The following is a 1,153,433-nucleotide window of genomic DNA, read 5'->3' on the forward strand; positions in this document are numbered from 1 at the left end:
GAGGTAATGCTCTGATTACTTACCGGTAATCTTCATTACTCCTAGTCCTACTCTTCCTCGTCACAGTACTGACGACCCTCCTCACCCTCCCTGCGGGGAAGGTCCCATGCTCCGGCTTGGTAATATGAAACTGAGTGACATGGATGTGGGGGAGGAGTTATAGGGATTTAAAGAAATAGAAGAAGGTCCTGTGTCGGAGGCGGGTGCCTCATGAAGTAAGTACTGTGACGAGGAAGAGTAGGACTAGGAGTAATGAAGATTACCGGTAAGTAATCAGAGCATTACTGTCAGTTGTGACCTCCCAGTACAGCGAGAGAGGTGGAATTCCCCTCGGACGCTGTGGGAGCCAGGAGGGTCTGTGACGCAGTAGCTGGCGGGTGGGCTTTACTAGTGAGAATGGCTCTCTGTGCAGGAATTGTACCACATGGACGTTTTGGTTAGCCTAGGCATAAATGTGAGGCTGCATGGTCACTAAGCTATCATGCTGCTCCTTGTTCCTCCCTTCACCTTCACCCCGAGCGGGCTCACATGCAATGTAGACTGGCAAGGAAGAGAGGTTTGGTTATCTCCTTTCTGAGGATAGGGTTGAGAGGGTGCTATGATAGTGATCGCTTTACACCACCCTCAGTCACGTTGGGGCTTCTTTGCGGTCCCTCGTACATGTTTCCATATAATCTACAAGTGTTACTGCAGGGGGTGGAGTGTTATATTTTATTTATTTATTTATTTATGTATTTTATTGGGCATTTATAAGGTGCTTATACAGTTAGAGTAGTGTTTCAAAGCGCCACAAGGCAAAAGGGAAAGGAACAAAGCATGGCAACGAAAGAACAGAGAGAGAGAGAGAGAGAGAGAGAGAGAGAGAGAGAGAGAGAGAGAGGGGAAGGGGGCGGGGGGAAGTGCAGGCGGGGGCCCCAAAGGGGGCAACATGCCAGAGTGCCCATTGCAGTGGCAACAGATAAGTGCGAGGCAGTGACCATCTGGTAGGGGAGGTCAGCCGCTTATCAATAATTGCAGCTCTAAGGAACACCACAGGCCAGTAAGGGCCTGAAAGAAAGTGGAAAGTGCTATGAAACATGGGAGAACTGCCCATAGTGGCAAGCAAGCAAACACGCAGGCCTTTGCTCAACCAAGAGAACCGAAATAGGTTATGTCATCCTCTTGCCATCCAATCCAATGGGACGTGCCACTGATTCCTGCTCAAGAGATTCTGGCAGCTATCAAAGAACCTCGAGATATGACTGAACATAAGATCAGTAGAGCAGCGACTAACGTTCTGAGGTCAGGTGAAACAAGTAATGAGGAAAAGAGAAGATGCGTCAGAGGGCAACGGCACAAGGAATCCAAGGAGAATGTTGGAAGCCACAGGGTTTTGGGTGAGGTAACGGAGACATGAAGGGCTGAGAAAACGACCAAAGCCAAGCATCCCGAAATGGGAACCAGCAAAGAAATGTACAGAGGTAACAAGGTAGGCAGTCAAGGAAAAGACACTAGGTAATGATTTTGAGATATATAAGTGGATCGCTCCAAGAAGGCCCCAAGCCTTTTTATGCAATTATTTGTAATTTTGTAATTCTATGTAATTTTAACAAAAATGTGTAAAGTTTTTTTAAACTAAACAAATGAAATTAATTAATTAATCTTAACCCCTCTAGCATTGTTTTGGGCAACCCTCTAGGCCACTGTTTTGTAGCCTGCCAAGCCATTACAAAAGGAAGAAATCTGGCTAGATCCCACCCCAAAAGGGGCAGTTTAGCCTGAGCTGCTATCACATCCCTTCTGCACGAGACCACATGAAACCCCAACATGTTTGTTTTCGCTTTACTGGACATCGTTGTTAAGGTGTAGTTTGGGTAGCTAGGCAGAGCAGAACATGCAGATCTAACCTCTCTCCCTGGCCGTTCAACCAATACCTGGCACTCCTTGCCCACCGCATTGCTGCTCTCTGCCCCAATTTTCAGTGCTATGCGGATGATACCCAGCTCATTTTCAGGTTACCATCGGCCTCCTCCTCTCCTTCCCTCATCTCTGACTGTCTGTCTGCCATCCAGGAGTGGTGTGCCGCCAACGACCTCTGCCTTAATGCCAGTAAGACTGAGATTCTACTCATCGGCACACCCACTCCCTTCTTCCCTGCAGCTCTCTGGCCGGCCTCTCTTGGCCCTCTTCCTACTCCCACCTGCAAGGCTAATAACCTTGGGGTCATCTTCGACTCCACACTCTCCTTCTCCCCTCACACCTCTGACGTCTCTAAGAAGTCACACTACCAGCTGCACCTCCTTAGAGGTAGTCTTCCTTTCCTCTCCTTCCCCCAGAAGCTCACTGTCTCCATAGCCCTGGTCCTCTCTAGGCTGGACTATTGTAACAGCCTCTATCTAAATCTGCCTGCCTCTACTCTCCGCCCTCTGCAACTTATCCAGAAAAGGACTGTGAGACTTGTCCTTGGCCTCAAGCCCAGGGATTGTATCTCTCCAGGACTGAAATCTCTTCCCTGGCTCCCAGTGGCTGCGAGGATTAAGTTCAATACCCTCTTCATTGTACACAAGGCCTTCTGGGGTCGCAATACCTTCAACTCTCTCTTCCTAAATATCTTCCTTCTCAAGCTCTTCGCTGATCTGCCTCCAACTCCCTCACGGTCGTTCGCTTCTCCAAGCAACGAGTTGGTGGCAGATCACTCTCTTCGGCAGGGGCCTCTCTCTGGAGCAGCCTTCCTTACTCTCTGAAACTTGAGGAGAACCATCTCCGGTTCCGGAAGCACCTCAAAACCTTTCTCTTTGCTCCTGCTTTCTCCCCCCCTCTCCCCTGCTGAATTCCTGACTGAAACTGCACTGGTTACCTGGCCACCCTTTCTGATCTCTGGCCCAGGCCCTATCTATTGCCCACCTGCACTGCCTCCCTGGCAACCCCTGCACCTGGGAACCGCTGTTCTGTATCCCTACAGTCCCCCTACCAGCACTTATGTCTGCACTTCCTTGCACTTGCCACCAGCTGGCCGTTTTATTCATCTTATTTATTCCACTTTCCCATGACCTGCACTTTCCCTTCTCCCTTCCCCCCGCACTTTTCCTTTTCCCCCCTTCCCATGCACTTGCGCAATCTGACTGACATCTGACCTAGTAGGATTGTTGTCTGTCTCCCCTTTGCCCCCCCTTGCCTCGTCACGCCTTGAAACACTTGTGTATAGGCGTGTTAAAAATTGCATACCATATCATGTTCCAGAGGATAGGATCCAGTCATAATCTTCCAGCCACCAACTTTCAGTTTTGTATTTGTCACCCCTCGTAGATTGATCCAGGAGGAGGTGACACGCTGAGTAGTGACAAAGGCTGGAAGACGGACAGACAGGGGTAGAAAAAGGATCAATGGATCTGAGGAGGTAAAAAGGGGAAAAAGAGGAATGAGGAGAGGACAGTAGGAGCAGTGCCAAAAGGAGTGTGAGGACAGCTATGGAGAGAGGCACATGTGGGCTAACAATGGCAGCCCCGGGAAGGGATCTCATAGGATAAGTCTTTTGTAGAAAAAGTACAGGAGGAGAAGCCAGAGACAGAGAGAGGCATGGGATGCACAATATTTCCAGTTTTTGCTGCACTAAGCTAGCAGTGGACGTCTTTACTGCACCACATTTGTAGGGCAAGTCAGCGTAGTGGGGCAGGTAGGGGGCGTGACACCAGGAAGAAAAGCAGAGAGTGGGGGAGAGTGGGACAAAAGAGGATGATACAGGTGGGAGTAAGCAGAAGATGGGGTGGGGGGCATCAAAGAGGTAGCGAGGGAGAGAGGCATGGAGTTGAAGGGGTGAGACACATTTGAAGCAGAGACGTTTTTATGGGAGGGCAAAAGGGGTACTTGCCCAGGGCCCCCACCTTGGAGGGGGGCCTGATCTAAAGAAGTAAGATTCCATTGTTCACCAGACTTAAATAGCACATGCCAGGATATCTTAGGGCATGCTGCTGAGGTTCTAAACCCATTGCCTGTCTGTTTTGACAAGTACATTTTAACTTGATCAATTAATCATTTAATGCCTTCTGTGTTCACTGTGGTATACATACTATGTGTGTTCCTAAGGGCACAACTCTGTAGCATTCTTTCCTTCCTGTGGGAATTATGTTGATCATGTGCAATAGCTAAAGTTGAAATGCTTATTGATAAATTGAATACCACAATCGTTTAGAAGTTAGCTCAGTGTGTTACGCACTCACTGCAGAGATATGTGTTCATATGCAAGATTAGAATAGCACATTCCATCAAAGCTGGCTGAGCCTTTTCTATGTTTGAAGTTTATAAACCTGCCTGCATATGTACATGGTTTTATAGCACAACAGGTGTATTATCAGCAATGTACCTGCACCAGATAGGGGTTGCTATAAAAAACTAACATATCATCTGTATGGTGAAGGTCTAGACATTGGTTTGTTCAGATGGGGTGTTGTAAAACCTAGGCAATCACCTCCAATGATGAGCATAAAGTGTTAGTCAAAGAGGTGAATAAGTATCCAAATTCAAGACTCTGGAACAAAAGCGTTCATATTTGTATCCTGGCTTTGGCAGCAGATGATACAGTGATCCTGGTCAAATAATCTAATACCTCTTACATTACAGTGCTGTCTTCTGTGATGTTTGCCTTTGTGCATGCAGTGGTATTGTTTAGCCCATTACTGGATCTTTCAAGAAGAGAGCGGACAAGGTATTGCAGGCCTAGGGCAAGAATATTTTAAGGTCTGCTCGTTTGATACAAAAAACGCTTTGCTTTTTTGTAAAAGTCAAAGGTTTTTATGCACGTTTATAAATGACAATGTCAGAAGCCATTGTTTTGGAAGTATTTAAAGCTTTAAAATACGAAAGAAAAACCCAGATTAAATGTGTTAAATAACATTGGGCCTCATTACACGGAAGGCGGTAAGGGTTAACGGTCACCGGTAATGCTACCGGTGACCGTTAACCCTTACCGCCTTACTACGAGTTCCCTTTGCGGGACCTTGGTGCTAATTACGGTACCGCAATTTGCGGTACTGTAATTAGCGCCTTCCCCATTCCCATTATGCCCTATGGGGGCAAAAATGGGAATGGGGAAGGGCCTTGGTGAATGGGGAATTACCGCCCCCGCTCACCTTGGAGTAGGGCGGTAATTCCGCCATCCACCAAGGCGGACACGGTAAAATACCGGCGGCAACCATGGCGCTAATAGCGCCATGGTTACCTCCTACCGTGTAATGAGGCCCATTGATTGGTATGCTGGTATTTATATACTTCCCTTGATGATGGAGAGAATTAATCTAGCATTATTCCCAGTTTGTGTAACACCCTTCTATAATATATATATTTTTTTAAATGGTCATGTTTGGTAATGTGATTTGTGTACGTTCCAAGTCAGTTTTATAAAATGAGAGTGTTTTAGTTCATTATAAGAACTGGAAAAGAAAGTGTTCAAATGCAGAAATGGCAGAGTTGGCACACATCCACCCTTTAACCAATGTGGGATCCTGGGCATCTCATTTAATCTTGTATTGCCTGACCTCTCAAAATTACCAGTCCCTAATCCTCTCAAAATTGTCAGCCCTTCAGAGTGATTTCCTTTTCAGAGTATGATCTTCATTAAAGCCTCATTTGTGGTTTCAGTGGCTATGGTTTTGCTTCCACTAGAATAGTGAGCATTGATATATTGCACACCACAGGCATGTGTTCCTTTATCCCTAATGGCAACCCTAGTTGAAAACCATATCCCACTTCTAATCTCAGTCTATCTGGATACAGACACATTCCTGGTAGCTTCTATTCTGCATCAACTACATATGCTATGGTAGGTGTAGCTTTCTCTTTCCTTCCAATTGGTCTCCTTCCATTAGCCATGTTTTAGCACTTCCGAATTCTGAGAGGCAGCTAATGTGAGTTCTCTATTCTGGGTTACATGTACCTTTTACATACAGTCCTGCATTAATACTACAGGCTGCATACCTTCCTGGATGCTATTGATAAAAAAAGTATCCTGTATGTATATTAGAACAGAAGTAACCTCTTCTTAGATTGCTATTGTTGACCTTCAAATGCTACTTGTTTATCCTTCTGATAAGAGCAAGAATGAAGAAGGTAAGGGGACTTAAAGGGAGTAAACATGCTTATTTTGAATGTTGCAAGGCAGCATATCAACCTATTGGTTGTGATCGCGGCGAGGGGGCTGGGGGTGCGTCCATATATTCTTGATCACTGAGGGAGCCCCAAAGATGTCCGTGCCCAGGGCCCCAAAAGTGGTTAAGAGGGCACTGTTTTGAAGCAAGAAAAAGGTGCAAGAGAAGAGCCTCACTGAAGTAAAAGGAAGTGCAGAAACCTGGCACAAGAAAGACCTGTTGAGAAAGCAACGGTGCAGGAGGGACATGGAACCATTGGACAAATAACAAGCTACATTACTGAAGAGGATCTAGACAGAGGAAGTGGGATGAAGCGTAAATTAGGAATTAGAGAGAAGAGAAAAGGTATTCAAAATTAACAAGTAAGTAGTTCTCAAGCACATACACAGTCCGGTGGTCAGACAAAGCTGATGGCAAGCTCAGCGAAGGGCAATGAGGCATTTCCCATAGCAAACCCTCCCTCTGCAAGCCACACGGGTGAGTCTGTCATCATTCAGTGAGATGAAGTGAAGTGAGGCCAGGATCACGTGGCTTCTGTGGGGCTTATCCACACAGTTGCTGTCTGAAGGAGGCGTGCAGGAGCCAGGAAAAGCCAAGCCTCAGTGCGTGGGCACCGCAGCAGCATTGATGAAGATAGACAGAAAATAGAAAGGTTTCTGTGGAACGAGTGGGGATAAAAAAGGATTAACCCATGAGAAGCATGCCGCACTTTATGTTATTGTACCCAGCTTACACTTCATATCTCTCTCCAATTTTTAGAGTTTTTAATATTAGAAATCTGAAGGCGGCTCTGTCGACATGTTTAAGCTCGACAATCAACTAATCCTGTGGGGTACATCGCATTATATTAAGAAACCTTCATTCCTCAGAAAGAAAAGGATTTAACTGGAACCATTTTATTTAACATTTTTAAATATCAATTATTTAAATTATGCATCGTATTTTTATGTCCGATAAATTGGAATGTAACAGTTACTGTAATTAAATGTATAGTGATTATTTTGTTTGTGTGATTGTGCGATCTTTTAAATATCAAAATAAATAAATCTTTGACGTGATGAACCCATTCTTTCAAACAGGTTCTCATCCTATTGAATGTATGTCTGTAGAGTGCCACACTTTTCTTTCTCTTACCCTTGCTTGTCTCTCCGATCTTCAATCCACAAGTGTGTTATTCAACCCATGTCATTTTGGCTCCTCGACCTTTCGGCTTGTCCCAGTCCTTAAAAATCTCCTTGCAAGCCCCTCTCTATCACTCCTTTCTGATGACACTTTACAGTATAGTCCTGCTTGCTCTGGACTCAGCTTCACATGCCTGTTTTGCTTCTGGCTACTATGCCTGTGTCTAGTCCTGTTTTTATTTGTATTACAAACACACTTTCTTCTAGATGGCGCCAGTCACTGGCGATTTTCAATACATAGTAGCTGCTGAGATTTTTGTACAATGTTGTCACTGTGTTCAGCTGACTGTTGAAAGGCATATATACATAAATTACATTGCAAAAAAATGCAATCCAGCTGTCTATGCCATTTGAGTGGAGCATTAAAGAATCAGACACAGCCATCGGTTTACCACCGGTTTAATGACAAAGTCTGGTAAAAATATACATCATCTATGGTAAGAAATAATTTAGCAATATCTGCGAGAAACACAGAATGTCGTCTGCATCCAGAATGGAGATTAGAAAAAGTATTGAGAGGGGTTGGCCTAGGAAAGACAGAGTAAGGGAATGAGAGTGCAAGTAAGTAGTATAGAGAGAAGGGAAACAACAGGAGAAAAGAGGACAGAGACGGCGGGAGAGAGAGGATACAGGGTAGACGCAGAGGCAGACTATGCACCATATAAGTCATTTACATTTCAAACAGGCCACACAATTACTAAAGGATCAGTACGGCCGGGGGAAATGTCATTAAAATCCCAATCTTGCAGGCCAGGGTGAAGGAGTCAATTACATGTTAGATTTGCAGGTTGAAGAGTTGTAGGAAATGTCAGCCATAGGCCATTTTTACATGACTGAATAGATGAAATGTGCAGGCTGTAACTTCCAGAAGTGCATTAGGGCTTGAAAAGTTGTGAAAGTGTGTTTGATTCGACTCAACTCTGTCAGACTTTCATTAGCACAGGTCCTTTGGGATCTCAGAGTTCTCCATAGTTTGTATCTGTAATAGAAATCCAATATAGAGAAGTGATAGAGACAGCAGATTAAGGCGCAGGCAATGGTGAGAGAAAGCGTTGTGTGGGAGCAAGAGAGTAGAAATCAAACAGAAGAAAGTGGGAACCTAGAGTAGGAAGGAGAGAATAATGGAAGAACAGAGGGTCATATTTTTCTCAGTGATGTTAGAACTCCTTTCTCACCAGTGGGCCTCACCCTTTTCCCTCTCGCCTGCTTCCAAGTCCCATAGGCCGCCCGAAAAACTCACATCTGTCAGCTGCTGACAGACCAGGCCATCATCCTTCTGCAGAGTGTAGGTGAGACGCTCATGGCTGGGCACCAGCCAGGGACCTGGCTCCACTGAGGGCCGCAGTCGAGGGCCCAGAAGGCTGCTGGAACCGCCAAATCGGCCATTCCCTGTTGCTCTGTCCCAATGAGGCGAAAGGGACTTGGACTCTCTGGGGGGCTGACGTTGTGGGTCCTTGTTGTCTTCCAATGATACTGCAGTTGTAAGCTTCTCTCCCTTCACCCCTGATCTGCGACCCCGTGGCCGTCCCTCTCGTGCCGCAACTTGCTCTCCTCTGCCCCCTTTGTGGTTACTTAGCTTTGCCACTATACTCACTCCTGGGTCTGCAATGCTCTGTGGATCCTCGCTAAGCATTCTTGCAGTGCCACGTGGCTCTCTTTTGGTGTTGGTTGTGCTTTCCTTGGTTGAGTTCATATCATGGGCCATTGCATGGCCACTAGGTACTCCTGCCACCTCAGGAGGTGGTTGTTCACACTGTGGCTCCGGCACTGAGTTATATTCCTTCTGCGACAGTCGGCTTTTTCTCTCTGTTAGCAATTCAGAGTTGGGGCTTCTTGAACCATGAGTATCTGGTGGAACAAGGGGAGAACATTAAGAAGAGAACAAAAAGTGACAGGCAGCGTCACTGAAAACAGACATTTACCCTTCACAAGAGCCTAAGACTACATCTCCATAAACTGCCTTCCAGATCAATTCCAACCTTAGCACCCACTCCAATATGAACAGCCATTTAAACTTCAACAACCACTCCAGCAGCAGAACTCCCCAACACCAATGTTGTAAGGGGCATAGCTTGTGTGACAAGGTCAATAAACTGAGCATGACAAGAGAGGATAGGGATCCCTCTCTGCCTGGGGTGGGAGGCCTACAGGGGTGGACGCCAGAGCTAGTCCTACCCCAGAGGAGGCACGTGGTAGTTATAAGGGCACCAATGTCTGTTCTCGCCCTGCATGTATCTAAATAATACCACTGTGGATCAGCCCATACCTCTTAAACAAAATGCTGGCTTTTGTCTTTCTTTTCCTTTCAGGCAATAACAAAATACAGCAGAGGACCGGGCAGATAGCCAGCAAGATAAAAGGCCACCAGAGACTCCAGGCATACTACTCTAAATGTCATATATCTCCAACCAGCGGGAAGAGAGGGAGAGACACTAAGTGGAGCAGCAGAGAGCCTGCAGAAAGAACGCTGCGTGCCACCAGCGGACTCCAGAACCTGCAACGAAGCTCACCAACATGGACTACTACAAACATGCCGTGGAGCAGCTTCCTTACAAAACCAGGGACATTCCAATACTTACTGTGGGTTTAATTGTAGCCCAGCCCACTAATATGACATGGAACACTTTCCAATCCAGGCCGACATTATCCAGACACGGCGGATTTCGGCAAAATTATTTAACACCAACTGGCTGGGGAAGACGAGCGAGTTTGGCCAGGGGAAGAAGACCAATGGCAGAAGGAAGGGGAGGATAAGGAAGGGACAGGAAACAGTAAAGTGTGGCTTGCTTGAGTGAGGTCAGAGGAGGAGGTGGCAGACCAAGAGACCAGAAAAAGGAAGGGCAGTGGACTGGAGTGTGGAAGCGATTTATAGAGAAGGTGAAATTTTAGTTGGTGGGAGCAAGTGGTACTGTGTTGTGAGGGAGCGTGTAAGGTGGGTGAGTGAGAGCGTTAGGGAAAGAGAAGGGGTGAGTTGAAGGTGACAGAGAGTGAAAGGAGGGTGACTGATTAGATGGTTGAGTGGAGCAGTCGTGGAGTAGAGCGTAGTAGTGAAGTGGAGTTAGGAGAGTAGAAGTGGAGTGGAAAAGGGGGCACAGAGTAGTGAAGTAGAGAAGGGAAAAGAATAGTGGAGGGGAGAGTAACAGGTGAGACTGTAGTAACACCGGAGAGTGGAGCTAGACTGTAAAAAGAGAACAAGAGAGACTCTGGAGGAAGAACCAGTAGAGAAGGTGGGTAGAGTAGGAAGGAGAAAAGTTGCAGAAGAAGGGTAGAACAGTGGTAAGAAATAGGGAGAGGAACATCAAGGTGTGAAAGAAAGGAGACAGATGGGACATGAGTGATTGGAAGACACAAACCCCCACAACCCCTTAGAACAAACAGTGGATGATGTAGGTCCAACCTAGGAAGTTCCAGAGAGCGACTGGATAGATAATGTGATTGCCTTTATGCCCTGCCCGATAGCAAGGAAGAATTTAGATAGAAGGGGCTGAACAGGAATACTGTGTGGTGATTGGCTCATTTGCAAGCCATACCACACAGTATTCCCGTCCACGCCGTGCGTGCCGGCTACTCTGTTCCCGGCGAGGGGCGTGGCAGCTCCTCAGCCAATGAAGAGGCTCGAAACGGGGCAATCCCCGCTCCGAGCCTCCCCATGGCTGGAGGCTTCCTTCGTCCCCCGCCGGGACTCAGGTAAGATTTTTTTTTTCTCCAATCCTTTCCTCCCTCCTCCCTCCCGACCCCACTTACCTTCTATCCCGCGGTCTCCGGCGGGGGACGATGGAAACCTCCAGCCGTGTGGAGACTCGGAGCGGGGCCATCCCCGCTCCAAGCCTCCACACGGCTGGAGGCTTCCATCGTCCCCCGCCGGAGCCCGCGGTATGTTTTTTTTGGGGTTTTTTCTTCCTCGCCATCCCCTCCCTTCCGCCCTCCCGACCCCACTTACCTTCTTTTTTCTTCTGGTTTTGGAAGCAAACCGATGGCCGCCATGGAAAGGAAAAACTGACTATGTTTTCCCTTTCCATGGCGGCGGCCATTTTTTTAGCATTTTTTTTTCCCTGTTCCGAAACGTGTTTCGGAACAGAAAAAAATGCCATTAGCACCCCGATCCAACGGGCCGGGGTACTAATGGCAATAAAACCCTCGGCGGCGGGTCAATAACGCTGCAGGTAATGCACGGGGGCTTCGTTAACTACCTGGGGCGGTATTGGCCCGCCGCCTCGGGTCTTATTGCCACAGTATTGACTTGCTTTTTATTAGTTTGTTATTCCAAAGCGCTTGTTTCCACTTGTTCCACTTCACTTATTACTTTACTGTAGTTGAGGCTCCTGGACTTAGCCAGCGCGCGTATTCGGAGCACTCCGGGGCCACTAGCTAACAGTGAACTCACCGGGTCTGGCCTCCGCATCCATTCGCCTTGATGCTTCGGTCCTCTGCTTCTCCTTCCCCACACGGTCCGGGAATCTCTTCTCCATGGTCCTCTTCTGCTCATGTCTACCGTCTGCAGGGCTCTCCTGGCTCCAACAACACGTCGGACCTCGGCAGGCCAACGGTATTGCAAAACAAGGGGGAACGTTTCCAAAAGGTGCACTTTCCGCTGCGCGACCTCTAGAGCTGCGTTCCTCAGAGGGAGAGTCATCTCTCCCGACGCTTCCCACTGCGCCAGCCTTGCAATTACAGTCTGGAGCAATTTGGACCCTCTTAGGACTGGCATCGACCTCACATGCCACTTTGGTCCCGGCGTCTCTGCTCCCACCCGACCTGTGCTGCTGCTGCGACGTGGAGGTATGACAACTACTCCACCTTGTAATGTTACTCCTTCCCATGGCCTGCACCTGAGGTGGCTTTTTATGCCTCCCCGTCCTCCTCAGGTCTGGGTCATTATTCCTGATTGACTACAACCTGCAGTCTTGTGCCTCTGCAGTCCTTTTCTTCATCCGAGTACTTTGGGATTAATGGGAGTTGTAGTCCATAATATTAAATTCAGTTTTCTTCATGAAAGTTTTATTATCACGTTCACTTTTCATCTTATACCTATTCCCCAAAGTGTTATGAGGATTCCAAATATTATTTGACTTTACAGAAGAGTATGATTTTTCTGTGGCAATAAGGCCCTCGGCGGCGGGCCAATAATGCCGCAGGTAATGCACGGGGGCTTCGTTAACTACCTGGGGCGGTATTGGCCCGCCGCCTCGGGTCTTATTGCCACAGTATTGACTTGCTTTCTATTAGTTTGTTATTCCAAACCGTTAGTTTCCACTTGTTCCACTTCACTTATTACTTTACTGTAGTTGAGGCTCCTGGACTTAGCCAGCGCGTGTATTCGGAGCACTCCGGGGCCACTAGCTAACAGTGAACTCACCGGGTCAGGCGTCCGCATCCATTCGCCTTGCTGCTTCGGTCCTCTGCTTCACCTTCCCCACACAGTCCAGGAATCTCTTCTCCATGGTCCTCTTCTGCTCATGTCTACCGTCTGCAGGGCTCTCCTGGCTCCAACAACACGTCGGACCTCGGCAGGCCAACGGTATTGCAAAACAAGGGGGAACGTTTCCAAAAGGTGCACTTTCCGCTGCGCGACCTCTAGAGCTGCGTTCCTCAGAGGGAGAGTCATCTCTCCCGACGCTTCCCACTGCGCCAGCCTTGCAATTACAGTCTGGAGCAATTTGGACCCTCTTAGGACTGGCATCAACCTCACATGCCACTTTGGTCTGGCGTCTCTGCTCCCACCCGACCTGTGCTGCTGCTGCGACATGGAGGTATGAAAACTACTCCACCTTGTACTGTTACTCCTTCCCCGGGCCTGCACCTGAGGTGGCTTTTTATGCCTCCCCGTCCTCCTCAGGTCTGGGTCATTATTCCTGATTGGCTACAACCTGCAGCCTTGTGCCTCTGCAGTCCTTTTCTTCATCCGAATACTTTGGGATTAATGGGAGTTGTAGTCCATAATATTAAATTCAGTTTTCTTCATGAAAGTTTTATTATCACCTTCACTTTTCATCTTATACCTATTCCCCAAAGTGTTATGAGGATTCCAAATATTATTTGACTTTACAGAAGAGTATGATTTTTCAGGAATTAGATTGGTAACGTTTAAAGACTTTCTTCCTTATTTCTCTGGGACACATAGGGACTTTTATGCTTATAAATGTCAGTGATTTTAAGAGGGTTTTTCCTGACTTTCAGAATATAACTACATATTCCAGCATTACAGACATTCCCTTCCTTGAGGAAGACAAATACTGCAGCCCATCCTGCGAAGTCCTCTTATTTCCCAGGGGCCCTTCTATGCCCAGGTGATCCTCCCGGCTAACATTGCCCCCAGGGAGGAGACTTTAAGTAGAGATTTTGTGAGGACTCACCACAGGACCAACTGCAGAAAGGGCTGATCACAAGGATACAACCTAGATAGACGAGCGGGTTTGAGAAGGGAAACATGGAATACAGGATGTATTCTATAGTGGGAAGTCAAGACCAATTCTATTGCAACATGATTGATAACATGAGAAATAGAAAAAGGCCAAATATTCCTGGGTATCTTGATGTGCTCCATGGATAACCATACTGAATCATGGGGTTTGTACAAGGGAGCAGCTTGTCTCTTTTTGTCTGCATGTCGGGGAGCGTATTCCTGAGCGATCAGCACATGGTTTTTAATGGTCTGTAATCATGTCATGATAAGATGTACATGTTCTTTGACTGATGGAACCTTATGGTAAAAAGAAGTCAACATTGGAATTGACATGGCATGATATCCATATGAAGCATGAAAAGGCGTGTCTCCTATAGAGGTGTGATAGGAGTCGTTATAGGCATAATCAGCTAATGGTAAGAGAGTTGTCCAGTTTTCCTCGTTTTCCATAACATAACATCAACGGTATTAAGTTTTGGTTGGCTTGTTCTCTTTGTCCATCCATTTGGGGATGGTAGGCTGAGGGGTATTTATGATGAATGCCTAAATGTTTACAGGTTTCTTTCCAAAATGCAGTGACGAATTGCATTCCTCGATCCGTAATCAAGGTCGAGGGAGTCCATGAAACCTGAAAATGTGATGAATATAGCAACAAGAAAAAACAGAAGCTGATGGAACCATTTTCATAGCAATAAAATGTGCCATCTTGGTGAATGTGTCCACTGCAGTTAAAATAATTGTGCTACAATTATGTGGAAGGAGATCTGTGATGAAGTCCGGCGAACAAGATTTCCAGAGACTAGTAGGAATGGGAAGAGCTCGTAAAAGGCTGATGGGATGTTGTTGAAGGGGTTTAGCACAAGCACAGACTCCACATCCATTGATGTAATCAGTAGTGTCTTCTCTCATGGTTTTCCACCATGCAAATCATCATATTTATTCGAGGGTCTTCCTTATTCCAAAAGGCCCGCTATGGGTAAATCATGACACCATGATAAGAGAGTTCTCTGACTCTCTCGCGTGGGTAACCATTTTTTGTTGTTTTGCAAGAATAAACCTTGGTTTTCTTGATTTCATGGATCTTCCTTAAGGAAAGTAGAAATGTCTTGATGGGTATATATTTCTTCACAGGTTTTTTCATATGATAATAGTGAAGTTTGGAGAACAACGAGGATCTTTTCTGCATTACTAAAGGGTCCTCCCGGGTGGCGCTGTTGCGCAACCAAATGGAGTAGGCTGCTTTTCGCCTTGCTATGCCCCGGCAGGCCGTTGGCAGGGCCATATCAAGCCTCCAGACTGCAAACTACCATGGCTTGGAGCGAGGAGAAGTGCAAGAAGAGCAGGGGCGTGTGCGTCCCCCAGGAAGTGCGCGGCAGCCAAAGTGCCGGGGAAAAATCCCAGCCGGATAACAAGCGGCTGCAGCGGGTGAAATGGCAGCCGAGATCAGTGGCTGAAGAGGAAGAGAGCCGCACCGGCAGTCACCGTGGAGGAGGAGGGTCGAGCCCGGTCCCCAGGGCCTAATCGCCCCCTCCCTCACACTGAGCAATAATGGAGTGGGCCTGAGTGGCGGGCTGCCCGAGTGCAAAATAGGACCGAGAGCTTAGTGGGTCCTCCGCCAGCAGATGACAGAGGAGACTTCCTGGGAATTGCAAGGAGCGATACAGAGGTTAGACACGCAATAAAGCTCGGTGGCCCCGACCTACCAGCGCACTTGCACAGCAGCGGGGAAGAAGGGGAGCCACACGCAATAGCATTGCCGGAAAGTGCTGGATGGGCCTTCCCCTCAACACAGACCAGCGGGCCCAATAGAGGCGGAGTGCCGAGCGACATCGGGTGCAAGCCAGAGAAGTGGGGAAGAGGCAGTCAGAGGAGCCCACCCCCCCCACCGCCAGACGGGCAAACGGAGTGGTCCAGTGAGAGCCGGTGTCTCGGCTAATGAACATAAACAAACTTTGCCTAACTACATGCCACAAAAATTGGGATGCAATCAGTTAAACGAACAGAGAATGTGGCCACAATCACGGCAAAGCTTCTGTATTTAACTATACTGCAAAACTTTAATGAACCGTCTGTTCCAGATTCCAGCCTCCTACTGGAAGACACAAAAAACTTGTTACACTCCCAACGAGCGAAAGGCCCTAAACATGAAATAGCAACAAATACTAGACACGCACTGCCAGCATCAGGCCCACCTAGTGGTGGAAGAAGGAGGGCCCCCTGGAATATAGATGGCAAGGACATACCAGAGGGAATTTTTTTTTTATTTTTTTTTTTTTATTTGTGTATGGTTTTATTAAACCTTTACAAAAAGCACTAACACATAGAATAAATACACAATTACATATTTAGGATATTGCAAAAGCTTTGAAATTATTTAACAGCGGAGGAATCAGAGAATCATCATAAAATTGTAAGAACAAACGAAATAGCAGCAGATTAACCTATATCTTTAACCTATATCTTGAGACAGCATGGTAACAACAGGCATATCTATTCAAGATGGAGGTTACGAATAAAACTGGATAAGGCCAGACCCTCCCTACTTGTTCCAATACACAGACAGCGTTGCCATACTAGGTCAATCGGGAGACCTAGAAATTGTAATTTCAAGGCATTCAAACAAGAGTCTCTCAGGACGTTGAGATGAGTACAAAACAGAATGAGGTGTTTAGCCGTTTCAGGGACTAAGTAGCAGAATCTACAAAGACTGTTAGCCGCTGTAATCTGTTTCCACCTCAGTTTAGTATCCAGAGTAGGTAGAATATTCCACCGCAATCTGAGTAGTGTTTGTCTGTGTTCCCGATTTGGGAAGATCTTAAGAATTGAAGAAAGAGTTCCTCTTTTTTTATGTTCATGAGCCAAGTGTGACATGGAAGTATATGCATGAAAAGCATCCACAGTCCGGCACCAATCAAAGTCCCACAACTTCATTTTAGTTTTAGTGGGATTACTGATTAGTTGCTCTAGATCAGAACTGATATTGGCCAAAATATCTTCGCAGAGCATAGCAAATTTAGATAGGAATCCAGATCGGTGAATGTTATTGCCAACCAATTCATATAGCGTGTTGGCAGTAGGGGCCTTAAGTTTAGCATAAAGCAGAAGCTTCCTCCAATCAACTCGTGCTGTTAAAGAGATATAGCCTAGCTCGAAGCGAATCGCAGCCAAGGGTACTGCATTGGGGATGAGTAAGACCCGTCTCCATATGTCCCCTTCAATAGCATCCAATTTGGCAATGGTTAACCGAGTGCCAAACTCTAGGCCATAAATCAATTTCGGTGCGATTTTCCCCTCGAAAAAGAGTAAAGCAGGTCTAATGGAAAATCGGCCATATTTACGGTCAATTTTAAGGACCTGACTGGCCAGTACATTAGCTTTATTCAGGAGAAGAAGGTTCTGCCCTTTTGAACCTCTACTTGCTCCCAGATAATAGCCCAGGTAAGTAAGGCAAGTGGAGCAGGTTACTGTTGCGCCTCCTAACTTCCAGAGGTTTGTTTTCTTCCTGACAACCCCTTTAGATAAGGCAAGGATTTTGGTTTTCGCAGGATTAATATTCAAGCCATTAAGTTGAGCATAGTTGGCGAATACATCCAGCAAACGCTGTAACCCCACCTTAGTTAGATCAAATAAAACAAAATCGTCAGCGTAAGCCAACCAAATAAGCTTCAAAGTGCCAATACTCGGCGCTAATAGCCCCTCTTTCACAAGGTGTTCTGTTACATCTGAAACATATTGATTAAACACCCAAGGGGCTAGCACACAACCCTGTCTAACCCCACGATGAGTACGGACAGCACCTGACATGTCCCCCTTTTTATTTAACCGGATTCGAACAGTAGAATTGTTATATACCCCCTCCAATAGGCTGATTAAGCCCCTTGGCAGACCCCAGGCATAAAGTTTTTGCCATAGCCTGTTTCGGTCAACACAATCAAAGGCTGCCGAGAGATCCACTGAGGCCATAAAAATAGGTCCCCTAGTTGAGCTCCAGGCAGTCTCCTGAATACACTTAACTACCAGTCCATTGATGTTAGTGGAGTGGTTTTTACGGAAGCCCGTTTGAAAGGGGCTCAGGGGATGGCTAGTTTTTTCCCAATCCCTTAAGTGTGAAAGAAGAAAAGCAGAGAAGATTTTACAATCCGCATCTATCAAAGCGATAGGCCGATAGTTTTTGGGATCGGACCTACTACCGCATTTGAAGATCGGGATAACATATGCAGTGGACCAAGAAATAGGACATGTCCCAGTTTGCAAGATATCCCGAAACTCAATACATAAGAGATTGGCCTAAAGATTCGGGTCTGCTTTAAAGGTATTGTTCGTTAACCCATTCGGGCCAGGAGCTCTTGATCTCTTACACCTGCGAATTAACTCCAGGATCGTATCAATCTCTAACGGTGGATCCCATTTAGGATGAGGGACTAATGGATCATAGTCAGTAAAACTGGCCATTGCCGCTAGGGGGCTAGGTGAAAATCTATTTGAGTAAAACTCTAGCCAACCTTGTTCCGCTATCGGATTAAGTTCAGCAATGGCCTGGTTACCATCTTGTCCATTAACGATCTGCCAGAAGGCTCCCACATTTGCCTTCATGATAACCTGTAACATTAATTCCGAGTCCTGTTGTAATAACTGATGTTTAATTGTTTTACAGTAGTTCTTGTGGGCTTGTTTAACCTTCTTAATAAGGAATAGGCGAGTGGACTGGTCGCTTATTGCAGTTTGTAATTTCCTAATATTTTTATTCTTAATAGTTTTTGCTGCTGCCACCTCAGAGTTATATTGATGTGAATGCCTAGTAATTGGAGTTCGGCTTACAGAGCTAGTGCCAATATCATCTACTGCCACTTGTATCAGGGTAGTAACCATTGCAGAATTAAATGTTGCCAATTTCCAGTCAAGAGTAGTCTTGTTAAGCATGTCCCACAGTTTACCATTCAGAGTTTCAATATTTTTAGGGGACCACCGAATAGCAGATCCTGATAAATTTGGAGAGACCCCGATCGGATGGCACAGCCGCCCCTTTGTCAGGCAGATGTTAAAAATTGCTGTTAATATACCATGGTCACTCCAGGAGTTCAGGAAGATTTCAAACTTCGAACATCTTGTAAGAAGATAATCGTCCACAAAGATGTAATCGAGCATGGAGGTGGAAGACCCCCGCCGCCAGGTATAACTAATAGGGTTTGACGAGGGTTGTGAGAGGTCACGCAGAGGTTGTAAACCTAGATTGCCCAATTCAGTGTACCAAGTTTGACTAGCCAGTTTTTTCCTTTTGTCACATCGGTCAAAGGGATACAGCTCACATAATGCCCATGGTGAATAGTCGAATAAACAATCACAGTTCAAATCCCCAGCTAGTAGTACATGTCCTGAGTCATTAGCCAGCACCCACTCCAAAATAATCTGCGAGATTAGAGACACAAACAGCTTAACTTCACCTACCCCTGTGTGCCAATAGATGTTAATAATTAGTAATTTTAGATGGCCAATACTCGAATTAAGAACTACCCCCAGTGCCCCATAGGGAAGACCCAAAAGAGCCTTGCCGGATAGCCCAGAGCAGTTATCTACTGCCACCAGTAAACCACCCGACGGTCTACCCCTCAGATTATATTGGGCCGGCTGATCGAAAATTTGAAAACCATCTAAACAAGGGGCTGAGGTCATCCAAGTCTCTTGAATACATAAAACATTTGCATCTCTCAACAGATGTAGGCACTCCAAATTCGAGAATAGGTGTTGATTGCTTCTGGAGTTCCAAGACTTTATACAAAGGTTCGACTGAGAATCTAAGGTCAGATTTGGGGGGATAAGCCTAAGGCACAAGTTTTTGCCACAGGGTGGAGATGATGGCGGCCCAGTCAACATCTTTGTTTTGTTGATTCAATGAGGTTATTGGTATGGGCAGGGTATCCTGGCCACCTGCATGGGCCCCTATTGGTTTAACTGCTGATTGTGAAAAAGAGGGCCCACTGGTCGACATTTCCCATGCTGAGGCCGCTTCAACTCTGAATCCCAATTCCTTCAGAGAGTCTTTTTGGGTAAGAATCAGTTCTTTAACAAGTGGTGACGCAAGGAGAATCATGCTCATATCCAAAGAGTTACAATCCAGAAAGGCCACTCTATCAATATCCTTAGAGGAAATGAGAGCGAGGGCTGGGATTTCAGAAAAAATAGATAATACATTACAACGATTCAAACAAACAGGCTCTTCCAATTTCAGCAGACTTTGAATCTTTATCCAGTGTAAAGGATTGGGTTTCTTATTATTCGTACATTCTTGGCGTGTTAAAGTGTCCGCTGATAGATTTTGCGAACCCTTCATGGTTATATCAAGGTGTTTGACAGCAGCAGGGGGCAAAGGTCTGGCCTGTGGTTTATATAGGCGATCCACCAGGTTGCGAATCCCAACAGAGATTGTGGGGTGGGTAGAGGCAGGCAGATTGTTAATATCCTAAAAGAATCCCCTCTCCAATCCCAGATCCAAAGGAAGAGCAGGGATCAGGGGCTGATTAGGTATTATATTCGTAGGAGGTTGCAACTGAATGGGACCCCAATTTGCCGGGATTTGATGAGACCTTAAGACCGACGAGCTCTGTGAGTAATTTAGATCGGTAGCTTGAGTCACAACCCGAGACAGAGGAGTTACTTCAAAGGTTGTAAATTTTCCAATACCACACCCCTGATGTAATTTAGTATGATTTACACCATGTGGCATCGCAGGAACCATGGGAAGTTCTTCTCGGATCTTGGAATTGCCAATACCACTAGCTTGAGTCTCGCCAGGAGTCAACAGAGCTGCTTCATAGGTTTTAAATTTACTAGTATCAACTCCAGGTTGTAGTTTGCTGGGGTTTGCAGATTGTGCAGCCATCGGAACCATTAGAGTTTGCTCACTGGACCTAAATTTGCCTGTACCACATCCATGTTGAAGTGGCACCAAAGGGCACAGTTTTAAAATAGGAGAGGCGTATAGGGTTTCACTTATAGGCTGTTTTGAGGGGGCCAAACAGAATTTTGGAGGGTTTCCTGACCACATGTCAGAAACATGAGTAACTGGAGGGTTACAACTATCGGTTTGAGCCATGGAATCAACCAATTTGGTCATTGGAGGCTTAAAGACATTCGTTGATTTACCCTTAGAGAGAGAGGCAGTATTCAAGGAAGTGAAGACCTTTGCAGTGGATTTGGTGAAGAGTAAGTTGGTTTGGTTTGTAGCCAATTTCCGCTTGATATGGCACGTTTTGCGTGGGGCCGTCGTTTTCTTGGGAACTGGGTGCTTAGTAGCACTATCTTGTGTACATTTAAAAACCTGAGTTGGAATCAAGCTTGTTATAGGACTGGGCTCTATCGACTGAGTAGTCGACTGAGTAGGTTTTGTAGTATTCGATAGGTCCTCAACAGTATTGCAGGGCTTAGTTTGTTCAGAAGGAATTTCTTTATTAATGGCATTTACTATAGTAAATGGGGACCAAATAAAGTTAGATTGACCCGGATTGGGAATCGAATTAGGCAAGCTTTGAATAGGGTCGGCCAATATGCCTGTAGAGATGGCAAGAGTACCAAGACCAGCAGAAATTGCTGGTAGATCCTGATCATGAGCAACAGCAATATTAGAAGATTCCACTGGCAAGTTGTTATCCGATATCTCTATAATTTTGGGTATTGACAATGGCTGTTTGACTAGGGGTGGTTAGAGAACTTTCGCCCTGTGGTACTTGCACCGGCCGCCTCTGGGATATCTCGGTGCCGATCCAATCCACTTTGTTATTAAGATCCACTAAGATATCTGTACCAATACAGTCAATTTTCAGATTAAGTTCTGTCATTGCAGTTTTGACAGATTTAAGCTTGGACCAAACATTGTCATATAGCTCAACAAAGGAGCTCAGAACAACGTTTAGGGCTGAGACTGTCGGATGCGTCAATCGAATCCGTTCATCCACGTCTTTTAATGTATGGTGTAATTGTGGAGAATTTACTTGGTTCCGATTGATGGACACAGGGTCTAAGTCCGGATCATAGTCCGCTATGTTGTTTTCAATATCTTCAATAATGTTAGTTAGGGCGGTGGGTGTGTTATCAGCCACTGGCTCTTGAGAAGAGGATCTAGAGATATCCGGAATTCCAGTAGTATTCATCGCTTTATCCGCACACTCAATTATGCTAAGATCAGTGATATTATTATTTCCACCGAAAAAAGCTTGGTTAGACATTGCCGAGTGATCTAGCATAGCGTTGCCTCTAAAAACTTTGGGAAGTTTTATTTCTGTACTGGTTGAGGTTGCTTTTAAGATGTATTTGTCCATGTATGTCTGCCCAAGTACTTGTTGGTATAGTTTAGATTTTCTAGGAGTTTTATGTACTACAATGTCGCCTGCTGCAGAAACACTGGTAGTAACATCTGTAGTCTCAGAGTTATGGATCATAGCTTTATGAGTGGCTAGTGGAAGACTAGATTCCAGGGTGTTTAAAGTAATAGGCTTTATCGAAGTGAGGCTACAAGACATGGCATTATTTGAAGGAAGGGTAGATTCCACCGAAGATGGAACAATACAGAGAGACTTAGAAGTGATTGAGGACACAGTATTAGATAATCTACACTTGGCCATGATGCAGGTAGGGTCAACATGTAAAGCCGGGTCAACTGAAATAGCATCTGATAAAAATAGAGGGCCTTTTTGGCTGCGCAAACCAGATCTCATCATAAGATTAAATAAAATCAGTATTTAAGCACTGAAATAGCGTTGTAGAAACAAATCTTTGCCGCCAACTTCCCCAAAAAATAAAATGTTGTGTTTATCCTTAATCTGGTTAACCTGAGTATGAGTGTGGCCGGATGAAAAATATAGCAGTCAGTATGAGTGTTATTAGTCTGCAGCTCCGCTGTCACTAAGAGCACAAATTTCTATTATTGAAAAATTAAAAATAGTCAAAGACAGTAGCTTTGTAAGTGATATTATGTCGATACCACGAGAGCGGCCAGACAGATTGGTGAGTCTGGAAGTAAAGAAGGCTTACTAATTGAGAATCGCCGTCCACGCCGAACAGCCAAACAGCACCAGCCCTTCTGCCACCAGGGCTTACGCCGCGAGGGTGGCTTCGCGGCAATTTTAAAGTTATTCTGCAAGTCACGTGAGCAGGTCACGTGTTCCTCAGCGGCACCGCCTCCCTGTAGACAGCAAGAGCCCTGTGCTCGCAATGCTGTTAGGAGGGGGGGCTGGCTGGCTGTTGTGGGAGCAGTAGAGGTAAGTAGAACAGCGTCCTGCAGCTCCGACGCACAGTGAAATCAATGCCTTCAATCAACGCCGCTCGGGCGGCTTCGCGGCAATTTTAAAGTTATTCTGCAAGTCACGTGAGCAGGTCACGTGTTCCTCAGCGGCACCGCCTCCCTGTAGACAGCAAGAGCCCTGTGCTCGCAATGCTGTTAGGAGGGGGGGCTGGCTGGCTGTTGTGGGAGCAGTAGAGGTAAGTAGAACAGCGTCCTGCAGCTCCGACGCACAGTGAAATCAATGCCTTCAATCAACGCCGCTCGGGCGGCTTCGCGGCAATTTTAAAGTTATTCTGCAAGTCACGTGAGCAGGTCACGTGTTCCTCAGCGGCACCGCCTCCCTGTAGACAGCAAGAGCCCTGTGCTCGCAATGCTGTTAGGAGGGGGGGCTGGCTGGCTGTTGTGGGAGCAGTAGAGGTAAGTAGAACAGCGTCCTGCAGCTCCGACGCACAGTGAAATCAATGCCTTCAATCAACGCCGCTCGGGCGGCTTCGCGGCAATTTTAAAGTTATTCTGCAAGTCACGTGAGCAGGTCACGTGTTCCTCAGCGGCACCGCCTCCCTGTAGACAGCAAGAGCCCTGTGCTCGCAATGCTGTTAGGAGGGGGGGCTGGCTGGCTGTTGTGGGAGCAGTAGAGGTAAGTAGAACAGCGTCCTGCAGCTCCGACGCACAGTGAAATCAATGCCTTCAATCAACCAGAGGGAATACCTGACCAGCACACACACAGCGTAACCAGGAGCCCATCGGGGGAATTGGACAGGAGGTTCTCTCTACAAGTGGCAGTGACAAGCACTCAGGAAGCTGTGCAAAGAAGGTAGGCCATTGTGGGGGCAGAGGAGAAAGAGAGCAGACACAGATGTGGAGTGGGGGCCAAAACAACGGACGCGTGAGAGCCACACGGCCAGAAAAATACTGGCAGAGAGCCAACGCCAACCGACATGGCCAAAGAAAAGGCCAGGAAGTCTAACTTGCAGACCAAAATGGACACCTACACAGTTGTCCCCATGGGGGCAGTGACCGAAGGGGGGAAAAGCAATGTGTCCGCACAGGAGGAAGGTCAATTGTTCCCCTCACCTCAGGACATCCTCCAGGCGAATCGGGAGTCAAAAGTGGCACTGGAGCTGAAGATGGGCAGTATCAGGGAAGAGGTCACTCTCCTTAGGCAAGAGACGCAATGTGCCTGGGCCAAAAGGATATAGCAGAGCTCAAGAATTGAACAGCGGGCCTGGAATCGAGGGTGGAGGAGGCAGAGGGGCGGACCCACCAAAACAATATTCGTATTGTGGGCCCTCAATGGAACTATACCTGGAGGACTGGCTGAATGGCTGGATGGAGCTGCAAGGGTTGTCGTACTTCTTCTAGGTGGAGAGGGCCCACCGGATCCCTAGCAGAGGGGTTCCGTCTGGAGCGCAACCCAGACAAGTTATTGCCAGGCTGCTTAATTACAGTGACCGAGACACCATTCTCCAGGCAGCTCGAATGATCGGCTCCGTCAAGGTAATCGGAGCTAAGGTGTTGGTGTTCTCTGACTTTACAAGAGCCGTCCAGAAGGCGAGACATTCATGTGATGCAGTAAAGAGGAGGCTGTGTCTTGCGGACTATAAATATGCCATGCTCTTGCCAGCCACTCTGAGAATAGTGGGTCCGAAGAGGATGCAGTTCTTCACTGACCCGACAGAGTCGTGAGACAGGTTGGACAGAGAAGGTCGACCTGCCGGAGGTCCAATGCACAGAGGGGAAGACATCCCCACAGAATAAAAATGCCCCAACTGGTTCAACTGACACAGAAATTCATAGAATTGAAGCAATAGTGGGCTGGGGAAATTTGCTCTGGCAGTGGAAACTGCAAGCATAGGTCCCTGCTGGGCAGGAGCAGGGCCTCAGGCCTGGCACAGCCCTCTCGGTTCATAGTGATAGTTTCGACAGTAAAAGTTTCAACATACATAAGTTCCGACACAAAAGCATTGGGGGAAAAAAGTTTCCAATGCTTTTTTTTTTTAATGGGGAGGTTCCCCCCAACCCCTTGTTTTCTTTTTAAAACAAACTTTTTTTCTTTACACAAAACTAAAATAAAACTTTTTTATTCGAAACTTTGTATTCAGAACTTTTTTATGTCGAAACTATTTTTTCGAAAGTATGACTGGACACCCCCTTGATGTGCACCGAGCGGGACTTCTGCACGTGATGTTCGTTTAAGAGTTTTGTTTCGGGGGGCCGACTGATGGTTCATGTTGGGGGGGAAGCTTAGTGTGGGGGAGGGAAAGAAGCAAAGGGATCAGTTTCGGGGGTTTGTTGGGGAGTGTAGGTACAGCCAGAGGCAGGCAAATGTGAGGGCCGTGACCGGAGGGGGGGGCTCTCAGGGGTCACCATTCAGAATAGCCAGCGTATGGGGGACTTAACAGGGGGATTGAGGGGGACAGAGGCTTCCCAGCTGATTGGCATGTCATGGAACGTCAACAGGCTATAAGACAAAGTCAAAAGGGGGCTAGTCTCCAACTTCCTTACTGCTCATAGAGCAGACATAGTGTTCATGCAAAAAACATATCTACTGGGGTCGAACTGTGCTTTTCTGGGCAGGTCAAAATTGGTAGTGGTGGAACACTTAGGGTTCACACGAAGGTTCAAAGGGGTAGCTATGCTGCTGAGGAAGTCCCTCCCTATGGTTGTAGAGAAGGTTGTGTGGGATGAGGGTGGAAGGTACCTGGTGGTCACGGGGTCATTGCGCAGGGAGTCAGTGTGCTTAGTCTCGACATATGCCCCCCCTTACCAGCCGGCACATATACGTGCGTACAAACCCTGCTGGCAGTCCATGCCGGGGACCTTACGATACTGGGGCCATTACAATCAGGTGATTTCAATCGAGTGGGGCAGGTCATCATACACGGGGGGGCTGGGTAGACACCATATGAGGCTTCACACATTCACAGAAACACTGGGGCTACGGGAGGCCTGGCCAGAGCTGCATCCGGCAACAATGAGGGGTGTTCTTTTTATTCAAATGAACACAACTCTTTCTCGAGAATCGATTACCTCTTAGTACCATCCACTAATTTAAGCAGGGTCCTCAAGGCCACCTTTCTGCCAAGGAGCATTTCAGACCATTCCCCTGTGGTGATCACGGTGGAGGGAAGGGGAAACCGACACGAGGGGCGTTGGAGACTAAATGCATACCAGTTAAACCCCAAAACAGCAGAACGGATTGCTCGGGCATCCAAGGAATATTATACACACAACGAGGGATTTGTGGATAGTCCCTTGGTACTCTTGGAGGCCTATAAGGTGGTGATGCAGGGGGACATCTCTTTGGTGGTCGGGCCCCATAAGTGGGAACGGGATGGGAAAGCGGAGGAAGAGACGGTGGTCTACTTAGAGGCCATTAATTTGCCTTCGGTGGGGGACACAGAGAGGGCAGCCCTGGAGGCAGAACCGACTGAGGAGGAGATACAGCTTGCAACTGGGCAGCTGCAAACAGGCAAGACCCAATGACCAAATGGCTTTCCAGTGGAATTTTGGAAAGCAGCAAGTCAAAAAATCAGGGGGCCATGTTAGGAATGTTCTGACCGGGAGGCTGGACAGCTGCCAGAGGACCTGCGCCAGGCCACTATAGTGGTAATTCATAAGATAGGGAAACCCCCAGAGAGCTGCGGGGCCTACAGGCCCATATCCCTACTTAATGGAGAATCTAAAATGTTGTCTAAAGTGCTAGCCAATAGACACCTGGGAGTTTTGAGTAAACTGAATCATAGCAACCAATGCGGCTTCCGACTGGGAAGGGCAATGAGGATGAACCTCCGCAGAGTGCAGAACGCTTTGGGAATGGTGCATACGCTGGAGGGGCTGCACGACCTGATGGCTTTAGATTCAGAAAAAAGCATTTGACTCTGTCCGGTGGAGGTTTCCTGTGGGCAGTACTACATAAAATGGGCTTCGGCCCGAACTTTCAGAGCTGGGTGAAATTATTGTACACCGGGCCCATGGCTAGAGTTAGGGTGAACATTGTAATATCCTGAGATTTCCCGCTACAAAGGGGAACTAGGCAGGGGTGCCCACTCCCCCCCTACTGTTCCTTATGGCAGTGAAGCCCCTTATGGCCAAGATCTGGTGAGACCCCGGGATTAGAGGATTCCGATGGTCGGCAGAGAGGGAGGACTGGATTTTCCTCTACGCTGATGACATTCTTGTCTATTTGGGGAAGTCCAGGGTATCAAGCCCAGTGGTAATGGTGCTAATACAGGAATGCAGGGACTTCAGCAGCCTACGGATGAATTGGGATGAATCAAAATTGCTGCCAGAGAGGGGGGGCGGGGCCACAGGACTGTCCACTGACAGCGGCTTAGGGGATATCAAGAATACCTGGGGATCCATATGGCCTGTATGAATGCTCCTTCCTCTGGAACAATCTGAACCCGGTACTGGCTAGAGCCAAGACAGACGTCCTTCATTGGAACACCCTCACGGTGTCAATGCCGGCGTGCACTAATTTTGTCAAGATGCTGACTCTCCCAAGGATGCTATACGTCCTCCAGAATATGCCTGTGAAGATCCCAGCCAAAACGTTCTGAATTATTGAGGGTATTCAGAGAGGCGGTATGGGGCAATAAGATGCCAAGAGTGCTACTGTCCAGTCTGGTATGGGAGGGGTGTGGGGGATAGGGCTACCGGACGTCAGGATATACTACTGGGCTTCACAGCTAGTCGCCATGAACAAATAGGTATACGACGACCAGATGGCTTCACATATCCAGGTGGAGAAACATACCATGGGCGACTGACCACTGGCACTTCTGATCTATGGGCACTCATGGAGGGCTGTAATGCCGCCGTCTGGCATCCGCATGACAGAGGCATGGACTGCAGCTCTAGGGGCAATGGGATGGGGGCTGGGGGGTGACATGGGAAGCATATATCTGGGGGGACAAAGACCTCCACGAAGTGAGGAAATTATACTTGCTACCCAGGTGGGCCGCAGCAGGTGAACAACAAGTGAAACATATCATTGAAAACAAACATTTGGTCCACTTCTGCCGCTTGCAGGTTTCCCACGGGCTAGGCGTTAACGAGCAATTCACCTACACGCGGCTACACCATGCCTTGAGTCATGAGAATAGGGAGGCGTGGGACCTCCCCAAGCGATCTCTGCTGGAGGCTAACCTTTTTGGTGGTAAACTGTCGGGGAAAGTGGTTACCACACTTTATCAGCTGATCAACAACTTTGCTGCCATTCCCATTAACAAGCTGAAGGAACACTGGGAGAGGGACTTGGGAGCGATTGATGAGGGGGACTGGGTGGGGGTGTTGGGTTCGGCAAGGGAAGCCAGGGTATCTAGCAAATTAAGGCTGCTTCAGATAAATTCATGCACAGGGTATACTTCACATGGGCCAGGCTCCACAGGATGGGGATGGTGACAGATCCCAATTGTCTTGGGTGCGAGGAGGATGAGGGCACCTTTCTTCATGCTACATGGACTTGCCCTAGACTACAGTGGTTTTGGGGGATGGTACAGGAATCGGTGGGGGAGGCAATGGGGAAAACAATACCAAACCGTCCATGGTTTTGTATGCTGCACATATGGGGGGGGCAGATTTTACTAGCAACAAGCTATACCTGATAAGCCCTGCATTCATGGGTGCCAAGCTAGACATTGCTGCAAGCTATGGAAGCTAGACAGCCCTGAGGTTTTCCACCTGGCTGGAGGGAATGGATCACTGTTTTTAGCTGGAGCAACGGGTGTACAGAGACAGAGGTTGCCCCCGCAAACACGAGAAAATCTGGGGGAAATGGCTGGAGAGGAACGGATGGATGAGGGGGGGATGGTGGCCCTTCACAAGGCAGGTGGGGGGACAGGGAATGCTCTGGATGTTGTTCTGTACCTATCTTGTTGCATAATATAATAAAAAATGTTTATAGAAAAATTAATAAAGTTTACCCCTCTATTTCGTCCTCTTCTGTTTGATAGGCTCTGGACATTGCACCAGCTTTGGGGCCTCATTCTGAGATGGGCGGTATCCCGCTAATTGTGCTGGGATAGCGCCCAATGCTATTAGTGTTACCACAACTCGGTCCGGCAAAATTTGCACCGGATCCCGAGTTGCGGGGGGGAGGTAAATCCCCATTCTAATGATATGATTTATAACGCGCTTAATAACCAGCGGTTTCTAAGCGCAGACCCGGGCATCGAACCTGTGTGGCTCCGTGTCGTCTTGTTTCCAAGGCGAGCATATTGCTGCTGAGCTATCCTCCCGTTACTAGCTAATAGCGCTTAAAATCTGTGGAAAGGGGAGATTTTTACCTCCAGCAAAAAGCTGGAGGTAAAACTCCCACTGTCCGCCCCACTCGAAGTTGGGTGGAGCAGTAAATGCAGCAGTGATAGCATTACTGCTGCATTTTACCGCTCCGCTAAATTTATGATGAGGACCTTAATGTTTTGATGACCTGGTTTGAAAGTCAATATGAAGTCAAACGTAGAAAAGAAATTAATCCAGTGATTTTGTCTCTAATTCATGGATCATGCTGTTTTCAGGAATCCCAAATTGCAATGGTCAGTAAATACAGTGATGGTATGTTTGGCACCTTCTAACAGATGTCTCCAGTTGATAAATGACTCCCTAATTGCCAACAGTTCTTACCCAAAAACACTGTTCTTTTCGGCTCGGGAGAATGTACGCGAGCAATAAGAGATAGGGTGTGTTTCCTTAGTACTAAGATCAGTTTGTGTGAGCACTGCCCCTAAAGCAAAATTAGAGGCATCGGTTTCCAATATGGGTGGTCATTCTCGATCAGGAAGTTTGAGTATCAGGCCGAGGTGAATTATTTTTTCATTACTTAGAATGCAGTGTTAGTCTCAGTGTTCCATTCGGAGGCCTTCCCTTTCTTGAGCAATCTAGTGAGGGGCACTAGAATATCAGAGTAGTTAGGTATAAACCTCTGATAAAAATTAGAAAAGCCCAGAAAACATTGTAACACTTTAACAGTATGAGGAATGGGCCATTCAAGAACAGGGGAGATCTTTTTGGGATCCATTTCTATGCCATTGGAAGATATAATATATCCCAAATACGCAATCCGATGTTGATGGAAGAAACACTTGAAAGTCTTGGTGTAAAGGTGATGGTATCTTAACCGTCTTAACACTTCCTTGACATGGTGGACATGAAGATCATACGAGGTAGAGAAGATTAAAATGCCATCTAAGTACACGATGACCGACAAGTAGTCCTCGAAAGACCTCATTGAGGAAGTACTGAAAAACTGCAGGAGCGTTACACAATACAAATGGCACAAGATATTCAAAATACCCAAACTTGGTCCGGAAGGCTGTCTTCCACTCGTCTCCATCTGCCACTTGTATGAAAATGTAGGCTCCTTTTAACTCCAATTTGGTATAGATATGGCTATTGTGAAGGCATCACGAAGCAGGCACAGACAACAGGTTCAAGTTTGGTCCACAATGTTTTATAACTCAAAATGCAGGATGGAGTAATGCCTAACTTGTCCTATGCTAAGGTGGGATTTCCCTGCTTAAAGAAAACTAAGGATAGTCTGTGTCAGGAAGTCAAAAGCAAATGTCTGTCTGTGTCCAAAACCTATTCTTGCCCTCACCTCTAACTGTATACAATGTGTAGGGATGTCAGCATCAACATAAATAGTGTTCAAAATAAAGTTCAGAGCTTCTTCCAGCTCTTGGCTTGTAATCAGCTTTCCCTTTGCCATGTTCAAAATAGTTCATAAGGCACAGGGGTTCCCTTCCCCAAGATTTCACAATTGCCAGCTTTTCAAAACAACACAATTCCTTGGGACACTTCCCAGCTCTTCTGTGTCATGCATAGACCACTGCGCGATGCTTCACGCATTTTTAGTCCAGCAAATGCAGTAAGAAAACATTCGACTCGGAGCGCGGCTCGCCACAGTGAATGGAGGTTGCCATGGAAACTATGTGATACGTTGCTAAGGAAGCGCAATGTTCGTTTGGGATCACGGCATTGAACAGGTGACCTGGACTATTTAAACCACGCCTCCACATTTGTTCAGTGCTTCTGATCGAGCATTCTTTAGCGTTCGGTTTTTGGCCTTTTTCTTGTTCTATTTAAGTACACAATCTTGACCCGGCTTTGGACTCGACTACTCTTTTGGATCATCCTTGCCTGCTTTGTAAACTTTTGTCTTCTTGGTAACGAACTCTTGCTTTTGTCCCTCGATTACGTCTGGCTTTTTTTCCTCCTGTTCCTGTTCTTGCCCGCTTGGATTTACGACCCGGTTTGTACTTGGCAACTCTCTGGTTTTCCTTCTGTTGTTTGCACTCGGTAAAGACATTATCTCACCTCTGCGTTTTAGAGACTAACTTAACCGTGGAACAGCTTCTGCTACACCGTGGGACAGCCGCCGCTGCACCGTGGGACAGCCGCCGCTGCACTGTGGGACAGCCTCCGCTGCACCGTGGGACAGCCTCTGCTGCACCGTGGGAGAGCCGCTGCAGCACCGTGGAACAGCCTCTGCTGTGCCTAGGAAGAAGGTCTCACCTGGTAAACTTTCTCCATTGTTATAAGGACGTACCATCGTTTTTGCCTTACAGAGAAAGGTCTGGGTAAGCAAGATTTGTTCTTGTTGCTTATTGTCACATTTGATCCCAGGGTTATAGGCTCATAGTGTTTTTTCCTTTTTTCAGAACATCTATTGGGTTTCCTTTAATCCGTTGTGAAGTCTCTAAACATTAGTCAGGTTAGTTGGAGTAACTCTAGAGAAATTAATTTCTGTATTCATTATCAGTTGTTCTAATCACATCATTCTTGTTTATTTTCTACAGCCACGAGGTCTCGATGGGAATCCAATCTTCCAGTCAATAGATTGCTTTGTATGTTTATTTGTGCATTCAAAGTGATATATTAGCAGGAAGAATTCTTCTTCTACACTACAGGGCCAAGTCCAAGGGGAAGAATTCTGACATAATCAGAAGCCTTATTAAATGGATCCCAACGATACCCTGGCTAATCTTCTTCAATTAGTGGCAGATCTAAGAACCGACATGGCTAATGCGCATGCCACTACTCAACAACAGATCTTAGAACTACAAACCGCCATACAACCTTTACCCCAAGTAGCACCAGTGATGCCTAATGCCCCAGCCATTGAACCTGCACAGGCGGAAGCCGGCGGGGTGTATATTACATCCCAGTTCCCTCTGGCCCCGCCAGAAAGAATTCATGGAGATCCAAGACAATTTAGGACCTTTTTGAATCAGTGTCGCCTCCATTATTTATGTCGACCCGGTTCATTTCCTGATTCTGCCACTAAAGCTGCGTTTTTGTTGTCGCACCTTGGTGGTACTGCCGCAGCGTGGGCTAATCCTCTTTTGGAGGCAGGCAGTCCTTTATTGTTTGATTGCGATGCATTGATGGAGGCCATGGGTAAAGTGTTTGACACCCGATACAAGACTCAGGTTGTGGAACTAGAATTGTTGAATCTACAACAAGGTGATTTGACGCTTCTGGCCTATTTAGCCAAATTTAATCAATTGGCTGCTGAGACGGGGTGGCCTGATGATAAAAAGGCATCACTCTTCTACAAGGGATTATCCGATTATTTGAAAGACATACTGGCTATGGTACCAGTGGTTCCAGTAACCTTTCCGGAACTACTTGAGCTAGTTCTGCAGATTGATGCTCGTAAAGCTGCTAGAAAAGGGGAGAAGAGGGGTATTGCTTCAGATCTTCAACCTGTTCCTACCCCAGTTACTACTGCGCCTGAACCAATGCAAATAGGAGCAGCTACACGAGGTCCTCTTACTCAAGAAGAGAGAGAACATAGAAAGAAAAACAACTTGTGTTTTTATTGTGGGTCTTCAGAACACCTACTAAAAGCATGTACCAAGAAACCTACCAAGAAACAGGGAAACTTGAGAGCTCGGCAATGAGAGGAGTCCGATTGCCGAGCATTCATGTTTCTAAGGACTCTACAATCAATCAACCAGTAGCCGCTCCGGTGATATTCCGGTTGCCTCAAGGGCAGATCGTTCATGCCACCGCCATTCTGGATTCTGGTGCTACCGGAAACTATATCGATACTTCTTATGCGGAAAGCTTGGGGTTATCCGTTCTTAAGAAAGAGAACCCTGTAATGGTCAATGCTGTTGATGGTTCTCCCTTGATATCGGGTATGGTGGTTCAGCAAACCGAAGATCTGATTATGGAAACTATTCACGGACATTCCGAAAACATATATTTTGATCTAATCACTGCTCCGCAGTTCAGGCTTATTTTAGGAATACCATGGCTTCGACTGCATAATCCATCCATTGACTGGCACGCAGGCACTATTGAGTTCTTGTCAGAATACTGTGAGACCAAGTGTCTTGATAGGAAGACTCTTATAAATAATCCTTGCCTTCCATTGATGGATACAGCCACTACTATTGGAGCTGTGGTGTCAGGGGAATTACCCATGGAATATTCTGGCTTTCAGGATGTATTCGATGAAGGGGGTGGTACTGTTTTACCCCCTCACAGACCATATGATTGCCCCATTGATTTGGTTCCTGGGGCTAAGATCCCATCAGGAAGGATCTACTCCCTAACCCACAAGGAAGATGTCATTCTTAAAGAATATATTGATCAGGCTCTTAAATCAGGTTTCATTTGTCCTTCACGTTCACCTGCAGCCTCCCCATTATTTTTTGTACCCAAGAAGGAGGGAGACTTCCGCCCATGTATAGACTATAGGGCCCTTAACGCCATCACGGTGCGCAATCAGTATCCCATACCACTTATTTCTCTACTGTTGGATCAGTTGGGATCATCCATAATCTTTACAAAATTGGATCTCCGTGGGGCTTACAATTTAGTAAGAATCCGTAGCGGAGACTAATGGAAAACAGCCTTCAAAACCAAGTACGGCTTATTTGAATATAGAGTCATGCCATTTGGGCTCTCTAATGCACCCGCTACTTTTCAATACTTCATTAACGATGTCTTCCATGACATGATGGACCAATTTGTAGTGGTTTACCTGGATGATATCTTAATCTATTCTGCATCCTATGATCTCCACGTGGTTCATGTTACTCGTGTCCTTCTGAGGCTATGTGATAACTGTTTGTATGCGAAATTAGAGAAATGTATCTTTCATGTTACAGAAGTCGAGTTCTTGGGGTATGAGATATCCGGTAAAGGTGTACAAATGAGTACCTCTAAGGTCAAGGTAGTTTTGGACTGGTCAGTACCCGCGACGTTGAAGGCATTACAGTCATTTTTAGGCTTCGCTAATTTTTACAGGAGATTCATCAAAGATTTCTCATCCTTGGTTGCTCCGCTGACCGCGTTGACTAGCAGCAAAGTAGCATTCCTTTGGGATAAAGTTTGTGATCAAGCTTTTCAAAGTCTTAAATCGGCGTTTACCAGCGCACCGGTACTACAACACCCAAATCCTAAATTACCATTTGTGGTAGAAGCTGATGCATCTAACATCGCTCTTGGTGCCATTCTGTCTCAAGTATGTCCGGAAACTGGAGGATTGCATCCAGTGGCCTTCCATTCAAGAAAACTTACCCCTTATGAAAGAAATTATACAATCACAGAAAGGGAGTTGCTAGCAGTACGTGACTCGTTTTTGACTTGGCGACATCATTTACTGGGGTCAGCCTTTCCAATTCAGGTATTCACTGATCATAAAAATCTGGTAGCCTTACAATCCGTAAAGTGCTCCACGGCCTGACATGCTAGGTGGCATGAATTCTTTTCCATGTTTGATTTCACCATTACATATCGACCCGGTTCCTTGCACACTAAAGCGGATGCACTCTCACGTATACATGGGGATTCATCTCCCCCTAGATCAGACGGTCCGCTTCTCTTACCACGTCAGGTGATTTGTGGGTGTACTCTCGAGTCTTCTCTCTGTAATGAGTTACGTGAATGGGTAAAGACCCACCCCACAGACATTACGGAACTTAACCTCAACATAGTAGAGGGTTTACCCCATATCAACGGTTTATTGTTCCTTCCGGATGAGGATAGCAGGAAGAAAGCTATCCAATGGTGTCATGATGCCAAGTTGGCTGCTCACCCGGGTAACAAGAAGACCGTTGATCTTCTACAACGTTGGTGCTGGTGGCCCTCTATGTTAAAGGATGTAGCCGTTCATATTGCTCATTGCTATGTATGCGCCCAGTGCAAGACCTCAAATTCCAAACCTGTTGGACTTCTACAGGCCATGCCGATTCCAGATTATCCTTGGTACATGATTTCAATGGATTTTGTGGTAGAATTGCCTCCGGTCTGTGGTTATGACACCATATGGGTGGTCATCGACTATTTCACCAAGATGGCTCTTTTTGTACCTTGTCGAGGTGTTCCTTCTGCCCCACAGTTGGCAGATCTGTTTCTCAGGAAAGTCTTTCGTCGTTTTGGGCTACCGTCTGTTATCATCACGGATAGAGGTTCCCAATTCACTTCTCATTTCTGGAAGTCGCTCACTGCCTCTTTTGGCATCAATGATAGATATTCCACTGCTTACCATCCTCAAACAGACGGACAGACGGAACGTCTCAACTCCACCATGGAACAATATCTCTGTTGCCTTACGCACCAGTATCAAGACAACTGGTTGTCACTACTCCCTATGGCGGAATTCGCGTATAACAACTCTTTGCATACATCTACGCATTCCTCCCCGTTTTTTGCTATGTTCGGCAGACACCCTAGATCGTTGCCTGCTTCTCCTGTCCTACCCGCACGCCATCCGGCGGCATCGTCCTGCATTCAACACATGTGTTTAGTGCATCGACGGGTGAAATAACATCTGGAGACGGCGCAGATTAACACTAAGAGGTTCGCAGATGCCCATCGTTCTCCGGCTCCCGCTTACTTAGTAGGCGAGAAGGTCTGGTTATCCACCAAGAATCTGCGGATACCTGGAGGGAGGAAATTTCTTCCACGTTTTATAGGACCATATGTTGTTACGGCGGTGATTAATCCTGTGGTAGTGCGTTTATCTTTACCTGCAAAGTGGAAAGTGCATCCCGTGTTTCATGTTTCCCTTGTCAAACCTTTTATACCGGATACTGCCCTTCCTTCTCGTCCTCCTCCAATCATGGTGCAAGGGGAAGAGGAGTACGAGGTTCGTAGGGTTTTGGACACCAAGGTTTCCAAAGGGGTCAGGATGTATTATGTGGATTGGGAGGGTTATGGTCCAGAAGAGAGGACCTGGGAGCCTGTCCAGAACATACATGCTCCCCGTTTGATCTCCGATTTTTGGGCCTCAAGGAGACGGGGTCATTCATTAGGGAAGGGTATTGTCATGCATAGACCACTGCGCGATGGTTCACGCATTTTTAGTCCAGCAAATGCAGTAAGAAAACATTCGACTCGGAGCACGGCTCGCCACAGTGAATGGAGGTTGCCATGGAAACTACGTGATACGTTGCTAAGGAAGCGCAACGTTCGTTTGGGATCACGGCATTGAACAGGTGACCTGGACTATTTAAACCACGCCTCCACATTTGTTCAGTGCTTCTGATCGAGCATTCTTTGGCGTTCGGTTTTTGGCCTTTTTCTTGTTCTAATTAAGTACACGTTCTTGACCCGGCTTTGGACTCGACTACTCTTTTGGATCATCCTTGCCTGCTTTGTAAACTTTTGTCTTCTTGGTAACGAACTCTTGCTTTTGTCCCTCGATTACGTCTGGCCTTTTTTTCCTCCTGTTCCTGTTCTTGCCCGCTTGGATTTACGACCCGGTTTGTACTTGGCAACTCTCTGGTTTTCCTTCTGTTGTTTGCACTCGGTAAAGACATTATCTCACCTCCGCGTTTTAGAGACTAACTTAACCGTGGAACAGCTTCTGCTACACCGTGGGACAGCCGCCGCTGCACCGTGGGACAGCCGCCGCTGCACCGTGGGACAGCCTCCGCTGCACCGTGGGACAGCCTCCGCTGCACCGTGGGACAGCCTCCGCTGCACCGTGGAACAGCTTCCGCTGTGCCTAGGAAGAAGGTCTCACCTGGTAAACTTTCTCCATTGTTATAAGGACGTACCATCGTTTTTGCCTTACAGAGAAAGGTCTGGGTAAGCAAGATTTGTTCTTGTTGCTTATTGTCACATTTGATCCCAGGGTTATAGGCTCATAGTGTTTTTTCCTTTTTTCAGAACATCTATTGGGTTTCCTTTAATCCGTTATGAAGTCTCTAAACATTAGTCAGGTTAGTTGGAGTAACTTTAGAGAAATTAATTTCTGTATTCATTGTCAGTTGTTCTAATCACATCATTCTTGTTTATTTTCTACAGCCACGAGGTCTCGATGGGAATCCAATCTTCCAGTCAATAGATTGCTTTGTATGTTTATTTGTGCATTCAAAGTGATATATTAGCAGGAAGAATTCTTCTTCTACACTACAGGGCCAAGTCCAAGGGGAAGAATTCTGACATTCTGATATTGTTACTTTTCAATAGTTCACATAGGTAGTTCAGTTTCCTGACTTCAAAATCACATAAATGTATATTGCAGTTCAAACACAAACTTCTTTGGGTTACTTTCAGTGGCTTTTCCATACAGGGATGCACTCAGTTTAGGTGCAGTTGTCGGACCACACTGTCCACCCATCACAGGTTACGCAACAGATGTACCTTACTTGCTGCTTTCCATCAACTCTAGGCCACTGCTTCAACTTGACAGTGATGCTTGATTTATTCAACTCTGTCACACCCTCCTGACACTGTTAAGTGAATTGGTTGGCCAACATGCACTGGTTACTCTTTCTTGTAGTTTCCAAAGCATGTTTTCGCATAACACACAGTTGGCTGCTGCCAATGCTTGTTTTCTTCTATAATATAGATCCTGGAATTCTCTTGGCTTTTGCTAGTGCTTGATTTCTCATATAATACAGTTCTTTGTATCAGGCAGAATCACAAACTTTCTTCCACTCCGATCAATTTTCATAAAAGTGCTCAAACTTGCTTTCACTCTGATCGGTATTCAAAAGTACTTATATTGGCTTTCGCTCAAATCAGTATTCATAAACATACGAGCTTCTGTTCACATCAATGTTCATTGCTCACTTTGCCCATTCACCTGCCAGCCTGGTGTTCCCCCTTCTTGGTACACTCACTGGTCAGAGCTTATGGCTTTCCCGCGAGGCCCTCTGCTGCCACGAGTTCTCTCTTTCCCGTGCCGTACCTCGCTTAGTCTCCCAGCGGCTCTCTGTGGCTTCGCTTACCCAGCCATGCTCCTCCTGCAGCTTGGGATTCACACCACCGCTTCGCTCAGTCACACTGGTCTCCCTCTCGCAGTCTGCTACCAGCCTCCAGCGCCCTTCAGCTACGCTTCCCGCTGCATCAACTCTGCATCTTCCAAAGGGTCTTAAGTGCTCCGCTTGCCACATCGCTGTTCCGGAGCGGTCTTCTTGTAACCAGCAGTCCGTAGCCCTGCTTCCACAGCTGACACCATTTCCACAATGATTCCGGCTTTTAAAGTTCCAGCTACCATGATTGGTCCAAAAAGGACTAGACCGCTCACTGATGAAACGGTAGTCCTGCCTTACTCTTGCTGTCCTCCTCCTTGTCTCAGTACACAACTGAGGTCTGTATGTGTGTGTATTGATAAAATGAGGATGTGTTTCTCCAGTAAGTCTCTTCCTCATCCCAGTGCCGAAATGGTGTTTCTTGGGGAAGGTTTTAAAGGAAGAACAGGAAAAGGACTGATGATAGCCTATAAAGGCTTGAAGGATTGAGGGTTCATTATGAAAAGGGAATGGGGGATACCATGTCTCACCTAAGGACGTCCTCTCTGTCTCCTCCATCCAGGTGATCCTCCCTCGCATATCCAGCCCCAGGGTCAGGATCCAAGAGCGATGGCTTTTCCCATGCCACCCGAGAGGAGGATACAGGGGGTAAAAGAAGTGAGGACACCCTCAGGTTCCTCGCACTATCCTTTACTTGATCCAACAGGACTTGGATAAGAGTGAGGGGGTAGCGTTTTTCTTTTTACAGTAATTGCATTTAGTTGACAATAGTCCACACAGGATCTGAGCTTGTCTTCCTCTTTCTTAGGTATGAAGAATATAGGTGCACCGGCAGGGAAGCGAGAATGCTGGATAACACATTTCTGGAGGTTGTCGTCAATGTATTCTTTGAGGATTTTATTCTCCCGTTCCAATGATGCAAACATTCTTCCATTAGCTATTTCAGTACTAGGTACTAAATATATACAACAATCCTAATCACGATGAGGTGGAAGGGTATCCGACACATCAAGATACTCAATGTATTCTCTAGGGATTTGCTATAAGGTAACCAAGGCTTGTTAGGGAGTCATGGAGGGCACGATACAACTTCTCCAGTTGTAGAGACATGAACTATGACACTGAGAGCCTTGAAACATGAGTTTTTGATTCCTCCAATCTACGGCGGCATCCCCAGCATGATCTGAAAATAAGGAGCAGCTATGGTATCGAAGACAAGACATTCATGATAATAGGTAGCATATATCATGGTCATGGTTTTGGTATGTAAGGAGATGGGACTGGAAATAAGAGGGGGGCCATCCACTGATAGGATAGGCCCTTTCTGCTCTTTTGATACCAATGGAAATCCTTGTTTATGAGCAAAAGCCAGATCGCCGAAATGACCAGTAGTATCACTATCAATGAGTGCCAATACCCCTAAATCGATACTAAGATCTTCTAATATGATGAAATGTGTCAATTGGGTGGGCATATTCAGACATAGCACTCGGGGGAGGGGGAGAGAAGAGGGGGAGAATCTGTAAGAAAAGGGCTCGTCCAAGGACTGCTACTGGGGACGAGCACGAAAGTATATCAGTAGAGGTTTTCTTTTCGGGCACTCCCAGACATAATGTCTCGAGTCTCCACAATAAAAACAGAGATTCAGGCGTCTGCGTCTTTCTCTTTCATCTGAGGAGACAGGGCCTCTGGTACTCCCCAACTGCATGGGTTCTGGTTGGGGAGGGGAAACCAAGGAGACGTTCTCCCAAATTCCATCCTTATCCGTTCTCCCTTTCTCTCAATCGCTCTTTGATCAATATGGGTCACTAAGGAAAGCACGTGAGAAAGGTTGTTCCGAGCTCTACCACTTGACTGAGTGCATCCTGGAGGTCTTTCTTACGACCTTTACAGAAGATGGTGATTTGAGCACCTTCGGGCCATCCTGCCTGTGTGACAAGACTCTTGAAATGGGAGATAAGCTCTCTATTCCCTTGCCTAACATCCAACAACTCATTCTTAATAGCTTGTAAGTGTAAGGTAGGCCCTAATCACAGGGGTATCCCCAATTACACTCAAACCAAAGTAAATGCACCCCTCTAGGGAAGCAAGGCCAAGAGCCTTATCTTGCAAGGATAACAAGTTTAATCTTTACAGAAATGAGGATGGGGCAAAGAACTCTGCTCCCTGAACGGCCTTCTGTCCCTCTGCCGTTTCAAGCTCCCCCAGACTGGTGCAAGGCAGGAGCTTATATACTCTTAGCTTGGTCACTGGATATGGGCATCGCTCCATCCAAACTTGTCCTCCTTCCATAAAAGGAATGCTCCAGTCTTCCTTCCTTGATGGCCGGCGATGTCTGTTTTAGGTCATGCTACTTTACATATTGCTAGCCTATGCAAGAATATATGGTAGCTTCATTTTTCAACATTTTGCTACCTATGAACATTTGTATATACACACATTTTCCCGTCATGCTCTCCATACTTCACTCATTATGCTCATATTTTTATCTGGTCCAGTAATTCCCCTTAAAACCTTGTTTTCCATAATTCTGCATTGTGTCTATTGGAGCCTTAGCCTGCATGGGCTTTTTGACAGACAGCAAACAGCTGCTAGGTTACGTTCTGCACTGCTAGAGCTAGCCTCAGTAACGCAACACTGCATGAACTCTGCGATCAATTTTTAGCACAGGCCACATTCCTTCTGGGAAGGGAGGGGGGGAGTATTTTTGACTCCTACCGTGCTAAGAACTGCATAGGATTTGACATTTGCAAATTCATTCAGATAATAGTTATTTGCACCTTATATTTAAATAATAACTGCCTTCTTTTAGTCCCTGCCCACGTCTGTGTATGTGTGATTATGTTTGCATGAAAAAAGGCTTTCTCAACCCCTCCTCCCCACTGGTCTCTTGTAGTGCCTAGAAACAGTCAAACGGCCTAGAAACAGTCAAACAAAGTCTTGCCTGATTCTAAAGAGCTTGGGGGTGAAGGAAGGTGCTAGCTCCTTCCCAACATACTGTATATTGATGATGAAACATATTTCGGAAGGCACCTAAGAAACAATCATAATCGTTCAAGACGGGACTGTTCCCATCTACGTAGGTAGTTGCCCAGGCTAGGGCAGTTTTCTCTAAGTTCAACAGAATGAATGACAACCTACACTTGATCTGAAGAATACAATTGTAGTCTATTGAAATAATGTCTACAACAAAGCTTTAGGAAGGACCTAAAGTCCCTAGGATAACCTCCGTATTTAAGAGGCATTGGATGCGAGGGACTATTTGGTGCGGCTCCTGAAGGAGGTAAGGTGGCAGGAGTATAAACCGGTTTAGGGTGAGAAGAGGAAGAATTTTCTCCTGCAGTACCCCAAGGAGTACTGGAAGGAAGGGGCATTTTAGTTAGCTGTTCCACTGAGTTCTGTATAACAGTCATGGACTGAAAAGAGAACCGCGTTCTCTTGATCGGAAGTGGCCACCTCCACCTGCAGTTTCAACAATGCGTCCGTGACTTGAAAGGAAATAGTGGGTTCTCACAATCTGTCAGACCTTGAGTGGAGAACTCAGAATTCCTTGGAAGTCAAGTTGCAGTGCTAACCCTGCTCCTCTAGGAGAATAGATCCTACAGACTGAAAATAGGCTGTTTATCCCGAGCAGGAGTACTACTTGTCACATGATTCTGGGACAGGAAACGTAGGATTTCAGGAGCTACAGTGGAGACAGGAGGGACAAGGTTAATATACTTCTACAAGAATGGAAATACCATAAATCACCTTTAGTTGCATTAAGGTTCTTACCCATAACATGGAAGCTCCTAGCATCTGAGAACACCCGAGAATGATCTAGGCCCTTAATAATTACCTAAAAACTAAATACCTGAGTGAAGAGCTGCATTCACGGGTTCCTTGTCACAACAGGCTGCGACCGTTGTGAGAACAGGAAATGCAATGAATAAGACATGCATTACTTACCGTAATAGCATTTCTGATGATTGTATCTGCTTAGATTCACATGCTGTGCATATGGTCCGACATCCAGTGGTAACCGCGGAGTATTGCATCTTGTCTTTCGGGAACCGAAAGGGGACATCGGCATAGGCGTGTCTGTAACACTATCCCTATCGTGACGTGTGTAGTACCCAAAATCCCTCACGTGCCGAGGTCCCTCCGATTGTAGTTTTTCTGCCATGAGGGAGGCCAAGGCTATAGTGAGTGAGTACATAAAGAGAGAAAGTAGTAAGATGTCTATGTTCCTTCCACCCCGAGCGGGGCGGTAGGGAGGGCGCATGTGAATCTAAGCAGATACAATCATCAGAAATGCTATTACGGTAAGTAATGCATGTCTTCTGATGCTTGTTAATCTGCTTAAAATCACATGATGTGCATAGACTAGCGACCAGTACCCGGAGGTGGGTTGTGAGAAGGAGCCGTAGAGAAAAGATGTCTTAGTGCTGCTTGTCCCACCTGAGAATCAGACCTAGAATGAGAGTCTAGGCAATAGTGTTTTGTAAAGGTGTGTACAGAACTCCAGGTTGCCGCTTTGCAAATGGACTCAAGAGGAACATTTGCAATGAAGGTTATGGATGCCCCAGTGCCTCGAGTAGAATGTGCTCTAGGCTTGAAGGGCAGTTCTCTTTTCGCAAGAGTGTAACATAGTGTGATGCATTTGATAATCCACCTTGAGATAGCTGATTTAGAGACAGGATCCCCTTCTCTACCAGCTGCCACTGAAATGAAGAATTGTTTAGTCTTCCTTAGTGGTTTAGTTTTTTCCACTTAAAACATGACTGCCCTGTGCACGTCTAGTGTGTAAAGGCTTCTTTCGGCCATGTTAGTAGGGTTCTGGAAGAAAGTGGGTAGTTCGATTGACTGGTTCACATGGAACTTCGAAATTAATTTAGGCGCAAACCTGGGATGTGTGCGCAGAACTACCTTATCTTATAAGTCAGGTCTTTCAGACTTGCTTTATGCATAGGCTCGAAGGGAGCTCCCATGAGCCTGGTTAAAACCACATTCAGATCTCATCTAGGGGCTGGGTGAGAGATGGGAGGATAAATCCTCTTAACTCCTTCCATAAAGGCTTTGATCACCGGTATCTTCCACCACAATACCTTTTGTTGTGATGTGGTGTAGGCTGACAGAGCAGCCAGATGAACCTTTAGGGAATTAGAGACTAACCCAGAGTCCAACAGGTGGGTTAGATACAACACAATGTGTGAGGGTGAGCAATCAATGGGATTGACACCCTTGGAATTGCACCAGATTACAAAACGTTTCCACTTGCTAGCATAGCAATAACGTGTGTTAGGTCTTCTTGCTTCCCTGAGTATGTCCATGCACCTCTGAGGGAGTTGCAGGTGTCCAAACTCTATGATTTCAGGAGCCAGGCTGCTAAGTTCAGGGTTTGTGGGCATGGGTGTAGGGTCTCCCCCCTGTCCTGAGACAACCTGTTGTATGGGCAGGGCAGCTTGACTGGTGGGGAGAGGGACATTTCCATCAGGTGAGCGAACCAGGGTTGGCGGGCCCACCTGGGGGCCACCAGTATCATGGTAACTGGTTCCTGGTGCATCTTGTGCACTATCTTGTTGAGAAGGCGAGTCGGGGGAAAAGCGTAAACAAATGTCCCCACCCAAGTTATCCAGAGACCGTTCCCCTTGGATCGGTTCTGGGGGTACCTGGAGGCGTAGTCTTGGCATTGGGCGTTCTCCTGAGTAGCGAACAGGTCGATCTCTGGGAACCCCTATTCTGTGAAGACGTTGAATGTCTTTGTGCAGTCGCCATTCGTATTCTTCTGGCAGAGGAAAATCTCTGCTGAGTACATCTGCTGGAAGATTGAGTTCCCCTGGAACATGTTGGGACAACAAAAACATCTTGTGTTTGAGAGCCCATATCCAAATGGTTTGAGATAGCTTGGATAGCCCTGGAGAGTGAGTGCCCCCCTGTTTGTTCAGGTAATACATTGCTGTAGTGCTGTCGGTTAGGATCAGCACCGTCTTCCCTTGGAGTTGCAACTGAAAGGCTTTCAGTGCTTTGAACACCGCTAATAGCTCCAGTAAGTTTATATGATTGGACGCTACTTGAGGGGACCACACTCCATGCGCTGTCTGCTGAAGCAGGTGATCCCCCCACCCCGTGAGAGATGCGTCTGTCGTGAGAGTGGCTTCCACTGCAGGGGTGGTGAAGTTCTTCCCCTTCAGGAGGTTTTCCCTCGACCACCACTGCAGAGAGAGAACGAGGGCTGGCGAGACAACTACCAGATCTTCCCATTGTCCGCTGGCCTGACACCATTGGCTGTTGAGCCACTCTTGCATGGGACGCATGCGCAGCTGCCGTGAGGAACCAAGTATATACACAACGCCATCATCCCAAGCAACCGCATGGCTTTGCGTACCGTCACGTCCCGACTGGCTACATATTGAGGAATCTGAGGAAGCATGTTCTGAACCCTCTCGCTGAAGGGGAAGACAAGACCGTCTTCCGTTCGAATTAGCGCTCCCAGAAATTGTTTTACTTGGCTGGGGACTAGGCTGGATTTCTTTTCATTGATTGAAAAACCCAGGCTGAAGAGGAGATCTACTGTTTTTTGGGTGTTCGAAAAACAAGCGTCGAACGAGTCCCCCGTAATGAGCCAGTCGTCGAGGTAAGGGTAAACTGGGACTGATAGTCTGCGCAGGTGTGCTGCCGCCAATGCCAGGACTTTGGTAAACACCCTTGGCGCCGAGGTGATGCCGACGGGGAGTACTTTGAACTGGTAGTGTTTGTCCTGGATCATGAACCTTAGGTATTTTCTGTGCGCTGGCAACATTGAAATATGAAAGTATGCATCTTTCATATCCAATGTTGCCATGAAGTCCCCCCGTTTCAGCAATGGGATCACCTCCTGTAGTGTTACCATGCAAAACTTCTGGGGTTTTATAAACTCTGGGCGCAGATCCAGAACAGGACGCATGCTGAGATCCTTTTTGGGTACAAGGAAGTACACTGAATAAATACCCTTGTTTACCTGAAGAATAGGGACGGCTTCTATGGCGTCCTTTCCCAGCAGTGCTTCCACCTCTTGAATCAGGATGTTTAGATGGTCCGGTGAAAGGCATCGTGAGCACGGCGGTCTGAACTGTGGAGGTCAGGAGAATTCCACGCAATAACCATGGGTGACCGTCTTTAAGACCCACTGGTCGGAAGTTATCCACTCCCATGCCTTGAGGAAAGATGTTTATCGCCCCCTGACCGGGGAGATGTGGGAGGGGACCTGGACTTGGTGGTCATTTCTGACCTGAGGCTGTGGCTCCTCTGGGATTGGGGCCTCTGCCTCTACCTTTGCCGCGTTTCTGACCCCTTGAGGGATAGTAAGAGGGGCTTCCAGATGTTTGGTTTGTGTTGAAGCTACCCGTGCCGTAGTTGTTTTGACAAGCACAAGCTTGCCCTCCAATGGACCGCCGAGAGTTATTACCCCTATGGGAGGAGGGTTTTTGTGTAATTTGTTGCAGAGACTTTAAGGTCTCATGCTGTTTCTTGGCTGTCTCCAACGCTTCATCCACTGCTTTCCCAAAGAGGTTAGACTCCTCAATGGGCTTATTAATGAGGGAGGCCTGAGTTTCAGGTCTGAATCCCGAAGTACGGCGCCATGCGTGTCTTTTTAGAAAAGTCCCTGGTGCAAGGGATCTGCACGATGTTTCTGCCCTGTCCTGGGTGTTTTTCACCACATTCTGGTTAACCAGTTTTCCTTCTGCAGCAATCCTGGCGGGTTCAGGAACCTCCTGAAGGCCTTCTTGGAGTAAGTTCCATTGGGCATCAGCGTAGCTTGCTAATAGCTTAGTGTTGTTAGCAACCCGAATGGTATAAGCAGCTGCTGACGTGACATGTTTTCCTAGGGCATACATTTTTTTGGACTGCTTGTCCGGAGGTGACTCTCCCGTGGCAACAGGTACCCCTGCCCTCTTACGAGTGGTGGTCACTGCCAGTGAGTCTGGGATGGCGTGCCCCGTGATATAGAGAGGGTTGGAGGGAGATGGCCGAAATAACTTTTCGACTCTCGGTTTCACGGCCCTTGTCTGGGCAAGTGTGACTAGAGATGGAGCAATTTGCCTCTTAACCGAGTTCAGGAGGGGAATAGATTGACTTGCTGGAGGTTTTTCCTTAATAATGTTCTCCATGAAATCCTGCTCAGGCAAAGCCTCTTGAGTGGCAATTTTGAAGAATTCTGCTGCTTTTTTCAACATGGAGTTGAAAGCCATTTGGTCACCCAGAGGGGAGGCCTGGCGAGCCGTGGTGGACGGAGGAGAATCGATGCACAAAACATCCAAGTCCTGATCTTGATGTGACCAAGGATCCTGACCTTCCTGCTGGGTTTCCTCCCAGTTGTCCGCCGCATCCTGTTGATCTTCTTCACAATTTTCGAGAAAAGAGGATTCCTCTTCTTCAGTATAGATGTCCTTATATGTGTCCATCTGGACCATGTCTTCCTGTTGGAAAACCTGAGGCTGAACATCTTGTATTTGAAGGTTAGGGTCTACCCGAGCCTTTTTTGGCGGAGGCTGATCAGAAGCACTGATAATATGCTCCAGCCGATCCATACATCCCTCATATTTTTCCGTAGTCCATTTAGAGGACCCAAATGGACCTAGGTGAGGAGAAACAGCATTCTCCGCCCTATGGCTTCGAGAGGAACTTCTCAGGGAATCTGAGAGAGGCCCTTGACTATCGACGTAAGTGTCATCGGAATCGCAGCCCAAATCTGTCGAAAACCTTTCCGCGGCTTGGCCCATAACTTTTGGCAGAACCGGAATAAGGCCCACCGCCACTGTGATCCTACCGATGCTTTTTTGGATAGTAACCGAATCGTCGTGAGACAAAGCCTCCGATGATGAGTCGGTAGCAGAGACACTGTCCACGGCACCAGAAGGCCCAGCGGTCGGTTTTCCGGGTAGAGGCCTAGTCGTAGTCTTTGGGCCTATAGAGGCCTTGGAAATCGTCAAAGTTTCGGGCTCCAAAACTTTGGCGCATGTAGATTGGGGAGTAGCGCCCTTATTAGGTTTCGTTTGCCCAGTCGTCATATGCTGCTGCGGATGCGGAGAAGGCTTTGGATCTTAACGATCCAAGGGAACCGTCGAAGTTTTCGGCGGACCCGTTGGCGCTTTCGCCTTTTCGACGAGGACGTCGAAGATGGCGTAGGGGTTGTGTGCTTAGTGCGATGTGTATGAACGCCCTTGTCGCCGGGTGTAGTCCCTGTAGCAAGACCAGAGTCGAGCCTGGAAGGGTCGGGGACGGGCATGGTGGACCTAGAAGTGTCCACCTCAAGGTCTATAACATCCGCATTGGACGTTTGGTCATCCGAAGTACCCCTGTCACTTTTGGCTGGTATTGCGGTAGGGGAGGGAAGCTCCATGCGTGACATGCCGTACGCGGCCCACCGCTTTACACAGCGATCCTTAAGGGTTTTAGGCTTAAGGAGTTTGCACGCCGAACACCGCTTTTCGTCGTGTTCTAGGGGGAGACAGGCGTTACACGTCCTGTGCTCGTCCTTCCAAGGATATCTGACCCTACACTTAGGGCAGAATCTAAAGGGAGTCCTTTCCATAGCAAAAGGGAAGGATGACCAGACCGAAAGGGAAAGAAGTGGAAAGGAGGAAAGACATAATAACAATATGGCCACCCCCAACCCACTCCCCCTACTGTATAGGTCGGCCAGAGGGCCCGACCACGTGGAAATCCGGTCGCCGGATCTTAGGAGCCGAAACCCACAGTCACAGACGATTTCCCCCGTAGTGTTCGTCGAAGATGTTCTTATTGGGCAAAGTGACTTAATGGGGAATAAACCGACAATTCAGTAAGATAAACAATGTCTCTAGTAAGAGCTCCGCTAAAGGGCGACCAGTTATCTGGGCGGAAAAAAACAATCTGAGGGACCTCGGCGCGTGAGGGATTTTGGGTACTACACACGTCACGATAGGGATAGTGTTACAGGCACGCCTATGCTGACGTCCCCTTTCGGTCCCCGAAAGACAAGATGCAATACTCTGCGGTTACCATTGGATGTCGGACCATATGCACAGCATGTGATTCTAAGCAGATTAACAAGCATCAGAAAGGAGCTTTATCGTTTGCGTTTCGTTTGTAATCCGGATTAGTGGAAAGGACTCAAAACATGGAACAGAGCACATGATCTATTCATGTACGTCACGTACGTGAGTACAAGGATCCCTGGCTCTCTCTGTAGCCGGTACTGTGCCAGGAAGGTACCTGTGGTCCTGTCCTGTCTGTACAATCTTGCTGCGTAATCAGGTGAAAGCGGGGAGTGGGATCAGGGGTGATCCCGCAACTAAGCTGAGGAACAAGAAACTTAATTGGAGTTTCTGTGTGAGGGCAGGCCTTCCCAAGATTAGTGATGTCTGGGTAGATGTTACGTAGTTCTAGTTGGAATTCTGTTTTAAGTACAAGCTGGAAAAATGTGAAATCAAAGGGTAATGAGCCACTGGTAGTGTTTCATATGCTCTTCACAGTTCTCTAAGCTCAGCTGCATGAGGTTCCATCATTATTTACACTTAGCTCCACCCACTCTCTCTCTGCATCCACTCTATAGAAAAGTGTGGGGAGCTGTGATTCTACCACCATTATTCAATGTGTGTACAAAAGGGATTAATTACAGAATATATTGGAGCTTGGTAATACATTCACAGTGCAAGCTGGCTTCCAATGATGTATGCAAGAGTTGTTTGGGCCCTCATGTCTATATGTTCTGAGAATGTGAGCATGTGGTTGACTTTTAGGACATCGCCCATATGGAATTGGCTGTGGGCCAGGCATTGCCTCATGATCTGTTGCTATTGTTGCTATGGATCTCCATGTGAGTCCCGAACCTGACCCGGGGAAGTATGACTTGGGCTTATCGGGATCAAATTATGAAAAAAAATGAAATCCTTATAGCATGAACTCCCATTTGAAAAGATCTTTTGGCTGTCATCTCCTTGGTGTATGCCAGAGAAAAGATTTCCCACCGGTAAAGGCACTTAGCTGATACAAATAAAACAAGTCAGGCCTTATACAATGAATCATACATGCGACCTCCCATTTCTTTCGCTTCTTTCTTTCTTCTTCCATCTTCATCCCCTTTTGTTTTTAGACTTACCTGCTTGTGTCTTTGTTAGAATGATTCTTAAGGGGTGTTTTCTGTTCACATTTCTGCTCCTTTTCTTTATTGTCTTGACACAGGTGTCAGTTATGCCTCAGACCCCAGTCCTTGTGAACACAGTCTGTAGAGGTTCTTCATGCCCTTATACCTGCCTGGCCGCCTTTGACTTATTCATAATTCTGTATGGGTCAATTATATTTACCTGCCTGATCCATCACATGTACTTGTATTTGGGGATCGGGAGAGGGGCTACTATATTCTGTACTTGTTTCCTTTTTTACTGTATGCCTGCTAAGCATCCATTCCAAATGTTTTTTTTTTAATGGTTACAGTTTGGACACTTAAATCCTTCAAGCTGCCTGGAATTTGGGGGAGAAAGCTGGAGGAGTAAAACGAACACTGATCAGTGCTTGACAAACAAGGGCTGAAAGCAAGTCACTTGGAGAGGTTACTTCCCCGGTCTGGTGGGTGGTCCCTTGACACCCCTGCTCATGAATGGCTAACTGCCCAAGGCCATGCTTACACGTGATCAAGGCTTATACCACCTTAAACAAAATATATTCAATCCACAGAAAACCAATGAGTGATGTCCAGAAAACAGTTTCTGTAGACTGCCACAGTCTCATAGCCATGCTTGCTCCTCAATCGTCCCTGGAACTTAAATTTATCTTTAAAAATAAGATCCAGTTTGAGATTGACTTTGCTTCCTACTTTTGAGACATGACGTCTATCTTTGAAAACAATGTCCCTGTCCAAAAATAAAGTCTTGTGTATCATCTTTTCTGAAGTTTAGCGGAATTTCTTTTCCAAGCTTGTGTGCTTCCCTTCTAAACATTTCAGCCGCCCCCTTGTAGGCACAGGTGATGTTCTCCACTTGGAATATATTCACATTGAAGCCAAATGCTAATCTTCCCATGAGACACAGTGTTGTCTCCTGACCTCTCCTGTTCTGGTGTGCTCTCGCTTCCTGGGCCTGTCAGCTGTCCTCTCTTGAGCCTGGGAGATGTTGCCTGTGGACAATGTGCAAAACCTACCCATAGAACAGGTTATTTAGCCGTGTCCATTCTCGGTAGAGGGGCTCCCAGACCTTTGTTGAAATGTTTAGGGACTTGGGGTTTCAACCTATGTTACCCAGGGTATTCCAGACCTGGATACTTGCTTCACCTCACTGATGAGGCACGACTAGGCCGAACCACGTGTCTGGGGTTGCTATTGGTACACTTGTTCAGAGGAGAATTGCCTAGCATGTCAGTGCTGGACTGCCCAGGTGGGTGGGACCAGACTGATATGCAAATGGTTATTTCTCCTCTGTGAAAGGTACAGTGGGCTAAAACGTGGTTGTAGACCGCCCCGAGTGGTAACCTACCCATAGAACAGGTTATTTGCCCGGGTTCGTTTTCAGTAAAGGGACTCCCAGACATTTGGACGAACTCCTGAGAATGTGAGCTGATCCCCCCTAAATCTGTGGGACACCCCCTTCTAAGCCTGTGAGTTGTCCTTTTCTGACCATGTCCACATTCTCTTTCTAAGCATGCAAGCTGTTTTCTTCTGATCCTGTGAGCTGCCCGGTTCTTGGCTTGTGGCTTGCCCCCTTTAAGCCTGTGAGCTGTCCTTTTCTGAGCCTTTGAGATCTTCCCTTCTGAAGCTGTAATCTTACCCCCATTGAGCTTGTGAGCTACCCTTTTCTGAGACCGTGAACTGCTGATTTTAAATTGGCTGAAGCACCACTGCACCCCGCCACTAAGTTTAACCATCCACATTTTCTTTCTGTCATAGTGAAAAGACCACACAATCATGTTTTGCTGTTTTGCTTCACCAATAGCCTCCAGAGTCCTTTGTGATCACGCCACTGAATATGTTATTGGGCTGTATTGTTTTACCAGCCCTACTGTAAATGTTTCCTTTCCTATTTGTGAGAGGCTTAAACTGCTAAAAGCAACTGCATACTTTCCTGGACTCTAGGAAAGCTAACATATTCTCATACACTTTCACAGACCTGCGGTTCACATTTGATGCCTATCACATTCTACCAAACACACTTTGGAGTCAGAACCTAGGGTGCAGCAGTCGAGCGGCATGAAACAATCTGTATCAAATGCTGTGGATACAAGAGTACTACTTCATTTTCATTAATGAAGTGGTTCATAGTATTCTGCTAAACCTTCATGAGAAGATCCTTCTTCATCCCTTTCTACTGATCTCTTGGTGTTCTGACACAGCACATGTGTAGCACAGTGCATTTGGAAATCATCAGTAAATAAATGCATCTTAATAGGGACAGAACCCTGAGACTCAGCTCACTAGCTCCTGCAATACTAGGGGAAGCAGGGCACTGTATTGTCATGGGAAAATGCCCCTAGAGTTGTCCGCACAAGCTCTGGACCAGTCAGGAAAGCAGGGTCTGGCATCTACATAACAAGCACAAACCTGAGAATCAGCGCACCAGAGCCTGCACCGCTATGGTAACCAGGACCAAGAAAAGTCACAGGGACCTCATTCAGGGCCTTTCTTCACCAATTCTTAACAGCACACACCCATACTCACCTCAACAGTCCTTGCAGCACAAGGTGAAGTAGAACTCAGAGAAGCATTACAGGTCACATGCCCCAACACTCGCCCCCACCCTGCACCACTAAGATGAGGAGGACCCAGGTAACATACCCATATAACTCAACTTCCACCCTCTGCATTAACAGTGCAAGAACCATAGGAAATTGTTGAGGATATGGTTTAGGATAAGTGTTTGGGGGAGGAGGGGAAAATCCTTCACTTCTAAAGCACAAACCATTTACAATCCGTGCGTCCAATGAGGTAGAAGCAGGGGTCACCGCGTCTGGAATTAGCAACACAGAGAGAAACGTTGAAGAGATCCATCCCTGCAGGAAGGAGGAAAAGGGATGGGGGGGGGTGGAGACATACATGGACGAAACAGTGACAGAGATGGGAGAGTGTACAAGTAACATAAGAGAAATGATGAGTGAAAGGGACAGGAAAAGCAAAGATGAAAAATGGCAGGCGAAAAAGAACAAAGGTGAAAGAGAATAAGAGACATGTTAGCAAAGGAGTGCCCAACAAAAAGTTTCAAGATCATACACTGGTATTTTATGTGGCATAATCTGCAATGTATCTTGCTCGGCCGGGTGTCAAAGGTCTAGATTATTTTTAAAGCACCAATCCATTTGAGTTCTTGTGTTCACTTTTGTTTCTGTCAACTCACATACTAACATACCTAGATTAGTGAGAACTCATTGAGAAGTGTTAGCAGAGTTATGCACAGTGATGACATCGCCAGCCTATGGCCATTCTTCTCCTGCAGCTCATTATTAGAGTCTGAATCAAATTTGTTCTTAGATAAAACAGCCTCCTATGGATCCACAACTCTTTTTTAGATAAAGCACATGTCTGTCAGTCTCTGTTTGATAATTGGCTCTGTGCAGTCTTTGTGGCACGACATAGTTTAATGTAATCTACTGTAGTAAGCATGATCTCAACAAGGACAGCTTGGCAACTCCACACCCAATATACTCACCAAGAACTCTTGTGTATCAGGTACAAGTGGTCGCGGATTAATCTATCACGAATAGCACCTCAGGGGTATCCCCCAGGGGTAAGAAATAGTTACTTACCTATAACTGTAGTGATCCACAGTTGGTATCTATCATACCGATTTACATGCTTGAATATTGACTGTTTCAGGCTATGAATCCTTGAGACATAATAAAGTTATAAGGAAAATAAAGATCCTGGAGGATATTAGGACACGTATAATGAATTGAATCAAAACTAGTGTACATTCTTTTTTTATTATATTGACATTTGGATCTTTCCATACTTGTCTTAATATTCGCCTAAAGTTATATCCACATGAGTATTATTTATCATATACAGGTTGGTAATCTTGAACCAGGTTTAATCCGATAGATTCATTTAAGTTATCTAGTAATATGTGGAGCACTGCAAAGCGTGTTACCGATCTAACAAGAAAATTCTGTTCATTGAAGAAATTAATAAAACTATAAGGAGACATTTAAGGAACATTAAGATTTAGTATCACACAATTGAATACTACCTGATGCCCTGAAGAAGCACACATTTTAGGCACATTAGTAAAGTCACCAGTATTGTGAAATATTTGTAGGCTTTTTTTCCTGTGTTTTTTAACACAATTTTTGTATGGTGTTGCTACCGTAGGATGCAACTTATTCTCCGGAAAGGTTGAAGTTTGATGTGAAAATTGCTTGAAAAATTAAGGTATTGCCACATTACGAGTTTACTTCATATTAAATCATATTTTTTATTCTATTAATTGAAGATAAACTAATAGTCCACAGGATCTTTAATGGCCTTGTCTTTACTTTGAACATCTACAGTTGGAGATCTTCCTTGAGTTGATTGTGTGGTGCCACTACTACAGTATTCAAATAAGTACCTATTAGAGTTACTCTCAATTATTGAAACTAGGTGTGGTGACCATCAGCTGCTACATGGATTCTTGGTGTACAACAAAATAAGGTTATAATAGCATACAAAAGACTTTCCATGTATATCCCATCTACCACATTTTGGCCCATTTTCCCCACAACCAATGAGGGTAAGCGGCTTACGCTCCATCCCTGGAAGCTATTTTCAGACTCATAGGATTTGTATAGTATTGTAAACTAATTAAATACCCAAGCCTAGATGGGGATGTGGGTTGGCCGCAAGTCAATCTATGACATATACCAACACTAGAGAACAACAGTTATAGATAACTGTAAGGGTGCAGAAGGAGGAGACGGCCATACAGGTGGAATGGTTGTTGGTAAAGACTTTCATTCTTGGTGAAAAGAAAGAGAAAAGCCTATCTGGCCCTATTTCTATGAGGGGTTTCTCTGCCTGAACTAAAGACTAAAAGGGATCAGTCAGAATGTCCGTTTAACTTAAGTGTCCACTGTCCTGTGTCAAAATACCTAATTCTGCCCTTCACACTTATAACTAAAGTAGACAAGGCTAAACTGCTTGTTGCCCAGGAGAATGGATCCCTTCTCCCAGTTTTGTCATCACAGTTCTGTTTGGGAATTTCAATAGTTCTCACCAGGGGGAATGACTCCCTTCCCCTGATTGAAAGTGTCCACAAACAAACACAAAACAAATCCAACAACCCTTCTCCTGTTGGGTCATTGATGTATAAGGGGGAATGCTTCCCTTCCCCTGCTTGAAAAGTTGTTTTAACACATTGTAGTCAAATGCCAGGGGGAATGCTGGAAGCTTGTTCTGACTTCCGCCACTTGATATCCTAATGTTTCTCATTATAACGTTGCAGTCACACTAGAACAGGGGGAATGACTCCCATCCCCTGGTCACTCCAGTGACTCCTTTGTTTAATGCCATATAGAGTTCCAACTGTGATTGGGTCCCAGACCCAAGTTCTTCTTCTCTGAGTCAGCAGGCCTGGTTCACTAACCTGCCAAGTACTGCCATGAGGAAGATGGTTTGTATTATTCTCTTGGTTAGGGTTACTGACCCTGATTTCTCTTATTCTTCTTGGATGTGGGTCCCTGACCCTTCTCTTGTGGTCAGTGGAATTCCCCCATCCACTGACACAAAGAAGAGGAGATTTCAGGTAGGTCTGCCGCACATGAGAGCCAATCTGGGTGACCCAACTATTAGGCCAAGGGAGAGTCTTTAATGCCTGCTTCCCTTCTAGCCCCAAATCCCCACTGGGTCTCCCGTACCTCCCTTCACCTTCACAGGGATGTTGTTACGTCACTGGGGCTTCCAGGGACAAGGATTTGCCTCTCTGCTGCTTCGGGTTTCTCTCTGCATCTGCGAGGACCGTGCGGCTTCCCTCTGCAACACTCGGCTTCTCAATGGTTCTCTCTGCATCTGCGACGGCAGCACAATCTCCCTCTCTGCAGCTCGGCTTTGTTGGGTTTCTCTCCGTGAGTCTCACATCAGTGCGGTACTTCCTTGCGTGGTTCATTTTCCTTCTGGCCTACGGCATCGGCTCCTGTCGCCCCCGAGAAGAAAGGCTGCAGTAGCTCTGAAGCGTCCTACATGTGTCGCCTTCTCTGGTGCCCCAAGCATCTTTGAAACTACAGCGCCTGAGAGTTTCCACAGCTGCTGCCTGTATGCGCTGGATTTGGCAGGTATTTTTTTCCCGCTTTAACTTTTATACAATGTAGCCGGTTCCCAATCGGCTTGTTGTATAAGTCCTTCATCTCTTTTGTTGTTTGATCTTGATACGGGCGCAGGGCCACCTCAAACCAGTACTTGTGTGGCAAGTGATCTTCATGTTTCCTACACTCTTCCTCTTCATAGTACTTTCAGGTTCTCTATAGTTCTCCACCTGATAACAATACACAGGTTTACTCTCTAAGAACATTTTATTAGAGGAAAGATAGGTTAGAGTGTGTGGGGGTGTGTTGATGTTACAAGGGCTGTACCCTTGATGGTCGTACTCATCCCTAGAGGGGGAGTCCCTCCCAATGAGATCCTCCTGCATTATACCACTTCCAGGGGGACTATTGGGTAGCAGCCTCACCTCCCTGGCCTCGTGTGAAAGGGCTTCGCCTCAGGGAGAAGAGAAAACAACTACTGATCGTCACAGTAAGCAACTCATTGTTCCCTATCATTGAACCTTTCATAGAGTCAGATCCTTAAACAGAATGTCAAGCAGAACATCATAAAATTAGAGAGGTGGGATAGGCTAGTCTCACCTTACAGAAAAATATGGTACACAGAGGGCTCTAATCTGCCATCAAAATCTAAACAGTAGTGTTTGGCGAATGCTTGAAGGGTTTTCAATGCTGTTTCCCTGCAGATGTTGTGTAGTGTCACATCAGTGTGGCTGCCTTTGCTCTTAGTGTGCACCATTACCGGATGTTGACTGGTCTTCCTCCCACAGAGTGGCACTAGTTGATACAACTAATGGTCAAGCATAAGAACTGTTGCTTTGAAAGAGACCATCTTTGCTTGACGCTCTGAAGTCCTTGATCCCACCAATGCAAAACTGCAGAACCTGTTTCATCCAAGCAATGAAAGGTTCGCTCTGCAGGGATGCAACAGTGGCATAGGTAAGTGGGCAGAGATTGTTTAATTGAAGTAAAGCAAGATACAACTTTAGGACAGAAAACAAGTGTGAAATATTAACACCATTGTGACTATCATGAAAAATGTATTTAGAGTCTGTTGGATTGCATTGCTCCCACTTTTCTAGCTGATGTAATGGAGCAAAAGAAAGTCCCCTTTCCCAGAAAAGAACTATGTTAATGGGATTGAAAGGAGATTTCATTTGAGCAGTCAATACTGGGTTCAGCTCAGTGGAATGCCTTTGTTTGAGTTAAGATGTGTAGGAATGCATCAACAACTTAACTAACTGATTAACAGTGGGGTGAAAGAAGAATGATGGGGCATCAACACAAGTTGACTAATATGTGATTGCTGGAAAATGCACAATAAGTGTACTTGCCTTTTGGCCAAGTGAAGCAGATAGGACAGCAGCTGATGAAGTTGCAAGGTTGTTGGTTGAAGGTTATGTAAAAAACACACAGACACAAGTCTCCACTTTTTGGCTTATGTCTTCTTAGTAGATGGATCTCTTGCAGATGTGAGGATCCCTATGCACTCCTCATGGCGGTCTAGATGGTGTAGTGTTGATATTCAAGAACCATGGAGTCAGGGATCCAGGATTGTGGTTAGAATCCAGCCAACTTTCCTCATGAGTATCTTGGGATGAACGCTTAAGTATTGGGTGCCTCTGTAGACAGGGCTAGCTAGTCGGGAAACCAGTCTTACTGTTCCCAGGTGGGGCCAAAAGGATAATCCTCCAAGGAAACGTCTACAGCTTCAACATCCATGATATCAAGGATATTGCAGGGAAGGTGTACAAAGAAACTCCCAACAGTGGGGGAAGCATGGCATAGCAACAGAACACATGACCAATGATATATATTTAAATAGTCTTCATTCTTGCCAGGACAGGCAATGGAATAAACTGTATTTCCTAGAGGATTCTCTACAACTGCTTGAGGTGTTCTGATCTCGAAACATGCTCAGGTCTCTTTGTTTCCTGTGTATGCCAACTGTCTGGGGCTAGTCTTGGGATGGTCAGAGATCTTGTGCCACTCCACTCTCTTCGGCCAGTCAGAGCGCCTAGGCCTGTCAACTCTCTTGAGCCTCTCAGCTCATCTAAGACAATCAGAACTGTTGGGCCACTATGTCATGGTGACTGCATTAAGAGCTCTATTGTCCACACAGAGGCCCTCATTACGACCCTGGCGGAAATCGGAAAACGATGGCGGAAATGCAATACCGCCATCGAATAGCGCTCGGTGCGACTATGACCCGTCACCGCAAAGTACGAAGCCATTAGCGACACCGTAGTGAACGCCAACGCTAACTGCACCAAGCACGCGCGCGCGCGCCATGCGAAACCGCAAACACCACCATGGCGCAAGGGTACGCCAATTCCGACCCTAGCGGACATGTACCTAACGCCATCAGGCATGGCGTAATGTACCATTCCGCCATGGTGAGAAGTACGGCATCGCGAATCAACCGTAAACGGCCCCACTGAGTGCCTGTACACCGCTCCCTGCCCACAAAGTACAACTCCCCGTAGGTGCAATGAAGTCACAATGCAACCATTGAAATGTACAAGTCACCCATGCATGGCAACGAAGAAAAGAAACACAAGAGGGGCCAATGGGAGCTGCAGGGCACAGATGGCACGAATACAGAAGCCATCCCAATGGACATGACCACAGTCCCCCACCAAGAAATGCACGCAAACACAGGCACCTGTGACCAGCAATATTCCGAGATTCACATCATTCCACCAGTCCACCTGGCTGACCGGCATCTGTTACACAAAACCCAATCCCCCGCCCCTGAGCATGACAACATTCAAACTGTCATATTGGCAGCCCCCATCCCTGACCTCACGGGCCTAGTAGGCAAACGCGCCCAGTACAGTACCACGCAACTAAACTCCGAAGCTGGAACCCAATGCAGATCTCCTCACAATACATCGCCCCCCAAATAGGCATATGCCACATCACTTGCAAAGAAAAACGCTACACGGGCCAAATCAGAATAGAAATTTAATGCACATCAAAGTCACCAAGCCCATACAGCCATCAGGCCATGAACTCCAAAACACTAATCACCATTGTGGGCTGCATCCGCAAGAAATGACCAGCCACTACTTGTGTGTCGCCCTGTTCCCCCATGGTACACAGAGCCACATTCACGTACGAAAAGGCAACATGGAAGCGCACAGAACCGCAGGGCCGTCCCAATGGGGAGGCACTAGTCCAGCTGAAAGGCCGAAATGTTGCTCCGAGCCACCAGTACTGCGTAAGGGCATGTGGGCCATTGGCGATCGTCCCATAAGATCGTAATGCTGCTCCACTGATTAACACGAAGCAGCAGGTGTCGGGAGTAAAACCCATCTGCAGGAGTGGCATACAGATGGCAGTGGCAAAAGGGGAGGAGATACCTGTCAACCAAAAGAAAAGAAAAAGAACAGAATGGCCATCAGAACTACATTCCAACAACTCACTTCAATGATCACACGAAGTCCACAGCCATATGCATGCTAGCCCACTCCAAAGGATCATCACCACCCCAAAACCACTTGCGACTCATAACCATCTATATCGAGGTGCAAACACCATCACAAACGAGTGTACCTGTGCATGCGTCTGTCAAAACAGAATCCATCAGATGGGAATGTTAACGTGCATGGACACAAGTGTCTGAGGGCGCGTCGAGACAGGGAGGGCTCAACAAGGCCAGATAGACGATGGTCCCACTATGGCAGCCCTGCATCACATAGCGCAGGGGAGGCGGATAGATCCCAAGAAGCCCTGTACATGGCAAACTCTGTATCGAATCACCTGCCCATGCATCCATTCATCATTCCCTCATCCCGGGATCAAAACGCCTGAATAATTACTCACATAACATTAGAAACATCCATTGAGTCTGTGCGTTATGCAGCCTGCAAAATCCACAGTGCCCCAGCCCGTAATTCCAGTGTTGTGAAGTAACATGTATTTGGGAACGGCCGGCCTCATCGCCCACGTAGCTATTGCGCATCCCAAACTATTCATATCAATCATTGCTTCCTCGCCATGGGCCCTGTCTCAAGGACATTGAACAATAGAACGTTATATTTGCAGTCAGACCTGTGGGCATCTCCTCGCCGCTAGCTGGAAACCGAAAGCGCCGCCCTTCGAATTCCTCATTTGCAACATCACGTCGAAAAGGCATCTGTGGCCGTTTGAAATCACTAATTATTCCATCGAGTGCGGCTGTGTGTGAAAATGGCAACTGCCTTCACCCACAAATGGGACGCCCCGCCCGTCGTTGCAACTCGGTACAGTGATGCATGAGGGCCCACCGTTACTCGAGTACTACGTTCCACTGACCCTTCACAAGTCTGTTCGCGACTGCACAGATAGTATGTGAAACAATGGGACCACAGCAGAATGAACATATCAACCAATCTTACACGGCCATCGGGTACAAATACATGATTGCAATAGCAAGATGCCATTCCCCGAATTGCAGCGTTGTGCGCGGGACGTGCTCGGCCAAAGGGGAGAGCAGTTTGCACAGGTGGAATTAATCACCACAGGTGGAGGCCATACAGCCTGAAAACACATAAATTGCACAGCCAGTCTCCTCCCACAACCACACCGAAATGCTACCGGCAGGACTCGCGATGTTGGCCCTGGGGGACCTGATAGCACTGCAAGTGCTCCAACTCCAAGAAGAAGACGAACACCAACTACAACCAGCCGCACGGAGGAGACGCAGGAGGAGGAGGAGGGCAAGGCAGGGCCAGCAAGGCCCACCAGCACAGCCACTACCACCACGCAGGCAGCCCGCAATCCCACGCCTCCGAGCACATCCGTTCAACCTCACTGATGAGCAGATCCACACCCTCTACCGTCTGGACCGGGACACCATAGCCGCCATTGTGGACATGACACAGGCTGACCTTGTCAGCATGATAGATAGCCCAACCGCCATCCCACCCCTACTGAAGGTGGTGTCTGTACTCCACTTCCTGGCCACAGGCACCTACCAGCACACAGTCGGACAGTTGCATGGCATTTCTCAGCCACTGTTCTCACGGACACTATTTCAAGTGCTCGATGCCCTCCTGCAGCACGCAGACGACTACATCTCTCTACCACGCTCGGAGCAGGAAATTACCAACACAAAAGTGGGATTCCATGCACTTGCCGGCATACCGGGATGCATTGGTGCCATCGACTGCACCCATGTGGAATTGGTCGTCCCACATGCCATGGAGGCCCAGTACCGCAACCGAAAACAATTTCATTCCCTGAATGTACAAATGGTGTGTGACTCCAACAGGATCATTACACATTGTTGTGCCCGATTCCCTGGATCAACCCATGATTCTATGGTCTTGAGGAACTCCACAATACCACGCTACATGGAGCGACACGCAGGGAACAGATCCTGGCTACTCGGTGAGTCTCATTACATGCACGATTATGTGGGGTATGTGATTTGGCAATGACCTGGCAGGAAGGGGGGGGGGTGTGCGTACGTATCAATGGCATTCCACATCATACGTTTCTCGTCCACATACAGGTGATGCTGGATATCCACTGAAGAGATGGCTCCTCACACCAGTCCGGAACCCACGGGACCAGCATGAGGAGGACTACAACCATGCCCACTCACGTACCCGTGTAGTCATTGAACAGGCATTCGGCCTACTGAAGACTCGTTTCCGCTGCCTCAGCAGGTCTGGCGGGGCACTCCTGTACCGCCATGAGAAGGTTGCAAAGATGGTCATGGCATGTGTCATGCTCCACAACATGTGCGTACGTAGAAATGTGCCCATGCCCCCTGACGCAGAACTGCAAGCACCTGATGATGGTCATGATGGGGGTGGGGATGTGGCTGCACCTCATGGAGTCTGCGAGGCACCGGAGGCCCATGACATTCGTCAGCATCTCATTGATGCATGCTTCTAGTACTCACGCCTGGTGGCTGATACATGGACACGGGACTCGTGGCACTGCGTGTGTCTGGGACATGCACAATATGGACTGTACGCCTATGATGGCCTAGTACACAAAGATCAATGTCCACACATCTCATTGGTTGATCGTGCACTTTTTATGGCATATGTGATGTCATGTTGAACACCCTATCGACCCGCCACCCAAGTGAGCCCAACACACCCCCTCCACCCTCCTACCTCCCCCCCGAACACCAGTGTCCAAAGATGCTCATTGTCAGTGGGCTGTCGCTATTGCAAGCCCCCTCTGCGGGTATCAGGGGCACCCCTGCCTGTGGAGCGCAGGTTCCTTCCAGATCTACGTTGGGGGCTGCCCTGGACGGAACTTGCAACGGATGATGTGTCTGCCTGCTCACGTCCATGCATGTCCCTAAGGGTTTGCGAGAGCTCAGTGAGCACACGGCGCACTGCGGCAAGTTCGGCACATACGTCTTTGGACGTCGCATGCAGTTCCCCCCTCAGGCTCTCGGTGCTTCTCTCCATTTGGACTCTCAGGCTCTCGGTGCTACTCTCCATTTGGACTCTCAGGCTCTCGGTGAAACTCTCCATTTGGACTCTCAGGCTCTCGGTGCTACTCTCCATTTGTGCCCTTAGCGTCTCTGTACCTCTCTCCATTTCTGCCCTAAGTGTCTCAGTTGATGTTTCTATGTCTGCCTTAGTGGCCCCACATTCATCGGCATGGTCCTTGAGGAGTGTGGCCAGTTGCTGCTGTTGTACGATTAACTGGTCGAGGGACTGTTGCCTCTGCTGGGCCATGGCCATTTGCGGGGGTGTCACAGAGGGGCTGTTGTCCTCATGTTGCCTTGCCACAGGGCTTGTTGGGGATGGCCAGTCGTCGTCTTGTGGGTGCCCCTGCGTGGTATCCTCATGTTGTACGGGATGGGACAGACAGGGGGATTGGGACAGGTCATGGATGGATCTGACTTCGACATCCCCGTTTTCTGTGTCCGAGCATGCTGCCATCAATGGGGTGTCACCTATGGTGCTGCTGCCACCAGAGGCAGTGCCTTCTGTGGCATCCATTGGGGGGACCTGTGGTGGTGGTGTTGTGGGCATGCTGGCTGCTGGGGTGCCTGTTGATGTTCCCTCCTCTGTGCTGCCACCTGATTTGTGCTGCTGCCGTGTCTTGATGCGTGCAGCTGAGGTGGAGGGTCTCTGGCCGTTGGTCTTGGCCCTCTTTGCAGGTGTGCTGGTAGGGGTGTCCTGTAGCTCGTCGTTTGGATCGGACCCTGTGGTGGATTAAAGGAGGGCGAGGGTTATTGATGGGTCTGTGGGAATTGGAATGGCATTGTATCACATGCTTTGGGGTGGTACCTGAGGGTGATTTGGGTCGGGGCCTTGGAGGTGCTTTAATTTGTGTGTGGAGTGAGGGTGCAGTTGTTTGGCAGCCTGCAGTTAGGGTGTGCCTGCTGCACGTGTAGTGCGTGTATTAGGGGTTTTTAATTATTTATGTATTTATTGTGGGTTTTAACGTGCGCTATCAGGCCGATGTGTGTGGACGTTCTCCTGGACATGTGTTTCTGTTGCACTATGTGGACGCATGGTACTTCACATGGATGGACTGTGTGGATTTGGCATTGTTTTATCTGGCCCACCTACCTGTATCTTCGGATGTCTGCACTCCTTTCTCCATCCCTCCGACTCCCTCTATGCTCTCCATTCCGATGGTGGAGGCACAGATTTCTTCCCAGGGGGTCAACTTGATGGGTGATTCAGGACCTCCCCCGGTGGCTGTGGCAATGTTGCGGTTGGCAGAGAGTATGCTGCGGACGCGTATCCGCAGGTCGTCCCATCGCTTGCGGCATTGCTGTGGGGTGCGGGGTGCGGTCCCCACCGCACTTACCCGCTGTGCCACCAGAGCCCATATGGTCTTCTTGTTTGCAAGTGCCGTTCTGGTCATTTGCGTGGAGAAGACGACGGCAGCATTCTCCTGGAGGGTCTCTGTTAGCACGGTGAGTTCCTCACGGGAGAAGTGGACCTGCCGCTTGCGGTCGCACGCTTTCTTCGCTACTTTCCCCATTTTTCTTGGTTTCGCTAGGGTGGGTGACGGGTTGGGGTGTGTTTCAGGGTAGTGATTTTAGTGGTTGTGTGGTTTTAGTGGTTTTATAGGTGTACGGCGGGATGTTTCCCGTTCCGGGCCCATGTTTTTACTTCCGTTTCCGTATATTTCCGGTCACCGTACTTTCCGGTAGGCGCACACTGCGGTGACCGCTAAGAGGGGTGGCGGTATAGCACCTAGGGCGCCGTACGGCGGCGGTGTGGGCCGTTTTGGGGTCATTTCCGCCATCGCGGACTTTGCACTTCCGCCGTGGCGTGGTGCTCGTGCCCGATGGGTCGGAATGGGCCGCACTTTGCTCCTTCGTGCAATGGCGGAAACGCTATTTACGCTGTGGCGCTCCGGTCAGTCACTTTCCGCCAGGGTCGTAATGAGGGCCAGAATCTCAATTCCTTGGATCCTGCATTTGGCACTAGAACACCAAGACTAGCCCATGGACTGGATGGCTCTATTACCCCAAGATCAAGCATCTTCTTGACCTCTTCCTTTATGTGAGTTCTTATATGGTCTGACATCCTGTAGCCCCTGCTTTTGACAGGTAGACGGTCATCAGTGAGAATCTCATGCTGGCCCCAAGGGGTCAAGCCTGGTGATAGTGAAAACAGAGGGGCAAACTGATTTAACAGAATTTTGCACTCCTCCGGTTGTTCCAGTGTCAGATCAGAAGAGGAGAGATTAACTCCTTCTATCTTCCCATCGTAAGGTTGTCCCCTTAGGAGGTCAGGTAGAGGCTCACTCTCCTCCTCCTTCCGAGCAGAGGCTAGAAGCAAAGCTCCCAGTTCTGGTCTAGAGACATAGGCCTTTAGGCGGTTGGTGTGAAAGGCCCTCAGGGCCTCCTTAGGATTGCCCAAGTCCACCAAATAATTGACCTCTCCAAGTTTTCCCACAACCTTCCAGGGTCTAATCAATTTGTCCTGTAATGCCCTCTGCCTTGTAGGTACCATAACTAGAACTAGCTGGTCTTGAGTAAACTCAACCATGTTTGCCTTCTGGTCATGCCAATGTTTAACCAGAGCCTGCCCTTTTTTCAAGTTATCAGAAGCTTCTGTCAACATGTGTGTCATTGTCCTTTCGGAGACCTAACACATAGTCAGTGACTGTCACTGGCTTGTGGGAAGGAGCACTCTCCAACCCCTCCTTGATTAGGGCCAATGGACCTCTAACTGGATGACCATAGAGGAGCTCAAAGGGGCTAAAATCAACCCCTTCTTGAGGGACTTCTCTATGAGCAAGAGAAGGCAGGGCAGTAGAAGGTCCCACTTTCTTCTAAGGGTTTCTTCTAAAGCACCAATCATGCTCTTCATAGTTATATTAAACCTCTCCACCAACCCATTGGTTTGGGGATGGTAGGCATTTGAGAACGTGTAGGTCACTCCACAGTTTTTCCACATGGCTTGCATGTAGTGGGACATAAAATTGGTCCCCCTGTCTGAGATAACCTCCTTAGAAAAACCTACCCTGGTACAAATACCAAGGAGGGCCTTAGCCACTGCCTGTGCAGTAACAGTCCTCATAGGTATGGTTTCAGGATACCTGGTAGCATGGTCTACCACAACCAATATAAATCGGTTGCCTGAAGATGTGAGAGGGTCTAAGCGACCAACAATGTCGATTCCTACCCTCTCAAAAGGGACTCCAACCAATGGGAGGGGCACCAAAGGTGCCACGTTCTTGGCTCCAATCTTGCCAGACGTCTGACAAGTGTGACGGCTTCTACAGAACTTATCTAAATAAGACCCCATCTTGGGCCATTAGAAATACAGAGAAATCCTTTCCTTGGTCTTCTTAAAACTTAAGTGACCGACTTAAGGAATCTCATGTTCTAACTGTAGAAACTGGGGTCTCACCTCCTGAAGTACTACAAGTGTTCTGTAAGTCCCTGGAGTAGACTCAATAGGTTCACTGTAGAGGAGGCCATCCTCCCAGAAATACTTGTGCTTCCCTGGCTCTTGCCCTTCCAGCAGGAAAGCTGCCTGTTGGCGAAGACCTTCAAGAGTAGGACACTGTCTTTGACCTCTGCCTAAGTCTGCCCTACAGGAGCCACCTTCTGCAAGACTCAAGTCCAGATTCCAATGTACACCCTACCAACCTTGTAACTCTCACCAGACAACGAAAGCAACCCTACCACTAACTCCCACCTCACCCTCTGGCATCAAAAATACCCCCAAATACATGATGATCAAGGGTGCTCTCATCAATGCCAGGTTCCTCCCGGCTCACGCACTTGACATTGCATATCTTATCACCATTCAAGACCTTGACTTCTTGGCCGTCACAGAGACTTGGCTACATGCAGCGTCTGGTCCACTTCTCTCCCTCGCCATCCCTAGTGGATACTCCATTATCAGACGCAACCGCAACACTGACCTGTCTAAAGGCGGCGACGTCACCGTTATTCACAAAGACAGTATCAACATTAGAATTATCCCTAATGTACAGATCCCTTCTGCCGAGTTACTGTCTGTCAAACTCGCCATCTCTCCAAACAACTCTGCCACTTTGCACCACATTTACAGGCTTCCATGTCCACTCACCTCCTTCACCGATGACATCACCTCCATTCTAGCTGAGAAAACTAAGTTGAACTCCCAAATTATTCTACTAGGCGACCTCACCTTGGCCTCCTAGACCCCAATTACCTCAACGCACTGGACATCGCTAGCGCTCTCTCCAATTTAGGCTTTTCACATCGCATATGTGAACCCACCCACAACAAGGGGAGAACACTCGACTGGGTAGCCGACCTTAACTGCAACATTAACATAGAATTGAACCTTCCGTGCGCTTGGTCGACCACCACATTATCATCTTTAACATCCCAGCTAATGACCCCTACACAAAACAGAACATTGCACCCGCCATAACTACAAGAAACAAAAAGGACATTACACACGACAAATTACTCCCTATCATTCTGCCCATCCTTAACAAAATTGCACTGTCATATGCTGACCCCACTACCCTAGTTGACACTTACAACTGCACTATGCTCAAAGCCATAAACACTATCACACCCATTAAATCCAGGAAACCCAAACAGCGTGCGCACCTTAACTCGTGGTTCACCCCACAATTAAGAGTATTACATAAAGAAAAACAAATCGCTGAAGCCCGCTGGAAAAGTTTCCCTTGTGACTCCAACAAAGATAGCCTCATGGTTGCTACCTTTAACTACAAGAAGGCTATCTTCCAAGCAAAAAAGGACACCTACAAAATGTGCATAATACAAGCTGAAGCTAAAACTAGGGAGCTCTTCAAAATTCTGAAGGAGTTGGAAGCACCTTCCTCCCCCCAAGAAACTTGCAGAAAAGACAGCACCTGGTGTGCCAACATCCAAAAAGCACTTTTCGAAAAGATAGCTACTCTCCAACAGAAAATGAACAATAAACAAAACTGCCTCCAGAATGACCCACAGCCCAATCCTGTAACTATGCCCATCATACACACACACACGCACCTTTCAACTTCTCACCACTCTCCATCCAGGAAGTTGAAAGTATCATTAGTAAACTCAATGCTTCTAACTGTCAGGGTGATACCTGCCCAGACACTATTATCAAGGAGGCTGCACACGAACTAGCCCCCTTTATCACTGCCCTCATCAATTCCTCCTTCAACTCTGGTACCGTTCTTGGCAACCTCAAGGACGCTTGGGTCATCCCTCTCCTGCAAAACCCAACCCTGGATCCAAGCATACCCACAAACTACAGGCCTATCACCACCGTCCCTTTTCTGCTCAAAGTTTTAGACCGTGCCGCCTATTTGCAGATACAGGGCTATCTGAAATCAAATAAACTCCTTGGCCTTACACAATCTGGTTTCCGACCTAGGCACGGAACAGAGATTGCACGTGCTGACCTAAAAACACAAATTGAGATCACAAAGATAATGGCAGACTAGCCCTGTTATTACTACTCGACTTATCAGCAGCATTTGACCTGGTTAACCACCAAATCCTCTACCGCCACCTCAAAACTGCTGCCCACTTCTCGGACAAACCTACTACTTGGATCAGATCGTTCTTGGACAATAGGTCCATGAGGGTCTTCTCCCTGTCCGCCTTGGCCGAACCATCACCTGTCCTATGTGGGGTCCCCCAAGGGTCTTGTGTTTCCCCTACACACTATAATGTGTTTACAAAGCCACTTTTTGATATACTCGATTATCTGGGTGTCACCTACACCAACTATGCTGATGACACCCATATAGTCATTACTATTACGGGACACCATACTGCGGACACTAAGGCTCTTAACGAGGTCTATCAAATCATACAGGCATGGATGGCCCAACACAAGGTCTGTCTCAATGACGACAAGACAGAGCTCCTCATCCTTGGTTCCCAAAACTGTCTCAACAAACTGGATCCGGCTTTCAAAGCATTCAATATTGATGGCAATATCATTCAGGTCTCCAATGATACCAAAACCTTAGGAATCTACCTTGAATCCACACTCTCGCTCAACAGACAAATCAATGCTGTAATTTCAGCCTCTGCATACACGTGCAAACTCATCACAGCCTGCCGCCCCTTCCTTACTACACCCAACTTCACCACACTTGCCAGAACGCTGGTTATGTCCAAACTCGACTACTGCAATGCATTGTAGCTAAGGACTAGTCAACGTAACTTAAACAAACTCCAGGTCATGAAAAATAATGCCATCAGGGCAGCCCTCAACTTCCCCAGATCTTCACACATCTCAGACACTAGGCGAAGTATACACTGGCTATCAGTCACCCAAAGAATATCCCTCAAAACGCTTGCCCTCACACACAAATGTGTGACCAATAAGGACCCCATTTACTTGGCAAACCGTTTCTCCCACCACTCTTCTATCCGCCCGCAGAGAACCACCCAAGCACTGTCTTAACGTACCTAGATATAAACTGCAGAAAGCAGGCGGGGCGAGCTTCCCAGTTCTTGCCTCTAAATTATGGAACTCACTGCCTAACTCTATTAGAACCGAACCGTCATTCCACTCCTTTAAGCACAAAGCCAAGATGTGGCTGATCACCCACGATGCATAAATCTGATGGCACACTGAACGTTAAATTATTCCTGCATAACCGCTATTCTCAGGTTTTTCACTCTATGTATATACATGCCTTATCTACTTCAATTGACTTCTAATATATGCTTTAACCGACTCCTATTATATCAACGCCTTATATCCGTGATGTATGTATGCTACATGACACTCACTTTTGATGGCCATTATATGTATATTTTTGTGATTCACCCTACATGCCTTCTTTGTAAATTTACTATGTTGTATACCATGTGAATGTAATCTAAGATATGCACCCAGATGCCTTTGGGCCAGGCGCGCTATACATATAAAATAAATACAAATACAAATGCAAGTAAAGTCTGCAGCTCAGGATGGTCTTTAGGATCCAGATCTCCAACATGGGGGAGGTCTTCTTCCAGGTCTGTGTCATCAGTAGCTGATTCACCATCTTCTGGTTGAACCTCACACTCAGCCTCAGCTGGTGGAGGAGTCACAGGTTTGACTGTGGACTGTCCTCTCGGGGATGTCCTGGTTTTGTGCACAGGAGTGCTACATTTCTTGTTTCCTGAGACCTTGGGTTTCCCCTTTGTCTCTTTCTTCCTGGAAGTAGAAGTTGGTTTTTCCTGTGGGCTGGGTGTTATAGGTTCTTCTGTAACAACCCACTGAGAGTCATCTAAAGTGAGCTCGCTGGCCTTCCTAGTCTGCTCCTGCTTCCTTTTACTGGGAGGCCTAGGGGTGCTTGATACAACTCCAAGAGTTTTTAAGTCATACCCCAGTAGCACTCTCCCAGGCACCTCACTTTGTACACTGACTGGTATTCTTACAGTCATATTGTTGCACTGGAGGAGAGCTGGTAGTATTGGAACCATCTGCATAGGGCCTCCAGCAAGCTTAGTGGGGCCTTTGGGTGCCTTAGCAACATCCTCAGGTTTGAACAAGGTTTCATCCACCACTGTGATGCTGGCCCCAGTGTCTCTAATGGCAGGTCTCCTGACCATTCACAAGTACGCTGTAATATTCTTTTGTGTTATCTGGAATAGAGTTATACATATCTAAATGCTGCTGTTCCCACAGACCCAGAGACACTAAAGAAACACTGGCTGAGACTCCAATGGGATCTTCAGCCAATAGATGAAAGTTTCCACTTGCCATATGAACTTCTCCCTTTAGGGATGAAGGCTAAGGAGGCACTGTGGACCCCTGAAGGTTTACCCTTACATCTGGGATCACCTTTCACCTGGTCAGTAGACTCACAAGCATAACATTCATCAAATATTTTCTGGAATGGGGGTTTCTGCTGACCTCCATCTGGTCTGGCACCAGAGGTTTCATTAGACGGACCTGGTTTCCCAAATGGCTTACCCTTCTTATGTTTGTGGCCCTCTTTTAGATGGGAGGTTTTAGAATTCTCTTTGTCACCTTTCTTGTGCTGCTTCCCCTCATCCTTTTTGTGAGTGGCCCCAGAATCCTTGTGACGGGCCCTGTTGGCAACCCACAAATCAGCAGTTTTTGCTATCTTCTTGGGATCAATCTCTTTTGAGTCTGCCTAGTGCTGTCTCAGCTCAGGAGAGCAGGCATCAAAAATAGACTCCAACAAAAACAGATTTCTCATTCCTTCAAAGGAGTTCACTCTGTAACCCTTAACCCAACCATCTAAGTTTTTAAAACATTCATATGCCCAGGTAGCCCAAGGGGTACCATCAGTCTTTTTGAGGGTCCTAAACCTCTTAAGGTACTGGGAAGGAGGTTTCCCAAATCTAACTATCAAAGCTAGCTTCACATTTTCATTCTCCAATCTTTCAAGTCCCCCCACCTCCATTACAGAATCAGTTGCAACCTGGGGGAGCCTAGACAAAAGCCAAGGAATCAACTGATTCCCTGTGAAACCCTGAATCCCATAGTTATATTCAAAAGCAACCAACCAATCCAAAATATCAAGTTTCACATCATACATACTCACTGCTTCTTTTGGCTTGTAAGGTCTCTTTGGACTGGAAGACCTAGAAGACTCTGGAATATTTGAAACATTTTCAAGAGACAATGGGCCTCATTACAAGTACTCCGGTCCGGAATTAACACTGCCGGTAAAACCATACCGGCACCGTTTGCATGTCCGCGCAATCATGACCCGCGGCCCCGGTAATAGCACCACCCTAAACCGCCACCGCGGAAATAGGGTTCCCCTTAATTCCGCCTGCACGGAAACCCCTCCGTTACCGGCAACACGAAACACCGTGAGCATCACAACTAGCGCGGACACGGAAATACCGGGGAAAAAATGGCGGAAATACCGTGATCACGGTGGCGGAACCGCCGCCACCGCGAACATGGCGTTATACACTGCCGGCTGAACTGAATCAGGGCACAGGTGCACCAAATCAGCCCAGCTGGACCTAGCAGGCCACTGGGAGCCTACAAAAGGGCCACACCCAGCCCAACACAACACAGAACCATGCAGGCAGCAGGGCTAGTAGCACTGGGACTGGGCCTACTCAACCAACAGGCAGTACTGCACATGGTGGCAGCAATGGCGCAGAGGAGGAGGCGTAGGCGGAGGAGGCGCAGGCGGCAACCAGCCAACCCTGCAGCTATGGCAAACCCCATTGCCCAGCCAGCCCGACCCCGCCGCCAGCCACCAATACCACGCATCAGGGCCTCACCCTGGAACCTCACCCCAGGACAGATCCACACCCTATACCGGCTGGACCGTGCAACAATCATGCACATCACCGCCATGATTGAGGACAACATCAGCAGCCTAATTGACACCCCCACCGCCATCCCCCCCCTCTTGAAGGTTGTCTCAGTTCTGCATTTCCTTGGCACTGGCACCTATCAACACACGGTTGGTGAGCTGCACGGCATATCACAACCGTGTTTCTCAAAAGTCCTGGTACAGGTACTGGATGCCATGTTGCGCCATGTGTCGGAACACATAGCCCTACCCCGCACCCTCCCCGGGGTCATTGCCACCAAGTTGGCCTTCCATGCCATAGCAGGCATGCCAAATTGCATAGGCGCAGTTGACTGCACCCACGTCGAGCTGACAGTACCACATGCAATTGAGGCGGTGTTTCGCAATAGGAAACAGTATCACTCTTTGAATGTCCAGATGGTTTGTGATGCCATGCAACTGATTACACACTGCTGCGCACGTTTCCCAGGCTCATCACATGACTCAATGGTACTGCGGAATTCCACGTTGCCACGGTACATGGAACGCTATGCCGGACAAAGCACGTGGCTATTGGGTGAGTACAGCTGACGATGCTACAACCCTGTCGGAGTGGTGTGTGTGTGTCCAGGCAATGAGCATTGTGAGTGTGCCGCTGTGACCGCACATGCATCACCCCCCTTCCATCTTCCAAATACACAGCGGATGCCAAACATCATGAAGGAAGACATGACAGGGCACCACAATGTGCCCGTGCACACGCTGCCACAGCCAATCCCGTCACTGTCCCATGAACCCTGTGCCACTGCAGACACCCACCCTCAATTGAAACACTGCCCCAAAAAGCACGAGAGGCGTGTAAATGATACGACGAGTATTTACTACTTCCGTACAGTGGAGTCACTCTGCCATGTGTGGACAGCACTGCACCATGACATGCACACAATCAAATGTCACCCGCAGGGCACAGCAAACATGCAAGTTAATGTGTAGGCCCATATGCAGTCAGCGACATTCCTCGTGATGGCCAAAACATACCTCCAGACACTGCATGGTTCATATGCATGAATGAATGATGATACAAGAATGCACAGCAGCAGATGAGGACATGATGCCACAAACACTGACATGTTCCCCCATCTACATCCCATGTAGGTGATGCGGGATATGCACTCACGCCATGGTTGATGACACCTGTACGGAGACCAAGGAACAGGCATGAAGAGGCATACAATAGGGCACATATCCGCACACGTGGAATGATTGAGAGGACATTTGGACTGCTGAAGGCCCGTTTCCGCTGTCTGAGCAGATCTGGCGGATCACTGCTGTACAGCCCAGTGAAGACGGGCAAAATCACGCTGGTATGTGCCATGCTGCACAATATATGCCTGCGCAGGAACATCCCAATGCCACCAGACGCAGATGAGGAAGATGGGGATGGGGATGGGGATGGAGATGGGGATGGGGATGGGGATGGGGATGGAGATGGGGATGGTGATGGGGATGGAGATGGAGATGGGGATGGGATGGCACCGCCTCCCCCTGGGGGTGCACATGATGGCCAGAGAGCACGGGATGCCCTGATTCGCATTTACTTTTGAGTCACAGCACATTCACAGTAATGCACAAACATGGTGACGACAATGAATTAATAGTTGCACTGCAAAATAAATGATCAATGTCCACACATGTATGTCTTGATTTGAAATGGTGATGTATTGATGTAATAACAACAGGGAAGAAGGTGCATTGGTTAGGGAAGCTGTACACCCGGGGCCACCCACCACCCAAACGTGCCCACCCCCACCCAGAGCCCATTGTCCAAACCCCCAAAACTACCTACCCCACCACCCAAACGTGACCACCCCTCTCACACCCTTGTAGTCCACATGTGTCCTGCACTGCCCCACACACATGCCATCACTTCCGTGTGCGCTTCTGTGCAACCTTGCCCAAGGGACCCGTTAGCCTACTCGAGCGCCTCCTTGGACTGGCAGTAGTGGAGCTGGATGGGGTGGTAGTGTTTGATTGGCCAGAATCAGGGATTGAGGGCATCCGTGCCAGATTTGCCTGTTGGCCAACCAACATGGCCTCCACAAGCCTGGAGGTGTGGTCATTGCCCTCCCGCACATGGCGTGCAAGGGTCACTATGGTGCTCGCAAAGCGTCCAATGGACCTCGACAGGCGACGCACTGAGGCGCTGTAGCTCTCCCTCTGCAGCCTGGATTCCTCTAGCTGCCTCTCCACCAGCTGGGTGAGGGTAGCCTGCTGGTCCTCCATCCGCTGCATGCGGGCATTCAGTTCGGCCATGGATGGGGTGGGCGACCTCATGGGACTCCCCAGTGAAGTGGGGCTGAACCCCAGCTCATGGAAGGAGCCCAGGTCTTCCAATGTGGGCATCTCCCCCTTTGGCCCCGTTTCCGAGTGCTCTTGCGGGGCACTGTTATCACTGCAGGCCGCCCCCTCTGCAGTGCTGCTGCCTTCGGTGTTTTGTTGGGTGGCCATGATAGGTTCCTGTGGCACCTGTCTGGACTCAGCCAGTGTGGAGATGGTGGGGATGTTGGTGGTGGTGGTGGTGTGCTGCACATCTGTAGTGGCTGGTAATGTGGCCAGAGGTGCAGAACTGCCGGCAGCATCCTCCTGTGTGGTGGCGGTGGCTAGTGTACTTGCCGATGCTGATTGGCTGGCCTGTTGTGCAGTATCACTGTCACTTGAAACGGCTGTGGGGACACAAAGGGCATGCAATTAGTGTTGTTGTGGTGGCAGATGGGTGCATCACATGCGTCATTAAGATTGTACATTGAATAGTGTTAGTCACATGCATCTGATTGCTGGTGTCTGCATTCAGTGATATTGGTTGCCATACGGATCATAATGGGTCCTTTGGCCCACACATGCACTGCCTGGGGGGGGGGATTGTTAATGGGTCCTTTGGCCCACACATGCACTGCCTGGGGGGGGGGATTGTTAATGGGTCCTTTGGCCCACACATGCACTGCCTGGGGGGGGGGGTTGTTAATGGGTCCTTTGGCCCACACATGCACTGCCTGGGGGGGGGGGGGGTTGTTAATGGGTCCTTTGGCCCAGTACTCACAACTGCATATTTACATGTGGCATTCATGTTTGGGCACTTACCGGCATCTGCAGGTGGGCTCACTCCTGCCTCAGCCTGCCCAATCCCATGGATTCCCTCTAGGTGGAGGACGCTGCTGCAACGCTCCTCCCATGCTTGCAGCCTCAGTGGGGAAGGGGGTCCTCCGCCTGTCCCACTGCTGCGTTGGCGGTGCGTGGAAATGAGGTTGCGTACCCTCAGCCTCAGGTCGTCCCAACGCTTGTGGCAGTCCTTCACGCTCCTCACTGCCACGCCCACAGCGGTGCACTTGCGTGCAGCTTCGGCCCACACCTCCTTCCTCCGCTGCTGTGTGGCACGCCGTTGGTCGGCGCTGAACAGCATCTCAGCATTGTCCACAATGTGCTCCACCAAGACGGTTAGCTCCGCCTCGCTGAAGCGCTGTTTGCGCTGCCTCTGAGCAGGAATCCTGGCAGACATGCTGGTGGTCCCTTTTGGCTTCTCAGAGTCAGGATTGTGCTTGTGCTGGCTCTGGATGGCAATGGATTGTGCTTTTATATGATGGCCGCCTCTCTGTTTCCTGTTTTGGCGATCATGGTATTTCCGGTTCCGTGTCCGTGGCGGCGGAGGCGGAAACGGGTTTTGCGCCACTTGTGGCTTCGTTATTTCCATTTCCGTGGGGTATTCCGTGACGGCGGTAACAACGTTTCCGAGTCCGTGTGGTGCGCGCGACCGACAGCGTGTAATCGTGCGGTTTTTCCGCACCCTTGCGGACACGGAAACGTTTTTACCGCCATCACGGATTTTGCACGGTCCCGGACTGGCAGGTTGTAATGAGGCCCAATTTCTTAATTTCAAGAGCATATTTCATTTCCATTTCCCTTAGTTTGATGTCCTGATGTTTGGTTTCAGCTTGAATTTGTAACCTTTTGAATTCTAACTCAAGTCTCATTTTCTCAAGAGACACACATTCTGGACTCAGTGATGGACCTTGTGGGGTCCCAGTGGCTAAAGGTTGAGGCAAAATAGCCTGTTGAGGCAAAGAGGGGCTCTCTTCCTGTGACTCCTCTCCCTCTTCTGACTCTTTTAAGACATCACAGTTAGACTCTGCATTATCATTCCCAATATCATTTTCCACATTTGCTGGGTTAGTAGGTATGACAGGCCTACTACCCAGACTTTGATGATTCAACAATCTTGCAATTAGTTCATTTTTCTTTCCTTTAACAGGGAGACGCCTGACTTTACACATGTCTTTCAGTTGTCCTACTGTTAAAATGAGCTTAGCCTTGTGAAGGTTTTTAGTTGAACAAATGCAAAGTAAATTCTTAGTGTAACAACTCTACAATAGATCGTCACCGCCTGCCACCAGTGTTAGGCAAGATTGTATGCAGTACCCTTTGGGTGCACTACAACAACCCCAACCTCCTGGCAATATAAACCCAACCTTTGGTATAAGTCTGTACTATACAGGTTGGTAGCGTGTTGAGCAGCCAGGCTTATCTCAAGAGGGGTCAATGTGAGCTGTAGGGGAGTTGCACAGCGATCCACACGGACAAGTATTCAAATAAACTCTTACAAGGTTTCTAGATTAAACAATTATTAATTTATTTATCAGTCAGTTAGGATAAGCCTTCTTCAGAAGGGGCAATATAACAGTAACACTCAAATACACTTCAAAAATACACACTCTTAAGATTTCTAAATCAGCAAGTACCCATTTGGGATGGTCCACAGATCCACAGGCACTACCTACACCCTCAGGTGACTTCAATAGTTAGGGTGCTGGGGACATTAATGTATCACTGTTGCATTTAGAATCAGATTTAGGAATATGTCAAAGGAAGAAGGTTATTAGAACAAAACAAGAGATCACACAAATATTCTGAAGCAAGTAAGTACTTTTGGTAACCCCCAATGCAAAATTAGTTAACCCCTTCCTGGAAGGAAGACACAAGACCTAAGCAGAGGAGAGAAGAGTCATTCAGGGAGCCAGGCCAGCCAATGTTAAGTCAAGGTGAACTGAACAACTTCTTGCATGTAAGTAAAAGTCTTTCTCAATGTTTTAGAAGTCTTTGTAGAATAGAAGAAATTCAAAGTAGGTCCACAAGCCGATTAAGCTTGAGGTAAAGGTAAAGAAGCTGTTAGCAACTCTAAAGAGGCAACCGAGACAAGTCTTCAACGAGGACAAACAAGGTGGCACAACAAGAGGTAAATTCTCTCAGACTTTACAGTACCTTTAGGTTGAAGAAAATTGCAGCAGATGACTTCTGTTCCTGTGCAGCTCTGCAGATCCTGGGGGTCCTGGGCCTCAGTCGTGGGGACAAGAGGGAGGACTTCTGGGGACTCCTGCACTATGATGGAACTGTCACCGCTTGTAACCGGCAATCTTCAAACGAGTGGCACTTTGGTGTTTCAGCTCCTCGCGTCTACCGCAAATAGCAACACTGCGGTTCCTGGCTGTCGAGATGGGCTTTTCTTGCATCTGGGGTCCTGCACTCTGTTGAGGGGGCTCAGGCTCGGTCAGTCCTGCTTCCTGGGAGTCTGGAGAATTTTCCTGGAGCTCTTAGCTAGCTTAAAAGCAACACACACAATCTGGTGTTCCTCTCCCTGGCTATTCGGTTCCAGCAGCGACTGCAGCAGAATTTCAACCAGCTCCGAGAGGATGTCCAGGTGGCTTACTTTGGAGTTGATTGGTCCCACCAACTCAAAGGGAGAAGTCGTCCTTGCAGGGGCTTCTCTGTCGATACAAATTTGGAGTTTCAGCACAGCAGCAGGGCTTCACCGGGCAAACCAACGGTCCAGGAGTTGGAGCAGGCGTCCTCTTCAAGTTCTTCTTCGGATTCCTTCGTCCAGTGGTCGACTCTGCCGTCCAAGCCAAAAAGCCTCACCTTTTATGCAGGTTTCTCCCATTTATTCCAGCCTAGCTGTCAGTCACCCAGCCGGCTAATCACCTAAGAGTGCATTCCTGTCTCCTAGGATACTAAGCACAGGGAGTTTCGACACCCCCCTTGCTTCCTGCCCCCGCCAGAAACCCTGAAGCCAGAGGCGGGCTTCACTCGTGAATCCTGCCAAAGGCAAAATGAACAAAGGGACCAAACCTGGTTTAGCGCGCAATGTAAATCTCAAGTAGGACCTTTCCACAAAGAAATGGCAAAAAAAGAAGACCCGGCCATTTTGATAAAAAATGACACCTTTGGGTGCTTTACTGCAGCTGTGAACGCAGCCCGCGGTAAATGCCCACGACGGTAGTTAAAAGTAAACCACTGCCACCAGCCATTCATCGAGGAAAAGGTAACATAAAATTGTTACATGAAAAGCTAGACAAAGGGGATACTAAGTAACCCCTCCAGCAGCCTATTGTAAGATAGTGTGTGCTGGGTGTAGAAAGTTACAAATGTAAGTAAAGTAATTTTCACTTTACTGCTCTTGGAAACAGTAGTTTAGTCCAGGGAAGGTATTTAAACCTCTGGGAAATCTGAAAGACTTCCCTGTGTCACTGCACTGAAGGTGCTGTGTGACACAATGTAAAAAATGATGCTTAAGGAGTTTGTCAGACTCCACAACCAAAAGAAACACAGTGTTCAAAATAACATTAAAATACATGAGGGAGTGGGAAAAAAGGTCCCACTATCTCAGGATAAAAATCCAAGTCCTTAAATACAGCAAAGTTGCTGAGGGTCTCTAAGGTAGAGAGGAATTAGCACATTTCTGAGAATTCTCGCTAACAGGGCCAAACTTGCACCTGTGGAAGGACTTCCTGGTGGAGAACTGATGTTGATATCTCGGCATCAATTGCATGGATGATTGGAAGTGATTATAGCAACATAATTTCTGGTGGAACCTGAACCAGAACACCACGCTCCTCGGAAGGAGCGTCGAGGTCTGCATTTCGTTAGTGTGTTTATCACACTGGCTGTGTTGCTATGTGCTTTCATGAACTTGTGGGCATCGTCCAATATGTTCCCAAAGAAGTCTTTGCTTCATAGAGAATGCCCAGAATGTGGGCCTGAACATTCAGGCTGAAATTAGTTGCCTTCATCCAGTCCCATCATCAGAGTACTGCACCATGGGCCAGCAGCAAAAAATCCAAAATATGCAAGTCAAGGGTTCCATTGATGTGCATGCTTGAAGAAGGTCTTATTTTCTTCACAATGTTTGAAACCTTATTTTGCGTATTTTCATGGACATTTTTTATCAGTTGAGCAATCTTATTCAGCATCTCGCGTTCATAATGATTACTGATTGCCAGAGGAATTCCAGCCCTGATAGTGAGAGTGGCAGACGCCTGCCATTTTTAAGACATCTCCAGCTTTTAGCACTATTTATCTGGAGATGCTGTCAAATGACAGACTGGATTTACAGAATGTTTCCTAACAGCAACCATGATAAGCAGTCAGGCTTAGGTTGCCCCTAAGGCATATTGGAGGGTTGTCCCAGGCCTAATATTTTTTGTCTGCCCTGGCTGCATATGAAGACACCGAAGCGGAGCCTTCAGGACAGGTGTGCTAGTTTCCCAAATTCTACCCAAGATAGGAATAGTTGTGGGCTTCTGTTTTTCCTTCCTCTTAGACAGGAAAGACTTCTCTTCGGCGACAACATTCGTGTTGAACAGGTAAGAGGCTTTAGATAAGGACAGTAGATCATGAGGCGAGCATGCCTGGGATGTGTTTTCTGAACTTCCCATATAGACTTGTAGGGGTCTGATGCCCATCCCTGATGGCAGTTGAGGCAGGAATCCTCTGACCCATTAGCCCATTGAAAATGCATCAATTCCTACAAAGGGATATTGACAGAGGCGGAAGAATTGAGGAACTTCTGGTCCCAAAAGACCCTTACAGTGTGCAGCCTTCCAGTAAAGCAGTGAACAGAAAACTGCAAACCCACAGTGTCCCAACCCGTTTAATGAGATGCAGTTCAGGCTTCACTGCAAAGAAACAGCAGAGAGGCTGAGCTTGAACGTGTCCTACCAGCAGCGAAAAAGACACAGAGGACCCAATCCACTGAGCAGACACAGTTCAAGCCACACTGCAAAGCTACATCAGGTAATCCAAGCGAGTCCCACGTGCAGAGACAACCAGACCTGGAAGCATACCCACAAAGCGGATTAGCAGCTCCGGTGGAACGCTAGGTTGGGCAAGGAAGCAAGGAGACAGAATTGTGCAAGGACATGTTCTATGCTCTGGTAAGAGCCAAGATGCCGGCAATGGCCACACTGTTGTTTAAACCTTCACTGACCATTACTAAGTAGCCAATTCGACTCCCAGATTCAAACTTTGGACAGCGGTAACCAATGGTGGAAGGAAAATGAGACCCAGTCCTAAAGGGACAGAGAATGGCCAGTCGTAGCCGAGATCCAGAGGGTGACAGAAGTATCTGGCTGGGTTCCCTTGATACAGGGGGAAAATGGCAGAAAGTTAAGACATGGAAAGACTACCCTGATTGGTGGAGCCCTGCTATGCTATGGGAGGAGCTGCTTCCTGCCAGTAGAGACAGACAATGCAGAGGATGAGGCATTACAAGCCTAGCTGCTAACCTTCTGGGAATTTGGGGTTAAACAGCATAAAGTCTTCTCCTTCCACCCAAAGGTTTGAGAGGGCAGGATAAAAGAATATTGGATGGCTGACAAGGACCCACTGAAGGGGAGAAATACCTATCTGCATTACAAACAACCCAGGAGGTCCAGAGAGGCCCCAAACTTGAGAGAAAAAGATGCCTGTGGTTGGAAACAAACCCTAAGAAGACAAGCAGATCCTGATAACAGGGGCACGTGGAGGACCCAAAAGTAACCTAAGCAGAGGAGGAGATGTTACAAATACAGGTGCTAACCTTCTGGGAAACGGGGGTAAAACAGCACAGACCTCAAACTGCAACCTGAAGCTTTGAGACTTGCCTGTTGCAGGAGTGCAAAAGAAAAGAATATTGAATGCCTGATAAGAACCCACAGAAGGTGAGCAGAAATACCTGTCTGTGTAACTAATAATAATGGAGGTCCAGAGGAGACCCAGTGTTAGGAAAGATTTTGCTTTTCGCTGCTTTCCCTTCAGATGTCATCAGGGACTATCTTCTTTTTTCTATTGTTTTGAATCTTTCCTGACTTTTGGAGGTAAGTGAAGCCTTTTTGCTCTACTTGCCTTGCAAAGTTCATCTGTTTTGGAGGCACTGGGCGGTCCCTCTGGCTATCAGTGCAGGAGAACTTGTTTATCCATTGTAAAGATCTTTTACCTGCCCACAACACGTTCTATGAAGTGTGATAGAGACACTGTGTCCCTTGTGGTGAACCAGAAGAAGGAGTCGGACTAAGATGTGCCATAGTTTAAGGATGTTTATTGAAATAAAAAGAAAATGGCTATCTAGCCATATTTGTCAGTTGCGTGCCTTACCTGTGGACTTGGCTTTGCTTTTTCGGGGAAGAGATTTGGCCTGTCTGTGAGAAACATGGGGTATTCTCCCAAGTAGATCCAGGTATCCTTTATTCAGGTGGCCAGGGAAGAATTGGCCCTCTCTTATCCCAACCCTAAAGGCAGACAAGCGGAGAATGATCACCTGGGTAGGGGAGACCGCGGTTGTGCTTGCGGAAATAACCCAGGGGAGACACGGTATTATACTGGGGAAGAAGGTGAGGAGGGTGAAGTCCATAAAGCTTTTGTAGACTGCTCCAGATCTACCCCCCTTTCTCCCAATGAATCTCCCTTATCCAAAGCCAACAAACCATCCACCTATGGTAAACCCTTTAAGAACCCAAATCACAGTGCCATGGAAAACTACATCTCCCAGGATCCCTGTATTTCTGTTACATACCTGAATACTCCTGATAATTCTTTTCCACGTCCATCTAATTATTATTTTCCGAACTCACAATCTGCTTTGATAAAACACCATCCGCCCATTCATTTCACAAACCCTACCAAACTTAGCCTTCCGAAATCACCTACCCCCCAGGACGAAGGCTATAATTCCATATAACACCTCTTTCCCATCCTACCATGCAGAATACTTAGAAACTCTATCTCTCCCCTTTTCCGGCACAAACACTTTCTGCCGACACAAAAGACAACAGACTAACATTAAAGCTGTTTACCTGACATGTCACAACCCAAGGGTCAGGCAAAGTCAGGCAATTAACCAGAACTGCACCCACCTGACAGCCCTTTCCTTTCCCCACAGGGATAATAGGTGGAGCACAAGCGCACAAGACAAGCAAAGCAGACTGCACAACAAGAAAGCTATGCAAGCACAGAAGTCCAAGAGGAGGAGAAAGGCGGCGAATATCAAAGGGAAGACAAGGAGAGAAGTGACCTTGCCCTTTCTGACCCAGACCGGCAAAACCTCCACCGAAGGAAACAAACAATAGCCGAAGTGTGTTGCAGCAGATGTCAATGGTACACGGAGAGTACCTACGCTGATAAGCAGGACAGCGGGAGACGCCAGCTACCGTGGTACCGGCCTTGACTCCAGATAGAGGTGAAAAGCCGAGTGGTTCATCACAGCCGGTGAGTCAAAGGGGAACCGATAAAGAAACCGAACTGTGTTGTATGAAAATCGCAAAGTGGCACATTGAGGAAAGTTCAAAGAACGGTAAATTGTTTAGGGAAGACCTGCTGCAGAGGAGGTCTGGCACCATGTGGGTGCTGACTCGAGAGACTCTGGTTGATCCCGTGTTTGAAAGAAACTACTGATACCAGAAGGCCCTTTGGGTGCGAAGTTAGCTCAAAGTGGTCAGACAGGGGTCTTGCAAAATCCCTGTACAGTCGAAAGTCTTTGACCGACAATTGAGAATGCAAGGGTAGTGAATCCTGCATCAGAATAAAGTAAAAGGAATTGTGAAATGGCAAGAGTGAACCTGGCGGAGGGTTGCCAACAAAGAGGGGCAAAGTCCCAAGAAACAGTGTGTTGACAAAAGTGAACCCGGCAGAGGGATGTCTGCGGAGAGCTGTTTAAACAGACATTAAGATTTGTGAATGCCAAGGAGAAAATATCTTTGCAAAAGTCATAGTGAACCCGACGGAGGGAGGTTGAGATTCGTGAGGGGTCTGCGCCCGGAAGAGGGGGACCCTGAGGTGAAGTCATCACCCAACGTACATGTGGAACATAATTTTGAAAACAAAAGAGGAACCCCTGCGAATGAGAGCCAGAGTGATCCTGTTAGGGAGAATTCTCAAAAATGTGTTAATTCCCTCCACCTTAGAGACCCCCAGCAACTATTGCTTGATTTTGAGGACTTGATTTTTTTACCTGGAGAGAGTGTGACCCTTTTTTCCCACTCTCTCATGTATTTTAATGTGATTTTATACACTGTGTTTTTGGTTGTGGAGTCTAACCAACTCCATAGGCATCGGGCCTTATTACACGGAATGCGGTAAGGGTTTACCGGTACCGGTAAGGGCACCGGTACTGGTAAACCCTTACCGCCTTACTACGAGGTCCCTTTGCGGGACCTGACCTCAACGGCTGGTTTCACCAGCCGTTAAGGAACGGGCCCGCAAAGGGACCTTGGTGCTAATTATGGTACCGCAATTTGCGGTACCGTAATTAGCTCCTTCCCCATTCCCATTGAGCCCTATGGGGGCAAAAATGGGAATGGGGAAGTGCCTTGGTGAATGGGGAATTACCGCCCCCACTCACCTTGGAGTAGGGCGGTAATTCCGCCATTCACCAAGGCGGACACGGTAAAATACCAGCGGCAACCAGGGCGCTAATAGCGCCATGGTTACCGCATACCGTGTAATGAGGCCCATCATCTTTTACAATTGTGTCACAAAGCACCTTCAGTGCAGTGCCACAGAGAAGTCTTCCAGATTTCCCAAGGTTTAAATACCTTCTCTGGGATCAACTACTGTTTCCTAGGGCAGTAAAATGAAATTGGCTTTACTTAACATTGTACTTGCTAGACCCAGCACACCCTATCTTACAATAGAGTGCTGGAGCGGTTACTTAGTATCACCTGTGTCTAAATGCTCATGTAAAAATGTTTAGGTTACCCTTTCCTCAATTGACTGGCTGGTGGCAGTGGTTTCATTTTGAACTATTCAGGTTTACATTTACGGCGAGCGTTTGCGGACCCGGTAACGTTAACCGCGGGAGCCATCTTTTTCAAAATGGCGTCCAGCCATCTTTGCAAAAATACTGCCTGGTCTTCCGCCAGGTCTTTGTGGAAAGGTCCTTCTAGAGAGTTTCTCTGCGTGCCAAACCAGGTTTGGTCTCTGTTCATTTCGCCTTTGGCAGGCGCCCAAGTGTCTGGGTAGGCAGGAAGTGAGGGAGGTCCCCGAAACTCAAATGCACTCTGTGGTGATTGGCTGGCTGACTGTCAGGCAAGGACAGCCACCCTGCTGGGTGAGTGACAGCTATGCTGGAATGAATGGGAGAGAACTGAATAGAAGGCAAGTCTTTTGGCTTGGAAGGCAGAGTCGACCACTGGACGAAGGAACCGAAGAAGAGCTTGAAGAGGATGCCTGCTGCAACTCCTGGACCATTGGTTTGCCCGGTGAAGCCCTGCTGCAGTGACTACTTGCCAAGTTTGCATCGACAGAGAAGCCCTGCAAGGACGACTTCTCCCTTTGATTTGGTGGGACCAATCACCTCCCAAGTAAGCCACCTGGACACCCATCTCGGAGCTAGTTGAATTTCCTCAGAGTTGCTGCAGGAAACCGTAGAGCCAGGGAGAGAACACCAGATTGTGTGCGTTGCTTGTAAGATGGCCTAAAGCTTTTGGAAGATCCTCCGGACTCCCACGAAGCAGGACTGACCAAGCCTGACACCCCTCAGTCGAGTGCAGGAACCTCAGATGTTAGGAAAGTCCACCTTGACAGCCAGGAACCACACTTATTGCTATTTGCTGTACCGCAAGGAGCTGAAACGCAAAATAGCCACTGAAAGTAAAGTTTGCCGGTTGCCCGTTTTGACAGTAGTGGTGCAGTGCAGGAGTCCCCTGACGTCCTCCCTCTTGTCCCCACGACTGAGGCCCAGGAACAGTGAGATCTGCAGAGCTGCACAGGAACAGAAGTCTTCAGCTGCATCTTTTCTGCTTTACCAAGGTACTGTAAAACAAGTCTAAGAGAACTTACCTCTTACTGTGGAAGTGCTTGTAACCTCTACAACTCACAAGTCTAATCAGCTTGTGGCCCTACATTTGATTCTTCTTTTTATCAAAGACTCAAAGAACTTGTGCAAAGACTTTTCCATTTGCTTACCTGAAGTGCTGCATCCTATAGAAAGACTTTTGCCCATTGACTTTGGCTTATCCTATTTGAATTGAATGACTCTTCTAAGTGCTATCTGAAAGTATTTGCGCTGCTTATGAATATTTGTAATTTCTTGTGTTCTAATAGCCTTTGCCTTTTACCAACTATTTAAAAGTGTTCTGAATGCCAACAGTAAGATATTAATGTCCCCAGCACCCTTGTTACTGAAGTCACCTGTGGTTGTAGGTTGTGTCTGTGGGCCATCCCAAAAGGGTCTTGTCTGATTCAGAAACTCAGAGTGTACAGTATGGAAGCATATTTGTATGTTACTATTCTCGGGAGGATAGCTCAGTGGCAACGTGCTCGCCTTGGAAACAAGACGACACAGAGCAACATAGGTTCGATCCCCGGGTCCGTGCTTAGAAACCTCTGGGTATTAAGCGTGTTATAAATAACTAATCATATCATATCATATTTCTCCCTTATGAAGAAGGCTTTATAACTGACTGATGAATAAATTATGAATTGTTTATGCAAGAAACCTTGAGTGTAAGAGTTTATTTGAATACCTGTAACTATGAATCTTTGTGTAACTCCACTACTGCTCACATTTCCCCTCTTGAGATAAGCCTGGCTGCTCAACACGCTACCAAAACTGTGTAGTACAAGCTTATACCAAAGGTCGGGTTGCCTATACCTGTAGTCATAGTTGCTTGTAGTGTTCCCAGAGGGTACTCCATTCAAACTTTGCCTAACAGATCCCGACCGAGGGAGGCCAATATTCGAGAAGGATCTGAGCCCAGCAGAGGGGGATCCAGGGGGTGGAAAACCAACACCCCATCGACACATGTAGGAAACAATAAGAAAATAAGCCAGATTGAACGTGACGGGAGGGAGGCTGATATTTGAGAGGGGTCTGTGCCCAGAAGAAGGGGACCCAGGGACGAAGAATCATCACTTCATTTGCAATCCGAAAGGAACTTTTTTATTTTTTATTTTTGGATGATATCAGGCCCTCAGAAGCAAGAAAGTCAACCACTTAAGTTCCTGATAGCGATAGGAACTATTTGTTTAATCTAAGCCTGGAAGAGGGGGATCCAAGTCTGAGAAGCTATCACCCAACATGCTTTTGGAAAGGAAGATCTGAGTCTTGTGGAGAGAAAGACCAGGGGAAGTGGATTGTCCCCCTTGGCACTCAGTAGACCAGAGGATAAAGAAAGACATGGGGAAGACGATTGTTCCCCCTGCCACGTGTGTAAATACTATTCCAAATCACCTTTCACATGCTTTAAAGCGTGGGGAAGGGACACCACACACCATTGACCACCATTCTGACATTTGTTGATAGAAAAGAGAATTGGTCATCAAGACTCCTGGTAGCTAAGAACGGAACTGTCACTTCGTGCTGGGAAAGCGCAAGAGTGTTGTGTACTCAAAGGTCCTACCTTGTCCCGTGTTCAAAACGTGGGGAAGGGAGACCCTGCCTACTGCATCCTGACATATTATTCGTGAACACTTCTTTCTTTCTTTCTTATGAATCCTATCCCACAATCTTTTTTGTAATTAGCGTAAGGATTGGTAATAGGTTTTGATTTTTAGTATAGGCCCTTTTATTTGACAAGACACCACTAGGACTGCCTTATTATTATTTGATGGTCGTGGCTTGCTCCCATCTTAGATTTAGGTTTAGATTAAGCTTGTTTCCAACCTATCTATACAGTTTAATTAACACCCTTTAACTGTGATCACTTGTGTCTATCTATTCCTGATACCATGCCTTCCTTACATGACTCTTTGGGCAGCCACCTCGACCCGTAATGGGACAGGCCAGGGGGAGAGAAAGGCTGGTCCTAGAGCAAAGTCTAAAGTCGAGGAAAAAACCCAAACAGGGAAATAACCTCTGTTTGGATGGATAACTGCATGATGATCTCAGGAGATTTCTCAGGGGATGGCACAATTTTGTAGACCAATGTTGGTTGCCAAAGGAAGGCGCAGTTCCATCAGTAGAATAGGCAATGTCATCTCAAAGCACTGAGGCAGTGCTAAGCACAAAAAAAAGATCCAGCGGAACGCTGAGCGAGCAAGGAAGCTCACAAAACAGCATAACTTGAAAGAGAGAGCAGAAGGAAAGTTCCATGGCTAGCGTGGAACAGAACCCCAGGAAACAATAATCGCAGGCCAGAAGGGACGAATTGAGACAAGGAGGCAAGGTAGAACGAGGCAAGGAGGAATCAGGAAAAAAGGATAGAAACTAGCATCCACGCAACAGAAAGGAGGGCCTTAGGGCATCACAAACGAAAATTCTCTTTAGAGCCTACTGTACACCAGCTAAGTTATTTCGGAGGCAACTCTTGGCAAACGATCTCTGCTGGAAATGCAAAGGTGCAAGTGGCTCCCTCAGTCATTTGTTGTGGTTTTGCCCGAAAACAAAAACATTTTGGGAATATGTATGTGAAAGATTAGGAACAGTTTTGAACTATACAATCCCTCTATCTGTCTCCCTTCTGATTTTAGGTGACATATCTCAGGTGGACGATTCTACCTTTGGAAAGAAAACCTGGTTGCTCCGAGCATGTATGATCGCCAAGAGGATGCTACTGAGAATGTGCAAGTCAATCAGCTACTTTAACATTGATGAGTGGGTGGAAGAACTACTCACTGTTTCCACTTATGAGAAGGCCATTTACAAAGACTCAGGAGATGTTGAGAAATTTTGGGACATTTTGGGAAATTTCCTTGAGGTGTATGGGTAATGTATACCTAATTAGTTGGTCTACTAGGTCTCTGGACTGTGAACTATAATACCAACATGGCTCACTCTTTGTCTTATTATCTGATGCTTTGTTAGACATTAGCAATGCTTGAGTGTTTAATTATGTTTAGGTTCTTTTATTCTTTGTTCTATTTTCTTTCTTCTTCTTTCTTCTCCTTTATTTCTTATCCTTTTCAAATGACCTTGGTACTGGTTTGATTTGATATGTTATTGTGTGTGTTAACATGTTTTAGATGCTTGTAGGATTCTTGTTATTATCATCTATTCAATTGTTGTGGTATTTTGTTTATTTGAAAATTAGCGGAGTGTTTGACGAGTGTTTGGCAGCAAAGGAGAAAGGAGAAGCTCTGCTAAAGTCTGTTCTCTGTTTCTACACTTTTGGATCCCTTAAGAACCACCCACAGACGCGGAGCGTAGCGGAGTGTTTGACGAGTGTTTGGCAGCAAAGGAGAAAGGAGAAGCTCTGCTAAAGTCTGTTCTCTGTTTCTACACTTTTGGATCCCTTAAGAACCACCCACAGACGCGGAGCGTAGCGGAGTGTTTGACGAGTGTTTGGCAGCAAAGGAGAAAGGAGAAGCTCTGCTAAAGTCTGTTCTCTGTTTCTACACTTTTGGATCCCTTAAGAACCACCCACAGACGCGGAGCGTAGCGGAGTGTTTGACGAGTGTTTGGCAGCAAAGGAGAAAGGAGAAGCTCTGCTAAAGTCTGTTCTCTGTTTCTACACTTTTGGATCCCTTAAGAACCACCCACAGACGCGGAGCGTAGCGGAGTGTTTGACGAGTGTTTGGCAGCAAAGGAGAAAGGAGAAGCTCTGCTAAAGTCTGTTCTCTGTTTCTACACTTTTGGATCCCTTAAGAACCACCCACAGACGCGGAGCGTAGCGGAGTGTTTGACGAGTGTTTGGCAGCAAAGGAGAAAGGAGAAGCTCTGCTAAAGTCTGTTCTCTGTTTCTACACTTTTGGATCCCTTAAGAACCACCCACAGACGCGGAGCGTAGCGGAGTGTTTGACGAGTGTTTGGCAGCAAAGGAGAAAGGAGAAGCTCTGCTAAAGTCTGTTCTCTGTTTCTACACTTTTGGATCCCTTAAGAACCACCCACAGACGCGGAGCGTAGCGGAGTGTTTGACGAGTGTTTGGCAGCAAAGGAGAAAGGAGAAGCTCTGCTAAAGTCTGTTCTCTGTTTCTACACTTTTGGATCCCTTAAGAACCACCCACAGACGCGGAGCGTAGCGGAGTGTTTGACGAGTGTTCGCCGATGTGCGAGCAAATGGACCGTGAGACATCAGGAGACATGCACTCAAGAACACGGAGTAAGGTACGTGCACTAGATGAAAATCAGTCTAATAATGCACCCTTAACCTCCCCCTACGCTCCATCTAACTTAAAGACTAGTACAAAAGGCTTTGGAAAACAATGTAAAAAATGAACACCAAACCAAAGCCTCATTAAAGTACACAACACAACTACAACTACAAATGGAAGCACCCCCCAAATCCCGCCTACCCCGCCAAACAACAGGTCCTTACCTTATCTGGACCCACGTGCAGCTCCTGGGGGGTCGCCGGCTAGCTGCATCGCGGCATGTGAATGTCACCGCGGCTCCAGCGTCCTTTGCGGCGGAGTGTGCGAGGAGCCCTCGGCCGATGCGAGGTGCGGCCAACGGGTGGGGCAGGCTGAGGAGATCGTGACCGGGAGCTCGGGAGCGCCGTCTGTAGTGCACGTCTTGGAGGCGAGCGCTGATATGGGCGCAACTATCCTGACTCCCCGTAGGGGAGAGGAGGTGTGTTGCAGCCCGCCTTCCAGGCCCCCACGCCCCGCAGTGGTGTCACGGCTGGCGGGGACGGAGGCTGACATGGACACGAACCTACCGCTGCCCTGCAGGGGAGGAGAGGCGGGCCATGGCCCTTGCACCGATCCCCAGCGCCCCGCAGCGGCATCGCGGTTGACGGAGATGGATGCGGACATGGGCGCGGCCTGGCCGGCGCCCTGCGGGAGAGGAGAAGCCGGGTTCGGCCCTAACACCGATCCCCAGTGCCTCGCAGCGGTATCGCTCGCAGCGAACGCGGACGGCGCGAGAGAGGCGGCAGCTGATCCCCGCTGCTACAGAGAGACGCGCGGCTTGATGCCGTGCGGGGGTGGAGTCGCTCGAAAGCCTGAACCGGCCTCGAGCATTGTGGACGTAGAGAGAGAAATTAACTCTCTCACGTCCGGGGAAAAAAAAAGCCTAAATGAAAGGCCTCTGCCTATAGAAAAGCATGGGCAACCTGGTCCAACTAAAACACACAACTCAACCACGCAAATGTCCCCAGACCCATTATTAAATATCCCAAATGGAAACAAGGTGCCAAAATTTTCTTATGAAAATACATACCCCAAAGTTGTGGAAAAAAGCATTAACACAAAAAAGACTGTCACAAATACAGAAGGTGATCAAGACAAAAGATCAGAAGCTCACGGCATACAAACCTTAAAGAAGCAGACAAAAAAAAGGTGCTATTCTACATCAGAAATTGGCACTCTTAGATGGCACTTTAATGGAAAAATTGTACCTTCAGAAAAAAGCAAAGCTATAAACTGTGAAGAAATTGTAACTTCCAGTGCAAGAATTGCGCAGAAAGAAAACAACACATCACTCAAAGGAAATGTGACTACCGAAATAACAGATGACGATCTACTAAATAATATAGTAGAGACCACAGACATACAGATGCCTAATCCAACCACAGAAATGCTGAAGGATATGGAAAACCAGAAAAAATCTACTGCAAATCAAAGCAAAGAGAATGAGGTAACTGACTCCTGGTCCCCAAAGCGCCCCCGAATCCATTCACCAGAGAAAAGCTCTCTGTCAAATACGCCAGAGGCCCCTACTTACCCAGTTAATAAAGAACCATCGACCAGTGACACTACCACTAAAACAATGTATGAACTAAAAAATCACAGACTAAGGCCTACCAGAGAAAGAGAATTAAAAAAAAATTGCGACCTACAAAAAAAAACATTACAAGACAAACTTAAAAACTCTTTACCACACACAAAAACAGGCCAAACTGAAAATATGACGTCAGAGGATACTTCTTCATCCTCTTCAGAGTCCAGTCCAAATGAAAGTAATAGGAAGAAAAGAACAAATTTACAAAGGCACTCAAATAGTATCACACATGGATTTGCAAATGAAGTGAGGTGGCTAAAAGAGACACAAGAAGCAATAATAGCATCTGTATCAATAACACTGGCCCCCTTCTTAAAACTCTACGAAGCCCTAAATGAAAACCTTCGAGATCAGTCAACAATAATTGCCCTAATGAACAGCAAAATGATCTACGTGGAATCAGTCATGGAGCAAATTAAAGAAAAGCGAAGCAGAGAGAAAGAAATGGACGGAGTGGTCCTAAAAACTTTGATTGACCTATTAAAAGAAGCTAAAACTGATAAACATCACTTCCTAGAAGGAATACGCGAAATTGTCACAACTTTATCCTCTGGATCAAAAAAGACTGAATCAAGACAGAGCCTCATGCGGCCTCCCACACGAGAAGAACAGAGAGAGACCCAAAGTCCTCTCCATGTGACGGGACCCAAATCAACACACTCAGGAGACTCATCCATTGTGTCTCCAAACATAAGAACAACCCCTATTCCATTACAAATGGAAAATGAAATTAGTCAAAAACCTACACCTGAGATTGCTGATAAACCGATTGAAAATGAGGAGAAAACAAAATCAAGCGCCTTTCCAATTTTCGACCAAAATGTAAACAAAAAATTAGAAGCAGTAAATACAAATAACATACAAAAGAATAACCAAAAAAGTCTAAATAAAACAAAAAACGTGACCAGTAAAGAAAAGAAGAAGCACTGCGGATCTAGGAGCTTTTTACGAAATGTAAAAGACACAGAAGAAAAAGAGCCGCCTAGTATTGCTTCTTGTAGCAAACCCATAGAGTCACCAATTCAGCCAATCCCCGAAAAGACCACAACAGTCTCCGTGTCATCAGAAGAAGACTGTTCACAAGAGGAAAGCATACAAGAACTTTTAGACTGCTCGATATACGACGACGACATTGTCCAAACAGACCAAATACAGGAACGAACGATTATGGACTTTAACACATATGAAGCTAAAGAAGTATGCCTTGATTCCAAGACTGTCGATGAAGATTTTCTAACACTGAGTGATAAACTAAAAAAATGCACGGCAAAATACTCAGAATCAAAAGAACTGAAGGGCCACTGTCCCCAAAGAGAACTGCAATTTACCGTCCCGAAAAATGACCACCAAAACGTTACAAGAAGGGAGCCTTGGCCCCAAAATGGAAAACATGGAAACTTTAAGAATATCGGCGCGAACACCAAATGGAATAAGGAAAAACCAAAACCACCGAGAAATACGGTCGTAACAATAGCAAAAACAGGAAAAAATGCCGATGGACTGATTTTAAATCGATCAGCAATCATGAGACTTCTTCAATACATTCCTCAATTAAAAATAATAAAATCAGAAGAACTACTGTCGGTAAGCTTTCCGGACGAAGCGCGCGTCGACTTGGTGGAAATCGTGACGAACTCAGCAATACTTGCCTCAATTATGTTGGAGGCCCATGAAAATTTCAGAGCATTAGGATTTACGATCTCTGAACTAGCTGACACCCAAATTACACACGAAGAGCCCAGAATGAGTGAAAAAAAAAAGAAAATCGTACATTTTGAGAGATCATTCTCAGGAGATGAAAGTCCACACTTCACCAACTCAAGAACTGAAAACAAAAAGACAAATCAAAGAGAGAATTATCAACACGATCAGAACAATATGAGTGAAAATAAAAACAAATTAAGATCAACCACAGATCCTCCATACAGTACAGAGATGGAAAACGGAAATAAAGAACAAACACAAATGCGAGAAAAAGAGCATTTAAACAAAATAAAAATAACAATAAGAAGAAATGGAAATACAAGTGGCTTAATAAATTCACAACAAATGACAAAGGAAGACCCGAAATATTGGAATTGGTTAGCAGGATCTCTCGCTACCAGAACAGAACTGTAGCCACTCAAACAAACTCACACCAAACGATGGAGATTAGGAAGCTGGAACACCAGAGGCTTCCGACATCTTTTCAATGATTTCAATCCTCTTTTAAATGAGCTAGACATTATATGCATACAGGAATCTTGGCTAAAAACAGCTCCATTCAAAGAAGGATATACTGTGTTATGCAACCCTGCTAAAGGAAGCTTGATCGGAAGACCATCTGCAGGCCTCCTAACCGTGATTAAAAATGGATCAGGAATACAGGTGATTGAATCAAAAAATGTCAACTCATACATTCAAGCAATAACCATAGAATTCCTACTAGACACCCCAAAAGCCAACCAAAAAGTGCTAATATTAAATGTCTACTGGAATCCTAAAAAAAATGAAGATGAATGCTTCATAGACCAAGTAATGGAATGCATAGACGAAAAAATAGAAGCATACGTAGAGCTAAACATCATCATCTGCGGCGACCTGAATGCAAACTGTTTCGAAGAAAATAAAGTTACTCAAACATCCACATACAAAAACGACTATAAACGTAAACGTGGTAAAATATGGAATGAAGAAATGGAAACAAGAAGACTACATAGACTTAATGGCAATATGAAGGGCGATATTCCCCCTGCAAACACTTGGTCAAATGGCAACGTAAGTAACACACTTGACTACATATTTGTATGTGAACGATTACTAGCAAAGGCACAAAGCTTCAGGATATCACCGTCAAACCATAGTGACCACGACCCAATCATTGCTGAATTTTTACACTCGAAGACTCGAATAAATCGAATGTGGGACACAAAAATAGAGCTAGAACATGGCCTAAATCGACTAAGGCTGAAAAAAAGAGACTTCGATGTTGTGCTAAAAAACTTAGAAAAATGGCAATCTAAAGAACAATTGTCCGTAGAATATGAAACATCACTACAGATCTTCAAACAAAGCAATGAAAAAAACATAAGACCAAGAATCAGAAAGCTACATATATATGATCCAGAAGTAGCGTCACAAAAGAAACTTCTAAGAAAAGATATATGTGCTTTAAAAAACGAAAAGAGCAAAAACCTAAAAGAACTTATCCAAAGAAGGAAACAAAAATACAAAAACTGGCAAAAAGCCCATAAATCAAAACTGCTTCAACAAGATGCTGAAGCCATGCAAAGAGCAATATCAAGGAAAAATAGCAGATCTCTATGGGACCTGCTAAATGAGAAACAATCAATGGCAGCCCTCATGAATCCAATACCAGAAAATGTTTGGGCAGAACATTTTACAAAATTATTCAACGAGACACAAACCATGGAGAAGAATAATATTAAAGAAGAAATATCATGCCCATGGGAAATTAAATTTGATAAGGAAGAGATAAAATCCCTAATCAAGAGAGCAAGCTCGTCAAGAGCCCCAGGCCCAGACGGCTTATCAAATGCAGTACTAAAAGAAGATCCAGAAAAATGGGCAACTTTCTGTGAAAGACTCTTTAAGAGAATTGTGAAGCAAGGACAAATACCAAGATCTTGGAAACTGGCTATCATCGTCCCTATATTCAAAAAAGGCAATAGAATGGATCCCAAAAACTATCGTCCAATCGCTTTATTAGACTGTGTTGGGAAAATTTTTGCCACAATTCTGCTTATACAACTAAAGACATGGATAAAGGACTCGAATACCTATGACAAAAGACAATCAGGTTTTGTCGAAAATGTGGGGTGCAATTTAAATCTTCTGATCTTAGGCCTGATGAAAAGAAGAGCTTTCACAAATAAACAAAAACTGTACATAGCCAGTATAGATCTTAAACAAGCATTCGACAGTGTGAACAGAAGTCGACTTTGGGAAAAAATGGCTTCTAAAGGGTGCCCTCCGGATCTCCTAAATGCAATAAAAGAACTGTATGCTGAAACTTCAATAAGAATTAAATTGGATCAAGTCGGAAATCTATCGGAGGCCATAAAAACAACAAAAGGCCTTAAACAAGGATGCCCGTTAGCAGCCACCCTATTCTGTTTCTATATTGAAGACCTGCAACAATGCTTTGGAAATATCAGGTCTTTTCCACCAAGATTAAACTGCAAATCAGTCAATCACCTGCTATATGCAGACGACCTGATAATCTTAGATCATACACAAATTGGTCTACAACGCGCATTAAATCAGGTTGAAAAATACATAGAAAATAATGACCTAGAAATAAATGCAGATAAAACCGAGATATTAATAGTCAGTGACAAAAGATGGAAAAAGACCAAAAATGAAGAATGGAAAGTGAATGAAACTTGGATAAAACCTTGTGAAGAAATGAGATACTTAGGGCTACAAATAAGCGGGATCAAGAATGAAGAACCCTGGAAAAAGATGTTAAAGACAAAAACTAAACAGCTAACAGCCCAAGCAATCATCATCAATAAAAGATATGGAAAATTCTCTCTATGTCCAGTGATTACATTCTACAAGCTAAAAGTAATCCCTACACTTATATACGGAGCAGAAACTGGCACAAATATCCCAGAGAAATTCTGGTCTACTTTAGAAGGTCTTTTTTGGAAAACCGTCCTTTCAATACCAAAAGCGATTCCAATCTCGGTAATCCGCCATGAACTAGGCTTAACATCAATATACATACATATACGTTATAATCAATTGATGTTGTACAGAAAAACAATGACCAACCTGACACCTCCTCAATTTGAAATACTGGGAAATTCCAATAACTATGAGGAAAAAGTAATAGAAGATTGGAAAAATGGAAATAAACAAACCCTGACAGAATTTGGCATTAAAATCGAAACTCTAACGGAGAAACCAATAGCTGTAAAAAGAACGCTGTGGGCAGAGGATTGGTCGAACACTGAAACGAAACGAGCTTCGGCGAAAACACACACACTTCTGAAATCCAACTGTGGTGTGATGTCTATTATACCAGATTATTTGAAAAAATTTCCTAGTTCAAAACAAAGAGATCTGTTATTACGTTTCAGATTAAACATCTTACGAAACAAAACGACAAAAGCAAGATACTCAAAAGAGAAAATATGTACAAAATGTAGACTGTGTAAAAGAGGCGAAGAATCTCTAACTCATCTAGTACTATTCTGTCCAGAATTAGGAGACTTGCGAACCCTTTTTTTTAGCAAGTAATATCACTGACTTATGTGATCTAGATGCGGAGAAATGGTGGAGTTTAATATACACCTGCCAATCCCCAAAAATAAACTTCGCAACAGTCAAATTCTTTGAAAACACCCTAAAAAGACTTGATCACATTGACGAGGGAAATACATCACAAACAATGAACTCGAGTGAATGAAAGGCTATGCTGAACCAATGTTAGATATTTACCCGTCACCTAAAACTATTGATCTAACAATTTTATCTTATTTAATACTGTTAGCAACAGAAAATTACCTTAAGTACTCCATTTGATTATAAAAGGAGGTTTTTAATCAATTTAATTTTTTGATTTTCAGTCATTGTGTTAATTTGTAGCTAACATTTTATCATCATTTATCAGCATTTATTCTGCAAATTGTTTCTTCGTAAATTCAATGTGATTGCATTATGACAGATCTCTTAATGAAATTTAATGAAATCTAATGTTTTACTGATGTGAAAGGTTTGAAATAAACCATAGACACTTAAATAAAATTAAAAAAAAAAACTTTGAATTGCCAAAAAAAAAAAAGAGAAAGGAGGTTGCGATGCGTCTCTTACCGAGGCCACTTCTGTTTCATAGTGTTTCTGTTTCCGGAAGGAGGTAGGCTGTTAGCATGCAACGTGCGAGTCAGTGGCCATTTTGGTATGGGCAAAACGACTGGGCACGGACGCCATGCTGAAATAGCCATCCGATGCCTCCACTTTAACCATAATGAATGTCAGGGCAATATTCTGACAATGCTAATACGAGGGAAGTTCCCTGCCTAACCAACTAAAAGTAAGGGTGCGCATTAAAGTCCAAGAGAAACAGCCCTTAGTCCAAATCCTATAAACTAACTGGCCCTCCCACTTAGAACAAAATAACAAAAAAGGGAGGCTGGAGCAATGGCCTCTGTCTTTGGCTTCTGCCTGGCCCAATCATTTGGATTCCTTTTCCAAGGGGTTTTAAATGTTTGTAAATGTTTTGCAACACAGTTCACACCCTCTCTGTAGGTTCTGTATGCCAAATCTTAATTCCATATGGTTCCCTCTTTCCAGGAAGGAAAGGTTTTCTTAATACAGTTCCACCATTTCCGGCTTCTTACTTGACAATGTTCTTGTTTTGTAATTAAGGACATAATTCCCTCTGACCACGCAGAGATGGTTTTATTAATACAATTCGACCATTTCCAACATGGTACCTGACAATGTTCTAGGTTTGTACTTCAGGTTCTCTCTCTCTCTCCAGTTCTTTTTGTTATGTTTTGTGTTTTCTGGGCTCCCCAAAGTCCTCTGGCCCTCTGGCAGGCTCACTTTATCAGGACACCAAAAAATATGTATACTACTTGGGATAAAAATTAGATACAGATTCTGAGTGTGATCTGTAGTAGCTACGGGTAGGTTACTAATTTCGTAATCCCATCATGTCAGATCCAATCACCTGCACTTTTTTACACCCATATACTTTACATGAATTGATGCATTTGGTTTCCATATTATATTAGGAAAATGTTTATGAGAGTGACTGATGAAAATTGAGAATAGTAAATAATCAGGCAGTACTGATGATGTGAATACCAGAACACATCCAATTGTCAAAGGGGGGTCTACTGGTTCCTGCGTGTGTTATCCCTGTTGGTACAACGTTTCAATGGTATTATACAGTGCGAACCGCCTTCTTCAGGGCTCGGGTTGGACGACCCTGTGGAGAACATGTATATGTGCGTTAGATAAAAAAGTGCAGGTGGTAGTGGGATATAGTTACTAAATATATATATGTGTGTGGGCCACTGTAACCTGATGGGTCACTTACCCTGAGGTTAACAATCCATGTCTTGACCCCAGTGGGGAGAGAGACTCTGCAAATCTTCAGCCGGCACAGGTATGCCTAATAGTAGACACCAGCCCGTGTGGGAGGAGTCTGGTTCGTTCCTGTCGTGTCTTGCTGTCGTCAAGTACACTGGATGAATGGTGGTCCTGCTTGGTGCGCTCCTGTAGAGGGAATGTGGGGGGATACCTAAAGAAAGAAGGAGTAGAAAGATGCATGCATCAGTGTTGGGACACTGTTAGCGTATGGGGCCGAAATGATGAATGGAAGTGCATGTCGCTGTAGGGTCCATGCAGCCAAATACGTATACCCTGTTACGGATCTGAGCATATGGGGCCAGGGAATAAATGTGAGTCCTATTTTGTAGGCCCTACCTTTCGTGTATCGGGTAAGGTTTGGTGAGCGGGTGATTCTGTCTCCGCTGGTGGTTGTCTCTCCGAAGCTCTATGTTTTGTGTATGGACGGTTGTCAGGGCAACCATCACTTTATATGCAACCTGGATTCTTAGTGGCTTTCCGCGTGGGAGCGACGCATACGTTGTGTGCTTCGTTGCCATTGTGCCCAAATGCTTGGTCTGACACAGAGTGATGAAGAACGTCCGTCACATGTGCGTAAAGCATATTTAGGAAATAGTAGTGATGTTAACATTGCTGTGGTGGTAACGGAGATCCGCCGATCTCTATCCTCATATAGCTGAATCATGAAGTGGCCATGAATGAGCAAAGCTGATTGTGTGGGGCATGTGGGTAGTACCAACTAGACATGTCACGCACACCTGTTTGTGGGAAAGTCAAAGATGGCTGATTTTGATTGGGCCTGTGATGGAGCCCAGCTAGACGTGTCCGGCAAGGCTCTGGGTGCGGAAGTCAAGGATTGCTGTCCTAATATGGGTCAATTGGTGTAAACAGACCACCGGCGCTGGATGGGTGCCGATTGTTCTCTGCTCCCAATTAGTATGTAGTTGGGAGGAATTGTTCATTCAAACCATGGTTATAGGTGTCCAACCGATGTATCCAACGTGATTCTTTCTCCAATAGGCTTCTCTGTACATTGGGTCCTCCTCTTACTTTCTCCAGGATCCACCAAAAGACGTCATTAGCAGAATGGTGGGCTTTAATATAGTGATCTACAAGAGGGCCTCGGTGGGGCGTCTGCCCGATTGGGTTTTCTTTGTGGCTTTCCAGCCTCGACTATTACTTTTCGGCCCTCTCAATGGCGTTACCTCTTCGAGAGCATTTGCTTCCCTTACGCTGCTCGGCTCTGCAGCTAATGCACTCGTGCGGAGCTCAGGGATCGGGCCTCTCTGCTGCAGTCTTGTATCTGCATCAGTTAACGGACCCCTGGCCCACCACGGCTTCCGTGTGGTTACACCACCAGACGTGACAGTCACATTACCATCTGTCTCCTTCTTGATCAGGCTTCTTTGCTGGTCAGGATGCCACCCTTCTGCCGCCTTGCGAGCGTCTCGTCAACCCTCCACGCTACCGTTGGCTTCACGGTCTAGCATAGCTCCACCCCTCAAGGATGTCTTCCTGTCAGAGGCTCGCCTCTGCTTAGGAGTCTCTCTCCTTGCTTCCAGGTTTGTTGTGGGTTTTTGTACATCATCAGAAACAGAAGGGGTGTGTCACTCTTCTTTAACTGTGGAGATCAAGCGGGGTCCAGCATTACCTGTAGCCAAAGAGATTGAAGAAATGTCATTATTTGGTGAATCCAAAACTGGGTTAACAACAGTCTTTCCAATTCCCATGCAGGCACATAATGTGTTCTGGACAGGGAGTTCCTTGAAGGAATGGGAGTCCTTGTCCTCAAGAGAGGAGTTACTCTCAGTGAGATCCTGCTTGCCCAACCCCTAGGGAGGGTTTGGCTGAGTGGGATCCCCTCCGTAGCCTCAAAGGGGGTGGCTCACCCTAGAGGAGAAGGGAAAAATTCCCTGGATTGGTCACACCCTGTAACTTTGTTTAGCAACTTTGTGGTTAGTTGCATGATGTGTCCAAGATGGGCTAGTGGTAGCAGATACTTTTTTATTGTTTTATTCTTTGTATTCTCATGCACTTTCGCATTTTGTCGCATAATGCTAAATGGAGTACTATATACTCTAAAATGGCCGTGCCACTAGATTTTCAAATGTCCTTTGGCCATCTTGTCTTTTGTCCTTCCTTCCCTGAAGTTGCCGGATTATCTATATATTGTAACACTTTCCCAGGAAAAAATCTCCAGGTTTCACAGGCAAAGTGGCGATCTGTGTGTGTGCCTGCATGTTGGAGGTTGGGTCTGTCTGGACCCAGTCCACATCCCTGCCAGGTGTGTCTGTTGCTAGGCAAATGCAGGGCCAGAGGCTCTCCAGAATGGGATAGCCCCTGCCAGTTTGAATTGTGCAGATACTTGCCATTTGTGTGCTGCGTTCAACTCCCAGATCCTGGATAAAAGGAGGACTCCTGCAGCCGTTCTTCAGATCCTTGCTTCCAAAACTGCTACAAAGTAGAGCAGCCAGCTCATGGCCCAAAACACGTCATTGGAAGATCGCCAACAGCCCTTTCTTCACTTGCCTGGTGAAGCCCTGTCTCTCTGCCGATCTCCTGACGACCTTCATTGGTGCTTTGACCCTGGACTGATGGGAACAACCAGACCCGACTTATGCGCCAATATTTAGCCACTGTAGGCACTCAGAACAGTCCCAGAACTATCCTGTCGGCTAGCCAGACGTTGTCCTGGGCAACTTCGCGGCAATGTTCACTGCCCCCCGTTGAGCCTTTGGACTATACAGATCCTCAGCTTACAGAACAAGAAGCATTTCCCTAAAGTTGTAAGTCTCCACCATGAAAGGTGTCTTACCGAACCAACTTCTTTGTTCTCGTCACGAGGGACATTTTCCAGCATTTTGTTCAAGTGGCCATCGCTGCTCCCTGCCTGCGTTGCATCATGGGAGTTCCCTGCGCTCGTAGTGTGCAGAGTGCTCGCAGTCTGCAGAGCGTGGAGCAGAAGCCCGGGGCACAGATCAGGGAGCCGGAGGGTGAAGTCTGCAGCAGGTAAATGGGGGAGTGGGTGGGAGCGGGCGGAGGGTATCGTGTAGCGGCAGAGGTTCATGGGGACTGTTGAGACGGACTGGGAAAGGGCCACGTACAAAAGGTTGCATCATGTGGAATGCAGCCTTTTGTGCTGCAATTGCGGGTGCAACCTTTTGTGCGCGGCCTATAGACATAGAACAGTTCCCTGAGGTTGTCGCTGGAGTGGTGGTCCTGAAGTTGTTGTGTCCTGAGTGTCCAGTATCCAGTCTATTAGAACACAGGACCATGAACTAGCCAGACCCAAGAATCCAACGCCAGAAGAGATCTCTGCACCCACAACCCCTGGTATTCTTCCAACAGAACCAAGGCACGAATCTAGAAGGCCCAGCTATTTCAGAAACTTTTACGGTGGTCCCTGAGTGAGTCGGAGTACAGGGGGTGAGCAAACGTACCTGTTTTGGCCGCCACGTCATCATAGGGTTCTATGGGCGTAAAGTCTGAGCCCCATGTCTGCCTTGCCTAGCTCTAAACAGTGGTGTTCTGGCCTGGTATACCACCCTGGGTCTCCCATAAAGTGATTGGAATGGGAGAGTGTATTTTAAAGACTTTTGTCTTGTTTTACTGAATTTTGAAACAATAACTACATGCTGGCTGAAGCCAACACTTACGCATCTTCCTAAAAGAGACTCCTAGGCTCCTGAAAATACTTTTATGAGGACCTGTGCCTCTAAGGGCACTGGGCCACTTCTTTTCTTCTTAAGGTTATGACTTTAATTCTGAGGTTTTGTATGGTGCTTGCTGACTTCTTTCTTCTCAACCTGTTAGTTCTCAAAGTCTTCATTACTTATCTGGTTCTTTTTCTTTATTCACATGCTTTACTACACTTACAGTGCATTGAAAATTATTTCTAACTGTGTTTAAAAGTGCAGTGTTAGTTCTCTTAGCAGAGCACATCAAGTGTGTATATATTAGTAGTGAATGTTTTAGTGTAATACTTACCTGTGATTTTAAGTGATAAGTTGTCTAAGGCCTAAATAAATAACTGTATTTTTTATACATTCTGCCTAACTTGCATTATTACGAGTGCTCTGTGTGTGTGCTTAGCTGAACCCTTCACCACTCTCCTGCCCTCCTAGGTCTAAGCCTTGCTGTTCAGTCACACTATAGAGATAGAGTTTGGCTAGACATAAGTGTGTGTCCTTGTTCATCAGAGTAGGGTGGAATCTTAGAATCTGTCCACATGGCTAATTCTGAAAATCCATGTTAACATTAAGGCTTGCAAGGAAGAAGTGAACTACCAGTCAGTGGTTGAGAACAAAACCTAAGAATCCAAGCCCAGCGGTCCTGATCCCAGGGACACGTAAAGAACCCAACAGTCTCCTATAAGAGTTGTCTAACCGAAGCCAAGGAGGTAGTTCCAAAGAAGCAAGAAGACGAGAACATTCGAAAGAAGTGCCAAGAGGGTGTCCACAGGAGGAGACACCAGCTGAAAGCAGGGGGGGTGAGAAGGAACCCAGACTGTGAGTAACCCAAGGAAAGAACCTTATCTTAATTTAGGGATGCACTTGTGAAGATTAGGACATTTGTGTCTTTTTTTATTTATTTATTTATTTTCAAGATTTTCAATAAACAAAATATACATTACCAAAAGTTCAAACAGAGTATCAAACATAACACTCAGTGTTTCATAGGTACAGAAGCAAAAACAAAGTCCAAATCATGGATAAAAATTGAAACATTTCTGATAATACAAGACACATTTTGTATCAATCGCAATATAAGATACCTAATCCAAAATATTACAATTAATTAAAAAAATAAATAAATAAATACGAATAAAACCTCTGAACTTTGTGTTTGCAGATTAGCGCAAGCTGCTAGGCTGAGGACTTATTAAGAATAGCATTTTGACACTTTTCTTGTTTTCTTGGCCACCCTTTGGAAGCTTTCAGTTTTAGAATAGGGTGTCTCAAAGGAATTAAGGACTTGTAAAGAATAGAGAAGTAGATCATAAGGAAAAGAGAGGAAGGTCTGCAATTGCCACCAGGGAATGACCATCGTACGTTGTCCAGGCTCTAGCAATTTTGGTTATAGAATATTAGTTGCAATTTTCCCCTAGGGACTGAAAGGGGACGGTCCACTTTTTCCTGTGTTATGCAATAAAGAACTTTAAGCGTATGTAGTGGTCTCTCTTGTATCGCGACTTGGCCTACCACAGGCCCTACTGACCTCAGCTTGCCTTAGGGGCCACTGTGAGAAACCTGAGGGCTTTCTCACTTATGGACCCCGGGGATTCTTTGTTCAGGTGGCCAGGCCACGGCCATCGCCTTTGGAACCAGACCCTGGGGGTGGACCAGTGCAGGAGATCACAGTTTAGAGGGGGAGCATCTATGACTGGCTCCCATCGCCCATGTGAAGGCTGGGAATGCATTTTACGGTCCTTAAAAAGCCTGCCACTATCAGATGAAAACAATACAAATAGTATTTCTATCCCTGTTATGGAGAGAAAATGCAAGTGTAAGAGCTGCCGTTTACACCGCAGCTGTCACACCTCAAGAAAAGTGCAAGAGAGGGTCAGAAGTGATCCTGTAATGATTTGTACATCCCCATGCGCCTGTTTCCTGGCCCCATCAGGTTGTAAGCAACAAACCCAAAGCAACAAAGCAACAGAACTGGCGGGGACCAGCACAGGCACTGACCGCACTCCGTAGTCCAATCAGAGACAAAGGGGTAAAGCACAGCAATATACGACTAGAAGCATAAACATAATGGCTGTCACAGCCACGTTTAAGGAAATTGAGAAGTGACCTTAGTGTCCTTAATATTATAAAATACAGGAGGGGCAGAAATACCAGAGACCCATCGCAGACAGCAGACAATGAGTACAGCCACATCAAATTAAAAGGTTACCCACCTTTAGATTCTGCCCAGGGCATTAAACACTCCACATTAAAGAGAGCATTTAAATCAAAAAACAAGACAACATCACATACCTGGAGAAGGGGAACGACTTGCTAAAATCCAAAAGAGAGACACGACTATGTGAAGATGACGCACAACGATAAAAACGAGGAACAAGCATAGGTGCAGACCACAGTGTCAGAAATATCAGACAGATCAACAGATAAACTCACTGGGGTATGTGGTGAACCGAAAGGCATCACCCCATTAATTCTGGGACAAACCTGATACCACTGTGTAAGAAAGAACACCACCAGAAAATGTCCCTTATTATAAAACATGATGGAAAACTTCAAGTCGGCCCTTCCAGTAAAAATACAACATCCATAAGTGCTGTAAGTACTGCGACGAGGAGGCCCTGTGGAGAGGTGCTTAGAAAGGATCAACCACTTCGTTGTTGGCCCATTACAGGTGACGCTCTTGCCATAAAAAAATGAGTAGAGTACGAAGAAGGAGGAAGTGGTCAAAGTAGTAGTGGTAGTGGTGGCAGCAGTGGTTAGCAGAAGTGTAGAGATCCTGGAAGTGGGAGACCGAGGAACAGACTGAAGGAGCAAAAATGTGTGAACAGACAGAAGTGAAGTGGAAGAGCGGCAGAAATAGACCAGAGAGGGAAAAACCACTCAACGTAAAGTGGATGAGTGTTTCACTAAGGAAAGAAGAAGTGGAACAGAGGAGAGGTCTCAGATGTCAGACAAATGGTGAAAGCTTCCACCAGTGTGACAGTGGTGTGTGGAAAACAATAAGGAATAGGGCAGCATCGCAAAGACGGATGAAGACACACCGTGGAAGCCCAAGAGCCAGTAGAAACCAGGGCTTCCTTCAGTGGGGTCAGTGCTGTCTTTGCACACAGAACAGGAGAACTAACACCCATGTCGACCCGGCGGAATACAGGCACAGCCTGCAGAATACCACTGGTGCTTACAGAGTGGAGATGGGTGCCGTGACAGGCGAAGAACATTGGCACGCTGGGTTTATTTTACAGTGGGTCCCTGGCTGCAAGGTGATACGACAAGTCCCGAGGACACAGGCTTCCTTTGCAGGTGCCAGCAGCGTCAGGATACCACTCGCCACTTTTAGAGAGCAGAACCTGTCAGCCACCCCCCTTCTTCTACTACGCTGACGGGTAGAGCAAGTCACAATCCTGAAGACACCCATACAAGGTGTTATAAGCGGAGGCATTGTGGGAAGCCGTGAAAGTAGGCATAGAAGAACGGAGCAAGTGGCAGAAGCTCCAAGACACCAAGCTGACACAAAAAAGTGGCAAACAGCAAACAGTTTGCTGCCAACCTGAAGTGAAGCCCAAAATCCTTGTTGGGATATCACCAGTACCTCGTAGGGGTGAATAAAAACAACAGAGGTGGTAAGAAATACTTATTAATTGTTTTGAAACATTGCTCAGCATCATTATAACTATTCTGCTTAAACACCATTAAGTTGGGGAAACTAATTTGGACATAACATTGTCGATATCTTGGTAAGAGAGTATTTTACCTCTGCCTGACACTGGGGAAATTGCAGACTGACATTTGCCCACACATAACACAGTAATAAAGGAAAAACAGGGAAGTGGATTTTCCCCCTGGCATTATAAAGCCACCTTATAGGGAAGAAGATCTCTTCCCAAATAGTGGGCGGTTAACAAAATGAGAGACTCATACTGGGCATACAAAACAGGAAAGACAAGGGAAGGGGATTTTGCCCCTGGCATTATAAAGGTCCAACAATAACACCAGGGATTAGGATTGTCCCCTTGGCATTATTTGGAATACTAGTGATGGGATAAAGAACACTAGTAGGTTGTGGAGAAACAGCCTAAAGTACATATTATTTTCCCTAGCAGTAATTTTGTGGTACTTGAGTGTGAGGGTCAGAATAGGTTTGCAGATTCCGCTTGCGGTTCTCAGCCTCTGGATTGGTCAGCTCTCTCCCACGTGTGCTAATATATAATGCAATTATAAATGTAGAGCAAAGCAAGCTCTGGAGGCTAACTACAGTGTCTGGTATTGCAGTAGATCTGTAGATGTACAGACTGGATGGAACTATTGATCACCACTTCTCATAAACATCTAGTTCTAGCAGAGTGGATGGCATAGCCGGCAGAGACCCGGAAAACCTAGGTGGAATATTGTAGTTTTGCGTCCATTTCACTTTAAGGGTTGCTGGTATAAAGCAGCAGGGTGATAAGATAGAAAGTCAACGAGTTTATGATCAGCTCATGTGTTGAGCACTAGTTGCACAGATGAATGCAACCAGCATGTCTCAGAACTAGGTTTTCCGCCAAAAGCATTTGGCCCTATAAGTATGTACATTTTCAAAAGTGTTCAACCGTTAATATGATGCACCTTCCCCAACAAAATGAAAACTATTTCACACTATGAGATTTATATACACTAACCTAATTTTTACTGGAAGACATGGAGAAAATGCAGTTGCACAGTGGAAATACTGGAATCTATGTGATCACTGCTAAATAATTACTGCAAATGCCCGAATGTCGATTTCTGCGGGGTCTTTGCACTTTTTTCTCAGTTAAAAACAGGGAGATCCCTGCAGCCACCCCCCATGCCTGATGAATACCCTTACCCCACTTACCGTCTATATGTGCGAAAAAAGGTGCAACAAAAATGGGTCCCACACACATTTTCGGCCTGGCAGTAATGGGATTGGACATTTTCATCCTATACCAAAATACTGCAAGTATGCATTATGTAACATACATTTTTAGGAAGGGAATTGCAGATTATCTTTTAAAAACAATAAAGTGAACATATACTGCCTTTGCCAGACAGGATATAGTATGATAGAAATATCAACCCGATTACTTCGCATTTGCAGTTATTTGAAAAAGAGAACGTTTGCCTAGCAATCTCACAAACGCATTGAGCAATTTTCAGAGTGGAGGAGATTATTACTGCTGCACTCTCTCTCGATTTAACCTCTGTGAACTTGCAGTGAATTTATCAAAGATGGTGGAGGGAACCCCAAGACCAAGAAAGAAGTGCCAGGCCAGCTGTGCTTTTCTTGAAGAAGAACATTTAAATAGCTAGCTGTGCTATACGATTGTCAATTTAATTAGCAAACCTACAGAATTGCATAGCAAATTGCAATGCAACACTGCTTATTTTATGCCTTGTTGTACCTAATTTCTAACTGCAACAACTGATTTTGGCCCTATGTCATGATATTAGGAGTGCAGGACATAGAGGCATTTGACCCACTCAGGAACTCACTCTCTAATATTTTTGGTGGCCTACTGTGAATACCGACATCCGTCAGTTTATTTCAACCTGTCACGTATGCGCCCAGAATAAATGACCTACCACTACCATTGTCAGTAAACTTTAACAACCTAATCTCCCTTCTAGATGCTGGGAAGTAATAGCTACTGACTTTGTAACTGATTTACCTGCATCACAGGGAATTACCACTATAATGGTGACCATTGATGCCTTCACCAAGCAAGCACACTTCACCCCTCTACCAAAATTGCCTGTGTTTTCCTAAAAGATATATGTAATTTGCATCGTCTACTGGCTGTTATCATTTCTGACAGAGGACCGCAATACACCTCTCGTTTTGGTTTGCTCCAGCCTCGGAATTCAATGTGCCCTCTCTTCAGGTTATCACTCCCAGACCAATGGTCTTACAGAGAGGATAAACCAAACCATGTAACATTATCTATGCTGTTTTTCTACATCTGCACAAGAAGACTGGGTATCACTGCTGCCACCAGCTGAATTTGTATACAATAACACCTTGCACTCCTTCTTGTACAACTCTCCTTTCTTCTGTGCCTATGGTTTTCACCCAACTACCTTTGCGGTACCAGTGCTTGCTGCCACCCACATACCGTCTGTTAACCAGCGTATCGCTTCCATACAAGAAGGACACAAACTAGCCCTCCGACAACTACAAAAATCATGTGAACAAGTGAAAAGCTATGGCGATTAGCATTATTCCCAATAACCTCCCTATTCTATTGCAGATTCGGTTTGGCTTTCAACCAAGTATCTACCAGAAGACTGATCTTTCTGCACTTTATATGGGTCCATTCCGTATCATCAAGGTCATACACTCTGTCGCCTGCAAACTGGCCCTACCTTCCTCTTGGAAAAGAATACACCTGGTTTTTCATTCTGCTTTTCTTAAACCTGCCTTATTATGCGGACCATGGCGATCTAAAGCTACTCCTAAACCAGTATTGATTGATGATGTTCCAGAATATGTAGTCCATAAAATCTGTGATTTACACTACTTCCGAGGTACACTCCAATACCTGATAGACTGGGCTGTATATGATATCACAGAACACTCGTGGGAACCTGCATCCAATGTGATATACTGCTCCATTGCGTTTCGCAGGAATCCGCCTCATAGGTCTAGTCTTCCACCCAAGATGGCACCCTCCCCTGAGACGCGCCACAGCATTTATCGGAGGATGAGACGGAGAGCGGACACGTCTCAACTTAGGTGAAGTACCAAGGCTGTGTATTTTCCTTTTTCCTGCTATATCCTCTTGCTGAGACTCCTTGCTGCCCTTCTTGTTTTTTTCTCCATTTCTCTGCTTCCTGTTCCCTGTGTATCATTTTACTTCCTTTTCCCATTTTGTTCCTCCCAAATTGTTGTTTTTCAATTTTTGTCTTCATTTCCCAGATTGCTTCCATCTGTCTTTCGGCCTTCTGGAACAGTTATCACCACTCTTGGAGTCCATTTGTCATCAAGGGTTTTTCTGGCGCTGCCTCTTCCCTCTTGGTTCCAACATTAGGTTTCTTGCTTCTGATATTCCGGTTCAATCCCGAAAAACAGGATAAGTACCATCATGCTGGTTCCCCAATCTTCTACCGCCATCGTGCAGAACAAGTTAGGCGGTAAGTGGGTCGTTTGTTTGTCTTTAACTAGGGAACCTCACACTTTGGAAGATGACAGGGAGAAGATTAATGGAGCAAACTAAACAACAATTGTACCATGTCTCAACAAATTCTGTGGCACGCAGCGAAAGCCATCATTAGAGGTATAATGACTGAAAAAGGTGCAAGAATTAAAAAGGGCGAGAGGGAAAAGATGGTGGGGTTAAAGGCACTTATTAATAATTTGGAGAGAGAATGCACAAATATCCCCTTACCTCAGAACATTTCCCTCCTTTCCAGAGTAAAATGAGCTAAATGAAATGTATATAGCAAAAGACCAGTTCCTACATAGGAAAATGGGAGCGGTTTTATGACCAAGAGAACAATGCAGAGAAAATGCTAGCCCGTCTGATAAGGTCACAACAGCAATCCATGCTGTAAAAACTGGAGCAGGCCATATCATGACAGATGCAGGCACATGTTGCGAAGCATTCAGTGCCTAATATCAAACTCTACATACAGCAGACCAAGTAGGGAATGATACCCATTATGACACCTTTCTCAAAGCATTCTCGACTCTTAAGATATAGACACAGACAGCTAACGACATGACAGGCCTGATATCACAGAAGGGCAAGTTCAAGTAGCAATTTCCTTGCTAAATAATGGGAAAGCCCAGGGCCCACACCGGTTCGCAAAAGATTTTTTAAGAGTTTTTGTGAGGTAATAACCTCACTTTTAACCAGACTTTATAATACTTTCCTATATCAGACCATTATTCCTCAATCTAAAACACAAGCTAAGATTAAACTGATCCCATAAAGACCTGCTAGAATGTGGCACCTATTGCCCAATATCCCTCTTAAACAAGGATCTAAAGATTCTGACTAAGATACTAGCTGATAGGGTACATAAGAGCATTAAGTAAATTGTACAGATGGACCAAGTGGGTTTTATTACCAACAGATCCTCCATGGATCACCCATAATAGACATGCCAATTAAATTGAAAGGCACACTGACCTTAGTATCTGTTGACGCAGAAAAAAACTTTTGACGGAGTTTAATGGTCTTTTCTGGCCAGGGCACTAACAGAATTTGGTTATGCTGAGACATTCATTAAATGGATGCAAATATTATATGTTGCCCGACAGCTACAGTCCTGACAGGGTTAGTGACCTCATGGACCTTTACTTTGACAAGAGGCACATTACAGGCGGGCCCATTGTCCCTGCTATATTTTGTATAGCTGTAGAACCTCTGGCCTGTCAAATCAGAGAGGACAAGAGGATACAAGGGACCAACATGGGGGACATAGAAAGCATATTTTTCTTGTATCCTGACAACATCTTGCTTAGATTAATTGAATCTAAAAAAGAACTGCCAAACGTTCTAGAAATAACTACATAATATGGACTTGTCACGGGTTATAAAATAAACTGGGATAAGACTGAGCGCCTTAAAGTAGGAAAGCAGAATAACCAAATCAGCATGACGGAAATCCCTCTGATCTGGACAGCCACAACCCTTAGCTACCTAGGTATAAAAACAGACCAATCCCTTCACCAATTGCCCAAAATTAATCTAACTTACCTTTGGGAAGACATAGAGCGCGACCTTAAAAGCAAGTATACTCCCCCTGTCTTTAGCACATAAAGTTTCCCCTGTTTAAAATGGTTTCATGCTGTATTTACTTAGAATAATTCAGATTAACCTCCTGGCTAAATACTTTAGAAAGATAAATAAACCCTGCACAGCATTAATTCGGCAAGGCAAGAAAGCTAAAATTAAACTAACTACACTATACAAAGGAACGATGAGGGCCGACTAGGTGTCCCAAACGCCACAAAATACTACTGGGTGACAAGATTTGCACTACTAGCTAGATTTCAAAGTATGGGAAATGAAAGACCTAAATGGGCCACCTATGAAGACTTCTTTTACAAATCCTTCAATACGATAGACCATCTTTATCAAGGCTACACCTGATAGCGAACTACAATACAGTCTGACACCACTAGAGGCAAATCTGATTAGCCATACATAAGCAAGATTGAACTCTGTTCCAGAGCTCTGATATGGTGAAATATATTCCTTCAAATAGACAACAGGAAATTCCACTGGCAGTGCCGGGAGGCTAATGGAATAAACTATACACCACTGCTGTACAGGAGTAGCGTTTGGCTCATTCCTAACGTGTGCTGAACAATTCCAACTACCTAGAACAGAGTTCTAAAGATACCTCCAAATCAGACACTATTTCCATCGCTGGTTAACCTCCCTACTCAGGAATGGTCTGCAAAAATTCATATACTCAGACTACCTTAAGAATCATACATTCACCAAGAAAACTATTTCTATATCATACATTACTTCAAAGTAAACAGGGAAACAGTCTTCAATGCCTGAACATTCATGGGAAAAAAGACCTCGGATGGGAACTTTCGTATGTACTCTGGGCGAAAGCAAATGAAAGAGATGCATCAGAGATGCCAACACACATCAAATGTCTTACAAAATCGGATACGGACACCATGGCAGTGTTGGAAGTTGCAGATGTACAATTGGAACTGTCAAACCAGCGGTAAAATGAAAACTCTGAGCTCTGGCCAACGTAAGAAGGATTATCCTAGGACACCGGAAGGGGAAACTACCTGACCAATACACCAAATGGATAAACCGAATGGCAGAAGTAGCACCTTTCAAATTTTATTTCGTAGAGGCTCAGTGGAAGAGGCGAGGGGAATTTGTCTATGGGACACATTTATATCAATTTTGTAAAAGGCAAAGTGTTAAAAAATGAAGTCTCTAAGGAAGGCACCAAAAAAGAAGGAGCAGAATACATGGTGTTTTATTCTGTAAACGAATGTATTGTTCGTCCAATAATCATATATTAGACTATGTTACTGTAAGTGGTTTTGTTTAACTGAGTCCTTCAAGTAATGACTGCGAATTCCTCTTACATCAAGGGTATGAAAAGAGATTTTTGCTGGAAATGTTGGGTTTGGAAAAAAGATGGAACCAAAAAAGTCTGGCTATTTTGCAAATTTAAAATGACTTTCAGAAACATACAGAGTGGGCAAACGTATTAATGTGAAAAACTGTGTATATAGTTCATGAGAACATAAAGCCTGGATTTTACTGACTTCCCAGCTCATATGATTGTCAATAGTGAGGCCATTTATCAGTATATGTGCAGTAGACCGTTTTGTGCATAGACCTGAAAGACAAGCCAATCACCTTGACAGGACAATGTTTAACCCCTAAAAGAAGATAAATCCCCCTTCACAATGGGAAATAATTTCTATATTACTTCAAATAAATCCTTAATCAGCAGTGGTGAAAAAAGAAAACTGAGAAGGTGATTTCCTGTAAGCAGTAGTACCTGCTCCATAGAATATTCTAGAAGAAAACAAAGGGCCTAATTTCATCAGATAAATGAGGTAGGGTAGTACCTTATCTTCCAGGAATGAAACAGGATGATGGCACCATATGTGTTTACTTATTTACTAATACGTTCTAGTGGATGGTCTGCTGGACTCTTAGGATACACAGGCAGTCCTCAGGTAGACATAAGTGCTGTGGCAAAGTGTTACAGAAAACAGTGAGGTCAGAAACCTCTTGCAAGGAATACAGACTTAACACAGGGAAAAACCTCTTCACTGTCTAGTACAGGAGCTGTGCAGCACCTTGAGTAAGAGAGTGGGCTAGTAGAGAAATCAGAGGTAGCGTCTTGGTTCGTAAAGTGGGAGCACTCAGAAGGTAAGAGGTGGAGAGGCTCGACAGGTGAGAACTGTTAGGCTGACTGCAGAAACAAAATCATAGGCTGATATAGAGAACACAGAGTAAGAGTGATGCTCAGACATCAGCCAGCTTGTGAAAGAGACGTACCCACAACTACCCCCGGAGAAGTAGAGGACATACACCACAGTCCAGTCTGCCCCTGAAGAAGGCAAAAGTACAGAAGGGGGTCTCTGGAAATGTTTGCACACAGAAGGGACAAGTTACTTACCTGTAACTGTTGTTCTCCAGCATGGGTCTGGCATGGATTCACATGCTCATGAATATTCCCCGTCGTCAGGCTGGGAATCCTCGGTATAGAAAAAACCAGTATCAGTTTCGTTTCTGATCTGTCTTTCGTAGTAAGAACCAATCACTGGTCTCTGCGTCATACTGACCACATCAATGACTGCCCTCTACCTAAGCACCGCCTCTGGCAGCCATCTTCAGATTTGGAAGCACGTGAAGTGGCAGTATGACCAAGTGAAGAGCCACAGAGGGGTAGGCGGGAGGGTTCGCATGTGAATCCATGCCAGACCCATGCTGGAGAACAACAGTTACAGGTAAGTAACTTGTTCCTTCTCCAGCATGGGGTCTGGCATGGATTCACATTCTCATGAATAAAGAATACATAGCAGTACACACATGCACAACCACGGGAGGTGGCAAAGGCTCAACATTAAGCAGTACATCAAACTCAACATTAAGCATCTTACCTCCTCACCAGGCTCACCTCAGGCGAACAGGTTGCGCAGCACTGCTTGGCCGACCCTGGACTCCTCCCTGGAATCCCGATCAACGCAGTAGAATTTCGTGAAGGTGTGCGTCGACCTCCACGTAGCAGCCCTGCATATGTCCAGCAGGGGCACACCAGAAAAGAACGCTGTGGTAGCTGCGATCGCTCTGGTGGAATGGGCTCTCGGACGGCCAGGCAGCGGTCGGTTTGCCAACCGATGACAGTACATGATACAGCCGGAGAGCCATCTGGAAATGGAAGCCTTCGAGAGAGCCTTCCCCTGATTGACAGGTCCAAAGTTCACAAAGAGTTGTGACGTCTTCCGAAAACACTTCGTGCGGTCCACGTAGAACTTCAGCGCTCTAGCCACATCCAGCGAGTGCAAAGTCCTCTCAGCCGGCGACGAAGGCGACGGGAAGAACACAGGCAACACCAAGGGTTCGTTGAGATGGAAGTCCGACGGTACCTTGGGCATGAAGGAGGGGTGCGTCCTGAGCACTACCCTCGTGTCGTGAAAAGTCAAGTACGGGGCCTTGCAGGAAAGGGCCTGGATCTCTCCCACCCGTCGTGCGGAGGTGATGGCCACAAGAAACGCTGTTTTCCACGACAGAAACTTCAACGGGGCCGAGTGCAGAGGCTCGAACGGAGGTCCCATGAGCTTGGTCAGCACCACGTTGAGCTCCCACGCCGGGGCCGGAGCCTTCACCGGCGGGAACGATCTGAACAGTCCCTTCATGAACTCTTTCACCAGACGATGAGACCACAAGGACGTCCGGCCCGTGGTTCTGGTGTATCGGGAGATCGCAGCAAGATGAATCTTGATGGACGCGTGTGCCAGTCCAGCTTTGGCCAGCGTCAGCAGGTACGGCAGTACCTGGGGAGCCGTAATCCGTAGAGGGTTAATCTTCTGTGCGTGGCACCAGACAGAGAACCTCTTCCATTTGTGTCCGTAGCATTTAAGAGTCGAGGACGCCCTGGCCTTTGCAAGAACCTCTCTGCAGTCGGCCGGTATGTCGTATCCTCCAAACTCTAGCGCTGCAGGAGCCAGGCCTGCAAGTTCAGCGATTTCGGGTCGTGGTGGAGGATGGCGCCTCCTTCCCTGGAGAGTAGATCCGCGTCCACCGGCAGCTTGATTGGCGGGGACGCTGACAAGTCCAGAAGGTCCGGGAACCATATCTGCCTCGGCCACGCAGGTGCGACGAGGATCATCCTGCACCGTGGCCTCTTGAGCTGGTTGACGAGCCGGATTAGCAGTGGCAAAGGAGGGAACGCGTAGAGGAACAGGCCCTCCCAGGGGAACGAGAAAGCATCGCCCATGCTCCTCGCCTGGGGAAACCTGCTGGCGAACCTCCGGCACTTGGAGTTCGTCGCCGTCGCGAACAGGTCGATCTGGGGTGTGCCCCACCGTCGGAAGAGGCGATCCACTAGATCCTGCCGTAGTTCCCACTCGTGGCACGAGCGCAGCTCCCTGCTGAGTGAGTCGGCGATGGTGTTTTTTATCCCTGCCAGATGAAACGGCACCAGAAACATCCTTTGGGCGACTGCCCAATGCCACAGGTCCTGCACCTCCTTGGACAGCGCTGGGGACCTGGTTCCGCCCTGTTTCCTGATGTAAAACATGGTGGTGGTGTTGTCGGTGAAGATCCTCACCACCTTGCCCTTGAGGGACGGAAGGAAGGACCTGAGGGCCCAGAACACTGCACGGAGCTCCAGGACGTTGATATGGAGGGACTTCTCCGTCGGGAGCCAAAGGCCTCTCGCGTGCAGATTTTCGGTGTGCGCTCCCCACCCTTCCAGGGAGGCATCCGTGGTCACTGTCTCCTGGTGGTCTGGGGTCTGGAAGTCCATGCCCGCCGTCAGATGCGCGCGGTTGCCCCACCACCGGACCGCTCGGCGGAAACTCTCGTCGAGTGTGATCCTCTCCTCGAAGCCGCCCGTCGTTTGGATCCAGCGCGCGTCCAGGAACTCCTGCAACGGGCGCATCCGGAGCCTGCACATGGGAATGAGGTAGATGCAAGAAGACATCATTCCGAGGAGGGACTTGATGGACCTCACCTTGGCCGCGTCGGAAACCAATATCCGCTGTACCTTGCCCAGGATGGACCTGGTCCTTTCCTCCGACGAGGAGGCCAGAAGGGACACTGTGTCGAGCTTCGCTCCCAGAAACAGTGCGTTTTGCGCGGGTACCAGGTGGGACTTGGCGTAGTTCACGGAGAATCCCAGATCCGTGAGAAGTTGGACGGTCCTTGCCGTGTGCTCCACGGCGAGCTCCCTCGTCTTGGCTCGGATGAGCCAGTCGTCCAGGTAGGGGTAGACGTGGATCCCCTCGCGGCGCAGCTGCGCCGCCACCGGTGCAAGGCACTTGGTGAATACCCTGGGTGCCGACCGTAGTCCGAAGGGGAGGGCTTTGAACTGGTAGTGACGCCCTTGGACCACAAACCTGAGGAATTTTCGGTGCCCCTTTAGGATGGGAATATGGAAGTAGGCATCCTCCAAATCCAACGACGACAGGAAGTCTCCTTCCTCCAGCTGACCCAGGACGTGCTGGAGGGTGACCATCCGGAACTTCTGCGCCTTGATGAACTTGTTCAGACGTCGCAGGTCTAGGATGGGGCGCCATCCTCCCGTCTTCTTCTTCACGAGGAAGTATCTCGAGTAAACTCCGAAGCCCCGAAGCCTCTTTGGGACGAGTTCGATGGCGCCCTTCCTGAGCATCGCCTTTACCTCCAGGAGAAGCTGAGGGACGTGAAGCTCTTTCCTGGCCACGGGGGGGACGCGCGGGCACCTTCTTTGAAACTCGAGCGCGTGGCCCCGGGCTAAGGCGTCCAGCACCCAACGGTCGGTGGAGATGGACTCCCACACGCTGACGAAGCTCGCCAGCCGGCCTCCCACCGGGGTGCTTCGGTGGGGGCCCGACCCCACGGCCGGTTCAATCCTGTTTCGACGAGGCTTTGCCGCCTTGACCTCCTTGGCGACGACGGCGGGGTCCGCCAGATTTGCCTCGTCCTCTGTAGGCCTCCTGAGACGACGAGCGGGCCGCTTGACGGTAGGTGGAGAAACCGCCGCCGGAACCTTTGGAGGCGCCCTTGCCTCCGCTGCTCCGAAAGGGCGTCCGTCGTTGCTGCAGAACCCCAAGGGCCCGGGCCGTCTCAGTGTCCGCTTTAATGGCCTGAAGGGAATCGTCCACTGTTTTCCCAAACAGGTTGTTCCCATCGAACGGCATGTCCAGGACTCTGGTCTGTACGTCTTGACGGAAGTCCGTAGCCTTGAGCCATCCACGCCACCTAAGGCACACGCCGTTGCCCAACTGGCGAAACCCAGTGTCGGCGATGTCCGTCGCAATAGTGATGGCGTGGTCCGACGCCACCTCACCTTCCTGTAGGATCTCCAGGGCATCCGCCCTCTTGTCGTCCGGTAGGAAGTCCAGCAGGGGGGCCAGTTTGTACCATAGCTCCCTGTCGTAGCGGGCCACGATAGCCAAGGCGTTGGCCGCTTTAATCGTCGTCGCTGCAGACGAGATGACCCTGCGTCCCATAGCGTCCAATTTCTTTCCCTCGCCGTCCGGTGGGGAAGTCGATGTGGAGGCCGCACCCCCCCCCCGCTTTCTTCCTGGCCGCCGCGGAGACGACGGAGTCCGGGGTAGGCTGCGCCCGGAGGCACAGCGGGGCCGCGTCCGGGACCCGGTACTTCTTCTCGTACCGGTCTCTTCTAGCTGGCGTCGTGGAAGGGTTCTTGAGGAGGGCGAGGCCCTCATCCCAAATGTCGTCCAATAGAGGCACCGCGAGGACCGTCTTCCTCTTGGCCTCGCGCCGTTGATAAAGAAATCCTTCCTTTTTCTTCTCCTCAGGGCAGAGTTGGAAAAGCTCGGATGCCCTGGCGATCATGGATTGGAACGATCCAATCTCGTCGGGCGGGGAAGCCCTGGTGGGAGGTGACGACGGTAGATCCTCGTCGTATACCTCGTCGTCCGTACCCGTCGCTGCCGTGTCAGTCCCCGTATCATCCCCCCGGGTGGACGGGGAGGAGGGCTGGACGGGGCGCGACGGCTGAAAAGGAGGTGGAGGGTGAATCCTTCTTTTCTTGGGCGGGGGAACACCAGAAGGTCCCGGTTCAGGATCCCCCGACGGGAGAGGTTCCTCCGTCGGCAACGGTAGTCTCGTCCTTATCTCTGAGCATAAGGACTGTATAGCCAACAAAATGGCCGCCGAGTTGTCTTGCGGCGCTGGCAGAGGGGAATCCGACGGGCGATAAGGGGCCCCGTCGGCACCCTCGACGATGTCGTCGTCACCTGCGTCGGGATCCATCCCGACGGGCCGGTCTTCTTCCACGCCAAGGCCGTGGCTTAAGACCTCGATCAGCTCTTCCTCCGAGGTTGAGGCCGAATCTACGACGACGCCCTGCCCCCCCTTTATCTTCCCCGCCGGGGATTTCACGGGGGTCCTATCAATGGGCACAAATGAGGACTCCCTCCGAGGTGGCAGGGAGACTCTTAGCCCCGAGGTCGCCACCACTGGTGTAGCCTCCACAGGCTGAGCCAGGGCCGCCGCGACAGTATCGATAGAGGGCTTGGCCGGATGGATTAAGGCCTTCACCACCTTAGGTGCGCTCACCGCCTTATCCTTGAGGGGGGGGGGGGACACTGCCTCGCTCCCCCTCCGATGGGGCCTTCGAGCTCGACCGGGGCCTCTCCAGGAGCTTCGCCGGGTGCTCGCCCTTCCTCTTACCCGACCCAGAGCGTTGGCTCATGGCTGAAGGTGCCGGGGAGGGTGCGCCCTGCCTGGCGCCCGTAGAGCCCGACCGTTCGGCGCTCCCGGGGCCAGCGGACTCGCGGTGCTTGGCCTTGTGTTGGACCCCCGTCGCCGGGGCGTCCTCAAAGGTCTTAGAAGACCGCTCGGATTTCTTCCTCTTCTTCTCGCCTGACGGGCTCTTCCCTTCCAGCCAGTTGGCGAGACGTTGATGGCGGTCCTTCATGGTCCGCTCCGACATATTGCCGCAAAACGCACAGTCCTTCTCCACGTGCGTCTTGTCCTCATGTAAGCAGTAGAGACAAAAGGAGTGTTCGTCCTCCTTAAAGACGTTCTGCAGCTGGCATCCAGGGCAGATCCTGAACAGCTTTCCGGGCGTCGAGCTTCCCTTCTCCTGGGCCATGTCCGGGCCTGAGAAGCTTCTGGAGTCCTCCAAAACGTAGCTCGACGAAATCTTCACCCTTGAGGGGCGCAGACGAATCCGACATGGGTCCTCGTTGATCGGATGGAGAGTCGGTGGAGCTTGAGGCTCTTTTGACCGAAAAAACGAAGTTTTTGAGAAAAAACGTGAAAAAATAGCACTAACGCTCGAGAGCAATAGCACGAGGATCCCAACACATGAACGTGCGGTAAAAATCTGAAGATGGCTGCCAGAGGCGGTGCTTAGGTAGAGGGCAGTCATTGGCTGTGGTCAGTATGACGCAGAGACCAGTGATTGGTTCTTACTACGAAAGACAGATCAGAAACGAAACTGATACTGGTTTTTTCTTTACCGAGGATTCCCAGCCTGACGACGTGGAATATTCATAAGCATGTGAATCCATGCCAGACCCCATGCTGGAGAACTACTGAAGACAACCAGACAGGACCCCAGAGAACAGATCAGTCTAGACAGGCATTGCTCGACAGTGTATGAGTGGATAAGACTCACAGTAATAGCGTGTTACCCGACAGCCAATTTGGAAATTAACTGCATCAGTTCGGAAAACGCAGATTGCCAGGGAAAAGTCCTCACTTCCATCCTGCTCCATATGCAGTGGCCATGCCTTGGAGCAGGCGTGGTACCTGCCTCTGACACATCCACAGCCACCATACCTGCATCCTCAGTCCCCGCAAGCCCTGTGCGGCCGACCCGGAGGAGTGCACGGCACTCGGAGATGCCACCCCCAGACAACAAAAAGTCCAGGAAGTAGAGTGCCCCGACAATGGGAGTGGGGCACATGGTTGTGGGTAAAGGGGACCATTTCATGGAGTACATTTGGGGACTTTTGGGGTTTGTTGGGTGGGTTTGGGAGTGCACTGGGGTTTTTTGGGGTTTGTTAGGTGGGTTTGTGAGTTCACTGGGGTTTTGTGGGGTTTGTTGGGTAGGTTTGGGAGTTCACTGCGGGTTTGGGGGGAGTGGTTACATTTTTCTCTGTTAGAACAAATACACCCGTTGTGTGCAAAAAAATTCAATGGCTGGACATTGTTCATTTTGTGTATATCCATTTGTGTGACGGTGTTCAGTGGCCAACTTCCAACAATCCCAGTGTACATGTCCACATGGACCCAGTGTGTTAGTGACACATGTCCATCATAGTCCCTGTGGGTCAGAAGTATTCGTGAATCAGTGCTTGGCGTACTGCATGGCCATCCCGTGCATCACGTACTGGCAGGGGGGCTACTTCACCTCCGTCTCCATCCTCATCATCCTCACCCGGTGCTTGCATGTCAATGTCAGGTGGCGGTGGTGCATTTCTCCGGACGCACATGTTGTGCAGCATGACACAGGCCATGGTGATCTTTGCCACCTTCTCAGGACGATATAGGAGTGCCCCACCAGCCTGCTTAGGCAGCAGAAATGCGCCTTCAACAGGCCAAAGGTCTGCTCAATCACAACACGGGTACGGGTGTGCACACGATTGTTCTCCTCTTCATGGCTGTTTCGCGGGTTCCGCACAGGGGTAAGTAGCCACGGCCTCAAGGGATATCCTCCATCACCTGCAACCAGATACACATAGGTGTATGTCACTCTGAGCTGCCACCTTCAGGATGCACAATCATGCCCGCAGCTATTTGGTGTGGACATGCACATGTCCCTGTACGTATGCAAGATTGTTATGTTGATGCATACTATACTGTTATGAGGCGTGGTAGTCTGGATGGCGTTCAATAGATGATGCAGGGTGTATTAATGCATGCTGAAGCGGATGTACTGTGGTTGTACGACAATGTTTAGCCTCCCGTTCATGCTGTGTATTCTACACTGTGCATGGTCACACTAGCCACATTGGCACAGTTGCAATCCTGTTCAGTCATGCATTGCTTTGTCATACCCATGGTGGCCTGGTCGTGCCCCTTACTTGTTGTCATCGATATGCATATATGGTAAAATGTGTGCCAGTGATGTGTCATGTTCTGTTTGGGAGGTTCAGGTCAGGGGTTTTTAGCTCTGCATGCATTCGACAATCACCAACATATCCCACCCAGGTGGAGTATGCACCCCGCCTTTCCCACCCAGGTGGAGTATGAATTCCCCCCCTTTCCCACCCAGGTGGAGTATGCATCCCCCCCCTTTTCAACCCAGGTGGAGTATGCATCCCTCCTTTCCCACCCAGGTTGAGTATGCATCCCTACACATCAGTGCCCCAAAGCACTGCCATGGGCCAGTTGGGCAACTCACCAAGCAGCCAGGCACGTGGTCCAGCATGTCGCTCCATGTGACGGGGTAGCGTGGAGTTGTGCAGCACCATGGCATAATGTGTTGATCCGGGGAATCGGGCGCAGCAATGTGTGATGATCTTGCTGGAGTCACATACCATCTGCACATTGATGGAGTGGTATTGCTTGCAATGGCGGTACACCGCTTCTATGGCATGGGGGACTACCAATTCTACATGGGTGCAGTCGAGGGCACCAACACAATTGGGCATGCCTGCCAGTGCATGGCAGCCTACTTTGGTGTCGGCTATCTCCTGGGCAGTCCGTGGTAGGGATATGTGGGTGCTAGCGTGCTACAGGAGGGCATCCAGCACTTGGTTCAACATGCGAGAAAAAAGTGGTTGTGAAATGCCATGCAGCTGCCCCACTGTGTGTTGATAGGTGCCTGTGGCCAGGAAGTGGAGCACAGACAGCACCTTTAGTAGCGGGGGGATGGCAGTGCGTATTTCTATGAGGCTGGCAATGTCGTTGCCTATCATGTCCACTATGGTGGTGATGGTGTCCCGGTCCAACCGGTACAAGGTGTGCATTTGCTCAGGGGTTAGGTTGAATGGCCTGGGTCTGATGCGAGGGATTGGTGGCTGCCTACAAGGCACTGCTGGCTGCGCTGGTGGTAATTGCTGGGCCTGTCTCACCCTCCTTCTCCTCCTGCGTCTCCTCTGTGCTGCCTGTTGTTGCTGCTGTTGTTGTTGTTGTAGTTGGTGTTGTTGCTGTAGTTGTAGCAGTATTGGCATGTCCTCCAGCGCCATGATTGCAACAGCTAGTGGTAGCATTTTGGTGTTGGAAGGGGTGTGGTGTGTGAGTGTGCTCGTTTTATACTGGCCCAGCCTCCATTGACTCCACCTGTGGTGATTGTGGGCACCTGTGGCAGTTGGCTTGATTGCTGATTGCTGTTTGCGGGTGGTCCGCGATGCCTGTATGGCCGGCATTGTGCAACCCGTGATTACCGGCTTCTGGATGCCGGTATTTGCATGTCCGCGTGGGTTGTGATGTCCTACTATTACCGGCATGCCGGTATTTGCTCCCAGAAGTGGCGCGTGTACGCGCCCATGCCGCTATTAGAGGCACTGTTATTTATGGTGCCGCTAAAAGCGGGTTGTCGGGTCAGAATACACCGGAGTGGTAAGCGATGCCGGTAATCTTTTACCGGCATCGTTTTTCCATTACCGCCAAACTCGTAATGAGGCCCCCTATGTCTAAAAGGCTATTTACTTGCCTGGTTGTGCGTCCCCATGTCTTCGTGACACACCACTAAGACATATGCTGATATTGGACCCAACACCGTTTGGAAAAGGATCGCTAAAACCAAGGAAGTCTTAGATATCGGATCACAGTTAATGTACATGGTCTGAATGCAAATCCAAGTTCCTGAAAGGGAAAAAAAGGCACTCATAATAACTTAATCCCAAATGCAGCCCGTATAACTGAGCCTCCGGGTTGGTAGCATATTGGAGTTAATGAGGGGTGTTCGACAGGCCAAGAAAAAATACTGGTGACAGAATCATCTTCTCTGGTTAGGCCGTCTCTGCAGGGTTAGAGACACTGATCAGCCAACATATGGGTAAATATGAATTCTGTGTCATTGCAGAGTTGATGCTACTGACTGCATCTCTTTCAAAAAGATCTGGAGGAGTTACTGAGGTGAACGGGAAGAATAGGAACTGATAGCATTGTCATGTTATTCCAAACCTCAAGAAACGCTGTACGTTTGAAGCTGGTGAAGAACACTGATTTCTCTTTCTTTTTGGTTGCTAAGAAAAGAGCCAATGTGTGGCTTCTCTGGTTCTCATATCTATTCATTTGCTAAACTCTGCTTGGAGATTCAATGAACAATCATTAAGAGAGCCTGTTAATACCCAGTGGTATTGATTTGTGAGTTATGGAGGAAGGGCTAGTGAGTGGTCTAGTTGGGAAAAGGGCCACTAGCAAGGTCAAAATAGTGTCTGCCAGTGGGATGATAAATCCACGAATGGTGGTGGAGGCAGTGATGGTGTGGGGCCATTTGCAGGAGGAGAGGGAGACATGACCGCCATAATAATATTATTAAAAAGGATTTCATTATAGGTGTAATCATAACCTGATGCAATTTCTTGAACATGGTTTCTTCCTCATAAAACTGTGGAGACCTCATCCTTGCTGAGAGAGCTGACCCCATGGCAAGGTCTTCTTTATTGTTGAACGATGTAGCCAGTAAAGAGTCTGGTACTCTGTACATGGCGAAGTAGGGGTCAAAACCCAGACTCTACTATAGGTGAAGGTGACCTTTCTGCCCTAGGCCGGAACAGTCAGACAATGCTTCCCTTCCCGGCAGGATTTTGATGCACACCTCCTTCATGTTTGGTCCAAAGTCCAGGACCAATGAGTCATGCTGTCTATTGTCCCTATCTTGATGGAGTGGTTGACTACAAATGATATTGAAAAGGCGTGGGGCACACCACAGAAAGCTCAGCCGGAGCTAAAGTTTTCTTGCTTAGACATGATTTTGAGGTCCCTGCTCCTCCTGACCTCTGCCATACTCCCACAGATCCAGACAATGTAAGGAGTCAAATTGGGATGCACCACTTGAACAATAAGAGAGCATTAATGTGTTCTGCTTTGGTTCAGAAAATATTAGATGAATCAATTACAGACTCCCAGATACATTCCGGCCCATCCAATTGTGGTGGCCCACCCAGCATTCTGACAGCAAGGCCAGATGTATTCAGCTGAGTTGATAACTTTGGTCTATTCCAGCTGCTAGGCTTGAGTGGACCCTCTGTGTGACTGACAATCTTGGGCTGATGCCGCCCCTCCACAGCTAAAGCAGGTAACACATGCACCAGAGGGTCACGTGAAGGACTTGAGAGCTCCACTCAGTTTGGCAATTCAATGGAAAAAAGTCGCCTGGCTGGGATGCCTCTGAAAATAAAGTGGGAAAAGGCTTACTCACTTTTTTACTTTCAAACACCACGCCTGTAAAGTCCTTTAGGGGAGGGCATCGGAAGGTACCCTCCCACCTGGAATGGAGTTCCAAAATGGATAGTGCATCTTAGAAAAACAAGATGGGCTACAGATGGTCGGACCCAATGCACTCCAAGCGCGACCCAGGCGGGTCAGAATCTAAGAAAGCCTCGCTGTAATATAGTCTGAAATCCCTTGCTGCAGTGCAATGCATGCACTGAAAGCTTCTACAGAATGGATGCCCGGACATGAAAACAAAGAAAGGAAAATGACATCACAAAAGGCACAGGGTGTTCAGGTATCCGTTTTTAGTAGGGTGATATGCCGCAGTAGGAGCAGGGACTCTTTGGGCACATAATGGGGTCAGTTTGGATGCGTGCGGCGAACAACAAACGTGTGATAAACCATGTGTAAAGGGTTTCGCCAGTTATTTTGATGTATTTGTAAAGCAGAGCAGCAGCACAGATCGAAATGCAGGCCCTGCAACCCCCATTCACTACATCTGAAAAAGAAAGGAGCATGTGGTGTTTGCATGGATTCATGGAAATCCATTTAAATGTCGCCCACCATGCAAATACATGTGGGAGTCATTTACCAGTGTATTCATTACGAGTTGTAAAAAATGCACAGAAAAGCATCTACTCGTATGTGGTCTTCTATGTGCCATATAGGAGGTTGAGCGAAATTAAGCCCTAAAGTGTTACAGCTCATGAATAAGCAAGTATTCGCTAGGATTATAGTCTTGCAACTAATGAGAACTAATCATTGGATGGACACAGGTTGTTAGAGCTCAATGGGAGTAAATACTGGTTGGACACAGCGTTTTTCAGCTCTGGAGAAACAGGCATTGCTTGTATGGAGGATATTACTGTGTTGGTGGACAATTTACTATTTAGACAGAATATTACGACTCTGAGTGAGCAAGTCTTGAATGTACAGAGGGTGCTTCACCTGTGAGGGTGAAAGCGTTGCTTGGGGCAAAGGTTTATGGATCTTTGGTGCAGGTATTAGTCAGAAGCAGGCTACTGGTATTAATGTGATGCATGGTTCCACAAATAAGTATACAAATAGCAGAGAGTGTACTGGTTGGGCGCAGCCTTTTACAGATCAAACAGAGCAGCAGGTACTAGTTGGATGCTGAGTGTCACATGTGCAGAGAAATAGCTCATTAATTACTCACTCTAAGAACTCACCATAGTCAGGCACATAGCCGTTCCCTCTCCTCAAAATCAGATGAATCTTGTTGCCACCGGTGCGGATCTGCTCCACGGCATCTGCATGGCTCATGCCTGCGGTGCAAGTCCCATTAATCTCCATTAGTTGGTCGCTCACCTATGACAAAAGGGGTTAGAGAGGCGTGTAAAATATAGATTTCTCGGATATCTGCTGTCATCCTTTTTAGTTTGGGCTAAAAGCCCAGACTATTGCATTAGAGTACAGATGGTGAGAAGAGGCATATGAGGAGGGACACAAAGCTTGTAGGTATTGTTTGCTTATTTGCCCAACCATTGACTGCTCATGGCCATTTTAATCCCTATGGCCATTCCCGCCCAGTTTCTGCTGCTCCCCACCCAAAACACCTTCTCATGGGCAGCTCGCCTTAATCAAGCCTTACCATCAAACGTTTCACTTGAAGTGCCTGCCAGTGTTTTTTCAAAGCAGTCTTCTGAGAGTTAATGACTGGTGTAATAAACATGTCTTCAGCTGCTCGATTTATTAGCACTCTGCGTGTCCTTCACTGAAGTCCTGTTAAAAACAAGCACTGGCAAACCAACAGTTTTGGCGTGTGTATATATTGGGCATTTGTCAGGCACTGCTATTAGGTGCCATGGTAATCACACCATTTCGCACCTGCTACCATCAATGGCTAGTTAATCCCACTACGGCAGTGCCTTTCCCATGCCTACACACATACCCAAACTGTTGGCATTGCCAATGCTTGTTTCTTCTTCCAGGTACCCTAAAAATTGTTTATTCGCCGGTAATCTTAATCACTCCAGGTTTTCTCTTCTTGAATACAATCCTCACAGATTAAAGGGGGTTCAGCTTCCTGAGACAGGGACCCAGCTGCCATATCTGTTAGTCTTGAGTAAAATTAAACCTAACTCTGCGACTCTGTGTCATAGTGGAAACATTATGCCTTTCCGAAATGCTCCTAAATGAATGTCACATATGAAGCTATTCACTCTAGTAATGGACATTAACACTGAACAATGGATGTCCAGTGAATAAAGGAGCACATCTTCTGAACAGGACGGACTATAGACCAGCTGTTTCTTCTAGGCTGAATGACAATACCATGCTGGAAACAAAGGAAGGACCCAATTTCAAAAGATACTCATTGGCGAAAACAATCTGCAAAACAATATGTTTACAAGACAGGGGTCCTAAATCTCGCACGCAACAAGCCAACTACACCACCACAAGAAGCATACTTCCACCAAAGTCTTTAAATTACTATCCATGCCTCACAAAGGTTTAAGCAGTGAGCACTGCAAAACCCAAATAACCAGGGACTGGTGCTATGAAAACACCATGTATCTGTGTGAAGGTTTGGAAATTAAAATACAATAGAGATGATGTAAAGTATAACGTTCCATTTCGGCTACCCGCCCCCCCCCCCTCCCGGTTCCCTGAAAGACCTAATTAAAGCCCATTGCAAGAGTAGTTACAGACAACACCAAACTGAACACCTGTTGGAGAAAGGGTCAAATGTGGGCTATATCACCATCCCACATGGGAATCCCCTTGGGAGAATACGACCAGTGATGGGTGTGACAAATCCAAGGAATTTGTTCCTTCTCCCAAAGGGGAGCCACCCCATTAAGGACTAGGGAGGTGTTCCCACAATACAATATCCTCCCTAGTGGGCAGGGCAAGCAGGACACCATTGGGGGTGGTCCACCCCTGGACAAGGACTGCAGAAGCAGATATTCCCGTTCACCTCCCTTCAGTGCTAAGTCCCAGGCATTTGTTGGGTATATGGAAATTGGGCAGGATAGCCCCTTTAAGGTGGATGGCTGGGCCTCTGACTTACCTCGATGACAGCCTTATGGTGAAACCCAGAGACAATGGCATGTCTCCCTCCACTTCAAGGAGGGTATAAAATACATCAGGAGACCAAGAGAAAGAGAGCCCAGCCGAGGAGTGAGAGACTTCGGCTTGCACTGCCGCACAAAAGAGAAGTCCTGCCCCTTCAGCAAGAGCTGAATGGGAGAGATACGCAGTTGGCATGGTGGGCAGGAAGCCGGAGCAGCCTGCAGAGCGCTATCTACTCTATGGTGGCATAGATCCCACCAAGTCTTGCACCGTTGAGAGAGGAAACTGCTTTCCGAGACGGAAGAAGTACCAGCGGCTCCTCTCAGACAGGAGGAAAGAACCGAGGCAAAATAGCCGACCATGAAGTCCAGAGTTAGGACCGGGAAGTGGGTGCGCGCATGACCAGGAGACATCGCCTCCACAACTGAATCCCACCCATGGAGTGAAGGTACGCAGCGTTGTACGGAAAGCGGGTAAAGGGGGTGGTGAAGCAGGTCTATTCGGGGCTGACATTCAGAAGGGGTAAGCAAAACCGACAGGGAAACCGCAACCAAAGCAAAGCCATGCAGGCCAATAGCCCACACAGGGCTGAAAACCAGAAGTCCCCAGGAGGAGGTAAGAGAAGCCATAAGAGCGACCATAACCAAAGCAAGGCCCGTAGCCCACTTGGGGCTAATAATCGGAAGAACCCAGAAAGGGTTGAAATAAACTATGACCACAGACAGAACCTAAGTCAGGCTAGACAAGCCCCTGGCCTACCCGGGCCAATAGCAGGAATATCCGTACAGGAACAAGGAGAAAGTGGTGTTTGCTAAAGACCAACAGGCACAGATCAGGGGACCTCATTAGGTTCAATACATCCCTGAGAAGGGCATAAACCAAGAACTGTTCAGACTAACATATAAAGCCGTTTTGTGTTCATTAAATAGTAAGAGACATTTCTTTTGTGTGTTATTTGTTCACTGGAGCCACCAGGCGAGAGCTGGAAGAGACCTTTTGTTGGAAATAACTTTTTGTTTGTTCATATGGGATCCATCAAATCAGGTACCAGAAGAGACTTCTGAGAAAACCACCCACCACCTAGTGAACCCAGCAGGAGAACCACCCTATTTTAAGTCATAACTATTGTCTTTCTTTCTTTCATGGTAGGACACATATTAGGGTATCGTAGGTTTTGATGGAGGACAAGGTTTATTTGTTCAACATCCTGACAAGCACCCGTTTGTTGTTTTTTTTAGCATAGGGAACACATCAAAGTGGTAGGACTTAGAGGGGGTTTGCTTTAATTCCAAATAAAGAGTTGTGTTAAACATGCCCTCTTGTCCGTCTCCTATATCTGACTTACCACAAGGGGCAAAGGGTCATGTAGATCCTATCTAGAGTGATAGACAATCAACACCAGCTCTTAAGACATTGGAGACTTCCTCTCAACAACCAAAAGCACAGGCAGAGGGATCAAGAGAGTCAAGCTGATAGGAGACATGCTCTGACAGTAGAAGGATTCAGTGGGAGAATGCACTGTGGTGAGTTCCCCAAACTCCCCATCTCACTATGTGGCGAAAGCGAGCCACTAGGGACTTCGTTGGTCCAGCTAATACCCAATGTGCCTCCCAAAAGGTGGACGAGAAGGGATCCCCAGTATTTCTATGCTCCACAAGATGTGGTAGTTCCTACCCACAAGAAGAACTGTAAGCTGCTGAAGATAGAATACCCAGAAATCAGACCATATGGCGGGGACTTGGAAAAGCACCAGAAATGGAACCAGTAACTTCTAACCAATAGAGGAATCATTAGGGCATGTTCACAGAATTCAATAGGTAGGCTACATCCTATGGCTTATCATCAGCAACCTCCAGGAAAGAAAAGTAAACTTTGAACGCTGGTAGAAGGGTGGCAGAATATCAGCTGCCTAACAAGGACCCTGAATGTGGGGGAGATTGAGAAATACTCTTTGAAGATTGTGTGACTACTGTGATGAATCCAGCGATATCATCACTCCCTATCTGGGGAAACTCTCTTCCCATCTGGCCAGGAAAGAGCAGCCACTACCTGATCCCGACCCTCGTGGTGGCTGCCTGATAGGAGTATCATATGGGGGCGAGAGGACCCTCATGAAAGGGAGAGAGACTGGTTGCAAGAAACATGGCACACACCTTATAAAAACCACCAAGTTCACAGACTGTTGTGGCTTATTGTGATATTAAACCCGTCCAAGCATCTTACACTGGCATCAGCGTTCCTGCTGACAAATTATACCAAAGTACTGAGATGAGAAAGAAGACTGGAGTGATGAAGATTACTAGAACCAAGAAGCCTACACTGCTTTCTAGTTGTTAGTGGGAGCTACATAGTAGTGGGCCGTTAAAATACCCATCAGCTGTGCAAATAGAGAGAGTCACATAGAGACACTGCAGAAAGAACATTGCTGCATGTGTAGTTGGTTGGACGCTGGAAAGCAAGCAGAGTTCTGCCCAACACTGTCAGGCTGCTGGAAACGTTGCCCAGATAAAGTCGAGAAGCCAAAGGTCTGTCGTTGTGAGGTTAACAGCAGTGCGAGGCTGTCAGGAGATGCAGAAGACCAGGCAAGAAGCGGAGAAAGGGCGGAATGCTGTACCAAGCTGCCGGCAAGCCACAGCAACCGCAAGACGATGCCAAGAACGTCAGAGCAGCCAATAAAACGGTGTGCCCCAACAGGAAAAGCGGGACACCAGGGCGCTTCAGGTGGGGAAAGTTAAGGCATCTGCAAAAGCGGTGGAAATCTCTGTGACAAAGAGTAAAAGTAACAAATGAGAAGGTGGAGGGTCGCTGGCCCAATTGATGAGAAGGGCATGGACAAGGCTGTTTCCAAGTAAAGTGTGCAAGTCTGAAACCTATCTACGTTGTGAAAGGTCCTGGTAACGGAATAAACCAGGCACTGTCCGAGTTTGGCAACCGCACCCAAATATATGTGTAGAACATTGTGATGGCAAGTCTGGTGACCTGCACCTGAAAGGAAAAATAACTTGTTGTGAAGTCCTGGCAGGAAAGTATACCAGGCAAGTCTGAATGTAAAGCAAATATTGTGGGGTCCTGGCAGGAGAGTAAACCAGGCCTAAACTGAATGTGAAGTAAATATCGCAAAGTCCTGGATGGAGTAAACCAGGCCAAAAACTGAATGTGCAAATATCATGGATTCCTAGCAGGAGAGCAAGCCAGGCCAAAGTCGATGCAAGTCTGGAGACCCGCATTTTAAGAGCATGAAATCTAGGGGAAGGGACCCATACCCTAAGTGGAATAGTTGTAAAAGAACTGTGAACTGTAAAGAAATGTGAAGTAAGTCAAGGGTTGAGGAAAAACCCTTGAGTGTGTGATGCTAGGGGAAAGTGATCCCATCCACTCCATTGGAAAGTTGTCTTTTGCCAAGGAAAAGAACTGTGGTAGAGAGCCGAAGAGAAGCTGAAAACTCGAGGGAAGGGAAGACCTTCCCCCATCGTTCTGAGGGCTGTGAAACATTGGGGAACATTAATCATTTGTTCAGTTGTGCACCTTTTGGAACTTTATGTTGGAACATTAAAGAATATTACAGATGGTCAGTTGAAAGACTTTTTCTCTTTGCACCTTTTCTTAGGTTTAGCTTGTAAGGGTCAGGATAGGATTTTGGACATAGGCCAGAGACTTTTTATATTTTTGGACATTCGGACACTGACATCCTTTAGTTTCGTTGAGGTAGGGAAACCCCTCAGTGTTAGGGTGAGATAGGCCTTTCAGCAACCCTTCTTTTACTTTAATACTAGTTTACAACAACCATTACGATGTCCTTGTGTCTGAGTCTTACTCCTGATTAATTACAGTACGGTGAAATTCAAGGCCTAGGAGAAAACTGTTCTGAAGTCTGTAGATAAGGGACCTGATGTAAAGCCTGAGCCCAAGGACCCAGAGGGAACAGTTGTAAAGCTTGAAAGTCAATGGGCCTCATTACGAGGAAGGCGGTAGAGGGATAACGGCGCCGGTAGAGCTGCCGACCCCGTTATCCCTCTTCTGCCTCATTACGAGGTCTGCTCGCGGGTCCCGCAAAGGACGTCTGGTAAAACCAGGCGCCCTTAGCGGGACCCGCTAGCAGACCAGGATGCTAACAACGTGCCTGTCATTAACAGGCCAGTTGTTAGCATCCTCCCCATTCCCATTGAGCCCTAACAGGGCTCAAATGGGAATGGGGATGTACCGGGTCCGGGTTCCAGGAAAGGGAATTACCGGGCCCTCCAAGGTCAGAATGGCCCGGTAATTCCTCCTTCCTGGAACCCGGACCCCTGTATGGGGGTAGCAATGCCTCTCAAAACGGCATGGCTACCTCCATACTCGTAATGAGGCCCAATGTCCGATAGGGACCAGTTGTAAAGCTTGAAAGCCAAGGTCCTAGAGTGACCTTTGATAAAGTCTGAAACTATGGTCCAGGGAGACCATGTCATGAAGACCTGAGATACATTTAAGAGTAGGAATGCTGAGTACATCTCTTAAGTGGTCAGTACTGAGATAGATATGTTTGTGCACCACCCAGAAGGGAGTAAGCTGAACAATAAAGGCTGCTACGCTTGTAACTGTATCACGTTGTTTTGCTGAAGTAAATTACAATGTGGTTGTATATAGGTGGGAGTGGTAGTGGTGAGGAACGCAAGGTACTTTTGATGAAGTAAATGACCACGTAATAATTTACTTCGGCAAAGGAACATTGAACCGCTTGTGACACTCCTTGAAGCAGCCAGTGAGAGTCGGACTTCACAGAAGTAATGGAATTTTGAGGCAAATACAGAGTGCTCGACTGAGAAGTCCAGACTATAAGTAGCTTATGAGGGAGTCTTGCCATAGACTGTTTGTTTTTTGTTCTGTTGGCTTAGACTAGGACTGCACTCTTAATAATAGGTTTTGAGAACTCTTGTGTGGGACACTATTGGAACCTTGGTGTTATTAGCAGAATGTAACCTGAATGCTAAAGGACATGTAAAGTGTAAGTTGAACTTTTCAGTTGGTCAATCCCTTTTGGACATTATTTGTAGACTGGGTCCTGTGAGAGGCATGGTCTTTACGATTAGGAGTTTTTACTTTATGATTTAGAATGCCAGACTTGTGTGGAACACCGGCCTGAAGCGCGCTCGATTTGATTAATTCTTGACACTGTTTTCACTAGGTAACCACTTTATCATTTGCAGTGAACCCTTAATAGACCCAGAAGGTGTTTAATCAACCCGTTTCTTTTGAGAAACTTAATAAGGACCATCCTTTCAATACACCTAAGTTGTGAAGCATGTCTTTGCTTCCCCTGCCACACCAATCAGGTGCATCTGCCAGAACCCAAAAAACACAAATCCAGCTCAAGTACACCAAGAATGCAACAGCTCTATGATCAGTGGTCCTTCCATGCAAATGCTCACAAGTGGCTTGGGGTCAGAGGAAAGGGCAAATAGACAAACATCTATATTGCAGAGTGTATGATTGATGAATGTTTGGGCAGAACTAGAATATGTAGTCACAACCTCCAACCTTTGGCTCTCCAGAAGTCTTGGACTACATCTCCCATGATCCCCACCCATTTACTATGCTGGTTAGGGCTCGGCAAGAGTACATACGGAAGACATTGAGGCTGGGACGTGCCCTCATTGTGCAGGGCTAAAGGGATGTAACAGATCCACGGTGCTCCACGATGGACATGGGTAAGCAAGCTTCCAATCAGAAAACTTCCCTGTCTGTGGACATTAAAACAGTCATCCAAGGGCAGTAGCTACAGAGGGAGAAATCTCTTCAAATCCCTCTGCAAGTCCATAAGCAGCCCCTCACATTGGAATTCCCGGATGTCCCAACCACAAGACAGGACCTGCACACTCTTTGTGAACTAAAAGCAGACATTAAACTCAGTACAAATAATCTCTCGAACTCTAGTTCTGAGATAATCCATCAAATACAAAAGGTGAAACACAAAGTGAACAAGGTGGAGGATGTGATGTGGGACCAAACTCACAAGCACTCTATACTGAAAGCACCTTAAATGGTTCAAAAGTTGAAAAGGTGGGAGGTGAAACAGAAGTAAATAAATGTTTGCCGGGTATGATAGAAAGTTTAGGATAGACAAGTGGTAGCAGGGGAGGAAGACAGGGTAATGTGTGGGGAAATAGGAATGTATTGGGGCCAATGATTCCGTATTGTGGCCCTTGATGCTCAAAGGGTTCAATACTATTAATTGAGATTATCCAAATTTGGTTTTGAAATAATTTCGATTAGGCCCAAATCTTATAAAAATTAATCTTGGCAAATTATCACTCTCCCAAAACTAAAATTATGCTGAATGGAAGAACATCCCCCCCAATTCGGAATCACAAGAGGCACGAATCAGGGATAGGCCCCATTCCTGTTGATATTTGCATTAGTGGTTGAATACTTAGCAATGGTGATCCAGGGTAATGCAAGGATCTCTGGGGTTCAATATGGGTAGTCCCATCACAAAATAGCTCTATACACCGATGATGTAGCTCTGGTCATAAGTGAGATTAGAGAGTTGCTGTCTGTGGCATTGAATGAGTTACAGGCATTTCTCTGGCTTTAAAGTGAATAAAGATGAATCAATGGGTCCCACGATTAAGCTATCGGTAGTTGATCTAGGCTAGTTAGAGAGTATATTCCCCCTTTTGGTGGATGAAAAGTTGTACCTGGCAATTCACCTCACAGCGTTGATTCCTTATATTCAGCCAGGCAACATCCCCGAGTTATGGCAGGTGAGCAAAGAGGATCTGAATCGCTGGAACCTCCAGGATATCTCCTGTATAGGACAAATAGCTTTTGTTGCCTAGACTCCTATGCATCTTTGGGACTCTCCATATGACAATTCCAAATCAGATGTTTCAAACTCTCCAGGGCAAAGTGTTCAAGTTTATCTGGAGTATAAAAATCCTGAATACAACACATAGAGATGCTGAGAAATCCCAGCCTGCTGGATTGGGGGTACCCAACCTGAGGAAGTACGTTGTAGCTGCACAATTAGAGAGCCTCTTTGACTGGAGCTTGGCGACTGGAATGAAGCTCTGGCATGATTTGGAACAAGCCGTGACCCCCCTAACTCTTGGAACTTAGTTGTTCCTTAGTAGGAAAGCCTGTGCCATCCCAAATTATCTGTTAACCTCCTCACAGAATAACCTCTGTGCCTCGGATACATGTTTTTGCTCCTAGGGATATCGCCAAGCATTGGCCTTCTCTCCCCAATCATGCAGAATCCCACATTTATGCCAGAATAGTCAAAGCAATGTTTGCAGCTTAGGAAGAGAAGGGCCCCTTGTTACTCAATCAATTATATTGCGATCATATGCCCTTATCATTTGAGGACTGTAAGAAGAAGTTTGGGGTTCTGGAATTGGAGCAGTTAGATGTTTGTAACTCAGACTCTGGGTCTCACAGAGGGAAATAAGTAAAGCTGGAGCTCGTTCCCCGGTGGTCTTGGAGCTTACCTTGAGGGAGGGTCATGACAGGAAAAGAATGACCAAAACCTACCAATTCTTGCAGAGAGATTCACCTACTGATTCCCTCTTATACATCAGATATGGGAGGAGGAGTTTGGGGTCCCCATTCTTGAAAAGGACTGTCTCTGGGTATGGGAAAAGGCCAAGTAAAACAATCCTCAAACAGCACCTAAGTTAAAGAAATTCCCTGGTCAGACTAAATAAGAGCGGTATGACATCCTTTTGCCGACAGTAGTTTTTCGATGGATTTTTTACAGAAAAAAATGTAATAAAAAACCGAATCGAAATATATATGGAGGTAGGTAAGGGGTTCAAAGGGATGGGGAGACGATGGGGTGGGGTTAATAACATAGGGAAATGGGGGGGGGTGGGAGGGATCCCCCACAATAAAAAACACATTTCGATGAGTTTTTTCGATGGATTATTTCAGTAAAAAATCAATTGAAAAAACTACTGTCGGTAAAATGACATAGAACCATAGGAGCAGTCCAGATTACCCCCACTGTGCTGGAGAGGCTGCAGAGCTTCAGGGGACTTAGGGGGACTTGTGGCGGAGGTGCCCAGTGATCCCTACTTTCTGAAGAGAGGTGCTCTCACACATCAAAGCCATTCCACATTCAGCCCTAGAGATAAGGTGTGTATCGGCCACTTTTACTTCCTAAAAATAGGCAAATACTCCCAAAAAAGAAAAATCAGGAGTAAAAATACTCCCCCAAAAAATAGGAATAATACATGTAGAATCTTGTGCCCCTGCTTTCACGCTCACAGCTACATGGTTATGTTTGGACAAGTCATGCATGTAGTATTGCAGGAAGAAACTACTATTATAACTACCTGATCGGAAGAAGTGAACCTGTTTTTTTTAATTTGCATGAAGCACTAGGTGCAAAGAAATAATTATTACAAAAACATTTCAGTTAAAAACAGTTAAAACATATATTTACTTGCTTATAAAAGAATCATTTTACTCCCAAAAATAAGGAGTAAAATAGTCCCACTTCCAAAGCTTATCTGGAGCACTGTCCACACTGGTCAATTACACTGGATCTTCTGGCGGTAGAGTTGGGCAATGGGAACTCGAAAAGCGGATACCCGATGTCGGGGACAAAAGCCTCACTTCGATAGCGCAGCAATGGAGGGAACCGACAGGTCCTAACAAAGCCAAATGGTGGGTGAACATTTGGGTGAAAGTTTGGGAGGTTAAGTTAGCAACAAATAAGTACACCCGATGTTTAGATGTGTGAGCTCCAGTCATAGATGACCGATTTGTACTGGAGTTTCAACAAGGGATTCAGAGGTCAGTTTACTGTCCATCTGACTGAAAGGGTGACAGGATACAACGGCCCAACCGGATCTAATCAGCAGACTACATTAGGCCGTAACAGGAGCTTGCTGAGCACACGTCTATGTAGTGTGCCGGCTCAACAGCACCCACCCGCCTCCTCCAAATTAACAAAAGGTTTTAACCTTCTAACACTAAACACTTAGAATTCAAATCAGGATGCCAAGAGGAACACTCCTTTCGCCTGACTCAATTACAACAAAGTCTTCCAAAGTTTTAGTTTGTCTGTTACTCTAGGACCCGATTTACCAACCAGCAGAAGGTTTCCCTTCTCCTGGTACAAATAGTTCCTTGGTATGATCAACAAACACTTTCCATCAGACGTTGTAACTCCTGCCACAGTTCCCCTAATGGGTGTTGTACTTTCCTCCTTTGCAGCCTCGGTAATGGTGCAAAGATCCTCTCTTTGATTCTCTGATGATTTACCAATGATTCCCAACTTTGAACAGTATCTCTCTTGATGAGATTGGTATGAGGGAGTTTACTTGTGACACACACTGCACAGTTCTTTTCTTCAGTAGTTTCTTCACTGCTACTGTGCCGAGAGAGACCACTCCTGACGTCAAGATTAGAGTTCTTTCCTCCAGTGGCTTTTTCTCCACCATTGAGCCAAAGGAGATCACTTTCAATGTACAGATTACAGTCTCTTTCACTAGTAGAATTATCTCTGCCACGGTGCAAGGGAGATTACTCCTGATGCACATATCAAAGTCTCTTTCACAAGAAGCCTTATCTCTGTCATTGGCCGAGGAAGATTACTCCCAATATACAGATTACAGTCTCTTTCACTATTAGCCATATCTCTGCCACTGCACTCTCCCAATGCGCAGATTGCTGTTTCTTTCTCTAGTCGCCTTTTGCTCTGCAACCCCCGGTATTCCCACTGGGTCTCCCGTGCCGCCCTTTACCTTCTTCTGGGCTGCATGCAGCATGTCACTGGTTCTTCCTGGGACTGGGTTCCATGTTGGCGGGTGCTCTGCTTTTTCAGTTCTGTTTCTGTTCTGCGATGGCTCCGCGCTTCTTGTCTCTGCATGGGGTCGGCGTACTTGTTGGACTGAATGGTCCACCTCGTTGAGGTCACGCCACTGTTTCTCCTTTCTGGTCTTACAGTCGGGTTTGCTCCTGCTAGACCCCCACAAGACTCTCTTCGCTTGGTGCCGATGTCCTGCATTCTGCAGTCTGTCCTCAGAGTTTCTAACTGCTGCCTTTGATCTGCTCTACTCCTGCTGCTGTTCACAGCTGGACTTGACACTTTGTTAAGTCCATTGTCTCTTTTCATACAATGTTGCCAGTTCCTCTCCAGCGGAATATCAGAGTCCGTCATCACTTTCAAGGGATTGATCTTCATGCCTCCTCTGTGCCTCCTCGTCTCAGTATCTGAGGAGTCTACTGTGTTACAATATAACATGTTGGCATTATGAAGTGTTTTATAAAACTGTTGTGGGTAGCTTGGGGTTTCAGATGGATGGGGGTCAAGGAAGGGAAGCACAGTAAATGTCTCCATCCCCAAAAGGGGAATCTTCCCCCAGAAGGTCCTCCAACATGTTACCACCCATGGGGGATTATTGGTTAGCTGGTGCGCCATCCTGGCCTTACCGGTAAGGTCTCCCTCCCGTGGAAGAATTACGTCATCCAATGATTCGCCACAGTATACAAACACAGAAGATACGAGGAAAAATTGGAACAAGCCCTGCATAGTCCTTTGGGGAATCGGAGTGGAGAAGGGCATGTATGAGCACTAAGGAAGTGTTGCACCACATGAAATGTAATCTGATTCAGTAGAAATGTCTGTAACAAGCATATATTCACCCAGCCCTGGAGCAGAAAATGAATTCACAAGCTAACGCTAAATGACCTAAATGTGCATATCTACGAGCGACCTTCAGTCATATGTGGTAGCAGTGCTGGGGATACTGGAGAGGTTCACAGTATGGGAATTGAACTTGACAATCAAAATATGCCTACTGGGGCTAATACCCATTAAGAAGAATACCAAGTTGCACAAGAAATGTATATTGTTTGGCCTTACATTCGCAAACATCTGATTGTAATGAACTGGAAGCAAGCTGGCTCGCTATCAATAAAATGCTGGTCCAATGATATGATTAAATGGGCAACAGCAGAAAGGGACATAAAAGTATGGAAATCTGAATTTAATGGACAAGATGAAGTCTAGTCTGTTGGAATTCCTAAAGAAAGGCAGTACTAGAACCCCAAGATTTGATGCCCTCTTGAGCCTGCACCGTGCGTAAACATTGGGGAATTATTGAAACTGGTACTGAAGTAATGAAGTATAGATGGGGCTAACATGAGGTCTTGAAGGGTAATATTGAATGAATTGTAAAAGTGCCAAGATTTGTGATGATGTATGCTGGAGTGCTGTGACCTTGTTTTACTTGATAGATGTCATCTGTATATTTTTCTTTTACGGTTTTAATTTTTGGCTTTTTAAAAAAGAGGACTGGGTGATATGCAGGCGGCGATCAGCAATGGTCACTTGAGGAAAATAGCAGAAGGAGACCCTAGTGGTGGAAGCAAAGAAACTGGTCTTGCCACGTCCCTCTTCGTGGTGGGGAGCTGCAACTTCAGGAAAATGCTTCTTTATTAGCTAAGGATCTGTGTAATACCAAGGTTTCACTCAGAATGGCAGCCGTTGCAGCGAAATAACTCATGAGGGTCTCTGGCCTGCTCACAGGAGGACTAATAGCTAATAGCGCCATGGCTACCTCCAAACTCGGAATGAGGCCATTTGATTTGTGAAACGACTTTCCACATTGGCACTGGAGATGGGGAAGGCCAAAATATGCAACCCATAAACTGATCAATCCAAATAAGCATTGAACTGGGTGCACACAGTCTCAGAGTCATTAAAATGGTGAACAATGAATTCATAGTTTTTAAAGTCTGGACCAAATTCTTTTTTTGCAGAAGGGATCAAGTACTTGCATGCCATACCACAAAGAGGCTTCACTCAATTCAAATGATATGGTGGCGGATTGGATGTTTCTACACAGCATTGCTTGCTATTTGTCATGCATGGTATAAAGAATATACAAAACTTCTCCTCAACAGTCCTTTGTTTGCCTAGTGGCAGACATTCCAGTAGTGCACATGTAACATCAATAGGTGAGGAAGGGTAGTCATGAGCACCATACAAAAGTGTTCTTTGCAATATGCCAGTATTATCAACAACATAAAAATGTAATGGTTTTTGTTAAGTCATTACCTTTAAATTTGATTCGGTTAGCCTAATGCAACCATCACTCAAAGACGTTCATCAATCACAGACTGATTTTGACCTGTTTTGACACTGGTATATGTAAAAAGATGGCAGGATTTGAGAACTCACAAATTATTTTGGGCAATGCACAGTGGGATTAAATTATTTTCCAAGGATCACAGACATCAAACTCCCAACATGCAATGTGCAGGTGGCTGAGCAGCTAGGACCGGATAATACTGCTGATGGCATCATCAGGACAGTCGGAAACTCTGGTTCCCAGAAATGTAAACAATTGCAACCTTTCTGAGATCATATACCCATGGCTCATAGCATGGGGAGGCGTTGAATGCAATTTCAGTGTGGGTCAGAGCACCCTCACTAGGGAACTCCCACACTCTAGCTTCAGGGAATTCAAGCTAACACTCAAACTAATGTCACATGGTAAAGGCAGTGTATTTTTAAATGTGCCTTTGCCAAAGGACAGACGTCGCTCAAGGATGTTCAACAATCACAGACCTGCTTCTTACTGGTGCAAGATGTGTTTTGAAATAATGTGGATCAATATACGTGCCATCCCCATGAAATAAACAATATTCATGAGTATTATTAAGTCCTCGAAAACCCACACCCCTTCCCAGAAATCCCACACTACACCCACCCCATAAGTATTGCAATTTGACGCCCCGGGTATGACATGATGTAGGGCTACATAAGCATCTCTCCCCACCCCTGCATCACCATTACTCACTTCGATAATGTTTGGACTCCTAACGCCACATCCTTACATTGCCATCTGCTCCCAGAAACGTCTATCTGGCCCCCATCCCAACATTTCCTAACCACCTCACCACCACCAGCCCATCACAAGGTAGGGTCATTTACATCACCCACCCAAACACCCCAGACATAGGCATCTGCCCTTACTCTGTGCCATGTCGATGCGCTCCCAGGAACCTAACCCCTGCATTTACAGCACCAACCCCTCTGTCCCCCAAGCCGTTCCGGCATGGCTGAAGATGGTTGGGGCACCCTACTTAGAATGAAAAAAACAGCCTGAAGCACCCGTAGGGTGCATACATTTCAATGACGCCAAAGAAAAGTTTAATAGCTGCCGATTATCACGAGACGGCCAGCCAGCAGCGAGCTTAAACACTAAATGCCCACTGAAGAGCTCTAAACCCTGATGTGGAGGAACCAGTGTTAGAAGGCAGTGAGGTGATTACACTTCTGTATATCCTGTGGGAAGAGAAAAACCCTTTACAAGAATGCTGCATACCTAAATCAGTAGTAGGCGCTTAACCCAATGAGCTATCTTTATTGTCTGTGGCATTACTGATAAGCCATCCTTTTAGCAGCGCTGGGGGGATGGAGAAAAAATGTCTTCGACCATGTGGACACCAGATAACACAGTCCTTTGGGTAGGGTGCATTAGCACATGGGGTGACAAAACTGCTCTTAATGGGGTGGTGAACTATGAATTCCTAAAGAGTGGGTGCATTGAGTAAATGGGGTGCATGTGAGGAGTACACTTAAATTTTAGTTCTAACATGGATGCTTCCAGTAACAGAAATGGGAGTGACCCCTTGAAAATGATTGGATCCCGAATGATAGGGTGTCTGGCTGCTTGTCTTTCACATGAGCTGAGCATTCCAGATTTCCAATCTTTCTTGTGACCCCAGAAAGCAGTCTAATAACAACCCCATTTCTTCATTGCCATTGCAGCCTTCTATTTCCTACCCTTGGCTAAATGTGCATATTCTATTCGTGAGGTAGTTTCGTCATGAGCTCCCAATTTCCCCAGATATGAGAATTGACGAGATTTGCACAGCATCACTCAATTGGGTTAAGCATAGAAGCTGGGATCACACCCAGTCTTCCACTTTTGACAATAAAGCATTGGACAATTGAGCTACATCTGCTTCAACCAACCCCTGGTTCATTTGGGAGAAAATTCAGATTTCCTGGGGCACCCGCTCAGTAGGGAAGATTTTGGGGCTTCTGGAAAAGCAGCGATATTTCCAGTGCCATAGCCGGTTTCATGCGGTCAGTCCGGTAAGTGCAGTAATGAAAGTATGGTGAGTTGGTAAGTGGACGCGCACGATTTTCTGGAAAAATGGATCAGCATTCACTCTCGTCTTTGCATGCAATTTACTAAACTGCCTGCAGTGCACACTAATTACCCCCCCACACTGCACCTCCGCACCCATCAGAATGTAGGCACAAAACCATTAAGTCACTAATGAGCCATCATTAGCAATTTCATTCTCTACATTCTGATTGGATGGGTGGTCTTGGCTGCAGGGGGGAGTTAACTGTTTTGTTCTTGTGCAATGAAGAGGAGCAGCACAAGCCAGCGGCCGCAGCAGTAAAGTGAATAGCTGACATGGCAACGCTGGCTGGGAAGCAGACCTTCACTAGAACAGTGTTTTTTTCCAGATTTCCCCGAGGAAGAGAAGAGCAATCTTGGGGGACTTTTTCCAGCTTTTTTCAGATTTTAACGAAAACCAGAAACCCTAAATATAATACGCAATAATTCAATTTAGACAGGAATGCATAAAAATACAAATATTTATTCTAGGGCTTCTAGACACACTGAAAAATGAAACAGGCAGGTGATACTATCGCACAATACTCCATAATGAACATATATACGATCACCATAGGTTCATAAATACATTCAATATGTTATTCAACACGGGAGGTAAGTAAACTATTGCAGGATATGATAGAACCAATACACAAGTGATTTCCCTAACTTAAGCAATCCAATCACTAGAAAGAATTAGGCCTTGTGGCCACAAGTCACAGGAGCCACAATGCTTCTTATCAGAAGGAGTCATTGCAGTTAAGTTATAATGTACTTGTATTGGTGAGGGAATGAAATACTCGTCAACAATTTTACTAAGGTAAGTAAACAGCCTTTTATATTTCAGGAGGTACTACACAGTTTCGACAACGAAAAGGCAGTAGAATGGAAGGTTACAAGACAAATGGACTTGTTCCCAATGTTATCCTATGGAAGACAGGGCGTGGGGGTAGTGGGGGGGCAGGTGCACTACATTTACTTACCCCCATATGATTTTCCCAGGTGACTTGGTGGGTCTGCTGGGGGTCGCTGGAGGTTCAGTTTTTTGCCATTGGCTCCTGTAATAGGTGGCCAGGAGATGCGGGTGCAAAGATTCTTCCAGTCAGGTACAGCAGCAAGATGTAACCCCTGGCGATGAAGGTATGCAAAATTCACAGATGCAGACCTCATCGGACACTTCACAGCACAGGGAAAGAAGAGTCCCAGCGATGGTCTCCCCACACAGGCGATGACAGGTGTCCGTCCATTCCAGTCACATAAGCTCCCCGAGGACAGGATCCCCTGATGCTGGGACACTGCCATTCGGAGGGGAGGCAAGTTGTACCACAAGCTGGTGATTAGCAAAGTTCCGGGTGCAACCGCAGAACAGCGATGGTTCTGGTGATATAGCCCATGATAAAGCTGGTCAGTCCACTGTGTAGTCCAGGGACACTTCTGAAGGCTCAGGACAGCTGGATCCTCAAGAAGGTGTCGGGACTAGTTGATCCCACTAGTCCCAAGGGCAAAAGCACCACTCAGGGTCTTCGGGCATCAGGTGCCAGACACACACACACACACACTTTCTCTCTCTCTCTCTCCCCCCCACCCCAGCCCACAAAAGCAGCAGCTTTCCCAGGCAAGTGCATGACCTTATAAGGGATTTCCAGATCTGGCAAGGCAGGAAGAAGGCCAAACTTTAGTATGGCCAAAGAACAAGCAAAAACGCGAATGTGCACACTAAAAGTAATGCAAAAATTGTAAAAATTAATCTGCTGCCACCAGCTTGTCTTCATGAACATATAAAAGTAACCAACAATCGCAAGTGTAAAAAGCTATGGTGATACACAAGTATCCCCATTGCACTGCATTGGAAGATGCTGTGTACAATGTTAACAAGTCACAAAATAACAAAAGGCAAAAACAGTTTCCCAGTACTGATAGTCGGAAGGACTGATCAGTTTCCCCATAACAATTGAGCTAAAGGGAAGGGAAGTGAAGCTGAAAGCTTTACTTTCTTTCAAAAGGTGAGAACAGGTTAAAAACGGAGCAAAAAGAAAGGGGTCCATAGAAAATAAGGAGGGAAAGTTGCAAAAGAGAAATCTTTCCTAACAGCTGTCCCTGACTGGACAGCCCTTATCTGTTTGAATGGGGCAAGTCCTTGCCATTGGTGGGCTGGAACAAAACCCACCCCAAATTTGGGAAATGGGAGGCGTCTGTTATATTCTGTATTTTTCTTTCTATCATGCTATTAAGCTGCGCGAGGGGTCCTTCTACAAACCTGTTTCAGTGAACTTGTTCACATGAATAAATCCAACTAGAACAGTCTTACCATGTCTGGTGGTGTTTCATCCATGTAATACTGGGGACGTGAGACTTATTCTGGGGTCTATGGAGGAGCGGATCTGCTGAGGGTGCCGCACAGTGGGATGATTTGGATCCCCATTTCTTCCTGATCAGTAGGGCTGCTGTGCTGTGACAGCATTTATCCTTAATCAGGAGCACCCTATTACACCCAGCAGGTATCGAAGTGGTGTGCGTGCAGATGCTTGGTAAGGCTGAAAGGGTGGGAGATTGTGCCTGTCAGGAAACCGTGTAAGGGATAAGTCGGCTGCCAGACAGTGAGGGGTCAGCCAGCAGCAAGAAAAACCATGACTACAAGCTCACATGAGGCTGCTGTTAGGATGGCCATCTTGGAGTCAGGTAATCGGCCTGAAAGGGAGGCCAATTATCACCAGGAATAGTGGGAGTACCGCCACAATACGGACTGAGACGCACTGTTTGGAAAGTTGTGCGAGGGAAGCAACTTGGAGGCCAACATCATATTGGAGTTAGGCGCAACATTGAATGAAAGGCGATCAATTGTTTTTTTTTCAGTAATACTGACTTTGTGAGTCATCTGCCAGATAGCAATGCATTAATAGTAAAACACAAAAAACAAAAAAAGAGAAACAGCATCATTTTGTTCAAGGCCAATGAAATTGTGTCTTAAAGTGCAGTGGGGTGGGAGATCATGAGCAATCTAACCCCAAAATTCCTTTACCACTCGGAGAACCTCTAATTAAGTGAGAATTATGGAAGGAGAACTTCCACTATTATGTGTTGGTTATCCATGGCCCAAGTTATAGACTAGACTGCAAGAGGGTCCTTCTTATGGACCTTCTGGGGTTTGAGAGGCACAAGGTTTTAAAGAGTCTGCCAGAAATAGGAGGAATGAGTGGCGCAGCTCAAGAGGGTGCTGCCTCAGGAGAGTCCCTAAACCTGTATGACAGCATCTTGCAGAAACTAGATTTACACTATGAGAAAAGGTCCAGCCCAATATTGGCAAGGTACTATTTTGGCATTCGTGAAAAAAGTCAGGAAAGGATTTCATAAAAGGGTTAAGAGAACTGACGAATCGTTGCACCTTTGGTGGTGATTCCTATAGTGTGCATGTCAGAGACCCATTCATGCAATGTGTGAGTGATGTGAGAAACCTAAAGGTGTCCCACCCGCTAGTCCCCGGGGATCTGTCATCCAGGTGGCCAGATCATGGCCATCACTATTGGAACTAGTTCTTGGGGGTTGACCAGTGTGGGAGGATCACCTGGATGAGAGGTTTTCCGGAGCGGAAGTGGGGTACTGAAGGGTGTGACACGGCATCCCCTTCCCTGTAACACCTTTTCCCCATCATACCAGGTAGGATACCTCGACGCTCAACTCCACCCCCCTACTTTCCCGACATGAGCACTTTCTCACGGACAGTTCATCGTGAGTGGCAATCGACTAACACCCGAGCCATATACCTGGAATATCCCAACACCAGGGTCAGGCAGAGTCAGACAATTACTGATAATTACACACACCTGACTTCCATCATACTTCCCCACACGGATAAAAGGCGGAGCATGGCTAAATGCATGAAGAAGCAGCAATTCCAAGATGGCAGTTTAAACCGAGGAGAAAGGCGACAAGGCCACAGAGGGCTGCAAGGAGGGAACTACCCTTGACCTTTTCGGGGAAGAACCGCGGCTATCAAGAGGCCGCAAGGAAAAGAATCATAAGACCGGGAATTGCAGCTGAAATGTGTGTGAAAGGTGTACGTGGGCCTCCCGCATTGATAGCCGAGGCGGGGAGAAGCGTTTGCTGCCGTGGTACTGTCCTTGGCTCCGACAACAAAGCGACGCCAGTGAATTCAGCCCAGCCGGTGAGTCAAAGAGAATGATAGCCGGCCGGACTGTGTTACGTGTAAGGTTGCAAGCAGCAACATTGTATGAGGAACGATGACTCGTATGTGATTGAACTTTGTGAAGATGAAATAGGTACCAGATACAGAGTGGTCCAGCGCCTCATGGGTGCTAACTCAAAGGTCTCTGTTTGATATCCAACTGAGCGTGTGCGAATTATTGAACTGTGAAATTGAAGTGGTCCTTCAGCGGGTCAAGCTAAATCCCGTGGACATTCGAAAGTCTTCGATAGCCTATGAATTGAAATTGGTCTGAGCCCGGCTGAGGGATACTAATAATAATAATCTCTTTTTCTCCATCCTCCTCCTTGAATCCCCTACCCCCTTCTATTTCCCCCTTCTTCTCTCTTTCCCTGACTCTCTCCCTCCCCTCCTCTACCCCCCTTTTCCTCCCTCCCTTTCCCCCTCTTGCCCTCCTCTTCCTTCACTCCACCCCCAACCTGTCCCTTCTCCCTTCCCCCTCCTTTCAGTTAATTGCTCTTTCCATTGTTTTGTTGTTTGATTGATTCATATTGTTATGCTTCAACAGTTTATCGTTCATGTTTTATGTATCATGTTGTTCTTGTCGTAAATCTCCACCCGTCTCACCTGTGATCAGGATCTCCCTTGTTCGGCCGCAGGACTCTTCCTGTGGATGGTTCGGGTCTTGAATAGGCTTGCCCGAGCCTCGTCAGGTTGCAGGAGGCGTTCAGAGTTCCGGGAAGTTCGTGGTTCCAGGGTATCCAGGATTTAGCGATGAACGAGTAAGTAGGGGGGGAAATCCAGGAACAGGATAAAAGGCAAGGAAGGAAGTAAGAGGATCAAAGGGGCCAATGTAGAAGGTAAGCACACGTCGGGTCACTACCGAAGATAGCATTGAGACGCGCGGACCCGCAGGGGCGTGACCAATTTATAGTACATGCCACGACGTGAAAAGCTAGTGCGTAGCACGGAGCTTGGTACGGCCATGTTGGGAGGAACAAGGAGTACAAGCCCTTCGTGACAATGACCATGAGGTCCAGAAGGGGCAATTTCGCCGGGTCATGACAGCATGCCCCCTCCGAAGACTGGTTCCTCCAGGCTTGCCTGGGTGAATAAGATGGAATCTTCTGAGCAAACGAGGGGTCTTTAAATTAGAAACTGGTTCCCATGTTCTCTCGCTAGGGGGGTAGCCTTTCCACTCGACCAGATATTGTAGTCGACCCCTCCTATACCTGGAATCACATATCCTGGACACCTCATATTCCAACTGGTCGTCCACAACAACAGGTGTGGGTTTGAAGGGTTTTCGAGTAGAACTAACGTGGGGTTTCAACAGGGAAGTATGGAAGACTGGATGTATTTTCTTCCAGGAATCCGGGAGCTTAAGTCGGAAGGAGACAGGATTGATGATCTCCTTTATAGAAAATGGACCATAATAGAGAGGAGCTAATTTGTTTGGTCGTAGATGTCGAGGTAACATTTTCGAGGCTAACCAGACTTGATCGCCAACTGAATTACAAGGTGATGATCTTCTCTTAGAGTCCGCATATCTTTTGGTTCGAGTCTGGGCCTGTTCTAACTGATCCTTTGCCTCTCTTTGTAAGTCGAACAGCGTCTGAATCCAAGAGTCAAGGATAGGTACCGGAGTAGATTCTGGAAGAACTGATGGTAAAACAGACGGGTGATAACCTTGACTGCAATAGAAAGGGCTGATCTTGAGAGCTGAATGATCTGAGTTATTGTAGGAAAATATGGCTAAATGTATAAGGAGAGACCAATCGTCTTGAACCTTGGTGGCAAAACAACGAAGATATTGTTCCAGGGTTTGATTTACTCGTTCCGTTGCCCCATTGGTTTGTGGATGATAGCCTGAAGAAAGGGCACGTTGGATTCCTAGAACACGACAGAGATGTTTCCAGAATTGTGAAATATACTGAGGTCCCCGATCCGAAATAATCTTGGAAGGAAGGCCATGAAGACGAAAAATATGTTGCAGGAAAATTCCAGCAAGTTCTGAGGAAGATGGTAGTTTATACAATGGAGTAAAATGAGCTAGATGATTGAACAAGTCAATGGTTACCATGATGGTTGTATATCCTCGGGAAGGTGGTAATTCAACAATGAAGTCAGTGGCAATAACTTCCGAGGGTCTGGTTGGCAACGTAGGTTGTAGAAGCAGACCCGCCGGCCTCTGATTATCGTATTTGTTCTGACTACAAATAGCACAGGTCTTGATGTATTGAACTACACTGGACTTCATCCCTGGCCACCAGAACTGTCTTTGTATAAGATGGAAGGTGTTGGTTACTCCTCGATGGCCGGAGTGAAGAGTATCATGGCATAGATTCATTACCTTCTGTTGAAGTTCTTTTGTCGGAATGACCACTGAATTGTTCTTGAATAAATATCCTTCCTTGATTGTCAGACGCCAGGGATTTTTCTTCGATATGTCCTTCCAGAGTTCAGATAATTGAGTCTGTGCTCTGATTTCTTCCAGGAGATTGATCGCTTGAGCTACAAAGATTGTGGGTGGAAACATTTTAGGATAGATCTTATCCTCCAAGGGAACGTAGTCGGGACGCCGAGAAAGGGCATCGGCAATCAAGTTTTGTGATCCAGGAACATGTGAAATTTGGAATTGATATTGAGCAAAGAAGTAGGCCCATCAAGCTTGTCTACTGTTCCTGCACTCTATGGATTGTAGGACCTGAAGATTTCGGTGATCAGTACGGACTTGAACTGGATATTTAGCACCCAGCAGTAAATGTCTCCATTCAGTGAAGGCATAACGAATAGCCAATAACTCCTTCTCCAGAACTGAGTAGTGGGTCTCGCTGGTGGTCAGGGTCTGTGAGAGATAAGCAATGGGATGTTCCAATTTATCATCAGATTCTTCTTTTAAAACTGCTCCTATGGCGTAATTGGAGGCATCAGTTTCCACTAGAAAAGGACGATTTATGTCAGGTTGGGCCAGGATGGGGGCCTGAGTGAATTCTTCTTTCAAGCGTTGGAATGCCTTGTCTTGTGGTATAGACCAGTTAAATGGAACGTCTTTCTTCAGGAGATTAACAATGGGTTGAACAATCTCGGAAAAGGTGGGAATAAATTTCCGGTAGAAGTTGGCAAGCCCCAGGAAGGATTGTATTTGCTTAACAGATGTTGGGGCGGGCCAAGCCAGTATGGCCTTCACCTTTGAAGGGTCCATACTAATTCCTTCTGAACTGAGGACAAATCCCAGATAGTGAACTGATGTAACATGAAACAAACATTTTTCTGGTTTGGCTAAGAGTTGATTTTCACAGAGACTTTGAAGTACTGCTTTTACATGTTCTTCATGTTTCAAGGAGTCCTTGGAGAAGATCAATATGTCATCCAAGTAGACGATAACATTGAGAAATAACATGTCAGAGAACACCCTATCCATAAAACGCTGGAAGACTGCGGGAGCATTGGTCAGACCAAAGGGCATGACTAGATATTCAAAGTGACCAAAGGGTGTTCTAAAGGCTGTTTTCCATTCGTCTCCTTCCCGGATACGGATCAAATGATATGCACCTCGGAGATCCAGTTTCGTGAATATCACTGCACCTCTCACAGCTTCAAGGATATCCGAGATCAAGGGTAGTCGGTATCTGTCTTTCAGGGTGAATTGATTTAGGCCCCGATAGTCCAGGCAAGGTCTGAGCTCTTTGGTATCCTTTTTTGGAACGAAGAACAATGAAGCACCAGCTGGTGATTTTGAAGGTCTTATGGTGCCGTTCTCAAGATTAGTGTCTAGGTATTCCCGGAGGGCTCTCTTTTCGGGTTCTGAAAGGATAAACATCCTGCCAAAGGGAATAACTGCTGAGGGTTCAGTATCTATGGCACAGTCTTCGGTTCTATGTGGAGGTAAGGCTTGAACAATGGCAATAGAGAATACATCAGCATACCCTTGATAGATCTCTGGAACTTGTACAATATTGGAAAACATGAGTGGTGTCTCTGGACACCGTGGTAGACTTATGGGAGCTGTGACTGAGGTATCCAGGTTTAAACAATGGTTCATACAGAACTCCGAGCCCAGGAATAAGGATCCGGCCGTCCAGTTGATATATGGATTGTGCTTTTGTAACCAGGGCATGCCCAGAACCAAGGGGTAATGGGCTGATTTTATAATGTCAAACACAATCCTTTCTTAATGATGATTTATGGAAAGATGGATCTCCCTTGTTTGCAGAAGAGGTCTTCCGTCAATTGCTTCCACTGGCTGTGAAAAACTTCTTGCTTCATAAGGAATGTTATGACTTCTGACCCAATCTTGATCAATGAAGACTCCCATTGCTCCGCAATCCACCAAGGCCAGTATGGGGTAGACCTTGTCCTTGAATGGCGATAAAAAGTCCTGTAATATCACCAGTTTGTTTTGTCCAGGAGAGTTCAAGGATGGAATTGATGTGGAGCAAACATCGCTCTCCCGAAACCTTGCTCCATTTAGGATCGGGAGCTGGCGTTTCCCGAACGTCGGGGAGGAGCCAGAGGACACTCCTTAACTAAATGTTTATCTGAGGCACAATACATGCATAAGCCTGTGTGTATCCTTCTTAACCTTTCCTGCGGGGAAATTGGTCCACGAAAGGCTCCAAGTTGCATGGGTTCAGAATCAGTGCTCGGATTCTTGGCAGATTCGGTCCTTGTAGTATTCTCTGGGGAGTTTCTTTGAATTGAGACTTTATTCTTTTTCTTTTCGGCCTTTCTTTCTTGGATTCTGAAGTCTATTTGCATAGACAAGTCCAGGAGGGCCTGGAATGAACTAGGACGTGCCACTCTGGCTAATTCGTCCTTAATCTCTTCATTTAGACCTCTGCGAAACAAGGTAAAACTGGCTTCCAGGGGCCAGTCCGCCTCTTTGGCTAGCTGTTTGAATCTTGTAACATAGGTTAACATATCTTGGGATCCTTGTTGGAAGTCAAGTAACTTCTCTTGAGCACCGTGGACCAGCTCTGGACGTTCGAACATGGTCTTGAGTTCCGCGATGAACCCTTCATAATCATCCAGGAGAGCATCCCCTGAATTGAGTAAAGGAGTGGCCCATGTAAGGGCATTACCGGAAAGGTGCGATATTATGAAGCCCACCTTAGCCCTAGGAGTTGAGAAATAGTAGGGCTTGAAGGTAAAATGTACCAAACAAGAATCCAGGAATCCACGTAAGGTCTTTGTTGAACCGTCGTATTTATCAACCACTCCTCCCAATAATACGCTGTCCTTGTTCGCGGAATCATGTGACAAGACAAGCTGTCTTAGCGCCGCATTCTCGGCTTTTGAATTCTGCATCTCTGTTGAGAGTTCTTGCATTCCGCGCATCAGGTCCTGAATAGCATTCTCCATGGTAGAATCCGTATTGATCTTTTGGCGTCTCAAACTGTCATAAATCTCCCCCCGTCTCACCTGTGATCGGGATCTCCCTTGTTCGGCCGCAGGACTCTTCCTGTGGATGGTTCGGGTCTTGAATAGGCTCGCCCGAGCCTCGTCTGGTTGCAGGATGCGTTCAGAGTTCCGGGAAGTTCGTGGTTCCAGGGTATCCAGGATTTAGCGATGAACGAGTAAGTAGGGGGGGAAATCCAGGAACAGGATAAAAGGCAAGGAAGGAAGTAAGAGAATCAAAGGAGCCAATGTAGAAGGTAAGCACACGTCGGGTCACTACCGAAGATAGCGTTGAGACGCGCAGACCCGCAGGGGCGTGACCAATTTATAGTACGTGCCACGACGTGAAAAGCTAGTGCGTAGCACGGAGCTTGGTACGGCCATGTTGGGAGGAACAAGGAGTACAAGCCCTTCGTGACAATGACCATGAGGTCCAGAAGGGGCAATTTCGCCGGGTCATGACAGTTCTTTGTACAGCGCTTTGGCGTAAGGCGCTTTATAAATCAATCAAATACAAATACAAAATTGTATAAAAGGCGATCTGAGCGGGTCCGGGGTGAACCGTGAGTCACCCGAGAAGATATAGCTGTGGCAAATGTGAACCCACCAGAGGGATGCCTGTGAAATAAAATTGGTCTGAGCCCGGCTGAGGGAGACTAATTGTATAAAAAAGGACCTGAGCCCGGTGGGGGGATGCAGGGTGAAGAGTGAATCGCCCGACTTGAATATTTGGAAAGGAACTTTGTTTTTTTGTTTTTGGTACATCAGGCCCTCTGAATCAAGAGACTTTGAACGTAAGAGACTTGGGCAAAGAAGGCCCTGATGTTGGTAAGAGGAACTGTGTCCATGTGCCAAAAAAGCCCAAGAGTGTGCTATGCTCGAATGAACCACCTTATCCCGTGCTAAAAACGTAGGGAGGCCAATGGCCTGAACATCCTGACTTATCATTTTGTGAACAATTCTTTCTTTTTCATGAACATTACCCCACACTATTTGTAATTTAGCAGTAAGTATTGGCAATAGGTTTTTTAGTATAGGCCCTTTTTATTTGACGAGACTCCACTAGGACTGTATTATTATTATTTGATGGTCGTAGCTTGCTCCTATCTTAGATTTAGGTTTAGTTGTTTTCACACCCTTGATATAGTTCAATAAACACCCTTGAACTTTAGTCACTTGTGTCTGTCTTACTTTGATTTCATGCCTTCCTCACAGTGAGCACAAAATAAAGGAAGCGATATGGAGCAAGGGTGATCTGACCTTAGATGACGTTCTTGATATTGCCAAGAAAGTTGAGCACATGATGAAGCGTTTGAGGGCGTTCGAGACAAAGAGTACATGAGAGGAGAAAAAAGAATGCACTACTGTAAAGACACAGACAAAGACAGAGAAGAAGCGTCCTCTCCACAACAAAGGGAGGAAAGATTAAGACTGGGCATGGGAAGGGAGTGGGGCTGGCAAAGGGGCAGTGGGAGTGGAATATAAGATGTGTTTCAGGTATGGAAGCACCTTCCATTTTGCCAATTAGTAGAAGTGCCTGGGGTTGAGAAGTGTGGAAAAAAGGGACACTATACCAGATGCTGTGGTCATTTGTCCTCCAAGGGGTTAGGGAAATTGCTTTGTGTGATGCGGAGTACTATGGGTGCAACAAAATAGAGAACACAGGAGGTGTGAGCTTCTCCGTGGGAAAGGTTGGACAGAGTGGAGGTAAAGGTGGCAAGACTCATACTGAGGTTTTTGTAAATGGCTAAGGTGTAATGATGCTTATAGATTTGGGTATCGGATTATACTATAGTGGATAGGGAGACATGGGAAAATTGACTTGGCAGGAAGGGAAGGAAACTTGATAGGCCCATGGTGAGGGCAAATGCCTATAGAGGAGTGCAAATTGAGAATATTGGGTGGGTTAGAGCCAAGCTTCGATACAAAGGGAAATATGTTGAGGCTGACTTATTTGTGTCAGAATGTGAAGGGTTTTTGCTATGCTGGTGTGAGCAGTGTGATATGAGGGATCATATTGGATTCCAGGGGTGCCAGGAATAATAATAATAATAATAATAATAATTAGGCTTTTATATAGCGCTACAAACCCTCAGGTATCTGAGCGCTGCTTATTATTACCCACGGTGTGTGGTGCTCATTTATCGACCTCGGAAGGATGAAAGGCTGAGTTTGGCCCCGCCGGGATTCGAACCTGCGTTAACAGGCTCTGCACGGGTGTCAAAGCGGGCGCTCTACTCGCTGTGCCACTTGACCGGCTAATGGTGATGAGAGTCAACCAGGATTTGAAGTGTGTGGTGGAGGAAGAGGACCAGAGTGTTTTTGATGATAGTTTGGGGTGTTTGAAAGGTTACCAGCATAAGATAAGGTTGAGGAAGGAGCGGTGCCTGTGATTGGGAAGCTCAGGCATGTTCCTGTCTGTCTCTGGGAGGTGGTGAAAAAGGAGCTGGAAATACTGGAGGGATTTGGGGTGATAGAGAAACTAGAGACATCGGAGTGGGATGCCCCAATTGCTGTAGCGAGGGAGGCTAGTGTAAGACTTTGCATGGACCTTCGAGGACTCAACCCGGCATGTGGTTGCAAATAGGTTTTTGTTGCCCGATATTGGTGAGATAGTATGTTTATTGGGAGGCGCCCATTTGTTCAGTATGTTGGATTTGGCCTATGCATACCACCAGATAAATCTGCATCCATCAACCAGGGAGCTGTCGACTTTCATAACTTCACGAGGGGACAGTCTGGTTGCGCAGGATGCCATTTGGTTTGTTATCAGTGGGAGAGGATGATGCATGCCCTTTTTAGGAAAGAGGTAAGGGTATTCTGCTTTCAGGGTGACATTCTGGTAACGGGGACCACTGAGGAGGAACATGATGTCAGGCTAGGGAAGGTCCTAAACATTATCAGAGAGGCAGGTTGGACTTTGAGAAAAGACAAATGTAAAGTCAAACTGAGGTCTGTAGATTATCTTGGACATTCCCTGAGTGGGAATGATGGTGTGGAGCCCAAGGCAGAGTTGGTGGTAGCAATTTAGGCGGCATGCAGACCTTGTGATAGGCAAGGTGTCATATCATTCTGGGGTTAGTAGAATACACACCAAATGTGTTCCTCATTTTGAAGATAGGTGCAAGGAGATACAGAGCTTGTGCAAGCAAAGTGAGGCCTTTGAGTGGACAGAGGGATGTCAACGAGAGTTCGATGATATTAAACAGGTGATTAACAGGACTCCTGCTTTTTTGAGATTTTTGACACAAGCTGTCACACCTGGGTAATGACTAATCCTAGTGACATGAGGTAGAGGTGGTGCTGTTACATACAGAGTGGTAACATTTGCTTCTAGCGCATTGCGAGAGGTGGAGAGGAGATACTCTGCCATAGACAAGGAGTGCCCTAAGTGTGATCTTGGCTGTTAAGAAATGCTGCTTGTTCTTGTGGAGGGAGAGGACATTTCAAAGTCCTGACAGATCACAAGCCCCTAGTGGAAGTATTCATGACCAAAGAACTGGATGGAGTGTAGCGGTGGATCATTAAATGGGTGGCGTCTATGCAAGGGCATGATTTTGAGGTGGAACATGTCCCAGTGAGAGGCCATGTGGTTTCTGACTTTCTATAGGGGGCAGGGAGTACTGCCAAGATTAGAAAGGAAAAGGAGTGTAATGTTCAAGAAGAGAAGGAGGTGTTCTTGGTGTGTGAAAGGACCTTCACCAGGGATGAGTGGAGGAGGGCATTTGAGTGGGAGTCCATCCTGAGCGAGGGGGTTCACAGGGTGAGGGAAGGATGGAGGGAGGATTGTGGGGACAGTGAAGTTATGAGGATGTTTCATGGGGGCGTGGCTTGGAGCCGATGGAGGGCAGAAGCTGATCCGCCGGGCTCCGGCCGAGACGCCGCTTCCTGATCCTTTTTCTCCGGTACAAGAGTGGTTGCAGCCAGCGGAAAAGCACGCATCGGTGGGGGAAGTGCTCCCCATTAGGAATTACCCGAGTGTTGGAATTTTCGGAGCCCCCGTGAGGAAGAGCGGGCTCCGGATCCCACCCTCCCCTCCGCCGCGCATTGATCCAAGATGGCGCCTGGCACAGCTTCACGCAGCCTCTGAACCAGCGTCCCCTGACGGAGCGCTTTGGGGATCGGCAACAAGGCCGGGGGGGGCGACCCCTGTCTGACACTGGTTCGGAATCGACACAGGCCCCCAGGCCCCTGACTCCGCTACCCCTGGGCTGGCCCAATTTATGCAACGCGGACTACAACTAGAACCACGCGGATGGCATCACATAAAGAGAAACTCGCCACCTCTGAGAAGCAGCACCCCGCCCTACGGCCATCACCCGAACGACATGATTCCAGCCGAAGCACTCGGGGGCCCTGAAACTCAAGGTGCGTGAGCCTACATAATACCCTTTGGTGGGCCCCTGACCACCACCGCACCCTTGGGCCGCCTGCATTTGGCTCCCCGACTCGGCGATCTACGTCCAGCGGCTTCAAGATGGCCACCAAGAACAAGAGCAGGGCTGCCACCATGGACTCCTTTGTCTCGACCAAGGCGAAGACCTCCACCCAGTCCAGACCTAGCCTCTCCGAAAACACTCATCCGAACGAAGGGGAGGTCAACGACAATCGCTCTCAGATATTGGATGCCATTGCCTCACTGAGAACCCACATTGACTCCAAGATTGATGAGTTCAAAATCGACATACAACTCATCCGCCAGGATGCCCGCAACTTGACGGAGAGGGTAACGACCGTCGAGAATTCCACGACGGAGCTGTCCGGGGCCACCACAACCCTGAAGTCCGAAGTCTCCGATCTAAAGAGGAGGGTCGCCTTCCTGGAGGAAAGGGCGGAGGAGGCCGAAGGACGGGCCAGACGGGGGAACATCAGGATCCTGGGTATCCCGGAGGGAACAGAGGGCCTAAACACCACATCCTATGTCGAAACCCTTCTGCTACAAGAGATCGGGGCCGGAAAACTAACCCAAGGCTTTGCGGTTGAAAGGGCACATAGATCCCTCCAGAGACATCCTCCCCCCGGCTCGCATCCACGGCCAATAATAGCCAAAATATTGAATTTTCAAGATAGAGAAACCATCCTACGGCACTCCAGGGAAGCAGGTCCCATCGAAAGGGGGGACACAAAAATTACTATTTACCCCGACTACACCCAGAAAGTGCAGAGGGAAAGGAACTCATTCGTCCCGATCAAGGCGAAGCTTCGCCAACTGGACATTAAATACAGGCTGCTGTACCCCGCGCGCCTGAGAGTTGTTTATAACGGGCGAGCGATATTTCTCGAAAACCCGGAGGCGGCCAATATGTGGCTAGAAGATAATAACCTAGCCGATGGCAAGGATCCTCCCCGGAATGATGACTAAGTCCCGAGTCTCCTCGCACCACCAGTAACCGGACCCCAGCAGGTAATCCAAACAACAATTTAACTTATGGAAGCGGCCCTCGTACGGCCCTGCCGCCTCGCACCAACCCTACCCCCAGCAGAAAATCCAATTGGGCCAGTTCACCGCCCGACCCAGCTCACGCCCGATTCCCGGATGGGTTCAGACGGCTCGAGAGCGCCTGAGCACCGCGACAGTGTTGTAGTCGCTGGGCGCACCAGTTTGTGTTATGTTATTAGTTTAGTTGGTTTTGCAGTCTACGAATCATCAATGTTGGTAAAGTACAAGATGGTGGCAAGTTACGACACAAGACTTCATGAACCAGGGGCCCCCCGCCCGCAGAACGCCACCTGTGGTTCGTTGTGCCACCGGGCCAGCGGGCCAGAACTCCAAGTCGAATTCAGAACACCGATCCGATGGCGTCGCAACTCGTTGTGATGACATGGAATGTGAGGGGAATGGCTTCATACCTCAGAAGGAACCGCATACAGTCCTACCTCAGGAGGAAGAAGGTCTCGATTGCACTATTACAAGAGACCCACCTTACAGAGGACTCCATGTCTAAGTTAACAGATCGATGGGATGGGACCACGAGGGGGTCTCCTTACTCCAAATATGCGAGAGGCGTACTGATATGGGTGAACCCGAATGTGCCTTTCCAGCTAGAAGGCTGGGATTCCGACAAGGAAGGGAGATATACATCAGTGTGGGGCACCATAGAACAAACCCCAGTGTGCTTCATTAACACATACTTTCCGCAGCATGGAATCCCGTCATACTTAAGCACGTTGAGTGCTAGACTGGCACAACACCGAGGCAGGACCTTCGTGTGGGGGGGAGACTTCAACTGCGTCATGGACTTAAGCAAAGACAGATCGCGCCCTCCTCCTCAGCCAAGCAATCCCGCATCCACCTCCTTGACGGAAACACTCGACCAGCTCAACCTGGTAGACATCTGGAGAGTGCAACATCCAGAGGCCAGAATTTACTCACACTACTCAGCTCAACATGGCGTCCACACAAGGATCGACTACTTGTTTGTTGATAAGGAGCAATCTCCACTGGCCACATCCACTGAATATTTGGGGAGATCGATCTCCGACCACTCCCCGCTCGCCATGCACTGGCAGCTGCGTGGACCCAAACCTCCAATTCCCATGTGGAGGATGCCTACAGCAGCGTTGGACGATCCAGAGTTCAGAGACGACCTTGCTGAGAAGCTAGAGGAATATGTCGAAATCAATAAGGGATCGGTGGCTACCTGGTCCACACTGTGGGAGGCCATGAAGGTGGTTACCAGGGGAGAAATCATTTCAAGAGCGGGCGGAACCCGCAGACAACTACAGTCCTCTCTTGAGGTCCAGGAATTAGAGATCGCAAGACTAGAGTCCGCCCCTGACATTTCCCCAGAGTCCGAGAAGATCCTTAAAACAGCCCGTATAAAATGTCAGGAATCATGGGTCAGACTGGAGAAATTTGACTTCGCAACACATACCGCCAGATCCCACAGCGAGTCTGACAAACCCGGCAGATTGCTTGCCTGGCTCTGCAAGCGGGAACACCCTAAACACCTGCCAACGGAGATAAAGGACGAAAAAGGAGTAACACACAAGACGCAGATGGAGATCAACAAGACTTTTGCTAAGTTCTACTCCAAATTGTATGCCCACGAGCCCCAGGTGCCCGCCGCAGAATTAATTGAAACATTGGAGGAGATAGGCCTCCCTCAAATCTCCAGCGAGCAGAGGGAGGAACTGGACTCGGAAATCACTTCCGAAGATGTGACAGCGGCCATCAGATCGCTCGCTAATGGCAAAGCCCCCGGCAGTGATGGTCTCCCGCCCGAATTCTACAAGACCTACGAACCCATTATCACCCCCATCCTGCATGAAGTTTATCAAGAAGCCTACACGAATGGCATCCTGCCCAACACCATGAAAGAGACCATAATTATTCCAATGCTCAAGCCGCACAAGTCACCCACCGATTGTGATTCTTATCGACCTTTGGCCATGTTGAATTACGACAGCAAGATCCTCACTTCTATACTAGCCAACAGACTCGCCAGAGTGGTAGGATCCATAATTCACGAAGATCAAAATGGATTCGTCCCAGGACGCAACACCACGGCCAACCTCAGGAGACTACAACACATCATGGCCGAAACCCACGACCGAGAGGAGGACCTGGCGATACTGTCACTTGATGCCATCAAGGCCTTCGACTCTATCTATTGGGAGTGGCTTGTGGAGGTTTTGAGGGGCTTCGGCTTTGGTGCGGGCTTCATCAGATGGACCCAGGTACTTTATAATTCGCCAATGGCAAGGGTTAAAACAGGCAGAATTGTCTCGGGATCCTGGGCAATACAAAGGGGCACGAGACAGGGGTGCCCACTCTCGCCCATGCTGTATATATTGGGCCTAGAACCAATAGCCATATACTTTCGCCAACAGTTTTTTGATGCGGGCATTAAGGTGGGCAACGTTTACAACATAATTTCATTATACGCGGATGATGTACTTCTCTACTTGAGGAACCCTGAGCTCAACGCACCCACAACGCTAGAAGTTCTCGACAATTATGCAAAGTACTCAGGGATAAGATTCAGCAGACACAAATCAACTGCATTCCCCCTAGCTAACCTGAGGGGCATTGCAGTCGACGACCTCCCGCCTATCGGAATACAGTGGCAACCCGACAAGTTCCGGTACCTGGGAATCAATGTGGGTCACACCCCGCTACTCACACACGAATATAACACTATAGCAGCAGTCACCGGCCTTCGGCGTTCAATCAAATTTTGGTCCAAACTACCACTGTCAATGGTGGGTAGAGCGGCGATTGCCAAAATGATAATCCTTCCTCGATTCCTGTACTTCTTTGCCAATATTTGCCACTACGTTCGCCCGCCTTTCTTCAAGACACTAGAGGCCATCATCAAGGACTTCTTGTGGGGTCCGAGCAGACACAAGCTCACACTGGCCACGCTGTCTCTCCCACATAAGGAAGGCGGAATAAAACTCCCAGACCTTCACCTTTACTACTTGGCGGCCCAGCTCAGTCACATTACGAAGTGGCTGTCTGATGACACATCGGCCGAACTGGAACTACTCGGGCAATCTTCCACAAACTTAATCCCCAAAGAAACTCTATGGTTCCCCCCTCGGCTACCTCCCGAAACTCCGCTGATTGTCAAGCTGGGCAGGCAGATATGGGCCAGGGCCTGTCACATAAGGCAAGTGAAACATCCGTACTCACCGGATAACCCCATAATGGCGGATGTGTGCAAGTCGGAGGCGGAACTTCCCACTATCAGGAGATGGGAGGAAGCAGGCATATATACATGGGGAGACATGTTCACTGATGGGGAATTCAGGGACTTCGAGTCGTTACAGAACATTGAAGGACTATCCAAGGGCCAGTTCCTCTGGTACCACAGGATCAAACAGATCGCTAAGAAGCAGTGGAACAGCTGGCCGGAAGAGCCCACCCCAGACCCACTGATACAGGAAATGCACGACCTCTCAGATGGATGGAGACCAGTTTCCAGACTTTACAACAGACTCATAGACAAGCCTAACCCCAAAGGTCAGGCACTGAAGGCGAAATGGGAGGCAGATCTTGAATCACCACTTACTGACAAGGAATGGGAGAGAGCACTGATCCACCCCAAGAAAGTGTCCCGGAATTCCAGATTCGGACAAATACAGCTGAATGTCCTTTACCGGACATATATGACTCCCCACAGGATTGCCTCATTCAACCCGAAAATACCCCCGACGTGCCCATGGTGCGGAAATGACAAGGCAGACATGATCCACATGTTCTGGACCTGCATCAAAGTGAAATCACTCTGGTTCAAAGCTAAACAATCCTGTGCAGAAGCTGGCATGGTAAGATACGACTGGACGCCCGGAGAGTGCCTACTAGGTATATATCCTAGACCGGGCAAATTTAAACATTTGGTGAAACTAATGGACATCTCATGCATTTTGGTCAAGAGAACAATAGCGATGGCCTGGAAGACTCCAGCGGGCCCCAGCCATGCTCGGTGGCTGAGCGAACTGGCGAGATGGACGACTGCTGAAACCAGGGCCTGGCAGGACGGGACCACAACCAGCGGAGAAGCCACAAGTGGAACCCTGGACTCCTGGAAAGCCCTCCTGAGTGACATGCGCTTCAAGGCAGACTATAAGCCTCCCTGAGGGACTGTAGCGTCCTACAACACCCGATTTTTCATACTGATACAGAGATGGAATTACCCGAATCTGTTCCCCTCGCTTCCTGTAACATCGGAACTATAATTTTTACTTGCCACCAAACAACTTATAATTAACGCTACATGTAGACTGCTGTTGTTTTGGTTGTTCTCACGTTACTTTTCGTTTCTTTATTACCACACTTGTAAGTTTGTAATGTTTCTCACTTTTTTGAAAAAAACAATAAAATACTTTACAAAAAAAAAATGAGGATGTTTCATTAGGTCTTCGATGCGCTGAGTTTGGAGGGTCAGTTTCTGTGCAAGGGCTGAAAGAATTGTTCCTCCTGCGGGGTTGCGGAAGACGTTGTTTGAGTTGGCGCATGAGGGGCATTTGGGAATGACAAAATGCAAGGGTAGGCTGAGGGGAGATTACTGGTGGCCCAGATTTGATTTTCAAGTGGAGGATATGGTGAGGAGTTGAGTTGAGTGTGCAGAGGCTGACAAAGTGTACAAGTGAAAATGGATGAAATGAAAAGGAAGCCTGACTCCCGCAGGAACATCAGGAGGGGAGACTTTGTGGTGGGGGATGAGGTGCGAGTGAGAAAGAGCAGGAAGTTGGTTAAAGGGAGCTCTCATTTCTGGGGGTTCTCTTAGGGCTTTGGAGTTGCCGTCCATGCAATGGGAATTTATTGCAATAAATGCCTTGGGGCCTATGTCTGTTTCGATGGGGAGGACAAAGTATATTTTGGTGCTGTTGGATCTTTACTCTAAGTGGGCAGAATTATGAGTTGTTGGGAGGCAGATGCTCGCATAGTGGTAGATTTTCCGGATGAGGTGTTTCAGAGAGAGGGATTTCCTACTAAGTTGCTCATGGCCAATGGTGTTCAGTTTACCTTGAATTTGTTGGAGAACATTCTGGGTGGGCTGGGTGTTTCCCATCATAAAATGTCTTTGTGCCACCCAGACACCAATGGAACATTTTAATCGGACCATTATGCGGGTGGTTCAGTTGGCAAAGAGGAGTGCTGAGGATTGGGAGAAGGATGTGATGACAACATGTGCTTATCGTTTGGCCATCCATGTCACATCTGATTTGATCCCGTATGAAGTCCTAAGGAGGAAAAGGCTCTACACAACTGTTCTCATCTGAGTGGGGAGGGCACGTTATGTTGCTTGGGACGAGGAGGCGCTCAGGGTGAAGATACAAGTGAAAATGGATGAAATGAAAAGGATTTAACTTGACCCCAGAAGATTGTGAGGGAGTTTGAGGACACTGTTATGACTGGGCATGGTAAGGTGTGGAACATAGGAAAGCTGGGAAAGTCGGGTGAACTTTTGTATATATTCAGGGGGGGGGATATGTGTGTGGGTTTTCTGGAATATGATGAGGGTTCTGGGGAGGCGAGAGGACGGTTTTCTGAAGGGTCCTTCTACAAACCTGTTTCCATGAACTTCACATGAATAAATCCAACTGGAACAGTCTTATTGTGTCTGGTGGTATTTCATTGTAATGGCGTCCTTGTGCTGTTCCACAGTTTGACAACTGGAACAAAGACCCCAAAGAAGAGTCTGCGCTGAAGACCCACAAGACTGCAGTGGAGGACAACCAGCATTGCCAAAGTAAAGTAAACCTTTGGACTGCAAGGGAAGCCTGCCATCAGAAGGCATTGCAAGTGCCCCAGGGCCATCCAGTAGGCTGTCTAGCCTCTGCCAAAGCCACTCTAAGGCACCAGTCACTGTCCTGATCTGGCGCTCGGGACTCTGCAGGTCTAGACTACCTTTCCTGCTGCTATCCAGAACGAAGAGGGGCTTTCCTGCAAATGAGTCTTCCTCAACACCACAAATCTCGACTGCCTCCCATTGGTTAAGGTGAACTCTGCTATTGCCCTTCTCTGCCATATCCTCAGGGTCTCCTCTCGCCGTGGAGCCAGCAGCGGCTGTTGCCATGAAGTACCTGGGCCAACCTGCTAGAAAAAAAAATGGAACCGTCTTACCAGAGTGCAGAGCCATGGTCTTGCCCAAATCCATCCCGACGCAACTTCATCCACTGCAACCTTGCCCCATGGACCTCCATCAATGGGACCAACAGCAGAAATATGCAGCACCAGTGATTCCGAGTACCTTAAGGGTGGGCTTGCTTACCTATTTTCGATTCCCCTGCTGCCTTAGAGATTGTATTGGTTTAAAGTCCATTGCCCAACTCTCCCTGGCCTGGTCTTGATTGGTGGCATTCTGGACAACGACCTCCCCTTGGGCTAGCCCCTGTTGGGATGGGAGTGGGTAAGTGGTCCAAAAAAAGTTTACTAACCATCAAAACCCCAAAGGTGCTTTATTCTGCAATTGTATCCAAACTATTCTCTGCCAAAGATTGCCTGCTCCCTACTCAGGAACTTACCTGGAATGTTGACTCTATTGAGGCACTAGGTCTACTTACCCGATAAGGAAGGATGCTGAAGATATACAATTATAAGTCAGGGTATATGGTTACTAATTCAAATGCATTATTTTCTCACTTTACTACTTACAGTTTTTCTTGTTTCCCTGATCTGAACTGCTTTCACAGTTTTTAATTTTAAAATGTGGGTGATCTCACTTCAAGATCATCAGCTGTGTACATATACATATATATACGTGTGTTTTAGTGATAAATGCTTCACTTGTACATTACCTGCTCAGAGTAAAATGATAATAAATTATTTGGTATTCCTCTGTGTTGGCTTTTTTATTTCATTGCTTTGTGTGTGGTTACCTGCCTATACGATTACACCACCCCTATATCTCCTGCAGTATGCCTTACTGCTCAATCTGTGTTCCTTTAACAGAGTTTTTCCAGACCTAAGTCTCCATTACCCTGTTCACTAATTCCGGTGGCCTCTCAGAACCCTCACACACAGCTCATCCTGAAAATCCATCTTAATAGCGAGTAATAGAAATGATAAGAGAATTTGAAAGGAATGTAGGGTTCAAAATCAGATGAAATCAACTTCACAATACCAAGTCAAGGGAGGAAATCGGGCTAAAATGGAGGTTTCCCCATTGCTCGTGGCACATCATAACTTCACATACCTAGAGATGCAGGTAGAGATGACATTACAATATACAGGCCCAGCAATTTATTCCCAGCAACCAAACATTTTGCAGCGGACGTCACCCACTGGGAAAGGCTTCCTCTAATGCTGATCGGTATTGGGGATCTTTATAAAACAGTGCCCTTCCCTAGAGTTCTCTATGTGGTACAAAATGCTGCTGTAGTGCTGGGTAGAGAAGATTTCAGAAAATAATTCAAAGACTAATCTGAAAGAGTTAGAGGCAGAGGGCGGCTATTGCATCATTATATAACTCGGTTTGGGAAGGGGGTTTGGGGTTGCCAAATTTACAGATGTACTATTGGGCTTCGAAACCAGGGGATATCAATGACTTGAAATTCAATCACACTCTGAACTACGTGGTCCAAATGAAGCTGGAAAGTCTGGGAGAGAAAGGGTTGTAGAGACTGTTATATGGGTCTAGAGGCATCCTAGACATCCTAATGGTATGCAGGAGAACTGGGGTGGTGTAGTCCCTAACAAATGCAATATTGGGATGGAAGGGTATTTTAGTCAACCCAATTTCAGGGATGAGGGAAATGCGCTGAAAGACATAAACTGGTTACAAGGTTTCCGCAGCTGGGAGTAGAAAGGCATTCTAACATTAGGAGATGGGAATAGGATAGTGAAGGCCTTTTAAAAGCTGAAAGGGGAGTTTGTGCTGCAGAGGAGACTTCTTTAAATACTTACAGATCTTTCATGCTTTGACCATTCAATTGTTCAACAATCTCAATCTCTTGCAAAGGATCCAGCGGTCTGACGTTTGACCCAAAGGAAATTAATGAAGAATTTCATTAATTTTATAAGAAGCTCTAAGAGTCGGAGCGAGGAGTGATGGTTGGTGTACATGACTTCTTGAAGGATCTAAATTGACCATTGCTGAATGACCAGGAAACGGCCAGCTTGGACAAAGAGTTTTCATGCGAGGAGCTGAAGAAATCAGTATACAGCCTGAATGCAGGGAGATGCCCTGGACCTGATGATCTTCCAATGGAATTGTATAGGATTATGCAAGACTTTGTGTTTAAATTGACGGGAGATATGTATAAAGCTTCGTTCATTCTGAAGAAAGACAAGGTCCCCTAGTCACCTGGGAGTTTTAGGCCTGTTAGCCTAATTAACACGGATGATAAAGTATTGGCTTAAACATTGGCTAGACTACTGGAAGATATCTTGCAGAGACTGGTGCACCTGAACCAATCAGGGTTCATGAAGAGCAGACATGCTGCTATGAATATGCAGAAATTTCTTCAGACAATTACAGAGGCGAACAAACTGGATCAAGGTGCAGTGGTCCTCTCCCTAGACGCTGAGAAGGCATTCAACTGGATTGAGTGGGGCTACCTTTTTGTGGTCATGAAAAGGTTGACTTTTTGAGACAACTGCTTATGTTGGCTCAAGTTGTTGCATACAGACCCTACAGCAGCCGTATCGACTAATGGCCTCTGTTTGGTTGTTATCAGATTGGAGAAGGGAACTCATCAGGGTTGCCCACTATCGACCTGGAGCTACTTGCTGCGCCCATCAGGAGAGATATGAGAGAATTGTTGGTGTCAACTATGGAGGTTTCTGTCACAAATTGTGTCTGTATGCTGATGACATGCTGCTGGTCCTTACAGATATGGACAGTTCTTTACCATCTTTGATCAGCCAAATGTAAAGTTGCTGAAACTTGTCACGATATAAGGTAAATTTGTCCCAGTCCAAGGCTATGCCGGTATCGAAGTTTTGCATGAAGGCAGATTTGATAACATTGGTTTCTATCGGTGTCCGCACAATATAAAATACTTGGGCATGTGGCTGACTCGCGATTTGGGCACGATTATGATGGAAAACATGAAGATGGTGCTATCGAACTTAAGTTTGGATCTGGAGAGATGGAAGCAGCTCAACTTGTCGCTGTGAGGGAAGATTAACGTCTTGAAGATGGACAGCACACCAAGGTTAACTATGTCCTTACTATGATCCCTTTATTTCCTGCCAGAAGTGCATGGAAAATATATACAGGCTCTTAAAGGGCTTTATATGGGACAATAAACCACCTGACATTAAGCTTTGGAAGTTACAATTAGCAGCACAGAAGGGAGGCTTATGTGTACCTGACTTACTTTTCAGCATACCACTTGGCATTTGGTGGCAGACATATTGTACCTTTTTACGTGGTGGACCTGATGAGTGGGCATGTGAGGAGGGCAGCAAGACTGGCCCACTGATGCTGAGGGCAATTTTGTCGACAAAAAAGCACCCAGGTTTGTGTTTCCTCGCCATTGACAGAATATTGAGGGGGACTTGGAACAGCTCTAATTTCCATTAGCAAGTGACCCCTACTGCCAGTTAGATTCCTCCATCTGGTTTAAACCTGTTAAGGATGGGAATAGGAGGCGGTTCTGACCAGAGTGCTATTTAGGGGGGGGGGAGGTGGATTGGGGATCTGTTGTCTAATGGGAATTGGCTTACATTTAATCAACTGAAGCAAGGAAAGAATATACCTAACTGTAACAGAGAGAACCCCTAAGATTAACCTCAGTGTCCCATTGCTTCCAATGGGGAGGAAGGGCAGGCGCATGTGACTCAAAGCAGATACAAGCCACATAAAGATGACTACAGGGTAAATAATATTTGTCTTCGGGGGCTTGTCAGTCTCCTTAGAGTCACATGCTTTGCATAAATTGGCAAGCAGTACTCGAAGGAAGCTGTGGGAGTGCTGACGGGACCGTAGCAATTAGATGTTTATGAACTGCTTATTCCAATTGAAAATTAGCTCTGGCCTGGGTGTCTACACAATTATGTTGAGTGAAAGTGTGCACAGGTCGTCTAACGGTACATTAGCAAAGAGAACTAGCATTGCATCTGTGCTGCAAGTGGAATGAGCTCTAGGAGTGAATGGAAGTGTCTTATGTGCTAACATGTAGCAAAATTGGATGCAATTAACAATCCACCTAAAGATGGTTGTTTTGGTGACTATATATGCAGCAAAAGAGCCAAAGAATTGACTTGTTTTATGAATGTCCTTGGTTTTGATAATGTAGAACATGACTGCTCTTCTTACATCTTGTGTGTGAAGTGCTTGCTTGGCCCTTCTTTGCAGCTTAGGAAAAAAAGCTGGTGGGCATGGAATTTTGAAATGTACTTTGGTGAAAATCGTGGATATGTTCTTGGGACCATCTTATGTTTATAAATTGTGACAAATGTTTTTGTAACTTATAAAGGGTGCAGTTCACTGATTCTTCTGATAGGCATTACAGCTATTAAGAAAGCAACGTTACAAGTGAGGTGTTTCAGAGATGATGTATGCATTGGTTTAAAGGCAACCTCATGAGCCCTTGCAACTCTATGTTAAGATCCCAGCCAGCTTGAGGGTGAGAGTTTGGTGGGTATATGCACATCACCCCCTCCATAAAAGCATTGACAACAGGCACTTTCCACCATGAGACTTTATGTTGGGAATAAAGTATGATGCTAATACAGCAAGGTAAAAATAAAAAGGGAATTATAAACTTATCCTAAGTCCAGCAGATATGTGACTATATGTGCTGGAGTACAATCAATAGGATTAATCAATGATTTTGAATACCAGATGACAAACCGCTTTGATTTATTGTAGTGGCAGTGTTTGATGTTAGGCTTGCATGCCTCTTTCAAGATATCCATACATCTTTGGTGCAATTATAAATGGCCAAACTCTATGACTTCAGGAGCCATGCTGCAGAGATCAACTTGTATGGGTCCAGATAGAATTTTTGACCCTGCTGTTGAGTCAGTAAGTAAGAATTGGTGTGAGTTTCACCGGTGGTTGAATCGCCATCTTCAAGAGGTCGGGTACCACATCTGCCTTGTACACATTGGTGCCAAAAGAATGAATGTTAATTGTTTGTGAATCAGTTTGTGCATTATCTTTTAGAATAGGTAAGTCTATTTGTGCACTATCTTGTGGAGTAGGTGAGTCGGGGCAGGGGGATGTAAACCAGTATTCCGAACCAATTCATCCATAGTGCGTTCCCTAGTGACCCCTTCTGTGGGTACCTTCATGCAAAGATTGGGCATTTTGCATTCAGGGCTGTTCCGGACAGATCCATTGATGGAATGCTTAATACTGCAAAGATCTATTTTGAGTGAGCTAGGCAATTGCAGTCCTCTGGCAAATGTTGTGCTTGAAGTAAGACATTCCTTGTGGTGTACCAGAGCCAAATTGCTTGCTGCATTAGTGGCAGGGGTCTTGAGTGCATGCCCCTGATTGTTTGTGTAACACATATGGCTTCATTACACGGTAGGCGGTAAACCATGGTGCTATTAGCACCATGGTTGCCGCCGGTAACATACCGGTACCACCATGGAGGAAAGGGGAATTACCACCAAATTCCAAGGTTGGCAGGGCGGTAATTCCTCCTTCCTCCATGGCCCTTCCCCATTCCCATTTTTGCCCCATAGGGCATAATGGGAATGGGGAAGGAGCTAATTACGGTACCGCAAATTGCGGTACCGTAATTAGCACCAAGGTCCCTTTGCGGGTCCCAACTTTAACGGCTGGTCTACACCAGCCGTTAAGGTCGGGTCTCGCAAAGGGACCTCGTAATAAGGTGGTAAGGGTTTACCGGTACCAGTGCCCTTACTGGTACCGGTAAACCCTTACCACCTACCGTGTAATGAGGCCCATAGTCTGTATTGGCGAGGACACGCTTGTCCTGAATGTGGCTTTGGAATTAGTGAAGTGCCTTTTAAAAAGCTGGATCATCAAACACAACTACGTGTTGCTTTTCATGATGTTGTGACCACAGACCCTCGGTGGTGTGTGTATGACAATGCGCTCCCCATCCGTCCTGGGAGGCATCTCTAGGGATGATTATTGGTATTGGCAGGATTTTGCAAGGTCATCTCTTTAGCATGTGTGCTTCTGATTACTATTGTAGACACTTACCACCTTTTGCAACACCATGGCCCTCATTACGAGTTCGGCGGTAACCATGCCGCTATTGGCGGCATGGCTGCCGCCGAAATCGCGTCGGTTCCTGGTCCTCCGAATGAGGACTTACTGGGCCATTCCGAGTTCGGAAGGCCTGGTAATTCCTCCCTCCAAGGACCCGGACACGGTCCTTCCCCATTCCCATTCAGCCCCCATAGGGCTGAATGGGAATGGGAGAGGGAGCAAGCAACGGGCCATTACGAGATGGCCCGTTGTTTGCTCCCTATTCCCCTCGCGGGACCCGGTAAGCACGCCTGGTTTTCCCAGGCGTGCTTACCGTGTCCCGCGAGGGGAACTCGTAATGCGGCGGTACGTAGTGAACGGTGCCGGCACCTTTTACGGCGCTGTTCACTCCATACCGCCAGGGTCGTAATGAGGCCCCATCTCTAGATCATTCCATCCACCAGACACTTGAGACCATAGCTCCGCAAGCCACTATTGAAGTGTGTGCATGTTTATTCGTTCTAGCGGTACGATGTAAATACACAAGGCCATCATGTCTAGCAGCATCCTGACCTTCCAGACCATTATCTTAACTCTGGCTCGATAACAGGGTTAATGAGCCCTGCACTCTTTCTGGATAGGGGTAGACAACTGCGTGGTTTGTATCCAGAATTGCCCATAGGAATTTCTTGGTTTGAAAAGGCACAGGACTTGTTTTGTCCTTGTTAATTGAAAAGCCCACTTGGTGGAGTAAGTCCAGAGTCCCTTAAGCACCGCGCAAGCAAAGTGCTTCTCTTTCCCTTGTTATGAGCCACTTGTCTAGATAAAAGTATACCAGAATATTTTGGGGGCGAAGATGCACCACCACGCCATGCAATTCTAAAGGGGAGTACCTTGAATTGAAAATTGCATAAGCCCACTTTGAACTTTAGACTTTGAATTTCCTGGGACCTATGAACATGGAAGTATGAAAACACGCATCTTTCATGTCCAAGTTTGCAATGAAATATCTATTCTTTAGAAGAGGGGACTTGGACCTTGTTGCCATTTAGAGGCAGAAGACGCCCCCCTGGCGTTGTCCTCTTCCACTAAGATGTAGGTGTAGTGATGATCCGAATGTGTAAGTTTGTGTTTGGGCTAAGTCAACAAACTACTGCTTGAAGACATATTTGTTTGGACTGTGGAATGAGAGAACTGTGTGAAATGAAAAGGCCTCCTACTAGCTGCAGGTCCTCTTTGCTGGCAGCCTCTGACAGAAATTTGACTGAGGCACTTAAGGGTGTTGTGCGCTTTCTTAGCTCTCTCACGTGCCTTATCCACTTCCTTTCCAAAAACGATGGAATTCTTAAAGGGTTTGTTTACGAGGGTAGCCTGAGTCTCCAGCTTAAATCAAGTCCCTCTAAGCAAGGCCTGGTATTTAACAACTGCTGGCCCTGCTATTTGGTGACCTGTTGTTCAGCCATGTCGAGAGCATTTTTGATTACAGCATTGACTGTTTTTTATCCTCTCTTTTAAGAAAAGCTGACTGAAGCCCTGGGTTTCCATGTCGTCCCTTTAAGATCTATTGAAACAGGCCATAAGAGCTATTCCGTAAAGTAAAGTTGCTGAAGTTACAGCTTTACGCCCAAACCTGTAAGACTTTCTACTCTTCTTGTCGGGAGGGTATTCAGTCACTGACAGAGGAGCATTACCCTCTTTCTAGAGTAGTGACCACTAGAGGGTCAAGTGCACACTGGATCTGAGGGTGAAGGGCGATACTTATTTTCTATACAGGGATTCACCGGTTTAGTATTGACTGGCTTTAATAGAGAGGGTGCAATACTTTTGTTGACTGATTGCAGTAGTGGGATACGACTGGAAATGTGTTTTTTTCTCTTCTAGAATATCTTATATGAAGTTGATGTCCTCATCCAACTCCTGTGTCTTTATGCCAAATTTTTCGGCAGCCATTTTAATGAAGGAGGTAAATTGATAATGAGCCTTGGTTGATGACGAAGTAACCGGATGATCCACCTGATCCCTAGAGAGCAGGATACAATCATCTGGATCAAAATTGACCTCCCATATTGGCTCTGATTATCTCCCAAATGTGCCATATATTGAAAATGGTCCTGGATGTCCGAGTAGATGGCAGGAAGGTGTTCTATGGTTTGCACTTTGACATGCTGTCTTTTAGGTTGTTGAGCTTGCTCTGCCTCTACATGGCTTTTTTGGGCATTCTGTTCATGGTCCTCCATGGTACAATTCATGGTACTTCAGAAATCTGTCATCAACCACTCCTAACGGGCCGTAGCACTGTCTCGAATGATTTTGTGATCTGATGAGAAGCTTTGTTTTTGGCTCGACATGAAGTCTCCACCTCAGTCCGGTGTGGCATGATGACCTTCGCTCGATGTAGGGCATTGACCTCAGTCTGACCTAGGGTGTCGAACTTGATAGAAAAAGTAAACTCCTCATCACCTTCAACCCAGTCGTTCTCCGACTCGGAAAAGTCCACTGACCCCTTACGCTGCAGCCTTCGTGTCTTCTCCCATACTTGTTGTGAAGACAAGTCTCCTGAGCTGGTGGTCGTCTGGAGGACTTGGTTGCCTGGGGTAGAGTACGACCCTGCCGGTCGATTCCTCATCTTTGAGAGCCTATACTTTAATGCTGGCCTCGCCCTGTGCCGATTTAGCCTCATGGCATAATTAGCCCAGCGTTTTTGCTGATTTTCTGCTATGGTTTTAGGCTTACATTTTTGGCATGCCTGGCAGAGGTCCTCAGCATGATCCCGTAAAAGACAACTGTGGCACACTGAGCGTGTCCTTCCAGTGAAATTCAGAGTTATACTCTGGGCAGAATTTAAAAGGGATGTTCTTTATTTAGTGGTCGGAACAGAGTGAATCCAACAGTAAAAAACGGAAAGGGAACTGAGGCATTCTCTAGGCTGGCGTTGAGCATCCAAATGCTGGGAAAATCAGCCGTTGCACCCTAATGTTTTGCTAGGTTTTTTCTGCTTCTTAAAGTCATGGCCAACTGTTTGCAGAAAACCAGCAATCTGAGGACGTCGATGCACAAAGGATCATGGGTTCCTGTACAGGAATGCCCCTGACAACATCCGGTTTTTGATTTCGAAAACAAGATATAATACTCTGACACAACCAGCAGCTGGCAACCTATGTAAAGCTTGTGACGCTAAGCAGATTCACAAGCCTCAGAAAAAAAGAATTGTCAACCTGATGGTGGTTTATTTTTCAACTCGTGTGGACCTGCCTGGCTATTAGACATTTTTGGAATAAGGCTTTCAAAAAACCTTTGTGAATGGTGGGATGGATGGTAGCCCCGGATCCCAAACTAGTTTTACTACCTATATGAAGGGACAATGAAGCCCAAAAACACATCATGCTTGTTTTCAGCACAGGCATCACTGTAGCTAAGGTGATATTGTGTTGCTTTGACACACTGTTACAACCGGAATCTGTTGAATATAGATTAGATATGGATAAAGTCAGACTCTAAACAATTCATGTATCATAACAGAGGATGTGATGACAACTTTGAAAAATTAATGGGAATTGGGAAAACATTGCACTAGGGGCTCGGAATGACGCATGGAGAATGTATAGTTGATGTATTTTAATTGGTTAATTTTTAGGACTGCAACACATTTTGTTCTGTGTTTAGTTTAACTTTATGCTGTGTCGTCAATCTACTAAAATTGTTTGTTAAAGAAAAAGCCAACTTGACCATCAAAGAATCCAAATGTGAACTTGGTGAAGGCTAAGTTGTTTACCTTGGGAATGAGGTTGGACGGGGTAGGATTCAACTCTTCACAGCAAAGTAGGCCTTTTGCAAGAATAGGAGACCACTACACAGATTTACGTGAGAGCCTTTTTTGACCTGACTGAGTATTAGAGAAACTTCATTGCTTACTATATAACCATAACATCCCCTTTCCTGCGATTACTTCTCCCACGCACCCTAAAAATTGTCTTGGACTGAAGAATGTGAAAAGGCCTTACAAGTACTTAAAGATCCCCTTTGTCAATTCCCTGATCTCAGGACATCTAATTTTCTCAATGTGTAGACAAATGCATCTGGAACAAGTATTAGTGCAGATTTATCCCACCTGGTTTAGAAGGGCAGCCACGGCCCTGTATGTTTCATAAGTAAGCAGCTAAACATAGGTAAATGAGATGGGACGCTGTGGAAAAACAGTGCTTTGCTATAGTTTGACTGTTAAAGAGGTTTTATCTTTAAAATCCAAACCAAACACATGGCCCTTAATTGGCTGATGAACACGAAGGGTGAGTAGCTCTCATTTCTAAGGTAGTCCACAAGCCTTCATGGCTGTGACTTCACCATACAAAAAAGACCAGTTTCCAAACATTGAAAAGCTGATGGTCAGTCCATATAGGGTGGATTAGGTTCCCAGCCTTACTCTTGGGGAGGGGGTGAGTGTTAGGAAATCTGTTTGTTTGAAAACATTCCCATTAACGACAAAGCTCCCACATCATATCTGCAGATGGTTTGTGGCATCCTCATCTAATTCTGGTGTGTGAGATCTTGGTTAGCCTCACACCCTGGTCATCAAATGTTTGGGTCACTAGTCAGACCTTATGAATGTCAGTGTACTGAGTCTTCTGTTACCCATTAAAAGCATTTTTATACAGCAGTACTACCACCCCCTGTGGAGAATACTGCAGGAAAACATGGTTTCCCCTTTATTTTCTTAGAAGTGCATTTTTTTTTGTCTTCCCAGTGCAACACTGGCAGGCTTGTAGCGGTGGTACCTATTTAAACATTTTTGAGTCCATATACCTTTACTGCGAGGTAGTCATTTTACCACAATGGTGATTGAAAATGGATATATGTTGTGTTGGAAGACCTGCCTTTGTTGTCATGGTTACTTGTCAATTGCTGAGAGACCTGGCTAACCAGAAATGGACAGCCATTGACTGTATAAATGGTGCACATCCTGCTGCCGTTGGGCGGGGATCATCTCCAGCCCAGTATTTCACATATTAGGAGGGAATCTGGTGTCATTCAACGGTCGACTACTGAAACCAAGATTCCAAAGAAGAGGCTGAAGAGTGATGCCAGAGAACTTCTGCTGGTACTTGAATTGGCAAAGTCATCTTTAATACAGGAGAGGCATTACTCTTCATCGACAGGGAAGACCTGTACCTTGGACTTCGCTCCCATGGACTAGTGGGAATGTATAGTTGAAAGACCTGCCCTTTCCCTCTGGCGATCTAAAGAGTCGCTAGGCCTTATATTGGCTGATATATTCTAGAGTGAGGGCTCCTCCATTACACAGACTCTGTATAGTCCTGAGGGGGACATTTTGCTGGCATCCTCAATGTGGGATAGTTACCTTCTCAACTTCCTGCTGCTACTCTTTGTCAAGGAGAGGGGTCTGCTTGGAGCCTGTGCCCATTTGTTCTGCTTCATTGTGCTTGCTGAACCTGTATAGGGTCTTTGCGACTGCATCTATCATCTGTTATATGCACATGATCCTGTATCATCGTGGGGGCGAAGCAGAGGTCCTTCATCATTGGAATACCGAAAACGAACCAGTGATCAGAACCGCTGCTTAGCCAGAACCAACCCCAAAATCGAGAGTGACCACTGCTCCTGCGATTGAAGGACCTATCTGCAAGCACCAACAATTAGAACAGTTGTCCCCAAACAGCCCTGACCGGTTATTAAGATGGATTTTCAGAATAAACCATGGGGGTGGATTCTGAGATATCAACCTATTACCGTAAACAGGAAAGACTCCGATGCCTAGCCAAACACGAAGGTAAGTAAAGTTCTTCCAGGTTTCTCTAACAAGCCCACCACGCTATTGAATGCACAGAGGGGGATCCATGACCAGACCACCACTGATTTTAGTCAGGTAAGGGACAGACAGGGTTCGAACTGAACCCCCATACAATCCTATGGTGGGGGTTGGAAATAGCTATGCAAACTTACCCCCAACTGGGATTTATTCAGCAACCACTTCCAGGGTTCCTGAATCTGCTGGGCCCACTTACTTCTAGGCTAGGAAGTCAAGGGGCTGTGGGTGCAATGCTTAATTTCGCCTTTGGTATTGGGGCTGGCTAGTCCGCGGTTCCATGCTCTGGTGAAAAGGTTCTGAAGCCTGGACAGCTGCACCCCTTGGCTCAACAGAAAGAAGACCTTGCATTGAGCTGGGGGCCTCAGGGTACCTCCAGGACACGAAGAAGGTGGGTTGTAGTGGGAGTCACCACGATCAAGCAGCAACAGGTGATCTTCGTGGCTAGAACAAAGGAGCAGAACCTAGACGGCTTCTCTTCGGTTGGGAATGCTGAAACTGTCGGGCAGGGGTCTTGTTACACAAGCTGAGGATCGAAGAAGTTCCCCATTTGTACTTGATATGGTGACAGCTGCAGTGAGGTAGCCCAGGAAGGAGCTGTTCAGTCCACTGGTTGGTCCAGAGACACTTCTGAAGGCTCAGCAGGCACGGATCCTCAAGCAGGGGTCAGCACAGGTTGTTCCCACCAATACAGGGGTTGAAGCACTCACAAGGGCCTTCTTGAGTTTAGAAGAGAGGAGCAGGGCTACACTGGGACTTGGCTGTGGGTAATGTTGATCGACTGCAATAGTCATCCTCAGGTCTTCAGTGGGCTGCACTTCTTCATAGGGGTCTCTGCTCTAATGATGATCTGTCGACTGGCTGCCGTAGGCTTCCTGTTATTCAGGATTTGGACTGGAGCCGCCTCCAAGCTCACTAATGGTAAGGATCTGCACCATTCAGGCTGACAGGGGCTGTCCAATCATAGAGAGTCTCTGGCCAACACATCAGCTCAGCAACAGACAACAGACACACTCTGGCTCAGATGTGGACAGGGTCTAGACAGCCCTAGCTCACACAGCCAGCCACAAAGATCACCACTTTGCATGGGTAAGCAGGAGCTTTTCCATGGAAAGTGTTTTCCATATTTGGAAATTCTGGCCAAAGGACAGGCAAAAATTGTATGGATGCCTTTTTAGAGCATATGGTACACTTTATGGCATTATGCCTTAAAATGCAACGTGCACTAGTAAAAAGTTAAAATCATGGTATAATAATTGTTGCCATCAGCCCATCCTGGACATATTGTTATTGTAACCAAATAGTTACAAAAGAGAACGTTTTACAGATACAAAGTATCCAAACCACACTTCCCTTGATTTTTTGCATTTCAAAAGCTAAAAAGAATGTTACTAAGGGAGAACAGTACTGATAGTTTTATGGACTGATCAGTTTCCCCCTAAAAATTAGCACAAAGCAAGGGTAGTAAAGCTGAAAGCTTTATTGACCCCGAAAAAGCCAAGCGAGGAAGCAGACAATAGCAATAAGATAGGGTGTCCCACAGATGTCTATGGGAGAAATGCAGCAAACAAATTACATTTCTCCTAAAAATGGGGCTTGTTGGTTTCTTGGTTTGGACGTTGAGGGGCTGGAGTACATACCCGTTTTGGAGTCCCTGTTGTTGTCCTTGAATGTACATTTCACTGTTGCAGACTGCTGGGCCAGACCTTTGGTGGTGGAACCTGAATCTGAGTAGCCTGCCTTGGGTCCACCTGGATGACTGGGATAGGTAGCTGCCCTTTACTACCAGGGACACCTCACTTACTTATATACCTACTGTATTGACTCTGAGACTACTAATGCAACCAGCTGTACTATTACAAAGTGGGGAAGGAGCGCTATATAAATATACAATACAATACAATACAATACAAAGTATCTTTATAATCATCTAATTGGGGTTTCTTTTCAAGAACATTATGAAACCTTTTCTGTTTGGACAGTCACTGCACTGACAAAGCTTAGTATAAGTGATGGTGTACCATATAGCCTCATAAGGCCTCTCTCCACTTTGGGTTTTTGTTAAAGTGTATTGTCCAACCTGATACTTGAACTGGGTGAATTTTAAAGTGGGGTGTATGTCCCAACTGGGATACCAACATGTTTTTTGTATGTGTGTGTATATTACTTTCCTTACTGTATACTGTAACTGTATATTAACTGTAACTGTATATTACACAAACCCAGCGATCTTCTAAGCCTCAACCTAACTGCTCATCTGCGTTATCATGATAGAGTAAAGTTTAGACATGTATGTCAAACGTTTGCAGGCCCACTAAGGTTGGCTTCGCAGAACCCTCTACAAGTAGTGTTTCTGCAAAACTGCCTATTGTCTTCTAAAATGAGGTTTGCTACCCCTAGAGCCTATTGGCCGCTCCGAAGTTCCGTCATTCATTCCGTGCCCATAGTCATTTTCTTATTCTACTTTGTTGTCTTCTGGTACTCTACTCTATTCCAGCCAATTCAAGGTATGTTCTGGGCATGTAAGTTTCAAGAAGGCCCCCTGGATCTTTTCAAGGATAGGTTTATCAATGTAGTTTTCTGGCTTCCTCAGAGGTGTCTCAGTTGGAACTTCCAAGCTGTCAGACCGAACCTTTGCTCATATTGCAGTTCCTTGTCTTCACAAGTAGATGCTCCCAGCAAAGGCTGCTACAAAGCCATCATGAGATGTGACCTCTGGATCTGTTAGGAATCAGGCAGTCATGTCTGCTCTGAAATTCAGCGAGACCATGCTCCCACCATGTCCTCGGTTAGATGTTGACCTGGATTTTGGTTATTCTTTGGGTTCCTCAGGCTCTTGTCAGCCCTCTGTCTGATGTTGACCGTGTAGACTGATGACCTGGTCATGGTAAAGCCGATGTTTCACACAGGGTGGCTGATGTTAAAATACCCTCCAGACCCTAAAGTGGGGGCTGTGTTTGCTGTGCCTGTACATGCGCTTGACCAGTTTCCTCCATACTTCTCTGCTATGGGGAATTGGGACTATTGCCATCTGACTTCTTCTATTCACTGGGTTTCCGAGCTTCTTCTGTGAACCACAGATTTTCATGAGAAAAGCAGCCAATCAGCTCCCTTTGACTGATGTGGTGTGGCCATTATGAAAAATTCAGGAGCAGAGCTACCAGGTTCTCTGGATGATTTGTAGGAAAAATGACAATGGTCCCCTTGATTTAAGGGTCTAACGTTAATGATGATGGTGGTGAAGGATTCTGCAACAACCATGTGCAAGGCACATTTGGTCACATGTGCATTCCTGAACAGCTGCTGGAATACAAAGTTCCATTAGAGAAAGGTGGATTTCTAATCATCTGCACCTCTAGTTCAAAATTGTTATCATTATGTACGCTAGTGGCCTGGTGGTAGGTTAATCTCTATATAAACCTTGTCTGGTTGTGCCATGGTGGCTACTGAGATTACACAAGTATAAAGCCACAAACATTTGGATGACATTATCAGTTTATGAGGTAAAACATTCATGACAGGGCTGGCTGTTTGTTAGCTGCCTGACCTGGGTGTACCCACAACACAATGTGGGACCCTGCCCAGAACACTTTCCCTTTGATCAGTGGGAACTTTTGATTCCCCTGAAGGTTGACCCCTTCCTCCAAGAAACAGAATCCCTCCCCAGAAGGTCCCCTGGAATCCAGTGCTTCATAGACTATCCTGACATGACAATGGCCCTCTCACACCACAGTGCTGATTACTGGAGTCCTTTTGAAGTAGGCAGACCAAGGACGGGGGTGGAGTTCGAGTAGCCCAGAATAGAGGTTTAGTCCAGGGAGGGGTTTCACCATCTTCAATTCTAGTAGTGGTCTCTGGACTTCCTGCCCCCTTATTTCCTGCAGAAAAAACACCCGGCGCATGACATCAAAAGGAAAGAAAACTTGTTACAGCAGCCTGGATTGGACCCTGTATGAGAGGCTTGCTTTGGGCAGGATCGCATTGGGCAGGCTTGCTTTGGACCAATCCACTGGAGCATTTTACCTTCACAAGGAGAGATAGGGGTGGCCCTTGCCTTAGTTGAGTCATTTCAAGACAAGAAGGATTCACTAGCAACTCTGTTGGGGATACAGGCTATTCTAAAACACACGTCCATAGACGTGAAGGCAGAAGGCTCCAAAGAAGAGGAACGCTCTTCTCCATACCCATATCAAGGGCACATTTCGGGCAAAACTGCAGAGGACCAAGGCCTCGCTTCTGCCTGTGTATTGAAATCAGAATCCTACTCGCTGGAGGTGAAGGGCCCCTGCAGGTGCCAGACAACCTTCCTGGAGTGGAAGCACAGAATAAAGGATTTGCATTGCCCCTGGTGGCCCTGGATTGGGCCGCCTGACCACTCAGAAGCCCAGAAGCAGCTCACAGCCCTGTTTACCACCTCAAGACCATGCAGAGTTACCTTGACAGCATTCAACTGTGTTTCAGATGCTGCAGGACCTACGGTTCTGGTTTTGGCACTCTATAAAAACTTCAAATCACGTATCTGCTTCTTCGAGCGGTCTCAATTTGACTCAACCCAGTGAAGCACATCATTGCTGTGTCTCGACCACCGGCTCGTTGCAATGGAAGCACCCAACTTGCTACAGCCTGACAACCGACTCCATCTAACAGATGCATCCTCTAGGCCTGACACAAAAGCCAATTAGAACGATGGTAGTCATCGACTGGCCCATCTCGAATAGCATTTCGACCCAGCGTAAGCTTTGTCTCGACCAGACTCAACCACTGGCTGAACCTGTTGGGCGATATCAACTTGACAAGTCTCGATCCGCAGAGACCTGTTTTAAGCTGCCTAAAGCGCCAAGCAGCTTGGCTCGATCCTTTTGAGTCACCAAGACCAGCAAGAAAGATATTTCCAGTGGCCCTGTCCTTCTGGTACACCTTAAATGGCCCTAGTGACTGATAATACTGCACTCTTTGCCTTTTTAAGACACTTTCAAGTACTTTCTGACAGGTGCTGCTCACTGCTCAAATCAATTGTCTTCACCCAGGGAGCCCCTTTGCCCCTTTAAGTCTGTATTTTCTGTATTTCCTTTACAGGGGTGGGCCTTTTAACTAATTTTGTGCATTGTTGGTCTTAATAAGGTTTATATTTTTATTGACCTTGTTTGGACCTTCCTTTATGTTTGGTAGCACTGTACATTTCCTTCTAATTCAGCTCTTGCTCCTACTGAAGAGTACAGCCTGCCGTCAGCCCATGTTATCAAAAGGGATCAAGGAGATATGCCTGTCGATCTGCACCTGTTTCATCTTTACGATTGGGATAACTGCTAGCTTAGAGGTAGCATGGGGATAAGTAGGCGCTTTAGCCACTGCTCATCGCTGTACTCCTGCAGAACAGTAGTCATGTTGCCATACATTCTTCTTGCTACTGTTCTCTGACACCTCCTCCTTCCAGATGTTTCTCCACTACTCCTTTTCTCAGTAACTCTACTAGAAAAGGATTATCCCTTACTTACCTTTCCTTCTCTCTTCAGGTCCACCTATCTTGATCCAATAACTCTTCCCAGCTCTGTGGTACTTCTCTTCCCAGCTTCCTGTGTCTTTGTCTTGCCAGCCCCCTGCGTTTTTCTCCTACCAATCCCTTGGCCAATTCTACGCCAAGCTCTCTGGGCCGCTCTCCTCCCACCCCTCTGGCCTTTCTTCTCCCAGCCCTCTGGATCTTTCTCCTTCCAGCCCCCTGGACCTTTCTCCTTCCACTTGCAGCCCTCTAGGCCTTTCTCCTCCCACCCTTCTGGGTCTTTATCATCCCAGCCCACTAAACTGTTCTGCTCCCAGTGCTCTAGGTCTTTTGCCTTCCAGCCAACTTCCTTTTCCAGCCCTCTGGGCCCCCCACTTCAATGTGTTGTGACACTTAGGATTGGCTCGCCCTACCCCTTCAGTGGTCCCTTCTATGCCTGCTGCACCATGGGCGAGATGTCTGCGTGGAGCCTAGTCAGTCTTAGTTGGGTGAGCATGTAGGTGACTGATGGATTACTTGAGTTCTATCTTCTCGTTAAGGTCCTGCTCTTGCCCCTTGTCATGACTGTGCCATTGGCGCACCAATTGGCACCCATCGTGGGCTGTTTGGACTCATTCATCTCCATAGTATACCCTGGGCAATACCTATTCATATTTTTGTCTTTACTTTTCGTTTGCAAGACTTTGGAACTTTATTATTTCATTTCACAAACTACATGTCCCATAATGCACCTTGTGGCAGTTCCCATTCCCTGGCTACTCCTATGCAGCAGTCTTAGAACTACAAACCCCAGAAGCCTTAGAGATCAGTGCAGTTTTCACTTCCCCAGGACCAGAGAGGAAGGAGGCCAATTACTTTCAGTGTGCTGCACCAGGTGCTGCTAATTAGCCTGCTTCAGCACAGGGCAGGTCAGTATTCAAGCAGCTGCCTGCAGGAGCACAGGTCTCTTGCACTTGATCCTTGGATTTCTGCTGTGTCCTTTTGTTTCCAGAACCTGCTCATGTTCCAGAGCCCTGTGTTCCCTGCCTTGCAGCCCTGCTACTCTACCTTCACACCCTTGCCTTTTGCCCTGCACTTCTGTGCTTCCTATACTGCAGCTCAGCTTCCCTGCTTGCAGTCCTATGTTCCCTGTCTACAGCCGTTTGCTCTGTAACGCTAATTATTCTAGTTTCCTAACTGCAGTTTCCTTGTTATCAGTCTTCAGTCCTGCCCTTGTTATCCAAATTCAGAGCTACAGTTCCCTTGTAATTCCTTTGTTCAGAGTTTGGGTGGTGGGTTTTCCGGCAGGTAATCTCTGCCCCTTTCCTTTGTCCTGTTTCAGTATTGTACCTTGTGTCATTGTTAACGGTGTGCTGGTTTCTCTTTCAGGAGGCAGTCATTGTTCAGTTCCTGCTGGACCCGTATATGCGTCAGTCTTGTGAGTACTATTAGCTTGTTTGTGCCTTAGGGTCCAGACACAGACACCCACTGCTGTCGCTCCTTTCCATGAGCATTCAGAGTGGGGCCCTGTAATAGTAACCTGCTCAGAAGGCTGGAGTTTCCCTGGTTCTGTGGGAACCTCTTCCCCCATTCTGCATACACCCCAAGAGGGGAACTAAGGTGTTTGTTTTACTTGTACTCCCTGCCTGTTACACTCACCTGGTATCCACAGGGACGCCACCCAGCTGGGTTACTCGCTGGTATGCTTCTCAGCTTTGCCCTGATGTGGTCTGAGGGGAAGGTTCTGCCTTGTGGTAGAATTAGGCGTGCTCTCTGTCCTTCCTTCTTTGCACGGGCACGTTATCTTTCATGGGCGAGTGCGGTCCAGTTACTTCACTGACGCCGGCCCATTTGATATTGTTCAGGTAGGTCTTATTGCTGTTCTTTAGTTTTGTTGCTATCCTGCATGCCTTTCTTTGTTTAAAATGTCTCTTTTTTCTCCCTTAGGTATGCGGAGCTTCAGCGCGGCGAACTGGCTTGGTTGAGCCCTGCTGGTAAATGATGGCGCATTAAGAGCGCTATGATACGGTAAGTAAGCGCTATGCGCAGCGCTGCGAAGTCTTGCCTTTGCTAACCTGTGTTTTCCTTCCTTGTAGGTCGCGGTGTTCTTCATTCGCGAGTGGAATGTCCAGACTGGTGCCAGCCGAGAGGCGCCAACCAGGTAAGCCTTTTGAGCAGTTCGTAATTTGTAAATGTTTCTACTGCTTTCTTTAATGTTGCCTCTATCTTCCTCTTTCAGGTCGTTCTGTCCGGGAGGCGTGCAGATTCGAGGAAGCTGTTCTCAGTAGCTGCGAGTGTTTAAAGATGAAGACTGCAGGTAAGATGCTGCTGCTAATGATGTTCCTTTTGTCTTCTTGCAGGTTCTGCTTCTCTGAGGTTCGAGGGACTAGCTGGACACGGTGAGCGTCACGTTGCAAGCTGCAAAGTAACGCTCGGGTGTGGGTTAAATAGCCCCAACAAAATAGTCCAGGTAAAGTAGTCCCTAGGCTACCACACCCAAAACACTAGACCGCATAGCTTGGTTCTTAGGAACCAAGCTATGTGGATGCCTCCATGTTGGCTGACAATACAATAAAGTAGTTTCCAAGCACATTGCTTTTCATGGTGTATGAGCCTGGCTCCACAGGCGCCAGGATTGGCCCCATGAGGGCTTTTGAAGAGCATGCCAGGCTCTAGAGGCCCGAGTCCTGACTCCACCTGGCCAATGGGTTTGCCAGAGGGGGTTTTGGGCAAGGGTCGTGACAGCACTCCCCCCTAAGGCCCCTCCCATGGTGTTCCTTCTATCTGGCCCAGGTTTGGTTGGGAAGTTCCGATGGAATTTCCTGATTAGACGTGGTGCGCGGATATTCTCACTGGGTTCCCAGGATCTATCATGTGGCCCAAATTCTTTCCAATCGACGAGATAATATAGCTTGGTCCTAGAGTATTTAGAGTCCAAGATATCTTTGACTTCAAATTCTGGTTCTCCGTCAACGCGCGCATTTGGAGGAAGTGCTTTGAGAAGTGCTGTCGGCTGTGGAGGAGCTCGAATGCCCGTTTTTCTGTGGATGCTGAACTACAACATTTGACTTGAACGACAAGCCTAAGCTCCGCCCCCTTCTCCCATAATCCTCTTAAACAACGAGCCGCGCGCATTTGGCGCGCGCGCATTTGGAGGAAGTGCTTTGAGAAGTGCTGTCGGCTGTGGAGGAGCTCGAATGCCCGTTTTTCTGTGGATGCTGAACTACAACATTTGACTTGAACGACAAGCCTAAGCTCCGCCCCTTCTCCCATAATCCTCTTAAACAACGAGCCGCGCGCATTTGGCGCGCACGCATTTGGAGGAAGTGCTTTGAGAAGTGCTGTCGGCTGTGGAGGAGCTCGAATGCCCGTTTTTCTGTGGATGCTGAACTACAACATTTGACTTGAACGACAAGCCTAAGCTCCGCCCCCTTCTCCCATAATCCTCTTAAACAACGAGCCGCGCGCATTTGGCACGCGCGCATTTGGAGGAAGTGCTTTGAGAAGTACTGTCGGCTGTGGAGGAGCTCGAATGCCCGTTTTTCTGTGGATGCTGAACTACAACATTTGACTTGGTAAAGATACAGAGAAAAAAAAGAGACTCTTATAGCATTTATCAAGGACAAAATTTGCAGTATTATTTATATAATATACCTTCTTATTCTACTTATTTTTAGAACGACAAGCCTAAGCTCCGCCCCCTTCTCCCATAATCCTCTTAAACAACGAGCCGCGCGCATTTGGAGCGCGCGCATTTGGAGGAAGTGCTTTGAGAAGTGCTGTCGGCTGTCTGCTGGCTGAGGGTCTGAGGGCTCTAGGCAAACGTAATATTCTTTTTTCATCAGATAATTCTGTGTTGAAATGTATATCTGTTAAAAAGTTTGTCTACTGTGGTAAACATGAGCATCACTCACTAACAACAGTGATCTAGAGTGATAGCGTATTTAAATAATCACCAATCACATAGTATTGTCTGTTTTGAATTCTGTTTTGAATTCAAAAGCGAGTAAGGACTGAAATCGATCTTCTGTTAATAACATTTGTAATAACTAAGTGGTTGCCCCAAGCTATTGTACCCAAAATGGTGATGACCCTGCGCACCGGGATGCTGCCAAAAGAAGTCATCGCTGTGTGTGCGCGTGAAGCCATTTCCACGCCCAAAACGTCTTCAAGGTCAATTAATCTTGTATGGGTCAGCAAATCAGCCTCGGGTATAAGAGCTTGTTCGGCTATGGCTGATATCAGAACATTTTGTGCTCTAGGGGAGAAAAGTGGAAAAACAATTGAAATGGTTCAAACCGCAGGGCTGGTCGAGTTTACAACTGAGCGGGATCTAACACATAGAGATACGCAGGGGAGTAGCGTGGATACTCAATCGTCCCTACCAGACTCATTAATTGCGGCAGGATTACTGAATGTGATTGAATTCCAAGAACAGGGGAGGGTGGAACCAAAAATTAAGGCTTCAGAAAGCCTGCCAAGTATACAAATTAATCCAGGCTTAAGTGATAATGGAAAAGAACAGGATGCCTCTGTTGGTAACACTGATAGCGAGAATGTAGAGGAGGTGAGAATGGAAGACACTTTGAATAGAAATAAAGTCAGCTCACCCGAGACAAACCAGACTACTGACTCGAAGCAGAACTTGGATGACAGTATAGATAGACAAGATCTATATCAGTCACCTATGATGTTCTCCCCAACGAATAATGCCTCATCGGTTTTGTCCTGTTCCTTTGCTCAACTGACCCCGCGGCGGAATCACTCTGCCCCAAATGAAAAAATACAAGCAATGCCGGGAAGCTTTGTAATAGGACTTGAAACCTCTCTTCAAACTATGAATGCAGCCCTATTCTTACTTACACGTCTTTATGACACGCTGGATACTAAAATTAATGATCAACGCTCATTATTAATCAAATTACTTCAAACAAATTCAATTAATGAGTCCTACTGTGTATGCTGCGAAAAACAAAATAATAGACATAATAGCCGAATTAAAAATCTAGAACCAAGAACTGAAGAAACAAAATCACAGGCTGATGATATATTGCTAATTGATTGCACGCAAGATCAACTGACTGCATTGCAATTGGGGGCAAAAACAAAAAAAAACAAAAGGGAGGAAGCTCAATAGAACTTGCACAGGAAAATACTATTATTAAATCCCCTAATGCTGAAGGTCAGGAAAGCTCTCCTTTAAGTTGCATTCAAGAAAAAAAAGAAGAGTGCATATCTGGGCAATCTTGTTCTAAAAAAAAAAAGACAAAACAAAGGACCTGGAAATCTATGATAAGCAACCTCTGATACAGAATAAAAGGAGTGTTCCCCAAACTTTTACAGGGGTAGAAGAAAATGTTAATGCCCCGATTTATAACATCTTTGACACAAGAAATAAAGAACCAAATACGAATGCTAAAACTACCACAAAAAAATAAAAAAATGCTCCAACTGTTGCCAACTCCAAAATCACAGGAACAAAATAGTTCATCCACACTCTAACACTGCCCAAAACAGCTGCAGCTGTAGCTCGCACGGCTATCGCAAATAAATATCGGAAAGTGATATCCCAAAAAGCGAGCCAAGGGCGACTGATGCAAATTACGCCCTCAGAATATGAACCCTTGAACAAATTAATTCAATTAGCTGATCAGCAAAAGGAAGTTGAAATTGACAATAGTGTAAAAGAGCAACCCTGTGGGGTGAGTAGCAGTGAAGCAGTTGATGCAACAATTAGACTACCAAATCAAATAAAGGGTGGCCCTAACAGTACGGAGATCCAGCCAATAAGGGAGGAAGTCGAACATGCCAAGAGGGAGGAATGCTATGACTCTACAAAACAGAATCAGGATAAATTTATGCACATGTCAGAATGGAAATCGGAAATAGAGCAATCCTTAAAAAAAATGATTGCTCAAGTAAATATGAAAGAGAATTCAATGGGAAATGACATGAGTGGGGGAGGACATACACCGGTGAGCAAAACCATAAGACAATCTAATAATCCACCACAGCCCAAAGCAAACTACACAACTAAAGCTGGGTACCGAATTCCATTGAGAGATGCTAATACAAACTGCCTAATGATGCAGTGTCGACCTCAGCCCTGTCAAAGTTTTGACCTGAATAGGCAATCTGTAATGAACATATTTGCTGAGGTACATGCTCTTGAAGAAATAAGTTCGAGTGACATAGACCAGATAGAATTCCCTCACAGAAATGACCTGTCTATGATAAAGATATGGATGAAATCTAACTTTGTTAAAAATGCAGTATGGGAGGCGAGAGATGATCTCTATGAATTGGGCTTTATCCTGATAAATCCAGCCCTGTGGAATCAACAACAACCACCTATTTCCAGAAACCAGTGTGTGCCCAAACTAAATGTATATCAGAAAGGTCAAAGCTATAACTCACAGATAAATGTTCCAAGTTTGAATGGTCAAATGCTGGAGGAGAGAGAGTTGAGAATGAATAACAACTAACTAGTCCAAAATCCAAAAACTTTAGCGTTAGCCTCCTGGAATACAAGAGGCTTTAAGCATCTTACTAAGTCTAAAGATAGCTTACTGTCGAAATATGACATTCTGGCTTTCCAGGAAATATGGCTGTCCATCGCTCCAGTGTGGGATAATCATGTTATAATATTGACTCCTGCTATTGTGCCAGTCAGAGGTAGACCCATGGCAGGTTTAATGGTGGCCATAAAATTATCCCCTAACATGCAAATTGAGCCTTGGTTCTCTCCCAACAGCTTTCTGCAATTGGTAAGGATAACATTTAAGTCATCTGACATTGGGTTGTTAAACGTCTATTGGAATCACTCTGCAATATCTGATTGTGATTTCTTTGATGCCATGGACGAAACATTAAATCTAACAATACGAGATCCGACCTGCAATCATGTAATTATAACTGGCGATTTGAATTTAACATGCTTAACCCAAGTGGGGAAACCTCTGACGCCGATAGCTAAAAGATGGAATACTTATATGTTGGAACGTCAGTTCTTAATGTTAAATGGAGCAAAAAAAGGTGACATGCCATCTAACAGCACTTGGCATAGAGGTTTACAAACTGCTACAACTGACTACACTTTCGTAAACAGAGATCTGTTCAACCATATAAATGAATTCCGAATCATACCTCAGAAAATAAGTGACCATGATATTCAATCCATAAAATGGTCCTGGCTTGTAGATGACAAATCATATGACTCATCTCTAGCTTGTAATTTAACGACCAATTCGGCACAAAATAGATTTTATTGGACTCCTGTCTCCCTACAACTTTTATGCGAAACACTAAACCGTTCCCAGCATGATGATACACATTACGGTTCTAACACTTGTTCTTCCTATGTTGAAGAAATGCAGATCTTTAGGACCAAGAGAATTGATCACAATAGCAGAAAGTTTAGAACTCTGCATACATTTGACCATGAAGTAGCTACTAATAAAACTCGGTATAGAGCTGATAGAAGGAAAATCATAAAGGAAAACTCTCTTGACTGCATACGCCAATTGAATACATTAAAATGTAAACATAAGAATTGGTTAATAGCAAGGAAAGCCCTAATGTATCAACGAGACACAGAGGTCATGCTAAATCATCTCCAAGAGAAGAATTCAGCTAAAATATGGTAGCTTCTAAAACAGACCCAAACGAAAATTCAAATGGTAAACCAAATGAATCCAATTTCACAAGAAGTATGGTCTGCCTACTATAAAACCTTGTATGCTGACACCATGACTACCAGACATCAAGTTACTTCTAAATCAAGTAAAATAGAGGATCTAGTCTTTGACATTGATGACATCTTACTGTTCATCTCAAAATTGTCTACATCTCGCTCTCCGGGCACTGATGGACTGTCCAACTTTATGATAAAAAAAAATCCTACTGCATGGGCACAAATTCTAGTTACCATTTTTAGCCAAATTGTGCTAACTCAGTCCATCCCTGATTCCTGGAGGAAATCCATCACTATACCAATCCATAAGAAGGGGGACAATCAAAATCCTAAGAATTATCGACCTATATCTCTTTTGGATATACCGGGCAAAATTTTTGCCCGATTATTATTAAGAGATATTAACAAATGGCTAAATGGTGCTGGAATTAGAGACCCAAATCAAACTGGCTTCATGCCAGGGATGGGGACAGCTATCAACCTTCATATTTTGGAGGTCCTAAAGAAACAGGAACATCAGAAAGGGCAGGCTGTCTACATGGCCTTTATTGACTTCCAGGCTGCTTTCGATTCAGTATGTAGAAAATTGTTAATCAAGAAGCTACAGGAAGCGAAGTGCCCGAATTATATCACATTCTGGATTAATGAATTACATTTTAAAACTACAGTACAAATCAGATTGGCCCTAGACGGTACCTTGTCAGACCCAATTGAAACATTCCGGGGGCTAAAGCAAGGATGCATATTGGCAAGCACCCTGTTTAATTTCTTCATGTCGGCAGTGCAACAAGATTTTCTGAAAATCATATCGGATGCTCCCCGTTTGGGAGGTCATGCAGTCCCCTGGTTATTCTATGCTGATGATTTAGTGCTATTAGCTAAGACACCAGGGGGCTTGCAAGCACTCTTTTGTAGCTTAAGCAATTATGTCGATGCAAACTTACTAACAATCAACCAAGATAAGTGTAAAATTATGATACTTGAGCCAAAGAAAAACAAAATCTCTAAAATTAGAGAATGGCAAATCCAGAATGTTAATATAGGAATCATCTCTGAATACAAGTACTTGGGAGTGACAATTAGCAATAACCAACAAGATAAACCATATTACTGTGAAATTGAAACCAAGGTTAACACTGGTATAGCCCAGTCAAAAATAATACAAGCCAAATTTGGCAAATTCTCGCTACTCCCAAGTATTACTTTCTATAAGCAAACAGTTACACCCATAATAACTTATGGAGCAGAAACTAGAGAGATCATTTTAGAGAGTGTCTGGCTAAGATTTGAGGGTCGCTATTGGAAAAGAATTTGTGGCCTCCCAATGTCTACATCCATGTGCCTAAAATGACACGAATTGGGTTTAGTCTCACTATATGCAATTTATACATGGAAAGTATTGACGTTATATCGAAAATATCTAAGGGTTGTCAGAGAAAATGGAATAATGTATACAATGGGAAGATACATGTTGGAATCATTGAACCCTAAAATCCTGAAATGGCGAAAATGGGTGAAAGCATTGATGGAAATGTCCGGTATTGATGATGATTTACTCACTAACAATCCCAAGAGGGCAAAAATGAAACATGAGTTGTATGACTGGATAAAAATTTGAGAGGCATGCACAAAATTACGAGTGTTTAAACAACAAGCTTTTGCAATCAAAAAACTTCATGTAATTGAAAACTATCTAACAAAGTTTCCTGATTCCAAATCTAGGTATACATACATGAGAATAAGATTGAATATTTGTCAAACGAATGAAGTGCGATTCATGAGCAATAACACATCTAATGCCAACTGTAGATTTTGTCTTGTACCGACAGCTATAGAGACACTAAAACATCTAATCTCTGAATGTCCTGCTCTATTACAACAAAGATGCAAAATGTTTAATCATCTGTTTGAGAGTAATCTCAGGTTAAGCGAGGACACTTTCTGGAATATTCTGTTTAACAGTCAATCTGCTAAAATGAACATCGCAAGTGTTGTGTTTATTGAATCATTAGCCCTGTTGAATCAAACTGATACTATTAATTTTAATACTAAAGTGACATACTTTTGATTTTAAAGTGACATAATTAGTTAAGTAATTGACCCTAAAATTAGTGGTTTTATGCAGTGAAATGAAATGAACTAATTCAGCCTTTACATTTTTGCCAAACTGCACTTCTTCTTCTTAATGTAATAACATGTATTTTTTAATTCATTTTTTGTGTATAACATATATTTTTGAATTCTGTAATGTATTTTTGTAATGTACATCATTTTGAAAGGCTGCATTTTACAGCTAAATCAAAATAATTTTTTTTTAAAAAGTATGGGCTTAAGTGGTGTCCCAATCCGTGTGCCGGGTTGCACTGGTTTCAGGAGGGACACATGGAATACCGGGTGGATGTGTAGATTAGGTGGTAAATCCAGTTTCACGGCTGCTGGGTTGATAATTGCCTTAATGGTATAGGGTCCTAAGAATCTGGGATGAAAGGTCCGGGTTCCCTTGATGGGTACAAATTTAGCGGCTAACCAAACTTTGTCTCCTACTTTTTTTTTTTTTAAATGTATTTTATTTTATAACGACCACACAGTGCAACAGAACATAAATAGAACACATCAAGCCACAACAAAGGCCAAACAACCGATATGAAAAAGAAAAGAGAGAAAAAACAGAACAGAATTAACTTAACAATCCCCTTCCCTCCCCCCTATGAGCCTGTAGGGTGTCCACCATCATTGTCCGTTCCGTGTGGTGGGGTTCCGTCGCTCTCAGATCCAGCCGAGGTCGACCCCGTACTAAACAGTTCAGCCAATAGCACCTTCCATGCCGCGAGGGAGCTCACCTCTTCCTCCCCTCCCGCCCTGCTGGCCTCCCACCATGCTGTCGTCTCGGCGGCAGCCCATTTCTGGAGGTCACGCCACCATACCTCCACCCGTGGCCTCTGGCAATTCTTCCATCCCATGGCTATTCTGCGTTTGGCAAGTGTATAAGCCAAATCTTTAAGCTTCTCCACGTGCCGAAGCTTGCGCGCCCTGGGGTACCCTCCAAGCAAACAGGCCCAGGCCGAATCTATCTTAAGTACAATGCCCCTCCCTGCCAGCTTCTGCGCCACTTCACTCCAGTAGGTTGCAATCACAGGGCAGGCCCAGAACATGTGAATCATATCAGCGTTCTCTGTGTTACACTTGGGACACGCCTGGCGCCCAGCGTCTCGAAATATGGAAATTCTCAGGGGGGTCATGTATGCCCTATGCGTGATATATAGTTGTATCTGTTTAAACCTGGCATTCCTCGATACTTTTTTGTGGTACCCCAGGGCGCGCTCCCACTGCCCATCCGCCATCGGGGCCCCCATCTCTGTTTCCCATTCCAACCTCAGGTACCCCAAATCCTTCCCAACCTTTGCCATCAGCATCTCGTACAGCCTGGAGACCTCATGCCCGCCCTCGGATGCGTCATACATAATCTCCAGCGTCGCATCCGGCTCGTCAGCCAATACGGTCTCGGGCCAAGTGCTCCGGACCTCCCTGACCACTCTGTGGAACGTCATGTATTGCCCCGCATGCAGCCCCGCCCCCGCCTCCAGATCTGCGAACTCCGCCAAGGCCCCATCCTGCCAAATGTCCCCCAAAGTGACCAGCCCCACTGACTCCCAGTATGTTCGCAGGATGGCCCTAAGCTGTCCGTCTTCCCCTGCCAAGGCCACCAGCGGCAGCTGCGGCATGCACGGCAGGGGATCCCCCATCATCCGGCAGGCTCTTCGCCACATGTTCCTGCCTAACGCTAGCATCTTAGGACGCCCCCTCATCCATGTGCTGGATACCCAAATAATCTCTCGCAGGTAGAAGGGGGAGCAGTCCTTTCCCAACAGTCTATGTTCCGGGGTTTCGTCGTCCGAAAGCCACTTGGCCACGTACTGCAGCTGCGCTGCCACGTAGTAGGCCTCAAAGTTCGGCAGCCTCACGCCGCCTTTCTCATAAGCCTTCTGCAATTTCCACAATGCGACCCTGTTACGCGTGCCCTGCCATAAGAAATCTCTACATACCCCATGTAGTCTAGCAAAAAACCCCTTGGGTATCATGTATGGAATGTTATTGAAATAATGCAGCAGCCTAGGTAGCACGACCATCTTAAGCATAGCACCCCGGCCCATCATCGCTAAGGGTAGTTTCTCCCAAAACCTCATGCACTTCTCGATCCTCCCCACTGCCAATTCAGTATTGTGCCTGTGTTCCTCCCCGGTCGTGTGATATACGTCTATGCCAAGGTACCGAAAGGTGCTTGTCGCCCATGGGATTCGCAATACTGGCAACCTCTCAGCCGGTATCCCCACATAGCCGCCCAGCGGGAACAGGGTGGATTTCCGAGGGTTGACCGCTATACCAGAAAGCCAAGCAAACCTCTCCATCACCTCCAAGACATATTGCAAGTTCTCTTCAGGGTATTGGAGGTACAACAGCATATCGTCGGCATACAGGGATATCAGATGGCTCTCCCCCCCCACCTCTATGCCCACCGGGTCATACTGTTGCCGGAGGTAAATTGCCAAGGGCTCAAGGGCCAGGATGTACAACATTGGGGACCAAGGACATCCCTGCCTGGTGCCTCTACCTAACTGCCACCTATCCGACACTACTGCCCCCGTACGAACTCTGGCTAGAGGCGCGCTATATAATAATTCGGCCCACCTCCTGTACCCTGGCCCCATTCCGAAGTGATCCAGTGCCGCCAACAGCCACGGCCAACGAACAGAGTCGAACGCCTTGACCGCATCCAGCGCCACTATCGCCATTTCGCCGTCTTTGCTACATCCCCATTCGACCACTCTGTGTAGGCGTCTATGGTTGTGGGTAATGTTCCTGTCCGGGACATAGCCCGTCTGGTCAGGGTGAATCAGCTTGCCTATCACTCTCCTCATTCTAGCCGCCAAGACAGCTGTTAGGATCTTGCTGTCCTGGTTCAGCATTGACAAGGGTCGATAGGAGCCGCAACCGTGTCCCGGTGTATTGTGCTTGGGGAGTGGCACTATGACCGCTTCCCTGAGTGATTCTGGTAGCTGTCCCAGCTCAAACGCCTCATTAAACATGTCCAGCATGGGTGGGAGTACCTCCTCCCCATACGCCTTATAAAACTCGCTGGGGAACTCGTCCGCCCCCGGGGCCTTGCAAGTGGGCAGCTGTCGCACTATTTCTCTGAGCTCTTCCAGAGTGATCGGAGCATCCATCTCCTCTCGCTCTTCATCGCTGATTCTGGGCAGGCCTATATCCCCGAGTACTTCATCTATCTCCTCTCGGCTCCCCCCTTCCCGATCTTCATACAATGTTTGGTAGTATTCTGCGAATGCCCCATTTACCCCTTCTTGCGTATCGATCTCCGCACCCCCTTCAGTGATGACCGATCGGATCGGAGCCCTAGGGGTTTCGCTCTTATATAGCCAAGCGAGGAGCCTGCCTGTCTTGTCCCCACCCGCATGCAACCTCTCAATGTACTTCGTATAATTCAGGTTACAAAGTCTGTCCCAATGCCCAGAGCACCGCTGCTGCAGCTCAGTAACTACTTCCACATCGGTCCCACCCTTCTCCAATTCTTTTTCCAGCTCGATCTCGGCCTCTCGCAGGTCGGTCAGGATTCCGCCCATTAATCCCTTGGACTTCGCGATAGCAACTCCCCTCATCACCACCTTAAAAGCCTCCCACAAAGTACCAGCCGATTTGACACTCCCTGTGTTCGACTCAAAGTACGCGACTATCTCCTCCCTCATGTCCTCCTTGAATACCGGATCCCGTAGCGCTTCCGCCCGAAGGCGCCATGTTGGAATCCGTGCACATGGGGGGCGCAGCCGCCAATGCATGATTAGGGGCGAGTGGTCCGAGAGGACCCTCGCCCTGTAGTCAATCTGTTCACACTCCGTAAGAATGTCTGGAGTGGCAAAAAAGTAGTCGAGCCTCGTGTGCAGTTGGTGCGGAGCCGAATAGTGCGAATACTGCCTCCCACCCGGGTGTCTCGCTCTCCACACGTCTACCAGGCCTAGATCCGCTAGCAGCGACTGCAACACCTTGGCCGCTGGGCTGGGCCTAACCATTTTGTCATCCGACCTGTCCTCCCTGGGGTTAAGCACACAATTAAAGTCTCCACCCCAGATTACTGTGCTCCCCATCCCTTCACCGAGTCTCGCGCACAGTGTCTTGAAGTAAGTCGCTGTGTCCTGGTTGGGCGCATAAGTGTTTATGATACAGACAACTCTACCTTCCACAATCCCCCGAACCATGGCCAGCCGCCCGTCCGACTCCACAACCTCCCCCAAGAGCTTGAACGGGACATGTGGTGCAACCCAAACCAGCACACCCCTGGCATACGCAGAGAATGTGGATCCAACCACTCTCCCCCTCCATTTTCTCCGCACCATTTCAAGTTTATCCCGTGTCAAATGCGTCTCCTGTAACAAGGCCACGTCTATCCTCTGCCTCTTCAAATACAACATGACCTTATTACGCTTCAGGTAGCTATTCAACCCTCTAACATTCCATGTCAATACCTTAAGGTCTCCCATGATTTATCCGTAGCTCCCACTTCCCCCTCTGGTCTGATCGCCTCCCCCCAGTCCCGACTACATCCCTTCTCAGTTTCTTCCCCAGGCTCACATAACAACTAACACCCCCCACCCCCCTAACCCAACCAACCGCCCAGCTCCATCCCTGGATCTCAGGCATCCCCGTGTTCGGTTCTCTACGGAAGCCCCCGTAGAGAACCCGACAGGGTGTCACACCCCACACAGTGACTAACCTAACCACACACTGGGGTACGAATAAAACGGCCCTCGGATGCCCCCTACACATTTATATCCGCGCTCGCGGACCATGTTCGAAACAGTTAAAAAGTGCATCCCCATCACAAAGTGGCAAAGACTATATTCCAGTCCAAATGTTCAAAGTCCGCCAGGCCCACTGTTTCACTTAACTCTCCCTGCTCCGTCCGCCATCTGCTCATCAGGCTCCTGAGGGCAGTTCTGCGCATCGAGCCATTCCATGGCCTCCTCAGGGGTGTCGAAAAACAGCGTCTTAGCCTTGAAGAAGACCTTAAGTTTGGCTGGGTAGAGTAACATATACTTGAAACCGGCCGTCCGCAGGCGCCTTTTGACCGCCCCAAAGTTCATCCGACTGCGCTGCACTTGTAGAGTGTAGTCGGGGTAAGCAGAGATGGTTGCCTCCCCTCGCCGTATGGTGCCCCCTTTACGAAAATGTTCCAGAATCTTCTCCCGGTCTTTGTAGTTGAGGATCTTGGCGATCACGGGCCTGGGCGGATTACCCGGCGGTGGCCTTCTGATCAGGGCCCTGTGTGCCCTCTCCACTGCAAATCCCTGCGTTAGGGCACCTCCGGTGATCTCCTGCAGCAGCAAAGTCTCAATAAAATCTGTGGGATTCTGGCCCTCAGCTCCCTCCGGTAGGCCCACAATCCGGATGTTGTTTCTGCGGGCCCGACCTTCTGCCTCTTCAGCCCTGCTTTCCAGGTTGCCTACCCTCTGCACCAGGGCATGGATCTCTCGTTTGTGCGCGGTGCATTCCGCCACAGTCGGGCCCATCTCCTTCTCCAGGGTCTCTGTGCGCTCGGCCAGGGTTCGCACATCTTGCCTCAGGAGGTTCACGTCCTCCTGTACCGCCCCGACCTGAAGTTCCATCGCAGTTTTCAGTTCGGCCACCGCAAGTTGGAGTTTGGTCTCCCATGTCGCCTTCAGATCTGCGATCGCTGCCAGGACCTCCTGGTTCGTTCCTCCTGCGGCCATCTCCTTGGGCTGGGCCTTCTCTTTGCTCCTGGTCCCCTCGGTGCCAGGCGATGTCTTGGCAAATTCGTCGAGCGTGGGCTGTTTATTCTTCGCCCTCAGGAGCTTGCTCGTCATATCTTCGATCAGGAGCGTCCCTTCGATCTCGCTTAGGCCCCAGGCCTGGGGGCACTATGTCCCCCCGTCGCCACACAGTTTCGGCTACCTCCAGTCAAGCTTGCTTTCGCTGGATCGCGCTGAACGTGAACTGAGGGAATCGCCTCCAGAATCCGGTCCCCGATCCTTTGTCCCAACATCAAGCGACGGCAGCCATTTTGTCTGCCGGCGAAGCTCCGGCCCAAAAACTTCACGCGGCTCCTGAGTACACAAGCGCTGCACAATCCCGTATGAGAATGCATCCACATGTGCAGCCGAGCTTCGCATTTACAGTCATCACCGTCTATGCCACATCGTAGCGGCCGTTGCGCGGATTCAGCCGGATAATGTTCGGATCAGCGGGAGCTCCCGTTCAGGCACGTCCTTTCACATGGCGTCCAAGCCACGCCCCCCCACTTTGTCTCCTACTTGATAATCAGGGGCCTTTTTCCGGTGTTGATCGGCAAATCTCTTTTGTTTTTCTTTGGCATGAATAAGGTGTTCCTTTGCCCTTTTGAAAGCCTGAGTAATGGTTGTGTGTAGAGTATTTACCGCTGGCATTTCCAAGCTGGCTGGAAGGTCTAGTTCAGAGGTACGTGGATGTCTGCCATAAAGGTTATAGAAGGGCGTTTGTCCCGTGCTTGAATGCAAAGAATTGTTATATTCATATTCGGCTATCCATAGTAGGTCTTTCCAATTCCTTTGTTCGTGGTGCAGCATGCACCGTAAATATTGCTCGAGTGTCTGATTGGTTCTCTCGGTTTGGCCGTCCGTTTGGGGATGGTGACTGGTAGATAGCCGAACGTCGATCTGCGCCATTGCACACCACACCCAAAACACTAGACCGCATAACTTGGTTCTTAGGAACCAAGCTATGTGGATGCCTCCATGTTGGCTGACAATACAATAAAGTAGTTCCCAAGCACATTGTTTTTCATGGTGTATGAGCCTGGCGCCATAGGCGCCAGGACTGGCCCCATGAGGGCTTTTGAAGAGGATGCCAGGCTCTAGAGGCCCGAGTCCTGACTCCACCTCGCCAATGGGTTTGCCAGAGGGGGTTTTGGGCAAGGGTCGTGACAGCATTCCCCTCCCCCCTATGGCCCCTCCCATGGTGTTCCTACTATCTGGCCCAGGTTTGGTTGGGAAGTTCTGATGGAATTTCCTGATTAGACGTGGTGCGCAGATATTCTCACTGGGTTCCCAGGATCTATCTTGTGGTCCAAATTCTTTCCAATCGACGAGATAATATAGCTTGGTCCTAGAGTATTTAGAATCCAAGATATCTTTGACTTCTAATTCTGGTTCTCCGTCAACAAGTATGAGCTTAGGTGGTGTCCCAATCCGTGTGCCGGGTTGCACTGGTTTCAGGAGGGACACATGGAATACCGGGTGGATGTGTAGATTAGGTGGTAAATCCAGTTTCACAGCTGCTGGGTTGATAATTGCCTTAATGGTATAGGGTCCTAAGAATCTGGGATGAAAGGTCTGGGTTCCCTTGATGGGTACGAATTTAGCGGCTAACCAAACTTTGTCTCCTACTTGATAATCAGGGGCCTTTTTCCGGTGTTGATCGGCGAATCTCTTTTGTTTTTCTTTGGCATGAATAAGGTGTTCCTTTGCCCTTTTGAAAGCCTGAGTAATGGTTGTGTGTAGAGTATTTACCGCTGGCATTTCCAAGCTGGCTGGAAGGTCTAGTTCAGAGGTACGTGGATGTCTGCCATAAAGGGCATAGAAGGGCGTTTATCCCATGCTTGAATGCAAAGAATTGTTATATGCATATTCGGCTATCCATAGTAGGTATTTCCAATTCCTTTGATTGTGGACTGTAAATATTGCTCGAGTGTCTGATTGGTTCTCTCGGTTTGGCCGTCCGTTTGGGGATGGTGACTGGTAGATAGCCGAATGTCGATCTGTGCCATTGCACAACATTTTTTCCAGAAGTTTGAAACAAACTGGCTGCCTCGATCAGAGACCAGAACCGAAGGGAAGCCATGTAGCTTAACCACGCCCTCCAGGAACACTTTTGCTAAAGTGGCTGCGTCTGGGAGGCCTTTGAGAGGAATAAAATGGGCCATCTTCGAGAATAAGTCCAACACTACAAGGATGGTGTTGAACCCTTGGCTTGGAGGTAGATCAGTGATGAAGTCAAGGGAAAGAGTGTGCCATGGAACTGGAGGAATGTCCAATGGTTGTAGGAGACCAGATGATTTTTGTTTCTGTGATTTATTTTGTGCGCAGACACCGCAGGTCTGAATATACTGAATGATGTCCTTACGCCAGGTAGGCCACCAAAAGTTCTCTTTCACCTTAGCTAGGGTTTTGGCGATCCCAGGATGCCCTTCGATCAATGAATCGTGATAGTTTGAAATAATATGCTGTTGTAATTCCTTCTTGGGTACATATAGGCGATCCCTAAAAAAGGGTAGATGGTCCTTATGGTATATTGTTCTCCTTGAGTTTGCCATGTGAGGTAGACATCAGGATTCATTGTCCGTTGGATTTCTTTTCGTAGTTCTGCTTGTGTTAAGGCTGCCGTGATACCCAAGAGTTTGTCTTCAGGTATAATAGGTACTGGGTCTGGAGTTGTATATACTATTTCATCTATGCCCATGCGAGATAAGGCATCCGCCTTTCCGTTTCTGACTTCTGGTCGAAATCTGATTACATAATCATATTCGGCGAAGAAAAGGGCCCACCGTAATTGGCGCGAGGACTGGGCCTTGGCTGTTTTGAGATATTGCAGGTTTCGGTGGTCTGTGATGACTCTAATGGTGTGTCTGGCCCCCAGAAGGTAGTGCCTCCAGGCTTTAAAGGCAGATTTGATAGCCAGGAGTTCCTTGTCCATGATGGCATAATGAATCTCTGGAGGTGAGAACCTTTTCGACCAGAAGGCCACAGGATGTGGCTGGCCGGTTTCCGGGTCTCTCTGTGAAAGGACAGCCCCCATTGCGAGACTGGATGCATCAGTTTCAAGGACATAAAGGAGGTCTGGGCGAGGATGTCGCAGGATTGGAGCGGAGGTAAACCTTTGTTTAAGTTCCTGAAAGGCTTCTTCTGCTTCTTCGGTCCAAGCAAACTTTTTATTGTTTTTTTCGTAATAGTTGTGATTGGGTGCACAACCTGAGAGAAGTCTGGGATGAACCGGCGGTAGAAGTTTGCAAAGCCCAGCATGCTTTGTACCCCTTTCAGAGACGTTGGTGAAGGCCATTTCAGAATGGCATCTACCTTGTCCACGTCCATTCTGATGCCTCCTGGAGTAAGGATAAAACCAAGAAATTCTACTTCGGTGACCTGAAAAAAGCATTTTCAAGCTTTGCAAACAAGCGATGTTGACAGAGCTTGGTGAGGACTGAACGAACGTGTCTGACATAATCTTGTTCCGAGGCTGAATATACTAAGATGTCGTCTATGTACACTAAGACGCACACATCAATTAACTCCCTTAAGACGTCATTCATGAAATACTGGAATGCCGCAGGAGCGTTGCATAACCCGAAGGGCATGACTTGATATTCAAACAAGCCATACTTAGTACAGAAGGCGGTTTTCCATTCATCTCCTTTTCTGACTCGGACCAGGTGGTACGCTCCTCGAAGGTCCAATTTGGTATAAATCTGGGAATCTTTAACTTGGTCTAGCATCTCAGGGATAAGTGGCAAGGGGTAGCGGTTCTTCACAGTGATCTGGTTCAATGCGCGGTAGTCAATAAAGGTTCTCAAGTCTCCTTCCTTTTTCGGTATGAAGAACAAAGGACTGGCTGCGGGGAACTTTGAAGGACGGATAAATCCGTTTGCAAGGTACTTGTCTAAATAGGATTTCAAATGAAGGTTTTCTGGTTCTGTGAGAGCGTAGATCCTGCCGCAAGGGATTTGTGCACCAGGAACAAGGTCGATCTGACAGTCATGGGGCCTGTGCGGCGGCAATGTATTGGCTTGGTCCTTTTGGAAAACATCCTAGAAATCATGGTATTCACTTGGCAAGGTATTAGTTGCTCCCAGGGTTGATACTGTCGCTCCGGGAGTCATGGGGGTACAGACGTCGCGTTTCTCCTCTTGGTAATAGCAGGCAGGGGAGCAGTCACCGGGGAAGGTTAATTTTCGTGCCCGCCAGTCTATCAAAGGGTTGTGAGCAACCAACCATGGCATCCCTAGTATTAGCCTGAACTGAGGTGCCTTGATGAGATCGAATGAAATAGACTCCCGATGTCCGTCCTGGCACAGCAAGGTTACCCTGGCTGTGCACTGGGTTACTGGTCCGGAAGCGATTTCTGTCCCATCCACGGTGGTTACCTTGTCCATAGTTGGCTTAGAACACAAAGGAAGCCCCATCTCTGCTGCCAGTTCTTGATCAATATAATTTCCAACTGCTCCGCTATCGATGTATGCTTCAATGGCATGCATTCTTGACGACTGTTGGTGGTTAATTAAGATCACTGGTATTGCAAAGTGCGAGGTCAGCAACTCTTTCTTCTCACTCGACAAACTGACCTCTACGTTTGTCGAGCTTGGTAGTTTTCCGATTCCTTAGCTTCATCCTTCTCTGTGGCCCCGACTGTTCTTCTTGGGGGTTTTACTGGACAGTCCTTCAGGAAATGTCCTGGTTTCCCACAATACATACAAAGCTGTTGTTGTCTTCTTTTGTCCCGCTCTTGTTTTGTTAATGGAGGCCGTATCGTTCCAATCTGCATGGATTCTACAACATTTTCAGGTACACGGGGTGTGTTTTCCCTTGGTCGAACATACACGGTCCGAGGCTCTGTCTTAGACCGGTCTGCCTTTCGGTCCTGCAACCGGTGGTCTAGCTGCACGACCAGATTTATGAATTCTGCACAGTCTCTGGGTGGATCAACCACCTGGGCTAAGACATCCTTTAATTCGCCTCGTAAGCCTCGATGGAATAACGTGGTTCTTTTGTTTATTGGCCACCTAGCTTCGGCAACCAGTCTGTTGAAGGTGGCAATGTACGTTAACAAGTCCTGATTCCCCTGTCGGAGGGACAAGAGTTCATTGTCTACTGCTTGTTCCTGGGTATGGCGAGCAAAAAGTTTTTCCATTTCTCTCTGGAACCCCCAAAGTCATGTAAAAGAGGATCATCATGGGTTACCAACGGCACCGACCAATCTGCTGCACTACCACTCAGGTATGATAAGACAAAAGCTATCCGAGCTTGGTTGTTTGGAAATGATGTAGGCCTACAAATAAAATGAAGACGGCACTTATTGATGAATGCCGCATACTTCCGTGGGTCGCCTGAGAACCTTTCTGGTGGTGCCAGGGGCACTGTTCCAGGTAACGTGATCTGTACCGGAGTGGGTGGTATGGTGGGGTTTTGCATCGTTGGATTGCTTCCAGGTAGAGGCGTCTCTCCTGCCAGTGATTCCAAGTATTGCCTGCTAATCTCTTCGGTGCGTTCTTTGGTCACTATTAGGTCTCTCCGGAGGGCATTAGCCTCTTGTCGGGCAGAATGAACCTCAGCGCGAAGCTCTCCTACTAATTGGTCCACTTCTGATGTCTCCATGGTGCCGAGGTGGATTTGTTATGGTAGGCTTCGCGTTCTGTTACGCACAGCTGGTATCCACAGGGACACCACCCAGGGTTACTCGCTGGTCTGCTTCTCAGCTTTGCCCTTATGTGGTCTGTGGGGAAGGTTCTGCCTTGTGGTAGAATTAGGCGTGCTCTCCGTCCTGCCTTCTTTGCAGGGGCGCGTTGTCTTTCATGGGCGAGTGCGGTCCAGTTACTTCACTGACGCCGGCCCGTTTGATATTGTTCAGGTAGGTCTTATTGCTGTTCTTTAGTTTTGTCGCTATCCTGCATGCCTTTCTTTGTTTAAAATGTCTCTTTTTTCTCCCTTAGGTATGCGGAGCTTCAGCGCGGCGAACTGGCTTGGTTGAGCCCCGCTGGTAAATGATGGCACATTAAGAGCGCTATGATGCGGTAAGTAAGCGCTATGCGCAGCGCTGTGAAGTCTTGCCTTTGGTAACCTGTGTTTTCCTTCCTTGTAGGTTGCGGTGTTCTTCAGCACGAGTGGAATGTCCGGAGTGGAGCCAGCCGAGAGGCGACCAGCCAGGTAAGGCTTTTGAGCAGTTCGTAATTTGTAAATGTCTCTACTGCTTTCTTTATTGTTGCCTCTATCTTCCTCTTTCAGGTCGTTCTGTCTGGGAGGCGTGCAAATTCAAAGAAGCTGTTCTCAGTAGATGCAAGTGTTTAAAGATGAAGACTGCAGGTAAGATGCTGCTGCTAATGATGTTCCTTTTGTCTCCTTGCAGGTTCTGCTTCTCTGAGGTTCGAGGGAATAGCTGGACACGGTGAGCGTCACGTTGCAAGCTGCAAAGTAACGCGAAGTGTGTTGTCTTGCTCGGGTGTGGTTTAAATAGCCCCAACAAAATAGTCCAGGTAAAGTAGTCCCTAGGCTACCACACCCAAAACACTAGACCGCATAGCTTGGTTCTTAGGAACCAAGCTATGTGGATGCCTCCATGTTGGCTGACAATACAATAAAGTAGTTCCCAAGCACATTGTTTTTCATGGTGTATGAGCCTGGCGCCATAGGCGCCAGGACTGGCCCCATGAGGGCTTTTGAAGAGGATGCCAGGCTCTGGAGGCCTGAGTCCTGACTCCACCTGGCCAATGGGTTTGCCAGAGGGGGTTTTGGGCGAGGGTCGTGACACTGCCCCTTTCTGTTCACTGCCTCTGTTGCCTATCATTTCTTGTCTGGAGGACTCCTTGTACTCCTGCATCTTGTGTACTTTTCTCCCTTTGGCTGTGTGGACAGGTCTCTACCTGCAAACCCTTGTGATAGAATGCAATAGCCACATTATTCTGCTTTCCCAGTAAGGGTAGGCACACCTACGCCTAAGGTATCTTTATACCTGAAAAAGAAACCCATGCGTAAGACTGCAGGTTCACGCACCTTTGCCAAGAGAACTGCTAGTCTTAGAGAGACATATATTCAATAGAATGACCTTTTGCAGGTTGCATATTATACACAGTGGCTCAGTGATCCAACAATGTTAGATTACAATGACATATGCAATTACGACCCTGAGTTACTATCCACAGAGGAATTGCAAGATGAAAACCACTTTTGACAAACATTACTAGCACAGCCCATGGAAACTGCCCATAATATATTTAGTGATGCCAATGAACACATCAATTCAGTCCCTCGTGCCAATAATGTACTTACCTCTTAGAGCCTGCATTCCACTGTGCCTCTCTCAGAGCACACTACTCTCCATTTGAATCTACTTGATGCTCCTTTTCCAGGTACTTCTCATACCTCTGAAGGCATGCCACAGGAATACATTAATGGGATCCCTGTTGCCAAAGTTATTTGCTCATGATCAGCTTGGCTAGCTGCACAGCCTCCCCAGACTGCTAATAATATTCATTTAACAGGACAAGGCATTCAGTGTCCTGGGGTTAGTGCATATGGTCCTGTGTACAAAAGACTAATACAGACCATAGGATTTCTTAATGCTTCCACAATTACTACTAACCACCCACGATAACACAAACGTCAGTCTTCACATTTCAACACCTTGCTCTTCTGCTATACCATAGTTTGACATTGTAGGTCTGGAAAATGTCACAGGAACATATCAGTTACAGAAACAGCTCTTGTGCCTTAAAAGACAACTGAAGAACTCTATGATGAGTTTGTCTACTTGCATTATAAGAATCTAGCAAGGGGCCACAATTTACCAGACCATTTGACACTATGCCAAACACCCCACATTCTATCTTTAAATATCGACATGATAAGGCCTGGAATAGTAACACAGAAAAAGATACAGAACTATACCGAGCAGATGGGAAACCTGAACTTAGCATATGCATATCAGCTAAAGCTTAACACAGCTCATTCACTTACCAGCCAAAGTAACTCTGACTGTTGTACGGCTAGTGAAGAATTCACTCCTCCTGTTGGCCAAATAGTTCAAACTGCCATTACACCACAAAAGATCCTGCTGAGTCAAAGGATTGTCCAGTTACTGCCCTTGATAGCGGTCCTTTAATCACACTTACAGCCTCTACTGAAGTGATGAAGTCCGATAAGTACTCTGCTTCTATGGACATTCCTGCACCAGACCATGAGTCAGACATTGAGACCCATCCTGAACTTAACCCAATACCTTTATGGAGTCCAGTTTTGCCATCAGTCAATACCCCAGATGCACCAGTCAACCTGAGCACACAAGACATTGAAGGCCAGCCACCAGAAAGTCTGCCCTTGCCTGAGACTACCCTAACCAACAGGGAAGACCACTTGAACAAAGTTGTCCAAGATCTACTGTTAAGCACGGTCATTAGTGTCATGCTTCTTGAAACCTTTCCTCACATTTGCAAATACTGTGTAACCCTTCAAGGGAATCCTGATCTACATCCCTCAAATTACCCTAAAGTGGAGACAGTTTCTATTCTATGTACTGAGGCAACCAAGTGCCTAGTGGATACTGTTGCTTTCAAGAACCCTTCCAGGTAGCTGAATGCCAGTGAAGATTCATTTGTGAACAAAGAGGTACCCCTGTTTACACTTTGCAATGAAATTCCTGTTTTAGCCTGATTTGCCGTATTGCCTTGATCCTTGGATTTCTGTTGTATCCTTTTGTTTGCAGAACCTGCTTCTGTTCCAGAGTCCTGTGCTCCCTGCCTTGCAGCCCTGCTACTCTGCCTTCACACCCCTGCCTTTTGCCCTTCCTATACTGCAGCCCAGCTCCCCTGCCTGCAGTCCAATGTTCCCTGTGTACAGCCCATTGCTCTCTAACACTAATTATTCTTGTTCCCTACCTGCAGTTTCCTTGTTATCAGTCTTCAGCCCTGCCCTTGTTATTCCACTTCAGAGCTACAGTTTCCCTGTTATCAGTCTTCAGCCCTGCCAGAGACGCCATTTCACCAAAATGCTAGGGGTAGCGGCAGTGACATCACACAACCCTTGACCTCTGATGACATCAAAATAAGTGATATCATTTGACCTCACCCTGAAGTGACATCACGGGAAGCGATGGAACACAACCTTTCACCCCTCAACAAAACAGGAATTAGCATCACATTGCATTGTTTCTAAGTACACTACGAACAATATGGTTACGATATCACTGTAAAGCGATATACATTTCATGCAAGAATGGATCACCATATGTATCATTAATAGTGCATATAGGCCCATATAACCAAATCATTGTGAATGCAAGCAGACGTCCAAGGCAAACGATAATGATGTGCTATTATATAGCACTTATGCTTAAGCGCTTCACATATAACAAATATACATACAATATCACCCAACGTGTGCTGGTACTCATTTATCAACCTCATCAAGATGAAAGACTGAGTTGACCTTGCTGGGAGTCAAACCTGCAACCTGCAGATTACACACACATTGCAGCAGCCAGCACTCAACCCACTAAGCTATCTTACCAGCTATAGCTATCAGAAAACCAGCCACTCCAGAAGCAAAGAGCCACATGCTGCTAACTCCAGCCCATGAGCCTGAATCTAATTTTTTGTTAAGTAATTTTTTTTTTAGGGGTACCTAGGGAGACCTCAGGGGTCGCAGTTGCGACTCCTGGCGACCCCTAAATGACGTCCATGAGTCCTGCCTTTGTTATCCCACTTCAGAGCCATAGTTCCCTTGTTATCAGTATTCCGTCCTGCCCGTGTTATCCCACTTCAGAGCAACAGTTTCCTTGTTTTCTCTCTGCAGTCCTACTCTTGTTATTCTAGTCCAGAGCTACTGTTCCTTGTTACCAGTCTGCAGTTTCTGGTCTCCTTACCCCTGCAGTTAGATTCTAGTTTTCCTGCTTTTCTTCTTTCTTCCGGTTCTCTGTCCTGAACCTTGCTCTCTTCGACTTCCTGTTCCCACTGGATATTTCTGTTACAGTTCTTTTCTTCACTTGTGCCTTGTCTAAGTCCTTTGTTCAGAGTTTGGCTGCTGGGTTTTCTAGTAGGCAATCTTTGCCCCTTTCCTTTGTTGTGTTTCAGTATTATACCTTGTGTCATTGTTAACAGTGTGCTGGATCCTGTTTCAGGAGGCAGTCAGTGTTCAGTGTTTGTGCCTTAGGGTCCAGAAAGACACCCACTGCTGTTGCTCCTTTCCGTGAGCATTCAGAGTGGGGCCCTGTAATAGTAACCCGCTCAGAAGGCTGGAGTTTCCCTAGTTCTGTGGGAAACTCTTCCCCCAATCTGTGTACACCCCAAGAGGATACCTACGTGTTTGTTTTACTTGTACTCTCTGCCCCTTTCTGTTCACTGCCTCTGTTGTCTATCATTTCTTGTCTGCAGGACTCCTTGTACTCCTGATTCTTGTGTACTTTTCTCCCTTTGGCTTTGTGGACACGTCTCTACCTGCAAGCCCGTGTGACACCCCTCTGGGTTTATACTGGGTTTCTTTACCAGTGCCTAGTGGCCTGGGTGAGCAAAAGCAGCCAGCTTGGCTTCCTTAACTCCTTAAAAGTTGCAAGTGCATCCACAGTGAAAAGGTGTCAAGAACCTGCCTACCGTGTGTGGCATGGTGTGGGTAGCCAGGGGATCCTGCCCATGCTGTCCACTGGCCCAGCATCACTTGGCTTCTGGTGGGGCACAGTGCCTTTGGCGACCCCACCATCCACCAGATAGGTCAGGCAGGGGACTTTGCCACTGTGTGTAAAATGGAGCTTCACCGCTGAATGCTCTAAAGGCAGCAGCCATTATGAGAGGATGTTGCTGCGGCCAGCATTCCAGAGGCTCCCCTTCCCCCGTCCACAAGGAAAAACATAAATGGGATCTATATGAGTGGGACCTCAATTTCCTTTAGGCCCTGCAAGGCCCCCTATCTCGTCACCCCCTGTGCCGCATTGAGAGGGGGTGTTTTGAGAGTCCCTGTGAGTTTACTCATTTTCTCTCTTGGCAGAATTCAATTAAAGAAAACACTGTGGGTGACTTTTAATCTGCTTACCACTTGTGTTTGAGGTAGAATTCATGGGACTTCAGCCATATCAAGAGTCCTGCTTCCTTCCACATCAGAAAAACAGAGATTTTGATTCAAAGAGACATAGCAAACGCTATCCAAAGAGACAGGCTGTCATGACTAGCGGCAGGTAGATGACTGTAGAGACATATTTTTGCATATATGGTCAGATAGCTACGCACAGAGACAGACTGAGGCATAGAGATGAGATGCAGAGGCAGTGGGATGCACAGAGAGTCAGACTGTTGCATGCATACACTGATAGATTAGGCAGCCTTTTACCTGCATCTTGCCACTCCTCTCGGCAGGGCCTCCTTCCATTATACCCAGGACATAGATGCTCATATTGTACTCACTGCCTCCTCGTAGGCTGAAGCCAAAGCCAGTCGGGCCCCTCTGCAGTTCAACAAGGTACTGGCCACATACCTCGGCTGGCTTAGCCTGTAAATAAAAGCACCAAGTTAAAGCAAACAGAAACATTGATCCAAATACACTGCCGACCACAACTTTCTGTATATTGAACTCTGATTCCAACAGTAACCAGAGCAGTGGGTAAGAACAGCACCTTTAGGAACACAAACAAGCTTCACAATAGCATCCAACCATAACTGTAAATTGGACATATGGGCCAGAACTCCTGTACTTGAAATCCATTATTAAAGAAGTGTCATGGTACCTGTGATTGCTTTTCTTTTGGGTTTGGTAATTACGCCACATTTAATACGGAAACAGACACATTATATCTCTTTTGAGTCTTGCAGGCAGAGCTCTGCATGTCAAAGATCTACCATTATACCTGTGGTTGTGCATCTTTGGGTCCCAAAGATTGCATGGCATGTGGCCCTGGGATTGCAGTGGTGGATGGCATTCTCTTTTCATCCACTTCTATCTCAGCAGCGTCAGAGAGACTCTCTATTCCTGAGGGGGAATCAGAGACCAGAAAAATCAATGAAATCAATCAATTAAATGTATCACTGGCCCCAGACATACATAGGACGAACTCCATGAGATCACAGACCACGGAAAGACAAACACCACAAACAGATCACCATGGAGAGACAGACAGCAAACTCCACAACAGTTATCAGTGATCATGGGCAGACAAAGAGCTTTTTAGGTTAAAAAGAAGATTCTCTAGCCAGAGAGCATGACTGAGAGCACAGAAACAAACAACCCAATTAGTGGACACTATCACTCACCACATAGAGACAAATTACAAAATCTACAAGAAGCATCAAAAAGCATCACTGGAAACCAAGATACAAAAACAAAAATCAGTGAGCAGCATCACACGCTACAATCAGTAAATCTAGAAAGAAGCAGCGCAAAACACAGAAGAGGCTGACACAATGGCAGACTGTTTTATTCCCACTGCTAAGCCATATAGAAGACTCTGGAAAGGGTGAGACTGAGGCTATCCAAGATCTAAAAAACCTCAAAGGATTTCCCCAGAAAATATCCACAGCTGAAGCATTTTGTGTGGCATCAGGAGGACAACTTACGGAGAGAAAAATCAACATTCAAGGACAAGAGGACAGGGAGAGGCTACTTGTGAAGGCTAGAATACACCAAGTGATATGCATTGACTTCACGCTTGTACGGGTGAACAATCTCACATCATAGGATTTTGTGACTCCAGGGCAACCGACTGTGTCCAGATGTGTACGTTTAAAAGTCACAGCACAAGTTACCTTGGAATGGGTTGATACTAGAAAAAGCACTACATATTGGGATCTTCCAACATCCTCTGAAATATTATGCTTGACAGCTTAATATCTTCAGTAGCCTGTAGCCACGCTCAAGAAGAATACCAGAAATTCCATACTGTGGGCCTCCCTCTCAGGTTCATTGAGTTATCTTGAAGCCAGTTAAAAGCCTAGTTCTAAGAAAGCATGGATTCTCTCACAAGTAGCATCACTACACTATAAGCCATGAAAGAGATGGGACTGATGGAACAGTCAGCTCTGAAGTGTTGCATGATAGAAATGTATGTTATGTTACAAAGTGTTCATACTGCTCCTACATAATAGTCTCAGGGTGCCTAGGTTAGTCTGAAAAGAGGTGTACTTTGCTCCCGCAAGTGATTTCCAGACCTTCGCCTACAAAAATTAGAAAAGGGAAGCTGTAGCAGTAAAAGGAAAAAGGGAACCAAATAAAAGGATGATCAGGGTAAGAAATTAATAAGGTGAAGAAGCATGAGGTAGTGATTGTAGAAGCTCTCACAGGTGGAGTGTGCTGGTAGGCCTCCAGCCTAGGATGGAAGGCCCATCAGGGTGTGTGTCAGAGCCAATCGTACCCCAGAGGTGGTGTGAGTTGGGAGGCCCAGTCGCTCAACCCTCCTAAATGTGCCTTGCAAATGGTGGTACCACTGCCTCTTTTCTGGGGCTATAGTTCTTTTGTATTACTTATAGGACTGCACAATCCAGAATGCAGCACAGTTACAGAAAAACCCAAAAAGCAGTCAGATAAAGGCACAGAATCGGACACAGACGCCAGAACTCTGGTGCACACCAGCCTCCAGCGAAACTGCCTTGGGTATAACTTATAACTCCAAAAGTAGAATGGGACGCCAGACTGCATGAAAAGATGTGCACAAGACGGGAGTGGGGTCAAAGGGGATACTGAAGTGAAGCGGTGTGATCAGCCATCCTCAGGGGAAAAGAATAGGGTCAGATGCGGCATGGACCCAATGGGTAGGTGGGGGTGGTAAAGAACCAGGAAGTCACAAGTATAAAAAGCCTGCGAAAACGAGACAGAGTGAAATGTTTTGGGGTGAGTTCAGGAGGTCTGGTGGTGGACTGAGAAACCAGATGGACGGTGGGGTAGAGTATTGAGAGGTCTGTTGCGTTTTTTTAAATCTCAGTGCAGGTAAGATATGGAAAGTGAGAGAGAGTGGTACAAGTGTGAAAGTGTGAAACTGTGGCTGTGAGAGTATAAGATAGAGTGTGAGTGAGAAAAGAAAGGGTGTGAGAGATAGAACAGAGTGAGAGTAGAGGTGAGATAATGGGCCTCATTACACGGATGGCGGAGAACCATGGCGCTATTAGCGCCATGGTTCATGCCGGTAAAATACCGGCACCGCCTTGGCGGAAAGGGGAATTACCGCCCCTTTCCAAGGTTGGCGGGGCGGTAATTCCCCATGCACCATTGGCCCTTCCCCATTCCCATTTTTGCCCCATAGGGCTCAATGGGAATGGGGAAGGCGCTAATTACGGTACCGCAAATTGCGGTACCGTAATTAGCTCCCTGGGTCCATTTGCGGGTTAGTTTTTAACGCCTGCAAAAAGCAGGCGTTAAATCCCCCAACCCGCAAAGGGACCTCGTAGTAAGCCAGTAAGGATTTACCAGTACCAGTATTTTACCGGTACCGGTAAATCCTTACGGCCATCCGTGTAATGAGGCCCATAGAGTTTGGACAGCAGGACTGAGAGAGTGAAAGTGAAATGAAAGGAACAGGGGATAGATGCAAAGGGGGAGGATGCAGAAAAGCGGGAGAGAGGGAGAAGCAGGAATGCGAGCACGCTGGAGGGACAGAGGAGAGGGGTAAGGGTAAAGACATGAAGTAGTAGGAGAGGCAAAGGGAGCGAGAGACGGAGGATTGGAGAAAGAGAAGGCTAAGGGGAAAGAAAGAATGCATAGGAGAGAGAGCTGGTGGGGGAGAGAGAGGGTGCAGTAAAGAGAGAGATAGGCAGAGAATGAGAGAGTGGTAGAGATATGAGAAGAAGGGAGGAGAGTAGAAGGGGAACAGGAAGAGAGAGATACAAGATCAGGGATGGGAGTTAGAGAAGGGTTGAGAGAAGGTGAGAGTGTGAAGGGGTAGGCACTATCTCAAACACAGATTGATCACACTGTGGAGCACCAAGAGAGTAGGAATCCTTAGAAAGCCCTGGGGGTAGTGGGGAGTATAAGGCTACAGTCTTTAAGACCTCACCACCAGAGTAGGTTAAATTAGACAATAGGGCTTACCAATCTCAAATTGAATCCCAGGAAATAGGGAAGCCTGGGTTACAGTGGTGGGATCCTGCAGGAGGTTAAATGAGTCAGAGACACTCCTTAATTGAAGCTCTAATAAACTTTAAAATAAATACCCATTAACTGTTTCCCCAGAGTTTGTGGGATTCGTCAAGTCATCCATGACACACCCCTTTCAAAGTTCTTTCCTGACCTGTGATTGCTTAGTTTGGTTAACAGGTAGCAGTAGGGTGAACCTACATAACTTTGAGGAAACAGCTCTGTTTAGTGGACAACCTGCTCTATGTCCAGCGCTGGACCGGATCAACAACACATTGGGAGCATGAGAGGGGAAGATGTTAGAAAAATTACAGGATGGAAATGGTGGGAGACCAAATTCCACATGCCAAACTTAATTGGCTACGATCGGAAAAAAAGCTGATCCATGGGAGAGGTTTAGGTATTTTCGACTGAATCAATGGGAAGGGAATGTTTGTGTGAGGCAGAATTTCAAAGTGGGCTGGTAACAGGGGCGGGAAATGAATGTGCTCCAAAAGGCACTCTCAGGCCAGAGAAATGCTGATCGGGGCAGCTGACGCATTTGCAAAACGTTAGAAAACACAGGCAGGATAGCATTAAAACCTATAAAAACACTAATGCATTTGCTCCAAAATTGACTTGCACACTATGTACCTTGCCAGCAGCAGGAGAAATGGGCATTTAGCTAGATGGGCTTGGAAAACCTTCAAAAACCTTTTAAAAACCAAGGCAGAATTACATTAAAACAAATCAGCACAATGAGAGAGAGTTGAGACTCTGAAAGCTGCTAGCTTATCCAGTAGCTGACTAAGTTCTGAAGGGGAACATCAGGAGATATTCTTGTGGGCTAGCATATTACCGTAAGTGGAACCTATAAAAGGTAACCTGAAGCATTGCAGTGGAATTAAGAGAGAACCTTCAATTTTCAGACCAGAACTACTTGAAACAGCGAGCTATATTCCATTCACAAGACATCTAGTAAAAACCAAAACTTAAAACAATAACATGAGTCCATACATAGCACTTAGTAACACAGCTTTTGCCGTTTTGTGGCACTGTAAATAACCATTGTTAAAATGACCCTAGTCAAAGATACTTGTTCTTTTCAACCTCAGGAAGAAGTAAAAGTTGCTTTGTGCCAGCCTGTGACCTAAATGCTATACACAGATCTCAAAGGCGAGTATTGTATTCACTGTGCTATCTTATCAGTTTATGAACATCAAGAATGTATAGACCAGACAGACCAGAAAAACAGCAATTTCCCTAGATACGCAACAAAATGCTGATCATAGAAAATGTGAATCAACCCAAGAAAACTCCCGGCATAAATGTCCCGTCCAAGAAAGTTGCCCTGTTATTTGACTGTAGCCTGTAATCAGAGGAGGGTTGATCAGGGTGGCTAAATAGCACGTGTTAGCCCTTTTAAAAGATGGCGCCAGATGTTCTGAGGTAGTGGCACAGCACCTCCTCCCGCTAGGGATTTCCTTCATATTATGATTCTGAAAGTCTCCCATAACTTTGTTAATGATGGTAGGAATGTGGAGTGACACGACACGCTACCAGTATTTATTACCTGGAATCAACCATGTTATGTGAGAGTTTTAATGAAAAGTTAAACCACTTTTGTAAGCCTGTGTAAAAATGGGAGACTAATACTCTCTCTGTAGTTAATAGTGCACATCTGAAATTGGTATGGTCTTGTTGCACTCTTTGGAATCTTGAATGTGTACTTCTGCATCAATCCAGGTTTTCATGTAGACTTTAGATGACTAGGTGTACATTGTTATGCTATAGTAGCGTATTATATTTCTACCATTGCATGCAAGGGAAAGGTGCAGTGTTGGGTGAGCTGTCATGTCAGAGCCATGGGGAGGAACACAGAGATCCTGGCTCTTCTCTTCTTTTGCCATCCCTTACCCCAACTGCTCTTATACCCTACTTCTGCCATTTGTTTCTGCAGGCAGCACTCATTTCCTCTGGCTCACTATCACTCTGCTCAGTCTAATAAGCATTGTAAGTAGTTGTTTGGCACTCTGTATTTTCAGTACTGTAGTGAGTGCTGGTAGTCCGCGGATTGCTAATAGTCTTTTTTCAAGTACTGTTGTGTGCCACTCTGTGTTTCTTTTTGGTCTTCTGTCTGAATAAATTCTGATTGAACAGAGGGAGGCCGCATAATATGACTGATCAGTTCAGGTTATGTTATGCCAAAGAATTTCACACTGTCAAGTTTATGCGATAAGAAGATCGAAACGTCTGGGGTGAGACTGGCCGTATAAAATGCTATACAGTATGTAGGAATTTGGTAAGTATAGCGTGGCGCAATGGATTCAACAGGATTAAACTAGCACTGTAGCACTTCCTATGCTTCAGCACCACCATGTATGGTTAGCATTGGGTTACAGGTCTTTATATCGAAAATGTTATAGTGAAACACACATATATCGAGTATTTTATAACAAAAACCTGTATACAGAATGCATTTGGGGGTGGGGGGATAAAAAGGGTTACATTTTATAAACACTGCATACCTTGACATTGTGGCTTTGCAGCCAGAGTAGAGGGTTCTGTGGGAATGTGTGTGCAGTTGAGATGCTACACATCATCATTTGCATGGAGTTTGGAAAACTTCTTTGTCAGTACATTTTGACTAATGCAGTGTGAGTGAGTTATTAGCAGAGCGAGTACAGTGTGAGTTGTTATTATGAGTGCAGTGCAAGTGTTGCAGTGTGAACAGTTCAGTATATGTGCTGGAGTGTCCATGAAATGTGAACAGTGGAATGTGGGCAATTAGCATTGGTGCAGTTTCAGCAGTCCATGTGGGCAAAGCAAACCGCGCAGTGTGAACAGTGAACTATTAGCATAGTGTTGTGATGAGTCTACACCTACAAGCCATCTAAATAATACACTGCAAGGATAAAACAGACTCCTGGAGTCTTGCCTCTATGAGCATGATGGATAGGCCAGGACTTGGAGAAAGGCCCAAAAAGACTGTCACGTGTAAGGAGTTGGTTGTGGTAACTGTGGGTAGAACAGCAGTACCATGAGATGTGGAAGGCATCAGCCACAAGGGAAGAGGAGCCCAGACATAAGAGAAGCGAGAAGCAGCAAACCACATTCTCATTGTAAACAGGCAATCTTCTGGAACCCGGAATCAGTGTGAAGCAAAGCTTGGAGAAGTTACCAAACACCAGGGCTGAGAGGTCATAGGCGACAAGGGTCGAAATAAGGTTCAGAGTGGCTAATGGTATGCTGAGGAAAGCAGAGGGCAGAGGCACCGCTGACAGTCCAGACGGAAGTCTGGCAAGCAATAGTGGGGAGAGTGAAGGATGAGCCCTTTCTTTTGAGACAGAAGGTCTCTCCTCAAAGGAAGCTGTAGGAAGAGTAGTGGATTGGAGCACCAGGATGTGCATGTCTAATTCAGAGTGATGAGACTCACTAAAGAGTTTGGATTGTGCCTGAACCTATGAAGAACATTTATTAATGGCATCAGATGGAAGGTAGAGACAAGCTTGCCTGACCAATACATGGAAAAATGCATCCTCCAAAGAATTACAACCTTTTCCTATATGGGACGCATGAGATGGACACGTTTTGTTGTGGCTTGCAGCAAATTTGTCTGTCTGAAAGATGCCCCATCAAAAAAATTCCCTTAACTTCATCAAGGTGGAGTTCCCAATTGTGAGGGGAGTGGAACATTCAACTGAGTCTATCTGCCTCTGTGTTGATGACACCCAGAACAAGAATTTATTCAGCAACCATGGCGCTATTAGCGCCATGGTTGCCGCCGGTATTTTACCGTGTCCGCCTTAGTGGATGGCGGAATTACCGCCCTACTCCAAGGTGAGCGGGGGCGGTAATTCCCCATTCATCAAGGCACTTCCCCATTCCCATTTTTGCCGCCGTAGGGCTCAATAGGAATGGGGAAGGAGCTAATTACGGTACCGCAAATTGCACCACTGTAATTGGCACAAAGGTCCCTTTGCGGGCCCGTTCCTTAACGGCTGCTAAAACCAGCCGTTGAGGTCGGGTCTGGCAAAGGGACCTCATAGTAAGGCGGTAAGAGATTTACCGGTACCGGTGCCCTTACCGGTACCGGTAAACCCTTACCGCGTTCCGTGTAATGAGGCCCATTGTTTGCAACTGCCCAAAACCAGAGATGGACAGCCATAAGGCAGAGAGCACAAAAGTGGATAACTCCTTGCTTGTTTTCATTCAAAAATTGCAGTGGTGTTGTCCATTTGAATTTGATCCACTTTGCCCATCAGAACGGGAAAAAAACCTTCATGGACAAAAGGATGGCTTTCAGTTCTAAGACCTTGTTGTGCTTTCGACGGGCCACGTAGGGGAATATCTTAGACTTACCTGTCCCCGGCCCCACTCACACAATAAGCTATTGGACTCAGAGAGGCAAAAATAAGACCCATAACAACCAGTAGCTGAGGTAAAAAAAGATAAAAGGCTTGTTATATTTACTTGACATAGGTGGATATATATATATTATATATATATGTATATATATATATAATATATATATATACATATATATATATATTAAACAGATGATATAGCCTAGCCAACAAATTGCGCTCTGCCTCATTACTGAGCTGGTGCTACCGGGTTAAGCAGGCTACGCTCAATATATGTCTTCGCAATTCAGTGCCTTGGAAACGCTGCGTAAAGATCATAATATTGTCATTCGACCATCGGATAAAGGTGGCAGTATAGTAATCATGGACAGCATTAGTTATAACAAAGAAGCCAGCAGACAATTGAGGAATACATCATGTTATGAAAAAGTCGACAAATCAATCCTTACAATCACTAATCAGGAATTCCACACTCTGTTACATAACTGGAGTGAGCAGAATCTAATAAATGAGGACGAATATTTCTATTTGAAGAATGTCCATCCTACTACTCCCCTCATTTATTTTAATTCTAAAATCCACAAGAGCCTCATTGACCCTCCCGGACGTCCTATTGTATCCTCGATAGGCAGTCTATTGGAGAACACTTTGAGATTTTTAGATCATTTTCTCCAACCTTTTGTATTGAGCTTGAACTCATATATTCGAGATACCTCCGACTTGCTTACTAAGCTTAATGATGTTAACTGGGATTCTAATTTTCTTTTGGTCTCTCTAGATGTAGTCTCACTTTACACTTTGATACATCATCAGTATGGGTTAAATGCATGCAAGTACTTTTTAGCAAGTAGATCTGTGAGTTACCGTCAACACAACCTCATGCTATTAGATATGTTGACATTCTGCTTGGAACATAATTACTTCCTGTATGATAATGCTATCTATAGGCAAACACAAGGCATGGCCATGGGGTCATACATGGCACCTACCTATGCAAATTTGTATATGGGATGGTGGGAAATGACAGTGGGAGTGAAGAAATTGGAAGACTTCACCAAACACATAGTGATGTGGTATCGTTTTATTGACGATTTGTTCCTAATATGGGATGGTACTGAACATGAATTAGAGAAATACATCTCCATTTTGAACTCCAACCCATATAATCTGGAATTGACCAGTACTGTCAGAAAAAATGAATTGGTCTTTTTAGATGTGTTGTTTAAAATAGAAGAAAACAAGATAAAATCTACACTCTATAGAAAGGAAACCAGTTCCAATCATCCCACATCACTCAAGAAATCCATACCATATGGAGAATTCTTGAGAGCCAAACGTGTATGTAGACAGGAGAAAGACTTTCAGGAAGAAGCCAAAAATATCGGCAGAAGGTTCATAAGCAGAGGATAATCTAAAAGCACGGTGACAGAATGCTTTGAAAAAGCAGACCAACTTCCTAGAAGCAGTCTTTTTAAGCCCAAAATTAAACCTAAAGATGAGACGATCAGGTTCATAACAGGCTACAATCAACAAGCCCAACAGATGAAAGCCATAATGCAGAAACATTGGAACATTTTGACCACCGATAGAGACTTGTGTAAAGTCCTTGAGACAAGAACTAGTGTTACCTTCCGCAGAGCCCCTACAATAAATAATATCTTGGCGCCAAGTATGGTAATGACTAAGAATGAATCGCCAAGCTGGCTCCTAAGAGAGAACAATATGGGTTTCAAAAAATGTTGTAAATGCAAAATGTGTAATTTTGTATCCAAAAAAACATTCACCGGTGTTGATGGCACACAATGGAAACACAAACACAGAATAACATGCCAGACTAGGTTTGTTGTGTATGCCATTACCTGCAGATGTGGTCTGAATTATATAGGATCAACAATAGGCCCACTTAAATTGCGCATTTTGCAACATTACAGGGCTATAAAAAATGGAGATCAAACTTATCCACTGGCAAAACACTTTGCTGAACAACACAGCGAAAATTTAAAAGAAATGAGTTTCCAGGGACTAGCCCATATACCACAACATAAAAGACTTGGCAATAGAGAATTTAAGTTACATCAAATAGAAGCCAAGCTCATATGCAAATATGACACTTTGAAACCCAATGGTCTTAACATAGACTCAGAGATGTATGTGTTCCTATATGAATGATAAATCAAACACTGAGATCCAGGTGGGACTTTATGTCAACCTATATACCTTAGTTTGTTTATTCATCCTCACATTCTGCATATATGAGTATTATTGGTTCATAGACTGTTGCTTAAAGTTGTGTTGGCTGTGTGCATCATATGATTTAACATACTCAAAAAAATCATGGATACTTGGATGCTATACAGCCACATTTATGCACTGATTAGGGACTTAGTTTCAAGTTTTTGTCTCATGTTGCACTTTTATGCACTAGTCACTTTACTCTGTTTAGTGATATTTCACTAATCGTTAATATGTCATTGAGAATCATGCTGTCTGTACTACATATGCTCGCTCCGTGTAGTGAAAATTACTATTGTTTCTATATGGCCATACACTGGTACTGCCATCTTGAATACGGTGCTACCTTATCCTTAGTAACTAGGGTACATTATGTGTCTCTGGTAGATGATTATTTCTTCTTTTCAGGGCATACTCAGTTTACCTCCTCTTTTGGCCTTTAGACTTATCCTGTCACTTTAGCTTATGCATTGCATTTTTTCTATCGTGTTAAACAAAACAGGAGCATGGTTTAGCAGCAATTATGAGTTTTTAACCATATGTGACATACCTTTATACATATATTTATATACACGTTAATACTGGTTAAGGTTATCCAGTTGTTTTATACATTAATAACTTGTATGAAGTTTCTTCTAGATATGTTTTAGCATTTGCAGAAAAATGTATACTTGTTTCTTATGCGCCCCATTAGATCTCAGGCTGGGAGGTAACTGTGTCCTAGTTTTTGACGTATTGCACTCACTACATTCAATGTAGGCTTTCACTTGAAAGCTCATTTTACAATACGAGAGCGGGCGCTGTGGTTTCAGGGCAGCAGCTGCAGACATTTGTTTTTAGGGCACTTCACGCCACTAGCGGATAGATATCAGCACCGTAAAGATACTTTTTCTCTATCACGGCGCAGTCATATATTAAACAGACGCACTGGCGCTTTAACTCGTTGTTATTTCTTTTAACATTTTGTGAAGCAAGAGGAGGTGTTGGGCTGTCTAGTTTTATTGTTCAGCGGGCATACACTTAGCATATTAATGGGGAATTAGGTGATTCGCAATGGTGGGTTACTATGTATTTACATACTGAACAATGGCGAATTTGTTGTCATTAGAACCATAGAGTTCTAACCAATTAACTATTTACGTTTTTCTCACGTTACGTGCGCTGCACAATTGGGCAGACCCAATCACCTCCCTTGCAAGGGTATAAAAACACGAGTAAACTAACACTTGGATTTACAACAAGCCTGAGGAAGCTCGCGAGACGAGCGGAACGCGTGGCGTTTTCCACCCGCTGTGGGTGAGTGCTGCTAGACACCTGGTCTGCCCAGGCATTGCTATGTATGCTTTTTATGTTATTTTCACTCTTTTTGGATAAATAAATGACATTTTAGAACACACTTTGAAGTCTTGTGTGCTTGGGCATTTTTTTGGTAGGTGTTTGTGGTGGAACTCTCTTTCTCTTCAGCACCTTCACCTTTTGTTTGACATATATATATATGGGATACATTACTCACCGTAATCGTATTTCTGATGCTTGTATCTGCTTAGATTCACATGCTGTGCATAGGCCGACATCTAGTGGAAGCTGCAGAGTATTACAGTTTGTTTTTCGAAACTTGAAAATGGGCGTCGACACAGGCGTGCCAGTAATACTATCCCTAGTGTGACGTCCACTGTACCCAAGATCCCTCACGCGTCTAGGATCCTCAGATTGTATTTTTTCTGACATGAGGAAGCATGAGGAGTAGCGTGAGTACAGATAATCCAAGCAGATAGACAGAAAGGTAAGACTACAAGCAATCATGCGCCTTCTCTCGGAGGGGAGGAAGGGTGGGTCGCATGTGAATCTAAGCAGATACAAGCATCAGAAATACGATTACGGTGAGTAATGTATCCCTTCTGAGGCTTGTGGAATCTGCTTAGATCACATGCTGTGCATAGATTAGCGAGCAGTACCAGAAGAAGGAGGTGGGATGTGAGAAGGGTCATGAGCAAACAGGTGTCTTAGAACCGCTTGTCCACTTGTGTATCTGTCTTGGAATGAGTGTCAATGCAGTAATGCTGAGTAAAAGTGTGAATAGAGCTCCAAGTAGCTGCTTTGCAAATGGTGTCGAGGGGAACATTTGCAATGAAAGCCAGAGTGGCCCCAATGCCTCTAGTAGAATGGGCCCTTGGCGTAAAAGGCAGAGTTTTTTCAGAAAGAGAGTAACACAGCTGTATACAGTTGATAATCCACTTCGAGATCGCGCCTTTAGAGACGCGATCCCCCTCTCTGCCTGTAGCTACGGAGACAAACAGTTGATCTGTTTTCCTTAGCGGTCTGGTTTTATTTACATAGTAGAGGACCGCCCTACGCACATCAAGGGTGTGTAGTTTCACCTCAGCTGAGCTTTGCGGGTTCTGGAAGAAAGCCGGAAGCTCGATGGACTGGTTTACATGGAACTTAGATATAAATTTAGGTGAGAACCTAGGGTGTGTGCGTAAAACCAGTTTGTCTTTGTGGATAGTAAAGAAAGGATCCTGCACTGACAGAGCCTGAATTTCACTGACCCTTCTTATAGAGGTAATGGCTACTAAGAAGGCCGTTTTATAAGTCAGGTGTTTGAGACTACTTTTATGCATGGGTTCGAAAGGGGGGCCCATGAGCTTAGCTAGCACCACATTGAGGTCCCATCCTGGCGGTGGGTTCGAAATAGGAGGGTGAAGTCTCTTTACTCCTTCCATGAAGGCTTTAACTACTGGTACTTTCCACCACGATACTTTGTTATGGGATGTGGTGTAAGCCGAGAGGGCTGCCAGGTGTACCTTCAGAGAGTTAAAAACCAAACCTGCGTCCAGCAGGTGGAGCATGTATGTTACAACGTTGGAAGGAGTGCAATCAACTGGGTTGATTTGTTTATTCTGGCACCAAATAACAAATCTCTTCCACTTGTCAAAGTAACAGTGCCTTGTGTTTGGTTTCCTGGATTCTTTTAGGATGTCCATACACCTCTGTGGTAAATTGAGATGCCCAAACTCTATGACCTCAGGAGCCATGCTGCCAGGTTCATTGAGTTGGGTTCCTGGTGCACTGTTTGACCTTGTTGCTGGGACAGTAGGTTGTACCAGGCTGGGAGTTTGATGGGCTCGCACACCGCCATCCTGCGTAGGTGTGGAAACCATGGTTGTCTCGCCCACATGGGAGCAACTAGGATGAGCGTCATCGATTCCTTGTTCATCTTGTACACCACCTTCCTGATGAGAGGAGTTGGTGGAAAAGCGTACGCAAACATCCCTGACCACTTCATCCACAGGGCGTTCCCTTGGGAGTCTGGCTGGGGGAACCTGGATGCAAATCCTGGGCATTGTTTGTTTTCGCTTGTGGCGAATAGGTCTATAGTGGGGAAACCCCACTGAGAAAAGAGATCTTCTACGATATCTCTGTGAAGGACCCATTCGTGTTCTTCTGGGAGGGAGTCTCTGCTTAGGGCATCCGCTAGGGAATTGAGCTCCCCTGGAACATGTTGTGATGACAGGAAGATGTTCCGTCTGAGTGCCCATATCCAGATTTTCTGGGCAAGCTTGGACAGATTTGGCGAACGAGTCCCTCCTTGTTTGTTGAGATAGAACATGGCTGTCGTGCTGTCCGTCCGGATCTGCACCGACAAGTTTAGCAGATGGGGCTCGAACGCCCGAAGCGCTCGGAATACTGCCAGAAGCTCTAGCAGGTTGATGTGGTTCTTGGCTACTGAGTGAGACCAGAGACCCTGAGCTGTGTGGTGGAGATGGTGAGCTCCCCACCCAGTCAGGCATGCATCTGTAGTCACCACTGCCTGTACTTCGGGATCGTAAAAGGGTTTTCCCCTTGCGAGATTCTCTCTTGTCCACCAGTGTAAGCTCTGTACGAGTGTTGGCGAAACGACCACTAGATCGTCCCACTGACCACTTGCCTGAGACCACTGTTTCACCAACCATTCCTGCATGGGACGCATGCGCAGACGCGCGTGGGGGACCAGGTAAATGCATGACGCCATCATGCCCAGTAACCGCATTGCTTTGCGTACCGTTATTTGTTGACCTGACTGATAATGTGGAATTTGCAGTAGTATATTCCGAATTCTCTCTTCCGAAGGGAAGGTCAACCCTTTCTGAGTATCTAGGATTGCTCCTAGGAACTGTTTTGAGGTGCTTGGCACCAGACTTGACTTCTTCTCGTTGATAGAGAAGCCTAATTCGTGGAGGAGGTCGATAGTCCTCTGAATGTTTGACCTGCAAATTCCTGGGGTTTCCCCCGTTATGAGCCAGTCGTCCAGATAAGGGTACACTGGGATTGCCTCCCTGCGTAGGTGTGCAGCTGCCACCGCCAGTACCTTGGTGAATACCCTTGGTGCTGAAGCTATCCCGAAGGGCAGTAACTTGAATTGGTAGTGGCGACTGTCCACCTTGAAGCGCAAGTATTTTCTGTGCGCTGGGAGCATGGAAATATGAAAATAAGCATCTTTCATATCCAAGGTTGCCATGTAATCCCCCTTTTTTAGGAGGGGGATTACCTCTTGTAGCGTGGTCATACGGAATTTTTGGGGCTTGACATACTTGTTGGCAGGCCGTAAGTCCAATACTGGGCGCATTGTCAAATCTTTCTTTGGCACAAGGAAGTAAGTTGAATAGATACCCTTGTTTACCTGGTGTCCTGGGACGAGTTCTATCGCGTCCTTTTCTAGCAGAATGGCGATCTCCTCGAGAAGGATCTTCTGATGTTCTAAGGAGTGTATTCTTTGTCGTGGAGGGTGGTTCTGGGGACGCTGCAGTAATTCTATACAATATCCTGTGGACACTGTTGACAGCACCCATCTGTCTGAGGTGATCCCTTCCCAAGCCTGGGTGAAGTTGGAAATGCGTCCCCCTACTGGGGTTGCGTGAGAAGGGACCCTGAACTGAGCGTCACTGCTTTGGTGGAGGCGTGCCACCTCCCTTGTTGGGGCTGCCTCTGCCTCTTCCACGACCTCTCTTGTTACCCCTGCCGTAAATTTGGGTAGACTGCTGGTTGTTGTTCCATTGTGTACCCTGTCCTTGGGCATAGTTGCCTCTTTGTGAATTTTGGCCGCGTGGGCGACGAAAATTACTGTTCCCCCTCTGGTTAGGGGGTTTGTTGGTAAGCTGGCCAAGGGATTTGAGAGTCTCGTATTCGTCCTTGGCATTCTTAAGTGCGTCTTCGACCGCTTTCCCAAACAATAGATCGGGTTCCACCGTCTTGTCTATTAATGAAGCCTGGGTTTCTGTTTTGAACCCCGACTGCCGTAACCACGCATGTCTCTTGATAACAGTACCTTCCGCTATCAATCTTCCTGCGTTGTCCGCGGCGTCGAAAGTTGCTTTTAATATGCAACCAGACACGGCTCTCCCTTCTGCCGAGATCCGAGCCAACTGGCCCTTTAACGGTTCAGGAGCAGAGGCTATGAGCGCCGCGACCTCTTCCCATTGATGGCAGTTGTAACTTGCCAACAGGGTGGTGGAGTTTGCAATCCTTGCTTGGTAGGCGGACGTTGAGGCTACCTTCCTGCCAAACCCATACAGTTTTTTGCTCTCCTTGTCGGGAGGAGCTTCTGACGACGATAAGGGTGTCCCAGCCCTCTTCCGAGTGTTGGTAACCACTAGGGAGTCTGGTTTAAGATGTCCTCTTATATAAAGAGGGTCAGACTGGGCTGCACGAAAAAGTTTTTCGACTCTGGGGTTGACGGCTCTGGTGAGGTTAGGATTCACCAGGGATGGATCTATTCTACGTTGGATGGATTTAAGGATAGGGATGGTCTGAGCGACCGGCCTCCTCTCTCCCACCAACTCTTCTGCGAAGTCCCTTTCCTCCTGTACACCGTGGGTGTCGATGTGAAAATGTTCTGCTGCGCGAGCGAGAACTTCATTAAGGAGGGGCTGGTTATCAACTGGCGAGTCGGTAACTGGGGCTTCGCTCTCTACCGGGGAATCTACTCTGTAAATTTCCTGCTCATCTTCTACCTCCTCCAGGTCCTCATCACCCGCATAGTATTCAGTCCCGGTTTGTTCCTCCATAATGTTAAACTCCTGGTCCCCTTCAGGGAAAGGCTGTCCTTGGTATCTGGGGTGTGGAGTAGAGTATGGAGTAGAGTAAGGCTGCACCTCGAAGGGTTCAGGTCTTTCGAACCGGGCCTTTTTACTTAGGGGGATAGGATCAGAGGAGCCTGAGGGTGTGGCCCCTTGAGGGTCATACGAAAGGAAATGTTCTGGGTTTTTGTCATAAAAATCAGCTAAGGAAGACATCCTTGACATGACCCTGTCTATGTCTTCACTGGACCATTCTTTGGAACAGGGTATGACTTTAGTAGGCAACTTAGAGGACTTATCAAGGGTACCCTTGCTGGATGTTGATGTCCCAGTAGATTTGTGTTTGTCTGTCTGCTTAGGGTGGAAGGATGGTCTTACAGGAGTGGAAGGCTGTGCTTTCCGCTGTTTCCCCCCCTCCCCGTGCGTGGAAAAATGTTTTCCCTGCCCCTTGGAGGCCCCAGAGACTTTCGACGCCTGGCGTCGAGGGTCGGGAGAGGTATCTGTGTGTTTCGAGCGTGGGGCCTCGCTGGTGTTAACTGCGGCCTCGGTCTGCTGGAGCGCGGCCTGGGGGTGGAAGTCGTCTTCGTCTTCCGACGATCGAACTTCCGTTAATCTAGGGAGCGAGGAACTCTTGGCAAGAGTGGATGATTGCCTTGCGTCATGAGGCGATCTCGATCGAGAGCGCCCAGAGGACACCGAGTCGGACCGTTCTATCTGTGCCTCTTTCCGAGAAGTCGACGTCGTCGAGGTTCGGTTGGACTTAGTGTGCTTAGTGTGTGTAGGGTGTGTAGCGCTTGCGTCGCCGGGGGTCTTCCCCATAGCCGCCCTGCCGGACAACCTTCCGAGGTCGGGGACCTGCGCTCGGCAGTCTTTCGACGCCGTAATGCCCTCGCCGTCCGAAAGTACGGCGTCGCTGCCATCGCTGAAGGCGCCCTCCGCTGCCATGGCCGCCTGCCTGGCGTGGTGGGCCCAACGCTTTGTCGAACGGTCCTTAAGTGTCTTAGGCTTAAACCTACTACACGCTCTGCAGTTCGCTTCGGGGTGGTCCCTCGGCAAGCAGAGATTGCACGTGGCGTGCCTGTCGACCCAAGGGTATTTGCGGTTGCACTTGGGGCAGAATTGGAAAGGGGTACCCTCCATACGCACCTTGAGGCAGCGGGCTGGTAAGTGTTGGAAATATATAAGGTGTACCTATATACCAAGAGTGAAGAGTATGTACCACCCCCCACTCTCCCTACTTGCAGGGCCGAGGCCAGCGGCCTACTAGGCCCGGGCCGAGGCCAGCGGCCTTCCGAGGCCCAGATCCGTCGTGCAGCAGCCAACGGTCGATGTCTTCTCCAGCCGTCGTCGAGTGTCGAGGGTCGACGTTGGGGTGGGGAAGGATGTCAATAAATAATTTTAAACTTCAATAATTAGCAAAAGTAAGGCTAAGGCCAGGGGACTCCGCAAGATGCTTCCGACCAGTATGGCGGAAAAAAACAATCTGAGGATCCTAGACGCGTGAGGGATCTTGGGTACAGTGGACGTCACACTAGGGATAGTATTACTGGCACGCCTGTGTCGACGCCCATTTTCGAGTTTCGAAAAACAAACTGTAATACTCCGCAGCTTCCACTAGATGTCGGCCTATGCACAGCATGTGATCTAAGCAGATTCCACAAGCCTCAGAAATATATATATATACACAAAACACCAAATAAACGTATAGTTAGTTATGCAAGAACATGAAAAGAAAACATCACCGTTAATGCGGTGTCATGATGCCTACCTCCAAGGAGCCAGGTCCGACCCAGCAACCCCAGAGGCAGGCATCATTTCCCCCAGGGAAGTGCCAGCGGGCCCAAGCTGGGGCCCTTTGGACACAGTCCTGGTGCCTTAGGCGCCAGGCTCATGTTGGACCCCTGTCCTGGCGCCTTAGGCGCCAGGCTCATAAAGCTAGACATGTGTTCAAGTGTTTTAAGGTGCACTTACCTGATGCAGACCATGCTGCTACATCCAGGCCCTCTTGAGGCCTGAATGGAACTACTTTACCTGTGGACCTACTTTCCCCTGGGTGTGGTCGGGGAAGGATACATACCTGGAACTTCTTCCAAAGCTATTTAAACCACGCCCGATCAGCAACTCACGCTTCGCGTTGTTCTGCTCCTCGCAGCTGGACGCTCACCGTGTCAGCTCCTGCATCTGGACTTCAGCCACGCCTGTCAGCATCCTGGGTCACCTGCTAAGAGAATTGGAGAGAAAGAAGACCTTACCTGCTAAAGCTGCATCACAGAGACTTCACACCGACGATCCTGAAAGGGAAGACATCATTTTAAAAGCATTTCGCTTTGATCGCTGCAGCGCTGCATTTCACTCACCTTTCCTGGGCACCTCCATCTTCAGCAGCGATCATCCGGATCCGCAGCCGCTTCCCAGAGCCTAGAGAGAAAAAGACAAGAACACAAGGTGAGAGAAGGAAGGGAATAGGAAAAGCTCAGTTTCCTTCTAAGACTTACCTGTTGGGTCATTCCCATTTCATTTCGGGTCCTGCCGCTTCCTGGCATTCCGGACCCCGGCCCCTATGGGGAAAAAAGACAAAGGGCCTCATTACAACTCAGGCGGTAAGGGGTTTACGGCGCCGTAAACAGCGCCGACCCTTACCGCCTGAGTACGAGGTCCCTTAGCGCCATGGCGAATTTAACACCTGCTTTTAGCAGGTGTTAAAATCCATGGCGCTAAGGGACCATGGAGTTAATTACGCCACCGTAATTTACGGTGGCGTAATTAACGCCTTCCCCACTCCCATTATGCCCTATGGGGCAAAAATGGGAATGGGGAAGGGTAAATGGGGATTGGGGACTTACCGCCCCGCCAAGGTCCGAATGGGGCGGTAAGTCCGCCAACCACCATGGCGTAAACGTAGTTTACGCCATGGTGGTAAAGTCACGGCCCAGGCGGTAACTTACCGCCTGGGTCGTGATGAGGCCCAAAGACATTGAATGAGCGAATGCAAAGACATTGGCCCTCATTCCGAGTTAGGACTACACCATGGAGTAAATAGCTCCATGGTTGGCAACCATGGAGCTATTTACTCCATGGAATACCGGCATGGTGAATGGAGTAATTTCCGGTCCATTCCAAGGTTGGATGGACCGGTAATTCCCCATTCACCATAGCCCTTCCCCATCCCCATTTCTGCCCCCATAGGGCTCAATGGGAATGGGGAAGGAGGTAATTACGGTGCCGTAATTTACTCCAAGGTCACTTTGCGGGTCCCGTAATTTACTCCTGCTAAAAGCAGGAGGTAAAGAGGGACCCGCAAAGGGAACTCGGAATACGGAGGTAAGGGATTACCGCCATCGGTACCCTTACAGGCGCCGGTAATCCCTTACCTCCAACCTCGGAATGACCCCCATTACCCGAACGCTCATCCAGGAACTGCACGTTTCACTTCGGGTCGGCGCCATATCTCCAGCATTCCGAACCCCGGCCCCTAAGGGGAAAAAAGACATAAGCGATTAGCGCTTGCTGCAATAAGACAATGAACATTATTATAAGGCTTGAACTTTTGAACTTGCTACAGAACTCTTACAGCGCCTTACCTGAATAGTCAAGCTTATTTGAACTCCCATCAAACCTCAATCCAGTGAAGTAACTGGGTTTCAACGCGCCCCTGCATCAGAAGCAGGATGGAGAACTCATCCTTCCAGACCCTAAGGTGAGACTTCACGGGGAATCGAGGAAGGGTATCGTGGAGGGCTGGAAGGGAGTGGGAGGCCTGAGCATTATTCCGTCAGTAGGTAATACTCCCTTTTCACGCACAGGGGAATATTCCTGCGAGCCAGTGAGTCCATCTTCAGAGTCCTGCGCTTCACCATAGAAGAAGCATCAGCACTGGAAGCCAGACCTGCGCCTCCGTGGGAATCAGGTGAGCGTGACAGAATGCAAAGCCTACCCATAATTTCCCACCCGGGCGCTATGGAGACTTCCGAGACAGATCAGCTGGCCCAGCTTTTGGAGGAATTACGGGCAGAAGTGCACTTAGCCCGCCAGGAGACTAACGCTCTCAAAAGAGAACTGATCCTATCTAAGGAAAGAACAGATGACCTGGCCAAAAGGTTATTGCAGGCCCAGGCAGGGCACACTCCTTTACCTAATTCCGGAGATACTTCCACATCAATGGGTTTGAATAACCCGGTACAAATCAATCTACCTGGACACATGCCTTTGGCCCCGCCTGAACGTTTTGCGGGGGATCCCAAGAAATATGCCGTCTTTATGAACCAATGTCGTTTACACTTTCTATGCAGACCCGGGGCCTTCCCTAACGACCAGACCAAGGTAGCCTTTATACTATCTTACCTCAGTGGCAGTGCTGCCGATTGGTCTATTCCATTGGTAAATCAGGATGATCCCATTCGCCAGAATTTTCAGGGTTTCCAGGCCAGCATGGAAAGATTGTTTGCTCGACACTCTCAAGGACAGGCCCTTGATAACGAACTGCTATCCTTACGACAAGGTAATCAGGATCTTCTGTCCTACGTTGCCACCTTTAATAGACTGGTTGTGGAAACTGGATGGCCAGAAAACAAAAGGATCACTTTGTTTCATCGAGGCCTGCGCGGAGAGCTTAAGGATGTTCTAGCTCAGATAGTAGATCCACCCCAGGTCTGCGCAGAATACATAGACCTGGTGGTTCAACTTGATCACAGACTTCAAAATAGAAAAGCAGATCGGTTCAAGTACGAAACCCGAGTACCGATCAAAACCCACGCTAACTCCAAGAGTACCGACGTATCCGAACCTATGCAAATCGGCGGTGTTAAAGGACCATTAACACAGAAGGAACGAGAGAGAAGGGGGCAAATGCAACTTTGCCTGTATTGCGGGACTTCCGGTCACTTTCTTCGAAATTGTCCGGTTAAACCACCGAAGAAGGTGGTTGGAGCCACTGATAACGATTTATTGACACCTGATTCGGGAAACGACCTAGCCCGACAAGCGTAGGGGTCCGCTTGCAGAGCTTGAAAACAAACTCTTTGACCTCGCATTTTGTCATGCCAATGGTGCTAGTGGACCCAAAACAGCCTCAGCTGTTGCATGCTATAAAAGCATACATCGACAGTGGAGCTATTGGAAATTACATAGACCGTGAATTGGCTTCCAGGATTAAGCTCCCTCTCCGCCCGAAAGTAACCCAAGATGTCATTACTACAGTAGATGGAACCGAAATTGCCTCAGGGCCTGTAACGCATTCCACTGTTGAAATGACACTGGTGGGTCAGGATGGACATCGGGAAGCAATCGTGTTTGATGTGATCAAGGCCCCACAATTTCAAGTAATTCTTGGAACTCCTTTTTTTAGAAACACATAATCCCAGAATCGACTGGCGAGCAAAGAAGATAAGTTTTCCTGATTGTGAACCAACTTGTTACCCAAGAAATCCAGTTATGGGTCTAGCCTCAGCAACTTCCACCCCTGTACAGCTACCGTCTGAATACCAAGAATTCCAAGACGTTTTTCAGAAGGAACAGGCTAACACGTTACCTCCCCATCGGTCTTACGATTGCCAAATCGATCTGGTACCCAATGCTCAACTACCTTGTAGTAGGATTTATGCTCTTACGGAACCTGAGAACCTACATTTGCATCAGTATTTAGATCAGTACCTAGCCAATGGTTTTATTCGCCCGTCCAAGTCTCTTGTCTCCTCAGCTCTGTTCTTCGTGCCGAAAAAAGAGGGCGGCCTTAGAACATGTATAGACTATCGCGCCCTAAATCAAATAACGATTAAGAATCGTTATCCTCTGCCCCTGATCCCTGAGCTTATCGACCAGGTGAAAGACGCTTGTGTGTACACCAAGTTAGATCTCCGAGGAGCTTATCACCTGGTGCGTATAAAAGAAGGCGACATGTGGAAGACTGCATTCCGCACCAAATTTGGGCTCTTCGAATATCAGGTGATGCCCTTCGGTTTGTGCAATGCACCTGCCGCCTTTCAGTACTTTATGAATGATGTTCTTCGGGAACTTATCGACGTCTGTGTCATTGTTTATATTGACGACATCCTGGTGTACTCCTCTTCCGAATCCGATCACAGAAAACATGTTAGGGCAGTTCTTGAGAAATTGCGCCAGCACAGACTATTTGCAAAGCTCGAAAAATGCGTTTTTCATACCACAGAAGTGGAGTTTCTCGGATTTATCCTGACACCTCAAGGAGTCCGAATGGACTCGCGAAAGGTGGACGCCATCCTCAAATGGCCATCTCCTAGCTCGGTGAAGGGAGTTCAGAGCATGCTCGGCTTCGCCAATTTCTATCGAAGATTCATCCCGGAATTTTCCCGAACAGTCCAACCCATCACAGCTCTCCTAAAGAAAAACAAACGCTTTGAATGGACTCTTGAGGCCGAACAAGCCTTTCAGGACCTGAAAACCAAATTCACCTCTGCACCTATATTGAAGCACCCGCACCCAGATCTCCCTTACATTGTGGAAACCGACGCATCCAGTTCGGCCATGGGAGCTGTCCTGTCGCAAAGAGACCCAGAAACTAACCAACTACACCCTGTGGCCTTTTGGTCCAGGAAATTTTCTCTTCATGAAATCAACTACGCAATTACCGACAAAGAGTTACTGGCTATTAAATCTGCTTTCCAGGCTTGGCGTCACTACCTTCTCGGGGCAAGACACACCATCACCGTAATTACGGACCACAGAAATTTACAGTATTTAAAGACGGCCAAGGCTCAATCTTCACGACAACTCCGATGGGCTCTATTCTTTGCGGAATTTGATTTTGTAATTACCTATCGCCCTGGCTGCAAGAATGGTAAAGCGGACGCCTTATCCCGGATTGGCATGGAAGAACCCAATTCGAGTTTAGAACCTGTGCCAATCATACCAGAACAAAGAATCTTAGGCCTAACTTCATTGCAAACTATTGAGGACATCCAAACGCAAGTAAAACAACTTCTAGACTCTTCAGCCTTACTGGAATGGAGTCAAAAGGGTCCTCATTACACCGTTAAGGATGACTTACCCTACTTCCAGGAGCGGTTGTTTCTGCCTAGTAAAGAATTGCAAGAACTTGTTATTGCCCATCATCATGAATCATTAATGGAAGGACACCCTGGTATCGCTAAAACGGAGGAAAAAATCAAACGCCACTTCTGGTGGCCTTCTTGGAGAAAAGACATAAAGTCTTTTGTTTTGTCTTGCGGAATTTGCGCCCAAAACAAGGGTCAAAAGAAAAGGCCAGCCGGCCTACTTCAACCCTTGGATATTCCACCGGCACCATGGCACACCTTGTCAATGGACTTTATAACTGACCTGCCTCCTTGTGCTGGTTACAACACTATCCTTGTAATTGTGGATCTATTCTCCAAAATGGCCCACTTTATCCCTTTAAAAGGTTTGCCTTCAGCTTCCATGGAAGGAATTTCTGGAGAATATAGTTCGCATACATGGTTTCCCTTCCATATTAGTCTCGGATCGTGGAAGTCAATTTATCTCCCATTTTTGAAAGAAGTGTTGCCAACTAGCACAAATAGATGTGCGGCTATCCACCAGCCACCACCCCCAGACCGACGGACAAACCGAGAGAACCAATCAGACTCTCGAGCAATATCTTCTGTGCATGTTACACCAATCCGAGTTAAATTGGAAAGACATCCTTTGGATCGCAGAATATGCATACAACAATTCAGTGCATTCTGGAACCGGACAAACTCCTTTTTATACTTTGTATGGTCACCATCCTCGGACCTCTGATCTAGATCCACCTCTGACCCTGGAAATGCCCGCAGTAAATCATCTGCATTCCACAATAACCCAAGCCTTCAAAGAAGCTGCAACTCATTTACAGCAAGCCAAGAAAAAGTATAAAGAAAACGCTGATTTGCACCGAAGTAAAACTCCTCCTTACCAAGTAGGAGATCAGGTATGGCTAGCAACGAAACATTTACCCCTCAAGGGCCAGCGAACTTTCAATCCCAGATTCATAGGAACTTATCCCATCAAGGCTATAATCAATCCCGTGGCCTTTAAACTGGATTTACCGTCTAACATGCGTATTCATCCAGTTTTTCATGCATCACTTTTGAAGCCAGTACAACCAGGGACCCGACTGTCCAAGCCTCCAGACCCAGTTCAAATTGAAGGGGAATTAGAATTCGAAGTTAAAGACATTTTAGACTCCAAGGTGTTAAAGTCCAAACTCTTCTATCTTGTTGACTGGAAGGGATATGGACCTCAGGAGAGATCGTGGGAGCCTAGTAACCATGTTCACGTACCTCGATTAATACAAAGATTCCACCGGAGATTTCCGAACAAGCCAAAACCCCCAGAGGGAACAACCTTAGGAGGGGCCTTGAGGGGGGTACTGTCATGATGCCTACCTCCAAGGAGCCAGGTCCGACCCAGCAACCCCAGAGGCAGGCATCATTTCCCCCAGGGAAGTGCCAGCGGGCCCAAGCTGGGGCCCTTTGGACACAGTCCTGGGGCCTTATGCGCCAGGCTCATGTTGGACCCCTGTCCTGGCGCCTTAGGCGCCAGGCTCATAAAGCTAGACATGTGTTCAAGTGTTTTAAGGTGCCTGGTAAGTACCTGATGCAGACCATGCTGCTACATCCAGGCCCTCTTGAGGCCTGAATGGAACTACTTTACCTGTGGACCTACTTTCCCCTGGGTGTGGTCGGGGAAGGATACATACCTGATCAGTGGAAGGATACATACCTGGAACTTCTTCCAAAGCTATTTAAACCACGCCCGATCAGCAACTCACGCTTCGCGTTGTTCTGCTCCTCGCAGCTGGACGCTCACCGTGTCAGCTCCTGCATCTGGACTTCAGCCACGCCTGTCAGCATCCTGGGTCACCTGCTAAGAGAGAATTGGAGAGAAAGAAGACCTTACCTGCTAAAGCTGCATCACGGAGACTTCACACCGACGATCCTGAAAGGGAAGACATCATTTTAAAAGCATTTCGCTTCGATCGCTGCAGCGCTGCATTTCACTCACCTTTCCTGGGCACCTCCATCTTCAGCAGCGATCATCCGGATCCGCAGCCACTTCCCAGAGCCTAGAGAGAAAAAGACAAGAATACAAGGTGAGAGAAGGAAGGGAATAGGAAAAGCTCAGTTTCCTTCTAAGACTTACCTGTTGGGTCATTCCCATTTCATTTTGGGTCCTGCCGCTTCCTGGCATTCCGGACCCCGGCCCCTATGGGGAAAAAAGACAAAGACATTGAATGAGCGAATGCAAAGACATTACCCGAACGCTCATCCAGAACTTACCTGTCATTTACTGGAACTGCAAGTTTCACTTCGAGTCGGCGCCATATCTCCGGCATTCCGAACCCCGGCCCCTAAGGGGAAAAAAGACATAAGCGATTAGCGCTTGCTGCAATAAGACAATGAACATTATTATAAGGCTTGAACTTTTGAACTTGCTACAGAACTCTTACAGCGCCTTACCTGAATAGTCAAGCTTATTTGAACTCCCATCAAACCTCAATCCAGTGAAGTAACTGGGTTTCAACGCGCCCCTGCATCAGAAGCAGGATGGAGAACTCATCCTTCCAGACCCTAAGGTGAGACTTCACGGGGAATCGAGGAAGGATATCGTGGAGGGCTGGAAGGGAGTGGGAGGCCTGAGCATTATTCCGTCAGTAGGTAATACTCCCTTTTCACGCACAGGGGAATATTCCTGCGAGCCAGTGAGTCCATCTTCAGAGTCCTGCGCTTCACCATAGAAGAAGCATCAGCACTCGAAGCCAGACCTGCGCCTCCGTGGGAATCAGGTGAGCGTGACATGCGGCCGCAGAAGACACCTTCATCTTGGACACTACGACACTGCTTAGTCCCAGAGCAGGTAGGCAAACAGATCACGCGCAATAATTGGGTCGAGCGGAGCGTCCTCCCAACCAGTGAGACTACATCACCCGGGGATACAAGTTCTGTCTGACCTTTTGGTGTACAAGCCTTTTCTCTTTTATGGGGGCATATCCCCGCCTCTTTCAGTTATGACTGCCCTCGGCCGAAGAGCAGATCATAAGTGGAAGGGGCAAAGAGTGGAATAAACCAGCCAGAAGGTATGCTATGTTATGTTATTTTGCATTTATATAGCGCCTTATATACCATTGGTATGGTCTGAAGGCGCTGGTAGGTTGAACGCCCTTGGGAACCGAAGTTCAGATCAGTAGAGAGAGCAGAGAGAGTCAAAGGTGCGTGTGAGCACCGGGTATGTGTGCAGCTGGTGCGGTATTCGTGTAATAGCTGCTTCTTAGCGGAAGGTGTGGTGGTTGAGTGATCAGGAGTATGTGTTAGTTCTGGCAGGATTTATCCAGACCGAATGTGGCTGCGTTAGGCCTGAGGAAAACGCCTGGCTGGGGGGTGTGTAACCAGCAGTGTTTACTTAGAATGATGGGTAGTATGCGGCGGATGTTGGTATGAGAACAATTATACCGAATGGTGTCATAGTATCTCTGTGTTCTAGCTGAGTGGTGGTGTAAAGGGGAGAGTAAGCGTGGTGGTGTGATATGATGGGTTATATGCTCTATCAAACCGTCCCTGCATTTCAAACCATACTATATACGTCACACAATTCTATGCGCTCCAGTCCGTTCCAAGTGGAAAAACCCAGCTTCGCTCTCCTCGATTTCATTCCAAGGACCCCTTATCACTGCACCTGCAGAGCGATCCAACTCCCTTTTCAGTTTGTCCTTCAGCGGACAATACCATAACTATTCTCCACAGTAAGTACATTCGGCAACAATATTTATGTGACCTTGCTTTGCCTTTGCTGCCAAGATGCATGTCTACTCATTGTTTTCACCGCCAGCAGAGCAGGAGCTCTCGACCTCCTGACACCAGACCGTACCAAACTGCACATAAATTAGCCCTGCAAGCGGTTTTGGGAGCGTTGTTGTGCACCACAGGTTTTAGGTGCCACGGATGCCCATAAATTAATTGTCGGAGTGAATTGCAAGGAACCAGAGAGTGCTGCTTATATGTGTCTCTCTCCTATGCTTTTATATGTGATCCAGTGGTGCTAACACAAACTTCATATAAGAGCAGGAAGTCAATTCCCTATTTTGGGCATGTGAAGCACTGCCTTGGTGTTGGTGCTACATCAGTGCTGGGACTGGGTGCTGGGTGAAGGGCGGACTCTGACTGCCCCTCGAGCAGTTGAGCGTGCCTCGTCCTGACCCTTCATTCTCTGCTGAGTCTGTGATTTGCTCTGATCTTCTCCCGCTGGAATTCCTGGGATTTGGCCACATTTGGACCATATCGAATAATGCTTACTGACTGCTCGTGCCTTTATTCAAGATCCCTGATTTATTGTTTTATTATATACAAGCTCTTCAGCTCTTTTAAGTATTAGTCAGTATTAGTTGGATTTAAATGGTTCCTGTGTAGCTTGCTCTGGGCTCCTCATCTGACTAATACAGTGCTGATTACTTTGGCTGCAGTTAAGAGCGCTTAGCCCCTGGACTGTCCACACAAACCTTTGAATAAACATTGACCAACTGAGGGAGTGGGTACAAAAGTGGGTGATCACCGGGTTGGCTCAGGTTTGATTACAACTAGCAGGCCACCTGTTTTATGGTGCTATTCGGGGCAGGTGTGGCTCATTTATGATTTTTAGAAATTTACCATGTGGTAATTCTCCCTTAAATGTCTCAAACGTATTATATTATATTTATTGTATCTATTTATGCTCAGATAGATATGTTTGATTAGCAGAATAGTTACTTTGTTACCTTTTCCATGTGATATTGTGGATTCAGGTGTAGTATGCTTGCATTGTATGCTGTACACTCGGTCCCATGGTATTAATATTGATTTTCCTTTTACAAAATGACAAAACCAAAAGCTGTGAACCTCCCCCCCCTCAATAATGTAGCGGGCAAAAAAGCAGCCACCTTTTCCAATTGTATAGATGAAGCTAACGCTATGATTAGTGAAATAGCTAACTGGCTCCATGATATTGTATCCCAAAGGACACAGGCTACAACTAATGTAGCCAAAGGCAGGAAAGGAGGGGTAAGGCTGGGGGCGCACCGAGCCCAAAATGTATTGTAATTTATAGTGATGAACTGTCCCGTATTGCGCCAGGGGCAGATTCAGCTGTCAGGCTGCCCTCATTGGAAAATCATGTGCCTGAAAAAGTTACGAATGAGGAAATGCGGAAAATGGCACATGAGAACTTCTGAAGTTCTAAAGTACCGCTTCCAGGATTGGTCGCGGTGGGGAACATTTTGGCAATTTATGAAGTCCCAAATCCACCTGTGCAGCAACGAGGTGAAACCTCTGATATTTCTGTGGAATTAAACAATCCCCAGCCAGGTATAGCAGCTGATGGGGGAAGGGTTGCAACGATTCTGGTGTTATTTCTTTTCCTCCAGAGATTGTAACCCGAAACAGGTTCTCACCACTATGCGGACTGGACCCTAAGATTGTGCAGGGTTCCACCCAATTAACTCTGATAGAGATGGAAGTGGGAGCCGGGATCATATGAATCTGAGAGAAATTGGTAATTTTGAACAGAGTGGCATAACTCATTGTGAGCTATGTAAGCACCTTCCAACCTTATGACTTAACTTAGGAATCGACAATGAACTTTTGCGCCCGGAAATTGAGGCTATCAAAGGGACCCTTGCAGGTCTAGCGAACTTGCTAGTGATCTGAAACAATCTGGGATTTTAGGCAATGTTGTCCCGGTGAGGACGCTGGCGTGTGATGGATCCAATAAAGGGGAACCCTCTAGATAAGGTGAGAGCACTAAGGCTATGGAGGTCATACATGCATATGTGGCAAAGAACCAGCCAAGGAGGCCCCAGGGGAGGCATTGGTTTTGTACAGTGACGGAATCTGAATGCCACCTTGGGACATTTCCCTCCAATAGGTCTACCTGGCAAATGTACCAAAACTGGAGAATCCCAGGTATTAATCTGGGGCCAGCCTGATTAATAAAGTCATATATTGGCTAAGTGCAAAACGGTGCTGTTACTCCATTATAAGAGAAGACATAATTGCCTGTACTAGATTGCTAGAACCCCAAAAACAGTGATGTTATTAAAGTCCAGTTAGCAGATGAACACCTTGTAGAAGGCCTACTGTTGATGCAGCAATGTGCCTGCTCTTCATTCCAGTCTTAGTGAGCTTATTGTAAACCCTAAAATTTTGAGTGCCCATGATATAAGCACTCAACCTGTCCTTCTCCCATTGAGTCTCTGCTCCTGCCCCAATCGGACCAACACAGAAAAGGGTTGTCTGCCTGAGAGACTGAATTATGGTTCTGCATCCCAGTCAAGGAGCAAACTTTGAATAGCGGGGTGGTACTTGCCGATATGGCAGACACGGATTTCATAGGAGTGGCTAGTGCGAACCCCCTGCCAGAAGCTGGGATGCATGTTATGTCCTGGAACGTAACAGGGGTCAACAAATACTTAAGTGAAAGTAATTGGTCGGACTTTGTTCGAACCTCTGAGGTGATTAATCTCCAGGAAGTGTGGGCTCTAGTAGCTCCTCATTTACAGGGTTACAACACCTTTTTGATCCTGGCTATACAAGGGAAGGGGGGCCACCCGAGTAGGGTAATTCTGTCTTTGGTGAACACAGCCATTTTTGTATCTGTAAATGCTAATTCGAAAGGCTCTAATGATGTTCTGAAACTTCAAATAAAGCGTACAGATAGAACAGGTTGGGCTTCACCTCCTCCTACAGGAGAGGATTAATGCTGGGAGGTCCAACTCCTGTGGCCCCATTAAGATTCTGGTGGTGAGGGATGTTATGTAAGACTGGAACAGGAGATGAGCTTTAAGGGTATTAATTAAGTAAAATCCGGTGTAGGCAGCAGACACTCCTGCAGGTACAAGGTGTAGCTGACAACTGACAAAGTTTGAACCAAACACAGAACACAAACAGAGAACAGAACTAGAATGTATGAACATCACAATGTACATAGAGAGGCTCAGATGAGCGCCAGCATATGAACATAACATACCTCCCTCCTTACATGCTGAAGGAAACTCAATAGAACATTACTCAAGATAAAAGTCATTAAAATGATTGGGTATTTTCCTTACCCTTTTGTTGAGTGCACCCTCATTGAAGTCCTTGTTTTCAATACTTTCCCCAACAAATTTGCACAATCCTTCTTACTGTTCACCCTTGGGTTTACCATCAACATTATTCCCATTCAACTCTTCATCATCAGATACGGGTGTACTCTTGACCAATTTGGATTTAGACCAACATTCCCCCCTTCAAGTATAACCACACTGCCACGTATGGCTGCAACCTTTTTTGGACCTACAAACTTGCTTCCCACACACTTCAACCCATACCTTGGATTCTTTATCAACACACAGTCTCCCACCACAAACTCAACATCTTTAACCTTGGAGGTGACATTAAATCTTTTTTATATTCATCTTGGTTGTCATGGATTAAGCTCATTATGTCCTGCCTACTTCCACACAACCTGCAACACCCAACCATCCTGGGCACAATCTAGTGGCTGGTTGCCGGCCCTTAAGAGACACAAATGGTGATAGTTTTGTGGTGGAATGGGGTGTCGTATGATAGCTCCAGACCATTTCCTTTAAGAGCTCAAACCACTCTAACTCCGAACACAGTGCCAATTGTATGCCAACTTTAATAAACCTATTTGCTCGTTCAACTAACCCATTTGCCCTAGGATGGTACAAGGCCGTCTGTGAATGTTTAATGCCATGGTGCCTCAAGTACTCCCTCATTCTATCAGAGCAGAACTGCACTCCATTGTCTGTGATGATCTCTGTGGGAAAGCCTTCCCTAAAGAAAACTTCCTCGAAAAACGAAATCAACTCATTGGTGGTGGCCTCCCTCAAAGCTTTCCATTCGAGCCATTGAGAATGGTAGTCAACTAACAAAACAATGAACTTGAACCCATTCCCCAAACCTTGAATAGTATCAATAATATCAACTGCAAGTTTAGGTTCTTCCATGGTTCATTAGGGACTTGGACAGGGCTAAGGGGAACTTCCCTGACAATCTTGCTTTTGTCAGCCTTTTCACATTCTTTGCATCCCTGAATACTTCTTTCTTCTTCACTGTCCATACCTGGCCACCAATATCACTGTCTCAAACGTCTTTTGATACCACTCATGCCCAAGTGCCCTTGATGGGCCAAAGTGACCAAATGGGGTCTAATAATCAAGGGAGGAACTATCTTAGAACCTCTTCTCAATTTTACCCCGTCTTCCGACAAACTTAACTCCAACTTAACTTCAAAGTAACGGTCAAAATGTCTATCTAGAGCTTCTCTATTGGGCCAGCCACTCCTTGTCCATTCCTTTACTCTTGACAGTGTTGTGTCCATTGCATCAGCCTCAAACCACTCTTCTCTCTGCACCGCACAAGCAGACACATCGGATATAGACATGTCTTCTTCATTGACTATTCCTATAACGTCTCCAGCGTTCTCTAACGGCAGTCTTGATAAGCAGTCGGCGACCACAATGTCCCTGCCAGGAACATAATTTATCTTGAAATTATACCCTTGTAATCCTATCATCCATCTTGAAATCCTTGGGGAACCTTTGGACCAATCATTACCGCTCAACAGTTGTACCAACGGTTTGTGATCCGATTTAATTTGAAATTCCTGACCCCACAGAAAGAGTTTGAAGTGCAGAATAGCCCAGTACATAGCTAAAGCCTCTCTTTCAATAACTGAGTAGTTTTTCTCAGCTCCTCTTAATGGTCTGGAAGCAAACGCTATAATGTGAGCTTCCTTCCCTAAGTCTAACTGGCTTAGTGAAGCCCCAAGACCTGATAAACTGGCATCCACCCTAAGTATTGTTTTCCACCCACAAATAAAACCACCTAGAGAAGGAACTCTTGCTATATCTTCCTTTATGGCCCCAAACGCCTTTTGACAATCTTCAGACCACCTATAACTTACTCCTTTTTTCATAAGATTTCTCAGAGGCGTGGAAATGGTGGCGAATTTATCCACAAATTTGTGGTAAAATTCCACCATGCCCATGGAAGATCTGAGTTGGTCTTTATCGGACAGAATAGGCACTCCACAAATGCTCTCTACCAAATTGGCTTTTGATGACACCCCTTTACCAGACACTTTGTGTTCTAAGTATTCCACCTCCCTGTGAGCAATTTTACATTTTTTTCTCTGTACGGTTAGTCCAGACTCTTTCAACCTTTGCAACAGACTTCTGAACACTTCATCATGCGCACATTCAAAGTCAGCATAAATTAATATATCATCCTGAAAAACGGTGACATTTTTGAGACCCTTGAGGACCTCTTCCATAATCCTCTGGAACACCGAAGCAGCTGATGCTAACCCAAACAGCATACGTAGAAACATGTTGGCAGTTGTTAGACAAAGGCACTTGATGGTAGGGTGCGGAGAGGTCAATCACGGAGAACCAGCTGGGTTGTCCTAAAGTAGCTAAAGTCTCCGATATCACAGGCAGAGGATGTCTCTCGATGAAAATGTTCTTGTTGAGATCTCTGGGATCTACACAAAGTCTTAAGCTACCGTTGCTTTTGGAGACAAGGACCACAGGGGAGAGCCACTCAGTGCCCTCTATGCGCTCAATGACTCCTTTTTGAGTCAGGTCATCAAGTTCTTCTCGTAATTGTTGCCTTAACTTAAGGGGCACCGGTCTCACTTTGTGCACTACAGGTTGCACACTCTTCTTCAACTTGATGTTATGTTCAAAATTATTTAGTTTACCCAACTTGGAGGTAAAAACTTCAGGAAACTCCTTGGACCATTTGTCTTCGAGTTCTGCAATGGTGACTGGGTCTTCGGCACTAAACTGTATGCGGACCCCCAATTTTCTTTGCTCATCCCAGCCTAATAGAGATGCTCCCTTTTTAGCCACTAGAATATTTGCAGAGCACTCCCTTTCTCTATACGTCACACTTCCATAAAATTCACCAATTAGCATGATGGTAGACTCCCCATAACCACAAGGTTGGACTTTGGCGGGAACCAATATGCCAGGATCCTTGCATAGTACATTCCTGAAGGTGTCTTCAGAAATTATTGTCCATGGAGAGGCTGAGTCCACTTTCATTTTAATGTGACTTCCATCGATCAGAAAATGATCAATCAGCCGTTTATTGTCTCCTGAGACCACATAGATGTGGAATATGTGTTTGGCGTTCCGTTCCTGAATCAGTGGCCCTTCCAATGTCCTGGTAGCAGTATGGTTGTTTATTTGATTGTCTGCATCCTTCTGTTCTATAACATTTATTGAGGACTTTTTGCACATATTAGCAAAATGACCCTTACGCTTGCATCTAAAGCAGTCTGCAAATCTTGCTGGACATGTGGGATAATTTGACATGTGTTTGGGGTTTCCACACCTGGAACACTTTTGAATTCCACCATTCTCTTCTGAGGGTCATTCTTTTCTTGGATGTCACCGCACACACGCTAGGTGCAGCACTTTGTGTGGCTTGCTTGTCAATTTTCAATGCCCTCATGTATTGGGAGGTCTGCTCCACCCTGCGGGTGATTTCTATGGCTTCTTCCAGCGATACATCCTTAGAAAGCAGCTTTTCTTGTACTCCGGTACTATTTGTACACCGAAGCAGTTGGTATCTGATGAGTGAATCAGTTAAGTCTCCGAAGTCACACGTGTGGCTTAAAGTCCTCAAAGACGCCACATAGGATTCTACAGACTCAGCATTATCTTGTGCACGTTGAAAAAACATATGTCTCTCAAACGTTGTGTTTTTTTTTCGGTTCAAAATGTTCTTCAATTTTCATTACGGCAATGAGATATTCATCTGCATCGCCAGCCCCTTCGTTGGTTTTAGGTACAAGGCCATCAAACACAATGCGCCCCTTGGGACCAAGATTGTGAATGAGTAAGGCCTTCCTCCTGGCAGAACTGTATCTGTCACCTCCAATGGCCACCAAATAGTTCTCAAACATTCGGATCCATCTGTCCCACCTCACTGGGGGACAGCCTGGCTCATTGAGGAAAGGTTCTGGTGGCGGAATTGCTGCAGCCATGTTAGAAACCGGAAACAGCTGCAGTTGAAACACCACAGAAAAATAAGGTTCTAATTTGTCCCACTCTCTTATTTCCCTTGTATGTGTGGTTTCAGCTAGACTTCAGCAAGTGTCAGTGAAAGCAAAAAAAAAAATTGAATCAAGACCTGTAATTCTATCTATTTGACGGTGACATCACAAAAGAAAAACTCCATTTATGCTGCAATGCCAGTTCCAGGGTGCACAATGGAACACAAGAACTCCTTAGAACGTCTGTGCAGCCACATTAATCTATCTGCTTGACTGTGACATCACAAAGAACTCCATAAATGGTGCAGCGCCCTTTTAGAGTGCAGAATGGAACACAAGAACTCCTTTAATGTGACATCACAAAGGACTCCATTAATGCTGCGGCGCCCTTTCAGAGAGCACAATGGAACACAAGGACTCCTTTAAGAATGTCTGTGCAGCCATATTCATGACATAACAATTCAAAATGTTCGACGTGAGCTCGCTTTGTCTTTCTAGTGACTGGCGTTTCGTAATGTAATTCCTGTTGCTTAGCGACAGTCACCTGGGAGGGTATTACAACAAATGGCCCGAGTAGTGCGGCTGACTCCGCCCACCCGCCGTGTGATGACGTGGAGGGAGTGAGGGCCCTTCCTTCAACGACGGCGCGCAAGCTGCGGTTCAATTGTAAACAAAAGCGCGTGGGCTGGAACGTCCCAAATTTCAACACAGGTATATCCCAAAATATAATGCCGCCCTCCTCGCGCTACCCACAGGTTCTGACCTGCAAGCTGGACTTCAGTGTCTGCTGCCTGGCCGTATCCAGCGTTGCTTGAGGTCGAGGCGGGGTCGCTCAGGAGGGGCAGCTTCAGCAGGGCAGAGAAGGAGCCATCAGGGGCCAGCCTCGACAGCACAGAGCGGTTGCTGCGTTGGGACCCCGGCTCACACCAAAGTGATGGGCGGGTAGGAGAGAAAAGGTATATAGGTAAGAGCCACGCCGTGGGGTGCCGAGGATCCTCGTCGCCAGTGTTATGTAAGACTGGAACAGGAGATGAGCTTTAAGGGTATTTATTAAGTAAAATCCGGATTAGGCAGCAGACACTCCTGCAGGTACAAGGTGTAGCTGAAAACTGACAAAGTTTGAACCAAACACAGAACACAAACAGAGAACAGAAGTAGAATGTATGAACATCACAATGTACATAGAGAGGCTGAGATGAGCGCAAGCATATGAACATAACAAGGGACTTTAACAAACAATATGAGCGAGGTCATGAAAGAGGAAGACGTGATATGGGTGTTGGTGCACTAAATGCTAGTAAACCAAAGGGATGTTACAAGAATGCTGAAGAGGTGGTCATTTTAATCTGAACAGCCAATATGAGGCCCTGCAATGGCCGAATTCTGGGGGATTCTACTCCAGAGATGACATTTGATAATGGCACCTGAAGGAGTAGGATTGATTGTATTCTGGTCAGCCTGGAAGCCTGGTCACATATCAGGGGATGTGCAATTATACAGGGACCTGACAGTGACCACCCCCTCCCCTAGTAGTGGCTTGGTTAGATAAAAGTCAGGTCCTACCAAGGGCTTACAGTAGCATTTTACCACTGCTGGAGGGATTCTTTTCCTCCAACCTAGAGAATGCCCTCAAAATACTATCCATCCATGAGAAGCTGACTAAGATCCTTGGGGACCTCTTTACTAAACCCCACAAAGCAGTCTACCGAAAAGTACAGGGTAGGATGCCCTGGTTCCACGGTGACTGCAGACGAGCTAAGAGGGTGCTAATAAATCAGGCCAAGCTTGTTGGTGTGGAAGGTCCTCTGGAAAAACTATTGTGACATGCTGAAGTACGAGAAAGCGGCTTGGGCAAGGGAACTCTTCCCTCCTGCTAGCTATTGACACTGGTGACTCTCAGGAATGCTGGTCTCTGATGGGCATTGGGTGCCCGCTGGACTCTAATAACCCTCAGAACTGTATTACAGAGTCATCTTGGGTGAACCATTTCTCCAGTTTATGCTCCAAAACTAAGGTCTTTGAAAGTGCTGCCCGTGAAAGTGTTAATTCTGAACAGTGTGCCCCAATGCGCAGCTTCGCTCTGTTGGTTTTGACCTTGGAGGAGGTTAGCCATGCATTTGGGAGTCAGAAGGTGGGCACGGCCCTGGGCCCAGATAAGGTACAGGTGGATTTTTACACAACAGAGCTGGAAATCCGGATCCCATTTCTAAGAAACGTCAGGCATAGGCCCTCATTACGGTCCGCGGAAACCGTGCTGGTAAAACTGGCAGGTAGCCGCCAGACCCGTAATGATTTACAGCTGCCTGAATTGCCGGAAACATTGGGGTATTACAACCCTGGCATTCTGGGAAGTCTGGCGTTGGTAAATTGTTAATCTCCATTCCCATTTGAATCCTATAGGACTCAAAGGGAATGGGGATCACAGAAGCATCGGCACCGTTTTTAAAGGTGGCGGTGCTTCCGTGACGGTCTGCGGACGGGTGGCATTCCGCGTGCCAGGTCTGACCCTGGCGGGCGGAACGGCATCCACCTGCAGACTCGTAGTTTCCGGACTGGCAAACTTGTAATGAGGGCCATAGTATGGTACCTGTTTGATGGACCAACACAGAGATTGTGCCTAGGAACTCTCAAAGCAATTATCGTCTCATCTACCTTTTGGGTGTGGGTGAGAAGATATACGCTGGAGCAGTCCTGGAACACTTGGAAATGGGGATAGCTGAAAATGAGATCATAAATCACCTTCAGGCGGGGTTTAGTAGCGGAATCGGTACAATTGGTCAGAACCTACGCCCGATATGCAACAAATATGCTATCCTGATACAAATTTGCATATATGCGGTGTTCAAAGATTTGCTTACAGCCTTTGACATTGTACCAAGGGCAAGGTTATGGGACACTCTTTGTGACCTTAACTTACCTTTTTCGCTCTTGAAAGCCATACAAATTCTGTACTCAGAGAACACTGCTCCACTGAGAAGGGGCATGGATGGTAGCATCACCAAGCCAATAAGGATAGGGATAGAAATAGGGATGGGAGTCCGCCAAGGGTGCGTTCTGGCACCCAGATTGCTCTGCATCTTTATTAACAGAGTAATTAAGAAACTACTGAAGTTACAGGCAGATGCCCCAACTTTAGCAAAAGAAAATATTCCAGTGCTTATGTTTGCAGATGATAGAGTTCTTCTTTCCTTCACTCCAGCTCGGCTAAACACATAATTACATGCCTTTGTGGACTTCTGTGCCTCGAATGGCTTGTCAGTCAATGTCGCAAAGACATAGTCCATGATTTTCAATGGCTGCAGAAAGAAGGAAAAGAGGGCGATAGACTTGGAGCTGGATGAGGGCCCAATAGAACAGGTTGAACACTATGATTATCTGGGTGTGAGATTCATGGCAAATTCTTGCTGGGATGCTCATTTCGTTAAGGCAGGAGTCACTAGGTCGAGTATTCTGTTTGTTTCGACATATTCTAGTAGGATCTTGTACACTTGGTTCTCCAGGATATTTGCTGGGTAGAGCAGGTTGGATATCTGTCTGTAGTTTCTTGGGTCTTCTGCGCTTTAAGATTCCTTTTTTATCAATGGTTTGGTGTATGCTGATTTGAAGGCGGGCGGTACTATTCCTCTTTTGAGTGATTCATTAGATTCCGGAAGAGTGTCGCCAGGGTTCTGTGGTTGGGGATTCCTTTGAAGATCTCAGGGGTGGTGATCCTGCAAGGTTGGTGTCCTTGACCAGTGGAGGGGTGGGGGGCAAAGGTTTGTTCTGTGATTGGTTCTAGGCAGCTGAGTTTTGCTGTAGTTTGCGCTTCGCCCGGTGTCTGTGGTCTGGCAGTTGTGGTTGTTTTTGACCGGGCTGTGTTGATGGACTCCTGGATTGCATGTATTTTTGATCTCAGGTGGTTGGTAATGTCACAAAGTGCCATTTTTCTGCCAGTTTTTTTGGTGTTGCTTTGAATGTTCTTGCTGGTGCCAGCTGGTCTAGGGCCTTGATGATCCAACTGTTGCGTGTGTTTTCTGCTGAGTCTACGGTTGTTCTGGTGGGTTCTGTTCTGCTTGGGAGGGTCAAGTCTAGAAGGTTTGTTAGGGCCTCTAGGTCTAGGTTCTTCCAGTTTCCTTTCTTGCTGGTATGGAGGAAATCCTTTCCGGCCGGTAGGCAGGTTTGGGAAGTGATGTAGAATGGTATCAAGTAGTGGTTGCTCCATACCATTGGTGTAGGGGGTGCAGATGCGCATAGTCTTGCTCTGCAAGAAATTTCGTCGAGGGTGTGTCTGGCATTGACGGTGGATCCATTTACTATTTGCTTGAAATGCAAAGTTTCCAGGACTGCGCAGAGTGACTTTGCTGTGGATTCGTTTTCTTTTTCGAACCAGATGTTGAAATCTCCACGTATGACTATGTTGTTGTGGTAGGTTGCTAATATGGCGGTCGCGTCTGCGAATTCTGTTGCACAGTTGAGGTTGTAAGATGGTGGTATGTAGATCAGGAGGAATACTATGTTGGTTTGCCTCTTGAGTTCGGTCTTGAGGGAGTGATTCACAGTCTTCTACGTCGGTTGTGATGAGTTGAGATGCTCGGGTGTTTTGTTAATGTATGATTGCGATTCCGCCTCCTCTTCGGTTTTCCCTGTTGACATGTTTTAATTGAAAGTTGTCCTGTATGGCTTCTTTCGCGATGGCTTTGTAGTTGTCCGATAACCAGGTTTCTGTAAGAAAGAGCACATTTGTGCCTCCGTCGCTGAGAAGGTCCTGGATATCATTGAGTGTTTTGCCATGGATCTAACGTTGCGAAGGCTGTAGTGCAGTTTGTTTGATTTTCCTTTTGAGTTGTTTTTTGTAATTGCTGGTTCGGTTCGGTTCGTTGTGTTGTTGGTTGGGTTTCCTTTGCTTGTGGTTCTTTCCTGGTTGGGCCTATTAGGAGGTGGAGTTCTTTGGTGGTCGGTCTCTTCGCTGAGTAGACTGATTAGGTTGATGGCAGGGTTGGTTGGTTTTGGTTCATTCCGGCTGGTGATTTGTGTTGGTACCTGTCCTTTGTTCAAGTCTTTGGTGATGTAGGCCGTGTAGAGGGTAATGGATTCCAGCTTGTCCCTGCCTCTGGTTGGGGTTTTGTCCACAGAGTTGGGGTGGTTTATCAAATGTCGTTTGGCGTCCTGGTGGGGGGCTGTATTAGTAATGCTTATTGACTATCGGTTTGCTGTTTCTGATCTGTCTTTGCTTACCAAGCAGTAATATCTGGAGAGGTAGCGAGCGATTTAGTCTATCTTTGCTCTGTTCTATGTATGTGTCATTGGGCCATCTGGACTCTTCATCACCAGTTTTCCGGAGTTGTGGGATCTTGCTGGTCGACACCTTCCTGGTGGTTAGGGTTTTCTTATTATTTCTGTTGTCTATTCTGGCTTCTTTGTCTTTTTTGTGGTGAGACATGGTGTTTGCGTTGTGGGTTGTATTCCTTTGAGTGGGCGTCCTCTTTGGATTGGTGTGTTTCCTGCTCCTTGAGGTTCAGTCTTTGCTGTTTGTGGTTAGTTGTTGGTTATAGTTGGTGAGGTTGTGGTTGTTGAACCAGGTGTTGTAACCCTTTGAAGTTTTGGTCGTTTACTACTATTTCCTTTCTGGCATCCAATGTGTTTTTAGGTGTTTATCTTTGGGGTCCTTTCATTGTGGTTGTTGAACCAGGAGTTGTAAACCCTCACTGTTCAGTCATTTACTGTTATTTATTTTCTTTGTGGCTCCAATGTGGTTTTTGGCGTTTATCTCGGGGGTCCTTTGGTTGTGGTTGTTGAACCTTGGCTAGTAAACCTTTGCGGTTTGGTCGTTTACTGGTGTTTCCTTTCTGGCTCTGATGTGGGTTTTTTGGGATGTTTACCTTGGGGGTCCTTTGGTTGATGTTGTAGGAGGACGAGCTGTGCGGCTAGCTAACCGTTGAAGTGATAAAGACCTGGTGGTTCGTGTGCAGTGGAGGAGAGGACGACGTCTGGGGGTTAGACAGCTGAGCGGCTGGGCAGTCCATGAGATGCGGACACAGCCGAGGGGGTTGGAACGACCTAGGTGTGGAGCGCTGTGCTAGGTGGGAAAGCTGGGATATGCAGGACCCACAGTTGGTGGAAGTGTCTGTGTTGGAGACACAGCGATTACTCAAAGGGCACCTTTACCGTAGCTACCATGGATTGTGGCGAGGCAAGCCTAGAATTGCAGTCACAACTGTAAAGCGTTGATACCTAGCTTTGGGATACTTAGCAGGTAGAAGAATGTCCCAGATTGAGGACGTAAGAGAGAATGTGGTAACACCTAGATTTGGGGTGTCTGGTAAGTGCAAGAAAGGCCTAGATAAAGGACACAACAGTAAAGCGGTAACACCTAGATTTGGGACACCTGGCAAGTGGGAGAAAGGCCTAGATAAAGGACACAACAGTAAAGCAGTAACACCTAGATTTAAGATACCTGCCAAGTGGGAGAAAGGCCTAGATAGGGGACACAACCATAAAGAGCCAATACCCAGATTTTGGATATCTGGCAAGTGGGAGAAAGGCCTAGATAGAGGACACAACAATAAAGTGATAACGCCCAGATTTGGGATACCTGGCAAGTGGAAGAGAGGCCTATATTGAGGACACTACAGTAAAAGTGGTTACACCTAGATTTGGGATACGTGGCAAGTGGGAGAGAAGCTCAGATTGAGGGCACAACAGCGAATACAGTAATACCCAGGGTTGGGATACCTGGCACGAGGGACACCTGGCCGGTTGGAGGAAGGCCAAGAATAAGGACAAAATGGTAATGTCAGATATGGCTAACTATCACAACTGGCCTAAATGCCAGCTATGGCTAACTAACACAGTTGGCCTAAATGCCAGATATGGCTAAATGACTCAACTGGACTAAATGCCAGATATGGCTCACTAACACAATTGTCCTAAATGCCTGATAAGGCTAACATACAACCGTGGGCTACGTGAACCATACTACAGGCTTCTGGGTAATAAGATAGGTAGGATAGTTTAATGGGGAGCAGTAATGGCTGTTCCCCCTACCCGGGTCTTGCTTACCTTGTCAGTCGCTGCTAGTTGACAGCTGCCCTGCAGGCTCTGCTGGCGAACACTGGCAAACACGATCTGGAGCTGCTTCTGCAGGAGCTGCCCTTAGCCGAACAGGGTTGCACGGGCAGGGGGCTTCCCTAGAGCAATGTGTAAAATGGTGCAAGGGGCCAATCAGTGTCAGGGGTGGGTCTGAAGGCGGGGGAATGGTATAATGAACAGAAATGTATGGTTTGTATCTCATGTGGAAGTTGAATTTGTGGCACACTGTACTACCGCCTGGTCCGCTGGTGGTCACTTTTGCTGAAAGGGTGATGCCTGATCGGATACCTGGCCTTTAGATATTAAACTTATCGAAGCTACTAAATGCATATGTCATCTTTAAATCCAATCACTTTGTCATTGCCACTGGCATATTGTTCTTTAAAATGTACCATTTGATATTTGGGCCTCATGCCAGACAACACCTGGGGAGGAAGAGAGGGGCTGGAGCATCCAAGTTTGGCCCGCCCAGTTTCTGAAGTGGCCCCTCCCATCACCAGTTAGCAACCGCCCTCCACGAAATGTAGGTTTTGTGGCGCCCCTGATGAGGAGTCCGTATTATACAGATCCCCACTTCAAGTGCTTAGGACAGCAAGTAACTAAAAGTTCCTGCAAAGCACCATGTCCATCTTCCGAGTTACAGAGAAAATGGCTTGGAGGCGGAAGGGCGCAGAGGCAGTGCACGTGCACGACGGTCGTGCGTGGAAACCGGCATATTCGGCACTGAGCCCAATTATGTATTAACATTCATTTTTTGTTGTTTAGTTTAGATATTAAATTGTTAATGCAGCACTTGCATTATGGTAAGAAAGCACAGTGGCCCTCATTACGACCCTGGCGGATTTCGCGGTGCTAAATGCACCGCGAAGCACGGCGGAAAGCCGTCGATAGCGCCATGGGGGTTGGCGGATTTACCACCCCATGCCGACCTTGGCGGAGCGGTAAATCCCCAATCCCCATTTTACCCTTCCCCATTCCCATTCTTGCCCCATAGGGTATAATGGGAGTGGGGAAGGAGTTAATTACGCCGCCGTAAAGTACGGCGGCGTAATTAACAATGAGGTCCCTTAGCGCCATGGTTTTCTCCGCCCGGTAAAACCAGGCGGAGAAAACCTCCATGGCGCTAAGGGAACTCGTAGTACGGCGGACGGGTCCGCCGCGATTAGCGCTGGCGGAAACCCACTCCGCCAGGGTCCTAATGAGGGCCAGTGTATATAATACTCGATGAATAATGCGCGCACACATTTGCTCGGTAAGATAATATAGATAGGGATCACATGTTTGATGATTTTTGTATAAAATAAAGATTTTGTCATACCGCACACTAGAAGAGACTTGTTTTGCGCACCGCTCCTGCTGCGCCCTACCTTCTACAGGCCCGTCAGTTTATGCATGATGCACACTTTGTTCTTCCGAGCCAGAGGAGCCTGAGAAACTTGGAAAGAAAAACTGCAGCATTTTCAAACACAACGTTGTATTTATGTTTGCGGTCGCTTCAAAAGCGACCGCAAACATAAATACAACGTTTTTAAAGCTGCGGTTTTATTTCTAAATTTTCCGGGCTCCTCCAGCCCGGAAAACTTAACTTAGGAAAAAAAACGCAGCTAGTGCTTATTTTTTTTTTTAAATAAATAGCACTTACCGAGATTCAGCTGCAGCTTTCCTGCTCTGGTCTCCGGTCCCCGTCCTCCGCGTACAGCACCAATGAAGGAAAAGCCACCCAGCGGTAGCTTTTGTTTACTACAGCTGGCTGGCTTTTCCTTCATTAGTGCCGCAAAAGCAAAAGCCAGCACAGGCGGGCATCCATTTCACAAAATGGATGCGCCCAGGTGCTTGCTTTTGCGAATTGTGAGCTTGAATAGCTCAAAATTTTACATAGGAAGTTTTTTAAAAAAAGTGCTAGTATTATTTTTTTAATGTTGCCTATCTATTTTTAAAATAAACATTTTTACTGGACTATCCCTTTAAAGCAACACTTAGGGCCTCATTACGAGAACGGCAGTAGCCATGGAGCTATTAGCTCCATGGCTGCCACCGTTCTGGGTTCCATTACCGGGTTCCTGCAATGGGGACTTACCAGGTTACTCCGAGATAGGAGGACCAGGTAATTCCTCCATGCAGGAACCCTTCCCCATTCCGATTTGAGCCCTCATAGAGCTCAATGGGAATGGGAAGGGAGGTAATAACGGGCAGATTACATCTTGCCCGTTATTGCCTCCCTCTTCCCCTCGCGGGACCCAGAAAGCATGCCTGGTTTTACCAGGCGGCGATCCGGGTCCCGTGATGGGAAGCTTATAATCGGCGCTCCCGGAATGAAAGGGGCCGGTGCTGTACAGGCCCCCTTCATTCGGGAGCGCCAGGGTCGTAATGAGGCCCTTAGTGTTTCTCCTCCGGCTTCCTGCATGCCCCACATGACTCTAGAGGAAAGTTACAATACAAGCAAGGCCTCACATCTTTCACTCGTACTTGCCTGCTTCACTCTTGGGTAGAATTCGCAGTCGTATCTTGGTACCCGCTTGTCTGAAGAGCTGGGTGATCTCACGCGGGGACATCTGGGTTATGGACCGACCGTCCACGCCCTCCACACGGTCGCCCACCTTCAACTGGCCATCCCGGCCAGCTGGGCTGTCCTGGTGCACCTCGCTCACCTTGTGCGGCACTAGCGACCGCGCTGCAGACAGAGAAAAAGAAGGGAGCGCGTTAAGGGAGGTAGGCTCGGAGGTAAGGGGAGAGGGATATGCAAGTGAGGACAGATAACAGATGTACCCTACACAGACAACTGTCAGGCTGCTGCCTCTAAAAATGTGGGCATGTCTGCAGCACACTCAAATACCATGCTTTACCTACAAGTGACTGTCTCTTCCCCAGCACTGCCTGACGATACACACATGACTGACTGTATCTCAGCATTGTTGGACTTTCAGAAGCATAAGCCTGCTGAAGAAAACACCCCTAAACACATGACCGCACATTCGCTTCTTCACTTGGACTCACATACCAGCATATTTACTTTCACCTGCAATCACATACCTAAAGTTGCACAACTGCATGCAGGGATCGAAATTAGGGTTTGTTCACCAGGAACCAAAAGCAACTCCAGGGTATTAGTCATCAGCAATTAGGCAGGAGCTAACTGTGGGAACCCAGGAGCAAGAACGCTTTAAATTCTATATCGAGACAGGACACTTCATATTATGCAAAACAATCTTTACTACTTGACACCACAGCAGCAAAGAGAAAAATCTTTACACAAAATAAGTTTGTTTGAACTTCAAAAATGAAAAATGAAAAAAAACCTGTATTTTAAACAAAGTGCAGGGAAACATCCGAAACCGAGATGGAAAATAGGTCATGCCCTGCCATCAACCAATGGGCAAGGACCCTCCCCCACATAAGTCCTTTCATCGAATGCAACATCCTCTTTCTTTGCGGCTGACGCCACAAGCTAAGTCACTCCCTTCATTTGTTTACTTTGTTGCTAGTCAATGTAGCTACAGTTATTTTGTAACATTGTCTCTGCTTTAAGCAAACTGTTTTCCCCAGTACTTGGGTCTCTGCTCCTGTGGTCTCACACCTCGGGTCCTACACTGGTGCTAAAGGGCGTGTACCTTACCACCCTAGGTGCCGCCTTTCCCCTCAGGCCTGAAAATAAGTATTTAAATATCCTGTTTGTCCCTCCTTGTGTGCGACCACTGCGTTAGCTCAACTCCGGTTCTAACGGTTGCACACGTGCGAGCATCTGCCTCCGGGCGTTTCACTTCTTTCCCTGTCCCAGGCCCGACACGCGCGGCCATACAAGACAGCATGTGTGTGGCCTGGCAGCTCTCTCCCTCTTTGTCAGGAAGCTCTCCAGACTTCGGCGGCCCCACCCGCATTACGCCTGCCGCGTAACGCCTGCTCGGCTGACAGGCTTTGCCTGTCTGTGACTGTGAGACATTTTCCCTCGCTCGCTGCTACATTAAACACACACTACAGGGGTAAGCAACTGTTGGCACAACGCCTGCTCGGCGTGTTCTATGTTTAAACACCATTGCTGTGCCTCAGTGTTTTACAGCTATTATGCTGTATTTATGTGCCTGTCTCTTGTCAGAACAGTGTTTCATTCAGGGTCATCACTCCTGTGTCCTCTTCATTTTTCTTTTCCCCTTCCCTCCCATGTCTTGTGTTTTCTGTCATTATGGTGGCTAGTAAAGGGGCGGCAGGCCCTTCTTAAGCTGATGCCAGTACCCAGGTTAGGCCTTCTAATAAAAGTGAGAGGTTGGGGGAAGATGGTGCTAGCAGAGGGTCGGGGGAGGTATCCCTTCCTGCCCCGCCTTCATTGGCTCAGGTAATTCAGGCTACTATAGACTCTGCCATTCATGACTTGAATTCTACTCTGGCCTCAGCTTTTGATGGACTAATACATACAATCTCTGATTTTCACCCTCATTCTGAGGCGGGACCTTCGGTTCCAGTGCATGTCCCTGAAAAGTGTTCTGCAAAGCCCAAGCATTTGAAAGGACAACTCGGTGCAGTGTCTAGTTCTCCAGGTCATGGTCATCCCCCTAGTAGGGGTATTAAGAGTAAGTTGGTCCAGGGGGGGGTCCCCCTAAGTCACAGTCGGATCCGCCTGGCCGAGTCACTCAGAGCCACCTATTAGCATCCCTTCTGTTCCCATGTCTTCAGAAGATAGTTGATAGGATTCAGATTCCCCTCCCAAAAGACGTAAGAAGAAAGGGGGTCCCATAGGTTTATCCCAGGGGGCTCCGGGCCCATTGTTAGATGACAGTGGGGTTCCTTTCTTCGATCCTTCCCTCATTCAGCATCCCAGATCAGCGGAGTGGCACCCATCTGATGCTGTCTCTGCCTTTTGGAATCATTGGGTTAGACGCCCTTTGTCCAAGGAGGATAGGAACAAGCTCTTTTCTGAGTCTCCCAGGCCGCCAGTCATCCCAGACAAGGTAGCCCTTACCCCAGATATCGATCATTCCTATCTCAAAAATGGAAAGACCCCAAGGAGATGGTTGATACGGCCAGGAGGAGCTGACCAGATAAGCTATTGGATATCTTAGGCCCCTTGAAGCAGATTTTTGAGTTGGCGGAGGAGGCCACGCTATCGAATTCCCCAGTAGATGTTCAGGCCCTCCGGGACTGGGTGCAGAGGGCGGTCTGCCTGCTCGGGAATACCAACAACAGCATTTCGAAGGAGCGACGCAAGTCTCTCCTCATGCGCCTCAAGTCCAAATTAGCGTATATGGCAGAGGGGGACGCAGGCCCCAAAGCCCAAGGGACTCTGTTCAGTGAACGATTCATTAAAGACCTGTCTGCTTATGTGCATACCTTCACAGCCTTGGATAAGACACAAGTTAACATCAAAAAGGTTTTTGCCCCTAAGATTTTGACTGGCTGGCTGGAAGAAGTAGAGCCCACTACTCTGGCTGCTTCCTTAGGCCTCTACCCATCCTAGGCAATATGCATCCTTGAGTGCACACAATTCCTCCTCAACTCGGGGAGCCCAGACTGAGTTCTACCCCCAAAGGGGGTTCCACTGGAGAGGACATACCAGCTGGGGTGCTGGTAGAGCAAGGACAGCTCCAGGTAATGCCACTTGTATTAAATGTTTCTTCCCGCAAATGTTTAGGGGGCAGGTTGGCCAGGTATTTTCCTCAGTGGGAGACACTCACTTCAGATCCATGGGTGTTGCAAACTGTAAAAGGTTTTCAAATAGACTTTTATTTCCCTCCTTGCCAGCTTACATCCCCTCTTCCCCTAGTGTTCGACAAGGCCAATCAAAAATGAGTAGATGCAGAGGTTCGAGATCTCATTTTCGAGGGTGTGGTGTTTCCAGCCTCCTTGAAAGCCTCCCAATTTATAAGCACAGTTTTCCTAGTCCCAAAGCCTGAGGAAGGGTTTCGCCCAGTCATACATTTGCGAGCCCAAATCATTTGTGATTGATCAACATTTCAAAATGGAGGGAATTCACCTCCTCAGGGACACCCTTCTCCCTGCGGATTGGATGGTCAAAATAGACCTCAAGGATGCGTACTTGTTAGTTCAAGTCTACCTCCCCCCCACCAGGAGTTCCTGCAGTTCCAATGGGGGGTCTTGCACTTGGTAGTTTGCCTCCCTCCCGTTTGGCCTCTCATCAGCCCCATGGTGCTTCACCAAACTAATGAAGCCAGTGATGGCTCATCTCAGGTTAAAAGGAATACGAATAATCATTTACCTTGACGACATGCTCCTTCTAGCACAGAGTTTTCAGATTCTTTAGTTTAACCTGAATTTAACGGTCTCTCTTTTACAAGCATTAGGCTTTGTTATAAATGCAAAGACGTCAATTTTCCACCCTACGCAAAGTATCCAATTTCTGGGCTTCAGTATAGATTCCAAGAAATGCATCCTTCTCCTTCCAGACAGCAGACTCTCCAACATACGGAAGGAGATCTGCCTCCTCCACAGGAAAAGGAATGTCTCCCTCAGGCAGCTAGCCAGGGTAGTGGGGATTCTGTCAGTCTGCATTCAAGCTATCTTTCCAGCACCTCTTCATTACAGGGCCTTGCAACGCCTCAAGGGCAAGCATCTGCACAAAAGTCTATCACACTCGCAGCTAGTGTTTTTTTCTCCCAAGGCCAGGTTAGAACTCCTTTGGTGGCTCTGGGCCCTCTCTGGATGTCATTCTGGAGTCGGATGCCAGGAGGGCAGGCTGGGGTGCCAGGATAGGGCAGGTGTCCATGGGAGGAAAGTGGGTAGGTCAAGCGAAATCTCTGCATATCAACTGTCTGAAGCTGTTAGCAGGCTCCTTTGCAGTCAAGAGTCTTCTCAAAGATCAGGGGAATTGCTGTGTCCTCCTTCGGATGGACAATGTATCAGCAGTTTGTTACATAAACCATCTGGGGGGAACTCACTCCAGAGCCCTAGCGGATTAAGCAAAGAAATTCTAGCATTTTTGCCTGGACAGGAACATTCTATTGAAGGCAGAGTATCTCCTGGGGGCCAGCAATGTGGTGGCGGATTGGAATTCCAGGCATCTTCAGGACAGGAGCGATTGGATGTTGGACAAAGTTTTGTTTGCAGGATCCTCTCTCGCTGGGGTCCGATTTATGTAGACCTCTTTGCCTCGAGGCTCAACTGCCAGGGGCCCCGTTTTTACATTTGGAGGCCAGATTCCAATGCAGTAGCAAGCAACGCTTTCATACCGGGTTGGTCGATTCCCCTGTCCTATGTCTTTCCCCGTTTGCTATGATAGCGAGGGTTCTATTACAAGTGCACAGGCAAGCTGCAACAATGGTAATAGTGACTCCCTTTTGGTCCTCTCAGGTGTGGTTTCCAGCACTCTTAGAGGTCGCTGTCGAGGCTCATCGGCTTCTCCAACTTTACCCTCTGGTGATAACGGATCCAGCAGGTCTCCCTCACGAGCTAGTCCTTCGGGGGCATCTCTCCCTTATGGCGTGGAAGATTTCAGTTCTTCCTGCTGCTTCCAAGGACTTTCACAAGACTCTCTCTGTATCAATAAGGACTCTTGAGCAGCCTCCACCAAATCGGGTTACTCCTCAGCATGGAGCCGGTGGATGGGCTGGTGCGTGGCTCGGCACCTCAATCACGTTTCTGCCCCTCCAGTAGAGCTAGTTCATTTTTTGGTTGAGTTGTTCAAAGAGGGTAAGGACTATAGAACTATTAACAGCTTCAGGTCTGCCATTTCTGCTGGACATCTGTTGGTAAAGGGGGAGCCGGTGGGTAGGCACTTCCTTGTGCGTTAGGCTCTTAAGTCTATTTGCATCAAAGTCCCTCCTAGGGCCAGGTATTCGATCTTGTGGGATGTCAATTTAGCATTGAATTTATTTCGTTCTTGTCCTCATTATAACAAGTTATCATTGCAGCAACTTCTCCAAGCTAGCCATGTTATTGTGTCTTGTCTCCATCAAGCGGGTGTCTGATATCAGGGCATTGGATGTAGATAATAAAATGTTTTCCCATCAAGGGGTGACCTTCTTTATCTCTAAAAGAACAAAGTGTATGATTTCTTCGGTATCGTACCCTGCTTTTCCAGAGGTTCACAAGCTGTGTGTAGTGCAATGTTTAAAATATTTTGAACAAAAGACGACGGGGCGTAGGGCCCCGGGGACCTCTCAGCTGCTCATTTCTTACTATAGACCAGCCAGCGGTATTCAAGCGGTGGGGGGCACCCCACAGCGGGCCGCAGCCGCATCCCTAGGGGGCCGTGAGAGCCCAGAATGAAATGAAGAAAAATGTTTTTCTTTTTTGTTGTTTTTTTTAGATTGGAAGAAGGGGGCAGGGGCGGCTCACATGGTCGGGCTGAACCATGAAACTGTCTCAGGCACCAATGAAAAAGTGGCCCGCAGTTGTAAATGGATATTCATTCCTTTAGTCACAGACTGTTTGAATAGTACCCAAGGGGGTGCTTTGTGTTAAAATGTAAGTAAATTGTGATATTTAAAGAATATTTATTCAGCAACAATGGTCAAATTACTAACTGCATAGTGAAGTAACTCATCAAACTGGCCCACATTGGCCAAAAAGGTGGCCCATTTTGACTGGCCCACACTAGCATTTTGCATTTTTGGTACAGGAATTGCCCTATTGCCCTATAGGCCAGTCCGAGTCTGGCAGCTCATCCATAAGGCGAGGGGGTGCCCACCCAGTGGCCCCTCGCCCATTATGGAGGAGCTAAGCAGCCAGCCCAGTGAAACAATGAGCACTCCCTCAGCTGCTTATTCCAGCTTAGTGAGTGCTTCTGGGCTAGCTGAACTGTCAAAAGGAAACACTATATCCCTTTGACAGTTCAGTTTAGATACCCAGCAGCACATGCTCACTGAGCCATGCAAGTGCTGGGGTGTTTTGCTTCGCCAGCATTGCATAGCTCATTGGAAATGCTGGCTGGGGCACTGCATGTCTGCATGTGCGAGGGGGAGCTCCAGCACCTCCTCGCACATACGGACAGAGCAGCCTGGAGCAGGGCGTTTCAGAAGGTATGTTTATGTTAATTTATTTTTATTTAAACATGTGTATGGATGCGTGTATGCTTGTGTTATGGGTGAGTGTATGGTGATGGATGCTCGTGTGAATGATAGTGATTGCTGTATGAATGTGCGTGTGTGTGTTAGTTTGTTTTGGTCCGTTGAGCTGATTTTGGCAAGTGGTGGATAGAGGGAGGAAGGAGGGTTGTACAACCAAGGCATTTTGGAAATGCCTAAATGCCTTTGTTGCACAATCCCCCTACCCACCTGCCAAAGTCAGCTCTCCTTCTGAGGCGCTGTGGAGCCCAGGGGACAGGGATGGTATTTTTTTACTGGATTTCCATCATAGATGTCCAGTCGAAAATACCATCCTTTCCCCCTTGGCACCCTATCGCCTTGCATACACACATAATCATGTTGACTGTGTTAGGCCCAGTGGGGCATAGGGGACAGGGATGGTATCTTTTTACTGGACATCTATAACAAATGTCCAGTAAAAAATGTCATGCCTGCCCCATGAGCCCTCCAGCACCAATTGTAAACTGTTTGGATATTTACCCTCTTTTTTTTTAAAGTATGCTCTACAATGCAACATTTTAACCCATTATTTTTTTTTAAATTCATGGGAGAAAAGCCAGGAACCCCCCTTGATTGGTTCGGGCTCCCTCACTGCGCTCAGTCGCTATTGGCAAATCCAACATGGTGGCGTTTCTGAAAATATGACGAACCTCACATTTTTCACTATCCAATCAACAGGCGCGTCCGATGTCTGCAGACATCACGTCATCCTCTGGGCCAATCGGAGGCCCGTCCGAGGACCAAACAGGGAAGTGAGTCCGCAGACCGAACCCAGATATCACTAATTAGTTTTAACCTACTTTTTGGTCATTTCTTTAAAAAACTACTGGACGGATTTACACCAAATTTACAAAAGCACGCTTTTGGGAACAAGCCGCCGCTCCTGCCGCAAATTTGGTGAAAATCCATCCAGCAGTTTTGGCTGTAGGCGAGAGCATACATTTTTTTCCATTGCGTCTATGGGAAAAACCACACCTTTTGGGACCCCACTCCCTATAACTTTACCCCCTTGACAAAACCTCACCAAACATTGCAGGATCGATCTGACTGGCCATATCCTTTTTTGCAAAGTTTTGTGAGGATTGGTCCGGGGGGGCAAAGTTATAAGCCTCCCAAAAAGTGCTCTTCGTATGGGTTGAGCAAGTTAACCATAACTCCAGGGCAGCTACCGCAGGCCCTGTAATATATATATATATATATATACTCACAGAAAAAACGTTGTTAAATGGACATTATGGTTAAGTTCTACTAATAAAAACTCATGAAATTCAGTGAAAAAAACTTTTGTTAAAGGGATGTTATAGTTACAAAGTAAAAATCGCCATACAACTATAACTAGGACCACCGCCATGCACTGCTAAGACTAACACCCAGGCATCAATGATGATGTCACAAATGCATGGGTGTAATTTTAGGGGGGCACTGGAGCGTTTGTCCCCCCCAACTTTCATGGCACACCATTTTGTCCCCATTCATTTGGCTGGAACACCTTTTCTTCAGATGTCATGCCCCCCCCCAACATTTTCAGCAAAATGACTACACTGCACAAATGATATAATTGATGACCTCACTGATGACATTACACATGATATTACTAATGTGTAACAATGCAGCAGCAAGACTCCTCCTCAGACTTGGCAAGAAATAACACATCACAAAAGCACTAAGATCCCTGCACTGGCTACCAGTCAAGAAAAGAATCCAGTTCAAAACATTCTGCATTGCCCACAGAGCAATTCACAGCCAAGGAGCAGAATTCCTACAGAAGGAAATCTGCATATATAGACCAAAAGGAAACCTGAGATCCAACAATGACATAGGTCTAAAACCCAAACAATACTCAAAAATGATATACGGGGGATCAGCCTTTTCATAACTCTCAGCAAAACTCTGCAACTCGCTTCCCAAGGGAAAACGCACAACAGAGGAACACCTGACCTTCAGAAAAGCAATATAAACATGGCTCTCTGATCTGCCCTCCTAAAAAGTGAAACCATGCTCTAACAGAAGCACACAACCTCAGTGCAAACGGTACGCTACGAAGTGTAGGGTCCTGCAAGGGTTTTCAAGCAAAAGAAAGACCTAACATCACTAACCCCCACACAATGGACCTTGCCCTGAACCACTGAACACCAGGAATGTTGCAAGGATCTCCCCTTCTTAACATTAATCCTTCAGAACTCTCCTCATTGCCGCAGACACACCACTCAGTGAGCAAATGACACCCACACACAACTCCCACAAGACACACAATAACAACAGACAGCAACATCCACACCTCCTCCAAAAGCTCACACAACAGCAATAAGCTCAACCCAGTGCCATTCAGACTCAAATGCCCTAACATTCATCAACCTGTGCCGCCTAGAAGCAAACCCACACACAGTGTCCGGCTTTACCAAACTGAAACTACCAACAGAACAGCGAAGCACCCTAGCACTCTCCCTCTCCTCCCACTAACACCTCTTCCTCGTTATCTTTTCAGAGCCTGAGTGCGTGGAGACCATGAAAATGGCAGTAAAAATAACATAAAAATAACAAGATGTTAAAATAACCATGGGTACACAGTTCACAGGTTTCAGACAATGCATGTTAATTACAAGGTACACAAAGCATGCAACCGAGCCAGTGATCACAACCTCATCAGCATGTTACAAATATTTTGTATCAAGATAGCAAATACCACCAGTATCATTGTGCGTGAATATGCCAGCGGTTACATAGTCCATGCCACATGCCTCTCGGCTTAAGTGACTGAAGAGTGTGCACCTGGCAGTGCCCCCAGCCCCACCTCCCTATCACTTACTTTGGGTTCCCAGATCAACGTATCCATCAAGGAGAGAAAGAGGTAACAAGGTGGACCACTTGCCAACACCTGGGGTGGGGAGATGGAGAGGGGGAGAACTGTGTGTCTAGGACACCTCTGTCCTCTCTTAGCCCAGCACAAAAGAAGCTGCCAAAATGTCATAAACTGTGCTATACATATCTGAAAGGGCAAGCAAAATTATTGTAATTTGCCCTTGAATTATAATGGTAGCACCAGTAGACAACAAAAATAATGGTCTCCTTTCTAGCACCATGCACCGATATTTGTCTTCATGCAACTTACCTCTCTGCCTGTCCAACCTCTGTTGTCATTTTTCTCAAAAATTACCATTGACAAGAAAGTCTCTCTTTCCCATGAATATTTACCCTCTGAAAAGGACGGCCATTTTATATATTACATGATAAACATTCAATCAATTTAGTTTTCTGTGACTGTAAGAAAATTAATGTTGAAGCGATACAGGTCACGTTAAATCCAAGAACTGCTTGAAAGTATTACAGTTGTGAATCTTTTAACCGGCTATATATTTATCTGTGGTTCACAACAGTAGCCAAACATGGTAAAAGAGAGACAGGCCTTTGAGAGGAGTGCTACAGGGCCAATTCCAGACAACCCCGCGTCCAGTGCAAACACTTCAAGTACAAAACCTCACACTGCAACCAGACCTCCACTTTACAGCATTAGAAAATCATTGCAATAAAAATCAAAGCTCGTTTTATTAAAGGGTGAGCGAATAACATTACCCATAGCATACACATCTTAGAAGCTGCAACCTCCAGTTTGTGGCAATACATAAAACACTAATTTTATTATTATTGTTGTTAGCTTGTAAAGTACTTAAAAACGTAAACGTAGACAAAGCGATGTAGACATTATTGTCAAAAGTTTCAATTTGTATTGTTTTATGGATGTGGCCATGTCTAAAGCACACTCTCCTAGAACCTGCTGCTGCAAAAGTGTTTGTTGTCGCTCTATAATTTATGTTACTTCATTTTGCTCTGAATTGACTGTATACCCAGGGCCAATAGACTGACTGACTCTCTGCAGCCATTAATGAGCATAAATGTGTTTTCTCAGATGTCATTTACTGGATCTTCTCTCAAAGATCAGCAACAGCATCTTTGCCCAAGTTCCTTATTGTGACCCACACATTTGGAAACAACTAAAATGTCTTTGTATGGTAAATATCTTACAAAAAAGAAAACACTTTCACTATCCACAACTCATTACTGGTGGCTGTCGATAACTATAGTCTAGCAAACAATTAGAGTTTTCTATAGAATAGTGCATACTGCAAGATCAATCACTTCTAAGCACTCTCTGTTTTGGAGGCTAAAGCACAGTAATATTACATTATTTGCCCAGGATCAGTGTGCAATGAAGGCATGCAACCACTTATCTTCCCAGATTTCGTTTGTACAAACGAGTTACTAGGTGCCTAAACAAATCCCCTCTGGGTTTAAAACTGTACTATGGAGACTAAAGTCACACAGTGAAAAGAATGCATAATAAGGTCAACTGCTTGTAGTCGTTATTTTACAAAGAATGTTCTTGCTATGCAACCCTGCTGTTTCCAATTAAACAATATGTGCACTTCTTATGGGACATTCAACTAACAATGACTGTCTATTACCCCCTCACAGTTATGCCTACAGTTATCTGGTTATGTACTGCTAATGACACCTCGTTTAAAAAGCTCGGGCGACAACAAAAACATCTTAACGCATTTAACAGACTCTTCTTATTCTGGTTCTTATTTTGTACTTTAAATCCAAAGCTAAAAAAGCAGACAAACACAAACAGTCCTCGTAAATTAGTCTCGCTACTATGGCCGGGCACAGCTCTCCCTAAATCCTTAAAATAAACGTAAACCCAGGGCAGCTGCCCACTGCGCAAACACAAGAAGCAGCCCTGAATGTCCATTTGGCGACACCTATGTTCACAACAGAAAACTGCAAGAACTCATTAGCCGACTGTTCAGACACGTCTGTTCATCCTGGACTTCGGTGGTTTAGAGTCACTGTTGGATGCAGTGGAGCAACTTTGCTAAAAATGTTGGGGGGGGGGGCATGACATCTGAAGAAAAGGTGCCCCAGCCAAATGAATGGGGACAAAATGGTGTGCCATGAAAGTTGGGGGGGGGGGGGACAAACACCCCTGTCCCCCCCTAAAATTACGCCCATCATGCAGCCAACATAGATTTCTTATAAGATTATTGTACAGTGAAAACTTCTGGGTTGTTTGCAAGACTTCCTTACACCTGTAGCGCACCATGGCTGATCATGTTCCATGTTATTGCCAGAGGCACTTATAGCAATGAGGTATTGGGTGTGAGCCTCATGTAGCATGGGTCAGTGAGTGCTAGTGCGATACATAGAGATGGCGTAGAGGTGACAATATTCAAAGGTTACCCAGCGGCAGTCTGGAAAGGCAAATGTGGCTGTAGACTATTAGCTTTGCCACGAAATGCTCTACTATTTCCCAGGTTTTTTTTTGGTTTTTGTTTGCCATCACTTACAATATTTGTGAAGTTTTCAAAATGCTCACAAATCCTATTCCCTAAGGTTCACATGTCAGCTTTCGTCCTTTACAGGGTGATAAAACGAGTGCCATTATGGAGGGCAATAGCACAGGTTACGGATGCCCTGAAGGTTGATTAGTTCAAAAGTACGTCACATATTTTTTTTTTATCAGAACATTTTAGTGCTTCTATAAAGCACTTCAAAGAATGTTGTAAACAGCAGCCCTGCAGCCTCAAAACATTGAGGACTGTGTAATTTGAAGAAGAATAAAACACCTAGTTGAAGCTGGTTGATTCCAACCCCAATAAGGTGGCTCTGCAGGTTGACATGCAGGCTGCAGACACCTGTGGCCTGCTGGTTACAGGCTCCACTCCTAGAGAATAGCTAAGGTCACTAATGCGCTTGCTGCAGAGATGCTGTGAAAGCCATTTACCGCCACCCCCATGCCTATCCCAGAAGCTTCATCCAGCGCTGCTCGCAAGTTAACTCACCCGCAATAACACAGTGACGTACCTACACTCAACCACTTGCACTGTCACTTGCACCGAAACTCACACTTTACTCGAACACTTACTGGCACACATGCACTCGCGGCGGTGTGGTAGGCTAGCTTGTATATGCGCTCAGAGGACGCCGTTTTGTGGCGCGCCTGAGCTTTCACTTCACGCAACTTGAAAGCCACGCACACTCGCCAACTTGCACGGCCAGTCGCGCACCCTCGCAGTTCACTCGCTCTCGCGTGCTCAATCACGCAACCACTCCAGGCGGCGCCCTGGCCTGACATTGAAATCCCCAGATGGAGAGGCTGGTTACGGTTAAAGTCCTTGACGCTCCTCAGCGCTGACTGCATTCGCTCGAACATCGCGCGGGAGCGGGGCGGGCGGCTGCTGATCCGGCGAGTGGCGCACACCAAATGTCCCTGGAGGGGGCACCTTGCCTGCTGCCCCTTCTCTCAGCCCCGGCCAGCGCTTCTCGGTCAGTGTCGTCTGCGAATACCCCTGAGCCCCCACCCTCCTCCAGCCCTCGCCTCGCCCGGCCGCGCTCCCTGGAATGCTATGGCTGTGGGGGCCGAAACTGGGCAGCGGGCGAGGGAGGGATTAACTCTGGCACTGCCACTCGCGCGAGCGAGGGAGGGAGAGCTACGCGAAAAGTAGAGCGTGTCCCCGGCGGAAGGAATGATGGGTCCCAGCTCCCCCAGGCCCAATGGTCGCAACCCTGTCGCAGCGCGGCAGTCCTCCCCGCCCCCTCCCAGGAAGAGCGACCCCCTCACCTCGCCAGGTAGAAGGCGCCCTCCCCCAACCCCCAATGCCTGCACAGAGCCGTGACGGCGGGAGTTAATTCTGAAATCCTGAGACAGTTGCGCTCTCCTCCCTTGGAGACACACGAGCGTCCCCCATTGCCCGGTTCCCACAAATAAATTCCATAAACTCGTGCCGAACCGAGAAAGTAAATCAAACTACCGCTTAAAAATAAAATAAAAACCTAAACAACGAAGACAAAAGTGCATCACGTGGATCATGGAGTAAGTAAACAAGGAAGCAATTAAACAAATTACGATGGAGACAAAGAAACAAGTCCATCAAAATCACCGGCAAGAAAGGGAAAGACGCTGTGAGGGAAGGAGATGTAGAGGCAGGAGGGCGTGTGGGTGAGAGATAGTTGGTGCCAGGCAGAGGAAGTGATAGAGAACATGTAGAAGAGTGGACCCTGCAAAGAAGTGATGGTGGTCGGAGACAGAGGTGGAACCAGCGTCAACTTCTTTGGAGGTTGCGGGGGAGGGAGTGGTGGCTGGATAACAGTTTTGAAAGCTAGCAGTCAGTGGGGCCAATAAACCCATTGCGCTGTCTTTCTCTGGGCCTTTCAACTTTTTCAGTTGAAATGGGCCCGCAATCAGCTGCCCCATGTTGGCAGTCTTATAACACAGGAACATACTGCAGCTATTAACCACCTTGCTGCATTCTTTTGACTTCATTATTAATGTAAGCACTCCATGGGGGCCTCAGCGGTGCCTCAGCCTATTTTTCGGAACTGGAAGGCAAGGTGAGACCCCCAAATATGATAAAGAAATGGGCCCCCACCAGCACTGACACATCTTCAGCCATTCCTGCACCCACATCCCCCCAATTCCTCAGAGCCCAGCTAAGAGGTTGAATAGCTAGTTCACCTTCCTTTTGCCCATTAGTTGTCAATATTAACGACTGATTCTGTAGTATAACATCCTTCCGATACTACATCACCAAGAATAAAAGATGGGGAATGTAGAAAACGACTAAGAAACATAATCCTTTCCAGTGGCGGAGCTAGGGAGGCAGAAGGGTCAGTTTCCCCCGGCTCCACCCCTGGTGCCCGTTGCGTCCCCCTCACAGGCAGGGCCGGCGGGCAATTGTTGGTCCGACATAAATACAATTCCATAAAAAAAATAAAACTCTACACACACATGCTGTGGCGCGACACTGCTGCAACCCTTGCCTTCCCTGGGCCCAGGGATGATTTGTTTGTTTATATTTACAGTTACATTTGGTGCTGAAAATCGCACTTTGTGTAAAACTTGCAGACTTCCCTGGGCCCACTCCAGACTATCTGGAGCCTGCCACCTGTGTTGCCCTGACAACATCAAGACAGCAACAAGCAGGGCCCAGGGCTGGGCAAGGCATGTGGCAGGCAGGCCAGGGGGCACATTTCAGAGAGCCACCACACGGCACTCATCAATGGCCGGCTGCAGGCCCCAGGTAAAGGTCCGGGTGGGGGGGGCGTCTAAGCTGGTGTGGCATGCAAAGGGGGTGGGGGGCCTCATGTGAGGGCAGGCGGCCTGGGTGCCCTCAACTTGCCCCTGCTAACTAGTTAGTTTCAGCCGGCCATAGGCTAGCAGGCCACCGCCAATTGCAGACTCCCCGGGCGTCAGGTGGTGTACAAACATGACAAAAGGTGGGTCAGTGTCACATGTCCCAGGATCAAAAGTGATGGACATAAGGACAAAGGGTGAGGCCAGGCCTCCCCACTGGACAGGTTGGGGACCTCGCTTCTGGGTTTTTCGTCTGTGTGTGCATTTGCCCTCAGGCAAGTTGTGCAGTATACAAATACGGGCCAGAAAGAACCCTAGCGCCGACACCCTCAGTGGGGTGGCACAGTGGCCGCCCATGCTGCTCCCAATAACCCCCCCACCCCCCAGCTCTCATTCCACATTCCGACTCTCACTCCTTCCCAACTACCCTCCTCCCAAAGCAACCCAACCCCCCATCCACCCAAAGGATAGGCAGAGACCAGTAGGATGAGTGGGAGAAAAATTGCCACAGCAAACTTTATTACACATAAAGTCAGGAGTTAGCTTACAGGTGTTCCGTTCACGCTCAGGATTTTCTACTCTGAGAGCAAGCAACTTTCCCCCCCTCGGGTCCTTGGGGGACCCGACGCGGGCGCCCAGTCCCTGCCTCAGCAGTCCCTCTCTACCCTTTGGCCATTTCTTTATTTTGCAATTTTTTTTTTTCATTTCTTTCCCCAACGCTATTTAAGTGCAATTTTTATTTCGTGCTTTAATTTCTTTCCCATTCTTCATTTCCGCTTAGGCTCCTTCTAAAGGATGCGTTCCGGTCTTCTTTTCCCCTTCTTGCTCCCTTTCCCCTGTATTCTCTCTTCCCGTTTCCCCGGGTTGGCTTATTGATCATAGTTAACTTTCTCTCCCCAAACAGGTCTTCCTCCAGCCCATCCTGCCAGGGAGCCCCTCTCCCCCTTTCAGCCAAGACCCCGATCAGCCCGAGCTCTCCCCGCCGCCTTAGTTGTCCCATCCCCTCCGGCCCCCATCGCGCCCTCCTGTTCTAGAGAGCCCCATCCATCAAGCGCATACCTATCCCCCAGAGCCCCAGCATCCTTCTTATCCCCTCCTCTTCCCCCGCCTTTCGCTTCGGGGGGTCCACCCCAACTAACCCCCCTGCTCCTCCTGGCCCCTAGCACCCGCACTCCAAGGCCCTCCCCCCAGGTTTCTTTTTGATCTCCTTAAGCTGCCAATCCCAAAGGGTGCCAATCCCAAAGGGCCCCCTTCTCTTGAGCCCCCCCTATCTCCCAGGGGCCCCCCCTTCCCCTCAGTTACCAACGTACTTGCCGGAGCCCCGTTTACAGTGCAAACTTTCAATTCACCCCCCCCTTGCTGACTTCATTGATGCTTTGCAATTTTCAGTTTCCAACGATGCACTTCCCATTTCCCCCACCCACTTTTGGAGTTGGAAAGGTCTTCCAAGCCCCCTAACCCTCCCCATTAACGTGGGCCTCCCCTGAGTCTAATACTCCTGGGCGCCGTTCTTAATAAACTGATGGCTGTGCAGTTCCCCTTGTGGGCTCCGCCAGTACTTTCTAATGGGAACACCAGGTAACATCCGCTGGGCTTGTCTGCCAAAGACCAGTCGCTGCGACCGGTGTCACCGCCATGACTCACAGCGGGCCACCGGCCGTAGTGAGTTCCCCCTCATGCACCTGGTCGCCTTAGCTCAGGAATCCCCGGTTAAACTAACCATGCGCCTTTCACCCCTTTCACTCCGTCCGCAACAGGCACGCAGGCCCTCCGGCTGACAACCGGTGGCGTGATGACTTGTGTCGCAGCCTTCCCCGCTGGTGCTCCTCCTGTTTGCAGCTTACATGTGCAGGAGGGCCAACTGGCCTGGCAGCGGCGTGCCGAAAGAGGTCTTCCCTTGACCGTTCCGTTCCATAAATGGAGGCCCCACCTCCCAGATTTAGGTGGGGGGGGGGCGTTTCGGGCCCCTAAAGGCTTCCTTTATTCGCAAAAAACCCAAATCGACACTCACCCCTGCCCCCCCCAACGCTGTTCAGTTGCAGCCCATCCCCTGCAGAGCATCCTTTAGGTTGTACACCATCGCCCTTACCCCCACTTCGGATAAGTGAACTTTTCCTCCCCGAAGCAACCCGCAGTTTTCAAACTAATCCAGGCATGCTTGACCCACCCAAAGCCCCTGCTGATTAGGGATTTCCCCAGTTTGGCGAACCACGCCCACTACGATAAGTAATGCACTTTTGTGAAATCTCTTATTTATTTTTTGACCATTATTATTGTCTACATTCCCATCTAGTAATGATTGCTGATAGAACTGAGTTCCGGCTGAGCCCTTGTGCCCCTTAAAAGGGAATTGTCCTGTAGGCCCCATACCTTCGATTGTTCATGCCTTGACCTACCTTTCGTCTGCCCCTTCTATTGTCAGTCCGGTTTGACCCCCCTTCTCCTAGCCACTAAACCCCCACCTGCTTGTGCTCCCATCTCAAGCCGTGGTCACACTCCAGGCTTTTCCTAAACCTTAGGTCGTTCCTCAGCCAAAACGTGCCCCCCCACTTTGTGTTCCTCCACCACGCATTCTCTGTAGTGTTGAAGGGCTGGCCCCTGGTCGTGGTCCTTCTCCGTTATTATGTGCTCCATGACTCTGAATGCCGCCAACCATACCTGCAGGTTTTCATCAGGCCTCACCCTTTTTCCGGCTTGCACTCTGCTCCCACATGACTGCAGGGTGTCCTGCCCTCGGAACACGTCCCTTGACCGTTCTGTTCCCTTACCGGAGGCCCCCCCCAGCCACGGTTAGGGAGGGAGCGTTTCGGACCCTTTAAAGGCCTTCCATCGTTGACAAAGCCCAATCAGAGCCGACTCGTGCCCCCTCCCCGAATGGCCTCCGCCGGCAGCTCATCTGCAGCCCATGCCTTCTAGGGCATCTTTTAAGTTGTACACCATCACCCTTACCCCCACTTCCGATAAGTGGACCTTGTCTTCCCTTAACGCACGTGAAACGCAAACTTCCAAACCGTAATACCACCATTACCCTGCACGTGGCAAAACCTAGGCACACCACGGCTAAAGAACCCTTCGAGTATGAGGAATGTTAACGTACCAACAAACCGGGTTGTTTTTCAGAGACCCGGGGGCGGTTGCTTTGCCGAAGGCTGCCATAGTGCGTGGAAGTTGCCCCTGCCACATATGCATTTGATATGCTGGCAAAGTAGTGAAAACCCCAAATAGAAACACATTCACCATCCCACGGTTTCATCCATTTAGTGAACAAACATGATACGAGAGAATGCAGCTTTCTGGAAGTTGGAGTGAAAATACCCATGTATTGCGCATGTCCAACAGCCTCGTAGGAAACACCCCTTAGGTACACTAAGGTACAAATAAACATGCCTGCAGTTCAGCCGAGGAGCTAGAATCATACAAGACGTAAATAGGTTTAGCAATTGCCTCCTACATGCGGTGTGAGCATACCCCGACACCTGCCCCCTCTGCACTGCTGCCGTGTCCCAAGCTGTGAAGACCAGAGTACAGCCGGCTGCCCAGCCCCCTCGTGGATAACCCCCTAATCACGTTTATGCTAATGAGCACAGAAGCCCGCCACCAGAACAGCTGTTCGTCACGGCCTCCGGCCTCACGCATACATTACCAGCCCCCAGTGCGGCTGAAGTGGCGCGGGGACTCTGTCTGAAAGCGTGGGCTTTAATCCCAAAGAGATAAGAGGGGGGTGTAGGCGCCCCCCCCCCACACCACTCTAAGACATGGCAGAACAGAACTCAAGTCACCCATGCAAAGCCCACTAGTTAGTAGGGTAAATGCTGTTTTGGAGAAAACAGCCACTCGCTGAATTGTGTAGCGGTTTTTGCCAGCGATGTCAAAGACCCCAGCAAAATTCACTCACAACTTGCACCCGGAAGCACATGTCGCATCAATAGATACGTTTTGGAATGATTACTCCAGAAACAAAAGGAGCAAACACAGCCAATGATAACATCACGTACAGGGCCTCTGATTAACAGTTTCTTCTCAATTCACGATCCCCCCCAATATCCCCCCCCCTTGCTCACTCGAGTCCCCCACTGCCCCGCCGTCTCGTTTTCCACCCTCCCACCATTCGCCTGCAGCCGCGAGAAGTTCCCCTGAACAATCCCCAATGCACAACGCCCATCCCGCATTGCCCTGTGTTCCTGCACCCCGCACCGCGACCCTGCGGACGCCCCACGCCCCCCACTGAAGGCCTTACCGCACTTGGCCCCGCAATACTGAACAATCACAGGAACGTTTTGCCCTCTTGTGGGGATTGTGACCGTGTTGAAGTTGCTATACTATTGGGAATATGCAAGCTTGAGAGGTGCCTACATAGGGAAATCTCACTTGCTATTGGGTTTTTCATTGAGATGTGCTAATGCCAGAAGAAGGAAGAGGGGGAAGCAGTTTTACTGCATGGTGTCGGCAGGAGACCAGCGTGTCGTGAAGCTGCTGCAGAGCGTGGTCGGCCGTTCCGTTCCTCGCCCGCTCCCGACACTGCCGCAACTGCCGTGCCGCGACCGTGGTCCAGATAACCACCGACACTGCCACAGTCACCGCGGCGGCCAGCAGCCGAAGCGCGGCGCACATGCCCAACAGTCGCAGGGCAGACTTGGTGAAGGCCCTACCACACTTGGCCCCCCAGCCCCCAACCAAAACACTTAAAACATAAACTACCCCCCATAAATGTTCCCAGGTTCTCGCCGATGCCCTTAATGTGGCCCCCAAGCCGACCCCGCATTTCCGACGAGCCCCAGTGCCACCCACCACGTGGACCCGGCAACCCTCACTAAGAGTTTGTGACCCCCTCTACTGCGCTCGGCCCTCACTCACCTTTTTCTTTTCTTTCTTACCGACTGGAACCGAAACCTGCTGACGCTGGAAAACCCGGAACACCGACCTCGAACTCTCCACTGGAACCACGGCCACGACTGCAGCCAACACAGGACAGCAACACTCAGCTTCTTCAGGTCCCAACACGTGGAGGGGGACAGGAAACCGGAGAGCAACGTAGGAGGGAAGCCGGCAGAGAGAGACCCTGCGTCTTCCGACCGGGTGCATTTAAGCCCCAAATGAGCGTGCGGGTGATGACGTCACCCGCCCCTCCCCTCCCTCACCAGGGTGGAGTGATGCCTGGCGCACACCCCCCCCTCACCCCACCCCCCGACTCCTCGCGCCACCGTGCCTTGTGAGGCAGTCGTCACTAAGGGGGGCCCCCGCCGAGGGGCCCTCCTTCGTAGGGCGCGGGAGCCCGTCGTTTCATCTATTTTTCCCAATCCACACCACAGAGAGGGAGCTGAGCTTGGATTCGGAAGGAAAGGTGAAACGCTTTTAAAAGTCACTCCACACTGCGCAGCCCAGCAGCAGCGGCGTAGCCTCAGCCAGAGTCACCACACACCACCCATGGCCCCCTTTGCAACTTTCCGACACGGAGGTGCTGCCTGCCTGCTGCTGCCAACCAGCAGAATTTGAAATTCAGCGTGCGGAATCGAGGGAGCAGAAAGCGAGTCTGTCCTTTCGAGACCGGTAGCCTGACAGGTTAGAAGAGAGAGGAGCAGCTGCCTGCAGCACGCCGCCACAGAGCCTGGAACAAATATAAGTTACGCAGCGTGTGCTGCTATGTGGGCCGCCGGCGCCCAGGTCCACAGTCGCAAATCACTATTCATTCCTTTTGCGACACTGTTAGTAGCCAGCCTAGTAACCATGGGGGATTTATGATAAAGTGTGATGCAAATTGTGTATTTTAAAGAATATTTATTAAGCAACACTAGTCAAAACTACTAGCCGCCCGCAGTCCGCAGAGTGAATTAACTCATCAAACTGGGTCAAACTGTCTGGGTCGGGTCGACCCTGTCAGTCTGCCCATAAAACTGTCTTGGGCACAGTGATGAAAAGAGGATGGCCCAGGCCCACAATCTGCTGCAAATCGCTATTTAAAAAAAATAAAATAAAATTCTTGATTTAGCTGACATACATCAACTTTACAATATTTAACACATGATTCACATATAAAAACAAAAAGAACACGTAAAACAAGATTTTAAACGTTTTTCTAAAATACAACTCATCACAAAAGTGAAGTGACATAAATCATTTACACATTTTCTTTGTTACATGAAAATAAAACTTTACGATAATTTAGCAAATCTACAAAAGGACTGGCTTTGTTCCTTCATATTTCTAAAAGAACACACATCAACAGATAATTCATTATACCACATTGCCGAGCATCATGATCATATGTATGTAAGCAGACTTCTAACATATTACATACCAAAACTCACTTAGCTGTCTTAATGAGTAAGGGTACATTTCCATGATCAATTATTGATATTAGTTTCCTCCTTTTTCAAGGCAGGCAGAAATCTAATTGTCCCAAGTCTAAGTGAGGTTATGTTTCCGCAGAATATTAATTGCCATAACACCTCTGGGGATAAATCCCTACCCTCTACAGGAGTTTTCAGGTATTGAATGCGGTTTACAGTCACATTTTTACAATAGACCAACAAATGTTGCAATGTTTCCGGCTGATCCGTAACTTGGCAAAAACGACAAATATTTTCTTGTTGGATAATTTTTCGTTTGGCTTGTGTGTCTTTTGTTAGCCATATATTAAATCTCAAGCGCATAAAATGTGACCAATGAGGCGAAGAGGGAGATCTTTGTAAATATGGTTCAAATCGTCATTCACATTCCTTTAGTGAAAGACTTTTTGAGTAATAGTGGGCCAGGGAAGAGGTTTTTGATACAATGTGATGCAAATTGTGCACTTTAAAGAATATTTATTCAGTGATACTGTCCAAAACTACTAGTCGCATGGTGAAATAACTTATTAAATTGGCCCACAAATAAGTGCCTGTGCCCCACTTTGACCCAAAAAACTGGCCCACGCAGACAGTGCTTATTTGCTTTATTTTTGTTCTAGTGTAGCTATATATGAATATTTATTTTGTCATTAAAGCATGCTGTCAGTTGAGCTTGCAGGAGCACATTAGTGTCTCACTATCTCACCACCTCGTTCCCAGGCCTTTATGCAATTAAAATCTCAGCTCCATCCAGATTGCAAAAACTAGGAGCACTGTGAGTTATTCAGATACTGTGTGGTAGCATAAGTGTTAAAAAAAACCTTTTCCATATAGTTTAACAGGACAAGCATCAACAAAATTGCTGTGAGCTAAAAAGTAGCTCCTGCTTTCAATCAGCGTAGAAGAACCTGGTTAGCCTGGCGTCAACACCTACCTACCAGCACCAGTCATTACGTTTGATTCATCAATAAAACCTGAACCAGTGGCATACAAACATGCCTGCATGACATCAACTTTCAATTGAGAATGAGTAAAGTAAAGTATGGCACAAGACATTTGAAGCATAATAGGTCTATATAAGGGACAACAAAAATTGAAGTGTGTATACATTATATTTGGGTTTTGTTTGTAGCTCCTTATTCATAGAGGTTGTGACAGTGCTACTGTACTGAGTATCCGCAAGTTCAAAGGGATAGCTAATCTGTGTTGCTTTCCTTCCCTTTCTGCAGAAGTAGGGCATAGAGCAACATCATGAATCCTGAGTCATCCTGAGTATGCCGACGATACTCAAGTCCTCATTCCTTTGTCCGCCAACTATGAGGATGACTCCAAAACCCTGAATTCCATCTACGCCACTATCCACACATGGATGGCCGAAACTTGTCTCTGCTTGAATAGGGATAAAACGGAACTTCTATTGTTATCCCCCACTGATTCGCGTATCAAACATGATGACCATTATTTATCCTTCACCATCGACAACACTAACATCCTCGTCCCCCAATCAGTCAAAACACTGGGAGTCTACTTAGATGCCAACCTAACTGTCTAGACAAGTCAGCACAATCTCTGCCTCGGCAGCCTGCTACCCCAAACTCCTCAATGCCATCAGACCATTCCTCGCCACTTCAAATTGCCTGTCAATTGCTAGAGCCCTAATTGGCTCAAGGCTGGACTATTGCAATATCCTCTTCACGGGAACCTCAACCAAACACTTGGACAAACTCCAAACTATTCAAAATAATGCCCTTCGTGCTGCTTTAGGGATCCCCAAAACAGAACACATCTCAGCAGCCAGACAGCAAGCGCATTGGCTGCCTGTCCGCCAGCGCATCCTTTTCAAAACGCTTGCCCTCACGCACAAATGCATCCACCACAAAACACCCCCTACCTATCTCACAGAGTCATCATTCCTCACACCGCCAGACCTACAAGAACACCATATGCCAACCTATTGCGTGTTCCCCGAGTTAAACGGGCCAGAGGTGGTGGCGCAAGCTTTCCCTTCATTGCCTCCAGGCACTGGAACTCCCTGCCACGTCCCCTCAGAACTGAACCTTCTCATCTCGCATTTCGCAAAGCAATCAAAACCAGACTGTTCGCTTAAAATGGCTGCTATATGTATGTCAAACTAATGTTTACACTTGACACTGAACCATGTTGGTCATGCGCCAAACAACTGTATCCTATGTACAATGACGCATGATATGCAGCTCAACATGTAATCCTTGCTGCACTATCACTAGTGTAACCAATCCTTCAGATCTAAACTTAGGTATGGGCAAATGTAACCTAGTATCCTACCTAAGTAATTCAACAAAGCCATGTTATTTCTGAGCTAATGTAACCCAGCCGCCTTTCTGTGTATTGTAACTAAGCCATTATCTTGTAACAGCGCCTCGATGCCCCCAGGCCGTGTGCGCGCTTTATAAATGCAAATAAATAAAATAAAATAAAACCAAAAATGTCTGGAGCCACACGACGAAAATAGGTCAGCAAAAAGAAACTTGCTGAAAAAGCTAAATCCTCTCAAGATATTTTGTCTGCTTTTAAGATCCATCCCAAAGGTTCCCCTGACAAGCAGGAGCAAAGGTAAGTTATTGCCCATTCAAGTAATGCCAACTTCTGTAAGCACTGCATGATGTTATTTTAATTACAACAGATTCTTTCAATCCTTGCTTTCAGGAATCATCAGCAAAACCCCTTCATTCTGTCCCTCATTGTTCTGGTGATGAACAACTGTCTATTGCTTCTCCTTCTACCACAATACATTCTACAGATCACCCATGCACTGACATTCCGAGGCGTCCACAATGCTTTACTGAATTTACAGTGGGTCTGACTCCTGATTTACTGAATAGACACTGTTAACCAGCCTGATCACTCAACAGACACGGTTAACCAGCCTGAAGTTAAGCTTGGTCGCACAACTGCTGATTACACTGAAACTGTTGAAGATATCAATGTTGGCACACAAGTAGTACAAGAAGGCATGTATATGAAGGAGATAGGGTAATGCAGCGAGAATGTAAAAATGCTGGTCACACTTGACATGCAGCAAGATTGCCCAACAGATCCATACCTCTTTCACAGCAGAGCAATGTCTACACCTTTAGTTGGAGCACTTCTTGCAGCTAGTCCATGTCAGCCTGGATTAAAAGATGCCTATAAACGATTTCCATATGACTCCAATCTTTGAAGATTTTGCCCAGAATGGGACACAATAAAGGTTGCAGGTGGATTCTCTGTAGTAAGGCAGTGGTTAGTGTTTTCTCCTTGAAGTAACTGTCTTTTTTGCTTTGCATTTTGGCTATTTGCCGATTTAAATAAAAGAGCACTTTTCAAAGGTTTGGTCTGATCCTAGCTGTGATTTTTCCAATTATAAAAAGAATAGAAAGAAATGTAATGTACGACGATTCCAAGATACACTGTGAAGCTGAAAAACAGCTACAAATAACCAAATTTAGAATTAGCCAAGATAGAACTAGAGCTAATAAAAGCTGAAAGGGAGCAGATAGAGAAAAACCGTGGTATTCTAAGGCGACTGCTTGATGCTATATTGTATCTCGCCAAGCAAGGGATGCGTCTCCGTGGACATAGAGAACATGCCGGATTGGGAAGTACGTCCAATGAAGGACATTTTTGGGAGTTACTCAAGATGATGTCCAACTATGACAATGTTTTAGTACAGCAGGGTAAGCAGAATGAAACCTACAACATTCTATAGTGTCATTGTTGAGTCTACAATAGATGTCAGCAGAGTTGATCAATTTTCTTTATCTTTTAGATATGGTCATGCAGCTGAACATTTTGTAACATTTGCTGAACTCCCTGGAGCAGGATCAGCAGACTTTTATAAACTATTGGATTTGATCCCTAGAACTTGATGCTTCCTTAATCCGTGGGAAGGGGTATGATGGTGCAAGCACTATGTCCAGATGTATTGCTGGACTGCAAACACTTGTGAAACAAGTCTTGTCCAGAGCCATATATGTTCCCGGTTGTGAGCACAATTTTAACATTTTACTGATAGATGCCTCACACTCATGTATAAAAGGAAAGTTATATTTTTGGTACACTTGAGGCACTGTACACTTTCCTTACTGGCAGTCTGCCTCGCTTGAAAGTTCTGCAGTAAAAGCAACATCAACATGACCTACAGGAAACGGCCCTGACATTAAAAAAGCTACCTGACACTAGATGAGCTAGTCGTGAAAGGGCAGTAGATTCTGTGAAACAAAACATTGCTCCAATTAGCACAGCATTGAACCGAATATCCACCGGATGCATCCCAAATGCACATGGAAAAGCACTTTGGGATGTACAGGGGCTCTCGAACAGAATTGAAACCTTAGAGTTTAAATTCTTAATATGTTTTGCCACAAAAGTACTGCACACTGTGCATACACTGTCAAACATATTTGCAAAGGACTTTGTAACTGCAGATCACATGGTTGTGACATGCTGTAAAGAACCAGAGAAGCTTTGGTCAGATGATATATTTGATCGGTTTGAAACAGATGCTAGAAACAAGGCTGAACAGTGTGGGACATCCACACACTTTCAAGAAAAAAGGAAGAGGGCAAAGAAACGCTTTCATGATGAAACAGCTGTTGATAATCCCTTAGAGAGTGGGAGGCAGGCATTCACAGTAGAAACCTTCTATGTTCTTGTTGATACCTTTGTTGCTCAGATGACAGTGAGGTTTCAAGATTTTAGAAATACTGTGCATAAATTCTCAGCACTGGATCCTAAACATGTTACTAGGTCAGGTAATTCTGACGCATTAAAAGAGTTAGCTACATTTTATGCAGGTGATGTCTCTGTGCCCAACGCTGTGGAAGAGTATTCTTCTTTTTGTGCACTATATGGGGAAATATTCTTTGACAACAGGCAGTTAGTAATAAACGATGTGCTGCCTTTCTTGATAGCTAATTATGCAGGGCACTTACCCAAACCTTTCTAACGTGTACCAAATATTTCTCACTTTGCCTGTAAGTACTGCTGCACAGAACACATTGTTAGCAAGCTGAAGGTGATCAAAAGTTACTTACGGTCAACATTGGGTGAAGAGAGACTTTCAAATTTAGCCTTCCTAAGTGTTCAAAGAGACCGGACTGACTCTGTGGACTTTGATAAAGCAAATCAGACATTTGCTTCAATGAAACCACTCAGAAAGGCTTTGTAGCGCAGCTGCTCCATAGGTTTTTCGCTGCAGCAGAGGGCTTCTTGGTCCTAATCTGTCACTGCAAAACATCTTCCAGCAAATTAGCCTTCCGTAGTCTACCGCCACATGAGACACATTCTCAGTCTCACCTTGCATTTGAAGGAACAGTTTCATCCTCATTACATGTATTGTATACGTTTTTGTGTATTTATTGAGTCATTGTTATGCAACAAGCATTTGATATTAGGGATATTTATTTTCAGCTCAACATTTTGGCTACATGTTGCTGTTTCGGTACTAAGAAATGTTTACAAAAGATATTGCACTGATGCACTCAGGGAATAATGATAGTTACATTGAAAGGTGTATACAATTGTACTTAAGCTGTTTGCTAATGTACAGCTTTGTTTCAGGAGGATCCATATGTGTGTTACTGGGGCAAAAGGTTGTATTTGGACCCTCCCAATCTGGTATTACATTGGTATTTATATTATGGTGGTATTTTATTTTAAACTCAAATGTCTGGACAAATGGCTTGTTTGTGCCAGGCAGACAAACCTTGTGTGTAATGTGTCGGCGAATCTAGGAAAATTATTAAAACAGTTTTCCATTGCAGTCTGTGGTTTTGTATTGTTTGGCCTGGTTACCACCAGAACGGTATGGTATATTGCTTGCTTGTGAATGTTTATTGAATTGTTCTTTTTTGCCTCGCTGATGGATCCGATCCAGATCTCTAGATTTCATTGTCGCATTGAAATCAACTTTTAATTGGACGTTCCCTCCATTACAAATGTGTGGTGTAAAACTAATAATAGATGTGGCTTGTAGTTTTTACAGAAAAAATATATATCGGGTAAAAACCCTGCCAGTTTTCCCTTGAATATTAAGCGTCAACAATTTCTAGTTATATCTGCAAAATTAAGCAAATGGTAGTGACCCCCGGCACGACCCCTCTCTGACCTGACCGGCATGCAGCGCAGGGCAAGGGGGCAGCGGGGAACCCCCCTAAATGCCACTTCGCCCCCCTTGGCACCAAAACCTGGTTCTGCCACTGATCCTTTCCTCATTAAGACATGCACATACTGTTGGGTCGCCTATGCATGGCACCCAAGGCTGGGTCCTCTGACCTTGTTCCTACACAGCTCCCCCTTTTCAAGAAGGCGCAGACACACAGCGGAGTCAACACGCCTTTAATCCTGTAATGGAGGGTGACATGTCATTAAACTACAGACCTATCACTAATACCCCTTTTTTGCTTAAGTTCTTGGACCGGGTAGCGTATGTCCAAATCTCAACTCATCTCAATAAATACCCCATTCTCATTAAATACCAATCAGGGTTTAGACAGGGATTTGGGACTGAAACTGCATTGTTGGAGCTAAAGTCCAGACTTTTAGATTGTATGGATAAAGGCAAACCGTCTCTTCTTATGTTTCTGGATTTGTCTGCGGCCCTCGGCCTGGTTGATCACTCCATCTTGGTCACCAGGTCGAAGGATGGGCCAATTTCTCGAGTGATGCGGCTTTATGGATTTCGTCATTCCTTAGCAACCGGGAATGTCGAGACTTTTGTGAAGGCGCAGAAGCTCCTCCCATGATTCTGGAATTTTGTGTCCCTCCAGGGGCCTGCATTTCTCCATGTCTATATAAAATCTTCAATGTCCCTTTTTTTGCTCTTCTAGAACAGAATGGGGTGGTGTTTACGAACTACACCGATGATACCCAGTGTGTCATCCCACTTACTGTTATTCACGATAGAGATAAACTTCTTCTCAATAAAGTGTACTCTCTTATTCAGAGCTGGATGGTGCAGAACTGTCTTGCTCTATAGAGACAAGACAGAGCTCATGATTGTCGGTACCCCCAACATGATAAAGAAATTGGGTCCAGCGTATGAGACTTGTCGTATAGAAGAATCTAGGATCACCACTCAAAAGAAGGTCAAGACGCTTGGTGTTTTCCTTGACCAATGCCTGAACATGAAAGCTCATGTTGGTAGCTTGGTCTCGTCCTCAGATTATTACATCAAGCTGTTTGCTCATCTTCGACTTTTTATCTCACAAGCTAATGCCGAGACCATTGCCCGGCGTATAGTGATTTCCAAAATTGACTATTGCTGCAGTGTGTTGTATGGCATCACTAAACACTACTGCAATCGGCTAAAGGTAATACGAAACAGTGCGGTTCATGTGGTCACTGGAATCGCCTGGAGAGATCATGTCTCGGAGGCCAGGCGTAGCTTGCACTGGCTCCCAATAGAACCTGCCTGCCCAGGTGAGTGCTTGTGGTCTCACTGACCCTCGTGGTCCTTCTTGAATCTGGTGGCTTATTTACTATCTGAGCCCCCAGAACCTGTGTGCAGCATTGCTGCTTTTTCCCTTCTGTACTCTCAGAGTTCAGAAATCTACTGAAATCTTCAGGAAGAAATTAAAAACCTTGTTGTTTGCCTGACCAGCTCTTGCTCTTGTACTGCTTTCCTGGTTAGTCGTGTACTTATGATTTAGATATGTTTGCTGGTTTTTCTATGTAGTGTGCGCACATAAGCCTACGGGTACATGGTTTGCGCGGTATAAATGATCTAAAGTAAAGTAAAAGATTTGCATCAGATACTGTTCAGTGGCAAGCACTCCCATTAACACTAAAGGGCAGGGCAGCGCTCTTCAAAATGCTCATGCTCCCTCGGTTTCTATATGTGCTACAGAACGATCCCCACATCAGTTTTTGCCAAGATAGAAGACACCCTGCTAATCTGCTGTGGAAAGGGGGTCAGCCACGCATTGCACTTAGAATGCTGCACTGTTCGGTATCGTAGGGAGGCCTGGGGCTTCTGTGCCTGCGAAGATACTACTGGGCAGCACAACTTGGTGTGGTCAACGATTGGATACATGGGGATCCGCATCTTCCACACATTGCAATTGAAAGGGGGTGGATGGGAGAGGCGATGCCAAAAGAAGTACTCTATAGGAATGGGCCCAAGGGGAGGGACGTCCCAGATGATATGTCACACTCGGCAGGCATGGGCCACCTCACATCAATATATAGGCTGAGGGAATAAACCTACGCTAGATCAACCTTTGTGGAAAAACACACACCTGCCTGAAATACTCAAGTTAGGTCACTTCAAGAACTGGGAAAGACATGGGATAAGCATTTTGGCAGTCCTGGTATGGGAAGGACAGTTGACTCTGTTCGAGTCCCTGCAGGTAATACATGGACTCCCCAGATTTTAACATTACCGGTATAGACAGTTGGCACACGCCATTAGGTCCCAATTTCCGACCCTGGCAGAGGGTCCCAAGTGTCCACACATACAAGCCAATATCTTTCCAGACTGCATTGCTTCTAAGGTCACATCCACCTTATACCAGGTACTGACGGCATTCGGGGCCCAGCAGCTATCCCGATTTAAGGATAGATGGGTAGTGGACATCGGTCCAATGGAGCCGGAAGAATGGGTGGAGGCACTTATGTTCCCAGTGGATGTAGGAATAAATGCCAGGCTCTGCCTTATCCAATACAAGGTACTACACTGTGTATACCACTCCAGAACGGCCAAAGCTCGCTGGAGAGTGATAAATCAGGACAATTGCCTGCAGTGTTGGCTGGCGGGGGCACTTTTTTCACAGATGGTGGGAATGTGGGCAAATAAAAGCATTTTGGGATTAGCGTCTTAACAGGTTGTCTAGTATCCTGGGTTCTCAGGTCACGAGTGATCCCAAACTGCCACTATTAGGTATATGGGGCGATATAGGGTTTACTAAGTACGAAAAATGTTTTATATCAACCTGACAAAGCAACACTATGGGGTTCACCGACCTATCCACGACTAAGCCGGTGGTCTGCTTAAGTAGAGAGATGCATGCCAGGGGTTGCCCCCGAAAGTTCCAAAATATAAGGGGCGGGTGGGAGGGGCAGGGCATCACGTTGGTTTAATCTTGTTGAGCTTTGGTGCCGCCATCTGTGCACCCTCCTCTGGCTGTTGTGCCTGCTTTGTCGAAGCCAGAGCAATTATGCCCTTACGTACTGCCACGGGTCTGTGGGTTGAGAGCCATGGTGTACTACACGTATTTAGTGGGCGAGAAGCCGATGGTCAGCGTGTAAGGGTGGAGACGCGTGGGGTATTTTGGCAGGTCCTCCCTCCACTCGGACTTGATATGGGGCTGAACTATGATGTACCGAACTATAGCTCTAACTGCTGTGACAGGGATGTTGTGGCCTGTATTCTGTTGTAATAAAATCAAGCAATGGCATCTGTTTGCCGGTTATGTTGTTGTCTTTAAAAACAAAAAAATCTGTGTACTCCGCTCTTATAGAGCGGAGTACACAGATCCACAATGTTGATGCATCATAAAAGCTATAGCAAACAATGTGTCACCTTTCCTTGCACAGCTATCACCCACATCCAGAAAATTCACACCAAAGAATCTTGAACTGGAAAACTAGAAGTTAGCCTCAACACTAAAGAACAAAATGCGACAGAATAAATGCCATCAAACGATTCGATCTAAAAATGGCATAACAGAAATGTAACAACTCAGTGCTGGAAAACAATCCAGAGTTTCTCAACACCAAGCTTGAAGAAGCAGTAACAAACTTCCTGTTTTACAGGAACATTTTCTTGGCATCCTTTATGCTTTCCCCTCCAATTCTCAGTTCTTGAACCCACACTATATCTTCCTCTTTCAGCCCTATTCTCTCTCTCCCACACATTCTCTCTTTTTCTCTCTCATCATTGTCCCCACTCCACCTTTCGCGTACCCAGCTGTATGTTTCCACTGCCGATTTTTCCCGCCTGTCCCACTTTTGTCTACTTGCACTTCCCCCTCCACTCTCCATTACTTTTTTTATAAGGCAAGGAATCCTATTAGGACTGGATTGCAGGCAGCGATTGCCAAAGTAAACATACTCGGCAAATAATCTAACACACTGGTTCCGGTAGTGCATGCAGTAACTCTTAAACGACTGCTTGCAACATCAATTGCAAAAAGAACACAAGCAGAAGGAAGAACACCAAATAGCCCAACTTTTGCCAATTGACCAGGAATGTCGCGCTCAAGATTTATGGCATCAATGGGCAGTGCATCAATGACACCTGTTGAAAGATTTGTGAGTTACCAGGAACAATTCAGGTACTAAAAGTGGTGCAGGGTGGTTTCGTGGCACGTGTGGCCGGGAAAAAGGTAGCTGTAGTAGTGACTGAGGGGCCTTGATCAGTTGCTTGCTTACACATATAATTGCCTATTCAGTGTTTTTGAATCTTCGTATTGTCCCTATCACAAACACCACTTGTCAGATGTTCTCAGGCTCTCTCACATAACGCAGCCACTCACTAAAGTTCTCTAGCTCTCTCAAAGGGTAAGGATACTCCATAAGGTTCTCGGGCCCTTCCATAGGACCTTGCATGTTCCACCCACTAAGATTCACAAGCTCTCCCACGGAGTGTTGCCTCCCACTAATGTTTTCAATCTCTCCCATAGAGAGTTGCCACCCACTAACGTTCTCAATTTCTACCACAGAGTGTTGCCTCATACTAAGGTTTTCAAGGTCTCCTAGAGACTGCGGCCCCTCTTATGTATAGGGAGTCACACTGTGAGGCCAGTCCCTCCCCCATGACTGCGCCATCCCACCCACACAGCGGCCTACAGGGAAGGATGCTACAGCTGCATGTGGGCTGCCACTGAGTAGTCCAGCTCTATGCGAACAGGCACCATGCAATGCATGCCACATCACACAGTCAGGGAGTACCACCCAAAGGTCAGTGCTGCCAGTGGCACATCTCCCATAAAGGCTTGTTGGAGCAGCAATGGCAACAGACGGATGCTGCTGGCTGCATATGTTGGGCAGGATGGAAGGGTGCCAGGATGTTGGAATGGTGTGACTGATATCATCATGCTACACCCTGGCACTGGACACACCACTGGATAGGGTGGTGGTAGCCGAGTTGCTAGTGGGCTCTACAGAGACAGGGCACTCAGTTACCAGGTAAATTTCTTTAAGCAAACATGGATTCCCATGGCTGCTGTCACCAGGGTGGGCTCTTGCCTTTACCTCTTTGCCCCTGTGTCACCTTTTTAATGCAGCCCCCCCCATCCTGCAGAAGAACTCATATATCACTCTCCTCATGGTCATGCTTCCCCGGTAGCATGGCAAAATAATCTCACACTCAGGGTTATGTGAGCTGTGCATGGGGGGTAGACCTCATTGCTCCCTGGGATTCCTCCTGTGCCCGCCTAAGTCCCTCTGCAATGGCAGGCGCAGGACAAGGCACCTCCTCCACCACCTTCTCATACCCTTCTTACTTCCTCTTCCTCCCCTCAGGTAGGTCCACCACCAACTCCTGGGGCTCTTCCTGAAGACCTCATTATCCTCCTTGGTACTCTCACCCTGCTGTATGGAGGCCACTTCCTCCCCAATGCCCCCCACTGTGACAGGGGTAGTCCCATACACCCCCTGTGGGTTGTTTGCTGCAGCTGCCCCCTCCTCCCACATAAGGGACACATAGTGATGGCTAACCCTATTGGTGTTCTCCTGCTCCACCTTTTTGCTCTTCTGCTCCTTCATCAGCCCTGCCTGCATGGGAACATCAACAAGAGCCTTTGCCTTCCCTGCCTCTCTGCGAGCCTACAGAAATGGCCCTACCTCCCTTGTGTATGTGTTTGCGGCCTCCTCCGACGGCTCTGACCTTGCCGCTTCTCCCACTCTGTCTCCTGTGGCAACCCCCAATACCTTGGCAGCCTTCCCCACCAACTCAGAGAACCAGCAATACTACATGGCCCTGGCCCATGAACATCAACGACAAACAGCACGAGGTTCTCATCTCCTCACCCATCATGGGCGAATACCCATCTTGCGGGAAGAAATGCACCTCGGCCTCGTCCTCTTCTCCTGCCTTCTTCCACTCCCAGAGTCGTCGGCAAGCTTTGAGACAACTGGCCAACAAACTGGAGAAGCACAAAGCTCTCTGATAACCCCAAACTGTTGCCACACCCTTGCAATGAACGCGGTTGAATACGTCAACTCACTAGCTCCCAATAGACAACCAAAACTACACAATCAGCATCACAGGAAGTGGTGAGACAAGACAACAACAACACGGAGGGGTAAACTGGAAAACGATAAACACATTTTTATGTTTTTCAGGGGATAGGATGAGGTATAGGAACTTTCCTTTGGCTTTTTAGAGTTTTCTGAAGGGAAATACAATGGGAAAATGGGCAAGTGGAAATGGCAAAGGTTTTTTCACTTCTTTTTATGTGGGGGAAATGTACAACACAGTGAATAAATGCTAAGACAAAGGGGCACTACAATGAACAACATATAACTGCAGAGACACATCAACTATGCACAAACAAACACCCCGCAACTCCTCACAGCACAGGAACAAAGTGCAGGACAAAGAGGCTAGGTGGGTTGGAACGGAACGTTGAGGAGACTGTGCAGAAGAAAATTACATGTGAGGTATTGGCTGTAGTAACTGAGCATAGGATTGTGTGAATGATTGTTGGAAGGTGTGAGTGAGGCTTACAGTAAGGGTAGGAGGGCAAGTGGGAGAGTGCGAGAAGTGTGTATGGGAGAAAGAGGGGTGAATGTAAGTGGGGAGAGAAGAGACAAGGAGAATAGATTAGAGGAGTGTAAAGGGTAGAGGAGAGTGGAGGGTAGAGGAAAGAGTAGAAGTGAGTGGAGGGGAGAGGGGAACGGAGAGTATACGTGAGAGGAAAACAGAGGCTGAGAAGGTCAGAGGGACAGGATAAGGGAATTATAGATAGAGGAGAGGGAAGGGTATGGGGGAATGGAGTAGCCAAGAAAGAGAAAGAGTGAGCAAACGAACATCAGCGACATGAATGCAAGGATGTGGAAGTGCTGAGTGCAATTAACTGGGAAACTGAAAAGTCGCCATGTCGTATTGAGAACCACCGGAGGCACTGAATCTTACCAACATACGAGGCCTCCTGCACAAACTCCCACATGCAAAAGAACACTCACAGACGCCAGTTCCTCCTGGTTCTGAACCTATCCTCTCACCCTATCCTCACTAAGCTCCCCAGCCCATCTCTTACAGAGCCACGTAAGTGCCTGGAGACTGCCCCTGGGTGGCAGCGGTGCACAGAATAAATCAACATAAGATAATATAACCAGAAATTAGGGTGAACTGTTTGGAGAGGTTTTCTCCTAGAAAATCACACAGGGCGTGAAACACAAAAGGCTGAGACCACCAGGCCATAGTTCCAGTCAGTTATAGACAGTAGGTGTTACCAATATCTAGTTGCCAACCAGGGGAATAGGGAAGCCTGGGCTAAGGAGGTGAGAAGCTCAACACAGATAAGATGCGGTTGGCCATTAGCGTGCCACATTTTATTCACATATCTTAATAGTTCTGCATCATTTGAGTTCTGCCAAATAAAAACCCTTCAACCATCTACAAGAGTCTGCGTTTTCCTAAGGCCATCTCTGATGTACGGCAGAAGAGGAAATATGCTTATGCTTGAATTCTGGCAGGGCTGAATTTCTTTCCCCTCCACACAGTCAATACAATTATTACGATTCAGTTGGATCATTTTAAAATGTTGTACGGTTACCGGATATCACTGGGAACACCCTACTGTAATGGTTACAGGTCTTAATATCGAATGAAAAGATAACGAAACAAAAATAACGGCAAAAAATAACGATGTTTTTTCTTTTTCGGGGGATCCCGCCAAACCTCTGTTTCCCCTGCCTAAAAACCCACCCCAACCGCTTCCCTACAAGATTTAACCCTTTCCCCCACCCCCACATACATTTTCGTTATTTTGTACGGTATTTATTTTTTGTTATAATTTCCATTTGTTATTTCTTTTTCATTATAAAGACTGAATACCACTCGAATCCTGGACTATGCTATTACTTTAGGTTTACTTATGTTGGTTTTATTCAATTGAAGCGACTCAAGATAGAAAGTCCCAGAATGCAATTAGTAGGGAACTACAAGCCTGCCCCTGTGTCCCAGATTGCGCAATGTATTGAATTTACTCTATTTAATTATGACACATCTTCCTAGAAAGTGTGAATGAGTGATTTCTGTAATGACATAGGGGCATCCGGTCTCAAAGCCCAAACACACGAGTCAGAAATCTAATCTTTAAGAGAACAAACTGAATCACAAGGTGCTATCAAGTCATGCTGTCTCTGTAGTCTTGCTCGTTGCAGTAATGATGGGACAGGCTCTAGTTCTGATATATAATCAGATATTTATTAATATCTTTAAGTAACTTATATATATATACATAAATGAAGGGGATATGGAAGGAGTCTCTGAAGGGAGCTGCTTCAGTCTCTCCAACTGTCTTCTCTCTGTGTCCGCATTCCACCTCCACATTCTCCTTCCAGAATCACTGTGGATTCCATGTCATTGTAGCATAAGATGTGCCATGCTACACATCCCCTTTCTTTCTAAACAAATCTTCACTCTCCATAGTACATCAAGCGATTCGGCTTCTGGTATCTTCTGCCAAACCTTGACATTGGCCGCTGTGTTACCTTCCGTGTAGTGTGCATGGAGTTCATTGGTAAGGAAAGTTTCTGATTCTCTCTAACGTCACCAACATCATTTTTGTCACTACTCTTGTCTGCACTTTCACGCTCATCCTCACCAATCACTCTCATAACTCTTCCATTGTTCCATACCCTTCCATCAACTGTTCTTATGGCATGTTTAAACACTTCAATAACTTGAATGGGATCAGACCACTTACTGCCTCTCACTCTCAAAGCTTCGGGAAGCTTCACTCTCACTAAACACCCTACTTTAAATGTTTCATTACACCTGAATCTCTTCTTGTCATACTCTGCTTTGTTCCTGAATTGCCTTTGCTTGATCTTATCTATGGCATTACTAGTTTCAACTCCCATATTAATCACTTCACCCATCCATCCAGGACATAGCTTCGTGATTGCTTTTCGACCCCTGCTTAATTCAAAAGGTGATATACCTGTGGAACTGTGCTGGGTAAACCTGTGTGCCATGATGACATTCTTAACTGCTTCTTTCCAGCCTATACAGTTGGCCCATGCCCACCTAATTGGCATCCTTAATAATCCTGTTGTACCTTTCAACCACCCCATTGGTTTGTGGGTGATAAATCGCACTGCTCACATGTTTAATCGATCTCTCTCCTAAATAGTCTTTAATTTCTTTCGAAACAAATTGAGGGCCATTATCAGATAATATAACTCCAGGATATCCTTCCCTACTACATACCTCTTCCATGAAATTGATAATGTTTTTAGTGGTGACACTCGGCATCATTTTTACTTCTGCCCATCTTGTTAAAATATCAATCATAACCACACAAAATGTCTGGCTGCCTTTACTCCATATAGGACCCATAATGTCAATTCCAACTTTCAACCATGGTCTGCTCGGCACATCAGTCATAACCATCGGGTACTCGTTACTCACACAACCCTTATCAGATCTATTACAAAGGATACAGTTTCTTGTGACTCTCTCGATCTCTGCATCACATCCCGGCCACCAGTATGTGTTTCTTATTCTGGATTTAGTCTTGGAAATCCCTTGGTGGCCTTCATGACCTAGATCAATTATTTTCTTCCTTAGATCTTCAGGTGGAATTAGACTATGCCCTCTAAGTAAGTATCCATCCTGTACACTCAATTAATCTCTGACACTCCACAGTCCTTGCACATCTGCCTCCTTGATCTTATTGAGTGGGACTTGTCTTTTGTTTATATTTTCCATCACAAATTGTAGCTTGGCATCTTTACTCATTCCTTCAAGCCATTCCTCTTTATCAATAGCTGTGTCCTGTACCACACATATCATTTCCTGTTGATCCTCTTCACCATCACGTTTGCTATTTTCCTGGGTATTCGCAAGCCTAGATAAACAGTCTGCAGCATAATTCCTCACTCCTGGAATATACTTGACCACCACATTGAACTCCTGCATTCTATGTACCCATCTCCGTATTCTTGCCGACACTTTGTCTAGACCCTTGTGCATGAATAGTTCCACCAGTGGCTTCTGATCAGTATTTACTTCAAATTGCGTTCCCCAGAAAAAACTGCTGAACTTGTCCACAGCCCACATGATGGCTAGAGCCTCCTTTTCAATAGTCGCATATGACTTTTCTGCTCCTTTTAATAGCCTTGAGGCAAACGCAATTATCTTCTCCTCTCCATTATGCAGCTGCGCTAACACCGCACCTAGACCCACATTACTGGCATCTGTCGTGATTACTGTTCGCTGACCCCTCATAAAGTTCTTCAGTGCCGGTGCATTAGTGAGGGCACTCTTAATGTACTTGAAGTCTCTGTCACAGTCCTCATTCCACTCATATTTGACATTCATCCTGGTGAGATCCCTCAATGCAGCCGTATGATCAGCAAACTTCCTAACATACTTAGAGTAATACTCAGCTTTTCCCAGGAAGGTTCTTAGTTCTTCTTTGTTGCCGGGCTGAGCCATAACATTAATTGCAGACAACAAATCCGGCTTGGGTGTAATTCCCTGCTCCGATATTACATGACCTAAATATTCAATTTGCTCTCTGTAAATCTTTGATTTCTCTCTACTCAATGTCATGCCCATCTTGTGCAGTTTCCTTAATGCTCCATCCAAAATCCTATCATGCTCTAATTGTTCTCCGGCAAATATAAGAATATCATCTTGAAAAAATATAATCCCCTTATCACCATCAAAAATGTGATGCATGGTCTTCTGAAACACAGATGCTGCTGATAGAAGACCAAACGGCATTCTCTTATATTGGTATAAACCATCCGGGGTTATGAACGCTGTCAAATGTCTTGAGTCTTTGTGCAAACAAATTTGGTGGTACGCTGAAGTGAGGTCTAGTGTTGAAAACACTTTCGCAGGTCCCATCGTAGATAACAATTCCTGAATATTGGGAAGCGGATGTCTCTCCGGGATGATGCACTTGTTCAGTTCTCTGAGATCAATGCATACTCTTACCTTACCCGAGCTCTTCCTCACCACAACCAATGGTGATACCCACTCAGAAGCATCAATTTTTTCAATTATACCCTGTTCCTCCAATTTTTTCAATTCACTTTTGACCTCATCTCTCATTGCTAACGGCACATTTCTCAGCTTCTGTGCAACTGGAACACTATCCTTTTTGAGCTGTATTTTATGCGTAATCCCTTTTGCACAACCTATTTCATCTCTGAATATCATCCTCTTCACTGCCTCAGTAGACATTCACTGAATTCAATCATATAGACAGACTCTTCAGCACTAGCATCCAATTTAACTTTCAGCCTTGCCTGATGCGTCCAACTGAGTAGAGGCGTTTCTCCTTTCCTTGATACATAAACTTTCACTTTGGCAACCCTATCTTTGAAAGCTAACTCCGCCTCAAACCATCCAAGAATATCTATCCTAACTCCTCCATAAGCATTTGGTTTAATATCAGACTCATTCAGCCATTTCGGGCCAATTCTCCTCCAGATTCTTTCAGGTAATAGCGTGTATTTCGCTCCTGAATCGGTCATCATTCTAACTGGCTTATCATTTATCTTGATGATGGCCTTCGGAGTCTCCAGTTCCATTCCATCTACTGTGCTACTGACGGCAAATACACATTCTTCCTCTTCATTTTCTTCCGCACCACCAATCCAGTTCATGTTTGCCTTATCGATTCTACAACATTTGGCAAAATGGCCTTTGCCATTACAGTTCTTGCAAATGATGTGGATGGCTGGACATTCAGGACTGTTAACCCAGTGCATGGGACTGTCACACCTGAAGCATGTCCTGATCCTTCCTCTACCTCTCTGACTTATCTGAGGGCGTCTATTATTCGCAAAACGTCCTCTGTTGTAGCCTCCATACCCACGTGCACATCCTCTACTTTTCATATCACTGTTACTTCTCATATCATGTTTGTACATGCATTGCGTTCTAGCATCATCTTTCTTTCTCTCCAAAGCATTTTGACTATTGGAATCATCAGCTTTTGCCATTTGAATTACATTGATAGAGCTTTCCGACTTTACTGTGGTACTTTTCACTCTTTCCTCTAGTGTCTTGATGCAATCCTCCATATGCTCCACTTCTTTGGCTATGCGTAGTACTGTGTCCAGATCAGGGTCGTCTTCTCCCCATAGTCTTTCCCTGATCTTGGTACTATTGCATTCCAACATAAATTGATCCCTAAGTCTCTCATCAAGCTGTGGTCCAAATTTGCAATTCTTTGCTAGTTTCCTTAGGACCATTATGAACTGCTCCACACTCTCTCCACTTTCTTGCGCCCTCTTGCCGAACTTATATCTTTCCAAAATTGTACTTAGTTTCTTTTCATAGTGTTTATTCAATTTTGCAATGCACTTTTCATATTCATTCATATCCCCTTCGTCCTCACCAGGTAAATTTGGCAGATCCTCAAATTTTTCCTGGCCTGCTGGCCCCAAACAGTGAAGCAACAACGATTTCTTTCTCTCCACACTGTAGTTTGTTCCACATACCACTGAGGCATAGTGCTCAAACGACTTCAACCATTTTTCCATGGTAGATTAGGCTCACCAGCCTCCAATAAAAACATAGCTGGTGGTGGAACAGTGTGCATTGTCATGTTGTCAGCTAGGGCCTGGTCACCAACTCCTCTATCACCAATAACTTGGTTACCACTTAATGATAATTCCTGTATGCTTCCTTCATTGACACAATGCTTAATTTATTCAGTGCCACTGTTCTATGACTTAAATTGTAGACAGTACAGTGTTGGTATTGCGACGAGTAGGAGCAGGAGTAAGTCGACTACTCCTCACACGCTCTTTTTTTTATTTTTTATGTATATTCTTTTATCCCAATAGATTCCCTTTCATGTAACAGCTTAATACAAACACTCGCTCAAATGTTGCGGCAGCAATTGGCTCATTAATCTCATCCTTCAGTGTACAATCTCAGTGTAACACCTTAGTAGCGACCGTTCTCCTATCCAAGATGGCCGCTCATGCGTGATGTGCGTCACAACGTATTGGGTCCTTTCCTCTAAAGTGCCAGCTCGGACTATTTACTTTCAACACGCAGCGCGAGGGGTTGGCGCGCGCTGGAACCAGACACAGCAATGCTCGCGAACGGCAATCCACGCACCCTTTGCTTTCAATATACAGCGTGGGGGGCAGGCGCGTGTTGCAGCCGACACGGCAATGCAGAGCGAGAGGAAATAGCGTGTTTTAACTGCAATTGTGAGTTTGTTTCACTAATACGATATGCGCGCTGCAAATGAAGTTGCTCAACTCTTCCACATAAATATAGAGTAGAGTTTCGACTCACCTGTAGCTGTAGCCTCAGTTCACTCGTTCGCTTTCACAGGTGATTGGACGTCTTATTTCCTCGTCGCCAATTGTAGTATTGCTCATTGCAGTAATGATGGGACAGGCTCTAGTTCTGATATATAATCAGATATTTATTAATATCTTTAAGTAACTTATATATATATATATATATACATAAATGAAGGGGATATGGAAGGAGTCTCTGAAGGGAGCTGCTTCAGTCTCTCCAACTGTCTTCTCTCTGTGTCCGCATTCCACCTCCACATTCTCCTTCCAGAATCACTGTGGATTCCATGTCATTGTAGCATAAGATGTGCCATGCTACAGTCTCCAAACTGTGAGCCGTACTCTTCTGCCATTATGTTCCTCCAGAAGCATATCACTGCCACTCTTGGTAGCCTGTTTGGCTTTTCTAATTATGTTTGCTTACTACAATGTTAGTTTCCAGTTCTATTATTGATACGTAAATCTTAGCATTTTAACTGTGTTTTTGACACTTAAATCTGAGCATTTTAACTGTGTTTTTGAAACTTAAATCTGGGCATTTTGACTGTGTTTTTGACACTTAAATCTGAGCATTTTAACCCTACCCTTTAACCCTACCCTTTCCCACTGTCCCATCTGCTGTATTGGTCTTTTTGTTACTTGACTTCCTGCTAGGCTGCCTGGTGAGTTCCTCATTCGTTGTGCAGTCACTTCATCTGCTCCCTAACCCCCCTTGCAATTATGGTACTCTCTATCTCTCTTATACACTCTAACTGCTACTCTATCACCTTTCCTGCCCCCTCTCTGGAAGCCCAGAAGGAAAACATTTAAGAAAGCACTCCTGGCCTCCAATCCAGGATTGGCCATTGCTGACACCATGTCAATGCTTCCTCCAGGCAGACTATTACCGACATCCTCTTTACTGTCCCCTCTCCTTAGCTATGGACTCGACATATGTTCTCTATCTGCTTCCCTTTTTCCTCCTCACCCATTAATGGTAGAACCAGATGGGATGTTCTCTTGGAACACTTCCTATCTTCGAGGTGCATCATTAACGTCTACCAAAATAACACTATCATGGCCCAGGGCTCTCAGCCCCACCTTATCCTTCTTGACAGGCGTCATTCGGCTCTCATTAACTTCCTCCCCTCTCCTGCCATTCCTCCAGCTGCCACCCCTATGGCCTCATACGGCAGAAGAGGAAATATGCTTATGCTTGAATTCTGGCAGGGCTGAATTTCTTTCCCCTCCACACAGTCAATACAATTATTACGATTCAGTTGGATAATTTTAAAATGTTGTACGGTTACCGGATATCACTGGGAACACCCTAGAAGACCTTGTGATTGGTTGGCATTCTCTCCCAACGGTGGACTTTTGGCTTGTTAGCAGCATGTAAGCAAAACAAAACTCAGATGCAGAGAGCAACGTCAGACTACTACCCACTTGCCCAATTAGTCCATCATCTCTCATCAATCAGGCCCCAAGCCAAGACTTCTTCTTTATAGTTGACCTTGCAACCTGTTCTCTGTTCTGGGACTTTCAGGAGAGTATAGGTACATCATTATTTTCATCTAGAGCTTAATGAATAGCCCTTGTTTTTGACTTCTCAGTCACATTTGAGGAGACCACGACTGATTTAATTAAGCTGGGTGCCATTACTCCTCTTGGCCTCTGGAAACGTGCTCACTCCATCTTGCATAGGCTTTTCGCATCTTTAATTGTCCAATACTTGGCACCTGCAGATTTTTTCTTCTTCACTTAATCTAAGAGAAATATGTTTTACGTACATGGCATAATCTCTTGACTCCTTCTGTGCCTTGCAATTATTCCTTGATGTGGCATCCTTGATCCCAGGCCAATAGACCCATCTTTATTCCTCACATGAAGCTGTTTTCCAGCACCTCCTGACTCTGCAGTCCTGGTCTGTCTCTGAGGTAGCTTGATTGGTTTCAACACGAGTCCGAAGTTCATCTTTCTATCATGGCTTCCTTAGCCACGTTATATTTTCTTCTGCAGCAAGCTTCTTTATGTTTCAGCTACCTTGCATTTCTGTGTATGTACATTCACTTCATCTCTCCTCACTTATTTCTTTGGTGCATATGATTTCTTCATATTCGATTACATGTTTCTCTTATCACTCCAGTTACATCTTATCCTTTAAGTATTTATATATTGTTTTAGTGCGTCTTCGTATCTTTCCCTCATGACGTCACTCTGATCTCATTGGCTTTCATTTATAGCTCTTCGATGTCCAATGGTGTGCAGACATCCTTCCACCCTTTCAGTGCGGGGGCACATTCAATATGATTGAGTGCATATCGTCTCTCATACACTCAATGCGGTATTGGGACAATACCTGGTGTCTGACATAGGGCTCTTCTCCTGCTGTTCCAATATGGTGGAGGCCAGGGTGCTGGAGTTAGGGATGATGTGTCTACCTGTTCCTCTACGGCATGTTTTATGGAGCAGAGTGAGAAGAACAAGCAACCACATGTTCTATCCATGGAGTGGTGCAACAGAGGTCAACCCTTCCTTTGTGTTCACCGGGCTGCTAAGTTGAGAGATATTTGGAAGGGGTGGACTACCTTCCCCCCTGCTGGGAGAGTAGATCCTTAGTCACCGGGAGAAGACATGGTCTGTGGGTGCTGAGTAGTAGAAGATCACAGTGCCAGACGCTGTAGCCAATATTAGAGTGAAATGACTCGACTTTCTGAAGTTTGAAAGTATTCTGGGAATCAGGGGAATCGTCAGAAATGCATAGCACACCTCGCTGTCCCAAGGGATTTGAGAGTAGCATCTCATAGGGAGTGAGGACTCTACACTAGAAGGGTTGCAAACTGCTGGCACTTGCGGTTCTGAAAGGTCACAAAAAGATCCAACTGAGGATAACCCCATTCCAGGAAGATCCTTTAGTTCCCATTCGTGGTTGCATCGTGAAAGACAGCTTAAAGCGTTGGTTGTTGTGTTGAGGTCCATTCCCCAATTTGAATTGCTAACTCACACAACAGAGGCTGTCTTGTACATCGCTGCTTGTTGACATAGCGGTTGTGCTGTCTGTTCGTATGAGGACTAAGGCGTTCTGAATTAAGGGAAAAAATTACTTTAGGGCTCTCAAAATTGCCAAAAGTTCCAACATATTTACGTGCTAGAGGGATTCCTCTAGAGATCAAAGCGCAAGAGTCTGAAACAGACATAATGTGGCTCCCCATCCTGTTAGCAAGGAGTCTGATGTTATGGTGTGAAGATGAGGAGGATCCTGGAAAGGGACTCCCATTCTAAGATTCTGTTCGTCCCCCCACTGCTGAAGATCCGACCTCAAGGTGAAGTGAATTGGAACAATTTTTGACTGAGGTTCAGACTTCTAGATCCAACATTCACCAAATGAAGCTGAAGAGGCCTTATTTTGAGGCAAGCAAGAGTTAAGGCTAGAATGGAAGCGGAATGCTGCTTTTGAACCTATTTTGGAGCAGTGCGTACCATACTCAGCATATATGAGAAAATGAAGATTCAATAATTGACTGTGGATAATACATGGAAGCAATTGAAAACATTTTACCTATTAGTTGATTGAGTGGTTTTTAAGTGACCTCCTTTTTAAAATTCATTTTTTTATTGTTTAACGTGCTATAGAGCTGAACCTATGACAGCGTTTTAACACAACACAACAAGAAAAATTTAAATGAAAACATAAGAAAATAAAAGAACAAAGACGAGATCTGTCCTATCCTCTTAGGTCCCCTAGGTGTAAGTCTGAGCTCACACGTTTCAACACAGCAGCAGGTAGTACAGTCCAACCCTATTGCTTCCCCTTAAATCAACACAAAAATTAAATCATCAGCGTAAGTGCAGCAATTCCCACCAACTTTGCACCACCGCCCCTCCCAATCACTCGCCCGCCACTACCTGTTCATTCCTGGCCTCCTAACACTTACAATCGCAGTGCTATCTTCGTCCATATAAATACCCATAACTCCCTCTCACCCAATCCATCACAATTACTGGCAGACTTCACAGCACTCACTCTCATAACAGACAATGCTTCACACTCCATCAATAAGTGCTTCACCGTTTCCAGCACCTGCTTTCCACACAAGCAGCAATTTCTTTGGCTACGAGGGATATTGGTATATGACCCAGTGATTTCAAGTGTGTTAACCGCGTTTGTTTTTAGTTTGAGAAAATCCCAGACCAGGTGGTTTCCCACAAATTTATGGATATAAGCTGGTAACCCCATTCTGTTCACGATATATTCAGAGAAATGGAGGCTATTACTCTTAGATCGGAGTTTGCTCATATGGAACGCCTGATGAAAGGCAACGACCTTCGATTTTATTTCCTGTTTGTAGCGCAATTGGCTATACGTCAAGGGGTCCTCTGCGAATCCGGAGTGCAAACTTGAGGATTCAGAGATGATGTTAATCAGGTTACTGTTCGGAATAAGTGCACCTTTAGATTGTACTTCCTGAAAGATGTAGTGACTGAGGCTTCCGATTGGAGCGTTAGCCAGTTTCCAATGAGTGTACATTTTGGACAACTGTACTCTCACGTGCGCAGAACCAACCCTAGCTCCAGGTAAACCATTTCGACAGTGGTGCGGGCTGGAAGACGAAAAAGCTTCTTAAAGAGGATCCCGTCTAGCCTAGCCAGAGCAATCATGTTATTGTTTGCCCAGCTCTCTGCCCCATACACAAGAATAGGTAGGAGTTTTGCTGAATACAATTGCGCTAAAATGCCCAGCGAATAGCCTCCATCCTTGGATGCTAGTTTTTTCATACGCCCTAAACCTGAGTGCCTTTCAGCTTCAGGACTTCCATATGGCTGTGACCAGACAATTGGTGGTCGAAAAGAATGCCAAGATATTTATATTCTTGCACCACCTCCAGTTCTCTCCCGCAAGATGCCAGCTTGTCTGCATAGTTTTGTGGTGGCGGGGGCTAAAGACCATGACCTTTGTTTTGCTAATGTTGATGACTAAGGAATTTAATTCAGAATACGAGCTCAGGCAATCCAAAGACGCCTGATGGCCCGCCGGAGTATGGTCCATCAGTACTATGTCATCAGCATAGCCTAGCCACTGCATGGGGACAACCCCTAGTTTTGGTGGAATCGAAGTCGGATTGGCCAATGCTGCTCTCACGTCTGCAAGGGTCCAGGTTAAAGAAGAGAGGAGCAAGATTACATCCCTGCTTTAGTCCCATGTAGGTGAAAATCCAGGTAGACGTCTTCCCTGTTTGGTCCAATCTGACCTTAACCCGTGTGCTCTCACGCAGGTCAATAATCATGGAGAGCAACCAGTTGGAATTTTCCAGTCCGACAGTTTCATCCATAGCCGACCCATGCTCACAGAATCGAAGGCTGCGCTAAAATCGATGAAGGCCACATACACGGGCCTTCCACGGATGCCCCATTAATGCTGTATTACAGTTGTTAATGCTAGGCAATTGGTAGTGGCACTTAGCCCCCTTTGAAAGCCTGTTTGGTGTGGGGGGATTAGTTTGGCCTGCTCTGCCGATTCCCGAAAGTCACTCAACAGTAAGCGAGAAAAGATTTTAGACGGGGCGTCCAACATTGCGAGCAAGCAATAATTGCTCGGGACATCCCGACTGTCCTTTTTCCATATGGGCACGATAATACTGGTGTGCCATGAGTGGGGAAGGACCTAGCATTCTGCAATCCAACGAAATAGCCAATCAAGGGCTACTGCCCAATGCGCAGCAACCTTGTGATTAGCGAACTGCAAATGCCATCCGGGCCCGGAGCTCTTGATGGGTTGCCACCCGTGATCAACTTCAAAATGTCACTGGGCCCCTTTTTATATTGCCCATTGGATATATGGTAAGGCCATGGCATTCCTGCCGTTTATCAAAGTTTTAGTAAGGAAATCAATCCAGGCTGGTTCGGCAACACCAATGATGTCCCTAGGTGGCCCCTGGTGGGCACCCTCTACAGCCTTCCAAAATTTGCAGGGATCTTTTTCAAAGGCCAGGCCAACGTGAGAGCACCAATGTCCACATTCAAGGTGGTATTGATGGTTTTTCAACCATTTGCGATACTCTTCGCTAAATTAGATTGAATGGCGAGAGTTGTGCCATCAAAGGCAGACCTTGAAAGGGCATGCAGAGAGGCCGGCAAGGACCTACTCTTACTAACCACTAGATGGTCGAACAGGTGGCTGTGAGTAACACGTGTTGTTTGTCGTGATTTAGAGTTTCTAGAAGGTCTCTGTAATCACTAATGCTACAATTGCTCCGTATTCTTGAAAGCACCCAGTGCTGAGTTTGCCAATGTGTTGGTTCGCAGTCGCTTGGCTGTACTCAATTAATGAGACTAGAGCAGTCTGCATATTAGACACAGATTACTCTAGGCGACAGTCATTCCAGGAGATGCGACTCAACGCTGAATTAACACCTACAGTATTTAGATAATTGATCGTCCATGTTTTGGGGATGACTTATGTTCTATTGTCAGAAATTCAAGTTCCTTGGGGATCTTGGAATTAAAGTCACCACAGATGATACATGGAAGGCCTCCCAGTTGTTCATCGAGCAATGCTTCTGCCTCCGCTAAAACCAGGCTATGGTTAAGCCTATAGGGGGGATCGTAGACATTAATAACAATAAGGTCATTGATTTCTCAGTTGACAGCTGAATGACCAGTCACTTTGCCCACCAAGATGTTGGGAGTGTTAGATTCTAGTTCTTCGAAGGTCAACAGTTTCTTGATGCCCAAGAGTAGCCCTCCCTTTGGGCGTCCTCGTTCACCCTGTAATGCCTTTTTGTAGAGGAACTGCCATCCATGGACGTAGACCGGGTTTATGAGCCATGTCTCCTGCAGGACCATCAGTAGATATTGGTCAATATGGGCCATCAAACCCTCACCCTTGTAGAGGTAGGAAATACCCCTGGTGTTCTAGCAACTCATCTGAGGTTGCTCTATCTGGGCTAGGAGTGCCTTTTCCCGTGTTGGTCAACAGGTTGTGCTAGCCATGACCAATGTGCCTCTTCCCCCCGTAGGGCAGGATCCGACCCTTTGCCTGGTGGCAAGCTAGGGTCACAGTTCTGATCACAACTCAGGTCATAGATGGTTTCCCCATAGAGTGTTGATTTCGAATGGTCACTTGAGTACTTATCTGTTGGGCAAAATCTCTTGCCAAACACAACATCCAAAGCAATACATTCATAGCCCAAACGGTTCAGCCATTCAGCATGTTCTAAGATGTATAGCAAAGTACTGCTGGAAAAGAAGAATACTATCGAAGTGGGCCTGAGGGCGTTCTCACAAATGTCCACGACTTTAATGCAATTGCTCTCAATATGTCTGAGTGGAATGGTACTGTGGAATAATTCCAAAAGGCAAGATCTGTTTAAAGACAGGTCACTATTACAGCCAAGTAGGCTCTGTATTTGTAGGGCCTGTGTACTACAGGTATGTTTCCCATTGCATGGTCCCAGTTCGTGGGGTCAAAACGTTGAGGAATTGGTCAGATCGACGTCACATTGGTCTGTAGTCTTCGTATTAACGCCTGTCGATTGATGAAAGCATGAGGTGGTCTCCATTCATGCCATTGTTTGCTAAGCAAGGAGTATTAATGCAGTCCTGTAGTGTCGACCTTTGAGTCAAGGATCTTGCAAAGTGTCTTGCAAATGTGGCCTTAGATGCACACTTCTTGCTGCCTGTATCATAAGCTCCACTGATTGACTTAATTGCTTGTGGTACAGGAAGCGCAGCAATAGATGTAAGCTCAGAGGGATCCGACCATACTCCCTTGATTTCCTTGTCAATTACCGCACAATGTGTTGATGGCAGCTGGGTTAAGATGCTAGGAGCTTAAACCCAAAAAAGGAAAATAAGAAGGACACCGTATTTTGTGTGGGAGGATTAGTGCACAGCGGTGCCTTCCTCATTCTTTTCTTCTTTGGGCTAAGGGTTCATACATCAGGGCCTGGCCTTGAGTTTTCCGCCTGCTTCTTCCAATGGCAATATGGTGTTCCCCGACTGCCGTAGACGAAGTTTGCGGGTTAACAGGCTTCTGGGCAGTGGATGGTGGGTTGGCCAACGTAGGGCATTTGGTACAAGTGGGTTACAATGATATGGTAGAATTCTGGACCAAGGAGGGAACATCTTCTAGGGATGCTGTCTCTGCGGCAAGCAGTGTGTGCAAAGACGCAAATGAAGCACTATTCTTGAATAGTTGGTCACCAAAAGTGTACAGCTTATTCTCCATGGACTTGCACGTAGTCAAAAGGACCCTGAGCATAGTTTCCAAGATGTTGAACATAGCTTCAGATGAGGCACTTGCTGTACTTAAGCCCAAGTCCATGTCGGCAGATCTGTCGTTGGATGCCAGCGGAGGGAGGTTGTTCAGTCAAAAGAGAATTACTGAATGTTGACACAGGTGATCGGCCAATTCTGTTGGACTGGGTGATGTTATCAGGGGGGAGTCTTTTGGTTGAATACTGGTAAGGGCTCAGAAGATTGCACAGTACATTCTTGTTGCTGCAGTAGAGCTAGTGCCACCAGTTTTTCTGCATGTTCATCCAACGCCGAACTGACATAAGAGGATACGAGTTCTAATGATTTGAAAATCCCCAATAGTTATTTTGTCCTGTTTTGTCCTGAAGAACATGTTGGCTGTAGCACTAAATCTAAATAAGGAATCAAGAAAAGATTTGTCATTGAGTGATTACAAGTTAGCATTAGGTCACAATTATGTAATGTTGTGCATTAATGGAAGTGGATAGAGCGCAAGTTGATCAGGACAACCATTTTTCATAGAATGGAAGCTGACAAAAGGCCTAGAAGATGCTGAAATGAGCCCACTGAGGTGGTTTTCTGGGGCAGGAATTTGGCGACTGAACGTTGAATGTCCTGTATCCTCTGTTCAATAAGGAACACTCTACCCACTGCTGCATCCCATCTGAAACCTATAACAGTGATGTTCTGCATCGGAACTAAACGAGACTTCTTGACTTTGACCGACAGGCCGAGAATGAAGAGAAAGTCCAGTCATTTTTGAAAAGAGGTTGTAACACTTCTAGACGTTTCTGACCTAACGAGCCAGTCATACAAGTAGAGGGGTAACTGTGAATTCCCCTTATCCTAAGATGTGCTGCTGTAGGAGCCAACAATTTGGTAAACACTCTGGGGGCAGCATTGAGTTCAAATGGGAGAACCCGATCTTGAAAATGCCACTGACTCAGAGAAAATCTGAGGAATTTTGTGTGCGCTTTGTATATTGGAACATGAAGATATGCACCCTTTAGATCCACTGCGCACAACCAGTCCCCCCGGTAGAGGTTTTTATGAAAATGAGCTGGTGTGAACATCTTGAACTTTTCTAGGGGAAGGGATATGTTCAGATAGGAAAGACCCAATACTGTCCGCAGGCCCACCTGGTTTTTCTTGGAGACAGTGAAAAGGCAAGAGCAAAAGCCCTGACACTTTTCTTGAGGGTGAACTTCCTTGTCGCATTGATCTCCAAAAGGTTGGCAATCTCTTGGAGGAGAGTTACCCAAACTACTAGAATCAGAGGGAAGGAAAAAGTAGGGAGGGTAGGATTGGAAAGTCTGTAGCCTTCTCTAACTACTGATAATGTCCATGAATTCTCTGAAATGACACACCAGCTGTGGTGGAACGCTGAAATCCTGCCCCTAACCGGGGAGGCATGGAAAGGAATCCTCTATTAGTAGTCTTTTGTTGCCTCCTTCTTGTAAAGCTGGGTGATCTGTAAGGATGCCGGTTCCACCTTTCTTCCTTTCTTGGTAGCCACGAAAACCAGCAAATGTTTTGTTTTTAAAATCAGTGCGTGGTTGCCTGGAGCCCTGAAAGGACTTCTGAGACCCTTTTTGTGAGAACAGTGATGGATTTTGCGGTAACTCTAGAAGTTTTCTGAACTCCTCGTCGGTAGAGGAGTGTAACAAGTCATTACCTACAAAGGGCAAGTCAAGGATCTTGTCTTGTACATCCTTATTGAAGTGGGTCGCTCTATCCAAAGCCGACCTCCTCAGATCCATACCTATCGCTAGACCCCTAGCGTGGTATCAATATGAGGAGCTGCCAATTCCCTCAAATCAACCTTGCCTCAGATTTAAAAACCACCATTCTCTCTGCAGGAAGATACTACTGAAAATCCACAATCTCTTGCCATAACCTGTGATTTGCTGTGGATAACAGTGCATATGAGTTGGCCTGAAACAAGTGCATCGACGCATTGGCGTATATCTTCATGTTGTAGGAGTCCAGAAGTTCTTTGCCTTTAGATAGAGGAACAGAGGTTTGTAGTGCAAACAAAGATTACTTTGAAAACATAGTCGTTGATGCAACCACCGATGGCTGAGGCTGTGGGTTTGCGGAGAGAGAGTGAGTATCTGAAAATAACTCCAGGTAATGGGCACCAACCTTCTTACTTGTACCTGCTGCTGTGTGTGGATTCTTCCCAACAACTTTCGCTTCAGACAAAACATCCTTCTGAAAAGGAATGCCCTATCTGTCTGCCTTGTTTAATGACAGAACGCCGGTGAGCAACCAAGGCTCTGCATCTGAATTTTTCCAGTACAGGGAAGCCCAAGAAATCTTGCACCCCTACCATCCTGTTTTGGAAGGCATTCACCGATAACGAAGCCTCTTCGCTTTCCTCCTCCTCACCTGTGTCCGGATCCGTCGCTGGAGAAGGATCTGCAACAGTGTCTTGTGAAGCTGGGCCGGAAGGCTGCACTGGGTTTGAAATACCAGTAGGTGGCAGTGTCAAATTTGGTGGTGCCGATGTAACTGGGGCCTTATAAGGGGCTTGAACTGGAATCAGGACCAAAGGAGTCGGAGGAAGAGGAGCATTTTGTGACATCACCTCCTTTATAAGGTTTCTAAAATACCCTTTCATAGGGTCAGAATGCATAATGTTTTGAAATTTGTCAAAGAATCTGTCCACTAAATAAATGGAAAGCCCCGCTGAAGTGGGAGTGTAAGAGGAGGAAGCTGAAGGAGACCAAGGTTGTGGAGGTTTAGGATACCAAGTTGGTTGCCTGACCTGAGGGTGAGCTCCAAAACTAAGTGACGAGGATGGTACGAGGTAAGACGTAGACCAGGTGATCATAGGGGACCAATCCACCCTCACAAAATCCTCCTTGGAGACAGTAGGAGGAGGATAGATTTGTGGCGGCCTAGAAGGAATGGAAGGCCTCGACTCCGAAGAGTACATTTCTGAAAATGTCCTCTGCCGAGCGGGAAACCATGACGTGTGAATCCGTCCATTTAGCCTGGTCTGCAGCAGCCATTTTAGGGGCAGGAGGGCGCAGTTCCTGAAATGGCGTCACCTCATTGGCAGGTTGTGGAAGCCTTAGCACCTGTACCTGAAGCTGATAAAGAGATGCAAGGAGTAGTACTCAAGAGTCCTCGGGGTGATGCCAAGTAGATATTTCTGAATGAAAATCCTCCGATTGTGAGCAGGCCCAGTAGATATTTCGATGCAGAGGCGTAACCTCAGGTACCACTGACCCGGTTTTAGACCTGGAAAAGTCCTTGGTACTTGGCCCGGTATTAGCTTGAAGGGCCTTGGAGGATGCTTCGGTACAAGCTCCCGGGGAGCCTTGATGCTCATGGCACCGGTAGAAGCTAAGATAACCTCAGAGCAAACTCTGGTAGTGTGGTGGCTAGCAACTGCAGGACTGATGTCCCTCACACTTGTGCAGAGTGCCTTAATTATCTGACGTGAAGACTGTGATGAAACACACTCTTTTAACTCACACATAGGTGACGCACTGAAGAGATCCCTCCACTTGAAAAGTCTTCTGCGAAGAGTCCTCGGAGAAAGCGCGTGGCAGGAGGAACAGGCCACCCATCTGTGATGAGGGCCCAAACACACGGGCCACTGCGTGTGAGAGTCCACCACTGTGAAATGCCTGCCGCACGACATGCAGGTTGCAAACCCTTTGACCCCCGTTCTATAAAACCGACGGAAGTTGGCAGAGGGCGAAGCAAATAAATGAAATGAAGCCGAAAAAAGGCCTAGGGGAATATTGATGCACTAAAAAATATGCGCGCTATGCCAAACATTCAGTCCTGTTGAAGCAGAAAAAAGTACTGATGGGTGTTTTGCCGGTAGGCGGAGTCAGCAGAGCTAGCCACGCCCACACCTCAGTGCCTTCAGGGCAACACCTTAAATTTAAAGGGGAACATTCTTTTTGCTGTGCCAAAAGTGTCCGGTCCCGTCCCCATAGGAAGGACACCGATAAGTATGGAGGAAAGGGGACTGGATGTAAGAGAAATATTGGCACAGGTAGTGTGAACATATTTTGTACAGTGGAATATATTGTGGGGAAAGGTATTTTAAGAAATGCTTCTGTGCACTGTTGGTAACTTGCATCTATTGGAGTTTTTCATGAACTACCCAATAAAACTGATTGCAAACAATCTGGCTTTTTAACAAATTGTTCACAGATAGTGTGCTGTATAATGCACCATTTTAACCTATTATTAAAAACATTTTCTCAGGAGGAAACCCCCCGCCACCTGACTATCCTTGGTTGGTTCAGGCTCTCTCACCAATTAAAAAAATTCACCAGCCACCACTGGATTTGTGTGAAAACAAACATAAAGTGGGTTCTTATAACCGTCTTTATTTTTGAAAATCACTCTGTAAAGTTTGGCTTTCTCTAATGTGCTGTATTCGCAAAGGCAAGACTGAAGAGTAGTATTTGTCTGAATAAGCTAGACAGAGTGAATGCTCCAGATGAAGAGCTACCTATTTAGAGGCAACGTGTTTGTTTTATTTTTCTTAGGCCTATCATTTTGTGCAAAAATACTCCACATTTTCAAGCTAGTGTGGCCTAGAGTTTCCCATATCCAAATAAAATAGTTAGTATTATATCCTATTTGTATGTGGCGTTGTGAGGCAGGGTGAAACTGCAGGAGAGGCTGTGCTGTGGAGAGAGAGTCTGATTTCAGTGTCTACCACTGCTCTACCGAGGACTCCTCCTCAAAAACCCAGGAACAGTGCAGAGAGCGCACGGTGTGAAGCAGTGTGAAACTGAAGTTTGGCAGTAGAGGCTGTGCTGTGGAGAGAGAGTCTGTGTCATGATGCCCGCTCCCGGGGAGCCGGTTCAAGCCCTGCGTCCCCGAAAGCGGACATCCAGCCCCCAAGGAAGGACCCAGCAACCCGATATAGGGGCCCTTTGGACAGTGTCCTGGCGCCTATGGCGCCAGGCTCATAAAAGACATCAGTCCTGGCGCCCTAGGCGCCAGGCTCATTATGGATGTGCTTGGGTGCACTTACCTGATGCAGACCATGCTGCAGGATCCTGGCCTCCTTGAGGCCTGAAAGGAGCTACTTTACCTGTGGGACTAATTTACCATCCGGGCGTGGTCGGGGAAGGATACATACCTGATTGGAGGAAGGATACATACCTGGAACTTCTTCCAAGGCTATTTAAACCCCACCCGAACAGCCACACGTGCTTCGCGTTGTTCTGCATCTAGCAGCTGGACGCTCACCGTGTCTGCTCCTGCATCCTGACTTCTGCCACGCCTGCCAGCATCCTGGATCACCTGCAAAGGAAGAGAAGAAGAGAACAGAAGAAGGAAAAGTCCTAACCTGCTAAACCCGCATCCCGGAGACATCTCGCCGACAATCCTGAAAAGGAAGACTTTTATTTAAAAGCTCATCGCGTCGATCGCTGCAGCGCCGCATTCCACTCACCTTTACTGGGCGCCTCCATGTTCAGCAGCGATCATCCGGATTCGCAGTCACGCCCCAGCGCCTAGGGAGAAAAAGACCAGAACAAAAGGTGAGAGAGAGAAGGGAATAAGGAAAGCTAAATCTCCATGTTAAGACTTACCTGTTGATTCATTCCCTCTTCATTTGGGGTCCGCGCCGCATCCTGGCATTTCCGGACCCCGGCCCCTAAGGGGTAAAAGAGACATCAGCGTTAATGAGCGAATGAAAAGACATTACCAAAAAACGCTCATTAAAGACTTACCTGATTTCTACAAGGATTTCACCTCTCATCTCGGGTCGGTGCCTGTTCCCCGGCATTCCGTACCCCGGCACCTATGGGGAAAAAGACACTAGCATTAGTACATTAATGCATGGACACAAGGGGAACCTCTTATCAAAAAACTTACCTGGAAGCCAAGCAAGTTTGGTTCTCACCAATCCGAAAATCCAGTGAAGTAACTGGATACCAACGCGCCCCTGAATCAGAAGCAGGATGGAGAGCTTGTCCTTCCAGACCCTAAGGTGAGACGCTACAAGGAATCACAGAAGGGTTTCGAGGAGGGTGAGAGGGGAAAGTGGGAGGCTGATTGCATTACCCCGCAGACAGTTAATCCCCTATTTTCGCCTACAGAAGGATACTTCTGCGAGCCAGACAAGCCAGATTTGGGGGCCCGGTCCAGTCCGTCTTCCGAACCCTGCGCACCACCTTAGAAGAGGTCACAGCAGCGCGAACTAGGCCAGCGCCTCCCTGGGAGTCAGGTGAGCGTTACAGAACGCGAAGCCTTCCTACAAATTCCCACCCAGGCGCTATGGAAAATTCTGAGACTGATCAGTTGGCCCAATTACTGGGGGAATTACGGGCCGAAGTACATGCCGCTCGTCAAGAGACTAATGCCCTCAGGAGGGAATTAATAATATCAAAGGAAAGAACTGATGACCTGGCCAGACAGCTTTTGCAAGGTCAAGCTGGGCAAACTCCTCTACCCGGTTCCGGAGGGAACCCCGCTCCTGTGATTTCCAGTAACCCTGTGCAGATTAATCTACCTGGAAACATGCCGCTGGCCCCACCCGAACGCTTTGCTGGGGACCCCAAACGATTCGCCGTATTCATGAATCAGTGTCGTTTGCACTTCCTATGCAGACCTGGGGCCTTCCCTAATGATCAGACCAAGGTAGCCTTTGTATTGTCATATCTCAGCGGCTGCGCTGCCGATTGGTCAGTTCCACTGGTTACTCAAGATGACCCGATTCTCCGTGATTTTCAAAGGTTTCAAGCAAGCATGGAAAGGTTATTTGCTCGACACTCTCAGGGGCAGGCTCTGGATGTCGAACTTCTATCCCTGTGACAGGGCAATCAGGACCTCCCATCCTATATTGCAACCTTTAATAGACTAATTGTGGAAACGGGATGGCCAGAGGATAAAAGAGTCACGTTGTTTTATCGAGGCCTACGCGGAGAACTTAAAGATGTCTTGGCCCAAGTTGTAAATCCGCCCCAAGAATGCACAGAGTATATAGATTTAGTGGTCCAATTGGATCACAGACTTCAAAACAGAAAAGCAGATCGGTCCAGGTTTGAGACCCGGGTGTTGGTCAAGACCCATGCTAATCCCAAGGGAGTTGATGTCTCTGAGCCTATGCACATTGGAGGGGTTAAAGGACCCTTAACTCAAAAGGAACGTGAAAGGAGGCGGCAGTTAAAATTATGTCTTTATTGTGGGAATTCTGGACACTTTCTACGAGATTGCCCGGCAAAACCGCCCCGAAAGGCGGTAGGAGCCGCTGATAAAAACCATGAAGACTCTGTTTCGGGAAACGACTCCGCCCGACCAGTGTAGGGGTCCGCTTGCCGAGCTTGAAAACTAACTCTCAGACCTCGCATTTCATTGTGCCAATGGTTCTCGTAGATCCAGAACAGCCTAAGCGGTTGCATGCAATAAAGGCATACATCGATAGTGGGGCTATTGGAAACTATGTGAATCGTGAATTGGTCTCTAGGATTAACCTCCCTCTCCGTCCTAAAACCAGCAAAGATGTCATCACCACAGTCGATGGAACTGAAATTGCCTCTGGACCGGTAACACATTCCACTACTGAGGTGACTCATATTGGTCCCGACGGCCATCGGGAGGGTGTTGTGTTTGATGTAATCAAGGCTCCACAGTTTCAGGTTATTCTTGGAATCCCTTGGTTAGAGACACATAATCCTCGAATTGATTGGCGAGCCAAGAGAATAACCTTCCCAGATTGTACACAAACCTGCTACCCAGAAAACCTGAAGATTAATCTAGCATCTGTAACCTCTGCCTCCATGCAACTACCTCCGGAATACCAAGACTTTCAGGACGTCTTCCAAAAGGAACAGGCCAACACGTTACCTCCTCACAGATCGTACAATTGCCAAATCGATCTGGTGCCCGGTGCACAACCCCCTTGTAGCAGGATTTATGCCCTTACCGAACCTGAGAATCTGCATTTGAGACAATATTTGGATCAATACCTAGCTAATGGTTTTATTCGCCTGTCAAAGTCCCCGGCATCCTCGGCTTTGTTCTTCGTGCCCAAAAAAGAAGGCGACCTTAGAACTTGTATCGATTACCGCGCATTGAACCAGATAACGGTTAAAAACCGTTATCCTCTGCCTCTGATCCCTGAACTCCTTGACCAGGTGAAGGACGCTTGCACATACACCAAGTTAGATCTCCGGGGGGCTTATCATCTGGTACGAGTTAAAGAAGGCGACGAATGGAAAACTGCCTTCCGTACTAAATACGGATTATTCGAGTACCAGGTGATGCCTTTCGGATTGTGTAACGCGCCGGCTGCCTTCCAATACTTCATGAATGATGTCCTTCGGGAACTCATCGATGTTTGTGTTATCGTATATATCGATGACATTCTGGTGTACTCCTCTTCGGAATCTAATCACAGAAAACACGTCAGGGCAGTACTTGAAAAACTGCGCCAACACAAACTATTTGCTAAATTGGAGAAATGTGTTTTCCATACCACAGAAGTCGAGTTTCTAGGTTTCATCCTGACACCCAAAGGAGTCCGAATGGACTCAAGAAAAGTGGATGCCATCCTCAAATGGCCATCACCTAGCTCTGTAAAAGGGGTTCAAAGCATGCTCGGCTTTGCCAATTTCTATCGCAGGTTTATCCCGGAATTTTCACGCGTGGTACAATCCATTACTGCACACTTGAGGAAAAATAAACGTTTTGAATGGTCTGAAGAAGCCGAGCAGGCCTTTCAGGATTTAAAAGCTAAGTTTACCTCCGCACCTATATTGAAACACCCGCGTCCAGATCTCCCTTATGTCGTCGAGACTGACGCATCCAGCCTAGCCATGGGAGCTGTCCTGTCCCAAAGAGATCCCGAAACCAACCAACTGCATCCCGTAGCATTTTGGTCCAGAAAATTCTCAGCACCCGAGGTTAATTATGCAATCACGGACAAAGAACTGTTAGCCATTAAGTCCGCTTTTAAAGCCTGGCGGCATTATCTGCTTGGCGCTCGACATACCATCACAGTGATCACTGATCACCGGAATTTACAGTATTTGAAAACCGCCAAGGCTCAGTCATCACGGCAGCTCCGATGGGCTTTGTTTTTCGCTGAATTTGATTTTGTGATTACCTATCGACCTGGCTGCAAGAATGGCAAAGCAGACGCCTTATCCCGAATTGGAATGGGAGAATCTGATACAAACTCAGAACCAGTACCAATAATTCCCGAACAGAAGATTCTAGGCATGACTTTGTTAAAGACGCTTGAAGACATTCAAGCCAGAGTGAAACAACTCCTGGACCCTACAACCTTACAGGATTGGATACAAAAGGGATCAGACTTTACCATAGATAATGGTTTACCTTATTTTCAAGGACGCTTATTCCTGCCACATAAGGAATTACACGAACTAGTTATTTCCGGTTATCATAATGCATTAATAGAGGGACACCCCGGTATTGCCAAGACAGAGGAAAAGGTGAAACGACAATTTTGGTGGCCCTCTTGGAGAAAAGATGTTAAATCTTTTGTGATGTCCTGTGGTGTTTGCGCCCAAAATAAAAGTCAAAAGAAAAGACCAGCCGGTCTCCTTCAACCTCTAGACATACCGCCAGCACCCTGGCACACCCTATCAATGGATTTTATTACGGACCTGCCTCCTTGTTCGGGGTACAATACTATTCTGGTAATTGTGGATTTGTTTTCCAAAATGGCCCACTTTATTCCTTTGAAAGGTTTACCTTCAGCTTCTGTCCTAGCCAAAGAATTCCTCGAAAATATTGTTCGGCTACATGGATTCCCATCTATACTAATCTCTGACCGGGGAAGCCAATTCATTTCCCACTTCTGGCGCAAATGTTGTCAAATGGCGCAGATCGACGTAATATTATCGACCAGTCACCACCCTCAGACCGATGGTCAGACCGAGAGGACAAATCAGACCCTTGAGCAATACTTACGGTGTATGTTACAGCAATCTGAAAGCAACTGGAAAGACATTCTTTGGATAGCCGAATACGCATATAATAATTCGGTACACTCTGGAACTGGCCACAGTCCTTTTTATACTTTGTTTGGGCATCACCCTCGAACCTCAAACCTTGACTCACCTCAGAACCTCGGAATGCCTGCAGTAGAACATCTGCATTCTACAATTACCCAAGCCTTCAAAGAGGCAACTACGCATTTACAACAAGCCAAGAGAAAATACAAGGAGAATGCTGATCTACATCGGAGTGAAGCACCTCCGTATCAGATTGGGGATCAAGTGTGGTTAGCTACCAGACATTTACCACTCAAAGGGCCTCAAACTTTTAACCCAAAATATCTGGGACCTTATTCAATTACGGCAATAATTAATCCAGTGGCTGTTAAACTTGATTTACCAGCTAGTATGCAAATTCACCCTGTTTTTCATGTGTCACTTCTGAAACCAGTGGTACCCGGAACCCGACTACTCAAACCTCCAGAACCTATTCTAATAGATGGGGAGCCCGAATTCGAAGTGAAGAACATTTTAGACTCAAAAATGTTTAGGTCAAAACTGTTCTACCTAATTGATTGGAAGGGGTACGGACCTCAGGAGAGGTCGTGGGAACCCAGCGACCATGTGCATGCACCTCGATTAGTCAGGAAATTCCACCGACTCTTCCAAGACAAACCAAAACCCCCGAGGGAACAACCTTGGGAGGGGCCTTGGGGGGGAGTGCTGTTATGATGCCTCCTCCCGGGGAGCCGGTTCAAGCCCTGCGTCCCCGAAAGCGGACATCCAGTCCCCAAGGAAGGACCCAGCAACCCCATATAGGGGCCCTTTGGACAGTGTCCTGGCGCCTATGGCGCCAGGCTCATAAAAGACATCAGTCCTGGCGCCCTAGGCGCCAGGCTCATTATGGATGTGCTTGGGTGCACTTACCTGATGCAGACCATGCTGCAGGATCCCGGCCTCCTTGAGGCCTGAAAGGAACTACTTTACCTGTGGGACTAATTTACCATCCGGCCGTGGTCGGGGAAGGATACATACCTGATTGAAGGAAGGATACATACCTGGATCTTCTTCCAAGGCTATTTAAACCCCACCCGAACAGCCACACGTGCTTCGCGTTGTTCTGCATCTAGCAGCTGGACGCTCATGGTGTCTGCTCCTGCATCCTGACTTCTGCCACGCCTGTCAGCATCCTGGATCACCTGCAAAGGAAGAGAAGAAGAGAACAGAAGAAGGAAAAGTCCTTACCTGCTAAATCCGCATCCCGGAGACATCTCGCCGACAATCCTGAAAAGGAAGACTTTTATTTAAAAGCTCATCGCGTCTATCGCTGTAGCGCCGCATTCCACTCACCTTTACTGGGCGCCTCCATGTTCAGCAGCGATCATCCGGATTCGCAGTCACGCCCCAGCGCGTAGGGAGAAAAAGACCAGAACAAAAGGTGAGAGAGAGAAGGGAATAAGGAAAGCTAAATCTCCATGTTAAGACTTACCTGTTGATTCATTCCCTCTTCATTTCGGGTCCGCGCCGCATCCTGGCATTTCCGGACCCCGGCCCCTAAGGGGAAAAAGAGACATCAGCGTTAATGAGCGAATGAAAAGACATTACCAAAAAACGCTCATTAAAGACTTACCTGATTTCTACAAGGATTTCACCTCTCATCTCGGGTCGGTGCCTGTTCCCCGGCATTCCGTACCCCGGCCCCTATGGGGAAAAAGACACTAGCATTAGTACATTAATGCATGGACACAAGGGGAACCTCATATCAAAAAAATTACCTGGAAGCCAAGCAAGTTTGGTTCTCACCAATCCGAAAATCCAGTGAAGTAACTGAATACCAACGTACCCCTGCATCACAAGCAGGATGGAGAGCTCGTCCTTCCAGACCCTAAAGTGAGACGCTACGAGGAATCACAGAAGGGTTTCGAGGAGGGTGAGAGGGGAAAGTGGGAGGCTGATTGCATTACCCCGCAGACAGTTAATCCCCTATTTTCGCCTACAGAAGGATACTTCTGCGAGCCAGACAAGCCAGATTTGGGGGCCCGGTCCAGTCCGTCTTCCGAACCCTGCGCATCACCTTAGAAGAGGTCACAGCAGCGCGCACCAGGCCAGCGCCTCCGTGGGAGTCAGGTGAGCGTTACAGTCTGCTTTAAGTGTCTACCACTGCTCTACCAAGGACTCCTCAAAAACCCAGGAACAGTGCACACAGTCTGAAGCAATGTGAAACTGCAGTTTGGGAGGTGAGGTTGTACAGTGCTGTGCTGTGGTGTGGAGAGAGAGTCTGCTTTCAGTTTCTGCCACTGCTCTACCAAGGACTTCTCCTCATAAACCCAGGAACAGGGCGGAGCACGTGCGGTGTGAAGCAGTGTGACATTTCAGTTTGACAGTTTGGAGAGTGAAGCGCACTTGGCGCCGTAAACCTCATCAATCTTCTCTGGTGACTTTACAAGAAAGAAGAATTGCCTATCTCACGGTACCTTGTTGGAGGCTTGGGATGAAGCATGATTGGGACACGGGATGTTGTCTTCTATTTATAACCTAAGAAGCGGCCTTCAAGGTAAGGCATGTGTTGTGCCCCTTGCTCAAGAACTGCTGTTTAGGGTGGACGATACGGCCATGGCGGCCATGGCTAGTGGGTGCAATAAACCTGCGCTGCAACCTGATTTCAAGCCCACGTGCAAGGGTAAACTTATTTTATTTATTTATTTATTTATTTATTTGCCTTTGTATGGCGTTTAAATATCAAGTAAATTGTGTTTCACAGCACCCACAGGGCAACAGGGAGGGAACATGGGAGTGAAAGCAAATATAACATTGAAAGATAGAGGCGGACCTACTGGGCCGTGTGAGCATTCAGAACGTGCAGGTGCAGAGAGAGAGATAAGGGATGAGGGAGTAGGGGGTGAGTGCTGGGTGTACCCAGAGGGAAGTGCTGGGGAGTGAGCAGCTGTGAGTGCCTAGGTGAGAGGTCAGCTATCAACAAAATAAATAAGGGCAAGCCTGTGGTGGCATAGGCCATTGGGTGCCAAGGCAAGTGCTGAGAACGGGCGGATGCTGAAGGCGATGGGGTGTGGGAGGCCGGGGTTCAGTATGACACATACGGGCCCTGGTCACCAAACTCAGCAACTGTGGGGTTTAGCAGAGGAGGGAGGAAGAGAAGGAGGAGGTGAACAGGAAAGTCTTGAGGAGCTTCTGGAATTTGAGAAGCTCCGGCTCAAGACGAAGAGGGATGGGGGAGGTTGTTCCATAGGAGGGAACCTGCTGAGGAGAGGGATCGGCCACCAGCTCGCTGTTTAGCGAAGAGTTTGACACACAGAGAGTTGGTGCCGGAGGAAAGTAAAAATCTGGATGGAGAGTATTTATCAGGTTACTCACCTTACTCCTAGTCCATAGTCCCCTTTCCTCCATACTTATGGGACATCTCTCCGTCCTGTGGGACGGGACCGGAGCACTTTGTAAAAAGCATCCACATTTTTTTCAAAAATGTGTCCCTCCTCTCTTTCCTGCGCGGGGCCCGGCACGCGGCCGTAACCCCGCCCGCCTTGGCTCCGCCCCACGCATCGCCCATCTGTCCTTTTCTATCGCAGGGTCAAAGACCCATTAGCAATAACAGAGGAACCTTATTAGAGGGGACAGCGGGCAGGCGTATGGAGGAAAGGGGACTATGGACTAGGAGTAAGGTGGTCACTACGGTGAGTAACCTGGTAATACTCCTACGTCCCGTCCCCGTTCCTCCATACTTATGGGAGATTCCCAAGCACTCCTTACAGGAACTATGGGTGGATGGAAATACCCCTTACTGAAACAGGTTCTTCAGCACAGCCTGGCCGAACTGAGCGTCAGCTCTAGAGCTCATATCGAGGCAGTAATGCTTACAGAAAGCAGATGGGGAGGCCCAAGTAGCCGCTTTAGCGATGGACTCCCAGGGAACATACTTCTGAAAAGCAACCGCGGCTGCCTTGCCTCGCACCTGGTGTGCATGGATACCTTTAGGAGGTTTCAGCTTTTGGATGGTGAAAGATTCCGTGATACAGGCGGTAATCCATCTGGAAATAGATGCCTTAGACGCCGGCCTGCCCTGAGGCTTACCGAAGGTCACAAACAGTTGGGAAGAGCTCCGAAGCTCAGAAGTCTTGTCCAGGTAGAACCTAAGAGCTCTTCGGAAATCCAGGCAGTGTAGAACCCTTTCCACCTCCGAGGCAGGGTTCCGAAAAAAGACCGGAAGGGAAATAAACTGATTCAGATGGAATTCGGTCACTACCTTTGGTAGGAAAGCCGGGTTTGTCCAAAGGCTTGTCCTTGTGAAAGAGCAAGAAAGGGTGCTCCACCGACAATGCCTGGAGCTCACTCACTCTCCTCGCTGACGTAACAGCTACCAGAAAGGACACTTCCCAGGACACGTACTTGAGGTCAACCGTAGCCATTGGCTCAAAGGGTTTATGGCACAGCGCCGTCAGGACTACATTTAGGTTCCAAGGCGGGTTCGGACTACGAACCGGAGGGTAGAGGAGTGTCAAGCCTGCAAAATGCCTCTTAACCACTGGGTTACTCAGAGAATAAGAGCATTGGTCTATAGCAAGATAAGCAGAAACCGCTGAAAGGTAAGTTCTGCATGACAGAACGTAAACACCCGACTCTGCTAGGGAGGACACGAAGGACAGCACCTTGTCAATCGTAGCCACCCTTAGATCCAACTGCTTTTCCAAACACCAACGACAGAACCTGAGCCATTTACTCCTGTATTGGGATCTGGTTGAGGGTTCCCTGGCTGCCTGGATAATACGCATGTTATCCGTAGACAAGTTAAAAAGCTCTAAGACTTGAACTCAGGCACCATTCCGCCAAACTGAGCGATTGTGGGGAGGGGTGCCACATCTGCTGTTCCCCTTGATGAAGAAGATCTGGGGTTACTGGTAACCTGATCAGCAGAAACACCGACAGGTGTTGAAGTTCTGAGAACCAAAAACTGGCCGGCCACCACGGGGCCATGAGCAGAAGGGAACAGTTCACAGAGTTCTTCAGCTTCCCAAATGCTTGATGAACTAGAGGCAGAGGCGGGAAGGCGTAAGCTCTCATGTTGTGCCATGGAATCTCGTGAGCATCCCCCAGAGATGAGGCTCTCAGCCCCACTCTGGAGGCATACCGAGGAAGCTTCTTGTTTACCACCGTAGCAAAGAGGTCCACCTCCGGTGTGCCCCAACGCAAGAAAATCCATGAGAGGATCTCCGCCTTCAACTCCCACTCGTAGCTGACCACTGTCCGCCGGCTGAGGGCATCCACTGTGACATTCAGCTGGCCCGGGATGTGCACCGCAAGCAGCCAGACGCCATGAAGCATGGCCCACTCCTATATCTGGATGGACAGATCAACCAAAGGTGCCCACCCCGCAGGCAACAAAAAATTGTGCGGAAGGGGTATCCGAGCATTCCGGTCATAAACTGACCGATAAGGATGCGCACAAGGCCGAGAAACCAGCCCTACACCTGAGGCCGATGGCGCAGCTGTAGGGGTAGCGTTCAAAATGGCCAGGCGGGCGTGGCGGGAACGGGCGCCAATTTGTCATCACCTGAGGGGAACTGCGGCACGTGAGGAAGTGAGGCAGGGGTCCCCGTCGATGGATCTGGGGTCTTAACTTTATCCTTAACATAAGGAACCTCGGCAGAGCCGGTACTATGAGGCCTGGAATGTTTCTGCGACATACCAACAACCAAATTAGCCTTCTTAGGAAGGGCCTTGGCACTGCCGGTAAAAGAAGAAACTTTCTTCTTTGCCCCCTCAACAGATCTGGTGTCACCACAAGAGCGGGAACGGTGCGCTTTCACCGACAGGACCTTGCCCGGCCCCTCAGAACTGTTGGTATCCTTAGCCTCTGTACAAGGGACCTCGGACCTAGGCCCGGTAGAAGCCTTATCGGAACGGGCCTCGAACATCCGTTGGGTAACCTCAAGCCCAGCCAAGACCTCGGGGCGCACCCCGGTTTTGTCTTTGAGGGAAGCCGAAAGAGCGGCCTCAGAGCAAGCTCCGGTACTCCACGATTCAGTAGAACTGGGTCTACAAACAGCCCCCACAGGAGGGGCCTCGGAGCGTACTCTAGTGGACACAGGCCCCTTACGGAGACCCTCGGAGAAAACTCTGGTAGAATTATTAGGCCCGACAGGCACCTCAGGGCGAACCCTGGTAACAGAGCGATCAACGCCCCTCCCGGCTCGAGAGGAACCCGGAAAGGTATCCCCCGGCCGGGGAGCTCTGAAAAGTAAAGAACTTACCGGGCGTTTTTTCTTCTCGTCGAGGAACGCCTGAAAATGCAAAGGAGGAGTCCGTCCGATCACCTCCTCCCACCGCTCCAACCGACGTTCAAGTGCCCGGACCGAAAGGGAGTCTCAGTAAAAACAGGAGTCCCAAAGGTGTTCCGGACCCAAACACTCTAAACAAAGAGGATGGGGATACGCCCTTGCGAAGCGACGGTGACACGATGAACAGTCTGGAAAATCTAGTTTAAAAGACATAGACAGACTAGTAACGAACGCTAGCGAGAGGCAGAGAGGGAAAAAGGGAAGAAAGTCTTCCGAGGATGCAAGTGCGTCCGGCCCCGATCGTGCGGAGAAAAGGACTGATGGGCGATGCGCGGGGCGGAGCCAAGGTTGGCGGGGTTACGGCCGCATGCCGGGCCCCGCGCAGGAAAGAGAGGAAGGACACATTTTGGAAAAAAATGTGGATGCTTTTTACAAAGTGCTCCTGTCCCGTAAAGGAAAGGGGAAGGGACGTAGGAGTATTAGTGAGAGCAAGTTGTAGATAGCGTGGTCCCCGGCCCAAGACAGCCTTATGGATGATTGGATGATGCAGAGGGATTTGAATTTGATCCTTGCAGCAACCGGGAGCCATTGGAGAGCTTTTAGGGCTGGAGAGATGCGCTCCCTGAGCTTGAGGCCAAGGATAAATCTTGCAGCCTTATTCTGGATTAGCTGGAGGGGTCGTAAAGAAGAAGAGGGTAAATTAAGAAAAAGGCTATTGCAGTAGTCTAGCCTAGAGCGAACCAGAGCTCTAAAGACATTAAGCTTCTGGGGGAAAGTGAGGAAAGGAAGAATTCCTTTGAGGAGGTAGAATTGAAAGTGGGACTTCTTGGCAAGGTCCTGAAAGTGGGGGGGGGGGAGAGAGGATTCAAAGATGACCCCAAGGTTTCTGGCTTCAGATGAAGGAGAACGGGAAGAGCCCATATAAGATGGCAAGAGTGAGGGGAAGAAAGAGGGAGCAGGAGTCCCAGTAAGTTCTCAGTCTTGCTGGCATTGAGGCAGAGATCATTGGAAGTATACCAGGACTGGATGGCAGATAGGCAGTCATACATGATGGAGGAAGTAAGGAGAGTGTCAGAGGAAAGTTTGAAGAAGAGTTGTGTGTCCTCTGCATAACACTAGAAGTTAGGGGAGAAGGGGGAAAAGAGGTATGTAAGCGGTGCAAGATAGGTGTTGAAGAGGCAGGAAGAAAGGTTGGAGTCCTGAGGGACACCGCAGGTGGAGCTAGATGTGGGGGAGGAGAAAGAGCCCAGAATAACCTGGGACTGACGGTCATTGAGGAAGGTCAGCCAGTTCAGTGCCCTCTCCGAGATACCTACGGTGTCGTAGAGCCATTTTATGAGGATAGAGTGGTTGACCGTATCAAATACAGAGGAGAGATCAAGTAGAATGAGAACAGCTGGAGAGTTGGAATCCTGAGATGCGAGCAGTTCCTCATGGGTGTCTAGAAGAGCGGTTTCTTTTCCTGTGGATGCTGTCGGGATCCAGATTGATGGTCATGGAGGCAACCAACAAGTTCAGTGTGCTGGCTCAGTTGGGGGAAGACCAGCTTCTCCAAGAGTTTCCCAAGGAAAGGGGTGATAGATATGGGGTGGTAGCTGGCTGGACAAGCCAGGTCTACAAAAGGTTTTTTCAGGAGGGGGTGCACAAGGGATTGCTTGAGGGAGGAGGGGAAAGATCCAGTAGTAAAAGAGTGGTTGCAAAAATCAGCAAGTACAGGGGCAAGGCACCCAATATTGTCCTTAATGGTTCTGGCGGAGCAGTGGGAGACCTGTTTGAGGGAGACCTTCATGGAGCAGACAACTCTGGTGACCTCATCAGGTGTGGTAGGAGAGAAGGAGGAGAGAAATGCAGAGGGTGTATGGGAGGCCATAGGAGGCAGAGTGGTCATGGAGGGCGAGAGGGATGCAAGGGTGTTCAGGATGTCCTGAGTTTTTGCTGTGAAGTGTGTGGCCAATGTGTTGCAGAGGGCCTGGGAGGGAAGAGGTGAGGAGGAGACTGCAGAAGGGTTGGCTAGTTACCTGCAGATTTTAGTTCAGGCGGCAGGCCAGTTTGTCAGAGGGTGAACGCAATGCAAAAAGAAGTGCAAAGATGTTAAAAACACACACCATGCTTCGCATTTGCAAAAAGGGGCACAAAATGTGATGAAAGGAGGAATAAATGAGAATAAGAAAGGCAAGGAAGGCAGGATGGTGTAGGCACACCTTGGTTCAACAGTTGTGTGGATAGTGGCGAGGCAAAGACAATGTTCAGCCATCACTCACAGGTATTCTGCAGGGTGCATGGAGTTCCAGAGGCCCAAGTTTGCGGGGCAACAAGCTGCCTCCCTGGAAACTATTCCATGGTTTGCTGCAGGGTGAGACAGTGAAGGACTTAGCCCTTAGATGAGGCCCTTTGAGAGGGCCGGCGATCGCCTCCCGGCTGCGTAGCTCGGTCCAGAAACAAGAAATGGGCAGCCAATCAGGGCGTGCTCCAGTGGAGCTCCGACAAACAGCTGATCAGACAGTGCCGCGCATGGCGGCCATGCCGTTGAAGTGTGTCCCTCGACGGTCTCAGCACAAAGTGTGCACTGCATGGAAAGGTGCGCTGGAAATGAAGGTGCACCAAGTGGCACAAAGAAAGGCTCTTCCAGAGGGAGAAAGCCTTTATACACTCAGCCCTTGAGGGGGGCGACTGTTGTGTGTGTCCCAGTTGTGTGGGCCTGTTTCCCCTTTAAGGAACAGCGTCATAACATCGTCATGACGCTCCTCTAATAAAAGGGGGCTTTGCTGGCACCTGAACGGGAGTGCAGCAGAGCCCCAGGAAGCGGCAACTCGAGTCTGTGTCCAGTTCTTATTGTTGGTCTGCCGCGTGATCACGGCTTGGTCGTGCAGCCCGGCCTGGGTGCCCCCAGAGCCGAGGCTGCCACGTGCTGGGTGTCCCCAGCTGATGTGAGCTGTCGGGTGATCTGGATTGTGATGGGTGCCCCTGCAGCATGTCAGCTGCGTGCCTGCAGCATTGGTACCCAAGTCGGGTGATCCCGACACCTGATGTGGCCCGCCCCGGTGACCGGAGGCGGGCCACTACATTGGCGACGAGGTGATCTGGGTCCCCCGCACTTCATAGTGTGCGGGCCACCAGATGCCTCTTTGGAGGAGGCAGAAGAAGCGAAGCCACATGGGCGTAAGCGGAGTGGGCCGCTGCGGGTGGCCAAGGTTTCTGTGCTGCGCCTGGTGTCCGAGGCGGCGGGTGGCCGCAGAATAGAGAATAACCATCAGCTGCGTCGTATGCCGCTTGAGGTGCGGCCGCGAAAGTAGAAACATCAGCTGCGGCGTGGGCTGCGTCGAGGTGCGGTAGCCGAACAAAGGAGGTGGGCGGAGCCTGGGAGGACCTAGGCCCGTAGCAGTGAAGGCACGGAGGACTGCAGCTAGTCCTCGTGCGCCCGAAGCGTCGTCAGAGAACCCCGGTAAGGGTTCCACAGAGGAGGCGGCCCCATAGTCACACAGGCCTGCTGTATACCAGAAGAAGGGCATGGCCTATACCACTGGGCCGCGGCAGTGACACGTAAAAGCATTTCCGCACGAAGCGGAGTAAGGGGGTGTTTCCCCCATCAAGTCCCGGGTCGATCCCGGTAAGGAAACAAGGAGCATTTTCTTTTCACGCTGCAAGTAAGGAAAGTCGGACCGGAAACAGGCCGCGACAAGCACAGCCTCAAATGGGGCACGGCCTGGAATATGCTTGGCCAAGAACAACAGGCCAGCATAAAGGAAGGAAGAAGAGAAAGGCTTGAGAACAATAAGCTAGTGGTCCAGCCCTAGAGGGTGGTGCAGTGCCCAGGTGCCCCAGTGCGCCGGGAACAAGAGGGTAACAAACTCCTTGTGACTTTTACCTTCACCAGATGCCAAAGGGTAGCAGCTCCCCAAGGAGTGCTTGTGCGGCCTCCGTGACCTGGGCCCGGCAGGGTCCACGAGCCGTTGTCATATCATCGACATCAACAAGACACCGATAGAGTAGCGGCTCCACACGGAGTGCTCGTGCTCCCTCAAGGACTTCCACAGTGGTATGCTGTCCCTTAGGCCCTCCGACACTGAGCGCATACCGCGGTAAGCCTAGCATCCATCATGGCGGATGAGGAGAATGAGGTGATGTGTTGACATGGGGGGCAGCTGGCACCTTTGTATCCCTTCGACGTGGTGGGTGCGGCTGCCAGTTTAGGACCCCGGTGCACGGCCTGGGTAGAGAACCTGGAACGGTATTTTGAGGCGGAGGAAGTCAAAGAAAGAGCAAAACGTCCTACCCTCCTGTACTCAGCCGGCCTGGCCGTCCAGAGGCTATTCAGGACCCTTCGGCCCGTAGACCAATCATATGGAGCCGCCATTGCAGGACTGAACGAATACTTTAGACCCATGGTCAACAGGGACTATGAACGGTTCAGGATGAGGTGCGCGAGGCAGGAGGAAGGGGAGAGCCTTGATGCGTTTCATGGAATTCTGCGGGGCATTGCATTGTCCTGTGCTCTGGGTAATTTTGAGGATGACGAGATCAGGGCACAGATCATATATGGCTGTAGCTCATCCAAATTGCAGAAACAAGTCCTCAGGGACCCAGCGCTAACACTCGAATGAATATTAGAACTTGGTCGCGCCCATGAGTTGGTTGAGGTGCGTGCCTCAGCCATGGACCTCTGCAGGCAACAGCTCAAGATGGAAGCCCCCATGCAATAGGTCAAGTTGGAGGAGGTGTCGGCTGTCAGCAAGTGGCAAGGAGGTAGGCCAACGAGAAGAGGGGATTGGCCGAGGAGGAACCCCGGTGCCACCATATGCCATCAGTGTGGGTGGGACCTCCCGCACACGCACGAGTGCCCGGCCAAAGGACACATCTGTGGAAGGTGCGGGAAGGTGGACCACTTTGCACGGATGTGCCTGGCCCCAACACCGGCCAGCATGGCGGGCACGCCAGCCGGAAGTACGTCGAAGGAGTGTGCAGGGAGGAAGCCCCCCAGAGTGGCACCGGTCCAGGTTGCTGAAGAGCAAAGGAGGGGACTATATGACTCTGCCGAACGGGAAGATGAGGAAAATGTGTTCTTCTTGTCCTGCAGCAGCGCAAGCGGCCAGTTTGTCCTGGGCATTTTCTGATTTCCAGTTCCCGGAGGGTGCGGACTGGAAGGCCCGCCATTTACAGTTGTAGTAGAGCAGAGGTGCTCGGACTGGAATGCACCTGGTGTGTAGTGAGGTGGTAATGTATTAGTAAGGTGGGGACTGGAATTTACCATATTGTTCTTAGTGTGCTGTGAGGTTTTTCTTTTGTTATAATAAAAGAGGGGTGTTGTGTGTTCCCCAGTTGTGTGGGCCTGTTGCCCCTTTAAGGAACAGTGTCATGGCATCGTCATGACGCTCCTCTAATAAAAGGGGGTTCTGCTGGCAGGTGAACGGGAGTGCAGCAGAGCCCCAGGAAGCGGCAACCTGTGTCTGTGTCCAGTTCTTATTGTTGGTCTGCCGTGTGATCGCGGCCTGGTCATGCAGCCCTGGCCGGGGTGCCGCCAGAGCTGAGGCTGCCATGTGCTGGGTGCCCCCAGCTGAAGTGAGCTGTCCGGTGACCCCTGCAGCCTGTCCGCTGCATGCCCGCAGCATTGGTACCCGAGTCGGGTGATCCTGACACCTGGTGTGGCCCGCCCCAGTGACTGGAGGCGAGCCACTACAGTGACAATCACCAGCCGGCAGCGAAGCCCGGTCCAGAAACAAGAAATGAGCAGTCAATCACGGCGAGCTCAAGCAGGGCTCCCACAAACAGCTGATCATACCGTGACACGCATGGCGGCCATGTCGTTCAAGTGTATCCTTCGCCGGTGTGCACCACGTGTTGGAGCTCTGGCTGGGCTCGCCATGGCTGAAGCTTCATTGGCCCGTCTGCCCTCCACCCCGTTCTTTCCAATCGCAAAGTCGTGAGATTCCACGTGTCATCTCCCCAGCCCCTGTTCATGGGTTCTTTAGTGTCAAGAAGGGCAGATACTTTAGTTACTTCATCTGCCTCTCCCGTTTGGTCAGAAGCAGCGACAAATGCAGTGAAACGCCTGTTTTCTTATTAGACGAAGCAGACTAGGAGTTTTGAATGATAGCCCCCTTATCAGAGTTCGCCTGACGGTTATCTCATCCTGCCCCTTTGATTTCAGCTTCCTCTGCCTCACCCGCTCTACCAGCTTCAGTGTTGCAGTACTGGACGGCCCCTTCCAGGGCTTACTCTCAGCAAGTAAGTGCCTACTTCATGAGATTATGGACCTGGAAACACTTTCAAATTACGCGGATATGGCCCATCAAGCTGGTGGCGTGGCGATGGGTGATTTGAAAGCAGCAGCGAATAAAGCAATCTTTTCAGCTAACTTTTGCACCACTGCTGTGCCTTGCCCAGCCGGCCGCATTGCGGTCTGGATGTTGTAGTGCGCGGTCTCTGGATGTGGAGACTGCGGGGGCCTCTTGTGTAAAGGTGCCTGTCGTTTTTCTTCAGTCTCGAGTAGTGGGTCCACTTAATGCTCCTGAAACAGTTGCTTCTTTTTTAGTTCCAGCTGCATCTATTGGGCAGTCTCACATCCCTCTATCTACGGGAAGTCTTAAATTGGAGACGTTGTTTGATAGGGGTCTAAGCCCATTTGCCCCATCTGCTTTACAGTTTGACAAGGCTTCTCCAGTTTTACCTACAGCAAGTTTGCCAATAACTAGGGAGCATGGTTCAGTCCCGCTAGTTGATTCTATGTTGTCCCTAATTCCTATTTTGCACGCTAGCTTAAACCTGGCTCTTAAGGCTCTGACTGCCATGTATGAAAGAGTGGGTTGTGCCTTGAGTGACCAGACGCTTGCTTTGAACAAACTGAATGACATATCCTCCTATTTGGAAGGTTACATTAAACACTGTGAGCATGCTCATGTTCTGCAGGTGTGCCGCTGAGGTGGCAACTCAGGCATCCAGTGTGACACATCAGAGCAAAAGGAACACCTTTTAGTACCTCACGCCCTTAATTTTGAAGAAATGAGAAAAAAAAGGTCAAGGTAAAGCCACTTGTTTGAAATTTGTATTTACGCAGATTTCAAGGCAAAGTAGATAACTCATTAATTTCACAAAATTTAAAACAAAATAGATGCCTTGTTGATTTCACAAGTTTACAGAGAGCAGTGTTGTTGGCTTATCCACGAATTTCCAAAAATAGGAAACAATAGCTTGTTGATAAGTATTTGCTCTGTGGTGAGTTCACCTATCTGAACATTGTTGCTCCAATTAGTTGTTGGAGAAGGTTTTTTAGATGTGCCTTCAATACATGTTACTTCACATATATTGTTGTTAAAGGTGATTTAAGTTCTTTGTTGAAGCCCTCTTATTGAAGCCCTCGACATGTGTTTCTCCAGATTATGTGGTCTGGTTCCTCAGGAGTTTTTTTTTAGAAGGAATGGATAACGATAGCTGTAAAGTAATTACAATGTATAAGTCCTAAGTTTGGTAGCAATTCAATTTGAGTGGGGGTAAATGGGGAAGAAAACATGGGGGGGAGGGAAGAGGCAATAAGAGTCACATTGGGTGTCTCAAGGTTTTGGTAACAGTAAAGAGTACTTACTAATCTGATGTATTCATAAAATGGTAAGTTCTAAAGGGTCAGGGAGGCCCTTGTTTCATTAGTATTAACTGTAAGCCAGATGCAATACAGAGGTATGCTGTAGTATATATGGACTTAGTTCATATTGATTGTCCTAATAGAGAGATCTGGGGATACAAAATTGAAAACAGGTATCAGGTAATAGTTAGATACAGATCAGTTGTGTTTTCTACAATTAATGGCTAGATTGGAGTTAACATGGTCCTGGGGTTTAAGGGAGGATCCACAGTGTGTGGTCTTACCTGAATTGGTATGAAGAAATCAAGTCTGTGCTAAATGTTGGTCCAATGCTGGCCTGATAACCTTGCTGTGTGTTTGGCTGGTATAGCCTGGCCGCTTGTGTAAATTGGCCTGGTGACTGCACGTCGGCGGCACACATTCGTGGCATTACACAATGACGTCATCGCACATGCGGCACTACGCAATTACGTCATTGCGTGCGCAGCACTGCGCGATGACGTCATTGCGCCCGGCGCCATTTTGGATTGGGAACAAGAGGTGATTTTTTGCTGGTGCATAGATCTGCCTAATTTGAGGAAATACATAGTTAAAAAGATTTTTTAGGATTGTATGTTCCCTGAGACTTTATGAAATTAAGGAAAAGGGGGATTATAGCAGGGAATACAATTGGTGAAGTCTTGGTACAGTGGTTTTTGTATTGGTTCACTGTATGGTGTGTAGACACAGTGGCTAGGTAGGTGACCTTGGTGTATAGGCATATTGGTGTGACATAAGTTTTCATAAATCAGACATGTTGAAGCATAATGTACTTATGCACAATAATGTAACGTAAATTTACATTAATGGAACATTGAGGAAATAATATGCATAGATAGATCCAATATTCAATAGAAGTATATTAATATTGAGTATATAATTTGGGAACAAGAATACACATAGTTTGAATGGTGCTGCTTTTGGACTCAGTTCAAATGAAGTGGGATAGTTCATTGTCAGAGTTTAAGCCGGCATGGCAGCAGTCTGTCAGGCATATCCATTTGGCTTCGCATTGGCACAGTTTCTTTTCTCGGTTGCCACCTCTTGCCGGTTTGGATATTTTTTCAATCCCAAAGAAAGAAATGGCCTTTATGTCATCCGTAGCATGGTTTTGGAAAAAATGGTTGGCGAGTGGGAATCTAATGTCCTTGTTTTTCAATGTTCTTAAATGTTCAGATAGTCGTGTTCTCAAATGTCTGATTGTGCTTCCTATATATAATTTCAGGCATGTGCATATTATTGCATAGACCACAAAAGTTGAGTTACAGTTGATGAAGTCTTGGATGTCGTGTTCTTGTCCATTAGGTAACATTATAGTGGTTTTGGAATTGACTGAATGGTTACATACTGAGCAGGATCCACATTTATAGTTGCCTTTTAGTTTGGGCATATTCCAAAGTTGTGGCAGTCCTTTTGAGTCTTTTTTAGGTTGGAAATGTTTTTGAGGTTACGTGCTCTGTGATACGTGATGTTTGGTTGGTCGGACAGATATGGTCTGAGATGTTCATCGATGTGAGTATTGACCAATGTTTTAGTAGACCTTTTCGAACCCAGTGTGACACAGCCTGACAACCGGGTTGCGAGGTCCAATTGTGATGACAATAGCCTTGATCACTGCATTGAAATAACTGAGGTCATAAATGTCGAAGACACATCTATGCTTCGTTCTTTACCACAGGTTGATCAGAGCTTTTTCACTGAGCAGGTGATTCCTTGTAAAACCATTTCTCCCCTAAGCAAAAGTGTGATGCGGTGGCTGAGGACCTGCTGGCTGAGCAAGACGAGAGGGCGGCCACTGCTGCCGATGTAGTTGTGGACGGGGGTTCCAGGGGGAGAGATGTAAGGGTGGCCTTTCCAATCTTTCAACAGAGGAAAAATAATAAAAGGAGCAACAAGGGAGACGTTGTCCATGAGAATAAAAAAATCAAAAAATAAAAAGATGGTAAGAAATAACAGTTCTAGGGGGTCACAGAATGTTTTACGAAATCGTTTTCTCCCCCGAGCTTCCCCCCACTCCTCCCCTATGGATGCTCCCCTGCTCCTCCATTGCTCCACTCAAACAACCCAAGCAGTGGAGGAGAGCGGAGCAGGTCAGCACAGTGGGTCAGACCAACCTGAACTTAGGGCTAACGGGCTGGTAACATCCGAAACCTCTCAAGAGATAGCAGATGGAAACATGACAAGGTAGACGGTGGCAATCAGAATGGATAATGTGCGCACTTCTGTTTGTATGGTGTCTTCACGCTTTGAGGATTCTGCTGGTGTATGTTCCACAGCAGTTCCTCTCAGATTGGTTCCTTTGGACCAAGTGGGTTTGGGGATGAGGATGGCTACGTTAAGGGCTAGCCAGGCAGCAACGGGAGAGGGGAGGACACCATGTGAATCTGGTTTGCCTCTTGAACCTGCTCGGTCCCAGGCCCACCCTGTGGCTCCAACCTTACGAACACTGAAGGAAAGGAGACGTATGATCTGTCTCGTCCGAGCCCCTGCTGTGTTAGCAGGTGGCGTAGGTTTGCCCATCAACAAACAACCAACAAACCAGTTATTATTGCAAACACGTTTTGCTGACCAGGAGACTATGGTTCTCAATAGAGCTAATGTCTTGAGTTTAATGAGGAGTGTGGCTTCCGTCTCCCATATCAGCTCAGCTGACATTATCCAAGTCAATTTTTGGAATGATCAGCGACCAGGTAAGGTTATACTTCATTTACACTGACGTTTGGTCCTAAACCAAATCATTGCTGCCTCTGATTACATTAGAACATGGGGGTATGATGTTAGGATTTTTGATCCCAAACCTTCTTCCCCACTTAAAATACCTGTTTTTAAGGGCAGAAGTGAAGGATTTAATCTAGCTTTTCAGCCTGCTTTCCAAATCAAGTGCTTTACGGGTAATGACAGAAGGAGGGAGATTTTAACTTCGGGCGTCGGTTTGGCTACCACCAATCATAATACCGACTGCAGCTGGTTGGCTGCTTCCTTAGTTCCATGATCAAGTCGACCGGGGTAGCAGATACAGTGCTTATCTGCTAGAGACTTTAAAATGATATCTTGGAACATTAGGGGATCTGCACACTTATTTCACTTATTTTACTTATTGTAGTGTTGATTTGGCGGTGGCAGATGTTTTTGGTTTACAGGAAATGTGGCTTTTAGAACCCACTGCCCTAGATGGGTATAAACCTTTTTTAAATCCTGCATATAAGGGGAAAAGCTTTGCCCTTGCACGAATTTTCCCCATTGGGACCAATGGGGAATGAGGAATTCCCGAATGGGCCCAATGGGGAATGGGCACTAACCGCTCCGCCAAACCTGTGATCTGGCGCTAATAGCGCCGGGGGGTTTGGCGGTAGGGCTAATAGCGCCGGCGGTAATACCGCCGGCGTTACCGTCCAACTCGGGATGAGGCCCACAATCTTTTTGGAGCCTACTTAATTCAGATCTGCAATGCCAATCTAAGTCCCAGGTAAACACTATTCCCGAGTCTAAATCGGTGGGCCATTTTTGTGATATCTATGCTGGTTTGAGTGAAGAAAAGACCTCTTAAGAGTCTGCCTTTGACGAGCCATGGAGTTTGGATATAGATCAGAAGGATCTAATTGGTTTTATTACCCGAAGTTCCAACTCTAGGGCGCCGGGCCTGATGGGTTGTCTGTGATGGTATTAAAAGGCAATCCGACCTTCTGGGGAAATTATTTACTAAAAGCTTTTAGGATGGTCCTGGTGAAAAATAAGTTGCCCGAGTCATGACTGAATTCAATTTTGGTCCCCATTCATAAAAAGGGCCAGCGGGAAAACCCAGCCAACTAATGCCCAATTGCACTTTGGGATGTGCCATCAAAAATCTTTGCTTCCATATTGTTGCGTGGCTTGCTTGTATGAGCAAAGGGGGTAGGGAGGCTGGACGCTCACCAAACAGGATTTATAAAAGGAGTGGGGACGAATGTAAATGGTTTGGTTTTCAGTCTTTTCAAACGTGAAGCTATGATAAAGTTAAGACCTGTGTTCATTTAATTTATCGACTTTTTAGTGACATTCGATAGTGACGATAGGGAACTCCTGTGGCAGAAACCTTTGGATTGGGGTTGCCCGAAAGGTATCTTGAACATGATCATTGCCCTGCACACCAACACATGTGTCAGGGTGAGATTGAATAGTAAAGGAGCATTGTCAAGTATTATCCAAAGTAGGCGCAGCCTTGAGCAAGGATGTGTATTAGCTCCACTCCTTTTTAATATATTTTTTTCTGACATCTCAGGTGCCTTTAAGGACATATGTTGTTTCCCGTCCTATTTAGCAGATAGCAAGACAAATTACCTACTGTATGCTGATGACCTAGTCTTGTTGGACTTCGCCCCGATCGGTCTCCAAAGACAATTTACAGGTCTGGCAGAGTATACAAGGTGTAATAAATTGATGATCAACGTCAACAAGACTAAGGTCTTTCAATTCAAGGCAGGTAAGAAAACACACGAGGGCAACTATAGGTGTTTTTTGGGAAACTCCACAATAGAACAGGTACCTAACTTTGTTTATTTGGGTTTTTACCTGTTTGAGGGCCACAGCCATAACACATTCTGGGCCTCATTACGAGTATGCCCGTAAAACCGTGTTCATTACCGGCATGGCGGAATGAGCGGGTCCGTGCACGTATGAACCCGCTAATAGCGGGTCATTACGAGTGCGCGAGCACGCGTGTTCCCCCATGCCGGTAGTGGCAACACCGCCATGCCGGTAAAGGGCCTCCAAGCCCCCTATACCGGCATCGCGGGGCCCGCCCATTGCGCTACCGCCTCACACTAACCCGTAAATACCGGCACGGTAATACCACCATGGTATTACCGTGTTCGCAAAAAACAGACCCGGAAATTACGTCATCGCGCAGGAACGGGAAATGGGCCGGCGGCCATCTTTAAAAACACAATCCATTGCCATCCTCCATTACTACCACTACACCCGTGTTGTTGAGTGCCAAAACAGAACCAGGATGTCAAAGGCCACCGGAAAAAGCAAACAAAGCAAACAAAGGAAGAGGAAGCAGCGCTTCTCAGATGCAGAATTGACAATGCTAGTGGACATCCTACAACAGCATGCTGACATTATCCGAAGCACGGACCTGAAGCATGCGGCCCAAACACATAAAAAACAGGTGTGGCAGGAGGTTGCGCAGAGGGTAACAGCAGTGGGGGTTACCCCAAGGAGTGTCCGGGACTGCAGAAAGCGCTGGGACGACCTCCACCTCCGTGTGCGGAAGATCCTTGCGGAGAACCGGAGGGCCGCAATGGCGACAGGCGGTGGCACACACTCCCCTGTTAAGCTCACCACATGGGAGGAGATTGCAAGTGGATTCATCGATCCAGAATCCATCGAGGGGATTGGAGAGCAGGAGTACGGGGCAGCTACTACAACAGAGGAAGGTGAGTGAACCATCACATCCACCTATAACAAAACATGATGTGACACAAGTGAGGTGGGAGTCAGAATAGGCAAGGCAATTCCCATACCCAAGGCAACATCAACTCACCAACAGAATATTGATTGCCACCCCCTGCACCACACGCATGCTGCGTGAAATCTGTAAACCCATCCATGCCCATGTCCCCCCACACCTAGACAATCCATTGCCACCAGCCATGCAATCATTGCCAACATGTCCCCTCAGTACACCAAATGACACACAACAGAAATGAAATCATGCCTGAATGTATCAAGATATAACACTGCCACAAATCACAGCTGCCATTTGGCAATCTCACTGATGACCTGCATCTCTTCTATCCCCCAGGCACCGATGAGGAAGGTGGAACCCAGGACAGGGGGCCAGGCACATCCAGTGCAAGCAAGGGGACCAGGGACACCGCAACCCCCTCCTCCAAAAATAATGCGGCAACAGGTCCTTGCCGGTAATGAGGGGATGGCATGGGGGACTACCAATTCCACATGGGTGCAGTCGATGGCACCAACACAATTGGGCATGCCGGCCAGTGCATGGAAGCCTACTTTGGTTTCGGCTATCTCCTGGCCAGTCCGTGGTAGGGATATGTGGGTGCTTGCGTGCTTCAGGAGGGCATCGAGCACTTGGTTCAGCATGCGTGAGAATAGTGGTTGTGAAATGCCATGCAGCTGGCCCACTGTGTGTTGGTAGGTGCCTGTGGCCAGGAAGTGTAGCACAGACACCACCTTCAGTAGTGGGGGGATGGCAGTGCGTATTTGTATGTGGCTGGCAATGTCGTTGTGTATCATGTCCACTATGGTGGTGATGGTGTCACGGTCCAACCGGTACAGGGTGTGGATCTGCTCAGGGGTTAGGTTGAATGGGCTGGGTCTGGTGTGAGGGATTGGTGGCTGCCTACGAGGCGCTGGTGGTAATTGCTGGGCCTGTCTCACCCTCCTTCTCCTCCTGCGTCTCCTCTGTGCTGCCTGTTCTTGCTGCTGTAGTTGTTGTTGTTGTTGTTGCTGTAGTTGTAGCAGTATAGGCATGTCCTCCTGCGCCATGATTGCAAATGCTAGTGGTAGCATTTTGGTGTAAGAAGGGGTGTGGTGTGTAGGTGTGCTCCTTTTGTACTGGGCCACTCTGCATTGCCTACACCTGTGGGGGGGTTGTGGTGTGTGGGTGTGCTCAGTTCATACTGGCACAGCCTCCTTTGACTCCACCTGTGGGGATTGTGTGCACCTGTGGCAGCTGCCTTGTATCTTGGTTGCTGTTTGCGGGTGGTCCGCGATGCCTGTTTTTCCGGCATCATGCAGCCCGTTATTACCGTGTTCGCGATGCCGGTATTTGCATGTTTGCGTGGGTTGTGATTGCCCCCTATTACCGGCATGCCGGTATTTACTACCTGAGGAGGCGCGTGTACGCGCCTATGCCGCTATTGGCGGCACCGTAAATAACGGTGCCGTTAATACCGGGTTTGTGGGTCAGAATGCTACGGAACGTTAAATGATGCCGGTATTTACATACCGGCATAATTTTTCCCTTACCGGCATAACTCGTAATGAGGCCCTCTGTCTTCAACAATCTTTGGCTGTTAAGGCCTCTGTTATTAACAAGAAATTTGGCTACTTTTCAATGGTTCCGGTTGTGGAGTTTTATAGTACAAAAGTACTCCCAGTAATCACATATGGGGCCAATATGTTACTTCTTTACCTGACGAGTTATTGGGGTAAATCAGAAGGCTGCTTCTGCAGAAGCGTCTTGATATTGCCGCCAGGAGTTCCAGAAGCTGTGTTAGGATATGAGTTGGGCCTTCTGTCCATTGCTGCCTATGTTGCATGGAAACAACCATGTCTTTTGCTTAAAATTATGGCTGGTGAAAAGCCTATGTTATGCTGGGAACTGAAACAGGTTATGGAGGGGAAGGTTTGTGCCTCATTTAACAAAGGGATCTCAGAATGCAATGACACCATGGTTAAATATGATGTGGATTTGCCCTTATTGCAGGCTCCCCCCCACCTTGTTAAAAAGAACATTTTAGATTGTGATTGGATTTTTACCATTCAAGAAGTCTATGGGTTCCAATCATTTTCTGGAGTGCTTCTTGATGTCAGACCTTTGGGCGTCCTACTAAACTACATGCTTAAATTCCTGTTCTTATTGTAGACCTCAATTCTTACGCAAGCTAAGAACTTGTAGGTTCTGCAAGTCTGAAAGTACCATTAAAACTATCGTTCATGTGTTATTGGAATTTGAGTTTTTAAATGATTGTCGCATTTTTCACTTTGAGCACCCTTTTTGTGATTTTAAATCAGCGGTTTTATATGCCAGCAAATCATGATGTCTATAAGTAATAAAAGCGGCTTAGCAGCATTACGTTATTTGATAGATCTGTTTTCTTGTTTGTAGACCCGCAGTGATTATGCATGTTTGTTATTGTTTTTATGAAATTATGTTTTAACTAAGCCTTGGTAAATATTGTGAATTGTAATGATTGATTTTAACTCTGTTTTTATACTGTATTCATAATAAACAATAACAAAAAAAACAATGTTTTTATGTATAGCACTTCATGTCTAAGTACTGATACCTCCTGCTTTCAAGCATACATGCCAACCCTCCCGATTTAGGTGGGAGACTCCCGATTTCTCAATGGAAAATATTGCTATTTTTCCCTTTCTCCCTCCTAAAATCATTTTGACCCCAATGAAAGCCTATGGGAAAATTCATTTCTCCCGCTTTCCGTTACAAAATCTCCCTCCTGGGGAAATCAGAATGTTGGCATGCACGTTTAAGTACTGTACAAATAGTTGTGATTAGTACGAAATGTAATAGTACTTAGTGTATCAACCTTAGGAGGATGAAGGACTGATTCAGCCCTGCTGAAATATGAACATGAAAAGTGCAGGCTGGCACTTTTCAGAGATGAGCTTTTAACTCGCTGAGCTATCCAATTGGCAACTCGCTGAGCTATCCAATTGCGACACATGATGCTGTTTAATCAATTGTGCAGTTAAAACCAACAATACATCAGTATTTCTACCCATCACCCTCTCCTATCCTATTCAGTCCTTTTTAAAAGAAGATATAGCAGTACTATTATCAGGTTTATTAGTGGGCCATGACATCATTACAGTACTTAGAAACACTAGGAATATAAGTGTTATGTTAATAAAACACATAACCACCAGAGCCAATGCATTGGCAAATGCTGTGGTATTCACATTTAAGAAGAAATAGCTGGTAAGATAGCTCAGTGGGTTAAGTGCTCATTGCTGGTATTTCTATTTGGTCTGGAGGTCACAGATGGGAATCATAGCAAGGTGTATTTAACCGTATATGCCACTCAGTTTGTTTGTTATGAACTTTAATTACATTTTGATTGATAGATATTGGGCCTCATTCCGAGTACGGCGCTAACCAATGGCGCTATTAACGCCTTGGTTGACGCCGTACCCGGACCGGCAGCGCCTTGGTGGTTGGCGGAATTACCGCCCCATTCCAAGGTTGGCGGGGCGGTAATTCCCCAATCCCCATTTGCCCTTCCCCATTCCCATTCTTGCCCCATAGGGCATAATGGGAGTGGGGAAGGCGTCAATTACGCCACCGTAAATTACGGTGGCGTAATTAACATCAAGGTCCCTTAGCGCCATGGTATTTAACGCCTGCTAAAAGCAGGTGTTAAAAGCACCATGGCGCTAAGGGAACTCGGAGTATGGCGGTAAGGGATTACCGCCACCGCTCTCGTTAGCGGTGGCCGCTATCCCTTACCGCCATACTCGGAATGAGGCCCATTGTCTCTGTATATATATGATAAGTCTTTCGAGGTAAAAAAAGAAGAAATAAAGGTGTCTTTGTTACTTATGACGGTGATTTGGGTTTTGTCCCAGTTGGCTATTCCTCTGACTTCATCCCATACCAGGTACGGAGCATTTACAATAGATGGCATTAATGGACACATGAGGATGCAACTGGCATATGAAAAAAAGCATCGGGATATACAAAGCTGTAACTTACATATGTTTACTATACCTAGGCTGACATGAGATAGCTGTATCCTCAGAGGCTACCTTAGCCCCACTGTATTATGGCAGCACAGCACCTGCGAATGTGGGGATTTACTTGGCATATGATAACAAGACCTGACATGTGCAGCAATAATTGGCATACATTGTCAGTAAATGGCCATATGAGGCTATAGTTCACTGTGCAAGGCAGTGCCCCTGGCCTATGTTGGTTCTACTTGGTCTACCTCTGTCATAACATGACCCTCTCCATGGCATGTCAAGGCAGTACCCTATTGAAAATGTGCTTGGTATCGAATATCTGCTTCAGTGCCGGTTTGGTATTTTAAGAAATGTAAGTTTTCTTATGTTTTTACACCCATCAGTTACTTCAGTGAAGAAATCAGCGTTAAATGTCATTTCAAGTGATGTCACCAGGGTCATATCACATCACTTCCTGTAATGTCATCGGGTGTGTGATGTAATTTCCGCTGCCCCTGGCATTTTGGTGAATTGACGTCCCTGTAAATCAGGGGGACATTGTAATCTCACCCCATCACCCCAGTCTGACTACACTAACGAAGAAAATGCCTTGGAGCACAAAAAGCAGTGTTAAAGCAGGTGTGACACTTTCATGCCTGCTTTTAACACCATATTTGGTATTCTGAGGACTTGCAAAATGAGCTCACTAACCGGCTCTAAAGCATGGACTGCTACCGCCGAATAGGATACAATGTGGCTGGCTCCTTCAAGTGCAATGCTCACTCACTGTGCCTGGACATTTGCACGTAATCACTAGAACAATGAGGCACTACGTTGTTTCAGAGATTAACACTGCAATATGATTTGGTAAAAATAGTGTGCTTACACTCAGAAAAAGAAGAATACAAAATGTGCAATGACTCCAAGCTTATTCCACCGCCACCACCCACGGTGAAACAAAGTACAAAGAAAATGCAAAAGACTAAGAAGTAAACAAAACTGTGACTCAAACTCAAACAGTGATCCTGGAGTATAAGGCTCAAGCCAAGATAGATGTTGGGGAGTTTTTTCATAGCCCTCTGCTAAGCGGTGTGAGGCGACAGATCCTCACTGGGAGGGCAGGGGGTACGAAAAGTTAGACCAAAACTCGTTTCATGGGGACGGTAGCAGATCAGCCAGGATTCAATCATGGGAAGAGACGGCTCGTATCAAAGTACAATTAGTTCCTTACACATACACAATAACATATACAACACACAATATACTGTAACATATATACATGTGTTCAGTGTTCATTAGGATAAAAAGACACTGTCAAATAGATACCTTAAAATATACAAACAAAGCAAGAATGGGAATATGCCATACATTCCAGCTCACTCCATGAAACCCCATAAAGTGGACTATCTTAACAGGGGAAAACTAGGCCTACTTAAATCCTAAAAAAGAGGGATAGAAAAGGTTAGAACAATGCAGAAAACTGCCTGAAAGGGACAACACGTAGTAAGCAAAAGTAGAAATACAGCAATGACTCTGAATAGGTCCCAATTCACCCCCAGGAACAGGTAGAAACAAAGTAACCACCAGTGGTTACTTCAACACCATTACTTCCTACGGCACAGATAAACTGCAGTAATTTGTTACACTAAAATCTATAATAAATCATTGGTCCGGGTAATATTTGTGTTTATCCTACAAACTTTAGGGACCGATAGGGGTCCAAGGAAATATTTCTCTGTTTAGGAAAGTTCCTCTCTAAGTCACTTTGGAGGAGTTTAAAACATTTCCAACGTTTTCCCATAGGAATTAATTAGACAAATCCCAAAGATCTGACGCAGTTATAGGGAAAGGTTGGGTAGGTTCTCATTTTACCCCGTAGGAGCAGCAAAAGAGGCAACCAGCCAGGAAGGGAGCCCAAAAGACCCCAAAGAAGTTTTCCAGCTATGGTTCATGAACAGGCAGGATGTTAGGATTCACCCCCTATGCTGCCTTTCAGCGTGATAAGCGGAGTCCCAAGCCAAGAGCAAAGGAAGGCAGCAGAACTCGTTCAAGTAGACGACGAGTTCTTCCCACCAATGTACCCCTCTGTTGTTTCTGAAGTAACAAACAGAGGTGTCAATCAATTGGAAGATTGGGGACACACACCACGACACCACCGGCTGTAAAGCAAGAGACACAGGGCCTCATTACGAGTCACCCAGTCTGGAAATAACGGTGGCGGTAAATCCGCCGCCACCGTTGTTTCCGGACCGGGTGATCTTGAGTTCTGCAGGCGGAAGGTGTCATTCCCGCCAGGTCTGACCTGGTGGGTTTCACACCATCCGCCTGCAGGCGGACGTGGAAACACAGTGTTTCCACTTCCCCATTCCCATCAAGTCCTATGGTCCTATGGGACTCAATGGGAATGGGGATTTACCAAATTCCGCCTCCGGAATTCCAGGGTCACCGGGGTCGTAATGCCCCAGTAATTCCGGGAATCACGGAGACGGAATGGTAATATGAGTCCAGTGGTAACCTGCTGGAATTTCAGGCACGGTTACCGCCGGACTCGTAATGAGGCCCACAGTTATCATTTTTGCAAGGGTAAGCACAAGTAAAGAACAAGACAAAACCAGGTTCGGCTAACCTCAATGCAAGCAGATGGATTCCTTAAAAGAGTGCTGGATGGTAAGGACAGGTGTGGTAGATGTACAGCAGATTTCTCTGGTACCTCCCAGGATAAGGTATACCTAGAACCAGAGAAGTACCCAATAAGTGGAAATAGTGGAACAGTAAGGACTAGGGATAGTGGGGAACTGTGTCCTACCAGTCGGAAATTGGTAGCTGAAGTTCTGCTGTATCTCAAAAGAATGATACCCAATCCAATAACCTAACCCGACGGCACGAGGACGCCTACCCGGGCACGAGGACGCCTACCTTCACGGTAAAACACTAGGAAGTCTCTAATCCGTGCATGGAAGGTTGTCGAAGCACGGAAGAAGTCCACAGATGAGACCGCTGCGCCGTTGCCATCCAGGTAACAAAAGACTGTATGGTAACGTGCAGACAGTTCCATATGCTGGAATGAGGCAAGGCGTTTCCATATGCAAATCCGAGGTCGGCTTGGGTGATCAGCAAGGTACAGAGTCGTGAAGGCTGTGCAGTCCGTAGAGCAGGCAGGGTCAGGTAACGCTCGAGCAGCAAACTACGGAGTCGTGAAGCTAGGCAGTCTGGAGATCAGGCAGGGTCGGTTAACGTTGGAGCAGCAAAGTACAAAATCGTGGAGCTGAGCAGTCCGTGGAGCAGGCAGGGTCAAACACTGTTCAAGGTATACACGGTACAGCCGAGGGAACGGGCAGAGGCAGAATCCAGATAACAGACACAGGTCAGAAAAAGAAGACCAAACAGGACACAAAAAGCAGCAGGGTTCCAGAAACAACTTCAATCAGAAGCGCCAGAGTATGGAAGAGGGCGATCTTAAGTCCTCTGTGTCACGTGATCGGCAGAGACGTGCTTTCTCGCTCTGGGCACGTGACGACACGCATGCTATGGCTTCCCCAGTTTCCATGGCAACTTCTAACGTGCAAGAAACAGCGCTCTCTGTGAATGAAGAGAGAAACGTACAGGGAATCGGGAGCTTCATCTCCCTGGTGTGAAGTGTGACCTGGTCTATGTAGCCTTTCTTCCCCCTGCATGAGGCAACCTGGTTACATGAATAGGTGGATTCCTGACACAGAACAGAAAGAGCAAGTTGCAGAGGGAACTCAAGACCCACTGCATACTATAAAAGTCAGAGGGGCTTCAAAATCCACTACTCTCGGCCCCAAGGGTCATCTGCAAATGGAACCAACTATTGGATCAGGACCCCAGGACACGGCGATAAGTGCTCACAGTGCTGGTTGTTTTGGCCCTGAAACGGTAGGTGCACAGTTGAATTTGGTTGAAAGGTTTGGGTTTGGCTAATGTCATTGGGTTCTCCGACTTGAGTGGCTTGAACCCATGAACCAGCAAGAATTCAAATGAAGAAAGGCTAACAAAGAAAACAAGTGGAGAGACGACCCATGAGGGAGAAGACCCAGCAACAATAAAGACAGAAATAGGGGCATGGACGAACCCAGCCAGGGCCAATACAGGAGAGAAAGAAGGCACAGCCAACTAGCGAGGGAACAGTCACTATACAAAGGCAATGGCTACAGGTGACTCACGATGACCCGCAGGAGGGCTGAGCTGGAGCAGCAAGCTACTCGGGTTTCCAAGCTCAGAAGACCAGGATAGAACCCCTACATTAGGCACTTTCGGCCAGAAGGATGTTATCAGGTGTCCAGAAACTACAAGCAAGGCAGAGTCCAGCAAGAATAGCCAGTCCAACCAACTGAGAGGATGGCAAGTAGCAAAGAAAGAGCACTAGAAGAGATTCCATTTGAAGGGAGGAGCAGGATGCACAACACCAAAGAGCGAGGGTCTAGACAATATGGTCAATCCAACATTTTCAGCAGCAGCACATCTTCCAGCAGCCTTCAGGTAAGAATTAGGAACGGATCTGAAGAATGCACAGTCAACCACCTATATCACATCCACTCAGGGATTGGCCTATACCAGCCCACCAATCACATTCCATGTTTTGGTGGCCACTCAATCTGGCTGGCTCTAAAAACTGTAAGATAGAGTTATTTCCACATAGTATGTCGATTGCGAAGTCTGGAGAACATGAAACCAGTCTACAACCGTTTAAACAACTAAGGATTACTTTGTGGGCACAGGATGAATCTACATCAGCAAAGAACAAGTTACTTACCCCGGGTAACGTTCTTTCCACTGGATGTTCCTCCCACGTACTCCTCATCTTTTATATACATATCGACAAAGATGAGCAATACGTGCGAGGACACAATCCATTCGAAGCGCTTGACATGCAGAGAGTTGGAGCTGGAAGAACATAAAGATCTGGAGGGAGAGTATTTGGTGAGAGCAAGTTGTAGATAGCGTGGTACCCGGACCCAGACAGCCTTATTGATGACGCAGAGGGATTTGAATTTGATCCTTGCCGCAACCAGGAGCCAGCTGAGATATTTTAGGGCTGGAGAGAATGGTCCCTGGGCTTGAAGCAAGGATAAGTCTGGAGGGGGCAGAGAGAGAAGATGTGAAAATGTGTTGGGAAATGCTTCTGTGCATTTTTGGTGACTTATAGCTATTGCATATTTGGAGTGGAGTTTGCCTACAAAACCAATTGCAAACTGTTTGGCTTTTTACCCAGCTTTTCACAGAAAGTGTCCTGTATAATGCACCATTTTAATCCAATATGAAAAAGAATTTCTCGGGTGGAAAACTGCTCTTGGTTGGTCCGTGCTTCCTCGCTATGCTCGATCACTCTGGCATATTTGTGGGGAATATTCACCCCCCGCCCCCATCCATTAACAAATATGCCAGCCGCCACTGCACAGTTTCCCCGTAAAACACTGTGGGACCTCTTCAAAAGGGCGTATTCAGGTATAATAATGAATATATTTTTACTGTACTACCAAATGATGATACCTGTATTGGTCTACAAACAGTGTAGAATTTGAAAAAAAAATGTTTGCTAGCATGACAGAAGATTTCTGGCAAGAAGAGGTCTGTATGAACATAACATGGAGACGGGGGGATCCTTGGCAAGGGCATGGAAATGACACTTTAGACCTAGCATAGTGTTCCTCGTCTCATGTATTTTATAAATTATACAATATATTATACCATACTGATCAGCAAGGGCATTGCCTGCACTGTGCACAGAATCTGTTCTGTGTTCATAACCCAGATGAGAGGTTTAGCCTTCTTGATGTCCCATATTTTTTGCCAAATTTGTTTTGACAATATTGGCTTGCCTTTAGAATCTCAAATGAGTTGGCTTGCCACCATTAAAGGTCAAAGATATAACCTTGTATTACACAGTCTGAATCAGACACAATTAGAGTGGGCTTATGTGGATCAATCTGTTTTAGTGCAAGGAGGAGCGCTTATAACTCACTAACCTGCGCTGATGTATCCCCTAAATGTTATGTTGGTGTATCCTGGTGTTCAAACTCATTGTTATGGTTAAATCACCCTTTTACAGCTGCACAGGCAGCAGAATACTTAGAGGGTGTTCCAATTGCTCGAACAGCACTTCCATCACAGTACATTAGGTACTCCTACGTCCCGTTCCCTTTCCTCCATACTTGTGGGACATCTCTCCATCCTGTGGGACGGGACTTTGTAAAAAGCATCCACATTTTTCCCAAAATTTGTCCTTCCTCTCTTTCCTGCGCGGGGCCCGGCACACAGCCGTAACCCCGCCCACCTTGGCTCCGCCCCGCGCATCGCCCCTCAGTCCTTTTCTCCGCTCGATCGGGGCCCGATGCACTTGCATCCTCTGAAGACTTTCTTCCTTGATTTCCTCTCTGGCTCTCGCTAGCGTTCGTCTTCTAGTCTGTCTATGTCTTTTAAATTAGACTTTCCAGACTGTTCTTCGTGTCATCGTCGCTTCGCGAGGGCGGATCCCCATCCTCTTTGTTTAGAGTGTTTGGGTCCGGAACACCGTTGGGACTCCTGTTTTTACTGTGACTCCCTTTCGGTCCGGGCTCTTCAACGTCGGTTGGAACGGTGGGAGGAGGTGTTCCGACGCACTCACCCATCTCATTTTCAGGCTTTCATCGACGAGAAGAAAAAATGACCGGTAAGTTCTCTACTTTTCAGAGCACCCCGGCCGGGGGATACCTTTCCGGGTTCCTCTCGAGCCGGGAGGGGCGTTGATCACTCTGTCACCGGGGTTCGCCCTGAGGTGCCTGTCAGGCCTAATAATTCTACCTGAGTTTTCTCCGAGGGTCTCCGTAAGGGGCCTGTGTACACCGGAGTAACTTCTGAGGCCCCTCCTGTGGGGGCTGTGTGTAGACCCAGTTCTGCTGAGTCACAGGGTACCGGAGCTTGCTCTGAGGCCTCTCTTTCGGCTTCCCTCAAAAACAAGACCGGGGTGCGCCCCGAGGTCTTGGCTGGGCTTGTGTTTACCGAACGGATGTTCGAGGCCGGTGCAGATAAGGCTATTACCGGGCCTAGGCCCGAGGTCCCTCGTACAGAGGCTAAGACTACCAACAGTTCTGAGGGGGCCCTGTCGGTGAAAGCGGTTTCTCACCGTTCCCGCTCTTGTGGTGATACCAGATCTGTTGAGGGGGCAAAGAAGCAAGGTTCTTCTTTTACCGGCAGTGCCGAGGTCCTTCCTTCGAAGGCTCAGTTGGCGATTGGTATGTCGCAGAAATATTCCAGGCCTCACAGTACCGGCTCTGCCGAGGTTCCTTATGTTAAGGCTAAAATTAAGACCCATGATCCATCGACGGGGACCCCTGCCTCACCTCCTCACGTGCCGCAGTTCCCATCAGATGACGGCGGCCATTTTAGGTACTACCCCTACAACTACGCCATTGGCCCCTGGTGTAGGATTCGGTCCTTCGGGTGAACTTAAGGTCACTTGTGCGTATCCTTACCAGCCCGTTTATGATTGGAACGCCAGGATGCCTCTTCCGCAGAATGTCTCGTTGCCTGCAGGGGCGGCCCCTTTGATTTATGTGGATCCGTCGGCGGAGGGCCCGGCGTGGCACCCTTCTCCGTTACGTCCCTGGGTTTGTCCACCTCATGAGAGGCCTCCTCAGGTTCCGAAGCAATCTCCTGAGGACGCTTTTTTCGGTAAATTCCAAGCGCTTATGCGCACCGCCCCCATGAGGGAGTATTTCAAAGGGCTTTTTAAGGAAATTTGTCCACCAGCGCCCCCGGCTCCACCCGTTCCTCTGGTGGTTCTTCCGGCGCCTCCTTTGCCCGTGGTGCCTGCCCCTGCTCTTCCGCCTTTGCCACCGTTGTCCCCAGTGGACAAGGCCGTGCCTGACACGGTTCAGCAGGATACTGACCTGTCAGATGACCCTCAAGGCGAGCAGGACAACAAGGACCTTCCCCGCTCTGTTAGAGCTTTTCATGACCGGGTACTGGACATGATGAATTTCTTAGATGTTCCAGTTCCCGAGGCACCTGCTCCACAGGAGGGCGTGCTTTCTGGGGCGTTCACCCTGTCTCCTTTGGAGCGTACTGGTCTTTTCCTGCAGAAGGATGTTTTGGCCGAGGTCCGAAGAGTCTGGGAAAAGCCACACTCAGGACTTTTTGTCAATAAAAAGATTGACGCGAGGTACAGGCTACACTCTTCGGAGGAAGTGGCCTTGTCGTCTTGTCCACCTCCCTCCTCCACAGTGGTGGCTGCGGCCACGTTGCAGTCCAGACCTGCAGCATCCTCTTCCGCGACGGCTACTCAGGTCTTGGGAAGGGAGGACAAGCTCCTGGACTCCCTAGGGAGGAAGATCTTTGCCAATTCGGCCTTGCAGCTCAGGCAGGCCAATGCCGAATTGATTTTGGCAGGAGCTAACATGTCGATGTGGAAAGGTCTGTCGGAGTTTGAGGAGCACATTCCGGTCGAGAAGTTGGAAGACTTCAGAGGTGGCCTTTCCGATGCCAGGGTCTTGTCCCAGGATCTCCTGGAGGCTGCGGCTCATCAAGTAGACACCTCGGCTCGGGGCATGATGCTCAGGGTTGATACCTCGAGGCAAGCGTGGTTGCATGCCACTAAGTTTTCAAAGGAAGTGCAAGACAAAGTATTGGACCTTCCATTCGATGGTAAGGAGCTTTTTCATTCGTCTACTGATGTAGAGCTCACCAATACCAAGGATAGCACTCAGACGGCTAAATCATTGTCTGTTCTGGTTAAACCTCCCTTCAAGGCTCAAAGGCTGTCGTCGCAAGGGCGACCTTCCTCTGGTTTTAGGGGATTCCTCGACCGTAAGAATCGCAGAGTGGATACTCCTGCGGGAAATAACCGCCGTAGACAACAGCGTACGCAGTATTTCTCCCGCTCCTCAACCTCCTCATCAGGTTCAGGTGGCACCGCCACCGATAAACCTGCCAAATGAGGGTTTTCCGCGCTCGCATGAGACCCAGGTGGGAGGGCGCATTGCGTCTCATTGGGAGGCGTGGCAGACCATCACAGAAGACAGATGGGTCTTGTCAGTCGCTCGGGTGGGCTTCCGCTTACCTTTACCCCCTACCCCACCCCTCAACCCTCCTTTTCAGCCGTTGGGCTCGCCCTCCCTCAACGCCGAGGTTCAGAAACTCCTGGACCTCAGGGCTGTGGAACCCGTTCCCTTTGGGGAGCGAGGGGAGGGCTTCTACTCCCGGCTGTTTACGGTGCCCAAACCCAACCAGGCTGGCCTGCGCACCATCCTAGACCTTTCCCAGTTCAACCTCTTTATACCCCAAGAGAAATTCAAGATGATCACGGCCAGCCAGATACGCTCCTCTTTGCAGATGGGCGACTGGCTCAGCATAGTGGATCTTCAGGACGCGTACATGCATATCCTGATTTGGGCTCCACACAGGAGGTACCTCCGTTTCTCTTTGGGAGAGGAGCACTTCCAGTTTCGGGTGCTTCGTTTTGGCCTCAGCTCGGCGCCGCGTGTCTTCACGAAGATGATGTCGGTGATTGCTGCCTATCTTTGTCTTCAGGGTATCCATGTGTATCCTTATTTGGACGATTGGCTCTTACGCAGCCCTTGTCCGCTGGCGGCAGCGGGCAACCTCCAGTCTCTCCTTCAGCTCCTGTTACATCTTGGGCTATCGGTGAACTGGTGGAAATCCTCCATGACGGTGTCTCAGGACCTGATTTTTCTGGGTTTTCGTTGGAACACGATCGACTGCAGAGTATACCTGACCGGGGACAGAATGGCGGATCTGTTGGCCACGTGTCAGATGTTTGCGCAGTCGGAGAGTATGTCGGCCTGGTGGTTCCAGAGGCTTCTGGGCCTCATGGCCTCGTGTGTGCTGGCTCTTCCTCTTGCTCATCTCAAAATGAGACGGACCCAGATGGCCCTTCGGAATTCATGGCGTCAGGCAGTGGACTCAGACTCCATGCGGATAATGATTCCGGATTCCATGAGAGTGGACCTGGACTGGTGGTCATCTCTCAGCAATCTGTCTGGGGGCGCGGGGTTTCAGGACCCAATCCCTATGGTGACAATCACGACGGACTCCTCCCTCCTCGGGTGGGGTGCGACGTTAGATCTCTTTCAGGTCTCGGACCTCTGGTCGCCTCAGGACCAGCTCCTGCACATAAATCATTTGGCGATTTTTCTGGCGCTCAAGGCGTTCAGACCTCTCATTGTCAACAAGGTGGTCCGCATAAGAACGGACAATGTGGTGTCAATGTACTACATAAACAAGCAGGGGGGAACGAAGTCTCCCCCTCTCGTGGATCTGGCCATTCAGATTTGGGAGTGGGCCGTGCTTCATGGGGTCTGGCTGCTTGCAGTGCACATCCCGGGCCGGCTGAATGTCACCGCGGATGCCCTCAGCCAGCGGACAGTCGTCAGCTACGAGTGTGAGTTGAAGGCGGAGATCCTATCATGGATTTTCTCGCGTTGGGGCGCACCGGAGGTGGACCTCTTTGCCACAGCGATGAACAAGAAGCTTCCTCAGTACGCCTCCAGAGGGGGGCTGGGAGCCTCCTCTCTGGGGGACGCACTCGAGATCCCATGGCACAACAGGAGAGCTTACGCCTTCCCGCCTCTTCCTCTGGTTCATCAAGCAATTTGGAAGTTGAAGAGTTCTGTCAACTTTTCTCTTCTACTGATAGCTCCGTGGTGGCCGGCCAGGTTTTGGTTCTCAGAACTTCAACACCTGTCGGTGTGTCTGCCGATCAGGTTACCAGTAACTCCCGATCTTCTTCACCAAAGGGAACAGCAGATGTGGCACTCCTCCCCACAATCGCTCAGCTTGGTGGCATGGCGCCTGAGTTCAGGTCTTTAGAGCATCTGAATTTGTCTGCGGATAACATGCGTATTATCCAGGCAGCCAGAAAACCCTCGACCAGATCTCAGTACAAGAGTAAATGGCTCAGGTTCTGTCATTGGTGTCTAGAGAAGAAATGTGATCCAAGGGGGGCCACGGTTGACACAGTGTTGTCCTTCGTGTCCTCCTTAGCAGAGTCAGGGGTTCATGTTCTGTCATGCAGGACTTACCTTTCAGCGGTCTCCGCTTATCTTTCTACGGATCAGTGTTCGTTTTCTCTGACTAACCCAGTGGTAAAGAGGCATTTTGCTGCTTTAACACGCCTTTACCCTCCAGTTCGTAATCCGCACCCGCCATGGGACCTGAATGTTGTCCTGACAGCGCTGTGCCATAAACCCTTTGAGCCAATGGCTACTGTGGACCTCAAGTACTTGTCTTGGAAAGTGTCCTTTTTGGTCGCCGTCACATCGGCAAGGAGAGTGAGCTCCAGGCATTGTCGGTGGAGCATCCTTTCTTGGTCTTTCACAAGGACAAGGTAGTCCTTCGAACTAATCCGGCCTTTCTGCCGAACGTAGTGACCGAATTCCATTTAAATCAATCGATCTCCCTACCGGTCTTTTTTCCGAACCCCGCCTCTGAGGCGGAGAGGGTTCTACACTGTCTTGATGTCCAAAGAGCTCTTAAGTTCTACCTGGATAGGACTTCCGAGCTTAGAAGTTCTTCTCAACTTTTTGTGACTTTCTGCAACCCTCAAGGCAAGCAGGCGTCTAAGGCAACTATTTCTAGGTGGATTGCCGCCTGCATCACAGAGTCTTTCACTATCCAAAAGCTGAAACCTCCTAAAGGTATTCATGCGCACCTGGTGCGGGGCAAGGCAGCTGCAGTTGCTTTTCAGAAGTATGTTCCCTGGGAGTCCATCGCTAGGGCAGCTACTTGGGCCTCTCCATCTGCTTTCTGTAAGCATTACTGCCTCGATATGAGTTCTAGAGCTGATGCTCAGTTTGGTCAGGCTGTGCTGAAGAACCTTTTTCAGTAAGGGGTATTTCCATCCACCCGTAGTTCCTGTAAGGAGTGCTTGGGAATCTCCCACAAGTATGGAGGAAAGGGGACGGGACGTAGGAGTATTACCAGGTAACTCACCATAGTGACCACCTTACTCCTAGTCCATAGTCCCCTTTCCTCTATACGTCCGCCCGCCGTCCCCTCTAATAAGGTTCCTCTGTTATTGGTAAAGGGTCTCTGACCTGGCAAAGAAAAGGACTGAGGGGCGATGCGCGGGGCGGAGCCAAGGTGTGCGGGGTTACGGCCGCGTGCCGGGCCCCGCGCAGGAAAGAGAGGAAGGACACATTTTTGGAAAAAATTTGGATGCTTTTTACAAAGTGCTCCGGTCCCGTGCCACAGAACGGAGAGATGTCCCACAAGTATGGAGGAAAGGGGACTATGGACTAGGAGTAAGGTGGTCACTACGGTGAGTAACCTGGTAATTTGCATGCGGGGTGTATGGTGCTGCTGCTTCTGGTTGTAGAGACCATTCCAGATCATACATTTGTAGGTGTTCTGGTTTATAGTGATGCCTTATATCTGGCGCTGTCTGCGTTGCTTCTGCACTATCATTTGTACAGCAGCCTGAATCTTTTCTTCTGGAGCAAATATTAGCTCAGGAATTGTATAGACATGGAATGGTATGCTATGGGTTTTGTCTCACCATGACTACACAAGTCCTTATCTGTGATCCAATCCTGAAGAGGACTATGTTGAGTCATCTGTTGATAAACATGTTGCAGAATGCGTGTGTGTTCTCCCATCCAGTCTGTTGGACGGAAATTGGGCTTCAACAAGTCATATAGGGGTTTCACTAATGCTGCATAGTCTGCCACATATGATCGCCCAGAGTTTAAAAGGACAAGTATGGCCTGCAATTGCTTAAGCAAACATAGGATTTGCAAGTGTGCACATTTCTCTAGGAATTGTGGAGCAAGTCCCCTCCCCTCCTCAGATAATGAAAATCCCAGAAGAGCAAGTTACTTCTTACCTTGTAACGTTCTTTCGACAGGATGTTCCTCCGACGTATTCCTTATCTTTGGTAATACGTTTCCAGCTTGCTGGCCTCGGAATTCTTTTCTGTAGAGGGCGCTGCGCGTCGATGTCCCTCGACGGCCACCGTATCGGCGCCAACGTCACCATGCCCATAAATAGCCACGCGCGGCGTCCGTTGCTCAGTTCCGTTTTGTAGCATAAGAAAAGTCATGCCTGAATTGGTTATTGACCTTGAAGGAGCGTAAGCTGCAACCACAAAGGAAGTATTACTGCGGGGATGGATGGGAGGTGCGATAAGGAATACGTCGGAGGAACATCCCGTTGAAAGAACGTTACAAGGTAAGAAGTAACTTGTTCTTCGAAGGGATTGTGTCCTCCGACGTATTCCTTATCTTTGATAGACTCCCATAGCAGTGGCATGTAATTGGAGGTGGGAGTAAGAATGTTATGTATCACTTTAGAATGTAATACGGCCTTGCCAAATCTGGTCTCTTGACTAGTGGAGGAATCCAGATTGTAAAATTTTGTGAATTTATGTGCGGACGACCATGTGGCAGCCGCACATATGTCTCTGACCGGTACCCCTCTTTGGAGAGCCGAAGAGGCTGCGATACCCCTGGTTGAATGAGCCCTAAGATTTTGGGGTGGCTCTTTCCCTGCCAGTTTGTAACATTCCAGAATGGCCAAAATAATCCACCTGCAAATGGTTTGTTTTGTTATGGGTAGTCCCAAATTGTGACCTGAGTATCCTACAAACAGTTGGTCTGCTTGCCTGATCCTAGCCATTCTGCTGATGTAAAAGCTGAGAGCTCGCCTTGGGTCCTATGTAGCCTTTCTTCCTCTTTCCCCGGATAGGGAGGAGGGTAGAACGAAGGTATGGTAATTTTCTGAGTAATATGAAATTCAGAAACCACCTTTGGGAGGAAATTAGGCTTCACCTGTAGGCCAACTTTGTCCTTGTGGAAAATTGTATCTCAGCGAACAAGAGTGAAGTGGTTCGAATGGAGTGCCCATTAGGAAGTTTAAGACTAAATTAAAGTCCCATAAGGGAACCTGGAATGGTTTTGGAGGATAAACATTAGTTAATCCTTTGAGAAATTGTATCACTAGAGGTAGTTTGAAATACAATGGTTCCTCCGCAGTGCGCTTGAAGATTGAAAGCGCTGCGAGATAGCCTTTTACAGTGCCAACTTGAAGGCCTGAGTTTGCTAGGTAGAGTAGAAACGATAACACCGTTGGTGTACCACATGAAAAAGGGTCGATATTCTCTTCCCTACACCAGCTGCAAAATGTGTTCCAACGGCAGTGGTATAAAGACTTTGTTGCTGGCCTTCTGGCCGAAAGCAACACCTCCATGACGTCATCAGGCAGATCCCAATCCTTGTACCTCACCCTTTCAGAAGCCAAGCGTGAAGGTTGAGGGTTCTGGTGTCTGGATGGAGAACCTGACCTCCCTTCTGCGAGAGAAGATTCGGATCATGGTTTTCCGAAATCTTCTCAACCTCCTGATCATTTGAGGAATAACAGGGACTGGTGGGAACGCGTAAAGGTGTGGAAACTCCCAGTCCACTACGAACATGTCTCCTAGAGCTCCTCTCGGGGGAAATTCCCTTGAACAGAACCGATCGCACTTCCTGTTGGTGCTTGTGGCGAACAGATCCACCTGAGGGGTTCCCCAAAGGGCCAAGATCTCTTGAAGGACATCCTGAGCTAGCTCCCACTTGTGGGAGACTGTGCTCTGCCTGCTCAGATCGTCCGCTGTCAAGTTCTTCTCTCTGGCTATGGTGGACTGCCGATAGAGAGATTCCTTCCCGAATTGGCCAAAACCAGAGCTGCATTGCCTCTCTGCACAGTGGCAGTGACCCTACACCTCCTCTTTTGTTGAGGTAGTGCATGGCCACCGTGTTGTCTGTCATTATCAGGACATTTCTCTCCTGTACTGATGGCAGGAAAGCTTTCAGCGCTAGTCTGATCGCTCTCAGCTCCAATAGGTTGATGTGTAGTCTGGACTCCGATCGAGACCAACGACTGCTGATGGCCAAGTCGTTGGCATGGGCTCCCCAGCCTGTGAGTGAGGCGTCTGTGACTACTGTTATCTCCGGCCATGGTTGCCAAAACAGTTCTCCTTTCAAGATGTTCTCTGGATAGGCCCACCATTGAAGGTCGCGGGCTACTTTGTCCGGAATCCGGAGGAGATTTGTCATTCTGCCTGAGAATTGCGACCACTGAGTTCTCAGTGCCCACTGAAGAAATCTCATTCTCAGGCGAGCCTCTGGCACAAGGAAGATGCAGGATGCCAAGAGGCCTAGCAACCTCAAAAAGTCGAAGGCTGGTAGACGTTGGGCATTTTGAAACTTGTTGACCATCTGCAGAATATCTTGAGCCCTCACCTCTGGTGGCGAGGCTTTTCCCAGGGAAGTGTCCAGGACCGCTCCAATGAACTGGAGTCTCTGTGATGGTATCATCTGTGACTTCTTTAAATTGAGGGAGAAGCCCAGTTTGTGAAGGAAGTGGCAGACATAATCTAGATGGGTCTGAGCTTGTTCCGAAGATACAGCCCTGATCAGCCAATCGTCCAGGTAGGGGTAGACGTGGATCCCTTCCCTCCTTAGACTCGCAGCCACTACCGACATTAGCTTGGTGAAGACCCTTGGGGCGGAGGTCAGCCCAAATGGCAGAACTCGAAATTGATAATGAGAGTCGCCAATTGCAAACCTCAGGTATTTCCTGTGATTGGGATGGATTGGCACATGGAAATAAGCATCCTGAAGGTGCAGAGATACCAGCCAGTCCTGGAGCTGGAGGGCCTGAAGGATCTGAGAGAGAGTTACCATCTTGAACTTGTCCTTCCTGAGGAACTTGTTCAATTCTCGTAAGTCCAGGATGGGTCTCAGTCCTCCGTCCTTCTTTGGTATGAGAAAGTAGGGAGAGTACCAGCCCTTGTTCCTGTCCGCTACAGGTACCGGTTCTATGGCACCTTTCTCTAGCAGGTCTATAATTTCCTGCAAGAGGAGTGGATCTGGAACTTTTAGAGAGCTGTTCCCCGGTGGATAACTCTGAGGGATGTGTAGAAAGGGTAGGCAGTAACCCTGGGCAACTGTCTCCAATGCCCAAGCATCTGACGTTATAGCCCGCCATTCCGTCAGATGGTGAGTTAACCTGCCCCCTACAGGTGTCTTGTGTGGAAAGACCTCAGAGTGGTTTGGGGGCGGCTGATGCAGATGCCGAGGGTAAACAGGCACCTGCTGCTGCTGCGGCCTTAGTACCTTTGACCCGTCCACCTCGGGTGGATCTCCTTTGGCCTCTTTGAGCCGGCTGTCCTCTGCCTTTCCCAAATGCGGAATAATTGCGAAAGGACTTTCCTCTCCCAGAGGTTCCTGAGGGGCGAAAAGGAGTTTGGCGGATAGCAGCTCCTAAAGATTTTGCTGCTGCTTTAGATGTCTGCAACCTTTCCAGACTGTCATCAGCCTTTTTTCCGAATAATGAAGAGCCGTCAAAGGGCATATTCAAAAGTCTGGCCTGTACATCTGGAGCAAAGCCAGACTTTCGCAACCACGCATCCCTGCGGATTGTTGTACTTGCTGCCATGGCCCTGCTGATACTGTCAGCGGAATCGATGCCAGTTTGAAGTGACTCGCACATGGCATCTTTAATAATGTTAAGGAAGGCTTCCTTTTCCTCTCCTTCGGGTATGCAGTCAGCCGCTGATGAAGCACACTCCCACAGTGTGTGACTGAACCTGGCGAGCGGTGCCTTCTTACCCGATGGCCCGTGGCGCTCTCGGGTGGAATGTTTCGCCGGGTGCTGCGACCCACAGCGTTTTGATTTTTTGGGTTTTTCACCCAGGGTATCACCCTCAGCTGTCTTCGAGGGGGACGAGGCCGCTTTCTTGAAGACGCTAACATTTTCTTCCTGAATTCCTCCCACTCAACCTGAGAGCTGTGTTTTGTGGGGCAGGAGACCCTTTCTGGGGAAACAGAAGACGACGAGGAAGGGGATCTTCGACATCTCTTCTTTGAGTGTCTTGATCTCGACGAATGGTGGGAGCTACTTCGAGATCTAGAATGGGAATGTTTTAGACGGCGAGGAGACGAATGCCTCGACTCGGCCGAAGAAACTTTCGAGGAGGGTTTGACTGACTTACCTCTCTCGAGCTTCCCCTTGCGCTCCTTCAAGGCTTTCCCCGTCATGGACATGCAGTCCTCACACTCCGAACAATGGTGCTCGGCTCCCAAGCACCACAAGCAGATCCTGTGTGGATCCGTTATCGACATTTTTTTACCGCAGTCTCGACATTTTTTGAAGCCGGATCGCGGCGTTGTCGGTTCCGATGAAGATGCCATCGAGAACGGGTTGGTATATTTCGAGTAGATGTAGATTAGATTATCTGACTGAACTGAGCAACGATGTTCCGAGGCCCCACGAAGCGCGGAAAAACGGAACTGAGCAATGGATGCCGCGCGTGGCTATTTATGGACATGGTGACGTCGGCGCCGATACGGTGGGCGTCGAGGGACATCGACTCGGCGGACGTCGACGCGCAGCACCCTCTACAGAAAAAATTTCCGAGGCCAGCAAGCTGGAAACGTATTATCAAAGATAAGGAATACGTCGGAGGACACAATCCCTTCGAAATATGATTTCTCTATGGGCTATCTTAGACTTGAAATTGGAAATTTAGCCTTTAGCTGCTAGTGTGCTAATGATCAAGTCCACTTTTTCTAAGTATTCATATAAGTCATCATCTGTGCAGTATATGTCATCTACATATGTCCAGCATGTCTGTATGCCTTCTAAGAGGGATTGCATTCTATTAGAGACTAGCACAATGCTGTTTTTGTACCCCTGTGGAAGTCTATTGAAGCATATTGTTTTCCCCTAAAGATTACAGCTGCGTATGTATAGCTCTCTGAATCCAAAGGTTGTGCAAACATCCATCCCCCAGTTCCAATACAGTCTTATATTTGTATCTCTGTATGTTACCCAGAAGGCCTGAACTATGCATATTCTGTACAGGCTCTGTGTGTGTATTAGCATTTAAGATTCTAATACCTATTACCAACCGATAAGAACCATCTGGTGTGGATACTGGAAATAATGCTGTATTGTAGGAGCTTGCCTGTTGTATCAGAACCTGTTGTTCTAATAACTAATCCATAATTACTTTCAAATGTGGTGTAGCCTGTGCTTTGATTGGATATTGTCTCTGAGGCTTTGGTGTTGCAAACACTTGGCATTGTATGTGGAGGGTAATCTATGTCATGTCCTACATGATTCTTGTATACATGTGCTGCACCTAGAACAGCTCATGAGGCTGCATAGCAGCTCAATACATTTCCCCCAATTTTCTCTGAAAATGTCAGTTTAATTCCCACCTCCCCTCCAGGGCCTTCCCTAACATATAGCCTGCGACAATTGTATTCTGCTAAAAGATTATCTTGTGTTATATGCCAAGTAGACCAGACTAGTGCCTCTATTTCCTTTGGATGTTCCCCTTCAAGGCGAATTGTAACTATATACACATTATTGTCCTCAACCACTTCTCCTGTGGAAGCAATACCCTCTCCTTTTGGGTTAGTAGAAATGTGTTATAAAAACCTCTTGTGTTTCTCTTTGAATATGAAGACTTGTGTGCCAAAGTCCAATTCTACCACTAACCATTCCTTTGGATCTTCAATTTCTGGTATTATCTTGTGAGTCTGGTTTAGAGTTTCTACCGTTGTTGACATTGTCCACTCTCAAAGCTGCAGTTTCCCTAATTTCTCCTTTCTTCTTCTCCCTTCTAGTGGGCTTCAGCTCTCCCTTGGGTGCCAAGCCCTGTTTCTTCTCTTTCTGTTAAGGAGGAGAGGGATAGTCTTCGTCTCTGTATCTGTGTGCCCCATTCTTAAACTGATAGGTACCCTTTTCACCACTTCTGCCCTTAACAGGTCTTCTATCCCAACCAGCTTCTTGCCTGGGACTGGTGCTATCTCCTTATACAGATAGTGTTCTGCTGCGAAAGGTCTCCCTTTCTTCCTTGGCAGCGGCATACTAGAACCCTGTGTCTTTCCCTTTATGCCTCTAGCTGAGAAGGTGGAGCCTAAGGATGGGTGAACCTAAGAATGTGTTCTAAGGTTAACCATTCCATAGCAAAAGGACCACGTCTAGCCCTTGTGGTGGAAATTTCTTCCCATCATATAACACTTCACTGGCTGCAAGCACAACAGAGGATACTTTTTTAAATATCCTGTGTCTTGTTTTTAAGTGCCTTCATGGTTCTGCTTTCACCTATCTTGCAGCTAAACCTGCACCTTAACACCCTGCATGGCCATTACAATCTTCTGATCAACACCTTTTAGCCATACTACCATCCCATTTTGTGCAAAGAGGGGATTGGCGTTTCTTGGTGATGGGTCCCCTGTACTTGGAATTCACTCCCCACTGCTCTCCACAAAATTGACTCCTACTTTACATTTGGAAAAAGGTAAAACCTGCCTCTTCCAATAATTTTTTCTGAGACCAGTCCTCCATTTTGTATTCCATCTGCACCTAGATACAGTTTTTCTGTGTGTATCCTTCCTTGTTATCGGAGATATGCGCATTATGAATAACAAAATCCGACCAAATCAAATCCAACCTTCCTCACCTCTTTACCCCTCCAACCGCTCCCGTCTATCCAGCCATGTGTGTTGCCTTCCATTTTGTTTCTCAATTATGAAGTGTTTGAGGCTTTGGCCCGGCCTTCCTTGTTTTGTAATTTGAAAACTACAAATAAAGCCAAGTTAAATAAAGATGGCTTCCAAACTTACAGGCAGGGTCTAATTGCTGTGTCAGCTTGCTTTACAATTCATGTGTATTACTCTCTTGTAGAGATGATATATGAGCATCACATATAATATTGTCCAACAATATGCAATTCCCAACATTTGCCAAAAAATATTTTAATAGGGTCCCAGCATCTTACTCTTCTTTCATTAATTTCTAAAATGGTAAAGCAACCTACAACCAATCATCAATCTGTGTATAGCCTTTGTGGCACAGTAGAGTAACACTTAAAATCCTACTCACAATGGTGGTGCTGTCCGGATTGCGATCCAGGGGACAGATTAGGTTATACATACTTTGGAATGTCTTACAAAAACTTGTCAAAAGACCATGGGCCTCATCATGAGTATGGTGGTAATGGCGGAATTACCATTACCGCTGTGGTGTCTAGTGGAATTACTGCCATATTACAACTGGGTGGGAGCACACGCTCACCATTTGCGGTAACGGTAATTCCGCCTGGAATCGGCAGAATTACCATTATCGCTGATACATTCAGCGCAAATTTTATCATCGCCAGAACGGGAAGCACGTGGAGGCCATTTTGAAAAACAAAATCCACTCAGAATCACCCATTTCCTTTTACCATACGGACCCAGAAGGGAGTGCAACGATGTCTCAGGAGAAAGGGAAAGTGAAGGTGCTCGACATGCGCCTCCACAAACAAACATTCAGTGAGGCAATGTGGGGGGTCCTCACTAATGAGGAAGTGGCCCATGCCAAAGAGCGCTAAGGCTCTCGGCATCGAAAAACTTCTAGCCAGAGAAAGACAGCTATCTGGGCCAGCATCTGCGAGAAGGTCACGGCAGTGGGCACAGTCTCACAGGACAGTGAGGACTGCACGAAATGCTGGAATTACCTCAAGGACAGGGTCTGCAGCCTCCTGAGACATCGGCCACAGTAGGTGGCACTGTGGACCCCCTTGTCCTGACCCCGTGGGAGGTGAAGGCCAGCTCCATATTACGCATGGAGGGGATCGAGTGGATTGGCAGTGTGAAAGTTGGAGCAGCAAGCCAAGGGGATAGCGGTGAATCTATCAGTCCACACTCCCATGTGCACGCGTCCCTCAGCATAGATGAGCACAATGGGCAGGGGAATAGGTAACCACATGGCAATCACAACAAAGGCACAGTGACTACACACATGTGCCAGGGAAGATGGGATAATGTAGTAATGCACATGCACTTTAGGAGAAATGTGCATGTGAAGCCATGGAAGCATGAGGAGCACCCATGTGTGCTGTGACAGTCCATGTTGCCAAGTGAACCTCCTGCGCCACAACAACAAGCAACATTGCACATACATGCGCCATGTACACCTTCAGTTGGTCACTACTTCCTCCTAGCATTAGTTGTACTCATTTGTCCAAAACTACTCATGCACACCACATAAAATGTGTGTAGGAAGAACAAACCTCAGGTTGAGTGAGTGTCTTGCTAACCTACTTACATGTATGAAAGATGACTGACATCATGTCATTATCCACTCAACAGGCACACAGTCGAGTGACGCTGAAGAGGCCGGTCCCTCCACTGCCCAGGACGCCTTTCCCGCTAGCAGTGTGTCCACCTCCAGCCCACCACAGGCCGGATGTGAGAGCAGCATGAGGAAAAGCAGGAGGTAGGCAGCAAGGCCACAGGCGACCTCCACAGTATCAGCTGTGCTAGGCATGAAGACACTCACAGTCCCCACATCTGTGCCCAGTGACTCCTCCACCAGCCATGTAGATGGCACAGGAGGCACATCATATGCTGATGAAGGTGCAGCGACAGCCACACCACAGCTGTTCACTGTGGAGACTCCCAAGAGTGCTATCCACACTCATGCACCCACCCATCTGCCCCCTGAAGCCCCCTAGACACCCGTGTCAGACAGACATCACAAATGCCAGGCTGCGGTAGACACAGGGAGTGATGGCTCTCCAGATGAGAAGGTGGAGGAAGACAAAGGCTTCAGATTGCCCTGCTTTAGCCCCATCCCTCCCTAGAGCCCACTGCCAGTGCCACTGCACACACTGGCAACGATATGGGAAGGCTGGAAGGCATAGAGCAGCGCCAGGTGTCAATGGAACACATGGCAGGGCAGCAGGTGCAGCATCTGCAGGTGATCAGGGACAGTGTCCAGGGATCATCCAGGAGGATTTCCAGGCCCCTTGACTGCCAGTGCCTGCAGCTCACCCAGACTACCGCTACCATCTCTACAGTTGTGCAGAGAATGAGGGAGCGCACTCAGGGCTTGGCGCCCTTTGTTGAGTCCCTCCATTCCTGTATGCAATTGACACTGCAGCACATCTGGGTCCCTGACTCCGAGCCCTCCACCTCCGTCACCCCATGGAGGGATCTGTGCTCAGCACCCTAAGGTGACACACCTTGCGTCATCCAATTCCAACAGTGTTTGAGCAGGCTTGCAAGGGCAATACGCCATGGAAGTGACTTTGCATGGCATAGGGGACATTTCGTCTGAGGCAGATGTTGGGCAGCATGGCACAAGCAAAAAATATTTGTCCAACCTTCTCTGGCCTGTACATCAAGGCCCTTCAAGTCCAGCGTAGACACCGGAAACAACCCTTCAGCAGGCCTGTACTGTCTGCTTTGTGCACAGCCTGGTCCTGACGTGTGCCTCATTGTAGGCTACCTCCTGTGGCATACGTGGATTGTGCACAGGCGCCATTAGTCATGGTAGCTGGGGGCATCCAGAGTCACCTGCAAGGTCACAGGTAACAGGTGACAGTCACGGTGCATTATGGATGAGTCTCCTTTTCGAAAGGCATGTTGATGAACACTGTTCATGCATTTCTTCTGCATTGTTGTACAACATGGTTTTCCATCCCAGTAATTGAATGCAGTGTCATATGCTATAGGGGTACATATGCATTTTAGTGTTAGACCGTGCACACAGCTCTCAAACCGCAGTCCTCAACTTCACGGCCTGTGATTGGAATTGCAGGGACCATGTTGCATATGTTGGGCCTGTGCATTGCTATCATCAATGTGCCCTGATGGGTGTTTGGTTGTTCTTGTGTCTGCTTGTGGTTTATGCTTTCTTTCCATTATGGCTTCACATAAATGATTACCAGATTGCATGCTATCACTGTCTGCCAGTGTTGCATTTGTGCAGTGTTGAACTGTGACATTGGATGTGTAGGTATGTGTTACCTATGCATTGTGGTTCATGCAATCCTCTGTGTGTGTATTACTTACTTGTTAGGGCAATATGTATCACTGACATACGACTACATTGTCCCGCATGGTCTAGTCCTGTGGGTTGGTGGCTGTCATGTGCAGGGTGAGAGGGCAGGTCCTGCCAGGGCATTCACTGATCAGTCGTGGGAAGGCCCCTCCCCATTAAAATGGCATTTCACTAGTGCTGCGAGATTAGTTTGTGTAATACACTTGGCCTCTGTGGCTCTCCATGTATGCAGGCAGTGTGCTGTTCTGCAGGACCATGGCATCGTGGATGGAACCAGGGTAGCGGGCACAGTAGTGTGTGATCACAAGGTCAGCATTGCAAGTGACCTGGACATTCATGGAGTGATACTGCTTCCTATTGCGGTATACGTCTTTGAATGCCTGGGCGGGGGGGGGGGGGTGCAACCAATGCCACATGGGTGCAGTCCAGAGCAGCTATTACGTTGGTCAGATGGGCTGCTGTGTAAGAAAATAAATGCCTTTGTAGTATTTATTTGTGCCGTGGGGTTAGGCAGAGAGATGTGCCAGGAGGCATTGAGCAGGAGTGCATCAAGCACATCTGTAAATGTCGGTTGGGGCATGCCATGCAGCATGCCCACAGTGTGCTGGAAGGTGCCAGTAGCAAGGAAGTGTCCGATCAACACAAGCTTCAGCAGCGGGGGAATAACAGTTCTGATATTGATCCTGCTCTGTATGTCATCATGGATCAGGTCGAGTAACGCTGGTCTGTCTCTTCAGCCGGTACAGAGTAACCAGATGAGTGTCAGTTAATGTCAAGTGTCAGGGCCTGATCCAGGGAATGTTCCCTTGCCTTGCATGGAGTCTCTTTCTCCTCTCTGCGCCCCCTGCTGCTGTTCCTGCCTCTTCATGTGGAGCAGGAGGAGCTGCATGTCCCAGTCTGCAACTGCTAGTGGCAGCATTGTGTTGATAAGTGTGTTAGGGTCAAGTGCAGGCCTTTTTCGGGTCTTTCAGGGTGGATTGAGTGCACCTGTCACTTGTTTTCCATCACATGTATGCATTTATCTGCACTGTGTTTTTGGAAACTACTGCCCATTTTCAGTGGTATTTTGGCGGTATTTCAACTTGTAATGCGGTGGAAATACAATTTTTGATCTCTGCGGTAATTCCGCTGGCAGAATTAGCCCTGTCGCTAATTCTGCCGGATGTTGGCAGTAATTCCAGTGGCACTAATTCCAACTGTGCTAATTCCATCGACGAAATTTACGCTGAATCCTTATACAGTGGTATGGTAAAAGTACCGGTAATTATTTACTGTATACCGTATTTCTGTGTACCGCAAAACTTTTAATGAGGCCCCAGGCCTTCTCAGGGCAGTTAACTAAGAACAACCTAGAAGCAATCTAAAGTGATAGGTTAAAACATTACAGGTAAAGCCATTTAAATACCCCTGCATGGATTATTCTCTTCCCTCCTTTGTGCTTTGATGGATCCACTTATGGCCAAAAACATATGAGGGGCAGCAGAGACTGATGCTATGTATGTGCTGGAACTATGTATCATGATAAACTAATTGTTTCACCAACACAGAGCTAGTTGAAAGGCTTGCCATCTCTTAATGGTGTAACAATGGAATCGAAAAATACATGTTGCAAAAGGGGTACAAAAGGCTTATTTCAGCTCCCAAAATATTGAAACATTTAAAAAAAAGTATTTGGGAAACGTGACAAAGTGCAATTTTCTAGGCCCATTAGCAGATTTACCTTCAGTGTGAAGGCATCTGAATTTAATTTTGCCATCAAATTATTGAAGCAACTGTTAAAAAATAGAATTAGGAAAAATTGGCGGAGCGTCAACTCTAGGCCCACAGAACGAACTTCTGTCATGGTCCATGCACTGAATCAGCTGCTTACTTTCTCTTACCCATGCATTGTAGCTTGGAATCAACTAGGTCCTCCTACCTCTAACCCAATTTGGTTTATTCAGGAACCTTGCCTCTGACTGCCTCTCTAGTCTGTGTGTCCCTACTGTTCTGAGCAGCTACTTATATAGGGTATAAGCCTACACCCAACCTCATCTGATCCACACTTGTTTCATTGCCAAACAATCCTCACTAATGAATATCATTCATTTAATCAATATTTTTTTGCAGAAATACTATACTGTGTGTGAATAACATGGAAAATATTTAAATGTCAAATGTCGTCCATCTTGGAATGACTCCAAGGAACAGCACCGTTCTACTGTTGGCTCCTATCAAGTGTGCTTGACCAGTTAAACCTCATCAAGAGTTCCGGGGCCCAATGAATAACACAGAATGTACCAAAATGTTGATTTTAGAACTTCAGCTAAGAACATTTACACCCTGCTCACTATAGTTCACACCAGTTAGCATCTGTTTTGTATGACTGACATTCATGATTAAGCATTTTTCCCTTTTAAGGTGGCAGATTTTCAAAATTCACATTTACATTGATTACATAAAGTGAGAATTATTGAAAGAGCTGTTAACATTTTCAAGACAGTGTTCTGCAAAATAATGTAAACCGAGTATTCTTACAGTGTGCAATGAATAACATTGTAGTTAACAAATAGTCTTGCTATATTTTTGAATTTTGAATTCTGTTTTTATAATAGAATGAGGAAATAACAGATAACGTTGATTCAGTGGGCACTCTTCTTGGCACTGAACACAAAGCAATGTTTTCACAGAATGATAAGTAGATGAGCAATACAATCGAATGCATTTTAAACATATCAGACCTCTTCTGGTCATGTGAACACTTTCCATGTCATTTGTTGCAGATGCTTGTTTGTGTTATACAGTGTCACATGTAATTGAAAAGCTTGAAAAATGATTTATGTTTTTTACCTGTGTGCAAGTAAGACATGTCAAACTCACTAGGTCTGAACCCACATACGAACACGCATCTCGCTATCTGTTTGTTAAAACTTGTCAACGTCAATAGGCATGGATTCCCGTAAGTTTCAGGCATTTATAGCTTGCCTTAGATTGTAAGCTGTTCATTCATATGTATATTTATGCCATATACAGTCACTGGTGCCTCAGACATACTAATACCAGGAAGCCGCGCCTGAAACCTGTTGAAGATCTGAAACAAAGATGAATCTACAATCATTAAACAACCAGCTCACCTTCTTTTAGAAGACTACCTATATGTCAAAGTTCAATGTTATTGTGCACCTTGCTACAAAAACCTGCTTAAAAAGGTCACTGTGTATGAAAAACCCAAATTGTGAACTTACACCACTATACCAAACCTGTAATCTGACATACAGCTCTTCCAAGCCCTTTAATGTGTTAAACTGCCAACATTTCTACTGGAATGTAATTCGCTAATTCACATTTTACCTATTGTGGTAGTGGAAACTGTATAAGGTGTTGCTTCAGTGATAGTGTGGCAGAAATGTATGTTTGTGTAAGGTGCATCCAATGTTCCTTTATGAGGCAACATTTTCTGATGGGCAAATTCATGATTTTCAGCTCTAAAATGGTCATGTGTACCGTTTGTGAGTCTGGACAAGAGGGACTGGGCACCCTCTTAGCCTGGCGTGGGAGGCCTACAAGAGTGGAAGCCAGAGCCATTCATACCCCAACGGAGGAAGGCAGCTTTGGGAGAGTCCCAATCCCTTCGTATAGTCCCAGTCTGCTTGCATACAGTACCACTAACAACCAAACAATTCAAAAGGTTTATTGAGAGACTCACTTAGGGGTGTCCCGCCTGGGGTATCAAGTTAAGGGCAGATGGTGGGTTGGTTCCCCCATTAAGGGGGAGCCTGAAGCTCCCCTTGCAATCCTCATCCCAGCTCTTTACCAGCATCATGTGATCGTGCAGCTGCTGCTTTCACTTTCAAAAGAGGACTGGTTTCCTGTTTATATATGATATCAAAAGAACCTCAGATGATCTCAAAAGAACCTCGAACTCGGAAGGTAGTGTCACACTAATCTTTCTCGACCTCTCTGCGGCCTTTGACACCATTGACCCATGCACCCTTACAGACAGGCTTCACTCCCTCAGAATCAGAGATGCAGCACTGAAGTGGATATCCTCCTTCCACTCGGACAGATCCCAGATTACACACATGCCTCCCTTCCCTGTTACTCAGTGCCATGTCACCAACAGAGTACCACAAGGTGCCTCTCTATCACACCTGCTCTTTGACATGGTCTATCTTGCTACAACTGTGCAGATGACACCCAAAGCATCTTCAAGATCCCAAACCCCTCCCCGATCTCGCTTCATGCCTCACAGAAATCGACCACTGGATGATGGCTAACCGCCTCCTTCTCAGCCCCGGAAAATGTGAAATCATGATCTGTGAGAAGACTGCCCGCTTCCCCCAACTCACCCCTTGGCCATCTTCCTTAGTCCCCCCACCTCCAACACAGCAAAGAACCTTAAATGCGCTGTGGACGCAGATATGACTTTATTACTTCACATCAACTCTGTGTGCTACCTACAGCAATGCACTCTCCAACGCATCTTCCCCTACCTTACCTACCCACACAAAGTCGATGCAATCACGCCCATTGTTCTCTCAACTAGTCTGTGCCAACTCCTTTTACTTGGGTGCCTCTGCATCTAAACTTAGAAAGCTCCAATGGGTCCAAAACCCTGCAGCTAGGCTTGTTCTTCTCCTAGGCCCAAGAGAACATATCACAACCGCCCTCAGTGTCCTGCAATGGCTTCCGGGTTGGGCTACAGTACACCTTCAAAGCTATGTGCATCACCCACTGTGCTCTGCACAGCACAGGCCCAGAATATCTACAACACAAGCTCAACCATACAGACCCAACAGGCACAGCTTTCCTCCTTCCATCAAATCGACCAGAATAGGTGGATCCTCCTTCTCCGTCCAAGCACCCATAATATGGAACTCTATCCCTTTTAGCATCCGCCACATAGAGGATCACATCGCCTTCCAGAAGGCACTCAAGACCTGGCTATTCCTTTCTGCATCAAGACTGACCTAATCTGCCTCTCTGTGATCATTCACCCCCAGCCAGGTAGGTCGGGTATCGATGAGTCACACGAGGACGCAGCAATAAAGTACAGAGCAAGCACAGAAAGCATTCCTCGACACCCGCATGATAGAACCTGCACTCCGTCATCGAAACAAGAAATCAGCCATGACTCACAGGTATGTATCACAATCCATCTCAATGGACGATAGCTGTATCCCTCCCAAGGCACGCCCACCCACCAGCATACATCTGCATTCATCCACTACTTGATCTCATATCACAAATCACTTCTACCACTAGAATGCAGCCAAGTCCCACGAAAACATTCGGTCTGGCTGGGCACATAATCAGTCTCCTTGACTCGCATACTCTCCCGACAACCCATCACAACACCCATCCACACGCAAGATTTCCATGGGTCACTAACAGGGACCTAGCTACCCCTACCTACCTTCGTACTGGCTAAAATGCACACCCGCATTCTAAAACCTTTTACCAATTTCTCATACCTCGTAATTCGGTCCTCGAAGGGCGTTCACCTACAGCACTTTGAGGCCATATCAATGGCACTGGGTGCTATAGAAGTGCTATTTAACATACCATTTCTCCTGCTACTTCTGGGTTACTTTGGGAATTTAAGCGCTTTCCTTGGGGCGTCCATTCGTCTGCGCATCCATAGCAAAGGGCTGACAGAGCTAAATGTTCTTGCAATATTCTTTTTCCTTTTTCCTTTTTTGTTCCCTCTTAACCCTGATTGTTAGAGCTAATTATCTTTTCAATTTTTCATTATTTGTTAGCACCTGTTGACCACTGGTTGCCACTAAACACAAAACAAAACAAAGCACACAAACAACACTCAAATCAAACTCCACCACAGCACTCCAATGAAACAAATAACTGCATACACCTGCATTCTCCTTAAATGCCACTCTGCAATTTCTCACACACATGAAATAAATCATTAGCACACACTCCCCAGACATACTCTTACTTACAGAAACCTGGATGAAACCCCACCATGCACCCATTATCCCTGACATACCTCCACCACACTATCTCATCCACCACACAGATCGCCCCCACAAACCAGGTGGCGAAATTGCCATCATATATAAACATTCACTCAGACTAAGCCATCCCACTCACCCGGCAAACATATCCTTTGAAGCCCTCTCTCTGACTTGCTCCCGCCCATCACACCCACACCCTACCTTTAGCCACCTCATTTACCGCCTCAACACAGAATCCTAACTTCCACACTGATTGGACTGACTTCATAACTAATAACCACAGCTTGCCATGCACCAATATCTACCTTCACGACTTCAATCTGGGTGGTTCCCATCCAGAGAACAACTCCATACTAAAGAGTATCCTCACTCCCTATGACCTCGCACAACTCATCACCTACCCCACACACAGAGCTTACGACATCCTGGACCATTTGATTTCAACCAAAAATCATGTCTCAGTGGAAAATCGAATCTGAGTGTGTGTCATGGTCAGACCACTTTGCAATCCCCTACACACTCACTCTACCACAGAGGATCCAGCCTTCTACACATCTCCTTCGCTCTCCATCCTCACAAATCAAACACATTACAGAAACAGCCTTAGAACCACTCATTTTACCCGCTGTCTCCCCAGACACACATCCCTCCATGCTCCTCAACAATTACAAAACCATCACCACACAAGCACTCAACAAAATACCCCCCTCAAAGCACATAAACCCTGCATCCTTCACCATCAACCATGGTTCAACAATTCTCCCCTTTCTATCAAGCAGGAAGCCAAATCCATAGAAAAAACCTGTGCTCCGCCACCAGAACACCACTCAAACACGGCTGCAACAAATACAAAACAGCCAAAGGCATAGCCAAAGCTGCCAATTACCTCCAAGAACTCCAACCCCCCACCAATCATACACAGAAGCTATTCAACATTGTCAAATTCCTCTCCAAACCACAATCCACACCTTCCACAACCCTATCCACTGCACTATGCAACTCCTTTATGAACTACCTCTCCTCCAAAATTCACATCAAACCAGCCTCCCCTCTGCTCTCCCACCCCAACCCCCCACTCCCACATATACCAATACATGACACTCCTTCCACGCCATTGACACATACACCCACAACACCCTTACTGCTGAAACAAAACCTGCACACTTCCTAGATGATGCATGCCCACCTCAAGCCGCATCCAACTGGATCACCACATTCGCTCCCCACTGGCGCAACATCATCATGTCCTGTCACTCACATGGCACTATCCTCACTGCACTCAGAACTAGACAAATCTCACCACTCCTCAGAAAACCTTCTCTCGACCCCATGCTCCCTGAAAATTACCAACCTATCGCTATCCTGCCATACCTCACCATAATCATAGAACGCTTTGTCACTACTCAACTGCAAATACACATCACCACAAACAACCTACTCAACCCCTTCCAATCTGGCTTAAGATCTGGACATTGCACCAACACTTCACATCCTTCATGATCTCCACAACATCACTGACAAAGGACTCACAGCACACTTGCCCCAGTGCAAGCCATACAAAACGCAGCAGCCAAACTCATCCTCCACATACCCAAACATTCACACATTACCTCAGCTCTCACCCAACTCCACTGGCTCCCCATACTCCAGAGAATTGCCTTCCAAGGACTACATTGTTTTCAAAGCCATCCACCACAAAACCTTACCTTCATGACAAACTCAAATCATTACTCACATAAACACCAGACAAGCAAGTCAGCATCTCCTACACATTCCACTCTGCAAAACAACATGCACACAAAAACAAGCATTTACCCAGTAGGCACCCTGAGCCTGGAACACTGTACCTTTTCACATCTGCAATGTACCCTCCAACACCACTTTCAGGAAAGGCCTTAAAGTATACCCGTTTCTGACATATAACCCTGGCCCTCAACCTCCTCTGCTACCACTTGTCTATCCTAATCTTCCTATCCTTTTCTATCGTCAAAATATTTTGTAACTTCAGTTTAATTTCCAACCTGTTCACCCTTTGAACCTTGTAACCCCCCCCGAATCACTCTGGGTAGCGCCAGCACTGACAACAATTCCAGTAAATAATCTAAATAAATACCTTTCTCGCATTATGATGGCAAGTTGTTCTCTTTATTTTCAGAAAAACTATGTCTCTGATGCATTCCTTGCAAGAGAAAGAACCATCACAAACGAAACCTAATTTATTTGCAGTGACCCCATGCCTGTTAATCTTAACCAACAATGCACTGAAGAAAGACCACGCCATGACCTGGGGACTACAATGCACCACACAGTGAAGAGGAGACGGGCGTGAACCAGAGGCAGCAGAAAGCCATAGGCACATAGGACACCACAGGAACATTGCACTTTCCTCAGGGATAGCCGTGGAATGGCTCCCCATTCCAACTGCTTCTTGGCAGACCCTTACTAGAACTGGGACTGAACATTATAATTTACCACCTCGGCCGCCATTACTGAAATGCGACAGATCCACACATATCAAAGGGTGGGGAGTAGACACCCATTTGAATCGTTTGCTGTCTGAATCACCTCCTGGGTGGGATGAACAGGGAAAGATTGGCCCGGGGAACGAGTGGAGAGGGACAACCAATGGGAAGGAGGGCAGTATAAAGGGATACCTGGGAGGCAGGAGGTTGTGGGTTGTTAGGGTGAGGTCAGAGAAGGCAGAGGTAGAGCAAGAGACCAGACGAAGAAGGGATGGTGCAGAGGAGCGTGGAGGAGGATTATACTGGTGGTGTGCAAGGTGAGTTATTGATTGGTGAGAGGAAGGGGTACTGGTAGTGTGTGTGTGTGTGTGTGTGTGTGTGTGTGTGTGTGTGTGGTGTGGTAGGAGAGAGTAGGGAAGGCATGAGAAGGTGAGCGGGGAAGTAAAAGGAGAGTGAGTGAAAGAGAAGCAGTGGAGGAGTAGTAGTGGTGTGGAGAGGGGAGAGTAGTAGCAGTGTAGAGAGGGAAAAATAGTGTAGAGAGGGAGACTTTGTGGCAGGGAGTAAGATCGGAGGGTGGAGGTAGACCTTTTTAGGAGGAACATCAGAGACACAGTACAGTGAGGGAGGAGAGAGGGCCATTAGAGACACAGTAGAGAGTCTGTGAGGGAGAAGTGAAACAAGATGGCAGGAAGGGTAAATGGAAGGACAGTAGAAGGAGAAGCGGGCTAGTGGTAGATAGAATCAGGGAGGGAAATATCACCGTGCAGAAGGAACAGCAACGGTGAAGAGCAAAGTGTCTGAAAAGCACAACCATCAAATCATTGAAAACCACTGTATAGTAACGCGTAGATTGCTCCCTGAGGAAGTTTAGTTAGGAAAGGCTTTAGCCTTTAGGTCAACACGAGTAGACAGATAGTTGTTGGGACAGTAGGGGTTACCAAGCCCGAAGTTGAGGGATGCCTGGAGTAGGGTGAGATTGTCTCTTCGTAGGTTACAGAGGGACAGCCATTAGGCCCACTGCTGTATTAATAATAAAAACCCTTCAATTGCCTGTGGGGGTTGGTGTATTATTGAGGCCATCTGTGACACACCACTTTAAGAGTTCCACAGCTGTCACTCCATTGGTATCCTGTTCATTTTAATATGCCCGGTAATGGGGCCCGTGAGAGGTGCAGTTCAAACCAAGCTTGCCCAATGTCTGCTTGAGTTTGACACCCCTGATGTAGAAGCTACTTTTTGCCGCTCCAGCCTACCAGCAATAAGGCAATAAGACTCTTTTGCTACACTTAAGGTAGTACCGGCAACAGGGGTATCAATAACCCATCAGTGCCTCTGATTGGTGCACAGCTTCAACAACACTTTAATACCCCCAGTGTCTTCTGCACTAAATTAATTATATCCAAACACAATGCTTCATTAGATATCCAGCCAACGAGGGCAAGTTTCTGGCAGTCAACCAGCCAACACAAACTTTGCACAAGATATTCGAATATGCTCTTTTTACATTTAGCAAGAAGAGAACCTTCACAATAAGGCAATAATGTTATTTTCTTAGATAGGAATAACCCAACACTGAGAATACAAATGTGCTATGAAAGTCTTGATTCTCGATTGCATAGTGCATACTTAACCTTCCTTTTCCAGCCACGTGCTTTTTAAAAATATTTTTAATGTTGTTTTATCAGTTTGAACATTCCATTATAGTGTTTCAATGTATTTAGTTTCTGTACAGGTGAACAAGCCAACTTACTCCTAACTTCCACTGCTGACTCCTAGCCTCTCATGTGTTAACACTGGTCCTCTTATATACTGCAACCGACTTACTGGTCCCACACTTGACTTTCCATAGACGCACACCTAACATCTTGTGTGGTCATATCTAACTTCTAGTGGAAACATATAAGATCTCTAATATAGTCACAAGTATGCACAAGTCTCTCACCTTCTTGTCCAGAGGCTGGAATCTCGCTAACAATGACGAACCCAAAGTCTTCATCCTCATTCCGCTCCAGCTCCACCTCTGTCAGCCTTGCTTCCAGGAGGGGTCTCTGTGGCTGGCCTGTGACTAGATCGGGGAATGGAAAGGGTGCATGGGCCCCAGGCCTTGGGGACATGAGCTCTTGGTATGCATGCAATGGTTGACTTGGGATGGGAGCCAGGCTCTGGAGAAGGCTCCTCTGCTCCAGTAACAGGTCACAGGGAATTGGGTCCACGAAACTGGTAGCCTTGATGCCGTCATCTGGCGCAGCCCATACATTGACGTTTTCTAGCCTGGTTCGAGCAGGTTTTACAACTTCAGAGAAGTCTCTTTGTGGCCATAGCTTCTTGCCTCGGTTGTGTTTCTGGTCTCCAAATGTGGTGTTGCTGTGGGCCTGAGGGACATGCATCCATACTGTTTCTGTGCCCAACTGGTGAGCTCCCAGTGAAGGCCTGACAGTCCCCCCATCCTTCATGCAGCCTTGCCTTTCTCCGTGGCCTCGATGTATGATGTCAGGCTCTGGTGGACATGTAGGATTCTTGCTCTGAGCAGCTTCCTCTTCTGTGTCAAGTCGGAGCGGATGTGGGCAGTGGTGGGAGGTGGGATGGAGAGACGAGGCTTTGTTAGATGCTGGAAAAAAGCACAAAAAAACCATGAGTAATACACTTGACCAGCTATTGGTGATGCGCCAACGTTGCCGGTGCTAGAATAGTAAATGGAGCATACGACGTGGTGTGGTATAAGGGCTCAATAGTAGTGACCTGCAGGTATACCAGTTCCCGATAATGACACACTGCTAGCATTGAGGCTCAGAATTAGTATACCTAAGGCACTGGCACTGAATGGGGATGGACTGCATTATTGGTACATGTGCTTGCTGGTACCAGCAATGTTTCTCTATGGTAGTTTCATCAGAGAAAGTATGCGGCTTGCTGGCAGTGAAGCTGTGCCCATGCGAGGGGATGTCATGTCTTCCCCCTGCTACTTCAGTGATCCTTCAGGGATTCCCTCCCTGTGCCGCACAGTGTTGTGGAAGCCCAGTAGACAGGGTCATGGGGCCACACAGACACCCTGGTTTCCCCAGTGTAAATAAAGTTTTTGTTGTGTTAAAAAGCAGCTACCATCAGTCCCTGTGGGGACCCTACAAGCTATGCAAATCCTTTGTCCCAAGAAGAATATTTGGAATCATTAGGCCTATTGTGACAGCAGAGACAACAACAAATGATTTAAAAACAATTATGTGTTCTCTAATTTCTTTATTCTCATTATGAGAGCGGTTAGGGTTTGGTAAACAATAGAGGCAGGCTTGAAAGTAGCTGGGTATCCTACCTGGCTGGAAAAAGGTGTTAGGGTGACACATATTGCACTCAGCGATTCCTACTTGGCTCTCCAGCTACTTTAGGACCATTCTCCTCATGGGTTTGTGGCCATGTGTGGTTCAAAAAGGTCCCTCATAGTCTGCGATGTTATAGTATCGCCAATGCATTTCTTACTTAGTCCATGTTTTATTGGCCGGCGCATTAGTAGTCGGGAAATGATATTGTTACTGCTGGACTCTGCTGGGGGAAACACCACCACAACATCCTGCCATTGCCCGACAGGGGTCAGGCAGCAAATCCTTGAGGAACAGTTCCCCTGGCACTTTCGCATTCCCCTCCTGCTTAATATTAAATGATCACCTCTTAAATTCAGGATTGTACTAGAGTTTGCCTCAATTAGTCTCTGAATGCGCTAATCTCTGGCCCTCCTTAATCTCAGGCTGTTTGGACAGTTTTCCTCATCTAATCTCTGGGGACAACTTGTCTCAGGCATTCGACTGCTATCTGCACCACCAGCTTTGGAACACCCTTCTGGCCCACTTATTTAACAGCACCCATTACTATCCTTTCTCGAAGTGCTCCCTTTACTCTCTCCACCCTCTGCACTCTCCTCTCTTCTGGGGTGTTCCTTCCTATTCTCCTCTCACTTTGCCTCTCAATGTAATATCCTTTCCCTTCACTTGTTCTGATGTTTCTCCTCATCCTCTCCATTGTCTTTTCCTTGGTCTTTCACTTCCTATCTGCTTCCTTTTTTCGGATGTCACCCCTCTCTCTATCTCTCTTGATGTTCCTTCTTCACCTAACATGTCTATATATGTATTGACGTTTCACTAAGTCCTTTACTCTTTTTCATGATATTTCTCCTCCTCCTTTCCTCTTTCTTGTAGAGATGTTCCAACTTTACCTCTCTTCTCCCACTCTCCCAATATTCTGCCTTATCTTTTCTCTATATTCATGTTCCACCCCCTCCTCTGTCCTCTGACGCTTGACCAACATTTAGATGACCCCCAAGCTTCCTGGGTGGTAGTGCCAAGTTCCACTGGAAGAGAATCAGAAGAACAACATGCTGACATAGACGACACCCCCATCAAGCCAACAATGAAGTGCTTGGCACTTAAGGCCCCAATCGCTGTGAGTGACTTTTCCCACCATAGTACAGAGAGACAAAGAAGAGAGGGAAGTACTGGGCTTGATTAGTTTGTGTTTTGCTGTCGGATCCACCCTGTAACCCATATGTCTTATTCTCTGTTGTGTGAAATAAACGCCCTTGGATTATACCACTTTGCTTGCTTGACATTGTCTATCGACTGTGACATCAGACTGAAGGCATAGGTACTGCCAATTGTGACAGGGTCAGGGATATGAGCCTGTCAGAGGGCGTAAGGACCCCTCTCTAACTGTGTCAGACAAAATTAATGAATGAATGAATGTTTCATTACGCGCTTAACACTGGAGTCTCTAATCGTGAGATCGGAATCCGAACCTGTGTTGCTCTGTGTTGTCTTTCTTCCAAGACAAACGAGTTGCCCCTGAACAATCCTCCCGACCCTGTCACGGTACAGCCATAACTGGTCCCACCTCAAGGGTGGCTTGCGATAGTTGAATGGGACCCAATTCCCTGGCTCCCCAGAGTGGCTGAATATGTGCTGGGCCATTAGGAATGTGAGAGACAAAATTGCTCTCCAACCTTGACTCTAACATTCCCTCTGTCCTCATCCTACTCGATCTCTCTTCTGCCTTTGACACGGTCAACCATACCATCCTGCTCAACCGTCTCTGTGACAACCTGGGCATCACTGATCAGGCTCTGGCCTGGCTGGCCTCTTTCCTCTCTCATCGACCCTCCCGGGTCCAACTTGGGTCCTTCCTTTCCTCTATCTCCCTATCTACCTGTGGTGTTCCCCAGGAGACCACCCTCTCACCATGGCTCTTTAACTAATACCTGGCAACTCTCACCCACTGCATTGCCATTTTCTGCTCAAATTTCCAGTGCTCTGCTGACGATACTCAACTCATTTTCAGGCTTCCCTCGGCCACCTCTTCTCCTTCTCTCATCTCCGACTGCCTATCTGCCATTCAGGATTGGTGCGCCGCCAACGATCTCTGCCTGAATGCCAGCACAACAGAGATCCTCCTCATCAGCACATCTTCACCCTCCTTCAGTGTCACTCTCTGACTGGCCTCCCTTGGCCCTCCTCCCACCCCTGCCTGCGAGGCCAAGAACCTCGGGGTAATCTTTGACTCCAAGCTTTCCTTCTATGGCCACATCTTTGATGTCTCAAAAAACGTCAAACTTCCTACTGCACCTCCTCAGAGGTATTCTGCCTTTCCTCTCCTTCCCACAGAAGCTCAGTGTCTCCCGAGCTCTGGTTCTCTCAAGGTTGGACTATTGCAACAGCCTCTTTCTAAATCTACCTGTTTCTACTCTCTGCCCTTTGCAACTTATCCAGAACAGGACTTCAAGACTTATCCTTGGCCTCAAGCCCTGGGATCGTATCTCTCAAGTCCTGAAATCTCTTCACTGGCTCCCAGTGGCTGCAAGGATTCAATTCAAGACCCTTTGCATTATCCACAATGCTTTCTGGGGCCTGGGTCCAAAATACCTTCAGCTGTCCCTCCATAAATACCCTTCGCTCGTCCACCTCTAAATCCCTCAGTGTCAGTAGTTTTTCTAAGAAACAAGCTTGGGGTAGATATCTGTCTTTGGCTGGGGCCTCCCTCTGAAACAGCTTCCCTGCCACTCTGAAACTTGAGGAGAACCATCTCCGGTTCCAGAAGCACCTCAAGACCTTCCTCTTAGCTTCTGCCTTCTCTCCTTCTAAGGTTGTTGTTTTGTTTCTCCCTTATTCCCCTCGCCTGCCTCGTCATGCTCTGAAAGCCTTGTGTACAAGCGCAATACAGATAAAATATCAATATCAATTGGTACCACCGTCCCTGCCCAATGGCTATCAGCCTCTCCCCGCCACCCCAGGTATTCTCTTCTTTTAAAAACACACAGTGACCTGAGAACACTTAAACCGTACCAAGCCTGTCTGGAATCCCAAAGCCAAAGCAAGAAGTCAAAGCAGCAGCAGACTAGAACTACCATTCCCAGAATGCACCTGGGATCACTCTGGAAAACCCGTCCCTGAGCAAGGGGAATGGAGAAGTGACCAGTATTGGAATGGATTGGAATTTTCCCTTCCCAAAAGCAATCAATTACCTAATCCACCAACCCCGGGCGGATCCCAGGGGTATGGGTAGAAAACAGCAAACGGACTGAGAATGGAAAGAGACTGCAGGGAAACTTGAGACATGAAATCCTTCCCAATTACAGTTGGAATCAAAACGTACCAAAGCTTGAAGAGAATCACAGTAAAAACAAACAAACCAGAGCTGACGCCTGCCTGCACAAGAATGGAGAGAGAACAGTGCCTGGGCCATATGTCTTGTTAAAGACTTCCAGGGGAAGTCCTGGCCTGAAGCCGAATAATTCCATTAGAAACTGGCCAAGGAAAACACCTGATATAAAAGGCCAGTGGGAGCAAAGAGGAACTCTACAACAGAGAAAGCTAGGCTATAAAAAGTCGGTAGGTGCAGAGAAGGGTGTAATGTGATGGGTTGAGGTCGGGAGAAGAGGGGGTGGATCAAGAGGCCAGCGAGGAAGGTGTACCAGGTGGAGAAAGATTGTAAGAAGACTGCTGGAGTGTAGAGACAGAGTGAAGGTAAGGTGTTGGATTTCAGAGGGTTGTCCCAACTGAGCTGTTCGTTTGTGAGTAATTGATTAACTGGAAGAAGGATAGAGAGAAAGTGGGGGAGTTAAGAGTGGTTGCGAGACAGGCTATGTGTGTGGGGAGGTTGGCATGAAAATGAGAGGGTAGTGAGAGACAGAAAGGCAGCATAGAGTAGAGGTAGGTGTAGTGTTGGAAGTGAGGAGTGCGGCTGGAGAGAGGGAAGACAAGGAGGCAGTTGGCAGACGGAGACAGGCAAGTGGAGAGACAAAGAGCAGCAAGAACAGGGAATGGAGTGTGCAGAGAGAGAAAGAGAGGGAGAGAGGTAAGACCAGGAAGCATAGCATAGGGCAAGGGGAGAGACGAGCTGGAGGGTGGAGATAAGAGAAGGGGGAAAGTGTGGAGAGAGACAGATTAAGAAGAAGATTGAGGAATTTGAGAGAACAGAGGATTCAGGAGAGTGAGGAGAATCTGTGGAATCAACCATTAAAAAAAATAACAACTAGACAACCCATTAGGTCCGTTACAAAGACCCTGAGGGAAAAATGTAGATACGGTCACACCTTTTAGGCCCCCTTTAGGGTAACGGATGGATCCAGCCAGTAATGGTCACCTGGGGATAGTCTACCAATGGTTAAGAATCACTGTGGGGGAGCAGGGACGCCTGAGCAAGGGAGGTGAGAGCCCACCTAGTGGCTGAGGTAAGCCGTAGGTACCAGCCCTCGTCTGTGAACCACAAATACCTACTTCTTTTTAATAAAAAGTACAAAATCAACCATTGTTGTAAGATTCTTGGAGCAAAGTGTGAAATAATCTAGACTGAAATACCTGTGATTTACACAGAAAAATCAGGCGAAATGGCTGGCATCTAATGTTGCTAAGAAACTCTACTGATAGGGAATTAAAGGGCGTCAGCAAGCACAAAGATGTTGAATCCTGATCCCCCTCTGCCTCTTTCTCCTACCCTAATTTTCAAAGTAGCATACCAAAGTACCAAAGCATCGGAAATAAAGGTGCTGCAAAAACATATCATTTAGGAGTGAGTCCTCACCTGCGAACAAGAGCTTGAAATGTGTGGTTGACAAGATGATCATCCTGGACCATAGGATGGATTGTCTTGAAACCAGGCTCAGCAGAATTAACAAATACGTGGATTATGACAGAGAGGTGGACCTGCTGATGGGTGCAGTGGATTCTATTGATTTATGGTCTTTCCATCGAAAAGGTTTCCAACAAAACCTTTTCCAACGAAAATTATCCATCCAAAATGTTTGCATCGAATGCATTTTTTTGGGGGGCAGTCCCCCCTCCCAACCCCTTGTTTTTCACCCTTAAAAACAGAACCCAATGAAAATGAACCATTTACCCCTCCCACATATGCATTTGATGCATAGTTCTTCGATAGATCATTTTTGTTGGAAAAGGTTTAGTTGGAAACCTTTTCGATGGAAAGACCAGATACTGATTCTATTGTGACCAAACTGATGGCTATTTGAGATCACCATAACAATATCTGTAGTGTTGGGATTCTGGAGGGAGATACATTTGAGGGCTCTAGGTGTGAATTTGTCAGGTCCCTATTCGTCTACTTTCTAGGAAGGCCCAAGGCTTTGACTTTTCTCAGAACGAGAGTGAACATATTGCTGTGTCCAAGGCCCACTGAGGACAAGTCCATCAGGTAGATTCTGGACCACTTCCTAATAACCCATTAAAAACAAGTGTCTTCGGGAAAGCTAGGACCAGCAATTTAAAAACAATCTACCCAATACAAAAAAGCCATTATCTCAGCCAAATCCACCTCCCTCCACTCGAGAATCACTAATACTAAATCAGAATCCAAAGAGATGTTTGCCATATTCAGGGAACTACTGACCCCAGCACCCAAGACATTGTTAAAGACGAATCCTGGTGCTCAAGTATTCAGACTGCTATGCTTAATAAAATAGACCTCCTACAGGGCAAAATTCAATCTAAAATTCAATCTAATGACAACCCCTTGACCATTTCAGACCCTCCCATCCCCCCAACCCAAACACCCCTTCTCAAGACAAGACACACTTCACCTTCAGAGAGGTCTCAAAAACTGAAGTCTTGGCCATCCTCAAAAATATCAAACCATCCAACTGTAAATGGGATATCTGCCCCACCAATATCATTAAAGAATGCGCCTACACACTAGCACCATTCCTTACAGCATTCATTAATGCCTCCTTTACATCAGGCATCGTTCCACCTTGCCTCAAAGAGGCCTGGGTACGCCCACTCCTGAAAAAACCATCTCTGGATCCAACCTTCCCCTAACAACTGCCGGCCCATCACCACAGTCCCATTTCTGCTGAAAGTTCTAGACAAAGCCGCCTACACCCAAATCCAGGACTTCCTTGAAACCAACAGTATTTTAGGAAAAAGGCAATTGGGCTTCCCCCGGGTCCCAGAACCAAATCTGCATTACTTGACCTTAAAAACCAAATTGCAGAAATCATGGATGAAGGCAAACCAACATTACTCCTCTTTCTTGATCTATCTGCAGCGTTTGACTTAGTGGACCATAAGACCCTATGCAAACATCTCACAACTTCAGCTCAATTCACTCTTGAAGCCACTAATGGATCACCTCCTTCCTCGAACGGAGAGCCATGAGGGTCTTCTCCGAGCAGGCCTGCGCAGCACCTACCTCCATTCACTGCAGAGTTCCACAGGATTCTTGTACCTCGTCCACCCAGTATAACATATTTACCAAGCCTCTCTTTGACAATCTGAATGCTCGCGGCATACACAAACTATGTCGACAACCCTATCAGTTAAGACCCTAGGGGTGTTCTTCGATGCCACAATCTCCATTACTCTCCAAGTTAGCGCCATTGCCTCGTTGGCATCATTCACCACGAAACTGATCAATGCAGTCAAACCCTACCTATCTACACAGCACTGTCTCACAATAGCCTGAGCCACCATTGGGGTCAAACTTGACTATTGTAACATTCTGCAAAAAATCTAAACAGACTGCAAATTATTCAAAATAATGCGCTCCGAGCAGCCCTGACTATCCCCAAGAGGGAGCACATCTCCAATGCTAGGTGCACTGCTCACTGGCTTCCAGTAAAAGAACGCATCATCTTCAAGACACTAGCCATAACACACAAATGCCTCTCCTTCACAACCCCCTCCTATCTCTCAGAGAAAGTAGTCAGAGTCTGCTCCTCCAGGCCTAAACGATCACACCACTACAACCAACTGAACATCCCCACCATCAAACAGGCCAAAGCGGGTGGCTCAAGCTTCCCCTTCACAGCTCCAAGACAATGAAATGCCCTCCCATCTACACTAAGGAATGAGACTTCTCACCTTTCGTTCCGCAAAGCCCTCAAAATGAGGCTCTTCAACTAAAGCACCCCTCACCTTCAGGCTCTCCCCCTTTCGATACCTGTGTTTCATGAAAGCATTAATGGCTACCGGTTCACCTGTGACTCTTTGAACCGTGGAGCCCCCCATCCACTGTAACATTATACCTTAACAGCTGCCTATCTGATAATAGGTTCCCTGTAACCACGAACCACAGACCGACTGTCTTTCTCCTGTAACTAAGCAAGCCATATATGTAACAGCGCCACAATGCCCCAGGGCTGCTTTGTGCGCTTTATAAATGTAAAGAATAAATAAGTATATAAGAAGGCACAACGATGCATGCTTCAGAGTAGTCCAAGCATCTCTTGGTGGCCACATCCCAATATTAGAAAGTGTTTTCAATACCTTTCCAAATGATCCAGAAGGTGGTCTTAGTTGTCCATCTGCAAGCCAGTACAATGCTCTTTATTAGGGCACGTCAAGACAACACATGTTCACAAAACCTGACTTAGCTGAATTCTTCATAATAGAAAGGGACTTTTTTGTGGAAGACCACAAGTAAGGGTACTTCTCCAAGGGGAATGGTCACTGAGAGGAATGATCCTGACCACTTCTATGTAACAAGAGGACTACGTGTATTTAGGCAGAGAGTAAGTTGGGGGGAGAAAGTCAATACCAACTGCAGCAAAGTACTAGCACCCAGTGTTCAATTAAAGCCTACGACTTGAGGACTGTACCCCTGTTTCATCATGTTGGGCTGAGGTTCCAATTGCACACAGGCAAATGCTTTACCTACTTCGACACTTCGACACTTTGCCTGCTTTTATGGCATTAGCTGTGTTCCCATTGGAGTATTACTCAGCAGGGAGGTTGGGGGTAATTGGTCAGTGGACCAGGATCACACAAAGTATTGACTCTGGTGAAGCAAGATGGCTATGGATCAGACAGATCAAGACTTTAAGAGTTATGCTGAAATTAGATTTGTTAGAGAAAGGTTGTTGATAAGGCATGCACACATTTCAGCATTTGATTCTCTGACTCTGTCTTCATCTTAGAATGGAGAAGCTAACATTGGCACCTGCAGTAGCAGCGTATACAGAGGGGAGATCTTGACCTCAAAAGACCTTGATTTGTGTCATTTGCCCCATCTCTCTCCCTCGATCTTCCTCAACCAACTCCAAATAGCACAAAGCCACCCATCTCCCCCCTGAAATCTCTCCACTGGCTCCCGGTGGCTGCAAGGATCAAGTTCAAGACCCTTTGCATTGTCCACAAGGCTTTCTGGGGCCTGCAGGACATCCAACGCTCTCTTCCAAAATACCTCCCTTCTCGAGCCCTTCGCTCAGCTACCTCCAACTCTCTATGGGTTAGACTCTTCTCCAGGTAGAGAGTGGGGGGTAGATCTTTCTCCTCCGCAGGTGCTTCCCTTTGGAATGGCCTCCCTGTCCCTCTCAAACTTGAGCCGGACCACCTGAAGTTCTGGAAGCAGCTCAAACATTTCCTTTTCTCCTCTGCTTTCTCTCTCTCCATCCCCTGTTGACCTACCTGACCTACGTGTCTGCTGTACTGACTGGTTGCTTGGCTACCCTCAGATTCTCACTGGTTACCAGGGAGGCTCTTTCTTGATCAGTCACCCTTGCACTGCCTCCAGGCCTACCACGCACTTAGGGGCTTTAACTGTAACCCTACAGTCCCATGTTCTCCGTGCAATACCCGGAGCCGTATTGCTCTGGCTACACTTACTCAGAGCATTGCTGCCCTGTCTTCCCCTCCCCTCCCCTCTCCCTTGCACTTCCACCCTCCCTTTCCCCTTGCACTTCTCGTTCTTGCACTTGCACGATCAATGCCTAGTAAGATCGCTTGTCTGCTCCTCCCTCTGTCTTCCCTCCCTTGTCTTGTCGCGCCTAGAAACACTTGTGTACAGGCGCGTAATAAATGACTTACCCTATCATATCTTTCATTTGAGTTCTCTGTTGCCACCTTTCATGCCACAGCTGACACTAAGAAGTATAACAAATCTCACATCCTTTTTATCATCATTCTGATGGTGCCTTTGCCAATGAGATTCAAGAGGTATCTTAGGGTCTTCATCCACAAGCACATTCATAGGTTCATGTATACTTATTCTCATTTCTCTAATTGTGCATCCAATGTTCATCTTCTGACAGAGGCAACTGATGGCATATGCAACAAACTTCATTCTACAGTTGATGAATTGATTGATATTAATTCTTTGATTATTATTTGTAATCAGAATTTTTGTGTTAGTCATTGTATATTCACTGTTGTGAAGAAGGCCCAATGAGCCAAAAGGTAAGTTGCAGTCACAAAGAATTTATCATATACATACAGACCCCCCTTCTCATCCTGTCAAGCTTGTGTTCCAGTCTTTTAAACCAGCTCTTGCCCACATCCCTTTTCTTATCTTATTATCCTTTACTTTACCATGAAATGGTCTCTAAGACTGTCACTCTTGGTAGTTTCACCGTCTGAATCCCAACTCTTCACCTGAGCTGCTGGAGGTTATTGGCGAGATCATCTTCCTTCCTCTATTTCTGTAGTCCTTTTTATGTGGAGGTGGGGTCTACGACGAGAAGACCCCACAATGGCCGCTTGTGAAACAAGCTGGTCAGTGACCTCCCTCCCGGGATAGCCGGAATGGGGAAAAAGCCAGGTATGTCACAAAAAACCCTGAGTAGGATTGTCTTGAGGTAGGTGAAGTCTTCTTCCCAGGTATAGGCAACTTAATTGCAGCGGAAGGTTCTCAAAGGCACCGCTGCACGTAGTCTACACGCACTGGCCTGAACTGAAGTGGAGGAGTCCCTGGTCTGGTTGTACTCACAGGGGTGCTGGAGTCGGAAACCCAATAACATTCACCCAAAAGAGGTTTGAGTAAGCCTAGAGCACGGCTGGACAGCGGCACTGGGAGAAAGTGCAGCAAAGGAGTACATGAACTCCGCAGGGTTAGCAATAAGAAAGGAATCCGACGCGGTAAATGCATGGACAGAGAAAACAGACAGGTACGGTGGAGGACAAGAAGCGCCAGAGAGAGAGAGAGAGTCGGAGGGAAACGAAAGGAGAGCGGGAGCAGGCCTTGGAGGTAGGCGGGACCAGCAACAAGCCCGAAAGAGAAAAGTACAGCACCGCAACCGAGGCAGTGGGAGACAGGAGGGAGACAGGGCTCAGCTGAGCTTGGAAGACTGAACACAACATATTCACCCAAAAGCAAGCTAGACGCAGGGTTGCAACACACCGTTCGCCGGGAGGGGAGTGAATAAGAACCTCCTGGCGGCGGCCATATTGAGAAAGACTAGACCGCTGAGAGCGATGAGAGAAGGGAGAACGTGGCAGGGAAATCAATGGAGGCAAGACCGCCAGAGATCCCAGAGGCGCCAGCGAGGATAGCGCGTGACAAAGATGTTCATCATAAGATTGCCCAAAGTTGCATTTATTGACCAGTACCCTTAGGGTGGTTATAAAGTTTTCAATAGATTAATTTTCAGCATGTTCTCTAGTGCTAAAGTGGTAGCGCAGCAATATGATGCTTATCTTCTTTTCATTCTACCGGGTAAACAAGAGTACATATAAACACATCATGGTTACCAAACTGTAACAGGTAACAGAGCAACCGGGTAAACTAGTGACTATATGAAATATATGACATGCATTACTCACCGTAATAGCATTTCTGATGATTGTATCTGCTTAGATTCACATGCTGTACATATGGTCCGACATCCAGTGGTAACCGCAGAGCATTGCATCTTGTCTTTCGGGGGCCGAAAGGGGACGTCGGCATGGGCGTGTCTGTAACACTATCCCTATCGTGACGTGTAGTGTACCCAAAATCCCTCACGCGCCGAGGTCCCTCCGATTGTATTTTTTCTGCCATGAGGGAGCCTAAGGCTATTGTGAGGGAGTACATGAAGAGAGAAAGTAGTAAGACGTCTATGTTCCTTCCACCCCGAGCGGGGATGTAGGGAGGGTGCATGTGAATCTAAGCAGATACAATCATCAGAAATGCTATTACGGTGAGTAATGCATGTCTTCTGATGCTTGTTAATCTGCTTAGAATCACATGCTGTGCATAGACTAGCGAGCAGTACTCGGAGTTGGAGGTGGGTTGTGAGAAGGAACAGTAGAGAACAGATGTCTTAGTACTGCTTGTCCCACCTAAGAATCGGACCTAGAATGAGTGTCTAGGCAATAGTGTTTTGTAAAGGTGTGTACAGAACTCCAGGTTGCCGCTTTGCAAATGGACTCTAGGGGAACATTTGCAATGAATGCTATGGAAGCCCCAGTGCCCAAAGTAGTGTGCTCTAGGCTTGAAGGGCAGTTCTCTCTTAGCAAGAGCGTAAGATAGTGTGATGCATTTGACAATCCACCTTGAGATAGTTGATTTAGAGACAGGATCCCCTTCTCTACCAGCTGCCACTGAAACGAAAAATTGGTTTGTTTTTCTCAGTGGTTTCATTCTTTCCAGGTAGAACATGACTGCCCTGTGCACATCTAGTGTGTGTAGGCTTCTTTCGACCATGCTAGTGGGATTCTGGAAAAAGGTAGGTAGTTCGATCAATTGGTTCACATGGAACTTCGAGATGAATTTAGGTGCAAATCTGGGGTGAGTGCGCAGAACTACCTTATCCCTGTGGACTGTAACAAAAGGGTCTAGAACAGAAAGGGCCCGTAGTTCGCTAAGCCTTCTAATAGAAGTGATAGCCACTAGGAAGGCCATCTTGCAAGTAAGGTCTTTTAGACTTGCTTTATGCATTGGCTCAAAGGGAGATCCCATGAGTCTGGTTAAAACCACATTTATATCCCATCCAGGAGCTGGGTGAGAAAGGGGAGGATAAATCCTCTTAACCCCTTCCATAAAAGCTTTAATCACCGGTATTTTCCAACACAACACCTTTTGTTGTTTCGTGGTGTAGGCTGAAAGAGCAGCAAGATGAACTTTTAGGGAATTGAAGACCAACCCTGTGTCCAACAAATGGGTTAGGTACAGCACAATGTGTGTGGGTGAGCAATCGATGGGATTGACGCCCTTGGTATTACAGCAGATGACAAACTATTTCCATTTGCTGGAATAGCGGGTGTTAGGATTTCTAGCCTCCCTGAGAATGTCCATGCATCTATGAGGGAGCTGAAGGTGTCCAAACTCTATGACCTCAGGAGCCAGGCCGCTAAGTTCAGAGTTTGTGGGCATGGGTGTAGGGTCTCCCCCCTGTCTTGAGACAACATGTTGTACGGGCAGGGTAGTTTTACTGATGGGTAGAGGGACATTTCCATTAGATGAGCGAACCAGGGTTGGCGGGCCCACAAGGGGCTACCAATATCATGGTGACTGGTTCCTGGTGCATCTTGTTGAGTAGGGGAGTCGGGGGGAAAAGCGTAAACACATTTCCCTGACCATGTCATCCAGAGACCGTTCCCCTTGGAGCGGTTCTGGGGGTACCTGTAGGCGTAGTCTTGTCATTGGGCGTTCTCCTGAGTTGCGAACAGGTTGATCTCTGGGAAGCCCCATTCTACGAAGACGTTGGACACGATGTCTTCTTGCAGACGCCATTCGTATTCTATGGGCAGTGGGAAATCTCTGCTGAGCACGTCTGCCAGAAGATTGAGTTCCTCTGGAACGTGTTGGGACAAGAGGAACATGTTGTGTTTGAGAGCCCAGATCCAAATGTTTTGGGACAGCTTGGATAGCCCTGAAGAGTGTGTGCCCCCTTGTTTGTTCAGGTAATACATGGCTGTGGTGCTGTCTGTCAGAACCAGCACTGTCTTCCCTTGTAGTTGCGTTTGAAAGGCTATCAATCCCTTGAACACCACTAATAGCTCCAGTAGATTTATATGGTTGGATGCTTATTGTGGGGACCCTGCTCCATGCGCTGAAGCAGGTCAGCCCCCCACCCCGTGAGAGATGCGTCTGTCGTGAGAATGGCTTCCACTGCAGGGGTGGTGAAGGTTTTCCCCTTCAAGAGGTTTTCCCTCGACCACCACTGCAGAGAGAGAACGAGGGCTGGCGAGGGAACTACCAGATCTTCCCATTGTCCGCTGGCCTGACACCACTGGCTGTTGAGCCACTCTTACATGGGACGCATGCGTAGACACGCGTGGGGAACCAAGTATATGCATGACGCCATCATCCCTAGCAAACACATGGCTTTGCGTACCGTCACCTCCCGACTGGCTACATATTGAGGGATTTGAAAAAGCATGTTCTGAACCCTCTCGTTGGAGGGGAAGACGAGGCCGTCCTTCGTCTGGATTAGAGCCCCCAGAAATGGTTTTACTTGACTGGGGACTAGACTGGATTTTTTTCTCGTTGATGGAGAATCCCAGACTGAACAGAAGGTCTACGGTCTTCTGGGTGACCAAAAAGCATGTGTCGTAAGAGTCCCCTGTTATGAGCCAGTCGTCGAGGTAAGGGTAAACCGGGACGGACAGTCTGTGCAGGTGTGCTGCCGCTACTGCCAGGATCTTAGTAAACACCCTTGGCGCCGAGGCGATGCCGAAGGGGAGCTCTTTGAATTGGTAATGCCTGTCCTCTATCATGAACCTTAGATATTTCCTGTGCGCAGGCATCATTGAAATATGAAAGTATGCATCTTTCATGTCCAATGTTGCCATGTGGTCCCCCTGTTTCTACAGTGGGATCATCTCCTGTAGTGTTACCATACGAACATTTTTAGGTTTTATAAATTTGTTCGCTGGGTGCAGGTCTAGAACAGGGCGCATGGTGACTTTTTGGGTACAAGGAAGTACACTGAATAAAACTATCTTCTATGGCATCCTTTCCCAGCAGCGCTTCCACCTCTTGATTCAGGATCTGCAGGTGCAGATGGTCCGGTGAGAGGCGCCGTGAGCGTGGTGATCCGAACTGTGGTGGTCGGGCGAATTCCACGCAGTACCCGTGGGCGACCGTCTTTATAACCCACTGGTCTGAAGTTATCCCATCCCATGCCGTGAGGAAAGATGTTAAACACCCCCCGACTGGGGTGACATGGGAGGGGACCTGGATCTGATTGTCATTTCTGACCAGAGGCTGTGGCTCCTCTCGGATTGGTGCCTCTACCTCTGCCTTTGCTGCGTCGCTGACCCCTTGGTGGGTAGTAGGCGGGGCTTCCTGATGTTTGTCCAGAGTTATAGTTTCCTGTGCTGTAATTGTTCTGACTTGCACGGGACTGCCCTCGAAAGGACCAACGAGACCCACCTCCCCTTTGGGGTAAAGGTTTCTGAGTTATCTGTTGCAAGGATTTAAGAGTCTCATGCTCTATCTTGGCCGTCTCCAGGGCATTGATGACCGTTTTCCCAAAGAGATTGGTCTCTTCTATGGGTTTGTTGATAAGAGCGGCCTGTGTTTCAGGCTTGAACCCCGAGTTACGAAGCCAAGCGTGCCACTTGAGTAAAAAGCCCTGGGCCAGAGACCTGCCTGCTGTCTCAGCAGTGTCCAGAGTGTTCTTGATTATATTCTGGTTTATCTGCCTGCCTTTGGCCACGATGGTGAGAAGCCTGGAGCTAACGGTTTCAGGAACCTCCTGGAGACCTTCCTGTACCAGGTTCCATTGTGCGTCTGCATAACGCGCCAGCAGCGTGTTGTTATTCGCTACGCGTGTGGTGTATGCAGCTGCCGAGGTAACACGCTTACCTAGGGCGTACAACCTCTTGGATTCCTTATCCGGAGGTGCCTCTCCCGTAGCAAGGGGTACTCCTGCCCGTTTCCGGGTGGTAGTCACTACCAAGGAGTCAGGGGTGGTGTGGCCTTTAATATATTGAGGGTCTGAATGAGCTGGCCGAAATAGTTTTTCCACTCTTAGGTTCACTGCCCGGGTCTGAGTTGGCGTTACCAGGGAGGGGGCCAATCTTCTTTTAACAGAATTTAGGAGGGGAATGGCTTGGCTTGAGGGGGGTTTCTCCTTGAGAATGTCCTCTACAAAGTCTTGTTCGGGTAACGCTTCTTGAGTAGTGATCTGAAAGTTATCTGCTGCCTTCCTTAAAATGGCATTGAAAGCCATTTGGTCGTCTGCAGGCGAGGCCTGGCGAGCCGCGGTGGATGGAGGAGAATCCAGGCATATAACATCAGTGTCCTGATCTTGCATGGGGGGCGTCCATGGCTCCATTTCCACTTGCTGGGTTTCCTCCCAGTTGTCCATGGCATCCGCCTGGTCCTCAGTGTAGTCCTGCAGGAAGGAAGGGCCTTCTTCGCTGTAGATGTCCTGATAAGTGTCCATCTGGACCTCCTCTTCATGGTGGACAGAGACTGAGGGCTGAGAGTCAGGATTTTCTCGGAAACGTGAAGCTGATCTTAAAAGAGGGTCTCCACAAGATCTCTTAGGGGAAGGAAGCTCAGAAAGCGAGACATTCCTTTCAAGCCGATCCATGCACCCTTCGAATTTCTCCCTTGTCCACTTAGAGGAACCAGAAGGGCATAAAGGTGGAAAAACGTAGTCTTCCGCCCTTTGGTGTCGACATTTGTCTCCAAGGGTTTTGAACAGAGGCTCCTGACTGTCCTCGTAAGTTTCGTGAGTATTGGGGCACCATGGCGTGTCTTTAGACTTGTCCGTGGCCTGCCCCATGCGTTTTGACGGATTAGGTACCAGCCCAATCTCTGCCGAATCGGTGTGAGTTAATGGGTTCTAAGGTCTATCGTTAGATTTACTGCCTACCGCAGCGTTACAGGGCCTAGCGGTAGATTTTTTGCCTGGAGGCCTAGGAGTAGGTTTTGGGCCTATTGGGCCTTTAGGGACCGTCAGAGCGTCGAATGCCCGCGCTTCGACGTGTAAACCCGAATAAGGGGTAGCGCACTTGTTTTTGGAGTGCCCAGTCGCAAGACGCTGCTGCGGATGCGGAGAAGGCTGCTGATCTACCTGATCAGAGGAATCCGCTGAATTTTTTGACGGCCCTGTTGGCGCTTTCACCTTTTTCGATGGAACCATCGAAATTGGTGGTGGGGTTGTGTGCTTAGTGTGACGTGTTTTTTGTACGCCCCTGTCGCTGTGGTTCCGGTCAGGAACGGGTGTGGCGGACCTAGAAGTGTCCGCGTCAAGGTCTATGACATCCGAGATGGATGTTTGGTCATCGGAGGTGCCCCTGTCACTTTCGGCGGGTGTGCCGGTGGGACAAGAGGGTTCAGCCCGCGACATACCGTACACAGCCCACCGCTTTACACGGCACTCCTTAAGGGTCTTAGGCCGAAGGAGCTTACAAGCCGCACACCGCTTCTCGTCGTGATCTAAGGGGAGACAAGAATTACACGTTCTGTGCTCGTCTTTCCACTGGTATCTGACCCTACACATAGGCCGAACCTAAATGGAGTCCTTTCCATAGCGAAAGGTATAAACAAAGATCACCAGACCTAGAAGGCAAAGAGGAGGAAAGAGGAAAGACATAACGAAAGATATGGCCTCCCCGACCCCACTCTCCCTACTGTGTTGACCGGCCAGAGGGCCCGGCGACGTGGATGCCTCAGCCACCGGATCTTAGGCGCCGAAATCCACCGCTGTAGAAACTCCCTGCAGTCTTCGTCGAAGTTCTTAATCGCTGTCGAAGTGACTTATGGGGGAATAACCGACAAAGTCGGTATAAAGATAAACAATGGCCCTCATTACGACCCTGGCGGAAATCGAAAAACGATGGCGGAAATGCAATACCGCCATCGAATAGCGCTCGGTGCGACTATGACCCGTCACCGCAAAGTACGAAGCCATTAGCGACACCGTAGTGAACGCCAACGCTAACTGCACCAAGCACGCGCGCGCGCGCCATGCCAAACCGCAAACACCACCATGGCGCAAGGGTACGCCAATTCCGACCCTAGCGGACATGTACCTAACGCCATCAGGCATGGCGTAATGTACCATTCCGCCATGGCGAGAAGTACGGCATCGCGAATCAACCGTAAACGGCCCCACTGAGTGCCTGTACACCGCTCCCTGCCCACAAAGTACAACTCCCCGTAGGTGCAATGAAGTCACAATGCAACCATTGAAATGTACAAGTCACCCATGCATGCCAACGAACAAAAGCAACACAAGAGGGGCCAATGGGAGCTGCAGGGCACAGATGGCACGAATACAGAAGCCATCCCAATGGACATGACCACAGTCCCCCACCAAGAAACGCACGCAAACACAGGCACCTGTGACCAGCAATATTCCGAAAATCACATCATTCCACCAGTCCACCTGGCTGACCGGCATCTGTTACACAAAACCCAATCCCCCGCCCCTGAGCATGACAACATTCAAACTGTCATATAGGCAGCCCCCATCCCTGACCTCACGGGCTTAGTAGGCAAACGCGCCCAGTACAGTACCACGCAACTAAACCCCGAAGCTGGAACCCAATGCAGATCTCCTCACAATACATCGCCCCCCAAATAGGCATATGCCACATCACTTGCAAAGAAAAACGCTACACGGGCCAAATCAGAATGGCAATTTATGCACATCAAAGTCACCAAGCCCATACAGCCATCAGGCCATGAACTCCAAAACACTAATCACCATTGTGGGCTGCATCCGCAAGAAATGACCAGCCACTACTTGTGTGTCGCCCTGTTCCCCCATGGTACACAGAGCCACATTCACGTACGAAAAGGCAACATGGAAGCGCACAGAACCGCAGGGCCGTCCCAATGGGGAGGCACTAGTCCAGCTGAAAGGCCGAAATGTTGCTCCGAGCCACCAGTACTGCGTAAGGGCATGTGGGCCATTGGCGATCGTCCCATAAGATCGTAATGCTGCTCCACTGATTAACACGAAGCAGCAGGTGTCGGGAGTAAAATCCATCTGCAGGAGTGGCATACAGATGGCAGTGGCAAAAGGGGAGGAGATACCTGTCAACCAAAAGAAAAGAAAAAGAACAGAATGGCCATCAGAACTACATTCGAACAACTCACTTCAATGATCACACGAAATCCACAGCCATATGCATGCTAGCCCACTCAAAAGGATCATCACCACCCCAAAACCACTTGCGACTCATAACCATCTATATCGAGGTGCAAACACCATCACAAACGAGTGTACCTGTGCATGCGTCTGTCAAAACAGAATCCATCAGATGGGAATGTTAACGTGCATGGACACAAGTGTCTGAGGGCGCCTCGAGACAGGGAGGGCTCAACAAGGCCAGATAGACGATGGTCCCACTATGGCAGCCCTGCATCACATAGCGTAGGGGAGGCGGATAGATCCCAAGAAGCCCTGTACATGGCAAACTCTGTATCAAATCACCTGCCCATGCATCCATTCATCATTCCCTCATCCCGGGATCAAAACGCCTGAATAATTACTCACATAACATTAGAAACATCCATTGAGTCTGTGCGTTATGCAGCCTGCAAAATCCACAGTGCCCCAGCCCGTAATTCCAGTGTTGTGAAGTAACATGTATTTGGGAACGGCCGGCCTCATCGCCCACGTAGCTATTGCGCATCCCAAACTATTCATATCAATCATTGCTCCCTCGCCATGGGCCCTGTCTCAAGGACATTGAACAATAGAACGTTATATTTGCAGTCAGACCTGTGGGCATCTCCTCGCCGCTAGCTGAAGACCGAAAGCGCCGCCCTTCGAATTCCTCATTTGCAACACCACGTCGGAAAGGCATCTGTGGCCGTTTGAAATCACTAATTATTCCATCGAGTGCGGCTGTGTGTGAAAATGGCAACTGCCTTCACCCACGAATGGGACGCCCCGCCCGTCGTTGCAACTCGGTACAGTGATGCATGAGGGCCCACCGTTACTCGAGTACTACGTTCCACTGACCCTTCACAAGTCTGTTCGCGACTGCACAGATAGAATGGGAAACAATGGGACCATAGCCGAATGAACATATCAACCAATCTTACACGGCCATCGGGTACAAATACATGATAGCAATAGCAAGATACCATTCCCCGAATTGCAGCGTTGTGCGCGTGACGTGCTCGGCCAAAGGGGAGGGCAGTTTGCACAGGTGGAATGAATCACCACAGGTGGAGGCCATACAGCCTGAAAACACATAAATTGCACAGCCAGTCTCCTCCCACAACCACACCGAAATGCTACCGGCAGGACTCGCGATGTTGGCCCTGGGGGACCTGATAGCACTGCAAGTGCTCCAACTCCAAGAAGAAGACGAACACCAACTACAACCAGCAGCACGGAGGAGACGCAGGAGGAGGAGGAGGCCAAGGCAGGGCCAGCAAGGCCCACCAGCACAGCCACTACCACCACGCAGGCAGCCCGCAATCCCACGCCTCCGAGCACATCCGTTCAACCTCACTGATGAGCAGATCCACACCCTCTACCGTTTGGACCGGGACACCATAGCCGCCATTGTGGACATGACACAGGCTGACCTTGTCAGCATGATAGATAGCCCAACCGCCATCCCACCCCTACTGAAGGTGGTGTCTGTACTCCACTTCCTGGCCACAGGCACCTACCAGCACACAGTCGGACAGTTGCATGGCATTTCTCAGCCACTGTTCTCACGGACACTATTGCAAGTGCTCGATGCCCTCCTGCAGCACGCAGACGACTACATCTCCCTACCACGCTCGGAGCAGGAAATTACAAACACGAAAGTGGGATTCCATGCACTTGCCGGCATACCGGGTTGCATTGGTGCCATCGACTGCACCCATGTTGAATTGGTCGTCCCACATGCCATGGAGGCCCAGTACCGCAACCGAAAACAATTTCATTCCCTGAATGTACAAATGGTGTGTGACTCCAACAGGATCATTACACATTGTTGTGCCCGATTCCCTGGATCAACCCATGATTCTATGGTCTTGAGGAACTCTACAATACCACGCTACATGGAGCGACACGCAGGGAACAGATCCTGGCTACTCGGTGAGTCTCATTACATGCATGATGATGTGGGGTATGTGAATTGGCAATGACCTGGCAGGAAGGGGGGGGGGGTGTGCGTACGTATCAATGGCATTCCACATCATACGTTTCTCGTCCACATACAGGTGATGCTGGATATCCACTGAAGAGATGGCTCCTCACACCAGTCCGGAACCCACGGGACCAGCATGAGGAGGACTACAACCATGCCCACTCACGTACCCGTGTAGTCATAGAACAGGCATTCGGCCTACTGAAGGGCCGTTTCCGCTGCCTCAGCAGGTCTGGCGGGGCACTCCTGTACCGCCATGAGAAGGTTGCAAAGATGGTGATGGCATGTGTCATGCTCCACAACATGTGCGTACGTAGAAATGTGCCCATGCCCCCTGACGCAGAACTGCAAGCACCTGAAGATGGTCATGATGAGGGTGGGGATGTGGCAGCACCTCATGGAGTCTGCGAGGCACCGGAGGCCCGTGACATTCGTCAGCATCTCATTGATGTATGCTTCTAGCACTCACGCCTGGTGGCTGATACATGGACACGGGACTCGTGGCACTGCGTGTGTCTGGGACATGCACAATATGGACTGTACGCCTATGATGGCCTAGTACACAAAGATCAATGTCCACACATCTCATTGGTTGATCGTGCACTTTTTATGGCATATGTGATGTCATGTTGAACACCCTATCGACCCGACACCCAAGTGAGCCCAACACACCCCCTCCACCCCCCTACCTCCCCCCGAACACCAGTGTCCAAAGATGCTCATTGTCAGTGGGCTGTCGCTATTGCATGCCCCCTCTGCGGGTATCAGGGGCACCCCTGCCTGTGGAGCGCAGGTTCCTTCCAGATCTACGTTGGGGGCTGCCCTGGACGGAACTTGCAACGGATGATGTGTCTGCCTGCTCACGTCCATGCATGTCCCTAAGGGTTTGCGAGAGCTCAGTGAGCACACGGCGCACTGCGGCAAGTTCGGCACATACGTCCTTGGCCGTCGCATGCAGTTCCCCCCTGAGGCTCTCGGTGCTTCTCTCCATTTGGACTCTCAGGCTCTCGGTGCTACTCTCGATTTGTGCCCTAAGTGTCTCAGTTGATGTTTCTATGTCTGCCTTAGTGCCCCCACATTCATCGGCATGGTCCTTGAGGAGCGTGGCCAGTTGCTGCTGTTGTTCGATCAACTGGTCGAGGGACTGTTGCCTCTGCTGGGCCAAGGCCATTTGCGGGGGTGTCACAGAGGGGCTGTTGTCCTCATGTTGCCTTGCCACAGGGCTTGTGGGGGATGGCCAGTCGTCGTCTTGTGGGTGCCTCTGCGTGGTATCCTCATGTTGTACGGGATGGGACAGACAGGGGGATTGGGACAGGTCATGGATGGATCTGACTTCGGCATCCCCGTTTTCTGTGTCGGAGCATGCTGCCATCAATGGGGTGTCACCTATGGTGCTGCTGCCACCAGAGGCAGTGCCTTCTGTGGCATCCATTGGGGGGACCTGTGGTGGTGGTGTTGTGGGCATGCTGGCTGCTGGGGTGCCTGTTGATGTTCCCTCCTCTGTGCTGCCACCTGATTTGTGCTGCTGCCGTGTCTTGATGCGTGCAGCTGAGGTGGAGGGTCTCTGGCCGTTGGTCTTGGCCCTCTTTGCAGGTGTGCTGGTAGGGGTGTCCTGTAGCTCGTCGTTTGGATCGGACCCTGTGGTGGAGTAGAGGAGGGCGAGGGTTATTGATGGGTCTGTGGGAATTGGAATGGCATTGTATCACATGCATTGGGGTGGTACCTGAGGGTGATTTGGGTCGGGGCCTTGGAGGTGCTTTGATTTGTGTGTGGAGTGAGGGTGCAGTTGTTTGGCAGCCTGCAGTTAGGGTGTGCCTGCTGCACGTGTAGTGCGTGTATTAGGGGTTTTTAATTATTTATGTATTTATTGTGGGTTTTAACGTGCGCTATCAGGCCGATGTGTGTGGACGTTCTCCTGGACATGTGTTTCTGTTGCACTATGTGGACGCATGGTACTTCACATGGATGGACTGTGTGGATTTGGCATTGTTTTATCTGGCCCACCTACCTGTATCTTCGGATGTCTGCACTCCTTTCTCCATCCCTCCGACTCCCTCTATGCTCTCCATTCCGATGGTGGAGGCACAGATTTCTTCCCAGGGGGTCAACTTGATGGGTGATTCAGGACCTCCCCCGGTGGCTGTGGCAATGTTGCGGTTGGCAGAGAGTATGCTGCGGACGCGTATCCGCAGGTCGTCCCATCGCTTGCGGCATTGCTGTGGGGTGCGGGGTGCGGTCCCCACCGCACTTACCCGCTGTGCCACCAGAGCCCATATGGCCTTCTTGTTTGCAAGTGCCGTCCTGGTCATTTGCGTGCAGAAGACGACGGCAGCATTCTCCTGGAGGGTCTCTGTTAGCACGGTGAGTTCCTCACAGGAGAAGTGGACCTGCCGCTTGCGGTCGCACGCTTTCTTCGCTGCTTTTCCCATTTTTCTTGGTTTCGCTAGGGTGGTTGACGGGTTGGGGTGTGTTTCAGGGTAGTGATTTTAGTGGTTGTGTGGTTTTAGTGTATTTATAGGTGTACGCCGGGATGTTTCCCGTTCCGGGCCCATGTTTTAACTTCCGTTTCCGTATATTTCCGGGCACCGTACTTTCCGGTAGGCGCACACTGCGGTGACCGCTAAGAGGGGTGGCGGTATTGCACGTAGGGCGCCGTACGGCGGCGGTGTGGGCCGTTTTGGGGTCATTTCCGCCATCGCGGACTTTGCACTTCCGCCATGCCGTGGTGCTCGTGCCCGATGGGTCGGAATGGGCCGCACTTTGCTCCTTCGTGCAATGGCGGAAACGCTATTTACGCTGTGGCGCTCCGGTCAGTCGCTTTCCGCCAGGGTCGTAATGAGGGCCAATGTCTCTTATGTAAGAGCTCTGCTATAGGGCGACCAGTTATCTGGGCAGAAAAAGGTACCTGGGCTCGTGAGGGATTTTGGGTACACTACACGTCATGATAGGGATAGTGTTACAGACTGCCAATGCTGACGTCCCCTTTCGGTCCCCGAAATACAAGATGCAATACTCTGCGGTTACCACTGGATGTCGGACCCTATGCACAGCATGTGATTCTAAGCAGATTAACAAGCATCAGAAACAAAGTTAAACATATGTACAAAATGGATTAAACACATAACATTCACACATTGTACATACACTGCATTTATGAAATCCTTTCACGTCTGAGTTTTTCCACCATGAGATTTTTTCAGAATATTTATTTTTCATAAATGATGGACATAGTTGCGTTATGAATGGCAATGCTCCAGTGTGCGTAAGTGATGTGTTTTTTGTACAATAAATTGTGTAAGATCATTGTCCATCAACAGGATGGGCCAGTGTTTATTGAGTATCCTGTATAAGATGTTGCTATACATACTACATCTCATGCTCAGTATGACAGCTCTAAGATTTTCTTAGAAGTCTTATTTTTTTAATCCTAAACTTCTTTTCTAACCATTTCTCACATTTTTGGTTTTGCATTGCATAGTATATCCATATGATATGATATGATATGATATGATATGGTATTTGTAACGCGCCTATACACAGGTGTTTCAAGGCGCGACGAGGCAGGGAGGGGAGGAACAAGGGGAGACAAAACAAACGATCCTACTAGGCCAGGTGTCATTCAGATCGCGCAAGTGCAGGGGTGGGGGAGGGGGGAAAAGTGCAAGGGGAAGGGGAGGGGGGGAAGTGCAGTAAAGGTAAGTGGCGTAAGTAATAAATAAAAATTAAAAAAAAGGGGGCAGCTAGTGGCAAGTGCAAGGTAAGTGCAGAGCAAGTGCTGGGGAAGGGGGGGGGGCTGTAGGGATACAGAGACAGTCCCGTAGTGCAGAGGGGTTCCAGGGGATCAGTGACTGGGCCCAGGACCGAAGGCAGTTTAGAGTGGTCCAGTTGCAGGATCAGTGCAGTTTAGTGAAGAATTAATTAGCTGTTCAGCAGGGGAGAGGGAGAGAGAAAGCAGAAGCAAAGAGGAAGGTTTTGAGGTGCTTCCGGAACCGGAGGTGGTTCTCCTCAAGTTTCAGGGAGGCAGGAAGGCTGTTCCAGAGGGAGGCCCCTGCCGCGGAGAGAGATCTACCCCCAGCTCGTTGCTTCGAGAAGCGGCTGACCATGAGGGAGTTGGAGGCGGATGAGCGAAGGGCTCGGGGAGGAAGATATTTGGGAAGAGAGAGTTGAAGGTATTTAGGACCCAGGCCCCAGAAGGCCTTGTGGACAATGCAGAGGGTTTTGAACTTTATCCTCGCAGCCACTGGGAGCCAGTGTAGAGATTTCAGTCCTGGAGAGATACGGTCCCTGGGCTTGAGGCCAAGGACAAGTCTCGCAGTTCTGTTCTGGATGAGTTGCAGAGGGCGGAGAGTGGAGGCAGGCAGATTAAGATAGAGGTTGTTACAGTAATCCAGCTTCGAGAGAACCAGGGCTCGGGAGACAGTGAGCTTCTGGGGGAAGGAGAGGAAGGGAAGAATACCTCTGAGGAGGTGCAGCTGGTAGTGTGACCTCTTGGCGACGTCAGAAATATGAGGAGAGAAGGAGAGTGTGGAGTCGAAGATGACCCCAAGGTTTTTTGCCTGCAGGTAGGAGCAGGGAGGGGGCCAAGGGAGGCAGGCCAGAGAGCTGCAGGGAAGGAGGGAGTGGGAGTACCGATGAGTAGAATCTCAGTCTTACTGGCATTAAGGCAGAGGTCATTGGCGGCACACCATTCTTGGATAGCAGACAGACAGTCAGAGATGAGGGAAGGAGAGGGGGAGGCTGAGGGTAGCCTGAAAATGAGCTGGGTATCGTCCGCATAGCACTGGAAATTAGGGCAGAGAGCGGCGATGCGGTGGGCAAGGAGAGCCAGATACTGGTTGAAAAGCCAGGGAGAGAGATTAGATCCCTGGGGGACACCACAGGTGGAGAAAAAGATGTCGGAGAGGAAGGACCCCAGTTGGACCTGGGAGGGTCGATTTGAAAGGAAAGAGGTCAGCCACGCCAGAGCCTGACCAGTGATACCCAGGTTTTCCCGGAGACGGTTGAGCAGGATGGCATGGTTGACAGTGTCAAAGGCAGAGGAGAGATCGAGCAGAATGAGAACACACGGATTGTTGGAATCGAGGTTCAAGAGCAGGTCTTCACGGATGTTCAGAAGAGCAGTTTCCGTGCTTCTGGCAGCTCTGAAGCCAGATTGATGGTCATGAAGACTACCAACAGATTCAGCATGGAGGTTAAGCTGGGAGATGGCCAGTTTCTCCAGGAGCTTGCCCAGGAAGCGAGTGATGGAGATAGGGCGATAGTTAGCCGGGCAGGAGGGGTCGGAAGAGGGTTTCTTGAGAAGAGGGTGCACAAGGGAGTGCTTGAGGGGGGAAGGGAAGACTCCAGAGGCGAAGGAGTGGTTGCAAAAGTCAGCCAGGGCAGGAGCCAGGGAGTCGATGTGGTCCTTGATAGTTTTGGAGGAACAGGGGTGAACCTGTTTAGACGAGACTTTCATTGATCGGACTTGTCTGGAAACCTCGTCAGCAGAGAAGGGTGGAAAGGCAGAGAAAGAGGGAGGAGGGTTGACCGCAGAAGGGCCAGAGGAAGAGCCGGGTAGGGAGGGAGGGAGGTGAGAGGAGGAGAGCGAGGACAGGATGTCCTGAGTTTTAGAGATGAAGTGAGAGGCCAGTGCAGTGCAGAGGGCCTGGGAGGGGACAGGAGAGGTAGAGACTGCAACAGGGTTGGCCAGCTCCTTGCAGATTTTAAAGAGTTCGGCGGAGTTGTTTGATGCCGCAGAGATGCGGGCTTGGATAAGGGCTCTCTTCTTGGTGAGAACGGAGAGCCGGTACTGCCTTTGAAGCAGGCGGCAGGCCAGTTTGTCAGAGGATGAACATGAAGCACGCCATTTCCTCTCAGCAACCCTGCACTTGCGTTTTAGGGTGACGAGATCCGAGTCATACCAGGAGTTACATTTGGCTTTGGGCTTCAGGCGGATTCTCATGACGGGGGCAAGGATATCAAGAGTAGCAGATATAGCAGAGTGGAGCATGGAGAGGGCTGTGTCAGGGTGGGAGTCAGCCAAAGGGGGAGGGGGGGGGAGAGAAGGTAGCAGCAAAAGCCTCAACTGACACACGCTTCATGGGTCGGATGACCGAGAAGGTGGGTGGCAGTGAAGAGGGTGGCTTTGCCTGAGGGGTAGGGAGGGTGAGGTGGGAGGATAGGAGAAAGTGATCGCTCCAGGAGAGAGGAGTGGAGAGAGGGACGGAGAGGGGAAGGTCAGAAGAGATCAGAGCATCAAGAGTGTGCCCAGCAGAGTGAGTAGGCCCAGACGGGAGAATAGAGAGTGAGAGAGAGTCGCAGAGGTCACGAAAGAGACAAGTGGGGGGACTGGAGGCATCAAGGTGGATGTTGAAGTCACCAAGAAGGAGGAGTTGAGTGGTTGAGGACAGGAGTGAGGAGGAGAGGTCAGCCCACTCAGAGAGGAAGGAGGACATTTGACCAGGTGGCCGATAGATAGTAGCCACGGTAAGGGAATGGCTAGGAGAGAGAGAGAGTCGGCAGACAAGACATTCAAAAGAGGAGTAGGTCTGAGTGGGAGTGACAGTGGCAGGAATCCACTCAGGGAAGATAAGGGCAACACCACCCCCTGCACGGTTAGGCCTGGGCATGGAGAGGATCTTGTAACCGTCAGGTAGGAGTGTGTCAAAGCTGGTGGCAGAGCAGGCTGTGAACCAAGTCTCAGTGAGACAGAGGACGTCGAGGTCCAGTTCCTCAAGAAGGTGACAGATATCGGAGGAGTGCTTGATGGCAGAGCGAGTGTTTAGAGTGGCAATGTGGAGAAGGCTGCCATCCTTGAAGAACTTCCGGGGAGGGGTACAGATCAGAGGTACGCCCTGCGGAGGTATTGAGGAAGGAGGTGAAGAAGGAGCACGAGAGGGGGCAGGGAGGGAGGGTAGAGGCAAGGTAGCCAAGGATAGAGGAGGGGGGACAGCAGGAGAGGGGAGGAAGTTGATGAGGTGTGGGAAGCGTCTATCGAAGAGGTGAAGGTTGGCCTGGGGGCCTTGGACCAAGATGGTCCCATTAGCGTAGACATTAATGATTGCCTTAGAGGAGCGGAAGGGGGCCAATAGGACATCCCAACGGGTGCCACCATTAATGGGAGAGGAGGAGAAAGGAGAGAGCACAGAGACCATATAAAGGGTCCATAGGTTGGGCGAAGGCACGAAAAAGAGGATGTCAGTGAGAGTTTCCTTAGAGCAGGCATTAGTGTAGGTGTCAGCGATAGGGAGGCCTGGGTTGGAGACCAGGATGTCCTTTTTAAACTTTTTCCTACCAGATTTAGTGAGGAGAGCAGGATAGTCGATGGAGAAGCAGTTAGAGAAGATAGGTGAGACAGAGAGCACCATGGAGTAGGAGGGAGGGGGGGAGACAGACGAAACGAGAGCACGCAGACAGGAAGTGAGCGGCAAGCACACGTTACCACAATTAGAGCAAATAAACAGTAAAGCGTATTAGGTACCGGGCCACCTAAATCTGAGAATCCTGCGAGGGGAGAAAAAGCACCCTAGTATGACACAGTTCAGAGCAAACAGTAAAGCGTATTAGGTACCAGGCCACCTAAATTTGAGAATCCTGCGAGGGGAGAAATAGCACCATAGTTTACCTCAACTGTGTGTACGGTGAGGCAAGGCACCATGTGCGGATGTAACCAGGAGTGGAGGGGTGGGCTGGGGAGCAGGAACAGGTGGAACTGGTGACTGGCGTCCCCTGCGGACACCTGCAGACACACAGGGAGCCGCACTATAGGAGTCGCCCTTGGCCTGGGGCCCTTAGCCGCGGGGGCTGCCGGGCAGAGGGCTGCCCAGGAGGGGGGAGGTTATAGGCAGAGGGAGAGGAAGGGGGGGGTGTGGGCGGGCAGGGAGGCGGGGAGGGAGAGGAAGAACCAGGAAGTGGGAGGGGGAGCAGGAGCAGGCCCAAACAACGCGCTAGGAGCGCGACTACAATTTAAACAAAAAATAAAATTTTACAACTCACGGAGGCCCAGGCAGGGCTTCCAAGGCCTGCAGTACCCCTCAGGCCACCGGCGACCGCTCTCCGCGCTCAGCTGGAGAAAGAAGCGAGCGGGGGAACGGCCGTCGAGTAGGCCAGAGGGGAGGCAGGCAACAGCCAATCAGAGGGGGGGGTGGGCGGGCAGGGAGGCGGGGAGGGAGAGGAAGAACCAGGAAGTGGGAGGGGGAGCAGGAGCAGGCCCAAACAACGCGCTAGGAGCGCGACTACAATTTAAACAAAAAATAAAATTTTACAACTCACGGAGGCCCAGGCAGGGCTTCCAAGGCCTGCAGTACCCCTCAGGCCACCGGCGACCGCTCTCCGCGCTCAGCTGGAGAAAAGAAGCGAGCGGGGGAACGGCCGTCGAGTAGGCCAGAGGGGAGGCAGGCAACAGCCAATCAGAGGGGGGGGTGGGCGGGCAGGGAGGCGGGGAGGGAGAGGAAGAACCAGGAAGTGGGAGGGGGAGCAGGAGCAGGCCCAAACAACGCGCTAGGAGCGCGACTACAATTTAAACAAATAATAAAATTTTACAACTCACGGAGGCCCAGGCAGGGCTTCCAAGGCCTGCAGTACCCCTCAGGCCACCGGCGACCGCTCTCCGCGCTCAGCTGGAGAAAAGAGACATAGTATACCCCCTTTCCAGGAATCTTTGTACTAATAATTCCCTTTCCAGGAATCTTTGTACTAATATGTTACATTCTTGGTTAAAGTTAGCCACATTGGTTAAAGCTGGCCACATGACTGCAGTTGCTCTGTGCACTTATAAATTCTCCAGTTGGTTTATTCTCAGTAGTACTTTTACGATGACAGCTTTTTCCATGCAATATTAAATTGACTTCTGTTGTTTTTCTAAATGTTTAAATGTGCAGTTTTAATCTTCCACATATACATGTAGATCCGAAAAGTCAATCTCTGTTCTACTTGCTGTGCTTCTTAATAGTATTCCAAACTTGTTTATGTTCAGTTTGAAAACATATTCGTATAAATCTTTTTCAGTGCCTCTCCATATCAGAAAGATATAATCGATAAACTTGTACCATGCTACCACTTTTACTGCAAACCTATTATTCGCCAAGGCATGTATCTTTTCAAAAGGACCCACAAACAGATTGGCCAATTATGGTACGTAGCTGCCCCCCATAGCTATGCCTTTTATTGTTTGTAGTATTCTTCAAGGAGGATGACATTTTTTTTATCTTGTGTAAACGTCAAAAAATCATGTGTGTGTCAAATATGTAGTTGAGGTATTGGCACATGAGAAATGTAATGCTTCCAATGCCGATCCATGTGCAATAGAGGTGTAAAGTGCCTTGGTATCTAAAGTACCTAGTATGTATCCCATTTGCTAACATATGTTTCTCAATATCTGTAAAATAGGCATAGAATCTCTAACAAAGGATGGTAGTTCATACATACATGTTCTAATAACTATATCAGTATATCTAGGCATATGCTCTGTAACCCCTGTGAGAAACCTGATGGTGTCTCACCCACTAGCCCCAGAGGATCTGTCATCCAGGTGGCCAGGACACGGCCAACGCTTTTGGGGATGGACCAGTCCAGGAGGATCACATGGGTGAGGGGTCTTTGGGGAGTGGGAGTGGGACACCGGAAGGCAAGATGCAGTATCCCCTTCCCTGTTACACCTTTACCCCATCCTACCAGGTAGAATACTTAGGAACTCAACCCCTCCCCCTTTCACAACACGAACACTTTCTCACGAAAAGCTTGCTATGAGAGAAAACAGACTTAGACCCGAGCCATATACCTGACATGTCCCAACACAGTGGTCAGGCAGGGTCAGGCAATTACTGACCATCACGCAGACCTTATTTCCATTACACTTCCCCACACGGATAAAAGGCGGAGCACGAGAGCACACTCTGAGCAGGGCAAAGCACACAAGGAAACAGCAGTTCCAAGATGGCAATTTAACACGAGGAGAAAGACAGCGAAACAGAAGGGGATGACAAGGAGGGAAGTGCCCTTGACTTTTTCGACAAGGAAACGTTACTTTCACGAAACCTCGAGAATAGAAAGCGTAAGACCAGGAAACCAAGCTGAAGAATCCTGCATTGTGTGTCAGAGATGTCCAGGGCCTTCCCACATTGATAATAATGGCGGGGAGAATCACCTGCTGCCGAGGTACTGTCCTTGGCTACTACAACAAAGCAGCATGAGTGAAATAAACACAGCCAGTGAGTTAGGGAGACAGATACCAGACCGGTCTGTGTTGAAGCCAAGGTTGTAAGTGGCAACATTGTATGGTGAGCGCGGAGGCGAACAGTGTAGGAAACGCATGTGATAACCTACGTGAGTGAAATTGAACAACAGTTGAGTGATTGAACTCTGAAACCAAGATACGATACCTTTGACAGAGTAGTCCGGCACTGCGTGTGCGCTCATTCGATGGGCTCTGTAAGGTACCCAACTGAGAGTTGACAAAGGTGAAAGAGTGGCAAAGAACTGTGCATCAAAGTGGTCCTGCGGTGGGTCAAGCAAAATCCTGTGCACAATCGAAAGTCTTCGATGTTGATTCTGCTAGGAATATTGGTCCAAGCCCGGCAGAGGGAGACTGATTGAACATTAGTTGATGACAAAGTAGATCAAAGTGGTCCGAGCCAGAACGAGAGAGCTCATTTGAAAGCATTGGGTTAAAGCAAGTTTGTGTTAGAGTGAATTAAATTGGTCCAAGCTGGGCAGAGGGAGACTGGTTGAACAACAGTTGATGACAAAGTAGATAAAGTTGGACCGAGCCAGAACGAGGGAGATCAATTGCAAGCTTTGGGTTAAAGCAAGTCTGTGATAGAGTGAATTGAATTGGTCCGAGCCCGTGGAGGCAGGCTGATTGAACATTGTGTTAAAACGGATCTGAGCCAGGCTGAGGGGCATCCGGGGTGTGCTGTGCATCACCCGAGAAATTGTATACATGAAAATCCTACAAACATTGTGTTAAAGGGGATCTGAGCCCGGCTGAGGGGGATCAGAGAGGAATAGTGAATCACCTGAGAAATTGAGTACGTGTGAAATTCTAAGAAAGCCCTAATGTTTGAACTGTACCCTTGTGCTAGAAAAGACAGAATAGATGCATTTTGAGGGCTTTCCTGAAAGCCAAATGTTTAGGCAATTTTTTAATTGCCGGCGGGAGATCATTCCTCAACTGAGCCGCCGCAATAGAAAAAGCTTGTCCACCAATACGGGTGCGATGGAAGGAGGGAATACATAGCAAACTCGCTGATGCAGAGCGCAGAGAGCGTTTAGGAAGATAGCGGACAAACTTGGAGCGAAGATATTCTGCCCCCTGACCATGTAGAGCCCGGTGGACAATACAGAGTACCTTAAATGCAACACGCCGAGACACCGGAAGCCAGTGCAAGGAGCATAGGTCTGGGGAAATATGGGCCTCATTGGGTGATCCAGTTACCACACGTGCTGCAAAATTTTGAAGGTGTTGGAGTCATTGTAACAAGCACTTAGGCTGCGCCAGATGGAGAGAGTTGCAGTAATCCAACCTACTCGACACCATAGCCGCCACTACCGGGTGATGAAGAGGCGCTGGTATCATGTGAAGAACCTTTTTTCAAAATTTCAACTGGTAGAACCCAGTCCGGCAGACTGCCAATACTTGGGCATCCATGGAAAGCATGGTTGACATGATCACCCCAAGTTTTTTACCTTGGCCGTGGGAACAGGAAGAGAACCAAGAGAAGAAGGTGCAAAGGAATAGATCCAAAGTGCAGGATCAGGAGGGGAAGCCACCTCTAACACCTCCGTTTTGTGCCCATTCAGCTTCAGACAGTTATGGCCAATCCACTCTCCCACGGCTGTCAGGCACGACGAAACCTCAGCCTGATCCAGATCTAAACGGATCAGGATCTGAGTGTCGTCAGCATAAGAATAGCATGGTGTGGGAGGGGAGGGTGGTCATTGTAAAGATTGGGGGGGTCTGTACTTCTGCTCTCTATATGGTAGAGGAGAGGCACAGAGGACCCCAGCCAAAATTCTCTTTAACGGTAGCAATGAACGAGCAATCAAGGCCTAGCTTCTCAGGAGGTGATGCAGGCTGGTTCCTAAGTACAGTGTAGTCCCCAAACCCCCACAAAGGAATGTCCACACACTGTATTAGTTAAAACACAGTCTTTATATAATTAAGTTCAAGGTTATATACAATCATAATAACTCACTTTGTGCTTAGTTAATCTATAAGGGCAAATATATACAGCTCTAAGTGGTACCACAATTATTATTAGACTTCATTAATGTGCCTCAACTGTACACTGTTAAATGTCACACAAATCAATTAATAAAGGTAACCAACAATAGACATAGGAGGGAGAGCAGTTGGTTAGAACAATTGGCAGAATACTGGCCCCTACCAACTAGGCACAATTCTGGGTGGAGATCCCCCCACCTGGGCAACCTGTAAATAAAGATATATCATACAAGCCCAGTCCATATATTGTTCTAGAAGTCTTATTTCCTTCTACAATAGTTCTACAACCCCAATGTACCTGGAATAGCAGAGTTCGTCGTCGAGTCGTCGACGGATCCGTCTTGAGCGGTTCCCTTTAGGGCAGGAGCCACGGATCGACGAGATCCCACAAGGAAAAAGGGTTGAACGATGACGGTGAGGTGGCAGCTTCCTTCCTAGCGGTGCTCGTGAACGACGGAGCGTTGGTGTCCTGCAAGGAAGAGGCGTGCGGGGCACCTCAGTGGCGATAGTTCAGGACCGCAAAGAGATTGTGAAGAACTGTGGCCCAGCAAGGGCGTCGAGTCATCCGGCGTCTCTATGGTCGTCAAGTGGCGGGAAACCCACCGGCGGATGCTGCTCGGCACGTCGGCGGGACAAAGCGGTCGACAGTGCAGGCGAGAGCGCCCTTGGATCAAATGTTACTTAGGCAAAGGGAGCACAGCGGCTCCGGTCGGCGACGGTGATGGACAACAGTGTCCGGGCACTTCTCCTTGTGATTCTGCGGCGGTCCCCATCTCCGGTCGGCAGCCTGTCGTAGGTCTGTCTACCAGGGATCTTTGGCAAAGATCAGCTGGTGCACGATGGTCCCTCGTAGTTCGGGAAGAGGACGCCTAACCAGGTCCTCTCTGGGTCAGTCCTTGGAGACACAACAGCTTTCAGATTGGTGAAGTAGAGCAGCAGCAAGACTTCTCTTCCAGCAGGGCTTCAAGGTTAAGCTTCAGTTTCAACTCCAGTTTCTCTTCAGCTTCTCAACACGAATTCTAGCAGTGAGAGACCCCGAGATATACTAGTTGATCTCCCATTCATTCTGCTGGGTCACACTCAGGCAACCAATCGGTCAGAAGGGCATTCATGCAGGCAGGCAGCCAATCAGGTGCATAGTGCATTCAGGCCATTCACTTCTCTCCAGACACTCACAGCAAGTTATGTGTATTGGGACACGCACCCAGCCATTCAACACTCCACACCATTCAACACTCCACACTGCATTCATACCAGTTTCGGGCAGGGCTGTCTCAGTCATTGTGTCAAACACCAGAAACTAGACATCCATAACAAGAAGTGCATATTCGTCACACACTCCATTCACCCAAATCCCACCCACAGGTACACCCACAACATACTGTCACTGGGAAGGCTCCAGCCAGTCTGGCCTGGACTTCACAACAACACCATATATGGAACTTCCACCCAAAAGCCAGTCAGGGGGAAGAGACAGAGCCAGGGCTTCCCACGACTTTGGGAAAACAAGGTAACAGGCAATAGAAAGCAAGAGGCTACAGGGGCCATCTTGTTTCCTATCAGGAATCAACTGATTCCAATGCCAGGGCCTGGGTATCCTAAAATAATAAGGTTACTCACCATATTGACCACCTTACTCCTAGTCCTACGTCCCCTTTCCTCCATACTTATGGGACATTCCTCCGTCCTGTGGGACGGGACCGGAGCACTTTGTAAAAAACATCACATTTAAAAAAAAAAAGTGTCCTTCCTCTCTTTTTACGCGGGTTACCGCACGCGACTGTAACCCCGCCCTCCTTAGCTCTGCCCAGCGCATCGCCCATCAGTCTTTTTCTATCGCCAGGTCAGAGACCTTTAAGCAATAATAGAGGCACCTTATTAGAGGGGACGGCGGGCAGGCATATGGAGGAAAGGGGACTATGGACTAGGAGTAAGGTGGTCACTAAGGTGAGTAACCTTATTATACTCCTACGTCCCGTCCCCTTTCCTCCATACTTATGGGAGATTCCCAACCACTCCTCACAGGAACTAAGGGTGGATGGAAACCCTCTACTGAAAAAGGTTTTTCAGCACAGCCTGGCCAAACTGAGCATCAGATCTGGAGCTCAGGTCCAAGCAGTAATGTTTACAAAAAGCCGATGGGGAGGCCCAAGTAGCCGCTTTGACGATGGTCTCCCAGGGGACATACTTTTGAAAGGCAACAGCAGCTGCCTTGCCCCGTACCAGATGTGCATGAATCCCTTTAGGAGACTGGAGACCCTGAACAGTGTAAGTCTCTGTAATACAGGCAGCAATCCATCTGGAGATAGTTGCTTTGGAGGCCTGCTTACCTTGCGGACTGCCAAAGGTAACCAATAGTTGAGAAGAACTCCTAAATTCAGATGTTCTGTCCAGATAGAACTTAAGAGCTCTTCTAACATCCAGGCAATGCAAAACCCTCTCAGCTTCCGAAGCTGGGTTTGGAAAGAAGACAGGCAGGGAGATTGACTGATTTAGATGGAAATCGGAAACCACCTTTGGTAGGAAAGAAGGTGGTTTCCACAAGGATAAGGTTGTCCTTAGGACAACCTTATGCTTGTAGAAAACCAAGTAGGGATGCTCGACTGACAAAGCTTGGAGCTCACTCACACGCCTTGCCGAAGTAACAGCGACCAAGAAAGACACCTTCCACGAATGGTGCTTAAGATCTACCGTAGCCATTGGTTCGAAAGGCTTATGGCACAAGGCCGTAAGGACCACGTTCAGATCCCACGTCGGATGCGGTTTGCGAACAGGAGGGCAAAGGCGCATTAGACCCGCAAAGTGCCTTTTAACCACTGGATTTGACAGTGAAAAAGAGCACTGTTCCGCGGATAGGTAGGTGGCCACAGCCGAAAGATAAGTCCTGCATGACAGGACATGAATGTCCGACTCTGCTAGATGAGAGACGAAGGACAGCACTGTGTCAATCGTAGCCAACCTGGAGTCCAGCTGTTTGGCTAAGCACCAGTGACAGAACCGAAGCCATTTGCTTCTGTACTGAGACCTCGTCGAGGGCTTCCTGGCTGCCTGAATAATGCGCATGTTGTCATCAGACAGGTTGAGGTGTTCTAAAGATCTGAACTCAGGCACCATGTCGCAAAGCTGAACGATTGTGGGGAGGGGTGCCACAGCTGCCGATCTCTCTGGTGAAGCAGATCGGGAACCAACGGAAGCCTGATCGGTGCACACACTGACAGATGTTGAAGCTCTGAAAACCAGAACCTGGCTGGCCACCACGGAGCTATGAACAGAAGGGAACAGTTCACTGTGTTCCTCAGCTTGCAAATCGTCCGATGAATCAGAGGCAGAGGTGGAAAAGCATAAGCCCTCATGTTGTGCCAGGGAATCTCGAGAGCATCTCCCAGAGAGGAGGCTCCGCTTTCAATTTCCACTCGTAGCTGACCATTGTTCGTCAGCTGAGGGCATCTGCCATAACGTTCAGCTGGCCCGGGATGTGTACTGCCACCAGCCAGACGCCATTCTGAACCGCCCATTCCCAAATCTAAATGGCAAGATCCACAAGAGGAGGGGACTTGGCGCCCCCTGCTTGTTGATGTAAAACATGGACACCACATTGTCCGGGTGGACACAAACCACTTTGTTGGCAGTGACCGGCCTGAACGCCTTGAGCGCCAGGAAGATCGGCAGAAGCTCCAGATGATTTATATGAAGGAACTTGTCTTGGGGCAACCAGAGGTCGGAGACCTGAAGAAGATCCAACGTCGCACCACAACCCAGAAGGGAGGAGTCTATCGTAATTGTCACCATCGAAGCAGGGTCTTGTGATGGACGACCACCACACAAGGTCCATTCTCATGAAAGCCAGAATCGATATTATCTTGCAGTCTGGATCCACAGCCTGACGCCAAGAACTCTGAAGAGCCATCTGCGTCCGCCTCATCTTGAGCCAAGCAAGAGGAAGAGCCAATACTCACGAGGCCATGAGGCGTAGAAGTCGCTGGAACAACCAGGCAGACATGCTCTCCGATTGCGCAAACATTTGACACGTGGCCAACAGATCCGCCATTCTGTCAGCGGTCAGGTAAACTCTGCAGTCGATCGTGTTCCAACGAAAACCCAGGAAAGTCAAGTCCTGAGAGACCGTCATGGAAGATTTCCGCCAGTTCACCGACAGCCCAATATGGAAGAGGAGCTGGAGGAGAGACTGAAGATTGCTTGAGGCTTTCAGCGGGCAGGGACTGCGCAACAGCCAATCGTCCAAATACGGATACACATGGATACCCTGAAGCCGAAGATAAGCTGCGATAACCGACATCATTTTCGTAAAGACACGCGGTGCCGAGCTGAGGCCAAAGGGGAGCACTCGGAACTGGAATTGCTCCTCCCCTACGGAAAACCGTAGGTATCTCCGGTGTGATCAGAATATGCATATACGCATCCTGAAGGTCCACCACGCTGAGCCAATCGCCCTTCTGCAAAGAGGACTTTATTTGACAAGGCGTGATCATCTTGAATTTCTCTTGGGGTAGAGAAAGATTGAACTGGGAAAGGTCTAGGATGGTGCGCAGGCCAGCATGGTTTGGTTTGGGCACCGTAAACACAGCCGGGAGTAGAAGCCCTGCGCTCACTCCCCTAGGGGAACGGGTTCCACCGCTCTGAGATCCAGTCATTTCTGAATTTCGGCTTTAAGGGAGGGCGATCCTGACTGCTGGAAGGGAGGATTGATAGGTGGGGTAGGGGGAATGGGTAAGCGGAAGCCTGCCCGAACGACTGACAAGACCCACCGGTCCTCAGTGATGGTCTGCCACGCCTTCCAATGAGACGCAATGCGTCCTCCCACCGGGGTCTCGTGCAAGCGCAGAAAACCCTAATTTAGCTGGTTTCTCGGTGGCGGCACCACCTGAACCTGAGGAGGAGGCTGAGGAGCGGGAGAAAAACCGACTCCGTTGCTGCCTTCGTCGGGAATTTCCTGAAGGAGTGTCAACCCTGCGGGAATTTCAATCTAAAAAACCCTGAAACCAGAGGAAGGCAGAGGCTGCGACAACGATCTCTGTGTCCTGAAAGGTGGTTTTACCAGGACAGGCAATGACTTGGTGGTCTGAGTGCTGTCCTTAGTTTTGGTCAGCTCCACATCTGTTGTAGAATGAAAGAGCTCATTGCCATCAAAAGGCAAGTCCAAAACCTTATCCTGTACCTCCTTAGAGAACTTGGTGGCATGCAGCCAAGCCTGAAGAACTTGTAGGTTACCCCGTACTCTTTGCACATGGTTTTCATGTAGCTAGACATGAAGTTGGATCCTCTGTCAGAGACAACCTCCGTAGGGAATCCAACACGGGGAAAAAATGCCCAGGAGAGCCCTGGCAACCACCTTGGCAGTAACAGTCCAAAGGGATATGGGCTCAGGTTACCTGGTGGCAAGATCAACCAAGACCAGGATGAACCGATGTCCACCTGAATTGGGAGGGTCAAGGGGACCGCCAGTGTCGATGCCCACCCTCTCAAACCGTGTGCCAACCACTGACAATGGCTGCAGTGGGGCAATGACACTGCCTCCAGTCTTGCCAGACAACTGACAAGTTGGGCAGGTCCTGCAGTGGGACCCCACTTCTACTCCCATCCAAGGCCAGTAGAAATGGGTAGAGAGCCTCTGCTTAGTCTTCTTGGTACCATGATGAACAGCTAAGGGCACATCAGGCGCCAACTGCAGTAGGAAGGGTCTGTAAACCTGGGGTACCACCAACCTCTTGAGGGTACCAGGTTCAGTTTTAGTGGGCTCACTAACAAGGAGCTCACCCTCCCAATAGATCCAGAATGTCCTAGACACTTCTCCTTGTGCCTGGGACAGGGCCTGTTTTCTCAGACCCTCTAGAGAGAATGGCACTCTCTCTGTCCCTTACAGAAGTCTGCCCGGGAAGGCCCCCCTTCAGCAAGCAGGCATTGAAGATCAGGGTGGTTCTCTGGGTTGAGAACCTCTCCCACAGGAGAGTCTTCTGTCTCTTCTCCCTCAGGAGTTGAGTTTGGGTTTTTCATTGGACCCAGCCCGTCCGGAGCATGGATCCCAATGGGTGCTGTAGGAACAGCAGGAAGAGAAGGAACCCCCTTCACAGAGGTGGCCTTCTTGTTCTTACGTCTTCTTGCCTTAGGCCTCGCCTTTGGCTTGGGTACCTGACTCACAGCCAGACCCGGTGTCACCTGTGACCTATTGACTGCAGCAGCACTCAAGGGTAGACCATTCGAGATCAACCCCAACTCTACTAGATCATTTCCTAACAGAATGTTAGCAGGGACATTGTCCTGAACCAGGAAAGGAAGCTTTGCTGTCTTGTCTCCAATCATGAGTGTGACTAAGGCTACAGGTGATAATTTGGGAGGCCCACCAGCTAACCTGGTGGTTCTCAGAGGAGCACCTACATAGTCCCCTGGCTTGAGCAGGGCCCTGTCCACCACTGTCATACTTGCCCCAGTGTCTCTCAAATCAGTAGAAGGCTGGCCATTCAAGAGGACACTTCTCAAAAACCTAAGGGTGTTCTATGGGATAGTCGCCAGTACTTCCGTGTACTGGACCCAGGCCCCAAGGGACACTAAGGAAATCCCTGCAGGAGCACCAAATGTGATTCCTGTAGAGGAGGGGAGGACAGTGGCCTCCACCTCAGACATGGGATAAGGGTAGCTCAGGCTGACAGCCTGTACTCCAAGTGCCTTACCTTTACACTTGGAGTCACCCTTCTTGTGATCCAGAGCCCCACATTCCCAACAAGTGCCAGGAATGCGGGGTACAGTACTGGAACCACTGGGAGCCTGCTTTGGAGCAGGTGGGCCACTACACTTATTCCCACCCACAGATGACTTATCCCAACTAGATTTTTGGGTCTTAAGAGAGGATGGTTTTGGTTTACCCGACTGTGATTGCTTTTGGGCCTCCTCAGCTTTCTGAGAGGTCCCCTTTTCTTTGTCCTTGTCCTTCCCACTGGAGTCCTTAGGGGACACCCGGTGGGAGACCCACTTGTCGGCTAGCCTGGCCAGCTTAAAAGGATCCAAAATGTTCTGGTCAGCCACATACTGACGCAGCTCTGGTGAACAGGTTACAGAAAAACACTAAAAAAACAACTGGTGGGACAATTCAACAAACGTTTTCACTTTGTAACCATCAATGCACCCCATCATGTTCATGTGCACAGCACCCACCCAGTCAACCCAAGACACATTCTCTCTTTTCTTAAAATTCCGGAACTTTTAAGGTATTGGGTAGGTGTCTTGCCAAACTTGCCAATTAAAGCAGACTTCATGCACTAATACTGACCCCTTTCTTCCACACTCAGTTTCAGAATACAGTCATATCCAGTCTGAGGCACTCTGCTTAACAAACACTTAGCCCAATCTCTTTTTATCAACATCATGAATTGCACAAGCCATTTCAAACGCTTCAATCCATTGGAGGATATCTGAACCCTCCACAAACACACCAACCAAATTGTTCATAAACTTTGTGGCTGGGGACCCGCCACTCTCAACTGGTTTATCTGAAGTCTCCACTATAGCTTTCTCTAGCTGAATTCTCTGGTGCTCAGTGTCCCTATCTTTGAGTATCACTTGCTGTGCCAACTCCTCTTTCTTCAACTCAGCTTCTGTTGCCAACATTTTGGATTGAAAGGCTAACTGTTCCGGTTGTAGCTCCAATTTTAAAAGTTCCATCTTCAGGGCTTCCCCCTGAAGAGCAGTGCTGGGGTTTGGAACAGAGGCAGCAGGAATGGTGGCATTCCCAGAATCAGATTCAGCAACAACACCAGAGGCAGAGTCCTCATTGGTTGCACCCCCCCCCCTTCAAGAGTTTCACCATCAGTCTGGTAGTCCACCAGGGCAGCTATCAGCTCAGCCCTAGAGTTATCCACAAAGTCTAACTCCCTGGCTTCAAAAGCACTCTGGAGAGCCTCTAAACTCATCCTAGTCAATTTACCATTTGCAATAGACTCCATTGCTTGTAATGCAGTTATCTTGTACACAACTAAACCTCAATTTAACAAAGTGCAGATATTTTGTAAGTGGCACGGTTATACACCGATTCTTAAAACCATAAGCATCCCACCGCTGCCACCAGTGTAAAGACTGGGGGGTCTGTACTTCTGCTCTCTATATGGTAGAGGAGAGGCACAGAGGACCCCAGCCAAGATTCTCTATTACGGTAGCAATGGATGAGCAATCAAGGCCTAGCTTCTCAGGAGGTGATCCACGCTGGTTCTTAAGTACAGTGTAGTCTCCAGGCCCCCACAAAGGAATGTCCACACACTGTATTAGTTAAAACACAGTCTTTATGTAATTAAGTTCAAGGTTATATACAATCACAATAACTCACTTTGTGCTAAGTTAATCTATAATGGCAAATATATACAGCCCTAAGTGGTACCACAATTATTATTAGACTTCCTTAAAGTGCATCAACTGTACTCAGGTTAAATGTCACACAAATCAATTAATAAAGGTAACCAACAATAGACATAGGAGGGAGAACAGTTGGTTAGAACAATTGGCAGAATACTGGCCCCTACCAACTAGGCACAATTCTGGGTGGAGATCCCCCCACCTGGGCAACCTGTAAATAAAGATATATCATACAAGCCCAGTCCATATATTGTTCTAGAAGTCTTATTTCCTTCTACAATAGTTCTACAACCCCAATGTACCTGGAATAGCAGAGTTTGTTGTCGGCTCGTCGACAGATCCTTCTTGAGCGGCTCCCTTTAGGGCAGGAGCCACGGATCGTTGAGATCCCACGAGGAAAAAAGGTTGAACGACGACGGTGAGGTGGCAGCTTCGTTCCTAGCGGTGCTCGTCGACGACGGAGCGTTGGCGTCCTGCATGGAAGAGGTCACCTCGGTGATGATAGTTCAGGACTGCAAAGAGATTGTGAAGAACTGTGGCCAAGCAAGGGTGTCGAGTCGTCCGGCGTCTCTATGGTCATCAGGTGGCAGGAAACCCACCAGCGGATGCTCCTCAGCGCATCGTCAGCCTCGTCTTTCTCTGGTGGGACAAAGCGGTCGACGGTGCATGGGAGAGCGTTCTTGGACAACAGTGTCCGGGCGCTTCTCCTTGTGATTCTGCGGCGGTCTCCGTCTCCGGTTAGCAGTCTGTCGTAGGTCTGTCTACCAGGGAGCTTTGGCAAAGATCAGCTGGTGCACGATGGCCCCTCGTAGCTCGGGAAGAAGGCGCCTAACCAGGTCCTCTCTGGGTCAGTCCTTGGAGACACAGCAGCTTTCATATTGGTAAAGTAGAGCAGCATATACAAATGACTCGGAGTCCGAGGCTTCCTTATCCTGTCTTCGCATGACTGCTTTTTGACACCATTTAGACTGAAACAATTTATTCAAATTACTTAATCCTATGGTCTGAATCCCTATGTCTAACACAATTTCCCTATATACTCTCTTCAGGTAAGGGGCTGGCCCTCGGCGGTTACTAATATTACACCTGTCAAGGGTACACAAAAGGTGAAGTCTATTCCTATCCTTGCTCACTACTTTCCTGTCTGCTAAAATGTTGCACACATCATCAAGGTCGATATTTTTACTTTATTGTCATCTCCTTGGATCTGTGTAACTTACAGTACTCAACACCTTGATTTTACTAATTAAGAAATTTCTAAAACCAAAAAACAGCTACCAATCTTGTTGGGGCTAGTTATCTTAAAATGATGCTACTATGTCTGTGCCGTGTCTATCACTTCCATTTGTTTCGAACACGGGATCTAGGTTATCACTCCTGGATCTGTTGTCTACCGGTTTCAGCAGTATCTCATCACTTCCTGCTTTCTTCAGGACATATACTGATTTTAGCATTACTGGTCTCAATTATTAATAACAGTACAGGAATATCCTTTTTGTCTCACCACTGCTTATATGGTGTGTACCTGTATCTTCCAGGGTCTGTAATTTCCTATTATCCAGTTCTTTTCATATCCCGACCCGTGTGCGTGGTTATGGATAAGCCAGGCTACTGCCTTCTCGCCGTGCTTCCCACTGACTAGCGACAACAGAGAAACACATTGTTTCTATGATGTGTATGCCCGGATTATGCATATAATTATTCTTATAGCCTGTGCCCAGTCCCGCTATATTTAACTTCTGTTGTTCTTACCTAGAGTTCAAGTTCCACAGGCACTGCCCTGCTGTCTCTGGTGCGGCCACCATTTTGGAAAAGCTCCTATTTATATACACAGTGGTCACGTGATGGCGGGTCATTCCGTGTTTTGTATCGCTTTGAATCTAGGTCAATTGTTCTCTCAAGTAATGCCTCTGATTCCTACTTCTAAAAGTTTGACTTCTACATCACGTTGTCCTGTTTTTCACCTCATTTGCGGTGTTCGTGTCAGCTAGACTTATGAACTACTGCTGACTCTAAGTGTCATGGGAAATGTAGTTTTTAGCAATGGCTATTTTGTTTTTTATCTGTTGTTGCTAAGGATCTCCTCTTAGCTATTTGGTGTAATTCCAACACTTAAAAGCCCCCATGCTTAATTTTAATCACATGGTCCTGTTTTTTGCCTCGTTTTCTGGTGTCCGTGTCAGCTAGACTTAAGAACTACTGCTAACTCTAGGTGTCATGGGAAATGTAGTTTTAGTTTTTGGCAATGGCTATTTCATTTTTTTCTCTGTTAGTGCCAAGGATCTCCTCTTAGCTACTTGGTGCAATTCCAACACTTAAAAGCCCCCATGCTTAATTTTCATCACATTGTCCTGTTTTTCGCCTCGTTTGCGGTGTTCCTGTCAGCTAGACCTATGAACTACTGCTGACTCGAGGTGTCATGGGGAATGTAGCTTTTTGTCAATGGCTATTTTGTTTTCTATCTATTCATGCCAAGTATCTCCTCTTAGCTACTTGGTGCAATTCCACCACTTAAAAACTTCCATGCTTAATTTGCTACCTGCTTGTTGGTTTTACATGCAAATTTGCCTTTGACCTACTCACGACTCACGGTATGTTGAAAAATGTAGTTTACTGGCTGCCGTATATTTTGTCTAAGGCTGATGATGAATATCATAATCATACTTATACTAGTTGGTTCCACTGTTCTTTAGACATGGAACTGTTGTGGGGTGACTTATAGTGATAGCCTTAATTTCTGCTACACTTTTACCATTATTCTTCGGGCCGGTTTCTAAGTGGCTGTGCCTCAGATTCTACTATCTCTAATCTCTGTGAGTGCATGGAGGGGGTGTGTTATTATGTCTTATTTGTCTGAGTGTCTGCTTCACAAGCAGGTTGCTCATAACTCATTTCCTGGGATACACCTTTATAGTACTGCTAGTGCTTGCCAGCAAATTTCTGCGTTTAGGCCTTCCATGTGACTTTTTAGTCTATAAATCCACATTTAGTCACATTTTAATAACAAGGCTGGTGCATTTCCACCTCTCTTCGGTACTAATACTTTTTCCAAGACTGTCCACTCAAGATCATTGTCTGAGTGGAGAGTGGATATTTTGGATGAAGTGTTCAACTAATGGAGCTGTGATGCGTTTTGTTCTTATGTTGGAGCTGTGTTCACAGATTTGCGTTGTCACTGCTCTGGTTGTCATTCCGACATATCTTTTGGCACATGGACAACGAATGAGATATACTACATTGGTGGTATTGCAGTTTGTAAGGGATCTCTGTTCCCACGGTTTTTCCCAACCAATGTCTATCGATGTAGTGCGCCTCGTATATTGGCAAACTGTGCAGTTTGCACATGGTGTGTGTCCTATGGCTTTTGGTGCATTCCACAGTCTAGTTTGTACTACTTCTTTCTTCTTTTCTTTGTAGGTGTGTACCAAACCGTCCCAGGTGTTTTTCCTTCTTTTTATTGCAAACAGAGGGGTCTTCAACTTGTTTTCTCTTGTGTTCAATATGCACCAAGCTTTTTTTATCTCTTTTTTGAGTCGATTAATGACCGGTGAATGGCTAAATACCGCTGTTATTATATTTTCTTCCAGATCCCTTTTTCCATGTTGCATCAATGTTATCTCTCTCGGGGTATTTCTAGCTCTCTTGCGGGCATAATTTCTCTCTCTGAGATTTTCTGTGAGCCTCTCTGCTTGTTTGTCATATTCCCCCCTCGTAGTACAGTTCCTTCGATACCGGAGGAATTGTCCGAAAGGTAGATTCTCTTTGAGTGACATTTGATGGAAACTGTTGTACTCCAGTAGTGAGTTTCTATCTGTAGTTTTTTGGTACACAGTGGTTTCCAAATTTTGTCAATTTCTACTGATCCTTAAATCCAGGAAGGTTGCTTCCTTCTTACTTGCTTCATAGGTAAATCGTAAAAATTGGTTAAGTTTGTCCAACCAGGAGATAAATTCTGTGAGTATAATTTCTGTTCCTTTAAATTGCATGAGTGCATTGTCAATATATCGACGCCAACTTAGGATGTTATTAGAGAAAGGGTTGGTTTGTTGGTATATATATTTCTCTTCAAAATCGGCCACGTATAGCTTTGCCAATGTTGGGGCAAAGGTGGCCACCATCGCTGTCCCTGCTATTTGCTCATAGTAGTTCTCTTCTACCATGAAGACATTCTTAGTTAATGCAATTTCTGCCAGTTGCATTATGAAAGCTGTTGGCATCGCTGTCGGTTGTGGTTTATTGAGGAGCAGATTCTCTATAACTCTCAGAGTTTCTATTTGTGGTATTTTCGAGTAAAGGGATTCGATATCCATGGTAATAATCAGCATGTCCTCACTATCCATGACAACACTGTCCATGTATATTAGTACTGCTGTGGTGTCCTTGGTGTAAGATTTCATACGTGGCACTTCCTCCTTCAAGAAGAAAACCACAAACTGGGAAAGTGGTTCCAATATCGATCCTATCCCATGAGACGATAGGGCGTCCCGGTGGGGTAAGAACCCCCTTGTGTATTTTAGGGAGGGAATAAAATGCCGGGCATCTCGAGTATTTCGGGCACAGGAACTCTGCCTCCTTCTGACTTATATAGCCTTCTCCCTCAGCTTCTTCAATGATCGGATTGATAAGGTTTCTCAATTTTTCTGGTGTATCTGCACCTAACCTCTGGTATGTATTTCTGTCTTGTATCAGAGTGTTCACCATATTCTGGTAGTCCTTGGTGTTCATAAGGACTATCGCTCCACCTTTATCCGTAGGTTTTAAAACGAATGCTTCATTGTTTTGTAATTCTTTTAAAGCTGTAGATTCCCCTTTGTTCATATTAGAGAAGGCTCTTCTTTCTTTATCTCAGCCAGTTTTTTCAGCATAAAATACTCGATTGTTGTCGATTCCGCTGTGACTGCATGGGACGGTGGGTAATAAGATGACTTGTTATATAGGTTAGTTACATCCTCTGCTCCTTCATACGTACTTTTCGCAAAGTGTTGTTTTAAGCAGACTTTTCTCATGAGTTGTGTTAATTTGATTCTTGTTTTAAAAGTATTGTGTTTGGCCGTGGGGACAAAGGACAGACCTTTTTGCAAGACACTTAGATGGTCTTTTGTCAATATGGTGTCCGATAAATTGACTACTAGTGAATGTCCTTTCTTTTCCCTGTCTTTTTTCTGTCCTTGTTCCCTTATTATTTTGGGGCATAGCGCTCGTACCACCCACTCCCTCGATTCCTGGTCACTCTGGGGGATTGTTCCTGCCACCAGCCTCTTGGTCTGCCTCGTCCTCTTGGTGCCTGAAAACCCCGGCTGTTCCCACTTCTGTTTTGTTCTATATCCTCAAAGCGGAGATTCTTGTTGGTTCTTCCAGAGTCCTCATCGGAGCTTCCACTTGAGAAGGTCCAGTTATTAGGCTTGGGTCTACTTCTCTGATGATATTGCCTCCCTCTCTGTGGGCCATTGCCCATATATTGATTATTGGTGTTCTCCATTTCTTCATAATATTCGTTGGTTGTGTACGGGTATTTCTTTTCATGTGAAAAAGCTACTATGTCTTCTTTAAATTTCTTTATTTTTTTGTTGGAATTGAACTCTTTGAACTCCTTCATTGTGGCATTGAGTACAGCCATGCTTTTTAGGTAATTGCCCACTGAAAAGAACTGGAGAATAGGAAATTACAGACCCTGGAAGATACAGGTACACTCCATGTAAGCAGTGGTGAGACAAAAAGGATATTCCTATATAAAAAATAAATACAAAACAAATATATGAATGTTTTACAGATACCTGAATTACACGCTTGGGAAAAGTACACATAAGATCATCTGTACAAAAGAGAAGACAGGTGAGAAATCTTCCCTGATACGCAACCATATGTGGTATTAATTCACATACACTAGATTAAAACAAACAAACAACCCCCCCTTTTCTCTTTCTCTTCCCCTTTAGGGCATGTGACCAGAATGCCACGGCCTACAGAAAATTGGGAAAAGGATCCACAACCTATAAATGTGTCCACACAGGACAAGAATAGTCACCACTGTTGAGCAAGGATAGAAGAGCAGCAGCAAGACTTCTCTTCCAGCAGGGCCTCAAGGTTAAGCTTCAGTTTCAACTCCAGTTTCTCTTCAGCTTCTGAACACGAATTCTAGCAGTGAGAGGACCCCAGATATACTAGTTGATCTCCCATTCATTCTGCTGGGTCACACTCAGGCAACCAATCGGTCAGACGGGCACTCATGCAGGCAGGCAGCCAATCAGGTGCATAGTGCATTCAGGCCAGTTTCGGGCAGGGCTGTCTCAGTCATTGTGTCAAACACCAGAAACTAGACATCCACAACAAGAAGTGCATATTCTTCCCACACTCCATTCACCCAGGTCCCACCCACAGGGTGTACCCACAACATACAGTCACTGGGAAGGCTCCAGCCAGTCTGGCCTGGACTTCACAACAACACCGTATATGGAACTTCCACCCAACAGCGAGTCAGGGGGAAGGGACAGAGCCAGGGCTTCCCAGGACTTTGCGAAAACAAGGTAACAGGCAATAGAAAGCAAGAGGCCACAGGGGGCATCTTGTTTCCTATCAGGAATCAACTGATTCCAATGCCAGGGCCTGGGTATCCCAAAATGGAGGATACTCAGAGCACCTGTCAAATTCAGCATGGAGATGCCACCAGCCCATACCCTGCTCTCTGGGCCACACACAGGTGCCCAAAAACACACACTAGGGGCACAGGGTTGTACCGCCCCCATGGGTGCCATAAGGGTATCCCATGGGTCTGTACACCAAACCAAAAGAGAGAGCTGCGCCGCCAGGAGTCCCACATGAACTGCGCGGAAAACACGACAGAAAATACGATAAAAAGCAGTAAAGGACAAGGATATGGAGGCCCTGTCCCTCCGATGCATTTCCAGCATCACAGTCGTCACCAAGTTGGGAGAGATGACGTGTGAGGGTGGGATTAGACTGGGACCGGGTTGGTGGGTATTGGGGGAAGGGTGTGGGAGGGAGGGAGTTACCTTTGGGGGATTGGCAGATATGTTGCAGGGCGTGCACACACGGAATGATCTACGAATATTGTTGGAGATGGCAGATGTGAGGCCAAAATGTTTTGAGATGGCATGTGTGCAGACGTGAAATTACTGTCCTGGAACATCGGGGGTCTCAATAATCCCATTAAGGTGAGGATGGTCCTCACCTATCTGGACGGGCACCGCCCTAAGGTGGTGATGCTCCAGGAAACGCATGTCCAAGGACCGCTGATTAAGGGGTTTGCACCCAAATAGGGTGATCATAATATTCGACACAAGCAAAGGGGGTGTTTACCTTAATACATCGGGCACTGAGATTCCAGGAAGACAAAAAATGTATTGACCCGCTGGGCTGCTATGTGATAGTATGGGGGAGACTTGCTTCTATGAAGGTGGTACTGGTCATTACTTATGGTCCAAATATTGACAATCCTGGATTCTACGGGGACCTGGCTGAACTACTCATGAGCGGGATAGCTGCTCTGATAATATGGGGACCGGTCCAAAACCACTCAATACAGCCTGTCAGAGGCAGCGCGTATGGTTAGTCAGATTATGGCCCAGATGGAATTAGTTGATGTCTGACGAGAGCGGCACCCAGGGGTGGCGGAATATACGTATTATTCATCAGTCCATGACGCACAGTCCAGGATGGATTGGTTGGTATCAGCAGCGTGGGCGATGCGCTTACGGGAGTGTGTAATCCATCTAAGGACACTCTATGACAACTCACAGGTTGAAATGGTGGTGACATGGGATGGTCGTGCTGTGCCTCGACCGCTCTGGAGAATGGCACCCTCTATGATGATGGAGACTGATCTGCGGCTATCATTACAAGACAAAATTGAGGAGTTTTTGGGGAGAAACGAAGGTTCAGTCCCTCTATACGCACCAGTGTGGGAAGTCTTAAAGGTTTGGTTGCAGGAGGAAATGATGTCCATGTCCACTGGGGTATTGAGGGAGACCCGACGTGAATTGCATGAAGTTGAAATACATTTGAGATGACTGGAGAACGAGTATGGTCATAATAAAGGGGAACTTAATGGAGTTTCGGGAACTAGCAGACAACAAGGTCCGTTGTAGTGCTAGACCCTACCAGGCGTGTTGATATGGCGAGGCGGACAGGCTGTGGAGTTTTTTGGCCAGAGTAGTGCAGGGTGAAAAAGGGGATCAGCATATAAATGGGATCATGAGGCGAGCTGGGAACATGCTGAGTACAGACTATGGAATCAATGGGGAATTTCGAGACTACTATGAGACTCTATATGGTAATGCAGATACATGTTCGGAGGATGAGGTCTTCCGATATACTGGAGAAATTCCATTCCCAGGCCTGTCTGAGGAGGCCCAATTGGGCCTAGAACTGCCGTTTACTGTGGAGGAAATAGTGTATGCTATCGCTGCATTAGCCTCTGGTAAAGCCCCAGGCTCTGGGGGCCTAGGGATTGAATTATATAAGGAATTTGGGTCGCTACTGGCACCAAGACTGCTGAAGCTGTGGAAAGTATCACTATTATCTGGCAAGCTCCCACTGATGTTGCTGTATTATTTTAGTACTATCCCAATCTGGCCCGGAAGGTTATTCTTTAGAAAATTGCGATCCCTGGCTGTCGACTTTGTGTGGGGTAAAGGGGTGGCCCAAATGAGCTGGGAGGGACTAGCGAAACCATATCATAAGGGAGGCTTTGCGACCCCAGACTTCAAGCTATATTATATCGTAGTGCTGGCACAATACACCAGGCTCTGGTATTCCCCTACTCCGGGGCCGACACACCGCACTCTGGAATCTTAGAGTGCGTCACTGACAGATCTCCAGTCAATTTTCCTAAGGGACCGCCATATGGACTCCTGTACCTTCGACCCGGACCGCACGACAGTGAACGCGTGGGTGAGGCTGTATAAAAGGTTAGAGGTGGCAGCCCTGTATTGTGGCGCAGTTCCTATGTGGAACTACCCCGGTCTTCCGCCGACGTATGACCAGGATATCCAGAGAGCGTGGGATGCCAGGGAGAGCTTGGTCCTAAGAGATATGTTCCCAGAAGGGAGGTTTGTGATGCTGAAGGGAGGTTTGTGATGCTAGAGGAGTTTGCGGCAGAGCTGGGGAACAGCCCCTTAAAACATTGCAGTACTATAGGGTGAGGGCAGTGGTTCGCCGGCGGTGGCCATTGTTCGCACGGGAACCAGACATAAATGAATGCCCGGAAGCGGTGGTGACTGGCGATAAAGCCAGGAGGCTGGTATCCAGGCTATACTGCATGTGCCAAGAAGGGCAGACCTCAAGAAACAAGGCACGACAGAAGTGGAGGGCGGATCTCAACAGTGAAATACAAGACGACCAAGGGAATAGGTGATGCCAATTGACAAAGGAAGTCTTGCTTAATGCGCGATTTCGCCTTATACAGTACATTTAAGGTGTTGAACCAATTATATTACACGCCAGCGCATATCTCCAGGTTTGCTCCGAATGTCAATGATAAATGTGTGAAGTGCGGCAGTACACAATCAGACTCGTATCACATGTTCTGGGGCTGCCCATGGGTTGCACGATTCTGGCAGGAGGTGGCAGAAGTCCTGTATGGCATGGTACAAATACCCCATGTGCTGTCTCCCCTTAAGTACCTCCTAGGTGACATTGGAAAGGTTTCGGTACTGGTACGTATATTCTTTAATTTAAGCTGTTTGATTGCTAAAACATGTATATTACAGTACTGAAATCGATGAAAGCCCCTACAAGGGCAGAATGACTTAAGGCATTGACATATACTAATGAAATGGAGGAGGGTTACGAAGTGCAGGCCAAAAGACATTTGGGGACACCTCTGAGACTTTCTTGCACGGCCGAACAGGGGAGAAGGGAGTTGACGATGAAGGTGATTCATAGTATGTTGTAATATTATTTATGCAAATTATGTTCTGACCTATACGTCTCTACTGAAAGAGAATAACAAATGCCAACCTCATGTGTGCACTAAGGTGGTGTGATAGCCAACTGGCGGTGCTCTGTAACGTGTTTGCTTACTGTTAAATAAAGTGTTTTTAAAAAAAAGAAGTCCCACTACCAGCTGCGCCTCCTCAAAGGGACTCTTCCCTTTCTCACTCTCCCCCAGAAGCTCACTGTCTTCAGAGCCCTGATTCTATCTAGGCTGAACTACTGCAACAGACACTTTCTCAATCTGCCTTCCTCTACTCTGCGCCCTCTGCAACTAATCCAGAACAGGACTGCAGGACTTATCCTTGGCCTCAAGCCCAGGGACCGTATCTCTCCAACCCCAAAATCTCTCCACTGGCTCACGCTGGCTGCAAGGATCAAGTTCAAGACCCTTTGCATTGTCCACAAAACTTTCTGGGGCCGGGGCCCGCACTACATCCAACGCTCTCTCACAAAATACCTTCCTTCTCAAGCCCTTTGCTCAGCTACCTCTAAGGCTTAGACGCTTCTCCTGGTAGAGAGTGGGGGGTAGATCTCTCTCCTCTGCAGGTGAATTCCTCTGGAATGGCCTGACTACCTCTCTCAAACTTGAGCTGGACCAAGTTCCGTAAGCAGCTCAAAACTTTCCTCTTCTAATCTCCTTTCTCTCTCTCTCTCCCCTGATGGCCTACCTGACCTACCTGTCTGATGTACCGACTGGTTGTTTGGCTGCCTTCAGAGACACACTGGATACCAGGTTCTTTCTTGATCGGTTGCCCTTGCACTGCCTCTGGACCTACCACAGGCTTAGGGGCTGTAACTGTAACCCTACAGTCCCTTGTTCTCCTTGAACTACCCAGAGCTGCGCTGCCGTGGCTGCACTTACTGAGAGCATTGCTGCCCTGTTTTCCCCTCCCCTCTCCCTTGCACCTACCCCTCCCTTTCCCCTTGCACTTCTCGTTCTCGCACATGCACGATCTGAATGACGCAAGGCCTAGTGAGATTGTTTGTCTTGCCCTCCCTCTCTCTTCTCTCCCTTGGCTTGTTGAGCCTAGAAACACTTGTGTACGGGCACGTTATAAATTACTTATCATATCACTACAGACATAGAAGATATCATCAGTGGTCTATGGTGGTTTAGCTAAATTGACCAATATAGTGTTAAGTGCAAAAATAGTTAAAAATGTTTAGCAAGTATGGGGCGCTGTTGCGCACGTACTAAGATGTCTGTGTGAGTTTTCGCTCCGTCTGCCTGATGGCTTCACACGGCCCGTTCTATCTCATCTCTGGCACTTTGAAGTTTTTAAACTGGCGCTGCATGCAGACTGCACACCGACAACCTATTGTCTGGATTTCACACATTGAAGAGCTTCCCTGCCGAGATCCAGCCTGCTTACCTCTGAGGTCTTGCCCGCTCTGCTTAACGGACGATGCAGGTAGCTGCAGATAACCTTGCCTAGCCCTGCCTTTACCATGGAACGGACGATTTGCTGCAGTGACCACTTGTCCCAGCATATGTGCCCGAGCCGTGATTGCTTCTTGTTGTGGGCGAGCCCGTGCATCGGGCCGCCCGGTGCTATCACGCACACACACGCACTCACACAAGGAGACACAGGACACGCGTGTGTGTCGTCCGGAGTTCCGGCGGCAACTGCCGCACGGACGTTCTTTATTCCAAACGCGCATGCGCGACCCAGAGCGAGGCTCCCGCATGCGTCGTTTGTGGTTGCAACATCACATCCCTTTTTTTCTTTAATCAAAAACAACACAAACATTGATAATGCAAAACAGTGCAAACTGGGAATACAGAACATGTGACCCAAGGTGGGTTGTGGAATGGCTGTAACCTCAGCTGAGTCTCCAGAGTCCAGGACGTAGTCCTTGAAACGAGCGGGCAGTCTGCGGTCTCGTCGCGCGAGATACCGCAGGGTGCTCGAGGAGACTACGCTGGGACCCTCTGCTATCGGAGCGTCGTCCCTCACTGCGTCCTCCGCGGGATTCTCTTGGACCGTTTCGGAGGACGGACCTTCGCCGGGATCACTCGCGTCAGTTGGCGTGTCCACCTTCTTAAAGAAGGACCTGTTGCGAGTGACCGTCCCTCGTGCATATGCCGCTGTGACCATCGTTCCCTTCACGTGCGTGACTGTCCACGGGTGAGGTTCATAGGGAAGAGACAGTTTGCCTTCCGGTCGGCGGTTCCGTACTAGCACGGAATCACCCACGGCTACTTCCTTGTCTTTTAGGCCCCTCCGTTCGCTCTCCCTCTGGTTACGTGCTGCTCGCTCTTCCCTTACTTTCTCATTGTCAATGACCCCCGGCCTTCTATTTCAGGTATCATTCCGCGGGGACAGCGCCCGAAGAGCGCTTCTGTGCGGGCGACACCAGTTGACTGATGAGGCATGGTCCTATACTCTCTCAGGAACTCCACTAGCTTCTTCTGTAGGTCCTCCCCTCCACTTTCAGATATCCCCAGCACCTTGTTCAAAGTGCGCATGAGCCACTCGGCTTCCCCATTTGCCCGAGGCCACAGAGGCGACACCCTCCTGTGCTGGATGCCCCTCTCAGTTAGGTACTGAGCGAATTGACTACCCGTAAATGGAGGGCCATTGTCCAAGCACAATAGTTCGGGGAAACCATGTGTTGCGAACATTCTGTCCAGAGCCCTGGTGGTGTACAAAGTAGCTGTGCCTTCCACTACCTCCACCTCGGGATATCTTGACCATTGGTCTACCACAGCCAAAAAATACATGCCTTTCCCCGTCGATCCAAAATCCACATGGACAGTACGCCAGGGTTTTTCGCTCCGTTCCATCGAGCTAATAGGCAGGGCTTTCTCCCCCAGACTCCCTGCTTGGCAAGGTAGACACCTTCTTACAAAGAGCTCAACCATTCCCTCTAGGCCAGGGAACCACACTTTGGGTCGGAGTCTCGCCTTGGTCTTGGTGACCCCTTGATGCCCTATGTGGGCTAGTTCCATTACACGAGTTCTCAGTACTTGTGGGATAACGATTTGCCTCCCCCTCAGCAGTAATCCGTCGTCTGAAATGGACAGTTCGTCCCTCACTTTCCAAAGTGCCTGAAGATCCCTTTGGGCATCCGCCTGCCGCCTCGAGTTGTTCTGAAGCACCTTTCTCCAATCACCGTTTCTCACCGTCGTTCTGATAATGTGAAACACTTCATCCTTGGACGATTCTGTTGCTATGGTGAGCCTGCACAGTGCCACCGGCAACGCACCCTCCACCACGTGACACAGCAGCCCTTGACAGTCAGAAGCCTCCTTGGTCTGTTCCGCCTTGTCATGGTTTGGTTGGCGAGACAGATGGTCCGCCGGATTATTGGTCCCTGGTCTGTACACGAGCTTGACCCCATATTCCATTAGAGCCAACATCCATCGTTCTATTCTGGGCGGTGGCTTTGATATGAACAAAAATGGTACCAGGAGAACAAGAGAGACTGAAAAAGGTGGGCAGACAAATATGAAGCTCAAATCAGTATATTCATTTTATGAAGATTTGTCTAAAAAACACATAGACGCATATTAATTTAATTAATTCTAAAAAGCATTTTACTAATCATACATCCATACATTAACTCTCTAATACAATATTTAAATAATATATTAACATACTAAGAAATTACAGAAGCTGATCATTTCATTAAACCACTTCTTTTCCATTGTGTTGTAAATCATTCACAATGTTATTAATCACAGTTCATTCCTAATATAATATTTGATGACACTCCCGCCAGGATGGGCAGCAGGAGCTTGTGATCCGTCACGACCACAACAGGCTTGCCCAAGATGTATAGACGAAAGTGACGACAGCCCCAAAGAATCGCCAAGGCCTCTCTTTCTATTTGCGAATATCGCCTTTCCGTGTTCGTGAGCGCTTTGCTCGCGTAAGCAATGGGTCGCATATCCCCTCTGTTGTCCGCCTGCATCAGGACCGCCCCTACACCCACCGGGCTGGCGTCAACAACAATTTCGGATTCTGCAGTGGGATCAAAGTACGCCATGGTATCCCCATCCGACAGGGCATTTTTAATGGCCTGAAAGGCCTCCTGCTCCTTCCTGTCCCACACCCACGCAGCGCCATTCTTGGTTAGCGCCCTGAGGGGTTCCGACAAGGAAGCCAGGCCCCTAATAAAGCGCCCACAGTAGTTGACCATCCCCAGGAAGCTCCTTACCTCCGTGGGGGACTGGGGTGCTGTGGCCTCACTGATGTCCTTGACCTTTGCAGGATCGGGTGACACGCCGCTGGCATGAAAGATGAAACCGAAGAAGCAAATCTTGTCCTTGAAAAACTCACACTTTTCACGGTGCAAGGTGAGACCCAACTCCTCCAGTCTCTTCAGGGTGCGTTCCAATCTTCGCATGTGCTCTGCTTCAGATTCGGCAAAGACCAAGATGTCGTCGCTCATATTTAATACACCTTTCAGTCCCGCTAGCGCCCTTCTGATTGTATTTTGGAAAACTTCCGCAGCAGATGAAATGCCAAAGCTCAGGCGCTTAAACTGATAGAGGCCATCATGCGTTGTAAACGTTGTGATATAACGTGAATCTGGGTGGAGCTCAAGCTGGTGATAGCCTGACCTCAGATCCAACTTCGAGAACACTCTCGCCCCTTGCAGCTCTCCAATAATGTCATCCAGAGTGGGTGTTATATGCCTCTACCTTTTGATAGCCGCATTCGGGAGGCGCATATCGACACAAATGCGCACCGCTCCTGGCTGTTTTGGCTTGGGAGCTACCACTATGGGCGAGACCCAGGGCGTCGGACCTTCCACCCTTTCAATGATGTCCATTTGGATCAGTGAACGGAGTTCTTCCTCTACCTGATTCCGGAGATGAAACGGGATCCATCGATGTTTGAGAGCTGTAGGCCTGATGGTCCCGTCAATGTGCAGCCGTACAGGAGGAGGTTTCAACTTTCCCACTCCCTTGAAAATGCCTGAGAATCTGGCCAACAACTGCTCAATATCTACTTGATAAACTTCAAATGCAAAGTGTACATGGTCCAATGCCTCTGACGCCGCACAACTGAGTAGAGAGTGGGGGCTAACGTTGGTGATGAAAAAATTGGCTTTTATGGTCCTGTTGCCCTTGGACACGGGCGCCACGAACACACCTTGAATGGGGAGTGGTGTGTCACTGCCAAAAGTGAAAATCTTCGCCCTGGAAGTGTCCAGTGGAGGTGGCCCCGGTATTGACTGATAGTGATCGGCGGCAAGCACGCACACCGATGCTCCCGTGTCAATCAGCACTTGTCTCGGCACCCCCTGAATGTCCACAACACACTTGGGCTGCCTCTTTTTCTTTGTTCTGGTCTCTATATTCGAAATGAAGAATACTTCATCTTCCTCTTCTTCCTCTTCGGCGATGTTTAGGTCTTGCACATCCTGTTCCAACGTCGCAATGCTCCTTTGCCTCCTTGAACCGGCGCCTATCTGCCTGGCCGGTCCCCTCTGGGTAGCTATTGGTGCCGGAGCACGATACATTCGGGCATAGTGCCCTGGACCGTTGCATCTGCCACAGGATCTTGATTTGGCGGGACAGTCCTCAGAGTGCGGTAAGTCATATCCGCAGTATTGACATATGGATGCAGCCCCATACGTTGGACCCACCTCCTGGCATTTTTGGCTCCACCTCGCCTTCGACGCCGACTGCTTCCCAATCGCAAATGCCTCTTCTGACGTGCCAGGACGCACTGCCGCGTCCATTTTGGCACCCCTTGATTCAGCCAGTTCGTATGTTCTCCCACTGTCCAGGATTTGTAGCAGAGTCCAGCCTGGCTCCCTCAACACCTGCCTGCGAAGCTTGCCTGAGCTGCAACCCTGGATTACTTGATGTCTAATCATGGCCTCGTCGTTGTCCCATCTACAGGTCGTGGCCATTTGTCGGAGGCGCACGCAGAATTGATCAAGAGACTCCTCTTCCCGCTGTTTTTCGCTACTGAAAAGGAACCTCTCATAGTCTACGTTGGACAAAGGAATGAAATGATTCTTTAAGGCAGTTTTGAGTGCGCCATATGTTGCCACTTGCAGGTTGAGAGATTCATAAATTCGTAGAACTTCCATACCTGCAGAGTATAGCAGAGTTGCCCTTTTTGCGTCGCCGTCGGTTTCTCCTGTTGCGGTAAAGTACAGGTCCAATTATTTTATCCACAACAGCCATTTCGGGCCCAACTTCGAGGGGGGGCCCGATGTGTCAAATTCTTGCATGGGTAACAAAGACCCCTGTTGTCTACGCACCACCACCTGCGCTGCCTCTGCTTCTCCTTCACTTCCCGCCATGTTCACAGGTCGCACAGGCACCTCCCACCGGGGTCAGAGGCCGCAAACCTGCCTTGGACACACGAATGGACGTACCTCGACCCGCTGCGCCGTGAGGGGTAACGTAGCCGTCGGACCTTCCGGTAGTTTGGTGTTCCTCCAAAATGTGGGCAGCGCACGAGCACCTTTCCAGGCCGCTACTGCCACACACTATTCCTGGAAACACATCCGTTTTGCTTGCGTTGGATTCCGGGAACGCAACGGTCTCACGATGCCAAGGTTGACACGCCTCATCACCAGATGTTGTGGGCGAGCCCGTGCATCGGGCCGCCCGGTGCTATCACGCACTCACACAAGGAGACACAGGACACGCGTGTGTCGTCCGGAGTTCCGGCGGCAACTGCCACACGGACGTTCTTTATTCCAAACGTGCATGCGCGACCTAGAGCGAGGCTCCCGCATGCGTTGTTTGTGGTTGCGACGTCACACTCCTGTCCCCAGTGCCTGGGGGTGATACCCTTATCCGGAATGGATCACGGAAAAGGCACAGTGACCCATGGAGCTTCCTCCACTGGGGGATCAGCAGAGCGTTGGTGTGCGTAGCGCCTCGAGCCCATCTTTGGAGCCGTGACTTGCCCGGTGTCAGAGCCTTGCTCGCCCACTTGGTCTTTGCGGCACTGGGGCTCCTGTCTGCCTACCTGACTCCACAGGGCGGGCGGCACTCTGTTGGTACCTGTGCCACCGGACTGCCATTGTGCGAGTCCCCAGGCTGCTCACTGCCTGGCCTGGCTGCTCTGGGCTGGCACAGAGGGTGGGGCTTCTTGCACTTATTGCGCTCCACCTGCTCTGCGGTGCCCTGGGTCGCTGGGGGTGCAACCTGTGCACGATTCTATAATTATTTTCTCCATCTTGAAAGGAAGACTATAAATACTAAAATGCAAAACAATGGGAGCCTAAACAACTTTCTCATTGTTTTGAAATGTACTTTCAAGACTTTGGGCCTCATCACGAGTTGGGCGGTAACGCAGACGGTATTAGCCCTACCGCCAAACCCCCGGCGCTATTAGCGCCGGATCACGGGTTTGGCGGTAATGGAATTCCCCATTCCCCACTGAGCCCATTCGGGAATGCCCCATTGGGGAAGTTTCACGCTCTTACTGCTGGCTGATTTCCTGCCGGCAGTAATAGCGCAAATTTTCGGCGGATTTCCCCCCAGCTCAGACCTGGGGAGAAATCCGCCGAAGCCCTGATTTGGCGGACCCTTAAATCCGGAGGTAATAGCGCAACCGCCGGATTTAAGGGTTACCACCAAACTCGTGATGAGGCCCTTAGACACGAAAATACTGGGCTTCATTACACGGATTGCGGTAAGGGAATAACGATACCGGTAAGGGAATACCCTTCCCAATTACAACCCGGCCAACCACAATTAGCGGCACCGCTAAGAACGGTGCCACTAATAGCGGCTAGTCCGCGGGCGCGCGACCCCTCATCCCGTAAATAGTGGCATGCCGCTATTAGTACACCATCACAAGCCATGCGGACATGCTAATAGCGGCATGGAACAGCCCCAAAAAGGCCATACCGGCATGGCGTAAATACCGGCATCGCGAACCACCCGCTAAGAGAAATGAGCAGTGTTCCCACCTGCCACAGGTGGACACAATCAGCACAGGTGGAGGCAATGGTGACTGTGGCAGCACAAAAGGAGCACACCACACCCCTTCCCAAACCCCTTCCCACACCAAGATGGTTCCAATACTAGCAGCATTACATGGGCTGGAGGACATGATTGCATTGCAGCACCAACAACAGGCAGCACAGAGGAGACGCAGGAGAAGGGCGAGACAGGCGCAGCAAGCCCCACTAGTGCACCTAGTAATACCACAGAGGCAGCCAGCAATCCCCAGGATCCGAGCCAGTCCATTCAACCTAACCCCTGAGCAGATACACACTCTGTACCGTCTGGACCGGGATACCATCACCAGCATCGTGGACATGATACATGACGACATTGTGAGCCTCATAGACATCCGAACTGCCATCCCCCCTCTACTGAAGGTGGTAACTGTTCTCCACTTCCTGACCACAGGCACCTACCAGCATACAGTAGGGCAGATGCATGGCATCTCACAACCAGTATTCTCACGCAAGCTGACTCAGGTGCTCGATGCCCTCCTCAAGCACACAAGTGAACACATATCCCTGCCACGGACTGCCCAGGAGATCTCCCACACCAAAGTTGGCTTCTATTCACTGGCAGGCATCCCAAGTTGCATCGGGGCCATCGACTGCACCCATGTGGAATTGGTGGTCCACATTACAATGAAGCAGTCTACCAAAACAGAAAGCAATTCCACTCCATCAATGTCCAAATGGTATGTGACTCAAACAAGATAATCACACATTGTTGTGCCCGATATCTCGGATCAACCCATGATTCAATGGTCCCGCGGAACTCAACGATACCACGCTACATGGAGCGACAAGCAGGATAACGTTTGTGGCTACTTGGTGAGTAGCTGGGCAAGCACATGGCAGTGTGATGTGGGTTGTGATTGGGGGGGGGGAGATGCATACTCCAACTGGGTGTGATTGGTGGGGGAAGAGATGCATACTCCAACTGGGTGTGATTGGGGGGGTGGAAGATGCATACTCCAACTGGGTGTGGACTGTCGTCTGTAGAACAAATGGACATACAGATGTAGGCCAATGTCCACCAAGGCAGGCCACAATTGACCGGAAACAAAACAACATGCAATTTGAAGCAGCACAACATTGAAAACAATCCAAGATGCCAAACATGACACATCATCCACATGCACATTGCACATCATACCACACCCCATATGACACAAATCAGCAACATGGCACCAATATGCGAATAGAAAATTTGCGCTGCACAACATCACTACAGCTACGCGCCCTTGAGTGCATGCGAAGGGATCACCTCGAGCTATTGTACTGAACCACACCCCACACCACTACTGAAGTGACACTTAACAGCATGGCGACATCGATTTCAGAATGGCAGTACACTAGCAGTGTGGTACCAAATTTGCCTGGGCCCAGGAACACCTAAGACCTGTCCACACCAGGACATGGCAATTACTGGCGGAGGCATGCATGGTGCATGTCCACTTGCAGGGACTAGCTCACCTTCTCACATTGCAGTTACACAGATCCTCTCCATGCATGCTGGGATTCGTGGATGCCAATCACAATGCAAACTGGATTAGTGTGATATGTACAGGTTGCACTTGAGGTGAACAGTAACAAGTCCCCATTGTTCCACCCATGCAGGTGATGCTGGCTATCCCCTGAAGAGGTGGCTCCTTACCCCTGTACGGAACCCACAGAACAGGCACGAAGAGGAATTCAATCGTGCACATACCCGTACCCGCGTCATGATTGAGCAGACATTTGGCCTTTTGAAGACACGGTTCCGGTGCCTAAGCAGGTCGGGTAGGGCTCTCCTGTACGGCCATGTGAAGGTGGCCAAGATCACCATGGCATGTGTCATGCTGCACAATATGTGTATCAGACGGAATGTGACGTCGAAATGCAACCACCTGATGAGGATGATGATGGGGATGAGGAGGGAGGGGATGGGGCTACAGGTCATACAAGAGGCGATGCCCAGGAGGGACGCGATGTGCGTCAGCATGTGATCAACTGTCATGATGCCTACCCCCAGACATCCGGACCAAGTCCATCAGCCCCGGGAGCAGGCATCTAGACATTTAGTAAAACCTCAGCAGCCCCGGCTAGTAGCTATCTGGATTCAGTCCTGGCGCCTTAGGCACCAGGCTCATAGTAGGAATCAGTCCTGGCGCCTAAGGTGCCATGCTCATAGTCATTACTTACCTCAGGCAGCCCATGCTGCAAATGACTCCAATCCAACATGAAGCCTGAAAGGGACTATTTTTCTACAGGGACTATTTTTTACTCGGGTGTGGTTCTAGGGACTTCTTACCTGGGACTACTTTTGAGGCTATTTAAACCACACCCGACCAGCAACACACGCTTTGCGTTATTCTGCATCCAGCAGCGTAACACTCACCGTGCCTGCAGCCTGCATCCAGTGTTCTGCCACGCCCGCCTCGAATCCGGAGCTCCTAAAACAAAGAGGAAAGGAAAGAAAGGGACAAGGTTAGAAAACAAACGTATTTCTAATCCACAACCTGATTCTGGATCCATCTTGTCTCCGGACCTGTATAGAACATCATTTCTGCACGCGCTGCACCTCCAGCTGCAGCGCCGCTCCATACTCACCAGTCTTCACAGCATTCTTCGGGTCGGCGCTGCCTCCATCATTTCTTCGCTGAACTTCGGCACCTAGGAGACAAAAGAAAACCACAAGGTGAGCGGAGGGAACCAACAAATATAATTCTTACCACCATAGACTTACCTGATTTACCACCGGAGGTATCCTTTTGCGACTCTCCATATTTTCACGTGCCGGATCTGTAAAGAGAGACAAAACAACACATTTTCCTCGTGCAACATTTACCGACAGCGTCGGGTAATACAGACTCTTACCTGAGCGCCACCAGCTGCCACAGGCATGTTTTTTGGCAGGGGGAGCCTGTGTTGCAGTGTCCTGCTCATCGCTGTCGGTCTGTGAGCCTGTGGGGGACAAAGAGGGGGATGGCATTGATGATGGTTCAAAGTGCTTCATGCAGATTTTGTTCATCATGCTGTTCTGTGCATTGGGACTTCATTAGTGGGCATTCAGGTCATGGGGCTGTTGGGTGAGTCATTCATGCATGGGTCTGTGTGGCACGTGTCTGTGGTGATGCGTGCATGTGTGTGTGTTGGGGTGTGACACTCACATGGGCAGGGTTGTGTGCATGTATGTTTGTGGCCGCATCCATGAGGTGATTCTGGGCTCACATTTGGGGGGTGCCTCACCTTTCACAGTGCATTGTTTCATGTGTACACTCACCTCCAACTGATGTTGTGGGCGCACCACGCTCCATGTCTCCGACTCCCTCTATGGATTCTACGCCAATCGTGCTAGCACAGGTCTCCTCCCACTCCCTGAGTTTGATGGGAGAATCAGCGCCACCTCCTGTGGTCATGGCCAGCTTACAATTTGCAGACAGTATGCTGCAGACCCGGAGGCGGAGATCGTCCCACCGCTTCCTGCAGTCTTTAACGGTGCGGGTGGTGGTGCCCACCGCACTGACTTTCTGGGCCACCTCTGCCCAGATGGCCTTTTTTTTAATCAGGGTCTCACGCTGCATGTCAATCGCGAAGACAACATCCGCATTTGCAGCAAGGGACTCCGTCAGCATGATCAGCTCCTCGTTTGTGAATTTCTCCTTGCGCTGGCGATCTGCGCCTTTCTTGATTGCCTTGGGCATTGTGAGGGGATCCTTGATGCTTTGGTATGGCACTGGTGTGGAAACAGGTCCTGGGGGAAGAGGATGGCAATGGATTGTGTTTTTAAAGATGGCCACCGTGCTCTTTCCCATTCCTGTGTGATGACACTATTTCCGTTTCCGCAATTTTACGGTGACCGCTATTTGCGTGTTGCTGTAGGTCGGAAGTGCTATCAGCGCTTTCGTCGGTGCCGCTAAGGGTCTTTTTGGGGTCTTTAGCAGCATGGCGGTAGGGTCATTACGGCATGGCGCTGTGCTCGTGTCCGCGTACTCGTAATGGCACGCAATTAGCGGCCTCTTGCCAAGGCAGACACGTTAATAGCGTCATGCCGGTAAGGGCAGTATTTTACCGCGTTCCATGTAATGAGGCCCACTGTGTGATAACGGCACCGTTGTTTCCGGACCGACATATTACAACTCTGTGGGTGGGTGCCGTCCCGCCCACCAGGTCAGACCTGCCGGGTGGACCGGCACCCGCCCGCAGAGTTTCACGGAAGCACCGGCACCATTATTACCGGTGCCAGTGTTTCCGTGGTCCCCAGTCCCATAAGGCCTCATTACAAGTCCGGTGGTAAGCCTGCCGGTGCTGCCGGCGGTTTGCCGCCGGACTTGCAATATTTACCGGCAGCTGACTTCCCGGAATAACAGGGGGATTACGACCCCGGCATTCCAGGAAGTCAGGCGCCAGTAAATGTTAATCACGGTTTATAGTCATAATGTCGAAAAAAAAATGTCGACAAACAAAAATGTCGATTTTTTTTTTTCGAAAACAATAATGTCGACATCCTATACTTATAAATGGCGACAAAAAAATGTCACTTAGAACTATCAACACCTCACCCAACACCCCCCTGCCACCCCCCTCCACACCCCCCACCACCACCCTCCCACCCCTCATACTCAACACATTCTAATTATATATTTATTTATTTATTTTTTCAATAAATAAATAACCAAAAAGAGTATCATTTACTATTGGGGGGGTCCCCCCCAACCCCCCCTGCCACCCCCCCACACCCCCCCAACCACCCTCTCACCCCTCATACTCAACACATTCTAATTATATATTTATTTATTTATTTATTCAATAAATAAATAACCAAAAAGAGTATAATTTACTATTGGGGGGGTCCCCCCCAACCCCCTCTCACCCAAGACCCCCTGTCACCCCCCCACACCTCCCACCCCTCATACTCAACACATCTTAGTTATATATATTTATTTATTTATTCATACAATAAATACAAAATTTCGAAAAAATATCGAAAAAATGTCGACATTATTGTTTGTCGACATTATTTTTTTCGACATTTATTTTTCGAAATTTTGACTGTCGACATTTTGACTGTCGACATTATGACTGCCCACCGTTAATCACCATTCCCATTTGAGTCAATGGGAATGGGGATCATGGAAGCACCGGCACCGTTCATAACGGTGCCTGTGTTTCCGGGAAAGTCTGCAGGCGATTGCTGTTCCACACCGCCAGGTCTGACCCTGGCGGGCTGGACGGCACCCGCCTACAGACACGAAGTGTGCTGGTCCGGTAGGCTTACCGGCACCGTTGTTACCAGACTGGCACACTTGTAATGTGGCCCATATAATGGGGAACAACATTTTACTGGCGCCTGACTTCCCGACCACTGGGGTTGTAATACTCCGGTGTTACCAGCAAGTCAGGCGTCAGTAAATGTTTACGGGTCTGGCGGCAACCAGCCAGTATTACTGGCACGGTTACTGCTGGACCTGTAATGAGGCCCATTGTTTAGCACAGGCATGGGGTTTATTTTATATTCTGTGAAGATAATTTAGAAGTTCAACAAAAAAACCTTTTTGTGTCTGTCAAATTACCTATGATAAAAATAAGAGGCACATTATGAACGTTTTTGTGTGTGACTCAGTTGTCTTGAAAGAAAGGGCATGTTTGGATAGCTAACAGGATCTTTCTGTGGGCTTTCAGGAGCAACATTTAGGGTCTTGTCAAGACAATGGTTAAGCCAACGAACAAATACTAATAATGAGCTTCCCATTGAAATGTTCTGCTGATAACAAAGAGAGTGTTAAGTATCTGCGAGGGCCCAGTGGAAGGCCTTGCTGAGGGAACATTGGCCAATAACCTAAATATAACAGTTAACCTTTCATAATAATGCTGGTGTGAAGCACAGGCTGCAAGGCTCCGTGTCACTGCCTTTAAGCAGCGCTGCTGGCAACCTCCGAATCCCGGAGTTTGAGCTCTTCCACAGAGCCGGAGGGCATGGCAAACCTCTGGAACCTCCAGCCTATGCCATAGTGAAGGTAGCAAGGGGCCGACTGCCCTCCTATCTCAATCTTAGAAGTGCGTGTTTTAGAACAGGAGAATCATCGTCGAGTGGTTACTTGCGCCTCTGCTTGGCGGTCTCTGTTCCAAAGTTTACCTGTCGCCAGCTGCCCAGCCTGCACAATCTCGCGCCTCTCTGATGAATGCCAGATTAGGGCATTGTATGTCCCTACACAAACATTCAGATTATTCAGTGTGCACAGCCTGTCCCTCTCTGCTGTTTGGCTTTGCAGGTGAGTTGACTGACCTTCGGAAACTGCTCACGATTGGTTAATTGTTTCTAGGATTTGAGGAACAGTACAACTTGAAGGGGAAGAAGGGAGTTTGAAGGCATGTGTGTTGGTGGCCACAGTAACACAGAACCTTTCCTTGGTTATGTCAGAAATTGACGTTTTTCTCTAGAGCTGTAATTCCTGTATGTTTTAGAAGTGCTTTTTTAGTGACAATTGTGTGATGATAATGTGCTTTACTGCAAGTTTAAATGATGCGAAGGAGAGCCTTCTGGGAAGGGTGCCATGCTTGCCATTGAGCAGTGCCGACCCCACAAGATAAGAACGTGTATGTCCAGGCCTGCATTTTCATTGCATTCTGTGACTCACTGTTATGGCGTTATAACGGGGAACTACAAGAAACTGAATAAAGAAAACAAAACCCACGTTGACTACGCCCATAGCTTTTCGATTGCTGCATTGTTTTAGGTTTAAACATAGGTAGCGCTTTCTATTTTAATAGTGCAGTCCCGTCGTGTTAAGTAGTTGACAATATGTGGCAAGCATGGCATCAAATGCCCCAGTAATGCCTTCCATTGCACGCATGCTATAGCCACCATATGTAATGTGCAGCCAGACATACCCAGTGTCTGCCATTATACACTAAGCGCCGTCTAAAAAGACATCCAATGCCCACTAATCAGGCCCATTGGTCTGGGCTTATGCGAAGACACTGCCACCTTACTTGTATTGCAGGGCACTCAACTTACCTCTGCAACCTGCTGTATTTCGCCCTATAGCATCCCATGAGCTCTGCTGGATGCTAGCCCTCTATGAATTGCCTCATTTTCTTCCATCTTGGCTTTTGTCTCACACTTCTCTGTGTTCCCCGCCCCCTTTCATCGCACATACCAGATTTGGATGACTAAGGACTGAAGATCTGCCCCTGCCCCCTTTTCCATAGGGTACCACACAGGTAGCCTGTTTGCAGACACATATGTGGGAAATACTGTATGGAAAACAATGGTTTCTGCAAAATGTATGGTTCCCCGGAAGATTTGGCAAGGTTGGATCTGAGAGAAGCTCTGCTTCTGGTGGCAGGAGAGTTCTATGTGCCTCCAACCCCACTTCCACCCAAACCAAGGGCCTCTAGTATTTGAATGAGCACTTGGATCTTCTTGTGCACAGCTGTGAACTCTACCCTTCACTCCATCAACAAATTCCCAAAGAATATGATTTTGTGTCGTCCATGACAGCCCCGGCAGAAACGATTCAGCACGGGCCTTTCCTTCTGTCAGGTCCCCAGAAAAAAGAATTCTGCAGGAGCTGCTGGTCCCAATGAGCCCACGTAATCCTCCAGTGGCATCAGCATAGTGTTCCTGTTACATTCTCTACACCCCTCGGCCAATGGGGAATGGGAGAATATAATAAATCGGTCCTTGCATCAGAGATCTGCAAAAGAAAAGACTGGCTCAGTTCACTGATCTCCTCACGCCATAGCTCTTGTTGCGCCCTCAACCCAACCTCCCCAAGTATACCTGAGAAACATCCTTTAATACACGCAGGCTATTTAATAGAAGGCTCTAGTTTGAACCTTTGTTGACTATGACAAACAATAGCGCTTAAGGAAGTCATCCCACGGAAAACCGAAGAACTAATTGAAAGATAGTCATGATCCGAGGAAACGAACGACTGAATACACAGGCTGACCAAGACGGAAGCAGTAGTACGCCTAATCAACAACACACTGACCCTGAACCATTCCAAGCTCCAACAGACCACCGTCACATTGAATAACAAGAGAATATATTGTCCCAACCTCAGTTCCACATCCGAAGGAAAGGTTCAGACATACTTATCACTCCATACAATACTCACTAGGATAGATACAGCTGGATCCGCCCCGCACCATCACACACCACAGCGAGGAGGCCTATAAGGAATCAGCAACAACCCCACCCACAGGGATACAGCTCAAACTGAACCAGGAGTATCACAATCAGGATACAGACCCCACTAACCCGATCCGATACTTGCACCAAAGCCCAGCACTGTGTATACCGAGCTGAAGCCGCCAACAGCACACCACCTCTCCCACTCTACTACTCCCCTCCACCCGACTAACCCTAAACGCCCTCCTTCCTGTTTACAGATCTGCCAGAGCGCCTGGGGACCAATTCTGTTGGTGACAGTGCGCTATATAAGTACCTTTAAAGGGATGGTCTAGTAAAAAATTTCATTTAAAAAATAGATAGGCCACATAAAAAAAAATCTACTAGCATCCTCCGTTTTAAAACTTCCTATGTAAAATTTTGAGCTATTCAAGCTCAAAATTTGAAAAAGCAAGCACAAGGGCGCCGCCATTTTGTGAAATGGAGGCCCTCCTGTGCTGGCTTTTGCTTTTGCGGCACTAATGAAGGAAAAGCCAGCCAGCTGTAGTAAACAAAGTCTACCGCTGGGTGGCTTTCCCTTCATTAGTGCCGGGACTCGGAGGACGCGGACCGGAGACCAGAGCAGGAAAGCTGCAGCTGAATCTCGGTAAGTGCTATTTATTGGAGGAGGAGCCCGGAAAACCGCAGCTTTAAAAACGTTGTATTTATGTTTGCGGTCGCTTTTGAAGCGACGGAAAACATAAATACAACGTTATTGTGTTGGAAAACGCTGCGGTTTTAAAAGCGTTGTGTCTGCCTGAATCTGCTTTACCACGGGGAGCCCGAGAGCCCCAAATGGAAAAGCAGATTCAGGCAGACACAACGCGGCATTGCGGAAAACAACCGCGTTGTGTCTGCCTGAATCTGCTTTACCATTTGGGGCTCTCGGGCTCCCCACGGGGAGCCCGAGAGTCCCAAATGGAAAAGCAGATTCAGGCAGACACAACGCGGCATTGCGGAAAACAACCGCGTTGTGTCTGCCTGAATCTGCTTTCCCATTTGGGGCTCTCGGGCTCCCCACGGGGAGCCCGAGAGCCCCAAATGGGAAAGCAGATTTAGGCAGACAACGCAGCATTTAGCATTTCCCATTTGGGGCTCTCGGGCTCCCCACGGGGAGACCGAGAGCCCCAAATGGGAAATCAGCTGCAGGTAGAAACACTACGCGGCATGTAAACATAACCGCGTGTGTTTCTGCCTGCTGTGGCTTTCACTTTGGGTCTCCGGTGCTCACCGGAGACCCAAAGTGATAGCCACAGCAGGCAGAAACACACGCGGTTATGTTGGAAAACGCTGCGGTTTTAAAACCGCAGCGTTTTCCAACACAATAACGTTGTATTTATGTTTGCGGTCGCTTCAAGAGCGACCACAAACATAAATACGTTTTTAAAGCTGCGGTTTTATTTCTAAGTTTTCCGGGCTCCTCCTGCCCAGAAAACTTAGAAAAAAACCGCAGCTAGTGCTTATTTTTTGTAAAAAAAATAAATAGCACTTACCGAGATTCAGCTGCAGCTTTCCTGCTCTGGTCTCCGGTCCGCGTCCTCCGAGTCCCGGCACTAATGAAGGGAAAGCCACCCAGCGGTAGACTTTGTTTACTACAGCTGGCTGGCTTTTCCTTCATTAGTGCCGCAAAAGCAAAAGCCAGGACAGGAGGGCCTCCATTTCACAAAATGGCGGCGCCCCTGTGCTTGCTTTTTCGAATTTTGAGCTTGAATAGCTCAAAATTTTACATAGGAAGTTTTAAAACGGAGGATGCTAGTATATTTTTTTTTATGTGGCCTATCTATTTTTTAAATAAAAACTTTTATTAGACCATCCCTTTAACATAACTATAAGATGACTCTTTTTCTGCTTATTAAGATTATTTCTTTTTCCTTTTCAGGTTCAGATTCCTATTGCACCTCATTAACCTGCCATGGAAGGACCAGATTACATGCTAACTACCTCTAAGCGAACTTTAACATATCATGGACAACCTCTGCCAAAGTATGAACTTTCCAACTGTCTTTTCAGTTGAACTTGGAGACTTGGTGTGCTCTTTATGATTCCTCTTCACAGGAGTAAAGTCTTTTTTACAGATTCAATGATTACGCCCCTGTTAAAGTCTTGGGTGTTATGATGAGTATTTTCCCTAACTCTTTTCATAAAATGTACACAAATAAACAATATAATCCTTAAAATCCTTTTTAGTTTTAGCCATTAAATTGCACTTAACTGCAACCTATATGCCAAAATGATTGCATTGGAGAATATCTAAGAAGAAGAGATGACATGTGAGGAGGGAAACAAGGCTTGTGGGTGCTGTTTGTTTTTTATTATCCACATATCCGGGGGTTCCTGCCTACTTGTGCATCACCGTTATCAATGCCAGAGAGAAAGACTGCAGGGCTTCCGCCCGTATTTAGAATGTCATTGAACAGCTCTACCATAAATGGCAGTAGGAGAGTAAGGAAGGACTGCCAAAAACCTATCCTCCTCGGGGGCCTTTCCCAACAGTAACCTTACCACTGCCCTTTTAATTTCTTCCTCTGAAATGGGGGCCTCCAGTGCATCCGATTCTTCATCAGACAGTCTGGGAAATTGAATACCCATTTAGTATGTTGTTATGTCTCCGGCCTCCGGTCTAGCCTCTGTTTCACACAGCTTTTCATAGAAGGAAGCGAAGGCCTCTTGAATCCCATCAGTCGAGGAGTCCTGTACTTTATCCTTCCCTTTTATCTCTGCCACCCACCTTTCCGCTCGCTGCCCCCTCAGTCTAGCTGCCAGGAGTACATCCGCCTCATCCCCCTTCTCATAAAACGTCTGTTTCAGAAATTGCCAGTTTTTAATTATTTTCCCTTCCTCCAGCAGCCTCAGTTCCTCTCTTATCCCCCTCCCCTCAATAATGCATTTCTCCTGCCCCTCTGTAGACTCAGACACCCACTTGTCGAGCTGTTTGACCTCCGCCCTCAGCTTATTTTCAGTAAGTGTTTGCTCCCTCTTCCTCCTTGCCCCTTCACTAATTAGAATTCCACTCTAGGTCGCCTTCCCATACTATTCCTTTCGGAACCTCCCCTGTGTGATTTGTTCTGAAATACTCCCTGATTTCCTTAGCCATCTCTAAGTAGAACAGTGGGTCCTTCCATAACGATTCGTTACAACTCGTTTTAGAGCCCCTGGGAATTATCCCCAGCCAGTTCAGGTCCACTATTATCCTATCATGGTCGGACCAGGTGATTGGGCGAATCTCTGAACCCTGTGCTTCTTCCCACAGGTCCCTCGAGATATACATGTAATCAATCCTAGTGAAGGTTCCGTGTTGGGGCAAATAAAAGGTGTATCCCGTTTCTTTTGGGTGAAAATGCCACCATATGTCACGCAACCCATATACCTCCAGCGTCTCAAGGACCTCCTCATATCCCTGTCTTGGCAGTTCATGTCTCCCAGCTATCAATACCTGTCTGTCTAACTGGACATCAGCCCATATATTAAAGTCCCCTCCTATTATAAGGTGGCCTGAAGCTTCAAGCATTATTTTCGGGAAAGTATTCTTCAGGAATCACAGCTGTCCCTGGTTCGGGCCGTAAATTGTGGCAAGCGTAAAGGGTACATTTTTGATGGTGCCCGAGACCAGAAGAGCCCTTCCTTGCCACATCAGACCAGACCTTCGAGACCTCCATTTTCAGAGCTTTCCCTATGAGGATACCCACCCCTGCTTTCCTCAGGGGCCCTGAGCCCCAGTATTCCCGACCAATCAATCCACATGGGACCCTACGTTCCTCCCCTTTACTAAATTTAGTCTCCAGGAGGTACAGGACATCCAGTTCCGCTCTCCCGAATTTCCTAGCAACCAGGGTCCTCTTCATGGGTTAATTCAGCCCCTTGACATTGAAAGTCCCTATCCTCAGATGGCCCTCCTGTACCCTGTCACCCGCTACAGCCATCATGTTACACCATTGCGGGAAGGCCCTCCTTGCCACCTGGGTGGTCAGTGCCTGTCATTCCGCATTCAGTCAAACGAGGAAAACCAATAAGCGACAAAAACCCAGTTTTCGCCCCCACCCCCAAGCACCATAAGGTGCCCGACTCCCCCCAGTTAACATCACCAGGATGAGACCGAACCACCAACAGAACCCGATCCATTCGGATCCATTCCTTCAACATCACTTTACTCTAGAGCTCCTACACTCCCTCACCCTCCCAGTGATCAAATGACAAACCTTAACTTCAACTTCAAAAATGCCAGCAACCCTCTACACCTCTAACACTTCCCCCTCTCAAGCGTAAGGCAGTAAGACAAACAGTAGAACCCTGACAGGTCCCCCTTTCTGCATTTCTTCTAATCAAGACCCTGCCAGTACTAGCGTCTACTACAAGTTCTACTCCAGTTTTGTGTCAGGTGTCTGCCACCAGCAATGTGTTCAGATTCCTACATTTTCTAGATCCCGGCATCCATCTTCTTTTCAGTCCCTTGACAAGCCACTGTCTAGCGCTGTCCACTTTCTCTCTCAAGCTCTCTGAGGTTCCGGCTTCCCCTACCAGCTCCCCTGTGACTCTCCTCAGTTATCAGCTTGTATTTATACCTGTCAACTTCAAAGGCAATGGAGAACAGGAACTTCCACCTGTACCTAACCCCTTTCTCAATCAACCATTTTGTCAGGGGTGAGCACAATCTTCTCTTGGCGAGGGTCAGGGAGGACAGATCCTGGAAGATCGACACTCTAGACATTACTGGGCCTCTCTTCTTCGCTTTCTCGAGATTCTTAAGTTTGTTGAAGTAACTATGGGCGAGGACTGATTTCGGGCCTCCCACCGTATCGCCTGCTCTGTGAATTTTCTTGATTTTTGCTTCACCATTGTTATCATCCTCAAACACAAGTTTTGTGACTTTGTATAATGTTCTTCTCAGGTCCGTCTTCGTCTCCCCTTCCTTGTCCGGGATCCCAAACAGTCTTAAATTGTTCCGCCTTTCACGATTTTCAAGGTCGTACATTTTCAGTATGACCTCCTCCTCTTGCCTCTTTATTTCAGACATAAGCATGTCCATTTGGGTCTCTAAGGTGTCCAGAGAGGATTGATTGTGCTTGACTTCCTCCAGACTATCCTCCATTTTATCAATCCTTTGGGTGATTCTATCCACCCTTCCTCCAATGTCCGCTCTCATGTTCCTGGTTTCTTTCATAAGTGATACAACATCTTTTTTAGTTGCTGCAGATTCCTCTACCGCGGTAGATATGTCGTCCTGCGAGGAAACCACTCCCCCACTCTGCCTCGGCGTATATTCGAAGGAGGCCAACTTCACTCTCACATCCATAGGCCTCCTCCTGCTGGCCTAATGAAACCCACACTTGGGTATCTTCAATGACCCACTGGAGGGAGACTGTCATGGCCACACCCCTTCATGTAATGCCCTGGGGATCGCCTGTCTCCTGGGGTCCGATTCTCCTGTTGAGGCCAGGAGGCAGGCACACGCCCCTGAGCAGGGGGCCCTCACCTCCCCACCACTGTTCAAGAGTCCTCTCCTCCACACCAGGCGGCGAGGGGGCCCTTACACTTTACAATCTGCTACGGAGTCACTCGGTGGATGTGGGGGGGCACTGGTGTGAACCCAAAGATTCTGTCTTAATTGGGGCTTTAGGTTTGGTGCCTTCAGCTTCTAAGTCCTACACCGTCTTGAGGGTCTGCTTGGACTCAGGTGGACCTCTTCGGGCCTTGTGGCCTTGCTGGTGGTTTTTCTATGCCCTTTTCCCCATTCTTTTCTCCTCCTGCCTCCGTTGCCCTCCTGTAGTGCCCCCCCCCCGCCGCGCTCTTCAGTTCCAGGGGCCCAGAGCACAAGGACTGGACTAGATCCCTGGGTCCCAAGTGTGGTCTTATTGTGCTCGTGCCCCGGTGTGGCACCAGTTTCTCTGTGTCCCTGAAGGGGTAGTTTAATAGGCTCTCCCCCACCAGTTGAATCACACAGCGTGATCCAGGACAGGCACACTGTAATGAGCCGGCATTTAATCTTCCCACGGCCCGCTGCACTCCTGTGCCTGGTGTGCCCTCTATCCCTCTTCACTTAATGCTCCCTGGGGGGGAGCGCAGGCCTCCTCGAGGACGCCCTATTGGTGTTGAGGTTCCTCTATGGTCCTTCGCCTGGACCTGCTGCTTCGGTCCTCCTTGACCGGTGCCACCAGGGGGGCGATGCCACTCCTCAAATGCAAGTGCCGCCAGTCATCCGGGTGGGGGGGGACTTACCTCCCCTCACTTTGTCCAATGCCTTGTCTAACGTTCCTCGCTGCAAGGAAAGCGGTCGGGCCAGTTTCCAGGCACACCTCCTCCACCAGCTTCTCTCAGGCGGCCAAGTTTACTTTTGTTTTTAGCCTCCTCCGTCGGGGCTCAAACTCCGTCAATTTGGGACCAGTTTCACTCATTGTTGCACCAGCGGGGCAGTGGGCTTTCACAGCTTCTCGATCCCGGTTGCTGATCCGGGGGGCTCGAAAAGTGGGGGCTCTCTTCACTTTTCGGAACCCAGTCGGGAGAGGAGCATGCTCAGGCTCCCTGCATTAGCACGATCCCTGTTTGGGCACTTTTTTAGATGCGTATCCAGTACGCCCCTCTGAGTCGAAGGAAAACTAGTAGGCCTGCCTTCTGTGAGGGAGCAGTCAGTGGGCCCCATCTTACCTGTGATATGCCCCCTGTGGGTGAAGTTTGGTAAAGACCTTGGCATCACACAGTGATTTCAGGATGTCTGTTATCAGGGGTAGTGGATACCACATTACATTCTCCCAAGGAGCTGAGAAATCGAATGACTCCAGCCCGTTGTTTGTATTGGAAGCTACATTATCCTGGGGCTCTAGTTCAGACAAATCCATTGTTGTGTGTGCTCTGTTACATTGTGGTGCTACCAGTAATTACATAGATGGTGCGTTTGTACAGAAGCACCATATACAGACGCAGAACAAAGTACATTGTGCAGAGGTTCAAGTGATTGACGGGACATCTTTGTCTTCAGGACCTATTGAGCGGCATACCGTGTCCCTGGGTGTAAGTTTGGGTCAACATAACGAACAACTATCTTTTGATGTCATAACGTCAACAGATTTATACTGTCGTTTTGGGTATCCCTTGGCCTATGGACCACAATCCTGTGGTCAATTGGAGGACTCAGGTCCTAATATTTTCTTCTGACATCTGTACCACCCATTGTTGTTTGTTACCTGATCGTTTTCCTGTGCCCATTTCAGGTCTGTGCAAGTATGAGGACACCACAGTTCAACGGATAACATGTCTAGATTTACCTTAGGAATACCATCAATACAGGGTACATTTTCACGAACTGGACCGCTCATACTTACCACCAAACCAGAGTTTTGACTGTAAGATTAATCTGATACTCAATTCTGTTTTACCTAACAGTTGGATATACTCACTCACGGGGGATGAAAGAACAGACTTAACAAGGTATCTAAATGAATGCTTCGAACATGGCTATATCACACCTTTGAAATCACCTTGATGGTCTCTGTTATTTTTCATACCTAAGAAACCAGGGGACCCTCCGGCCTTGTATCGACTATCGCCTACTGAAAGACATCACCTTGAAGGAAAGGTATCCACTACCCCTGATAACAGACATCCTGGAATCACTGTGTGATGCCAAGGTCTTTACCAAACTTCACCTACAGGGGGCATATCACTTGATATGATATGGTATTTATAACGCACCTATACACTAATGTTTCAAGGCACGACGAGGCAAGGGAGGGGAAACAGAGGGAAGACAGAAAGCGATTCCACTAGGCCAGGTGACATTGAGATAGCGCAAGTGCAGGGGGGAGGGGAAGGGGAAAAGTGCAGGGGGAAAGGGGAGAGGGCAGTGCAGTACATAGGATATCAGTAAAATAAATAAAGACAATAATTAAAAGTGCGGCCAGCTAATGCCAAGTGCAAGGGTATGCGCAGACATCAGGGGTCAAGTGCTAGCAGGGGCTGTAGGGATACAGAAACAGTCCCCAAGTGCAAGGGTTGCCTAGGGGCAGTGCACGTGTGTAACAGGCGGGGAGGGGACCTGGGCTTGAGATCAGAGAGTAGCCAGGAAACCAGTGCAGTTTCAGATTCTGCTAGGAGATCAGCAGGGGAGAGGAGGAGAGAAAGCAAAAGCAAAGAGGAAGGGTACGTATTCGCCTAGGCCATGAGTGGAATACTGCTTTTAAAACGCCTTTTGCACATTTCACATACAAGTGATGCCTTTTGGATTGTGCAACGCCCACACAGTATTGCAGATGTTTATGGATTTTGTTTTCTCTGATTTCATTGGTTGTTCGGGATGGGTGTACCTGGACGATATCCTTGTTTTTTCTTCTAACTTTTAATCTCATTTGGTACACATTACTGAGGCGTAGATTACAAGAACACCATCTATATGTAAAATTGGTGAAATGGCAATTCCACGTATCCAGGTTGGAATTCCTAGGGTACTTTATTATCCTGGAACGGGGTGAATATGGATCCTAAGAAAGTGAGAGCCATATTGGATTGGATTGTTCCTCATGACCCTAAGTTTCTGCAACGTTTCATTGGGTTTGCAGATTACTACTAGTGTTTCATTGCAAACTTTGCCGAAATTGACCCGGGAACTAACCTGCTTGCGAAGGTTTCAATGGACTAAAGAAGCCACCAATGCTTTTTGAGCTTTGAAGAAAGCCTTTATGTCAGCAACTGTTTTACAACATCCTGATAACACATTGCCCTACATCGTCAAGACTGATGCTTCAGACCATGATGTCCTTCTTCAATCCGATCGTCACTCCTATGTTGAGATGTCAGTGGCTTACTATTCTCGTAAATTGACTATCAGTGAACGTAACTACTCCATCATTGAAAAATAACTCAAAGGTGCTGCGATGCAGCGACTGAAATGCCTGCTTAGTCCGTGAGCTACACATTTGCAAATATCCTGTTTGATATTATCCTGCTCTCTAAGGTTCGTAATAAATGAGTCATCTGCACTACTGTACTCTGGAATACGTAGGGCATTAGCAGAGTGACTCCTGGTATTACACATCTCCTTGCCGCGTTGATCCTTCTTGCAGCCTTTCTGTCCTGTCTGTGGGCAGGCCTGACATCCACGCCGATTGCGTGCTGCTGATGCCGCTGAGCTGCACCTGGGACATCTGCCCATGAAGCATCCGGACCCGCTTGCCCCACAGAAGTATACCCGAGGACCCCAGCAATGCCATCCTCATCTGCACGGCGGCCCGGTGGGCCGCCTTCAACCACCAGAGCACCATTGCAGTACGTGGTCCCGGGCTGACAACAGTTTCTGCGGTGATGGAGTGGCAGTGGGGTCTTCTGTTTTGTTATTGCACGTAGATCACTGTGCTGAACTACTGGAAACGCAACATACTGGGCGTGCCATATATTACCGTGCCCAAGCCTAAAATCAACAAATATTTGTTTATAACCCTTGGAGCCACGTTTCCTGCTGGGGCTGTCGGTCCATATTAGCCCCATATGCAGGCAGTGTTTCTAAACCCCTCCTGGTTCACTCCTTATATCCTCGCCCAGCGCTTGCCCTTTGAAGAGGCCCTTTAAGATCCTACAAGATATGACCCGAGGAGGAACCAAAGGGGGAAAGAAGGGCCCCATGGATGCTTTTACAAACATGCCTCAACCTGACTCAGAGCCCACCTGCTTGCAGGACCTTGTTCCGGGCACCAACACCTCCACAGGCACGGCCATGAATCCCTATATGTCTATGATGCAGGCTGATTTTGCATCAGTAAACACTAAGCTGGATGACATTGGATCTACAGTAAACTCACTAAAAGCAAAACTCGAGAAAGAAAGTGGCCGCATCACACAGGCTGAGAATCGTGTAGGTGACCTAGAAGACACTGTTACTACACATGGTAAAGAGATTTGAGCATATTAAGAAAGAACTTAAAGCAGTCCGTGTGAAGTGTGATGACCTGGAATCGCAGTCGCGCCGCAACAGCATTAGTGTGGTGGGCATGACGGAGAAGCCCCTAAATGTCCCCATGGCCTTTTCATTGAGGACATGTTGCGCTCCTTGTTTCCAGAGGCACAGTTTTCAGCTCAATTCTTGGTGGAGAGGGTGCACTGTTCTCTGGCTCCACTCCCTAAACTGGGAGCCCCTTCCCCGCACTATCATTGCCTGCTTGCTTAATTACCGCGACTTGATTCTCCGACTCTCACCTGAAAGAGGGTCCTTACAGTTTTACTCGACTGGGATTCACATCTATCCTGATTTCTCAACTGGTGTCTAAACAGCCCGACAACACTTCGACCAAGTCCAATTCCATATGCTAAGATTTTCCCTGCCAAACCTAGAATACCTCATGCAGGCAAATCACATTTCTTCGAGTCTCTGGAGGAAGCTTCATCCTATATTGAGCGAATCATTCCCATGCCTCCCCGCACTGATTGACAGAGCCAACTTGACAGTCTGCTACCCGGCTATGAGTGGTGATTTGCTTTTGAGCAGGGGTGCCTGCCCCACTACCATTGTTAAGATGAAACACTTCTGCGTTACTCTTGTCTCGACATTATGACTTAAGATTATACCTTGGGAACTTTCTTATAGTGGAATGCTAAGCATGCCTGGAAATGTTCCAATGTCCTTGTTGATGTTCGTAGGGCACCTCCCACTGCTTAATGATGGGTTTTTTTGTTTATGGGGGAACGCTGCCAAGTTTGATGTACAGTGAGGGTAGCGGTGGGGGTAGGGAAGTTAGATGTTTGAAAGCACATTTGACAGTCACCCATGGAGTATATTTTTGGGTCATCTGTTGCATGGTCGTGCTGTAAATGGATCTCTTTAGTGTGAATGATGGGGAGAGGTAATCAGTCAATTAGTTTACTTACATAGAATGTCTGTGGATTAAGTCTAGGAAAATACAGTTGTATGCTAAGAGACATAAAATACACATTTTGATGTTGCAGGAAACCCATGCTTTGACTAGGGTGCTTGAGTCTTTCGCCCGCAGCTGGGGCCCCCAGAAATTTGGTACCGATTATTCCTCAAAGTCTATGGGGGTTATCATTCTCATTCATCACGCGTTGGCTTTCCAGGTTTCCAAAACGATTGTGGACCCGCTCGGCAGATATTTTGTTGTATGGGGCAACATGTATGATCACCCCATTGTTTTTATCAATTCATATGGTCTGAGCGTTGAGGCCCCTGATTTTTACCTTAAAGTAGTGGACTTGATATCCCCCATAGACGATACCCGTGCACTGTGGGAAGGGGATTTCAATACCATTCTGGAGACGGTAAGCAATAGAACCTCCAGAAACCCCATGCGCCCTGACCAGATCGTCTCACACCATAATTCAATCCATGAAATATCTACCCCCAGTAGACATATGGTGGGAGTTACACCCCAGTGGAGAGGAATTTACTTTCCACTCCTCTGTCCATAACTCAGGATCACGCATCGATTTTTGGTTAGTTACTCCTGACTGGATCCGATTTACTGCTGAGCGCTCTATTTTCCCCCACACAATTTCAGACCACTCTCCCGTACTCCTTGCTATTCAAGAGTCCCTTGCTCTGGAGAATGCCTCCGGCCTTTCTGCATGACGCCATGGTAGTGGACTCATTGCGTGTGGAGTTAATGGACTTTTTTAACGCAACTAGGGCACAGTGGGTTCACTGTCCATAGTGCGGGAGACCTTTAAGGTTTGGATACAGGGTCAGATTATGTCTAAGACCAATAGTTCCCTTTGCACTATGCACCATGATCTCCAGATGACGGAATCTCGACTGTGCACTGGAAAATAGCTACCCTCTATCATCCAGGGAGTCAACGCTGTCTCAAATTCATACACAATTGGATACGTTTTATGAACTTGCTGACTGTGAGATTCTGTATGTCACTAAACCTAGCCGGCGAGAAAATATGGTGAGGGGGATAAGACCAGTAAATCGCTAGCCTGATTGATAAAAGTTGAAAACCTCAGACAGCCAATTACCAGTGTTTGTGACCAAAATTGTGAGGTTTGTGTGGGTGAAACTGCAATTAACAGAGGGTTTACAGAATTCTATTCTTCATTGTATGCCAATATTGACGCTGTCTCTGAATGTGATCTTGCCAACTACTTATCTGCGGTCCCACTTTCCTTGCTGCCAGCTGAGTCGAGTTTTGTTCTGGAAGCCCCTTTGACTACTGACGAGATCATACTTGCAATTAAAGACATAGCCTCTGGGAAAGCTCCTGGGCCGAATGGCTTGGGTATGTACTTTTAATAATGTTACACAGTGGAACTCGCCCCTAAATTCCTCACACTGTGGAATTAGGCTCTTATGGTAGGGTCCCTTCCCCATCACTGCCAGTAGCAGTCATCTCTGTTTTACTCAAGCCCAATAGGCTCCCTCAGGATGTTTCCTCATATCGCCTGCTCTCCTTAATTAATATGGATGCAACATCGCTTACTACCCTTTATGACTCACTTGGTGCATTTCGATCAATCAGGATTTATACCCATTAGATCTACCTCCTCATTATTGCTCAACTAGATCCCAAGGCCAGAGTCGTTGCTGCATCATTGGACGCTGAGAAAGCGTTCGACACAGTTTCATGGCAATACACGTTCGCTGTTCTTAAGCGTTTTGGGGTTTGGTCCACTCCTCTACACTGATCCTATTGCCATGGTCTTGACTACTCATACCCTCTCAACTAAGTTCCGACAGGGTTGTCCTCTCTCCCCTTTATTATTTGCACTTACAATTGAATTTTTAGCTAATTTGGTAAAAAAACATGTGAATAAAGGGGTTAGGATCAATGCCCCCCCACAATTGATCTCCCTGTATGCCGACGACACCATGTTGTATATTCGGGATCCCGAAGTTAATCTGGCCCCTATAATAATTGATGTTCATGAATTTTCCGTTTATTCTGGCTACAGGAGAAATAATACAAAATCTGAGCTGATACCACTTACACTCGCCATGACACAGCCAAGTAACTTGATGGGCTTCCACTGGTCCCCTACATCTGTGCATTGACTAGGTGTGGTTGTATCTATTGACCGCCAATCACTGTATGCCGCTAATTACAAACCATATCTGCATCCGCTGGAAGGCAAACTTTAAATCTGGAACAACCTTCCAACTTCACCATACGGACGAATATCATTGTTAAAAATTATTGTCTTACCTAAACTGTTATACCTGTTTAGCAATATAACAATATGGCTCAGCAGGGCCTTCTTCTCTAAATTACAATCCATGACTTCTTCATTTGTCTTGAACAATGGGGAGGTTAGAATGATTTGGGCGAGTATGATAGTGGTGGCCTCTCAGAACCAGACCTTGAGCTCTACCATATGGCTGCTCAGGCCCAATATGCAAAGCAATGGTTCTCCGATTCTGAGGACCATGCTCACCTCCGAGTGGAGAGATATACCGCTTCACCCAGTCTCAGTTCAGTCTTATTTACTGAACGCTACGTGGACTCAAGCTCTTTTGACCCGGTTAGAACTACAGTAAATGCATAGTCCAGAATATTTAAGAGGTTTGGCATTGATTCACCTTACAGCAGTACTTCTCCCTTATGGAGTTTTCCTGGGTTAGCTCCCACTTACGACCCGTCCATTAAGAACTCCTGGGACCCTCATAGGCAATCAACTCTTGAAGATATGCTCCCAGACGGGAAGTTCATATCGCTTGCTGACTTCTTGTCCAAACTGGGCAACAGACCCTCTAGGGCTCTTCAGTATCGTGCGTTGAGAGCTGCATTTCGGCATTAAAGTCCTTCCTTTCCAGATGAATCAATAACACATCCATTTATCCTGGCCGTCATGTTACCTACGGGGTTAGCTGTGGAACCTCGAGATTGTATAAAATAATACAAACTCATACCTCCTCTCGTAATTCCATGAAATCTATATGGCAATGGGATTTAGGCTTGTCCATTGAAGAGGCGCAATGTGTCAAATGCTGCCAACCTACTAAATCAGTGTCAATTACTGCAAATTTGAGACTGATGCAATTCAAGATCCTGAACCATTTACATCTCACCCCCATGAGAGTTGAGAAAGTTTCACCCGATGTATCACCTGGCTGCCCTAAATGCCCTGCGGAAAATGCAGACTCTTTCCACATGTACAGGCCATGATCTCTGATAATTGAATTCTGGGGGGCGGTGGCAAGTACTGTAAATGACACCTTGGATATTCCCATTCCTCTTGCCCCTATTAAGTATCTACTTGGAGATATAGGGAAGGCCCCTATCAAAACACACAGGTTGTTCAATGTGGCCTGTGCTTTGGCAAAAAGAAATATTCTTAAATGCTGGAAATCCAGAACTGCACCTTCCCTGAACTGCTGGATTAAGGATATGATATATGTAAATGAATGTGAAGAAGGTTTTATTCAAACGGTCTCAACCACGAGCCGACCTAAAGACATCTGGTTACCATTCAGAACTTTTTTTGCCATATTTGAACATGTGTCCGTGCCTGATTCTTGATGACTATGTTGTACTGTGAAAGTATCCGACATTTTCAGGAAAGATATATGAGACGTACCTGACCTATGTTGACCATGATATGTAATGTGCTACATGTCTTGACGATCTTATAAATAAAGTTTAAAAAAAAAAGAAAAATAACTCTTGGCTATAAAAGCTGCCTTTGAAGAGTGGCATCAACATCTCCTGGGAGGACTGTAGAACAGTCGGCATGCTCATTGGGCCTTTTTCTTCCGCCAATACGATTTTTTCATTACATACATTCCAGGATCGCAGAATAAGAAAGTGGATGCTTTGTCTCGATCTCTACAGATAGACAAGGTCACTGAATCTCCTGGGTATGAATTATCACCCGTGAAACATTTTCTGGCTGCAATATGGCATCTGTTGGAAAGAGTCAAAGCCGCTATTGCCTGAGATCCTCGAGTTACGACTCTTTTGCAATCCAAGCACAACGTTTTAAGAGATGGACTATTATTTCATTTGGGTCACCTGTTTGTTCCGTCTTTGGATCTACAACGGCAGGTGTTGGTTCAAATGCATGGCTCCCGTGTGGCTGGTTATCGTGGGTTGAGAGCAACTCTGGAACTGATGCAGCGCTATATAAAAGTTAATAAATACTAAATACAAAAACACCAATTCTGGGGGCCTACCTTGCGATTACGTGCAATCATGTTCAGTTTGTGCTCAGTCGAACTCTACTCATCCCCATCCTGTTGGACTCCTGCAGCTTCTGGAAATACCTCCTCGTCCTTGGCATACCATCTCAGCTGATTTCATCGTGGATCTTCCCTTGTCTGACAGATGTACCTTTTCCTAGTCGTAGTTGATTGCTTCTCTAAAATGGATCTTTTCATTCCCTTGGCTGGTCTGCCTACCTCCTTAGCTACGGCTAATGCATTCTTCCTACATGTTTATTCATCAGCATGATCTTCCCTGGAAAATCATTACGGGTCGTGGCTCCCAGTTCACGTCTCGTTTCTGTTCTTCTTTGTGCAATCTCATTGGTATTACTGCTGCTTTCAGTTCTGGATACCATCATCAAACTAATGTACAAACTGAGTGTACGAACCAAACACTGGAGCAATAACTAGAATGTTTCACGAGCGGTATGCAATCTAATTGAAAGGAATACATCATAACGGCAGAGTTTGCCTACAATAACTCGGTCCATTCCGCTATGGGAATGAGTTCCTATTACTGTTGTATGGGTTTTCATCCTGAAGTTCTTCCTGTGGGTCCTAGTCCTGTGATGTCCAGCAACGATCTGGTCATACGTTTGCAGGATAAACACTGTGTAGTAACTGGTTATCTTTGTACTGTCAAACAATCAATGAAGATCTCCACAGACAAGGAACAAGTTACTTACCTGTAACTGTTGTTCTCCAGCATGGGTCTGGCATGGATTCAAATGCTCATGAATATTCCCCGTCATCAGGCTGGGAATCCTCAGTAAAGAAAAAATCAGTTTCAGTTTAGCCTCTGAACTGTCTTTCTACTAATAACCAATCACTCGTCTCTGGGTCATACTGCCCCCAGCCAATGACTGCCCTCTACCTAAGCCCCTCCTCTGGCAGCCATCTTCAGATTTGGTAGCACGTAAAGTGGCAGTAGGACCAAGAGAAGAGCCACAGAGGGTTTGGAGGGAGGGTTCGCATGTGAATCCATGCCAGACCCATGCTGGAGAACAACAGTTACAGGTAAGTAACTTGTTCCTTCTCCAGCATGGGGTCTGGCATAGATTTACATGCTCATGAATACAAGAATACATAGCAGTACACACATGCACAACCACGGGAGGTGGCAAGGCTCAACATTAAGCATTTCAACAACTCAACATTAAGCATCTCTTACCTCCTCACCAGGCTCACCTTCAAGCGAACAGGTTGTGCAGCACTGCTTGGCCGACTTTGGAATGTTCCCTGGAATCCTGGTTGACGCAGTATCATTTCGTGAAGGTGTGCGTCGACCTCCACATAGCAGCCCTACAGATGTTCAGCAGGGGCACACCAGACCGGAACGCCGTAGTAGCAGCGATCGCTCTGGTCGAATGGGCTCTCGGACGGCCAGGCAACGGTCGGTTTGCCAACTGGTGACAGTGCGTGATGCAGCCGTAGAGCCATCTGGAAATGGAAGCTTTGGAGAGGGCCTTCCCTTGGTTCACACGGCCAAAGTTCACAAACAGCTGTGATGTCTTTCGAACACTCTTTGTGCGGTCCACTTAGAACTTCAGCACTCTAGCCACATCCAATGGTCGAAGTGTTTGAAAGAAGTAGTGGAACTATGTTCCCTGCTGGCCTTCCCCTGGTCCCGAAAAACCCCATTATCACAACCCCTCCCACACACAATACACCCCCCAAACACTTGCACCTGTTGTTTAGGGGAACGTTTAGTGCAGTGCACTGAAAGTGCAAGCTGCAACGTCTTCCTACACTTTTATTTTAAAACAAAACCATTCCGGAACGGTTTCTTTTAAATATAAAAGTATAGGAGCTGTACAAGGTAATTTAAAGAAGTATAGGAGAACTGCTCCCGATCGCTCCCGCTCACTTCGACCACTGGCCACATTCAGCAAGTGCAAAGTCCTCTCAGCCGGCAACGAAGGCGACAGGAAGAAAACAGGCAACACCAAGGGCTCGTTGAGATGGAAGTCCGACGGCACCTTGGGCATAAAGGAGGGGTGCGTCCTCAGCACTACCCTCGTCTCGTGGAATGTCGGGTACGGAGGCTTACAGGAGAGGGCCTGGATCTCTCCCACTCGTCGTGCGGAAGTGATGGCCACAAGAAATGCTGTCTTCCACAATAGGAATTTCCGCGGCACCGAATGCAAAGGCTCGAATGGCGGACCCATGAGCCTGGTTAGCACCACATTGAGCTCCCACGCCGGGGCCTTCACCGGCGGGAACGAGCGAAACAGTCCTTTCATGAACTCCTTCACCAGGCGGTGAGACTACAGCGACAACCGCCCCGGAGTTCTGGTATAGTGGGAGACAGCCGCCAGATTAATTTTGATGGAGGCATGCGCCAGCCCTCCCTTGGCCAGCGACAGCAAGTACGGCAGCACTTGAGGGGCCGTAATCCATAGAGGGTTGATCTTCTGTGCACGGCACCAGACAGAGAACATCTTCCATTTATGTCCATAGCACTTAAGAGTCCAGGAAGCCCTGGCCTTGGCAAGTACCTCCTTGCAGTCCGCCGGGATATCGTAACCTCTGAACGCTAGTGCTGCAGGAGCCAGGCCTGCAGGTTCAGCGATCCTGGGTTGTGATGCAGGATCGCGCCTCCTTCCCTCGCGAGAAGATCTGTGTCCGTCGGAAGCTTGGCTGGAGGGGACGCTGACATGTCCAGAAGGTAGGGGTACCATATCTGCCTCGGCCACGCCGGTGCGACGAGGATCATCCTGCACCGGGACCATCTGAGTTGACTGATGAGTCGCAGAAGCAACGGCAACAGTGGGAACGCATAGAGGAACAGGCCGTCCCAGGGGAAGGAGAATGCATCCCCCATGCTCCCCGGCCGGGGAAACCTGCTGGCAAACCTCCGGCACTTGGTGTTCGTCGCTGTCGCGAACAGATCGATCTGGGGTTTGCCCCATCGTCGGAATAGGAGATCTACTTGATCTTGCCAAAGCTCCGACTCGTGGCAAGAGCACAGCTCCCTGCTGAGTGAGCCGGCGACGGTGTTCTTCACTCATGCCAGGTGAAAAGGTACCAGGAACATCCCTTGGGCGACGTCCCAGTGCCATAGATCCTGCGCTTCCTTGGAGAGAGCCAGGGATCTGGTGCCCCCCTGCTTCCGAAAGTAGAACATTGTGGTGGTGTTGTCGGTGACGACCCATACTACCTTGCCCTTGAGGGACGGAAGGAAGGACCTGAGGGCCCAGAACACGGCCCAGAGCTCCAGTACGTTGATGTGCAGCGACCTCTCCTCCGGGAGCCAAAAGCCTCTTGTGTGGAGATCTCCGGAGTGCGTGTCCCATCCCTCGAGGGAGGCGTCCGTCGTCACCGTTTCCTGATGCGCTGGGGTCTGGAAGTCCATGCTCGCCGTGAGATGCGCGCGGGCGCCCCACCACCGGATCGCTTGACGGAAAGTCTTGTTGAGGGCGATCTTGTCTTCGACGCTTCCCGCCACTTGTATCCAACGGGCGTCGAGGAACTCCTGCAGCGGCCGCATCCGCAACCTGCACAGCCAAACGAGATAGATGCATGATGACATCATGCCGAGCAGGGACTTGATGGACCTCAACCTGACAACGTCCATGGTCAACAGCTGTTGTACCTTGCCCAGGATGGCTTTTATCCTCTCCTCCGATGGTGAAGCCAGCCGCACCACCGTGTTGAGCCTGGCTCCCAGGAACAGACAGTCCTGCGATGGCACCAAGCAGGACTTCGCATAGTTTATCGAGAACCCCAGCTCCGTGAGCAGGCTGTGTGATCAACGGCGAGCTCCCTTGACTTCGCTCGGATGAGCCAATCGTCCAGATAGGGGTAGACGTGGATCCACTGCAGGCGCAGCTGCGCCACCACTGGTGCCAGCCACTTGGTGAAGACCCTTGGTGCGAACTTCAAATCGAAGGGCAGTGCCTTGAACTGATAGTGCCACCCTTGGACCACGAAGCGCAGAAACTTTCGATGTCCCTTGTGTATGGGGATGTGGAAGTAGGCATCCTCCAGGTCCAGTGACGACAGGAAGTCCCCTTCTTCCAGCTGTCCCAGCACGTGCTGAAGGGTGACCATCTGGAATTTCTGGGATTTTTTGTATTGGTTGAGGCGGCAGAGGTCTAAGATGGGCCGCCAGCCGCTGGTCTTCTTTCGGACGAGGACGTACCACGAGTATACTCCGGAGCCCTGGAGCCTTTTCGGGACGAGCTCTATCGTGCCCTTTTCCAGCATTGCTCATACCTCCAGAAGTGGAATGTGGTTTTGTTTCCTGGCCACTGGTGGAAAACAGGGACACTTCCTTTGGAACTCCAGAGTGTGTCCGTGGGCCAGGGCATCCAGCACCCAACAGTCGGTGGAGATGGATTTCCACATGCCAACGACGTTCGCCAGCCGGCCTCCCACTGGGGAGCTCGGGTGGGGGCCCAACGTCACGGCCGGTTCAGTCATGCTTCGCTGAGGCCTTACCACCTTCGGCCCCTTGGCGACGATGACGATGTCCACCGGCCTTGCTGCGGCCTCTGTAGGCTTCCTGTGACGAAGAACGGGCCGCCTGCCGGTACGACGAAGAGCTGCCGCCAAATCTTTTGGAGGCACCCTGAGACTTGCCTCCGGAGGTCCGAAAGGACGGCTGTCGCTGATGGAGAGTGCCCAAGGCACGGGCCGTCTCGGTGTCTGATTGATGGCCTGTAGTGACTCGTCCACTGCCTTGCCGAACAAGTTGTTCCCGTCGAAGGGCACATCCAGTACCCTCGTCTGTATGTCCTGACGGAAATCGGTGGCCCTGAGCCAGCCACGCCGGCAAAGGCAAATGCTGTTGCCCATCTAGCAGAAGCCAGTGTCGGCGATGTCCGTAGCTACCGTGATGGCGTGGTCCGAAGCCACCCCGCCTTCTTGTAAGATCTCAAGGGCCTCTGCACTCTTGTCATCCGGGAGAAAGTCCAGGAGGGGGGCGATTTAAAACCACAGCTCCCTATCGTAGCGGGCCATGACAGCGAGAGTATTGGCCGCCTTAATGGTCATTGCCACCAACGAGATGACCCCACGTCCCATGGTATCCAACTTCGTCCCCTTGCCGTCCGGCAGGGAAGTGGAAGTCGACGCCGTCGTCCCAGTAGATCTCTTCTTGGCCGCCGCGGAGGCCACTGAGTCCGGGGACTGCTGCGCTCTGAGGCACATTGGTGCTGAGTCTGGGACCCGGCACTTCTTCTCGTACCGGTCTCAGTTCGCCGGGGTCGAGGATGGGTCTTCAGGAGGGCCAGCCCCTCATCCCAGATGTCGTCCAACAGTGGGACCGAGAGCACGGTCTTTCTCTTGGCCTCTCATCGCTGATAAAGGAATCCCTCCTTCTTCTGCTCCTCGGGGCATGGCTGAAAAAGCTCTGAGGCCCTAGTGATCATGGCGTGAAACGAGCCAATTTTGTCAGGGGGAGAAGTCCGGGGTGGGGGCGACGGGAGATCTGTTCCGTCGTCACCGCTGTCGCCCATCCCCATCGTCGCCGTCTCGTCCTTTGGAGGAGGGGATGGAGGTGAAGGATGGAAGGGTGGGGGCGGATGGACTCGCCTCCGCTTGGGTGGAGGCCTTCCCGACGGTCCAGGCGCCTCTGGATCATCCGCCGGTGGCAAAGGCATCCTTGTTCTTATTTCTAAACACAGGGTGTGTAGGGCTAGCAAGATGTCCTCCGACCTGTCCGTCGGTGATTGCAGCGGTTGCGACGGGACCATCAGCAGTGGCATGGTGTCCTCTGGTTCCTCGTCGATCTGCCGTTCCTAGTCGGCTCCCCCGTCGCTCTCCATGTCCGCCTCGTCAGGGTCCTTCCCGTAGGACCTGACCGTGGCAAATTTCTTGTCCAGGACTGACTTGAGGCCCGATAGCTCATCCTCGGAGGAGATATCTGAGTCCTGTAGGACTATTGCGCACCCCCTCCTTCTCAGCCAGGGGCTTCACAGGGGTCTTTTCGATGGGCAGGAAAGACGGTTCCCTCCGGGAGGGCAGGGAAACTCTTTGTTTTGAGGTCGTCTCCACAGGGGCCGCATCTGTGGGCTTCGCCAGGGACGTTGCCACTTCCTCAATCGAAGCCTTAGGCAGTTGAATCTGGGCCTTCACGACCTTTGGGGCGTCTGAGGCCTTCACCGTGGGGGGAGGGTCACCGCCTCGCTCCCCCTTGGCTTTCTTCGTCAGGGTCGACCCGGGCTTCTCCCGAAGCTTACACAGGGTTTACGACTTCCTCTTCGTCGAGCCGGAGCGCTGGCTCGTGGTTGACGGCGTCGGTGATGCTGCGCCTGGCCTGGCAGCCGAGGAGCCCGTAACAACGGCGTTCCCGGTGCCCGTGGACTTGCAGTGCTTTGCCTTATGTTGGGCCCCCGTCGCCAGAGCGCCCTCAAAGGTCTTAGAAGACGGCTCAGACTTCTTCTTGGGCTCACCTGGCGCCAGGCTCTTTGCCTCCAGCCAGTCAACAAGCCGTTTGCAACGGTCCTTCATGGTACAGACGGACATGTCCTTGCAGAACGCACAGTCCTCTTCCACATGCAACCTGTCGGAGTGCAGGTAGTAGAGGCACCGGGAGTGCTCATCCTCCTTGAAGACGTTCTGTAGTCCACATCCTGGGCAGATCCTAAACAGCTTGGATCCAACGGGCGTCGAGTCTCCTTTGTGTTCGGCCATGTCCACGCGGTGTAGGCCTCAAAGATCTTCCGGAAACCTCCAAGAAGTGAAATTCAACTAAATTTCCCCCTTGTGGGGTGTAGAGATTTCCGAAACGGGTCCCTGTTAATCGGAAGATGAATCGATGGAGCTTGTGGCTCGATTTGTTACCTATCTTTTCCCATTGGCCTCAGTCTTCTGCCTCATTCACTCTATTGAAACATCCACATCAGCGCACTGTGCTGTACCAGCCAAACGTTAAAATCCATAGATGATCTTTCTTTTCTGTGGTGCTGGAAGAGAGTTCCCCGTTTCCGGCTGTGTACCATTTCGCAGATCGGGGACCGGGGGCACTTTCCCTAACCATACTGCGCTGTGACCAGACAGGGTATTGGGACACCGGAGAACCTGGACTGCAGAAGATCGAAGCGTGCAGGTACGAGGGATCCTAGGGGGCACAGCTTGACAAGAGGCCACCGCAAGCGGTCAAGTCTCAGACTAGAGAAAAAAACCCTTGTGGGGGAAAAACCTCTGAGATGGAAGTGGTGAACACGGAACGCAGACAGCTGAAGCATGACTGTAGTCTGGTGGTTTAGAAGTCTATTTCAGAGAATCACAATGAAACTGCACAGAAAATCACAAGGAAGCTGCACTAGGCATAGCCTGATAGGCAGTGTGTAGAGAAAGAAGAAAATCAGGAAAAGTAGAGAAGCAATGGGGCGAAGCAGAGCGTGGAAATAGCAGAACTGGAATGCAGAGGACATAGGACAAGAAAACAAAGTAGAGAAACAAGTGCTGGGCAATCGGGGAGTTTGGCAGATTGCGACACGTGGCTTACCGGACAACGGGAGCCTGAGTAGTCTTCCTGCATCAGGTTTCCCGTTGCTGTGCTAACACGTCCTTACGTCATCTTGTTCCCATGCGGGAAGCGTGTGAACGCCATCTTGAAATGGGTATCAAGCCTTTCCAATATCTCCATGGAAATGTGGACGTGGTCAGCTGCCAAGCCGGGCGCAGTGGTGATAAAGCATGACAAACATGTTTGGTGTCAGTGCAGCCCAAAAGGTATGCATTTAACCATCTTTTTAAAATGTTTATTTTCCAAATACTTTCCAAATGAAATACATTGTGTTTCAGAAGTAGTCACCATACTCTGCAGCTACAAGTATAAATATCTTGGTTAGCTTTTATATAAATTGTCTAATTGTGTGCAGCGTGTCTCACTATCCTCTCTTTCTCTATCACCTCCCTAGAGGTTTATTAGAATACATTTTATTTTAGTGGGTACATTCAAATTTCACCCGTTAAATATCATATTACTCAAGTTTAATGGTTATCATGCAGGCCTAGAAACTGCTGCACAAAAAAGTTTTAGAAAAACAGACTACAGCCAATGGGCCTCATTATGAGTCAGGCAGTAACCCGCTGGTGCTACCGGCGGGTTGCCGCCGGACTCGTAACACTTTTCCGGCACCTGATATAATTGTTCGTCTGTAGTGTTGTTGCTGGTGTCCCTTCGAGGTTGTCATTGTCTGCTGAATTTCCAGGTTTTGAGCAGTTTCCTGAAGGTGATGTGGTCTTCTGTGGTTCTAATTTCTTTGGGCATGGTTTTCCAGATATTAGCAGTTAGACGTAAGAACGCTGTTCCGCCAAATTTACTTTTTTCATAGTGCTTTGCCTCTATTTGTAGGTCGTTCCTGAATCTTAGTTACCTTCCTTGGTCGATACCGGCTATTCTTGTCTTGGAGGAATTCTGCTCCTTGTCTGTGCAAGTCTTTGTGGGCGATGCAGAGTGCTTTGAATTTGATGCGCTTTTTTACTTGTAGCCAGTGTAGGCTTTTCAGTGCTGGAATTATGTTGTCTCTTCTGTTTAGTCTTAATGAGATCCTGGCTGCTGTTTTTTGCACCCTTTGGAGTTTCTTGGTAAGTCTTTCCGGCATTCCTATGTAGAGGTTGTTTGCGTAGTCAATTCTTGTGAGTATCAGGGATATGATTGTGAGGGTTCTGTGGGGGAAAGAGAGGTAGGGGAGAAGTCCTCTGAACAGTCGTAGGAGGAAGAAGCATTTTTTGGCGATTGCGTTGACTTGCGGTTCCAGTGACAGTCCGTTGTCCATGAGTGTTCCTAGGTTATTTACTAAACTGGTAGTCTCTGGTTGCGTTCCCAATGCCGATCGGCCAGTCCAGTTGTGGGTCCCCCCGTCAAATCCTGCAGATGAGAGCATTATTTCTGTTTTTGTTGAGTTTAGTTTGGGGTTGTTCGTTGTCATCCAGTTGTAGATGTCTGTGAGGCAGTGGTTGAGGCTGTTATTTTGTTTCTCTGATCTGTTTGTTTTTACAGTCAGCTGCATGTCGTCTGCGTAGTTGTAGGCGGTAAGTCCGTGGGTTTGAATGATTTTTATCAGTGGGTGCATGCAGATGTTGAAAAGTAGAGGGGAGAGGTTGGATCCGTGTGGGACTCTGCAGGATATATTTTTGGTGTTTGAGGTGAACGGTGGTAGGTAGGTTCTTTCGGTTCGGTTTGTTAGGAATGAGGTAAGCCACATTAGTGTGGATTCCTGCATGCCACATTCCATCAATCTTTTTATTAGTGTTGCTGCGCTGATTGTATGAGGGCAGATTGGGCATTGGTGTCTGCGTTTATTTTCAGGTTGTCCATATAGATAGAAGTGCTGATTCTGTTCCTCTCATTGGTCTGAAGCAAACTTGTGACCGGTCGAGTATTCCGTTTGTTTCGATGTGTTTAAGAAGGATTTTGTACACATGGTTCTCCAGGATCTTTGCTTGGTGGGGCAGGTTGGATATCGGTGTGTAGTTGCTTGGGTCTTCTGCGCTTTCTGATTCCTTTTTTATCAGTGGTTTAATGTATGCTGATTTGAAAGAGGATGGGACTATTACTCTTTTGAGTGATAGATTCATTATGTTCCAGAAATGTGTCTGCAGGGTTCTGTGGTTGAGGATTACTTTGAAGATGACCGGGGGACATGGGTCCCTTGGAGATCCTGCACGGTTGGTGTCCTTGATCAGTGTGGCAAAGGTTTCTTCTGTGATTGTTTCTAGGCAGGTGAGTTTTGCTTTAACATGTGTTTTGCCCGGCGTCTGTAGTTGTATTTGCCCGGTCTAGGTTGATGGTTTCCAGAATTGTGTTTATTTTTGTTTATTTTTGCTCTTAGTTGGTTGGTGATGTTGTCACAAAGTGCTTGTGTCGGGGTGATGGAATTCTTGCAGGAAGATGTTTTTTTTTCTCTCTCTGATGATTTTGAAGAGTTCTTTCTGTAGATTGTTTGCCTATTCTATTCTTGTGTCTCGTTGGGTGTATTGTTCTCTTCATTGCTTTTCCATTTTGCAGTTGTTTTTTTAGTTCATTAGTGTGGATTCCTGCATGCCACATTCCATCAGTCTTTTTATTAGTGTTGCTGCGCTGATTGTATGAGGGCAGATTGGGCATTGGTGTCTGCGTTTATTTTCAGGTTGTCCATATAGATAGAAGTGCTGATTCTGTTCCTCTCATTGGTCTGAAGCAAACTTGTGACCGGTCGAGTATTCCGTTTGTTTCGATGTGTTTAAGAAGGATTTTGTACATATGGTTCTCCAGGATCTTTGCTTGGTGGGGCAGGTTGGATATCGGTGTGTAGTTGCTTGGGTCTTCTGCGCTTTCTGATTCCTTTTTTATCAGTGGTTTAATGTATGCTGATTTGAAAGAGGATGGGACTATTACTCTTTTGAGTGATAGATTCATTATGTTCCAGAAATGTGTCTGCAGGGTTCTGTGGTTGAGGATTACTTTGAAGATGTCCGGGGGACATGGGTCCCTTGGAGATCCTGCAAGGTTGGTGTCCTTGATCAGTGTGGCAAAGGTTTCTTCTGTGATTGTTTTTAGGCAGGTGAGTTTTGCTTTAACATGTGTTTTGCCCGGCGTCTGTAGTTGTATTTGCCCGGTCTAGGTTGATGGTCTCCAGAATTGTGTTTATTTTTGTTTATTTTTGCTCTTAGTTGGTTGGTGATGTTGTCACAAAGTGCTTGTGTCGGGGTGATGGAATTCTTGCAGGAAGATGTTTTTTTTTCTCTCTCTGATGATTTTGAAGAGTTCTTTCTGTAGATTGTTTGCCTATTCTATTCTTGTGTCTCGTTGGGTGTATTGTTCTCTTCATTGCTTTTCCATTTTGCAGTTGTTTTTTTAGTTCTTTCAGTTCTTCTGAGAACCATTTTGCTGCCAGTTTTTTGGGCGTTGCTTTGAATGTTTTAGTTGTTGTAATTGGTCAAGGGCCTTGGAGATCCAATTGTTGAGTGTGTCTTCTGCTGTGTCTATGCTTGTTTTGGTGGGTTCTCTTTCGCTAAGGACGGTTGAATCTAGGAGGTTTGTCAGGGCCTCTAGGCCCAGTTCTTCCAGTTTCTTTTCTTGCTGGTATGAAGTACTTCCTTCCCAGCTGTTAGGCAGGTTTGTGATGTGATGTGGAATGGAATTAAGTAGAGTTGCTCCATACCATTGGTGTGGGTGGCGCAGATGTGCATAGACCTTTCCTGAAGAAAATTCCATCCAACATGTGTCAGGCGTCATTGTCAGTGGATTCATTTATCTGCTTGAAATACAAAGTTTCCAGGAGTGCGCAGAGTGAGTTTGCTGTGGACTCGTTTTCTTTTTCGAACCATATGTTGAAATCTACCAGTATGACTAGGTTATCATAGTGAGTTGATAGCATGACAAGCCATGTCCGTTAGTTTCGTGGTAAAGTTGGGGTTGTACGTAGGTGGTCTATAGATCAGGAGAAATACTATGTTGGATTGGTCGTTGAGTTCTATATTAATGAGGAGGGATTTGTCGTCTTCTGCGTTGGTTGTGATGATTCAAGATACTCAGATGTGTTCTTTGTGTATGATTGTGATTCCTCCTCCTCTTCGGTTTTCTCTGTTGGCGTGTATTCATTTATAATGGTCTGGTATTGCTTCGTTCACAGTGGCTTCATAGTTGTCTGATAACCAGGTTTCTCTGAGAAAGAGCACATCTCTGCCTCCTTCGCTTAAGAGGTCATGGACTCTACTGAGTGTTTTGCCATGGATGGTTGGGATGGTTTTTTAGTTGTCGCGTTGCATTTGGTGTCCTGGTGGAGTCTGTATTCATGATGTTTGTTGGCTGTTGGTTCGTTATTGCTGTGCCGTTTTTGCTTGTCATGCTGTCGTATGTGGAGAGGTAGCGAGCAATGCAGTCTGTCTTTGCTCTGTTCTTTGCATGTCTCCTCAGGCCGGTCTGGGATGTTTATTGTCCAGTTTTTCGGGCTTGTTTTATCATGCTGGTCGGTGCCTTCCCAAGCGGTTTGGATTTTCTTATTCATTCTGTTGTCTGTTCTGGCTTTTTGTGGCGAGGCATGATGTTTGGGTTGTGGGTTGTGCTCTTTGGATTAGTGTGTTTCCTGGTATTTCGGGTTTAGTCTTGCTGTTTGCGGTTTGTTGTTGATTGTATTTGGGGAGGTTGTGGATAGTTGAGATCTCGGTGTAAAGACTTTTGGTTTTTAGGTTTGTTTACTGCACATTCCGTTTCGGCTCCTGTGTGGTTTTGATGTTATTTTATCTTGGTGGTCCTTTTGGTTATGATGTCGATTGTTGAATTGTTGAACTGTTAGTACGGGGCTAGTAAACCCTTGGGGGTCTTTCGTTTTAGTGGTTTTTTCCTTCCGGCTTTGATGTACGTACCCGGCTGGGTGGAGATGTCTGGTTAACCGGGGGATGGGGGAGAACAGTCAATGCAGTAACACCTAGACTTGGGGCACCTGTCTAGAGGGAGAATGGCTTAAAGAGGGGCACAACAGTCAATGCAGTCACACCTTGTGTTGGGGTACCTGGACAGAGGGAGCGGGGCATAGAGAGAGCCACCACCATCAACTTAACAGTACTTCGATCTGGGGCACCTGCATAGAGGGAAAAAGGCCTAAAGAGGTCACAACAGTTAATGCAATAATTATTTGATCTGGGACACCTGGATAGAGGGAGAGAGAAGTAGCGAGGGCACAATAGTCAATGCAATAACTCTTTAGCTTGGGACACCTGTATAGAGGGAGAAATGCCTAAATAGGGTACAACAGTCAATACATTGGGCCTCATTACGATTGTGCCAGTCTGGAAACACCGGTGCTGGTAAGCCTACCAGTATCAGTGTTTCCTGGCCGGCACAGTACGACTCTGTGGGCAGGTGCCGTCCCGACCGCCAGGGTCAGACCTGGCGGGCGGAACAGCATCCGCCCGTGGAGTTTCACGGTAGCCACGGCACCGGTGCTTCTGTGTACCCCGTGAATGGGGAATTACAAAATTACTGGCGGCTGACTTCCCAGCAGTCGGACTCGAAATAGCATGGTGGCACCGGGAAGTTAGGCGCAAGTAATTATTTACGGGTCTGGCGGCAAGCCACCGCTATCACCGGCAGGCTGTTACGCTCACCTGGTATCCACGGGGACGCCACCCAGCCGTAGGGACTCTGGTATCCTTCTCTGCGGTTCCCAGGTGTGATCAGCGGGGGAGTTCTGCCTGGAATACAGGTGGGCAATGTTCAAGACTATGCAACTGGGGTAATCAGCCCCCCACCACCCCACATGCCCGCAGCCCCTCTGGGCCTCTCCTCACCTTGTTGTTAGTTCAGGTGTGCTCTCCGTCCTGCCTTCTTGGCAGGGGCGCGTTGTCCTTTGTGGGTGAATGCGATCTAGTGACTTCACTGATGCTGGCCCGTTTTGAGTCTTTCTGGTAGGTCTTATTGCTGTTGTATATTGTTGTTATTCTTGCATGCCTTTCTTGGTTTAATAAACGTCTCTTTCTCTTCCTTAGGTGTGCGGAAGTCCAGTGTGATGCATTGGCTGAATTGGGTCTCGCCAGTAAATGATGGCGTGTAAAGAGCGCTATGATGCAGTAAGTAGGCACTATGTGCAGCGCTATGATGCCTTGCCTTTGCTAACCTGTTGTCTTTTCTTTCCCATAGATTGCGGTGCTCACCCGGTGTGTGGAATCCCGAGGCGATGCTGGTTGAGGGGCGACTAGCGAGGTAAGCTTTTCGGCACAATTCATTATGTTGTAAAATTTCTAATATCTTGTTTCTTCCTTTTTTGCAGATCCGTCGGTCCGGGAGACGCGCTGATCCTAGGAAGCTGTTTGCAGGAGCTGTGGGCAGATAACGATGAAAATTACAGGTAAGCTGCTGCTGCTAACAATGTCTTTTTGTCTCCTTACAGATGCTGTTCTTCCGAGGTTTGCGGGTACAGCTGAACACGATGAGCGTCACGTTGCAGGATTGCAAAGTAACGCGAAGCGTGTTATCCAAGTCGGGTGTGGTTTAAATAGCTTCAAGAAAGTAGTCCAGGTAAAATAGTTCCTACGCTACCACACCCAAAACACTATACCGCATAGCTTGGTTCCAAGGAACCAAGCTATGTGGATTCCTCAATGTTGGCTGACACTTGAAATAAAGTAGTTCCCTAAACACAGGTCTTTATTAAGTATGAGCCTGGCGCCAAAGGCGCCAGGACCGGCTCCAAAAGGGCCTAGGCAATGGATGCCTAAGTTTGTTGGAGACTGGAGCCAAGACCCCTCGTGGCCCTTGGGCTTGCCAGAGGGGTTTTTGGATGTGGGTCGTGACAGCACTCCCCCCCAAGTCCCCTCTCAGGGTGTTCCTTCTGTCCAGCCCAGGTTTAGTTGGAAAGCTTCGATGATATTTTTTGATCAGACGTGGTGCATGAATATTCTCACAGGGTTCCCAGGATCTATCTTGGGGCCCAAATCCTTTCCAATCGACTAGATAGTATAGCTTGCCCCTAGAATACTTGGAGTCCAGGATGCCTCTGTGTTAGGCAGGATCCTGTGCAGTTCCCTTGGGGACCACTGCAAGAAGATTAAGACTACAGGAGTAAGCAGTAAACCCAATTGGTAGCAGTCTGTACCACCCAGATTTACCTGGTAGCTGTGGCTGAGCAGTCAGACTTCTCTCAAGAAGAGTAGGGCAGTATACAGAGGATACACAATAGGGCTAAAAACACAGTAGAACAAGCAAACACTGACCAGAGCTTTGTAGCAAAAGTATATAATTATTTCTCCAGCATTGGATCTTTCATGGATTCACATGCTTAGAATATTCCCCGTCGTCAGGCTGGGAATCCCCGGTACATTATATAGACCCTTTCCCGTAGGAAAACTTTTTCGACGCTTATGTGTCCTATCCACCTCGTTTTGTATCATGCGTGCCCGTACCGTCAGGACGTCATGATATAAATACAGGCCCCGCCCCCGCGCTCCCTCAGATTTCAACCGTCTTTCAAAGTAGTGGGATCCTCGTGATTACTACTAGTGGAAACTAGGTTGTTTTTTCTGTTTCGCTTCGGCGACGTTCAAATTCTGGTGAATTATGTCTGGAAAAGCGTTATTTCGCCCTTGTGCAACATGTGGCCTCAAAAAAGTTTATGAAGGAGATGGCCACATGGACTGTATCTACTGTCTCCACCCGCACCACACGGCGGATACATGTGAGATATGCCAGGGTTTCTCCCAAAAAACCCTTAAGGACCGTAAAAGAAGGCTGGTCGACTGGCTTAATGACGGAGCGGGTGCCTACCCGGCTTCGGAAGTTGGCTCCACGGCCTCCAGGAGCAAGTCGGAGCCTCCATCGAAAAAGGTACGGCCAGCGGAAATTCGCACTGAGGACAAGCATAAGGGGAAGCACGCTGGATCTTCCTCATCACATAAAAAGCCCTCCTCCTCCTCATCATCTAAGACGGAGAGGCAAGCGCTGTCAAAATCCTCCTCAGGGGACCGTCCCAGGTCTTCCATGAGTCGAGATGCTTCAGCCGGGAAGTCGGCATCGAAATCGGCGACGAAGTCTAAGGGCTCGACGACGACGACTTGCTCGTTGACCCCGGTGTCATTGACGATGCCTATTACCGTTCAGGCAGCAGCGGTTGGGATTCCTTCGTCGACGGAGACTCAGTCTATGGCTTGGCTGCCAGAGGTCTATGACCCGATCCCCCCTGAGGTCTTACTGCAGCCAGACACGGCCTGCTCGGCGGAAGGAGAAGGTGACACGGTTCTGCAGCCATCGGATTTAGGCTTACGGCCTTCCACGTCGGCGACGACGACGACGAGTGCGAGTGGGGGTATGGTACCTATATCATCCACGTTACTGACCCCCCAGACGGTTTTGTCTCTGGATGTGCTTAATACTCTTCAGAAGCTCCTGCAGCGGCTGGATACGCAGATCCCTCAACCTGGGACGTCATCGTCACTTTTTTCTGTACCTTCCGTCGACGAGCAAACTTGTACGGCTCGCTCGACGACTACACACCCATCGGCTCCCCAGGCGGTAAAAGATCGTCCTCGAGCTCAGGAGGAGGGTGAGTTGTCGGAGTCCGACTCTATACTGGGTGACTCAGGGTCAGACATCTCCCTGTCACCGTCGAGGGACCCAACATGGAGTTCGGATGTAGAGGTAGAGTCTACGAGGAGCCAGACACAGCCATCTCCCCCGGATGATGTGGGAGCCTTCCATGCAATGATGGGAAAAGCTTGTTCCGAGTTCGGCTTGATTCCTGAGGAGCAGAAGAAAGACTGTTTCCTTTTTGACCATATGGGTCAAAGGAGAAAATCGGTATTTGCCATCCCAATTCTGGACCACGTGTGGCAAGAAGGTCTCAAGACGATGCGCCATCCGTTCTCGGAGCCAGCTATAAAGGGACGGATTGAGAAAAAGTTTAAAGCTCCGGAGTCCACTCCAAAATGTCTAACATCACAGCCTCTGTCTGACTCGGTGGTGTCGGCGGCAGTGGCTAGGAAGGCCAGGGTACAGCAAAAATGTTCAACGCCACCGGAAAGCGAGGCTAGGAGGCAGGACGCCTTTGGAAAAAAGGTGCTCTCGGTCGGAGCGACGACAGTAAGAGCAGCCAATTCCTTAGCGATCGTGTCACGATATGATAGAGAAATGTGGCACAAACTGGCCCCTATCCTAGAACACCTGCCAGACGAACACCGGAAAGCAGCTATGTTACTGGTGAGGGATGGCGAAGAGGCCTCGAACCACGCAATTAATATCGCAGTTGACCTAGCAGAGTCTGGTTTCAAACAAATCAACCATGGAGTAGTGCTTCGTCGACAAGCGTGGCTCAAATGTACTACTTTCCGTCCTGAAGTCCAGTACAAAGTCCTTGACATGCCATGTGAAGGGGAACACCTGTTTGGCGAGAAGGTTGATGAAGCGTTGAAGGGGATGAAAGAAGACACGGATACTGCTAGGTCCCTCGGCGCCCTTCAAACGGGTAGAAACTTTCGCTCTTTTCGCCCCTTTAGGGGTGCTTCTGGAAACTCCCGCTTTGGAGCCTCGAGGGACCGTGGATTTAACAGGCCCTCGTACTCTTCACAAGGGTTCAGACGAGCGTCCCAGTCGGCACGTAGAAACAGGGACTATCAAGCCTCCAGGCGGCGAGGCTCGGGTCCGTCGTCGACGAAGAACAAGCAAACCAGCAACCAATGACGGCCTTCGGAACGTCCTGGGGGGTCGAGTCTCTCATCACTTTGACCGATGGAAATGCATCACCACAGATCGATGGGTTCTAGACACGATTCGCATGGGTCATGCGCTACAATTCAAAGACAAGCCTCCGCGTCTTCCGCCTGTATTCTCGACACAGCCCCACCTCCGAATCCTACGACAAGAGGCGGCGCTTATGTTGCGAAAAGGGGCGGTAGAGAGAGTTCCTGTGGCACAGGAAGGACAAGGAGTTTATTCCCGGTTCTTCGTTGTCAAGAAGCCAAACGGCAAATGGAGGCCCATTCTCGACCTGAGGGTACTCAACAAGTGGCTAAAGAGCCTAAAATTCAAAATGCTAAAGCTCCAAGAGGTTATCAGGTCGGTGCAACCCATGGATTATCTATCGTCACTAGACCTTCAAGATGCTTATTTTCACATCCCAATACGCCCACGACACAGGAGATATTTAAGGTTCGTCGTCGGGAGAAAGCATTTTCAGTTCAAGGTCCTCCCGTTCGGGCTCAAGTCCTCCCCCAGGACGTTCACCAAGTGCTTGGCCCCTATAGCGGCCCATTTAAGGAAGGATGGTCACCATGTCTATCCATATCTAGACGACTGGCTGGTCAGAGGTTCGTCCAGGGAACAAACACGAGACAGTCTAAGGGCCACAATGTCCCTCTTACAGGAACTGGGCTTCGCAATAAACTTCAACAAGTCCTCCGTAGAGCCTTCGAGGACCTTGGTCTTTCTAGGAGCGGAGTTTCATACACACACAAGCCTGGTGAGACCATCCAGCGAAAGAATTCAGAAACTTCAAAGCAAGGCGTCGGAATGGAGAGGCGGTACCAAGGTTTCAGTGCGCAAGTACATGTCCCTGCTATGGACCATGTCGTCCTGCATTCCGTTGATAAACAACTGCCGTCTGTTTATGAGACCTTGCCAGGAATTTCTAGCGGACCGTTGGGCGCAGAGCCGAGGTCGCTGGTCCGACAGACTGGTCGTCGACGAACAACTAGTTCAAGCACTCTGCTGGTGGAGAGTGTCTACTCATCTAACGAAAGGAATGCCTCTACTGGAACCAGAGTTCCAAAAGACGGTGGTGACGGATGCATCGCTGAGCGGATGGGGAGCTCATCTGGATACGTTACAGGTACAAGGCCAGTGGTCGTTGGAGGAGTCCTCCCTGCATATCAACCTGCTAGAACTGAGAGCAGTGCGATGGGCTCTGAAATCTTTTCTTCCCCAACTGAGGGACTCGGTGGTGCGTGTCATGACGGACAACACCACTACGATGTTCTACTTGAGGAAACAAGGAGGGACACGTTCCAGGTCCCTATCGACGGAGGCACAGAAAATCTGGCATTGGGCCCTGCAACACAACATGCAAATCTTAGCGTTCCACCTGCCAGGAGTGAGAAACGTGGAAGCCGATGCCCTCAGCAGAGAAATGAACAAAGTTCACGAATGGGTGCTGAACGACCAACAACTACAACAAGTATTCAAGAAATGGGGACACCCTTCCATAGACTTGTTTGCGACGAAGAACAACAGGAAATGCCATCAGTACGCAAGCAGATGGCCTCAGCAGGGCTCTCTGGGGGATGCGTTCTCCTTCCCATGGACGAACAAATTCCTGTACGCATTCCCTCCATTTCCCCTTGTCCGGAGGACGTTGCAATGGATCCTCAGGTACCCATGTCGGGTAATTCTGGTGGCCCCGTACTGGGCCAGACAGGTGTGGTTTTCAGACCTGCTACACTTAGCGGTGGCGGAACCGATAAGATTCCAGAAGACCCCTGACCTTCTGTCTCGACAGGAGGGTGTCGTCTGGCATCACGACCCGGACAGCCTCAAGTTGACGACCTGGCTCCTGACTTCGCCGAATTTGGTCGGCTAACGATTCCGGAGGACTGTCGGCGTATCCTGCAAGCGGCAAGAGCACCTTGCACAAACGCCTCATACGCGTACAAATGGAGAAGTTTCTGTCAATGGTGCGAGGATCAACCAGGTTTGGCCCCGCAATCGATTAAGCCGGAACAGCTCCTTCCATACTTGCTGTTCTTAGCTCAAAAGGGCCTGTCGGTATCGTCAATAAAAGTACACCTAGCAGCCATTTCCAGGTTTACTCGTCAACGGCATTCGGCACCATTGTTCAGCGACCGCCTGATTAAACACTTCCTTAAAGGCCTCTTTCGGAGTTTCCCTCCAGAGAAGAAATCTCCGCCGGAGTGGAGCCTCAATCTGGTCTTAACGTCTCTTATGAAGCCTCCTTTTGAGCCAATGTCATCATCGTCTCTAAAGTTTTTGTCGTGGAAATTGGCCCTCCTGGTGGCCATCACCTCAGCCCGACGTATTTCAGAAGTTCAGGCTCTAATGGTAGACCCACCATACTTACGATTTTTCAAGAACAAGGTAGTCCTAGCCACTAACCCACAGTTCATACCAAAAGCTCCTTCGGTGTTCCATAAACACTCCTCTATTGTGTTGCCTACGTTTTTTCCGGAGCCATGCTCGGGAGCGGAGCGCATGTTGCACACATTGGATGTAAAAAGGGCTCTCAAGTTTTATCTTCATCGTACGCAACCGTTCAGAGAAACGAGACAGCTGTTCGTGGCCTATGGTTTGGGGGCTAGAGGAAAAGCCATTTCAAAGCAAGGACTGTCAAGATGGGTGTCATCTACCATTTCGTACTGCCATTCCAAGGCAGGGAAACCTCTTCTACCACGGCCAAGAGCTCATTCAACTAGAGCAGCGGCATCGTCGACGGCACTGTGGGCCGGAGTCCCTCTGGGGGACATCTGCATGGCGGCTACCTGGGCGGCTACACACACCTTTACCCGCCATTACTGCCTGTCGCAGCAACATGCCGAAGATACCCGGATGGGACAGGCGGTGCTCCGACACCTATTCCAATAAGGTAAGCCCCGGCTGAGGGGTTGCATCCTGTGGAATTTAGGACCGTATGTGGTTCGTTTTCCTATGTTAATGATTTCTAATGTATACATGATCATAGGGAACGGGCTTTGCGAAGAAAGTATATGGGTTTGCATGCACGCCTCCTCTTTGGGGGTGGTACTGCTATGTAATCTATTCTAAGCATGTGAATCCATGAAAGATCCAATGCTGGAGAAGGGAATAGTTTCTTACCTGTAACTCCATTTCTCCAGCATTGGTATCTTTCATGGATTCACATGCGCCCGCCTGCCTCCCCTGAATATGCAAACCGGTTCCCCCACTACTTTGGGGGCCGAAATCTGAGGGAGCGCGGGGGCGGGGCCTGTATTTATATCATGACGTCCTGACGGTACGGGCACGCATGATACAAAACGAGGTGGATAGGACGCATAAGCGTCGAAAAAGTTTTCCTACGGGAAAGGGTCTATATAATGTACCGGGGATTCCCAGCCTGACGACGGGGAATATTCTAAGCATGTGAATCCATGAAAGATACCAATGCTGGAGAAATGGAGTTACAGGTAAGAAACTATTCCCTTATTTAACACACACTTTAGAAAATACACTTGCACTATTAATCAAAGCAAGTTCAAAACACAATCAGGAAAGTATACACACCTCCCTTAAGAATTATTAGACAAGTCTAAGTCAAAACACCACTTTTTGTCAAAACAGAGGTGAGCGCGTAACTTAGATGGCACTCCAATAATTAAGTGAAAGGGAGAGAACAGGGCAGGTCATAAAAATAAAACAGTTCCCAACACCTTTAAGAGACCAAAACAAGTTAGTGAAGGCAGAGTCTACTGTAGAGCCAAAGTTCATAGGCCAGGCCCACTTTAAATGGAGCAAGGTGAAATGTGCCCAAGATCACACAGTTGCGAAATGCATTCAAGTCTTTGTAGAAATGTTCAAAAGAGGTTGGGGTGGTTCAAAAGATAAAGTTAGAAGGTCTGGGGGCCAACCCGGTTGGAAAGCCAAGGATTTAAGGGTCACCTTGAGCAAACCGAAGAAAGGGAGGCCAGCTGGAACACAGTGGGCCTCATTACACGGAAGGCGGTAATGGTTAACGGCCACCGTTAATTGTAACGGTGACCGTTAACCATTACCGCCTTACTACGAGGTCCCTTAGCGGGTTGGTGCTTTAACGCCTGCTTTTTGCAGGCGTTAAAAACCAACCCGCTAAGGGACCTCGGAGCTAATTACGGCACCGCAAAATTGCGGTGCCGTAATTAGCGCCTTCCCCATTCCCATAGAGCCCTATGGGGCAGAAATGGGAATGGGGAAGGGCAATGGCGGAAGGGGGATTTACCGCCCCACCAACCTTGGAATGGGGCGGTAAATCCCCTTTCCGCCAAGGCGGTGCCGGTATTTTACCGGCATGAGCATTGGCGCTAATAGCGCCATGGCTCACCGCCTTCCGTGTAATGAGGCCCAGTACCTTTAAAGTTGAGGAAGCTCCAGTGGTGGCAGTTGTTCCTGGCAGCGGGTGCAGTTCGTAGTTTCGACCAGGGGAAGAGAGGATCTCGTTGAGGAGGAAACTTGGATTTGTTGCACTGCCCAGGGAAGAAACCAGCCGCGGAGTTCGTCGGTTAAAAGGTGCGTTCCTGGTATTTGCGGTCACAGTGGTGAAGCTTGGCTACCCGGCCGCCGGGGTGCTTGGCACGGGCGATTCGACCAAGAGACGTCCTGGAAGACGAAATGGCGAACTAGTTGATCCCACCAGCTTAGAGGAAGAAGACACTTTCAGCAGAAGATCTTCTCTTGTCGTCGGGAAAGTGGTGAGGTTGTTGCAGCAGGGCTCCACCGGTGCTGTCGTCGTTGCAGATGGCTCAGCTTCTCCCCTCTTCGGATTTCTTTGGTCCTGTGGGGACTTCTGAAGTTCCAGTCCCAAAAGCCCTGCTTTTATGCAGAAAAACCCCCATTCAACAGTCTAGCTGTCACTCAAACATGCTAAGTGGTGAGCCGGGCGGCTCACCACTGGGCCAATCAGAACAGAGTGCGACTTGAGTTGCTAAGGCAACACAGTCCAGGGTGCCAATTCCCCCACCCACGCATCCTGTGGAACCCAGACAGAGTGGCACCAGTTGGAGGGCTTCTGTGGAAAAGCCTGCCAAAAAGTGGAACAAAGGGCCCGACCTTGGTTGGAGTTACAGAGATGGACACGAACGCCATTTTAGAAACGACTTCTGGCAAAAATACCCAACCGGTGATTTAATATTAAATAAATAAACCGGCGGTATCTTTAACATTGCACCAAAAGGTGGTGCGTTTAAAATCAATGGTAAAATCCCCTACGAAATATTCCCGTGGAATATTTTGCGTGGTAACCACTGCCACCAGCCAGAAACTCGACAAGGGGGGACTGGACAGTGCCCTTTGGAAACAGACCCAGGGGCAATCGAATTAACCCCTTCCAGTACTTCCACAATATGATGGTTTGTACTGGTTCTGTTCACAATTTTGGACTAGTAAAGTCAATGGTGACTTTACATGCCCTGGGAGAAAGTAGTCAGTCCCAGGGTATGGAGTCTATGTTTGGGAGTCACCATGACACCCCTGTGTTACTGCACTGAGGGTGCTGTGTAACACATACACAAAAACAGATGATACCCTACGGAGTAAAAAAAAACATAGCCCATAAGCACACAAGAAGTCAAATCATGCCTAAGAGTGGGAGGAAAAGAGTCTCACTCTTAGCAGGAGAAAAAAACAAACCCCAAAATCCAGCAAAGCTGCTGGGGGACTCACTAGGTTTGGGAAATTAGCCTTATAAGAGAATTCTCCCTAACACTCAGACTTCAAATTCTGGCTCTCCGTCAATAAGTATGGGCTTTGGTGGTGTCCCAATCCGTGTACCGGGCTGCATTGGTTTTAAAAGGGACACATGAAATACTGGGTGGATTTGTAGGTAAGGTGGTAATTCTAGTTTGACGGCCGCTGGATTGATAATTGCCTTGATGGTGTAAGGTCCTAAGTACCTGGGTTGAAAGGTCTGGGTTCCCTTGATGGGTACGAATCTGGCTGCCAGCCAAACCTTGTCTGCTACCCGATAGTCAGGGGCCTTTTTACAGTGTTGATTGGCAAATTGCTTTTGCTTTTCCTTGGCAAGAATAAGATGTTCTTTGGCCTTTTGAAAGCCTGAGTGATGTTGGTGTGAAGAGCTTTCACTGCTGGCATTTCCAAACTGGCTGGGAGATCCAGTTCTGAGGTACGTGTGTGTCTACCATAAAGGGTATAAAAGGGTGTTTGTCCTGTACTGGAATGCAAAGAATTGTTATATGCGTACTCGGCTATCCATAGTAAGGGCCTCATTACACGGATGGCGGTAAGGATTTACCGGTACCGGTAAAATACCGATACCGGTAAATCCTTACCGCCTTACTACGAGGTCCCTTTGCGGGTTGGGGGATTTAACGCCTGCTTTTTGCAGGCGTTAAAATCAAACCCGCAAAGGGACCTCGGAGCTAATTATGGCACCGCAAAATTGCGGTGCCGTAATTAGCGCCTTCCCCATTCTCATAGAGCCCTATGGGGCAGAAATGGGAATGGGGAAGGGCAATGGTGGAAGGGGGATTTACCGCCCCTCCAACCTTGGAATGGGGCGGTAAATCTCCTTTCCACCAAGGCGGTGTCGGTATTTTACCGGCATGAGCCATGGCGCTAATAGCACCATGGCTCACCGCCTACCGTGTAATGAGGCCCTAAGTCTTTCCAGTCTCTTAGTTCATGGTGCAACATGCACCGTAGATATTGCTCGAGAGTCTGATTGGTCCTCTCGGTCTGACCGTCCGTTTGGGGGTGATGGCTAGTAGATAGCCGGACGTCAATCTGCGCCATTGCACAACACTTTCTCCAGAAGTTGGAGACGAACTGGCTACCTCGATCGGAGATCAGGACTGATGGGAAGCCATGTAGTTTAACAATACCACCCAGGAACACTTTGGCTAAAGTGGATGCGTCAGGGAGGCCTTTGAGCGAAATAAAGTGTGCCATCTTTCAGAATAAGTCCACGACTACAAGAATGGTGTTAAACCCTTGACTGGGAGGTAGGTCAGTGATGAAGTCGAAGGAAAGAGTGTGTCATGAGTGGGAGGAATGTCCAAAGGTTGCAGAAGACCGGATGGTTTTTGTTTTTGCGACTTATTTTGTGCGCAGACTCCACAGTACGGAATATATTGGATGACGTCTTTACGCCAGGCAGGCCACCAGAAGTTCTGTTTTACCTTGGCTAGAGTCTTGGTGATTCCAGGGTGCCCTTCGATCAGAGAATCGTGGTAACCTGAAATGATTTGTTGTTGTAAGTCCTTGGTGGGTACGTACAGATGATCCTTAAAAAAGAGTAAGTGATCTTTGATGGAATATTATTCCCCCTGCGCTTGCCATGCAAGGAAAGTATCAGGATTCATGGTTCGTTGAATCTCGTTTCTCAGCTCTACTTGGGTTAAGGCCGTAGTGAGGCCTAAGAGTTTGTCTTCAGGTATGATGGGGACTGGGTCTGGGGTCGTATATACTATGTCATCAGTGCCTGTACGAGAGAGGGCATCAGCTTTTCCATTCTTGAGCCCTGGTAGAAATGTGATGACATAATCATATTCGGCGAAGAAAAGGGCCCACCGCAATTGGCGTGAAGACTATCTTTAGCTGTTTTAAGACATTGCAGGTTTTGGTGGTCTGTGATAACTGTAATTGTGTGTCTGGCCCCCAGAAGGTAGTGCCGACAGGCTTTAAAGGCGGATTTGATCGTCAAGAGTTCTTTGTCCGTGATGGCGTAATTAATCTCCGGAGGGGAGAATTTTTTCAACCAGAAGGCCACTGGATGTAGCTGGCCATTTTCTGGATCTCTCTGTGAGAGGACAGCTGCCATTGCTATACTGGAAGCGTCCATTTCCACGATATAGGGAAGATCTGGGCGAGGATGTCGCAGGATTGGCGCGGAGGTGAACCTTTTCTTAAGTTCCTGAAAAGCTTTTTCTGCTTCTTCGGTTCAGGCAAATTTTTTGTTGTTTTTTCGTAGCAAAACGGTGATCGGATGTACAACCTGAGAGAAGTCTGGTATGAACCGGCGATAGAAGTTTGCAAAGCCCAACATGCTTTGTACCCCTTTCACTGACGTTGGTGATGGCCATTTCAAAACAGCGTCTACTTTATGCAGGTCCATTCTGATGCCTCCTGGAGTAAAAATAAAACCCAGAAACTCAACTTCAGTAACGTGAAAAAAACACTTTTCAAGCTTTGCATATAAACAATGTTCACGGAGCTTGGTGAGGACTGAACGGACGTGCTTGATATGATCCTGTTTCGAGGTTGAGTACACCAAGATATCATCTATGTACACTAGGGCGCAGACATCAATTAACTCTCTCAAGACGTCATTCATGAAATATTGAAATGCTGCAGGAGCATTGCATAACCCAAAGGGCATGACTTGATATTCGTACAAACCGTATTTGGTACGGAAAGCAGTTTTCTATTCGTCTCCACTTCTGACCCGGACCAGGTGGTACGCTCCTCGAAGGTCCAATTTGGTGTAAATCTGGGCATCTTTGACCTGGTCCAGCATTTCAGGGATAAGTGGCAAGGGGTAACGGTTCTTCACGGTGATCTGGTTTAATGCGTGGTAGTCAATACAGGTTCTTAAATCCCCTTCTTTTTTCGGTACGAAGAACAAAGGACTTGCTGCAGGGGACTTTGATGGACGGATGAATCCGTTTGCAAGGTACTGGTCTAGATAAGACTTCAGATGAAGGTTTTCCGGTTCCGTAAGAGCATAGATTCTACCGCAAGGGACTTGAGCACCTGGGACAAGGTCGATCTGACAGTCATAGGGCCTGTGCGGCGGCAGCGTGTTTGCTTGGTCCTTCTGGAATACATCCTGGAAATCGTGGTATTCCTCAGGCAAGGTATTAGTTACTCCCAGGGTTGATGCTGTCGCTCCGGGAGTCATAGTGATACTGAAAGCAGGTTTCTGTTCTTGATAATAACAGGCTGGGGAGCAGTCAATGGGGAAGGTTAATTTCTGTGCCTGCCAGTCAATGAAAGGGTTGTGAGCAACTAACCATGGCATCCCTAGTATGAGCCGGAATTGAGGTGCCTTGATGAGATCGAACGAAATAAGTTCCCGATGTCCACCCTGGCACAGCAAAGTTATCTCGGCTGTGCATTGGGTTATGGGTCCGGAAGCGATTTCTGTCCCATCCACCATAGTTACCTTGTCTGTAGTTGGCTTGGAACATAGGGGAAGCCCCATCTCTGCAGGCAGGTCTTGATCTATATAATTCCCAACTGCTCCGTTGTCGATGTATGCTTCAACGGCATGCATTCTTGACGACCGTTGGTTATTAATTAAGATCACCGGTATTGCAAAGTGTGAGGTCGTGGCTCTTTTCTCTCACTCGACAAACTGACCTTTACGTTTGCCGAGCTGGGTAGTTTTCCGATTTAGATTCCATCTCTTCATCTTTTTCCGTGGCCCCGACGATCTTCCTTGGAGCTTTCACTGGGCAGTCCTTCAGGAAATGTCTTGGTTTTCCGCAATACAAACATAGTTGTTGTTGTCTCCTTTTATCTCGCTCTTGTTTTGTTAGTGGAGGTTGCATGGGTTCCACAGTATTTTCTTGCACTCGAGTTGCATTGTCTCTAGGTCGAACGTACACAGCCCGAGGGTCCATTTTTGAACGGTCTGCTTTTCGGTCTTGCAACCGGTGGTCTAGTTGTACGACCAAATCTATGAATTCAGAACAGTCTCTGGGAGGATCAACCACTTGAGCTAGAACGTCTTTTAATTTGCCTCGTAAGCCCTGATGAAACAATGTGGTTCTTTTGTTTTCAGGCCACTTAGCTTCAGCAACCAATCTGTTGAAAGTAGCAATGTACGTTAACAAGTCCGGATTCCCCTGTCGGAGGGAAAGGAGTTCATTGGCCACTGCTTGCTCTCGGGTATGGCGAGCAAAACGTTTTTCCATTTCTCTCTGAAATCACGATGAGCGTCACGTTGCAGGATTGCGAAGCGTGTTATCCAAGTCGGGTGTGGTTTAAATAGCTTCAAGAAAGTAGTCCAGGTAAAGTAGTTCCTAGGCTACCACACCCAAAACACTATACTGCATAGCTTGGTTCCAATGAACCAAGCTATGTGGATGCCTCCATTTTGGCTGACACTTGAAATAAAGTAGTTCCCTAAACACAGGTCTTTATTAAGTTTGGTGCTAGGACCGGCTCCAAAAGGATGCCTGAGTTTGTTGACCCTTGGGCTTGCCAGAGGGGTTTTTGGATGTGGGTCGTGACACAGGCTTACTGCGAGGCCCGTAATGAGACCCAATAACTCTTCTTGTTGCAGATTCCTCATCTGATAGATATTCCCTCCAGTCTCAGGAGGACAGCTCAGGGGCAACGTGCTCACCTTGGAAGCAAGACGACACAGCGCAACACAGGTTTGAACCCTGGGCCCACGCTTTGAAACCTCTGGGTATTAAGCAAGTTATAAATAACCTATCATATTATAATGCATTAACTCTTTGATTTGGGATACCTGGATAGTGGGATAAAGGCCTAAAAAGGGCACAACAGTCAATGCAATAATTCTTTGGTCTGGGACACCTGGGTAGAGGGAGAAAGGCCTAAAGGAGTGGCACAACAGTCAATGCAATACTTCTTTGGTCTGGGACACCTGGGTAGAGGGAGAAAGGCCTAAAGGAGGGGCACAATAGTCAATGCAATAACTCTTTGATATGGAACACCTGGGTAGAGGGCCACAGCAGTAAATGCAGCAACCTTAGACCTGGGACACCTAGATAGAAGGGGAAAGGCTTAAAGTGGGCACAACAGTCAATGCAATAACTCTTTGGTTTCGATAGGGGCACAACAGTGAATGCAGCAGCCAATAACACTATGGGCCTCATTACGAGTTGCCCGGTAAAACCGGGTTCATTACCGGCATGCCGGAATGAGCGGGTCCGTGCTCGTATGAACCCGCTAATAGCGGGTGATTACGAGTGTGCGAGCACGCGCGTTACCCCATGCCGGTAGTGGCAAAACACTCATGCTGGTAACGGGCCACCAACCCCCCTATACCGGCATTGCGGGTACCGGCCATTCTGTAACCGCATCATAACAACCACTAAACACCGGCACGTTAATACCGGCACGGTATTACCGTGGTCGCAAAAAAAGACGTGTCATCGCGTCGGAACGGGAAATGAGCCGGCGGCCATCTTTAAAAACACAATCCATTGCCATCCTCCATAACCACCACTACACTCGTGATGTGTGCCACAACTGAAGCAGGATGCCGAAGGCCACCAGTAAATCCTGCCAAAGGAAGAGGAAGCAGCGTTTTTCTGATGCTGAACTGACTATGCTTGCTAACACCCTCGAACAGCATGCAGACACAATCAGGAGCACAGACCTCAAGCATGCGGCACAAACCAGAAAAAAACAGGTCTGGCAGGAGGTCGCTCAGAGGGTGTCGGCAGTGGGGAGCACCCCAAGGAGTGTACGTTACTGCCGGAAGCGCTGGGACGACCTCCGCCTCCGGGTCAGGAAGATCATTGCGGATAACAGGAGGGCCGCAATAGTGACAGGCGGTGGCCCACACTCACCTGTGAAGCTCCCCGCATGGGAGGAGACTGCAAGTGCATTCATTGACCCGGAATCCATAGAGGGAATAGGAGACCAGGAGTTCGGCGCTGCAACTATCACAGAGGAAGGTGAGTGAACCATCACATCCACGTATACCAAAGCTATGCATGTTCCAAGGCTACATAAACACATCCATAGAATAATGAGTGCCACACCCTGCACCACACGCATGCTGAGTTAAAATCCCAATCCCAACAGAGGTGTAACATAACCCAACCATGCCCATGGGACCCACACCACACACATCAAACCATTGCTATGCCACCAGCCATGCATTGATTGCCAACATGTCCCCTCAGTACACCAAATGCCACACACCAGAAATGAAATGATGCCTGAATGTATGAACATATTACACCGCAATACATCATAGCTGCCATTTGACAACATCACTGATGACCTGCATCTCTTCTATCTCCCAGGCACCGATGAGGAAGGTGGAACACAGGACAGGGGTGCGAGTACATCCAGTGCACGCAAAGGGACCAGGGCTACCGCCACTCCCCCGTCCAAGAAAATGCCTGCAGCAACACCCAGTGTGCCACGCAAGGCATCAACCCTGCAGGGGGCACCTGCAGCAACAGAACCGCAGCAGGCACCCACAACAGTGGGAGCCGTTCCGCCAGCCACCACGGACGTTGTGTCCACAGAGGTGGATGATGAGGCTGGAATCATGTCTGGAATACCCACCTCAAGCCCCATTGCCAGCCCCCACCCACCTGTGGAGTCTGAGAGCCTGGACGATCCATGTCTCCATGACTCAGACCTTGGAGAATCAGACATTGGGATCTTCCAGGAGGACAGTGCCCAGGTCGAGGAGCCCACACAGGTGCCTTCCACCACCCTGCCAGCCACCACACTGCCAGCCATCACCCTGCCAGCCACCAGTACACCTGCGGCCGACACCTCCTTCGAGGCTCGCCTGGCAAGGGTAGAGGCCCGCCAAGAGTCAATGCTGCAAATCATGCATCGACAGGTAGACGCTGGGAATGAGGCCATGAGGGCCATAGCCACGGCCATTGCAGCCAATACAGCTGCCGTTGAGGCATCTACGTGTGCATTCAGGGAGTGCATGGGGTCACTGACACAGGCCCTTCTTGCCAACATCCCGCGAATGCAGCGTCAACACCTCGGCCCAGCCATGGGACTGACAATAGACATCTCCACTACAACAACCCCTTCCACCTCGGTGCAATCGAGCCCTGTGCGGTTAACGTGCAGGAGCGCACGCCGCTCGGCCATGGCACCCCCAGACCCAAAAGTCTTGAGGAAATAACTGTATGGGCAATGACAATGTGATGAACTACATTGGTGAAGGGAACACTGTTTGTTGCACACATGGGGACATTTGGGACCTGTGGGGTGGGTGAGGGAGTTTGTTGGGGTATTTTCTGGGGTTCGTGGGGTGGGTGAGGGAGTTTTTTGGGGTATTTTCTGGGGTTTGTGGGGTTGGTGAGGGAGTTTGTTGGCGGGGTCTGGGAGGGGGGAGTGGGCACATTTTTGCAGTTTTGAATATTACACAAGTTGTGCGATGAAAAATCCATGGATGGACATTGTTATTTTTCGTGTGCATCCATTTAATGTGTTACGGTGTTCAGTGCCCAACTCCCAACATTCCCTGTGGGCATGTTCATATTGGCCCAGTGTCTGACTGACACAAGTCTTTCATAGTCCCTGTGTTTCAGAAGTATACTCGAATTCGTGCTTGCCGTACGGCAGGGCCATCCCGTGCATCACGTACTGGCAGTGGGGCTACTTCAGCTCCGTCTCCGTCCTCATCATCCTCACCTGGCCCATGCATTTCAATGTCAGGTGACAATGGTACATTTATCCGGACGCACATGTTGTGCAGCATGACACAGGTCATGGTGATCTTTGCCACCTTCCCAGGCCTATATAGGAGTGCCCCACCAGACCTGCTGAGGCAGCGGAACCGCCACTTCGACAGGCCAAAGGTCTGCTCAATGACAACACGGGTACGGGTGTGCACACGATTGTACTCCTCCTCATGGCCATTCTGCGGGCTAGGCACAGGGGTGTGTAGCCACGGCCTCAAGGGATATCCTCCATCACCAGCAAGCAGATTCAAATAGGTGTTGTCACTCTGAACTCCCGCAATTCAGGGAGCACAGTCATGCCGCCAGCTATTTGGTGTGGCCATGCAAGCATGAAAAAATGTTATCTAGGTGCAATCTGTACTGTCATGAGGTGTGGTAGTCTGGTTGGCATTCAATAGATGATGTGATGCAGGGTGTAATCATGCATGCTGAGGCAGATATGCTTTGGTAGTGCAACAATGTTTTGACTCCAATTCATGCTGTTCATTATTTACTATGCATGGTCACACTGCCCACATAGCCACACTAGCTGTCCTGTTCATTCATGAATTGCTTGCCATCACCATGGTGGCCTGGTTGTGCCTCTTACTTGTTCTCATCGATATGCATTATTTGTGATCTGTGGCCCAGTGAAGTGTCATGTACCGTTTGACTGGTTCAGGTCAGGAGTGTTTGGCTCTGCATGCATTCTCCAATCACCGTCTATTCCGACCCAGGTGCAGTATTGCCCCCCCCCTATGTATCCCCACACATCAGTACCCCAAAGCACTGCCATGGGACGGTTGTGCAACTCACCAAGCAGCCAGGCACGTGGTCCGGCATGTCGCTCCATTTGATGGGGTACCGTGGATTTACCCAGTAACATGACATCATGTGTTGATCCAGGAAATCGGCCGTAGCAATGGGTGATGATCTTCCTGGAGTCAAATACCATTTGCACATTGATGGAGTGGTGTTGTTTGCGATTGCGGTAGACGGCCTCTATGGCATGGGGGACTATCAATTCCACATGGGTGCAGTCGATGGCACCGACACAATTGGGCATGCCTGCCAGTGCCTGGGAGCCTACTTTAGTTTCGGCTATCTCCTGGGCAGTCCGTGGTAGGGATATGTGGGTTCTTGCGTGCTTCTGGAGGGCATCCAGCACTTGGTTCAGCATGCGTGAAATTAATGGTTGTGAAATGCCATGCAGCTGGCCCACTGTGTGTTGGTAGGTGCCTGTGGCCAGGAAGTGTGGCACAGACACCACCTTTAGTAGTGGGGGGATGGCAGTGCATATTTGTATGTGGCTGGCAATGTCGTTCTGTATCATGTGCACTATGGTGGTGATGGTGTCACGGTCCAACAGGTACAGGGTGTGGATCTGCTCAGGGGTAGGGTTGAATGGGCTGGGTCTGGTGCGATGTATTGCTGGCTGCCTAGGAGGCTCTGGTGGCTGCACTGGTGGTGATGGATGGGCCTGTCTCAACCTCCTTCTTCTCCTGTGTCTCCTCTGTGCTGCCTGTTCTTGCTGCTGTTGTTGTTGCAGTTGTTGCTGTAGTTGTATCAGTATAGGCAGGTCCTCCTGCGCCATGTTTGCAAATGCTAGTGTTGGCATTTTGGTGTAGGAAGGGGTGTGGTGTTTAGTTGTGCTCCTTTTTTACTGGGCAACTCTGCATTGCCTACACCGGGGGCGGGGGGGTTGTGGTGTGTGGGTGTGCTCAGTTCATACTGGCACAGCCTCCTTTGACTCTACCTGTGTGGATTGTATGCACCCTGTGGCAGCTGCCTTGTATCTTGCTTGCTGTTTGCGGGTGGTCTGGGATGCCTGTATGGCCGGCATCTTGCAGGCCGTGATTACCGGCTTCGCGATGCCGTTATTTGCATGTATGCGTGGGTTGGAATTACCCCCTATTACCGGCATGCCTGGTATTTGCTCCTTGAAGGTGCGCGTGTACGCGCCTATGCCGCTATTAGCGGCACCGTTGTTTGGAATGCCGCTAATACCGGGTATGCGGGTCGGAATGCTACGGAACGGTAAATGATGCCGGTATTTACATACCGGCATCATTTTTCCCTTACCAGAATACCTCGTAATGTGGCCCTATGTGTTACAAAAACCGTCTGTCTGAATGATAGATATGGCTGGCTAACATAATCTGCCTAGATGTGAGATATGCATGGCTAGTACAATCTGGCTAAATTCCAGATATGGCTAGCTTACACAATAAGGCTAAATGTGAGATATGGCTAACTTACACAATCAGACTAAATGTGATATATGGTTGACTTAGACAATCAGGGTAAAGGAGAGATAACTTGCACAATCAGGCTAAATGTGAGATGAGGTTAACTTGCACAATCAGGCTTTTTGCGAGATAAGGCTAACTTGCACAATCAGGCTAAATGTCAGATAAGGCTAAATTGCACAATCAGGCTAAATGCGAGATAAGGCTAACTTTCACAATTAGGCTAGATGAGAAAGGCCTAAGTTTCAAAGTATAGCAATCAATGAAAACACTACAGGATTAGGTTTTTCCAAAAGATATCTAGCGTGCAACTAAGGATGAGCTACGGCGGTGTGCTATGTGTAGTACAGAAGTGGTTTTAACAATGTAAAAAAATCAATAAGAAGGTTATAGGCTGAATGATGGGGTAGTTTAATGATGACCAGTGATAGCTGTTTTCACTGTTCGTGTCTGGCCTACTTTGTCAGTTGCTGATGGTTGACGGCTGCTGGATTCTTGCTTCCCCTGCAGACACTTGGAGACACTTCCTGTAGCTGCTTCTTTAGGAGCTTCCCTTTATTTATTTATTAATGTATATATTTTGTACATTTGTAAACCACCTAAGCCCAAGGGCATCAGGGCACTGGGGCTTGCCTTGGGGCCCTTAGCTGCAGGGGCTTCTGGGCTTTGACTTGGGGCCCTTAGCCACGGCGGTTGCTGGGCAGGAGGGCAGCCGAGTCAGGTGTAAGTTAAAGGAGCAATGGACCAATCAGGGCCTGGGGGCCGGCGCAGTAGGCAGGACAGGGCCGGGGACTTTCAGGTAAGGGCGTCGGGGGAAGGCGCGAGAGTCGCACTGGGCACAAATTATGTTATCAGGCAAAAAGGTCTCTTGGGGGCACAAGGGCCAGCACGCTTACCTGCTGCCTGGGAAGCTAAATGGTGCAGGTAAGCGGCTTGCAGAGGATTAGGCCCTCGTTGTTGTACACTTGAGAAACGGACCAATCAGGGTCGGCGAAGGAGGCAGGACGGGACCGGGTCCAGGAAAAGTAATCGGAGGAAGGCGCAAGGGTCTCGCTGGGCACAATTAAGGACAACAGGTCTCAGGGGGGCACAAGGGCCAAAACGCTTACCTGCTGCCTGGGAAGCTAAATAATAGATAAAAAATAGATAGAAAATGCAGCCCCTTAGGTTCAATTACCCCAGTGGGGCAATAATCCTGACCATATTTGATTTATATTACGTGATGAACATATAAAATACCTATTGCCTAAACCCTTGTTCTTACCAAATCACTTGATGCTGAATGATGATCTAAACTCACATGGTTACACCATTATAGGCAAAGCATACCGTTTTAGCTTCAATGGAGCCCCCTATTGCATTTGCTAGGCACTGCCTTGAAGATGGCACCTGACCATAAACTGGCAACAGCTGGCAAATACTGTGAATATCTGGCCATATTATGAAAGTGATTGGCAAATGCCTATCTAATGTCTACAAAAGAGCCAACACTGTTGGCTTTGCCAATGCTTCTTTCACGTCTACCCGGGGCTCCCCCTTCCTCGAGCTGTGCTAAATGCTTGGGTGAGCACTGCATAGGGGAGACACTACTTGCTGCAGAGAGCAACATCTCCTCTAAAGCCACTCTTAACAATTGAGTCTGTCCTTTTGTTGTTTCCACAAGACTTTCCGTATGCACTGAGCCACTGGTGGTAAAATGGAGAAGTGTGCTTTAACTTTACAAAGAACAGTTCCGCAATGTTGAAAATGGTTGCAAAAAGTAGTGGAGCTGTTAACAGTAAAAAAAGAAAAGTAGTGTAACACTGCTCCCCGACCGTTCCCACTCACTTCGACCACTGCATGGAGCCCTTCATTCCAAATATTCTTAGGCCAGATTCTCAAAAATTAGCGCAAATGAACAAAAGCACAGAGGATCTTTTTTCCTTTGTGCTCATTGCTGAGATGCAGTCATTTTATACTCAAAGGTGACTCGCATTTGGGGAGCGGCTGGGCAGTTATGCAGAGATGCCTTGTCCTGCCCCCTTGCATACAATAGTGTCATGAGTGTGCTCTTGACACACATGAATGACAGGCTCCTCTGTGAAATGATCCGGAAAAAAGGGTTGCCATCCATGTTCGGGGGATGGAAATGCAAGTGTGACAGCTGCCGTTTAAACTATAGCTGTCACATGAAGAAAAAATATGGCAGGGTCAGAAATGACCCTATCATGTTTTGCACCTCCCCATGTGTCTGTATCAAACAGGTGCACGGGGGTGACCCTAATTTCTGCGCATTTAAAAGCCCACCCCGTTTGTGAAGTCGGGAGGCGCTTTTAAATGCACAGAAATACCCCCTTATTTGCACAGATGTGCAAAGGGGGGGGAAAAGGCACCTGAATGCCTTTTGTTAATTCGGCTGCACCATTTTTGGTCCAAGTGAGCAGATGTGCTAGCATCTCTCATCACTTGCTCCCCAAAAAGTTTGCGGACTGAAATGCATCCCTTCTTCCTTATGCCGAAGACTCCCGCAGAGTTTCTAATCAAACTGGTGAATTCAGTGTAGAGACTAGGAGAGCGAACCCTCAAACATCACTCAGTAGGAGAAAGTAAATGAACACTACAGGCTTATGGCTTCCAAACACACTGCATCCCACCATTAATATCCAGAACATAGTCGGATGTTCCATGACGATAGGCTGAATGTGCAGCTCATCAGAAGGGTCTGATGTAGGTATTTGGCCTAAACTAAACTGGGAACTACAGGAAATGGCCTGCTCCTGTTACCAATATATACGAAAGGCATTTTAGATTTTAGGCAGCATTCCAAACAACCTGATACCGGCTCTTCGAGGCTACTTCTCCATCCTCAAAGAACTTGAGAACCCTGTTCTCCCCACTTCCCAATTCCCCACAGAAAAAACCTTGTGCACTACTATCCAAGTAGCCCTGTCAGACAAGTTGAGAGGGAAGACTATTGCCAAAAAACTCAGCTAGTCATCAAATATCCCACTGCCGAACCACCCCCCACATCCTGAGTTACCCACCATCATGCCCTTTCACTTCTCTGCAGGCATCACCACTGACGTGACCAAAACTATCCAGCTACTCAAACCCACTAAGTGCAAAGGTGACACTTGCCCGGCTCACATTGTCAAATAATGCACCGATACCCTCGCACCCATCAATGCTGAATTCATCAATTTTTCATTTACCTCTTGGACTGTCCCTGCATGCCTCAAAGAAGCATGGATCACACCCCCCCCAACTAAAGAAACCCACCCTTGATCCCTCCCTCCCTACCAACTACTGCCTCATTACCACATTCCCCTTCCCCCTGAACGTTTTTGATCGCATTGCATAGTGCCAAATCCAACGCTTCCTAGAACACCACCACCTGCTCTGGTCCAATCAGTCAAGCTTTCAACCCAAACACAGTACAGAAACAGCCCTCCCTGACCTCAAGATACAACTAGACAATACCCTTGATTCAAGTAACCTCACCATCCTACTCCTCCTAGACCTCTCATTGGCTTTTGACCTCATTGATCACAACATCCAATGCCAGCACCTCACCACTAAATTTCACTTCACAACTGAGGCAGCCTAGGGGAGGAAATCATTCCTCAATGATCACACATCCAGAGTCTTCCTCAGTAAAACAAACTGTTGCTGATCCCATTCCAGTATCCTTCCGTGTTACCCAAGGCTCCTGTATATCACCCACTCTTTACAATATTTACGCCAAACCCCTCCTAGACCTCCTAGACAACCTCGGCATCCCCTACGCCAACTTTGCCAATGACACCCAGAGCCTCCTGCCTTCTCTGGCAACTATTCCCAGGACACTGTCACCATGAATCATACTTTCAGCATCATTCAAAACTGAATGGCCAAACATCACCTCTGCTTGAACGATGTTAAAATCGAGCTACTCATCGTGGGATCTCTCCACGCCTAAAGAACCTTGATCCTGCTTTCTCCTCTTTCACCATTGACGGCACCACTATCACAGTCTCCAAGCACGTCAAAACTCTTGGTGCCTATCTGGATGCGGAAATCAACATGTCCAAACATGTCAATGCCCTGGCATCGTCGACAGCATACACGATCAAACTCAGCAGACAGTTTTTATCACCTGACAACTGCCTAACATTCGCCAGAGCCATCATAGGCACTAAACATGATTACTGCAATTGCCTACTCACAGGCACTTCCGCTAATAACCTTTCCAAACTCCAATTGAGACAGAACAAGGCCCTCAGAGCAGCGTTGGGCCTAAAACACACCAACCATATCTCGCTGGCCAGACGCAACGCCCACTGGCTACCCCTAAAAGTACGCAATGATTTTAAAATCCTGTCTATCACGCACTGGGATATCCGCACTGTGCCCCGATACCTCAAGCACCTTATTTCCAACAAGCCGGTGGGCTGCACTCTACGGTCTTCATCCACCATCTCCCTCACTACCCCCAGATTCAAAAGCAAGCACACTGGGGGATCCAGTTTCACTGTTGCTGCGCCTACTCTCTGGAATTCCCTCCTCATCCCCATCAAGAAATAACCCTCCTACAGAATTTTCAGGAAACTACTAAAAAATGATTGTTCAACAAATATGATAGAGTTATTCATAACTCTCTGACTCTATACTGCCAAACTGTCCTGTTCTCACAAACCGCGTACAAGCGCTGTGATAACCTTGAGTTGTGGTGCTACATAAATGTAATAAATAAATAAATAGCCTGAAAATACCCAATCAGCTCTCAAGATCTACCACTGCATCTTAAACAGGGAGAGGCCTAGACCTAGTCCTTGCACCCTAGACTCAACCTCAGTATGATCTATCAACCAGGCAGAGAAGCCCAACAACCCAGGATATAAAGAATTCTCCACCCGGATCGCATTCAGAAGACCAAGGCCACGAAGATGAATGTCAACCCTGGGAGAAACTTCAATACCGTAAGTAAGGGTTTCGCTATTGCTGAGCTGAAAGAATCATTACTTTAATCATAGACAGCTGTGATGGCTGTCAATCAGAGGAAGTTACCCAACTCGTGTCCCAGCCCTGATTCATATAAAGCTAAGTAATAGCTTCCCAGTGCCATTTACAATGTCAGGGCAGGATATGGATATTATTCTTCTGATGGGTGGTCCATAGCTAGTTAGGAACATGAACAGTATCAGAGATCTAGCCCTGCAACATCTCCATTTTGGCATTTTAAGCAGAGGTGACTTGGGTGAAAAGAATCCTGAGCCGTCCAGCATTTAAAGCAGACTACATCAGAAATAAAGTGGATCACCGGTTGTGATTCTAATGCAATGGTTGGAGCTCTGACACATCACAGAAATTGCCTGCGATAATGAAGACATTAAGCCCGACTTGCAATAAGAGGTTTCTGCTTCTTGTAGTTTCAGCATTTACTAGCAACTGCTTGTCTTGGGGACTGCGACTGTCTTTTTGGAAAAGATAAAGACGTTTCATGTGTTTTGGTGCATAGAGGTTAAGTGTGACGTTACCAGCAGACCTAGCCTCTCCAGTTGTCGCCAAATCACTTTTCTAAAAGCAATGCACATTAAAACTCTTTTTTGCGGCTCCAGAGTCACTGCACCTTGCAGCACCCTCAAGATCTGGAAGTGTGTAACACGGCCCTCAACCTCCAGACGTTTTCCTAAATTTATAGGTGCATTCATCTCCAGCTTTATCTCTGAACATTACTTGATGCCACTACCAAGACATCTACCTCCACGGTAAATATTTTCCTGTAAATAATTAGCACGTAACTACTGAAGTTTGTGACTGTCAACAACCTCACATCCGCCTTCCTGTAACTTTGCTCCTCTGCCTCTTCCTATGTAAATCCCATTGCGAACCATTCTGCAGGCTGCATCCAACCCCAGGCCTGTGCAGAGGAACTTGGGGCTCCCATGTCCTGACTCACCCAGAAGCTTTATCATCTGCAGGATCTTGCCCGTACCCTTGGTCCCCACTTTTCAGGGATGCCAAGAAAATATACATTTCGAGATTCGACTACGATCATCCTATAATATAGAAGGCCTCTAAGTGCTGGTGCCCCCAATCCAAGGCCTTAGATACCTAATAGAAAATATGACCCAAGATGTGTCTGTTCTTTGAATCACGTGTGCTTTTACTGGTCCATACAAGGAGCAGCACTGCCTTACCTTCTCTTTGCACCAGCAGGACCATGTCCCCTTCTAAGGTGTGCTGCCGCAGAACTTCTTCCACCTGCAGTGCGGTGAGGTGCCGCAGGTCAGCCCCATTAGCCTTAACAATCACATCACCCTCAGCCAACAGCGGGCAGGCCCGGCGATCCCAGATATCTCCAACCTTGGCAACTCCTTCAGGACCCATCATGGTCACTTGGAACCCCAGGCCATTGCTGCTCTTGTTGACAGGAACTGGGGTAAGCCTGGCAGTAGACACTGCTGGAAGACCATTCTTGCCATGATACATGCGTTTTGATGTCTGCTTGTTTCCTTCCCATCTCCCCTTGTGTTGTTCCAAAGATTTTCTCGGGGGGCTCAGGCTGTCATCAGCAGTGCTTTGGGAGCTGGCAGCACTGTAATTCGGCAGCGGGAGACGTGGTGGCCCCAGAATTGGGATATTTGGGGATGTTTTTGGTGGTGCTGCAGCTAACGTTGCCCTCTGAGAAGGCTTCACTTTGAGCAGAGGTGGCTCTAGAATTATCTTCCTGGTGCTTTCCTGTTCCGTCCCAGATTCGGCTTCTTGTCCACAACCTGGAGCCCGGGCTAATTGGAAAGGTGGGCTCGGCCAGTCCTGGAACTGCACCTTTTCGACTGCATCTCCTTTGGTTACTGCTGAGTGCAGTGTCAGGTGCTCTCCTTTGGAGTATTCCACGATACAGTTTCCGTGCACCACAACCAGGAAGTCACCTATGTGGAGAGAAAAGGTAGAGTCAATTCACTGAACAGAAGGAGAGAGCCAGAGAGGCATTGATTAGAGAGGGTGGAGTAACAACTGAAGAGAAGATAGCGGTGAGGAACCAGAGGCTTTTGAGTGGGGGGATGGAGGTGAGCAAAGGAGAATGGAAGATCAATGACATGAAGTGAGGCAGAGCAGAAGAGGGGATTCAGGGTAAATCAAAGGGAAGTGCAGGGCTATCGAGTTAGTAGGGGAGACGCAGGGGCAGGGAACAAGCAGTAGGAGAAGCAGCAAGAAGAGGGAAAAGAAAGACAAAAGAGGCAGGCGAGACAACAAATGAAACTGTCTTCACAAATAATGGTTATGACACTTTGTATTGATTCCCAACCCTACCCTCGTCGTGGACTTTATACAGTACCTGACTGATCAGTCAATGAGATGTTATTCGGGATCATTTTCAAATGAGCGCAGTGGAAAATGAAAGCGTAAACGCACAGTGTATTGCTTGTATGCTTCAATTTTCTGCTCCAGCTCATTTTTTATGTCTTTCCAAGGTGCAAGGTGTGGGAGGGCAGCAAAGCGGAGTTTGCATCTTTATTTTGCTTTCATCCTCCATCGTGGAAAAGACTGAGGTTTTTACACCTGTATGAGATTTTCATGCAGCCGTTAAACTAAAGGATTCCTATGGACTATGCCATGGTTTAACGCCTGCCAGAGGCGTTGCTAGGGGGGCTGAGAGGGTTATAGCCCCGGGTATTTTGGTTGTAGCCCCGGATAAAAGCTCAGGGGCTACAACCAAAGGGCTTGCTAGCCCCGAGTCCTGACAGCCCAAACATTAGCATAGCCCCAGATCTTTTCCAGTCCTAGCAACACCCCTGGCGCCGCCTGCTAAACACCAGGCAGATTGCAAATGAATCAATTACAAAATATTGCCTGCAAAGCGTAATTTGCAGCCCGCATTTTATTTTTCACAAAGATAGTAAAAGTGAAGCATAAAGGTGATTTTGCCTTGATTTACTCTTCGCGGTTACATTCCGCGACGTGCATGCAGGGGACCCAACATCATGTAAGTGTTAACGTTTGTGGTCCCTGCATGCAATTTGCATTTAGGTATATTTCTCTCCTAGACAAAGGACGCAGAATTGCTTTCTCCTGTCGCTTCCCAGACCTTTCTGAACTCTTCCTTTTGTTTGTTTTCTCCCATTTCTGCAAGGGGTGTATTTAGCCAATTTCTTCAAAATTGATTTCCTATTTTTCTATGTATGTTGTTGACCACAGGGCTCAAGCTATACATCAGCGGCAGTAGCCAGTTTTCAGTAGCTGATACTCACATGACTTCCATGTCCTGTTTGGGGAATTTTCATAAGGTCCCTTCTTGAATGTTTTGTACTAGGTTCCACATGAGGTCACTGAGAGCCCATTTCACATCTATGCTTAAAAAGAAACCAAGGCTGACACTGAACTTAGATTTCATTAAGGACCAAAGACAATCACATGCATCCGCTAAGAGACATTTGGAACTGAGAACAGTCTCTGAGCCAGTAACATGTATTGGTATGGATAACAAAAGTCACTGCCTGTGTTGAGGGGTCCAGGTGTTGGGAACTCGACGCAACTGTGAGTATTTCTCAGAGAGAAAGCTCCCAGTCGTAAAGCTTTGCGACCTACAGTATAGGACAACCTTTCACTCAATGTAAGAGACAGACAAGGGGGATGAGGCATGTCCCATCCTATATACAACACGAAGCAGGTGTGGATACTCTAGGGTAGATCAGGCTCAATTAGCCAAACTCCATGATAATGTCAATAGAACTTAGTCCAGCCTCCTTCATGCATAGGTCAAGTTAATCTCCCTTGAGGGTTCAGGCACAAGAAGGTTGGTGCTGGAGGTTCCTGAGGGGTTTTATATGAGAAAACCTTTCGGTAAAATGTGTTTTTCAATAATACCACTACAATTTGTTGTTTTGTAAGGGCTTTTCCCTCTGTCATTTACAAAAAGGTTTTACAGCATCTATCTCTGCAGCCTTCCACCTCTTTGTGCCACCATTCCTTAATGTTTTTGTGTATCTCTTTAATACGTTCCCATTAGCTAAATATATTTTTGTGTCAATGTTATTGAGAAAGACGTTTTATGGTACCAAAAACAGCCTGTGATGTTTATGTCTGAGGACATTAACACGGAAGGAAGAGTACAAAAAAAGGGAACACTAATGGAGAGACATCATTCACATTCTTATTCAAACAGGGCACGGGTTAGTCCTCTAGCACATTTAGATCAGTTTGTCACGAAAGAGCTGTCTTCCGCTGTACTCTAGGTCGATTTTCAGCCTTCAGGACCAAACAGCTTGGATCTGATTCACATATCAGATCTTGAAGACGAGCCTCTCTTGGTGCCAAGTACTACCACAAGATTCCTTTAGCACAACATTGCAGGAGGAGTACTCACCAGTTTACACTTTCCCCCAGAGCTAGAACCTGCCCTTAACAAAGTTCTGGAAATACCATGTGTCAATCAAATGTTCATTTGCCTAGATCTACACTATTTAATATTCAGCAAAATACTTTAAATATAGGGGCTGCACATCAACTTCATTCCTCTCCAGTTCCACATCTATGTATTTGTTTTATAGTTTTACAAAGCAAACCTTTTACAAATGTATACCTCATTTAACAATCAATATCCAAACATAACATATAATCATCCTAAAACTAATCAATCCCTTAATAATGCCCAGGAATAGTAAAAAGTAAAAAGACAATAAATAGACTATAACATTCTAAAGAATGAAGTGCCAGACATCTTTATATATAAAGCAGAATGTATGTATGTGTGTGTGTATGTTTGCCTGGCTCCACAAATCCACCCCATTAAACCCACGTCTACCAAATTTTGCATGGACTCCTCTTTTGTCTGGGGCAAGATCGTAGTCTATGTTTGGATGCAGAAATATTGTATGCAAAACAAAATGTAGAGGTGTGTGTATGTTTGTCCGGCTATAAAAATACACATCGTTGAACCCACTGCTACCAAATTTTGCATGGATTCCTCATTTGTCTGGGGCAGATTGTAGTCTATGTTTGGATGCAAAAAATTTGCTCCGTAGACACCTTCATTTACTGATGCTCACCCCGATTCACTGCAGTGGGTACTAGAAGGAGGCAAAATTTGGAAAAGTGTCTGAAGCAAAATGTTTGATGCGTTAGTTATTCCTCTGAAATGTATTACTACTGTATACCGCTCGAAAGTGTTTATTAAAGCATTTTTTAAAGGAATTAAAAAAAAGTTTTACATTTTTTTATCATCAGGCTACTCCAAATATGGGAAATGGCAAGGTTACAGTTTACTTAAGTTCATTCACAAAAAGAGAGCACAATCAATCAATCTTTCTTGGACACTTTCTCAAATGTGCTGAAGCCATTGAGTGACTGAAACATGCCGCACAAAAAACGAACATCACTTGGAAAAGCTCCATCTGATGCAAAGGGAAAATCAATATCAAGAGCTTCTGAAACACAACAACAAACAGCAGCATGACTTGCCGCCCAGAGGACAAGGGCAACATTCTCCACGGCAAATGAGACGCCAGAGCAAACTGAAGCAAGACTTGCTGACACGAGGACAAGAGCAACATCCTCCAGGGCACATGAGACACCAGAGCAAACTGAAGCAAGACTTGTCAACACGAGGCCAAGAGCAACATCCTCCATGGCACATTAGACACCACTCCATCAGGACACAGGCAACGCTCGGTACCCAGCTAGTATTACATAAAAATAATAATATAGTACAATTAAGTGTTATATGCAAGTTATTTCTTCCAAGTGCAATAAACTTAAATTGACTTCTGCATTTTTCAATACATTACTAGACCAGGACAATTATCCAAAGGTTATTGGGCACAATCTAATATCACAATACAAGACATTATTATTATATAAAGTGATGTGTGCAAATTGCTTCATGTTAACCATTAAAAATACACTCACATCATTAGTTAATGATCCTATAAAATACCCTTAAAAGGCATACTTTCCCCCAATAAACAAAAAATCTGTCATAAAAAGGCAACCAGGGTGAGACTCAATGATAACAGTTTGCCATACATCTTGCCCACAGTGACTCACCCACTAAAGAGTCACATGAATGGACAAATCTTTCAAAATACTTGTACCTCAGATCACATAAAATGTCACACTGGAGCATGTTATGTCTCAGAGTTTCCACAAACTCTTTTTACAAATCCTACAGAAAAGCTGATGATGTTCTAAATTCCAGTGAGGCCCAGCAACTTTAAATGTATCTAACATGTTGAGCCTAAATCTTAGATACCAATTGCGAACTGTAGGACAAGGACAGTTTTTCAGATAGGCCATAGGTCTCACCATCATAGGTGGATATATTACATATTCTCTCAATGATTTATACTTATTCAGTATTGACCAATCTTCCTTTACATCCCATTGTCTTAGTTTCCGTTTCACCAATTCCTAATTTTCACAGAAGGAACACATCTCCATATTTATTCCTTTAAGACAACACTTGCAGCATGTCATGAAAGACTGGATCGTCCCTAGTTGTGTTATCATCCTCAGTTCCACAAGGTGAGCGTGCTTTGAAATATAGGTTCAATTTATTCTCTTTAATATTGGAGAACAAGTGCAGACCGAATTCGAATCTGGTCACTGTAATTATCAGACTAGGTGGTAGTCTTAAGACTGAACGCCATATTTGATCTTCAAGGACAGTCAGCCATTTCCATTTTTTAAGTCAATGGGCCTCATTACGACCCAGGCTATTAGCGCCATGGTTGACGCCGGTAATTTACTGATTCCGCCATGGTGAATGGCGGAATTACCGCCCCATTCCAAGGTTGGCGGGGCGGTAATTCCCCATTCACCATTGGCCCTTCCCCATTCCCATTTTTGCCCCATAGGGCTCAATGGAAATGGGGAAGGCAGTAGTTACGGTACCGCAAATTGCGGTACCGTAATTACCTCCGAGGTCCCTTTGTGGGTCCAATTCTTAACGGCTGATAAAACCAGCCATTAAGGTAGGGACCCGCAAAGGGACCTCGTAATTAGGCGGTAAGGGGTTAACGGCGCCGACACCTTTTACGGCGCCGTTAACCCCTTACCGCCTGGGTCGTAATGAGGCCCAATTACTTCTAATATATACAGAAGGGTGGGTATGATGTTTGCTTAATAAACATAAATTAGTGATTGCAACCAGAATCGCCCACATTTCTTTAAAATAATTGTCATTTGCACTAGTAAGACTTCCACTTTTTCACTTACTTTTTTTTTAAATTAAAAGTGCATGTTTTTTATTAGTTTTGTAAAACCCAAATAAGTAAATTGGTTCATTTCTTCCAAAATAACATAATTAATATGCCATTTAAAACTTCTGAATTTCATATATGTTTTCAAATGAATAACTTTAGTTTTCATGGAGTTGATTTTTAAATTATTTTGAGCTGCAATCTTCCGCGAAGCAATTCAAACTCTTTTGCAGACCAATGGGAGTAGTATCAAGTAGGAGGACATCGTCTGTCTCAGGCACATAAAGGTTTGTACTGTGTTAGTCAAAGACCCCACTCAACTAATAGTATTTGGAGGGAAGAATTGTTTTGAAACATTATTAAGATATTTAAGAGCCCTCCAGGGATGTCCCAAGTGTCAAGCTTCCTCAAAAACAGATTTTGGTCAGCACAATCAAATGCTGATGTCAGATCCAGGTAGGGGGAATAAAAAGAGTGGTTGTGGGAGCCTGACGCTGACACATATAATAGATCAGTCCATTCAAGGAAGTCCCCATATTTCATCTGAAACTGGCTATGAAGATGCTAAGCCTTCTAGAAGACTCAGCCCAGTTTATTAGGTCCTTCGGAACAATAGAGGCCAAGACCTTGCTACTGATGTCAAGTAGCAAAATAGGTCCATAATTCAAGGGCGAGGATTTTACTCCCTTTTTATAAATAGGAACTATTAATTACAATATATGATGAAGTAATGTCCGCACATACACTAACGTCAGCCTTAAGGGCTGCATTAGATAGGCCACCAGGTCCATAGACCTTGGAACTATTTGAATTATGGCGTGCTTTGTTATGTGCACTGGGTTTGTTGTGTCTGTAAGGGTAGCGTCCAGTGTCTGAGTTGTTTATTGTCTGTAGGTAATGGGTTTGTAGTATGGTTAGAGAGGGATGTGCAGTTTGCATGTTTTTGGTTGATTGTTTCACTAGCACCCATGTGGAGTACGTGAGAGGTGTGAGAGTGTGGAAAAGAGAAGGGGTGGTTAATTGGGTTAGGTGGATCTCTGGGTGTTGAGTAGTTTCACTGTCAGTTCTTCACTCTGCAGTGCCCACGCACTCGCCGCTCCAGGTGCACAGCCCGCAGAGGTGCACGTCTAAACCAAATCTAGACAAGTTCAAAAGCAGTGGATGCCAAATCAGCACAGCTACAGTGTGGTCATACTCAAAAGCAGTGCCAACAACCAATCCGGCACATTCAAGTGCGGCCAAACTCAAAAGCAGTGCCAACCAACTCAGCACAATTCCTGTGTGGCCAAACCCAAAGCAGTGGGAACCCAGTCAGCACAGCTCCAGCGTGGCCGAACTTGAAAACAGCACCAACCAAATCCGTACCACTTCAATGTTGCGAACTCAAAAGCGGCGCTAACCAAATCAGCACAACATCAGTGTGACCAAATACAAAGCAACGGGACCCAAGTCAGTACAGCTCCAGCGTGTCCAAATTGTAAGCGGGCTAAATTCAATAGCAGTGGGTACAGTTCTATTGTGGTCAAACTCGAAAGTAGCAGACGTCAAATCCATATAGTTCTAGTTTGGCTAAATTCAAAAGCATCACCAAACAGATCAGCACAATTCCAGCATGCCAGAACTTGAAAACAGCTCCAACTAAATCAGCACAACTCAAAACAGCGGGTGCCAAATCTGTACAGCTCAATCATGGCTAAATTCAAACCAGTGGGAACCAAGTTGGTACATTTCTATTATGAATACATTCAAAAGCAAAGGGTTACAATTCCAGTGTGGCTTAACTCAAAGTCAGCACCAACCAAATAAGCACAGTTCTAGTGTGGCTAAACTCAAAAGCACCAGACTCCAAATCAGAATGGCTCCAGTGTGGCCAACCTCAAAAGCAGGGTCAACCAAATCAGCACAGTTCTAGTGTGGCCAAACTCAAAAGCAGCAGACTCCAAATCAGAACGCCTCCAAAGAACAAGTTACTTCTTACCTTGTAACGTTCTTTCGATGGGATGTTCCTCCGATGTATTCCTTATCTATGATATTTGTATCTCCAGCTTGCTGGCCTCGGAAACATTTTTCGCAGTAGAGGGCGCTGTGCGTCGACGTCCGTCGAGTAGGTGTTCCTCGACAGCCACCGTATCGACGCCGACGTCATCATGCCTATAAATGGCCACGCGCAGCGTCCGTTGCTCAGTTCCGTTTTGTAGAGTAAAGTAGTTATTGCATGAATGGTTACTACCCTTGAGGGAGCGTAAGATGCAACCACAAGGGAAATGTTACTGCGGGGGTGGATGGGAGAGGCGATAAGGAATACGTCGGAGGAACATCCCATCGAAAGAACGTTACAAGGTAAGAAGTAACTTGTTCCTAGAAGGGATTGTGTCCTCCGACGTATTCCTTATCTATGATAGACTCCCATAGCAGTGGTATGTGATTGGAGGCCCGAGTAAGAGATGCCATATTACTCTTTAAGAATGAACAGAGTGTAACACAGCTTTGCCAAATCTAGTCTCTTGACTAGAGGAGGAATCCAGGCTATAAAATGTGGTAAAGGTATGTGCGGACGACCATGTGGCAGCTGCACATATGTCTCTAATTGGTACCCCTCTTTGAAGAGCTGAGGAGGCTGCGATACCCCTGGTCGAATGAGCCCTTAGATTTTGAGGGGGCTCTTTCCCTGCCAGTTTGTAGCATTCCAGAATGGCTAAAATAATCAATCTGGAGATGGTTTGTTTGGTTATTGGTAATCCCAACTTATGTCCTACGTAACCTACAAAGAGTTGGTCTGCTTGTCTAATTTTAGCAAGTCTTCTGATATAAAAACTCATGGCTCGCTTAGGGTCCAGCCTGTGTAGTCTCTCTTCCTCTTTTCCCAGATGGGGAGGAGGATAGAATGAAGGTAAAGTAATCTTCTGAGTAATGTGAAATTCAGAAACTACCTTTGGGAGGAAGTTAGGCTTCACCTGTAGAACGACTTTGTCCTTGTGAAAAATTGTATGAGGAGGTTTACAAGATAAGGCTTGTATCTCGCTAACCCTTCTAGCAGATGTTAATGCTACCAATAAAAGAGTTTTGAGGGTGAGAAACCTCAATGAACAAAAGTGGAGTGGTTCAAAAGGAGCACCCTTTAGGAAGTTTAAAACTAGATTTAAGTCCCATAAGGGAACTTGGAATGGTCTTGGAGGGTAACATTAGTTAGACCTTTCAGGTATTGTATTACCAATGGAATTTTGAAATACGATGGCTCCTCTGCAGTGCGCTTAAAGATCGATAGCGCTGCGAGATAGCCCTTAATAGTGCCAACTTGAAGGCCTGAATTTGCCAAATAAAGTAAGAAGGATAACACCGCAGGTGTACCACATGAAAAGGGTTCGATATTCTTTTCTCTGCACCAGCTGCGGTATAGAGTTTTAGTTGCTGGCCTTCTAGCCGAAAGCAACACCTCCATGACGTCATCTGGAAGGTCCCAATCCTTGTACCTCAACCTTTCAGATACCAAGCGTGAAGGTTGAGAGTCTTGATGGCTGGATGGAGAACCTGACCTCCCTTCTGCGAGAGAAGAGCCTCTCTGTACGGTAGACGAATTGGAGGATGGATGGACATGTCCAGAAGGTCCGGGTACCACGTTCTCCTGGCCCATTCCGGGGCAATTAGGATCATGGTCTTCCGAAACCTTCCCAACCTCCTGATCATTTGAGGAATGACAGGGACCGGAGGAAACGCGTACAGAAGTGGGAACTCCTAGTCCACTACGAACGCGTCTCCTAGAGCTCCTCTCAGGGGAAATTCCCTTGAGCAAAATCTGTCGCACTTCCTGTTGATACTGGTGGCGACCAGATCCACTTGAGGGGTTCCCCAAAGGGCGAACATCTCTTGAAGGACTTCCTGAGCTATCTCCCACTCGTGGGAGACTGTGTTCTGCCTGCTCAGAGCGTCCACTGTCAAGTTCTTCTCTCCGGCTAGGTGAATTGCTGTTAAAGAGATTCCTTCCTGAATTGCCCAAAACCAGAGCTGCATCGCCTCTCTGCACAGTGGCAGTGACCCTACGCCTCCTCTTTTGTTGAGGTAGTGCATGGCCACTGTATTGTCCGTCATTATCAGGATGTTTCTCCCCCGTACAGACGGCAGAAAAGCCTTCAGTGCCAGTCTGATGGCTCTCAGCTCCAACAGGTTGATGTGTAGTCTGGACTCCGATGGAGACCAACGACCGCTGATGGTCAAGTCGTTGGCATGGGCTCCCCACCCCGTGAGTGAGGCGTCTGTGACTACTGTTATCTCCGGCCATGGTTGCCAAAACAGTTCTCCTTTCAAGATGTTCTCTGAAGAGGCCCACCATTGAAGGTCGTGGGCTACCTTGTCCGGAATCCGGAGGAGATCTGTCATCCTCCCTGAGAATTGTGACCACTGAGTCCTCAGTGCCCACTGAAGGGATCTCATTCTCAGGCGAGCCTCTGGCACAAGGGATATGCAGGATGCCATGAGGCCTAGCAACCTCAAAAAGTCGTAGGCTGGGAGACGTTGGGCATTTTGAAACCTGATGACCATCTGCAGAATATCTTGAGCCTTCACCTGTGGTGGCGAGGCTTTTCCCAGGGACGTGTCCAGGACTGCTCCAATGAACTGGAGTCTCTGTGATGGTATCATCTGTGACTTCTTTAAATTGTGGGAGAAGCCCAGCTTGTGAAGGAAGTGGCAGACATAATCTAGTTGGATCCGAGCTTGTTCCGAAGAAACTGCTCTGATCAACCAATCGTCCAGGTAGGGGTAGAGGTGAATCCCTTCCCTCCTTAGACTCGCAGCCACAACCGACATTAGCTTGGTGAAGACCTGCGGGCGGAGGTCAGCCCAAATGGCAGAACTTGAAATTGATAATGAGAGTTGCAAATTGCGAACCTCAGGTACTTCCTGTGCTTGGGATGGATTGGCACATGGAAATAAGCATCCTGAAGGTCCAGAGATACCAACCAGTCCTGAAGCTGGAGGGCCTGAAGGATCTGAGAGAGAGTTACCATCTTGAACCTGTCCTTCCTGAGGAACTTGTTCAATTCTCGTAAGTCCAGGATGGGTCTCAGTCCTCCGTCTTTCTTTGGTATGAGAAAGTAGGGGGAGTACCAGCCCTTGTTCCTGTCCGCTACAGGTACCGGTTCTATGGCACCTTTCTCTAGCAGGTCTACAATTTCCTGCAAGAGGAGCGGATCCGGCACTTTCAGAGAGCTGTTCCCCGGTGGATGGCTCTGAGGGATGCGTAGAAAAGGCATGCAGTAACCTTGGGCAACTGTCTTCAATGCCCAAGCATCTCACGTAGTAGCCTGCCATTCCGTCAGATGGTGAGTTAACCTGCCCCCTACAGGTGTCTTGTGATGGGAGACCTCAGAGTGGTTTGGGAGCGGCTGATGCAGTTGCCAAAGGTAAAGCGGCTCCTGCTCCTGCTGATGCGGCTTTCTTTCCTTTACCCCGTCCACCACGGGTACATTTTCCTTGGCCTCTTTGAGCCGGCCGTCCTCTGCCTCTTCCATATGAGGAATAATAGCGAAAGGACCTTCCTCTCCAAGAGGATCCTGAGGGACGAAAATTAGTTTGGTGGATTGCAGCTCCTAGTGACTTGGCTGCTGCTTTAGATGTTTGCAGTTTTTCCAAACTGTCATCCGCCTTTTTACCAAACAGGGAAGAGCCGTCAAAGGGCATATTTAAAAGTCTGGCCTGTACGTCAGAAGCAAAGCCGGACTTTCTCAACCACGCATGCCTGCGGATTGTGGTACTTGCTGCCATGGCCCTGCTGATACTGTCAGCAGAATCAATGCCAGTTTGAAGGGACTCACACATTGCATCTTTACCATCTCTGATGATATTTAAAAATGCGTCCCTTTCTTCTCCTTCCTGGAGGCAGTCAGCCGCTGATGAAGCACACTCTCAAAGAGTGTGGCTGAACCTAGCGAGCGTACAAGTCGCATTAATAGATTTTAAAGCCATGCTACAGGCCGAGAAGACTTTCTTAGCCATGGCATCATATTTTTTATCATACCTATCCTGTGGAGCAGGGGGGTATGCAGATGTACTGCCTGATGAAGTTGCAGCCTGGACCACCAGACTTTCTGGAGTAGGGTGCTTAGATAGGTATTCAGGGTCAGCAGCAGATACCCTATATTTCGCTGACAACTTCTTGTTAACCGCAGGGACAACGTCAGGAGTTTCCCAGTTAGTTAAACTCTTTCTTTGTAAAGCAGAATGAAAGGGAACCACAGGATCCTCCTGTGGACCTTTATCCAGAATATCTGTGAGGTCATCCTGTTGAAAAACAGGTGAAGGCGCAGACCAACCCTGAACTCCATAATTCATGACATTAGGGTTCCATAAGGGGTTTCAGCATGTTCCCCTGGGTCTGGTTTGACAAATTCCACTTCTGGGGAAGTGTCTAGGCCACTTGCTTCCTGTAATGCATCCTGAATGTCTTTCAACCTTCTTTCCTCAGAGGCAAAAGTCTCTGGTTCAGGTGATGTGGTCCTCTGCAGCCCAAAAGGCCTTTCCTGATCAGAATCTTCCCTTTCTTCATAAATTGAAGTTAAGGGGGGATGCTCTGGCCTGTGAAATGGTATAAAACCCATCTCTAAAGCAGAGGGAGCCATCATCAGTGGCCTTGAAAAGGTCGATGTCGTCGACGGCGATGTAAAAATCCTCGAAGGCGCCGACAAAGGCGTCGAGAAAACTGGAAGAGGCCTCGAAGAACTCGAGAGGATCGGAATCCTGCTCAAGGATGTCGACGACTTTCTCGACGTCGTGTCGGAGGCTCTCGGTGTAACCGTTGGCTGTGGAGTAGCCATGGGTTTTTCTTTTATCGCGTCGATGTCGGCGTCGACTCGAACGACGGATGCGTCGAAGAACCCTTCGATAACGGTGTCGATGGCGCCGATCTATGCTTCGAAGGGGCTTTCGACGATGGCGTCGAAGATGCTTTACTTCCCGATGGCTCATGGCGCTTTCGGGTCGACTCTTTCGCCGGGTGCTTCGACTCGCGGCGTTTAGGTTTTTTGGGCTTTTCACCCGGGGTATCACCCTCAGCTGACTTCGAGGGGGTCAAGGCCGCTTTCTCGAAGACGCTTTGCATCTTTTTTCTGAATTCCTCCCACTCAGCCTGAGAGCTGTTTTTTGTGGGGCAATTTACTCTTTCAGGGGAACTAGAAGACGACGACAAAGGAGATCTTCTATGTCTCTTTTTCGAGTGTCTAGACCTCGACGAGTGGTGGGAGCCACTTCGAGACCTAGACCGAGAATGCTTTCGACGGTGAGGAGACGAATGTCTCGACTCTACCGCGTAAACTTAGAGGAAGTTAAAACTGACTTACCTCTCTCGAGCTTCCCCTTACGCTCCTTCAAGGCTTTCGCCGTCATGGATAGGCATTCCTCACACTCCGAACACTGGTGTTCGATTCCCAGACACCACAAACAGATCCTGTGAGGATCCGTCAACGACATTTTCTTCCCACAGTCTCGGCATTTTTTGAAACCGGACCGAGGAGTCGTCGGGTCGGAGGAGGAAGCCATCGAGTACGAGTCGGTTTTCTCGAGGAAATATGAATATACTTCGGCTGATGAACTGAGCAACGGTATTCCGAGGCACACGAAGCGCGGAAAAACGGAACTGAGCAACGGACGCTGTGCGTGGCCATTTATAGGCATGATGACGTCAGCGTCGATACGGTGGCTGTCGAGGAACACCTACTCGACGGACGTCGACGCACAGCGCCCTCTACTGGGAAAAATGTTTCCGAGGCCAGCAAGCTGGAGATACAAATATCATAGATAAGGAATACGTCGGAGGACACAATCCCTTCGAAGCAGCCAACTCCAAAAGCAGCGCCAACCAAATCAGCACAATTCCAGCGCGGCCAAACCCAGAAGCTGTCAACGCCAAATCTGCACAGTTGTACTGTGGCCAAATCCTAAAGCAACTGGAACCAAGTCAGCACAATTCCATTGTAGCTAAATTAAAAAGCAAGGGGTTGCAATCCTAGTGTGGCTAAATTCAAGCAGTGTTTGTTTGTTTGTTTATTTATTTATATAGCGCTCCAGACCCTGGGGTATCTGGACGGGTTCCAGGTTCTTTACATGTTACAAGTTGCATAGAGGATCAAATACAAAGTAGGATATTTACAGGCATAGTAACAATATAACACACAAGAAAATACAGGATTATACATAGGGTATATACAGACACACATCTGCAGAGATACAGGCAGTATAACTAGCTCAGTGTAATTCCAGTGCGGCCAACTCAAGAGCAGCATTAACCAAATACGCACAATTCCACCGTGGACAAACACAGAAGCAGCGGACTCCAAATCTGCATAGTTCTACTGTAGCAAAATTCAAATTCAACGGGAACCAGGTTATTACAATTCTAGTGTGGTTACATTCAAAAGCAGTGGGTTACAATTCTAGTGTGGTTAAATTCAAAGGCAGAGTTAACTAAATCAGTAGAGTTCAAGTTGGCTAAATTCAAAAGCAGTGGACTCCAAATCAGAAGAGTTCTAGTGTGGCTTACTTCAAAAGCAGCGTTAACTAAATAAGTACACCTCTAGTGTGGCTACATTTTGGAAGCAGCATTAACTAAATAAGTATTGTCTATTGGGATGGACTGAAAGAAGTTAGAAGAAAGTTCTTAACTCTGCTGATGAAGAACTATAGTTCTATGGATGAGGAGGCTCGCTGGTCCGCTCTCATAAGCGGAGAAAAGACATCATGGGTGATAGCTGCTGTATCAATGATACGTGCTATCCTAAGACAATTGGAACCTGAACTAATACTATGACCACAGGAAGGAAAGAAAAGTTACAAAACCAAGTGAAATACATTTTGTAAACATTGTTAAGTCAATTAAATTCAAATAAAAAATGAATAAAAAAATAAGTACAATTCTAGTGTAGTGTGGCTACATTTAAAAGCAGCAGGAACCAAGTTAGTACAATTCTAGTTTGGCTAACTTCAAAAGCAGTGGATTACAAGTCTAGTGTGGTAAATTCAGAGGAAGCATCAACTAACTCAGTACAATTCTAGTGTGGCTGAATTCAAAAGCAGCATTAACTAAATATGTACAATTCCAGTGTGGCTAAATTCAAAAGCAGTGGGTTACAATTCTAGTTAACTAACTCAGTACACATCTAGTGTGGTTTAATTCAAAGGCAGTTTTAACTAAATAAGTACAATTCTAATGTGGCTAAATTCAAAGGCAGCGTTAACTAACTAAGTACAATTCTAGTGTGGTTATATTCAAAGGTAGCGTTAACTAAATAAGTACAATTCTGGTGTGGCTAACCTCAAAGGCAGCATTAACTAACTCAGCACAATTCTAGTGTGCTGAAATTCAAAGGCAGCATTAACTAAATAAGTAAAATTCTAGTGTGGCTAAATTCAAAAGCAGCAGGTTACAATTCTATTGCAGCTAAATTCAAAGGCAGCGTTAACTGACTCAGTACAATTCTAGTGTAGCTAAATTCGAAGGCAGTGGAAATCAAATTGGTTCTAATTATATTGTGATGTCCCTTACCTTCCACTGTAGTCCTCTGGGTAGGGGGAGCTGCAGTGCATTGTGCCAGGCAAACAGGCCATCAGGAAAAGCCCTTATCTGCTGCCTAGCAAGGCTGCCCTGGGAAGAACGCAGAAAAGTGCTGTTCTGGGTCACATGACCCCCAGTAGCACCAATCAGGGCCTGGGAAGGGCAGGCTATGAGAGGGTCGAGGGATGTATGGGGGAGTGGATTTCGGGGTGGTTTTATTTATTTAGTTATTTTAAAATGTAGCTTAAGGGAACAGGGAAATGGCGGATGGGAGGGAATGGGGGTGAGTAGAGGCCAAAGGCCTTAATTTACCCTGGGCTGGACGGGGGTCTTCAGTCTATGAGGAGGAGGTAAGCAAGTGTGCTTCTTCCGTCTTGTTTCCCTTTTTTGCTTGGTGCTGCTGTTACGGGTCACGTGAGTCCCAGCAGCACCAATCAGGGCCTGGCAGTGCCTTAACTTACCTTGTGCTGTGCATAGGTGTTCAGTCCACAAGACGGCAGGAAGCAAGTGATGTGACCTTGCTCACTTTACCTCTGCTGCAGAATGAGGCACTAATACATAGCATGCAACTAATCTAACTTCCAAATAAGAAGCCACTGTAACTTTCTGTCCATTAAAATGACCATTCATTCTTTACATGTCTTCTAGGTTTACTCATGTAAATTTTGTATGCAAATTCCCAGACAGAGGTAATTTGTGTTGTATCATTTTGCTGGGGGAGCCAGAAGCAGCTGCTAGTGGCAGGGTAACCAGGCTCTTCTGGGCCCTATCCATGAGCCAAATAGCTCTCTGCAATTTCATACCCTGATTTTTGTTACTCCCAAAACAAACAAAATTAGATTTACCCAGTACTTTCACCACCATAACTGAAATAACATCTCACAACTAACATTCAGCGCCGAAATACAACCAGAACCATTAGACCAAAAAGACCCAACACTGCATAAACCAACTCGGGTCATCACTGTCACCCATGCCTAGCCACAGACCAGTCGAAAAGACCAACCACTCAAACTTACCCTAACAGGCTTCCAATTGCGCAACATGTGGGTCCACTCTCGGGTACCCCCATACTATGTGCCAAAAACACATAAAAATGTACCCGCAAACAGAACCTGTTCCTTCTGCTCCCACAAACCAAAAAAAACCCATTCTATTGCAGGTTCTAAGTGCCCAATAGATTATGAATATATGTTCACAGCCATGTTGTATAAAACAATATGCATGAGTTCCCATCCCAGGAACACCAAGTATCACCAATGCATGTTTTTAAACAATGACAATTCTGTTTAAAAAATAATAATAAAACAATGCAGCCGGATTATTCTACTGATGTCAATTCACATAAATCCCCTCGAAATTGCTGGGAGGTGGCAACTATTTAGCTCCTGCTTTTACCCTAGCAGAGCCTAGCCAGCTTAAAACCAGCAGTTACCAGGAGCCACTTTTCGACCCCCAAGACAACTGTTGCCTTAAAAACATGCACTTGTGACATTACCTCGGAGTGTTTGAGAATGTAAATAAAAAAGAATTAGGACACATTCAAATATAATGGATCAGACATAATAGGCAAAAAGAGTGCATCTCTTGTCACAGTCCGATGTGCAGCGTGCCGTGTACAGGCTGCCATCTCCCCGTTGTCCACTCCTACCCATTGGACAATGCCTGATACCCAGGTGTTCGTCCCAGCTACTGATTATCAAATCCTAATTTCGAAACCTGCCCTCAATCAGTCATGTACTTAATTGCTACATAGTTATTCAAATGTTACACTTGCTATCTATCCTATAGTATTTGTTCCCTCCCTAATAACAATATGCTTAGTTTTCTGTCTCGCCTCACAACAATACTAAGCAACTATAGAGGGAAATATAAACAATTTTGCTTGCCTGCTACAGTTAAACAAATATATCTTGCATGCAAACTACCGGATTATAGACTATTATGGGTAAGACATTAGCAACATCATTTGAACAGTTGAGGCCTGGGGCAAGCTAGATCATTCAGGGCTCTAAATTAAGATTGGATAAGCAGGAGCAAAAAGCAGCTCCTGGACATCCAACACCAACAAGTGACCAGGTGCCGCCACCGGGGAACAAGGAGCCAGTGACAGCACCCTGTAAATCCAACCTCCACATAACACGGAAGCATCATCTTGTCTATTGGTCAGGAATCTTTATGATTTTAAATGACATATAGATGGTTCCTAATGTTTATGTATAGTGTGACGAATCGAGTGATTTAGTCACTTCTACCCAGGGGGAGCATTTCCTTGTGAGGCTAGTGAGGTGAGCCTGCTCGGCAACATTCCCCCTAGGGGTGGTGGCAAGCGGGACCTTACAGAGAGAGACTTCACCCCTGGGAACAAGGGTTTCCGTTCCAATGAGGAACTCCCTTATCACCTCACTCAGAACTCTGAAAAAACCATATCACTTGACAGAAAACCAGACTCCTCCTACATCTGCTATTGTGATATCTTTGCAGAGATACATACTTACCTAATACTGAGATGAGTAAAAACCCAAAAGTGATAAAGAATAAGTACCTGTTAGGTACTGGGATGTAGAAATCCAAAGGAGGTATAACGAATATATCTCTGACGCAAAGAAAGGACTACTATGGGACACTGGGGAAGCCCCAGAGCATCAGCATAAAAATGGGAGGAGCAAAAGAACGAAAGAGAGAGACCCAGGAGTTTCGAACCAGCTGGAGAGGGGAGGCTGGGAACCCAGAGAAAACACTGCATTTCACGCAGGCAGACACCTGGAAGGAGGAAGTGCCCGAGTTGCACCGTTCACCAAGGAAGTCTGCAAGTCAGATAACGGTCACAGGACGGTTGCTCAGGAGAGGCTGAGGGAAAGCCATAGCTGGGAAGTGGCCAAGCTGGTGCAAGTAACCCTGCAGAGCCTACCTGTCTGACAGAGGTCCCAGCAGGGACGTGCAAGTGAAGAGTGGTGGCTGGAAGGAGAAAGTCAAAAACCCTTCCGACGCCGAGACCACAACGAGAGGACGCCACAGAAGTGTGCCAGAGGAATGAGAAGGAGCGAGATCGAGAGCCGCCCTGTTGAACCATGGAGAAACTACAAAGGCGAGTGCCGACCCAGTGGTGCAGCCCTATTACATCATAGGTAACGGGGCGAGCGGGAGACCTGGGGGAACAAGGCACAGATAACGAGTGGCACAATCATGTTCGTCATAGTAAGAGAAATTAATCTAACGATTGGAATCAGTCTACTCACCCTAGTGAAGGGGTAAATCCTGAGAAGAATAAGAAACATTCAGGGACTTGGCCTACTCGTCCCAGTGAATGGCTAAATTCTGAGAAGAGTAAGAAACATGAGACTCAGCCTACTCATCCCAGTGAGTGGACGAATCATAAAAATAAGGAGACTAGTCACTGGATACATCACACAGATCCCAGTGAGGAGACAAGAACACAGCAGATTGTAAGAAACGACAAGAGAGAAGGTACTTATGCTACCCCAGGTGTTTTGGTGAAATGACGTCCCTCAACCGAAACGTAACATTCATCATAGGTGTGCCCAGCAGACCAGTTCCAAACTCTGCACTATCAGCATGCAGCTTGTCTCTACAAAGATGCATATGGATGAGGGCGCAACAATGGGTAGGCTGTACAAACCCTTACACATCACATATTCCAATGTGTATGAACATGGAACACAGGAAAGGCCGGAAGAACCCGGCTACGTGAATGGGGAATGTTATGTTTGGCTGTTTGGGGTGATATGTTTGAGGAAGGGCGATTGAGACCCTTTCATGATTTATATACGACCATGGGAATGGATAGAGGACACTTTCTGTTCTATGCCACAGTAACAAGCAGGGAACGTAAGCTGTGGAAATCTCCACATTGTGCCCTCTTGGGAGGTATGTATGCTGTCGAAGGCAGGGTGCCCGATTTCTACAACGTACCAGTTACTGATGGGGAATAGAGACAGGATAGAGAAGCGGATAAAAGTTAAGAATGAATAGGAGAGAGATCTGGGCATCGCATTTGAGGGGGAACAATGGCAAAGGGTTTGTGAATACACAAAATTGGTGACCCAAGATGCACGCTTACAGCTTTTACTAATGTCCTGCAGAGGACGTGCCTGATGCTGAAACACATGCACAAAATTGAGGTCCGCCAGATGCTCTCACTATGGGATTTAGGAGGCACAGTTAATTCATATAATTTGGCAATGCCGGGGGTTAGGGGAAGGGGGCACTGGATAGAATCAGTTGGATGGGGGCTTGCTGGATAACAGACTCTCTGCTGTTCCCCAAACGAAAATCAATGAAACAACATCTTAATAAAATGGTCAATCTAGCTCTGGTGTTGGCAAAACAGTGAATTTCTACGGGATGGTATAACCGTAAGGGCCCCAGAATACTGGATTGGTCAAAAGATGTGATTAAATGGTTGACTGCTGAACTGGCAATGTTAATTAGGATTGAGGATATGCATGCGGAGGTTTCGACAATTAACAGGATGGAATTGGTGTCACTTTTGGGTGCCTTACTTTACCCATTCGGTGAGCGGCCCACTTGAAAAACTAGCATTTGTTGTGCGTGATACAGTGATTTGACTGTGGCATGGCGATGGAAGACTGTCTGATGCAAGAGCTGGTATATATAAAGTGAGAGATTTATATGTACATGAAGCAGTCTGCAGTTCTTGGGAGGGCAGAGGGAGAGGTGGGTTTTGCCTTGGGGGTTGTGGGTCTGGTAGTGGGGTTGTGGGTATGTTGATGTAAATATTCTGATGGATATGCTTTGATTATTGTGATGTATGTGATGTTGAAAATAATAAAGAGATGTTAAAAAAATGAAAGAGCAGATTGGCTAAAAGAACAGGACCCTAAAAGGAATTAGAGTGATTAAATTTAGAAAAAATGTTCAGACACCCAACTCTCAATTCCAACCAGACAATCTTATAAGAGAAACATATCCATTTCAGAGGAAATTCTAAGGTATAGCAGAGTGTCGTCAGCATTTCGATGCATCTCAATGTCATATTTTGCTACCACTTGGCCAAGGGGTTCCATGTACAATTTGAAAAACAGTGGTAAGGTAAACAACCCCTTAGGGACATCATATGGTGTCAAAAAAGGATTGGAATGATTCTAACACATCACATCCAACTGACTTCTGGCACTCAAAAATCCTCTCCGATGTGATAAATTATCCAGTATAATATCAGGGTCAACCATTTCAAATAATGCAGACAAATCTAACAAAACTAAAAGACAGGGCCTTGGCGGTATCCTGATGGTAATTCAACTGGGATACTGCTTAAGCAAAGACCGCTATCGCAACTTGGGTTGGCACCAGATCTCGACTCGCGGTGGGGCTGTAATTCCCCATTTATTTTGAGTCTGCAGGACTCCATGTGGCTTTTTGGTGCTATTACCGATACCGGTAATAGCGCTGAAAATGAGCGGAAAGCTGGAGATTTCCACCCCCACTCGGGATTGGGCAGAGCGGTAATGCAGCGGTAGTAGCTTTACCGCTGCATTTGTTCTGCTCTGCCCAAGTCGTGATTAGGCCCATGATCCGCCATCATCCATAATCGTATATACATCATCAAGAATGTGCAGAGAAGCCATTGCTGTGCTACAATCAGCTCGAAACCCACATTGAAAAGGTGCCAATAGATTTTGATCCACTATACACCTATTCAGTTGGTCCGAGACTATTCTCTCCAGAAATGTGCCCAAGAGCGGAAAGGAGGGTAAGGGCAGGGTCATGTCTCTAGGAAATATATTCTACTCTCAAACTAGCTGGTTGGCTTTAACTCTTTTGGCGTGAGCCCTCAAAAATCTTCGAGAACCATACCTTTACACTTTTGGAATTTTTTTACTATTTTTTGGTTTCTTCTTATTAATTGTGGGTTTTTTAGTTCCTCCATTCTGTGCTTCCTGGCTTGTACTTTGAGCCACTCGAGGGCCAGACTCTGGTGTAAGTACTGATTCATGCAGTAAGCCAAGTTAGGCTGTCGATAGGTTGAATCAGCAAATACTTCTTCTTGGCACATCTCTGATCCTAAAACTGTCCAAAATGAGAACCATGCATTTAGTATTTCATCTTCCCCAACAACCCATGGCGTCTTATTCCTGAACTACTTTGGTGAACTCTGTTAATTGCATGGAGTGGACCCTGATCTCACATTCAATGTTGTCATATAATCTAACAATTAACTGTAAAACCAGGTTCAAGACAGCAATAGAGGAAGACCCCAAAGAAGAACCTTCTATGCTAGATGGGTAAAAGATCACCTTCTTCCGCTTGAGGGGTAGCCAAAGGTTCTTTATATTTAGGGTCGTGCTTATTCACCTTAGAAGCACCATTCCAATTAGGACTACTTTGATTTTGTCTGTCACAATCAGAAGGGATAATCATACATGGCGATGCACTCAGGTTCAGTGAATTATCACCTAAGGCCGAACTTTTCTTTTCCAGACTAAGGCACAAGTCAAGCAAAGAGACATTTTGAGGACTTTCTTGGTGTACACACTTGTGAATCAGTTGAAGGCATGACAGATATAATACATGTCTGTATGAACTCATTAGTCTGATTACAAGCCTGCCCCCGCCCCGTGTACTACCTGAATGTATGATTTTACTTCCTGCTGTGGGAAATAGTCTGACTTTTGGGGGGGGGGGCGGTCGTTGGGGGGAGGTTGTGGGTCCTTCAATGGAGAAGAAATGCCAGTTGTCCCTTGCTGTAAATGAAGGCGACTTACAAGTGAGTGGTTTCCCTGCTCTCCACTCTTTGCTCCTTAAATTGCATGATTTATTAAAAATGTTTCTACTGGCACATATTCAACACACAGAGTTAAAAAGTAATTCTAAGTGGCTTGAGGCGAACGTTGCCTTTTGTTTTGTAATTTTGTAATCAGTGCCTATGAAAGCCAGCCGCTTACTATATCAAGCAATGAGTTCTAAGCACTGGCAAGTCAAACGTTGCTTTTCAATCCCCTAGTCCAGCGCTGGTTCCAAGGATCTTAAAGGTGTACTGGATATAGGCGGAAGAGACCAACTGACGTCCGATCCCAACTCTCGCCATTAAGGGCAGGCAAGATCAATTATCGGAAGTCTTTGGCAGGTCACTGATGCTGCTTTAGATATGGTAGAATGATCATAAAGTCTTTCGAGGGATACTGAGTTTTGAACTTTCATAAGACTCTGAAATGCATGAAATTATCTATCTTGGATTGGTATGCTTTTGTAGCTTGGCTGCCTTGAGAAAGTGTACTCTAAGTTACAAACAAATTGTTGGTCTGCTGTAATCGATTTGTTCTTTCCAAATAAAATGACAGAGCTCTGGAGATATGGTCACCAGGGTGTTCAATCTGCTCCTACCACACACTTCTGCAATGTAATATAGACTTCCCCTTGCACTCTCTGTTGTCAATGTATAACATTTAGCCACAATTTAAGCTATTTCCCACCTAAGACTCTGCACATAACACCATGTGTATCCAACATGGGTGCTTCTGCCCTTGTATCAACTACCACAAGCCCCCTAAAGCAAGAACCTCCTGGCTTTTCGCTACAGGTGAGCGTGAGACTGAGTTCGTCTTCCCCAAATCTGTTTTACCATCTGTTTTACCATCAAGGATTCTAATGTCAGGCAGTGATGATCCTAGACCAAGAAATCACTGGGTGTTTGTACGTCCACAATTCTTTGATGGGCAGCCCAGGTTCAAATACGCATTGTCCACTTGGAAGATGAACCTCTCATGTACACCACCACAGCCAGTCCTCGCTTCCACCAGAACCCGACACTCCTCTCAGCAAGACCAGAAATCATGGATGCAATGTCAATGCGCACAGACAAACGCCCGGTACCAAGTCTCTGAAGTAACGCTAGGCCATCTCCTGCCTTCTTGGAATCGTGCTACCAGAGCTGTGAGGGGTAGGGGAGTATTTTCTCACACAGTTGATTGCCACTGATGCTTTTCCTTCTGACTCTGAACCAGTGTGCACAGGTGCTCCCAGTGACATGCTACTCAAACGGGCGAATACAAAGAGACAGCCTTAAGTATAAATAAGTGTAATGCCACTGCTTTTCACCCAGCCAGAAAGCTCAACGAAATGTGGTCAGCTTGGTGGCTGCCTGGCCACTCCACCAGCCCCTGATCGACTGCTTCATTTTTAACAAACGTATTACAACTGGAGTAATGGTATATGCTAAGATTGCAGAAAGCTGGTGCATGTACGATTGAATCCGAATATCTGTATTAGCTGGTAAAAAACATAAAAGAAAGGACATCACCCAAGGAAGCTTTTAATGGATTCAGTGTCATGGTGCACCACCTCAGCCCCGGGCTTGCAGCCTGGTCTCTATGGAGACGCTGGCGCTGCTTCCCACTCCATCATGGAGGGCCACGTCGCCTCATCATGCTACGTGGCGTTATGATGTCATCCTTCACGGAAACCTGGAAGAGATCGCAGAACTATATCTGTACGGTGCTCCCAGTAGGTTACATGTCGCAATAGCCTCCTTAGTGTGTACACACTGATACTTTCTTGTTCCTTATTCTTGGCCCTCGCTCCTCCTGTCCTGCTCCTTGCTCCTGAATTCTCTGCTTACCTGTTTGTGAACCTCCCCTGGACTTTGTGCTTCTCGTTAACGTTGTGCCTCATGCCTGCTGCTCCAGATATTCCAGCTTAATTTCCTCTAACATCAGGACTGCATTACAACATATGGCAAGCAGGTTTTTTCCCCTGTAAAGGGCGTTTTCCCCGCATTCTGGCTCTGTGCCCCTTGGGCAGTGCTGAGAACCAGTTTTCACCCTATGAGTCACAGTGGCTGCCCAGGGGACAGGACGCACTCTTCATCAGAAGACCATGTCCTCTAGACTAAGGTAAGGTATGATCTTGACAGATTGCGACGCATTGAGAGTAAAGAAAAAATGGGCCAACAACAAGAGTTGCTTAACACTGTCCAGGGGTTGACAGCTGAAATGCAGCAGATCCAAGCAGAAAAAGTGTACCTTCGCCAAGCCTCGATGAACCGGGATCCCACACCAAGTCATGCCTTACCTATTCAGCCATCCACTGAAAAATGTCATGGAGACCCCAAAAAGCTAAAAGAGTTTTTGGATGCCTGTTTGGTAACTTTTACTTTTAGTCAGCAAGCATTTCCTAATGACCAGGCTGGCTAAAATGGGCTTTGCTATTACTCATTTGATCTCTAGTGCCCTTACCTGGGCTATGTCTTTGGTGATAGCCGGCGACCCTATTTTGGACAATTACGTGGCCTTTATAAAGGCCTTCAGAGTGATGTTCGACCGTCCTGAATTAACATAGACTTCCCAGGAAACGTTGTTGGATTTTGTTCAAGGATCCCTGGGCCCTTTGACATACACCACCAACATCAGGCAGATAACCAAGCCACGGGATGGCCTGAAGAACCTTGTTTCTCTCTCTTTTGTAGAAGCTTAAATGATGACCTCAAAGACAAGATTGCATGTGTACCTCCTCCCCATTCCTTTGAGGACTTGATAAAGTTGACCCTGCAGATCCACTTTAGGATGCAAGAAAAACAGGCCATAAAGAAACAGGGATGGCCTGTGGTTCGTACCTGTCCTTTCCCAGCAGAGAAAGAAGCTGAGACCTCTGAGCCTATGCAAATATGTACTGCTTGAGGTCCATTAACAACAGAAGAAAGGACTTGTGGCAGAACAAAGGAACTTTGAATGTACTGCGGTTCTGCAGAGCATTTATTATGTACTTGCCCTCTTGCACCACATCGACGACATGGAAACGCCTCCTCCCATCCTTAAAAGGGATAGAGAGGCCACCAGGGGGCGCACAGGCGATGGCTGCCTGAAGACGCCGCTCCCGCCGAAACTGGGCCGTGTTGAGGGATTGAGCCCCCCCCCCCGCAACCCCTCCACGAAATAGCTGCGGTTCTCAGTGGCGGTGAACCCCGGGGGACCCCCCGGGCGAAAGAGCGACGCCGAAAGACCCTCGGATGCCCAAGAAAGAGGCCCCGCGGCCCGAGAGAATCCGCGGGAGGCCCCGCCCGCCTCCAGAGCTGCGTGGAGAGTCGTGGTACACAGTAGCTGTTGAGGCCTGTAAGCGCGCCTGACCCCTCCACTCTACCCCGGCCACAGAGCACGCCGGCGCTTCGGCGGGGACTCCACCGCCGGGGCCCCGCGGCACAGGAGGACCGACCAGCCCAGAGCGGAAGCCCCCGGTGGCGGCGACTCGAGCCGCGATCTCAGACCTGCCAGAGGAGAGGCAGCCCGCTTGTCCCGAGCTCCCGATCACGGAGTCGAACAACAGGGGCGCCGGGACCCCGACCAACGGACCCTGACAAGGGCCATCAGAGCGGTGTACCGCGGACAACAGCGGGGCACGGCTGGTGAAGAAGGTGAAGGACTACTACAGGTGGTGGCCCCTGGGCTCCGTCCCAGGGCGAGTTCCCACCTGGAGACGAACTCGGAAGAAAACATGGCCGATAGTACCTAACCAGCACGCCTAGCCTGGACCCTCATCCAACTACAATTTGATACTCATCGTCGCCACTCCCCCAACACAGGGACAGATGACCACAAGCAGCGGGATAAGGATGTGTAGAGAGTGTGAGGCCTCCGCAGGAGACTGGCGGGGCATGTGCCCGCTCAAAGATAGCCCCACGTGGAGCGGATTTGCCCGGAGGAGTGAGGGCGGTTGCCCAGCAGGATCCTCGCTCTTGGCCCCCGAAGACCACCGGCCGGAGGGAGAAATAGGAAGATCGGATGAGCTGGCGCCAAACCCTCCAGGAGTATCGCTACCAGGACGCCAAGAGGGAGATTAGCGGCCTGGACCGGACGACTAGAATGTCCCAGCCCGAGACCTCGCCCCCGCCCACCCTTACAATGGAAAAGGGCTTTGCCTCGGTCCTGCAGGAGATTAGAGACATGCGGGCAGACATTGCCCAGAAAATGGAGAACATGGACCGCAGGGTGGACAAGGTCGAGGACAGACTGTTGCAGCTGGAGACCAGCCAGTCCTCAACAATGACCCAAGAGATGGACATGTCCATGAGAATAGCTGCTCTAGAAAAAAGAGACGAGGAGAGGGCCAGACAAATGGACGACTTCGAAAATAGGGAACGGAGGAACAACCTCAGAATTTTTGGGGTCCTGGAGTCGGAGGGAGAAACGGAAAGAGAACTGAACCGGGTGGTGAGAGACATCATCATCCTCCTTTTCTCGGACGAGATGACGACCGAGCCAACTTTCGACCGGGTCCACAGAGCGGGGGGCAGAGCTGGGGGCCCCCGGTCGATCCTGGCCCGCTTTCATTACTACACCGAGAAGGCGAAGGTTCTGGAGGAGGCCAGAAAGACACGAGATATAACCTATAATAACGCACAAGTGTCCATTTTCCAGGACCTCTCTTCATACACACTGGCCAAACGCAGGATGTGCCGCCCTCTGACACAAATGCTAAAAGAGAAGGGGGTGCGCTATAGATGGGGGTACCCCTTCTCCCTCTCGTTCGAGTACGAGAGTCAACGGGTGACCCTGATTACAGAGGAGGACATAAGGGGAGCCATCCAAGAATATGTGTCGGACCCGGCCCCTCTGCGAGAACCCATGGGATTCGCAGCGGAAGGAGCCAGGGAACGCAGGTCGCAAGGAGAGAGGAGAAAGAAGACGGGTCCACGGAAATTTAAGAAACTGAACCCGCCGTCCCCGACGACGGACAGGGAAGACGCCGACCCCGGTCATGGAGGAGCGGGCCGGTCGAACCCGGGGTAGCCTGGAAGCTGGAAAACCAATCTGGAAGTGCAAAAGGGTACGGGGAAACCAGGCAAAGAACTCAATGCACGATCACAACGTCCGGCCCGACACAAGGACGAGTAGATTTCCAGGACTACGGGGTCTAAGGACATAAGGGGCCTCCCAGAACAGCAAGTATACCGGTTGCTTTGGGACGGGGGCCTGGTGGGGGGATGAGGGGGGTCAAAGGGGGGGGCTCAAGGAGGAGTGATTTTCGACATCAGCCCAGCTGGAGGCGGTAGGCTGGTGGTCCGGCCAATTACCAGCAATGGTGGAACTACTTGGCTGGACGCCGGGGTGGGGGGTGGGGGTTGAAGGAACAGTTGGGGTTGTTCAGTTTAGAGAAGGGACCAGGGGGAGTTGGGGACAGGTTTAACGGCCACCTGGGGGTAGGGGAGATCAGGTTTAAACACAAAAGGACCAGGAAAGGAAAAGTGCCACGAGTCAGCTACCCAGTAAGATGTCGATTCTAGACAATGGCTGAGGATCTGCCTGCCCTGGGCGTGGGTTCCCTTAACGTGCGGGGGTTGAACACCCCAACCAAGAAATCCTTGGTCTGCAGGGAATTTAGGAGGGCAAAGCTTGACATGCTCTTTCTTCAGGAAACACACTGGGCCCGGGGGAAGGAACCGAAATTGCGAGGGGGCGGGATCAGGGAGGTCCTTAGCGCATCCCACAGAACCAAGAAAAGGGGGGTAGCCATACTGTTAGCAAGGGATGTTGGCTTTGAAGTGGAAGCCACAGTGAAGGACCCATAGGGCCGTTATCTGCTGACAAAGGGCTCTTTGCAGGGTTCCCCCCTGACTCTGGCTGTCGTGTACAGCCCTAACGAAGGCCAGGCGCAATTCTGGGAGGGAGTGAAGGACAAATTGAAATTGTTTGTTCACGGGATGTTGGTGGTAGGGGGGGACTTCGATATGGTCCTAGACCCAACCGCGGATAGAAAACGCCTGGGGCCTCAGCTCACCAGGGCCGCAGATGAAACCATGGCCGTATATTCCAGAGGGTCAACGCGGAGCTGGGCCTAGTGGACACCATCCCAACTCCCAGGACAGGCCTCCCCTCCTTCACATACTACTCAGCGATCCACACATCATACTCCCATATAGACTATATCCTGGTAGACGAACCCCTTCTTCCACATGTCTCTGCCCACAGGGTTGACCCGGTTCCTTGGTCCGACCATGATTTGGTCCGCACCACCATAGTAGGGGGATGGCGGAGTGGCAGTAGAGGGCGATGGAAGTGTAATGACTCCCTGCTGAAGGACGAAGTTCTAGTACAGGAAGTGCAGGACGCTATCTCGGAGTACTTCGAGTTGAACGACAACGGCGAGGTGGGCACACATGTGCTGTGGGACGCCTTTAAGGTGACCTTACGCGGTGTCCTCATTAGAATGGGAGCCCAGAAAAAGAGGGTGAGGGAGGCCCAGGAAAAGTCCCTGAGGGAAAAGATAGCCCAACTCCAGCCGGGTGACCTCCCGCAGGCTCCCCTGGAAAGAGATCAGATTGCTTCCCTGGAGAACTATGAACTCCAGTTGAAAGACCTCCTGCTACATAAGAGCGAGCGGAGCCTCCAGCTAGTGAAACAAAGATATTATGAGAAGGGGGACAGAGCTGACAAAATCCTGGCCTGGAAACTCAGAGAGATTCAAAGGAACAGAACGGTGAAGGCAGTGAAGAATGATCGGGGATCATTAGATCACGACACCTCTAACATCGGGGCAGCCTTTCGCCGTTATTATGAAAAGTTATACTCGTCAGAGTATGACGGGGATGACACTCAGATTGAGGATTTCCTGGACTCTATCGAGATCCCGTCCTTGACAGGTGATATGGTGGAGGGTCTAGACGGCCGGGTGACGGAAGAGGAGGTGGAGCATGCGATCAGTGGGATGAAGGTGGGAACGTCCCCGGGGGAAGACGGCTTCTCCGTGTACTTCTACAAGAGGTTCTGGGCTATCCTAGCCCCATATTTGGTGAGGGTGTTTAACAGGGTGTTAGAGGAGGGCTCCCTGCCGGATACCATGATGAGGGCCATAATCGTGGTCCTGCCTAAAGAGGGCAAAGACCCCACTGATTGCTCCTCCTATCAACCAATCTCCCTCCTCAATATAGATGTTAAGATCCTGGCCAAGGTGATAGGCAAACGGATGGAGGGGGTAATGCCCAAGCTGGTTCACGGGGATCAAGTGGGGTTCATAAGGGGCAGGCAAGGCTCTGATAACATTAGGAAGACGATAGACCTAATCCACCATGCCCAAGAATCAGACCTCGAGGCAAGTCTGCTTTCCCTGGACTCCGAGAAAGCTTTTGACAGGGTGGGGTGGAGGTACATGCAACTCCTCCTCTGTCGAATGGGCTTCGAGGCTCACATCAGGAACTGGGTTTCCGCCCTATACGGGGCCAAAACGGCAAGGGTGCAGGTGAATGGAGAACTTTCTGACTCATTCCCTCTCACGTGGGGGACACGGCAGGGATGCCCACTCTCCCCTTCAATATATGTCCTGACGATGGAGCCCCTGGCCATAGCGGTCCGAGCTCACCCCAACATCCAAGAGATTAAAAGAAGAGAGGTGGAGTTCAAGCTCTCCCTGTTTGCTGACGACATTCTAGCATACCTGGTGGAGCCCAGCACCTCGCCCCCCCCTCCTGTCCCTGATGACGACCTTCGGGCAATTCTCGGGGCTAAAAGTAAACGCATCGAAATCAGTGTTACTCCCAATGAGGGCTCAGGACCCGAGGCTGGACCACCAGGATGGGTGTGCGGGGATTGTGGTGGGGGGGGGACTCCATTAGGTACTTGGGTGTACTCCTCCCGAGGGATCTCTCAAAACTTGCTTCGGCGAATTACGGGCCCATTATGGCGGAGATAAAATCAGACCTGAGGGGGGGGGGAGAGATATGATCCTGTCCTGGTACGGGCGCATGACAGCGGTGAAAATGAACATCCTCCCGAGACTGCTGTATCTTTTCACAGCACTCCCAACGGGGGTCCCCGACCAGATGTTTCGAGACCTACAGAGGGCAGTCTGAGAGTTTGTTTGGCAAGGGCGGAACCCGAGGATAGGGAAGGCCATTCTAACGTTACCTAGAGAGGAGGGTGGTTTCGGGCTGCCGGACTTCCTTCTCTACCACCGGGCCGCCCAACTAAGGGTCCTGTTGGAACATATGAGGGAGGGGATGGGCACCTATTGGTCTTATCTGGAGGACATGGATGCCCGCCCTCTGAAGGTATGCAACCTTCTGTGGCTGCTGCGTAAACACATCCCAACTAGACTGCAGACCCACCCAACCCTGGGAATACTCTGGTCGATCTGGAAAGAAGGACCCATAACTGCGCACCTTACTTCATGGCCCTCCCCGATGTCTTCGCTCTGGGGCCACCCGCTCAAACTAGGTAGCAGGGGATTTAGGAATGCCCAGTTCCGGTCGGATGGGGGACTCGAATGGGTGGGGCAGCTGTTCAGGTAGGGCGAGTTCCTCGAATATGAGGAGCTGCAAGATGCGCTTGGGCGGGGGTCTCTTTCAATCTTTGAATATCTGCGCCTGAAGGGCATCCTCTGTGACCAGACCTGGGGCCTGAATCTGCAGAGACAGCTGACCCCCTTTGAAAAGTTATTAGACACAGCCACAACGAGGAAGGGGGTAGTATCTAAAATGTACCAAATATTGAACACTGTTAACTTGGAAGGGAGGAGAGGGTTTCGTGGGTTCTGGAATGACCTGGCAGGAGAGGCTCTCTCGGAGGACGCATGGTCCAGGGTGTTTAAAATAGCTTTCCATGGGAACCTGTTCACGTCGGACATGGAGCACAACTTTAAGATTTTACAGGGTTGGCATAGAGACCCATTGAAGTTGTCCAAGATATTCTCGGGGGTGTCCCCCAGATGCCCAAGAGGATGCGGCCAAGTGGGACGAGGGGTCACATGTGGTGGTTCTGCCCTAAGGTACAGGGGTTCTGGGAGAAGGTACGGGGATGGATGGCGGAGGTCACCGAGGAACTACCCCCACTCAATCCACTAACGATGTTATTGGGCCTCCCACCAGAGGAGGCAGAAATATATAGGTACCCAAGAATGTGGGAGACCATGTTGCGAGCAGGAAGGGTGGCCCTAGCGCAAAGGTGGAAAAGTCCGGAGACCCCCTCTTAGGAAGACTGGCTAAAAAAACTGAAGAACATGTTCCTCATGGGCAAACTGACGGCCATGGTAAACAATGAATCGAGCACCTTCCAGGCAAATTGGTATGGGGTTTACCAGGCATGGAGGTGGGAGGCTCACTGACATTAAGTGAACAACACAGGGCGTGAGGGCGATGGAGCCCAGAGAGAACCACTCAAGAACAATGGTGTAGCCCACGGCCCGGGAGACAGCGGATCCGCCTAAGCCAGCTTTTAAGGGAACGCATAGCATGGCTCCAAAGCACCGAACTACGAATACTGATGACGACTCCTGCGATTGGTTTCACGAAAGGACACTGATCTGGGGGGAGGGGTGGAGTTGGGGAGGGGGACTAGGGGGGATGTGGGGGAGGAGACTACGGGGGTTTGATGACGATGCTAAATGTGATATTCATACTGCTCCCGGTGTTGTCATTGTTTCTTTTTCTGAAAAATTACCAATAAAACCAAAGTTTTAAAAAAAAAGGGCTAGAGGATCAGGAGAAAAGCCATAATCCCTTGTATTCTACTGGACTTACGCACAAACCACGTCCCAATTGCTAGTTCTCAAAGTGGTGGTTAGCAGTCCTGATGAAGGGGACATTCAGACTACAGCCTTGGTGGAGTCCGGGCCAGCCGGAATCTTTATTGCTGCTGCATGAGATGGTAACCATCATGTATCAGTGAGACAAAAAGGATTCACCTTAATCGTACAAGGAGTCGATGGACACCCTCTGGAATGAGGTATGATCACGGCTGACACTATTCCACTACAAATGAGTAGTCAACAACATCATGAAGTTTTGTCCTTCCATCTCATTCAAATGACCAATGACTTTATCATACTGGGTATGTCATGGTTAGAGGAGCACAATCCTTAAATGAAACTGGAAGGCACAGATCCTTTTTTTGAGTTCAGTTTGTCTTTCGGATAACATGGCTGCCATCCATTTTTCCGTACCCTCCGCTGAGAACTCTTCTTCATCCTTTGATCTGTAGTGATACACAAAATTGCAACCTTGCCAATCAGGGCTTTAGATGACAGCATTAGCCGCTGAAAGCCAATAGTGTATTCAAAGTATGTGCTAAAAATGCTGACAGTAGTCTGTTGTAGCACTTCCATTATGCAGTAGTGAGCTACAAGGAATATGCAGGCCTAGTATGAGTGATAGGTCACATTATGCATTGTTGATAGACAGGCAGGGAGAGGGCCCTAGCTCTGTAGCTAATAGACATTTTTGGAGTGTTTGGAACATTATGGCACCTATATAGCGCTTAGATAGCCAGTCTTAAGCGCTATGAACACTAAGCTATGAGTGCATGCCTTTTAGAGCTTGCAGATGGGGTTAATACATCCCTGCTTCCCTTAGAATATTCTGCCTCACTAACGGTAGCCCTGCATGGCCCCAAGCTAATCTTCCTTTTCTCTGGGAAGGCACTGATAAGACATTCCTGAGCTTTCGCGCAGATGGGCCAGGGAGGGGCTCAGAAGAAGCACAGTGGAAATTAACAGAGTTGGGTTTTTTCCATGAGCCAGCCTATATTTTGCACAGGGAAAGTTCTGGAACTGTGCGTCATGGACGGGCAGCACGAGATTATAAAATATGCATGCTCACATGACTCGGTGGGAGATCGTCCTGTGGACTTGGTTCGAGCAAGATCAAGTGCCCAGAATTGGAGCTCTGACGGCACCCAGCAGCGCTGTCCTCTGAGCGGGGCTTGTTACAGCTAGCTTATGAGGGTCAGGGTCTCCCAGTGCTGATTGAAGGGGCGTAAGACTGTGTTTCTCTATGTTTATCTAAGTTCTATGTTTCTCTATATTTTGCATTTCTCTAAGTTTTGTGCTTTGTAGTCTTCTCTAACTTGAATCCCAAATGTATATAAAATTCACTGTTTAGAATAAAATACTAAAACTTATTGAAGGTGTCATTTGTCACTAGCATGAGATCACTGCTCAGCACAATAGAACCTGTATTTTGGGCTGAATTGGGTATTTTTTGCTCTCAAAGGGCTGGCCCCGAGGAAGATTTTGCCCATATCAGGACATTTGGTGGCAGCTTTGTGGGATTTGTGCAGAGCAGTGCCTTGCTGTGAAATGACAAATTGTGTGAGAGAACACAGTGCAGAGTGAGGAGCAGGCTGTCGCATTTCCTTGGTGGTCTCACTGCAGCTCTGAGACTTCAAAAGACAGCAGCGTTGTGTCGGCTTGCCGTGGCCGATAGCTTGTGTGGTTAAGACTCCCTTCAGTAAATCAGTCGTGACTGACTTATTGCTTGGGAATGGAGCCAGGGAGTACAAGGCGATAAACAAGCGGGAAATGGCTTTGTTTAAAGCGCTCCGATAAATGGTCAAGAAAGATGTATGTTCAATTAGGAAAGAATTTTATCATGCGGTTTCCCCAGTTTAAAGTTGTAATTTGAAATGCAAAGTGAGACGGAGTTCTCAACTCTATTCTGTCATGAGGGCAGGGAAAAATAATTGCAAGGATTTGACATGCAAATTGTGAACAGTAATCTAACCATTGACTCAGTCCCAGTGTGCTAGCGAGTGGGGGGCTGTAATTTTCGGAGGCAAAGGTTCGCTTTTTTATGTATGCTTTTGAAGTGTTGACATTCCTGAAAAACAACGTGGGGAATGAGCCGTGCTTAGGAGAAAGAGTAACATCTGTGCTGAGAGCCTAAAGGGTTTGTTTTTCTTTTGGCAACTGTAAATTCCATGTGCTGGTGGCGAATTCTGTTTAAAGGAAACACACTAAAATGGTTATATTGCATTTTAAGCTGTGCCATGCTTATAATGGGTGAGAGACTCACTTAAAAAAGAAAGTGAGTGATGTTATTTGGATTTTCGATTTTTGTGTATTGATTTGAAATTGCAGAATCAGTTTGCAATGGTTTGGGGGGAAAAGGCAATTTATATTTTTCTAAATTGCCCCTGGAGTATTTTTGAGTGTTCCCACGCTATGCCATGGATTTGTACTGTTGCCTTATAAGTGATGTATGTTTTTGGAAATAGTGACCTGTTGACTGTGATACATGGTGGAAAAATGTTGTTGACACATTTAACAGCCCACAAGCAATATAGAGTGTGGGTTGCTCTTGCAGAAAAAAAACGTGCAGGGAGCTGCACTAAACATGGCATTTTTTAAATGCACTGAAATAAGTGGTTATATTCTGGCAATGGTACAACAGAATGAAAAATCTGTGTGTGATAATAGAGCACAAAGATTTAGTGGGTTGCGGGTTCTTTTGAAAGATCGCACATTGCATTGGAGTGAGCTCGTGAAGCCAAACTACAAGGTTACGAGGAAGAAGAGAAAAAAAAACGTATGCTTTTAAATGGGACATTAATCAGTTCAAAACAGGCTAAAAGACGCTTTGACATTTTGCTAAATTACATGGAGTAGAATCTGATGACAAGAAAAAGTGCCTCTTTTGAAAATAAGAGTCTTGCTGTGTGTGCAGAGCTTGTGCCTTGAAGATAACTTGCACTGTCTTGGGCGAGGTGCGCGAAGAAAAAAAAACTGTTGGAGGAAGGCAGACAAAAGCAGAATACTGCGCTCCTGTTTAGTGAAATGGTGTTTATAGAAGCTGGCAGATATGAGAGCTTTTCTGAGTTGCTGGAACAGGGCAAGAAAGAGTTAATCTGGATGAACTGTCTGAAACGAGTGCCTTCCATTGAAGCCGCCACAGTTTAAGAGTTATAGGCAAAGAGATAAGCTTGATGCGTGCTCATGGCGCTGCCAGGTGCACATGAAAGATAAACAATGACATTCCTGCATTCCATTCCCTGTGAGAGACACCGTCAGTGTGAGCAAAAAACTGAGGAGAGGGGGTGCAAAGACAGAAATGCTGATCAGAAGTAAAGAATTTGCCCAGTATCAACACTGGAAGGAAAACAAACGCTGCATGCAGAATGGCAGATGGGCACATCACATCTGAACATTTGGGGAACCTGTGCATCTGTGAATGGGCTAAGAAAAGACAGCTGCCCATTTCAAGAGACATTGCCGTGCAAGCTGCATTCCCATGCACCATGTGATGTGAAGTGAAGCGACATTGCTGTGCAAGCTGCATTCCAGTGCTCCATGTGATGTGAACTGAAGTAAAGCGCTGTGCACTGGAGAAGAAACCTCTAGGCGCTTTGAAAAGTGAGAATACACAGTTTAAAAATGCAAGCTACATTGCCAGGGCTGGAGTAACTGACAAAGACATTATGGCATTCCAGATGGAAGCAAAACTGACAAAAGCGCTTAGCCGTTTTGCAAGAGACAACATGCAGAGCGGGGCTTTGGAGTACAACATGAACACTGCACATTAGCCATGATCCAGAAGCCTCACGGCTTAGTGCAAGAATGAATGATTTGTTGAAGCAACAAAAGAAACTGACTTAGACTATCGCGCTCAAAGGGGTGGGCCAAGAAATCAGCAAACACCCTTTGAGAAAATGATAAGTGAAAAAACCAGAGGCTTGGAAGACACTAGCTGTATTGAGAAAAATAAACAAAGCTGATTGTGCTACTGCAGGCAGTATTGGACTGAAGGACTTTACCTTTGAAATATGGAGTGATGCCAGCAGGGACTAAATCAAGATCATGAGACACTGGAAGCAAGTTGGCGCCTGGCATTCGTGATCGCTTTGGTGAAAAAGAAAAGCATTGTGCGACCTGGGTACTTATTATATGGCTTTTATAAAAGCACAGATCAGTCTGAGGTACCATTGACCAACTATGATCGCATTGCACAAATGAGTTTGTGATTAGGCAGTTACACCCCGTATGGTTGAGTGTAAATAAGCCCCCAATAACATACAGAAGGGTGACAGATAATTGCAGTAGCAATGATAAAGTGTGTAGTTACCTGATGAGACTTCTGAAGATGGGGGTGGTGTTATGGGAAGGGGTGGATAACGCTGATATTGAAGTTTTGATGAAATCCTAACATTTCTGTTTGTATTTTGCCTAGGCAAAAAAGCAAGACAGTTGCGTGCCATAACAGAAGTAGATGTGTGCAATTTGTGGGTGACACTGATCAGTCAAGCAGACGCCTTCTCAGAGAAAGCGAGTCACTGCGTGATGAAATATGCGAGTCACTGCGAAATGTCCTGCACCGCACTCAATGCTGCTAACATGCATGACGTATGAGGACATTTGTTCTGCAACCTGCGAAAGGTGTCCAACAGAGTAATAACTTTTGCTGAACTGGCACGGTGCAGACTTGGCTAGTTATCAAATATTTGATGCTGCACATTCAAATGATTCAGTTGCTGGAAATAACTTAATTGACATGTCTTGCCTTTCTTGTTTAAAGGACTGTGGACAATGAGTTGTGGACTGTAGCATCATGCACCACAAACAGCTGTGAGACACAGCACTTGAATGCTAACACATTGAAAAATGGTTTTTAAATGCACTTTTTGAGATGAATCTGAAAAAACGAAATGGTTTTGCTCTTCCAACTGAATTGCTTTAACCAGAGATGCTTTGCTTTTTTGAAAAAAAAAAAACTTCTACGTTGCACGTAGGCAGGAAAATGATTTATGAATTGTTGGGGCAGCAGGATTATGCAAGCAGGAGTGTAATTTATTTTGAGATAAGATGAGTGCGCACATCAAAGTCACCTGTGCGTAGGTTAAGATTCTTAATTTGAAGTAATGCTGCCAAGTGTGTGAGCTCCAATTTGAAATGGTAATCTTTGAAACACTGGATACTTTTACAGCCAGCTTAAGACAGGTAAATGAAACCATGACTGACTTGATGTTTGATTTTATGACACATAGTGTGACACGGTTTTTGTTAAACCAACCAGTTTCATGTTTTTGTGGGGACAGCTGTCTCCAGCACACTAATGCAAAGAGTCATCTTTTTGATTGTAGACATTTGGAATAATTCTTTGGAAAAGCGCTACAAATGAGTATCCACATGGAATTGCTAGCGTACTGGCCTGGCACATTGTCGGGCATCTTTTGTCACTGAATGGATACAACGATTTGTTTAATTTGTTTAATGTGATGTTTTTCTGACCAAGAACTGCAGCAAGTGTTCTCGCCAAGATTTTATGGACTATAATTTGACTAAATGCATTTTACACAATGGTGTGATGAAACAGCCACTGCCGGATGGTAGTATGGTGTTTGTAGCTAAAACTAATATTGTATATGGTAGATATCCCACTTGAAGAAGGGTATTCTCCAAGTCACAATAGGTAGACACTGTGAACATGTTAGATTTTCCAGTAGTAAGGCAACATTTAAATTGTAGGCTGGTAATGCACACCTCTATTATTACAGTGATACACTTAGACATAGATTTATCATGAGGCAATGTTTCCTTAGTACTACCAAGCTGCTACAAATGGAGTCCATTTCTATGGCCCATCACTAGAGTGCGCGTAGCTAGGGAGCTAGATTCATTAATTGCAGGAGCTTTATATGCTTGTGACATAGAAACTATGCACAATAAGCTAGCCACTATGGGTTCTGATGCCAGCTCTGCTATAGAACTTCTAGCCTAGTGGGGTTCATTGATACGCCCAACACTGCTACAAGTATTGGCAACCACTGAAGATGGCAGAATTTTAGGTATGAAGACATTTTTTCTGCCATAGGGCAGGTCAACAAGACTGCTAAATACACATGATGCATTTTATGGCAAACATTGTTAAATTAGCAGGTGTTGGCTTTTTACTGGGTGGGGGCGACCATCCTCCACACACTGGCACACAAAGCTACAGTTGCCAGCAAACATATGGATCAAATCGCTTGCTTTTGATTGCATGAATAACACATGCCATGCTTTGATGCAAATTAATAGAATTGTTTTTATTTAGATAACCTGGTGCCCATGGGTTCACCTTGTTCACGAAATTAGATGGTTTCTGGTTGGGTTCCACATACATGGGGGAAGTGTCTAATCACACAGCCCATAGTCACGTCTGAATGCCCTGGGATCAGGGGGAGGGTAGGCCCTTAGAGTGAAAGGCTGCCAGGTTTAGAGTTGGTAACCATACATAAATGCAATAGTGCATTGTAGATTAGACTACACTGGATTGCCTTGACATTCTAACTGCATGCTGCTTTTTAACTGACAATCAGTTATACAATAATTATTTAGGTATTGTTGTGTAGGCCAGGTTTTGGCTAGAGTAAATGTCCATGTTCACTTTGTGTAGGTATTTTTGTGTAGGCCAGGTTTTGGCAAGGGTATATGTCACTGTTCACTTTGTGTACATTTTTGTTTAGGTAGTGTTTTACCTTGCATGCCACGCTGACTAACCGCTAGAAGATAGTTTGCTTAAACCTCTTGCAAAGCCCCAAGGTCTTTATCACTGCACTAAATACTATATTGATGTGTATTAGTCAGCATTGTCGCACACACTTTGAATAGGGGTGGAATGTAGTGATACACAAAATTGCAACCTTGCCAATCAGGGCTTTAGATGACACATTAGCCGCTGAAAGCCAATAGTGTATTCAAAGTATGTGCTAAAAATGCTGACAGTACTCTGTTGTAGCACTTCCATTATGCAGTAGTGAGCTACAAGGAATATGCAGGCCTAGTATGAGTGATAGGTCACATTATGCATTGTTGATAGACAGGCAGCGAGAGGGCCCTAGCTCTGTAGCTAATAGACATTTTTGGAGTGTTTGGAACATTATGGCACCTATATAGCGCTTAGATAGCCAGTCTTAAGCGCTATCAACACTAAGCTATGAGTGCATGCCTTTTAGAGCTTGCAGATGGGGTTAATACATCCCTGCTTCCCTTAGAATATTCTGCCTCACTAACGGGAGCCCTGCATGGCCCCAAGCTAATCTTCCTTTTCTCTGGGAAGGCACTGATAAGACATTCCTGAGCTTTTGCGCAGATGGGCCAGGGAGGGGCTCAGAAGAAGCACAGTGGAAATTAACAGAGTTGGGTTTTTTCCATGAGCCAGCCTATATTTTGCACAGGGAAAGTTCTGGAACTGTGCGTCATGGACGGGCAGCACGAGATTATAAAATATGCATGCTCACATGACTCGGGTGGGAGATCGTCCTGTGGACTTGGTTCGAGCAAGATCAAGTGCCCGGAATTGGAGCTCTGACGGCACCCAGCAGCGCTGTCCTCTGAGCGGGGCTTGTTACAGCTAGCTTATGAGGGCCAGGGTCTCCCAGTGCTGATTGAAGGGGCGTAAGACTGTGTTTCTCTATGTTTCTCTATGTTTATCTAAGTTCTATGTTTCTCTATATTTTGCATTTCTCTAAGTTTTGTGCTTTGTAGTCTTCTCTAACATGAATCCCAAATGTATATAAAATTCACTGTTTAGAATAAAATACTTAAACTTATTGAAGGTGTCATTTGTCACTAGCATGAGATCACTGCTCAGCACAATAGAACCTGTATTTTGGGCTGAATTAGGTATTTTTTGCTCTCAAAGGGCTGGCCCCGAGGAAGATTTTGCCCATATCAAGACATGATCATTGCTTGGTACCTAGTGAATACCACGACTTCCAATCTGTGTTATCAACAAATAAAACAAGAAACTGCCACCTCAGAGACCTGAAGACTGCACCATTCAATTGTTACCTGATATAGAGATTCCATTTAACTGGATGTTCATCTTGTCACCCAAAGAAAAAGAAGCACTGTGGAAGTATCTACAGGAGAACCTAGCCAACGGCCTGATTACAGAGTCTAAGTCCACGGCGGGAGATTCCTTATTTGTGGATAAAAAAAAGACACCAATGAGCTTCGGCTTGCATCAACTATGGAGGATTGAACAAGATCACCAAGAAGGATAAATATCCTCTTCCCCTGTTACAGGATATCTTGAAGGCAGTGAGAACAGCTAAGATATTCATCAAACTTGATCTAAAATGGGTATATCATTAGATCAGGATTAAGGAAGATGAGGAATGGAAGACCGCCATCCGCACCCCCTTCTGTCATTTCCAATATTATGGTATGCCTTTTGATTTGGTTAACGCTTCAGCTGTGTTTCAGAGGTTCGTCGATCACCTTTTCTCTGACCTTTTGTTGCATTCTGTTGTCATCTATCTAGACAATAGGACTCATTCTGAGTTCTCTGGTATCCTGTCGGTAATTCCGGCAGGATACCGGGAAACTACTGTACCGTCTCCACCGCCCGATATCCTGTTATTACTGGGATATTACGGGCAGCGGAGATGCCGTTAACTCTCCATTCCATGGAGTCCAAATGGACTCCATGCAATGGGGTTGCCCAAATAACCGGAATCGTTAGTAACAGTGCCAGTGATTCAGGCATTTATCTGCCGGTAGGGGCATGATATAACGACAGGTCAGGCCTGTCAGTAGATCAGAGTCCCTACCGGCACACTTAGAGTTGGCCAGTCTGAAAAGGTGCCGGTGTATGGTGTATGGTGTTACCGGCACCTTATTTCCAGACCAGCCAACTAGCAATGAGGCCGGATAACTTGATTTTCTCTCAAAGAAAGGATGAACACTGCAACTATGTCAGGTTCTTCGATGACTGCAGATCAACCAGTTGAAAGCCAAACTGGAAAAATGTATCTATGGGGTGTCTGAGGTTACCTATTTAGGGTATGTGCTTTTAGACAAAAGTATCTCTATGGATCCACACAAAACAAAGGCTGTCCCAAAGATTGTCCTGGCATGAGAGGCACCTCGATCCGTGAAGGACATACAATGCTTTTTAGGGATAGCAGATTTTTATTGCAAATTTGTGCCGTCTTTTTCCCCGATCGTCCTGCTACAACATCCTTATTAAAGAAGAATATTCATTTTCATTGGTCCAAAGAAGCTGAAGAGGCCTTTCAGTTGCTCAGGCAACAGTTCACTTCTGCTCCTATTCTTTGCCAACTGGATCCCACAAAATAATTTTTCTTGGACACTGATGCTTCCGACCATTCTATCGGTGCGGCCCTCAAGCAAATACAAAAAGATGGCATGGAACAACCCGTTGCCTACTACTTCAAAACCTTGTCTCCAGCTGAAAAGAATTACTACTTTCTTGGAAAATTATTATTAGCTATTAAAACAGCTTGCCAAGAATGGCGTCATCTTCTTTTGAGAGCTCAGTGTCTTACAGTGGTCCACACCGATCACTGGAATTTACAGCATTTACAAGATTTTGAGCGTCGGAACAGCCGCCAGGCCAGATGGGCTCAATTCTTTCATCATTATGAGCTGATCTTTACACACATTCCCGGCTCCCAGAATACAGTGGCTGATGCCTTATCTAGAAGTCTGTGGTCTGCTTCTAAAAACGTTGATGTAAGCATGTGACAATTCGGCTATGCTGCTTCCCATAGCTGAATTCTCCTGTAACAATGCTATTCACTCGTCTTTGGGCATGAGCCCATTTCTCTGTACCTATGGATATCATCTTCAGTGGTTACCCTTGCCCAACAAACACAGTACCAATGTGCCCACAGTGGAAGAGACAATCCAGTCCCTAAGGCAGACTCATAAAGATGCTTTGAATAACCTACAGAAGGAACGCACTTCAGCAAAAGTGTTTGCTGACAAGAAGCGCTCTGCAGTGCCAAACTACATGATAGGCGATCAGGTGTGGCTGGCATCTCATTTTAAAACTCCTTAATTGAGAACTTCTAAATGTTCTCCAAGGTGCTATGGGCTATTCAAGATTGTCAAAATCATCAATCCTGTGGCCTTTAAACTTCAGTTACCATCAAGTTGGAAACAGATTCATCCAGTGTTTCATTCTTCTTTATTGAAGCCCTATGTTACTGTCATGACCTGCATATGACCAAACAGCCTCCTCGTCTGTCCTACATGATTCATCCTTGGAATGCGAGATGGATGGCATTTGTGTCTCTCGTTGTGTCTCTTGTTTTTATCGTGCTTGTTTACAATATTTGGTCAACTGTAAGCACTACCCCTTGAGCGAAAGGACTTGAGAACATGCGGATAACGTGCACGCCGCTCTGCTCCTGCAGCGTTTTCATTGATAATTTCTTTGGAAACCTGGTGGGCTACGATCTGGAGAGGGGCATGATGTCATGGCGCACCACCTCAGCCCCAGGCTTGCTGCCTGGTCTCTATGGAGACGCTGGCGACACTTCCCACTCCATCATGGAGGGGCTGCATCGCGTCATCATGCTATGCGGCATTGTGATGTCATCTTGCCCTGAAATCTGCTAAAACTATATCTGAAAGGCACTCCCGGTAGGCTACAAGTTGCAATAGCCTCCTTATTGTGTACATGCTGTTATTCTCTTGTACCTTATTCTTGGCCATTGCTGCTCCTTGTTCCTGCCATCTGTCCCTCTGCTCCGTGCTCCTGAATCCTCTGCTCTTCTGTTTGTGAACCTCTCATGAAGACCTTCCTTCTCATTACCATTGTACCTCCTTGTCAGCCCCCTTAGCCTGATGCTTCCCAGAATCCCCACTCTCCTCCTCCTCACCTGAGAGACTAGTCTCTGAGCTGCTCTTGGCCAGTGGACACCGGGATCGATAGTCTTTCTTTTTTTTATGAAGAAAGGGCCTACCCCGGGAGGAAGCCACAAGGAATACCTATTCCAGTGCAAACTTGTGACCTCTCTTCTGGGATCGCCGGATGGGGAAAAAGCCACACTACGGCAGAAAAACCCCAGAGTATGTTCAGATGTTGAATTCTTCAGTTGACCGCACTGTGGGTAGTACTCCAATGGAACGTAGGCTCCAACTACGCTCACCAGAACGTTAATGTGGACTGATAGCCAGGGGTGTTCCAATCCCACCAGAAACCATGAAGTAAGTATCACAATAGAAGAAGATGGAACCGTGACTCCGATTTCAGGTGAGCAATAAGACTGATGATAGAAAGAGGAGAGAAGGAGGAGGCACAGCCTTCAGGTGCTAGCTGGAAACAGCATCATGGAAAGACAAACAGCTGCGACACCAAAGCGTAGAGAGAAAAGAGCAGAGGTGAGGGAGAGAGAGAGAGAAAGCGAGAGAGAACCCGGACTCAGGAACCGGGAGGGCGAGAGAGGGAAAGAAAGGGTTCCGGCAGGAGAGCCGGGAGAGCAAGCGAGAGGGAGAGAGAGAGAGAGAGATATAGAGAGGACCCGGCATGAGAGCCGGAAGGGCTCGAGAGGGGAAGGAAGGGTTTGGAACGAGGAGCCGGGAGATCGCACAGAGGCGCGGTGGAAAAAAGCAAGTTAGTTCCAACAAGGAACAAAGGGAAAACCAGTGTTACCGAAGACAAACTCACCTGGAAGCCTGGAATGGCAGAGCCATCTTCGGGTCCACCCCGGATATTGTTATCGAGTCAGATGCCAGTCGCTCCGGTTGGGGTGCAAGATGCGTCACAGTTGCCCCCCGGAGGGATTTGGTCACCTCAGGAGCTGGAAATGCATATAAACTGTCTGGAGGTCATCGCAGGCTTTTTTGCGGTGCGCTCCTTTGCCAGAGACAGAGTGAGTTGCTGTATTTTGCTGAAAATGGACAACATTTCAGCGGTGAGATACATCAATCAACTGGGTGGCACCAAATCAAGACCTCTAGCGGAGCTAGCCAAAGACTTTTGGCATTTCTGTCTGGAACACCGGATTTCTGCCACGGCTGAGTATCTCTCAGGTCTCAGAAACATAGCACTCCCGCCATTCCACCCATTACAACGACTGAAGGCTCAACAGAGACATTTTTCTTCGCCTCCAAGGAGCATAGGGCACCATGTCCAGGGATCTTTTTGCCTCCCACCTCAACACTCAGCTCCCAGAGTTTTACAGCTGGAGACCGGATCCAGCAGTGACCGCAACGGATGCGTTTCTGCAACACTGGACGGAGGGAGTACTTTATGCCTTTCCCCCGTTTACCATGATAGCGAGGACCCTGGCGAAGGCACGTCAGGAGCGCTCTGAGCTAGTCCTCATAGCCCCAGTCTGGACATCTCAGACCTGGTATCCAGTTCTTCTGGAACTTTCCGTGGATTTTCCAATCCTTCTACCCCAGTTTCCAGATCTGTTATTGGATCTGTTAGGACAACGTCATCCCCTTTTCCCCAATGGGTCTCTGACCCTAGCAGCCTGTAGGATTTCAGGGCAAGATGTAGAGTTCCAGGGATGTCACTTAAGGCCATCAGTCTAATCGAGGAGAGCTGGGCCCCTGCTACCCTCAAGAGGTACTCCAACTCCTGGAGCGCCTGGACAAGTTGGTGGCAGGACCAAGGGCTTCATCCGGTTTCAGCTCTTATTTTCTAACCTCTTTAGTCGAGAGAGGTCTCACCTATAGGACGGTCAATGCTTACCACTCAGCGATTTCTGCGGGCCACGACCTTGTCCAAGGGTTCCCAGGAGGAGAGCATTACCTAGTTTGCAGACTACTCAAGGGCATTCGGCTTACGGTATCACCTCTGTCCCGTTACGACAAGCTTTGGGATTTGAATAAGGTACTCAACCTTTTTCTTTCCTGGTCTCATAACAAAGAGTTATCCCGTACTGCGCTTTCCGGCAAGCTGACTATATTGCTTTGCTTGGTCTCCTGCAGGAGGGTCTCGGATGTCAGAGCTCTCGATCTAGCAGGTAGGACGTTTTCTCCTGATGGCATAGTGTTCCACATATACAGAAGGACAAAATGCAATTCCAGGGTAATCCCAAGCTTTGCCTAGTCAAGTGCTTAAAGGTCTACGAAGAGGTAACTGCGCCTCTTAGAATCTCTCCTAATGGACAGCTATTGATAGCACTGCGCAAACCCCACACAGCGGTTTCTGCTCCAACATTGGCACGCTTGGTGTGTTGGACACTTTCACAAGCAGGAATAGATACCAATCACTTCGGCGCCCACTCCGTGAGAGGGGCCATGGCTTCCAAAGCCTTTCAGGTCTGAGTCTGTTTGGAAGACATCATGAGGATGGTTGATTGGGCAGGTGAGTCAATCTTCAAGAAATTCCACCTGAAACCAGTAGAACAACCTGCATCGATTGTGGTAAGTAAGCTTTAAACAAGCATAATGTGAGCCTCCGGTCTTGACATAGTATAAAGATTGTCCATAATAACTTACAAGAAAGTCTTAATTCTATTAAAGACACGGAGGCGAGCATTATCCCACCCAGCAAGAGCAATGACGGCACTAGACATGCTTGAGGGCAGTCGCTGTTCGCATTGCTTTGGAGGGTCATTGCCATTCTGCATGCCATGTGTATTTACAGTGTAACACATTGATTTCTCTCCCACCCTCGCAAGGGGGATTAGGGTTGTCATACGCATCAAGTAACCCTAGTTATTTTTCCATTTCCTTGACAGTGGCTACAGACAAGTCCGCCTGACCTCTGGATTAGCTCGCTTTCTCCATCCACAGACGGCCTGAAGTTACAGTTTTATTCCGATGGTTTATGGACAGCCAAGTTCACAGCCTCGAAAGAGGAAGTTACATCAGGTTCAGGACTATTTTGAAGGGCAGCTGGATGCCTATTGGTGAACTAGTGTCACATGTTTGGTGACCTGATATGAACTCTGGTTAAGCCTCCTGGGAAATTGAGTTTTGTTTCTTCAGAAACACTTATGGATTAAAGCCTTTGTTTTTGTTGATGTTTATTAATATTTTAATTCACCTTTGTTATGCATACTCTTTGCTCGCAGTCAGGTGCATAAAATACTTGCTGCTGAGCTTCTTTTCATATGTTTAATAAAATAAAGAGAAGCATAATGCTCGCCTCTGTGTCTTTAATAGAATTAAGACTTTCTTGTAAAATATTATGGAAAATCTTTATTATCGGTTATGGGCTGTATTGATCTTTTTAAAACATGCTTTGTCTCTGAGAGAATTTTTACTAAGATTTGATGGAATTTGAGCTTTGTGGTTTTGTTTTGAAGGTTTTTTGTCATGGGTTTAATTAATATTGTTGTTTGCTAATTTATTGTTGTGTTTTGTGGTATGCTTTTTTTTAACCAAAATAAACATTAAACAAACATGTGAAAGCACCCTACCCAAGCTGCAGAGGCCTGCATTTCATAAACAGTCAATGACAAAATCGCCCTGTTATCATGTAGGATTGTGAACAATCTCTTCTGATGCAGTCTACTCAGTCCCTAGATATAAGTCTGATATTTGCCCATAATTACACAGGCATCTACAAACGCACACAAGTTGACATGCTATGCATAGACTCAACACCAAGCATTCAGGCCTTTCACTCACAGCATACGTCCAGAAATAATGTTAAATGCAAGTGACTCTCTTACAGACCAACTCGCCTACAAAAGAATACCTGGAATTACTAAATCTAGGTCCCACCATTAGTGTATTTCAGGCAAACTGGCCCTACGACATGATTGACTGAAAGGCTTCTGGCTTCCACAGCTAACATCCAAAATATGATTGACTTTGCGCTGGTGCTACTGGCCTACACAGACAATACATTATTATATGTGAGGTGCTGCGCCACAGCCTTGTGGGCTTACAGACAGATCACCTTACATGAGATTGACTCCAACCTCACCATAATGGCATGCCCAGGCATCACCTAACATGTGATTGACTTTACCCCAATTCTGCCAGTCTGTCAACAGCACAAGTCTGGGCCTGGCATATGCCTTAACGTAGGAACCTTTCAGGTGTAAGGTTTACATATACTCAATGGGATAAAAAAACAGGCTTAATTGAAAATCGTATTTCTGCATATGCAAGCTTGCCTCGCATTATTATTTTGAAACAACATGTGATCAATAGGTGTATAAACTGTAAATCCTGCAATAGCCTGATTTACATTTTTCCAGACCAAGGGCCTCATCACAAGTTGGGCTGTATCCCAGCTGTAATACCGCCTGACTGTAATAGCTTTAGCATCCACCAGTAAATCCCCATTCCCCGTTGGGTCCATTGGATCCAATCGGGCATTTTCGGTGCTAATACTGCGGGCTGATACAGCCGGCAGTAATACTGCCGAAAACTGGGCGCTAAATGTGATTTTCACCTCCAGAAAAAAGCTGGAGGTAAAACAGCCCATTTAACGTCCAACTCGTGATAGGGCCAGCCCTTAAATGCGGCGGTAATACCTTTACCGCCACATTTAAGGGCTACAGCCCAGGCTGATATAATAAGGGGAGGGGGCAGCTTTTATCTGCCTGTGTGCATGCTTCTGGGTGTATGTCTCTGCACCCAATCATTTAACAGTACTTGGACTCCAGTAGTGTTCTGGCAGAAGAGAGACACCTGTTTTCTGATGATCATTGATTGGCTAAAACTATGACATGCTACCAACCATGAGGGCTTCACTCACAGCATTACAGCGCCGAAGGGCAAACGTTTTTGTACGACTGGTATTGCCCAAAGAAGAATGGTGCAAAATCATCTCCGGCCAAGTTGCCCACCCCAAATGCCATTTCACATGCCTCAGCAAACCAGACTCCCACTTGTTATTGACGTACATCTGTAGACTCTGTTGGGTACCTTATCTGAGCCTTACCACATGTGGTCTTCCCACACTCTGCAGCTGGCAATTCCGAGGAATTTCTCACCACCTGCAGCAAAGGAGCAGCTTGTCCACGGAAACTAAAGAGACATAGATGAGAGTGCAAATGAGTCAAGAGAAAGAGCATTTGAAATCTCTTAGTGACGGGCTTTTCAACACAAGTACTTTATAGAGACAGAAGAATTAGCAAACATGTGAGAATGGAGCAAAGGAGGGCTGGTAGGATATAAAGAAAAGCGCCTAATTCCACAAGAGGATCAAAATAGCAGGTACAAAAGGCAGCATTTTCTACATGAGAGCGGTTTTAGAGCTAGAGGTCGTAATATAAGATTAGGGTAACCAGGGGGATGCTCAGCAAGTCCAGGGCAAAACTTCACAGATCAGGATGTAACATATCAGCCTCCATATACGCCAAGCTGGAAGCAAAATTGTCACTGAAGTTAGTATAGTAAGTCCAGGGACATCCATACGTTCTATAATGGAGACTGGTACAGGTTTAGTTTATAATGGAAAGACATTTTCAACGTTTAGGAACAAGGACTGGGCATGTCTTCGTTGGATCTCAAAGACATAGGACGCTACTATGGATGTCTCTGCAAGACCGTAGGAACAGCTAGACAATACACAGGACTATGGGTCTGTTACCCTGGGACTTCCTTGAGTGAGTGACATGCTTCTACATGAAACAGGACTAGGACTCCATTCCTTGTAGTCCTGCTTGACATTTAAACAAACATAAAAGTTGAACTGATAAATACAACCCAATTTAGAAAGCAATTCTGAGACTGCTGAATGTTATCAAATCGACCCTATGCTGGAAGAATTAGTTAGTCCCAACAGGTCTGGTGTATGTACCTCTACACAAAAGTAGGAGAAACAATAAATCATATACCTCTATAATGCATGGCAGCCTGCAATATCCATATACAAGCCTGGAAATAATGTTCTTATTACAGGCTAGTTGTGACATCATAACTGGCCTGGAATAAGAAAATGACATCCCAACTGCTCTGTAATCAGTTATTACGCTTCAGTTATGACGTCACAATGCCTGCTGCTTGAGCAAGCAGAGAGCAAGACTCCATCTGTCAATGCTACACTTAAAGCCGTGACAAGCTTTTCAAATTCCGTGCTTGTAAAACAGTTTTCTGTGACACTTTACAGACATAATTTACAAGAAACTGTTTATTGTCGATTGTTTAACTTCTGTACTTTTGGAGTTTAACACATGTGAGCACGGTTCATCAAGTTTTTACTTATTTTAAAGCACACCATGAAAACGTTTTTTTCGGTTTATTTTAGTAAACTGCTCAATTGTTTTTGCAGCACATGAAAAACTGCACATTAGCTTTTTAAAATGGAAACACATTCTACATTATTATATGGAACAGCAAATGGAAGATCTCTTACATTAGATTAAGCAAGAGGTAAGGTAGTAAAGGAGATTACAGTGTTGGTCATGTATTATAAGGAATAAAATATCCCTTACTGAACGTAAAAAGGATATTTGCAAGTGACCTCTGAGTTTCATGACCTTACAAAAGGAACTGGGCTTTCGGCCTCGATCCTCTATTTGGTCACAGAACACCTCAGTGACTTGCAAAATACTTATAACGTATGGTAGGGGTACATCGCTTATATACTAGACAGCAATCTGAAATATTTTCCCTCAGACATCCATGGGTGGTAAACTGCTGCACAAGACATGGCAAGGAATATCTTACATGCAAACCTATTACCTAATTAGTGACTAAAGGTATTTCTGCTTGATCTAGCACTACAGCCGAATGGTCACTGAGTAGCCTTTCACACAATAGGGGGTAAGGGATGGGAACTCACTTCAGCCCAAAGTCCTCCAGAGTCTCGTGTTTCCAATTCGAGGGTGGAGCACTAAAAGGCTTATCTGCATCTGAAGGGTCCACACAGCCGGGGATCTCCCTGCGAAGGCCAAGGCCGCCATCTTGTAGAGTGAACCTAGAACAGCCCCCTGAAGCTGTTGTGCGGAGACCTGCCCAAGAGAAAGGCATTAAGTGATAAAAAGAATCAAATGGCATAAGGTATTAGTATCGGGTGTACAGGATCAGTAATCTTTGCATACTCTCCGGTAAAGAAGCAATGTCCACAGCACCTACTTTGCTAGGTTTACATGCAAAAGAACAAATAAAGGCTGTACATGGTACTTCTAAAAGTGGGGGATGGTTAGTTTAGTTTAGTTTAGTTTAGTTTAGTTTAGTTTATTATTTGATAATGCGCACCAAAACCCAGGGGTAGCCGGGCGCAGCAGTTACAAGAATACTTGAGCTTAGTTACATACAATAGTGCATACAGAAGATACAGTACAAATGTTATTAACAATTTAGCAAGCATGTATAAGGGTACAGGAGGAGGGGGGTTCCTATACCACGAGGAAGTCAGGTCAGGGAACAGGAATGACATAGTAGTTATTCACCGTGGGTAGCCAATGGTGAGTCCAGGCCGAGAGAGTTAGTTAGATGGCGTTAGACCAAAGCCACTTTTTTACGTGGCGTCTAAACCTCGAGTATGGTAGATTAGCTCTCAGTGTAGCGGGGAGGGCGTTCCATGCGCAAGCAGCTTTTACAGGGAAACTGGCTCCGCCCCTTTTTTTAAATCTAAATTTCGGAATTACCAGCAAGAGGTGGTTAGCTGCTCTCGTGTGGTATGTGAACGATTTTCTATTTAGTTTATCCGAAAAGTATGGAGGGGCGTTGCTGTTCAGTCCTTTGTGAGTGAGGGATAGTGTTTTAAGGAGGACTCTTTTGCTAATTTTTAGCCAGTGATGCTCTTTCCTAGTATTGGATATATGTGCTCTGCTAGGTATGTCCAGAGCTGCTCTAAGGGCATTATTTTGTAGTGTTTGCATTTTGTTTATGATAGACTTGCTGGCCCCCGAGTAGAGGGTGTTGCAGTAGTCTAATTTCGACATTACTAGGGTGTTGGCTAATGTTATGCAGTTGGATTTGGAGAGGTAAGGTCTGCACACCCTGATTAATTTGCAAGTATAGGCTGTCGAGGAAGCAAGGGCATTGGTTTGTTTTTTGAGAGAAAGTGTAGCGTCGAGGTAGAAACCTAGAGTTTTTACCTCAGTTGCCACTTTGATTAAATTGCCATCAATATTAAAGGCACGGTAATTGGGACTGAGTTTTTTGAGGTTGGAGTCGGAGCCCAAGAGCAGTATCTCTGTTTTGTCGTCGTTCAGGCAGAGGCTGTGTGAGGCCATCCATGCCTGAATGAGGAGATAAATCTTATTTACAAGAGCTGTATTTTCTACAAAGTTGCCAGAAAGTGGTATGAGGATCTGAGTATCGTCCACATGGTTGGTGTATGTTATCCCCAGTCTGTCAAGTTTGTTGAAGAGTGGCTTAGTGAAGATATTATACATTGTGGGGGAGGCACATGAACCTTGTGGGACACCACAGGTGATATGTATTGGGTCCGCCAAGGCTGAAGGGGAGAACACTCTCATCGTTCGGTTGGCCAGGAAGGATTGTACCCAAGCTATCGCTTCACTTGAGAAGTAGGCGGCAGACGCTAGGTGGTTGCATAACACTGCATGGTCCACCAGGTCAAAGGCCGCCGATAGGTCAAGGAGGAGGAGCATAGCTGTGTTGCCTTCATCCTTCAACTTGTCGATTTGAGTCTTAAGGTCAATTAGGGCCGTTTCAGTGCCGTGTAGTGGTCTGAAACCAGATTGGCGCAATCCTAGTAATTTGGTTAGAGTTCGGAAATTAAGATGATTGTAAAAAGGAGCAGAGGATCGAAGAGTTATAGTTGTTCATTCTGTTCTATCAAGTATGGAAGAATATTTAGCGTTCATTTAAAATATTCCAGCATTTCCAAATAGATTAATCATGTTTGGCATCAAATTCGAGATTCTACTGGTATCCGCACACATCCTGTTCCTCGAATTGATTCCTATTTACCACCTTTCATTGTGACTCCAATGATGAGATAGGAAGAATGTTGGACACAGTGCTTGCAAAAGATGTGGTGTCCCGGACACTTTGGTAGTTCCCTCATTTAGATGAAGATTTCTCTCTCTCCCATCTGTCTTTATTCTAATACACCAGACTGTAACTCTCCAAACCAAATGCATAATTTGCATAATTTGCTTGGACTGATCCCTTATAAATCTCAGATAAAAACACAGAGGATATCATCTGGAAAACATTCCCCCATAATTAAGATGAAAGCATGGCCAAATAAGGAATAGCTACTTTTATTGAGGTTCTCCATTATGGACATCTTCATTATATGGATAAACACATCATGTTTTTTTAATTATTGAATGGTTGAAATCAACCTTATGCAACACTAAAAAAGAAACAATGTATACAAGCATACATAAATATATGGTTACAATTAATAGAATACTTTTACATACACTTTTTTCCCAAAACCTCTTAATTAAAACTTAACATACATTTCCAATTTTAAAAATAATTATGACAACCGGCAATCTCTGTACCTATACAATAGTATTTAAGCTAATCTGTATCAGCATTTCTTTTTATTTATAGAAGGCACTTGCCGTAAAAACCACAGAGCTAAACCCATGAATTTTGCTCCACCATTGATCAGAATACACAAAGATTTCTTGGTTCCCCTTCAATGCATATCCTTTATAATAGCACCTTATCAACTTGGGACAGCTAAGAATACATGTCTTTTTGTTTCAATTGTCCCCTTGCATATCCTACATAACCTATCTGCCGGTGGGTCCCTCTCCATCTACCCAGATTATTATTAGTGGGAAGGATATCAAACCGTAAGTAGGTAATAAAGTGCCTTAGTTGAATATTGATGGGCTTTAGCAGGTATGAGCAAGGGAGATTCGGGGTAAAACTCTGTTTAGCATAGCTTTTATACATCTTTTTGAAATGTAAACTAGACAGACTCTTACCAATGTCCCATATTGCTGTTTTTCTTTTTAGGCGGGATAAGGCTTGTGGATCATACATCAGGTCATCCCTAGGCCTGTCAACCGCAACTAGGTGCTCCACAACAGTACCCCAAAGTCTTACCATAAAGTTCTTTTTCTCAGACGAGGGCATTTTAGCAATCAGGGATAAGAGAGTATCAGCCCCAGCTAACATAATAGTGTGCAATAGTTTACACCTGGCCATCAGCCATAGGGATCTGAGCGAGAAAACCCCCAGTTCGACTCTGGGTGCTTCCACCAGCACACCATGTGTCAGGCTCCAGGTCTACCACCCCCTTCTTCTCAGCTGATTCCTCTGAGGTTAGTCCCTGAAGACTTGCCTTAGTCTTCCTCTGGCTCTTCTTCTTCGTAGAAGTCTTGACCTTGGGTACTCGAGCCTTCCGTTCGTGTAAATAAGGTCTGGCCCCTCCGGAGGCCACCTTGGCAGAGATGGAGACCTGCCCTCGGGGGATGCCAGGGGGCCAGCCTTGATACCAAGGAAAATGCTCGAAGGCAGAAAAAACCCTAGTCCATAGATGAACCAAGATGGGAGCTGTAGAGAAACACTTCTTAAGGGCTAGGAATGCCTTCTGCGGTTCCTCTCCAAAGGCAACTTGACACCCTTCTTCAATAGAGAAGTGAGAGGAAGCACTGTGTTAGAGAAGTTGGGATTGAACCTTCAATAGAAGTTAGCCAAACCTAGGAAACTTTGTAGTTCCTTGATGTTGCCTGGTTCTCTCCATTCTCTGATTGCCTTAACCTTCATGGGCTCCATCTCTATACCCTTCCTGGACAGAATGAAACCCAGGGAGGACACAGAAGTGGATGGCATTTTTCTGGTTTTACCAGCAATTGATGTTCCTGAAGACGCTGTAACACTCTTCTGACCATTAACCTGTGCTCAGATAGCGTCTTGGAGAAAACCAAGATGTCGTTGAGGTACACCACCAATGACAGAAACAACATGTCCGCAAATACCTTGTCCATGTATCTCTGGAAAATGGCTGGTGCGTTTACAAGACCAAACGGCATCACCTTATATTCAAAGAGTCCAAAGGGGGTGCGGAAGGCCGTTTTCCATTCGTCCCCTTGCCTTATTCTTAAGAGGTGATAAGCGCCTCTTAAGTCAAGCTTGGTGAAATAAACCGCCCCTTGTACAGCCTCCAGAATGTCCTGTATCAGTGGCATGGGATATCTGTCCCTGATAGTCACCTTCATTAACCCTCTGTAGTCGATACACAGGTGTAATTCTGCGGAATCTTTCTTCGGAATGAAGAATAAGAAGGCCCTGCAAGAGGATTTAGACTCTTGGATGAGCCTGTTTTGCAGATTTGCATCAAGGTAGTCTTGCAGAGCGCACCTTTCAGGGAGTGACAAAGGGTACTTGCGCCCACAGGATATCACTGCATCCGGGACCAAGTCTATGCCACAGTCTTCTGCCCTATGTGGAGGTAATTCGCGGGGAAGAATGTCCAGGAATACATCCGAAAAGTCTTGATATTGGATTGGGATCGAAGCTACTACTACTGGACTGAGGGCTGAACATGCTGAACATGATTCCTGGATAGTGGAGGTGGAAGGCAGGTTCAAGCAATTCGATTCACAGAAGAGTGAATTGAAGTTCACTCTATTGGCCTTCCAGTCAATGTGAGGGTTATGTCTCCTCAACCAGGGGATCCCTATAACCAAATGAAAGTGGGCTGCTCTGATCTAATCGAATACTAAATATTCTTCATGGTGACCCAACCTCATCTTCAAGGGTACTGTCTCTCTAGTAATAGGTCCAGAGGGCAAAGGCCTTCCGTCCACCCCTTCTACAGGGATCGGAGTAGCCTTGGGTCTCGTGGACACAAGGTGTTCGGCTGCCCAGTTGGAGTCCATGAAATTGCCTGCTGCTCCGCAGTCTAATATGGCGTACACCTCTGTGGGACCTGAGCCGGAAATCCCTAGATTGACTCGGAACACCATTAGACTGCTCTCTTCAGAATAATTCATGGTTCTTGAGTGGTTGCAAGGGTACTTGGTGTTTCCCCCGAAACTTCCCTTGCAGTAGATCTGGGGCTGGAGTTTTCCTTCTGTCAGGGAGGTACTTCAGGGCAGTCTCTTAGTAAGTGCTTCGAAGAGCCACAATACATACACAATCCGGCATCTCGCCTCCGTCTGTGTTCTTCTGGCGTGAGAGGCCCTCGGGTGGATCCAATCTGCATTGGTTTGTCGGGAGTGGGTGTTGACCTGGTTGTAGGTGAGGAAGAAGGTAGACTGATAGCCTGAGGAGTGTTTCGAAGTCGCCTTCTTTCTTGTCGCCGTTCCAACAAGCGGAACTCTATCTGAAGAGACAAGGTCATCAATTCTTGACATGATACTGGTACTCTTGCAAGTTCATCCTTGATCTCATCATGGAGACCTCTCCTAAATATTGTCTGTTGGGCAGAATCCGGCCAGTCTGCCTTAGCTGCTAATCTCTGGAAGCGGGAAATATATGTTTGGACATCAGTGTTCCCCTGTTTAAAATCCAGAATTGCTTCAAGAGAAGAGTAGAAAACTTTGTGTCTGTCAAACCTTTCTTTGAATCCCTCAATAAAACCATCATAGTCATTCAAGGAAGGGTCATTACTGGTGACTAATGGGGTAGCCCAGGATAGAGCGTTGCCGGTGAGATTAGCGATAATGAAACCGACTCTTGATCTAGCCGTCTCATACGCATGAGTTTGAAAGGCAAAATACACCTGGCATGCATCAAGAAACTCCTTAAGCCCTCCCGGATGACCGTCATATTTGCCAAAGGAGAGGGGCATAGCCAGTAGACCCCCGCGATCGTCTCGGTGCAATACCACCTGTTGTCGGAGAGCGATATTCTCCATTCTCAAGGCTTGAACTTCAGCAGTTAGGTTCTGCATTGCTGCAACAAGTTCTTGGTACTGTTACAAAGAAGCCATTGTGGAGATTGGGCGTTGTATGCTGTCAGGCTCCAGGTCTACCACCCCCTTCTTCTCAGCTGATTCCTCTGAGGTTAGTCCCTGAAGAGCTGCCTTAATCTTCCTCTGGCTCTTCTTCTTCGTAGAAGTCTTGACCTTGGGTACTCGAGCCTTCCGTTCGTGTAAATAAGGTCTGACCCCTCCGGAGGCCACCTTGGCAGAGATGGAGACCTGCCCTCGGGGGATGCCAGGGGGCCAGCCTTGATACCAAGGAAAATGCTCGAAGGCAGAAAAAACCCTAGTCCATAGATGGGTTCCACAAGAGTTGGCACAGATTTCAATGCACAAAGTCCAAAAGAAAATAGATGGTGCAGGGTAAATATGTTCCAGACTAGAGATTAAATAGGTTAGATAGAACTCCAATGACTGAATGGTAGTAGGAAAACATAAGCAGAAGGGAATAAAAAGGATATGAAGGAAACTAGAAGGAATGAGATAAGGAGAACAAGTATGAGGAAGAAAAAAATAAGAAATGCAGTAGATAGACGGTAAAGAGAAAATAAAAGAGGAAAGGAAACTAAGACTCGTAAGAGAAGAGCGGAGGCTCAGCAAATTAATTAAAGCAAGAGGATTCGGGGAGCATAGGAAGAAGGAAGACCTGCCGAGAGAAAGCAAGTTTGGAATGGTTAGGCACGGCGAAATATAGACGCCGCCGAGGAGAGTGAAAGAAAACAGGTAGAGCGCGGTAACTGCTCGCGATCCAGCGGGTACTCTGCAAGAAACAAGATTGGCGCAGGAGGCGCTGGAAACCAAGAAGGCAAAATCACAGGTAAGTAAACAAACCAAAAAAAGAAAACAAAGTGTCCGCAGTAGGCGAAAGGCGACACCGGTTGCAACATGCGTAATGGCAGACGCCTGAGAAAGGACAGAACCAGAATAACAGTGCGAGCGAAAGTCCACCGAGGGAGCGGGAAATAAAGTAATAGAAAGAGAAAACAAGCAGACTGAAGCTGAAGAAGGAACATGGGGATAGCAGGAACGAAGGCACTAGCGGGTAATCACTGGAAGGTAGAAACGACAGTAGAACAAGCTACGAGCGTTGAAACTAGAAAAAACAGATATAACGCACCAGCTTGTGGCCGGAGTCGGGATTTAAAGGAACTTCCGCCATATTGGGTGAGGACTAGAACGTCTCACTGAGAAAGTCAAAACCTCCACCGGTTCCAGAACTTCCAACCACTGTTCCTGACACCATGAGGCACACCTAATTTGGATCTCAGGATTTTACCTTCAATCACTTCTAGCCAAGAGTTTTTTCCTTCATCCAGAAATACCACACCATATAAAACTCCTGGGAAGATCGATGTACTGTAATCATCCCTTCCACACTTCCCCCTCCTTTGGTATTAATGATCTTTTTTAGCAAAAGCCATCTACTCATAATCCTTGGACAGAAGAAATCATGATAGTATCTTCTGCTAGGACTGACTTTTATAGGTAAACAAAAGTAAAGGTAGTTACTGACTACCTCAATCGGAGTTGAATCAAGTCTCCATGGGTGATTTCTTGAATTAGCTTTGCGATCAAGCCCTGCTCGACACTGCATAATCTTGATTTTGTCAATATTAATGATCAAGTAATTTCCAGTAGCATGTTCCATAAGTGCCGTAATGGGGCACTGTAGGCTTATGGAAGTCTGGTCTAAAAGGATGGTGTCATCTGCATAGCAAAGCCAGGGAATTATCATGCCCTCCACTCCCTTAACTGGTGGAAAGTTTCTCACCCTCTTCATGGCCTGTCCCATGTCTGAGGTGTATAGGTTATGCAAATGAAGCGTGTGTCAGTTGAGGCTTTCGCCGCCGCTTTCGCACCTCCTCATCCCCCTTTGGCCGGCTCACACCCTGACACAACCCTCTCCATGCTCCACTCTGCTATCTCTGATACTCTTGATGTTCTTGCTCCTGTCATGAGGATCCGCTTGAAGCCCAAAGCCAAGTGCAACTCCTGGTACAACTCAAACCTCGCCACCCTTAAACGCAAGTGCAGGGTGGCTGAGAGGCAATGACGTGCTTCCGGTACATCCTCTGACAAACTGGCCTGACGACTGCTCCAAAGGCAATACCGGCTCTCTGTCTGCGCCAAGAAGAGAGCCGACATCCAAGTACGTGTTTCTGCTGCATCTAACAACTCGGCCGAACTCTTTAAAGTCTGCAAGGAGCTGGTCAATCCTGCTGCAGTCTCTACCTCTCCTGTCCCTTCCCAGGCATTCTGCATGGCCCTGGCTTCTCATTTCATCTCTAAAATGCAGGACATCGCATCCTCTATCTCTTCCACTCTCCCTACCCCCTCTACTCCATGCTCTTCCTCTGCTCCGGCCCTTCTTCGGCCACCTCTCCTCCCTACTTCTCTGCCTTCCCCCTGTTCTCCCCAGACAAGGTTGCTAGACAAGTCTGATCTATGAAAGTCTCGTCAAAACAGGTTCACCCCTGTACCTCCAAAACCATCAAGGACCACATTGATACCCTGGCTCCTGCTCTGGCTGACTTCTGAAACCACTCCTTTGCCACTGGAGTCTTCCCTTTCCCCCTGAAGCACTCCCTTGTGCACCCTCTTCTTAAGAAACCCTCTGCCGACCCTTCCTGCTCAGCTAACTATCGCCCAATCTCCATCACTCCCGTCCTGGGCAAACGCCTGGAAAAGCTGGCCATCTCCCAGCTTAATCTCCACACTAAAGCTGTTGGTTGTTTCAATGACCATCAGTCTGGCTTTAGAGCATCCAGAAGCACGGAAACTGCTCTCCTGAACATCCGTGAAGACCTGCTCTCCAACCTTGATTGCAATACGCTCTGTGTTCTCATCTTACTTGATCTCTCTTCTGCCTCTGACATGGTCAACCATGCCATCCTCCTCAACTGTCTCCGTGATAACCTGGGTATCACTGATCAGGCCATGGCTTGGCTGACTTCTTTCCTCTCTGATCGACCCTCCGAGGTCCAACTTGGGTCCTTCCTCTCCTCTATGTCTATTTCTGCCTGTGGTGTTCCCCAGGGGTCTAACCTCTCTCCCTGGCTGTTCAACCAATACCTGGCACTTCCTGCCCACTGCATTGCCGCTCTCTCCCCCAACTTTCAGTGCTATGCGGATGACACTCAACTCATTTTCAGGCTCCCTTCCGCCACCTCTTCTCCTTCTCTCATCTCTGACTGTCTGCTATCCAGGAGTGGTGTGCCGCCAATGAGCTCTGCCTTAATGCTAGTAAGAGCGAGCTTCTCATCATCAGCACACCTGCTCCCTACTTTCCTGTCGCTCACTGGCCGGCCTCTCTTGGCCCTCTTCCTGCTCCCACCCGTGAGGCTAAAAACCTTGGGGTTACCTTCGACTCCACACTCTCCTTCTCTCCTCACATATCTGATATCTCTAAGAAGTCACACTACCAGCTGCACCTCCTCAGAGGTATTCTTCCTTTCCTCTCCTTCCCCCAGAAGCTCACTGTCTCCAGAGCTCTGGTTCTCTCTAGGCTGGACTACTGCAACAGCCTCTTTCTAAATCTGCCTGCCTCTACTCTACGCCTTCTGCAACTCATCCAAAACAGGAGTGCAATACTTATCCTTGGCCTCAAATCTCTCCAGGACTGAAATCTCTGCATTGGTTCCCAGTGGCAGTGAGGATGAAGATCAAAACACTCTGCTTGTCCACAAGGACTTCTGGGGCCTGAGGCCTCAATACCTTCAACTCTCTCTTCCTAAATATCTTCCTTTTCAAACTCTTTGCTCTTCCGCAACTCCCTCAGGGTCAGTCGCTTCTCCAAGCAACGAGTTGGTGGTAGATCTCTTTCTTCTGCTGGGACCTCCCTCTGGAACAGCCTCCTTGCCTCTCTGAAATTTGAGGAGAACCATCTCCAGTTCCGGAATCACCTCAAGACCTTCCTTTTTGCTTCTGCTTTCTCTCCTGATCTCCTGGCTGAAACTGAAACTGCACTGGTTACCTGGCTACCCTCTGATCTGGGGCCCAGGTCCTCTCCCCACCAGTTGCACTGCCCCCTGGCATCCCTATAGCTTCCTACTAGCACTGGACACCTGATACCCTTGCACTTGTCACCAGCTGGCCGTGCTCTTATTTATACATTGTCTTATTTATTCTACTGTTTCCTATGTACTGCACTGCCCCCTCCTCCTTCCCCCACACTTTCCCCCTCCCCCTGCACTTGCGTGATCTCAATGTCACCTGGCTATTAGGATCGTTTGTCTCTGTCTTCCCTCTGTTCCCCCACCCTGCCTCGTCGCACCTTGAAACACTTGTGTATAGGCGCGTTATAAATGCCATATCATAACATATCATATCAAAGTGGGGGCAAGACCGTATCCCTGTTTTAGCCCATTGTTGGTAGATATGCAATCCGTCAATAACCCCTCACGGTTGACTCACACTCCCATCCATGTATCAGAATATAATGACAGAATGAAGTACAGTAATTGTGAATCAATTTTCCACTTCTTCTGTTTAACCCTGATTGACTGTGTCAAACGCCTTGGAGAAGTCAATATAGCATATATAGAGTGGCTTGTCTTTAGTAACTGCAGCCGATATCAGACTTAACAAAACACTGATACTATGGGAGGTCAAGTGTGATTTTCTGAAGCCAGTTTGGAATTGATGCAATATTTGGTTGGCTTCCATCCACTGATTCAATTCAATTGAACATATTCCTGTCTGGGATCTCGGAAAGCATTTTAAATACAGAAAGACCTCTCTTAAAAGGGAGAGGGAGATCTAAAAAAAATAGTTATGTTTACTCTAGCAAAAAGTAAAGTCTACAAACAGTAGAACTAACAACGTCACTCTATATCACTACGAATTCAACCATGAAACTCCAAGCATAAACACCCATTCCAGCCCACTACAAATTCAACATTAACAATCACCTCAACTATGGTACTGATGTGACCTGCCTAATATTGTGGCATAAGCGCACTTGGCATAAGAGCATGTGCGGTAAGTATGTGTGGCGTAAAAGTGTGTAGAGTAGGTGTGTGTGGCATGAGAGTGTGCGGTGTAAGGCGTATGAGTGTTTGATGTGTAAGATTCTGGCAGGTGAGTATATGGCATATGAAGTCATATGAAATGCACATGTGAATGTGCCTCCTACATGTATGAAAACTCACATTCACGTGGATTTGTACACATATGGCATGCAGAAAAGAGTTTAATATTTTGTGCATCCACACAGTTTACATCTCCTGTATGTCACATATGCAAGGTTAAAAATGGCTGGGAGCTATTTAGCTCCTGCTACTAGCACAGGGGAGCCTGGTCAGCTTGACAGCAACAGCTATCAGGAGCTACGTTTGGCTCTTGAGGCAAACTGGTGCCATACAAATATACCTACGTGGCATTAATTTACTGTATCTGGGAATGTATATAAAGAACCATAAAAGACATCTAGAAGACTTTTAAAGCATAATTAATTGTATATAATGGACAAAAAATATATTGCATCTCACGTACATGTTAGATTTGTGTCACACTATGTATTAGCTCATGGCTCTTTAGGGGTAGCTCCTGCCTAGTAGTTGATGGCCGATACGCATGAGCTCGTTTTTGTTACCGCTCATGAAATCCTAATTTTGACCCTTGCATATGAAAACTCACATCAAAGTCTGTCATCTTCTACATGTACATGTCCAATTTGTATACTAGATGTACAGGCACTCTGCACATGTCTTATGCCTCCTATATGTATTGAAACTCACACTAAAGTGAGTTCTGACGTTGATGTGAGTTTTTACATATGTAGGAGGCACATACATGTTTTACATTTCGTGCATCTGCACAATTTACAACTCCTACATGTCTCATATACATATACAAATGTACATAATTCATTCCTGACTATGATGTGAGTTTTCAAATGCATAGTAGTGGGCATGTATGAAATATACATCTCATACACGTCCAGTTCATATAGATGCACATTCATTCTCTGCATTTCTTACATGCCTCCTATATGTATTAAAGTTCCGATAAATGTGAAGGCTGAATTTGATGCACGTTTTTATACATATAGGAGATGCATAGGAGTTTTACATTTTGTGCATGTGCAATATTTACATCTCCTATACATCTAATACACATATGAAAAAGTATGTGAGTCAAGTCAGTCCTGGGTTTGATGTGATTTTTATATGGTTAGCAGTGTACATATATACGAAATGCACATCTCCTACATGTACCTGTACAGTTCTTATAGAAGATGTGCATTAATTATGCGCATGCGTGAAATATCTCAAAATTGGCCAGCTTGATTTTAAAACTTTTTTTATGACAACCGAGCCTGATAAGATCTAGGTGCATGCCAAACACTCAAAAAATCGACTAAGAGAATTTTGAGTTCTTTAGGGAAACCCTGTGTTAAATGGTGTTTAAAAAACAATTAAAGCAGCATTGTTTTAAAATATAAACTTGTCCATAGCAGACAATTTTACAAATGCAACACGTGGCTGAAGCATTTTTTCACAAACCCTCAGGTATAATCTGGGTATAAACACGGCTACCCAACATTTCAACTGAAACTGTGTCACAGAAACAATGAGTCTTGTGGGGTGAATGGGAGAGGGCAGGGGAGGTGAGAAGGACCTGAGGGTAGTTGGGGGAGCAGGCACAGATTTGGGGGGCACTTGATGATTGCCTGGGAGAGAAAAAACGTTTTTTTCCCTGCTGTTTTTCCCAAGAACCGCAGGTATAATGACTACAAATAACCAAGTGTATAACCAAGGGTATTTGTTGTTCATTACAATATAATCGTGGCTATAGAAAAAAGGTTATTTATTTTTAAAAGTACATATTTTTAAAGCTACTTTCGGGGGTGAAAAATCACTGGCCAGTGCATTGGTAGACTTTTAAACGGCTGAAGGCCCGGTAGTGTTATAAAATATAGCCACGGCCAAAGCCATGGCCACTGGCCTTTTAGTGTTAAATAAAATAGAGAAAAGGAACAGCCGGAGGCCGTAGTGTTAAAATAAAATAGAGAGTGGGCATGGCCGAAGGCCATGGTTAGTGAGTAGGGAGTGATTTAAAACATAGAGTTGGCATGGCCAAAGGCTGTGGCCGCTAGCCATGGCCAAAGGTCATGGTTAGTGGCCAGTTAGTGTTTTAAAATATACAATGGGCATGGCCGAAGGCAGCGGCCGCTGGTCATGACCGAAGGCCATGGCAATTGGTGCTGAAAAATATACAGCAGGGACGGCCAAAGGACATGGCTAGTCGCGCTCAAATATATACAGCTGTGGCCGCTGGCCCAGGGACAGTGGCCCTGAATGTTATACAGTGGGCACGGTCGAAGGCCATGGCCAGTAGCAGAGAAAAATATACAGTGGTTAAAAAACTAAAATCTATGGTATAACAAAACCTTTGAAATTCAAGTAAAAAACCTTAGTTGTAGTGCAGTTAACGTGAGTGAACTTAACGCAACAAAACCCTTGAAATTCAGAGCATTTTGGAAACTCAGGACCAGTTTAACTCAGCGCGTTCCCATTGCAGAGACCAAGAGCAAATATATATTATAATGCCATACAAAATGGCACTATGGGGGATATGGAATTATGGGGAGATCAATGGGAATGCGCTGAGTTAAGCCAAACCTGAGTTTCCCAAAGCGCTGAATTTCAAGGGTTTTGTTGTGTTAAGTTTACTCACCTTAACTGCACCTCAAATAAAGTTGTTTCCTTGAATACACATATGAATATAGATACACATAAGCAAACAGACACAAACTCACAGCAGGACATTTTTTTTAAAAAAATGTTAAGGTTACCATATGTAAAAAGTTAAAATCTATGAACATTGGTATTAGGGAGAGTCTCGTGAGGGCTCTGAAACCACATAACCTTAAGGTAGAACAGTGTTTCTCACCAGAAGTAAAGACACCAGCCTCTCTAACGTGGCAGAACAGTCCATCTTAACTCAAGTGAGGGAGGAAGGCTGGTAGTGAAGCACAGTTATTCCACACACTTTTAATGCATCACATTTATATATCTATAAGCTCAAATAACTACTTAGGTTAAAACATAACTCACAGTACGATATAGTGTATCTATAAAAACAGTAATTGTCAACTAAAACCCAACCCATTCCTAAATTACTTGTGGCCAGCTACCTGGTGGTAGGGCCCTCACAGGGCTACGGGTGGGAAAAAAAGAGAACCCTAGACTCTGTTGTATAATACATTCACCTCATCATATTCAGGGCCCAAAATGCTACGGTAAACAGTCACAGTAACACCTGAACCTCTAGTACATAGTAACATAAATGATACAAATGCACACTGCACATTAACTGTAGCACCTATAGGGAGGAAAAGGGTTATTACTTTAAAACCCATTACCTAAGGCCACCAAAGTTGGGTTACAATTAGATTGATAGCACTAAACCCATTAAACGCCTAGAAAAATACATACATTAAAAATCAGTGGTACCAAACATTCTAGTCTTTGACCTAAACCTCCATGGACCCAAGGCAGACCCAGGATAAATGCGAAAATGCAACCAAGTACGTTCAAAGTGTCTTACAGAGAGTTTCAGTTAAGTTCAAATGTTTCCCAAAAGAATGAACAGGACAGAGTTAGCAGGCACAGGCTCATTAATAGGGAAATTAAGGTAAGTTCCAGTTCTAAATGACAGGTACAGAGGGGTCAGCAACCAACCACAGGGGGTGCAAGTGTAGACCCTCTAGAAGAGGTTAAGTGCCAGGTTTAAGACCCAACAGCCCCAGGAAAATGACAAACCAGGTAGAATTCGGACCAATGAAAGTGAAATACAGTCGAGGGAGACCTACAGAAACCCCTGACCACAGAGACTCCTGAGATTAGGTATCCTGGATAGCCCACCAATTCAGGGCCCAGAGGTAAGTACTCAGAGTGGTAATCCCTGAAAACACAACTCTGAAACGGTAAAAGAACACAGTTAGTAAAAGATCTTCCATAGCAGGGTGGTTTGCAGGATCTGGTCACCCAGGTACTTGAGCCCCAGACCAACAACCACACAAAATGCCCAAAAGAAGAATAATCACCTTTCCTTGGAGAGGGACCCATGAGCTTAGAGTAAAAAAAAAAAGGTGAAGATGTCTCCAGGAGGGTGGAAGAACACGATCAAGCAGGTTCCGGAAGCTCAATGTACAAAGAGGGGACGCCAACCAGTAGAAAATGGCTTCACAAATGAATCAAAAAGGACAAGAGCAGTGGCCTATTGGTTTTCTAATACCCTTCTGGATAACAACTTCCTACCACAGGGAGTACAAGCAAACAGTATTTTGGGGTAGCGCCAGTAAAAAAGGCCTAGAGATTGGCCCAGCGCGGAAGTCCAGTTGAGCCAACAAGAAGGACCAGGGGGAGGACGAGGATAGCCCAATGAGCTATGCAATTCTGGAGGCGCAAAACACCCCTGGCCTTTCATGGGCCATTGGCAATGCGCAGCTGGGGTACTCCATTCCAGAGGAAAACATGTTTCACCCAAAACAAAGGCAGCCTGCAGCACTTCCTCAGAGAGAGCACGCAGGGATTTCATTGGGCCAGCTTGGCTCCTCTATAATGGGTTATATTACACAAGGGCTCCTAACATATAAATACTATGTCACCAGTTCTAAAACATCTTAATAGCCAAGAAACTCTGGCAGTGAAACATAGCAATAACCCACATATTATTTTATTTTTAATACATATACATGAAAAATCAAAACTTTGCACACATATTAAAATTACTCTCACTAAACGTATAGAGTAAGTGGCCCAATGTATGTGCCCACACACTTTCCAAACTATAGTCCAGACTGAAATGACCTCTGGTCTGTTATGTATAGTTCAGCTAGCAATATAGCTTACATTAACTGTTACTAAAGTGCAATATATGCAAAGTGCTAGTGCACCAAGTGCAAAAGATGACTGTGCAACCTACTGCAACAATAAAGAAAAATGCACAAATAAATCAACATACAAACAGAAAATCAATCTACATAGAGACATTCTAAATATTAAAAACATTAGTTTAAAAAACTTGACACTTATTTACCACCAATTTTACATGCAAATGCGACTCATTTAGTACACATTATTTCCTCCTGGTGTGGCTATGCATCATTACCAGGGTCTACGTTCCACATATAGTTTGCCTATGCCACCACTTAATGTACACATATCCTGGAAGCTCTGCTGTCGTCCAAAAAGATATTAATACAGTGGACGACAGGAGACCTTCTTGCTTTGTCGTTTCACCTGTCACCCATTGTAGATGAGTCGCCACTGTCCCAAACCCAGGGGAGTGAAAGGTGTCACAGCCATTTAATAATCACATTCAAATTCTGAGGTTGTCAGAATTAGTGCCTATTTGACGTTTTTGGTAAAGGCATTGACCTATAGGCCAGTCCGAGCCTGGCGGCTCATCCATAATGGCGAGGGGGCGCCCACCCAGTGGCCCCTCACCCATTATGGAGGAGTTAAGGAGCCAGCCCAGTGAAACAGTGAGCACTCCCTCAGCTGCTTTTTCCAGCTGATGGAGTGCTCCTGGGCTGGCTGAACTGTCAAAGGGAAACATTGTTTCCCTTTGACAGTTCAGTTTAGTTCCCCAGCCGCACATGCTCACTGAGCCATGCAAGTGCTGGGGTGTTTTGCTTCACCGGCATTGCATGGCTCATTGGAAATGCTGGCTGGGGCACTGCATGTCTGTATGTCCGAGGGGGAGCTCCTGCGCCTCCTCGCACATACGGACAGAGCAGCCTAGAGATGGGCGTTTCAGCACCCACACGCAGGCCAATGCAGAAGGTACGTTTATGTTCATTGTTTTTATTTAAACATGTGTATGGATGCGTGTATGCTTATGTTATGAGTCAGTGTATGGTGATGGATGCTCGTGTGAATGATAGAGTGATTGTTGTATGAATGTGCAGCGCCTTGCATACTCACATAATCATGCTGATTGTGTTAGGCCCAGTGGGGCCCAAGGGACAGGGATGGTATCTTTTTACTGGACATCTACCATAGATGTCCAGTAAAAAATGTGTTGTCTGCCCCTTTTGCCCCCCAGCACCAATTGCAAACTGTTTGGCTATTTACCCATTTTTTTGTTAAAAGTATGCTCTACAATGCAACATTTTAAACCATTATTTAAAAATAATTCACAGGGGGAAATCCCCCCGAAACCCCTTTTATTGGTTCAGGCTCCCTCACTATGCTCGGACGCTATGGCATTTTTGGGTGAAATAGTTATGCCCCTCCACTTAAAAAAATCACCAGCCGCCACTGGCCCTCAGACTGTGTTGGGAACGGAATGGGGGGAACCCAGGGACTATGGTGGGAGCACAATGGGCCTGAACCATGGGATAGTGGTGGGAGCAGAGTGGGGAGAGACCAGGGACTGGGTAGGAGTGGGATGAGGGAGCCCAGCGACTGTGATGGGAGCAGGTGACGGCGCGCTATTTATACTGTCCATTTGGCCTTTCTGCGGGGTCCTGACTTGACAAATTTTACTCAGGGGGGTCCCGGCCAAATATGTTTGAAGACCACTGCCCTACAGGGATCTGCACGGTCACTCACCTCCTTCTGGGGATGATGCCGCACCCGTCTCCATCTCCCCAAATTCCCCGATGGTCTCTGGATCTATGAAACTGCTTGCGGTCTCCTGCCAGGGCATCATTTTGTCAGGAGAGTGGGGACCCCCGCCTGTGGCCATGGGCTGCCTCCCGTTGCTTGCCATGATGTTGCGGACCCTCAAGCGGAGGTCATCCCACCTCTTCCTGCAGTCCTTGCCACTACGTGGGGTGGTTCCTACAGCCGACACCTTGCGGGCTACCTCCTGCCAGATGTCCTTCTTCTTCTGCAGCACCTCACGCTTCATGTCATGGGATTTCATGAGGTCTGCATGTGCAGCAAGGGTGTCCGCTAACATATTTAATTCAGCATCTGAGAAACCCTGTTTCCGCAGCCGGGGGGTGGTCTTCCAGGTAGCCTTAGACATTCTCAAAGTATTGGCACAGAGCTATCCAGGAATCAACTGGTGGTTTGGGAGGATTGCAATGGATTGTGTTTTTAAAGATGGCCGTTGGCCCATTTCGCGTTCCGACGCGATGACGTTATTTCCGGGTCTGGTTTTACGAGCCTGGTATTAGCATGTTGGTATTACCGGGTCGGTATTTAGGGGTTCCTCCTGGCGGTGGCGGTATCGGCGGGTTCCGTGATGGTGCTATCGGAGGGGTGGAGGGCATTTTGCGGCATGCTGGTATGGCCATTACCGGCATGGGGGTTCGCGCGTGCTTCTGCACTCGTATTCACCCGCTATTAGCGGCGTCATGCGAGCACGGACCCGCTCGTTCCGCCATGCCGGTAATGACCCCGTTTTTACTGCGCTATTCGTAATGAGGCCCTATGTGTCTTATTATGACTGCAATATTGATTGGGAATGATAATTAGAAATGAACATTGTACAATATTGCGCCACCAATAATCCAAAACTATTGCATTAGTGTACAGTTATGCAGAAATATCATATGAGGAGGGATACATAGGTTATTTATCCACTCATTGTTTGGCCACAGCCATGTTTTGCCTATGGCCATTCCCACCCACTTCCTACCCCTTCCTGCCCAAAACACATCCTCCTAGGAAATCTTTGAACTAGATTGATTAACCCTAATGTGCCTACCAGTGTTTTTTTAAAGTAGTTTTCTGAAAGTGAATGACTTAATTGGAGCTGTAATGGCGGTACTGAAATGTCTTAACCAGACACTCGATTTCTAGGCACTATGAGTGTCTTTCACTGAAGTTTTGGCTTGTGTATAAGTATTAGGCATTTGCCAGGCATTGTTATTATATGCCCAAGTACATGCACCATTTTGCAGATGCTGCCATCAATGGTCAGTTATTACCAATACGACCCTGCCTGCCTGTACCATGCCTAAACAAAAGCCCAAACTGTTGTCATTGACAATGCTTTTTTGGGGGGAATGTTGCTGAATGTGCGTATTTGTTACAGTATTCACAAACTTTTCTACAACAAAACATGCAAAATAACGAATGCAGCTGCAGACATGGCAGCCTGGTCCTTTGGTCCTTGCGGACATGGCAGTCTGGTCCTTGAAAAGGTCTGAAAGAGCCTTAGCGCCCACCACAACGCCTAGTCACCTTCCACTTAAGTCCTCCCATACGGCCACGCGCATTCAGTGTGATGAGACATTCCTACAGGGCACAAGCAAATAAAATGTATGTATCCAAATGCCAGGCCAGCCCACAACTCGAGGGATGCTTTTGTTGCTGCAGCTTTCCATCTACATTCGACCAAAAATACACAGCGCTCTCCCACCCTACCTTCAAGATGGCTGTGCGTGTTCTCTGGTTGCGCTGCAAAGCCTTAGGTGGATCGAGCAAACGTCCTCCTGAGAAGATGACTCTCAACCACAGAGAGTGAGAAAGAGAGAAAGATGGAGAGTGGAAAAGAAAGATATTGCCACACCGCCAGTACAGCTATTTTATTATAATTTCGTGTTAAATTGTGTTTGTTTAACTATACATTTTGAATACATTTTAGTCTGTTTTATTTCTTTGTTCTCGTTTGGTTTGGCTCTTGGAAACAGAAATTGCCGAAAAACTCTATCAAATAATACATGAATTTTGTGCAAGTGAGTAGTGGTGTCTGGGTACATTTGTTTTTTTTTTAAGCGTTACATGTGTTTAGATAGAGATGTGGTCTAGACTCTGCTTATCAAATAAGCTCATTAGTTCACAGCAGCGCCAAGCCTGGCTGTGTAATAACTGACCCAGTCACATCTGTTATAGATAACTGTGTAGCTTTCCAACAACCACCCATGCAAGTCGACTAATTAGAGAATAATGGGAGGAGCCCCACTGGCACGGAGACGGATAGAAAAGTTCAGAATGCCAGGAAAGCTAAATCGGGCACTAATAATGAAGGAATGAGCAGGCACAGAGATAAATCCATCGTGTTCATGCGTTATGTCTCAAATCTCAAAAATGAAATACACAAGAAGTGCAATTCCCTATTACCCCCTTAACTGCCATGGGTTTCTCCCCCTCCCCCCACTGCCAAGGCCTTTTTTGGGGATTTCGGTATGTTGCCATTCAATCCCTTGTAACATTTTTGTTATATGAGATATCTTGGCCAAATTTGGCCCCTTTTTTCCCCACATGTAAGCGGTCGTAAAACCACCAAGGAATCCTGGTTTGCTGTAGGGCGGTGAGAGAAAATAACCAAAAAGGGAGAAAAGTTGGGGTTGTTTCAGAAAATGCCAATAGAATGATATACAAAGAAGCATGTGTATTGTTCAATGTAAGAACTAGGAACAAATGGTTTACTGTGCTAAATTCGCCATTTTCCAGGCTTTCAAGAACAGGTTGAGTGGAAACCAAAAAAACCTATTTTGATATGGTTACGAGCCGTTTTGTGAGAGGTAGGCGATTTTGGCCTTTTTTGTCCAATAGGACATGAGTGGACGGAATGGAAGAGAAGGGTAGGTAAGCTGGATCGGAAGCCAGAAAGGCATACATTTCTGAAAAATAGACAAAATTCCAACTTTAGGAATGAGTGATTTGCGCATGTCAGGCAACAACTATGTAGGGAATAATTCCATAGTTTGGGGAAAAATCAGGAAAATGACAGAAAAAAGGTATGTGGTGGACATGGTTGGCCCGATAAGGCAATGGCTTCTGTGAATTTTGAGAAAAACAATGCTCCGCTACATTCCACCGACTCTTCCAGTTAGGAATTCACACATTCTTCGTCATGTTTCACAAAACAAGCAATACCAAAAGCCTAAAACGGAGCCATGGTACACAGGATTTTTATGCTTACGGCCTAAACAGACGCACTTAGCATGTGTAAATAAGGAAAACAAATGTGGTGAGGAAGGGCAAGCATACATTTTTTGAAAGGGCACAGGCAGACCTTTTGAAGGGTAGGTGACTTGTGCAGGTTACAAAAGCATATAGTGCCTAAGGCAGCGACTAAATGTAGGTCACATTTGAGAAATTAAAGGGTTACGTGACAAAGTGCAGCAGCAAAACGTTGTGAAAACCACGCAAACACAACAGATGTTGCACCTTCCCAACCAAAACGGTACCTCACATGTGTGGGTGCACCTACCCGGGCGCAAAGGGAAAAGGCTAAACCACTGGTAACCCCAAGTCTTTCGGCAGAACAGATTTTGAGGAATTTTGCTCTTGTGGACAACCTACATATTTGGGCATATGGTGTCTCAGCCACCACGGAAAACAGGGAACCCCATGCATTTCCGAAAAGAAGACATCTGTGGGAATCCACAGAGGTTTGACTTGCAGGAATCACCCTGAATTTATTACCCGCAATTCCTAGCAAAGTCGAAATTTGGCGAACACAACACAATTTTCAGACATTTCCCTCTGGCCACCCACCGAAACACACCGCCAACAACACATGTCCTGCCTTCCCGCGTTCCCATAGATGTCCCGACAAAAACAGTACCTCACAGGTGTGGGTGCTCCTACCTGAGTGCGAAGGGAAAAGGCTAAACCACTGCTATACCCCAAAGGGTTTGGGGAGCCAACCTACAGATTTGACCCTGGGGTGTCGCAGCCACCAAGGAAAACAGGGAACCCCATGCATTTCAGAAAAGAAGACACCATTGGGAATCCACAGATGTCTGACTTGCGCAAATCACCCCAGAATGTATTACCCACAAGCCCCGGCAAAGACTCACATGAGAGACGGGTGCCCAAGGCCAGGGACATTACCCCCGACTTTCCTGGAGCTCTGGTTGGCCTGCGCTACAGCTTCTCCCTCGGGAAAGGACGGGGAATGTCCCGGACCTCCCTGGAACCAACGCTGGGCTTGGGGATGTTCAACCCACATGGGAGTCAGCCGACCAAGGCCAGGGATATGACCCCCTACGATCCTGGAGCTCTGGCTGGGTTGCGTTACAGCTTCTCCCTCTGGTAAAGGATGGGGACCCTACCAATGCTCCCTGGACCGACTCCTGGGCTTGGGGATGGTCAAACCACATGGGAGACAGACGCCCAAGGTGAGGGACATCCCCCCGACCATCCTGGAGCGCTGGCTCGGCAGCGTTAGAGGGCCTCCCTGGAGCTGCTGCTGTGCTTTGGGATGGTACACCCACATGGTAAATGGATGTCCAAGGCCGGGGACATCACGTCCGACCGTCCTGGAATTCTAGCTGGCCTGTGTTACAGCTTTTCTCCACCACTCCCCCGAGGGTAATTCTGTAACACAGCCCAGCCAGCACTCCAGGATGGTTGGGGGTGATGTGCCTGGTCTTGAGTGGCTATCTTCCATGTGGTTTGACCGGCCCCAAGCCCAGCGTTGGTTTCAGGGAGGCCCGGGACATTCCCTGTCCTTTCCCGGAGGGAGAAGCTGTAACGCAGGCCAGCCAGAGCTCTAGGAAAGTCTGGGGTATGTCCCTGGCCTTGAGCACCCGTCCCCCATGTGGGTCTTTGCCGGGGCTTGCGGGTAATACATTCTTGAGCGATTTGTGCAAGTCAGACATCTGTGGATTCCATGGCTGTCTTCTTTTCTAAAATGCATGGGGTTCCCTGTTTTCTTTGGTGGCTGCGACACCCCAGGCCCAAATCTGTAGGTTGGCTCCCCAAACCCTTTGCAGGATAGCAGTGGTTTAGCCTTTTCCCTTTTTTTATATTTTCTTTTTGTGTTGCCCCTTTCGTAGGGTCAGATGGGCACATTAGTGTACCCATCTGCCTCCAGGGTGGGGAAAACGTACTGCTCCAGGCTTGAGGTTGGGGGGACTCTGACAATGTTTCCAGTGGCCTCTCCCCCCACCCCAAATGGATGGGGGGCATCTCATGTACCCCTTCCTAGGGGCCGGGATCTGCCCCCAGGGAGGGCTACATGAGTTGTAGCCCCATCCACTTAGGGTGGGGGGGAGAGGGCTACCTCCCTTTCATTTAGCAAAATATTCCTGGTGGCTAGTGGCCCCCAACCCCACCCAAAACTTTGTTTATTCATTTATTCTTATTTTTGTTTGCCCCCTTCCCTGGGGGCAGATGATCACTCATCTGCCCCCAGGGTATTGACCCCAGGCTTGGGGTGGGGGGGCTCTACCAATGTTTCCAGTGGCCTCTCCCCCCGACCCCAAATGGATGGGGGGCATCTCATGTACCCCTTCCTAGGGGCAGAAATCTTCCCCCCGGGAGGGCTACATAAGTTGCCCCCCATCCACTTAGGTGGGGGGGAGAGGGCCACTCCCTTTCATTTAGCCAAAAATTATTGGTGGCTACTGACCCCCACCCCGACCCAAAACTCTGTTTATTTATTTATTTTGGTTTGATTGCCCCCTTCCCTGGGGGCAGATGATCACCCATCTGCCCCCAGGGTATTGGCCCCATGCTTTGGGGTCTGGGAGGGGAAAGGGCCGCTTACACAGTAAGCAGCCCTCTCTCCCCCCCACTTCAGAATAATTGATCCCTGGTGGTCTACTGGGCATTGCTGGGCACGGATCGAGCGCTCTGCGTCCGATCCGCGGCCAGCGATGCTTCAAGAAAGGTGTTGTTGGAAAGGGGAGAGTCTCCCCTTTCCAACTACACCTCCCTCGATGTGTTCGGTACAATAGTGCAGCAGATCGAGGGGGAGAAAGGTGGAGGCTCACATTTAATTTTCACTGCGCCAGCCATTTTCGGCTGCCGCAGTGAAAATTACTTTCAGTTTCATGTCAGCACGCATATGAATGCTGACGTGAAACTGAAAGAAATCCAACCCGGGCCATGAGGAGGAACCTCCTCCTCACATAGCCCGGGGGTTGGATTTTAGTTTTGTGCAAAGCCTGCTTTGCAAGGATCGCACACAACGGAATGCCAAAAAAGGACGAGCTATTTCGTCCTTGGCACTACAAATGTAATGTCAAGGACGAGATACCTCATCCTTGGTATTTAAGACGTTAAAAAAATGTATGCTTTGGTCATAATAACAAAATGATGTAGTTCAATAGTTAGGGAAGACCTTGTGGAGGTGATATCAGATCTTTGATTACGTCTGGATCCTGTAAAAAAATTACTTTTTTGCAGAAAGCTGTCCTATCGAATATAGGGCCTTGAGCTCATTGATCCAAATAAAACGTCAAATGCCTGGTTACACAGAAAACAGTCATATTTCAGAAATAAACGGGGTAAAAGTATACAGACAGAGGCTATATGTAGTCTGTGCAACAAAATCACAAGTTACAAGTCAACCAAGGGAGTGGAGAAGGTCAACCAATTATATCAGGGACCAGGGGATTTGACATAGGGAGAATGTTACCATGCTATCAGTTACAGATGATAAAACAACAGTATTAGATTAAGTTGACTGACAAATGACACCCATCCCTGGCATTGCAAAAGAAACGCAAACGCCAAAATCCTGGAATGATGCAAATATTAATGTGAAGATAACTAGATGGAATATTGCAGGTCTGAAAAAGAATTTGGAGGACAGGGACTGGACAAACCAGATAAGAAAAATATCCATGCTGTGCCTCCAGGCAACCTGGACCCCAAATCCAGACCCGATATGCAATCTCAGGTCTAAAGCTCTTTTTAAAAATTCAACGAAATCATACAAAGAAGAAGTATCCTCTGAATTTAGGACAATAGACATTGCTTCCTTAATAACCCTAATGTGGTTACTCCTAAAATGCAGATTTAACCATTCCTGTCTTCAAATCATGGTAGATGAGAAGAAAAATGAACCAGGTCCTCATCTAACTCAGTCTTACAGCCACATTTGCCAGAACCCTTCATCCAGCTCATCTTTTTAGACAGACGCAATAGATTTAAACGTGCCAAAATCAGCAACCTTCTGCCTGCTCGTGAGTTTATTTTAGTAATGAAACCTGGACCCAACTTAAAAATGTTCAGATCAGAATACTAGGCCAACAACGGTAAAGATTTATAATTTGAGCCTGAAAGAATACTTGCCTCAGCTTGCTTTAATGTGCCTGGCTCGAGGTATTCCCACAATCCTGACCAGAACTCTGGCCAGAGGCTATGCCCGATTTCTGAACCACTCATGTTTCAGCACACTCGTACAGGCATCCAACTCTAGAAATCAAGCAACCACGCTAGCATTAACAGCAAAGCCTAATTTAAGCCTTGCCCAGTATGATAGGAGTCTGGATTGTACTGAAAAGTTAACTCCTTAAGTCCCAACTCTACCCACAAAGCACCACTTGGACAACCAGGCAGCAGTCCAAGCAGCTGTCTCACAAAACGGTTCTGAACAAACTCCAGGGATTGACAGTCCTGGTGGTCCCAGACTGCACCTCCTTACACCATTAGGGATGCAGCCTTCCGCTTATAAACCTCCAAAAACGTATCCAGTTTCCGGGCCCCATACAGATGCTAACATCGCAACAGGACCCTTAACCTGAGGGCAGATCTTTCTACTTGATATTTCATGTGGCTGTCCAATCTAACAGTTCTAGAGAACAACAGGTATAAGGGATACATTACTCACCGTAATCATATTTCTGATGCTTGTATCTGCTTATATTCACATGCTGTGGATAGGCCGACATCTAGTGGAAGCTGCAGAGTATTACAGTTGTTGTTTTCAAAACTCGAAAAGGGACATCGACAGGGCGTGCCAGTAATACTATCCCTAGTTTGACGTCCACTGTACCCATGATCCCTCACTCGTCGAGGTCCCTCAGATTGTTATTTTTCTGACATGAGGTAGCATGAGGTGTAGCGTGAGTACAGTTTATCCAAGCAGATACGTATCAGACAAGCTCATAGGCATCCATGCGCCTTCTCTCCGAGGGGAGGAAGGGTGGGTCGCATGTGAATCTAAGCAGATACAAGCATCAGAAATACGATTACGATGAGTAATGTATCCCTTCTGAAGCTTGTGGAATCTGCTTAGATCACATGCTGTGCATAGATTAGCGAGCAGTGGAAGAAGGAGGTGGGATGTGAGAAGGTTCATGAGCGAATAAATGTCTTAGAACTGCTTGTCCTACTTGTTTATCTGTCTTGGAATGAGTGTCAATGGAGTAGTGCTGAGTGAAAGTATGTTGTAGCTGCTTTGCAAATACGGTCTAAGGGGACATTTGCAATGAAAGCCAGAGTGGCTCCAGTACCTCTAGTGGAGTGGGCCCTTGGCGCAAAAAGTCAGTGGGCCTCATTAGGAGTTAGGCGGCCGCGGAATGAACGGTGCCAGTAAGGGACCGACACCGTTCATTTCGGGCCGCCCTATCACGAGGTCTGCAGCGGGTCCCGCTATGGAACGCCTGGTCAGACCAAGCACCCTTAGCGGGAACCGCTAGCAGACCAGGATGCTAACAATGGGCCCAGCATTAACAGGCTCATTTTTAGCATCCTCCCCATTCCCATTGAGCCCTATGGGGGCTGAAATGGGAATGGGGATGTACCAGGTCCGGGTCCCGCGAAAGGGATTTAATGGGCCCTCCAAGGTTGGAATGGCCCGGTCAGTCCCCTTTTGCGGGACCCGGACCTGGTACCCGGTATGGGGGTAGCCATGCCGCTAAAAGCGGCATGGCTACCTCCCTTCTCGTAATGAGGCCCAGTGTCTTATTTGATAGGGAATAGCACAGTTGGATACATATGATTATCCACCTAGAGATGGCATTCTTAGAGATGTGATCTCCTTCTCTGCCTGGCGATATGGAGACAAACAGTTGATCTGTCTTTCTTAGCGGCCTGGTCTTGTCTACGTAATAGAGGACCGCTCTCCTCACATCTAGTGTGTGGAGTTTTACCTCAGCAGAGCTTTTGGGTTCCTGGAAGAAAGCCTGTAGCTCAATAGACTGGTTTACATGGAATTTAGAGATGAATTTAGGTGAAAACCTAGGGTGAGTCCGTAAAACCAGTTTCAGTTTGTCCGTATGTATAGTAAAGAAAGGATCCTGCACTGACAGAGCTTGGATTTCACTGACCCTTCTTATGGAAGTGATGGCTACTAAGAAGGCAGTTTTATAAGTCAGGTGTTTGAGACTAGACTTGTGCATAGGCTCGAATTGGGGTCCCATGAGCTTAGCGAGTACCACGTTTAGGTCTCAACTTGGCGGTGGGTTAGAGATTGGAGAGTGGAGTCTCTTTACCCCGTCCATAAATGCTTTGATGACAGGTACCTCCCACCATGAGACCTTATTATGGGACGTGGTGCAGGCTGACAAGGCCGCCAGGTGGACTTTTAGGGAGTTGAACACTAACCCTGCATCTAATAGGTGGACCATATAGGTAAGAATGTTAGATGGAGTACATTCAATGGGATTGATTTTTTTAGTCTGGCACCAAATCACGAATCGTTTCCATTTATCATAGTAGCAGTGCCTAGTGTTTGGTTTTCTTGATTCTTTCAAGATATCCATGCATCTCTGTGGTAGATTGAGATGCCCGAACTCTATGACTTCAGGAGCCATGCTGCCAAGTTCATAGAGTGTGGCTGTGGTGCAATGTTAGTCCCTCATGCTGGGTGAATAGGTTGTACGGGCACAGGAGTTTTATGGGATCGCACATTGCCAGTCTGCGCAGATGTGGATACCACGGTTGTCTCGCCCACATAGGAGCAACTAGGATGAGCATCATTGGTTCCTTCTGTAACTTGTTCACCACCTTCCTCACGAGAGGAGTCGAGGGAAAGCGTAAGCAAACTTCCCTGACCAGTTCATCCATAGGGCGTTCCCCTTGGAGCCTGGCTGGGGGAACCTCAACGCAAAGTCTGGGCATTGGCGATTTTCGCTTGTGGCAAATAAGTCTATAGTTGGAAAACCCCATAGAGAGAAGAGGTGTTCTACGACCTCTTTGTGTAGACCCCACTTGTGTTCCCCTGGCAGGGGATCTCTGCTCAATGTGTCTGCTAGAGCGCTGAGTTCCCCTGGAACATGTTGTGATGACAGGAACATTTTCCGTCTGAGTGCCCATTTCCAGATTTTCTGTGCAAGTCTGGATAGATTTGGAGAACGTGTCCCCCCCTGTTGTTGATATAAAGCATCACTTTGGTGCTGTCTATTAGGATCTGCACCGACAGGTTTGTTAAATGGGGTTTGAATGCTTGAAGGGCTTTCAATACTGCCAGAAGTTCCAGCACATTGATGTGGTTCTGAGCTGCAGTGTGAGACCACAGACCCTGAGCTGTGTGGTGAAGGTAGTGAGCCCCCCCCCCACCCTGCCAGTGAGGCGTCTGTTGTGACCACTGCCTGTATCTGTGGATCGTAGAAGGGTTTCCCTCTCGACAGGTTTTCTCTCGTCCACCAGCGAAGATATTGTACCAGTGTTGGCGAAACGACCACTAGATCGTCCCACTGACCGCTTGCCTGAGGCCACTGTTTCGTCAACCACTCTTGTATGGGACGCATGCGCAGGCGCGCGTGAGGAACCAGATATATGCAAGATGCCATCATGACTATTAAGCGCATCACTTTGCGCACCCTTATCTGGCGGCCGGACTGATAATGTGGTATTTGCAGTAACACATTTCTTATTCTCTCCTCTTAGGGAAAGACCAATCCTTCCTCTGTGTTTAGAATAGCTCCTAGGAACTGTTTGGAAGTGCTTGGCACTAGGTTTGATTTTTTTCTTGTTGATTGAGAAGTCCAATTGAAAGAGGAGGTTGATAGTTGTTTGGCTGTTTTGTCTGCAAATCAGAGGTGATTCCCCTGTTATGAGCCAGTCGTCCAAGTAAGGGTATACTGGGATTGCCTCCCTGCGCAGGTGCGCTGCTACCACCGCCAGTACCTTGGTGAATACCCTTGGAGCCGAGGCTATTCCGAAGGGCAGCACCTTGAATTGGTATGTTCCTTGCGGGTTCGCTATCTTGAAACGCCAGAATCTTCTGTGCGGTGGAAACATTGAAATATGAAAATAGGCATCTTTCATAGCCTGTGTTGCCATGTAATCCCCCTTTTTTAGAAGCCGGATTACCTCTTGTCGCGTAGTCATGCAGACTTTTTGTGGCTTGACATACTTGTTTGCAGGCCGCAAATCTAATACAGGGCGCATTGTTAGATCTTTTTTTGGCTCAAGGAGGTAATTTGAATAAATACCCCTGTTTACCTGGTTGGCTGGGACCACTTCTATGGCGTCCTTTGATGGAAGCGCTGTTATTTCTTCTAGAAGGATCCGCTGATGTTCCTCTGAGTGGACCGTTTGTCTCGGGGGGGTGGTCGCGAGGACGTTGAAGTAGTTCTATGCAGTAGCCCCCTGCTACCGTGGACAGCACCCATCTGTCCGAGGTGATACCCTCCCATGTGTGGGTGAAGTTGGAAATGCGCCCCCCTACTGGAGATGCTGGAGCGGAATGTCACTTGCTCTGAGGTGGGGAGCCACCTCGAGCTGGGCCCCTGCCCCATTACCACGACCTCTACGTTGTCCTCGTGGATAGCCTTGAAATGCTTGTCCTTGGTTGTTGCCATAGAAACCTTGGCCTTGACTGTATCCTGATCCCCTCTGAGAATTATGGCCCCGAAAGCGGCGACAATTACCGTTACCTCTTTGCCCCGTGGGTTTGTTTGTGAGCTGACCTAAGGATTTTAGAGTGTCGTACTCATCCTTTGCTGTCTTAAGTGCATCTTCTACAGCTTTGCCGAAGAGCACATTAGGTTCCACAGGCATATTTATTAGGATGGCCCGTGTTTCTGGCCTGAAGCCTGACTGTCAAAGCCATGCGTGCCTCTTTATAATAGTGCACTCTGCAATGATTCTCCCTGCATTGTCAGCCGCATCGAAATTTGACTTGAGGAGACAAGTAGATACAGCTCTTCTGTCTGCTGCCACCTGAGCTAGTTGAGATTTAAGTGGTTCAGGTGCAGATGAGAGTAATGCGGAAACCTCCTCCCACTTATGGCAGTTGTAACTTGCCAAAAGTGTAGCATTGTTTGCAATTCTTGTTTGGTAGGCTGCAGAAGAGGCGACTTTTCTGCCCATTGCATATTTCTTCTTGCTCTCCTTATCCGGTGTAGCCTCGGAGGAAGCAAGGGGTGTGCCTGCTCTCTTTCTTGTGGTGGTAACAACCAAAGAGTCTGGTTTTAACTGGCCTCTTATGTATAAGGGGTCTGAAGATGCAGGCCTGAACAGTTTTTCTACACGCGGGTTAATGGCCGTGTGAGATTAGGTGCCTCCAAGGAAGGTTGAATTCTACGTTGCACCGATTTTAGCAGTGGGATCAACTGCCCTACTGTCCTCTTGTCTCCCAATAATTGTTCAGCGAAGTCTCTGTCTTCCTGTACCTCTTGTGTGTCAATACGGAAGTGTTCCGCCGCTTTGGCTAAGACTTCGTTGAGGAGGGGTTGATTGTCAACAGGGGAATCTACCACTGGAGGGTCCTGATTAATAGGAGAATCTATGGAATACATGTTCGCATCCTGGTGTGCGCCGGGTCCTCATCATCCCCATAATAAAGTTTGTCTGTGTCCTCATCAATAAGTTGAGGGTCAGATGTTTCCACAAATGAAAGATCCTCCTGGTCTTATAGATCTATAATTCTGCCCTGTGCGGGGACATCAGAGCGAGCCCTTTTAGCAGGGGGTTGAGAGGCAGATGGTTGAGAGCAAGAAGGGGCTAAGGTGAGAGAAGTGCATTGAAAACTCTGAAGGCAATCTGGATTTTTTTCAAAGAAATTTGCCATAAAGGTCATTCTTCGCATAACCCTATCGATGTCCTGCGAAGACCATTCCTTTGAACTTGGATTACAACGGGTTGCGTGGAAATACCCATATCTTCTTTAGTGAGAGGTAAAATATTAGGTCTAGAGTCCTTAAGTTTTTCTATGGGTTTGGATAATATTCCCTTCTATGATGACCTGTCCCTAGTAGGACTCTTGTCCCTAGAGGATTTTTTATGATGTTCTTCCCCACCCTGGGTCCCAGAGGAGTGTGAAACTGACTTTTTGGGGCCTGACGTTTTATCAGACGATGAACGTTGAACTTTGGGTGCAGGAGCCGAGGCTTCGTCACTGGACGAACGACCTTCAGAGGGAGTTTTTCGTATGACACCCTTCCCGTCTTTCGAGGTCTTAGCCCTGTCGTGTGGCGATCTTGAACGAGATTGCCCAGAGGACCAGGACTCAGTGAACCGTTCACGGGTTGTCGAACGTTGTTGAGTGTTCCACTCATCTGTCGAATGGCGACTAGGGCTTATGTGTTTTGTGGTGTGTGCTTTTGTACCGCTGCCACCGCCGGGTGTAGTCTGCACAACATGTCCGCCGGCCTGTCCTACGGGGTTGGAGGCCTGCGCTTGAGTAGCTGAAGTTACTCCGGTGCCTTCGCTGTCCGAAAGTACGGCATTGCTGCCATCGCTGAAGGCTCCCTGTACCTCCATGGCCTCGAGTTGCCTGGCGTAGTGGGCCCAGCGCTTAGCGGAACGGTCCTCCAACGTCTTAGGCTTGAAGAGCCTGCACGCTCGACAAGACGTTTCGACGTGGTCTCTCAGGAGACACAAGTTGCAAACTAAATGTTTGTCTACCCAAGGGAATTTATGGTTACACTTAGGGCAAAACTTAAATGGTGTTTTTTCCATAATTCTAAGTTAAGGAGATGGCAGCCGGGTGGACAAAGTGTAGGAAGGGGAGAATATACATTCTAAAATGGCCTCCTGACAATGGCCTCCCCCTCTCTCCCTACTGTCTGGGCCGAGGCCCGGGGCAGCCTTCCAAGGCCATATGGTCTGTTTCGATGGTCTCCGACGGGCAGTTTTCTTTCTCTTTCCTCGGCGTGGTGTTACGGCAGTCGATGAAAGGATAGAAAGAAAAACGATCGTAATTATACAAAGTCAATGGCTTATCGCTGAAAGGAACTCTGCTATACGCATTTGTCTAGCATGGCGGAAAAAAACAATCTGAGGGACCTCGATGTGTGAGGGATCATGGGTACAGTGGACGTCACACTAGGGATAGTATGTCACTCGCCGTCCTGTTTGGCGTTTGTATCCGCGTTGGCGGTTACGCGCTGGTAGGACGTGCGGAGGTTCCGCTACGTGATTTTCTGTTACGCACCCTGCGGTCTAGTGGTTTTTCAACATGGCGCCGCTGGCGAGTATTTCTTTCCTTCTCTCCCAGCGATCGCCGCGTTGCAACCCCACTTCATTGCGCTAGCTCGCTTCCTTTGGGTTAACACGCTAGTTTTCTAGCCTCGACCGCTTCGGTCTCTTCTCTCTACCTTCGGTCCGCCTGCCTTGGACTGCCTTTCCGCCTCTCTGCCTTCCTGCCTTACCTCCTCTCCCTACCCTCTTGTTTTGTTTCTCTCTCTCGGATTGCCGTCCTCCGCGTCCATTCCGCCCTTTCTGCCTTACCTTCGGCTGCACTTTCTATCTGCGGCCCTAGTTTACAGTTGGAGTTTCTCTCCCGGCTGGTTCTCCAGTGCCTTCCTTCCACTCCGGGTTCTTCTCTACGTTGGAGCTCCGTCTTCACCTGTTTTCAGCAGCTTCCTGCCACAAGAACGCCATTACCACTCCTGGCTCCGGATCCCTCCAGCCGCCACACTCCTTGAAGGGTTTTTTCTGCCTTAATTGGCTTTTTCTCTTCGCTTTGTCTGGACTCGGGAAGGGGGCCCCAGGTTTGCTATACTTTAGCGTTCACTGTGGCTTCCTCTCGAGACAGATACGTTCTACATAAAAAGGAGAAGGATTATCTATCTCACCGACAACTGCAACTGGAGGATTTTGAATCAGGTGAGGAGAGTGGAGAGGAACGGGAATTAGCGGAATCTTCCATTCAGGACAGATTGCAACGCCAACCAGAAGAAATGTCGGCAGAAGATCAAATACAAGAACTATGGAAGGCTATCCAGGGATTATCCCAAGAGTTACAAAATGTGAAGGCAGAGAATGTGGTCTTGAAACAGATGATTACTGCCCGTGAACCTCAATCCCCAGAACTCCCCGTTATGGCTCTTTCGGCTGGGAAGTTCGATGGAACTCCTAAAAAAGTGAAAGAATTTTTGGAGGCCTGTTTAGTATATTTCACTTTCAGGCCCCGGCTTTTTGCTACCGACCAGACTAAGATCGGATTCATGATATCTAACATGACCGGCAATGCCCTGGCATGGGCTACTCCGCTGGTTACCGGATCTAATCCCATCCTAGATGATTTTGCGGGTTTTCAGACCCTGTTGCAGCAAACCTTTGAGAGACCCGAACTGACCTACACTGCCTGCGAAGACCTGCTGGATATCCGTCAAGGGTCATCGGATGTTCTATCGTACATTTCAGAATTCAAGAGATTGGCTTCGGGTGCTGGGTGGTCTGAACAGGCACAATTTGCCATATTCCGGCGAGGCCTCAAGGAAGAAATCAAAGACGAACTCGCCAGATCTTCCAGACAACCTTCTTTTTCTGATTTACTTTCCGCAGCCTTACAGATTGAATATAGACTGCAGGAGCGACGGTCAGAACGCCGTAAACAACGAACTACTGATCATATTTCTGATTCCGCCCCGTCCTCTATCTCCTCCTCTCCTTCCCACACCTCAGATGAACCCATGCAGATTGGATCTACAAGAGGACCTCTTTCTACTGCAGAAAGAAGAAGAAGGAAGGAAAAGGGTCTATGTGCCTATTGTGGGTCGGATCAACATCTCCTGAAGGAATGTTCTGTTCTTCCTCAGAAACGTCAGGGAAACGGTTTCCCTCGGAGCCAGTAGGGACCTGGTTCCGAGGGGCTTCGGACTCATTCACCAGTCCCTATGTTTCTCTCTCAATTACGGCTCCTTACATCCCCGAGGATTCCAGGCTTATGGTTCTACCCGTTACTATCAAGTTCAACGGCAGAGCGGTTGAGTGCCTCGCGCTTCTGGACTGCGGGGCCGCCGGAAATTTTGTCGACGTCATCTGGACAAAAAGAATGGGTCTTCGCACCTTACCTCGTAAAGAAGATCAAAAAGTTGAAGGGGTCGATGGTTCTCCTCTTTCTTCAGGACCCATAACTCACACCACTGAAGATCTATCGGTGACCATATTTCAACATACCGAGACTATCCGGTTCGACATTATTCGAGCTGCCCATTTTCCGGTTATTCTTGGCATCACATGGCTCAGGAAGCATAATCCCCATGTCAATTGGGCGGATAACCAACTACAGTTTTGTTCCTCCTATTGCAAACTCAACTGTTTTTCTGACGACGGTCTTCCTCAGGTTGTTACGGGGTCTACCACACAGCTGTCTGGGGTTCATGCTCTACCCCTGTACTGTTCCCCATACTTGGAGGTGTTTGTCGAGAAAAAAACAGCGACTTTACCTCCCCATAGACCAGAAGATTGTACCATAGACTTAGAACCAAATGCATTGGTTCCCTTCTGTAGGATGTTCTCTTTAACTCAAGCAGAAAGAAAGGTTCTAAGAGATTATCTTGATGCCAATGTTCAGAATGGGCTCATTCAATCTTCCAAATCTCCTGCCGGAGCTTCTTTGTTCTTTGTTAAAAAGAGGGACTCTACTGACTTGCGTCCTTGTATCGATTACCGGGGTCTCAACAAAGTCACCATCCGGGATCGGTATCCTATGCCTTTAATTCGTGAGATCATCGAAGCTGTTCAAGGTGCACGTTGGTTCACTAAATTAGACCTCAGAAACGCTTATCATCTGTTACGCATCGCCAAAGGAGACGAATGGAAGACCGCTTTTCGCACTCCTTTTGGCTTATTTGAGTACCGCGTCATGCCTTTTGGTTTGGTTAATGCTCCTGCTGTTTTTCAACGGTTTATGGATCGGATGTTTTCAGACTTATTGTCTGTCTCCATGATCATATACCTGGACGACATTCTGATATTTTCCGGCACTCTAGAGGATCACAAAATTCATGTACAAAGGGTTCTGGGAAGACTTGAAGACAACCAACTTCTTGCCAAACCAGAGAAATGTATTTTTGCGGCTACCTCAGTGCCCTATTTAGGGTATCACCTTTCTGAAAGAGGTATCGCCATGGATCCCAGCAAAGTATCAGCTATTCTGGACTGGCCTTCTCCTACTTCGATCAAGGAGGTCCAAAGGTTTCTAGGGCTCTCTAATTTCTATCGCTCATTCATCTCAAACTTTTCTGAAGTTGTTCTCCCTATTACTTCTTTACTCAAGAAGACCAACAATCCCTTTAGCTGGACTTCGGAAGCAGAACAGAGCTTTCACAATCTCAAGAACCTCTTTTGTACTGCTCCCATTTTGCGCCATCCCGACCAGAATAGACAGTTTCTCGTCGAAACTGATGCCTCGGCCATGGCCATTGGAGCGGTGCTGCTACAAGTTTTCGAGGAACGAGAGCACCCCATTTGCTACCTATCCAAGACGTTGAATCCCAGCCAACTTAACTACTCCGTACTGGAAAAAGAATTGCTGGCTATAAAACAAGCTTGTGAGACCTGGCGACATCTATTGATGGGAGCAAGGCAGACCGTTATCATCAGAACGGACCATAAGAATCTCAAGGTCCTTCAGAATATGGAATGTGTCAACTCCAGGCAGGCTCGCTGGGCATATTTCTTTGCTCAATACGATCTGCAAATTACCTACTTGCCTGGTTCAAACAATACTCTTGCGGATGCTCTCTCTCGGAAGGGTCCCATAGGCGAAGAAAAAAGACATACCCCAGAGCCGATGTTCCACAGGAATAGGATCTTAACAGTTGCTAAAACCTTTTTGGAAGAGGTTCGTGCTGGTGTTGCTTCGGAAGGGACTGTTCCACTACTCAGAGGAGAGAGATCCTACAGCAAGAAGGAGGGTCTACTATTCCTCCACCACCGCTTATACATACCTTCCGGTCCACTACGTCTGAAGATCATAAACTGGTGTCATGATTCACTCACTGCAGGTCATCGAGGGAAGCTCAATACTACAGAATCTATCGCTCGTTCTTTTTTTTGGCCGGAACTCAAAAAGGATGTAGAGGATTACATACTCAGTTGTCCGGTTTGTGCCATGACGAAGTCCATCACTGGCAAACCCTTGGGTCTTCTCACCCAACCTGAGGTACCCTCTCGCCCTTGGGGCTTGCTTTCTACTGATTTCATTGTAGAACTTCCTGTTTCCAACTCCTGCTCATGTATTATGGTTACAGTTGACACCATGACTAAATTGGCTCACTTTTCCCCATTGCCTGGTCTTCCAACCGCTACCGAGATGGCTGAGGTTTTCGCCCAGGATATCTTCCGTCTCCATGGTCTTCCCGACAAGATCATCTCGGATCGTGGCAGCCAATTCATTTCTAAGTTTTGGAAGGCTCTTTGTTCTCGTCTTGGTATGGAACGTGCTCTGTCGTCTGGGTTCCACCCTCAGACCAACGGTCAAACTGAGCGTCTTAACGCCACATTGGAACAGTACCTTAGGTGCTACAGCAATCGTCTTCAGGACAATTGGGTATCTTTGCTCCCTACGGCAGAGTTTACTTATAATAACTCATTTCATACAGCCATTGGACTCTCTCCTTTCTTTTGCACCTATGGAGTACACCCAAGATCTCTTCTTCCCTACATTCCGTCGCCCACCAATTCCCCGACGGCTGAAGAGGTACTGCAGTCTATTTCTGATGCACACGTCACTGCCAAAAGATGTTTGGAAAAGAGTCGTCAATACAACAAAACCCAAGCGGACAAACATCGTAGGCCTTGCCCTGAATGGAAGGAAGGGGACAAGGTCTGGTTGTCCACCAGATTCTTGCCGCGATGGGTTCACCCTTCCAAACTCTCTCCTCGCTTTTTGGGTCCTTTTCCCATACTTTCCAAAATAAATCCTGTTTCCTTTCGACTTAAACTACCTTCTTACCTCCACCGCATTCATCCTGTCTTCCATGCCTCTCTTCTCAAACCTTTCATTCCGGACGTCCACCAGAGAGCTGTTCCCGATCAGCCCTTTCCTCAGGTGGATTCCTCCATGGAATATGAAGTATCTACTTTACGCGACTCCCGCCACTACCGTGGTCGGTTGGAGTATTTGGTGTCCTGGAAGGGTTACCCTAGGTCGGAGGACTCGTGGGAACCAGCTTCCAACATTCATGCCCCTCAGTTGTTGGCTCGATATCATGCCCGTTTCCCCTTTAAGCCGGGGGTCCTACGCTCTGGGAGGGGGCATACTGTCACTCGCCGTCCTGTTTGGCGTTTGTATCCGCGTTGGCGGTTACGCGCTGGTAGGACGTGCGGAGGTTCCGCTACGTGATTTTCTGTTACGCACCCTGCGGTCTAGTGGTTTTTCAACATGGCGCCGCTGGCGAGTATTTCTTTCCTTCTCTCCCAGCGATCGCCGCGTTGCAACCCCACTTCATTGCGCTAGCTCGCTTCCTTTGGGTTAACACGCTAGTTTTCTAGCCTCGACCGCTTCGGTCTCTTCTCTCTACCTTCGGTCCGCCTGCCTTGGACTGCCTTTCCGCCTCTCTGCCTTCCTGCCTTACCTCCTCTCCCTACCCTCTTGTTTTGTTTCTCTCTCTCGGATTGCCGTCCTCCGCGTCCATTCCGCCCTTTCTGCCTTACCTTCGGCTGCACTTTCTATCTGCGGCCCTAGTTTACAGTTGGAGTTTCTCTCCCGGCTGGTTCTCCAGTGCCTTCCTTCCACTCCGGGTTCTTCTCTACGTTGGAGCTCCGTCTTCACCTGTTTTCAGCAGCTTCCTGCCACAAGAACGCCATTACCACTCCTGGCTCCGGATCCCTCCAGCCGCCACACTCCTTGAAGGGTTTTTTCTGCCTTAATTGGCTTTTTCCCTTCGCTTTGTCTGGACTCGGGAAGGGGGCCCCAGGTTTGCTATACTTTAGCGTTCACTGTGGCTTCCTCTCGAGACAGATACGTTCTACATAAAAAGGAGAAGGATTATCTATCTCACCGACAACTGCAACTGGAGGATTTTGAATCAGGTGAGGAGAGTGGAGAGGAACGGGAATTAGCGGAATCTTCCATTCAGGACATAGTATTACTGGCACGCCCTGTCGATGTCCCTTTTCGAGTTTCGAAAACAACTGCCCCTTAACCTGAGGACAGATCTTTCTACTTGATATTTTATGTGGCTATCAAATCTAACAGTTCTAGAGAACAACAGGTATAAATACAGATATGTATTCACTTCTTCCAGTTGTTCCCCATTTATATTCCAACTATATTATTTGGGTCGCTTGCCAAAAATCATGATTTTTAATTTCTTTTTATTTAATTTTAGTCTGTTATTCTCCAAAAATATATTTCCATATACTAAACCCAATTTGAGGAAGCTCAGAGTGAGACCTTGTACCTCATTACGAGATGGGCGGTAGCCATGGTGCTATTAGCTATTAGCTCCATGGCTGCCTCCCATACCGTGTCCGAGTCCGGTCTTGTTCAATGGGGACTTACCGGTGCATTCCGACCCTGGAGGGACTGGTAAATCCCCATTGAACAAACCATTCCCTATTCCCATTTGAGAGCCAAGGGCTCAATGGGAATGGGGAGGGCGCTAATAACGGGCTCGCGACTAGCATGCTCGTTATTGGCGCCCTGGTCCCTTAGCAGGACCCGTAAGGGACGTGTGGTCAGACCACACGTTCCTTACGGTTCCCTCCAAGGGACCTCAGAATCAGGCGGTAAGGGATTACCGGCATCGGTCTCCTTACCGGTGCCCGGTATCCCTTACCGCCTTACTTGTAATAACACCCCAAGTAGCACAGTGTCATCCGCATACAATAATGTGCTATACTCCACCAAGGCATAAATTAGTATTCAAAATTTGATTAGCAGAGTTTGCTAATTAAAATGTTTTTGATCAGAAAACAGACCCATTTGATTAGCAATTGTCTACTAATATTGTTAATGTCATCGGATGTTATTTGTACCCAAGACATGAAATGAACAACAATACAGCAGTTTTGCTTACTGCTCAAAGAAGACATTTGTGAGAGGAGTCAGGCCTGGAAAATTCTTTCATCTTCAGCTACACCTGCAGGTCGGGTAACTTAGTTTACCTATTCCACCTAAGAGAAATGCACTCGGCTCATAGCAACTGAGGACAACAAATGTATAATCTGATTTCTGTAGAATAGTGCATGTCACTACAAACCCACTTTATGTTTGGCACACTGCTGCCACCCAGAGTCCAGCCATGCACAGTGAAACTATATTTGACATTTACTGCAAACAAAGTACATGTTAAATAAATAAAAGTTTCAAACATCTCTTGTAAATGCTACTCGCCCTTCATAAAATCTACTCGACTGAGTCGGCGAAACGACTTTGTGAGCCATAAATGAGTGTCTGTAAAATGTAAAAAGGTTAGATGCATGAATGGACACAAATACATAGATATGGTAAACAAGGCTCTGAAAACAGTTTGGCCAGCTGTCTCCTGCAGGTGGTAATATATAATACAATCATAAAGCAAACCAAGCTCTAGAGGCTAACTACAGTGTTTGATATTGCAGTAGATCTGTAGATCTACAGACTGTATGGATCTAGCGATCACTACATTGCATATGCATATGTAAGAGGAAAGAAAGAGACTAAGCAGAGTGGATTGCGTAGCAGGCAGAGAACTGGCCAAACTAGGTGGAATATTGTAGTTTGTGGTCATCTCACTTTCAGGGTACCTGATATCAAGCAACAGGGTGATAATATAGAATGTCAAGGAGTATGAGTTCGCTCATGGGTTGAGCACCAGTTGCAAGATTACAGAACTAGGTTTGCCATCAAAAGCATCTGATCATGTGATAATGTACATTTTCAAAAGTTCACTAGTCAACATGATGCATCTTCCCCAACAAAATGAAAGATAGTTGACACTATGAAATTCAGATACACTAACCCAAACTTTACTTTAAAGCATGGATCAATGCAAGGTTGTACAGTCACTGTAATTATGTATTACTTAACAACTTACATTTTAGGAATGGAATTGTGTGACTGTCTTTTTAAAAGATATAAAGTTGACACATACTTGTCTTTGCCACACAGAATATAACAATCTTAATAAAAGTATCATCCTGATTACTTCTGGTTTGCAATAATTTGAAAAAGAAATTCTGGCACTCCTACACATGCATTTGGCACTTAAGAGTGGATGCAAGAGAGGATTGCCGCTGCACGTTCCCTCCATTAGCACTTGAAGTGAACAGAGAAAAGAGGATGAAGAGAGCACCAACGGCAAGAGAGGAATGCAGGGCGAGCTGTGCTTTCATTGAAGAGGGCAACTTAAATAGCAAAGTTTGCTACATAAGTTGTCATTTGATTAGAAAAACTACAGAATTGCAAAGCAAATTGCTATGCGATACTGCTTATTTTATGCCTTGTCCACCCTCCCCAGTTTGGGACAAAGGATTTTACCATTGGCTTTGACTGAGCCAAAATTCGCCATAAACAGCGTGACCAGCAAAGAGGTTAGTGGGCAACTTTGTTTTACCCCCTTATTGGTGATAAAAAAGTGGGTACTTCCCCCTGGCCTTGTACACCAGACAACCAACCGCCTTGGTATTTCTGCAACAGACCTGAATCAATTTCAACAACCCTACCTGGACACCATTCTGTCCAATTCATACCAAAGAGCCGCCCTGTCGATTGAGTCAAAACCTTTCTCAAGGTCCAGGAAGGCTGCATACAGGGTTACCCCCACTACTTTGCAGTATTTTCTAATAATTGAACTCAAAACAAAGCATTGATCAATGGTCGAAAAACCCTGTCTGAAACCTGCCTGGAAGTATTGCAAAATATTATTCTCTGCAACCCAATCCTCCAGCCGGGATAAAATATATTTTGAGAAGATTTTTAGGGAAATGTCCAGTAGGGAAATTGGTCTATAACAATTTGGGTCGTCAACCACGCCCTTTTTTAAAATGGGAACAATTATCCTGCACCTTCCAGACGGCAGGCAGCTCAGCACCCTCTGACACTGTATCGAATAAAGTGCCCAAAACCGGCACCCACCAATCTGGGAAAACCAGAAAAATGTCTGAGGTCACACCATCTGCGCCTGCGGCTTTGCCACGTTACATTTGCCTAATTGCCCATAAGATTTCTGTAGGCAAAACCTTTGTTTCTCCATGAAAGTCTTCCACTCTGTCCCTTGGATCACTTCAAGACATGTCAAAGAAAATCCCTTGAAAATGTGACATCCAGCTATCCCTGGAGATTGCCCCTCTGCCGGATCTCTGACCCATGTCGCTACCTTTCGCTACCAGTTTCCAAAATAATGTATGGTCATTATTAGAGACTACTATTGCCAGGAGATGCCACTGAGTATCTATATAGTCTTGCCTTTTGTTTTTAATACATTTCTTATATATGCTTTTCAACTGGTGGATTTGGCCTGTCAAAAGATTCTCACTCCTGATTCCATTGTTAAGGATGACCTTCTGTTTTCTGCAATCAGCATCAAACATGGTAGCATGTGTGTGAGAACAGGGAGAACCCTTTGAATTCCCCTTGTGTCCTCCACATAGTGTACCAGAGATCCTCTCAGCCAAAAAGGAAAACTGTAGAACCAACTCCTCTACCTTATCCTCGTTAGGGAGTATTGAATCCCGAATAGTTGAGATGTCATCCGATGTTAGACACTTTCCCACTTGCATGCACTTGGGTGACCAATACATTGACTACTCTCTCTAGCTCCCATTCCATTAATCAGAGGATGGGCTTTAAATAAATCAACAGATAAGATCAGTAGGCAATGGTCATTCTCCGTCCTTTCATACACCCTAAAATCTGTAATCTGTTTAAAAAGGAAACAATCAACAGCATTTTATCCCGGTCCGGCATGCTCCTAGTCTGCCAGTAGGGGCAGTGAACTACCGACAGGCCTGACCTGCTGGCAGTTCAGGCCTCTACCGGCAGAGTATTCACTGAATCATTGGCACCGTTACCAACCGGATAGCACCGGGATATCGGGTGCCGGTAACAGTAAGGTGAGTCTGCTGGTAACCTGCCAGTGCAGAACCCCATAGTCTAAAATTGAGGAGTAGATCCCTCTTCAAAACATGGGCCTCATTCCGAGTATGGCGCTAAGGGATAGCGGCCACCGCTAACGAGAGCGGTGGCGGTAATCCCTTACCGCCATACTCCGAGTTCCCTTAGCGCCATGGTGCTTTTAACACCTGCTTTTAGCAGGCGTTAAATACCATGGCGCTAAGGGACCTTGATGTTAATTACGCCACCGTAATTTACGGTGGCGTAATTGACGCCTTCCCCACTCCCATTATGCCCTATGGGGCAGGAATGGGAATGGGGAAGGGTAAATGGGGATTGGGGAATTACCGCCCCGCCAACCTTGGAATGGGGCGGTAATTCCGCCAACCACCAAGGCGCTGCCGGTCCGGGTACGGCGTCAACCAAGGCGTTAATAGCGCCATTGGTTAGCGCCGTACTCGGAATGAGGCCCATAGACTTGAATGGAGTATCGTCCATTAGTCTTCCATTCAGTTCCACCAGGAAAAACTTGGCCATCAAGTCGACCAGGATCCTACCTCCCTGGTCTGGAGTTTCGAAAACAGCACTTCGGCCAGGAACCCCACATGTGTCACACTCAGCCCTTTTTCTCACCTGTTTTTCTCTGGGTTGAGTCTGCTTGGGAGATCTTTCCTTCTTCCTGGTTGTTCTGGACTTGTACAGGTAAGGACACGTATCCTCTGAGTCTGGGTCCAGTGTGAGGTTCGCTGTCTGCCTCAGGAAGCAGAGTAGCGTTCAGGATCCAGGAAGGAAGCACTGCGGCGGAATCCAGCAAATGAATAGGAGCGTAGATTCAGAGTTCGGAGCAAGCGGGGAGCCCGCTAGCACTGGACCACAGGGCACGGTCCGAGATGGAAGGAGAAGGGAGCCAAGAATTGCGAGAGCAGTTCAAGGGCTGCAGCCTGGAAGGGAAGGACAGAAGAAACTGGAAAGGCACTGACGAACAAGGAGCATTAACGATAGCAATCGCTAGCAACACGGAACAGTAGCGATGAGACGTGCAGAGCCGCGGGGGTGTGCCTATTTTCTAGAAGGCAGCGCGTCTGGCGTAAACGCTAGAGAGCGGCGTTCCTGTGTAGGCGGCAATGTTGGAAGGATTACTGACCCGATGTTGCAGTGCATTATGGACCATGAAGTCCATAGGGGGCGGAAGTGGCGATTCATGGCAACATGGGCCTTCCACAAATTGCTTCATTATGCCTCACATGCATGGGACCAAGTTTCATGTTCAAACCACCCATGATGAGTGAACTACAAGTCTCCCTCTCAGCAGAGATCTGGGTTAAGAAATCTCTCAGTTCCCTCAGCATAATAGCATGGTGTTTTGGCGGTGAATAAATGTTCACCCCAAATATCTTAGAAGCCAGCTTCATACTAACCTCAAGAAGTGCTATAACCATAGATCGCAAATTGGAGTAGAACCTGCTTATCCATAACTCATTCTGCACCCGGACCAAGGTGGTTAGACCTCCCTTGTTCTGACCTCTCACACTCCTCTCGGTCTTCAAAGCATTTCCATGCAACGCTTTGGAGTAAAGCGCTATATAAGAATAATAAATACGAACTCCAGGAAAAGACATTCACCTGCGAGCCAGGTTTCCTGTAGGCAGATGATGTACCATTTCATGAAATAATCCACTCAATCTGTATCAGGAGAATAACTCAGTGGCAATGCACTCGCCTTGGAAGCAAGACAACGCAGGGCAACACAGGTTCGATCCTCGGGCCTGCGCTTAGAAACCTCTGGGTAGTAAGCGCGTTACAAATAACCTATCATATAGTCCATTGGGCACCCATGCTAAATTCTATTAGACTACCGCAAATGTCCCAATGTTTTTGGGAGAAATGGCCCCCTAAGGCCGTCTAAAAGCCGGCTAGTTAGAGCTTGTCTGGTCTTTGTATCATGGTACATCATAAATCCTATCAGTTGCACGTTTACACAAGACCATTTTAGGTCTGAGCTCACATTTTCTTGCATCGAGGTTAGTTAAATCACTAACACCCGCCTCACGCATGACCGAGGGTGCAGCAACCCCTAATGGTTCATTGCAGCACTCACAGACCATTTGGGTGGGGGCTAATTGAGCTGTAGTTATTTGGTTAAACCAAGACCCATGAATAGGGCAAAGCTTGGCATCTACATCAAGAAAAATGTCAATTCCTTTCTCCGCCTAAACATCTCTTCACTGCATTAGGCAGGCTCGGAAGTGTGCATTGTCAAAACTGAAACGGATGTTAAACCCTCCACAGTACATACAATCAGACAAAATACGAACATAGTTAAACATTTTAAAAGAATGTCAGTTATATTGTTCGTAACCGGATGTATGGAATGATTGCTTTGACAGATATGTTGTTATTGTAATTCTGAAAATCAAATAAAAAGAAGTTGATAAAAAAAAAGAATGTCAGTTAGCCCTAATGTCTCTTGGATCGCTGCTACCAAAGCCCGTTTGTAGGAGTTTTTGTTCCCATGATTGCAGCCTTTAAAGGTCACAATTAGATTCTGCTTCCTCCAATCACAGAGTAGGTTGGGTCTCTCATTTGATTTCAGATTTGGGCTTCTCACTGGGGGCTCAGAAGACTCTGGATCTTGGGCCTTTCCAGAAGTGATCTGTCTCAACATCTTTAAATTCCCAATATTTCCCGAAGTCAGCTGATTGACTTTCTCCTTTGCCCTGACAATAGGCCATATTGGCCCAAATGGGTCCAAAACTCCATCGGCATTGACAAGGGCTTGTTCTTGTGTCGTGCCAGTAGCACCATTTGTGATAGGTTTCTTTAGTTCAGTATTCCTTAGCTCATTGAAAGGGATTTGAAGTGAAGAGTGAGCCAGGGTATGTTTCCAAAGTAGGTTTATTCTTCAAAGCATCATCGTAACACCCACAATCAACACATCGTCCTTCAATACAGTAGGTTTTCTCTCTGTAACCTCTCTGCCTTCCATTCTAGAGCCTTCATAACTTAACATTATCCACTGCACATCATTAACCCTGTGTATGCTTGATACTACACACCTCCCTCCTATTAACACAATATTGATACAACATAAAATCTCTGAATCAACACAACATAAAATCGTTGAATCTCTCAGGCTTATTAATTGACCTGCATGGTCGGTCAGCAGCATGCCTCAGACCATGGTTACTCGTGAAACTCTCTCTCTCTTAAACTCTCTCTCCACCTGCACTCCTTGTCACTTTTATCACTCTGTTTATATTCCAAAATCTTCCATCCTCTGTATTCACTGAATTATGCAGAACCTTCAAAACTTTGCATGGTGTTAGGCAGAAACCTGTGCAGTTCCCTTAGGGACCACTGCAAAAGATTTAGGACTACAGGTGGTTGGCAGTAAACCCAATTGGTAGCAGTCTGTACCACCCAGATTTACCTGGTAGCTGTGGCTGAGCAGTCAGACTTCTCTCAAGATGAGTTAGGCAGTATATAGAGTATACACAATAGGTACATAGACACAGTAGCACAAGCAAACACTGACCAGCGCTTTGGTGTAAAAGTATATGATTATTTATTTAAACACACACTTGTAAATACAATAGCACAAAAAAAGAGGTAAGTAAATTCAACACACAGTCACTATTATATATATACAACCCTAATTACTTATTAGACAAGTCTTAGTGAGAAACACCACTTATTTTCAGACAGAGGTGAGCGCTTAACATAAGATGGCACTCTATTAAATTATAGGAAAAGGGAGGGAAAAGGCAAAGTTATGGAAGCACACAATTTCAATACCTTTCAAAGAACCACAGTGAGGCAGGTTAGGCAAAGGCTACTGAAGAGCAAGGAAGTTCAAATGCCAGGCCCACTCTTAGAGAGAGCAAGCGAAATGTGTCCAGGATCACACAGTGGGGTTATGCCCAAAGAGTCTTTGTAGATAGTTCATAAAAGATTGAGATCAAGTCAGGAAAAGTTAGTTAACAGGCCCCAGGCTAACCCAGGTTAGAAAGTCGAGGATTTACTGTCACCCCGAACGATCTGTCGCAAGGGAAGCCAGGCGGGACACAGTACCTGAAAATGGGAAGAACGCTCCAGCGGGGGCAGTTGTTCCTGGCAGCGGATGCAAGTCGGTGTTTCGTCTGAAGGAAGAGGAGGTCTCGACGTGGAGGAAAGCGGAAGGTCGTTGCACTGCCAGGGAAGAAACTAGCCGCGGAGTTTCCCGGTTACAAGGTACTACCGATTTTCTTTGCGGTAGTGGTAAACCGTGGTATTCCGGTTGCCGCGGTGCTTGGCACGGGCAAGGCGGCCACGAGATGGTCCAGGAAGGCGAAAAGACGGGCAAACTGGTTATCCCCACCAGTCAAAGGAAGAAGACTCTCCGGGCTGGAGATCTCCTCTGTCGTCGGGAAAAGTGGTGAGACGGTGGTGTCGTCGTTGCAGCTCGGCTTCTCCCTCCTCGGATTCTTTAGGTCCTGTGGCGACGTCTGAAGTTCCAGTCCCCAAAGCCTTGCTTTTATGCAGAAAACCCCCATTCATTCAGCCTAGCTGTCACTCAAACATGCTAAGTGGTGAGCCGGGCGGCTCACCACTTGGGCCAATCACACAAGAGTGCGACTTGAGTTGCCGAGGTAACTCAGTCCAGGGTGCCTAAACCCCCTCCCACACCCCTTGTGGTACCCAGACAGAGTGGCACCACTTTTGGAGGCTTCTGTGGAGAAGCCTGCCAAAAAGTGGAACAAAGGGCTCGACTTGGGTTGGAGTCACAGAAGCGAACACAAACGCCATTTTGGAACCAAATTTCGGCAAAAAATACCAACCGGTGAATTTATATTAATTTAATAAACCGGCGGTATGTTCGAGGCTATTTTAAAAAGTGGTAGCCTCGAACAATGGGAAAATCCCATAGGAATATATTCACGGTCGAATATAAAAAGTAGTATCCACTGCCACCAGCCAAAACTAGGTCGGGAGGGACTGGACAGTGCCCCCTCGAACAACAGACCCCGGGGCAATCGAATTGCCCCGACCAGTACGTCTACAATATGATGGTTTGTACTGGTTCTGTTCACAATTTGAGACTAGTAAAGTCAATGGTGCCTTTACATGCCCTGGGAGACAGTAGTCAGTCCCAGGGTATGGACTCTATGTTTGGGGGTCGTGATGACACCTCTGGGTTACTGCACGGAGGGTGCTGTGTAACCCACATATCAAAAACACATGACGCCCTATGGTTTAAAGGACCCCATAGCCCATAGAACACATACAAAGTCAAAGGAACACCTCAAATCATGTCTAAGAGTGGGAGAAAAAGAGTCTCACTCTTAGCAGGAGAAAAAATAAACCCCAAAAAATCCAGCAAAGCTGCTGGGGGACTCACTAGGTTTGGGAAATTAGCCTTTACAGAGAATTCTCCCTAACACATGGTGAGGACCATCTCATGAGCCCCTTGGTCAATGGACCAGGACGTTTAACTCTGACTTAATCACGTTGTTTTATCTCATTTTCTTACACTAATTTCCTCTTATCGTACTCCCATTTGTTCCTCATTTGCTTCTTTCTTATTCTCTCTCTAACCCGCTGGTAACCAGGCACACAATTTATAGTTGGGCTTTCTACCTCTACACAACTTGAAAGGTGATACTCCAGTCGTAGTGTGAGGATAAAATCTGTGCGCCACCATCCTGCTCATTACAACATCCTCCCAATTCTCTCCATTTACCCAGGCCCACCCCATTGGTTTGGCGATGATGAATTGCAGTCAGCTTATATTGAATAACATTTCTCATGAGATGTTCACCAATCTCTTTTGATTTAAATTGGATATCGTTGTCTGTCAACAGTTCACCGGGTAACCTTCCATCTAAACACATCTTCTATAGAACTGATAGCATCTTTTGTCGTTATGGACCTCGTAAACTTCACCTCCACCCATTTCGATAATATGTCAATCAACACAATACAGTTCTTGTCAACACCCCTTCCATGAATAACCCCAACAATGTCCATTCCTACTCTTTGCCACAGCATTCTGGGAACTATTATCACTGAAATTGGGCTTTCTCTTGGCGCAAGAATGTTCTCACTTAAACAGCATGGAACGCAGCCCCTCACAATCCTCTCCACTTACAGGTCACAGCAAGCCCACCAGAATTCAGCTCTCAACGCCTGTTTGTTTTTTGTGATACCTTGGTGTCCGTCATGAGCTGTTTCAATTATTCTTTTTCTTAGATCAGTGTGTGGGATCTATCCCCCCTCACGACATAACCTCTTTCCACATGCAGTTTCTCACTTACTTTACAAAGTCCTTCTAAGTTGGTTCCCCCAACTATCTGATTCCTCACTTCTTCACCTCTTTCTAGAAAATCTTTCACTTTCTTGAGAATATTATCTCCTTCAACACCTCTTTCCGGCTCATCACTCGTTATCATTTTAGGCTCAACATACAGCACACATTCTTCCTCTTCTATGTACTCATTTTCATCTTCTTCATCCACACAAATACGATGGTTATTGATGGTTATTTATTGAAGGTTCTTGATGGTTATTTATTGAGAGCAATAGTTCCTTGGTTTGGTGGGTAATGGGTCCGGAGGATAATGGTTTCCCGTTGATTCCCTCGGCAGCTTGAATCACTCTTTTGTTTTCTCGGGGGTATGTTGTGCATTAAGGCCCATTCATGATCTATAAACACTCCCATGGCACCGCAATCCAATAGAGCCAGGATGGGAGAAGTTTCCTTTTTGGTGGACAACAAAAACGTTTGCAGAACCACCAAAGTATTCTGGCGAGAACTAGTGAAGGAAGGAACAGAAGTGGAGAAGACATCCTTCTCCCAAAGCTGTGCTCCGCTCAAGATCGGGAGCTGCCGTTTCCCAAACGCCGGGGTGGTGCTATTGGGCAATTCCTCACAAGATGTTTATCGGAAGCACAATACATGCAGAGTCTGGTATTGATTCTACGGGTCCTTTCTTGTGGGGAGATCAGACCCTAAAAGGAGCCCAGCTGCATAGGTTCTGGATCCGAAGAGGGTTGAGTGGATGTTTCCTTAGGGCTAGGGTACTCCATGGTTGGCTTTGGGTCTGTGGTTTTTGTTTTTCTTTTCTCAGCCTTTCTTTCCTGGATTCGGAAATCGATCTGTAGTGACAAATCCATCAAGGCCTGAAAGGAACTTGAACGGGCCACTCTGGCTAGCTCGTCCTTGACTTCATCATTCAGACCTCTTCGAAACACGTTGAAACTAGCCTCCTGGGACAAATCAGCCTCTTTAGCCAGCTGCTTGAAACGAGTAACATAGGTAAGCATATCTTGATTTCCCTGTTGGAATTCCAGTAGTCTCTCCTGGGCGCTATAAACGAGTTCTGGCCGATCAAACATGGCCTTGAAGGCTTCTATGAATCCATCGTAGTTGTCCAGGAGTGGGTCTCCTGCATTCACCAAGGGGGTTGCCCAGGCTAAGGCATTGCCAGAAAGGTGTGATATCATAAACCCCACTTTAGCCCTAGGCGTGGAAAAATAGTAGGGTTTAAAAGTGAAATGTACCCGGCAGGAATCGAGGAAGGAACACAGGGATTTGGAAGAGCCATCGTACTTGTCCACTATACCCCCTACCAGGGCACTTTCCTTGAATGCCGAATCCAGGGACAATATGAGTTGTTTTAGGGCTGCGTTTTCCGCCTTGAGGTTTTGAACCTCAGTAGTTAATTCTTGCATTCCTCTCATGAGGTCCTGGACTGCAGCCTCCATGTTAGGCTCAATATCAGGTTCTGGGCGTCTCAAACTGTCAGACTCGGCCCTTTTTCTCACCTGTTTTTCTCTGGGATGAGTCTGCTTGGGAGATCTTTCCTTCTTCCTGGTTGTTCTGGACTTGTACAGGTAAGGGCGCGTATCCTCTGGGTCTGGGTCCAGTGTGAGGTTCGCTGTCTGCCTCAGGAAGCAGAGTAGCGTTCAGGATCCAGGAAGGAAGCACTGCGGCGGAATCCAGCAAATGAATAGGAGCGTAGATTCAGAGTTCGGAGCAAGCGGGGAGCCCGCTAGCACGGGACCACAGGGCGCTGTCCGAGATGGAAGGAGAAGGGAGCCAAGAATTGCGAGAGCAGTTCAAGGGCTACAGCCTGGAAGGGAAGGACAGAAGAAACTGGAATGGCGCTGACGAACAAGGAGCAGTAACGATAGCAATCGCTAGCAACACGGAACAGTAGCAATGAGACGCCCAGAGCCGTGAGGGCGTGCCTATTTTCTAGAAGGCAGCGCCTCCGGCGTAAACGCTAGAGAGCGGCGTTCCTGTGTAGGCGGCAATGTGGGAAGGATTACTGACCCGATGTTGCAGTGCATTATGGACCATGAAGTCCATAGGGGGCGAAAGTGGCGATTCATGACAACATGAGCCTTCCACAAATTGCTTCATTATGCCTCACATGCATGGGACCAAGTTTAATGTTCAAACCACCCATGATGAGTAAACTACAAGTCTCCCTCTCAGCAGAGATCTGGTTTAAGAAATCTCTCAGTTCCCTCAGCATAATAGCATGGTGTTTTGGCGGTGAATAAACGTTCACCCCAAATATCTTAGAAACCAGCTTCATACTTACCTCAAGAAGTGCTATAACAATAGATCACAAATTTGAGTAGAACCTGCTTATCCATAACTCTTCTGCACCCGGACCAAGGTGGTTAGACCTCCCTTGTTCTGACCTCTCACACTCCTCTCGGTCTTCAAAGCATTTCCATGCAACGCTTTGGAGTAAAGCGCTATATAGGAATAATAAATACAAACCCCAGGAAAAGACATTCACCTGCGAGCCAGGATTCCTGTAGGCCGATGATGCACATTTCATGAAATAATCCACCCAATCTGTATCAGGAGAATAACTCAGTGGCAATGCGCTCGCCTTGGAAGCAAGACAACGCAGGGCAACACAGGTTCGATCCTCGGGCCTGCGCTTAGAAACATCTGGGTAGTAAGCGCGTTATAAATAACCTATCATATAGTCCATTGGGCACCCATGCTAAGTTCCATTAGACTACCGCAAATGTCCCAATGTTTTTGGGAGAAATGGCCCCCTAAGGCCGTCTAAAAGCCGGCTAGTTAGAGCTTGTCTGGTCTTTGTATCATGGTACATCATAAACCCTATCAGTTGCACGTTTACACAAGACCATTTTAGGTCTGAGCTCACATTTTCTTGCATCGAGGTTAGTTAAATCACTATCACCCGCCTCACGCATGACCGAGGGTGCAGCAACCCCTAATGGTTCATTGCAGCACTCACGGACCATTTGGGTGGGGGCTAATTGAGCTGTAGTTATTTGGTTAAACCAAGACCCATGAAGAGGGCAAAGCTTGGCATCTACATCAAGAAAAATGTCAATTCCTTTCTCCGCCTAAACATCTCTTCACTGCATTAGGCAGGCTCGGAAGTGTGCATTGTCAAAACTGAAACGGATGTTAAACCCTCCACAGTACATACAATCAGACAAAATACGAACATAGTTAAACATTTTAAAAGAATGTCAGTTATATTGTTCGGAACCGGATGTATGGAATGATTGCTTTGACAGATATGTTGTTATTGTAATTCTGAAAATCAAATAAAAAGAAGTTGATAAAAAAAAGAATGTCAGTTAGCCCTAATGTCTCTTGGATCGCTGCTAGCAAAGCCAGTTTGTAGGAGTTTTTGGTCCCATGATTGCGGCCTTTAAAGGTCACAATTAGATTCTGCTTCCTCCAATCACAGAGTGGGTTGGGTCTCTCATTTGATTTCAGAATTGGGCTTCTCACTGGGGGCTCAGAGGACTCTGGATCTTGGGCCTTTCCAGAAGTGATCTGTCTCAACATCTTTAAGTTCCCAATATTTCCCGAAGTCAGCTGATTGACTTTCTCCTTTGCCCTGACAATAGGCCATATTGGCCCAAATGGGTCCAAAACACCATCGGCATTGACAAGGGCTTGTTCTTGTGTCGTGCCAGTAGCACCATTTGTGATAGGTTTCTTTAGTTCAGTATTCCTTAGCTCATTGAAAGGGATTTGAAGTGAAGGGTGAGCCAGAGTACGTTTCCAAAGTAGGTTTATTCTTCAAAGCATCATCGTAACACCCACAAGCAACACATCGTCCTTCAATACAGTAGGTTTTCTCTCTGTAACCTCTCTGCCTTCCATTCTAGAGCCTTCATAACTTAACATTATCCACTGCACATCATTAACCCTGTGTATGCTTGATACTACACACCTCCCTCCTATTAACACAATATTGATACAACATAAAATCTCTGAATCAACACAACATAAAATTCTTGAATCTCTCAGGCTTATTAATTGACCTGCATGGTCGGTCAGCAGCATGCCTCAGACCATGGTTACCCGTGAAACACTCTCTCTCTTCCACTCTCTCTCCACCTGCACTCCTTGTCACTTTTATCACTCTGTTTATATTCCAAAATCTTCCATCCTCTGTCTTCACTGAATTATGCAGAACCTTCAAAACTTTGCATGGTGAGGACCATCTCATGCGCCCCTTGCTCAATGGACCAGGATGTTTAACACTGACTTAATCACGTTGTTTTATCTCATTTTCTTACACTAATTTCCTCTTATCGTAACTCTTTTTGTTCCTCATTTGCTTCTTTCTTATTCTCTCTCTAACCTGCTGGAAACCAGGCACACAATTTATAGTTGGGTTTTCTACCTCTACACAATTTGAATGGTGATACTCCAGTCGTAGTGTGAGGATAAAATCTGTGCGCCACCATCCTGCTCATTACAACATCCTCCCAATTCTCTCCATTTACCCAGGCCCACCCCATTGGTTTGGCGATGATGAATTGCAGTCACCTTCTATTGAATAACATTTCTCATGAGATGTTCACCAATCTCTTTTGATTTAAATTGGATTTAAATCGGATATCGTTGTCTGTCAACAGTTGTTACGCTCAGCTGGTTCCCACAGGGGTGTTGGGCGGAACTGGACAGCCGCGGTCTCCACCAACGTGATGCATAGTGCAGAGATGACTGACTGGACTGGCCCACCTAGCTTCGTCTGCTTGACCCGTAGAAGTAGTCTTCTAAAGGCAGAGAAAGGGAATTAGCCACCCGTGGAGTTGAGTGATAGCCCCTCACTGCGTCCCCATTTATCACCTCTGATATTCCCTTTCACCAAGCTCACCTTATAGTTTTGAATGATGAGCTCTCCATCCTGCGAGGAACGCAGGGGCGCGTTGATGGCCAGTTACTTCACTGGCTTGAGGATATTGGAAGAGTTCTAGACAATCTTGGCTCCAAAACTCCTGGCGAAGGGCCGTAAGTATATAGTTCTAAAGAGTTAAAAAATGTCTGAATAATCACTCTTGTCCAATTCCTTTGTTTATCTTGCAGCTTAGACCCAAATGAAGATAGTTCTGTGGCAGCTGAAAACGTTCTGGAAAGAGTCTGTGCTATTCCACACTGTCCGTTAAATGATGCCAAAGTTTAACTCGCTGCTGTCTCTTTTCTTACAGGTGCGGCGTAAGAAGATTTGGCGTGCTGGTGAATAATACCTCCGGCAGCAAAATTAGGTAAGTATATGGTGGCAAGAGATTGTCCTTATTTGTTTCCCCTCGGCTCACCTTGTTGTTTTCTTGTCCCCCTTAGGTGCTGGAATGCGGCAACTTAATGATGGAGACAGCGCCGGATCGTAGAGATGCTGCGAGGAACGGTGAGTATGGCGCGGCGCTGCTGCTGGCCATTGCGCCGTGTTTAAAATAAAGTATTTTTCTCGTGCAAAGATGCGGTGAATTCGGAATCAGGTAAGAAACCCAATAATGTTCTTGTTCTAACCTTTCTTCTTCGTTCCCTTCTTTCTAGGCGCTCTGGACTCGAGGCGGGCGTGGCACGAGGCTGGATGCTGACTGCAGGCACGGTGAGCGTTACGCTGCTGGATGCAGAATAACACGAAGCGTGTGCTGCCCTTCGGGCGTGGTTTAAATAGCCTCCAAAGTAGTCCCAGGTAAGTATTCCTAAACAACCACACCCGAGTAACAAAATAGTCCCTAGGTAAAGTAGTCCCTTCCAAGCCTCACATGGGCTTGGATCTCTTGCAGCATGGTCTGCATCAGGTAAGTTTTAACATATGAGCCTGGCGCCTATGGCGCCAGGATTGTTCCCCCATATGAACCTGGCGCCATAGACGGCAGGACTGTACCCATATAGCCCCTAACAAGGGTTGCTGGGTTTTCTCTGAGTAACATGATGCCTGCTTCCGGGGTTGCTGGACTTGGTCTGGATGCCCGGGGGTAGGCATCATGACAACAGTTTTCCGGGTAACCTTCTATCTAAACACATCTTTCATAAAACTGATAGCATCCTTTGTCGTAATGGACCTCGTAAACTTCACCTCCACCCATTTCGATAATATGTCAATCAACACAATACAGTTCTTGTCAACACCCCGGCCATGAATAGCCCCAACAATGTCCATTCCTACTCTTTGCCACAGCATTCTGAGAACTATTATCACTGAAATTGGGCTTTCTCTTGGCGCAAGACTTTTCTCACTTAAACAACATGGAACGCAGCCCCTCACAATCCTCTCCACTTACAGGTCACAGCAAGGCCACCAGAATTCAGCTCTCAACGCCTGTTTGTTTTTTGTGATACCTTGGTGTCCGTCATGAGCTGTTTCAATTATTCTTTTTCTTAGATCAGTATGTGGGATCTATCCGCCCTCATGACATAACCTCTTTCCACATGCAGTTCCTCACTTACTTTACAAAGTGCTTCTAAGTTGGCTCCCCCAACTATCTCATTCCTCACTTCTTCACCTCTTTCTAGAAACTCTTTCACTTTCTTGAGAATATTATCTCCTTCAACACCTCTTTCCGGCTCATCACTCGTTATCATTTTAGGCTCAACATACAGCACACATTCTTCCTCTTCTATGTACTCATTTTCATCTTCTCCATCCACACAAATACGAGACAAACAATCTGCTGGGATATTCTTCTTTCCTGGTACATATTCCACATTAAATCGACATTCTTGCAGCACTGTAACCCATCTTCTTATGCGTGAAGCTACCCTATCCAGTTCCTTCCTTTGTAGAGTTTCCCTCAACGGCTTATTATCCGTACATATGAAGAATTCAGTCCCACATAAGAAATCTTCTAAATTTCTCAGCTGCCCAATTGACGGCGAGAAGTTCCTTTTCGATTGTAGAGTCATTTACTTCAGCTCCTCTCAACAGACATGACGCAGATGCAATGACATACTCCTTGTTGTCTTCTACTTGCATGAACACAGCCCCCAGTCCTGTGTTGCTGGCATTCGTTGAAATTATTGATTTCCTGGTAAGTTTGAAGTCCTTAAAAGAAGGTGCAATGCAGCCTTGATTGAGGCAAAATCTTTGGCACATTCCGAGCTCCACACAAAATGAGAATGATTTTTCAGAATCATCCTCATATTTACTGTCATGCTTTGTAAAGTTAGGAATCAATCATGAGTAGCACTCTGCCATGCCTAGTAACGTACGCACTGAATCTTTGTTTTTTGGTTCTGTTGCATTCGTTGTTATTGACAAGTTTCTTCTTTACATTGACTCCATCCGCCAACACTCTGTACCAAATAGTCAATCTTGGTTTGATTGATTTTACATTTCGCCTTGCTCAACGTTAACCCTTTCTTGACCAGCATTTTCATCACACTCTCCAGCATCTGATCATGTGTTTGTTGATCTGGTCCAAATATCAAGATGTCATCCTGAAAACATAATACTCCTTCTAAATCCTTAAAGATTCTGTATATGATCCTCTGGAATACTGAGGCGGCTGAAACAAGACCAAATGGCATTATCACAAACTGAAATAATCCTTGTGGTGTTACGAACGCTGTTAATTGTTTGGATTCATGATGTCACTTAACTTGATGATAAGCTGCTGTTAAATCCAACCAAGAAAATATTCATGCACCATTCATGGTTGATAAAGTCTCTAAGATGTTGGAAAGGGGGTAGCAATCTGGTATTGTGCACTTGTTTAGTGCACAGAGATCTACACACAACCTTAATTTTTCTTTCAGTTTGGCAACAATTACTAGCAGTGAGACTAGCAGTGAGACCCATCTTGAAGACTCTATTCTTTCCATTATGCCACTTTCCTCCAATTTCTTCAATTAATTTTGCACTTCCTGTCTTAGAGTCAAAGGAATTGTCGTCATTTTTTGAACAACTGGTTTGGCATCTGGTACCAGGCACATTTGATTTTGTAGGCCTGATTTGTCAACTTGCAACACACACTCCTCATCATTAGGATTAAGTCTGATTTTCAGTCTTTTCTGCCCCAACGAGCTAAGTAAAGGCATTGACCCCTGTTCCATAACATACACTTTCCCTGCTGCTGCTCTTCCTTTGAATTTTAACAGGGCTTTTGAACCATTCAATTAGATCTATTCTTGCACCACCACAAGCTTGTGATTTGATGTCAACTTCCAACAATCTTTTTCCCTGGGAATGTTTTTTCAAATATTCTTCTCAGGAGTAAGGTATACTTTGCCCCCAAGTCTATCATCATCTCCACCCAATCTCTTGGTCCATCTAAATCCTCTTCTTCATCACCAACCGCTAATACTGCTTCTTCAGAACCATAGTACCAATAATCAACCATATTGACATTGCCAAACCTACAGCATTTCATAAGATGTCCTATTCTTTTGCATTTCTGGCATCTCACGTCGAGAGCTGGGCATGTCGCACTATTAGCAAGATAAACATCTGCTCCACATCTGAAACACCTTCTTTTGGGTTTTTTGAGTGGGTCTTATATTAGACTTAGCTTTCTTCATGTTGCTAGTTTTAGGTTTGGTTGAAGAAGTACCCTGTTGCCAGAGATGGCTGCTGTTGTCTCAGAAGTTTTAGTATTGTTTTTCTCCTCAGGCAATTTCATTATTTGCACTTTTGTCTCAAGTGTCTTCACTCACTATGCGTAAGACATCCTCAAGTGGTGGGTCACCCTTGGACAATAGTTGTTCTCTTATCTTTCTGTCATTACACTCTAAAATAATTGGTCTCTCAATCGTTCAGCCGTTGTTTGACCAAAATTACATGTTCGCGGCAACCCTGTCAGTGTCGTGAAGAATTCTTCCACTGTTTCTCTTTCAATTTGAAACCTTTTGCCAAATTTGTAACCCTTTAAAATGATGGTCACTTTGCACTCATAGTGCTTACCAAGTTTTGCTATGCACTTTTCATATTTGTTGAGATTGTGCGCTTCATCCACCGGTAAATCAGGCAGGTCGTCACATTTCTCCTATCCCCGGGTGCCTAAACAATGCATCAATAGCAATTTTATCTGTTCAACGCCGTAACTATTTCCACACACTGCTGAGGTGTAATGTTCAAAAGATTTCTTCCAGTGTTTCCACGGTATTGGTGGATCACTTGGGCTAGGCAGGAATATGATCAGTGGTGCAATGTTCTGCATTTCCTGGAGTGAGGTGTGCCAATCACCAGAAGCAATTTTGTTGCTCAGAAATCGTTTTTCTTGCAACACACACTCCTCATCATTAGGATTAAGTCTGATTTTCAGTCTTTTCTGCCCTAACGAGCTAAGTAAAGGCATTGACCCCTGTTCCATAAGATACACTTTCCCTGCTGCTGCTCTTCCTTTGAATTTTAACAGGGCTTTTGAACCATTCAATTAGATCTATTCTTGCACCACCACAAGCTTGTGATTTGATGTCAACTTCCAACAATCTTTTTCCCTGTGAATGTTTTTTCAAATATTCTTCTCAGGAGTAAGGTATAATTTGCCCCCAGGTCTATCATCATCTCCACCCAATCTCTTGGTCCATCTAAATCCTCTTCTTCATCACCAACCGCTAATACTGCTTCTTCAGAACCGTAGTACCAATAATCAACCATATTGACATTGCCAAACCTACAGCATTTCATAAGATGTCTTATTCTTTTGCATTTCTGGCATCTCACGTCGAGAGCTGGGCATGACGCACTATTAGCAAGATAAGCATCTGCTCCACATCTGAAACACCTTCTTTTGGGTTTTTTGAGTGGGTCTTATATTAGAGTTAGCTTTGTTCATATTGCTAGTTTTCGGTTTGGTTGAAGAAGTACCCTGTTGCCAGAGATGGCTGCTGTTGTCTCAGAAGTTTTAGTATTGTTTTTCTCCTCAGGCAATTTCATTATTTGCACTTTTGTCTCAAGTGTCTTCACTCACTATGCGTAAGACATCCTCAAGTGGTGGCTCACCCTTGGACCATAGATGTTCTCTTATCTTTCTATCATTACACTCTAAAGTAATTGGTCTCTCAATCGTTCAGCCTTTGTTTGACCAAAATTACACGTTCGCAGCAACCCTGTCAGTGTCGTGAAGAATTCTTCCACTGTTTCTCTTTCAATTTGAAACCTTTTGCCAAATTTGTAACCCTCTAAAATGATGGTCACTTTGCACTCATAGTGCTTATCAAGTTTTGCTATGCACTTTTCATATGTGTTGAGATTGTGCGCTTCATCCACCGGTAAGTCAGGCAGGTCGTCACATTGCTCCTATCCCCGGGTGCCTAAACAATGCATCAATAGCGATTTCATCTGTTCAATGCCATAACTATTTCCACACACTGCTGAGGCGTAATGTTCAAAAGATTTCTTCCAGTGTTTCCACAGTATTGGTGGATCACTTGGGCTAGGCAGGAATATGATCAGAGGTGCAATGTTCTGCATTTCCTGGAGTGATGTGTGCCAATCACCGGAAGCAATTTTGTTGCTCGGAAATGGTTTTTCTTAACAATATCCTTCTTTGAATGGCATATTTTGCATATGTTCATGTGGTAGTATGTATAGACACTGCAAATAATCTTTTGTTATGCAGAAGATGTTATTTTCATCATTAGTTTTATTTAAAAGGCAAAGCTTGTGTATGTTCACATGGAGTTGGTGTTAACCGAAGTAGAATAGGCTTGTAAGTTACTCTTTTGTGAGTGCACACACGTGTCATGAGTTTGAGAGTGGCCTGCTGAGGATTGAAAGCCTTTAATGTGAGCAGTTTTTGTTCTCAGCATTATTCTGTGTTCCCTTTGTCTTGGGAGGCTCTGCACGAGCACACGAAGGGAATTGTTTGTTCCCCTTCTCAGACGTAGCTTTCACGTTGTATTGGAAGCCTTCGTTTATGTCTTCACCGAATAATGCTTTGTTTATTCTTAACGCAACATCAGTTGCCTGACAGGTTTCAAATCCTTGCCAGCGTCAGCAGTTGGGAGGCAGGAAACGCTGCGTCACAATCACTATGGCGAGTCAGCCTTGATGGTGCAGCGCGACAGCAGGATTGCTTTGTTGTATGTCAACAGCAGAGGTCAAAGTGGGAGGGAACTAAATGGTACAGCGTTCCCTTACTTCTCAGGGAAATCGGTCATAGTTCCCTTACTTTATGTGACCTGGATTACCGTTCCAGGATGGTAGGGAAGGCCCCTTTAAAAATAAATAAATAAATAACAGTTCCTCTACTGGTGATTGGAACCTATGCTCTACGTTAACAATTGGTTTAAGCACATTGTGCTATCTCGCAAGTGCTCGCTAAGTTTTGTTTATTTAAATGGACTGCTTGCGAATTTGAAGCAGTCTCGCAGCAATCTGGGAATTACTGTAAAAGCAAGGGGCTTTGCAGGCTCAGAGGCGTTTGCAGGTAAAGGGGGGGGGCGTATCAGTGGCTACAGTCATGTGCATTCCCCTTAAGAGGTCTGAAGGGTGGGTGAAGGGAAGGGGGCTGCATAAAGCTGCATGCTGAGGGGGCAATGATACACTAATGGTGGTCACTTAAATAAATGTATATTCTTTAACTGTGTTTTCTTTAGTCTTGCAAGAACGTTTGCAAATGACAGCTTTTTGGGGTGGGGGAAGGGAAGAAAGGACCCAGGTAGGGGGTTTGAATTGAGGGTGGAGGTGGGAATGACTGTATGGGGGATTGAAAGGAGCAGGAAAAGGGGTGGGACATAAAAGGGTCTTTTTTTGTACACTTCGACCACTTGTTAACAGCAACTCTCACGCACCGTAGTGAATCTTAGTAAGGCGTTATACGTCTTTCAGCATTATATATCCTTATGCAGAAATCTTAGTTCCTCGAGCAACAATTCACAGTTCTCTGGGCAGGTCTTGTCACGTCAGCCTCTCTGAACATGATGATTGTGTTCAGAGGCTTTGCGTGGCAGTGCTGTGTATTGTTTTGAAAAGTCGGCCCAGTACTGACAGTAACAGATCGATTAGTGCATCGGATGAAATTGACCTTTACAAGTCCTTCTGCACATTACACATTAATATAATGTCCATTCTGGGGTGCGCACAAAGTTAGGCATATAAATCAACGTGGTTATTAAAGAGGACGCTGTGCTCTTACCCTCTGCCAGGAACGGAGAGGTATTTATAGGATAATTGTGATTTTTAGAGCACTTGGGTAGCTGGTGGGCGCCTTGTCGCCAAATTGAAGTGAAGGGTGAGACAGAGTACGTTTCCAAAGTAGGTTTATTCTTCAAAGCATCATAATAACACCCACCAAGAGCACAGTGTCCTTCAATCCCTTAGGCTCTCTCTCCGTAATCTCTCTGCCTTCCATAGGGCCTTCATAATTTAGCATTCCCCACTGTACATCATTAACCCTGTGTATGCTGGATACTACAGAATTCCACTCTGCAAGACAAGGACCTTAGCATATTTGTAGAAGTCTATTTCAATCCCTTTTACATTCCCAGGAAAACACAGACCTGACGACTGATAGCACTCATCGACTTCGTCAACCCTTAAAGAGTAATATGGGATTTCCCCCAGATGTACCAACCCACGTGCACTACTTCACGACCAAACAAAAAAGAAAGATAGCAGCGCCCAACACTCCAGATATTGATTTCTGCAATTCATCCATCCAAATATATTAAGATTTTGCCGCATCCACCATCCAAAAACAGAGGGTTAGGTCAATCACTTAGATCAAATACTCTCCGACTGCGAAATAAAAGATGCAGCATCACGGGGGCTATCCTTCCACCCTCCACTTCACACATGCCTATAAGAAGTGGTCCATTGGCAGACCAAAAGGAGCAGAAAAGCTCTTGAATCCAGATTCTACAGATACATCCCAGTCCCCAGCGCCTCTCTCACAACCTCTATGTTAAGCCTGACTTAACCACAACACACACCATGGTCAAAAGCCAGCAAGCTGCATAGACCCAGTGGCCCAACAAAAAAGAAATACAATAAAAGCCACAGACGTCATTTCACCACTGTGTAAAATTGTACTTTTGTATTGTATTGATTTATTTCGTATGTTACAGTTCTTTTGAACTTTTCACACACTACATTCAAATAATTACATTACTTAAATACAATCCATACCAATTTCATGTCATGCTAATTAAAACATCATCATTCATTTTACTTTTTTTTAATTAGTAAGAGTACATAGAAATCTCATTTACAAAAACCAAATGTAACGAGACAATTGTATATATATCTATTTGTTAATGTATGTCCCAAAGTCTACCTAAGGTGATCGTCAGTGGCATATAAGAGCCAGATAAACAATTCCGTTTTTATGTAGTCCAAGTTATGGACGAATCTGCCCAAACATAATACGTACTCATGAGTCAGCGCTATACATTCTGTAACTACATGTCTGTTAGTTTCTTGCTTAGATTGTATTTTACACATTACACATCTTTGGCCTGTATTGATACATTTTTTGGGCCCACTCGCCGTTGAGTAAGGTAACTGGTTAATTCTGAGCATCATTAGAAACCTTCTCAAATGGGCAGTAGGATATTGCATCAGGTATTTCTGAATCCAAAATACAAATTGGAAAATGTGCTCACATTTTGTAATCATGCAATGTGTTTGTGGCTTTGGATCTAGTCCCATTTGTTAACCTTTTTTCGTAAATTCTATTTTCAGCATATAATAACCCCAGTCCCATTCCTGTACGCATCCTATTATCTGGAAGATGTCCACATTAATATTTTGATATTTTGATAAGGCTGGGGATGTTCCTTCCATAAGAGTACAATGCAATACCTTTAATAATGGGCATTCTGGGATCTTCATCGCTTTTATATACAAAAGCCCTCTTTTCAATAATACCTGACTCATTAGGCAAGTTCAAGGCATACTGCCTGTACCTCTATGCAATTTGCCACTCCCAATAATTTCCTCCAGATTTTTCCCTCTAGAATCTTATCCTAGGCCATTTGTGATTATGTTCACAATAAGTCTCCAGACCAGTAATGTGGCCATTAGGCTCTGCTAATATTATCCCTTTTAGACTATAACCTGCAGTCGCCTTAGCAAGCTTCTGCCTCATAGCTATTAATTACAGGGCCTTGCTTAATTTCTTTGAGTTTGTTAATCGTATTACCTTGTGTGACCACATAACTCAAATAGGCATAGGAGTTCACATGTTCAATCGGTCCTTCCTCTATATAAAGTGCTTGAGTCAATTTTTTCATTTGTCCAAAGCTCATGCATTTTGTTTTATTTACATTTATTTGCAGACCATCTGCCTTCATATAAATGTTGAGTGCATGTGCACTTCTCCTTAGCCCATTAAGCGTATGATCTGGAAGGATAGCGTTGTCTGCATACGCAAGCCAATATCCTATTTTTGGCAGCACATTGTTAATATGGGCTACAGTTCCTAGGAAATCCACAAGGTAGAGGCTGAACAGCAGAGGGGCCAACATACAGCCTTGTTTCAATCCTTGTTTCAATCTTCTGTGTGTAAGTATATCCTTTGTGAAGAGCCCTATGCTGTTCAATCTCCCCTTCACACTATAATTCTTGTGCCACTGCATTAATACATTCAGCAGTATTATTCCACTGTTTACCATAAGCAGTTTTGTTCGATTGTGCCATAGGCTGCCTTAAAATCACCATATAATGTTAATAAGGGAGGATCATTCTTTATATTTTGTGCAACCTTAATCAATGCGTTTAAAGTCAAAATATTATAAGTTGTGGCTGATCCTGGTCTGAAGCCTGTTTGAAAAGTACTTCATATTTTTTCTTTCTCTGCCCAATTCTGCAGTTATTTAAGACCATAGTTCAAAACACCTTACTCGACAGATCTAGTAAAGATAATCATCTATAATTTTCTGGGTCTAGCCCCTTTCTCGTATATCATTATCAACAGGGCTTTCCTCCATGAGTCAGTATAAACCCAGTCTTAACAATTTTCGTGCCAAAGTTCCGGGTTCCTCAACAGTACTGCGTTTGCCAAACCATAAGGTCCCGGAGCTCTGGAGTTTTTCAATCTGTGTATAGTATAAACAATATTAAGGGTATCCTAAGGGTATCTATGTTTAAATCAAATCCTTTGTAATTATTCACCCAGATTTGGATCTTACTTTCATCACTAGTACATTAATTTGTATATGAGTCGCCCATACTTCTTCATCAAAAAGGTTAATAACCATAGATGCTTTTTTCCCCTTTACTTTATTTAATATATGGCAGAACCTTTTTTCATATCTCCCTTCCTCAGTATGTCAAACATTGTTTGCCACCATGCATTTTTAACAGAAACTCCATACCTCTTTACCCAATTATTATATGTATTTTTCTCTCTTCTTATAAGGGTAGTTCTTGTGAATGCACAATAATCGCTAGTTCCAATGTTCCTTATACGTTGCTGTAATGTTCTTTTTGCATTCCTTATTACTACATCCTACAGGCCTTCTTGTCTATTCACTTATCTCAATACGTAAATAGCACTCATTGGCATAACTGAGGACGTTTATTCTGAGATCTACAATATAATTTTATTAGGATTTCGCTCCAGCAGATGTTGTAGGTCAAAGCCACTTCATTCCTCACTCCGCTTACTTATAGCTTTTAAGTTTTTTTCTGCCCATCGTATTCTATTTTGATGCACACTTATTTCAATATCTCCTACTTTCACGTATGCCTCTAGCACTTGTTCTAAATTAAATTCAAGGATCAGAAAAGCCTGGTCACTATACTCGTTAAATGTCGATGTTAGTGAATGCGTGCATTTAGCTGCCTCAGCATTACCATATATGTAATCAATGGTAGACTTGCTCTTATTACCACACCAAGTATAGTTACCCGGTATACCGCCATTAAGGCGACCATTAAACATATGTCATTCCCAGTCCTCCAAAAATGAGATCCATTTCCGTCCTTGATTATTTCCTTTTTTCGCTGCATAATAATCTCAGAATAAATTGTTTCACTTATTTGCTGACCATCTATACAATGAGCATTTAGGTCCCCACCCACAGTCAGCATGTTTTGTTTGGTAATGTTGCATGTATCTATGAGCATGTCATATATACCAGTGTGTATATTTTCTGTTAACAGGAATTACAAAAACATCAAGCCAGTACATCTGGTACAATGTATACTCAATACATTAAAAGACTCTAATGATGAGGATTCTTGCGACAAATTGATCGCAAACTTCTCACGTCAAGCCAAGGTAATGGTGGATGAAATAGCCCCATTAAGAACAAAAACAGTTAGACCCATGGCAGCCACCAGAAATGGTTGAATAACACTTTAACTGACTTAAAAAAATAAAAGAGGAAAAGGGTGGACAGATGGAGGAAAAATCCCTCCCAGGAAAACAAGGACAGGTGGAAAGAGAGCGAAAAAACCTATTAAAAAAGTATACGTGACACCAGAAGAAATGTTTACATTGAACAAATAATTAAAGCCGGTAACTCCACGAGCAAACTGTTTGAAATATTATAATCAATAAAAAAACCTTAGGCATTAGCTCCACCCTTCAGTCCATCTAAGGTGGACTGCGACAATGTTCAATCAGCCTTCACGGTCAAAGTCAACAAAGCCAGGATCCGGCTTCGGGAGGCTCAAAAACAGCCATCAGATCAAATAGACCACTCAGTAGGAGCATCAATCACATGCCAACAGGAACCTTTCCAATTTAAAAGTGTCTCCACAGATGACATACTGAGTACCTTAACTTCAATGAGACCCACCACATGTGCAGAAAATACCATTACTCCCAAACATATCTTGAAAAACACCAACATCTTTGCTCCACTTCTATCTAAAATGGTGAACGCATCCTTCTGTGATGGACATGGCCCAGAAAGCATTAAATCAGTCACTGTTACGCCTTTAGCAAAGAAACCGGACTCTGATCAAAGAGACCCCGGCAACCTGAGACCGATAACAAATTGCAATTTCTTGCTAAAAGTACTTGACAGGATAGCAACTGCCCAACTACAAGTGTACGTGGAATAAAATAATGTACTACATGGTCAGCAATGCGGATTCCGTACAGCTCATAGTACTGAGACCGCAATGTTGGACCTGCAGACACACATGCTAAGCATAGTGGAAAAGGGGAACACTGGTCTCCTTATGCTGCTAGACCTTAGCGCGGCCTCAACCTCTTAGATCATAATCAACTCAAACTGGCTTTAGCAAAGGTCGGCAATTGCTCCCCCGAAGCAATTAGCTGGCTAGTCTCCTTCTTGTCAGACAGAAAATCCAGGGTTCACTGGGGTAACAACTTCTAATTTGTGGAGTCAATTGGCTGCAGCATACCTCAAGGAGCCAGCCTGTCCCCACTACTTTTTAATCTATACATAAGATTCCTATGTCTGGTCCTTGACAAGCTGGGCGCCTTTTCCACCAACTACGCCGACAACACTCAACTGGTGGTGGAATTGAGCGGGGACTATGAACAGGATAGCGCAAGGTTGGAGGAAGTCTACAAATCCATTGAGAACTGGATGAATAACAACTGGCTATGTCCAAATGCAAATAAGACAGAGAAATTGGTATTTGGTCCCAGCCATGCCAGAGCCAAACTTAATAGCTCATACCAATCATTCCGCATTAATAGCACCCAAATTAAGGTGGTAGACAGAGTAAAAACATTAGGGATGTACATGGACTCGTCCATGAGTGCTGAAGCCCATGTCCTCCAATTAAATATGAACTGCTCCTACCACCTCTGTCTCCTCAAGTCAATCCGCCTCTACTTGAGGGAAGACAATTGCTCAAAAATAGCTAGAGCCTCCATCCTATCAAGGCTGGATTACGGCAACGCCCGTATGCTGGGAGCAAATAAAGGACATATCGCCAAATGCCAAACCATCCAAAACAACGCACTAAAGATTATAAAAAGGAAGTGCAAACAGGAACCCATAAGCGAGGATAAAAGGAATCTGCATTGGTTAGCCACAAAGGAAAGAATTGCATTTTAGGCTCTGACGCTGACACACAGATGCATTCACAGGACTGCCTCGTCTTATCTGAAGAGCAAATTGGTCACGTACATACCAAGTCAGACACTCAGGTCAGAATCAAAAGGGCAAGTCCAAATTGCCAGATTCACGAAAGCTAACAGACTCGGGAAAGCCTTCCATATTAAAGCAGCCATGATGTGGAACAACCTGCCCATCTCCTTAAGACTAGAACAGAAACATACAGGTTTCCGGAGAAAACTCAAGACACACTTGTTCAAATGATAAGCCGGACCTAAGAAACTTATACCCCTAATGACTTACTGAGTGACTTGTCCTGTGTTTTTATGTGTCTTGCTCCTACGTCTCCATGTTAGCGCCCAGATGCTTACGAGCTGCTGCCGCTATATAAACAAACAAATAAATAAATAACATTCCTCCTGGAGGATCGTAGACATTCATTAGCAGCATTGTATTAATCTGGGGCTTGCATTTGAACTCATGCAGTGTATTAACCTGGGGCTTGTATTTTAACTGAATCGCAACTGTTATTATGTTATGTTCATTTCCTGATTTTTTTTATTGCTGTAGAAGGTTTATGAATTCTGGTACCAATTATTATGCCTCCCACAGGGTGGCCAATCTTTCCTTTTCTGGCATATTTGTTATGAATTGTATACCCATCTAAATAATAAACTGTAGCTAACCTCCTGGCCTCTACCCTCATCATTTCCCGCCTGGACTACTGTAATAGACTCCTGAGTGGCTCCCCCACACAAATATCTCTGCACTACAAGTTATTCAAAATGGAGCAGTACAAGCAACATGTGGCCTAGCCAGGCATGCCCATACCACCTCTGCCAGAAGAGAGCTGCACCGGCTGCCCATAGAGCATTGCATAACCCACAAACTTCTCACGCTGACACATAAGTGCCCAAGCCTCGAGGCTCCCAAATATCTGAGTGACCAAAGGCAAATGTGCCCACATGCAACCTTAGATCCAAAGTTCAATCCAGACTGGCGCAGCCCAGATACAGACTTGCCAAATGTGGAGGAACCTGTTTTGATGTCCTAGTACCCGCAACCTGGAATGCCCTCCCCTTGGATCTAAAAAGAATTGGAACGACATTCGAGTTGAAGAAAAGGCTGAAGACCTTCCTTTTCAACTCCCCTACTGAGTAAATACCGCTGGCATCCAGCCCCTGACTCATGCGCCATTGTTGTTTGTCTTGTCCGCTTTGTGTGCTCTCTGAGGCCCTCGGGCATGCAGCGCTATATACACATTTAAATAAATAAATAAATATAACCAACATTCCTGCAACATACAAATGTCAGATTTAGACAGTATTTCGATTCCTTCACTGCTGCAAGCGAGATGTCTATGACCTCAAGTATTCCACGTACAGATTTTGCTATTTCATGGTCTTGTTGTAAATAAAGTTGGAAGAAACCTTGGAACCATGACCAATCTTGCTTTTTGTTGTCATCACAGTTTCCAATGCATATGTTTAACATTTGCCTCCCCTCCTTAGTTGCTATTTTTTCATTTCTCAATCCTTATCATCATTTTGCAACTCATTGGGCCTCATTACGTCCCTGGCGGTAAGTACCGAACATTACCGCCATGGCGTAATCAACGTTTACGCCGTGGCTCGATGGCGTAAAGTGCGGCATATTCCGACCCATCGGGCACGTGCATTACGCCATGGCGTTAATGTAAAGTACGGCATGGCGTAAATGGGCCCTTACCGCCATCGCACGCCGCGCAAGGAGCACTACCGCCACACACACCATAGCGGCGACCGCAATTAGCGGTCACCGTAATTAGCGGTCAGCGTAATTAGCGGTCACCGTAATTAGCGGTCACCGTAAATAGGCGGAACCGGAAATAGCGTCATCGCGGCGGAACGGGAAACTGCACGACGGCCATCTTGAAAAACACAATCCATTGCCATCCTCCACAACCATACCTGATCCAACCCTGACACCTATCCACACCCATCACCCACCCAATTAGCCAAGTAAAAATGCCCAAAGTTGTTAAAAAAGCATGTGACCGGCAGCGCCAAGACCGTTTCTCAAAGGAGGAACTAACCATGCTCGCAGAGACCCTGCAAGAAAATGCTGCAGCTGTATTCTCCGCGCAGATGACAAGGCCGGCAATAGCAAAAAAAAAGGCCATATGGGCCCTAGTGGCACAGCGTGTGAGTGCAGTGGGGGCCGTACCCCGCACTGCCCATCAGTGCAGAAAGCGCTGGGACGACTTGAGGCTCCGTGTCCGAAGCATCCTCTCAGCTAACTGCAACCTAGCCACGTCAACTGGGGGTGGATCCGATTCACCCATAAAGCTGCAAGCATGGGAGGAAATATGTGCATCCACCATCGGGATGGAGAGCATCCAAGGTGTCGGAGGGATGGAGAGAGGAGCGCCGACCTCAGGAGATGCAGGTAGGTGGCCAGAGCAAGCCATGCTAAACTCAACAAAGTCCTATCATGTGAAGTACCATGTAGCCCCATAGTGCATATGCAACACATCGGCAGGTGAATGTCCACAGACACATCCAGACTCCACCCTGTACACATGCAGCATGCACACCCTAACTGCTGGCACACACATACCACCATGCTACCTCCACACAAAAGGCACAAAACCTGTATGCCCCTGCCTGAAATGTGCTGCATGTACCCACTGTATAGATGTCATCCTTCACAATGCACGGCCAATGTCCGCGGACCCATCAATAACACTATCCCTCCTTTGCTCCACCACAGGATCTGACACAGACCTCCAGGAAGAGGACAACACTGCATCCAGATCCACCAAGAGGGCCAGGCCACAGGCATCCACCTCAGCCATCCTAAAGGAAACACACCAGCAGCCACAAACCCTGCCTGGGGAAGAGGACAGGCAAATGCCAGCCCCCACAACAGCAGACACAGACCCAGCAGCAGCACCGCACATGTCACTAGTCGTGCCCACTGAAGGGACAGGCTCTGCTGCAAGCAGCACCCTGGGTGAAATCGCTGCCATAGCGGCAACCTCCGACAGTGAGGCAGGCAGCATCGAGCTCATCGATGAGGAAATGCCCACTGCCCAGCCACATTCCCCCTGCACATCCCTAATCCCCCTGCAGGCGGATGCCACACAGGGGCAGTCGGAGGCCGAGGATTGGCCAGCCACCCCATCCCCCCAGCCTGAGGTGAGCAGCCCAATGGACATGCAAATGCCACTGGGCATGGGCCAGCGGAACCAGCAGACACTTGAGGATATGGTTACCCGCCAGCAGCAGCTATCCGCCCTCCTCAACGAACATGTTGCACAGTGTGGGGTGCCAAGGGATGGCATGGAGAGTTTGGCAGACCGAGTCACAGCTGCCATAGAGTCCTCCACAAAGGACATATGCACGGAACTCGCGGCTGTGCGCAATGTCCTCACAGAACTTGTCCAGACCATCAGGGACATGCGTCCAGATGTGCAGGCCGGACCGTCCTCATCAGCCAGCTCGGCACAGAGCAGCCCCATCCGCAGATCAGGGCGCAATCTACGCAGCACGGGCAGGGGTGCCCCGGGGGCCAGGGGAGGGGATTCACATTAGTGGCTTGACAGTCGAGCAGGACTACTGCACACCCTTCTGCACAGACACTACCGCACCTTTGTAGGGATTCCAGGGTGGAGGGGGGAGGGGGTGTGTTGGGGTGTTCAGGGGGAGGGGGGAGGGGGTGTGTCACGACGTTTCATTGTTTGAATACACTTTTTTCTTTCCCAAAATGAAATGTGTGGACATTTTCATTGCATATGTGTGCTTTATTGGTGTACAGTCCACAGTGTGCATGTCCCAGAGACACACAGTGCCCCAAGTGCAGTCTCCATGTGATTCACACCAGCCGTGTGTGCTAGAAGCAGTGGTCGATGATACTTTGGCGCATTGCGCGTCGCCTCCTCCATGGGGTGCTGCCCCATCTGCACCCTCCTCATCCTCATCGTCAGGTGGTTGCAGTCCTGCGTCAGGGGGCAGGGGCACATTCCGTCTGACGCACATATTGTGTAGCATGACACATGCCATGACGATCTTTGCCACCTTCTCATGGTGGTACAGGAGTTCCCCACCAGACCTGCTGAGGCTTCGGAACCGTGCCTTCAATAGGCCGAATGTTTGCTCTATGACCACACAAGTACGTGTATGTGCACGGTTGAAGTCCTCCTCGTGCTGGTTCTGCGGGTTCCGGACTGGTGTAAGGAGCCACCTCTTCAGGGGATAGCCTGCATCACCTGTATGTAGGCGAGAATGTATGTGTCAGTCATGTCGTCTGATCAAGAACATGATGTGCCACCATGGCCTGCATCCAACTGTTACTTCGGCTCACTTCTACATGCACTAATTGATTCACACAATGCAACCAGGATATGCTTATGACTCCCATGGCCTGTTTTGCATGCCATCACCCAATGTATGCAGAGGGGTTGAGTGCATTGTGAGTGCCCATCCTCTGTCTCCGTTCTCTGTGTTGCTCACAGCCAGGTGGAGTATGCATCATTCCCCCCCCCTTCAGCCAGGTGGAGTATGCATCATCCCCCCCCCCTTCAGCCAGGTGGAGTATGCATCATTCCCCCCCCCCCTTCAGCCAGGTGGAGTATGCATCGGTACGTCATTCACCTGCCCACTTCCATGACATTGGACTCACCGAGTAGCCAGGATCTTGGGCCTGCATGTCGCTCCATGTAGCGTGGTATTGTGGAGTTCCTCAGGACCATAGAATCATGGGTTGATCCGGGGAATCGGGCACAACAATGTGTGATGATCTTGTTGGAGTCACAGACCATTTGCACGTTGATTGAGTGGAACTGTTTCCGGTTGCGGTACGGTACCTCCATGGCACGTGGAACCACCAATTCCACATGGGTGCAGTCGATGGCACCAATGCAACCGGGTATGCCGGCTAGTGCATGGAAACCCACTTTGGTGTTTGCAATGTCCTGGGCAGTCCGTGGTAATGAGATGTGGTCGTCTGTGTGCTTGAGGAGGGCATCGAGCACTTGGATGAGTGTTCGTGAGAATAATGGTTGTGAAATGCCATGCAAGTGCCCCACTGTGTGCTGGTAGGTGCCTGTGGCCAGGAAGTGGAGTACAGAAACTACCTTCAGTAGGGGTGGGATGGCGGTTGGAGTTTCTATCATGCTGACGATGTCGTTGTGTATCATGTCTACGATGGCGGTGATGGTGTCCCGGTCCATACGGTACAGGGTGTGGATCTGCTCAGCAGTGAGGTTGAATGGATTGGCTCTGATGCGTGGGATTGGGGGCTGCCTGCGTGGTGGCACTGGCTGTGCTGATGGGGCTTGCTGGGCCTGCCTTGCCCTCCTTCTCCTCCTGCGTCTCCTCTGTGCAGCCTGTTGTTGTTGTTGTTGTTGTTGTAGTAGCACTTGCATTGCTATCAGGTTCTCCAGCCCCAACATTGCTAGTCGTATTGGTATCATTGTGGAGTGTGACTGGGTGTGGGAAGGGGTGGAGTGTGCTCTTTTTGTACTTCCTGAGTCTGTATTGCCTTCACCTGTGCTGTTTCTGTGCACCTGTGGCAGCTGCATTCACTTTACATGGCCCTTTACGGTTGGTTCGCGATGGCGTAATTAGCACCATGGCGGTAAGGTACTTAACGGGCTGGGTGATGGCGTTAGGTGCATGTCCGCTTGGGTCAGCATTTGCGTACCTTTCCGCCATGGCGCTAAGTACGGTGTGGCCGGGCGCGTGCGCGCACCTTTAGCGCAGTTAGCGGTAGCGTTAACTACGATGCCGCTAATGGCATCGTAGTTAACGGTCACGGGTCGTGATCGGACCTGGCGGAAAACGATGGCGGTAACCATTTACCGCCATCGTTTTTCACTTAGCGCCAGGGTCGTAATGAGGCCCATTTACTTTTCCTTTGGGATAATGGGCAATGCCATATCCTAGTTTTAAAAAGTTAGGCAGACACGATTGAATCGCATTTACTGTATCACATGATGTACAATGTACCCTTGTACTCAGGAGTACTACATCCTGAATAAATTCAATGTATTCGATGTCTCCAATGGTTAGTACTCTAAGTGGTATTAGAAGCTCCAACAGATCCAAGATATGCGCTGGGTTAAGCAAAGCTTAATTCTTTTGTCAGAAATATATTACTTAATGGGAATTATGCTTTTGTTGCGTTGTTAATCTGCTTGTGTATTGCACACTTCCTTTATCACACTTCTATTTACCACTATACTCTGTCGAGGTGAAGGGCATCGAACTTGAGAGGTGGACAAGCGGTCATAGATGGGACTCTCTGCCTCGTAAATAGTTATATTCGCAATTGTGATCTCCTGTTCGCTCGCATTTACCACCTTTTGTTTTACAACCCAGTGTGTCAACTCTCCCATAGTTCTACCACACCTCTTCAGGCATCTATTGGCTCTTTTCCTTTCCTTTTTTGTATGTGGTGCTGGCATTGTTTTTTCTTCCGTGAGCTCCAAGTTTTCCTGAATATGTGTGATTTTCCTTGTGCCTGCCGTAGCTTTTTTAATATAAATGTTTTCAATCTTCTGCGCTCTTTACAAGTAATATAGATATCCCCTTACATTTCTTCAGCGTCACTTGAATGTCACCAGCCTTGTTATTGTTCCCCATACTAAGGTTAGAGAGATTCTTATCATATACTTTCAGCTCCTCCTGTTCTACTGGTGCAGGACTCTCTGGAGGGGATATTTTGGGTGCCTGAGATTCACTCTCCAATTTACAGGCTTGTTCACCTTCCATTCTTTATGTTATAGAAGTTTGTCGGCAGACGTCTTAATGAATATTACTACACAGTTTAAGTAATAACTTTAATGCAAATTGTAAGGTTACCGCATCCAATGACATTGAAATTATGCTGTTAGTGGCGGACTCATGACTCACTGTAACCATATTGTCCGCAAAAAGCTCAGCTGTAGCTGTTAGGCTATTGCCCATTGTGCTTGCTTTAGGCACTGGTTCATTGCATTCAAGACTGTTTACATTCTGTTTAACTGTCTGTTCTGTATCCGCCGTATTGGCTATTTTGTTTTGGAGTGAGTAACATATATTTAACTGCAAGCTGTTGTCAATTGATGTCAGCTTAGAATCATTAACTTTGAACGTGGCTGATTCGGATGGATGATAATTTTTGACTTTCCCCTTTTGGAAGTACTCTGTTATTTTCCGTGCCCCTTTTTCTTTTGTGTGGTAGTTCTAGCTCGCCAGGCCCATTTTCATTAGTGGAGGTATTACCATTGTTATCCTTCAAGTTTACTATAGTCTCATTTACCACGTCCCCTCGGGTCACTTTCCACATGCAGAGATTATAATCAGTTTTCTTGTTTTTGAGTTTTGGCAGCAAACTGTATTTACGTTATTACTACAATCCTCATTATAAATTGCTCACAATCAATATGCGTCTCCTAGGTGAGATAATCAAAGAACCTACTTGCAGGCACACATAACAGTTCGTACTCACTATATGTAGTGTCAGCGAGACTCCAGATCCATAGTCATCCATCAGCAGTTCAGCAGACTATCACACCTTGCTGCTCACGCGCCAATGACACCTTCTTCATGTTGCTTCCTCTTTCTGGTCTGCCGCCTGCCTGCCTCCATCGCCGCTTTACTTCACCTCTCCACACGCCCCCTGTAAGTTATCTCGCTGCGGCACTGCCCCTGTTCTTTGCTGATCTCTGCTACCAACTCTCCAACACTCTGCTCCACCGTCCGTCCTCTGTCTGGTCTCTTAGACAACCTCCTGATACCTCATCTCTACAACCTAAAATGGTACTGTGCACTGTTTTACTCTCCCTCTGTCACCCTCAGCTGTAGTGCCACTGCAACTTACTGACTTTTAAATGCATGATGCAAAGGGACAGAATTCTCCCTTCTTCCCCCTGATCGACGCCTTCAAGGTGAGGCTGGGCCCCGGCCTATGTGATAATAGCTCCACTATTATTTGTTGAGTTCAGTTTTGCTTTTATCTTTGTTATGATTTGGGAAGGGGTGGGGCATATTTTGTTCTTACGTTAAGGTCAAAATCGTTGCAACCCCAAGATATGTCTTAGACAATAGCGGAAAATTGACGACAATAGCTTCTTGCTCCCACATTCCCTCCACATGATAAGGACGGCACCTCTGAAGGAAACTGATCCCCCGGCACACATAAAAATACTCACACTTGATGTACAGTCCCCCACCCCCCATAACCGCAAATCCATCCTCCAAAGCCTTACTGACACCTATTGCACAATTGTCTTCCTACAGGAAACGCACTTACTTGATGATATACCAAGATTGCGCAATGGATGTTACCCACTACAATACCTGATATCAAGCAGTTCCAAAAAAGGGGGAACATGAATCCTTTTCGTGAAGGGAATTCCTTTTGAGGAGGTGGAGCTCAAATATGACCCGCAGGCAAATTCATACGAGTCAAAGGATTATTTGGGCATATATTCACACTCATTTTCTTGTATGCTCCTAATGAAAAAACAGAGCGACTTCCTATTGGACTTCATATCAGAAATGTCCCATTTGTAGAAGGCTGACAAATAATTGGGGGTGATTTTTATGTGGTACCGAATCCTTGCTTAGATCAGACTCATCCCCCATGCTGCTACTCATTTAAAAAATGCTCTTACGATAGCCGCATTTTTAAGAGAATTGGGGGTAATTGATATATGGTGACTACGCCATGATGTCGATCGCGATTACACACACGTTGCCCACTTTTTCGAGAATCAACCTAGTATTGACAGCCCCTTCCCTAGTCGCATGCATTGATGACGTCAGGACACAATTCTTATCAGACCATGCTCCAATTGTAATTGACCTAGTGGTCCAGAGATTATTCGCCACAAGAAAAAAACACCATGGAAACTCTATGACCCAGTGCTCAATGACTTTGCCCTTAGGGATGACGTAGATAATAATTTTAAAGAGAAAACTGAAGATGCTGTTTCAGATGCCATCATCTGTGATGCTATGAGAGCAGTTTTATGGGTGCGGGGCAGTATTCATTATGCACACATCAGCCTACACTTAATGTTGAGAAAGACTTAGAGAAGAACCCGAAAAAGAAGTGCAGGTATGCAAAACAGACTACAAGCAAGAATACTACCCCAAATAACATAGAAATGAGAAGAACAACTAGCTGAACAAACCATGCAAACTATCACCAAAACTAAACAATCATAATATGCCATAGTTAAGAAGGCAAATAAATACTTAGTCTGAACATCAAAGGAAAGGAACAGTAAAGATACCATAATGTGCCTTGCTGACTCAAAATGTAAGATTCACTATACAGACAAAACCAAAATGGAAATTGTAGAGCGTTATTTTGCAGAAGCAATGACTGTCGTAAGTCACTCCCCACAAGATTAAAGGTACTATATACACAAGGCTGTCTTAGCTCAGCTCACTAGCTTGGATAGAACAATATTGCACCCCATTGAAACGGAGGATATTGAAGTAGCAATACAATTCCTTAAACACAGAGCCCCTGGCCCCAGACAGCTATACTCCCCTCTTCTTCAAATCTTTCAAAACTCAATTACTTAGGCCCCTAATTAAATTGTTTAAATCTTTTATGTAGACAGGCCAAGTGACACCCTCTATGGAAGAGTCCGTTCCCATTCTGATTCTAAAATCGCAAAAAAATGTGCAGGTCTGTGCCTCATACATGCTCATATCCCCACTGAATATCGACAGCAATTTATACTCCAAGGTCCAGGCCAATATTTTGTCAGAGGTCATGCCCATATTAATAGACCCAAATCCTGGGCAGGAGTACTTTTGAAAACATAGAGCAAGTACTCAACCTGATTGAGTTCTCTAAAAGGGAGAAACTGACAATGGGAATCCTCGCTCTAGGTGCGATTAAAGCTTTTGATAGGGTAGATTTACCCTTTATGCACCAAGTTTTCCGAGCCTATAACTTTAGCCCTTCACTCCAACGAATGGTACTAACTATGACAGCCCAACCACCAAGATCTGGGTAAATCACAAACGCCCAAATCCTATTCCTATCTCTTGAGGTACAAGACAGGGTTACCCCTTATCCCCATTGATCTTTGAGCTTGTTATTGAACCTTTTGCCAAGAGGATATAGACAATCCTGATAAAGGTGTAGTAGTACAGGGTGAGCCACACAAAATCTCCCTATGTGATGATGTTATTATGTTCACACTCACTGATCTATGGACTTCGGTGATGGCTATGTTGGAATTAGAATGCTTTGAACAGGTGGCCGGCTTCTCCATAAACGATCAAAAATCTAAGGCCTTGGGCATCTTCTTACTCGAGACCAACCTGACTGGACTTTGACAGATATGCCCATTGGCCTAGGGCACTGGGGCGGTAGAACACCTGGGCGTCCAAATCCCTTCAGCCCCCGCAAGAAACATACTTCAAAACCTTTCGCAATCCATTCAGAGTACATCAGAGGAATTTGGTGAGGTGGGAAAAACAAGAGATATACTTGATGGGACGAATTGCATCGGTTAAAATGAATCTCATACATGGACTCCTCTATGCTTGTTCAGGCCTTCATGGCAAGATTCCTTTCACTGCCCTTCAACAGATGCAAAAGATGGTCACAAAATGTATCTGGGCAGGCAGAAACCTAGGATTGCTAGAGTTATAATGCTGGGTGACGCCCATATGGGTTACCTGGGTGGCCCTGATGTGTCCAGATACAACACAGCTGCGCAAATCGCTCATATCTCTAGATGTAAAAGAGCGACCCAGAACCCTCAATGGGTAGGCATAGATCAGGCCTTATTCAAAACTCCCCTGTGAATGTTGCCTTACATATGTATTACAAAACAATCTTATAGGGCTCCCCTCAAGCCTGCCACAAGCACCACACTACACTACTGAGGAAAAGCACTAAAACATAAAGGAATTACCCCTAGCTTGGGTCCTTTATCCCCAGTAATAGGAAATACAGATTTTACGCCAGGACTTTCAAATAGGCCTGTTCTTGTTGGTCTCATGGGGGATTAGTAAACATCTCCCAACTGTATAAAGATGACTTTCCTCTAACCTTCACAGAATTCAAAGACAAATTCTCACTTACCGAAAAGAAAAGATTGAGATATGCCCAACTTAGTCACTGGATCACCGAACCCCTGGTAAAGATTGCGGCCCATCTGCTCTCAAACCTTTGTTCGAACAGGGCATAATCAGAGGCAACATTTGCAAACTTTGCAGATTGTTGGGTAGTGATATGCTGCTGATAAGGCCAAAATACATGTTGTTTTGGGATCGACCTGGGCCAGCCAATTGATGGTCATACCCGGTTAGATATGGGGTCTAGAAATGATTCCTCCTCTAGTTGTGTGACAGAGAATGTATGTTTAAATTATGTTGTAGATAGTACTATGCCACCTCATCCTTAAAAAAATGTCCTTAATACCTGGACGCTAACGGTTGCCATAAATGTGGGCTCTGTGGCAGGTAATATTATATGTGCTGGAAGTGTCCTACTGGCAAGACGTTTTACAAGGCCATCAAAGACATAACCAATATCCACTTGCGGATGGATCCATTGATAGTTCTTTTAGGAAGCACACAGTACAATGTATACCCACAAACCTGACTAACTCCTCCTTGTATGTGAATCAGTTTGAAGAACTGATTATATATATAGCATTACCAATCTTTATAAAAACAACATAGGGAGGTGGGTACGCTATATTAATGACATTTTGATTATTTGTTCTAGTTCTAATGAGTTGGCATTGGAGTTTATTGAGTAGTTGAATAAGCAGAATAGGTATTTGAAATGTAGTCACTCCATGAGTTCAGTAGAGGTCAATTTCTTAGACATTACTGTATACAGTGCTGATGGATAACTATTGGTGCGCCCTTATCACAAACTGACAGACAAGATTCCCCTTCTTCAATATTAGAGTCATCATGCTAAGCATGTTAAGAACAGTTTGCCTTTTGGTCAATGTCTACATCTTAGAGGCAATAGCATTAGTAGACATCATTTTAAAAGTGAAGCTACACAGTTAAGTAACAAGTTGAAAAAGAGAGGATACCCCAACAAATTAGTGAGACAATCCATGAAGAGAGTTTACAATAACAACAGCGAGGCATTACTCGAGGATGGTCCAAAAGATAGGGGCATGTCCAAGAACCTAATTTTTGTTAACACTTTCACGAATATGTCATACAGAATTAAAGCATCTATCAACAGAAACTGGAGGAAATACGTTGACAACACCAGACCCAAACTATTAGTGGCCTATAAAAAGAGCACTAATATTAGGAATTTAGTGATCCATAATGATGTACAATTTGGGTTGAATAAACCACATACTATAATTGAGATGTGGGAGTTAAATCCCATTGTGGGGCACCTTCGGTGCGGAGGATGTTCAGTGTGTGATTTAACTATGATGGCATTACCTGTAGATTTAGGTCTACCTAAGATATGGACTATGAAAGAATCTACAAATTGTAATACTGTCAATGTTATTTATATGATCAAATGTCCATGTGATAAGATTTACGTAGAGAAGACCAATCGCAAATGCAAAGTATGCATCATTGAACACAGGAGTTGCCTCAAGAATCATGTTGAGACGGCTCAGTTGGTTAAACACTTTATGGACAAGGGCCATGGCTTTACTGACTTTCAGTGGGTGGTGTTGATGAAAATGAAAGGCCCTAAACAGGTGGTGATCAATAAGAAATTATTGTGAGCTGAGCAGAACCTTTTTTTCTTTTTACTGGTAGACATTTGACGGGTCTCAATGAGAACATTGAGTGGCAGCATGCGTGAATAACAATTCTCTGGGGTTAAAGACCAGAGAGCATATTGGCCACTGTGTAGGATGTGACCCGGGCATTATGATTATCCAGGGGTCCAAGTTGGTCAATGGCACCACTTAGTAGTGGGCATTACCCATGCCATGAGTTGATGGCAGGAGTGGTGGTGCTAATTGTACAGTAGTCTTAGATACGCTCATATGGTTTCTGTAGGCGATACTCCTCCTCTGTTGATGTGTTGTTGGCACTTTGAGTGCCATCTGACTTGTATTTTTATATCTTTATTGGGGTGGTTGTACAGCATGTAATATCATGTGTTACGTGTTGTTTTTTGAGGGTTAGAGTTGCATTTGCTAATCCATCTCTGTAACACTAGATGGCGATAGGAATACTTACTAGTACGGCGACGACCCCTCACGAGTCACCGGAGGTAATTGTGGCGCATAAAGGGTGATCAGCTTTTGAACTAGAGCCGGGTTGCCATAACAGCCGTAAAAAGAAGTGGGATGCCAGTCCTTTGTTGATGTGGAGTATATCACGTGACCAAGGAGCGTGTTAGATGCAGCAGCGCCCAGCTCCGAGACAATAGGTATGGCTTGGAGACATCACGTGTTGCACGCTATTAGCAGAGCACATGACCATCATGGTTTATTTAGCTAGGCATTTATTAAGATGCAGGCGGCTCGCAGTTTCCTTGTTGTTGTAGTCTGGGGAATTCTCGGCTGTGCTAAGAATGTGTAGGTAAGCAGTGCACACTGTGTTCATACCGCCATTTTAAGGTAGAGGGTCCACACTAGAATGATGCTTGTTTTTGGTATTTTCAACCTTAGATGAAAGTTTCTAGCCTTTTGCAGTGATTTTTTATGGGTCATTATTTTTCCCCTCTCTTCGAGACTCTTTTGTACATAGTGAAGTACATTTTGAGCCATTGGGGCCTGCTATACTAGTGGATTGGGTTTTTTTCCCACTATGGGCTGGCGAGCCAGTTTATCAACCTGATTACTGGAGGTGAGCAGGTAGACTCGTTTGGTTGATGAGTGCAGGTGTTGCCGGATTTGTTGCACTGAGGCGTTGGTCTGGGGTCGGTTGGTTTCTTTCACGGGCAGCTGCAAATTTCTGTGATGATTAGATGGTCACGCGAGAGGCCGTAGAGGTGCAGGGCACTGGTGTCAGATGGGGTGGCCTGGAATGAAAATTGAGAGTGTGACCACTATTGTATGACCAAGGATACTGAGAAGTGAAGGTCGACACATAATGAGTCGGTTCCTTATCTTTATTCACAGAAAGATGGTCAACTGTGCAGAATGTAGATGACCTTGGCTTTTGGAGGTGACACATTCATGGTGTCAACGTATTGATAATGTTTATGACCATCCTGATTATTGAGTAATCACAGGTATGGTAGATGTGAAAAGGTGTGGGAAGGATTTACACAATTAGTGTGGTTAATAGGAATGTGTACCTATTGATGTATAGTAGTGCGTAGATGTAATTGTGGATGTTTTGTTTTTGTTTTTTAGTGGTTTTTATGAAAGCACAGCCGAGTGTGAGAATCTGAGAAGACATGTCATGGGAGAAGAACTGATGTTATCCATATGAAAATGTCAAGTATATGGATACAAATCATTTGAGGAGATACTGTTGAGTTTCAACACCCCTGAAGAATGTCAAGCATAGAGCATGCATTTTTGACAGAAAAATGTTGATTGTAGGCGTGCATTGTATCACGTTTGACAAGAGTGATATTCAAATATCAGGTGTATCTCTGATGTTGACATGTGTGTAGACAGAGGTATAGGTAATTAAATCAGAATCCTATTTTTGATTCTAGGCTTTTTTTGGTAGTAGTTAGACGTTTGGACACTTCTAAAAATTGGCTATGTAAATGTGTTTTATGATGTTTTAGATAATTGTGATTTTTTTTGTACTTGATGAATTTTTGTATTATGTAATAAAATGTATTTTTTGTAACTGTGTTGTATGTCCTCGCATTACTTATTGACAAATCACCTACTGCATTTATACTGTCTACATTGCCCCAGAAGTGGGCATTGTCACCACACCTCTCTAGTGTTCAGTTTACCCAATCTATCTAGAAAGTTCCAACGTATGGGACATTTTGGTAGTCAAAAAAGCGACTTCTATTGTATGTAATAGGCTGGAGAATTTCCTAGACGTCTGGTCCCTGCTTATTGACTTTGACCGAGACTATCCAGCGCAAACAGGCAAACCCATCCTCGTCAACAACTTTTCTTTACAATGATTGCCAACATGGAGGATCCAGAGACATCAAAGGCCATCACTGCTCAATTATATTTATAGGTGAAAAGTGTAATAGAGGGGAGATGATAAAGCTTATGTACGTTCATTATATTTTTACTTGTAATCATCTCTGCCGCCTGATGTTGCAACCAAAAGAGTTTACATACAAGTTTTTTTTTTAAAGTGAGAGGAACTGCTTAAGTTATTTAATTAATCTTTTATAACATACTTAACACCAGGGTCCAATCTCTAAGCACAGGAACGGGATTCCAACCCGTGTTGCTCTGTTTTCTCTTGCTTACAAGACAAGCATGTTGCCTCTGAGCTATCCTCCTCGCTCAAGTTACTGAAGTTAACAAAAGCAAGGCTGAAAAGTGACATAAAAGGAATTGTGCATGCCCAGATAGAATTTAAGAGATTGATCAGGAAAAAAGGGAGCTTATGCAGGGAACCTATGGGAATTGTTGAAGGAAGCGTTTGTCACAAAGAACTCAAAAGAGTTCTGGATGATTGTGACATTGGGTTTGTCCAGTGAAGAAGGACCCTTCACAATGAGTAATACTGAAAATGAATGGGTCAAACATTTCAGTGACCTATAAAGAGAATGCAGGGATGCTTGCAGTGGTTTGGAAGAAATCCATTGCCCAAAATTTGAGCCACCATTTAATGGGTAGAGCTCAACATAACCCTCACTGAGAAACAAGCAATCTTGAGTCAAAAATTAGAAAGGGCCCCTCCCAGGCCATGTTGGGATACCCACAGAACTTCTTAGAACAGATATACAAATGCGGTCTCCTATCTACCGTTTCATCAAAGCTACATGCAAACTGGGCAGAAAATTTTGCTTATGGCAAATTGAAGAAATTGTCCCCATTTACAAGAAGGAGGGCCACACCCCAGATAATTATCTGCATATTTCGTTCCTGGATACCCCAGAAAACATTTCTGGCAAGGTGATTCTTCTGAGATTGGAAAACTGGATGATAAAGGTGTTAGCATGATAGCACAGTGCTTTAGGTTACACCTACTTTTCCAAACACTGGCCTTGCCTAGAAAACAGCAGATGTACCTAGATTTAAAGATTTAAAGAATGCATTTGATATGGTCCAGAGAACTGTGCTCTGGAACGCACTACAAGATCTGAAATTTCATGGTCATCTGATAAGGGCAATAACAAAGCTTTACTCGAACAACAAAGCGTCAGTAAGATGGCGGTTAAGTTGCAAGGGGGGGACACTTCATTTTGGAATAGAGACCAGAGTAAGAAAAGGGCATATTCTAGCACCAGTTTTATTCTTCCTATATATATATATATATATATATATATATATATATACAAATATTTAAAAATTAAGTGATGTTCCCACAGACGCACCATCACTAGATAGTGAGATATTCAGGATCCTGTTTGCAGATGATGCGGTCCTCATTTCAAAAACTTCAAGTGGGCTAAAAAAGAAGCTTTCCAAATTTGAAGATCTATGAAAAGGTAAAGGAATTGAAATAAATTACAAGACTAAAATAATCGTTTGTGGTAGAAGGAAAAAGAATGTAAAGAAGTTAAGGCTAGGTAACCCAGAGGAGGATATCAAAGAAGTGTCTTAATTTGACTAGCTAGGTATCAGATTTAGTAAAAACGACATTTGCACAAGGAAAGTTGAAAAAAGCACCTTAGTAATAAAACAGAGCAGATGTGTGGTGTGCAAATTCACATATTCCCATGGGAATAATGCAATAAATTCAGCCCTGGAGGTTTTCAAGATGCAAGATCAGCAGGTAGCATCATATAGGGACGGAATCTAGGGTTGCAGTCCAACAATAAATTGTGCAAAGGAGAAACACTAGTTTTAAAAAAGGATTTTACATTGCACAAGAATGCTCTGAATTCAATGATACAATGTGATATAAACTGGACGTGCATCAAGCATTTGGCAATATTAAATCAATTACTGTATTGGTTCAACTCTGTACAAATACACGTTTGGAAATATTTATAGCAGCACTGCTGGAGATTCTGGCTGTTACCCTGTCATGTGTTCAACATGTAAGACATTTGACAGGGTCAGTAGGCTGGCACAGTCAAGAGAGAATAGGGACCCTTATCAGCCCGGGGTGGGAAGCCTACCATGTTAGAAGCCAGAGACAGTCCTACCCCAAAGGGGGAAATGGCAGTTAGGAGGGCCCCAATCATAGACCCTTGCATACAGTGCCACTGTCAATTATCCCATACCTATCTTGCATGATGCTGGACAGTTATTCTCTATTTCTTCAAGAAAACTATATATCTCAGCAGACCCAGAGAGAGACAATCAAGCGACCAGCTGAAACAAAGTTGCACAGAATGGCCGGGTACCTACAGGCCTCAACCAGTAAAATACCAAAGAGAGTACACTGCATTGCGCAGAGCCACAGTCAACAGCGGAGGTCCGCACATACACGGAAAACTCCAAGGAAATAGCAATCAACTGTGGGAGAGCCATGGCACAGCTCACCAGCCAAACAAACAAGCTGAATGGCCTGTGAGAACCCCACACAAACTGGCACTTGAACGGCATGACTCACCACCTGGGCTGCCATTGAAAAGCCCCGGTGAGTGCACACATGAGAAAGGGACGGGGCTTAGATCCCCTTTTATTTTTTTATATATTTTTTTTAATATTTCTTTGGCTGATACAACCTTTCAAATTTTCAATACAAAAGACAAAGGTAACATTCAATTATTGTTAAAAAAAACATTTAAAATATAAAAGCTTAGACAAAACAAAGGATCATAATCTCAGAATTACTAACAATTTCATTATGTAAAAATAACAGACAAAAATTTAAGCAGCGCAATATACATTGATGAACGATCACTGTTGATCCGATATCCCTAAATTTCCTCATCTGAGCGAAAGCAATAAAGCTGTAGCCATTTTATTTTGTTGCCGTAAACAGTTCAGCTTTGGACAGCTTACCACTAAATGAGTTAAAGACTCATTATTTTTGCAGAAGCGACAAATATGTTGCTTCTGTACAATACCACGTCTGACCAAAATTTAGTTTGTTGGGTAAAGGTTTAGACGGACATTTTTGCAAATATTTTTCCATCTCCCCAATTTTTTTGGGGCAAAATATTAATGATGAATAGTCAACATAACTTTTTGCACAAGTCTTGAGTATCGATCCAGTCTTGATAATATAATACTGTCTTGGCTTTCGTTGGATTGAGAATTAATAGTTGCAAAGAAATATTGGCCTCATTTAATGCATTTAAAACACATTTATACCACATATTTGGGAATTTGTTGGTAGATGTTAGTAAATAGTGAGCTATGGTATTTAACACGTTTTTCTCCGAGGCTCCCACTATACATTTCCTAAAAAGGTAGCACATTTTCCAAATGACATGACAAAATAGATTGAGGTAACCCCTAGTTCTAATCGCAACAAGGCGATCGGAGTACACTTTGGAAGTTTAAAAACAGATTTCCAAAAATTGCCTTCACAACGATCCCAATATTTTCTTGATTTAGGTTGCTGGGAGTCTGCACCATATGTCACTATGGGTATCACCTTTTGTTTGTAAAACAATGTTTCATGATTAATCGCGAACTTTCCATATTTATGCATTAGAACAGATGCTTGAGAGGCCAAAGTTCGAATTTTGGCATCTAGAGTCATTGATTTTAGGTGATGTCCGGTGCTGCCTGAGAAAAAGAGGCCTAGGTATTTATAATTATCAACACTGAGATTTAGCTTACCTAGGTGCCAATGACAGTTCTTTGTACGTTTCCTGTCTTTATTCTTCTGACAGATGACTACCTGAGTTTTTTCAGTGTTAATAATTAGATTGTTTTCTATACTATATTTCTCTAGACAGTTGAGCATATTCAGCAGGCCTCTCGGGGTCTGTGAAACAAGTATCAAATCATTGGCGTATAGAATACACCTTATTTTATGTGTTCCCAACTTTGGAGCATCGCACTCTATGCCATCAAATTCAATCTCTAGATCTAGTATGAATAGATTAAAGAGTGTTGAGGCCAGAATATAGCCCTGCTTGACTCCTCTTTCTGATTTTACACAGGATGATAAGAGCCCTTCCATTGAGAGTCTAATTTGGATGGTTGTATTTGAATGTAGGTTCTCTATTATGGTTTGAAGTGATTGAGGACAGACATATTTGCTCAGTTTAGAAAATAACAGTTGGCGATCAACTGAGTCAAAAGCACACCGAAAATCGACAAAGGCCATGTATAGATTTTGATTCCAGTTGTGATATTTGGTTTTTAGCATATTAAGTATTATCATATTTGGAGTTGTGCCAAGACCTCTCACAAACCCTGTTTGAAATGGGTCACGCAAGTTGTACATGTTCATCCAAAGATTTAGTTCTTTCAGCACTATTCTTCTGTACATTTTTCCCAGCACGTCGAGGAGGGCTATTGGCCTGTAGCTCTCAGGTTTTTCACGATTGTCCTTTTTATAGAGTGGAACTATTATAGAGTGTTTCCATGAACATGGAATAGTTTGGCAAATATTCATTTGTTCAAAAATTGAGAACAATATATTTGTCTAGAGTTCGGGGTGTTGTTTAAAGATGTAATTTGACAATCCATCAGGCCCTGGTGCTCTTGATGCACTGATGGATTTGATATAATACAATATATCTGATTTGTCAATATTGAGTTGAAAGGGTGATGAGTTTGTTCTGGTTACCACAGGGCTTATGTGAGCAGGTGGAGCTAGAAGTTTGTGAAAGTATGCTACCCAAGACGCTTCAGTGACATGCTTAATTTGTTTTGATATCTGTTGGGAAGAAGTGGAATCATTGATGGCCTTCCATATGCGGGTCGTGTTTGTCATGATGCCTACCCCTGGGGACCCATACCAAGTCCAGCAACCCCGGAAGCAGGCATCAAGTTATCCCAAACAAGCCCAACAACCCCTGCTAGGGGCTATTTGTGTCCAGTCCTGGCACCTATGGCGCCAGGCTCATATGGAGAGTCACTCCTGGTGCCATAGGCGCCAGGCTCATAGATGAAAACTTACCTGATGCAGACCATGCTGCAAACTTACCTGATGCAGACCATGCTGCAAGAGCTCCAAGCCAAAAGAGGCTTGGAAGGGACTACTTTACTTAGGGACTATTTTTTTACTCGGGCGGGGCTGGGGAGGAATACTTTCCTGGGACTACTTTGGAGGCTATTTAAACCACGCCCGAAGAGCAGCACACGCTTCGCGTTATTCTGCATCCAGCAGCGTAACGCTCACCGGGCCTGCAAGTCTGCATCCAGCATTCTGCCACGCCCGCCTCGAGTTTGGAGCTCCTAGAAAAAGGGAGAAAGAAGGAGAAAAGGTTACAACAAGAGCAATACCTTTGATCCTTACCTGAATTCCCGATCCATCACGCCTTCGAGCTGGAAGAAAGAAGTTATTTATGCGTGTCGCCTCGCCTGCTGCAGCGCCGTGCTGAACTCACCAGCCGTCGCAGCATCTTCACATTCCACCGCATCCTTCTGCATGTTCCCGCCGCACTCCGGCACCTAAGGAGAAGACAAGAAGAGCAAGGTGAGCCAAGGGATTACATAGAGAGCTTCCACTGCATCTTCGCCGAGCCCCAGCCCCTAAGGGGAAACAAAAGGACAGCAAGGTGAAACAAAGGGACTAACAAGGGGAACCCTCCTCACCACAATAGACTTACCTGATTTTACCGCCAGAGGTATTATTCCCCGAGACTTCATACTTTCTCTCAGCGCCTGAATAAGGGAGAAAGGAACAGGTTACATATTGACATTATTTTATCGAACTGTGTTGGAAAATACACATCCTTATCAGAATACTACCGGTTGCCACGAGGAACTCTTCACTAGGGTCAAGCTGCATCCTGCAAGGAATTGGACAAGAGTGAAAGTCAGGCATTTGAATTCTTACGGACTTCATATTTACAGCGTCTTGCCGGGAATCTCAGAGTAAATATTGTTCTGGAACTCACCAATTCCTTCGAGCCAGTGAAGCAACTGGTTATCAACGCGCCCCTGCGCTCAATGCAGGATGGAGGGCTCATCTTTTCAAACCATCAGGTGAGACTATAAGAGGGGACATCAAAGGTGATCTGTGGGGAGAACAGCGGGGATGGGGGGATTTACGCTCAACTCCACGGGTGGTTAATTCCCTTTCTCCATTTGCAGAAGAATATTCCTACGGGCCAAGCAAACGAAGTTAGGTGGGCCAGTCCAGTCTGTCATCTCGGCCCTACGCATCACATTGGTGGAGACCGCAGCTGTCCAGTTCAGATTGACGCCTCTGTGGGAGCCAGGTGAGCGTAACAGTGTTCTTGTCCTTTATATATTCAAGAATTTGTTCCCCATCAGCTTGCAGCATTTGCATTTTGTGTTGACATAACCAATTTTTATAATTTATCTTGATGCGCTTGAGAGTTAGATAACGAACACATAGCGGCAGGGATTCGGCCTCACGTTTTTCCCTACGAAATAGTGTTTTTCTCTCCTTTATCATAGGATCAAACACATGATTTCTATGTTGGTGAGGTTTTTTCCCCTTAATAGGCTGATTCATGGTTCGTATGATTTCATGATAAATTGAAGCATTAGGGGCTTCAACCACTTTTGTACTGTGAAAGGCTGATTTCAACAACAGACCAAAATGTGTAATAGACTGATCTGTCCAACGTACCCTATTAACACTGTTATTAGCAGTTAAGGACCCATCCCATTTTGATTTGTTATGCAGTGGGCGTCATTTGGGTGAGGGCCATTGTAGACATAACATACTATGATTGCTATTCATCCTTTTTTCAATTCTAAATTCTAACGGATGCGAGGCCAGTATATTGTCAACATATATGTAATCAATAGTACCACTAAATCCTCTTTGAGACCAGGTGATCTGTGGCGAGCAGTCAAAAGGACTAGACCCATTCAGCATTGAGAAGCCACGTGTGTCCATTATGTGGTTCCACAGAATTCTTCTTTTTTGTTCAGCAGTCTTAATTTTGGTTATGCAATGGAGGTTTAGATCTCCAGCTATTATAGTGTGTGCTATGTTTGGTGTAGATGTAATATAGTCCAACAAAGTTGACACATCAATAACAAATTCCATATCATCAATTCCCGCTGGATTCCAGTACAAATTTACCAGAGCATATAGGATGGTATTGTTTGAGACAATTGTCAGTTGAGAGTAGGAATTTGTAGAGTATTTGTAGATAATTGAGATGTTATCACTAATTTTGGTGGCTGTAATAAGGCCACTCATCGGACGGCCTCTCTGGCCTTTTAGGGCTGGTGTAAGATGAATCTCGTGATTGTCCCATAAAATGGAATCAGTGATCCAAGTCTCCTGTAACATAACCATACTGTGTTTGGAAAGCTCGTCATTCTTGTTTTCAATCAAATGACGAAAGCCACAGGTATTCCAGGAGACTACTGAAATTACGTCACGTCCATCCATATGCTCTAGTTAACTTCTGGCTTCTTTGCATTGACATGCACATTTTTGTTTTTTACCATTTTCAATCTCTTGTTTATCATCACTTAGGTACCATGACACAGTTTTTCTGGTGCCTTCTTTTGTCGGGGGATTGGTCAAGCCTACATCTTGTGATTCACATATTACAAAAAAAAAACATTTGGAATAGCTCCAGCTCCTCTTTAGCTTGCCAAACAAGATTTCTGATAACTCTTGATCGAAACCATAATCTTACTGTGCTTAGTTGATTGGTGGCAATGAACTCAACCTGTTCAATATCTGAACTAATAATGTCATCTAGTAATTCAATATCAGAGAATAGTTCCATTATACTTTGCCGATTTAAGGCATATTGTGAATATGGAACTGGACGACAACCAAGAATCAATGAACCTTAATGTTGTTGCTTAAGCTTTGTTTGAGGTACTTCCTTTACAGGCATTGCTTTTTTGTTTGACAATATGGCTTACTATTTTCTTGCATCTGAACGATTTCAGCACCATAACCGTCATTTTGGTTAGTCAGTTTTGATTGGTTAGAAACAGCGCTTCCTTGTTTATTGAAAGATTCACTGATATGCGTTGTATTCTCAACACCAGAGAGGAGCTTTTCTGCACTTGCTGACTTGTTGGAATTAGTTGGCAGCATTTGGAATTTTTTCGGGTGAAAATGTTGTACCTTTTCCTTGTCCTCTTTACACTCACACGGATTTGATGGCACAGGAAGCTTATCATTAAACTTTGGTACCTTTAAATCACGTTGAGTAGAGAATTGTGCCATATAGGCATCAACTTCTTTTCTGATTTCCTTGCGCCGTGTGGCAATATTTTGACTGTCGTTACCCTGCACTTTCTCACTCAATTTGGGAACCTATTATAGCCCTATCAGAAGGTTTAGAATTGATGGTTCTTGAATGGGAATTTACAGCTTGTATAAGATCATCCACTGGCTCGTGAGGTGCCACATTTATGTTTGATGAAATTGAGGCACTTAGTTTTAATTTGCGTGCCTGCGTTAGCTGTATATATTTTTTTGAGACAGCAGTGGATGCAATTTGAGAATTAGAGCTAGGCACTTTAAGGATCTTTATGAACTGCTTTGAGGCAGCTGTCATCGTTTGATTGATACCTTTGATATTTTTTGATTTCTTTGTCATTTTTCAAGGCAATTTTTTTAAGCTTCGTTGCTTTTCAGCATCATCCGTTTTTGAAACAATAGTGTAAACAATATTGTTATTAGCAGTTTTCATGGGGATCTCGCTTCCTGGCTTATCCAACGAGACCGGAACAGCCTGATTATTAACAAGCTGCTCAACAATGATGTTGGAGAAACAAGGCAGTACCGGCGTCCAAGGCTTTGGGCCAGCACTCGTACATTCACCAAAGCCTTTGACTGGAGAAGTGGCCATGTCTGCCAGTCTCACCTTGTCTGATTGCTTACTTTGGGCAGCTAATAGCACACTCGGTAATTGAATAGTATCAAATTTAGCTTGCCAAGCAAGAACAGTATTAAGTTGGTCATTTTGCGCTTTTATTTTATCATTTAACGTGTCAAAAAGTTTGACCAGTGTGTTCATGGTGGTTTGCATGGCTTCAAAGGACATGATCACTACTTTAGACAAACCTTCATTCTCTTGCTGATTTTGTATGTCATTTTGTTTGCGTGGGGTGGGGACTAAGAAAGACGATGAGGTCACAGCTTGATTCCGATAGGTGATTTCAGAAATGTTTGGCGAGAAGGATAATTTTTCCAACATGGCACGATTTGACAGATCACTGTGTGAATCGACCATGTCCATAGCCAAGGGATCAACTATGTGTGGAACAGGGTGAGAGACTGATTGATCGCCTATAACAACACTTGCATAAGCCACTGATTCCCCTCTAAGTACAGTACTGTCAGACAAGGATATATTACATGCAGTAATTTCTATGACATCTTGATCTTCATGCAAGGCAGCAGGTCTTGCTATGTCTGATAGGCTAGTAGAAACAAGATTTCCGACTATTGTTTCGTTGTCCGTCACTAGGACAGCAGGATTGTTAGGTACATCAATGGGGGCCGAGGAAGGGTAGAAAGTTCTAATATCTGTTAGGTTGCGTGCAGAATCATTATTTATCCCGCGCTTCTTGCGGCCAAGCATTGCTTTAGGGGTTGAGCAAGACGGCGTTATATTGCTAGCTGCATTGTTTGTGTCACTTGTCATTTCCTCTGTGTTTTCTGTTGTGTGTGCTGTCATCCATACATTTAGAAGCGGGGGCATATTAGTTCTTAAGGTATATATGTGCCGCATCTTTTAGATGTTACAAAGGACACTAAGAACAAAGTAACTAGGCAGAGATCAAGAATAACCTTTTTTAGAGAAGATTCATAAAATAACAAACTGACCATAAATCATTGAGACAAACAACGCTAACCTCAACAGTTTAATCCGAATCACCTATGCCTCCACCGGCCCGTGCCGTGCACCGCGAACAGCAAACAGTACTTTCGTGGTACTTCCACGGTGCGCGCGTTACTGCGCAGGTCCGGGGGTATTTGTAGGCACAGCCCGAGGCTCTGGGGACGGAGCAACTGGGTCCAGGCAGCCTGGGAGTGGAGAGGAAAAATGTTCAAGTACCGAGACTAACGCCCATGAAACAAAGCGAAAGCACACAAAAGGGAGTTAGGAAGGGAAGGGGGAGGAGGTTCCAAAAGCACCCGGAGGGTGGGGGAGAGAGGGGAGAGGAGAGAAGGGAAGGGGGGTTCCAAAAGCACACCGGACCAGACTCCGAGTCCCAAATAAGGTCTCAAACAAAGTCACCAGTAGAGTTTCTTCTTACTTTTTCTTAAAGCGACAGCTGCCAAATGGTGTAGCTGAAAATGAAGTCCTCCCAGAGCTGTCACGCTGCTCACACAATAGGGCAGACTTGCTGGGACTTCACAGTTTACAATCCACAGAGTTCCTGGATAGCAAAGTTAACACAGCAAACAGTACTTTCGTGGTACATCCGCGGTACGCGCGCAAGTGCGCAGGTCCGGGGGTATTTGTAGGCACAGCCCGAAGCTCTGGGGGCAGAGCAACCGGGTCCAGGCAGCTTTTCCTTAAAGCGACAGCTGCCAAATGGTGTAGCTGAAAATGAAGTCCTCCCAGAGCTGTCACGCTACTCGCACAATAGGGCAGACTTGCTGGGACTTCACAATTTACAATCCACAGAGTTCCTGGATACCAAAGTTAACACAGCAAACAGTACTTTCGTGGTACTTCCGCAGTGCCTTTTATGCCTTTTGTTGATTGTTCCCCCCCCCCCGGAGAACACAGAAAGATTGGTCATGGGATCCAGTGGGGAAGGTTAGCCAATGGGCAGAAAAGGGGTAGGATGAAAAGAGACCTAGGAGGCAGAAAGCTATGTGTTGTTCGGGTGAGGTGGAGGAGGTTGAGGCAGACTAAGAGACCAGGTGGCGGAAAGACAGTGCAGAGGAGTGTGGATGAGGATTGTTCAGTGTATTTGCAAGCTGAGGTCTTGACTGGTGAGAGAAAGTGGAACTGGAAGTGAATGAGCGAGTGTGTGGGTGGAGTGGAAGGGGAGAGTAGGGAGTGAGCGAGAAAGTGACTGAGAGAGTAAAAGGAAGGGTGACTGAAAGAGAGCATGAAATTAGTAGTAGTGGCATGGAGAGGGGAGAATAGTAGTGTTGTGGAGAGGGGAGTGGTAGTGGCAGGGAGAGGGGAGAGTAGCTGTGGTTTGGAGAGGGAAAAGTAGTAGTGGGTTGAAGAGGGGAGTGTAGAAGTGGTATGGAGAGGAGAGAGTAGTAGCGTTTGGAGAGGGGAGAGTACTAGTCAACGGGGGAAATGAACTAGTAGTGATCTTTCTTCTTCCACCATCTGGGAGGAACATTGGGTATACGACGAACCTGACCAGTCCCTGGTGGCTCACTTCCCCTACCCTTAAAATGTGACCTCATCACACCCAAACCTCAACCCATTTTCTGTCCACCTCCAAACACTTTCTAATCTGATTTTCTTTGACATTCTTGACTACAGGGTAATTTGTCATAAACCTGCCAGTGTTGTTAGCATGGAGGGCCAAGTGGGACAAGCCTGCACTTGACATCTGATGGAAACACCTGTACATGTGAGGCTGTATATTACTTCTGATGATTCTACCTGACACATCAGGCTTTACCTCACATACAACGGTAGTACTTGACCAATTGAGACTGCACTTGACTTTTCCAAACAGCGCTTGGGCATCTGAAGCCTCACGTTGCATATGAGTAAAATACACAGCATATGAGGATTTACCTGACATAAAATGACAGTAACTATATTACAGCTTTTTCTGGGTATGTGAGGCTGCGTTTATTGTAGTATGACTATGCTTGGCACATGAGGTTTCAAGTGGTCGGAGATGGAAGTAACTGGCCATATGCAGCTGTACAGACATAATAAAGAACTGCTACTGGCCTGTTACAGTTCTACTGGGTGTGCCCCTGGCATTTCATGCAGCAGCAATGCCATATTGTGGCAGCACCATAGGTAATATATGGTTGGAAATAAAAATTGCCTTTTGTACTATTTGTTATTATATTAATATTACACTTATTAGAGGTGTTTAATATTACAATGTGTGATGTCATTGAGGCCTATGATATAACTTCCTGAGCTAACAAACAATGTGTGGTTAGCGGGAACCACTTATACCATCAAATTCAAAAAAAGGTTTTGATCGGATATGAACAATGTTCAGGCGCAACTCCCTATTAATCACTGGCATAGTAAAACTCTATCTTAAACAGGGGCTGGGAATGGCTATCTTTCTATTATGTCATCAGGGTCAAAAGGCATGTGATGACACTTCCTGTGATATCATCAAGCTTGTGATGTGACTTCTGCTACCCTTGGCATTTTGGTGAATTGACATCACTGAAGGGGAAGCCTGCAAGTGAATGGTGCAAGGCCCTGGATCAGGCTAGGAAGAGGAAGCTGTTTCACTCCTTACCTATGAGAGGTCCTGGGGAATAGTGGTGAACGAGTGGCAGAAGAAAAGTCCAGACTGTAATGCCTGAATGAGCCTTTTCAGGCAAAGTTGTTTATTTTGGTTCTTTCGACTAGATGAGGAATGGATATTTGAGAGTAGGTTTTGGGAACTCTTATTTGGCCAATGCTTGGAAAATGTATGTTACACAGCATAGATAACCTTTTGCCATTTATCAAAAAAACATTGATTAGTAAAATACAAATTTCATATATGCAACAAATAATATAAAAATGGTCTTTTACCGTTATTGATGACATAGACAGTTTTTCACCATCATTAATCTTACATTTCAAATCAGATTCATCACTTTACTTGGATTCCCTAATATCCCCAAATATCTTTAGCAGTAGTTTTATCAATGCTATTGTCAAGACGATATGGTCTCCCCTAAGTAATTCGTCCCACCATTCTTCCATTGTCCGGGAGCCATATTTTGTAATAAATTCAGTTAATAACGTGATTCTTGCAGCTCTCATGGCTCTCATGGCTGAACATTATAGTACCAAATGTTTCAAGGTTTCATATGAATCTTCTTCTTTACAGAATATGCACGAGGTCAGAGATTCGCTTTGTTTCCCCCTGCTCAATACTTCTGTCGTCGGAAATAGGTTTTAACCGAAATCTAAGAAACTGGTCCCTGAAGTACCAGTTTGGAAATTTCACTAGATATTTTGGCTGACTATTCAGCTTTCTTAATTCCTGAATTGGCTTCCCGTACAGTTCGGATTTCTGGGGTTGTTGTTGGGTAATGATCCAATCTTGCATATACAATTTTGTTTTAACCCTATATGGGTTCTCCCGTAGGCTTTGATCTGTTTCATCTAGCTGATTCAAGATTCTTTGGCAGACTTCTTGCCATTCTGATAGTGTTCAATCTTTGTTGGCTCCAAGGCCACCACGTTGAGTGGCGTCCATGCACTTTCTGTACAGACTTAGAGATTTCCATACCACTATAGTGCTTATTGCTGTCAGGCCCAACTGGGGTACTTTTTGGTAATCAGAGCACTCTCTTGCAGAATTGTCCTTCGATCTTTGCCCAATTTTCTCCACCGAATGTAAAGGAGGTTTCTGCCCCATAGGTAAGTATGGGAAGGGCCTTCATACGGTAAACGGTTATTAATGGTAACATTGAAAATCCACAAAATTTCTTCAGCAGTATTCTTCCCTGGCTTACCAGGTTAAAGGCTTTAGCTCTTAGTTGTTCGACTCTTGGCAGATCTCTTTTGTTTGTTTGTGTTCAAACACACACCCAGGTATATTAAACATTTCACCTCAGGGATTTTTTTATCCTTGTAGAACCCACGTTTTCCCTTTCCTGGGCTGCCTCTTGATGCCTGGTTGAAAAGGTCATGATCTGTGATTTTGGCAGGTTTATTTTTAGATTGTTCAACTCCACGTATTTCTGAAAAGCGTCCAGTTGCGTTTGTAGTCCTAGTGGAGTCTGATCCAGCAGGACCACATCGTCTGCGTACAGAAGCCGCTGTATTGTTACAATGCCGATCTTAGGCGGAAAACATCTGATGTCTTGAAAGGCTGTTTCTAAATCTGCAATAAACAGTTTAAACAGTTCCGGCGCCAACAAACACCCCTGTTTGAGGCCTTTGTTAGTTTGAATTTCTTTCATTAACAACCCTGTTCAGTCTAACCTCACTTGCAATGATGTTGCGGCGTGTAGATCTAGCATCCCCAGTTTGTCTATTTGGCCCACAGTTTTGGCCGGCTGATGGTATCAAATGCGTATGAGAGGTCTATGAAAGCCAAATAGACATATTTCTCTGTGCTCCTTTCTGTTTGGGCCTTTAAGATGTTTATAAGAAACATGTTCAATGAGGTTCCCACACCCTTTACAAAGCCTGATTGACATTCATCTTGTCGATTCCTTTACATATTCCAGTTTGCCAAAGCTTTGAGTATGAGTGAGGGAAATACCTTTCCTGCAACGACCAATAACGCTATTGGTCGGTAGTTGCCCAGATCCAAAAAGGGACCTTTCTTATATATCGGCACGATCACAGTCTTTTTCCATGATGTTGGTACTGCTTTGATTTTCATTATGTATTCAAATAAATACATTAGAAATTTTGACCCTTGGTCAGGATCTTCTTTAAGTAGGGCATTTGTCATCCCGTCGGGACCCAGAGCTCTCGAGTTCTTTAAATTCAGTATGACATCTTTTACCGACTCCAAGTTGAAATGTAAGTCTTCCCATCGGTAACTGCTCTTTTCTTGCTTCCGTTGTTCCAAGATGTTATTATCAAAAAACGTTGAGAAATGTGATGTCCACCGCAATGCCAAAACAAGATTGGCCATCAAGGCTTTCTGGGGCACGTCCAATTCGTTATTCATAGACCGTGGGGGTCATTCCGACCCTGGCGGTAGGGGGTTAATGGCACCGGTAAGGATGCTGGTGCCGTTAACCCCCTACCGCCACATTCCGAGGTGCCTTAGCGGGTCCCACCAGGAAAGGCTGGTCTGACCAGCCGTCCTTAGCGGGACCCGTGAAGGGACTATGGAGCTAATAACGGGCCCGCAATTTGCGGGTCTGTTATTAGCTCCTTCCCCAATCCCATTGAGCCCTATGGGGGCTCAAATGGGAATGGGGAATGGTTTTCTGAATGGGGACTTACCCACAAATTATTTTCCATTCCGATCAAGACAGTGATTAAAAAATGTGCATCCATCCATTTTGCTCTAAGACCACTGATCAAACCCATTATCTGTTCAGGAAAGTTGTTCAATTCCTGTCTTTTGGGGTTCCAGTATAAATTTACAAGAATTAGGACTTTTTCCGACCTTGGTGGGCTATCAATAAACCAGACATGGGTCTGCCTTTCATGCCTTTAATAGCTGGATTCAAAGGAACCGTATAGCCATCCAATAATGGTGGTTTTCTCAACCACGTTTCCTGAAGATAAATTCAATTATATTTTCTTGAAAAAAGATCTTCTTTTGAAAACATATGGACAAACCCTGAGTATTCCAGCTTGCAATCAACCTTTTGACGTTATCAGTGGATCTTTGGCGTTATGGTTTCCCCATTTTTTCAGCCAGAAAATTCGCTAGCCATTTCCAGTTGTCTCCAGTTCCACATTATAATTTAAAACATTAAGGTGTGGCACACACTAGAGAGACCCAGCTTTACATGGCCCCTTCCTTGGCAGTTTTTATAGCGATTCCTCATTGTTTCTAGAGAAACCCTTAATACCAGAATGTGTTTGGTCCAACTCCCTCTTACTGAAATTGAGAATAAACATCTGTTTCTCCTTTAAACAAATGTGCTAATTGTGTCTTGCTTTGCCGTCCACATCACCACAAGCTTCATAGGTATTGAGTGAATGTAAGATTTTCCTTGGAAGTACGACAAAGCTGCATGGCCAACTGTCACAAAACATCTGCTAGACTGCAGTGAACAGAACTCCCTCCACTATGAGAAACAATCCGGCTTTCGCCCAGGTAGAAGCACAGTCTACCCTGTTTGACACATCTGAATGGGGTACTTTGGAACTTAGAGAACAAACCATCAATCCTATCATGCTTCTGGACTGACCAGTCACTGTTAACACAGAGGACCATGATATCCTGCTGTCTCGACTTCACTACAGAATGGGAATAAACGGCTCAGCCTTGAACTGGTTTTCCCAAACTGCACAAGTGAAACATGGGCCTTTTTTGGTGCATGTGGATCAGAATACAAGGTGTCCATAGGCCATACCTATGGAATTGCCTCTTTGCATAAGGACCAGGAATATGGTGTGTAAGTAACTCATGGTGCCAACATTAAAGACAGACACAAGTGATCACAGTTCAAGGGTGTTTATTAAACAGTAAAGTGGGTGATATAAACGCCTAATGTAAACCTAAATCTAAGATAGGAGCAAGCCCCAACCATCAAATCATAATAAAGCAGTCCTAGTGGCATCTTATCAAATAAAAAGGGCCTACACTAAAAAAAACGATTGCCAATCCTTACAACTAAGTTACAAAATAGTGTGGGATAATGTTCTCAAGAAAAGAAAGAAGTGTTCACCATATGATAAGTCAGTATGGTATGGCTGGGTCTCCCTTCCCCACGTTTTTAGCACGGGACAAGGTAGGACTTTTGAGCACAGCACACTCCTGGGCCTCGCCAGCACGAGGCTACAGTTCATTTCAACAATGCCAGGACCTTCCGGGGCCAAGTGTCTTTACTGCAAAAATTACTTACCTTAGAAGGCCTGCTGCAGTAAAACAATAAACAATCTTTTCACGTTGGGTGACTGCTCTTCGCCTCTTGGATCCCCCTTAGCTGGGCTCTCATCCTTCTTGCAACGTAAGCCTCCCTCAATCGGGTTCACTATGGCCTTTCACTCAAAATGTATCACTTAACAGTTTTAATGTCCTTTTCACCAACTATCCATTGTGGACTTGTCATCACAATGTTCTTGGGTATATCCCTGGGGACTCTTAATTCACAGGCATCCCTCGGTCGGGTTCACATTTGCCAGCATTGTAGACATCCCTCAGCCGGGTTCACATGTGTCGTCACAATGTCTCTTAGGTTCTTCTCTTTATTTATGCTCGGGCCTTAGCCACCAGTCAGGCTTTCCTTAAAGCCCCCAGCCAGGCTTCCCTTAGTTCTGTTCCTCTTTGATTTTCGGGTGTGTCCCTTGTTACCCTGATTTGCAGGCATTGGGTTTACATTCGCCAGTTTCACATGTCAATCCGTTTTCTCTCATGTGTCAAAGACTTTCGAGTGTACGAGGGGTTTTTCTCGACCCTAATAGGACCACGTTGACACTTTACACTAGTCTCCCCTAAGGCCTCTTCGTCTTCATGGTCTCAACCAACAACACAACCCCAAACAGGCTTCAGTCAGCGTTCTTTCAAATGAGCGCCCCGCAACGCCTGACCACTCTGTTTCTGAACCTTTTGATAGGGTTCCTTTAAAGTTCAATTACACAAGTTCTTTGTTCAACAAGGTTGTCACCTGCAACCTTGGGTCCAGCACAGGTCGGTTTCACTATCTGTCTGCTCCTGACTCACCGACTGTGCTGAACTGTTGGAGTTTCTTGTCTCGGGAGTCAAGGACAGCACCGTGGTGGCAAGTGCTTCTCCTCGCATTGACTATCAGCATGGGAGGGCCCTGTGTGCCGTTGACACCTGTCACACCACACGCCAGCTGGACTTCCCGGTCTTATGATTTCTCTTTCTGAGACTTTGCGGGTCTGAGATGAAAACGGCAAGGGCAAATTCCTCCTTGTCGTCACTCCAGGTCTCTCCGCCTTTCTCCTCCACTTGGACTGCCGGTCCAGAAAAGCTGCTTCCTCGTGCGTTCGGCCTTGCTCGAAGTGTGCTTTCGTGCTCACCTTTTTTCCCTGTGGGGAAGAGAAAAGGCATTCTGGTGGGCGTAGTTATTGTCAATTGCCTGAGTCTGCCTGACCCTTGTGTTGGGGCATGTCAGGTTAACGGCTCAGGTGTTAGTCTGTTGTCTGTTACAGTGCAGGAAAGGGTTTGTGTTGGAAAAGTGGGAATGGGGGGTTTAGAACTATCCTATGGGGTAGGATAGAGAAATGGTTTTACAGGGAAAGGGGTACCGTGTCTCACCCGTTGGTGTCCCACTTCCACTTCCTGAGGAACCCAGATCCAAGTTTCCTCCCGCACTGGTCCACCCCCAGGAACTGGTTCCAATAGCGATGGACGTGTCCTGGCCACTTGGATAACAGATCCCCGGGGATTAGTGGCTGAGGCACCTTCAGGCTTCTCACAGGTGCTGCGGCTGTTTTTATTTCTTGCTGGTGTGTGACCTCAAAGTATTCCCACATGGAAGAGCACATATTTCCCATTGATAGAGACCCGGTGACACTTGTAGGCATTTGTGCAGGAGTTCATGGTGTGCTGGTTGTGGTAATGGTGGCTGTATGAGTTGTATGTTGTGGGGCTGTCGGTGAGGATGGAGTTGTCATATTATATAGAAGTGTAAGTGAATATTGTTATTATTTAAATGTCGGTAACTGTAAGTGTAGTTTTGTTGGTTGGAGTAATGATTATAATGTTGGTAGTGTGAGAAACCAAAGGCTGTCTCACCTGCTAGTCACCGGGAATCTCTCTCGCAGGTGGCCAGGGCACGGCCATCGTCTTTGGATCCAGACCCTGGGGGTGGACCAGTGAGGGAGGATCACCAGGGTAAGGGATCTTCGGGGAGTGGGGATGAAGCAACAGATGTTGAGACGCGGTATTCCACACTTTCCCATAACCATACCCCATCCTATTTTTTAGGATGTGCCAATGTCCCAACCCCATCCCTTTTCTACACAAGCAGTGGGCCGAGTAAGAGGGTGACTGAGAGTAAAGAGGCTAACCCTTAAAAATGCCACTGGACATGTTCCGCTAATTGGTTCAGGCAAAGTCAGGCACTTGACTTTAATCACATACATCTGATAGCCATTAGCTCTCCCCACAGGGATAAAAGGCAGAATTTTCCCCTTCCCTCTGCCCTGCACTTGCACGATCGCAATATCACCATCCCTCTGCCCTGCACTTGCACGATCTCAATATCACCAGGCCTAGTAAGATCGTTGTCTTGTCCTCCCTTTGTTCCCCTCCCTTGCCTCATCGCGCCTTGAAACACTTCTGTATAGGCGCGCTATGAATGTCATATATCATAACTTAGAGACACACTCTGAGCAAGTTGGAACACTAGAAGGAGTAGATCTTCCGGAGCGAAGGTGAAACTACTGGAGCAGGACGACCGATCGAGTGATTAGAGCAAAGGATAGAGAGACCCTGAAGTTCCCTGCAGGAGGTTGTTGCCTCCAGGAAGCCGCAAAAGAGACGCAGTGAAAGCCAAATCGCAGACAAGAAGAAACCGGCATTGTGTTTCAAGGATGCCAGCGACCCTCCCGGGTGAACGATAGAGTTGGGGAGGTCAGGCCAAGCCTGTGTTATTAACCTGACTCTTTAATCAAAGCCGCAGAGACAAGAAAGGAAAGCGCACAACCGCTGAGTTAATGAAATACATCAAAGGCCAGTTTGTGTTAATGAAGGATTGAACCCACAACAGTGTATCTCACAAGTGAAGGTAGAGCACTTGCTGATGAGATGCGAAAGAAAACTACCCAGTGATGAACTTTTTAGTGGCTGATAACTGAGAAGCCAGTGATACAGAAAGTGGAGTGGTCTGGTGAAAGGAAGTAGCCCACTCATAAGTCTGCGCGAAATGTGAAATGTTTTGTTTTAATGCGTAATGGTCAACATTAACCCCGGCAAAAGGGGAAGTGGAAAGGTGAATGCTTGAAGAAAAATATTTCTTTGAACTTATGTGCTTATAGTGCTGAACTACCAAGACCAAGAGGCACTGGGGCAAATAACATAAGAGTGTGAGCTGAAGAGAACGTTGAAGAGGTCCTCCGTAGGTCTATAGTAAAAGCCTCACACATTCAAAAGTGTTTGACATCAGGAAAAGGTCCGAGCCCGACCGAGGGAGACCAGAAGTGTGATAAGTTAGGGGAAGGGAGCAACTAACAAATGTGAATTAAGCTTGGGGACGGGAACCCCTGCAAGTGCTGTGATTGCGAGGTCCGAGCCCGGTTGAGGGAGATCTGCGTTGAATCAGGTACTTGTTGATTGAGAGGTCCGAGCCCGGCTGAGGGAGACCTATGTGAACTGTTAAAGCTTTGAGAGGTCTGGGCTGACAGAAGGAGACTTAGGTGAACTATTTGTTGAGCTGTGAAAGAACTTTTGGAACGCTGGAATAAGTGACTTTAACATGGAAGCCCAGACGGGCCTCGATCCATGTTTTGAACTGCTTTTGTTTTGAGAACTTGAGCCAGAGTGTGTCATCCTGTCTACGAGGGCCGCCTTACTCCGTGCTGTCCAACATGGGGAGGAGAGCTGATCCTTTATGTTTTAACACTGATTTTCCTTTGCATACATATTTCCTTATACACACTTTTTGGTATAAGAGATAGGGCAGGCATTAGGTTTTGTTAGAATAGGCCATTTTGATTTGACAAAGACTGACTAGGACTATGTTTTCTTTATTATTTGATGGTAGAGACTACTCCCATCATAGCTATAGGGCAAAGCAGGAATTTTTCCAAAACCCGAAAATTGAAAAAAGGTTTTGAACTTGTAGCTCTTGTGTCAGTGTCATACTTGTGATACCAGTAGTCATAGTGAGTGTAGTGTGAGCAGTAGTCATCATAGTAGTTATTGTTGGTAGGAATGTGTGTGTTTGCTGTGTGTGGCATAGTGTCTGTGTTTGCATGAATTTATGTGTGATGGGGGATGCTGGTGAAGGCACCCTTGACCAAAGACCCTTTCAAGTACAGATATAGATGAAAGGCAATAGTAAATGGTAAGGATGTATTTTAGTTGCTTGTTTAAGCATTTTGTTTTTAGTTTTGGGTTTGTGTTAAAATAATTGATTGGACTTACCAGATTCACAATGCACCACAGATGTGGACTCCACTGTGGCGTGCTGCCTCATAACCTTAGGAGCTGGGTGGTTTTCAGTGATGCAGTCACTCCGAAGAATATCTGAAGGTGAATCTGTAAGGATACAGTTAAATGTTATTTACTATTTTTATTGTTTGGGTGCAGTGTGAGCGAGTGCTAGGGAGGTGACTACATAAATTACCTATCATCAAGTATTAAGCATTTGTGGTGGGATGTTTCAGTGTGTTTTGGATGGGCTATGCAATTGTGACATAGGTCTTTTAAAATTGCTCATTTGTGCATCCAATTTGGTTATGTAATGCTGTGAGTCATGGGAAGGTGGATCTATGGAGGATCTATGGATTCCCTGTCATTAGCTAATAGGTGTCTGATATTATAGCCCTGTATACCGGTGGTGTTTTGCATGCATGAGTGTGATGGTGTGGTATTTTGTGCAAGTGATCTTTTAGCTTGAGGTTTGTTTACAATAAGGTCAATGTATGAACTTTGGGCAATAGCCTTCTAGCCCTGGCCATACACCTGCATTTGAAATACCAGTTTCATTGTCGATACCTGAATACGGAAGTAAGGGAGGGATCAAGTCAAGGCCGCTAAGTAATCCCTGCCTGACATCAATTAGGAACTCCAGACTCAGTGACAGACTCCAATCATTACATCATGATAAGGGAACCTATACCAATGCTGCAACCTCAAGCCATCCCTGTCCGACTCCAGACAGAAATAGGAGACTCAGAGTCAGACTCCTAACTCCACCGAACACACCCAACGCTAATCTGTCATCAGTTATCCCCATAAAAGGTACCATGGCACCCATGAAAGTCACATCTAGAAATACTGCCAACCACAATAAGTCACCAAAACAACATAAATAAAGTACCATCCAAACTCAAGTCGGACACAGACTATTAAGGGCGGGCTAATCAATGCCAGATCGCTGGTAGCGCATGCGATAGACATTGCCGATCTAATCATTACCGATAACCTAGACTTCCTTGCCATCACAGAGTCCTGGCTGCATGCTGCAGCAGGACCGTCAATCCTACTCGCTGTGCCAGACAATTACACAATTGTAAGAGAGGACAGAGTAGACGCCAGAGACGGCGGAATCACCATCATAGCCAAATCAAACCTAGACCTTAGACTAGCCACTTCGCATAAACTCTCATCTTGCGAACTATTGACTGCAAAAATACCAACTGACAACTCCCATACCATAACAATCCAGCTAGTATACAGACCCCCCGGGCCCATAGGCACCTTCGAGGATGATCTGATGCTACTAATGACAAACAATGTCAAAACATCATCCCAAATCCTAGTACTGGAGGATTTCAATCTGGGACTGAACGACCCTGATGACCCCCAAGCACTAATAATTGCCAACACAATGACAGAACAAGGCTTTAACCTAAAAGTTACCCAACCTACCCACAACAAAGGCAGGACCCTTGATTGGCCATCCTGCCGCCTGTGATCCCTATGGTAAATGCATGAGAGGATATAATTGACCCCAACAAACTAGTAGAGATATACAACTCATCTATGACCAAAGCTCTGGATATCATCGCCCCCCTCAAATTGTGCAAAGGTAAACCAAGAGCGCACTTAAACTCTTGGTTCACCCCTGAATTAAAAAAACTGCGGACGGAAAAAAGAAAGCTAGAGTCTATCTGGAAGATCTGCCCTTCTGCAGAGAACAAAAATAATCTAAGGAATATATCTGCTAAATACAAGGAAGAAATACTGAGCACTAAATGTGAATCATACAATGAATTAATCAACCGGCCCAGCTCTGGCACCAAAGAGCTATTTGTGATCCTTAAAGAGACGGAGACGCCTATTTCTCCAGTGGATACATGTGTAAAGGACCAACTCTGGTGCACGGACATTCAGAATGCTCTCACCAGCAAAATAGCCACTCTGCAATTTAAAATCTCTGAAAAATGAGAAAACGTACAAAACATAGGCAACACCCACCACGACACAAAACCAAACATCAATCCACCCCAGGACTTTACATTTTCTAAAATCTCTGCCTTCGAGGTACAAAAAATCATTGCCTCCCTCAAACCCACACGATGCCAAGGCGATAGCTGCCAGGCGCAAATAATCAAAGACGCTGCTAGAGATCTAGCACCTTTCATATCCAAACTAATCAACACCTCATTCACATTGGGTATAGTACCTAGCATCCTAAAGGAATCCTGGGTTTAACCCCTACTTAAAAAAACAATCTCTGGACACGTCAATCCCTACAAATTATAGGCCAATGACAACAGTCCCTTTCTTATTAAAGATTCTGAACAGAGTAGCTTACCTATAGATCCAAGAATATCTAGAGATCAGCCACCTCCTAGGGACTCGCCAGTCGGGATTTAGACCTCAACATGGGACCGAAACAGCGCTCATTGACCTAAAAGCTCAGATTGATGAACTGAAGGACAATGGGAAAATGGCCCTACTTCTATTACTGGACCTATCAGCAGCGTTCGATCTGGTTGACCATAAGGTAGTAGGCAACCACTTCAATTCTGCAGCCCACTTCTCCCCGAATTCCATTCCTTGGATACAATCTTTTCGAAATAACAGGACCATGAGAGTCTTCTCCCCCTCAGCAGCAGCTAACCCTATTCCCATCACATGTGGAGTCCCCCAAGGCTCCTGTGTATCACCCACTATGTACAACATCTTCACTAAGCCCTTGTTCAACAAACTGGATTGTCTGGGTGTCACCTACACCAACTATGCAGATGACACCCAGATCCTCTTTCAGTTGTCGGGCACATATGAGGATGATTTAGCATTAGTGAACAAAATGTATCTCATCATTCAGGCATGGATGGCCACACACGGCCTCTGCCTGAATGATGATGAAACGGAATTGCTGATTGTAGGATCTACAGCTAACCTAAAATAACCGAACTCAGACTACACCTCCTTTGACATCGAAGGAAACACGATCCTAGTGGCCAAAGAGGAATAAACGCTTGGTTTTTATATCAATGCCACCCTAAATCTACATAAACAGGTGAACGCCACAGCCTCAGCCATGGCATATACCGGGAAACTAATCCGGGCATGTAAACCCCTGCTCTCTGTAAGGATATATATGGGGTTTTATTGCCATGCAACATGCAGCATGGAGGTGCAGCCATATGTAAGGATATGTGTGGTTTTATTGCCAACATGCAACGTAGAGCAGAGAAATACAGCCAGGCCCAGTTTGAAAATGCAGGCATTACTTCAGTAACAGCCAGCAGGCAAAGTGTCAGAACATATTAAAAAAAAAACAGTGTACTGCCAGTTAAAATAATGAGGTGCACAATTTTATATTGGATGTTTCATGTATGGAAACTGTATTAGAATTCATAACTGATGAAACTTGTACTAACATCTAATTTCAGCTTCTCTAACATCATAATGCAGTCTTCTATGCACAATGAAGTACAGTCCATGTTGTGGGTGTACTGTTTAAAATTCATTTTTTCCATGAGGAAATGTACACTAGCGTTTTCTTCATCTTGTGGAGCACAGAAGTATGTAAAATGCAGGAAGGGAAATGAAACAGTTGCTTTGAAAATGAAGTCTTCATTGTCTTGAAAAACGAATGCTGCACAGGGCACATTCCTTTATTCTGATTAGTAGGGATTGTAGGCAGACAAGCCAGGTCAACAGGGGGCTGAATGAGAGTTTTCCTAAGGAATGAAAAAGGGGGAGTTGGCAGTTCGTGCTGGGACCAAGAGACGGATGGTGCCTTATCTGCCGAACTCCTTGTGGGTCCAGCGCTGGCTATGAGCATAGAGAGCTGGCTGCCCCCCACATATGAGGGAGTTTGGCACTGAATCTGGGTCTGCAAAGACAGCGAGGTTCTGCGGGAACTTCAGATTTCACTGGCCTTGGTAAGATAAGTGCCAAGTGAGGAAAAGATAGTATGCCGTACATGTGTTGCTAGGATTTATTGCAGTGCAGGGAGGTTAGAAAAAATTGTATGTTTATTTCTCTCTCTATGTTCAAAGTGTGGGAACATATATGCGTGTTTGCAAAATACATGCTTGTTTCTGTTGTTCTTTATATCTTGCAGGTGATGCTGTAAATATCATGTGGTAAGATTGTGCGGCTTGTAAATGGCATGTAATACAAAGTGTATATAAAAACAACTGAGACTTTAGTGTCATTCATGCATCTGTGAATTATTTATGTAAGTGAAGCACAGAGGGGATGTTTATATCAGTGCAGTAGTGCATTTACCAATTTACCACTGTAGTTGAAATAGCAAACAAGATAAAGTCAGTAGTATATCTACAAGATAGAAAGATATGTGTGTGTAAAATATAATGAGTGATTCTTTCCTTGCATGCTGAAGGAAAGGGTGCCTAATCTGGCAATTAGATTGCTGGATGTACATAAACCAGTAATACCAGCCACAAACTATAGTTGGCGTCTGAATACATTTATTGGGTTCTCTGAAGTGTCATAAGTCTGCAGCTCTCTCCAGGTGACTAGAAGACATTCTAATAGAAAGGAAAGGTTTGTTTATGATGGGGTTGTAATATTTTTTTTAAAAACGTGCACACCACTATACCACAAAAGTGAGGTAATTCTGAAAATACCACAAAATAAGACACCACTAAAATTACCACCAATACAAGCTAACAATATGAAATCACCAAGATAGAGTAATAGCAAACCCACTCTGAGTGTGAGGCCAATTTACCGCCAATTTACCACCAAGATTTTACGGTAAAGAAAATACTGCCGAATCCCGAATTTACCCCAAGAAGACAAAACCTCTTACAGATATGGTGCGTTGGCCGGGAAAATAGACTGTAGAGTATCTACTGGGCGTGGCATGTGTGTCTAACACTACCATACGCGCATTAAAGGGAACTCATTTTGTAAGAGCAGTGTGACACTGGAAGTGAATCTCAGAATGTCTTAAATGGAGGCCACATTCCCAGAATTGGTACAATATCTGGAGGCACAATTAAATGCACATGGAACATGGTCATCAAATAAGAACACAGAGCAGATTTGACCCCAACACCATGATATATGGTAATCAGGACAGACCCCGGTATGTGGATCGATTTACTGAAAATGGGAATCAGCATAGGGGGCAATTCTCACAAAATGAGAGACAGGACATGAGGCAGAGAATGAATTATGCTCCACGTCAATACAATCAATCACCGCCACCAGGGGATTACAACCAACGAATAGGTACAGCCCGCTCCCCACCCCACATGAATCAAGAGTTCAGAAACCACTCAAATAGGAATCACTCTCCTGAGAGATACCAGAATAGATTTAACCTGGGGGAAAACAACCAATATCGGAATAGGCCGCAAAGAGAAGATTCTAGAGGGATGGAAAGATTCCAGTTTCTCGAGGCCCAAGTACAAATGTTGGCTGAACAAATAGGAAAACTCTGTACGGCTCAAAAACAGGCATCACAGTAGGGGGCAGAAGGTCATAGAAGCGACATGGTGGCTTCTGATAATAAGTGACTAAATATTCATGACATCTGCAATGATAAAAAGCCAGATTTCCCTGATCCGGTTTTGCATAATGACTCTGAGCTGCTTTATGATTTAAAAACGAAAATACCTGCAAATGAACATGAGGTAGAAATTGCAAATACATCTAAAAAAGAGGTTTGGTTTAACCTGGAGTTAAATCAAACATTGGAAATGGGCACAAATGAAAAGGGAAAACGAGAAAAACATGAAATTCCAAAAGAACAAAGAGACAGATTTAAGAAAGACAACTCATGCATGGATAAAATAATTGATCAGGGAGTAAGTGTGGATGTTAAAACGCCCTCCCTAGACAATCAAGATGCTAATAAAATACAAGCAGGAAGAATAAGTACTAAAAAGGAGGGTACAGATCAATCACCTGAAGAGTTCTTTGAGTCACAGATTTTTGAGGAAATTAAAAAGACTGGTATCATGCCAAATACCCACAAATGTCCAAAATTAGAAAATGACAATTTATCAGGTGATGTTTATACGCATATTCAGTTGGAGGATTGTAGTGTGAACTCTGATGATCCCCGGATGGAAGGACAAACAGTGGCCATACTCCAAATGAACTCTGAATATGGGGAGATGAGTAAGGTTTCTCAAATGGAAATGGACAGAAAGGAGGGAAAGATGCCCTTTCATTTACCGATCTGCTTAGCCAAGAGTGAGAAGAATCTGAGAAAGGTGAATCCTGAAATCAGTAGTTGAAGACAGATATTATGCTCCCATTACTGTGGAAGAGAAGTGCAATACATTTGCAATGATTGACACAGGCCACAATTATGTCCAAAGAATTGGTAAAAAGTATCAATGAAGGGAGGTCTCCACAGAATCAGATCAAGGTGAGACAGAGTGAAGGCCCAGTAGATAACTTTAACGGTGAGGAGGTGCCTATCGAGGGTGTCACCGAGGTTGACATAAAGATAGAAAAACACAGAATGAAACAGGAAGTATTGATCACATCTATTTGTGAAATTCCATTCTTGATGGGAACAGATTGCCTGAAAAGATTGTCTCCTCTCATTGAAGGAGTAAATGGGGTTCTGTGGTCTTTAACCAAAAAACCATTAAGGTCTAAGAAAATAAAGTCACAAAACAGTAGTGTAAATGAATGCCATACTGTTGCCAAATCGAATAATGCAGTGGAGGTATACCTACAGAATAGCTGTGTGCCTAGTGTCACCGTTATTTTGATGTGTCAGGACAAAGCGCAAAATGAAAGAGAAAAACAATCTGTGCAGATTTATTTGGACCCTAGGAAGAAATGGCAAACTGAAATTGATGAACACACACTGCACTTTTATTTAAAAGAGAAGAAGTGCAACCAGAACACCATTCCTAAAGCAGACACAGAAAAACACATCACCACTCTTGCCGAAATACATATGGAGGATGAGCAGCCATGGATTCACATTGGAATAAATAGCCATTCTAAAATGATAAAAGCCACTTTGGTGCTTGAACAGGAAAGGAGTTTTATTAATGAGAAACTACTGCAGAGAATAACGGAAAGGGAGGAAATCCCGAAATTTAGAATTAAAAACCAATATATCTCTGGTTTGGACAATCCAGATTTTGAAAATCGAATTGCAGGAAGGTGCATGGTAAAGATTAATGTTGGACAAAAAACCATCTATCACAATGTCTGGCTAGTGAGTGGAACACAAAATGATTTTTATTTGGGCAATGATATCATGCACAGGATGTGCATGGTATTAGATTTCCTTAACCAAAAGATACGGACCCGGCTAGGCGGGCCTGCACCCGAATTTGAAGACAAAAGAAAGGCTTATCATTGTGCACAATTAGTGCCATATGCAATTGAACTGCAGGTGAAGAAGAATATTATTATCCCTGCATTCACCTAGCAGGTTGCTATAACATTAAAGCGCAAGAATGGACAGCAAATGAAGGATTGTGATGCATTTGTGTGCTTGAATGAGTCCATGAAACAGCAGGGGCTGGATTATGAATATACCCCATTGATAGATTTCGGGGAGGGGTCCGTCAAAATAATGGTGGCGAATAAAGGATGTCAAGATATTCATTTAGAAGAGAACCCTTACTAGGAATGGCCATACAAAAATTACATTATACTGCAGATTTCAATAACATGGGGATTGGAAATATCCCTGAGAGGTATGTAGATGCACAAGGTGTGCTGCCAGAGTATCTGGATTATCAACCCAAAGGAATCTTCAAGATTCAATCTGTGAACCCGTATGATTCCAGTGAGACAGTGTGCTGTCACCAGGAGAATTGTATAGTATTTGAATTAAATGATACAGAAAATCAGCAAATTGAAATGGAGGCTGATATGCCAAAATATTTAAAAGTGGCAGCTTTGCAGAGAGATACGGCCACTTTGCAGAGAGATACAGCCACACAGTTGGAAGAAAGCACAGAGGATCCCCCACTGGAGGATTTCCCAGAATTTTCAAAAATGGTAGAGGAGCAGATACTGTTAGCAGATGCCTGTGAGAGCAAAGAAGATAAGCATGAATTTAGAAAAATATTTATGGAATTTAAGGATGTTTTTGCCAAAGATGCATATGATTGCGGCCTAACTGATTAACATGTTGCCACATTACCAGATGGGTGTGGTAGAAATCCAGTATTTGTGCGCCAATATCGATTGCCACTGGCATGCTTACAGTCATTGGCAGACATAATGAAAAACTTGGAGTCTAGAGGAATTATCAGACCCATTTATAGTACTTCCAACACTCCTATTTTGGGTGTATTAAAGCCAAATGCTCAATGGTGTCTGTGTGCAGACCTGAGGGAATTAAATAAAGGAGTGCCAGTGTCTAGATGGCCGCTGCCATTCATTGATCAAGGCCTTGCTCAGGTGCATGGGTCAAAGGTTTTTTACCACATTAGATCTTACATCGGGGTACTGGTGTGTGCCATTGGCAGAGCACATTCAGAATTTATTTGCATTTTCATTTAATAAAACGCAATACGCTTGGTCTAGAACACCATTTTGGTATGTCGATAGTGGGAGCGAATTTGGCATATTTTTGAGAAAGGATCTGCCAGATGCAGCGGAAAGAGGGACCATAGTTTATGTAGATGATGTCCTGATAAAAAATGAAAACTTAAAAAGTAATTTTGATGAAATTAGACATGTACTTGACCAATTGCAAAAAGCGGGTGCCAAAGCATCTTTACAGAAAGCCCAATGGTGCAAGAAAAAGGTGAATTTTCTAGGCCATGAAATAACTGAACATGGGTTAAATCCACAAAAGAAAAAGGTGGAGGCCATACAGAAATTAAAATATCCTAGAAACATGAAAGGTTTAAATACCTTATTAGGAATGACGGGATATAACAGGAAATATATTGAAAATTATGCTGAAATCACTCAGCCATTAAAGCTGAATACGTCCTGGAAATGGGAAAAGGAGCAATCTGAGGCAGTTGCTAAATTGAAAGAATGCCTCATAAAGGCACCATGCTTGGCGTACCCCATAAAGAACAGAGATTTCTTTATAGAAATAGGATTCACTGAACATTGTATGTCAGCAGTGTTATCTCAAAAACATGATTTGAACCACAAAACTATTGCTTATGCGAGTAAGTCATTTTCTCAGATGGAAATTAAGTTCAGTGAATGTGAAAAGGCTCTTCTGACCACTGTGTGGGCATTGCCACATTTTCGGCCCATTGTCCAAGGGGAAAAGGTAATCATTGAGACAAATCACAAACCATTGGAGTTTCTACAGAGTAAAAGGATTAGATCAGGCAATCTAGCTCAATCCAGAATTGCTTCATGGACATTGCAATTGCAAGGCTTCCCTGTAGAAGTGAGATATGGCCAGAATGAAAAGAGCCCAACTGCTCAAGGGTTAGCAGATTTACATGACTGTGCAGCTGAATGTGTATCAGATGAAGTAGAGGTGGAGTCTAGTTTGCAGGAGTTTGAACAGTCACCACACAAAGCTTTTGATGAAAATACATGCAAGAATGTACCAACTGTTTATGTTGATGGATGTGCTTTTCACATTGAAAATGACAGCAATAAACAGTTGGGGCAGGGATAGGAAATGTCCGGTTGAGATGTGGGGGTATTCCAAGTATAGGAATGAGGATTGGGGCTAGGAGTAGCCAGATAGCACAGTTGGCAGCCATTTATAAAGCAATCACTACTGCAGTTGAGAACAAATTCAGTGAAATTGTCCTGGTGACTGATTCTGATTATGCACGAAATAGCTTTGTAGAATATATGCCTGGCTGGAAAGCAAGAGGTATGCTCACATATAACAAAAAGCCCCTCAAACATGGGAAAATGATACAAGCTATAGACAAATTAGTGTCAGAGAATGATTTAACAGTATACTGGAGGAAAATGTGTGGGAATTTGGAAACACCAGGAGAGGATAAGGAGGGAAATGATAAAGCAGATCAATTAGCCAAGATTGGGGCTGTTATGGGAGAGTTGTTGCCCATTGAACACTTAATTGGTGAAATACAAATAGATGCAGTTACACGCTCTAAGCTCAAAAGAGGTTGAACAACCCGTAGTGCAATGGAGTTATGATACACCAGATCAAGATCTGATTAAGGCTCAAAAATATGATCCAATATTGGGGATCTATTATAATTATTTGATGGATCCCGAACAAAATTCTTTAACTGAAAATGATTGTACAGGAAAAGGAGAGTTGGGAGTGTTATTAAAGAATAAAAAACGGATTAGACTACAGGATGGACTGATGATCAGGGAATCCATAACAGGACAGATACAGTGTTAGGCTCACCTGGTAGCCACGGGGCGCCACACAATACTGGATGGAGGTCTAAGCGCTATCCCCGACCCCTCTCTGCTTGGTTATGTGCCAGAAGTTGGGTAGCACCTATAACAGGAGAATGGAGGGTTAAGATACTGGATCTGTGATGGGTGGACTCCCACCTCCCTCTGGTCCAAATCCCCTCCCTTGGGGTTATTGCTCACCTTAGGTTTTTGTGCGTTGAACTCTCCGTCCTGCGTCTCTGTGCAGGGGCGCGTGGCTGGTTTGAGCATTCCGTGGACCTAGTTGCTTCACTGGTCCGTGTTCCCTTATGTCGGGTCCAGACCGGCTGTGACTCCCACTCTGCTTGCTGTCTTCCAGGTGAGTTATAATGTCTTTTCCGTCTTTATTCTGTCTCTTTCTTTCCCTCCATTTTCTCTGTCTTCTCGGCATCTTGCTCCTCTACGCTGTTCCCTAACAATGTCACTTTTTGTTTTCACAGGGATGGTTGCGATCTCGGAGTTGCCGCACCGATGGCGAAGACCACGGTGAGTTATTGATGCGTGGAGCGCTGCACTGTTTATTGGTGTTAATTGCTAACCTGTGTTCTTTTCTCTTTGTACAGGTTGCAGTGATGTTTCGAAGTGATGAGCGATCGAAGCGCTGCTTGCCCAGGTAAGTGCTTTGTTAACACTGACCTTGTTCCTTCTCCCTTGCAGGTTGTGGTGAAACCCGGAGATGGGTGAGGTAAGAGAAGCGCAGGGTGCTGCCAGGACTCGCCGCTTGCTCAGGTAAGAATTGTTATTAATGCTGTCTGTGTTTCTTTACCTTTGCAGGTTGTGGCGAACTCCGGAGATGGGCGAGGTAAGCGAATTGCAGGATGGATTCAAGACCTGTTACTTCACAGGTAAGTGTTCTTGCTCGCTAATGCTATTCATGTTCTTCAAGGTTATTAATAGAATCCAGATCTAGGGCTTCAGGATCGGGCCGCCAGAAAAGCAGATGAGCAGGAGCTGGACATGGTGAGCGTTACGCTGCAGGAGTGCAGAATAACGCAAAGCGTGTTCTGCTGTTTGGGTGTGGTTTAAATAGCCCAGGTAAAGTAGTTCCAGGCCAAGTAGTTCCAGGCCCAGCCACACCCAAAACACTAGACCTCATGGCTTGGTTCTAAAGAACTGAGCTGTGTAATAGGCCTCCATGTTGGATTAAGGTCCAAAACTGGTATTGCTTTATTCCTGATAATGAGCCTGGAGCCTTGCCTGACTACATGTATGTTTCCGATGGAGTTTTAAGGCCCTTGGGGCCAGTGTGAAGGGCTTTAGCCCCGCTGTTGCCAGGGGGCTGTTATACCTGAGGGGGTCACGGGCATGATCGTGACATACAGTGGGGGTTACCTCTTTCATTCAGAGGGCTAATGTTACACCATGCACATGATGCAATAACTGCAGGACACAGAGGTTCACAAAAGACTTTAGAGATATTGAAAGATTATGCTTACTGGCCACACATGTCCCAATATGTGGAGTAATATACCAGGGGGTGTCTCGTATGTGCACAATTTAAACCTGCTTCACCAATGCATAGAGCCCCACTGATGAAAAGAGGTTTAACTCTTCCATGGTCAGATTTACAAATTGACTATGTAGGGCCTGTAAAGAGATTGAGTAGGGGAAACCGTTATCTTTTGACTGTGGTTTGTTTGATGTCGAAATTGGCAGAGTGTATTCCTGCACCAGATTGTAGTGCGCAAACAGTAGCTACACTGCTAGTAAATCATATATTTTCAAGATTTGGATTACCACAGAGAATAGAGTCAGGCAGAAGAAGTTATTTCATGAGCACCTTAATGAGTAAGGTGTGGCAAATATTAGGGGTAAAGAGGAAACTGCATATTGCATATCGGCCCGCCTCTTCTGGAAATGTTGAACATTGCAACAGGTCTGTTGTGGAGATATTAAAGAAGTTTGTAGCGGAGGCAGGTTCTAGTTGGGATGTACAATTACCTCTGGTATTGATGGCCATTAGATCGACTCCTGCTAAAGCGACAGGTATCAGTCCTCATGAGGTGTTACCAGGAAGGAAAATGGTACTGCCACACCATTTATTATATAGAACACATGAGCAGACACTTGTGAGTGCATCTACAGTTCACAAATATGTGGAAGAACTGAGGAAGCATTTACAACATGCATTTGCATTTGTGTAGCGAAATTTGGAAAGAGCTGCTGACAGTGCAAAGTCATATTATGATAAAAAAAAAAGACATCTGTGAAAGAGTATAATGTAGGTGATCGGGTATATAAATTTAATTTTGGAAAAGGTAAACACAAAAACTCTAAATTTCTTGGGGCATGGCAGGGGCCATTTCAGATAGTGGATAAGGTGTCCCCAGTAGTTTATAAGATATTAAAGACAGAGGGTGAAATGGTGACAGAACAATTTGTTCATGTTAACCAAATTAAGCCCTGTCTCCCTAAACACGAAATCAGGAGGCTTGAGCAGGTAGAGACAGGTTAGGTGCCCTGAGTACATGGAAAAGAAAGATGCAGTGACTGCTTCATAATGTCTCACGCCATAAAAAACTGGAGATAATGTTTAGTGTGGAGATAAATGCAAATGAAAGTACCACATTTGGGAAGAGTGCAGTAATATAAATTGGTAGAAGGTGCTGAATCAGGTTAACTTACTATGGTATAATGTGCTAAAATGTTCTGCATGAAAATTATTTTGATGTATAATAATGTGAAATGTATATATTATTGTTTTCTCTTTAACATGTGCTTAGTTGCAGATATTCGGAAGAGTAAATCAGAATGTTTTGGACCAAATTTTATTTTTGGCAAAATAGTAGAAGGGGTGAAATTGGTATTGTGCTATGTACTTAATCTGTCCCTTTTCTATTTGATTTAGAAAAAATAACTAACATTGGTTGGGGTCAGTGGTCGCAGGACTGGAGGATGCGAGAGATGATGGAGTTCTGGAGTCCACGGGATGAAGCGCAAGTAAAGCCTCCGGAGCGAAGTATGGAGGTGAAGACAAAGAGACTGGAATGCCTAAAGCAGTGATTTCTGTGGAAAAACATCCAAGAGCGGCAGGATGAAAGACTTCCACCGAACAAACCATATGATGAAAATTTGGTGATCACGACATCTCAGAGGTGCGGTCATGAAGATGGTGAATGCCATCAATGGAACAGTAGTGAGTTGAACTTAATTCTGCAGCGTTCCTGATGAAGCATAGTATTATCCTGTGTGACAGAAAATGGGTGATGAAGACTCACAACTTTGTTATTTTATGTTATTGTTTTGGTTAGTTATGTTAGTTATTTGTGTTATTTATTTCTTTTATTTTATTATTTTGTTGTCATATATGAAATGTTGATTTCACACATATATAAAGACTATAATTGAAAGACATTCAAACATACATGGACACTTCGGTTGGAAAGAAACGTGTAAATATTTCGTTATACATACACATGCACATGTGTATGAGGACTTATGGGCCCATTTGGGATCTGTTTTACTTTTGTTATGATTAAGCAGTGGTTTGTTATGAAATGTTTTAAATGTTCATTTTATTAAGTTGCTATTATTTCAATTGTGATTCATATGATGGAAAAAGAGATATGTACATTTTAAAAGGTTTCCTCCGATTATGGGTTTGTTAGCCAGAATTGTGAGAAAAAGGAGGGAATATGTAAGGATATATATGGGGTTTTATTTCCATGCAACATGCAGCATGGAGGTGCAGCCATGTGTAAGGATATGTGGGGTTTTATTGCCAACATGCAACATACAGCAGAGAAATACAGCCAGACCCAGTTTGAAAATGCAGGCATTATTTCAGTAACAGCCAGCAGGCAAAGTGTCAGAACACATGAAAAGAAAAACACAGTGTACTGCCAGTTAAAATAAGGAGGTGCACAATTTTATATTGGATGTTTCATGTATGGAAACTGCATTAGAATACATACCTGATTAACCTTGTACTAAGATTACTAAAGTACTAATTTCAACTTCTCTAGTTGCTTAGAAAATGAAGTCTTCATTGTCTTGAAAAACGAAGGCTGGCACAGTGCACATTCCTTTATTCTGATTGGCAGGGATTGTAGTTTTCCCAAGGAATAAAAAAGGGGGAGTTGGCAGTTCGTGCTGTGACCAAGAGACAGATGGTGCCTTATCTGCTGAACTCCATGTGGGTCGAGCGCTGGCTATGAGCATAGAGAGCTGGCTGCCCCCCGCATATTATTTCAATATTGGCCTTAATGACCCTGATAACAAACATGCTGACACTATTGCAGCCCTACTCAATGACCACGGGCTCACCCAAAAAGTCCTTGCCCCGTCTCATATTAAAGGCAGAACCCTCGAATGGGTATCTGACCACAACTGCAATATTGCTATCACTGACATCGTCCCACAAGCTTGGACGGACCACTATTTAATAAACTTTACCGCCACACTTGACCTTTTGAGCCCCAACATCATTAACATGGCACCACCCCTCTCTACTAGAAGTAAGAAAGACATTACTGCAGAAAAACTAATCCCGCTCCTCCTCCCAACCATTAATAGCCTTGACAATAACACTGACCCTGACACCCTAGTGGACATCTTTAACAAAGTTATGACCTCCGCATTAGACACCATTGCTCTGATCAAACTGCGCAAAAGCAAGCAGGATGCTCACCTGAATACCTGGTTCACACCCCAGGTTAAGGACCTAAGAAAACAAAAAAGAAAGCTCCATGCCATCTGGCGTAACTCTCCTACTGAAAATAATAAAGCTAAACTAACCCAGCTATGCAAACTCTATAAGAACGAAATCACTAATACAAAAAAAAAACCCTCTTTAACGACAGAATCATCAAAGCTAAGTCAAACACTAAGGAACTCTTCTCTATCCTCCGTGAAATGGAATCCCCCTTACAACCTATAGACACCACTCTGAAGGATAAGATTTGGTGTACTAACATACAGACTGCCCTATCCAACAAAATCACTACCCTCCAACACAAAATAACACAAAAAAGGACTCCCTGCCTCTCCCTGGTCATAATCCACCACCCCCCCTCGAATCCAACACCATGCCTCCTTTCAGTTTCAAAACCATATCGCTGGTGGACACTGAAAAAGTGATTCTCTCACTGAAACCATCTAACTGCAAGGGAGACAGTTGCCCAGCGCAAATAATAAAGGACGCAGCTAGGGATCTAGCCCCTTTCATATCGAAACTTATAAACTCTTCCTTTAAATCCAACACAGTACCAACTAACCTTAAAGAATCCTGGGTCCTCCCCTTACTTAAAAAACAAACCCTCGACCCCTCCATCCCCACTAACTACAAACCTATCACGATAGTGCCTTTCCTTCTCAAAATTATTGACAGAGTGGCATACTTACAAATCCAGGACTACCTGGAAGCTAACCACTTGCTAGGCACCCGACAATCAGGCTTCCGCCCCCTCCATGGCACCGAAACAGCCTTGCTTGACCTCAAGACTAAAATTGAGGAGTTGAAGGAAAGCAGAAAAATGGCCCTGCTTCTCCAACTGGACCTGTCGGCCGCCTTCGATCTGGTGGATCATGCAGTCCTATGCAGCCACCTCAAGATCACTGCCAATTTCACAGGGGAAGATATAGCATGGGTCCAATCCTTTCTAGCTAACCGGACTATGAGAGTCTTCTCTGCATCAACTTGTGCTGATCCAATCCAAATAACATGCGGAGTCCCACAGGGCTCCTGTATCTCACCCACCATGTACAATATCTTCACCAAGCCATTGTTTGATATGTTGGACAGGCTGGGCATCACCTATACAAATTATGCAGATGATACCCAGATCCTCATACCCCTTTCGGGCAACTATGAAACAGACCTGGACTTGGTGAACAAGATATACTCCTCATTCAGGCATGGATGGCGACCCTTGTCCTCTGCCTGAACGACGATAAAACTGAGATACTGCTCCTTGGATCTGCCTCTAACCTAAAAAAACTACCACCAAAATACACTTCCTTCAATATTGATAAGAACACCATCACAGTTCTGCCTGTAGTAAAAACCTTAGGTTTCTACTTAGACTCCGCCCTCACCCTCGAAAAGCAAGTTAGCTCCCTCACCTCCTCAATAGCTTACACTTGCAAGCTAATCCGCGTTGCCAGACCTTTCCTCTCTAGCACTAACTGTATTACCCTGGCCAATGCATTAATTATGTCTAGACTAGACTATTGCAACGCCCTGTACTCTGGAGCTAACAAATATATCACAGACAAATTACAATGACTGCAAAACAATGCCCTAATAGCAGCACTGAATGTCCCATCCAGAGACCACATCTCTATACTTAGGAAAAATAAGCACTGGCTAAAAATAAAAGACAGAATCTTCCTCAAAACTATCTCCATAACTTCCAAATGCCTAAACAACTTAGCTCCCCCATACTTAGCGGAAAAAATTCTGAGAAAATCCACAACCCGACCCACTAGGACTGCCAATTCATTCATGCTTGAAACCCCACGATTCAAGCATTCCGCGGCTGGAGGAACCAGCTTCCCAGTCAAAGCTGCGCAATATTGGAAAACACTCTCAATTGACCTTAGACGCCCACTACCTTAGACCAGCTTTAGACATAGCGCTTTTAACTGGCTCTGCACCAATGACCTTTAACCCTAATCACCTTACTATCCTTCTGGATGCACTGGCCGAGCCCAGCCTCCAACTGTTCACCTGGGCCAGCGAGCTCTAATACTTTACACTGTATTATATGATCTGCACTTGCACGTAAATATTGTATATGCTGTATAAACCTTTTGTAAATAAGTGGCCTTGATTTGTACCTAATCAGGTATACCCCCCTTTCTAGATAGTGTATTCCATTGCATTTATTACTGTACTGTACCTCATCTGCATGTATGTAATTGCCTACAACAGGCACTGTAACCAAGCCTCGAGAATTCTTTTACTGCTGCGCCCGTCTATCTGAGGGTTTGGTGCGCATTACCAAATAAAGAAACAAACAAAAAACAAACGAGGGAGTTTGGCACTGAATCTGGGTCTGCGAAGACAGCGAGGTTGTGCGGGAACTTCAGATTTCACTGGCCTTGGTAAGTTAAGTGCCAAGTGAGGAAAAGATAGTATGCCGTACGTGTGTTGCTAGGATTTATTGCAGTGCAGGGAGGTTAGAAAAAATTGTATGTTTATTTCTCTCTCTATGTTCAAAGTGTGGGAACATAAATTTGTGTTTGCAAAATACATGGTTGTTTCTGTTGTTCTTTATATCTTGCAGGTGATGCTGTAAATATCATGTGGTAAGATTTTGCGGCTTGTAAATGGCACGTTATACAAAGTGTATATAAAAACAAATGAGACTTTAGTGTCATTCATGCATCTGTGAATTATTTATGTAAGTGAAGCACAGAGAGGATGTTTATATCAGTGCAGTAGTGCATTTACCAATTTACCACTGTAGTTGAAATAGCAAACAAGAGAAAGTCATTAGTAAATATCTACAAGGTAGGAAGATATGTGTGTGTAAAATATAATGAGTGATTCCTTCCTTGCATGCTGAAGGAAGGGGTGCCTAATCTAGCACTTAGATTACTGGATGTACATAAACCAGTAATACCAGCCACAAACTATAGGTGGCATCTGAATAAATTCATTGAGTTCTCTGAAGTGTCATAAGTCTGGGGCTCTCTACAGGCGACTAGAAGACATTCTAATAGAAAGGAAAGGTTTGTTTATGATGGGGTTGTAATATAAAAAAACATGCTCACCGCTATACCACAAAAGTGAGGTAATTCTGAAAATACCACAAAATAAGACACCACTAAAATTACCACCAATACAAGCTAACAATATATAATCACCAAGATAGAGTAATACCAAAACCATTCTGAGTGTAAGGCCAATTTACCGCCAATTTACCACCAAGATTTTATGGTAAGGAAAATACTGCTGAATCCCGAATTGACCCCAATAAGAAAAAATAAGATAAAACCTCTTACATCTCTAAGGAAAGCTGCATCACACTTGCCAGAACATTAATACTGTCCAAGTTGAATTATTGCAACGGACACTATTTGGGAGCCAGCAAATTTGTACTCAATAAACTACAAACCCTGCAAAACAATGCTCTCAGATCAGCTCTAATCATCTCAAGAAGAGCTCACATATCTGAAACAAGCCGACAACATAAATGGCTATCAATCAAGGACAAGATTCAACTGAAAACCATGTCCCTCACCTATAAAGCACCGAATCATGTGGCCCCCTTTTACTTAACAGTAAAGTTTAAATTAAATACATCTACCTGTTACACCTTTTCGTCGCTGGTCATTATGGCAGCGCCGGCGATTGTGCAATACCGTTCTGCTCACCTAACATGGCCGATGACTATGCCATCTGTACTATGAACAACGGAGCTGCCGACGAACGTCCACTGAGCACGCACGAACAAAGTCACGTGGCCCCATATACAGACATCAGGAAGTCAAGCAAATGCGTTGCTACTCTCCTACACAGCGCTTCGTAAGTTTGCACCTAGACTTTGTGAATTCTATAGTCTGTTACTCTCTCCTCTCGTCAGGACCTTCACTGTTATTCTCTACTTTCCAATTCCCTCTTTAGACTTTGTCCAATTGTTAAAGCGCCAACACGCTTTCTCATTCCATCTTCACTCCCTCTCGCAGGTTTCCCTTCTACCGCTGAAGAGTGAGTTCCCAGAGTTTGTATCCATTCTACCTCTTTCTTCCCAGTCTATTTCTATTATCTTACTAACCTCCTTTCTTGCCATACTATCAGTGATTTGTTTTCAGCATCTGAGGCAGAGAAGGGATTATTTCCCTCCTTCTTGACAGTAAGTTAAATCTATCACCACCTTCTATCTACAGTCCATTCGCTCTCACCGCGGAGTACTCACCTCTCCTGTCTCCTACGTAGGACAGTTCTAAGCCTCATCCAGCAGCCTCCACGAGCCCGATTTCCAGGAAACGACCGACTGATCAACACCTCCAACGCTTTGGCTCAGGGTTTTTCTTCCCCGGAGGGTTTTCCCTGGGAGTTGTGTTTCTTCCCCCACCGAACAGTACACGTTGGTGGGGAGGGAACAGGATTTTCCGGGAGATCTTCCTTATCTGCAGAGTTGCACCTTTGGATTCTGCTGACTGCCCAGGTTAGTGTCAATTCTATTGCGGGTTACATTTATTCCTGTTTAAAAGTACGTCTGAGCGTAACAGTTAGCAATGCCTTAAAAGACACTACTGGACTAGCAGCGGAGTTCCGATGGATCAACAAATGCAACAATTTATGGCTGCTATGCAGTCTATGTCTTTAGAGATGCAATCTCTCAAATCAGACAATGCTCAATTATGACAGCAAGTCGCACAAGCATTTACTGATACTCCTCTTTCCACGTTACAGACCGGTAAATATGATGGAGACCCGCACAAGCTGAAAGAATTCCTTGACAGCTGTACGGTGCAATTCACCTTTTAAGCCAGTTTTGTTCCCTACTGATAAAGATAAGGTTGGCTTTTTGATCTCGCACTTAACTGGGCCCGCTTTGGCTTGGGCTTGGGCTCCCCCTTTGGTGACTTCAGGGAATGCAATTTTAGATTCATATCCCGCCTTTACCAATAGCCTACGTTCTATGTTTGGCCGACAAGAAATATCGGTTGCTACCCAAGAAAGGCTATTAGACTTAAGACAGGGCAGTAAAGACCTCATGTCTTATATAACCCAATTTAAACAGCTGTCTGCCGAAACTGGCTGGCCAGACGATGGTCTACTCACCTTGTTTCGACGGGGACTCTCCGAGGATCTGAAGGATGAGGTTTCTAAAATCCCCCGTCCTGCAAATTTAGCCGATATGATCACAAAAACCATGCAAATCGACTATCGTCTTCATGAACGTTCTCAAGAAAGGAGGAAGGGGAAGAGTAGTAAAACCCTTTCCGGATCTCAGATTGTTGTTAACAAGCCTATGTCAACAGACGAACCTAGGTTTAGCCAGGGGTCCCCTGTCAGTTAGCGAAAGAGAAAGACGAATGAGTCAGGGACTATGTATGTATTGCGGGGCTTCCTCTCATGTTCTACGGGATTGCCTTATAGTTCCTCCTCGTCGATCACGCACCCCGAGGCAGGGAAATGCCAAAACCCTGCTGTGAGGGGAACTACGACAGGTGTTACTAAACAATGTTCCCCTAAGAGAGTGGGTTTATCCTTGGAGGCCTATCCAACCGAACAACCTATGTTGGTTCTCTTTCTCGTCATTGCCCTACCCAATCAAGTTTTACAAGTAGTCCCTGCATTAATTGATAGCGGAGCAGCTGGCAATTTTTTGGACGATATGTGGGCTGTCCAACATGGAATAAGCAGATCCGCCAAGTCTGTTGTCACCCCTATCCAAGGCGTTGATGGCTGCCCGTTGAGCTCCGGACCCATTAGGGAACAGACGGCACCCATAACTTGCTTAATCGCTTCCCACAAGGAGACGGTGGAATTTGATCTAATCAAGACTGCACATTTTCCCATCATTTTAGGGCTTCCGTGGTTATGGACTCACAACCCCTTTATAAATTGGACTGCAGGCACTCTTTTTCTGGGATCGGAATACTGTGTTTCCCACTGTCTTTCTCAAGCCTCAGTAGGGATTCAGATTCCGTCTATGGTGATAAATCCCGCTGTAGTTCCTTCTATTGGATACTTAGGTAACATTCCAGTTTGTCACCAACAATTTCAATCAGTTTTCTCACACCCTGACTTCCCAAAGTTGCCTCCTCACAGAAGGGACGATTGTCACATTGATTTACTCCCAGATCAACCAGTACCGTTTGGCCGCATGTACATCCTGTCCCAACTAGAAAAGAAAGCCCTCAAGGAATATCTTCATACTCACCTGCAGAATGGACTTATAGCAGAATCTATATCACCTGCTGGTGCCTCGCTGTTTTTCATCCCTAAGAAAGATTCAGAGGAGCTCAGACCATGTATTGATTATCGAGGACTCAATAAGATCACTATAGCAGATAAATATCCTATGCCGTTAATCCCAGACATTCTGGAAGCTGTTCAGGGGGCTTCTTTCTACACCAAGTTAGATCTACGAGGTGCGTATCATTTAATTCGTATCGCCTCAGGTGATGAATGGAAGACAGCTTTCCGGACTCCATTTGGTCATTACGAGTATTGTGTAATGCCGTTTGGGCTGGTTAACGCACCTGCAATCTTCCAGCGATTTATGTATCATTTATTTGCTGATGTTCTTCTCCAATTTGTTATCATCTATCTAGATGACATTCTCGTCTTTCAATCCAGTAAAGAAGAACACATTCAACATGTCAACCTTGTTCTAGCCCGTCTCAAAGCCAATCAACTGTATTGTAAGGCTACTAAGTGTGAATTCCACAAGGAACAAGTAACTTACTTAGGGTACGTCTTGTCCGCCCAGGGAATTTCTATGGATCCTAAGAAGGTATTGGCAATTTTGGATTGGACTCCACCTGCAAGTATCAAAGATTTCCAACGGTTCTTAGGATTTACTAATTTTTACTGTAAGTTCATTCCATGTTTTTGGGAAATGATTCTTCCTATCACCCGACTTCTTAAAAAAAGAAGAACTTTCTTATGGGACGATCCAGCACAATAGGCGTTTCTGGACCTCAAATCTCTTTTTACCTCTGCTTCTATCTTGTTAACTCTGAGCCAGTCACGTCCCTTTATAGTAGAAACGGACGCATCCCACCATGCTTTAGGAGCTGTCCTATTACAACGGAATGAGCTAGGCGAAGAAAGACCCATTGCTTATCTCTCCAAAACTTTCTCATCTTCTGACGAGAATTACTCTGTTCTTGAAAAGGAATTATTGGCAATCAAAAAAGCCTTGAGGAATGGAGGCATCTTTTGTTGGGTTCTATGCATCCGATTGAAGTCCATACTGATCACTGCAACCTTAAAGTCCTACAGCAAGCTCACACCACGAACAGCAGACAGGCACGATGGGCTAATTTTTTCTTACCATATCGGATAGAGTTTACTTTCCTTCCTGGAAGTCAAAATCTACGAGCAGATACTCTTTCTTGAAAAGACCCTCCGATTAAGAAATTTCATCCAGAGGCGGTCACTCTGATACAATGTATACTGTAAGGAAGGCATGGTATCAATAATAAGACAGACACAAGTGAGCACAGTTCAAGGGTGTTTATTGAACAACAAGGGTGTGATAAATGCCTATCTATCTAATCCTAAATCTACAGATGGGAGCAAGCTACGATCATCAAATAATCATAATGCAGTCCTAGTGGAGTCTTGTAAAAAAAAATGGGCATATTGCTAAAAATCTATCACCAATCCTTACTGCTAAATACAAATAGTGTGGGGTAGTGTTCATGAAAAAGACAGAAGTGTTCAAAAAATGATATGTCAGGATGTTCAGGCCGTTGGCCTTCCTTCCCCACGTTTTCAGCCAGGGACAAGGCAGTTCACTGGAGCAAAGCACACACTCTGGCGTCTTCAGCACCAGGATACAGTTCCATTACCAGCATTAGGGCCTTCTGTGCTCAAGTCTCTTTATTCATCAAAGTTCTTTGATTGAGAGGGCCTGAGGAACCAAAACAAAACACAAAGTTATTTTCCTTTATCAAGTATTCAATTTGGATGATTCGCTCTTCACCCTGGATCCCCGTCTTCCGGGGTCAGATAGGATATTCTTTTTCTGGTGACTCACGGTTCAGCCCAGATCCCTATCAGCTAGACTCAGACCCTTCCTCTTACACAATTAGTCTCCCTTAGCCAGGCTCAGACCAATTACAGTTCGTATTAGCTATCAAAGACTTTCGAATGTGCACAGGTTTAGCTTGACCCGTTGCAGGACCACTTTGATTTCACTATTCACAATTTACATTTGCCACCTCTCAGTTGGATACCTAACAGCGACCTTCGAATGAGCACCCACGTGGTGCCGGACCACTCTGTATATGGTATCTATCTTGGCTTCAACAGTTCGGTCACTCCTTGGATGTTCAATTATATTCGTGTCGTCATCACATACGCTTTACACACTGTTCTCTTCAGATTTCTTCAAGTAATGTTGCCGCTTGCAACCGTAGTTCTAACACAGACCGGTCTGCTATCAGTCTCTCAGACTCACTGGCTGTTCTGACTTCACTGGCGCTGCTTTGTTGTAGGAGCCAAGGACAATACATGGCGGCAAACGCTCCTTCCTCCTTTGGCACACAATGCATGCTTCTTCAGCTATAATTCCAGGCCTTATGTTTCTTATTCTCGATGGCTCTTGAAAGTATCTTTTTTTTCTCCGAAAAAAGGTCACGGGCACTTCCCTCCTTGCAACCCTCTCTGGTCTTGCCGTCCTTTTCCTCGTATTAAACTGCCATCTTGGAACTGCTGCTTCCTGGCGTGTTTTGCCTTGCTCAGAGTGTGCTTTCGTGCTCCACCTTTTAGCCATGTGGGGAAGTGTGATGAAGCCAGGTGTGTGTAATCATCAGTAATTGCCTGACTCTGCCTGATCCTTGTGTTGGGACATGGCCGGTATCCGTCTTGCATGTTAGTCTGTTTTCTCTCACAGTGAGCTGTCTGTGAGAAAGTGTTTGTGTTGGGAAAGGGGGGTTGTTGAGTTCCTAAGTATCCTACCTGGTAGGATGGAGAAACAGTGTTACAGGGAAGGGGAAACCGCGTCTCACCATCCCGAGTCCCACTCCCACTCCCCGAATACCCCCCATCCAGGCGATTCTCCCACACTGATCTACCCCCAGGAACTGGATCCAAAAGCGACAGCCGTGTCCTGGCCACCTGGATGACAAATCCCTGGGGACTAGCAGGTGAGACACCTTCTGGTTTCTCACAATACCGTCTTTTATTTACTGGCAAAGGAGTTAACAGCCTCCTTCAGCTTTCCTTCTGTTACGGTCTTCACTTCTGAGGTCAGGGTCTCCCCGCCTGCCGCGGAGACCCTCCTGGGCTCTTATTCTTATGCAGGGGAACGAGCATGGACTGGGCAGCATACACAATGGGATAGGCACACCCCTGGGCTTCCTCCTGCAGACACCTCCGGCTCCCTGGAGACACAGCTCCCTTGACATGCTTCTCTCAGCTTCACCTGACAGCCCCTAAGCATTTAGGCATCCCGTTCTTCTTGGCCCAGTTCTTGGTTCTGTAGTGATCCACCCTCCAGCTCGTTCACCAACTCGTACACCAACATGATCCCCAACTCGTTCTTCATGCCAAGCATATGTGTTCATTTTATATCCATCTACATAGTTAACATGCTGCAGGTGCGCATAGTTGAAGTAAATTTCCTGATCCTGACTGGCCTCGCGAATGGGCATGTCCATTGGGTAAATTGGTGTTCTTTGTTCTTCAGCTTCCTCGTCCCAGTACCATAGTGGTGTTTGTCATGGGAAGTCTGCACTCCTTTTAATTTCCTCTTCTTCGTCTCAGTATTTGAATAGTGTTTAGGGATAGGAGGAGTGTGTGATTGAATATACCATATAAAGGCTGAGGGGGGTGCCACCTATTTAGAAGATTCGGAGGGATTAGGATGGGAAAGTCCCTTAGGTTTTTCACACACCTTGTAGGTAGTTTCAATCTCTCAATGTTCAAACCAGTTCAAGGCCAACTTAACACTCCTTTCGATTTCTTGACAGTTCATACAGATTGCTTTCTTCTGTTTAACTTAAGCAATCTCTTTCACACACTGGGCTTGATTCTCTGAATGTTTCTTTGGCTTTCCCAGATAGGGTATCCCCAGTCTAGGCGCAGTTGTCGGACCACACAATCCACCCATTACAAGTCACACAACCGGTAACCTCTATGCTTTCTTGCCCTCACAGGTTCTTGCGTAACTGTAATTGCTTGGCAGGCGAAGAACAGTGGTCTGGAGGGTTGCCCAGAGCAATGTCAGAGGTTAAGATTCATTCTAAACCTTCCAGCCATCACCTCTTTTGTTTTGCTATTGTCACCTCGAGTGGGACGGGTATGCCCAGATGTGGGTCCCGTGCCTGCTGGGCCTAGAGACCTAAGATACTCCTCACTGATGACGCCCCACAAGGCTGAAACATGTCTGGGGAAGCTTGTGGTCTCGTGCAGAAGGGATGTGACCTAGCAGTTCGGGCTGGACTACCCCTTTGGGGGTGGGACCAAGCTTGATTTGCATATGGTCTTTCCCCTTCTGTAATGGCTTGGCAGGCGCAGAACGATGGTCTGGAGGGTTGCCGAGAGCAATGTCAGAGGTTAAGATTCATTCTAAACCTTCCAGCCATCACCTCTTATGTTTTGCTATTGTCACCCAGAGTGGGACGGCTATGCCCAGACATGGGTCCCATGCCTGCTGGGCCTAGAGAGCCAAGCTACTCCTCACTGATGACGCCCAACAAGGCTGAAACATGTCTGGGGATGCTTGTGGTCTCGTGCAGAAGGGATGTGACCTAGCAGTTTGGGCTGGACTACCCCTTTGGGGGTGGGACCAAGCCTTTTTTGCATATGGTCTTTCCCCTTCTGTAATGGCTTGGCAGGTGAAGAACGATGGTCTGGAGGCTTGCCCAGAGCAATGTCAGAGGTTAAGATTAATTCTAAACCTTCCAGCCATCACCTCTTTTGTTTTGCTATTGGGTAACTGCACCTGTGTTCTGATTCACATTCACTTGGCTTACTCCTTACCAGCCTTTTGGCTTTGTCACAATGTGTTTTCTCATACAGTTCACTTTGTGGTGCTCTCATTCCTTCAACACATTGCTTTCATAATCTTCAGCAATATTCCATACTTGCTTTTCAGTGTATTTCATTCAATACGCTCTTTGCTTTGACTTCTCTGTATGTGTAATTCACACAAATTTATCATCTGGTCATAACTTTGTCAAAAGCTTTCATTTAGTTCAGTATTGAATGAGTTGGATCTTTTATTCTGCTGCTCACAGTTCATCTTGTCCGTATTATTTCTCACAACTCGCTGCTTTGAGCTCATTGCATCTTGCACATAATCTTTCATTCATTCAGCATTTAATTTGGCTTCCTAAAAGTCCCCAGGAGGGCCTCAGTTCGATTGCTCTCTCTTTTTCACTCACCGATCCTTGGCGTCTCCTCCGAGTAGCTGCTGTCTCTGCTTCTGCTTCGCCGACAGGTTTTCTTCGGATTGCGAGCGCCACTTGCACTTTGCTTTCTCTCTGTGGATTGCCGGCAGCTTCGCTCGCTTTCCACGGACAGTGCCGGTACCTTGCAACTTTCGGATCTCTTCCATGTCCGCAGCTCGTGCTGCTGACACCCGACCAGTGAGGCTACCACTTCTGTGGCCCTCTCGCGGCCCTCCTGGGTCTCGGATCCACAGCTCCTTGGGGGTACGTGCTGGCATCCTGGCTGGCCAGCACGACCCAACTCTCCCACCTCCTTCTGCACAGGATTCTCCCCTCTGCCGGGCTTCTCTCCTGCTGATCTCTCTTGCTGCTTTGCCGGCCCCACCTTTTATTAATTTCTTGGTTATTTGTATGGCGCCTATACACAGGTGTTTCCAGGCCCCACCTTTTATACACCTGCAACCATTTGACAGGTTGCAGGTTTGAGTCCTTAGTACCAATTGCCTGACCATAATTAGTGGAGCACTCTGGACATGCCTGACCTTTACAACAGTCTACAGGCCTCTTCCTTGTCTCAGCACTAGAGGGGTGAAATGACATGTTGGTCTGCACTACTCCTAGTCGCCTATTCCTCGTCCCAGTATTATAATGGTCTGAATGAGGGGAAATGAGCGTAGATTGTTTGCAACAGCCTATAAACGCAGTGGGAAGGTGAAGTTGGTTCTCACAAGGAAAAAAGGGGATGCCATGTCTCGCCTGCGGGTATCCTCTCTGTAATCCCCAAGGACCCTACACCCAGGTGAGCTTCCCTCTTATCTTCACCTCCAGGGTCAGGATCTAAAATCGATGGCCTTTCCCTGGCCACCTGAGAAGAGGATTCACGGTGAGTAGGTGTGAGGACACCCTCAGATTTCTCACATACCCTTCCCCTGTGCAGGTTAGACTGGGGTGCTTCACATGGAAACCGGAAGTGAAAGCCGATGTTACTTTGCTCTCTGCCCTTCCGATGTTCCACTGTGAAGCAATAAGGTTGAAGGTCCAAGAACCACTGCATAACCCTAGGATTGGATTCCTTCCTCTGACTGATCCACACCAAAGGAGAGTGGTCCATTATCAGTCTAAACCTACGACTCAAGAGGTAGTACTTAAAATGTATCACTGCCCATTTGATTGCCAGTGCCTCTAACTCAATCACTGAGTAGTTATTCTCCCTGGCAAACAACTTCTGACTGATGTATAATATCGAGTGTTACAATCTGTCGTGGTTTTGAGATAAGACGGCACCCAATCCCATTAAGGAAGCATCAGTCGGGAGGAGGAACTCCTTAATAAAGTCTGCTACTTCAAAATGGAACTCTGGCAGAGGGTTTGTTTTTAGGTTGTGTAACAGATCTCGTCTTCCCCCTCCAATCTGATCTTTTGGCGCTCAGCATTTTTCAATTTGTCCGTTAATTGTGATGTTTTACAGGAGAAATTCGGAATGAACCGATTAGCCCCCAAATGCCCTCAGATGTTTGGGGGTTTTTGGCATGTCGGTATCGAGAACAGCCCTTACTTTCTCTTGCTGTGGTCGGACAGTAACATTACCCACAAAAAAATATATACTTAACCGCAGATTGGGCTAGTTTGCATTTTCTGGAGTTAGCGGTTAGCCCAGCTTTTCGTAACACTCTCATGACTGTGTAAAGGTGGTATAAATGATCTTCCCATGTGTTACTATCTATCACAATGTTGTCTATATAGGCTCTGCAAAAATCTGAGTATGGCTGTAAGATTTTATCCATCAACCTCTGGAATGTTACAGGAGCACCATGTAGACCAAATGGCAGAACCTTAAACTGAAACAGTCCTATGGGAGTAGCAAATGCAGTTTTCTCTTTGTCAGGTCCATACAGCGACACATGCCAATACCCTTTGGTGAGATCTTTTGTTGAAAGGTAGACAACATTACCCAGCCGGTCAATCAGATAGTCAATACGTGGCATTGGGTAAGCTTCAAAGCCAGAGATGGCATTCACCTTTCTAAAGTCTATACAAAACCTACAACTTGCATCAAGTTTTGCCACCAACATGGTTGGGGAGGCTGGACTATTAGAATTTTCGATAATATTAGCTTCAAGCATTGGTTTAACTTCTTGGATGATGGGATTGCGGGAGTGTGGATATGGTGAAAAATATCTCTCATTCTTCTGGGCTCCTCTCTAAACACGTAAGTAAACTGTTTTATAAGATCATACAGGTCTTGCTTCTGGTTATTACTAAGATCAGGGGACATTAAGGCACTATTATCCGTATCTTCTGGTAATAGACATGATAGTATAGGATAATATGATGGCATGGGACTCCGAAGGATTTTCTCTGCATTCCTTTAACAGATTTACATGGTACTAGGTTTTAAGATGACAGTCCGGTTGTGAGATTTTATAATTACACGGATCCTCATATGGTCCATGACACTTAGATATAGGTTTATTTTCAGAAGTGGGAAATAGTACTAGCACTTTCTGACCTTTGAAAAAGGATCTTAAACATATCTTTTATCATAGGAATTCTTCTGTTGTTCCTGTGCTTTAACCATGTGAGTCTGTACAAAAGATGTAACAGCCGTCATATGTTTGTTAAGTCTTGTTGCAGTTTGGGAGAGTGGAATAGGGACTTATTCTATTTCCTCCCAAGTTCCCCTCAACATATCCAGGACATCCCAGTGTTCCCGTCCATAGAGTAGATCAAATGGGGAAAATCCTGTGGACGCCTGAGGTGTTTTCTAACTGCAAACAAAGAAGACAATGGAATCATTTGATCCCAGTTCCTAAGATCCTGTTCTACTAACGTCAGTAGTATGGTGTAGAGGAACAGGTGGACATGTTAGCCCTAGCTCCTGACCCCTCGCCTCTGTCATACTGGAACAGTAGGAGAAGAGACCTAGGTGGGACACCTGGTATCATCCCAATGCCGAGTGTATGAGAGACGATAAGACAACCATATCAAATGTGCCCTTGCACTGAGAGGGTGTAAAGATGTCTGCACACACCATTGGACATCATAGAGCTATAAGTTAAATCTGACAAGAGCAGAATGACATCATAGAGGAGAGATACTGAGACTTACTGAAACGATATACAAAAACTCAAAGAATAAGGATTGAACTGAAGTAACAAGAGAAACATGTAATCGAATGTGAGGAAATCATATGTAAAAAGAAGGCAAAGTAACCTGCTGATTAATAAATGTATATACACAGAAACGCAAGGTAGATGAGACATATAGAAGCTTGCTACAGAGGAAAACATAACATAGCTAGAGCGATCATGATGAAAAGAGGGACTTCAGACTCGAATTAAAACCATTCAAGCTACCTCGGGCACAGACCAGGGCTGCAGAGTCTGTGAGCTACTGGAGTTTCCCCGTCAAAAGGCATTGGGCCTCATTATAAGTATGGCGGTACAGTAACAATGGCGTCGGTAACTACCGGCGCTGTTGCTTCCGTACCGCCATACTACGAGTTGTGCTCGCGGGTCTCGCTCTGCTCGGTCTCGCTCTGCTCGCCAGTGCAGCACCCGAGAGCACAACTCGTGGATGCACTGGCACCGTTATGAACGGTGCTGTTGCATTCAAGCTCCCCATTCCCATTCAGCCCTATGGGGCCGATTGGGGATGGGGAGTCCCTTATTACCGGCACCCGCGAATGGGCAAATACCGGGTCCGCTAAACTCGGCATGACCCGGTAATTGCCCATTCGCGGGTGCCAGTAAAATCATGGGTTTGGCGGCAGCCGTGCCTGTTTTACAGCCACGGCTGCCGCCAAACCTGTAATGAGGCCCATTGTGTCTTACATCATGACATATCTGTCAAAGTTGTAATGCATGAAGAAGCATCTGGGAACTAGCAATGCTGGTTGGGATTAACTCAGGTTCTGCTCTCTCTCATAGTAATTTGTGATGGAAATAAAGATAAACTTTTTAATTCTTTTTATTTTCGATTGTGTTTTCAGTTTAAAAGAAACCCTACACATCAAAAAGAAAACAAAAGTCCTCTATAGTAATTACAAGAAAATGGAACAAATTCTAATCAATCATTTAAAATACTCCAAATATCTATTAAAATCACATTCAATGTTCATGAGTCAAATTCATTTTCATGCTTGATCTCCTTCCACAAGTGCAATTATTAAAACAATGTTGCCCGTTCATACATCTTGACCAAAACTCTAATCAACATGCAGAAGCTATATACAATCTATCATTATTGACAACAAATATAGTTAAGCCAGTAGTTCTTACATTTTCCATAACAGGACACATTAATAAAAGATGTTTCACTGATTCAATAGAGGCTTGGCCGTTACTTAGTTAACAATATAGGTCATGAACACACATTTTCATTCTAGTGACAGTAACTTCTAAGGGATTCAATAGATTAACTCTAAACTTCAAAAACAGGCGTATTATATCCCTATTTGGATAACCCTTAATATAAAGAAGGATAACTTGGGATTTTATATGGTGATCTAAGTATTCCTTGGTTGATTTTAAACCAGTCACATGTTTAACATTAAAATTCCAGTCCCATAGTTTTGACTTTTTCTTCATTAGCACCAGTGTGATCATATATTCGCGGCTCTCTTTAGTGCTTCCTCCTACCACTTATGGGTAGTCTTTTGCCTCCTCCTCGTCTCGTCAGGTCTCTTTGCCAGTGTCTGAAAACTTCCCCATCTAACTAATTCACCCTGATAATTCCCAACACACCTTGTCCTTCTCCAACTTCCTCCTATTGACCACCTCCAGCTCTGTTCTATCAACCTCAATTGCACTATCACCAACCTCCTGCTCTCCTTTTCCACTAACCTCCTTATACACGTCACACAGCTCTTTACTGTCTTCACCAACCTCATCCAAACTATTGATTTCCACCTCCTGATATTCTCCAACCTCATTCATCTTCTCATCAACCACACCTTGTTCTGTCCAATTTCCTTCTTACTGTCATGCCTCCTCCTTACTGTCTCCAATCTCCTCCTTATGATTTTCACCAACCTTATCCTTACGATCATCAACATCTTTCTTATTATCACAAACCTCCTCTTACTGTCACCAACCTCCTATCATTAACCTCCTCCTTACTGTTGCCAACTCCCTCCTTACTATCACCAACTCCTTACTATCTGATTTCTTCCTTACTATCATGAGCCGCTTTCAACTTAGTATTGCCAATCTCACTCATCCTTACGCTTTACAACAACCTCCTCCCTATTATCACCAAACTCCTATCATCAATCCCCTCCTTACTATCACCATCCGCCTCCTATCATTAACCTCCTCCTTAATGTTACCAACCTCTTTACTATCACCAACCTCCTTCGTACTATTAACTTCTTCCTTACTTGTCACCAAACCACCACCATACTACTTCCTAGCTCTAGATTTCTTCTCCAGCTCACAGTACGCTATCCAGAATGGGTCTATCTTTGCGTGAACTCTCCAAGCCCGCTGGGTGCTCCCTTCAAGCCTTTCAGGTTTTTATCACTACCAGTTCTCCCTTGCCAGGCCTCACCCAGCCTCCTGGAGCATTATCCACATTCGTCAATCTCTGCCAAACCCTTCTCTCCAAATACAACTCCTTCTTCATACTCCTTTCGTCTCTCTCCAAACACCCACAACACTAGACTGAGATTATGGCCTTTTGTAGACCTGTTCTCCTTACACGACGGATAGGCTCTTTGTGGGGGTCTGCAGTGTTTTGGAGGATGGGACCAAGCCTTTTTTGGCCCTTCAACCATCTTGGAATCCACTTTCCCTTTCCTGTTACTTTAGAGCATTGCCTGGGAAGGACATATTTCCCCGCTTCCCCAGAGTGTGAAACTGATGCTGGTAAATAATTTGAATGTCTCTTTAAACCTTCTACATGTGAAAGGAATGCTTGTCATGAGTAAAAGTGCAATTCTGTACCACTCATGAGTGAAACTCTTCAGGCAGCCAGCTGATTGGTAAGATTCCATCATTTATGTGTATACATACTGCCAATAAACTGTTAATGGGCAACATTATATCACTCATGAGAATTCAAGACTTGGAGAGAATTTCTCTGTCCCTCTGAAGTGATTTAAATATATACAGTGAGACCTTTGGTATAAGTAACAGTGTGGATTATTAACGTATCTTGCACACAAAGCAGAATGTCTCTATGTTTCTTCTCTCTGGGACTTTGGGTCTGACTTGTGGGACCTTCTGTCTTGTGAGGACAAAGACAGTGGATATGGCAAGATAAATGTGCACATGAACACACAGTGAATAGTTTCACTGGAGCAGCTCAAAGAGAGAGGGAGGGGGAATTAACTCACTTTATTCTTATTTATGAGGCTTAGAAGCATACTGAAACAGCACATATGTAGCATATTCAATTCTCCTATTATATCCCCCCTGGCACTTTATATCACTGATCCCCTCCCGCCGAGCCATACAAGACTGGTATCTAACATAAATAAGATGATTAAAGAGCTTAGCGAGAAGAAGATGGGAAAGCTCTCTTGAGGGAGCACTCACAGATAAGAAATGGAGGCCAACCAATATACTCACCAGATCTATCGCACAGTGCTCTAGATCTAGGCTTAACAAGTATAAATATTTACATCAAATGTATCACACTCCAAGTAAGTTTGCTGTATTTTATCCTACTTCCTCTCCATCATGTTTGAGATGTCACTGTCAGAAGGCGGACTTCCTGCATTTGGCATGGTACTGCCCCTGGTACTAAACTTTGGGCCCCAATTATTGAATGCACAAATGAGATGGTGGCAGAGAACATTCCAACAGTGCCTAAGATCTGGCTGCTGGGACTATTCAGGGAGGAAGGGCTGCGTACAAGGGCATTTCTGAATATGGTGTCTATAACAGCTAGGTCCTTGATCGACAAAGCATGGTACAAGGGTCCTGTCTCTACATTAACTTCATGGCTCCGGACATTGTCATACTGTGAGACTCAAGAAACCCTGTACAGAGACTTGCTTCCAATGTCAAGCAAACCAAAGGACATATGGGCCCACCTCAGGAACTATCTTATGAACCGAGCCAATACTGAGGATAGCGGGAGGAGTGAAGGACGGAACGCTCCCCCGAAGGCTTTGTAGGGGACAATTCCTTACATGTGTTAATGCTCTGTGATGGTTGGGGCCAACTTCTGGTTGCGCTAGGAAAAGGGCGGGGAGGGTATGGTGGGGATCATTGTGGGATTGATGTGGAAGTTGTTGGGTGGGATAAGGAATGGATGGAGTTGTATTGTTCTTGAAACTGTTATAAATTAAGAAAAAAAGAAAGAAATTCTGTTAATCAAGATTTCATCAAATATCCACTCATCACTTTTAGCGTCTGAAAGTAGCACATTAACAACCAACAGTTCAGGAATCACCTGCAAGGTTTCTGGTTATGCAGATTGTGGATTGATTTAATCAGAGCATGGAATCTGTACTTTCTCTGACTGTTCGTTGTGATGCAAATTGGTAGGAGGAAGAGTGAACCCAGAGTTAGCATTGCGTTCCACATCAGCGAGATGATTTACTTCAGTTAAGTAGTTTGATCAAGAGCAGAGCCTAAGCATACTGTAGTGTCTTAACACATGTAGGACACTCATGTGGATTGCGTTTGGAAATCAGAAACTTGTGTGTGTGTGTGGTAGTTCAGGGTTGTGTCAAGCTGCTGAATCACATAGAGAAAACTGGGGGAAAAGCACTGTCTGACAATGACGTACGTGCAAGAGGTACAGGCCACCCTCAGAATCCAACAACAGAAAAACAAAATATCGGTCTGTATCTTTTGGTCTTTCACAGTACTAAGGGTCCTACAGTATTTCTAATACGCCACGCTTTGATTTGTAAAAACATATGTTTTTTCATAATTAATTAAACATGTTGTTAAAATATCCATATTAAATTCAACAGTTTTCATCAGGTAACAATACTGAACAACATTCTTGATTAGAATGGTATACATTATAGATTTTAAATTATCAAAATTCATATTTTACACCCGTCAACACATGAAAAGGTACTTGCAGAAACTTTTGAGTTTTTTCACAGCCCACTATAATAATGAACACACCACTACCACAGAATGTATAGAACAAAGTAATCCTAGATAATTGTAACATATATATATACATTCTGAAAATACGTCTCAGTCTATGTGACTTTCCACACTGGTCATTTTCATCAAGTTTTCAACCTAGTTTCAAATGTTAGAGCCTTTTACATTAACACAAATTGTACATGCACGCCTCAATCTGTGCAGTCTTGTCCGACATGCCATGTTTCTGTTACTGGGGCCATTAATGTGGGGCCCTTTGCGAAAGACCAAAAGATACAGGCCAATATTTTGTTTTCTTTGTAAGAAGCTGCTACACAGGAAATCTTAGGTAAAGGAGTACATAATGTGTCATCAGCTAACTCGAATCCCTGACAAACAGGAGGACAAATGTCCAAAACTGTACCTGGTTAAGAGCTGCATTAGAATAAAAAAACACTCTCTGTTCCAGCTGATCTTACGTAGTGACAAATATCATGGTCCAGTAAACCCTCTGTACTCAGGGACTGGACAGTGTTCAAATCAACAAGGGATAAGGTCTGAAGTGTCTTCAGTAAAGACTGTAAGGTTTTATTCTCCTCTTGTAAAGAAACAATATCTTGTCTTAAATCCTGAAGCTCAGATTTAACCATATCCTGCATTAACTATACATCACTATCAGTAGACACAGTGGGAGGAATGGTAGCCTCACAGCTGGGTCCTGCACTAGCAATCTGGATGTGCACTGATTGCACATTGTCGTTTACTGCTTGTAGGGTCTGTGATTTCTTCATTCTTTTACCAGCTGTGTCTGTGTTTCCCTTAGGCAAACTATTAACATTGGACTTCTTTACATTAGGGACTACAGTTTGTTTTTGTTCAGAGGGGTATGCTACAGACTGAGGGTAGAAAACAGATGTTATGGAAGTAACCCCTCCATTCTTTATGTTTCTATCATTAAACCGTTCAGTCTGAGGAGAGGTTTAACTAGAAACTTGTTGTTCAACAACAGAGGTACTCTTGTGTAGTAGGTCTAACATTGTGTTGTTTTCTGCTGCTGAGGCTTGTGCAGACATAGAATCAGGATCGGAATAGACTGGCAATGTAGGTTGTATTTTATCTGGTTCACCATGAAATAATGTATTATTTTATTCTGTGATATGTGCTGATGTGCTGCTTTTATGGCATTTTTACTGAAATAAAGCTGAACTGAAAAGGACTATAGGGTTGTGGCTAGCCCGCTTTCATGGCTAATTGTTTGCCTGATTTTTCATTTCTTTGCAAACTTATAGGATTTGACTACTCTGCGTAATGATCCCCTGATTCAAAGAGTCCGTCTTACCAATCATCATTCCAGACTGCCCATTGCCTTCTTCTTCTGTATCGCTCAGTCCCTCTAAACACTCTTCAGCACTGATAGACAGATAGCGCTGATTACGTCCCCAGGTACGATGTAGAGGCAACTTCTGGTTCATGGCGCTATTATCAGCCACATGTGAAGAGCAGGGAGTACCATAATAATGTCCTGGAAAGAAGGGAGAGGTTGATTAGTCTAGCTATCTCACATTCAGACACACCCACACAAAAATATCGCAAAAAGAAAAGGGTGTTTCTGGTGAAAAATGTTTATCATTAACATTGACAGCGGAAAGATATACCACAATGTGGTCCCTACATCAAGTATAAAAAAGAACACATATGGAATACAACAGACCAGTGTCACAGGTGGTTTAACAAATTCAGAAGTCTGACAGACGTTATGATATGATGAGATAGGGCATTTATAACACGCCTATACAGAAGTGTTTCAAGGCGCAACGTTTCAAGGATTTTCATTAACAAGCCTCTTAAATCTAGGTTATGCAGAATTTGAGACAGCCTGGTAATGTATCTAAAGGTCTGTTCTATCGGAACTATGTAAAAATACCAGAAAAAATACTTTTGCGTCCCAAAACATTGATTTTCTTTCTTCGGATTCTAACACATAAACACGAAAATAAATACCCCCCGCTTCCCCCCACCTTAACTAACACCCCAACCTAAGCCCCATCTATATTTAGTTTGTTATTTTTTTAAACAATTTTTATTGATTTTAACTCATACACACAATATGCAGTCAATGGACACAAACAATTAATAAATCAAGTAAAGTGTCCACTGCAAACGAACCAACCTCCTTAAAACCTTTTACCCCAACAGACCCACCCTGCCTTCTCTGGTTCCCTCCCCCTGATTTGCCCCCTGTATTAGCCCGTAACATGTGCCTGACAACCTTACTTGAGCATCGGTTGCCAACAATATTCATTATGTTTATGGTATCTATGGTATTTATGGGGTTATGTCCTCCTGGACTGCTTCCGTGGTATCCAGACCATATAGACTCTGCACCAGGGCGGTCCATGGCGCCACCTCTTCACCTGCAGCTGAAAGGCCAAAGTGCGATGCCCCCCTCTAAGCCTCTGTCTCAGCCTGCACCCATTTCTTCAAATCTCGCCACCAATCCTCTATGTTAGGGACCCTCAGAGCTTTCCATTCCATTGTGATTCTGTGTTTGGCTACTATATATGCCAAATCTTTATTCTTATGAATATGCTTCGCTCCTTTGGGACGTGAGAAACGACCCAACAGACATTCCCCGGGGGAAAGAACATCCAACACCAACCCTCCCCTATACATTCTGGCTGCTACCTCTTCCCAATATTTCCGCACTGTGGGGCATGCCCAGAACATATGTAGCATACTGGCCTCCTCAGAATTGCACAGCGGGCAGTGTTGTGTTCCCGCACCACGGAAACGTGAAGTCCTCACGGGGGTCATATAAGCCCTGTGTGTCACGACCAGCTGGATCAGCTATAATATGGCGTTCCGAGACACTCTCTTATGATATCCCAAAATTTCCTTCCACTGTGTGTCTGAGAGAAGGGCACCAAGATCTTCCTCCCATTTTCGTCTCACTACTAATGTTGCAGCAGCACCTCCCATGAGCAGTAAGTCATATATCCTGGATATAGTGTGTCCTCCCTCTGAGATGTCGTATTAGATGTCCACTATTGAGTGCTTTTCCTGCTTTTCCCTTGACTCACCCATGGAGGCCAACAGCCTGTAATCTCCTTACGAATAGTGCAATGTAGCAAATATTGGCCTTGGTGAAGCCCAGTGTTGTCAACTAATTCACTAAAGGGTATGAAAGATGTATCTTGTAAAAGATCCCCTATCGTGACCACCCTGCTGGGCTCCCAAATCACACTTATTCCCAGTCGCGTCTGTCTTGATGTTGTTACTACCGATGTCAAGGGAATATGTGCTGAGATCGGGTCCCTAAGCCCTATCTGTTTCAGTGCCCTATCCCACATTTGCACCCCCAAAATCACTAGGTGTGACCTAATGCGGGCCAGAGGCCTCTTGTCCCATAGCAATTCCTTTAAATTTAAGTGTGTCTCTGTACACAGGAGCATCCGTGTTCACGGAGTGGGCTAATCTGCCAACCAGTCCACTATGAATTGCAGCTGTCCCGCTAAGTAATACAACTCTAAGTGTGGAACCCTGATTCCACCTTCCTTGAAGGGTCTGCGTTGGGAGGACAGCGCTATCCTGCGCCTACCATTAAGCCACAAGAATCCATTGCATACTAAGTCTAACATCTTGGAGAATGCCTTAGGTATATAGTACAGGATATTTACAAAATAATATAATAGCTTAGGCAAAACCACCATTTTCAACAGAGCTGCCCAGCCCATTACCGACAGGGGCAATTTATTCCAGAACCTCATAGAGTTCTTAACACCTGCCAAGGTGCACATGGTGTTGTTGACCTGTTCCTGCTCCGGGTCATGGTATATATTGACTCCCAGGTATCTAAATTTATCGACCGTCCACTGTAGTGCCAAAACTGGGTGTCAGTTCCTCCCCCTCTTGGACAAACTTGCCAACGGGAACAGGGAAGACTTGCCATGCTGAGCGATATTCCCGACAACACCTCAAAGAACAACAGGGCCTACATAAGCAGCTCTAAACTGTCCTCTGGGTTCTGAATATATTATAAGGTGTCATCCGCATACAATGATATTAAGTGACTAACGCCATCTATAACTATGCCCGCCTCGATGTATTCTGCCCTCAAGTATTTAGCTATCGGTTTCATAGCCAGGATGTAAAGCAGTGGGGACAGCGGACACCCCTGCCTGGTACCTTTTTTAAGTTCCCACAAGTCCGTAACGTGTCTACCAGTCTTTACTCTTGCAACTGGTTGAGTATAAACCAGCCACACCCATCTTAATTACGTCTGCCCAAAGCCAAACATTTAAAACATTGCATAGAGCCATTCCCACCTCACTGAATAAAATGCCTTGATCGCGTCAAGCTTTGCTATTGCGGAGAGGTATCCCAGGACGCCGTGCAATCTATGACATGGTGTAGCCTTCGCAGGTTCCAAGTCATACTCCTACCTGGCACATAGCCAGTCAGATCAGGATGAATGATCGTATGGATCACCCTTTTCAGGCGAATCGCCAGTGTAGCTGTCAAGATTTCCTATCCTGATTGAGCATGGATAGGGGCTTGTATGAGTCACACTCTGTGGGTGGTTTACGTGGTTTAAGGAGAGGGATAATAATCGATTGACTCAGGCTGAGGGCAAGAACTCCCTCCTCATAGGAGTCCGTAAATGTATTCAGGAGCTGAGGGGCCAGCTCGTCTATGTATTCTTTGTAGAACTCACCAGGCAAGCCATCCGAACCTGGGGTCTTGCCCGTAGGCAATGCCCTAATCGTGCATCATATTTCTTCCAATGTTATGGGCGCTTCCAAGCTGTGAATCGCCTATTGACTTAGCAAGGGAGGTCTATCTCATCTAAAACTTACACTTCCCTTATGTGTGCATGTGATACCGGTGGCCCCTCCTGGTAGAGGGTGTTGTAAAATTCGTTAAAGGCTGCATTAGTCTCCCTTCTATGTGTGTATCGAGTGGATGGGACTCCGGTTCTCCTCCCTTTTATACAACCAGGCCAGAAACCTGCCCAGTTTCTCCCCTTCCTTGTGTTGTCTCTCGTTGTAATTAGCATAATTATGTTTGCCCGGTCTTTCCCAATGATCTACACACTTATTCCTTAACATCATTGCCGCCCGCCTTTTCCGTTCTGACTAACATGAGACTGCCCCAACCTCTGTAACTGGTCCTCCGCGGAGGTTAACTCTCTTCCTAGCCTGAACACTGCTGTATTCTGCTATGGCAGCGCTCCTGATCTATATTTTCGTTTTTATGTGTTGGAAGAAAACTCATGTTATGGGATTCGCACTGTTTGATGTTTTCTCGCAATACCGTTTTAGCAGGTCACTATGTCTCCCCCGTGGCCTCCCTCCACTCTAACCCAGGCTTCCCATTGCCCAATTTCAGAATGAGTACTAGAGATCGGTAACACCTACTGTCCAAGGTATCCTCTCTACGGGGAAGGGTCTAAAGTCTAAGGCCTTATCTAGCTGACTCTAAGAATACCCCATCATAGCATTCCCCTAGTGTTGGGCTTAAAGATTCAATATGGTGCCGGTATATTTAAGCACTATTCCAACCACTCTCTCGTTCTCACTCCTCTCTCTGTTCTTAGGTCTCCTTATTTTCTGCTCCCCTTTGCCCTTCTTCTCCCTCTACCTCGTCTTCCTCCTTGGTGATGCCCATTTCCTCAAAGTCCTCTGGCCTGTCAGGACCTTTGTCATCAACCCCAAATAGGCTCTTGCCAATGAGCTTCGAAGATTAGCTGCACTGTCCAGCATCCTGCTTTACTAGCCCTCTCTCGTACTCTCTTCACCTGCAACAGCTTCCCAGATCTCGTTCCTAACTCCTAAACCATCTCCCTACTTCTACTTTCTTTTATATTGTGTTAAACATCTCAAGTGATTCAATAATATCAGCGATTGGTGGTGTCTTTTGGATTACCATGAATTGTTTGAATCCAAAATGATGGAGGGAAGAAAAAAAACAAAAGAAATGTTTTTGAAAAATAACTTGAGGTTTTTCCTCCCACAGCCATTTCAGACCCGCTCCCACCCATCCACCTACTTACCTTTCGGGAGCACACTATGCTGTGTGCCGCTGACTCGCTTTTTCCCTGCGACGCCTGTTCCCTTCACTTCCGTGATCTCGAACCGGCGCAGCAGGGTCCTTTTTTAAAACAACATTTTAAACTTTATTTTTCAGGAAGGAGGGGACACCCCAGCAAGCCCCAAAGCCATTACAGTGAACATGGGTGCGGAGGACACCCCTGCCATCCCCTTCTCCTTGTTCACTGTAATGGCACCGAATGGAAGACTTAATCGTAAATTTCAGTTATACGTAATTTTCCTATAGCCGAAATTCGATCAAATATCCCATTGTTTTTGTTTTTTTCGATCATATCTACAAATTTTGGGTCTTTTCCTATTTATTTCCAGGCTGTAGGATTGGTTAGGGTCTCCCGGATCCACCTCTTCACCAAGGCTCAACTTTAAGGCTGGAAAGTAGGTATTTGTTCAAAATCTTCTTTTTCCAGTTTGTAAAATCGATAGGTGGCAGTTACTTGAGAGAAACCACCAGGGCTAGGCATATTTGTGTAGCTCTGCTGTGCGTGTCACTTATGCTACTGCTTTGGGAGACCCAGTCTCCCCTTCAGTAGCACCCCACTCCCAACTCTAACACCTCAAACTGCCACTGCTGGGCTGTCCTCATTGGTTCCTCTTTCACACTGGCCCAAATATTTATACATTCAAAATGTTCTACATACCTTTGGTATCACTACATGTTGCATGTTTATTCATGGGAGAGATGGCCAAACAAAGCTGCTAAACCCATGACATCACTGACCATATCAAAAGATGTAGCAAAGGACACTGCAAGACCCCAGCAGTACGTTAATTCTTTAGCAGCCTTTTGAACTCCCAGTTCTTGACAGGCATTTATTGTAGTCAAAATAGAACATATTTAGGTCTGTCTAGAGAGAGTTTGCTGCCTTGATAACAATCTCACACTAACTCAGCAGAATGGCTAAGCATAAAAGCCCTGCCAATCATTAACAGCTCCCTCCCTCAAGGCGCCTTCCCTGTGACCCTCAAGACCGGACACAATCTCCCACTTCTCAAGAAACACACACTGGGCCCTGACAACCTAAGCACAAGTTACTTAAGAAACCAGCAGCCACGCATCTCCTCTGACACACCAACGCCAACAACCTCCTTCAGTCCTACCAATCTGGCTACAGACCCAGATGCAGCATGGGAACGAGATGCAGCATGGGAATGGCTAGCATCAAGGTGAAGGACCAATGACCTTAACATCCTCGACTATGGCCATCCTTGCCACTTGGTTCTCACACTCTCAGCCACATTCAACAAAGAAGACCACCATACACTCACAGACTTTCTACATCGCTGCATGGGGATCAGCTGGTTCAAATCCTACTTTCTAACTGCCACCAATTCCTCTAAATGGATTCTTCCAGAAATCCAACACTACGTACCTGTGGAGTCCCACAATCCATCCATCCTCTCCTCCTTGTTCGTCACCTTTTACATGGAAGCCCTCAGAACCCTTCTGGCTCCATACAACATCAAAATCCACGAATACACAGATGACATGCAGCTCTACCTAAAGTTATCATCCATCGAACACATCCACAGGTTCAAGTCCTGCCTCACTTTTATCGAGTCCTGGATGTCCAGTGCTTACCTGAACCTCAACCCCTCCAAGCCTGATTTCCTACTGGTGACCAACAATACAAAACACCCTGACATCCTAACCTGGCTCTCTGCTATGAACCACAAGGGTTTCACACCCATGCTGAGGCCATGTGCCAAGTCACTTGGGTTCTACATCGGCAGACACCTCTTCTTCAAATGGAGCACATAGCAAAGAAGACTCAAATGGCTTGGTATCAACTTAACTCTAGCTCTTCATCCCAGGAAACAAATTCAGATCTGCTGTCCAAGCCATGGTCATTTCCCACATGGAAGGTGGCAATGCCTTCCTGAAGGAATTCTAGCAACCACCCTGGCCCCAAAGAGATGTGTTCTACATGCTGCAGCACATCTCAAAGGACTCCGCAAGTTAAACCACATCACCTCAACCCTCATCGTACTGCACTGGCTACAGCTGCAAGCACATATCACCGTGAAATCCTATTGCATCATCTGCAACGCGGTCACCCTAAATTCCCCAGGCTACCTTGATGAGAAGGTCAGCATCACTGGTAGCATAACATCCACCAGAAGCAAGGACATGTGCAGATTTGAACTCTGCCTGTGCAGGAAGGAAAGAACCAGAAGTCAGGCCATCTCTGTCTACGGCCCCAGATGCTGGAACCTCCTCCCTGTCATCACCAGACTCACTCCTCACTTCTACATTTCAGGAAGGAACTCAAGATCCCCCTCTTCAAGGACTGGCTCCACCCTAACACTGAGATCCATACACCCACTCCCCACCTAACCTGATAGTGGGCATCTACTCCCCCATTTCCTCCCCTGGATGTTTGTAGATCTGTTGCTGCTAAATTGATTACTCTCCCCCTCTGCTGTTGTTAGCCCTCTGCTCCCTTGTACTGATTACTTGCAATCTGCTTCCCTTGCAGTGAACTTCCCTCTACGTCTTGTAAAGCGCTCTGTTCCTTTCCGAAGCTAGGTCAGCGCTCAATAAATACCCATATAATAATAATAATAATCATAACAATAATAATAACTGGAAGTCAATCCAGTTGGTCCACTGTATCTCAGCGCTGTTCTGCGATTGGAGGGAGGACATTACAAGTGTGTGCATCCTCAAACACAATCTGTACCTTTAGTGACAGAGACCAAGCAACAGGAAATTAATTACTTAATTCTGGTTTTGGACACTTTCTGGGGTGGATCCAAGAAGCGTGCTGATGCCTGTAAGCAGAATGGATCTTTGTTGGAACTGGTAATCCATTTGCTTGAAAGTAAACCGGTTGACCTTTTTTTGACTGATATTTTACTGCAAAATGTGGGGCAGCCCCCTCGCCCCTCGTCACCTCCCCTCCCCTGCCCACCCACCTCTTCTATATACCGAACCCCTACCCATTACCTAAATATTTGCGGTAAACAATCCGGTAAAAGATTTGGTAAAGAAAATGTGACCAATTTACTTTCGGCCAAAGTGGTCAGTATACAAGCAGAACAGCTAACAGGATACCTGGAGAGGCAGCAGGGGCTAGACCCTAGAAAGGGGACAGATCAGGAGGCTAGGCAGTTCCCTCAGAGCTAGATTTCACCCCCACACAACCTGCCTGCTCTGCCAGCCTTCTGAGATGGCCATGTCCCCTCTGCATGGGAGCACAAGCTACATCTGACATGGGTATGTCAAGTCGGGGCCCATCAATGAGTTGCTGCTAGATTCTCTGTGCATGGAGAGCAAAAGACCCATAGTACACAGACCTTAACGCACATTAGATAGGACGGTAATTCAAGGCGCCTGCTGAAGAACTCTTTGAGCACTATGGGTCACAGGCTCCAACACCGGAAAGATAATTTATATGCATGCCACAAGGACCTCTGTTTAATCTACAGGTTACAGATCAATATCTCACCATGGCTGACAAACAATCCCCCCCAATCTCTGGCAAACTATTGACACCCTCCTTCTGTACTTGGCTGAATAGTGCGACAAGGGAAAACTCATTTCCTCTCACAATCTCGGTTCCCATATCTCCCAGAATGGGAGGAGCCCTTGGAAACAAGACATAGGTTGGCAGTAAGGGCTTCAGATAAGAGAACAGCACGTTCTTCAACTTTATCTTCCTGTCCACCTGTTAGCCGGGACTGGGTGCTGTGGGGAGTTGGGTGCCTCGCTGGAGGCATGATGGATTCAGTTTGAAGGAATTTGGAAAGTTACAAAGTAGAGCAGACACTGGTTCACCCTGCCCATTGTCTCCTCTCATGTTGTCCTTTGTTATTGTTCCTTTATTTGATATATAAATATAGATATGCAGGTTGTGTCGAGTGGCTCCTCCTTACAAATCACATGTGGATTTATTGTTGAATCAATTTATGGCTGCTTTTGTGATCCATATGCTCAGAAAACTCTTTGTTTAGAACCAACATCAGGTCTATTGGGTCTTTGAATAATTGCAACTGGTAGAATTCTTCCTTTGATCAACCACAGTTAAGAGTGTCTGACAGTGATCATGCAGGTGTACTTTTGGATTCTTAAAGAATAGAGAAGATTCAGTATTTGGACCCTTGAGTGAAACAATAATAGGCAACAATAATGATCCGCTTGTCTTGGGCCTGCCTCACGAGTTTGCGTGCCAGGTCCCTCACCAAAGTAATTCTATGACATGTTCTTTGTAAAAACATCTTTTGGACAGCCTCTACATTCCCCACTTGCGTTTAGAGTATGTCATTCCCTACACTGAAGCCCACATATTTCACCTTGGGCTGTGTGGGATGGCATTCCGCAGGAATGACACTTAACATGGCTTGATGTAGGGTCTGGCCAACTAAAAACAAAGGATGCTCCTCCCAGTGATTGAAAATGGATCACAATGCTGTCAAAATAATCCCCAGTGAATTTAATATGTGAAATCAGGATGGAATCCATGAGCCACTAAAACATGAGAAGTGCCCCTTCCAACCCGTGAATTTAAATAACCCATGGGAAGATCAAACAGGTGGTCTTCTCCTTGTCTTCAAGTACACAGGAGAACTGAAAATATCCCTTGGAGAGGTCAATGGTGGATATGATGGTGGAAAACTCAATTTTCTACATTAAGGGCCTCATCACGAGTTGGGCTGTAGCCCTTAAATGCGGTGGTAACGGTATTACTGCTGCATTTAAGGGCTGGCCCTATCGCGAGTTGAGCGCTAAATGGGTTGATTTACCTCCAGCCTTTCAGGTACTATTTTAGTGACTGTGTTTGGAGCTGAAAGACCAGTTTTCCGTTTTTGTGGTAGCCATGTGAGTGATGCTATTGTTCTGGTTCCAGAACATTAACCAGTAATATGATATATAAGCTCTCTTTTGCGCTGGTCAGGTTGTTCTACCTTGTAGTTAAGATCACTCAGAACTTCAGCAACAATGTTGGAGCCGTGCCACTGGGCAAGTAGTTTACTGTCTGTGGTGGGTAACAAGACCTTCATCTGATCCCCGAGATGAAACTGTCTAAGGCTGGCCTTTTGGTCATGTAAGCTGTTTCCGCTTGTCTTGGGCCTGCCTCACGAGTTGGCGTGCCAGGTCCCTCACCAAAGTAATTCTATGTCATGTTCTTTGTAAAAACTAGGTGGTATTAAAGCCTTGGTCTTGCTACTGACCCAACCCTTCTTTTAGTACATTGAGGACAATCTTCCGCTTCCAATTATACACAAGATCAAGCTGAATAAAGCATGTGGAAGCATGTTGGGTTTTCCAAATAGCAAATAAATCCCAGGGGCGCGACTCATCCTGGGTTTTCATATCTTCGTCCATTAAAGTTCTCAATAGGTGTTTCATAGTCTGGTTAATACTTTCAACTAAGCCATTGGTGTGTGGTCAGTATACAGATGTGTGCAGGATTTTTATCAGTTTTGACATGAAAGTAGACCCTGGGTTCATAAGAATTTTCTTTGAAACCCCACTCATGAGTGGGAAGAGACCAAATGTTTAAGAATTTGTTTTTCTATAAGGGAACATAGTGGCATAATCAACTTCAACTATAACAAGGATGCATCTATTGCCTGCCTCACAGGGTTCAGTGGCCCAAATATATCCATCCCTAGCCACCAAACGGGCGGTCTAAACAGGGGGGAGTGGTGCTTTAGGAATGTTCGCTCTGGAGGGCATTTGGGCGGTATGAAACATGGGACAATAGTGACTGCACATGGTCCTCGGTCTTTGCTACCTCTGTGTGTCCAGCTGTCAAATGGAAGTGTCCTCTGGGCAGTACATGTGAAATCCTCCAGCCTCTGGAGCAGCGTGAAAAGGAAACCTGGCTTCAAGGGACATTCAAATCATTTTTAGGGGGACTCTTTTCTGGAGTGGACTCCCTGATCAGGTCCCACTGACCCCACTCCTGACACTATTGTGTCATAATGGGGATCAGCAAAACACTTGACAAACCAGGCGTCTTTATCTGTGCTCCAAGGATGTGTTCAATTAATGCCTATGGGCCAGGTGTGAAACTAAATTCAACTGGGGTAACAATAGCTCAAGGCATCAGGATGGAGCACTAAGAAATCAAGTGTGAGGCTCTACGCTAAGAGGATTTAGTGTCCTGCCTCCATGTCCAGTTCCCTAGTCTACAAACCACAGTTCCAGGGATATAACCCCTACTATTTCCAGATCAATCACAAACAGAGTTTTCATAGTGCCATAGCACGTTTTCTTGAAAGCTTTGCTGATTGTTCTTTGTCCCTTCAATGGTCTCCTGGGTTTATGGGTTGAAGTCTCCAGATACCTACCTACGATTTCCTTTGTGTTAGGGGATGCCCACAATTTCCTGGCAGGAATTTGTGCCCCCTGAGCGCTTTCCACACAGGCGTTATTCCGACTCCCTTGGCAAGCATCCCCATCCTTTACTGAGCCTGACACAGGCTCTAATTGGTTTTCCTTTTCCTTGTGGTTCTGTCACAATTTGCTCCCTTCTATCTCGTTTCCACCATATGGGGGCCAAATTGGGGGTTTATTCCCCATTGGACTTTCCTTCTGAACCTTACTAAACAGTGCTGTGGTGATTTGGGAGCTCTAAATACCTATTTTCCATTTCACTTCCCTTCTGGATACATTATAGGTTTTTGCCAGCCAGTGTGCTGCTTTAATCAAATGACTATGCTTCCCAGAATTCCTGGCTCACTGCTTCATCTCCACCCTTACAGGACAAGGTTGGGTGATGAGTAAGGAGCATCTGTGGCTTGCAGGTGCTAGCAAACAGCCCATCTGAGGCATGGGCTCGTTAGCCAGCTTTAAAAGACTCCGTTTGCTTTAGTCCTGTGCTGGTCATTGTTGCACTGTTCCTGTTTGCAGTGCCTTGTTCCTGGTTCTTTGCATGGTGTCTACTTTCTAGTTTATTATTTCTTGTTCCTGGCTCACTGGATTTCGAAATTTAGTGTGCATATTAGTATTTTATGCTTCCCAGATTCCCTTTCTGTCTTCCTGTTTTGCAGTTTGCACTTTGCAGTGCATTCCTTTTCCTGAGCAACCTTGTTTGTCCATGTCGTTTGTTCCTTTAAATTTGCCCTGTTCTGCAGTCTAATCTGGATCCTTTAGACACTCCGCATTGAGAGATTTCCAATGTTGTGTCCCTTTCCTTTCCTTCTTTGGCTGGGCAGGGGGGAAGTTTTGCACTTGTAATTTTGTTTTCCATGCTCCTGTTCCTTTACTTTCTCTTGGAGTCTTGGTTCTGCGTTTCTTTCGCCACTTCTCTCTCTGTTCCCTATTCGCTGTTAGGTGTGGGGTGCTGTTGTATCCAGCTCCTGTGTGATTGCCTATGTTTTCCTCACTATTCTGTAAGCACTATTCCTACTTGTCCCTTGTCAGGAGTCGTATGTATTAAGTTATCCTTCCTTTGCTTTTATAGCCTTTCTCGGTCCCTGTTTCATCAGCTGGGTTTGTGGGCTTTGCTGACATTGCAGGTGGTGTTTCTCGTCCTCGTGAGTATTATCCTTAAGTTACCTTATACAATATCATCAAGGGTGTTCGCTCACAGATCCTGTCAGTGCTTGTCCAGTATGTGGGCTTCGCGCTGAAAGTACCTGTAATAGCAATTGTGGGTGAGAGGTTTTATGACTTTCTTTGTAATCATAAGGCGCTTCTTGGTGCTTACCACACGTCCCTTTTCATATATTTGTGTCACATTCCACTTGCACATCCTGGGGTTAGCATGCATTTTTCTTGGTTCTTAAGTGCATGTTGTTTGATACATTTTACACACTGTGTGATGTTGTGCACATTTCCTTAGCCGTATCTGCTGCCCTATGTCTCCCCATAACAGGTTCTCTAGCTCCCACCAGGCCCAAGGCTAGGGCCCCTAATAGGCTTGTATCCAGTGAGTGACTCTTTTAAGATCCTTCCCAGGACCTTGGTTATAAACCCCCAATAGGCTCTTGCCAACATGCTTTACAGCATGACCTACAATGCCTAATATCTTCCTTGCATCACTCTCTCTCTCTCTCCCTCTTTTCATCTGCACCAGCTCTCCTTAACTCCCACACTATCTGTCTGCTTTCATTTGTACTGTCTTTTTTATTTTAATGATTTTTATTGTTAAAATATTGATTTTGATACAGATATCGACAAGTTACAGACTTTGAATAAAACAAGAACCACAAAGAAATGACATAGTAAATGATTTTGGTCACTTGTAATAGTATTTCTATAAAGCTGAATCATTTGTTAAAATCACTTACAAATATAATATGAACTATAGTAGATATAAACCGCATCAATATAACAAGTAGTATAAAATTAATAATAGCACAAGTCTGCAAAGAGTGACTTATATGTATTGAAAATAGAGATTAGGGGGGAGACGTACAGGGAGACAGACTAGAGACATATAAGGATCAGGAGGGTAGAGGTTAGGGGGGGAGAATGGGTATATTGGATTATTTCATCAAAATAAACTAATAATTTCAAACATTATTAAGTTCTAGCATTTCTAAATGAGTATGGAAATATGGATAATGATGCAAATATAAGGGTGTAGATTCATGTACCATGAGCAGTTGCATTAAAACAGTTAAGATACCTGGTGAAATAATCATCCAACTGCTGTACTCTACAGCCCCACGGACTTAAACCTCTATATTTGGATAACAGCCCTACACAATATATCAAACTTAATCTTCAGTAGTATATGCCTTATTATTCTGGGTATTTCCATTTTATGGTCTCTCTAGCACAGAGTAAAGCCTTAGAATAATATGGAAGTAATAATTATATACTACTAGTCAGCATAAAAATCTTCTACAAAGAATTAGACGCCATAACAATTTATATTTATCAACTTCGGCACAAATATGGCAACCAGCAAAACCAACCAAAAAAATGGCTCCTCTATCAAAGACGCTACCGCCTCCTCAACTACTCTGAAAAGACCCAAAAGTGACTCACCACCTCCAAGTGGAATCTCAGACCCAGCTATTGAAACCATTCTTGCTGAAATCAGGGCACTTAAACCCTTCATGGAAACCACAAATATTAAGTTACAGCAAATTGATGAAAGGTGGATGGGAGTTAACAACAGAGTAGAAGAGGCAGAGAAAATAATTGGCCCGCTTGAAGATCTATCGCCTAAGGTAGCACAAATGGAGAAATCCATTAAAGAACTTCAAAAGCATAATGAAGATTTGGAAATCGAAGTAGGCGCAATAACCTACGCATCTCTGGCCTTCCTGAAGGAGCTGAGGGCACGGACCCTATTGTCTTCCTACAAAAATTCTTACCGGCCATACTACATTTGCCTTTGGAAACTACTTTTAACATACAACGAGCCCATAGGAGTGGCCAACCCTCAGTCTCTCCCTCATCTCGTCAGCCACCAAGAACGCTAATATTTTACCTTTTGGAATACTCTCAACTGCAACTTATCATCTCCACAGTTAAATAACGTAAATCTCTAATCTGGCATGGCAGTAAGCTATTTATCTCACAGGATGTTGCTAGAAGTACAACACAAAGAAGAAAAGTCTTTCTGGCATTCCGGCCTGCTCTTAAACAACTTAATGTCCGATATGGCTTATTCCATCCTTGCTCCTTTAAAGTCACTTACGAAGGACGCTCTGCAGTCTTTGATGATCCCGCTGACTTAAGGCTCGTCATACAATCCATCAAAAATGAAAATATTGACACCTCTTCTCCAGCGGCGGCCTCAACTTCATCTACTACTTGAAACTGGATCTCCATCACTTGACTTCTATACTCATAAGTATCTAATTACCTAATGCTATGATTTTACTTTGATAATTACTATGTGGGGTGGGCGCTCTTTTGGGTCCATCTTCCACAGGTAGTCGCTTTTTCCTAGTTAGCGACCCGGTAGGCGTTTCCTATCCCCTATACATATCTCCCCTTAACTCCTTATCCTATGTCCTGTTTGATCTCTAAAATCATTCATTCATCATGGTATACTACCCGTCAAGGTGTGATCAAACCCCTCTCTCCCCTCCCTGACCCCCAATGTTCCTTCCTTCTGTACAAATATTGGAGTAAACATAATTTCAATCGAATGACAATGGTATATGCTTATTTTTGTACGATAGCTATAAGGTGTATGAATATCAAATCTCCTCCAGCTAGATGATCTTTAAATGCATAACATGGAATATTAAGGGTTGCAAGAATCCAATGAAAAGATGTAAAGTATTATCTCACTTGAATAAATTTAAACCAACAATAGCTTGTCTACAAGAGACACACTTATCCCTCAAAGAAACAATGAAACTCAAGTCTCTTTGGGTGAAGGAGGTTGTTGCTAGCCCAGCTTTATCCAAGAAAAATGGTGTCGCTATACTTATCAGTAAAAAACAACCCTACAAAATCCTTGCCCAAGATGCAGATACAAATGGCAGATGGGTTTGGGTAAAACTGCAAATTGGCATGACACAAGTATCAATTCTCAATATTTACGGACCTACACTACCAGATCCCTCCTTTTGGAATAATATCAAACAAATGATTTTGAAAAATGACTTCATCAACCTGATAATGTGTGGCGATGTCAATCAGGTTCTTGACCCTTTTTTGGATCGAAAATCCAGCTGCATATTTAAACCTAACAAAACTCACAAATCCTTTATAAAATGTCTAGGAGAAACAGGACTAATTGATTCGTGGAGGATATCTCATCCTTCACATTTGGAGTATACCTTCCATTCTCCCCCACACAACACATTGTCACGTATTGATTATATTTTTGCTACAAAGACTCTATCTGGATCCATTATAGACTCCAAGATAGCCAATATCATTATTTCTGACCGCGCTCCAGTCATCACTTCCTTCTCCCTTACAGATATGAACAAAGGTTCTCCCAGATGGAAACTTAACAATTTTCTTTTAAATTATCCTAAATCTATTCAATCCATCAATACTTTCATTCAACAATACTTTAACGAAAACCAAGATCAAGATACCTCCACTGTCAATAATTGGGATGCTTTCAAAGCGGCCCTTCGTGGTCACATAATGGCCCTATCAGGCAGGAATAAAAAAATCAGGAAAAAATATCTTGATGATCTTTATTCTAAACTCACTATTGCATTTGTACTGTCTTAACTATCACAAGTGATTCAATAATGTCTGGGATGAGCGGAATGGTTTCCTAGTTAGCCCCTGTATACAGGATTGGAAGGGTCTCTGGCTCCCATCACCTACCTATATCTTACTAATTTCTCATCATCGTGACCGTGTGGTGTGGTGACCCCTGAAATCTGTGTTTTCTAATTCCCTGATTGTGTGGAGGAGCATGGGTTGACGATTTCATTTTGGTGTTTGGCTGCGTCCTTATGGCAGCCGCAGTTCTATGTCCTGGTCTCCTTAACATGAATGTGTCTGTGCAGCTTGCGAGGCATAGGTTAAATAGAAGGGTACCTGTAAGTACCATAGGTCCTGCAGGTAAACTTATATATCAAAAATAAACAATGGACCTAGGCACAAATGAGGCTAGAGAAAATATTTTCCAAAAATATACAGATTTTAGAATTTTCAAAACAGACAAATTTTACTTTCATATAGAAAAATAATGTCAATGTAATTTGTTTCAAACATATTTAAAATCATATATTTCTTATCATCGCAAGCTATAACGTCATATGGACTATACGCAGCCCTATTTGGGCAGCGGGTATACGATGAACGCCGAGGCTTACCCATGAGTGTTAACCAACAGAAAAATAAAAATACAAATATCTCAGAGGGGCAATGCCAAGCGAATGGAACATTTGCTCATAAACTTGTATCAACATATTTAGTGGCCTGAATCTTTGTCACTGCCCGATTGAGTAAATCTTTGTTCATATGAGTGAGCATGATCGGGAGATTCTCAATAGATTTTTTTGCATTTGTTTTCACAGTATATTGAGTATCTGGCATACAGTGTCCCGTGGTACTTCTGGACCCTATACTAAAAGCAAAATATAGGGTGAGTAAATCCTGAACGAAAAATGTATGAGACCAGTTTATGTTCCGCACCTGTGAGGATTTGTCTACCCAATCAGATATTGAACCTCTTTGGATTGATTGGTGGCTCTCTGTTTCTCTTTAGTGGTCGATTAAAAGAAAGGAATCGATTAAAAAAGAAAAAGATATGCTCTCAAGTGGAGCCGAGGTGAAGCATCATCTCCACGGGCAAAAAGGCACAATCATCTATGTAAGTGACACATACATTTTGAAACACGTGTTAAGTGTAATATTAGAACTTGTAAATATAGAAACTAGGACAAGGATAGCGATATACCCTTTGTCCAATATTTTCCAGGTACCTGCAAACTAACAGCAGTGATCTGGTGGATTCATTACCGGTATCTACACTACCCTTAACACAGCTTTGTTCAGCGGTGAGTGGGGATGAACACCATCAAAGAGATGGTTATACATCGCAAAAGAGTAAAGAGGTTAGAGACTCATGGAAATGTTTTGTTTGTTTATTTTAGAGTTATATCCCAGAAGACATAATTTTCAGTCACTGTGGGAACCAAGAATTGTGGCTCCTAGATCCTGAGGAAGGTCGAACAAACAACGGACCCAGTGGTCCTAACTTGACCGAAACATATGTAGATCATAGAGAAAACAATTGTTGATATTCTCTGAACAAGAAATGAATACATATATGTAGAAAAACAGTACTAACACTGACGGAATTGTTTGTTTTTCTTTGTGTTTTTGTGTGATGACCCTATGTTTTCGCACTTTTTGTTGAAATAGATGAGATATTGAAGGTATGTGTGAAAGTATGAGAGAATAGAGACTGATGATAAGAAATATATGATGTTAAATATGTTTGAAACAAATAACATTGAAATTATTTTTCTATATGAAAGTAAAATTTGTCCGTTTTGAAAATTATAAAATCTGTATATTTTTGGAAAATATTTTCTCTAGCCTCATTTGTGCCTATGTCCATAGTTTATTTTTGATGTGCAGCTTGCGAGCCACCCGATCCTCCTCCTGTTGCCTAGAGCCAGAAAGCAAAGTCAGTACAGTGGGTGTGTTCATGAGCCACTCGCTCAGCAAACATCTGCAATGTAAGCCAGCTCAAGAGCCTTCCAGTCGCTTCCATACATAAAGTCATATACAAGTGAATTCTTGTACATACCTTCCCCTAACCACCAGCTATCTTCACTGACACCCTCATCTTGCTTTTCCAGATGATGTCACCCTTACAGTTGTCCCCTTAAACAGTAGGCTGGGAAAAGGAGTGAGGCTGTGGGGGTTCCCTCATATAACGCCATTAAGGGATAGCTCACAGACTGGGTGGCACCATTGGCCCCAGAGACTCCTGGTCCTCCTCAATACATCCATCAAAATGACTGTCACAAAACTTATGTTTTCATACCATAACCAAGATCATCCTTGAGACATGAGATCTGGTGGCAGTAAAGGATAAATTCACTTATTTTCAGCCCCGCCCCCATCACCATGATTCACAAAAAAGATAACTTCAGATGAGCTAGCCTGAATTTGGGATATGAAGAATGGAGAGAAAAGGGTTGTACGTAACTGGTTGGCATGTTCTTCAGAGGCACCCTTGATCTTTGAACAGTGCAAGGCAGACTTTGGTTTCAGTGGGTGTGCTGCGTTATTACCAAGTAAGACAGTGAGTCCTTTACAGAAACTTGGCAAATGAGGCCTATCGCAAGTTTACAGCATTGCAATAATTGATTCAGAGTGCCACCTCTTCCAAGGCTCGGATTTCCACTACTTGCAAGATTCTGATGTAAAGCAGGAACAAGGGGAGCATCTTACAGGATGAAATTCCGGAGTCCTGAAGGAGAATGATTAAAGGAAGAGTTCACTGGGAAAGGCAGACACTTTCTGATCCTGATCTTGGGGGTCTATTTCTGTGGGAGGAATACCTGGGAGGAGGAAGGGCCCAAGGGAATACAAGGACCCCATTGGGTGAGAAGCAGTGTTTGTCTTCCTCTAGGGAAGACATCTCCTCAATGCCAAAGTATGTAATTGCTTGTTGTCAGAACAATATTCATGCTCCCCAAGTTGAACATGTTAATGAGGGTGAAAACATTCATAAACCCTTAGGCACTGCAGGGAAACGAAAACCCTTCTAAAACCATGGAAACCTATAGAGCTAGAAGCTCCCCTAACTCCCAAAGGTACAGTGAAAAGAAGTCTGTGAATAATAACACCTTAAACTCTAAAAAAACATTATTTCTATATAAAATCAAGTCTTGTGGTTGATCCTTGTATGACATCTGAATGACACCTGAATGACACCTGAATGACACCTGGCCTAGTAGGATTGTTGTCTGTCTTCCATCTGTTCCCCTCCCTTGCCTCGTCGCGCCTTGAAACACCTGTGTATAGGTGCGTTATAAATGCCATATCATATCATATCAGATCCTTGCGATATTCTCAGAAAGAATATTAGTGGGAACAGACATGAGCTTGAGATCAAAGATCAAGCTATAAAACACATTTTTGCATTGAGGACGTTAAGTACCATCATTTCTGAAGAACTGGGACATAGAAGAGGGCTGAAGAGAAACAAGACTGCAAGGTGCAGCTTGTTAATGGGAAGGACCCACACCTGTGGGAGACTGAGAGGCTTAAAAGGCCCCTCAGGTGCAGGCCATTAGGGAGAAGAAGGAGCAGAGCAGCAGTTGTAGGTGGAGTTGTGACTCTCCACGTTGCAGCAGTAGCAGATACTGGAGGAGGAAGTGGACGCCGGGATCACTGTTGAGCAGCGAGCAGTAGCCAGCTCTGAGAGGATTTTTGTCTCCAGAAGCCTTCATTGCAGAGGCCGCGCAGCGGTAAGCTTGAGAGAGGGAAGCATGTGCCCTGGAAACCTGTTTTCCAGTGGCTGCGCAGCGGGAAGTGAAAGTTGGGAACTCTTTCCTTTCCCCAAGGCTATCTCTGGTGGCAGGCGAGCACAAGAGAGCCTCCGGAGCAAAGGAAGCTCTGCGTGCAAGTGGCATGGGTAGCAGCAAACTGAAACGAGCGGGCCGTTGGATCGCAAGGGGCCGCCGAAGAGAAGGACCTGTGAGCAGCAAGGGAAACGGACGTGCAAGCCTTACCCCAGTGAGTTCAACAAATGATTGCAACACCGAAGCACTCCGTGACTGCTCGCGTGCTCAATGCAGGTTTTTCATATTGGAAAGCAATCGCGTATGAGTAAACATAAGACTGAAGCAATTTTGAATACCAAACTGGCAGAAAACAAGAGAAAACATTCTGATATAAGATCAAATAACTGTGACTTTAAGACATTTAGTTTATTTAAAACCCAGCAACAAGATGGGGCAATACTTTTAGAACTTAATGAAAACGGTTCCATGTGATAATAACAAATGAAAGAATAACAAACACCTAAAAAAGAATTTAATAATGAATAAATATCACATTTTGTTCTCTTTTTAAATTTGGTGGGTCCCCCACTAAGCCTCCCGTTCCCCTTGCTTTATTTCCCTACCCCAATCCCTGTTTTAATCCCTTACCCCACCCAATATATACGTTTAACAATAAGTTTGATATTTTTTCGTTATTTTTATTCATTATAAAAGTTATTCGTTATATTCATTTTGTTGACATCACTGTATATCAATGCAAACAACCGTTACCAAGCCAAAAGTGAAGGCAAGGCAATTTAAAACCAACAAATATTGCCAAAGTCGGAATGGGGCAAATGAAAGTCCCAAAGGTTGTAAAGTTTATTGTGCATGTGTGAAGAAGTTGATAACAAAAGCTGGTATAAACTCACATTACCAAAGTCAAGGTAGGCACAGAATAAAACCATATAATTGTCAGTGTTTGGTTAATAAAGAAGTGGGGAAACAAAAGTGGCAAGAAAACTGCCCTCTGGTAGAGGATGTTCAGAAGGAGATGAGCATGAGGTTTTGGAAATCACAAAAAGGTACTAAAGTGCACCAATGTGAATCTTGCCTTCCTTAAAGAATTGCTTAAAGCTTGGTGTTGTAAAGTAAGAAGCACTACAAAGTTGTTTTAAGCTGATCTTAACCACAGAGGCACTTGTTGTTTGTAAAATACGTTTAGGGCAGGGGAGTATACACGAACAGCGAACTTTGAAGCAGTAGGCCTGGCATGGGAGTAAACCAAGTGTGATTGAAGTAGTAGGCCTGGCATGGAAGTAAACTAGTTGTAAGTTGTTGAAGTGCTGTGAAGTGGTGTTAACAAATCATTCTGACAAACTTTCATTGTGGAAGCAGGTGGTTGTTGAAGAAGTAGTAATAAGTTGTTGATATATAAGCAACATATCTTGACAAACTTTCATTGATGAAGCAATAACTGTATAAAACTGTTAAAGTGTTTTCTATCTTCAGAACTAAAATGATGTTGCAGAAGCATCCTGACAAAGACCATTTATGTTAATATTGATGAGCTAAGGACATATTCTTGGTTTATGCGAAGAAGACTGTTTTGAAACTTATTATTTCAAGTGGAAGAGAAATAACTTTTGTTGAATAATTCCAAAGTGTTGGAACTTTGTGTTATCAAGTTGGAGTCTGAAAGAAGTGTGTTGGACATTTTGTTATAAAACAGGATATCCTTATTTGTTTTGGAACTGTGAAACAGAATCCTGTTTGAATTTGGGGAAAGGAAATTCACCCAGATTGTAAGGAGAGACTGTTATCATATTGTTATATTTTGGTTGCCTTTAAACTGCCATGCATTACCTTGTTGAGTTATTTATCTATAAGTGTGAGGGACAGAGACCTTTAGTTATAGGGTTTTCTTTAGTTTATTTTAGTCAGAGAAATCCTCATCAGGGTAGGGATGGTGAGGCGTTTATCCAACCTTTTGAGTTAATAAAATTACATCTTTTGAAAAATCTTCACAAAGTTGTCTGCCTCACATTTCTGACACCTCAGAATACGCTATAAAGCAACCCTTTTCATAATGTTAGTGTACAACAGAGCGAAACATACTGTCTACACATTTACAAAATGAAAGTTTTCGAAACGAACGGTGGAAGACACTCACTCATTCAATGCGCACCCAAAACTTTAAAAAAAAATAAAAGCACTTTTTCAATATTATTGAATGTTATGCAAAATGAATCAAACAGTGGAGGCTTTACTATATCTTCATGGTTGTATTAAAATGTAAATAGTGAAATACATTGATGGGAGGAATTTCAAAATGTATAGTGATCAGTATACAAAAAACAGAGCATCTACAAATAACCTTTTTTTAAGAGTCAAAATCAAAAGCTCCCAAAAAGTAAGTTTGATCATATAAATAATTTGCCTTTTTTGTATTGTTAGTCAGTATCCTCATCATTTTCAAACATGATCATTCGGTTTTCAAGTTGTTATACCAAGTCTCAGCCACGATAAAAATTAGGCTTTTAAAATGGGTGATTGGAAATCGCAATGCTCGACACACTGATATCCAAGTCCATGTCTTGCAAACATTTGTGACAACATTCCAGGTAAAGGGGCATGCCGTATAAAGAGCATGGTGGGTGAGTGAGCTGAGTACATGGTGGGTAACACCGAACAAAAGCGTGTAAGTTGAGCGGTATCCCAAATATTTTTACAACAGCCTTGCTATAGTCACATTCCTTTTGATAGGAGGTAAAGTGAACGTCATGCCAACCGTATCAGGCCTTCCCATATCACTGTGGCAATCCGACCATGAGGGAGTGATAAATTCACATATTGGCTGGGTACCTACAGCTTTGGCAGATGTACCTGTTTATCGATAAATAAACCTGTAATATTGTGCCCTTATAAATATATGTAACATCATTATCATTTTATATCTATACTAATAAATGTATAATCCTGCTCTCTATTGAATGACATATATACTATTCATATTTGGAATTAAAAACACTCAGTGTGACATTTTATTTTTGCTGCGTGCAATACAGTCTATTCAGAACAAAGAAACCCTTATTTGAATTAGACAGCTTGCAACATTTTATCGTGTGGAATGAGACACTCCTGTATATACTCAGGGACATCTATGGTAGACAACCCCTTTCATGAGAAAGATGAATGTCAGTGGTGTATGCACATGAGCTTGGATACTTTTTGGCACAAGCACATGTTTAAAAAGCGGACATTCTCAATTATACCCTTACTTGCTACTATTTCTCAGCTTGTATTTTGTTTGTGTCCACGCTAAAACAAATTCGCCAGCCAAGTATGCTCTGCCAGTAGCATATGGTTATCGTGTCCAACATAACAATTCTCAATTTAATCAATATACACATTGAGAACATGTATTTCTTCTGTATGCCTTCTAACAAATTCTAATTGGTGAAAATAGTTAATGCGAGCAGACTATTATAAAAAATCAGTCATTTGTAATAGAGCATAGCTATAGGTGTTGTTGATCATTACCACTAAATTCCTCTTACTCATCCTGGTACTTATTTTATACGGGACAAACTTCCTTTCAATAATCATTTGAGAGACTTCATTGTGTCATTGCATGTGTGCGTGCGCGATGATGTCACAACCAATGATACACAAAAGGGTTCTTTGTTCATTCATCCCCATTTCTGTTTTCGCAGAGATTTTTGCTGAAAATATTTGGCCGAAAAAATAATTGATTTTTTAATATTTTTATTTGGGGGTTCCCACCAAACTCCCCTCCCCTATTATTTATTCCCTATCCTCCCACGGCCACCCAGCCCTTATATGCTCTTATCCTCTTCCACCCAATATTTTTTATGAGTTTTTCCGGCCAACATTTTTGGCCAAAAACCTCCACGAAAGAAAAACCAGTGCTGAATGAACATCGTACCACACAAAAGATAAAGAAAATAAAAAATATAAACAGGAACTGCACGCAATGAACCAAATACAAATTGCTCAGAAGGTACTGTAGTGGAAATAACCTTAGAAAGAATTGTAAGCATTTTAAAAACAAAACATGAGAGGGAAAAAAAACAAAGTGCAGGAAAATTCAATAACATTTTTTAAATCATTACATCTAAATGCTTGAAAAACAGACTGTGACATCTCTCTTGGGAAAACCCACGCTGCTGCAGAGTTGTTTTGGTGTTATGATCTCTTTAATCAAGGGCTTGCTTTCAGTTACAGTGTATGAGCTTAGTAGTGGACAATTGCTTAATTGCTGGTACTTTTCTCTTCATTCCAAAGTAGTTCTCCTCTCCAGGATAGGTTCTCCTCGTAGTTCTTTTGCTTGCTATGTAGGGCGTCCTGGTCTGTCTCTGGGGCATCAGTATGCTTAGGTGTAGCCTGCTTCCTCCCTCACTAATTTCGGCCCATGTTCTATGCAACACACACAAGGATTACATACACATCTCTCTTGTTACCAGAGATCTCCCCCTTTTAAACACCCCCTCTCTTCCTAATTTGGGTTTCCCTACTTACTATTCGCTCCTTCCTCATTCCCCTTCTCCTTAGGCCGGGGTGTACTCTGGACCTGTCCCCACAAAAGACCAGTAGGACCAGGTCTCACCCTTGCCTTCAAGTATCCAGTCCATCATGATGGACATTCGCCCTGTTGTTTCACTTACCATCCAGGTAAGTGGTCTTACTCCCGAGTTCAATCTGTAAACTTCATCCACTTGGAGTTCCCATTGAGGTTTAGGGTCAGTGTGTGGCTCCTTTTCAGGATCTGATAGGGTCTTCTGCACCATTTCCGGCTGCTGCTTGATGTCGGGCTGCAGCACGTCCCGATGCTGCTTATCAGGCTGCGGCATGGTCCACTGCTACATGTCAGGCTGCAGTTTCGGGTCGGGCTGCAGCACAGTATACTTCTGTGGCATTCGCCCCTCACATCAACCCCTCCCCAAGCACTGATGCTCCAGCAGGGCGAAGGAACGGGAAAAGAAGTCCAACAAACGTCCAGAGATGTAAATGGTCTAAAAGGAAAAATGTTGTAGATATAGGAACCAGCGCAGGATACACAGATTTGTTTGCTTATGATGGGAAATCCAAACCAAACGGCCATGGCACCCAAGTAGATAGTATTGATACAACTTGATGGCCCACTTGACTGCCAGGCACGACTCGATCGTGACGTAATGCTCCTCATGGGGCAATAGTTTTCTGCTAATAAAAAAATAAGAGGATTGGGTGCTCTTCATCTCCTTGGCCTTGAAAGGGAACTGCTCCCAGACCCATTCCAAAAGCATCTGTATGCAAATAGAAGGGTTTGGTGAAGTCCAAAAAATGTAAGACTGCCTTTCTGTGCAAAGAAGATTTCAAGTCCCTGACGGCTTGTCGGGATTTGTCACATCTCTGTAATGAGGTTCCCAGGACTTCCATTTTCAGGAGATCCTTGAGCAGTGCAGCCAGATAGGTGAATTGGGGGATAAACTGCCTTTACCAGACGATTAATCCTAAAAAGCCCTTATCTCTTTTGGCGTGGCTGGCACAGACAGTCGATGTATGGCTTCTACTTTGTTTTTCTCTGGTCGGATCATACCCTTGCAGACAAAATACCCCACATTTTTGGGATGAAAATCTGTCACTGTGGTCTTCTTGGGGTTAATCTTAAACCCTGATCTGGTTAGAGCTTTGATGACCTGGTGTAGATGGGGCCGGTGGGACTTCCAATCATTGGTATAAATGATTATATCATCCAAGTAAGTGGCTGCGCATTTCTCATGGTTTCATAGGGTCTTTTCCATGAGCTGCTGAAACATAGCTGGGGCCTAATGTAGGCCAAACGGAAGGTCCATTAAATGGTAGAGTCCACCAGGTGGCTGTTTTCTCCTTGTCCTCGGGGTAAAGAGGAATTTCCCAATACCCTTTTCTCAAGTTAACTGTCGTGATATATGTTGCCTTGCCTAGTCTCTCCAAAAGGTCTTCTCTTCAGGGGATGGGGTAGGTATTGAATGATGAGATGCTATTAAGCTGTCTGAACTCCATACAGAAATAAATGGTCCCATCAGGTTTTGGAACCATTATGATCAGGAAGCACCACTGGCTGGAGGTTGGTTCATTCACTCCTGACGATAACATGGCTTCTACCTTTTCCACAGCGCCTAATCATGCCTTATGTATTCTGGATGGTCATAAGAAGATTATACTTCCTGGCTGGATGTTGATGAGGTGTTTTACTAACCTTGTTCAATCTGGTTTAGCCTGAAAAGGTTCCTTTGAAGGCTTGCAGCAGTCCCTTCAGCTACTATACTGGTCCTGTAACTATTCCTCGGTTGTCCGTAAGGTTCTCTATGGTGCCTCGCCTGTTGTCCGGATGCATTTTATGAGGAAGGCCGCTTTCTTCAAGGCTAGGGGACTGCAACTTGTGGCTCTCCAGATGCTGTTTACCACAACTCTCATGATCCCCCATCTTTGGCTATGCAGTTTAGGAATTATGGGAGTTGTAGTCCAAAACATCTGGAGAGCCGTAGGATGCACCCCCCCTGTTCTAGGCAGATATGGGTATTGGTGGGAGTGGGGCATGCCATTTCTTGAGTAGATTTCCATGGAAGGTCTGTACTTGAGATTTCCTGTCTTCCTGTTTCACCTGATATGTCATTGGTCCTAAAGCTTTCTCAATGGTATATGGTCCCCACCATATCTTAGTGTCAGAATCCAAGATAGACCTCAAACCTGTACCCGTAGTGTAGCCGTCGAGTTCTTTCTACCAATGTAACCCTCTGGACACACAAGGTTGACTGATAAGGAACCAGTTGACATAGGAGGGATCCCGACAGCTAGCAGTTTATTTTTCTATGAGGGAAGTAGGACCATCGTTTTCTCTCTTGGCTGAAAAGTCCTCAGGTGTGTACGGTTATTACAACATCTGGTTTGACTGCCCTTCAAACCTCGTGATCCGCTTTCTCACAGACAACCTATAAGCCTTCAACGTGACAGAATGCATTTCTCTGCACACTGTGAGAAACCTGACGGTGTTCTCTCATCTACTCGCACGGGATCTTCAATTCAGGTGCCATGGGAAGGGCCATTGCTTTTGGATCCCGACCATGGGGGTGGACAAGCGAGGGAGGATCACCTGAGTGGAGGGTCACGAGGGATTGGGAAGAGAATACCTGAGGGCAAGATATGGTATTCCCCCCGCCCCATTTTCCATCAGAAACCCCTTCCCCAGCTTTCATAGGATATTTGCAATCCCATTTCATCTCCTCCTCCCCATTTCTGACAAATACTGGGAAGAAGAAGAGGCAACCGAGAGTAGTAAGGATTACCTGCACAAAACACCTTGAGAAACAAAAGAAAGACTGCCACCTACTACCATTAGGATGTCCCATTAATAGGGTCAGGCATTTCACACTGACTACGTATACCTGCCTCAACTTGACTCATGTTTTGAGTATAAAAGGTGTGGTTTTGCACAATCAAATGAGCGAGCTGTGTATCTGGGAAAAAGCAGAGAAGCAAAGGAGCAAAGAGCTGAAGGGAGAGAAGCCTAGAGGATCCGGAGGAAAACAGCGTGCCGAGATGCTGGCCCAGTGATTGTGACGGGCTGCAGCATGGCTAGGGAGCCGTATCTCCAGAGAGCCCGATTGAGGCAGCCTGTGTCCTACTGGCAGTGCTTGTTCCCTTGGGACGTGCGCCAGTCCCAAGAGGGTCTGAGGGGCAGGTGGTGAGACCCTGACCTTGATTCCATATGCCTGGAGAGGACCGTTCACCAGCATAATGCTAACCAGTGAGTTTCAAGCCTGAAAGCGAAAGAAACTCTGGAGCGTGTGGCTAGGTGAAGCAGGAAGAGAGAAAGACAGAGTTTGCAAGCGGCACAAAGCGGAAAGCGAGAAAGATAACGGAAAGTGAATGGAAAGTCACAGAAAGGCGCTCAGAGTGCAAAGGAAGAAAATGACTTGAAAGTAGATAAGAAGGGTGTGAGTGACCTAAAACTAAAGGAAAGGTGCCAGTGGGCACCGAAGCGCTAAAGACAGAGGAAACGAAGCAAAATGGCTTGAAAGTAGATAAGAAGGGTGCAAGTGACCTCAAAAGTGAAGGAAAGGTGCAAGTGAGCACCGGAGAGTGAGGCAAGTGTGCAAGAGGCAGGAAAAGGACAGGTGCAAGGGTGCACGGAAGCAAAGAAGTGAATGGTAAGAGGCACAGTGAAGATAAAGTGAACCCAAAGGAAGGTGCCAGGGGCACAGCAAGGGGAGAGATGAGAAAGACAAAGAAGGTGCAAGTGTGCACAGCAAAATGGAAGATAACAAAGGGGTGCAGGAAGCACCTGAAGGAGGAAAGGATAGAAGAAAAGCAAGTACAGGAAATACATAGAGGGGACAAAGATCAGAGTGTTCGCGCTTAGGAGGAGCAAAGAGCTGAGCGTTTTTCGAAAGTTTCTGATGCTACCCGATGAGAAGGTTGTGTGTGAGAAGAACTGTAAATGAGAGAAAGACAAGTCGAATTTTGTTTTTGAAACTCAACTTTTTTTTGGAACTGAATAGGCATGAGCTTCGGGAAGTGACCCCTACGAGGCCTAACAATGGTGAACCCTTATTTGGTGAAACAAGGAGGCTTAAAGGATAGTTCCGGGACTTTTTTTTTATTGTCCCTACGGTTCGGCCATGTGTTTTTAAGCATAAATCGGCAGATCGTAGAAAACTTTCCTATGGACCTTACCCGACTTTTCGTCCATTAACGCACTCGAAATCAGCCGCCATTTTCTGATAATCCTATCATTTCCCCCCATCGACCTGGCTCACCTGCTTTTGCGGCACTAAATCAAATCCCCCGCCCCTGAGCCTGACATCAGCAGACGCGTACCGGCCATTTCCCAACGCCAAAGCACGTTTCGTGTCAACAATCGCTGCGCCTCAGCTAATGAAGTGTCGCCATGGAAATGGCAGGACGCCTCTTTCCTCAATAAGTATAAACACACCGTTTCACAACACACAGCAGCAGATTTTCGATTCCATTACTCTCTCTGTGTTACTTTGAGTATTCTGTGACTCGTTTCTGTGCTCTGGTCAGCTACCTTCACCGCTTCTAGGCCTTGTGAACACCTGTACCATCTCTGTAAATTATTTTACTTTCTTTACCACACAATGGCTACAATAATGCCGTATATGTACGAGCCCGAGTACACCGAGCAAGAACTACTGGAAAGGCAAGCACGCGAAAACGATGGGGATTCGGACGGCAGTTGGGAGGACCAGTCAACGGATGAAGAGCCTGGACCATGTCGCATGGACGGCGTCTCCACCTGGTGCACGTGCAATCGGTGCGAGCTAATGCCAACTGAGGAGGAGAACTGCTGCTGCCGTGAAAATTCCGGGTGCTTGGCCTACATTTCGGAAGGCGAGCCAAGTCCGCAATGCATCACCGAGCTGCCAGAGTTCAGGGAAGCCTGCCTCTCACGGACCGTGTTGAGGATGATGATGGTGCTTATGCACGAACTTCGCGGCACTGTTCGTCCGCGTAATCCGAGTAACGAGTAAGTATACTCTGGTTGTGATGTCAGTGATGCCACTACTATGTCATGGTCGTCTCCCACATATAAAATTACATCTACATATCATTCGAATGCATGTAAATTGGTTCCATATTGTGCATTTTCTAGATAGAATTTTTTTCAAAGCAGAATGACATTTTTTACCTGAATCGACAGTGATAAGAAAGTTTTGTCATTTTAATACAGTTTGCATCTTTCATTTTCACAGGTGGTACAGGCTGGTGGCCTATCGTTGCTTCACTTGGTGGCTTCACGGAGGCTCGGACACCGCGTTCGGAGAGTAATACCTGCCTGTGCGGTACTTGCCATTAGACAACATTTCCCCAGCGACAGTGGACAATACCGCGGATTTTCCCTGGATGTGCTGCAACCGGAACTTTACAATGTGTAATGTTTATTATTTATGTTCAATTGAAATTAAGATCTAAAATAAAACCCAACATATATTTTAACAATGGTTGTTTTGATTTTTTAAATGAATCTAGTGTGTCTCCATTGAATAGTCTTCCTGTGCCTTGTCTTGTCACACCACATGTCTCCGGCCAGCATCCTCCCTCACGCTGGCCGCCCACCTTCAATCCACATAACCGTTGAACCCATATGCAGCAGACATACATATGTTATTTTGCGGGTTGGCATCAAGCCTCCCGGCCTTGCCTCCTCCCCCAAAAATACTTACCACACCACTTTGTTCAAGCGTTGGCAATAAAAGGAAGGCTGTTGGATTTTATTGATACCAAACATGGTTATAGGTAAATAATCCATATGGTTGATCATAATAAATCATCCTTTTGGGCACCGGGTACAGAGATGACCCCCTCTGGCCCGTGCCGCCTTGCCACCACAGGCCAGCCTGCTGCTGACTAACTGCCTAGGCATCCAGGGTCTCCAGGGTGAACTGCACCCATATATTCTCCTGGGAGGGTGAGGTATTTATAAACTCACCCCCCTGCCTTCCATGTACTAGATCCTGCAGCCTGCCTCTTACATGCAGTTAGATGGCCTCTCCTTGGTGAGGCCCTGCGGCAAACGAGTCTTGTTTGCACGACCACCGCCCCAATCCACCCCCCCCCGCCCTATCAAAGGCAGTTCGCACCGGGGTACTTGTGCTGGCAAGTGGAGCTGTCAGGGAGCGATAAAGGCCAAGAGGTGCCAAAGACCATGTACACTTCAAGGTGGTCTATAGAGCATGGGTTGTTGTTCCCATGTCTACCTCCAGACCCCGTGTCTCCTGCCAAGCATCCCCCCTCACGCTGGACGGCCCCCTGCAATCCACATAAGTGTGTCTCCATTCACGAGTCTTCCTGTGTCTTGTCTGCACGACCACCGCCCCAATCCACCCCCCCCCCCCGCCCTATCAAAGGTAGTTCGCACCGGGGTACTTGTGCTGGCAAGTGGAGCTGTCAGGGAGCGATAAAGGCCAAGAGGTGCCAAAGACCATGTACACTTCAAAGTGGTCTATAGAGCATGGGTTGTTGTTCCCATGTCTACCTCCAGACCCCGTGTCTCCTGCCAAGCATCCCCCCTCACGCTGGACGGCCCCCTGCAAACCGCATAATGCCACGACATATACACGTCATTCATTCACAAACACACCTCTGTTTCGAATTCTTTATAACCCACTTCATATTTCTAATGAGAACTTCTTTGCGCTTTGCTAGTCAACCCGTGAAGGTGCTGGTTATCTGCTCTTCGTCTCTGTGAACTTCCGTGACCACTTCGAGGAAACTCGTCAGTTTGCAACCTGTGAACTGCTCCCTGTTCTACGACAAGAAACTACTCTGATCCCTGCATCTAACTGTTTGTTCGTCAAGGTAAGGCCATGTACCATAATCATTTTGCGTCCAATTTCTTTTCGTTCAAGACAGTACATGCAAGGAACTAGTCACATGTTCTGAGTTTAGTCAAATTATCTTTCTATTTTTTTAAAGTTATTCAAATACTTATCCGCATGTGAATAACGTGTATAGTTCCAAGAACCAAAACGAACCTTGCATTGAACCTTTTATGTGTCATTTAATTTTTTAATACATTGGTATTCATAGAGAATTGTTGATCTTTACTTTTCAGAACTTTCCACAATGCCTGCCTGTTCCATTGGCGGTTGCCCTTCGAAGACCCATAATAAATCTGAAGGTACTATAATGCATGTTTTCCCTAAGACAATAGATCAGATAAGAGAATGGGTCCGATATTGCGGATATCCACCGTCTGAGCTTGAAAGTAGAGTCCTAGAAGTCTTTGCGGACAAGAGGGGTGATCGATACCGCATCTGCAGCAGGCACTTTAGCTCAGACATGTACTCCACATAATTGCTAATAAAGAAGAACACACCGCGAGCGAGGCGAAAATTGCTCTCAACCGCTATTCCCACTCTATTCGTCCACATCCCTCCACTGGTGAGTCAAGTTTACGTATTTATCTCTCGGCCTTGCGGTAGTGTGTAGCATTAGCTAACAATAATTTCCCCATTTATGTGTCCACTCAATATGAAGGCGGAAGATTCTTCATCCGTGTCGTTATTGCAGTCATCAGCCACTTCAAGCGCCTATCGGGTAATCTTACTTAGCTATTCTGCCACTGACTTGTTTTGGGCATGTAAATCAATAGTTTTAATTTATCGTGTGATTATTTTACCTAATGGTACACCCTTGTACTCGTCCTCTAGTCTTTGTTTTCAGTTATAATTATTGTTATCCAAAATAATGCAAGTACTGTCTTTCAGGGAGATGCTGAGGAGTCCAACGTATTGACGACAACCGTTGATGTCACTCAGATGCTCGAGGTACGTTTCCGGACAGTTCCATCGATGGAGATCATCAGATCTTGCATTCTTGTAGCGTGATTGTTACACACAATGTTTCTTTCGTTTTTAGCCATTGATATGTCCTTCTGTCTTCGCCCTCCTATGTGTCTTTTTTTTTCAATATTGTGTTCATTACTAATGAAAGTCCTATGTTTCAGGGAGTCGATGGAGCATTAGTCAAAGAAGAAGGGGGAGCATGCAGTTACGGGTGGGCGCAACAGCTTGTAGAAGTGTGCACCGCAGTTACATCGTCCCTTGATGTTCTTATGCATTTCGAGGTATGGATACTGACAGTTCGATCAAGCGAAATCATATGACGTGATTACATCCGCTATACTTCCTTCTTTATTAACGCAAGTACTATGTTTCAGGGAGATGACGGAGCTTCTTCTACAAGAACATCACCCCTAGTAGTTGATGCAGATCTCTGGGTGGTGACACTTCCAACGATCAAGCAAATCAAATCATATTTACATATCCATTATTTATTTTAGACAACTGATCATTTGTGCAGGTCTATTTAGATGAGCCGTTGACGCCTGCACAAAGTTTATGTTCTTTTTAACAAAATAGAAAACCATACTAATGCAATTACTGTGTTTCAGGGAGTTACTGAAGCATCATCTTCAATAATATCATCAATGGAAGTCTATGAGGAGCCCGAGGTATGGATCTTGACAGTTCCATCTAACTAGATCAACAATGCGTGAATAATTGTCGTTTGAATGTTCTACACAAAGCGTTCATCCGTGTTTTGCTATTGAGATGTACGTGGGTATTGGTCCCCAAGTACATTTTGTGTTTTCGATATTATTATACATACTAATGAAAGTTCTATGTTTCAGGGAGTCGATGGAGCGTCAGTGCGTGATGGATGTGCTTATCATGAAAATATAGTCGTTGCAGCGCAAGAGGAAGTGGAGACATGCACACACGAGTCGGAGCAACAGCGTCCTGATGTTGAAGTTCGAGGCAAGAAAGTTTCAAAGAAAAGAAAGCAAAAGAAGGTTAGTGTCCTGGTCACTATATTATGTTGTTTTTCACTGTTAATAGTTCAATACTGTAAGTTGTGTTTAAACTGAACATCCCTTTTCCAATCTGTCCTCTAGTTGCGAGTGGGTGTACGAACTAGATCTACACAGACAGTGAAGCGAACGAGAGATGTTGCTTGTCAAACCTTTTGGCAGGGACTTGAGACTGGAGATGCATCGTGCCAATGGGAAGAATATGAAGTGATTGACAACGGAGCTATACCACCACCAGCCATTGATAGTGAATGTCCTCCTGGTAGTTCGGATGCAGTCGGAGATCAATTCACAGAATCCACACCCGCAAAAACTAAGACCGCGAGAAAGTTGAAGAAATTGTTTTATTCACCCATCGCCGGAGAAGGAACAGATGTTGCAATGGAAGAGAATGAAGTGGACGACAATGAAACACCATCGATATCACTGAACATAGCGGAAGACGATATCAGAGATTCTACCTTTCATGTGAGTGACATGTCCTCAACGTTACAGGCCGAACCAGCTGGGATGCAGAGTAACAGTATAAGGAAAGAGGCCAAATTCATTGTATTCGATAGTTGTTTGATTGATATTATTATTAGGATGAAATGTGGGCATTCGGTTGGTGGGGAAGTATGTGGGGAGCCATTGATTAATGTGACTCGTGCAATTCGAGGCACTAACCTTAAAATACATGCCACCTGTACAAAATATCATCCTTTCTCATGGTCTGCACAACCCATGCTGGGGCAACTGCCAGCAGGCAATCTACTTTGTGCAGCGGCTGCACTTTTTAGTGGTTCAAGTTTTAAAAAGTTAGAGTCTTTCTTTCAGTTTGTGGGAATCCATTTCATTGCGAAAACTCAGTTCTACAAATACCAAACCGATTATCTATTTCCAGCCATTAGCGAAGCTTGGAGAATGGAAAAAATGTCTATTGATAGTACATTTGCGGGCAAACGGTTCAGGCTAGCCGGTGATGGACAGTGCGACAGCCCAGGATTTTCAGCCAAGTACTGCACCTACCACTTTCAGGACATGGAAAGTAAGAAAATTGTGAGTTCGGTGGTCGTGCAGGTGTCACAAAGTACATCCTCAGTGGCCATGGAGAAAGTTGGCTTTGTAGCATCATTGCAAGAACTACAATCGCGGGGAATGGTGATCGACCTGATAGCCACGGACAGACACGTTTCAATTGCCAAGACAATGAGAGAAGAGTACAAAAATATAAATCACCAATTTGACGTTTGGCATCTTGCAAAAACAATCAATAAAAAAATGTCGGCTGCAGGTAAAAAAAAAGATATGCAAGGTATTTCACAGTGGTCCAAGTCAATCAGCAACCATCTTTGGTGGAGCTCAAAAACATGTGGAGGGTCGTTGGAAATTCTACTGGAAAAATGGCGGTCAGTAATGCTACACTGCAGCAACGTTCACCGCTGGACCACAAACCAACATTTCCACAATTGTGAACATGGCCATTTGTCCACAGAGGAGGCACGGAAGAAGAAGTGGTTGATTCCTTCATCACCCACTCACAAAGCCATTGAAAAGATTGTATTTGATAAAACTATAACAAGAGATTTGAGGGGACTCACGGAATTCTGCCACACAGGAGATTTGGAGGTGTTCCACAATATGTGCCTAAAGTACAGGCCAAAACGATTGCATTTTGGCATGGAGGGCATGATAAATCGGACTCTTCTAGCGGTCTTGGCACATAACCATAATGTTGGCCGTCAACAAAGTAGGACGACCGGAACTTTAGGGACGCTTCGCTACAATAAGGCCTTCACTAAAAGAAGTAAACAATGGGTTATCAAACCAGTGTTTGAGGATATGCAATATGACTTTATTGAGAGACTTATTGTTGATGTCCTAGATAGGCACATACATGGAGTTGTGAACGAACCTGTGCAGGGGACAACTGCATTGCCACCCAACATTGCCTCTGTTCCATGTCCACCTAAAGAAGAGCTCATTGAGAAATACACATCACGGTTTAAATGATTGTAATTTGATTGTCTGTTCTCTCGAGTCTCCTCATGTCGCAGGCCCATTGAATATGTGTAGCTATGTATTGTGTAAATAAAAGTGATTGCTCTGTGAGTCCTGTGAGATGGCCTTACACTGAATGTAGCTAACTAGGAATGTGTGCTCGTTCAAAGTGAAGGTCAGCTGCTTTGATTTTTTCTCGGGTGCCGGAATGGCCCACGACTCAGTATAAGGTTCTATTGTTATTTGACCTTGACAGGCCGGGACCATCCCGAAAGACTTCTTTTTGGGGGTGTGGGGCAATAACGTAAGAAACGATAATGAATATAATTTCAGAAACGAAAGCCATTTAATGTTCGTTCATTAGAAGAAATAACGTCGGCATAGAAGGAGTGGTATTTCGGGGCTGCCCTACGCACAGACACAATGGAAAATGCAAATATAATGTAAGTAACTCTTTAGATGAGTTTTTACCGCAATTTAATTGCTATACAGTAGCTTTAAAGACGGGTTAAGTTGTACTTGTTCGTTCTATGTGGCATATTGTTTTGTACCGCGCACTATCTTGAGGAGAAACATCTCCTTTTACGGAAGCACCTCAAAACCTTCCTCTTTGCTTCTGCTTTCTCTCTCCCTCTCCCCTGCTACAACTGGTCCACTGTCTGCGACCTCGGTCCTGGGCCCTTCCACTCTCCACCTGCACTGCCTCCCTGTCAACCCCTGCACTGGGGGACTGTCTCAGTATCCTACAGCCCCCCCTTGACGTATAATACCCAGTTGCACTGTCCTAGCTATGAAATAATTTCCCGACCTAATATATAAAATGAATAATTTTAATAAAGATCTGATGGTGAGACTAATTTCATTTTTTATGTTTTTAAAACAGGTACATCCTTCATTATTGTATGTGTCACGAGTACCAGACACCGGCGGATGGCTTTTTCAACCGCCAGTTGCTTCTCCGCGTGAACAACGTTACCAGCCTGACCATTTTATGGGACGATCGCCAAGTACAAGTATGCCCTTACGCGGTACTAACGGCTAGATGCAACATACAGACCGTTGTGGTGGCCTAGTGCCTCGTTGTTGGAACAGCCATGCGATTATCAGTGCGACCGAAGAGCTTATTTTATCGTAAACCAACACCCTGTGTACTGCACACGAACATCGCTTGCCTCAAGACGAACTATTTTGGATCGAGAGCAAAGAAAAATGCAAATCGCTGAATATTCTCTAAACATTTGATGTCCAATAAATGTACTTTGCCAAATGTACAATCTTGCCGTTTGCTTTTAAACCACAGTTTCATATTCCGAATTGTGGCGCTGTATTCTGAGATGATCTAAGACCCTGTGTACAGCAAAGGAACGTCGCGTGCCTCAAAACAAACTTTTTGGAACGTGAGCAAATAAAAATGAAAATCGCTGAATATTCTCTAAACATTTGATGTCAAATAAATGTACTTTACCAAATTTACAATCTTGCGGTTTGATTTAAAAGTACAGTTTCATATTCCCAATTGTGGCACGCTGTGTTGTGAGCTAATCTGTGTTGATTTCCGGGTTCTGTGTGGAGTCGCGTAGAAGACGCCTGGGCGCGTTTGCCTACGCAGCACAGTCACGTCACGGATAGAGGCGGGGAATATGAATGTTTTGATAAAGTCTGTTTCAGGGGCGGGGGATTTGATTTAGTGCCGCAAAAGCAGGTGAGCCAGGAAGATGGGGGGAAATGATAGGATTATCAGAAAATGGCGGCAGATTTCGAGTGCGTTAATGGACGAAAAGTCGGGTAAGGTCCATAGGAAAGTTTTCTACGATCTACCGATTTATGCTTAAAAACACATGGCCGAACCGTAGGGACAATAAAAAAAAAGTCCCGGAACTATCCTTTAAGCTTGGGGAAGGGAACCCTGAGAAGCCTGAAAGAAACTGTGTTATATTTTTGCTTTGTCTGAAACTTGGAAGGATTGAAGCTTGGGGAAGGGAATCCCCAGGAACTAAATACATTGGAAGTTGTTTGAACTGAGTGCAAGAACTTTGTGGAGCAGAGCTAACAAACAACCTCTTTTTGATTTTGCTGAACTTTGATGATACTGACCAAGCCACACCTGTTGAGAAGACGACCTAAAACCAGCCTTGGTATATATTTCTTTTTGAATCACAATTTTATTCTTTAAACAGACTTCCTACCACTTTTTTATCAGAGAGTGAGGGCAAGCGTAGGTTTAGACACAGATGGATTTTGGTTTTGGACTTTCAGATACGACGGACCTTAGAAACATCAGTTGAAGGAACCATCCCTTTAGAGTTAGGGCCAGTTAAATATTACACCAACCCCAGCATTATAGTAAATAAAGGTTCTGAAACTATAACACTTGAGTATGTGTCTCTCTTCATATCATGCCTGTCTCACAACACCCACACTGCAGGCCACATCCTCAATGCGGTCTTCAGTGGCACAAACATCATATTCACACTGCCTCCACATCCCCTAACATTTAAAGATCACTCAGCAATCATCTTCTCCATACAAATATCAACCGCAGCCCCCACCAACCTCCACACCTCTCACCCCACTCTGGAACAAAGTCGTTATCACCCCTGATCGAGCAAACTCACTCCCAGCACTCTCCCTCCAGGAAGGCCTCCCCCCACCATCAAATTCTTTGACCAATAGCTCTCCAGCACCCTTCTCCCTTCCCCCCAACAAAACAGACCTCTCAGAGATCAGGCCTCACACCCAGATGGTACACCACCAACCTCAAATCTCTAAAAATCCTCAAGCACCATCTGGAAAGGACCTGGAGAACCAACCCAACCCTTCAAAACAAAACCTCCTGGCAAGACTACCAAAGGCCTACAGATCAGAAATCATAAAAACCAAGAAAGCATTGTATGGAAACAGAATCTTGAACTCTCGCAACCCAAGCAAGGAACTGCATAGCCCTCTCTGAATTTAAATCACCAGGTTGTTCAACCCCCCTCCACCAAACTCACAATCCCTATGCGATGCCTTATCAGAACATTTTCACAACATCGCTATCAAGAGACATTCTGCCATCATCTCTAAAAATAGAAATAATGCCCTCACCAGTTCCACGCCCACCTCCCATTCCCCGTCCAAATTCCCTTCCGATGCAAACCTTCGTCTCTTTCTCCTCGATCTCACACCAGGAGTTCCTTTCATTCCTAGCACAAAGCCACCCTTCAGGATCCCCGGAGGACCCTTTCCCGTCCACCCTCCTCAAACATCCTAACCTCAACCTGTGCAAGCAGTATTCCACGCTCAATCATTAATCAATCTCTAACATCGGAAATCTTCCTAGAAGCCTTAAAAACTTCCTACATCAAACGCCCCCTCAAAAAACCTACAGTCGACCCACTCTTCCCCAGAACTGCTGGCCCATTTCCAACAACCGCTTCATGGCCAAGCTCATGGACTGCACAGCATACAATCAACTCGTCCACTTCACTGAAGCCAACAACCTCCTTGACCCGGCCCAATCTGGCTTCAGAACCCTCAGAGGAACGAGTCCGCCCTAGCATCTGTTTGGGAGGACCTAAAAAGAACAGCAGACGCTGAGGGATGCGCTGTACTCATTCTCCTTGACCTCTGTGCCACCTTCAATACCATTGGCCACACCATTCTCCTAAACAGGCTACACTCTTTAGGAATGAAAAACCCTGCCCTCACTTGAATCTCCTCCTTCATCTCTAATCGCTCACAAATCATGCTCCTCCACCATTTCACCTCTGCATCCCGCCCAGTACCGAAAGGGGTCCCACGGAGAACATCCCTCTCAATATCTATCTGAACCCACTCCCTGCACTCATCCGCTCCCACAATCTCACCTGCTACAACTACGCAGATGATACCCATCACTGGGCTTCACCCGCCCAGATCTGTCATAATGCCACTCGGATATTGACCACTGGATGACGACCAACCACCTCATCCCTCAAGCCTGGGAAAACAGAAATCCTAGTCTGGAGGAAAACTGCGCTCCGTCCCCAACCTATCCCCTGTCCTCACTCTCTAGCCGCCCCCCAAACGCCTGGCAACCTCCACCTTGGTGGAAAACCTTGTATGCACGCTGGATATGGATTTACCCCTCTCCCAACACATCAGCTCTGTATCCAGGACCTGTTTCTTCCACCTACGCATCCTCAGGCGTATCTTCCTATACCTCACCTCACCGAATCACTACCATGATCTCCATCATCCTCTCCCACTTATACAATGCACACTGCCTTTATCTAGGTTCACTGGCGGAATCCAAGACCATCAGTCAACACTCTGAACAATTGCTGTTTGATGTGATTCAAACATCCTCCTATTCTTTGGTAGTAGGTCGTCCCTGGTTAATATCCCATATCCCCTTTGTAAACTGGGAAACTCAAATGCTGATCTTCGGATCCACATTATGTACCACGCATTTCTGTGTAACACAATCTAACGCTACTGAAATCCACGCCAAGGACACAGGGTCGGGTCTATTAATGTGAGCCAGACAAGGAGTACCTTATGAATATCCCAAGTTTTGGAAGGTGTTTTCTAAACCTGAGGACATTCCACTCCCTCCACACCATTCCCATGGACGTATCTATTCACTCTCACCTAAGGAACATCCGGAACGCCAAAGGTATCTGAAAGATAGTCTCAGGAAAGTATACATAGTTTACTCTCGGTCCCCGGCAGGAGCTCCCTTGTTTTTTGTTTCCAAAAGGGAGGGCACCTTACGACCCTGTATTGATTACCGAGAACTCCACGATATAACCCTAAAAGATCGATATCTATTACCTCTGATTCCTGACATACTTGAATCACTAAAGAACGACAGCATATTCACAAAGCTGGACCACCTTATCCGAATAAAATGAGATGAGGGGAAGACCGCTTTTATAACCTCCCAGGGGCATTTTGAGTATCCGATAATGCCAGTTTTAAAACAAGTACATCATGCAACTATCACTGATGCCATGACTTTCTTTTCTTTTCTAATCGCTTATTTTATTTATGAATTTCATACTTGCCATCTTCCGAGCAACGCCGGGCAGTTCTCCATGGTCTTCATTATTCCTCTATTGCTCGTCACAGAGGTACCAAGGACACTCTCAAGCTGGCATCTCAGTATTTCTGGTGGACAAACTTGCCCAAACAAGTGGCCTCTTACAAGGAATCCTGTCCAGTATATGTAACTACGAACTGGCAAAACAACCGTCCGACAAACGTCAGACCCAAGAACCGTCCTATCAAGTAGGAGGATCTGGTGCGGTTATCCTGCAAAAACCTATGGCTTCGAAATCTTCCAGTGAAGTTGGAACCCAGATTCCTTGGTCCATTTCCAGTACTGTGCAAAATATAATCTCTGGCCTATCATCTCCAGTTACTCAAAACTTGGCGAGTGCATCCTGTCTTTCATATCTCATTATTGAAACCCTTCATACCAGATCCCTATGAGAGGCTAACTCCTTGCCACCTCTGGTGCATGTAGAAAGATCACCCTAATATGAAGTACGGTCCATCTCTAACTCTTGATACCAGAGGGGCGCTATGCAAGTCCATGCTCCACTGTTGGTACATCGTTTCCATCTGCGGTACCCTTGAAAAGCGAGTGCCCTGGTAGCCCCAGGCGAGAGGGGCAGAGTGTCACATGCTTCGCTCAATTCTGCCACCCATTACCTGTTTCCTTTTTGCCCTGGCACTGCCGGAAGTGCGGTTTCCCCCTGGGTGGGCACGGTGTTCCATTCTGGGCACCCAGATGTCGGATGGTGCAACAACATCCCTACACAGTCGCTGCCATTACTCATTGTGAGAAACCAAAGGGTGTCTCACTAGCTAGTCCCTGAGGATTTGTCACTCAGGTGGCCAGGGCACAGCCATCGCCTTTGGAACCAGTCCATCGGGGTGGACCATTGCGGGCAGATCACCTGGATGGGGGGTTCTCGAGGAGTGGGGCAGAGACACCCCATGGTGAAATGCAGTATTCCCCCATTGCCAACACTTCTATTCCATCCTATTTCATAGGATGCAATGACTTCCCAACCCCCCTTTCTACACAAACACGAGACGAGGAAGAGAGGGGCTGAGAGGATGAAGAGTACTGACAAAACACACGCTAAGATACAGAAGACAGACTCTTCCATCTGGACAGCAGACTGTCCTGTTAACGAGGACAGGCAAGGTCAGGCAGGCCCAACCCTAACCACACACCTGCAACACATTAACCTTTCACAGGTGTTTAAAAGGAGCCTGCCAGGGAAGAAAAGTCAGTTGCTCTTGGTAATGCAGGAGGGAGGCTGCAAGCTTGAGTCGGCAGAGGATCCCTACCAACCTCACAAGCACTCAGCCAGCAGGACTGGGCACAAGCGAGGACAGCAAACCGAGCTGAGGAAATGATTTTACCCAGAGACTAAGCAAAAGCTAATGAGAGCCAGAGAGAGCCAAGCAAAGGTAATTACATTTTCAAGAGGCCACACTGTTTTCAAAAGGCGAGACCCAGAGAGTGGAGGAAGTCCCTCCTTGGAAGTGCCGCACAGATGCCTGCTTTTCCCTCCCGGGTGAATGGCTAGTTGGGGAGGACGGACAGCCAAAGATAAATACAGCCAGTGAGTTGCCCCGAATCTGGCTGATATGGAGAAAGTGACACAAAGGCCCTCATTACAAGTTAGGCGGTGGACCATGGTGCTATTAGCTATTAGCACCATGGTCCATGCCGGATTCCGCCATGGTGGATGGCGGAATTACCGCCCCATTCGAAGGTGAGTGGGGCGGTAATTCCCCATTCACCATTTGCCCTTCCCCATTCCCATTTTTGCCCCATAGGGCATAATGGGGATGGGGAAGGCGCTAATTACGGCACTGTAAATTACGGTGCCGTAATTAGCACCGAGGTCGCTTAGCGCCTTGGACTTTAACGCCTGCAAAAAGCAGGCGTTAAAGTGTGAATCAGGCGTTAAGGGTTTAACGGCACCGACGCTCTTTACGGCGCCGTTAACGCCTGACTTGTAATGAGGGCCAAAGTGTTAAATGAATGAGGCTTGGGCACAAGAGAGGGAAGCCTATGCAAGTTGTTGAAAAGGACTCAAAGTACCAGAAAGCATTGGAGCAAGAGAGAGTGAAGTTCACGCATATAGGGGATGGGCGCGAATAAAAGGGAACTAATTGAACTGTAAAGTGAAGAAAAGGGATTAAACTCCCAGAGAAGGGGAAAGCGAGTGTTGAACTGTATCAGAAAGTCGAAGCAGTCCTGCGAAGGTCTTTGTAAAAATCCAACTCACATTACAATGTCTTTGACAGCCAAAAAGGTGTCTGATATCGGCAGAGGAAGACCCGAAGGGAGATAAGCTTGGGGAAGGGAACCGCTGCCTTGTTTTTGTTGAATTGAAACCTAAAGTGGTCCAAGCATAATTGAGGGAGACTCTTGGTCTGAGCCTGAACGAGAAAGATCAATTGTGAACATTGTGCTAAAGTGTCTGAGCCGAGAGAGGGAGATCCGTGGTCCGAGCCCAAATGAGGGAGACCAATTGCGAACCTGTGAATGGAAAAATCATGATGAGAAAGGAACTTTGGTGTTTGTTTGTTATGTCAGGCCCTCTGCAATAAGAGACTGTCATTGGGAGAGAGACCTTGTCAAAAGGCCCTGATACCTATGCTTTGAACTGTTTCCTCATGGCCGAGAAGGTATTAGCCTATTTGACCTCAAACATTTGACCTAATGACCAAATTGAGCCTTTTTGTGTGGTCCAAATGGACCTTTTTAGTGTGTGGTCCAAATTGGCCTTTTTTCTGTGGTCCAAAGTGCCCTTTTTTTGTCTGACTGCCACTTATCTTGATTTTTTCTTTTTCTGTTTCTTACCTCCAAATGTTCCTGTTTTCTTTTTTCTTCTTTACTGCATCTTTAAATAAAACAGGATGCTCTGAGAAACAAAATATCATTTTTTTATTAATCGATTTTTCTTTTTAAAACTTCAGTTTATAACTTTTAAAATGAATTAAAAATACAATTCTTCATTAACAATCAGTTTCATTCATTTTTCTTGTCTAAACTTAGTCTTTGTTTATTTACATTGTAATGAAGTTCACTGAGAAGGCTTGCTTGATAAGTAATCAATCAGACATGGTTAATGTCTCATACTTTTCATCTATTTCTTTCAGTTTTTTTATGTTTTGCACGCTTTTTGTTTTGTTTTTTTACAGATTATGGCCAATCATTTTTTGAATTATTGAGTTTTCCTGCACCCTGTGCTGTGCTTGTAACACACTCAAAAACCTCCACAATGCAGGTTTTGCATGATTTATGGCCCCATTTAGGCCATGGTGCCACCCCTGAAGTTTATTGTTAGTTTTTGATGATCCATTTATTATTGCCGAAAAACAATTCCAGTGGCCAGTTTTAATCTTTCGAAGTTTGCGTTCAAAACGGGTTTGTCCACCAATCCATGTTTCTTCGTAGTAATTTAAAAATTCTGTCAGTTCATTCTCATTTCTTTTATAATATGGCTTGTTAATTATTGTCATATATACTTCCACTACATTCTATTTCGGTATGAAGGCTAATGCGCATAGTTTTTATATGTGATGTTGAAATTCGCTATTGTCGCTATATTTGTTTTGAAGCCCATGTTTCTGTACGTTGCGCCACATTGCTTGGCTGTAGTGAAAATAGTAGCCCTGTATTGAATTCATAGGGAATATTTTGGAAAAAATTCAGTATCTATTTCTCCATGCAAACTGTACAACTGTATGAATAGTGTTGGACAACATTTGAATGTTCCGGTTAGCATCCAGTTTTTGTTTATATCTAAACGAGTCAAGTTTTGATTTGTCGCAAAAATAATGTATCCGCTTTCCATTGATTTGCTATGGTAATACATTAATATTTCACCCTGCAGAGTTTTTTGTTAACTGTCCGGTATTTCCACATCGCCCACTTTTTTGGGATGATTGGTAATCTAGTTTCTAAATTCCTCTGGTACAGTATTCTTTTTTTTGTAAGTTCTCACATGGCATCTCGCCAGCCAAATTGTGGTGGGATCTCCCCTAGCACCTGTCTAACTAATTGTCCGCTAGTACATTCTTCTGATTTTGCCTTCCTTTTCAACTCATGTATCTTTTCCTTTACTTCCATTTTAGCAATGTTCAGTTAATGGTTATGATTTTTTGTTATTTCAATATTTTCGCCACTTGTTATTACTCTTCCTCTACAATTCATTCTTTTTTATTCTATGCATTTCCACCATTTCTTTTCGCCTTGAAATCTTTCCATATTGTAAATATAACCATTTCTTTTCAACTGTTCCTTCCCTCTGGTAGACACAAGGGAAAATGCCTTTTCCATTAAGTGGTTTACCTAAATTAATTAATTTAATAATTCTCAGTTAGGTGTCATATTTGTATTTTTTTTTACTTTTACCTTTCATTATTTTAATACACGGTTTGCAGGTAGAACATGCTTACATATACAGTAAAACACTTCAAAATTAATTCTGCATTTGCACATGGTACATCAAATGAACATTTCACAATAATAAAGTGTGCTTACATTTCTATGGTCTCTGTGTCTTTAATTTTACATGCATAAAACATGTTAATGAGGGTTACAATTAAATGATGGGTTGTGTTGATAGAGAAAAGAATAGAGAGAAGGCATTTGGAAGGCTAAGCAGGGGAGGGTCAGTCAGCGGATCAGTAATAGGCAGCTGATGAAATCTCTTGACTACGTAATGTCCTGTCATCGTTTATAGTGATGTGAGGAAAAGTGAGACAAATGTTACCAAGATGGTGCCAAGCCCACACTTACCTTTCTTAGTTGTGTGCCAATAGTTTATTTATCCACTGAAAAAAATGATGATTTAAAAAACAATAATATTTCTTTAAATGCGCACTTTCAGTTCACATCCGACAATGGTTTCATTTGATTTCAACTTCTAACACTGTTCGTAACGATTTCCTAGCAAATCTCGTGAGAAGTAATTGGTGAGTTGATTTCTCCAATCCCATTTTTGGTACCTGCTTTCAAAAGCACTTTCAGTTTCTAATATAACTTTTCTACCGCGGCTCAGAGCAACGGTATGCATCAACCTTTTCCCGACCCGAAGATCCACAAAACCCAGACAGAAGGACGTAAGTGTACATCAAGTGTAATTATTCTATCTATTTGCCGAAATGCAGGCAGACTGATATATATTATTTTTTATATATAAGCATTATATTTATATTATATTTATATAATATATTTTATATATAAGCATTATTTTTTAATGCTTGAAGACTACGCGCAAAGCTGTGCCCTACACTAGACGATCAAATGTTACATGCGGTCAGCTTTTTTTCATTCATATTTCCACGACCAATTAATATTCGTACAAACCGGCCGAGAAGCCAGAGTGTGTGCAAAGCTCAAGCGGGCCGCCTTGTCCCGTGCTGAAAACGTGGGGAAGGGAAGCCAGCTGCTCAACTATCCTGATATATCATTTCTTGAACACTTTTCTTTTTACCTACATTGTTGTCCCACAACATTTGTATTTAGAAGTAAGGATTGATAATGGGTTTATTATTATAGTCCCTTTTATTCTGATAGAGACTCCACTAGGGCTGCATTATTATTATTTGATGGTCGTAGCTTGCTCGCATCCTTAGATTTAGGGTTAGATAGGCATGCAACTAACCCACTGAAGTACAATAAACTGCCTTGAGCTGTGATCACGTGTGTCTGTCTTCACTATTGCCACTGCGAGTTCCTTACAGCATGCACGTCTTCCATCCACTGAGGTCACAATGCACAGTGCCATGATGTAATGGCCCATTACCAGGGCAACGCACTGTGGTGCTCCATAAAAGGCAGACACTACTTCACCTGGGTGCATCTCAACGCTCACAGTTAGCCTGTCCTTCGCTTCCTTGGCACCTGCTTCTTGGCCTGCTCCATACCCTGCCCTGCCTCCTTTCCCCTTGCTCTGGTTTCCTTAGTTCCTGTGGTTCCTTGGGCATTCTGCCTCTTCTCCTACAACTCTCTTGGGTCCTTGCCTTTAGTTGTCTTTCTTGCCCTCACTTGAGAGTCTCTCAGTTCAGAGCATGGTTTCTCCTCTGCTCCTCCAACTTAGTTAGGGGGTTCCCTGATCTTGTCATCTATGATACCCCCTTGGTTCCTTGGGTATCCTGGTACCATATTCCTGTAACTCCCAGTTCAGTGTCCGCAATGTCCCTGCAATGAGTAATTCTGGGAGGCGAGCCTGCAGTGTGGGGATTTGGTCCGTGACCTTCCCTGGGGTTTTCAGACTCTGGATGGAGGGGGGTTAACTCCTCATGCTGTCCTGCCATCATGCGCAATCTAGAGCACAGTCGAAGGCATCCAACCACTACCAAGGTACCACAGATGTCGCGCTGGAGTAATCAGGTGGCAAAACTGATGGCGATATATAAAGCTGTCCTTGCTGCTGTAAATCACCAACTCTAAGGACTAGTAATCACAACAGATTCAAATTAGGTCCGAAATTGATTTGTTAAGCAGTTAGTAAACTGGAAAGTCATAGGTATGCTTTGTGCAAACAACAAACTCTTAAAACTGGGCAAGTTAATCCAAACAATAGATGAATTAGTGACATCAAACAGGACCCTATTTTGGATGCAAATAAAGGGACACTCAAAGGTTGAAGGTCCTGTAAAACCAGAAACAATTTGGCTGATCACCTCGCCAAAACCGGATCAATCCAAGGCGAGTACATTCATATGGAACATCTCCATGGAGAAATACAAGTAACAGCAGTTGCTCGATAACAAACTGAAGTTGAAAACAAACTTTCGATTTTTCAATGGAATAGTGATGCTCCATAACAAGATTCAATTACTGCACAGACAGAAGATCCAATCATAGGACAATTATATAAATATCTAGAAGATCCAGAAAACATTCCCTTGTCCTAACCAGATTGGCAGGAAAAGGAAAATCTGTGAGTACTGATGAAATTCCAGAAGATTTTCAAAATTCAAGACAGACTTTTGGTTAGAAAATCCCAATCTGATTATGATCAGTGGATGGTACCTATCTCATTCTGAAGTGAAATGTTAAATCATGGCCATGACGTTATAACATCGGTCATCAGGGTTTTCAAAAGACAATCGAAAACCTGCCTGAGGTCCCTTATTGACCACACAGGGGTCCAGAACTAACATTTATTTAAAGGGGTGTCTCAATGTGTCCTCAATTCCAACCGGATTCTTCCACTCACTGCACTCCCCTACAAAAGAGATTAATGACATTACCATGGTCTGATCTTCAGTTTGACTTTATTGGTTCAGTGACTCATTCTGCATGTGGTAACATTTTGACCATTGTATCTCTTTACCAAGTGTGTCGAATGCCTTCCCGCTTCAAATTACAAGGTGCAGACAGCAGTTATGTTATTAATGAACCACATATTTTCTAATTTTATCCTTCCTCAAAAGATTGAGTCTAACCGAGGTAGTCATTTCACTAGTCAGGCAATGACTAAAATGTGGGAAATTCTTGGAAGAAAGAGAAAATTACAAATCCCCTGCACCTGGCATTCAATGGGGGAGGGGGGGGATACATCAAGACTATAATGGGAATCATAAAGTAGTTGGTTGTGGATTCTGGACCCAGTTGGGACATACGATTACCACTAGCCCTTTGTCATGATCTCTGCTTCCAAAAGGTCAGGACTTACCCAACTCCCTTGGAAGCAGACCCATAACCCAGGTTCCGAGTGCCAACCAGTCCCAATTGGGACCTTTTGGACCCTGTCCTGGCGCCAGTGGCACCAGGCTCATAAATATGCCCAGTCCCAGCGCTGGAAGCGCCGGGCTCATAATGCTTGGGTGGACTTACCTGCAGCAGACCATGCTGCTTACTTATCTGCCAGTTGAGCCTCTAATCCTCTTCTGTTTGGGACTACTTTTCCTGTTGGGTGGGGCAGGAGCCACTCCCTAGGTTCAGAACACTGGAACTCTTCTGGAAAGCAGGAACTCTTTTCTTACCTAGGCGAGGCTGTGGAAGGGGACACCTAAGCACTACAGGAGGCTATTTAAACCACACCCGATGGATGAATCTTGCTTTGCGTTATTCTGCATCCTCTGCAGCAGAACGCTCATCGTGTCTTCTGCATCTGATCCTGGGCCTAAGGGAAAAAGGCTTACCATCCTGAATCAAGTCTTCAGCAACACCTATAAAGACAAGAAAGAACAGGTTAGCATTACGGTCTTCAGTGACAGCGCTTCTCTTACCTGGTCCATCAGCTGGCACCAACGCCTCGCGCTGCATTCCGGCATCTGAAAGACAAAGGCTTACCTTCTCTTTGCGTGCTCCGGAGGTCTTCGCACTGTATTCCGGCATCTGAAAGACAAAAGCTTACCAACTCTTCGCACGCCCCGGAGGCCTTCGGCGCTGCATCCCGCATCTGAAAGACAAAAGAAGGTGCGTTTAAAGACATTGGGTAACTTTATTACTCACGTGCCATTACTCCTTCCCACGCCTAACCCAGTGGGTATTCCGGCACCCTTCAGCAGCTCCGAACTTGTACCTGCAAGATAAAAGGACAGTTAGTGCGCATCGTGAAGCAGGCAACAAGCGCTTACTTACGTGCTTCCAGGCGCTTCTATTCCTCACACGGGTTCCATCCTCAACTCACTTCAGCCCGTCATCCGCCATCGCCGGAACCCTGCAAAATAAGAGACATCATTACAAAAGACTTTTAAAGACATTTGAAATACTCGGAACTTACCGTTCGTGCAGTAAACGACGGACAGCAGTCCTCTGAGGTCAAGAGACCTGCACCCTTATCCAGTGAAGAAACTGGTTACGGCACCCTGCCCCGAGGCAGATGGAGAGCTCGGCGTTCACTTACCTAAGGTGAGAGCGTTAACCTTTGGGGTTCTACAGGAGAAGAGAAGGGGAAGAAGAGAGAGACACCCAATAACCCCAGTTCATTAATCCCATATTTTCTATCTGCAGACATCTTACTCTTCGAGTCAGACATACAGTGCACAGAGGTCCAGCCCAAAGAGCCAACCGTGTGTTACACATCACCTTTGAAGATACGGTATTCGCCCAGTCAAGACCAGCGCCTCTGCAGGAATCAGGTGAGCGTTACAGAACGCAAAGCCTACCGCAAAACTCCCGCCCAGGCGCTATGGAAACCTCGGATACCGACCAGCTAGCCCAGTTACTTGGGGAACTAAGAGCAGAAGTGCATGCAGCCCGTCAGGAAACGAACGCTCTAAGAAGGGAACTGATTATTTCCAAGGAGCGAACAGACGATCTCGCTAGACAATTGCTACAGTCACAAGCCGAACAGACCCCATTACCTGCATCAGGGGCAAATCTTCCTTCAACATCCTCTATGAATCCAGTGCAAATCAACCTACCTGGGAATGTACCTCTGGCTCCGCCCGAACGATTTTCTGGTGACCCAAAGAGGTTTGCAGTATTTATTAATCAGTGCCGGTTGCATTTCTTATGCCGGCCAGCAGCCTTTCCAACTGATCAAGCTAAAGTAGCTTTCGTGCTTTCGTACCTTAGTGGCAATGCGGCAGACTGGTCGATCCCTCTATTTAATCAAGATGATCCGGTTCTCCATGATTTTCAAGCTTTTCAGCTCAGTATGGAAAAACTGTTCGCAAGACATTCACAGGGGCAGGCCTTGGACAATGAGCTTCTTTCGTTGCGAGAGGGTAATCAAGACCTTTTGGCTTTTATTGCGTCTTTCAACAGACTGATAGTGGAAACTCAATGGCCTGAGGACAAAAGGATTACGCTGTTTTATAGAGGTCTACGTGGAGAGCTCAAAGATGTGTTAGCCCAAGTAGTGAATCCCCCGCAAGACTGTTCGGACTATATAGACTTAGTCGTTCAAATAGATCACAGACTGCAGAACAGGAAGGCCGATCGTTCCAAGTTTGATGCTCGAGTATTTTCCAAACCACCAACTCCTTCCAAAGGAGTAGACTCCAGGGAACCCATGCAAATAGGGGGCCTGAAAGGACCACTAACACAAAAGGAGCGGGAAAGGAGAAAACAGTTGCAATTATGCCTCTATTGCGGAAACTCAGGGCACTTTCTTCGAGACTATCCGGTGAAACCAGCCAAGAAGGCAGTAGGAGCTGCAGTTACCAAGGTCACAAACTCTGAGCAGGGAAACGACCTCGCCCGACAAGAATAGAGGTCCTCTTGCCGAGCGTTAAAACCAGTTCCGTGACCTCGCATTTTGTGATACCTATGGTCCTCATTAGCCCTGATCATCCGGATCGATTACATGCGATTGAAGCTTACGTCGACAGCGGTGCCATCGGCAATTCTGTGGATCATGAAATGGTTTTGAGGATGAATCTAACTCTTTGTCCCAAGGCTGTAAAGGACGTCATTACTACGGTGGATGGTACGGAGATAGCCTCCGGACCAGTAACGCATACCACTCAAGAAGTGACGCTAGTAAGTCAAGATGGACACCATGAGAAGATCGTGTTCGATGTGATCAAGGCCCCTCAGTTCCAGATTATTCTAGGAATACCTTGGTTAGAGAAACACAATCCTCAGATCGATTGGCGAGCAAGAACGGTTCAGTTTCCAGAATGTGTCTCTACTTGTCACCCTCCACCTGGTGTTGCATTGGCAGCAATTTCTTCGGAGACTCCCCAGTTACCTCCCGAATACCTAGAATTCCAAGATGTTTTCCGGAAGGATCAGGCTAACTCTCTACCTCCTCATAGGTCTTATGACTGCCAGATAGACCTGATACCTGGATCTACTCCTCCTTGTAGTAGAATTTATGCCCTCACCGAGCCTGAGAACCTTCACCTCCGACAATACCTGGATCAATACCTAGCGAATGGGTTTATTCGTCCTTCCAAGTCCCCTGCTTCTTCAGCTTTGTTCTTCGTTCCAAAAAAAGAAGGGGACCTTAGAACTTGTATAGATTATCGTGCCCTGAACCAGATCACCGTTAAGAATAGATATCCGTTACCTTTGATCCCTGACCTCCTGGACCAAGTCAGAAAAGCATGCATATATACAAAGCTGGATCTTAGAGGAGCCTACCACTTGGTACGAGTAAAAGAGGGCGATGAATGGAAGACGGCCTTCCGCACCAAGTATGGGCTATTTGAATATCAGGTCATGCCCTTCGGACTTTGCAATGCCCCGGCCGCCTTTCAATATTTTATGAACGATGTCCTCAGAGAGCTCATAGATGTGTGTGTTGTTGTTTACATTGACGACATCCTCGTTTATTCTTCATCGGAATCTGAACATCGGAAACACGTGAAAATGGTCCTCGAGAGATTGCGTCAACACAAACTTTTCGCCAAGTTGGAAAAATGTGTTTTCAACGTGACTGAAGTTGAGTTCTTGGGATTCATATTATCACCTAGCGGAGTGCGTATGGATTCAAAGAAAGTCGATGCAATTCTCAAATGGCCATCACCATCCTCCGTAAAAGGTGTTCAAAGCATGTTAGGCTTCGCTAACTTTTACCGCAGGTTTATCCCCGAATTCTCTCGAATAGTCCAGCCCATCACCGCCTTGTTAAAGAAAAACAAACGTTTTGAATGGTCTACCGAGGCGGAGCAAGCTTTCCAGAATTTGAAGACTAAATTTATCTCTGCACCAATTTTAAAACATCCTCGCCCCGAACTCCCCTACATCGTTGAAACTGATGCTTCGAGCCTTGCCATGGGGGCAGTTCTATCACAAAAGGACCCAGTAACCAATCAGTTGCATCCCGTGGCATTTTGGTCCCGCAAATTCTCGCCTCCTGAAATCAATTACACTATTACTGATAAGGAACTTCTGGCTATCAAGTCTGCCTTTAAGGCTTGGCGGCATTATCTTCTGGGGGCCGGACACACCGTTACTGTGATTACGGATCACCGAAACCTGCAATATCTGAAAACCGCAAAAGCCCAATCCTCTAGACAACTCCGTTGGGCACTATTCTTTGCCGAGTTTGACTTCATAATTACCTATCGACCAGGTACAAAAAACGGTAAAGCTGATGCCCTTTCTCGGATGGGAGTGGAAGAACACTTGATCAACCCTAAACCTGTACCTATCATTCCCGAACAAAGAATTCTGGGTGTAATCGCCACACAATCCATAGAGGAAGTTAAGGATAAAGCCAGGCAACTTGTAACTCCAGCAGACATACAGAATTGGCATCTGCAGGGAAAGGACTTTGCAGTGAAGGACAACTTATTGTATTTCCAAGAACGATTATACCTGCCCAGCACAGATTTACAGAAAAAGGTAATCTCTTGTTATCACGATTCCTTAATGGAAGGACATCCCGGTATGGCCAAAACCTCAGAAAAGATCAAGCGCTACTTCTGGTGGCCGTCTTGGAAAAAAGATATCAGAGACTTTATAATGTCCTGTGGAGTATGCGCCCAAAACAAGAGTCAAAAGGAAAAACCAGCCGGCCTCTTGCGCCCTATTGACATCCCACCTCGCCCTTGGCATACGGTTTCTATGGACTTCATCACCGATCTACCTCCATGCTCCGGATACAATACGATCCTAGTAATCGTGGACTTATTCTCCAAGATGGCGCATTTCATTCCACTCAAAGGCTTGCCAACAGCAACAACTCTGGCCCGAGAATTTCTCGAAAACATCGTCCGACTGCACGGTTTTCCTTCAGTTCTAATTTCGGATCGAGGTAGTCAATTTATTTCTCATTTTTGGCGAAGTTGCTGTCGGTCGGCTCAAATTGATGTGAGACTATCGACCAGTCACCACCCTCAAACCGACGGACAAACCGAGAGGACCAATCAAACTCTGGAACAGTATTTACGCTGCATGCTGCAACAAACTGAAAAAACTTGGAAAGATATCCTTTGGATAGCCGAATATGCCTACAATAACTCTGTCCACTCGGGAACTGGGAAAACCCTGTTTTTTCTTCTATACGGCAGTCACCCTCGAACCTCGGAGTTGGATCCACTCCAAGATCTTGGAACACCAGCAGTAGACTACCTGCATTCTACAATCACCCAAGCCTTTAAGGAAGCCGTTTCTCACCTTCAAAGGGCTAAGGAACAATACAAGAAAGGAGCAGATCAACATCGGAAGGAAGCCCCCCAATATCAAGTAGGAGATCAAGTCTGGTTATCCACCAAATATCTACCTCTAAAAGGACCACGCACATTCAACCCAAGATACCTTGGTCCCTATTCCATCACTACCATAGTAAACCCAGTAGCGGTCAAGTTGGACTTGCCCCCTCACATGAAGATACATCCGGTCTTCCACGTCTCTCTATTAAAACCTGTGCAACCTCAAACCCGACTAACTAAATCTCCAAAACCTATCCTAGTTGATGGAGAACTCCAGTTTGAAGTAAAAAGTATCCTGGACTCCAAGATCTCCAAATCTAAACTATTTTACCTAATTGACTGGAAAGGCTACGGCCCCCAAGAAAGATCCTGGGAACCTGCAGAATATGTCCACGCTCCTCGTCTAATCAAAAGATTCCATCGAACATTTCCTGACAAGCCCAAACCCCCGGAGAAGCCCGGTTTGGGAGGGGCCTTGAGGGGGGGTGCTGTCATGATCTCTGCTTCCAAAAGGTCAGGACTTACCCAACTCCCTTGGAAGCAGACCCATAACCCAGGTTCCGAGTGCCAACCAGTCCCAATTGGGACCTTTTGGACCCTGTCCTGGCGCCAGTGGCACCAGGCTCATAAATATGCCCAGTCCCAGCGCTGGAAGCGCCGGGCTCATAATGCTTGGGTGGACTTACCTGCAGCAGACCATGCTGCTTACTTATCTGCCAGTTGAGCCTCTAATCCTCTTCTGTTTGGGACTACTTTTCCTGTTGGGTGGGGCAGGAGCCACTCCCTAGGTTCAGAACACTGGAACTCTTCTGGAAAGCAGGAACTCTTTTCTTACCTAGGCGAGGCTGTGGAAGGAGACACCTAAGCACTACAGGAGGCTATTTAAACCACACCCGATGGATGAATCTTGCTTTGCGTTATTCTGCATCCTCTGCAGCAGAACGCTCATCGTGTCTTCTGCATCTGATCCTGGGCCTAAGGGAAAAAGGCTTACCATCCTGAATCCAGTCTTCAGCAACACCTATAAAGACAAGAAAGAACAGGTTAGCATTACGGTCTTCAGTGACAGCGCTTCTCTTACCTGGTCCATCAGCTGTCACCAACGCCTCGCGCTGCATTCCGGCATCTGAAAGACAAAGGCTTACCTACTCTTCGCGTGCTCCGGAGGTCTTCGCACTGTATTCCGGCATCTGAAAGACAAAAGCTTACCAACTCTTCACACGCCCCAGAGGCCTTCGGCGCTGCATCCCGCATCTGAAAGACAAAAGAAGGTGCGTTTAAAGACATTGGGTAACTTTATTACTCACGTGCCATTACTCCTTCCCACGCCAAACCCAGTGGGTATTCCGGCACCCTTCAGCAGCTCCGAACTTGTACCTGCAAGATAAAAGGACAGTTAGTGCGCATCGTGAAGCAGGCAACAAGCGCTTACTTACGTGCTTCCAGGCGCTTCTATTCCTCACACGGGTTCCATCCTCAACTCACTCCAGCCCGTCATCCGCCATCGCCGGAACCCTGCAAAACAAGAGACATCATTACAAAAGACTTTTAAAGACATTTGAAATACTCGGAACTTACCGTTCGTGCAGTAAACGACGGACAGCAGTCCTCTGAGGTCAAGAGGCCTGCACCCTTATCCAGTGAAGAAACTGGTTACGGCACCCTGCCCCGAGGCAGATGGAGAGCTCGGCGTTCACTTACCTAAGGTGAGAGCGTTAACCTTTGGGGTTCTACAGGAGAAGAGAAGGGGAAGAAGAGAGAGACACCCAATAACCCCAGTTCATTAATCCCATATTTTCTATCTGCAGACATCTTACTCTTCGAGTCAGATATACAGTGCACAGAGGTCCAGCCCAAAGAGCCAACCGTGTGTTATACATCACCTTTGAAGATACGGTATTCGCCCAGTCAAGACCGGCGCCTTTGCGGGAATCAGGTGAGCGTTACACCCTTATGGCTATGAGGTCTACACCGACTTCCACCACTAACATTTTCCCTTTTGAACTCATGAACGGTAGGAAAATGGTCTTGCCTCAACATCTGTTATACCAAACAGGAACAGACGTTGATCAATGCCTCTACCACTGATAAATAAAAGGCATAAATACGTTTTCAAAAATTAATTGGCATAGTTTGCTAATTTAAATTCTCTTGATTAGCAAACAGGCTTACTTAATTAGAAATTGTATACTAAGATTTGTAATGTAATCAGAAGTTATTTGTACCCAAGAGATAAAAAGAGCAACTATAGAGCGTTTTTAAGTTTTTCCGAAATTAGAGATTAGTGTGATGAAAGTCTGTAAAAGTTTACCTGCATGAAAAGACACAATAAAATATGATAAAAAGGCTCTGAAAACAGTTTTCAGTGTAAGGCTCTGTTAAGGTGGATGCAGTTTGTGTTGTACAGGACATTGTAGTGTCCATGTACAGTTTATGTTTACCTTATGTGTGCTGTGAAAGAAGAAGTTTAGATGTTTTAAAAATCAAAATGTTGATAAGGTTGCGTGGAGATCAAATACAGAGTTCTGGGTAAGAGCTTTTTTGTCAAGAACTGTTGTGGCTAGAGCACGCTTTATCCGCACCTGTTCTAGACTTTACTAATGGTGGATACATTGCTCAATTCAGCCTGTTTGCTTAACCCCCACCTTCCTTACCCAGCACTCAATATTACTACCACGCCAGTGCATTTCGCACGCGCGCATTTTTGGTAAGAGCTTTTTTGTCAAGAGCTGTTGTGGCTGGAGCACACTCTGCCCGCACCTCTTCTACGGACTTTGCTACGGACTTTGCTACTGGTACGTCCCAGAAGAACATAACAGATGAACGCTGCACTCTGTGAATGGAACATTTTGAACTATACTCAAGTATACTCAAGTACTCATCCTTGTTCCTTTCTTTTCCGTTACTAGGTGGATACATTGCTCAATTCAGCCTGTTTGCTTAAACCCGACCTTCCTTACCCAGCATTCAATATTACTACGACGCCCGCGCATTTCGCGCGCACGCATTTTGGGTAAGAGCTTTTTTGTCAAGAGCGGTTGAGGCTCTTAGGGCTGTGACGGTATTTTCAGCGGTAAACTTGGTAAGTGAACCTAGATTGTACAGCGACTCTTCTGAGTCTGCCTTATCATAGTTTATCACCGACATCTTAGCATGCTGAATGTCAGACCTTTATACCCTAAAGACAGACATGGCGCCCAAAACTGATTCAACGTTTGAAAAGCACACCTGCAAAATCAAACCGTTCCTTGTCCTCGCATAAAATACCCACTGTAAGTGAGCGTTTGCAGCCACAGCCATCTACGGTTGTCGATATTCGACTGTTCTACCCCCCTGTGAATGCTAAACCAGGTTCTATAGACACACATCTTACCAATTTTGGGTCATGCTTGCCTGATTTAACCCCGACATTGAATCCTTTTGTTAGTGATACAACGATGGCTACTGTGCCGATCATAGTATCAGTGCCTCAGGACTGTGTTGGTAACCTTGTTACAACTATGGTAAATTATAATCCACAAGCTACAAATGGTTGTTCAAATGGCTATCTACTGCCTCAGTCAGTTCCTTTTTGTAACATTTGATATGCCAATTAAAAAATCGTATAAATATGCACCCCCCGTTTAAGGCTACTTGTTTTGATGCTTTAGCGGAGGATGTTCATTTTGCAAATATTTCAATGCAGGCCGGCACCTCCATTCAGGCATCTATGCAAAGCAATCACTTGAAAAGAAGCTTTTAGAAATCACGAAATTCCACAATTTAATTTATCACATTCTCCGATCATGTTTTTCGACTGCCTCGCATAACTCACCTGCCTCAATATCTTGTTCTCTTTGCCCCCCAACTTCAGCTGATCAGGGCCCTCAAAACTTAACTCTTTCCCCCCCTTACTGTTCCAGTTGTATCGTCTCATTCAGTTTCACCTTCAATGCAAAATATTTTTTTATTTATTTTTTTTAATATTTAATATTTATATTGCGCCTGTAGCTCGCGAGCCTCGGGGCGCAGAAACAAGGACACGAGAACGGACGGAACAGATAGTGATTAGACAGAGCAGACGGGACAGTCACATAGAATTAAGCTAACTGAGGCATATGCCGTGATGGCCGTTTATTTGAAGATATGGGTTTTTACCTGTTTGCGAAAACGCGAGTAGTTGGTTTCCAGTCTAAGGTGGTCTGGTAGGTTGTTCCAAAGGTTGGCTGCAAGGGTTGGAAAGGCTCTACCTAAGCCACTTTTGAGTTTGTGAGGTGACGTAGCAATTTTAACAAGTTGGGATGATCTCAGTGTTCTATTAGGAACGTATGGTTTGATCCTAGTTTTTAAGTAGATTGGTGCCTTTCCGTAGATGCATCTGTGAACGATGGTTAAGGTTTTGAAATGCACCCTATCTTCGATTTTCAGCCAATGAAGCTCTCTTCTGGAGTTGCTGATATGTTCTGTTTTAGTTTTGAGCTTGACAATTCTTACCGCGTTGTTCTGTACAATTTGGTAGCTTTGTAGGCATTGCTTGGAGGCACCCAGGACTAGAGCGTTGCCATAGTCAAGGCGCGATAAGATGGTGGCTCTTGCTATGGTCGCACAATTTTCCTCGGATATGAAAGGTCTGATGGCTTTTATTAGACGGAGGTGGTAGGCACAGTTTTTTTTGATGAACTGTACTTGGGCGTCCGCACCCAACGATGCTTCTAGCAGCATACCTAGGGTTTTAACCTTGCTTAGGACCGGAATGGGGGTATCTTTAATGTGGAAGGATGTGTAGGATGAGGGTAGCTTAGCACGAGCAGAGGATGAGCCGAAAATCATGAGTTCCGTTTTTTTTCCGTTTAGGCACATCCAATTGGAGTCCATCCATTGCTCCACGTGGTTGTATATCGTGGTAAGTTGCTCGCTATCTTTCTGATAATTGCCACTTAGTTCGAATACAAGCTGTGTGTCATCAGCATAGTTAGTGAAATAGGTGTTTATGTGGTCTAGAACAAGGCATAGGTATTTTAAGTAAAGATTGAACAGTAGGGGTGACATACTGGCCCCTTGGGGAACTCCACAGAGGATTTCTTTTTCAAGGGAGAACTTGTCCCCCCAGTGCACTCTGGATATTCTGTTTTTTAGAAAGGACATTATCCATCTGATGGCTTCATCAGAGCAGTTGGTGGTCTTTTTTTAGCGCATTCTGGAGTAAGTTATGGTCGAGGAGATCAAATGCGGCGCTGAGGTCGAGTAGAACGAGGAGGCCTGTCTTACCCTTGTCAATAATACCGAGCATTTTGGTCTGCAGATCTAACATGGCCGTCTCGGTACTGTGTGCGGGGCGAAAACCAGACTGCTGTGGGTGGAGGGAATTAGATTCCTCTACGTGTGCCTGGAGCTGCATGGTGGCGATCTTATCCATGATTTTGAGGATGAAGTTGCAGTTTGTTATGGGTCTGAGATTATTCGGATCGCGTTGGTCGAGATTGGGTTTTTTTACCAGAGGGGTTACTGTGACTTTTTTGATGGCATTAGGGACTTCCTGATCTCTAAAAGAGGCATTAATGATCTTTGTCAGGATGGGGGCGAAAATGTCTATGTTGTCCAATATTATCTTAGGTGGAATGATATTCTCTGCACAGGTAGTGGGTTTCATGGTCGCCAGTACTTTGATCATTTCGCTGTTGTTGATCTCTGTGAACTTGAAAATATGTTATCGGCTCTGAATATAGCCATGACTTCTTTATTGAAATTATACGAAACTATTGATACAAGACTAACGATGCAAAATAATCTAATTGAAAATGTATTAAAACAACACATTTTGATTTCAGATGCTTTGAAACCTTCATTAGTTAAGCAACCAGAGATTGCCCCAGTCACTGAATTTCCTCTACACAATATCTCCGAACAGAAATTCTTTATTTATATCTCTGAGATATTAACCCACTTAGAGACACACTTGCCTTCAGTAACACAGCCTTCTACAGAACCAGTACAAATCACCCCTCCACAACCGATGGCCTCGTTGCCTTCGATCGCCACTTCGACCACCACTGAATCGGTCGCAATCGACTTGACTTTGCCCAGTAAATCAGGAAATGGTACTGAACAAGTTGATAGAATTAAGAAGCATGCTAAATCTCTGAAAGTGAATTTGGGTCAAGACATCACTAAATTCTGTAAATCAGTCACTAAAAAAAGTGTTTCTTTTGCACCACCAACGCAACTAAAAAGAAAAAAAAACGAAAATCTTCTAAAGTAATGGAACAGGCTGCAACTAAGACTTTTTTCAAAAATGTAACTAAACCAACAGGAGGCCTAAATTCTATTTCTGCTGCTATAACAAACAAATATGCAAATCTGAATAAAGCTGCAATTCAATCTCGACCCTGATATAAACTATGCCTCCTTCACCAACAAGGAACACCAGAAGGTAAGTAGTTTACATGTAGGTTTATTCTCTTAGTTCATAAGTAGAGAAAGCACTGGGACATCCATCCAGCCCAGCATATCAAGTCCAACTGACACCAGTGGAACCCAGCAGTCCAAACAACCATCAACACTCCACAAGAATGTCACTGACATCACCACACCAACACTCCACCTGGAATGTCATTGACATCACCACACCATCATGACACACCCATAGGCATAATCCAACCCAGCACACGTTATGACATATCTCCTTCCCTTACACTAACACACCACACCACCCATAACACCACCAACCACGAAATGTATGAACACCTCAATCCTCACGCAGAACTAAATAGCTAATACCAGCTCAGAAACAACTCCCAAATGAGCCCATGTGCTACTTCCCAAATCTAGCCAAAAATCTTAATTGAAAGCACCAAACTAAAACCCACGATACGGCCCTTCCCAACGCCTAAACACCCACTCAGCTATCAACCCGCTGAAACACCATAACTGTGTCCCGCTCAAGAACATTAGCAGAACTCTGATCCTACCACAGACTGCTCAAGGACATTGACAGGACTCTGATCCTATAACCAGACCTTACAGAACATTAGCTGAACTTTGCCCCTACCACAGACCGCTCAAGAACATTGACAAAACTCTGATCCTATCACCAGACCTTACAGTACATTACAAAACTCTGATCCTATCACCAGGCCTTAAAGAACATTAGCAGAACTCTGATCCTACCACAGACCACTCAAGCGCCTTGACAGGACTCTGATCCTATAACCAGACCGCTCAAGAACATAGGCAGAACTGTGATCCTATCAGCCGGCCTTACAGCCACACTATCCCCATAACATACCTATGACCATACGTCACCAAACTGCCCCTTAACCAAAACATAGACAGCCCACAATGCCCCTTAAATAAATAAATAGTAATTCACTGCCCCATTGAAACCAACGGACAGCACCTAACTGCCCCTTAAATCGACCAGCGAGCTCTAACTGCCCCTTATCCAAAACTTGGATGGCATCTACAACCTGACCAAAGAGCACCCACTGTCCCTTAACCAATAATCAATCATGGACAGCATCTCATTGCCCCTTAACCACAGCATACAAGCAGCACACACTGCCCCTTAACTCAAAACATGAACAGCACCAACTGCCCCTTGACCGGACCTCAGGCAGCACCTCACTGCACCTCCTAAAATAACCAGACATCACCTTAACCAAAACCTAGACAGCACCTCTCTTCCCTTAGCCACAGCATATAAGCATATCCACACTGCCCCTTAACCCAGAACCTGAGCAGCACTAAACAGCACCTCCTGAAAGACACCCAAACAGCCTAACCGCACCTAACTGCCCCTAACATGAACGAACAGTACCTCACTGCCCCTTGAAACCAATAAACAAGACATTGCTGCGGCCTAACCCAGACACAGACATCACCACAATGCCCTTAAGCACAGCATATAGGCAGCACTAACTACCCCTAACCGGACCCTAGACAGCACCTCACTACCCTTAAATCAACAACAGCACCTTACTGCCCTTACAACTGCATCACCACACTGCACCTCCTGAAACAACAAACAGCACCTTACTGCCCTTACAAGTGCATCGCGACGCTGCACCTCCAGGAACAACAAACAGCACCTCACTGCCCTTAAAGCTGCATCCCCTCACTGCACCACCTGACCACAGCCCTTACTATCCCCTAAAACCACAACATATAAGCACCTCGTTACCCACCCCTTAACACAAAATAAACAGCACTAACTGCCCCTTATTCCTAAAAGCTAGGCGGCAGCACCTCACTGTACCACCCCAAATTAACTCCCTACAATTGATATATGCAACTCCTGCCCTTCCTAACACAACAAGACATCAGCACCTCACTAAACCTCTAAAATCCCAGGCAGCATCTCACTGCCCCTTAACCCCTTAGACAGCACCTAACTGCCATTAACCTCACAATAGACAGCACCTCACTGCCCCAAATGAACAAACAGCACCTCACTAAACCTCTAAAATCCCAGGCAGCCTCTCACTGCCCCTTAACCCCCTAGACATCACCTCACTGCCATTAACCTCACCATAGACAGCACCTCACTGCCCCAAATAAACAAACAGCACCTCACTAAACCTCTAAAATCCCAGGCAGCACCTCACTGCCCCTTAACCCCCTAGACAGCACCTCACTGCCATTAACCTCACCATAGACAGCACCTCACTGCCCCAAATGAACAAACAGCACCTCACTGCCCCTTGACCATGTAAGCAACACCACACTACCCCTTAACTCCCAACATGAGCAGCACTAAAAACACATTACTGCCCCTTGAAACTACCAGACAGCACCTAACTGCCCCTTAAAATGACTCTGCCTATGTACCACGTCACCACCCTGGCAGAACCTGCAATTCGCTACCCCTCCTAACAACTCACTGCACCACCTGACCACAGCCCTTATTATCCCCGAAAAAAAACAACATGGACAGCACCACACTGCTCCTTAACCCCACAATATAGAAAACACAGCCGCCCCTAAATCCAAAACATGAGCAGCACTAAATAGGAACATCGCTGCCCCTCAACACCACCCGGCAGCATCTCCCTACCCTTTTTAAAATCCCAGGCAGCACCTCACTACCCCACTGGAACTACCAAACAGCACCCCAAAAATGTGACCAGGGGACATGCCCCTACAAACACACATATAACATCACATGACAACACATAAACTCTACAATAACCAATCAACAGTGCCAAAGTCCCTGCGCCAACCCCAACCTGTCCATAACATGCATAGCAAATACATGCAAGACAAGAGCAGGTAACCTGGCGCTAAAGTCCTGTTGCGCCAACATGTCCACAAAATGCAAGACCAATAAACATGGCGACAAATTGGCAGGCAAACAAATGCAGGGCAATTAAAAATGACATGGCGCCAAAGTCACTGCGCCAACCCCACGCCCACATGTCCATTTCCATCCATGCTGCAACGAAAACGTTGTGTAAATTGCAAAAACATTACCACTGCCCATAAGACCCACACCCACAAGTCCATGCCCGAAAGGAGTGGGAATGTCCTAACAGCAGGCCACCGACATATACACAACACCAGCAAAAATGAAATTCACCAGGCCTTTAACAACTAACATGTATCCAGGACCCAGCCCATGCCTATCCTAACCCCAAGGCCACAACATTAAACAACAACAATATTAACAGAGGCCTTCCCGAACACCCTCCTTACTTAGATAACTGATGGTCCTTCATAAGGATGCATGAGCCCACAGATCTGGATCCAGTGCTCGCCTCCTTGTCCACCTTCTCGTCGGATCAGCACCTCCTTGCAGCCTGAACCTTTTCCCAGCACATGCATGGTAGATGTCCCCCAATCCAGACATGACCACCGCGCTCTTCACTTGTGCTTGACACTTTCTATAACCGCCAACTGCTGATGTGGACCGCGCAACTGTAGCCCGTGTCCTGCTTAAACTCTTCTACTTACTCGCCAGAACACAGCCAGTTCCACCCCCGACGCCGGCACTACACACTAAATCAACATTGTGCTCCAAAACAACGTTGCATTTCACACCAACGCTGCGTTCCAGATGTACGCCACTCAACGTTACGCCGTTGAGTTCCAGCAACGTCATCATAAATGCTCCCGGCATCAAGAGATCAACATCGCCAACTGGCTCCACCCCTCCGATGATCATCATGCACGCTGCTTCCCCGTGCAGTAAGTCATCCTCAAGGCGGCGTACCCCGCTCCATTACTTCTGCTCGCCAAATCCAAACTCCCGCTCCGGCAGTGTGCCAACAGGGTGCCGGTATCTTCACAGGACCCACGCCCGCTACCCACAGCCATCACACCTGGCTGCCTGCTGATCACACCTGGCTACGTGCGGATCACTCAACCTTGCGATCCTCCTCCTGGCCCCCTTCGCTTCCTATCTGTGCCAGGCCAAACACACACAGAACTGCAGCCAGCACCTCGTTAACTGTCTCCACACGGGACCGCTCTGCTCCTCCTCCAAACTACAGAGGGCCCCCTTTGTTGGGCCTCTCTGCTGCTTTAGCAAACGCTGTATTACATACTAATGCCACATGCTGGGGATCTTCATCTCTGACCCCGAACCGGACCTCCAATGCAGCAGGTCGCTATTCCTCAGGGCCCCCGTCCTGGACCCTGACCCCGGACTTCCAGTGCTCCTGCGCCCCCTCACCGGATAATTACAGCCATGACCTCTGGCCCCCGAAAACCAGCCGCCGAAACCGGCCTCTCAGGATCCCCGACCTGGACCCTGATCTGGACCTCTGCTGCACCGCCCGGCGCACAGATAACAGCTGTACACAGCAGTGTTTAACTTCTGGACGACACAACGACATGCACCTTCCAGACACCACAGGGCCACCTTATTAGGCACCTCCGCTGTTTCTGCAACCGCCTGGCTTGCAGGGTAATCACAGGATCAACGACCAGGACCCTGAATTGGGTTTCCACTGCACCACCCGGCCTGCAGCTTCTTGCTGTTGGATGGAAGTCTCCTTGGAAGGCAGTACTTCTCACCTGCTGCCCCTTCCCAGCAGCACCAGAACCATCCTCGTCGCCAGTGATATAAACTATGCCTCCTTCACCAACAAGGAACACCAGAAGGTAAGTAGTTTACATGTAGGTTTATTCTCTTAGTTCATAAGTAGAGAAAGCACTGGGACATCCATCCAGCCCAGCATATTAAGTCAAACTGACACCAGTGGAACCCAGCACTCCAAACAACCATCAACACTCAACAAGAATGTCACTGACATCACCACACCAACACTCCACCTGGAATGTCATTGACATCACCACACCATCATGACACACCCATAGGCATAATCCAACCCAGCACACATTATGACAGACCCTCTGTACAAAAAGCACAAACTGTGGCTGCGCATGAACCTCTCCATGACCTTATTGAGGAAATTGATGTTCAAGCTAAACAAACCAGAGGTACTGCAGAAGTAATTAACCATGTAGATCAACACTTGCAGTCCCAACCTCAAATAAAAGATATTTCAGGTTCTGAATTATACGGATTGCTCAATTGGAAAAAGCATTGATTCCACAACCTTCAAAAATAACTGTTCTGTGAAAAACACAAGAGCTCCAACCTGTAATTTTACCGATTCACAGCCTGATTCATGGAATTATCTGACAGTAAAACGCAGATTTGTTAGCCATTCTGTCCGAAAATCCAAGTTTGAGGTATGGGGATTTTTGGGCAGAATGGTGCACAAATCTACATTTTATGCGCAAATAATTCCATGAATCAGGGTCTTAATCTCAACAAGCTTATTGTTCTGATCTGAAAGGAAATTATCCCCAACTGAGACCTCCTGAAGGCCCGCAGAAAACGACAAAGCAGGCGAACTTGTTAGTGTCATCACAACCGCCTATATATGATGCATGCGGGTCGGAATCGCTTTCTATACATGGAAGACTTTTGCAAATTGAAGAAGCATTGTTTACACACAATTCCAGTATGCAAAATACTCTAACAAACATTTTCGCACTGAATCCCACCTTCCTGTAACCAAGGTAAACCAGAAATCTAAGCACTTGGATAATAGAAAAGGCTTCGGTTCGCAAGTAGGTCCTAATTATCACACTTTATAATTCAATGTAGACCGGGACCATATGATATATATGACTTAAATCGTGCTTCGATCTTAAACATTTTCTCAGGCATTCAAACTTTGGAGAATCTTTCTACCTCCGATATAGAACGAGTGGAGTTTCCTGATGATGCAAATCTTACTTGTGCTAGATTATGGATCAAGTCTGGCGTGATCTTAAATCTGATATGGCAAGCCAGACGTGAAATTTTCGATTTAGGTTTCTCAATCTCATATGAAACATATCAGAGCAAACCACCTAATCAGGAAATAAAAGCAAATTTGTACCAGAGAAATGTCAACACCCTAACTGCGGAACCCATGTGGGTAAAAACTTCCCTTACTTCGACATTACCTACCCTGGATTTCTAACTATTAACAGTAAATCCAACATGTGAATTGAAGTTAATGAGCTGGAATACTCAAGGCCATGCCCATCTCATAAATAACAGCACAAGAGACTTGCACCAATACGATAATATTGCTATGCGAGACATGGCTGAATGAAATTCCAGTGTGGGATAACTTAGACTTACTAAATGTCCCGCAATACAAAATTCTAAGGGTAGACCAATGTCACGGATGCTGAGAGCAGTAAAAAAGTAATCAGGTTTGACAATCTCCAATTGGGCTGTTCCAAATCACTATTCCCATCTGGTAAAAATTAAGTCTACGTTTTATACAGTTGCTTTAATAAACATTTACTGGAACCATACAGCAATTCTAGATAATGACTTTTTTGCCGATATTGAGCGCCTATTGAACTTAATAGCCCTAGATCGATCCATTACCTCGACCTTCCTTGTGGGTGATCCTAATATTCATTGCTTCCAAAAAAAACTCCTCCAACGAAACCGCAATAATCCACTGATGGTCGATACCTATGGCAAATTACCAACTCCAAATGATAAATGGTTCGGTTGAGGATGATGTGCCTCATGTGCCTCATAGACCTACCTGGCGTCGGACACTCTGGTCACCCCGGTCCAATATTTAAAAACTACCGTATTAGTAAATGGTGGCCGTAACATATTGCGGCTCCCAGAGGACCATCTTTATACCATGTACTATTGTTTGAAATTTAACGCTACACAAAATCTACCTATTGCACTTTCTGAGGGCCCGTATGTTGCTGTGCTTCAATTATTTTTTGAACCTGATAAAAGATCCAAAAAAACGTTCTTTAGGCACATACACTCATTCGACTTACAGTTAAAGCAAAGTAAAACTATACTCCGGAAAGCAATAAGAGAACAAAGAAAGCTGAAACATCGAAAGTACCAGAGAAGGATTAGACATCTAAAAATAGAGTACAAAAACTAGCTAACTAGAAGAAAGTCACTCATATTTAATAATGATAGCGAGGAAATGTTAAGGGCTTTGGCCTCAAAAAATTTGTGATCAATATGGCAGTTACTCTCTGACTTTGCAGCTGGCACTGCAGTCTAATCCAGTTAGCGAACAGAAATGGACAGATTACTTCTCAACACTATACGCTGCAGACAATTTGTTAGCCAAAGCAACAAAAGATCTATCGATACCGATCATTAAGCTGAAGTTACCTTTGACATTGAGGATATAGAATATTACATCTCCAAGCTTAAATCACCCAGGGCGCCTGGCCCTTATGGCTTAGCAAATATAATTATAAAGTCAAATCCCAAGGTCTGGGCACAGATATTGAAACTTATCTTTAGAAACGGTATTAATACTGGCAAAATACCACCTTTGTGGCGCAAATCTGTCATAGTCCCCATTTTTTTTAAAGTGACTGCCAAATACCACATAGTTATCGTCCTATTACACTCCTAGACGTTCACGGGAAACTTTTTTCCAGACTGATCCTGCGGAAGCTTAATCAATGGATAACCCAAATGAACCTGAATGATCCACATCTAAGAGGTTTTATTCTGGGTATTGGCACTTCAATTAACCTAACTGTATTAACTGCTATGCAACAACATGCACTCTTATCCCAATCTGGGATTTACACTGCTTTTGTGGACTTCAAGTCCGCTTTTGATTCTGTCAGTAGAGAACTACTGGTGAGTAAGCTATCAGTGGCAGGCTGTCCTTCCACTCTTCTATCTTTAATAATTCAATTGCACTCTGATACATCAATCCGTGTACGATTAAACTTGCAGGGCTTGCCCTCGAATCCAATATGGTTTTTATCGAGGTCTGAAACAAGGCTGTGTTCTGGCAGCAATATTATTTAATTTGTTTATTCATGATCTATCTTTGAACTTCTGTTATGGCTGTTAATGGGGAACCAGCCTATTTAAATGGCGTCCCTCAAGTTTAGGGATGCGCCGACAACCACCTTCCCAAAATCACACGAGTATATGAACAAGGCGTCTCCTACCTGGTCTTCGGAGGGTATTCGGAGGAAGGGAGTGATTCACCTGACACCCTCTCTCGGCGCTGACCAGTCGGCGCAGAGTGAAGACGCCAGGGAAACCCTCAAGGGGGAAAAAACCCTCGCTGATGGAGTCCAACGGAGGAGGAGCTGGACGGGACAGGATACAGATGCGTATTTCCGTAGAGTAGGTTTGGCGTTTTATTCCTTTGTGTTGAATTCAACGTCTCCTTCCCTCAGCTGTCCGGGTCGGCTAAAAATGAGAGGGGAGAGGTTATACCTGATAGAAAGGTAGGTGAGAAAGGAAAGTAGGTTCAAGAAAGTGGAACCTACCCTAGGAGTGAGACTGTACGGAGATGTGGAGAGATTGGATCCCACGTGCAGGACGAAGGTAAATATCTATGTGAAAACAGACACGTTGGAAAATGAATGCAGTTTCAAAGAGAGAAAGTATTGCGATTACGGAAGTCTATCTTCCTTCCCGTACCGTAATCCCGACTGGGTGTTGGAACTAGTATCTGAGGGCCATGATTTGGATTCCAACCGCAGTGGCAGTCGGGAGGTGTGGTCCGTGTGCGTGCAAGATGTGGGTTGAGCTGTGCAGAGAAAACAGAGGAGAGGGTAAACAAGCGCTAGTGGAGGGAGTATATAATGGATGACTGATGAAGAATGCTGCCTACTTAAAGTGGAAGGGTCCCGGAGGTTTCCGTGTCGCGTTGAGCTATGAGAGGGCTGGCTCAGGAGTTCTGGGGGGTGAACGTGAGGGTTCCTAACGGAAGGGAGTAAAGAATAAAGGCAGTGAGATAAAGTCCTCTTGATCTTCGGCGTCCGAGAAATCTAGAAGCGATACTCACGAAGCGTGGCTTATGTGTACAGTAGCAACGCGATGCTGTGATGGATCCAAGACCGGAAATACGTTTCTGTGATGAATGGGAGGAGCTTGGTCTGCGGTCTCCCGAAACACTGCACTGTCCACCGGTAAAACCCCGGCCATCTTGGATTGGGGAGTTTGGATATTCGAGATACGCCGCCAACAGCGCCAGAATGACCATCTGCCGAAAATACTATGATTGTTCGTAACAACTTCCTGACATTAGCATGTGATCCTCCTCGCTTAGGGCTATTTGATGTTTCTTGTTTACTATATGCGGACAATTAGGTCTTGCTATTTAAGACCCTGACAGGTCTGCAAAAACTTTTACTTGCTCTTGAACTATATGCCTGAACCAATGGCCTAAAAATTAATAATAACAAAACAAAAAATCTACGGTGTACATATAAAAAACCCTCTAAATCATCTACCTACAAATGGCATCTGGATAACAAGTATTTAGAGATCATTGTTGAGTATAAATATCTTGGTATTGGTATTAACAATGATCCGCATGATGATCTTTACGTAAATGATGTGAATGCAAAGATTTCCTCCTGTACCTCGCAAGCGCTATTGATTCAAGGGAAGTATGGACAGTTCTCTTGTAAGCCAGCAATTACTTTCTATATGCAGACAGTGACTGCAATAATCATTTATGGAAGTGAGACTAAAGCCCCAAAGAATGAGATATTTTGGACCAAAATCGAAGGGATTTATTGGAAAAGAGTTTTGAATCTACCAAAGAGTCAACCCATGTGCCTCATCAGATATGAGCTTGGTCTACCTTCTCTATATGTGATGGCTAATTGGAAACTGGTAGCTCTATACAGAAAGCTTACCATGCTCCCTGAATTGAACTTGATACCATCCAAACTTGCGAGATACATGTTGGAATCTGAGCAAATATATCCGTGTTTATGGAGAAAACTTGTACGATCTGTGATGATTGCAGCAAATATCTCGGAATTATTACTGAAATCTAATCCAACTAAATCTAAAAGTAAGCTATGGCGTTTTGATTGGATTAATACATTGGCCTTATGTAAAACATATAAAGTCTGCAAAGAAAATCCTCTAGAGGGTAAAAGACTTAACACCACCGAAATGTATCTTCTTAAATTTCCTAATCCAAAATTGCCAAGTACATTTCTACGCTTTTGCCTTAATCTGTGCTTAACCAGAGATTTAAAAGCTTGAAGACAACAGCTGTCGACCCGAGAGAATTTTTGTAGATTTTGCTGCAACCAAGAGTGACACGAAACACTCCGGCATATGTTAACTGGGTGCCCTGTTCTGCTCAACCAACGTATCATGCTATTCAAACCCCATTTTGGAAATGTAACAATCCTAACTGCAGACGATCTATGGAAGAAATTATATCAGACAAGATTAGTTTGTTTACAAATAGCAATTGTTAAATATATTCTTTTACTTGATCTAGAATCATGAGTGCACTGTAACTAATGGAAAGTAGGTTGCAACAGCAAACAATGGCTAATTCTGTCCGGTCCTTCCGTTCCTTCTTGTTTGGTTCTTATTTGCAGTTATCTTGTCACCTAATCTACCACTTCCTTCTCATAGGATTCACTCAAGCCCTAGCAAGTAGCCTTGATTGTTGATACTCAGTGAGCTGATACAGTATACTTACTTCTAATCTGATTTAATTGATATTATGTATCTAGTTCTTAGCTTTATATTGACTCTTACTGAATGTCATGTGTTGTTTACTTGGTATTTTCTATTTCTCTTTTTTTATTTATTCTGATCTGCGTATGTCCTTTACCCGATTGATTTAAACAACCAGTATTGCTTCACATGTAATTTTAACAAAAAAGTTTTACTTAGTTCTTTTTTTCTTGCCACAAACTTTGAGAATGAATTATTAATTAATTATGTTTTACCATATACGATTTATGTCACTCGTAAATAATTTATTGAAAAGTTGTTTTTCCAGCAAGCAGGGTAATTGCCAACTTCAGATGGACAAGATTGCCCTTACCTTTAATTGATGCAACTGATCTCAACATAGTGATAAATGACACTTTCAGGGCAGGCAGGACCGGTAACAGCCATCAAGCCTGAGCCAGGTAGACCTGGGTGCACCATTTCAGTTCCGCCCATCACCGAAAGTGGTATTTATCGCTATACGCACCCTGGGTGCTAATTAATGTTTCCATTTTTAATGAAAGGCTTTCCCCGATTCACGCATTCCTGCTTCCCTTACGAACTACAAACAAATATGTCCACATTTGGAAATAACTTTTGCCAGGGCATGGTGGGGATCCAGGAAGTGCACAGGTGAGTGGAGCAGTGGTTTGGGTTGGATGACTCCAGGTGAGGGACGCAAGTAGAGACCCCATCAGGGGCACAGGCACCAAGATGACAAGGGAGTTTCAGGGGGCTGGAATGCAATGCAGGCAGTTGCAGATTCTGCCCGAATTGCCGGACACCTGATTGGCCAGCTCCTCTCCCCAGGTGTTAATATGTAATACAGTCAATATCAAAGGGCAAAGAGGGATCTGGAGACTAAGTATAGTGCATGGTCTTGCAGTAGGTTTCTGATGCACAGGCTGGAAGGCGCTATTGATTGTTACCTTGCATAAACATATGGTTAGCTTTGTGTATTCACTCTGTAACAGTAAAGACAAAGCTAGAGACTAATCACATCGGATTGCATAGTAGTAGGCAGAGAATTTGACAAACTAGGTAGACAATTGTAGTTTGCAGACCTGCACCACTTTAAAGGTAGAATGTCCAGGAATTTGTTATCGGTTCATTGGTTGAGCACCGTTTGCACAGATATATTTAAACAAGCAGGTCACAAAACTAGGTTTTCCATTTGGCTTTGTGATAGTGTACATTTTCAAAAGTGTCCCCCGTGTTTGTCAAGTATAATGCACCTTCCCCTACACAATTAAATATAGTTCAGACTGTGAGATTTAGATACACTAACCTAAAGTGAGCTCTACTGAAAAACATGGAGATAATGCAGTGTTTTAGAAATAATTGTGCGTGATGTACCAACTTGCATTTTTAGGAATGGTATTGCATCATTGTCTTTGTGAAAATTACCACATATTGGTCCTTGCAAAACAGAATCTAGTTAGCTTAATAAAAGTATCATTCTGATTATTGGTGGATTGCAATTATTTGAAAAACAAAATAATGTTCCCGGCTAACACTACCACATAGGTCCTTGGCACTTTTAAGATTGTAGGAGATAATTACTGCTTCACTCCCTGTTAGCCCGACTTTCTGTGAACATAGGAAGGAGGGTGGGGGAGCACTGAGTGAAAGAGAAGAATGCAGGTTGAGATGTGTTTTCTTTGGACAGGGTGAGTTAAATTGGCAGCTCTGCTACAGAAGTATCAAAGTAAATTAGCAAATCTACAGACAGACGTATATAGAAAATTGCGGTGTGATACTGCTTATTTTATGCCTTGGAATTCATGGAGAGGACTGCCAAAAGTTTAAAAAAACTTACTATGACCTGTGGACATCCAAAAAGGATTATGGAGGTAGGTGATAGGGTTTACCTTTAAGGAATCAGTCCAATGAATGCAAGTTCCTTGCAACCTGCAAGGAATCATATGAGATTACTGAAAGGATCCCTCCCGTTGGTTATGAAATATGCATCCCAAAATGGGAGCAGTCAGAGAAATGTTGGGTCTACGTGAACCAGCTGAAAGCTGGCCACCCTCGCAATACTCAAATATATACTAGGGTCCCAGAAGACTACAAAGAACAGGGAACAACATGAAAGAGAAACACAAAATCTTTGTTATCAGAGCCACGTGGCTCACAAAAGACGTTTTGGCAAAAATCTATTGTAAGTCTAGCTCTTATTCATGGGAAAACACCCTATGATGATATGGGTTATGGTTCACCCTCAAAATACCATCATTCTTGAAGCAATATAAAAATTAACACATTTTATTCATCAAAACATTTACAATACTGTGAGAAAGAAATATAAAACAATGTAAATGCAAGAAAGTTTTAAATAACATTTGACCTCACTCAACAAGTATACAACAGTGAGACAAACAAAGGGCACATAAATGGCACAATTAAGAGACATATATGTAAAGTGCAATGGTGACACAATTACTTCAGAGTGCTGCTAGTGCTCCAAAAGTCCAATACTGATACTCATGGCTGGCTGGAATGTGTGATCACCAGGTGTTGATACTTACGACCAGTCTGAGAGCAGTACAAGAATGGACAGACCAACTAGAACATAACCATATTAACTAGTACACACGAGGTTGGAAGCGGTGATGTGATCAAATATATGCATTATTCTCTATATTCTTGCTTTCACTAGAAGCACAGAGTGACATTCTTTTGTACATTATGGGCTTTCCATCAGCACAGGTGAAACATCCATCCAACTGGTAAGGCTTCCCCACCACAGCATTTTTTATTTATTTCCCTTCTTCTTCCCTGTACCTTGGTGCTCCTGCACCCTTGGTCTTCCTGGGTCCCGCCTCCACCCTCCCACCACCCGCCTTGACTGGCCTACATTGACTGGAGCCCTGACCCACATGACTGGAAAACCTTAGGCACCGGGGGCTTACCCTCCGTCTGCATAGCTCTTGTGAGCACTTTCCATCAGCCACTGTGAAGCATCCATTCTGCTGGTAAGTCTTCCCTAGCCCAGCATTTGTATTTATTTATTTCCCTTCTTTTTCACCCAGGGCAGCCTTGCCCGGGCAGCTCCTTTCTGGGCAGCTCATCCCCCGTTGCCCCATGGATGCAGGACGGAGCATCCTGCAGCGACAACTAAGCTAAGGATGGTACGGGCAGTAAGCTCAGTCTCAAGGTGGCCCAGAAATCCCAGGTAGGCCCAGAGGAAACAGAGTCAATCCAACCCAGACTCAATGATGGAGGAGACAAAGTGCATGGCAAAACCCAAATTTATTCGCATTAAAACAAAGCTGGGACAGCATACAAGCATTGAAATATTGTCACTCTCGCCATACTTGTCAAAAACAGTTGCTTAAGGACTACAAATGTGTCATCAATGACGTAATAACATAATATCAGTTTTCAAAACCTACAGAGAATGGGGATAGGTTAGTGGGTTTGGCTACATACAGACTACATAAGGGTAAATAATTAATTGGGTTATACATATCTGATGACTCCACCTGGAAGCATCCCTAATTTGATAAAGATTAAACTACATCATCTTCACGGCAAGGGGTTGGTTGGCTTACTACTTGATGGGCGGGATGTCTTTTAGGATTTTGATAGGTTGGCCACATTGCAGGAGAGAGGCCCGTGGAGCATTCTTCCTTCAATTAAAAGTTACCATCCCTCATTCTCATGTCATGCTCGTTAAGCATCCAGTCTTTCATATCTGGCTCCACCACGTGTTCCCTGAACCTTTTCCATAGTTTGTGTATACCAACTGTTTTCCCTTGTAAGCAGCATATAAATAGGTGCACATGTGTTGCAGTACTGTCTTTGAATGAGTGCCTTCTTGTGGCCAGGGCATGAACATTTTGCCCGCAGTGTCTTTAACCCATTCCGGATGGTACTTAACTATTTTGTCCTTATATCGGGGCAATGACTTACATAAGTGAATGATTGGGGTGGCTTCCATGATAATAATTGAATATCTGCTGCCATAATATAATTTGGGAAAAGAAACAACTCAATCACCCCCCCTCTGTATCTTACAAGATTTCCATCAGCTCACTATAGGAGCCTACTGATGCGATGCAGACTCAATTTACTGCTGTCAAGAGAAGTGCAGTACCTCAGAAAACAACTCACTGCTAAGAGGCAGGTTGCCGTTTCTGTAGAAAATCAGAAATCCTAGAAACTATGAGGCATCTAACACTTTCCTGCCCGAGATTCCAAAAAATAAGGAACATTTACTTGAAGAACACCTCGGTGCCATTGGATGCAATTGTCGAGGTAGAAGGGTGGGAGTGTCTAATGACGGTTGATAAACTTAAGCAGACAGTGAGTGCCCTAAAATTGGTGGAACAGATTTGCTTGGCACTTTTGGAGAAGAATGAGCAACCGTCTGAAGATGTGGAGAATCAGGAAGACTTTTAAAAGGCTGCATAAGACCTAAGCATTTGGATTTTGAAATTTATATATGTTAAAGGTTGAAAATTGTGTTTGACCAATAATACAAAAAAATAATAATAATAATAATTAAAAACACAATTTACCAATGATCCCCAAACCCTACTTCAATTCTTGCTCACAATTTTCTTCTCCTTTACGCGCCCCTCCCCACAAGATCTCCCCACAAATTGTCTCTCTCCGAGCCCACGCGTCCTGCGTCTCTCAACCCTTCTGGGTGGCACCACAAAAGTCACTCAGGTTTGGAGCAGCCCCACCTCGCTGCTCCCACACCGGACCACACTCCTCGGTTCACACCAGCACTTCACCGTCTCCTCAATTTCAAAGAAAAACACTTATATTGTTCTATGCTATCTCACAAGATAAGGCTGGTGTCAGCAATAATTACACCAATAAAATACAGCTGTCTTCTCAACTCTCTGTGAGGTATCCATTTTTTATTACTGCCCCATAACAAGGCTTACCACATGATCTTTCCCAACACTTGTCGGAAGATATCCCTTGTTCACTTTCGTATTTCTTCACAAAACCCACAATATACAACAAACCCCATCCCTTCTTTTCCATACCTATGTCATACTTACATCCACGGATCTGCTGAAGGTCTTCGGCGTCGATTCTCCCCTATCATCCTTTTGTCCTCCCCGCCCTACGGGCAGCCTGCGGGGAACTAACAGAACTTTTCTTCAAAGGGGGCTCCTGTGGACCTCTTTCTGTTGCGTGTAATCCCGTTCTCCACAGGTCGTCTCCGCAGTTCTCAGGACACAGCAGGGACTTCTTGATCATCTGACGACAATTAGCCGGCCATTCTCTGATACCTTTTGTTAAGTTGGCTCAAAAATCCCAGGTAGGCACAGAAGAAACAGAGTCAATCCAAACGAGACTCATTAATGGAGTATGATATAAGTCATTTATAACGCGCCTGGACACAAGTGCACGGCAATACCCAACTTTATTTGCATTGAAACAAAGATGGACAGCATACAAGCATTGAAATGTCATCGCTCTCGCCATGCATATCAAAAACAGTTCCTTGAGTACTACAAATGTGTCACCAATGACATCATAACATAGTATCAGTTTACAAAACCTACAGGGAACGGGGATATGTCATTTATTTATTTAGTTCATTGTTTTTTTATAACGTACCTAATACCGCTCACCTGGTCTCTGCGGGGATTTTGGGGCACGGTTGCAGCCCTCCCTGGAAGTGGATCACCTTTGTCAGGCCTCTTCCCCTGCACGTATGCTGCTGGCTTTAACAGCTGATGACACTGCTCCTCCGTGTATATTTGAGATCGTGAGAATGCTGTCTCTCTCAAACCCCTCTTCCCAAAGTGTGGTGAGCATGCGCCAACCCATATCTCACCTGTTGCTTACTAATGATGAGCTCTCCATCCTGCTTCTCACTGCAGGGGTGCTCTTAATGGACTGTGTTCCTTCATTGGCCCAGTGTACGTGGCTACGCAGACCAGCTGTGGCTAACCTTTATGATGGTAAGTGTCTTTTGGCGTTTAAGTATTGTGATGTTGATTCTTGATTATTGTCCGTATCTTTTAATAATGTCTATCCTCTGCTTTCTCCCAACAGATGAAATGCGGCCCTGCGGTAGTTGTGGTGCAAGAAGCAAAGCCAAATTGGATGAGAATGGAGTCCACGATGCTCCGACCGAAAGTGAGTGTTGATTTAAGTTTGAGCGCGAAGATTTGTCAAAAGCGCGACCTTAAACATTATGTCTTAACAAACTCTAACCTTGTCTTTATCTTTTTCCCATGCAGGCACCGTCTTCGGATGTATTGTCCGCTGTGCCTCGATGTCGGGTGGAGCGCTGCTTTCTGGAGGTCTGGAGATGGATGAATAATGCCAGAGACAACGATGATGCGTGCCGATGAAAGCAGGTTCCAAGGTAAGTGCTGAGGCGGGTAGCTGGAAACAAAGGTAAGATGCTGAGGCTGGTAACGGGTGCTGAAGCTGGTAACTGGAAACAAAGGTAAGATGCTGAAGTTGGTAGCTGGAAACAAGGTAAGATGCGCTCAGGCGGTGGTGAGCTTTATGCTGCCATCAGTGCAGAATAACGCAAAGCGCTTGCATGAAGACAAGACGGGCTTAAATAGTCTAGCTCTGGCCACGCCCATTAGCCTTAGCTCACCGGCCCCACCCTGCCACTCCTAAGGATGCTGCACGTGTAATCCAGCTTCCCCTGTGGCCACACCCAGATAAACGCACGTGGAGGTTCTTGCAGGAGAATAAAGTACTTTGCACAAAATAAAGTGTGTTTAGTTTTGAATTCATTCATGAGCCTGGCGCCAAAGGCGCCACGACTGAGTCCAGCTGGACTTCCGATGTTGTATTGTCCCAAAGGGACAATTAAAAGTTGTGTCACCCCTTGCCCTCATCCACTGATGGTATGAGGGCTGTGTTTCCGGGCCAGTGGCCATGACAATACCATACCTGAGTTTGGTTTCTAAGCACAGATCCAAGATTCAAACCTCTGTTGCTCTGCATGGTCTTGCTTCCAAGACAAGCCTGAGTCCCGCTGTACCATCCTCCTTAGTGGATTCAGCTACATATAGATTACATACGGGTAAAACAGTTAATTGGGTTATACGTCTGATGGCTCCTCCTGGAACCACACCAAATTTGATAAAGGTTAAACTGTATAATCATCACAAGAGGTTGGTTGTCCTATTACTTGATGGTCAGCATATCTATAAGGATTTTGATAGGTTGGTGTATTGCTTACCAACCTTGGACACTTGGCAGGTCATCAGGATATGATCCAGACATTGGGCCTCATCACGACTTCGACGGTAATGCGGCGGATTATCCGCCAGACGTAAATAGCGCTAACGCCAAGGCCCCCGGCGGATAATCCGCCAGATCACGAGTTATCGTGCACGCGCCCCGGTCCATGGCGGTATCACGAATAGCGCGAACCTTTAAATCCGGCGCACCGTGCGCTACCGCCATATTGCGCTCATAGCGCGCGGGAAACGCATCACCGCCGGAACGGGAAATAAAGCGGCGGCCATCTTGGAAATCACAATCCGTCGGATATCACAGCCCCTGGAAGCCATCCACGCCATCCAACCCCAAAACATGTCTCAGGAGCGTACTAGGGGCAAGACCGCCCTGGACAGGGTGCAAAAGCCCAAATTCAGTGACCACGAGCTAGATGTACTGGTCGAGGAGGCCGAGATACACCACGAGGAGCTGCAGCAGCGCAAAACAAGTGGCCAGCGCAGAGCACAAATTTGGCGATCAATCAGCCAAAGGGTCAGTGCTGTGGGACGCGTGCCCCGGGATGGGGAGGATTGCAGCAATCACCTGTTCAACCTGCTTGTGTGAGTCCATGGCATCCTGTCACAGCACCGGAGTGCAAGTAGGGCCACTGGAGGAGGCCCACCACCACCCCCATCCGAACTCACACCTTGGGAGGAGAAAATGACAGATCTGATAGATGTTGGCACCATCGAGGGCATTGGTGGAGTGGAGGCAGGCACTGGCATCGACCCAACTGCAGGTGAGTCCCACCCCCGAATGCATGCAGCTGAAAGTACCACACATGCAGACCCTGAGTGAATGAATGTGAAGAAATATGTGTGAGGTACTGCATACACCCATAAGTGAGGCCTACATCCATTGAACCGTAGTGCTGCCTAGACGACCCTGCACGTGCAGTGCATGAATGACAGGGGCAGGGGATAGACATCTATATCCATAGGACAGCTACGTTGAGTTTGAGTGTGCATGAATACACCCCCAAAACCCAGAGCCCAGTGCACCCCAACCACGCATGCAATCTTGTCACTCCCGACATTCCCATGCAGTGTACCGCCATACACACTCACAACAAGCACCACATGCCGACTGAACAGAATGCAAGTTGAATGCGTGATTGATACTGTCCTCAATCACACTTGTTGGCATGAACTGCATCACACAAATATATGTAGCATTGAACTCAAACCACACCCTATGTACCCCACAGGCACACGTCGATCCCAACAGGACGAAGATGATGGGGAGGAGGCCACACCAACACAGCGCCCACGGCAGCGCATCTCCACCAGCACCACCACCCCACAAAGAGGCCGCACGGAAGGGAGACGACCCATGCCAACACCCACTTCACCCCAACGCAGCCCCACCAGACAGCAGCAGCAGCCACATGGCCGTAGGGAGGCCACAGCCAGCTCGCCCCAAGCCACCAGTCACAGCCCTGATGCTGAGGGACAGAGGTCTGGATCTGAGCCCGACGTGGGAACAACACCTCCACGTGGCCAGCATGCCAGAGGACAGCACTCTCCCGTAAGCAGTGAGGCCGAAGGGATGGTCACAACCCAAGGAAGCACAAGCCCAGGCACACACCATGCAATAGGTCGACATGTGCCTGTGCGTCGTGTCCGCACACCACAGCCGGACGTGGACACGCCATCATATGGCAGCCCAGAAGAACGGCACTCTGAGCCAGGCAGCCCAGTCCAAGCTGGCGCCATGTCGCCATGCAGTCCCCCCCCCTCGCCCCCGACAGCACACAAGTCGCAGGCCAGCACATGACACACCAGGGGTGCCCTTCTTCACTGGGGCAGCAGTGATGGGCCGACTCAACATTATTGAGGCCAAACGGGCCAGGGTGGAATCAATGGCCAAGGTGCAGAGCCGGCACATCAAGGCTGTCAGTGCATCTATATGGCATGGGTGCAAATACATAGCGCGGGACAATACGCGCACACGCAGAGTCGTTGAACAATGTACCGCTGCCCTGACAGGCTTCGGGCAACGGGTGAGGGAGTTGACAGAGGCAGTCTCAGCACTTGCTGAGCAAACAAGGAAGGGAAACAACCTCATGCGACAGCACATGATGGCCGCCCCTTCAGTCCCTTCGACATCGACCACACCCACGGAGGGTTCCCTCGAGCCATCTCCTAGGCGGCGGTCCATGCGCCACCTAAGGGCACGCACACCAGAGGGGCCCAGAAAAGGAAAGCGCCCACGACCATCCTAGTGGTGCATGGCATCGTTTTTGGTGCCCTGATAAGACACATGTGCCTATCTGCACAGTTGGGGGTAGTTCACTGGGGGGAGGAGGGATTGTGTGCTGGGTGTTTACTGGGGGGAGGGGGGATTGTGTGCTGGGTGTTTACTGGGGGCAGGGGGGATTGTGTGCTGGGTGTTTACTGGGGGGAGGGGGGATTGTGTGCTGGGTGTTTACTGAGGAGAAAGGGGTTTGTTGGACGGAAAATAAATCACGTTAGAAAAATCACAATGCATGGACAGTGGTGATTGTTACTAATGCAATTTAATGTTGAAGTGACATATTTCCAATTTATCCATTACCCATTTCTAAAAGAATCCATCTATCAATCCCTGTCTTGCCAACCTCCCCTCCCTCAGCCCAATCCTCTGTGCATGTTCAACACCTTCTGGCACTTCATCGCCCTCACTACCATCCTCAGGTGGCTGCACATGAGCATCAGGGGGCAGTGCCACATTTCTGCGACAGCAGATGTTGTGCAGCATGGCACATGTCAGTACAATTTTGCCAACTTTTTCTGGTGCATACATCATTGCCCCTGCCGTGCGGTCGAGGCACCGGAAGCGTGCCTTCAGCAGTCCAAATGCCCTCCCCACGAAGATCCGTGTACGGGCATGGCCAAGGTTGTATGCCCGCTCCGCCGCCGTGTGTGGGTGACGCACAGGGGTCATGAGCCACGTGTACTGGGGATATCCAGATTTACCTGCAGGGGAGAGAAAGCCGGTATGGGGACAAGGTAAGTCCAGTGGGTGTACAGAGCTCTGTCATCAGTGTGATTTTGCCATATTTGTCATTTGGCCTATGACATTGTGGAGTGTGCTGTCCTATGGGCACGATTGAATCAATGGGGTACTCTCCACTTGGTATGCCTATGTTTCTGTATGTAACAGTACTCATTCACTTGTCACAGGATAAGGGGGCCCTTCCATCTACTTCTGCATGACAGAAGTGGCTGCCTCATGTGTCATTGCAAATCCATTTGGCTACAGTTGCATTTGCTGGTCGTCACTATTCTGTACTGTTCTCCAGGCATTTCCCTGGCCATTTTGGGGACAGTGTTCGTGGGATGTACATTGTCATTACTCGGCCTACTCATGTGTGGTGCATTTGTGGATGTGCCAGCTTATGGTTTGGAATTTCATTACTGTCGGATGGCCAGGGTGGGATTTCTGTACTGTCTCAGTGTTGGGAGCCATGGTGCTACTCACACAGGAGGCTTTATTGTGGTGGGGCTTCCATATGTCACTGTGCCGCCACATGTCTTACATCCTGCATGGGTGTGTTAAGCTGTGTTTTACATGTCCAAGGTTTATCGTGCAAGGTGCTTGAATGTGAATGCTGCAGTAATGCTGCTGCCTATTGGGAATAATGGATTCTGTGACATGCACCATCAGTTGTGGATTGACATGCTTAATGGTATACATTTGTACTCACCCAGTAGCCATGTGTTTTGGCCTTGGTGCCTTTCCATGTACGCCGGCAGTCGTGGGTGGATCCTGGGTAGCGGGCACAGCAGTGGCTGAAGGTGAGGTCAGGACCACATGGCATCTGCACGTTGAGGGAATGGTACTATTTACGGTTTCTGTAGGCAGCCTCATGTGCCTGGGGTGGTACGAGTGCCACATGTGTGCAGTCCAGGGCTGCTATTACATTCGGGACTTGGGCAATGGCATAGAATTGACCCTTCGGCTGGTGCACCTGTGCCTGAGTGGCTGGCAATGCAATATGTTTGTTCACATGATTCAACAGTGCATCAAGCACCTGTCCCAGCATGGCACTGAATGTGGACTGGGCCATTCCATGCATCATGGCAATGGTATGTTGGTAGCTGCCAGTCCCAAGAAATTGAAGCACAGACACGAGCTTCACTAGGGGAGGTACTGCCGTGCTGGTGGCTATGCGGCTGCCAATGTCACCCTGGATTGTGTCCAGCAACTGGGGGATGGTTGCCCTGTCCAGCCGATATTCTGTCACCAATTGACCATCAGTCAGGGCCCAGGGTGTTGGCCTGACCCTGGGGATGGCTGGCTGCCTTGCTGGTGCTGCTCTCCTCCTCCTTCTCCTCATCCCCACTGCCCCCAACACGCCCAGGGCCCTGGCTTGGTTGGCTGGCCTCTGTAGCTCCAGGCGCAGCAGGTAGAAGTCAACATCAAGGCTCCCGGCTCCAAATGGCAGCATGGTGTTGGGGAGGGTGTGTTGTGCATAGGTGGCTCCTTTGTAGGCCTCTGATTTGCATTGGTTCCACCTGGCCCCTTATTGCTGTCTCCTCCCTGCTCCTGCTGGTGTAATGGTGTTGGGGAGGGTGTGTTGTGCATGGGTGGCTCCTTTTTAGGCCTCTGATTTGCATTGGTTTCACCTGGACCCTTATTGCTGTGGCCTGGGTTCTGTTACCTCCAGCTTTTTGCTAATATCGCCTACGCCAGACTCGTGATTGCTGATGTTTTAGCGCAAATGGTTCCTGCCGCTGTTATGGCCGGCGCTTGTACAGCAGGCTGTACTTGCGCCGGCTGTAATGGCGCTGGCGGTATTTCGACTTGTGATCCGACGGACCCTTAAAATCGGCACCAATAGCGTCACCGCCGATTTTAAGGGTTACGGCCAAAGTCGTGATGAAGCCCATAGAGTAGGGGGAGAGAGGCCAATGGAACATTCTTCCTTAAATTAAAAGTTACCATCCCTCATTCTCAGGCATGTGACCGGCAATCCCTTTGTGCTTGGCATTGTGTGGCTCCTCATGTTTGTGTGTGCATTTAGGGAGTATGGCAGGTGTGCTATCTGTGTTTGCTTCTATTGAATGGCCATTGTTCTCCAATTATGGGTCACATGGGATGGGACCATGTTTGGAATAGGTGTACCTCTTATTTATTGAGATTTCAGCTAATATTAATGCGTGTCATGTTTTCTATTGCCAATGGGGACACTCTTGAGTTACTTCTTCATGTAATATTTTGGTTTACTGTTTTGTTGCACCTGGTTAACAAAGGCTGGTTGTGTTCTTATAACACTTTAATTAATCTGGGAGTTAACTGATTGCGTCTTGGGAATTGCTATCTCGTGCCTTTGCTCCGTCATTCTGATCCTCCCTAATTTCAGTTTAACCTTGGCATTAGTTGTTAGTCACTGTCGGAGCTCTGCACGGATAAGTATTTCTGTGGATTCAACTTTTTGAGTTTTTGAGGCTTTAAGGCATGGTTTTAGCAGATAAGGACTGGGTCACTGTTGTGGGGACTTTGATTAATTCCTGACTGGACTACGGAAATGCTTTGTTGGTAGGAATTCCAGCCTTCCAACTACGCAGACTGCAAGTAGCACAGAATGCGGCAGTTAGATTGGTTTCTGGTGTAGCCAAATTCTTCCCTATTTCTAATCTAAGACAATCTATTCACTGGCTAGCAGTGAAAGAACGTATTAATTTTAAGATTCTGTGCATCAGGTTTAAATGTGTAAACCAGCTAGCAGCTAGCTACCTGGTGGACAAAATTAAAACCTACACCCCAGGCCGCCAACTTTGCTCATGCGACAAATTGTTGCTGCAAGTGCCAAGATCGAGACAGCTGAAAAAAGTAGACAGAAGATTTGGAATTTATGGTCCAAGACTAGCCTCCCTAGAACTACTTGTGAACTTAAAATGCTTATCCTATTCCGAAAGGCGGTGAAAACCCACCTCTGTTACTAGCTGCTATACTAAGCAGTTACCCAGCGAATTGTTTCTGAGTTGACAAGGGCCTCATTGACTCCTATCCATTTAAACACCTGAGCCCAGATACAATTTGTTTCATCAGGTGCGCAATTATAAATCATTCAAATCAAATCAAATCATGTGCATATTCAGAGACATGCTGTGGCTTCCATTTTGAATAAGATGGCTGCCCAACTACACTCTTGCTTCTTTGTTAAAGAGGTATATTCACTTGACATTCATGTTTATTCACCTTATACATTTGTCATGTTAGCGTTCTTCATGTCTGTGGATGCTATGTTAATTTTCTTCATGTCTAAAATGCATATATTACCTATTGTTCATGTTCTTCATGCATAGTGCATATTTGCTTTGTTTGAATACTTTTGCCATCTTGAGCTCACATTGTTCCGAAACCCTGCTCTACCTGCGGGGGATAAGGGTGGGACGACTGTCTCAGTGAATAACGTCTCTCACCTTTGCGGTATTGGTGCAGGTCGGGGCAGAAACTATGGATGAGGTATTCATCTGCCTCCCGAAAACAGCCATTACTGTGCTTAATTAAACCCCTGCCACTCATTCCTACATTACCACCATCATAGTATAACACTGTGTAGATTAGCTGATGCACCTCCTAATTAGTCTGCTAGAAGTATTGGGAACTCTATGTATTGCACTTAGAAGATGGATTCAGGAGTAGGATATCTATTACATTTAAGCATATTTGTGTAGTAGGAAATGCATTACATTTAAGCTAATTTTGAGAGTAGGACATGTATTGCACCCAGCTGTAATTCTGGCCAGGAAACGCGTTGCACCTAGATGGATTTGGGGCAGGAAATGATTGCACTTGTATGGATTATTGGGGGCAGCAAATGTATTGTACTTAGCTGTATTTTGGGATAGGAAACGTGTTGCACTCAGATGGATTTTAGGGGAATAGGAAAGGCATTGCGCTTAGATGGATATTGGGAGCAGGAAATGTATTACACCTAGCTGTAATTCAGGGGCAGGAAATGTGTTGTACCTAGATGGATTTGGGTGCAGGGAATTTGTCGCACTTAGTTTGATTGTGGGGGCAGGACATTTGTGGCACTTAGAAGTATCGGGGGGCAGGAACTTTGCTGCATTTATATCTAGTCTAAGGGCAAGAAATGTGTCTCACTTAGATGGATTTGGTGGTAGAAGATATTGGGTAGGTTAGCAGATGTATTGCATATGAAGAACTGTAAAGGCTAGCATATGTATTGCTCATAGAATGAAATTGGGTAGGTTAGCTTAGAAGAAACTGTGAAGGGTAGCACATGTATTGCACTTAGAAGAAATTGTGAAGGTCAGCAGATGTATTGCATGTGAAGAACTGTGAAGGCTAGCACATGTACTGCTTTAGAAGAAATTGGGAAGGTAACACAGTTATTGCACTCCAAAGAGCTGCAAAGGTTAGACAGATCCGAGGGTGGGCAGTGTGCTGCACTTAGCTGGACTTGGGAGTGGTCTCTTGTGTTGTACTTTATAATGTTAACCTGTCCATTGCGCTCAAAGACATAACATATCCATTGCACATAGAAGATCTATAAGGTAGCAATTGTAACGCATAAAGATAAATGCAAGTATAGTTGACATTGAACTGCCTGAAGGTAGCCAATAATAGAACTTAGAAGATACATAGTAAGACTATAAAGGAAGCCTATCTATTGCGTTTAGAGAATCCTATGATCCCTAAATCTTATGGTAGCATGTCTGTCATGCCTAGAATATGTACTTTGTTAGCTGGTCTAGTGCGCTTAGAAAACTTTAACCTGTCCATAGTCCCTAGAAGAGACTGGGAAGGTACCTTCTCTTTTCACCCAGACGATCTGATCACACAGCGAGATCAAAGATAAGCGCCATCTGAGCTTAAGGTGCATATAACGCACCACTTCGGTGGACATCTGCCGCAGGCACAGCCATCCATCAACACACATTAGAATGCAGCTATGACTACGACAAATTTGGTCTACCTGGATACTTCCGTTTTCGCTTCCTTAACCAGACTTGCCTCGACACTTCTGCCATTAGAATACAGCGACAATCTACGACACAAGTTTGTGACCTTCCTTTGCACCCATGCACGTGCCTGACCTCTTGGGTTGCTTACTAGAGCCTAGCCAGCCCGCCTAATTCCTAATCTTGGCCAAATGCACACACGCATTCTAAGCCTTTCGGAGAATGTTCCCATACCTGGACTTCGGTCCCCGAGGGCGTTCCCCCCCACAAGCGCATTGAGGCCATAAAATGGGAAGAGGAGCCATATAAATGACTAGTACTACTACTTCTACTGCTACTTCTACTACATGACATTTCAATAAGGGAGTACTAGTTCTGACGAAAGCCAGGGGGCCTCATCTTCATCAGGCCATGTTCAAAGGTGTGCAGTACCCCTCAAATGAGTATGGAGCTGTAGGTCTTCATTTTAGTTTAAAGGACCTTTACAATCAGGAAAAACAAGAGGTGAAGGAAACCCAAATAGTTGAGGCAAGCGCTAGTCCAGCTAGTCCTGTGTTGCCTTGTCCTGGCCCTCTTTGTTTGCTACTCAGTACATCCTATGAAGTTCTTGTACTACCCTCACACCATGCTAAAAGTGGTGCACTGGCAAGTGGTGTGGGGTGTTTGTTCCAGACTATCCAGCGTGTTGAGAGCATGAGTCCATTAGTCACCTTCTTTCCATAACCCATCTTAACAGAGCACTGTGGAATCCCTCTTAACCAACAACACCTTGGAGTCCATGTAAGTGACGCAAGGGAGAAGCACAGCTCTACACACAGCCTATATTTGTGTTTATTCCTTCTCGGCAAGTAGACTTCCCACAGTATTGGCTCATTTTGAATCACCTAGCGATTTACACTAGTCAAGCAGGATTTTCCAGACATATACCCCTTGATCTCTGTACCTATAGAAGCAGCTGTCACTCACTCATGCCCAGTGAGGCAGAAAAACATGTCTGGTTTCTCTTTTGGTAATCCTACTCAAAGTGGTTTTGCCTGGCATGCTGTGCTAAAGTGCCTTTGTTGACGGGATCACATTGATTTCAAAATAGATTTTCTCCTCTGGTATGATGCAGAGAGCTGAATTGTGATTGGGACCTCCTGTGTGGTTTGCAGCCCATGGAACAAACTATGTTTCTTTGCAGTAAGGACTTCTGAAGTTGTAGCCTAATTCTAAATTAAGTGGGGTTTACCCTAGGTGATTTGCATAATACAGATATGCAAACCTTGCTCCGGGTACCAAGAGATGCAGCCGCCATTCACTGATGACGCCCAATGAGACAGAAACATGTGTCTGTGGTTTCTGTTGGTGCTCATGCACACAGGGTATTTGTCCAGTATTTTGAGCTGGACTGCCTATGTGGGCGAGCTCAGACTGATGAGCAAATGGTTATTATCCTTTGGTATGGCACATTGAGCTAAAACCTAAATGTGGCTCTCCTGGTCGGATTAAAGTCCAAAGAACAAGAAATATTTGCTTTTGTTCATTCTTAGGGGAGGACTTCTAACATGGTTGGCTAAAGACTCCTTTCTAAGCTGAACACAGCTGTTACACGGACTTTGTTATCCAATAATTGTGCTTACTATTTAGTATAGGCTTACGCATGGAGCAGCTTATTTTCTCTTTTTGAATTTACTTTGCTTTTTGTACCGGAGCCCAAACCACCGTGGCTGGTGCTTTGGCTTGAGTTTCCCATATTGAATCAGAGGAAGCCCTCCTCTTTCGTTTCAGCCAATAAGCTCACCGTAGGTGTAGTGTCGCCAATAGAAGAGTATGTACATTGTCTACAGTCCTGCTATCAGTCGCAAATAAAGGTGTTCTTGCTGAAACAAATAACCAGCCATCATAAGAACAGACTACAGTTCCCATCCTTCCAAAGCCAATATACAATGTTGTTTTGGTGTCAATAAAGCATGGCAGCAGACCCTTTTAGAATTATTTTTAAAATGCTGTATTTTGTTTCCCGATATACATAGTATAAAACATTGATGTAACACTGTAGAATATGTCTCCAGTTGCAAGGTATGTGCAAGCACAACAATACGACTGGCCAAACCCATAGATTTGCTACAATCTTCATTTATATATACAGATTTGTGGACATGTCCCATGAATTTCATGAATGAATTTCCCCCTAATAAAGGGAAAAAACGTTATGTCAAAACTTGCTCATTTCATTCCTATGAAAGGGTCACTAACAACACCACAATGCCACAGAATGCAACCCTCAAATCTTTAGACAGCATGATATTTATCTGCATGTGCTAACAGAGCAAGACCCCCACTTTGTGGATAAAATTAGGAAAAAGATCAGCCAACTATCAGGCATGACTATGCACTACTCATCAGCATATTACCCTCAGGGTGATGGACAGAAAGAAGGGGCCAATCAAACTGCAAGGCAGTATTTAGGATGTTTTCTGCAGAAAGGGAGTGGTCACCTACTCCTCCTGTCTGGTTTTGCCTACATTAACTTCTATCATTTTTTCAAAGGTACACCCTGTCCACCTCTTCCAGGGGTATAACCCCAACCACATTACTTGTGCCGCTGGCCACTGTTGCAGAGGTTTCTGAAACTTCTGATCTTGTGACTCATATTCAGGAAGGGTTCCATAAGCTAACCAAAACCTGACACAAGCCTAAAAAAGGTTTGCAGATTCCTAGACCTTTAAGAGGTCTGGCTAATTTGCATATACCTTTGACGCACCAATTGTAAAAAAACAAGTTACATCGTCCAGGAGTGAATTTAGAAAAAATAGGTAACTGAAAAAGGTATTGCCTTTGCGCCTTAAACTTTGCTACCGTAGAAGATCTGTTTGAGTTTGCATTGGTGACAGAGTGCTTCCTTCCACAGGTAAATATGGGAACAAAGTTTGTGACGTTGGACAACATATATATTGAGTTCAGGAGGCAGAAAAAGCATGACATCTTGTCTAGGCTTGCAGAAAATCAGCAACAGTTCAAATATGAAACAGAACATATTTCAGGAATGATGAAGAAAGAAGAATCCCAAACGGCAGCAAGCAGGTACTATGGACCCCTTAGTGGGATAAACATTAGAATTGTGTCAAGGAGCAATAGCAAAGTAACAAATGCACAGGCACAAGATCTAAGATGAGGACCAAAATGTAGTGAGAAACTTCGCCATTTGAGGAGCCACTGGAAGAAGAGACGTGGACTACCCATTGTAATCCAACAGGAAATGTCTGGACGAATATGCAGTGGAATCAAGAATTTTACTTCATAGTGACGTGTTTATACACATTACTATAGTCAGATAGAAGCTCATCAAATTAACTCACAATGGTCATCTCTGTACAAGACTCACAAAGGGAAGGGTAAGGTGGCACCCAGTGGCGTTAAAGGGCTTGTGAAAGCAAGAAAGCAGCAAGTATCCAAAGTGTTTCTACGTGGTCTCGCAACATGGACAAACTTTGAACGGGCAGCTGAAACATGGAACAAAATAGGGATTTGTTTCATCGAGCCCATGGAGCACATTCCAGATAAAGACAAATATGGTTTGGTAATGGTAGGTTGGTTATCAACATGGACGGAACTCCACTTTTTGTGAAAGATCATTGCTCGATCTATATTAAGAGTACTTCAAGAGGTTTTATGGTGGTAAGGGTAGCTTAAGGGCAACAAAAAAAACAAAGCACAGTTCACTTTTCAGGAAATGCATGCCTTCCTCAGTGATTAACGCATCATTCATAACAAATCAGCACTTATTCACGAGTGAAATGTATTTATTTATTTATTGTGCATTTGTAAAGTGTTTATACAGCAAGTAAATTGTGTTTCTAAGCGCCCACAGGGCAACAGGGAGTAAACATGGGAATGAAATGCAAATATAACAATGAAAGATAGATGCGGTCCAACTAGGCCTTGTGAGCATTCAGAATGTGCAGGTACAGAGAGACAGAAGGGAAGAGGGAAGGTGGATAAGTTCCAGGAGTACCACTGGGGGAACTGCTGGGGGGGATAGCAGCTGTTAAGTGACTTGTTAAGAGTGGTCAACTGCCAGTAAAATAGTACGTGCAGTGCATTCCTGTGATGGCACAGGCCAGTGGGTGACAAGTGTAAGGAAGGCATGGTATCAAACAGAAGACAGACACAAGTGATCAAGTTCAAAGGTGTTTATTGAACTTCCATTGGGTTTAAAAAAACGGCTCTTCTAATCCTAAATCTAAAGATGGGAGCAAGCTGCGACCATCAAATTATAATAACACATTCCTAATCAGTCTCTTAAAATAAAAGGGCCTATACAAATAAACCTATTGCCAATCCTTACTTCTAAATTCAAATAGTGTGGGAAGAATTTTTATGCAAAAGATAAGTGTTCAATGTCAGGATATTGAAGCCGTTGGCTTCCCTTTCCCACATTTTCAGCACGGGACAAGGCGGCACACTCGAGCTTAGCACACTCCCTGGCTTTTCCAGCACAAGGATGCAGTTCAAAACCTCAACATCAGGGCCTTCTGTGCCAAAGTCTCTTTGCCATTCAAAGTCTCTTATTTCAGAGGGCCTGATGCAACGTGACACACATTAAAGTTCCTTTCTTCTTAGGATTTCACATATACAACTACTCAGGTGATTTTCTGTTCATCCCGGGACCCCTCTACCGGGCTCAGACCCACTTTAACACAAAACCTTCAATTGGTCTCCCTCTGCCTGGCTTGGACCAAATCTATCTACTTTTCCAAACTTTCCCTACTACATCAAAATTGAAGACTTTCAACTGGGCGCAGGATTTTGCTTGACCCGTCACTTTTGTCACTTTCACTTTTGCCACTTCTCAGCGGGATACCTTACAGAAGACATCGATTGAGCACCCACGTAGTGCCAGGTCACTCTGTCAAAGGAATTGTATATTGCTTTTAAAGTGCAATCAATCATCAACAGTTAAACTTTACTTGCGACTCTTATCACACGTGTTTTAACAATGTTTGTTCCAGCGCTCACCATACAATGTTGCTGATTGCAACCTTGGCTTCAACACAGGCCAGTCTTGTATCAGTCTCCCCAACTCACCGGCAGTGTTGATTTCATTGATGCTGCTTTGTTGTTGGAGACAAGGAAGGTACCAGGGAGGCTGGTGCTCCTCCCATCCTTGATTATTGACGCTGTAGGGCCCCGAGTATCTCTGACACACAATGCAGGATTCTTCAGCCTAGTTTCCTGGTCTTACGCTTACTATTCTCATGGTTTCTGGAAAGTAATGGTTCCATGTCAAAAAACTCAAGGGAACTTCCCTCCTTGCGATCCCCTTCTGTTTTGCCGTCTTTCTTCTCTCGTTCAGCTCCTGTCTCAAAACTGCTGTTTCCTCATGTGCTTTGCCTCGCTCAGAGTGTGCTCTCATGCTCCGCCTTTTATCCATGTGGAGAAGCTTAATGGATGTCAGCTGTGTGTGATGGTCAGTAATTGCCTGACCTCGACTGACCACTGTATTGGGACATGTCATGTATAATGCTTGGGTGGTAGTCTGTTTTCTCTTATAGCGGGCCGTCTGTGTGAAAGTGTTTGTGTTGTAAGAGGGGGCGAGGGCTAGAGTTCTTAAATACCCTACCTGGTAGGATGGGGTAAAGGTGTTATAGGGAAGGGGATAGCGCATTTCACCATTCGACGTCGCAGTCCCACTCCTACTCCCCGAAGACCCGTCACCCAGGTGACCCTCCTGCACTGGTCCACCCCCAAGAACTGGATCCAAAATCGATGGCTGTGTCCTGGCCACCTGGACGACAGATCCCCGGGGACTAGTGGTTGAGACACCTTCTGGTTTCTCACATAAGGCAAGTGCTAGGAGCGGGCGCAGGTTGAAGGCGATTGGGTGTTTCAGGCCAGGGCCAGGGTGGACACAGAAGGGACCAGGTCACCAATCTCTGCAACTGTGGGATTTAGCAGAGGAAAGAAGAAGGGAAGGAGGAGGTGAAAGGGAAGGTTTTGAGGAGCTTCTTGAATATGAGGAGATCCGGCTCAAGGCGAAGAGGGAGAGGGAGGCTGTTCCAAAGGCGGGAGCCAGCCGAGGAAAGAGATCGGCCACCATCATGCTGTTTAGCAATTGACACTTGACACACAGATAATTGGTGCCGGAGGAACGTAAAGATCTGGAGGGAGAGTATTTAGTGAGAGCCCTTTGTAGATAGCGTGTTCCCCGGCCCCAGACAACCTTATGGATGATGCATAGGGATTTGAATTTGATCGTTGCAGCAACCGGGAGCCGGTGGAGAGATTTCAGGGCTTGAGAGATGCGGTCCTTGGACTTGAGGCCAAGAATAAGTCTTGCACCCCTATTCTGGATTAGCTAGAGGGGTTGTAGAGAAGAAGATGGTAGATTAAGGAAGAGGCTATTGCAGTAGTCTAGCCTAGAGAGAACCAGAGCTCTCAAGACATTGAGCTTCTGCGGGAAGGTGACAAAAGGAAGGATTCCTTTGATGAGGTGCAGTCGAAAGTGGGCCTTCTTGGCAAGGTCCTGTATGTGAGGGAGGAAGGAAAGAGAGGAGTCGAAGATGACTCCAGGTTTTCTTGCTTCAGATGAAGGAGAAGGGGGAGAGCCCATAGAGGGTGGCCAAAAAGAGGGAGCAGGAGTCTCAATGGGAAGGGATCATTGGAGGCACACCAGGACTGGATGGCAGATAGGCAGTCAGGAATGATGGAGAAAGTAAGAAGAGGATCGGAGGGAAGTTTGAAGAAGAGTTGTGTGTCATCTGTGTAACACCAGAAGTTAGGGGAGAAGGTGGAACTTAAGTGTTCAAGTGGAGCAAGATAGATGTTAAAGAGCCAGGGAGAAAGTTGGAGCCCTGGGGACGCCACAGGTGGAGATAGAGATTGGGGAGGAAAAAGAGCCCAGAATTACCTGGGATGGACTATCATTAAGGAAGGACATCAGCCAGTCCAGTGCCCGCTCTAAGATGCCAAGGTTGTTGTGGAGCCGTTTTATGGGGATGGAGTGGTTGACCGTGTCAAATGCAGAGGAGAGATCAAGTAGAATGAGAATAGACGGAGCGATGGAGTCAAGAGATCTGAGCAATTCTTCAGGGGTTTTCAGAAGAGCAGTTTCCATGCCTCTGGATGCCCGGAATCCAGATTGATGGTTGTGTAGGCAACCAACAAGTTCAGTGTGCTGGGTCAGCTGGGGGCTAAGACCAGCTTCTCCAAGATTTTCCCAAGGAAGGGGGTGATAGAGATGGGGCCGGATGTTAGCCGGATAAAATGAGTCTGCAGACGATTTTTTCAGGAGGGGGCACACAAAGCAGTGCTTGAGGGAGGAGGGGAAAGATCCAGTAGCAAAAGAGTGGTTGCCGAAATAAGCAAATGCAGGGGCAAGAGAGACAATATTGTCCTTAATGATTCTCGAGGAACGCGCGAGACCTGTTTGGAGGAGACAACTCTGGTAACTTCATCAGGTGTGATAGGAGAGAAGGAAGAGAGAAAGGCAGAGGGGGATGGGAGGCCATAGGAGGCAGGGAGGTGGGGCAAGGAGAGGAGGGAAGAGAAGCAAGGGTGCTCAGGATGTTCTGGGATTTAGCAGAGAAGTGTGTGGCCAATGCGTTGCAGAGGGTCTGGGAGGGAAGAGTTAGGGTGGAGACTGCGGTAGGGTTGGCTAGTACCTTGCAGATTTTAGAGAGTTCAGCCGTGTTGTTGGAAGCACCAGAGATGCGGAGCCTGGATGTGGGCCCTTTTCTTGTAGCGAATGGAGAGTCAGTATTGCCTTTGGAGCAGGAAACAGGCCAGTTTGTCAGAGGGTGAGCCGGAGGTCTTCCACGTCCATTGAGCAGCTCTGCACTTGCGTTTCAGTGCTGCAAGTTCGGAGTCGTACCAGTTGTTACGCTTGGAGGCATGTTTCAGGCGGATCCTCATGACTGGGGCAAGAATGTCAAGAGTGCTAGTGATGGCAAGATGTGGAGGTTGCAGAGAGCGTAGTCAGATGTAGAGTCTGCAGCGGGGAGAAATGGTAGATGAAGGTAGATGCTAAGGCAGCAGCTGACACTCATTTCATCAGACTGATGTTAGTGAACGAGGTTGGCAGGGCTGGTGGAGGTGCGGTCAGAAAGCAGAGAGGACCCAGGTGAGAGCAAAGGAGAGAATGGGCCAGGTTCAGCAGGCCACACTCTTTGGAAAAGACAATATTTAGTGCAAATGGTCTGCACACTTGTAAAGCAAAATAACCTTACCGCACAAGAATGACTTTTTTCCCCCCGTTATTTAAACATAAGCACCTTCCTTCCAATTCAGCAGGAGAACGATGCAAGAAAGACGCCCCTCCAGTAATGCAGTCCCATTTAAACAGCCATCCTGTAGTGATAGCACGCATGTCAGGAGCACAGCAGTAGTCTCACAGACATGGAAGCAGAAAGGGGCAGAGATAGAGAGGGCATAGAGCAGGGAGATTGCTGCTGCAAAGGGGCACAGGCACATCCAGCAAGAGCACCCCCAGACCTTGCTTACCATGGGCTAATTTGCGTATTTGATAAAACTTGATTTAAGAACACTATCAGTGTGAAGGACTCTAGTTGAACATCATAAATTGGTAAATGGGCATGAAGGGCTTGGTGGAACCACACCCCCACATTGCTGTTGGTTGTGAGAATGCTGGATGAACCAGAAGATCAGAAGATGAGGAAAGAGAAGTGCAAGTTGAAGAACTCAAAGGTGAGATTGCACAGTGGAAACCAATGACTAAACAAGGGATTGTGCCACCACCATTTGTGCCAATACCAGGTACACCAACATTATCATGGGCTCAGCGGAAAAGAAAACATTGAAAGGTACATTGAGGCACTAGTGGCGGAGCAAGAACCAGCTGGCAGGAAAGCGGGCCTATTATTAAATGCTCTTGGAACAGAAAGACAGAGGGTATTCAACACTTCTCCCAGAAAAAAAAATAGACAATTTGTAGATTGCCAACAAGTATCAAGAGACAATGAGCAGGGTGACAAAAATGTTCCAAGTCAAGGAAAACATAATAAAACACAGTTCATATAGGTATGGCACAAATGAAACCATTGATAAGGAGTTAACAAATCTACGGCATGATACCAGTAAATTGCAAGACCACTCACATACACAAGAAGTTGGTGAAAAGCAAATATCACAACATGGAAAAAAAACATGGAAATTGCAAACAGCTTTGAGGAGACAGAAAGACATGCTGCAGCTGAAAAATATATAAAACAAGAACCAGATCCATGAGAAATCAACGTAATAAGTATAAATCCTAAAGACTGAAGGAATAGATGGCAAGGCCAGAGAGCCTAACGAATAGGCAAAAGAAAGAACGTTACCGCTACGGAAGCAGGTACCACATAGCCAGCAACACATTTTACCAGAGTTTGCAGGACCAGACCTGTATGTGCAGTTAACCAGTGAGAGGTAACCTACATATATTTTTTTGAAAAACAGGAGCCCAAAGGTGAGGTCAAACTAGAACACCAAAAGAAGGAAGAAGGGTTCCTGCAATTTAAAACACTTTTTGTAAATGACAGGGTCCATGCCCAACAATACACAAACACTTTCAAGAGAGATTTGTTTGATGAAAAAACACAATTCATTTTAAACAGTATAAGCTACTTCCTTAACAGAAGTCACATACATGAATGTTTGTACAAAACCTGCAATATCAATTGGTCACACGCATATTATTTAGGTAAAATCCACACTTATTGGATATGATGTCAACTGGAAAACTAGTAACAATACATAAACCCAAACAACAATAATGAAAGCACAACCTATGTTGAATACACCTTGAGCTGCACTTGAGTGTCAGTTCAACACCTATCAGTTTCCATGTGTCAATTCACTCTGAAGGAGGGTAGATATAGGGGATGCTTTTCAGATCTATCGATATAGAGCAATTTCAGAACATAGTCCAAAAAAACTCTTAAATCCGCCTACTGGAGTTTGGGCTAAATATGGCCCACAAACTTAAATGTCCCAGCCTTCTTCAGGTCGTAGGAAACATACATAGGAGATGGACAATTCCAACCACATTGTCTGCTGAAAACAATAAATAAATAATTATTCGAAGTACCCTTGCAAAATCAAACAACACATATGACAACGATTCAAAAAACACTTTCAAAAGACAAAGATAAACAAACTCAGATACATCCCAACTGAGTTTTCTTGTGTGTATCATTTCTCATTGACAACTGCTAGTCATATAGGTATTTTTTCACACTGGTAACAAGCCACACCCAAGGGACGGGTGTCTGACAAAGGACAATGAATGAGTCCAGATGTTCAAATTACTAATACGCTAACTAAAAAATAACAACCTCAATTGAACACATACCAATTTCCTCACAAGTAGGACAAACTGGTGTCACTCACAACACCACACGGAAGTCTCATCTAAAATAGCAAGATAAAGTCATAAATATAACAGCCGGACCCAGGGAAAAAGGTCAAGGCTAACTGTAAACAGTCCACGGGTCTCGGTGTCATTTTACCTCATAGTAGGGTGGATGAAAATCGAATACCGCCTGCCGGCGAAGGAGCACACATATTCTTGTGTAGCTTGCCTTTGGCACCATCTTTGTAATTAAATGAAGGGGCTGGAATCTACGTTACATGCATGACTATAGAGCGCCCTCAGTTGACGGCCATTTTATATAGGAGAAGAACTGGAGGTTCAATACCATTTCCTATGGCAACAAACCACTCGAATGGTGATATAGAGTAACATATTGTGATAATACAAACAATTTCAACCAGACTGAAAATGTGGAGGATAATGACAGTAGGCGTTGAAAAAGGTATTGCATGGGCGGTGTCAGTGGTCAAAAATGTGAGGCAGACAACTTTTGGATGATTGTTTGAAATATGCCATTTTATTAAATCAAAATGTTATGAAATACCCCACTAGCCATACTCTGACAAGGATTTCCCTGTGTATCAAAACTAAAGGGAAACATAACACTGGATGTCTGGCCCTCACACTCAAACATCAAATACACAAAGAAAATATATGTCAAGTCAATTAACATCAACAATGGTATTCATAGTCTCTTTTGACAATCTCTTAGTAACCTGGGTGAGCCTCTCTTCCCCAGGATCCAAGGTAAACTCAGCTCCAGTGTTCAACTAAAACGAAACAAAGAAATCCATGTATGTAATACAGTCTCACTTCAGTTTTTGATGTCTTCCATGTCAAAGTAAAGTTTGTTAACCAAAGTTCCAATAACAGACAAGCTTCTCCTCTCTGTGATAAAACGTCCCTCTTTACCACAATAGCATCAATGTCATTCCCAGTCACAAAGCTTTTCCACAACTTCCATCTGTCCAAGAATAAATACCACCGTTCAAAGGAAACACGACTTCTGTAAATCTTAATAAAACACAGTTCTTGGTTAACAGTTGTTAGGTTTCTCTTTACAACTTCAACTTCTACAGGAATTTACTGTGAGGGCCTACTTCTTTGCCTCACAGTATTCCACCTTCATTGGTGCTACTGAAGTTTCAAATCCACTGACAACCAAATACACCACCACAGCTTCAGTACTTTGTGACACCACTACAGCTTCAGTACTTTCTGACTTCAAACAGGTTTTGGTTATGTCAAGATTCACTTTTGTGTACTTCAACACCTTCAAGTAGACAAGGCACTCGTACTCTGACCAGCCTCTTTTTCTTTCTTGTCTGTCTACAACAACCTAGGATTGCCCTTAGGACACAATTCTTTCTTCTTCCTACTGTCATTGGCGATGTAGGTTATAACAACTTCAAGAGAATGTTTATAAGTAGCAAGTTTCCTTTCCCCAACCTTGCCTTTATCCCACTGTCAACTGTTAGCAGGAATAATTACCCAGTAGCTTTGTTGCCACTCCCTTGTCTTCAGGTAATACTTGCACACTTGTATCTTAGGCAATGCTAATGTTCTATTTGACCCAGAATGCTGTTCAGACTGTTCTCAGGCTTTTAGTAAGGCTGGTTTCAGTCTCAACTGGGGAATACAAGACACAATTAGACAAGGGTAGACTGTGTCCAATTGCGCTGGGTTCTAAGATGTATAGTCTACCAGCAGCGCAATGAGTGATAAATGGTAATCCTCGTACCACTTAAAACTAAGTAAAGAAAGAAAAACCCTTGGCACTTCGCGCTTGGTAAATGCAGCTCTACAATGTGTTTGACAAAAGATTATTCGGTTTTGGTAATGTTTGAGTTAAAAGTCCTATAGTCTTAAATGGGCTTGTTAAGTCCAGTTTATTTTCTTGTGCAAAAGGGTCTTTCTATTGTTACGGGTTGTTCAGGTTTTATGGCATTTGTGCCCAGAGCCACAGATCGTATATGTGGTTGAGCTACATCATAACGACAATAAGCCATTGCCTCTTTTGGCATCTGTGAAAGACTCTACCTTTTAAAGGACAAATACCGTGTCTCATCCCAAGGGATCTCCTCACCACCTTGTCTCCTCCCAGGTGATCCTCCCACAGTACATCACCCCCAAGGTCAGGATCAGGAAGGGTCTGCCTTTCCCTGACCACCTGTGAGGAGACTTTAGGCAGGGTTTTAGTGAGGGCTTCATAGGATTCATCACAGCGATTCATCATAGTCGGCCCGCCAATTGGATTTCTTCATTACCGCCTGATAGATGGGTTTTAGCTGAAGAATCAATTTTTGCTATAACTTAAGGAGTCGGTTTTCAATGCTGAAACCTAGCACATCAGATTTTATACTGTAAATAATCATCCATCTCAATTCACTATCCAAATGATTATAGGAGGTGTGGTGTTGTACCAGATGTGCTGTGAGAGTGTGATTATGTCTCCTGGATCTGTGTTCACTAATTCTGGTGGACACTTTTCTGGTTGTTATATCAATATAGACCGTTTGGCAAGGGCAGTGGATCATGAAGACGTATTTTGTGTTAAAATTGGTGTGCACTTTGAGTGTCCAATGTATGTCTTCATGAATAAATACAGTGCTGGTAATCCAACACGCTACAACTTCCACATGGGACATGTCCTACCACTGGATTTGATAGGAAATTCCAACAGTCCAGGAGAGTATTACTTTTGGGTGTCTGGGTCACAAAGCGCAAATGCACCAAGTTATCCCTAATATTTTTGCCTCTTTTAATTGCAAACAACAGAGGCTGTACCACAGAGCCCATGTTGCACACCAGGTTCCAATACTTCTTCACAAGCTGCTTAACCTGCGTGGTGTTCTGTGAAAATATTGTTACACACCGGTCTCTTTTCTGTCACAGGTCCCAGTTGGGGGGACAATAAAATGGCTCCATCAGTGTAGAAAGCTTGTTTAGAAGACCGCTTTAAAGTTTTGTGCGGATATCCTCTATCTGCCAAGCTATTCACAAAGGCATTTGCATGAGTAACATAATCATCCATAAAAGAACAGGTGTGAATGATCCTAAGGAATTGGCTACATGGCAAAGTGTGCCTTATTGATCTAGTATGTTGACTGCTGTAGAGTAGGGCCGAGTTACGGTCAGTCTCCTTCCTATATAAATCGGTATAGATCTTAACATTACTGTGCTTCATCCAAATATCTAAAAACGAGACCTCATTGTGATCACAGTGATGCGTGAACTGTAAATTGTTGTTGCAGTTGTTGATTCACTGTAAAAACTCCTGTAAAGCGCCTCTTTTCCTTCCCAAATATAGAAAATGTAGTCTATAAACCTCTTCCAGCAAGGAACAGACATCATAAATAGATTATTTGCAAAAATATAGTTGTCCTCAAAATCTGTCATAAAGAGGGTAGCCAAACATGGAGCAGAGGCAGCTGCCATGGCAGTCCCTTTTTTTTGGATGAAGAGTTAATTCTCAAACGAAAATTAAATGTTGACATAAAACAATCCTAAGTCAATCAAAAAAGTTGCAGACTTTGGTTACGTTTCCTATCTAGAACTCAAATTGCATCCTCCTGAGGAATATTGGTATTGTGATGAATCCTATCAACCCCTCACTAAACCCCTGCCTAAAGTCTGCTCCAGGGTGGCCAGGGAAAGGCAGACACTTCCTGATCCTGACCTTGGGGGTGGTGTTCTGCGGGAGGAACACCTGGGAGGAAAAAAGGCTCTGTAAGAGAGAGGATTCCATGGGATGAGACACCGTATTTGTTTTCCTTTAAGGAGGACAGTTCACAGACACCACAGTATTCAATAGTGTGTTGCTATGGTAACTTATCTGTTATACAAACTGAACCCTTTATTGTGGCCGAAATAAGTCAAAAGTCATGTGGTAGAAAGAGGAATGAAACCCCTTCTCAAACCCATAAAGATAAAAACTTCCCTTACTCCAAAAGGAGTAATGAAAGGAAGGTGGTGAATAATATTAGCCTAATAATTGCCTAAAATCTAGAAAACCTTATTCCTCTTTCCAAACAAGTCTTATGACTAATCTGTGTGATACTCCTTCACCGAATCGCGAGGAGCCACGACAGAAGACCTGCTAACACCAAGCAGAGCATGAGCGAGCGACTTACTCAGTGAGTTCACAGCCTACAAGTGATTATGCAGTGCCCCGAAGCTGTCTGCGTGTTCGCAGCAGGCAGTTTCACTCGCGTGTGAGTGAAAGAAGAAGTAATGACAATCTTTAACACCGAACTGTTCGAAAAGAATGAAAGGTACATTTACTGAACCGAGGTGACTATGCAACTTCAGAAGTCAACGATTGTGGCAATTCTTCCTGATAAAGACAAGTGTTGTTGTTTTGAAGAAGACCAATGTGAAACTTGTTCTTACTCCAGGAGGAGCTTGAACATTCTATTTCTTCTGGCACATTATTGGGGCAACAGACATTTTTGTTATCACATTTAAATCCTCAAGAACTGTGTTGGAACTTTGTGGCAAACCATGATTTCCTTATTTATTTTGAACTGTGGAGTAAACACCTGTCTCAGATCTGGGGAAGGGGAATTCACTCAGATCATGAGTAGAGACTTGGTTTATATTGTGAATTCGATCATATGCTATATATATATATATATATATTTGTTCAACTGAACTGCCAAGCACTTCCTTACGTCTTTATTGAATGTACAAGTGTGAGGGACAGATATACTTTTGTTAGAGTGTTTCCTTTAGTTTATTTTAGACAAGGAAATCCTCATCAGGGTAGGGATAGTGAGGCATTTATCCAGCCTTTTTGTTTAATAAAAGTGGCTAATGTTGAAAACGCTTTACAAAGTTGGCCGCCTCACATTTCTCACCCCTCAGAGTATAGAGAGAGGTGATGTCACAGGTGACGAAACACTCTCTTTCATTATAATAGTCTAATCCTTCAAAGTATCTTATTGTGAGGCTTATCCAGAGAGAGAGCAGCACCAGAAGATCGACGTTGCCAGAGGAACAACAGAGAGGGGGGGTCATCCTCTGCATTAGCATTGAAAAAAGAAAGTTCAAGAAGCCAAAGCCCATGTGCGAAATACACTTATGAATTGCAAGCGTGTGCATGTTAACTGACTCTGGCTCTGACTACACCATCATATTTATAGACACCTACAACGAATTGTGGCCAGGCAAAGACTACCCTATACAGGGAGATGAAGAACAGTCTGTTCAATTACCATGGGCAAAACATCAAGCTATTGTGCACAAAACGTTTAAGACCAGGTTGACTTGAGTCTATACAGCAAAAAAGGGCAGTCCAGTTTTAGGATGAGCTAGGTTGGACATCAAGCTGGACCCGAATGCCAAAGAGCAATTTATGACCGTAAAGGCATCAGAACTTGAAGAAATATTGGAAAGTCACAAAGCAGTGTTCAACCCAGTAATAGGAACACTCAAAGGCTACTGCCACATGATATGAGTGAAGAAAAATGCTTTACTGGTTAAACAGAAGGTGAGGACAGTTCCTTTGACAGCGAGAGCAGAACTAAAAAATGTCCCAGAGGACCTTCTGAAAGAAGAATTGAGTGAGCTGGTATAGGCCACAAAATGGGTCATCCCTATCATGGTCATGAGAAAGGAAGAAACAGAGAAGTTTAATAGTGAAACCTTAACAGCTTTAATAGTGAAATTATCTATGACAACTTTCTGCTACTCAGCAGTTAGTATTATTCATGAGTGCTGCCACAACCTTCTCTTAATTGTACTTAAGAAGCGCCTACCATCAAATAAGACCGCATCCCAAGTAAAACTATCTCAGAGGCTTTATCGACCCAGTGGGGTCTTTTAATGTATATTCATACTGTTCAGGCTCTGTTCGCCCATGTCTGTATTTCACAGGCTAATGGTGATAATGCTGCAAGACATAACAGGAGTAAAATTATTCCAAGATGACAAACTGAAACACATCCAGGGATTCCATCCATTGTTTGCAAAATAGCCAGTGAACGGAAACCTATAAAATGGTGCCTCTGGAGACTTCACAGGGTACACTAACATGGTTAGGACATCTAGGAAAAACACTCACAGAGAGTCAACTGTGATAGCTCCATTGGAGGCCCAGCATGGATCAAGTTGTTTACGAAACAACAGAACACTACTGAGCATTCCACAAGAGCAACAAATGAGTGCCTACCAGAGCAGCATCACAACAGAATGCAGAGTAGGAAAAAAGGTAGCGACCAACATAGCAACAGGAAGAAAAATTGGAGTGCTGAAAGAATAGTCATCTATGAATGAAACAAGAACATTGAAAATGTTCAAGAAAGTGAATCAAGTTTGGATCAAGAGCCAGCTGAAGGATCTCGAAAGGAGGTAGATGAGAATTGTCATGGACTAAGATCGGAACTCATGACCTGAAGAAACATCATCATTAAAATCAAGTGACAAGACAGATTTGCACTAAGGAATTGAAGAACCGAGAAGGCAGAATGCTCAATGATACAAATATATACATTCACCATAGGTTCATAAATGCATTAAAGTACTTATTCAGCAAGCAAGTAAGTAGAGTAAATGCAATAAGGAAGGGACCAAGTCACAAGTTAATTCCATAACTTAAGCAGTCCAAACCCTAAGAAGAATGTGGCAGTGTGCCCAAAAGTCACAGGAGCCACAATGCTTCTCCCCAGAATGGAGTCTCTAAAGGTAAGTTATAATTTACTTGTGTTGACTAAGGATCAAAATACTCTTCAACAATGTTACTAAGGTAAGTACATGTTTTTTTGTATTTCAGGAGTTACTACCCAGATTCGACAACCAAAAGGCAGCGGAATGGAAGGTTTAGAAGAAAAAGGGACTTGTTCCCAATGTTATCCAATGACGTACAGAGGGAATAGATGTACTGCTTTTACTCCCCCCCCCTGACTCTGATTTTCCCAGATGACTTTGTGGATCGTCTGGGGGTCGCTGGAGGTTGGATTCCTTGCTGTTGGTTTCAGTGAGAGGTTCCCAGGAACTGCGGTTGCAAAGATTCTTCCAGTCGGGTACAGCTACAGGATGTAACCCCTGTCAATGAAGAAATGCAAGAAACACCAATGCAGGCCTCTTCAGTACACTTCACAGGATGGGGGAAGGCAAGTTCAATTGACGGTCTCGGCACACATGCAACAACAGTCATCCTTCCAGTCACGGTCACAGAAGCTTTTCTAGCACAGGATGCCTTGATGCTGGGACGCGACTGGAGGAAAGGCGACATGTGGCACGACCTGGCAACTACCAAAGTTATGGGTGCAATCACAGAACAGCAACGGTTCTTGTGAGGTAGCCTACGAGAGAGCTGGTCAGTCCACTGGGGGGGTCCATGGATGCTCCAGAAGGCTCAGAATGGCTGGATCCTTGAGAAGGCGTTGAGACTAGTTTGTCCCACTAGTCCAAGGGCTGAAGCACTGCTCTGGATCTTCGGAGATCTGGAAGGCCAACATGGCTTCATTGGGCCAGACACAGACAGGGATGACAGGTCTCTTCAGGAATTGTCTTTGGAACTTCAGTCAGCTGTTATTCTACAAGGGATCCTTGACTCAAACGCTGGTCTGAAGAAATGGCTGCAGAAGTCCTCTTCTTATGCAGAGTTCAAGATGGAAGCAAATCCAAGCCCACCAATGGTAAGGATTTGCACCATTGAAACAGCCAATAGTTGTCCAATCAGGGACAACCACTGGTTTCACTCTTGCCCCACATCCAGACTCACTGGCACCATGGATGTGGAGTAGGACCAGACAGTCCCACCCCCTTCCTGGGCCACATACACACAAAGGCATCACTAGCCCGCGAAAGCAGCAGCTTTCCCGGGGAAGTGCATGACCTTATAAGGGATTTCCTGACCTGGCAAGGCAGGAAGCAGGCCAAACAACAATACTGGAAAAGAAGCAAATGAAAATCTTTTGACATGGCCATTTTAGGGCATTAGGCGCGGTTAGTAGCCATATGAAGTAAACGCAAATGTGCACACTAAACATAATTCAAAAATTGAAAAAAATGTATCGGCTGCCACCAGCTTTTCTTTAGGCACAAATAAAATTAACCAAAATCCCATGTGTAAAAAGCTAGGGTGATATGATGTTTTATTTATAGCACGCCTATACACAAGTGTTTCAAGGTGCGACGAAGCATGGGAAGGGAACAAGGGGGACGAAGACAACAATCTTACTAGGCCCAGTGACATTGAGATTGCGCAAGTTCAGAGAGGGGAAAAGGGGGGAAGTGCAAGGGAAGGGGAGGGGGAGAAGTGCAGGACATATGATCAACAAAACACAAACAATGCAATCAAAATAAATAAAAAGGAAGTGCGGCCAGCAAGTGGCAATGCAAGGGTTAAGTGCAGATAGAAAGTAATTGGAAAGTGCAGGTAAGAGGACTTTAGGGTAACAGATATATGGGCCTGATCACGACTTTGGCGGTAACCCTTAAATCCGGCGGTCGCGCTATTACCGCTGAATTTAAGGGTCCGCCAAATCAGGACTTTGGCAGATTTCGCCCCAGCTCTGAGCTGGGGCGAAATCCGCTGAAAATTCACGCTATTACCGCTGGCGGGAAATCCGCCGGCGGTAAGAGCGCGAATTTTCCCCATTGAGCCCAATGGGGAATGGGGCATGCTCAATGGGGAAAGGAGAATTACATTACCGCTGAACTTGTGATCCGGCGCTATTAGCGCCGGGGAGTTCGGCGGTAGGGCTAATACCGCCAGCGGTAATACCGCCGGCATTACCGCCAAAGTCGTGATCAGGCCCATAGGCCGAAAGTGCTGTGTTGCCAGGCGGCAGTGCATGTGTGCAACTGGGGGGCAGAGACCTGGGCCTGAGGTTCTGAGGGTGGCCGGGTAACCAATGCAGTGACAGACAGATCAGCAGGGAAAAGGAAGAGAAAAAGCAGATGCAAAGAGGAAAGTCTTGAGCAGCTTCTGGAACCTGAGATGGTTCTGCTCAAGTTTCAGAGAGCAGGGAGGCTGTTCCAGAGGGAGGCACCAGCTGAAAAGAGAGATCTGGCTCCATCCAGCTCCTTGCTTGGAAAAGTGATTGTCCTTCAAGGAGTTGGCGGTGGAAGAGCAAAGAGCTTGTGTAAGGAGATACTTCAGAAGAGCAAGCTGGAGATATTTTGGTCCCAGGCCCCAGAAGGCCTTGTGGACAATGCAAAGGGTTTTGAATTTGATCCTTGCAGCCACTGGGAGCCAATGGAGAGATTTCAGTGCTGGAGAGATACGATCCCTGGGCTTTAGGCCAAGGACAAGTCTCGAAGTCCAAGTCTTACATACAAAATTATACCCATTGCACAGCACTGTAAGGTTCTGTGTGCAATTTTAAGACGTACAAGAATTCAAAAGGGAAACATAGTTTCCAAGTATTGATAGTCAGAAGGACTGAGCAGTTTCCCCATTACAAATGGGCAAAAGGCCAACGGAATTTAGCTGAAGGCTTTACCTCCCTTCTAAATGACAAAAACCGTCGAAAACGAAAACAAAGGGGGTCCATACAAACTATGGAGGGAAAGTTGCAAAAAGAGAAGGCCTGCATGTCAGCAGTCACATGCATGGCAGTGCAGGGGCAGAATTAGAGAGGGCCTGGATCAGGGAGATCCATACGCCCACATGCAGCAAAAGCAGAGTGGGACAGGAAGGAGCTGCTAAATCTCCCCAGACACGCTTGCCATGGGCAGTTTGCGTATTTAATAAAACTGGGTTTAAAAGATACTACCAGTGTGAAGACCTTTATTTGAACATCTTAAATTGGTGAATGGCCATAAAGGCGTGGTGTGACCACACATCCCCCACCCATGCACAGTGGTGGGACAGTGATGGAATTTAACATGTTAATGAAAAGCAAGTCAAGTACATCTGTCCTAGAAAACCCCAGAAGGAATGAGAGTGGTAGGAGGACGAGAATAACACACGACATTCTCAAGCACTCCTCCACCCAATAACAGTATGGCCGACGGAGTAGCCGGAAATTCATTTTTTTAATGTGTTTTGGAAGTCACCCATCGTTTTCAGAGAAATGTGCTGCTTAGCAAATATGAATTTTGTTAAACGCATTCACAAGTCCGATGTTCCATTGTTTAAACGTCTACTGTACTATATGTAATTTCACTGTGCTTTATAAATTCCGGTGTTCCTGCTTGCGGACAGAAAGCGAACAGATTGGTGACTCTAATGTTAATGCTCTACCTGATTGAGATTAACTAAATCACACTTTGGGGTTGCGACCTTGCTGACGGCGACTTTGAAGCCCCTTCCATGTAATAAGGTGAGATATATATAGACTGAAGTGCATGGTACGTACAACGGATTTAGGGTGATATAGAAACTAAAGCACGCAGTTAGAACCAACTGGCTGCGGAAGTGCGCCAACGTGTAGATCCAGGCTGGGCTGAGAGGAAAATGGTTGAATGGATAAACATACACAATTACCAGGACAAGAAGGCCGATCTCTATTGACTGTGGTCTGCCGAGCCTTTGCTCGACGCCGATTTACCTTGAGAAAGTGCGCAGCCTGAAGGGGGCCCCTGCAGCTCTTCAGAATGCCTAGTATTTCGCCCAGCGTCAGTCTGAACACGGTTGTGCCACCTGGGGTGGCAATGGCATTCACCTCCAGCAGCAGGTTTCCTTTCCACACCGCACACGCTGGCTAAAGCGCACCGCTCACTAGTGCCATCTGCAGGGGGAGACAGTCAGGGTGGGTGGTTGGGTAGGCCATCCATTGGCGTTGGTATGCTGGTACGGTGGCAGGATGGCACAGTCGAGCCCCTGAAAGATTATCAAGAGCGCTGGAGCAGCACTGAAAGGCCCGGGTGAACTACGCCCGGTGCAAAGGTCACCGCAGATGCAAAAGTCACAGACGCACACATCCTGGGCGACGAGCCTGCAGGAAACTCCTGTCTTTCACAGCAGGTTCAAGCCCAAGATTACCACGCCTGCTGGTGCACATTCAGACATGGAGCTTGTTGACAGCAGGACGCCTTTGCAAATCCGATCAGCTAATTATCAGCTGCCAGGGCTGTTATGTGGATGGCTTTCGGCTGGCACCATTGTCGAGTACAGTCATGGATGTTACAGGCGTTTTCCAGCCTGTTGGAGGAGGAGGTATATCATTGTTCGTGCCCTCTGGGAGCCCTTCATTCATGACCATTATTTTTGGAATTCGTGTACGTATATTTTGTTTTACATTAGACCTATATTTACTAATTTATAATATAATCAAAACAATTAAGAATACAAGCAAGTCATATCCGATTAAAATCCAGTAATGTACACTCGTAAAAATAGCAGTTAAATTCTGAAAATGTTTACGGTAACTCATCGAAACCTTCAAAAAGCGACAAGAGTACAAAAATAGTCAACATCATGTCCATTATTGTGATTGAGTATACAACACTGTAGGTAATTTCGAATTTCTCAAACTGCATTACAGATGTCGCAATTTGGTCCCATGATTTAAATGCGGTAAATGTTGCGGTATTTCCATTACGCCACAAAATTGACGATAATGGAATGAATGTCAAAATGTTAACACGCCACCAAACCTGGAATGACTGTCACAGAGTGCCTTCACCCAATTAAGGCCACAATAATGAAGAGTAAGAACATCTCTTGTAACTACCAAAATATATCCATCCACCTTTTGTGGGGCAGTCTGAACTGCGCAAGTACAGCAAGTTATCAGCGGTTGACCAAAACCACTTGCTCCACTGATCTTTTTCTTGAATCAATGCAACCTCGGCAGTGTATGACAAGTTACTGCTCACCCTCACTAATGGACGACAGGGTTTCTGATGCACTTCCTACACAATGAAGACTTATTTTATCTGACTCGGCCTAGCCATACCATTACCCTTGGTTCAGGGTGTGTTGTAACTAAAGAGAGGAGGGCCTGGGAGTGGTCCACCCATAGCTCCTTTTAGATCCCAATCCACCTCTCCCCCCAGTTAAATTGCATTGCCATATCACTGCTTTCCATCCACAAAACGACCGTTCTGTGCCTGTGCCATCCCCCTGAGCCAGCCCCCCTGTCCTTCTAGCCACTTTTGACATCCGATTGTTCATGGGCGCCTGCCACTTGTGACTTAACCTCCCTGTCAGTACCCCTGCCATTCTCAATCCCTTCCTTCACCTGCATTCTGCATGCAATGATAATTGCATGCAAGGGACCACCAGCGTTAACTCGTGCTGTGGAATTCCTTTCATTCCATGTCACACATTCATGAGGCAGAGGGGAGCAGGAAAGAGTAAAAGCCAGGCAAACTCTGTTTTACTCTGGCATTTCCCCAATCCTTGTGGAAAAATAAACGATGTATGCCAATTAGCTACACAGGCAGCATTTACAAATGGATTCCTCTGCAATCCACCTGGTTTTGACCAGCTGTAAGACTTAGACGGCTTCCGTAGGAAGCCATTTGCCGTAGGTCTGCAGGAAAATCTCATGGATGCGTACCATGCCAGGTGAACGCACCGCCAGGATGGTGAATGGCAGGCGCCCCTTAGTGGGGATGCCCATCCAGCTCAACCAAGAGGAGAGCGGGACAGACTATGTGGCCCTACCCACTGGGTGGGAAGGTGGAAGCACGTCACAGCAGGTCGACAGATGGGGAGCAGGGCCAGAGAGGGGTGCTAGATAAGGCCCCCAGACCCCTGATTGCACCCTCCTGGTCCAGCTCCCCACAGCTCAGAGGAACCCGCCCACCCTTCCCTCTGTTGCATGATCCTGTAGCTGTCTTGAAACTATCTGTTTTTTTCTTCCAGAGTTGCACAGCGGATGTTACATGGTGATCCGAAGAGAAAGCGCTGACAGATACCACAAGGGGACTGCACAGCCAATAGCTTAGAAAGTACGTTGCCCAGGAGTACAAGACTCAGGGGAGGCCCAAGGAAAGGGGGAGGAGTAGGGGGCTTGGAAGTCCTTCCAACTCCAAGGCTGAGGGTGGGTGGGAGGCTCGTGAGAAGGGGAATGAAAGCAAATGGGGGAAGGGAAACTAATGGGGGAAAGAAAACTTGGGAAAGGGAGGGGAAGTAGTGGGGAACGGGAAGAATTTGGTTGCAAGAATGTTTGGGAAAGGAAAGGATTTGGGGAATGGATAAGAATGGGGCAAGGAAGGAGTTGGGTAAGGAAAGAATTGGGGGAATGGGAAGGAGTTGGGAAATGGGAGAGTTGGGGAATGGGAAGAGTTGGGGAATGGCAAGGCATTGGGGGAGTAAGGATTTCAGGTCTGAAATGAATTGGGCGGTTGAATAGACTTGGGTATGGGGTATTGGAAGAGCTGGGGAAGGAGAATGAGGGTACTGGGGATGTAATCGATTAACAATGGAAGGAGTTGGGGTCAGGCAAAGCATTTGGGCACTAAAATGTGGGGCATAGGAACAACTTGGGGAGGGAATGGGCACTAAGATGTGAGGAATAGAAAGAACTTAGAAAGGAAACAGTAGGGGATAAAAAGACAAAACCAAAGGGAGAAGAAACGACTGGGGGAGTGAGAAGAGACTCGGGAATTGCAGAAGGGGGGTTGGGTTAGACAGGGGGAAGGGGCACAAAATGGGGAAAGAAAGAAATGGGGAAATAGTGACCAAATGAAAAGGATAGAATGAGAAGAGAACCAATGAAAACAAGGGTAGAAGTCAAAGAAACGAATGAATAGAAGGATAGAATGTGAAGAACGAATGAATAGAAGCATGGAATCTGAATAATGAAATTCATGAATAGAAGGAAAGAATGAATAAAAATAATAGAATAAAAAAGAAGCGAATAACTGGCCATGGGTAGAGCAGGAATGACTACGGGGTGTGGGGTACGCATATTCCAGGGGTGCCTGTGGAGTTTCACACGCAATTGGCCTGGCGTGAGTGGGGTACACGTATTCCTGGAGTGCGCAGGGAGTTTCACACACGATTGGCCTAGCGCGAGTGGGGTATGCGTATTCCGGGGGTGCGCATTGAGTTTCACACGCTATTGGCCTGGCGTGAGCAGGGTACGCGTATTCCGGAGGTGCGGGGGAGTTGTACACGCGATTGGGCTGGTGCGAGCGGGGTATGTGTATTCCGGGGGTGCGCAGGGAGTTTTACATGCAATTTGGCAGTGTGGGCCCTCCTGGGTGTGCCCCTCTCTCCCCCTACCCATGCCCCGCAGGCAGCCCACACCACAGGGGACCACCCTACACACCTGGGCATGCCCCGCAGGCAGCCCATCACCCCAGACCATGACCCGCAGGCAGCCCATCACCCCAGACCATGACCCGTAGGCAGCCCATCACTCCTGACCATGCCCCGCAGGCAGCCCACATGGCGCCAAGCACTTGGGAGCCCCAACACATGTCCCCCTAATCCCAGTGAGGGCACCTGCCAGCAGGCCCCGACTCGTCCCCCACCCCCAGTGAGGGCACCTGCCAGCAGGCACCGACACATGTCCCCACCCCACCCCCAGTGAGGGCACCTGTCAGCAGGCCCCGACACATGTCCCCCCACCCCACCCCCAGTGAGGGCACCTGCAAGCAGGCCCGACACAAGTCCCCCCACCCCACCCCCAGTGAGGGCACCTGCCAGCAGGCCCGACTCATGTCCCCCCACCCCACCCCCAGCGAGGGCACCTGCCAGCAGGCCCTGACACATTTCCCCCACCCCACCCCCAGTGAGGGCACCTGCCAGCAGGCCCCGAAACATGTCCCCCCACCCCACCCCCAGTGAGGGCACCTGCCAGAAGGCCCGACACATGTTTGTTTGTTTTATTTATTTGTATAGCGCTCCAAACCCAGAGGTAGAAGGGCGCGTAACTAAGACGGTTACATAGTGTGATATATACAGTTTCAATATACAACAATTTACAACGTTAGCAAACATAGTAAGCAGAAGGAAGTGTGCACACATATCTGGGGTACGTACTACTCTTTGTTCAGGAGTCAAACGATAACATGTTTCCTGAAGATCTGGAAGGACTCAATAGTTTTAATGTTGAGTGGTAGGGTGTTCCAAAGTTGGGAGGCAAGTACTGTGAAACTGGCACCTCCAGCTCTTTTTAAGGAGAATCTGGGCACTGTCAAGCATAAGGTGTTGGAGGATCTAGTCTGGATGTCCAAAAATAAGGAAAAATAATGAAGGCTGAAATCAATAAAGTCCGTCCATAAAACAAAATCCAAAGTTCCAAAAAAAGCAAAGCATTCCACCATGGGTCAAAAAAGAAAGAAAACCCAGGTCCATAACTATATACAAAATAATTTCCAAGGGTCCATGAGCCCAACAATCCAAAGGAAACCTAACCAAAATCCTACCTAATAAATAACTATATACAAAAAGGCAGGGCATAGTCCATGCGCCCCAAAGAAAAAAAAAAAGGATACCTACACCTACATAACTATTCACAAAGGCGGCGGGCTAGTCCGACGACTCACTAATTGATGTCCCGGGCCAGGGCATCATCGAACTCCACTTCAATGTCCCGGAGGCGGGCCTCTTCCCTGGCCAGGAGGTCTCGCAGGGATGCAGCCAGGCGTCCTCCAACTCCCTGCGAGTTGCCTCGATGCACCCAGCCCGCCTCAATGCCCGGCGCATGGAGTTCTCCGCCTTGACCATTGTGAGCCATGCCCTATCCGCCCGCCGCCGCTCCGCATCTATTTGCCGGCCCAACCGCTGCCACACGGAAGACACTCAAAATCCTGGGTCCTCCTGCCCGCCGGCCGATGCCTGCCCCAGGGATGTTGATGGCCCTGAGCCATGATCACTCCCATCCTGAGCCTGCTGCTGCCGTGCACGTGCCCTGCCTGTTGATGCCTGCACGTCCTCCTGTTGCTGGGGTCCAGTTGGTGGGGTGGCCACCCCTGCTGGACCTCCGACTCCTGACTGTGGCAGGGATGTGTCCTCTACCAGCCTGGCCGCTGGCTCAGGGGCAGCTCGACAGGGGGCCCAGGTGATACTTGGGCATGAAGATGGCACGGAGGACGACTGGCGCATAGGGGGTTCAGTTGAGGAGGGGGTCGCAAAAAGATCCAGCACACGGATGAACCCATTGCCGACGACCTGTCCTAGTAGGTCGACGCGGCCAATGAGGTATTCGAAATGACGTGCATTGTCCAGACGAGAACCCTGCACGTCATCCCAAATACCACGTTGGCGCAATGCCATCCCAACTAGGACAGGCTCAATACGCTCACGGATTGCAACGTCCGCAGGGAGAGGAAGGCCAGTTGTTGTATGCGCATCCCCGCCCTGAAAACGGGTCTGAACGGAGGCATCCCTGCTGGTGCCAGATGATGCAGTCACAGGATCGGGGACAGAATTACACACAGGCACCTCCGCAGCGGCCTGTGCTGCCTCCTGTCCCTGCCCATGGACTACACCACTAGCACCAGTTGAATCCCCCCCTTCAGGCCCCGTGCGTGGGCCTTCCACGGCCTCCTCCTCAACCGAACCCCCCCCCGCCAACCTGGATGACTCCGTGCCATCTTCCTCCATAGGCCCCTGTGGGGGCTCAGCTGCCGTTACTGCTGCCGAGGAATCCACCTCCAAACTCCGCCTCTTGGACCTTCCCTCGGCAGCTGCAGCCATGGACGCGGCACCAGACTCCTCACTCCCCGAAGAAATGACTACATGGGAGGGGAGCTGGGCCTTGCGTCTCCGGCTGGTGGTGGGATCCCTGCCGCTGTGCTCCACAGCACCATCTCCGCCCTCTTCATTAGTTGATGCTGCAGACAGGGAGAGACAGAACACAGGCATCAGGGCACTGTACAATGGTCTGATACACACATGACAGTTGCACATGAGTGGCAGTGTCAAACTTCACAGATGGCATCACACTCCCCAACACTCATATCATTAGAACTCACACACATGCACAAATTAACAGGAATCGTGCAGCAGGCAGCAGCATTCGTACACACACACCAGCATGAAGATCCGAAGGTTGGCATGATGTCACAAGCAACATGGGGAGTGCCCAACACATGCACACACGCCACCAGACACAGTGCATTCATCAGCAACTATGTCACATCTGCCAATCGGGTTCCTACATGTCTGTGTCACATGCATCCATGGCGTATCACAGTCGCACGCATGTCAAACACACAAACACGCTCATGTACACCGTGCACGTACATGAAGGTGGAACAAGCATCCATGTATCACACCCCAACCATGGCATAGTACATACACAGAAATGCTAACATGTGTGGATCTCCACATGCAGTTGAGCATCATGCTTTGGAACACATGCACCATTGATGTGCATTACACATGACTGGACTCACATGCAGCAGGGTCATGTTCCTGCACATACACAGCCATACATGGGCCTTTCCAGACATATGTCCAAGCTGCACACTCCTGCCACACCTCAACATGTACTGCGTACAATAAGTATGCATGAACACTTACCGCTCGACTCCGGACGGGTCTCCCTCTCGAGGACCTGGCGGTGAAGCGCTGGGTTAATGCGTTCCAGGATCCTCATGTCGTCGGTGGTAAGGTGGACCCAGCACCTCACTGCATCCACTGCGTCCAAGAGGCGCCGGGCCTTCCTGAGGGTCCTGGACTTGAAGTCCTCCCAGTGCTTACGGACGTGTGGTAGGTTGTGGGTTGCCACCCCCTCCGCGTTAATGGCAACCACGATGTCCATCCAGATCCTCCTGCGTCCATCCTTGTCGGCGCATGTTCTTCTGAAGAGGGCATCATAATGCACCAGGACTTGCTCCAGCAGGATGCCAACCTCTCCTGCTGTGAAGCTGGCAGCCCTCTGCCTCTATGTCTGGGGGTTGCCAGTGGTCTCAGATGGTGTTTCCCCCGACATGGCAACCCCCCAGGCAGGTGTGGGTGGGCAACTGGGTCCTGGTGCTGGACTGTGGAGCGATGGAACTGCAAACGGGAGTCTTCTGTTCAAGCAGGGGTGGTCACAGCAACTGGACCCCTGCAGATGGCTGACATGCAGGCACCAAATAGCAGGGCAGCAGGCAGGCAGCAGCAGATGGCTGGTGGGAGTCGGCTCGGGGCTCTAGGGGGCAGGAAAATAGCCTTCTGGGCAGGAGCGTGGTCTTCTGTGTGTTGTCGCGTGGCCAGCTTGATACGGCGTGATTTGGCACGTGAAAAAACAGCACGTCAGCGTGTAATTGGAGGAAAGGAACTTAGCACGTAAGCGCGTAAGTGACGTGGCACGCATGGGTGTTTCTGTGGGCAGGGTTTAAAGGTCCACGTAGGACACCATTTTCTTGTACGTGCTCATTGTGGAGAGCGAGCGGGTGATTCTTATACTTCTTGTCAGTTCACACGTGATTACTTCACAACGGTTGCAGTGCGTACTCCTTGTTTACTCAGACAGCGTTCAATTGTTCTTTTGGTGGGGGTGTTGCCAACGTGCCCAAGTGCGTCTTTTTCACGTTCTTTTTCCAGGCAGACGGTGAGTCGCGCACATATTTTTCCACTGTGGTTGCCCCTGTGTGTCGCGTACCCATTCAGAGGTCATTGTAGCCTGCGTTTAACACGCATATGCTTTTTTGTTTCTGGGTGCCACAGCGTACTGCAGGTCCTTAATTCCACGTATGTGGACTACCGAGGGGTCGCGTGCACGTTAAATTTTGTTTTTGGGGTGCCTGAGCGTTGCGTGACCCATCATCTTCCCCCAGGGGCCACAGACAGCCTTGCTAGAGCACAGGGGTACGTATTCCAACTAGTACCCTGCCCCCTTCACCCCAATTACCCAGGACAATTGTTTACTGCACCTCCCATTCGCACAAGAACATCAGTGCCATGGTTGGGAGGCGACCAAGTGCTAAGGGAGGCAAAGGTGGCCGACCTCCAAGAGGTGTCTGCGGTAGGGGACATGGCCAGGATGAGCAGGGTGGCCAAGGTGGTAGTGGTGGCCAACGTGGGCAGGGTTGCCCAAGAGGCCAGTGTGTGGAGGACCAATCAGGGACACCTATGCCCCCCCCATGGGACGGGGAGATGCAGCTGCCATCATCCCAGCTCAGGCCCTGTTAACTCGGCTCAGATTGGTCACAGAACTGGCACGGGATGACTCACAGGCCGACTTCCGTGTCACGAAGTCAAAGCCACGTGTGTGGTGAAAGTTGCTGTCACCAGGCCACGTGGATCTGGGGCAGCAATGTCATCTGCTGCTCCAAGTAGCCAGGGGGAGGAGGCTGCAGGGGCAGCTGCAGCACAATCCACCCCGGCTCTGAGTCACCCAGTCGGAACAGTGTTGGTCCCAGACCATCACACCAAGGCAGTTGTGCCGCTTGGTCCTGGCAACAGCACCCAGTAGCCAATGGCTGCAGTGAGACCTTTGGTCATCGTGCCATTGCCTGCTTCAGGTGCCCAGTCCACCTGCGCTTCAGCCCCTACCAACCAGAGCGGCGTAAGCCACTCAGGGTCTGCACCACCTCTCAAGAGGAAGAAGCGTGCTCTTGCGGAACAGGCTGGGACCCCAGACACGGCTCGCCCCTCCGGCACGTCAAGGAAGCAGAGTTTCAATGATGTGGAACTATTATTTATTTATTTATTTATTCGTATTTGTTAAGCGCACAGGCAGCCCATAGGGCACTTGTGGTTACGTGTCGACCCATGGCTGTGACATGCTGGTGACTGCAGGGTGCAAGACTACGACTGCTCAACGTAGGGCCCACTGACAGTGCATCGCGGACCAGATTAGTTTCCTTGGATTTGTGAAGCGCACAACTGATGATTGCTCAAAACGGTGGAATGACCTCAAACGCAGAGCAAAAAACAAGCTGGCTTCCAATGATGCCTCTACTGTGGTGACTGGCAGTGGGTCTCCACCAGAGGAGGATGAACTCACAGAACATGAGGCAATCGCTGGAGGGTTCATCGCAGAGGATCAGATCCGAGGCGTGGGAGACCTACCAGATCTTGAGGCAATGTCCAGTGAGTGGCCATGCGTGTGTGTGCAAACCAGGTGTATGTTGCTTGGGTGATGTGTTCTGATTGAGTGACAGGTCAGGCTGTGCAAATATGACTGCTATAGGTCACCCATGTGGTGCCTCCAAACCATCCCCTACCCTTGGGTTTGGGTTTCACAGTATCCCTACTGACCGCAGTAAACACTTTGCACCTGATGACTGCACTTGCCCTTCAACTGGCATCATGTCACAACATTGTTAATACTGTTTTTCTTTTCATTCTGCCTGAATGATGGAATAATTTGCATTATAAACACACATTTTTGTGCCGTTCTGCCCCAAATTCACCATACTTCAGACATAGATTTCACCCCACAATGCCCCACATTTGTTAAATTTGTATGGGAATGATTTTGTCATGCACCTTTTTTTCACGAAGAATTGGTATTGATGGAGGCTTGGCCGCCATTGAGTTGTTCTGCCACGTTTGAGCCGTAACGCTAGGCTGCGCGCTAGTCTTTCCCAAGATGGCCGCCGCTAGGGTTATCAGGGCTCTGACTCTGCGGGCAACTCGCGTTGCAACTTTGCTCTACTCTGCTAGTTAATACGCTGTGTTTCTCTCTTGGCTCTGCTGAGCCCCCCTGTCCTGCCTTGGGCCTCTGCCCGTCCCTCTCGTTCCTTCTGTTTCTTCCATCCTGTTTCTCGCTGCGGACGGCCCCCTGTTTTGCCTGGCTCTCGTCTCTTGTTCTCTCTTGCTCCTCTGCGTCCGTTCTGTTTTCCCGGATCTCGGCGCTCTTCCTCCCTCTCTCTCGGGACTTACCTTTGACTTCTCTCTGGGTTCCCGGACCCTGTATCCTCTCTGTTCCTGGTCCGCCTCATTCGCAGGTTTCTTCCGTTCCACGGTGGAGGAAGTCCGTACTAACTCTACCTGGTTCTCGTGGATGCTTGAGGACCAATCTCTTCAGCTGAAAGTCATCAGGACTCCTTTCTCCGGTATCGAGGACGTTTTTTTTTTGCCTACCTGGCTTTTTCCCCTCCGGTTATCGCAGATCCGGGGCCACTGGTTTCTGGAATTTTCCGACAACCATTGTGGCATCGTTTCGCGGTAGACCATATCTACTGAAAAAGAAATCCTACACTAAAGAAAGAAAGAAGAAGGTTAAGAAGGTAATTTCTTCAGGTGAGGAGGAAGGTGACCGAATTGGAAAGTGACCTAGACATTGCAGACAGACCAGAGATTTGTGACAGTTTGCAACGCCTAACTCACACCAGTATGGCGACCCGCGAACAGATCCAGGAATTGGTCGCTGCAGTCCAGTCTCTTAATGTAGAAGTTCGGAACCTGAAACAGGAAGTGCAGGATTTAAAGATAGAGAACAATGTATTCTGTCAATTGGTGGCTAATAGGGAGCCACGCAATTCCGAAATACCATCTCTGCCACTGGCTTCAGGAAAATTTGACGGTACGCCAAAGGCTCTCAAATAATTAATTAAAGCTTGCAACGTGCACTTTGCCTTCCGTCCCACCACTTTCACTACCGGCCTTAGCAAGGTGGGCTTTGTCATTTCCAACCTCACAGGTAACGCACTTGCATGGGCCAACCCCCTGGTTACCACCAACGATCCAATTTTACGAGATTGGGATGCCTTCCTTGCTCAACTTAAGCAAACCTTTGAAAGGCCAGAAATAAAATACATGGCTTGTGAAGAAATGTTGGAAGTACACCAAGAACAGATGGACCTCTTGACCTACATTACAAGGTTCAAACGATTAGCCATAGAATCTACCTGGTCCGAACAAGCCAAATTCACTCTTTTCCGTAGGGGGCTTAAACAGGAACTAAAGGATGAATTGGCCCGGGTCCCCCGCCCGGTCTCTTTCTCTGAACTTGTATCAGTCACTCTGCAGATTGAACATCGAATTAATGAACGCAGACAAGAGAAGAAGAAGGGAAGAATCCCTTTCGGTTTACCAGCCTCCTCACAGACTCCTGCACCTTCTTCCAGAACCTGCGTAAAGGAAGAACCTATGCAGATTGGATCCATGAGGTCCCTGTTAACTCTAGAGGAATGGAAGAGACGCCGAGAAGCAGGTCTCTGCATGTACTGCGGATCATCAACACATCTACCGTGGAACTGTCCAGATGTCCCACTGAGGCGTTCGGGAAACGGATCGCCTCGACCCTAGGGGTGGCCATGGTTCGAGGGGTTTCAGAAAGTCCCTACGTCTATCTCTCGATATCACCCTCCAGTCAGACAGAAGACACACGCCTGATGGTACCTACCCTACAGTTGTCCTGGAGAGAGCGATCTGTGGAAACCATGGCCCTGATTGATTGTGGGGCTGCGGGAAATTTTGTGGCCACTATGTGGGCTGAAAGAATGGGCATCAGTCGTCTACCCAACAAAGAAAACATGAAGGTTGAAGGGGTTAACGGTACCCCGTTATGCTGCGGTCCCATTACTCACTCCACAGAACCCATTCAAGTTACCATTCAACATCATAAAGAGAATATCTCTTTTAAGATTATCCGAGCTGCACACTTTCCCATTATTTTGGGAATACCTTGGTTGCGTCAACACAACCCTACAATTGACTGGACCAAGAACTCTCTCAGCTTCCTTTCTACACATTGCCATCAATTCTGTTTGGAATCCTCCCATTACCAAACAGCAGTTGTACAGTTGGCTGACTTGCAATCTCGGACAATCCACTTGATTCCACCACAATTTCAAAGTTATCACCGAGTCTTCCTGGAAAAGACTCAACACGATCTGCCTCCCCACCGTCCTGAGGACTGCGCCATAGACCTGATCCCAGAAGCATTAGTGACCTTTGGTAGGATGTTTCCCTTTCTTCAAGAGAGAAGGTAGTTCTTAGGGAATATTTGGACACCAATCTCAAAAACCGCTTGATTCAACCATCGAAATCTCCTGCAGGTGCTTCTATGTTTTTCATAGCCAAAAGGGATTCCACAGAGCTTCGGCCCTGCATAGATTATCGGGGACTCAACAAAGTGACCATTCAGGACCGTTATGCGATGCCGCTCCTATCTGACATCCTGGAGGCTGTAAGAGGTGCTACAATATTTTCAAAGCTTGATCTGAGAAATGCGTACCATCTCTTGCGCATCAAGACAGGAGACGAGTGGAAAACAGCGTTCAGGACACCCTACGGTCTATACGAGTACAGAGTAATGCCTTTCGGCTTGGTGAATGTCCCCGCTGTATTCCAGAGATTTATGGACCGCACTTTCTTGGATTTGTTGTTTCATTCAGTGATCATCTATTTAGATGACATCCTAGTCTTCTCAAAATCACAACAAGATCATTTAGTTCATCTTCGCGAGGTACTGGACTGACTTCAAGAAAACCATCTACTTGTGAAACCCATTAAGTGCGAGTTCCAGACTTCTTCAATTCCGTATTTGGGGTTTATTGTATCCCAAAATGGAATCAGAATAGATCCAAAGAAAGTTTCTGCCATTATGGATTGGCCGTCTCCCGTTAACATAAAAGAGGTTCAGAGATTCTTGGGTTTTACCAATTTCTACCGAAAATTCATTAGAAACTACTCTTCTACGGTGGTTCCTCTAACCTCTCTTTTAAAGAAAGAGAACCAACCCTTCTCCTGGACCTCGAAGGCGGAAACAGCATTCCAAATCTTGAAGGAAAGTTTTTGTTCGGCTCCTGTTCTTGTCCAGCCCGACCAAACTAAAAGGTTTATTTTGGAAGCGGACGCCTCTGCCAACACAGTGGGAGCAGTGCTCCTGCAAGAAAGCGAAGGAGAAGAACACCCCATTGCATATCTCTCTAAAACGCTCACCGTCAGCCAAAAGAATTACTCGGTGATTGAGAGAGAGTTGTTGGCGATCAACCTTGCATTTGAGGTGTGGAGACATCTACTGCATGGTGGGGCAGTCAATTTCTCATCAGGACAGATCATAAAAATCTCAAAGCTTTACAGAATATGGAATGCGCCAATTCCCGTCAGGCAAGATGGGCACAATTCTTTGTGCAATATGACTTTGAGATTACGTACATTCCAGGCAGTCAGAATATCATCGCTGATGCCCTGTCCCGTCGCTATACTGCTGCAGATTCTTCCCTTTCCAACAAGGAAAGACTGTTCCCTCAACAGGTGTTCATTGCCTCCGCTGCATCATTCCTCTCGCAAGTTAAGTCTGCTACAGCTGGAGTTTCTCTACCTGTCCTTACTTCACCCCGCAATCAGATGGAAATGAAAGAAGAGTTATGTTTTGTAAACAAAAAACTGTTTGTGCCTCAACTTGATCTACAGCACAAGGTCATGTCTTGGTGTCATGATCACTTTACCGCGGGTCATAGGGGGAGAAAGACCATAGAAGAACTGGTTCGGAGATCGTTCTTTTGGCCTAACATGTCCTCTGACATTAAGAAATACATTCAAGAATGTATCCAGTGTGCCCGCAGTAAGAATAGATATCAAAAGCCAATTGGCCTCTTGGAACAAATTCCTTTGCCCAAGACCCCCTGGGAACAGATCTCCACTGATTTCATTGTAGACCTTCCCGCTTCTCGGGGACACACAAGTATCATGGTTACAATGGACTCCTTCACTAAATTGGCTCATTTTTCCCCACTTCCAGGATTACCATCTGCCTCTCAGATGGCCGAAGTGTTCATGCGTGAAATCTTCCGTTTGCACGGACTACCCTTGAAAATAATCTCGGATCGGGGAAGCCAATTTACCTCTAAATTTTTGACTGCCTTGTGTCAGAAACTGGGTATTGAAAGGGCATTGTCCTTGGGATTCCACCCACAAACTAATGGACAGACGGAGAGATTGAATGGAACTCTTGAGCAACATCTTCGTTGTTACATCAACTATACCCAAGACAACTGGTACAATTTGTTGCCTACGGCTGAATTTGCCTATAATAATGCTACTCATACAGCCACAGGTCTGAGTCCTTTCTTTTGCACATTTGGGCTACACCCGAGGACCATTTTGCCTGTCTCGGCATCCGATACTGCCTGCCCTACCATTAATGATCGATTACAGCAGATTGTGGCAGCTCATCGTACAGCCAAGGAAGCTTTGATTCATGCTCGCAGTCACTACAAGCAGTATGCTGATCGGAAACGCACTGAAGTACCCCTGATCGAGGTGGGTTCACGAGTTTGGTTGTCTACTAAGTACTTACCCAGATGGGTCCACCTGACCAAATTGTCTCCCAGATTCCTGGTTCCTTATACTATGATCTCCAGGATTAGGAAAGGCCACAGGATCTTGAGGATCCGGTGGCCTTTCACCTCAAGTTACCCAGATGTTTGAGGAGGGTTCACCCGGTGTTCCATTCTTATTTGCTACGCCTGGCTCAGGAAAAGATCCCCACCTCCTCTCTGGTTCGCCCCCCGGGGTTAAGGAGTTCGGAGGAGGACGTTTATGAGGTTGAGGAGATCAAGGACTCTCGATATCGCCGTGGGCGATTGGAATTCTTGTTGTCCTGGAAGGGGTATCCTTCATCGGAAGATTCTTGGGAGGTCAGCTCTGATGTACACGCTCCACGCCTGGTGAAGATGTTTTTCGGGCTCATCCCGGCAAGCCGGGTTTTGCCCGTATTGGGGGGGGCATACTGTCATGCGCCCCTTTTTCACGCAGCATTGGTATCGATGGAGGCTAGGCCGCCATTGAGTTGTTCCGCCACATTTGAGCCGTAACGCTAGGCTGCGCGCTAGTCTTTCCCAAGATGGCCGCCGCCAGGGTTATCAGGGCTCTGACTCCGCGGGCAACTCGCATTGCAACATTGCCCTACTCTGCTGGTTAATACGCTGTGTTTCTCTCTTGGCTCTGCTGAGCCCCCCTGTCCTGCCTTGGGCCTCTGCCCGTCCCTCTCATTCCTTCTGTTTCTTCCGTCCTGTTTCTCGCTGCGGACGGCCCCCTGTTTTGCCTGGCTCTCATCTCTTGTTCTCTCTTGCTCCTCTGGGTCCGTTCTGTTTTCATGGATCCCGGCGCTCTTCCTCCCTCTCTCTCTGCACTTACCTTTGGCTTCTCCCTGGGTTCCCGGACCCTGTATCCTCCCCGTTCCTGGTCTGCCTCATTCGCAGGTTTCTTCCGTTCCACGGTGGAGGAAGTCTGTACTAACTCTACCTGGTTCTCGTTGATGCTTGAGGACCAATCTCTTCAGCTGAAAGTCATCAGGACGCCTTTCTCCGGTATTGAGGAAGTTTTTTTTTTTTGCCTACCTGGCTTTTTCCCCTACGGTTATCGCGGATCCGGGGCCACTGGTTTCCAGAATTTTCCGACAACCATTGTGGCATCGTTTTAGGGTTGACCATATCTACTAAAAAATAAATCCTACAGTAAAGAAAGAAAGAAGAAGGTTAAGAAGGTAATTTCTTCAGGTGAGTAGGAGGGGAGGTGACCGAATTGGAAAGTGACCTAGACATTGCAGACAGACCAGAGATTTATGACAGATTTCATCAATCAGGCTGATTGACATTTGTGCACCTACACATGCACTGCACACGATCACTTCGGAGCCTGTTTGAATGTTCAACATGACAATTGACTTGTGTCATGTCCAAGTGACCTACCATTGATGTATCCATGTGCCTACCATCACTGTATTAGTAAACAATGGCTTTGTTGCAGTGTGTGACACATGTGTGTTTTGTCGCACTCTTTTGCATGTTCTATTTCATGATGTGCGTCTCACATGGATGGGGGACAGTACTGATTTACTACCATCTGGGTGTCCTTGTCAATTCTGCCATGGCTGTGCTACGTGCCATCTGTGTGCCGGCATGTGTCATATTTGTGGATTGTCCATGCCACTCACATGCTAATGTGTGATGCAGGTGCTATGCACTATGCAGTACATGTGTTGCTTTTCCATTTGGAGTCCTCAGTGTCTGCTTTTAGGGTCCCCTTCCACTTCATTGCCAGTGCATGCATGCCAGAGTTAGTGTCATGTGTGACATGTGTCATTAATGTATTCGATGTGTAGATTGTGATGCCTATGTGCGTCGGCTATGCTGTTCATGCCTGTCTTCATTACTTTTGTTTTATTTTTGTGCAGGTGATGAGGCACTAGATGCTGTTGAGGAGGAGGAGATGGTGCAGGGGCAGGAGTACTCAGAGCACCAACCAGGCACCAGTGGAGGACGTGGGGTGGTGGTGCAGGAAAATCCATTAGTCCTACAGACCATCCTGTCCACGGGTGTCTCTGGGTATACCTCCGATGACCTCTATGCCTCAGGTGCTGAATCAGACATTGAGACACATGTCCCGTTGCAGGTGAGTGTTTCTGGTAGGGATGCTGTTCTGTCCAATGCACCTGCACTGGGGGTAGACCCCTCAATGGGCCATTCAGTATTGGAATGTCCGCCTGTGGCGGTTACGGATGCAGGGTCACACTCCACTATATTTGCTCCTGTTCCTGGGCCAGCAGATCAAAGGAGGAATGCAGTCCTGCAGCCTCAGACAGTGCCAGCACAGCAAGGTGCACATCACCTTGGCCCAAACAGGTGTGGTGTCCGCCAACACGGTGGCAGTACGCCACCAGGCAATACTGTGTGGGAGAACTCAATTTATAGTATTGCAGCACAACAGGGGGCATCGTGTGAGATGAAGGCTCAGGCCGTGGATAGGGTGGCCACTTCTATTATCCCCACAGAAAGGCAGGTGGAGCTCCAGCAGCAGGCAACGGAGTCCACGTGCCGCCCACACAGGGAGGACATGTTGGCGTGCAACAGGGACCGACGGGCTGAACTGGAGACTCTGCGCACAGCCATATCTGCAGAGTCACAGGCCCACAGGGATGCCCTGAGGTTAGAACACAGGTCCCTCAGAGATAACCTGGGTGCACTTGAGGTGTCCCAGGTTACAAGGTCAGAACAGCAGCTGGAGCACCTAACACGCAAAATCTCAGCTGAGCTCCAGGCAACCCTTGAGGAGATCTGGGCATCACGTGAGGCCTTGCAGGCAGAAGTCTGTGCTACCCGTGAGGTGCTGCATGGGGATCTCCGGACCATCATCCCGCAGAACCAAACCTTTCAGACCCACATGCTTGCTGCCATGGAGGAGCATTCCAGGGCTTTGCGTGGTTTGCCTCCCATACCACACACACCTTCTAATGTACCACCATGTGACAACAGCAACAGCAGTTCTCCCACTCTCGGGTAGTCGTGCAGACCATGAGCCCATGGAGGGTTTTTTTTTTCTCAACATCCACGCATGTGGGTGTTGGGGTGCACCCTGTACCTCCTTCCTCCTGGATGCCCCCCCCCCCGCGGTCGACCCCTGGCCATTTTGGATTTTTCTTTTTCATTTTTCTTTTTCATTAAAACATTTTGTTTTCATTTTTATTTTTTATTTATTTTTTATTTTTCATATTTGCATTTGATTTTTAATTTAAATTTTTTATTACAATTTGATTTTTTAATTTTAATTTTTTTTTTCATTTTTGAGTTCATTTTTTCATTTTCATTTTCTTTTCATGTTTCATTTGATATTTTCATTTTCATTTGATTTTTTCTTTTTTCATTTTCATTTTTTCATTTGAATTAGAATTTTTCATTTACATTTTTCTTTTTATTTTTTATTTTTCCTTTCCTTTTTTGTTCATGACTTTTTTTCAGATTGTACATTCATGTTACAGTGTGTTGCTTTGTGTGGCTCCCGTAGTCATCCACTGTGTGTTCCAGCTGGGCCCATGCAGGCTTGTCCTGTTTTTTGTTTGAAACTTGGGGTCCTGACAAATATGCCACTCTTCCCCTTTCCATTGGCTAGCAAGGGTGTCACTGTGTAACAGTAACTTACACAGAGGCATTGGGCTTCCATAAATTGTGTGGGCAGTCTGTAGTCCAAACTGTGTATACACCCCTAGTGGGGATTGCTGATGATTTCTCCACTGCATGGTTGATTTGTATATTGTATTCCATACTGCCCATTATGCATATTTGCATGTAGCTTCTTCATGTCTTAACTTGCCTGTCTCCATTGCAGATGCAGTTCGTGTTGTATGCAGTACACTGCCACATTTACATGCCAGCAACACACTGGAGATGGAAGGGGTTGATGTGCTGCCTTTGTCAGGTTGTGTCACTTGCACAATTATGATCGCTTACTGTCATAGGTTGCCACTGTTGGGTCCTGTATTAATGTTGTGTCTTGCTGGTAAGTATTTGTTCATGTGTGCTGTTAATTCTTCATTGGTGAGATCGAATTGTCTCTGGCCTGTTTCCTTTTGGGACGGTGCACTTTGTGACACTTGTGTCATGTGTTGTGCATTCATTTGGTTGCTTTGACTTTGCATCCCATGCCATGGTGTGTTGGGCAGCTGAGATGGGGTTTGGGAGGGGTTGGGTGACATACCACTATTTGGGTGTACTATTTTGCAAGGGGGTAGTCCTTCATGCTGCATGAATGTGTGCCTTTTACTGACACAGCATTGGGTCTGTTTAAGTAGCTAGGGATGCACACAATGTAGCACTTCCAGGAAAACAATCTGAGGGTGGTATGGTTGTGACAGTTGACTGTCCCTTTTGTCATCATCAATTGTCAGCTGGTATGTGCCAGGCCTGTGTGCACTCTGCAGGGGTGGGATATTAGGTGAAAAAATTTGCCACAAGCTGGGTACGGGCTGCCTCACCACATGCCCTTTCCCCTCCCATGCGCAGCGGCCGTGCATGTGGTTAAGGATGTGGGGGCACGACCATGTCCACCGGCACACCCCGCCGGGTTGCAACCATGTGCAGGACACATGCTGCCACTATGATCCTGCACAGTACTGGGGGTGCATATAGCAGCTGGCCACCAGAGCGGTCAAGGGAGCGAAACCATGACTTCAGCACTCCGAATGTGCTCCCCACTATGCCCCGGGTTGCAATATGGGCTGTGTTGTATCTTACCTGGGGTGGTGTGGTGGGGTTCCCTGTTGGCGTCATCATGTAGGGGCTCAGAGGGTAGGCACTGTCCCCTGGGGAGGTGATAATGGTTGTCATTAGTTGGGTTTTGCCATTTGTCAGCGTCTGACATGCATGCATGTGCAGAGGCATTTCTACTCACCAATGAGCCATGTGTCGCCATGCCTCCCAGCTTCCAGGTCCCGGTTTAGGGGAGACATTCTGAATATAAAACTATCATGACTGGACCCCGGATAGTTGGCATATAAAGAGGTGATGATTCTCTTGGCATCACATACAACCTGCACGTTGATGGAATGCCAGTGCTTGCGGTTTTGATAGATGTGCTCAGTTGCCCTAGGAGGATGTAGAGCCACATGGATGCAATCAAAGGCACCTAGCACTTTGGGGAAGTGTGCCACCCCGTAAAAGTCCTGGACCACGGCCTGCCTTTCTGCGGGTGTTCTGGGCATGTATATGTGCCTGCGGACTGAGGGGCGTGCAGTCATGATCGCCAACACCTGGTGTAGGCAGCGTGACTGCGTGGCCTGTGAGATGCCCCCAAATATTGGCACTTGTCTGCTGAAATTACCCAGTAGCCAAGAAATGCAGTACATTGAGCACCTTTTCCAAGGGGCTCAGTGCTTGGGAGCACAGGGTGGGTGATGTGAGGTCATCCTCCCACTCAGCAACCAGTTCTAGGATGATTTGGGGTGGAAACCTGTACCCCCCATAGACCTGGTCATCAGGCATCCCAAAAAGACTGGTCCTGGGTAAATAAATGCGGGGCCTGGCTATCCTCCTCCTCCTGTGGTGTCCCACGACCACTGCTGCAAGAAACGGTATATTCATTGTAGCGTATGAGCTTCTTTGTTGTTTGCGTGCACTTTTATGCTGCGCGGGCCGCTTATGCCTGCTTCCTGCTGGCATACATTTTTCAGGATTAGCGTGTCTTTTGTGGCACGCAGGTTTCCCCTGTTCGATTCCATGAATACGTGTTGTTAGCCCGCATGTGGGCGTTGCAAGGATTTGGCAGCGGTACTTCCCCCGTAACGCCCACATTTTCACATGTTGTTCCCCATTCCACGTGTTCCACCCCCTTTTTAGGTGTGTGCGCTGCCCTGTGTGCGCCTTCACTGGCCGTCTCGCGCACAGCCTTCGGGATGTCGCAATGACGTGTGCGCCACACGCCCATTCAGCGCACATCTCAGGTAAGCCACGCGGAGCGCATTCCATGAATCGACAAACGGCTGTGTGCGCGGCTTTAGCACGCATGTGCTGCGATTTTCACGCTTGCGCTCCCCTTTTCAGCGCACATTAATTCCATGAATTACCCTGTTAATCTGGTGACTGTACTAGGCATAGGAGACATTTTGGATGGCATTACTCAGGCATTGGGAGGATGTGCTTACACATGATCGCAGCACCTCCCCATGTAAGGCTTCATCTTTAAAGCAAAGACCTTTGTGTCAACTACAAAAATGATTTTGTTCAAAGGCCGAATCATATGTCTTAATGCTTATTGTTTTCCATATTCATATTGTTTTCATGTGCTCATTTTTAATTATTTTAGCTGCTCCCGTAACTGTGGCAAAACAGGTTATTCAGGACGTTCTGCCTTCATCCTGAAGTCCAAGTTGATAGTTAAATAAGTCATTTTCAAATGTTCAGCCAAGTGGTGCACTCTGGAGGCAATTCCCTTATCAGCTCCATCACTAAGAGCCAGGGCAGAAGTGAGGACAGCCGGGGGCAATAGCCAATGGTCAGAAGGGCCGCAAGTCAAATAATGAGTATCCCAACTCTATTGTGACAGGTCTTGCCATAATCATGACAGTGCCCCTCATTACAAGGTTGTAAGTAGGCCGCTGGTAGTACCGGCAACCTCAGCTTACCCTTTCTACCGCCCAATATCCCAGTAATACCAGTATATTATGGGCAGCGGCGGCACAGTAAGTTCCCATTCCCAATGGGAATGGGAACTTACTGTGGAACACTGAAGGGCCCGCACTGTTGCTAATGGTGCCAGTGCTTCCGTGAGTTTTCCGTCAGTAGGGGCCTGAACTACCGGCAAAAGGTTCCAGACCGGCTCACTTGTAATTAGGCCCAGCATCGTTTCATGAAGCTCGATTTAGTTAAAAGCTCTGTCGATTTATCTGCAAGTGACTCAAATGCTGTCACTATACTATCAGAATTATAACCGGATAACAGGCACACCAGTAAACTCCTCCAGTGCAACCATGATCATATTAAGCAAGATCTCCATGTAAACCAGCGCTGATTAGAGCTTGCATCCACTTTTGCAGACAAGACATCTTGTGGAATAGGACCACTTTGACAGGGAGCTCTTACTAGCACTTGCATATGATTGTGGTCACTTCTTTGTTTTCAATATTGACATCTTTACGCTTAGACCAGTGGTCTACACTAATACACAATTTAATCAGGCTATGGTTGCCTGCACAATGAAATGCAGGATTTTCTGGTGGATCAGATTATACACAACCATTTATGATTCTTAAAGGAAAATAAAGTTCAAGGTCTAAGAGGCGCCATCCCTCTTTATCTTGTTTAATCAAATTTGATAAGAGCTGAGGGATTCATCTGGTTTCATCTTCAAAGGCATCAACCAATTATTCTGAGAACTGGTGCCTACCTTCTTATTACTATCCCTGTCTATAAATATCATTGGGTTGTCGTGCACATTTTCTCTGCAGATGTCTTATATTTTGTTTAAAAATACTCATAGCATCCTCTACCTTTTGAATAGAGATTGTTATAAACATCAATTTGGTATAGCACGGTTTCAGATTCAAACCAGCATAACACGATCTTCAGTGACGGCAATAGAGAATCTGCCGGTTTAAGTGTCAGGCCCAAAGACAGAGCAATCTCATTTCACATCTCTTCCACATCCCTTCCACTACTAAAACCAAGAGGTGGTGCACAAGTGTCTTGCTAATCATGAAAGGGAAAACAGCTCTACCCACGTTCCCGTCAGTAAAATAATATCATATGAATATGAAAATGTAACCAATCCACAGCACCCATTTTTGCCCTCAGACCTGACACATTACATGATCCCACTGAGAAGGCTGTTTTATCCAGAGTACTTTTAGACCATAATAATATTGAATCTACAGAGGACACAGGTGGCCATCAATCAACTTGGTCACTCACAGGAATACCTTCCAGAGGATCATAAGTATTCTGCAGAGCTTTCAGAGTGTTATGGGTAATTTGAGTGAGATCTAAAGAACTCACTTAATTGCATTGGAGGTTTTTTAGGAGGTAAAGTAAAATAGCAAAATTTTTCTTTAAAGAATAGGGAGTTTCCCTGCCCACCCCAGGCCCTAGCCCCGTCCTTATCCTCCCATCTTTGTATCCTTCACACCTCAGAATGTTTGAGGGTTCTTCATAATGGTCGTGTAGACCTTCTAGTTTTAAGGTTTTAACATAGAAACTCAGAATCTCCTGTTTCTCAGAGGGAGAGTCAAGGAGGAAGGTTGGGCTTAGACACAAGCTGATGGACTGAGCATACTTCGAAATAAGGTGTCGCTTTTACATGTTGGCACATGGACTAAGAACAGACTTGTGAGAAATCATGAGCCTGCCAGTACCACTTGCATTAGTATGAGTAGTTTTGGCTCTGGAGGGTGCCCTTTCCTGCTTTTTCCAAAGTACAGTAGCAATGTCATTGTTTTGCATGTGAAGTCTACATAGCTCATCTGGGCTTGTGGCCATTTACCAATGAGGAGAAATGGAGATTAGGGAAGTCTTTTGGCCTCATTTCACGGTAGGCGGTAAGGGATTACCGGTACTGGTAAGGGCACCGGTGCCGGTAATCCCTTACCGCCCTACTACGAGGTCCCTCAGCGGGTCCCGCTGAGGGACCTCAGAGCTAATAACGGTACCGCTAATAGCGGTACCGTTATTAGCTCCTTCCCCATTCCCATTGAGCCCTATGAGGGCTCGAATGGGAATGGGGAATGGTAATTGGCATGGGGACTTACCGGGTCCTCCAGGGTCGGAATGACCCGGTAAGTCCCCATACCGCCTACCCGGACCCAGAAGGCAGTAAGGGGGTAGCCATGGCGCTAATAGCACCATGATTACCTCCTACCGTGTAATGAGGCCCTTTGTGTCTGTCATGAAACACAATAACTAGCTCGTCCCATCCTTTCAACCCATAGCTTACCCCTCTAAGCTCCCCAGCACTCATCCTTCGCTCCAATCCCTTTAGACCATGACTGTTTTACACGAGGGCTTTATAACAGACCAATTTAGTCCATCCCTATTCCATTTGAATAATATCAATTTCTGGGAGACTATCATGCACAACAGATTATAAAGACCTAATACTTCAAGTGCATTTAAGAATTTGCAGAAGAACATAGGAAACCTACTTATAAATGTATTCAGTTAGCAGCTCTTTTTGGGCATTCCTTGTTATGGCAAAATGCAACCTTGCAGTATGCTGAAGTTGCGATGTTGAAGGTGCAAATCTATCTACACTTTCAGACTTTCCCGAATCCCTAATATGAGCTTCACATTTGGAAATGTCAGACCTGTTCCTACCACATGTCTATTCAGGAGCATGTGGTAGTGCCTAGATCAGAATTTTGGGTCACTGGGAGGATTAGCAAACGTAAGGGCAGGAGTAGCAAATGTAAAGTTAGTTATATCATGTTGTCTTATGTCACCTGGTCTTGCTATAGTGCAGCTTTTGCCATTCGCATATCTTCTTGGCACTTTTGTTTGTGTAAGAAAAAGAAGTGGGGGAAAGGGACGGTATCTATAAGTGAAGACAACAGAGTGAGATGAAAATGGTACTACAAATAGAACGGGCAATTCAGGTTGATCAGAATGAGATGAAAATGGTACTACAACTAGAACAGGCAATTCAGTTTGTGCATGTTAAAGATTAAATCAGAGCAGATATGATCAAGGACAGGTAAGCCAAGGTATTTAATGACAAATCAGGCAAACATAAGAGTTTGTTTCTCAAGAATTATTTTACAAAATGGAGATGCTAAACAAGCGCATAATGTGCTTTAATAGATGTAGATGTAGTTATAAGGACTATGAGCCATCCAAATGGTTGCACAAAATGTAATTGCCTGTAATGGTGTCGGGGAGATGCCTGTGTGGTGACCTACAGGACCTTCATAACAGTACATATATGGACTAGTATCTACAGCCAAACCTTACCAAGATGCTGGTCACATTAAGTAAAGTGGAGTGGTACACCACCTCGAATGTATCCACTGCATACCATAAGATTCTTCTGCATCCTTTGTCACTCCTTATGGTTAATATCACTTTGTCATGCCTTATGGAGAGTATTATTTTGTTTGTCATTTCTTATGGTGAGTATAACTTTGTTTGTTACTTATTATCATTAGTATTGTTGGCATCTGAATTGGCAGTATTCTAGTAGGCATTGAAGAGGCCATTTGAGAGTTTTGGTGTACGGTGCACTTTCAAGATGACATATTGGTCAATGGAATGGAACATGAACTTCGAACCGCTGATGCGATAAGTGCAGCCCTCCCAAATCCAGGCCCTACGTTCTCCTTGCATAAGGCCTGCAGACCCTCTAGCACAGCCAGCAGGGCTTTGTTTTGCCTTCGCCAGCGTGCATGCCCACCACTGCTCCTGATTGACCGGGGAGTAAACCACATGTTGCAGAAGCCTAAAATCATTGAGTCTCCCAGGGCAGCCTTGCCCAGGCAGCCGGCGAAGGGCACTGACAAAGAATGGGGAGGAAACTACGTGACTCGGACGACAAGGACACTATCCTCCCTGCTCTGAGAGAATCTTGCTCCTTTCAAATTGAACAGCTGATGTGGTAAGTGCGGCTCTCCTGACTCCAGGCCCCTTTTCCCCCTGCACAAATCACCCTAGCATAGTAAACAGGGCTTTGTTTTCCACCCCCCTGTATGGACACCCACCACTGCTTCTCATTGACCGGGGAGGAAACCACGTGACGAGGAAGCCTAATATCATCGAGACTCCCAGGGCAGCCTTGCCCAGGCAGCCGGCGAAGGGACAGACAAAGGGTGCCTGCCATCACACGCTCGCCCCTCTGCAGCTACTTCCAAGTAAGAGACATTATCATTGAGTCTTACCAGTGTCGTATTTACCACACTGGTATTGTGCATCTAGGAATATTCCAAGTGTAGGTGTGTCACAGTGAATCTAGCCATTGTTTATATACAGCCACACATGCATCCCCCAGAACACTCCAAATGTACATCTGCTGCTTTGAGTCTCGCCACTCTAGTCTTTTTGCCACACTTGCTTTTTCTCTTCCCACAGTGTGTCCAGGGGTAGGTTTGTTGTTTTGAGTCTCGCCACTGTTGTGTTTTTGCCACACTAGCATTTTCACTTCTCACAATGTGCCCAGAGGTGGGCTTTGCTGCTTTAAGTTTCCCCACTTTTGTGTTTTTGCCACACTTGCATTTTATCTTCCCACACTGCACCTCATCGCGAGTTGGGAAGTATCCCGGCGGTATTCCCATTGGGATACCGGCCAACTCTATTTGCGTTACCGCAACTCAGTCCAGTGCAATTTGTGCCAGATCCTGTGTTGCGGGGGCGGTAAATCCCCATTCCCCATTGAGTCCTAGGGCCCAATGGGTTTGATGGGTGCTATTACCGCAGGTGGTAATTGTGCCAACGGCAATAGCACCGAAAACATGCAAATAATTGTCATTTCTACCTCAAGCAAAAAGCTGGAAGTAAAAATGACATTTTCCGCCCAACTCATGATGTGGTCAGCCCTTAAATGTGGCAGTTATACCGTTACTGCCGCATTTAAGGGCTCAGGCCAAACTCGTGATGAGGCCCCCTGTATCCAGGGATGGAGTTGCTATTTTGAGTCTCGTAGCTGTTGGCTTTTTGGAACACTTGCATTTCCTCTTTCCACAATGTGTCCAGGGGTGGGTTTGCTGTTTTGAGTGTAGTTCTGTTGTCTTGTTACCCTACTCGCATTTTATATTCCCACACTGTTTCCGGGGGTGGGTTTGCTGTTTTGAGGCTCGCCACTGCTGTGTTTTGCTACACTTGCTTCAGGCTCCCTTCATCCAGACCCTCATGCACTGCAACCCAGGGAATACCTCTGTGCCCAACCGGGCGTTCAGTCTGTACAGTCACAAACATCTGCGATGCACACTGTTAGACTACACCCACCCTAAACATACATAATCCTCAGCCCCAATGACACTTCCCATAGAATACAGCTGAGTGGCATGCAAAATTTAGTCTAGCCGTTCAAATAGCCTAACTCTAATGAACCTTCTGACTGTTTGACCATTTGTCACAGCACCTGTCCCCTTATCTGATAATTATGAGCTGTTTTTAAGGAACTACCACTTCCTACCTACCTTCATTATGGTTATAAATGCACAGATGCATTTTATAACTCCTTTCATCACTTCTCAATCCTCTGAATATAGCCTTCCAAAGGGCTTTCACCCTCACAGCGCTTCAAGGCCATACCAATGGCAGTAGGCGATAAACAAATACCAAATAACATAATAGAAAACAATGAGCATTTTGAAGTTCAGAAGTTATAGGAGAATTGTGACATACCCACAGTAAATAGAAAACATGCTAGAAAACAGCGTGAAGTGTAATATATCATGGCCATACAACATCTAGGGATAACGTACGTCCCAAACAGAATGTGGTGGAAAATATGTTGGGCGTGACTATGCCAATGTCAATTCAGATCGTTCCTAGGACTTGTAGAGTGCTATAATGAATTAATATGCTCAACCTCTTAGCCAAACGGTGAATGAGGACATTGCTGCTTCTCTTGGCGTTTTGAGGTTCAGAACTTCTGATTTATGGTTGTTTATATTTAGCCCTGCTACGGACCTGAACTTGTGCATTTCATTCTCCATGGCCTTAACGGAGACTTCCGGTTCCATAACCGTTAGTAACATGTCATCCGCAAAGGCAGCGGTTTTGTGATGTCTTCCCTTGAATGTTATCCCCACTATTTCCCTGTTTTTCTTTACTGCGGCCAATAGGGGCTCGAGGTGAATTGCACGCAGTAATGGGGCAGGGGGCCTCCCTGTTTTGTGCCCCTCTGTACTATGATTGCATCTGATATTTGGCCATTTATTGCTAGTCATAATGATGTTTTTTTTCCCCAAATCCCATCTTCTTAATGGTGGGGAACAGAAACTTCCACTCGACCCTGTCGAAAGCCTTTTCGACATCTAGCTTTCTCTATGAGATGCACTATCCTTTGTGTATTGTAAATTGCCTGCCTGCCCCTTATGAAACCGTATTGATCAGTGCTAATGATACTTGGTAGGAGTTGATCTACGCGGTTTTCTAGGACCTTTGCATATAACTTAGTGTCAACGTTAATTAAGGCTATCAGCCTATATGAGCCGCACACGCTTGGGTCTTTGCCCCCTTTTGGGAGTAGGACTACTTTTGCCTTTTCCATGGATGGAGTGATTTGACCCGCTCTCCCAAATTTGTTGAAGAGTTGTACCAGGTGTGGTATAAAGGTTTCCCTGAAGGATTGATAAAACTCAAAAGTAAATCCATCCGGACTTGGAGACTTATTAAGGGGTAAGGATATTATGGCCCCACGCTCTCTTCCATCGTGATGTCTTGTTCTAGGGCATCTTTCTCCTGGTCTGTTATTCGGTTAATACACATTTGTCTAAGTATTCCTCTTGTCTTTGCTCTGACGGATTATCAGAGCTATATAGTTCTGTGTAATATCTAGTGAATTCTTGACAGATGTCGGCTGTTTCTGTACTCATACTCCCTCCTTCCAGTTTTATTTTTAGTATAGTTTTGGCCCTCTCTTCCCTTCTCAACATCCTAGCTAGGAGCCTATCTGACTTGTTAACATTAATATCGTATTTTTGTTTGAGAAATAGTAAGGACCTTTCTGTCGCCCTAGCCTGTATTATTTCCAATATACACCTTATGTTCCTATATTCCCTTCTTGTATCGCCGCTTGCACCCACCCCCATCTTGGCTGTTACCTTCTTCAATTTATCCTCCAGATCATTTTCCAGTAGTCTGAGTTCTCTTTCCCTATGCGTCTTAGCAGCTATGATCTTTCCCCTAATTGTTGCCTTGAATGCATCCCACCTCGTCCTCAAGGATGTGTCTCTCCCATTGTTATCATTGAAGAAGCCCGCAATCCCTGCCCTAATCTCCTTCCTGAGGTAGTCATCCTTGAACAGTTATGTGGGGTATCTCCATTTCCACAGTCCCGGGGGTCCTGGGCTCCTCCAAATTGTTAGGGTTATTGGGGCATGGTCTGATAAAGTTATTGCTCCGACTTCTATATCGGACACCCATCCCACCAGTGTGCATGATGACCATATATAATCTATCCTAGATGATGAGCGATGTACGTGTGAGAAGAACGTGTACCCCCCTTTTCCCCTTCCCTTTCCCTCCATACATCTACCAAAGCAAGCCTTTCCATTTTTTCCAGTAGTTCTTTCGAGGGTTTACCCTGCCCGCCCAAGATTTTCCTGCTTCTGTCCTTTTCAGGCTCCCATGCCAAGTTAGAATCCCTCATCAGGACTATAGAGCCCTTGGCAAATCTTTCCAATTTGGCCAGTGATTTTTGGTTAAAGCCATCTTGTCCCGTATTATGGTGCATGCATTGTAGCAATCATATATCCCTCCACCCTAACCTGTAAAAACAAGGCTAGGTATCGTCCCAGGGCATCGCTCTCGCTGTCTATAACTGTGAGAACCAGATTGTTACGAAGGGCTATCAACACCCTGCCTTTCTTGGCCTTGTCGTTGACTTGGTATAGTTGGCTGTACCCCCGTATTCCCACCCTATCTCTGTCCCGGCTCTGTACATGGGTCTATTGTAGAGCTATTACATCTGGGCCTTCCCTCAGTACGAATCTTTCCAATGTTTTCCTTTTCAAGGGAGATTTCAACCTGTTAATGTTCAAGGAGATGATGCGCACCCTACCTTGTTTATCCATTATCTTGGTAGCCACTGTGTCTTTTCTGATTCCTCATTGGACCTAGTTTAGACACTCTCTACCCTCCCCTCCCCAAGCCCTCCCTTACCTCTCCCCACTCCCCTTCCCCCCTTACTTCCTCCCTCTACTGGGTGGACTTAACCAGCCTCAAGCTCCCCAAATCACCATCTCGAGGATTGAGCCCCTTGCAACTCACAGTTTGTACTACTTTGGTTTCTCCCAAACCCATTCCAGATTCCACTCCCCGCCCTCCCCAGAACCATCTATGTAGTTCCAATGGTTCGCCCTCCCCAGGCTTGCCTTATGTTTAGCCCCTCTTTCCTCTTAGTTCATTTCAGTAGCTTGTGCCCTTTGCCTGTAGGTTCCCCCTCTCCTGTTGTTTTCAGAGTGCCAGACCTTTCAGTTGAGGCTGGTACCCTCCCTTCTTACTTCTTTTATGCTTCGCTGTTGAACACACCCACATCTTTGTTTTGTGCAGATCTTTCGCTGAGGGATCCCTCAGGCCCCGATCCTCGTCCTCAATTCCCAGAATTCTTGCACCCTCTTCATAGGACTCAATCCGGTGGTGCCTCCCTTGCCACTCAAAGACTAACCTAAATGGAAAAGTCCATTTGTATTGAATGTCCTTGTCTCGAAGCACCATCAGTAGTGGGTCCATTTTCCTCCTTCTGGACAGGGTTATCTGGAACAAGTCCTGGAAGAGGAGCATATCTGTTCCATTGTAGGTTATCTGTTTTGCCTTCCTTGAAGTTAGCAGAATCCTTTCTTTCGTAGTGTAGTCATGTGTCAGATACCTGATCTTTCCCCGTAGTGTAGGCGAAGAGTTCTTGCCCCATAGTGTAGGCGAAGAATTCTCCCTACCAATGTAACCCTCTGGACGAACACCCATACAGAGGGATCTATTAGTTGGGAGAGAGGACAACAGCCGAACCCAGGAACTGTACTGGAACAAAGAACAATCAGTAATGGATACCGTTATGAGACTAGTAATATCCAAAGGTTCCGTTGCATTAGCTAACCTGAGTATGATCAGAGATAATCCCCTCTTAGGATGAAAGTAGACTGCCCCCTCTAGATAAGCGCCGCTGATCACAATAGGTCAGGAGTGAGTCCTAAAGGGTAGAAACAATACTGTAATACGATGACCCATGAGAAAGTTACTATGGGATAACGGCAGAAAGACACTTAGCATGCAAGAGGGCATGGAGAATAGTCCAATGTAGTCCGCCCAGTGTGTTTTTCCAACGTAACCCTGACCACGACGCATGAGGACGCCTTAGACGGTAGTGGTCTCGAGTCTCTAGTTCCAGTGGACCACCTGTCACGACGGAACGAGGACGCCTAACAAGGATTGAGCACTAGGGATGGAAGTCTTATGTTCCTGCGCTGGTTTAGGCAAGAACACACACACGTGGGACACAAACCAGGGTCAGATGGATAGCCGGCGGTGATTCCAACTCAGGGATGAGATATCCAATGGCGCAACTGTTTGTCGATGAAGGCCATTGATAACAATACCAAGTTCGTTTGGAGTCCTTTGATGGCTAAGGCAAAAGCCCCAGCCGCAGAAGATGGCACAAGTCTGTCAATGTTCCAGTTGGTATATGGTGCGGGTCCATCCAGTGAGAAATCGGTAAGCATGAGGCTGGTTGTTTGAGTGGTCCGGGTCTGTTTGATTGGCGAGACACAACAAGGACAAAATCGGCACGACTGAGGCTGATCGTTTGTGCGGTCTGGGTCTGTTTGATAGGCGAGGCACAACAAGGACAAAATTGGCAGGAATGAGGCTGGTCGTTTGTGTGGTCCAGGTTTGTTTGAGGTGCGAGGCACTACGAGGACAAAATCAGCAAGAAAAAGCAGATTGTTTCGTACCGTGTTCGTCATTCGCAGATGAGGATCAGTTTCAGGATACAAGGGCTAGGAACCAGGAAGCAGGGTAAGGACAAAAATAGGACCAAGGAAATAGCAAGACAGGAAAACGTAGTAGCGCTGTGATTTACACAAAATCAGAAGCAGCATTCCCTGAAACCCGGAAGCTTAAGTAGCTCTTCCGTGGGATCCAGTGGCCCCGCCTCCAACGCGTCGTACGTTGTAATAAGAATGCACAGACGCCAAAGTCGCCATGGAAACCCCCAAACAGCTCACCCACTGTGTCGGGAGCATAAGGGAACAGGAATCTTTGGGGGTGGTTGGGAGGACCGAAAGCTTGACTGCACAGAACTACTCCCAGAACGTGAACAAGAAGAACTGTGAGTTTGAAATGTACTCAAAAGCCGTGTGCTGGAACGTCTGGTATGTCCTGCGTGTGCTCGGATCCTGACAGTACCCACCCCTAAAGGATCCCTCACTCACCTCGAGGACCAGAACCCAGCCAACAACGCTGGGGCATGGATGTTCCCAGAAGGTTCCTATGTCCTGTCTTCTGGACCATAGCCCTTCCAATCGATGAGTTACATACGAACACCCCTACGAACCCAGGTATCAAAGATACGACTAACCTTGTACTCGTCAAAACCCTGCAGAATGACCGGCGAGGAACGGGCTGCCAACTTGGTAGAGGGATGGAAGGGTTTGAGAAGAGAGACATGAAAAACAGGGTGGATTTTACAGGAAGGAGATAGACTCAGGCATACAGCCACTGGATTGATTGTATTTGTGATCAGGTAGGGACCAACAAAACGAGGAAATAGGGATCTACAACCAGGAATCTGTAAATTGTGGGTGGACAACCAGACTCTGGAACCCACAATATAGAGAGGTGGGGGAGATCTGTTGGCATCCACATAGGATTTATCACGGGCTTTCGCACTAAGCAGGTGGTAGGATATCTCGACTCGTATCTTAGTCAGGTCACAGACACAGGCGTCAGCCGCTGGACTGGTTGGTGATAGAAGAGGATGTAACGGTATAGTACGAGGGTACCTGCCATACATAGTGAAAAAAGGAGAAGACCCTGTGGATGTGTGAACCGAATTATTGTAGGCGAACTCTGCCATAGTCAAGAGTGACAACCAGGTATCTTGAAATTGTAGGACAAGACAACGTAGCAACTTCTCAAGGGTAGTGTTTAAACGTTCAGTTTGGCCGTCAAGGGCTAAGGTCACTCTCTTTCTTTGGGACAAAGAACATGGCAGAACCCGCCGGGGAACGTGAGGGGCGAATGAACCCATTAGCCAATGCCTTATCTATATACTCCTTTAGAAACGTGTCTTCCTTTAGAGTCAATGAGTAGATACGACCTGTAGGAGTTTTAGCCCCAGGGACTAAATCGATGGGGCAATCATAGGCCCTATCTGGAGGCAAAATGTCGGCTTCTTTTGCACTGAAAACATCCTGAAAAGCATGGTACTCTTTGGGAAAAGAAACAGCAGTGAGCGCACCTATGGTAGGCGCAACACCCAACAGCGACTGACAAGGTTTCTTGATCGTATCTGAAGCACCCATGCAGTATTTTTCACAATATTCCGACGAGAAGAAGACTTCTTCAGCCGTCCAATCAATAACAGGGTTGTATGTTTTCAACCATGGAAGGCCCAGGATAATCTTGTACTGAGGGGCTGCGATAACGTCAAAGCGTATGGATTATGCATGGCCTGTAATGGTGGACATATCCAAAAACACTGTGTGTTCGGTAACCAGACCAGAGACCAATGTGGAACCATCCACGGCATTCACAATCTCAGGACGTTCTTTAATAACCACAGGGATGCCATTATCATGGTGTCATGAGGGCTGGAGGCTGGAAGCTTTGGTCCCGATGGAAGCACCATTAAACTACACATTACGGCACCTCCAGCGCCGTTCTAGTAGTTACGTTTTGGGAGCATTCATAACGAGGTTAGCCACGCCCCCTCAGTGCGTTGCAACTATCTTCGTTTCCTCGCTCCACTGTAGTCGTATACTTCTGTGCTCCTAGCGTTCTCCAGCCTCAGTTTCCTCTTTCCTTCTGCATTGCCTTCCCTTCTGATTCTTACCTACTTGTCCTCCTGACTTTCGCTCCGGTATTTGTCTGCCATCTTTACCGTCTTACCGTCTCCTATTCCTCCCCCCCTTGCCCTTTCTCCTACACCTGGTATTTCACGAGTTCCGGTGTTTTTTTTTTTCCTTTCTAACGGCTCGGTGAGTTTTCTCCGTAGAGATTGGGGGATCCTTTCTCTTAGCCCATTTCCCTCCTCATTCTTTCTTTTACTGTCGTACTTTCACTGTTATTTTTGCTCCATCTGTTCGCCTACCTGAAGCCCTTCCTCCTTAGCTTCCTGTGTCACTGGCTTACCTTCCATCTGGATACCGGGTGGTTGGTGAGGGCTTCCCCTCCTGGTTATACAGTCTACATACTGGGGAAACTCCTGCCCAGCCTCTACTACGGAACATTCTAGGAAATCTCCGACTCAGCCTTTGCTTAAGTACAGTTTGCGGAATCTCAAGACCAAGACTTTGGACACTCCTCCTCTTTCGGTTTCGGAATTGAATGCTACTGGGGTTTTTTATGCCGCTGGCTTTTTCCCCATATAGGGCTGTAGAGGGAAGGTGCCATATATTATTGCAGTCTGTTTTCTAATAGCAACCATTGTGGCGCATTCCCGAAACAGACCCTATCTCTTCTCAAAAAAAGGATATTCCAAAGAGACAACAGAACTACCCGGATTGGAATTATCCTCCAGTGAATCAGACACCGAGATACAGGTGAGCTCCACTCTTGACAGATTGCAACGCCCAAAAATGGCCACGGCAGAACAAGTCCAGGAGCTAATAAACGCTGTACAGAACTTTTCCCTCGAACTGCAGGGAGTTAAGGCAGAGAACGCTGTTCTCCGTCAAATGGCAGTCGCCAGAGAAGCCCACCAGACGGATTTACCACCCTTGTCCTTGGCAGCAGGAAAGTTTGATGGTTCACCCAAAAAGGTTAAGGAATTCCTGGATGCTTGCATGATATACTTTACCTTCAGACCTACTACTTATACTCTAGATCGCACTCGGATAGGATTTCTCATATCCAACATGATCGGAAACGCCCTTGCGTGGGCAACTCCGTTGGTCACGTCCAACAATCCTGTCTTACAAGACTATAATGCATTCACAACCCTGCTACGCCAAACCTTTGAAAGACAAGAGATTGGATTCTCTGCTGGAGAAGCCTTGTTTGATATTAAACAAGGTTCGATGGACTTAATGTCTTATATTTCTACCTTCAAGAAGCTGGCGGCGGAAGCGGGCTGGCCAGACACAGTGCAATACACCGCATTCAGAAGAGGTCTGCACGACGACCTGAAAGACGAATTGGCACGAGTTCCTAGACCGGCGACATTAACCGACTTGTACACTTTAGTCCTACAGATAGATTATCGACTCATGGAAAGACGATCTGAGAAAAGAAAAAACCGAACTCTTTCTATCCCTGGACCGTCACCTGTTTCCACCCAGGGGTCACATCGCTCTGGTGAAGAACCCATGCAGATTGGTACGACCAGGGGTCCTCTTTCAACCACAGAAAGAAACCGACGGAAGGAAAAGGGCTTATGTATGTACTGCGCGTCAGAAACACACTTCCTCAGGGATTGCCCGGAGGTTCCCCCGAGACGTCGGGGAAACGACGGACCCCGGTCTTAGAAGGAGCCACTTACCGGGGTTCAGTGGAAGGCTCACATTGTGCTCAGACGTCAGGTGAAGACGCCCGACTTATGGTCCTTCAAGTGTCACTCCAGTGGAAGAACTGTCCAAAAAAGAACGCCTTAGCCCTCATTGACAGTGGGGCGGCTGGTAATTTCTTAGACATCAATTGGGCTAAACAAGAAGGTATTCACCTGGTAAAAAAGACAGAGGAACAAAAGGTGGAAGGGGTGGATGGCCGTCCCTTATGTTCAGGACCCATTGTACAAGCTGCAGTCGACATCAAGGTATGCATATCTCTTCATCAGGAAGCCCTCACCTTTGATGTGATAAGAGCAGCACATTTTCCCATAATATTAGGAATCCCTTGGCTTCGTAAACACAATCCTGATATTAACTGGTCCCTCAACACCTTAAAATTTGAATCTGAGTACTGCTTCCAACACTGCTGCTCTTCCAAACAGACGGAAGCAACCGTTATCTCTAGCCCATCAGGAACTTCTGGTTCCCTTCGAGTTCTTAACATTCACCCCATTTTTCATGAGTTTGCTGATGTGTTTGAGGATAGAATACCCAAAGACTTGCCCCCTCATCGGTCCGAAGATTGTGCTATCGATCTCGTTCCGGGTACCACTGTACCCTTTGGACGTATGTTCTCTTTAACCTTCCCAGAAAAACAAGCATTGAGGACATATCTAGATCAAAACCTCCAAAACGGATTGATTCGTCCTTCCAAGTCTCCAGCAGGGGCTTCCTTATTCTTTATAGCCAAGAAGGACACGAGTGAACTACGCCCATGTATAGACTATAGGGGCTTAAACAAGATCACAGTGAGAGATCGCTACCCGATGCCTTTGATAAAAGATATCTTGGAGGCAGTTGAAGGATCATGTATATTCAGCAAGCTAGACCTTAGGGGTGCTTATCATCTCTTAAGGGTCAAGACTGGGGACGAATGGAAGACGGCATTTCGTACACCCTTTGGATTGTATGAATATCGAGTAATGCCCTTTGGCTTAGTCAATGCCCCAGCAGCCTTTCAGAGGTTTATGGATCATCTTTTTGCTGATCTCTTATTTGTCTCAGTTATAGTATACTTAGACGACATCCTGGTCTTTTCTTGTAACCCTATTCAACATCAGGGCCATCTCACTGAAGTTATGGAACGCTTGAGACGCCATCAACTCTTGGCTAAACCGGAAAAATGTGTGATTGCAGTAACTTCGGTTCCCTATCTAGGTTTTATCCTATCGGAACATGGTATTAAGATGGATCCCAAAAAGGTCTCAGCTATTCTCTCCTGGCCAGCCCCCTCTTCGGTAAGGGAGGTACAGGCCTTTTTGGGTCTTTCAAATTTCTACAGACGATTTATCGTCAACTTTTCTGAGCAGGTTCTTCCGATAACAGCTCTACTAAAGAAGGATGTTCCCTTTATTTGGAATCACAACGCAGAACAAGCGTTCCTAGGATTAAAAAAGGCGTTTTGTTCGGCTCCGATTCTCAAACAGCCAGACCAACGAAGGCCCTTCGTGGTTGAAACTGATGCATCTGCAGGGGCAATAGGGGCTGTTCTCAAACAAGAACACGATGGTAAGGAACACCCAATAGCCTATCTTTCTCGCACGCTTACGCCTAGCGAAAACAACTACTCTGTTATAGAGAAAGAGCTTCTGGCCATTAAGCAGGCATGTTCAGACTGGAGACATCTTCTCCAAGGGTCAAGACATCCATTTGAGATTCGCACAGATCATAGCAATCTCAAAGTACTACAACAAATGGAGTGTAAGAACACCCGACAAGCCCGATGGGCTTACTTCTTTGCCCAATATGATTTCTTTATTACCTACCTCCCGGGCAGTAAGAATGTCCTAGCGGATAGTCTATCTCGTAGCCCCTCCAGTTGGGTTAATCCACCCTTTAAGGGGGAACTTTTGTTACCTGAGGTCCGAATCGTCCATACAATCTCAAGGTTTCTACAGGACGTCAAGGAAGCAACTCAGGTTGCTATACTACCTCTTTCCAAGCCAGTTCAGGAGCAATTATGCAAGAAAGAAGGACTGTGGTTCTACAAAGGAAAGCTTTTCATTCCCAACACCAAGCTACAGTCACGAGTCCTTCATTGGGGTCATGAATCACGGATCGCAGGTCACAAGGGCTTAACAGCTACTTCCGACCTGATCAGACGAATGTTCTGGTGGCCTAACATGCTGTCTGACATTCATTTATATGTAGGGTCTTGTCCTATCTGCGCCAGGAGCAAGGGTCTGACTTCAAAACCTGCTGGTTTATTGCACCAACCTAAACTTCCTACAGCTCCGTGGGCACATGTCTCTACCGACTTTGTGGTAGATCTCCCTAAGTCTCAAGGATACTCAGCAATCATGGTAACCATAGACAGCTTCAGTAAGATGGGCCATTTCTCACCACTGAAAGGAGTGCCTTCTGCTCCGGAGATGGCGCAGGTATTTCTAAAAGACATTGTCCGACTCCATGGTATCCCAGAAACTATTCTTTCGGACAGAGGTTCCCAGTTCACTTCTACCTTTTGGAAAACCTTATGTGATCTACTGGGAATAGAACGGGCCCTCACTTCAGGTTACCATCCACAATCGAATGGACAGACGGAGCGTCTCAACGCCACTATGGAGCAGTATCTTCGCTGTTTTGTTAACGAACAACAAGATAACTGGGTCTCTCTTCTTCCAATGGCCGAGTTTTCGTATAACAATACCCTTCACTCGGCTATTAAAATGACACCTTTTTTTTGTGTGTTTGGTCATCATCCCCGTTCTTTTCCCTTGGATGATATCCAGGCTTCATGTCTACCCACGATAGACTCTCTCTTGGAAAACATTACCAGAACACAGAAGAACTCTCTTATCAACCTACAGGAAAGTAGAGCTCGATCTAAACATCAAGCTGATACACATCGGATCCAGAATCCTGACTGGCAAGTAGGGGATAGAGTCTGGCTCTCAACCAGATACTTACCTCGTTGGACACATCCTTCTAAATTCTCTCCCAAATATCTGGGCCCTTATACCATCACTGCTCGCATTAATCCTGTGGCTTTTCGATTGAAACTCCCTTCTCAGCTCAGCAGAATTCATCCAGTCTTCCACTCTTCTCTGTTGAAAAAGTTCATCCCAGACCCACACCACAGGAAAAGAAGAACCTTTCATTTAAAGGACACTAATCCACAGGCAGACGAATATGAAGTGGAGAGGATAATAGATTCAAGATACTACAGAGGTCGACTCCAGTACCTAGTGAGATGGAAAGGTTATTCTCAAGCAGAGGATTCTTGGGAACCTGTGACTAATCTCTCAGCTCCCAGATGTGTGCGACAGTTTCACGCCCTCTATCCGGGTAAGCCTGGGGTCGGTACCCCAAGAAGGAGGCATACTGTCATGAGGGCTGGAGGCTGGAAGCTTTGGTCCCGATGGAAGCACCATTAAACTACACATTACGGCACCTCCAGCGCCGTTCTAGTAGTTACGTTTTGGGAGCATTCATAACGAGGTTAGCCACGCCCCCTCAGTGCATTGCAACTATCTTCGTTTCCTCGCTCCACTGTAGTCGTATACTTCTGTGCTCCTAGCGTTCTCCAGCCTCAGTTTCCTCTTTCCTTCTGCATTGCCTTCCCTTCTGATTCTTACCTACTTGTCCTCCTGACTTTCGCTCCGGTATTTGTCTGCCATCTTTACCGTCTTACCGTCTCCTATTCCTCCCCCCCCCTTGCCCTTTCTCCTACACCTGGTATTTCACGAGTTCCGGTGTTTTTTTTTTCCTTTCTAACGGCTCGGTGAGTTTTCTCCGTAGAGATTGGGGGATCCTTTCTCTTAGCCCATTTCCCTCCTCATTCTTTCTTTTACTGTCGTACTTTCACTGTTATTTTTGCTCCATCTGTTCGCCTACCTGAAGCCCTTCCTCCTTAGCTTCCTGTGTCACTGGCTTACCTTCCATCTGGATACCGGGTGGTTGGTGAGGGCTTCCCCTCCTGGTTATACAGTCTACATACTGGGGAAACTCCTGCCCAGCCTCTACTACGGAACATTCTAGGAAATCTCCGACTCAGCCTTTGCTTAAGTACAGTTTGCGGAATCTCAAGACCAAGACTTTGGACACTCCTCCTCTTTCGGTTTCGGAATTGAATGCTACTGGGGTTTTTTATGCCGCTGGCTTTTTCCCCATATAGGGCTGTAGAGGGAAGGTGCCATATATTATTGCAGTCTGTTTTCTAATAGCAACCATTGTGGCGCATTCCCGAAACAGACCCTATCTCTTCTCAAAAAAAGGATATTCCAAAGAGACAACAGAACTACCCGGATTGGAATTATCCTCCAGGGAATCAGACACCGAGATACAGGTGAGCTCCACTCTTGACACATGGGCATACGTCTGGTCAATGTAATTACCGGTGGTCCCTGAGACTAGCACAACCTCCCCGTGACAGGAGGAGCCAGAAGGAAGATGAAAAAAGGCCTTGATCGCAAGAGGACTGGAGCCCAGAGACATGGAACTCGGTAAGTGGGCTCCATCCATTACCAAGCTTTCACGTTTCCCGACTTCTTTGGCTTTTTGGTACAAGCCTTCAAGAAATGTTCAGAGGAACCACAATAGAAGCAAAGATTAGCGGTCCTCCGCCGTTCTCTTTCTCCAGCGGTCAAGGGCCCTCTTACTGCACCGATTTGCATCGGCTCCACGTTCCCCTGAGTGTTGGCTTGAGATACAGCCGAGACCGGAACCGGGCCCCTTTTTTCTCCTTTCCTCTCAGCCCTTCTGGCATCAATCTGGAGCACTAGATCTAGTAATTTATGAAATGCTGTTGTGACCACTGGTACTGTGGCTAAGGTGTCTTTCAGGTTGTCTGATAGGCCGTTATAGAACAAGGATGCCTTCTTGTCCTCAGGCCAACCGGTCTCGGCTACAAGTTGGTTGAACTTGGCAACATAGGCAAGAAGGGAAGCATCACCTTGTTGTAACCCGAAGAGTTCCAGTTCCGTGGCTTGCGTCTTATATCGCGTATCGAAGAAACCACTCATGGCATCCAGTAAGGCATCACAGTCAAATAACAGTGGACTACCAGCCTCAAGTAGAGGGTTCACCCAGGCTTCCGCTGGCCCCCCGAAATGGGATAAAACAAAAGCTGCCTTAGTGGTGGCATCAGGAAATGCATTCGGGCGACAGAGGAAGTGCAACCTACACTGGTTCAAAAAGGTGCAATACACCTTGGGATCGACATCAAATCATTCTGGTCGAGCCAACGGAAACTGGGATGTCAAATACAGTTGGGCAGCAGCCTGTAATCCATCTATTTGACTCTGTGTGGAGGCATGAGCGGAGGCCATGTCCGCACAGAGTTCTGCCATCATTTGCATATGAGTCTGTGAGGAGGAATGAGCCGAGGCCATCTCCGTACAGAGTTCTGCTACCATTTGCATAAGGGTAGCCAAGGTTTCAATGGCGTCCATTTTCAGGCTTCTGATTATGTCAGATACCTGATCTTTTCCCCATAGTGTAGGCAAAGAGTTCTTGTTCCGTATGTAGGCGAAGAGTTCTTGCCCCGTAGTGTAGGCAAAGAATTCTCCCTACAATGTAACCCTCTGGACGAACAGACATACAGAGGGATCTATTAGTTGGGAGAGAGGACACTCGCCGAACCCAGGAACTGAGGACACCAGCCGAACCCAGGAACTGTAATGGAACAAAGAACAATCAGTAATGGATACCGTTATGAGACCAGTAATATCCCAAGGTTCCGGTGCATTAGCTAACCTGAGTATGACCGGAGATAATCCCATTTTAGGATGAAAGTAGACTGCCCCCTCTAGATAAGAGCCGCTGATCACAATAGGTCAGGAGTGAGTCCTAAAGGGTAGAAACAATACTGCAATACGATGACCCACAAGAAAGTTACTATGGGATAACGTCAGAAAGACACTTACCATACGAGAGGGCGTGAAGAATAGTCCAAGGTTGTGCGCCCAGTGTGATTTGCCAATGTAACCCTGACAACGACGGCACAAAGACGTCTAAGACGGTAGTGGTCTTGAGTCTCTAGTTCCAGTGGACCACCTGTCACGACGGAACGAGGAGGCCTAACGAGGATTGAGCACTAGGGATGGAAGTCTTAGGTTCCTGTGCTGTTATAGGCAAAAACACACGTGGGACACAAACCATGGTCAGATGGATAGCCGGCAGTGATTCCAACTCGGGGATGAGATATCCAATGGTGCGACTGTTTCTCGATGAAGGCTGTTGATAACAGTACCAAGTTTGTTTGCAGTCCTTTGAAGGCTAAGGCAAAATCCCCAGCCGCAGAAGATGGCACAAATCTGTCAATGTTCCAGTTGATATATGGTGCTTGTCAATCCAGTGAGAAATCGGTAAGAATGAGGCTCGTCGTTTGAGCAGTCCGAGTCTGTTTGATAGGCGACGCACAACAAGGACAAAATCGTCAGGAATGAGGCTGATCGTTTGTGCGGTCCGGGTCTATTTGATAGGCGAGGTACAACAAGGACAAAATCGGCAGGAATGAGGCTGGTCGTTTGTGCGGTCTGGGTCTGTTTGAGAGGCGAGGCACAACAAGGACAAAATCAGCAAGAAAAAGTAGGTTGTTTCGTTCCGTGTTCGTCATTCGCAGATGAGGAACAGTTTCAGCATACAAGGGCTAGGAACCAGGAAGCAGGGTAAGGATAAAAATAGGACCAAGGAAATAGCAAAACAGGAAAACGTAGTAGTGCCGTGATTTACACAAAATCAGAATCGGCGTTCCCTGAAGCCCAGAAGCTTAAGTAGCTCTTCTGTGGGATCCATTGGCCCTGCCTCCAACGTGTTGTACGTTGCAATGCGAATGCAACGGAAGCCAAAGTCACCATGGAAACCCCCAAACAGCTTGCCCGCGGTGTCGGGAGCGTGAGGGAACAGGAATCTTTGAGGGTGGTTGGAAAGACGGAAAGCTTGAGTGTACAGAATTATTCCCAGAACGTGAGCAAGAAGAACTGTGAGTTTCAACTGTACTCAAAAGCCGTATGCTGGAACGTCTGGTATGTCCTGCGCATGCTAGGTTCCTGACATTATGTAGGGCTGCTAGGACATCCATTGGCCTTGCCCCGGCTCTGTTCTTCGCGGCCCCACTCTATGGTCTCTATCAATTCTTATATCTGATAGATCTTCTGCTTCCAATGAGGTCCATAAAAATGCTTTTGACTGCTGCCTCCAGATCTTTATCTAGTACCTCCTCGGGCAGACATTTAATTCTAATGTTCTATCTCCTAGATCTGTTTTCTAGGTCTTCTGCCTGCAATTCTAAGTTGTGTGTTGCGTTTGCCAGTTGTTCCATAACGTTTTCTGTCTTCCTTGAGTCTTTTGTCAGTTCTTGGATAGCTCGCTCGTTAATATCCACCCTTTCTTCCATTTTGTTGACATCCCACTTTATGTCCTGAAAGGCCTCTGCCAATTCTCCCCTCATTTTGTCCATTTGTCTTTGGACCGTGTCTGTAATTTTGTCACCAAAGTCATTAAAGTACTGCTTCAGTAGCGACTGTGTCACTGTTTGGTCTTGAGTTTCTTGAGGTTGCGGTGCCCCATTGTCAGCTTCCTCCTGGGTCTGTTGCGTTGCTTGGGGGAAGTTGGCGTCTTTTGCCCACATATTCTGCAGGTTACTCTCTTGGGGTTTCCTGGCCCCCTTTGCAGAGACTGGAGTTTCCTTTCCGTTAGTTTTGGACATGTTTTTAATTCCCTCCTGTTCTTGTTGTTGTTTTAACTTGGAAGCTTAAATGGTCCCGGGGTTCGGGAGAACATCGATTACGGTGCTCTGCACATGGTGGTCATCTTGAAATCTCCTCATACTCTCTTAAGCTATAACAAGTTACCAGTGAACCTCATGAGCACCAGAGGTTTGACTGGAGCATGTTCAGGTATAGCTAAATTGACCGCACCCATTTTGTATTGCTCTAAGCTACTGACAAGAAATATGTGGTGGCGAATGGTTTGTTGAAATGATAACTATGTCATGTTATGTTAATCTGTTTTTATACTGTGCCAGATTTTCACCACAGTAGTATCAAAGCAGGGAGTGATTGTACGTCAGAAATGTATATTTGCCATGTGTGAAACTCCCTCACAAAGTAGCTTAAATGAGAAAACAGGAATCAAAATAAACCACAGAGGCACAATAGTAGGAGCTCTGACCCAACGAGTGATCCCTGAAGCAGTGACAAAGATCAGGACACACCATCTACTAGCATGAATACGACAGGTGTATCAACAGTGACCATTTCTAATCCAACACCAGTGGCCGAAGTGGGCGGGAGCGGTTGAAAGCCGTGCTCCTCTACTTTAAAAAATAAAAAAGGTTTTACTCTTCATAATACTTTTATTTTAAAAAGAAACCGTACCGGAATGGTTTAGTTTCAAAATAAAAGTGTAGGAAGAAGTTGAAACATGCACCTCAATGCACTGCACTCAACATTCCCTTAAACAGCAGGTGTGTTTGTTTGGGGTTTTGGAGTACGCGTGGGAGGGGGTGTGGCTATGGGGTGTCTGCAGAGTGGTGGTAGACCAGCAGGGAACATAGTTTCACTACTTCGTTTCGTACACTTCGACCACTGTCCAAAACATCCAATACCAGTTGAACTGGACAACAACAACGACACATGCCCTTTTTTAGAAAGAGGAAGACCAGGGGGGTCATTACGAGGTTGGAGATAATGGAAAAACGATGCCAGTAAGGGATTATCGGCACCGCATACCGCTGCGGGCTATTCTGACTCAACAAGCCGGTATTAGCGCCACCGCTGATAGCGTGCTCCCCCGTATCGGCATGCGCACAGGCACGCGGCCCTTGGGCCCGGCAATAGCGGGATGGCGCTAACAGGAGGACATCACAAGTCAGGCGGACATGCAAATACCGGCATCATGAAGGCGGTAATGAAGTGTACTGGGATGCCGGAAATACCAGCATCGCGAACCACCCGCAAACAGCAATGTGCAGTGTTCCCAACTGCCACAGGTGCACACAATCAGCACAGGTGGTGGCAATGGAGTCTGGGCCAGCACAAAAGGAGCACACCCACACACCACACCCCTCACCACACCGAAATGATTCCACTTGTAGTAGCAATACTGGGGCTGGAGGACATGCTAGCATTGCTACACCACCAACAACAACAGGCACCACAGAGGGGATTCAGGAGGAGATGGAGGGTGAGACAGGCCCAGCAAGCCCCACCAGTGCAGGCAGTGGTACCACGCAGGCAGCCCCCGATCCCTCACATCAGAGCCAGTCCATTCAACCCAACCCCTGGGCAGATCCACACCCTGTACCGTCTGTACCGGGACACCATCACCACCATTGTGGACATTATACACAATGACATTGTCAGCCTGATTGAAATACGCACTGCCATCCCACCTCTACTGAAGGTAGTGTCTGTGCTCCCCTTCCTGGCCACAGGCACCTACCAGGACACAGTGGGGCACATGCATGGCATATCACAACCCTTATTTTCTCGCACGCTGAACCAAGTGCTGGATGCCCTCCTGAAGCACACACGGGACTACATATCCCTACCACGCACTGCTGAGGAGATCTTTGACACGAAAGTTGGCTTCCATGCACTGGCAGGCATGCCAAATTGTATTGGTGCACTTGCTGCACCCATGTGGAATTGGTGGTCCCGCATGCAACAGAGGTGGTGTACCACAATCGTAAGCTATATCACTCAATCAATGTACAGATGGTATGTGACTCCAGCAAGATCATCACACATTGTTGTGCCCGATTTCCTGGATCAACTCATGACTCAATGGTCCTGCGGAACTCCTCGCTACCACGCTACATGGAGTGACATGCAGGACGATGTGCCTGGCTGCTTGGTAAGTAGCATGACAGGCACATAGCAGTGAAATAGGGGGAGAGATGCACACACCACCATGGTGTCATTGTTGTGGTGACAGCACGATGTCCACATCCCAATACACTGTGCCCCAAAGCATCCCAAACAGAAAATGACAACCAATTTCCATAGCAATGAAGTAAGCTGCACACCTATCACAACATACCAAACTTTAAACCACCCCACATCCCACAACACGTGCACCACCCATAATCAGACCTCACCCTCTGTAACACAATCCAGCAACATGCTGTGAGTATACACAATGTGAATGTCTGCAGCAAATCACTAATGTCTGCAGCAAATCACTACACAGGACAAGCATCCATGAGAGTGCACAAAACAAAATCACCAAGGGAATCCACTGCTTGCCACAGGGCCACCACCACAGTAGTGCAGCTTGTCACCATGGGAATAATCACCACTGAATGCCTAATAATGCAGAGACTACTGCCAACGCTGCCAGTAAGAAAAACATACAGAACACTACACATCACATATAGATCACAAACACAGCGGTATGCGTCCACAATGCATGAGCAACATCAAGGCAGTGTACACCGTGTATCATCTTGAAGACGCAATACACACCATAAGACCATGACACAGCACACATTGAGGCAAGGAAAAATGTGTGCATACAACTAGGGACATGTGCATGTGACCAACAAATATCTGCAGGCTTGTGTGATAAGTACAGCTGTCCATCATGAATCGACTAACAAATACCTTATTTTGCTCCCATGCAGGTGATAGTGGCTATCCCTTGAAGCCGTGGCTCCTCACCCCTGTCCGAATCCAGCAGAACAGGCACGAGGAGGACTACAATCGTTCCCATACCTGTACCCGTGTGGTCATCGAGCAGACCTTTGGCCTGTTGAAGGCACGTTTTCGCTGTTTTAGCCGGTCGGGTGGGGCACTCCTCTACAGACATGAGAAGGTGGCCAAGATCATCATGGCATGTGTCATGCTGCACAACATGTGTATTCGACAGAAAGTGCCCCTGCCCCCTGACAATGAACTGCAACCACCAGGTGATGATGAAGGGGATGAAGCAGATGTGGGCGCACATCATTGCGGTGCCGATGCACAGGAGGGACATGCTGTGCGCCAGTCTGTGATTGGACAATATTTCTAAGATACATGGGTGCAGAGGGTGCCATGAAATTGGGACAGAGGGAACTGGGTGTGGGAGTACATGTACACTATGCACTGTAGACCATTAAATGACACATATGCAATAAGGAATGTCCACTCAAGTGTTTTTTTCTGCTACACAACAGGTGTATTAAACTGTTAAATAGTACAAAGGGAACATACCCTCCACCTCAAACACACCCTCTCCTCCTTCCCCCTGCCCCCACAACTCCCCCCCTCACCCACTCCCCCCTGCCCCTCCCCCACAACTCCCCCACACACCCTCTCCCCCTCCCCCTACAACTCCCCCACACACCTTCTCCCCCTCCCACTCCCCCACAACTCTCCCACACACCCTCTCCCCCCTCCACCTCCTCTCACAGTTCCCCCCCACACCCCATGCCCCCTCCCCCTGCCCCCACAACTCCCCCACACATGGTGTCCAAGCAAATGCTGCAGGTTTCTGCTTCAATTGCCATTATCAGGCTGCCCCATCTACTTATGTCCACTTCCCGCATCTGGTGGTGGCATGTCTGAGCGCCGCAAGGTGCGCGCAGACCTGTGAAGGGGGCTGGTCTGAGTCGAGCTTGATGAGGATGCCCTGCCCGCTTGGTCCAGTCTCAGGGCAGGATGCTCTGCCTCCAAGGCATCCGCTATGCGTGAAAGGACCTGCCTCAGAGCAGACACCTCCTCGCAGATCCGAGTAGTGCTGGCCTCAATGGCCTGTCTCAGGGAAGAAGTGTTGTCCCGCCCCTCCTGCCTTGCCTGGGCACCGTCTGAAACAAACTGCCTGACTAGGCCTGTCAGCTCCTCCTGGCGCTGCACCATATGTGCCATTTGCTGCACCCCATCCCGGACACCAGTGGAGTTGGATTCTGCATGTGGCAAATTATCAAGATCTTGTGGCTCCTCTGTGGGGCTCATGCTCCCTTGCCATGGCTCCCCTCCAGACTGCTCCTGTGTGCTGTCATTGGTGGAGCACAATGGTGTGATCTGAGGTGATGGTGTGGGACTGGGTGTGTCAGGTAAGTCCGAAGAGTCATCCTCCACAGGGACACACACCTGGCCTTGGCTCTGCACGTCCACGTCGGCCTGGGGCGCGATGGCTGCCGCCTCCCCAACAGAGCTGTTGGCAGCTGAAAGGGCCCCATCGGCCACTGGCTCCTGTGCAGGGGACACAGATGTGGGGACTGTTGCTGTAGCAGTGGTCCTTAGCTGCACCAGTGATGTGGCATCCTGTGGTGCCTTCCCCTTCTGTGGCAGTCGTGGCTTGCCTGGTCCTTTTGATGTTGAAGGCCTGTTGCCTTCTTCCCTGCCCCTGGCCCTCTTCCTAGGAGTAGTTGCCTGTGCCGCTGAGTCTCGGGCCTCGCTGTCAGGATCTGAACCTGTGGGGGACCGAGAGAGGGACCGCATCAGTGATGGTTCTACGAGCATCATGCATACATTGGTATTATTGCTGTTCTACATATTAGAGGGGATTAGGTATTGGAGTTTTGACAATCAGGTTGCTTGCTATCTGGTGGGAACATGCAGGCATACGTCAGCGTCACACATGTTTGAGGTGGTGTATGCTGTGTGACATGCATTTCTGTTGTGGACTGCGTGCAGTGTGACTAATGCCGTTTCCATGTTTGTGGGGTGTGTGTCAGGTATGGCATTGGCATGCTGCATGCATGTGGATGTGTGAATGCTGAGGACGGCATCTAGGCAGGGATGTGTCCATATGTCTGTAATGGCCCATGCTTTGCCTCATGGCACGGTCAAATTGGTGGACTATCATCATACTTTGCATTGCAGTGTTTTCTTAGGGCACTCACCTTCATCTGCCAATGAGGTGGCGCCACGTTCCATCTCCCCAACACCTTCGATCGTCACAATGCCAATGGTGCTGGCGCAGATTTCCTACCAGCGGCTTAGTTTGATAGGGAAGCTGGGGCCACCGCCAGTAGCCAGACCCTGGCTCCGGTTGGCCACATTATGTTTCGGACTCTGAGGCGCAGGTCGTCCCATCTCTTGCGCACATCCTTCACTGTGCGGGGGGTGTTCCAGATCTCTTTTTTTTGGATCTGAGCTTCTCGCTTGAGGTTGTTGGCAAAGACAACCTCAGCATTATCTGCCAGCGTCTCAGCGAGCATTATGAGCTCGTCCTCCGTGAAGCGCTCTTTACGCTGCCGGCTGTGCCTTTTTTGACTGTCTTTGGCATGATGCTGGTGGTGATGTTGGTTTTCTGCTGTCGGAATGAGGCTCCAGGTCCTGTGTAGTGATGATGGCAATGGATTGTGTTTTTCAAGATGGCTGTCGTGCCCTTTCCCGTTCCGGCGTGATGACACTACTTCCGGTTCCGCTTATTAGCGGCCACCGCTAATAGCGGTGGACGCTAATGCCATATCCATTGATGCCGGCCACGTTATTTAGGGGTGGACGGCGGTGGTAGTGCTGTCTGTGCTTTCCATGATGTCGCTAAGGGGCATATTTGGGACTTTAGCGGCATGCCGGTACTGTCGATACCGGCATGCCGCTATGATCGTGCACGCGTACTCATAATAGGCCACTGTTAGCGGCCTCTTTCCTACACGGACATGGTATTTGTTCCATGCCGGTAAAAACTGTTTTTTAGCTCCAAACTCGTAATGACCCCAGGAGAGGAAATAAGAAAGCTAAGAGGGAAGAAAAAAACTGCGAATTAGTTGTCAACAGCTCTACCAAATCTTTCACTAAACCACAAATGGATCTCCTCAGTTTAGGCTTATCATTTGTACCTACTCTAAGGAAGGCATGGTATCAACCAGTAGAACACACACAAGTGATCACAGTTCAAGGGTGTTTATTGTACTTCAGGGGTGCTGAAAATGCCTGTCTAAACCTAAATCTAAGGATGGGAGTAAGCTACGGCCATCAGAATAAAGATAACGCAGTCCTAGTAGTGTCTTTGTCAAAATAAAAGGGTCTAAAAAAAGCTATTGCCAATCCCTACTTCTAAACAATAAACAGCGTGGGAAATGATGTAGATAACAAAAAGTGTGTCATGAAACAATATGTCAGGATGACTGGATAGTTGGTTCCCCTTCCCCGCGTTTTCACCACGGGACAAGGAGGCACACTTGGGCTTGGAACACACTTCAGTTCGGTTAAGCACAAGGGCACAATTACAGTTCATATATCAGCTCTCGCAACCAAAAGTCTCTTTCCCAATCAAGGAAGGCAAGAGACTTCAAGACAAAAGTTCAACAAAGATTGTTGAAAATGTCCTTTCCTCAGGAGTTTACCTTTTAATCAACAAAAGTCGTACTTCCACTTTGCGTCCCCCTTGACCGGGCTAAGACTCCCTTTTCACTTTACTATTTACCATAGGCCTCTCTCTGTCTGACTAAGTCCTCTGTATGGCACACCACTGTCACCTTTCACTTTGAGTCCCTCTCCGGCGGGCTCAGACTCCTATTTATTTTACAGTTCACTGCGAATGAAAGACTTTCGATTGTGGAAAGGATGTGATTTAAACCCTTGCAGGACCATTTCAATTCTCTTCCTCATGAATCATATTCACATTTCATAGGTTCTGTTAGCGGGATACATTCAATCAGAGACCTTTCGATTATAATATAATATATGATAGGTTATTTATAACGCGCTTAATACTTAGAGGTTTCTAAGCACGGACCCGGTGATCGAACCTGTGTTGCTCAGTGTCACCTTGCTTCCAAGGCGAGCAAGTGGCCCCTGAGCTACCCTCCCGAGACAAGATTGGCCACATACTCGGTGCCGGACCACTCTGTTACTTAGTATTGTGCGTTCACTTCTCAAAGTTCAGAAAATAATTATCGGCTTTCCCTTTTCATTTGCATCTTTCATCAAATGCCTTTTCCATTCGACTTCACAGTACACTGTATTGCCGCCCGTAACCTTCATTCATACGCAACCCGGTTTCACACAGTTGCCTTCAACTCACCGGCTGTATACAAGGTTCGGCTGGCAGCTTTGATCATGGAGTGAAGGGCGATACCACAGCAGCAGCACTTCTCCCCCGACTCAACTAGTCAGGCAGGAGATCTCCTGGTATCTCAGACACGCATTACAAGATTCTCTGGGCTCACTTCTCTGCCTCACATGTGCTGCTTCCGAGTTTTCAACAGCCCCGCGATTACTTGTCAATCAGCCCACGGGCCTCACCCTCCTTGGTTTCCTTCCGCGACTTTCCATCTGGTTTCCTCGATTCAGCTGCGGTCTGGAATAGGCCACTCCTTCATGTGCTCTGTCTCGTTCATTACCTTACTCGTACTGTGTTCCCATGCTCTGCCTTTTATCCATGTGGGGAAGGCAAAGGGGATTCAGGTGTGTGTTGTTTCAGGCAATTGCCTGACTCTGCCTGACCACGGCAATGGGACATGTTCAAGTCTGTCTCTTTCCCCAGTGTGTAAAGGGAATGTATATGTGTTTGTGCAGGGCAGGGTGGGGAGTTACGAAGCTCATGTACTTGATCGGGAAAGAGGGAGTAAAGGTTTTAATGGGGCAGGGGTGGGGCTACTGCATCTCACCATTAGGTGTCCCACTCCCCAAGGATCCCCCATCCAGATGATCCTCCCGCACTGGTCCACCCCCAGGAACTGGATCCAAAAGTGATGGCCGTGTCCTGGCCACCTGGATGACAAATCCCCAGGGCCTAGCCTGTGAGACACCTCCTGGTTTTTCACATTACGAACAACTCTAACTTATTCAATGAAGAAATCAACATAGCCCAGTTGACAAGGAAGATGAGACTCAAACTATTCTTTGACTCCATTCCACCGATTGAAGAACGATCACAAACATTTGATTTCCTTGAAATGAAATCCAAAAGTAAATTCAACCCATTGATTCGCACTTCAGCACTAGAGTTATTTGAAACCAAAAGGCTGAATGTCCTTAAATCTATCAAATTGTTTGACATAAGAGGTGTAAGGAACTCATGATGACAACAATAAAGACAGACACAAGTGATCACAGTTCAAGGGTGTTTATTAAACTCTAAATGTAGGGTGGAGAAATGCCTAACCTAAACCTTAATCTAAGATGGGAGCAAGCTTCGACCATCAAATGAAAATAAGGCAGTCCTTGTGGCGTTGTGTCAAAATAAAAGGGCCCATACTAAGAAAAACCTATTGCCAATAATTACTTTAAATACAAAAAGAAGTGTGGGATAATGTTCTCAAGTAAAGAAAGAAGGGTTCACAAATAATGAGTCAGGATGTGATTGCCAGGGGTCTCGCTTCCCCATGTTTTGAGCATGGGACAAGGTGGATCTCCTGAGCACAGCACACACTCAAGCCTTGCCAGCACCAGTTGACAGTTCCGTATTAGCTATCAGGTTCTTCAATGTTTAAGTCTCTTTTTAATATTCTCTTGCCTTCAAGGGCCTGATGTCTTCAACAAACAAACACAAAGTTCTGTTCCATATATACCTTGGGTGATGGCTTAACCCCTCGGTCTCCCTCTTCCAGGCGCAGACCCCTCACCAGTCAGAATCCACAAAACTAAACAGTTCCTTTTCTCAATGAACTTTGGCTGATGATTTTTCACCCCTGGCTCTCCCTCGGCCAGACTCGGACTCCACTGACAAGGGGGACAATTCACTTCCCCTGGTCTTCCAATACTTCTTGCATTTATGAATCTTAATGTCTTTTTAAACAGTTCTTTGGGCTTTTGCCCTTGCTTGTCAGCTTCGTTCTGCCGGGTTCACTCTCACCAACATTTACAGACAGTTCACTGTATTTCGGGACTTTAGACTTCACCCCTTCTCGTTAGCATCCCTCTGCCGGGTTCACCCTTGCCAACTTTTACGACACACAGTTCATATACTGATTTCACCATGCAGGATACATTTCCCTTAGCTTCACAATCATCTGTCGGTCAAAGACTTTCGACGGTACAGAGGATTTTACAAGACCCCTGTATGACCACTTCGACCTATGTTCACCTCTTCCCAAGGCATTCTGGTTACATTAGTCTCTACCCTCGGGTAATCGCCAAGAGTTTCCTGCGTGAAGAACCCACATGGTGCGAGACGTCTCTGTTGCTGGGTTTTGCCCTTCTTTCTCAATATTTCCTTTAAACCTTTCAAAGTTAAAATTAGCAGCTTGCTACTTTTTGTTTAACACAGTTTCATTTCTTATCGACTCTCCCCTCGACTCACCGGCTGTGATGAACCACTTGATTTTCTTCTCCTTCGAGTCAAAGTTGCTACCACGGAGACCAGCGTCTCTCCCTGGCTTGGTAATCAGCAGAGGAGGGTCTTGTGTACCGTTGGCATCTGCCGCAATACACACTGGCTATTGTCTTCGGTCTTATGGTTCCATCTGCATATGTTTCACTGGCCTTGGTCGGAAAGGGCAAGGTCGCTTGTCTCATTGTCACCCTCTCGGTATGCGCCGTCTTTCACCTCCTTTTGAACTGCTGTGATGAGTTAGCTCTTACGTTGTGCGGTCTGCCTTGCTCGTCATGTGCTCTCGTGCTCCACCTTTTATCCCTGTGTGGAAGGGAAAGGGTCGTCAGGAGTGTGTGATTCTGGTCAGTTGCCTGACTTTGCCTGTCCCTTGTATTGGGACATGTCGGGTAAATGGCTCTGGTATTAATCCATTGTCTTTGGTGTTGTGCGAAAGTGTTCATGTCTGGAAAGGGGGGGCAGTGTTTTGGAAAGGGGGGGCAGTGTTTTGGAATATCCAATGTGGTACGATAGGGAAAAGGTGTCGAAAGAAGGGGGAAACTGCATCTCACCCATCGGTGTCCCACTCCCTTTGGGCCCCCCATCCAGGTGATACTCCTCACTGGTCCACCCCCAGGAACTGGATCCAATAGCGATGGACATGTCTTGGCCACCTGGATGACAGATCCCGGAGACTAACTAGGGAGACACTGGCAGGTTTCTCGCAGGGGTCAGAATATGAGATAACATCTGTTTAAATTACTAAAACAGCTGTTGGAAGACAGATCTATTGAAATTAAACCTGCAGATAAGGAAGGGGTGATTGTCATCATGGACTCTGACTTTTATCAGAAGAGTTGTCTTCCCCTTTTAAACGACAATGATACTTATATGCCATTAGAGAATGACCCGACATCCAACATCCAACCAATCATTGAGCAGGTCCTAAGCAGTGCCCTAACAGAGGAATGGATCACAGAAAAAACAATAGATTTCCTTGTTAATAAATGTTCTACTGCACCAGTTTTCTACGGGCTTCCCTAAATTAATAAGAACCTGCATAATCCTCCATTCAGACCTATTGTCGGTGCAGCTGATAGCATCTTTGATCCCATAGCACAATATTTAGACAAACATTTGCAACCGTTGGTACAGAAGACACCTATGTATTTGAAAGACACCACTCACTTTCTTAACACACTGGAAGAACTTGAGACATTTGAGAACAACGGGACTCCATTTACCCTAGAAGTCTAAAATCTCTACACTTCTATCCCACATAGCGAAGGCCTTGAGGGCCTTGAGGCACTGTAATGGCCTTTACTTCAAGAAGAGTATGTTCAATCCAGTAAGATTTTCTCATTAGAATTGACTAAGACGGTTCTTTATAACAACTTCAGATATAATCAACAATTCTATTTACAGATTTCTGGACCATCAATGGGTTCAGCCGTGGCGCATGTTTACGCAAACACATTCATGTTCGCATATGAATCTCAATACATCCTGAAACATCTCATTTGGCCCAGTAAATTAGCGAGCTGGAAAAGATACGACAATGATATTTTTGGGATTTGGAAGGGCCGGAGAGATTAAATAACAGTGTTTTGTCAGTATCTCAATTAATGTAACCCAAGAATCAAATGTATGCTAGAAATAGGCCACCCAAGTGTTCACTTTCTTGATGTTAAGAATACACCAACCAACAATGCCCTCAGCACATCGATTTATCGAAAACCAACTGATGTAAACCACACCCTTCACTACACCAGCTACCATCTGCAACACTTGAAGAATAATCTTCCCCTGAGCCAACTTTTAAGATTGAGAAGAATTATCTCCGATAACAACAAATTCATTGAGCCTGCCAGAGGCCAAATAGAAAGATTCAAAGACAGAGGCTATCCAGACTTGGGGCCTCATCACGAGTTTGGCGGTAACCCTTAAATCCGGCGGTAGCGCTGTTACCTGGGTCTTTAGCGCTGTTTGGGTCTGCCAAATCAGGGCTCTGAGCTGGGGGGAAATCTGCCGAAAATTCGCGCTCATACCGCCGGCGGGAAATCCGCCGGCGGTATGAGCACGAAATTTCCTCATTGAGCCCAATGGGGAATGGGGCAGTCCTGAATGGGCTCAATGGGGAATGGGGATTTCCAAATCCGCCAAACCCGTGATCCGGGTTTGCCGGTAGGGCAGATAGTGCCAGCGCTATTAGCGCCGGCGTTACCGCCCAACTCGTGATGGGGCCCTTGGTCTTATCAAAAGCTAAGACTAAGAATATTACATGCAACAGAACATCTCTAATGAAAAGTAAAAGAAGCAAAGATGACTCACCACTAATATATCTAACCAAATTCTCAAAACAAAGTATGCAAATCAATCGTCTTCTCAAAAAGAACTGGAAGATTACACGACTAGACCCACAGTTGTGCAAATTATTCCCAAGACCGCCGATGACAGCATATACAAGAGGACGCAACATTCAAGATCATCTAGTGAAAGCCGAAAGGATTGTTAATCAGAAACAATTATTCCTCAACAAACCGAAACAAGGCACCTTTCCCTGCTTATACTGCTGCCATTGCAGTAATGTCCAAAAAGGTGACCAAGTGAGACATCCTCGCACAGGCCAAAAAATCAAATTGCATCAATATGCAACATGTGATTCTAAATTTGTTATATACGGACTCATTTGCCCCTGTGGCAAATTTTATGTTGGCCCAACCACAAGGAAAATAAAGGAGCGAGTATTGGAACACAAGTCTAACATCAGAACAATGAACCCTACGTCACCAGTAGCAAGAAACTTTGAGATGAACAAAGACAATATTGCCCACCTGAGATTTGTGAATCTGGAAACAATGACAAAACCACCCAGAGTAGGCAATACCCTCGATTTACTTCTTCGTAGAGAAATGTTCTGGATTCATAAGCTTGATGCATTCGAACCATTTGGAATGATGGAAGAATTTGCATTGTCACAATTTCTTTAATTCAGTAACCATGGTCTGTAACTGCCTTAGTGCACATTTCAGACACCTAATTGAACGTACACAAGGGTGTCCAACAGTAGAGTGTATTTGAAAGCAGTACATACACCGTATCTACCAACCAAGCATGCCCTTTGGTATTGTAACATAGAGAACTCTCCCACTATCCAGTTCATGCCTATATAAACATTGATTACTTACATCACCATCTTGATATAGTTTTTCCTACTACTTGTCTGCTAGTTTTACTGTGGAAAGCTCAATTAAAGATGTATCAAAAGAATGTGTGTGGACCTGTTTTCAAGTCGTCTAATTACTTGTCAGTATAATAGAAATGTATCTGTTTATTATGTATGGATTGATGAAACCATCTGTAACTGAATTATCATGTAAGCAAATTGGTAATTGTTAAGACTAAGGTCTGCTCTTTATTCATTGTTTCAACTGATGAATACTGAATTGATGTAGCTCTTAAAGTCAAAAGACATTGGTAAAGACATGATCAACATTGTATTGTGACACTTGTGGCTTTTCAAGTGTTCATGAGTCTACCATGTGCAATAGTTATCATAGAGTGATCATTTAGGGTCACTTGCGCATTAACAGTAACATCCACTATTACCTAATCATACCAGCATTATGCCGCTACACTAAAGACATTTCGGATGTCTCCTAGTATACCACCCTGTTCGGCAAACATCTACTTAATGCCTTAAGCATTACCTCTCTTGAATTACATTAATTTTAAATAAGTAGCTCAACCAACTCTTACATTAGAAGCACTGTGCTTCGCCGCGCAACACGCCAATTGTTTACTTTTCGTCACGTTCGTGACATCATGACGCATGTGTTCGCATGCATATTTGTAGAACGGCTATATGGGTCTGCGGTTTGCGCCTGATAGCATCTGCGACTCAATGGAAAACACAATGAGTATAACGTCGCACTGATTAAGCCAATTCACATAATTTATACTGTAGATAGAGACGTTAGTACATTACCATATGTTATGTCTCCAAATAGATTGTGAATTGAACAGCGATCCGCCCATTTACAACTCGACATACATATGGGTCTCAGGTCCATTGTGGAGAGTAAAGACTATGTGAGTAACTTCTCTACACATACCATAGCACGCTAAAGTAGGCTTTCTCACATTTTGTAACTCGTGTATATTCAGGTCTTTCAGAATATAACTGTGATCCTTAGAAGACTCTGAATCTTCATCATTATTCCAACAAGAGGTCCCCGTTTCTAGGTCGGCTCCATTTACCCCAGTTAATTCTCTCTTTCACCGTCTTCATTAATCATTAGCACACTTCTGGTACCCTTATTGTCACATTACACTTCTTACCATAGGTCGATGCCCTGAATACTCTACAAGTGATCGTCCTCTTACACCAGTATTTAATTGAAGACGAATATCACAAGGCATAACTATAGCAAACTAGGTGACGTAACATTGTTCCATGCAGTGGATATTAACATTGGAATGCCCTATATGGATTTCTGAATTTCTCATTAGGTTCCTTGAACTAGTATTCTGACCTGGTATCATTTATTTGTTTGTAGATTTGGGATGGTCTAAGCTTGAAACACAATGACCACTTTAAAGCAAGGAATACCTCTCCTGACAAAGGTATTGTTATCCCAAAATGCACGGAGCTTATTTTGATTTTGTATAATTTGATATGACCATTATTTTTATTGTGATTGTAAACACGAAATTTGGTTTTTGAATTGTACATTTGAAATTAGAAACTGAGTATACTCAGTGTAACCCCTAAGTGTACTGTATCTATAGGATATTAAACTCAATATGAATATCTAAATTCATCCTAAATTCTGACTGAGGTTTTCCACAGTTAAATAGGTGTGCATGGGATGGGAGTTCCTTGAATTCTGGACACTACTTTCTTTTCTCATCATATGTGGTGAACCAGAAGGAGTCGGACTCGGACAAGGCATGTTCCAAGATATATATATTTTTTTTACTTAAATTTGTATTCAATGTTTACAAGAACAGAAATGCTCCAATCAATTCAGAATATGAAAGACAGAGACATGCATTTAGTCTCTTCCCCCTCCCACCCTCTACCTAAAACATGGACACTGCATTATAATCACAATTATTCACTCAAGTTGAGAATTATGTTCCTGAAACTTGCAATACGATTGCCTATTCCCTTTCCCCCACCTTTTCCACCTATCACGTTGAACCCCCTCCTGGCTGGCTAGAGCATCTCATCCCCAATACAAGCACCCTCCACCCCCGTCTCCCAGGACAGGGGAAAAAACACCCCCTAATTCAACTGACCACATTCTATTGCCATCCTCCCTGCAGGACAATTCTGCATCTTCACATCACACCACAGTCATGTCACTGCCCCATTTCAGATGGAATAAGCCCCATTCCTTGTGGAAGGCCGCCATAGAATCATTTATCATTGTTGTGAGCCTTTCCTTTACAAAAATGCCCCACAGTTTGGCCATCCAATCCGCTTTCGTTGTAATAGAAGGACTTCTCCACTTCTGAGCAAATCCCAATCTCCTTGCCCTTAACAGAAACTCCCACATTCTCGGGTATCTGGTCTCCTCCTCCTCCCTTACTGGGACCCCCAATAACATCTGAATAGGGTCCAAGTTGAGGATAAACCCAGTAATATCCTTAATCCAACTAAGAACCTCAGTCCAAAATACCTGAACTTTGAGGCATTCCCACCGCATATGGAATAGTGAACCCGCCAAACCACACTCTCTTGGGCAAAGAGGGGACACACCAGCAAACATTTTGGATAGCTTAAGGGGATCCAGGTGCCATCCATGTAGCATCTTGAAACTATGCTCCATTGCTGAGGTAAAGAGATTCCCATGGAACATTACCGTGTAAACCCTCTCCCATATGTCCTCCAATATTTCCCTCCCTGTCTGTTGATCCCAGTGAACTTTAAAACCTTGTCTACCTGATAAGTCTGCCAATAGCATGACCTTGTATAACTTGGAGAGTATCCCTTTCCTTTCAAATATATTTTATTTTAATAATGAGCAAAATGGCAATCTAACCCTATTCCTGTGAGGGTAATTCCCTACCTAATAAACTAAACTAAGGTTGCCCATCAAGTGTCCAAAATATACTAGTGCTCTGTCCAAAACCTACTTTATACCTGGCCCTACCACTTAGAAAAAAACGTACCAATAAAATAGACCAGAGCAGTTTCCTCTCTTCTCTACTTGGCCAAACTATTTGGGGTTCCTACCAAAGAAGGTTCTTCAAGCAGTCAAAGTTCATAACATTTTCACAGTATAGTTCTCCAGCCTCTTTTCAGGTTCTGAATGACAAGTCTTATGTCTTCACATACATCCAATACTTTCCATTCTTTAAAGGGAAAGGGGTTTTTCTTAGTGTGATCCCACCACTTTTTACCTTGTATTTGATAGTGTTCTTGTTTTGGCTTTGAGCAATGGAACCCTCCAGGTTTTCTCTGTTCCTAGCCTTGAATACTATTATTTATATTTCTAGGGCTTCCGAAAGACCTCTGGCCCTTTGGTATGCTTAATTCAGCCGGGTCTCAATCGGGCGCCTGCCCGTGTCCAGCGTTCAGGTTTCTTGGGCTCCTGTAACCCTTCTGGCTTTCACAGCCTTGTATATCAATGTCACTTGGTTTTCTAGGGCTCCCCAGAGCTCTCGGACCCTCTGATATGCTTAATTCAGCGAGGCCTCAGTCGGGTGTCTGCCTGTCTCCAGTATTTGGGTTTTTGCTGGCCCTGCAACCCTCTTGGCTTCTCCAGCACTCGGGGACGCAACCACTTCACCCCTTTCCCTGGTGTTACCTTCTCTGGAGCATGTGTTCCTTTTCTCTCCCTGGCACGGCAGTTGTCACACTTCTCATGCAGGGGTTGTGATCCAATCTCTCCACTGCGGTCTGGTCTCGGCGTCGGTTAACAGGCCTCACGACCACCACTGCTTCAGGGTGGTCACGCCACCAGACGAGGCATTCCTTCTACTGTCCGTGTCTTGTTCTCCTCTCTGGCTTCATTGCCTCTCAGGACTCCAGACTTCCAGCGTCTCCCTTGCAATCAGCTCATTCTCTTTACTGCCGCTGGCTCTGTTGTCTAGCATGGCTTTGCCCCTCCAGGACATCTCCCCGTCAGAAGCTTGCCGTTACGTATGATTCTTTCTCCTCAATTCAAGGTTCCTTGTCTTTTTGTGTACATTGCCACAAACAAAAGGGGTATGACGTTCTTCTTTGACTTTTGAATTCTTGGGGAATACAGCATTACCTGAACCCAAGATTGAAGTAATGTCACTATTGGTTGAATCCAAAACAGAAGTAACATCAGTCATTTTGATTCCCATATATGTAGGCAATGTATTCTTGATAGGGAGTTCCTCACAAGAATGGGAGTCCTTGCCCCTAGAGGGTAGTGACTCCCAGTGAGGACCCACTTTCCCAGACCTCTAGGGAGGATCTTGTTTAGCGGACTCACCTGCCTAGCCTCAAAGGGTCTGACTCCCCTATGGGGAGGAGGGACGAATAGTCCAGATCATCATAACTTTTCTATCAAAGTGTAAACTTGTAACAGAGGCAATATATTTTAAACTGAATGCAGGCTTTCAATGGCAAAACAATGTAGGGTCTTCAATAGGCTTTTCACCTAAAACACTTCGCTCCTGCAACATCTCCCAAACGGACACACTACCTTCTTTATTGTATCCATGTCTGATGGTACCGTCTGATACCTCTTTTTCCTTCCCCACTGTACTTTCCGTGTCTCATTACCCAATGTAACCAGTGCCTGGGTACCCAAGGGTTCAGTGGGCTGCAATAAATGCAAAAATAAGTACATACCAGGGTGATATGATTAAACAGAGTTCCTTTTGTGTATTCAGCATTTGGAAGGCACATACCTGTTTTTGCTGAGGTTTATGTTGACTGCATAGCCAAAGAATACTTGCTTTTTGCTGGAATAGCCTTTAGTGTCTGGATGGTCAGGGCCATTGTCATCGGCCAGGGCTGCCTGGACTGAGCACTGTTCACAATTGCCTCAAAAGGGTGGTTCTGTGCGTCTGCAGACTGCAGCAAAGTGGTTGATTTTACAACATCGGCAGCACGCATCACTTCTAGGTGGACACACAGCTTTCTCTAAGATCTTACGGAGGGAGGCCCAGGCTCACAAAGCATGTGCTTCCAGATGCAGGTGGATGTGCATGCTTGGATGATTCAGATGTACATTTTTATGTATCAGGTAATCTAAATGATTATGCCACATGTCAAATCCTACCATGATCATAATTTTTCATTTATATAGCGTTACGAACCCTAAGGCACCTGAGCACTGCTTATAATTACCCACGGTCTGTGGTGCTCATTTATCGACCTCGGAAGGATGAAAGGCTGAGTTTGGTCCTGCCGGGATTCGAACCTGCGTCATCAGGCTCTGCACAGAGGTCAAAGCGAGCACTCTACTCGCTGTGCTATCAGACTGGCTAACAAAGCACGTGGAAGTTGTTGAGTGATTCATTCTGCATATAACCTGTTTGATGGAGGTTGAACCTTTCGAAATCCTGGTTAACTAAGGTGATACTGGATAGGGGCTTGGGCTTTTGACTGTGTATTTAGGTCCCATAACCCCCGGCAAGGCTCTCAGAGGGGTATATAATGCTTAAGCAGTAAACCATTGCAACATGAATCCCTCCATAATGAAAACCTCTAGATTGCCCCTCTGTAGGAATGGCCCATAGTTGTTCTTCTAGTTTACCTGTGGCCATCGTCAATGAAACATTAGGTGACTATGGTGTTTTAATGATCAACTTTCGAATGGTTTGCTGTCATTTAACATGACCTAGCAATAATAATGTTGAACCTCGTGTGTCACTAGGCTTCATCCATAAGGCATCATGAAACATAAATGTCTCAAAAGTACAGCCCAAAAGAATTTGCTCTGGGATTTCCTTGTCTATCAGTCACTATGCCAAATGTTGTAGCTAGGAAACCAAGAAATACAGCTCATAATCCGGCATGTGTAATCCCTTTTGTCACAGGGTGTGTGTAAGAGTTTTCAGAGCTATTCTCTGCTGCCACAATACATTTGCAATTGCTTGTTGGAGTATCTTAAAGAATCCTATTAGAATTATATACTGAATATTAGTAAAATAGTATACTAATCAAGGTAGTATCAACATTTTGGACAACACGACTCTGCCCATTAGCGAAAGAGAAAGAGCGGTCCAAAATGCCAAAAGCGGTACAAAATGCCACTTTTTAATCTATATTTCTAAGTGCTGTAACTGTGTTTCCGTGATATATTAAACGAGGTCTATGATGGATTTGAATACCCGACACCAAAGACCACCTTATTGGGAGCATGGGTAGATTCGCTGCCAATGAAAATAGAGTGCACTTGTTCCAGGTAATCCCTAATCTGGTCAGTTTCATGAAATTATCAAATAAATTGAGGATATTGATTAAACTTGTTGCAGGATTCTGCAGATACAAACAAATATTGTCTGGGTATAATGATATGGGGGAACAATATTAGTGAGAGGGGCCATCCCTGCCTATTCAGGGATCCTTTTTCCCATGCCTCTTTCTGTTTTAACCCTCCCCTTTTGGGAGGTATATAATAACCAAATCAATTTTGGTAGTCCTTTTGTGATATTATATGTTGCTAGAGTATCCAATTAACCAATTCCACACTACGAAATTAAACGCTTTAAATGGGCCTAATGATGCTACACCATAACTCTCAGTAGCATCTTTCATTTCAGCAATCATGTTATGGAATCTACATAGGTTTTGTGACAATTCTCTCCCCGGGATTAAGCCTGCTTGATCCAGGTTCAATAGCTGAGACACCACCACTTCTAGTCTATTTGCAATGACACTACTTAGAATTGAAACATCTGTTTTAAGCATTTAGAGCAGTCCGTATGATCTGCAGCCTAACTGTCAATTTCCGGGTTTTGGTATTGCTATAATCAATGCTTCCTGCATACTCAGTGGCAGTTCACCTTTTTCATATGAATGTCATGCTTAATTCTATTATAGTGGGAAAAAGTTGGGTTGTCTCAATGTGGGTCGAATATGTGTTGATCAAACAGAAAGTAGATATTTCCAATCTTCCCACCACGACCACAATTTGGCCCCCTTCATTGTGGTGTACTTTACCCTCAATGAAAGGGACGTTCTCTGAAATCCATATTAACACAGCTCTGGAGCAAAAGGAGTATCCAAATCCATATTCATTTCCCTCCAACATTTGATACGTTTGCTTTGGTTGTCTCGGGTGAAGTGTCTCTCCTGGACGATTCCTATCCCGATTATATTCCTTATAAGGCATGCACCTTTCCTGCATCTCTCAAGATACCCCCAGACTATGTACACCCAAGGTTATAAAAGCAATGGCTGCTTTCATGTTCCGATATGTAACTTTATAAACTGGTAACCTCACAGGTATGATCAGCAGAAGTACCCTAAAAAGCATTGATATAACCGCCACAATAGTGAAAGGTTGCGTCTAGCATCTGCACTCTTCTGCCCCCTTGTATACAGTCTTCATTGACTTCATTGAGTTTAATATGCTCAACAGCAGGCAACCATCTGAGCTTTGCATTTTGTATACCCATGGGTTCACACAATCAGGCATAGGTCCCTATAAGTGTTACTCCTCTACCTGTTGGTAATATCATATAGGGCACAGAATATACAATCTAAAACACTCTGTTTAGATGAGAGGTTTGATATAGACTTACAGTGCCATCAATTTAGGGTTTACTATAACCTACCCTTTTATAATAAGAAAACATCTATCACCTACTTTCCTCTGCATATGCCCCCTCTGTAGTCATACATTCATAATGAGAGAACATCCTAGGGGCAGATTCTCAAAACTTGTATTGGCAACGGTGATGAGATGCTCTTGTGCATCTCATGCCCTGCGCTAATAAAGTTTGCATTATATTCCCAAATGCTCTTTGCCGCCCTCTTCGTGACTTTTTCAGAGTAAGGTGGACTTTCTGCGCATTTCAAAGCACATCCTGAATTCAGAAATAGGATGTGCTTAAATGGTACAGAAACAAAATCTATACCCCTACGCCTGTTGGGAACAGGGACCGCGGGAGGACTAATGCATGACAGGATCTTAAATCTTTTAAGGGAAACAGCAGCGGCGTGAACCTCTGCTGTTCCAAAAAAAAAAATGCCCATGCATTTCCTAGGGACCAGCCCTGCAACTGCCTGCCACTGTGAAATGCTCTCCCAGCACCAAGCAAGTAATATATCAAGTTGTGGGGAGCACACTCCGCTATTGTATGCAAGTGGGCTGGCCAGTGTATCATTTTAGAAAACAAGGTGACCTGCACATTTCTCAAACCAGTACATCCTCTGGCTTTTGAGAATCTACCACATAGGTTGAGATAATAAATAAAAGAAATACCTGGAGCATATTCTTCATATTCATCCGTCTCCCATGCTCAAGCAGTCCTAATACATCACTGTCATACTGGTGTTTGTTTTTCCTCCATCACATTCTCAGTTGTAAGTTCCAAGTCAGTGCCTGCTGGTTGGTCTTGTGCAGAGTCGTTATTCCCAAAGAGCCCAATATCATTCCTTTTACGGGGGTGTCTCAAAATTCTGTTGTTAACATTAGTCTGAGTTGATCCGACCAATCATTGTCTATTCAGTCATCCTTCCACCTCTTCCCGGTTGTCAAGAAAGAGTGTTCCACCATTATAGGAAATTATGAGCTCAGGGGATAACATCAGCATGTACCTAAATTGCAGTTGACGAGGTTTGAGTTTTGTTGATTTGAATGACCTCCTTTGTTGTTGTACTTGGAACGTGTAGTCAGCATATATGGTGTGAGGACCCAGAAATGAGAGTCAGACACAAGTTTGCCATGTTTTTGGTTAAAGGCTTTTATTTAAAAGAAAGGGGTTGGGAAAAGGCCTCTCTGACCCTGCTCTAAGAGGAATTTCCCTACCTAAAGAAAAACTAAGGATCTGTCCGTGTCAGGATGTCAAAACCAAAACGGACCTGTGTCCAAAGTTCTATTCTGACCCTTACACTAAAAACTAAACTCCAAGGTGAAAAGGAAAGTGTCTTTAACCTTGGAAGGTTTAGAAAAGTGTTCATAAAGGAAGCAAAACTGGTTCAAGCGGAAGTTCTCCAAAGAAGAAGGTCTTGACTCCACAGGGTAGTTCCCTTCCCCTGGATTCGTCTTTACTCCTTGGATTTGTATACACAAAAGTTCTACCACAATTGCACACACAAACTGTCTGGCTTTACACTTTTGGTTTCTCTCAGAACACCTGGTACTTCTCTCCCAGGTGGTGTGGTTTCTTTTTTCTTGTTTAATACAATCCTTTTCAATTCCCTGTTATACTCTCCTGCCAGGACTCCTGTTTCACAAACTTGAAATTGCCTGGTATGCTCTCCTGGCCGGACTTCTGATTTACACCCTTGAAATTGCCTGTTATAATCTCACGCCAGGGCTACTGATTTCACATACTTTTTATATATATTTGACTGTGCTCTGTTCTACAGTTAAACTTGATCCATTAGATACCCTTTCTTTTCCTGGGTGGGTAAGGGAAATGTTTTGGGCTTGTTATTTGCTTTTCTCTGCTCCTGTTCCTTGCCTTCCACTTGAAGTCTGTTCATGGCTTCCCCTTACACTTCTCTCATTGTTCCTCCTGACTGCATGTTGTTTGATTTGCATTACTCATGGTGTGATCTAGTGCACATTTCCGCCTAGCCATAACCACTGCCATTTGTCTCCTCATGCCATATAGTGTTTCAAATTATCAGTACCTCCCTGCTCTACCTCTAATATGCCAATCTCTTTAGCATGAGATCTGAGACAGCTCCACCCACCCCTGCTCTAGACCTCTGGTTAAGGGTTTTCACTGCAACGCCCACTAACAGTCGTTACCTCTATGCCATTTAACCGAGGCAATGAAACCTCCTCTGCGGTGGGATCTGGAGCACACATTTCCCTCTGGAGACTCCAGGTGATACTCTGGGCACAACTCCTTTCACACACTTCCACGAGCAGGGACAGCTCACAGCGGGGTCTCCACCATATCAATCGCTGTTCAGACACCACTCGCCCTTTGTGAGGCAGAGGGATGGGCTACATTCACACCAGGAGCTCAGCCTAATCAGCAGTGCTTTCCTTTTTCTAAAAGCTTTTTACTGAACATCATTGTATTATAGGCATATGAACATAAAGGGCTGCACACTGTCTTCTACAGCTTGACAACTCAAACAGGCATTAGATATACCCAATTTCCAGGGACCCATACATTTAGCAACTGATAACATTCCTGGTTCTCAGCTTGATAGAGTGTGTCCAAACCTGGCTCTATAAACTCCAAATAATTATCATATTCGAAAAATTATTTAATTTCAAGCTAATACACAAACATGTCCTTTTCTAACTAATACTTAATAATTGTGTCTCCAAGCATACTTCCTAATTGTGTCTCCAAGCAGTATCTCTGGTATGCGTCTTCCACTTAACAGGGTCCCTTAGTTCACCCGTGCTTAGCTTTCTAGCGACCCTAGAAATCTGCTTAAATCATTCAATAGATTTAGCTCCTGGGACAGCCAAAATGTCTTTACCAATTCTGCGACAGTGGGCAAGTTGTGGATTAGACCAAAGTCTTATCCATTAACTAATTGGTCTCAGAGAAATAATTTCATCAATAAATTGGACATCTATCGCCATACAAACACACACATTAGCAGAACTTAATGATAGACCCAAATCCTTTTTGAAAAGATGTTTCCAGCTGTCCTTAACTGTTTAAAATGTATGTATCCCCATATATCTGCACCATAGTTAAATGCTGGTATATCCTCGTCCAATAATGTTATCATCCTTCCTTATAGCAAACTTTCTAAAAGCCACACAGTTTCCTTCTAAATGCACTTAATTCTTTCCAATTGATCTCTACAGCATCCAGATTTGTCCAACCTTATTCCTAGATAATGAAGACTTAACCTCTGCAATTTTAACATTTTCTACAGACAGTTCAATGGTTGTTGCCTTACATCTGTTAGGAATACAGATTATCACTTTTGTCTTATCTCTATCTATTGTATGTCCCTTATCTGAAGCACATTCCTTAAACAACTCAAATTGCCATTTTAGAAATATAGGTGTTTTCAAAAAGGAGGCCTGCATTATTGGCATGAAGTAAGATTGGCTATGGCTGCACGGAAGGCGTTTATTGGGGAATCCAGCGACCTCCATGGGTAAGGAGAGTGAGCGGGGACAGCGGGGGTGCACAAGCCCATCACTACCAAGAGCCCCCGCACTCTGAAAGCAGACGGGGCTGCTGTGCTCCACTGCTCCAGCCGCCCAACGGTGAACAGCACCATCCGGGGCACAAGCATCAGGACAGCTGCTCGCTCTTGCCCCCCCTGGCCCCTGACCTCCCATCTGGACCGACAGTGTTGGGCCTCACCTCCACACTCCACTACGAGGCAAGTGGGGGAGAAAAGGCCTCTGCTTTCTGATAAAGCATCCACAACAGCGCTGAGCCCTCATCACAGTGCTGCTCTTCAGTGGGGTGGAGTAGAGACGTGGGGAAGAGCACCAGGATTCCCAGGCAGTGCAAGTGGGGAGAGCCTGCCCGAGACAGGTGAAGGAATCGGGCAGGTCTCACCGTGAAATTAAGAAAGACTGCCCAAGGAGCTGCAGAGCCTGTGGGAACAGCCCCTCCCCCCTCCTTGAACAAATAAAAGGCGCCACCCACACTCGCCAGGCCAGCAACGATCTGCATAACTGGGTCAGCAAAGTTGCATAAAAGCAAACCCATAAAGACTTGGTGCCCTCAGGGGGGGCGGAGGGGGCGAAGGTGAGATATCTCATTCACAGCAGGCTCCCCTGAGACGCCCGGCGCAGTAGGCTGAGTAGTGTGGGCCCCCCTTTGCACCTGTCCCCCCAACATTCCCTGGTACCTGCTAGTAGGCAAAAATAACACAGACACTTTTGTACGTGGAAAATTATTGGCCGTAGGCTTGTTTTTATTTTCTACAGAAAATAACAACCACTCACTCGTCATAACAAACCAAAATGACATAATTCGCTTTTGGGCATCTCGTGTCCAGGGTTTGTGGATGCCCAGCCTGGTCCTAGGCTTCGTTACCCAGGGGCATCCGTTCCTGGACACGTGCCGCCTCCTATGACTTTCTTCTACCGTGTACCGAAGAAAGTACTCGGCGTTCTTGCTCCTTGTTCTTGTCTTTTTATTTTTTTTTGCTTTGTTTTTGCCGGGTGGGCGGGTGGCAAAAACGTTTCCTTATCCTTCTTCGCCAGGTCTTTGGAGCCTACCCGAGTGAGGTGAGCTCCTTGGCCTGGTTGTGCTTACCTGCCTAGCGTTGGGGTCTCTTATACCCCCCTGCCTCTTTGTTGTGCCTTGGGGTGGCCGGATTTCCTGCCGCCCCCCTGCTGCTAACACCTCACACCTATCCTCCGCTGCCATTGTCCTTCCCTGGCTGACTCCAAGGGTGGGGGTGCCGTTCGGCTGCCCCTCCCCTTATTTTCGCGCCGTTTGTCCCCCACCCCGCGCCTAACCCCTCAGGCCCTCCATCGTGTCGTGCTTTGCACACCACGGGGCCTGGGGCATAGGCTGAGTAGTGTGGGCCCCCCTTTGCACCTGTCCCCCCAACATTCCCTGGTACCTGCTAGTAGGCAAAAATAACACAGACACTTTTGTACGTGGAAAATTATTGGCCGTAGGCTTGTTTTTATTTTCTACAGAAAATAACAACCACTCACTCATCATAACAAACCAAAATGACATAATTTGCTTTTGGGCACCTCGTGTCCAGGGTTTGTGGATGCCCAGCCTGGTCCTAGGCTATTCTTCGTTACCCAGGGGCATCCGTTCCTGGACACGTGCCGCCACACCTGAGTGGGTGTTACCTAGGCCGCTCGGGTCCCCCCAAAACGAGACCTATCTACAACCCCGGTCTGCTAGGGCCCTAAAAATGTTAGCTGTAAATACTGCCATCCCTTTGTTGGACAGGTGTATTCCGTCTTGGTGGAACCATTCTGGATTGTTCTGTGACATACTGTGTTTTATAAACTGGAGGCCGGTACCTCTACAATACTTTTCTATTGTCTTGTTCAGCTTTTTCCTTGACGTCTCGATGGCGTGCCTCCTATGTGCACCGTACCATACCCTGCGGGGTGAGATCTCTGACATAAAAATCTCAGTTTTCCACCAGCAGTGCGCAATGGCCTTTAAAGATTTGCACATGCTACGCATCAACGCCCCTCTGTTGGTCCTGACTAAGTCATTACCCCCAAATGTATTACCAGATATTCCGGCGGGTCCCTGAACCCGATCAGGTCGGATAGCCTGTCGTGGATGTCCTCCCAGTGCATTCCTGGGAGGCCCCACCATGATGTGATTGTCTTTTTGAATTGCAGCCCCTCTTTGTAGTTTTCAATCCACCTGCCTGCCCTCGTCACGAAGGAATGGCCGACTATCCACGCCGACTTGTAAGGGCCCGTATCTGTGAGGGGTGGGAGGGAGAGGAATCATATTAAGCTTTGCCTCACGTATCTTTTGAAGCATTGCGATCTCCACCCTCCAATTTTTTTCACCCGTTCTGTACCTAGGCCTCCTACCCATGCTGATGTGGCTGCCCCTATTCTGAAAGAGTGGGTGCCAAATTCTGCTGCGTCCCACCCTGCCCATGTGATAGTTTTCTTTAGCACTGCTTGGAATTGATATCTGCTGAGTGCCCTTCCGTCTTTATGAATCAATAGCTGTCCCCCATCATATTAAGCTTTCCCTCACGTATCTTTTGAAGCATTGCGATCTCCACCCTCCAATTTTTTTCACCCGTTCTGTACCTAGGCCTCCTACCCATGCTGATGTGGCTGCCCCTATTCTGAAAGAGTGGGTGCCAAATTCTGCTGCGTCCCACCCTGCCCATGTGATAGTTTTCTTTAGCACTGCTTGAAATTGATATCTGCTGAGTGCCCTTCCGTCTTTATGAATCAATAGCTGTCCCCCAACTACTGGTCTTACCTCCAGGAACTCCTGTGTTATGCATCTGGGACAATGATCCTGCTCTATTAGTCTCCCTTTCCCTTTCTGATCCGTTTTTGATTTCCTAAGCAGTATTGACATACCTTTTGACCCGATGCTTATGTCATCTTTTACCAGCCCGTCCCCTGATACCGTGTTACTGGCTACTAGCTCCCCAATCCTGAATGCCCCATAGTAAGCTAGTGCAAATGCTGCCCTAAACAATCGTGTCTCATACCCGTTGCTGCATGTGGCCTGCAACAACTGTAACAGCCTTATCACTTTCCTGAAATTTAGTGGCCTTCTGCTGTCTGCTTTCTTTCCTTCCAATTTCCCCCAACCTTTCATAGCGTATTTTAATCGTGAGCTATCTGTTGGATCTGGCAGCCCGGCTACCTTTGTTGTGTATGCCACTGCTGTCAAATGTGCAGCAGCCCAGCTCTTCCTTCTACATTGTGCAAATTCTTTTTCCAAAAATTCACACATGTTAGCAGTTGTAATATCACCAATCATTTGTACCCCCACTTCTTTTAACACCTCCATGACATGTTTCTTGTATTGCTTACCAGTCTTATATGTTATGGCGTTTGCTGCCAGCCGTTCAATTACCTGGCCTTGCTTTTCCTCTTCTTTTGAGTCAACTTTGTAGTTGACCGTTTTTTCTCCAGTTTTCTTAATGGGACCCATGCCTTTTTTGGCATAGGCGTTCCTATCCTGCTTGCCTATGGTCTCAGTTTTCTGAATTTGTCCCACTGGAAACGAGACAAGGCGTCAGCAACCATGTTTGCTTCCCCGGCGATGTGTCTCGCCCTTAGACATGCATTATTCCTCAGACAACCCAGCGTAATTGCCCTCATCAACTCCAGCACCAATGGGCATGATGCGCCTCCCTTATTTATGACCTGCACTACCGCCATGTTGTCTGACCATACGTTCAACTCTTTATCTTTCAGGTCTGCCTCCCACGCGCATAGCGCTACCCATATGGGGAACAGTTCTAACAATGTAATGTTGTTTGTCCATGCTGCCTCCCGCCATCTTGTTGGCCATTTTTCTGCACACCATTCTCTACCCATGATAGCCCCGAAGCCAAAACCCCCGGCTGCATCCGTGAACAACACCCTCTTGCACTCTTCATTTAACGGTGAGCGCCAGATCACCGCCCCATTGAATGACATCAGAAAATCTTCCCACACTTCCAAGTCTTTCTTGATCCCACCACCTAATCTTATTCTGTGGTGTCCTTCTCTGACCCCCTGGTTTTTAGCTCAATGCTCCTTTGGAATATCCTGCCTTGGGGGATGACTCTACCCGCAAAGTTAAGTTTCCCCGCTAGGGACTGCAACTCTTTTACAGTAGCTTTGTTTCTTCCTTTCATGCTTTTGATTGTTTTTAAAAGATCCACCACCTTGTCCTCCGGGATCCTGCACACTCCCTCTTTCGAGTCGATTTCTATACCCAAAAATTGTATTGTTTGTGTAGGACCCGTGGTCTTTTCCTCTGCTAAGGGAAAACCCCAGTCTTCTGTTACTGCTATGAATTCGTCTAGTGTGGCCTTGCATAGGTTGGATCCCTGCGGTCCCACGAATAGGAAATCGTCCAGGTAGTGGACTACTTGGGCCTCCTCCATCTTTTTTGTGATTGCCCATTGTAAAAAAGAGCTTACTTTCTCAAAGTAAGCACATGATATTGCGCATCCCATCGGGAGACATTTGTCCACAAAATATTCTCCCTCCCAATGCATGCACAACCATTTCTGTGACTCTCTGTTAACTGGTAGCAGGCGAAATGCAGATTTTATGTCGGCCTTCGCCATCCATGCCCCCCTCCCTGCTTTCCTGACCACGTCCACTGCCACCTGAAAATCTGAATAGGTCACTGACACCACATCTTGTGGTATGCCATCGTTCACTGATGCCCCTGGTGGGTGTGATAAGTGGTGAATCAATCTGAATTCACCTGCTTCTTTCTTTGGGACCACCTCCAGTGGTGAGCACATGTATTCATTAAACGGGGGGGGGGGTTTGTAAGGGCCCCCCATTGTCCCCAGCTCTATTTCCTTCCTGATTTTCATGCTGACTAGCTTTTTGTTTTCTAATGCGGATTTCAGATTTTTAGGGGTGTTTTGAGATCCCTGGCCTTTGAACGGGATGGTGAAGCCTTCCTGGAAGCCTCTCCTGATTGTCTCGGACCCTTCCTGGTCTGGAAAAAAACGCAGCCACTTCTCCATGTTCCCAATCCTCACTGGTGTGGCCCCTTTCTCTTCACCTCCCTTAATTTCTTTTCTCTGGTCCTCTGGGTGTGCTTGCTCTTGCCCTGGTGCATTTTGCGGTACTGTGCTCTCCCTTACAATTCTCACACCTGTGGCTGAATTTACACTTTTTTCCCCAACTGCATGATGTCCCGCTCTCAAAGTTGCGACATTGCCCTGCCTCTGTTTTTGTTGACCCCTGCGTACCCCTACCCCCCCCTTGGGCTGTTGGAGGTATGATGCTCTGCCAACTTCTCTGTGACTCATATTGCTTGCTCCGAAAATTGTGCTCCCTTGTTCTATCATAGCTGTTATCATATCTCCTGTTGTTGTATTTGTAATCCCTTCTGTAATCATTTTTCCAGTATTGCCTCCTCTGATACCCTCCCACATTCTGTTCCTTGGTGTCCCATTTCTCCTTCAAAACATTAAATATATACAGATTGTAATTCTCTTCATACCATCCTATATCGGGAAAGCAGTCCATCTCTTTCCTAAATTCATGATCATATTCTTTCCATGCATCCCCCCCAAATGCTTTGTACACTTTCAACACCCTCTGCTGGTATGTCACTAATGCTACCCCGTCCTCTGGGAATTTCTGCAAAATGATATTGGACATTATTTGAAAAGCGGCCAACCAGTTGTCAAAGTTCCTTGCTACTGCTGGCCTCTTCAATAAGCTTTTCTCATCTTCTTTTATGTCTTCTATGGGTACATCCTGTCCTCTCTTTTGGCAATCTAGCAAAGTATATACATCAATGAATTCCTTCCTCCATATTTTCTCCTTTACCTTTTCGCTAATATACCATGTTTGTGCCTTCATAGCCCTGCCTGCCGTGTCTTTGCCGATTGTGGGCCTGCCATACTTCGTCATCTCTGTGTCTGTCCCCTGTGTTTCTGTTGGACTGTCCTGCCCAACCTTAGTGCCTTGTGGTGTTCCTTGCGCTAGTGGGACCACATTGTTTGCTGCCCCTGGCCCCCCTGCCCCTTGGCCCTCCACCACTTTCTGTTTCTTCTTCTTTATTATCCCCTTCCCTTTTACCCATGCTCTCAAATGCTCCCTCTCCTCGTCCCCACTACTTCCTGACTCGGTTGTCTCCCCTTCTTCTGCCTGTTTCCTGTGCTTGTTTTTCTTTGCTCCACAGGTTCTGGGTGACTTACCCTGAGCCGTGACGCATTTTTTCAACATTTTTAAAATCTTGTTACCCATTGCATTATTGATTTTTACAGTACCTTCATCATTGCTTTTCTTTTGTTTTTTCTTTGGCTCCTCTGTTTGTTGCTGCGATCCTCCTGCCACCTCTCTTGCCCTTTTCTGGCCTGATGGTAATCCTGCTTCCTCTTCGCCACCGCTGGAGTCCTCGAGTAGCAGAGGCGACATTGCCCTTGCCTTGCCCTCCTTCTGCATCACCTCCTGTACCCATTCTGCTCCATATTCGCTTGCCGCTTTTTTCACCCAAACCGCAAATTCCTCTGCCCTTTTTGCCCTTTCTTCCGCCATCCTGCTTCCTTGCAAAATGGTATTGTCGCTTCGCGGTGCTCCTTTGGGCTTTATAATGTCTTTCTCTGCCTTTTGGGTTAATAGCGGAAAAAGTGGTCAATACGAGGATTGAACCGGCGCCCTTGGCGTTGTTAGCACCACGCTCTACCCACTTGAGCTAATCCGCCCTTCTTTTACTGGGTGGTCTGTCCCTTTAACTCAGCGCGCCGCTCCTATCGTTGCCGGCCACGCCCCTTCTCTGTCGCGTCTCTCCCGCTCTTCCGCTCCTTTCGCAGGCTTCTGCGACGCCGAACGCCCGCTTCTGTGATCCTCGTTGTCCCCGGCTCTTGGCGGTCCTGCAGCTACTTCCCTGATGTCCTCCGACCGCCTCCACGCCTCCAGCTGTTGCTCGCCGAACTCCTGATTATTTGCCCGATGGCCGTCTCCTCGCTTCCCTGGGTCGGGTTTTTCGTCCGTGGCCACCGTCCAAAGAAGAGGTGAGTCCTTGTTCTCCCGACGAGCCGCTCCGTTGCTACTGCCTTACTTGAGTACAAGAAAGCCCGTAGAGGCTAAAACGTCTCAGTAATAGTAACAGGATAAACGAAAAAGCCCACAGAGGCAAAAACGTTTCCTTATCCTTCTTCGCCAGGTCTTTGGAGCCTACCCGAGTGAGGTGAGCTCCTTGGCCTGGTTGTGCTTACCTGCCTAGCGTTGGGGTCTCTTATACCCCCCTGCCTCTTTGTTGTGCCTTGGGGTGGCCGGATTTCCTGCCGCCCCCCTGCTGCTAACACCTCACACCTATCCTCCGCTGCCGTTGTCCTTCCCTGGCTGACTCCAAGGGTGGGGGCGCCGTTCGGCTGCCCCCCCCCTTATTTTCGCGCCGTTTGTCCCCCACCCCGCGCCTAACCCCCAGGCCCTCCATTTTGTCGTGCTTTGCACGCCACAGGGCCTGGGGCAAAAGAAGTGCCAAAGGGGCAAGGAAGGGAGAAAATTGCCCACACGATCCCCCGCCGAGCATAATTAAAGAGAAAGGCAGCACCTCCATTCACCCGCAGGAGAAGTGGCCCTATACAAAAGACCCCAGCACAAAACCTTGTATAAGGAGACCTTCCGTATCAGGAGACTTGCGCCGGCATCCGCTCATAAAACGCTGGTCACGAATAGAATCCCGGCAAGGCTCATCATATGAAACACCCTCGACAGCCCGCAACACATACACGAGATCGCAGGCCCAGTCCACCCGCTCGCAGAAGCCTCCCCTGCATGTGCACTTACGCCAAGAGACAGAGCATAGGAAAGCAAGATGCATTACTCTGTGGGGACCCTGCGTGTGACACTGGTAGACAAAGAGCAGTGGGGGTGCAAGGGACAGGGCCACCATCCACGGCCTTCCACGACCTTCCATGTTGTAAGAGCCACAATCAAACCAAACAGTGAGGGTCCTGAGGAGCAGAAACGTTCTTTAATATCTCAACGGCACCACAGTGTCAGGCTCGCCCAGCAGGCACAGCATCAAAGAGTACCCCGTCACCTAGGGTGACCAGACGTCCGGGTTTTCCCGGGACAGTCCGGGGAAATCACCCTCTGGGGTCCCGGGAGGTTTGCATGCTTGGGGGGCTACGGTAATTAAAACAGTAATTATTTTTCAGAACACTTTCGGAATTTTGCAGCTGGAGATTTGGTTCGAACCCCCAACCTCTCAGGTACAAGTCAGAACACTTACTGACTGTGCCACAAAAACTGGCTTGGAAGTTATTGTACAGCAAGCCATGTAATATCAATTAGAGCTAAGGATCGTTTTGATTTAACATGCCACGATTCACAGACAAAACTGCACAAAAGAGATTATATACACTTTATAGAAAGGAGAAGTGCTGGAAATATGGTTGAGGGTGGTTGTGGGGGCGTGTTGGGGGAGGGGCGGTAATTGGCGGGCTGCGATGGGGTAGTCCCTCTTTTATGTTGTTGGCTGTACTGGTTTTTTGCTTTGAAAATCTGGTCACCCTACCGTCACTCCCACCACCAGCAGGGTAAGGCCTGCACCGGCCGCAAAAAGTACTGGCCTGAGAAGCACACGGCTCAGTGAAGCCCCAGAGAGGAGAGTGTCTCTTCTGAGAGGAGAGCAGCACCACAACGACTTCCCTAGTGAGAGTGACCCCACCAAAGGGGACCACACTCCCCTCATCAACAGCGCAGCAGTCATAGCCCAATACAAAGGAGCCGGAGCGCCTCTCCCTCTCCCCCCGTCACAAGAAGCGCAAATAAAGCTGACCACACACCACGGCAACTTCCGTATTTGCGTGCAAGCAATTAGAGTGCTGTGGTCAGAGCACCCTGTCACACCCCTCGGTCGCAACCTCACCTGCACCACCCCAGGTACCACTGCGCCCAGAAGGATTTGAGAGTGTTGGAGTGGGACGCCTTGAAGCTGTGCCCAAAGTAGGAAAGACCAGCTACCAAAACGCACGTGATCCAGCCCTCCAAACATTTAACTGCAATGTTATTTGATATGTCTAGCTAGACTACCTGCCTTAAACATCATACTGTATTGTATTGTTTTTTGCACACATGTTTTTCAGTAGAACCCACACCACCGCAGCACCTCACCAGTGCACCCCACCCAACCTCACCTGCTCCTCCCTCTTTATCATCACACTCACCCTGTGGGCTACCAGCAATATGCCCCTCTCACCTACTGACCACTCCCCGCCACCTGACCCCCATTTCACTACACTCCAATCCAACAAATATTTCCACAACACCAAAATGACTGGACAGGAACACCTCCAACATAGGCTCTGGCACCTCAGAACTCGTACCAAGCCTCACAGCACCCACCGCAGCTCCCCACCTACCACACACTACAGGAACAACAGACTTAGTTCCCGCACACCCACACCACGCACTTACACACACCGCTCTCTACAACTCACACACACATCCCTCCAACACTCCACTCCCAGCCCATACCGTTCACCATCACACACTCTCAATACCCCCTTCACCACCACCTCCAGCACCCACAAACAACTTCCGCTGACACCCGCTCACTATGACCTCAAATGCGCCCTCATCGACGCCCGTTCCATCCCTGCACATGCCATTGAAATCAATGACCTTATCACCTCCTTGGACTTACTAGCCATAACCGAAACCTGGCTCCATGAAGCCGCCAGCCCCGCCATCTCACTCGCTCTCCCCACAGGATACACCATCCTGAGGCAGGACCGCAAAACCACTAAAGGCGGAGGCGTAGCCATTATCCACAAAAACACCCTCTCCACTAGAACTGGCAACCATCAATGGGAAAACAATTTTGAGGAGGAAGGGGACAGTAGTTATAGGGCGGTAATTATTGGGTGATGAGGGGTCAAGAGAGGTCTTTTTTAGTAGTGGACGAACCCAGGCCTCTTTTAGGCTTTGTGGTATGATGCCTGTTGAGAATGAGGAGTTAATGAATGCAGTAATGTTTGGAACCAGTGAGTCTGCGCATTCTTTGATGATGGTAGGAGGGCATATGTCCCCTTTGCATGTGGAGGGTTTGAATTTTTTTAGCAGGTCGGTGACTTCAATCTCCGTGACGTCTCTAAAAGTGAAGAGGGGTGTTTGAAGGCGAGGATTGTGCGGGAGATGTGTGGGGGGTGTCTTTATTGGGGAGGGCCTTGCGCTGAGATGCTATTTTGTCTTGGAGTGTTTTGACTTTGGTGAGAAGGGCAGTCTGAATGCTGGAGCACCAGGCTTCGTCCTTAACGATTTAATCTGGGCTGGAAATAGGTGAGGTGAGCTCTTTGAAGATGGAGAAGATTTCTCTGGATTTGGAGCTGACGTTAGAGATTCTTTGATTGTAAGATTCTGATTTGGCTTGCACTCTCTCCCAATTGTACCATAAACCTCATAATCACTTACAGGCCACCAGGTTCTCACCCTGACTACCAAAAGCAACTCCTGCAAATCATAGGCAACAACCTCAAGAGCTCAACTAAATCCACCTTAACTTAGGTCTACTCGACCCTAAGGATAAGGCAGCCGCATCCCTGGCCAAAGAACTCACCCACCTAGGGTTTGAACATAAAATCTCAGCCCCCACGCACTGTAAAGGCAGAACCATTGACTGGATCGCCGACCATAACTGCTCAACCTCCGCCTTTACCGACATCTTAGCCCTCCCCCGGACTGATCACCACTATACACAATTCTCTATTCCCACCTCTGCCACCCACAAGACCCTCACTCATGCCCCACCAGCTAAAGTTAGAAGTTCAAAAGAACTCACCAAAACCAACCTTGCCCCTTTTCTCAAAATCCTCGAACTTAAACCTCCATTCAGCAATGACCCTACCTCTCTTGCCAACATCTATGCCCATGTCCTCACCCAAGCCATTGAAGCCATAGCACCTCTAGAGGAAAAAAAAGAAAAGAAATCTATGCACTCCAACTCTTGGTTCTCAGAAGAACTATTGGCCCTCTGAACTAAGAAACATAAAGCCCTCACCAAGTGGCAATCTGCGTCCAACCAATCCTTCCTCAGCGAATTCAAAGAGATCTCTTCCACCTATGAAAAGCCATCTTTAAAGCCAAATCAGAATCTTACAATCAAAGAATCTCTAACGTCAGCTCCAAATCCAGAGAAATCTTCTCCATCTTCAAAGAGCTCACCTCACCTATTTCCAGCCCAGATGAAATCGTTAAGGACGAAGCCTGGTGCTCTAGCATTCAGACTGCCCTTCTCACCAAAGTCAAAACACTCCAAGACAAAATAGCATCTCAGCGCAAGGCCCTCCCCAATAAAGACACCCCCCACACATCTCCCTCACAATCCTCGCCTTCAAACACCCCTCTTCACTTTTAGAGACGTCACGGAGATTGAAGTCACCGACCTGCTCAAAAAATTCAAACCCTCCACATGCAAAGGGGACATATGCCCTCCTACCATCATCAAAGAATGCGCAGACTCACTGGTTCCAAACATTACTGCATTCATTAACTCCTCATTCTCAACAGGCATCGTACCACAAAGCCTAAAAGAGGCCTGGGTTCGTCCACTACTAAAAAAGACCTCTCTTGACCCCTCATCACCCAATAATTACCGCCCTATAACTACTGTCCCCTTCCTCCTCAAAATCTTAGACAAAGCCGCCCATAATCAGATCCAACAATTTCTGGAAACCAACACCATCCTTGGCAGAAGACAATCAAGCTACCGCAAGGGTCATGGCACAGAAACCTCCCTTTTAGACATAAAGAACCAAATCACCAAAATAATGGACAATGACAAACCCGCACTACTGCTCCTCCTCGATCGCTCCACCGCGTTTGATCTGGTTGACCACAACATCCTCACCTCCCACCTTTCTAACGCAGCACACTTTTCGCACAAGGCCACCACTTGGATTACTTCCTTCCTAAAAGGTAGGGCCATGAAAGTGTACTCAGATTTGGCCAATGCTGCCCCTGAGACCATCAACTGCGGAGTCCCTCAGGGATCCTGCACAGCACCCACCCTTTATAATCTGTTTACCAAACCGTTCGTTGACTTGTTGGATGCACTCGGCATAGCATACACCAACTATGCCAACGACACCCAAGTCTTCCTGCCCCTCACCAGGGACTACTCCCAAGACACAGAAGCCCTCCTCCAAATATATGCTACCATTCAGGCATGGATGGCCACCAATGGCCTCTGCCTAAATGGTGAAAAAACCGAGATCATCATCCTAGCCTTCAAGGAAATTCTACCTAAACTCGGCCCTGAATACTCCCACTTCCCCATTGACAACATAAACATACCAGTTTCCGCATCTGTAAAGACTCTAGGAGTCTATTTAGACTCCACACTCTCAATGATGAAACAGGTCAGCGCCATCTCCTCCGCTTCCGCGCTCACCACTAAACTCATCTATGCCATAAAACCATTCCTAACTTCCCAAAACAGCCGCTCCATCGCTAGGGCCACCATAGGAGTGAGGCTAGACTACTGTAACGCCCTCTTAGCAGACACCTCAACCAAAAACCTATGCAAACTCCAAATAGTGTAAAATAATGCACTCCGAGCCGCCCTGCGCATTCCTAAATACGACCATGTATCCCAAGCAAGACGAAATGCACACTGGCTTACAGTTAGGGAAATAATCAACTTCAAAATCCTCGCTATTACTCATAAATGCATTAACCTCACTGCACCTGCATACTCATCTGAAACCATAGTCAAGAACTCCTCAGACCGCCCCAAAAGAAGCCATCACACGAACCAACTCCACATACCCACCATCAGAAGAGCCAAAGCCGGTGGCATTGGCTTCCCCCACATTGCACCCAAGCTCTGGAACCCCCTTCCCAACACACTCAGAGCAGAACCATCCCTGCTTGCCTTTCACAAATCACTTAAAACTATCTTATTTACCTAACCCCTTCCTACATATACACCCTTCCACTTCACTACATTCCTCAAGATGTTCCTTATCTCAATTACTGTGTCTCTACAATATGCTCTATAAATGTACATTTCCGTGTAACCATCCTCCTCTCTACAATCTGCTCTATAAATGTACATTTCCATGTAACCATCCACCTCTCTAATGTAACCAGCAAGCTTGTTCACCTCTGTAACAGCGGCACAATGCCCACAGGCTGTTGTGCGCTTTAAAATCATAAATAAATAAATAAATAAATATGTTTCCCCATTAATACTTGCAGCATTCGCCAAAATACCATAAGTGGTTTGTTAATCCCATTCATATAAAGGCAAAATAAGATTGGAGACAGGACACAGCCCTGCCTAACCCCACAAAAAGGGTGCATAATATCTCACTGAAGGCATGATTATCATATAAACTCACTTTTGGGTTAGGATGTTCAGATGAACTGCCAATATCTCTTAGTATCAACCATAATTTACATGGTCGCACACTATCAAAATCAATAAAAAATGAATACTGGGGAATTATATGTAAAATAATAGATTTTTGTATTAATATATTCTTAGTCCTTGAGTGCAGGTACTAACACCTTTTTTGAAAACAGGCTTGCAAATGGCTTAATGCCTTCATAGAATTCACCCAGTCCTCAAAACGAGCCAAAAGCATCATAGTGGGCATTTTGCTGACAAAATGTCAAATGGATGACCAGGATACTTAACAATTTCAGTGGGAGAAAGCAGAGCCTGCTGAGCTCATGTTCTCATAGCTGAGTAGTCCAAGAAGTGCACATCCTTAAGTGAAAATTCAACGAATAAGGCAAATTCTTAAATCATGAAACCCACCTTTTTCGACCTATATCATAGCCATATTGGACAATTAGGACAAGGTCAATAGGAAGGAGTAAGGGAGTAGATGAAGAGTTAACTCTCTATTATCAGGTAGACTTTTTATGCACCCCCTTGGTTTCTAGCCTCTTAGGTACCAAGCTGAGACAGATTTCTCCCAGTCTTCAGATTCCCAACTGATAGCTGAGCCTATCTTGTTTGCACGTGTACTTCATATTCTTGAGAGGCCCCTCACCAGAAGGCAGCACAATGGAGGGAGGGTTTGTTCTGAAGGGACAGCATTAAACAGTCCAAGGTTGTGGCTGACAAGCAGGCACAATCCAGTGCACATACCTGCACATCTCTTTGATAGAGCAATCTGCCAATGCGGTAACCAGTGATTACATTGCAGAAAGAAATAAAGATACAATAAATGAAGGGGTAAAAATAACAAATTACAAAAATAAAGGGGGTAACAAACAATAACAGAATGAACAAATAAGGAAAATAGGCAATAATATGGTATTACAGGTTTGAGTTTAAGTGGGAAAAAAGTCCAATTAGACTTCAGTAAAAAATGGTATAAAATGGAGGACGAAAAAGAGGGTTTACAGGTATAAGTAGTCAAAGGGGTTCAGGGGGTGTTGCCCCATAAAGGGTATTTGCAAGGCAAAAGAAGGTAGAAAGTAATATGGGTTAGTGAAAAAAAACACCACAAAACCAGGATTCTAATTATTAAAAGGTCCACTAGATGGCAGTTACAGACTATAGAAACAGACTGCATGTAGATATTAGGCTTGATGTAAAAGGTACATCGTTAAGGTTTTTAAGGATTTGTTATACATACATTTAGATGTAATGTCAGTGTCAAAATCACATATAACCTGCCCATACCCACTGTCAAAAGTTACCCAATAGCAGAAATGAGACCAACTTAAAAACATTTGTTTGATATGTGGTTTGTTTTGGGATTAGGTTTGCAGGACACCAAAATTACATAAAAGGTTGGGAGAAAAGGAACTTGAACTTCGTGGTCGCTTTCCAAACAATTCCTTGTCAGGGCTCCTCCTTATGCATTTACCCTCTGGGCCCTCTCTCTGGAAGTGTTTTTGGGACTCTCGTTGACTTAAAGCGACTTCACGCAGCCCATTTCTGGCAATGTCTCTGGATCATTTGTCACGGGTTTTTTAAACGGTTCCCCCACCTGGCTATGTATAATGTCTTTGAGACTTTTGTTATGGGCTTTCCAGGGGCTTAGAGTATATAAAAGGAAGGTTGCGCCTATAGTTTCTAAACCAATACGAAAGATTCTAATAAAAGATCCACAGTACTTCAACAATGGATAGATACAATCTATGGTATTACAAAATGTACTTTAATAATTTTATTTAAACAACAATGATGGTAAAATCATAAGATCACAGACACTTACATGCGAAAAAAAGTAACAACATTCATCTCTTGGCCAAGAAAAAGATACAAACACTTATTCCTGAGACATCATACACAGTTAAATCAAACAAAGGTTTTTCAATCTGTGTTCAAACATAGCCCAACATGTTTCTGTTCTTATGATGTAACCCAATATAGTACATTCCTCTGGGGGTTAGCAATAAAGAATTTATGTGTGTTCCTTAGTATTCAATCAACGTGCTGCATACTTTCTTGACTAAAACCAAAAAGCAAAGATACCCTGTCTTAGTCCAACAATTAAAAGGTTCTTCACAATGATTCACCTTAAACTTAGAGCATACCCCATGTTAGACCAAACAAATTGTTTATTTGTCAATACCTGGTGAATAATCCATGGTACACCGGCGGCGACATAGGTTCACCAAATCTTCACTACCAATGTGGGAGTCTTCAAACAAACGCCATATCGATATGGCTATTCTGCAACCCAAAATCATATGGGACTTATTTCAATAGCAAATCCATTGAATAATAAAATCAAAGAATTCACCATTCTCAAATACCAAACAAATGTACTTTTACCTACTAGGTGTCCTGTGCCAACTACAAAATGTAACATAGAATGAAAGGGCTTCAGATTCTCAACATTGTCCACCCGCAAGATCTAAACAAGGAGGATGGAACACTTAAAGATATGGGCACATTGACCACACAGAGAAACTTAAAATTATCATGCGACTGGAACATACTAATGAGAACTCCCCATCTAATGACATGATGGAATGAATAGCTGATCTAATCCATCACCCACTACCAGAATTGACTGATGCCCAATATTAAAGCCATCCCAATTAATGAGTGAATGATACTTTACATAGAAATACTTTTAAAAGGATGTTATATGACAGACCATTACCTCTACGGAAATCCTGAACTTCCCCAAGACGCATAGATAGTTGTAAACACGTCCGGTCTCTCACTCACTCTTTCACTGGTTTCACCCAGATGCAACTAAGCGAATAGAGTTAGGAAAGGGGTCCAGGCTATCCTTGCTCAGTACAAACCACAAAAACAAAGTTTCAACCCTCAACATACAACACCAAGATCAATCATTGTCTGGCACCACAAGCTCCAAACATGTGCTTGATCATGACTGCCAAGATCGCAGCCACCTGCTAGAGTCCACAATTCAAGGTCAGAGACCGTCCCGGTAAAAAAACACTGCTATTTCTAAACCACGTTGTGCATGCGTGATGATGTCATCACAACCATGCAGGATGAAGGCACACGCATGCCCCGCGGCAGTAAAGGCTGATGGAAGGAGAACCCACCTCTCACAGGTGGAGTTACACCCTCAAATATCATGTAGAAGGAAACCTGAATATCTAGCTATCCATAAAGGCTACACCAAGCATATTAAAATAGGTACGCCTATGCTCAGATGTACAATATCTTTTCAGGCCTGTACCATGTCCAGAGTGAGTATCTCCAAGAACCCACATATATCATCCTACTGTGGTCACACCCAAAGGACATAATCATCAAATTGTGATCGGCAGTTAATTAGCTTTAAGGTTAACATCATGCCTTGTCACACTGGCAACCATTACGGCTAAACAGCTACTCATGGCTGCCACATAGGTAAATAAATACAGTTGTTCAATTAGTCTGGTTTTACAGTTCCGGTTTGTTTTCCCTATATAGTGCAAATCACAAGTACGTGGGATCATGTAAATTACATTTTCAGTATGGCAATTAGTGTGTTCCTGAATGTTTCAAGGTTTATTCAATCCAATGTCCACAGTAAGTGATTTACAGGTAAAAGGACCAATCACACAGGAGCCACATGGGTGATGTCCGACCACTGGGGCCATCCCACACAATGTAGTTTGTTTGCTCACATGTGGTTTGTTTTGCAAGATGTCATTCCTAATAATCACATTCCTGATATTCATTCTTCTTTTAAAAGCTACAATCGGTCTGGAGGCAGTTTTGCTGAAAGTATGCTTCCAATGTTTTGGTATGATCTGTTTGATCTTATATGACTGGTTGTTGATTTGACTCACAAATATCAAACAGTCATCTTTTTTATCCTTCGGTTGGTGCTCTAGAAGAGCCTCCCAATTATTATTGTAGGCTCGTTTGGCTGATTCTTTCACCAGTTTGGAGGGATAGCCATGAGCCTTCAATTTAAATGATACATGTTCAGCTTCTAATTCAACAGATTCTTTTGTTGTAATACTATTCCTTTTTAACCTGAGAAGTCCCATAATGAAGTAAAGCATTTCCAGCTGTCATTTTAGTAAAGGGTTTAACCTGCAGGAGAACATCATGATTGTAAATGCTAATATCCAAATGGGTTACTTCCACATTTGCTCATGGTGGCAGTACACTTTAAATAGCAATTCTGCACATTGAGCCATTCAACAAATTCTCGTGCTGTGTCGTCAGTTCTTTCCCACAGCACAAAGATATTGTCTATCTAACGGAACCACTTAATTATTTTGCATTCATAAGAATTTGTTCTGCCATAAATCGTGGTTTCCTCAAACATATCAACATAAAGATTTGCTAAATTAGGTGCCATGGCCGCCCCTATAGCAGTTCCTTCCATTTGTATAAATAGTTGACCCTGAAACTGGAAAAAGTTATTTCTCAGTGCGGTTTCAGTACACTACATGATAAATTAATTGCTCACAGGACAATTATCCTCTCTTTTGAGCAATACTTCTTTGATAACTTGCAAGGTGGCTTGTGGTATTTGCGTATATAAACATTGAATATCCAGACACATCAAAAGTGTTTGTTGGAATCAAAAGATAGACCTTCAATCTTATTTATCGCGTCTCTAGTGTCTTGTATGTAACTTTACATCTTCAACACAAAAGGGCATAAATATTTGTCCACATTTTAGAGAGGGATTCAGGGATTGAGTTCACGCCGGAGACAATAGATCTCCCTGGAGGCCTGATTAGTCTCTTGTGAATCTTAGGGAGGATGTAAAAAACAGAAATCCTACCACCCTCCCTCACCAAAAAACCAGCCTCCTGTTTACTGATCATTTTTAGCTCCAGGGCTCTTTCAATTTTCTTACTAATCATACTAATGGGAGCCAGATTGGGATCTTCAGTATTTTTGCTACAGCTCAACTCATCGGAAAGAAGATTATTACCTTCTTCTCCATATTCAGCTGTATTGAGAATCACAATATGTCCCAGGCAGTAGGAAAACGTCACTATAACCCCCAAAGTCTTGGGCACACCGTTTATATATTGTTTGCCTTTCCAGGGGCTTTGCATACTGTGTGGCACACAATCTAAGAATCGACATTGCAGGCTTTCCAGGGGTTCCTGTACTGTGTGGCCTATAATGTCTCACAGTGTGTGAAGTGGATTATCCGTGCTTTTCTTCAAGCATTGTTTACATATTCTCTGTTTAACGGGGGCCTTGGTGTCTTCATCTGATTGATGTAGAGATGTACTGTCTTTCCATTAAGAGCCATGGGATTAGAGGAGGTAGGCACGGGAAGCTGGGAAGCTGTCCTACCTAGGAAGGTCTCTCTCACTTTCCCCTGTGAGGGTCCTGACCTGGCCCTGGTTGATCACCTCCATATTCCTCCCAACTTCACTGCTTCTGGCACCTTCCTAGTGCTTACAAACAGTCCTCTTCTCCTTACTTTTGTTCCTCGCACCTCCCTAATACCCTTTCCCCTTCACCTCTTTCTTTCTCCTCTGAGTACCGTATTCCCGCCTCTGAGGTCTTCCCTCCTCTCACTCAATCATGTCTAAGGTTCTTACACCTTCTTTGATCATCTGAGCCCCCCTAATGACAATTATTTACTACCTCAACCAGATGTTCCCTGGCAACCCTCTCCTGACAACTCACTTATTCCTCCTTCCCCTGATGGCCCCTTCTGAGCTCCCTCAGATATTTCACTTCCAACTCCATCACCTGATGTTCTCTTCCCACTTCTTCCAGGTACTTCATTGCTACCTCAGATGTTCTCTTCCCACCGCCTGTTACTCCACTGCTACCTCCTCCACCTAATGCTCTCTTCCCACCTCTTCCTAAGTACCACTGACTGCAGCTTCTGCAGATCCTAAAGCTCTTCTTTCTTCCTTTCATGATACTTACCAACTCTGCCTTTAATTCTTCTTCCTCCTTCTTCTCCCACTCTGGTCTCAAACTCTCACTCCTCTTGATTGACAACGTCCTATCTCCAATCCTTTCTTACTCTCTACTTCCCTCCTTTCCAACTACCTGTGCGTAAATGATGGCATGAAAACATTACGCTTTGCTTTTATGTCTTCTTTTAGGCGCTTTGAAACACAAATTACTTGATGTATAAGCGCCTTACAAATGCACAATAATATTAAAACAAATATTTTTTTGTACTTCTCCTCCCTTTATTAAAGTACCTCAGATGTCTGTACTATTCCATATGTCTCGCTCAAAGATTTTTAAACGGAAAGTTTATTCTGTTAAGGTTATGTTCTGTACTTATTTATTTATCAAGATTTTGTTCACAAAGCAGTTTGTGTTGGTTTATAGGAATTAACTATTTTCGCATGAGTAACATTTTATTGAGGGTACATGCTTATAAAGTTCTTATTACATTTCACATCTCAAAAATGGAACAAAGTAGATAATTACTGTAACTTTGGTAATTACCATCACACCTAATCCTACTCTTCCTTGCCGCAATCCTTACTTATGTGACTACCCGGTTTCTTAAACCTCAACCAAAAAAAGGTTTTGCCAGGAGCACCCTCTCTTTTTGCCAACCCCTCTTATAGGAGGCATGTTAACCATATTAAATCCTGTTTATACCTACCTTGCCAAAGCATGCCATTTACTTGGGAGGGAAGAAGCGAGAGAGCGCTGTAAGAACAAGGATTAGGAGGTGTAGCACTAGGAGCACCCGGAGTAATGGTGATTGCCAGAAGTAATTTAGTAACTGAGTTATACTGAGGCCATTTGTTGGTGCCAAAACCAATGCAACAACGTAATATTACAACACACCTGTACTTTTAATTAGTAAAAAAATGGTGTTTAAACAGAATCAGTCATTCTGAGTGATTGATCCATCTGGATCCAGACTGTAGAACTCGCTACAAACATCTGAATGGAGCCCACCTTGAACCTTTCCCTAAGAAGCAGCCGTCCCTTATTAGATTGACCCTGATCACCACGAACAAGAAGCACCTGATTGATACATAAGAGCAGAATGCTTGTTATAATCCACTGACTAACTGTAACAGGGGAGCCTTAAGCTCCTGAACTGACAGAACAGGGGTCACAATGGTGTGATTTGCATAAAGAAGATGTATTCAAAATGTGCAGAAGCATGATTCTTTTGATATCCCTTCTGATATCCAACAGATGCAGCAACGTTTCCTCAGTAGAAGGAAAACATTATAGCAAATTCAGTCCCTCAAAAAAGTGAAACAAGGAAAAGATCTTAGGCTTTAAATCTGGTTCCAGACACAAGATAATTGCTTTTGTTGTTACAATCAAAAACGGCTCCTGCGTTGAGGTAATTGGATGAATTACCACCACTAACCAACGCTGATACAGGGGCACAGAGGGCAATTCGGGAAATGGCACGGAGAAGAAGGTTGGGTGGTTGGGAAGAAATCCTGTTTAACAGCATTGTCAAAAGAAGGTTGAACTAAATTCACAAGTAAGTTATAAAAAATCAATTATAAGGAATGTTCTAGCAACACATTAATCATAGTGCAATGTTACATTAGTGTACAACGCATTATGTCTGGAATCAACAAGAACTGTTTTGATAAAAACTAAAAGGTTCCTGGCACAAAAGAGCACCATTTTCACCTATATCCTCCTGGCTGATGTGATATCCACTAAAATGGGGATTTTAAGGAAAAATAATTCAAACTGCTGAATCTAATGGTTCAAAAGGAGGAAGTTGCAGAATCCTACAGTCAAAGGAAAAATCACTGGCAGGTATCAGAGCTTTATGGGGAGGGAATTGCAATACAAAATTCATTGAAAGTCTGGCAACTAAATTAGGCGTTTTGGCATACTGCCTTCAGAGGCTGTAAAAGCCTGTATAGCTTCCCACTGACTCCCAAAAGGGGAAACAGCAGGACCCAAAGAGAACCTATTAGGAATGAACTGCATGACCTGAGAAATCAAATACTTTTGGAATGACCTGCACTGTTTGGAATAAGATGCCAGGTTAGGCCTTCCAGACTGTTGTAACATCAAAGCTAGATCCCTGGAAAGATATGTCTCTAAAAAGAACTTGACTACAATTTGCACACCTCTAGCTGATTTTGTTCAAGACAGGGTTAAGACTAGTGAACCGTGAAAAGGTGCCTCCGAATTTTCCAAAATGTGGCCACTGATATTAGAAGTAGCAGAGGGAACTAGCCTTTTGAGGCCAAAAAGGAGCCACAAAAATGATCCTGTGACCATCCCTCTAATTTCTGGCAGGCACTGTGGGTATGAAGGGAAATAGAGGGAATGCACCTCACCATCTGGAGTACCAGCCTGCCAGCACGCATACCAGGCATATGGCCGCTTACTCCTATCACAGCTAACTCTAGGTTTTCCTTGCCCGGAACTCCCCCTCTTCTAACCCATTTCCTCCTCATTTCCTCCTCTCCTCCATTCTCTGTTACTCAGGCTCTGCTGTGGCACCACAATCAGGACTGATTTTTGTCCTGATGACTATGGTTACTGCAGGAACTGAAGTAGGTGTCGCAGGAAGGAGGCACTTAGGTGACCCCCACGTCTACCCTGTTAAAGAGGTCCTCCAATACACCTGTGAGTCCATTTGTGAAAAGTTGAATAGCATTTAAGCGCAGAAGGAGTGCATCAAACAAATATCAGAGCAGCACGTTCAGGCAATGCATGATCCAGTGCAGGGGGCATCACAATGAGTGGCAGGGAAACTGGGGAGGCAGTGCCACCACCTGTCATATGTGATAGTTGCCATCTTTGTGGTGGGTCAGAGGGTGAGGGAACGAACAGAGGTCAAATCAGCTGGACAGGATAAGGCTAAGGGTCATGGTGCTCACAGTTCAGAACCTCTGTCGGGTGTACTCTGCAAGGTCTACCTCGGCAAGCCCCACAGAAGGCCGCCTTGCTGGAAGTCCCCATCGGAGTCTCAATGCGACAGTCGTGCATGCACCACCAGCAACATCAGGAGGTGCCAAGCACCCCCCAAATAGGACGGTGTCAATCGGAAACATTGGACTGGGGCATGCTGAATGTGGGAGAGCATGGGATTTGGGAAAGAGCCGGATGGGAAGTCATGGGTATTGGGGAAGAGGGAGGCGGGAGAGCACGGGTGTTGTGGAAGAGAGCAGTGAGTGGGCATGGGTTTTTACTTTATCATAAACAACCCAGTGGTAATTTTGGTTGTGTCATAACTATTATGTTAGTCAAGTGAATTGTGGGTATAAATGCAATAAAACATGTTCTCTAGGACTTGTTTTAATACCGTAGGTGCACGTCCCAAATTTCAGCATACCCATTACATGATGGCATGGTTTCTCCATCATCGTCCTCGTGGCATGCCTGCAGGTGGACATGTTGTCCAGCATACAATATACTGTTAGAGGCTTGCCCACCTTTGAGGCCTGTGCATGAGGGCTCCTTCTTGGCGCGTGAAGGCACCTGAAGCTTGTCTTTAATAACCCGAATGCCATTTTGAGGCACAGCCACGTGTAAATGCATGCCATTGTATTCCAACTCCTGTGGTGTGCCAGGGTTCTGTATTGGTGTCATGGTCCATGGAAGCTGTGGATATCCACAGCCACCTGCAGTGGAAATGGAATACTGAGTTGTGTGATGTGCAGAACTTTAGGAATGTGTTTTTTCTTAGCTCATTCCGATATGTCCTCTTTCTTTAAGTGAGGACATTGTTTGCTTTGATGTGCACATTATTTTCCATGTGCACAACTAACGAAGTAAGCCATTTTGTTAGCATGCACCGTTTGTGAGCTATCAATTCTATGGAGCGTGGAAGGGCTTTTTTCCCTCTCCAACCACAACATTTCTTTTCAAATAAGTAAGAAATTTGCATCTTACAGAACATTTTCCAAATGTATTGTCTAAAAATCACATTTTTATACGATAGGTTTTCTAAGACAGCTCAGAAACCAATCCAAGGACTTAAGGATCTCCCACAGTACCTAGCAAAGGTTTTCCTGTGCACAAAGAATACATGTATGCACCAAAGAAAGCATTGAATACTCAACATAAGCAATTAGTTTAGTTGTAGATATGTATTTATCGATTGACAAACACTGCTCACTGGCAATGCAGAACATGCTTTATGCCACTTGAAAATAACAACATTCATCTGAAAATGTATAACAATGTAATGTATAACGTAATGTAATGTATAACAAAGTACTTTCAGCACCGGAAGTGTCTGAAAGTGTCGGCTGTTTGGTTGAATCGACTGTGCCGCTGTGTTTTTGCTGTGTCTTTGCTTCATAACATCGCCTTCGGCAAGGAGAAGTTCTAGTTGTGGCGAACCGCGACTTCAAACCCTGTTGGATGGACTTCAACAAGTAACTATTATTGACTGTTGCCTTACTGCCATCCGATTGCCTGTAAAAGTATGCTTAAGCTTGATGCTTGATGTTATGTTACGTGTTGTTACATGAAGAATTTTACTGGCACCATTCTGAAGCGCTGCTTCTTTCTTTCAGCCACAATCCTTCTGCCTGATTGCCCCGCCCGCCTGTGCAGCGATTGGTTACTAGACACTATACCTGGCCCATGTACGTGCACCGCGCGCGCACTGGAAGTGTCTGCTGTTTGGCTGTTCGGCTGGCGGGGCAAAGGCAGTGGGAACGTTCCGTATATTAGTAAGTGTGTTGTCAATAATCAGTATTCATCCAAAAATCTGCGTAGAATTTGTTGTTACTTGTCTAGCCTGTCACTCCAGTAACGATGTGTAAAAACTAAATTCCAGCAATAAGGAGAGATGCTGGTGCTGACTTTTTCACTGCTGTCAGCACCAGACGTGTGAGTCTTGCAAGGGCTGCCGCCTGTCCTCTACTCATTGTGAATGATGAGGAGGAAGCCCTTTTGCAATGTGCGCAGGAATGTTCCCCTCATTGCAAAACCATTGAGGATCTAATTGATCCGTCACAGCCTCTTTTTGTGGACTAGGAATCACCTATTTCTAATAATGCTAAAGGTGAAACAATGGTCAACAGGGATTTGTTGGCCGTGGTGGATGTATCCATTCCAGGCAGTTTTTGTTATGATAATCTGGCTGATTCTCTGTTTAACAACCAACAGGAAGGTACAAACCCTGTGACGGGTCGGATGGGGAATTTGAACGATCTAACCCAACCAGTTATGGGGTCTGATTTTTCTGCAATGATGAGTATATTTAACAGACTGCCGCTGTCTGAATTGAGAAAATTGCCTTTGGCAAACGAGGTGGACAAACTACCTATAAGATTTACTGAGTCATTTGTACTGGCCATGAGGGCTGAAGCTAAGCTTAATGAGAATGATTGTAAAATGCAGATACCATGCACTAGTTTGAATAATACCACTTCTAAGAAGGAAATAATTGTAATTGCATCCACACAGGAAATGGGAGGGGTGAACAACTCTATTAATCTGGTCCATAAAGAGGACCTGGGTGAAGAAAATCTGAAGGGCGTAACGCAAGGCAACGTCTTATTTGTGGATGCCTCTATTGATAATTTTGAGGTAAAACTATCCAAAAGGCAGCGGGAAAAAATGGGCAAACAAAGAAAAAAGAATAACAACATTGCTGCCAGCCTCAAAAAAACCTCAAGGAAATTCTTGAGGGATGTGGAACCGACACAAATGATGAAAATGACTAATGAAGAGGGTGAACCTTCTGAGGTGGCGTACAAAGACGTGAGGGCCCAGAGAGATCATTTTGTGAAGGGTATTAGAGACCAAAATGTGAAGGGCAATTTGGTAAACCACAAAACTAGTGAAGATATAATTGTACAGGATAGGTACACAGAGGGTGAGGCTACCCTGAATGAGGCAATGAAAAAGAAAAGTGATGTAATGTTTGAAATCTTCAAAATGGTACCCATGCCAACTACCACTAGTGTGACTTCAAACTTTGAGTCCGTTTGGGGGCAAACTATACATAATGATGGTAGTGATGGTGTGCTGCTTATTGAAGCTAATTCGGCTGACAATGAAAAATCTGCTAGACTTGTGGTTAAAGGGTGCAATCCTGAGGGAACTACTGCGAATATTTCAATGGGTAATGGAGAATTTAAAAGTGACACACCCCCTTCGAGGACAGATTGTGATGTGATTGTGGGCCCCGAAGTCTCTAAAAATGCTATGAATGCAAATGAAATACGACAACTAATTATTAAGGTGCTTAGGGACGATCTTGCTTCTGGTCCTGATTACCACCTTTGAAGCTATACCTCAATCCAGAAAACTGCATGAACATCTACCGGCCTCCAGTGCTGGGTCTACCCTGATAGGGTGTGATAAGGATGTTTTTGGTGTTAAGCAGAATAAGTCTGAATTTGCTAATAATTACCGGATGTCTGGTAAGCGGGATACAGATTTACGTCAACTGGTTTTTCCAGAGGTGCCTGGGCAAATTCTCAAAGCCTTATTTGAGGATAAGGGTCACGTATCTCTGAATAGACCGTATATTCTATCCTTATTGTCGACTATTCCCGACCTTAGTTTAATAACCTCATCAGATATTAAACTGGTGGATTACATACATAGATTTAGATACAATTATGTTCGCCTTGTCATTCCCTCACCCTTGGTTAGGTCCATGCTCTTGAAGGAGGCCGAACAATTACAAATATGTGGCTTTGATATATATGAATATAGACCAACTATGCAAAACCCTCCAGAAGCCGGTGCCTTTTGAGGGGGGTAATCAAGAGAGAAGGCCTGGTAATGACATTTCTAGGGCTGAACAAGATCTGAACAAACAGGATTGGCTTTGGCTGGCTTTGGCTGGCTTTGTCTTTGAGGGAATCGATTGATACATTGAAGCAGCTGGGTAAGCCTCTTTAGCTCCGGCAACAAGCTTAAATGTGTGAGCTGGAACTCGAGAGGCTGTCTCAATCTGCTGCAGAATGTAAAGCATATGAGATATTTGAGTGAGTTTGATTTTATTCTCCTTCAAGAGACCTGGTCCAGGGTTCAGTTATGCTGGGACTGCTTTGATGTCACTTCGGTTTGTGCTTATGGCACCAATAGGGGTCACCCAAAGGGGGGATTGATTATACCTGCAAAACAAGCCAACAAAATGGTGAAAACGGGGGAATGGATTTGTTCACATCATTTTCTAGTGGTTTCCTTTAAGCTGGTTAACATTAGTGAGGGTTTCTTGGTGCTCATTATTAATTTATACTGGAATCCCAGTGAACATACGGATCTCACTCTCGAAAAAGAGCTCATGAACTTGGGAGCTATAATGGAATTGTGGCTACATAGCAACCCAGGAGGTAAGATTATAATTGCTGGGGACATGAACGCTAACTGTTACTGTGACAGGTTGAAGGGTGATGTTGCTGTGGCCTTTTCTGGAGATCATGATAGAGCAGTCGGAAATTCTGATCTACGTGGGAGACTTTGGACCCATTTTGCCGAATCTTGGGGCCTGGATCTCCTCTATAATGACCACTACACTTGGAAGGCTAGAGGTCTAGAATCCATAATTGATTATGTCTTTCCATCAGCTCCCTTGTCCAAAGGTTTATGTAAGTTTGAAGTTAAGGAATCCAGAAGTAGTGACCATTGTTTCCTTACCTTCGAAATGAGAGTTGATTTTTGTAAACCACCTGTGAAAACCTACACACATAATGTAGATGTAAATGTCAGAGGGAATAGAATCAAATGGTGTCACAGACTGAACGTTAAATTTATTGCCACTATGATTAGAGATCATGATCTAATGTCGGTTTAGAATCGTGCTGAATGTTATTCAGCTACTAATTTCACCAATTACATTACATCCTCTACAACAAACTTGATGGTTGTACAATTAAGAAATCACATAGAACTAAAAGTCATAGACATACTATGGATATTGCTATTCATGAACGTAAGATCATCTATAGGAAAGAGCTGCGACACCTAAAAAAAGCTGGATTGTCTTATTCCCTCGCTCTTTTTGAGAGGAAAAAAATACAACAAAATTACAAAAACTGGGTAATCCATCACAAAGGTTGCCGTACACAGCTTGACGGGGAAACCATGTTCAAATCTCTCCGTGGTCACAACTGCTCTAATTTCTGGACTCTAATAAATGATCTGGAAAGACCACAGAAAGATGTCGTTCTAAATGCCATCTCAGAGGACACATGGTTGGGTGACTTCTCCAAGTTATACATTGACAGCAGGAGACCTGAGGACTTTAAGAGTTCTCAAAGATCGAAATGGTCACTGCAATTTACGGTGAAGGACATTACTATACTTATAAACAAATCTAAAAACTCAGGGGTCTATTGGGCCAAATAATCTTTCTAATAAACTTTTGAAATTTAACTCTGCTTTTTGGGCCAAGGTTTTGTACATACTGTTGTAATATTGTTGTGCATAGAATTATTCCACAATCATATAGAGTATCAATTGTTATCCCAGTCTTTAAGAAGGGTTCTAGATTATGCCCCACAAGTTACAGACCCATTGCGATTGCCGATCCAGAATCAAAAATATTCAGCTCTCTGGTTTTTACGGGAATTGAAAGAATGGATTAATGCAAAATCCATTCTAGATGCTAAACAAATTGGCTTAAAAAAATATTGGAACTGACTGTGGGGGGCTCATATTAAAATCCCTTATAGCAAAGTCCATGATACGAGGCAATAGATCCCTCTTTGTGGCTTCGATGGACCTAAGCTCTGCTTTTGACTTAGTCGACAGGAATCTACTGTGGCAGAGACTAAAAGACCTAGAAATCCCCCTCCATCTATTGGATATTATTAGTGCTCTTTATACGGGTACAAGGGTGATGGTACGTCTAAATACTGAGGGCCTGCTTTCCAAGGAATTTATTATACCTAATGGACTGCGTCAAGGGTGTATTTTGGCTCCTACAGTCTTTAACTTGTATGTTAGTGGGGCTAATAAGGCTCTTAGTTAAAAAGGTTTAGTCTCTCCGAAATTAAACAATATACATCTGTCATGGCTGGCTTATGCCGATGACCTTCTTTTGATGGACAACACTAAGTTTGCCCTTCAAAGACTGCTTATAGCTTTTAAAATGTTTACATCTAGCCTACAATTGAAAATCAATCCATCTAAGACAGTCATTGTGCGTTTTGGTAGACGTAATAGGAAAGAAAACTCCTTTTCCTGGTTCTGTGGGAACAAGACCATCAAAACCCAATCCACATTCAAATACCTGGGTTTCTATTTCTCTGGAGTTTATCCAATATTTTGATAAAAAGTCAGCTTAAACTAAAATCGGACATTGCCATCAGACAGATGGTCCCCTTGAGGGAATTCTATAATAAAAAAATCATACCCCGTCTGATGTATGGCATGGAATTTTTTTCAAAAGAAATTTATGAATATCTGAACCATATTGAAAGTAAAATTTAGAGATCTGTTTTGTTTCATCTACCTAAATGCATACCTTTAGAATTGGTAAAATACGAATTGGGTCTTCAATCGCTCTCTATATTTGCCACATGGAAACGTATGAGTCTCTGGAAAAAATGTAAAACAGCTGCAGAGGATACTTTATATGCAGAGGCTTATCAAGAATCATCTAATCCCTTTATTCGGAAACTACATACGGAGACGATGTGCTGTCTTGTGTCCTTAGGTATGTCAGCTACTACTCTGTGTAAGAAACCAGTAAGGATTAAATCTAGTTTTATGGGCTTTGATTGGCAGAAGACCAAGCATAAAATCTTGGAATCTAAACTGTATAAATATGCTTGTTCCACTTGGAAGTGGTTTCCAGTGATTGAAGGATATTTGACCCATTATCCCAGCAAACGTATGCGTAATGATTATATGCGTTTTCGATTCAATGTTTTGCCAACAAACCAAATCAAAAATATTCGAAAAGATGATTCCACTATGGCGGCTGAGCAGGGCAGACGTGTGTGAGCGCAGCTCCGTCCCCCAGCTCGGGCTGCAACAATAAAGCATAATAATTTACGCGCCCACCGAGCCCTCTGAGAAGCTCTTCTTCCCCTGAAAGGTGAGGAAGGGGAATCAACCCCCCCGAAGCGAGTTCGCTGACGGAGGGAGCAACACAGGACAGGGCGTTCCAGCCCGGGACGGACGACACGCCGGGGCAGAAGCCAGCAAAAGCACCGGGAGCCAGGGCCCGACGTCTGCCAGTAGCGGCTTCCCAGGCCAAACAAGTGGGAACCCGGGGAGCCGAGCAGCAGGCCCGATACAGCAAAGCAGGCTCACCAGCAGCGTGGCCCACGTCGGAGAGAGGAGGTGCCGGGAGAAGAGCGCAACCCCGGCGGCCCGAGAATCAGGAGAACAGGCCGGGTTCGGAGACTCCACCGCCCCGCCCGGGGAGGAGAGAGGGACACCTGTGGAGATCGCCGGGAAAAGGCAAGTGCCGAACGGGAGCGGAGCAGCGATCGGAATCAGCAAGGAATCGCTGCAGCCGCGGCCAAAAAGCAGCAGGCTGCAGCACCAAGAAGAACCCAGCGGAGCCGCGACCACAGCGAAGGCACGGGGCGGGGGTGAGTACCAGGGAAAAGCGGGGTGGAAGCGCCTACCCCCGAGTGCTAATTGGAGGTTAATCGGCCCAAGAGCGGCAGAGATCGGTGAGAGTCCCCCCCCCGGACCAAGAACGCGGACGAATAATCCAGTGCTCTATACCGGAGAACAGGAGATCTGGTCTCCCCCCACGGCATTCCCCCCAAAAACACGAAACTGGATACTGGGCCCACTTGCCTGCCGCGAGGCGAGCCGGGGAGGGGAATAGAAAGCTCCAGAAGGCGAAACCCCCTGGGTGAGGAGACCACAACACAGAGGACTGCGAAGGGCCAAGCAAGGAATCCAGGCTACGGAGACAAGAAGCCCTCAAAAGAAACAAAAAAGGGAAACCAGAGGAGGCACGTAGAGTGTCCATAGAGACACACCTCAGACCCCCACAAAAAGCCCCAAACCAGGGGAAAACACTTCCTCGAGTTCCAAGAAGAAGGACACAATACTCAGAAAGCACTCCAGACGCTATAACACGGCAGGGCCACACCAAGGGGAAACCTGACGATAGCATCAACATATATCGAGATCCGAAGGCCCCAAGAGAGGACCACGATAAATAAGCATTTGAATAAAGCAACACACACATGTCAAAATCCAGAATGAAGAGTGGGTCACAGGCAACGGCGGCTTACAAAAGAGGATCCAGGCAAGTCCAAGGTCTGACCCAAATCTGGGGAATAGGAAACCCGGCTCTCAAGCGTACAAACAAACAGAAAAATAAAGGGGGAGACCCAACAGAAAGAAGACACAGACATGGCCTCGAGGGACGATATGAAATCCTGGTTTAAGGAATTTCAGGACCAGTTCATCGCATCAACCCAGGTGCAGTTCAACAACATAAAGGGCGAATTGAAACAAGCAGTCCTCGAACTGAAAAAAGACATAGAAAACCTAGAGTAGAGAACAGACACTCTGGAAAGATCGGTCCAGAACATGGACGAGGAAGCACTCCAAAGGGCAGAAGCGCAAGAACGCCTCGCACGCCTGGCGATGGAACTGGAATCCCAATGTGAAGACTTGGAAAACAGGTCCAGGAGATCGAACATCAAAATCAAACATATGCCGGAATCGGTAGACGACAAGGACCTTCGCACAGCGGTTCAACAGTTATTCCAAGAAATACTGCAGGAAGGGTCCAGGGATGAAATACACATCGACAGAATACACAGAGTAGGCCCTCGAAGAACAGGGGAGCCCGGCTCCCACCCAAGAGACGTGCTAGTGGCCATGACACGATACGCTAAAAAAGAACAAATTCTAAGAAAGGCCAGAACAATGGAGCAAACAAGAATGAACGGAAAAGAAATTCAGCTGTTCCAAGACCTTGCGCAATCCAGTCAGCTAACTAAACTCCTCACCGAAAAACAAATTCGATATAAATGGACATTCCCATTCGGCCTCCTATTCACATGGGAAGAAAGACAATGTCGAGTCGTTACATGCGAGGAAGGCCTCAAGATCATGGGATGCCAGGAACAGGAACATGAGCCTTCAAACTCCGATGAGCCCCAAAGCCGAAGGAGATTACAGAGGGGATGGCAGACGGAGAAACGGAAAACAAGACTCCAATCCCGCAGATCAGAGAAAAACCAGCTACCCCGACCATACGACACGCAAGCCCGAACAGAAGGAGGGAGAGGCAGAGATTGATCGGACTAGCGAGCCAGGGAAGGTGCCAACAGGAAGGCATGGCAGAGCGACGGGACGGCCATGGAATCCGCAACACAAGCAGGGTTTAGGAGCCCCTGCGATCTGTTAACCCTGAGAAGTCAGAGGGCATGGAGCAAAAGCTAGACACCGGAGCAACCATAGGGCCCAGTGCCCTCCTCAGGGGCAAAGTTGGGGGGGGGAGGGAGGGGGTAAGGGGAGGGGGGGAAGGGGGAGAAGTTGAGGGGGAAGGACAGAGGGGAAGGGACTCCAATACCGGTACTAAGGTACACAGCAGCGACCCACAAGGTAGAACCAACAAGGAACTTCAGACTAACCGGACAGGATGGGGCTGAAAATCTTAACGTACAATATCAAAGGGCTAAACACGCCAGTGAAACGGAAAAAAATGGAACACTTCCTGCACAGAGAAAAGTTTGAAATAATTACGCTCCAAGAAACACACATACAGAAAAAAAGGAGAGACCAAATCTGCATAAGAGGCTACAGGCAAATCCTCCAGTCCAATGACGAAGAGAAAAAGAAAGGAGTACTCATTGCATTTGCAAACCATATACAGGTCCAAATTAGAGCGACATAAGCAGATAAAAACGGCCGATATGTCTTTACAAAGGTCCAGATAGATAACCGTTGTCTAACTCTAGCCACCCTATATGTTCCAAATACGGGACAGGAGGGCTTTATCAAAGACACGATCAACACTCTAGAACACTTCGCGGAAGGGGAGGTGATCCTGACCGGAGACTTCAACTTGGCATGGAACCATACGGAAGATCGCTCGAACCCCAAAAGCAGCCAACTAAGATCACCCTCTTCGGCACTGAAACAGGCAATGCAGAATATGTCTCTAGTGGACGTCTGGCAGAGACTTAAAGGGATATTCATACCACTCGCACGTCCATGACACCAGTTTCTCCGACTAGGGCAACAGGGGCCCTAGTCGGAGAAATACAGGACATCAAAAAGGGCCAAATCTCACTTTCAGACCACGCCCCGTTATGGGTCACACTCCCCAAATTCACAACACGATCGAGGTTATGGCAATGGACGCTCCCCAGAGAAATAATACAAGATCCAGTGGCAAGAGAAAGCATCAGAGAAAAAATAGAGGAATACTTCAAATACAATGATACCCCGGATGTCTCCCCAAGCACCACATGGGAAGCCTACAAAGCGGTGATGAGGGGACACATAATAGCCCTAAAAGCGCAAAAAGTTAAGCTCTCATACAAATGGGAAGACGAGCTGGGGAAAAAACTGGAAGAAATAAGAGAAGAAATGACCAAGAACTCCACCAGGAAACTCAAGAGGGCATATCGACAAATCCAGTGCCAGATAGACCTAATAAGGACCAAACGAGCAGAGACGCAACTACTGCATACAAAACACGGGTACGCGATGAAATCAAACAAAGCAGACAAACTACTGGCAAGACCATTAAAAGGCAGACGGCAGGAACAAATGGTGCAAACCTTAAAAGATGATCAAGGAGAAAAGAAAACGCAAACGAAAGACATCAAAGAAATCTTCAGAGACTTCTACCAGAATCTGTATTCCTCTCAACATCCAAGCGAAAAGGAACAGGAGGCCTTCCTAAAAGGAATCACTCTCCCGACAGTATCTCCAACCGAAAAGGCGGCCTTGGAAGAGCCAATAAAGCCAGAGGAAGTAGGAAAAGCAATTAGAGACCTTCCCAAGAACAAAGCCCCAGGACCAGACGGCTTTACGGCGGCCTTCTACAAAACTTACTGGGATCTGCTGACTCCATATTTAACCACTCTATTTAACACCTTCAAGTCCTCGAACAACATTGCATCTTCCATGAATGAGGCAAATATTCTAGTCTTCCACAAAAAAGGGAAAGATCTAGAGAACCCGAGCTCATATCGCCCAATAGCCTTAATTAACGTTGATGCAAAACTTTACACCAAGATACTTGCGAACAGGCTGGCCCCCCTGCTCCCCAAACTGATACACCAAGACCTATCGGGATTCATCCCCAATAGGAAAACCCACGATAACATCAGACGAATAATTCATCTCATAGAGAAAGCCGGAATCATGAAAATCCCATCAGCAATACTCTCGCTAGATGCGGAAAAAGCTTTCGACCGGGTCGAATGGACAATGCTATTTGCGACACTAAAGAAAATGGGAATGGGAAGCGAATTTATAAACATGATCCATGCTAACTACAACTCTCCGACGGCCAGGATCGCAGTCAACAGAGAACTTTCGAATCTCATCAATATAGGAAGGGGCACAAAGCAGGGTTGCCCCCTGTGACCCCTGTTGTACGCAATCTTCCTGGAACCCCTCCTGGCGAAAATCAGAGCGTCCCAAGACATAAAGGGCATAGCGATGGGAGGGCAAATGCACAAAACAGCCGCGTATGCCGACGACATAATGATGACCATAACAGAACCAACCAAGTCGCTCCCGCTGCTCATCCAGCTGATAGACGAATACGGGAAGATCTTGGGGCAGAAAATAAACAAGCAGAAATCGATGGTTATGGCTCTGGCAGGAGACAAAGAAGAGATCCACAAATTAGCGAAAGTCCTTCTACTACAAACGGCGGAAGAAGGAGTGAGATACCTTGGAGTGACCCTGACGCCAAAGCTACAAGACCTATACAGGGAAATTATGCAAACCTCATGGAAGACGTTAAAAGTGACCTGAGCAGATGGAACACGCTGGCAATCTCCTGGTGGGGCAGAATAACGGTCATCAAAATGACGATTTTACCCAGACTGCTTTATTACTTCCAGGCCCTCCCCATAAGGATACCGACAACTTTCTTTACATTGCTCATTAAGATCATCACCAAATACATCCGGCAAAACAAGACACCAAGACTAGCTCAACAGGTGCTCACTGCACACAAAGCAGAGGGAGGAATGGCGCTTCCCCACTTCAGGAAGTACTACGAAGCGGCACAACTGTGGGTTTTCAGCGAATGGATCACAGACACATCAGAAAAATGGTGGGAGGCACAGGACAGAGCCGTCGCAAGATCAAACCTGCGCCACCTCCTGTGGAAGAGGCCCGAGCACAGACACCAAAACATTAAGATAAGTGAAGTCATGAGCACCACTATGGACATCTGGGATAGAGCTACCAAAAGAGGAACTCTCACGATAGATCCCGCCCCATTCATTCCAATCTTCGACAACCCGGACTTCCCCCCAGGAGTCGAAAAAGGGACGTTCCAGAAATGGCGAGACACCGACTGCACAAAAGTGGGAGACATGTTCGAGGGACAGCAGATCAGATCCTTAGCGGAATGCCAGGAGCTACTGGGCCTCACGGAAAAGGATACATTCCAGTACGATCAGATCTATCACTGGCTCACAAGGCCGAGAATAATGAAGGCCATGACAAGGGATCAAACCCCTTTCGAGACCTACATGCTAACCCAAACGGGAGAAAAGAAATTTGTCTCTACCCTTTACAAATTCATCAACACCTCAGAAGAAAACATAACGTGGCTCTACATGAAAAAATGGGAAATCACGCTAGGGAAACAAATTACGAAAAGTCAATGGATACATCTCTGGCAAATAATCCCCAAATGGACACGAGCAATACAAACGAGGGAAGCCTGGACAAAAGTGATGATCCAATGGCACTATACCCCGGAAAGACTCCATAAAATGTTCCCGACATCACAAGGAAATTGCTGGAGGGGATGTGATGCCACGGGCACCTGGAGGCACATCTGATGGGACTGCAAGGTACTACAACAATTTTGGGCGGATGTGAAAACCCAGATGCAAGAAATGTATCAAGGGAACAGCCAATTTAGAAGAAGAAATATGGATGTGCGGCATGTGGGCTCCCAGAGATAAGACTCTGACCAAGACACAAAAGCGGAACTGTCATGATGCCTACCTCCAAGGTGCCAGACAAGACCCAGCTACCCCAGAGGCAGACATCATGTCTTCAAGGGAAGTCACAACAGCCTCAAGTAGGGGCTCTTTGGACTCAGTACTGGCGCCTTTGGCGCCAAGGTCATATCGGGCCAAAGTCCTGGCGCCATAGGCGCCAGGCTCATAAAAGGGGACTTTGTGTTAAAGGTGCTTAGTGTTAACTTACCTGATGCAGACCATGCTGCAACATCCAGGCCTTCTGAGGCCTGAATGGGACTACTTTATCTTTGGAACTACTTAACCACACGGGTGTGGTCAGGGGAGGAATACATACCTGAGAGGAAGGATACATACCTGGAACTACTTTGAAGGCTATTTAAGCCACGCCCAAGCAGCAACTCACGCATCGCGTTGTTCTGCATCTAGCAGCTGGACGCTCACCGTGTTTGCTCCTGCATTCTGTCTTCTGCCACTCCTGCCAGCATCCTGGAACACCTGCAAAGAGAGAAGAGAAGAGAAAAGGGTAAAGAAGAGTCCTTACCTGCTAAATCCGCATTCCGGAGACATCTCGCCGACGGTCCTGAAAAGGAAGACATCCATTTAAAAGCACATCGCATCGATCGCTGCAGCGCCGCATCTCACTCACCTGTACAAGGTACCACCACATTCTACGGCGACATCTGGACTCGCAGCCACATCACCGCGCCTAGGGAGAAAAAGACAAGAATAAAGGTGAGAGGGGAAAGAAAACAAGGAAACCTTAATTTCCATTACAAAGCTTACCTGTTGGGTTATTCCAACTTCATTTCGGGTTGGTGCCGCATCCTGGCATTTCCGGACCCCGGCCCCTAAGGGGAAAAAGAGACATCAGCGTTAGTGGGCGCATGAAAAGACGTTACCCAACGCCCATTAAAGACTTACCTGATTTCTTCTGGATTGATCTTTGTTTCGGGTCGGTGCCACATCCAGGCATTTCCGGACCCCGGCCCCTATAGGGAAAAAAGACATCAGCGTTAGTGGGCGCATGAAAAGACATTACCCAAACGCCCATTAAAGACTTACCTGATTTCTTCTGGATTGAGCTTCGTTTCGGGTCGGTGCCGCATCCAGGCATTTCCGGACCCTGGCCCCAATGGGGAAAAAAGACATCAGCGTTAGTGAGCGCATTGATACAAGGACACTGAGAGAACTCTCATCAAGCTCACCAGAGTCTCATTCTTCGGTTCCACAGCTCTTCTCGGAATACTTTCCGCACCTGAAAAAGAGACAACAAACAATTATTATTGCGGAATCATACTCATTAACAGAATCCTTACGGTACTATACCGGGAAAACAAAACTTGAACCCTCTACAATCAAAATCCCAGTGAAGTAACTGGATACAACGCGCCCCTGCATGAGAAGCAGGATGGAGAGCTCAACCTTTCAAACCCTAAGGTGAGACTTCACGTGGGGGTCGCAGGAGGGTTTCGTAGAGGGGTGAGAAGGGAGCGGGAGGCTTATACTTTCTCCCGCAGATTGTTAATACTCCCTTTTCACATACAGAAAGATATTCCTGCGAGCCAGACAAGCCAGATCGAAGGTCCGGTCCAGTCCATCTTCCGGGTCCTGCGCTTCACCATAGAAGAAGCAACAACACTCCAAACCAGACCTGCGCCTTCGTGGGAGTCAGGTGAGCGTAACAGAACGCGAAGCCCACCTACAATTTCCCAGCCGGGCGCTATGGAAACTTCCGAGACAGACCAGCTGGCTCAGCTTTTGGGGGAATTAAGGGCAGAAGTACACTCCGCCCGCCAGGAAACTAATGCTCTCAAAAGAGAATTAATCTTATCCAAGGAAAGAACTGATGACCTGGCCAAACGATTGTTGCAGGGTCAAGCAGGACAAACTCCTTTACCTAGTTCTGGGGGTAATGCCTCGTCAATGGTTTCGAATAACCCGGTACAAATCAATCTACCTGGAAACATGCCTTTGGCCCCGCCTGAACGTTTTGCGGTGGACCCCAAGAAATATGCCATTTTTATGAACCAATGTCGCCTACACTTTCTATGCAGACCTGGGGCCTTCCCTAATGATCAAACCAAGTTAGCCTTTGTATTATCTTATCTCAGTGGCTGTGCTGCCGATTGGTCTGTTCCGTTGGTAAGTCAGGATGACCCAATTCTCCAGGATTTTCAAAGCTTCCAGGCGAGCATGGAAAGATTATTCGCTCGACACTCTCAGGGACAGGCCCTTGACAACGAACTACTATCCTTACGACAAGGTAACCAAGATCTCTTATCTTATATTGCCACCTTTAATAGGCTGGTTGTAGAAATGGGGTGGCCCGGAAATAAAAGGATCACACTATTTCATCGAGGCCTGCGCGGAGAACTTAAGGATGTTCTAGCTCAAATAGTAAATCCACCTCAAGCCTGCGCAGAATACATAGACTTAGTGGTCCAACTTGACCACAGACTGCAAACTAGAAAAGCAGATCGGTCCAAGTTCGAAACTCGAGTGCTGATCAAAACTCACGCTAACCCTAAGAGTACCGACGTTTCAGAACCTATGCAGATCGGCGGTGTTAAAGGACCATTGACGCAGAAGGAACGAGAGAGAAGACGGCAAAAGCAACCTATGTCTCTATTGCGGGGCTTCTGGTCACTTTCTACGAGACTGCCCGGTAAAGCCACCTAAGAAGGTGGTTGGAGCCACGGACAACAATTTAATAGAACCTGATTCGGGAAACGGTCAAGCCCGACAAGCGTAGAGGTCCGCTTGCCGAGCTTCAAAACAGACTCTTTGACCTTGCATTTTGTCATGCCAATGGTGCTCGTGGACCCGAAACAGCCTCAGCGGTTGCATGCTATAAAAGCATACATCGACAGTGGAGCTATTGGAAACTACGTAGATCGTGAATTGGCCTCCAGGATTAATCTTCCTCTCCGTCCGAAAGTTAACAAGGATGACTACAGTAGATGGAACCGAAATAGCCTCAGGGCCTGTAACACATTCAACTACAGAAATGACACTAGTGGGACAGGATGGAAATCGGGAAGCAATTGTGTTCGATGTAATCAAGGCCCCACAATTTCAAGTAATTCTAGGAATCCCTTGGTTAGAAACACATAATCCTCTAATTGACTGGCGAGCAAAGAGAATAACCTTTCCTGATTGTGAACTGACTTGTTATCCAATAAATCCAGATATGGGTCTGGCCACAGTAACTTCCACCACGATACAACTACCGGTTGAATACCAAGAGTTCCAAGACGTTTTTCAAAAAGAACAGGCGAACAAGTTACCTCCCCACCGGTCGTACGATTGTCAAATCGACCTGGTACCCAATGCTCAACCACCCTGTAGTAGGATTTATGCTCTTACTGAACATGAGAACGTTCATTTGCGTCAGTATTTAGATCAGTATCTTGCCAACGGTTTTATTCGCCCGTCAAAGTCTCCTGCTTCCTCAGCTCTGTTCTTTGTGCCGAAAAAAGAAGGCGACCTTAGAACATGTATTGACTACCACGCCCTAAATCAAATAACGATTAAGAATCGTTATCCTCTGCCTCTGATCTCTGAACTTCTTGACCAGGTAAAAGATGCTTGTATATACACCAAGTTAGATCTCCGAGGAGCTTATCACCTGGTACGCATAAAAGAAGGCGACGAATGGAAGACTGCATTCCGCACCAAATATGGGCTCTTTGAATATCAGGTGATGCCCTTCGGATTATGCAACGCACCTGCCGCCTTTCAATACTTTATGAATGATGTTCTTCGGGAACTTATCGATGTTTGTGTCATCGTATATATCGATGACATCCTGGTATACTCCTCCTCGGAATCCGAACACAGAAAACATGTCAGGGCAGTTCTTGAGAAATTGCGCCAGCACAACCTGTTTGCGAAACTCGAAAAATGCGTTTTTCATGCCACAGAGGTCGAGTTTCTCGGATTCATCCTGACACCTAAAGGAGTCCGAATGGACTCGCGAAAGGTGGACGCCATCCTCAAATGGCCATCTCCTAACTCTGTTAAGGGGGTTCAGAGTATGCTTGGCTTTGCCAATTTCTATCGAAGATTCATCCCGGAATTTTCTCGAGTGGTTCAACCCATAACAGCCCTCTTACGGAAGAATAAACGTTTCGAATGGACTCCTAAGGCAGAACAGGCTTTTCAAGACCTAAAGACCAAATTCACCTCTGCCCCTGTATTGAAGCATCCGCGCCCAGATCTCCCTTACATTGTTGAAACCGACGCTTCCAGTTTGGCCATGGGTGCTGTCTTGTCTCAAAGGGATCCAGAAACTAACCAGATGCACCCTGTAGCCTTTTGGTCCAGGAAATTCACGGCTCCTGAAATCAATTACGTAATCACCGACAAAGAATTACTAGCTATTAAGTCCGCCTTCAAGGCTTGGCGTCATTACCTCCTCGGCGCAAGACACACCATTACGGTGATTACAGATCACAGGAATTTGCAATATCTAAAATCGGCCAAAGCCCAATCATCCCGCCAACTCCGATGGGCTTTATTCTTTGCAGAATTTGATTTCATAATCACCTACCGCCCTGGTTGCAAGAATGGCAAAGCGGACGCTTTATCCCGGATTAGTATGGATGAAACAAATTCAAACTTAGAACCAGTACCAATTATACCCGAACAAAGAATTTTAGGCTTGACCTCTTTACAAACTATAGAGGACGTTCAAACTCGAGTTAAACAACTTTTAAATTCCACAGCCTTGCAAGAATGGACTCAAAAGGGGTCACACTTTTCCGTTAATAACGATTTACCGTACTTCCAGGGGCGGTTATTTCTGCCCAACAAAGAACTGCAAGAATTGGTCATTGCTCACTATCATGATACATTAATGGAAGGACATCCTGGTATCGCAAAAACTGAGGAAAAGATCAAACGACAATTTTGGTGGCCATCCTGGAGAAAAGACATAAAATCTTTTGTGATGTCTTTCTTGCGGAGTTTGCGCCCAAAATAAAGGTCAAAAGAAGAGACCAGCCGGTCTCCTACAACCCTTGGATATTCCACCGGCCCCTTGGCACACCTTGTCAATGGATGTAACTGTAACGCTCACCTGGTTCCCACGGGGGCGCTGGTCTAGTCTGGATTGCTGTGGCCTCTTCTAGCGTGATGCGCAGGACCCGGAACACCGATTGGACAGGACCTCCAAATCGTGCTTGCCTGGCCCGTAGGAATATCCTTCTGCAGATGAGAAAGGGGATTAACAGTCTGCAGAATAGTGTGCTAGCTCCCCCTTTTCCCCCTTCCCCCTTCGTTCCTCTCTAACTTCCTCCAAACCCCGGTTTCAGCTCACCTTATGGTTTGGAAGGATGAACTCTCCATCCTGCTTCTGGTGCAGGGGTGCGTGTTCGTCCAGTTACTTCACTGGTTTTCAGAATGGCGCTGGCAAAATCCACTTGACTTTCCTGAGCGATGCGCCGTAAGTATGAAAGTTCAAAGTTCAAGTGAGGCCCCCTTTATGTTGTCTTTCTAACCTGTGATCTGTCCTTTATTTCAGGTGCAGAATGAAGGCGATGCGTCGAGGGGTTAAACTGCCGAGGTGAGTAGTGATGAGGGCGATCCCTCTAAATGTCCTTATCATTCCCCAGAAATGTCTCTGGTCCTTTCCCCATAGGGGCAGGGGTACGGTACCTGCCAACGGGGCGGCGCCGACCCGAAATGTGGAAGAAAAGCCGGTAAGTATTATGGCTGTTAATCAGGCTTTCCTTCTGTGTTCCTTCTGCTCACCTTTTGTTTCTTCCTCTCTCCTCTAGGTGCAGAGATGTGGCGTCCGATGCTGACAGCCGCGATGGAGCCGGGAGATGTCTCGAGGACAGGTGAGTGAAGCGTGGCGCTGCAGCGAGCAACGCGATGCTTTTAAATGGAAGTCTTTCTTTAGGGATGCTGGCGAGAAGATTCCGGATGCAGGTAAGAAGTTTGAAATAGTCCTTGGTTTTCATCTTTCTCTTCTCTTCCTTCCTTGCAGGTCTTCCAGGTTCGAGGCGGGCGTGGCTGGAGTCCAGGAGCAGGAGCAGACACGGTGAGCGTTAAGCTGCAGGAAGCAGAACAACGCGAAGCATGAGCTGCTGTCTGGGCGTGGCTTAAATAGCCTCCAAAGAAGGCCCAGGTATGTATCCTTCCCCAACTAGGTATGTATCCTTCCCTGGCCACGCCCGAGTGAAAAAATAGTCCCTATGAAAAAATAGTCCCTTTCAGGTCTCAGGGAGGCCTGAAGCGTGCAGCATGGTCTCATCAGGTAAGTGCACAAAACACCTCCCTTTATGAGCCTGGCGCCTATGGCGCCAGAACTGATGTCCAACATGAGCCTGGCACCAAAGGCGCCAGGACTGAGTCCAAAGAGCCCCTGTAAGGGGCCGCTGGGCTTTTACCCGAGGGCATGATGCCTGCTTCCGGGGGTGCTGGGCCTGGCCTGGTGCTCCAGGGGTAGGCATCATGACAATGGACTTTATTACCGACCTGCCTCCTTGCTATGGATATAACACTATCTTGGTAATCGTGGATCTGTTCTCCAAGATGGCCCACTTTATCCCTTTAAAAGGGGTACCTTCAGCCTCCATCTTGGCCAAGGAATTTCTGGAAAACATAGTTTGTATGCATGGTTTTCCATCCATATTAATCTCAGACCGAGGAAGCCAATTTATTTCCCATTTTTGGAGGAAATGTTGCCAACTGGCACAAATTGATGTACGCTTATCCACTAGTCACCACCCCCAGACCGATGGTCAAACCGAGAGGACTAACCAAACCCTTGAACAATATCTTCGGTGCATGTTGCATCAATCTGAAAACAGCTGGAAAGATATTCTATGGATCGCAGAGTATGCATATAACAATTCTGTACATTCTGGAACAGGACAAACCCCTTTTTACACCTTGTATGGTCATCATCCTAGAACCTCAGACCTAGACCCTCCTCAAAACCTGGAAATGCCTGCAGTTGATCATTTGCATTCTACTATAACCCGAGCCTTCAAGGAAGCTACAACTCATTTGCAACAAGCCAAGAAAAAATACAAAGAAAATGCTGATCTACATCGGAGTGAAGCACCTTCGTACCAGATTGGAGACCAGGTGTGGCTGGCAACCAAGCATTTGCCCCTCAAAGGACCGCAGACTTTTAATCCCAGATACATTGGACCCTATCCCATCAAAGCTATAATTAACCCGGTGGCCTTTAAACTCGATCTACCAGCCAACATGCAAATTCATCCCGTTTTTCATGCATCACTGTTAAAACCGGTGCAGCCTGGAACCAGACTAAGCAAACCACCTGAACCAATTCAAATCGATGGGAAATTAGAATTTGAAGTTAAGGACATATTGGATTCCAAAATGTTAAAATCAAAACTCTTCTATCTAGTTGATTGGAAGAGGTACGGACCTCAGGAAAGATCTTGGGAACCAAGTGACCATGTACACGCCCCGCGATTAGTGCAAAGATTCCACCGAAAATTCCCAAGCAAGCCGAAACCCCCGGAAAGGACGACCTTGGGAGGGGCCTTGGGAGGGGGTACTGTCATGATGCCTACCTCCAAGGTGCCAGACAAGACCCAGCTACCCCAGAGGCAGGCATCATGTCTTCAAGGGAAGTCACAACAGCCTCAAGTAGGGGCTCTTTGGACTCAGTCCTGGCGTCTTTGGCGCCAGGCTCATATATGGCGCCAGGCTCATAAAAGGGGACTTTGTGTTAAAGGTGCTTAGTGTTAACTTACCTGATGCAGACCATGCTGCAACATCCAGGCCTTCTGAGGCCTGAATGGGACTACTTTATCTTTGGAACTACTTAACCACACGGGTGTGGTCAGGGGAGGAATACATACCTGAGAGGAAGGATACATACCTGGAACTACTTTGAAGGCTATTTAAGCCACGCCCAAGCAGCAACTCACGCTTCGCGTTGTTCTGCATCTAGCAGCTGGACGCTCACCGTGTTTGCTACTGCATTCTGTCTTCTGCCACTCCTGCCAGCATCCTGGAACACCTGCAAAGAGAGAAGAGAAGAGAAAAGGGTAAAGAAGAGTCCTTACCTGCTAAAACCGCATTCCGGTGATATCTCGCCGACGGTCCTGAAAAGGAAGACATCCATTTAAAAGCACATCGCATCGATCGCTGCAGCGCCGCATCTCACTCACCTGTACAAGGTACCACCACGTTCTACGGCGACATCTGGACTCGCAGCCACATCACCGCGCCTAGGGAGAAAAAGACAAGAATAAAGGTGAGAGGGGAAAGAAAACAAGGAAACCTTAATTTCCATTACAAAGCTTACCTGTTGGGTTATTCCAACTTCATTTCGGGTCGGTGCCGCATCCTGGCATTTCCGGACCCCGGCCCCTAAGGGGAAAAAGAGACATCAGCGTTAGTGGGCGCATGAAAAGACATTACCCAACGCCCATTAAAGACTTACCTGATTTCTTCTGGATTGATCTTTGTTTCGGGTCAGTGCCGCATCCAGGCATTTCCGGACCCCGGCCCCTATGGGGAAAAAAGACATCAGCGTTAGTGAGCGCATTGATACAAGGACACTGAGAGAACTCTCATCAAGCTCACCAGAGTCTCATTCTTCGGTTCCACAGCTCTTCTCGGAATAGTTTCCGCACTTGAAAAAGAGACAACGAACAATTATTATTGCGGAATCATACTCATTAACAGAATCCTTACGGTACTATACCGGGAAAACAAAACTTGAACCCTCTACAATCAAAATCCCAGTGAAGTAACTGGATACAACGCGCCCCTGCATGAGAAGCAGGATGGAGAGCTCAACCTTTCAAACCCTAAGGTGAGACTTCACGTGGGGGTCGCAGGAGGGTTTCGTAGAGGGGTGAGAAGGGGGCGGGAGGCTTATACTTTCTCCCGCAGATTGTTAATACTCCCTTTTCACATACAGAAAGATATTCCTGCGAGCCAGACAAGCCAGACTCGAAGGTCCGGTCCAGTCCATCTTCCGGGTCCTGCGCTTCACCATAGAAGAAGCAACAACACTCCAAACCAGACCTGCGCCTCCGTGGGAGTCAGGTGAGCGTAACAGGAACTTTATGGGGTTCCTCATAGCAGCCTGGTTGGCAATCGTGCAAAAATGGAAACAAAAGTCCCCCCCAACCACTCAAGAATGGCTTCACAGAATTTGGACCTATGTGGCGATGGAGAGAATCACATATAACCTCCAGGGGGACAGACAGCGATTCACCACGGATTGGGGAGTCGCCATAGAATTCCTGCAAGGTGACTATATGCTACAATGGTGCCCTCACAACCTGCGCATCCTGGACATGTTTACAGGTTAAGACCAAGCCTAAGTGGGACTCGAAAGATCTCCAAAGACGCTAATACCGGTAGGGACGGAGGGGGGCGGGTTTAGGAGGGGTTGGGGACATTGTTGAGTCCCGATGTTAAGTAAAAAAATATATATATTTGAAAATGCTATTCAGATAATTAGTCCTGGTGTAGATTTTGTAAGAAAGAAGGAGAAGTTGAAACCTTGCAACACATCCTGTTGGTTTGTACTGGACTTAAGACCTAAAGAATTAAGTATTTTGCACAGTTTGTAAATTCTATCTATGATGTTGACAGAGATTTTATATGGCAAAAAATGCTACATGACAACTCCATTAGGTTAAAAATACGGGTGACCACTTTCCTGTGTAATGTATGTGATCTGTGTTCAGGCCTGGACTGGCCCACCGGGACACCGGGACATCCCCCGGTGGGCCTCTGGCCGCATAGGGCCTCTTTTGGCAGAAGGATACACATGACATGTCCCGTGATTCCGCCTGGGTGGTTTTCTTTGAATTGGCTGCCTGCTGGCTGCCACTACCGACCAAGGCAGGCGCTGCACTTTTTTTTCTTCCAAGCAGGCCTGGGCATGGGCAGCTGGGCCTGCGCCTGAGGACCTGGGCCCCGGGGAACGCACGTGCCCTGCACACAACGTTGCGCAGGTTAGGTGCAGGGCAGGCTGCAGGCAGCAGCCGGGCAGCAGCTAAGTGCGTGAGGCCTTCGGCTGGATGTCAACTCGAAGGTAAGCAGAAGCAGATGCTTTTATTTATTCCCCAAATAAAAATGCCATTCTGCATGCCAGAATATACATCCTGCAAATGGCACCTTTTGGCAACATATTTGCTGATATGAAATGTGCGACTTTGATGGTATGGCGCGTTGAGGTGGTCAATGAAAGCAGTGCAGTGTGCCACGAAATACACAGGTCCTGTGGGCTACCTAAGGGTGCAATCATGTTACTGAATTTGCGTGTCAACTTTATAGATATGTTAAACTCCATTCCCTTTTAAAACAGTACTGATTTTCTTTTCCGTTAGTGAACATACTGTACAGCCATGTTCCAGTAGGCCCTTTTTAAATGTACAAAGAAGCTTTTTATTGGCTTTTAAATTTGGCAGCTACTCATAATGAAGCATATTTCGAATGGTGGTACAAAATATTCAATGAATTTGCAATGTTGGCTTCATATATTCTGATGTCTGAATGCACTGAAAAAGCCTACGGAATGGCGCTGAAAGCAGACGCTATGATATCCCTTTAAATACTGTATTGGATAAATGTACAAAGTCAGTCTCCTTAAAGAATGTACCGAGGGTACAGCTTTCCAAAACAAATGCGCTTATAAGCTAGAAGCACACGTTCCTTCCACCTCACGAGATGCTATACATGCACGGAGATGCACAGAAATGTGTATAGGCGTGAGCTCGCCATTAGCTGATGAATTTAGAAGGTGTCATGGCCATTGCATCGTGATAGGATGCAGTGCCTTGGTGCCAATGCAGTTGAGTTGACGTATAATACTTGTGCGTAATGGGCAACTAGGTATAATGTACACGCCGGCCATGCCGACATGTGTATGTACGACAATGTCAATATACATTCCGGTTCAATGCGAACATTATCAATATGTTACCTGTTAAATGTCATAAATAGAGAACACGTGTATCACGTGCAAAAACACATGTGTATTATGTATGTTTCTGCCCAGTCTCCATTGCTCACAGATGTTTCCGCCATTTTCATTCGTAATTATACGCCAATCGCGTGTTAGAGCATGGAACTCTGCTGCACTTTTAGGTCCCAGCCCATGACCGGTGTAAAATCTCTTTCATATCACCACATCACAATGACCAGGCTTGTAGCAGCGTTTCGCCTATGTCTTGGATGGGTGGGTGTGTTTGTGTGCGTGCTTTCCTTCTTTATATTGCATGTTTAATAAAGCGTTACAAGACATATACAGAGCGTCTCCATGATAATATAAAATTAATTTCATGTCTAGACATAAGACGCATTGCCCCTTAAATAGCCATATTCCTGTACATGAACTGAGCGCAACGGCCGTGATCACAAGATGTACATACATGCAGCTGCCTACTTGGCCCTGCATCTGTACACGTGTTCAGGGCTCCTGGCCGCTGGTGACACAGACGGGGAAGGGGGTCTGCAGCATATCTACCTGGGCCCCAACACCAGTCACTCACTCACTTACTCACTCAGGGACAACTGATTCCTTGCTCCAATAGCGCCCAACCAAAAGCAACATTTATTGACAATGCTAAACCTCTGCATGAAGCCATGCAGGCCACACAACCTCAAACCGGCTTATGTCCCCCAGACCGATACAAGCAATGAAAAGCTTCTGCCCACCTGCCCCCACATTCACATCCTCCCCCGCAGGTTAGAAGTAACAATACTTTAGACTACTTTTTCCTTTGTAACTCACTTTCTCATCGAAATCTCTAAGAGGTACTTAGATAAGTAATGTATAATAGATTACAGACACTGCTTCGAAATTATTCTCTGTTTTTCTTTTGGATGAATTGCAGTCACGTTTGATGATTTGTGCACAGCTAATCCGCTGGCAGTGTGGAACCAAGAGTAAGTCAAAGGTTAAATCAAGGAGTGCTTTTGATTTCATTTGTCTATGCACGCAGCTTGGCTAAATCACAGTGGATCTCATGTCCCCCTGTCAATCAGGGCTGGACTGGCATACAGGGAACTCTGAAGATTTCCTGGTGGGCCTCTTCACTGTGTGCCTCTTCAGTATTTAATCTTCAAATGTTATCATAGGAAAAGGGTTGGGCTTGCTCAAAATGTGTAACATGGGGTCACTTTGAAAATTATTTCCAGGGCCCCTTTTGATTCCCAGTCCACCCCTGTCTGTGTTCAGACGAATCAAAGAGTGTGGACAGTTGTTACTAGTATTTGGTTTGTGTCTTTATTTAAACTCAAACATTGTACTGTTTATGATGAAAGTATTGAATCTGATTCTTTTATACTTGATTTTGTAGGTGATTTTAAATATGTCTTTTATTATACAGTATCTGCTATTCATTTTCTTAATTTTCTTAATTGTTTTTAATCTTGAAGATATGGATCTGTAAAAGGATGAAATAATGTGTGATTTTGTAAAGGTTTATAAATAAACCAAAACAAATAAAAACATTTTTTTTAAAAGTACTACTTCTTATCATAAAATCATGTGGCTTCGAAAAAATGCACACATGATAGCCAGCTGGGATAATGACAAACAAAAAGGATTGTGCCAGAAAACATGCCAAATTAGTTCATGTGCTACTAGAATTAAGTAATTCATTGGGCAGAGAAGCACGCCTCTCGTAATGTATGTGTCAGGAGAATAAATTCAGCCGAATTTCTGCACCAGAGAATGATAAACAGAATTCCTGTGCCACTGCTTACCATCAACATTACATTGCTCTGAGAAGAGATCAGTGACAGCACATACTCATAACTAGGACCAGCTTCTGTAATATATAAAAACAAGCTCATACTCCCAACAAAAAAACAGCAAAAGCATACCGAATATAAAATAGGAAACAATGGACACAAAAGAGTTCAGTTTGCTCCTAAACATAATTTGATGACAGGGAGCCGTTACATTAGTAGTGCAACGTCAACAGCTCCCCGCCTCCAAATTTTCATCAAAAGGCAGCGTACACGTTTGTATGCCGCCTTTTGCCCTGCATGTTTGCGCTCTGCCGTGCAAAGTGAGTACATGTTGCCTGGAATGCTTTCGCATGTTGAGCAGGGTTTAATTGTAATTGTAAATGTTGCCTCCCATGCAAGCATGGTGAGCAGTGTTCGCAGATGCAAACATGGCAGGCAGCATTTACAATGGACCTGTATGAGGTCTGCCTGCTTTATGCTGGTCAATAAAGCCAGCGGACGCCATAGGGATCTCCAGCATTTGCACCGGTGTGAAAATCCATGCCGGCACAAAGGCTGAAGCATTTGCATGGCGGAGGGGAAGGGAAGTGGTGGAAACACAAGTTGCGTTCCGCCTCTCCCCTCTGCCATACAAATTATTACAAATGAACAGTAACATGAATGAATGGCATAAAAGCCATTTGGGCTTTTACATCATGCATTTACGTTACATGCTCATTGAACAGGAGCTTCAGAGAAACCTACCCCCTCTTCCACCAACAAAGTTCCACCTTAATAAAGAACCTTAATAATATTTTATCCTGATCCGATGAGGAACTTTAGGGAAAAACTGTATCTTAAATGGCATGGATTTACTAGTTGGAAAGACCTATGGATTACAAACAGATATCTGTTTTAAAGTTAAAATATATTTACATTCTCCTAGAAAGTACCACCAATGCGAATTATTTTTTAACTCCTTGAATTATCATTTTAATCTAACCATAAATAAATACAGACCAAAATACTCCCAAATCGGTAACTTTATTACATTTGCCACACTGTATGCAAGTTAGGAAACCACTGTGAAACTTCAGGCATAGTGAGGTAACATTGGAAACTGCACCAGTTAATCTTCGAGATCACATTTTTGTAGTGGCAAATTGTATACCAGCCAGGAAACCTTAGCTGGCAGATTGGAATCACTAAACTGCCCAAACGATACTTAGAAGCTGCTAAACACTTTTTTTTAGATTCTGAGTAAAATGCAATACTGCCCGTTTGCCAATTATGTGTTTTCAAACCTCTCACTTCAATGCATCTTTTAAAATAACACCAGTAATTTTAGAAATCTAGCAGGACCCACCTTAAGATTGCTTGCACCTAACTTAATGATTACGTATTTTCTGTTAAACGCAACTCTCAGAATGTGCACTCTTTCCAAACACTTGTGTCCCCTGCTTAGAGGAGATGTTATGGCCGTTTTGATAACACAGCAATTCCAGGCCCACATTCCATTCATTCTGTTCCTCCAGCCAATCTATATTTATAAAAGTTAAAATGTGTGGGTTTGTTTGTGGCATCGCAAAGCGTTTTTCCTTATAAAATTCCACACTGGTTCCCCAATCTGCACCAAATTCTGCATAGTTACCTGTAAGGACCCTCCAGACAACACTGGATACATGACATTTGGACACCACACCTCTTTCCCCGGATTTCAGCACCTCCACACATGAGACGGTTGCCTAAAATCAGCCAAACATCAATGTGGTCGTAGAACGGCTAGTCCTCAACCCTAGAATGCACGGTTTCTGGGACATTTGCACCGCAGCAAACTGCACCAGCGAGGGTGAGGCGACAAGGGCGGGGAGAGAGCACAAAAGGTCCCACTATGCAGCAGCACATTAACTCTCACCTCCCCCCAATGTCTGCTCCGGGGTATGGCAGCCAGCAACACGCACCCATTCGCAGTACAGTTTACTTCAGGGTGCAAAGCACATCAAGTGATAACCGAATCGGAACAGCAACCTACAGGATCATTGATTTTCAACAGTTGATGAGAGTGCTGTCATATCTGCCTACAGAACCCGTTCGGAGAACGGGTACTTTTGCTAGTGAAGTTTCAAAATGCTCCTTTCTTTTGTGGCTTTCCTTTACAAATCATTTCACTCTGCAAAATCTGATGAAGAGGTCTGTGGGACTTCATAAACTAAAGTTTTAATCCATCTCTGCATAGAATTTTCAGTTAGTCCCATAAAAGGCATCAAAATCTGCAAGATGTGGGATTTTAAAACTGGACTAAGATGGCATCAAGGTTTTCTTTGCACTTGGATTTTTTAACAAATTGTGGATGTTGGGCCCGTGGATGGTGCATGTTTCTATAAATTACTAAAAACACATGCACATGCTGGCAATTCCATGGTTTACAGAATGATCAGATGAATTTGAAATAAAATCTATGAATTGCAAATCATTGTATCCGTCTTTACAAATTTGAACAAAACATCCAATCAGAACAAAAACACCAGTTAAAATTCTAAAAATAAAGTTATATATATATATATATATATATATATATATATGTATATATATATATATATATATATATATATATATATATATATCAATTATATATTTCGTGACAAATTCCTAGATGATGTAATTTCTCCCCAAGGGGGAGCGCCTTCCCATGAGGCCAGGGAGGTGAGACTGCTACCAAACAGCCCCCCTGGGTGGTGCACAGCGGGAGGATCTCATGGGGAGAGACTCCCCCTCTGGGGTAGGGGCAGACATCTAGGGAAAACATGGTATAATCACCTCACACCATCACCACTCACACCCCCACACACTGTACAACCTGACATAATAACTAATGTTCCAATGTATATGTGTAGGGCCGTCAGTTTTAACACCTACTGGGATGAGGAAGAGTCCAGACTATACAAGAGACTCTGATGTAATAAGGACTGAGATGAAGAGGAGGTGCGGAACTATGAAGAATGCTACTGGGAACCAGCATGAGCATTCTAGTTGTTCACGAAAGCACATTGAAGAAACTGAGATAAGAAGCGACGATGGACTAAGCGTGTTGTCAAGCCATCCCTGGAGGATCCAAGGCCCGAGCCGCAGTCCGGCACGGGAAGAAGTGAAGGCTGCAAACCGGGACGCTGTCGGAAGGAAGCAGGCATCTCTAACAGGTCTGACGTTGAAGGACCGATCCAGCAGCTGCCGAAGCAGAGGTCCGGGCATGGGAAGAAGCCAGAACGTACAGTTGAGCACAGACGTACAGTCTGCGAGGGGCCAGAGGCTGCGGAGCAGACACAGTGCACCAGAAGACAAGGGAAGCCACAGAAAGAGAGAACCAAGAGAAGGAAGAGCCTGAGACCAACCAGAGGTACTTGGGTTGCCAGGACGGTTGCTGGGGGCAAAGAGAGTCGGGGAAGACTCAAAAGCCAGAGACAGAAATTCGAGACCACTGGGCAGGGGCAAGAAGGGAACCCCTGGGGTAAAGACGAAAATTATGTATGCCAAATATAAAGAGAGACATTTTGTCAAGGGAAAATGGGAGGAGCTCCCAAATAGGGAACAGTAGTTAACCCTCCTCCCCCACAGCATGAAAGAGAAAGTCAAAAGGACTTTATAAATCATCTTTTTCATCACAGTACTTGGCAGGTTAGTGAACCAAGTCTGTACAGCGAACTAAGAGTGAGCCAAAGAAACTTTGTGAATCCTAGTTGTCAGGACAGTACCTGGCAGGATAATGAACCAGGTCTGTCCAAGGTGCTGAAGAGAGAAATATCGATCTGGGACCCACAGTCTGAAAAGGCAAGAGAGGACGACCCTCTCCCTCGTAGCTGTACTTGGCAAGCCAGAAGACCAAGTGGGCTATACTCGGGGAACCTGGTTCAAGGGTCATAATGGTACATGAACTGTTGAGAAAGGAGGAAAACAGTGAAACAAGGGTCATCAGGGGAAGGGAGTCATTCCCAAGTATCACTCAGGTTAAAGTGACTGTGAAAACCAAGATACCAGGAGAAGGGAGTTATTCTAATGCTACATCTATGGGGGAAAAGCATAGAAACCTGGGGAAGAGAGTCATTCCCCCAGGTTGAAGAAAAGCCACAGTCCAGAGAAGGAAGTAATTATCTTGACAATTAAGAAAACTGAATACGGACCATTGAGGCCAGGTGAAGGGAGCCATTCCCCCTGGCAAAACAAGTACTCTGTTGAGAAAAGTGTTCCAGGGCAAGGGAGTCATTCCCCCTGGAGTGAAAAAACAGTGAGCGTTCTGATACAGAGTGTTATAGAACTGACAGTCCTTTGTTTGTGAAGTATTGGGATCAGGGGAAGGGAGTCCTTCCCCCTGGTTAAGAACTGACAATCAGAACTGGGCCAACCAGTCTAGGAGAAGGGAGTAATTCTCCTGAACCAGGAAGATTGACGCAACCTTCTAGTTTAAGTTATACATCTAACGGACAGAATGAAGAGATTTTGACAGAGGACATTACGACATACCCCTTTAGCATTTTAGAAAACCCCTCATAGAAGATGGGAAATTTAGGTTTTCTCTTTATTTTCTTGGTGAATAAAAGTCTATAGCAACCACCTTGTCACCTGTGTGTCAGTCTCCTCCTTCTGCACCCTTACAATATATATACATATATATACATATATGTATGCATATATACAAATTATTAATACAAATACTTATTAGAGTGGGTTAATATGTAGCACTTCATACCAGATTTCTCCCACTTAGAAGCACTGTAGATAAAGAGCTGAGGCAGCCCTATCATGATTTGAAATTTCAAGGTGCAGACTGATTCCATGTCAAAGGTGAGCGCTTAACTCATCAGCTATGCTTCCATGTTAAGGATTAAGTATTTCCACATACACATGAAAACATGAAATACAACAGAATCCTCTGTATCCACAATATGGTGGGACAAATACAGTTGAAAGAAACCATGGCACTACAGATAACAGTTTCCAGCCAATGTACATTAAATCCAATACATAACCATACATATACTTTAGCTCTATTGGAGTTCCCAAAACTCATCTGTCAAATCAGCTCCATTTCCACTCTTACATACAGAGTGGGGCGAGACAGAAAACATCCTGCAACCTGTACGCAGTAGAGCGTGAGACCATAGCGTACAGCTTCTTATGTAACTCCAACCACACCTCAGACAAGATTACATGAGACATACTTCACACGACTCAAAACCTACTTATATAGGGTTAAAGAGGAGACCAGCATAAACCACAGCTAGTGGTTTGATGTAGGAGGGACATACTTAATATATGCCAGACGTCCAATAGAGTAACCCAAATTCTGTGGAGAAACCTATATAGAACACAGCTAATGAGAAACCAACAGTGTAACTCCTGATGACATTCATTATAGTTGAGCATGTCAGCGTATTGTCCCTAAGGACCTGCAGATCAGCAATGAGCCGGTGTAAAACCTGATGGCATTCATTCTTGGTCAGCCTGCCAGCCCATTGTTTTTAAGGACCTGGAGATAGAAATTGAGCTTTTGTAAGACCAGAAGACATACATTCTGGTTCAGAATGTTAGCCCATTGGCACTAAGAACCTGGGGATAAGCATTGAGCCAGTGTAACCCCTGATGAGATTTGTTCTGGTTCAGCCCATTGTCCCTAAGGACCTGGAGGTAGGCATTGAGCTAGTGTAAACAACTGATGACATCAATTCTAGTTGAGCATGCCAGCCCATTGTCCCTAAGGACCTGGAGATAGGCATTGAGCCGGTGTAACCCCAGATGACATTCATTCTGGTTCAGTATATCAGCCCATTGTTCCTAAAGACCTGGAGACAGGCAATGAGCTTGTGTAACCTCTGATGACATTTATTCTGGTTCATTATATCAGCCCATTGTCCCTAAGGACCTGGAGATAGGCACTTAGCTGGTGTAACCACCAATGACATTCGTTCTGGTTCAGTATATCAGCCCAATTTCCCTAAGGACCTGGAGACAGGCACTGAGCCGGTGTAACCTCCGATGACATTCATTCTGGTTCAGTATATCAGCCCATTGTCCCTAAGGACCTGGAGATAGGCATTGAGCCGGTGTAACCCCAGATGACATTTATTCTGGTTCAGCATGCCAGCCCATTGTCCCGAAGGACCTGGAGATAGGCACTGAGCCAGTGTAACCACCGATGACATTCATTCTGGTTCAGCATGCCAGCCCATTGTACTAAGGACCTGGAGATAGGCACTGGACCGATTTACCCAACTGATGACATTAATTCTGGTTGAGCATGCCAGCCCATTGTCCCTAAGTACCTGGAGCTAGGCATTGAGCAGCTGTAAGACCTGATGACATTCATGCTGGTTCAGCATGGCAGTCCATTGTCCCTAAGGGCCTGGAGATAGGCACTGAGCTGGCGTGACCCCTGATGACATTCATTCTCGTTGAGCCCATTGTCCCTAAGGACCTGGAGGTAGGCATTGAGCCGGTTTAACCAACTGATGACATTCATTCTAGCTGAACATGCCAGCCCATTGTCCCTAAGGCCTGGAGATAGGAATTTAACTGGTGTAACCGCAGATGACATTCATTCTGGTTCAGTATATCAGCCTATTGTCCCTAAAGACCTAGAGATAGGCACTGAGCTGGTATAACCTCTGATGACATTCATTCTGGTTCAGCATGCAAGCCCATTTTCCGTGAGGACCTGAAGATAGAAATTGAGCTGTTGTTAGACCTGAAGACATTCATTCTGGTTAAGCATGTCAGCCCATTGGCCCTAAGGACCCAGGGATAAGCATTGAGCCAGTGTAACCCCTGATGGGATTTGTTCTGGTTGAACCCATTGTCCCTAAGGACCTGGAGGTAGGCCCTGAGCTGGTGTAACCAACTGATGACAATCATTCTAGTTGAGCATGCCAGCCCACTGCCCCTAAGGACCTCGAGATAGACATTGAGCCGGTGTAACCCCAGATGACATTCATTCTGGTTCAGTATATCAGCCCATTGTCCCTAAAGACCTGTAGACAGGCACTGAGCTGGTGTAACCTCTGATGACATTCATTCTGGTTCAGCATGTCAGTTCATTGTCCCTAAGGGCCTGGCGATAGGCACTGAGCCAGTGTAACCCCTGATGAGATTCATTCTGGTTCAGCCCATTGTCCCTAAGGACCTGGATATAAGCAGTGAGCCGGTTTAACCCCAGAGGACATTTATTCTGATTCAGCATGCCAGCCCATTGTCCCTAAGGACCTGGAGATAGGCACTGAGCTGGTGTAACCAACTGATGACATTCATTCTGGTTGAGCATGCCAGCCCATTGTCCCTAGGTACCCGGATTAGGTACTGCGCCGGTGTAACCAACTGATGACATACATCCTGGTTCAGCATGACAGTCCATTGTCCCTAAGGACCTGGAGATAGGCACTGAACCGGTTTACCCACCTGATGACATTCATGCTGGTTCATCTTGCAGTCCATTGTCCCTAAGAGCCTGGAGATAGGCACTGAGCTGGTGTGACCCCGATGACATTCATTCTCGTTGAGCCCATTGTCCCTAAGGACCTGGAGGTAGGCATTGAGCCGGTTTAACCAACTGATGACATTCATTCTAGCTGAACATGCCAGCCCATTGTCCCTAAGGCCTGGAGATAGGATTGTAACTGGTGTAACCCCAGATGCCATTTATTCTGGTTCAGCATGCCAGCCCATTGTCCCTAAGGACCTGGAGTTAGGCGCCAAGCTGTTGTACCACAGATGACATTCATTCTGGTTCAGCATGCCAGCCCAATGTCACTAAGGACCTGGAGATAGGCACTGAACCGGTTTACCCAACTGATGACATTCATTCTGGTCGAGCATGCCAGCCCATTGTCCCTAATTACCTGGAGCTAGGCATTGAGCAACTGTAAGACCTGATGACATTCATGCTGGTTCAGCATGGCAGTCCATTGTTCCTAAGGGCCTGGAGATAGGCACTGAGCTGGCGTGACCCCTGATGACATTCATTCTCGTTGAGCCCATTGTCCCTAAGGACCTGGAGGTAGGCATTGAGCCGATTTAACCAACTGATTACATTCATTCTAGCTGAACATGCCAGCCCATTGTCCCTAAGGCCTGGAGATAGGAATTTAACTGGTGTAACCCCAGATGACATTTATTCTGGTTCAGCATGCCAGCCCATTGTCCCGAAGGACCTGGAGATAGGCGCTGAGCTGGTGTAACCACAGATGACATTCATTCTGGTTCGGTATATCAGCCTATTGTCCCTAAAGACTTAGAGATAGGCACTGAGCTGGTATAACCTCTGATGACATTCATTCTGGTTCAGCATGTCAGTTCATTGTCCCTAAGGGCCTGGAGATAGGCACTGAGCCAGTGTAACCCCTGATGAGATTCATTCTGGTTCAGCCCATTGTACCTAAGGACCTGGATATAAGCATTGAGCCGGTTTAACCCCAGAGGACATTTATTCTGATTCAGCATGCCAGCCCATTGTCCGTAAGGACCTGAAGATAGAAATTGAGCTGTTCTAAGACCTGAAGACATTCATTCTGGTTAAACATGTCAGCCCATTGGCCATAGGGACCCGGGGCTAAGCATTGAGCCAGTGTAACCCATGATGAGATTTGTTCTGGTTGAACCCATTGTTCCTAAGGACCTGGAGGTAGGCCTTGAGCTGGTGTAACCAACTGATGACAATCATTCTAGTTGAGCATGCCAGCCCATTGTCCCTAAGGACCTGGAGATAGACATTGAGCCGATGTAACCCCAGATGACATTCATTCTGGTTCAGAATATCAGCCCATTGTCCTTAAAGACCCGTAGACAGGCACTGAGCTGGTGTAACCTCTGATGACATTCATTCTGGTTCAGCATGCCAGCCCACTGTCCCTAAGGGCCTGGAGATAGGCACTCAGCCAGTGTAACCCCTGACGAGATTAATTCTGGTTCAGCCCATTGTCCCTAAGGACCTGGAGATAAGCATTGAGCCGGTTTAACCCAAGAGGACATTTATTCTGATTCAGCATGCCAGCCAATTGTCCCTAAGGACCTGGAGATAGGCACTGAGCTGGTATAACCAACTGATGACATTCATTCTGGTTGAGCATGCCAGCCCATTGTCCCTAAGGACCCAGATTAGGTACTGTGCCGGTGTAACCAACTGATGACATACATCCTGGTTCAGCATGCCAGTCCATTGTCCCTAAGGACCTGGGGTTAGGCACTTAGCCAGTGTAACCCCAAGGGCGTTCATTCTGGTTCAGCATGCCAGCCCAGTGTCACCAAAAACATGTAGCTAGACAGTAAGCTCCTCCAAGCACTTAGAAAATTGCTTCCTCATTTTTACAGGCCAAGCCATCTGGATTGACTTGGCATTGCCTTTGTTCAATCACAAATGAACTTCACCAAGGGATCACCATTGCTGAGATGTTCACCGAAGAACTCACTATTATCTTGAAAAAAAGCTCTAATTCGTACCCAGATATAGGAACCTGCAAGTCTCCCAAACACCCTCCTCCCCTGAGACCACAGTTCTGGCCAACTGTTACTTGCACTCACACGTTCCCCTAAAATACTCAAACTAAATGAAACCTTTCTAACCCCAGTCTCTTGAAGCCATCTCCTAGACTCCCATCCAATGTCTGAACAGATCCCATCAGCCACTCTTACCAAGTAACCATCAATTGTTGAATGTGTATTAATATGTCACCTGCATGGGCTTTTTGGGCTGCAGTTACAATATGTGGGGGTTGGGGAGTGATATAACAACGTTCATCAATCATTCTCGAATGTTCATTATCATTTCTATGAAAATAACTTGCTGATATCTCTTAAGGTAGGTGAGACCAATCTAACAACTCCCAGATGTAATTCCGGATTATCCCTTTCAATGCTACTACATAGTTATTTATTTTTGGAGTTTTGTATAGCTCCACACACCACTGGGAGCACTTCAGAACGCTATCTGGGGGAAAGGGAGGTAGAGGATAAGGGAGAGGGAAACAATAGGATAAAAGGGAAGGTTAAGCATAATTCATAGGAGGACCAAAGGACAAACATATGGGTAAATGGGTGCCATTGCGGTGGAACACAGTCTACAAACCAGTTGGTAACAAACTCGCCCATTACAGCTTCAAGTCAATCAGGCTATGACTCTTTGTACTCAGCCACACCTTTCACACTCAGCCTGTAGTGTAGTCCGACAGGCAATGCTTCCATGTACCCAACCTTTCTACCACTCACAGCCTCCAGTCAGACATGCCATGCCTCCATGTTCCCAGGCCATGCCTCCATGTTCCCAACCTCGCCTATCACTCACGGGCCAAACCTCCATATACACAGGCCATGCCTCCCTGTAAGCATCCATGCATACCATTCATAGCCACCATTCACCCAGGCAAGGCCTCCATGTACTCAACCTCACCTCCCGCTAACAGCCTCCAGTCAGACAGGCCAGGAATCCATGTCACTGGGCCTAGTAAAATCGTTGTGTTTGTTCTCTCCCTTATTCCCCTCCTTTTGCCTGGTCGCGCTCTGAAACACCTGTGTATGAGTGCGATATAAATAAAATATCATATCATATCATGTCCCCAACCTCGCCCATCACTTACAGTCTCTAATCAGATAGGCCATGCCTGCATGCACCCAACCTCACCTTCTGCTTACAACTGCCAGTAAGACATGCCATGACTCTGCGTACCCAGGCCATGCCTCCATGTACCCATCCACGCCTACCCCTCACAGCCTATATTCAGATAGCCCATTCCGGCCTCCATCTTCCCCGGTTACTGACTAAGGAGCAGCCAAACCGTCGAAAAACTGCTGGTAACTTACACAAAATAAGGTGCAATGATATGACTACAGCTATTCTTCAGGCACTGCTCTATGAGTGAATATTCCTGGATGACTTGTAGGATAGGCAGAACAAGGGTTGTCCGTCAAACCTTCACCCTGTCTTAACCCTTCACCCTGTCTTCGCCCTCGCTCTTTCATCTTAATGTCCACCATCCATCTTCACAGCCCTCACTCCCATCATTATTTCCCTGAACCATCATGACAGCTGAGCCCATTCTCCTGTATCTATGGCCTACACCCATAGTCCAGCTGCCTTGTCCTCTGTCCAAGCTCAGACTCGCCTACATCAGTATGGCATTGCCAGCTGGGGACTTTTCTTAGTTTTGGCTATTAGGGGGTGCTAAAGCACAATCTATAAACCAAATCTATTGCATTGGAATACAGCTAGAAGGGAGATGGCATGTGAGGAGGGATGCAAACTTTTTAGGGGTTGTTTGGTTATTTACCCATGCATTGACTGCCCATGACCATGCTAATCCTTATAGCCATTCCCACCCAATTCCTGCCCCTCCCCGCTCAAAAAACATCCCCCTGGGATCACTTTGCAGTACCTTTATAGAGCAGTATCATCAAACTGTCTATGTAAAGTGCCTGCGTATCAGTGTTTTTCCGAAGCAGTGTTCTAAGTGTTTATAGTTTAATTTGAACTGTAAATGTGCTGCTGGTGTAATAAGAACGTCTTAACCAAGTGTGCCTTCAGCCACTTGATTTATTAGCAGTTTTTGTCCTTCAGTGAAGACCTGTAGTAACCAGCATTAGAAAAGTCAACCGTTTTGAATTGTGTATAGGTATTAATAGGCATGTACCAGCCACTGTGAAAACATGAGCCACAGAGCCAGCTGACAGGTAGGTTCTTTATTAAGCCTGCAGATCACAGGGTCAACACTGCCTTATTTCCAGCAAGTTCTCACCAAATGACCACAGTTACAATACGTTGGTATATTCCACATGGAACACTGCTGTCACGGACAGCACTTCATAGCATCTCTCCCTCCCTTCAAAGACTGCAAACAGAACTGGAAAACCAACACTGAACAACTGGAGAAAAATCCCATCAATAAAGTGTATTACTTAAAGCAATCAAACTTGCGATAATTTGCAGTTACTAGTAAAGCACACTTGTTAACTATTCAAGAATGGACACTGCCTCACTCACTTGTACGCCCTTGTTCTCTTCAGCTCGCGCATCCCCCACTCCTTGTTCATCACTCACTTACTCCTCGTTGGCTGCCCCCTTGTAAGGCACCAACCTTGCCATTGACCACACCTCACCCCCTTCAACGATGACAATGCCAATCCTCACTGCCATGACCTTCTTAGGTCTCAGGACTTTGCTCTCCTGACACTTGAGTCCTAGTTTGGGGTTCCTGAATCAACACATGACCATTTCAATGTCTTGACCTTCTTTTCACAGTCGGAAATCCCTGTATGATGTTCCTGCCCCTCCTTAATCACTTTGACCATTTCCTCCCTATCCACTTGCACAGAAGCACCATTCCTAACCACCGCGGACACAACTGTTTTGTCAGCTAACGCCCCTTAAGTGATGCAAACAGCTAAACCTGTGTCACTGAATGTGGTGTGGTGCATCACACCGAGGTAATCCAGCAGATGGTTTATAGTCATAATGTAGAAAAAAAAATGTCGACTTACAAAAATGTAGAAAATAAAATGTAGAAAACAATAATGTCGAAAACCTATACATATAATGAAAAGAGGCAATTTTTCGAAAAAAAAATGTCGAAAAAAAAATGTCAATTAGCACTATCAATAAATAAATAAACAAGAAGAGTATCATTTACTAGGGGGAGGTCCCCCCCAACCTCCCTCACCCAACACCCCCCGGCTACCCCCCCACCACCCTCTCACCCCTCATACTCAACACATTTTAATTATATATATATTTATTTATTTTTTCGAAAAAATTCTAAAAAATGTAGAAAAAATTCGACATTACACATGTCTTATGGAGTATCGCACCAGAAATGTCCTCATAGACTCAGAACAGAATTGCACCCCATTGTACGTAACCATTTCTTAGAGAAATACTTCACTATAAAAGACATCCTCCAAACATTGTATAATTTCCACTGTGGTTGCTTCTCTCACCAGCCTCCAATCAGCCCATTTGGAAGGGTAATCAACCAACACAAACACAAACTTGAGACCGCTACCCAAACCTTTCATTGGCCCCATTACACGTATAGGTTATAAGGGTACCTGTAATACCAAAGGTGCTCCAGTTAAGCAATATAGCAATAAACAAAAATAGACCTCAGTAATGAGGTTGGACAGATACAGTTAACCAATGTCAACATTAAAGACAATTAAAGGTCAGCCCTTGCATATAACCCTTTTTGTATGTATCCACACAATCTGTACAATAACAACCCAATTGTCAATAAGCTTGGGTTGCTATTGTACAGATATACACAGCACCAGGAGATACGGGTGTAAACATATTAAATACTTCATGGATGCATACAAAAAGGGTTCTATGCTATGCAAGGCTGACCTTTGGTTGTGTTTAATGTTGACATTGGTTGTGTGAGTGAGAGTATGGGTATGAAAGGTGGAATGAATTAGATGGCAAAATTGTGATTTATCTTTATAAATTGTATGGTTTTAACAATGGTACATTTTGTGATAAATAAATGTTCTGTATTAAAATAACTTGTTAACTGTATCTGTCCAACCTCATTACCGAGGTCTATTTTTGTATATTACTATATGGCCCCATTACATCCACTGCCATCTTGCACCAAGGTTGAAGTGGTACACTCCCCGGAATAAGGTGTGTTTCTCGGGCCAGTTTGCTTTTGTTCCTAGCGGAACATGCCACACACTCCCCGACCCTCATTTCCACACAGTTGTCCATAGTCAGCCACAAATAAGTTTGCCTCAATCTCCTCTTGGTGCCACCAGCACCTAAATGACCCTGATGGGCGAAGTCGACTAACTTTTCCCTAAGCAGCTCAGGCGGTATTATTAGTATTTTTTTCAAAATTTAATTTTATTGGCATTTCAACAATTGTGTTACAATCGTTACATCTCCTCCTCAAAATCAGCTCCCCCCACAATCCCGTCTTGTCCCCCTCCCTCCTTACATTCCCTCCTCTCCCCCCTCTCCCTCATGCAGCAGGTCCTCATTGAGTCCACAAAGTTCAAACTTGTGGTAGCCCCCATTTTCGTGAAAGGCAGTTCCAAAGCCTACAGGCCCACATTACTTCTGCAATTGTCAGTCTACCAGACCTATTGGCTGGCCATGTAGGTGAATAATCTGTCTATTTCAAGGCCAGAGCATAGCCTGATTTGTGTATGTTTCCTTCCCTGAAGACCTCCTGGGCATCAAATAGGACAAAGCATATTCCTCTTCCGGCCTTTGCAGCTCTATATCTTCATCGTCCTACCCCCTCTCAGTGCCCATATTTCTCAAAGAAGGGAAGCCATAAGCCATCAATGTTGGACCGGGAGTCATCCAATAAATGCCTAAGATATTCCATATCATAGATCGCCCTGATCTTTGCCACCCATTCGATCTCCAGTGGCATACAAAGGTTTTTCCACAGTTGGGCCAGACAACATCTGGTGGAGACCAACATAATCTGCAGCATATGCCCCCCTTCAACCTCCTCCTCCTCTAGCCACACCCCAAAGAGAGGGAGTCATGGTGAGAGGTCCCTGTGGATCCTGTCAACCCCCTAATTCATGACAGGACCTCCCTCCAGTATGACTGTACTCTGGGGCAACCCCACCACATGTGTATATAGTCACCCTTCACCTGTTGGCACTTCCAGCAGCGTGGGTCATATCCTTTACGCATCTTTGCTATCCTAGCCAGCGGGTAATGTGATCTATGTATCAATTTCAATGCTTGGTACCTGTACTGCAGGGAGATTGTTGACCGCACAACCTTTCTATAGATCTGTGTCCATAATTCATCCCCAATGTCTCTCCCTAAATCCACCTCCACCTGGTCCTGGCCGGGAGTGGGTCGCTAGGCTCCGCCAACAAGATTGTCTTGTATAGACCTGCAATAAGTCCCTTAGCACCCCCCCCCCCCCACCGTTAACAGGAGCCGCTCAAAGTATGTCAATTCCCTCCTCTGGTTCTCGACTCACCGGGTGTCTAATAGGACTCCTTTGAGCTGCAGGTATCAGAAGGGTGACAGTTTACCCACGTTCAGAACCTCTTCCAGCCTACTCAGCGGGAGAAAGGCGCCTCGTTCCCACATTTGTCCGGCTCTATTGGGCCGCCTATCGCACCAGAGTGGAATGCTATTGGCTCCCCTATCTCATCCCTCAGGGGCAGGGCCCATATGCAGTTCAAGGGCAATGGCCTTGAGGAGAGCCACCTGTTCCCCCCTCCCTCTTCCTTCCATGTAACCCACAGGACCTCCAGCACTGGGTGGAGCAAAGCCCTTTGCAGGATACAGGATCTGGGCACCCACAGCCATTCCTCCAGTGAAACCAGGGCTAGTATTGCATTATCCATTGGCACGCCTGTTTATTGGAGAGCGGATTCAAGTGATCCACCAGGACTCAGAGCTGAGCCGCTTTATTGTAGGTCTCTAGGTCTGGAAATCCCCACCCACAACTGTCCTTTGGTAAGACCAAGAACCTGTAGGCCACCCTATGCCTTGCAGCTGCCCAAATACATTTTAGCATAGACATCTTCACCTCAGCGAAAAAGGGCAGCGGGATTGTTTCCAGAAGCATCTGGAATAAAAATTTCAATTTGGGCAGCACCACCATCTTAATGGCATTTAGGGGTACCATCCAAGAGAGCCCTAATCTCGCCCAACTCTCCATGTCGTTTCTCACAGCTGCCCACAACAGCAGGAAGTTCTTGGGAGATCACCATACTTACGTATAACCTGAATTACCAGGTACCTGAAAGAGTCCTCCTGAACCCGAAATGGCTATTTTTCGATGTGTTCCGCATCTGCCCCTGACAGCCCCCCACCTTGAAGGCTACCGACTTCTCCAAGTTAACTTTGAAGCTGGACAACTTCCCATATTACAACAAGCTTTCCAACAGGGGAGGCACTGATCGCTCCAGCTCAGTGATATAAAGCAGGGAATTGTCTGCAAAGGGACTGATCTTGCACTCTATCGCCCCCATCCGGACCCCCTTTATTCTGCCGTCCTCCCTAACCACTGCCGCCCAGGGATCTTTTACCAGTGCATAAAACAACAGGGAGAGGGAGTAACCCTGTTGCGTACCCCGCTGTAGTGGAAAGGCCTGCGACACAATTCCATTGACCACTACCCTAGCTGTAGGGCTGGAGTATAGGGCCTCCATCCCGTCCACCTCGGGCCCATCCCCATGGTCGCCAGGACCTCCCCCATGAAGGACCAATTTACCCTGTCGAAGGCCTTCTCGGCATCTAGGGCCAGCAGCAAAGCCCCCCCCTTTCTTCACCGCCTCGGCATTAAGAACATGAAGTGCCTTGCGCATGTTGTCAGCCCCCGTCTATGCATCACAAAACCCGCCTGGTCTGGGTGAATCAGTCGTGGGAGGCAGGACTCCAAACACGACATGAGGATCCTGGCAAAAATGTTTTGGTCGGCATTCAGCAGAGATATCAGTCTATACGAGGCACAGCTGGTCGGGGCCTTCCCTGGCTTCAGGATGACAGTTATCAAAGCTCGAAGAAACGTCAGTGGAATCGTACCCTCCACCACGACCGAGTTAAACAACTTCGCCAGCGGTGTAGCCAGTAGGGATTGATACTGCTTGAAAATGTTCACTGTGAACCCGTCCTCCCCTGGGGTCTTCCCAACCTTTAGTATCTGGATCGCCCGCAACAATTCTTCCTGTGTCACCTCCCCCTCCAGGGCCTCTCTCTCTGCACCCATCAGTTTGGGTAGCCGGCGGTCCACGAGATACCTCGTCAACTCATTCCCCAGAGGCTCCACCAGTCTGGTATAGAGTTTTTGATAGTACTTTGCGAACCGAGAAGAGATTTCATCCCCTATAGTCCCCATATTTCCATCTGCATTCTGTATTCTGCCTATTCTCCTTTCCACCCTACACCCCCTCACTCTATTTGCCAAAAGCGGTCCCACCTTGTCCCCCCTTTCACAGTATCTTTGCTTCGTGAACCTCATCTTATTCACCACCTCCCCTATCAATGTTGTGTGGAATGCCTGTCTCTTATCCCTCATCTCACCCAGGAGTGCTCCCCTATCGGCCCACTTACGGAGGAGTTGCGACCGTAACACTTTCAGTTCCCCCCATAGCCTGGTCTCAATCAGCCCTCTCTCCCTTTTCTTATGCACGCCTTCAGCTATGAGAAAGCCCCGGAACATGGCCTTAACAGCTTCCCAGACCATTATCATATATGTCTCCCCGTTGTCGTTCACTTCCTTGACCTCCTTCCTAAGAAAATCCCGGAAGACCCCATCCCTCAGCAAGGTGTCGTTACACCTCCAGCGGAATTGCCACCTGGGGCTCCGCATCTTCCATTCTGCAACCACCAACTCATGATCAGACCAGGTAATTGCCTCGACTGTAAGCACCCCCACCACAGCCTCCCTGTCAAGTGGACCCAGCAGCAAGTCTATCTTTTTATAGTCTACTGAGTGAGGAACTTCTTGAGTGGGGATCTCATAAGGTGTACTCTCGCGACCCGTATGTTAGTGCTATTAAGGTTGGCAATGGTTTTCTTATTTTATTATTTTATTCTTGTGTCGCAAGGATGTAGGTCAACACGGAGACATAGAGTCCCTCAGCTCCGTTTGTAAAGTAAGCAGTAGTTTGTTTGTGCCTACACCTCTTTGCGACAAATTTCTGATGTAAATGAATAAAGGTACGTAGTCAAGTTTCTTCAAGTATATTTTCTTAATTTATTTGATATATGTTCTGCCCATATGGATGACACGTGTTTCGGCGTTTCATTGGCGCCTTTTTCAAATCCGGGCCTTATTGAATGTAATGCGAATCTCCCTTTCCTTATTTCTGGGAATTAGTTTTTAGTTGAAGTGTATCACGGTAGTTCCAGGGTTAAATCCCACCTACAAAATTCTCTTGCTCATGTCTCAAGCATCGGGGGTCCTGTTTTGGTTCTGGCAAATCCTTGTTCATAAAGAGTTTATGAACAAGGATTTGCCAGAACCAAAACAGGACCCAGAAAACTAAAAACTAATTCCCGGAAATAAGGAAAGGGAGATTCGCATTACATTCAATAAGGCCCGGATTTGAAAAAGGCGCCAATGCTATCTTTTTATAGGTCTGGTGTGGGGGCAAAAATAAAATGTAGCCCCCCCGGTCCCGGTAAGTGTCCTCGCCACACATCAGCCCAGTAATGGTCCTGCAGGAGGTGTTTGAAGGCAGTGTTCTCTGGCCCGCCACTTTTGGACCTTTGTCCTTAGCCGACCACCAGTATAGTACAGGATCCGCCACCTGATTGTAATCCCCCCCCCCCCAGTATCGTGCCTAGCCCTCCAATAACTCAAATACCTGGCGCAGGAACCCCAACTTTCCCACGTTAGGAGCATATAAGGTGGCCAGGGTAATTTGTTTTTCCCTGTAGAATCCCTTTATCCCTAGAAATCGGCCTCCAAATCCCCTCTTGACTTGTATCTCCATCATCTTGAAAGCTGTCCCCAGTATGATACACACTCCTTCCTTCTTGCGATCCCTGTTTGAAGCCCAAAAGTTTCTATCAATTTCCTTCCCTCGTATAGCCGATTCCGCCCCATGTTTATAGTGAGGCTCTTGCAGAAAGAGGATCGTTAAGTGCTGCTTACGAAAAGTATTGCTCATGAGAGATCTCTTGTTTTGAGAGTTTAGTCCTTTTACGTTTAATGTGGCTAAACGCACCTCAGCCATAACCTTTCTTTACCATTCGCATGTCACCCTTAACATCGTTCAAGAGGTACCCCCTCATTACCCTTCCTAAGACCTGCTGTATGAAACCTCCCCTACCTTCCCCCTCCCCTTTCCCCAGACCCACCCCCTAATCCCTAACTGAGTCATCCGACCGTGTGCTCCAAGCATGTTGGTCACACCTGTTGAACCACCAGGAATGCCAATCCCTGCCCTTGCCACAGTGTTTGTCATCTTTCCTATCACCCATGACCCAGGTACCCCCCCACCCGCGTCCGTGGACACATCCCAACTATTATTCAGCTCCATTTCAAGTCACCCTAGTTCCGCCAATGGCCAAACCCCAGAAGTCGTGGGTGTCTTCCTCCCCTGGTACCTTCCGCCCCCCTCCATCTGCTTCAGCCGCCCCTGCGGTCCCCTTGAGTTTCCCCTCCTGTGCCCTACCATCCCCCTGATCTACCCTATATTAGTCAACAAATTCCCCCAAACCCGAAACATAAAAATGAAAGAACAGATCCCCCCAACTCCAACCCGTTCACACCTCCCATATCCCCTCCCAAGTGCAAGCGGGCCATCCCAACCTACCCCCCAACACTGGGTATCCCAGACCCTCAAAACAGAACACATGTGCTCCTCACATCCATCCCCCTCTGGGTAAACTCCATCCTGGGGGACCATGTAAGAGGTATGTGGGGACCCGATACCGAAATTTAACAGTAAACCAAGAGGTCTATGTCCCTCACGTCACTTCTGTTCAGCTTCCGAAATTTCCTGGCACCTTGCATTCTCTGACAGCCATGCTCCATCTGTGGGCCATGAATCCCTCACCTCTCCTGGGTCCCTTACTCTCCTTCCAAAGTGAAACCGTTCCCTCGGGATTCCACAAGACTTTCCATGGCCCCCACAATATCTTCTTCCGACATCAGGTGAAATCTTTCGCCATCCCATGCAAATATTAGTGCAAAGGGTTATCCCAACTTATATCAAACTAATTTCTCCTGTAGCCACTTTGTGAGAGGACCACACTTTTTCCATCTCAGGAGGGTCTGGGCCGAGAGAAGTCCTGAAATATTGCCACTCTGGAGTCCTATGCTCTGTCCTCCCACCCGATGCACTCTATCCAAGGTCACATGCGCACCCTCTTTCGAACCAAGGACCATCCCGATGATTTCCTGAATTTTCTTTTCAAATCCCACTGGGGACTCCCCCTCCCTTTCTTTGAGGCCTAAGAACCGGAGATTGTTTTGCCTCTCTCTATTTGTGGTCCATTTTGAGGCCCAACTCCATCACTCGTCTCTCAGAGTCCCGAAACCGCACCTCGATCTGTGCTTCGAGTATACCCGAGGAGGCCTGATTCACCTCCACCCCGTAGAGCCTTTCCTCCAGTGTGACCATTTTCGCTGACAGGTCTGCCACCTTGGCTCCGATATCAGTTCTCATCCCACGGATCTCTTCCAGGATCATCTGGATATCGCTCTTGATGGACCCAATCTCTGCAGAGCTGGGGTGGGGCCCTGCGACCTCCTTCTCCCTCTCCTTACCTCCTCTGACACGGCTGTGGTACTGGTACTGGGAGATCTTCTCTCTCCAACTCATTGACCTAGCACCTCCCTGTATCCTTACACCCCCTCACTGCCACACATTCCGCCCTCCTGCGGATGTCCTGGCAGTGCACAACTTTTCCGATTGACGAGGGCCCACCACCGTCTCACTCCAGTTTCTGCTGCTCATCAGCACCTTCCTGGTGTATCTCCACCAGTTTGTCAGTCTCGGTCCCTGCGCACACCACTGTCTCTCATGGCCTCTCTGCGGCCTCCGCTGGTTCGCCCTCCTTGCAGCGGGGTTTCTTCCACTTCTCTTGCCCCCCAGTCCTCATCACCTTCAGTTCATCATAGTTGGGCATGAGACGCGGGCTGCCACATCCCTAAGGCCTCCACTGGTATGCTGGCCAACTTTGGTATGCTCTGATTGGCGTGATGTGGGAGGGCTGCACTACGGGGAGCCTTTGGGCCCAAATCCTGCCAGGTATCCAGCACAATGCTCTTCACTTCCTTCTGCAGTCACCCACTGAGGGACAACTGTGGTGGGCCTTCAAAACCCCCTCCCGCTCCCTGGCTCCTTCCCTCTGCTCTGCCCAGAGCATCTCTTTCCTCACCTCCTCTGCAGGCCAGGCCTGCCAGTGCTAGATCGCTTGCTGATTTCCGTTGTATGGTGCGGGTGAGGTGGTGATCCGAGTGGCCCAGCCGCTTCTCCTCTGCAGGATCCCTGGGGCCCTGGGGCTCAGTCTCCCATGCACTTCCAGCTGGGAGCAGCCTCTCCCTCTTTCGTAGTCCGCACTGGGCCGTGTATATGTTGTAAGCGGGCCATTTTCAGCTGATCTTTCCTCTTCTGACAGGCCGTATGGCGAGCGCTCACACTCGCCGGAGCGGTCCACGCTCCTCCTCCACAGGGACGTCATTTCATCAAAATGCCAGGGGTAGCGGAAGTGACATCACACGACCCTTGACCCCTGATGACATCACAGGAAGTGATGTCATTTGACCCCACTCCAAAGTGATATCGCAGGAAGCGATGGAACACAACCTTTCACCCGTTGACAAAACAGGAAGTGGCATCACATAGCATTGTACACTAGGAAATATATGGTTACGATATCACTATATCACTGTGATGTACATTTCATACCTGAATGGATCGCCATATGTATCGTTAAGATCAGTGTGTATAGGCCCATATTACTAAATTACTATGAATGCAAGCAGACGTCCATGACCAAATGATAATGATGTGTTATTATATAACACTTATGCTTAAGCGCTTTACATAGAAGACCTATACACCCACTGTCACTCAACCTGTGTTGGTACCCATTTATCGACCTCAGAAGGATGAAAGGCTGAGTTGAGGCGTTTGAGAACAGACTAAATCAGTGACTCAACCCCTGAAGTGTGCCTGAAATAAACCTTTGAGTCTAGCAATTATTGTATAGAATTCCAGAAAGACACATTTTTTGCCATTCCTATTCTTTCTTATTTAGGTTCAGTGCTGAAAGTGTTAGACTTGTGGCCCTCATTTTATTTTTCTTCTTTTTTTAAGGGGCCTGAACAAGAAAGCCCGCCACTCCAGAATTAAAGAGCGACATGCTGCTGGCCACAGCCCAGGAACTTGCATTGCAAAAAAAAAAAAAAACGTTATTTTTTATTTTTTTATTTTTTTATTTTTAGAGATTGCAAGGGAGACCTCAGAGGTCGCAAGGGAGACCTCAGAGGTCGCACTTGCGACCTCTGGCGACCCCCAAATGACGTCCCTGCTCCTCCACACCAGAGCTCCTCTTGAGCCTCTTCCGCCCACCGCTGAGCCTTCCACAGCTGGTTCACCTCCCGTTCACGGCCTGCACTGGTGTGAACGCATGGTGCTAGCTTGCAGGGGCACTGTGGCGCTGCCCGATGATGGGCGCGCACGCGGCGGCGTGACGTTGCACGCTGTCGCGTGCAGTATAAATAAACGGGGCGTTTCCCGGCCGCAGCAGAGCGACCGGGAAGCCCGAACCAAGACGGACGTGTTGGTCTGTGTTCTTGGGGCCGGGGCTTGCGGCGAAGCGCACGGGGGGCGCCAGTCACCCTCAACAGTGGCGACGAAGGTGGGATAAACGATGCCCGGGCCCGGCGGTGACAACTTGAACAATTTTTTACCGGAACGAGGTCGAAGGACAGACTTCGTTTCATGCCGCGGGTAGTGCGTTTGCCCACGCGGCTGGCGGCCATTTTGTGCAACGGCTGTGGGACTTCAAGGAGCTCCGGTTTGGGCCCTGAAACGACCCCAAGCCTAATTTTTGGCCATTTCAGTAGCTGACAGCTACATCTACACGGAGGTATGCATATTTAGTGCATTAACTCAATTTTGGGTTTACTACGTCGAGTGGAAGCTAGGAGAAGGCCTATCTGGACTGGGCCTGTTGCATCCAGTTACTATTTTGCTACCAATTTTTGGAACACTGAAAGGCATCCTGCTTTTTCGTCCCCTTCATCATCATCCTGGTGACTCCATCTATCTTCATCCTCTTCATCATCACAGAGGTGGCAGGAGTCACTGCATCCAGGGGTGGTCCATGCTGAGAGTCACTGTGGGCTGAAGATTTGAGTTGCGGCCCCGATCAGCACTATGGGGGTGCCTGTGCGCTCAAGCTCATGAGTGACACCGAGGACCAGGACGGAGCACACGGTGTGGCGGCGCAGTTTCATTCTCGTGCACCAGTGTCCCCGCAGGGTCTTCTACCCCCAATGCAGCAACCAGCAGTTCCAGTAGATGGTCAGGCAGCGGTTCCTGCCCTTCAAACCCCAGTTCAACCTGCTGTTGCTCCTGGTGTTCAGCAGGCAGCGCCTGCCATGGCGCAGGTACGTGCGCATGCTGCCCTGCAGCCCATCCCCGAATTTGATGTGTCGGGCCTGCCATCCAGCCTGGGGCCCTGATGGAGAAGGTGGGTGGACCGCCTGGACATGTATTTCAGGGCTGCGCAAGTGGTTGATGATGACACCAGGCTGGCCACGATGTTGTACTTGGCAGGGCCCTCTGTCCAGGAGATTTTTGAATCTTTGCCACAAGGGAATGGAACCTATGATCATGCAAAGGCCGCCCTCCAGGCATACTTTTTGCCCTTAGCCAACGTGGACTATGAGCGGTTTGTGATGCTCTCTGCCAAACAAAAGGACGATGAGACTTTGGACACGTTCTACGGGCGCCTGAGGCGTCTGTCGCTCGCCTGCGCCTGGGGCGATGCGGAGGACATGGTCAGGACCATGCTTATCCAGGCGTGCTCATCAGGCAAGCTCAGGCGCCAAGTGCTGAGGAAGCCGGGAATAACGCTCCAGCGCATCCTTGAGCTAGGAAGGAGCCACGAGGTGTCAGAGGCGAGAGCGGCAAGAATGGAAGCCGGGTCCCGCCCCATAAAGACTGAAGAGATCTGCGCGATGTGGCGAGGGGGAAGAGGTGCTAGGAGGTATGGCGGTGGCACACGGGACAGAGCTGGGAGGGCAGGAGAGATTTGCCAAAAATGCGGATACGACCTGCCTCACCCAGCGGAGTGCCCTGCAGCTGGAAAGACATGTGGACGATGCGGCTTGCCAGACCACTTCTCAAGAGTGTGTAGGGCGGTCTTGCCCGTACTGGTGCCAAGGGGTCAGGGCCGAGCGGTCGCCATTCGCCAGGGTCGGCCGTCCAATGTCGCCCAGGTGGACCAGGGCAAGGAGGAGGCTCAGGCAGAAGAAGCAGAGGAAGAGAACATTTTCTTCGTATCAAGTGTGGAGCTCCTAAGAGGCAGAAATCGACCGCAACCTAGGTGCGTGGTTGAGGTGAACCAGTCTCCGGTCCCTGTACTCGTGGACACAGGGGCATCGGTGAACGTCATGGCCCGAGAACATTACAACGCCATGGATCGGCCGCCCAGGCTGGTCACGCCAAAGGCCTCGCGTTCGGTGGTGTGGAGCCCATCCCTCTGGACGGGGCCTTTGTGGCAAAAGTGGAACACGCTGGCTCCCACATCACAGCCCGCTTCTACGTGACGCCAGTGAGTAAGAACACTTTGCTAAGTTGTGCAGCGGCGGAGGCTCTCGGCATCGTAAGCTTCGCGTACTCCGTCTACCTGGAGGACATTAATGACTTGCTAGAGAAGCATCAGGCCCTATTCAAGGGGATTGGGCAGATGGTCGGAGAGCCGGTACGGCTGCACATTGACGAGTCGGTACAGCCGGTGGTCCTCAAACATCGGAGGGTACCTTTCCACCTCCGTGAGCAGGTAGACAGAGAACTCGACAGCCTCGTTGATCTAGACATTATCGAGAAGGTGGAGGGACCGACTCCCTGGGTGTCCCCCATAGTGGTGGCAAGGAAACTCAAGCAACCGGGCGCAGTCAGGATCTGCGTAGATATGAGAATCCCCAACAAGGCCATCAGGAGAGAGAGGCACCTCACACCGACACTGGATGACATCATTGCAGAGGTGCAGGGTGCTCGGTTCTTCTCGAAGCTCGACCTCAGGGCCGGATATCATCAGGTCGTCCTCCACCCCGACTCAAGGTACATTACCACCTTCACCACGCACCGGGGACTGTATCGCTACAAGAGGTTGAGTTTTGGGGTGTCCTCGGCCGCAGAAGTATTCCAGAACATCATTCGGGGTGCCCTGGCCGACCTCGGGGGCGTCCTAAACATAAGCGACGACATTCTGGTCTTCGCGAGGACCGAGGTGGACCACCTGAGGCGTCTGGCGAAAACCTTCGAGAGGCTGCAGTCGCTGGGACTCACACTACATAAGGAGAAGTGCGAATTTCTGCGCCCCTCCCTGGAGTTCTTCGGGTTTGTGTTCAGGGAAGGGGGGGTGTCTCCTGACCCCAGAAAGGTACTGGACATACAGAAGGCCCAACCACCGGAATCTGTGTCGGAGGTGCGAAGCTTTTTGGGCATGGTCACATACTGTGGCCGGTTCATCAAGAACCTGGCATCCAGGTCTGAGCCCCTCCGAGCCCTGACAAGAAAGGACACTGTCTGGAATTGGGGTCCGCTGGAACAGGCGGCCTTCGATGACATTAGGGGCACCCTCACGGCCGAGGACACAATGTCATTCTTCGATCCCGCCCTACCATCGGAAATCATCGTTGATGCTTGCCCATTCGGCCTGGAGGCGGTGTTAACACAGATTGACCGTGATGGCGGCGTCCGGCCAGTCGCATATGCCAGCAAGGCGCTGTCAGACGCCGAACAACGCTACTCGCAGATTGAGCGCGAGGCTCTGGCGGTGCTGTGGGGATGTCGCCATTTCCGGCTTTATGTACTCGGACGCCCAGTGACGGTGGTCACTGACCACAAACCTCTGCTGCCGATCCTGGCGGGGTCGTCATCCAAACCGCCGGCACGCATTAAGAGGTGGATGCTGGCTCTCTTAGAGTATGGGGTGACCCTGGTTTACCGGCCAGGGGTAAACAACGCTGCTGACTATCTATCCAGACACCCCGGAGTGCCTGGAGAAGGAGATCATGACGTCTGTGAGCAAGAAGCTGAGGAGCATGTCCAGGTCGTGGTAGAGGCTGCCACGCCGAATGCCATGCCTCTCCAGGAGCTGGAGGCTGCGGCGGCACAGGATGAGTGCTTCAAAGTATTGAGGCAGTCCATGCAGCAGGGCTCCTGGAAGCCAGCGCTTGAGGCCCTGGCGGGACGCACTCAGGAGGCCCGGACTGGTCTAGAACAACTATGGAAGGTTCGTGAGGAACTGTCCTTCTCGGCGTCGGGCCTGCTGCTTCGGGGCGACCGGATTGTGGTTCCCCAGTCAAAGGTGGGTGAGGTGATCGCGCTGGCACACCGGGACCACCAAGGGGCCGCCAAGACCAAGGCCCGCCTCCGGATGAAGGTGTGGTTCCCCGAGCTGGAACGCAAGGTGGACGAGTTTGTGGCGGCCTGTGTCTGGTGTCAGGCAGCATCGCCTTTACAGCGGGAGCCGGTCATCGAGGCGATGCCGAGGGGGACCCATCCGTGGGAGGTGGTTCATGCCGATTTTGGGTCCACCACCATGGGCACCCACTTCCTGGTCCTGGTGGACGAGTACTCCCGCTACCCCGAGGTGGAGTTCGTGGAGTCCGTGGCGTTTGAACACGTGGTGGTGGCGGTGGAGAAATTGTTCGCGGCTCACGGATTCCCTCACACGCTGTGTTCGGACAATGGTGCGCCTTTTCAGGGTGAACGATTTGCTGAACTGATGGTGAGCTGCGGGGTGGTGCACCGAAAGATCATGCCCCTGTGGCCTCGAGCGAATGGGGAGGCAGAACGCCTGATGAGAACCCTCAATAAGACATTTAGAATTGCCCAAAGCCAGGGGCAGTCCCTACAGAGAGCCCTGTACCAATTCTTGAGAGTATACCGCACCACGCCACATGCGTCCACGGGAGTGGCCCCGGCAGAGGCGATGTTCAGGGGATGTCCGCAAGGGCTATTGCCAGAGGTCGGAGAGCGGGAACCTGCGGTGATTGACGACCAACGGGTCGAGATGGACCGGCAAGCAAGAACTGAGCAAGAAAACGTGCGGAGGGGGCTTCGCCCACAACAGCTGGAGCCGGGCGATGAGGTGCTCATTCACAATCGACACCCGCATGGGAAACTCTCTTTGCCGTATGAGCCTGAGCCGCTGGATGTCGTGGCCGTCCGGGGCTCCATGGTGACGGCGTCGGATGGACGGTCGGAAGTGACGCGGAACGTGAGTTTCTTTAAAAAGATCAGAGACCCCAGAACTGACCCACCTCCTGACCCGGACCTGGGAGGAGTCCTGGACAACGAGGGAGACCCACCCTGCATGCCGGAGTCCCCAGTGCGGGGTCCGTCGGCGGACCGATCACCCGTGCCGGAGGCGAGCAGGAGGTACCCCGAGAGGACTGGGCGAGGGAAACCAGCTTGCCTCACCGATTACGTGCTGGGACAATTGGCTGAGAATCCCGAGGGTGAGAAAGTCTAGTTAAGGGGACCCGGGTGGATGCTAATAAAGGGGTGATCATGGGACAGGATTTGCGTGATTTGTTTGTGTTGTCCCATTGTTCTCATGACTTGTTTCAGTTGCAGTGTTTTGTAGTTTGCAGTGAAGAGTTTAATGATGGTTGTTGGTTCTCCCCGAAAAAGGAGGAGTGTGGCGCTGCCCGATGACGGGCGCGCACCCAGCGCGTGACGTTGCACGCCGTTGCGTGCAGTAAAAATAAACGGGGCGTTTCCCGGCCACAGCAGAGCGACCGGGAAGGCCGAACCAAGACGGACGTGTTGGTCTGTGTTCTTGGGGCCGGGGCTTGCGGCGAAGCGCGCGGGGGGCGCCAGTCACCCTCAACAGGCACTATCAGCGGCCCACTCCTCTGCTGAGTTTACCAGATCTCTTCCCAGTCTGCTACTGCTGCGAGTCTGCCAAGGGCACCCTTGCTCACCTGGATCGCCACATCCTCCTCACCTCCACAGTCTGCACGGGCTTGGCACACGGTGACTGTGGGGGGATACTGTCAGCGGCCTGCTCCTCCTCCCTCAGGCCTCGCGGCGGCCGTTAACTCTTGCTGCAGCGGTGTTCTTTCCCCCCTGGATTGCTGCCTCCTCCTCACCTCCAGAGCCTGCATGGGCTCAGCACACGGTGACTGCGGGGGTGCTGCCAGTGGCCCGCTCCTCCTCCCTCAGGCCTCGCGGCAGCCGTTACCTCTTGCCATCGCGGCCGTCAACTCTTGCCGCAGCAGTGTTCTTTTTCCCCTCTTTGTTCCCGGTCTTCCCGGGCGTGCTGCCGCCTGTCCCCGGCACATGTGGTACCTCACCTCTTCTGAAGCACGGCATCCCAGTTACAACGGGGCCTGAGCTCCCAACTCCGCTAGAACTCCACAAAATACCAGGGCATGGGACGGATGAAACAGCGTTCAGGCTTCCATTTTGCCTGCGTCCCCTGGTGGCCTCCCAGGCGGTATTATTTGAACCCCCTTCCTGAGCCTACCTCCAATTAACGGTAACTCACCTTTACCTCAAACCAACTCCCAAACCTCCTGTCCAGAGTTTCCCCCTCTGGCCAACCAGACACAGTCCACACACTGACACATTACAATCTTCCGCTACCTCCCACTCCTGCAGTCCCACTGCCTCTTGATCGATACTCACCACGACCACCTCACCCAAACCAGACTCCTCCTACGGAGCCATTTCCCCCGCAGGAAGACGTGACAGACAGTCTGCAACTGCATTCTTACCTCCTTATAGATAATATACTTGAGATTCATAAGCTAGCAGACCCAGCAAACACCTTAAAATCTTCAGCGAAGATCTCGTCCATCCCACGCTCGACAGCATTTGGATCAGCGGCTTGTGGTCAGTCCTCACCACAAAGAAGCAACCCCACAAAAAGAACTCTAAATGTAAAATCACCCAGTAGACCGCCAACAGCTCCCTCTACACCACTGAGCAATGCTTTTCCGCCCCTCTCAATGGCCTAGAAGCGAAAGCCACCCCCTGCTCCTCCTCGTCTTTGTTGCACTGAGTCAAAATCGCCCCCAATCCAAACCCACTGGTGCCGGCTGTGAACATGGTACGATCACCTGCACAACATTTTCCCAACAAAGGCGCACCCACAATGTCTGACTTGCTCTGCTTAAAGGCCCTGCCGCACTCTTCTGACCACTCAAATGTCATCCCCGTCTTCAAGGACCTGAGTGGATATTATTGCAAAGTCACGTAGGAACTGGTGCTAATACTCAGTGAGGCCCAGAAATGATCTAAACTATTCCTTCTATATAGGATCCGAGCCTCACTTATTGCTTCTATCAAACTCAACTTTGGGCTGATGCGCTTGGCATTGCACATGGAGCACTGCTGTCACAACATCCTGACAGCAATATGCCCAGGTACTCACACCATTGTGCAGGGTCTACTACTAATGGCCAGTAAGAACCATTACGACAGTGCCTTGCAAATGTCTATTACGTGACTACACACAAGCCAAAATTGTTGGCATTTGCAATGCTTGTTTTTTAGACAATGGGCCAATTTAATTACTTGGTTGACTTTACATCAGGTAGTGTTGATTAACGTCCGAATCCCACTGTGATTCGGAAAAAAGGCACCATTTACCGCACATTTTGCCCAAAGTGTGATCCCAGTAACTACTCAAACATTGCAAAAAGTCCTGAATTGCGATTTGCCACCCCGGCCTCTTTTTCATGCCCGTCTTATTCCATGCCCCAGGCTTACCCTACCCCTTGTCCCAGGGCACTCACACCCCTGCTCTCCTCTCTCAGTTGCACCACACGGTCCTCACCAGCCAACCCCATTCTTGCATGCCGACTTTCCTGTCACTGCCCGCTCTGTGCCCTGCTCCTGTGTTCTCGTCCCAGTCACCCCCGCTCTTTGGTCACTGTCCGCTCCTGTCATTCTCTGCCACCTGTGCTTTTCCTTCTTTACTCACACCCTTGCCCTTACAGTACTCACCGCGTCCCCCTATTTCGTCTTTCTGTCCACGTGCCTTTGCCCTGTCTCTGCCTAAAACCATCCGTCCTTCTGTCATGCTCCCTGACCCCATATTCATGCCCGCAACAGCGTGGTTGGTGTTCCTCTTCCCTTTCTCTAGTCTAATTGCCCTTCTGTCTCCGCTCTCCATCCCCGTGTCCTTTAGTCCACCCCTCTGTCTGACCCCTTGTCCTTCTGCCGCTACTCACCTGCCCCTATCCACATATCCCCGTTGCTCTACCCTGGATGTGTCCCCCTGATCCCCTCATATTTGCAATGCCCCCCTTTCTGACTCTTTCTCTAGTTTCCTCTTCTTGTCCTCCCGTCTCTCCACTGTTTTCTTCCCACACCTCACAGCAATGCCCCCTCCTTGCCTCATTACCCTCTCACCTTGTATCAATCCGATTATCCGCTGCTGGTAAATCTACTCTCCTCCGCAATGGTCATGCTGGGCCGAGTTGCCCCATCTGCCTGCGTGGGACACTTGTGCCCATTTGAGCTTGCAGCGTCTCCTCCGACCGCCGATACAGGGCTACAACGAAGGAGAGATGTGGCTTAGCAATAAGCACATCTTAGGGTTACCACGGCAACCCACAGGATCCCGTGCAGAGGGATGCTGAGGTGGGGGCGGGACAGCCTTTAAGAGTAACAGTTAAAGCAGCAATTGCATAGCGGAGATCCCGGGTGAAGGAGGGGCAATGTCCGGGGTGGCAGCGTCAGCGAGCAAATGGGAAGCAGACGTCTGTGGAGATGGTGGGACATTGTAGGTTGACAAATTCACTGAGCAATGGGGAAGCAAAGACACCAGCAGTGGGGCGGGCATTTGTCAGCTCCAGTCAATAATGTGTACCACGGATATAGGTTAGGGGAAGGGACAGCTCGAGTGGACAATTAGGACGGACGGATCACAGGAGAAGACGGCACTACGAAAGGAGCAACGGCCCCAGCACGCAGAGAGGATGCAAAGACCTCGAAGAAGGCTGGAACGACCACCTTTTTTGTTAGAATATTTATTTTATTTTCACATATTAAAACAGCTAGCACATGGAACATATATTGGAAATGTATTATGTGCCCCTCCCACAGTTCAAGCCACCCCCACAGCGCAAAGCGCCTTTTAAAACAGCCAACCCAGAAGACATATATTGGTAATATACCCTCGCCGCCCTCCCCCCGACCCCCGTTCAAACTACCCACTATAGCAAAGCGCTTCAAATAAGAAAATCATTGTGTAATTCCCGCAGTTTATAAACAAAGTTGGTGCTACTGCATAAAGTATAAACCAGTGAAGCACACTGTGCACGTATGGAAATGTAGCCAAAATGTCCACAGCGTCATAGCCACGTTCTTCCTCTTCATTAATGGCTTGCTTATATGCCGCCATGACGGCCACCAACTCGTTCCGAACTTAACGCATTCCCTAAAATGCCCGATTCCAGTGATATATCACCCACCTCCTGAAGCCCAGCTTCATGCAGGGTGCTTCCAGAAATGCCTACCCCTTTGACGGCAATTCGAGACTCGGTGGAACTTGAAAACAAATCACCTCTGTTAACACATCACCTCTGCTCGCCGAGTCGATATTGTAGCACACAAGGCAGTATCTCAGTATGTAATGACCGAACCACAGTTCCCACAGCGCCTGCACGAATACGCCTCATTGGAGCAGAGAACAGTGCCACCCTGCCTCGCAGGATGCATACCGATAAACCCTAGGTAAAATGTTGAAGGAAATCAACTTTCTAATGGATCCCCTAAGAGTCAACATGTATACCCCTGTGCTGGAATGAAACTGTGACTTCATTCCTTTAGGTAAAAGGCTGCTTTTATCCAAGGCAAGTCCCCTTACGATAATTAACATATTGCATTTTCTTTAGAACACATCCCCTTCTTCATTGTTGTCATCTTTCTCTTCTCCTCTATCTTTATTTTACATCTCCCCTTTCCTTGTACTTTAGTTCCTTTCCTTCGTACTCCCCACTTTTTTCTCTCCTTGCTCTTTCTCTCTGCTTTTTAGTTTCTTGCTCTTGTTTATACGTGCCTGCACTAGGGCCAAGTATATTTTGTTCTTTTTTCATGTATATTTCATCCCTTTCTGTTCTCTTATTGTAACCTTTAAAACCACTTCAGCTATTGTTAACCTATTCCTTTTGTTTTTCAGCTCTCAATACTCTGTTTCGGAGCCTTGCCTTAGCGACACTGTTAGGCAAAGTTTGTATGCAGTGCCCTCTGGAGCCACTACACACAACTAGGACTACAGGAGTAAGCAAAACCAACCTTTGTTATAAGTCTGTACTACACAGTTTTGTGGTAGCGTTGCTGAGCAGCCAGGCTTATCTCAAGAGGGAATGGGAGCTGTAAGGATGTTACACAGAGGACTACAATCACAAGTATTCAAAAAAACTCTTATACTCAATGTTTCTTGGTAAAACACGTATTAATTTATTTCACAGTCAGTTATAAAACATTCACTAGAAGGAGGCAATCTATATCACACAAAAATATACTTCAGTACTTCACAATATCAGTTTCTGAGACATTTAAACTACTTTGAAGGATGAGCAAAATGTCATTCAGAGCATTTGAAGTAGGAGCAAAAAGGCATAGGTTAATAAAAAGAATATTACAGTTACTCTTAGACAGTGCAAATAGTTTAAGTTCGCCAGAGGAGTCAATTCAATGCAATAGGTTAGGCGAAAGTCAATGGGCTGATGTGTTGTATCATATAGGCAGTTCTGGTAGTTAAACCAAAACGTCTTTGCCACGTTTTTCAGAAGTAGTTTGTAAAAGAAAGATTCATACGTTGGGTCACAAGCTGACTAGGCCTGCAAGTTGCCAAAGTTTCAAGCACTTTCACAGTAAGAGGTAAGTTCTCTCGGTCGGGTTTTCACAGTACCTTACAATGAAGAAAAACAAGATGCAGCTGAAGACGTCTGTTCCTGGCAGTTCCTGCAGATCTCACTGTTCCTGAGCCTCAGTCATGGGGACAAGAGGGAGAACGTCGGGGGACTCCTGCACTGCATGGTGACTGGTCTCAAAGCTGGCAAAGACAAATCTTCTATTCCGGTAGCTGTAGACAAGCACACAAACTGGTGTCCCTCTCCCTGGTTATTCGGTTTCTTGCAGCACTCTGAGGAAATGACAACCAGCTCCGAGAATGATATCCAGGTGGCTTGCGGTTCGAGTTGATTGGTCCCACCTACTCAAAGGGAGAAGACGTCCTTGAAGGGCTTTTTCTGTCGAGATGAACTTGGCGATTCAGACCTGCAGCAGGGCTTCACCGCGTAAACCAACAGTCCAGGAGTTGCAGCAGTCATCCTCGTCCAGCTCGTCTTCAGTTCTTTCGTTCCAGTGGTCGACTCTACCTTCCAAGCCAAGAGACTCGCCTTTTATCCAGTTTCCTCCCATTCATTCCAGCCTAGCTGCCACTCACCCATCAGGGTGGCTGTCCTTGCCGGACAGTCAGCCAGCCAATCACGCTAGAGTGCATTTGGGTCTCCTAGGAGACTAAGCACAGGGAGTTTCAGGCACCTCCCTCACGTCCTGCCCACCCCAGACACTCGGGCGCTAGAGGTGGTCTTCAGTCCTGAAGCCCGCCAAAGGCATAGGAACAAAGGGACCAAACCTGGTTTGGCGCGCAGAGACAAACTCTAGAAGGACCTTTCCAAAAAGAAATGGTGAAAAAAGAAGTCCGGGACCTGTTTAAACAGAAGGGGCTCAGACGGCATTTTGAAAAACATGGCTCTCGCTATTTAACGCTACCGGTGTTCGCGGTCGGGAAAAATCATAGTAGATCGTTGCAAAACCACTGCCACCAGCCATTTCGAGAGGAAAGGGTAGCATTTGACTGCTACATGAGTTTCTAGACATATGGGATACTAAGTAACCCCTCCAGCACTCTATTGTAAGATAGGGTGTTCTGCGTATAGGAATTTGAAAAGACTAGTAAAGTCAATTTCACTTTACTTTCTCTGGGAAACAGTAGTTTATCCCAGAGAAAGTATTTAAACCTTGGGACAGCCTAACAGGCTTCCCTGTGCCACTGCACTGAGGGTGCTGTGTGACACAAATAAAAAGATGATGCCTGTGGAGTTGTCTAAAACTCCATAACCAAAAGAAATAAACACATAAAACAAACAGAATGAAAAGTACAGAGTTCCAAAGTTCAGCAAAAGAGCTGGGGGTCTCTAAGGTAGAGAGGAATTAGCACATTTATGAGAATTCTCCCTAACAGACACCTACCCAAGCTTTTCTTGTTATCATATTTATATGAACAAACAAACATACATTATTAATGCTAACAATAAATCTCTGTCACAAGAAACATTTATCACATACTGAACAACCGTCTGTCTTGTATCAAGCCACCTCTCACCCAAATTTCCCAGGTCCGGTGGGAGGGCGATTGCGTCATCCTTTCTTTCTCCACTTCTCAGAAGGAGATTTTTCTTCACTTCCTGAGACGCCGTTCAACGGACCAATCTGTGAGGACCAGCGTCGCATGTCATCCCGCTGTACACTCTTTTTTTTGTGTTTTAAGTTTTAAGAATTACATTTCACACATGCAACAACGGATTCTTTAGTCGGATTGACGGTAATATAACATGGTATTAAAAAAACAAATTATGCAGGTGCATCCTTTGGTCCCCCCCTCACCCTCCTCCAACCCGCAGCCCCTCCCAGCCCGCTTAACACACAAAAGGCTCTTTCATGTACACCAATGCTTCATTTCACCCCAGGGGGAATCCTTAGTCTTCTGAACGAGGGACAGTCTCATTTTGTGTTTGTTAACCTCTAAAATAGGAATTTCAGGGCTTCAAATGTCCCCTTCCATGTCCTGTTGGGCCCGCAACCCCTGCGCCATTGGATGTTTTTTGCACAGAAATCCGCCCATTCCATTTCCACAGACCCCGCATCTCCATGAATGGTTGTGGTTAGATGATCCATCCGGTATATGTTCCGGGCTGTAATAATCCATTCACTCTTTCTCGGGGGGAGCTCCCTTTTCCAATATGTTGCCAGACATGCCCTCCCAACAAGGAGCAAACTGTAAATCATCTTCAGCAACCTAGTGAGTTCCCCTTCCTGTTCTTGCATGCCAGATAATATCAGCATCAGTGCTTTCCCCTTCGCAACCCCATTCAGGTCCCTAATCCAATTTAGGACCTCATCCCAGTAAGACTGAACCCCCTGTGATCCCCACCACATATGCCAATAGTCGGCTCTAAACCCACACTGATGCCAACACATGGGGCTCACCTTGGTACATCCTGGAAAGTCTAACTGGGTCATACTGCCACCCGTGTAAGAGTTTCATACCATGTAGTTTATACTTGTAGGAACTAATTGTCTATGAGGCCCCCTTGTACATCTTCTGCCATGTCCGCAGGGAGAGTTCCCTCCCCAAGTCGACCTCCTATCTCTGTCTCAGCCTGTCGGAGGACTTCCTTTTTGTCTCCACTAAGGCCCTGTGTGATGCACCGATTAATCCCATAGAGCCAGATCCGGTTCCTAAGATCTTCTCGAAATGTATGAGTTCTCTCTGTAATTTCTCTTTCCAGACCTCCCTCATCATCACCCCCTTCAACTGTAGATGCAAGAAGACTGAGAGCAGGCCCAGTCCCAGTGACTCTTCTAACTCCTGTATCATAACAAAGTTTCCCCCTCTCCATAATTGTCCCGTCCTCTCCAGGCCTACTTCATACCAAGTATGGAACTTCTCCGGGTTCGGGATGGCATCTCTGATCCTATCCCTAGAGCAAGGCTATGGATTAAGCTGGAAACAATGGGTTGCCCGCCTGGTCTTCTATATTATCTAAGACAGTTGCACCATAATACCTCTGCATGCCTCAGATTAAACCAGGAAGGCAGTATGACTAGACAGGTGACCCAGAATAGGGGGGTAAAGCAGGGATGCGTAACTGCACCCCTCATTTACAATCTTTATGTATATGATATCCCAGCAGCACTTGACGAGGCCAACAACTGCCCCCCTAAAATCGGTGAGGCACCTTGCACTGTCCTAGCATACGCAGACGATCTGGTTTTATTTGACAATACCATAGCTGGACTCAGGCGTTCTGCAGTTACCTTATGGGATTATGCTAGGAACAATGGCTTGACTATAAACCTAGATAAAACTAAGGTACTCAGATTCACTAGGAAAAGAGCATCTCGAGTCAACTCGTTGGTACATAATAACCATATACTTTATGCTCCATCCTACCGGTATCTTGAAGTGGATATTGAGCCGCTGGGCGACTACCCCTTGTGCCGGCAAGGACATATAACCAGGGCTATGCAAGTAATAGCATTAATATCTTCGTTCACAAACAAGCCTGGTGGCTTTACCTTGTGGGGGACCAGACACCTATACATCCAAGTGTTTGCACCCATGATTACCTACGGCCTTGAGTCTCTTCTCTCTTTCGATCTTGCCTGGCTGCAAGTGATGGAGGGCAAATTCTGGCGCCGGATATTGGGATTACCTCCGAGTGTCCCAATGGCCCTGACTAGAATTGAGTTGTGCCTTCCCTCACTCAAAGCTATAGAACTCAAAAGGAGGGCAGGATTCTATCTTAAAATGAAGGGCAGCTCTCCTAATCCGTTATTGGCTGCGATCCATCAAGAAGTGAGCAAAAAACATACCACTTCCCCCCTCCTGAAAGACATGACCAAATTTCTCACGGATATAGGCTGGACGCACAGAGAGGTGATTGTCTCTAAGGATGTGCTAAAAGCGCTCGGCAAAAAGGTGGACCTATGGGACTGGTTAGAGAATTTCTCCCACCTGAGAGCTTAAAAACCTTTAATTTTGTAAAATACAAACTCTATAATTGTATGCAACCACAAGCATATCTGTATCTCTTCCCCTCTAAAAGGCTCAGACGTTTCATTATTCTGTTCCGTTTGGAGCAATTACCCACCCTTTATAACGTAGGAGCCAGGGAAAAGATTCTTGCCAGTGAGCGAGTTTGTCGTTTATGGAAATCCCCTGAATGTTTGGAAACAGCCAAGCACTTGTTGACTGAGTGTTCGACTCTGGGGAGTTCAATCACTAAATATCTTGGGGAATTTGTACACGATCCCCATACCATCTGTGAAACCTCATTCTGGCTTTATTGCACTAACACCTGCAACATGCATTTGTTTATTGCACTGTATAATGTGTGTCAGTTGATTGAAAAACACCTGGGCTCCTTGATCTGAAACATCATATTATGGTGGGTTAAAGATTGCTTGTGACACTCTGATCAGGCAGGGGCTTCACACCTATTGTACCTGTATTTCGACTTTGAGGCAGGATGTCTGTCGGTGAGAGGCCTAATGCTTGTATACTTGATTAAGACTATGCTGATGTGTAGGCAAAGATTATAAGTTACACACAACTGGCTATATTTGAGTATTTTGTCTTTCCTTAGGTTGTAAATATTTTAAAGAACTTTTGCATTACCATATATCTTTATTAGTCTATGATATTTGTTGATTTGTTTCTTTTAATGAGTTAATATTAATGTATGTAAGTTGTGTCATGTGTAAAGTTTGAATTTATTTTCAATCTGTATCACATTAAAGAATTATTAAATAAAAAAAAAAGATGCTAACACTTCTTTGTAGCCATCAAGTCTTCAACACTCGCTGCCATCGCTCTCTCTTTATTGAAGTCAGTGCTTTCTTTCGTGCCCGGATATGCAAACTCGGCCAACCGTGTTCTAGGCTCCATGCACTACTGCGTTCAGGTAGAGCATCTCCCTGAAGCGCGGGCCCCCAGGGGCTCACCCCCCTCCTGTGTGTGACCACTGAGCAACCCCAACAATTGCCTGTCGTCCCCAAGAGATGTGGCCAAGGGAGGGTTTCCGTTGTGGTCACAAAGAGCTCTCAGGGCTTTTCTAGGCGTTTCGGGCTGCACTGGTATCCCGAAAGATGTCCATCCGCTGGGGGGCCACCAAATCACCCACCCAGAGGTATTGTGTCTTCTTTGATGGGGCCGAGGCAGGCGGGCATAGGCCCCGAATTTGGGGGCCACACACCAGCATCATGGCCCCGTGCACACTTGAGGTACTGCCGTGCACCTCCACATGTTCCAGGGATTTCCTCTCCCCCTTCCAAGTGCCCCTCCTCCTCCTTACCTTCAGGGCCCAGCCACCCAGTAGCACTAGGACCGAATCTCCAGTCCTCCCTCTGCACTCACAGCCCGTGTCCTGTAGTGTCTGGGCGGACCCCTATACAGGGGACCGCACCCCAGGTCCAAGGTTCCCACAGGGGCCCCTGCTCAGCCCAGTGCCCCTGTGTAAGTGCAGTTCTTCCGCTGTATCCCGGACCCAGGAGGAAACACTGCTCCCAGATGTCAAGATTCCCTCCTCCCTGGTGCAGGGGATCCTTCCTTATGCCAGCAGGGCGGGCACACGTCCCTCCAGCGGGGGCCCACACCCTGCAGGCCGCTCACTGTTGTCCCCTGCCAGCCATCTCCTCACCTTTGGTGCCCAGGGACTCCTGTCGCCTTTAAGTCCTCTATGCTCCGGGACCGCAGTGATCTGCATATCGCCCTCCACACCTTCAGGAGCTGGCCTGAGGTCTCAAGCCCTGGGATCGTGTCTCTCCAGCTCTGAAATCTCTCCATTGGCTCCCAGTGGATGCAGGGATTAAATTCAAAACCCTCTGCATTGTCCACAAGGCTTTCTGGGGCCTGGGTCCAAAATAACTTCAGCTATCCCTCCGCAAATACCTCCCCTCTCGAGCTCTTCGCTCCTCTATCTCTAACTCCCTCCGGGTCAATCGTTTTTCAAAGAAACCAGCTAGGGGTAGATCTCTATCTTCGGCTGGGGCCTCCCTCTGGAACATCCTCCCTGCCACTCTAAAACTTGGGGAGAACCATCTCCGGTTCCGGAAGCACCTCAAGACCTTCCTCTTTGCTTCTGCCTTCGCTCCCCCTATCCCCTGCTGATCTGCTCTCTCTTGGCACTGTGCACCTGGCCACCCTCTGTCCCCTGGGCCCAGGTACCTGGTCACCCTGCCACCCTCCTGCACTGCCTCCTGGCCACCCCGTGCACTGGGGACTGTATCTGTACCCATACAGCCCCCGCCCCCATTTTCTTCTTTTTCTGCACTTATCAGACTTACTCAGTCTGCTGCCTTAAACACAGCACTTGCCACTTGCTGGCTGCACTACCACTGTTTATTGTCTCCATTTTCTTTTTATTTTATATATTATTATTTATCTGCTCTCCTCTGCTCCGCACTTTCGACTCTCCTCCTTCCATGCACTTTTCCCCCTTTTCCCTTTCCCATGCACTTGCTGGTTCTCAATGTCACTGGGCCTAGTAAGTTCGTTTTTGTGTTTTGTTGTTCTCTCCTGTTCCCCTCCCTTGCTTAGTCGCGCTCTGAACCACCTGTGAACGAGCACGATACAAATAAAATATATCATATCATATCATGGCCGCTGGAATAGACTGGGTGGGGTGCCTGAAGTGGAGCATGACGTCGTCTGCGTAGAGTCCAAGTTTGAACTCCCTGTCACCCACCTTAATGCCCTCTACCTGTGGGGACCTCCTACGATATTCAGCCAGTATTTCCACAGTCTGGGCAAAGAGCAGGGGCGACAGCAGGCACCCCTGCCTTGTACCCCTCTGTAGAGGGAATGTCCAGGACAACCGGCCATTAACTGTGACTCTGGCCAATGGGCCTTCGTATAGGGCCTGAATGCCCAGTTGGATCCCTCTACCAAAACCACATTTCCTGAGTATCCCGTTGAGAAAACCCCAGTCCACCCGATCAAAGGCCTTCTCCGCGTCTATGGCCACCAGTACCGGGTTCCCTTCATTGCCTGGGGCCTTTCTCATGAGGTGGAGTGTCTTGCACAGGGTGTCTGCCCCTTGTCTGCCTTGGATAAAACCCACTTGATCCGAATGGATAAGTCTCGGCATAAGGCCCTCCATTCTTGTAACCAAGATTGTCGTGAAGATCTTTGCATCCCCATTAAGTAGGGGTCGGTATGATTTACAGTCTGTGGGGTCTTTGTCCGCCTTGGGGATAACCGTGATTAGTGCCTTCCCAAACGATTCGGGGCCCTCCCAGTGGTCATAATGCCTGTGAATAAGGTGGCCAAGTGCCGTGCCAGGGGTCCTGCAAAGGTCTTATAGAACCCTGCCATAAAACCATCCTCTCCGGGTGCTTTCCCCAGCTTTAGACCCGATATCACTTTCAGCACCTCCTCCTGTTTAATTGGTTTATCTAGTTCAAGATTCTCCCCAGGCTGTAGTTTCAGGAGTGACACACCTGCAAGATATTTTCCCAACATTTCTTCATCAAAGGTCCCTTCTGTGCCATATAGCCTTTCATAAAATGCTGCAAAAGCCTCTGCCACCGCCCCTGCCTCTGAAAACCTCTGACCCCCTTTGCCCCAGATCCCTGAGACCCACCTCTCAGCTCTCTGGCCTCTAGGTTTTGCTGCCAGTATAGCATCCGCCTTGTCCCCCTTCTCATAGTATCTTTGTTTCAAGTATTGGAGGCTGGCGAGTACTCTCCCCATCTCTATGGGGGTCATTACGAGGTTGGAGGTAAGAAACAGGCCATACTGGCATGGAACAAATACTGTGTCCGTGTAGTAAAGAGCCCGCTAATAGTGGGCTATTATGAGTTTGCGTGCACGAGCTTAGTTGCATGCCGGTAACGACAGTACCAGCATGCCGCTAAAGTCCAAAAAAAGCCCCTTAGCGGCATCATTGAAAGCGCAGACAGCGTCCTCTAAATAACGTGACCGGCATCAATGGATACAGCATTAGCGGGCACCGCTATTAGCGGTGACCGCTAATAGTGGTGCCCGTAAATAAGCGGAACCGGAAGTAGCGTCATCGCACAGGAACGAGAAAGAGCATGGCCGCCATCTTGAAAAACACAATCCATTGCCATCCTCACCACACAGGACCTGGAGCCTATTTCCGACTGCAGATATCAACCTTCACCACCAGCATCATGCCCAAGGCTGTAAAAAAAGGCGCATCCCAGCAGCGCAAAGAGCGCTTCAATGAGGACGAGCTGACTATGCTGGCAGAGACACTGGCAGACAATGCAGATGTTGTTTTTGCCAACAGCCTCAAGAGAGAGGCACAGATTAAGAAGAAGGAGATCTGGCAACTTGTTACCCAAAAAGTCAGTGCCGTAGGAAACACCCCCTGCACAATCAAGGACGTTCGCAAGCGATGTGTTACGCTCACCTGGCTCCCACAGGGGCGTCGAGCGGAACTGGACAGCCACGGTCTCCACCAACGTGATGCGTAGTGCAGAGATGACTGACTGGACTGGCCCACCTAGCTTTGTCTCTTGACCCGTAGAAGTAGTCTCCTAAAGACGGGGAAAGGGAATTAGCCACCCGTGGATTTGAGTATTAACACCTCACTGCGTCCCCACTTATCACTTCTGACATTCCCTTTCACAAAGCTCACCTTATAGTTTTGTATGATGAGCTCTCCATCCTGCGAAGAATGCAGGGGCGCGTTGATGGCCAGTTACTTCACTGGCTTGAGAATATTGGAAGAGTTCTGGACAAATCTTGGCTCCAAACCTCCGGGCGAAAGGCCGTAAGTATATAGTTCTAATGAGTTCAAAATGTCCGATTAATCACTCTTGTCCAATTCCTTGTTTCTTTTGCAGCTTAGACCCAAAGGATGATCGTCTTGTGGCAGCTGAAAGCGTTCAAGTAAGAGTATGTGTTTTGTAACACTGTCCGGTAAATGATGCCAAGGTTTAACTCGCTGCTTTCTCTTTTCTTGCAGGTGCAGCGTAGGAAGATTTGGCGTGCTGTTGGATAATACCTCCTGCGGTAAAATCAGGTAAGCATATGGTGGCAAGAGATTGTCTTTGTTTGTTCCCTTGGCTCACCTTGTTGTTTTCTTGTTCCCCTTAGGCGCTGGAATGCGGCAACCAGGTGATGGTGACAGCACCGGATCGTAGAGATGCTGCGAGGAACGGTGAGTATGGCGCGGCGCTGCTGCTGGCGATGCGACGCGTTTAAAATGAAGTCTGTTTCTGGTTCGAAGATGCGCTGAATCCGAAATCAGGTAAGAAATCCAGTACAGTTCTTGTTCTAACCTTTCTTCTTCTTTCCCTTCTTTCTAGGCTCGAGGCGGGCGTGGCAGGATGCTGGATGCTGACTGCAGACACGGTGAGCGTTACGCTGCTGGATGCAGAATAATGAGAAGCATGTGCTGCTCTTCGGGCGTGGTTTAAATAGCCTTCAAAGTAGTTCCAGGTAAGTATTCCTCCACAGCCACACCCAAGTAACAAAATAGTCCCTAAGATAAAATAGTCCCTTCAAGCCTCACATGGGCTTGGATGCTTGGATCCCTTGCAGCATGGTCTGCATCAGGTAAGTTTTAACATATGAGCCTGGCGCCATAGGCGCCAGGACTGATGTCCCATATGAGCCTGGCGCCATAGGCGCCAGGACTGTACCCAGATAGCCCCTAACAGGGGTTGCTGGGTTTGCTCCAGGTAACATGATGCCTGCTTCCGGGGTTGATGGACTTGGTCTGGATGCCCGGGGGTAGGCATCATGACACGATGGGACGACCTGCACCCGAGAGTCAGGAACATTATGTCGGCAAACCGGAGTCAAGCCATGGCTACTGGCGGTGGTCCTAGCTCACCCATCAAGCTAAGCAGGTGGGAGGAAATCTGTGCCAGCACTATTGGCATCGAGGCTATAGAAGGCGTGGGCGAGATGGAACGTGGCGCCACATCATCGGCGGATGGAGGTGAGTGTCCTAAGAAAACACTGTAATGCAAAGTATGAGGATAGTCCACCAATTTGTCCGTCCAAAGAGGCAATGCATAGTCCATTACATACACATTGACACATCCCTGCCTAGATGCCGTCCGCAGCACAGATACATGCACATGCATGCAGCATAGCAATGCCATACCTGACACACACCACACAAATATGAAAATGGCATAAATCACACTGCACGCAGTCCACAACAGAAATGCATGTCACACAGCATACGCCAGCTCCAACATGAGTGACCCTGACGGATGCCTGCATGCTCCACCCATATAGCAAGCAACGTGATCATCAAAACTCCACTGCCTAATCCCCTCCAATGTGTAGAAGAGCAATAATACCAATGTATGCATGATGCTTGTCGAACCATCACTGATGCCGTCCCTCTCTTGGTCCCCCACAGGCTTAGATCCTGACAGCGAGGCCCGGGACTCACCCCCACAGGCAACATCTCCCTGGAAGAGGGTCAGGCAAGGAGGCAACAGGCCTTCCACATCGAAAGGCCCAGACAAGCCACGACAGGCAAGAAGGGGCAAACAGCACAGGATGCCACAGCACTGGTGCCGCTAAGGCCCATTGCTACAGTCCCCACAACACCTGTGTCACCTGCACAGGAGACAGTGGCCGATGGGGCCCATTCAGCAGCGAACAGCTCTGTTGGGTAGGTGGCAACTACGGCACCCCAGACAGACAATGATGCGCAGGGCCATGTGTGTGTTCCGGTGGAGGATGACTCCTCGGACTTTCCTGCAACACCCAGTCCCGCACCATCACCCCAGGTCACACCGTTGTATGCCTACCATGACACCACACCGGAGCAGTCTGGAGGGGAGGCAGTTCAAGGGAGCATGAGTCCCGCAGAGGAGCCACATAGATTTGGGGATGTTACACATGCATCCTCCACCTCCACTGGTGTACAGGCGGGGATGCAGCAGATAGAACATACAGTGCAGCGCCAGGAGGAGCTCACAGCCCTAGTGAGGCAGTTAGTTGCAGACGGTGCCCAGGCAAAGCAGGAGGGGCGTGACAACACTGCGTCCCTGAGACAGGCCGTTGAGGCAAGCACTACAAGAATATGCGAGGAGGTGTCTGCTCTGAGGCAGGTCCTCTGCTGCATAGCGGATTCCTTGGAGGCTGAGCGTCCGGCCCCCAGACTGGAGCAAGCGGCCAGCCCTTCATCATCCAGCTCCACTCAAACCAGCCCCCTTCGCAGGTCAGCACGCACCTTGCGGTGATCGGACATGCCGCCACCAGGTGCAGGAAGTGGACAAATGTAGATGGGGCAGCCTGATTAAGGCAATAGACGCAGACACATGAAGCATTTGCTTGGACACCATGTGTGGGGGAGTTGTGGGGGGAGGTGGAGGGGGGAGAGGGTATCTGGGGGAGTTGTGGGGGGAGGGGAAAGGGGGAGAGGGTGTGTTGTGGGGGAGTTGTGGGGGGGAAGGGGGAGAGGGTGTGTGGGGGAGTTGTGGGGGGAGAGGGTGTGTGAGGTCGAGGGTTTGAGCACTTAATACTATTGGATAGTTTAATACACCCGTTGTGTAAAAAAAGAAATCTTGAGGGGGCGTGGCCAGCGCGCATGCTGTAAGTACGCGCACTTGTGGAGCTCCTGCCCGAGATCCTGTAACGGGTGGAATTGCGCCGTTAAAATACCATAAATTGCTACGAAAATAACATCTGCCAGAAGAGGAACCTCTCCTCTACGGTTCGACGCCACTCCGGAACGAAATCGGAGCTCGCAAAGCCCTGAACGAGACGGGGGAAGAAGCGCCCCTCGGGCATCCAAGATGGCGACGCCCACTCTACTTCCCGGAGCCGTTGGAACCTAGTGCTCCTGAGCGCCGAGACCCCAGCGTGACGAGAGGGAGCTGTCTTCACTTGCCCGCGCCCTACACGCCCGGCGAGCGGTGCACCAGCTTTGCTCCCACCACACGACAATTAATGGCAAAGCCCTGAGGTCCGGGAGGAGTCGAGACCGGGTGGCTGCCTGCAGCTGGAGAAGCGGCGAGCCCCTGGATCAGGCGGGAGAAGAACCGCGGACGGAGACTCCCATAGCCACCTGACGCCAGGAGTGCGAGAGGCCCTAGTCGAGGGAGGCAAACAGCGGAGTGCAGCTGCCTACAAAGAATCGGAGGCACAGCTGAGCGGTGGCCGGCGCGCATGACGTGGGGAAGCAGTCCTGCTGAGCTCCCACCTGTGATCCTGAATTGGATCCTCTCGCGACGGATTGAAACCAAATATCCCATGAACAGAAGCACCCATCAGTAGCTCAACCCTTCCCCTACCTCCGCTGTGCATCCTGGCAAAAACGGACCGAGGGAACCACAGAGCAGCTGCTTACGTGGGACGCCCCTGAGCCCTGCAAAATGGCGCTGGCACTCGACAACGGACTCCCGAATGGAGGGAAAGCCTCTGAAGCGGCATAAAATTGCAGCCCACACAGAGAAACACGTCAAGGGGACAAGCCTCTCCCCCTCCAACCTGCACAACCCGACCGCCCAGGATATCGCCACACACGCCTCACCAGGAGCCTACCAAGGACAGCGAGCGAAGGGGCCTCCTCCGACACCCACAGAGACATCTCGGGCTGCGCGGACGCAGAAGACCAGGATCCGACGCTGGACAGGCCGACCCATAAGAAGAGACTGAGGGCTGGATTGCCGTGAACTCGCCCATCAAGGACCATTGCAGAGGTACGGAGCGCTGCGGCCCCATTGATAACGGCGCACCGCCGTACAACTCCCAGTCAAGGCAGGGCCCCCTGCTCCTGAATCCACACGTGAGCTGCATTGCCAAGGCGGCGCCCGGACTCTGGGTGCTCCGCTACACCGAGCACGGCCCCTCTGGGGACGGTGGACCTCTGAGCTAAGACGCCTGACAGCAGAGGCAGGTGTTAGCCCCCCCAAGCAAGAGCTCTGAGAGACGCGAAGCAGGTCACCACGGGAGGGCCACACCTAACAGAAAGCAGGCGCAACCCAAATCGTTAAACCCACAAACCATAGCAGGGCAGCCCAATCAGCGAGGAACGATCCCCCACTCAGCAGCAAAATCAACAAGCCCCACCAGCCTTAGGAGGAAGACACCCTGGGGGACCATCAGGAACACAGCACCACGGGAAGGTAGTTTGGCACCAACATTGGGAACAGCACGAAGAGCCCTGCACTGGCACGCACTGATAGAACCCTGGAGGCAAGACACGAAAACAGCCACCGTGCAACTGCATTTACAGTCCGCTTGGAGCGCCCCAGAGACTGGGCGCCTTTCAGTGGCTCGGGGCAGGATCAACCACTGTATTGGAGGCTCCAGCAGAACACCCGCTCCACCGGAACAGGACACTAAGGACACTAAGGCCGGACAAGCAAGGCCCACTGTCACCTCCAGGCACCACTCGCGACCCCTGAAACACCCAAGTGCAACGATTATTCAGCACATAACTTACAGGAGGGCGCCACTGTCGGCACCTGCTCCGTCCAACCCACTGACAACGTGACTGCACACCCAGAGGCCGTACGACTGAAAGGTCTTGGCCATAAGGCCCCTAAAATCCAAATGCAGCTAGAGAAAGCAGAAGGAGCATCTAGGCTATACCCAGCAATGGCAACTTGCACTGGGTAGAGGCACAAGTAGGCCTACCTGCACCCTGCGGTCCACCCGCCCACAAACTCTGAAAGCTTGCATCTCCTCACACTCTCGGAGCCACTAACTGCAGAATGATACAAGACAACTTAACCCCACCCCTGTACCCCAAAGGTGAAAAGCGCAAGCCAGATATCCGGCCACACATCAAGTGGGGGGGCCTGAACTTGCGCTCAGGTAATCTTCAAATCGCCCATAAACCAACGATTTGTGTAATCTCAAAAACTATGGCGACACCCCACTCCTCTAGCTGCACACTACTGAACCGCTCCCAGGTGCTACGCGGAAACTGCCACACAACGCTAAAGGGAGTTAATACTAAAAACGACCCCAACCCAACTCCCAAGAAACACGTGACCGAACACGGACCCGGCGAAGCCCCGGTTCCAGTATAGAGGTCCACAATCAAAGAGACAAACAGAGGGTTGGGCCCCCGACCTCCTGGCGTGTGCCCTCCTCTGCAGACCATCGAAAAGTGTGCCGGAAGACTCCAATCCGGCACCCCAAAGACAAGGAAGTACAAGCCTGTCTCTGTGCTAAGCAATTTGTGGAAAGTCGGAACTCCTGCTTAAGTGATCCTGGAATCACTCTGAAGCCATCGGCTAGATTTAGCTCCCACACCAAGTAACCACAGCACAGCTCCGATTGTGAGTACGCTACCCCACCAGTGACTCCACCGCACCCTGGGCCGCCATCCTCCTCGGACCACGTGGGATGGACAGCTGCGGCCTTGGTGGGGTAGAGGCACAACATAGGAGTGGGCTTACCACGGGCTACCAGACCGCTGCAAAGACAACAGCACAGGAGCGGCCAGGGAGGACAGGAGCGGCAGCATCCAAGTAAGGGGGAGAGGCCCGGACCCCGGAGGGGGGCAGCAACACCCAGACGACAGCACCGGCACGAACAGGGCTGGGGGAGGTCGGGACCCACGGGGGAAGAAGTCCCGAATTGAGCGCGGGGCTCGATCGCCTGGCCCCTGCAGCCCGCAACGTTCTCTATGAGGTGGCTGCCTTGGGGGTAGCACTGAAGGGTCTGCGGGAAGCCGGCTGCACATAACAACGCTTCGTGTTGGTGGAAGCTCATGGACTAATATAGGGCTAGAACATAGAAGCCAAGGAAGAGCCCTGCATTGTAAACACCATGCTGGGCTGGACTTGCCCATGACACACAACCCCGCAAGGGACACCTAAAACAGGGAAAAGCAACGACTGCAACACCGTAACTTTCTCTTCCCTAGACAAACAAACCGTCGACAACAGCTGCCCGGCTCAGATGCCAGGTACCAAATCCAGAACGGGCCCATCAAGAGCTCGGACCCCGGCCAGGCCCCAGGAGAGACAGCTTAAGAAGTGCTGGCAACAAAGAAGCCGTACGCAAGCGGACTCGCCCTCTCCTCCCCCAGGGCCACTCACTGAAGCACTGGCCCCCCCAACTAGCAATATGTCAACCGACAAAGACGAACTGTTAAATTGCTTGAAAGGTATGGAGGCCAGAATGACAAAAGCCTTCCATACTCAAATGGAACAACTTAGGGAGGACCTGAAATCGCCCCTCCAGGAGGTTAATAAGGAAATGGCGGTGATGGGTGAAAGAGTAGACATAGTGGAAAGAGGTCTCTCGAACATCACAGAGGAGACTAATCAAAATAGCCTGCTTCTAGACCAGTTGGCAACCGCAACGAGCAATTTGGAACTTCAGGAAGAGGATCTAGAAAACCGCTTGAGAAGATCCAATATCAGGATTAAGGGCCTGACAGAATCAGTATTGGACAAGGACCTAAGAGACACTATGCAACTTTGCTTTAGCAGCCTACTAACCGATGTCCAACCTGAAATGATAGGCTTCGACAGGATTCATCGAGTAGGCCCGATACGCAATGAACCGGGGTCATGACCCAGAGATGTCTTAATAGCAATGACATCGTAGGGTTTGAAGGAAGAGGTGCTACACGCGGCAAGGATGAACGGGGATCTCACGATCAACGAGTCCCGCATACAGCTATACCAAGACCTCGCCCGAATCACCCTTCATAAAAGGCGGCTAATGCAACCAGTCACGAAAGCCCTTCGGACACACCAAATCAGATATAGATGGTTGCACCCATTCGGCCTTTCATTTACATGGGAAGGCAAACAGAGGAACATTGGAAACTGTGCAGAGGGTCTAGCCCTCCTACACTTGGAGGACTATCAGCAGGAGGCACCCGTGCGCCCTCTGCAAAACGCATCTGGCCAGTCTAGCAAACCATGGGAATGGTCAATGGGCAGAAGGCAAAGACGAGGAAGAATGGGTAGAATTGGTAACACCCAACCGGTTCAGGTTTGTGAACCCAAAAGCCCACCAGATCCGAAGGCAGCCAGACACACAGACAATGAGTGAAGCCCCACCTACAAGTGAGAAGACCTCAAATTGTCTCCGAAACACCTTCACGGAGGTAGGAGGTCAATCATCTTGGAACCGGGTCAGAGTAGATCTACTCCTGACCATTGCGAACTGGGGGGACCCTAGAGGCCTTACATCCGTTGGTTCAGCGGAGGACCCCATGAAGGGCTCAGGCCTCATATTCCCCCAGGATGGGGGGGATGGGAAGCGGGAGGGAAGGGGGAGGGGAAGTGGTCAAAGATGGGAAATGCAAGGAACCAAAAACAAGGAGCAAAGATAAGCCTCCTCTACAACTGGGTTTAACAGAAAGACTTCAGATAGAGGGTAAATTCTGTAGCAAGACACAAGACCCAATAAGCCGAACCCCATCTCCTAGAGTGCAATGTCAGAAGTGAACATAATCTCGCTTAACGTCCAGGGACTGAATTCCCCTGCTAAAAGACGATCGATTCTGAGTAGGCTGGAAACCATGCAAACGAAAATAGCGATCCTGCAGGAGACACACCTGCTCCAGCAAGATGAAAGAAGGATGCGTAGTAGATCATTCCCTCTCCAATTTTTTGCCTCAAGCCAGTCTAAAACGAAAGGGGTGGCGATACTTTGTAGCAGGGACCTAGACTTCCACAAACAACAGGTCTTGGGGGATCGGGATGGCAGATACTTGGGGGTGAAGAGTACCATCTATGACCAAATGTACACAATTATAGCAGTATATGTCCCCAATGAAAAACAGGACTAGTATATCCCCAAATTACTCCAGAAGATAGGGAGCTGGTGCGAGGGCAGAGTGATAATAGGTGGAGATTTTAACTGCGTTATGGACCCAAAAATGGATAAAACACTCCCCCGACAGCCGCAGACCAGCGAAATAGGCCCTGGGAAAACTCTTTAGAGAATTGGAGGTGATAGAGACGTGGCGGTTCTTCCACCCAGAAAACAGGGAATATACACATTACTCAGCAACACACAGAGGATATTCTAGAGTTGACATGATCCTGGTGTCTTCCACCCTGATCCCCCATGTCAAGGAAATAGAAATTGGGGTCCAATACCTTTCAGATCACGCCCCAGTGGTAGCCCGCATAGAACTACAGAAAACATCGTACAGGCCCGGCCACAATGGAGGCTGAATGAAACAATCCTGCGAGACGTAGCGCTTAGGGCACATATGGAGGAAGTCATAAGTAATTACTTCCTGGAAAATGACAATGGAGAGGTGGATTGGCGGGTTGTATGGGACGCGGGGAAAGCAGTTGTTAGGGGTGAATTCATAGCTCAAGCAACGCAATACTACAGGGAGAAAGCCCTTATAACACAGAAATTAGAAGAGGAGGTAAGGAGGCCACCAGGGGGCGCACAGGCAATGGCTGCCTGATCGCATCGCTCCCGCCGGAGCCGGTCTACCAGAGGGAATTGAGCCCCCCCCTGAGACCCCCCCGGGGCCCCACCCGCATTTACTGGCCGATTGACCCCCCCGGGCACCCCCGCAGCGAAAGAACGGAGTCTGCGGACCCCGGGGAGCCCGAGTTCGAGACCCGCGGGAGCCGCGGGAAAGCAAGATACGCGGCCCGCCCCGCCGCAGAACCAGCAAGGCAGTGCAGCTTTCCGGCGTTTCCCCCAGACGACACGCAGCAGAGGCGGGCGGAGCGCAAGCCAGAGACCAGCGCCGGAGGCGGGGAGCGGAGACGGGACGACGCGGTCCCAGAGAAAACCCCCGTCGGGGTTCGCCGGAGCCCCTCCTGCGCCTTCGGGCCCGGCCGCTGCAGAGGACGGGCCCCTCCTCCCCCGCCGAAGCTGAAGATCCACGGGCGGCGGGAGCGGGCCCCCATGGGGAGGCAGTGGATTCGTGCCGTGGATCGGAGGTGAGGAGGTGCGCTCGAGCGCCGGCCCCCCCCTCCTGCCACCAGCAGCTACCCGGGTGAGTGGCCCCCGCCGAGGGACGGTGGGGCGAGTGCCCGCCTGGAAGGATCCCTGTGGGGATCAATCCTAAGTGACAGGGGGACAGGAGCAGCAACCCCCCCCCGCCGAGGGTCCCAGGGGGGAAGGAAGGGGGGGAAAAAAAAAAAAAAAAAAAAAAAAAAGAAGAAAGGACGGGCCCCGGCCGGCCACAGTGACCCCGAGATAGGGTGTGAGGCCCCCGCCGGACGACGGTGGGGCGTGTGCCCGCCCTCAGTGAGGTGAAGCTTGCTCCCCTTCCCACGGAAGCGCCTGCGGCCCGTGCCGGGGAGGCCTCTCCTCCCCCCCCCCCTGAGGGGGGCGCAAAAGGCGGACCCCCCGCCCTCGGGACACACACCGGATGAGCTGGAGAGAGACCTTGCAGGGGTTCCGCTTTCAAGAAGCTAAGAGGGGCAACAACGGTTCGGGCCCCAAAAGAACCATGGCCCAGTCGGAGGATGCGGCTCCCCCCCCGTCAGCTATGGAGAGGGGCTTCGCCTCGATCCTACAAGAAATCAGGGACATGCGCTCTGACATAGCCCAAAAACTCGAGAAAATGGACCAGAGGGTGGAAAAGGTCGAAGACAGATTACTCCAGGTTGAGACCAACCAATCCTCATCAGTGACCCAAGACATACAATTTAAGGTGAGGCTGGAGGCCCTGGAAAAGAGAGAAGAGGAGAGAGCCCGACAGATGGACGATTTTGAGAATAGGGAGAGAAGGAATAACCTCAGATTTTTCGGGGTGCCGGAGTTGGAAGGAGAGACAGAGAGGGACGTCATCAGAGCAGTGCGGGACATCATCACCCTCCTATTCGCCGATGAGATGACCACCTGTATTCGACAGGGTGCATAGGGCGGGGGGCAGACCGGGGGGCCCCCGGTCGATACTGGTCAGGTTCCACTACTACTCGGAGAAAATTAAGGTGCTGGAGGAAGCCAGGAAGGCCAGAAATATCACCTACAACAATGCTCAGGTCTCAATATTCCAAGACCTTTCCGCCTACACGCTAGCCAAGCGGAGAATGTGTCGCCCGCTCACGCAGTTACTCAAGGAGAAGGGAGTGCGATACAGATGGGGCTACCCCTTCTCCCTGACTTTCGAATACATGGGTCAAAGAACCACCCTGGTTACTGAAGAGGACATCCGGGGTGCCCTGCTGGAATATGCAACGGACACGAATGACGGGAGGGGCCCGTCGGGGCCGGAGAGGGCAGGACCTAGTGGACCCGGCCCGTCGGGGGAAAGGAGGAGGCGAACCGGCGCACGAAAGTTCAGGAAAATGAATACGCCATCACCAGCTAAAGACGGGGAGAGGAGAGACCCGGATGACTAGGAAAGGGATCGCTGCACACAGGTTGGGACAGCTCAGTCAGGAGCAAGTGGGCGTACCGATTCCTACGCCCCGACGAACAGCAAGTATACGGGATGTATTGAAGGGGTGGGGCCCTGGGGGGCCCGGGGGGCTCAGGAGGAACAGCTTCCAAAACGATCGGCCCGGCCAGGGGAGCGGGCTGGTGGTTCGGCCAAAAGCCAGATATGGCGGGACAACTTGGCTGGACGCCGGGGAGGGGGGAGGGGGTCAACGCGGGAGTTTGGGGGTTTCAGTTTGGGGGGGGTCTGGGGGGCAGTTGGGGATTAGTTACAGGCCCTCCGGAAGGGGTGGGGAGGGGGGGGGTGCATAGGATCCAACCAAGGGAGTATCCAAACACGGGTGGTGTAGGTGAGCCGACACGGAGAACGGAACCGCTAGATGACGGCTGAGGGTCTGCCAGCCCTGGGGGTGGGCACTCTCAATGTACGGGGCCCCAACACCCCCACGAAGAGGTCCCTGGTCACTAGAGAATTCAGAAGGACCGGCCTTGATATCCTCTTCCTGCAAGAGACTCATTGGGCAAGAGGAAAGGAACCCACGATGAGGGGGGGAGGTATAGGAGAGGTGTTCTGCGCGTCCCACAGGTCCAAGAAGAGGGGGGTGGCCATCCTTCTGGGGAGAAACGTGGGCTTTGTAAAAGAGGAAATAGTGAAAGACCCGGAAGGCCGATACCTGCTGGTGCGAGGATCCCTACAGGGCTCACCGCTCACCCTGGCGGGGATTTACGGTCCCAATGAGGGCCAGGCCCAGTTTTGGGAGCGAGTGGCGGAGAAACTCAAGCTCTTTGTCCGGGGGGGGTTGGTAGTGGGAGGTGACTTCAACATGGTAATCGACCCCGACTTAGACAGAAGGCGTGTTGGCCCTCAGCTCCCCAGGCCCACGGACGTCCACATGGCCCGGTCCTTCCGGAAGGTTAACGCAGAGTTGGGCTTGGTGGACACACTCCCCTCCCCCGGAACGGGTACTCCTTCCTACACATATTATTCGTCCACCCACTCGTCCTTTTCTAGAATTGACTACATCCTGGTGGACGAGTCCCTGCACTCGTATGTCTCAGGCCACAAAGTTGACCCCGTCCCCTGGTCGGACCACGACCTGGTTCGAACCACCATAGCAAGGGGCTGGCTAAACGACCGCAGAGGGAGATGGAGATGTAATGATTCCCTGCTGAAAGATGAGGTCCGTGCCCAAGAGGTGCTAGAGGCTATTACGGAATTCTTTGAATTTAATGACAATGGCGAGGTGGGCCCACACACCCTATGGGACGCCTTCAAGGCCACAATAAGGGGCTTTCTCATCAAAATGAGCGCCCAGGCCAAAAGAGTGAGGGAAGCCCAGGAGAAAGCCCTGAGGGGGAAAATTGCCCAACTACAACCAGTGGGGCCCCGAACGGCCCCCTTGGACCACGGTCGGCTCGAATCACTAGCCGACTATCGGCTCCAGCTGCGAGACCTCCTCTTACACAAAACGGAGCGAAGCCTCCAACTGGTCAAGCAGAAGTATTACGAAAAGGGGGACAAAGCGGATAGAATCCTAGCCTGGAAATTGAGGGAGGTCCAGAGGGAAAGAATGGTAAAGGCAGTGAGGAGTGAGGAGGGGACCATGGGCCATGACACTCCCCACATAGGAGAGGCCTTCCGGAGATATTTTGAAAAACTCTATACCTCGGAATGTGGCGGGCGGGACGAGGAGATAGAGGGGTTTCTCAACTCGGTTCGGATACCGTCCCTGTCCGGGGAGATGGCCGAGGGACTGGAGGGGCTGGTGACAGAGGAGGAGGTGGGCAATGCTATTAGCGGGATGAAGGCGGGGACCACCCCCGGGGAAGATGGCTTCACAGTGTCCTTCTATAAACGGTACCGCTCTACTCTGGCCCCACACTTAGCAAAGGTTTTCAATGCAGTATTAGAAGGGGGGACCCTCCCGGACTCCATGATGGAGGCCATAATTGTCGTCCTTCCCAAGGAAGGTAAGGACCCCACTGATTGTTCCTCATATCGCCCTATATCTCTACTAAACACTGATGTCAAGGTCCTTGCCAAAATCATTGGGAAACGGATGGAGAAGATCCTGCCGACACTGATCCATGGAGACCAGGTGGGGTTTGTAAGGGGTAGGCAGGGCTCAGACAACATCCGTAAAACCATAAACTTGATCCACCACGCCCAGAACTCCGATCTTGACGCGAGCCTCCTCTCTCTGGACTCGGAGAAAGCGTTCGACCGGGTCGAATGGCGATATATGGAGCTACTCCTGCAGAGAATGGGATTCGGTGCGCACATCAGGGGTTGGGTGATGGCTCTTTACAGAGCTCCGAAGGCCAGGGTACAAGTGAACGGCAGGCTGTCGAACCCCTTCTTCCTCTCACGGGGCACGAGACAGGGGTGTCCACTGTCCCCCCTGTTGTATATCCTAACGATGGAACCCTTGGCCATAGCGGTGAGGTCGCTCCCGGAGATCAGAGGGATAATGAGAGGGGAGGTGGAATTTAAGCTTTCCCTGTTCGCCGATGACATCCTGGCGTACCTGGTGGACCCCGGGGCTTCCCTCCCCCCCCTCCTGTCCCTGGTGAATACATTTGGGCACTTCTCGGGGCTGAAAATTAACGCTTCCAAATCGGTCCTTCTCCCCATGCGGGTAAACGACCCAGCTCTGGACCCCGTGGGAACCTTTCACGGCATCACAGTGGGCAGGGTTTCTATTCGCTACCTGGGAGTCCTCCTCACCAGAGACCTATCCCAACTATCCCCCGCTAACTATGACCCGGCCCTGGCTAGCATTACCAGGGACCTCAGGAGGTGGAGCTCCATGATCTTGTCCTGGTACGGCCGCATGACGGCAGTAAAGATGAACGTGCTGCCGCGCCTGTTGTATCTCTTTACCTCTCTCCCATCCAACATTCCCGACCACCTCATGAGGACACTACAGAATGCGGTCCGAGAGTTTATCTGGCAGGGTAGGACCCCGAGGACTGCGAGGGCGGTCTTGACCCTGCCGAGGGAGGAGGGAGGGTTCGGCTTGCCTGACTTCCAGCTCTATTTCCGAGCCGCCCAGTTGCGAGTCCTCCTGGAGCACATGAGGGAGGGGATGCGCACCTACTGGTCTTACCTGGAGGACATGGACGCTCACCCCCTCAAGGTACGCGATCTTCTCTGGGCTCCACACAAGTTTATCCCGAACAGATTGAAATCCCATCCCACCTTGGGTGTCCTTTGGGCAGTCTGGAGGGAAGGCCCCCAGACGGCGCACCTAACGACGTGGCCATCCCCAATGTCCTCTCTCTGGGGACACCCGTTCAGATTAGGTAACAGGGGTTTTTCCAAGGCACAGGCATGGTCTGACGCGGGTCTGGAGTGGGTGGGACAGCTGTTCCGGGAGGGGGAATTCCTGCCCTATGAGGACCTAAGGGACGCCATTGGGCGGGGGTCTCTTTCCGTGTTTGAGTATCTACGCTTGAAGGGAATCCTCGGTGACCAATCATGGGGAGAGAACTTGAGGAGGCAGTTGACCCCCTTTGAGAAGTTCCTTGATATGGCGACCTCTAGAAAGGGAGCCGTCTCCGGAATGTATAGAATCCTCAATACTGTGAAATTGGTAGAACGGAGGGGCTTTCGCTCTTATTGGAACGATCTCGCAGGGGAGGTGATTTCGGAAGACGCTTGGGCTAGGATCTTCAAAATTGCTTTTCACGGTAATTTGTACACGGCAGATATGGAACATAACTTTAAGATTCTGCAGGGATGGCACAGGGACCCTGTGAAACTATCTAAAATGTTTACGGCGGTGTCCCCCGACTGCCCGAGGGGCTGCGGCCAGAGAGGCTCACGAGGCCACATGTGGTGGCACTGTCCGAAAGTGCAGGCATACTGGGCAGAGGTGAGGGGCTGGATGGCTGAGGTCACGGAGGAACTGCTTCCCCAGGCCCCCCTGACGGTGCTGTTGGGCCTCCCGCCAGAGACCTCGGACCTCTACAGGTACCCCAGAATGTGGGAAACGATGCTACGGGCGGGGAGAGTGGCATTGGCACAGAAATGGAAGAGCCCGGAGACCCCATCCAAGGCTGACTGGCTAAAGAAATTGAAAAACTTGTTTCTAATGGACAAACTAACGGCCATGGTGAACAACGACTCTGGGTCATTCCTTGAAAATTGGCAGGGGGTAAGGGAGGCCTGGGGATGGGATGTGCACTGAGGCCAGGGGGGGTGGCCGAGCGGGGCTCGGGGGGACTAAGCCGAAAGACTGGACCATAAAGTACCAGGGCCCCCCATGGGCGGAATGGGCGCCCACGGCCCGGGGACATTCGGTCGGCCGTCGGCCGTCGGAGAACACCGACGCTCACATTCACTACCAAAGTAATGGACGCAAAAGAAAAGTCCAAATCTCCCTATGTTATGGATCAAGTTGGTAAAACGAGGGGTGGGGGGAGGGGGGGTTCGAAGAGGGGGGCGGTTGGGTGGGTGGGGGGGGAGTTTGCTGGGCAAGTGCACCGTGAACAACTGATGATTACAAATATTGCCTGCTTGTTATACTCTTTAAAATGCCAATAAAACCAAAGTTTTAAAAAAAGAAGAGGAGGTAAGAAATGCTGAAAAGCTCCATAAGACCCGTCAGACGCCCAGAGCCTGGCGAGACCTCAAAAAAGCTAGATCCAAACTCGAAAACCACATGGCGGACAGAACAGCGCAATTGCTTTTAAATACTATGCAGTCATAATACATACACGGGGGGAAAGCGAGCAAATTCTTGGCAGCCAAATTACGCAAACAGAAAGCGCGCAACCACATTACCCGGTTAAGAAACAGTAGGGGGCATTACAAACGGGAGATAATGAGAAATTAGAAACCATGGTCCACTTCCACAAAAACCTGATGTCTAGTGGGAACCTAAACGCAGCGGATCAAGTGTCCTATTTGTCGGCCGTACAATTACCACAGATCTCCGAACAGCAGAAAGAACAATTAGGTGCCCCTTTCACAACACAGGAAGTGGGTGACGCGATAGCAGCACTGTCCAGGGGAAAGGCACCCGGGCCCAGATGGTTTGGAGAACAGGTTCTACAAAGTTTTCCTCACCCAACTGACAACTCCCCTCACACATCTCTTCAACCTAATTAGGGATAAGGGAGCTGTCTCAAAAGACATGGGACACTCGGTCACAATTCTTCCCCTAAAGCCGGGGAAAGACCCGGTGGAATGCTCCAGCTACCGCCCCATTGCCCTCCTCAATACTGACGCGAAACTGTATGCAAAAATACTCGGAAATCGGTTGGCGACAGTATTGCCTGAGATAATTCATGCAGACCAGGGGGGTTTCGTACGGGGAAGACACACTCAGGATAATGTCAGGCGGGTAATAGATATCATAGACTGGGGCACCAGAAGCGCACAGAAATTCGCTATCGCCACACTTGATGCCACACGGGCATTCGATAGCATAGACTGGGAATACATTCGGCAGGTGCTAGAAGGTTTCGGCTGTGGGCCAACATTCACCAAGATGGTGCTGGCTAATTACCAGTTTCCATCCACACACCTAATAGTAAACGGCTATACATCAGAAAGACTCAATATCCAGAGAGGTACTCGGCAGGGGTGCCCCCTCTCCCCCCTTATATTTGCCATGGCAATGGGGCCATTCGCCCACAGGATTAGGGAGAACTCAGGTATTAAGGGAGTGCGAACAGGTGAGACCCAACATAAGATAGCCCTATACGCAGTTATGCTTTACATGGCAGACCCAATGCACACGTTACCCAATATAATTATAGAACTGCAGAGATTCGGAAAATTATCAGGGTTCACAATAAATTACGCCAAATCCAAAGCACTGAATATAACTGAGGGTAGAGGAAACATAACATACCTAGAGGGACGCTACCCCCTACAGTGGGGAAAACAGTCCCTGGAATACCTAGGGATCCGCATCACTAGATCCACAAAAAACCTGCTTAAAGCAAATATCACTCCCCTTTGGAAGCGCCTGCAAGAGGACTTACAGAGATGGGACCTCCAGGAATTAGCTTGGTTTGCTAGGATAGCAGCGATAAAAATGACGCTGCTACCCAGGTTGCTGTACGTGGTCAGCTCCACCCCGGTGGTGATCCCCCCAAAACTGATTCAGCAACTCCAAAAAGCCGTGCTCAAATTTATCTGGGGGAATAGGAAGCCTAGAATCCAAAAAAAGATCATGACGCGCCCAACCCTTCTGGGCGGGCTAGGAGTGCCGACATAAAGAGATATGTCTTAGCTGCCCAATTGGCGCCAGCATTGAAATGGGCAGGCAGTGACCCCCTTCCAGGGTGGGGGGAAATAGAACAGTTCGCTACTGACACCCCACTACGTGTGCTTCCATTCCTTAGACCAAAAGCACGAGAGAGGGGTGGTATCCTACTGGAAGCGACAAAAACAACACTTCACAACTGGGACACGGCAATCCATGGCAGGGGGATCAAACTAGGTCTGGGTCCCATGTCCCCTATTTTACACAATCCGGATTTCTCGCCTGGGCTCCAACTGAGATTCTGGGCTGGCTGGCAGGGAGCAGACGCAATGTCCCTACGAGACTTGTACCAAGACGATGCCCCACTATCCTTTGATCTATGCAAACAAAGATTTGGCATCACTGAACAGCATAGATTTAAATATATACAAGTGCGTCACTGGATCTCGCACCCTGCAGTAAAAAGGGCCGGCCTACGCCCCCAGTAGGCTTAGAACTCAGGATATGGGAGGGGGCACAAGGAAAAGGGATTACCAAACTGTACAAGTTACTAGACAAATCGCAAGCAGGTGATACCCTCCAATACATGAAGGATTGGGAGCGGGACATGGGGGAGGAGATTACTCAGGAAGAATGGAGTCATATCTGGAGGAGGGCTCACAAACTATCCAAATCCACTGCAATCAAAGAATCAGCATATAAGTTATGCTACCGATGGTATCTGCCCCCAAACAGAATACATAAAATGAATCCCACTTACCCCTCAGACTGTTGGCGACAGTGTGGTGAAAGAGGTGACCTTTTCCATATGTGGTGGTCGTGCCCAAAGATAAAGGTGTATTGGAAAGAAATTCTGAGTTTAATCAAAGACATAACAGGTGCAGACCTACCACAATCCCCCAAGGTCATTCTGTTGGGGGCAGTGGCAGAAGGGACTTACGCAGCTTCAGGGAATAGAGCAGCCCTCATTACCCACCTACTAGCTGCAGCAAGGATGACAGTCGCCCAACGATGGAAAACAGTGGAAGGCCCTACAACCCCTTGGTGGTGGATGAAAGTATGGGGAGTTATGGCGATGGAGAACATTTGCGCCACAAAGCCAGGCACATACCTGAAATTCCTAGCCATATGGGATCCCCTTCAGGACTATGTGGGGGAAAGGGAGGTCCAATTCTTTAAACCCAGGATTTTAAGAAACATTCACATCAGATAATGACAGCAGAAGACATTGTGGAGGGAGAAGCTCAAGAAACTTTTTTTTTTTTTTGCTCTGGTTATCACCTTGATACAGTTTGGTTCAGATTTGCTCTAAGGACTAGAGGGTGGGATAGGGTGGGTGAGGGTGGGGGGTTCTCGGAAGGGAAAGTTGGAAGACAATAATAGTTTCAAGGCCAAAGTTCGGGTAGGCCAAAATAATATGTTTATACAGTCAATAATGGTTGTATTCCTGATGTAATCGAAAGTTAATTGTTGACTTACATGCTAAAATGATTGAATATAAAGTTGGTTAAAAATAAGGGAAGAGGGCGGGAAGGGTGGGCAAGGGTGGGAGGGGTCGAGAAAAGTATGAAGACAATACTAGACCCAATGACAAAGTTTCAGAATGTTGAATAATGGGTTCAAATAGGTAACAATGTTTATAACATATGTTGGAACTAAAGGCCAATGTTTGTCTTAAGTAAAAATGAAAATAAAGTTGGTTAAAAAAAAAAAAGTAATCTTGAGTGGACATTCCTTATGGCAATTGTGTCATTTATTGCTATACAGTGCATAGTGTCCATGTACTCCCACACCCAGTGCCCTCTGTCCCACTTTCATGTCACCCTCTGCACCCATGTGTTTTAGAAATATTGTCCAATCACAGACTGGCGCACAGCACGTTTCTCCTGTGCATCGGCACCACGATGATGTGCGCCCACATCTTCTTCTTCCCCTTCATCATCACCTGGTGGTTGCAGTTCAATGTCAGGGGGCAGGGGCACGTTCCGTCGGATACACATGTTGTGAAGCATGACACATGCCATGATGATCTTGGCCACCTTCTCATACCTGTAGAGGTGTGCCCCACCCGACATGCTAAGGCAACGAAAACGTGCCTTCAACAGGCCAAAGGTCTGCTCGATGAACACACGGGTACGGGTATGGGAACGATTGTAGTACTCCCAGTGCCTGTTCTGCGGGTTTCGGACAGGGGTGAGGAGCCACGGCTTCAAGGGATAGCCACTATCATCTGCTTGTGAGAACAAAAAGCTATGTGTTAGTCGATTCTTGATGGACAGCTGTACTCATCACACATGCCTGCAGATATTTGTTGGTCACATGCACATGTCCCTGGTTGTATGCACTCATTTTCATCCCCTCAATGTGTGCTGTGCCATGCTCTTATGGTGTGGATTGCATCTTCAAAATGATACATGGTGCATACTGCCTTGATGTTGCTCATGCATAGTAGACGCATACCGCTGTGTTTGTGATATATATGTGATGTGTAGTGTTCCTTATGATTTTCTAACTGGCTGCGTTGGCAGTAGTCTCTGCATTAATTGGCTTTCAGTGCTGATTATTCACATGGTGACATGCTGCACTTCTGTGGTGGTGGCCCTTTGACAAGCAGTGGATTCCCTTGGTGGTTTTCTTTAGTGCACTCACATGGATGCTTGTCCTGTGTAGTGATTTGCTGCAGACATTTACATAGTGAATACTCAAAGCATGTTGCTGGATTGTGTTACGGAGGGTGAGGTCCGACGATGGGTGGTGCACGTGTTGCGGGATGTGGGGTGGTTTTAAGTTTGGCATGTTGTGATAGGCGTGCAGCTTACTTCATTGCTATGGAAATTGGTTGTCATGTTCTGTTTGGGATGCTTTGGGGCACAGTGTTTTGGGATGTGCACATCGTGCTGTCACCACAACAATGACACCATGGTGGTGTGTGCATCTCTCCCCCCATTTTACTGCCATGTGCCTGTCATGCAACTTACCAAGCAGCCAGGCACGTCGGTCCTGCATGTCGCTCCACGTAGCGTGGTAGCGTGGAGTTCCACAGGACCATTGAGTCATGAGTTGATCCGGGAAATCGGGCACAACAATGTTGTTGATCTTGCTGGCGTCACATACCATCTGCACATTGATGGAGTGGTATAGCTTGCGATTGCGGTGCACCACCTCCATGGCATGCGGGACCACCAACTCCACGTGGGTACAGTCGAGAGCACCAATGCAATTTGGCATGCCTGCCAGTGCATGGAAGCCAACTTTTGTATCAAAGATCTCCTGGGGAGTCCGTGGTAGGGATATGTAGTCCCTTGTGTGCTTCAGGAGGGCATCCAGCACTTGGTTCATCATGCGAGAAAATAAGGGTTGTGATATGCCATGCATGTGCCCCACTGTGTGCTGGTAGGTGCCTGTGGCTAGGAAGTGGAGCACTGACACTACCTTCAGTAGAGGGGGGACGGCGGTGCGTATTTCTATGAGGCTGACAATGTCGTCGTGTATCATGTCCACAATGGTGGTGATGGTGTCCCGGTCCAGACGGTACAGGATGTGGATCTGCTCAGGGGTTAGGTTGAATGGACTGGCTCTGATGCAAGGGATTGGGGCTGCCTGCGTGGTACCACTGGCTGCACTGGTGGGGCTTGCTGGGCCTGTCTCACCCTCCTTCTCCTCCTGCGTCTCCTCTGTGGTGCCTGCTGTTGTTGTTGCTGGTGTAGTAATGCAAGCATGTCCTCCAGCCCCAGCATTGCTACTACTAGTGGAATCATTTTGGTGTGGGAAGGGGTGTGGTGTGGGGGTGTGCTCCTTTTGTGCTGGCCCAGACTCCATTGCCTCCACCTGTGCTGATTGTGTGCACCTGTTGCAGTTGGGAACACTGCACATTGCAGTTTACGGGTGGTTCGCGATGCCGGTATTGCCGGCATGCCGGTATCCCGTATTAGCGCCTTCATGATGCCACTATTTGCATGTTCGCCTGACTTGTGATGTCCTCCTGTTAGCGGCATCCTGGTATTCCCGGCCTGAAGGGCTGCGTGCCCGCGCCCATGCCTCTATTAGCGACGACGTTATTAGCGGCGCCACTAATACCGGGTTCTTGGGTCGGAATAGCCCGGAGCGGTATGCGGTGCCGGTAATACTTTACCGGCATCATTTTTCCATTACCTCCATTCTCTTAATGACCCCCTATGTCCCTCAACTCCTGCCGTTTACTTCTAGCCCTTGTGAGATCTTCCTCCTTCTTCCCCGCCTCCTTACCCTCCACTTTTTCCAATAAGCGTATCTCCCCTCTAAGGTTTTTGGACAACAGTGTTATAATCCTTTTCTTAACTGCTCCCTCTTTGATAATAAGGCCCCTCCATGTTGCTTTTGCAGCATTCCATACCATTCCCCTCTCAACTTCTCCTGTGTCATTGATTGAGAAGAATTCGTCAATTGCCCCCCTCATTCCCTTCGCAAAAACGGTGTCCTTGAGCAGGAGGTCATTACAGCACCAGAGAAATTCCCTGGGTTTCAAACTGGACCAAACCACTTCCATTTGTACAAAGTCATGATCTGACCAGCTGATTGGGGAATGTTCACAGACTCCCACCGTGCTGATATATTGCTGCTCCATGAAGAGGTAATCTATTCTTGTTCTGGAGCTGTGGACTGGTAAATAGAATGAGTAACCCCTCACTGCTGGGTTTGAATCTCTCCAGACATCAACTAGCCCTTGGTTCCACGTGAAGTCCATAAATCCTCTATTCACTGCCCCCCGTGCTCCCTGTGGGCATATGCCAACCACTATGGTCCATTTCCCTATCCGCCCACATGTTAAAGTCCCCCCCTATAATGAGGATGCCCTCTGTCCTGCCCATAAACTCCCCCATGGCTTCCCTCAAATACTGTATTTGCCCAATGTTTGGGCAGTAGATGGACACTATGGTGACCCTAGTGTTGTATATGGACCCCGAGACCACTAGCACCCTCCCATCCGTCTGGCCCCAGACCACTGGTTCGATGAGCCTTCACCTCCGGCTAAGTAGGATCCCAACTCCTCCCTTTTTAGAGGCTCCGGAGGCCCAAGAGACTAGCCCAATGTGGGCCTCCTGGGATGCGCCTCTCTTCCCCTAGTACAGTTCAGGTTTCTTGTACCAAGAGTAGGTCCAGGTTGTCATTTCTCAGTTGTCTACCCAGCAAGGAGCGTTTTGTAGGGGAATTAAGGCCCTTCACATTTTTCGAGTCTACCTTGAGGATCTCCACCTGGCCCTCAACATTAGGGACACCATTCAAAGCTACTTTATTGCCTCTTGACCACTCAGCGCCAGGAGGTAAGGTATCTGCCCTTTGTACTCCAAGCGTGCCTTGCCATGTACTGATTCTTAGGTCCCCCCTCCCTCCCATCCCCTTTCCCCCCCTAAGCTTTACCTTTTTGGAGACGCCCACCCCAAGGTGTGCCGCTAAGGAAGAGAACACCGCTCCACCCTTGAATCACATATCACCCCACCTCCCCCCAGTGGGAAACACGCACTTTTGAACCCCCATGATTTGTAAATCAGGAATTCTCTGTTTATCATTTCTCATTCCTCTTCTCCTCATGGGGAGGGGTGTTCAGCTTCTTGAATTTCTGCCGCCCTGCATCTTCTTCTTTGTGGCCTGTAGGCCCGCGGGCCTCCGCCGGTGTTCCAGGGGTGCCGCCCCCACCCCTTCCACATCCCCGGATTCTTCTTCACCTGTGATGACCTGGAGCACCTGGAGGGCCTCCTTCCCACTGGTCACTCTGTAGTCCACTTCCCCCGTTCGAAAAATCAGTGCGAAGGGGAAGGACCAGCAATATCTGATGTCCTTCTCGGAGAGCCACTGTGTGAGCGGACAACACACCCTGCGACGGGCCAACGTCATGGCTGAGAGATCCTGGAATACCTTGATATTGTCGCCTTCGTGGAGGAAGCTCCCCAGATGTTTCGCTTTTTCTAGAAATTCCATCTTCTCCCTATATCTGAGGAAGCGTACCACTATGGAACTTGGGCCTCTGCCTCCTCCCACTCCACCTCTATGCGCCCTTTCCAACTGTACTTCTTTGCCTCCTTCCAGTGCAAGTAGTTGGTGTATCAGGCCCTGCACTTTTTGTCCAACTTCCGTCGCTGACTCCCCTTTCTGTTCACTTACTCTGAGAATTCATGGGTTATTTCGCCTCTCTCTATTTTCCAGGTCGTCCAGCTTCAATAGTGTTTCTTCTTCCCTCAATTCTAAGTCGGTTGAACGTGCTTCGTACTTCATATCGAGGACATCCATTTGCAGGTGGTTGTGCTCTTGACGCTCCATCTTGTCATCAAGTTTGTCGACCCTGCCCTTGAGATCGCAGATTAAGGCTTAGATTTCTGTCCTTATGGCTTTGATCTCTTGGGAAATTTCCTTCATGTCGTCCCTTGTCAAGACGGGGGCAGGTGCGTCCTCCCCCGACGCCATTTCTTGAGAGGTGGAGGGGGTTCCCCCCTGGTTAGTTCATGTGGGCCTTCGGAAGCGCTGCAGCACGTGGATCCCCGCTGGGGTCTTATTAGTCATAAGGGCTTGTCCCTGCTTCACCTCCAGGGCGATTCCTTGATGCACAAACAGGGTGAAGTTCCCTGGCTCCTGGGGCCAAATGCCACTGAATGCGGGAGGCACGGTCCTCCGCCCTTTGTATTTTGGTGAACCCTCGGTCTGTAATGCATGTCTTCCAGGAGGTCTGAGGCCCAATGCGGAGGCAGAGGCATCAGTCAGGTCCCTCACCAGCACCCGGACAAGGGACATCCTGGGCCTCCAAGTTCGAGCGATGTACTCGATTGTGTGCCCAGGGTGGAGCTCTTTTCCAGACAGAGTCGTCTTACTCCAGCGATTTGCCTAGGTAGCGGGGTGTTCCTTCCCTATGGCGGTCCACGGCACTGGTGTGGGGGTGTTACCACCAACATGTGTGTCTATGTCTCTCTTTGTCCTTGCAGTGATGTCCCCAACTATTTATGGGGCGATCCCACGTTCCACGTGGCTCCTGGGGCTCCCCTGTCTCTGGTGACTGGGTTTGGGTCTGGGGCAGCAGGGAGCTGCTTCAACAAGTTTTTTTTATTTTTTTTATTGTGTTTGGTTTATTTACTTAAAAACCTTTACAAATGATTTATCAACAAATTTACATAATAAAATGTCATTAAAATAAAACGAATACATTCTTATATATCTATCAAAACTTCATCACATTGTCATTGACTATATGACAACCTAAAAAGTTAAACCAAAATAAACTCTGACTGTTTACTATACAAACATTCATCATTTTGAATAATCTACAAGACTCTTGTAAACCATATCACAAGAGATACCAAATCAGCATTGAGTGAAGATTCCTTTAAAACAGTTAAGTTATTTCCACATTTAAAATGGCGAAACATTGCGTATTTAAGCTAAGTTGATAATAGGACTCCTTAAACATTATTATTATTATTATTTTTTATCCATTATCTTCATTTTAATTTTTGCCCACTTTAGAAATTACGATTACATACCCAAATGACATTCATCTAGTTTCACCTCTATGATTTCAAGTAGAACGATTAGTTTGAGAATTAGATTTTGACTGTACCCTTCCATACAGCGTTTCCAGAGGGATTCCTTTGCAATATATGATTTATTTAGGAGAAAGTGCTCAAATATCCGTGTGCGTGGCTCTTCAAAATATGTGCAATAGATTACTGTTTTAGGGTTTCAACAAGTGTCTCTCGGATTTTGCAGTGTGTCCCTCTGTTTCACCATTATCCCTCTGTGACTTCGTAGTTCGGTCCTGTAGGATGGGCCGGCACCAAGGCCTCACTCCCGAGTCCCCCAGAGGGAGTGCTTCAGGCAGCCACACCCTGCTCTGTGGCCTCCGTGGGCCTCTACCCTCGGTGCCACTGTGGCTTCCGGGCCTTCCCCCAGTCAGCCCGTGTGTGGTTACACGCTTGTGTGCACTGTGCTAACTTTCCCCCTTAGGGGTGGCAAGAGTTCAGGCCCCCATGCGGTGACTGGAATCACCTGTTGGTGTGTGTCTTAGAGGGGACCTTGTGGGGGGGGGTCCACCCTATGGTTTTATGTGGGATTTATGTGCCTTTCTATTTCACCCACTGGGCCCATTTCATCTTTGAGTCCCTTGCCCACGGAGCTCTCTGCAGGGCCTCACCCGTGATGGGACGGGCACGTGTTGTTCACTCCTCCGAATTGGCTCCTAGAATGTGATTCTGCCCGTGTCCCTTCACCTGTCTCCTCACCGTTTCCGAGCACTCCTTTGTGGGGCGTATGGCTGTGATTCCTCTGGGTTCCTTCCTTGCCTGGCGTTGTCCCTCTGCTGAGGGTAGCAATCCAGACGTGGGGGCTGAGGCGGTGTGGCTGACTCTTTTCCCACCGCAGCTTGGGGTCTGTTGCGGCTTCCCGCTCTCGCTGGGAGTCTACCGGCGTGGGATCCTCAATCTGCGCACTGCAGGTGCATTGCACTGCACTGTTGCAACCGGGGGTTCCCGCGTTGCTCACGGGTTCCGGGGCCCAGGGTCCGCGCCTCGCCTTCTCTGCCCTCCAGTGCGTGGGGACGACCTGGGTGCCCAGATCAGCCCTGATCTTTGCTCCGGGGCACCGGGTGGTGGCTGCGCCTCGGATGTCCTTCCTTCCCAGTCGAGGGAGTCTGGGACCTCTATGCCACTGGCGCTGGGCCCGGATTCGCTTTCCGCTCCCGCATTGTTCCCCGGGGGCGCCTGCCCGAACACCAGCTTGGGTACACCTCTGGGGGGGGGTCTCTGTTATCAACACTGGCGGTGCCCACGGGGCATCAGCAGCCCATTCTCCACCGGCGGGAGAACCAGCTTCAGTAGGCCCAACTGGTGCTAGCGGAGCGACGTGTTCACTCGTCCATACTGGTACGTGCCCCCTAGCAGTCTCTATCCTCTTTTTAAAAATAAAATTTGAAACTTTATTTATGCTTGGCAGTCACAGAGTACAGAATCCTGAAAAGGATACATCAGCAGATCACGCTTTCAACATCGGTACATGAAATAACAGATACATACATCCAGTTTCGCCTCAAGATGCCATACTCTACATGCGCTTGCCACCCACAGGGCCATCTTTGTTCCCCCCTGCCCCCTTTGTGCAACACTTTCATCATAAGACTTACAGCGAGGATTTCTGGGCCAGGTATTTTCCGAATTCACCCCATATGTCCTTGACATACTCAGAAGCATCCCAATATAGACCTCCTCCCAATTCTTGGCCCACTTCAAGTCCGTCAACCACTCCTTAGTCTTCGGTGGGGTTTTGTCCTTCCACTTCCGCATATACACTGTTTGGCTATTATGCACCCCATATTAAGGAAAAATCTAATCTGCCTTGCTGGGATGACCGTCCACAGATCAAATAATGTCCCCATGGGTGAAAATGAAACAAGTAAGCCTGCCACTTCAGATAGTGTATTAAGCACATATGTCCAAAATTCACATAGCTTACTGCAGCCCCACAGCATGTGGAAGTGACGTGCATTACCAAGGTTACAGCTTGGGCATCCATTGTCCGCTGTCTGGTCTGTTTTGCCAATCTTATCAGGAGTATAGTACAGTCTGTTGAGAATCTTGTTTTGCATCAGTTCAAACCTGGATTTCAGCGATACTGTTTTGGTGAGCATACACATCTGATTTCATTGCTCATCTGAGACGTCTGTACCCATGTCTCCAGCCCACCAAAGTCTTACCCTGGGATTCAGCAGCTCTACCTTACTCATTATCATTCTATATAGTGTGGCCAACAATCTTGATTTGGATATATACATAGGGAGTTCATTCTCAGGGGGCTCAAGAGGGTAACCCCCCCCTCCACCACCATGTAGAAACTGCAACTCTCAGCCTGTATGGTTGCAACATTTCCATCGCTGTGCCCTTGTGTAATGTTTCCATGTTTGCGGTGTAAGGAATCTGCCTTCAGGGAACACATCGCCCAAAGCCCTGTATACCATCTGTCTCCAGTGCGGGGGAGAGGCCAGGGAACTTCCACAGTGGCACCCACCAATAGTACAGGTGCGCCACCCCAACCTTCGCAAAGAAAGCTTGCCATGCGGTCACTGCAATGAGTACCGGGCCATAGTGGCAGTCTTTATACTTTGTGTCTAATATCATTGTTCTGGTGTCAATCTTGCCTGCCGCCAACTTTTAAACCTTAACATGTGGTGGGGCGCTCTCACTCTTGTACCAATAAGAGTCAAATTGCGCTTGGGCCGCAAATCATTATATTTCGAGGTGTGGCGCTGCAATTCCTCCTTTATCATATGGTAGTGTAATTTACAACCTTTTCTTTCAAACTGCACCCGCTTGCCGCAAGAATTGAAGGAGGGACCCATGGATCCTGGCAAAGAAGGTTTTACCCGGCCAAAGGGGGACATTGGTGAAGATGTGTAATAATTTGGGGAGAAATATAATTTTAACTAGGGCCAATCTACCTGCCAGCGAAATGGGTGCCAGTTTCCACCTACTTATTTTGTCCCCCACATATCGCTCCTGGGCAGCATAGTTACCCTGAAATAGTGTGCTCTTCTCCCTTGATATAATGATCCCCAGATTTTTGATCTGATCAGGTGCCCATCTCAGGTGAATGTCCCAGTGTAGTTTCCCTGTGGTGGCTGTTCGCGGGGAGATTTCAGATTTTGTGTAGTTCATCACAAAGCCTCAGTACTTTCCAACGCGTGTAATATCGTGCATTATCAGATCAAGATTCACTTGTGGGTCTCTGACATAAAGTATTATGTCATCCGCATAGAGGAACATTATTTCTGGGGCTCCCGTTAATCGAATTCCCAGCATCCCATGGCGTTCCCTGATGATTAAGTCTGCCATCGGTTCAATGGCTAGGGCAAATAATAGTGGTGATAAGGGGCAGCCCTGGCGGGTGCCTCTCCCAAGAGGGAACTGTTTCGAGACTTGGGAATTCACCAGGACTCTCGCCATTGGTTGGGCATACAGGAGTTTGATGTAACTGATCATGGTGGTGCCCAGTCGCATCTTCTCCAATATAGTGAATTGATACTCCCAGGACACCATTTCAAATGCTTTCTGCGCATCTAAGGTTACTGCTGCCACAGAAGCCTCCGGGCCCAGTCTAGCCATAATGTTGAACAAGCACATAATGTTGAACAAGGATGTTAAATGTTGTTGATCACCTGGAATAAAGCCTACTTGATCACTATGGACCAGGTGAGGCATCAGAGGGAATAAGCGGTTCGCTAGTACCTTCGCAAACATGCTTTTATTTTATTTCATTAAAGGTTTTCACACAACCAAAAAAACAAACTTCTGTAAATCCAACAACAAGGCAACCCCTTTACCGCTATCCCCTCCCTCCCCCTATCCCCAGGTAACGGATTCTTCTCAACTTTGGGGCAACAATACCCAATAAGAAAACCTTTGGTTGTTCCACGTGGGGTGGAAATAAAGCGAAAAATGACACGCATGTCCATGGCTTCCTCATGCGCCTTTCATAGTTCTTTGGCTGTAGTTCAATGAACCAAGAGGTCCCCAAGTGGGGGATTTTTTCACCTTACATCTATAAGCACCCTACACCCCTCATTTCCACTTCCCTTGTATTAAGTACTGCTGTACATCTGTTATTCACATATTTGGACACACACTCCCCCCACATAATCTCATGGGATGTTGCCCTCCTATGGAGTGCAGTGCACATATTAGTTGCCACATTGACCCAGTCCCTCTTACCCGGAGTCCGGGCATATTTCCATCTCATAACCAGGCAGGCCCGTGCCACGAGCAGCAAGAGCCCCACCAACCCCTATATCTTGCCCAGTTACCCTTCAATTTCCTCCATCCCAAACAAGGTCAGGAATGGCGTTTTATATCTTTGGACACCATCAATTTCCTTAATCCAGCCCAACACTGCATCCCAATACATCTGCACTCATGGGCATCCCCACCACATGTGCCAGTAGTCCGCCTTCTCCCCACACTGGTGCCAGCACTCAGGGCTCACATTATGGAACCTTTTAGAAAGTCGATCAGGGTCATATTGCCATCTGTGTAAGAGTTTGATGGCATGCAGCCTGTATTGGCTGCAGATCGATGTCTGGGAGGCCCCTCTACAAAGTTTCAGCCACAGTGCTGGGTCTATATCCCTCCCCTGGTAGTTTCCCCAGCTCAGTCTAAGTTTTTCGGTCAACCCCTTTCCCGCTAATACTAGTTCTCTGTAAATGACGAGATCTGACCCTTCATTTTGGTTCTTTTATCTAACAGCTGTTCGAAAGGCGTAAGGTCCCTCTGTATCTTGTCTCGCCATTTTTCACACGTAAGCAGCCCTTTCAACTGGAGGTCTGAGAATACTGATAGTGTTCCAAAATCCAGCTCAACGTCCAGCTCACTTATAGCAATAAAGACACCATTCCTCCATAATTGACCCACTCTTTCAAGTCCTACTTCAAACAAAGCTTGAAACCTTTCCGGGTTCGGGATTGCATCACGTATTTCCGGTGCCCACAAATGGCTCAACGGATAGGGCCAGGTCGTCACCTCCCGCATTTCGGTGCCCTGTCTCCACAGATCCCATATTGTGCTCAGGATCGGGTGGTCACGAATTCTGCGGGGAGCTTACCTCTAGGCACCCAAAGCCACTCCCCAACCGTGGTGGGGAAGAGGAGGAGGTTGTCTAAGCTCACCCATTGGTACTCCTTTTGCATTATAAGATGTGGAATAAGGACCCGTAGCTGTGCTGCTTTGTAGTATAATTTCATGTTGGGGAGCCCCACCCCTCCCTTGTCTTTCAGCAATGTAAGTACCTCAAAGGATATTCTCGACGTTTTCCCCTGCCACAGAAATGTCATCACCAAGGCTTTTATTTCCCAGAAAAAAACTTCGGGGACACAAATAGGTAGCATTTGAAATGCATAAAGGAACCTTGGTAAACACACCATTTTAAGGGCATTGAGGCGTCCAAGCCATGAAATGGTCAGCTTTCCAGGTTTGCCGAAATCCAGATAGCAACGTGGGGAAGTTTGCTTCAAACAGGTCTTCCAAGACCCTCGCAAGATTAATACCCAAGTATCTTAGTGTACCATGGCTGACCACTAGTCCCAGAAGAGTGAACTCCCTAAGTTTCCGTCCCCGTTCCCATCCAGAGGGAGCAGGATCGACTTCAATATATTAATCTTGAACCCTGAGAGATCTCTGTATTGTTCAATCAACTCCATTACCTTGGGTATGGAGGTCAGGGGGTTCTTCATATGCAAAAGCATGTCATAAGCATATAATGCAACCTTATATTCCACTGCCCCCACCGTGAATCCCTCCACACCTGGGTCATCTCTATTTCTCTGTGCGAGTGGTTCTAGAGAGAGCGCAAATAAAATCAGAGAGAGAGAGAGGGCAGCCCCTACTCAAAGCAAACCATCGGGAGAAGCCAACGTTGACTGCCACGCAGGCCTGGGGGGACCCATAAACTGCCATAATTCCTCGCCTAAATCTCGGGCTCTTCGCAAAAATTTTTGTATTGACATTGATGAGTGACAGGGGTCTGTATGACCCTCAATAATTGCTAGGTTTATCGGGCTTGAGGAGTGTCGTTATTGTGGCCTAAAAGAATGACTCCGGTAGGACCGAGTTCTCTAGTAATTCCACCCAGACCTTAGAGATGAGGGGCCTGCACAGCGCTGTCTTCTGTGCAAAACTGCGTTCCCGGGGCCTTACCTTTCGGGAGTTTTTTAATTACAGCCATTATATCCTCAACTGTAAATGATGTATTAGTTTGTTCCCTGGCACTGGTGGACAGTCAGGACAGAAGGACATTCTCTAGTAGGGAGTGTATAGCCTGCTCACCTTGTAGCTGTCTGGCCCTATATAATTCTTCATAGAAGTTCCGGAAAACCCAGAGGATATCTTGGTCGGTCCATTTACAGTCCCTGTGTCTGTTCAGCACACAGTCTATTTGGGTGGGACCCCTCTCAGTATATACCACTCTGGCTAAGGTACATCCCGGACGGTCCTCCTCCCCATATACCTTAGCGGCTATAGGCTGGGAGAAGTGCTTCATTTCCCTCTGAGCATGGTCTCAGAATTGCTTATCCTCACAATTCTTTAAATCGTGCCTAATAGACCGTAAATTCTCTAGAGATTGCCATCCCTCTGAAGTACACTTCAAACGCTTGCCATATTGTGCTGTAGGATGTGTCGTCTGGGGTATTGCAGAGAAAGAAGATCTTTATATCATCTTCTATGTAAACTTTTAACACTGCGTCTTGTAATGCTTCCGATTTGAATCTCCACGGCCTGTGATTAGCGGCCCCTCTCCCCATTGTCAAGCGCATCACAATGGGAAAATGGTCGGACAGTGCACAAGAGAATCCCCACAAGGGGATGTGAAAGCAGGAAGATGTCAATACGCGATGCCATATCATGTGCCGAGGAGTAGAAGGTGTAGTCCCGTGTCTGTGGGTGAAGCATGTGCCTCACATCTCGGATGCCCAGCCTGTCCATGTGGCTCAGCAGGCTGCGTGCTGGCCTAGATGAGGGTATAGGCGCCATACCAGTCCTTTCAATACGTTGGTCTAAGATAGTGTTCATGTCCGCACCCCATAGGAAAGGAATCATCGGGTATGTATCTACAAAGGATGATACATTTGCATAGAAATCAGGGAAGTCTATATTTGGCCTCTATGTGTTGACCAGGAGTAGCTCAACGCCTTCAAGGATGCCATGTGCAATTACATATTGACCTTTGAAGTCAATGTGTGTACCTTTCCCCATGAATTTAAGTGAGTTGTGAATAAGGGTCAGACCCCCCCCCCGGTACTGGCTTGAGTAGGAGGTGAAATACCTGTTATTTCTCCATGAGGCTGCTATACCTCCGATATCCCTAGCAGTGGAATGTGTTTCCTGGAGGAATAGCATGTAAATCTTGAGTCTGTTCATATATGTCATAATCCTCCTGGTTTTAGTATAGTTACCTGTACCCCGGACATTCCAACTCATCACATTAATTGTTGCCATGCCTTCATGCAGTCATATCCCCTGCTGAGAGAGATTGTCACGTGGCCCTATATGTCCAAAACAGCGTGATCCCACCTGCAATACCTCAAACCTATATCTGCCAAGACCATTTTGTAAAACTTTTAACCCCCAACAAGCAAATCTCCCATCCCCCCTCATCCCCTCTCCATCCAGGGAGATTTAGTCCCTCCCCCATTTCCCCCCACAACAAATAATGTGCAATCGCAGCCGAGCTAACTGGACCCACACATTGCACCTTCTTATTTCATACCAACTTTTTGCAATATAAGCAGGAGTAGCTTAAATTCAGACAGCATATTTTACCATCAGCCGATTGTTCAGAACGGCAGTTGTGGCCCGTAAGGGAACAGCTAAATCTATCTCCAGGTCTTCGAGGAACCAGAGGCAGTTCTGCGGTTGTGTAGGGGAATCTTAGTTTCAATAAACTTAACAGCTTCCTCGGGTACTGTGAAGAATGTCAGCTTCTTCTCAAATTGGAAGCACAGCCTGGTCGGGTACAGCATGGCATTTTGAACACTGCGCTCCCGGAGGAATTTCTTACTTAAACCCCAGAAAATGTTTCCATTACTGGTGGGCCGCAATCGAGAAGCCTGGAAACAAGCGGATCACCTGGGATCCTAGGTGCAGTTCCTGCTTGTCCTTTGCGAGCTTCAGTAGGAGGTCTCTATGCCGGTAGCTCAGGATTTTGGCAATTATTGGTCACAGAAAGTCTCCAGTTTTAGATTTTGGGCCCAGCACTCTCTGTGCCCTTTGCACCGCAAAGAAGGGAGACAACAGCGGATTATCAAGCAACTTGTCATGATGCCTACCCCCGGAGCACCAGGACAGGCCCAGCACCCCCGGGAGCAGGCATCATGCCCTCGGGTAAAAGCCCAGCGGCCCCTAATAGGGTCTCTTTGGACTTTGTCCTGGCGCCTTTGGCGCCAGGCTCATGTTGGACATCAGTCCTGGCGCCATAGGCGCCAGGCTCATAAAAGAGGGTGTTTGGTGCACTTACCTGACGCAGACCATGCTGCATGAAGCCTCAAGCCAAATGAGGCTAAGAGGGACTATTTTATCAAAGGAACTATTTTACTTGGGTGGGGACCGTGGAAGAATACTTACCTGGAACTTCTTCCAAGGCTATTTAAACCACGCCCGGACTGCCACACGTGCTTCGCGTTGCTCTGCATCTAGCAGCTGAACGCTCACCGTGCCTGCTCCTGCATCTTGCCTCCAGCCACGCCCGCCTCGATCTTGGGATACCTGAAAGGAAGGAAGGGAAGAGAAAAGGTGAAAACCAAGAACTTAATCTAACTTCCTACCTGTGTCCGCAACCATCACGCCAGCGATCCTGAAGGTAGACATTCTTTAAAAGCATCGCGCTACTTGTTGCAGCGCCGCGCATCTCTGTCAGGAAAGGAAGAAGGCGATGGATATGGCAGGGGAAATGTGCACAAAATACACAGTAAACAACCTTGAATATAACAACGTGCATTCAATACCCAAGACTCGTGTATACCACTATATGAAAAGGAATGTAGGGTAAGCACTAAGAACCTCCTTATGACTGAAAGGAAAGTCGGCAAACTCCTTACCCACTATGCTATTACAGATACTGACAGCGCTAAGCCCACGTAGAGGGCAAGCAGGGACAGAATCTGTAAGCTGACACTCTAGACGGTACTGAATAAAGAATTTGGAAACAGTACTCACAAGGACCGGAATGACCACATGAATGCCAGTACTCACGAAGACCGAAAAGACCACTTGGATGTCCGTATTCACGAGGACCGGAAAGACCACTCAAAAGTCAGTACTAACCCACAACCCTGTAAATCAAACAAGAACCCAGAAGGCAGTAAAGGCAAAGAGTGAGGATGACTAAATACCTAAGCCCAAGTCAAGAGGCAAGAAGGAATAGTACAGTGTGGAAAACAAAAGATAATCACACAGGAGCTAGTTATAACAGCTTCCCACACCTAATAATAAATAGGAAATAAATGTAAAAGTGTAAAGGAAAACATGGCATGGATCCCAATAGAAGGCAAGGATCAGGAGCAGTGAAAACGATATCAAAAGGGAAACCTTCCCACCCATCCAAGGTGAAAAGGCAGGAAACTAAACCTGTAAAGGAAAGATTAATGCAACAAGTCTTTCAGTAGCAAAGGACAATTTCTAGGAAACAGTGAACACAGGCAATTGGGCTACAGCAAAAGGAAAGCTCAGAGAAAGGCTGCCTGCAGACAGAGAAAGGGAGAAAGGGATTTCCAAAAGGCAGAAATCAATTAGGCATACAAATTCGAATTCCAGGACAAGGAACAAGAAACACTAACTAGAAACTGGGCACAAAAACTAGGAACCAGGAACAAGGGACCAGTCAAGACAGGAACGCTGCAACAATGACCAGCGCTGGACTGAAGCAGACTGAGGCTTTTAAAGCTGCTTAACGAGCACACCCCTCAGGCGTGTCGCCTGCTGCACCTGCAGCCACAGGTGTTGCCTATCCTCCACCCAGCCTTGTCCTGCAAGGGAGGAGGTGAGGCAGTGAGCCAGGCATTCTGGGAAGCATAGTCATTTGATTAGAGTAGCAGTAGCATGCTGGCTGCCAAAAACCTGGAATGGATCCGGAAGGGAAGTAATTTGGGAAATAAGGTTTTAGCGCTCCCAATTCATCAGGACACTGTAGCATAAGGTTCGGAGGAAATGTCCAGTAGGGAAGAAACCCCAAAACATGCCCCCAAGTGGCGGGAACGGGAGCGAAGGGAGCGAGCCGTGACACTATACCCCCTTCCACGGCCGACTCCAGGCGGCCGTTACTCGCACAAAACATCTTTTTTCCATGACAGGAGCGCTTTGTCTTCAGAAGTGGCACTGACGGAAACGATGACCCACGGGCAGAAGCAGAAGAACTGGAATGAATAGAATCGGGCCGCAGTCTATAAGAGCCATAGGTGGGTTTTCGGTGAGGAAGAGACTCATGGGTCGAAGAAAGGCATGAAGGACTTGCAGGACCCGAAGCAGAGTTGGAAGGTCCAGGAAGCTTAGTCACTGGAAGAGGATATGCATACATCCTTGAGGAGAGAGGCAGGCTGGTGCTACATGCCTTAGACAACGGTAGAAGTTCTGTTAGCCTCACTGCCGAGAGTGGACACACAGGAGGTGAGGAAACAGCAGGTTTCAGGAAATGTTTATGTTCGGAAGAGGAAGGTGGCGGCTGAGGTAGAGGTTCGGATACTCTGTCATCCATCTGGGTAAAGGTTTGTGGTTGAAAGTGACAAAGATTTGCCTGCATAAGTTCCTTGCCTTGGAGGTCTGGAGATCCAATGGGTTGTACGAGGCTGGCACTCCCATTGACAGTCATGTAGCCAGTCAAGTAGCCACCTTGTTGCACGTGGGATACAACCGCAGGAACGTTTGGCATACTGATAGGAGTGTTAGACACAGTACTCGGAACATCAGGCATACTAGCAGCAGGAGCAAAAACAGGCACATCTTGAACTGCAGCAGACATTCCCCTCCTTTGGCTACTAGCACCCAACTGGCGCTGCAGCTGGAGGGCCGTGCCCGTCCCTTCCCTCAGGCTCATGTGGGATCCGGCAACAAAAGGATTGTCAAGCGGTTGATCCAAACCGGACTCCAAACTCGGACCGTCCAGCCCGCTATCCTGGTCGGCTACTCGTTCGGTGACTGGGCCGTGGTGGATGGCATCCGTTTCTCTCTCGTAATACTCCAGGCAAGTCCAGCGGCATCGCATGTAAGGCCCTCCCGAGTCGTGAGCCGGCTTGATGTTTCTGAAGAGAGAGCTGGCAAAAGTCTCAGGCTCAGATGTTGCATATTCGGGAGGCGCTGATGCTACAGTCAAGTAGTTGGGAGAATTGTTTTGTGTACAAGGCAGACATTCTGGTGATCCCCCTGAAGCATAAGAAGGGCAAGATGGACGTTCATCAGTAAATGGTTGGGATTCAGGAGGAATCTCTGGAGCAGAGGAATATGCAGCAGGATCTGACAGTGTAGACAGGTACACCTCCGATATTGGCAGCGAGGCTGAGCAGGATACAGGTCTCTCATGAACTGAAGCCAAACTAGCAGTAGGCTCTGGGACCGAAGACATGCACTTAGAATGTACTACCGGAGGCTCCATGGCTGAAGGATAATCTGCTGGATGAGTCACTGTAGCCGAAGACAAACATGCCAGAGGAAATTCTGAGGCTGAGGGCATGCAAGCTGGAGCCGTCTTGTTAGCTGAAGACAAACTTGTCAAGGTCTTTGGCTCTGACTGCGTACATGGTGAAGGCTCTTGAGTGAATGGCAGACATAGCACTCCTTTATTGATCGAAGATACGTGTGCCAACGATGACTGCAGAGCTGTGGACAGGATTATTGAAGAGTCAATGGTAGTAGGAGGACAGTCTGAAGTCCCAGAAGTCGACAGACACACTTGTGGTTCAGGAACGGAAAGCCCCTTTAAGGCAGTTGACCCCTTGGCACCAGTAACCAAAGTCTGAGCTGTACCCCTGCCGTCCCTCTCCTTAGTGGATGACACAGAGTCTCTTCCTTTGTAGAAGTCAAAATCAACCAGAGGAATCACCATAGTAAAGTCTCTGTTAATCAGGATTTCGTCAATTGACCATTCCTCTGTTTTAGCTTCTGAAAGTGGCTGATTAACAATCAACAGTTCAGGGATCGCCTGCCGGGTTTTTGGTTCAGTAATCTGTGGAATGAGTCCATCAAAACATGAATTCTGCACTGTCTTTGACTGCTCGTAGTGACCGAAATTGGCAGAAGGAAGAGCGAACACAGAGGTAGCATCGTTTTCCACATCAGCTTGAATGTCTACTTCAGTCTCAGCAGCTAGATCAAGGGCAGAACCTAAGCCTACAGTTGTGACTGATTCTGTGTATGCCACCATTGTGGATTGTGTTTGGAAATCAGAAGCATGTATGTGTTCAAGCTCAGAGTTATGACAAACTGCTACACAGGAAGCTTCAGGTAAAGGAGTGGCTTGTGAATCTTCAGCTAACAGCAATTCCTGACAAACGGTAGGACAGTTGTCAGAACCTGTGCCCTGAATAAGCGCTGTGCTTGAAAAAAGACTTTCACTCCCAATAGATCTTACATATTGACAAGTATCATGATTTACAAAAGTCTCCGCACTCAGGGACTGAACAGTATTCACTTCATCAACGGATAACGTTGGAGGTGTATTCAGAAAAGACTGTAACATCTTATTCTCCTCTTTTAAGGAAATGTATTCTTGTTTTAACTCCTCAAATTCTGCTTTTAGCATGTCCCGCGTTAACTGTACATCCCTATCAGTAGGCACAGGGGAAGGCATGGTGGCATCAGGGCTGGATCCTGCCCTAGCCATCTGGAAGTGCATTGATTGTATATTGTCATCTACTGCTTGCAGGTCTTGTGATCTATACTCTCTCTTACCGACGTGGTCTGTGTTTCTTTTAAGCAGACTATTAGCATCAGACCCCTTGGCATTAGTGACCACAGTAAGAATCTGTGCAGAGGAGTAAGCTGTAGACTGAGGGCAGAAAACAGAAGATATGCAAGGAACCCCTCCATTCTTCATGCTTGAATCATGAAACTGTTCAATCTGAGGTAAAGCACAACCGGAGTCATGGGGTTCAATAACAGAGGTACTTGTGTGTATAAATTCTAGCAGTGTGTTGTTTTCCACTGCTAAGGCTTGTGCGGACATAGACTCTGGATCAGAATTAAAGACAGAGCTAGGATCAGGCAATGTACGATGGGCCACCCAGTGGGAAAAATACTGTGCACGTAAATACCCATTCGTGTCAAGGAGTTCATTTAAGTCAGGAGCAGAGATTCGATTTTCACGGGTAATTGTAAGGGAGGCTTTCTGTATAAACTTGTTAGAGGCCTTGCTGCCTTTCCTTCGTAATCTGGCCATGTTCAAACGGGAACAACGGCTGGTCATTCTGTCAGGAAAGGAAGAAGGCGATGGATATGGCAGGGGAAATGTGCACAAAATACACAGTAAACAACCTTGAATATAACAACGTGCATTCAATACCCAAGACTCGTGTATACCACTATATGAAAAGGAATGTAGGGTAAGCACTAAGAACCTCCTTATGACTGAAAGGAAAGTCGGCAAACTCCTTACCCACTATGCTATTACAGATACTGACAGCGCTAAGCCCACGTAGAGGGCAAGCAGGGACAGAATCTGTAAGCTGACACTCTAGACGGTACTGAATAAAGAATTTGGAAACAGTACTCACAAGGACCGGAATGACCACATGAATGCCAGTACTCACGAAGACCGAAAAGACCACTTGGATGTCCGTATTCACGAGGACCGGAAAGACCACTCAAAAGTCAGTACTAACCCACAACCCTGTAAATCAAACAATAACCCAGAAGGCAGTAAAGGCAAAGAGTGAGGATGACTAAATACCTAAGCCCAAGTCAAGAGGCAAGAAGGAATAGTACAGTGTGGAAAACAAAATATAATCACACAGGAGCTAGTTATAACAGCTTCCCACACCTAATAATAAATAGGAAATAAATGTAAAAGTGTAAAGGAAAACATGGCATGGATCCCAATAGAAGGCAAGGATCAGGAGCAGTGAAAACGATATCAAAAGGGAAACCTTCCCACCCATCCAAGGTGAAAAGGCAGGAAACTAAACCTGTAAAGGAAAGATTAATGCAACAAGTCTTTCAGTAGCAAAGGACAATTTCTAGGAAACAGTGAACACAGGCAATTGGGCTACAGCAAAAGGAAAGCTCAGAGAAAGGCTGCCTGCAGACAGAGAAAGGGAGAAAGGGATTTCCAAAAGGCAGAAATCAATTAGGCATACAAATTCGAATTCCAGGACAAGGAACAAGAAACACTAACTAGAAACTGGGCACAAAAACTAGGAACCAGGAACAAGGGACCAGTCAAGACAGGAACGCTGCAACAATGACCAGCGCTGGACTGAAGCACACTGAGGCTTTTAAAGCTGCTTAACGAGCACACCCCTCAGGCGTGTCGCCTGCTGCACCTGCAGCCACAGGTGTTGCCTATCCTCCACCCAGCCTTGTCCTGCAAGGGAGGAGGTGAGGCAGTGAGCCAGGCATTCTGGGAAGCACAGTCATTTGATTAGAGTAGCAGTAGCATGCTGGCTGCCAAAAACCTGGAATGGATCCGGAAGGGAAGTAATTTGGGAAATAAGGTTTTAGCGCTCCCAATTCATCAGGACACTGTAGCATAAGGTTCGGAGGAAATGTCCAGTAGGGAAGAAACCCCAAAACTTGCCCCCAAGTGGCGGGAACGGGAGCGAAGGGAGCGAGCCGTGACAATCACTCACCTGCCTCGTGGGCTCTTCACTATCCACCACGACTTTCTGGGCATTCCGCCACATCTCTGCACCTGCAGGGGAGAAGAAGAGACAAAAGGTGAGCAGGAGGAACAAATGAGGAAAGCCTGATTTTCCATCACAAGACTTACCTGGCCATATTTGACGGAACCACTCCTCATTTCGGGTCGGCGACACTTCTTGGCCTGGTACCGCACCCCGGCCCCTAAGAGGAAAAAAGAAAGACATTACTAGAGGGATTCAAAGACATTTAAAGGGATAATTTTATCACAAACTCACCTGAGTTTATCTCCGGTAATATCCCTCGAAGCATCACATCCACTCTGCACCTGAAAATAAGGACAGATCGCAGGTTAAGAAAAGCAAACAAAGAGAAGACTCTACTCTGGAACTTTTTAAACTGCATACTTACGGCATTTCGCCTTCCGAAACCAGTGAAGTAACTGGTCAAATACGTGCCCCTGCACCAGAAGCAGGATGGAGAGCTCATCCATTCAAACATTAAGGTGAGCCTTGATTGGGGATTTCGGAGGTGGTCAGAGAAGAGCAAAGGGGAGGTGGGAAGCAATCACAATACTCTGCAGACAGTTAATCCCCTTTCTCCACCTACAGAAAGATTTTTCTACGGGCCAGACAAGCCAGATTTGTGGGTCCAGTTCAGTCGGTGTTTCGAATCCTGCGCATCACGCTTGAAGAGGTCACAGCAATCCAGACCAGGTCAGCGCCTCCGTGGGAGCCAGGTGAGCGTCACAGAACGCAAAGCCTTCCTACAAATTCCCACCCAGGCGCTATGGAAACTTCTGAGACTGATATGTTGGCCCAATTACTGGGGGAATTACGGGCCGAAGTACATGCCGCTCGTCAAGAGACTAATGCCCTCAGGAGGGAAATAATCGTATCTAAGGAACGAACTGATGACCTGGCTAGGCAGGTATTGCAAGGTCAAGCTGGGCAAACCCCTCTACCTGGTTCCGGGGGGGAATTCTGTTCCTGTGGCTTCAAGTAACCCTGTGCAAATCAATCTACCTGGAAATATGCCGCTGGCCCCATGAGAACGCTTTGCTGGGGACCCCAAACGGTTCGCCATATTCATGAATCAATGTCGTTTGCACTTCCTATGCAGACCTGGGGCCTTCCCTAATGACCAGACCAAGGTAGCTTTTGTGTTGTCATACCTTAGCGGCTGTGCTGCTGATTGGTCAGTACCACTGGTTACTCAAGATGACCCAATCCTCCGGGATTTCCAAGGATTTCAAGCAAGCATGGAGAGATTATTTGCTCGACATTCTCAGGGACAAGCTCTGGATGATGAACTTCTATCCCTGCGACAGGGCAACCAAGACCTCCTCTCCTACATAGCAACCTTTAACAGACTAATCGTGGAAACTGGGTGGCCAGAGGATAAAAGAATCACATTATTCTATTGGGGTCTACGCGGAGAACTTAAAGATGTCTTGGCCCAAGTTGTAAATCCGCCCCAAAAATGCACAGAATATATAGACTTAGTGGTCCAATTGGATCACAGGCTCCAAAACCGAAAAGCGGATCGGTCCAAGTTTGAAACCCGGGTGTTGGTCAAGACCCACGTCACTCCCAAGGGTGCCGATGTCTCCAAGCCTTTGCAAATTGGAGGGGTTAGAGGACCTTTAACCCAAAAGGAACGTGAAAGGAGGCGGCAGTTAAAATTATGTCTTTATTGTGGGAACTCTGGACACTTTCTACGAGATTGCCCAGCAAAACTGCCGAAGAAGGTGGTAGGAGCCGCTGATAAAAACCATGAAGACTCTGTATCGGGAAACGACTCCGCCCGACAAGCGTAGGGGTCCGCTTGCCGAGCTTGAAAACTAACTCTCAGACCTTGCTTTTCATTGTGCCAATGGTTCTCGTAGATCCGGAACAGCCTAAGCGGTTGCATGTAATAAAGGCATGCATCGATAGTGGGGCTATAGGAAACTATGTGGATTGTGAATTGGTCTCTAGGATTAACCTCCCTCTGCGTCCAAAAACCAGCAAAGATGTCATCACCACAGTCGATGGAACTGAAATTGCCTCAGGACCGGTAACACATTCCACTACTGAGGTGACTCTTATTGGTCCGGGCGGCCATCGGGAGGCAGTTGTGTTTGACGTAATCAAGGCCCCACAGTTTCAGGTTATTCTTGGAATTCCTTGGTTAGAGACACATAATCCTCGAATTGATTGGCGAGCAAAGAGAATAACCTTCCCGGATTGTGCACAAACCTGCTACCCAGAAAATCTGAAGATTAGTCTAGCATCTGTAACCCCTGTCTCCATGCAACTACCTCCGGAATACCAAGACTTTCAGGACGTCTTCCAAAAGGAACAAGCCAACACGTTATCCCCCCCACAGATCGTACGATTGCCAAATCGATCTGGTGCCCGGTGCACAACCCCCTTGTAGCAGGATTTATGCCCTTACTGAACCTGAGAACCGGCATTTGAGACAATATTTAGATCAATACCTAGCCAATGGTTTCATTCGCCCGTCAAAGTCCCCGGCATCCTCGGCTTTGTTCTTCGTGCCCAAAAAAGAAGGCGACCTTAGAACTTGTATTGACTACCGCGCATTGAACCAGATAACGGTTAAAAACCGTTACCCTCTGCCTTTGATCCCTGAACTCCTTGACCAGGTGAAGGACGCTTGCGTATACACCAAGTTAGATCTCCGGGGGGCTTATCATCTGGTGCGAGTAAAAGAAGGCGACGAATGGAAAACGGCCTTCCGTACAAAATATGGTTTATTCGAATACCAGGTGATGCCTTTTGGGTTGTGCAACGCGCCTGCTGCCTTCCAATTCTTCATGAACGATGTCCTTCGGGAACTTATCGATGTTTGTGTTGTCGTATATATCGATGACATTCTTGTGTACTCCTCTTCGGAATCTGATCACAGAAAGCATGTCCGGGCCGTCCTTGAGAAATTGCGCCAGCACAAACTGTTTGCTAAGCTGGAAAAGTGTGTTTTCCATCCCACCGAGGTGGAGTTTGTTGGATTCATCCTGACACCTAATGGGGTCCGAATGGACTCACGGAAAGTGGAGGCCATCCTCAAATGGTCATCTCCTAGCTCGGTAAAAGGGGTCCAAAGCATGCTTGGTTTTGCCAGTTTTTATCGCAGATTTATTCCGGAATTTTCACGTGTAGTACAACCCATCACTGCACTTTTGCGGAAAAATAAACGTTTCGAATGGACCAAGGAAGCCGAACAGGCCTTTCAGGAATTGAAAGCTAAATTCACGTCTGCACCTATTTTGAAGCACCCGCGTCCCGATCTCCCATACATAGTCGAAACTGACGCGTCCACTTTAGCCATGGGAGCTGTCCTGTCTCAGAGAGACCCTGAAACCAACCAACTGCATCCTGTAGCATTTTGGTCCAGAAAGTTCTCACCGCCTGAGGTAAATTATGCAATTACCGATAAGGAATTATTAGCCATTAAGTCCGCCTTTAAGGCTTGGCGGCATTATCTTCTTGGCGCCAGGCACACCATCACCGTGATCACTGATCACCGAAATTTACAATATTTAAAGACTGCCAAGGCTCAATCATCACGTCAGCTCCGATGGGCTTTGTTCTTTGCTGAGTTTGATTTCTTAATCACTTACCGTCCCGGCTGTAAGAATGGCAAAGCAGACGCACTATCTAGAATAGGAATGGGAGAAAAAGACACTAATTCAGAACCTGTGCCGATCATTCCCGAACAAAGAATTTTGGGATTAACATCCTTACAAACCTTTGAAGACATTCAAGCACGAGTAAAACAACTCCTGGGCTCTAACGCCTTGCAGGATTGGATCCAAAGGGGGTCTTACTTTTCGGTCAACAATGGCCTACCTTACTTCCAAGGACGCTTATTTCTGCCAGAAAAGGAATTACAAGAACTGGTTATTTCCCGTCATCATGATACCCTGATGGAAGGACATCCTGGCATTGCCAAAACTGAGGAAAAAATTAAATGACAATTCTGGTGGCCTTCTTGGCGAAAGGATATTAAATCTTTTGTGATGTCCTGTGGAGTTTGCACCCAAAACAAAGGCCAAAAGACAAAAACCGCCGGTCTTCTTCAGCCTTTAGACATTCCACCAGCGCCTTGGCACACCTTGTCACTAGATTTTATCACGGACCTGCCCCCTTGTAATGGATACAATACTATTCTGGTTGTGGTGGATCTATTTTCTAAAATGGCTCATTTTATTCCGTTGAAAGGATTACCTTCAGCTTCTGTCCTTGCTAAGGAATTCCTCGAAAATATCATCCTCTTGCATGGATTCCCATCCATATTAGTCTCCGACCGGGGAAGCCAGTTTATTTCACATTTTTGGAAAAGGTGTTGTCAACTGGCACAAATCGACGTAAGACTCTCAACCAGCCATCACCCACAGACCGATGGTCAGACGGAGAGAACGAACTATACCCTTGAACAATACCTACGGTGTATGTAGCACCAATCGGAGGGTAATTGGAAGGATTTGTTATGGGTGGCCGAATATGCATACAATAACTCGGTGCACTCCGGAACTGGACAAAGCCCCTTTTACACTCTATATGGACATCACCCTCGTACTTCAGACCTGGACTCTCCTCTGATCCTTGAAATGCCCGCAGTAGACCATTTGCATTCCACTATAACTCAAGCATTCAAGAATGCAACTGCCCATTTGCAACAAGCGAAAGAGAAATACAAGAAAAATGCAGATCTGCATCGGAAGGAGGCGCCTTCATACCAAATAGGAGACCAAGTATGGTTGGCTACCAAACATTTATTGCTCAAGGGACCTCGAACTTTTAATCCAAGGTATTTTGGCCCTTATTCGATCAAAGCTATCATTAATCCAGTGGCAGTCAAGCTCAATCTGCCAGCTAACATGCGGATTCATCCCGTTTTTCATGTGTCACTTTTGAAACCAGTGCAACCAGGAACCAGATTAATAAAGCCACCAGAACCAATTCAGATAGATGGGGAGCCTGAATTCGAGGTGAAGAACATTTTGGATTCTAAAATTTCAAAATCAAAACTTTTCTATCTAATTGATTGGAAAGGGTACGGGCCTCAGGAAAGGTCTTGGGAACCCAGCGACCACGTACATGCACCTCGGCTGGTAAAATAGTTCCATCGGGATTTCCCAAACAAACCGAAACCTCCAGAGGGAACGACCTTGGGAGGGGCCTTGGGGGGGAGTGCTGTCATGATGCCTACCCCCGGAGCACCAGGACAGGCCCAGCACCCCCGGGAGCAGGCATCATGCCCTCGGGTAAAAGCCCAGCGGCCCCTAATAGGGGCTCTTTGGACTTTGTCCTGGCGCCTTTGGCGCCAGGCTCATGTTGGACATCAGTCTTGGCGCCATAGGCGCCAGGCTCATAAAAGAGGGTGTTTGGTGCACTTACCTGACACAGACCATGCTGCATGAAGCCTCAAGCCAAATGAGGCTTAGGAGGGACTATTTTATCAAAGGAACTATTTTACTTGGGTGGGGACCGTGGAAGAATACTTACCTGGAACTTCTTCCAAGGCTATTTAAACCACGCCCGGACTGCCACTGCCACGCGTGCTTCGCGTTGCTCTGCATCTAGCAGCTGAACGCTCACCGTGCCTGCTCCTGCATCTTGCCTCCAGCCACGCCCGCCTCGATCTTGGGATACCTGAAAGGAAGGAAGGGAAGAGAAAAGGTGAAAACCAAGAACTTAATCTAACTTCCTACCTGTGTCCGGAACCATCACGCCAGCGATCCTGAAGATAGACATTCTTTAAAAGCATTGCGCTACTTGTTGCAGCGCCGCGCATCACTCACCTGCCTCGTGGGCTCTTCACTATCCACCGCGACCTTCTGGGCATTCCGCCACATCCCTGCACCTGCAGGGGAGAAGAAGAGACAAAAGGTGAGCAGGAGGAACAAATGAGGAAAGCCTGATTTTCCGTCACAAGACTTACCTGGCCATATTTGACAGAACCACTCCTCATTTCGGGTCAGCGCCACTTCTTGGCCTGGTACCGCACCCCAGCCCCTAAGGGGAAAAAAGAAAGACATTACTAGAGGGATTCAAAGACATTTAAAGGGATAATTTTATCACAAACTCACCTGAGTTTATCTCCGGCAATATCCATCGAAGCATCACATCCACTCTGCACCTGAAAATAAGGACAGATCGCAGGTTAAGAAAAGCAAACAAAGAGAAGACTCTACTCTGGAACTTTTTAAACTGCATACTTACGGCATTTCGCCTTCCGAAACCAGTGAAGTAACTGGTCAAATACACGCCCCTGCACCAGAAGCAGGATGGAGAGCTCATCCATTCAAACATTAAGGTGTCAGGAAGGTCTGTAATCTCCTCTTCTTCCTGAGATGCTCCAGTCTCCCTTTCCTCCCCTTCCTCCTCACCTTGAAGTCTCCGGCGTTGAGTCAGCTTTGGATTGTCCTTTGTTCGAGTCTTCACTCCTTTTTTTTGAAGATAGGGACGACCAAGGTAGGACGCCACAGTGACACCCCTTGGGTGATCTGTTGCAACCCTCCTCGGTCGCTGGTAAATGGGGAAAAAGCCAGTGGCACAAAAAACCCCGGAAGATTAGGATCTTCAAACGCAGTGAGGTTGTAGTAAACACACTCCGGAGGTAGCAGCAGAGGGAGAGGAATCTGATGAACACTGTCCAGATATAGAAGAAATTCCAATAAGAATTGGGTATGAGACCAGATAAATGGAAAAGTTCCAGAACAGATAGAACAGTAGAGGGCTTGGCGAGGCAATCCACAAGACAGGCTGAGGTCGGAACCGGGATATCAACAGGAATTAGTTCCGATACTGGATAAGCAGGTGAGGGCTGGGCGAGGCAATCCACAAGACAGGCAATGGTCGGTACACGGAGATGTAAACATATAGGAACAGAGGAGGGCAAAGAAGAGGACCAAGAGAGGTAAGTACCATACAGGAAGAAGGCAAGAATAAACAGAATAAGTATAGAGAGAAAGGCACAAGACGGAAGGGAGGAAGGAAAAGAGACGGGAACGGAACAGACAAGGGAGAAGGAGTCAAGAAGGCGAGGAGAAAATACTGTTAAAGGTACGAAGCGCAAGGAGCGGGAAAAGAAAGGAAAAGAAGGACAATGGAGGGAAAAAGGGAAATTCCACGAAAAAATACAGCAGCGCTGGAACAAGACGAAAACACTGTACGTTGCAACGCACCTGACCCCGGAAGTGAAAGGATTAAATACCGGTGTCAGGAACGTCGCTACGACAACTAGACCTGCACAGCGCGCTTCCCAAAAAACGTGATGGAACTCGCTATGGTGGGCGCAGCTTCCACTTCTTCCAAAGCCGCCAGGTTCCCTGAGGTGTGACAGTATGCCCCCTCCTAAGGTCCACCCCACCAGGTTTACTGGGGTGTCTGAAATGGAACCTACGCAACAGGAGAGGGGTATTTAAGTGTGCTCTGGGTTCCCACTTGTCTTCAGACCTCGGGTATCCTTTCCAGTGGACTAAGTACTCTAAACGTCCCTTATGATATCGAGAGTCACATATTTGGGATACCTCATAGATGTCTTCAGCGGGATCTGGTGGGACTGGAGTGTTTTTCCTTCTTCGGGACCACTTATCTTCCATGAAGGCCTTCAATTGAGAGGTGTGAAACACTGGATGTACAGGACTTAATTGTGTAGGCAGCTGTAAGCGAAAGGCTACTGGGTTGACTACTTGTGTTATCTAGTATGGTCCAATAAATCTAGGGGACAGCTTAGATGGGCGTACCCAACGTGGTAAATATTTTGTGGACAGTAGAACCTTGGAACCGACTCCCCAATTGGGCACCGGTCTGCTGTGTTTATTAGCTTGGGATCTATTTCTCTCTTGAGCCTCACTGAGTCCCAGCCTAGCCTTGTTTTGGGCCTCTCGGATAGTTGCTAACGAAGCTTCCACAGAGGGCACAGAGGACTCAATGTTGGTCAAGGGAAGAAAGGTACGGGGATGATAACCGTACGTACAAAAAAAAGGGCTAGAACCGAGGGCTGAGTGGCAAGTGTTGTTATAGGAGAATTCGGCCGTCGGAAGTAACTGGACCCAATCATCCTGTTGTTGGTTGACAAAACACCGGAGATACTGCTCTAAGGTACCATTTAGATGTTCAGTTTGTCCATTTGATTGTGGATGGAACCCAGAGGTCAAGGCCCTTTCAATGCCTAATCTTTTGCATAAGGCAGACCAGAAATGAGAGGTGTACTGGCTGCCACGGTCTGAGATGATCTTAGTAGGCATACCATGTAGTTTAAATATGTCTCTCAGGAAAACATCAGCCATGCGAGATGCAGACGGTACCCCAGGTAGAGGTGAAAAATGCGCCATTTTAGTAAATGAATCGATGACCACCATTATACAGGTAAAACCCTGAGACTCTGGCAACTCTACGATGAAGTCGGTCGATATAGTGGTCCATGGGCCAGTGGGAATGGCACCGGATTCCAACAGTCCCAGAGGTTTTTGTGTGGAATACTTGTTAAGAAGACAGGTAACACAGGACTGAACATATTGTCTGGTCTCTTCCTTCATCTTTGGCCAAAAAAAATACCTTGAGAAAAGTTCTTGAGTATTACGAATACCACGGTGACCTGCAATCTTGGTATCATGGCACCAGGATAATGCTGTCTTCCTTAACGACGGAGTTGGCAGATACAACTTGTCCTTGACCATATATAACCCATCCTTGATAACATAATCGGTCTTGTCGCTATGTTTTTCTGCTTCAAATCTCCCTCAAGAATCGTCCTTCACCTGCTGTAGGAACGTGGACACCACTCCTATTCTCTGAGATTTTGCAAACATCAATTCTGTAGTAGCTTCTTGTTCAGACAGGTAGTCACTGCGTCGGGACAGGGCATCAGCCACTAAGTTTTGTTCACCCGGAATGTAAGTAATATTGAAATCAAATTGGGCGAAAAAATGAGCCCAACTTGCCTGTCTTGTGTTATAACATTCAAATTGACGCAATACCTGCAAATTCTTATGATCCGTTCGGAGGGTAAAAGGGTGTTCTCCGCCTTGGAGGAGGTGTCGCCACTCAGTGCAGGCTAATTTCATAGCCAGCAATTCCCTCTCTATCACAGAGTAGTTACGTTGGCTGGGGTTCAGTGTTTTGGAATAATAGGACACCGGATGTTCCTTCCCCTCATACTTTTGCAGTAATACTGCCCGATAGCAGCAGAAGATGCGTCAGTTTCCACTATAAAGGGACGGAGCTGGTCAGGTTGCCTTAATATGGGAGCTGAACAGAAAGCTTGTTTGAGTTGTTGAAAACTTTCCTCGGCTTGAGTAGACCATTGGAAAGGGGAGGAAGATTTCTTAAGAAGCGATGTCATCGGGAGTATCTGTTGAGAGAAGTTTGGTATAAATTTCCGGTAGAAATTCGATAAACCAAGGAATCTCTGGATGTCTTTAAAAGACTTGGGAGACGGCCAATCTAGAATGGAATTGACCTTCTGAGGGTCCATGGCAATTCCCTCAGAGGAAAGAATGTATCCTAAATATGAAATGGACGTTGCCGAAAACACACACTTTTCCAATTTGACTGAGAGGTGATTGTCTTTGAGTCTGTGAAAAACCTCCTTGACATGAGTGTTATGCTCAACTTGGGTGTGGGAAAAGACCAATATGTCATCAAGATAAATGATGACAGAGTGTCCCAGGAGATCCGAAAAAAGTCTGTCCATGAAACGTTGGAATATAGATGGAGCATTTACAAGGCCGAAGGGCATCACTTGATACTCATACAAACCAAAAGGGGTCCTAAAGGCAGTCTTCCACTCATCTCCGGTTTGTATCCGAAGTAAATGGTAAGCGTTGCGTAAGTCTAGTTTAGTAAACACAGTAGCCGACTGCACGGCATGAATGATTTCAGAGATGAGGGGCATAGGATATCTATCCTTAATGGTTACTTTGTTTAATCCTCTGTAATCTATACAGGGGCGTAGCTCTTGAGTGTCTTTCTTGGGAATGAAGAATAAAGAGGCACCCGCAGGAGATTTGGATGGTCTGATCAACTCATTGGCTAGGTTCTTGTCTAGGTAGTCTCTCAGATACTGCCTTTCTTGCATAGTCAAGGGATACATGCGACCAAATGGACTAAGGCATCTGGGTGCAATTCAATACAGCAATCTTCGGGTCTGTGAGGAGGAAGCTCTTACGGGATTTTCTCTGTCACCACTTCAGTGTATCCACTCAAATAGGATGGTAAGCAATGTATGGTCTTAGATTCCACCCCACAGGAAGTTTGAATCGTAGAAAAGGTTGGTTTCGGCAAACAGCTTGCCTTGCAGAAGGTTGAATGAAAACTTAACAGGTTTCTGGACCAGTCAATGGTGGGATTGTGCCGACGTAACCATCCAATGCCGAGAATCAAAGGGAAGTGAGCAGCTCTGATGATATCAAAGGAAAGGCGTTCTGTATGCTGCATGATACGCATGGTGAGAACTTCAGTAGAATGGGTAATGAGGCCGGAGCTCAAAGGCTCGCCATCTACTCCCTCCACCGTCTGGTCCTCGATCTTGGCTATCCGAGTCAGCCCTTGGCTCTCTGCCCAGTGGGTATCAATGAAATTTCCTGCGGCTCCACAATCCAGAAAGGCCTGAGTCTGTATTGAGGTCTGGCCACTCAAAAGGGTGACTGTCATCACCATAAGTCGATCATCGTCAGAACACTCCAAAGTGGTGACTGAGAGGGTAACAAAGGGACTGGAATCCTTCCCTCGGTAATACGTCCCTAAATTTACCGAGGGTGCTCGTTTCCCGAGCGTCTGGGAGGCACATCAGGACAATCTCGAAGTAAGTGAGTCGAAGATCCACAGTACATGCATAGATTCCCTTCTCGCCTCCTCCTGCGTTCTTCAGCCGAGAGAGGGGAGCGGGTGATGCCGATCTGCATAGGCTCTTCACGAGAGAGACGAGTAGAGGGAGGTGGTGCAGAAGGAGAAGGAACTGGAGGCATCAGAATACCACTCTTTATCTTACATCGCTCAGCTCGCCATTCTGACAGCCGGTAATCAATCCGAAGTGTTGCAGTGATCAGGTCAGCAAAGGTTAAAGGGCGTTCGATACGTGCAAGTTCGTCTTTTAACTCTTCTCGCAGACCCCTCCGAAAGATGGCATACTGTGCCTGTTCTTGCCAACCTGCTTCCGCTGCGATATGTTTAAATGAGGTGATATAGGACATTAAGTCAGAATTTCCTTGTCTGATGTCCAACAGATCCTCGGAGGCCAGATAGGTGCTCTCGGTTCGAAGGAAGGTTTGCTTCATCAAGGTTTTGAAAGTCTCATAATCCTGAATCACAGGATCAGTTCTATTGACTAAAGGGGTGGCCCAAGCCAAGGCATTGCCTGACATGTGGGTTATCATAAACCCAACCTTGGCATGACCAGAAGTAAAGGCCACTGGACGAAATGAGAAATGCAAGTGACACGCATCTAAGAACTCCTTTAGTCTCTTGGGCGTCCCATCAAACTTCCCAGAGACTAACGGTAGGGGAGGCAAGTCGGTAGTCGGTGGTTCCCGGTCTGCTATCCTCTGTTGTAGCAATGTGTTCGCGCCCTTAAGATTCTGGACTTCCAGGCTCAGGTTTTGGACTGCTGCTACTAGCTCCTGAACCTGCTGCGGAGTGGCCATGTCGAATTCGAGGCGTTGCAAACTGTCAGGAAGGTCTGTAATCTCCTCTTCTTCCTGAGATGTTCCAGTCTCCCTTTCCTCCCCTTCCTCCTCACCTTGAAGTCTCCGGCGTTGAGTCAGCTTTGGATTGTCCTTTGTTCGAGTCTTCACTCCTTTTTTTTGAAGATAGGGACGACCAAGGTAGGACGCCACAGTGACACCCCTTGGGTGATCTGTGGCAACCCTCCACGGTCACTGGTAAATGGGGAAAAAGCCAGTGGCACAAAAAACCCCGGAAGGTTAGGATCTTCAAACGCAGTGAGGTTGTAGTAAACACACTCCGGAGGTAGCAGCAGAGGGAGAGGAATCTGATGAACACTGTCCAGATATAGAAGAAATTCCAATAAGAATCGGGTATGAGACCAGATAAATGGAAAAGTTCCAGAACAGATAGAACAGTAGAGGGCTTGGCGAGGCAATCCACAAGACAGGCTGAGGTCAGAACCGGGATATCAACAGGAATTAGTTCCGATACTGGATAAGCAGGTGAGGGCTGGGCGAGGCAATCCACAAGACAGGCAATGGTCGGTACACGGAGATGTAAACATATAGGAACAGAGGAGGGCAAAGAAGAGGACCAAGAGAGGTAAGTACCATACAGGAAGAAGGCAAGAATAAACAGAATAAGTATAGAGAGAAAGGCACAAGACGGAAGGGAGGAAGGAAAAGAGACGGGAACGGAACAGACAAGGGAGAAGGAGTCAAGAAGGCGAGGAGAAAATACTGTTAAAGGTACGGAGCGCAAGGAGCGGGAAAAGAAAGGAAAAGAAGGACAACGAAGGGAAAAAGGGAAATTCCACGAAAAAATACAGCAGCGCTGGAACAAGACGAAAACACTGTACGTTGCAACGCACCTGACCCCGGAAGTGAAAGGATTAAATACCGGTGTCAGGAACGTCGCTACGACAACTAGACCTGCACAGCGCGCTTCCCAAAAAACGTGATGGAACTCGCTATGGTGGGCGCAGCTTCCACTTCTTCCAAAGCCGCCAGGTTCCCTGAGGTGTGACATAAGGTGAGCCTTGATTGGGGATTTCGGAGGTGGTCAGAGAAGAGCAAAGGGGAGGTGGGAAGCAATCACAATACTCTGCAGACAGTTAATCCCCTTTCTCCACCTACAGAAAGATTTTTCTACGGGCCAGACAAGCCAGATTTGGGGGTCCAGTTCAGTCGGTGTTTCGAATCCTGCGCATCACGCTTGAAGAGGTCACAGCAATCCAGACCAGGTCAGCGCCTCGGTGGGAGCCAGGTGAGCGTTACACAACTGCTGGATGAGTACCTCAACAGTCTGTTCCATATTGCCAGACAATGCATCCTCTGGGACCTCAACTATGTGTACATTCTTTCTGCGAGGCCTCAACTCCAGATCATCACACTTTGATTTCACAAATTTCATTTCCTTTACTACAGTGGCAACGGTGTTTTGCAGTTCCTGCACATTGTCTTCTGTCACCCCAATTCTCTTTTCAGCCTCATTGATTCGCTGTGCTTCCTTCACTAGTTGTGCTCGGATGCTGGTGATGTTCACAGTAATGTCCTCTAGTTTTTCGTGGACCGCTGCAAACCCTTTCTGCATAGGCTCAAGCATTTGTTGCATCTCTGTGGGTGAAGAGTCAGGGTTCGCCACCGGGCGGGGTTAAAGGGCCACTGCTGGGTTTTGAATAGTTGCCGGGGGGGGGGGGGGGGGTGGATTTGGAGAACCTGCCCATACTGCCGGGTTTCTTGCCACCCCCAGCTCCTTGCGTCATGTCCACACTGCCCTGCGTGGGCGAAGTTAAGCAGGATCACCCTATGGTCTTGCTGCAACTAACAGCACAGATCCAGTTGCTCAGGCCCCCTTCCATTTTCACCCCCTGTCTTCTCTGTTACTGTCTCCTCCCCAGGGTGTTTGACTGCCAAACTGCCCCGGAAGTGCACTATACCGATGCTCACATGACCCCTGTACTGGCTCACCTCTGCATTTGCAGGTCCAAGGCAATCAGGATTGTAGTGTGGACCAGCTGGCTCTTAGCATGATCGGCCAGAGCCTGCACTCCGGTTTCCCCACCTTTCCAATGCTTAGCTTAATTGTATGCTGTTCAACTGTCCACGGGGTTACAGGCACAATCTGCAGACACAGCCTCTGCTTTATAAACACTCCTCCAGCACACAGCAGTCCTGCTCTATGTACTCTGTAGGCCCCAATCTGCTCTAGCGCTTCTCTCCCCAGCCACCCGTATCGTCGGGAGTCTGCACACTCCTCCTGCAGTCCAGGGCGCTGCTCCACTGGGCTAGTGTTTCAGGAGTACTCCCTGATGCTGTGGTGTCTGTGCGGCAGCGCGGGCTCTGCCTGGGCTTAGACGGCTTCCCTCTCCCTTTAGCCCCCTCCCCTGCACCACCACTCGCCCCCGCTATGCGCTGCCTCCGTCGGAACTCACAACCAGCTCTGATGTGGGATAAATCTTCTGGAGCCCCACCGGAGCTTGTACCTGCTGCGCCAGCAAGGCACGCCGAAGCCGCTCCAAGCGCCTCAGCAGATCCCCGCTCTGCACTGCAGTAATGGAGACAACCCGGAGTTTCACTACAGGATGCCCCAGTCTGTTCTCGTCCCTTAAGAGCCATTGTGCAGAGCCTCAAGGCTAACCGGCCATATTGAAGGGCTGCTCCACGGCACCCCCTTAATCCCAGATCCCTCCCCTTTACTCGCACAATATTCCCATGGGTGGGATTGTCCCTGCCTGTCCACGGTAACCTCGTTATGCGAGATTTGTTACAAATAAAACTCTGACTTCATTCCTTTAGATGAAAAGCCACTTTTATTCAAGGCAGGTCCGCTTACGATAATTAACATATTGCATTTTCTTTACAACAAATCCCCTTCTTCATTGTTATCTTAATTGTTATCATCTTTCTTTTCCCTCACTATCTTTATTTTACATCTCCCCTTTCCTTGTACTTTAGTTGTTTCCTTCTTATCTTTTTTCCTATCCCCACTTTTATCTCTCCTTGCTCTTTCGCTCTGCTTTTTGGTTTCTTGCTCTTGTTTATGCGTGCCCGCTCTAGGGCCAAGTATATTTTGTTCTTTTTTCATGTATATTTCATCCCTTTCTGTTCTCTTATTGTAACCTTTAAAACCACTTCAACTATTGTTAACCTTTTCCTTTTATTTTTCTTCTCTCAATACTCTGTTTCGGCACTCAGCGTGACCCTCCCCAGATGGTGTCAGGCTGCCCCCATTGTTCCCTTTTTTTTAGGAACCCATCAACCACATCCATCAAATTCATCAAATATATTTCAGCCCCTAAAAATGACAAGTGCACCCCGTCCTGTCTAAAGTAGTCTGGCTCCTCTACTTAATTTCCTCATGTCGTAGCACTCCTATTCCTGTCGCTCTGCAAAAACCGGACACTTTTCTGTTAATTTCTTTTCTTGCTTTATCAATGGGCACAGGTTTACGTGGCAGCAATTATGTCCATACCAAACCTGTACCATTCCATAATCTCTGAATGAGCCCCAGTTCTTTTTTCATCATTTTTTATTATTTCTAGCCCGGTGCATTGTATTAAATAATTTGCCCTCAAATGAATGATCAACAAGTCTGCCGGCCGTCTCTTGTCCCTTAATTCAAACAACATGGGTATCAACTGATCCCACCTCATTCCCCCCCCAGACCATACCAGTCCCGCCTCGCTGTAGGCTCTTCCCAGCTGCTTCCTGTAAGCCCTTGAGCCACATGGTGAGTTTGCCGGTAACCCGCCGGTAATTCCGGTGGGTTTACCGGCAAACCCACCTTACCGTTTCCGCCGCCCGATATGCTGGTATTACTGGGATATTACGGATGGCGGAGTGATGGTAAATTCCCATTGCCACCATGGGCCTCATTACACGGTAGGCGGTAGGGCTTTACCGGTACCAGTAAGGGCACCGGTACCGGTAAACCCCTACCGCCTTACTACGAGTTCCCTTTGCGGGACCCGACTTTAACGGCTGGTTTTACCAGCCGTTAAAGTTGGGTGCCGCAAAGGGACCTCGGAGCTAATTACGGTACCGCAATTTGCGGTACCGTAATTAGCACCTTCCCCATTCCCATTATGACCTATGGGGGCAAAAATGGGAATGGGGAAGAGCCTTGGTGAATGGGGAATTACCGCCCCCGCTCACCTTGGAGTAGGGTGGTAATTCCGCCATCCACCAAGGCGGACACGGTAAAATACCGGCGGCAACCATGGCGATAATAGCGCCATGGTTACCGCCTACCGTGTAATGAGGCCCCATGTGTTGGGATTGCTGGAATCACCAGCACTGGTAGTACCGGTGCCAGTGATTCTGGCATTTTTCTGCCGTTAGGGGCACAAACTACTGGCAGGTCAGGTCTGCCAGTAGTTCAGTGCCCCTACCGGCAAACTTGCACTTTACCAATCTGGAAAAAATGCCAGTGCCGGAATGACTTGCAATTTTTCAGGCATTTTTTCCAGACCAGCAAAGTTGTAATGCATTCTCTCTGCTTGTTTTCTGGCCCATTAAACAATGTAGTGTCCACAAATCCACACCTTTGGCATTATTGGCACTACATGGATGAAAAAGGGGGCACTGTCACCATTCACCATATCCTACTTCATATAATTGACATCCTTTACATACAAGGAGAGAGACTAAGAACTGGAGTGGGCACCGCTATTTATTCTTACTTTGAGCAGAAGCTTATAAATATTGCTGTATTTTGGGGTGCAGCCCACTAAATCGTGCTACCATGCGTCAGCACAATGAGAGTGAACTGTGTAAAGAAAAACCTAGGCAATCTTGCCTGGGATGTGGGCCGCACACCCTTAGATCCCGATTGGGTTTCAAAAAAAGTTTAGTTTTCTGATAGTCCACATTCACGAATCATTAATTCTTGAGTTTGGTGATTTATTTAAAGTGACAGTAAACAGTCGCTTTTCTGATGGGCAAAACAACCCAAAATGGCCAATGCATTTCGGACTCAACAGTCCTTCATCGGGGCCTATCTAATCAAAATTGTAGCCAAACATAAGACATCGGTGTTAATTAAACCAATCGTGCAAAAGAAAACATGATCCAAAATATGACACATTACAACGCATAACATGAAAAATCAACAGGGTCCCACGTACACGAAACATAAAAAAAAAAAAAGAGAGAGAGAGTAAACACAAAAATATAAAAAATACATAAGCTTTTTCATATAAACATCACATTATTCATATCTTACAATACTCATGCGATTGTCTATTATACAAGTGCCCAAATTCCCGCTCGATTATAGATATGCTAATGCACCTTGTGTGTTAGCTATTGTGCTGGCCAGTTTGTTACCAGTTATGTCAATACTATAGTGCCTGATAATGATTGTGCTACGACTTCACAGGTGGGATTTACAAAAACGGATGACATTTATAAACCGCACAGAACGAGTGTTTATTCTCATGGTGACTATGTTGAGAATGCATGCGTGATGCTAATGTGCAAGTATTGTGAGAGATCAAAATTTCTGACCTTTGCCAGTAAGATGCTGGCATATCCAAACTCAAAAGTTTGTATTACGATGTTCGGCGCAGCCGCTTCCAATCAAGTGCACAAGTTAACCTGTATTGATATAATAACATCAATTTAAGCGTGCAGCTAGCCTGCTGGCTTCTGTTATTTTACACTTAATAACTGTTAATCTTGGCCGAGCATAGGAGGTCTACGACATGAGGAAATTAATAACTGTTAACTTGTGCACTTGATTGGAAGCGGCTGCGCCGCACATCGTAATACAAACTTTTGAGTTTGGATATGCCAGCATCTTACTGGCAAAGGTCAGAAATTTTGATCCTTACATACAACCTAAATTTGTGCGACTTCCACCTACCCAACAATTGGATCTCCTTTTCTTCCAAGCATAAACCATCCCCTTCCGATGCAGCTGCATTACAGAAGGAGTGTGTACCAAACTCCTTTGGGTCTAGCCCCGCCCATTTTAAACCTTTTCTCAGAACTGCTAAAACCTGTCTTCCTTTTACTCCCTCTCCATTGTCATAGACAAAAAAACAAACCTCACTCCGCTGTGCTCTTTTTTTCCCCCAAAAAACGTCAACACCCTCACTGGGCATATGTCCCTTGTTTCAGACCTCCCCAGTTCTACTGCCACCCCTTTTTTCTGCTGATCCGTCTTGCTCCATCTGATCCCTAATCGCACACCTTTCTCTGTCCATGCCACCTCGTCTACCCTCAAACCCTCCTAACCTATACCTCCAACTAACTCTGAAACTCTGAACGCTCCAATAGACATTGCCGTAAACATGGCTTTGAACAAAAACTTCCCACACCAAAGAACACAACACTTTCAACAGCTCCAACAGACTCTTGAGCAATCCCACCGAAATAGGCCTGCGCTTATCTGCCACTCCCCTCCTCCTGGCCCACCCATGTAATATCCTCTTTCCCAATTCATCTGCTGAGGGTTCATAACCCCCAAAACACTTCCCATAAAATGCCAGCCGTGCCAACTTAGCGGGGATAGTCACTGGTGACCGTCCTTTCTTAATAAGCATAATTATGAAGTCCACCACACCATCCCTCTTTTTTATGTCCAACATGTGTCCCACTCACTGTCTCTCCTCAGCACCACTTCCCTCAAACTCTTCCCAAGCCAGCCTGTAGGATGCTCTAGTTGATGCCGCCCAAGACCCTTTCACCAGTTCCATCACTCCTTGATCCCTAAGCTCCACAGTTCGGGGGGCATTTCTGTCGGCCACACATCTGCCGCTGGTGACAGCCCACTGAATCTCAACCACTGTGAACGAGATGTGATTAGCTCCCCCCGCAATATGCGTTGCCCTGAAAATTATATTCAGTTTCAAACAAGTCAGCACCAACCTTCACAGTAACTTCAGTGTCCACACATCTTTGTTAGATTGCCTATTGATGGTATCAGGTAATAATATCACCACATATATGGTCGCCGAAAATAATATCGCCTGGAAAATGTCGTGGCGATATTATTTGGGTGACCATATATATGGCGACAGGGGAAAAAAAAATAAAAAAAATAAAAATCAAAAATTGGGGGTTGCGGGGGTGTCCCCCACATGTTCCATGCAATAATGTCGCCACAAAAAACGACCATTGTTCGGCGATATTTTTGTATGGTGATATTTTTGTGGCAACATTATTACATGGAACCCTATTGATCACTGCCACAATTATTTCATTATCCACACTGAACACTGCTCTTTTTTTCTTCCAAAATCTTCCTGAAAGTTCCAAAGCAACTATGGCTGGAAAAAATCCCAAAATGCAATGATATGCTTCTCTGCCAACCATTCTGCCAGCTATACTGCCGCACACCACTTCCCTTCCTAGTAAACTCCAAAGCCATTTGCCGCAGCCGCCTCAGAAATTATCTCCACATTCCAGCCCAGTCATCCAGTCACATTTATATTCCGCTGTATCTTGATACAAAAACACCTCCAAAACTCCAGGTCTTGTCACATTCATGCTGTCACCTTAATCCTATGATGCAGTCTTTTTCGCATGTGCAATAGCTAATGCCATCTGCCCACAAAAACGCCCTTCCCGATGCCACCACCCTGCAAGCAAGATTCAGCTGCTCCAAAAGCTGTTGTATTGTCCTCACCTCACACTTTTCTTTGTGATGTCAACTCGTACAATTTCTCTCTCAATTTTCCAATCTTCTCCAAAGGTAGTCTGAATTCCATTCTCTTTGCATTCAATTCAATGCCCCGGAACGTCAGCACTGCTGTCGGACCTTCAGTTTTTTCCTATGCCAGCAGAATGCTCAGCTCCTTTGAAATTCCCCTAATAACCATTCGCATTCCTCTGCATTTACCCCCACCATCAAGACGTCGGCCAGATAATGCACCATATTTTTGGATGCTGAACGTTTCGTAAATGCCCATAAAAGTACTGAAACACTCACAAATCATGCATGCTTCTGCGCATCCCATGGGCAATGCTTTGTCCAGTTATATGCTGCCCTCAAACTGAATACCTAGTAGCTCAAAATCTTCTGGGTGTACCGGTAACAGCCGAAACACTGACTTCACGTCATATTTTGCCTTCTGAGACGTCATCCCACATTTCTAAATTAATGCAATGGCATCATCAACGCTAACATAAGTCACTGTACAGTCTAATGAAATCATTAATAGGCCCCCCTCTTGCCCCGACAGGTGAGGAATGATCTGAAACTCACTCTTTTTGTAGAGGAAATTACTTAAACCTGCTCAAATCTATCGACCAATAGACGCGGCCACCCACTCCTCGGTAGATCTTATGTACAGTCAATAAAATATCTTCTGTATATAGATGTCACCCTGTTTATATTATGATCATTTGCTGTATCCTTGTTTTATAGTGCAATACAGTTAAACCTGTAAATATGTTGTTTCCTGCGTATGTTCTGTAACAAATATCTTAAGCTTTGCATCTGTCGTAATCTGCTGCGCCCTAATACCCCTGGGTCTGGTGCGCATTAAAAATGAATAAACAAACAAACAGACTGTAGTCAAATGGATCAGTTATTCTGCCTTCTCTGACTTCTTTCTCTAACTTGTATTCCACCAAAACCATATGTTCTTTTATGGATTTCAAGTTCTCTGCCCACCTCTCGACCCTTGGACCTTTATGCAGTATCCTAAATCCATTCTCAAATCCCTCTTCTAATAACTTTGCTGCTTCCCTATCTGGGTAAAATTGTAGCCACTCCTTCCTTATCTTTACATTTCCCGGAGTATGTCCCTTTTCCCAGTGTCCCGCTGTAGTTCCAGAAACCTCTACCTCTTCCCCTGCATTGTGTGAGGGGATGCCATCCCATGCATTACGTGCTTGTACTTGCTTGCCGCTCTGGAACGTGCCCCTCTGTTGTAAGCCCAGCATGCCTCCCCACCACCATATCCTCCTCCATGACTGCCCATCCCTCGTGGATGGGCCTTCCTTGAAAGGGCATAAACGGCACCCTAGTGTGTGCCCACTACTAGGCTTGTGGGAGACACCCACTGCAGCCATAGCTCTGCATCAATGTAATCCGAATCATCACCTTCGTCTGCCATCTGTGACCTGAACTCGTCATGGCATTTTAATTTAACCAGGCAAGTCCTCCAAAATGTATCTGCACCTTCCTAACCACATGAATGTATTTTCACAGCGCCATGTTCCTCTTAGGGAACGTTTCACAGTATATGCTGGCATGTATGAGGAAAGCAGATGTCCAATTCTCAATGTTGGTTGGTACTCTGGGCTAGCTAATTCCCACTCTTCTTCCCGCAACCTTCTTTACATCTTACTTCTCTGTGTAACAACTTAAATATCTCACCAAAATCCCCTTTTCAAATGTGTTCTTTTGAAGCAAATGTGAGGTGCGACCCTAAGTCTTTGTTACCCCCATATATGGCAATCTCTGTTGTTTTTTACTTTTCTTATCCACTTCTGCCCCTCCCTTCTCTACTACTCTGTCCTTCCCTTCTTTCCTTCCTACTCTTTCTTTGCCCCTGCCGCCCCTTCACACTCATCATCTTTTTCTTTGTCTTTCTTTCTATTTTTCCTCTATTGTCGACGAACCTCCCCTCCTTTCCCGTTCCACTTTCACCCGCTTTCATTCCTATCCTCTTTGTTCTCTCTCTTGCCTGAGTTACAACCAATGGCCTTGTGCTTTTCTTTTATGAGATCATCCCACAAACTCCACTACCTCTCTTGTCTTTTCCATTCGCTCTTCTCCTTCGTCCTTCTCCTCTCCCCCACTCCCTTTCACCTCTTTCTCCTCATCTTTATTACCCATTCCTTTATTGTCACCTCTTTTCATACCTGTCGTTTTGCGACTCTCCCACAACTGCGGCCTGTGTGTAAACGTTCCTTCCACTTGTCTATTGTCTCTTTGTTCTGTGCCACTCTTCTTGCCTGTCGTGCTCCGCTCTTGTGTCCTTTTATTCTCTTCTCTTTTCTAGGACACCTCCCACCAATCTCCCCCTTCAACCTGTTTTCTCAGATCGGGGTTGAAAGCCTGTGATCCAAATGTTCGAGGGAGAAAAGGCAGAAGATTATTTTTTTGAAATAATCTTCGGTCTTTAATCCCCTGAAAATTTACAACTTGGCCCCCGCCCCCACCCACACCCTCACCACACCCACACCCCCACCACACCCCCACACATTCTTACTTACCTTGTGTTCCTGCGACGCCTGTTCCCTTTCACTTCCGTGATCGGCAGCCGGAACGCAGGGTCCTTTTCTTTTTCTTTTTTTCTTTTGGGGGGACACCCCCGAAACCCTCACTCGCAATAAAGTGAGCAAGGGTGCAGGGGACACCCCTGCACCCCCCGCAGCCCTTTTCTTTTTTTTAAAGGCTTTTTGGGATGGCTGCGGGGGCCACCCTGCAACCCCTGCTCACAATATAGTGAGCAAGGGTGCAGGGGCACCCCGCAGCCCCAGCATGGAATGCGTGATTTGGTTTGTACTTTTTCAGCCGCTCAGAATTTTCGAACGGCCAAAATTTGGCCAAATCACGCATTCAGCCTTTTAAGCTTGGTCACTTTGGCCAGTTCCTTTTTCTCATTCTTTTTATCTGCGACAACACCCCTCCATCCACTAACATTTCACAATCTTCATATCTAATCTCCCATCCATTCTTCTGCTGTCCTCAGTCACCCATTATTCCTTTAATCTCAGCCATTTTCCACTGCTCCCTTTTACCCTTTCTATCTGTAAAGCCGTAGCACACTTCCTTCTTATTTCCATACTAATTTCCACCCTGATTCTTCCTGCCCACTCACCTGTATGTCCCCTACTCTAACAACCTCTTCCCCGGCCATCCTGGCCAATATTTAGTCCATGGCGGCAACTGCTGCACTCTCAACCCCTCTTCTCCTTTTGCTCTGTCCCTCTTCTGAGGCCGGTCCGCACTCTGGGCCCGTACCTCCCGCTCACTTCCAAACACTCTCCTTTTTTTCCTCTTCTCGGCTGTCCTACTGCACTTTCACACTCCCTTTGCAACCCTTCTCGTAACTTCACTTCGTTTTCTCCCTTTTTTCTTTTCTTTGAAATCCCATCTTCTTCCCCTTCTCATTTCTCCTCTTTCCCTCACTTTCCACTTAACTCTGATCCCCCTGTGTCAAGGCACCTTGACGACCTTTACTCATGTTCCCCTTTCTCAGTCTGGAAGTCCTTTTTTTCTCCAAATCGCTTTCCAGTTCAGCACCCCTTTTTGCCCCCTTTTTTGTGTGCACCTCTCTTTTTGCACTTTTTATTATTTGCTCTTCTTTGCCCCCCCTCATCACCAGGCCCCCATTCGTTCCCCCATCCCTACTCCTCCGTTGTCTTGGACTGCCACACGCCCACACTTCTGCAGCTACACCATCTGATGCAGCTGTCCTCTTAGGTCTCCCTCTTACAACGGTGGTTGGGCCTTGTTGCCCAACCCCTTCTCTTGCCCTTTTTTCTTGGCTCTCAGCCTCCTCTACATCTACCCGCAGGTCCTGCCGCCTGCAGGACTGCAATGGTGGCCACAATCTCATCCTCAAAAGGAGCCGCTGCCCGTGCCGCAATTGAGTCGTCCTTTCTTTCACCACTTCTCCTCAGAAGGAGATTTTTCTTTACTTCGTTAATGTTAATGTTAAATGATATTTGTACCGCGCACTATCACCACGGGAGTGGTCCCCTGGCGGCTCTGAAAAAGGGAAAAGGGGTGGGGGGTGAGTTAGTGGGCAAACGCTGGATAAGTGCAAGAGAGCAGTGAAGTGCTGTTGGCAGCCTCAGCCCAGTGGGTCCGTTGGCTGGGCTTGGGGTGTTTTGTGGTCGGTAGTCGTTCTGTGCTGTTGTGCAAGTCTATGTGTGATTTGTTTTGTTGCTGCAGTGTAGTGAAGTTTGTGTGCAATGTTGTGTTGTAGGTATGTTGTTGTGTTTGGTTACAGTTTGAGAGGTGTATGCAGAGGGGTGAAATTGTTAGTGGAATGGTTAATTGGCATTGCTGTCTGGAAGTGAGGCGCTGAGTTTCCGTGTTCTCTCCAGGTGGGGTGCGGGAGCATCTCTGCGTCTTCTGTCCTGATCTGGGCTGTCCGATATTCACAGTTCCTTTCACACATGGCATCCACTCACATTCTTAACCCTACACAAGTTTGGCTTCGTCCACCTACTTGACACCTGTCTGTATGCGGGGCAAGCAGGCGTTTGTGCGTCCCTTACAATCTGGCCCAGAGAGCATTCCCAATCCAGTTGGTGTGCGGCATTGACTAGCCAAGGCTACCCCATCCATATGTGGCAGGTGGTTGGCATTCGTCATCTTATTCAGTTGTTTTTACTGCAGGCTATCGCTCCCATCCCCTTTGAAACGTGGCACATGCCATCGCTTGCAGTAACGTCCAGGGGTGGCACCTGCTTTCATTCATTCATACGGTCAGTGCCCATGCCAATGTCCACAACTTAGTTCAAGTGTGGCAAGTGCTAACATTCACACAACTCTATACAAGTATGATACTTGGTAGCGATTATGGGGCGGGTAAGGTTGTTGGCATTGAGTTGGCTAGGGATGGTGATTCTTGTCCTCAAGGGTGTCGCTTGTGTCCTATTTGACTTAGCATCGTCTCTCTTGTTGTAGTAAGAGTTTATCTGGTCGGTTCCGGGTGTTGTCAGTGTCATTCTAAATTTGGTCATCCTTTTTCTTTGTGTTTCCCGTTCGGTTGTTTCGGTTTTTCAGTTTTAGTCTGTGGTGTTGAAGAGCCAGGTTTTTTAGTAATTTTCTGAATTGTAGGTGATCTTTGGTGTTTCCTATTTCTTTCGGGATGTTGTTCCAGGTTTTTGTAGCTAAGTGGGAGAAGGAGGAGCCCCAAAGTTTTTTCTTACGGAATGGTTTTTGTTGGCTTGTAGATTGTTATTTTCTTTTGTAGGAATTCAGCTCCTTGTCTGCTGATTGCAGTGTGTTATACACATTGTTTTGAAGATGATGCAATGTTTGACTGGGAGCCAGTGTCATGATCTGTGGGTCAAGGGCACGTGTGCAACCCAGTCCTCATGTACCTGTGGGTTTTGTTCATCAAAGTGTGACACCAATCTCCTGCAGAAAAAGTCCTGGAAAGGGCACTTGGACTTTGTCCTGATGCCGTTGGCACCAGGCTCATTGTAAGAATAGGCCTGAGGAACTATACACCATTCAACATGGAGGATGTAGGGCCACAGCCTCCATTCCATGCAATTAGCCATGCAGACTAGTTTTTGGGTGTGGCCAAGACTCCTGAGCGTGGTAGGCTATATAAGCCACGCCCCGACTCCAGCACGTGATTCGTGTTAATCTGTTCAACAGCGTAACGCTCACCGCTGCCTGCACCTGGAGAAAGAAGAGGAAAAGAGAGCATTGAACACCTGCACTGCCCGCTCCTGCATTTCAAACTCAACTCACCTGCAACTCACCTGCACATCTTGCATCCAGAAATCTCTCGTTATCTGAGACATCTGTTGCAGTGGGTTTTCGTACCTCTGGAAGGTTAAGGCCTCGCGAGTGCAGCCGATCCCACCCGATACCTGCACCTGTAAGGAAGAAAGAAGACACTTATACTTACATGCTTACCTCCCTGGTCGTGGAGTTCCGCTAAGGCATCGTGCATAACAGCCACACCGGAGCCAACACGCTTCCAAACCACGCACTTGCATCACCCAGGCTCTGCAAAAGAAAGAGAAGGACATTAAAACTCAGACAGCAACCACAGTGATCTAGAACTAGATCACACATAAAGGACACATATGGAAAGGACACATAAAAGAAGGACTTACCTGGGTGCTTGAACATTCGGACACTAACAAGCGCATAAGGCACCAGCAAGAACAAAACCCATAGCAAGTGGAAAATGCAGTTGTCACCGCAGTGGACTTGGCTAATCTGCACAAGCAGTCAAACAAACCAGTGAAGTAACTCAGCTCGTACAGAAGCAACTGCGCCCCTGCTGAGAGCAAGCAGGACGGAGAGCTTGTCTACTAAGTACATAAGGTGAGCAGGAGAAATACTTACCCAAACAACTCGAATCAAGGGAACCAGGGCTACCTTTGGGTGGGAACTCGCTTAAACATCTTAACATACCAGAAATTCTCCATCATAGGAGCAGTCCTGTTAGGAAGAGGGAAAGAGGAACTTGGAGAGTCGTAGAAGGACCAGACACTTCCCACGAAGCAGACGCTCCTGCAGAGACCAACCAGTGCAGTGTTTTTAGGGCTCGAGTGATGTGGTCTCTTCTGAATAGTTTGAGGAGCAGTCTGGCTGCTGTATTTTGGATCCGTTGTAGTTTCCTCAGGACGTATTCTAGTATCCCTAGATAGAGGCTGTTTGCATGGTCGATTCTTGACATGATGAGGGTGACGATTGAAGGAGTGTTTTGTGGGTGAAGGAGAGGAAAGGTAGGATTCTTCTTGCCGTGTGGAGGAGGAAGAAGCATTTCTTGATGATTGAATTTATTTGTGGTTCTAAGGTTAGGTGTTGTCCATCAGGACTCCCAGATTTTTTACTACCTTAGATGATGTCGGTGCAGTTCCCATTTCTGTTGGCCATGGAATGTAGATGTTGTTTTCTTGGTTTCTGGATATAATTATGATTTCTGTCTTTCCTGGGTTGATTTTCAAGTTGTTGGCATTCATCCAGTTAAAGACTTCTTTTAGACAATCGATTAGGATTGGGTAATCGGTTTGGGTGTCTTCGATTTTGAGGATGATTTGAGTGTCATCTGCGTAGTTGTAGCATGTAATGTTGTATTTTTTGAAAATTCTGATTACTGGATTCTGGTAGATGTTGATGCACAATGGTGATAGTGAGGACCCCTTTAGTACTCCTCAGTCGTTAACTCGTGGGGTGGTTTTGAAGGGTTTTATCCATACGTTTTCCGTTCTGTCTGCTAGGAATGATTTAATCCAGAGTAATGCCATGTCCATTATTCCTATGTCTTCTAGTCTTTTGGTTAGGGTGTCATGGCTAACAGTGTTGAAGGCTGCAGAGAGGTCGAGCAGAATCAGGGCTGAGGTTGTGTTGGAGTCTGCGTTATTTTCTAGGTCGTCCCAGAGGGATAGTAGTGCTGTTTCTGTTCCTCTTGCAGGTCTGAAACCAACTTGTGCTTGGTCTAGCAGGTGGTGTTTTTCTACGTGTTCTTGAGTTCGTTTGTATATGTAGGTTTCAAGGAGTTTTGCTGGGTAGGGAATGTTTCAAATCAGCCTGTAGTTGGAGGTCTTCTACGTCGCCACTTGTGTTTTTTAAAAGCGGTTTGATATATGCTGATTTGAAGGCTCTTGGTACAGTTCATGTTGCTAGTGAGAGATTTAGGAGGTTTCTGTAATGTTCTGATGGCGTTCCTTGTGCAAGGATTGATTTGGTGATTTCAGGGGGACAGGGATCCATGGATGATCCTGCTTTCCTGCTGTGTTTTACCAACAAGACAAATGTCTCTGCTGATATTTCAGGAAGGTTTTGGAGTTTGTGCTGTGGTTCTGTGTTAGGTCCGGTTGGTTGAATGTTGTGGTTAGTAGGTCTGTTTTTTATGATTTGTCAGATATCGTTGATTTTGTTCTTGAAGTGGTCTGCCAGGTCGTTGCAAAGATTCTCTGAGGGGGTTGGGGTGTTGTCGCAGCCTGATGGGTTTCTCATTTCTTTAATGAAAATGTCTTTTTGTGTGTTGGTGGCATTGGTGATTCTGTCATCATAATGCTTTCTCTTCGCTTTTTTTGTATTTCCTTTTTGTATGCATGGATTTGTTTCTGGAACAGTATTTTTATGTCTGGGTTGTATTCTTTCCTCCTGGACCGGATGAATCCTACGTTGAAGAGGAGATCTAATGTCTTCTGGGTATTTGTATGGCATGTTCCATAGGAATCCCCTGTTATGAGCCACTCGTTGAGGTAAGGATAGACTGGGATGGATTGCCTGCGCAGCCACGTTTGGTACCTTTGCTAGTTTTGTCTTTTGTGGGCTTCAGTGCTGAAACCCGCCTCTGAATCCAGCTCTGAGTCCGAGGACAGCCACCAGGGGCGTTGCTAGGGGGGGCTAAGGGGGCTATAGCCCCTGATCTTTTGGTTGTAGCCCCGGATAGAATCTCAGGAGCTACAGCCAAAAAACTAGCTAGCCCCCAGTCCCAACAGTTCCGACATCAGCGTAGCACCAGGTCTTTTCCAGACCTAGCAACTCCCCTGACAGCCACTCTGCTGTTTGAGTGACAGCTAGGCTGCAAATCAATGGGAGAAACTAGCATAAGAGGCAAGGTCTCTTGGAGAGAAGGCTGAGTCGACCACTGGATGAAGGAACCGAAGAAGAAACTGGAAGAGAAGCTTGCTGCACCCTCCTGGACCGTTGGTTTTCCTGGTGAAGCCCTGCTGCAGTGCTAAAGCTCCAATGTTCGTATTGACTAGAGAAACCCGGAACGGATGACTTCTTCCCTTGGGTTGGTGGGACCAACAGACCCCAAGACAAACTTGACTGCTGGCTGTACTTCTTTGCTGCTGTTGGAAGCGGGTGCCAGGGGACAGGTACACCAGGAACAAGTGCATCGTCTCTAAGCCGGACCCGAGTTCCAGGAAGATCCTGAGGACCCTCCCGAAGCAGGGTGACCCAAGCCTGAGCCGCCTCAACAGAGTGCACCGTCATCCCACAGACCAATCCATGATGACCAGCGTCCCACGTCATCCCACTCCCTCTCCTTTACTCACACAATGTCCATGTAGGTGGGATTGTCCCTTCCTGCCCAGGGGGTTCTCCTTCTCACCAAGCTGAGTCGGACATGCTTATGTCCAAATCTCCCATCCACTGCTGTCTCAAAACCCCCAAAGGGGTTCCTTCAGAAGGTTTCAGGCACGCATCAGACAAAGAAATGCTATGCTTCCCCATGCAAAGAGATTTAAAATTTTTCTCAGTCACAATTCTTTCAAAAGCGAAGTATGTTGGGTGGTCAGCTTTGTCTCTACACAGTGCTGAAGTTGTAGAAACCTCAAAAAGTCATTATTGTTTAAATTGAAAGTTTGTTTTAAGTCTGCAAATGAGGCAAAACGGCCTTCTGTGAAACAATGTGTTAAAAATCCTTACTGTCCCTATGTTTCTTAAAAAATTGAAACCTCTGTCCCCTCCCGAGGAGCACCGCTCGAGACAATCAGGTATCTGGTAGCTCAACAGGAAAGGGAGGCAGTGAGAGAGAGAAAGAAGAAATGCCGAGAGAACCACAGAGAAGAGAGTGAGAAAGAGAAGCATTCCGGAATGGGGAGTAAGAAAGAGAAAATTCCCAGAGTGGGGAGAGACAGAGGAAAACCCAGAACGGGGATGTTAAGACAGATTTCTGAACTCTGTCCTGGCGGCGCAGAAGTTCAGAAGGCCAACCTAATTACTTGGAACAGGGTAACCTCTGGACAAGCCAGACCAATCAGGGTAGCGATCGTGGCGGTCAAGACTAGGTCTCAAGAGGGGTGAGGGTGACTGAAAGCCTGCAATGAGCACACAAAGCAAGGACACTTACAAACTACTCCAAACAGGTGTTATATTAAAAATACATACACATTTATTCCAAGGCCTTTGCAATAATGACCGTAGCGAGAAATCACAATAAAACTCTAGTAAACCAACACATACCAAACCAATATAATATATATACAAATACAAACGAGTCTAAAGCGTTAGATGCACGAAATGTGTAGTCCACCTAGAAGGGAAGGAAAACAGGCAGTGCTAAATAAAATGCTTAGACCCAGTCCGCCTTCAGAGGCACCTAACTAAAAGGAAGTCCGAGCCCTACGAAGAGTGGAGCCTTGTGCTCAAAAGTACCTGCACACGCTGGTGCCAACGGGCAAAAAGGGAAGTCTCTTCGAGGGAATCAGGCAGTTCAGTTTAGCGCACAAATGAAGAACAGAGTTCCGCGACTCAAGCGCAGCCTCCACTGTGGGCAGAAGCAGAGCGCGAGTACGGAAAGGCGTGCTGTTTTGACACAGCGGGGAAAAGCTATGGGCTCCTGCAGGAGGGCGACCAGTTCCTAGCTATGCTACTCACCGGTCCCCGATGCAACCAGACCCAGGCTTCTCCGCGTCAGTTTCAGTGCTGGCCGGTTCAGGAGAGCAGGGGACGTCTCGTCGTCGTGTAGATTCTGCAGCAGCAGAGTTGAGTTAAAGATGTCCCAAACAAAGTGAACCCGCACAGTTTGTTACCACAGCAGGGCAACGGAGCGGCCGTGTGTATCTCAGCCAAATGTACACTACTCACTTCAGACCTGGGAACGCCAAGTGTACGAATCGTGTGAGAGTGACAAGGACTAGAAATACAACACAACCTGGCGGCGGTTACAGAGCAAGACTCCTGTGTAGGCTGGTCAGTCTGCTGGATGGCCCAGAGACACTTCCGAAGGCTTACGTGCAGGAGATGGTGAAGATGCCGAGAATAGCTGTCCCCGCTATTCCAAGGGTCAAAGTACCAGTACAGGCCTTCTGGTTTGATCAGAGGTAAAAAGGGTTTCACAAGGCGACAGCAGTGCAGAGGAGCAGTCCTTCAGCGGGTCACCAGCGATTCCTTGGTTCAGCCTCGTGGTTGCAGGATACTTGGCTCCTGTATTCCTTCGTTCGTGAGAACTCAGGAGATCGACATGGTAGTGGGTTTCCAGCCCCCTCTTATCCACGGTTCCATTCGCGCCAAAACGGAGGGGACCCAATGGGAGATCCGCTCATCAACACTCACACCATACGTGGACCTATCACGGACCACGGTGGTCCCAGGCATTCACACCACCCTAGACTCTCTGGCACCAAGGATGTGTATTAGGACCAGACATCCCAGCCCACATCCTGGAGGCACACACAAGGTCTGTAGAAGCCCGCGAAAGCATCTGTGTTTCGCGGGAAAGTACATGCCCAAATAAGGAAGGCCCCGGGTCGGCTCGACCTGGGGAAGGTGAAGGGAGCAAGACGGTCAGCGGACAGGACAAAGGAGCCTCGTGGTCTGGCCATTTTGGGAGCCAGGCCACCATTTTGGGCTAAGCGCGAGAAACGCGCTTAAAATGCCAAAAGGAGCTCAAAACACAAGAAACGATCGCTGCCACCATTCCCGTCCATGAATCACTTGCACCGATCAGTTACAATCCAAAAAGAGTATCTAGGGCCTGTAGAAGGCTAGAGACCCAAGAGAGCAGTAACTTAGCTTACAGTGCCCTCTTGTGTCATGTTGCACGAAAGCCGCAACATGATAAAGAAACTACGGAAAACAGCGTTTCCCGGTACTGACTGTCTTAAGGGCATGTCAGTTTACCCGTAAGAATGGAGCAAAAGCCCAGAGGAGTGCGGCAGAAGGCTGCACTTCTCTGGCAAAGTCTAGATCATGGTGAAAACAACAGCAAAAAGTTTAGGGGTTGCCACATGGAAGGAAAATTACCCACAATTACGAAATCTTTCCTAACACTCGCCCTTCCCAGACTATGGACAGGGGGAACTAATCCACCCCTGGATGATTCTCTTGTTCAGGTCGGTTAAACATTCTGGACAACCCATCAGCATTGCTATGTTGGACACCTGGCCTATGCTCAATAGTGAAGTCGAAGCCTTGTAGACTTATGGACCACCTAAGCAACTTTGGATTCTCCCCCTTCATGTTCATTAGCCACTTTAAGGGCTTATGGTCAGTTTGCACAGTGAAGTGGGTCCCATTGAGGTAGGGCCTCAGCTTCCGTAGGGCCCACACAACAGAGAAACATTCTTTCTCCACTGTGGACCATCTGAGCTCTCTGTCCTTAAGATGGCGACTAATAAAACCAATAGGGTGTTCCTTACCCTTCTCATCTACTTGCGATAGTACAGCTCCTATCCCAGTGTCAGAGGCGTCCATCTGCACAATAAAAGTTCTTTGATAATCAGGGGCCCTGAGGACAGGGGCCTGGCACAAGGAGTCTTTTAAGCCGTTGAAGGCCTTCTCACACTCGTCGGTCCAAGTTACCTTCTTGGGTTTCTTCGGAGTGGTGAGGGCAGTCAGAGGGGCAGCTATTGTGCCATAGTCTGCCACGAAGTTGCGGTAATACCCCGTGAGTCCTAAGAAGGCTCTCACTTGGGTCTGTGTAGTGGGGGTAGGCCATTCTTGTACTGCTTGTACTTTACTGGGAAGAGGCTGTATCCTCCCTCCACCTACTTCATGTCCAAGGTAAACCACGGAACCTTGTCCAATCTGGCATTTACTAGCCTTTATGGTCAAGTGTGCTTTCTGAAGAGCCTAGAGCAAAATCCCGAGGTGTTTCACATGGTCTTCCCAGGTGGGACTGAAAACTGCTATATCGTACAGATATGCAAGACAGAATTCATCCAACCCATTCAACACATGATTCACAAGCCTCTGGAAAGTGGCAGGTGCATTCTTCAACCCGAACGGCATTACCCTGAATTGGTAAAGGCCGTCTGGAGTAGAAAACGCTGTCTTCTCCTTGGCATGTTCTGCTAAAGCTATTTGTCAATAGCCAGCAGTGAGGTCAAACGTGCTGAGGTACTTGGAGGCACCCAGCGTATCCACCAGCTCATCTGTTCGAGGCAAGGGGTGTGCATCTGTCTTGGTGACAGCATTCAGAGCCCTGTAATCCACGCAGAACCTCAATTCAGAAGTGCCTGCCTTTGGAACCAAAACCACAGGGCTGGACCAAGGACTACTAGAGGGTTCAATCACCCCAAGGTCTAACATCTTGTTGACCTCGGTCTTAATATAAGAACGTACTTTGTCTGACATCCTGTATCCCCTACTTTTGGTAGGTACACTGTCTCCTGTGTCTATGTTATGTTTGCACCAAGGTGTCAAACCAGGCGACTGTGAAAACATGGGGGAAAACTGCCTAAGCAAACTTTTCAACTCAGCCTGCTGATCAGAAGTCAGGTGAGGGGCCACTCGGACACCCTCAAAGAAGCTATCTGAAGGACCGCTTTGGAACAGGTCGGGGAGAGGTTCAGACTCCTCTTCCTCAACGCCTGAAGCCAGTAGCAGTGCTGCGATTTCGACTCTTGGGATGAAAGTCTTCAGCTTATTTACGTGAAACACTTTTGGAGCCTGTCCAGGCCTTCCAAGGTCCACTAAATAGTTAACCTCACCCAGGGGCTCCACCATTATGTAAGGGCCTGACCATTTGTCCTGTAAAGCTCGAGGCCTTATGGGATTCATGATCAGGACTTGCTGACCAGGTGTAAAGTTGATGAGGGAAGCTTTCTGGTCGTACCAATGTTTCACCAGCACTTGTCCTGCCTTCAATTTATCACTAGCCAAGCCCATCAGAAGTACCATCCGTTTTCTGAGCCCCAGCACATAATCTACTACGTTGGTAGTAACAGGGGGAGTGGGCATCTCCCATCCCTCTTTGACTATGGCTAAGGGTCCCCGTACAGGATGACCGAACAGAAGTTCGAAGGGGCTGAAGCCAACACCCTCCTGTGGTACCTCTCGGTAGGCAAACAGTAAGCATGGTAAAAGAAGATCCCATTTTCTTCTCTGAGGTTCTTCCAGAGCCCCAATCATGCTCTTTAACGTTCTGTTGAAACGTTTCACCAGACCATTGGTCTGGGGGTGGTATGCAGAAGAGAACTTGAGGGTGACCCCACATTCTTTCCACATAGCCTGCATATACTTCGACATAAAGTTGCTGCCACGATCCGACACAACTTCTTTAGGGAAGCCAACCCTAGTAAATATGCCAAGTAACGCTTTTGCAACTGACTTGGCAGTTACAGTTTTCAATGGGATGGCCTCAGGATATCTGGTTGCATGGTCGACCAGCACCAGGATAAACCTATTGCCTGAGGATGTTTGCGGGTCAAGGGGACCAATGATGTCGATCCCTACCCTTTCGAATGGTATTCCCACAACTGGGAGTGGTACCAATGGAGCTTGGATTGTCGAGCCAACCTTCCCAGATAACTGGCAGGAGGTACAACTCCTGCAGTGACTTTCTACTTGCACCCCCATCTTGGGCCAGTAGAAGTGCATGGATAACCTTTGCTTGGTGCCTTAATACCAAGGTGACCAGCAAGGGGCACTTCATGCGCCAACTGCAGGAGGAAGGGTCTTACAGCAAGGGGAACCACCAACCTCCTATGGTCTCCTTCTGTAGACTCTGTGGGCTCACTATACAGGAGTCCACCTTCCCAATAAATCAGATGCGTCCCAGGAGGTTCACCCTCAAGCTGGGAGCAGGCCTGTCTCCTTAGGCCTTCCAGAGATGGGCACTCACGTTGGCCTTTACTGAATTCGTCCCTATCAGGACCACCTTCTACTAACAAGTCTTTTAGTTCAGGATGGTCGTTGGGGTCAAATACTTCAGGCATCGCCACCTCCTCGTCAGGCCCGGGTGATTGACCAACTTCCTCCACCACAGTGGTAGGCGAGCTCGGGGGAATATTTTCTTTCCCTCGTCTTGACTTGTTTACTCCTTTCGCCTTGGGTTTCCCCTTCGGCTGGGGCGGCGTATTGGTCTTGGCCAATGCTGCCCGTGCTTGAGACCGTGTGTAGGGTCTTTCGGCAGTGTCTCCTACGAGCCCTAAAGCTCTGAGATCATTACCTAACAAGACCTTTCCTGGGACGTTTCTCTGAATGCTCACTGGAATCCTGACTGCTGTACCATTTAAAGTAAGATTCACAGGTATTACTGGGAACATACGGAGTGGGCCGTCAGCCAACTTAGTGGGCATCAGAGTAGCTCTGGCAACTTCCTCTGAGTCTACCAAGGTAGAATCCGCTACAGTTCGACTGCACCCACTATCCCTAAGAGCTGGAGTATCTATTCCATTGATCAGCACACTGTCTTTAAAGTAGTGCTTGGTATTATCTGGAATCCTAGCATAAGCCTCTGCGACTTTAGGCTCCCAGGAACCCAGGGAAACTAAAACTACCTCAGCTTCTATCCCGCTGGGAAATGAGTCTGAGGAGAAGGATGCTCCTGTAATCTCTTCTTCCTCGTACGAGGAGAAGGCCAGATTAGCGGAGTGGACCTCCAAAGGTTTAACCTTACACCGGGGATCCCCCTTCACGTGGTCAGTTGCTCCACAAGCAAAACAAGATCCATTGGGTCTGGTTACATAGGGAGGCTTATTGTAACCAGAGTTCTGTTTCGGAGGCTGACCTCCACTACCCTGTGAGTTCTCTTGTGTCTTACCCTTATTTTTCTTTTTGTGGCCCTTTTGAGAAGAAGATTTATCAGATTCTCCACCCTCCTTATCTTTGGACTTTTTCCCTTCCTCCTGATAACCAGGATGAGTTTTTTCCTTATGGGACACTCAATGTGACACCCATAAGTCTGCTGCAATGGCCAGCTTCTTAGGATCTATCTCCTTCGAATCGGCCAAATGCTGCTTAAGCTCCGGGGAAGAAGATTTATCATGCCTTCAAAGGTAGAAACCTTATAACCTTCGACCCAGCCAGTCAAGTTTTTTAAGGATTCAGTGACATAAGATACCCAAGTACCACCTTCTTTTTTCTTGTACTCTCGGAATCGTTTTAAATATTGGGCCGGAGTCTTTCCAAACTTTAAAATGAGAGTTTGCTTTAACATTGCGAAATCAGCTCGCTCAGCCTTCGACATTTCCATAATGGCACTACAGCCAGAATGGGGCAGTCTGCTGAGTAACCAGGCAATCTTATCAGCATTGTCAACTTCTTGAACTTCACATGCATACTCAAACGTATTCAGCCAGTCCATAATGTCATTCCTTTCCTCATATACACTGAGCAGGTCTTTCGGAAACCGTGGATGAGAGGAGGCCCCAGACCCATGTCCAGGACCCCTGGACCCATTTGCAACCTGAAGCCTGGCCAGTTCCAACTGATGATCCCTGTCTTTCTGTTTTTCTGCCTGTTCGATTTTTAGCTTGACCCTATTGAACTCAAGCTCTTCCTGTAGTTTGGCCATATTGAACTCAAGCTCCTTCTGCCTAAACAGCAGCTCTTGCTTCTTGAATTCAAGCATGGCCTCCCCATCGACACTGGCAGAGGAAACATTAGACATCACATCCTCCCTGTCCTACTGGTCGCGGTGGATCAGTGCAGCGGCAGAACCGTCGGTTCTACCAGTGAGAGCAGTCCCACCTCCTTCCGCACTGTCCTCAGAAGTTATAGCGTCAAGCTGCGCTTCTTGCCACACCACGATTCTTTGGATCATATCCAATTTCGTGCCTTGAGAGGAAACACCTCTCTCCGCACACATCTTTTTCAATGTTTCTGATTTGGAAGCATTTAAAGTTAACAAGGTATTTGTTTCCATACTGTTAGATAGGACTATGGCCTTTTTAAAGTTAAACTATAACAATTCACTACGTGTCCTGGTAGGAATAACTTGAAATGCCTTAGTTTGTGCGCAACACTGGATACCTTCAGTCGTATCCCACCGCTGTACACCAATTTGTCAAGACGGATTTCTGAACTCTGTCCTGGCGGCGCAGAAGTTCAGAAGGCCAACCTAATTACTTGGAACAGGGTAACCTCTGGACAAGCCAGACCAATCAGGGTAGCGATCGCGGCGGTCAAGACTAGGTCTCAAGAGGGGTGAGGGTGACTGAAAGCCTGCAATGAGCACACAAAGCAAGGACACTTACAAACTACTCCAAACAGGTGTTATATTAAAAATATATACACATTTTTGCCAAGCCTTGTGCTCAAAAGTACCTGCACACGCTGGTGCCAACGGGCAAAAAGGGAAGTCTCTTTGAGGGAATCAGGCAGTTCAGTTTAGTGCACAAATGAAGAACAGAGTTCCGCGACTCAAGCGCAGCCTCCACTGTGGGCAGAAGCAGAGCGCGTGTACGGAAAGGCGTGCTGTTTTGACAAAGCGGGGAAAAGCTATGGGCTCCTGCAGGAGGGCGACCAGTTCCTAGTTATGCTACTCACCGGTCCCCGATGCAAGCAGACCCAGGCTTCTCCGCGTCAGTTTCAGTGCTGGCAGGTTCAGGAGAGCAGGGGATGTCTCGTCGTCGTGTAGATTCTGCAGGGCAACGGAGCGGCCGTGTGCATCTCAGCCAAATGTACACTACTCACTTCAGACCTGGGAACGCCAAGTGTACGAATCGTGTGAGAGTGACAAGGACTAGAAATACAACACAACCTGGCGGCGATTACAGAGCAAGACTCCTGTGTAGGCTGGTCAGTCTGCTGGATGGCCCAGAGACACTTCCGAAGGCTTACGTGCAGGAGAACGTGAAGATGCTGAGAATAGCTGTCCCCGCTATTCCAAGGGTCGAAGCACCAGTACAGGCCTTCTGGTTCGATCAGAGGTAAAAAGGGTTTCACAAGGTGACAGCAGTGCCGAGGAGCAGTCCTTCAGCGGGTCACCAGCGATTCCTCGGTTCAGCCTCGTGGTTGCAGGATACTTGGCTCCTGTATTCCTTCGTTCGTGAGAACTCAGGAGATCGACATGGTAGTGGCGTTTCCAGCCCCCTCTTATCCACGGTTCCCTTTGCGCCAAAAAGGAGGGGACCCAATGGGAGATCCGCTCATCAACACTCACACCATACGTGGACCTATCACGGACCACGGTGGTCCCAGGCATTCACACCACCCTAGACTCTCTGGCACCCAGGATGTGTATTGGGACCAGACATCCCAGCCCACATCCTGGAGGCACACACAAGGCCTGTAGAAGCCCGCAAAAGCATCTGTGTTTCGCGGGAAAGTACATGCCCAAATAAGGAAGGCCCCGGGTCGGCTCGACCTGGGGAAGGTGAAGGGAGCAAGACGGTCAGCGGACAGGACAAAGGAGCCTCGTGGTCTGGCCATTTTGGGAGCCAGGCCACCATTTTGGGCTAAGCGCGAGAAACGCGCTTAAAACGCCAAAAGGAGCTCAAAACACAAGAAATGATCGCTGCCACCATTCTCGTCTGTGAATCACTTGCACCGATCAGTTACAATCCCAAAAGAGTATCTAGGGCCTGTAGAAGGCTAGAGACCCAAGAGAGCAGTAACTTAGCTTACAGTGCCCTCTTGTGCCCTCTTGTGTCATGTTGCACGAAAGCCGCAACATGATAAAGAAACTACGGAAAACAGCGTTTCCTGGTACTGACTGTCTTAAGGGCATGTCAGTTTCCCCGTAAGAATGGAGCGAAAGCCCAGAGGAGTGCGGCAGAAGGCTGCACTTCTCTGGCAAAGTCTAGATCATGGTGAAAACAACAGCAAAAAGTTTAGGGGTTGCCACATGGAAGGAAAATTACCCACAATTACGAAATCTTTCCTAACAGGGGACTGAGAAACACATGAGGGGAGGGAGAACAGAGAAAGCCCCATACTGGGGTAGTGAGAAGGAGAAAAACCCCAGTGTGGGACGAGATGAGCAGAGTCCCAAAAGAACTGGAAAGAGATGAAGAGAGACTTGGGGTTGGGACCTCTGGACAGAAGTCCAGCCCACCAAGAACTGTCTGCTCTAAACTGGAACTATGGGCACGGGCCTTTTCTAAAAGGGGACACATTTGGGGAGAGGGGCAGGTCAGAAGCTGCAGCCATCCCTCCCAACCCAAATTTCCCCTTAAGTCTTATGTTGTTTGTGATTTACCTTGAAGATAGGGAAAGTGGTTAGATTAGAATAGGATTTCGGATGGAGGACTGTTGTTTTGTTTTGACATCCTGTTTAGCACCCTTGTGACTTTCTTTTGCAGAATAGGGCCTGAGTTTAGGAAAGATTGATTTTATTTAATTACAAGAGAATAAAGACACTTGAGATCAATGTCTGGTAGTCTGAGTCCAGTTTCTGATCCACCACAGGTTCTTATGTAAATCGATCCCCAGGAATTTCAAATAATTAGTATTAGATATGCTTATTGAGTTCAGCAATTCAGAACCTAACATAAAATCAGAAAACGTATTTTATTCCCTGATATGGACCCACATTTGTTTGCCGGTGTTACGATCTTGGGTAGGTCTAATGATGGATAACATAGAGAAAAAAGAATACCAACCACATATAGAATTAATTAATTTACTTTCTCCCCACCCATTGGATTCCAGTCACCTCTTGGTTGGAAAGCAACATACATGTAAAGGATTCCAGTGTCAATGCTATTAACAAGGGAGATAACGGGCAACCTTGTATGGTGCCCCTAAACGGCTGAAATGGAAACCGAAAAGTCTGCCATCGAAGGATGAGGATGTTTGTGTCAGAGCACTAGATGTTAAACAATACCAGCCTTTGACAGTTCAGAATTCCTAGTGAAGTTTGATATTTGGACAAGGACCTCTTTAGCTGGGAAACCAAGCTGATTATCGAAGCTGTGGAGCGAGAAATTCACGGGAGAACCCTAGGGTGCATGGACAGGACATGAACGATAGTGGCTTCTATACAGATATGGCGTAGCTAGAAAACATCTTCACATAATGATTTGAGGGTGATGCCCCTGCAGCTGTGGAAACTGCATACACTGGAGGCAATGATGATGTTTGAAATGTAGGTATGGTGCAATCTGTAATAAATGCGTTTACAAGCTCTCCCCTTTGAATTGTAAAACCTAACCTTCCTTTTTTGTAGGCAAAATGTTGAAAAAGCAGTGCAACTGATGTCGTGCCTCCGACAGATGTGAGCTTCTATTGTCTATGTTATTTACACACAGAGAGCAAAGTCAGGACATGTTGGAGGATTGTCAATTTGCAGAGGAGCAGCCAAAAGTTGAACAGGAAAGGAAACAATGTGACTGTCGCAGGAGATGTCTATTTACGATGCAATGGCTGCTGTGGTAAAGGGTTGCTTGAACCGTGCTTGCTACAATGATTGTAATGGCCACTGTTACCAGGATCCGCAACTAGATGCACATTCATTTATCAGTTACTCATATATGCCCTGCACTATTAAAAAGAATTTACATTTTAGAACCCAGCAGAGTCTTTAAAACATTGAACATTGCTTATAACATACTCAGGTTGTCAGTACACCCTGCTACAGGTAAAACTATAAGCAAGACCATGACAGAGATACGGTATACCTGCGATCCAGGCTATAAAACTGAAAACCTATCCACAAGATCTAGCCAGGAACAGAGGGCAATGATACAATACAATACAGTACTATATGAACAAGAGGCAGATTATTTCTTTACTAACATGATGCGCAACAGATGTTTAAAACCCAGAAAATTAACGTACAGTGTTTAACACATTGACTGGCCCATATATATTTTTATTTATATTTATAGTTACTTTTAGAAAAAATGAAGGATGACCAGCACATGAAACACCTCTAAAAGTAAAAAGCTTAGCTTAACTTTCCTAATTTGAGATCTTGCAAGAATGAAAATGTATCTGTAACTGGGGTCTGAGAGGGTAGTACCAACTGGGGTGATTGAGAGATTGACTGGAAGGATGGAGGCAAGAGGGGAGAAGTTAAGAGAAGGTGTGCGGCTGTACATGTGTGTGTGTGTTGTGTGTATGAAATAGAGAGGGACGTGAAAGTCAGGAGGGTAGAAGAGATTAGATGTAGGTGTAGTGGTGGGAGTGCAGAGTATTGGATAGAGGGGAGACCAAGACGGAGTTAGCAAGTGGAGACAGGAGAGAGGAAATAGAGATAGAGAGCAGCAAGCACAGGAGATGGTGTGTGAGGAGAGAAAGATGGAGGGAGAGAGGTATGACCAGGAAGCAGAGCATAGGGAGAGTAGAGAGATCAGTTGGAGGAGGGGATAAGAGAAGTGGGAGAGACCAGTAATATACGTGGAGGGAGTGTGGAGAGAGAGAAGGAGTGGGTGGGTATGAGAGATGGAGAGAGAGAGAGAGAGAGAGAGAGAGAGAGAAAGAGAGAGAAAGAGAGAGAGAGAGTGAGAGATAGAGAGACAGAGAGACAGAAGGGTGAGGAGAATCTGTGGAGTCAACCATTTAAAGAAAAGAGAGAGAACAACCATGCAAATCCATTAGGTCTTTTAGGAAGTCCCTGAGCGAGAGTATTAGATAAGGCCACAGCCTTTTGGTCCCTCATTTTGTAAGGGATAGATCCAGCTAGTAATGGTCACTTGGCGATAGTGTACTGATATTTGAGAATCATTTTGGGGAATAGGGACACCTGGGCTAGGGAGGTGGGAGCCCACCTGGAGGTCAAGGTAAGCTGCCGGGACCACCCCTAATCTGGCAACCTCAACTGATTTCCAAACACCTCTTTTCTAATTAAAAAGTTAAAAATAAGCAATTGTCATGAGATTCTTGTAGCAAAGTGTCACGTCATTCAAAGATATTATTATGTTTGAAAAGACTTCAACAGATGCACATTTGCTTCAATTCCAGTTTGAAACGGTACTATACATCAGGCGCAGCCTACATGACAGCCCATTGAAACTATCTAGTGTGTAGTGCTTGAGCACTCAAGACACTTGAGCATGTTGCTGCTTCCAGGTGAACTACTCTAGTATTCAGGTTTATAGTTTAATTGGCTGCTAGAGCACTTTCCTACTGTACTATCACCTGTACTGCTGTTAAGTTACTCTCTTTGTAACTATGCAAAGGCATTTTGATGGGGAAGTAATGTTACTTCCAAATCCTTATCAGTGTTGCTGTCTTGAAGAGGAGTGTTTTGTGTCCTTTGATTGTAAATGTGTTGCAGAATATGTGTGTGTTCTACTTTCCAATCCAATGGATGGAAATACATAAAGCGATGTTACCAATAATGCATCATTCGGCACATAAGGACATCCGTAGTTTAGCAAACCCAGTAAGGCTTGAAGCTGTCTGAGAGTGTGAAGATTCTGAAAGTGTCCACATTTTTCTAGAATGTGTGAGGAGAGCCCTTCCCTCATCCGACAATCAAAAGCCCAAAAATGTAAGCTCTATTTGTGCAATCTTTGATTCTGAATATATAACCTTTTGAGGCCAATTGGAACATGATTAAATTCTCTTTTTCTAAACAGATTGTGATGAATCAGTAATGATTCCCCCAGAAACCCTGGCATGGGAAACTTGTCATGTGGCCATGAAAAGGCAGACTCTTTCTGATCCCGACCCTTGTGGTGGTATTCTGCGAGAGGATCACATATGGGGGAAGCAGGTTAGGAAGAAGGGGAAACCGCCTTGTACAACTTCCCCCAAGACTCCAACCTTCTAATAGCCTATTGCAAAACAGAAGAAGTTAGAAAAACAGATTTTTGCATTAGGGACTTCAAGTCATAATTCCAGAAGTACTGGGACCAAGAAGAGGCCAAGAAGAGGAACAACACTGCACAGTGCGGCTTGTTAATGGGAATGACCCACACCTGAGGGAGACTAGGAGGCTTAAAAGGCTACCTCAGGTGCAGGCTATTAGAATACAGAAGGAGCAGAGCAGTAGTTGTGTGTGGATGAGTTGGGAACTCTCCACGTTGCAGCAGAGGCAGAGACTGGGGAGAGAGAAGATGCAGGGACCACTGTCGAGTGGGGAGCAATAGCCGGTCCTGAGAGGGTCTTCACCTCCAGAAGCATTGATTGTAGAGGTTTCCCAGCGGGAAGTGGTAAAGAAGGAAACTTGCCCCCTGGAGACCTGTTTTGCAGAGGCTGCGCAGCAGGACGCGAAAGTACAGAAAGCTTTCCTTCCCATAAGGCTATCTCCAGTGACAGGTGAGCACCAGAGAGCCTCTGGAGCAAAGGAAGCTCTGTGTGCAGGTGGCACGGTTGGCGGGAGACTGAAAGCAACACGTTGCTGGGTCGCGAGGAGCAGCGGAAGCGATGGACCAGAAAGCAGCAAGGGAAATGGACACGCACGCCTTCCCCGGTGAGTCCACAGACTGATTGTGACACTGAAGCGCTCTGTGACAGCTCACATGCCTGCTGCAGGAACAATAATGATAAAAAGCAATCACGTATGTGTAAAAGTAAACCAGAAGGATGTTTTGAATACTGAACAGGCAGAAATCAGAGAAAACCTTATAGAAGAAAACCTACTTACTGTGACTTTAAGCAAGAGAGGTTATTTAAAACCCACCAATCCAATGAGGCGATACCTCTAAGGCAAATTACCATTAGCCAAGCCCAAAGAAGTAACAGCAGGGCAATTTAAAACCAACAAACATTGCCAAAGTCAAAAAAGGGCAAAAGAGGGTTTAGAAATTGGTAAAGCTTATTGCCCATATTTCAAGAAGTATGTAACTAAAACTGATATAAACCCACATTGCCAAAGCCAAGGATGACACAGATTACAACCATGTTATTGTCAGTGTTTGGTTGATAAAAGGTTGGGAAAACAAAAGTGGCAAGAAGGCTGCCCTTCTGAGAAAGGTTATTCAGAAGGAGAAGAGCATAACTTACAGAGGTGTTGGAAATTGCAAAAGTGTTCTAAAGAGCACCACTGTGAATCTTACCTTCCCTGAAGAGTTGCTTAAAACCTGATGATTGCAGCGTGAGAGATACTGTAAGTATGTTGCGAGCTGTTCTCAACCACAGAAGCACTTGTTGTTTGAAAATTAAACCAGGTGTGATTGAAGTAGTAGGCCTGGCATGAGAGTAAACCGGGTGAATGTTGAGGAAGTGGTGTTAACAAATGATCCTGACAAATGTTCATTGCTGAGGCAACACCTGTACAAAACGAATGCTGAAGTGTTCTATATTTTCAGGACTAATATGTTCTTGCAGAAGCATCCTGACAAAGACGATTTATGTTAAAACTTAGGGTCTATTGAAATGGCTTTGCTTCATGCGAAGAAGATTGTTTTGAATCTTACTATTACAAGTGGAAGAGAAAAGATCCTTTGTTGAACAATTCTGAAGTGTTGGAACCTTTTGTTGACAAGTTGGAGTCCCTAAGAACTGTATTGAAACTTTTGTTACGAAACAGGAATTCCTCATTTCTTTTGGAACTGTGGAACAGAATCCTGCTTGAATCTGCGGAAGGGAAATTCACTCAGATCATAAGGCGAGTATCATATGTTGAGCTTAATTGTTATATTTGTGTTGCTTTTGAGCTCCCACGCATTACCTTGTTGAGTTACTGTATGTATAGGTGTGAGGGACAGAAACCTTTTGTCATAGTGTTTCATTTAGTTTATTTTAAGCAGGGAAATCCTTGCCGGGGTAGGGATAGTGAGGCGTTTATCCAACCGTTTGAGTTAATAAAATGCCATCTTTTGAAAAATCTTCACAAAGTTGTCCGCCTCACAGTTCTGACCCCTCACAGGATCTTTACATTTTCATTAGTACAAACATGTCATCTATGTATTGAAAACAATTTGAAATACATTCTAGTAGGCTCTGTATTCTACTTCAGAATGCTCCATGGCTATTTTTGTAGCCCAGAGGAAGTCTTTTGAAACAGTGATGCACAGCCCAATTCACAAAGGGCATCCAAATGAGCACATTTTAGATGCGCTCATTCAAATGCCCTTTTCCCCCTTTGCTCATGTGTGCAAATATGGGGCAATTTTCAGGTATTTAAAAACACATCCCAAATTCAAAAAAGGGATGCACTTTTTAATGCCCGGAAATGGGGGTCATCCCCCTATGTCTTAAACAGTAGCAGGGGGAGGCGCAAATCATTTCTAATCCTGTTATTATTTGTTTTTTAAGTGTGACAGCCGCAGTTTAAACCATTGCTGCCTCACTTGCATTTCCATGCCCCAAAGAGGGATATAAATGCTTCTTTTTCTCAGTATTTAACTGCGACGGGCCCTTAGAAGCCCACCTCGGGGAAACGCACTCTCAAGAACAACATGGTTGCTGGGTGCCTTCATAAATGAAAGGGGGCTGGACAGCGCATCTTTGCACCATTGTCCAGCCCCTCCTCAAATGCTTATGTCACCTAGCACGGTAAATGAAACAAGCGCATTCTCTCTGACCCTTTCATTTTCTCTGCTTTTAGAGAATCTGGCCCTATGTCTCCAAATTGGAATTTCCCTCGTTGTTCTTTAGAAAGTAAAGCAATCGCCTTGCAACATGCAATCTAGCGGTTTCTCCTTTAATTAGTGGCATTATTGTCCCTTCTACCATGGAGTAGTTTCCAACAGCTATGCTAATTCTGAGCTCATTGCTGCATTTGCCCTGTGGGTGTTTATTATTTCTCCTAAAATATTGGTTAACGCTATAATTGATGGAGTGCCTATCAGTTCCAGATAAGCCACATAAAAACTGAAACCCAGCTATCACAGTTTTCCCATGGTGGTCTGCAGTTGGCATGATCATTGTTAGTGATCTATGTGTTTGTTGTGGAGTGACCTGAAAAAATGCTGCCTCAAGTTGACTCAGTTTGGTGGAGTACCATCTGGGTATCTCCTCTTGATTTGTTGGGCATGAAACCATCAGACCTTTAAGGAAATGTGATACGTATGCACGAGAGCTTCAGGCTTTAGAAAAAAAGGCCTTGGCTTCCAGCTGCCTCACCTTTTCTTCCATAATTGTGGTGCTGTCCCCGTCTGGCATCCCTCTAAGACATGCAGGGATCATGAACCATGGGTGAGGGGGTGATGATCACTGCAGAGGGATGCCTGGTGGGGTCTGCACTTACCTCAGCTGCATGCCACCTGTTAGGCCATGTCCCTGTTAGGCCACACCCCCTGCAAGGGCCCCTCCTGATTTCACAATCCACTTAAAACACTATGAAGCAGCATACTATGTATGAAGAGTTCTTTCAGCCCCTCCATGATGCGTTGAATCAGTCATTTCTTTCTAGAAACATCAATGTGGAAGGGCAATCCCAGTGCAAGGTGATGGGAGGCCATCAGCATGTAACCAATCTTATTTCCCTCTTCCTCTAATCCAACCCATGTCCTTAGCATGCAATTTAGTCAGTCTTTGATGTGGCACAAAAAGAAAAAGGCAGATGAAGACAGGTGCACATCATTTATCGTCCTGTTAGGACACGGAAAGGGCTAGGGGCAGTAGCCCCGCTACTCACTCTCCAGGTAAGTTCCCCACCATCCTTTTCATACCACAAATTCTTCTCCCAATCCTGATCCAAACACACACATCTCCAAAATGTTCCCAACATCCCACTCCTCACCACCATCAAAAACTCAGTCTCATGCTCAGTAATGCACACTGAACTGTACTTCATGCCTCGGATGAAGTCGATTTTACTGCCCACACTTAATATAGAATCACTTTTCAACACAGAGATCTGGTTAACTCCCACCAACATCCTTGATGTAATCAATCCCACAATCTATAGCATTTACTTTAGTGCAAAATGTCCCTTCTGTGTAATTTTTTACTTTTTCAACACATCATGGAAAAGTAAAGAGTAACACAAGGAAGAAGCACCTTCACTTTTACACCACATCTGTGGCAAAGGGTAAATTCCTCCTGCAGTTCACGACTGTGCGAGGCTAATTCACCTGCTTTTCCCAGGGGAAATTCCTCCGTCAACATTAAAATACATGCTGGCGGGTGATGTAGCTGCATTTGTCTGGCAGAGTGGGAAAGGGAGGCGAACATGTAAAGTTCATCCTGCTCCCCAACTCTGCATGATGAATGAAAGAGAACCCATTGGATCGGTATAAATGATGGTAAATGTGAAACGCCAATTTAACTGATCCGTGGACCCTTAAAAAGGACCACAACAGCTACTTCTCTTGGCAGGCTCCTCTCTGTTGCTTGGAAGCAACCTATTATGGGTATGGAGGACATTACAAGTGCATCAAACTAGGCTCTCATACCGTTTGTAACTCCATACATTGTGAGCCTAATACCTCAGACCCTCAGAGTCTCTCAGGTTGCAGGAGCTAATATGGCAGATTTAAGGAGTAATGGCCAGGGACAAGGCTACAGCACTGATCACCTCACAAATGCCACTCTTTGCCCCCACGGGGAAAGCTCAAGGAGGGACCACTGGACACAGAACATGTGCAAGGTAGTGTGAGGCATCATCCTGCTCTCTGCCGCTCCTTGCATGCTATGAAAGAAGAAATAGAGGCCTGTGCTTTTCATATACCTGGAATACCTTTCTCTCAACCCAAAAAAGACCAAGCTCCCAGAACCTCTTGAAGAGGGATATCTAAATGGGGACCTCTTTGTACCACCCTCATCTCGACACCACAGAAATGAGGGGTGTACATCGTTCCTGGTCCCCTCCTCCCCATCATTGATGTATCGTAGATGTGAGAAACGTTATTCACTTAGATAGCCATTTAGACCCTATCCTGATGACGTAGTTGAGGTGATACATTTGCAAACGATGGAGCAAGTCGACTGACTGTAACCGCGAAGAAAGCTGTTGACATCATGACTAAGACCACGACGTAGATGCGTGAGACATGAAGCACACACGCATTCCTGCACGAAGTTACGCAGGCACTTAGGCTGCACTGCTCTTAGAAACGAAGAATATGCTCATTTAGCTAGAGGACGGATACACCTTTGCTATGCAGTAACCGCAAGTTGCACAAGAATACATATGAACTGCTTGCTTACGTTTAAATGCAGCTAACATGAACAGGTATGTAAATAAAGATGGAAGCCACAGCAGCATTGTAAGGAATGGAAGACGGTGGAAGAGTTTGTGAATACATAGAGAGGCCTGACATGCTGACTTTACTGAGACGTGCAGACCGGGTTGCCAATGTAGCCATTGTGCATAACTTTGCCTGGGACGCTGAGGCAGGGAAAGTTTCAAGTTAGTAGAAGAGATAGAACACCTGCAAGAGTAAAAGCTGAAAATCCTCATAAATGCAAGAAGGAAAATTAAGTGTGTAGTCCCTCCATACGTGACCTGAAACCTGCAAGACAGAGCCTATTTATTAGAGTCAGATGGAGACCGTAGTTCCCATCCAACTCAAGCCAAGATGATACAAAAGTAATAACAGGATGAATGTTCTGTCTCAAGGCCTAGAGGATCGGAGATGGTAACTTGTTAGGTACAAGCAGGACCTCTGTGGCTGTTGCCACCACCTTGAATAGTTGCTCATGGGCTGGTAACCTTTCAAGGTACCAAGAATGAGAAGACCCATGCTGACCAAACCATATTCACCTTCCATGCTAGCTCCTACTTTCTTGAAAGGACCGATCACAGCGCGCTAACCTGACAAACCTGCAGTTGCAACATTTAGGAGGTGGTCACAGGAGGAGCCACCAGATATGGCCTAGCCAATGGGGATACCAACCCTGTATGTACTCTATATGCAGTTTACCTCACTAACCAATCCTGTGCTCCCTTAGATTTTTAGCAATGTAACTTGTATTTTGTGATGTCACTGGGGCCTTAAAAGACTGTGATGAGCCTGAGAGTGATGAGAAAGTATTGGAGAATTGCTTATTGTCCATTAACTTGATCCCTATACCGAAGGCTTTCAATAAACGGTGAAATTCGTCAAATGTTTTGACTCTTCTGTTCTTGGTGCAGGGGATTTCCTCAGCCCAGTTCCTCTTGCTTGTAATTAGGGAGATTAACAAATCCCTCACCTGATTTCATGTGGTAGCAGAGGAAAGTCGCTAATAAGCCCGGTGCAATTTCTATTTTTTCCCACCGTGTGCCCGAAGGGATGCGTCGCAAACTGCATGGGCCGGACCAACTATCCATGCGTGGAAACTGAGACGGTCATGAGGAGCCCCCTTGGTGAAATTCCGCTCTCCGTGGGATGCCAAGCAGATCAGAAGGCAGAGTGGCAGATTATGGGCGTGACAGCGTCTGAGGGATTCAGCGGATCCGTGTAGAGTGAGTATAAGTCCACCAATTTGACAAATATTGGGAGGGAAGAAATGGTTGTGTTGTGGTTCGTTTGATCTTATTTATGGAAGATTCCCTGTTTCCGAGCGTTAGCTAGGTTACGGATGATGAAACGATTCCCTGTAGCTAGGCGGTAAGCTTGGGTTGCGGAAGGTGGTACGTCATCGAAGTTACAGAAAAAATCAAAAATAGAAAAAAACAGATTTAAGTTTATCCCATGCTATTTTATGGTGTGAAAGAGGACCACGCCTTTGAGTCGGCTCTTTTAAGAGATGGATTCCCCTGTGGATGAAAAGAATAAGCAGGTGGTGTATTGTGGTGTTGTTGTGTATTGCAGGGTTTAAAGGCATGGTCTAGTAAAAAATGTTATTTAAAAAATAGATAGGCAACATAAAAAAAATACTAGCATTCTCTTTTTTAAAACTTCCTATGTAAAATGTTGAGCTATTCAAGCTCACAATTTGCAAAAGCAAGCACATGGGCGCATCCATTTTGTGAAATGGATGCCCTCCTGTGCTGGCTTTTGCTTTTGCGGCACTAATGAAGGAAAAGCCAGCCAGCTGTAGTAAACAAAAGCTACCGCTGGGTGGCTTTCCCTTCATTAGTGCTGCACGCGGAGGACGGGGACCGGAGACCAGAGCAGGAAAGCTGCAGCTGAATCTCGGCAAGTGCTATTTATTTTTTAAAAAAATAAGCACTAGCTGTGTTTTTTTTTCTAAGTTTTCAGGGCTGGAGGAGCCCAGAAAACTTAGAAATAAAACCGCAGCTTTAAAAACGTTGTATTTATGTTTGCGGTCGCTTTTGAAGCGACCGCAAACATAAATACAACGTTATTGTGTTGGAAAACGCTTCGGTTTTTCTTTCCAAGTTTCTCAGGCTCCTCCGGCTCGGAAAGAAAAACCGCAGCGTTTTCCAAACGCGGTTGTGTTTACATGCCGCGTAGTGTTTCTGCCTACAGCTGATTTCCCATTTGGGGCTCTCGGAGAGCCCCAAATGGGAAATGCTAAATGCTGCGTTGTTTCTGCTTAAATCTGCTTTCCCATTTGGGGCTCTCGGGCTCCCCGCGGGGAGCCCGAGAGCCCCAAATGGGAAAGCAGATTCAGGCAGAAACAACGCATCAAAAGACCAAGGGCGAGAAGGCAGACTAAAAGAATTGACGCAAAGGTGATGGTCCGCAGTGGGCGTGGAGTTGTTGGCAAAGAAAAACAGAGTAGTTGTTGTTTTGTAGCAAGACCATCAGGAGGTGAAACTTTTTAGAAAACGAGAAGATTGTTGTACCATTTAGGGTTGGGCTTTAGGAGCACCTATAGAGTTGTGGCTTGGCCTTTGAGGGTGAAGGCTATATTGGGAGCGGTGTGTGGAACACACCCTTGCTGGTGTCGGTGAGACGGAGAGGCTTGTGGAATAAATCAGATGTTATTGTGTTTTTGGAGAAGTTGATTCATTGTTGACAACAATTGTGACATTGAATTCGACATAATTGAAGTGAGCAAAAAGTCCCGATTTGAGGTCAAGTAACTATCGGCAGTCAGAGAGTGACGTGCCGCCATGGGGGATATACCCCTTATGCACTTGTGCAAGTCCCTTCCGTGGTATCAGGACAAAATATGCACGTATAGCGTGGAATGGACTTGTTATGCAGAGGGCAAAATGTCAAAGCCATGCCACTGGGAAGGCAGTCTTTCCAAATCTGTGCTGCAACACATGACCACATATTTACCTGCTGCACATAAGGGAAAGAAACAGAAAAAGCAGCAGACTAGAAATATTGGAGTTATGGGAGATGTTTGAGGACAACAAAGAGGATCCACCCAAGAGAGATTTAATGCATAACCAGCATGAAGCGGGGGGGGGCGCCCACACTCCTCCTCATCAAACCGCTGACCCACCGACAGGAGGCGAGAGATTTTACCCCTTGAAGGAGTTAAAAGCAGCAGCAGGATACACTAATCCTGTTTATGCATCACCTGCGTATAGTAGTGAAGATGCACTTAGTGGCGTTAAGCTGGCGAATAGGAAAACAGGGGCTATGATTAATGAGTGTAAGGAGCGCAGCGATCTGCAAGCGAAGCTGACTGGGGGAACAAAGCAACTATGGGGCGCATAGGGGACAATGAAACAACATTCCTGCCGAATGAGTGGGTGGGAGGACAGATATTGCTTAAACTAGACAGAAGGAGTGTAACGTAGCCCCGAAACATTGAGGATGAGGCTAAGAAACAAAAGGTGAAGGAGCAGAGGTAATGGAGGAAGTTGAGAAAGGAGACAGAGAAAGTAGAAGAGAAGGAGAAAGAGGAAAGGTCAAATAGAAGACAGAAGGAAACAGAGGAGAAGGTGATGAGAAAAGTGGAGGAAGAAAAGGAGAGGCAATTGGTATTGAAGAGGGAGAAGAGGGAAAGGGAGACTGAGAGGATTGTTAAAGAGTGTCGGCGCAGAGAGGAGGAGAAGGAGGACAAAAGACAGGAGTGAGAGAGAGAGAGAGAGACGCCTCAAAGAGGTAGAGGACATAATGACAGAGCACAAACCTTTAGATGATGATGTGGGGACAGGAATACAGAGAAGAATAGGGATACTGTACAGGAGCAAGAGGAATAGCGCTTCGTCCCGTAAGGCAAGAAGGAGTGTAATAGGGTCCCCATTGAGGGGGGAGAGTGACTCACTGGACAGAGCAATGGGGAGACGACAGTGGAAACGCATGTTGAGGAGGCTTCATTTTGAGAACGAAGGGAGTGAAGGCAATGATGACAGCTTGGGGACAATGGGGTCAGGGGAGGACCTAGAGGAGAGTGATGATGGCAAAGGGAGGAGGCAGCGCCGCCCATCTGGGGAAGTAAGCCCAGAGAAGAGGACACTCTGGGACGGAGAGGAAGAAACCGAAAGAGGGAAGCTAGAGCCTGAGGGACACCTTGAGCGTTCCAAAGACAGATTGCATAGCGCAGACGAATTTACTCTGTAAGTGCAGAGGCTGAGAGCATTACCGGGATGAAAGAGAACCAGCATGATGAAAGAATTTACAACTATGAAAGATGTAGGGAAATATGACAGAGGTGTGGGGCTGACACAGTTTCCACTGCTAGAAAAGGGCAGAGGACAACCACAATATATACCATAGCAACAGATGGACTAACTTTTAATGTCAAGATGGTTAAAGGCCTAACTTGCCCTGCGCTAAGGTAGGATTTCCCTACCAGAACAAAATTAAGGAAAGTCTGAGTAAAAAGAGTTCAACTTAAATATCTGTGTGTGTCCAAAACCTATCCTTGCCCTCACAACTACAATGAACCAATGTGTAGGGATGACAAAGTCAAAAGAAACAGTGCTCAACTCAAAGTTCTGAGCTGCTTTCAGCTTGCAGCTTCCATTAATCTCAACTACCCCAAGCATAAGAAAGTTCCATGAAAAAGGTTCAAACTTCACCTTTCTCCAATTCAAAGTGATGTAGTTCAGCACCAATCCTTGGGGTTCCCTTTCCCAAGTTTCAAGTATCACAATCCAAAACAAAGGGGTATTACAACTCAGTCCCAAGACAAGTGTAGTTCTGTAGGACTCAGGGATCCCTTTCCCAAGACTTTCAATCTCTTTGAGGACACTTGTCTTAGTCTCTTCAAAAGTCTTTATCAAAAACTACCAGGTCAACTTGACCCTTTTCTGGCTAGCCTTGCCAGCTCCTTTACATTGACTTTGGTGGGCTTGTTTCACAGTGTTCTGAGCTGTCACCAGGGCTCTCTGGTCTAGGCGCAGTTGTCAGACCACATGGTCCACCCATCACAGGTCACGCAACCAGAACCCCTGGACTCCTCGACACACACCCACAGGTTACTTGATGGTTCTTGAGCACTCAGTCACTATCACTTGTTCACTTTTATTAGGCGTATGGCTTAGGAGTATTCCGCTGCTCCTCTCGCTTCTTCTTGGTCACCTTGTGGCTCTGCCACCACGGCTCACACACCCCTTTCCAACATGTAGCCTTGCCACATGGCATTCACTCTTTAAAGTTCACTGTGTGGCTTTCTTCAGCCTTCACTGTGCTATTTAAAGTCCACTTGCCTTGTTGGATGTTATAGGCAAGATATATGCAACTCAACTCCAGCATAAACTGATGGAATGGCTAGTTCTAACTAAACATATAGATGCCAGAGAAAGTGGGTTTGTGAAGGGTGTAGGATGTTGCCTAAATCTTACACTCATTAATTTAATGAAAATGGACGTGATTAGGAAAGGATCAAAAGTGTACCTTGCATTTGTCGACCTGTCTCATGATTTTGATAGCATAGACGGGGAAATTCTTTGGATGAAGCTAAAAACTTGGAATTGTCCTGATAGCCTTTTATCTGCTATTAAGGATTTACATACTGATACTGAAATCTACATTCGTTTTGATGCATGTGGCGCTCTGTCTAAACCCATTTGCACCCTTTGTGGGGTCAAACAAGGGTGTCCTCTTGCAGCCATAATTTTCAATGCTTTCATCTCAGACATCGGTGAAGCTCTTGGAAAAGTAAAAGGATTCAATCCTAAAATAGTTGATTCTGCTCTGAACTGCATCCTTTATGCAGTTGATCTAGTATTAATGGATCTTACACCTATTGGATTACAACGAAAACTTTATGTGTTGGAGCAATATGTACGCGACAATGGTTTGCATATAAATCCAAGCAAATCTGTCGTTTTAACATTACAAGATCTTACCAAATATGCATCCAAGAAGTTTAATTGTCACCTTGACGGCGAACCACTGCAACAGTTAAACAGGTAAAATATCTAGGTATGTGGTTGAACTCCAACATAAATGATCAAACTTGGGTTGAGAAAACTAAAGCCAAATGTCGTCAATTAAGTGCCCAAGCAACAACCTTAGATAACAAAATATGGCAAGTTCTCATTGGTTCCCACATTAAAGTTTTATAAGCAAAAAGCTGTCCCAGCTCTAATTTATGGTGCAGAAACTGCTTTTGGATGTCCATCAAATGTATGGATAACCTTGAAAACATCTTTTGGGGTAGAATCCTGAAAGTTGCTAGGGGGATACTGGCAGCAGTGGTGAGATATGAATTGGGGTTAATCTCAATAAATGCAAAGGTCACATGGAACACTCTATCAATCTTCCGTAAGATAATTTTGCCCAATGGTGCACCACAAATGAAAATTCTTCATGATTTGGCAAATAAGCAATCAAATACAGTCTTTTCGGCCTGGATAAACCAATGTCATCAAATTCTAACAGACATAAATAGTGACGTAGTCACATTGGTGGAAAACCTGGATGCCGTAAAGAAAAAGTTGTGGGAACACGATTGGATAAGCACAGGCATAAATAGAGCTAAATATTCGCTCATGAAGAATGTTCCTCCTGAAGGAAAAGCCTATAATTCCATGTATAAATATCTTGAAAAATGCCCAGACAAAAACTCTGCTCATGAAATTCAGGCTGAATCAATTCAAGACCAAAGAAGTAATTATGCGATGGACTAAATATGAGAAGTTGAATCCAAAATGTAGATTCTTTGACCACTATGAAGAAAGCATCAAACATCTGATTCTCACTTGTAAAGCCTTCTCCACGATAAGAATGACACTGTTTGAATCAATTGTGGCAAATAAACCTCATCATACAATGGAAGAATGGTGGGAGGAATGTTTTTCGGAGGCAAATAATAAATTAACACATGCTCTGACATTTCTCCTCAAAAACATTGATGAAGAACTATCTAAATCTAACGAAAAATGGACTTAAATCGTGTTTGTGACCTGTGGTTTATTTTACCTAAACCTGTGGTTTATTTTGCCTAAATCAGTGTTCATTTGATTTCTTTTATCATTTTTAATTGCTTAATTTTTGATGTTTTTTCTTTGCTGTTTTCTGTTTTTGCTAATTATGATATTTAAATGTGTGATTTGTTAAATGTATTTTTATCATTTGTTCTTTTAAAGGTTTGAATAAACCAAAAATAAAAATAAATTTAAAAAAAAGTCCACTTTTAACTCAGAGTTCAACTCTTGTAGGTGGTTTAATTAAGTTCAGTTTTCAATGGATGCCTTTTTCGCTTTAATGTTTTCAATGTGCGTTGGATTCCCAAGGTGAACTTTTCCTTTAGTTCGACATTCAATATGCACATTTTAATTAATTTGCATGGACCGTCACTCACTTGTGGTCCTTTCGGAGCTCCCCGGTGCTGACACGCCTCTCTGACACTCGCCTGCCTTCTCAGCTTTCACCTGGTGGTTCCTGCGACTTCCTTTCACCTCCTGAGGTCGGGACCAGACACCAAAGCAAGCTCTGTGTTCTCACCGTGTGCTCCCTGCTTCACACCAGCACTTATATAGCTTGATTTCGGTAGCAGACAGTGTCCGTTGCATTCTGGGCCCCGTGGCAACTCCTGCTGCATGCATTACTGTTTGGAGGTGCTCAGGCTTGTGGGGAATACGACACCCACCTACATTGGGTCCCACAAGTCCTCTGGGACTTCTGGTGGTATCCTGGTCCCTTCTCCTGGACCCCACAGCTGCCTCCTCTGACGGGTCTCCTGCTGCTCCACCAGTTACTTCACCAGTCGCTCTACCCGCCGTTCTTTCCCCTGCTCGGCTGGTCTCCCTTTATACACCTGACACGCTGCAGGTGTGGAACTCTGATTAGTTCTGCCTGACCACAGTTACAAGGACATGCCTGACCCTAACAGTTCCTTGCAGGCATCTTCTTTGTCCCAGTTCCAAAGTGGTGTAAAGGGGTAATCTTAATTCCTCTTAGTTGTATCTTCTTCATCTCAGTACTGTCAAATGTTATAGGTGAAGCCTGCGCAAGTCAAGGTAAAAGTGCAGCTAAAAGGAAGGCATTGATGCCCTTGCGGCGTGAAGCCCGCGCAAGTCAAGGGCTGGGTCCCGTGGAGCAGCACTGGTTTGGGTGCTCCGCCTCCGGCTTCACTGCTGGTTTTGTAAACGTACTCTTCAGCAGCTGCTTATTTCTTTCCTCTGAGTTATTTGGTGGCTATATCCAACGCAGCCGCTTTGTTTGCAGGCTCGGAAGCTGCAGTGACTGCGGGACTTGATCCTTTGAACCGTGCTTCCTGGACAAAGGGCTGCTTCGTATCATTTGCGTTGTAACCGTGTTCTAAGACTTAACTAGCAACCATCTGGTCACTGCTTCTATACTAGTTCAGTCTTCAAGACTGGTTTCCTCTGTGGACCCTGCAGACCCGGCTTGGGTGCTCCTGGGACTGTGGGGCATTGTCTTGTGCATTCCCCTTTGACCTAGGAATTGCCCATTTTGCCTGAGCTGCAGTTACTGAAACTCATCATGCGATCTGGACTACGCAGTGGGGGAGACCCGGATATAGTTGCCACTCAAAGACTGTTGGATGCATCTGCTATTGCTCATCTCACGGACTTAACCCAAGTGGGTGTACATCGAGACCAATGCCATCACTCCGAAAGAGGAGGGAGGCCTCTTCGGTTCCAAACACCTAATTCCACCCCAGGCCTGAAACCCATCTCCGGCCAACGAGTTATGGACCACTATTTTCCCAAGTCCATCATTACCTGTAATGAACTGAAAGATTAACCGGCTACTAAATGTAAAGCTATGTTAGACCATTCGGCTATGATTTGTCAGCCGACTTTCTCTGGTATGAAGGACCTTACTGACATCAGCATCATTGAGGTGGCGGACCAAGCTGAGGCAGAGCTGAAGTCTGACCCACCATCTTCGCCTCTGCCCTCAGCTGAGCAGGATGAGGTGGTTCCGACACTGGATTCACCTACTCCACTGGTGGAGATGCTCACAGGAATCTGTCCTGACTTTGACCAACTCGATAATCCCCAAATATCACCAGCAGGGGGGCAGGAGGGTTTGACTGATTCTTCGGCGCTCCACCATACCCTGAGGGAAGATGATGAACGTATTAGTTTGACCCACCCCACAGTATCGGCCTTAAATATGGTTTTGAGTTCCTTTGTCTCCTTGTACGACAATGTGTGGGCTGAATTGAAGTCAACTAATGTACTACTGACTGAGGTTATGTTTAAATTAGAGGAGCTGAGAACAGAGGTCTGGCTGGGGAAAGATGGAGTTGGGTTAGAGGGGATGGGTGGCATGGAGACGGGTAACTCATGCCTCCATGCCCAAATACCGCGGGGAGCTGAGCAAGTGTCCTCTGTGCCGGCCTCCTTTGGTGCTTCCGATTTGGCAATTATTGAAATCTCGGATGATATTATTTCAATTGAACCTCCTACTAACTCAGCCCCAGATGTGGACCCGGTTCATAATCTGATACTCAGTACCCCAGTAAACCCTGTGGTGGTGGATCTTACCAATGTTATAACCAGCCTTGAGGAAATTTGTGAGAATGATGATTTGATTAATGAAATACCTAAGTTGAAGCAACAATATAACAAAAGAGTGAATGTCCCAAAGGGGCGACAGGTAAGAGGCAAACTGAGCTTTCGTAAAAATCGGCTCTTATCTGTTAGAGCTGCTCATACTTCTCTGTTTCGACCTGGCCTGTCTCCCGTGTTAGAACTTGAATCCCCAACCCTGGTCCCGCTCCCAGCAGCAAAGAAAGTGGATTCTATGAAGCAAGCAGACTCTAGATGGGAAATCCGCCCAGGTGGAGTGGCTGTTGGGGAAGACAGCACACTTGGGTTTCCTGAGGCTATTAAGGCCCCAGAATCTGTTGATGCCCCATGTGCCTGCAATCTAATAAAGGTGGCTTTTAAGTCTTCTGCTCCCAAGAATGTGACTGAACTGCCCCATTTATTAACCCCCACTTTAATTCCTACTTCTGCGGGGAGGGAACAGTACCCCCCTAGGGGAATTACTGAACAAATTGAGTCAGTATGGGGACCCTGTAGGGGGGCCTCCAGCTCGGCTGAGATAGAGCTTAATCATGGGATGGGCAGACCAACTACTGTAGTCCCGTGTAAGGAGGATGGGGGGTTATCACCTTTATCTGGTATGGTGGGAACTCCTGAGTGTGAGGCTTTCAAATTGAGCATGGGATGTGGGGGCGGGAAATCAAGGTCCTTGGAGGCTGAGGTTGACATCCCTGACACTGTTACACCTGAGTGTGAGGCTCTCAAATTGAGCATGGGATGTGGGGGCGGGAAATCAAGGTCCTTGGAGGCTGAGGTCGACATCCCTCACACTGTTACACCTGAGTCTGAGGCTCTCAAATTGAGCATGGGATGTGGGGGCGGTAAATCAAGGTTCTTGAAGGCTTGAAGGCTGAGGTTGACATCCCTGACATTGCTACACACCCCCGAATTTCGGCTGGGGTTAAGGATATATTACAACAACTTTATCCCCCCCCCCCAAGTACATACCTTTGCCCCAAAGGGTAAATATGGGTAATTCGGACATGCTGCCTGTGAACAGGGGCCGTTCATCTATGGGGCCTTCTCCCTAAGGGAACAAAAACATGCTATATCGAATCCAGTTTAGTATGATATGATATGGGATTCTGGATCAAACTACTAATATCTGTCTGAATCGTGGCAATATTCTGACAATCTTCGCTGAAATTGCACCACTTGCTTTGGTGGTGTCTAAGGATATCCAAAGAGTTTCATTCCCAGTGAAGAGCCAAATGGGTACTAGTATTATCGATCTGGCATCTCCGCTGGTGGGGGAACTCATTCCAACTCAGCGGAAGGCCCTATCTGAGATGGGTATTGATATTCAGAGGGTGAAGGAGGAGAAGAGGGCCATCGGCCCCCAACTGGAAAAATCTAATCTAGGTTTCCTGGGCAATTCAGGTTCATTAAACAAGGTGGTAACGGGAGAAATGAAAGATGTGGACTGGGCAACGATAATCTCCTCTCTGTGGCAAAAACTGGTGCCATGATGAGTCTCTTGGTGCGATGGTTGTGCGGGAGGATAAACAATTTATGGTTAAATCCTGGAACTCCCGAGGTAACGCGCATCTCTTCTCTGATCAGGAATATGTTAAAGAACTAAGATTGGCTAACTGTGTATGTCTACAGGAGACAAGGCTTACCTCTGCCCCTATCCTAGATGGCCTATCCTAGATGGCTTTACTGTATTTGTGCAATCTGGGAAACAAAGTACTCGGGGTAGACCGTCGGGGGGATTGCTGACAGCCATTGATAATTCACTCGTCTCAACTGGGGACAAACTTGAAAATCTTCCATTTGGGGCCCTCGGAATTGAACTTTGTTCAGGTAATGACAGGGGTAAGCTTCTCCTGATCAACATATATTGGCATAAGGGGATTGCACCCTTAGATGATTTTCTGGGTAATATTGGTGACACCATTGATATCTGGAGTGAGAGAAACCTGAATGGGAGAATTATGGTGCTCGGTGACCTTAATGCAGATTGTGACCAACAAGGCCCCCCATGGAACGGGGATGATATAATTGGGGGGCCTCAGCAAAGAGATTGCCGGGCAGTAGGTGGAGAGTAGTGCTGGAGGGTCGTGGCCTCCATCCACTTGTGGGAACTATTACCAACCAACTGTCCCCATTGGATTGGAATACATGGCACAGAGGCTCCAGCAGCTCCACAATTGATTATATCATTGTTGACACCTTTCTCATGAACCACTGTCACTCCGTTGAGGTGAAGAATACTGCTTGGAGTGACCACTCGATTCTGATAGCCTCATTTGATCTCTTTCAAACCACAGGGGTCTCTATGCCCCAGCCACGTGTAACTGCTAACGTGGCCGGGACAGCGGTCAAATGGTCAAATGGGAACATATTCCAGCTGAATTCAAGGGTAAGGAGTGCACTTGATCAGTCCTCTTATGAATGGAAGATTAGATGCTTTAATTGCATTGAGCTCCAAATCCTTGTTGAAGGAACAGTGACAGACAGACATTGGGGCTGGTCAGGGGAGTAGATGTAAACCGGTGTCTAGACATACTCATGTCTATAGCTCTGAAGCAGTTGAAGAAAAAAAGATCTATGAGGAGGGAAATCCGTAGGATAAGGACCAACAACCCCCAGCAGGCAACCTGTAACAAATTAATTAGAAAGGTGAGACAGGCATACAGGAATTCTTGTAAATCCCGTAAGCACATCACCTTAAAACAAGATGCAGAACTGATGTTGGGCATTTTGATGAAAGCTGATGTGAGCGCCTTGTGGTAACTTGTGAACGGGCAAGACCCTAATTATGCCGTATCCCAGCTTAATTCCATTTCTGAACAAGTCTGGGTGAAGTATTATGAAGATAGATTTGAGCTCCCAACTAGCGATACCCTGATCGAACCCTCAGTGATGAAAAATGACATCTGGGGCCCCCATCTAGATCTGGCCACTAGCCATGGCCTAATAACGAGATTGAAGTACTCTCGGGCACCTGGCCCTAATGGCCTCACAAATGCTACCTTTAAGGATGATCGCAATTTCTGGTCCAACCTCTTGCTTCTTGCATTCAAAGATATCATCTCCACTGGGAATACTCCTAGCTCATGGAATACTGCAGATGTGATCTCCATTTTCAAGTGTGGGGGCAAGACTGATCCTAGCAACTATCGCCCAATCTCACTTATTGATGCCAATTGCAAAATCTTCTCGGCATTCCTGCTCTCACACTTGGAGAAGTGGGCATCTATTCACCATCCGCTAAACCGATTCCAGACTGGCTTCAGAAAGGGACACTCTACCAATATCAATGGGCTGGCACTGAAGTGTATTCAAGAGGAGGCCTGGATCCAACTTAGGGGCTGTACGTATATGGCATCGATTGATTTAACTGCTGCATTCGACTCCATTGATCGGGTCTGCCGTAGGGGCTGCTAAGACTTATCTCGGGGGTTTTTGAAAACTGTGGTATTCAGGTTCGATTAAATCAAAAAAGGGATCTATCGAGAAGAATATGATCTTTCTGGGTGTGAGACAAGGTTGTGTCCTAGCTCCTTGGTTATTCAACCAGTACTTTTCAGAGGTGACTATTGCCCTGGCCAATGAGGGTCTGGTTGCCCCTAAAATCGGCAAGGAGAACATTGTCTGCCTAATATACACAGAGGACATACTGATTTTTGATTGCACTAAGGTTGGGCTGCAAAGATCGTTGAAGAATTTTTAAACTTTTGCCAATGACAATGGGCTAGTTATTAACCCAACTAAAACAAAGATTCTTGCATTCAAAAAAAAGACGGGCCCAACTAAAGGTCCTGTATGTACGGTGGGTTCCACGCCACTGAGGTTGGTTGAGTCGGTACGGTACTTTGGTTTCCATGTATTTGCCTCTAGAGGCATCAAAACTGCAAATGAGATCTTAGTACATAAGGCAAAACTTTTGGAGGCCCAAGTTCTCCGAATTGATCGTAAGTTTGGTAGATTCTCCCTAAAACCCTCAATGATGTTCTATGAAGTTAAAATAGTGCCCAAATTGATCTATGGACTAGATTTAAGATCTGATAATCTATGCAATGCGCTGAATAGAATTGAGGGGAAAATCTGGAGGCATGTTTTGGGAGTCCCGAACGCGGTACCAATCTCAGCAATTCATTTTGAACTGGGACTCGTGTCGCTGTGGGATCGGGTCTAATGGACTCTGCTTGTATTATATGCTAAAATTATCTTTCAGATAACAGACACTATCTACCAGTTTATGAGCCGAAATCTTGATAAATCGTATGTACTAAAGGCTCTAAGGGCTCGAGCTGACCGAATATTGGAAGAGATTGGGATGACAGTGGAGACTCTGATTAAGAACCCGGTGAGGACTAAGCGGGCTCTATTTGATCATGATTGGGCACAGAACACTGATGTATTCCACTCCTACCCATCGATGAGTCACCTGAGCCATGAGCATAGAAGAAGAGGTACTCTGTCTAGGATCCTGCTACAATTACCTAACGGGTTCTACAGAGGTATTCTCTTGAGGGCAAGGTGGAACTTAGAGAAATTCAACTCAGGAGATCCCTTATTACTGTGGAAAATGCCTCCTGTAGGTTCTATTTGGCTAAATTGGAAATACTCAAGCACCTGGTCCTTGAATGCCCATCCTTACCGGGCCTTCGAGTGAATTTCCTAAATCCATTTGCAATGTCTCCCTATCTTTATGATGAAGATCTAATATGGAAACACTGCCTTGAGAATCATAATATACGGGAAGGGCTGGCCCTAGCTGCTTCATTAAATCTTTGCATTTATAGGTTGTAATAAATCTATCTGTAGATTTGGGCCCTGTCATACCTTGTTATCCCATACCCTTCTTCGTACCTGTTTATTTTTTTTTTAGCCTTTGGGGAATTCTGGATGTTTGATTTTTGATTTTAGTAAAATACTTCTTTTTTGTGGTACCACCGGACCAATCTTACTGCTAATTTTATGTGTAATGTATGCATCTTGTATCTTTTATTAGGGGTGGCATTTCTTTTATCTGTGATGTGAAATATCTGCTGTTGATTTTTCTCTGTATGTTTTGTTAATTTTGACATCTATGTATTTGATCTCTTTTGTAAAGGTTTGAATTAAATAAATACAATAAAAATAAAAAACTCAAAATAATATGTGAAGATTTGAGGGGAACTGGCTAACAATAGCCTATAAAGGTTGGGGAAGGGTTAGGGTGGTTGTCAGTAGGGAAAGGGGGATAGCATGTCTCACCCAAGGGCACTTCACTCGCATTCCCAAAGGACCCTCCACCCAGCTGATCCTACCTCCCTTGTCCACCCCCAGGATCAGGATCCAAAAGCAATGGCCAAAGAGCAGGACATAGCCAGAGTCGCTGTGGAGGCCTGACCGGGCCTCTCTGAAGGGGCCGCAGCCCGCAGCAAAAAGAAGATTAAAGGCAAGGCGAGGAGGCCAAGGGCTGGGAAATAGATGCCGTGGCCCCCTGCCAGTGGGGCGAGACAGGCAGGGAGATATCTGCCCCACCAGAGCGGAGGACTGAGGCCCAGGAGGGAAAGTGCCCTCTGACCAACACTAGTTGAGGAGGCGGATTCCAGGGACCCAGCCAGCACTTGAACGTGGCTCAGGCCCCCATAAGACTAGGCCCCAGAGAGAAGGGGCAACATAAACGCTAGGGAGGCTGGCCGGGCCTGGGAGCAAGGAACACAGGAGCGGCCAGCTAGTGTATGGGAGAAATACTGGGAGCATCCATCGGAATTTTGGAGGAACGCGACCTTAAACAGTGAAGAGCCCGGGCTCGACAGTCGCTGCAGCGGAGTACGGAAAGGGAGTTCCCAGGACGGCAGGAGGGGTGATCAGGCATCGTCTCCCATGAACCACGGTGGGCAGAGCAGGCTAGAAGAAGAGACTCCCTATAACAAGAAGGGGAACGCGGAGATCCCCAGATGACAGGTCAGAAGGGGAGGAACACATCAGCTCGCCCAAAGCTAGACCCCCGGCACCCCGAAGGTCAGATAGAGAGCTTCTGACCCCAGCGAGGGGTGAAGGCAGCAAAGACAACCAGCGAGAAGCAATACCCGAGAGCCAGGGTCAAATCCCCAGAACCAGAAGCTATGGCCCTCAACAAGGACACACTAAAAGAGTGCCTCAGCAAGCTGAATTACATCTGCCTTTCAGGACCAGTTTGCGTCTCTCACGGAAGATCTGTGCAGTTCCCTAAAGGAAATCAGCAGAGAGGTAAAAGATCTGGGAGACAGAGTGGATACAACGGAACAGGGCCTAACCGAAGTATTGGAGGACACCAAGCAGAACAGCGAGCTCCTGGAACAGCTAGCAAGGGTTTCCCAAAACCTGGAGCTACAAGCATAGGACCTAGAAAACCGATCAGGGTGCTCCAACATCAGAATAAAAGGACTTAGCGAGTCAGTAGCTGAAGCAGACTTGAAGGGAGCGGTCCAGCAATGCTTCAGAATCCTGCTGTTAGATAAAGCACCGGGGGAAGTGGGGATCGATCGAATCCACAGAGTGTGCCCTAGGAGAGCGGAAGCCGGAGCAAGACTGACAGATGTTCTTGTAGCCCTGACATCTTATGGTCAAAAAGAAAGTATATCAAGAGTGGCAAGGACTCAATCAGATCTCTCTATAAATGGGTCGGAGGTCCAGCTCTACCAAGACCTGGTGCTGTCGATGCTTCAGAAGTGCAGGGACATGGGCCCAGTCACAAGGGCGCTCAAAACTAAACAAATCCCTTACAAATGGACCTTCCCATTCGGTTTACTGCTCACCCTGGAAGGCACGCAACAATGAATGACGACATGTGAAGAGGGAATGACATTGATACACTTAGAGGAGGAAGGAACGGAACCAGGAGTAACCTAGGTATGATGATGAATCTGGCCGGTGTGGTCGCCCCTGCTGGGTTGTCTTAAACCCCCGATTCTGACCTATAGAAGGGAGAGGGGGATGAGCAAGGGGGAAATTGGGGAGGGCTGGTTACAGTTTGGGGAGGGGGCAGTTGAAGGAGGGGGGAAAGTTGGGGAGAAAGGAGGGTTAGGGGGAAGGGGTTCTTACCACACCGGGGAAGATGGGGATTCAACAACTCAAGGAGGGAGAGAAGGGTACATGGGGAATCAGCCACAACAGAAGATGGCATGTAGGATCCTGTCACACAATGTGAGGGGCTTAAACTCCCCACTGAAGCGAAGGAAAGGGGAAATATAGATTAGGTGGGGCCAAGCCGATATAGTGATGCTGCAGGAAACACATTTAAAGAGACGGGATAGAGCCTCGTCAGATACAGACAATTCACACAACTCACTCCACCAGACCAATGCTCAGGGGAAGACAGCTGGGGTGCTAACTGGGATAAAGAACTCAGTCAAAGCTCAGATAATTCGAACCCAAGCAGACACACAGGGGAGATGCATGTTCCTACAGATCCAAATAGGTTCCAGAACGATGACCCTTGCAACAGTCTAAGTGCCGAATGTGGGACAGGAGGGGTTTCTGAAAAAAGTAGTGGCCAAGCTAGAAACATTTGCGGCCGGACCGATCATTCTAACGGGGGATTTTATCATAGCATGGGACCTGGCGAAAGACAGAAGTACAGGGGCTAGGCAAAGCGGCCCAGTCCCCACCGGGGCTCTGAGGAATGGTTTTGAGTACCTCGCCCTCAGGGAAGTTTGGCGTGTCAAAAGAGGGGATGAGAAGGGGTTTACTTGCTTCTCCCATGTTCATTTAACCCTATCCAGAATAGATTAAGTGTGGGTCTCAGCCAACATAGTGGGAATGAATGAGGACGTTGAACTCAGTGCGATAGCAATATCGGATCACGCGCCCATGATGGTGACGCTGGGAGGGGTGTCGCCGCGCAGAGGCCTATGGTCATGTGCCTTCCCCCAAGACATTTTACAAGATGCAGTAATGGCAGAAGAATTAGGCAATCAAATAGAAGAGTATTTTGAGTTAAACACCCAACAGGAGATCTCACCAGAAAGCCTCTGTGATGCCTTTAAGGCAGTACTGCGGGGTGAGCTTATTACACATAAGGCCCAGAAAAGGAAGCAGAGAGAGGCGACCGAAAAGGAGCTTGAAACCTGGGTCAGTGATACAATGCAGGCCTTGGTGGGTTAAACGGGACAGATCGTAAGGCACAGTATAAAAGACTAAAAGAATCTAGAACACAATTAGACCTACTGTGAACAGGGAGGGTTGAGAAAGCTATACTAGGGTTGAAACAAAGATACTATATTCAAGCTAATAAAGCAGATCGCTATTAGCTAGACAGTTAAGAAAGAAGGAAGCCAACCAAACCATTGAGCAGACAATGGCTATGAACCTGGAGCGGCTATAGTGCGGACCTTTATCGAATTCTATAGCACCCTATATACATCAGATAGCTCAGACACAGGAGTGGTCGACCATTATATCCAACAAGCACCCTTGATTAGGTTATCACCCATAGATAGGGAACATCTCGAGGAAGCCATCAAAGAAGAAGAGGTTGAGGCAGCAATTAAGGCCCTCCATAGGAATGAAGCCCCAGGCCTGAATGACTTCATAGCAAGTTTCTACAAGAAATATAGCCAAAAACATTGCCCTAAGCTCACAGCCCTTTTTAATACAATGGGGCGGAAGGGAAGCGTGACACAAACGATGGCGGAAGCAAAAGTCGTGGTCTTTAGGAAACGGAACAAGGATCAGACTAAGTGCGGGTTGTATCGGCCCATCGCTCTATTAAATATAGAGGCAAAATTATACACTGGTATCCTCGCGGTGAGAATAAACCCCATACTGCCATCCCTAATTGGGTCAGTTCAATCGGATTTAATCAAGGGGCGACAGGCGTGGGAGAACACGAGGCGGTTAATACACTTGGTAGAAAAAGTCACGATCCAATGGATCCCCGCAATGTTGGACCAGGTAGAATGGCCGTTCCTATTCACAACTATGGAACACATGGGGCTGGGTCCAAATTTCCTTTGCATGGTTAAGGCAAATTATTAAAAAACCCTTTGATGTGCCTCTCTATTAATGTCCTAATCTCCCCAAGCATCAGCATCACAAGGGGCTACAGGCAAGGGTGCCCTCCCTCCCTGCTATTATACGCAATATACCTAGAACCCCTACCAGCTTTGATTCGACAAAACGCACTCATCCAATGCATATCATTTGGAGGAGAGGCTCACAAAGTAGCGGCATTCGCTGATGATATGATGCTAACCCTAACACACGTAGAAACAACAATACCAGCCTTAATAAGGGAACTGGTCAAGGTGGAGCAAGTGGCAGGGCTTCAAATTAACTTGTCCAAGTCAGAATTGCTAGGCCTTGGGCTCTTAGAGGCACAACGAGTGGATCTCTCTAGATACTCCCCATTTGCGGTCGTAGCTGACAGTATAAAGTACTTAGGGGTGAACATAGCTAATTCAATATCTAAGCTATACGGAGTGGCCTATCCAGCCCTGTTAGCCCAGGTCAAGGTGGATTTGTGGAAATGGTCACCCTTACGTATCTCATGGCTGGGTAGGATCCCCATGATAAAGATAGTAACCCTACCCAGGGTGCTGTATTACTTTCAAGTGCTTTCCATCAAGATCCCGCAGGCCTTTTTAAAGACCTTCGTGGGATGGTGTCGCGCTTCATTTGGCAAAATAAACAACCTAGGGGTGCCCTGGAAACGTTAATGGTGCCCAAGCACAAGGGGGGTGGGCCTCCCGAACTTCTATAAATACTACGATGCGACCCAATTGAGTGTTATCAAGGAATGGCTATCGGGGGACGCAACAAAACCATGAACAAGAATGGACAAGGCTGTAGCAGGCACACAATTGGAAGGGATCCTATGGTTACATAGGCAGGATAAACCCCAGAATACTCGTCTCAGCCAAGTCCTGAAGGTGACCTGCGTTATCTGGGACAATCTGGCCGATCAAGGGGGTACATCTTCATGCCCATCCCCTTTCACACCGATGTTTGGTAACCCCCAATTCTTCCCGGGAATGGAGCGGGACTTCTTCAACCAGTGGCACAAGATAGGATACACAAGAGTTGGATATATGATGATGGGGGAAGGTATAGATCTTTTGAAGATTGCAAGAAACAACTAGGATTGACTGAGAAAGATAGAATGGGGTATTTTCAAGTACAACACTGGCTCATGAATCAGGAAATTAAGGGGGCGGCTTCCAGGGATAGGACACAGTTTGAATTGTTTATCACCACTCAAACAGGACACAAGCAAATGGTTTCGAGGCTATACGCGATTCTAATGGATGTGGGAACAAATAAATCGTGGGGTATATGAATAAGTGGGAACCATCTATGGGGGAGGCGATCCCAAGAGACCACTGGGAGAACCTGTGTGGAATTATACCGAAATTAACTAGATCTATCCAGCTCAGGGAGACATGGTACAAAATGATGGTTCAATGGCATTATACCCCATAAAGATTGCATGGGATGTCCCTCAAAATCGCAGGAGTGTTGGAGGGGTTGTTCGGGAAGAGGAGACTGGAGACATATATGGCTGGATTGCCTGTGGCTGGGGGGGCTTTTGGAATGAGGTGGGGCCCAAATGCAATGATCCCTTGCCCATCATCCATCACCGCCAAGGAATGGATGTGTGAAATGTTTGACCCAGCATTTATGCTTCCTTCTAAGCCCCACAAGAAAGCTTTCATGGTAAGGCTCATATCGGCATGGACAGTTTTGGCCAAAGGTTGGAAACAGAAAGAACCCCTATCACTGATAGAATGGCTTCATAAGCTATGGGGGATACTGGCAATGGAATGGATCACCTACAGAGAGCAAGGCGATGCAGGACAAATTAGACAGTACTGGGGACTGACTTTGGAATACCTCAAAGGAGATTATATGCAGCAATGGTGTCCACAGAAAATACAAATACTGGACATAATGTAAGAAACCAGCGGCTGCCATGGGGAGGTGAGGATTTATAAGCTCTAAAAGAAGGAAAGGTGCGGTTAGGGGGAGTGGGGAGGGAGGAGGGGGAAGGAGAATATTGGGTTTGTTCGTTATCAATGAAATCCCAATAAAAATACATTTAAGAAAAATAGTGTGCAAGTCTGGAGCAATCTCAAGCTCACTTTCCCAAGTTCAGGATACAGTTCCAAAAAGAATGTTCTCAAGAAACTCAGGCTTCCCTTCTCCAAGTTTCAAGTACTAATTCACAACACAATGTTCAAAAGGAGCTCAGGACTCTTCTCCAAAGCTGCAGGTACTGACTTACCAAAACCAAATTCCAAAAGAGCTCAGGGTTCCCTGCCCCAAGCTTTAAGCATAGATTCACAAGACAATGTGCCAAAAAAGGCTTAGGGCTCTTCCCCCAAGCCACAGGTGCTGGTTCACAATAAACAAAGTTAAAAGATAATGTTACCAAGAAGCGTAGGTCTACCTTCCCCAAGCTTATAGTCTTGCTTCACCAATAATCTCACAGTGTTCAGTAGTAGCTTAGGTTTCTTTGTTCCCAAGCTTGCTGCACTGATTCAAAACCAATATTCCGCTCTTTCTTGTTTCTCAGTATTTTGTACCGTTCCTTTTCATTTTGTTGGAGCTCCCTGGTCTAGGCACAGTTGACAGACTGCGCGGTACACTCTCTACAGGTAGCGCAACCAGTTGCCCTTACCCAAGCACTTTATCCCGTAATTTAGGATTGCTGGGTTATTCACACTTGGAAGATTCAAATGCAGCATGAGCTTTCAATTCAGCACTGTGCTTACACTTTACTGCTCCCTTCTGCTGCTTACTTGCAGAAAACTCTTTCTCATCCTTTCACTAGCTTGCGTTGCTTTAAAATTGTCCTTTAACTGTTCAGAGTCTTTTGAGCACGTCTATTCGTCTATTTCATCATTCGGTTTTCATCAGAGGCTTTCGAGAACGTGCTGCCTGCACGCTACCACTCCGGTACAGTGTAGTTTCACTAACTTTCAAACGTGTAGCAGGTTTTTCTCATTCATTTGCACTCACCGGTCACGTAACTTTTTTTCCCAGTTTCTTGGTTTGTACGGTTAGGATCTCACTGCCTGCCCCACAGACACCCCTAGACTGTTGTTTGCAGTCAGGGAACAAGCACCTCTCGGGCACAGCATAGGGGGCGCCTGTTTCCACGTCTCCATTTTCTCATGCTCCACGGCTCCTTGTAGACACGCCTCCCTCGCCACACAGTGGTACTCTGTTATACTGTGCCTTTCTCCAGCGTCTCAGCATTCCGTTCCCATCTGGTTTCTCATGGGCTGTGCTGGCCCACCTGCTCCTCTCTCACTCCACAGGCTTCTTGCTTCCCTTACTGTACGTGAACTCCACCTTTTTTACACCTGTGAGTCTCCAACAAGCTGCAGCTGTGAAGTCCCACGTTCAATTGCCTGACCACAATTAGTCCATTTAACAGGACATGCCTGACCTTCAGCTCCATAGCCTTTAGGTTCCCTCTTCTTCGTCTCAGTGCTATAGTGGTGTATCCTATAGGTAATCTGCATTACTCTTGGGGTTAAATTCTTCTTCTCAGTACTTGGTCTGACTTCAGATGGAAAAGTAGGAGTTGGGAAGCAATATCCTGCAAAAGCTGAGGGAGGGTAAAATGAATCACTGTCATGAAATGGGGGACACCATGTCTCGCCTTCAGTTACCCTCTCCCAAATCTCCAAGGACACTCTTCCCAGGTGCTCCTCCCTCGCTAGTCCACCCCCAGGGTTAGGATCCAAAAGTGATAGCCCTTCGCTGGCCACCTGAACAGAAGATCCCTGGGGAGTAGGTATGAGAGTGCCTTCAGGTTTCTCACATACCACAATGCAAACTCCTGTACAGAGACTAGGGGGAGCGACTATATTGGGAGGGAACCCTTTCACTGGGACAGGAATTACTATATATTCACAATAGGACTGCCCACAGACTGACTTGATGTGTTCAATCCTATCAGTTACACCCGACCTGAATGAAGAACCCTGTGTAGGGGTAACAATAGGTAACAAGATGTTCTCTTTTCTCATACATATAGGGGCGACCAGATCCTGTAGTAGGGAGGGAGAAACCCTTTGTCAGGCATTGCCATGAATGCTCAAGGTTTCTCTGGGGCTAGGGACGTGGTTCCTTTTACTGATGAACTGCCAATTTCCATAGGGGGAGCACGACCTTACTATGCCACTGTTATATTACCAACAGACACCAGTTAACATAATGGGAAGGGACATAATGAGCAAACTTAACATGACCATTTTGTTCACTGAGCAACGGATAGTGTGTTTCACTCCAGGAATTCACTACATGAATGCTGAAGAGTTCATTTATGCATTTTGTGGTCAGACTGTGCAGAGGGGGGTGCCCCTAGATCCCAAGTTATTTCAGTATGGGGTGGGAGTGCTACTAGCATGGCTACCAGGGATACAGGGCAAACTGCTTCGCTTGCCCAACGTGTTCTTGTTTAGACATAAGACTCCCTTAGATAAGGAAAAAGGACAGGTGTTTCCACTAGAATTGGAGACAGCTATAGTGAGAGACGAAAGAATAGTGCTGCATGGGACTGATGATACAGGTTGAGCGTGCAGAGCAGTAATTCCATTCCGATAAGGGCATAGACTGACTGACTTGACAGACAAAGAATTGTTTCGGGACGACTATTCAGATCTTGACACAGTGTTCTTTATGAGCATTACTTACTGGGTGTGAATTCATTACAGGGAAGTCCCACAGAGAATTGCCCTAATGAAAAAGGAGACAGCACTATTTCTTGAGGAAGACTTAGCACAGGTACCAAGCACATTATGGGCCAACGGCCCATATGACGTTTCCTTGTTGAAAGGGATGAGAGCTGTTAAAAGTAAGCTTAAGCCAGGGCCGATTTTACCAAGGGCGAAATAATACCCTCGATCTAGGGAAGCAGACAAATGTATTTTTGAGACAATTTCCACACTAGTGCAGCAGGAGATTTTGGTGCCATCAGAAACACAGTGTAACACGGCTGTGTACCCGGTGAAGAAGGCGTCAGGGGGATTGTGCCGTTTTATTCAAGATTTGTGCAATCTGAACAACATTGTTGAAGTAGAGTTTCCTTAAATTCCCAATCCAGCGATAATACTGTGTAGCATTCCGCCGGAAGCCACTCATTTTACGGTGATATATTTGATGAATGCTTTCTTCTCTATCTCGCCTCGCGAAGAATCACAGAATCTGACGTAATTTTTATATAGAAATAAAAAGTGGAAACACACAAGACTTCCTCAAAGGTACTGCGAATCTCCTTATATTCTATGGGGTCCTCCAAATGGACCTAGGGAACATACATTTGGACAGCACAGTCATTCAGCACGTAGCCGACATTTTGATTTGTAGCAGGTCAGAAGAGCAGTGTTGAAAAGACTCAGTACAGTTACTAACAGTACTAGCAGAAATGGGTTACAAGGTGGACAAGGTGAAACTACAGTATTGCCCGAATGAGGTTTTATATATTGGACAGTTAACATCTCAGGAAGACAGGAAGGTAACCCCTGAAAGAGCGGACAGTGATTTTCAGAACACCGCCACCAAAGACTGTGAGGGAAATGCAGCAATTTTTAGGTCTCTGTAACTATTGCAGGGCCTGGGTGTTCGACTACAGTACATACACTAGACCTCTTTTAAGCGGGCTCAGGGAGGCCAAGAGGGGGGACGGTAAACTAACATGGACGGGGAGATGACAGAAGCATACGAAGAACTAAAAAGGGCAATATGCACAGCCCCAGCATTAGGGATCCCAGACTAGAGTGCAGAATTGCATTTGTTTTCACACTCTAACGGAGTGGTGATGATGGCAGTGTTCACACAGAAAACTACCCTGGAGAACAAACCGATAGCTTACTACAGTGTACATTTAGCACAGTAATAAGAGGTCATAATCCTTGTGAACAAGCATTGGATGCTGTTGCCTTTGCAGTAGAGAAATCAGCAAGCGTTACTATCGGCTGTAGCACCCTGCTATACGTGGAGCATGCCCTTTTTTGCCATTCTTTTTTTTTGCAAAACATTTTTATTGGCCCTCATTACGACCCTGGCGGAAAGTGACTGACCGGACCGCCACAGCGTAAATAGCGTTTCCGCCATTGCACGATGGAGCAAAGTGCGGCCCATTCCGACCCATCGGGCACGAGCACCACGCCATGGTGGAAGTGCAAAGTCCGCGATGGCGGAAATGACCCCAAAACGGCCCACACCGCCGCCGTACGGCGCCCTAGGTGCAATACCGCCACCCATCATAGCAGACACCGCAGTGAGCGCCAACCGGAAAGTACGGTGACCGTAAATATACGGAAACGGAAGTAAAAACATGGGCCCGGAAGGGGAAACAACACCCCGTACACCTATAAAACCACAAAATACACACAACCACTAAAAACACCACCCTGAGACACATCCCAACCCGTCATCCACCCTAGTGAAACCAAGAAAAATGGGAAACGTAGCGAAGAAAGCGTGCGACCGCAAGCGGCAGGTCCACTTCTCCCGTGAGGAACTCACCGTGCTTACAGAGACCCTCCAGGAGAATGCCGCCGCCGTCTTCTCCACGCAAATGACCAGGACGGCACTTGCGAACAAGAAGGCCATATGGGCCCTGGTGGCACAGCGGGTAAGTGCGGTGGGGACCGCACCCCGCAACCCACAGCAATGCAGGAAGCGGTGGGACGACCTGCGGATACGCGTCCGTAGCATACTTTCTGCCAACCGCAACATTGCCACAGCCACCGGGGGAGGATCGGAATCACCCATCAAGTTGAACCCCTGGGAAGAAATCTGTGCCTCCACCATTGGAATGGAGAGCATACAGGGAGTCGGAGGGATGGAGAAAGGAGTGCAGACATCCGGAGAATCAGGTAGGTGGCCCAAATAAAACCATGCCAAATCCACAATGTCCAATCATGTGACTCACATGTGTCCACATAGCGCAACAGCAACACATGGCCACGAGAACGTCCACACACATTGGCCTGATAGCGCACTTTAAAACTCACAATAAATACATAAATAAGTAAAAACCCCAAAAACACCCACTACACGTGCAGCAGGCACACCCTAACTGCAGGCTGCCAAACAACTGCACCCTCACTCCACACACAAATGAAAGCACCTCCAAGGCCCCGACCCAAATCACCCTCAGGTACCACCCCAATGCATGTGATACATTGCCATTCCAATTCCCACAGACCCATTAATAACGCTCGCCCTCCTTTACTCCACCACAGGGTCCGATCCAAACAACGAGCTCCAGGACACCCCTACCAGCACACCTGCAAAGAGGGCCAAGACCGATGGCCAAAGACCCTCCACCTCAGTTGCACGCATCAAGACACGGCAGCAGCACATATCAAGTGGCAGCACACAGGAGGGAACATCAACAGGCACCCCAGCAGCCAGCATGCCCACAACAGCACCACCACAGGTCCCCCCAATGGATGCCACAGAAGGTACTGCCTCTGGTGGCAGCAGCACCATAGGTGACACCCCATTAATGGCAGCATGCTCCGACACAGAAGACGGGGATGTCGAAGTCAGATCCATCCATGACCTGTCCCAATCCCCCTGTCTGTTCCATCCCGTACACCATGAGGATACCACGCAGGGGCACCCACAAGACGACGACTGGCCATCCCCCACAAGCCCTGTGGCAGGGCAACATGAGGCGAACAGCCCCTCTGTGACACCACCGCAAATGGCCATGGCCCAGCAGAGGCAACAGTCCCTCGACCAGTTAATCGTGCAACAGCAGCAACTGGCCACGCTCCTCAAGGACCATGCCGATGGATGTGGGGGCACTAAGGCAGACATAGAAACATCAACTGAGACACTTAGGGCACAAATGGAGAGTAGCACCGAGAGCCTGAGAGTCCAAATGGAGAGAAGCACCGAGAGCCTGAGGGGGGAACTGCATGCGACGTCCAAAGACGTATGTGCCGAACTTGCCGCAGTGCGCCGTGTGCTCACTGAGCTCTCACAAACCCTTAGGGACATGCATGGACGTGAGCAGGCAGAGACATCATCCGTTGCAAGTTCCGTCCAGGGCAGCCCCCAACGTAGATCTGGGAGGAACCTGCGCTCCACAGGCAGGGGTGCCCCTGATACCCGCAGAGGGGGCTTGCAATAGCGACTGCCCACTGACAATGAGCATCTTTGGACACTGGTGTTCGGGGGGGAGGTAGGAGGGTGGAGGGGGTGTGTTGGGCTCACTTGGGTGGCGGGTCGATAGGGTGTTCAACATGATATCACATATGCCATAAACAATGCACGATCAAACAATGAGATGTGTGGACAATGATCTTTGTGTACTAGGCCATCATAGGCGTACAGTCCATATTGTGCATGTACCAGACACACACAGTGCCACGAGTCCCGTGTCCATGTATCAGCCACCAGGCGTGAGTGCTAGAAGCATGCATCTATGAGATGCTGACGAATTTCACGGCCCTCCTGTGCCTCGCAGACTCCTTGAGGTGCTGCCACATCCCCACCCTCATCATGACCATCTTAAGGTGCTTGCAGTTCTGCGTCAGGGGGCATGGGCACATTTCTACGTACGCACATGTTGTGGAGCATGACACATGCCATCACCATCTTTGCAACCTTCTCATGGCGGTACAGGAGTGCCCCGCCAGACCTGCTGAGGCACCGGAAACGGGTCTTCAGTAGGCCGAATGCCTGTTCAATGACTACACGGGTACGTGAGTGGGCATGGTTGTAGTCCTCCTCATGCTGGTCCCGTGGGTTCCGGACTGGTGTGAGGAGCCATCTCTTCAGTGGATATCCGGCATCACCTGTATGTGGACGATAAACGAATTATGTGGAATGCCATTGCTACGTACGCACCCCCCCCTCTTCCTGCCAGGTCATTTCCGCATCACATACCCCACATCATCATGCATGAAATGAGACTCACCGAGTAGCCAGGATCTGTTCCCTGCGTGTCGCTCCATGTAGCGTGGTATTGTAGAGTTCCTCAAGACCATAGAATCATGGGTTGATCCAGGGAATCGGGCACAACAATGTGTAATGATCCTGTTGGAGTCACACACCATTTGTACATTCAGTGAATGAAATTGTTTTCGGTTGCGGTACTGGGCCTCCATGGCATGTGGGACGACCAATTCCACATGGGTGCAGTCGATGGCACCAATGCAACCCGGTATGCCGCCAAGTGCATGGAATCCCACTTTTGTGTTGGTTATTTCCTGCTCCGAGCGTGGTAGAGAGATGTAGTCGTCTGCGTGCTGCAGGAGGGCATCGAGCACTTGCAATAGTGTCCGTGAGAACAGTGGCTGAGAAATGCCATGCAACTGTCCGACTGTGTGCTGGTAGGTGCCTGTGGCCAGGAAGTGGAGTACAGACACCACCTTCAGTAGGGGTGGGATGGCGGTTGGGCTATCTATCATGCTGACAAGGTCAGCCTGTGTCATGTCCACAATGGCGGCTATGGTGTCCCGGTCCAAACGGTAGAGGGTGTGGATCTGCTCATCAGTGAGGTTGAACGGATGTGCTCGGAGGCGTGGGGTTGCGGGCTGCCTGCGTGGTGGTAGTGGCTGTGCTGGCAGCCCTTGCTGGCCCTGCCTTGCCCTCCTCCTCCTCCTGCGTCTCCTCCGTGCGGCCGGTTGTAGTTGGTGTTCGTCTTCTTCTTGGAGTTGGAGTACTTGCAGTGCTATCAGGTCCCCCAGGGCCAACATCGCGAGTCCTGCCGGTAGCATTTCGGAGTGGGTGTGGTTGTGGGAGGAGACTGGGTGTGCAATTTATGTGTTTTCAGGCTGTATGGCCTCCACCTGTGGTGATTCATTCCACCTGTGCAAGCTGCTCTCCCCTTTGGGCGAGCACGTCCCGCACACAACGCTGCAATTCGAGGAATGGCATCTTGCTATTACAATCATGTATTAGTACACGATGGCCGTGTAACATTGGTTGATATGTTCATTCGGCTATGGTCCCATTGTTTCACATGCATTCTTTGCAGTCGCGAACAGACTTGTGAAGGGTCAGTGGAACGTAGTACTCGAGTAACGGTGGACCCTCATGCATCACTGTACCGAGGTTCACCGACGGGCGGGGCGTGCCATTTGTGAGTGAAGGCAGTTGCCATTTTCACACACAGCCGCACTAGATGGATTAATTTGTGATTTCAAGCGGCCACAGATGCCTTTTCGACGTGATGTTGCAAATGAGGAATTCGAAGGGCGGCGCTTTCGGTCTTCAGCTAGCGGCGAGGAGATGCCCACAGGTCTGACTGCAAATATAACGTTCTATTGTTCAGTGTCCTTGGGACAGGGGCCATGGCGAGGATGCAATGATTGATATGAATAGTTTGGGATGCGCAATAGCGAAGTGGATGATGAGGCCGGACGTTCCCAAATACATGTTACTTCACAACACTGGAATTACGGGCTGGGGCACAGTGGATTTTGCAGGCTGCATAACGCACAGACTCAATGGAATTCTCACATGTTATGTGAGTATGGAAATAGGCGTTATCATTACGGGATGAGGGAATGATGAATGGATGCATGGACAGATGATTTGATACGGTGTTTGCCATGTACAGGGCTTCTTGGAATCTGTCCGCCTCCCCTGCGCTATGTGATGCAGGGCTGCCATAGTGGGACCATCGTCTATCTGGCCTTGTTGAGCCCTCCCTGTCTCGACGCGCCTTCAGACACTTGCAAGTCCATGCACGTTACCAATCCCATCTGATGGATTCTGTTTTCACAGACGCATGCACAGGTACACTCGTTTGTGATGGTGTTTTCACCTCGATATGGATAGTTATGAGTCGCAAGTGGTTTTGGGGTGGTGATGATCCTTTGGAGTGGGCTAGCATGCATATGGCTGTGGATCTAGTGTGATCATTGAAGTGAGTTGTTCGAATGTAGTTCTGATGGCCATTCTATTCTTTTTTTTTTCTTTTGGTTGACAGGTATCTCCTCCCCTTTTGCCACTGCCATCTGTATGCCACTCCTGCAGATGGGTTTTACTCCCGACACCTGCTCCTTCGTGTTAATCAGTGGAGCAGCATTACGATCTTATGGGACGATCGCCAATGGGCCACATGTCCTTACGCAGTACTAGTGGCTCGGAGCAACATTTCGGCCTTTCAGCTGGACTAGTGCCTCCCTATTGGGACGGCCCTGCGGTTCTAGGCGCTTCCATGTTGCCTTTTCGTACGAGAATGTAGCCCCTGTGTACCATGAAGGAACAGGGCGTCACACAAGAAGTAGCTGGTCATTTATTGCGGATGCAGCCCACAATGGTGAAATGTGTTTTGGAGTTCATGGCCTAATGGCTGTATGGGCTTGGTGAATTTGTTGTACATTCAATTTCTATTCTGATATGGGCCATGTAGCGTTCTTCTTTGCAAGTGATGTGGCATATTCCTATTTGGGGAGCGATGTATTGTGAGGAGATCTGCATTGGGTTCCAGCTTCGGAGTATAGTTGCGTGGTACTGTGCTGGGCGCGTTTGCCTACGAAGCCCAGTGAGGTCAGGGGTGAGGGCTGCCAATATGACTGTTTGAATGATGTCATGCTCAGGGGCGGGGGATTAGGTTTTGTGTAACAGATGCCGGTCAGCCAGGTGGATTGGTGGAATGATGCGATTATCGGAATATTGCTGGTCACAGGTGCCTGTGTTTGCGTGCGTTTCTTGGTGGGAGACTGAGGTCATGTCCATTGGTATAGCTTCTGTATTCGTGCCATCTGTGCCCTGCAGCTCCCATTGGCCCCTCTTGTGATTCTTTTGTTCGTTGGCATGCATGGGTGACTTGTACATTTCACTGGTTGCATTGTGACTTCGTTGCACCTACGGGGAGTTGTACTATGTGGCCAGGGAGCGGTGTACAGGCACTCAGTGGGGCCGTTTACGGTTGATTCGCGATGCCGTACTTCTCACCATGGCGGAATGGTACTTTCCGCCGTGCTTGATGGCGTTAAGTACATGTCCGCTAGGGTCGGAATTCGCGTACCCTTGCGCCATGGTGCTAATTACGGTTTGGCATGGCGCGCGCGCGCGTACTTGGTGCAGTTAGCGTTGGCGTTCACTGCGGTGTCGCTAATGGCATCGTACTTTACGGTGACGGGTCATAATCGCACCGAGCGCTATTCGATGGCGGTATTGCATTTCCGCCATCGTTTTTCGATTTCCGCCAGGGTCGTAATGAGGGCCATTGTCATTTAATGTGTAAACATTACAAGTAAGTCAAAGAAACAGATGAAATACATAGTGAAACGAATGTAAAAAAAAATAAAAGAACACCCCCAAGAAAGTCCCCCTCCCTTTTCCCCCTCATGACCCTCCCTGTCGGAACGGAGCAGTACCTCTAATTCTTCTTTGTCGGACACTTGGGATTGTGCCCTCTGTGAACTTCCACCCTGTCTTGTACAGAGGGTCTCGGGCTCCATTTATCTTTAAATGTCCTTGGGCCTCATTACGACCCTGGCGCTAAGTGAAAAACGATGGCGGTAAATGGTTACCGCCATCGTTTTCCGCCAGGTCCGATCATGACCCGTGACCGTTAACTACGATGCCGTTAGCGGCATCGTAGTTAACGCTGGCGCTAACTGCGCCAAGGGTGCGCGCACGCGACCGGCCACACCGTACTTAACGCCATGGCGGAAAGGTACGCAAATGCCGACCCAAGCGGACATGCACCTAACGCCATCACCCAGCCCGTTAAGTACCTTACCGCCATGGTGCAAATAACGCCATCGCGAACCAACCGTAAAGGGCCATGTTAAGTGAATGCAGCTGCCACAGGTGCACAGAAACAGCACAGGTGAAGGCAATACAGACTCAGGGAAGCACAAAAAGAGCACACCCCACCCCTTCCCACACCCAGTCACACTCCACAATGATGCCAATACGACTAGCAATGTTGGGGCTGGAGGACCTGATAGCAATGCATGTGCTACAACAGCAACAACAACAACAACAACAACAACAGGCAGCACAGAGGAGACGCAGGAGGAGAAGGAGGGCAAGGCAGGCCCAGCAAGCCCCACCAGCACAGCCAGTGCCACCACGCAGGCAGCCCCCAATCCCACGCATCAGAGCCAATCCATTCAACCTCACTGCTGAGCAGATCCACACCCTGTACCGTTTGGACCGGGACACCATCACCGCCATCGTAGACATGACACACAACGACATCGTCAGCATGATAGAAAGTCCAACCGCCATCCCCCCCCTACTGAAGGTAGTGTCTGTACTCCACTTCCTGGCCACAGGCACCTACCAGCACACAGTGGGGCACCTGCATGGCATTTCACAACCATTATTCTCACGAACACTCATCCAAGTGCTCGATGCCCTCCTCAAGCACACAGACGACCACATCTCATTACCACGGACTGCCCAGGAGATTGCAAACACCAAAGTGGGTTTCCATGCACTAGCCGGCATACCCGGTTGCATTGGTGCCATCGACTGCACCCATGTGGAATTGGTGGTTCCACGTGCCATGGAGGTACCGTACCGCAACCGGAAACAGTTCCACTCAATCAACGTGCAAATGGTCTGTGACTCCAACAAGATCATCACACATTGTTGTGCCCGATTCCCCGGATCAACCCATGATTCAATGGTCCTGAGGAACTCCACAATACCACGCTACATGGAGCGACATGCAGGCCCAAGATCCTGGCTACTCGGTGAGTCCAATGTCATGGAAGTGGGGAGGTGAATGACGTACCGATGCATACTCCACCTGGCAGAAAGGGGGGGGGGGATGATGCATACTCCACCTGGCAGAAAGGGGGGGGGGGATGATGCATACTCCACCTGGCAGTAAGGGGGGGGGGGATGATGCATACTCCACCTGGCAGAAAGGGGGGGGGATGATGCATACTCCACCTGGCTGTGAGTAACACAGAGAACGGAGACAGCGGATGGGCACTCACAATGCACACAACCCCTCTGCATACATTGGGTGATGGCATGCAAAACAAGCCATGGGAGCCATGAGAATATACTGGTTGCATTGTGTGAATCAATCAGTGCATGTAGAAGTGAGCCAAAGTAACAGTTGGATGCGAGCCATGGCGGAACATCATGTTCCTGATCAGACGTCATGACTGACACATACATTCTCGCCTACATACAGGTGATGCAGGCTATCCCCTGAAGAGGTGGCTCCTTACACCAGTCCGGAACCCGCAGAACCAGCACGAGGAGGACTTCAACCGTGCACATACACGTACTCGTGTGGTCATAGAGCAGACATTCGGACTATTGAAGGCACGGTTCCGAAGCCTCAGCAGGTCTGGTGGCGTACTCCTGTATGGCCATGAGAAGGTGGCAAAGATCGTCATGGCATGTGTCATGCTACACAATATGTGCGTCAGACGGAATGTGCCCCTGCCCCCTGACGCAGAACTGCAACCACCTGACGATGAGGATGAGGAGGGTGCAGATGGGGCGGCACCCCATGGAGGAGGCGATGCACAGGAGGGGCGTGCAATGCGCCAAAGTATCATCGACCACTGCTTCTAGCACACACGGCTGGTGTTTATCACATGGAGACTGCACTTGGGGCACTGTGTGTCTCTGGGACATGCACACTGTGGACTGTACACCAATAAAGCACACATACGCAATGAAAATGTCCACACATTACTTTTTTTGAAAGAATAAAGTGTATTGAAACTATGAAATGTCATGTCACACCCCCTCCCACCTCCCCCCTGCACACCCCAACACACCCCCTTCCACCTCCCCCCTGCACACCCCAACACACCCCCTCCCACCTCCCCCTGCACACCCCAACACACCCCCTCCCAACTGCCCCCTGCACACCCCAACACACCCCCTCCCATCTCCCCCCTGCACACCCCAACACACCCCCTCCCAACTCCCCCCTGCACACCCCAACACACACCCTCTAGGTGTCAACAGATGCCTGTGACAGTGGCCACAGGCTGTTACAAGCCCCCTCTCCCGGCCCCCGGGGCACCCCTGGCTGTGGAGCGCAGGTTACGACCGGAACGTCGCACGGGGCTGCTCTGCGCAGAACTGGCAGTGGAGGATGTCCCTGGCTGCCCCTGTGCATGCACGTCCTGTCGTGTGTGGGTGAGGCCAGTGACCGCACGACGCAAGGCCGCAAGTTCTGCACAGATGTCCCTGGACATGGCCTGCATGGCATCCCTCAGGGTGGCAGTGCTCTGCGCCACTTCCGCCCTTAGTGTCTCCGTGGCCTGTTCAATGCTAGACCTAGCCCCCACACATTCCGCGGCATGCTTATCCAGCATTGCGGACAGTTGATGCTGCCATTGAGTGATGTCCTGGAGGGACTGCTGGCCATGCTGGCCCATGGCCAGTGCTGGTGGAGTGATGGAGGGGCTGCTCCCCTCCTGTGGAGTGTGGACAGGGCATGGGGTGGATGGCCACTCCTCTACCTCTGTGTGCCCCTGTGTGTGACCCTCATGGGGGCTGGCGTCTGAGAAACAGGGGGAATGTAGTAGGTCAGTGGGGCTTCTGACCTCGTGCTCCATGTCCGAGTCTGAACATGCAGCTGTTGCAGCTGTCTCCCCGATGTTGCTGCTGGCCGCTGACCCCCTGCCTCCTGTGGCAGGCAATGTCGGTGGAGGTGGAGCAGCTGCTGCTGGCCTGCTGCCAACAGGGGTGCTTGCCGGTGGGACCTCCGGTATGCCTGCAGTGGGACCTGCTTGTTGTGGGGTCTGCCTCACTGCAGCTGAGGTTGAGGGTGCAGGGCCGTTGTTGATGGCCTTCTTGGCTCTCTTTGGCGCAGGGGTGTCCTGGTCCTCTGGGTGTGAATCTGTGCCTGTGGTGGAGCAAAGGAGGGAGGGCGTTATTGATGGGTCTGCGTACTTTGGAATGAAATGTTTGACATTATTGTGGTCAGTGGATGAGGAAGATTTAAGGCAGTGCCATGCAGGTTGTCTCCTTTTGGTGTGGAATGTGGATGCAGGTATGCGGGTGCCAGCAGTGTATGCAGGGTGGTGCTCGCATGTGGCTATGGGCAGTGTTGATATGTGTTGCATTTACACTCTAGGGCAACCTTGTGCTACACATGATTGGACTGCTGTGACTATGGCATGTCTTGTTTGAGGCACCTACCTTCATCGCCTGATGTCGGAGCTCCCCTTTCCATCCCTCCGACGCCTTCAATGGATTCCATGCCAATCGTGGTTGCACAGATCTCCTCCCACGGTTGGAGTTTCAGGGGGGATTCCGACCCTCCACCGGTACCCATGGCAAGGTTGCGGTTTGCTGAGATGACGGCTCTGACCCGTATGCGTAGGTCATCCCAGCCCTTCCTGCACTGCTGTGGTGTGCGGGGTACGGTCCCCACCGCGCTGACGCGCTCAGCCACCAGGGCCCAGATGGCCTTCTTTTTCCCGATCGCTGTCCTGGTCATGTCCGGGGAGAAAACGACACCTGCGTTGTCTTGCAGGGTCTCCGCAAGCATGCAGAGTTCCTCCCGGCTGAATCTCTCCTGGCGCTGGCGGTCACATGCCTTTTTCACAGATTTAGGCATTTTCGGGTACTTGGATGGGTGGGTGGTTGGTTGGGACAGGTGTCAGGGTTGGGTCTGGTGTTGTTTGGTAGGATGGCGATGGATTGTGTTTTTCAAGATGGCCGACGGGCTGTTTCCCGTTCCGGCGCGATGACGCTATTTCCGGTTCGACTTTTTACGGCCGCCGCTAATTACGGCCGCCGCTCCTTACGGTGGCCGCTACTTACGGTGGCCGCTACTTACGGTGGCCGCTACTTACGGTGGCGGAAGTGCACCTTGCTCGCTTAACGATGCCGGTAGGGGCCTTTTGCGCCATGGCGTTAATTGCATTACCGCCATGGCGTAATGCTCGTGCGCGATGGGTCGTAATGTGGCGCTCTTTACGCCATCGTCCCACGGCGTAAACGCTCATTACGCCATGGCGGTAATGACGGGCGATTAGCGCCAGGGTCGTAATGAGGCCCCTTGTCTTCTTGGTCTGGGATTATCCCCAATAGTGTCATGGCCTTCGGGCACCATTTTTGCCGTGCACCCTCCTTTAGGTATACCAGTAGTGCTGACTATTCCGTATTGAATTTTAGGTGGTCGTCTTGAATTGCGTAGGTCAGCCATTCCGTTGCTAGGAGCAGCCATATTTTTGCGACCCATTCGTGGTCTGCGGGAGGGTGCGCCGATTTCCATTTGCGCGGCAGAACTAGTGCCGCCGCCATCTTCATGATGATATAGAGCTTCCGGTGGGGTTTGTTGTTGATTTCTTCTAGTGCCCCATTCAGTCGCACCATGGCTAGGCCCCAATTCCCCTCTATTTTTAGCCCCAAGACCCGTTTGATGGCTGAGTGGACCGTTCCCCCGTAGTCTGCTAATTTCGGGCATGACCACCATATGTGGCTCCATGTGCCCATGTGGCAACATTTGCTCCTACATTCCCTCGGTACCCTTGGGTAAATCTTGTGGAGTCTCACCGGGGTGAGATGCCATTGTGTTAGGAGTTTCGTCCATATTTCCTGGATTTGGACTGATCTTGTGAGTTTTGTCATTTGGGACCAAAGTTTCAACCAAGCTTCTGACTCTTTTGTGATACCCGTATCAGAGTTCCATTTTGCTTTGTACGGCATGGGTGGCCGTGTCTCCCCTTCTTTCATGATCTTATATATGTTTGTGACCAGTTTCTTGTTGCCCGTATTTGTGTCCAAGTATTTCTCAAACACTGTGAGCTCCAGGGTTGCCATGGTTCTCATCTTCGGGTGGGACAGCCAGTGCCTTAGTTGAGCGTAGGTGTATCGTTGGTTTTCCCCCCAATTCAAAGTCAACTTTACATTGGTCATATGTTTTAATCTGGGAGCCCAAAAACATGTCCCTCTCTCTTCGGCAGCCTCCCTTTTGCTATTCTTGGAAAGCCATTGGCACGAGGCCGGGGGTGAATTGAGGGTTCATGAAGAGGGGCGTGTAAGGGGAAGGGAACGTCGTGGTGTTGCATTTTCTCTCTGCTTGGTCCCAGGCACTGCCCACTGTGCTCGTGATTAGGCTTGTGTACATTTGTGGTGGTCTGTCCACCTTGGGTTTCCACAGAGCCTCCTCCAGCTCCATTCCCACCACTGCTCTGTCCATGGATCTCCATATCTTGTCCCTGTCATCCCTTTGCCAGTCATTGATGACCCTTATTTGCACAGCGATGTAGTAGGCTTTGAAGTCCAGCAGACCCATCCCCCACCTCCCAACGGAGATCTCATGACCCTCCCCACCACTCTCAGTAATCTGTCCGTTGCCTTCTGGAGAGCTTTGAAGAAGCGGGCGGACACGAATTGGGAGGCAGGTGAAGTAATAAAGGAGCCGCGGTAAGAGCGTAATTTTCTAATAGGGGCGGGAGGTTTGCCTGGTACAATTCTTCGACCTTGCTGGTCAGCATTACCGCCAGGTATTTGATAGAATTTTCTACCCACCTAAATTGGAAGTTGTGTTTAAGGGGTTGCGTCTCCTGCTGGGTTAGTGTGAGGTTGAGAACTTCTGATTTAGTTATGTTGGCCTTTAGGCCTGCGACTGCTCCAAATCTGTCGAGCTCCTTCTGGGCGGCTCTCGGTGATGTGTCTGGTCGAGTTAGGGTAAGGATCATGTTGTCTGCGAAGGCTGCAATTTTATGTGGTTCCCCCTCGAATGGTATCCCCTCTATTTCCGCATTTGCCTTGACTGCCGCGAGGAATGGTTCTAGGTGTAGAGCGTAAAGTATGGGTGATAAAGGGCATCTTTGTTTCGTACCCCTTTGTACCAGGATCTGTTCCGAGATGTGACCATTCATAGCGAGACGTAAGAGAGGGTGCTGGTAATTGGCCTCCACTCTTCGCAAAAAAGCTCGGTCCGAACCCCATCCTCCTCAAAGTTGCAAAAAGGAATCCCCACTCCACCCTGTCAAAAGCTTTTTCAGTGTCTATGGCTAAGAGGAGAGCGGGGATAGCCTTCTTCTGAGCTTTTCCAATGAGGTGTACTATGCGTCTAATGTTGACACTCGTTTGCCTGCCTCTCACAAAACCTGACTGGTTAGTCTGGACCAGCTTCGGGAGGATAAGCTCTAGCCTATTCGCCAGTATTTTGGTGTGAATTTTGGCATCTACATTTATTAATGCAATAGGACAGTATGATCCACACTCTGTCACATCTTTGCCCTTCTTGTGCAATAATATAACCTTTGCCATAGTTTTTGGTAATGTTTTGGATGCCCCTATATGATTATATAAAGTGGTCAGGTGAGGGATTAGGGCTTCTTTGTGGAGTTTATAGAACGCCGAACCGTATCCGTCTGGGCCCAGAGATTTGTTGATGGGGAGTGAGTTAATGGCTGCCCTAAATTCATCTTTTGTAATGTCCCCTCCCAGCATATCCCTTTCTTCCCTGGTTAGTTGGTTCAGATCGATTTCCCTCAGGTAATATTCCTGTTTATCTGGGGATGGGTTTTCGGAGCTGTAGAGGGTAGAGTAGAAATTAACACATTCCTGTTGAATGTCTTCTATGTTGGTACATGTCCAACCCCCCTGTTGTTTTATTTTCAATATAGCTCTATCCCTCTACTCTTTCATGAGCATTTTGGCTAGCAGACGGTCAGATTTGTTAGCCTTAACATACAGCCTCTGTCTAAGTCGAAGGAAATTGAGCTCCGCTGCTCTAGTCTGCAATAGGTCTAGCTGCCCCCTGATAGCCCTGAATTCCTTTTTGGTGGCGGGTGTCTGCTTTGGGCCCATTTTAGGAATGAGCTCTTTTAGTTTGGCCTCTAGGTTGGCTTCTTCGAGTCTCAGCTTGCGCATGCGCCTGGCTTTAATCGCTATGATCTTGCTTCTGAGGGTCGCTTTAAGCGCATCCCACCAGTTTTACCAGCTAGTGTGCCCCTCTTTGTTGGTGTCTGTATATCTGTTAATTTCTTCGGAGACTTCCTTTGCCAGAGTTGTATCCTTGAAGAGGTGCCCCGGGTATCTCCACTTCCAGAGCCCCGGCAAGCCCTTTTTCCTAACTAGGTCTAAGGTCAAGGGTGCGTGTTCCAAGAGGGAGATAGCCCCCAGCTCTATCTCGATTACCTTGCCCATCAGGGGAGCAGTTAGCCAGACATAATCGATCCTGGAGTGTAATCTATGCGTGTGGGAGTAGAAAGTATACCCCTCCCTTTCCCCCTGTTTGGTTCTCCAAGCGTCTACTGGGCCTAGTTGGTAAAGCTTCCCTTTGAGGTCCCCCGAGGGCACCCCCTGGGGGCCCTGAGTCTGGATGCTTCTGTCTCTGCTGTGGTCCCAGGCAATGTTGAAGTCCCCTGTGAGGAAGATGGGGAATTTTGCAAAGGTTTCTAAGCGTTTGAGCGCACGTTGGATGTATTGGTCCTGACCCATGTTAGGGGCATATAGTGTTGCAATTGTGTATGCCTCCCACCTTCCTTCCACTGTTATTGCGAGGTATCTGCCTTGGTTGTCTTTGTCTGAACTTGTTACCTTTAGATCTAGCCCATCCCTTAGTGCCATGAGGACCCCCCTTTTTTTATTGGGTTGTGTAGCTTGAAAGATTACCCTGTATCCCCAGAATCTGATATTGTGGGTGTCCTGTGTACGTATATGTGTTTCTTGCAGGGCTACGATGTGAGGACCTTCTCTCCTAAGGTATCTCTCCACCTTCTTCCGCTTGAGCGGAGAGTTGAGGCCATTAATGTTGAGCGATAGGATTTTCAGATGACTAACTGTGGCCATCTTTGGATTCCCAAGCCCCGGTAGTCTATGCAGGGAGAGTAATGTGCGCAGCGCTACGTTCATTCTTCTTCCGGGTATTCCCTCTCCTGTTTTGACTCCCTCAATTTGTATGTGGTGCTCCGTCCCCCCCCCGTTAACCCCTGCCCCCTCCCCTTCGCTGGGTGAATGCAGCTGGCACCTAGCCCCCCTCATACAATCCCGAGAGCTGGATCGTGGTTTCCACCCAGCTTTTCCCCACGCGGGAATTCCATTCCCATTCCAATGACCATTCCCTCCCTATTCTCCCATGCCCTTGAATTCCTATAGTTCTTTGTGACTCTTGGTTGCGAGGTGCGTTATTGTTATGTGCCCTCCCCAGGGTTCTGATGCTGATAGTGTCTGGGGCCTCAGTAATTCCTCATTCGACTTGTAATTCTCTTTGACCTGGTTTGTCGTGGTCTACGCTAGAGGATGGGCCGACGTGTTGGGGTTGCCAGCCTCCTTTCTTGTTTCTCTTGGATTCTATCGCTGTCCACTCCCAGGTTTTCCGGTGGGTTTTTGGCTGGGCTGTGAGGGATAGGCTGTGTGCTCCCCCTCCTCGATTCCCTCCTCGTTTGGCCCTTTCTCGCACATTGTCACCTTATATAGTTTTCCTTGCCATGTGAAGCTTAGTGCGAATGGGTGCAACCGTCTGTATCGAACTTGTTGGGATCTCAAGTGGGTCAGGACTGGGGCCATGCGCCATCTTCTATTTAATGTGGTTTGGGACAGGTCCTGATAGAGCTGTATCTCCATTCCGTTATAAGTTATTTGGTTGGCCTTTGCCAGGATCGATTTTTATTTTTATTATTGTTTTGGCAGAATGAAAAACCTTTCAATTTGCCAGGATCTGTTCTTTTAGGGTATAGCTGTGGAAGGCAATTAGAACGTCCCGAGGTCTTGCCCCCGGTTCCTGGTGTTTCGGCCCACCCTGTGGATCCTGTCGAAACGGATGTCGATACCTTGGTCATCGGCAAGCAGGTTAGTGAGGGTGAATCTCATTGCCTGGGCCAGGTCCTGGTCTGGGATGTTTTCTGGCAGAGATTTTACTTGTATATTGGAGCGCCGAGATCGGTTTTCCAAATCCAAATCCTCGGCTCGTAGCTCCAAGTTATGAGTGGCATGGCCAGAGGTTCCAGTAGGGCGTCTGCTTTACCCGCTTCCTCAGCCATTTCTTGGATGGCCCTTTCGTTAGTGTCCACTCTTTCTTCTATTTTGTTGATGTCCCTTTTGATGTCTTGTATCCCCTTGGCCAAATCCTCTTTCAGTGACTCCATTTGTTTTTGGCCTGCATTGGTGAGTTTTTCAAACAGGTCCCCCCGTAAGTCTTTGAGAGCGGAGTAGGTAGCAGGGCCCTCTTGGTGACCCTCCGCATTGTCCGCCGAGGCATCCGTCCCCAAGCAGCATTGGATCGGGCCCCCATTGGCTCCGTGTCTCTGGCCCATATCTGTGCCAGGGTGCCCTCCTGAGTTTTCTTTGATGTTTTGGAGGGGGCCGGGGTGTCCCTGTTCTTGTTCCTTGACATCTCTAGGGTGGGCAATGGGCCCTGCCCTGTTGTGCAGTGAGGAGGGCCTCCTGCTCCCCCTATACCTAGATAAGGGCTCCTGGCTTGTTAGTGGGCCATTGGGCTCCCTCACGCAAGTGGAGCTTCCCGGGCCTGTGCTGGCTGGTAGGTGAGTTCAGTTGCAGATTGACCCCAAAGGTCGCTCTGGGAATGTCCTAGTGGAGGATATCTGCTTGGTCCCCGTATCGTGGGCAGCCCCGACACTGACCGCTGGCGGTTCCAAGCAGAGGTGGACGTGCGCCGGGAGGTGTCTCGGTTGTTTCCGTTGCCTGTGTTGTCCTCCTCTTCACTGCTCCCGGTGAGCAGCCTGATGCGCCGCGGACACCGGATCCACCTCGATGTCCCCTGGGCAGCTCTATGGTGTTTGCCAAGCAGCAGGGGGCTCCGTGTGTTACGGCTGAACCGTCAACCCATCTGGTGCTGGGACAGGTGTGGAGCTCCAGGGGAGGACGGAGCTCCGTCTGTTAGCTGGGTGCAAGCCCCCAGGCGTGTTGCTCTCTCTGGAAGTGAGCACAGTAAGTCCCAGTTTAACTGCAGCAGGACGTGGGAGCCCCGATCTCCATAGGCCTGGAGGTCCGCTGATGATCCAAAGTTTCGGTTACTTCCCCTCCTCGAGGTGGTCGTTCCTGGGGCCCCGCTCTCGGGCAGCGGCCATGACTCCATGACCAGGGTCTCCAGTTGCAGCCGGGCTGCCGATCGAGTACGCAGCCCAGGGGGAGGGCGCAGTCTTAAGCGGCCGTGTCTCCTGCTGGTGTTCTTTGGCTGCGTGGAGCCCTGGGTGGGGGCGTAGGGCGCAGCTACCCACCAAATCTGTCCCTCGCTGAGTCGGCGGGTCTCGGGCTATGGAGTCGCGTCTTTTGCCTATGTCTGGGATCTGCGTCCGCTTAGCTATGGTGCGGCACCTGGGGAGGGCTTATCTGCTTTGGTGATCGCCAGAACCCAGTCCATGGATGCAGGAGCTCGGAGGTTGCGTTGTCTACTCTCCAGTGGCCATCTTGGAATGGCTTTTTTGCCATTCTTGAAAAGCCCAAAAGCACATTGACCACAGAGAGAGCATCTCGATGTGAGGTGCTGGATCTGTCTGCCGCCTTCGACCTGGTGGACCATGCAGCTTTGGTCGCCAGGTTGGAGGAGGTAGCAGGTTTCACGCCTGCTGCAGCCCAATGGGTTAAAGCATTCCTGTGGGGGCGTCACTGGAGAGTGAGCAGTGTCTTAGCGGATGCCACTCCTATAGAGTTAGCACAAGGAGTTCCTCAGGGAGCTTGTCTTTCCCCTATCTTCTATAACATTTTTACTGTGCCATTCCTGGACTTCTTGGATCTTAACGGCATTGAGTTTACCAACTACGCCGATGACACCCAATGTGTCATCCCACTCACTGGTGTGTTCGCTGAAGATGAAGCAAACATCAATAGAATATACGGTTTTATACAAAACTGGATAAGCACTAACAGCCTTTCGCTTGTAGGAACTGAAATGAAAATTCGCAAGCTGGAGGGACAGTACATCCAATTCTTCATCGGTGGCTGTGTTATTGGAACTAAAAAGAAGGTCACAACTTTAGGGGTTTATTTGGACTGTAGTCTGAACATGAAGGCACAGGTCAACATTCTTGTTGCTTCCACAGCCTACTACATCAAACTTTTGTCTCATGCTCTAATTATTTCAAGAATGTACTACTGTAGAAGCCTCCTGATTGGTCCACCCAACTGCCAGATCAATAGACTCCAAGTGATGCAGAATAATGCTGTCAGATTCGGTGTGAACCGGAACAGAAGGGATCATATTTCGGACGCAAGAAGAGACCTACAGTGGCTCCCAATCAAGGTCAGAATTCGGTTTTGGTTATTGGTGATCACCTTTAACTGCCTGAAAAATGCAGGCCCAATATATCTTAAGGATGATCTGGTTCCTAAAACCAGTAATTATAACTTGAGATCCGACAACCGCTCCCTTCTTAAAATTCCAGTCTGCCGGCTTACACAGGCCAAAACGGGAGCCTTCTTCTCGGCATCTCCAATTCTTCGGAATGGACTTCCCATCAACCAGAGAGAAGAACCCTCTATCAGGATATTTAGAAAGGGACTGAAGACCCTTTTATTTAACTAGTAGCATTCCCCAGCATCCATATCCATCTGACATACTGCCCTGTCAATGTATAATCTTCCTGTTTTCTATGTTGTATCTGTTTAGTGCCCTTAAGTGGCTGCGCTATATAAATTATAAATAAATAAATAAATCCAGTGATAAAAGTAGTGAGGAGCAGAATTGTGAACCCAGCAAAATGTATTGCAGAGCCAGTAGAAGAAGGAAACTATGTTACAGGACTGTACCACGTACATAGAATATTATGACGACATTCCTAGAGCAACGGTAAATGCCCTTGGGGGAGGAGAGGTGCTTTTTATTGATGGGTCTTCAACCATTAATTAGACGACAGGAGAAAGACATACTGGGATGGCAGTAGTAAAGCTAAAGCCGAGCCGAACAGTTCAAGTAGTGGCAAGCGCAAGATTACCCTTGCATTTCTCAGCACAAGCGGCAGAATTGGTAACACCTATAATGGCATTAGAAGCATATGAGCACGAGGAGATCACAGTGTACTCCAATACCGCCTATATGACGTCAACAGTACACACAGGACTGTCACATTAGAAAAGGAGGGGCTTTCAACGTGCTGACAGTAGACCGGTAAAGCACGTGCCCCTATTGGCCAGGCTCATAGATGCGCTGCAGCTCCCACCAGCCATAGCGGTAGTGAAGTGCCTAGCTCACACAAGGGGGGAGGGTGTGGTTTACTACGGCAACAAAGACGCAGACACAGAAGCAAAGCGAGCAGCATATTTTACAGATATAAACGAGTTTGACACCCCTTCAACTAAACACATATGAGCGCTCAGCATGATATTGCGAGAAAGATATAGTTCATTGCCCATTACCCAAATAGTAGAATTTCAGGGACGAGCACCAGCAGAGGGTAAAGAGTTCTAGATAAAGAGAGGGTGTTTGATATGCAATGTGGCAACAGGAAAGCACCAGCAAGCCAGTTATTCCCTTTGCATTATTGCAGATTGCGATGACGCAGCTGCATTATCCGACCCACCTTAGCAAATAAGTTCTTTCAGCACACATAGGAGAAGGCTGGTTCTGCCCCAACTTGGCAGAATATATTGCCACCTTTATGCACAACTGTATTGTCTGCCAAATGTTCACTGCGGGTCACACGTTGCACGTAGTGCGACAAGCAATACCGTGCCCTAATGGGCCTTGTAAGGAAGACATGGTATCAAACAGTAAGACAGACACAAGTGATCACAGTTCAAGGGTGATTAATGAACGTTCAAATAGGTTGATAAAACGCCTATCTAATTCTAAATCTGATGATGGGAGCAAGCTACGACATCAAATAATAATAATGCAGTCCTAGTAGAGTCTTGTCAAAATAAGAGGGCCTATACTAATATAACTATTGCCAATCCTTACTTCTACTTACAAATAGTGTTGGAAACAATGATATGCCAAAGAAAGTGTTTAAGAAATGAAATGTCAGGATAGGTGTCCAGTCATATTTTCGAATGCAATATTTTCGAAAGTCAAAATGTCGAAAATATTTATTCGAAAATAATAATGTCGAATTACAAAAAAGTCGAATTGTTTTCGATTTTTTTCAAATTAATGTTAATACAAGGTAAGTGTTTATATATGTTTTATTAAGCATTTTTGGACATTGATAGTATTAACCATGTTTTATTAAGCATTTTTGAACATTAATAGTATTTACCATGAAATAGGTATTTTTAATATATATATATATATATATATATATATATATATATATATAGGTTAAATAATTATATATTTATTTTAAATATGAAATGTTAATAAATAAATAACAAATTGCAAACTGGTAACGTTGAACATTTAGTATACTTTTTCTCCAATAGATGGCGCTATTGTATAGGAATTGAGATTGTTCATTTTGTTGATATATGTTAATGATGTCTACGTAAGGTTGCGTAACTCTACGTATGCGTAGGCACCATTTTTAAAGTTAATTCTTGCAGCGTTTCCATCGCGTTCGGGTCTCCATGCTTTCGTTTGGTTTTCTTTTTGGATTTTCAAGGATTTTCACCGCTTTCCATGGATGCAATGTTTTTTTTTTTACTGGATTTGATGGACATATTGGTTTTTCCGAGCTATGGATTTTTTTTCGGGTTGGATTGTGGATTTTTATTCTTGGGCTTTCTTGGATTTTCAACTTTTTTTCTTTACCGGATTTCACTGTTATGGATCGCAGATGTGGATTTCTTTTGGATGTTATTTTTCCCTGGATTGCTTTTCGGATTTTGGGTTCCTTGGATTTTGCTGTTCGGTGTTTTTTACGGTTACTGCTTGGATTTGTCATGGTGGATTGGTGATTCTTCAAAAACGTGAGTATTGTTAACATTTTAAATTATACGCTATTGAATCTAGGTAGTTCTCTTTGTCATCTTGAATAAAATTACGTAGTATTTGCTCAAGGCGTTGTTCATAGTCTCTGTATTTTTTCTTTTTTAACTCTGTGTTTGCGAGTGAAATCGCTTGTGAGACTCGAAATTCCTGATGCGATTGTTCATTGTGTAATTCTTCCAAAAAATGCCACAAAGTGGGGTTATTTGTGTTGAAACTTTTATTAATACGGCTGTGCCATCCCTCAAGTGAATTGTTTGTTCTTGGTCGCCCTTCCAAGGTGGCTTTGTAGCAATTCCATAAATTTATATTGTATTTTGGCCTTCTTCTGGTGCCATTCCTAGTTAATTGTCCAATCCATGTATTTTCCATGTAATCTAACATGTCCGAATTTTCTTCCTCATGATTTTTAAAATAGTAATTGTCAATTAAATGTTCATAGAAATTTATAACCTGATCTTCTTTCACAAATGCTAATCCGAATATTTTTTTTATGTTATGTTGGAAAGTGCTGCCGTCTGTGTATTTTGTACTTAGTCCAAGTTTTGACAGTTTTCTCCATATCGACTGAGTAAAATGAAAAAAGCACCCTTGTATACTAGAATCAGGGTATATTGAAGAAAATGCCTTAATCTGTGCTAATTCAAAATCCATGATTATGTTTTTGGGTTTCAAATCTGGTACAGTGCCCTTGATTTTGTTCAACATGATTCTGTATGTTTCTTCATTTTTTTTGGGCATTAAAACATAAACAAGTGGAATTAGTTTGTTATTTATTGTTCCATATATTGAATAAAATTGTTGGAAGGGTTGTGGGCATGCTTTGAAGGTTGCGTCACCTTGCCACTGGGCACTTTCACTTAGATGCTTGAAATTGGTCGCAGTTGAAAATATCAATATTTTTTCGTCTCTTACTTCAACGGTAGAATGGTGGAAATTTTCTCCATTAGCTGTCACTCTAAACACTTCTGGTATGGTGATGTCATTGTATGTTGTAGGTGCTGGTGGCAGATTTTCCTTTTGCTGTTTCTTGCGGTTTACTGTTCGTTGCATCTGTTTTTCACTAGGCATCTGCTCTGATATGTGTGAAGGTAACGTGTCACATACCGTTGATATTACCAAACCGCTTGCCTGACCAGGGTTTTCTATTGCCTTTCTTTTTAGCTCTTGGAGAGTTTGTTTTATTACTATATTTGTCTTGTCCGGTAGATGGTTGTGTTCTCCCTTTATTTTTGTATTGGAACATTCAACTATAACTCGTGCGGCACATTTTGATCGTCCATATTCAATGCATTTCCAGTACGAGCGTTCATTTTTTTCCAATTCCTTATTATAAATGTATCCTTTCAAAACCAGCTGTTTTCCTCCTTTTTGCGAGGTTATGTATTCAACCGTTTCTGTCATTTTCATTCTAAAATAACGGAAAAAAAAGTTTTACTATGTTTGTCATACACTAATAATAATATATTTTTTGATTTAAATATCTAGTTACATATTTTTTATGTTATATTACCTGATTGTTTGCCTGACGTAGCCGAATCGAATCCACTGTAGTTCGCTCTGACTATGGTTCTGTCAAGCAATGACAGTTGTCCACAACCGTCATCTGTTCCTTTTGTGTTTAGGCAAGGTTCTTTACTCGTGGGTGTCACCTATTGGCTTAACCCTTACTACTCTTGATTCTATGGGGTTTTCGTTAGTCATAATGTATTTTATTTACAGATTGGCAAATGGTTATGTGTTGGTGGGCGAGAGGGGGGTGGGTGAGTTTGGGCATAAAAAACGGACGATTACCAATACTTCACATCGGTATGTTAGTACTATTGGTCGACTTTTTTTTTTGACATTTTTGTTTCGACTAATTGTCTTTTTCTATTATATGTATATATTTTCGACATATTTGTTTTCGACATTTTTTTTCCACATTTTTGTATTTCGGCATTATGTTTTCGATATTATGACTATAAACCGTCAGGATATTTGAACCGTTGGCTCCCCTTCCCCACATTTTCAGCACAGGACAAGGCGGCACAATCGAGCTTAGCACACACTCTGGCTTCTCTGGCACGAGGATGCAGTTCAAAACCTCAGCATCAGGGCCTTCTGTGCCAAAGTGTCTTTGCCATTCAAAGCCACTTATTTCAGAGGGTCTGATGTGGCAAACACCGAAGTTCCTTTCTTCTCACTATTTCATATGCACAATTTCTCAGGTGATTTACTGTTCACCCCGGGTCCCCCTCCGCTGGGCTCAGACCCACTTTAACACAATGTTCTTAATTGATCTACCTCAATTGGGCTCAGACCATTTAATCTAATTTTCCAATCTTTCCTTTTCTATATCAAACATCAAACACGTTTGATTGTTTACAAGATTTTGCTTGACCCACAGCAGGACCACTTCGATTCACAAAATCTTTCTCTATACAATTCTTTGCTTTCACTTCCGACACCTTTCGGCTGGATACCTTACAGAGACCTGCAATTGAGCACACACGCAGTGCCTGACCACTCTGTCAACGATTTGTATTCTTTCAAAGTTCAAACATTCATCAGCAGTTCAACTTTACTCGTGTCTTTCATCACACGCGTTTTAACAATGTTCATTCCAGCACTCGGTATACAATGTTGCTGCTTGCAACCTTGGCTTCAACACAGAACGGTCTTGTATCGGTCTCCCCAACTCGCAGGGTGTGTTGATTTCTCTGTCACTACTTTGTTCTTAGAGCTAAGGACAGTGGCACGGCGGCTGCTGCTTCTCCCTGACTCGATTAGTCATGTAGGAGGAGGGCGGGTACCTGCAAAACACAATGCAGGATTCTTCAGACTCCAGGCCTTAAGCTGTCCAATCTCTTGGTCTCTTGGTCATAACGGTTTCTTTCCGGAAAGGTCAAGGAAATTGCCCTCCTTGCATACCCTCGTAGTTCGCCGTCTTTCTTCCCTCATTCAGCTGCTGTCTCAAAACTGCTGTTTCCTCATGTGCTTTGCCTCACTCAGAGTGTGCTTTCATGCTCCACCTTTTATCAGTGTGAGTAAGCTTAATGGACGTCAGGTGTGAGTGTCGGTCAGTAATTGCCTGACCACGTCTGACCATTTTATTGGGACACCTCATGTATACTGCTCAGGTGTTAGTCTGTTTTCTCCCAGAGCGGGCTGTCCATGTGAATGTGTTCATGTAGGAAAGGTGGGGGGTAGAGTTCCTATGTATCCTACCTGGTAGGATGGGGTAAAGGTGTTACAGGTAAGGGGATACTGCATCTCGCCATCCGGTGTCCCACTCCCACTTCCCGAAGACCCCTCACCCAGGGGATCCTCCCGCACTGGTCCGCCCTCAGGAGCTGAATCCAAAAGTGATGGCTGTGTCCTGGCCATCTTGATGACAGATCCCTGGGGACTTTTGGGTGAGACACCTTCTAGTTTCTCAAAGCCCTTCCAACATCTCCACATAGATTAGGTGTATATGATCCAAAATTGTAATGCCTACAGGTATATGCTTGCAGTAGTGTGCACATTTTCTCGCTGTATCAAAGTTGGTCCATGCTCACACCACAATGCCATCTGTGCAGCGAAATTCCTCATCAAAGAGGTGTTCCCACAATGGGAGGTATGCAAGGTCCTACGATCAGATAATGGAACTCACTTCGTAAATTAAGTGTTTGAGCATATCACAGCCCTGCTGGGGATTAAGCATATGTTTTTCTGTGCTTATCACCTGCAAGTGAATGGGATTTGTGAACGCCTTCATGGCTTTCTCAAAGAAAAGAATCGTAAAGATAAAAATGACACTGAAAAAGGGATGTCTTCATTGTCTGCCCTTAGCATTATTCACATTGCGCAATCAGCCTGCATCTGACCACCATTTAACTCCTCCTGAAGTGGTGACTGGACGGCGCATGCGCCTCCCACTTGCTCCTTCCATTAGAGCGCTGATGGGCACCCATAATCTTGCTACTGTTCTTGGTGATGAAATGCATGAATATCTTGCTTCGATGATAACTAGTGCTTCTTTTATCCCTCAACAGCTGAAGTCCCGGCTGGGGAAGTCGAAGAAGGATGATGAAGACAACATACGAGTACAATCTGAACTGCTTCAACCATCACTTCTTTATCCAGGGGCTAAAGTGTTTTTAAGAAATCTTGTTAGAGTATGGCGCAAGCCGCGCTTTGATGGCCCGTTTGTAGTAGAGCAAGCAACAGACAAGGCAGTCGCATTAGTAGGGAAAAGGCGTGCAACTACCTGTGAGATGCAAAGCCCTGCCGAAGTGAGGTCCCCTAGCCCACCACGTAGATGATCCACCAGAAGAAGAAGAAGAAGAGGAACAGCGACAGATTCAAACACATTCAAAAACTAGAGCTAGACAAGAACACACAGAGAGCTAGATTAGGCACATTGGGCCTCATCACAAGTCCAGTGGTAACCCTTATGGCGGTAACAGAATTAGCGCAGCCAATACCGCTGCGCCTGATTATGAGCCGGCACAAATACTGCCGACAGTAAAATCAGGCAGCGCTGTTACAGGTCCAGCTGGAGGGCCCAAGCAAGGCGTGCACCGATCCCCAGGTTTAGGCCCTCACCCTGGATCCTCACCAACCACCAGTTGGTCACCCTGTACCGCCTCAACAGGTAGACCATAACAGAGCTGCTCACCACAATACAGGACGACGTAGGGAGCAGGATCAACATCCGGACAGCTGTCCCCTACTGCTGAAGCTAGTGTCTTTCCAACAATTCCTTGGAACTGGCACCTTCCAGCAATCTCTGTCCATTATGCACAGCATGGCACAGCCCACATTCTGTGCAGTGTTGGGCCAAGTGCTTGAATCCCTCCTGTGGCAAGTGCAATGCCACATCTCACTGCCTACCACCCCAGCCCAGGTCAATGCCATGAAGGCGCAGTTCTATGCCAATTGTTATTGCTGCCCTGGACTGCACCCATGTTGCGTTGGTTGTCCCCCAGGCCCACAAAGAAGTGTACCTTAACCGCAAGGACTACCACTCCGCTAAGGTGCCGGGTACCTGCGACCCCAACCTGTTGATGTACCCGCTACCCTGGTTTCACCCACAATGCCATGGTCCTATGGAACAGCACACTGCCAGGATACATGGAGAGGCACAGAGAACAACCGGACTAGGATAGTGGGTGAGGAGAAATGCCAGCACACATGCGCTGGGAAGTACATGTCCAAATGGGGGACAAAGGGGATAGCTGCACAAAGCATGGCATGACGGGCGAATGCTAAATCCGTACTTGACAACCTCCTGCACCAATGTCACAGTACAGACCAGGGAGCATGCACATGTCGGACCTACCTGGATGGAGAAGCTGACGTTCACATTCAATAGCAACTATAAACACCAACATGACTACAGGTACCACAATGCAACATGCACTAACCAAAGCGATGCTGACAAATTGCCACATCGCCTCACACAACAACAACCCTGCCAGTGCCACAGCCATGCACCCGTGTGCGGCCAGCCCACAATTTCCACCCGTTGGAATCAGATGCTCAGGGAGGGCTCACAGGGAAACCAGCATGCCACATGCACGGTGGGAATGCACTGCCACATGACAGCCACCATGCCAGCTGCATATGTCACTGACAGACACCTCACATAACATCTGCTGCAAAGGAACAGGGTTCATGTGAAGCAGAAACAATGCATGATATAAGTGACAAAGCATGCACAGACATTGAACAGATGCATGACATGAAATGAAGGCCCATTTGCATGCACAAGATGCCCACTGCCCTGATATTGTGTAAGACCACACCCACACCTTACACCGTGACTAATGCCTGTGCCTCCCCCCATGCAGGTGACTCCGGATACCCAAAGCTGCCCTGGCTAATGACCCCTGTGCATGATCCACAAACAATGCATGATAATGCCTACAACGACGCTCACAGCAGGATCTGTGCGTGCTTTCAGCGTAGCTTCATCCTCCTGAAGGCACATTTCCACTGCCTCAACCATACCGGTGGAACCCTGATGTACGCTCCAGAGAAAGTAGGTAAAATTGTGCTTGTGTGTGCCATGCTGCACAATGAGCCTCAATATGAGTGTTGCGGTCCGGAAATAAGGGTGCCGGTAGAAACATACGGGCACCCTTGTCAGACTGCCACACTCCGATTCTGTGGGTGGGGGCCGTTAAACCCAGCAGATCTGACCTGCCGGCTGCAATGGCACCCGCCTGCAGGGCTCTCACAGAAGCACTGGCACCATTAACAACGGTGCTGGTGCTTCTGTGAACCCATTCCCGTGGAATCCTATCGGACTTGTAATGTCCCGGTGGCTCCGGGAAATCATGCGACGGATTAGGTGTTACAAGGACTGCGGCAACCCGCCGGTAGCACCAACGGGTTGCTGCCATCCTTGTAATGATGCCCAATATCTGCCGGAAGAGAAATGTTCTGCTACCCCCTGACGTGGACATGCCACCCACAGAGGATGAGGATGCTGTGTGCCTGTAGCAGAGGCAAATGCATGCATTGCCAGAGATGACGTGAGGGATAGGAGATGGGCCCACCAGGGACTGATAGACAATTTCTTCTGACACTTTCACATAGCACAAGCCATGCCCAACTGTGTGTCACTCACCTTCATCAATAAACACGACAAGGAGACAATCAGGAATGTCCTTGCATTGATGTATTTTAACAGATTTAATGATATGAAGTGCCCCTACTATCCTCCATTCCCTCCTCCCACCACCAACTCCCCAGCACACTATCCCCCCCTCACTCCTCCCACCACCATCTTCTCAGCAAGGCCACTCAGGGCGATAAGGGTCTTTATGTTGTTTACAACCATGGCATCTTTCCCCCCTGCCAGCCCCCGGTGATCTTGGGCGCAGATGACACTGGGACTGACGCCACAGTCTGCTCTACTAAGACTCCTCTGTGGGAGTCGTAGAACTAGAAGGGATGGAGCCTGTCCCCAGGATCTGTTGGCGTGTCAACTTGTTGCTCTGGCGGATGGCCTCTGCCAGTGCAGGGACCCCTTCCGTCATCTCCCTGACCCTCTGGGCGTATAGTGTCAGGGCAGCCACAGTGGCAGTTGTCTCGGCCCGGTTCTTCGCAATGGCCGACACAATCCTGCGTGTGTATGCTGTCACTTATGGCCTGCAGGTGTTCTGAGTGCATGTGCCCTATTGACTCCCTATATCTACGCTCCATCTCCTCCAGCCTTTGCAGCACTGTGCTGCTTCTTGGTGTGTGCCTTATGGGATGGGGTTGTGCAGTGGGTCTGGGCTGTTGTCAGGGGAGCCATATGAAGGTGTGTCCATGTCCGGCTCAAGTGTTTGAGCACGCTGGCGGCTGTGAGGGCCTTCTGGGGACTGAGCACGCTGGCAGCGTTGAGGGATTTCTGGTGTTGGTTATTTGCTGGCGGTGGCGAGTGCGCCCAAGGATTTGTGGCCCTTCTGTATGTGGTGATACCGGGCTGGTGTCCCCCTGTATTTCCACGGTCGCCCTGGTGTGTGGAGTCGACGTCGGCCTGGCCCTGTTGGGTTGCAGTGTCTCATGGTGGGACATCTGCATTGGCGTAGCCTGTCTGTGCCATTGCAGGGTGGTGGTGGCAGACTTTGAGGACCTGGATTCGCCACACCCAAATCGTCCTCCTCGGATGCCTCTGGCGATGCGTGAGTGCCTATGGGGACATAGGAAATGTCATCAGGTATGGTTCCCCCACGTGTGTTGGCATGCAAGACACATAGACTATGGTACAGAATGGGACCTACACATTTGTGCAGATGGGCATATTTGGTCATGGGAGATTGCATGTAGGCCCAGCATTATGGGATGGTTGCAGCAATGAGTGTGTGACACATGACCAGTGGGTCTATGGCCTGTTAGTGGGGAGGGCAGGGTGTCCATGCTGGGCCAGCTGATGTTTGACATGCATGTTTGTGGTCCTTCATGCCCCCGCATCCCCTCCCCGGGTAGCACTCATCTGGTGGGGGTGGTGGCTTACTCCATGGCACTGGCATGGCTCTAGGGGGCACTGCTGTGCAACCAACAGGATTGGCCTGTGGTGTACAGTGATTGGCTAGCTGAGACCATGTTGGTGTATGGGGACATGTATATTCCTGTGTCGCCCATGCCAACATGGGGCAGGCCAACTGGGCCTATTACAAGTTGGTGTGACTACTGCACAGTGTTGTGGTTGTTCGTGCACCACAAACCCGCTGGAAAAGGTGCCCCTTGATCAGGTGTGTGGTGTGCATGGCATTTGGATAGGTCACCTGCCACCCCTTCGTGCTACTGTAACGTACAGAGGTGCCCTTGGTGCCCTGCCACATGGCTGCTGTGGAGGGTGGCTGATGTGCCACCCCGTCACTACAGCCTGATTGGCCTGGCTTGCTTCTGGGTCTGCCGACATGTGTCTCTGTCCACTGGGCAGCTTATGCTAGACTGTCATTTGTGCATGCACTTGTGCTGGGGGTGGGAGTTTGACTTACCTGCCTCCTTGGTGCTGGCACCCGCCTCCGCACCTCAGACTCCCTCTATTCCCTCCATATCCAGCACTGCGCTGCACTTTTACTTCCAGGCGACGAGAACCAGTGGCTCCACAGTTCCTCCTCCAGTCTCCAGGGACTCCTGGTGGTGTTGGGACAGCAGTCCACACTTACACAGTCAGGGACTAACACAATTCGAAAACCGTCTCTGGGTATTCACTCCACCATTATATCTCTAACATCTTTTAGCACACAAAAACGGGTATGGAGCACATACAGATACATCAGTGATTTTGTCTTAGATTCAATCTATTGTACCACTACCACTATCCCTACACATAAGCACACCCTGTCCCTGTTAGGGGATGCTAGCCCTAGGTCATCAGTGGTACGCCGCCTAACAGAGAAGAGGGAGAGAAACGATCCCTATCTACACAATTTATACACAATACAAATTGCTAAATCAACTATAAAAACACTGCTACAGTTGCCCATCCTCAATAGAGAGGGATAAATATGATCCCATCTCGTAGCATACTGGATATTTCAGGGCGGACTATTTGTGAGGAAATCAAGCCTTTTTTATTCACCCACAGTGAAGTGTGTACAGGCAATGCGAGGTAAAGGCTAACTGTTGACTAAAATGGGGGGCGTGGCTTGGAAGCCATGTGAAAAGACGCGTCTGTACGGGGGCTCCCACAGATCCGTACATTATCTGACTGAAAACCATGCAAGGACCGATGCGATTCGGTTGAGAAGGTGCTGACTGCGTACATGAAGTTCGGCTGCACGTGTGGATACATTTTTATCCGTGTCCGCACTGCGGAAGTGTGATTAGAGGCCGGGTGAAGAATTGGAGGCGAGACCTCGACGGATGAGAAAATGGCCGCCGCCGCTTGACGAGGGGACAAAGGAGTGGGGGATCGGGACCCCAGTGGCGGTCCACAACGCACGTGCGCCCTCGGGGCGTTACGAAGGGTGCAGCGCAACCCGGCCCACCTTGGGACAGCGGTGGACCACAACAGTCGCGAAGATGGTCGGGTGAGCCGGAGAACAAAGGATCCCCAAGACGGAATTGGGGTGAGTGGGCACAGTGCCTCCCTGCCTTGGACCTGAGCGTGGCCCTTCTGACGGGAGACATGTCGAACAAGCTCCTGAGAGCAAAGAACAAACAGCCCACGCTCGACGAATACGCCAAGACGCCGCCCGGCCCAGATGGAGCCAGGAGCAAGGAGAAGGCTCAGGCCAAGGAGATGGCCGTCGGGGGTGCGAACCAAGAGGTCCTCGCTGCGATCGCGGACCTGAAAGCGACGTGGGAGACCAAGCTCCAGCTCGCAGTGGCCGAACTGAAAACCGCGATGGAACTACAGGTTGGGGCGGTGCAGGAGGACGTGAACCTCCTAAGGCACGATGTGCGAGCCCTGGCAGAGCGCACGGAGACCTTGGAGAAGGAGATGGGCCCTACCGCGGCGGACTGCGCCGCGCACAAGCGTGATCTCCATGCCTTGGTGCAACGTGTGGGTAACTTGGAGAGTAGGGCTGAGGAGGCGGAAGGATGCGCCTGTAACGCTCACCTGAATCCCTCGGAGGCGCAGGTCTGGGCTGGGGGTTCTCGGAGTCTTCTAGGGTCACGCGCAGGCCTCGAATGCCACCCTGGAAAGGCCCTCTCCTCACTGAGATCTTGATCTGAAGGGTGAGGTGTCTGCAATTAGGAGAGCAAGGGGTTAATAGGATATATAAGCCTGACTGGGCAAGCTGACTCCCCTTCCTGGTACTCCCCAAGTAGTTCATAGGCTAAACGTGCTCACCTTATATAGGTGAAAGCGGAGCTCTCCATCCTGCGTCTGTGCAGGGGCGCCGAAGCCAGTTACTTCACTGGTTAATTGTCCAGCCTCTTGGTTGCAGAGGATGAAGATTTGGAGCTAGGCCGTCGTTAGCAGCACGAACGGCGGTTGCTTGAATATGGAGGTCCGGAGAGCGATGGAATGGCGAAGGTATTGCAGGCAAGTAAGTAGAAAATGTCAATTCGAAGTTTAAAGCACTTCTTAATGTCTCTTTTCCTTTTTCAGGTTGCAGAAGCAGCTGGGTAGAAAAATAGATGTCGAGGAATGCGCCGAGGCGTGAGATAGATGAGAGCTGCCCAAAACACGTGCGTATGGATGGAGTTTGTATTTCTTAATGATGTCCTTTTGTTTTGCAGATGCGAGTAGCAGCGTCGGCGGAGGCGAGAAGAATGCAGCGCAGGTAGGGAAAGTTTCACGATGGTTACTAACCAATGTCCTTGCTTCCACAGGGTGCCGAAAAAATGGAAAGCTGCAGCCCGTGGCTTGAGATGCACCAATGGATTGGGTAAGAGCTGCGCTGGTTTTTATCTCATGCAAACCTGGTGTTCTTTTCCCTTCTCAGATGCTGCAGAAGACGAAGATGGTATTTCAGAAGGTAAGATTACGGATTTCTCTTCCCTAGATGCAGAAGTTGAAGATTCTCTGGAGCTGACACGGTGAGCGTCTTGCTGCTATTGCAGAATAACGCGAAGCACGTTGCTCTGATCGGGCGTGGTTTAAATAGTCCTACTGGAGTGCTTAGGTGTCTCCTTCCACAGCAGCCTCGCCCAGGTAAGAAGTCCCAGCTTCCAGAATAGTTCCAGTATCCAGTCCCAGGGAGTGGTGCTGGCCACACCCAGAAGGTAAAGTAGTTCCAGCCATGGATGGATGAGGATTTCATCCTGCAGGTGAGTGAGCAGCATGGTCTGCAGCCGGTAGGTCCACCCAAGCACCATTCCTTACATCATGAGCCCGGCACGTCCTGTGCCGGGACTGGGTCCCCTTATGAGCCTGGCGCCACTGGCGCCAGGACAAGGTCCATAAGGCCCCTATGGGAGCCGATGGGTGCCTGAAAATGAAGTTGTGACCCAGCTTCCGAGGCAGTTGGGCTAAATCTGACTCCTTGGAGGCCGCGGTCATGACAGCGCCCGGAGAAACAACGTCCGCATTGTGGGCCTGCCGGAGGGGGCTGAGGGCCAAAGTCCCACGGAGTTTATTGAAAACTTGTTGCTGCAGGAGATCACGGGGGGCGCCCTGTCGCAGGGGTTTGCGGTGGAGAGAGCGCACAGGGCCTTGGCTAGGAGGCCACCGCCGGGAAATCCGCCCAGGCCTGTGATCGCCAAGATCCTCAATTACCGGGACCGGGAAAGGATCCTTGAATACTTTCGCAAGGGGGGCACTATACGACGAGGAGAGGCGACCATAACTGCTTACCCCGATTATACCCTGCAGGTACAGCGCATTCGCATGAACTTTGGAGCGGTTAAGAGGCGATTGCGGGAGGCTGGGTATAAATACATGTTACTCTACCCGGCCAAACTGAAGGTTCTCTTTAAGGGCAAGATGCTGTTTTTTGTCACTCCGGAGGATGCCATGGAGTGGCTGGACGCGCAAAACTGCCCTCAGGAGCCAGATGTTCGGACGGCTGTTGGAACGGGACGAGATAAGTGACGCTGCGGGCCCGGTTGGGCTATGAACATTGGGACTGGAATATAGTCTGTGACTTTGTGTGAGAACGTGTACGCGTTAGGTGTTGGAAACATGGTCCGCGTGCACGGATACGAATGCGAGGGAGAGGAGCCTCCAGGGGCCGTTCTTTGTACCCCAGTTTGAGTTTAGGTTAGTCACTGCTAGTGGGGTGATACCCCGTCGGGTTCTCTCCTTGGGTTTCCAGAGAGAACCGAACACGGGGATGCCTGAGATCCAGGGATGGAGCTGGGCAGTTGGTTGGGTTAGGGGTGTGGGGTGTGTTAGTTTTTATATGAGCCTGGGGGTGGAACTGGGAATGGGTGTCTGCGAGGTGGGGGGGAGGCGGGAATCCCTGGAAGGGAGGTGGGAGCTACTGATAGACCATGGGGGACCTTAGGATGCTAACGTGGAACGTTAGAGGGCTTAACAGCTACCTAAAGCGAAACAAGGTCATGTTGTACCTGAAGAGGCAAAAGATAGATGTGGCCTTGTTACAGGAGACGCATCTGACACGGGAAAAATTGGAACTAGTGGGAAGGAAGTGGAAGGGGACAGTAGTGGGATCTACATATTCTGCCTATGCTAGAGGTGTGCTGGTTTGGGTGGCACCACATGTCCCGTTTAAGCTGCTTGGGGAGGTTGTGGAGTCTGATGGGAGGCTGGTCATGGTAAGGGGGCTTGTGGAGAACAAAGTAGTGTGTATTATAAACACTTATGCTCCCAACCAGGACACGGCGACATACTTTAGGACGCTGTGCACGAGACTTAGCGATGGGATGGGGGGTACGGTGATTTGGGGCGGGGACTTCAATTGTGTTCTGAACCCCAGGGAGGATAGGTCGGACGACAAGATAGCCAAGCCCAGCCCGGCGGCTAGAGTATTGCAGACGTTGCTGGCGGACTTTGGCCTGGTAGATGTTTGGAGAGCGAGTCACCCTGGCGTGAGGCAATACTCGCATTATTCGGCCCCGCATCAACTGCACACGAGGCTGGATTACTTCTTCGTCACTCCGGACGTTGTCGCGGAGTGCGACCAGATAGACTACAGGGCGAGAGTCCTCTCGGACCACTCGCCCCTGGTCTTGCGATGGCAGCTTTACCCCCCACGAGCACGCATTCCAACATGGCGCCTTAGGGCGGAAGCGCTCAAGGATCCAGTCTTCCGAGAGGATATGAGGGAGGAGATAACTGCTTACTTTGAGGTGAATACAGGGAGTGTTAAGTCAGCTGGTACTTTATGGGAGGCCTTTAAGGTTGTAATGCGGGGGGTCGCCATTGCGAAGTCCAAGGGGTTGATGGGGGGAGTCCTGGCCGATCTGCATATGGCTGAGATTGAGTTGGAAAGAGAGTTGGAGGAGGGTGGAATCGATACGGAGGCGGTCTCTACCCTGCAGCAGAGGTGTGCGGAACATTGGGACAGGCTCTGTAGTCTAAACTACAGAAAGTATATTGAGAGACTACATGCGGGGGGGACAAAACGGGCAGGCTTCTAGCTTGGCTTTATAAGAGCGAGACCCCGAGGTCCCCGATCCGATCGGTGATCACTGAAAAGGGTGAAGAGGTGGATACCCAAGAAGGTGTAAATGGGGCATTCGTGGAATATTATCAGGCATTATACGAGGATCGTGAGGGGGGGGAGCCGGGAGGAGATAGATGAAGTACTCGAAGACATAGGTCTGCCCAGGATAAGTGATGAAGAGCGAGAGGAGTTGGATGCTCCGATCACTCTGGAAGAGTTGAAAGAGATTGTAAGGCAGTTACCCACTTGCAAGGCCCCAGGGGCGGATGGGTTCCCCAGTGAATTTTATAAAGCGTATGGAGAGGAGGTGCTCCCACCCATGCTGGAGATGCTTAATGAAGCGTTCGAGGTGGGGGGCTGCCTGAATCGCTCATGGAGGTGATTATAATACCGCTCCCCAAATCCAATAAGCCGGGACACGGTTGCGGCTCCTATCGGCCCTTGTCGATGCTGAACCAAGACAGCAAGATCCTAACAGCTGTCCTGGCGGCCAGAATGCGGAGGGTGATCGGCAAGTTGATCCATCCTGACCAAACGGGCTATGTCCCGAACAGGAATATCACTCACAATCATAGACGCCTTCACAGGGTGGTTGAGGGGGGATGTAGTGACGAGAGCGAAATGGCTATAGTGGCGTTGGACGCGGTTAAAGCGTTCGACTCTGTTCGATGGCCGTGGTTGCTGGCGGCTTTGGGACGGTTTGGACTGGGACCAGGCTACATTAGGTGGGCCGAGATGTTATATAGTGCACCTCTGGCCAGGGTCCGCACGGGCGCAGTGGTGTCAGACAGATGGCAGTTGGGCAGAGGCACTAGGCAGGGGTGTCCTTGGTCCCCAATGTTGTATATATTGGCCCTCGAGCCCTTAGCAATTTACCTTCGGCAGCAGTATGACCCGGTGGGTATTGAGGTGGGAGGGGAGTGTCACCTTATATCCCTGTATGCAGACGATATGCTGCTATACCTGAAATACCCGGAAGAGAATTTGCAGTATGTCTTGGAGGTAATGGAGAGGTACGCCTGGCTGTCCGGCATAGCAGTAAACCCCCAGAAATCCATACTATTTCCGCTGGGCGGTTATGTGGGGACACCCGTGGAGAGGTTGCCGGTGCTGCAGATCCCGTGGGCAACGCGCTCCTTCCGGTACCTGGGTATTGACGTTTATCACACGACCGAGGAGGAACATAAGCATAATACCGAATTAGCTGTGGGGAAGATTGAGAAGTGCATGAGGTTCTGGGAAAGATTGCCTTTAGCGATGTTGGGCCGGGGAGCTATGCTCAAGATGGTGGTGCTGCCTAGGCTTTTGCACTACTTTAATAACATCCCTTATATGATACCTAAGAAGTTTTTTGTGAGGTTACATAGTGTATGTAGGGATTTCCTATGGCACGGAACACGCAATAGAGTTGCATTGTGGAAACTGCAGAACTTTTACGAGAAGGGTGGCGTGAAACTGCCGAACTTCGAGGCCTATTATGTGGCTGCGCAAGTGCAATATGTGGCCAGGTGGCTCTCGGATGACGAGACCCCTGAACACAGGCTGCTGGGGAGGGACTGTTCCCCCTTTTATTTGCGGGAGGTGATCTGGGTGGCCAATGCCTGTATGAGGGAACGTCCTAAGATGCTGGCCTTGGGTAGGGACATGTGGCGGCGAGCCTGCCGGATGATGGGCGACCCCTCGCCGTGTGTGCCGCAGTTACCACTGGTCGCACTGGCGAAGGGAGACGGGCAGCTAAGAGCAATCCTTCGGACATACTGGGAATCAGTGGGGTTGGTCACCATGGGAGACATCTGGCAGGACGGGGCCCTAATGGAGTTTGAGGAACTAGAGGCGGTGTCGGGCTGCACACGGGTCAATACGTAACATATCTTAGGGTGGTGCAGGAGATCCGGAGTATGTGGCCTGAAGCTACCTTGGCCGATGAACCGGATGCTACGTTGGAGATAATATACGACACATCGGAGGGTGGGCATGAGGTCTCCAGGTTGTATGAGATGTTAATGACAAAGGTTGGGAAGGATTTGGGGCACTTGCGACTGGAATGGGAAGCAGAGATGGGGGCCCCGATGGCGGATGGGTTGTGGGAGCGCGCCTTGGGGTACCACAAAATGGTATCGAGGAACGCCAGGTTTAAGCAGATACAGCTCTATATTACGCACAGGGCATATATGACCCCCCTGAGAATATCCAGATTTCGGGATGCTGGGCGCCAGGCGTGCCCCAAGTGTAACAAAGAGAATGCGGACATGATACACATGTTCTGGGCGTGCCCAGTGATCGCAAGTTATTGGGGTGAAGTGGCGCAGAGGCTGGCGGGAAGGGGTATTACACTCGAAGTGGATTCAGCCTGGGCCTGTCTGCTGGGGGGGTATCCCAGAGCGCGTAAGCTCCGACACGTTGAGAAACTTAAAGATCTGGTTTATGTGCTTGCCAAACGTAGGATTGCCATGGGGTGGAAGGAATGTCATAAGCCACTAGTTGAGGTCTGGTGACGAGATCTCCAAAAATGGGCAGATGCTGAGACAGCGGCGTGGCGGGATGCCAGTATGGCAGGGGAGGAGGAAGAAACGGGCTCCCTCACGGCATGGAAGTCATTGATAGCCGAGCTGTTTGGGACAGGGTCGGCCTCGGCTGGATCTGAGGGCGATGAGGCCCCACCGCACGGAGCGGATACCGATGGCAGACACCACACAGGCTCATAGGGGGGAGGGTTGGGGATTGCATTTTTGTTGTTGTTTGGTGTGTTTTATTTATGTTCTGTTGTATTGTTGTTTGGTTTACTTAAAATAAAAATAAAAATATATTTAAAAAAAAACTGTTGACTAAAATGCTGTGTCGAACGACAGCTTTGGCATTCTTGTTTTTTGGAATGCACTACCCCAGGCCTTGGGCTGGTATTAGATGTTGATTACAAGAAGCTGTATCCAAATTCCTTTGTGAATATCGGGACTGGGAATGGTCGACCGGTTTCGTTGACTTAATTTATTGGGGTCATCTTCTTCAGGACCAATGGCTTGTCTACCGAAGTCAATCACTGTCATCCATCATACAGGATCTGGCTGCCATTCCGTGACCTTAAGGCCCAGTTATGGTCTCTGTGGGCTCGAAAGGCACAGGCTTGCCAGAGACGCAAGCTGCTTTTTCTTTTTAAAGCGCTTCTCACTTATCGGAGCTGTTCGCCTTGCTCGCGATGGATGGCTACCCCGCCCTGAGGTCGTTCCATCGTTTACGACAGTCCTCCCCATCACAAGGTACGCTGGCCACAGTTGTCACTTTCTGGCTGATGGAATGCTGAGGTTTTGCATTGCCTGATGCCATGAGTAACATCAGCTCCCCCTCACTAAATGTAGGTTTCCCAAGACAATTTTCGGCCACCTTGCCTCAGATCCTGGCTTATTTCCAGGTACGGATGGCTGTAGGAAGTGGAGATATTTGATGGATTGTTTTTTTCAAAATGGCCACCGCAATGCTTCCCATTCCGGCGATGATGCAATTTCCGCCAGCGCTAATAGCAGTAGCGCTTTTTTTATCGGCGCAGTTTCCGTCCTAATTTCGGGAGCTAATATCATTACCACCGGAGTCGGGCGCGCGTTCACGGTAGGTTGTGATGCAGCGCTAATATCGCTGCACGACCTAGCGGTAGCGCTATTTCCGCTCGGCAGAAATTTGCGCTGTATTTCCGCCCATTGTCTTTTCTTACACTAGGTAATACCTGCCTTTCTGTGAACTGAGTTCAACGAGCAATTTTACACTTGAACTATCGAAGGAAAAGCACTTTATGAACTCATAGTAACCCAGAGCCAATGGTACCAGAAATAATTTTCATTTATGCTTTCCTCTTTTACGCTTCAAACACTTTGACAAGAAATAACGTGCCTACTGTTGCCTTGCTTGGAAAACACAATGTTCAGTTTATATTCAAACAACTTTTTATTGCTGCAATACCATAGTACTATAGCAGAAGAGCCTAACTGTTCGAACAATGATGACCTCCACAGTTGGGAGTTTTGGCAAAGGTCTGTGTGGAATTTGTGGACAATGTCAATAGAGTACATGTATGCAAACTATGGACACTACAGCAATAGTTATTGTACTGACTGCTGTCTCTATCTCTTTACCCTTCTCGCTTTACAAAGGGCTGCAATGTATCACACACACTTCGAAGAGTATGCGAACACAAACCCTATCCCTGTTGTTACCAAAGCTATCCCTGAGTTAATTACCAGTACTGCCCACAAATTAAAAAGATTTAAGAGAAGCATGAACACTGACTTTGAGCACGTAAATGCCTATTGAGCTGATTCGGCCCATGTCACCAATAATATGTGGTACCAGCGCATGACAAAAGTAGGGACTGAAATCACAAAGAAAAGCTGCTATGTGTGTTCTCTCAACCCCTATGCCATGAGTACCTCCAGAACATTCATAGCAACAGAAATTCTAGCAGGCAAAGCCCAATGCCTTATGCCCTTAGCACTCTGCACCAAGAGAGGCCAATTTCTAGGAAGATGGGCCATACTGCGATGGATGTCACAAAAGACGTTCCTGTATGAAGATAGCTACATCAGGACTCAAGCAACGATGGACGATTACTGGAGCTCAGACAAAACGATACAGTATATACTGGGCGGCCCAAACAAAGGGGAAGCAAGAGTTGTAATTCAAAAGGAATTGCAGTGCCCAAAAACGGGGAAAAGAGAAACAGTAGGACTGCCAGGTTACTGGGAAAAACCTCAACTGTTGGTGTATGGACAGGTGTTCACGGAAGAAGGATGGATGGAAGGGATGAGGGGGTGCAAATCACAGGCACTCCTAATAGTTTCAGTAGAAGTGGTGCAGAAAGAAAACTATGACTGTCTCAAAGAATGGGAGGTGAGTGCCAAGTTGCTCACATGGGCCGAGAATGAAGCAGGCCCTATGCCTATCATACCACTCAAGAATGCTTACCTGTGTTTCCAGAATGATGGTTCAGCGAAGGTTGGGGAGAATAAAGGAGTATTATTTATTTATTTATAGCACGCTGAAAGCCCGGAGGCAACTGGGTGCAACAAATACACAATCAGATGAACATAAAAGACAGGACAGTCAGGCTCCTAGAAGGCCCAATCAGAAAAATTGGTGATCTATTCCTTGAAAAGGAAAGATTTCAGAACCCTAAAGAAAGCCAAAGTTTTCTCTTCCAGCCTGAGGACCAGTGGGAGTGCATTGCACAGTTGTGCAACGCTAGCTGGAAACGATCTGCCTGGTCCATTTGATTGCTTTAAGCCAGGACAGTTGATCTGCCCCAGGTTGGAAGATCGCAGCGATCAGTTTGGTGAGTAGCGGGAAGTTAGGTACTTTAGATAAGATGATGCCGTCCCAAAAAGACAACGATGTACAAGAGTGCCTGTTTTAAAGTGAATGCGTTCCCGCACCGGCAAACAACGGAGATCTCTCCTATGAATGGAGATGTGCTCTCTTCTTGGAATTTTCTCAATAATGCGCACAGCATTATTATATATAGTCTGTATAGTCTGACATTTATTCAAGCAGAAATTGTTGGCACCAATTAACAGTGCATTACAGTAATCCAGCCTCGAGAGAATGGTTGCTTGAGCGATGGTGGCACAGTTCTTTTCATTGACAAAAGGTTGGATGTTGTTAAGTAGGCAAAGATAGTACTGACAGTTCCTGCTGATGTGGTTAACATAAGCTTCTGCACTCATGGAGGATTCCAGCAGAATGCCCAGTGTCTTTACATTGCACTGTACTGGAATAGTGAAGTTTTTAATGATAAACCTTTTATAGTCAGGGCTGAATTTAGGATGCAAAAAAACATTGAAGACACCAGGTAGGAAGGTCGGTACTGCAGTAACAATGGAGCACTACTAGCCCTGTGGATCCAAAGCATACATGCAATTGCCACCAAACTGGGGTGGGATGTGCTCCCTGTTGCAGCTGAATACACCAGCCTTGGTAGTGCCACAGAAAGACATACAAGTAGATGGTTTTCCGAAAATGGAGGCACACCAAAGGAAAAAACGATCCGTGGCGCTGACAAGAATGAAAAGAGCAAACTATATCTCATCCAAAATAGAAGAAGCACTTGATGCGATACCACCAGAGCACAGACTGTTCAGGAGAACTGAAATGTTCTTCACATCAGTTGTTCCAGAGGTCCAAGCCAACACGAATGTCAAATGGCTCCAAATAACGCAATGGGAAATGTGGCAAACGATGAACTCCACGGTTAAGGGGCTCAACACCATCAAAGAAGAATTGAGAGCTGTCAGACTCATGACCCTGCAGAATAGATATGTTTTGGATCTCCTCACAGCTATGGAAGGAGGCGTGTGCACAAGGATTGGCCCATCTTGCTTCACATATGTGCCCTCGCACGATGGAGGGAATGGTGAAAATATGGATTCCAAAACCATACCTAGGATAACATCCAAGGAAGTGCAGACGATTGCTCGACCAGAGGGGGGATGGAAGAGTGAGATCTAAATGTGGCCTTCGTTGCACCGGTCTTACCCTCATCTCGACCCCACAGAAATGAGAGGTGTACATTGTTTCTGGCCCCCACCTCCCCAGCATCAATGTATCGCAGATGTGGGAAATGTTATTCACTTAGACTACCATTTAGACCATGTCCTAATGACGCTGTTGAAGAGATATATTTGCAATCGATGGAGCAAGTCGACTGACTGTAACCACAAAGAAAGCTGATGATGTCACAGCTAAGACCACAATGTAAATCCGTTAGACATGAAGCACACACGCATTCCTGCACGAAGTAACGCAGACACTTAGGCCGCACTGCTCATAGACATGAAGAACATGCTTATGGCTCATTTAGCTAGAGGACAGAAACACCTTTGCTGTGCAATAACCGCACGTTGCACAAGAATACATATGAACTGCTTGCTGATGCTTAAATGCTGCTAACAAGAACGGCCATGTAAATAGAGATTGAAGCCACAGCTGCATTGAAATGAATGGAAGACACTGGAAGAGGTTGAGAATACAGAGAGACCTGACATGCTGACTTTGCTGAGACACGCAGACCATGCTGTCAGTGCCGCCATCATGCACAGCCTTGCCAAGAAAAATAGAGGGAGGGAAAGTTTCAAGTTAATAGAAGAGATCGGACACTTGCAAGAGTAAAAATCGTAAATCCTCATAAATGCAAACATGAAAATTAAGTTTGTGGTCCCTCCACACGTGACCTGAAACCTGCAAGACAGAGCCTATTCATTAGGGCCAGACAGAGACCATCGTTCCCATCCAACTGAAGGCAAGATGATACAAAAGCAATACCAGAATGCGTCTAAAACTGAGCTCACATTGTTTGGATCGAGACATTTACTTGTAACTGCAAAGAAATGGCTGGTGCCCACACTCCTAGGTATGAAGCTGATGTTTGCCTCCAAGATAAAAAAAAGCTTAGGCTGCATTTGGCAGGATCACCTTGGTAGTGAGTGTCAGGTAGGAGCAAAGGCTCAGGCAGCGTCTTATTAACTGCGTTTATTACGGCAGGTGCTGCCGTTTATACCAGAGGAAGATCATGCTATAGTGGTGGGACCTTTAACAAAGGCCCACCTTGACTACTGCAATAGTTTATTGATGGGAATTCCAGCCAAACAAGTACTTAGGCTCCAAAAAGCCCAGAATGCAGCCATTAGATTGGTTTGCCATCTGGGCAAATTCGCTCATGTATCCCCTTCCTGCTGAGCATTGCATTGGCCGACAATAGAGGACCATTTCAAATTTAAGACAGCTTGCCTCATTTTTAAATGTTTAAATGGATTGGCACCTCCCTATTTAAGGGACAAGATATGTCGATACCAACCGTTAAGGTGTTTACGGTCAAAGGATGCTTTACTTCTGATTGTTATTCCATCAATATGTGTTTCAAGGGGAGACAGAAGATTTGCAGTTTTTGGGCCAAAACTGTGGAATGGGATCCCCAGAGAGATTAGGACTCTTGACACGCTCTACCAGTTTCATAGAGCACTTAAGACATTTTTGTTTAAATAAGGGGACTATATGCAGGACAATAAGAGACCCCTTTGTTATGATTTTTTTTATGTACACTGCTTGTTGATCTCATAATTTTAAGTCCGCCATGAGCGTCTTTATAAACACACAAAATTCAAAATCAGGTTGAAAGCTTACAGGCCGATTCATGGAATGAATGTGCGCTGAAAATTTTGGCGCAAGCGTGCGAAAACGTGCGATTCGCAGTGAAAGAGCGAAAATCGCAGTGCAAGTGCGAATATCGCAGGGAAACCAGTGCACATCTATTCATGGAAGTCCGTGCGCGAGTAAAATCAGGGATGTGCACTAAAAAAGAGCGTGGCGCACGCCGGCGCACAGGTCATCTAACCGCGTGCGCTAAGGCCACAGCGAAAGCGCACATAGCGCAGCGCACATAACAAAAGTAGGCGTAACACAGGGCGCAACACTCGGAATGAGGAACAACTCGTGAAAATGTGGGCGTCACGGGGGAAGTACAGGAGGCAAGTGCGCGGAACGCCCACACGCTCGCCTACAACACGCATTCATGGAATCGAATAGGGCAAACCAGCGCATGGGCAAAGACGCGCACAGACCCAAACCCGTCCGCCACACGAAGGCAGGCGGTAGCGTCCCTGCGCTGGAAAAAAATGTGCGCCAAAATGTGCGCTAACAAAAAGCACGAATATACAGCTCTGATGAATGTCCCATACTGTGGCCCCCTAGAACAAATGACGTGCAAAGGGGTACGCGACAAACAGCGACACCCGCTGTGTGAAAAATAGCGTGTGCATGTATTCCGGGTGTGCACGGGAAGTTTTACACGCGATCGGGCCAGGGGGAGCGGGGTACGTGTATTTCAGGGGTGCGCGTGAAGTTCTACACGCGATCGGGCCTGGGTGAGCGGGTTATGTGTATTCCCGGGGTGCGCGGGAAGTTTCACACGCGATCGGGCCGGGGTGAGCGGGGTACGTGTATTACTGGGGTGCGCGGGAAGTGTCACACGCGATTGGCCTGGGTACGTGTATTTCAGGGGTTCGCGTGAAGTTTCACATGCGATCGGGCCTGGGTGAGCGGGGTACGTGTATTCCAGAGGTGCGCGGGAAGTTTCACACGCGATCGGGCCTGGGTGAGCGGGGTACGTGTATTACTTGGGTGCGCGTGAAGTGTCACACGCGATTGGCCTGGGTATGTGTATTTCAGGGGTTCGCGTGAAGTTTCACATGTGATTGGGCCTGGCCGAGCGGGGTACGTGTATTACTGGGGTGCACGGGAAGTATCACACGCTCGCCTACAACACGTATTCATGGAATCGAACGTGGCTAAGGCATGCGCCCAAAAAGACGGGCCTATCCGGAAACACGTACGCCAGCAGGAAGCAGGCGTACATCGACCCGCGCATCATAAAAGTGCGCGCAAACAACAAACAAGCTCAGACGCCAGGATGAATATACCGTTCCTAGCAGCAGTGGCCGTGGGATACCGCAGGAGGAGGAGGAGGATAGTCAGGGCCAGAATTTTTACACCCAGAACCAGCCTTTTTAGGATGCCTGATGACCACGTGTATGGGAGGTACAGGTTTCCACCTCACATAATACTCGACCTGGTCAATGAGTGGGAGGATGACCTCACATCACCCACCCTGTGCTCCCAAGCACTCAGCCCCCTGGAGAAGGTCCTCAATGTACTGCACTTCTTGGCCACTGGATCATTTCAGCGGACAAGTGCCATAGTGGGGGGGGGGTGTCACAGGCCACGCAGTCACGATGCCTACACCAGGTCTTGGCCATCATCACTACACGCCCATCAGTCCGCAGGCACATATGCCTGCCCAGAACACCTGCAGAAAGGCAAGCTGCCGCCCAGGATTTCTACGGGGTGGCACAATTCCCCAAAGTGCTAGGTGCCATTGATTGCACCCATGTGGCTCTACGTCCCCCCAGGGCATCTGAGCACATCTATAGAAACCGCAAGCACTGGCATTCCATCAACGTCCAGGTAGTATGTGATGCCAAGGGAATCATCACCTCAGTATATGCCAACTATCCAGGGTCCACCCACGACAGTTTCATTTACAGAATGTCAACCCTAAACCGAGACCTAGAAGCTGGGCGGCATGGCGATACATGGCTGCTTGTTGAGTATAAATGCCACTGCACATGCATGCATGTCAGATACTGAGTAATGTCACAACCCCACTAATGATACCCATCACCACCTCCCCAGGGGACAGTGCCTACCCTCTGAGCACCCACATGATGACGCCAATTCGGAACCCCATCACGCCACCCCAGGTAAGATACAACACAGCCCACATTGCAAACCGGGGCATAGTGGAGCGCACATTCGGAGTGCTCAAGTCACGCTTTTGCTCCCTTGACCGTTCTGGCGGGCAGCTGTTATACGCTCCCCCAGTAGTGTGCAGGATCATAGTGGCAGCATGTGTCCTGCACAACGTTGCAACACGCCGGGGCCTGGCTGTGGACATGGTGGTGCCCCCACATCCCCAACCACATGCATGCCCGCTGTGCATGGGAGGGGAAAGGGCACGGGGTGAGGCAGCCCGTACGCAGCTGGTGGATAATTACTTCACCTAAAATCACACCCCTGTGGAGTGCACACATCCCTGGCACATACCAGCTGACTATCAGTGATGATGAGTCAAGTGACAGTAAACTGTCACAACCATACCAGCCTGAGATTGTTCACCTGGAAGTGTTCCATTGTGTGCATCCCTACCTACACAAACACCACCAATGCTGTGTCATCAAAACACACACTTCTATGCTGCTAAAATCATTACCCCCTTGCAAGATACAACATGACAACAGTGCCATGTCACCCAACCCCTCCCCAGCACCGCCACCCAACACACCATGGCATGTCATGCTATGTGAGAGCAAACAAAGGAATCCCCAAAACATGACACAAGTGTCACAGAGTACAGTGTCCCGAATGGAAACTGGCCACACACAATATGCTCCCATTAATGTAGAACTGACAACACACATGACCAAATACCACACTACAATGCAGCTACCCAACCCCAAACATAGCATTCATATGACAGTACTAAGTTAAAGGATACGTAGTCTTACAACCTGGTGATGCTAGCACATCGACCACTTCCAACTGTACAGTGTTGGTGCCACGCAAATCTGGAAGTGCACTGCTTACAACATGAACTCCATCTCCAAAGTAGACGGCCTTGTGAAGACATGAGGAATGAACCTGCAAATTAGGAGGGAGACATGGATGCTCAAGCACACATCAATACACCATGCAGTGTACAATACAACAACAATATGCACTAGGAATGTGTAAACAGTATTGACTACAGACTGCCCACACATGTCATGGGAGTCCAACGTCACTGTGTAAGTCACTGTCACTTGGGCACACCCTTTACAAGCCCATGGAAACGGGAAGCAGGAAGGGTGTGTGTCTCACGAACCCAAGCATCTAACCTAAACTCAGGACAAGCCTGCATGTCCCCAGCCGGAATACAGTGGATGCCCACGGGAGCCACACAAGGCAACACACTGTAACAAAAAATCAAAAATCAAAAATGGCCATGTGGGGGCCAGGGGTAGTGGGGGAGGCCACCCAGGAGGTCCGAGGACAGGGTGCACACCAACAGCCACCTGTGTGGATGTTGCGAGAAAAAAAACACCTCCATGCTACGCTACGCTATCGTGAGAGATTCTGAATCGCTGTGGTCGCTCTCATCACTCTGTGCTGCTGCCGCCACAGGAGGTGGTGGTGCTATGGGAGGCAGCCCACGCAAAGCCCTAGTCTGGTCCTCCATGGCAGCAAGCATGCGGGTGTGGAAGGTCTCGTTCTGGAGGAACATGGCACAGAGATCCCCATGCACCACCTGACGTGATGCCCGGACCTCCTCCCGAGTTGCCTGCATCTCTGCTGAGAGCGTACGTGTGACCCGCTCCAGCAGATGTTCTGTCCTTGTGACAGTGGAAGCCTCAAGGTCCACAAGAGTCTGCCTGAGGTGATGGACTTCTACCCTCAGGGCTTCCCTCTGGCCCTGGGACTCTAAAGAAATGGCTTCCCGCAGAGTGTCCAGGGCCGCCCGTCTGTCCCTGTTGGACGCCAACATGTCCTCCCTGAGTGATTGGCAAATGGAGTCTGTTGCCTGCTGTAGTTGCTCCATCTGCCTTTCTGGGGGGACAATGGAAGTGGCCACCCTCTCCATTGCTTGAGCCATCATCTCAGATGATGCTGCCTGTTGGTTTGCCATACCGTATATGGATTGCTCCCATGCGGTATTGCCTGGTGGCATACGGCCACCGCATTGGCGGGCACCACACCTGTCTGGGGAAAGGCAAACTGTGCCTTGCTGTGTCGGCACTGCCTGAGGCTGCATGACTGCATTCCCCCTCTGATCTGCAGGCCCAGGAATAGGATCAGATGTTGCAGAGTGTGGCCCTGCATCCGTAACCACCAAAGGCGGACCTACCAACACTGACATCCCCATAGTGGGCTGTACCCCTGGTGCAGGTGGGTCGTACAGAACAGAATCCCATCCAGAAACACCTACCTGCGAAGCCACATAGGTCTCATCATCCGAATCAACACCTGAATAGAGGTCTGGGGAGGTGCACCCCGAGACACCCCTGGAGAGAACGGTCTGCAGCAAGAGTGGGTTCTCACCCACCACCACACCCCGTCCCCCACTGGTGCACGGTCGTGCCTGAGATCGCTCCTGGGTCTGCACCATCACCTCAACCTCAACAGCATCAAGTGCGTCATCCCCTGCAAAAACATGAAAGACAAAAAATGGAAACAGGCATTAGCACCATGGCACACAATTAGGCCTGCAAGCTACAGAACCAGTACTTGATTGACACATGTCCCACATGACTATAGCCCTCCCATGCATGCACTGTCACTGAGTTTGAAGGGGAGGAAAATGTCAGACACTGATGACACCAAGATGGAAGAGCAACACATTAGCTGCATGCTGGCTAGCAGTGCCATCACACATTGGCCTGTGAGTGGCATGTCCAATCCACATACATGACACATGCCATCACACAGATGGCATGTACCATAGGCATGCCACATATTGTTTGACAATAGGACTGAGAAATGCGTAGTGAAAGTGTGGGAATTGAAACAATCAGCCTGAATGAACACTGAAAAATACGGAACAATGTTGTTGCAAGATGCCACTTCAAGGGCAACTGGCGTTATGTTGCCCTTGAAGTGGCAGAAGGGATACTGTAATACCCAAATCCAGGGGCGCAGAATGTTTTGGATGAAGCACATGGGTGACCCAAACCACTCAGGCACACACACCCTCACCTGGCACTCAATCAGAACCCCTCACACACACAACATACACATGGATCACACACACATGCATGTGCACTCACCGGACAATGCCTCGTAATCTGGCAGTTCTCCCACACCTTGGATCTGTTCCTCTATGACATAGGTCCCAGCAACAGACTCATGTACAGTGAGTTCAATGTACTCTTGTGGAGACCCACCTCCAGTCACCAGAGTAGCGGCATGACTTGAGGCCTGCTTTTTCTTTGCCCTGCGCTTAAGGTCATTCCAGCGCTTGTAGCACTCACCAGCTGTGTGCCTCACAAATCCAAGGGCACTTATGATGTCCGTGACGGTCTGCCAGTGTGCCTGATGTCGAGCAGGTGTGGTCTTGCACCGTGAAGTGATCAACATTTCGCTGTCATGTGCGGACACATACTGCACAAGTGCATCACGTTCGGCATCATTGAAGCTAGGCTTCCTTGGCGTGCCGGACTGCGTAGCCGTGTCTGGGGTATCAGCCTGTACTGGACGAGCACTGTTCCTCTTTCTTTTGGAAGGTGGTGGGGATCCTGAGTGGCCTACTCCGCTCTGGCCACTAGGGGCAGGAGCACCGGTGGACTGGGTAGTTGGAGTGTGGGAATGCACACTGAGCATGGGACTTGGTGCAGGCATTGGCTAAAGTGTGACTTAGTCAGGGGGAACATTAGCAAGATGGACTGGGACCGACACTGCCCTGGCTGGGAGAGTCAGAGCTGGGGTGGATGGAGCTGCAGCTGCCCCTGCAGCCTCCCCACCCTGCCTACTCGGGGCAGCAGATGACATAGCTGCCCCTGATCCACGTGGCCTGGTGACACCAACTTGCACCGCCACACGTGGCCTAGACTTGGCGACCTGGAAGTCAGCCTGGGAGTCACCCTGTGCCAGGTCAGGTGCCACAATGGGCCGGTCCAACAAGGGCTGAGCAGAGATGGTGTCAGCCAAATTTCCCTCAACCATGGGTGGGGGCATGGGTGTCCCTGACTGGTCCTCCACACATGGGGGGCTAGGGGTACCCTGCAAATCCCGGCCACGTCCCCTACCGCGCCCACCACGCCCACCTCTTGAGGCTCGGCCACCTTTGCCACCCTTACCGCTTGGTCGCCTCCCAACCATGGCACTGATGTTGTTGTGCGTATGGGAGTTGCATATTGTCCTGGGCAATTGGAGGTCAAAGGGGTAGGGTACTAGATGGAATTCGTACCCTAGTGCTCTAGCAAGGCTGTATGTGACCCCTGGGGAAAGATGACGGGTCACGCAACGCACAGGCACCCCAAAAACAGAAAATAACGTGCACGCAAGCCCTCGTAGACCACGTGCGTGGAAAAATGAACCCGCACTATGCTGTGGCACCCAGAAACACAAAAATGAACGTACGCGTGTTACATGCAGCCTACAATGACCTCTGAAGGGGTACGCGACACACGGGTCAAGCACAGTTGGTAAATACGTGCACGACACACCGTCTGCCTGTAAAAAGAGCGTGAAAAATACGTGCGTGTGCGCGTTGGCAACACCCCGCCAAAAGAAGAATTGTACGCTGTCTGAGGAGACAGGACAAAAGAAGTGAATGCTGTTTGAGGAAACAGGCCCAACAGAAAATCAGAAAAAAGCTGTCCGAGGTAACAGGGAGTACGAACTAGAAACGCTGTGAAGTAAATCGCGTGTGAACCGACAAGAAATACAGAATTCACCCACTTGCTCTCCACGAAAAGCACGTACAAGGAAATGACGTCCTACACATACCTTTTGAACTGGCCCACACGTCCAATGTCACTTCCGCGTATACGCGCTAAGGCCCTATCCTCCAATTACACAAGCTGACACTCGGACGTGCAGTTGTTGGACGTGTAACATGCACCCGGGTTCAGGGAAACGCCCGCGCCCGCACGTCACAGATGCGCTTACGCGCTAAAGGCCTTTGGTCCAATGAAATCGCATACGCGTGCTGACGCGCTTACGCGCTAAGGGCCTTTCCTCGAATTACACGCTGATGTGCAAGATTTTCACGTGCCAAATCACTCCGTATCAAGCTGGCCACGCGTTCGCACACGGAAGACCACGCTCCTGCCCAGAAGGCCGAATTACTGCCCCCCAGAGCCCCGAGCACGCTCCCACCTGCCATCTGCTGCTGCCCACGTGCCCTGCCATTTGCTGCCTGCACGTCAGCCCGGGGTGCTGTTGCTGTGACCACCCCTGCTGGAACCGAAGACTCCCGACTGCTATTCCATCGCTCCACAGCCCAGCCCCAGGACCCAGTTGCCCACCCACACCTGCCTCTGGGGTTGCCATGTCGGGCACTACACCATCTGGCACCACTGGCAACCCCCAGCCAGAGAGGCAGAGGGCCACCAGCTTCACTGCCACCGAAGTTGGTGTCCTGGTGGAGCAAGTCCTGGGGCAGTATGATGCCCTCTTCAGAAGGTCGGCCGCCGACAAGGAAGGACGGACTCGGATCTGGACGGACATCATGACTGCCATCAACGCGGAGGGGGTGGCAGTCCGCGACTTCCAACATGTCAAGAAGCGCTGGGAGGACTTCAGGTCCAGGACCCTCAACAAGGCCCGGCGCCTCTTGAAGGCAGCGGATGCTAAGGGGCGCCGGGGCCACCTGTCGGAACATCAGATGAGGGTCCTGTAACGCATATGCCCAGCGCTCCACGTCCAGGTCCTTGAGAGGCAGACCCGTCTGGAGTCGAGCGGTAAGTGTACATGCATACAGATTGGAAGCTGTGCGTGTGGTGGTGTGCCAGTAGTGTGCAGGTTGTACATGTGGTTTTGTAGGGCCATGTATGGATGTGTATGTACAGGGCTGTGAGGCTGACACATGCAAGTACTTTCATGTGTGAGACACATGGATGGTGTATGTGAGGGTAAGCATGCAGGCCAAATGCAGATGTGTGAGCACACATGTTTGGATTACTGTGTATGTAAGTTGGCATGGTTGTGGTGTCACACATGGATGTTGGTTCCAGCTGCATGTATCTGCACCGTGTACATGTGCATGTGTGTGTATTTGACATGGGTGCAACAGTGATGCAACATGGATGCATGTGAGACTGATATGTAGAAGACTGATTGCCAGATGTGACATTGATGCCAATCTCATCACTGTGACAGTTGGCGACGGTGTACACATGCATGTAATTGTGGTGGCGTGTGTGCATGTCTAGTGCACTCCCTGTGTTTCATGTGATGTCTGGCTCACCTTTGGCTGCTCATGCTGTTGTATGTGTATGGATGGTGCTGGCTGTTGCAATATGGCTGTGGAATAGCTCATGTGTGTGAGTTGCAATGACATGTGTGTTGGGGATTGTGATGCCATGTCTGAAGTTTGACAATGCCTCTCATGTACAACTGTCATGTGTGTATGAGTCCATTGTACAGTGCCCTGATGCCTGTCTCCTATCTCTCCCTGTCTGCAGCGTCAACTGATGAAGAGGGCGGAGAAGGTGCTGTGGAGCACAGCGGCAGGGATCGCACCGCCAGCCGGAGACGCAAGGCCCGGCTCCCCTCCCAGGTTGTCATCTCGTCGGGGAGTGAGGAGTCTGGTGCCGCGTCTCAGGTCGCAGCTGCCGAGGGGAGGTCCAAGAGGCGGAGGTTGGAGTTGGACTCCTCGGCAGCCGAAGGGGCAGCTGAGACCCCACAGGGCCCAACGGAGGAAGATGGCACGGAGTCATCCAGGTTGGTGGGGGTTTGGTGGAGGAGGAGGCCGTGCAAGGGACAGAGACGGGGTCTGGAGGTAGGGATTCCACTGGTGCTAGTGGTGCAGTGCAGGGGCAGGGACAGGAGGTAGCACAGGCTGCCGCAGAGGTGCCTGTGTGTAATCCTGTCCCCGATCCTGTGACTGCATCATCTTGCACCAGCAGGGATACCTACGTCCAGACTCGTTCTCAGGGAGGGGATTGGCTTACACCAACTGGCCTTCCTCTCCCTGCGGATGTGGCTATCCGGCACCGGGTTGAGCCTGTCCTGGGTGGGGTGGCGTTGCGTCAACGTGCCATGCGAGCTGACCTGCAGTCTTTTCATGAGGAGAGTGCACGTCTTCTCGCATGGCTCGTTAACCGCGTTGACCCACTGGGACAGCTCACCAGGGCCGGATTCCTCCGTTTTCTGGACCTTGTTCCGACCCCCTCCTCAACTGAACCCCCTATGCGCCAGTCGTCCTCCGTGCCATCTTCCCACCCATGTGTCACCTGGGTGCCCTGTGGAGCTGCCTCTGACCCTACGGCCAGGCTGGTGGAGGACACATCTCTGCCACAGTCGGGAGTAGGATGTCCAGCAGGGGTGGCCACCTCAACAACTGCACCCCAGCTGGAGGAGGATGTGCAGGCAGCAGGAGCCAGGGCACAGGCAGCGGCACAGCAGCAGCAGCAACGATGGCTCGGGGCCTTTATCATCGGAGGGGCAGGCATCGGCCGGAGGGCAGGAGGACCCTGGACGGGAAGTGTCTTCCGTGTGGCAGCGGTTGGGCCATGCGATAGATGCGGAGTGGCAGCGGGTGGAAGAGGCACGGCTCACGATGGTCAGGGCGGAGAACTCCATGCATAGGGCCCTGAGGCGGGCCAAGTGCCTCGAGGCCATTCGCAGGGACCTGGAGTTCCAGATGTCATCGTCCCTGCAAACCCTCGGGGCCATGGAAGAGGACCGCCTCCGGGACATCGAGCAGGAGTTCGATGATGCCCTGGCCCGGGACATCAACATGTGAACCGTTGGACTTGCCCGCTGCCCTTGTAAATAGTTAGATAGTGTTAGGTTTCCTTTGGTTTTTTCTTTTTTTTGGTTGCGCTTGGACAATGCACCACGTTTCTGTATATAGTTTTTCATTAGGTAGTATTTTTTATAGGTTTAATTTCTTCAGTTGGGGTCATGGACCCTGGATTGTTCATCTGTATATAGTTCACTATTGGATTCATCTTTTTTTTTTTGATTTCCCCATGGAGCAATGGTTTTCACTTTTGTTTTTCCCTTGGATTTGCTTTGTTGGACTGTGACTTTGGACACCTTTCGTTTGGATTATGATTTCTTGTTTTTCATTATTTTACGGACATGCAGCTTTTCTTTTTTTATTCCCATTGTTGTTTGTTTGATTTTAATTCCATTCATGTTGCTTTTAATACATTTTTTTCTTCATACTTCCATGTGTGGTATTATCTCATTGGTTTCATGCATGTCATGATATGGGTTTTCACATTCAGTTGCAACCATTGTGTGTGTGTGACGGACATGTGTTCATTTACATACTTGCCAGTGGGGTTGTATCATGTAATTGCCTTTTCTATGTGGGTGGGTGCAATACCTGGTAGGGTCTTTGGTCTGGGGAGGCTGGCCATAAGGGCCATGATTGAGGATCGTCATGACCTTGGGGCAGGGGGACATGAGTGGGGGCCTGCTGGAAGGTGCCCCGCACTGCTGGGGGGTGGGTGTACAAGGGGACATGAGTGGGGGCCGGCTGGCAGGTGCCCCGCACTGCTGGGGGGTGGGTGTGCAAGGGGACATGAGTGGGGGCCTGCTGGCAGGTGCCCTGCACTGCTGGGGGGGTGGGGGTGCAAGGGGCCATGAGTGGGTCATGAGTGGGGGCCTGCTGGCAGGTGCCCCGCACTGCTGGGGGTGGGGGTGCAAGGGGACATGAGTGAGACATGAGTGGGGGCCTGCTGGCAGGTGCCCCGCACTGCTGGGGGGTGGGGGTGCAAGGGGACATGAGTGGGGCCTGCTGGCAGGTGCCCCTGACTGCTGGGGGGTGGGGGTGCAGGGGGACATGAGTTGGTGATCAGTGGTACAAGCGGACAGGTGGCTTGTCTGGGGTGCATGGCCATGGTGGATGGGCTGCCTGTGGGACATGACCAGGGGTGCGGGGTAGTTCCCTGTGGTGTGGTCTGCCTGCAGGGGCTGTGGAGGGTGCAGAGGGAACACCTGGGAGGACCCGCACTGCCAATTCACGCGTAGGACTCCCTGTGCACCCCCGAAATTCACGTACCCCACTCTGACAGCTAAATCGCGTGTGAAACTTCCCGCGAACCCCTGAAATACACGTACCCCACTCGCACAGGGCCTATCGCAGGTGAAACTTCCCGCGAACACCAGTAATACACGTACCCCACTCGCACAGGGCCTATCGCGGGTGAAACTTCCCGCGAACACCAGTAATACACGTACCCCATTCGCACATGGCCTATCATGTGTGAAACTTCACACGAACCCCAGGAATTTTGGCCCTGTGCGAGCGAGCGAGGTACGTGTATTCCTGGGGTTCACGTGAAGTTTCACCCGCGATTTCAGCAGTGTACGTGTATTCCTGGGGTTCGCGTGAAGTTTCACCCGCGATTTCAGCAGGGTACGTGTATTACGGGGGTTCGCGTGAAGTTTCACCCGCGATTTCAGAAGGGTACGTGTATTCCTGGGGTTCGCGTGAAGTTTCACACGCGATTTCAGCAGGGTACGTGTATTACGGGGTTCGCATGAAGTTTCACCCGCGAGTTCAGCAGGGTACGTGTATTCCTGGGGTTTGCGTGAAGTTTCACCCGCGATTTCAGCAGGGTACGTGTATTACGGGGTTCGTGTGAAGTTTCACCCGCGATTTCAGCAGGGTACGTGTATTCCTGGGGTTCGCGTGAAGTTTCACCCGCAATTTCAGCAGGATACGTGTATTACGGGGTTCGTGTGAAGTTTCACATTCAAAAGGGCCCTGGTCGAGGGAGTACGTGAATATCAGGGCGCGCGGCAAGTTTTACACGCGAAAGGGCAACGCCCGTGCACAATACGTCACAGACGTGCTTACGCGCTAAGGTCCTTTGGTCCAATGATATCGCGTACGTGTGCTGACGCGCTTATGCGCTAAGGGCCTTTCCTCGAATTTCACGCTGACGTGCAAGATTTTCACGTGACAAATCACTCCGTATCAAGCTGGCCACGTGTACACACACGGGAGACCACGCTCCTGCCCAGAAGGCCATTTTCCTGCCCCCCAGAGCCCCGAGCACGCTTCCACCAGCCATCTGCTGCTGCCTGTCTGCCTGCTGCCCACGTGCCCTGCTATTTGGTGCCTGCACGTCAGCCATCTGCAGGGGTCCAGTTGCTGTGTCCACCCCTGCTGGAACAGAAGACTCCCGACTGGGATTCCATCGCTCCACAGCCCAGCCCCAGAACCCAGTTGCCCACCCACTCCTGCCTCTGGGGTTGCCATGTCGGGCACATCTCCATCTGGCACCACTGGCAACCCCCAGCCAGAGAGGCAGAGGGCCACCAGCTTCACTGCCACCGAAGTTGGTGTCCTGGTGGAGCATGTCCTGGGGCATTATGATGCCCTCTACGGAACATCACGCGCCAACAAGGAAGGACGGGAGAGGATCTGGGACGACGTAGTGGTTGCCATCAACGCAGAGGGGGTGGCAACCCGCGACATCAAGCACGTCAAGACGCGCTGGGAGGACTTCAGGTCCAGGATCCCCACAAGGCCCGGCGCCTCGCGGATGTGGGCCGGGCACGTCTGAGTACCATCCAGATGAGGGTCCTGGAACGCGTAGGCCCAGCGCTCCACGCCCAGATCCTTCAGAGGCAGACCCGTCTGGAGTTGAGCGGTAAGTAGCCAAGCATTGCTGTGTGAGACAGGACATGTTGCAGTGTGCTGGTAGTCTGATGCTTGCCTGTATGTGTGACATAGGCCATGTATGGATGTGTGTGTGCAGGGACATCATGGTCATGCATGTGAGACCAGTTATGTGTGAACCACATGGTTGGTGCATGTGTTTTAATGCAACATGGGGAGCTCTCTGTGGAATGCACACATGAAAGCATGGCTGTCTCTGTTCCTGGACATGGAGGGGGGGTGAGGAATGGGTGCTGATGTCATGTACATGTATGGTGCACATGTGTGTGTGTGTGCCTGAGAAGTGTGTGTGTGACTTTGAAACGCCATGGATGCATGTGACTGTGAAGGCAACATCTTGGTTTACAGGGGCCCTTCTACATGGATGTTGATGTTGATTGCAGGCGCCAGGACTGTTTCTGCATGTGTTTTGTGTGCATTCACCCATGTGTTGTGGAATGACAGGATGGAAGTGACATTTGACAGTGCCACTCATGTGTTATTGCTTCCTGTCTAAGGTATTTTGTACTGTACCCTGATGCGTGTGTTCTATGTCTCCCTCTACGCAGCGTCAAGTAAAGAAGAGGGCGGAGACAGCGCTGTGGAGCCAAGCAGCGGGGATGCCTCCACTGGGCAGCGACACAAGGCCCAGCCACCCTCCCAGGAATTACCATCATCCGGGAGCGAGGGGGCTGGTGCTGCGTCTGCCACAACGGCTGTGGCGGAAGGGCCGGGTGAGCCCTCACAGGGGCTTCCAATGGCGGAAGACGGTGTGGAGACATCCAGGTTGGTGGTCTCCACAGATGAGGAGGAGCCCGCTACTGAGCCGCACATGGGGCCTGGTGGGGGTAGTACCACTGGTGCAAGTGGTGCAGTCCAGGGCCAGGGTCAGGAGGCAGCACAGGTCACCGCGGAGGGGCCTGTGCATGTCGCTGTCCTTGACCCTGTGACTGCACCATCATGCACCAGCAGGGAAGCCCCGTCCCAGGCCCGTCCGCAGGTAGGGGAGAGTGCCATATCACCTGCCTCTCCACTACCTGCGGGCGAGGGGTCCGTGATGACGTGCGTTCATCCTGGGCGGAGAACGCACACCATCACGAAGAGCAGCGTCGTGACGTGGCACTGCTGGGAGGGGCCCTGGTTGGTGGGTTCCTACATGTGACGCGCACTCTGGCGGACCTCTCCTCCTCTGTGGAGGCTATGCGCCGGTCGTTCTCCACATCGTCTTCCGGCCCAGATTCCACCAGGGCCCCCTATGGACCTGGCCTGACCAACACAGCCAGCTTGGTGGAGATCCCATCCCTGCCACAGTCGGGAGTTGGCGGTCCAGCAGGGGTGGACACCACAACTGGAGACCAGCAGATGGAGGATGTGCAGGCACCATCGGACAGGGCACATGGACAGCAGCAGCAGCAGCAGGAGCAGGCTGTAGGTGGGAGCAATGATGGCTCGGGGCCATCAACTTCGGAGGGCCAGGCATCGGCCGGAGGGCAGGAGGACCCTGGATGGGAAGTGTCTTCCGTGTGGCAGCGGTTGGGCCATGCGATAGATGCGGAGCGGCAGCGGGCGGAAGAGGCACGGCTCACGATGGTCAGGGCAGAGAACTCCATGCGTAGGGCCCTGAGGCGGGCCAAGTGCCTCGAGGCCATTCGCAGGGACCTAGAGTTCCAGATGTCATCGTCCCTGTGAACCCTCGGGCCATGGAAGAGGACCGCCTCCGGGACATCGAGCAGGAGTTTGATGATGCCCTGGCCCGGAATATCAGCATGTGAGCCGTTGGACTTGCCCGCTGCCCTTGTAAATAGTTATTTAGTTAGTATTAGGTTTACTTTGGTTTTTTTCTTTATTTTGGACCGCTTGGACAATGGACCACATTTTTGTATATAGTTTTTTTATTAGGTAGTAGTTTTTGGTAGGTTTCATTTCTTAAGTTGGGCTCATGGACCCTGGATTCTTCAATTGTACATAGTTTTACATTGGATTCAGCTTTTTTGAATTTTTTTTTGTGTTCACCATGGAGCAATGGTTTTGATTTTTTGAACTGTGACTTTGGACAACATTTATTTTTGGATTTCTTTTGCTTATGTTTTCTTGATTTTCATAATTTATCGGACATGGACCATTTCTTTTGTTATTCCCATTGTTGTGTGTTTAATTTGATTTACGTTCATGTTATCTTTAATATATATTTTTTTATACTTCCATTTGTGGTATCATCTCATTGGTTTCATGCATGTCATGATATGGGTTTTGACATTCACTTGCACCCACTGTGTGTGTGTGACGGACATGTGTTCATTTACATACTTGCCATTGGGGTTGTATCATGTAATTTGCATTTCTATGTGGGTGGATGCAATACTTGGGTGGGTCTTTGGCATGTGGAGGCTGGCCATAAGGGCCAGGGATCTAGATTGTGATGACGTGTTGGCTGGGGGACATGTGTTGCGGCCTGCTGGCAGGTGCCCCGCACTGCTGGGGGTGGGGGTGCAGGGGACATGTGTGGGGGCCTGTTGGCAGGTCCCCCTCAGTGCTGGGGCGTGGGGGTGCAAGGGGACATGAGTGGGGGCCTGCTGGCAGGTGCCCCGCACTGCTGGGGGGTGGGGGTGCAAGGGGACATGAGTGAGGGCCCAGTAATACACGTAACTTGCTGAAATCGCGTGTGGAACTTCCAGCGCACCCCTGTAATACACGTACCCTGCTGAAATTGCGTGTAAAACTTCCCCGCACCCCAGAAATACACGTACCCTGCTGAAATCGTGTGTGGAACTTCCCGCGCACCCCTGTAATACACGTACCCTGCTGAAATCGCGTGTTAAACTTCCCTGCACCCCAGAAATACACGTACCCTGCTGAAATCGTGTGTGGAACTTCCCGCACACCCCTGTAATACACGTACCCTGCTGAAATCGCGTGTTAAACTTCCCCGCACCTCAGAAATACATGTACCCTGCTGAAATCGTGTGTGGAACTTCCCGCGCACCCCTGTAATACACGTACCCTGCTGAAATCGCGTGTTAAACTTCCCCGCACTGCAGAAATACATGTACCCTGCTGAAATCGCATGTGGAACTTGCCGCGCACCCCTGTAATACACGTACCCTGCTGAAATCGCGTGTAGAACTTCCCCGCACCCAGAAATACACGTACCCTGCTGAAATCGCGTGTGGAACTTCCCGCGCACCCCTGTAATACACGTACCCTGCTGGAATCGTGTGTTAAACTTCCCCGCACCCCAGAAATACACAAACCCTGCTGAAATCGCGTGTGGAACTTCCCACGCACCCTAGTAATACACGTTCCCCGCTCAGCATTTTCTGTTTGCCAGCCCTGTATACTGGTCCAGGGTTAGCGCAGCCCTTTGCGCTGAATTGGGAATTTTGATGGCTTTTCCTTGCGCGAGGGTGTTCTTGGGGGCGTAACTGGCGCTGCTGCAGGGTCGCTGCGCCACTCTGCGCCACGGCTGGTTTTGGAGACTAAAATCCATGAATACGCTGTGCGCGGATATCGATTTTAGCGCACGCGGCTGGCTCAGACATTCGCACGCGCACACTGTGCGCCAGCCGCCTGTGCCACTTTTGTGCGAAATTCTGTGAATTACCCTGTTAATGTTCTGTCTCAAGGCCTGGAGGATTGTAGATGGTAACTTGTTAGGTACAAGCGGCACCTATGTGGCTGTTCCCACCACCTTGATTAGTTCCTCATGGGCTGGTACCCTCCCAAGGCACCAAGACTGAGAAGACCCTTACTGGCCAATCCTTAACCACATTCCATGATAGGTCACACTTTGTTACGAGGCCCAATCACAGCTCGGTAACCTTTAGGATGTGGTCACAGGAAGAAGTCTTGCTTGGTGAAGATGTGTTTACTTCGAGGCTACTTAGATCCATACTTATTACCAGAGGCATCAATATGGTACAACCCTGTGGTCACCCTGCATGAAAGTACGGTTCTAAAACAACTGGTACCTGTGCGGGATGAAACAGATTGGGGACATCTGTGAGAATGGTCATTGGCTGTTCTTTGAGGAACTGAAAAGAAGGTACTGCTTGACCAAATATGCATATGGTGAATATCACAAGCTGCAGAGTGCACCATCTGCTATGGACATCAAGAGAAACATGACTGGCGCAGGACATTGAGCCTTGGAATTCATGAAAACTCTGTCAAGGAAGCCACGCAGTACATCCATGATCTACAGGGCTCTGATGTTAAATGGAGCTGCCGATTGGAGCCTGCTTGGGACCTGACATCGGTACCTGAAATGGAAAGAGGCTCACAAGGAATGATTGTCATGGTGCCTGAATACAACGCGTTAAGGTGCTTGGTAAACCAACACCAGTGGAGTACGGAGTATTGACATTCATAAGCCACCCCCAGACACTCAATAAACACACACCACACTTTGTTGGATATGCCGGCTGCTCTGCCATGCTGTTGCACAGATGCAGTGTTTAGTTTACTAATACAGTGAACATTCTCCCATCAGCATGTACAGCCTTACAGCCTGACCTAACAACACAACATCCCTTCTTTATCACAAACAACTAAACATTTTCTATTTATTTGAAGAACAGGGATGTCAATTTCGATCAGAAATGTCCTAAAATAACACATTTACAGGTGGTGGTTGTAACGGTTTGTTGAGAGGCCACCCTCAACACAGGGATTCCTCTCCCCCATCAAGGTGTCCCACAACTAAGTGTTCAATGTCAATTCTTTGTTTCAGCCCTATTTCCCATTCATCTCATACCCCTTGGATCCCTCCCCCTGTGCCACAAATGAACCAAGAACCAGCCAGTGTACAGGAAATATATTTGTATTTATTTGAATGAAAGATAATGGAGATCACACTAAAACTACATATTAAGCCTTTTTGTGGCAGGCAATTAAATGTCTTTTTTCATAAATAATCAAACAAGTTGGTTGGGAAAAACATAAATCACAATACTTTACTTTATACCAATTTCGATTCAAGAAATAATCAACACTGGTCAATGAACAAAATCAATTTACATATGCATTGCAATTTCGATTTTCCCGCGCGCTAAAGAAAGGCTGGCAGTTTGGTTTACAGATATGTATAAATGCATATGGCAATTATAATTTCACCCACACCTTTGCTTTAAAATAAACACAGGGTGATTTAACAGTTTGTTTTTCAGATTCAGACCCCCCATACCCTCTACTTTGGTCTGTGTTGGGGAAGCTGGACAGAAAAATTGGGATGATTTAGGAAATTTGGATTTCAGATCCCCCTCCACTTAAAGGCCCGTGTTGGGGAAGCTGTACAGAAAAATTGGATTTTATTTTAGGGCCCAGGACACTCCTCTTCCTTAAAGAAGTCAGGTCACAGGACAAATAGGATTAGCCAATTAAATTACAGGCTGTAGTTTTCAGTGTACACTGGGAATGTGCGTTGTTAATTTCGAATGAAAAATCACCCCAGAGTGTTCTGCTAAATGGGAATAAATTGAATTATATTCAGTCACATAGGCTAAGGATCTACACAGTGTTGCACCCTCTGCCTCACCCCTGCCCACTATGAAGGCAAAGGATTTAAGGCAAGCAGATTTCCCCACCTTTTGGTTTCAAATGGCTCAATTCTACTTACATTGAAAACCTCTGTTTAAAGTTCAGGAAAGCCAGTTGCATTTCAGGACCCTCTTTGAGGGCAGAGCAGGGGTCTGGTCACACCACTCTCAAGCATGGTCCCCAGCTCTTCACCATCTCCACTTAAAGGTCTGTGTTGGGAAGCTGGACAGAAAAATTGGCATGATTTAGGAATTTTGGATTTCAGATTCCCCTCCACTTAAAGGCCTGTGTTGGGGAAGCTGGACAGAAAAATCGGATTTTAGTTTAGGGAACCTGCCCACTATAAAGGGAAAGCAAGCAGATTACCCCACCTTTTGATGTCAAATTGCTCAATTCTACTTACACTGAAAACCTCTGTTTAAAGTTCAGGAAAGCTAGCTGCATTTCAGGACCCTCTTTGAGGACAGGGCAGGAGTCTGGTTATACCACTCTCAAGGATGGTCCCCAGCACTTCACCACAGGGCCAAGTCAGCTTTTAGGCCTCCACAGCAATAGTCAGCTCCAGCCACATTCAGCAAATCTTCTTTGGTGTTTCCTTACAGCTGTCAGTTTGGTAATTTTGAGCAGCTCCCCCCTCTCTCATATGTCATCCACTTTATATACCAGTGATGACACCATCAAGATTTCAATATTGGGCAGTGCCCTGCAAGAATTCTCACAACCAGGATCGGACAGGTACCCTTCTCGCTCCCCAAGTCCAGCCTTTCTCCAAGGATTGGTTTAGGAGTCTAGAAGAGAAATATGGCAACTCCCATTTTAAATACCCTTTTTTTCATGTCAATGTTTTGACAAAAAGTAGTTATGTGGCAAACCTCATACATTTCTAGTAACTGCCATAATGTATATATATTCTGCTTCAGCTAATCATGGGGAATTCAATAAAATGACAGAACTCAGGAGCAGACATTGATAAATGTGTCCACCACTGATGAGTACATTGAACATTTAAGGAAGCATCTCCAGCACGCATTTGCTTATGCTTAGCGCTGAAGGAATGAAGGTATATTATGATCTAAAGAGCACCAGGAAGGAGTACGAGGTATGGGAAAATGTTTGCCTGTACAATTTTCAAGGAATCAGACCAAGGAACTGAAATGTCTTCCATCTTGGTGTGGGGCCTTTGAAATTGTAAATAAAATATCAACTGTTGCCTACAAGATCTGTATCCCAAAAGGAGAAAAGACAGAAGAAAAATGGGTCCACATCAATCAGTTGAAAAGCTGTCATGCCAGACAAGCATTATGACTGATTGAGGAGCCAAATGAAAGTCGAGCAGAGAAACTGTCTGAGGAGTGAAAGGAAAGGGTGAAAACCCCAGTTGGAGAACTATAACAGGTGAGTAGCTTAATGAATATTGTTTGTAAATGTTAATACGTGTGTTGAATTGATTTTCTGAAATGTTGTGTCTAGTTTTATGTAATGTTTTTCTCTTTCAAATGGATGTTTTGAACTGTTATATTTTGTACATACCTGAATTCTGGGTTCATATAACAAAACAACCAGTTACAATGTATCATAGAGTGCCAGCTCCTCTGATTTCCAAATGGAATTTTTCCAAAACTTCTTACATAGAGTAACTCAAGATGAAATGTCAAACAGAGTGGAGAAACAATCATATGTACCATATTTTGCACATAAAACATACACAGGGGCTTGATCTTTTATAATCTCTACCCTCTATGTTGATCTCTAGGTTTGTTATTTACAAACTCTATGATTTTTCTTTTAAACTTTCTTGCTCCACTTTCTTTGTTACCTATGGAGGGTGCTTGCTACCTGTCACCTCTAGAATATTGATTTGCAATGGACTTTTCACCCCTAGATCTCCCTCAACCGGGCTCGGATCCACTTGACAAGGGGGACAATTCACTTCCCCTGGTCTTCCAATACTTCTTACTTTCATGAGTCTTAATGTCTTTTTAAACAGTTCTTCAGGCTTTGCCCCTTTGTGCCAGCTTCCCTCTGCCACTCTTGCCAATTTGTACCAAACAGTTCACTATGGGACTTTAGACTTCACCCCTTCTCGTTAGCATCCTTCCTCCGGGTTCACTCTTTTGCCAACTTTTGCCAAACACGTTTCACGCACTGAATTCACCAAGCAGGATTAATTTCCCTTTCTTTCACAATCATCTGTCAGTTAAAGACTTTCAACGGTACAGAGGATTTACAAGACCCCTGTATGACCACGTTGACCTCTTTTCGCCTTTTCCCAAGGCCTTCTGGTTGTGGTAGTCCCTACCATCGGGTAATCGCCCAGAGTTTCCTGAGTAAGCACCCATATGGTGCCGGACTCCTCTGTTGTTGGTTTTCCCCCTCTTTTCTCAATAGTTCCTTTAAACCTTTCAAAGTAGCTGCTTGCTACTTTTTCCTTCAACACAGTTCGGTTTCTTATCGATTCTCCCCTCGACTCACCGGCTGTGATGAACCGCTTGGCTTTCTTCTTCTTCGAGTCAAGGTTGGTATCACGGAGACCAGCGTTTCTCCCCGGCTTGGTTATCAGCAGAGGAGGGCCTTGTGTACGGTAGACCTCTGCTGCAACACATGCTGGCTATTGTTTGCGGTCTTATGATTCATTTGGTGGAGGATTCACGGGCCTTGGCTGGAAAGGGCAAGGTCGCTTCTCTCCTTGTCGCCCCCTCTGTATGCTCCGTCTTTCTCCTCCTCTTGAACTGCCGTGCTGAGTTAGCTCTCACGTTGTGCGATCTGCCTTGCTCGTCTTGTGCTCTTGTGCTCCACCTTTTATCCCTGTGGGGAAGGGAAAGGGCTGTCAGATGTGTGTGATTCTGGTAAATTGCCTGATTTTGCTTGACCCTTGTATTGGGACACGTTAGGTAAATGGTTCTGGTGTTAGTCCACTGTCTTTCGTATTGTGTGAAAGTGTTCGTGTTGGAAAAGGGGGGGCAGTGTTTTGGAATATCCTATGTGGTAGGATGGGGAAAAGGTGTTGGCAGAAGGGGGATACCGCATCTCACCCATCAGTGTTCCACATCCACTCTCCAAGGACCTCCCCATCCAGGTGATCCTCCCTCACTGGTCCACCCCCAGGAACTGGATCCAATAGTGATGGCTGTGTCCTGGCCACCTGGCTGACAGATCCTCAGGGACTAGCTAGGGAGACACCTTCAGGTTTCTCACAGCAGTTGAGAGTTCACTATGTGACCTGGTGACAGCAGCAACTTGGATTTCCCCCATCAGGGATTCTGTTTCTATGAAATTCCCCTGCAGCGATCTGGTTTTAGCCTGTTGGTCAGCCAGGTAATTCCCAGTCTTATCTGGCCCCTCTATTTTGGGATAACCCCTTATTTTCTTCCAATAGATGGTCATCTCATTGGTGGTCACCAGATCGTCAAATGACTGGATCAGTTTGGCATGCTTTAATGGCTTGTTGTTGACACAAAGGATGCCTTAATTGGTCCAGTTAATCAGGTGCTCCACAAAACCATTCCTGACATAATCAGAGTCAGTGTTTATGACCAGATCTTTTAGTTGTTGGTGCACTGCATTGAGGATGGCTTGATGAACAGCCATCAACTCTGCAACCAGACTACTCCGGGGTCCTATTTTGTAACCAGCGGAGGGTTTCGGGGTATCATTCACCCAGGCATTCCTAATGGCAGCCACTAGTTATTTTTCACCGTTGTTATCAACATGGTAGGAACACCCATCCACATAAACTGTGGGTATCCCCTCACACATGCCTGCTTTGTAGACCTTGTATGGGGAAGTTAAGTATGCCTCCATGTTGTTGTTGGCCATTAGAATTTTGTCCTCGAGACAGTTTTCTTGAACACAATCATGCACATCTGCAAACCCTTGTGCTAGGGGACTCTTCTTGTTTTGGCCATATCTGACCTCCACAGGAAAGCCTTGCATGGACAGAATCCAGGAAGCAGTTCTGGAATTACTGACATTCCCCGCCTGGATTCTGTCCCTTTGGAGATATTGCAAGCGCTGGTGAAGAGTCTCGACAATGATGTGTTCCCCCTGGATGAATTGGCAGAAACGTTTCAACACCAACACCTTTGCCAGGAGTGCATTCTCGCGACATTGAATTTTTCTTCCACAGAGGACAAAGTCTTGCCCGCATATGAGATGGCTTGGTTGACCTTGTCATGCTTTTGATACAACACCGCTGTTAGGCACGTATCTGAGAACCCCGTCTCCAAGAAGAACTCCTTGTTCTTTATGGGTTAAGCCAAACAAGGAGCATGGGAAATGCTTATTTTCAGTTGTTTAACTGCCTCAGCTTGTTCCGGACCCCACTAACACTTGACTCCGGCCTTTAATAAATAGACCAAGGTTTGAGTGACCTCTGCGTAGTCTTCGATGAACTTCTGACTAGAATTAGTGAGTCCTAGAAGGCTTCTTAATTCTCGCAAAGTAGTAGGGCATTTTAATTTCATTAAGGCTTCTACCTCCTTTGCCTGGGGTTTAAGACACTCAGGGGTGATCTCGTGCCCTAAGAAGGTCTCTCGGTCATTACACCACTGTGCCTTCTGAAAGGACAATTTATCGGGGTCCATGGGTATGGTGGTTGAATGAATAGAGGTGCATCCACAGAAGACCTGTTTCAGCTTTTGTCTTTGCTCCGCGGTCTCACAGGCATCAGCAAGATTGATCCTTTCCACAACCATCTGATTGAAACCTGGGAAAAACCTCTGGCTTGGCAATTTTAGCGGTATCCTCCAGTTGGGTGGAGAGATCTCTTGATGGTGTTTACTTGGACAGAAGGTTCCAGGGATTTGAGGTAGTGCTCCTTGACTCTGAACACAACCTCCTCCCTCCTGATGTCACAGGTCACCTCTGCCACCCCGTAGGGGCAGGAAGAGTACACCATGCTAGTACAAATCTTTTCTGGTGGAGTACCGTCACTGACGTTGAAACAGTCGTTTGGGATTGGTCCCATGATTTAATTACCTAAATCATAGAATAATATTGGGCATCAACTGTCATTCCAAGTAATACTTCAAGGGTCGGAGTTATCTACCAATATTCGAATGGTGTCGGGTTCTAGGTCTACTAGAGGTGTCAGATTTAAATGCAAACCTTGTTGTTGGAGATGTGAATTTTAATTTATATAGGCACCCTGATGTTTGAGGTTCTGTCCTCGCTTAATTTTCAGGGGAATAGTGAATTGTTGCACCTGTCCTGGTAACTTCTTCTCGCACTTGAACTTCAACCACATAAGGCAGCAATTTTTGGTGTTGTCGAAGCCCGTGAGGTTACCCCCCCCCAGTCGGACCAGGATTTTTTATTAATTAGGTCCAACTTGATTGCAAAACGGTTGAGAATGTCACTTCCCAGATAAAAGGCAGAAGGGACCTCTCTCACGACCCAACAATTATGCTGTATGCTTTTGGTGCCAATGGACAATTTTTGCATACACCTGCTAGGCAGGAGATGATTGGAGTTTCCAGACCTACTTCCTGACCGCACGTCCACATCGTTATGTGGGCGGGTCACACTTGAGGCCCGCTCGTGCAGAAGCAAGGGGATATGACATTGGGGTTAGGGAGGGCTGGGCACGGGTTTCCGGCAGTTACCGGCTTGTTCAAATAAAGATTAGTCGCACTCTCCATTGGCTCCGTGTTTATTGTTTAAGGTCGCTTGCCCGTGCTTTGTGAGACCTCAACAATGGCGACGAGGGGTGACCAACCCACCCGTGCCTAGCAGAGAGGCCTGCCGTCGGGCAGTGCAGCGTGTTGGCGTGCCTCCCACGCACAAAGGATACCTGCAGATGCCGGGCCCGCTATATGAGCACGCGTAATACGCGCGTCTGTAGAAGGACACACGCCGTGCCCACGGATACCTGCAAAGGCCGGGCCCACTATACGAGCATGCGTAATATGCACGTCTATAGCAGGACACACGCCGCGCCCACGGAAAGCCAGCGCTACAACGCTCCCCCTAGCCCAGCAGCACACGAATCGGCACCTGCACGACAGGCCCCCAGAAAGGGTGAAGCAAACCCGTGAGCACAAGAGGAGGTGAGACAACGCCATCCTGCCACGCCCAGCTGCCGCTACTCACACACTGCTCCCTGCGGAGGAGACAAGGTTAGAACAGCCTACACAACAAGGCATCCAGAACAACGCATGAGGGTGAACACCCCAGGATATCAACTACAAGCACAAGAAGAACCTCACAAGCACCACGGACAGGGAGAACACTTGGAGGAGGAAGAAATAGAGGTAACACACGGCCAATTATCACAAAGGACGCCACTCACAGTGAGAAAGTCGGCAAGAACATAATAAAATACAAGGGCCAGACACAATCATGTCAGACATAGCGCAAGCAACCGCGTCATCGTCAGGAAGTGCAGACAACACACAAGGAGATGGTCAGCCAGGTAATTCCCAGTCTTATCTGGCCCCTCTATTTTGGGATAACCCCTTATTTTCTTCCAATAGATGGTCATCTCATTGGTGGTCACCAGATCGTCAAATGACTGGATCAGTTTGGCATGCTTTAATGGCTTGTTGTTGACACAAAGGATGCCTTAATTGGTCCAGTTAATCAGGTGCTCCACAAACCCATTCCTGACATAATCAGAGTCAGTGTTTATGACCATATCTTTTAGTTGTTGGTGCACTGCATTGAGGATGGCTTGATGAACGGCCATCAACTCTGCAACCAGACTACTCCGGGGTCCTATTTTGTAACCAGTGGAGGGTTTCGGGGTATCGTTCACCCAGGCATTCCTAATGGCAGCCACTAGTTATTTGTTTATTGTTTAAGGTTGCTTGCCCGTGCTTTGCGAGACCTCAACAATGGCGACGAGGGGTGACCAACCCACCCGTGCCTAGCAGAGAGGCCTGCCGTCGGGCAGTGCAGCGTGTTGGCGTGCCTCCCACGCACAAAGGATACCTGCAGATGCCGGGCCCGCTATATGAGCATGCGTAATACGCGCGTCTGTAGAAGGACACACGCCGAGCCCACGGATACCTGCAGAGGCCGGGTCCGCTATACGAGCATGCGTAATATGCACGTCTATAGCAGGACACACGCCGCGCCCACGGAAAGCCTGCGCTACAACGCTCCCCCTAGCCCAGCAGCACACGAGTCGGCACCTGCACGGCAGGCCCCCAGAAAGGGTGAAGCAAACCCGTGAGCACAAGAGGAGGTGAGACAACGCCATCCTGCCACGCCCAGCTGCCGCTACTCACACACTGCTCCCTGCGGAGGAGACAAGGTTAGAACAGCCTACACAACAAGGCATCCAGAACAACGCATGAGGGTGAACACCCCAGGATATCAACTACAAGCACAAGAAGAACCTCACAAGCACCACGGACAGGGAGAACACTCGGAGGAGGAAGAAATAGAGGTAACACACGGCCAATTATCACAAAGGACGCCACTCACAGTGATAAAGTCGGCAAGAACATAATAAAATACAAGGCCCAGACACAATCATGTCAGACATGGCGCAAGCAACCGCGTCATCGTCAGGAAGTGCAGACAACACACAAGGAGATGGTCAGCCTGCGCAGTCGGCAAGCGGCACAGCACAGGTCATACATATGCCGAGCCCATTTGAAATAAGAGACACATCAAACCTAGGGCCCCGCTGGACCACATGGCTATGGGACTTTAAATTTTACGCAGGAGCTATAGGCCTGAAGGACGATGAGAGGCTCAAGAACACGCTGTTTATGGCTGTGGGGCCGGCAGTAAGAGACATTGCGGGTGAGTTGTTAAATGTCGAAACTGTAACATACGGAGAACTCCACGACAAGCTCTCACAGTACTTTGCACCGCACACCAACATTGATTATGAGCGCCACATATTCCACACCACAAGACAAGAGAAGGGCGAATCCATGGACAATTTCGTCATGCGCCTCCGCATTAAATTGAAGCACTGCTAATTTCACAAATATTCGAATGAAGAAGCACTAAGATCACAAGTAATTGCTGGATGTCTGTCACAACCTTTCTGCAAGCAATTGTTACAGAAACAAAGATCTTTAGACGAAATTCTAGCGCTGGCTCGCATGGAAGCTGCGGTAGAGTCACAACTGGACAATTTGGGTAAAGTTACCATACAACAACCCACAAGCAATCCGGGCATCATCAACAAACTCTATGCAGCCCCCAGCCAAGGAGGAAAGCGCCCTGAAGCCACCTGTTACAGATGTGGGTATGAATATCCACACGCAGGTGAATGTCCTGCTATGGGGCAACAGTGTGCCTCATGCGGGGGTATGGATCACTACAGAGCGATGTGTAAAAATGCACCAGGCCCTGCCACGAACAGACAATGAACCCATGACAGGCGAAGAACTGCCTGCCACAGCCCTCCCAGCACCAGAAGAGAGGATGAACCCACTACACCCCAGAGATAAGACAGAGACCGCATGGGCCCACTCCCACGTGAGGACAGGCGTTCACGCGAAGGGACCAGATGCTCCCAAAGGAGACGCTTTGTCAGGAACATTGAGATGCGCTCTCCACTAGCAGTGAGACACCGTCGTTGGAAGAAGATCAGAGAAAAAAAGGGTACGTTTGGGCACTTAACAACACAGCCACCCAGCATAGCCCAATCCTCATGCTACATGTAAACAACACCCCGTTAAAATTCCTAATTGACACGGGAGCAATGGTCAACATTATAAGTGAACAAGCATACAAGTCACTCATCCCGCCACCGAAAGTCAAACAAGCTACGGTAGACATTTACCCTTACGGGGCAACGACACCACTACCATGCAAGGGCATGATTACGGCGTGGTGCACACACAAGGAGCACGCTGCGAAAATTCCCCTGCACATACTGAAAACGGAAGCCAACAGCGGGTGCATCCTGAGGTTTCGAACTGCAGTGGATATGGGACCAGTGCATATGCTATATCAACTAATGGCACATAAATACTTTGCCACTTTGCCAAGCCTGAAGCCATAGAACAGATATTCCCCAAATTATTCAGAGGTCTCGGCAAACTAAGAAACAGGAAGGTGCACCTGCACATGAACCCGCTTGTCAAACCGGTTGCGCAACACTATCGCGGCATAGTACAGCAACCAGGACATTCCATGCAATCCATGCTACCTCAATGGCGGTCCTTCAGCGCATGATTCCTTAATGCACTAAGGCAATCTTTCCTTGTGACTACTTACCTGTCTTGAACATGATGAGTTATGGGGGCACCCCCCGGATTCGATTGAACCGCGGTTATGCCCCCATACGCATCCCTTAATGCCTCTTTCCAGACATTACCCTTTGTCAACCGCTAGAGATACTTACCTGTCTCGACTGTAGTTGCAAGGGCTAAAAATACCTTAGAAGTTCTACGGCCTGGGCGGCACCTACGTTGTAAAGTGTATATACTTTATTGGTATTTACGCTCACGTATAGAATTATTGATTCGCACTTGCATAGACCAGTCTGGGACCCGTTTTCGGTTGTCTAGACAACGACGCCTTGGCGTCGTGCCCACACAAAGATGGCCACCATCCGGGCGCCCCATGCGCATGCACAGGGTAGCCAGGACGACGTCTAATGCTTCTCTCACCCACACCGCGCGTTCTGCAGCGGTCGGAGTGAGCATAGAACTTGCGCTACCTGGCAAGTTGACTCTTCTGTTCTTTGCAGACCCTATTGACCGGTGGGACCATAAAAGGTTCTTACCTCTATTGGAGCCATTTATTTACAGAACAGGCCATCATTAGGTGACCTAAACACGCTTACTGTCCCGCAGCTGCAGTCTCATTGGTAACAGCTCTTCCGGTCACACATAGATGTCAAGGTTTTTTTACTTGATTTTGTTGACGGCTAATATCTGTTTAACTGCCGGTAAACACTAGACAACCTGATAATGATAAAACCCAGTAAAAACCCAGTGGAGCAAGGGTAACTCTGGTGATCTTCTTGTGTATTTATTTTAGTAGATACAACTGAGTCATTTTGCCTTCTGTAGGGTTTTCCCGACCGCCGATTGCCGTTGCCCAGTCTCTCAAGATTGCTGTCTGAAGACTGGGTGAGTTGATCGATATAACTTTATTGGTGCTACACTAAACTGAATTGCATGTATATCGATCAGTAGGTACTGACATTACGTGTTTTCCCTGTATCTCTGTTAGGTCAATCCTTGGACCTCCTCTACAACTTGGGAGAGGTTAGTGGTTTCCACCTATCTCTTCTCTGTCCCGCTTTCTCTAACTAATGGCAATTACTAAAATAGAGGTCCATTTCCATTCCCCACAGGATCTTATTAAGAAAGTTATTCGCAATAGAAACTCTGAAGCTTTAACCCTGAATAGGAACACTGAAGCCCCAACCCTGAAGATGGATTTATGATCCGAAACGCGTTGGTTAGTTGTAAAACTCTGAAAGGGCTTCCTTGGAGGCAAATGTCTATCTCAAGAGACTGATGATGTGAAAATTTGTAAACACTAAAGCGGTTCCTCACACTACCTGACTATTATGTATTGCTTGTGTTTGTAATTGTTTGTTACACATTACACTCAAAATAATATCAGGCGCTTTGGAAACTGTATTTTGTTTGATTTGATTTTTTGAAGAATTAAAGTCTAACTTTTGTTTGTACAAACTGAATACTGACGTATATATACGTCTTATATGAATATGTGATTGAATTAAGTGATTTTTTGACACTACGTGCCAAATAACACACCTATTTAAAATTGACAAAAATTGAAAGCGAGTTTGTTTTATACATGTTTGCCCCTAGGGCCAAAATGTATATGAATAGCAGTTATTTATGATTGGGACATAGGTTCCCTAAGGAGTGCATTTGGGCTCACTGTGTAGCAACACACAGTTCTAGTTTTGTTCGATTGTTTTGTTCCAAGTGGCCTTGTGACGTCAGCCCGTCTGCACCTTAGACAACCATCACACACACATTGAATCCAGTAGTGATATATGTCCTGAAAGAAAACAACTCGAAATAATCATAAACTACCCATGAGAAAGATCTGTGCACCCATACTTCTTACTTTCTGCCCACAACCATTGACACACAAGCTATTCCTACCCAATGACCCCGAGCACAGTGGAGGCCATCACAACAGACATCACCACGAGGATAAAAGGTGACCACCTCCACCTCCATATAGTAACATACCACAGACGCTCATGTATACAGTATACTCTACATAAGGCCACGGAGCTCACCCAATATTACTGCAGGAACATGTCCACATAATTCCCGCTGAACAGCGAATACAGTTGAATCAAGGGGGGACGTTGCGCTAAGCTGACTCAACACAACGCGCCCACGCCCATGCCTGGGTAAACACAATCCCGGAACGAAAAGCAGCAGAGAAGGAAAGCGAGCAAGCCAAGGCATAACCCATTTCAACCGCAGAGGCGGAACCTCTACATATTATGAGAGAAGGCTTACCCACGGCTACTTTGGGGACACGCTAATCAACAAACACATAAAGCAATAACTGCAGAAAAGCGGATATACAGGTCCTGCAGACCCGTCCCAACCTGAACGCATACAACCAGTGCAAATAGTTACATTCTCAAGACAGATCACAGAGGGAAGACAAGGAATACGCGGAGAGTACCCCGCCTCTCCTAATAACAGCGGTAGCTGACGGATCCACATCATCATCCAGACAACTAGAAATAGCCTCACGGTACTCAACTGGGTGGAGCACTCAGGACACACAAGAGGCCCCGGTGCAACATGTGACCATCGCAACCCTCCCACCCTCTGGCCTCTGGTCGTAAGGATCCACAAGATATAATCAGCACCACAGAAGACAGCAAAGGAAGCAAAGTACGATGCCCAAGGGCTTCGGCCCCAAGAAAGGGAAGGGAGCCATAGAATAATACACGACGACAACGAGGAAAGACACAGAAACCACGATGTCCACGGAAAAAGCACCGCAGACACAACCGACTACAGTTCCCCAGGCAATGGACCCACAGGCAGTCTTCCTGGCTATGCAGCAAGGGTTCACCTCACTCAATGAAAAATTAGACGGGATAACTGCTAATGTCGCCTCTGTTAAAACGCAATTGGATAAGACCACAACCCGAATAACTGAAGCAGAAACGCGAATATCCAACACGGAAGATAGACTAGAAGCATTAAAGAATACTGTGACAACTATGGCTAAAGAACTAGGAACAGTGGTTAAAATCAAGTGCGAAGACTTAGAAGCTAGGTCCCGACGGAACAACATCCATATAATTGGTATGCCAGAGGAAGCCCTGAAAGGACCCATGGAACAAGCAGTGAAAAAACTCTTGCTGGATCTACTGGGAGATCCTGCCTGGTCTCCCATGTTTATTGTGGAGCGCGCTCACAGATCCTTGGCACCACGACCCAAACCTGGAGCATACCCGAGGCCCATCATAGCGCGCTTGATGAATTACAGAGATAGACACCTAGTGTTGAAAACTGCCACAGAAAAACAAGAACTGAGGTGGGAGGCCAATACTGTCCACATCTTCCCGGATTATACACTAGGAGTGTATAATCCGGGCAATTTACAGGAGTCAAGAAACTACTACGCCAACAACACGTTCCCTATGCCATGCTATACCCGGCTAGGCTAAAAATACAACATCAAAACAAAACCTACTTCTTCACATTCCCAGAGGAAGCGGCAAACTTTGTCGAGACACATATTCCCGTACCAACACGTCAGCCGAGTAATGAGCAAGACTCTTAAAGTTATGAGACCCTGCAACAAGAAACAAACAAGAGGAAGAAACGATGATGTGAAAACCGGGCCCCCTCCTCCCCACCCACTGGGGGAGCCCCATAAAGGAAAGATAAAAAAAGGGCAAGCTAAATCCAGTACATTTACAATAAAGAAATAAGCACCGCTTTTTACTTCAGAATGAGCTAGGGAAACAACATGCAGAACTGGCCGCAACGCATGAGAACATATGAAATGCGGCCTGGGATCCCACTACAGCACCCCTGTAGCAAGTGCACTACGAGTTAATGGGAAGGGAAAGGGAGGGACAAGCGGGCATAGTTGAAGTTCGGGGAACTATGAGGGTGTGGGAGGTCAGCCGGGTAAATTTGTTGTGGGCTAGTTCGGGGGGGGGGGAATTTAAAATAAAAAGCACACAGGTAAAGGTCATGCACATAGACAAGACCACACTAAAAACAGACCACATAGAACACACATACACGCAAATCTGGGAAAATGGCTGAATCGAGAAATGAAGATATTAAAATGCTAAACTGGAATGTCCGGGGCCTTGGATCCCAGATCAAAAGAAGGAAGATTCTTGCCTATATTAATAGACTGGGCCCCAAGGTGGTCTTCCTCCAAGAAACACACTTATTACACCAGCAGGCTGGAAAGCTCGCCCCCAAATGGGGAACACACCAATACTACACATCGTACTCTAGCCGTGCGAGAGGGGTGGCGACCCTCATACATAAAACCCTGCCATTCACAAGTCTCCATTCTGAATGTGACACCGAGGGCAGATATGTTCTGGTCCATGGCACTCTTCATGACAGGGAGGTGCTATTACTCAACATATACGGCCCCAACATAGATGACCCTGACTTCTATTCTACCTTATTCCGGAAACTGGCAAAGTTTCCGACAGCACACCTGATATGCGGCAGTGATATCAACACCATTCTACATACATACCTAGACCGCACGTCGGATCAACCAAGGGCACTATCTAGATCTGCCCAAATGATACTCACCCAAATGACTGATTTGAACTTAAGAGATGCATGGCGCTCCTTGAACATCACCAAAAGGGCATATACGTACTACTCGTCTGTGCACAACATGCACTCCAGAATAGACTTTTGGCTAATTGCTAACGACGCATTGAGCTGGGTGACTGATGCTCACATATACCCTAGGACGTTCTCCGATCACTCACCTATACAACTAACGCTCTGCATCCCCGATGTACAAATAGGCAGACCCCCCCTGGAGGTTCAAAGCAGCTGTTCTCCAGGATTTGGTCTATAAGACGTCATTAGCCCAACATATATGAGAATACTTTGAAATTAACGATGGGTCTGTGTCCAGTCAAGCGGTATTATGGCAAGCATTTAAGGTCTCTATTAGAGGCACTGCAATGTTCACTGAATTCGGAGTCCTCAAGGATATTCTCAGAGACCTGGCCCACCGAGAGGCGGACATTGCCAATAAACAAACCCAGTATGCACACTCACCTTCCTCACAACTAGGACTAGAAATCAAAACGAAATTAGACAAGTTTAAAGAAGCGGCTGATCGCGAGATCCGCTACTTCGACAGGCCCACTGCAGCACGTCGCTATGGGGAGAGAGAGCGCGTGGGAAGACTATTGGCCAGACTGGTGCGAGGAGAAAGGGATCTGACTACTATCCCCTGCATAAGGCAGACAGACGGCAGAGTGACCACGGACAAAAAAAAGGTGACGCCACTAGAGAGACTTTTGAAACCCTGATCACAGAGGCCGAGAAAGCAGAAGCTATAAAAATGTTACCCAATGGGAAGGCGCCGGGCACCGACGGCCTCGGGGCTGAATTCTATAAAGAATCTATAAAGAATTCAGCCAACTCCTCGTACTCAGACTACACGCAGTATGGACAGAGGCTTTAGAAAAAGGGGAATTACCCGAAACATAGAGAAGTGGTCATTACCTTACTGCTTAAGCCGGGGAAGCCACCGGAATACTGTGGCTCTTACAGACCACTCTCACTAATTAACACTGATGCTAAAATCTTCTAAACAATTCTGGCCACCCGGCTAACCCCACTTATTCCCTATATGGTTCATGAGGACCAGGTGGGATTTGTCACCGGCAGATCCACTGCTACAAATATCAGACGCTGTCACAAAATTCTGGCGGCAATACCGAACGAAACACAAGGGGTGGCAGTCTCTCTTGACATGCAAAAAGCATTTGACACAGTATATTGGTCCTTTCTGTTCAGGGTATTACAGAACTATGGGTTCGGCCCTAACTTTATTAAGTGGATTAAAATATTATACACATGCCTCCACGCCAGGATAAGTGTCAACGGCTCCCTATCAAATGTACTGGAGCTCCGTGGCAGCACCAGGCAAGGATGCCCACTATCACCTTTACTATTCGCATTGGTAATTGAGCCTCTGGCGGACATACTCGGGGCTAGGCATAGCACATGTGGGCTGTGGCTAGAAGGCATATTGGAAATCATTACAATATACGCTGATGATATCCTATTATATCTCAAAAACCCAGACCGCACACTGGGGAAAGTACTGTCAGAGGTGGCAACCTTCGGCGAGTTCTCTGGTCTTAAACTCAACGCTAACAAATCTGAAATCTTCCCGCTTACAGAAGCAACAGTTGCACAAAGTGAACTACACGGGCTCATTTGGAGCCCGATACATAGCCAATATTTGGGAGCGTACGCAGCCAGAACTATTCAACTAACCCACGCTCTGAACTATAACTCCTTGGCAGACGCACTACGTGCGAAAATAACACGCTGGAACATCCTCCCTATCTCATTGATGGGTAGAATTGCCCTTATCAAAATGATAATCCTCCCTAAACTCTTTTACTTATTTACCATAGTCCCAGTGTGGCCCGGCCACACTTTGTTTGCCAGAATAAAGAGTGCATGCACCACATTTATATGGGGGGGACACTCCAGACTAAGTTGGAGGGGCTAACTGATCCTTATGCACAAGGAGGCCTTGCGGCGCCAGACTTTGAACTCTATTATCTAGCCACACAAGCACACTACGCAGCCCAATGCGCTACAGACTATCTCAACCCCAAGGACGTATTGAACGACCATCATCCAACAAAACCCACCACACTACTCCACAATATGACGAAACCCCGACCCAAACGTTACAACTCCATCGACCCAACACAGGTCACCTTCACAGCTTGGGCCAGAATCACTGAGATATACGGTACGGATAAACTATACCACCCGAGCATGCCAATCTGCGGTGACCCCCAAATACCACCCACCTTGGACAGGGAGGCAGCTACACAGTGGGGCGCCAGAGGTATAGTTTAGTGGGGTCAACTATTCCCAGACAAAAGGTTTGCAACCTTGGACGACCTCAAAGACACAGTGGGCGATATAGCAAAACCCAGGCTGTACTATATGCGCATTAAATCATCCCTGGCGAACCTATGGCCCGTCTTTCCAGCCAAACCAGAGATAAACCTGGGTCTGGGATACATGTTCACTGCCGGGAACGGGAACATTTCGGCGTCCACATTGTACAAGACCATTATTCAGATTATTCAGTCTCGCCCACCTGAAAAACTGAACGCCAAGACTAAGTGGGAACAGGATCTAGGACACCAGATAGAAGACTACCAATGGCAACAGATATGTACTCTAACCAAACACATATCATGCAATTCCAGATACAAATTAATACATTATAAAATTGTCCAAAGAATACATTATACCCCTACCAAACTGAAACGCATATACCCAACAATAGCAGGCACATGCCCGAGATGTCACTCCGAAGAAGCAAACATCTTCCATATGTTATGGGCATGCATACAACTGAAGGAGTACTGGGCGGAGATCTGCGCAGCCCTAGACGAATGGCTGATCAACCCATCGAATGGTCACCAATGCTATGTTTGTTGGATGCAACAGGGAAGATGAATCCAACCTGGAAGAAGTTACTGAATCTGAGTCTACTGATATGATGATATGATAAGGCATTTGTAACGCGCCTATACACAAGTGTTTCAAGGCGCGACGAGGCAGGGAGGGGGGAACAAGGGGAAGACAGACAACGATCCTACTAGGCCAGGTGTCATTCAGATCGCGCAAGTGCAGGGGGAGGGGGAGGGGAGAGGTGCATGGGGAAGGGGAGGGGGGAAGTGCAGTACAAGGTAAGTAGAATAAATAAATAAAAGGGCCAGCTGGTGGCAAGTGCAAGGTAAGTGCAGAACAAGTGCTGGGAAGGGGGGGCTGTAGGGATACAGAGACAGTCCCGCAGTGCAGGGGTTGCCAGGGAGGCAGTGCAAGTGGAGAGTGGCTGGGCCCAGGACCGAGGTCGGTGAGAGTGGCCCAGTTGCAGATTCAGTGCAGTTTCAGAGAAGAATTAGCAGGGGAGAGGGAGAGAGAAAGCAGAAGCAAAGAGGAAGGTTTTGAGGTGCTTCCGGAACCGGAGATGGTTCTCCTCAAGTTTCAGGGGGGCAGGAAGGCTGTTCCAGAGGGAGGCCCCTGCCGCGGAGAGAGATCTACCCCCAGCTCGTTGCTTCGAGAAGCGGCTGACCCTGAGGGAGTTGGAGACGGATGAGCGAAGGGCTCGGGAAGGAAGATATTTAGGAAGAGAGAGTTGAAGGTATTTAGGCCCCAGGCCCCAGAAGGCCTTGTGGACAATGCAGAGGGTTTTGAACTTTATCCTGATAGCTAAAAGGGCCATACTACTGAAGTGGAAATCTAATAACCCGCCCAGCAAAAGAGATTGGGATAAAGACATGATATGGACAAGCGACACCGAAGAACTATACATAGACTCGGTAGAGCCCACCTCGAGACCCAGGAACATTTGGGCCAGATATAGACAATATCTGTCTGAGAGAACTGAAACTGATAATCCAGAATGACAAGAGAAGTAAACAATAGTAATGTAAATGTTTCCTAATCTAATGCATGATGTGTATGAACCTGCCTGTGTGCAATTATAAATAAAGGTTTAAAAAAAAAACATGGTGTGCCCACTGGAGTGACGACTATCACTGGATGTTTTAATCAATGTCGCCCAATTTTTATTTCCAGATCTGCAGTCCCTTCGACGGAAATGTCATTCCCATCTAAATTTCGGAGTTGTCCGGGAAGTGGTGTGAAGGGAATTTGGTGGCCCTCCCCTAGTCCTGAGTAGGTCGGAGGTCTTTTTGGACAGGAGGTTGACTTGGGATCCAGTATCCACCAGAGCTGATAATTCACACTGATCCTTCACCCTTAACGGTGAATAAAATCTGCCCTCTTGATCCTCTAGGGTGCAAAGAAAGTGTGAGTTATTTGCCAGCACGGTGGTCATTGTCTTAATATTTACCTCTGAAACTGTGTTATCTTGGGCAATTTTTCATGTCAGAGTTCGGGAATATGTAAAGAAAATGTTACAACTAACAATGGGAGGATTTGGGGAATCCTTTTTCACCTCCTTTTCCTGGGGCAGTTCTCAGAACCTGTTTGGGGAAAGGACACCTCTGTTTCTAATCGAGCTGGCTCACATTTTTGTGGTAGAATAGTTCCTTGATCTGGATTGGTCTCCATACTTTCCTTGTCCCACTCAAGGTCTTTTGGGACCCATTTTCCTTTGGGAGGGATCCTCTAATTTCTGAAAGAGAAGGTCTGATTACCTGAGTCCTCCAGGGACTCTTCTCTCTCAAAGGGGATAATCCTGAGTTGTTCCACAAAGTGGGTTCTACTTTGGCCTCTCCTACTTACCCTTTCCTCTTTGGGTTTTGACATTTCAAGTGTAGAAAAGTCACTTTCAGGCTGAGATGTTTTAGGAGTTTTGTTTGGCTGAGAAAGGAATCTTTGTCTAGGACTTTGCATCTCACCTACACCCGGGGCCCCTCCTCATTTACCTGTGGTTTGTTGGACGTGTCCTCCCGTCACTCCCCCTGCGGGGTATCAACCCTGCGGGTTGGGGAATTCTGGGAAGCAGGATTAGGTTTAGAGTTGGACTGAGCCCACAACATGCGCCCCAGGTCATCGGTCTGTTGCTGGACCTGTTGCATCAGCTGCAAGACCTTTTCTGGGTTGTAGGGAGGTCTCGGGTCATACCTCTGCTGCTCCCGAAAAGGGTAACTGCCCCTTCTCCATATGTAGCTCGGGGTACTGGAAATTCCTCCCATAATTTCCCATCCTGAATATCCCTTCGCCTGGGTTCAGGGATCTATTGTCCTTGAATTGGGGAGAGAGAGAAGGATAATTTTGGAAGTTCTGGTTCAGGGGATATCTGGGGGAAAAGTTCAGGTTGGCAGGTGGAGTGATACTTCTCTCCTGAGCGAGGTTTGGAGGTAAGGTACCTGGGGTAGTACTTACCTGATTAGTTCTCCCGCCTTGGGCTGGGCGAGTGTATACATACCCCAGGATTGGTTTGGTACCCTTGCACCCAGGGATTACATAGGTGGCAGCACCAGAGGGATCAGTGTTCTGGGCCCCTGCCTGACTACCAATCGATTGGTCCGGGCGGGGGGTCTCTTCTGCCTTCCATTTTGCTTGTTGGCAGGAGGGTTACTTTTAGGCCCCCCGTCTCCAGGTCCAAGGGAGGGGTAGTTCTTACATCCACCACCTTTCCAGCAGCAGGGGTGTTAGATGGTTTGGGGGTTTTACTCTCAGTGGGCTTCTGGACCTCAAAAAATAAGTTAAACGAAAAACAAATCTGACAAACACTGACCTAAAGTCTCAATTTTCAATGTTTACGTGCAAAAACAGAATTATGTTTTTGACCCAATCACCCAATCCAGGGTCCTGTGCTCGTGCAAATCAAGCACCAACTGAGTCATGATGTATTCGGGGAGTGCATGGAAATGTGCCGAGAGGTCTGAGAAAATGCCCACCTTAACTCCTGCACAAACTCCCTAGGCGCCTGATCCTCCCCACATTGCAAATCATTTGTAGTCTTACGGGCGGGCCTCTTGTGGGTTACTATGTGTGGAATTTCTTTTCAAAATGCCTAGTTCCTGATGGGGAGGGTATCACCCCGGGATCAGAGGGCCCTTTCCCATAACCTGATTGGTCAGTGTGCCTGTTTATATTTTTCAACTTCATTTGTCAAACTCTCACACCTGCTTCTCTCTGTCCTTATTTCCTGATGGTGTTCAGAGAGCTGGCTTTTTAACTCTAACACCAGGGCCTGATTGGCCGCAAGCACTTTACTCTGTGCCATAAATGGAACTTTCAGTTTTTTATGATTTAATTTCCGAATTGACTCATTGGCGTTTTATGTGGCCTGCATTGTGTTTGCATATTCAAAGCGGTTTCCTTTCAAAAGACCAATCTCTTTCTCTTGTGCGTTTCTACACGGTATTGGTGTTATGCTCACCTGGTATCTGCGGGGGCCTTGGGGCACGGTTGCAGCTCTCCCAGAAAGTAGATCCCCTCTGCCTACCTTCTTCCTCTGCAAATAGGATGTGGGCTGCGGTGAACTGTAGCACTGCTCCTGTGTAGATATGAGAGGACGTGAGTTTGCCAGCCTGTAACTGATTCTCATCTCAAACCCTTCTTCCCATAGCATGGTTTCCGTGAGCATGCATTGACCCATTAAGGCTCACCTGCTGATTCTTAATGGCGAGCTCTTTGTCCTGCTACTTCTGGCAGGGGCACTTTTATGATGAGGACTGTAATAACGCAAGTATCAGATAGGTTTGGTTATGCTTTATTCTTCAACCCGTACACCGTGACCATTGATCCCCTCCCAGCTCCTTCCCTTCAAAAACCAACTGCCGCCACGAGCGTGGAACTCGGAGAGATTCCACGCGCCTGGGACATAAGACAAAGGCTCGCGGAAGCGCGAGCAACTACAACACATCTCCCCCTGTAAACCTCAAAACAAATGAGGACAAATTCACTCATGAACATAAATGAAGGAAAAATGGGAAATTGGAAAGGAACAAGGGAACATGAAGGAGACATAAGAAAGAAGATTATTTAAATATATGCAGTCCAAGAATTAATTATCTGCAAATTCTAAAACAAAATCCTTGTACTTTGCTGGAATCTTCTTCATTCTGGTCGGGCGGTTATTCACATTGTTGGAAGCTTCTGCAAGAGCAGAGTCCTCACATAGTTCCCTTCCAGCTGGAACTAAAACCGAATTATCCGACACAAACACTGAAGACTCCTCAGCAACCTTTGTCCCCACCTCAGTCGGGCCAAGAGCCAAATTATCGGAAGTGATGGTGTTGCGCCATTTGATGGGGCGCCTTTTGCAAAGGAGGCAGATGAGTCTTCTGAGTGTGATTCCGATAATTTGGCTCTTGGCCCGACTGACGTGGGGACAAAGGTTGCTGAGGAGTCTTCAGTGTTTGTGTCGGATAATTCGGTTTTAGTTCCAGCTGGAAGGGAACTATGTGAGGACTCTGCTCTTGCAGAAGCTTCCAACAATGTGAATAACCGCCCGACCAGAATGAAGAAGATTCCAGCAAAGTACAAGGATTTTGTTTTAGAATTTGCAGATAATTAATTCTTGGACTGCATATATTTAAATAATCTTCTTTCTTATGTCTCCTTCTTCATGTTCCCTTGTTCCTTTCCAATTTCCCATTTTTCCTTCATTTATGTTCATGAGTGAATTTGTCCTCATTTGTTTTGAGGTTTACAGGGGGAGAGCAACTACAACAAGGACCGAGTTCCTTCACTGGCCCTTCGCATGTGGTTGTCCAGTCCAGCTGCGACTATTCCACACCTTTCTGGTAAGTGTCTTTCAGTTTTTTCTATGTCTCCCCTTTCTCGTTACCCTTCGTTTGCCGTGAAGTATTTGTATTGTTCTTTCCACAACCCGTTGTCCGCATGTTATTAATGCCTATCTCTGCTTTCTCCCCAATAGGTGTGATTGTGGCCCAGCAGAGCTACGGAGCACGAGGCGGCGCCGGATGAGAAGGGGATGCTCCCGCGGTGGTCCGGCAGCAAGTAAGTGGTTGTTTAAGGATGAGCACTAAGAATTGTGCAAGCGCAACCTCAAACTGAATGTTCGTCATGTCTAACCTTGTCTTTCGTCCTTTTACAGGTTCTGCCTTCGGAGATGAAGAATGCGTTGTGCTGCGGTGTCAAGAGCAGGAGTCCTGCGTTCCGGAGGATGAAGATGACGGAAGAATGGACATCAGGTTTGGCGAGTGAAGAATGCAGGTGAATGCTGGTTTCAGGATGCAAGCGCGTAGGCAGGAGACTGGATTCCCAAGGTAAATCTGCCTTATCCCAGGCGGCAGTGAGCGTTATACTGCATGAGAATGCACATTAATGCAAAGCTCTTGTCTTTGGATGGGAGCGGCTTATATAGCCGAGTTTGTGAGGCCACCTCATCAGGCCTGGCTTGCCTGCCACACCTTGCCACTCCCTGAGTTAACACGTGCACAGTAACTCAGGGAGGCCACACCCGAACAATGTGCACGTGGAGCTGCTTCAGAAAAATGAAGCTCCAGAGTAAAAGCATTTTTACACAAAATAAAGTGTTCCTGTTTACTGACTTTCATGAGCCTGGCGCCAAAGGCGCCAGGACTGTGTCCACCCGGGCCCCCTGTGGTTGTGACCCTTTGTCCTCTTCCGCACGATGTCAGTGTCCTTGGGCCGATTGGAACAGTGACCATGACAATTGGCATAGTTGACCTAATGCCAACTTGAGCTACTCCCATTTGACCGCATCTTTTTTACCTAATTCGGTAGGTCAAATGGTACACTTTAATTAAAAAATAGTTGTGGGGTGGGGTAAGGGAATAAGTTGAGGTGGTGGGAAGTCAGGGGGGAGTTTGCGGTGGGGTCTCTCTTCACAGTAGGTGAAATAAAATTAGGTCAAACAAATTAGGTCACATGGGCCATAGGTCAGGTTTTTTAGGTCAAACAACCCATATCCTTCTACACTGCACTGCCTGTAACAGGTCAGCTACTGCTCGCCTCACACGCTCCATGAGTTCTACATTTTCGTGCCTATTTCCAGTCAGTTCCTGAGAACCTGACTGCCTCTTTTCTGAATCCATTTTCAACTGATGCACCTCATGTTCCTTCACCAGATGCATTTTCTGTTGTTTTAAAGTATGTTCCTTCTGATATATCTGATTGAAGTCACTTTGGGAATCAACATCCTTTATAATTAACTGGCTGTTTTCATTTTTCAACTCCTTTATTTGTAATTGAAAGGCCATAAGGGCATCTAACAGCCCTCTATTATGAATATTTTGATAATTTACATAATGTTGCAGTGTGCTCAAATTTTCCACACACTCTTTATATGCATCTTGCAGTGCAGAAAACTGCATTTCATGCTCTTGTTTTAACTCGAAAATATGGCTCTGCCTGTGCTAGATCTTCTAACTGTTTAAGTTCTTTGTGCGTTTCATTTAGAATCTCAGTCTGACACCGTGCACAGGCCTCACTCTTCGGCGATTGCTCTTCCACTAACTGCAGGTGGAAGTATGGATAAGCTGTGAGCTGAGCCATTTGACTCAGTTCTTCTTGTGCATTTCGGGTCATATAAAATGCCTCTACTGCTTTGTGCCATATCCCACCTTCACACCAAATGTGAATTCCTTCTCGTGTAACATCTTGCATCATTTTAGCTTGCCAGCTTCCTTCCTCTGCCCCTGTCCACTCACCACAAATGAACAGCTAAGTAAGGAAATGTCTCCTGGCATCATTGAATTCAATTGCACTAATTTCTTTTTTAAACAGCCTTTTTTGCAAATAGTTTTTTAGAACTTCCTTTGCGCAGGGGACAAAATCACTCTCTTCCTGCTCAATTTCCACTCACAATGCCAAAAATCAATTCTTTCTCAATCTTAATTTTTCACCTATACACCTCCCTGGAACTCAGGGGTCAAGTCCTCACGGCACTTTACAAAGCAAAGATGACTTTCCCTTCACCTAAATGCAATTACATTAAAATGAATAGTCTGTCATAATGCACTTGTGATGAGTCAAAAATAGCCAGCCAAATCTCGGACCGAACCCCCAATTTGTAACGGTTTATTGAGAGGCCACCCTCAGCAAGGCGGGAGTTCATTCCCTGCCCCATCAAGGTGTCACACAACAAACTGTTTAATGTCAATTCTTTGTTCAGCCCTATTTCAGATTCATCTCATGCTCCTTAGATCCCTTCCCCTGTGCCACCAATGAGCCAAGAATCAGGCCGGTGTACAGGAAATATATTTGTATTTATTTGAATGATAGGTAATGGAGATCACACTAAAACTACACATACCACCTTCTTTGTGGCACAGAATTAAACTTCTTTTTACATAGATAATCACACAAGTTGGTTGGGAAAAACACAAATCACAATACTTTAGTGTATACCGATTTCAATTCAAGGAATAATCAACACTGGTCAATGAACAAAATCAATTTACATATACAGTGCTGTGCAATTTCGATTTTCCTACATGCTTAAAGGCTAGCAGTTTGGTTTACAGATTTGTACAAATGCATATGGCAATTACAAGGCATAAATTAGTCTTGCAACATTGATTAGTCGAGACTGCTAAATAAAAATATTTTGATTAGCAATTCAACGTTTATGATTAGCAAATTTGTATATCCTTACTTTCAATCAGGACCAATGAAAGACATGTTTCCCCTGTGCGGCAGCAGAGGGCCTAGGTGCCTTGCAGGTTTCACCACTGGTGCTATAATTAGGATGCCTTTTGTTGGACATGTGACCAGACACCGCTACCCATGCAAATTCGACACGGCTTCCAACTAGTGCCTCGCAAATAGTCAACAATTCCCAGAGCTGCTTAGGCCAACCGCATCACTCCGCCTAAATTGAAGAAGATCAAAGCGGGAGGCTCTCGTTTCCCAGCCACAGCTAGCAAACACTGGAACCTCCTCTCTCCAACCCTACATGCTGAACTCTCCTACTGGACTTTCAGAAGAACTCTAAAAACACTACTGTTTGCCTGTATGTTGGATACAGGCCCTTTGCCTGGTCTGAACTTCGAAACTACAATAACTTTTACTGAACAACTATTACACTGTGCCTATCCCAATGTCTGTACATTTCTGAGTAACTGGTCATGCAACAGTGCCTTGATGCTCTTGGGCTTAGTGTGCTATACAAATGTAAAAATAAATAAAATAAACATACACTTATCTATCAGCAGAGCCTTTAAATGGCATGCTCCTTATTAGTGGTGGTTCATTGATGAACCATTGTTTCTGACAAGTGTTCACATACCCATCACATGATATGCAGTAGCAAGCATGATTCTGTCAAGTAATGACTACAAGAAGGTGACCTTATCATACAATACCTTTTATGGTGTCTAAGGGCCTCATTACGACCCTGGCGCTAAGTGAAAAACGATGGCGGTAAATGGTTACCGCCATCGTTTTCCGCCAGGTCCGATCATGACCCGTGACCGTTAACTACAATGCCATTAGCGGCATCGTAGTTAACGCTGCCGCTAACTGCGCTAAGGGTGCGTGCACGCGACCGGCCACACCGTACTTAGCGCCATGGCGGAAAGGTACGCAAATGCCGACCCAAGCGGACATGCACCTAACGCCATCACCCAGCCCGTTAAGTACCTTACCGCCATGGTGCTAATTACGCCATCGCGAACCAACCGTAAAGGGCCATGTAAAGTGAATGCAGCTGCCACAGGTGCACAGAAACAGCACAGGTGAAGGCAATACAGACTCAGGAAGTACAAAAAGAGCACACCCCACCCCTTCCCACACCCAGTCACACTCCACAATGATACCAATATGACTAGCAATGTTGGGGCTGGAGGGCCTGATAGCAATGCATGTGCTACAACAGCAACAACAACAACAGGCAGCATAGAGGAGACGCAGGAGGAGAAGGAGGGCAAGGCAGGCCCAGCAAGCCCCACCAGCACAGCCAGTGCCACCACGCAGGCAGCCCCCAATCCCACGCATCAGAGCCAATCCATTCAACCTCACTGCTGAGCAGATCCACACCCTGAACCGTTTGGACCGGGACACCATCACCGCCATCGTAGACATGATACACAACGACATCGTCAGCATGATAGAAACTCCAACCGCCATCCCCCCCCTACTGAAGGTAGTGTCTGTACTCCACTTCCTGGCCACAGGCACCTACCAGCACACAGTGGGGCACTTGCATGGCATTTCACAACCATTATTCTCACGAACACTCATCCAAGTGCTCGAAGCCCTCCTCAAGCACACAGACGACCACATCTCATTACCCCGGACTGCCAAGGACATTGCAAACACCAAAGTGGGTTTCCATGCACTAGCTGGCATACCCGGTTGCATTGGTGCCATCGACTGCACCCATGTGGAATTGGTGGTTCCACGTGCCATGGAGGTACCGTACCGCAACCGGAAACAGTTCCACTCAATCAACGTGCAAATAGTCTGTGACTCCAACAAGATCATCACACATTGTTGTGCCCGATTCCCCGGATCAACCCATGATTCTATGGTCCTGAGGAACTCCACAATACCACGCTACATGGAGCGACATGCAGGCCCAAGATCCTGGCTACTCGGTGAGTCCAATGTCATAGAAGTGGGCAGGTGAATGACGTACCGATGCATACTCCACCTGGCTGAAAGGGGGGGGGAATGATGCATACTCCACCTGGCTGAAAGGGGGGGGGGAATGATGCATACTCCACCTGGCTGATAGGGGGGGGGAATGATGCATACTCCACCTGGCTGAAAGGGGGGGGGAATGATGCATACTCCACCTGGCTGAAAGGGGGGGGGAATGATGCATATTCCACCTGGCTGAAAGGGGGGGGGATGATGCATACTCCACCTGGCTGATAGGGGGGGAGGGAATGATGCATACTCCACCTGGCTGAAAGGGGGGGGATGATGCATACTCCACCTGGCTGATAGGGGGGGGAATGATGCATATTCCACCTGGCTGAAAGGGGGGGGGGAATGATGCATACTCCACCTGGCTGAAAGGGGGGGGAATGATGCATACTCCACCTGGCTGTGAGTAACACAGAGAAGGGAGACAGAGGATGGGCACTCACAATGCACTCAACCCCTCTGCATACATTGGGTGATGGCATGCAAAACAGGCCATGGGAGCCATGAGCATATACTGGTTGCATTGTGTGAATCAATTAGTGCATGTAGAAGTGAGCCAAAGTAACAGTTGGATGCAAGCCATGTTGGCACATCATGTTCTTGATCAGACGACATGACTGACACATACATTCTCGCCTACATACAGGTGATGCAGGCTATCCCCTGAAGAGGTGGCTCCTTACACCAGTCCGTAACCCGCAGAACCAGCACGAGGAGGACTTCAACCGTGCACATACACGTACTCGTGTGGTCATAGAGCAGACATTCGGCCTATTGAAGGCACGGTTCCGAAGCCTCAGCAGGTCTGGTGGGGCACTCCTGTACCACCATGAGAAGGTGGCAAAGATCGTCATGCCATGTGTCATGCTACACAATATGTGCGTCAGACGGAATGTGCCCCTCCCCCCTGCACACCCCAACACACCCCCTCCCCCTGCACACCCCAACACACCCCCTCCCCCCTCCCCCCTGCACACCACAACACACCCCCTCCCCCCTGCACACCCCAACACACCCCATGTAGGTGTCAACAGATTCCTGTGACAGTGGGCACAGGCTGTTACAAGCCCCCTCTTCCGGCCCCCGGGGCACCCCTGGCTGTGGAGCGCAGGTTACGTCCGGAACGTCGGACAGGGCTGCTCTGTGCAGAACTGGCAGTGGAGGATGTCCCTGCCTGCCCCCGTGCATGCACGTCCTGTAGGGTGTGGGTGAGCTCAGTGAGCGCACGACGCAAGCCGGCAGGTTCAGCACAGATGTCCCTGGACATGGCCTGCATGGCATCCCTCAGGGTGGCAGTGCTCTGCGCAACTTCGGCCCTTAGGGTCTCCGTGGCCTTTTCAATGGTTGCCCTAGCCCCCACACATTCCGCGGCATGCTCAGCCAGCATCGTGGACAGTTGTTGCTGCCGTTCTGTGATGTCCTCGAGGGACTGCTGCCCCTGCTGGGCCATGGCCAGTGCTGGTGGTGTGATGGAGGGGCTGCTCCCCTCCTGTGGACTGAGGACTGGGCATGGGGTAGAAGGCCACTCCTCTACCTCTGTGTGCCCCTGTGTGTGATCCTCATGGGGGCTGGCGTCTGACAAACAGGGGGAATGTAGTAGGTCAGTGGGGCTTCTGACTTCGTGCTCCTCAATGTCTGAGTCTGAACATGCAGCTATTGCAGCTGTCTCACCCATGTTGCTGCTGGCCGCTGACCTGGTGCCTTCTGTGGCAGGCAATTTTGGTAGAGGTGGAGCAGCTGCTGCTGGCCTGCTGACTACAGGGGTGCTTGCCGGTGGGACGTCCAGTATGCTTGCAGTGGGTCCTGCTTGTTGTGGGGTCTGCCTCACTGCAGCTGAGGTCGAGGGTGCGGGGACGGTATAATTGGCCTTCTTGGCTCTCTTCGTCGCAGGGGTGTCCTGGTCCTCGGGGTGTGAATCTGTGCCTGTGGTGGAGCAAAGGAGGGAGGGCATTATTGATGGGTCTGCGGACTTTGGAATGACAATGATAGACATTATTCTGGTCAGTAGATGAGGCAGATTTCAGGCAGGGCCATGCAGGTTGTCTCCTTTTAGTGTGGAATGTGGATGCAGGTATGCGGGTGCCAGCAGTGTATACAGGGTGGTGCTCGCATGTGGCTATGGGCAGTGTGGAAATGTGTTGCATTTACACTCTAGGGCAACCTTGTGCTACACATGAATGGACTGCAGTGACTATGGCATGTCTTGTTTGAGGCACCTACCTTCATCGCCTGATGTCGGAGCTCCCCTTTCCATCCCTCCGACGCCTTCAATGGCTTCCATGCCAATCGTGGTTGCACAAATCTCCTCCCACGGTTGGAGTTTTAGTGGGGATTCCGACCCTCCACCGGTACCCATTGCAAGGTTGCGGTTCGCAGAGATGACCGCTCTGACCCGTATGCGGAGGTCGTCCCAGCGCTTCCTGCACTGCTGTGGGGTGCGGGGTACGGTCCCCACCGCGCTGACGCGCTCGGCCACCAGGGCCCAGATGGCCTTCTTTTTCCCTATCGCTGCCCTGGTCATTTCAGGGGAGAAAACGACAGCTGCGTTGTCTTGCAGGGTCTCCGCAAGCATGCAGAGTTCCTCCCGGCTGAATCTTTCCTGGCGCTGGCGGTCACATGCCTTCTTAACAGCTTTAGGCATTTTTGGGTAGTTGGATGGGTGGGTGATTGGTTGGGACAGGTGTCAGGGTTGGATCTGGTGTTGTTCGGTAGGATGGCAATGAATTGTGTTTTTAAAGATGGCCGACGTGCTGTTTCCCGTTCCGGCGCGATGACGCTATTTCCGGTCCTGCTTTTTACGGTCACCGCAAATTACGGTGGCCGCTAATTACGGTGGCCGCTGCTTACGGTGGCGGAAGTGCACCTTGCTCGCTTTACGATGCCGGTAGGGGCCTTTTCCGCCATGGCGTTAATTGCATTACCGCCATGGCGTAATGCTCGTGCGCGATGGGTTGTAATGTGGCGCTCTTTACGCCATCGGCCCACGGCGTAAACGCTCATTACGCCATGGCGGTAATGACGGAAGATTACCGCCTGTGTCGTAATGAGGCCCTAAGTCTTAAACGCACATTTACCAAACTCATAGGAGGTTTTTTAGTTTGACATTACTTTGCGTTCTTGTAATTTTCCATTCAAGAATTAGTAAATAAAGCTACGACCATGGTGTTTCTTCTCAACATGGATTTATATATTTTTCAGCTTGGATGTTGATTTTTTTGTAAGTTTCAACACATCTCTACAAAACAGAGTGTTATTTAAGACCAAGGTATTATTTCTACCAACTAAAGCTGAGAAGATATTTGGTTAAGTGCCTTATGTTGCAGACTGGTCTCAAATGCCAGCTTCACAATTAACTAAAGTGTGTGATCCTTGGCAAATCATTTGATCTCACAGAAGTGCCCACAAGCCATTCAGTTGACATGTGTATGCTACACAAAAAAGCTCACTCAAGGTACTGCTTCATAAATACTAATGATAATGCCACTTAATCTGCACAGCAAAGTTATTTGTCTCTTGGTTTACTTATAAAAACGTTTGTAATATAACTTACCATCATCACATTTAGTATCCAAGGCTGCATATGAGCTCATTTTCTGTGGTATTGCTTTCAGCGATGTCAATACATAGGCAAATTAGGGGAGGCTTCATGTACTGCACAGCCACTTAAATTATAAACCGGCAACTTTCAATGGAAAGCAATGTTCATGTTTTTCATGAGTTTTATGCTAGCATGCATATCAAGTTCCCATCACATGGCATGTGCATTAATTAAAAAAGACTAGTCTATGCTTCGCATGCTTGGTTCGGACTATAGAACCTGGTAATAGATGGGTTAACCATAATCTTAGCTTTTGTTGCGGTCATTGAACTAAGATGGTGTCCAAATGGTAATGTGTTCAATACCCACAGCAACACATACCATGGCACCGCAGCTTTAAATGATCAATGCAGACTTTCACATGAAAGAGGTTGTATTTGTTGATTCCCTTGGCTCACCTTGTTTTTTCATGTGTCCCCTAGGTGCCGGATTACGGCGAAGAAATGATGGCGACAGTGCCAGATCGAAAGATGCTGTGAGAACTGGTGAGTATGGTGCCGTGCTGGAGCTGGCGAAGCGACGCGTGCAGGACTGATGTACTTTCCAGGTCCAGAGATGAAATGGTTCCAAAATTAGGTGAAGATTTTGAAACAAGTTTGTTTTCTAACCTTGTCCTTTTCTTCTTCTTTATTCTAGGAGCTCCGGATTCCAGGCGGGTGTGGCAGAAGGCTGGATGCTGGCTGCAGGCACGCAGGCGTGGCAGAAGACTGGATGCCGGCTGCAGGCACTGTGAGCGTCACGCTGCTGGATGCAGAATAACGCGAAGCATGTACTGTTGTTCGGGTGTGGTTTAAATAGCCTCCAAAGTAGTTCCAGGTAAGAAGTTCCCTAGAGCCACGTCCGAGTAAAAAAAATAGTCCCTGTAACAAAATAGTCCCATCCAGGCCACATGTAGGCTTGGACTCTTTTGCAGCATGGTCTGCATCAGGTAAGTAAAGTCTATGAGCCTGGCGCCTATCGTGCCAGGACTGAACCCAGACAGCCCCTAGCCGGGGCTGCTGAGGTTTAAACAAATGTCTGGATGCCTGCTCCCGGAGCTGAGGGCCTTGGTCCTAATGCCCGGGGGTAGGCATCATGACAGCATTCCCCACCAAGGCCCCTCCTAAAGTTGTTCTTCCTCCTGGCCCCGGTTTGTCTGGGAAGTTCCGATGGAATCTTTTCACCAACCGAGGTGCATGAACGTGGTCGCTAGGCTCCCATGATCTTTCTTGTGGTCCGTAGCCCTTCCAATCGATCAAATAAAAATGTTTTGATTTAATCATCTTGGAGTCCAGGATATTTTTTACCTCGAATTCAGGTTCTCCATCTATCAAGATGGGGTGAGGTGGTTTGGTTAATCTTGTCCCTGGTTGAACTGGTTTTAGAAGTGAAACATGAAGACAGGATGAATTTGCATATTAGAGGGTAATTCCAATTTGACGGCCACCGGGTTGATAATGGCCTTAATGGTGTAAGGTCCCAAATATCTAGGATTAAAAGTCTGAGTTCCCTTCAGAGGTATATGTTTTGTAGCCAGCCAAACTTGATCCCCAATCTGGTATTGTGGAGTTTCACTTCTATGTTGATCAGCATTTTTCTTGTATTTCTCTTTTGCTTGTTTCAAATGTTCTGTGTCTTCCTTAAAGGCTTGTGTAATAGTAGAGTGCAAATGACAAACTGCGGGCATTTCTAAGTGCTGAGGCGAATCGAGTTCTGAGGTTCGAGGGTGATGTCCATATATGGTATAAAGAGGGCTCTGTCCGGTTCCTGAATGCACAGAGTTATTGTATGAGTACTCGGAAATCCATAAAATATCTTTCCAATTGCTTTCGGTCTGGTGTAGCATGCAGTGTAGGTACTGTTCAAGGGTCTGGTTGGTCCTTTCCGTCTGACCATCGGTCTGGGGATGGTGACTTGTTGATAGCCTCACGTCGATTTGTGCCAGTTGACAACATTTCTTCCAAAAATGCGAGATAAATTGACTACCTCGGTCAGAAACCAATACGGAAGGGAATCCGTGTAACCGAACAATGTTTTCGAATTAACTCCTTGGCCAGAATCGAAGCAGAAGGTAACCCCTTTAAAGGAATAAAGTGGGCCATCTTGGAAAAAAGATCCACAATAACTAGGATGGTGTTAAATCCATTACATGGAGGTAGATCTGTAATAAAGTCTAAAGACAAGGGCCCTCATTACAACCCTGGTGGAAAGTGACTGACCGGACCGCCACAGCGTAAATAGCGTTTCCGCCATTGCACGAAGGAGCAAAGTGCGGCCCATTCCGACCCATCGGGCACGAGCACCACGGCATGGCGGAAGTGCAAAGTCCGCGATGGCGGAAATGACCCCAAAACGGCCCACACCGCCGCCGTACGGCGCCCTAGGTGCAATACCGCCACCCATCACAGCGGACACCGCAGTGTGCGCCTACCGGAAAGTACGGTGACCGTAAATATACGGAAACAGAAGTAAAAACATGGGCCCGGAACGGGAAACATCCCGCCGTACACCTATAAAACCACAAAAACCACACAACCACTAAAAACACTACCCTGAGACACACCCCAACCCGTCATCCACCCTAGCGAAACCAAGAAAAATGGGAAAAGTAGCGAAGAAAGCGTGCGACCGCAAGCGGCAGGTCCACTTCTCCCGTGAGGAACTCACCGTGCTAACAGAGACCCTCCAGGAGAATGCTGCCGTCGTCTTCTCCACGCAAATGACCAGGACGGCACTTGCGAACAAGAAGGCCATATGGGCTCTGGTGGCACAGCGGGTAAGTGCGGTGGGGACCGCACCCCGCAACCCACAGCAATGCAGAAAGCGATGGGACGACCTGCGGATACGCGTCCGCAGCATACTCTCTGCCAACCGCAACATTGCCACAGCCACCGGGGGAGGTCCTGAATCACCCATCAAGTTGACCCCCTGGGAAGAAATCTGTGCCTCCACCATCGGAATGGAGAGCATAGAGGGAGTCGGAGGGATGGAGAAAGGAGTGCAGACATCCGAAGATTCAGGTAGGTGGGCCAGATAAAACAATGCTAAATCCACAATGTCCAATAATGTGAAGTACCATGTGTCCACATAGTGCAACAGAAACACATGTCCAGGAGAACGTCCACACACATCGGCCTGATAGCGCACTTTAAAACTCACAATAAATACATAAATAATTAAAAAACCCTAAAACACCCACTACACGTGCAGCAGGCACACCCTAACTGCAGGCTGCCAAACAACTGCACCCTCACTCCACACACAAATGAAAGCACCTCCAAGGCCCCGACCCAAATCACCCTCAGGTACCACCCCAATGCATGTGATACAATGCCATTCCAATACCCACAGACCCATTAATAACCCTCGCCCTCCTTTACTCCACCACAGGGTCCGATCCAAACGACGAGCATCAGGACACCCCTACCAGCACACCTGCAAAGAGGGCCAAGACCAACGGCCAAAGACCCTCCACCTCAGCTGCACGCATCAAGACACGGCAGCAGCACAAATCAGGTGGCAGCACAGAGGAGGGAACATCAACAGGCACCCCAGCAGCCAGCATGCCCACAACACCACCACCACAGGTCCCCCCAACGGATGCCACAGAAGGCACTGCCTCTGGTGGCAGCAGCACCATAGGTGACACCCCATTGATGGCAGCATGCTCCGACACAGAAGACGGGGATGTCGAAGTCAGATCCATCCATGACCTGTCCCAATCCCCCTGTCTGTCCCATCCCGTACAACATGAGGATACCACGCAGGGGCACCCACAAGACGACGACTGGCCATCCCCCACAAGCCCTGTGGCAAGGCAACATGAGGTCAACAGCCCCTCTGTGACACCCCCGCAAATGGCCATGGCCCAGCAGAGGCAACAGTCCCTCGACCAGTTAATCGTGCAACAGCAGCAACTGGCCACGCTCCTCAAGGACCATGCCGATGAATGTGGGGGCACTAAGGCAGACATAGAAACATCAACTGAGACACTTAGGGCAGAAATGGAGAGAAGTACAGAGACACTAAGGGCACAAATGGAGAGTGGCACCGAGAGCCTGAGAGTCCAAATGGAGAGAAGCACCGAGAGCCTGAGGGGGGAACTGCATGCGACGTCCAAAGACGTATGTGCCGAACTTACCGCAGTGCGCCGTGTGCTCACTGAGCTCTCACAAACCCTTAGGGACATGCATGGACGTGAGCAGGCAGAGACATCATCCGTTGCAAGTTCCGTCCAGGGCAGCCCCCAACGTAGATCTGGGAGGAACCTGCGCTCCACAGGCAGGGGTGCCCCTGATACCCGCAGAGGGGGCTTGCAATAGCGACAGCCCACTGACAATGAGCATCTTTGGACACTGGTGTTCGGGGGGGAGGTAGGAGGGTGGAGGGGGTGTGTTGGGCTCACTTGGGTGGCGGGTCGATAGGGTGTTCAACATGATATCACATATGCCATAAACAGTGCACGATCAACCAATGAGATGTGTGGACAATGATCTTTGTGTACTAGGCCATCATAGGCGTACAGTCCATATTGTGCATGTACCAGACACACACAGTGCCAAGAGTCCCGTGTCCATGTATCAGCCACCAGGCGTGAGTGCTAGAAGCATGCATCAATGAGATGCTGACGAATGTCACGGCCCTCCGGTGCCTCGCAGACTCCTTGAGGTGCTGCCACATCCCCACCCTCATCATGACCATCATCAGGTGCTTGCAGTTCTGCGTCAGGGGGCATGGGCACATTTCTACGTACGCACATGTTGTGGAGCATGACACATGCCATGACCATCTTTGCAACCTTCTCATGGCGGTACAGGAGTGCCCCGCCAGACCTGCTGAGGCAGCGGAAACGAGTCTTCAGTAGGCCGAATGCCTGTTCAATGACTACACGGGTACGTGAGTGGGCATGGTTGTAGTCCTCCTCATGCTGGTCCCGTGGGTTCCGGACTGGTGTGAGGAGCCATCTCTTCAGTGGATACCCAGCATCACCTGTATGTGGACGATAAACGTATGATGTGGAATGCCATTGCTACGTACGCACACCCCCCCCCCTTCCTGCCAGGTCATTGCCGCATCACATACCCCACATCATCATGCATGAAATGAGACTCACCGAGTAGCCAGGATCTGTTCCCTGCGTGTCGCTCCATGTAGCGTGGTATAGTAGAGTTCCTCAAGACCATAGAATCATGGGTTGATCCAGGGAATCTGGCACAACAATGTGTAATGATCCTGTTGGAGTCACACACCATTTGTACATTCAGGGAATGAAATTGTTTTCGGTTGCGGTACTGGGCCTCCATGGCATGTGGGACGACCAATTCCACATGGGTGCAGTCGATGGCACCAATGCAACCCGGTATGCCGGCAAGTGCATGGAATCCCACTTTTGTGTTGGTAATATCCTGCTCCGAGCGTGGTAGAGAGATGTAGTCGTCTGCGTGCTGCAGGAGGGCATCGAGCACTTGCAATAGTGTCCGTGAGAACAGTGGCTGAGAAATGCCATGCAACTGTCCGACTGTGTGCTGGTAGGTGCCTGTGGCCAGGAAGTGGAGTACAGACACCACCTTCAGTAGGGGTGGGATGGCGGTTGGGCTATCTATCATGCTGACATGGTCAGCCTGTGTCATGTCCACAATGGCGGCTATGGTGTCCCGGTCCAAACGGTAGAGGGTGTGGATCTGCTCATCAGTGAGGTTGAACGGATGTGCTCGGAGGCGTGGGATTGCGGGCTGCCTGCGTGGTGGTAGTGGCTGTGCTGGCGGCCCTTGCTGGCCCTGCCTTGGCCTCCTCCTCCTCCTGCGTCTCCTCCGTGCGGCCGGTTGTAGTTGGTGTTCGTCTTCTTCTTGGAGTTGGAGTACTTGCAGTGCTATCAGGTCCCCCAGGGCCAACATCGCGAGTCCTGCCGGTAGCATTTCGGAGTGGGTGTGGTTGTGGGAGGAGACTGGGTGTGCAATTTATGTGTTTTCAGGCTGTATGGCCTCCACCTGTGGTGATTCATTCCACCTGTGCAAGCTGCTCTCCCCTTTGGCCGAGCACGTCCCGCACACAACGCTGCAATTCGAGGAATGGCATCTTGCTATTGCAATCATGTATTTGTACCCGATGGCCGTGTAACATTTGTTGATATGTACATTCGGCTATGGTCCCATTGTTTCACATACAATCTTTGCAGTCGCGAACAGACTTGTGATGGGTCAGTGGAACGTAGTACTCGAGTAACGGTGGGCCCTCATGCATCACTGTACCGAGTTGCACCGACGGGCGGGGCGTCCCATTTGTGGGTGAAGGCAGTTGCCATTTTCACACACAGCCGCACTAGATGGATTAATTTGTGATTTCAAACGGCCACAGATGCCTTTTCGACGTGATGTTGCAAATGAGGAATTCGAAGGGCGGCGCTTTCGGTTTCCAGCTAGCGGCGAGGAGATGCCCACAGGTCTGACTGCAAATATAACGTTCTATTGTTCAATGTCCTTGAGACAGGGGCCATGGCGAGGATGCAATGATTGATATGAATAGTTTGGGATGCGCAATAGCGACGTGGGCGATGAGGCCGGACGTTCCCAAATACATGTTACTTCACAACACTGGAATTACGGGCTGGGGCACTGTGGATTTTGCAGGCTGCATAACGCACAGACTCAATGGATATTTCTAATGTTATGTGAGTAAATATTCAGGCGTTTTTATACCGGGATGAGGGAATGATGAATGGATGCATGGGCAGGTGATTTGATACAGAGTTTGCCATGTACAGGGCTTCTTGGAATCTATCCGCCTCCCCTGCACTATGTGATGCAGGGCTGCCATAGTGGGACCATCGTCTATCTGGCCTTGTTGAGCCCTCCCTGTCTCGACGCGCCTTCAGACACTTGTGTCCATGCACGTTAACATTCCCATCTGATGGATTCTGTTTTCACAGACGCATGCACAGGTACACTCGTTTGTGATGGTGTTTACACCTCGATATAGATGGTTATGAGTCGCAAGTGGTTTTGGGGTGGTGATGATCCTTTGGAGTGGGCTAGCATGCATATGGCTGTGGATTTAGTGTGATCATTGAAGTGAGTTGTTCGAATGTAGTTCTGATGGCCATTCTGTTCTTTTTCTTTTCTTTTGGTTGACAGGTATCTCCTCCCCTTTTGCCACTGCCATCTGTATGCCACTCCTGCAGATGGCTTTTACTCCCGACACCTGCTGCTTCGTGTTAATCAGTGGAGCAGCATTACGATCTTATGGGACGATCCCCAATGGGCCACATGCCCTTACGCAGTACTAGTGGCTCGGAGCAACATTTCGGCCTTTCAGCTGGACTAGTGCCTCCCCATTGGGACGGCCCTGCGGTTCTGTGCGCTTCCATGTTGCCTTTTCGTACGTGAATGTGGCTCTGTGTACCATGATGGAACAGGGCGTCACACAAGTAGTAGCTGGTCATTTCTTGCCGATGCAGCCCACAATGGTGATATGTGTTTTGGAGTTCATGGCCTAATGGCTGTATGGGCTTGGTGATTTTGTTGTGCATTAAATTTCTATTCTGATATGGGCCGTGTAGCGTTCTTCTTTGCGAGTGATGTGGCATATTCCTATTTGGGGAGCGATGTATTGTGAGGAGATCTGCATTGGGTTCCAGCTTCGGAGTTTAGTTGCGTGGTACTGTGCTGGGCGCGTTTGCCTACGAAGCCCAGTGAGGTCAGGGATGGGGGCTGCCAATATGACTGTTTGAATGTTGTCATGCTCAGGGGCGGGGGATTGGGTTTTGTGTAACAGATGCCGGTCAGCCAGGTGGACTGGTGGAATGATGTGATTTTCGGAATATTGCTGGTCACAGGTGCCTGTGTTTGCGTGCGTTTCTGGGGGGGGGGACTGTGGTCATGTCCATTGGAATGGCTTCTGTATTCGTGCCATCTGTGCCCTGCAGCTCCCATTGGCCCCTCTTGTGATTCTTTTGTTCGTTGGCATGCATGGGTGACTTGTACATTTCACTGGTTGCATTGTGACTTCATTGCACCTACGGGGAGTTGTACTTTGTGGGCAGGGAGCGGTGTACAGGCACTCAGTGGGGCCGTTTACGGTTGATTCGCGATGCCGTACTTCTACCCATGGCGGAATGGTACTTTCCGCCATGCTTGATGGCGTTAGGTACATGTCCGCTAGGGTCGGAATTCGCGTACCCTTGCGCCATGGTGGTATTTACGGTTTGGCATGGCGTGCGCGCGCGTACTTGGTGCAGTTAGCGTTGGCGTTCACTACGGTGTCGCTAATGGCTTCGTACTTTGCGGTGACGGGTCATAGTCGCACCGAGCGCTATTCGATGGCGGTATTGCATTTCCGCCATCGTTTTTCGATTTCCGCCAGGGTCGTAATGAGGCCCAAGGTGTGCCATGGTGTAGGTGGAATATCCAAAGGTTGTAAAAGGCCAGCTGATTTTTTCTTCTGGCTTTTGTTTTGGGCGCAAATGCCACAAGACATCACAAATGACTTTACATCTTTTCGCCAAGTGGGCCACCAGAACTGTCTCTTAATGTTCGCTTCAGTTTATGCGATACCTTGGTGCCCTTCCATCAGGGTGTCATGGTAATTGGAGATGACTAGTTCTTGTATTTCCTTGTGTGGTAGAAATAGTCGTCCTTGATAGTAAGGTAGGTCATTGACGACTGAGTAGTCCGGGCCTTTCTTTACCCAGTCCTGCAGGGTTGCTGGATCGACGAGTTGTTGGATTTTTGAATGAATATCTTCTAGTGTCTGTAGAGTAGTTATGCCAAGAATTCTTTGCTCGGGAATTATTGGCACCGGTTCCGGGTTTGCATATGCTTCTCCCATCCCTATTCGGGATAAGGCATCTGCTTTGCCATTTTTGCAGCCTGGTCGATAAGTGATCACAAAATCGAATTCGGCAAAGAACAATGCCCATCGAAGTTGTCGCGATAATTGGGCTTTGGCTGTTTTTAAATACTGCTGGTTCCGGTGATCGGTGATTACGGTAATAGTATGCCTGGCACCAAGAAGATAGTGCCACCAGGCCTTAAAGGCGGATTTGATGGCTAATAGCTCTTTATCGGTAACCGCATAGTTTAACTCAGGTGCTGAGAACTTTCTGGACCAAAACGCTACTGGGTGAAGTTGACCGGTTTAAGGATCCTTCTGGGACAGGACAGCTCCCATGGCTAAACTGGATGCATCAGTTTCTACTATGCATGGAAGCTCAGGGCGTGGATGCTTTAAGACAGGTGCTGATGTGAATTTCGCTTTCAGCACTTGGAAGGCCTTTTCAGCCTCCTCGGTCCACAAGAAGCGTTTGTTTTCTCGCAAAAGTGCTGTGATGGGGTGTACAACATGGGAGAAGTCTGGAATGAATCTGCGGTAGAAATTAGCAAATCCGAGCATGCTTTGTACCCCTTTGACTGAACTGGGTGATGGCCACTTGAGAATTGCGTCCACCTTTCGAGAGTCCATTCGGACTCCTTTTGGACTCAGGATAAATCCAAGAAATTCAACTTCCGTAGCATGAAAAACACATTTTTCCAATTTTGCATATAACTTGTGCTGGCATAGTTTCTCAAGGACTGCACGCACGTGCTTAACATGGTCTGATTCTGAAGAGGAGTACACTAGAATATCATCTATGTATACGACGACACAGACGTCAATGAGTTCACGAAGGACATCGTTCATAAAATACTGGAAGGCTGCTGGTGCATTGCACAACCCAAAGGGCATCACCTGATATTCGGATAATCCGTACTTGGTGCGAAAGGCAGTCTTCCATTCGTCGCCTTTCTTGACACGTACCAGATGATATGCCCCTCGAGATCTAACTTAGTGTAGATACAAGCATCCTTTACTTGGTCTAGTAATTCGGGGATTAGAGGCAATGGGTATCGGTTTTTTACCGTCATCTGATTTAATGCGCAGTAATCTATGCACGTTCTAAGGTCACCTTCCTTTTTTGGCACGAAGAATAAAGCTGAGGATGCAGGAGACTTGGAAGGACGAATAAAGCCATTAGCAAGGTATTGGTCCAAGTATTGCCATAGGTGACGATTTTCAGGTTCCGTGAGGGCGTAGATTCTACTGCATGGGGGTTGTGCACCGGGTAGGAGGTCGATTTGACAATCGTATGACCTGTGAGGAGGTAATGTATTGGCCTGTTCTTTTTTAAAAACATCCTGAAATTCTTGGTATTCCTGAGGTAACTGCACGATTGGGTTAACGACTGTAGCCAGGCCTTTGTTCAAAGTTTTCTCCGGGGAACAGGTGTGTGCACAATCCGGGAAGGTTATTCTCTTCTCTCGCCAATCTATACAAGGATTATGTGTTTCCAACCAGGGCATCCCCAGTATTACCTGGAACTGTGGGGCTTTGATTAGATCAAACACAATAGTCTCTCGATGCCCATCTTGACTCAACAATGTCATCTCTGTAGTGGAATGAGTTACAGGCCCCGAGGCAATCTCAGTTCCATCAACTGTGGTGATGACATCCGAAGTGGTCTTTTTGCAAAGAGGTAGATTCATCCTTGACACCAATTCGTGGTCCATATAGTTTACTACGGCCCGCTATCTATGTATGCCCTTACTGCGTGCATACATGATGGCTGCCTAGGATCAAGAAGGACCATTGGGATGATCAGATTCGAGGTCTGAGTGTCCTTCTTTAAGCTCGGCAAGCGGACCTCTACGCTTGTCGGGCGTGGTCGTTTCTCGAATCAGGCTCTATGTGGCTTTTATCAGCAACTTCTACCACCTTCTTGGGTGGTTTTGTAGGGCAATCCCGTAGAAAATGTTCTGAGGTTCCACAGTACAGACACAACTGCATCTGTCGTCTTCTTTCTCTTTCCTTTTGAGTTAAGGGTCCTTTAACCCCCCCGATCTGCATAGGTTCACATGTATCTGTTCCTTTGGGGGCACCGTTGGGTTTAACCAATACCCGGTTCTCGAACTTAGCTCGATCAGCCTTTTGGTTCTGAAGTCGGTGGTCTAGCTGGACCACTAAGTCTATAAATTCTGTGCAATCCTGAGGTGGGTTCACAACTTGAGCCAAGACATCTTTGAGTTCTCCCCGAAGTCCACAATGAAGCAATGTAATTCATTTTTCCTCCGGCCACCGGGTTTCCACCACCAACCTATTGAAGGTTGCAATATAGGTTAGCAGATCCTGGTTACCTTGTCGTAAGGATAAAAGTTTGTTGTCCAGGGCTTGACCCTGTGAGTGTCTGGCGAATAGTTTTTCCATGCTCCTTTGAAAACCCTGAAAATCCCGGAGAAGAGGATCATCCTGGTTGACTAATGGAATGGACCAATCCGCTATGCTGCCACTAAGATATGACAATACAAAGGCTACTTTGGCTTGGTCATTTGGAAATGCTCCCGGTCTGCATAAAAAGTGCCAGCGGCATTGGGTCATAAACACGGCGGACCTTTTGGGGTCCCCAGCAAAGCGTTCGGGTGGAGCTAACGGAATATTTCCTGGTAAAACCACTTGCAGTGGATTGCTTGATGAAACGGGGGTTGGGTTTCCCCCATATCCAGGTAGGGGCGTTTGCCCAGCTTGGTTTTGCAGTAGTTGCCTAGCCAGATCAACCGTGCGCTCCTTTGAGACAATCAGTTCTCTCCTGAGGGCATAAGTCTCTTGGCGAGCGGCATGTACTTCCGCCCTAACTTCCCCCAATAATTGGGCCAGTTGGTCGGTTTCCGAGGTTTCCATAACACCTGGGTGGGTATTTGTAGAGACGCTTGGCGTTCTGTTACGCTCACCTGGACCCCACAGGGGTGTCGATCGGACCCGGACAGCTACGGTCTCCATCAACGTGATGCGTAGTGCAGAGATGACTGTCTGGACTGGCCTGCCTAGTCTTGTCTGCTGGACCCGAAGTAGTATTTTCCTGCAAGTGGAGACAGGGATTAACCACCTGTGGGTTTTAGTGATGACCTCCCAACTGTTCTCAATCTCCCCCACTAATCACCTCCCATATCCCCTTAGTAACCTCACCTTATGTTCGTAAAAGATGAGCTCTCCATCCTGCGTGTCTTGCAGGGGCGCGTAGATACCAGTTACTTCACTGGTTTGAAGGCGTTGGGAGAGTTCCGGTAAGTATTGACTCTGAAGTCCCTAGCGGGATTAGTAAGTATCAAGTTCAAAGAGTTCAATGTGCCCGATGTTCACTCTTGTCCCCTTCCTTCCTTAAGTGAGTTCTCAACTGAGTTCGTGAGAAGAAGGTCTCGTAGCTGCTGCTGGCGTTCTGGTAAGAGTCTGTGTTACCCAAAGCTATCCGGTAACTATTGCATGCGTTAACGTGTTGTTTTTCTCCCTCTTTACAGATGCGGCATATGAAAATGTGGAGAGTTATGGAATAATACCGCCGGTGGTAAGTCTATGGTGGTAAGAGGTTGTATTTGTTGATTCCCTTGGCTCACCTTGTTTTTTCTTGTGTCCCCTAGGTGCCGGATTACGGCGAACAAATGATGGCAACAGTGCCAGATCGAAAGATGCTGTGAGAACTGGTGAGTATGGCGCTGTGCTGGAGCTGGCGAAGCGACGCGTGCAGGACTGATGTACTTTCCAGGTCCAGAGATGAAATGGTTCCGGAATTAGGTGAGGAATTTGAAATAAGTTTGTTTTCTAACCTTGTCCTTTTCTTCTTCTTTATTCTAGGAGCTCCGGATTCGAGGCGGGCGTGGCAGAAGACTGGATGCTGGCTGCAGGCACGCAGGCGTGGCAGAAGACTGGATGCTGGCTGCAGGCACGGTGAGCGTCACACTGCTGGATGCAGAATAACGCGAAGCGTGTACTGCTGTTCGGGTGTGGTTTAAATAGCCTCCAAAGTAGTTCCAGGTAAGAAGTTCCCTAGAGCCACGCCCGAGTAAAAAAATAGTCCCTGTAACAAAATAGTCCCATCCAGGCCACATGTAGGCTTGGACTCTTTTGCAGCATGGTCTCCATCAGGTAAGTAAAGTCTATGAGCCTGGCGCCTAGGACTGAACCCACACAGCCCCTAGCCGGGGCTGCTGAGGTTTAAACAAATGTCTGGATGCCTGCTCCCGGAGCTGAGGGCCTTGGTCCTAATGCCCGGGGGTAGGAATCATGACAGCACTCCCCCCCCAAGGCCCCTCCTAAAGTTGTTCTTCCTCCTGGCCCCGGTTTGTCGGGGAAGTTCCGATGGAATCTTTTCACCAACCGAGGTGCATGAACGTGGTCGCTAGGCTCCCATGATCTTTCTTGTGGTCCGTAGCCCTTCCAATCGATCAAATAAAAATGTTTTGATTTAATCATCTTGGAGTCCAGGATATTTTTTACCTCGAATTCAGGTTCTCCATCTATCAAGATGGGGTGAGGTGGTTTGGTTAATCTTGTCCCTGGTTCAACTGGTTTTAGAACTGAAACATGAAAGACAGGATGAATTTGCATATTAGAGGGTAATTCCAATTTGACGGCCACCGGGTTGATAATGGCCTTAATGGTGTAAGATCCCAAATATCTAGGATTAAAAGTCTGAGTTCCCTTCAGAGGTATATGTTTTGTAGCCAGCCAAACTTGATCCCCAATCTGGTATTGTGGAGTTTCACTTCTATGTTGATCAGCATTTTTCTTGTATTTCTCTTTTGCTTGTTTCAAATGTTCTGTGTCTTCCTTAAAGGCTTGTGTAATAGTAGAGTGCAAATGACTAACTGCGGGCATTTCTAAGTGCTGAGGCGAATCGAGTTCTGAGGTTCGAGGGTGATGTCCATATATGGTATAAAAAGGGCTCTGTCCGGTTCCTGAATGTACAGAGTTATTGTATGCGTACTCGGAAATCCATAAAATATCTTTCCAATTGCTTTCGGTCTGGTGTAGCATGCATTGTAGGTACTGTTCAAGGGTCTGGTTGGTCTTTTCCGTCTGACCATCGGTCTGGGGATGGTGACTTGTTGATAGCCTCAAGTCGATTTGTGCCAGTTGACAACATTTCTTCCAAAAATGCGAGATAAATTGACTACCTCGGTCAGAAACCAATACGGAAGGGAATCCGTGTAATCGAACAATGTTTTCGAATGAACTCCTTGGCCAGAATCGAAGCAGAAGGTAACCCGTTTAAAGGAATAAAGTGGGCCATCTTGGAAAAAAGATCCACAATAACTAGGATGGTGTTAAATCCATTACATGGAGGTAGATCTGTAACAAAGTCTAAAGACAATGGGCCTCATTACACGGTAGGCGGTAAAAAACGGAATTTACCGGCATGGCGCTATTAGCGTGTCCGCCCTCGCAGGCGACCGTTAATAGCGCCCCATTCCGAGTACGCGGACACGCGCATAGTGCCATGCCGGTAAATGACCCTACCACCATGCCGCAAAAGTCCCCCAAGAGCACCTTGCCGGCTTTGACCAAAGTGCTGATAGCACCTCCGCCCTCACGCTACATGGAAATAGCGGTTACCGCTAATAGCGCTTACCGCCATTAGCGGTCACCGCTATTAGCAGTCACCGTAAAAAAGCGGAACCGGAAATAGCGTCATCGCACAGGAACGGGAAAGAGCTCGGCGGCCATCTTTAAAAACACAATCCATTGCCATCCTCTGCACCCAGGACCTGCAGCAACAACACAGCTGGAAAAACTTCTACCCACGACATCAAAGAATGCCCAAGGCCCTAAAGAAAGCTGATGTGCGCCAGCGCAAACAACGCTTCTCCGATGAGGAGTTGACAATGCTAGCAGACACAGTAGCTGAAAACGCAGATGTAGTGTTTGCAAGCAACATGCGGCGTCCCGCACTGCTGAGAAAAAAGGAGATCTGGGCAGAGGTGGAATGTAATGAGGCCCAATGTGTGCCATGGTGTAGGTGGAATATCCAAAGGTTGTAAAAGGCCAGCAGATTTTTTCTTCTGGCTTTTGTTTTGGGCGCAAATGCCACAAGACATCACAAATGACTTTACATCTTTTCGCCAAGTGGCCCACCAGAACCGTCTCTTAATTTTCGTTTCAGTTTTTGCGATACCTGGGTGCCCTTCCATTAGGGTGTCATGGTAACTGGAGATGACTAGTTCTTGTATTTCCTTGTGTGGTAGAAATTGTCGTCCTTGATAGTAAGGTAGGTCATTGACGACTGAGTAGTCCGGGCCTTTCTTTACCCAGTCCTGCAGGGTTGCTGGATCGAAGAGTTGTTGGATTTTTGAATGAATATCTTCTAGTGTCTGTAGAGTAGTTATGCCAAGAATTCTTTGCTCGGGAATTATTGGCACTGGTTCCGATTTGCATATGCTTCTCCCATCCCTATTCGGGATAAGGCATCTGCTTTGCCATTTTTGCAGCCTGGTCGACAAGTGATCACAAAATCGAATTCGGCAAAGAACAATGCCCATCGAAGTTGTTGCGATGATTGGGCTTTGGCTGTTTTTAAATACTGCAGGTTCCGGTGATCGGTGATTACGGTAATAGTATGCCTGGCACCAAGAAGATAGTGCCGCCAGGCCTTAAAGGCAGATTTGATGGCTAATAGCTCTTTATCGGTAACCGCATAGTTTAACTCAGGTGCTGAGAACTTTCTGGACCAAAACGCTACTGGGTGAGTTGACCGGTTTCAGGATCCTTCTGGGACAGGACAGCTCCCATGGCTAAACTGGATGCATCAGTTTCTACTATGTATGGAAGCTCAGGGCGTGGATGCTTTAAGACAGGTGCTGATGTGAATTTCGCTTTCAGCTCTTGGAAGGCCTTTTCAGCCTCCTCAGTCCACAAGAAGCGTTTGTTTTTTCGCAAAAGTGCTGTGATGGGGTGTACAACATGGGAGAAGTCCGGAATGAATCTGCGGTAGAAATTAGCAAATCCGAGCATGCTTTGTACCCCTTTGACTGAACTGGGTGATGGCCACTTGAGAATTGCGTCCACCTTTCGAGAGTCCATTCGGACTCCTTTTGGAGTCAAGATAAATCCAAGAAATTCAACTTCCGTAGCATGAAAAACACATTTTTCCAATTTTGCATATAACTTGTGCTGGCGTCGTTTCTCAAGGACTGCACGCACGTGCTTAACATGGTCTGATTCTGAAGAGGAGTACACTAGAATATCATCTATGTATACGACGACACAGACGTCAATGAGTTCACGAAGGACATTGTTCATAAAATACTGGAAGGCTGCTGGTGCATTGCACAACCCGAAGGGCATCACCTGATATTCGGATAATCCGTACTTGGTGCGAAAGGCGGTCTTCCATTCGTCGCCTTTCTTGACACGTACCAGATGATATGCCCCTCGAGATCTAACTTAGTGTAGATACAAGCATCCTTTACTTGGTCTAGTAATTCGGGGATCAGAGGCAATGGGTATCGGTTTTTTACCGTAATCTGATTTAATGCGCGGTAATCTATGCACGTTCTAAGGTCACCTTCCTTTTTTGGCACGAAGAATAAAGCTGAGGATGCAGGAGACTTGGAAGGACGAATAAAGCCATTAGCAAGGTATTGGTCCAAGTATTGCCGTAGGTGACGATTTTCAGGTTCCGTGAGGGCGTAGATTCTACTGCATGGGGGTTGTGCACCGGGTAGGAGGTCGATTTGACAATCGTATGATCTGTGAGGAGGTAATGTATTGGCCTGTTCTTTTTGAAAAACATCCTGAAATTCTTGGTATTCCTGAGGTAACTGCATGATTGGGTTAACGACTGTAGCCAGGCCTTTGTTCAAAGTTTTCTCCGGGTAACAGGTGTGTGCACAATCCGGGAAGGTTATTCTCTTCTCTCGCCAATCTATACAAGGATTATGTGTTTCCAACT

The 1,153,433-nt window shown here is 47.1% G+C and overlaps 1 protein-coding gene across 8 annotated transcripts; it reads right to left on the reverse strand.

The window, feature by feature from the left end:
- Positions 1–7,683: 7,683 nt before the first annotated feature.
- MAGIX (MAGI family member, X-linked) lies at positions 7,684–924,650 on the reverse strand. Of its 8 annotated transcripts, none has more exons than XM_069645280.1 (14): positions 924,362–924,646; positions 716,671–716,731; positions 673,846–674,028; positions 638,086–638,199; positions 536,078–536,246; positions 534,233–534,318; positions 486,363–487,094; positions 364,396–365,061; positions 249,203–249,403; positions 205,786–205,907; positions 205,272–205,430; positions 124,036–124,174; positions 52,091–52,138; positions 7,684–9,148 (listed from the first exon to the last, which is right to left on the reverse strand). In XM_069645280.1, exons 3-14 carry the CDS (start codon positions 673,976–673,978, stop codon positions 8,472–8,474), a joined length of 3,246 nt encoding a protein of 1,081 aa, XP_069501381.1. In that variant the 5' UTR covers positions 673,979–674,028; positions 716,671–716,731; positions 924,362–924,646; the 3' UTR covers positions 7,684–8,471. The 8 variants fall into 8 exon arrangements, with proteins under 8 accessions (XP_069501381.1, XP_069501378.1, XP_069501380.1 ...); XM_069645277.1 differs by lacking the exon at positions 716,671–716,731 and adding an exon at positions 861,721–861,821; XM_069645283.1 differs by lacking the exon at positions 716,671–716,731 and adding an exon at positions 861,721–861,821 and having other exon boundaries at positions 9,013–9,148; positions 52,091–52,181; positions 924,362–924,650.
- Positions 924,651–1,153,433: the final 228,783 nt, after the last annotated feature.

Source organism: Ambystoma mexicanum, chromosome 2p, assembly GCF_040938575.1.
Source record: "Ambystoma mexicanum isolate Mex_15411 chromosome 2p, UKY_AmexF1_1, whole genome shotgun sequence".
Lineage (NCBI taxonomy): Eukaryota > Metazoa > Chordata > Amphibia > Caudata > Ambystomatidae > Ambystoma > Ambystoma mexicanum.

Bases quoted from the DNA above. Each gene is read 5' to 3' on its own strand.
- MAGIX (XM_069645277.1), bottom strand. The intron at 534,319-536,077 runs GTGAGTTCCCAT...ATGTCTCTTTAG, and splicing joins CTGGAGGACTTTGGGCTGAA to TTTCCGTGGACAAGCTGCTC. The intron at 487,095-534,232 runs GTAAGGCTCAGA...CTCTCCACATAG, and splicing joins GTGTGGGAAGACCACATGTG to GTGACTTCCTGGTTGTGGTG.